This window comes from Typopeltis vanoorti, chromosome 12 (genome assembly GCF_054136105.1).
Source record: "Typopeltis vanoorti isolate ZY-2024b chromosome 12, IOZ_Tvanoo_1.0, whole genome shotgun sequence".
Lineage (NCBI taxonomy): Eukaryota > Metazoa > Arthropoda > Arachnida > Uropygi > Thelyphonidae > Typopeltis > Typopeltis vanoorti.
Window position 1 is genome coordinate 132,514,024 of NC_143560.1, and position 1,153,433 is coordinate 133,667,456.

The window sequence follows — 1,153,433 nt, forward strand, 5'->3', positions numbered from 1 at the left end:
ACTCATGACCTTCAACCTAAAGAATAGATAGGTTAAAGAATATTCACGTGACCAATTAGCATGTATCTGTCAGATCAGATGCGAGCCCCGAGTGTTAAGCAGAGCCATGAGGCAGGCGTCCTCTATACTACACCCTGTCGACGGCACTGGTCCCAGGGATTATCAAAATAGAAATTATTATTTGGAGCTTACATAATTAGAATAAAATATAATTGTCTTTATGAATATGTATACATAAATTTAATCTTTTTTCTGCCTCCAGTATAATTGTAACATAAACTCTAAGTTTCCCGACCTTTTAATGCGTGCTTCGTACTGATAACATATTGTGCCTTTTGCTAAAATTTTTAAACTTCAGCTAAATGAAGTGCGACATTCCGCATTTAATAGGGCGGCCCACTCATCACTCTGCGATGAAACTCGCTGCACGGCGGTGGTCTGGAGGGAGGCCCTCCATCATGGGCGTCCGCATAGGGGTGGAAAATGGGACAGTTTTCCCCTACCCGGATCGAGTAAAAAATTCCGAAAATTATAACCGTGAAAGTGACCGAGATATGTGACCTTACACCCTCGACCGTGGGACGTTTTGTCCGTCCTAAAATTTTATTACGGGTTGGCCGGTTTCGGCCCTCGGCGGGGTGACCATAGAACACGTGTTCCTGTTTTTGGTTCATCTTTTCTGATTTGTGAGAAAAATATTCATTACTGTTGTGAACAGCGACCAGTTCGTCTGCCCTCTGTGATCACCGAGCGAAGTGGAAATTCACGGTGAAGCAAATTTAAACAGAGAAATGCATTTTTAAAAGCTAAGTGTATGTAATTCTATAATCTTCTTCCGGAAAAAAAAATTAAATAAATAAATAAACATTTATTGATCTAATTATTTGCCTGCAAGCTTCCCCCCCCTCCTCCCCGAAAAACTTTCTGCGGACGCCGATGCCGTCCATTACACACAGCTCATCATACCGTGGCTCGAATGCATTCAGGCTTCACAACCTCACTGCACTTCCAGGCAGCGCATTCCAACCACCCTCACCACGAGAAAAAAAAACAGTTCTTTCCCATTTGCTGACGACCTTTTTATCCAAAGTCCAGGGATGGCCACTTGTTCTCCCTGCCGCCACCCATTCTATGAAACATCTGATGCTCATTAATCCGATAATTACCACTTAATACCTTTATAATATGTCTGGATGACGCCCCTCCCTCGTCCTTCTAACCACTGCACTTTACAATGGAATTCTAGCGAACTAGAAACCCTCAATCGTCTCTTTGAAAACGTTTTCAAGTGACGATCACATTCAAAATGCGGGCTGAATGAAGCCTTGTACGATGCAGTCGTTACATTTTTACGTTACGTGTTCTCGGCATCGTTGCCATAATGCGCTCACGATTTTGGCGAGAGATTCCTCCACCATTCTGCTTCCCATCCGTGCCTCCCAAACTTTTAAACCTTACGAGCGTGTGCCGAAAATTTGTGATAATCCCCGCGAAATAATTCAGGTAGAACCACGTTACGCTGCATATCCCCCCCCGAAGTGGCTTAAAAAGTCCCCCAAACCTCAGCTGCAGAAACGGCTTCGTCATCTGTGGTAAATTTCGTTCCTTTCTTTAAATTTGGGAATAGGAAATAAGTGAAAGGGGGCAGGTCTGGCGAACAGGGGGGGGGGTGAGGCAGACGTTGAAAGCCCAAATTTTCTGTTGGGTTTCGTGACGGTGTGAGCAGGTGCGTGTTCTGCAAAAGACGCGCCTCCGCTCATTTCCCCTTCAGAACCGCTGAATAAACTGACGCAGTTTCACCTTTTCTCGAGGTACGTAGTGAGGATCGTTCCATCCACATCCGAAATACAGCGGCGAGAACCTTCCCGGCTGACTTTTGGATTCGGAACTTCTTTGCCGTCGAGAACTTGTGTGTCTTCACTCAGCTGACTATCGTATGTTCTCGGGATCATAGTCCGAAGCTATAAACAGTCACCACGGGAGCCAAAAAATTTGCACCTAATTTCTCAAAATGGCCAAAAATCCCTTGAGGTATGAACACGCTCTCTCTCTCTCTCTCTCTCGGTCGGCATTCAAACATTTAGAGAAGCACTTCGCTGAGAGTTTCTGCATGTCCAGATGTCGGTGACCCCCAACTCGCTGTCTGGATATCTGCAGAGCGTTTGCAGTGTTGCTGTCTGGCGTTTGTCAATCATTGAGGGTCGTGGGTGGCATCATCCCGTGTTTTGTATTCGTGAAAATGCGACAGTCGATCCCGTTCTATTCCAGTCACCACACCACGTGCACCAGTGGCTTGCGGTCCAGTCCGCAAATTCGTCTCTTTGTTCCCGAAAACTCGCCGCAGTTGTGTGTGTCGGCAAGGAGCTCGTTTCCCTTCTCGCAATTCCTTCGTCCATCTTTCGAGCAAATTTACTGCTCCCATTGGAAGTACCCCGCTTTGCACCCTCGTCCATCCGTCTCTCTCTCTCTCTCTCTCTCTGTGTGTGTGTCCCCTCTTCTCTCCCTCGTTCATCGTACACGACTCTAGCAAATTACAGCAGTCGGCTGTTACACTGCCGCACAGTCGACCGATGTTCGCAGTTCAAATGCAGACCCTCTCATCAAGCAGGTCTCTCGTGCCTTGAAGTTGCGTCCGCATGCTGAATTTCTGCCCACATTAACAGTGATGCCATCATCACTGCTAAGGTGGGCACGCCTCTTCCCCGTATATGGGCGAAGACTTTCGCGTTTAGTCTCACCAGAGCAGAGTTTATGGTCTAAGCAAAAAATTCCTTAAAAATTTTTTCTCCCCCCCCACGGCGCCGATATTCTGGAGGTGTCCAGCGTTTGCATTGCGGGAAACCAAACGATGATGACACTTGCACCATTGGCTTTTAAATTTTGTTTTGCTAACCCTCTTTCAGTCAAATGCTCCGAAGGGTGCAAGTAGTAGGGTAGCAACTCTGAAGAAGATCAAGATAAGATAAGGAATCGTGACCTGGTTGGTTGTTCCGATGATGACGTCATTGTGTATGTGACATCATGGGTTTGGAATTGTGGGTATGGTAGCCACTTCTGACAAGATAAAGATAAGATAAGGATTCGTGTCGTAATTGGTGGGACACTTTGATGAAAATAGGGGTAGGGTGAATGGGGCAAGCAATAGATCTTTATCTCATAACAACACACATCCAGTGTCCTGGATGTGTGTTGTTATGAGATAAAGATTAGTGACGTCATTTGTTAGTTGTAAATAAGTGACGTTATTGATTTGAATGGAAAAGGAAGATATATTAGTGGAAAAGGATTCGTGTCGTGATTGGATGGACACTTTAAACAAGATCACGATAAGATAAGGAATCGTGACGTGGTGTGAGTTGTTATCAGATGAAGATAAGTGACGTAATTTGTTAGTTGTAAATAAGTGACGTAATTGTTTTGAATGGAAAATAAAGATATATTAGTGGATAGGGATTCGTGGCGCGTCAAGTTTTGTGTTTGGTTGTCTATAGATGGCAGTACTAATTTCCAATACAGTTTGGGTATTTCTTTCCTGTTAAAAGACTATGGGAATTCTTAGAGTATAGTAGAAGCTAGTGGCGGCAGCGTTTAGGCTTTTCTGAATAATTTAATTATATGCTGGTATCCCTCAAACACACACTTTTTTTCCATAGCTCAATCATATTTTTTTCTATATTGTAATTCGAATTCGAATTCATATTTTATTCATAATTCATCCGAATATTTTGATTGTCTAAAAATTGAACTTTAAGATCTTAAAGTTCAATAAATAAATAAACAAATCGTGATTTCAAAAGTGATCTTACTTAAACATGCATAACACATCAACGACACCGTTTGTTCTTTTAAGTTTACACATTTATTTCACAGATATTACTTACATTTCTTCCCAGAATGGGACATCTTGAAACTATCGAGGTTTTCTGAATATTCCAAATTGCTGATTTTAACATATTCACAGCGCAAAACACAAGTTCGGAAGTGCAGTTGACTCTTTTTTCATTATAGCTTACTGGGGCATTTCGTTTTTCCTTCACTATGTTTTTTTTTTTTTTTCACACACTTCTGGAGTTTTTTTGCTTACTGACATCCTGGAAGAAAAGTAAACTCAGCGCTTCCCTTTCTCTTAATTTCACAAGAGAGTGCAACATTTTTACTTAGATTTGATATTAGCGCTCGTAATTTTTTTCCTCCACTCTAGACTACGCACAAAATTTGTATGGAGTCTAGAAATTCTAACGATAATTTAAATTACTTGCAGTCCTTCCCGAATGGCTCTTCTAAATGGGGATATTCCGAAATAGTTGAATTTTATATCCGCAGCACAACACACACGAGTTGAAAGAACAATCGTTCTGTAAATAACCAGAAAATCTAGTTGACAACATCCTTTAGATTTCCTTCCCACGGTGCTCGTGTTTTCCCCAGCTCTCTGTCCCCAATGACATCATAGAGTTGAGGGTCCGTGTGATTTCCTGTTGTTGGAATTCTGATAGATTTGTTATTAGGACTCGTAATTTTTTTTCTATTTTACTTTAAAACTCAGTTAACTACATTTTTTCTAGCCGGAATAACTGAGCGATAAATAACTGTGTGTGAATGTTTTCACCCCACACTGCATATATTTTCATTAGTCTTTCTTGAAGATTACTCATTAATTTCCAGTCCTAGTTTTCGGTCCTCTTTCGGCTCCAACGGAGACTGAGTGATTTTAGCAGTTGAACTCTGGTTTTTACAGCAGAGGCAACACTTTTCCATTAGCTCAACGTGGCTTTTCCTGACTAAGATGCGACAATTTTGCATCTCTAGAAGCGTAGAGATGCGATTTTTTTGTTTTTTTAAATAATTAAACAGAATTGCATTAAGGTATAATGTTTTGAATTTCTATATCAATTTGTAATCGGAATAACTGAGTAAAGTTTCACTGTGGAAAAGGCAACAACAGCACACATCTTTGTTCATTAAGTTACAAACGCATATTTTATATTGCTCGAATATTGAATCGCCGAATGCTAACAGTCGTCGCACTTTAATTCCAAACCTCTGAACTTACTTCCTTATGTAACTGAAATTTATTTATTCTTCCTTCTTTAGCATTAGTAAGTTAAGTAACGAAAATGAGACAAAACAAGGTTTTTTCGCATTCCTAACTAAACAAAAATTAAGACATTCAACGAAACACGTGTCTGTGAGCAGGGTTACCATTATTTCTTGAAAACAATATGCAACAATGTCAACCATCAAAAATGTACGGCACCACAAATAAATAGTTATTTAATTATTATTTCACTGATTATTAGCTCTGATCTTATATTTTATGTTAACGTTCTGGTACAACATTCTAAACAATTAGAACTCACCCGTTATTTTTACATTACCGAACACAAAACACCACAACACAAAACAGCAGCTGCAGTGGATGAACGATCACCTTAAGTCCAAAGCCACGCTACTCTATGGTTTTTCTTATAGTAGTTGACCCTTACTATGCCCTACCCTGACCGTTCCTTCAAAAATGAACCTTTGGCGCAGATGACTCTACGACATGTTTTCACATGCTGCTGGATATGCTGTTGGTGTGTTTTTATCTTACTTTGAGTGGGGAAAGGTAAAATTTGTATTCGTGTTATCTGGAGAGTACCCACCTTCTTCTATACCAGGGGGTCGGCAACCTGCGGCTCTTTTCGTTATTAAACGATCTATCTAAACATAGAAGTAAAAGGAAATATTTTGTAGGTCAAATGACCCCGAACCATATGTCGATACTCAAAAAGCGTCAATTTACATTGAGCGCGATCAGCAAGGCAGAGCGCTACTTTGTAGCGAAAATTAATCGCTGCAAATTAATTGAATTTGTAACGAATGGCGATCGCAACGGTAACGCTACGATCGCGCAGTTGGCTCGGCCCCTTTATGACGTCACGCTAGGCTGGCGCATGTAGCGCTTGCCTGTCTGAACGTGCCCATTGTCTTCACCAACAGTGCACGTGTGGTCTGCAAACTGCTCTCTTTGTTAAAATAAGTAAAGGTTTTGTGGTGGACGTTGCCGTGCTTTTATTCACTGGTGATTGTGTTAGGTAACGTGAATATTGTAACATTAAATTAAATATTAACGGAATAAAAATATTTTTATATTTTTCAAAATGTCAGCAAAGAAGAAAAAGATAGAACACGAAAATCGGGAGTCTAAAAGTGAATGGACCGAAACCTACGCATTTGTAACAAACGCAGCAGGATTTCCAATGCGTTTAATATGCCACAAAAAGCTTTCAAAGAATAAAAAATAAAAAAAAGACATTTTTTAAATAAACACGATCCATCTGACAAAGCATATCCACGGGGAGATGAAAGAAAAAAGGCAGTAGAAGAGCTGCAAGGCAAAGTAAACCGAACTGACTGTTCATTTTCCAAATGAATAAAAGCATCACGAAACACAGCTATTGCTAGTTTTGTGGCCGCTCAAGAAGTTGTTGAACGAGGAAAACCTTTTACGGACGGCGAATATGTGGAAGAATGTTTTATTAAAATGCCCGAATATCTTTTCTGCGATTTTAAAAACAAAGCGAATAATTACAAAAATAAAAGACACGCCATTATCTGCTAAGATTGTAAGGGAAGGAACTATACGAATGGCAGAAGTCACCACAAATCAGCAGGCTACAGATCTAAATTCGACACCGGGATTCTCGATTGCCTGTGACGAATCATGCGATGTGGATGATTGTACTTATTTGTAGATTCGTAAACTCTCAAGGACCTCAGGAAGAATGACTCGATGTACTGCCACTTACAGGACAAACTCGTGGAGAAGACATTGAATCTGCTGTTATCACTTGCTTGAAAAGCAAGGGTAGTGATATTAAGAAAAGAATATCTATTGCGACCGATGGGGCGGCGAGCATGAAAGGTACAAAAAAGTTTTGTTTCTTTATCTAAAAAACGAATTTCGCATGACGTGTTTCCCTTTCACTGCACAATCCACCAAGAGATACTTTGTGCACGAACGTTTCCAAGAGAAATAACAGCAGCGATGGATTTGGTTGTAAAAATTGTTAACAAAATAATGGCAAGACCGCTACATCATCGAAAATTTTGTGAACTTCTTAAAGAAATCAATTGCGAATATTCCGATCTTCTTTGGCGTAACAGAATAAGATAGCTTTCCAGAGGTGCGGTTTTGATGCGATTTGCCACCTGCCTTGGAGAGGTTAAGTTGTTTCCTAAGACAAAAAGAACCTTGAATAAGCACAGTTAGAAGACACTCATTGGTTACAAAAATTCTACTTTATGGTGGAGATGACTTCCCATTTAAACGCAGTAAATAAGAAACTACTGGGAAAGGGAAATACAGCAGTTTTGCTTTAAGAAGAAGTGATTTCGTTTGAACAAAATTATATTTGTTTGCGACAGACTTAGAGAAAAGCACATTATTACATTTTCCTACGTTGAGGAAATATCAACAAGAACAAGCCGATAATAATTCCATAAATTTAACCTTTTTCAAAGAAATTTTGGCAAATATGCGATCTAAAAAATGGAAGGCAGATTTGAGGAGTTTAGAAAGAACGAGGCAACGACGTCATTTTTATTGCGACCACTTGAAATGAATCCTGCCGAATTAAATTTCTCACCTTCTGCTGGAATTGATGAGGCTGCATTTCAACTTCAGTTAGAGGACCTGAAAACCAAGGATTTGAAAAGACAAAAATCTTCCCTTGCAATACAACACCAATGGTCTGAAATAGAAGATCCTAAAAAGCAAGATCAGATTGTATTTGACGCGTGGAATTGTTTACCGGACACTCACATTCGGTGGTTTCAAACAGACGCATTTGGACTTCTATCGATTTTCGGATCGACATATTTCTGTGAGCAAAGATTTTCTAATCTGAATTTGATTAAAAGTAAGTTGAGAAACCAACTAAACAACTTGAGTCTTTTGTCATGTTTGAAAATGAAAATTACGGCGTATTCGCCGCATATTGAGAAACTATCCCAAGAAGATCAACAGCAAAATATTCGGATGAATTATGAATAAAATATGAATTCGAATTAGAATACAATTAAATTATTCAGAAAATCCTAAACGTTGCAGCCACTAGACTCTACTCTACTCCAAGAATTCCCATAGTCTTTTAACAGGAAAGAAATACCCAAACTGTGTTGGAAAATTAGTGCTGCCATCTATTGACAACCAAACACAAAACTTGACGCGCCACGAATCCCTATCCACTAATATATCTTCCTTTTCCATTCAAAACTCGATGAGTCTTTGGACTCCCTGGAGGTATCAAATAATAATAATAAAACAATTACGTCACTTATTTACATCTAATAAATTACGTCACTAATCTTCATCTAATAACAACACACATCCAGGACACTGACGTCGCTTGCCCCATTCATCCTACCCCTATTTTGTTCAAAGTGTCCCACCAGTCACGTCACGAATATCTTGATCTTGTCAGAATACCCACAATTCCATATGCAAACAAACAAACAACGTAACATCACACACACACACACAGATGGACCCCAGAAAAATTCCAAACCCATGACGTCATCATTGGAACAACCAATCACGTCACGATTCCTTATCTTATCATGATCTTGATCGTGTTCAGAGTGGCTACCCTACTACTGCAATAACTGGGGGGGGGGGGGGGGATACGATCAACTGCAATTTCCGGGCGGTCATTTTCGTTTGCCCCTGATGTTTCCGGATGACGCCAAAGCGGGCTTCCTTGAGCGGCTTCGATTTTTGGTTTCTCCGCTCGCCTTGATGCCGAAGTCACAAGAGGCGAGTGCAGGGCTGCGTGCACGTGGACGAGAGCACCCCAAAGGATCGGACAAAAATGACGATTCGGTATGAAAGCACACACACACACAAAAAAAACATCCGTTCTGAATGATTAAAGACGAGAGAAAATCGGGTCTTGCATCGAAGGAACGTCGCCAGAGAAGATGCGTTCTTGCTTTGCGGGTTTCGTGTCGAAGTTTATTTCCGTCATCTTAAAAGTTTCCAACGGACTTACGAAGCTTCGAATTCCAACGCGAATCCATTCGCTACGACCTCCTTGGGTTCCACTGACTTCCGATGACAATCAAGAGGCTCGACGGCACGAAAGCCTTGATGGAAAGCAGCATTTACGGCTCCGGTGGTTCGCCATCTTTCGAGAGCGAGACGTGCTGAGGCTGTCTCGTAAAAAAAGTCGCCTCCGAAATTGTCAACCACAAACTTGTTTCGCCCTGCGGGGTGCGAAGCCGTAACGCACCGCCCTTCCTTTTAATAAGCCTCGTTTTTATATTACGAAAGTTTCGCGTTCATTTTTTTATTCTTTTCTTCGTCTCTCAGTTGGTCTTCTCGAAAGCGGAGTTCAGCACACACATCCCCACCGAAACCTCTTGTCCGACGTTTCGCACACTGCTCCAGGCGATCATCGGTCAGCATCGTAGAGAATTCGAGTCGCCTCGCTTTTATTGATTTCCGTAATTGCTGGCGGTGAAATTAAAATCGAACTTTGGTACCATCAAGCGAACAATTTCGACGGCACTACTTCGCGCCTCTTACCTTCGTTCATGTTCCGCTCTCCAATCGACTCTTCTTGGTCCGCCTTTCCCATCGGACCAACCCGTGCCAACCCGACCCACCTTTCAAAACCCTCCGATTGAAATATTCTTCATTTCAAACGGAACTTCTTCCCTCCTCCACCCTAACAAACAAACCCCGTCCCTTAATGTTTTCTCGGACGGAACGCCGAAAACCTCTTTCAGAGACTGAATCCGGAAAGGAGCTGTTTTCATAAGAGGTCTCTCTCTCTCTCTCTTTCTCTCTCTCTCTCTCTCTCTGACTCCTCCACTGTTGCTTTCCCGCACGTGCTCTGTTCCTACATCAGTTCTTTTCTGTCGGTATTTCCGCGAACGCTCCTTCTAACGAATCGGCCGCCACCAATCCTCCACTTCCCTCCGATGACACGGGCGGGTTCCACATCCGCACCCGGTTCAGGCTTTCCAACCCAACCTCTCTTCGTTTTGGAGCCATCGTCCTCGTCCGTTCATCCCAATGAACGTCATCCCACAGTCCTCCGACACCACGTGAACATTTCTCCGTGAACGCGCCCTCTTGCGGTACTGCTGTGTTATCGGTTTCTGTAACTTGTCGTGTGTCGTCGCCAAAAAATCCGCCGAAGATTCGCTGAAGGGAAAAACAGCGAAGAAACGTATTTGAAATAAACGAACGGCAAAGCTGGAAAATCGGTCGAAGCTGTCAACACATAAGATAAAGGTTGTTGTCATTCTCATCACGCGTGCATGATATTTACATTCTGCAGTTCAAGTTGCGCAACTCCATCTCCACTTATTATGCGATACGGTTCAAGCATCCCCGTTTCCCTTTCAGTCGTTTTCGACCGTAGGTGACTTTGTAGGCATTGTTACAGGGTAGTTAAACAGTGTTATGCTCGGGACCAGCATATGGCTGGGACGTATTCATGACTCTGATCCGTATGTGTTCATGGGGTCGGTTTGCCTGTTCTCGGGGACGAAAAACCCGACTTTCCGGAGTGAAAGAAAAACCCCACCTCCGTATGGGACCGGATCAAATAAAGATTCCTCACGTCACTGACGGGAATCGAATCCAGGTCTTTCCACCAAAGGACTTCGTCTATACCGACTGAGCGGAGGCTCCGATTCAAGTATTGCTACCATATTTTCTGTTGGTTAACTAATTGTTTGGCGATTTATTTTGTTATAGTTAACGAAACTATTTTCCTTTTATATACAAGCAGAGTAAAATACATTTCGGCTTGTTTTCGTAGTTTATAATAAGTTACAGGTTTTAGTGATGAAGTACGTTAGTTTGTGTGTTTATGTGTAACCAAGGGCCGTAGCCATACTGGTTACTAGAGAACTAAATTAGTTCGAAACAGTCACTGCGAGTCCAGTGACCGCATCTGTGAGAGCTCACCTTACACGGTTTGATTTGATGTGAATGAATTAGTTAGTATATTGGTACCTTAATTGGATATGATATGCGAGTTATAATGATTTTATACTATACGTTTAAAGTAATTGTCAACATTCTTTCGTCCCATGCCTCTCAATCTTTTTCTGAATGCGTATGCTGAGGTTACTGATTTCATTTCATTTGGGAGTTTATTGTAGCTGCTTCTCGCTAGGTGTTCGAAGGATTAATGAAAAATTTCTTTGTTTGTCTTGGGTACTACCAGCATGTTCCGGCCGCAGCGTAATCCATAGTCTACATTACATGCCAAGAAACGTTCAGCGCTCCTTTTTACGACAACCCTAGAGATATACTGTAGTTTCTGTAGTGGTAGAATATTACCTACGATATACAGATCGTTGGTTGAATGAGCGAAGTAAGTTAGTAGTGGTTATGGCTCTAATTATTCTGTCTTGTATTCTTATTAATGGAAGCGGATCGTAATAATCTCCACCCCAACAAGTTATGCCATATCACGGTGAGGAATTGACCTAAGAATAGAATAAGCATCTTAAGAATGCTGCAGTTTTTTAACATAATATATATTCTTTTAATTATAAACCTAAACGTATTTGTTAAGAAAGAGGTGTGGGGGTTCCACTTCAAGTGGCTATCGATATGGAGGCCAAAATACTTGACTGATTTTTTTTAGCTACAGTCGCAATTTAGGATGTCACTGCATTTCCTTTCATGCCATTTTATGGTTATCGTGGTCTGCCTTATCTGTTAACGTGAAGTATCTCGTTTTATCCTTATTAATGTTGAGTCCATTATTGCTAAACCATTTACTTAGTTTTAACATATCACTATTAATCCGATTTTTTTTTAGATCTTCAAGGGTCGTCTCGGTGTATATTAATGTCTTGTCGTCGGCGAAGAATATCATTTTGCCAAAAAGTTTGCATTTACACAGATCGTTAACATAGATTATGAATAGGGTGGGTCCTAGAACCGACTCTTGCGGGACTCGTATTTTATTATGTTTGTTGCGCTGTTGAATGACGTAGCATTGAACGGGTTTTCGGTTATTGAGATGGAATCGGAAGCGACTCCTCTCGTTTGACCATTTTCAGGGAATAAGAATTTTCCCGAGAATGTGCGGAATTCCCAACAGGCGCTTCCGAAGTGTTTTCCCTCCCGCGGTGAAATATTCCGGTGGAGTTCAGAAATCCCTTCGTCCTTTCGAATGTGAGACTGCCGTCACTTCCGCTCGATGGAGGTCTGAAGTGGCTTGAAAAGTGCCGCGTTTCGTCTCTCTCTCTCTCTCTCTCTCTCTTTGCACGCATGCGAAACCGATTGTCGTGTAACCCTCGTTTTCCGCAGTAGTAAAGAGTTCGTTTACGACACCTTTTGTGGGTGGTGTGAACAACAAAAAAGCGATTAATTTTACCCTGACGTGCATCGTCGACCGAGCCTACGAAATGATCCCGTTCTTCGATTATGGCGCCGATGAGCCCTCGGAGAGTTTGATGCTCAGACTTGTCTGTCGTAGCGATGTCTCGCAAACGTCACTCGAAACTCGGTTCGTTTCATTCCGTGAAAGAATTGGCGGACAACAGCGAGGCAGAACATTCTTCGCCGTAGAAGAGCTCATCGGCAGGTTAACATCATCATGTTCAATGCCTTTTCATCCGCTCTTTCGGTAATTAACACGAGAAGACGCCTTTCGTTCCAAAGTATTTTCCAGTGTTTCTTTATTATTATTATTATTAATGTTTACGGCTAACGCCACGAGAGGGCGCGTTTGCTTGCATGCCAAGAGAGATGCCCGTGGAGTGTCGCGCCCTCGATACACTTCATGTCTGTTCGAGAATGTTTGCGTTTAATATTGTTTAAGTACGCACACCAACCGATTCGGACCACGCGATGACCCTTCGTGCGGCCACAATTACGAAACCGTGACCAGCGAAGGAACAGGGAAATTCCCGAAAATCGCGTTAACGTACTCGCAGCTGAGGTCACCCGACGACGAAAACCAAACGACCGAATTCCCCGATCCACTCTGGAGACGAACTTTTCTTTTGCGTGGAGAGGACAGACGCGTCGTCTTCTGCGCCAGGTGCACTCGGTGTGTTCTTTCTTTCTGGCCCGTCCTTAACCCCCCCCCCTCCACTTCTCCCCGCTGATTTTCTTTTTTTTTTTTTTCTTTTCTTTTTGACGTTTTCGTAGATCTTGTTGTTGCTTTTGGCTCACGATGATCTCTCCGATTCGAGTTTTCGCTTCAATTCTCCCCGTCCCGTCGAAAAAAAAAAAAAAAAAAAAAAATACCGAGCACACCGTGGGCAGCAGGAACAGCATCCCCTTCAGCTCCGTACGAAGTACTGCGCAAGCACGAAGGCGAGTGGCGCTTCGGAGTAGCAGCGGAGACAAGACGAGACGAGACGAGACGCCAGTATGGAAGTGAGAAGCGGTGGATCTGCTTATTCGGTGCTTCGCTCTTCGGTTGGTATCGACAAAGCCCCATGAAATTTCGCCACGGAGGATGCCGTAATGCGGATGGTAAGCGATGAATTTCACTTCTCATTCTCTTTTTGCGCGATCTGTCTGTTCTGCGGTCGCCACATATGCTTCGTCTGTTTCGAGCGGTTTCTGCGTTTCGCGCAGAGCGGCCTCCCCTCCTCCCCACCCACCTTATTCCCCTTGTCGACTTGCAGCCGAAGAATTCAAAAACGGTCGCGTGAAGAATCGAAAGCAAATCGCGTTCGATTTGAAATGTGAAGAAAGCGTCGCAAGCAGGCGAGTCTCAAGGAGCTTTCTTTTTTTTTTTTTTCCCTGCTGGAAGAAGGCGGCGGAGGCGGCAGCCATAAATTCCCTGCGAAGCAAATGAGGGCGGCGAACACAGAATTTCAAGAATCCGCTATTAATAGGACGGATATTGGCGAGCATGTGCACGCACTCCCTCCCGTCTTGTGCATCCGAAGGACACGCCAAGGGTGCTTCGTGCAACTTCGTGCTGGGCTGACCACGTCGCCCTTCTCGTCAGCTTCCACGGCGCACTCCCCGAGGTCGACATTTTCTTCGTTTTCATTTCAGTTCCACGTGCGTCCGCGCTTCTTTCTCGACCAGCGAAGAGAAAGAAAACCAAAAGGAAGGATTCGCGGTTGAAAAAGGCGGATGCATCCCTCGTCTTCGACCGGGCCCGGCTGTATGAAGAAGTGTAAGGGCACTTTTGCCCCTGCAAGGAAAGAAAAAAAAAATTGTCTTCGACTTCCTTTTCGTGAACTGCCTCGTGCGGAGCTTTCCACGTCTGATGAAAAAAAAAAAAAAAAAACCAATCGGAGGCTTTTTTTCTCGACTGGTTTTATCGACGTGGGAGACGTCGTGGCCTCCGCCATTTGCAAAGCATCTTCGTCGAAACCGAGCAGCTGACAGGATGTGACGTCAGTCACGTAAACAATTATCTCGAATGCGGGCGGCAGCTGCTCGGGAAGAGAGAAGGCCTTTCGCAATCGATGCGATTTTCTTTCTTTCTTCTAAATGTGGACGCTTCATCGGCTTGCGTGCAGGTTGAATCCACCCCACGCATCACCGAAAAGGTTCCGGTTATATTTCGGGCAGCGATCGGGTGAGAGACTACTTTAGACGCTTCAAAGAGCGATCGTCGGGGTTTCGTTATTGCAGCTGAAGGGAGATCTCTAATTAGGGGGGGGGGGGGGGCAGCCTCGCGTCCCTTTTAACAACCGCCGAAAACGGTTCAAACACTTTTTTTTGGGTTTCCTCGTTGTGCCACCTTCATTGGGTGGGCAGCGGAAAGAATTGCGAAACTGGTTCAGATTTGCCCGTCGCAATTCCCCCCCCCCAACTCCCAGAGTGAGTTGGTGTTTCCTCGACGTGATGAAAGTGAACCGCCCGCAGCCGAATTTTGACCCTCGCCTGCTTAAAGGATGCGATCTCCACTCGACACTACAAAGTGATCTCTCCCGATCGCTGTCAACCTGCTTCGGCGACCACCTCGTTTAACGCAGGAAATTGACGTTTTAAAGGCTCCGATTATTCGAACCGAAACCGAACTTTGGCTCGTTGCTCCTTTGTGGAGCCAAAGTTCACGACGGGTGAACAGGTGAGCTTCAGTCGACTTGCGATGGGGTGTTCCAGTTCGTTATTATCCTTTATGATCTCTTAAAACGCGTCTTTTTTTCCTCGTAAAACAGGCAAACCATCCCAAGAACACACCCACCCACTTGCAAGTTGAAGCTCCAACAGAGTGGCTCTCTCCCTCCCCCTCCTTCTCAGGCTCGTCCGAAATTGAAATTTCGAGGCCGCTGAGAGCACGCTAAACGTTTTTCGTTTCGGTTCGAATAATCGGAGCCGTTAAATCGTCAATTTCCTGCGTTAAACGAGGTGGTCGCCGAAGCAGGTTGACGGCGATCGGGCGAGATCACTTTGTAGTCTCGAGTGGAGATCGCATCCTTTAAGCCAGTGCTTCCCAAACTTCTGTATGTCAGGGCCCCCTTTGCAAAAATTAAAATATTTCACGGCCCCCTCGAAAAAAAATCGTAATAGAGATATATTATTATAATATTTATTATATTTATATTCAATACAAAACATGCACAGCGAATATTGCAAAAATCAAATGCAAATATTACTTTTTTTGCCTCTTACCGTTTGGTTCTGAAGACGATGCGGGCTGTTCTGGTAAAATATGAAATACTGTCCTTCTTTTTTTTTTTTTTTTTTTGAGTCTGTTTCTGCTTCTTCTGATTGTTCGCGGGAATTTTTTTTATATTTTTTTTTATCAGCCACTTATCCATCTCAGGGTTAAACTTTTTAACGTAGAATAGATCAAATAATATCACCACTTACCGATACTGGCACACCACAGACTGATAACATGAAATTAGTGAATATTACCTGAATAAGGGAATCCCCGGACCAAGAACATTTTTCTCTTTTGTGACTTTTCTCCCTTTACGGTAATTAAGCCTAACGCGAAACAGACAGCAAAGGCAGGTTATTAAAACGTGCACATGATTGGTGCGGTATTAACAAAAGATCGCGCGACCGAAAGATAAAAACATAGCCAATTAAAACACAGACAATTGAGTTGAAATGCTAACTCTCTTCAACCGAATTCCATATGTGAAACTGCCATAATATTCATTATATATATATATATATATATATATATATATATTACTTAGTTTTAACACTTTTACGAATTTTAACACGTTCGGTTGAATTTTATTGCTGCCTTGGGAAATCGAACTCACACACATCTAATTAAGAACAATAGTTTTTAGTTAGATTCTGTGTTTGCCCATGCAACATATGGTTTTGTTTCTGTATGAGGGGACATGTGATTCATTAATGAGTGTGTTTTTATCCCAGTTGTCTCTAATTGCACTATTTGTTGAGAAATATATTACACAGACTCCTCTTACCTTATTCACTGGCATAATAAAAGTACTTGTTTTTATTGCCTCTGCAGTAGTGGCTGTTAGGGAGGGCTTGTTATTTACCACTCCAAGCGAGTTACTATCTCCCCACATGAACTTGTTTAAGCTTTTTTTCATGTGTGAAGTATATGCGAAACTTTTATTGGTAACAGAAAACTAGCTCGGATGACAGTGATAATATCAAACGAGTTTTGATATGTATATAAAGTCAATATGAGCAGTCCCTGATTACGAATGATGAAAGGGACAGGAAGATTTGGAGCTTCCCTGGAGAGCATTCGAAGTAAATACAATTAACCACTGCTTTGAAACGAAACTTATATGAATAAGCAATATTTACTAATATTCGTTAAGCGCCGAAATACGCAGGAAGCAAAGTTTGTGAACCAACATCAATGCGTGAATTTTAAAATTTTTTTATTTTAAAAGAAACGTATTTGACTTTTATTATTTCTTTTTTGTTATTTTTTATATTTTAATGGAAAACCATTAAAATATAAAAAATAACAAAAAAGAAATAATAAAAGTCAAATACGTTTCTTTTAAAATAAAAAAATCTACTTAGTCTTAAAACATTTTAAATTTGTTTTCATTATTTCACGCCCCCCCTCAACAAAACCTACTTCCCAAACTGTGGGCCGCGGCCCACAGTTTGGGAAGCGCTGCTTTAAGCAGGCGAGGGTCAAAATCCCGCTGTGGGCGGTTCGGTGATGTCACTTTCACGTTCTTAAATTCCCGCTTAGTGCTCAGAGGGAGCCTTAACTCGCATCCTCTCACAATCATAACAGTTGCTAATAATCATCCGAATCCCGCCACTCGCGATCCATGCACACCGCTCAAAAACCATCCGCAAAGAATCGCAGCACTCACTCCGACAAGCGAAGCGCGACAAATGAAAGACAGAAATATCCTTGCACTTAGACATTTACGGGATGCTACTTTTCCTAAAGAGTGACAACCAGTACATAAGTAGTTGAAAAGATCCTTCTGCAGAAAAGCGGGCTTGAAAGCGCAAAAAGAAATAATCCACAAACATTAAATCTGTTTGACTCCAAAAATCTTACGAAAGGAAAACACACCCCGAAATCTGATGAGACCAATTGAACTTAGAAGAATGTTGAAAGTTTGTTTAGAATAATTACATAAAACGTAATAATGTGTGTTGTGTCGAGTGCACACACACATACACAACTCAACACATTATTCTCTAAATATATTGTCATTTCGTGTACTATACCGAGAAATTCTATTCTTGGTTTAATCCTCTATCCAAGTGTAAGCAAACAAGTTTGCGCCTGAAGTAATTTCAGGACCGGGGCAACTCGTATAAAGAAGCTAATGACTTCACCGTCTGGATAGTGACCCTTCCCATAACGCATAGCATTATACATGTCCGCAGGGAGATGCGCTTTGCTTTATGGGAATAGTAAGGCAAGTAGCACATAATGAGCATCACGCAAGGCAGATGTGAAGTCGTTAGTTTCTATACGAGTCGCCCCGGTCCTGAAATGACTTCAGGCGCAAACTTGTTTGCTTACACTTGGATAGAGGATTAAACCAAGTGGATAATTTCTTGGCATCTCTAATTTGCAGTATATAAATATGCTATCGTTTTGTGTACTGCTTATGATTGTTCCACTCTTGTAACCCGGACGAGCTCGTGCTCTTGGGTTATGCACAGGATGACACTGTTTTACAAGTTTATCATTTTGAAAGAAAATTGAAACGAATGAGAAGAAATAGAACGATATCGAAATGAATAAATCAGCTGAGAAAGAAAAATTATCCCATCAACATCTTAACCACTAAATCTTTTTTTTTTCTTCTTTTTTTTTTTCGGTTTTAATATGAGACCACCCACCGACGAAGGATGGAGATTTCGTGCATTAGCACGAAAGGTCGAGTAAAGGATGATTACGAACTCTCACGGCCCAAACGCGAAAGGTTTCTCAGATCGCTTCGAACCTCCGATAAACGGGGTGGGGCTGTCAAAGCGGTAGATGAAACTCATCTCTCACGCGATGACGTTCAAAAACTTTCAGAGGTCACAGTTACGAGCAGCGAAGGCGGGTTTCTTTCCGTTTCTTCAAAGATGACCTCGCAAAGCGGCTTTCTTCGGCAGTTGACCTTTGCTGCTCTCTGGCGGCAGATCGGCTCTCTTTCTCCGTTTATTTCCTCGCGCTGCGTGTAGCAATACTGCTCCGTCATTCACGAAGCGGAATTGGCGACGATTCAAATCCTTCTTAGAACGCCTTCGTCTTCTTTCTTCGAAATGAGGATCTTCGTTCGCGCGTTTCTTAGTTGGAAAGTCGTCACCAAACTGCGTTGATTGCGCAATCTTCGGCGGATCCTCGTCAGGCCAAAAACGTTTCTCGTTTCACGGAAATTGCGCTGTTCACGTTGCCAGCGAAATGAGTCGTGTTTTGCTCCGGAACCGGGCGAAGGAGTGACGACGAATTGCAACATCATTTATTCTTTTATTTATATTTTTTTCAGGGAGAGTGCGAAAGAGAACGAAGAAACAAACTTCATAAACGGCATCACTCGACATTTCGACACGAGGGTCGCGTCCGCTTTTTTTCTTCCCGCTGCGAACACACACACAGACGAGTTGTAAAGTAACGCGATGTCCTGCAGTTAAGATTCAAGTTTATCAAAGAAGAGGAAGAAAGAGGGGGGGCGGGCGTTTTAATGGAAATGCGAATCCGCTGGGTTGGGAGCAGAAATACTCCACACCGATGCACGGCAGCCTCGTCCTCTGCCTCTGGACTGTCGCTTAACCTTTCGAGGAGATTTCGGCTTTCACTTTCGCTTCATTTCTTGTAGAACTTTTCTCGTGGCGAAAAGCAAAGAGAAACTTCGGCGCAGAGGGGACGTCAGAAACAGAATCGCCAAATGAAAAGAAAGAAAGCCCCTTCGCCGGAACTCTTCTCCCGGCAAGCTACAGAATGATCGCGCTCTCCCGAGAAGGTTCGCCGGTGGAGAAATCGAGACTCTCTGGGGCGAGCCTCGAGAGAATTTGTGTGCGACTGCTGGAAACAGCGGATGCCTGCGATTAGAGCATCGGGAAAAATCGAAGCGGCCGGCGATGGGATGACGGCATCGATCGAAGACACCCGTCAGCACAAGAACGTTTCGTGGAAGACGTTCAGACATCCCACAGTTCCTGAGGAAGGCGAAACGAATTCGAGTGTCGTTTCGGTCGGTGAGTGAGGGAAAGGGGTGAGGAACGCTGGATTCCCGTAAGGAAGCGGAAGTCTCAGTTTGGAGACGAAAGCGCGCTTGAAAGAGGGGACGTCCACGAAGGGGAACGGGGAGGTTTCTTCTGGAAGTCTGCTTGTCGTCTTTTTTCCCCCTTTTGGCTTGACCTTTCTCGGCGGTTGTTAAAAGCGAATGGAAATTGGGAGGAGCATGCGACACACCGACACCCACGCTGCGGCTTTCCGAGCGGCAGTTGCCTCGTCCACTTCGAGGCTTCCTTTGCTGGAAGAATGACCACGACGAATAACGACGTTCATCCCGAGTATTTGTTGATCTTCCTTGCAGGATGATGAATGCGGATTGGTTGCGAGTGAAATCAGCGCGTTTCTTCTGCAAACAGAAATCCGAGGGCAGCGGATCTCGCTTTCCGTTCGGGAATGAAGATCGACAAAGTGTAAGAAGCAATAACCTCGACTTCGGTTAATCGTGTGTGTTGTGTGGTTAGTCGCCATGACAACACTCTTCACAGACCTCGTTAGGAAAGAAACGCACTGCTGGAACACAGCGCAAGAAAATCCCTCGTGGCCTTGCGAGTGAGTCCAGTCGGTCGCTTGGTTTATTTATAAACGCTTACAGAAAGAGGAGCATTCGACGGCTTTGAGTTTAGCAGGACATTCGAACGTATGATTTCGAGCATTAACAATTCTTCCTGAAGATGAGGAGATTGCAAAATGCTAAACGACTTCGGAATCTTCAGTCAGGTCAAGAGGAATTAGTCGATGGACGAAGGGAATGTCTCGGCAGGACCCAAAGAGGTGACCCAAAGAGGAGTTTAGCGCGGAGAGGTCAACAGCTGGAAGGCGTAAAAAAGGTGATCGCATCTCGTGAGAGGCCTGAAACCCCAAAGGATGCTCGGCGATGGGAAGATTCTGGCGGTGGGATGAGGAAGAGGAAATCGAACATCCCAGTTCAGAGAGGTCTCCGCGGTGAAATGAACGTGGCGATATCACCGGGCAGCGGATCGATCGGTGCTCTCTTCGACTAACCAGAAACTTACATTTGTCGTCCTACTGACGTCTCACTGTTGTTAAGGTGTTTGAATTCCTTTCTCTGCCTTAGAAACCAATCATCGATCGTATTACGGACATCCCGAAGTAGACGTTGAATCCACGGGTCTTCCGACCATCTCACTGGGAACTGGCAGATCATTTGAGATCGTGGAATCCCGAAACATCCCTCAGTACGTCATGAGGTAGCCCTCGAGTGGAATCCTATCTTCGACTCGTGGGAGGTTCGCGAGGGCTTTACAGGAGAAGGTGAGTACAAATGCGGCAGAGTTTACCTTCTCAGCTGCTGCTTTCCTCGACGGAACGAAGAACTCAGATTCAGCTGAGGCTCTCCACCTTCTCTTAAGACTCTCTCAATGACTGAATGTCGTGATTGTCTTTGGAAATTTTGTCTTTGTGTCCGGCGAGAAGGGAATTTGAATGCGATAGGATGGTATGTTGCTGGCCTAACTCTTCGGCAAATTCTTGACGAACTGGGCCGTCCCAGGTCAACGGTCACTGATGGCATACCGAGATGGAAGGGCACGGAGTCCACTAGTTGACTCCGTGTCCTTCCATCTCGGTATGCCATCAGTGACCGTTGACCTGGGATGGCCCAGTTCGTCAACAGGCTCAGGCCAACTATTAAGGGTAATGTGTAAACCGCCATTCGTCGGTCGACACGATGCTTCAGGAATCGACTGGAACACGAATCGGCACCAAATATATTCCGAACCGAGGCTCACAACGCGGGTGTACGTTGGAAGACCGCAGCACGCAAGCCAAACATTTCCCAAACCAACCTGCAGGGTCGTCTTCAGGGGTGCAAAGAGCGTGTACGGTCGGACAGGGAAGCTAGGAGAGCCGTGCTATGGAGCGACGAACCTCGCTTGACCCTCTGCCGAGCAGATGGACGGTTGTGGGTGTGGCCGATGTCCGGCGAACGTCTCTTACCAAAGTACGTAACCCCAACTATGAAATTCGGAGGTGGCAATGCGATGTTGTGGTCCTGTTTCGAACTCTGTTTGTGGTGCTACGACGAGTGATATCCGAAAGACATCCTGGACGATCGGAAGAAGTTCCTGCTTTGTGGCATTTCTGACCATCAAGACAATGCGCCATGTAATAAGGGGGCTGCTGTAACTGCGGGGTTTGGGGACACGAACGTCACCACACTTGACTGGAGAGCCCTCTTTTCTATGCTGTTGAACTTCTGTGGGATGAAGTGGAGCCCCGGGTGAAGTAAAGGGACGTCCGTCCCACAACAGTCCGCATGACATGCCTACTGTCCTAAATTCCACAACTGTACGGATTTGTGCGGAGTTCTTGAGAGGCGAAGCCTCGAGAGAAGAAAGGGCCCTCCCTGCAGGCTGAAGCCATTCGGAGAAAAGAACTCCCATCTTGTCTGCAGTTTTCCGTCTTGTAGGAATTGCAGAAAAGGGGTTTTCGCAGAAATAAGACGGGTGAGTCTTAGTAACAAGGGAAAAAAAAGTGATGAGAACCCTACTGATGGATGGTTTGGAGAATTACGGAAGATGCGGTTGCGGGAGTTTCGACGATTGGTGTAGAGCAAGACTGGTCGAACTAGAAAGTCAGCCATCAAGAGCACATCCCGCTGTGGACTGCGGCTTTGTTTCCGTAGCGAACGTTTTGATATTTTTCTGATCGATGTTTTTCAAGTGACTTTGGCGAGCGAGTCCGTTCGTAACGGTGAAAGCGGTTTTTCCTTTCGACATGTTTGTGCTGCGAGGAAGCCATCTTGCGCTAAAAAGAAACGCGAGATTGTTTTCTGTGTGTGTGTGTGTGTGCGTCGTTATTTTTTTACTTTTCCAAGGATTCTCGTCACTGAAATTCACCTTCACCGCAGAACGGACAACCCCGCAGTCTTTAAGTTTCCGAGGATTGCATTTCCCGATATTACTTAACACCAACTCTCTGCCTCTCTCTCTCCCCCCCTCTCTCTCCCCCTCTCTCTCTCCCTCTCTCTCTCTCTCTCACCCCTCTCTCTCTCTCTCTCTCTCTCTCCCTCTCTCTCCCTTTCTCTCTCCTTGCTAGCGCACAGGATCATCTGTTATCAGAGTTGACGGGCGAAAAGTATCGTTTATTTACCTGATTCGTTCGCTGATTATTTTGTGATGTCGGAATTCGTTTGTATTGTTGTTAAAGCAACGGCGCCTTCCGGTAACCTCCTCTCGTCTACTTACATCGGCCGCTGCTAATCTTCCTTTCTGATGACGACAGCGTGCTCTTGGGTTGGCCAACATCCCCGAGCCATTTCGCAATTCCCGCCTTGAATGCCAGTCCGGGACATCCCTCCCGTCTGCTTCCATTCAAGAAGCCCCTCTGTCCGTTAAACAAATCCGGACTGTCTTCTCTTCTCCGATTGACCTTCGCGTTTCTTTGCTTCTCCTCAACTTCCGGAATGAGTTTTCTTTGCTTCGCCCTCAGCAAATCCTTCCGCATTAAAAAAAGTCCCAGTCCGGTTGCAAGGCCTTCATGGGACTGTGACTGGTCTTCGTAGCGAGTCGCCCGGTCACGAGAGTGGCGATCACAGGTTGGGGTTTGAACTGAACGTTAAATGTCCCGCTATTTACGACATTCTCCGAGATTCTTGAAGTGGGAAAGTGAGAGAAAAAGAAAAGGAACTCGAGAGAAATTGAACGAAATGTCGCAAACAAATCTCCGCGTCCACGCCATCATTTCGCGTCCAAAGAAAGCCAAGCGTATCTACTCGAGCTTCAGCCACGCGCTCATCGCTTGACGAGAAAGCGAAGCCATCGGGAATTGAACGTTCAACGGGGGGGGGGGGAGTTTTATTCATTAAAAGGGGATCCCAGCGGTAACGGTTGCGTCATCTGCAACGTGTCACGGCGTTTTTGTAGGAGTTGGCGTCGCGAGCTGAAACCCGATCCGCAAGCAGAGGGTCGGGTCGTTGCTATCGAAGCAAACGGAGGCTGCGCATTCATCGCGTCGGTTTTTCTGCCTTGAGAATGGAAACCCTCCGCATCCTCACGAGACCGAAGCCCTTACATAAATGTTCTTGTTCAAATCCTATCCGGAGACAGGATTCGAACCCAGATTTCTAAACGTGTGGATTGGAATAAGAGTAGAATTCTGTTCCGTAGTTGGGCGGAAACGAATTGATGTACGGAAACTCCCTGTGGGAGGAGGAAGACCGTTGTCCCTCACCAGCAGGAACGCTAATTTCCGTGTATAATTTTGCAAGGGGGGAGCACTGCTGCGGAGGGAACACCTCCCCAATAACTACGACGACGTGGCTGTCAATCTAGCGATGCGTGTCATCCGTCCTCGGGAAAGCAGTTTGGTTGGAAACCTTTCACACCGAAGTATTGGCGATACTCCCTTCTGGTCTTTTCCGCCGCGCGTTTTTGTAGCGAGCAGAACGCGGAGATGCGTTTGGAGGAAAGGAGGTCACGTCGACATGTTCACTCGCCTTTTGTGAGCTGCGATCGATCTCCGGTTGCTTTGCCGTGTGCCCCGACGGCCTGCAGTCATTATCTTTCCCTTTTCCGCTCCGATTATGTGAATCGATCGCCTCGTAATAACTGCGTAAAATCGCTCTTCGGATCACGACGACTGTTCCGAGAACACCACCCATTAGGAACGCTTGCTCTCTTCCGTCACTAACCCGATGGTTTGCAGCTCCCCCCCCCCCACACACACACTACCACCGTTTCGAGACCGGCGGAAAGACGTGGAAATCTTGGGAATTTCAACCGACATTTTCGCTTCACGCGCACTCGGGATGCACAGACAGTTCGCATTTTCGCGTACATTCGGGAATGCTCCGCACCCATTAGCAGATAATTTTCGTCGACGAATTTAATCCCCTCTCGTTTCGAGGTTTGTTTCGCCCGTATCCGATGAAATGAAGCCAGTTAGGATACACATTTTTCCGCGCAGGCGACGGCGATAACCTCCTTAAGAAATACGAACGACTTACTCTCCGCCACGGCGATTTCCTGTTCGCAATAAAAAGGATTTCTCACCAGAAGGCGCGTTTGTTCCTCTTTCATGGCGGATCTCTTTTCGGTCGGTCACTCACTTTCGGCGGGAGTTTCAAAGCAGTTCGCTTGCCCTCTCGTGGTGCCAACGAACCGATGACAGTCGGTCTCCATACATGCGTGGATGAAGGAGGAGTCGATCAGAAGAATACACGGACCACTTTCTCGTCGGATCAGCCCTTTCGTACTCATCCGTAACCCTCGGATCACGGCTGGAGTGAAGGCAGCGGCCGACTCTTTCTTGAAAGCGGATTTCCAACAAAAAGATTTAAGATAAAATATTCAAATAACTGAAATAAAAAAAAATGGAAATTGACCTGACGGCCAAAATGGGCGTTAATGGGGTTAGTGCCGCTGAATGCAGATGGAGGATTAACACGTGACAACGATGGATCGCGTGCAGTGGAGAGCCTCTAAGAATGATTCCTTCGACTCCTCGGAGGTATCACGCGCAATGACGACAATTCTTCTGAGCATTCTCGGCCGAATAACGATGGCGCCTTTGTGAGGTCCGGCGTTGAATGTCGCTAAAACTTCAGTTAACGGGCATTCGACGTGGAGGAGGTTCGCAAATGAAACAGCCGTGTTTCGACCTGTGCTGGTTTCGCCAGTCTTCATCAGCAGGGAATGAGTTCGACGACAAGCAAACAGCGGCGCATAATCCGGTTTGTTGAGCGCCTCCGGCCGAAGATCGCCCCCCCCCCCTCATTCAATAACATTCTCCCGCGGGAATTCCCGCTCTCCAAATTCTGAAAGTCGCTTTTCCAGCTTCTCATCCCGCAGCCTAATTTTTAATTCGAAGGGCAGCGGAGTCATCTTCCTCGGCGATTTCGGAGCCGCAATTCCAACGGGATCCTCCTTTTTGCGGTTCCACTGAAAGAAAAGCAAACAGTACCACTACGGGCAACGATTCGTCGCTGTTCCGGTACTCTTCACCTCTTTACAACCGAATCTCTTCCCCTGTACACTGCCAGAGGTCACGTCTCCTCCGGCAATTTCTGCTCTTTCTTCCACGGCCATTGTTCGCACCACCGTGAAGCCTGCGTTCAGTTTACCTTAGCAGCTTCGGACTAAACGTGCAAAAAATAAAATAATAAATAAAATCAGTAACGCATCTGTCGGTGTTTGTTTGTCATTTGGTGGATGACCTCTTACATGAGGATGTACGTTTACGTTTCCAACAGAAACGTTTTATCCTTCTTTCAGAGAGGGGGGGGAAGCACATCTCACACAGCGCCCACTGTTTTTTCTCCCACTTGGAGCGCCGGAAATAACTTCCTCTTGCGTTATTTCCGGTTTGTCTCCATCTGTTGACGAAGATGATGCAGGCTTGGTGCAAGCGATCGCTGCAGGAACACCGAGGGAATTTTCGACACACACGAGGAGGGGTTCATTTTCCTCCGGGGTGGGGGGGGTCTCGCTTTGAAAGAATTTTTTAACGAAACAGAACGTTACGCCCGCCGAGTTAGTAATAACCGAACAACGTCGTCAACGTAATAATAACGAACTGAAAGTGCCGCTCGTCATCACTCCCTTCGTGCAGCGAAGGAACGTAAATGCTTCGACGGATGAGATCGAAGAATCGGATCAAAATCTCTCCCCGCGCGAGGGGACTTTAAGAACGGCAGAAAATCAACGCGATTCGAAGCGCTTCGTTGCATCGAGCACGGCACGCTTAAAACAGGCGATTTTCAGGTTTCGTTTCGCAGAACTAAAGGGCGGACATCTTCCGGATTAAAGGTCAACTTCGCTTCGGGTGTATGGATGCGAGAACGGGGACCGATGAGCTGCACAAGCGACGGTTTTACCGAAGAAAGTTTGTCTCCATTCCCCCAGTTCACAGAAGACGCTCATCGGGTGTTTGTTAATCATCCCCCCCTTCCCCTCCCCAGTGAGGGAATTTGTGCAGGTTAAAGGAAAGAGGGGGAGAGGAAAGCATATCTCATAAGGCGATCTGCAGACTTGTGAACGACGGCGAAATCGGGCTTTTTTTTTTTTGACAATTCTATTAACTGCAGGTGCAGAGAGAGAGAAAAGAAGAATCTCTTGGAACAGCTGAAGGCTTAAAGATTTCTTACGTCTCCTGATGGCGTCAAACCGCGAGAATGCACGAGAGCAGGGGGGGGGCCCTCTGCCAATTCGTCATTTGACCGTTTTGAGTTTCGCTATTTTTCGATATTTCAGGTGGGGTTCGCCGGTTACGCATTCCTTTCATTCTGCACTCATTTGAAGTCGGACTTGAAATTAGGAGTTAAAATGTGAAGGTTGTTAAGACCCCCCCCCCTCTTCCCCTTTCGATATTTCAAACGATCTTCTTTTTCGGAATTAAGATGTTTTTCACTTTTTTTTTAATTTTTTAATTTTTTTATTGTATCGTAAGCGTCATGTTGTAGTACAAAATTTTGGCGATCACGTGTGTAAGCTAAGAGCAAGAGCTCGTCCAGGTTACGATTGCATAAAGTTACGAAAAGTTATGCGATGCATTTTCATTAATTAGGAACAACAAACAACCAAGTATAACTTTAAATAGCATTTAATATTTTGCCTTTTATGCCGGAAACCTTTTAATATGCAAAACCCAATCCTTCGTATTGTTATTCTGAACGCAGCTTGTCTGCGTGAATTCATTAATTGATTTTGATTTATTTTCGAGCTTGAATTTTTTCCAAGCGAAAGACGTGCGAATAATCGGGAAGGATCAGGATCAGGACGAGCTTACACGCGTCCCTCAATAAATCGGGACACGGTCAACCGGGCGCCGGACATCCCGGCGACAAAATAATAGATCAAATATGCAATGCTATTCTGTTGATCTGCTGCCGGGTCGATTTATTTATTTATTTTATTTTTTATTTTTTGAGAAACGAGTTGAAAGAACGGTATAAACATAAAATGTGAAAAATCTCGCTTATAATTAAGTTTATTTTTATTGTGAAGAATTACGAAATTGTAAAGAGGTTCTGTTGAATTTCCCATGAAAAAATGAGTCCGCTGGTTAATAAACATTTTCGTTTATATCGTAATGAGAATATTAATTTTTGGTCGTGAAAGTGACGGAGCCAAAGCGTAAATGAATTATTTTTGGATGGCACATTTTTACTTTCTCCCCCTCTTTTTGCTCAAATTTTTGTTATTTTCGCTAGAAAAGAATGGAGGTCCTGTTTTTTTTTTTTTTTGCTGTTTTTTATTGTTTACTAACTATTGTGAACAATATTTGAGCCATAAACATACACAAAATTATTTTATATTGGGATACATGAAATGTGGCCATTGCTAGATCCCAAAAATATAAATATTTGATTTTTATATTTTCGGGATCTAGCAAAAACAATTTTTGCTAGATCCCGAATATTTGACAAAAACAATTGATTTTGAAATTGCCATTCATCAAGCGTTACGTATAGTATTTACACAAGCTAACATAAATGGTTGCTTTTTTCATCTCGTACAAAATCTTCGTAAGCATTTAGCTTCATGCAGTCTTTTAACCAGATATAATTCTGATGCGCAATTCGCTTTAAATTCAAAAATGATCACTTCGCTTGCTTTCGTTCCAGAACAAGATATTATTTACGCTATTTCTGAACTTGAGAATCATTTATTCAATGAATTTGAACCCATTTTAGAATGGTTTACGAACACATACATAGGTCGTCTAAGGAAAAACAGAACCAGGGCTCCATAATTTTGCGGAAGTCTTTCATCGAAAACTACAATTGAGCTTTGGCAGCAGCACAAGTCGTCCAAATGTATGGATTTTTATAAATGGACCACAAACAATTCAAAAAAACATGTGACGTTGATTATGAAAGAGCAGGTTTTCAACAACATCAGCACAAACGTAGACGTTGCGATGAAAAATACATTTTGATAAAAGTTAGAAATTGCGATAAGGAAAATATAATTTGCGTGGTATTGCATGTAACTAGAATCATCATCATCATCGAATTCCTGCCATGCACCCTCAAGGGGTGTACAGGATATGATAGCACTACATGAAAAATTTACATCATTACTAACTTCCTATCTACAATTTTCCTCCAAATCAGTCTGTTACTTGTCAAGACTCCAACATTATCAGATCTTATATTTCTATCGTCTAAGGCACTTTGTACCGTATCAATCCACCTATATCTTGGTCTTCCTCTGGGGTCGTTTTCCTGCCAACCTGGCAGAGAACACTTGTTTTGCTAATCTTTCCTCTCCCATTCTGTTTAAGTGACCATACCACCTGAGATTAGCTCTGCTAACGCATTCCTGGATGCTGACAATGTCAAGTTCTTTCCTAATATCCTCGTTTTTAATATGATATTGCCATTGATGCCATCTGTTCACGCCTCTAATCTTTCCCAGGACTCTCATATCTGCGGTCTCTAGTCTTTGGTGAAGTGTTTTACTTCTGACCCAGCTCTCAGATCCATAAGTTAAAACTGGTTTGAACACTGTCTTGTATACAGCTAATTTAGTGTTCCAACTAATTTCTCTCTTATTCCACATGAATTTATTCAATTGACTTCCTACTATACCAGATTTATTGATTCTGTTGTCTATTTCCATATTTAATTTACCATCTTCACTAAAAATCGTGCCTAAGTAGGTGAAATGTTTTACTTGTTCCACAGGTTCCCCGTTCACAACACAATGGACATTTTCAACAATTCTACCTATTTTCATTGTCTTTGTCTTTTTAATGCTGACCTTCATACCATATCTATTACAACAGCTATTCAATTTAGTCAGAGAATCTTGCAAACTTGTAGCGGATTTATTTAGAAGTATAACATCGTCCGCATAAAGCAAAGAGCTGACATTAACATCTCCAATTTTGATATCAGGCTAAATACCACTTTCCTTCATAATGTGATCCATATAGATAATGAATAACAGAGGGGATAACATACATCCTCGTCTCACACCAGATTTAACATTAAACCATCTTCCTGTACTTCCTTCAATTCTAACTGCTGACTTACAACTCAAATAAAGACTAAGTATTGCTTGATATAATGCCCCATTGACACCATATAACTGCAGCGTATTGAATAGCTTCTCTCTTGGCACCTTGTCATATGCCTTTTCCAAATTGACAAAACTTAAATACAGATCTTCTGTTATATTCCCATGCTTTCTCGACTATTTGTCGTAAAGTGAAGATCTGATCCTGACAGCCTCTAATTGGCCTGAATCCAGCTTGTTCTTCACCAAGCTTTTCTTCCACAATTCTTCTCAACCGTTTCTCAAGTATACTTGCATAGATCTTGCCAGGAACACTCAGTAGGGAAATACCTCTGTAATTATCACATTCAGTTTTATTTCCCTTTTTATATACGGTTACTATGAGAGCTCTACTCCAATCATCGGGAATTCGTCCCTCTGTCCAGGCTTTCTGAACTATGCAGTGCAGCCACTGTAAGACTCTTATACCACCATACTTCAGCATTTCTGGTCGAATATCATCTACTCTTGCTGTCTTTCCACATTTCAAGCCTTTGATGGCTTTTTCTCCTTCTGTATGGATATGTATTCCTGACTGAATGTCTGGTCAGTGTTTTTTAGCACTGTGATGTCGTGTAACATGTGCAAATATGTTTCTTCATTACAAAATAATATTAATAGATGAATTAGAAAAACTGTATTTTTTCTTTATTTTAATATTGTGCGATTATACCTTTTGTTTTTTAAAACATTTTCGGACCTCTTTTGAACCATCTCTTCGAAAACGAATTCTCCGAAAGTAGGTTTTTCAAATGATCAATTCTTCGAAAAAACTATTTTTTTTTTAATTTATCGAAAATTAGGACTATAAATCGGAGGCAAATTCATGCAGGTAAGCTTAGGTCAGATTAAATAGTTAAGTCAGGATTATTTTTAGTTGGTTTGTTTTTTTCAGTGATGTGGAAATAACTTATAAGTCTTAACCATGTTTATATTTTTTATTTACAAAAAACAATAAAAAATAAAAAATCCGCCGAATCGTAGGCCTGCTAAGCGTGCAAAAGTTTGCAAGTTTCTGTCGCCCACCTGGCCATCGCCCAATTGTCGTGTACCCATAAATCGGACCGAACAGAAATTAGCGAGCGAGAATGCCATCGGTGCACGCGCAATAGAAACGAGTGCAGGCCAAGTGAGACGCTGCGAGCGAGTTCAGTGCTGTTTTGTGACAATTTCTGCCGCAAGCAAACCCTCGCGGGGTTGCGCGTTTGCTTCGCCGTCTTTTCGTTCTTAATTTTCTTTTTCTTCCCGACAGACTTTTGGTTCCAAGAGAAAGAGGACGTCGTGATTAGCGGAAGAATTGCACAAGCGACGAGCTGCTCGCTTCGCCTCCGTGACTGCGAATAAGCGTCTCGTCTTACGGTGAAAAGCTTTTTTTTTTTTTCTCTCCTCCTCTCCGAGTCGTCATATCCCGTCATCCCCCTCGCCGATGCCGTGTTAGTCGCTGCACGCTGGAGCAGAGCACGAGCAAAGGCGTCGAGCCCAAGATGGGGAAAGCTGCCTTGAAGAAGTCCAAATCGAAGCGGTCGCTGCTCTACTCGAAGCTGAACGGCGCGACGGATTCGGTGATGTCGCTGAGCAAGTTCCAGCTGTCGCTACTCAACAGCGGATTACTCCCGACGGCAGAGGACGAGCGCTCCGCCGCGCTCATCCCCAAGAAACCCATCGAGCTGTGCAAGTTCCCCAAACACATGGAGCTGCTGAGGAAGTACGACATCCTGCAGCGGACCGAGTTCCAGGTGAGCCTCCCTTTCTTCCTTCTAAAAAAAAAACGAAACGAAAAAGAGGGCGCTTTTCTTTGTTTGTTTCGAAGAGTGACCCCGAAGCGTCGATTTTGCTGTCCATTCGTCGTGTGGCGTCCAACTTTTTTTTGTCCTCACGGAGGGAACGAAGCTCTCCGTGGTGCAAGCGAGAGATGGATTTTCCGCGGGGATCCTCTGGAGTGAGTGCACGAAGTAAGCATTTTTGATGGCGCGTGCTTTTCAACCAAAAAGAGGGCGCGGCAGGGGGAGGGGGGGATTGGCGTGCGTTGTTTAACGAGGGAAATTCCTTGGAAGGGGAAATCGGGGAAAAAAAGCAAATGCCGATGGTCCGAGTTCGCTTCTCGCAAGAAGGACTTTCCCTTGAAGACTGCAAGCAAAGGGAGCGAAACGTGTGCGTGGAAAGCGTGCGAGTCGTGATGAAATCTCTCTGGTGACGACCTCATCCGATTATTTCTCCGTAATTCTAATAAACGGCACCCACTTTCTTGCACGCCTCGTCTGATTCTCGCTGCACACGATGCGATGACGTGTCTGCTACGAAGCATCCGACTGCAGACCGGCCAACTTTCTCTTTTTTTCTTTCTCCCGCATTTGTTGTTTGTGGCGGGATCCCCACTAGATCCCCTCCCGCACCGCCTTCGTTTTCGTGCACGAGGGAGGGCAGAAGTGTGTCGCGCTATAAACAGAAACTCGTTCGTCGAGTGAAACCCGAGAAGGCGAAACTTGGAGAGCTTCCACGTGCACCAAAGGATCCCCTCTCGAAAAGAAGAGGAGTTTTTTTTTTTATGCGAGCCCTTACGACCGTCTGCGCTTCAAAGCGATTTCAAGTTCATCTATGCGAATTGGCCTCGAATTGGGGCGAGCCCGCGTCTTCCTCAAAGAGATCATGGAGCCGCTTTGACGTTCACCGGAAACCTTCTTCTTTGATTGGTTGGGTCGATTTAACGAGCGAAGTCATCGCTGACGGTCCAGTGCATTCTCTAGCACCGCTGAATCGCTCCAAGCTACAGAATCCGCCCCAGACGATAGGTGGCGAAAATATTGCGAAGAGTGAATAATTTTCATTACCTCGAGCGGCATTGCGCAGTCCTCTTCGATCTCATCCGGCAGATTGAACCCACGATATCTAATCGAGGGTTAATGCGGGTCCACTCTTTTCGCGTGGAAATCAACCGTTTGCCTCTTTGATTGTGCATCGAACACTTTTTTAGAAGAAAACGCAACAGCAGCGTTTTCTTCTTTTCATTCGATCTTCGCAGCGAGAGAGAGAAGATCGGGAAGGCGAAGGCTGCTCCGAAGATCGAATGAAAGCAGATGGAAGAGAAAACCGAAAGTTGATTCCACGAGGATGGAGCTGAAGTGGTTTGAGAGATCCACTCTGGTCCGTACGTGATTGGGAGAAGTGAGTGGAGCACGGAAGACAATGCGAGAAGGGGATGGTCTTCTCCTCCATTTTGGGGAGTTGAAAGAAATGAGTCGACAATTCGGTGACCGACTTTTATTAGGCTTCGCGAATGCTCTGCTTCGGTGCTGTTGGACGAGTACCGGGGAGGAGGACAATTCGCAGAGAAGCGGGCTCTTAGTCCGACTGGCGTTGGGATGAAGGACTTCGGATATCGACGCTGCGGAGCACTTCTCTGACACCCGTCTGACGAAAAATCAACACACACACACGCTGGGGTTGGTTTGTGGGACGGTGGAGTGGGGATTTGTCACGAAACGAGAATTGCGAGAGCAGACTGAGCCAAGTGATCTGCTTTCACTTCGGGAGTCATCGCCAGGATGAGGGACGCGGAACCGTAGCACGCAGACGCTTTACTCGCCAGCCCGAGCAAGAGGCCAAAAGGCCCTTACTGCCATTTGAGCACGAGCCAAGCTGGATGCATTTCGCTCTTGCGAAGTCTGCTTTACACTTGTCGATTCTTTTGCCGTTTTCGCAGGCCGTGGCGAATCGAGTGAGCGAAGCGCGAGTATTCACTTTTTAACTTGAGCATGCGCGCTGCATTTTATCGACGTATTTGTTTGGAAACGAGTCGGGGATTTTGAATAGAAAAGCACTCATCCCCATCAAGAACGAGTTCTCTTCTTGGCAAGACGTTGAAATGTTCAAGGTCACTGTTTGGGCGAAGAGAATGACGCGTGGGATCGCCTTCCGCAGATAAAAAATCCTAGAAAGGTCAGCAGACATAGTCTTCGAAACTAGAAGGCCGCAAATGAAGGGAAGCGACGAATTTGTACAAGGAACTCAGACTTGGGGGGGGGGGGGATTAAGAAGTAGGTGGGTTGGTGCAGCAAGAAGCGCCTTTCGAAACGGAGATCTGACGATGTTGGAGTCTTGACGGGGTAATTGGAGGAAAATTGTTGATCGGAAGTTAGCAATGAGGCGACCTTTTCGTGTAGCGTGCCGTACGCAATCCCGAACAGGAAGTGAAGATAACTTCAAGACGCTGTAGAAGCAAAGAAGTTGCTCCACTTGAAGTGTTTGATCGCAAAGCGACTGTTCGGTTTCCCAAGCAGATTTTCAAGTGCATTTTGAGACTGATGGGGTGAGGAAGCTGCTCGTGAGCATCGCGATATTTACAAGACTCGGCTGTTTAACGAACTTCACAAGAACCTTCTTTTAAGATTGTTATTACGGGGTGGCACGAAGGGGTTGAAAACGTTCTTTATCGTATTTTTTTCAGGTATTCTAAGGAACATTTGGGAAATTAACATTTGGCAAGTTCGCAACCCGAAGCAGCAAACTGTCGCACATTAAGTACCTCGGCTGGGTCAAGGGTCACGTGAGCTTCGAATCGTGCTCTTCACGCCAAACACGGGCACGCCATCTCCCATAAGCAGCGTCTCGCGAGTATCGACGTGAACAATTCGAATAATTTCTCCGTAGGCGGAATCACTCCATTCCGCTACCTTTAGCTGAAACGGCGGGTGCGGTTCGCTCTCTCGCGCAAAATGAGTTGCTTTTTTTCTTTTCTTTTTTTGTCAATGAATTAAAGAAAGTTCATCACTCGTGACGGCGGTTTACATTACACGTACGCGTACACACAGTCGTACGTACAAATGCACGCACGTTGCATTACTGTGTGTGTGTGTGTGTGTGTGTGTGTGTGTGTGTGTGTGTGTGTGTGTGTGTGTGTGTGTGTGTGTGTGTGTGTGCAGTGAAAATTTCGAGAAAATTCTGACGTCACTTTCTTGCGTGCTGATCGCAGTTGTGTGCGTAACAACAGTTTACAATTCCGCACTTACAAGAAACAAAATCCCTTCTGCTGTTGGTTTCGGATGAGGTCAGCTGGACCAAGCGAACCCCCTTAATAGTTCCCCGCGAATTTTTCTCGTGTGTTTCTTTTGTTCTGCGGTAAATTTTCAATCCGCCATTTCTGCGATTCCTTCCACACGCGAACGACGCTCTTTCGGTGTCACTCTCGAAGATCGCTTTTACATCACGATCGATCGATCGATAATCGCTCCGTGGCCGTGACCTATCGCTCCCTGCCTGTCACCGACTCGAGCTTCTCCCGTGTTGCTCCGCACGCGTCCTTTGTAATTGCTTTGTGTTCCACGTGCGCCAAACAACGGCATTCCTCGTGCTACGCTTTTCCTTCTGATCTCGTTCGCACGATGAGAAATCCGAGGTGGTGGGTCGGGTCGTCCCCGTGAGCGAACAACGCTTACCCTTTCGGGAAAGAAGCTCGTCGGACGAATCGAATCTCGTTCGGCCAGTTGAAAAAAAAATAAAAATAAAAATAAAAAAACGGAGAAGCACGCAAGTGAGCCGATCTTGTTGTTTTCATTTCTTAAACAGCGGATTATTAGCGAATTTTTTTCTCTGGTTTCACTGGGGGTGGAGGGGGGGACTCAGTGAAAAAACGACAAAATTAGCTGTGTTATCCGAAAATTCGGTTTCTCGCCAGTAGAAACGGAAAAGAAAACGAAAGAAAAAAAAATTCATAAGGTTGCGAGGAATCTTCGGCTGTAAAGATTTTGAGTCCCCCCCTCGCCATATTCGTCTTCAAACTTAACGGATAAAAACGCCGGACGACCTCAACGAACAGAGTCAAAGAAAGTAATAAATCTAAATGTTCCTGTGAATAACTGGATCTCTGCCAGAATGAGATCAGAAAAATCCTGTCCAAATTAGACACAAAAACGTCTCCTGGCCCCAATGGCATTCCCCCAATTGTTCTGAAAGTTTGCGCTCTAGAACTGACCCTCATCCTGTGTCACCTATATATACTCTCCTACTCCACTGGAAATTGGCCTGCATTCATCCCATTTCCAAGAAGGGTGACAAGTCACTGCCATCCAATTACCGCCCTATCTCGCTTACCTCAGTCCTGTCAAAGGTAATGAAAAAATCATCAATTCCCACTTCCTGCACTATCTTGAAGACACTCACCAAATAAATGACCGCCAGTATGAATTCCGCCATAACCGATCAACCGGAGATCTACTCACGTACGTCACCCATCTCTGGACAAATGCTATGGGGAGGTTTGGCGAATCTCAAGTTGCACTAGATATGATATCTCCGAAGCCTTTGACGGGGTCTGGCACAAAGGCCTACTAGGCAAACTACCATCATTCGGTCTGACCCAGGACTTCTGTGGTTGGATTGCCAGCTTTCTGTCTGGATGCACATTGTGTGTGATGGTGGACGGTTCCCTATCCTCTCACCATTCAATTAATGCTGGGGTCTCACAAGGTTATGTCCTCTCACCAACCCTCTTCCTGCTATATATCAATGCCCTACTGCAACTGACCTCCAACCCAATACACAGTTTTGCAGATGACAGCACATTACACTCCTCGCTTGCATTTGATAAGCTTTACCCTACACAACTCACCTCAACCTACAGAACATCAACCACCACCACCCTCAACTCCGATCCCCAAGCCATCCTACAATGGGGTTCGATAACCTCATAAATTTCAACGCCAATAAAACCAAGTTCTGTACTATTTCCCATAAAAAAGAACCACTTTTTCCCAGTATCCTCTTTGATGATACCCAAATTTCCAGACAGTTTGAGATCTCACTCCATGGAATCACCCTCACATCAAACCTCACCTGGCATAAACATATAACCATTGCATCCTCAGCCTCAAAAAAAACTAGGATTTCTCTTTCGCTTAAGACGTTACTTCACCCCCTAACAGCTACATATTAACATTATACAAATCACAAATCCACCCAGCTATTGAATACTGCTCCCACATAGGGGTGGGGTCTCTAAAAGCTCTCTCAAAATGCTCGTCTCAACACAGAGGAGAGCAATTAGGCTCATCAATGATCCATCCCTTACCAACTCTCTCCCTCCACTTTCACACAGACGTTTGGTCTCTGCAGTAAATATATACTTCAAACATTTCCATGGGAAATGCTCATCCGAAATAACATCAATAATTCCCCCGCTCAGTACTAAGCTCGTTGGAACACGTGCAGCTGCTGCACAACATCCCTACACAGTACACCTAGAAACAAACAGAACAAGTTTCTTTCCCTCTTCCTTCATCCCGGCAACTGCTGTGCTTCCCAAGGAATACAACTTAAAGTCATTCAAATCAAACGTAAACAAATTCCTCCTTCCCCAATCCACCACCCATCCGCGGTACTAATGTGCTATAGGTTGACCAACCAACCTCCTGTGTATGGGCTTAACATAAAAATAAAAAAATAAAAAATAAATGGATTTAAGATTCCACACGAATAGCTTAGATTCTGATGCAACTGTAAAAAACTGTATAATCTAACCTCTGTAAAAAAAATTTTTCTACAAATTTTTCTAAAAATACTGCTACAAACTCATCCAAAAATTTCCACGTATATCACGTCAATATTAGATCGATAAGGTCAAATTTTGATAATTTAATGTTACTTTTCACAGAGGTTGAATCATATATAGATGTACTAGTCCTAAGTGATTCTCTCGCAAATTACAATACGTATTATGATTGTCGGCACCATAATCGTTCAGGTGGATTAATTCTATACGCCAGGAAAAATATTTATTAATTTCATAGATTGGAATGAAAAAATGCAAAGCGCTGAAACTGAAATGATTTACGACACAGCAATGAATATACTTTGCTTTATTATATACCGTACATGCGATGACCGAGTACATATTTTTCAAAAGAACTAAATAATGTCATAAAAACCTTAAAATATGACAATGTCATACTGGTCGGGGATATAAATTTGGACCTTTATAAAAGTAATAGTAAAACTGAAGAATACAAAAATATATTATCTACTCGTGGGTTTCTTGCTTACATCGATGGCAATACGAGGGAAGTGTACAACTCGACTAGTTGCATTGATCACATATTCATAAGAAACAGAATGGCCTGTGAGATATCCAATGCAATCTACTTTAACAAAATAACAGATCACCATTCGATACTGTGGAAACTATTCTTACCTAATAGCGTTAACACAAGCTGTGCAGATAGTCATAAAAAATTCGAAATAGGCGCCAGTTATAATCAATTTGAGAAGTACATAAAACATCATCAACTGCCTCAATCCGACATAACTCAGCTATATGGGGAATTTACCAAAATGATTAAATATGCAGACAGCAAATCGCAATATCACAAAAGAGTTACAACAAAAAAGGACGTTCACACACACACACACACTGCAGATGAACTATAAAATATGATAAAGACAAAAGAGAAGCTTCTACCCTAAGCATAGGAAAAATCCCTATAATTTGATGTTGGAACACGAGTACAAAAATTTCGCTAAACACCTAAAGAAAAAAATAAAGCAGGCAAAAGAACACTTTCTTCTGTCAAAATTTCTTTCTTGTCTGAATGATAAATATAAAGAATGGAGGTTAGTTAATATGATATAGTTCGCCCACCGATTAGAGATCCTTCGACACTTTTGCGCATGTCAGAAAAAGGAGAATCCATTCCGATAATAGGGTAATCAATCCATATTGCGGGATGAGTTGTTTATTATTATCGGAAAATTAACTTCTCTTTTATAATTATTGTAGTTAACTATGTTGCTTGTATAACAGTTGGAAAAATTTACCTATAAAGCACGTGATTTCGCGTGTTGGCGACCAATTCGTACGTCCTTCATTTCTTTCTCCTCTTCAGCATGAATCGACTATTCCTGGCAAGCTTCCAAGTGGAGATCTCAAAAGCGTGGGCATACTTTTTTTATAATAGGAAACACAAAGCAGAAAACTCGCGAATTCCCGGAGGGCAATGACGTCACCGATGTACTTAACAAAATGAACAACAGAGTGTAGTAATCGGATTAAAAAAAGGAGAAATGATGGGAAGTGACAATATAAACGCCAAAAAACTAAACATTATCATTAAATACAAATTACAGTTCTTTACAAATATTATTGATAAATCCTTCGAACACGGTAAGTTGATAGAACACCTAAAGACTGATTCAGTTGTACCGCGATTTAAAGGAGGTAATAACAGAAATGAAATAAAAAAATAACAGACCAATATCTATTACTACCCATAATCTCAAAGGTTATTGAAATTCTGATTTAAAAAAACGCTTAAATAGCTATTTAAATACTATATCCTTTTATGCAACTAATCAATGGGTTTAGATCCGGATGCAATACCGAAAAAGTTTCATAAAAATACTCGAGTTTCATAAAAAGGTCTGTAGTGGAATAAATCAAGGAATGCACACAACAGCCGCTTTTCTCGATACATCTAAAGCGTTTGATTGTGTTCATCATGACCTATTGCTACTGAAAATGTCCAAATATGGCAATAGGGGAATTACTAATGACTGGTTCGGATCCGATCTGAATAACAGAAAACAATATACCAGCTATGATATATTTAAAAGCACAAAAAAAATAAATACGGAGTCCCGCAAGGAACTGTACTCTGACCCATCCTATTTTTAATAAATGTTAATGATTTACGTAAATACAAACTTTTTTGGCAAAACAATATTCTTTGCTGACGATACGGCTTTAGCATACACCGAAACAACCCTTGAAGATCTAAAAAATCGGATTCATAGTGATATGTTAAAACTAAGTAAATGGTTTAGCAACAACGGTTTTAACATTAATACCGATAAAACAGTTTATTCCCATCACGTGTACAAATTATACAAATTATACTATTCAACTTGTATGATTATGACAATATTTCACGATACAATTCAATGCTCAGTGCAATGTTGCAAAATAAAATTCAAGTATTCTGTTGGTACTAACACTTATTTTGGCTATTATTTTATTAGGGTTAATAAAACGTTTTCTGATATATGCAAGTCGAATATAATATATTTCGAATGGTTTCATAGTTATGATACGTAACTGGTTTAGAGTAATGTAAGTTGGTTAATGCAAATATGTGTAACCAAGGGCCGTAGCCATACTGGTTACTAGAAAAGTAATTGGCTCAAAACAGACACTGAGAGTCCGGGGACGCATCTAAAAGGGCTCCCTTACCAGTTATAATAATGTACATGTTGATATTTTAATTCCTAATTGAATGAACCAATTTGTAAATCAATACCTTAATTGGATATGATATGCGAGTTATAATGATCTCTTATGCTATACGTTTAAAGTAATTGTCAACATTGTTTAATCCCATGAGGTAGTCTCTCAATCTTTTTCTGAATGCGTATGCTGAGGTTACTGATTTCATTTCATTTGGGAGTTTATTGTAGCTGCTTCTCGCTATGCATTCGAAGGATTTATGAAAAATTTCTTTGTTTGTCTTGGGTACTACCAGCATGTTCCGGCCGCAGCGTAATCCATAGTCTACATTACATACCAAGAAACTTTCAGCGCTCCTTTTTACGACAACCCTAGAGATATACTGTAGTTTCTGTAGTGGTAGAATATTACCTACGATATACAGATCGTTGGTTGAATGAGCGAAGTAAGTTAGTAGTGGTTATGGCTCTAATTATTCTGTCTTGTATTCTTCTTATTAATGGAAGCGGATCGTAATAATCTCCACCCCAACAAGTGATGCCATATCGCAGTCAGGAATTGACCTAAGAATAGAATAAGCATCTTAAGAAAGCTGCAGTTTTTTAACATAATATATATTCTTTTAATTATAAACCTAAACGTATTTGTTAAGAAAGAGGTGTGGGAGTTCCACTTCATATTGCTATTGATATGGAGGCCAAAATATTTGACTGATTTTTTTTTTTTTTTTTTGATTAAGCTACAGTCGCAATTTAGGATGTCACTGCATTTCCTTTCATGCCATTTTATAGTTATACTGTGATCTAATTTGTCTGTTAACGTGAAGTACATATGTCATGTTTTGTCGGAATTAATGTTAAAACCGTTGTTGCTAAACCATTTACTTAGTTTTAACATATCGCTATGAATCCGATTTTTTAGATCTTCAAGGGTTGTTTCGGTGTATGCTAAAGCCGTATCGTCAGCAAAGAATATTGTTTTGCCAAAAAAGTTTGTATTTACGTAAATCATTAACATTTATTAAAAATAGGATGGGTCAGAGTACAGTTCCTTGCGGGACTCCGTATTTATTTTTTTTGTGCTTTTAAATATATCATAGCTGGTATATTGTTTTCTGTTATTCAGATCGGATCCGAACCAGTCATTAGTAATTCCCCTATTGCCATATTTGAACATTTTCAGTAGCAATAGGTCAGCACAATCGAACGCTTTAGATGTATCGAGAAAAGCGGCTGTTGTGTGCATTCCTTGATTTATTCCACTACAGACCTTTTTATGAAACTTTTTCGGTATTGCATCCGGATCTAAACCCATATTGATTAGTTGCATAAAAGGATATGGTATTTAAATAGCTATTTAAGCGTTTTTTTTAATCAGAATTTGAATAACCTTTGAGATTGTGGATAGTATAGATATTGGTCTGTTATTTTTTTTTATTTCATTTCTGTTTCCTCCTTTAAATAACGGTGCAACCGAAGCAGTCTTTAGGTGTTCTATAAATTTACCGAGTTCAAAGGATTTATTAATGATATTTGTAAAGAATTGTAATTTATGTCTAATGATAATGTTTAGCTTTTTAACGTTTATGTTGTCACATCCCACTTTTTTCCCTTTTTTTAATCCGATTACTACACTCTTCGCTTCATCTTCGTTTACTGCATGTAGATATATAGAATTCTTAATCCACGGAAGGCGACTGACATACTTTGCCCTTTCCGTAGGGTCGCAAACACAACTGCCATTTGTTAAGTATATCAATGACGTCATCGCCCTCTGAGAATTCTCGTTTTCTGTTTTGTGTTACCTATTATCGTATTGAGCAACCTCCATTCTTTACTTTTATCATTACAACAAGAAAGAAATTTCGATAGCAGAGAATGTTCTTTTGCCTGTTTTATTTTTTCCTTTAGATGTTTAATGAAATTTTTATAGTCATATTCAAAATTTAAATTGTATGGATTTTTTTTATGCTTATAGTAGTAGCTTTTCTTTTGTCTTTATCATATTTTTTAGTTCATCTGTTACCCAATGTGTGTGTGTGTGAACGTCCTTTTTTGTAGTAACTGTTTTATGATATTGCGATTTAGTGTCTGCATATTTAATCATTTTGATAAATTCATCATATAACTGATTTGTGTCTAATAAATCAGTTTGTGGCAGTGGATAATGTTTTATGTATCTTTCAAATTTATTATTATTGGTGCCAATTACCAATTTATTCTGACTACCTGTGCAACTCATGTTAATACTGTCAGGAATAGATAGTTGAAAAAGTATCGAATGGTGATCTGTTATTTTGTTAAAGTAGATTGCATTGGATATCTCACAGGCCATTCTGTTTCTTATGAATATGTGATCGATGCAACTAGTCGAGTTGTACACTTCCCTCGTATTGCCATCGATGTAAGCAAGAAACCCACGAGTAGATAATATATTTTTGTATTCTTCAGTTTTACTATTACTTTTATAAAGGTTCAAATTTATATCCCCCACCAGTATGACATTGTCATATTTTAAGGTTTTTAAGACATTATTTAGCTCTTTAGAAAAATATGTACTCGGTCATCGCATGTACGGTATATAATAAAGCAAAGTATATTCATTGCTGTGTCGTAAATCATTAGTTTCAGCACTTTGCAATTTTAATTCCATTAAAATTACAACGTGCTGAAAGTACTGTGAAATTTATAAATATTTTTATAAATATTTATAAAAATTTATAAAACTTGACATGTGTACTTCACGTTAACAGATAAGGCAGACCACGATATAACCATAAAATGGCATGAAAGGAAATGCAGTGACATCCTAAATTGCGACTGTAGCTAAAAAAAATCAGTCAAGTATTTTGGCCTCCATATCGATAGCCACTTGAAGTGGAACCCCCACACCTCTTTCTTAACAAATACGTTTAGGTTTATAATTAAAAGAATATATATTATGTTAAAAAACTGCAGCATTCTTAAGATGCTTATTCTATTCTTAGGTCAATTCCTCACCGTGATATGGCATAACTTGTTGGGGTGGAGATTATTACGATCCGCTTCCATTAATAAGAATACAAGACAGAATAATTAGAGCCATAACCACTACTAACTTACTTCGCTCATTCAACCAACGATCTGTATATCGTAGGTAATATTCTACCACTACAGAAACTACAGTATATCTCTAGGGTTGTCGTAAAAAGGAGCGCTGAACGTTTCTTGGCATGTAATGTAGACTATGGATTACGCTGCGGCCGGAACATGCTGGTAGTACCCAAGACAAACAAAGAAATTTTTCATTAATCCTTCGAACACCTAGCGAGAAGCAACTACAATAAACTCCCAAATGAAATGAAATCAGTAACCTCAGCATACGCATTCAGAAAAAGATTGAGAGGCATGGGACGAAAGAATGTTGACAATTACTTTAAACGTATAGTATAAAATCATTATAACTCGCATATCATATCCAATTAAGGTACCAATATACTAACTAATTCATTCACATCAAATCAAACCGTGTAAGGCGAGCCCTCACAGATGCGGTCACTGGACTCGCAGTGACTGTTTCGAACTAATTTAGTTCTCTAGTAACCAGTATGGCTACGGCCCTTGGTTACACATAAACACACAAATTACCGTACTTCATCACTAAAACCAGTAGCTTATTACAAACTATGAAAACAAGCCGAAAAGTATTTTACTCTATTTGTATATAAAAGGAAACTTTCATTAACTGTAACAAAAGAGATAGCCAAAAATAAGTGTGATTACCAACAGAAATGAGAGTAATCCTGTACTTGAACTGTATTGAATAATAGCGTGCATTGAATTGTACAACTGAATTGTATCGTAAAATATTGTACATTGAAATACCCTAATGAAGTGTTCAGTCAACAAGCTAAAAACTGCATCTCGTGGATTTCGTTCTCCACCGGAAGCCTCCGCAAGTGAGACGAGCTCGATTTCTTTCGCGTTCGAGCGAAGCGCCTTCTCCGAGGCGTCATTCCCCGGAGAAGCGCCGCCCCGTGGCGTGTTTGCATTTCTTCATTTCCTCCACGATCGGTCCTTCGATTATTTCTTTTAAGATCGAACGGCTCTTCCGACTTCCCTCGCGGATGCTAACAAGCTCGTCCTTTCTTTCTTTCTTTCTTTCTTTCTTTCTCTCTGTCCAAATCTCACTTCTAGAAAGTCGGTTCTTTCATTCCTTCTCTCTCACCAGGTTGGCCTGTTTCTTTCTTTCACGTCCCGAACTTCTTCACGTGAAGCGACGCATCCTCTGAAAGAGTCAAGGAATGAATATATTCCGAAACCCCCCCCCCCCCCGCTTTTTTCAGGTTTTTTTATCCTTCCGAAATCGTCGGCTATTTATTAGGGGAGGAGACGCCCCTCGCAGTCATCGGTTTGATTTTGTGTGAGGTCACGTTTGGTGCGATGGGATGCGTCCACGAGTGCGGCATCCAAAATATGAAGAGAACTTCGACGATTGTGCGCACTGAAAAAGATCTTTCGTCGCCTGCGGAAGCTTCGTGTCTGAATTTCTGTTTTCTTCATTCACTGTCCCCCCCCCCCAAAAAAAAAAAGCGCAGGGAGCAGAGAATTCGAGTCATCGCCTCTTTCCCTTTCCCTGTAGAGGCAGATGCTCAGGGCGATCGATTTCGGTGTTAGTGGAACACATTTCCGATTACCAAATGCGCGTGCGACGGAGTGTGGTTTCGCACGCAACAACGAATGCTGTCGCATTTTAAAGTGGAAAACCGCTTATCAGTTGCGATTGGACAAGTGGCCGACGTTGCTGTTTGTACACAAACAACCGCGGAACAACTCGAAAAACAAGGGGGGGGGGGGAGAGTCCAGGCGGAATTAGCTGCGTTGTGGAAGCGGCGTGCTCCGTTAATTCTGCTGGTGTGGAGGCAAACCATACGTTGATGAGTTGACTGCCCACAAACGGCGCACGAGACATCGCTGACTCCCACAAAGAACGAATCCCCGGGGATGCGGAACGTGCAGGAAATTTCCAACGCCAACCGCAATTTCGACGAGCCCGTCAAAGCCTCTAAATCGAACTTCGCCGTCGCTCAATAAAAAAGGAGACCTCTCGTCCTGCATGCGCTTGATTGGGAAGAGCGCTCCACGCACGGAGAACCCCGCTTTGCCTTTCGAAACGCGATTTCCCCCTCGTAATAGTCAGTGCCGAGAAAGGCACTAAAAACAAAGAATTTCGTCTTGTGACATCTCGGCCATGGCGCGCGCGTGTGCAAGGTTCGCACAGTTCGTGTTGGCAAGCGCTGCGTAGTCGGCAGTCATCGCATATTCCCTTTGCCAACGAACCAAGCGACACCTCTTTGAAGAACCTTTGGCCAGTTAAAGGAAGGTGACTCAAGGCGGGCCTCTGTTGTGCCGTTGCTGCTTAATCCTCGGATCCGACGGCAGCATCTCAAGGGGCTCATTCTCGAGCACGTTTCGTCTTCAAGAATGCAAAATACGGAAAGCCTTAAAGACCGCTTTCCAAACGCTGGTCCCTCCTGGTCGGTAATCAGAGCTATCCTCGAAAGCACTTCGCTGGGGAGTCTTCCCTTTTGTAGAGGGCGCATCAAAACCCATATTGCCGGTGCTGCGCAATCGGGAACTTTGTGTTTAGTGGACCCTCTCGCCTGCATGGCGATCGAATCCCGTTTTCGATTCGAGAAAGCAACCGACAACGAAATCTGCGTATCTGGAGGCCGAATTCGCTTCGCTCAGTCAGCGAATTTCATCGAGAAAACTGAAATCGCGTTTTAGGCACTCCGTTGGCCGAGCATCCACGAAAACTCCTCCCCATGTGCACGAGGAATGCAATTTCGATCGCACAGCTTCGACCGTGTACTAAGCTGTGGCGAAAGGTAGGGGGGTGGGGACAAGCCTGGACACCTTTCAAGGCCATTTCAAGCGCTGTTCGTCGGGTGACGTCACATTACTTTCGGAACGCCCTCCGTAGTTTTTTGTTCAAACGAAAACTCTTGCTGACGGAGAGAGAGAAACTGCCTGACGACCGCCAGTTTCCTACCGAACTAATTCTCATTGGAATACGATCCCCTGTCGCCATTGTAAGAACTTTCCTTCACACCTTCCTCCACTCACGCGGCGCCGAAGGCCTTCCTGTGTCGAGCTTATGTGTGGGCCCTCGCCCTGCCACGCAGGCTTTCGAAACGAGATCCGATGAAATAAGCTGGTCAGTCCTTGTTCCAGTTGTCCTCCTTAATTACGAGCGTCCTTCTGGCCGGTTTCTCTTTATTATTATTAAGAAAGACCTCCAGGGAGTCAGAATTTTCTGAAAGTCAGAATCATTGTCTCCGCACCCCATGGGTGCTGAAGCAACGCTGCGCTATATGAGACAATGTCTCACTGTAGTGGCAGCCAGCTCTACAGTTTGAGTCGTCACTGCCCCATCGAGCTGTGCGGGCTCAGCTCGAGTAGGCAGGGCATTGGTCTTCGTCCTGATAAAGTCAATATACTCTAACCCAGGGAGGAGTCTGGTGCCATCCCTTACCCAATCATACTGGGGAGGCACCAGATATGATTCTTTTAATGGAGATGCTCGTCCCTTTTGTTCTGCAGGTCCTGCTGACTCAATTAAGGTGCCTTGATAATGAGACCAGCCATTAGCTCACCTAAAGTCTTGTATTAATAGGATGTAGTAAGCTTCTCTGCAGACAGGGGAAGAAGATAGTTTTAATTTCACGATTATGGACAGCCACAGGCGTGGGATCACCCATCTAAGTGATGGAACCCCGAGTCCGCCGTCCTTCACCCTCGCGTGGAAATATGCAGTAGGGGTATCAGGAGACAGTCGGAGCCATGATCTCACGTCTGAACGGAGAGCCCTGTCCATTCGGGACAGGACCGAGATATTTGTCCTACCAAGCACCAACTTGTGGCAAAAGCGAGGTAGGAAATAGTGGGGAAGGAGAAACAGTCTTTGCTGGGGCTTGAGAGGAGCATTCCTCAAAGAAGCAATCCCAGCTTCTAGGATAGAAGGGACAGAAGACCTTCCGTTTTGGGTGGACACGATACTGAGGTATCTCCACTCTTCCAGGATGGTCAAAGCATGCAACGGCCTCCCATTCAGGGAAACTCTATAGTCTCGACCTTAAGCTTCTTGTCACGACCAAAGGGGACAAGAGCTAAAGAACAGGACTTCTCTACATTAATAAAAAGGCCTCGAATACAGAAGAAGTCAACTGTCTGGTCAAGGAGTTCCTGCAAGCCTATCTTAGTAGAGGCTACGAGAATAAGATCGTCCGCAAAGGCCATAGCATTAAAGGAAGAAGCGCCTAGAGAGTAGCCTGTATGGCTAGGAAGAGAGTGGAGAAACTCATCTATGAAACAGTTAAAGAAAAGGAGAGATAGAGGTTCACCCTGGGGAGCTACCCAAGTATAGTAAAGAAAGGGTTCTGGACATCCAGCAATAGACAGCGCTCGAAGGAGAGCAGGAAGGGAGACGCTATCAAAGGCCTTTTGGAGGTCCAGCGACGCCATATATAGAGGCTTAAGGTGGCTTCGGGAATCAGAGAGAAGAGAACAAAGAAGATATATATTCTTTGCACAGCTGTCCCAAGGGACAAAAGCTCTCTGTCTATAATCATGCTGTGTATGTTGCTGAAGTCGTTTAACTAAGATTTTATGATAGAGTCTAAGCATCACAGGGGAGATGGTAGTAGGTCTAAAGTCTGATGCACAGCTTGAAGTTTCTTTCTTCGGAATGAATAGTTCTTGAAGCACGTCGGTATGGTGGCATTGCTTTACTGGAAAGGAAAATCTGGAAAGGAGTGGTATACGGGGGATGTAATCTCACATCCCCCATACACCACTTTTTGATATTTGTCAGTCAGCCATCCTCTTATCCACGCTAATATTCTATAACCTAAACCCATTTTCTCCAATTTATGCGGCAGTCTGCCATGCTGTATTATGTTAAAAACCTCGGCAAAATCTAAACGTATCATATCATGGTGTATCCATTCCCCTTATTTAGTTCAATTGTAACATTGTTATAGAATGTGAGCAAGTTGCTAAAACATGACCTTCCCTTAGTAAACCCATGTTGTTCATTGCAAAGTAGAGATTCACTGTCAACCCATTTCTAAATGCGAGCCCTAATCAATTTTTCCAAATTCTTCACCACCACACCTGAGATACTACTTGGTAGATAGTTGGATACATCTGTCTTCGCACCATCCTTGTGCAATGGAATTACCACACATTCCTTCCATTCCTGTGGAATCTTCCCTGTTCTGTGACTCATATTAAATAGCCTGGTCAAAGGAATGACCATTTCAGCTGAGCACTCTTTTAGCACACGTGCTGCTATCCCATCAGTCCCTATTGCTGAATTCTTATTCAATTTCTGCAACAGCTCTAATCCCTCGGCTTCACACTCTGCATTTCTTCGTCCAGAGAAGAGGTAGCAGTGAGGTCAATGTCACGTTGATAGCTTATTAGTTGAACGACCTCCTCGGCATCTGTAACCCTCACGCCATCTGGATTTAGAATATTCATTCTTTGTTTTACTTGCAGCATATCAATAGAAGTCGTGAGTTGTCTTTAGTTTGCAGAGTCAGTTTCTTTTCACTCTTAGACTTAGCTTTCCATACAACAGCTGTGACTATTCTAGCCTGCTGCTTATAACGTTCATCATCCTTATGCAAACGGTATTCCTTCCACATCGTTCTTTTCTTACGAATCTCTTGCTTAATAAGATTACACATCCATTTCACTCCTACTCTATTTATTCTTCGAACTCTCGGAACACATTCTGATATCGCATCATTTTTTAAATGCTTCCCATGCACTGTCGATATTCTTCTCATCCAGCAACCAATCCAATTCCACTGAACTCAGAATACTCCTCAGTTGGTCATAATTTCCTTCTTTGCAGTTCAGTATGTAACCTTTTCTAAATGGAACATTCATAAACTTAGTCACTTCCGAAGTGAGTACCGCATGATCACTGTCACCAACCGGAGACAGAATAGTTGCGACTTGAACTGAACTCTGACACTATAATGAAATGTAACACTCTTTGCCCTCGTGTTCCTTCTGTCACATGCTGTTTGAGAAAGTTTTCCTACAACAGCTCAATAAGTGCATTTTCATTCTTCTCACGAGATTTTACTGCTACTCAATCAGTATTTGGATAATTAAAGTCTCCCGGTATGATTATTCTTTTCGCGCTCACCTTTTCTATTTGTTGATGCATTTCTTCATCACTAGCAACCGATCCACCAGGTCTGTAACAACACTCCACTATGTATTTGGTCTTGTTAGATTCCACTCACACCAGATGGCTTCCAACTCACTGCCACATGAAATACTGTTAGTAGTATTGCAATCATAAGCCTTAACAGTAACTGGATTCAAGTCATGCGATATCATTAGCAGCACGCCCCCTACTCTCCTATCCTTCCTAAAAATGCTGCACCCTTTACACTCGATACCATTCAGTATGTCTGATTCTGATAGCCAGGTCTCACTAATTCCTACAATCTGAGATCGCAACATATCAACCAAGACAACAAACTCTACCCCTTTGTTTCTGATACTCCTAGCCTTCGTGTACAGACATAATAATCTACCTGTTTGCTCTTTTGTATACTCTTGTATGCCTGACACACTCTATTCTTCTCTAATGCCTTACACATGTAGACATCTTTATACACATATCATGGGTCCGAACCGGACGAACCTAAACCCGAAATCGTACTCTCTTCGTCAACATTTCCATGACAAAGCCCATTCCCGTCATTACCACAGTTATATACCATTGTCGCTCTTACACTCGCATTCATAGCATTCTTTCCTTTATAATTTAGTTTCCCTGGCTTTCTGTGTTAGGTCTCATACCAGTTATTAGTTTTTCCAGCCTCCTGATACCAAACGCATTCAGGTGTAGGCCATCCCTCTTATACCAATCTTCCCTCAAACTCACTCCACACATCCCAAAACTCGCCTCCATTCCTTCTCCACAGCCTGCGCATCGAATCGTTTCCCATCAAAGTCCTTCTTTTTGATTCATTTTTGTCATAGCGAAGTAAAATACTGACGATTTTCACTTTCTCACTCTTCCCTCTCGCCTCTTCCAGCAATCCTTTCATGTCCTCTGTCATACTGAACTTATTGCTAGTTCAGTCGTTAGTACCTATAAGACTACCATTTCTTTTACTTTTCTTTTCTGTTTTTGAATTACTTGAGTTATATTTTTAAATTTCACTCCAGGAAAACTCGATGTTATAACTTTCTTTCTCATCTGCAGCATGTTTTATTCACCAAACCAAATAATTTCTTTTTTTTTTTTTTTGGCTGACAATGTCACTTACCTGACTTTTCTTATTTTCTGACTTTCCTGTTTCCTTGCTTTTTTGTTTCTTATTTTCCTGTTCATTTTTCCAAATCTGTTTCAATATGGACATTTTCAATATCCATCGCCATTTGTTCTAATTTGCATAACCGAGTTCCCTGTGGGATTGTGTCAAATGCCTTTGCAAATTCATCTTGTAGCCATTTCCTTTATCCAACTCAGCTGTTACTCTGTTATAAAAAAAATTACTAAGGCATGACCGACCCTTCACAAAGCCATGTTGACCCTCGTACAGGATCATATTTTTATCCACCCATCCTTCAATTCTCTTTGATCAATTTTTCTCGTATTTTACATCACGCCTTCTCTGGCTTGATCTTTAATGTGCTACTACAGTCCTTATTACACACATATCATAGCAAGTAAAACGCTTTCAGAATAAAAGTGAGAGCATTATCCGCGCGCATATATAACCTGCCTATCCGTCATTCCTCTAATATAAATAAGAGTAGATGCACGCACGGGTGTGAAACAATCGCTGAGGACCGCTACAGTTTCAGATACGAATGATTACGAAATCAAGCAGAGTTCCGACTGCAGGGTTCAAACCAGACATGATCGTAAGGGAGCCTAGTCGATACATGCGAAGAGGCGCACCTTCATTAACTTCCTCTACATACGGAGACAAAAATATGAATGCCAAAAAAGCAATCCATTAAAACAAAGTGACACAAACCCCTAAAGTCTTTCACATATCCCCCCCCCCCCCCCCACGGTTATGCTTTGGGAAACACCGCTCTGGAGCAAATCGGTATTAATCTAAGGCAGGGCTATCCAAAGCACTGCCCGCGAGCCGCATGCGGCCCGTGGTACGATTTTATGCGCCCTCCCCCCCCCTGTGGGTTTTGATTTTCTCGAGCGAAAAAAAACAATAATTTGATCGAAAGCGCATTACATATTTTAATTCTGTCACTAATCGATAATCTCGAAGTTGGTAATTTTATTTGGTGCTTTCACATCCCCGTGTAACTCCCCACGTGTTTTCTGAATATTAGATGCGTCAAAAAAGCGTTCTTCCACTGTTTTGTTCCAACTCGCATTCTCCGGGAGCTCACGAGGAACGTGAGTGCGTGATTAGAGCCCAATTATTGTCGTTCGTTTGTTCACCTTTCGAGGTTGTGTCGCCGCTGCTCACCAAATTACTCGGATTTTTTTTTTTTTTTAATGCGCCCTCGGATTACCTAAGGTTGGACAGCCCCGATCTGAGGGATCAAATGATCTGTCCAAGATTCATGTGGTGTTATACATATAACTGTGTGTGTGCGCGCGCGTGTTTACATCGAGTATTATCACTCTACTCTGAACTGCATTAATATTCATGCAAGTTAAAGTAAGCAAATGTTTCAGCGTCGTTGATGGCTCGAAGAAAGTCTTCATCCTCTCTTCAAGGATCCTTCCGATTTCTCATTTCTGAGCTCTCCTCCCTTAAGAGAGGAGAGGAGAGATTGTTGGGGCGAGGAATGGGAAAGGGCTGTACGATACTTTTTTTGCCTGAGCCGCCCGGAAAAGCAGACCCTCGTGCCTGAGGGTTCTGCTGTGCCGGTCATCGAAGCTGATCCGACTTTATGTCGATGTAAGAAGATGCTGTGAAGGTAGATAACCCCTGCCATTGAGGGGTTAGGGTTGTTAACTGCAGTATGATTAAAACTGAAGATTTTCTTTAATTCGGCAAGGGATGTTACGCACTTTACACGACGTGTGACCTCACTTTGCTTGGATGTGAATTTTCCATTTTAAATTACGATTCGCGTTTGTTTAGATTGTGGTAATGTCGAACTGCTGAATACTTCCGTAACTGCAGTCGCTTCGGGAATGTTCTTGACTGACGGGATTGCTTGTGTTCCCTTCATTTCCAGCAGGATGAATTTAGTCGTCTGAATTTTCCTTTTGACTTTGTTTTCACTGAGCCACGTGTGCAGGCTTAACCAATCAGATTCCGGGTGACGTTTGAAGGCTGGCGTGTCGCTTCACGAGGAAACTTTTGCTGCACGGCACTTCCATCGAACAGAAGTCATTTGTTAGATCGGAAATAAATAGAACTGAGCCTTGAGGAACTGCAGTTTTAATGAGTTCGCTGCACGTGCCTTTTATTTGAACTGCTCGCCACATGTTTTCTAAGGAAGTTTGAAACCAAGGGTGACATTTCCCTAATTCCGAAGGGGTGGAGTTTTTGAAATCGATGTAACACGAGGCTTTCTGCACGTCTATGAAAATAACTGCTGATTTTAATGTGTCTACTGCCGATGATGCTCTTTTAATTGACCTTTCAGCCAAGCTTATTCGGTGCTACATTTTTAAGGGGTCCGTACTGTTTTTACTGAAAATTTATTGAATTTAAAATAGTAATGTTTTTTTTTTTTTTTTCATTGCGAGTTCAGAGGTTTTTGAATAAAACAGAGATTGTTCTGCAGCTCGTGCAATTGTCGACGAATTGCAGACTGTTGGTGTTTACGTTTGTTTTGAATTCGCCAGTTGAGAAGGATTTCTTTATGAGACGAAGGACAAGTCTTCGGTGGTATCCGGTAAAGGTTTCTAGCGTTCTTGCAATTACTCCGTCACATGCTACGGCCTCATTAGTGTTTACCATTCGTTGTAGTTCATGTTCCGAGATTGCTGACGGGTGACCCCTCTTTTCCGACTTGCTGCGAGGGCTGGAGAGCCATTCGTTTAAAAATCTTCCTCCACAGTGAGTGAGCGTACAAAACGGTGGCAGAAAAGTCACCGAAGAAGTCGACTAAGCAATTCATCTCGCGACACTTTAAGGAAAGGCAACTCGTCGAATAAATGCGGACGACGACTTCTTGCAAATGCAGTTGATCGCAAAAACAATTCCCCGATTATTTCTCGACGAAGTGTTTCATAATTCATCGAAAAAGTAATTTTCTTGAGAAATATTGTTCGGCGAGAATACCTAACGTCGCCCGAGATGCAAACAACGTAAGCAGGTGGTCGTCGAGACCAGTAATAATCGATGACGATGAACAGCCTATTTTTCTACGGGGTGAAGGCCTATCGGATTGCGGGAGGTTTGGGTCTACAGTCCCACGGTGACCCAGTCCATGCTGGGAGAGCGTATCTACACTGGGGTGAATGAATGCGGGGAGGTAGAAGACGATCCCAAGCATCCCTGCTTACGCGGGATTCGACCGCAACCGGATACGTTAACCGCTCGGCCAACCAGTAATAATTATTTGGCCGCATTTCCGAACCTTCTTCGGTGAGGGTGCGTTTTGTTTCTTCGTGCAAATGGCGAGGGATCTCGTGACAACAAATCTCGTTCTGCCTAATTTGTTCACAAGAATGGCCGCATCAAAAGGGACCCTTTGAACTATAAAATTTCAGAGCGGAATTGTTGTTTTTAAACTTCGACCCCAAATGTTTTCTCACGAAAGCGACCCTGTTGGGACTAAAACCAAACCGTGCAGACAATTTCTCGTGCGTTTCACAAATCCCGAAATTTATAGCAGTCAGAGTTATTGCAAGAGGTCACGTCGACACGCTGTCCCTTTCTAGTCCCGAATACGGTTGGACTGGAACAGGTCAACGAATTTTTGCAGCCTGATCGGAGTAAAATTGACCCAATCCTAATTGGTGAACGGATGGCGTAAGCACTCGATGGACGAAACATTAGAGATCGGGGTGATGGGAAGTCGACCCAGGCATCCCCCCGCGCAGAGTGGAACGCATCCAAAGTGAACGTAGACGATAAAGAGGCAGACATCGCAGCTTCTGAACAGTGTATTGCAATCGACGGTCACGGGTAAATGCCAAATAGTCCAGAAACAGGCATGACCTCCGCAACTCTCCGGTATCTGGTGGATCACGAGCTGTTATTCGCGCTAGAGGAGGACCGACACGCTATTGGAGATCGCTAATATTTTGTCCATTAAGTGTTAACAATTCATCCTGGGTAGTTCAGTCGGTATAAACGAACCCTTTGTTCAAATCCCGTCCATGAACCTTTACCAGTCCTCTTCAAATGAAGGCGGGTCTCATACCGACACGGCAAGGATTTTCTCCCGGAAATGGGAGAAAATCCCTGCACAACAAGCACAACTGCACAACAAGCCATCTTGTTGTGCAGTTGTTCTCCAGCCAAGTAGCATTGCTACCCATTAACCGTTTGGATAAGGAGGATGATGATTATTACTATTAGTCTGTAATTGAACATCCGTGGACGGCATGGGCACTTCCTCGCCTTACTTTCGGTGAGGAAGCGCCCATGCCGTCCAGATGTTGCCCGCGAACGAACCATCCGGATTGATAACGAATTGCACCGCAAAATTCTGGGATTTTAATCGCCCACGACATCGTCGAAAAGTGTTTTTCTAGGATGTCGTGGGTTGTTTCGGGGATGTCGAGGATTGTCGTTTCCTCAGGAAACGACAATTGCACGCGTTGAAGGGTAAAACGGGGGGGGGGAGATCAGCATGCCATAATGAAAATTCGTCGTAAATTTCAGAAACGCGATGTTGTGGGAACATCGTAAGGGACGACAAAGCAAAAGAAAGAGAGCTGTTTTCACGATAATTTGGTTGCCGTATTAGTTTCCGATGGCGAAATACGCTAAGGTTAAAGTCCGGACTTCATATATTCATACTGTCGCTGCTTATGTGGTATGTTATCGTCGGCAGTATATTGGTTTCCATTTATGAATAACTTACTCTTTCTTTCTTTCTTTTTCCGCCCTTGTTGCAACTCGATCCCGAAATGAATCGGCAAACTCAATCTCCCTCGCGTCCCAAGGAATCCTTCTGCAAATCGCCAGATTCGCTGATTCCAGGTCATGTCAAATACACGAAGCACATATGCAGACTGAAAGGAGTACCTCCCTCCCCCCCCCCCCCCCCAAAAAAAAAAAACTTGCCACCCGCGTGCAGAACATACACGAGGGGAATACCGTGGCGAGCTGCAACTGCGTCACCAGCTAATCCAAGAAAAACTGCGCTGGTTTCTTAAACGTGGTTTCTCACCCACGCGATTCGTTCTTGGTGAATTGTTTTTTCGAGGAACTGCGTGTCGATTAATTGTTGTTCGATGAACTGCCTTTCGATGAATTATCGTTCGATGAGTTATCTTTCGATGAATTTCCTGCACCCCCATGGAAGAAGGCTTCCTCTTCGATTTCGTTCTTCACCAGCTTGTTCAATCTTCGAAGGGATCCTCCTGTGAAAGCTTTTCAGATTCTTTTTCTGTTTCCATTAAACCGATTCAATCTTTATTTGTTTTTTATTTTCCCCTCCGATGTTTATTTCTTCGCACGTTGTTTGGTTTTATTTTGACTGCTATTGAGAAATGATCTGTTATTGGCATTCGCACTCTCCGACATGCTTCTCCAGAAGACGTGCTGGACGTTCATCTCCCAGCTTCCTAGTGGGTCGGACGACGTTCTGGTCCGAAGCCCAGGTGATAATAGGAGGATGGTGACATTCTTCACACCAGACAACGGTGTAATAGTTCATTTTTTTTTTTTTTTAATCAGAAACGTCACCTTCTCAGATCTTTCAAATTTCTTTGAACTCTTTGGAGGGGGATGGCGTATTTCCGTCCTTATGCGCCGAAGCGTTCTTTCAATGGGAACGAGAATTGATTCTATTACCAGAGGGCGCCTTCGTGCGAATATCTTAGTTTTTCCCAGCAAACCCAATTCAGCGACAGAAACGAAGAAAGAAATCGTAAATGAGGTCATTCGCGGGTCACGTTTACGGTGGAGATGGAAATCTTTCATTTCCAGGGACGCAATTCCCTCTTCCCTCCGGAATACGCGATTGCGTCGCAATTAAAAATGTCCGCTGTCGAGAAGGGTGCTTCGAGTTCTCGCCGTGCCAAGCGAGGGAGGCGTTTTCAGTTTTTGTTCTTCGCCGCAGCTACTCGGAGTTGGCACTAACAAAGGGAGCAGAAAATATCTGGGCCGAAGTATGATATAGAGACGGACGGCATTCCATAGTTGCCACTATTTTTAACTTCCCTCCCACACGGCTGACACCCGCACTTTCACCGACCTTATCGCTGCGTTTCTACAGTAACCCGAAACACGGCAATTTCGCAAACTCGAAGAACGAGCTGCTCTCTCCCTCGGGTTACACAAGGACGTGAACTTCCCCCACGAGCTTAAAACGTGTGTCCCCCCCCTTTCTCCCCTCGTGTTTGCGATCGAAATTCTCTCTGTAACGACACTCGAGGATTCGATCGAAATTCACAGGGGGGGGGGAGCCGATGGCTGTGTTTCCCCTGTATCCACCTTGCGAATACTTCCGACCTTCCGAAAATGAGGTCGCGAGGAACGAAGGACAAACCCGCCGTCGTAGATGATCGGAAGGAATTACTCCTGTCCGTTCTGCAGCTGCACGCGCACTAAAAACGTTCCTTTGGATTCGAGTCAATCGAAGGTCAAGTAAGAGAGAGAATTTCTCTTTCTTAACGTTTGCTGCGGCTGTTTTCCGCAAGTCGTGAAGAAATCGTGATCGTGTTTGCATTTCGGACGAAATTACGAACGCCCACGAGACCGTCCAAAAGGGTTTCACATCAAGTATAGAAGATGTTTTTATATTATACAATTCAATGCACGCTATTATTCAATACAGTTCAAGTACAGGATTACTCTCATTTCTGTTGGTAATCACACTTATTTTTGGCTATCTCTTTTGTTACAGTTAATGAAAGTTTCCTTTTATATACAAATAGAGTAAAATACATTTCGGCTTGTTTTCGTAGTTTATAATAAGCTACTGGTTTTAGTGATGAAGTAAGTTAGTTGGTGTGTTTATGTGTAGCCAAGGGCCGTAGCCATACTGGTTACTAGAGAATTAAGTTAGTTCGAAACAGTCACTGCGAGTTCAGTGACAGTATCTAACACACACACACACACACACACACACACACACACACACACAAAAAAAAAACACTATTTTATGTTATCATTGTTCGTGCGGCGTATCTTCCCCGTCTCCTTTCCTGCCCGATTTCTTAGGCGAAGGGCAATCGCAAATCAGAAGGAAGTGCCCCCTCCCCCTCTTCAACTCTGGTTGGGGCTGCTTTTCCTCCACGAACACTTTCCAGAAATGCGTTCGTTCCAGAACTGCCGTGATGGCGGACACATCTGCCCGCCAACAATCGGGATGCGCTTCGGATCCCATTACGACGTGGATGTCCGCGATTATCTGTTGGGGGAGGGGGGGGGGGAACACACCAGCGAATGTGCTGCTCGAAGAAATTCCGATGGGCGTCGGAAATGAAACCCTCACGGTTGCTTTTTTGGGGACGGGAATGTCGTCGAAAATAATCGTTGTGAAAGTGACCTCGTGGTTCGGCCACTGACGTTCAGAGAGCGGAGGAAATCAGCATCGCGTTGGATGAACTCTCGACGTGCAGTGGTGAAGTTCACCGGATGAGTGACAATGAAAGCACTTGAAGAACAACGTGTGTGTGTGTGTGTGTGTGTGAGTGTGAGTGAAAGTTTGCCGCAAACTTGATAGCAATTGGACAGACATTTCAATTGCTTTTTCAATCATTTTAAAAAGGCGGAACGTCGGTCGGCGAAGATCCCAGGCCTGAACTTCCACATCAACAGACAACGACCATGTCGAGAGAGTTCGTGCTGCGATTCGTGGAAATCGTCGTTTGACTGTCCAAGAAGTTGCTGACGAAGTGGACATCAGTGGACATAGGATCTTGCCATCCAATCAAATTTTGACTGAAAAACTTCAGATGCGTCGCGTCAGTCCAAAATTCGTTTGTTGACTGACGCTCGGAAAGAGAACCAACCCTGTCGAAATCAGTCAGGAACTGCTCGCAATGCAAACGGTCCAAGCAGACTTCCTCGTGTTTCCCAAACTTAAAAGCACTCCGAAAGGACGTCGTTTCCTAACCGTAGAGGGCATTGAGCAAATACGATAACAGAACGCGCGGCATCACAGAAAGTGCGCTCCAACAATAGAACGGAGTATCGCCAGTAGAGGGGACTGCTTTGGAGGGGACAGTGCTTGAAATGTCGTAACATGAACAATAAAGTCTTCATCGCAAAAGTTCGGTCACTTTTTTTTGAACGCGTTATGTTATTTTGCCTGTTTTGCGGGATGAAGAACCCGAGCTTTCGCAGGAACAACCCCTCTATCTCCCCCCCCTCCCGAGATTAGCAAACTCACCTTCGGGTGAAAAAGCCCTCGTAAAGGTTCTCCGCGCGCTACAAGGAATTCGAACCGAGCACTTCCCACCTGAGGAGCATCACGCTTGGGCTAAGGAGGCTTCAGGAAGCGTTCGTTGCGGAATTCAGTGGGTCGCTCGCCATTAATTCTTCTCGCTGTTTTCTTAATGACTTCGCAGTCAAGGTGATCACTTTCATTCGAACTTAAGTAGAAGGGAAAAAACCTATTTTAGTCCATCAAAAGGACTGCGATCAGAACACACGTGCGCGAGGGAGCTCATTGGTCTCCAATTCGCATTTTGGTCAATTCGTGAATTATAGTTCGATATGCGAGTTTCATCTCACCCTCGGACACGAAGAAAAACCCCTCGCTTAGAAGCAGAAAATCTCCCGCAAAATGAAAAAGATCCTCACGGTTGAACTTACGGAAACAGCAAATAATCGTCGCGGCGGAGCGAGGAAAGCACCCGTTGGGATGCAGACTGGTTCTGTTGCCCACCACAGCGGTGGGCAACAGAACCGGAAGGTGCATTGGGGGGAGGGGGGGGGGTGTAGTCTGAGGAGGACGTTGCTGATTGAGTTTTTGTTGTCTTTCAGGTGGCCACCAAGGGGGAGTCCCACAGCATGAGACACGCGAGCAAAGTGCCTAACGAGACCAAGAACAGCTACAGGAAGCTGCTCCCTTGTAAGTATCCGCTTTTTCTTTCTTTCTCTCCTTCAGTTTCTGCGCAGATAGCCACTCACGCACGACGACTGCAGTGTTTCGCGCCTCGTGCTTCGCAAGTTGGGCCATTCAAGCGATGCCAGGACGAAAGCGGAGGTTCTTTTGCCAGCAAACGAAGGGCGTCACCTTTACTTCGCCGTCCACCTGGAAATCAGAAGCGATCGCATCTGCGATGGACCGCTTCTGCGCCGTCTTCCACGAGCTCCTGTGCAGAGGGTGGCGAAGGACCACGAACCAACATAGCCGTGTCCTGCCTCGTTGTTATCGAGGCAGGACACGGTAATTCGGAGTTTGCGTGGAAGATCGAAATGTCACGACCACCTCAGTAGCAGAGAAAGAGAACGTGCGTTCGTACACGTCGGTGGGTGCGGGACTGTCGGTTCCAATTTGAATTCCGCCTTGATCCATTCAGCGAATGGCTTTCCACGACTTAAGGTGGCAGCACGCAAGAAGGGAGCTTGCACTGGTACCAGATACACTGCTCCTTCTCCCCCTGCGACGTGCCCCGATTACATGGGGAGCACTCGCGGCAGAAAGAATTTCCGGGCAAATTTATTGACCAAACGCAGTGGCGTCCGCGTGGTTCCTACGATGATCCTGACGGCTGTGCTGAGTTTCCAGGAATACACGATTGTTTTCCTTCTTATGATCCTGTTTTTTTTTGTTTTTCCCAATATCGATCCCATACGCGAGAGGATGACGATCCTCTAAGCACACCAGTGCGGAGTGCAGGCGAGGATTGAGAAAGAAGAACTCGATTCAGGTTTTTCTTGAAGAGCTGCAGTTGTAGTTCTTTGGGAACGCTTCAAGGGAAATGTTGTTCCAGGGGGGAAGAGGACAGAAATAAATGGAACAAAAGAGGAGGAGATTTGCAGATGGATGTTGGGCAGCTGCTGCGGCTCCTCTATTTTAACGGTTCCAACAAAAGTGGAGGAATCGTGGTCGCCAGTTCAGTGGAGCAGTGACCGTGGATGCACCTCCACGAGAGCCACAGAGCTGAAACACGCATCTGTGGGACGGAATCCGAAGCGAGGGTGTGAGAAACGAACCAGCGGCTCTTCTTCGGACGTCATCGAGAATTTTTAGGAAGGTTTACGGTAAGCCGTACCAAACAGTGTTCTACGGAGGAGCGGAGTTCGCATTTACAGAGATCTCGTAGCCGGATGGGCGAATAGCAGTAAGCGTTCAGCCGAATATAATCCCCGGTTCTTAAGAGGAGGCCGAAGCTCGCCCTATTGAAAGGGTGGTTCGGAGATCAGCGTAAAAGAGCTGGTTGAAGAATATCTTGAAGCCAGGGATGACTGAGCGCCGTCGAATAATCCGATGGAAAAGGGTTTTCTCGTCGTCAAAGGCGCGGACAGGATTAGTGGTGAGTGAGTCGTTTATGTGCAGGAGAAAGAGAGCTCGTGATGCGGGAGAGCCCTGCGTCGGTGGAGACGCAAGAAGAGAGCGAGGACGTGCAGAGCGAGAAGTTGCTTTCCAATTACTGAGGGCGAAAGGCGTCGGTAACAAACGCGATCACGTGCTCTGGAAATGGCAAGCGCGACACTTAATGTTTCTGCATGATTTCTACGGAACGCGGCCCGTGATGGGCGTGGTAGCCAAGAGGTCAGTGGATTTCAAGTGGCGGATTCCATGCTGGTTGTAGCAGCTTAGTGGAGATGGCGACCGTTACGCACTTTTCCATTATTTTGGTCAGTCGGTCTTTAGCTGGACTGACACTTCTGTTATCAGAAGTTGGACACGGGTTTATTTATTTATTTGTTTTGTTTCTCATCCGAAGGAGAGTTATTCAGACTGATACGGTGGTGGAGGAGGGAGTTCTCCTTCCGCGTTTTTCACCCCACAAAACATGAATCTCGGACAGAAGAACACACGCAGTTAACAGACTCGAGACGGTGTCCACATCGCGTTAGTTGCTTTCCAAGAGCAACGACAAGTTCGTTCTTCGACTGGTAAGACCTGCGTTCAAGCCTCGCTCACACACACGGAAAACTTCAAACGAGGTTTTTTCCTTCCAGAAACTCGGGTTTTTCACCCCGGAAAGTCGACCGTAGAACTTGCACCATTTCGGATAACAATCTAGTGTTACCGTTAGGTGCCGCTTGATGGCTGCGCTTTACCATACTCTGCTGAACTCGCGTCGCTAACAGACTTGAGCCGATTATTCTGTGATGGACGCGCAGCAGACGCGATCTGCGCAACATTCAACTTGGCGAAACAATCTTCCTGCTTTCTATAAACGACCAAGGAATTCATTTGTAGCCGATGTGGAAAGCAACAGGAAAGACTCTCCTAAACGCAGTGTGGACTCCGTTTGGATGGGCAGGGTGTGTGTCATCAAATTCCTGCCATGTACCCTCAAGGGATGTACAGGATATGACAGTACTACATGAAAAATTTACATCATTACTAACTTCCTATCTACAATTTTCCTCCAAATCAGTCTGTTACTTGTCAAGACTCCAATATTATCAGATCTTATATTTCTATCGTCTAAGGCACTTTGTACCGTATCAATCCACCTATATCTTGGTCTTCCTCTGAGTTGTTTTGCGCTGCCAACCTGGTAGAGAACACTTGTTTTGCTAATCTTTCCTCTCCCATTCTATTTAAGTGACCATACCACCTGAGATTAGCTCTGCTAACGCATTCCTGGATGCTGACAATGTCAAGTTCTTTCCTAATATCCTCGTTTTTAATATGATATTGCCATTGATGCCATCTGTTCACGCCCCTAATCTTTCTCAGGACTCTCATATCTGCGGTCTCTAGTCTTTGGTCAAGTGTTTTACTTCTGACCCAGCTCTCAGATCCATAAGTTAAAACTGGTTTGAACACTGTCTTGTATACAGCTAATTTAGTGTTCTGACTAATTTCTCTCTTATTCCATATGAATTTATTCAGTTGACTTCCTACCATACCAGCTTTACTCATTCTTTACTATACGCGCGCGCACACAGACGCACGCACACTACTTTCTATAAACTGAGGAACAAAGAGAAAAATTGCGAAAAATCGATAGGAAAAGGGGAAAAAACATCTAAAAGTCTGGTACATTTATGCACCTGACTTTAAGTGACTCTCAGTCTTGAAGATCTCTGACTCTCATTCTGGTTATCGTATAGAAATGAAAGGTGCTGTCAGCGGCATATGCAAATGATCCGCGGCATTTTGGAGTGGATTTCCATTTCGTGTCTTGCATGCGAAGACATTTCTTGATAGCGAAATTCTTGGACGTGTGCAGAACGTCATTCACCCAACGAATTCAGGTGGCCATTCATCGTATGAGGAAGGCGAAGGGAGACAGACCGTCGCACTTCCGGGGTTCACAGAATACGGACCCAATTCCTGCACTCGCAAACAGCATGCAAGAGATAGAACGAAGGAAGGCACAGTGGATGAGCGCTATCTCCGATTATTTGATAACAGGAGGGAACGTTACAGGAGGGGGGGGCAGGCACAACGTCAACTGAACCCAAAACCAATGGGTTAGGGTATTGTTTACAAAGCGGTTTCAGGCGTGCTCTGAGCGGGAGAGAACCAGGAACAAGCTGTCGTCCCTCCAATATCCGTGAAAGGGACACGGATGGTGGAGGCCCCTCTTTGGATGAACGCACCGACCATAGTGGAGCTGTGAATGTTGCGACGAAGTCGAGATCTTCATCTCTAGAAGAGACTCTCGCGCGCATGTCCTACTCAGCCAGGGCTCCTTGCCTTAATCCAACTGAGCATGTCTGGGATGAGTTTTGCTGGGCCTCTCCCGGATATCTTCAGGGACTTGGAAGAGCGCTTTTTTTTTGGGGGGGGGGCAATGGTGCTGCTGCTAACCGAGCTACTGGACACTGTGAACAGCATGAAGCATCGCGGTGAGCGCCGTATTGCTGAGGGACGACAACATTTATTTGTTGCTAAATTCAGCTATTTATTTTGAATTTCTGTGGACGTTCCTTTCGCATTTTATCCTTTTCAACGAATTTCATAAAAATTCGCCGTGCAGTTTGTTGCTTAATTTATGGAAAACAATAAAAATGCAAAGCGAAATCTCCATTAAATGCTTTTGATTGCAAACCCTTCTCTGGTGAAGAGTTTTTTCTGAGAGGGTAAGAGGGGGGAGGTTCCGGCTTATTTCAACTCTTCGCCCATCCTGCCGCATCGCCACGCTTGCTCAGGGTTCTCCGTCATCCGTGGGTTCTGTTTTTTCTCCCTTGCGAAAGCGAAGAAAAGGAAAATTAATTGCGATCTCTTGACTCTGTTGAGGGCGCAGTGCGTGAGCACAGCAGCGGACGTCGGAGAGAGTTTTTCGTTTTGTTAATCGAATTTGTGCGAATCGAGCGAAGAACGCCTTTTCAGAGTGGACCGTTTGGTCGGAGGTCCGACATTAAGACTCCCGGGATGTGCTTCAGGAAGAATTCGATCGCCAGAAGGGAAATTTCGCGGGCGGGGGCGGCTAATGGAGCACGCCCGCGTTGGCTTATTCTGCCGACTGTGCAAACAAACGGAGCAGACAGCCCCGCACAATTGGCGAGCCAAATGACCTCGAGGGAGAACTCGGGGCTGCCGTTTAAGGACGCTTCCCTAAACTTCCTTTCTTGCCGAAGTAAGTAGTCTGCCGTTCGCTGCTCACTTCTGGCGGAAAGCGTTTCGTAGCTGAGATGCACTTCGAGGTGTGGTCGCTTTTTGCCGTTCTCGGATTACGAACCGGCCTGGCTGACCGAGGGGCTGGCCTGCTCACTTTCCCACCAACTGCAGGTTCGAATTCCGCCGTGGGCACGAATGTTTGTGATTGTCTTTAGATGGGAGAAATTTCATGGGCCCCTGAGAGACCAACACCCCGTTTATTGGAGGCCTGAAGTGGCTTGAAAAAGTTCTGCACTTCGTCTCTAGAGGGGGTTTTGTAACGAAGTAAAAATGAATTAAAAATACAATAAATTAGAAAAAAATAATCCCCGGCTAACCCACGGTACGAAGTGTGCTGTACGTTTTGCAAATAACCTTTCCTGGGGGTAACTTAAAAGGCAAATGCGGAATCTTCGGCGCGTTTGTCGGAGGTCGTTCATTTATATTTCTTTATGGTCAAACACTTCGCAGAACTCAAGAGTGTGCCGCTCCACACACACACTCAAGAAAGTGGATGCTGCGAACAAGAACAATACAAAAGGAAAAGGAACGCCCTCCCCCCGTCTCTCTCTCTCTTCCCTCCCCTCTTGTCAGAAAGAGTTCGTTCATCGCGACATGGCGAGTGCTCAACGGAGGTCACTGAATTGATCTTGCGGGGAGTTTCGGACTTTGTTTGACGCCGGATAAGCTTCGTGGCAACGACGTCGGCACAAACGACATTGGGGATGTTTCGCCGATGATTCGAATGAGGTTTGACTTTCGGTACGTTTTCAAACGGCATGTTTGGAAAGTACGTGTGCGCAGGGAAAGTCCGACTGCACGTGCGTTCTTCTGGAGACCTTTCGTGATTTTTTGGTCGTCTGCGGAAACGACTTTAACCCCGGAGTTTTTGTTTGTTTGTTTTCTTTTGAATTCTCATGTGGGTCGTCTTTGCGATCGGTCGATATAATTTTACAGTGGATCATAGCCGATGCTTTCTTTAAGGTTATTTCACTGTGCTTTGTTTATGCACGTGCTTGTGATTCATTTTTTTTATTTTTAGTTGCAAATAATAAAAAAAAATGCACTTTGAAAACGCACCAGCGGAGTGTGGCGGGTTTTCAATTTTTTTTTTTTTTTTTTTTTTTTTCCGCAATGTTTCGCTTGTGAATATTTCTGAAAGGGACGCTTTTCGTAAAAGAGCCGAACGGGGAATGACACGAGGCGAACACTGGAAGGCAGCTGGCGAAGAGGAATCGAATCGGAGGATCGCCATTAAAAGCTTGTTGTAGATTTTTTAAAAAAAAAGTCGTTTTGATGTTTCAGATGGCGAAAATTGGGTTTCTGCTTAAATAAGTTTCGGGGGCGGGGGTGTAGGGGAACTTTGGGGAAAGCCCAAGTGGTTGTGGTTGCAAGAAATGATGAGACGAGATGCAAATTGGTTTCGCTGTTTGTTTCGGGATGTTGATTCCATTTAAGGCGGACTGGAAGAACGCACTTCGACTCTGAGATCCGCTTTCACGTGGTTGAAGAAAGTGCGTTCGGTTGCTTTTCACGAGAAATTCCAATCCCGTGTTTATTCTTTACTCTGACAAAGTGCGCACGTGAGGTATCTTTACGACCACGCTGCTTCTCTGCTAGAGACGTCATATCACTTGCCTCAGTGTCCCATAATGCAAAGCAATCACCCTGTCGGACGTGTAAAATGCTATGCATTAACGGAAGGGTCCCTACCCAGACTGGTTTCGACCTCTATTCAGGTCTCGTCAGTGGGAGCTAGACCCAGAAGACACACCAAGGTTAATTTATGGCATAACCAAACGAAAACATTTCCAACATCCATCTCTGACGCAGAGCATTTGAATGATAAGAAGCGACACCTTTTGGCAAGTGGTAAATATGACTTCATCATTGCTTCCACCTTGGTATCACCACCTCTGGGTCTGGCTCCCACTGAAGAGACCTCAATAAAGGTCGAAACCGGTCTGGGTAGGGACCCTTCCCTTAATGCATAGCATCGAGGAGATGTGCTTTGCATTATGGGATACTAAGCCAAGTGATGTGAAGTCATTGCCCTCCTCTAATACGAGTTTCCTCGTCCTGAAGCGTCTTCAGGTGCAAACTCGTTGCTTCCACTCGGATTAAACCAAGAAGAGAATTTCTTTTCAAGTATTTCCGAATTGCGTTAAGAAGAAGGGGAAAAAGAAGTGATTCCTTCGGGACTGACGGACGAGGCGACCTCGCCTGAATTCGGAAAATATTAAGAAAGCGACTCGAGGAGAACAGGAAAGGCTTCGATTGACAGGAGTCGCCACTTGTGCCATGCACGAGCTGTTCCTCCCCTAGTCGGCAGTGATCGCAGGAAGACGGCATCATCAGTGCGACGTCTTTCTTCGTCGTAGATTCAGGTCGAGGGGGGGGGGGGGAGAGCTAAGGAAACGAAACGATTTGTTTCTTCTGCACTAAGCAATCGACCGGGCTGGCAAAAAGGTCGCAAGCGCCGTACAGAAGAGGCTCTTCATTCGCCGCTTCAAGGACGAAGCGAACCTTTTGGGTTCGAGGGAAGGAATATCCGCAAACAAAATGCTTAAAGGAAGAACGAAAGATAAAGAAATGTCTGAACGGACAGGGAAAATTGTAAATAACCCCCCACGTGAAACTGCGATGTCTCACTTTCTGTTTTTCGAAGAACAAATCGCGCAAGAAACATTAAAACTAAACCACTTCATCTTTCTTTCTTTCTTTCTCTCTCGACATCTCGGCCAAGGATTCTTTGAAGCTGACAAACTTCTTTGGGCAAATGCCAGTGAAGTTTCTCTCAAAAGGAAATGTTTCAATGACCCCCTGGCGGATCCTCCGCTTTTGTTTCTGTCGTATGACGTCAAATGACTCCGAACAAAATAAAATTATTTAGAGAGGAAAAATATGCAATAAATGAAAAAGAACGATCATCTTTAACATTTTGTCGGCAATAAACAGAAGCTCCCCCTAACGATGAGGAAGCGAAACTGCAGCTTTAATTCGCTTTTCCCATCTTCTGCTCGCTTCATATCGCAATAAAAAATCAAAAGTAGCCACGAGCAACTCGTCTGCTCACAGGGAGCTAAAATAATTAAAAAAAAAACATTCAAAGGAGGGGAGAAGAAACAAAAACAAAACTGCGAGAAAAAGAATGAACTCGAACGCATCCCCACAGAGCACCTGAAACCGTTTCCTTATTACGGAGGAGTCTTTCCGTTGAGTGCTGTTTAGACAGCGAGGAGGAGGAGCTTCCGACATGAGAAAAAATGCCGATTTTACGAGGGACGTAGATCTCTTTCGATCTACGTCCCTCGTAAAATATTTGCGGTGAGGGTGAAAATCACGATCATCTTTCTGTCTCACTTTATTTCCAATCCAGTCCGCCATGCGAGAAATCTTCAAAACGGATTGATTTTCCGGTGGACGCATCTGGTTAGTCGCAGAAATTCCGGATGTTCGGCCCCCCCCCCTGAAATTGGTAATTTGACCGGAGACTAAGCTCGCATATTTGAGAGACTAAAGTATATGTGCGGGGTGATCCCGCACGCCCGTCATAAACTTCAAAGGCAGAACTGACGAAGAGGGCCCGATAAACAGGGACCTCGAAACTCCAATTTCGGAAATGTAAGCGGCACCATCACGAACGCCCACACCACGCAAGGCAGACAAAACAGAACCGGATGAATCACGCGATTGTAAACAACCTCAATGGCATGCAGTTGCGTTCACTCTCGGCAGGTTCGCCCCGAGCACGAGCATTCGCTGTCCGCTTCAGCATTTCTGAGTATTTGGGATTTCTCTTTCTCATCACGCGCGAAGCCAGCCTCGAAGCGTCACGCGGAATCTGATTGGTTAAGCCTGCACACGTGGCTCAGCAAAAACAAAATCAAAAGGAAAGTTCATTCGGCTAAATTCATCCTGTTGGAAATGAAGGGTACGCAAGCGATTCCGCCAATCAAGTACGATTCCATTTCCTGCAACCCTGAAGTGACTGCACTTGCAGAATTGTTCAAAGGGGTGGGGGGGGACACATAATCTACACAACAGAACATTAAAGAAAATCTTCAGTTTTAATCATACTGCAGTTAACAACCCTAACCCCTCAATGGCAGGGGTTATCTACCATCACAGCATCTTCTTACATCGACATAAAGTCGGATCAGCTTCGATGACCAGCACAGCAGAACCCTCAGGCACACGGGTCTGCTTTTCCGGGCGGCTCAGGCAAAAAAAAAAGTATCGTACAGCCCTTTCCCATTCCTCGCCCCAACAATCTCTCCTCTCTTAAGGGAGGAGAGCTCAGAAATGAGAAATCGGAAGGATCCTTGAAGAGAGGATGAAGACTTTCTTCGAGCCATCAACGACGCTGAAACATTTGCTTACTTTAACTTGCATGAATATTAATGCAGTTCAGGGTAGAGCGAGTTTTTTTTTGTTTTTTTTTTGGCCATTGGTTCATTATACGTTAAAGATACCAACAATGTTATACTCGGGCAAATTTATTTAACGCGCAAAACAGTTTTGAGCGTTCAAATAAATATATTCACGTTTGAGCTACTTGTTATGTATCCCATAATGCAAAGCATCCCCCCCTTTCGGACGTGTGAAATGCTATGTATAATGGGAAGGGTCACTAATCAGACAGGTTTCGACCTTGAATGAGGTGCCATCAGTGTGAGTCAGACCCGGGAGAGATATCGGGCTTGAAGTAATGCAGAAGTGAAATATATCTCGTATAGAAGCAGCCGAAAGGTGCTCGACCTTATTACTAAAACCTCGGGGCGAGAGAAAGTGGGTTATCGAATGCGGTGAAAGTTTTTCATCCAGCAAACCAGTCGGCGGTCCAACTAACGCGATTTCGCAGGTCTCGTGGCCTCGGTTGCTTCGTCCAAACCAGAAAGGCTTTCTTCATCTTCTGACCCTTTCTTAGCTCTTCTAGTGGACTTTCCGCTTACTTCTGGGGACTTTATTTTGTTAGGGAGTTTATTGTCTTGTTTTTCCTCGATCGACGGTGTTGCTTTTAACCTCCTCCTTTCTAGAGTGACCCCCCCCCCCCACGTTGTCCTTTGAACTCTTCTTTCGCAGAAGTGCATTAGAAGTCGGGATTCGTGCGGTTGATCCTCGTGCCAGTGCTGGCCATTTGCAGCTGCCTACGACCGTCGCTTTTTTGAACCGATTTTGCTCGTCTCTTCGGTTGCTTTGGATTTGCAGTTTCCGCACATCGTGCATTTAGGCAGGGCGTTGTTCGTCACCGTGAGCTATTTTGTTCAGGACACGTTTGCTGTGCGTTAGGAAAATTTATTCTTTACAATAATAATAATATGCACGTGCGTAACTCGAGCTGGAGAGCGACCTTCCTTGCTCGTCCATCCATCAGGAGAAAATTTGAATAAAAAATTCTGTCCAATTAAGTTGGAATTTGAGAAGAAACGAGTGAGTGAGTCTGTTTCGAAACCACTTCCGTTCCTTCTTCAGTCATTCGTACGCGTTAGCTCAATGACACACACACTCAAAGGAGCTTTTCGAATGTGATTTGTCCAAGAAAAGCTCCTTTGAGACGGATGGAGGGGTCCGCAGGGAATTCTCGACGTCACTTCCGCAGGGCCAGCCATGTCCGCAGGGCGATTTCTTGACTCTCTTGCTGTCGCTTCTGGCGATGTGCTGCGAGGAAATCGATCGGCGCGTTGCTTCGTATTTATTATTTTAAAGCGCGAGCTGTGCGCACAAAAAGTTGCTCTGCTTTCTTTCCGTTAACCCTGGCGACTGCAATCGAAGAACTCTTTCGAATTCGATCTGCTTTTCCCTTGCATCAATCACTCCATCTCTCTCTTTCTCTCTCTCTCTCCTGCCCATCTCGTTCATAAAACGTTCCTGGCATGAAGAGCGAGTCGCAGCGACGGCTTCTCGAGAGTTTCAACCACTTCATGGCAGCACGACACACACACACACACACACACACACACACACACACAGAGAGAGAGAAGAAATGCGGATGACTGCACTTCAGCCAATTCACGCATTCAGATGGCGGAGTAATCGACCCGTCTTACTTCCACAAGTTCTGAGGACGTTTGAAAATTCGAAAAAGTCTTTTTCGGGAAAATGATGCTCCGATAGCCCCGGTGGAACTTTCCTTCATGCTCGGTCTTTGCTCAAGACCACGACCTTTGGTCGGTCGTCTTGATTGGTGCGACGCAAGGCTCCTCCACGTGGCTTTAATGGCCCTCTGAAAAGGCACCGCGTGTTGGCTCCATTGTTATTATTCTTATACGTGACATGCTAAACAAACTGCCGTTCGACGACACAAACCTAAGGAGCTGAAACAGGCGCTGTATAAATCTTATAGCGAGAATGAAAGTTAGAGAAATTCCTCTCTCAGACACGCACGCAAAACCAATAGCAAACACCTCTCAAAAAACGCCATTACAAGGACGCAAACGTACCACACCCAAATCCAACCCCACTTGCAAAAAAGTTAAGCCGTGCACAAGTAGTAGTAGTCTTCTAAGCACCTACCTACAAACAGTAAAATCAACACCTGGCTTGCGACGGGTATAGAAACGAAGCCACCGCCATCTACTACCTTCCTCAGATAAGCTCTGCAAAGTTTCGAGGAAGAAATCAGAAACGCCACCCAAAGAAACGAGTCAATATTATAATCGATTTAATAAAAAGTAAATATGAAAAAAGATGTAAAGCACGTTGTTAAAATATGCAATTGAAATAAGATATTTTCCTAGCATTCTGCACAGGAAAAAAAGAAACTTAGATAAATAGATAATCGTGTAATCTATCCTGCGTAACTGATTGTAAACTATTACAAAAATCATAACTACTAATAACACACAAATTGTTATGCTATAGACTTGTGCACTGTACAAAGTAGGAGATAAATTGGAATCTGAATTGAACCACAAGGGAAAAATTGTAATATTATCTTTTAAACTGTATGTAATTATATTAAATTGTATCTATTATACAAATATGCGTATTACAGAAAGTGTATGTGTACGTACAGTATGTAATTTATTAGAATATAATAAAGTATTAGTTGATATTTAAAAAAAATATAATATTTCGTGTGACTCCCCCAGGGAGTCCGAAGACTCATCGAGGGAGAGTGCGCCAACAGCATCGAACGATTGATCCCTTCCAACTACTAACCGCGCTTCTGGGTAAGTGTAACCCCGCATACTCTACGAACATGGTTTCGACCTCCCTCGGGTTGGATTTTTATAAGAAACGCGTGGTGATCCTTCTTGGGTCAGAGAGAGAAAGGGGAATTTGTTCGTCAGATGTGAGGACCGCCCAAATCAAAGCGATGGCTGCGTCATTTTCGGTGCTGCGTGAACGCTTTCCTGCTTAATTCACGAAGCTTTTCTTTCGCGTTAGTGCGGCCTTCTGACGCTCGGAAGGTGAGGTTTTTATTATTGCGAACAGTTTCAGAAGAAAACGCAAGTTTGGTCCGACCGACCCGCTTCGTCAGCATTTGCCAGATGCGAGGTTCTTACAAAACGTCGAACTCTCCGCACTTTTGTTCGAGTCGGTTCACTTGCAGGAGCAAGCCGGATCGAAATGACGTGTTGCATGACCCCGCTCGCGAGAGTTCGATCACTTCATAAACCAAACGAGGTCTGCAGTGCTCATGTCGGAAACACTTCTCTTGCATTGCGATGACGGGGAGCGACGCTGCTCAAGAAGGCGTCGCCAAAGACGGCTTTTTTTTTTGGTTTTAAATGCAACATTTAACGGCTGACGTACTCGACCTGCGGAATTCTCTTAATTTCGCTGATCAGTAGCGAGTTCAGCATCACTTTTACTAAGGTCGAATGACGTAGTTGAGGTGGTCCGATTTCTATCGAACGAAACCCCCGCTCCAAATACCGAATCCAATCGAATTCCAACGCGGGATTTTTTTTGTTCACTCGAACTGCTTTCGCCAATCAGAACCCAAAAATGGAACCGAAGGGACATCGTCTAGTTTTGATGCGTTTCTTCCCTTTTCGTGCCCCCCCCCCCAAATGAATTGAAGTGGCGCGAACACTTTTCTCTTCGGGTTCCAAGCAGAATCCCCGAAGAACTGCCAAACGCACCCTTTTCAGTTTGAGTGCGCGGAGAACTGCGTTAACTACGAGGTCGCCGTTCTTTCAATTCGTCGTTCTTCGACCCCTGAAAGAGAAGCTCTTCGATGCTCTGCCGCCATTGCCGAAAGTGCCAGCCAGAAAAAAAACTTTTGTTCTTCTTCGCGTTCATTGGATGCACGTTCTTTCGTGAACATCCTCGCCTTCTTTTTGGATAGCGACGTCGTTGTTCTTGCGACACTCCCACCCACCAAATTTTTTGAGTTGTGCCGTGCACAGAGGGGGTCTAAGCGGAAGGGGAGAGCCAATCCCTGTTCAGCTTTTGACGCCATTTCAGTGCTTTGTGTAATTCTTGCGCGCATTTGTTTGTTCGGACGATGCTGTTTCCATGGTTACAGCACGAAATATCAGAATCTCCTTTTCTACCCGTTTCGAGACGACGCATTGCGATTCAACACTTCGCTTCTGGCGAGAACCGATTCTCGCGTCGTAAAAGCGCCCTTAAACATTTTCGCGGATTTCATTAACTACAGAAACGCAGTTCGTGGCGTTGCTTGATGTAGGGGAGGGGGGGGGGGCTAGCCATATATTACGTTCCTTTTTCGCCGCGATATAATGACTTCACTTAGAGTCGGAAGTAAAGCGATGAAGTGCGAACCGCTCCGTTAATACTTCGAAGTAGAAACTGATTGCGGTCGAGCGAGAACAGCGCCAAAGGGGTCCTCCTGTCTTCTCAACCCTACTACGGCGTGAAGCTGAAACTTCTTGACGGACACGAAGTGACAAGGAAGGATGGACGTTGGCAGCCAACAGGTTTCCAGCAATTAGAGCTCGAGAGAGCCGCCCCCCCCCTTTGAATAATGAAAAATAAAATCTGAACGAAGGCTTTCTATTTTATTTTCGAGTGGTCATGTCTGATTTCAAATTAATGTTTTATTATTATTATTACTACTACTACTACTACTAACCAGTTGTATTTTCTTTCAGTTGATTACAACCGAGTGGTACTCGAAGCCCTTCCTGGGAGTCCCGATTCAGACTACATCAACGCTTCCTACATCGATGTAAGTTGTTTTTTTTTTTTTTTTTTCACGGTTCCTTACTCGTTAACGTTGTCGCATTCGTGTTTTGTGCCCTCCGCTGATACGACGCTACTTCTAAAAATATTGTGGGACTCAAAGGGAATGAGATCATCATCCGCTTGGCCGAGGCGGCTGACTTACGTCCAAAATGAGCGAGCCGAACAAACGGCCTTTAAAGCGAATAACTGCTCGGCTCACTTCGGTGGGCTTTCATTTTGCAGACTCGCGTTGTGTCTGGAAAACATTCCGTCAGGCGATGCTGACAGCGGAAGAGAATGCGGCAGCAAAACGCTTTCTCTTCTGCGGAGAAAGAAGGGTCGATTCTTTCTCCGCTGAACATGAAACGGGGCGAAGCAGAAGAGGCGCACGTCTTACGGTGGCCTTCTTCGTGCAAGTTTTAGCCCAATTATTTCGACATGACACTGCGGAGGGTGAGCTCAACACTCACCGTTCTCGTTAGAAACAGTCGACACAAAAAAAAAAAATAAATAATCGAAAAAACCGCGACAATCGTCCTATTCGTCGTACGACCTGGTTGGTCCCTTGTGGGCAGCTCTTCTGCGAATTCGACGTCTGCAATTGTCTCGAGGACTGTTGAACTCGGCTCACGCGCAGTGAGTAGTATTAATATACCGTAAGTTAGCAACCTTTCGTGGGCAGCAGCGACACTTGGAAAAGGAAAGAAAACTCCCCGACGGGGTCATTCGCACGACCGATCGCTTATTTATTAAATGAACGTTTTTAAGAAATGTTTGAAGTTGCCCTGAAAAATGCAGCTCGTCGTTTTCAGGACGAACACCGGCCTGAAACTTAGATCTCCAGTCCCCGCCCCACCCCTCAGTTAGCGTCCTTCTGTCTTGAAACGCGCTGAAAGAGAAAACCAGACGAAACCACGAAAAAACTTCTGTTGGAAACTTGCAAGGATTGTCAACAGGTGGCACTTTCTGGCCTAAAATCTCGAACACGGTGACGAGCACACCCCCCTAAAATGCCGACGTCTAAGAGTACAACCGCGGGTGCATCATTGATGTGTGGCGGACGCATGTCCGTTGGTGACCCAGGATTCGAATAAAACGTTCAGCGAATTGTTTTCCTGGCGGAGGCGGCTTCCTACTGTCCGGCCAGTGCCGTGTTCAGACCGTATCGGATCTTACCGGAGGCCTGAACGAAGTTATTTCCGGAACTCTTACGCCCAGCGTGGTGTCAACGTAGTTTTGCGTGGGCGGGGGTTCACGCCTTAAAAATAAGTTTCCCCGTCCCTTCTTCTGAGCAAATCTTGGACTGACTGAGAAACCGCTTTTCCGACAGCACCCCTGCGTGATCCTCTTTCATCGTTTTTCGGACGAGTTTTCGGCAAACGATCTTCTTCGCTGGCTTTCGATGTGCTTTCGGATCGAAGGTGCGTTTCGAGTTCGCAGCATTAGCCGAGAATTTCCACCGTCGAGTGCAGCGGGACTAACGACCTCAGCACCGCCATCCACTCGACATGCTTTGCTTTCGCAGCACTAACTGGAAGAGAAAATATTCGCACCGAAATAGCAGGAGAAGGCCGAGAAACGCTGCGCTTCACGTCTTACTGGAACTTCGTTTCTTTTGGTGCCATCAACGAACGAGCCGCCGCCTCTCTCTCGTTCGCTACTTTCCGAGTTCTCTTACTGCCGTCGATGCCTTTTTCAAATATTAACGAAACCGATAATTACGCCGAGCCCGTTATGCAGTTTCGTGAGAACAGCACGTGCCATTTTGTCTCGTTCCATTTCATGCAAATCTTTCACGCGATCTGAAGAAATCGACGAGAGCCAAGCGAGCCGCCCCCACTCCGTTTTGAGAAGCGGGACTTGGTCTGGTCGGCACGAGCAGGCATTCCTGAGCCTGTCGTTTAGATTCTAGACGACAAGAGGGTCGCCTACAACAACGTAGATTCGTGCTTCGTATGACCGAACCAACGCATCGTTCTCTTGTAAGATTTACAGGGGCGGCTGCCCTCGTGGCGAAAGATTTTTTAACTCGATGGATAGCCAGGTTTTAAATCGTAGACTTTTTTCTTTCTACGCAACCGTTTGCCAAACTATCCCGATGCGTTCAAGAGAAAAGAACCCCCCACACACCCCCTCGTTGAAACCGAAAAGAATTTTTTCCTCTAAGAAAGCAACGCAAAAGGGGCGAAAACATCCCGCAACCGACTTTGTGTGTTTTTCTTTGTTTTGTTATTCAAATGCAGTTTTCTTTTTCTCGATTCAATCTTCGCTCAGGCAAGAAGCCTTTTTCGCTGCTTAAATTCGGGTTTTAGCCGCACCATACCTGTTCGGCTCATGTTCCATTTCATGAGCTTTAGGAGACGGAGACCGACACACAGTTGCCGCCATGTGGTAACCCCCAAATTGTTGACCCCAGGCTCGGCCGTTAATTGACTGCTAAACTTGAAGAATGGCCGAACAATTTTTAGAAAAAGTTAAGACTCGCCTGACCTTGGGGGGGGGGGGGGGGAATGAAAAACGATGGAAGTTTTATTTATTTGTTCATTTTATTTATGTTTTGCATAAATTTGGATGTTCTCCTTCTAACACCGTAAAAATGCATCCTCACATTTATTCACGCACGAACAGAAATTGCATACGGAAACATTCGCATACCATGAACTCGCGAAGTCTGTGAGAGGAGCCACTTTTCTCTGTTTTGTACCAATTGGTAAACGTCACGAGCCTCGTCTTCCAAAAGAAGTCTGCTTGTGTGTTGCCAAAAGTGGTTTCTTGGTTTCGCTCTGCGTCCATTAGTTCGCTCATCTCGAGCAAGAACACCGAACGTAGGTGAATGCGAATCGCCAAGGTGGAGTCCCAACCGTCTCGGTTGATTTCTTTGCGTCGTTTCTGTTCGGGGTGGGTCTTTGCTGGCTTTCTTCGAGAATGGCAGCATTGGGAGTGGGATCTTGCCACGTGATGTTCGAAGGCATGTTGTCTCATAGTTCTCGATGATATTAACCGCTCGTTGAGAGGGGATGTGTTCCAGGTGAGGGCAGCCTACGTAAATATGGCTCGCCTGGTGGTTTTGTATAGATCTTCTCCTCAAAGATTAGGCATTTACCTGTTCCAGCTTCACTGGTCTCTTTCCATATTGCAGCTGCTCTCTCTCTCTCTCTCTCTCTCTCTCCCTCCCTCCCTTTGGTGTATTCGCCTCTTTTGTTAGCAGACATCTTTCCATCCTAAACAGACGTTCTTTCGATGGTCCAATTTTGAACGTCCTTCAACCGCTTCGAAAACTCATTTCTGTTTTCCTTTCCTCTTTCTTTATTATGTTTCTGATCGATTCGATAGAGTGGGTGGGGATGACCACTACTTTCTAAAATCTTCGTTGAGTTTCTCGTCTTTTTTTATTCATCGTCCTTTTCATTGTTTCTCAGATTTTATTGATTTTTTCCCATCTGTTATTTCTTTTGTTTTCGATATTTTCGAAAACAAAAGAAATAACATCTTAATTAATTAAACGGCGTCACTCACTATTCCATCATTTTATCTTGGTGATCTAACCCGATGTTTAAATGCGATGACTTTCGTTTTCTTTTGTGAAATTTTTAATAGTCTTTGTTTAATTGGTAAACTGATTTTTGAAGGTCATCTTCGTTGTCTTGTAATATCGTCTGCATTGTGTTGATAACAGTTCTTCTGGTTCACTGGATACCTCGTTTTTTTCTTGTTTTAAATATTATAATAATATGATCACATATATTGAATAGAGTTGAAGATAATTCCTGTCTGACACCCTGACTTATTTCAATCTCTTTGTTAATTTATTATCTAACTGCATTTTGTATCTTTATATAAACTTTGTATAGCTTGTTTACTGTAAGTTTTGTAACCTGTATTTAATAAACTTATTCTTCTGTAATTTTCCGCACGGTTAGCCAAGTGGCTTTGCGCTTCGCAACCCTATGATTGGGGAAGGGGTGTCCCAGGTTTGATTCCCGTCGAAGACTTGTGGAATTTGAGGATCGTCATTAGCCAAGTTAGCCGGTCTTGGGTGCGGGCAGTAGGGTTTTTCCCTCCGCCAGTTTATCTTGCGTTTTTCATCCCGCAAACCGGCCCCGTGAACATCGCTACTACAGCCAAAAATATACCCCTAGCAGCAGGCTAGGTGACAGGTCGGTTGGGAGTGGTACTAACAAGAAGTCGCATCTAAGTAACACGTGGACCCTGCATAGGAAGCGGGAATAACGCGTAGTGAAAGAAGAAGATTCTTCTGTAATTTCCACAATCATCTGTCTTCTTTCTTAAATACAGATAGAACCTTAACTTTTAACCAATCTGATGGAACCTCACGTTTCCTCCAAACAGTTATTTATTAATTGTAAGAATCTGTAATCTAAATATTCTCCGCCATATTTCGAAAGATTTGTATTTATGCCATCTAATTTGGCTGATTGTCCATTTTTGATACCTTTTGTTGCTTCTTTTAGTTGTTCAAAAGATTTTATTGCTTCTATATCAGTGCTGATTTCTTCATTCTTATTTTCTGCGATTCAATTTGGATTATACTGTAAATTCTTATAATGTTCTATCCATTGTTTCTCTGTTGATTTGTGCTCTATTTCTTTCTTCATTGCTTAATTTCCTTAATATTTTGTAGGCTATATCTTGTCTTCTTCTATTCCCAAGAATCTTGGTGAGCTTCCTGCACTATACGTTTAGCTGTATTTCTTTTGTTTTTGCATATTTCTTCTGTTTCTTTTGTATGTTTTTGAAGGAGTGATTTGCATGCCATTTGTTTTTCTTTTATTGTATCGTCCACTTTTTTAACGTTTTTCTTTTAATTTTTTTTCCCTTCCCAAGTACTCCAGAGGCTGTTTTATGGATTATCTTTATTAACGTTTTCCATTCTTCTTGCACGTCTTCACCGATTTGGGCTTCTTCTTTTAGATAATCTGTTAATCGTGATTGGTATTGCATTTTAAAGCTTTCTCCTCGTAACAGATCTTCTTGTTTTTTCTTATTTACTTCTTCTTTTCTCCATTTGGCAAGTATTTCTATTTTTGAGAGTACTAAAACACGATCTCAAAAACTTTCACTTCTCTGTAAACATCTCTCGCACGCGAGAGATGTTCGTACTAGTTTCTCATTAGCGATGACGTAATCAGTTGTAGATCTTGTTCCTCTGTCATCCAAGCATATTTATTTATTCTTTCTTTCAAAAAGAGTGTTGGTTATTTTCCAATTATTGAAAGCACAGAAGGCCAATGGTTCTTGACCGTTGTGATTCTGGCAATTTTTCGCTAAGACATTGGGGATTGGGTTATTTCCAGCATAGCATTAAGATCTCCTGCTATTAATGCACACTGATTTTTATTACATTTAACTGTTTTCCTAGTTCCTCATAAAACTGTTCGGAATCCTGTTTCCGAAGAAGAGAGGATTCCGAACAGTTTTCGAGAAGAAGAGACCCTGAAGAAGGGTCATGAATACTCCTGTGATATTCAAGTAGCTCTAAGTTTAAAAAAAAAAAAACTCTTCTAATTCGATTGTTTACAAAATTCTACTTTCGTATTCTATTTTCCATTTGTCATCGATTAAAATCGCCCTAAGTGGACCAAACTAAAAGCTCTGATGCGTTTGGTCCACTCCATTGTAGCACAGTAAACCTATCTTTTGTTCCCTTTTTTGTTTCTGTTACCACGGCTACATTTTCAGTTGTTTTACTAATTCTGATTCCTTTGTGGTTATGCTTCGCACATTCCATGTCTTTAAAATGTTAAAAGATTTACCTTCATTCTTTCCTGGTCGTTTCCCGCTGTTTCCGTCCGATGAATTTTCCAGTCGAAGCGGCTGAGTCGTAGAAATGTTTCACTCGCTAAAGCAACCAGCCGTTCGCAAACCCTCGCCCTGGAGGAGCAGGTCATCTCTCTTAGTGCGGCCCCGCCTTCCCAGCTAGGGAGGTTCGGCCAGTGGCTTAGCCACCGCTGGCTTATTTTTTGTTGTCTGCGGTGACGAGGTCGGATTTCATCGCATTAATTGAAAGGTGACGATGCCAACGAATCTCCCTGCAGCGGAAATCGGAAGGCTTTCAGTCATCTCTCCGTCACCCTTGCACGATAGTTCTGGTACGGTTCTGCCATTGCTTTGATTATTTTCGAGGGGAGGGAGGCCATAATCAACGAGAGTTCGGAACTTTCTTTGCCTGCCGATTGAATCGAAAGCTTTGAGAAATCAAGGGAAGGATTTCGTCTGCTGCAACCTTCTGAGGCAGTGGGTGGGTGGGTGTGCTCAACGCTGAGCACGTCCGCTACTCGACAATTTGATTTTCCAGTAGAAGAGGGTGTTTGTATGGTTCAATTCGATTTAGAACATCCTGTTGTAGATTTTCCACGTGGTAGGAAGTAATGCGATTCCTCTGTAATTTTTGGGTTGTTCAGATTGCCGTTGGTATTATTACGCCTTCTCTCCGTTGTCGTTGGATGTAGCTCGAGCTGTTTTACAGCTACTCGAGCACTTGCTTCCGAAGCTCTTTTCCTCCAAGTTCAACAGCCCGCGCTGCTATCCCATCCAACGCAGGTGCTTTCCCATTCTTTGGGGGGGGGGGGGGGGTTAGTGCAGCTTCCAGTTCTTGCATTGTAAAATTGCCACACGCGATGGGAAGTTCTTTTTGGATTACTTCTGGCGAAGCATCCGTGATGAAGTTCACTGATGACTTATTCAACGATTTCTCAAAGTGGTCCTTCCATACTAAGAGATTTTCATTTTTTTTTTTTTTCGTTTATGAACTTCCGTTTTTAGCTGTAAATCTGTTTTTGTGCTTCCTCTCTTTGAAGCACGAGGAATTTGATGCGACAATTTTCTGGTTTTTCATGTAGTTCTAGTTTTGGACAGACAATCTGGCTGCTTTGGTTTTTTTTGTCATTTCGCAAGGTCGAGCAAAAAAGTAACGAGTTTTTTTAATCGCGACAGTTGGTAGCACCATCGAACAGACGAAGGTGTAGTGTGTTACAGAGTCATTCCGCTCTTCACGTCAGCACTAGTTTCTCATCGGTAGGCGAAACGCCTCTCGAGTTATTGCGTTGTTAGCAAGTGTACGGCTCGTGAGTTCGTCACGAAAAGGGACAAGCGAAATCTTGAACAACGTCGGACGATTAAATTTTCATTAAACTGAGCGACAGTGCTACCGAAACGCTCGATAAAACCGAGCGATAAAGAAATGGTTCTTTATCGCACGAAAAATTCTCCAAGACCGAAGCAGACGCGCATAATCAGAACAAAAACCACGATTGTCATCTTATTCGATAGCCACGGCGTGGTCTGCCGAGAATTTGCACCTCCTGCAGCGACTGTTTATCGAATTTACTATAAAGAAACCCCTGGAGGTTGTGGAAACGCGTCTCACGGGTGGTGCATCCAGAGATGGCCAGTGACGGATCTTGCATCACGACGATGCGCCTACTGCAACAACTTGTGGCCTTCGCATTTAAATTAGAAGACGCGAGGGGACATCGTGAGATTTTTCGGTCCCAGAATTCTTGGAATTAGCTGAAAGAGGGTGGCGAGTTTTTCCTTGCGACGAGTTTCAGTGATTGCATACGCGTGTCACTCATTTCCTCATCCGAACTCCAGCATATGCGATTATTGATAAAAACCACCTCAAACTATATCTTCACGTCACTTGAACGAGAATGTTTCGTTGTTATTATTCAAACGATGCTAATCGCATTCGAAACTCTCCTTCGAAAATCCATCCATCCTTCCGTACACAAAGCGCCGATCATAAAACCGCAACCATCACGCAGGTGAAAACAACACGCGATCTCGGACTTCACCTCGATGCTGATCCAAGTTGGAATAGCCAGGCAAACTAGCTACACAACGAAAGCAAACCAACTACCCCGATTAAAAGCCCTTGCTCCGACACACATAAAAATACTAATCTGTAAGGCATTATGTGACACGCAATCGCGTGCGTTCTGCTCCAACTGCAAACTCAAGAGATTGCAGTTGGTGCAAAATGAAAGGGTAAAACTGATATTCTGCGAACAAAGAAGAGCACACACAGGGCGAGTTTGTGTCCCTCGAGTATCGCTTGAGTGGGTGCAATTTCCCTCAAATTTTCAGTCTCGCTGTAACATCTATATGGCGCCCGTTTCAGCTCTCTGTAAGTCACCAGACTTCTCTCGTGGAATGGCGGGGTGTTCGTCATGTGAGGTATGTAGAAAATTCGGGCAGCAAGGACAGAACACAATTATTTAAGGGGAAGCAACTACGCGTTCATGCAAAAACATTACCTCGTCCAACCTACAGATTAACCAGAACAACATCAGATAGGAAGACCACAGTCAACAAATTACATTATTTATTATTATTATTATTATTATTACAGACTCATCGTGGAGGTTCATTCAACTGACAACATATGTACGATACCAAATCTTAAATCCTTAACACTCCTTTGCATTAACAACACATTCTGGTAATGCGTTACATTCACTGCCCACTCTCCGTGTAAAAAATCTACTCCTCACACCCCTATTCACCACACTTTTACATCACTTCCAGGAATGACCACTGGGTCTTCCCCTCTCGCCTTCTACTCTTTTTATAATCCCCTCTGGATTAATCTAATAAAATCCTCTCACTAACTTAAACGCCTCTCTCATATCACCTCTTTTCCACCTATCCACCAAACTCTGCAACTTTTCCACCATCTCTTCAACCGCTGTAGTCAGCTAGCATCAGTACATTGCTTTTGCCAGATATACTGCCTTGTGAGTTTCTATGCATTGTCAACATCTTTTATGCTCAGCTCATCTACCCAACGTACTGATGCTAACTGACTACAGAGTTTCCTATAATCACTTGCTTTGTACTTCCACGTGTATCCATTTTTGGCCGTGACCTTTTCTGGTTTCATCACTTCCCAAAGAAGCACCTCGCGATCGCTCTCACCGACCAGCAGCAGTGTCAACACCTCATTAACAACTTCATCTTGTGGTGAAGTTATCACCAAATCGAAAACATTAAAGCCTCTAGTTGCTTCAATCACGTGCTGCTTAAGGTACTTATCTCTCAAATATTCCACAAACTCGCTCTCCCTTACACTGTCTTCTCCTTCCATTCCATATTCCTGTAATTAAAGTCTCCTATCAGGATCATCTTCTTTTTACCTGCCCAACTAATTTGTCTAAACATTTCTATAAGAAAAATAATCTCTACGGAAAAGCCACCCGAAGCTTCTACATACCTGACATGATCGACAAACTGCCATTCGAAGACAGAAACCTAGGGACCTACAGAGAGCTGAAACAGGCGCTGTATAAATATTATAGCGAGACTGGAAATTAGAGGGAAATTACACACACAAATTATAATGAATTCCTCGAGCATCACTACAAGGACACAAACTCGCCCTGTCCACTCGCCCTTCAAAAAAGGTTAAAACGTATGAATATACTCAGATTGTTTGCATACCGAGTTTTTTAGTAATAAAAAGGTAATAATAACAGTGCTCTATCTAAAAACATAAGAAGATCATACTAGAGGGTGTATTATACTAGGAGATGGCAATGCGAGAGAAGCAAACTGTATGTGTATCGCATATTTATAAGAAACAAAATTACTGATTTCTTCGCATATTCAACTAGTCACCTGTTTGACATTCTTAACATTTCGCCATTACAAAAACTTTACAATTGTATGCCAAGAAATCACTTTGTAATCTTGTCTGTATATAATGTAGACTAGGGTTTACTTTGTGGCCGGAACTTGCATTAGCAACAAGCAGCTACAATAAACTGCCTAACGAAATAAAGTTTGTCACATCAGGATATACTTTCAGAAAAGGATTGAGAGACTACCCCATGGGACTAAATAATGTTGCTTTTATTTTAAACGAATAGAAAATTACTCCTGAATGTCTCAATTATTTTCTGTGCGTATATTCGTGTCTCGTCGATGCGACGTTTCAGCGACTGCAACACCTTCATTTCTATTTTTCTATTAACCAGTTTCCAGCATTGCTGCGAGCCTTGGTTACACACATCGTACAGTCTCGCTAATCTTTTTCTCTGTTCTTTATTATTACTTAGAGCGACCTCCAGGGAGCCAAGGACTCATCGAGGGAGTAATGTTGGTACAACAATTCTCCCTCGATGAAGGAATGAATTCAGGGTGCTTCTACTCCCCGAGTAGTAGTTCCCTAATAGCACTTCAAGTACTCCCTGAATGAATTCAACTGTCATGGCTGTTCTTGCATCCATTCGCGCTGCTTGCACTCACAGCATCCAATGGCAATCCATTCCAATCACTCGCCATCCTATGACGGAAAATTTAGATTTTACCTCCTTCTTGGCGGCATTGAATAACAGTGGACCAAGCACTAATCCTTGTCACTACGTCTTACCTTAAACCTTGCAGACTCAGATCCCCCGTATACGATCTGTATTACCACCTGGAAAATAATTGTAGGATATATTTTACAAAATATTCAGTATTACTTTTTACTATCTTCTATTATCACTTATACATTGTTCTAAATTCTTGTTATATAATAAAATTAGTTTAATCCTTTTTCCAAGCAAACAAAGTTTGCGCCTGAAAGTATTTTCAGGACTGGGGTAAGGTGGTACAACACCGGGAAACTCCTTGCAAAGGTGGAGCAAGATACTATCACTCCTATCTCAATATTCTCCCATAATGCAAAACACATCTCCTTGCGGACATGTATAATGTTATGCATTAAGGGAAGAGTCACTACCCAGACTAGTTTCGATCTTTATTGAGGTCTCTTCAGTGGGAGCCAGGCCCACTTGTTATTTTTCATTTGGACTTCGAAAGTGTTAATAAACTTCAAATTTCACTTTCAAACTCCACTTGAAGATAATTATGTATAAATATGTAAATACTCTGTCGAATAATAAACTATGATATTCAAAAGATTATATTTACATTTATAAAATATTAATGTGAGCCTCCGTAGCTCAGTCGGCATAGACGAAGAGCTTTGGTCTTCGGAAAGACCTGGATTCGATTCCCGTCAGTGACGTGAGGAACTTTATCTGGTCTCTTTCGACCATAGGTGAGTTAGCCAATCTAATACGGAGGTAGGATTTTTCACTCGGGTTTTTCGTCACCAGAACAGGCAAACCGGCCAGTGAACACACGCAGATACAAACGTAGGACACACCGGGAGGCATGGGGCTAACTACCTTATCCTCGAGGCGGTAGCGGTTAAGTGAATAGAAAATCTTCGACACCGCAAGGTTAAAGAGGAGGAAAGGAAGAAGAAAATATTAATGCACGCGACGTTTTGTAGAGTAATAAATCTTTTGTGCTGAACAGAAAATGTTGGAATTGTTTGCACTGCTCGGAAAGAAGTCAGCAGACATCGCTATGGGAAGGTGCATCGAGCCAGGAAATGAGTCGCGTGTTTGTGGCTGGAATAAATTGGAGAAATGTGATGGTCCCAAGTCAGGGCGATTGAGTCCAGGGGAGTTAAAAAAGCGGTTGTGAGAGGATGCCAGTTGCAGGCTTATCTGTTCGGAGAATTGTTGACAAACTGGGCAACAATCGGCGACACCACACTGAGATGGAAGCTCAAGGAGTGAACTGCAAGTACAACCTGTATTCCTCCCCCTCCCTGCATCATCGAACGTACGGGGCAAGAAGGATAATATGTAAACCGCCATTCGTCGGTCGACACGATGCTTCAGGAATCGACTGGAACACGAATCGGCACCAAATATATTCCGAACCGAGGCTCACAACGCGGGTGTACGTTGGGAGACCGCAGCACGCAAGCCAAACTATGAAATTTGGAAGCGATGGTGTGAGCCTGTTTGACCTCTGTTTGTGGTGCTACGAAGACCGAAGTCCGAGAGGTAGCTTTGGGTGATGCAATTCCTCCTCCCGCTTTGTGCAGTTTCGGCGAACTGACCATTTGAGCAAGAGACAGTTCAATTAGGTAACCGCGGGGTTTGTGGACATGAACTAACTTCGCCACACTTGACTGGCCTGCATCGAGCCCTCGTTTCAATCCTGTTGAACATCTGTGGGATGCCTCGGGTGTCCGCCCCACAACAGTCCGAGACCTCATTACAGTCCAAAATTCCCATCGATCGTACCTTTGTGGAAAGTCTTCCCCGTAGGATTGCTGCAGTCATCGCAGCGTAAGGCGGTCTTACTGAGATGGGCGCTATGGCCGTTTGTTCCCGACACTCTGGTGTCCGTTGACTTCTTTCCAAGCAGTGTATACGTCAAATACTCTGTATGATGATGACCCTTTTACTGTCATTGTGAAAAAAAAATATTATGAGCAATGAATTGTTTGTCATCGAATTTTTAATTTTGTTTTGTTTTCTTTTCTCTTTCAGAGCCTTCTCAAGCCCAACGCTTACATTGCCGCACAAGGTAAGCAATTACTTTCCTTATGTCGCCTTCCATATTCAAACCGTCCAAGTATTTTGTGCCATCTCCGATGACCGCGTCAAACATTTCTACGTCAATTTCTTTACGGGTCAAAGTTAAAAAACGAAACCATCCGCACGACTTCCGCCGTTATGCGCTGCAGTAATTCAAGTGTTTCGCGATTTAATTTCGTAATTCGCAGAATTGTGATTTTATCCGCTTTTGAAGTCGGCGCGACTCCATCCCGTCGAATGGCTTTACGAAGTTCCGATCATTTAATGTGAACGAGGACGAACGTTAAGATTGCGATCGTTTTTCAAACAGACGAGCAGACGACTCTTCTGTGTTTCCGGCACAATTTCTTGCGAAGAGAAAGAACTGTCGACTGGTTACGATCTTTTGAATTCGGAGCCCCCCCCCCCCTCGACGATTTCGTTTCGAAGCATCCAATCACAGAGCCCTATTGAGATTGGGGTGCTCTTCACGGCCAATTCCGCGCACGAGGAGGCCAACAAAGCGGCGTCTTTGCTAATCCTAATTTTGAATTCTCGGCCGGTTTTCAAGGGGGTGTGGAGATCGCGTGGATTTCGGTTCGATGCACGCAGAGCAGCGCTGATATCGAAAGGATTGTTTTCGACCCATTTACTGACCGCCGGCGTTTTCTTTCAGGACCCAACGAGTTCACGATTCCCGAATTCTGGAGGATGGTGTGGGAACAGAACTCCTTCGTGATCGTCATGTTGACCAAGGTGTTCGACTTCATCAGGGTGAGTCTCTTCCTGCTTGTCTTTCTTAAACCGAGCTTCCGGCTGTGCTTCTTAAACGATCGGTTTAAGACCCACAGAGCAGCGCTTTCCATTGGCCTTTATTTCGTTTTGAACACCTCGCTTAGTGATGATTGCGTTTGCAAATAATTGGAAAACGACGCCCTCCGCAACTCAGAATCCGCAGTGCAGAAACAAAAGCAAGTATGGAAACGACCCGTTGCATCATTTCTATACTTGGTTGCTGTGGTCGAGAACATTGGGTATGGAAATTTCGCGTGCGTTGTGTGTGTCTGTGTGTCCTTCTTGGTTAACCAACCAAGAAGGTTGTCTTGTCTGGGGGAAAGACTCCTCGACCTCCTTTCCTTAATTCTAGTTCCAAGTTAGACGTTCCAAGTGCATTCCTTAGCAAAGATATTAAGACGGACAGAGTTGGAAAGAATCGCATCCAGTGAATGGCAAAATTAAAAAAAACAGGGAGAAAAAGAGATGAAAAGCAGTTTTTTTTCCGTTGTTCTCCTCCTCCTCCTCCTGCTTCCGTAAAAAAAAAAATAAAAAAAACTTCTGCAGGCGACTTCGACCATCTGTTCCTCGATTGTTTTACACTTCTAAAAAATAAACCGTATAAGAACATCTGGTGTGTAAAAATTCCGGACTGGCTTGAACAAGACTTCCGCCCGTGTGCCTCGCGATGGCATCTCGCAGCTGCGTTCACAATCGTGCTCCAAAAATAGCATCGAGCCTTCAGGATCTCCCAGAGACGCCATTTTGCTCTGTTATCTCCCCCACCACAGACGCATCTGCCACTCAATTCGGAACCTTTCTGCAGATGTACGTGAGCGTCACTTACGATGAGGGGAGGGGGGGTGGCGGACAGCTCTGATAAACGCCTACAACAAAAATGTATGTTGTAGCGACTTCCAGCATCTTCTCTGGCCACCACAAAGCTCGGATCTGAACTGCATTGAGAATGTATGGGACACGTTAGAAAAACAAATCCGGGAGCAAAACCCCCTTCCTTCAATGTGGGTCAGTTAAAGGACTGTCTGGTATCGAACACCTTGTGAAATCTGCGCCAAACTCGGGCTAAAGGAAGTTTAAATGAAAGTTTCTAATTCAATGACCGATGCGTGTAGAATCAGGCGGCGTACTCGACCCTTTTCAAAGATAAATAAAAGAATAAATAAAAGAAATAAACTGATTCCTGAAATGATGTCCCCTCATCCACGGCGCAGATCTTTCTGAAATGAGGGAGGTCGACAACAGTGAAGTTCTTCAACTCTCCCCTCGATCCATCCCCGACCACAAGAACGACTTCCCCTGAACTCTGTTCACGGTGAGTCTCCAGCAGAACTTCGAAGAATCCTGCAAGAGCGCTCTTTCTTATTTCTTGGGGATTTAAGGGACGTCGCCGTTTCGGTCTCTTCTCGAACTGACGCGAGTTTGGTGAAATAAAAGCGAGTTAACTTTCACCCTTTTGTAGTGGGGTCGCAGCTTCCTCTCTGGGGACTCAAATGGGGTCAGAGGAGGTGGGGTTTTCTCGTCCGATTTCTGCACTGATGCTGAAATTCCCCACGTCCTTCCCAGTGGGTGGGAGGACCACTCCATTTTCGTTCCTTCTTATTTGAGAAAGCCTGTGATTGATCCTCCCGCAACCGACGCCTTAAACGCCTTCTTATCCTTCGGCGATAATTTGCAAGGCCGAAAGTGCTTTTTCTTGCAGACAAGATTTCTGCGATTAAATAAGATTAGAAAGAAAATCATCTTCTTTTCATCGCATTACTGTTTGTGTCTCCTTTCCCGACACAAGCACTTCTCAAGCCTACCCAATCCTGGATGGCTTTCTCTGTTCGAGACCGCTTCTTAACGATAAAACTGCTAACGGTGCGGTCGCCACCACCTTTTCGTAAAATGGCTGCTGCTTCTCAACGTGCCTTCGATCTTGCGAGCCAATTCGGCCTTCTCTTCCCAAGGACCGCATCCACGTGGAGAATTGTTGTGGTTGCTTAATCCTCGAGAAAGTGAATCTTCCTGGAAAAATTCCAGCGGTGTCCTAGCAGCGGCAGTTCAACTAATTATTAAAATGAAAATAATAACGTCGATGAAGAAGCCGCTCCCGAAGTGCGACCTTCCTCCCTTGGCTCGCTTTTAACGAATACTTTCGTGAAATGTCTGTGAAAACGCAGGCGCTCGCTCGACACGAAACCCACTCTCGATTCGAATGCTTCTAGATGTGTTTTGGGGGTTTGCAGATTTTTTTTATGCGCTCAAAGCTCCCTGAATGCGCTTCGAGAAGAAGAAAAGTTGGGAATGACGAGGATTAAGGAATGCTCCATTTTGAAGATGTTTTTTATTAAAAAAAAAGTCGTCGCGGGAACCTCTGCGTTGCTGAAAACACTCGTCTGCTGATAGTCAACGGAGGTGCGTTGTTTTCAAAAAGGGGATCTTTATCAGCGCGTGTCGAAGCACAGCTTAATCGATCGCTGTTTGTGGACGCCGTGATATCGATCCGCCAGGAAGCGCTGCGCACCTTCCAGTTCGTAGCTGCGTCTCGGGGATATCATAAACTGGTGGTGTTGTTTAACAACATCATGAAGCGCGCGCATTTAACAAAGCGCACGCTTTTGTTAAATGCGATCAATTGCCCTCGTGGAACTCGTTCACAAAGCGAACAAAAATCGCCGTTAGGTGGCGCAGTGCCTTATAGTTGTGCGAAACAGTGCTGCGTAGTAAACAACGTTTTAATTAATATTTAAGAAATGTGTTATTGTAATTCTTAAAGCGTAGCCTGTAACTCGCTCTACCAGGTACCGTAATGCTCAGTAGAGCGAGCTAACTCTCAGTTCTATGCAAGTTCCCTTCTGCAAGTAGTTCCACAGTGGTGTAGCTAGAGCTTTTGCCGCCCCTCTCAATACACACCAAAAATACTACAAAACGTCAAAACGGCGTATAGGGAAATAAATTAAAACACGATGTTTATTTTTGAAGTAAAATTTAATTCCAACATTCTAAAATGTTATTTTTGTTTCTTGCTTTTCTGTTAGCAAAATCGTCGATGACATTGGCGAAGTCTCTTTCATAGTAATGTAGGTCATTCTTAATCAATTTTATTGAGAAAAACTCCTCTCACAACTAGCGACACTTACAGAAATTGTGAGAAAACTTCTCTGTAGTATTACAATATCTGGAAATGAGTTCTCGAGACTGTATTTTAGAATTAACTGCAAAAGTTCAAATATGTTCAAAGTGCCGCTCGGGGAGTATCTCTCCCCCCCCCCCCCCAATACTCTAGCTACGCCTCTGCCTGTCCAACCTGCTGTTATTCAACGGTCGCCATTGGGCTACTATACAAGGTGAGAACCTGCGTCTTTTCGGGGATATCGTAAACTGGTGGTGTTGTTTAACAACATGTGATCGCATTTAACAAAGCGCATGCTTTGTTAACCTTCCTACCGGCTGAGGTGGATGAAATATCCAGCCCACCATGGCATTCTGCATGGATCAAAACTTCATCGGCATTGTACCTTTCATCATGCCGTTACCTCCCTTTGCCGTTAATCCCTTTACGGCTATTTAAAGCCATTCATGGATTAACTGTTAGTGCCTGATTAACAGTTTGTGTCACCTGTCTTTACACGCACTGTTTTACTTGGAATTTTCTTTACTGTCCTAAAATATTTGACTTTTTTGCCTCTAAAATGATTTATTGTGTCTCTTCCGAAAAATTGAAACGAATTTCACATGTGCGAAAATAATCAATCCTGAAATGACCATCGATCAGCTTTGCAATGAATCTATTTAGTAGTAGCAAAGTTGCTGTATTATAAATTTATTCTTCAAATCACTGCAGCAGAACAGTTGCACTGGTTGTTCCAATATAGAAACAACTTTTTTCGCGAATTTTCAGATGTTTGCATTGAACATATTATGTCACATATTTATCATTTTAAATAATATTTATTGAAATAAATATGGCCTTTTGCTTTCTTTCCTAGCAAAATACCGTTATATGGATCATCACATTTCACTTCTAGAAACGATTTTTTTGTTTTGTTTTATGAACAACAAACGATGTTATATTGCATAACTCGGTTTCCGATGGTGAATCTTTTTAGTATCGAAAATTTATATCCAATGATGTTTTAGCAGGGATTTTTAGTCTTTTTTTTTTTTTCTTTTGTAGGATGCACATTACGATAATATCCAGTGCGTAACCACCGTAGATGTGTTGAAAATGTAATATGAAGGATATCATATACAGAATGATTCAAAATTTATGCTCATTTTGAAGATTTGCTAATGTGCTTACCCCCCCCCCCCATCCTTATCCTCTCCTGGAATTCAATTACATAACCACTCTAAATTTCCACAGGTTCGTAAACGTTTCCAGACAGCATTCAAAATCTATTACTTCATTTTACCGTTTCGACAAAAGAAATAAGGCAATAAGGTTGTTGTACCCTGAAGCTTCTAATTCTGCACTATTTCTTTGCAATCTAAAACCAGCTGTTCTACTGTCTGCTGAAATGATTTGAAATTTTAGAAATACTATGCTATATTTTCACCACATAAAATTGTTTATATGCATACCACACAAAAGAAAGTTCAGTAGTATTATTTTAGTTTGTTTTTCTTAAAATAATCTAAATATTTTTGCTTATGCTTCTGGCTGCTATTTCTGAAGTAATCTACGTCTTAGAAATACTTGTAGTAATCCTCTTAGCTGGAGGAAAAGGTAAAGACTTAGATTACTCTCAGTGCTATTGAGGAAGAAAATTGAGAACGCTTAGCTAGAAGGGACACTAAAGTGCCTCAAGCTATAGTCCGAGATACATCAAGAATGTCGTGTTTCGTTTTCAATTGTTGATTAGTAGACATCCTAACATAGAAATAAATATAGACATTTCTTTTACAGGCTGATACAGTATTTATGCTGAAATAAGTTCTTAATTTGTAATGATCAGTTTCATTTTTATTATCGAAAAATTATAAATTATTTCATACAATTATCCTGAAAAAGAGTACTTGAAATATTTTAAAAGAAAAGGAGCATATACTTCACATAATCTTAGTTTTTGGGGAGGGCAGGAAGGTTATATTGAGGACATTCAATTTCCAGATATTTCAGAGAATTTATTTTATAAATCGTTCGCAAGACAACCGTTTTGAACGTAAATCACTTGGGGAACATGCCCGTTCATTTTAGTGTAAATAGTAGCAAAGGTTTAGGTACTTCAATAATGCCACGAATCTAAACTGGAAGAAGATGTCGTTATATCTGCTGATGTTTGAACTGTTACATAAATAATTTTTCTGGCATGAATTCTCTATCAGCTATAATGTAATCAATCTACAGATTTTTGCCCTTTTGTATTCTACCGTCTTATGCGCGGTGATTTCTTCTTTGTACTACAAGAAAAAAATCAGATAGCACAAGAAAAATATGGAGTATTTTCTTTTTCATTGGGTGAATTTACAATGTTCTCTCTTTGTGTTTTGAAAAGAAAGTGCAAATGATTTTTTTTTCTTACTATTTTTGCCATTATAACATCTGATACAATTACAAGAGTGGCATTTTACTGTTTTATATATATATATAAAGAAAAAAAAATGTAGTGATATGTTTAAAGAATTTCATTATTTATATATATATATATATATATATATATATATATATATATATATAGCCAGTTTTTTAAATAATATTTCAAATAATTATCGTGAATTAATTTCTTCGAGAACAAAGAAAATGTTTTGTGGAGTAAGCGATTAGAAAAAAATTAGCAAAAAAATTAAATTGGTTCTGTAAGGTAACGCAATATTTAAGTGAAGAAATTAGGCAAGGATCTTTATTTTGTCCAGAAATTAAAATTGTATTCTACAATAAAAAGAGAAAATAAAAATAATTTCTATATTTTTAGTTTATCCAATATAACTAAAATTCCGTTATCCAGCATAGATCAAGGAACTGCATTTCTTGTTATAGGTAGGTAACTGAGTCACAGCTATGAATCTGATTAAGTACTCTCTTCAGCGTGAGGGATTATCACACCTTCTAATGGACATGCTGGCCGAATTGCACTTCTTATCCATGTTCTTTCAACAGATAGCATGCATCGTATCCAGATTTAGCTGGACGTCTATAGACGCCCTAGCCGGTTAGGATGCGATCAGTTGCTCTCGTGGAACTCGTTCACATAACAAAGCGATCAAAAATCGCCGTTAGGTGGCGCAGTGCCTTATAGTTGTTAACGTCTTAACCTGTATACAAGGTGAGAACCTAGTATACCTTGTATACTAGGTTTAATAGTTTTAGGAATTAGGAACAAAAAAAAAAAACTTTTTTTTCCCCTAATCAGTAACGAATTTATTAATAAATAAATGTACATATTAAAAATTGCTTTATTAAAAATATTTCATCCTCACCACGAACAAACACCAATAATGAAAGTTTCGTATCAACAGCAAGGTGACAGCGCAAATGAATATCGGCGTTAGATCGCAGTGCATTTGTTTCGTGTAATGATAATTGAAAAAACATAATTCTTTTCATATTCTCAACAGTGACACTCGTCATAATTCAGCCTTGTATCCATAATAAATAAATAATTACATGTTATTTTAACAAAATAAAATAAGATTTACATAAAACATTTCACTCAATAATAAACGTTTTATATCTCGCAGAAATAACGCGTGGAAGCATACTAAAGATACACTGCCGTTTGAGCAGTTACAATTGGGAATGACGTAACATGCAATGACAAGCGCAGACGAATATTGTCGTTAGATCGCAGTGCATTTGTTTCGTAATCTAAAGCGTTAATCGAACAATTCCCATCATTAACTATTCAATCAATGTCGAAACATAAGCTGTAACCTTTAACAGGTTGTATTGCATTTATATAATGTTGTAAGAATTGTTATTATTTATAAACACAAACAACATTTAATTTTTTCCTTGGGGGTGCTGCAGTGTCGCAGTGCTTATGTACGGGCCGCCACTGGGTTTAATGTTTAGCACTAAGCTCTAACATAGTGGGAATCCGCTGCAAAGTTTGTGAAGAGACATGTATTGATGTTACTGCATCTATTATGAAGTGTGCAGATAAATGCAAGAGGAGTTGTTATTTTTATTGTGCTGGTCTCAGCGAAAGCCAATTAAAAAGTTCCCCAAAGACAGGAAACAAAATTGGAAATGCGCTTCTTGCAAATTCGGCGAACAACAAAGACCTACTCAGTGTTTCAACTCTTTGTTACACGACGGACGCCATTCCAGTGCTTGCCAACTCCCGCCGGACTCGTGCATTCCAGAGATCAGTAACGCAGACAATATATCTATAACGGATTTAATGGGATTAATAAAAGAATTAAAAAAAAAAGCAGTCAACGACTTAAGAAGTTCGACTGAATATACCTCGAACAAAATAGATGACTTTCTGGGTATCATTGCTGGCCTAACACAAGAAGTTAAGGACCTTAAAACAAAGAACTTTGAACTAGAAAACGCAAATATGGAGCAGCATAGGGAGCTGAAAATAAGTCATGAAACAGTGGATGACTTGAATCAACAGGCAATTAGCTGAAACCTAGAAATGATTGTTGTTCCTCATGAGCCACGTGAAAATGTGCATGAAATAGCGAAGAAAATTGCACGTAAAATCAAGATGAGCTATCATGAAGATGACATTGAGGCTACACATCGTGTTCGTAGTGGGCAGAAAAACAGACCAATGCCGTTGTTATTATAAAATTTAAAAGTAAAACGATCAGAAACAAATGGCTGGACGGAAACAAGTATCAAATATAGACTAAGTACGACTGATATATGTGACAGTTTTAAGGATAGTAAAATATATTTAGACGAGCACTTGACTGGAAACCTAAAACACCTACTATTTATTGCCAAGAAATGTAAAGAAGAAGTCAACTACAAATATCTCTGGGTCAAACAGGGCAAACTTTTCATGAGAAGAGACGACTCATCTAAAATATGGCGAATCAGATGCGAAGAAGACTTGTCTAAACTCCGAGAAAACAACGAGAGCAATAACTAATTACGAACAACAATGACAGATGAGAATAATAACTGTGATTTTCCTTTTCATAAATGTGTAATTTGTCATGATTCAGTAGAATTAAGAAACTTTTACCCTCGGACACTGCAAGTACCTGGAACATTTTTCACATAAATGCAAGAAGTATTCGAGATAAATTAGAGCACATTGAATTAATACTAGACAATTTAAATTATCGGCAAGATGTTCTGTTATTAACAGAAATCTGGGTTAAAGACGAAGAAATTGATTTGTACCAGTTAAGCGGATTTAACAATCATTATCAATGTGGAAATTATAACAAATCTGGAGGTGTGATTATCTTTATCCGAAATCCCATATCTGTTAATAGCATTACTAACATAAAAATGAAAACAGCTGAAAATGTCAATTTATATTTAGAATATCATAATATATATATACAGTATATATAATGGCTGCATAGAGGTCGCATTGTTACACAGAGCCCAAATTCATACAAGAACCCGAGTGTAGTCTAGATGAGATCAGAAGTGAGTGACAATGTTCTCATAACTGGGGAGATGCATATTGACTTCCTGAGGAATAGCGGATCCTCTCAAGATTATTTAGATATACTCGCCGTGCATGGACTCGAACAATACATATGTATTAATGTCCCCACGAGAGAATTCAATGGTGCTAGAACGTGTCTAGATTCGGGAGAACCTTAAGTGGAAACAAAATCCAAGCAGCAGTTCTGTGCCAACCTCTCTCGGATCACTTTCCAATCTGTATTAAAGTTCATTTGCAAGTACAGCACAGAGACAGTGCAACCGAAAACATCCCTACACCACAATTGACTCCAGAGTATTGAAGCGTAACTTAAGCACTGTGTCCTGGGAAGATATAACGACGGAAACAAATCTTGATACCTCTTATCAGAAATTTATTGCGATATTGAACAATAAAATACAAGACTCGATTAAAGTTAAAATAATAGACAAAATGAAAGAAACAAAGCCCTGGATTAGATTACACAGGAAATCAGACACTACATACAAATTAGAGATAAAGTGTATAAAAAGTTTAAAAAATACCCGCACAATCAATATTATGAACACAGTTTCAAGTACTGAATAAATCTAATACATCATAAATTAAAAGAAAATAAAAACGAATACTACAGAAATGAATTCCTAAAATGCCAAGGAAATCCCAGAAAACAATGGAAGTTTGTGAATAAATTAATCGGCAAAGATACACAAAAACAAAACCTCCCCTTACTTAAAGATATCGATAGGAATAGAGAAAACGGAGACAGAGGATTAGCTGAAGAATTCAATGACCATTTTGCCACGGTGAGTGAAAGCATTCTGAAGAATGCTAAAACCCGCTCAGAATTGCATTCTCAAGAGACTTGATAACTCCATCTATCTTTCCCCCGCTTGTGAAAACGAAATCAAAAGTGTTATAGCTAGGCGGACATCTCCTTGCGGACATGCATAATGCTATGCATTAAGGGAAGGGTCACTACCCAAACCGATTTCCACCTTTATTGAGGTCTCATCAGCGGAGCCAGACCCAGAGGTGGTGATACTAAGGTGGAAGTAACAACTGGTATATGCAAGTCGTATTTGCATATACCAGTTGCCAAAAGGTGTCGCACCTCTCATTAAAATACTCGGGGTGGATGTTGGAAATGTTTTTATTTGGTTATACTATAAATTAACCTTGGTGTCCCTTCCGGGTCTAGCTCCCACAGACGAGATCTCAACAGAGGTCGAAACCGGTCTGGGTAGGGACCCTTCCCTTAATGCATAGCATTTTACACGTCCGAAAGGGTGATTGCTTTGCATTATGGATACTAAGGCGAGTGATGAGAACGCAGTCCACCTTTGCCACGAGTTGCTCCAGGCGCAAACTTTGTTTGCTTACACTTTATTGTAACGGATGAAGGATAAAACCAAATATATAATTAATGGCTGACATAATCCACTCGACAGCACTCGATGGAATTTCTGTTTACTCCCCCTGGTGATAATCAAGTGAGTGCTGCTTAACGTTACTTGATACTCTGAGCTTCGTCGATTTGTTGTTTATGGAATAAACAAATAGTTCGCATTGTCTTTATTTTTATTTATTTTATTTTTATCAGGTGATGTGTGTTCAATACTGGCCCACCGAAATTAATCACCCCGAGGTGTACGGAGACTTGGAAATCATCCTGCTGTCCGAAGAACTGCTGGCCAACTACATGATCCGGACGGTTCGTCTGAGAAAGGTAAAATCGCAAACAGAACGGGTTTCTGTAAGTGGACGATTACATCGCGCAACGCACGCTTAGTGGGGGGGAGAACGCAATTGCCTATGAAAATTACAATTTTGATTAATATTTGGCTCGTTTTAGATGTGACGTAATTAGGATATGAAAACAAACTTTATAAATTTGCAAATGTTTCAAATGGGTGATGTTTTCCCTGGGAAAACCAAACACCGCCGTCAGAATTAGTTCGACCACACACTTTTACTAACATTCAAAGTCCCTTTTTGCTTTTAGTCCTTCGTGGGTACCTCACGAACCTTGACAAAATCAATTTCTTGATGGCACTTCATGGTTCCATACCCTTATAATGACTTCTTGGAGCTCGCGAAGTGTTTTCTGGTTCTTCTTGTGTGTTTCAGTCTCCATTTGGTACCACAAATTCTCAATGGGGTTGAGATCGGGGCGGTTTCATGGCCACGGCGGTCACTGAATCGAGTGACCTTTGAGCCACTGATTGACCCGCAGCAAAAATCAACGCCTCTTTAAGCACTCAATTCAATTCATTTTAATGCTTACAACGGCATTACTTATGACAAGGGTCATCCTGAAAGATGCAGTTCGTCGTTACGGTAAAGTAGTAGGCAGCGATTCTTCTGGCGCTTGTGCATTCACTGAATCTTCTGTGAAATGCAAGCGACCAACACCACATGCGGCCTCAGGTCATCTGACCTGCTGAGAATTTCACCGTTGACACCAGTCAGTCAGGACCGAATTTTTGCCCTGATCGTCTTCGAACTGAGGCCCACAGCGCATCTGTCCGAACAGTTTAACCCACAGGGCATCTGTCAGATGCCCTGTGGGTTAAACTTTTTCTCTTCGGAAAAATTACTCCTTTTCCCTAATCAGGGGTTCATTTGGCCACCAACTTAACCAAGCCGATCTCATTTTTTTGTTCATCACAGGCTTCTTTCCAGAACCCTGGCCGTCAGTCAAATGAGTCTTCTCCTGACAGTTACCGAGCCTGCCGCAACTCCCGTTTCAATTCATCCGGACGACACACGGCAATTTTTGAGGCAGAGTCGCTTTAGAACTCAATCTTGGCATGGTTAGACGGTGGCTTTCCTCCTGTCCCCTTCTTCCTTTCTGCAGATCCGATTTCTTTCCCTTTCGACATCAGCTGTACCCCACTAGATTAACTGCGGGACGCCCTCCCTTCTAAGCTATTTCACGAGAGGAAAAGCTTTCTCTGTCCAAAGCTTGAATCGCACTTTTTTTCTGTGAAATGTTAACTGCCCTTGTACGTAAACCGTAGGAAAGACAGATGGTGCAATAGAATGAAATATCTAATGATAAACCAATGAAAATGACCATTTTACTACTGAAAACCACCTACCTCCCCCCCACACACACATTCGTCTTCCCCAAAGAAAAATTATTTGTAAGCCCACAGGGAGTTTCCCTTTGGGCTTACAAATAATTTTTGAATCTTTGAATTGAAGCCCTTACAAAGGGCTTCAAATCAAAATTCATCAAGCATTTTAACTTTCTGGATTTGACAGACTGTTCGTTGCGAATACTTTTTCATTTTTATGAATTGGATTCTTCCGTTCGTAGAAATTAAGCTAAAAATGATCGTTTCTTGGATTTGTTTGTATTTAGTCTTGTAATTCATTTGATGAAGAAGAAGACTGTGAAAGGGGAGAATCGAGAATTAAAGTGGTCGGAGAACCTCGAAATATCTGATCGGTCTTACTTGCAAATAATGCGGGAGAAATGTATTCCTTTGTTGACGATGCTGGGGTCAACCAAGTTCATTATCAGTATTGAGAAAGCAAAGATAATGAAAACAAAGACGAGTCCTTTGTCACCCTTTAAGAAATCCTTTCGGAAAGAGAGCAGACCTTCTCTCAAGACAAAACTGCAACAGTCTCTCTGTTTTGCCTTATGGAGTTTCGTGCTTATCGTCAAACCTCCGATTCCACATTGCGTAAACGGAGGTCGGATGCCATTTGGTTTGTTCGTTGCGTGAAGCCATTTCTTAGGACCGGATTCGTTTCTCAATCTTGAGGGAGTAAGACGGTCTGACTTCGTCACTAACGACGAGATACGTTGGAGGAGTGGTCGGCTACCTCTCAGCACTATCTCGTTCAAGGAAAGGCCACCATGATTTGGCCATGCGGTCAGAACGCAGGACGTCGTTTGGTCGACAAGATCGTTCCCGCTTTGTGAGAAGCGAGGACGCTCAACACGAATATCTTAATATTGCACATTTCTTGGGAAGGATGTTAAGTGTGGGCTACCCTCCGGTCTGTGTCTCGAGAGGATGGCTGTTGCCTCAATAAAAACTGAATTATCGTACGGGAGTGATGACCTAGAACATAGATGGCGAGCCTATGCATGCGTGCCAGAGGTGGCTTGTCCGAGAATTTCTCTGGCACGTCAACGATTTGCAGGTGATATCCTTTTATACGCTCATAAATCATTCCACCTTTTTTTTTTTTAATTGTTACAATACGCACAAGTTAAATTTTGTTTTACACGAGACAGCAGCTATGAAGACGTGCATATGATTGGTGCGGTCTTAACAAAAGATCGCCTGACCCAAAGGCAACCGAAAACTGTTGAGTTGAAATGGTAATTCTCTTCAACCGAATTCCATAACATCTGAAACTGTCATAACAACATCCACTATCTATTTCCTAGTTTTAACACATTCAAGATGGGGTGTCGTTTATCGTTCCGACGGGACTTCTTATTACCGGCTGGCTCAACTCACGCTAAGTTTCAGCCCTTGGTTGAATTTTATTGCTGTTTGTTTCCGTTTGACTGGCAGGCGATCTCACACATTCATCATACGGCATGCTTCAATTCGTGGTGGAATTTTATTTGAAGTTAGTCTTTGTGATCTGACATAATGACATCGAGAATTTCAAATGCAATAAAACAAACACTTATTTCATGTAATTGAAAAATTGGACAATAGTTTTTAGTTAGATAATGTGTTTCGGTGCAACATATGGTTTTGCTTGAGTCTATACAGCAGAGTTTCGGTGGGAGGGGACACGTGATTCGATTCATTAGTTAGCGCTGTTTTTATTCCAGCTTCTCTAATTGCGCTATTGTTGAGAAATATTACACACGCTTTCAAAGCCTCTGAACCTCTGAACCTTAATCTGAAGGATACAATAAAACTACTTGTTTTTCTTGCATCTGCAGTATAATGGCTGTTAGGGAGGGCGTGTTGTTAACGTGGTGGGGAGCGAGTTACTGTCGCCTCGACGTGAACATATTTTAAACATTTTTCGAGTGCGAGGTTCATGCAAAACTTTTTAATGTCTTTTTTCGTAAAGTAAAATCAAGGGTGCGAGTTATACGCGAGGACAAGTTACATTCGAGTAAATACGGTAAGCGTTTCGCCGACAAGTTGACATCCTTCTGCTGCTTCCCTTGCTCAGCTGACTTCGATGATGAGCAACGATGCATAAATATTTTTCCGTTTTTTTTTTTCAAACAAACATCATTGAAATCAATTTAATAACACAATAATCAATTTTGCACTGAATAATAATATAAATAAATATTGTAAATAAAATAAAATATCATTTATAAAATTATAAATAATTATTTATAATAGTTTATAAATATATATATTATAAATTTATAAATAAAGTTACGTTAATTTTCCCCTATTAAAAACTGCCCGGCAAGTCAATGGTAAATTTTTGGCACGTGTCGGCACGTCAGCAACTCGATTTGTCAATTTATGGCACGCGCACATAAAAAGGTTCGGCATCGCTGGTCCTAGAATGTGCCTTGGCTACGATTATTCTTTCGTCGAAATCGCAGCGATTTCAGTTTGATTTCGGCCTCTGTTTTCAGGGCGGCCTCACTCAAAGGCGCTTCGGCTGTTCTGACCGGACGACAAAAGCGTTCGCACGAACAGTTTGCCAAACTTTGGTTTTCTTTAACGAGCAGAATGTTTCCGATTCGTTTTCACTTCGCGTTTTCTTTTCTCTTCTTTAGCACGGAGAAGAAAGGGACGTGACGCAGCTCCACTACACCAACTGGCCCTCGCACACAGTTCCTTTCCCGAGCGCACTTCTGGATTTCCGCAGAAGAGTTCGAGTTTACATGAGCAAGCACCCCGACACGGGACCAGTCATCGCTCACTGCAGGTAAGTCCCCCCCCCCCTCAAACCGAAAAATAAATGAAATAAAATTTCTTTAGGTTTAAGGGGAATAAAAACCCCGCGACGCGTCCGCAATCGTTTCTTCCGTATTAGATGCGAGACGAGATCTTTTCGTTCCTTGACGAACGAGAAAAGGTTGGGCGTGCAAGTAAGAAAAGAGAACGATTCTTGTGAGCGAGGGCTCTCTTGACCGCATCGTTAGAAATTGTTCCGGCGCAGCCAAAGTGCACTTGGGATCGCATCACGAGCGAGTTAGAAAAGCGAGAAGTGAAAAGCGAATCGTCTTTGGCTTCTGCTTGGACGAAAGGAATCGCGCTCGCTTCGGTTGGAATCACGACCAAAATAACTTCAGCTGCGCGAAGACGGCATTTTGAGTGTGTGTGCTATGGCGTGTTTGCCCTACAGGATCTTTGAAGACAAACAAGTTGTCGGGCAAACACGCCATAGCACTCACTCAAAATGCCGTCTTCGAGCAGCTGAAGTTATTTTGGTCGTGATTCCAACCGAAGCGAGCGCGATTCGTTTTGCTCCTTTCGTCCAAGCAAAAGAGTTTGCTCCTTTCGTCCCCCGTCTTCTGGAAAGTTGCGTGGAAACGCAACTTTCCAGAAGACGGGGGACGAAACAAACCCGAACCCTGCGGAAATGGTTGCTCGCTTACTCACCGTGCATTTGAAAGTTCCTGTCATCCTGGTTGGGGATCTTCCAATCGAAGAGCGACATCTTCTGCAACGTCTTCAAGAAGAGCAGATGTTGGAGGACAGGAATGAAGATGAATTAGAAGAAGATTGTAATCCTCTTCGAATTACAATCACGATGTAGAAGATGCGCGTTGATACTCTTTGGAGCAGCCATTTCTTCTTCTTAGGCCTCTACCCTGATTTTTTTTTTGGTGGGGGGGGGGAGGGAGCGTCATTGGATGGAAGGTTGGCTGTTCACAAAACGTTCCGTGTCTCCACATCGCGAGCTCTTCCCTCGGTGTGGTCAGTGGAAATCCTGATATTCGCGAGGCAGGTATTTCATATGCACGTGAATTAAACTAATTGAAACCTAATACAAAAGAGGGGCAGGTCAGAAAGTGGCATTAAGGGGAAAAAGCAGTTCAGCTCTGCCCTTGCATTGACTAAGCGAATGATTTGTCATCGCTGATAGGCGTGCATTTGAGTGCTTTTTTATTTTGTGTTTCAGCGACGGGTGCGGCCGAACAGGAACGTACTTGTGCATCGACGCCAATTTGGAGCTCGCCGAAGAGGACAGCGTGTATGATGTGTTCGGCTACACGAAACGATTGCGACAAGCCAGAAGAGGGATGGTCGAGACTGTGGTAAGTGCATTCGACGATCGCTGCTGCGCTCGCTGTTGTTGCAGTTTTTATCACTTTCGCTCTCTCTTTGTCTGAGAAATCGCCGAAGTGCTTTTCGTGCGTGAATTCACCCCCATAAATTTTAGTCTTTTTTCTGGCTGCGTGATCCTTAACGTGGTCCTTTACTTCGCCGTACGCCGAATGTCAATTTTTAGCAGACATTTGGAATTCCGACTAATTTCTTCCGCTTCCAAACGGACTGTTTCCATTCCCGAGTCTTCGACTCGATGTTTTGAGACCTTCGTTTTCGGTCACGTGCTAAAGCATGCGTGTGTCCCGCTGGGGTATGAGACCGTGTCGAACTGGGATCGGGCTTAAACCGACTTCTGTGATGAACGTTCTTTTTCCCCTCGTGCCGTAACCCCGAATCGCTTCAAGAATCTTCCCGTTCTGATTCCGGTGGTGCGTCACCGTTCATAATCATTTCCTAGCAAATCGTTTCTTCTTGACCCCGACGTACAGTTGGTCCAGCGCAGCTACAAATAATCTTTCGTCTCTCGAATGCCGCATGCACTAAACGCGGTCTTTTTTTTTTTTAATGCTTTCTTCAGAACTTTCATCTTCTTCATTTTGTTTTTCCCTAAAAATTGCACCGAAACTGATTTCGCGAAGATTATTTTAAAGGCCACTCTTCTGAATCGGTGTTCAGTCCGAGTACAGAGCGATGGGGGGGGGGGGGTTGCCGAGATAGACGAAAACAATGCCAAGGGTTCTCCGGCGCTGTTTTTGCAGCTCATTAATGCCGAATGCCTACGGTCTCGTAATTATCGACGAAGAAGAGGTGCATACGGTGCCCGCTTTACCAGTCGACCCCCCCCCCCCCCCGCAAATACTTACGTACCACTGCATCAAATATATTCAGAAGCACGCGACGATCTTAGAAATTCCATTTCTGCCTTGTTATTGTGCGAATGATTGCGAACACGCGAATAATCGAAAAAGGACAGAAGAGCTCGTTAGCAAATGCCGCGTAATTGCTCGCGAACAAAGAAACACCATACCGCTAAGTCAACTGAAGCCGTTTGCAATTTTTTAAATACGATGTGTGTGCGCGCGCGTGCATGCGATCGTCTATACTGAATACAGCAGAAAATGTGCGAGGCCTCTGGGGATGTTTCTTTGCGCAAAGCAAAATGCGACGCGTTTGCGGAGGGAACTGAACAAGTCGAAATGCACTTTGACCTGATTAGCGACACGAAACTGCGCGCTTGTTGGATGAAATTGAAGTTTGATTCATCGCTTTAAGATTTTAAACGCGCTTCCTCCCCCTCCCCTCTAGGAACACTACAAATTCATCTACGAAACGTTGGAGGAGGCGAATATCTGCGGCTCCACGTGGTTTCCAGTGAGCGACTTATCCCAACAGCTCAAGTACAAGTCGATGAAGAACCCCCTCTCGAGGCAGAACGAGTACCAGCGGGAATACCAGGTAAGCTTCCTTCTGCTATTCGCGAGGGTGCTCGGGAGAATTTCTTTTCCTTTTCGCCGGAAACAGCAAAAAACGAATTCTTTCGTTCACTTCTGCGCTCGATACGAGCGGCCTCCGCAACTCAGTCGGTTTTAAGGAAGCCCTTTGCCCGCGGCTCAGTCCCGTCTAGGATGCAACGAACCATCGCCAGGGTGAGTTGAAGAACACGCGCAGTCTGGACTCGAGATCTGTCTTGATGCCAGACTAATCCGATTAAAAACGACAGCTTTCTGGGTCGTGGCCTTGACGGCCTCTTGTTATTCTGAATTCGGTTATTTCGTTGTAGGTCGCAGTTTTACGGATGGATTCGCACATGGAACGCTGGAATTTCACAGACGTCATCGGCAGAATTTGCGGTCTGAATTGTGATCGAACGAAAATTAAACCTTTCCAAGTCTCATTTTGAACCCCGAAAATTCATTCGCGTTGAGGGTTGAAACGTTTCTCCGTGAAAACAGCGCATCGGCCGCCGATTAAAACCTCGTTTCGATGAATGCTGTGGAAAATACGACAATTCGCAAATGCACGAGGGCGGCCGTGAACTGTTTGAATGCGGAGGATTTTCTGATCTGACATTCGTGCCGAAATGACTCGAACTTCTCTTTCCCCCAAAGGAGGAAATTTTTCTACCGAACTCTCCCCCCCCCCCCGAACAGTCCAAGAAATGAATTCCGAGAAAGGAAAAGAAAAGAAAGAAAGTCGGAATTCGGAAAGGCGTAAATTTTTCTTCCTTTATTTTGAATTTGGAGGTCATTCGGAGCCAACTGCTTCGGTCGGGACGAAATCGCTTCCCTCACCGCTCGTCGATCTCGGCAACGAGGGTGAGCGTGTGGGAAGGGGTGCAAACCGCCGAGCAGCTTTTTTATTTTTTAACTTCGACTTTATTCTAGTGGAGAATTTTGAGTAATCACGTGTGTAACGGAAGAGCTCGTCCAGGTCACGATAGGTCATAAATCGTTACGCGATGCATCCTCGCGCAACTATTTGTAACTTTGCGCATACATACGGAGAAGGGCGACGTGCTAGTTTAGACGGTAAGAAAGTTGCAGCCAACGTCCATTAGATTTTGGAGCGAAATAAAACAAAGCAGGTGAATGGCATTTAAATGTTTACGACTTTCTTTGCTCACGAAACGGGATCTTTGAACAGAAATCGCCGTTACCTGAACGCAATACTTTATACAATTATTTTGAACAGAGCTTCCTCACGTCTGTGGGAAAATAAATACTCTTTGATTGGAGTTTTGTATTTGTTTGGGTTAGTTTCATTTCTTATCGTTAAAGGTTGAATACTTTCGGCGCTCCATAAGTAAGTATAATGTTTGCGTGTTGCTTCTTTATTTGCTTTTGGAACTATATACTTTAGGCCCTTATGTCTACTAAGGGAAGCATCTTGTTGGTTATTTACGTATTCGTTGTCGTTTTTTATGAATAATGGTACCCCATAGACGTATAAATATCTAAGAGATGTATGTTTAGTATGATGTATTTATTATACATTGAAGTATCATTGTATTTGTTTCTAGTTAAGATTTTAATTACTTCATTCCGAGTCGAGACTAAAGATTTCAGAGTAGTGCGATGGATTCCTCCCCAACTTAATACACCGTATTGTAGTGCGCTTTGAATCCAGGCAGAATATAATATTTTTAGCATATTTACATTTAACAATCTGTTTAGGTAGTAAAGTCTGTTTAACATAATCCTTACCGCATCGGCGATATGCGATTTCCAGCTTAAACTGCTATCAGTTTTTAATCCCAAGTAGGTGTTACACTGACTTTGAATTGTGCCGCAATTCCGATCACATAAGACCAGTGGCGCACTCAGAATTTAATTCATTTTTTGGGGGGGGGGGGAGGTCGTGTTAAGTAGACGATTTGAGAATACACACGCCGCATTGCTTGCATACGACTTATGACTGAGCAAGTGCAGTGATCGCCAATACCCCTGCTCAGTCCAGAGAGCGTCTTCCCCCCTTATGTGCCCGCTGATTCATAAGCAGTGTAGAAAGAGAAGACGAATAAAAAAGAATTGATTTTAATTAGGAAAAGATTTTCCCTCCCTGGCTGCGCCACTGCACGAGACTGATTGCAGTGCAGAAGAGCTTCTTTATGCTCTCAGTGGACGCGGCCTAAAATAAGTGCCACGATTTTAGTTTTTTGTTGTTTATGTTGTGGCGGATCTCGTGCCTTTCGAAAACATTCCTGACGACCTCACTGTGACGGAGGTTTCTTCTCATTTTTTAATTGCCTCTCCGAAATAAGACTTTCAATGAATCTCCGACATGTTCTTTTAAGCATCGCTTCGTTGTCGGTCCGAATAACGAGTTTGAGCCCACACAAGAGGCTGGTTCAACCTACGGTACATTAGTACCGCATAGGATTATTATTACGTCACCCCTCCAAAGAAGTCCAAAGACTCATCGAGGGAGGGCACCTACTCCGCAACTCTCCGTTTGCACCACTCGATCCACACCAACGCCATCTGCTTCCCACTGCCACCACTAGTATTTTTCACAGACAATCGCAAACATCCATGCCCACGGCGGGATTCGAACCCGCAGCCTTGGCGGATACGCTAACCACTCGGCCAACCAGTTAAAAACAACTTTCCGTAGAAATGGCAACAGTGTTGCCATTTATGTCTTCTGCCACATGCAAAATCGCTAGTTCAATCTACGGAACAAGATGTGGTAGAGACGAGGAAAGGATTGTACAGAGAAGCTCTGGCTTTATTACGAAAGAGAAAATCCTCTTTTATTTTGGAAGTCTCCGACGAGTCGAGATGCTTCTATAACATCTCTACAGCCTGGACGAGAGTTAAAAGTGAAACGATTGAAAAACCATTAAAACCACATTGCCTGATAACTTTGGGATCACGAAAATCAATTTGAGCAAGAAGACTCGAAGAAATCGACCCTGATATGTTGAAATCGATTCACAATATTGACGAGTGCAAAGTCTTAGACAAAGGAAATATTAACAAGAGGTTAAATATAGACAAAAATAAAGCTGGGTAAAAAAATGACTTTATCCAAACTATGCAACCAATGGTAAAATAAAGTGTCCTTCGATGAAGACGAGGATGAGCACCTGAAATCAGCTTGCGAAGCAAGTTGGAATGAACAGAAACATTACTTCAATTCATGGAAAGTCAAGATGATGCTGACGAAAGGACTTATGTTGAAATGGGAGTTCGCCTATGAAAGATTGCGAAACTGTCGTACATTCAACGCCGTGAGTGGGGCGTAAGGAATCGATTAATCCTGAAAACTGGCTGAAGACCCGCGCTAAACATTAAAATTTACTTCCCACCTTCGCAGCAGTTGCGAGGAGAAAGCGGACGCTCGCGAGAGACAGAAACAGACATAGAAAGCAATTGTGTTTCTCTCTCTCTCTCTCTCTCTCTGGGCTCAATATTGTTCCCTTGAAAAACGTCCTGAACCGAAGGGGGGGGGGAGAGGAATTCATCGCTCCATTAAAGTGGGTTTTCATCGGCGATGGTTTGGATGCTGCCGATTTCTTCACATCAGCTTCGCGGTGAAGGGTTCGTCGTGAGGAGGTCAAAAATACGCGAGGGAAACTTCTGAATCGATCGCCGAAGTGTTCGGACGAGAAAACTTTTCGAATGTTTGGCGAATTTCTGTTTCTAATTCTTGCGTTAATTTTTGTTGTTAGAAAATCTCCAAGATGGCATCGAAGCTCTCAATCGGAGACTGCGCCGGGGGTCACAGGCCGGAGAACAGAGAGAAGAACAGGGATGTCGCCATCGTTCCACGTAAGTAGTTTGTTTAATTGGTCGTTCCCGGAGCGGCTTTGCTTTTGATTAATATTCGCAGTTGTGAAAGAAAGTACGTCCCCCCCTTTAGCACCAGCACCCACCATCTGTGTGGGTGCTGGTGCTAGTCAGTAATCGCCGTTTAGAATTAAAGAGAGTAACCCCAATCTGTGGAGTGACAAATACCAAAAAGGGGGGGGGGGATGTTATATCGTCTTCATACCCATCGCCGAATTCCCTCCCAATCTTCTTCCCAGCTGAACGTTCTAGGATGCAAAATAAAGAAATAAGAAATTATTTTAAAGCGATTTTCATTTCGGATTTCTTTTGTTTTTCAGCCGACAACTTCCGCCCATATCTGACGTCATTCCAGAGCAACGACAACACTGATTACATCAACGCTGTCTTTGTGGATGTAAGTAATCGTGCGTTTCCTTCTTTTAGTTTCGTTCGATTTCCGCCAACCCACATGCACTTCCTGTTTACGCAATTCAAAATGGCGTCTTCCTGATTGGCCGACGAAGAGTTTTTAGGATTCGGAACAGCGAAAACGAAACGAAATGACCGAGAGGGGTCACAAGTGTATGAATGCAGGTGTGCGTGCGTGTTTCATCTCCTGCTGTGGACTGCGAAGATTCCTGCAGTTCGATTGGCGCACGTTTCGTGGGGTGCTTTTCGCTTCGTTCGCTCTTCTTGGTAAGAGTGCGTCCGACATTTCGGCAGAAGATGTATTGAACTCTGTTTCGGATGACGATCGAGATCCGGAGCATCAAGGAGGACGATTGCGATTTGCACGTGAAAGGATTGTTTTAAGAGTTCTGTTGCCGAGGAAGCTCACGAGATGACTTCATTCAAAGAGAAGAAAACAAAAACAAACTTCTTTTATTGTTTTCTTTTAAAAGACCGCGCACTTTATAAACAGTTTACATTAAGCACGTGTTCTTTCTTTCTTTCTTCGTTCTCAGTTGAAAGTGAAACTCTTCTCAACGGGAAGTTTTAAGAGCGCGCGACATTTTGAATGGCGTAAACTTCGATGATGTTTTTCGGTAAAATTAAATAAATGTCGTTTTCCTCCGCAGGGTTATGCTCGATCTAAAGAGTACATCGTAACCGAATGGCCCCTTCAGCGGACGATTGCTGATTTCTGGTCGCTGGTGTACGACCACGAGTGCAACTCCGTCATCGTGCTGTGCAGCCCTCCTCCTTCAAACGTAAGTTCGCTTTTATCGCCTTTCCAAGTGGATCCGACTCCTTTCTCGTCGTCGTCAGGCGGTGCTACACAGAAACGCCGATGCCGGCGCCACAGACGTTCTTTTCCAGTAAAGTAAATTCTCACTCAGTCGATGGACTTTTCGCCCTCGTGGAAGAAAAAAATCCAAAAGGATTCGAACCTCATTTGAGCAAGTTGTCGAGCAGGTCAACACGCGCACAAATAAATCCCAGTTAGAAGGACGAAATCACCTTCCGCACAAATACACCGATTTCCAAAGGGGTGGAGTAGGTGGGAGAATATTCTCTCCGAAGGGGTACTGCGTCGTTTAGAATTATGACCGAAGCAACAAAGGCGGAGCCGTTCGAGTATTACGCCACTTAATCGAGTGTGTTCTTGCTGTCAATTAGCGAGATGAATAACCCTTCACCTCCGAGTGAAAACGGTTCGCTCACCTGCTCTTGGTCCTACTAAAAAGTCCCACTAAAGTGTGGAACTGGATTCGAACCAAAGGATATCCTCGATGCCGAGTGAGCGCTTCGATTTCGTTTCTGTCCGCAGCAAAGGATCTTCTCTGATCATCCAAGTTGAGGATGTCTCGCGGTTCGGTATAGCCTTTCGTGGGATTTCTCGAGAGCACCTGGCGTAGGAAATGCGATTAGGTCGGCCAGAGTCATTTTGTCTGCACTGAACCCAATCCTGATTTTCGCTGAGTTCACCCGCTGTGCATCTTGGTGTCCACCCCGTTTCCCAGTCACTCATTTTGATAACTTTTCTACCCCCTCCTTCGGCATCTTCGGTTCAAAATGGGGAGTGAGGGTTCGCAGATCTTTACAGATCTGCGAACCCTCATTTGGGGTGCACAGAGCGCGGGAGTGCCGAAGTGATCGCGATAAGTGACGTTCCGGTGGCTTTTAATGCCAGTTTTTGTGTCCATGTAAGAGCAGCGTACGCTTGAGGTGTTCGTGCTCCCTGCGGACGTAGGACATACAAGGACCTTCATGTTCTGATTGTGCGCAAAAATCGGAGCCTGGAGCGAAGCAGACATCTTAACGGTCCATCGGTGCAAAAGTTGTTTACTTACGAAGGTCGTTTCACGAATCAGAACCCCGCTGCGCTGCCATTGATGGTGGAGTGGACCCGAACTTTGCCGGTCTGAGAGGTCCTTCTTGACCTTCGTTGCTGCGCCCATAAATCCAAATGCCTGACGTTTACTCAACGTCTTCCTCTAATCGCCAGTCCGCTGCTGCTCTGACGCATCGCTCTTCTTCCTCTCGTAGTGGTTAAGACCACTCTACGTTGCTGCTTGTGTTTCTCTGGACCGTGTTTTTTGATGTTATTGACTTATGGCAATGCCTCATTCCACTGAAAAGCGACACCTTACGGAAAACCACGGCAGCCAACAATTATGTTCTAATTTATTTCAAATTCTGTTTAATTTGGTTCGGTCGGAATTGCGCCGGAAGCAACTGCACTTACGAGGCTAGTATGACGTCGGATAATTGCCGCCTGTTTGGCCGAGTGGATATGGTCGCCACTCTCCGACAGAAAGACAGTGGGTTCGAATCCATCATCCTGCTTATCAGAGTCGAGAAGTGTCTGTAGAGCGTTTTCGAATTACCAATACTTGGCCGTAGAAACGTATGGAGGTGACAGGGTTTTCCTTCCGGAAAGGTTAGTTTTTTAACCCTCAGAAGAGGAAACTCGGCAGGAGAACGCATGTAACCGGCAGCTAGTATCCAAGCATGCTTGGATTTCGTAACCAAAGTACGAGGATAGGATGGTCACCCCCATGCCTAGAAGTATTCCTGGCCGTATCCCTGTGTGTTCACTGGGCCGGTTTGCTTGCTTGCGGGATGAAAAACCCCAGATAAACTGGCGGAAAAAACCCTACTGCCCAAGACCGGCTAACTTGGCTATGGCTGAGGAAGATCCTTGAGCTCCTCACGTCTCCGACGGGAATCGAACCTAGGACACTCCTTCCCCAGGCATAGGGTTGCGAAGCGCAAAGCCACTAGGCTAACCGCGCGGATGTTAGAATGCACTGGCCTTGGAAAATAAGGCAGCAAGATGGTGGTTTTTTCTGGGGGGGAGGGGAATGTCTCTCCAGTTGCAAAGGTGTATTTTTATTTGCTACAAATCAGTTGAAGCGACTCAAAAATCTTGAATGTTTTTAAATGCAGTTGTAATTTTGGAAAACCTCCTTCACTTACTGAGGGTGGGCCCTTGCACGTAGGCCAACTGCAATTACAATTCATTTTGCTTCACGTTCGTCCTCGAATTAGTTCCGCCTCATTCGCGACCCATTCCACCAACTCATAAAAATCGTAAAATCTTTTTTTTTTTTTTTTTCATATCGTAATAAAAAAATTCTGGAAAATCGCGTCTGAATTAATCTGAAAAGCAACTTCGTGTCCAGGTTGCAAAACGCATCGAGTTGCATGCACCGATGTAATACGTCATCGTTTATGAATTCACAGGAGAGAATTTTAAAACGCGCTTCTTTGTTCAGGGAAAAACACAACAAAAAAGTTGCGCTGCGCAAATTTCGTTCTAGAACAAATAAAGCAGTTAAAGTGCGCTATTTAAATGTTTACATGCGTCAACAGGAATCGAACCCAGGACACTCCTTCCCCAGGCATAGGGTTGCGAAGCGCAAAGCCACTAGGCTTTGCGAAGCCTAGTGGCTTTGCGCAAGCCGGAACAGAGCCTCCTTCCTTCCTCGTTTCTGTAGAAAAAGAAATGCCCTTTAATCGGGGTTTCGTACTGTTGGGTCGGGTCATCTTCTTCCTGATAGCAGAAGGAAGGAAGGGTCTTGAATGTTTGAGGCGCTCAATAAGGATGATGTTTGCTTCTTTATTTGCTTTTCTGTCGACTAAGGAAAGCATCTTGTTCGACGTGTTCGTTGTCGTTTTTTACGAACACCCTGCAGGCGTAGAAATATCTAACGGGTGCATGTTTGGCGTATTTCTTTGCACCTCGGAATCCCCTAATATTTATTTTCAGTTAACATCTGAATTTCTTTGAGCCGAAGCAACTTCCGACCCTTTTGAAAGGTCAGCACTCGCTCTGATCCACAGCCGAAAAATACTTGTCCGCGCGGAGCGACATGCCGAATGCATTTATTCGTCGTGAATCGGGGGAATCTGACCGTCCTAAAGGACGGACGGGTTCAAGAAGAATGTCCGTACATGCATATCTCTCCGCATATTTTCCAGCGGACTACCTTTCGCTAAATGGAGTCGAACCAGAGTCGCTTCTCTTCGTACTTGCCTCGTATACCAACCAATAGCGATCGTTGACGGACAGCAAGTCGAGTGGGACATTTTCTCAACCCGAACAAGCCAGGTTCCAAGAATTCCATGAAATATTTCCGAAGAAGAGAACGATTAAAACAAAAATTAATTAAGTGCATTTTCGCACTTTCTGCAGTCTTTCAAAGTTACCGCTTGAAGAATCTGCTAACGCGTAGGATGTCTCGTAGTATCTTCAGGCATCATGTGGATGCTCCACAGTTACACTGGCTGTCGCTTCCTCGATAACAATAATGTTTAATTGTTCTTTCTTTCAAATATTTACAGATGTACAATGATCATCAATTCAGTATATTATTTTAGAAGGTTCGGCACAAAGTGCTGAACCTTCTAAAACCAAAAGGAAATTATACAAAAGAAATTGAAACCAAAAAAAAAATAGTAAACTACAACATGTAATATTATATAACTTGTATAACAATCACAGTAATAATTTACAATTATATAGTTCAGAGTTACACAAGTTATATAATATTACATGTTGTTCAAAGTTTGAGAAAGTGTGATTATACAACAGTATTTACACGTAGGCAATCTAAATATTGTATTTCCTTATTCTCACAAACATACAGTGTAAACTCATGATTTACATTTTTTTATTATTATTATATTTTATTACATTGCATACATTTGTTACAGTTATTACATACGTTACTTACATTTGTTTACATATGATACTTACATTACGTACATTGGTTTTCATGTGATACGTACATTACATGCATTTGGTTACATGTGATACATCTTGGATGAGAACTAATTTCTCTGCTTTCAGCCTCGAAGCTTATATGTAAGCTTATCTGAGGATGACACCAGTTGGTTATTATTTATTGTTTTTTTTTTTTTTTTTTTTTGCTGTGTTGGGAAGTTACGAAATCTATGATTGAGAAATTCGCGCGCGCGCCCACACACACACAATAACTTGGAATGTATTGTCGCTGAACTGGAAACCTGAACGAATACATTGTTGTTTCATTAAGTTTGTATGGTATTTTGGGTGCGGGTTTCTTGTTCGTAGTATGTCCTTAGAGCTCTTTTCAGGCTATTGTAGTTTGTAAGGGTTCTGTATTCAAAAGGTAATTTGTTTATCATGTCTGGGATGTAGAAGTTTCGCGTGGCCTTTCCGTAGTGATTATTGTATTTATATGTGATATAATTAGTAGTCTGAGGTATTGTTATACGGTATGTATTTCTGACTGTCCTGTAGTTGGCATCGAAATAATGTTTTAGCAAGGCTGCATAGTGACATAAATGTTTTGCTGTCAGTATTTTGTGTTCTGACATTGCAGTGTATATAAAGTCGTTATTTTCTCTTTGTTCCCAAAAGATCAGTTTTATCATTTTGTACTGTAACGAAATTAATCTCTTTAGTTTGTAGGGTGCACCGAAAGCATACTTTGTTATAGCGTATCTAGTATATTTTGGCATAGTGCTTTGTATATTAGTGTTTTTAGGCATATGGGAACTATGTCTTTTAACCTGTAGAGTTTGCCATTTATTGTTCGGTGTTTGGTGTGTAGATGGTTTATGTGGCTATTCCAGTTCATATCTGTATCGAAGTAATTCAACCTGATTGTAGTGGTTTTGCTGTTCTGTGTGTTTTTTATGTTGGAAAGTGGATGTTGGATGGTTATATATTTGTTATCAACTGGTCGAGTCAGTGGATTTCTGAATATAATTAATTTTGTCTTTTCTGAGTTTAGGTGTATGGAGTTTTTCGTGAGCCAGTCTATGATCAGATTTATGTCATGTTGCATATTTGTTTGGGCAAATATGCAACATGCTTGCTTGCTTGCGTTATTATGGATGGATATTATTGCTGTATCGTCTGCGTATTGGAATATCTTACCTTCGAGTGGTAGCTGATTAATATCGTGCGTGTAAATGTTGAATAGAGTTGGGGAGAGTACAACTCCCTGTGGTACTCCACAGGTTACTGGTAGCGCTCTGCTTCGGTTTGACCCGATACGTGTGATATGCTTTCTATTTTGAAAGTAGTTTGTAAATCACCTGTGAAGAGGCCCGTCTATTCCAACATGCCTCAGCTTTTCTAACAAGGTTTGATGTGTGAGTGTATCGAATGCTTTAGTTAGATCAATAAAGACTACCATGGCAATTTTGTTTTTGTCTAAGGCGGTATTAATTACGTCTGTAAAGTCTTCCAAGAGAGATGTTGTTCCCTTATTTTTCTGAAAACCATTTTGTGTTTTGGGGATAATATTAAAGATCTCAGTGTATGCTGTGAGTTTCTTCGGTATGATCCGCTCCATAATTTGATTGATAATTGGTAATGTTGCTATGGGTCTGTAATTGCTGATTAAATTTCTTTTTCCACGTTTGTATATGGGTGTGATTATGATGGTCTTTAGCATACTTGGTATCTGTCCTGTTTTAAATATTTTATTTATTAATTTTAGTAGGATAGGACTTAAACTAGTTGCATGTTGCTTTATATCTTTAGGTCTGATACCATCAATTCCTGGGCCTTTGTTTGGTTTGAATTGACGTATTGCAGAGAGAAGTTCTGCTTCTTTTATGGTTGGGAACCATAATGTCAGTTTTGATTGTGGTCCAAGTGGAGGGTCGCATTTTGTGATTGGGGGAATATTTCTGTGCCTTGGATGGGGTCTGCAAAGTATTGGTTAAAGGCATTTGCTAGTTGTTGATTAGGTTTTGCGTCTTTCATGAAGCTGTGTTTTATGGTTTCGGAGGCGGTGGTGTTGGGAACACAATCTAGCATCTCGTTGATCAGATGCCACGTTTGTTTCATGTTGTTTTGTGCAGAGGTTATTTTGTCTCTGTAGTAGCTTCTTTGTGCATTTCTGATTTGTGTTGTAAGGCGATTCCTTGTTATCTTATATTCAGTTTTTAAAGCTGTGTTATTTGGATATCGCTTTAATTCTTTCCATAAAGCGTCCTTTCTGTGTATTTCTAGGATTAAGTTTTGTGTTATCCAAGGATTTTGTATTGTTTTTGAACGAATTCTGACTTTCTTTGTAGCTTTCTTATATATTTCCTCCAGTGTGAGTTTAATGTTCTTGTATAAGATATCTGATGCCAGGTTTTCCCAGTCTGTTTTTCTTATTTTGTGGTTGACTATTTCTTCGTCTATTATTGTTTTCTGTCGCTTTTCTTCTGTGGGACATTGCACGGATATTGTCTTGGTGTGCAGGTTTAGAGCGGTGAAGTAATGGTCTGCTACTTTGCACTTTATGACTGATGCAGTGTAACTTTTTGGTGGTGCTCGGACGTTTATATGATCTAGACAGGAGGCAGTGATAGTATTTCCGAATATTTCTTCTCTAGTACATGATGTTATTGTTGGTATTAGATTATACATGGATAGAGTGTCTAGGTATTGTACAGTGTTGTTCTGGTTTTCTTTTGCAATATTTATGTTTATGTCGCCGATTATCATTAGGTATTCGGTTGAGCATATTTCTTGGCGTGAAAGCCAGCAATTGAGTTGGTGCAAGAATTTTATCATGTTTAGGTTTGGTGGCCTGTAAATAGCATTTAGTATTATGGAATGCTGTCTATTGGTGGTATTAGATTTCGAGGCAAAGGGTTTCAGCATGCTCAAACTGATGGGCCGTTTCTTTTGCTATTAATTTTTGTTTGATAAATATTAATATTCCACCCCTCTTTTTGTTTGGCGGCATGATCTATGTTGTTGGAAGCCTGAAATTTGGAAAGCAGTCGCTTCGTCATTAGTTATGGATATTTCCGTTAGGACCGATATATCAATAATACCGGTGTATTCCTCAGATAAGCCTGTAACAATAACCAATGTTTTCGGATGCTTCTGATGTTAATATGCAAGATCGAGAGACCTCTCACTTGTACTGTGTGTTGTTTCCATGCATCAAGCGATTCGAAAGTACAATTATTGATGTATTCTGGTGTAATTACATCTGTTTGATGGTTCACATTCATTTTTGTTGTGTTAAGATCTTCTTTTTGAACTAAGTTGGAGTCTTTTGTTTCACTCTGGTAACCTATCTATATCTTCCGAGCTTTTTATTTGTATAGACTTTTGAAGTCTGTGACTTTCTCGAGAATATTTTGCCGTCTTTGATCCATAAAAATCGATACTTTTTTCTTTTCTTGCTTGGTTCAAAAGATTCTGATTGAAAGGTGTTAAATACTCAGATAGAAAGATTGGCGTATTGTCTTGCGATGCATTTAAATCCTTGACTACTGGTTGTTTCAGTCTGCTGGCTTTTATGAGATTGTCTCTTGTAGCCTTGCTTGTCAGACGAACTATGACTGGTGCCGGTCGTGGCGAACCTTGTTTTCTGTTCTTCCTGGGAATCCGATTTTTGGTCTGAATATCATTATGCTGTAGGGGGATGTCAATTGCATGGCCTAACTTTAAAACTACGTCTCTGAGATTTTCTGTGGATTCAGTTTCTTTGAGACCGTTTATGACAACGTCTTCTTTATGTTGTTGTCGGTTTAAAACTTCGTATTGCAGTTTCTGGGAAATAACTTTTTGACGGAGTTCCGATGTATCTTTTATCAATTTGTTTTGCCTATCAATTAGTGCGTTAATGCTAATAATAATAATACTTTTATTATTTTTATTTAAGTCATTCACTCTCTCACAGTCATGGCGCCCACAACAAACTCGGGCAACCTGTTCCGCTCAAAACACGTGCTTCTAACACCCCTGCTGACGATCCCCTCACTCGTATGAAAACAAGAAAAGTGAAAACTTGCGTACACGAAATTGAAGAGATCAAACGACTGTCGCGGATGGTGGGGGGGGGGGGGGGCATTCCAATTATTATTATATCCGTGTCGAATGCAGAATCAAATGCGACTTTCATCGTAGCATTTAAAAAAAAAGCATTTTCCACCATTTTGCCACTGTTTTCTATGCTGATCAATAACTTTCTTTTCTCCGCAGACGTACCCTCCTTTTTGGCCACCCGAAAGAGAAAGGCGGAAAAAATACGGAGCGGTGTTTACGGTGGAAATCGTCTCCTTCAACAACTATCCCAACATCAAAACGTGGATTCTTCGAGTTCTCAAGAAGGTAACTGACGGTTCCTTTTCGCGCTTAGAAAAACTTTTAATGCGATCGCCGCGCTGCGCTCAGCACGTGCAATGCGAATTCAGTATTTTCTAAGAATGTGCTGCAGCTTCTTCGGGATGTGCTTCACCTCCTTCCGGAAAAATTCGCCGTCCCATCGAAGCGAATTGTTCAAAGAGCCGACGTTGAATTGAAATACCGCACCCCACTTAAGCGAACCCCTTCTTCGCCTTTCATCATTTCATCATTTCACTGAGCGACGCCATTTTTCTGATGCTCGGAACAAACCGCAGTTTATCTGTTATTCCTAATAATACTTTTATTAGGCGTTCTTCAAATGGCGTCTGTTTCCGTAGTGCGCCGAAGAACGATTCTAGTTGCTGACTACGTACCGAAGACCTTCTTACGAAGTCTTCCTATGAATTTTGTCTCCGTTTTTCCGTTAAGGTACTTTCCATTCGGAATCCTTCCCAGGACCTCCTTGACGTCTATTTTGGCGTTCTGCTTTTTTTCTGGCGCTCAACTTCTCCGCGTGCCTTCCTCGCTGAAATTCCAAGGTTTCTTCTTGTTTTCTGACTTGTTTCCTTTCCCCTCCCAATTTGAGAGTCCCTGGAAAAGCTGCTCGACTTGGATTCTTCTTAAAGCCTTTCTTGCACGTGCTCTTTTCAAGGCGAGTTCCGTTTTATCCCGCTCGAAACCGAGTGATGGTCGCTTCCACTTTCCCATCCCGTGTACACTTTTGTGTCCTGAACCAGCGTGGGGATGTCGCTGTTGGCAATACCAGAGTCAACGAGACTTTTCTTATTCTCCGTCTTATTTCTTTACGTCGGTTCTGAGCAGTATCGTCTTCCTCCTTTCCACCAAACTTGCCGAAAACATTTCCACGTGTCTTTCATTCCTCTTCCACTTTGCTGTTCTGATCTTCAACTACACAGGTTTTTTATCTTTTTTTTTTTTTTTAAATGTCTCGAAAAATCCTCCATTTCTTCTTTAGAAGAACCTTCTGTGGTAGCACACGCACAAATAAGGGTCATCGTCCGGTTCCCCGTTTGACAGTGGCCCACATACGCCTACTTGGAGTTGTCTGCGATTAAGAACTTGGTGTTCCCGTTTAGTGCCTTCGCCACGACGTCTTTCCTGCGATCATCGTTGCTCGAATAAAACCCAGCCGTGCTTATTATTGACGAGGTTCTCTGCTGCGTTTGAATTTTTTTTTCTTTTTTTCTGACGCTATTTCGGATCATACAATTTCCCTGTTAGAATTGAGGTCCTCGAGATGTTGTTTTCCGTAGTGTGGCTTGATTCGCTGATCGGTCAGAGTGGAGAGCGAACGTCTCCTTTTAGGAAAGGTTCACCAACTGCTTTCGGGAATGAAAGGCATCGCAAGATCTTCTTCTCTTGCTTACTTCTTTATTTATTTGTGCGTTTGTTGCGAACCCGCTTTTCGAACACTTGGCGTCGCCCCTCCTGCGAGAAGGTCGTGAAAGTCTCCCAACACATCCGGAGGCATCGCAGATCGAAACTGACGGCTCGGAGTAGAATGTCGCGTTTGCGTTCACTGTCGGATTCATCCACGAGCATCTTTGATTTCATTTTCACTCCCGTCGCTAAAATCCCCCCCCCCCCTCTCTCTCTCTCCCTGTGTCAACATTTCGTTCTCGTCTCGTCTGCAGGTCAGTAACAGAACAGCCTTTGCAGAAGTTCTCTTTCTGTCTTTCTTTCACGCTTCAGCCCCTGCTTTCCGCTTCCCTTTCTATAAATGTCACGGTGACTCGACCCCGCCAGTAATCTTCGCGAATGCGAATTCCCATAAAAGCTTCTTCTTTTTGCTGCCGTAAATATCTTTGCCATTCGCCTGATTTCGTGACGACCAGAAAATACTTCGTCATTCAGTCTTTCCCATGCTGAATGCACGAAGAAAATCCTTGCTTTACGTCCCAGTTTTAAAAGGACTTCTTTACAGCGGATTGGTGTGAACACGGATCCGTTTTAAAACATCATCTGGTGTCGGGTGCTTGCAAATGAAACACTGCTGGTGATCCGTTTTAACTGTGCGCTGAAAATCAAAAGTCTCCCCCCCCCAGACGATGGCCCCCTTGCAGTTCCCAGCGGCCGTACAATTGTCACACAGTCTGCGAGCTTCGAACTTGTTGCGCTGTGCTTGTCGGTTTTATTCGTTCCTTCGTTGTGCACACACAACTGCATAAAGAAATCTTCATTTATTTGTCTCCGCACGAAATGAAACGAACCATCTTTCTTAGTGGAGGCATGGTTCCACCACCGTTCAATATTTCTTCACCGAATCCGGTGAAGAAATATTGAACGGTGTATTTAACGTCCTCATCATAGTGCTCTTAATAACTGAGGTTCTCTGTTCATGTGTTGAGCCGATTTTTTTTCCCTCCCTCCTGATTTAGGTGGTGTCGTTGACAGAGCTCATGGCTGGAGTGAAAGCGGAACCGAAAACCACGCAGCTGTTTCAAATCACGTGCTGGCCCACGGGTCACAAAGTGCCCACGTCGACCAACGCCGTCGTGGAGCTCATGAACATGGTGGAACGGTGGAGACAACGCACGACCTACGGACCCGTACTAGTGGTGTCCATGTAAGTGTTATCGTAAGTTAAGCGAAACTAAAATATTGCACGTGATATTTTGTGCACTTGCTACGCCAACGTTTGCAATCAGACGACTTTTCGTAAAAGTAATTTTCCTGTAAGCAATTCTTCGAGTTACGCGAGTTCGGGTGACCCGACAGATTGGGTTGTTTTCCAGATGAGTAGAAGCAGAAAAAGAAGAAAGGGAAGATTTATTTTACTCGCGAATAGTGGCGACCGGTGAAAATTTTAAGTGGGGGTGCTACATATACAAAAAAAAAAAAAAAAAAAAACTTTTCCCGCCCTCACCACGAACAAACACCAATACAAATAAAAGTTTCGTATCTGGCAAAATTAACGCCCAAGCATACTGCCAAAGAGCAGTGACGGAATGACAAGCGTAAACGAATATCGGCGAGTCTAGCTTCAATTGGCGCGATAATTCTGACACTGCGTTAGATCGCAGTGCATTAGTTTCGTGTAACGATAATTGAAAAACATAATTCTTTTCATATTCTCAACAGTGACACTCGTCATAATTCAGCCTTATATCCATAATAAATAAATAATTATATGCTATTTTAACAAAATAAAATAAGATTTACAAAAAAAAAAAAAAAAAAAAAAACACCTCACCACTCACACGCACCACAAATATTGGCGCGTCTAGCTGCAATTGGCCGAATGTGATAATTCCACACTGCGTTAGATCGCAGTGCATTTGTTTCATAATCTACAGCGTCAATCGAACAATTCCAATTATTAACTATTCGATCAATGTCGAAACATAAGCCGTAACCTTTTAACATGTTCTATTGGATTTATATAATGTTGTAAGTATTGTTACTATTTATAAACAAACAAAATTTTATTTTTTCATTTTTCCTTGGGGGTGCTGCAGTGTCGCAGTGCTTATGTACGAGCCGCCACTGCTCGCAAACATCAGTAAAAGAGAACGAATATCGTAATGTTGAGTGACACGAAACCGGGAAAAGTTAACAGCAGAAAGAAGGCAAAAATAGTAAACACGAAGGACGAAACAGCAAACTTAGCTGACATCAGAAGATCGTGCACACATCGTCACGACAAGAATCCTCACTTTCGACTTCGAAGCATTCTTATTCGATGAAGGCACGTGACCTGCAGCGTCGTCTTTGTGACTCGCTCCTTGGACTTGTTCGTAACATGCGTTTGCATTGTTCATCGACCTTGAAAGCTTCAACACCTTTCTTCGAGCAAAATGATGATCGATTGTGCACGTGCTTCAAGAACAGGCCGCTTTCGGCTAAACGAAACACTTCTCTGGATGGATTCTTAATTCAAATACGCTCGAGAGATTTTGGCAGCTTCTTTCTTGGGTATTGCATTGTGGAAGCGATGGCAGCGTTTGAATTTCTGGGACCAATCAGGCACCGCCTTTAAAAGTTTTAATCCCTGGCTTTTTAAAGACTCGGATGTTTCGGGCTTTCTCTGGAGGAGGAAGGGTTAAAAAAATAGGCTTTCTTCATTCTGGGACTTACTCAATGGAATCCTTTCCATTTTCTTTCCCCGTAATATTTGGTAGAATAACCGAATCTGGAACTGCTTTCAGCGCTTGGTCCTTTCCAATTTTTTGAGCGTTGATGGTATGAAGTGTTGGTTCATTAAGCCTACTCACTTCGTTATTTTATTATTTTTATTTAAAAATAACAATCTTATGTACAGGATTAAACGGTTTGGTTCTCTGCAGTCACACAGAGAGAGATTACATGCTCATTGATTGCTGGGATAAATTACTTAAGAATAAAGTTGTTGCATATTTGCATGAAAGTAACAAGTGATTATCATTCACACCGTTAAGCACGAACATCTCTTTATTCTCCCTTTCTTAGGGACGGGGGGATAATGATGTCACTTCTGGGTTGGACAGTGGACTGTGATGCAGTTTCCGTGGATTCCAGTTTTGGTGTTCTCGTGTGGTGATGATGCTCGTGGATCCGATTTCTCGCCTTTTGTTTGAAGACTGTAAGGAGATGGTCAGCCGCCTCTGTGCCACCAGACCAGCTGTCTGGTCTTGTGTCGAAGATAGAAGAAACTGTATATTACTGCTTTCGCAGTGATGAAGATTGTAGATCGAATGGTGTTTTGACTCTGCATGGACAAGATTGAGATATTCCTCTTCTGGATGGAGACAGCCGAGGGTAAGGCCACCGTTTCCCGAGACACACGGATTAATTGGATGTTGGCAGAGCATTCTAAGTAGATAGGCCGGACTGTCCCTGCTGGGTAGCAGAACAAACAGGTATCTGAAACATCCGGTTAAATTTCCGTGATATAGTTGAGTGGGTAGTGCATCGTGCCACATTCTCCACTGAATATCTGCGTTGGGTTTGAAGTGCTTTGCTCGAACTCTTATGTTAGAGTGCTGTAGATTTTGTTTATATTGCAGGGTGTAAGTGTCTCACATGCAGTGTTGGTTTTAAAAAAGATACGCACCAGATCGCCTGCGGCAGGAGGATTGAGTCCCTCTTTCGCTATGCTATCAGGCATATCAGCTTGAAAACCAGATTTCACAGTTGCATTTCCTCAGCCTGATTCCCATTTTCCATGTTTAAAAACTTAGATTTTGGAAAGTGCCAGGTGAGGCTTGGAGAAAGAATGTCACTGGCGACTCCTCGCCAGCTCCATGGAGGTAAGAAAATCTGAGTGATGAGGTTCCTTACTATCTTGTTGTGGAAGATTGGTTCCATGAGGGTTGCAGGAAGCGATGCCGTCTTCACTGTGCGCTGGAGGTCTAACTTCTTCCATCTTCGAAGGGCATCTTTGTAGAAATTTGTTAGACTCACTGGCACATGCGCTCTTGTCATTCTTAAGGGTGTAGAGAAAGAGACCTCTAGTGGCAGAACTGAAGATATTCGGTGGTGCATTTGTGTGTCATTTCCTGTTGTAGGGTATGAAGAAAATAGCGAGTGTGGAACGTTGTTATCCAGTGGAAGTCAAGTTTTGCCCTTCTTCACTAAACGTGGAGCTGGTTTGGTTCCATATGAATCGATGGATGGTTGACTGAAGGATTGTTGCACTCGTGGCGTGAGAATCTTTAGTGTATGCCAAAGGACACCGGTAGCTATTTGTTTAACAATTATTGCTCTGCCTCTTGTGGAGGCAGAGGCTCGTATTGCTGCCCACTTTCCTAGTACTTGCTTGAAACTTGAATGAGTTTTTCCGAGTTCTTATCCATGTAAGATGGCTACGTAAATTCCGAGGTATGTTTCCATCTGCGCACCAGACATTGGGGAATCGATTCGGTTTTTCCATTTGCCACGCCACAGTCTTGTGGTTTTATTTGCATTTAGTTTGCTTCTGATGCCGCTTGGTATTGTTGGTATGCTATAGAAATCCTCTTTTCTTTGTCAGGGTTATGGCTTGGTGAGAAAGTTTAGGACGGGATGCCCTAAACAGCATGCTTACTCTATGCAAAAAGGGCTGCATGACAATTGTGTAAAGAGGACCAGAAAGTGGACAGCCTTGTTAATTCCTCTACTGTATGGTAAAGGAATTTTATCAAGTTTTTGACTGTTTATTTGATCCTGCTGTTTATTTTCATGCAAAAGTGTGCTTTAGCATATAACATCTTAACGGATTGAATGATGCCTGAACCAAAGCCGAAGGCTTTCAAGCAGCTGAATAGATTGGGATGTTCAATGCGGTCGAAAGCTTTTTCTTGGGCTAGTGTTACAAGACCCATTGTTTCACTGTTGTTAACTGTGCTTATCAGATCCCTCATGAGTTTTCGTAGATAGAATAGCTCTGGTGCCTATCTATTATTTCGTTCAGCGCGGGTTTAAGTTTGTTGGCAACGGCTTTTGATATTATTTTACAGTCGGTGTTTATGACGGAGATGGGTCGCGAGTTTCCTAATTTAGTAGCGGTCTCCTTTCTTTGGAATGAGTTTAATCACAGATCTTGTCATATTGGGTGGGAAGCCATTGGTATTGGCTTCGACATGTGTTCTGTAGAGGATAGGACCAAGCTATTCCCAGCACTAGTAATAGTCCTGATAATAAATGTGTGTGAAGTGTTAAGCTATTTAACACTTCAGCTAAGTGTTAAATAGTTTTAGTGTTAGCAGCTTCTCTATTATTTTCCCCCGAAAATTGTGTGTTTTAACAAGAAGTTTTCTGCTATTTTTAAAACAACGACTCTTGCTTTGCTGTGCTACTTTGTTTATATATTGCAGCTGTCGAGATACTGACTACCTATTAGCGTTCGTTAGCAGTGTATCGCGCGGCTAAAAGACACGAACTTTGCCCAGAAGCCTTTTATTAATTCTTTTGATCAAGATTTCACTGCTTTGACGGCTGCTTCTCACCAGGAACCAGAACCAAAGAACACTCATTGCTCCAAATCCTGGTCTCTCACCAATCTGTTGGCTCTGTCCCTGAACACTGTTCCGATCCTTAGGCCGCTTTATGCTTCAAAGCTGAAACATATAATGGATCTACGACGTTCTATTCCTTCTCCATTTCTATAATTTTACAACGCAAAAATTGAACAGTTAAGAGAAGGCGGCTTACTTTTTTCTTCTCTTTCCAGCTCTCGATTAATTATTAGAATTCAGATTTTTATCTTCTGTTTTGCTCTTCTAATTAGGAACGGTCGCAGTCGAGCTGGGGTTTACTGTGCAGCGAATGTCGCCACAGAGCAGGTTGTCCAACACAGTGAAGTAGACGTCTTCCAAGCGGTGAAAACAGTAAGAAGACATCGACCGCAACTAGTGGAGAATATGGTGAATATAAAGTGTAGTAGTAGAAATTCTAATTAATACCGCATGAACTGTGGTAATTTGACATTCCTTGATCGTTTCGATTTAAAAACGTCACATGTGTGCGAATTTATCTTTTATTCTATTTTCAGACGGAGTACAAATATTGTTACGATCTGGTTCTGCATTATGTTCTCCATTATCTTCATCAAGACTGACCAGCGCCGGAGCACGCCGATCAAGAGCGGCGCCATTGCATTCTGTGGAATGCAACGACTTCAGTCGAATTCCAACCTGCGAATAAGTAAAAAGCAGGAAAATCTGGCATATTGCCAGGATCTTAGCAAACAGAACAAAAGGAGTCGTATTTTATGGTGACGGTTTTCTTTAAAAATGCAGATCACTGCTGATCTTGTAATAATGAAGCAGTTTATTTTTCTGTATATGAAGAGACAAGACATTTTTGCTCTGTTATTTGTGTACACAAGTTTAAACGTACCCACAGCGCATGTAGATAAAGTAGCTATTTTGTTGCAAAGCACCAAAACGGAATACATAGCTTTCATGTGACATCAGTTACTGTGAAAAGGCAGGAAGTTGTATTTTGCTCTGAATTTCTTTTAACCAACATCAAGCAGAACATGAAAAGAAGTTGATTTTTGACGTGATAAAAATCGTTTGTTTTATCTCCGGACTTAAAACATATTTTTTTTTTTTTTTAAGCTTGTGATCGAGACAAAAGATTTTTACACGGGTAAGTTTCATTGGTTTTTCTACGAAGTTTTTGGAGCATTTTTCGGTTGTAAAATGTTTGAACCGAAAAAACAAATCCTGAACGGCTCTGCCCGAAACCAACCTTCTGGTTTTACAGAACTGAATTTATGTGCCACAACGTTTTTATAATTAAATTTATAAAATTATATTAAAATATTTCTCAATATTAAAACATTTTTGATAAAAGAGTAGTCTGGTTTATTTGCTTACATTACAGATCACTTAATAATATGATTTTAATTATTAATCATCAGCAGTGACGTTGTCCACCGTCCTGATTTTTCAGTATGCAATTTCCAAAATGTTCTTGTGACATTCATAAAGCAAACGTCTGTCCCAGAGAATATTATGTTAACTTGTAAGTCACATATGGATTCATGTCCATAATCAAAAATGTTTTCTTTTTTTTAAGAATACGAATCAATAGTGATATTGCTATTGTACGTGACAAAAACACTGCGCCTTGCAGCGCACTGTTGTGTCAGCTACGTATCAACACAAGAAGTTTCTTCAGCGCTATCTACGCGCAGATAGTTAACTGTTTACCGTTACAATTGCCAAAAGAGTTAAATCAATAGCCATGCTCAAAACAAGAAGTGAATTAGTGATTTTTTTTTTGAAAACGAAAATAATGAAATACAATTTTTTATTGGCCATGGAGAACGTCTCGGTGATTTATATATCAAAATAAAGCAAGACCAATCAGCTACAATACGCACAACTTCAAGCGAGAAACTAATATAATGGCATTATATTATAATATTATAGTTACTGTAACTAGTAAACGTGCAATTAGAAAATATGCATTTAAAAATATGTATTTTATTATTGCGACTGTACAGACGTGAGTAAATAATTACAAGCACGACTCTAGGAAGCGCTAAGTTAAAATCAGCTTCATGTAAAATGTGGCGAGGTAGAAGCGTGCGATTAGTTTCGTATTTTTTAGCAAGGTCGTTAGGATTGGCATTTAGAAGTAACTGTAACTAGTAAACGTGCAATTAGAAAATATGCATTTAAAAATACGGAACTAACTGCATGCTCCATGGTTTTCATGAAGCCGAACAGCAAATTTATACCTCCGCGCTCCTTTCATAGGATTTCATGGCCAGTGAGAATCTGTGGACTGCAAACAGAAGAAAGAGAGGTGATATAATTGAGACTTCTGAAAGGGTCGTACAGGATATCAGTAGCCAGAATTTTTCATTTCATGGAGGGTAGTTAAGGATGAGAGGACATTCTTGGAAATTGAGAATGCTGTCAAGAAGGCAGCGAGATCGAGATTTTTCTCTCAGAGTGGTTCGTGACTGCAATTATACGTGTTGACTCAACACCTATGAATATAGCTTGGTTGGCTAAACTCCACATTACCAGCCCAATCCTTGAGCAATGCTGTATATCACGGATTTCCTTGCTACTCTGTGTAAACTATTTAACAGTTTCTACAATTAGTGGCTACTGAACCTACTGCATTTCACTTGAAATCAGAATTAGTTTGCTGAAATCTGTGCTCAGGCTGCAGATCGGAATGCACGAATCAAAACTAAAATCTGACTCGTGTAAGTCTCTATATTATTAAAACTGATGTAAAATCAGAAAAACATCCAAGTAAAACAAAAGAAATGAAAATGTTTAGAATAAGATCACAATTATAAGGATCACTTTGTAATACAATAGAGCTATCATCATCATAATATCCTGTACACCACTTGAGGGTATACAGGATATTATGATGATAGCTCTATTCATTGATTTGAAGGAAAACTATTGATAGGAAGTTAGCAACGATGTGAGTTTTTATATAGTACTTACATCATTACTAACTTCCAATCAACAATTTTCCTCCAAATCAATCTGTTATCTGTCAAGACTCCAACATTATAAGATCTTATATTTCTGTCTTCTAAGGCACTTTTTCCTGTATCAATCAACCTACATCTTGGTCTTACTCTGGGTCTTTTTCCAGCCAACCTGGCAGAGAATACTTGTTTTGTAACCTTTCTTCTCCCATTCTGTTTAAGTGACCATACCACCTTAGATTAGCTCACTAAAGCATTCCTGGATGCTGACAATGTCAAGTTCTTTCCTCATTTTTAATATGATATTGCCATTGATGCCATCTGTTCATGCCCCTAATTTCTCAGGACTCTCATATCTGCGGTCTCTAGTCTTTGGTCAAATGTTTAATCCAGCTCTCAGATCCATAAGTTAAAATAGGTTTGAACCCAGTCTTGTATACAGCTAGTTTAGTGTTTTCTCTCTTATTCCACATAAATTTATTCAGTTGATTTCTTACCATACCAACTTTGTCGATTCTGTTGTCTATTTCCATATTTAATTTACATCTTCACTAAAAATCATATCTAAATAGCTGGAATGTTTTACGTGTTCTATAGGTTCTCCATTGACGATGCAGTGGATATTTTTAATGTCTTTGTCCTGTTATTGCCGATTTTCATACCAAATTTATTACAACAGTTATTCAATTTAGACAGGGAATCTTGCAGAATTGTACTGGATTTATTTAAAAGTATAACATCATCTGCATAAAGTAAAGAGCTGATATTATAGTCTTCAATATTGATATCGGATATAATACCACTTTCCTCCCTAATGTGATCATGTACTTGATTCAATTCTAACTGCTGACTCACGACTCAAATAAAGACAAAGTAGTTTCATAGCCCCATTGACATTATATCTCTACAGTTTACATTTTGAATGGCTTTTCTTTTGGCATGTGATATGTCATTTGCAGGTCTACAAAACTTAACACATCCTGTTATATTACCACAGTTTCTCAACTATTTGTCTCGTAAAGTGAAATTCTGACCTTGGCAGCTTCTACTTGGCTTGAAACCAACTTATTCTTCACCAACCTTCCCTTCTACAACTGTTTCTCAAGTATACTTGCATAAATAGGGCATTCAGTTTTATTTCCCGTTTTAAATATGGGTACTATGAGCTCTACTCCAATCATCAGGAACTCTGTCCAGGCCTTCTGAACTATGCAGTGCAGCCACTGTAAGACTTTTATACCTCCATACCTCAGCATTTCTGGTCGAATATCATCTACTCCAGCTACCATTCCACATTTCAGACTTTAGGTGGCTTTTTCTACTTCAAAGTATGAATATGTATTCCTGACTGCATGCCTAGTCAGTGTTTTTTACCACTGTGCTGTCATCATTGCTTTTTCATTTAGCAATTTTTCAAAGTAAACACTCCATACATCTGGGATATCTTTTTCTCAAGTTTTCATGCCACCTTTATCAACTCTAATTACTTTTACAGCACTTTTTCCCCCATTTCTGAGTTCCTTCAACAAAATATCTTGCCACCTTCTTACCAAAGTCCTCCCATGACCTTTGTTTAGCTAGTTTTAGACATTGTTTAGCTTTCTTACACGTCTCTGTATTCTCTAAGAGGACAAGCATATCAAATTTGCCAGGAACTTTTGATATGCTTTCTCCTTTTCTTTCACTGCACCATGGACTTCTGATTTTTCTAACCTTACAGACAACCTCACCACATGCCTCTCTGGCTGAATCAATCAGTGTTTTCTTCAGGGCTTGCCAATGAATCTCCAAGGTTTGGTTCCTGTTCTCAAACTCTTTCATATTTTCTTTAATAATCTTTGTGTATTTTAGTCTACAGTTCACATCTGAGAGCTGCTCAACTTTTATTCGCTTTAAAACTTTCTTACATGTTATTCTTTTCAATATGAAATTCAATTTTATTCTGTTTAGAAATTTAATATGAAATTCTATTTAGTCCTGCTCAAGACTAAATAGTGATCACTTCCAATTTCAAATCCTCTGTACACTCTAGTGCCTGCACCAGGGAGAAAACATCACTATCAACCATAACATAGTCAATGAGACTTTTCTTATTCCTTGCTTTCTTCTCTCCATGTGAATTTATGCACATTTTTATGTTGGAACATGGTGTTAGTAATAACCAGTTCATGTCCTGAGCAGAAATCTAACAGATATTTACCATTATTATTAGCTTTGCTCTTCTCTCCAAATTTTCCCCAAATATTTTTGTATGTCTGACAATCATTTCCTGCTCTGCTATTTAGATCCCTAACAAAGACCAACTTTTCCATTTTCATTGTATCAGTTGCTTTCTCTAAAGCCTTAAAAAAAATTCCTCCTCTTCTATCTTAATAGAACCTTCTGTGGGACCATAGGCACAAATAAGTCTCATTGTCCAGTTTCCCATTCTGATATTTGCCCACATCACTCTACTTGAAATTGCCTGCCATTCAAGATTAGCCTTGTATTTAGTGTTGAATACTATGGCTACTCTTTTTCCTCGATTGTTATTGCCCGAATATAATATTTTGTATTTATTGCTCAGAAAGATCTCGCCAATTTTTTTTTTTTTTTTTTGTTTGTCACCCCTATTTTGTCGATCTGGTACTTATCCAATTCCTCAGCTAGCTCCATTTCTCTGCCATCCAGTCTTATGTTGATAGTACCAATCTTGAACTCTGGTGATGTTGAGTTGGGGTGGGTTTCAGGATTTGTTCCAGTAGCTAACTTTTTTTTCTGTTTGCCCTGGTTCCATGCTGAAAAGAACAGGGAAATTGTTTAACCAGGCAACACTCTAGCCAGCATGAGATTCTGTCATGTTGTGCCATCATTTTGCATTGCCAATAAAAATACAATTTGGTCAGCTAAATCCCAAATTGCCAGCCCGTCCTCATTCCTTCAGTATGAACGAACTAATAGAGCTAATGTCATATTAAAAAAAAATAGAAACTTAAACAATTCATAATAAACTGAAAAATAGAGGTTATATAATTGTATAGTGATTACTACAGTATCTATACATTCCTTTAACTAACTCTGAGACATGATTGTGTTAGCAAAAGAAACTTTTTGTTTGGTATTTTAAATGTGAAAGATTCAAATATAGCTAAACTACACTGATTTCTTTTTCTACATATTTAATGAATACTAAATACTAAATATACATTTACATGTGTACACATCACTTTTTTTTTTCCAATTCTTCAAACTAGTAATTGTAATGTAATGGCTATTAATAATTTATAATTTAACTGCATTATATGGAAAGATGCGTCTTTTTTAAAGAATGAAATCGAATTCGCTTTCTTCAGTTGTTTCAGCAAATGAATTGCAAATTTAAAGGAACCATGATATAATATATTATTTTGGATGAGAGAAATAAGGTAGAAAGGATAAATTTTAATTTATTGCAGTGTTTCTCAATGGGGATGAAAAGTGTTTTTAGGAGGTGATAATTGGTTTTTGGTGTGAAAAAATATTAGGAATCATGCTAGCCAGCATTGTAAACCTGGCCTTGATATATACTGTATGTGTATGTATATATATATGTTACGGTTAAAGTGATAAATCCGATTATTATTAATAATTACTGGTTAAAGTGAATAATTCCTAGAGGAGTCTGGTAAATGTAATAAAAATGTATATAAGTTTTCATTCTCAATAGCAATTATAACAGCTTAGGTTAGTTTATAATGAAAAAAGTAAAGAAAGTACTTCTTTTGCATTCAGTGAAATCAGAAATCATTATAAACTAACCTGGATGTCGCATGTTGAACCAGAGTGTAGTCGTAGTTTATGTGGGCAGATTCATGGGGATGAAAGATAAACGTTGTTGTGGGCTGAGCTTAATGATTGTGGGCAGATGAATGAGGATAATAGATTAACGTCGTTGCTGTACCTCTTTCCTCATCAATGGAGAAAAACACTGATCAGTTCTTCTCTGATTTATTTATTATCCCAATTCATCTGCCCACAACAACTTTTATCTTTCATCCCCATTAATCTGCCCACAACAAACTAAGACTACACTCTGGTTCGACTGCGACATCCAGGTTAGTTTATAATGCTTTCTGATTTCATTGAGTGCAAAAGAAGTACTTTCCTTACTTTTTTCATTATAAACTAACCTAACCTAAGCTGGTATAATTTCTATTGAGAATGAAAACCTACAAACATGTTTTTATTACATTGACCAGACTCCTCTAGGAATTATTCACTTTAACCAGTTAAAGTGATTAATTCTAATTATTCACTTTAACTGGTAATTATTAATAATAACCAGATTTATCACTTTAACCATAACACACACATATATATATATACATACATACATACATACACACACAGAGTGGATAAGAACTGAATAACTACACCAGTATATGGTATGAAGTTCAGGACTTTTTTTTGTGTGTGCCATACTGTGTAATATAAAAAATGAAGAAATATACACTTAATTTTTAAAATAGCAAATAAATAATACAATGTCTTTGAGCTATGCTGCATAGGGAATGATTCATAGGCAATACATTCATTGCTTAAAGATATACTTCTTTATCACCATGTTTCATATGTCATTCAATAGGAAAAAGAAAAGTGCTGGCTTTGCACCATCCTTCTTTAATATTAGTATTAATAGCGATTACATTGTTCCTATTTTACCTTTTTTCATTATGTTTCATAAATGAAGTTTGGCAAAAAAAAACCCAGTAAACCCTTATAAAAAATAATATATTGGTATAGAATATATTGAATAATTATTATCAATTATTCAATATGCAAATATTGAATAATTGTCCCTTAAAAGGACTTAAAAAAAGTCCTTTTAAGGGGCAATTATTCAAGAAAGATTGAGAAACACTGAAGTTATACAAATTTTGTTAGTACTACCATCATCAGGCAGCAATAATTAACACATCACACAATAATATGACTTTGGAAGCATACTGAAAATAAAGTACCTTTATAAAAATGCTAGGAATAATAAATTTTCATTCAGAGTTTATACACATTTTGTTGGTACATCCATCTAGACAGTATAATACATTAATACTGACAATGATTCATTGACAACGATTCAATGACATTGACAATATCACACAATAGCATACTAAACGTGTGTTTGTACAATTTATTAAGAGAAAATCAAAGCATATCAAAAATACCTTCCTTAGAAGAATATCCAAAAACCATAATTATCTGACTCCTCTTAACCAACATGTGATTCTAGTTACAGAAAATATATCACTTTGTCATATCAAACGAATCACAAAGTTTGAAAGAAATAAAACCTAAACATTATCTTCCCTTAAATCACTCAATCCGTTTACAAACTATGCTACATGATCCACTACATTCCTTGATGTTCATGAAGTGGCAACATTGTCTTTAAGAACATGTTATTTTGATGGAACAGATTAACAAAGGGGAGAAGAGAAATCATTCAAAGATTCAAATATAAATTTGAAATCTTGTTTATAGAACCTACTGAAACTCAGAACTGAGATTAAACTGGTTTAATTCAATATAGATTAATAGGTTATTATCAGCTCTCTTATGCCTCCAAAGTTATGAGTTTCATCTTTTGCTACTTATAATACTTATTTTGCACATTATTGATTCAAAATGTTATTTTATTTGATGTCCAGTGCATTTCTTTCTGGTATTATGATGTCAACATGTGCCGCTGATGATTTTTTTTTTTTTTTTTTTTTTTTATGACAGTTCTACTTATGATAGGTTTTAAATCTACAGTGCATTAGTACTGTGGGTGGGTTAAGGTTAGATAGGTTGGTGGAAATAATCTTCTACGTAAGGACATCCACAACCATCCATGCCACATCGGAATTCAAATCCACAGCACATCTGCTGGAGAGCAAGAATGTACTTATGCAACCAGACCAGCAACTTAGGCTATAAATTAATTAATATTTCTTTTCTTTTTTTTTATTAAAATTATTCATTCAAACATTTGTTATTTTTAATGTATCAACCTGCAAATTTAAAGCATTAAATGCATATTATGTCTTTTTAATAAAGATGCAAATAAGTATTAAAAACAACAGGTAACCAAAATATAGCTAAACTCTCATTATAGCAAAAACCATTATAACATAATGAAGTAGCTCATTATATGCTGCTTCATTATGCTACTTATCATTACAACAAGGTTTAAAAATAGTCCTATAGAATCACTGCTATTCTAATATTAATGAAACCAAACTTTCCAACAATGTATTCCTTTGGTCCCTATGAGTCCTGTATTGTGAGAGTCTGCTGTGATTTCTTAACGTATACACTTTAACCAAGCTAATTTGCAAAACGTAACTCCCCCCCAAAATGAACGTGTGTATGGAAATATGTACATACATTCACTCAAGATTATCAGTTCATATTCTGAGTTCTTTAATTTTCATATTTTGAGCATAGCAATTTTTAAATTTTAATGCAATACAGGAGCTTTTATCAAGTTACAAGAAAAGCAAGGATTTAAAGTCTAGCACATCAGAAACAACTTTTAATCAACTGTTATAGACAACTGAGAAAAGAAATACGCTGCTTAAAATAATTCTTTTGATTTTAGATGAATACAAATTGTTTTTGCATAAGCAACATTTCAAGCACCTTCTTATGCAGACAAATAAATAGGTAGAATGGCATAATATTGATTTGCTATTTATATGTGGTTAAGTGTAAACTAAAGTTAATAAATACCAATTATCAACAGCAGCAACAATCAGAATGCTTATGTTTTAGGAAGTAGTATTGTTACATTTATCAAAATTTAATATTTAAAAAAATATTTTTGAAATGTTACAACTTTTCTGTTCTTAACCTATGCATATTACTGCAGTATATAACATAAGAAAACAACAAACAAATTGTCAACTTAATTGTAGAACATTGAAGGATTTGCAGACCCATTGTGTTTACGATAATAACAAAAATATAAAATATTTATTTATTTATTTATTTACAGAAATTTTACCATTTAGAGAAGCTGAAAAGAAAACTTCACTGATATTCAATTCTCTATCTGATAATTTATCATAATCACTTTACACGTGCAACTTTTTAGTACAAAATTTCATATGAATATAAAAATACTCCAGGCTTCAAAACATAATCAAGTTTTCTATTGCTACAGGAAGAGAGATTACATTCATGTGCTGCAGTACAGTACAGTAAACAATCATTTCTCTCTCTCTCTCTCTCTCACACACACACACACACAACACATTTTGGTCTATGAATTCATTCCACACTCTGAGGGGCAAAAAGCAGACTGTTACTACTTCTCATTAATGGACGACTACCAATGAGGTCCGGCCTCTGGGTAATCCTTGTATATTAGAGAAAACCTGCTGCTTGGAAGTTTAGGCAGAATCATACATGACTAGAGAATCTCTTAGTTTATCAACAATCTAGGAAAAACAATAAAAAATTGTTACAAAATGCTACCAATAAAAAATGAAATAATTCATGTAAATAAACACTTCTAAACAAATATTGTTTATAACATATAAACCACAACAATGAGTAGTGATGATTTGTTATGATTGTCTTCTATGTCAAAAACTAATTTTCTGTGTCATATTTAAAACTGCAGCATTAAATACCGCCAGTTCTAAATTAATGTGATCACACTGGTTTATATAATTTGATATCATTAACCATAAATAGAGGTTGAGATACAGTCATAAGAACATTATCATTGTTGTATCAATTTTTTTTTTTTATTTATCACCCTGATTTATTTTACTTCATTATAAATACATTTCACATATAATCTAATAATGATGATAGAAAACTATTTTAGAATGCCCTTATATTTAAATGAATGTAATGGCAATCTAAGGTACATATAAGTGAGTGATTTGTTTAATGTGTTATACATGATATGAGGATGATTTTACTTTTATTTCCTTGTATTCATATATGTTAATTGCTGAAATGATAACCAAGTTCATCCTCAAGAAATGCTATTAATGATCTTGGATGTGTTTAACTGAATACAAAGAAACCTAATCTTCATTATTCAAAATCAGAAATTACTTCATGTATGTCCAAATAAATAATTTAATTCATCAAATATTTATTTACAGTAATTTTATATTATTATTATATCGGTATCTCCAGCCAACCATAATTCACATAATACCTATCATACATCTCCTTAAAGTCAGGACAGTTAAAACTGCCTCTGGCAATCCATTTCCCTTGTTCACTACATTATAAGCAAAAAATCTACTTTGCATACCATCAATAACCACACTCTTACACAACTGTTTGACTGAATACTGCATGGAAAGTCTTCCACTGTCATTCTTTCTAAATAAAAAGTCTTCTGTTTTTTTCTTAAAAAAAGCTATTCCCTGTAACCAGGGCTCAACAAGCACACTCACCCACTTGCATGTGACAAGTAGATATTGTGAGCTGACGAGTAGCTGCAGTGTGGACAAAACAGATTTTTTTTTATTTAATTAAAAAAACACCCTACACAACATCTTTTTAACTTTAAGAAAACACAGAAGACTTTTTTTTTCGGAAAGAATGACAAACACCACCACTATGATAACTTTGATGGATGTTCAAAGTTTTTTCACTAGGTTATAAATTAAATTAAAGATGCCAAGAAATTATATTCTTGTTTAATCCTTTGTTCAAGTGTAAGCAAATAAAGTTTGCATGTGATGTATCTTCATGACTAAGCTACTTGTATACAGAGCAGGCATTTCGAACACATGGGCAACATGAGGCCTGCCGACAAGTAACCAATATGGTTATTTAACTTTTGACAACACCGAATTAAATAAACATATTTAAAAAATTAACATTTCCACTTAAGATTATTTTATACACAAAACTACTCTGCAATTTCTAAAGGAAATAATGTTCTATTTGTCATTTCAAAAAATCTTGTTACACCACTGCATAAACATCGAATTTTACCAAATTTTAACAAGCAAGTCTACGTACATGGCTACATCTGCTCACCACAGCAATCGGAGGCTAGCCGTTAGCAATTTTCAAGTCGTAAGAAAGTGGTGTTTTCTTTATAATTAATAAAGAATTTATAAAAATAATGTCGAAACCTTCAACCAATATCAGTAAAAAATGATTAATTTAAGAAGAACATTGTAGTTTTCAAGAAAAATGGGAGTTACAATATTTTTGTATTCAAAGGGAAAAACAAAATTATGCCTGATATGTAGAAACTCTATTGCAGTTTGCAAAGAATATAATATTAAAAGGCATCAACGATACAAATCATAAAGAAAACTATGACAAATATGCTGCAAAACTTTGTGAAGATAAATTGTCAGAATTAAAGTTGACACTTCAAAATCGACAAAATGTATTCGCCAAACTATTGAAGATAATAGAGCTACAGTAAAAACCAGTTATTTGTTATCACATTTAATTGCAAGCAAGTCAAAAACATTCACTGAAGGGGAATTATTCATGAATGTATTATTAAAGCAGTCGAAGTGTTATGTCCTGATCAATTTTTAATGAAATTTAAAAATATAAGCTTATCTTGAAATACCATTGCTAGCAGAATTGATGATATAGCCGGGAACTTAAGGAACCAACTAAAATCAATAATTCCAACATTTCAGACCTATTCCCTTGCAATTGACCAAAGTACAGATGTATGGGATATCGCTCAGCTGGCTGTTTTTTTTATTCGTGGATTATGAACTTAAAAGTAAGTGAAGAACTTCTAGAAATTATTCCTATACACAACAGAACCACTGGAGTTGATATTTTTGATGCCCTTATGGAAGTTTTGAATGAATACAAATTACCATTAAAAAAAAGCTACTAAGTCTTGCAATTGATAGTGCTCCTGCCATGACTGGTGGTGTTAAAGGAGTTGTTACAAATTTAAAAGAAAAATGCAAAGGACAAGATAATAATAATTTTCAACATTTTCATTGTATTATTCATCAGCAAACACTAGGCTCCAAAGTTTTAAATATTGGACATGTCCTAAAAAATGTCAGTAAAATTGCAAATTATATTCGTCCACGTGGGCTTAATCATTGCCAATTTAGTAACTTTCTAGAAGATCTTAATCTTAAGCTACAAGGCAAACATCAAGTAGTTACCATGTTATTTGACAATATTAACATTTTCATACAGAAATTATTACTTTGGGAAAAACAAATTCAAAAAGAAAATTTATCCCATTTTGAATGTTGTCAATCATTATTACAAAAATCACCGAAATTGAAAATTTCAGAATATGCCAATCAAATTAAGTTATTAGAAACTGAATTTGAAAAAAGATTTTTAGATTTTAAGAAATATGAAAATCAGTTTCACCTATTTACTTCTCTATCGACTGATGTTGAAACTGTTGATGACAATTTACAGTTGGAATTAATCAAAATTCAATGTGATTCTGTACTGAAACAAAAATATATGGATGTTGGAATTCCAAAGTTCTATAATTATTTATCAGCCGATCGATATCCCAATGTATGTGCAATTAGGAGTATTTTATCTATGTTTGGTAGCACATATTTATGCGAACAACTATTTTCAACTTTAAAAAATAATAAAACTGCGGAAAGATCAAGATTAACAGACCAGCATGTGCAAACAATATTGAAAATAACTACAACTCAACAAATTCAACCAAATTTTGAAGATTACGTTAATGAAAAATGTTGTCAAGTTTTTCAAAAAAATGATATGTATAATTTTATTTAAATATGTAAACTTTATATTTTATATGCATTTTTATAACATGGTTGTATTTTGTACTTATATACTCCAATGTTAATATTAAAAAATCTGTTTCCTCTTTATTTCGAGATTTTTTTTTCTTTTGCAGCCTGCGGCTTGATGTAAAATTCTTAATTTGGCCCTTGGAGGTAAATGAGTTTGATATGCCTGATATAGAGGCTAATGACTTCACATTAACTGTCTTACTATACTATGATGCAAAGCACACATCCTTTTGGGTGTACATAATGCTACATTATGGGAAGGGCCACTACTTAGGTTGGTTTCAACGTTTATTGAGATGAAAAAGTAAAGGGGTGTTCATCATAGACCAAGAATTAGTATAGGAGTGCAAGAGAACCAGATAGATAGTATGAGATAGAATAAATGCCTCAGCTTTTTTATATCATCATTTTTTTTTTCAAACAAAGTTTGCATGTGAAGTATCTTCACGACCACTTCGAGATACTTCACGTTTGCTGCACACACTTGGATAAAGGATTAAATAAGAATATAATTTCTTGGCATATTTAATTTAATTTATAACCAAGTGAAAAAATTTTCTATGACTAAATGTAACAACTTTACACTACTTGTATATGAGAAATATATGAAACCATCTGCATTACTTCCACTTTGGTATCTCTTCTGGATCTGGCTGCTACTGATGAGATCTCAATAAAGATTGACACCAGTCTGAGTAGTGGCACATCAAATAATGCACAGCATTATTTGAATTAAAAAGATTCTGACTAGGCTCTTTAATTTAAATCTTAGCCTGGTAGAGTTCCAAGGGAATTGAAAGAAGGTAAAATAATTGCCTTGCATTAAGAGAGGTTCTATGACTGCAGTATCAATTATAGACAAATCCACATCTCAGGAGTGGTGGTAAAAGTACTGGAAAAATTAGTCAAAAAGAGAATTCAAGAATGGGTGGATAAGAATATGATACCCTATGAGACACAACATGGCTTTGTGAAGGGTTAATCATGCCTTAGTAATTTACTAACTTTTTATAATAGAGTAACAGCTGAATTGGGTAAAGAAAATGGCTACACAATGATTCTGCTTGATTTTCCAAAGACATTTGACAGAATACTACATGAAACTCTGCAAATTAGAACAAATGTGGGTGGATAAGAGGGTGGCTGCTGTGGACAGCTATGAAGGATATGGAGGGGTAGAATCAAGGCAAAAACAGGTGACTAGTGGTGTACCACAAGGTTCAGTGCTGGGACATCCACTGCTGTATAATTTCACCATAATGATATAGGAAATATTCAGCTGTTTACTGATGATGCAAAATTAGGTATAGTAATAGCTAATCAAGGCGATGTGGAGAGCTTGCAGGATGATTTAAATAGGCTGTCAGCATGGACAAAAGATAATGAATGTCACTTAAATGTGAAGAAATGTAAGCCAGTCACATTATGGCTGGCTTACTTGTAATCTATTTAACCCAAAATGCATAGTTTTACATTTCTCCACATTTAAGTGACATTCATTATCTTTTGCCCATGCTGACAGCCTGGCACCTCATAGGGTACCAGTCCCAAGAGCAAGTAAATAGGTGAAGATTAAGCGAAGGGCTAGCAACCCATCCTCATAAAAAAAAAAAGTGTTTTACTATGGAAACCAGGACCACAGAAATATCTGACCAAAATGTAATACTAAATGAAGACAGAAACTGTTGAGAATGACATCCCCTAACGAAAGCTCTTATGGAGAAATTAGGGAATTGAGGAATACAGCAGGAAATTTGGACAAGACATAAAAACCAAAAGAGATATATAAACTATTTGGAGCCAGAAAAACAATATGAATTGATGTTTAAATGTGAGGACTATGTATGGAGGACTACAAAATTGAAATATTGAGAAAAGCAAGACAAGATGGAATAATGGATAGGGATTGATCCAGTTGAGTTTAGGAGAAACAACAATATATGCTGGAAACAATAAATGCTGGCTTGCATTCATGTTGCACAAAAGTGCAACATGAATGCAAGCCAGCACCTAAGTCTAAATACTCATTTACTGCTCTGTCTACTTACTATTATATTATGATCCTACTAAATCACTGATCAAAAAATTAAAGTCTACTCAAAAAGATATCTTACAATATCTTACAAAAATAAATAAATAAATTCTTTTGTTCTTGCCTGCCCAGGGGAAGATGCACTCCAAAGATGCTATCATTGGACCTTTCACAGGACCAAACAATGGTAGTCAGAGGATGCCAGATTTGGGCTGTGGACTGGATAGTGAAGATCAGTCTAGCCAAATGTTGCAATGATGTGAAGTAAGGCACTGTTGTGGTTTCACCATTTTTAAAGTATCTGACACAGTATCTAATTGTGCTCATGCCAACAGTATCATCTCCATACACATTTTTCAGATGGGTATGAATTTCCACTGTAAGGAATTCCATCAATATTCTCTGCTTCATACTATAACAGCCAATATTTTGAAGTACTTGTAAGTTGAGCTCATGTGACTGATTGCAGCACAAAGTTACTGTGCTGGAACTAGAGAATACTACTATTGACCATATGATCAATGACATATACTTTTCTACAGTGCTCGACTTAAAAAAAAAAGGGGGGGTGCTACTGCTTTTGTACCATCCACTGTGCTATATAAATTTATAAAAACATTTCAAACTATTTATTTTGTTTCAATAATGAAATACTGTGAGCTGGAATAATCAAAAGAATTCTAAAAACAGAGAAAAAACTCATGTAAAAAAATTTAATATTATAGAATTTTCTCTTAAGTATCATAGACATCATCATCAATGACAGATCACAGAACAGCAATAAGGTCAATAATTTCCTAACTTATTAAAAAAATTATATAAATATATACATAAACAAAATAAAGTTAGGAAAGATTAGCAGATTTAAAAAGTATACTATCTCCCACAAAGGGGAGATAGTATACTTTTTAGATGAGGATGAAATAACCTAATAAACTGTTCACTGAACACGTCAGTTATATCCTCTACAGAAGTTACCAATCTATAATTTTTCACTAATGTCCTCCCATTATCATTCTCATTTCTACTTGCCACATACTAAAAGAACTATAATTTTTATTGGCTTGACTAGGTAATTTCTTCTCATATTGCACTTTTGTTTTCCTTGACAAATGAGTCATTTCCTGGCCTACTCTTTGTACTCCTTATATTATCCTTCATTTTGTACTATCTTCATGCTCATTGCATGCGTAATCTCTTCATTCACCCATTTTACTTCTACCTTATTTAGATCTTTTATCTATGGAATACACTCAGAGCTTACTACTATCAAATATCTCTTAATCAGTGCCTATGCAGCATCTATCTCCCTTTCACCCAACTCCTTTTTCCATGCTATAGCCTCCCATTTGTCTCACGAACCACAAATTTTCCTCATAGCAGTTCTCATATGACTGGCTACAACTCAGGTGATCATCTCATGCTCATCCTCACCAATTGAAAGAAAATTAGACTCCATTCTCAATCACATCCTCTGATGATATGATCAGACCTAAGACTCTCAACTCTTGAATGGCATCCATTACATATTACCTAAGATAGCTATCCCTCAGGAAATTCATTCTCCTTATTTCCTGATGCTATCTCTTCATTCCAATCAATATTATCACAATTAAAATCACTCATAATGATTTCCCTTCTCTGATTTGCTTATACATTTGTCTTCACCCTCCACATTCCCTTTCTCATAGTAACATCCAATTAAATATCTGTTATTTTCCTCTCAAGTAGATATAATTTTCCTGCTAACATCAGAAGCACTCCCCATCCCCTTTTTGTCCTTCCTATCCTTACAAAATTCACACCATTCCATTTCTATTCACATAAGAATATCATTTTCATCTAACCAGGTTTTATTTTCAAACTATTTTTGGATGAATAAACTCAATTCAACACAGTTTATCTCCCTTATTTCTCATCCTCTTGGCACTCATAAATAACAGCAATTCATTTCTTGGTCTATAACCCATGCTATCCCCACCTGTGACTTCTCCACATCTGCATTCCATCTTCATTCCAGTCAACATAGGAATGAAATGTCCTAGAATGTATGTGAAGTAGTTGCATTGGGAGAGATTTGGGGTATAGGGTTATAAATCATTTCATTCCTATGTTGACTATCCCTGTATATGCATTTATTACTGCTTCCAGAATCCACTCTCCTTACACTGAGTGCTAACCACTCCTCTATAGCACAACTGAAAGAAAGAGCAAAACCTTATGACCTTTGACTGGAAAAGACCTGTTTGATTTTTGTTGTGACAAGAGGAATCTTTAGATGGACATTTTCAACTGAAGGTGAATTAACCGATCTTGTATGGAGGTAGCAGGGTTTTTTTCTCACAGAAACTTGAGTTTTTCATCCTGAATATAGGTAAATTATCCATGAGAACACATGCAATTTACAGACAAAAATACTGTTGTTAGTGGTGATGAGCAGTAGATGGTGTTGATGGTAGTAGTAGTGTTGTTGTGTGTATGTTGAGAATTGTAGGGGAGACAGTGAAATTGGTGTAATGCCCCCTCCTGTGATGAGTCCTTGGAGGTGTCATGTAATAATAATAAAGTTTTTATGTAAATTTCTTTTGTTTTTAGAATTCTTTTGGTCAAATTATTTCACCAAGTTTCTCACCTTCTCATAAAAATCAATTTGAGCTTTTAAATAAGTTTGCATCATAGTTTTGAAATAAACTATCCTCTCATGATGAAAATGGTTAATTTCTGCTAAGGTTGCATAGGAAATAACATCGATACGTCCATCAACTGACTCAATTTCTTCAGATCCTAGTTTTCCTTCCTCTGCTAATTTTTGATACTCTTTCTTTTTAGTTATAGCCCTCTAAAAATGAAACAGTTTTAAGTAAAACAAAGAGTATATGAATATCAAGCAAATCATTTTTAATATTTTAAATGTAAATATCGATCTTATATAAGTAGTTTTGGGCAAATATAAGAGTTATCCACAGTTTATTATAAATAAATTATGTAAAATTAAAAATTTACCATACATTTATCTAATTTTTTTATTATATCACAGTTCAGAATAAAACAATTATTATTTCTCAAATTCTTGTAAAACATAATTATTGCTTAATAAATATTACCAGAACTAGCTGGAAGAACCTGAGTGTTAACTCTGAAAGATATATATGTTATGAGCCAGTTGTAAATATTGTAGGGGTGAGATAGTTGCATTCTACTACTACTATTCCACCCCCCCCCCCCGACATTTGTAAGAAGGAGAACCAATATATACTTAATGATCTACTTTTATAATGTTTTACAGTATGAAGTTCTTCTGAGTGTGCTAGACAGAAAATGGACTAATGCAAGAATTTTAGTTAAGATAAAAAGCCAAATGGCTAGTTTTCTGGCACCTTAATATAGAAAATAAGGAGATAAACATCCTTTGTTGTTTTATAGCCAGTAAGCGAAACTAAAGATCGATAACTACGATCTATAAGTTTCATGCCGAAAAACTATCGGCGAAGGCAATTCGAAGTAAAGGTGGAGCAAGCTCCCTCATTATTCTTGATATTTTCTCATAATGTAAAACACAGCTCCTAGGAGATGTAATACTGTCATTACATTATGAGGAGAGGTCACTACCCAGACCGGTTTCAACCTTTTTTGAGGTCTCATTTAGTTTCGCTTACTGGCTATAAAACAACAAAGGATGTTTATTCCCTTATTTTCTATATTAAGGTGCCAGAAAACTAACCATTTGGCTTTTTATCTTAACTAAAATATAATTACACCTTTTTGGCATTCATATAGTGAAGGTATGCAAGTTCTTTTCACTAAGCTTTGATATCTTCCAGGTCTACCTACTCACTGATGAGACCTCAAAAAAGGTTGAAACCGGTCTGGGTAGTGACCTCTCCTCATAATGTAATGACAGTATTACATCTCCTAGGAGCTGTGTTTTACATTATGAGAAAATATCAAGAATAGTGAGGGAGCTTGCTCCACCTTTACTTCAAATTGCCTTTGCCGATAATTTTTCAGCATGAAACTTATAGATCGTAGTTATCGATCTTTAGTTTCGCTTACTGGCTATAAAACAACAAAGGATGTTTATCCCCTTATTTTCTAATGCAAGAATTATGATTTAAACACAAACCTAAATAACACAGGCAATTTATTGATTTATCTTAATTCAGCTGATGGCTAGATCAACTCATTAGTTAATCTAGCCATTAGCAACATGCTCCCCCACATGGTAAATAAATAAATTTCGTGTGATGATACTGCGTTCCACCTTTTTACGGGAGTTCACAGTACCATCTAGTCTCCCCCAAATTTTATCGGGCTCCGGAACCGGCATAGGTCAGTATTCCTGAATGTAATCCGTGTGTCCTCAGACCAGTTTGCCTGCTTGCGGGATGAAAAAGACCAGATAAACTGTTGGAAAAAACCCTGCTGTCCATGCCCAAGACTGGCTAACTTGGCTATGGCTGAGAAAGATCCTTAAGCTCCTCACGTCGTTGACGGGAATCAAACCTAGGACATTCCTTCCCCAGGCATATGGTTGCGAAGCGCAAAGCCACTAAGCTAACCGTGCGGACCTTGTTCATGAATGGATTTTACTTTTGCTAGCTGCAGACTATACAAAACAGAATATTTATTTATTTTAATAAAAAATTAATAATAATAACTTCTCAATCCATGGTACAGCATCCCTAATCACTTTATGGAACTCCTACTGACTTATTGGAATACATCATTTAAAAACTGCACATGTATGGAGGGGTCTTGGCGAGTGCAGGTACATCCCAGTTATACAACACATTAGACCATGCACCTCAATTTCTTCCTCTAATCAACAACAAAACAATAGAATTATAGAGAAACATTACTTTTTTTTTCCTTTGGAAATTCATGATCAAATTTGTTCTATATGAACTAGTTTCCAGAACTTTCAGTCACAAAATCCAGTCTGTGAGTGGTCTCCCAAATTCTAACCATTAATTTCATTTGTCACTGCATATTTTATATATATATATATATAAACATCTTCACTTCCACTAAAAATCTGAACTTCTGATGTTTTTCTTTCTATTTGAAGATAGTAAAGAGAAGAAAACAACCACTGAAAAGCAAACTTCCACATATTCTCTCTCTCTCTAATAGTTGAACATGCTAGTCACCATGTTTTTCTCCTCCGTGCATGATTCCATCAGAGATTATACTTCCAGTTGCTGGTTCAGTCACGAAGCAACAACTTGCCATTATGATCAATTGTAAAAGCACATTTCATGAAAACAGAACCTCACCAAAATGAATATACATTTTTGTCTCATTAATTATAAATATCTTCGAAAGTTAATATCAAATTATAATTGTAAGATCTAAAATAATGATATTTGTTTCTAACAAACAATCTTTCAATTAAATATCTTCACATTCATCATTCTCAACATCAGAAACCTCTAGGTTTCTAATAATGAGAATAATGTCAAGACCTCATCAAGGGAGGTCTTGACATTATTCATATCAGTTGTCATATCTTCTCATGAACTCATTCACATTACATGCATCCCCCACTTTAATAGCTCTGTGAAAGAAAAATTTTCACTTCATTTCATTTACATTATGCGTGTGGGATCCTAACAGGACAATAGTTTCCTACTCTTACTGGTGTATTGCACTCTATCATTACAATTCAGTGGCTTAGGACCTTTCTTCACCTGGCTTAGAAGAAGGCTACTGTCTTCTGGAGGCAATGTATATCCCAAAGGTTCTCATAATGTAGATGCCCCCTCTTTGGAGTGGTGCAGAAGGTGATAGGAAACAATTTTTATCACTAGCCGGTCTCATACGGAGGTGGAGGGTTTTCTTACGAAAACTCGGGTTTTTTTGTCTGTCAGAACAAGCAAACCGGCTCCATCAACACACATACCTTTCCCCTCCAATCAGGCTCTGCAACAAGTCAGTTGGGAACTTAAATTCCAAAGATGATCCAATGTCCTCTCCTAATCTTTCATAGAATGAAAAATTTCATCAACTAATATCCTATAAAACCCTGATGGAGGACTGTAGGCCTCTATCATATCATTCCCAATTTCTCCTGTTCAACAGTGCCTGTGGTATACGTACTATCAATTTGTCTTCATAATCTACATTCCATAGTTCCAATATCATCTTTGTAACTCTTTCTCCTACCCTCTTTACAACTATGTCCTCAGACCCCAGGTATGGTCATATGAAGGCTTTGTCTTCCTTATTCTTACACAGCAAAGTTCATTTCAACATCACCTTTATTCTTTGAGTTGCATTTGCAACTTTTGCTGTGTGCCCATTGAACTTCAACTTCCTATCCACAGTTATTGCCAGTTCCCTAGCCTCATCAGTTTTGCCAAGCATAATCCCACTAATATAAATATGCCACTGAAAATCTCATCACACCAAAATGCAGAACTTTACATTTAATTAACAGCCATTATAATTTGCCCACAGTTCCAGTCTATTCAAATCATTCTGTAAGTGAACATCCGTAGCTCAGTCGGCATAAACGAAGTCCTTTGGTTGGAAAGACTGGGGTTCGATTCCCATCCATGACATGAGGAACCTTTATCTGGTTCCTTTCAACTAAAAGTGAGTTAGCTGGTCTCATACAGAGGTAGAGGGTTTTTTCACCTGGAAACTCGGGATTTTTGTCCCTCAGAACAAGAAAACTGGCTCATGAACACACCAGGATCTACAGTCATAAAATACATACTTAATTCTTCTTTAGGAGGGCTCAACCAGTCCTAAGGGACGTTTGAGAAAAGGGAGAACCCCACATGAAATAAATAAATAAATTCTGTAAATGCAGCATATCAGTAACATCCACGATTGCTATGCCTATATTTGCATCAACAAACAAATGAACATCTATCAGGTCTTTCCCAGTATCATTCATGTATACATTGAACAACAATTTTCCAAGGACTGATCCATGAAGTACACCACTGGTCAACTCAAATCTGGAACATTTAACCCCCACCCCCAATGCCACTTTGTAATACTTATGCAATCAGTTGCATACTTATCAAAATCAGCAGTTTATATCCCAATCTCATATCTTCCAATTTATGCAACAGCCTTTCATGTGGAAACCTGTCAAATGCCTCAGAAAAGGCTTAAAGTAACAGTATGTCTTCATCCAAGAAGGGAAGAAAGAAAGGGGCTCGCACCCCACCCCGACCTTCAGTAATACTGAGATATCCAATTTCTTTTCTTGGACTGACCCAGACCTAGAAGTGCCCAGACCTCTGGGTCTGGTTCTCACTGAAGAGACCTCAATAAAGGTCGAAACCGGTCTGGGTAGTGACCCTTTCCATAACGCACAGCATTATACATGTCCACAAGGAGATGTGCTTTGCATTATGGGAAAACTAAGGCAAGTGATGTGAACTCTTAGCATCCTTATACAAATCGCCTCAGTCTCCTGAAAATATTTCAGGCACAAACTTTGTTTACTTACACTTGGTATCTTTAATTTATAGCATAACGAAGTGAAAAAACTTCCAACAACTGTATGAGAGTTCTTACCACCTTTTCTAAAATCTTCACCATTACTGTGGAGATAATAAGTTGGCAGCAGTTAGAGATTTCTTTTTGCACCACCCCTGTACAATATGACTATCACACATTCTTTCTGTTTCTGTGGGTTCTTTCCTGAGCTAAAGTTATACAACCATCCCTTAAGTATACATGTCAATACCATATCTGTCCCTATTCCCAAATCCTCATCCAGGTTATACAAATTTTTTAGGACCTCATTCTTATGAGCCTCCATCTTCTTCTTCTTCTTCTACAGCTTCTCCCACTTAAGTGGGGTCACTGTTTGTTATGAGTCTCCTCCACACCTTCCTGTCTTGGGCTGTCACCGCATCCAAGTTCTTCATCTTCAAGTCCTCTTCTACCAGCTCCCTCCATCTCTTCTTTGGCCGCCTACGCTTCCGCCTTCCTTGTACATCCATCTGCATGACCCTTCTTCCCACATATTCGTCCTCCCTTCTCATCACATGACCAAACCATCTCAACCTTGCCTCCTGTATTTTCGCTCCTAAGTTCATAACTTTCACTGTTCCCCTCACATAGTCATTTCTCAGATGATCCTTTCTGGTCACACCGCACATCCACCTAAGCATTCTCATCTCTGCTACTTCCATCCTGCTGATGTTATTTTTCCTCAGGGCCACAATTTCTATAGCATATGTCATAGCTGGCCTCACTACTGTCCTATAAATTTTGCCTTTCAGATTGATCGGCACCCTCTTATCGCATAACACTCCAGCCATCTCCCTCTAGTTCCTCCAACCCGCTTGTATCCTACATCCCACTTCCTTCTCAGCTCCTCCATCTTCTTCCACTGTTGAACCTAAGTATCTAAAGTCTCTCACCTTCCTGATGACATTTCCTTCCAGCTCCAGATCTGTCTCCTGGCCACCGCCCACTGCGCAACACATATACTCTGTCTTACTTCTGCTCAGTCTCATACCTCACTCTTCCAGTACTTTTCTCCATCTTTCCAGTTTAGTTTCCGCTTCTTCTCTTGAATCCACACACAGCAAGATGTCATCTGCATACAACATTGTCCAAGGTGCATCTTCTCTCACCTCCTCTGTTACCACCTCCATCACAATATTAAACAGAAACGGACTTAATGCTGACCCTTGATGCAAGCCAACTGTTACTTGAAAACTTTCTGTCTGTCCCAAACAGGTCCGAACACTTGTCTTCACATTTCTGTACATTTCCCGCACCAACCTGACATATTTCTCCGGCACCTTCTTCTCCCTCAGACACCTCCAGACTTCTTGCCTTGGCACTCTATCGTATGCTTTCTCCAGATCAATAAATACCAGATGTAGCTCCCTTTGTTTCTCTCGATATTTTTCCATCATCTGTCGTAACCCAAAGATAGCATCTGTTGTTGATCTACCAGGCATGAAGCCAAATTGTTCCTTTGCAATCTCCACCTCCTCCCTCAATCTACCATCAAGAACCCTTTCTAGGATCTTCATTGTGTGGGACATCAACTTTATTCCTCTGTAATTTTTACAGTCTTGTGCATCCCCTTTACCCTAGTAGATGGGAACAAGAGTACTCTCCCTCCATTCCTCGGGTATATTTTCCTGTTGGCAAACTTTCATGAACAGATCCCATAGCAGGTCAATTCCCTCTTTCCCCAGTGCCTTCCATGCCTCCACTGGAATTCTGTCAGGGCTCACCGCTTTTCCATTCCTCATCCTCTTCATGGCCTCCGTCACTTCCATTCTACTGATGTTCTGCACCATCCCCTCAGAAGGCTGCCCATCTCCTCTGTGATGGGCATTTTTCCTCATTCAAAAGTCCCTCAAAGTATATTTTCCATCTGTTTCTTATGTCCACATCCCTCCATAATACTCTTCCTTCAGCATCTTTGATCTGCCTCACATGTAAGATGTGTCCTTAGCTGCTTTATTTCTACATTTCGCTAGTTGGTAAATTTTCCTCTGTCCTTCCTTTGTTTCTAATTGATCATACAGATCTTGATATGCCATGGCCTTCGCCTGTGCCACAACTCTCTTGGCTTCTTGCTTTCTCTCTTTGTACACCTCTCTGTCCTCTTCCACTCTTGACTCATCCCACTTCTGCTTTGCCTTCCTCTTAGCTGTCACTGCCACTTGTACATCATTATTCCACCACCAACCCTCCTTCTGCTCTCTAATCTTTCCAGATGTCTCACCAAGCACCTCGATTGCACTCTTATGAGCCTCCATCTCTTTATCAAATCTAATAGTAGTAGTACTGCGCACTATGTTGATACTGTGAAAATATTCATAATTTTAAATTATGCCAATTGTTTATATTAGTAGATTATTTGTTTTGATTTCATAACACGTATTTTCGGCACTTACGATGTGCCCGTTATTGATGTTATTTTGTCAAAATGAAATGTAAAGCATTTAAAAAAATTTATGTACTTACTGGATTTAGATAGTTGTGTTACTTTCAGAAATTTTATTGTAGTTTAAAATTTTGTGTTTTGAAAAGACATTCTCGTTATGCTAACGGAGATGAGTCAGTCATTATATGCTAACGTCTTGCTTGCCACTTTCACGGAGTGCACATGCTCACCGAGTAGTTTGATGCATGATTGACAGATAACAAGGAGAGCGTTCGGTATCGAAGTAACAGGGAGTAAACAAGAGAGAATGTTCAGTATTAAAGTAATGGAGAAACAAGAGATTGCTAATGGAAGTTTAAAAACGCAGACGGAGGAATATTAATAAAAGATTCCGAAAAAGGAATCGTAGAACTGTGAGCCTTTAAAGTGGAGGAGTTAAGACTGTCAATAAGTATTGGTAAATAAAATAAAATATTGCAATTGACGTTCTAAAGGAATGTTCGAGGAAATGCTGTTTGGAAAGTTTCATCTGTCTTAAGGGACACTGGATCTATTTGTTATTTCTACTGGAAAAGGAGACGGAATTAGTGCAACTTAGATAAAGCAGTTGTTTATAAAGCAGTAGAAGAAACTTTTTTCGCTGGTACAAAAATTAGCAAAATTGAACTGGATGACGTAAGAGTACTTTGGTGAATTCAGAATATTTAAATCTCAGAGACAGGAGGAATAATATGTGCAACATAGGGGTAATAAGAAAGGATCTCATGTAAAAGAAGAAGAAAATTTTACATCTTTGAAAAAAAGGCCATAACAAAGAAACTGACTATGAACATTTTGTTATTGTGTAAACATTGTGTTTAGTCTGGTAGATGTGATTAAGTATATGTTAAACAAATCAGTAATAGAATGAGTTAGAGAATATGTGATCTCTAAAATGTAGGTTTATTTTAGAAGGCCTTGGATCCAGTATTTTGTAGTTATATAATTTTATTCAAAGTGTATATATTATTTTAGTTTTACTAAATGTGTATATTTTTTGTATTTGGTTTTGAGTCAGTGATTTTCCGGATTCTGAAAGAGTTAAAAGTCATTGCACCAATCAGAATTGACCCCTTGTGTAATAATAAACACTCGGAATAAGCAATATTTATAGAGATAATCTCATAAAAATGAAGATTGATAATTATCATAATAAATTGGTGAAGCTGGTATAATCAATAATCTCTTAGATAAATAAATGGCACAGCCGAGAGAATTGATAATTATCAAAATAAATAATCTCTTCTTATAACAATACCAAGTTGAAAGATTGTTAGTGAAGTGAACTTATTATTTGAACGACATCTCCTCTCTAATATAAGAATACTTGTCTGCATTCAGCAAAGGTATTTTTTCACATTCACTCTTTCCTCTACTTGAAGAATAACGATAAAATTCTTTTTGGTTGTCTTTAACCAGACAGCCAATTTCTTTTCATATTCTGGATGTTTTTTCTGCACAATACTCTTAATTTTTCTACTCTGTGCTTTATATATAACTTCTCTCATCCTTATTCTCATGACATTCTTTCCACATCATCATCATCATATTATTATGGATCTCTGGTTTAATAAGATTGTGAATAAATTCCAATTCTACCGTTTGTTCTTTGAACTCTAGGGATACATTTGGATACTGTATCACTTAAGCTTTTTTTTTAAAAAAAACAACAACAACAAAAAAAAAAGCATTCCATGCACTGCTGATCTTTCTCATTCGGTAATTCAGTTGATACTACTGGGGCTGCTAGTATTCACAAGTTTGTCATAATTCCCAACTTTTGTAGTTCAGCACATAATTGTGCCATAAACTTTTGCAACTTCCGAGGTCAGTATGGTATAATAAGTGTCACCACTCAATAAATTCTCCTTTGTTCTTATCGTGAGTTTTCTCTGTTACTTACCTAATCAATGTTTGAATAATTTAAGGTTACCCATAATGATTATTTGTTTAGCACCCATCAGGATAATTTGGCAATGCATTTCATTATCCCCAGCAACAGAACAGCTAGATCTGTTGCTGGGGGTAGTGAAATGCATTCACTATCCACCATATATTATATTTTGTCAGTCTCCACTTCACACCAGACAACCTCAAACCTACTATTATCTCTTCTGCCCTTCCTAAAAATATCGTGCTCTTTACATTTAATTTTGGTTATTGCATTTGTCCTGTGAGCTAGGTCTCATTAACAGCTACAATCCTGGGCTGCAAACTATTCACCAAGGCAAAAAATCAACTCCTTTCTTCTTGATGCTCCTGACAATTGTGTATAGATGTGAGAAGTTACCTCCTGGCTTTTTGTATGCTTACATCTACAGCTTTCTTGGCCTGATAGGACAACTTTCTCTTGATGTGCCCACATGTTCAATAAGTCTAAATGCAGAGCATTTGAGTCCACACCTTTACCAGAATCATACCCATACTCATTGACATTTATATAATCATTTTTGCATACCTTAGATCACGGGTGTCAAACTGGCAGCCCATGGGCTGCATGTGGCCCCCCAAAGCAATTTCTTTTGGCCCATTATGCCTCAAGGAAAGATTTAAAAAAAAAGGATGGATGCTTTTTATAATAAAACAGAAATACCGTATTTACTCGAATATAACTCGTTCTCACCTATATTACACACACACACATTTGCTGTGTGTGTAATATATTTCTTTAGTGCAATTAGAGACAACTGGGATAAAAACGGCACTAACTGATGAATCACATGTCCCCTCCCACATTAACTATGCTGTTTAGACTCAACCAAAACCATATGTTCCACCGGCAAACACAGTATCTAACTAAAAACTTACTTGTTTTTAGTTAGATGTGTGTGAGTGTGCCCACTAACTCAAACACAAAGCAGCAATCATGTTGGAGGCTTAATGGATTTTTTACAACACTCAAAAAGAATTAAAATAGACTTTAATACTTCCTATATTTCGTCCTAGTCACTAGGACATCTACGGGGATTACAAAAAAATTAATGTAACATATGCACAAATAACAAACAATACTAAGCCCAACCACGTGGGTGACACTAAAGTCCTATCTAGGTAGAGCGTCCTCTAAGGGCAGTAGTAGGTGGCCTGGAATGTAAGGTGGGAACCCTGGTGATGAGTGTTTCCCAAATCTTCGGAAGCTTAATGCAACCATATTTATTGAGATTTGGTTGGTTTTTGAGAGCTACTGCTGCTTCTAAGAAAAGTCACTCTTTCTTGAATTTGCTGTGGTGGAGCATGGTGGTTTTCTTCCATGATACTCTGTGGGTGGTGTCCAAAACATGGCCAGCCAAGCCTGAATGGCCATAGTTGTGTTTGAAGATGTAAGACTTGTGTTCCTCTAGATGGATGGATGCTGATCTGCCTGTCTGTCCAAAGTACGCCAGCTTACAGGAACAGGGTACTTTGTAAACTCCAGGCAGAGAGAGAGGAGGGAGCTGATCTTTCGTAGAACGGATAAGGGTAGCCAGTTTGCAGTGGGGCTTATATGCTGTGTGTAGATTGTATTGTTTTAGTATCTTGGCTATTTTTTCAGATGTGCCACGGATGTAGGGTATGGTGATGGCATTTTTAAATTCTTGTTGACGAGAAGGAAGGGGAATGGGGGAGGAGTTGATTATTTTTTTGATACTGTGATCGCTGTAGCCATTGGAGAGGAAAGTGCTGTGTATGTGGTTAAGCTCATTAGTGAGGGCGGTTCCACTGGAACAAAGATTGTGGGCTCTCTTGGTAGGAGTTTTAATAATGCCATATTGTTGAGAGGGGTGGTGGTGGTGGGAGAGTTTGTGAATGTATCTGCCTGTGTGTGTGTGTGGGTTTTCTGTATACGGTGAAGGTAAGTGTATCATTAGGCAGGCGTGTGACTAAGGTGTCTAGGAAGGGTAAACAATTGTTCACCCTTCACTAATGACCACCTCACTAATGAGCTTAACCACATACACAGCACTTTCCTCTCCAATGGCTACAGCGATCACAGTATCAAAAAAATAATCAACTCCTCCCCCATTCCCCTTCCTTCTCGTCAACAAGAATTTAAAAATGCCATCACCATACCCTACATCCGTGGCACATCTGAAAAAATAGCCAAGATACTAAAACAATACAATCTACACACAGCATATAAGCCCCACCGCAAACTGGCTACCCTTATCCGTTCTACGAAAGATCAGCTCCCTCCTCTCTCTCTGCCTGGAGTTTACAAAGTACCCTGTTCCTATAAGCTGGCGTACTTTGGACAGACAGGCAGATCAGCATCCATCCGTCTAGAGGAACACAAGTCTTACATCTTCAAACACAACTATGGCCATTCAGGCTTGGCTGGCCATGTTTTGGACACCACCCACAGAGTATCATGGAAGAAAACCACCATGCTCCACCACAGCAAATTCAAGAAAGAGTGACTTTTCTTAGAAGCAGCAGTAGCTCTCAAAAACCAACCAAATCTCAATAAATATGGTTGCATTAAGCTTCCGAAGATTTGGGAAACACTCATCACCAGGGTTCCCACCTTACATTCCAGGCCACCTACTACTGCCCTTAGAGGGCGCTCTACCTAGATAGGACTTTAGTGTCACCCACGTGGTTGGGCTTAGTATTGTTTGTTATTTGTGCATATGTTACATTAATTTTTTTGTAATCCCCGTAGATGTCCTAGTGACTAGGACGAAATATAGGAAGTATTAAAATCTATTTTAATTCTTTTTGAGTGTTGTAAAAAATCCATTAAGCCTCCAACATGATGTCCTCACAGCACTTAAGCCTCTACACACGTACAAAGCAGCAATAAAATTAATTTTGTTTAAATGCTATTATAAATAATAAAATAAAAATATTCTTTATTTTTTTCTGAGTTGTCATAATCATTATACTACTATTTTATGTCTTGTAATGACTTAGAATAAAAAATTTGTTATTAATTTTCCAATTTATTTATACTCATTCTTTCACTTCCCTTCGATTCTACTCAGTGCAGGTTTTTTTAGTCAAAACTTTTTTGTGGCCCACTTGAGACAGTTTTATGGCAAATGGCCTGCGGGCCAACTGAGTTTGACACTCCTGCCTTAGATGAACTCTCATACATACATTCTCACCATTCTTTGCATGATGGTCTGGTTTCCCTGACTCTTCACATTAGATCATACCTCAATAAATAATTTCTCAATCCCAACCATCAGGATGGATAGCGTCCTCTGATTAGAGGTAATGATGATTTAATGCAGCTGGCATGACACTCCTCTGCTAAGAGCAAGTACTTGTGCCTGCAGATCTGGGTGTTCTTGGTGCCTGATGCTAAACCAATTTCAGTGCCGGTCATCCCTCTTATACAAGTCTTTTTGACCAACAAACTCACTCCACACATCCATTGCACAGATTTCTTCAACAACTTGTGCATCAAATCATTTACAATCATACCCCTCCTTAACTCAGTATTATCGCATCTCACATCTTGTTTCTCAACTGCATTTATCGCATTTTTTTGTCTGGAAAGCATGAAGTAGCGACTCCAAGAGCAAATCCTTGTTTTTTTTGTACATTCAAATTGCTTACCTTATTATTATCCACTGAAATCTTACCAACTGCTGCATTTTGCTGGCTCTCATTTTTATTTCCTGCGTTGTCCTTGTTTTATTATGTGTTTCCACTTTCTTTTTATTATACGGAGAAATGGTTAACACCCCAGATTTGTATCTGGGATATAAATCTGTGGTGTTAAGTCTCTGTAGCTCAGTCAGTATAGAGAAAGCCCTTTGGTCGGAAAGACCTGGGTTCGATTCCCATCCAAGACGTCAGGAACCTTGATCTCGTCCCTTTCAAGTTAGCCGGTCTCATACAGAGGGAGAAGATTTTTTGTCGGCCTGGTTGGTTGAATGGTTAGCATATCTGCTTTCCAGCCAAAGGCTGTGGCTTCAAATCACACCGTTGGCATGGATGTTTGTGATTGTCTATGGAAATACTAGTTAGTGTTGATGGAGATGGGCGGTAGATGGCATTGGTGTAGTTGCAGTTAGTTGTAGTTAGCAGATCGAGTGGTGGAGTAGGTGCCCTCCCTTGATGAGTCTTTGGACTCCTTGGAGGTGTCACGTAATAATAATAATAATAATAATAATAATAATAATAATATTTTTATTATGATAAATTAAGAGACTGAGTGAGAGACAAAGGAAATTCAAAATAATATATTTATTTACAAATAATATTAGTGTAGATTTTTCTGTATTATCTTAAATGGTGTGTGTAAAATGTTAATGTTTTGCAAGCACTATATACAATTTTTTATTTCAAATAAATTATTTCCTAAAGGCCCACACATTAACACAGCTAAAGAACATAAACATTATATAAGTTTTCTCTTCTTCATCGCAGAATTTTGTGAGAATACACAAACCTTAAACTCATAACACAGTTTCTTCAGCTGTCAATAATGACCATAAAATATAAATTTCTTAACTCATACCTATTTTTCATCTAAAACAACAACAAAAAAAATTTTGTATAATCTTTCTCAAAAAAAGAACATATTTCTTTCATATCTTCTTTGGAGAATCAGTTCCTTTCCTACTTCTTTAGAGTATGAAGATAATTTTAAAGTTCCCAGTTTCCTTGTGGAAGCTTCATCGTTATCCTTAAATACAAAAGTTCATTTCTTATGGGTTTACAGCACTTGCCGGAATAGCTTTCTTCCATATCAAAAGGAACTGTCCTTTGCTTCAGGAGAATCTATCTAATCACACCTTCATATAAAGGAAATTAATCTGTTAATTTTAAGATGACTATTTGTTTCCCTCATATCACTCTTATCCACCTTTTTGGCTTCAGAAATTCCCTTAAAGTATTTTCGCCTTAAAATTTTCAACTCCCTTCTCTAGAACATCTTTCGGTGTTCTCATGAATGCGACAGCTGTTCTATTTCTCTCTCTTTCACACTCATTCAACTTCCTGTTTGGAAGTATGATGTTTGCACAAGTGCATTACAGTTAGGTGGATTGCGCTTGTAAACAGGTCAGTAGTTCTTCAATGCCATGAAAATGTCTTTGGAAAGTTCAATAATTTCTTCTTTCAAGTCCATGTTAAAGAAATAAAAAAAAAAAAAAAAAACTACACTAGAGGTGAATCTTTTTACAAATAAAAATTTATAAAAATTTGACTGTGTATCACAAACGATTGTGATACACAATCAAATTAGTTTTTGATGGGCTGTAAGTAACAAACCTTTCTTATATTAACATTTCTAATTATTACAAGAAAGAATACATTTTTCTGGTATACATTTTTAGAAATGTTTAACTACATGATAAATAATAATAATAAATTATCCTTTCCTTTTTATTTAATTATTTTATCAAATTCAGCTGCTGCTGAAAAAAGTAATGTAATATAATCGGATATCACTAGATAGCAGATATCCTACATCCTAAATATTTCTCAACTGTTTCTAATACCAAGTCGATTGTCTAATAATTTATTTATTTTTAATGTGAATCTCACCCACGGAAGGTTGTTAACCTATAGTATATTAGTACTGCAAGTATTATTTTTTTTTCCTATTTTTATTAATTTTATATATTTTTACATAGGCCAGATCTACTCTAGAGACCAAACATGGAAAATTTTCAAGCCAATTCAGACCTCCAATAAGTGGGGAATTGATCTCATACTAGGTGATTATATTCATCTCCAGCCTAAAGGCAATGAAAACATCCATGGCCACAAGAGGATTTCCTGCAGCACACTGACTGGAGAGTAGATACTCTAGCAGCTTGGCCAAGAAATTTCATATGTCAAATAAAGCACAAATAGGCAAAGATTTTGCCTATTTGTCATCTGTATTCTTTTTTATTTTTATTAGGTTAACTTATTGTAGTTCTTGCTTTAAATGGGATGTGATTGACTGCGTTATTTATCTTGTAAGTGAAGCTTGTATTTTTATTCTTTTTTGTTTAAATATGATATTGTCAGTATGGCACCAATACATGGTAGAGCAATGGCAGCAAAGACCATGTTTTCAGATGATTTGAATTTGTGGGATTTTGTGCAGTGTGTGTGTGTCTGTGTGTGTGAGAGAGAGAGAGAGCGAGAGATGTATTCATCATGAAAATTAAAGAATATGTGGAAGGAAACTGAAATGAGAGAGAGTATTAAATGTTTCAAAAGCGATTGCCTATCAGGTGAGGAGAACACAGCAAATGTTAGTAGAGTGAACAGTATCAGCGGTAGTATGAAAAATATCAGAATTAATGTCGAACATGCAGTCATAATAGATGAGAATGAATTGGACATAAATAAAGAAAATGTTTGAATGTTATATTTCACAGGACAAAGTGCAAAATTGAAATATTGCAGAAGCAGCAAGAGATTAGCAGGTATGAGAAGAGAAAGAAACAGGTCAAGAAAAACAAGTTAACGAGAAAATTATCTACAGAGACTCAATGATCAGGGGAGTACTTAATGAAGTGTAACAAAATCGTGTTTCTCTGGTGCAAAAATTTACAATATTAGTTACAACACCTGGATGCAAAAAGGTAAGCTGAAAGAACTAATTTATCTTGGTTGGCACAAACCATTTGAGAGGTGAGAAGTATTCTATTAAAGGAGGATGTAAAGGAGTAGTTAGAAGAAGCAAAACCAAAGAGCGAGAAGGTGAAGATTGTAAGTCTCCTATCATACTGATACAGGCGAACTAAGGAGGAGAGCGATGGTAGCAAATGAATTAATACACAGGTTGTGTATTAATGGTGTGTATTTTGATGTTAAGAGTCTAGATAGAGTGCTTTGTTCACCAAACATGTTGGAGCACAAATTCAGGAATACTTAAGCAATTAGGGTGGAAGCAAGAGTTTGCAAGAAGCTATGAGGCAAGTGAGTCTGAGAAAGACCATATGCAGAATCTAGTCTCTCAAGCAAAAATACCGAATAGGATAGTAGTCAATTCACTACTATCCTATTCGGTCTATACTATACTATCTGATATCAGTCTATAGAAACTGCAGCATCCTAAAAGGATGCTGCAGTTTCTATAGACTGATATCAGAAGTATCACGAACAAGGAGGAGAAGTTTTTGGCATTGGTTAGTGCAAACTCACCAAAAGCTATAGGCATTAGTAAGATTTTAGCTAACAGCAGATGATATAGTTACAGGGATAGAGTGTGAAGGGTTTAGTATTTTTTAGAGAAGATAGGATGGGGGAAAGTTACTGCTGATGATAGCAGATGAATTGCAGCCAAAAATAATAGGAGATAGGTGACCAAGGTCAGTAAAACAAAATATACAGTTGGTTGTTGCTATAGGCCGGGGGGGTCAATGGATGATGGTCAAGTTATCATTATGAGGGACTTCAACTATGGAGATATAGACTGGAAGGAAGAAAGATCAGATGGTAAGAAGGAAATGGAATTTGTACACCTACCGAGGGATAATTATTTGAGGCAGTATGTCGTGGAAGAGACTAGGGTTGAGAGAGTATTGGAGCTGGTCATAGGATCAGAAGAGCTATCCACAACCAAGGCGGCCACATTGCCTCTGATTGGCAAAAGTGAACATGCAGTCTTGACTTGGGAGATTGTAAAACATGAGGTATATTCTCTCAAGAAGGGATAAATGCAGAACTACAAGGTAGGTCTAATCTCCAAGCAATCCTCCAATGGGGTTTAGATAACCTCATCAAGGTCCTAATGCTAATAAAACCCAGTTCTGTCTTATTTCTCACAAAAAAAAAACAACCATTTTCTTCAAGTATTACTTTTGACAACACCCAAATTTCCAGATGAGATATCTTTTCTTGGAATTACCCTGACCTCAAGCTTTTCCTGGCACAAACACATCACAGCCACTGCATCCTCAGCTTCTAAAAAACTAGGATTTTTCTTTTGATTACTTCACCTCTGAATAGCTGTTAACCTTATACAAATCACAAATCCACCCAATTATTGAGTATTCCTCTCATATTTGGAGTGGTGCCCGTAAAAGCTCTCTCAAAATTCTTGACTCAATACAGAAGAGAGCAATTAGACTTATTAACGATCCATCTCTTACCAACACACTCCTCCCACTTTTGCAGTGACGTTTGGTTTCTGCAATATGCATATTCTATAAATATTTCCATGGGAAATGTTCATCTGAAATAGCATCAATAATTTCCCCCATTTAGTACTAAGTTTGTTGGAACACATACAGCTGCTGCTCAAAATCCCTTCACAGTGCACTTTATAACTAATAGAACAAGTTTCTTTTCCTCCTCCTTCATTCCTGCTACTGCTGTATTGCGGAACAGTCGTCCCCCTGATGTGTTTCCCAAGGAATGCAATATACAGACTTTTAAATCAAATGTAAACAAGTTCCTCCTTTCCCAACCCACTCCCCATATACGGTACTAATGTACTATAGGTGTTCAAACCAACCTCTTGTGTATGGGCCCAACATAATAAAAAAGGGTGTTATGATAAGCTTAAGAGGAAGCTTAAATCTGTGCTATGGCATAAAACACTGCAAGGGAAGGATGTTAGTAGTGCATGGAATATAATTAAGGATTATCTAGAGGAAGCAATATTAAATTGTATACTAAAGGTAAGCAGGATTAATTAGATAGGAGTTAAATGAATGAGTAATATCAAGCATGGCAAGAAATGCAAAATCAGATGATGAGAAGAATCTAGCTGAGCAGGCCAAAGGAAATCGCAAAGAATTCTTTCATTATGTGGCAAGTAAAAGGAAGAATGACTATGGAAGATTAACCTTAACGAGTGATGATGGTCATGAGGTGACAGAAACAGATAAAATAGTTGAGTTACTGAGTGACCACTCTGCAAGAGTATATCATCCAAGTGAGGTCACTGCTGCAACATAATTGATAGACACTGATATGGGTACAAAGGTGGATGAATTGGAGATTCTTAGGGTATTGCAGAATCTCAATGTAAACACAGCTGTGGGATAGATGAGATATCAGCTTAGGTTGTGCGAGAATGTTCAAGGGAACTGGCAATGCCTCTGACTAGGCTATTTAATTTAAATCTCAGCTCTGGTAGAGTTCCAAGGGAGTGGAAAGAGAGCAAAATAATAATAATTCCCTTGCAGAAGGGAGGTGCTAAGAATGCAATAGCAAATTATAGACCAATCAATATCTCAGGTGTGATGGTTAAAAAGTACTGGAAAAATTGGTCAAAAAAGAGAATTCAAGAATAGGTAGATAAAAAATATGATGTTTAATGAAAATGTGTCACTTTATGCATGTATCGACTGAGTTCAGTTAAGATCACATCTAGTTTGAAGCCTGCAGTCGGAACTCTACTAAATTTCGTAATCATTCATATCTGAAATTGTAGCAGTCCTCAGCAATTGTTTTGCCACCTGTGCACACATCTACACTTGTTTAATCATGTTTATGTTACAGGTATGATGGATGCACAGGTTATATGCATGCAGATAATGCTCTCACTTTTTTTCTGAGAGTGTTTTGTTGGCTATTAAGGTTCTAAGACTGCAGTAGCAAATTATAGACCAATTAGTATCTCAGCAGTGATGTAAAAGTACTAGAAAAATTGGTCAAAAAGATAATTCAAGAATGGGTATATAAAAAGCATGATACTGTATGAGATTTGACATGGTTTTGTGAAGGGTCAGTCATGCCTTAGTAATTTTCTATAACAGAATAATAGCTGAGATGGATAAAGGAAATAGCTACACTACACGATGATTTTGCAAAGGCTCTTGAACAGAATACCACATGGAATTCTGTTATAGAACAAATGGGGATGGATATGACACTATCACTGTTTTGCAGAAAACAGTGATAGTGTCACCTTCAAAACATAGAAAAAGTTAAAAGGAATCATGTTATTTAACATATTAAAAGAAAGACAAATACCAAATAATATTCTAAAAGGCTAACATAAGTATATATGAAAATAATCAAATACAAATAAGATTAAATCATGAGTTTTCATATACGAGACAGATAAACCAAGGAGTCCGACAGGGATGTCCCCTCTCAGCAACTCTTTTTAATATCAACCTAAATGAAATAATAATAAAATGGAATAAAAATTTCCATCAAGGTATTAAACTTTATCATGCTGTGAACTTAAACACTCTCCTTTTTCCCGATGAGCAAATAATAATTACAAATTCTGAAGATAACTTACAGAAAGCTACTTTAAATCTAAATGAGATAGCCAAAGATTATGGAATGATAATATCAACAGAAAAACCAAAAACTATGGCCTTTAAAGGACAAGATCCAGTAAGAACTAAAATAGTAATAGATAATGAGATTTTAGAACAGGTGAATTCATTTAACTACCTATCATTACATATGAAAATATGTAATCATAGTATGTATGGGTTGTTTCATATGTAATCATAGGTTGTATGATTACATATGAAATTGAAAAAGATATAAATCTAAAAATTGCAAAATATTTAAAAATAACAGGTGTAATTAACTCTAAATTTAAATCAAACCTAGTTCAAAAACAAACCAGACTAAAAGTATACAACACATTAGCCCTACCAGTCTTATTGTACGGAAGTGAAATCTGGACAATAAAACAAAAAGACAAACAAAGATTAATAACAGCTGAAATGAAGTTCATGAGAAAAACTGCAAAGTATACTCTATTTGATCATAAAAGAAACGAAGAAATTATGAAAGAATTAAACCAAGAATCGGTAATAGAAAAAATTTAAAAATATAAACATAAATGGATGGAACACATTCAAAGAATGAAAACAGAAAGATTACCAAAACAAGAAAAATAAAACCAGGACATCCTCTTAAAAGATTCAACAAAGACTTCTAAGGCAGCAACAGGCCACTGTAGGCCTAAATCCTTGAGATAGGCATGATGATGATGAGTGTTTTGCAGATAAGAGGTTGGCTGCTGGACAGATATCAAAAAGTGATATATGGAGGAACAGAATCAAGGCGAAAACAGATGATTAGTGGTATGCCACTAGGTTCAGTGTTGGGATCATTGATGTTTAATTTGTACATAAATAATATATGAAATAACCTGAAAGGAAATATTCAGATGTTTGCTGATAATACAAAATTAGGTAGAGTAATAGTTAACCAAGGTGATGTGGAGAGCTTGCAGGATGATTTAAATAGGCTGCTGGTATGGGCAAAAGATAATGGGCATCAGTTTAATGTGGAGAAATTTAAAGTTATGCATTTTGGGATAAATAGATTACAAGCTGTGTATCACATTGATGGCACTGTAATCCAGGAAAGAGAAGAAGCTAGAGATTTAGGGGTGGTAGACAGAGAGTTCAAGTTCAGAGGACATATTGCTATGGTTACCAATAAGATTACTTGACTATTGAAGAACACACTAATGAGTAGAGTTAAGGAAGTGGTAAGTCCTCTTTATAAGGGCTTGATATGTCCACATTTGGATTACTGTGCTCAGGTCTGGTCTCCTGGGTTTGTTTGGGATGAGGAAGCAGTGGAAAAGATTAAGAGGTGAGCAACCAAGATAGTGAATGGTCTGTGGAATGTTCCCTATGAGGAGAGATTGAGGATGTGTGGATTGCAGAAGTTGGTCAATAGTAGAAATAGTAGTAGTAATGATAGAAACATTTAAGTTGCTTAAAGGGTTTTATAGGATTAATGTAGGGGAAATGTTTCAGCACTTGGCTAGAGGGGCCAGAACAAGAGGTCATCCCTGGAAGTTGAATAAAGGTGTAGTTAGTAGTGGTGTGAGGACCTGATTTTTTTTGCTTAGAGATTGTGAATTAGTGGAATGGGTTGCCAGAGTCAGTTGTGAGTGCTTTGTCTCTGTTAATCGTTTCAAGGAGAGTTATGATACATTGTTGTGGATAGTTTGGGTCTCCTGCGATGCAACTTTGGACTCCATGGGGATTCCCATACAATAATAATAATAATGCTCTATAGGTTAGGGAGTACAAGCAGTGGTAGGTACAGTTGAGGCCAAATAGGCCAAGGAGAGTGGTCACTCTCTGAATGGGTGTTTTGTTCAACAGTATCCATCTCCTCTCACTGCTCTGCTCCATCCTTTTATTCAACTCATAATCATGAATTGAATTAAAATGAACTTCTTTTAATAAAAAAAAAAACCAAATCGAACAATATGAACCAAAACAAGTCAAAATCACTACAAAATCACTTTTACATCAAAATTTTTTACCAATATGACATAATGACAATTTGCAATATGGATTTTGATACAGAAATCAGTATTGTAGCTACAGAAACAATACTGTACCTTCATTTTTAAATTATCCACTGCATGATTAATTTCACCACAATGGCAGTTTTGCTTTTATGAAATCCAGTTACTTATCTAGAGATTGTTGAATTTAGAATTCTCTGCTTTTGGTATACTTGCCCCATTCAATAATTTTCATGTGATGCATTTATCACTCTCTAAATGTTGATAACCGATCTAACCTTTTCATTTTCCTATCCATGAAGCTCGACTTTCTGCTATCTAAATAATGAAGTCATCTTTTCAGATTAACTCAACGTCCACAATTTCAATTGTCTTCTTCTTTTCCAACATCACTGACCAAGCCAAACAAGATGTGGAAGTATTTGTTATATGCAATGACGCGACACAAATTATACATTTACCAAATGCCTGATAATCCTCTTCATTCCGAGAATTCCCTCAGATCTTTTTAAAAAACCAGTTCTTTGTCCAGATATACTGCTGAAGTCACCTCCCTCTTTCTCTGTAATTGAGATCACAAATTTCTACAAGTTTCTCATGTACTCCATTCAACTGCTCCAAATGTCTTTTGGCAGAACAAAAGTACCAAGTGAGATTACCTCCAGAATTTCTACTCTTCCTTTTCATGGTCAGACTACTGTTTCTCTGGAAAACTTTAGTTACAGAAATTATCTCCACTGGTATCATTTCTCATTCCATCTCAAATTCCCATCCTTTTCCAAGCCTTGGCTCAACAAGAAGTGTACTAAAGGGACTGAATTAAAAACAAAAGAAAAAGAACACCAGCTCCATAATCAGCCTATTCTGAAGCAAGCAATAAATGCAAACAACCATTAGCAAATGCAAATTTACCTTGATAAAAGCCAATAGCAAAAAAAACTTGTCTACTATTCAAATGAAAGACATGCCTTCTGTTGCATTGCAAAACCTATCAAATGCAGCTTATGCTAACCAGTGATTCTACCTCTCTCTCACACCCAGATGGCATTGCTATTAGAACACCTAAAGATAAAGCTGACATCATTCCTCTTCTTTAACTGCTGTACAGATGAAAGGCAAATTGTCTTCTACCTGATAAGAAACCGAACACCATATGCTTCCTGTGTTTTTTTGGCAAAAAAAGACATCCAAAGAATAGTAAATAACTTAGACACTAAAAAAAACCATCAGCTGTGATTAAACAACCTGCTCCATCACTAACACCACCAGTCCTAAATCATGACTATGATCTTTTATGCTCAGCTGGCACTTTCCCAATATGGGGAAGCAAGCACATATCCACAACCTAATCCAAGAAAGGGGAGAAGGTCTGTTGTAAAACTACCATTTTATTTCCATTAATCCAGTCCTCTTCAAAATAATGAAAAAAAAAAAAAATTAAAAGTCACCACCTAGAGGCCACCAGTAGGGATTCTGCCAATCTAGATCAATGACCAATCTTTTAAGCCTATGTCTTCTACTATTGAATATGAGCCATGGAAAGGTTTGGAGAAACATGCAATGTCACTCCTGACATTTCCAGAGCATGATTATGTCTGGCATAGAAGACTGTTGAGCAAATTGCCATCCTTTGGTTTATCTGCCACTCTATATAATTTGGTGGCAAGCTTTTTCTCAGAGCATTCACTGCATGTTGTAGTGGATGGATCACTCTTTTAAGCTTTGTCTCCAATGCAGGAGTGTCTTAGGGCTCTGTTCTATCACCTGCTCTCTTTTTCCTATATATATATGATCCACTCTCAATTTCCACTACTCCTATCCTAAGTTTTGCTGACAACAGTACACTCCATTTGTCCTGTTCATTCAACAAACTATACAGACATCCCAAGGTTCAAAATCATCTGCAAACAGAGCAGATGATTTTGAATTTTAAACCATGATTCTTATACAATCCTTCAATGGGACAAAGATAACCTTATCACCTTCAATGGCATCAAAATCCAATCTTGCCTTTTCTCCAGCAAAAGAGATCTCAGTTCACTTACCTTCTTCAACAGCCTAATAGACCATTTAGGTCTAATTCTGCTATCACCACATTTCCCCATTTGACTAGCATTGGCAATATCTGGAGTAAAGCATTCATCTAGTTGGCTTGGGCCTTTCATCACCACATCCATCGAACATGCTTGGGATCATCCTGAAAGTCTTTACTATCAATTTTATTTGTAAGAACTTGTATTATGCAATGGTCATCTATCCTCCACACATCTTACTTCTTATAAATGAGAGAATATTGGGTTTTTGAAACAGGTTTCACAGTTCCTCATTATGTCTTTGTTCATACAGTTCAGAATTTTGATTGTAAGATGGTCTAAAAGAAACTTTCTCATTATTTTTCATTTCAAATTAGGGAGACTACAACCATGTTAGAAATAACTATTTTAATTTCCTGACATTTTGATTCTCACATTGAGGTCATCTGGAGAATAAACACGTATACAGAGACAAGGTATATTCCATTTCACATAGTATGCTAAAGAGACAATGCTGTCTTTTCTACAGGTACTTTCAAGGGAAAAAGATATTCTTCTTCTTCTTTTCAGCCATTTTCTGTCCACTGCTAGACGAAGGTCTCCTCCAGTTCTTTCCACCTTTGGTTTGCTGCTGTTCTTGGCAATGGTTGACCAATTTTCCCCAACAAAATTTGACAATTCATCACTCCGCCTTCTTTAGAACATCCGTCCTCGGCCTCGTTTCTCTTCTTTACGAACCCAGTTTGTTAGTATGGTGGCCCATCACTCATCTTCTCTTCTGGATAGATGTCCAGCCCATTTCCATTTTAGTCACTTGTGGTGAAGAATGATGTCAGTGATGCAAGTTGGGCTTACTATCCAGGTGTTTCGCTTCTTATCTTTTAATGTGATGCCTAGCATCAACCTCTCCATTTTTCTTTGAGTTGTTGCTAATTTATTTGCCAGTGCTTTTGTTAGCGACCAAGTTTCACAACCATATGAGATGAATGGAAGTATACACTGGTTAAATGTCTTCCTTTTTAAACAGAGTGGGACATATTATTTTGAAAAATGCTTTTCAATTTTCTGAATGCACTCCAGGCAAGTTGAACTCTCCTATTTATTTCCTTTTGGAGTCCACAGTTTAGATCAATGTTAGTTGATCTAAACAAGAAATTGTTTTCTATTATTATGTTTTTTTGGTGTTACAAAATGATTAAACATGATTTTAGTTTTTTCTCTGTTTATCTTTAGACCAACTTTTCTGCTTTCATGATATAGGTCTTCTGGAGTGTTTGCAAAAATTATATCATCTGCATATCTTAGGTGTGTTCAGTTTCTGTTATTAATTTTTATACCAAGGTTTGTCCAGTTTATATTATTAAATATTTCTCGAAGGACTGCTGTAAAGATTTTGGTTGAAAAGAGTCTCCTTGTCGGACACCTTTTTCTATTGATATTTTATTGCTACTCATGTGAAGCTGGATTGTTGCTGTTACAGTGAGGTATATTGCCTGGAGGAGGTCCATATATTCTCCAAGAACTCCCTGATTCTAGAGTGCTTTGATTATTGCATTAGTTTTGATGGAATCAAATGTTTTTTCATAATCAATGAAGGCTAAACAGAGAGGCAATTAGTTTTCTTCTGCTTTTCTATTATTTGTTTTACTGCATGAATATGATCAATTGTGTTAAAGCCTTTACAGAATCCTGCTTGTTTTCTACTGGTTGATTTGAGTCTAGAAGAGGTGTTAACCTGTTTGTTATTACTTTTGTGAGAATTTTGTACAGATTAGAGAGAATACTAATTGGTCTATAGTTCTTTACTTCTTCTTTGTTTCCTTTTTTAAATAACAATATCAGAGTAGCATTTTCCCAATTTTTTGGTATCTTCCCTTCTTCTAGGCATAGATTTGGTAAGTTTGTGACATGGTGAATTATATTGTTTCCTCCCCATTTAATTAATTCTAAGTGAATTAGGTCTTCACCAGGACATTTTCCATTTTTCATTTGTTTTAATGATGAAATAAAACAACATTTGAAGTGAATGGGGGAATGAATTCCATATGTGATGGAGAAGAGTTATTTATATTTGATTTATCTATTGAAAGATCACTATAGAGTTCTTTATAAAATTCTTCTAGCCTGCTTAGGATTTGTTCTTGGTTCCTTATTGTAGTTCCATTCTCATCTTTTATTGCAGTTATTTGACTTTTGCCAACTGATAAATGTTTTCTTAGTATTTTCATATTTTTATTGTTTTCAACTGTTTCTTTTATTTTTTTAGTGTTATAAGATCTTATTTCATTTCTCATCTTTTTCCTTATTGTTTTGCATAGTTCATGTAATTTATTATTTGGAGTGATGTAAAATCAGGTGTGAGACAAAGGTGTATACTATCCCCACCATGTTATCAATCATAAATATGGATTGCATTATGAAGGAAATGAGGCATGCTAAAATCAATTTTAATTTGTAGATCTGAGAACTGGGTAAGAAAAAAAATAGTTAATCAATGACCAGACACCACAGATATGAGACTCCTTGAGAAAAATTTGAGGGAGCAAAAAGCTGGTATCTATGGTAGAACCATATTAAAAATGAGAATATTAGAAGGGAAGATGCCATTGTTAGCATTCCAGAATTGTGAGCAGAAAACTAACTCATGGAAAAGAAAGGTTAGCATAACAGGCATTTGATGCCAGGATCGCAGCAAAGACCCTGAGAAAGACTGAGATCTAGACAGACGATTGGTGCAGTTAGAAGTTAATAAGGTTAATGTGAAAGACTATCTGTTGATCAAGAATTGTAACTAGTCGTAATACTGAACAAGATCTAACAATGCTAGAATCTTGACAGATTAGTCAAATTTGGAGGAAAATAGTTGATATGAAATTAGTGATAATCTAAGCCACAGCTCTTTCTTTTAAGGTTACACGGTGATCAGCATTCATATTTGTTAAATTAGGGACACAAAACACACGTGTTAAAAAGATTATTTTACTGATTAATAATAAAATAATAACTTTACGTTTCGACCCCTGTATTGAGGTCATCTTCAGAAGGATACATTCAGAAGTATAAGAACAAACTACATGCTGTTGCACTCTATACAAGTAAATTACATCTACGTTGTTAACTAATCTTTTTTCTTAGCCTGCCCTCTAGTGGGAAAAAAAACAAATAAATAAAAAAATTTAAAAAATAAAAATAAATAAAATAAAATAAACAAAAATAAAATAAAAACTACAATAAACTCTGCTATTTTTGACTGTATAATTCCAGAAGAATCCTAGTCCTCACGTACTAGGATTCTTCTGGAATTATACAGTCATCTTCTGGATTTGTACAGTACAGGTTGCTACTGAATGTTCAGGAAAAAAAAAAAAAGCACTTCACTAGGTCTTGTATTGAGATTTTTCTTCGTGGTTGCTATGAAGGTTGTAGATGGGTCCTCCACATTCTTGGAATTGTTAGACCATCATTTTTATTCAGATTCGGATCATGTTTGAGCATTTCACATGCTTCCTTGAATTTCTGCTCAAACCAGGTTTTGGTGCAGTGTAGGGACTTGGTACCTTTCCAGTCAATTCTGTGGTATGTTTGGAGTGCGTGATCAGAAAGGCCGGTTTTTCCAAAATGGAGGTATTTTATGTGACGTTTGTGTTCATCCTTTCTGATTGGGATGGTTCGCCCTATTTCCCCTATGTATGGTATGTTACATGTGCAATCTATTTTGTAAACCCCTGGGTGGGCTAAGTGTGGCAGGGGATCCTTGGAAGAACTGAGTAGGTGTCTTAATTTTGTCGGGGGTTTAAAGGTGGTTTTGATGTATTTGTGTAGTGTTCTCTCTGATGTATTTGTGTAGTGTCTTAATTTTGTCGGGGGTTTAAACGTGGTTTTGATGTATTTGTGTAGTGTTCTGTCTATTTTTTCTGAAATGCCTCTAACATATGGTATAGCAATAGAATTCTTGAAATCTTTTTTGTTATTAGTGGTATCTTTCTGGAGGATCTTGTGAATGGTTTTTATACTGTATCCATTTTTTATAAAGGTATGTTTGATGGTCTCATATTCATGGTTAAGAGCTTGTTCATTTGAACAAATGGTTTGAGCTCTGTGTTCAAGGGTGCTTATGACTCCTAGTTTTTGTGTTGGGTGGTGATAAGAAGTTTTGTGTATGTACTGGCCTGTGTGTGTGTAGGTTTGTGGTAAACTGAGAAGGAGAGACAGCCTGAAGGAAGACGTGTGACAAGTGTGTCTAGGAACGGAAGAGAGTTGTTTTTTTCAATTTCAATGGTGAATTGGATGCGTTTGTGTTGTTTGTTCAGGTGGCTAAGGAATGTATCAAGTGCTTGGCGGCCGTGGGGCCAAATGGCGAAAATATCGTCGACGTATCGGAGCCAAATTTTGGGCTTTAGGCACGCCGATTCTAGAGCTCGTTGCTCAAAATCTTCCATGTAATGGGGGGGGAGTGGAGAGCCCATGGTGGTACCCTCTTTTTGAAGGTAAAAATTGTTTTGCCACACGAAGTATCCAGAGCGGAGTACGTGAGCAAAGAGGGCTGTGATGTCGTGTGGAAATATGTTCTGTAAGAGTAGGATAGTATCATTGATTGGGATATTGGTGAAAAGGGAAGTTATGTCAAAGCTGACTAATAGATCTTGGTCATTGAGTGTAATATTTTTAATTTTGTTTATGAATTGTTGTGTATTTTTTATGTAGGAAGAGGAATGACCAACCAATTCCTTGAGTGTGGCCGTAAATTTTTTGACTAAGTAGTAATTCGCACTGTCAATTCCTTCCACAATTGGACGTAATGGCATGTCTGTTTTGTGTACTTTTGGCAGGCCATAAATTCTGGGCACGCAGGCATACTGTGGTATTAATTTTTTGATTGTTTCTTCCAGCCACGTTTTAACTGATTTAAGTTGTTCAGTAGTTTTCTTTTTGTTACATTGCGTGGGGTTGTAATTTACCATTTGGTAGGTGTTGTGGTCCGATACCAAATGGTTCATTTTTTCAATGTAGGTTGTCCGATTTAAAACAAGAGTGGCGTTCCCTTTATCGGATTTAGTGATAATAATGTCACGGTTATTTTTTAGGGATTTGAGGGCCAGTTTATCCGCTTTGTTTAGGTTGCTGCATAATTTTTTGGTTGAATTTAGTAAACAGGCAGTTTCCATCCATATTTTGTCAGCTACATTGGCGGGATCTTAAACCTCTCTCGATATGATATATTATATCTAGTTTATTTACTGACCTTGGAGCAATGGCGTAATTTAAACCTTTCTCCAGTAGCGAGAGTTCACCTTGTGTGAGGTTGTAATCCGATTGGTTGATAACCAGACAGTGGTCCAATGGTGGTTGGTTGCTCCTAACTGTGTTGTTGGGTGATTGGCTGCTCCTTCCGTTATGGCGTCGGAATTGTCTTGTGCTTTCCTGTAGTTTTAATGCTTGAAACTTTCTTATTAATTGTTCTTTGTTTTTGAGTAGTAGGTGCTTGGCCGAGTCGTCTGTGATCCTGTCTAGAATATTCCAAATTTCCTGATTAATGTAACTGGAGAGCTCAAATTTCAGTTGTAACACTTTGGCTTGGGTCGATGCTAAGTTCTTTCGTGTCTCGTGAATTTGTTCTCTTAAAAAGGCTTTTTCTAGCCTGGCATAGATAATAGATACGGAGGGCTTTAGCTGATGTTCTTATACTTTTGAACGTATCCTTCTGAAGATGACCTCAACACAGGGGTCGAAATGTAAAGTTATTATATTATTATTAATCAGTAAAATAATCTTTTCAACACGTGTGTTTTGTGTCCCTAATTAAAGAAATATGTAAGCCACAGCTGTCCAAACCTTAGGTAATCCAAGGGCCACATTACAAAAAAATATTTTCCGAGGGCTGCATCACAATGCGTATCTAGTAATTTGATGAAAGCAGTGACACAACCTTGATAGCTGAACAAACGAACAATACTAATCATGCCCTCACATTCCTCATGAGTGCCTGGAGCATGCGCGTTGGAACAAAACAGTATAAGAACGCTTCTTTGACACATCTAATATTTGAAAAACATGTGGGTATATAGTGATGTAAAAACACCAAATAAAATTACCAACATCGAGATTATCAATTAGTGATAAAATTAAAATATCTAATATGCATTTGATTTAGATTATTTTATTTTTTCACTCATGAAAATCTAAACCTACAGGGGCCACACAAAATCGCACCGTGGGCTGCATCCAGCTTGCGGGCAGTGCTTTGGAAAACCCTGATGTAAGCTTTTCACACTATACTATATGCAAGGATAGTACAGTGTGGATAGTGTAAAATCTCTCATGATATGTGACTTTGTTTTTATATGTTTTTTAGTTTAGGAATGTACTCAGAATAATGTTCATTTTTTAACAGAAATAATATTTTCTGTAATATGATTGTATTAAGTTTTTAGTAAGATAATGTGGCGCATGATGTCATCAAGTAAATCGTCCAAGAAGAAATTTGTCTTAGGGTTTCTATCTCTTCTCTTACCTGAGCCTGCCTTTACGCAAGATTTACTGTCGGGAATTGAAAGAGTTGTCTTAGGGTTTTTTGTGTCGATTGTCTTAAAAAGAAGGAGCTGTACATCGCTAATATGTTAAGGAACTTATAAGGAAAGGCATAGTCAACAACTCGAACAAGGAAAAAATTTAGCAGGAAAACAGGAACGTGCCAGCAAGCAGAAAGAAAGACAAGAAGTAGACTTATGTGTGAACAAAAGGTTAATGTGAAAGACTGTCTGCTGATCAAGAATTGTAAGTAGTTGTAATACTGAACAAGATTGTATGCCAAGTGTCTATGTTTGCGAGATATTGTAAGCTTGGTTACACTTAATTAATGGTGAATTAGGCTTAACCAAGATATGTTTTATTTTTATTTATTATTATTATTTATTTATTTTTTTTATTACGTGACACCTCCAGGGAGTCCAAAGACCTCATCGAGGGAGGGCATCTGCTCTACAACTCTCTGTTTCCGAAACTCACTCAATCCACTAACTACAATGAACCGCAACTGCACTGCCACCCACCACCACCACTACTTTCACAGACAATCACAAACATCCATGCCCATGGCGGGATTCGAACCCACAGCCTTTTGGCTGGAGAGCAGATATGCTAACCACGATATATTGTGTTGGAGATAGTTTCCTGAATATTTCAGTATGAGCAAAGCACATCCACCAGAATTGAAAAAGTACATGGATTCAAGAAGATGGAGGAAGGCATGTTACTGGCATTTTAAGATTTGACCCCTCCATGAACTTGGTAACTGATGAAGCTGTTGAATAAACCAAAGGAGGAGAAAAGCACAATATTGGAATGGTGGTGGTAAGAGGCAACAGTATTATTCTTCTTGAAGCTCTTGATCGTGTCAGCTGAAACTGTTTCTCTTGTGTTATTTACTGTCATTATATTCAAGTAATGTTATGCTAAATTGTGAATTAGCTTAGAACAGTTTAGAGTAGAAAGAATTAAGAGTAGCAAGAAAACTGTAATGACTTTGTGTATATACTGTATCATTCTGTAAATATTCTTTTAGACTTAATTAAATGGCTTGTAAACAATACACTGACTCTGTCAATGCACTATCCTAAAAAATTCAAACCTGCATAAGATAGAAGTTCACATGAATTTTAATTAAGCCACTACTAGTTTAAAATAAGGATATATATAAGTGGGGAATATAAACGATATCTGCTTTGTCTTTGATTATACTTATACTCTCGCACTCAAAATATAGTCTAACTAGCGCAGTCATAAAACAAATAAATTTATTAGACTATAGAGCGTGAGAAATAAGATATAGTAATATACATATGGCGAGGGGCAAGAGTTAAGGCAGCTGACCATTCACGAAAATTAAGTAAAGAAAAAACAAAGACAAAATAGGGTAGTAGAAGTATGAAAAATAGAATACAGAATGGTGCAGCCCACTACTTTATTAACAATAGTACTCCTTGTAGATAGATATCATGAATTTGTCACTGATCATGATTACAACTCAAAATATAGTCTAACTGGCACAGTCATAAAACGAATAAATTTATTAGATTATCGAGTGTGGGAAATAAAAAAAAAAAAGAAAAAGGAATATATATAAAATTTATAGACATTTATGCCCCAGACCAATTACATGAAGCGGAGGAATACAGTTCACTTTCTGGAACAACTGCAAGAAGAAATCAGGAGAACAAGTACAAGAGATATCCTGATCAGTCAGTACTCTGAAGATAAAGCAGAAATAATGGGAAAATTTGGTCATGGAGAGATGAATGAGAGAGGAGGGGATTTGATTAATATTTTAAAAAAATCAACTGTTAATCACAAATATTTTATTCTACCACAGGCAACAACACAAATACACCCCCTGTCCAAAAAGAAACCGAACTTTTTGAAAATAGAAAAAACCAGTGGTGCCACCTGTTGCATTTTTTTGTTGTCGAAAGCAGCAACCTTCATTAGTGTTGTATCAACTGTTTATGACATTTGTTGTTTCATTAGAAGCCGAGTTATAGTGCCAAGAGTGACAGCGTGTTTTGATGAATGGTTGGTCGTCACAATATTCATGCCGTATGAGACGATTTCTCGCTATCAATCTTTTCAAAACTTTGAGATAAAACTCACCATTAACCATTTGGCCAGGCGTAACGAATTCTTTGTTGATAATGTTGGTTTGTTTATACTTATGTTTTATTCTACTATTCCCCTTGGAATAGTAGAAACAAATCAGCATTGTCTTTACTTTTGACTTCTCCAAGGAACTTTTTTTTGGATGTCCCTCTTCTGGTGGTCTCCACTCAGCACTCTGGCAAATGGTTTCAGACTCATACTCAAAACACCACATTTTGTCACCAGTAACGATCGTTTCAAGGAAGTCTGAGTCCTTACGAGTGGTTTTAATGAGGTCCTTGCAGTGTTCAATTCGATACATTTTTAGGTCGTTGGTCAACTTGTGAGGAATAAATCACTAATTCAATTTACAAAGGCCCAAACTCTCGGTCAAAATGTTTTGCGCAATTGATTTTGGAATCCCCAATTCATCTTCAATCAATCTCATGGACGATTTCGAGTTTTCTTTGATGAAATCATGCACTTTTTGGATGTTAACTTTGCTCAGCCCAGTTTTAAGATGGCCCAGCTTTTTGTCGTCCTCACGTGTCTCACAACCACTTTGAAATCGCTTAAATCACTCAAACTCGAGTACCGGATAAGCATTCATCACCGTATGCTTTTTGAAGCATTTGATGTGTTTCAGTAAAACATTTACCAAGTTTAACTCAAAAGCCAATTGCAGCTCTGTTTGAAACTCATTTTCCGACTGTTCCTCAAAACACACTGTCACTCTTGGCATCTAATGAAACAAATGTCATAAACAGTTGACACAACACTAATGAAGGTTGCCGCTTTCGACAACAAAAAGATACAACAGGTGGTGCCACTAGTATCTTCTATTTTCGAAAAGTTTGGTTTCTTTTTTGGACAGAGGAGTGTATATCTGGACATCACCAAATAGTGAAATCAAAAGCTGTATAGAGTATATAATCGTTAATAAGAAATGGAAACAATTTTTCCAAAATGTCAAAACATTAAAAAAGATTGACATGGATACAGATCATGAACTGCTATCAGCCAAACTAAAAATCAGTTTCAAAGGAAAGAGAATAAACCACCAAAAACAAAAGATGATATATATCTCAAAACTCAATGATAGTTTGACCAGATCTAACTATCAGAGAACTTTGAAGGAAAATTTAAATAATCCTGCTTTAGATAGTCTTAGAGTCTTGGGAAAAAAGTAAAGAAATTATTACAGAAACAGCAACAAAACACCTGGGCTACCAGGCAAGAGTAAATAAATATTGGCTTACACCAGAGATTTTGGACTTATGGGAGATAAAAACATATCCAAAACTAACCTGTCAAAAGAAAATAATGAAGAAAATTGAACATTACACAAAAGTTTGAGAAAAGAAATACACAAAAAATGCAGATTACCAAAAATTACATATTTAGAAGAAAAGCAGGAATGTGTGAAGAAGCATACAAAAAATATGATTCCAAGCCATTTATGAAATAGTTAAAGAGATAACTAGAACATACTCACCCAACTCAGTTTCACTACTGCAAAAAGGTGGATCCACAACAAGTAGCAGTGAAACAATAAAAGAAATATGGACTAATCATTTTAAAGAAACATTTGCAGCTGAAGAAAACATAGATCAAGACACCTTCAACCCAGAAGAAACTTCTGACACAAAAGACATACTAAATGAAGAAATACGTAGTGCAATCAAACAAATGAAAAATGATAAAGCACCACATATAGACAACATTCAAAAAGAACTTCTGGAAAAAAGGGGAGAAAACATAATAAATTACCTAAGGCAACTGTTCAACAAAATACTAAAGAAAGGAGATGTCAGATCCTGCACTAACTATAGACTTATCACCCTTCTAAGCCACTGCTATAAAATATTCATCAGGATTCCTCAAAACAGAGTTAAACATTCCTATGAAGAACAGATGGAAGATGAGAAAATGGGAATTCAGAAATAGGAAAAGCACAATAGATGCAATTTTCACATTAAACCTGCCTGGTTGGCTGAGTGGATAGTGTATCCGCTCTCCAGTCAAAAAGCTGTGGGTTCGAATCCTGCCATGGGCATGGATGTTTATGATTATTTGTGGAAATACCAGTGGTGGTCGGCAGTAGATGGCATAGATGTAGTTGCTGTCAGTTGGCGACTGAATGGTGGAGACGGAGTTGTAGAACAGATGCCCTCCCTAGATGAATCCTTGGACTCCCTGGAGGTGTCAAATAATAATAATAAAAAGATTAGCATATCTTATGAGAGACAAAAATAAAAAACTCTACTGCTGTTTTATTGAGTTCAAACAAGCTTTTGATTCAATAAACAGAAACAAACTCATTAAAATTCTAGAAAACAGAGGGTTCAACAAATACCTATTAAACTGTATTAAGAATTACTATTCAGAAAGTAATAGTGAAATACAAAAACATAAAAACAGATCAAATAGCAATTAAAAAAAGGAATTATGCAAGGCTGCCCATTGTCACCATATTTATTCAACCTATATCTAAAAGAAGTAGTAGATGAAGGACTACAGATGTGTGAAGGCATAACTGTAAATGGAAGAAATACGAGGGTGGTCTGAAAAGTTCTTGACCTTGACCATACATGGCAATGCTATCGGCAAGATTTTTTATTTTTTTTCTAATTTGGTACATCAGTCATAAGCATCCATGTGAAATTGCAAGTCATTCTATCAAGTACATCAAGTATAAAGTTGTTTTATACAGCTGTCTGAAGCAAAAGTGTTGTCTGTATCCCTTGAAATGGATAAAATTGAGTATCGTGCAGTTATAAAATTCTTTGTAAAAGAAGGTTTAACACCAAAAAAAATTCATTTGAAGTTCGTAAAAGTTTATGGGCCCTTCGTTTTTGATAATTAAGAAATGGGCTGTCGAGTTTAAACATGGCCGTACCAGCCTTGAAGATGATCCACGTGAAGCACGTACAAAAAGTGTAACAACACCAGAAATCATTGATCAGGTGCATGATATGGTATTGGATGATCGACGAGTCAAAGTGCGTGAAATTGCTACAACTACAGGCATTTCAAAAGAATGTGTAGGATATCTTTTGCATCTGCAAATGAAAAAGGTTTGCGCAAGATGGGTGCTGCACTTGCTCACAGCAGATCAAAAATGCACTCGTGTGAAAATTTCTGAACAGTGCTTGGAGCATTTTAACAAGAATAAAAGTGATTTTGTGAGTCGATTTATTACTATGGATAAGACTTGGATTCACTATTACACACCAGAATCCAAACAGCATTCAAAACAGTGGACAGAACCGGTTGTTCAGCAGCAAAGTCAGTTCCATCAGCAGGAAAGGTCATGGCATCGGTGTTTTGGGATGCTAAAGGCATTCTGTTTATTAATTATCTTGAAAAGGGTAAAACAATAACTGAGGAATGTTATTCCAATCTTTTAACCAGACTAGGCGAAAAAAATCATCTTCCATCAGGACAATAAAGGACAATAAACCATTGCTCATAAAGGTGTTTTGGCAATTGGAAAATTAAGAGACCTGTACTATGAATTGTTGGAACATCCACCCTATTCCCCAGATTTGGCTCCCTCTGACTTCTATCTCTTCCCAAAACTAAAACTCTTCCTCGCTGGTCAGCATTTTTCTTCAAATCAAGAGGTGATTGCAGCTGTAGATGGCATTTTGCAAATCTTACTGAGAACCACTACAGGGATGGGATAATGGTGCTGAAGCATCGCTGGAATAAACGTATTAGTCTTAAAAGAGATTATGTTGAAAAATAAAAATAATTTTGAAATTATAAATTTGTTGTTTTCATTGTTAGGCCAAGAACTTTTCAGACGACCCTCATATAACGCATTTAAAGTATGCTGACGACATAGTTACCACTACAGACAGCCACGAAAAATTAGAAAATATCCTGACCAAGCTGCATGAAACAAGTAACAAATATGAAAATCAATTTTAGTAAAACAAAACTAATGGTAATAGGAATAAAAATGGAAGCAATTCAAACGAGAAGAGGAAATAATAATATAGAACAAGTAAAGCAGTTCAATTACCTAGGATCAATGATCACTGAAGACTATTTTGAAACCATCAAGCACAGAATCAATAATGGATGGATAACATGGAACAATAAAAGGTTAAGCAAAGAACCCAAATTAAAAAAAAGCCCACAGTACTCTATGGCTCAGAATGCTGGATCTTAAGAAAAAAGAAACAGATAAACTCAATGCTTTTGAAATGAAATGCCTAAGAAAAATCAATAGAATAAACTGGACAGAAAGAAAAACAAATTGAAAAATCAGAGAACTTAACTTTAACCTTTTCTCTGTGTACAAATATTTTAACATTAACTGTGTACAGGGGTGTAATTACACCCCATGCATTTTCAGTGCAAAATGTAAAGAAAAACTTTGGCATAAAACTTCCAGCATATATTAAAATGCCAATCATAGTACAGATTTCATCAGTATCATACCAAATACGAGGTCATTTGTACTGCTGTGGATTTTTAGATGCATTAATGATCTCTGGCTTTTCTATTTCAAACACAATCACGTTTCTAAAAATGTTTCAGGAATTATTTGTTTGAAACAGTCCATTGGGGAGCGTAGATTTTGAGTTAGAATTGCTCTGGCAATTCCTTCTCTTTTTAGAAATACCTGAAAGTCGGGAACTTTATGTATATCAGGAGGAACATTGGTCCATCTTCTGTTCATTTTTGAGTTTCTATTCGGATACACAACAACATTTTCCAGCATATTCTCAGCAGAAGAACCAGCAGCTGAAGTGTCCGCAGTAGCTATAGATTATGCATTTTCTTCTTCTTCTCTTAATGTGGTATATATTCTTCAGCAACATCGTAAAAAGCTGAGAAATCTCCATCAAAAATATCATTTTCTAATTCTGAATCATCATCACTTGGCATATCTGATGAAGCAACTTCCTCTAAAACACTTCTTCTAAAAGATCTCTCAACTCAGAACTGGTACAACGTCTTTTTCTTCCTGTCATAACAATCTAAAATGTAAATATCCATAGAAAAAAAAATATTCTATAAAAACTACGAAAAAAAAAACATATCACAAAACAAACTTACAAACTTAGCAGCAATAAGTAGTAGTAAAATAAGCAGTAATGAAGTAAAACAGCAATAAACACAGCAGATAATAGTTCGTAATTCGCAAGACAATATCAAATATGAAAACCATAAACACTTACCATTAATTCAATAAAAAACATATCTTACTTCTTTGAAATGCAAGCAAAGACTGAACTGAACTGAAACTGCGTCAAATCATTTTAGAGTTAATGAAACCATGCTATAGTGTACATCAGTAAGCTGAACAAAAAATGACTGAAAACGAAGAAAAATATACATGCTCATACAAGAATCATACATAGTTCCAAAGTGAATATGGTAGCAAAGCAAAAAATATATATTTCAAGCAACAGGAATGTAAATACAAAACAAACTATGGAAATACTAATGCAGCTGCTTACATAAACCAGCTTTTGTGTACACAGTTACAGTTACTGAGTACACAGTTAAGTACTCAGGTGCCTTTGAAGCCTTACTACTACATTCAAATTCACCGATTTCAATGAAATTTTTTTAAAATTGTGTGTGAAACATATCACAGATAGCATTCCTAAGAAAACTTTGTAAAATTTCCATTCAGCAACTTTTTATTTACATTTTCATTAGCCTGGGATGTGTTTGCATCCCTGTACACAGAGAGAGAAGGTTAAAGAAACAATAATTACAGCACCAAAAAAGAGCCCACTAAGCTAGTTTGGACATGTTTCAAGAATGAACCCAGAAAGACTACCAAACATATTAATAAATGGTAGAATTGAAGGACAACCCAGAAGAGGAAGACTAAGGAAAAAAATGGATTGACAACCTTAAAGAAAGCACCGACTTAAACTCCATAATAGAACTTCAAAAAGACAGCAGACTGAAAGAAATGGCAAAAATTCATCTTTGAGGAACTCAACCTGCCATGAGAGGAAGGATGATTACAAATTTGAGTAAAATACAACATTACGAGGTAGGTTCCTAAAGTTTCTGGCCTGACATACAAAATTCATGCCAATTTTAAAATGCCATGCATGACGGACAGTACCATCTATGCAGAGGTTAGTGTAACAGTTTCAACTCTCTACCTGCATCATTCAGTTGGAGGCATTTGTCTGACTAACACGTGGCATGCTATGTGGCTGTAATGTTAAAAATTGAATAATGCACTGTGATAAAGTTTTTCACCAAAGAAGGGCTTCCTCCAAGTGCTATCAAACAGTGATTGGATGGTGTTTATGGGGAAGCTTCTCCTTCATATTCAACTGTCAAAGAATGGGCTAAACAGTTTCACCTAGGAAGAGAGAGCATCAAACATGATCCTCATGATGGTTGGCCTGTGGAAGTGACAAATGAGGAAAATCTCTCTCTTGTTGAGGAGGAACTGCTCAATGATAGACAACTGAAGTTAAAAGAAATCTCAGCATGGTTTAGCTTTCTATAACAACCATTTTCTGCATTATTTATCAGAAGCTTCACATGACAAAGGTCAGTGCAAGGTGGGTGTCCCAATTTCCCTCTTCAATTCAAAAGGAGCATCGTATGATCTGTTCCCACAAGTTTTTAGAGCTTTGCCAAGGAAAATTTTGCAATGAAACTTTTTATTATGATCCTCTTTCCAAAAGGGAATCCATGGAGCACTGCCGAGAAAAGCCAAGGTCACTCAGTCCACCAAGAAGATCACAGCAACAATCATTTAGGATTGCCAGGGACTTCTCTTGATTGACTTCCAGGAAAGATCACCACCATGAATGCAGAATATTAGGATTCAATTCTGCACAAACTGCATAATGCCATAAATGAGAAGAGACAAGGAATGCCGAGTCATGATGTTCACCTGCTTCATGACAATGCACCAGTCCATACAGCTATTGTTGCAAAGGCTGCAGTGAAGGACTGTGGATGAGATGAAAGACGCAGTTTTAGGTCATTTTGCAGACAAAAGTACAGACTATTTTTTTCAAGGGCATAGAAATGTAAATTAAAAGATGTGAAAAGTGTGTTGAAGTCAAGGGAGATTATGTTGAAAAGTGACACAGTTGTTTTCTTTCTATCACCTCTAAAAGTTAGAGGTGATAGAAAGGACAGAAACTTATGGAACTACCCTCGTATGTATACTGAGTGTAAATTTCATTAATGTGGAATTAATGAAATACATTTTTGTTATGATAAGATAATCTAAAAGTATATATACAATGTGTTTACATTTAGTAATGCAATTATGTGTACATTTAGTATTACTGTGGAGTTGCCATGTAGCAGTAGCGTAATAAAGGAGATCAAAATGTAATTTAAGTTATAAGCTTGCTTACTGCATATTGTAATCCTTAGGGAAATAACAGAAATGTTGTATGTATATTATAAATTAGTTTATGTTGTTTACAGTTGTGTTTCTATGTCAAGCACTTGTAGCATGTAATCACTGTACTAACAGCAGCCATTTTGTAACTTGAGTTTTGCTTTGAATCTCAGTAATGGGCATATTAAGTTAGGGTTTGCAGAACAGTTGTCACTGAGTAACAAGAATGATAGCAAGAAAAGAGTAGGCAATCAGGGATGCAAAGCTGAAGAGGTCTAATAGACTACCAAATTAAGATCTCTAATCTCGGAAAAGTTTTTATATGTGTCTTTAATTACTATCCAAGGAAACGAAACTCTGAAGTTCATAACTGAAGCACAGTATAATATAACAAGCCTCTGTATCTCCTTATATGGAAATTTCTTTGTATCATCTATTTTATCTTAAATTCCTTAAATACATTAGCTAAAAATCTCACTTAACCAATATACTTGAATATGTTTTCTAGTTTCCTTAATGCATCTTTCTTTCAATTTTCTGAAGTAGGCATGAAGAATAATCACTCAAGATGATAGCAGGTCAGTGGAATGAACCATATGAGAACAGGTTGAGGATTTGTGGGTTGCAAAAATTGGTTGATAGGCGGAGGAGGAGAGATATGATTGAGACATTCAAATTACTGAAGGGTTTCTATAAAATTAATTCAGAAGATATTTTTGAGTACAGGGCTGGTTGTGGGAGGACTAGGGGACATCCATGGAAACTGGGCAAAAGTGTGGTTAGTAAAGGTGTTAGAGCTGGGTTCTTTACTTTTAGAGTAGTGAATGAGTGGAATGCGCTCCCTGAGTCTGTGGTGGATGCTGTGACAGTGAATGAGTTTAAGGCGAGGTATGATAGATACTGTATGAATGTCAAATAGTTGTGATGAATATGATTTGGGGTCTCCCTCGATGAGTCCAATGACTCCCTGGAGTTGCCCGTAATAATAGTAATATAGCCAGGTGAAACTATCTAGCCTAGCCATAAATACTGTTATAACTGGAACAATGCATAACCCTTTAATATATCAGTAAATCATTTAGAGCTTTCAGTACATACAAACCACACATATAAAGTGCATATAACAGCACACAACGTTTGAAATGACTTCCTTTTGTTTTCACATATGCCTGAGGTCTGTAAAGTCACATATCAATGCTGACATCCAACGGAAATGCTGCCAATGCTCGCTCCAAATCCACCTTTAGGTTGGTGATGCCGGGATGTCATTTCTTGCAAGCTACTCTACTTCTCTCAAGCTCCAAACACAATTTGAAGTTCAACAGATTCACACTGGGATTTGCAGATGGTGATATATGGTCGGGCACATTCACCTCCAACCACTGTGTGTGCAGGGGCTGAGTCCTGTTGGAGGGTCCATTGCCTACCATGAAACAAGGTGTTATTCAGGGACCATACCACAGGTTCCAGAATGATGTTCTTGATACACTTTGGTAAAGGTTTTGATCCCTTTCTTACAGAAAGACAACTTGGATATCCATCCCCTGATATGTCAACTCCAATTAATATCTTGCGAAATGTTCATCTCTTATGATATTATTTTCTATGTTCTCAGAGGATTATAGTGGAGGTATACCTTCACAGTCCTCATAAGCTGTTGCTTTGTAATGCAGCATGGTCGATCTGTTCTTTGGCAGTCAGATATATCTTCTGAATCATTATAACGATTAAGAGTACAATTCACAAACATCCTACTGATCCAGAGTGTTTTTAGCATGTTGAAAATAACAGGTGGCTGCATTTCAACTTTGTGTTTAAGCGTTATTACAGGTACAGGGTTCTCATAATCTCCCCAAACTGTTAACTCGTACTGTTAGACCTCATTCTCTCTCTCTTGCTCTACCTATAAACAAATGAAAATGTTGGCTGCACACGGCACTACTAATGGAACCAGGGTTATGCAATTCTGTGGGCAGAGCAGGGTGGGTGCAGAAGTTGTAACAGTCTTTATGGCAAGAGTGTATGCAGAACTTTCAGCTGAATGCTGTGTTCAGTTTGTTTATGTAAAGTATTTGATGTTATCTCTCAGAATTGTATTTAACAGTGAGTTAGAGAGTCAAAGATATATTTTATTGAGCTCAGATAATTCAATTCTAGAATGGGCATTCAATTGTTCTTTGCATGTATAATGAGAAGTCAACTATAATAAATTTAGTTTAATCCTTTATCCAAGTGTAGGCAAAGAGAGTTTGCACCTGAAAATATCTTCAGGACTGAGGCAAGAAGAATCTGTTGACAACTTGTAGCATAGGTGGACCAAGCTCTCATTTCTCCTTGTCTTAGTATCTCCCATAATGCAAGGCACATCTCCTTGTGGACATGTATAATGCTATGCATTAAGGGAAGGGCCACTACCCAGACCGGTTTCGACCTTTATTGAGGTCTCGTCAGTGGGAGGCAGATCCAGAAGTGGTGATACCAAGGCAGAAGCAATGGAGAGGTCATATTTACTTATACTAGTTGCCAAAGGGTGTACCACCTTATTATTAAATTACTCTGGATTTAGAGAAAGATTATCATTATCATTATTTTGGGTGTCTCCAGGGAGTCCTTAGACTCATCGAGGGAGGCCCTAAACATCATGTCTACACAACTATACGACATTCTCGCAGTATCTATCATACCTTGCCTTGAACTCACTCACCGTCGTAGCACCCACAACAGACTCTGGCAGCTTATTCCACTCATTTACCACTCTAAAAGTAAAGAACCCAGCTCTAACACCCCTGCTAACCACACTCTTGCCCAGCTTCCATAGGTGTCCCCTAGTTCTCCCTCCATCAGTCCTGATCTCAAAAATATCCTCTGAATTAATCCTATAGAAACCCTTTAACAATTTGAATGTCTCAATCATATCTCCCCTTTTCTGCCTATCAACTAGTTTCTGCAACCCACAAATCTTCAACCTGTTCTCATATGGTTCATTCCATAGACCTACTATCATCTTAGTCACTCGCCTCTCGATCCTCTCCACCTCCTCCCCATCAAGAAGGAACCGAGGTGACCAAATCTGGGATTTAGTCACCTTGATTCCAAAGATGTTGGAAGTTTATTTTGTACTTGGTTAGACTATAATAAATTTAGTTTAATCCTTTATTCAAGTATAGGCAAACAAAGTTTCCGCCTGAAAATATCTTCAGGACTGAGGCAAGGGTACATCTGTTGGCAACTCGTAGCAAAGGTGGACCAAGCTCTCATTTCTCCTTGTCTTAGTATCTCCAATTAATGCAAGGCACATCTCCTTGCAGACATGTATAATGTTATGCATTAAGGGAAGAGCCACTACCCAGAGTGGTTTCGACTTTTATTGAGATAGAAGTGGTGATACCAAGGCAGAAGCAATGGAGAGGTCATACAAAGGAGAGGCCACCTTTGCTACGAGTTGCCAACAGATGTACCACCTTGCCTCAGTCCTGAAGATATTTTCAGGCGCAAACTTTGTTGTTTGCCTATAGTCTAACCAAGTGCAAAATAAACTTCCAACATCTTTCTCTAAATCGAGAGTAATTTAATAATAAGGTGGTACACCCTTTGGCAACTCATATAGGTAAATATAACCTCTCCATTGCTTCTGCCTTGGTATCACCACTCCTGGGTCTGCCTCCCACTGACGAGACCTCAATAAAGGTCGAAACCGGTCTGGGTAGTGGCCCTTCTCTTAATGCATAGCATTATACATGTCCGCAGGAAGAAATGAGAGCTTGGTACACCTTTGCTACGAGTTGTCAACAGATGTACCACCTTGTCTCAGTCCAGAAGATATTTTCAGGCAGAAACTTTGTTTGCCTACACTTGGATAAAGGATAAACTAAATTTATTATAGTCTATTATAGGTGGAAATTAAATTACAAATTGTAATTTTAAAGAGAGTATGAATGTCACATTATCTTAGAGAGAATTGCTTATTATAGAGAATTGTATTTATTGTATATAATTATATGCTTACAGTAAATATTTTATTATTTTTTTACATTTGAACTTCGTTCTTTTGGGTAAACACAACATCATAGATTCAAATTTGAAACATTTTAATCAACTAAATTATATATGATACATTGTTATCTTATTCCACAAATGACTTAACAATATAGGTTGGATATAGATGGGGAATAATATAGAGTAAGCAAGTTTCAAATATAAAAATACGGACTTATATATTTTGGGATATTCATCTAAAAATGATCAGTACTTGTGCATACATAAATATATCCTTTGATTTAAATAGCATACACATACCTTCTGCACATTTAACACATCTGGCCATGCTGCTAGCAATCCTTTGTATTCATGAAGAATATCTCCCATTGGATCCAAATCATATTTGGGCTAAGAAGAAGAAAAATGATTTATTATTCCATACATTAATAATTAAATGTAATTTATTAATAAAAAAAAATTGTTTCATAATGCAGAAGTTTAAAAGCTCAGCAATTCATCAGGTGTTATTTATGGAATATTTCAAAGCCTTACTTTGACCAGTTTCCCGAATTAGTGGATCTCTGGCACAGGCAAGCGAGATTTTTATGAAACAAAATATCCTGGAAACCTTTTTTTTGTCCCGTAAACTCAAGAAAATTGATCGTAGAACCCACACTGTTTCAGACAATAAGTATACCGTGCCAGGGCTATTCAATGGATGGTGCTTAAAATTAGTGATAGTTTTCGGCCAGCCTGTCTGATTGACTACCAGCAGAAACTGAACTGTCCACTCATTCTCCAAAAGTTAGACAGGGCTAAAACAGCTTTGCCTACTCTCTATAAGGGAATAAAAGGTGTTAGAAGAATCTATAGTTCATTCATCGTCTTCCTTGTTTACTGTTTATATTCATGCTTCATTTTCAGCTATTCAATGTAAGCATCTAAATTTCATATAACTGAGCTTTATTCTCCATGCCTTTCTTACATAGCTTGTTTTATCTCAAGTTTAGCTCCAAATATCTTGTCAGTGAAATTGCACTACCAGGTATGTTCTTTTAACTATTCTTAACATAATCTAAATTTTATATTACTGTAAATTTGCATTTTGCTGGAAAGGCATCCCACAACATAGCTAGTTCATTAAATATACAAACTTTTATTATGTTGCTCCCACCTAAGAAAGGTTGAACCATTGTATATTTATACCATAGAGGGACTGAGTACTTTTTTCCTATTATTATTATTATTATTATTAAATATTTCATATATTTTTTGTATTTTTATTTATTTTTTACATATCTAAAAACCTTGTTCTAGAGACCAAATATAGAACTTTTTCATGCCATTTCAGACACCAAATAAACAGAACCAAATTAAGCAGTGGTCTTGCATTGGACAATGAAATTCATCTCCCACCTAATATCCATGCTCACAGCGGGATTCAAATCTGAAGCCTGTTGGTCGAAGAGCAGATAGGCTAACTAGCCAGCAAAAAAAAAGCCAGCATAGTGTTTGCCTATACTATGGACATTTATTGAACTTGAGATGAGCATCCCAGTGATGTCAGCTCAATGATGAGCTGATTACCTGTAGAATGTTAAAAAAAGGTTTATAAACACTGCTGTTCACGATGGCAACTAACCGCAACTAACAAATTTTGAACAGGAATAAAAACTGTTTACAACCCTCTTCAATGTGTTATTGATGCTATAGAAAAATTACAACATTCAGATCCTAAATGGAAGAAACCATCATCAGAAACAACATTCAGATCTTAGATGGGCAGATCAAAAACCTACAGGAAAAATAATAGAACAATATTCTACAGTGGAACATATAATGACAGCCATGAAAATGGTGCGAGTTTTATGGTGCATGCTAATATCGTGCATTGTGTGCAACAACTTTCACACCAGTAAATGATTAACTTTGTTATATTTCTAGTCATATCATCAGTTTGATGTTGTAATTTTCAATAGTTATGCATCAATGGAAGAAAAGGATGATGATGTCATCCATAAACTTTATGAAGAACTAAAAAGGATATATGATTCTTTACCTGGGAATTGTATAAAATTGGTTATAGTTGACTTCACTAGAATAGGAAAAGAAACAAGATATAGACCAACTATAATGGGATTAGCACTATTAACTTTCTATACTCCAGAGAGCATACAGTTAGTAGTGCATACAACAATCCCAGAAGAAATATCCATAAGCAAACTTGGCTCTCACCAGATGAAATGGTACGCGAAGAAATAGAACTGTCATATGTCATTAAAGTAATAAGAACTCAGAGTACACTTAGGAGCTGGTGCAGATACTGATGATCACTTGGTAATAGCATATTTCAAGCTAAGACTTTCTGTTAAATGGAGAAGAAGAAATACTAACTGATATATAATTATTATTATGGGCTACTCCAAGGAGTTCTTAGACTTATCGAGGGAGCCATAAACATCATGTCAAGAACTATTCAATATTTGCACAGTTATCATACTTTGCTTTGAACTCATTTACAGTTATGGCACCCACAACAAACTCTGGCAACCTTCCACTCATTCACTACTCTCCAAGCAAAAAACCTAGTTCTAACACCCTTGCTAACTGCACTCTTACTCAGTTCCCATGGATGGCCTCTGGTTCTCCTGCCACCAGATCTGTTCTGAAAAATTTCCTCTGAATTAATCTTGTATGTCTCAATCATATCAACTCTTTTCCACCTATCAACCAGTTTTTTGTAACCCACAAATCTTCAACCTGTTCTCGTAAGGTTTCATTCCATAGACCTGCTACCATCTTGGTTACTTGCTTCTGGATCATCTCCACCTCTCAATGTCAATAAAAAGGAACAATAACCTGTTTGTCAAAGTATTCTTCAGTAACCAAATGATCTGTTGAGCTGCTTTAGCCACTTTTCTTATGTGCCCCCTAAACTTTAACTCCTATCCACTAACACTCCCAAGTCTCTGGCTTCATCAATTTCCTAGAGTATAGTTTCACCAATGTGGTATGTATACAGTTGGTAATCTTTCACATCAGAATGCATAACATTACACTTTGCCACATTAACACATTTGCTGCCAACTACGTGTATACTAGGAGTATACACGTAGTTGGCAGGTCATTCCATTCATATGAGCCTCACAAGCTAACTACGAATATACCAGTATGTCGATTACCAACCTCCAATGCCAAGCACAAGTTAACCCGTAGTATAACACATTAATTTGGACCCTTGGCTTGTGAATAAAGTGGAGAGCATGCCTGGGGGCTTCATAGAAGGAAAACAATTTCAACAAAAATATAGTATATTATAAGAGGTATTGTTGTGTAAACTGTGTTTATTGATGTTTATTAATATTAATTTATTAATGCAAATAAAACAATTTTTTGAAGTTTTTTCAACATATACATATATCATCATCTGAGTCATCGCTAGCTAGAGTCGTTTGTAGGATTATAATCATCTTTGGAATTGGAACCAAATAATTCATTCCATTTATCATCGCTCATATTAGCGTAAGCGTCTAATTCTTCATCAGTAAGCTGTCTTTTACTGGCCATGGCGTAATTGGAGGTTTTATTTAGATAATTTTAAATAATTGTAAGACTAGATGCAATAAACCTTACTGCACTGAATGCTGAACGTCACTGACTCTGAACTCAAGTTACACACTTGTCAGCGCATGTAAGACATAGATGGGGGGTGATACGAGATTACTCGCAGTTGGCATATGAAACAAAATTCTGTCTGATAAGCCAGCTACGAGATAACTCGTACTGACCTTGTAGGAATGAAAGTGCTTGGCATGAGGTAACAAACTATGCCCAAGAGGCAGCGAATGTGTTAAACTGACATCCATTCTCTATTCTCCTTTGCCCAGTCTGCCAATCTATCCTGCAACATTTTGACATCATAGGTATTAAATATTGCTCTAGTAAACTTTGCATCACCAGCAAATAACCGAACAGTTCCTCTTGGATACTTTCCCATATCATTAATGCACAAATTTAAACAGTAGTGGTCCAAGAACAGAACCCCGTGGCAAACCACTAATCACAGGCTTTCTTTTGGACTCTACTCTTGAATAAACTAACTCTCTGATCTCTCTCCATCAACAGCCCTCCTATCCACCTCACCAACCCTATATCCATCCCCATGTGCTGCAGTTTACTGATTAGAATTCCATGTACTATCCTAACAAGGGTCTCTGCAAAGTCCAGCAGTATCACTGTAAATCCATTACCTTTATCCACCTTGGATGTTAGTGCATTATAACATGTGAGCAAGCTACTAAGACATGACCTATCCTTCACAAAATGCTGCCCCCCCCCCCCAAACAGTATCCCATTTCCATCTATCCATTCCTGTAATTTGCTCTTTACCAACTACTTCAATACTCTGACGACGACAACTGATATGCTGATCAGTCAGTAATTTGCTACAATAGTCTTGGAGTCCCCTTTATGCAATTGAACTATTTTCCCCTTTTTCCACTCTCTCAGGACTAACCCAGAGCTGAGGATTAGATTAAACAACATGGTCAAGGGCAGTGACAATTCCCTAGAAGCTTCACGTAAAACTCAAGCTGGTATAATTATCCAATCCCATAGCTATATGCTATGCACCTCCATTTCATTTACCTGAGTGCCCATATAAACCTTTGCTTATCTCTCATTATTGCAATATCTCCACCTGGATGATATCCTCTTGCAAAGTGTTCACTTATTAATTCTACTATTTCAACTGATTCAGTTACCTCCCCTACCATCAGCATTTCTTAAAATCATTCTGCCATAAACATTCTTTCTTTTACTTGCAGCATATCAAAAGAACTGTTTGAGATTATCTTTAACCTGCATTGCTAATTTCCTTTCATACTCTGCTTTTGCCTCTCTTGCCACACTAATTACCCTTCTGGACTGTTCCTAGTACTCTCACGTGCCTGCTGGTCGCCTTCCTCCTTAAATTCCATCCGCAATTGTTTGTTTATTTCTTCTTTTGCAGCTTCAGCTTAATGATGATATTCATCCATTTAACTCCCTTGATTTACTCTTGTGACTCTAGGTATGCAAGCCTGCCATTACTTTTCTCAAACAGTCCCATGCACTATCAACATCCAGCCTTTGCAGTTTTACATGCCATGGCACCGATCCAACCAATCTCCTTAGCTTATCATACTTACCAGCCTGGTAATTCCACATATACCCTGTCTTAACTGAAAATTCCACACACTTAGCCACCTTCCAGGACAAGACCATATGATCACTCTCACCAACTGGTGACAACTTGGTCATATTCATTATATACAAAATTCTCAGCTGCAATTACTAGATCAAGCACTCTCAAACACTTAGTATATTCCATCACATGCTGTCTCAGGTAATTATCTCTTAGTAACTGCATAAGTTCCATTTCCTTTCTCTCATGTGTCCTCTCAAGGGGTGTACAGGATATGATAGTACTACATGAAAAAAATTACATCATTATTAATTTCCTATCTACAATTTTCCTCCAAATCAGTCTGTTACTTGTCAACACTCCAATATTATCAGATCTTATATTTCTATCGTCTAAAGCACCGTATCAATTTGTACCGTATCAATCCACCTATATCTTGGTCTTCCTCTCGGTCGTTTTCCTGCACACCTGGCAGAGAACACTTGTTTTGCTAATCTTTCTTCGCCCATTCTGTTTAAGTGACCATACCACCTGAGATTAGCTCTGCTAACGCATTCCTGGATGCTGACAATGTCAAGTTCTTTCCTAATATCCTCGTTTTTAATATGATACTGCCATTGATGCCATCTGTTCATGCCTATAATCTTTCTCAGGACTCTCATATCTGAAGTCTCTAGTCTTTGGTCAAGTGTTTTACTTCTGACCCAGCTCTCAGATCCATAAGTTAAAACTGGTTTGAACACTGTCTTGTATACAGCTAATTTAGTGTTCCGACTAATTTTTCTCTTATTCCATATGAATTTATTCAATTGACTTCCCAATATACCAGCTTTGCTGATTCTGTTGTCTATTTCTATATTTAATTTACCATCTTCAGTAAAAATCGTGCCTAAATAGCTGAAATGTTTTACTTGTTCCACAGGTTCTCCATTCACAACACAGTTGACATTTTCAATGATTCTGCCTATTTTCATTGTCTTTGTCTTTTTATTGCTGAAATTCATACCGTATCTATTACAAGAGCTATTCAATTTAGTCAGAGAATCTTGCAGACTTGTAGCGGATTTATTTAGAAGTATAACATCATCCGCATAAAGCAAAGAGCTGACATTAACATCTCCAATTTTGATATCATGTTTAATACCACTTTCCTTCATAATGTGATCCATATAGATAATGAATAACAGAGGGGATAATGTACATCCTTGTCTCACACCAGATTTAACATTAAACAATCTTCCTGTACTTCCTTCAATTCTAACTGCTGACTTACAACTCAAATAAAGACTAAGTATTGCTTGATATAATGCCCCATTGACACCATATAACTGCAGCGTATTGAATAGCTTCTCTCTTGGCACCTTGTCATATGCCTTTTCCAGCTCGACAAAACTTAAATACAGATCTTTGTTATATTCCCATGCTTTCTCCACTATTTGTCGTAAAGTGAAGATCTGATCCTGACAGCCTCTATTTCGCCTGAATCCAGCTTGTTCTTCACCAAGCTTTTCTTCCACAATTCTTCTCAACCATTTCTCAAGTATACTTGCATAGATCTTGCCAGGAACACTCAGTAGGGAAATACCTCTGTAATTCTCACATGCAGTTTTATTTCCCTTTTTATATATGGGTACTATGAGAGCTCTACTCCAATCATCTGGAATTCGTCCCACTGTCCAGGCTTTCTGAACTATGCAGTGCAGCCACTGTAAGACTCTTATACCACCATACTTCAGCATTTCTGGTCAAATATCATCTACTCCTGCAGCCTTTCCACATTTCAAGCCTTTGATGGCTTTTTCTACTTCAAGTATGGATATGTATTCCTGACTGCATGCCTGATCAGTGTTTTTTACCACTGTGCCATCATCACTGCTTGTTTCATTTAGCAGTTTTTCAAAGTAATTACTCCATACTTCAAGGATATCTTTTTCTCTCGTTTTCATGTCACCTTTATCATCTCTAATTCCTTTTATAGCACTCTTTCCTCCTTTCTTAAGCTTCTTCAACAACCTCCAGAATATTTTGCCACCTTCTTGATATTTATTTTCTACATTCTTGCCAAAGTCCTCCCATGACTTTTGTTTAGCTAGTTTTACACAGTGTTTAGCATTCTTGCATTTATCTCTATATTCTTTAAGAGCACAAGCTGACTTATTTGACAGGAACTTTTGGTATGCTTTCTTCTTTTCCTTCACTGCCTCTTTAACCTCCTTTGTCCACCAGGGAGTTCTGATTTTTTTATCCTTACAAACAACCTCACCACATGCCTCTCTGGCAGAATCAATCAATGTTTTCTTCAGAGTTTGCCACTGAATCTCCAAGGTTTGATTCCTGTTCTCAAACTCTTTCATTTTTCCTTCAATAATCTTTGTGTATTTTAGTCTACAGTTCACATCTGAGAGCTGCTCAACTTTTATTCGCTTTAAAACTTTCTTACATGTTATTCTTTTCAATATGAAATTCAATTTTATCCTGCCCAAGACTAAATAGTGATCACTTCCAATTTCAAATCCTCTGTACACTCTGGTGTCCTGCACCAGGGAGAAAACATCACTAGCAACAATAACATAGTCAATGAGACTTTTCTTATTCCTAGCCTCTTCTCTCCATGTGAATTTGTGCACATTTTTATGTTGGAACATGGTGTTAGTAATAACCAGTCCATGTCCTGAGCAGAAATCCAACCGATATTTGCCATTATTATTAGCTTTGCTCTTTTCTCCAAATTTTCCCAATATATTTTTGTATGTCTGAACAATCATTTCCTACTCTGTTATTTAGATCCCCAACAAGGACCAACTTTTCCTTTTTCATTGTGTCAGTTGCTTTTTCTAAAGCGTCAAAAAATTCCTCCACTTCTACCTTAGTAGAACCTTCTGTGGGACCATAGGCACAAATAAGTCTCATTGTCCAGTTCCCCATTCTCATATTTGCCCACATTACTCTACTCGAGTCTGACTGCCATTCAAGAAGATTAACCTCGTATTTTGTGTTGAATACTATGGCTACTCCTTCTTTTTCTTGATTGTCATTGCCTGAATATAACATTTTGTATTTATTGCTCAGAAAGATCTCACCAGTTTTGGTCTTTTTTGTTTCAGTCACCGCTATTATGTCAATCTGGTACTTATCTAATTCCTCAGCTAGCTCCATTTCTTTGCCATTCAGGCTTCTTACGTTGATAGTACCGATCTTTAACTCTGGTGATGTTGAGTTGGGGTTTGTTTTCAGATTTGTTCCAGTAGCTGACTTTTCGCTGTTCGCCCTGGTTCCCTGGCGAAAACAACGGGGGGTCTTGTTTAACCGGGCGACGCCCCAGCCGGCATGAAATTTTGTCATGTTGTACCATCATTTTTTATTTTGGCTTAACCAATAAGAATACAATTTGGTCAGCTAAATCCCAAATTGCCAGCCCATCCTCGTTCGTTCAGTATCAAAGTAGATACCTAACACGGTGCACCACGAGAAGGTGAGGATTGGACATTAGGTCAGAAGCCCTGGTCGGTTCTCCGCATTCCTTTAAAGGCTATGTGGAGGTCTCCTCTCAGTTATACAACTTTGACCCTTAAGCACCCCATTTAGCACTAGAACTAATCCATCCTAATTAGGATATAAAAGTCAGCCATCAAATGACCCAATTTCCCTCATCTCAATACTCTTGAAAGTAATGGAGAAGGTCATAGACAACCAGCTTTTTCGCTACCTATAATACCATCAGTTCATTAATGACCACCAATATCGATTCTTCTATTTTTATTCTACAGCAGAACTCCTTGCTATCTCTATCCACCGTTGGATCCGGGATATGGAAAGATATGGAGAAACTTGTGGTTGCTCAAGAAGATGCACATGAGGAGCAAGTGAGCAAAGGTGTTGGTAGTGGTAGTAGGGACAAATGATTTCACTGAGAACAAGGAGAATGTGAAGAAGGATAAAAGACAGTAGTGTGATATCAGAGGTAGTCAGTGTATTGTCCAGGTACAACAGTGAGGTGAGACAGAGAGCAAGAAAATGTGCTGAAACCTTACATGAAAGGTTAATATGAAAAATATATAATAATAATAACAAAGAAATAAATATCGAAACAGATAACAGAATAAGCAAATTTAGTATAGTATGGGAAATTTATTAAAGGAAAACAAGTTGAATAAACATATGTAACAAGAGAGAAATCAATTAAAACACCATGTTAATGGTACCAAAGACAGTGCTTGCTCAAATCACTCAACTTGTCAATCTGAGAGTTGAGTTGGAAAGAAAAACAGCTGATCAAAGATTGGAAACCACAAATGTAGGATTTCCAAGGAAAATTCAGAAGTGAACAGATATCATTACAGAACAATTAATATGAAGAGAAAATGAATATTAAAATGAAAAGGACAAGATATTCTCAATATTCAAGAATATCTAAACAGAAGTAATCTAAGAAATGGTCACTTAAAAATGGAAGAGGAAAGATTTGCATAATAAGCATTTGAAGCAAAAAAAAAAAAAAAAAGCAAGACAAAGCAAAAAAATTAGATTCAGAAGAAGACATGCAATTAGATTATACTTGAAGAATGAAATGTAGAAATAACAGACCATTTTGGAAGTAAGCTGCTAACAGGAAACTTATCATGAAATATTAGCAGTGTTGGATTATCATAATATCTGGTACACATATAACCAGAAAATGGTGATGCTATGTTATAAATTTAAATATTGCTGAGTTATGCACTTAGCACCATGAATAGTATATAATTGCATATATAATTATGTATATAACAGTTTTGTTAACAAACAATATGACAAAAATATTAAATTTGTACCTGTTCTTCGTAAAGCTTCCCAATTTCTTCATAGGTATCAGCCGTATGTTTTATTGCTTGAGTAAGCGCAATGGAGTCTGAAAATAAGAGTAAAAGTGAAAGAAACAGTTTAACACAAATGGTTAATAGTGGAAAAAATTATGTTTCATTTCGTCATGTCTACAAGGTTTAACAAAACATTCAATCTGCAAATTTGAGTTTTTCTTTTTTTTTTTTTGCATGCAAACATGATGGGAAGGGAAAATGATAATACCTATTGGTCTAGATTTTAACTCTGAGAAAACTGCAAAAGAGACCAAGTACATTTTACTAAAGGCAAAAGTAAGTGACATATTTCTAGGGTGTAAGGGCCTAGATAGAAGATTTCAATTCAATTCAGAAGATTTTAAATTTTGCTGAAGCCCACATCCAGATGTTTTTAGTATGGATTAACCTGATAAATTTAGAACACTTCTACAGGCAATCTACAGGATGATATCGTTCTTGTCTAGGAAAGACCTAAGTCTGATTCTCATAATCTGATGATCTCCTGTCCTTAGAACAAAATTAAAAAGAAGAGATAATCTAATATGGAAGTGGCAGGGTTCTTTATCCCACAAAATATCCATCACTAGTCGAATGGTTAGCGTATCTGCTCTCCAGCTAAAAGGCTGTAGGTTCGAATCCTGCTATGGGCATAGATTTGTGATTGTCTGTGGAAATACTAGTGGTTGTGGTGGTCGGCGGTAGATGACATTGGTGTAGTTGAGGTCAGTTGGTGGATTGAGTGGTGTAGACAGAGCTGTAGAGTAGGTGCCCTCCCTCGATGAGTCTTTGGACTCCCTGGAGGTGTGAAGTAATAATAATAATAAAAACATGCAAGCCTACTAATAACCTACTCAGCTAATAGCTAATGGTATACTTAATGGGTGAAAATAGGTAGATTGTGTTGTGTGGCAGCTTCCCAAGATGAGCACTAGAACTACATGACGTACTAAATAATAATACATCTACTGTACCAGAGTATACTGAGAATTATGGCATTTTGCAAATAAAGTGAAAACAATAGTGGATCAACCAAAACTGCCGGTAACTCTCAGCCAGTGAGACATCATTACTTCTGGAAGCATATATGAAGGCAGGTCAAATTATTAATTAGTATTCATCATTTTTTTTTATGTGACTCTCACCGATGAAAGGTTTCTATATGCCTACAGTATATTAATACCATGAGTAAGATAAAGATTTTTTAAAAATTAATTTTATATACAGGGTAATCAAAATCAAAGCATCCCTGTATAAGTTCTTGTGGAGCATTACCTAATGATCCTGGGTGGAACTTCAAAGGAATACATCATGTGTCATGCAGAAGTGATATCTGAGTTAAAAATAAAATAAAATAAAAATAAAAAAAGTTCCAAAATTCACGACCAGGATGATCCCAATAAACCCTGTTTTTGAGAAAGTCCCAGAGTCAGAAGTAAGAGGGGATCATATCAGGCAAACAAGGTAGCCATGCAGTGGGAAATGCAAAGCTAATCATTCTGGTTTCTATGAAATGTTCATGAAGAATCTCATGTACAGATCAACTGATGTGTGGAGGGGCCCATCCTGCATGAAAATGACTGAATCCATGCACATGTGCTGCAGCTGTGGCACAACAGAATTGTTTATCATATAATGATACCTCTTGGCAGTAACTGGGAAGGTCACAGGGCTCAAATGGTGAATGTCCTCAAAGAAGAATGGTCCAATGTTAAACGAAGCTGTAAGCCTGCACCAGACAGTAACTTTGGGTGAATGCAAAGGAATTTGTTGGATTGCATTTGGGTTTTGTGTAGCCTTACAACTGCTGGTTGTGTGAAAGCAAGCCTCATCCATCCACAAAAATCAGCCATGCAGTGTTCAACTCCATTCAAGCAAGGAATGTTAAAGCAAATATCAGTTGACTTTCAAAGTCCAGCAGGCACAACTCCTGTGTCAGGGTTATCTTAAATGAGTAGAAATGAATTTTGAATCTATAGAATTTTCCAGACAGTTGTCTAAGGCACAGCCATGTGTCTTGATACAGCATGTGCACTGCAAGAACCAATGTTGTTGTTCATGGCCTGCTCCACAATGGCAGTAGCAACTTCATTCACTTTTGTGACCTCTGCCAGATCTAACCCCAACAATTGAGTTTATTCAAAATGACTAATCATTCATCACAGAGCACATGGAGGTTGTGGACCTTATCAACATTTGTTCAGGTGATGAAATTCACAAGTACAGCAAACAGCATTGCAACTGTTTAGGTAGTACAGCTATACGAGCAAAGCATGTTGGGACAAGGTTAATGCCATGTCTATCTGATATGCAAATTCCATGCATCTGGTGTTTCCAATGATGTCCCCAGTAGTGAATTTTGAAACTGCTGCCCCATCCCCCCTCAGATGTAGCTTCTGCATAATGCACAATGTATTCCCGCAAAGTTTTGCAGCATTTGAATCAATGGAAGGTGCTCCACAGGGCCTTAAAGAGGAATACTTTAATTTTGATCACCCTGTATATATTTTATATTTTTGTTTATTTATTTATTTTTAGAATCTGGAAACTTTGGTCTACAGACATGGAACTTTTTCTCTAATAACAGGGGTAGGGTCTCACATTGGATGACGAAATTCATCTCCCACCTAAACCACAAACATCCATGCATATGGTGGGATTTGAAAATGCAACCTGCTGGTGGGGGCTGTATATGCTAATATACACTCTTCTAAATTTTGATCTACAAAACAGTTCTTATGAATAGTTTTCATTGGTCATTAATTTACACATCACTGTTTAATTTTTATTTTAAATAAATTCTAACACTATTCAAAGAAGAACTTTAGTTTTCGTGTGTGCGTGTGAAGAAAAAATAGCAGATAAATACTGATTTTCTTCGAAACCAGCATTTTTTAAAAAAAAATTTTAATGCATCGGAATCAAACTTTATCTTTGTGAACTCTGCTGGTCATTTTAAATAAAAGGATGTGGTGATAGCTTGTATTTTTATATAAGTGATATTTAAACTATGGGGGGTTGTTTAAAGGTGAAACCTAGGTAGCTGGGCAGAGATCCTCAACAAAACTTGCAAAGAATGAATAGAATCAACTGAGATGTCTGATCCAATGTTCATTCTTCATCAACTTTCATGCATTCTAGTAGCAAGTATCCAACAGCAGGATAAATACACTCTCTGTCCAAAAAGAAACTGAACTTTTCGAAAATAGAAGAAACTAGTGGTGCCACCTGTTGTATCTTTTTGTTGTCGAAAGTGGCAACCTTCATTAGTGTTGTGTCAACTGTTTGTGACATTTGTTTCATTAGAAGCCGAGTTATAGTGCCAAGAGTGACAGTGTGTTTTGACGAATGGTCGTAAAATGAGTTTCAAACAGAGAGCTGCGATTGACTTTTGTGTTAATCTTGGTAAAAGTTTTACTGAAACGCATCAAATACTTCAAAGAGCATACGGTGATGAATGCTTATCCCGTACTCAAGTTTACGAGTGATTTCAAGTTGGTCGTGAGACGCTTGAGGACGACGAAAAGCCGGGCCATCCAAAAACTGGACTGAGCGAAGTTAACATCCAAAAGGTGTTTTGGGTTTTCATCAAAGAAAACTCAAAACTGTCCATGAGATTGATTGAAGATGAACTGGTAATTCCAAAATCAACTGTGCACAACATTTTGACCGAGAGTTTGGGCCTTCGTAAATTGAATTCGCGATTTGTTCCCCACAAGTTGACCAACAACCAAAAATTGTATCGAATTGAACACTGCAAGGACCTCATTAAAACTGTTCGTAAGGACTCAAACTTCCTTGAAACGATAGTTACTGGTGACGAAACGTGGTGTTTTGAGTATGAGCCTGACACAAAATACCAGAGTGTTGAGTGGAGACCACCAGAAGAGGGACATCCGGAAAAAAGTCGCTTGGAGAAGTCAAAAGTAAAGACAATGCCGATTTGTTTCTACTATTCCCTTGGAATAGTAGAAACAAACAAACATTATCAACAAAGAATTCGTTCTGCCAGGCCAAATGGTCAATGGTGATTTTTATTTCAAAGTTTTGAAGCAATTGATAACGAGAATTTGTCGCATACTGCATGAATAATCGGCATGATGCGGGGCAGCTGGTCACTTTTGCACGATAATGCACCATCTAATCATTCAAATATTGTGAGACAGTTTTTGAGCAAAAACCAAGTTTGTGTGCTGGATCACTTGCCGTATTCACCTGATTTAGCACCCTGTGATTTCTTTCTATTTCCCCCAACTTCATTTGCTGATGAAAGGAAAGTGATACGACACCATTGAAAACATTCAAGTGGCAGTAACCACGACCCTCAACAGTATCCCAAAAACTGATATAAAAAACTCATTTAACGAATTAATTGAATGTGCCATAAACTGTATCAAAGCTGAGGGAGAGTATATTGATTGAAATAAATGATTTGAATAATTATAATTGGCCTGTGTTTTATTTTCTATCAAAAGTTCGATTTCTTTCTGGACAGAGGGTGTAAATGAGGAGAGGCAGGCAATTTTGAATTCTTCAAACAGACTATTTGGCATTTGCTTAAATCATACATAGATTATGATGGTACAACATAAGCAGATATTATGACAGTAAGGATGTGGTTCAGTTAAAAAAAAGTGCCTCCAGTTTTTGTTAAAAAACTAGAATGAATCAGCCTTTGGAACAACCTAAAAAAAGGGACACAAGCATCACTGAAAAAAAATGTATATAGATTTTTTTTGTCATCTATAATTTACTATACTGTAAGCAAACAACAGTGTTCACTTAGGCTACTTGTACATACAGCAAAGCATATGATTTTATAATAGGTATCCTTTGTATCCTGTAATGCATATCATTTTTCACAGACTGGCTTCTGCATTTATTGGGTGGAAAATTTGTTACAAAAACTTGCCTGTGGTGTTTCAAAAATTTACTACAATTCAATAAAACTTTATCAAAAAAATCTTATAAATGATCTGGAAAGATTACTTACTGCTTTAAATGGATTAATCTAGGATTCTCTTTATGTATTAACTCACAAAAGATGTTACAAAACCTATACAACATTGATATGTGTCGGCAAATGATTATAATGCAATTCATGAACAGTGCAGACTGCAGTCTTTGGGTAAATGGCATGGGAAAGACTGTCTGAAAGAAGCGAGATAGATGGAATGAAAGATGAGCATGAGAAGTTGCTTCAATAACTTTGAAGCTGAACTGTGTATGGATGCTGACCAGAAGTTGCACGTGTTTTTACATATTTTGAGAAAAGTAGAAGAATGATGGTTAGTGGAACATTGTTCATGAAAATATCTAAAAAAGGAGTATAATGTAGAAACAGGGTGTTTATGAAAAAGCAACTGTTGAGAGTGCCCATCCATTACGCGAATACCCTCTTCTGAACAGCAACATGCTTTTTTAAGGAAGGCTTTTGGTGCATCAATTGAAATGTGAGGACAATATATACTCAGTTTGGGTGGATTTAGGAATTAATATAGAATTAGGAGTTGCATGGGTTAATAGTAGTATGTCTGGAATTAGGACACCAGGTTGTTTAAAAGCTGAGGATACTATTAATGTAATATGATTGTCAGAAAAGGCTAATGCAGTAAGTCAGCAAAAGAAAAAAAATGTGATCTTGCTTGAGACCTGAATATTATCAAGGTAAGGATTAGTGTAGTTCAACTTTTCTTATGAGAAATAAGACAGGACCATGTTTTGGTAGTAGCTTTGAAGTGTACTAGATTATCCTCACTTTAGTGGAGAAAGGTAAGGAATTTGTTATGAAATATCTTGAAGCTCGAAACATCTGAATGCTGCACAATTTGTCAAATAAAGAAGACGAATGAAGTGCACTATTATCAGCCAAACTATGGACAGAATTTGAGATAATGAGAGGTCATTCATGTGTAAGAGGAAGAGTGTGGGCTAAAATATAAATCTCTGAGGTACACCAATATTAAGATAGAAATCCAAAGAGAAAAAATCCATTCGTCATGACATGCAGAGAATGATCAGTGAACAAACTGGCAAATTGATCACAAAAGGCAGAAAGCATAAGATGGTAGTTTGGTAAGGAAATGTCAAAAGCAACCACTTGGAGTCTCCAAAGTTCTCCATGACTTGTGTATACTACAATATCTTGTGGAAAGAAGCAATGGACCTCTAAATAGTTATTCTATCTAGAGGTAGACTACTATGATATGACTGCTAAGAGGACTGTGGTAAGAGCAATGAGACAATCATCTGATGACTGACTTATCTTCTTTTTTTTAGGAATGGACTAGATATAAGTTTATTACCATGTTGTTGGATAGATGCCAGGTGAACTTCTCAGCTTGAATAGGGAAAAACACATGCAACTTGGGTTAACTGGGAAGTGTAAATGGTGAGGGATACTATCTGAAATAAGAAACTTATTAGTATCCAAGAGTAACGAGAGTAGTTTTATCATCCTGCTGAAAGATCAGAGGAAGCATTCAACAAGACCTTTGTCTGCTATATAGTTGTAAGCATTAGAGGAGAAGCTCTGTTTGTTTGTTTTGGTTTTATAGTGCATGAGTAATTATGGGCCATCACATGCCATGCAGATATTTAAAATATCAAGAAATAAATTTTTAAGAATGAAATAAATAGTTTGGAATATAAAACGAAAGCATAATGATAAAATTAATGTACAGCAATACCTCAGTTAACGAAGTGTGTGTTCCAGAACTTTTGTTCATTATAATAAACTTCGATATTGGAGGCAGAAATACAATATCAGGAATATGGATATTGCTATACTTATAATAAAAACATAAATAAATAAAATAAAAAAAGCACAAATTGTTCAAAATAAAGTTATGTGAAATTAAAATCACATATAAATTTTATATAATTCAAGTAAAACAGTAAACTCAAAATCCATTATGAAAAATAAACACTAAATAACAACAACAACAACACTACTGGTCATATGAAGACATTTTCAAAAATACATTTAGGATCATCTGTTATTAATTATGATTGTGAAGCATCTTATTACAATAATTTAAAGCAGATCTCTTCACTCTGCAGATTCATCCAAAATTAGGATCTTTTTCTGATAAGACACCTAAGGTACATGAATAACTTCATTTAAACAATTAGACAAGAGTCCTACCAATCCCATTCCCAGCTGTTTTAATCTAGAAACCAGGGCAAACAGTAAAATGTCAGCTACTGGAACAAACTCCAACTTAACATCTAGAAAAAGAAGAAGAAACTCAACATCAGAATAACTGAAGACAGGGTTCATCAACAAAAGGAGTATTAATGAAAAGGATAATGAACCTGCAGAAGAACTGAAAAAGTACTAGGTGCATATTAAATGGCATTACTGAGACAAAGAAGACAAAAGCAGGTGAAATCTTTATAAATAACAAGTATAGGATGTTCTATTTTTATTTTTTATTTTATTATTATTATTACTATTACATAATACCTCCAGAAAGTCCAAGGACTCATTGAGGGAGGGCACCTACCATACAGTTCTCCATCTCCACCAACCACAACTACCTTCATCCACACCAGCGCCATCTACCGCCGACCACCACTACTATTTTCACAGACAATCACAAACATCCATGCTCATAGTGGGATTCGAACCCCCGGCCATTTTGGCTGGAGAGCAGATACACTAACCACTCGGCCAACCATGCCGGCATATTTGGGCAATAACAATCAAGAAAAGGAAGGAGTAGTGATAGATTCAACATCGAACATGTTAAACTTAATTGGAAAGAAGTTACAAGTGAAGTTATGTGGGCAAACTTCAAAACGGACAATGAAACTTATTTGTGCCTATGGTTCTCCTGAGAAAGAAGTAAAGAAATTTTTGTTATTAGAGTAGGCAGTTGACAAAGAAAATGGAAAAAGTAGTCCTTATTAGAGATCTAAACAGTAAAGTAGGAAATAAATTTCATTAGGTATATAAGAACAGTTTTTGGTAAAATTTGGAGAAAAGGGTCAAGGCTAATAATAATGGTAAGTACCTGGTGGATTTCTGCTCAGCATATCAACTAGACATCACTAACACCATGTTCCAACATTTTCACATGGAGAGAAGACACAAGAAAAACCTCATTGACAATATTATTGTGGATAGTGCTATCCTCATTCTGGTTCAGGATACAAGAGTGTACAAAATATATGAAATTGGAAGTGACCATCACTTATTTTTAAGTAGGATAAAAGTAAATATCAGGCTAAGAAAACAGTGTGTAAGAAAGTTTTAAAAAGAATTAAAGTTGAGCAGCTTTTACATGCATACTGCAGAACTTGGCGTCTCAGCAGCAAACTCTGAAGAAAACATTAATTGATTCAGCTAGGGAGGCATGTGGTGAAATAATCTGTAAGAATAGAAAAATAAAAACTCCATGATGAATACAAGAAGTTAAAGCAGTGGAAAACAAGAAAGCACACTGTGAAAAGCTCCTAGCAAATAAATTGACAGATGCCATAAAAAATACAGAGAAAAATGTAAACACATTAAGTATTATGTAAAAGTAGAAACAAAAGTCATGTGAAAACTTCAGTAAGAATATAAAAGACGAATATTAGGTGACAAACTTTGATATAGGCTGTTGAAAATTTAGAAATGAAGGAAAGAATACTGTAAAAGATGATAAAGGTGATATGAAAACTGAAGATAAGATGTCTGGAGTAATTACTGTGAAAGCATGTTAAACGAAACAAGCAGTAACAGAACAGCAGTAGAAAAAGCAATCAAAAACCTGAAATGTGGTAACCTGATGGAGTAGATGATATTCAACCAGAAAGGATCAAAACAGGGAGGTATAAAAAATTTTGCAGTGGCTACATTGCATAATTCAGAGGGACAAGTGAGGAGGTCAAATTCTAGATGACTGGAGTATACAGCTCTCATAGTTCCCCATTTATAAAAAAAGAATAAAAAAAAGGAATAAAGCTGAATGTGAAAATTACAGAAGAATTTCTCTACTAAGTGTTCCTGGTATGATTTAGGCAAACATACTTGAAAATAGGCTGACAAAAACTGTGGAAGAGAAAACCGAAGAAATAACTGGGTTTAGAAATTGTCAAGATTCGATTTTCACTTTATGGCAAATGGTTGAGAAATCATGGAATATGATAAGGATCTGTAGTTAAGTTTTATAGATCTGGAAAAGGCATGTGACAAGATGCTCGGAGAAAAGCTTCTAAGAACAACTTTGATTACATGGAGTAAATGGAGCACAGTCAATCAGCAGTCAAAATTGAAGGAAATACAGGAAGACAGTTTGATGTAAAATCAAATGTAAGACAAGGATGCATATTATTCATCATCTATATGGATCACATTGTGAAAGAAAGTAGCATTAAACATGATATGAGAATTGAGATATCAAACTTAGCTCCTTGCTTTAAGCAGATAATGTTGTTGTTCTTCTTATGATTATTATAATCTGAGACCTTCAGGAAGTCAAGGACACATCGAACGAGGCGATAAATTACCCAAACCAGCTGTCATATCTTCCCTGAAATTCATTCACACTAGATTCACCAGCTATCCCTAAAGGTAAACTATTCCACTCACTCACAGCTCTGTGAGAGAAAAACCTACCCCTTTTTGACTGTGAACAAACTGTGTGTAACTGCCACTATAAAACAGAAGAATAATCACCCAAATCTTCCTCCACATTACTTTCCATGCTGGCTCGATCATCACCCGGAAAGTAAGCTTCATTACTTTCCATGCTGGCTCGATCATCACCCGGAAAAACAAGGATCGCGTTGCTTGTTTAGGCGGAGGGCAAGCTTCGAAAAATATGTTACAGTCCCATAATCAACACTACCTCAAGATATGTTCCCTAAACATAGAAGGGATATCTAAATCCAAAGCCATCGGCAAAGATAAAGCAATTGGTGTTTTGACTCTCCAGGAAACCCAATGTGACTGACACCGCCCTCAGTAGACTAAAGATCCCAGGACTCATTCTCGTGTCTTATAACTGCCACCTCAAGCATGGCCTAGCAACCTATATCCAGCCTGGTCTCAAGGATATAACCGGAAGTGTTCCAGATAAAGAATAATTCATTGGTATCAAAGTTCAAAATATCACCATCTACAATGTTAACAAACCTCCATCGCGATCCTGGCCAGATCAGATGGACCAACCTCCTCCTCACCCTGCTATCTATGTTGGTGACTTCAATTCCGATCACACCATGTGGGGCTATTCCTCTAACAACCAGGATGGTAATAATCTAGCAAACTGGATGGATACATATAGCATGTATTTGATTTACGATGCAAAGCAGGAGGGCACTCTCCACTCAGCCAGATGGAACAGAACCTACACCGAAGATTCTATGCACAGTCACTAAAGACTCCGAAGACCTCTTCCATCAACCAGAACCATCCTTAACAGATTCCCTAATAGTCAACATTGTCCTACATTAATAGAGATAGGAACATCAATCCCAGTCATCAGCAGAACACCAATAGTTAGATGGAATCTCTGCAGGTCCAACTGGTCTGCATTTCAGAAACATATTGAGCAAACCATTAGAGCAATTCCACCCACTCCAAATTGCTATCCTAGATTTGTTAAACTACTCAAATCTGCAGCAAAAGCCTCTATCCCTAGAGGTTACAGAAAACAATATATCCCATGTTTGAGTAGAGAAAGTGAGGAACTCCTAGCCAAATATGAGGAAACTGAAGATCCAGCTATTGCTAAGGAGCTCATATTCAACCCTGGATAAAAACAGAAAGGAAAGATGGATCTCAACCATTGATGAACTCGATTTCGTCACATCTAGTCAGAGAAGCTGGTCACTTTTGAGAAAATTAGATGGAGCAGAGCCAACGACACACAAAACAACAGAGATAACTCCTGATCAAATGGCTAACCATTTATTGACCTCCAAGATTCATCCCAGCTCCACCAGGAAAATTGCTGTACAAGTTTCCATCAGACAAATCCTGAAGACGGAACCCGAGCTTCCTGAACTCGTAGATCCAATATCTCGGGAAGAGGTACAAAGAACCTTAAAACTTACCAAGAATGGCAAAACTGCAGGAGTGGATGGTATACTCCCTGAATTCCTAAAACATCTCGGTGAACATGGCCTAACATGGCTGGCTGCACTTTTCTCAGAAATCATTATGTCTGGTAAATTACCAAAGCTGTGGCGGGAAGCCAAAATAGCGGTGCCCAAACCAGGGAAAGATCCAAATGAAGTGAAAAACCTATGACCTATCTCCTTGCTTTGCACCACCTTTAAGCTCTTTGAAAGAATTCTCCTTAAAAGAATTTCACCACTCATCGAAAGAGCACTCCCGACTGAACAAGTTGGCTTCAGGACAGGAAGAAGTCGCTGTGACCAGGTCCTGGCCTTGACAACTCAAATTGAAGCAGGCCTCCAGAAGAAACTTAAATCTGGAGCCATTTTCATTGACCTAACATCTGCTTATGACACTGTCTGTATCAAGGGCCTCCTCCTAAAACTAGGAAATATTATAAAGTGTAAAAAAACTCTACAACTTTTTGAATCTATTCTCGCCAACAGAATGATCCGGGTCCGTATTGGCAGAAAAAAGAACAGGCCCAGATTCCTTCACAACGGTCTTCCTTAGGGCTCTGTGTTATCCCCTATACTTTTTAACATCTATGTGTATGATCTACCTCATACCAGATCAAGCAAGTATATGTACGCAGATGACCTAGCGATCTTACATCAATCCACCTCCTTTACCAACTTAGAATCAACCTTGAATACAGACCTGAACACCCTGGAAGAGTGCTTCAAGCAGTGGTACTTGAAGCCAAATCCAATGAAAACAGTGTCCTCAGTATTTCACCTGTACAATGCAGAGGCGAATCGACAACTCAACCTTTTCCTTCTGTGGAAAAATGGTAGAACATGAGCCTCACCCAAAATACCTTGGAGTGAGCCTGGACAGAAGCCTAGCCTATAAAAGGCACATCATCAACCTCTCCAATAAAATTAAAACCATAAATAACATCACTTCAAGGCTTGCTGGAACAACCTGGGGTTGTGATGCAGAAGTCCTAAGGTCATCTGCATTAGCCCTCACATTTCTGCAGTAGAATATTGTGCCCCTGTCTGGGAAAGAAGTACACACACTAACATTATAGACACCCAGCTGAACTCTGCCATGCACATAATTAGTGGGACAGTGAGAAGCACCCCTCTCTCCTGGCTGCCTGTTCTATCTAACATTGCTCCACCACACATACGGAGAAGACAAGCCTCGATTAAGGAATTTAATAAAGCAATGAGCAACCCACTCCTACCCCCTACACCAGGCTCTCATAAACCCACCTAGTCTTCGCCTCAAATCTAGAAAGTCTCTCTAGTCCATGGACGAACTCTCTTCAGCTGCACTGCCATCAATATCTGACATATGGAGAGAATACTGGTCCAACAATCTCCCAACAAATGGCTTCGTGGTAGAAGATCCCTGTACTCAACTGCTCTCTACTTAAACCTCGGATACAGCTACTTTTATGTTGTGAAGTGTTGTGCGAACATGCAGCCTTGTCATACTTGGTGCAGCAGGACAATAATTGTCCCTGGCTTAATTATGACAAGTTACTTTTGCTTTATATTTTAAAAAAAAAAGGAAAGACTTAGAAAGCAGGTTGTGCCTTTTATATAATGAACTTTTATATGTTAAGATTTTCATCATTTGTTTCTGGAAATTGTGATTGTACTTTTCACTTACCAGTTTTCATATAGCCATAAGCATAAATAAATAAATTACTTTCCCTATGTGAAGGATCAGGGTAATGGCTCTTCTGGTGTAATCTTTTGTTTTTTTGATGAAAATGTCCAATATGCTTTGCTTATTCCTCTTCTTCTTTTCATCATAAATTTGTTTATAGCAAGCAAATGCATCGTGTACTTTCCTTTCTACTAATAAGTAGTGTTCAACATTGGGGTCCATGTCTTCAGCCATTTTGAGAGCATCGCTAGATGCAGAGAACATTTCTGCAAGACCTTTCACTGTAAATTGTTTAACCATCTCTCTTATTGTTTCTCTTCCCCCCCACCTCCTTATCTCATTCTTCCTTTTCTGCAACACACTGTTCCTCTAGTGCGACCAATTCTTCATTAGTCAACTCTTCAGGGGCACTTTCTAAGAGTTGAACTATATCGTCATCATTCACTTCGAGATTCAGATTGTTCTAGGCCCACTACTTCTTCACTCAATTTACAAAGGTCTTAATTTTTTTCAAAACTTCTAAAATCTAGCACAAACCTTTTTAATGTTCTTTTTCCATATGTCACTCATACACTGAGAGGTCATTTCGTCCCAAGCCACAGCATGATAAATAGCATGATAAATATTAAACGCTTTCCAGAATTGCATGAGAGTCTGATCATTTCCTTCAGTGGCAGAAATGGCTTGCGAAAAAGTTCTCCATAGATAATAAGTTGCAAGAACTTCCAGATCCATCAGTTGGATCAATGCAGTGTTTGGAGGGAGAAGCATGACCTTGAACTTGGTAAAGATCACCAATATAAGACGGATGACATGGAGCATTATCTAGAATTAATAAAATTTTAAATTCTACATTTTCTTTCACATAATAGCTTTCCATTTCACTTGCATAACAGTTGATTAAGGCATGCATCTGCAAACAATTTTTGAGTCATCCACGACTTCTTATTGCTCCGATAATGAACTGGAAGCATATGCTTCCTAACGTTTTTGAAGGCTCGTGGAGTCTCACTGTGCGATATCACAAATGGTTTCATTTTATATCCAGTCACATTACCCTCAAACAGAATTGTAATATGGCATTTAAGAGTTTTGAAACCAGGCATAGATTTTAGATTTCTGTGGATGAATGTCTGCTTGGGCATTTTTTTTTTCTGAAACAAGGAGGTCTCATCCATATTAAATATTTGCTGTGGCAAACAATTTTCCTCCATGATAATATTATCCAATTTCTCCACAAACTCCTTGGCAGCCTTCTCATCAGCACTTACAGATTCACCATACATTTTCACATTATGCAGTGCAAAACGATGCTTGAATCTCATTAACCAACCAGAAGGAGCATTGAATGTGTAGCTATAATCGGGTCCTGCTTTCTCCTTCAACATGTTGAAGAGACTTTGTGCAATAGTGGTTATGATCATAGTGCTAAGGGGTATGCACTTTTGGTTCAGGTCCTCTGTCCATGATGCAAGTAGCTTTTCCGTATCACCGATAGGACCTTGTCATTGCTTCATCACTATCGTTGATTTAATGGAAGCAGATCCTTTCACAGCTTCTACAATTTTATGCTTATTTTTCAAAATGGTCATCATTGTGCAATGAGACTATCTGAAGTCATGCGTGATCACAACTTCATTTCAAGATCAATTGCTTACCTCTTTTTCTGTGATTCTTCACTACGTTTTTTGATTGGGCATGTAGGGGCCATGTTGCACAAAATATCATGAAATATTTAATGATAAATACACAAATAACTTATTTCTCAAACATAAAATCAACAGATAAACTGTTGAAGACACATGCCAACTGCCAAGGGAGGTTTAGCTGAATGCACTGTTGCTACTGCGTATAATGCATTGTTGCTAAATAGAAACCTTTTTACTTTACGCTCGCATACATCTTATTTGAAAGCATAGCCAAAAATGTTATTTATTCCCTTATGGGATCATGGCCATAAATCGAGGGATGAGTGTAGTGAATATCAGTAGCATCCCTGATTGCCCTGCCTATCTTTGCATCAGCAAACAATTGCACATCAGATTTTAGACACTGTCTGATGTCATTAATGTATAGATCGAACAATAACAGTCTAAGGAATGAACCCTGAGGTACACCACTGGTCACCATAAATCTTGCAGATTCACACCCACAGTATACCACTCTTTGATATCTATCTATCAACCATTCCTTGATCCACAAGTCAACAGTTTATTTGAATCCCATATTCTGCAGTTTATTATTATTACCCCAAGACCTCATGGAGTCAAAGACTCATCTGTGAGGTCCTTTTATCACACACGCATCTCATCATACCGAGTCTTAAACACACTCAAACTCCTTGCAGACACCACACTCTCAGACAAGACATTCCAATCATTCACAACTCTGCACGAAAAAACTTGCCTCTCACTCCCCTGTTCACACCCTCTTTATACAGTTTCCAGGGATGACCTCTGGTTCTCCCACTATTCTCTGTAGAACTCCACCATTGATCTTATAACAACCCCTTACCAACTTGTAGGTCTCTATCATATCTCCCTCCCCTCTTCCTCCTCTCCACCAGACTCTGCAAATTACATCTTCTCAATCTTTCCTCATATTCGACATTCCAGAGGTCAGAAACTACCTTATTCAGTCTCCTTCGGACCCTTTCCAACATCTCTTCATCCTTCTGAAAACCCGGTGACCAAATCTGGGTACAATAGCCCATGTGTGGTCTAATCGAAGCCTTATACAACAGAACAAGAATCTCCCTACTTCTACACGTCAGCATCCTCCACATCATTCCCAGAAGCCTTTGTGTTGTATTCACAATTTTGGCGATGTGTTCCCTAAATTTTAGATCCTTATCCACTATCACCCCCAGATCTCTTATTTCTTCTACCTCCAACAATATATTCTCACCAAGCATAAATTCTGCATCCCATCTTTGTTTTCCAAATTTTAAAACCTTACATTTTGCAACATTGAATTCACATCCCCATTTCCTTGCCCAATCACTCAATTTATTCAAGTCTTCTTGCAAAGCCACAACATCTTCACTACTCTTTATGGTTCGTCCCAACTTTGCATCATCTGCAAACAACTGAATATCTCCATCCAAATCTTCGCCAATATCATGAATATACAAGTTAAATAGTAATGGCCCTAAAACAGACCCCTGAGGCACTCCACTAGTGACTTTCCTTTTCCTGGATATTGCACCCCATACACAACTTGTTGATACCTAGCAGATAGCCAGTCTCCGATCCAATGCACTAATCTAATATCCAACCCCATCTGCTCTAGTTTGACTGTCAACTTATCATGAGGTACTCTATCAAAAGCTTTTGCAAAATCCAAGTATATTACTGCATATCCTTCTCCTCTGTCCAAGGAAGCAGTCGCTTTATTGTAATAAGTAAGTAGATTACTAAAACATGACCTCTCTTTAGCAAATCCATGCTGTCCATCAAAGATTATACCATTGTTGTCTACCCAACTCTGGATCCTAGTTCTCACAAGCTTCTCCAACAACTTAACCACAACACCTGACACACAGATAGGCCTATAGCTTGATGCTTGAGTTTGATCACCTTCTTTATGAAGTGGCACAATCTTGCCCTCCTTAGGAACTTGACCAATTATTATTATCATTATCATGTGACACCTCCAGAGAGTCCAAAGACTCATCAAGAGAGGGATATAATTTAACATGAGTTGTATTTACCTTAGAAAAATCCAACATTATCATAGTGTAACCATTCCCTCTCTCCAACTCAGCCGTAACATTGTTATAAAATATGAGCAAATTGCTAAAACATGCCCTTCCTTTAGTAAACCCATGCTGCTCCTTGCAGAGTAGCTTGTTTGTCTACCCATTTCTTTATGTGAGTTTTTATTAACTTCTCTAAAATGTTCACTACCACCAGATGCTGATAGGTCGGTAATTAGACATCAGTTTTTGCACCACCCTTGTACAATGGAACTATCATATGGGAATGATACTCAAATTATACAAACAAGCCTAGCCACTTTGGATGAACATTCGTTTAGCAAACGTGCTGATATCCCATCTGTCTCTATTGACAAAGTTTTATCCAGGTTATGCAACAGCTCTTCAACCTCATTTTCATGCACCTCTAACTCTTCATCCAATGTAGCAGTAGCACTGTGCACCATGCTACATACACCTGGTTGACATATCGTAGAAGTGAGCACTCATTAACTGAACAATCTCATTAGCTTCCGACACTAGAGTACCATCTGCATTCAATAAAGCTATTCTATCACACCCATTCTTTCTTTCTTTTGCTTGCAGCATAAAGATAAAATTCTTTCAGATGCCATTTGTATGGCCAATTTCTATTCATACTCTGAATTAGCTTTCTGCACAATACTCATTACTTTTCTGGCACAAGTTTTATATATTTCATAACTCCTCTCACTCTTATTCTCATGATATTCTTTCCACATCTCCTTCTTCTTGGGCTGCATATCCATTTCCCTCCCAACCTATTTATTCTTCGAACACTAGAGATACATTCAGATACTACCTCATTTAAGCACTTTTTCAAAGATTCTCATGCATTGCTGACATTTTCCCCATTCAGTAACTGATAGCATGGGACCAAAGATAGTATTCAAATAAGTTTATCATAATTTCCAGCTTTGCTGTTCAACATATAACCTTTCTGATCAGAGCATCAATACAATTAAATACTTTCCAAGAAAGCAGAGCATGATCGCAGTCACCAACTGGTGGTAAAATAGCCATACTGTATTTACTCGGATGTAACTCGTTCTTGTGTATATCTCGCACTCCTGATTTTACTGTACAAAAACGAAATTGAAAAGTTTCATATACCTCCACACAAAAAAAGCTTAAAGCTTTAAGAAATAAATAGTGAATGTTGTTATTATGGCAGCTTCAGATATTTTGGAATTCAGCTGAAGAGAATCAGCATTTCACTCAACAATCTTCGGCTTGCCTTTGTTCATCGAGTCATGCGATCTTTTGTTAATACCACACCAGTCACACACGAGACTAGAAGTAGTGATCGCGAATAATAGATTCTTTGTAAGTAATACCCATTTTCAGTTTTTTTAAATCATGATGATCTTATGATTTCAAAATGATAACAAGATACACAATAATGAAACTGCTTGTTTTAATTTAATTAGAGAAGCACTGTCAGTAAATATTCAAATATATATTAGCGTGATGAAGGCGAGCGGCTGATGGCATAAATAATGTCGATAATTAAATGCATTCATTTTATAAATAATTTTAGCAATTATAAATTATAATGAATACTGAGAATATAATTATAAATGTCAATTTAATTTTTTCCTGAAAAAAATTCCTGCATATATCTTGAACCATAATTTTTTAACTTTAATTTTGGGGAAAAAAGTGCGAGTTATATTCAAGTAAATAGAGTATTCTTAACAGAGATTCCTTCTGATGCTATGAGCAAATCCACTCACTGACTCGAGGTCCTTCTTTTCGCATGCTGTTTGAGAAAGTTGTCTCACAACAATTCAACAAATTCCTCTTCTTTCTTATCATGAGATTTCTCATCTACCCAATCAATGTTCGAAAAATTAAAGTCACCTATAATGATCACTTGTTTGGTACCCATAAGGCTAAATTAGCAATGCATTTCTTCATCCCCTGCAACTGAGCTGGCAGGTCTGTAGCAACATTGCATCATATATTTCACTTGGTTAGCCTCCATTTCACAATAGACAGACTCACTAACCACTACACGGGACAATGTATCATCATTGTTTTTATTGCATTTCTATCCTACTTGGACTTAAATCATCTGATATGATTAGTAGTACTCCTCCTCCTCTCCTATCATTCCTAAAAGTAGTATACCTATTACACTCAATCCCAGTTACCATATCTGATTCTGATAGCCAGGTTTCATTAATGCCAACAATCTTAGGCCACATCATATTCAATAAAGCAACAAACTCAACCCCTCTGTTTCTGATGTTCCTGGCATTTGTATATGGATGTAATAAATTACCACTAGCATATTCTTATAATTAGATATGCAAGCTATTTGGCCTTATTGTAGAACTTTCTGTTTTCTTTCCCCAAACATACTTAAAAGGTCCAAACCGAAAGCATATTTTTTCATTCCTTCGCCACACACATAACCATGCTTGAAGACATTCATATCTTTATTATGTTTATTACACATACCATAGCTGAAGTTTCAGACACACATTTTCCCCATTCCTCCCTTGATGATTTAGTTTCCCTGACTCTGCATTAGGTGTTATACCAAGAAGTAATTATACTCCTAAATACTCCAGTGAAAGTTTCCACTAACTAACTTGAATTACAGTCGTAAAAAATTTGGCCCTCTGCACTGCTAGCAAGTGAAGACAGATGCAACAAGATATGAGCTATAATAAATTTAGTTTAATCCTTTATCCAAGTGTGAGCAAACAAAGTTTGCATCTCAAAATATCTTCAGGACTGAATATGGTGTTGTAGTACCTTACTGAGGTAAGGTAGTACAACACCGGGCAACTCATAGCAAAGGTGGGCCAAGCTAACAACACTACTATTTCAGTATATACCATAATGCAAAACACATCTCTTTGCGGATATGTATAATGTTATGCATTAAGGGATTGGCCACTACCCAGACTAGTTTCGACCTTTATTGAGGTCTCTTCAGTGGGAGCCAAGCCCAGAGGTGGAGGTGTTTACAACATACCATATTCAGTCCTGAAGTTATTTTCAGACGCAAACTTTATTATTATTATTGTTGTTGTTGTTGTTCCGGGCAACTCCAAGGAGTCGACAGACTCTTCGAGGGAGGCCCTAACATCATGTCAAGAACAACTATTCGACATTGACACAGTAACTATCATACCTTGCCTTGAACTCATTCACGGTCGTAGCACCCACAACAGACTCTGGAAGCTTATTCCACTCATTCATCACTCTCCAAGTAAAAATCCTAGCTCTAACACCCTTGTCAACCATACTCTTGCCAAGCTTACATGCATGGCCCCTAGTCTTCCCACCACCAGTCATATTTTGAAAAAATATCTTCTGGATCAATCTTATAGAAACCCTTCAGTAATTTGAATGTCTCGATCATATCATCCCTTCTTCGCCTATCGTCCAATCTCTGCAATCCACAAATCTTCAATCTATTCTCATAAGGTTCATTCCACAGACCTGCTATCATCTTAGTCACTCGTCTCTGGATCCTCTCCACTTCCTCCCCATCACGAAGAAACCCTGGTGCCCATAACTGGGCACAGTAGTCCAAATGGGGTTTTATCAAGGCTCGATACAGAGGAACAACAACTTGTTTGTCTCTGAATGTTAAAGTATTTTTCAGAAGCCAAGTGATTTGATGAGCTGATTTAGTCACTTTTGCAATGTGCCCCCTAAACTTCAATTCCCTATCCACCAAACTTCCAAATCCCTGGCCTCATCAATCTCCTGGAGTACAGTTCCACTAATGCGATATACTGCTGCTATTCTTTTCACCCCAAAGTGCATAACCTTACACTTTGCCACATTAAATTGACATCCATTTTTCCTAGCCCATTCCTCCAAACTATCCAAATCATCCTGTAAAATTTTGACATCCTGTGCACTCACAATTGCTCTACCCAACTTTGCATCATCATCAGCAAACAAGTGAACACTTCCTCTCAAACCCTTTCCTATATCATTGATGAACAAATTGAAAAGCAGTGGTCCAAGAACAGAGCCCAGCAGCACACCACTAGTCACAAGCCGTCTTTTAGACTCCACTCCTGAATAAACCACTCTCTGGTATCACTCCTAGTAGCAAGGCTTATACATTGGTTAGACATAACTGGTAATTAGTTTACGGAATTAACAACGCAAATGAAGTATATCAATTAAAGGTAACTTTAATGATTCACTTCTATATTTCGGCAACGTCACATTGCCATCTTCAGGAACATAAAGATATGGTATGTGCACGCAGGCACTAACACAAAGCAAATGAGGAAGGAAGCAAGAAACTAATATTGTTCCTAAAGTCCTAATGGTGCCCTCTTGCGGGATAATTTGGAAGTCTTGGCTGTTGGGCTGAAGTTCTCATAATGTAAGTCTCCCAGATTTGGGGTAGTTCATGCACCCAAATTTGTTGAGGTTAGGAACGTTGTTTAGAGCTGTTGAAGATTCTCTGAATAATCTTTCGTATTTAAACTTGCTGCGATGAATTATTTTTGTTTTTTTCCAACGAATTTTATGGTGGGTATCTAAGGCATGGTCTGCCAGCCCAGAGCGGCTGTACTGGTGAAACCGGATGTAGTCTTTGTGTTCTGAATTCCTGATATTAGTTGTTCTGCCTGTTTAGCCAAAGTAGGACAATTTGCAGCTGCAAGAGACCTGGTATACACCAGGTAGGTCTAGGGGAAGTGGTTGGTCTTTGGTAGAGCGGATAAGGGATGCCAACTTTTTATATGGTCTGTAACAGGAAGTAAGGTCATATTTTTTGAGGATATTGTTTATTTTCTCAGAGGTGCCCTGGATGTAGGGGATGGTGATAGACTTGGTGTAATCTTTATTGTGGAGGGGGGTTGTGGTTTACTGGTTTTAGTATTTTTTTGGAATTTTTTTTTTGGGGGTTATAGCCATTGGCTAAGAAAGTGTTTAGGATGTGGTTTAGTTCAGTAGTCAGGGCCTTGTCATCTGAGCAGATTAATTTTGCCCTGTTATATAGTGTAATTGTCCTACTTTGGCCAAACAGGCAGAACAACTAATATCAGGATTTCAGAACACAAAGACTACATCCGGTTTCACCAGTACAGCCGTTCTGGGCTGGCAGACCATGCCTTAGATACCCACCATAAAATTCGTTGGAAAAAAACAAAAATAATTCATCGCAGCAAGTTTAAATACGAAAGATTATTCAAAGAATCTTCAGCAGCTCTAAAAACGTTCCTAACCTCAACAAATTTGGGTGCATGAAACTACCCCAAATCTGGGAGACTAACATTATGAGAACTTCAGCCCAACAGCCAAGACTACCAAATTAGCCCGCAAGAGGGCACCATTAGGACTTTAGGAACAATATTAGTTTCTCGCTTTCTTCCTCATTTGCTTTGTGTTAGTGCCTGCGTGCACATACCATATCTTTATGTTCCTAAAGATGGCAATGTGACGTTGCCAAAATATAGAAGTAATTCATTAAAGTTACCTTTAATTAATATACTTCATTTGCATTGTTAATTCCGTAAACTGATTACCAGTTATGTCTAACCAACGTATAAGCCTTGCTACTAGAATCATGATCATCCACGGAGATGCAATCGCACGAAAGGCCCGTCAATACGGCAAATTGAGGTTGAAGATATCGAGGCAAATAAATCGTCTGACATTCCTAAAACACTACCGGATAACAAAGGGATCCCTAATTGTGTCAAACTGAAGCACCGTTTTACTTCAGAGAAAGCTCTACGCATTTATAACCGCACTAGCTTCACCCTGTTAAGAGAAAAAATTACCGCGACGCGCGTTCTCCTTGCCGACAAAAACAAAACCTTACGGGCGCTAGAGGAAGAGCTTTCGAATACACTCGGCCATGATCTATGGTCAATACTTCATGAGATTTCATGCTCATCGGCAAGAAAAGAATTCGAAACAATATGTAGTCGGCACGTAAAAAAATACGAAAACCTGACGAAGAATTCTACTTCCTTACCACAGCCACCACTCAACACTGTAGTCAACCTCTCGTCGGCAGTTTTAAAGCCTGAAGCACTCACCGCACTTTCACGTGGTCACAATTTCACCCTAGCTCCTAAAAGGATACCTGCTGAAGAAATCATGATCCAAATAGAGCGTGGGATTCGCAACCTGCCTAACCATATCGCCAACAACGTAAGACTGGATGTAGTCGGTGTTCTGACTAAAGCCAAACCTCCAAAAACCAACTTATCCAAAAACGAATATACAGCCCTACAAGAATTGGAAAAACAACAAAAAAATAGTAATCACCAAAGCTGATAAGGGAAGCACCACTGTGGTGCTCAATCAAAAAGACTACAAAGGTAAGCTAAATGCTTTAGTACTAGACCGTACTACTTACTTCCCCATTGAATACAATCCGACCAGCTCTCAGATTAGAACTCTCCACAGACTCCTTAAGAAAGTCACTTCTTGGCCTGTGGAAGTCACCAACAAACTAAAACCTTATAACTCTAGACCCCCCCGATTATATGGACTCCCAAAAATACATAAACAAAATGTGCCATTGCGTCCCATAGTGGATGGCACTGATTCCCCCACATATAAATTAGCCAAACATTTAGCCAAAACTTTATGTTGGAGGTTTAATGAATTTTTTACAACACTCAAAAAGAATTAAATTAGAATTTAATACTCCTATATTTCATCCTAGTCACTAGGACATCTACAGGGATTACAAAAACAATTAATGTAACATGCACACAAAAACTTACAATACTAAGCCCAACCACGTATCTAGGTGGAGCGCCCTCTAAGGGCGGTAGTAGGTGGCCTGGAATGTAAGGTGGGACCTCTGGTGATGAGTGTTTCCCAAATCTTCGGAAGCTTAATGCATCCGTATTTGTTAAGATTTGATTGGTTTCTGAGAGCTGCTGCTGCTTCTAAGAAAAGTCTCTCTTTCTTGAATTTGCTGTGGTGGAGCATGGTGGTTTTCTTCCATGATACTCTGTGGGTGGTGTCCAACACATGGTCAGCCAAGCCTAAATGGCTATAGTTGTGTTTAATGATGTACGACTTGTGTTCCTCCAGGCGGATGGATGCTGATCTGCCTGTCTGTCCAAAGTACGCAAGCTTACAGGAACAAGGTACTTTGTAAACTCCAGGCAGAGAGAGAGGGGGGGGGGAGCTGATCTTTCGTAGAATGGATAAGGGTAGCAAGTTTGCGGTAGGGCTTATATGCTGTGTGTAGGTTATACTTTTTTAGTATCTTGGCTATTTTTTCCGAAGTGCCTCGGATGTAGGGTATGGTGAAGGCATTTTTAAATTCTTGTTGACGCGAGGAATGGGGAAGGAATTGATTATTTTTTTGATACTGCGTTCACTGTAGCCATTGGAGAGGAAAGTTCTGTGTATGTGGTTAAGCTCAGTAGTGAGGGCGGTTCCACTGGAACAAAGATTGTGGGCTCTCTTGGTAAGGGTTTTAATGATGCCATATTGTTGTGAGGGGTGGTGGTGGGAGAGTTTGTGAATGTGTCTGCCTGTGTGTGTGTGGGTTTTCTTTATACAGTGAAGGCAAGTGTATCATTGGGCAGGCGTGTGACTAAGGTGTCTAGGAAGGGTAAACAATTGTTCTTTTCCTTTTCCATAGTAAACTGGATTCTTGGATGTAGGCTATTGAGATGACCGAGGAAGGAGTCTAACGTGTCTGGGCCATGAGGCCAAATGGAGAACACATCATCTACATATCTTAGACAGATAGAAGGTTTGAGTGGGGCTGAGTCTATGGCTCGTTTTTCGAGATCTTCCATATAGAAATTGGCAAGGGGGTGAGAGGGGGGAACCCATGGCGGTTCCTTCTATCAGCTTGTAGATTTTGTTATTCCAAGAGAAATATCCAGAGTTGATGGCAAAGGAAAAGAGATCTAAGATGTCAGAGGGGAAAACGTTTTCTAAGAGAGATAAAGTGTCAGTTAAGGGAATATTGGTAAACAAAGAGGAGATATCAAAGCTTACCAATATGTCTGTATTGTTCAAGGTTAAATTTTCTGTGAGGGCTTTAAAGTGGGTCGAGTTTTTTATATAGGAAGCTGAATTTCCGGTGAGGGGGGACAGAGAGTTGGCCAGCTGTTTAGACAGTCTGTAACAAGGTGCATTGGTGGCATCTACTATAGGTCTGAGTGGGGAATTGGGTTTGTGGATTTTTGGTAAACCGTATATTCGGGGGGGGGGGGGGGGGACGGGAGCAGAAAGGTTTAAGTTTTTTCATCACGTCAGGGGGGCCAGGAGGTTACTTTTTTAAGTAAGATTTTTAATTTCTTAACTTGTGTTTTTGTGGGGGTCATGTTCTAGTGGGATGTAGGTAGCGCAATCGCGGAGGATAGTGTTCATTTTACGATTGTATTCTCTGGTATTAAGACTTTGGACAGACAGGCAGACCAGCATCCATCCGCCTGGAGGAACACAAGTCGTACATCATTAAACACAACTATGGTCATTCAGGCTTGGCTGACCATGTGTTGGACACCACCCACAGAGTATCATGGAAGAAAACCACCATGCTCCACCACAGCAAATTCAAGAAAGAGAGACTTTTCTTAGAAGCAGCAGCAGCTCTCAGAAACCAACAAATCTTAACAAATACAGATGCATTAAGCTTCTGCAGATTTGGGAAACACTCATCACCAGAGGTTCCACCTTACATTCCAGGCCACCTACTACCGCCCTTAGAGGGCGCTCCACCGAGATAGGACTTTAGTGTCACCCACGTGGTTAGGCTTAGTATTGTAAGTTTTTGTGTGCATGTTACATTAATTGTTTTTGTAATCCCCGTAGATGTCCTAGTGACTAGGACGAAATATAGGAGTATTAAATTCTAATTTAATTATTTTTGAGTGTTGTAAAAAATCCATTAAACCTCCAACATAATGTCCTCACAGCACTTAAGCCTCTACACAAGAATTTAGCCCAAACGCTCACACACACTACACTGGCAACACACCATCACACATAAAAAACTCAGCCCACTTTAAAGGCAGTATAGAAAACCTCACACTCGAACACACTGACATAATGGTCAGTTTTGACGTCTCCTCCCTATTCACTAATGTCCCACTCAAAGAAACCCTTGAGCTCATCCAAGCCAAGTTTCCTCCCGATATCTCAGCCCTATTTCAGTTCACAATGAACTCAGGCTATTTCGTTTGGCAAGGAAAGTTCTACAAACAGGTAGAGGGGACAGCCATGGGTTCACCACTTTCCCACCCTTGGCCAATTTCTTTATGGAGACATTTGAAGAGAAAGCCTTAAACTCCGCCCCACAAAAACCCACTATTTGGCTTTGTTATGTGGATGATGTGTTTGCTATTTGGCCACATGGCTCAGACACACTCCACTCCTTCCTAACACACTTAAACAACCAACACCCCAGAGTCCAGTTCACCATAGAAAAAGAGGAAAACAACACCCTCTCCTTCCTAGTCACTTTAATCACCCGCCAATTTAATGGATCTTTGGTTTTCTCTGTTTACAGAAAACCCACCCATACTGGCCGATACATTCACCAGCAATCCCCCCCCCCCTCACAACAATATGGGGTTATAAAAAACACTATATAACAGGGCAAAATTAATCTGCTCAGATGACAAGGCTCTGACTACTGAACTAAACCACACCCTAAACACTTTCTTAGCCAATGGCTATAATCCCAAAAAAATCCAAAAAATACTAAAACCAGTAAACCACAACCCCCCCTCCACAATAAAGATTACACCAAGTCTATCACCATCCCCTACATCCAGGGCACCTCTGAGAAAATAAACAATATCCTCAAAAAATATGACCTTACTTCCTGTTACAGACCATATAAAAAGTTGGCATCCCTTATCCGCTCTACCAAAGACCAACCACTTCCCCTAGACCTACCTGGTGTATACCAGGTCCCTTGCAGCTGCAAATTGTCCTACTTTGGCCAAACAGGCAGAACAACTAATATCAGGATTTCAGAACACAAAGACTACATCCGGTTTCACCAGTACAGCCGCTCTGGGCTGGCAGACCATGCCTTAGATACCCACCATAAAATTCGTTGGAAAAAAACAAAAATAATTCATCGCAGCAAGTTTAAATACGAAAGATTATTCAGAGAATCTTCAACAGCTCTAAACAACGTTCCTAACCTCAACAAATTTGGGTGCATGAAACTACCCCAAATCTGGGAGACTTACATTATGAGAACTTCAGACCAACAGCCAAGACTACCAAATTAGCCTGCAAGAGGGCACCATTAGGACTTTAGGAACAATATTAGTTTCTTGCTTTCTTCCTCATTTGTTTTGTGTTAGTGCCTGCGTGCACATACCATATCTTTATGTTCCTGAAGATGGCAATGTGACGTTGCCAAAATATAGAAGTGATTCATTAAAGTTACATTTAATTAATATACTTCATTTGCGTTGTTAATTCCGTAAACTAATTACCAGGTATCACTCCTTCAACCACCCTCCTATCCATCTCACCAACCCTATATCTATCCCCATCTGCTCCAGTTTACTGATTAGGGTTCCATGTGGTATCCTGTCAAAGGCCTTGGCAAGGTCCAGTAGTATCACTGTAAACCCATTACCTTATCCAGTTCAGCCGTCAGTCACTGTGTTATAACACGTGAGCAAGTTACTGAGGCATGATCTACCCTTCACAAAACCATGTTGTCCCCCATACAATATCCCATTTTCAACTATTCAATCCTGTATTCTTTTCACGACTAATTTCTCTAAGACCTTGACAATGATTCCTGATATGCTAATTGGTCGGTCTTGGAACCACCTTTATGCAGTGGAACTATTTTCCCCTCTTTCCACCCCCTCAGGACTAACCCAGACCCGAGACTCAAATTAAACAAAATGGTCAAGGGTACTGACAATTCTTTAGCTGCTTCTCGTACGACACGAGCTGGTATACCATCCAATCCCATGGATGTATTGACATTGAGGTTATGCAATAGACTACTCACCTCCACTTCATTCACCACAATTCCAGTATAATCTACTGGTTTATTTGTTTCTGCAATGTCACCACCTGGTTGATATATACTTGCAAAGTGCTCACTCAGTGTAACTCAACTATATCAACTGATTCAGTTACCTCCCTACCATCGGCATTCTTTAAAATCATTCTGCCATGTACATTTTTCCTTTTACTTGCTACATATCTAAAAAACTGTTTAGGATTCTCTTTAGCCTGCATGGCCAATGTTCTTTCGTAATCCTTTTTTGCTTTTCTTACCACACTTGTTACCCTTCTGGCCTGCGCTTTACACCGTTCATGTGCCTGCCGGTCACCTTTCTCCTTAAATTCCCTCCATAGTTGTTTCTTTTTTTGCAGCTCAAGCTTAATGTTGTTATTCATCCATTTAACCCCTACTTGATTTATTATTCGGACTCTAGGTATACAGTCAGCCATTGCTTCATGCAAACACTTCTTAACTGCCTCCCATGCACTATCAACGTCTAGTCCTTGCAGTTGTACATGCCATGGCACTGAACCAATCAAACTCCTAAGCTTATCATACTTTCCAGCCCGATAATTCCACATGTACCCTGTCTTAATTGTAAATTCCATACCTTTAGTCACCTCCCAAGTCAAGACCCTATGATCACTCTCACCAATTGGTGGCAATGTGGTCATATTTGTTACAGCCAAATCCTCAGATGTAATTACTAGGTCAAGCACTCTCTGGCCCCTAGTATTTTTCATTAAATGCTGTCACAGATAGTTATCCCTTAATAACCGCATAAAATCCAATTTCTTCCTCCCGCGTGTCCTCTCCTCACTCCAATCAATGCGACCATAGTTGGAATCCCCGATAATAATTACCCTCCTTCCACTCATTTCTTCTATTTGCTTGTGCATACTGTCACCACCATCTTTTCCATCTAGTCTATAGCAGCACCTAATTGTATATTTGAGCAAAACTATATTGAGCAAACAAAGTTTGCTCAATAAAGATTGATCCTTTATCCTTGGATAAAGGATTAAACTAAATTTATTATAGTCTAACCAAGTGAAAAATAAACTTTCCAGACATGAGCTGTTCAAAAAAGAAAACCATTAGTAGTAAGAAAAGATATTATGTTTATTTTATGAGAGTACTGATTTTTAGGTTTGCCTATTTGAATCGATGATATTTTTTATATAACTGTGAGGTATTTAGTTAGGATTTTACGACCTCAGTATTGTCTCCATGTGTAGATTATATTCAACATGGTGGCTGCCACTTTAAGAACTAGCCCCCCCATCATTTAAAAACTACGTTCTTCGTAACCTAGCTGATGATTTTGGAGTTTGCTACGCATACAGTATGCATGCATCTTGTTGTTTAAGAATGTGACAGATGCGAGATGGGAATGTGTATGTATGCATGACATACAAGCAGTGGGAGGTGCTGGGAGATGCAAATGTCTTGATCTAGGGATTTAGCAGTAGTGGAGATAGTGCTTTGGAAACATGTGATTTTAGTTTGTGGATGCCAGCAGTGTATTGGAGGATGGAGAGAATGTTAGAGACATATATACAGATTAGCTTTGGGTAGTTTAGCAGAGAAAAATGGTTTGTTCTGATGGCCATGATTATGTGTGAATAGCAATTGAAAGCAGAATGCATGGAGAGAGAGAAATAGAACTGCTGAGAAAGGAGATGGAAGGAATGAAGACTGAGTTGAGGAGAGTGAATGAAGATCTTGGGAGGATGGAGAGGTTGGGTAATGTGTGAGGAACGAAAGTAGGTGTAAGGGAACAGCACCAGAGAGCAAGGAAAGATAGGAAATTGCAGAAAGATGAGTGCAGAAACAAGAGAGAGAGAGAGATTGCAAGTCTTATAAGAGTCAGTGATGTCAGTGAGAGATTCGATGATTTGGGGTGTGCAAAGCAGAGTGCCAGAGGAGTGCTTGCCTGGTGGATAGATAGTGTGGCAATGTGGCAGTGAAGAGGGGTGAAAGTGTGGAGGAGATGATAATAATAGTTGTGATGAAAGACCTGAGAGGTAGCATAAATAGTTTAACATGAGATTTGAGGTTAATGTCACACACAATGCAGCAGAAAGCTGTCCAAAGAAAGACAGTGAGTGTGTTGCTCTGGTATGATAATGCAAAGCGAAGGAGATGGCAGTGAGAATGTGCATAAAAAGAGATAAGGAATATGTAAATGCCTGGAGTATGTTTGAGGATAGAAGAGAGCTGTGTGCAAGAGATGGATTACATCTGAATGAAGGGCACAAGCATTTGGAGAGACTGTTGTTTTCTGAGCCAGTGGGTGTGTTGGGATATGGAAACTAGAATCTCACAGATGGAATGTTGCAGGGATAGCCTTACATAAGGTTCATGGTTTTTGAGAAACAAGGGGAGGGAAACTATATTACACAACCATGTGGAGTATGAGGGGAGTAATATATCTGTATCTGGTTAATATATCTAGTTTATCTGTATACAAATGCTATGAGCATTAGGAATAAAGAGAATGAGTTTGTGGCATTGACTCAATCTCACAAATGGTTGTTTGTATCAAACTTTAGTCAAACTGCAGCAGATGTTCTAACAGGCATAGAAATTGAATGGTAGAGCATATTTTGGCAGGAGAGAGAAGGTAAATGTGAGGGTTGAGTCTTACTTATGATAAGAGATGAACTGTGTGTTCTCAGGGTGGAGAATCTCAGTGGAACTAACACTAATAGCTTTGAGAGTATATGATGTGCTATGGATGTTTATAGGACAAGATAGTAGGTTTAGTGGGATATTACTACAGACCAGGAAATACTGATGGTGATGAGCAGGATATGTTTAGGCAAATTAGTATGGCAAGTGCAAAGCGAGCAATCATTACTGGGGACTTCAACTCTCATGATATAAACTGGACAGAGGAGACAACATGCAGTAATATGGGAACTGAATTTTTGGAATTTGAGAGGAACTGTCTTAGGACGCATGTGGTGGTGGTGGGAAAATGAAGAATGAGTGTTTTGGATTTGGTCATAGCATCAGAGGATCTGATTGCGACTGAGATGACACACGTGACCCCTATTGGTGAGAGTGACCATGTAGTCCTGCCTCCGAGGATGAACAGGCATGGGGAGATATCAAAACAGTGTGGAATTGTAAGGTGGGTGACTATCAGAGAATTAGAAAGCAGCATCCAGCAGTACAATGAATGAAAGAATTTAAAGGACAAGGGGTAATTAGTGCATGGGAAATATTTTAGAAAAAAACTGCTGACAGCAATGATAGATTGTATACCTCAAGTGAAGAAGAAAAGGCAATTTGGAGTCAAATGGAATAAAAGAGGAATTGCAGAAGAAAGAGAGATTATAGAAGGCATATAAAGAGAAAGGTGGAGACCTTTCTCTTTGCATGAGAAATATAAGGCTCGGCCAAGGAAAGTGACCAGTATTGTAAAGGGAGAAAAATTAGAAAATTACAATATTTTGCTATGTGGCAAGTAGGAGGAAAAATGATAGCAGACAGATTATCTTGCTGGTAGAGATAGGAATTGGGTGACCAAAGCAGATGACATAATTAAGCTATTTAATAACTACCTTATTAGTGTGCCATCCTGGTACAACATGCTTTATTCCTAGAAGGATAATGAGTGGTGAAGTGTTGGAAGTGAATGAAGAGGATGTTGTTGTCTATTTCCTTTAATTTAATATTTCTCCGTGTTACCTTAAAGCCCTTCCTATGTGTGTCACGTGGTACCTCTGTATCACAAAGAGATAGCCCCAGGGTCGAGCCAAAACCAATGTAGCAGAGCTTTCATAACCAACTTCTCTTTAAGTCCTAAGAAATTTATTTTTTTATGCTGTGCCACTTGGAACCTTTAGATTAAAATAAAATGTTCATCAAGAAGTTGGCAGGAAGATGCACTGAGATAACATTAGATTTGCAATCGTGACCTTAAATCGATATTCTATAATTTTCCGACCCAGATTCGTAGCAATTTTACAAGCGGTGCATCGAATTCCATTCACAGACAATCTTGGTTAAAGAATAACAAGGTTTATTAAACATAAAGTACATACAGCTAATAATACAAAGAAAAACTTCCATTCAAAGCTAGCTAAAGATTAGATCAAATCACTTGACACTGATACCTTACACAGATAAGACCATCAAAACCCAATCAACCTTAAATAACTCATATAAAACATAAGTCTCACACTATAATCTTAGATCTAACAATCCCTATCAACTTTCATTCTTTAGGTTAAATCTACTTACCATTCTTAAACATATACAATATTTTTAGACTCGTTAAAGGCCTATACACTCATGATCTTCAATACAACAAATCTTTTTTCTACAGTCCTTTCTAATGACTATCTCTGAGTCCTTTGTTATTAAAGTCTTACATAACATTAAATGCTCGGGTTACATACAAATCAAAGAACAAAATATTTAATATTTTGTTCTTTGATTTGTTTAAATTTCTACTTATCACACATGATAGTTCCTTACTCTTGATGCACTAATCACCTTCCTCGACGCCCTCAATCTGTTCCATGGCCTAGGCTTTCCGATCATCGACATGCTTACGCGATCCTTTCCTTGACCACCTTGGTTACAGCATTCCGGATGCATAATTTCTTCCAAATTCCAAGCGGCATGGCCTGCTGCTGCTTCTCAAGAGTTCGTGACTAGATTTTCTGCAGAAACATCATCCGAGCACATAGGAGTGGAGTTGATCTCGCAACCGTCCGGCCAGCGATGGACCCCACACCCAGAGTTCCAGTCGACCACGAGGTGAAACAAAAAGACAAGAGAGCGAGGGGGAGGGGTTCCAACCCTTTTATATCTCCTCCCTACCAGCCATCACCATAACTTACGTCGTTCACCTGGCACATAGAATTCTCCGTCACATGTGTCTGACCTCACAACGTCCGATTCTTCCCGCCACTTCTTTTCACATCCCATGAGTACGAGACTGCTTGAGGCAACTGTCTGCTTGCCCTCCGAACTTTGATCTTAAGTTTACACTGATAATCTTTGCCGTTTTCTTGCACGTTATTTCACAAAAAAAGGTAATATCAACTTTAAATCAGTATTAATATTATACACTTAACATTGGCACAATTTTCTTACATATTCTTTTCTTTTACCAAGTAAATAATGTCTCCCTGAGTTATTTTACAATTCTTCCTTTTTTTTAACTAATGTATTCAATACTAAAAGTACATAACTACACGCACCTAGAAAACAAGCATATTTTTATAATTCTTATAGGGTGTTAGCTCTGTTAAACAATGATAAGTGGAATCTTAATATTCCAAACCTATCAGGGTTTAACAAAGGTTCCCTCACCCCCCTCTTCAAATAAAAAATTTTCTAAGAAATTTTTAAAAAATTTTGTTTCTCAAGTGTTCCTCATTTCAATTCCGGGGAGGGGGGGGGTCTTTGTTAACGATCTCATATTCCTGCCCCCTTTTCCTATGTATTAGGAATTGCTTCTAATTTAGAAGTGCCGTGCACATCTCAGGTTACTTCTACGTTCACCTAAACAGTCAAGAGTAGTGTTTAATTTTCTGGATTTTCTTTCTTTCCTTGTTTTCAATTTGATTGTAATATAATTCCATCACCACCGGTTGACTCTCTTCCAATTTCAAGTTCTCATTATCGATAGAAGTCTCCTTTGACCTCCCTTCGACCGGTGACCTAAGGTTCAAGTGAGTGTCTGCCTCCTTCAACAAATGAGGCTCCTTTAAGTCTAAATTATTATACTTAGGTTCAATGATTGAACTACTGACCTGGCTTTGTTATGTTGTTTCTGGGGTTTATGTCTGAACGAATCCCCTTCTTTCTTGTAAGAGATTCTAATTTGACCTTCTCTAGAAATTCGCCTCCTTCCAAGGCTATATACCTCTTTCCTGGCATAATCACACTTGAAGTTGTACCTCTTCAAGAAATCATCCCTAAAATCAGTTTGATGTTTGGCAGAGAAGTTCTGGATAAGACCAGAAATTCATGCCACACACATAGTCTGAATTCGGGTAGGTACATTTTTAGATATGCAGACTTTGTTGCATGAGTTATGGAGGCGGTGATCCCAGTTATTCTTACTGGCCTTCTGAGGTACGTAACATTATTCATTCAAAACATTATTCTTTCATTCTCTGCCCTCTTTTCTATGTTCTATTAGCATATGTGTAGGACTTAGGCAGCTCATTATAACTCCCATTAGTTTGCCTCCTACCGCTGTAGCAATTGCGAGCAAGATGCCCAATCCTGTCACAATTGTAACACCTGGGAGGTTCTCTTTAATCACTTAAATTACTGACCGTCCTGTGATCTGATGGAAGTACTATTGTTTCTTGGGAGGTAAGAGCTGTGATTTTCTCCATGACAGTGTCTATTCTGTCAAGAAGGGGCCTTTGTAACCTTTTAAACTCCTGCCAAATTAGTCTTTTGGTTTCTTCCATCTTGATATTATTAGGCTCTGGGGTCTTCACAGATATTGTTTCCAGTTTCCTCATTACCTCGTCCAATCGCTCCATGACAGGCTTCTGGAGAAGTTCCACTTCCTGTTTAACTATAGCCTTGATTTTGCAAGTCTCAGGAAGGATTTCTGTCAATTTATTTACTGTTTCACCATCATTGCCCTCGTTTCCCTTTCTTATCCTGGATTTTTCCTTCTTCTCTCTGCACTCCCTTTCTTGTTCAGGTTGCCTTATTGTGCAGCGGTCTTCCTCAACCAGTTTATAAGCCCGGCAGCAGTTGTGGTACAGATGTCTCCAAGTATCTGCTCCCGTTCCTTAACCACATTGTAGCATTCATCCAGATTGGTCACTCTTTTATTGAAGGCAGTTTCTCTTAGTTCCTGTCTCACTCCTTGCCTGAATTGCTGGAAGACAGCCTATTCCAGATGAGGTCTTTCCTCACTGGAGACACTTAAAGCACTGGCCACTGTTAGCAATCTATTCTGAAAGTCAGAAACACTCTCCCTATCCTTCTGAATAAATCTCTGGAGCTTCCACAAATTAGGCCCCAAACTTCTCAATTTAGAAAATTGAGAAATTAGTACCTCTCTAAATTTGGAGTACTCAAGAGTCTCTTTTAGAATGGGAGAGGAGTATACAGGAAGGTTTTTGCCATTCCTGTCAGTTTGCTATGGAGTGAACCAGTAACTGAAAGTCAGTCCATCTTCCAGAATTTCTCAGTTCCTCTATGTAATTAAAAAACATGATTACGTCATCCATTTCTTCCCCCAAGAATTGAGAAAACACTTGTTGCAGATCAATACACCAAAAAAATTCATCGTCATTCATCCCTGTACTGCTATTTGGGATGGACATGCTTGCAATCTAAGTTTAACATAAATTCTGATAATCAACTTTTATTCTGACAAAATTTTCTGAATGGAATCCGGTGATTAAATTCAGAAATTTGCTGTAATTTGCATATATTCCTGATTGAATTAAGTAAGTCACATCCTGTCGGCTGCGCCATTTATGTTGTGTCCTATTTCCTTTAATTTAATATTTCAACGTGTTACCTTAAAGCCTTTCCTATGTGCGTCACATGGTACCTCTGTATCACAAAGAGATAGCCCCAATGTGGCAGAGCTTTCATAACCAACTTCTTTTTAAGTTCTAAGAAATTTATTTTTTTATGCTGCACTACTTAGAACCTTTGGATTAAAATAAAATGTTAATCAAGAGGTTGGCAGGAAGATATACAGAGATAACATTAGATTTGCAATCATGACCTTAAATTGATATTCTATAATTTTCCCACCCAGATTCTTAGCAATTTTACAAGTGGTGCATCGAATTCCATTCACAGACAATCTTGGTTAAAGAATAACAAGGTTTATTAAACAGAAAGTACATACAGCTAATAATACAAAGAAAAGCTTCCATTCAAAGCTAGCTAATGATTAGATCAAATCACTTGACACTGATACCTTACACAGATAAGACCATCAAACCCCAATCAACCTTAAATAACTCATATAAAACATAAGTCTCACACTATAATCTTAGATCTAACAATCCCTATCGACTTTCATTGTTTAGGTTATATCTACTTAACATTCTTGAACATATACAATATTTTTAGACTAGTTAAAGGCCTATACACTCATTTTCTATACAACAAATCTTTTTTCTACAGTCCTTTCTAATGACTATCTCTGAGTCCTTCGCTATTAAAGTCTTACATAACATTAAATGCCCAGGTTATATACAAATCAAAGAACAAAATTTCTACTTATCCACACATGATAGTTCCTCACTGTTGATGCACTAATCACCTTCCTTGACGCCCTCAATCTGTTCCACAGCCTAGGCTTTCCGATTATCGATATGCTTACGCGATCCTTTCCTTGACCACCTTGGTTACAGCATTCCGGATGCATAATTTCTTCCAAATTCCAAGCAGCATGGCCTGCTGCTGCTTCTCAAGAGTTCGTCACTAGATTTTGTGCAGAAACATCATCCGAGCGCATAGGAGTGGAGTTGATCTTGCAACCGTCCGGCCAGCTATGGACCTCGCACCCAGAGTTCCGGTCGACCATGAGGTGAAACAAAAAGACAAGAGAGGGAGGGGGGGGGTTCCAACCCTTTTATATCTCCTCCCTACCGGCCATCACCATAACTTAGATCATTCACCCGGCACGTAGAATTCTCCGTCACGTGTCTGACCTCACAACGTCCAATTCTTCCCGCCACTTCTTTTCACATCCCATGAGTACGAGACTGCTTGAGGCAACTGTCTGCTTGCCCTCCGAACTTTGATCTTAAGTTTACACTGATAATCTTTGCCGTTTTCTTGCACGTTATTTCACAAAAAAAGGTAATATCAACTTTAAATCAGTATTAATATTATACACTTAACATTGGCACAATTTTCTTACATATTCTTTTCTTTTACCAAGTAAATAATGTCTCCCTGAGTTATTTTACAATTCTTCCTTTTTTTTAACTAATGTATTCAATACTAAAAGTACATAACTACACGCACCTAGAAAACAAGCATATTTTTACATTTCTAATAGGGTGTTAGCTCTGTTAAACAATGATAAGTGGAATCTTAATATTCCAAACCTATCAGGGTTTAACAATGTATTCCAAATACTGAGTATGCTAAATATCAATAAGGAAGGGTCCATATGGAATTTCACCATGCGTTTTAAGGGAGTATGTTATCGAAACTGACTGTGCTGTTAACTTGGCTGTATGAAAGTCTTGCAATGGAGAAGGTTCCGGGAAAATGTAAGATAGTACACTCGATGGACAAAACATTAGAGAAAAGGATGATGGGAAGTTGACAATAGCATCCCCCATTCAGAGTGAAACATACCCAAACTGAATGCAGATGGTAAATAGGCACGAATCAGGGCTTTCCAACAGCGTATTGTAATTGAAGAACATATGATAAGCTGATATTTAAGTTAAAGTACATGGGTTTGGATGTCAGGTTGGTCAACTGAATGCAGGATTGGCTGTCCAATAGGTATCAGAGAGTTGCATATGGTGGGACAGTTTCAAGGAGGCAGAGGGTTACAAATGGGGTCCCACAGGGCTCAGTACTGGGAGCTATACTGTTTAACCTTTATATCAATGACATTGTCAGTGGATTTCAGGGGGATGATGTGAAGCTGGGAAGGGTTCTTAGTAATAGTGCAGATGTGCTAGTCATGCAAGAGGATTTGAATAAGCTAGACAGATGGGCAAATGGATGGGGTGTCAGTTTAATGCAGCAGTGTGTAAGGTGAGGTTTGGGACACATCGATGGGACGCCGCATACTCTAATGGAGGAGATATACTGGAGGAAGTAGGGAAGACAAGAGATCTGGGATTGATGATTGATAGAAACCTGAAATTCAAGGGACATACTGCAATAATGAGAAGGACGCTGACCTGCAGAGATAAAAGAGTTATCATTCCATTCCATAGAGGGAAGTTGGCTGCGTTTGTTGAAAGCTCCTGATAAGATAAGTGTTATTTTTAGTTATCGTTGATAAATTTACTGAATATTACATAGTTTTGTTTGCCTTGCGATTCTTAGTGCGTCTGTTTCTGTGTTTTTGGTGTTTCATTTTATAATTTGATAAAATACGTTAGAAGTAAGTATGGCTCCCGTACAAAGGAAAATGGCGGCCAGTAATGATGGTTCGCCATCTTTATCAAGAACGATAATATAAAGGAGATGATTCAGTGTACTGTCTGTGAAATGTATGCTTTGCGGAGTGCGGTTGGAGTGTGGTTAGATGATAATAAAGGAGTGAATGTGTGTAGAAAATGTAGGGAGAATGAGGAATTAAAGTGTATTTCAGGTTTTGAGTGTGATATTTTTGTCAAACTTCAAAATGAAGAAAATAGTGATATGACAAGAAATGGCGAGGTTACACCAGAGAACTGTGAGGGTGTGAATGTAGAAAGTGTGAATGATAGTATTAATTCAGAGCATATTAATGGTTTAACAGAGAATAAAAAAAGATGAGATAGATGCAATGAGTGAGATCGCGTTGTTGAGTGGTGCAATACAAAGGGCAAAACAGCAACTAGAGCGTATGAGCAAAAGTCGACTGAATGAACCAGCCAATAATAAAAAGTATGATAGGAAAAATAAGCGTACGAGTGTGAACATGAACAAAATGAAGGCTAGAGTGCTGTATGGAGACTCGTTAGTACGAGGTGTGTGTTAGTAGAGGATTTGACAAAATCGTACCAACCTGGTGTGACCATAAAGGATGTAACTGAGTCTATTAGAGAGCAAAAGGAAAGGGTGACAGAAATCATTGTTGTGGCAGGTACGAATTATTTGAAAGGACATAAAATGGAAATGAGAGAGGACCCGAATGAATTGTTTGAGGTAGCAAAAGAAAAGAGTATGATAGTGAAATGTTTAAAAAAAGGGCCATAATAGCAAATGACTTTATGCATGGGTTATGTATGACGAGTAGTGTGGAATTTGTGGACGAGTGGAGTGAGTTCGATGGGCGAAAGGATCTATATAAGATGGATGGCTTGCATTTGAATGGATACGGTGTAAGGAGACTTGAAAAAGGGTTGCTGAATGTAGTGGATGTGCAAAATCAGGGAAACTAGATTTATTAAGGGGGGGGGGAGTAGATATACAATCTTTAGGGAGGCAATTGAATGAATGAATGAATGAGTATAATATGCCCGAGCGAATAAGGACAACAAATCAGAATGGGATAGTTAATATAAGGCATCAAGGTAGGGACTAATGGCGATCTTAAATTCATGTAGACTAATGCTAGAAGTATTAGGAACAAGAAGGAAGAGTTTTTGGCCATGGTTGGCACTTCCAGACCACAGGTTATTGGTATTAGTGAATCATGACTGACTGTTGATGATATAGCTAGTGGGATTGAATGTGATGGGTATAGTGTGTTCAGGAATGATAGGGAGAATAAAATGGGGGGAGGAGTATTGTTGATGATAGCTGATGAACCGCAGCTAAGGAGAATTGAAGTTGAATTGCAGGATAGAGAAACGAGCACATTTGAGGCCATTTGGTGTGAGATTGTGGCTAGCAGAACAAATTATACAATTGGGTGCAGCTATAGACCAGGTGATGGAAAAGATGGTGGTGACAGTATGCACAAGCAAATAGAAGAAATGAGTGGAAGGAGGGTAATTATTATCGAGGATTCCAACTATGGTCGCATTCATTGGAATTAGGAGAGGACACATGGGAGGAAGGAATTGGATTTTATGCAGTTATTAAGGGATAACTATCTGCGACAGCATGTAATGGAAAATACTAGGGGTTAGAGAGTGCTTGACCTAGTAACTGCATCTGAGAATTTGGCTGTAACGAATATGAACACATTGCCACCAATTGGTGAGAGTGATCATAGGGTCTTGCCTTAGGAGGTGGCTAAAGGTATGGAATTTACAATTAAGACATGGTACATGTGGAATTATCGGGCTGGAAAGTATGATAAGCTTAGGAGTTTGATTGGTTCAGTGCCATGGTATGTACAACTGCAAGGACTAGAAGTTGATAGTGCATGGGAGGCAGTTAAGAAGTGTTTGCATGAAGCAATGGCTGACTGTATACCTAGAGTCCGAATAATAATTCAAGTAGCGGTTAAATGGATGAATAACACCATTAAGCTTGAGCTGCAAAAAAAGAAACAACTATGGAGGGAATTTAAGGAGAAAGGTGCCCAGCAGGCACATGAACGGTATAAAGCGCAGGCCAGAAGGGGAACAATTGTGGTAAGAAAAGCAAAAAAGGATTACGAAAGAACATTGGCCATGCAGGCTAAAGAGAATCCTAAACAGTTTTTTAGATATGTAGCAAGTAAAAGGAAAAATGTACATGGCAGAATGATTTTAAAGAATGCCGATGTTAGGGAGGTAACTGAATCAGTTGATATAGTTGAGTTACTGAGCGAGCACTTTGCAAGTATATATCAACCAGGTGGTGACATTGCAGAAACAAATAAACCAGTAGATTATACAGGAATTGTGGTGAATGAAGTGGAGGTGAGTAGTCTATTGCATAACCTCAATGTCAATACATCCATGGGATTGGATGGTATACCAGCTCATGTCGTACGAGAAGCAGCTAAAGAAATGTCAGTACCCTTGACCATTTTGTTTAATTTGAGTCTCGGGTCTGGGTTAGTTCCGAGGGGATGGAAAGAGGGGAAAATAGTTCCACTGCATAAAGGTGATTCCAAGACTGATGTTGTAAATTACCGACCAATTAGCATATCAGGAATCACTGTCAAGGTCTTAGAGAAATTAGTCGAGGAAACAATACAGGATTGGATGGATAAAAATGGGATATTGTATGGGGGCAAACATGGTTTTGTGAAGGGTAGATCATGCCTCGGTAACTTGCTCACGTGTTATAACACAGTGACTGACGGCTGAACTGGATAAGGTAATGGGTTTACAGTGATTCTACTGGACCTTGCCAAGGCCTTTGATGGGATACCACATGGAACCCTAATCAGTAAACTGGAGCAGATGGGGATGGATATAGGGTTGGCGAGATGGATAGGAGGGTGGCTGATGGAGAGATACCAGAGAGTGGTTTATTCTGGCGTGGGGTCTAAAAGACAGCTTGTGACTAGTGGTGTTCCGCAGGGCTCTGTGCTTGGACCACTGCTTTTCAATTTGTTCATCAAGCATGTTCACTTGTTCAAAGTGTTCACTTGTTTGCTGATGATGCAAAGTTGGGTAGAGCAATAGTGAATACAAAGAATGTCAAAATTTTACAGGATGATTTGGATAGTTTGGTGGACTGGGCTAGGAAAAACGGATGTCAATATAATGTGGCAAAGTGTAAGGTTATGCACTTTGGGGTGAAAAGAATAGCAGCAGTATATCGCATTGGTGGAACTGTACTCCAGGAGATTGATGAGGCCAGGGATTTGGGAGTGTTGGTGGATAGGGAATTGAAGTTTAGGGGGCACATTGCAAAAGTGGCTAAATTTGCTCATCCAATCACTTGGCTTCTGAAAAATACTTTAACATGCAGAGACAAACAAGTTGTTGTTCCTCTGTATCGAGCCTTGATAAAATCCCATCTGGACTACTGTGCCCAGTTATGGGCACCAGAGTTTCTTCGTGATGGGGAGGAAGTGGAGAGGATCCAGAGACGAGTGACCAAGATGATAGCAGGTCTGCAGAATGAACCTTATGAGAATAGGTTGAAGATTTGTGGGTTGCAGAAATTGGTCGATAGGCAGAAGAGGGGTGATATGATTGAGACATTCAAATTACTGAAGGGTTTCTATAAGATTAATCCAGAAGATATTTTTGAAACTAGGACTGGTGGTGGGAGGACTAGGGGCCACGCATGGAAGCTGGGAAAGAATGTGGTTGACAAGGGTATTAGAGCTAGGTTTTTTACTTGGAGAGTGGTGAATGAGTGGAATAAGCTGCCAGTCTGTGGTGGGTGATAGATACTGTGTGGATGTTGAATAGTTGTTCTTGACATGATGTTAGGGCCTCCCTCGATAAGTCTGTCGACTCCTTGGAGTTGCCCGGAATAATAATAATAATAATTGTATAAGCCCCTGATCAGACCACACTTAGACTATTGTTCTCAGATTTGGTCCCCAGGATTTGAAGGGAATAAATTAACTGTGGAAAGGGTACAGAGGAGGATAACAAAGACAGTTTCAGGACTGTACAATGTTAGTTATGAGGATTGGCTGAGGGAATGTAGACTGCAGAGTTTGGTGGATAGAAGAAGGAGAGGTGATATGATTAAGACTTTTAAACTGTTGAAAGGTGGTTACAGGGTTGGCACTGGGGAGTTCTTTCACTTGGTTGAACAGGCGGAAGGATGATGACAAGGGGTCATCCCTGGAAGTTACGAAAGGAAACTGTGAGCAAGAGGGTGAGGAGTGGTTTCTTTGCATGGAGGGTGGTTGAATTGTGGAATGCATTGCCTGATAGAGTGGTGAGAGCGAGAACGGTCAATGAGTTTAAGGAGTGGTTTGACAGACTGTGTTTCCTATGAGGGACATTCCACATTGAGTCTTGATAGACTTGTGTTTCCTAGGAAGGACCTTCCGCGATGAGTCTTTTGACTCCTTGCAGGTCTAAATAATAATAATAAAATATGTAAATGTAGCGATTTTAGCGACTCGTGGATGTATTATCGACAAGACAGATGGATCATTATATTGCTCAAGAAGTAAGAACCCCAGGGTTCTCGAGACAACTTTATTCAAGGGTCTACAGTGGGTATACCATCAATAGACATACCAGCACCCAGCAAGCAAGTTGTGGTTTGAACGGAAATTTAAAGAAGGCTGTGAAATTTTGATTGACCACTCTAATCTTAACAATAATGGTGGCATAAAAATCATAAGAATTTAGATGGCACACCTTTAGCCCACTTAGTTTTTCCAGCAAACTCTGACCTTACTACATCTGCAGCTTTGATGTAGTAAGGTTTTTTTTTTTCCCCCAGAGGTCAAGCAAATAGTTTTAATGGTTGATCAGTAACTTTAGCATACCATGCACATTGTAGTGCAGCTTGTTTCTTTATGTGTATATTCCAGATGATGACCTTAATGTGAAAGTCGAAACATCGAGTGTTTATTTTGGTTTATATTAAACTAAAGTTTTACTCTAACATGGTAGTTGTTTCCATAATTTTCATGATGTATTCTGATCATCATGTAAGCATGAAGGACAAAAATCTTCTCCATCACTTAGACCATCATGAGGTCTACAGTTTCTTTTGCAAACTTAGTTACTTCAGACAAATAGGAAGAACTGCTAATATCCATCTAGATAAACACAGAAACTATATCCTCCATCTGCATTACAACCATTTCAGGATGGTGACAAACCATGCCGTGGATACAAATCATCATACCCAATGGAAGAAAACTTCCTTATTATAGAGAAGCAAATTTAAATCAAAGAGACGATTTTTGGAATCTACCACAGAAATACATTCTGAAAATTAAATTTGGTTGCATCACACCACCAAAATCGTGGAAGACCATAATTTTGAGACCTTCAGCAAGATTCACATGTTACAACAGTTTCACATATAATCCTTCACAAGACAAAGCACAAGATTGAAATGTTGCAGAAATAGCAAGCGATCAATTAAACTGATAAAAAAATTAAAAAAAACAAGAGGTCCAAAGCCAAGAAGAAAATTGGAAGAATAAATGAGAGAAAGAGTGTAAAAAGATTTTAACTTCAGTTCAGACTTGTACTGGATTTATTTAGAAGTATAACATCATCTGCATAAAGCAAAGAGCTGACATTAACATCTCCAATTCTGATCCATATAGATAATGAATAACAGAGGGGATAATGTACATCCTTGTCTCACACCAGATTTAACATTAAACCATCTTCCTGTACTTCCTTCAATTCTAAATGCTGACTTATAACTCAAATAAAGACCGAGTGTTGCTTGATATAATGCCCCATTGACACCATATAAATGTAGTGTTTTGAATGGCTTTTCTCTTGGCACCTTGTCATATGCCTTTTGCAAGTCTATAAAACTTAATTACAGATCTTTATTATGTTCCCATGATTTCTCAACTATTTGCTGTAAAGTGGAAATCTGATCCTGACAGCCTCTACTTTCCTGAATCCAGCTTGTTCTTCACCAAGCTTCCATTCCACAATCCTTCTCAACCGTTTCTCAAGCATCCTTGCATTAATCTTACCAGGAACACTCAAGTAAGGAAATACCTCTGTGCTTCTTACATTCAGTTTTATTTCCCTTTTTATATATGGGTACTATGAGAGCTCTACTCCAATCATCTGGAATTCGTCCCTCTGTCCAGGCCTTCTGAACTATTTAGTGCAGTCACTGTAAGACTTTATACTTGTGCATTTCTGGTCAAAAATTCATCTACTTCAGCTGCCTTTCCACATTTCAGGTTTTTGATGGCTTTTTCTACTTCGAGTTTGGATATGTATTCTTGATTGCATTTCTGTTTTTATCACTGTGCTGTCATTATTGCACATATTCTTTCATTTAGCAATTTTTCAAAGTAAACACTCCATACATCAAGGATATCTTTTTCTCAAGTTTTCATGCCACCTTTATCAACTCTAATTACTTTTACAGCAGCACTTTTTCCTTCATTTCTGAGCTTTTTCAACAACCTCCAGAATATCTGGCCACCTTAAAGATACCAAGAAATTTTATATACTTGGTTTTAATCCTTTTCCTAAGTAAGTAAAACAAAGTTTTGCACTTGAAATACATTCACATTTGAGCTCCTTCTATATAGAGGTTAATGACTTCATATCACTTGCCTTAGTATGTATCCTATAATGCAAAGCACACCTGCTTTTAGACATGTTGCAGTGCCTAATGGGAAAGGCCAAAAGGCCACTACCCAGACTGGTTTTTATTGATTTATTTTATTTCGATCTTTATTGAGGTCTCTTCAGTAGGAGCCAGACCCAGGAGAGATACCAAAGTTGAAGTAATGCAGAAGTCATATATATCTCATATACAAGTAGACAAAAGGTGCTTGACCTTCTTAATATCTTATTTCTGGATGAGAGAAAGATGTAGAAAGTTTTTTACCTTGGGGGTAATATACTTAAAGATACCTCTCATCTTGACACCTTCTTGATATTTATTCTCTATGTTCTTACCAAAGTCCTCCCATGACTTTTGTTTAGCTAGTTTTACGCAGTGTTTAGCTTTCTTACGTTTGTTTCTGTATTCTCTAAGAGCACAAGCTGACTTATTCGCTAGGAACTTATGATATGCTTTCTTCATTTCCTTCACTGAATGTGAATTTATAACATTTTTATGTTGAAACATTGTGTTAGTAATAACCGCTTTGTCTCCTGAGCAGAAATCCAACAGGTATTTGGATTTATTATTAGCTTTGCTCTTTTCTCCAAATTTTCCCAAAATATTTCTCTATGTCTGACAATCATTTCCTACTATGCTATTTAAATCCCTAACAAGAACCAATTCTTCATTTTTCATTTTATCAGTTGTTTTCTCTGAAGCCTCAAAAAATTCCTCCACTTCTACCTTAGTAGAACCTTCGGTGGGATCATAGGCATAAATTATTATTATTAGTAGTAGTAGTAGTAGTAGTACTGGCAACTCCAAGGAGTCCTTATACTCATCGAGGGAGGCCCTAACATCATGCCAAGAACAACTATTCAACATTAACACAGTAACTATTATACTTCGCCTGAAACTCATTTACAGTCATGGCACCCACAACAGACTCTGGCAGCTTATTCCACTCAATCACCACTCTCCATGTAAAAGACCTAGCTCTAACACACTTGCTCAGCTTCCATGAATGGCCCCTAGTCCTACCAGCAGTCCTATTCTCAAAAATATATTTTTCAGCAACCAAGTGATTTGATGAGCTGATTTAGCCACTTTTGCAATGTGCCCCCTAAACTTCAATTCCCTATCCACCAACACTCCCAAATCCCTGGCCTCGTCAATCTCCTGGAGTACAGTTCCACCAATGTGGTATACTGCTGCTAATCTTTTCACCTCCAAATGCATAACCTTACATTTTGCTACATTAAATTCACATCCATTCTCCTTAGCCCAGCCCTCCAAACTATCTAACTCATCCTACAAAATTTTGACATTCTTTGTATTCACTATTGCTCTACCCAACTTTGCATCATCAGCAAACAAATGAACAGTTTCTCTCAGATCCTTTCCTATATCGTTAATGATTAAACAGTAGTGGTCCAAGAACAGAACCTGCAGCAAACCACTAGTCACAGGCCATCTTTTGGACTCTTCTCCTGAATAAACCACCCTCTGCTATCTCTCCATCAACCACCCTCCTATCCATCTCACCAACCTTATATCCATCCCCATATGCTGCAGTTTACTGATTAGAATTCCATGTGGTATCCTGTCAAAGGCCTTAGCAAGGTCCAGTTGGATCACTGTAAACCCATTACCCTTATCCAATTCAGCCTTCACTGTGTTATAAAACGTGAGCAAGTTACTGAGGCATGATCTACCCTTTACAAAACCATACTGTCCCCCATACAGCATCCCATTTTCTTCTATCCATTCCTGTATTTTCCTCTTGACTACTTTCTCCAAGACCTTGACAATGACTCATGATATGCTGATTGGTCAGTAATTTACAACAGCAGTCTTGGAACCTCCTTTATACAGTGGAACTATTTTCCCTTCTTTCCACCCCCTCTGAACTTACCAAGACCCGAGACTCAAATTAAACAAAATGTTCAAGGACACTGACAGTTCTTTAGCCGCTTAACGTACGACAGAAGCTTTTGTACCATCCAATCCCACAGATCTATTGACATTGAGGTTTTATAACAGACTATTCACCTCTACTTCATTCACCACAATTCTCGTATAAGCTGTTGGTTCCTTCATTCCTGCAATGTCACCATCTGGATGATATACTCTTGCAAAGTGCTCACTCAGTAACTCAACTATATCAACTGATTCAGTTACCTCCCTACCATCGGCATTCTTTAAAATCATTCTGCTGCATACATTTTTTCTTTTACTTGCAACATATCAAAAAAACTGTTTGGGATTCTCTTTAGCCTGCATGGCCAATGTACTTTCGTAATCCTTTTTTGCTTTTCTTACCACACTCGTTACCCTTCTGGCCTGCGCTTTATATCGTTCATGTGCCTGCCTGCCTTCTCATAATTGCAGCAATCCTCTGTGTTACCTTCACCACCTTTGCAATATGTCTCCAAAATTTCAGGTTTCTATCAATCATTAAACACAGATCTCTTGTCTCCCCTACTTCCTCCAGTATAACTCCTCCCATAGAGTATGCAGCATCCCATCGATGTTTCCCAAACTTCAAGACCTTACATTTTGCTGCATTAAACTGACACCCCCAAACAATAAAAAACAAATCCGACAAGTTTCATAAGTCAAATGACTTACATCTTCAGCGGTCAAAGGTAACCAAAATTTTAAATAGAAGAAATGAGAAATTACTCAAAATAGTTCATTCTATGTAGTTGTGCCCGTCTAACTGTTCATTAAATTAAATATCCGAATGCAGATTCAGTGCAATGCTAAGTCTGAACAATGCTGGATGCTGTCACGTTCTGTTGTTCATGTTCACGTTGTCCAAGGTCTGACTTGGGTATATTTTTTATCAATGCTGACCAAACTTGGTGTAGAATTAGGCCCTGGTTTTTGTTGCATTGCGGCATTGGAATTCTAAGCATGTTTGCAGCTTCTTTAAATTTCCTTATGTAACAATTTTTTTTTCAATGTAAGACATGTTTGTTCTTTGCCAGAGTACATTATGGCTGGTGGAAGTAGTACGGTATGCTAGGACTGATTTGTGTTCTCTTCTTTTTTGCATGTCTTTTTGGTGTTCGTTCATATGAATATCCCCTGACCTTCCCTTCTGGCCTAAGTAGCAGATGGCACAGGAACAATGAATTTTATAAACACCTGGTTTTTTTAAAGGATGATGTGGAGGTTTTGGGGGATGTAGAAATCTTGACATTTTTTCCAGCGGTAGAAAAGCAACTTTGATGTTATGTTTGTTTAGTAATTTGGCCATTTTGTCTGTAACATTCTTGATGTATGGAAGTGTGATTGCGTTCTTGAAATCTTGCCTTTGTGAGATGCTTGTATGAGGTGTGTTGAGGATTTTTTTTGATTGTCTTAGGTTCATAGCCATTTTTTTGAGGATCAGTGTTAAATATTGTAATTCTTCATTTCTCTGTTTTTCTGTGCTGGAAATATAAGTTCTGTCCCTCAAGATTTTAATTAAACCTATTTTATAGATGGAGAAGGATAATTTATCCTTCTCCATCTATAGAAAACCCACCAACACAGGAAGATTTCTTAATGAGGCCTCACACCACCACCCCTCACAAAAAATAGGTTTAATTAAAATCTTGAGGGACAGAGCTTATATTTCTAGCACAGAGAATGAAGAATTACAATATTTAACACAGATCTTCAAAAAAAAAAATGGTTATGAACCTAATACAATCAAAAAAATCCTCAACACATCTCCTACAAGCATCTTACAAAAGCAAGATTTCAAGAATGCAATCACGCTTCCATACAAAATGGCCAAATTACTAAACATAACAAAGTTACTTTTCTACCTCTGGAAAAACTTTCAAGATTTCTACATCCCTTAAACCTCCACATCATCCTTTAAAAAAACCAGGTGTTTATAAAATTCATTGTTCCTGTGGCATCTGTTACGTAGGCCAGACGGGAAGATCAGAGAAAATTTGTATGAACGAACACCAAAAAGACGTGCAAAAAAGAAGAGAGCACAAATGAGGCCTAGCATACCGTACAACTTCCACCGGCAATAATGTACTCTGGCAAACAATAAACATGTCTTACATTCAAAAAAATTGTTACATAAGGAAATTTAAAGAAGCTGCAAACATGCTTAGAATTCCAATGCAATGCAACAAAAACCAGGGTCTAATTCTATACCAAGTTTGGTCAGCATTGATAAAAAATATACCCAAGTCACACCTCAGACAATGTGAACGTGAACAACGGAACATGACAGCATCCAGCATTGTTCAAACTTAGCATTGCATGGAATGTGCATTCGGATATTTAATTTAATGAACAGTTAGACGGCCACAACTGCATAGAATGAACTATTTTGAATAATTTCTCATTTCTTGTGTTTAAACTTTTAGTTACTTTTTGACCCCTGAAGATGCAAGTCAAATGACTTACGAAACTTGTCGGGTTTGTTTTTTATTGTTATTTATCTTAATAAACATGTGGTCCAATTACCAGAATCTTTCTTAGGTAACAGATTGTTTTGGAGTAAAATTATAGATAAGAAGTTAGTAATGATGTAAGTTTTTCATGTAGTACTATCATATCCTGTACACTCCTTGAGAGGAATTTGATGATGATGAGTGGTGGGTGAATGGAATCAAGGAGAGGTATGATAGGATTTGTATGTATGATGGTTGATTTGGGTCTCCCTCAGTGAGTCTCCAGATTCCATGGACATGCTATAAATAATAATAATAATAATATTCAGTTGTTTGTTGATGATACAAAGTTTGTTAGGTGATATTTAATCAAGATGATGCAGGATGATGTAAATAGTAAAACTGTATGGGAAAAACATAATGGCTGCCAATTTAATGTGCAAAAGTGGAAGTGAATGGGCAAAAGGTTACAAGCTGTGTACCACACTGAATATTGTATTCCAGGAAATTTTTGAAGCCAGAGAATTAGGGGTAGTATTAGATAGAGATTTTCAGTTTAACATGTATATTCTTAAAGTTTTACTTTAGGCAAATGCTGTAAAGTCAAGGATTACTTGGCTATTGAAGAACACACTAATAAGGAGAGATAAGATATTTATCATTCCTCTTTATAAAGCTTTGATATATGATCTGGATTAGTATGCTCAGGTCTAGTCACATTTGATTCTTGGCAATGAGGAAGTGGTAGAGAGGATCCAGAGGTGAGGGAGAAAGATAATGAGTGGTTTGTGGAATATGAGTATCTCAATCATAGGAACATGACAATACATTGAGAGTTTGGGGATTGAAAAAGGTAGTTGATAGGCAAAAAATGGAGTATATGATAGAAACGTTTAAGTTAATTGAATGAGTTCATAGAAAACAGGGTAGAGGGAGCAGACCAAGAAGTCATTCTTGTTCTGAAAGTTGGGTACTAGTGTGTAAGAGGTTAGCAAGGGAGGCATGAGGACTAGATTTTTCAGTTGGAGAGTTGTGAATGAATGAAATAAGTTGCATGAGTCAGTTGTGAATGCTTTGTCATAAATGGTTTCAAGGAGAAGTACGATAGATATTGTGTTCATAGTCTGAGTCTCCCACGATGAGTCTTGGGACTCCATGACGATGACCATGCAATAATAATGGTGATAAATTTGGCATTCTCTGGCAGGCAATGTCAGAACATACAAAGGCACATGTGCCACTTCTGTGGTAAAATGAATAATGAAGAGGAGAATTTGGGCAATGAAGGTGAACTGTAGTTGATATAGCTGCAATTTCAGTTTCTGGTAAGAGAAGGAAGTCCGGTTTGGATGTCTGCAAGTTATGATGAACATCATTTATGTCACAGATGTTTGTAAATTGATTATTATTAGTTGAAAGGAAAGAGTGTGGATATGCAGTGGGAGGAGATAGATCTGGGAACATAGCACCTAGAGAGAGAGAGAGAGAGAGAGAGAGAGACCAACCAGTCTCCTTGCGAGTGCTTTCCACATACCAGTACTCAGACTCTCTCGCCAAGCATGACCTGGCAGATTATGCAATAGTTGAATGAAATGCCTTCTGACTCATTACTGATAGTATACAGGTCCAGTTTGGGCTATACTATATGGCAACCGGTCTGCATTACCACCATTTTAAGCACTGTATCATTGAAATGGAGGAGATTCTGGGTCTCTATGTATGTCAGGTATACACTTGAAGAGTATCACTTATACTGCATGAAGAAAGGGATGGGGAGCAGAATCAATGTCCAGCAGATATCTGGAGGCTAAAATAAGTATTCACCACTTAGCTCCCAATAAGAAGGATTGCCCCACCAACAGATAGCTAGAGCACTCATTATGCTTTTCACTGAGAATGTTAAACATTACTGAAACAATAGAAAAATTCAGAACCAAATAATAAAAGCATCTAGAATGAACGACATATGATAAAATAGCCAAGAATATTATTATTATTATTATTTCGGGCAACTCCAAGGAGTCGACAGACTCATCGAAGGAGGCCCTAACATCATGTCAAGAACAACTATTCGACATTCACACAGTATCTATCATACTTCGTATTGAACTCATTCACAGTCACAGCACCCACAACAGACCCTGGCAGCTTATTCCACTCATTCGCCACTCTCCAAATAAAAAACCTAGCTCTAACACCCCTCCTAACCACATTCCTGCCCAGCTTCCATGTATGGCCCCTAGTCTTCCCACCACCAGTCCTATTCTCAAAAATATCTTCTGAATTAATCTTATAGAAACCTTTCAGTAATTTGAATGTCTCAATCATATCACCCCCTCCTCTGCCTAACAACCAATTTTGGCAACCCACAAATCTTCAACCTGTTCTCATAAGGTTCATTCCATAGACTTGCTATCATTTTGGTCACTCGTCTCTGGATCCTCTCCACCTCCTCCCCATCAAGAAGAAACCCTGATGCCCATATCTAGGCACAGTAGTCTAGATGGGGTCTTCTAAAGTATTTTTCAGCAACCAAGTGATTTAATGAGCTGATTTAGCCGCTTTTGTGATGTGCCCCCCCTAAACTTCAACTCCATATCCACCAACACTCCCAAATCCCTGGCCTCATCAATCTCCTGGAGTATGGTTCCACCAATATGATATACTGCTCTCTTCACTCCAAATTGCATAACCTTGCCCTCTGCCACATTAAATTGACATCCATTTTCCTTAGCACAGTCCTCCAAACTATCCAAATCATCTTGCAAAATTTTGACATCCTGTGCACTCACTATTGCTCTACCCAACTTTGCATCACCAGCAAACAAATGAACAGTTCCTCTCAGATCCTTTCCTATATCGTTAATGAACAAATTAAACAGTAGTGGTCCAAGAACAGAACCTGCAGCAAACCAATAGTCACAGGCCATCTTTTGGACTCTACTCCTGAATAAACCACCCTCTGATATCTCTCCATCAACCACCCTCCTATCCATCTCACCAACCCTATATCCATCCCCATATGCTGCAGTTTACTGATTAGAATTCCATGTGGTATCCTGTCAAAGGTCCCTTAGCAAGGTCCAGCAGTATCACTGTAAACCGATTACCCTAATCCAGTTCAGCCGTAGCTGTTTTATAAAACGTGAGCAAGTTACTGAGGCATGATCTACCCTTCAAAAAACCATGTTGTCTACATACAGTATCCCATTTTTATCTATCCAATCCTGTATTTTCCTCGACTAATTTCTCCAAGACCTTGACAACGATTCCTGATATGCTAATCGGTTGGTAATTTACAACAGCAGTCTTGGAACCTCCTTTATGCAGTGGAACTATTTCCCCTCTTCCCCCCCCCCTTGGGACTAACTCAGACCTGAGACTCAAATTAAACAAAATGGTCAAGGGCACTGACAATTCTTTAGCCGCTTCATGTACAACACGAGTTGTTATACCATCAATCCCACAGATGTATCGACATTGAGGTTTTGTAATAGACTACTCACCTCCACTTCATTCATCACAATTCCCGTATAATCTGTTGGTTCATTCATTCCTGCAATGTCACCACCTGGATGATATACTCTTGCAAAGTGCTCACTCAGTAATTCAACTATATCAACTGATTCGGTTACCTCCCTACCATCGGCATTCTTTAAAATCATTCTGCCATATACGTTTCTTCTTTTACTTGTAACATATCGAAAAAACTGTTTGGGATTCTCTTTAGCCTGCATGGCTAATGTTCTTTCATAATCTGTTTTTGCTTTTCTTACCACGCTCGTTACCCTTCTGGCCTGTGCTTTATACCGTTCATGTGCCTGCCAGTTGCCTTTCTCCTTAAATTCCCTCCATAGTTGTTTCTTTTTTTGCAGCTCAAGCATAATGGTGTTATTCATCCATTTAACCCCTACTTGATTTATTATTCGGACTCTAGGTATACAGTCAGCCACTGCCTCATGCAAACACTTCCTAACCATCTCCCATGCACTATCAACATCTAGCCCTTGCAGTTTTACATACTATGGCACTGAACCAATCAAACTCCTAAGCTTGTCATACTTACCAGCCCGATAATTCCACACGTATAATGTCTTAATTGTAAATTCCATTCCACACCTTTAGTCACCTCCCAAGTCAAGACCCTACGATCACTCTCACCAATTGGTGGCAACGTGGTCATATTCTTTACAGCCAAATTCTCAGATGCAATTACTAGGTCACTCTCTGACCCCTAGTATTTTCCATTATATACTGTCGCAGTGTAAAATTCGATGCAGTGTCATAATTTTTCCGAAATTTTATTGCATCGACTTTTACAGGAGTCACATCCAAAATTCACAAAATAGTAAACTTGTAAATTTTATATGTAAATAATACTAACAGCCCATATAAAATAGCCCAGAAAAATTAGCATGATACTATGTAAATAGAAGATATATGAATATATAGATGAAAGGAGAATGCCCTAAAAATCAGAAATAAGTTAGAATTTATCTATGTAAGTAATTACCAAAGCCCATCTACAGAGACCCAGAGGAATTAAACATGCTAGAATAGAGTAAACAGATATCCAAAAATAGAAGTTCAGGGGCAATACTTTAGAATTCGGAAATGTATTCGATGTTATCACTTAGTATTGTGTGAAAAAGAAACCTATTGTAACCAAAGCAGTCCGATACCACCTTCAAGGTCAATAGCAAAAGAGGGCGGTATACATCAGAAGCTGTTACGCTATACCATAAAAGAGATTAAACATACACTTCAGGGAGATCTAGAAGTCTGCACTTTCTAGAAGGATAAGAGTTTGCTCGTGATAGGTACAGGGGTCTCAGACCTTAATTCAAAGGTAAAAGATAAGGTTAAAGAACCAAACAAAAAAAAAAATTATAGAAGCAAAGGATATAGGAAAATAATATTATACAAAGGTACGGCCTGTAAAATAAAAAGAAAATAAAAGCATAATATTACAATGGTGCAGCATCGGTAAGATAAAAACCTCAAAATTTACAATGGTGCATCGACAGGATAAAATCCACAATAATTGAAATAAACAAGAGTGGATTTGGAACAGTTTTGCAAAAAGATCAGGGAACAAAAGTGAAATAAGAAAGTGTATATATATTCTGTAAGAAATATTTTTTTAATCATGAATGTGGATAGCATAAATTCGGGAGCCACAAGTAGCAACACAATGGGTAATAGAGAGTTTTTAGGACAATTAATCCTCATCTCATCATTCCATAATTCTCTGGAGAAGACCACGATGATGTGTTGTCCTTCTTCAGGTCTGCTGAAGAATTAAGAAACATTGACAATTGGTCAGACTTCCAACTTCTGATCATACTGCGGAATAAATTGGTTGGAAGGGCCAAGAATTTTTTGTATTCCTCTCCTATATTGCAAGACACTTTGGAATACAATAACAGATTACAATGGAATACAATGAATTTTATAACAGATTGCTAAGTTTGACAAACAGCTTTAGCATATGCGATGATAACAGGAGCCATTTAGACTGGGCGATATTTCAACAATTTAGATTACGGATAAGGGAAGAATACAGAGAAACAGTGTTCAAAAAGAAAATTAATACATCAGACGAGTGCTACGTAGCAGTAAAGGAAAAAGAGGAAAGGCTAGGTGACTTTCATCCCGCATCTATCGCCAGCCAGATACACACTATTACAAAACAATCTGACTCAAAGAAAGATGAAAACATGTCTCTCTATCTATCTCCAACAGATAGAGAGACATGAAGATAAAAGTAAGGCAATAGCAGTAAACAAGGTGGATAATGACAAGAGTGACCACCTCAAGTGCTGCAGACTCCTTCAACAAGAAAGAAATACACTCTTTGATCAGACAAGAGGTAGAGAGGTTATACCAACCCCTGATGGATAAACTTGACTCTGTTTTCAAGCAACTGCAAGATACCAAAGCAAAACTATCCATAGAGACCTCGAGTCATGAATGAGTAAGTAACGAAGGAGAAAGCAGAGGGACAGCACCCCAATGTTATAACTGCAACAAGTTTGGGCACATTGCCATGTATTGTTTTCAGAATAAAAGGAAATTTTTTGCAAATAAGCATTTCGAATCAAATATGCTGGGTACTCGCCATGATCCCACAAGCAGATTTAGGAAAATAAGAGAATTTCGGGAACAACACACTAAGCTCATGACTGTCATTCAAGGAAGAATTAAGGGAATACAGTGTGATGTTTTGTTAGATACTGGATCCCAAGTTTCGGTAATAACTAGATCGCTATTTAAAAGATTAAGGTCCTGAGTATCTAACTGTGTCACAAAACTAAAGAGACCTGTTAAGCTAAGTGGAATTGCAAATCCCACTATTTATGTTCCAAGAAAATTAAAGGTAAACATGTGGTTGCCTGGTTTCGGTTTGAATGACTTACCTGAGCTACTGATTCTCCCAGAGATTTCTCGACGTGGGGCTCGAATAATACTGGGAACCGACTTCTTAAAAAGTCATGGGTTCTCATGTAACTTCAGCACCCAGGAAGTTTCTTTGATGGGAATAAAGCAGGCTAAAGGAGATGCTCGGACATTTCAAACTGACAGAGCTAGTAAGGATTAGAAGGATGCATAACCACAAATATAGATATAATGAACAAGCTGAGGTGAGCAAAAATGTATGGGGAGGGAAGAAAATGATCCCACAGTAATTAGAAACAGCCTACAAGATGACGTGGGAAGATCTTTTCACATCTCAAGTGTGAAGGTGGCAGTAAGCCAAGAGGAAGATGTGGAACTTACAGAAAGTAAAGATAAAAGCACAATGGAAATAAACATTATAGAGAAAGAGAAAAGGAGCAGCGACAGACGTCCTACACGTCCAGTTATGTACCTTAACTAAACTGCGGAGAATTCAAAGGGCGAAAGGAAGTGATAGAAATGAGAGCAATAATTTTGAAGGAAATTGAGAGAGAGAGCATGGTATAAAGTGAACAATAAATGCCCAAGGAGTAAGTTGAGCACCAACGCTGGCAAATGTAATTCCCAACATCTATGGCACCAGAAAGAGCTGATGCATCGGACTGAGTGCTTTCTTAACTCACAAAAGGCCAATAAAACTGAGTATTGTCCACTCCAGAGAGAGAGAGAACAACACACAGCACACAGCTAATGTAAAGAAAAAAAAATTTTCCATCAACATTCGTGTCTAAAAAATTTTTCGTGAAGGGGTGGTGATGATTACCACCCCTTCACGAAGTGGGCCTTTGTAAAATTCGATGCAGCGTCATAATTTTTCCAAAATTTTATTGCATCGACTTTTACAGGAGTCACATCCAAAATTCACAAAAAAGTAAACTTGTAAATTTTATATGTAAATAATACTAACAGCCCATATAAATTAGCCCAGAAAAATTAGCATGATACTGCGTAAATAGAAGATATATGAATATTAAACATTGAACATGCTAGAATAAGCAGATATCTAAAAATAGAAGTTCAGGGGCAATACTTTAGAATTCGGAAATATATTTGATGTTATCACTTAGTATTGGATGAAAAAGAAACCTATTGTAACCAAAGCCGTCCGATACCGCCTTCAAAGTCAATAGCAAAAGAGGGCAGTATACATCAGAAGCTGTTACACTATGCTATAAAAGGGATTAAACGTACACTTCAGGGAGATCTAGAAGTCTACACTTTCTAGAAGGATAAGAGTTTGCACGTGATAGGTACGGGGGTCTCAGACCTTAATTCAAAGTTTACACGGGAATATCTGGGGTCTAAAAACTTCACGCAGCATCCCACGAGAAGCCAAATAAAAGGTTGATAGAATCGACTATTGAGCATCGGCAGATTTGACGCCATGCGAAAAGGAGGGAGTCGATCCATGGAGTACGTCAGATCCTGGATGAAGTCATGGAGGGTAACCGGAGGCGAAACCTTACAGAGCGAATAGTGGCCCAGGGCCAGGATGACAAAGCCTCGACCGTCAGACCTTATGTCCCAGTGCCTACATCGCCGGAAGATCGCACTCCAGCCCCGCGAGAAATTCCAAAGGAGAGCATGGTATCCATGTAACATCTAAAGTGATAGATCAAGCCCTAGCATAGAGGGGGATCCAGAATAAGTCTGTAAAGGAAATACGACTAAATGCATTGTACCTATGGAGGAGTCATGCGAGTTGAATTTTGTTGCAAAACGTTTTTATTTATGATGTGAAGGACTGTTTAGAAAGACTGAATTTATAGAACTGCTATATACAGTAGATTGATGATAACTTGTTCGCATAGAAAGAATCTATTTTTTTAAGTAATTGTAAGACATTAACGAAAATTTTAACTTATGTTGTATTGTAAAGAAATGGTTCAGAAGAACTGACAAGATTATAGAATTAAGAAATATAATGTTATGAGAAGTAGCTTGCTTAAAGAGTGTTTAAATTTTATGTGAAGGTTGGAATTGGAGATTATAATTAATCAAAGCATGGAAATTCCTAAACTGTAAATGGGCTGATAGTTAATAGTTATCTAATTTAATTGTTTAATAATTTACGTCATTGGTATTTGTTGCATGCCTAAGAATTGTCCTATATGATGTTTTTTTTATGCTTAGCTTAAAGAGGAAAGGAAAGTAACATCCTTTTAGTGCATACCTTGTATTACTGTTTTAGTATAAATAAACTGCACTGTTCTCAAATAAAACCGATCCTGTGAGTGGGGTAAACTGGAATTTGGTACGAATTTTGAGTTAAGAGTTAGCCACGACTGTATATAATTATAGAGGAGGAACTTTACTGGAAGTATAAATAATTTCTTATGCCATTTGGAGAACTTTAGTGGCGCAGCTAGTAATAATTAAATAAATTTCTAGAGATCTCCGGCATCAGGAAAGAATACTGAAAGTAGAGAAAGGGAAATAAGATTAACTGAGTATACATGAAAGGTAAAAGATAAGGTTAAAGAATTACCAAATAAAAATATAGAAGATTATACCACAATCAGCAGGTAAAAAAAATAAAAAGTAAACAAACAATATAATTATTACAGCAGATAGTTATCCCTTAATAATTGCATAAAATTCAATTACTTCCTCCCATGTGTCCTCTCCTCCTTCCAATCAATGTTATCATAGTTGAAATCACCCAAAATAATTACCCTCCTTCCAATCATTTTTTCTATTTGCTTATGCATACTATCTCCATCATCTATTTCATCACCTGGTCTACAGCAGCACCCAACTGTGTATTTTGTTCTGCTAGTTTCAATCTCACACCAAATAGCCTCAAATTTGCTCTTTTCTCTATCCTGCAGTTCCACTTCTATTCTACTTGGCTGTAGCTCATCAGCTAGCATCAATAACACCCCTCCCCTCATTTTATTCTCCCTGTCACTCCTGAACACACCATACCCCTCACATTCAAATTCAATCCCACTAGCTATATCATCTTCTGTCAGTCATGTTTCACTAATGCCAATAACCTGTGGCCTGGAAGTGCCAACCAAGGCCAAAAATTCTTCCTTCTTGTTCCTAATACTTCTGGCATTAGTATATGTGAATTGTAGAAGCCCATTTATCCCATCCCTATTTTGATTCCTTATACTAACAATCCTGTTCTGATTCATAGTCTTTCATACTCACTTGGGCATATTATACACATTCATACACTCAACTGTCTCTGAAAAGTCTGCATATCTACTCCCCCCCCCCTTAATAACTCTAGTTTCCCTGATTCTGCACATCCACTTCCACTACATTCGACAACACCTTTTCAAGTCTTCATACACCAAATCCATTCAAATGTAAACCATCCATCTTATATAAATCCTTTCGCCCATCGAACTCACTCCACACATCCACAAATTCCACATCACTCGTCCTGCATAATTCACGCATAAGTCATTTACAATTATGGCTCTCCTTCTATACTCTTCACTGTCAAACAGCGGCAACAGCCTCACCATCCTAAATCTCTCACTCTTTTGCTACCTCAAGCAATTCCTTCACATCCTCACTCATAGCCATTTTGTCTCCTTTCAAATTATTTGTTCCTGCTACCACTATCAATTCTTTCACCCGCTGCTTTTGCATTCTAATTGACTCACTTACATCCTTACCGTTCGCACCAGATTGGTAAGATTTTGTTAAACTCTCAACTAACACACCTTTTATTAAGGAATCTCCATACAACACTCGTTCTTTCATTTTGTTTACACTCACTATCATACTCTTATTTTTTCTATCATACTTTTGCAATTTATCAGTCACTACGCTCGGTAAACATTTTTGCCGACGCTCCAGCTGCCGATTTGCCCTGTGTATCGCTCCACGTAATCGAGCGATCTCACTCATTGCATCAGTCTCATCATTTTTATTCTCCGATAATTCATTCATTCATTCTGCATGTTTACCTTCATTCTCAAATTCAACGCCACTCTCACAGCTACCTGGTATTACCTCACAAATATCACTATTTTCTAGATTCTCACTTTCGACAACGATATCACTCCCATGACCTGAAACACTCTTTAAATCATCACATTCTTTACACTTTCTGCAACATTCACTCCACTATTGTTGTTTAACCAGAATCCAACTGCTCTCCTCAATGCATACATTTTGCAAACAGTACACTGAATCAAATCCTTTAAATTAAAATTTTTAGACAAAGATGGCAACCTGGACGCCATCTTTGTTGTATTCCTCTTTATGGGGGCGCCATGTGCACGATAATCGTATCTATCAATTTACTATTTAAAATACTCAGAAAACACCAAAAAATCACCCAGACATGCTAAAATATGAAAAGTAAACAATACTATGTAAATACTATGCAAATTCACCATATATTACTCAAAATGACACTTATCTGTTCAGGAGCTCTCTACAAACACTACACACCGTGTAGCCCTCTAGTGGCCAGTCAACCACAAACTACAAAACAACCATAACTACATATGAACTACAAATCAGAGCGTTCAAGAAACGGAGGCAGACCTGTTTTTGATCTGAGACCGAAACAGACCATCTGGCCTATATTCATGAAAGCAGGAGCTAGTTTCAACAAGCAATGAAGATCATCTACCATCTAGTGGTCTAGATCAGCGCTTCCCAAACTGTGGGCCGCGGCCCCCTTGGGGCCGTAGGTTTTGTTGAGGGAGCCGTGAAATAATGAAAACAAATTTAAAATGTTTTAAGACTAAGTAGTTTTTTTATTTTAAAAGAAACGTATTTAACTTTTATTATTTATTATTTCTTTTTTATTATTTTTTATACTTTAATGGAAAAATTCACACATTGGTGTTGGTTCACAAACTTTGCTTCCTGCTTATTTCGGCACTTAATGAATATTAGTAAATATTGCTTATTCATATGTTTCATTTCAAAGCAGTGGTTAATTGTATTTACTTTTTACTTCGAATGCTCTCCAGGGAAGCTCCAAATCTTCCTGTCCCTTTCATCACGCGTTTGTAATCAGGAACTGTTGATATTGACTTTATATACATATCAAAACTCGTTTTATATTATCACTGTCATCCGAGCTAGTTTTCTGTTACCAATAAAAGTTTCGCATATACTTCACACATGAAAAAAAGCTTAAACAAGTTCATGTGGGGAGATAGTAACTCGCTTGCAGTGGTAAACAACATGCCCTCCCTCACAGCCACTATACAGCAGAGGCAATAAAAACAAGTACTTTTATTATGCCAGTGGATAAGTATGAGGAGTCTGTGTAATATATTTAATATATTAATGTAATATATTCTCAACAAATAGTGCAATTAGAGACAACTGGGATAAAAACACACTAATTAATGAATCACATGTCCCCCTCATACAGAAACTATGCTGTATAGACTGAAACAAAACCATATGTTGCATGGGAAAACAGTATCTAACTAAAAACTATTGTTATTAATTAGATGTGTGTGAGTTCGATTTCCCAAGGCAGCAATAAAATTCAACCGAACGTGTTAAAATTCGTATAAGTATTAAAACTAAGTAATATATATGTATATATATTAGAGATTTAGCATTTCAACTCAATTGTCTGCTATGCTTTTATCTTTCGGTTGCGCGATCTTTTGTTAATACCGCACCAATCATATGCACGTTTTAATAACCTGCCTTTGCTGTCTGTTTCGCGTTAGGCTTAATTACCTTAAAGGGAGAAAAGTTACAAAAGAGAAAATTGTTCCTGGTCCGGGGATTCCCTTATTCAGGTAATATTCACTAATTTCGTGTTATCAATCTGTGGTGTGACAGCATCGGTAAGTGGTGATATTATTTGATCTATTCTACATTAAAAAATTTAACCCTGAGATGGATAAGTGGCTGATAAAAAATAAAAAAAAATTCCTGCGAACAATCAGAAGAAGCAGAAACAGACTAAAAAAAAAAGGACAGTATTTCATATTTTACCAGAACAGCCTGCATCGTCTTCAGAACCAAACAGGTAAGAGGCAAAAATTGTAATATATGCATTTGATTTTTGCAATATTCGCTGTGTATGTTTTGTACTGAATATAAATATTATAATAATATATCTCTCTATTACGATTTTTTTTCGAGGGGTGGGGGCCGTGAAATATTTTAATTTTTGCGAAGGGGGCCCTGACATCCAGAAGTTTGGGAAGCACTGGTCTAGATAGCATTTCCTCCGATTAGGAAGATATCCTTTTGCAGCAGGAATGCTCACTTCAAGCACCACGGCTTCTTCTGTGGAAATGGACCACACCACAGGAAGGCAGGGTTGGACAGGAAGAGGCTGTATATTGCACATCCCTGCCCATTAATGGTCAATAGCCATTGAGGGTGCCAGTCAGGACTGAAGGAAAACATTTACAATTAGTCTTTTACAATTAGTCTGTGTTTGTCTTCCTTCTGGTGTACCTGTAAATTAGCTAAATAATATTAGTTAGTTAATTATTATCTTTAGATGTGTGTTTTCTCCACTAAACATGAACATAATAGATGGCGTAGAAGTAAAACAGTTGATTGAAAGCTAGAAACCACAGAACATAAGAGTTCTGAAAAAAATTAGGGGAGTGAACACACAGCATCACTGGTAGAATCATATTAAAAATGAAGATATCAGGAAGGAACTTCATAACATTAGCATTGAGGAATGTGTGAGCAGAGTTGTCTAAGGTAATATAGTCAACAGAATCTGAAAGGAAAATTTAGCAAAGCAAGTACATGATGCTAGGAAAAACACCTAAAGGATGATAAAGATACAGGCAGATAAAGAGCAAAATATAGAAGCCAGCAATATTGGAGTCCTGACAGAAAAGAGATTATATTTATAGCGAATAATTTATGGAGACACACGCGTGTTAGAATAATTACTTTACTTATAATTAAGAAAATAATATTTGATGTTTCGACCTCTGTATTAAGGTCATTATCAGGAAAACATACATACATATGTACAGGACACAAGCTACATGACACTACAATAAAAAGTAAGATGAATCTAAATGCTTTATTAATCATTTATCCTAGCCTGACATCTGGTGAAAAAAAAACTAAATAAAAATAAAATAAAAATATTACTAAATAAAATATATATACAAAATGAAAAATTAATTCACAAAATAAAATAACTTTTCATGCATATCAGTATGATAATATACAGATGATAAAAAAAAAGTTTTAGAGTGGAATTACATTAAACAATTTCTAATGTCCTCTCAAAGGTTTTCTTCTGCTTGGGGTTGTTCTGGATGTTATATGGGTTGAAGATGGGTCCTTCAAATTTTTGGAATTATTAATCCACCATTCTTGTTTAGATAAGGATGATGTTTCAGCATTTCACAAGGCAGGGGAACTTGTTAATAGGAAGTTAGTGATAATGTGAACTTTATTTAGTAATATCATAGTAACTTATAAATCCCTTGTGAGCACATATAAAGAATTTCACAGTGATGATGAGAAAACTAAACAATTCACCTAAAACTAACTAAATAAACTGAAAGTTATAATAATCTTGAAGAATCCCCAAAACAGTAATACTTACACAAAGAAGTATCCATTTCAAATGCAAATCCAAGTTCTTTAAAAGATGATGATATCTTCTGGAATTCTCTTTTATAAGCTGCAGTTAACAAAAAATTAAATTAAATTAAATTAAAATAATAATAAAAATAAATAAACTGTGATGAAAATGCAGTTTATAAAGGAGCAGCTAGCAAAAAAACTTTTGTTACTGGTCAACTAAAAGGTGCTTTCATAAGACAATAAACATTTTGTAAAATATGCTACTTCTTAAATGTAAATATACCACCAGAACAAGAATGATAAACATTTCAGAAACTGATATGCTATCAAAATTACTTGCAGACAATTCAATTATATTAACTTATATTCAAAGTTATATTCAATTTACTTGAATATAACTCGCTCTTGCATATATCTCGCACCCCTGATTTCACTTTATGGAAAAAGAAAATAAAAAGCTTCGCATATATCTTGCATACAAAAAAAAGTTTAAAACTTTAAGAAATAGATAATGAATGTTGTTATGCAGTTTCAGATATTTTGGAATTTGGTTGAAGAGAATCAGCATTTTAACTAAACAATTGTTGGCTTGCCTGTGATCTTTTGTTAATATCACACCAATTATATACATAGAGATGTAAACAACCAGTAAAGGAAATGTGGGAGTGAGAGCATTGACTTCTACTTAATCTTGGATTGTGTTGGGGATGGAGTGGTAAATGTAAATCATCCAGAGTGGATGATTTCACCAAGAGTTTTTTAAAACCACCATCTCTAATTTCCTGGATGGGAGCGAAGATGATGCTATTTAGGCTGTTTGTTTTAATTTAATTATAGAAGCATAGTCGCTAAAGATTCAAATATATTGTGTGATGAAGGTGATTGTGTCAATAACATTGATAATTAAAATTTAAATGCATTTATTTCATAAACAATGTGAGCAATTATAAATTATAATGAATACTGAGGATTTAATTATAAATGTTGAATTTGTTTTTTCCTGAAAAACTTGAGTTTCCGAAAATCCCAGCATATACGTGGGTGGTCTGAAGAGTTCTCGACCTCAACCATTAATGGCAACACTATTGGCACGATTTTTTTTTTTTTAAGTTGGTACATCTGTCATAAACATTGCTGTGAAATTGCAAGTCATTCTATCAAGTAGTTTTTTTAATACAGCTGTTGGAAGCCAAAGTGTTGTCTGTATCCTTTGAAATGGATAAAATGGAGTATCTTTCAGTTATAAAATACTTTGTAAAAGAAGGTTTAACACCAAAAGAAATTCATTCGAAGTTCATAAAAGTTTATGGGCACTCTTCTCCTTCATTTTTGGCAATTAAGAAATGAGCTGCCGAGTTTAAAAGTGGTCGTACCAACCTTGAAGATGATCCACGTGAAGGATGCCCAAAAAGTATAACACCACCAGAAATCATTGATCAAGTTCACGATATGGTATTGGATGACTGACAAGTTGCAGAGATATAGGTATTTCAAAATAATATATAGGATACTTTTTGCATGAAGAATTGCAAATGAAAAAGCTCTGCGCAAGATGGGTGCCACGCAGATGAAAAACGCACTCCCATGAAAATCTCTGAACGGTGCTTGGAACATTTCAACAAGAATAAAACTGATTTTGTGAGTCAATTTATTACTATGGATGAGAATTGAATTCACCAGTACACACCAGAATCCAAACAGCAGTCAAAACGGTGGACAGAAGCTAGTTGTTCAGCACCAAAGACAAGGTCATGGCATTGGTATTTTGGGATGCTAAAGGCATTTTGTTTATTAATTATCTTGAAAAGGGTAAAACAATAACCAGGGAATATTATTCCGATCTTTTAACCAGACTAGACGAAAAAATTCGTGAGAAAACACCTGGTTTGTAGAAGAAAAAAATCATCTTTCATCAGGACAAAGCACCAACCCACAATGATGTTTTGGCAATGGGAAAATTAAGGGATCTGCACTATGAATTGTTGGAACATCCACCTTATTCTTCAGATTTGGCTCCCTCTGACTTCTGTCTCTTCCCAAAACTAAAACTCTTCTTTGCTGGTCTTCTAAAGTCCTCTCAACGTTTTTCGTTGAATCAAGAGGTGATTGCAGCTGTAGAGGGGTATTTTGCAGATCTTACTGAGAACTACTACAGGGACGGGATAATGGTGCTTGAGCATCCCTGGAATAAATGTATTAGTCTTAATAGAGATTATGTTGAAAAATAAAAATAATTTTGAAATTATAAATTCGTTTTTTCATTGTTAGGCCGAGAACTTTTCAGACCATCCACACAATGATCTTGCACAACGATTTTTTAACTTTAATTCTGAGGAAAAAAGTGCGAGTTATATTCGAATACATATGATATTCAGTTTCAAAATTTATTATTATTATTGCATGGACTAGACCATGAGTCCAAGACTCATTCGTGGGAGACTCAAACCATTCATATAATATCTATCACACTTACGGAATCCATTAACATACAAAGCTCTCACAACTGAGTCTGCAACCTATTCCAATCATTCACTACTCTCTAAATAAAAATCTAGTCCTCACACCCTTGCTAACTACACTCTTACCCAACTTCCAACGATGATCTCTTGTTCTGCCTCCTCTAGCCAAATGCTGAAACATTTCCCCAGCATCAATCCAATAAAATCCTTTAAGTAACTGAAATGTCTCCATCATATCCCTTTTTTTTTCACCTATCAATCAGCTTTAAAAATCCTCAAATCTATCCTCGTACGGAGCATTCCACAGACCAATCACCACTTTGGTCACTGCCTCCGGATCCTTTCCATCACTTCCTCATATCCAAGAAATGCAGATGATCAAACCTGAATACAGTAATCTAGATGTGGTTGTATCAAGGCTTTATAAAGAGGAATGATAACTCCCTTATCTTTGCTTGTTAGTGTATTCTTCAATAATCAATTAATTCTGTGAGCTAGCCTGACTACTTTAGCAATATGCCATCTAAACTTTAATTCTATCTTCTACTACCCTCAAATCCCCATCTTCATCAACTTCCTGGAGTACAGTTCTCTCAATATGGTACATAGCCTCTAATCTTTTTTATCGAAAAATGCATAATTACACTTTTCCACATTAAATTTGGGATAGTTTCATGGAACCAAATTAGCTGAGATAAGGGTGGTTTTTTTAAGGAGCAGATTCAAGCAGGAAAAGTCTTTCATATTTATATTTGCTCAAATGAAATAGAGTGGCTTTCTTCCAGCGTATTCTATGGTGTGTCCAAAGCATGGTCAGCAAGTAATGAGTGGCTGTAGTGGTGAAATGTATATGATTCCCCACTACCACTGCAGTCATGCAGGACTTGCTGACCATGCTTTAGACATCCCCAATAGAATACACCAGAAGAAAGCCACTCTACTCCATTGTAGCAAATATAAATATGAAAGACTTTTCCTTGAATCTGCTTCTGCCTTAAGAAATTACCCTAACCTCAACAAATTTAGATGCATGAAACAGCCCCAAATTTAGGAAGCTCTAATCCTCCATACTTCAGCATGACAATTGACATATTCTCGGTTGACATGCTTCAGCTTCATTATTTAGCGTAGTGCCTGCATGTACATATCTTATATTTTGTTCCCTGATGATGGCAATTTGACTTTGCTGAAATATCAGGAGTATTCATTAAATTTATTTTAGTTAATATATTAATCTATACCAGTGGTTCTTAACCGGTGTTCATCGGAACACTTGTGTTCCGTGAACTGGTTACAAGTGTTCCGCTGGTGAAAGATGTCACATGACACAGTTCTGAGTGTAATTGGCTACTCTGATCCTAACAACTGAAGACTGCTATGCACATTGACTTCTAAACCAATAGAATATCGTTTATAGGTCACCAGTAGGCTCTATTAAAGGATTTGTTATTCTTGCAAAGAAAATAAACCCAAATATTATATCTACGCACTGTTTTTTGCACAGAGAATCCCTAGTTTCAAAAACATTACCGGCAATATTAAAACCTGTACTAGACCAAGTTGTAATTATGATAAATGACATCAAGTCAAGACCTTTAAAAGCACGCCTTTTAAAAAATTTTGCATATCTATGGAAGCCAAGTATGAATATTTGCTTTTTGCACACTGAAATAAGATGGTAAAGTGCTATCCTGAATTTTTAGAACTTAAGAATGAATTATTGGCCTTTTTTTAAAAAAAAAATGAAGGTACAGATGCTCTTGTAAAATGTCTTCAAAATGATATTTGGTGTGCTAAAATGCCATATTTAGCACATATTTTTAATTAAATATCGCTCCATAATAAAAGGCAAGTCCATGCATATTTTTATTGTTAGTTTTATGACCCTAATGCTTTTGGTGTTCCCCAAAGTTTTCTTATAATCAAAAGTGTTCCATGACTTCGAAAAGGTTAAGAACCACTGGTCTATACTGTAATTTCTTTAAAAAAATACAGTTATGATTATTACTTCCACTTGTTCTGCTGACATGATGCCTTTTCTAATCATCAGCAGCAATGATGAGGAAGGTGGTTAAAAATGCACGCACGGACACTGCTTATTTGAGCTGGTCAGGCTTTAAGTGTTGTACACATATCTATCACCTGATAGTCAGTTCTGATTTGTGTTTACTAATGACAAAAGCATCATGGAAAAAGTGGAAGTGATCATAGCAATGATAAACATAAAGATAAAGACAGAATGTTCCTTGGAGACCAATACCATGATTTTCTTAACAGGAGTTCATGCACTATGGGCGTATTATGCATCCTTGAAGGAACAGAACGTGGAAGTACAATAAATTCAGGGACAATAGAGAAAAGAAAAGAGAAGGATGGGATGAGAGTAGGCTAATGGTGGCATGGAAGTTGAATCAATTACGGGAGTAAAGATATGGGCTGAGAACAGTAGCATGGATCTTACAAGACAATGACACTCACAGAAAATTTAAGGCAAAAAGTCTTAAGCCTTTTGTGTGGGTTATTATTGTGTCACCCTCTTGGTTATCTTGCAAACAAAGGTTCTCCATCTCACTCTGTCTCTTTTTCTTTCAGCTGTTGTAAGTTGGTAAGTTCCTTTATGTTTTCTGTCTAACTCATTTGCAGGTTTCCCCCAACACAATTGCCTTTTCCAATCATCTGCATGCATAATACGCCCATAGTGCATGAACTCCTGTTAAGAAAATCACGGTCTTGGTCTCCAAGGAACATTCTGTCTTTATATTCTCTAAAAGTTTCTTTTTTGTCAGGCATAACATAACTATTTCCCTCATAGCTATCCTTCTTTTAATTTCATCTTCACATTGACCATCATTTCTTATTCTGGACCAAAGTAAATCATAACTTGCAACAACCTCTAATTTATCACTCTCAATCATAAATTCATCAAAACTGCTAGAAGCCATCACTTTTGTATTGCTGATGTTTAATTAAGCCCAACTTTTATGCCTTCACTCTTAACCAACAGAATTGACTACTCCAGATCTTCCTTAGTTTCCACTATGAGAGTTCCATCATCTGTATATTTAATTATTTATTTTTCAACCCCAAACTTAATTAATAGGTTTTGAAGTCAGCCTCAGCCATTCGCATAATATATTCACTATAAATATAAAAAAATTGGGCAACAACATACAGCTATGTCACATCCTTTTTTTTTACCACTCGATCACTTTATCTGTTTCTCCAAAGACCGTTTTTACTTAAGCTTCTTGGCTGTCATATAGTTCTCTGATCAAGAGATTTAGATCTTCAGGTATTTTCATTGCTCTAATCACATTCCATAGTCTATTGTGATCCATACAATCAAAAGCTTTTGTATAATCAATAAAACAGATGAATACTTCCTTTGAAAATTCTCTTGTTTCCTTTCATAATCCATCTCATGTTTTGCTATCTGATGTCCAGTTCCTCTATCTCTCCTAAAGCCTGCCTGCCTGCTCTTCAGGCATTTCATTCTAAGCATATGGTTCTAGCCTTTTTTAGATTACTTTCAGCACATTTTACATCATCATCAAATTCCTGACATGTAACCTCAAGGGATGTACAGGATATGATAGTCCTATAAGAAAAACTTACATCACCACTAACTTCCTCTCTACAATTTTCCTCCAAATCAATCTGTTACCTGTCAAGATTCCAACATTATCAGATCTTATATTTCCAAGGCACTTTTTACTGTATCAATCCACCAAATCTTGGTCTTCCTATGGGTCTTTTTTCCTGCAAACATGGCAGAGAACACTTGGTTTGCTAATCTTTCCTCTCCCATTCTGTGTGACTATACCACCTGAGATAAGCTCTACTAACACATTTCCTGGATGCTAATAATGTTAAGTTCTTTCCTAATACCCTCATTTTTAATATGATATTCCCATTGATGCCATCTGTTGACGCCCCTAATTTTTCTCAGGAGTCTCACATCAGTGGTCTCTAGTCTTTGGTCAAGTGTTTTATTTCTAACCCAGCTCTCAGATCCATAAGTTAAAGTTGGCTTGAACATTGTGTTGTATCAGCTAATTTAGTATTTTGACTAATTTATCCCTTATTCCATATAAATTTATTCAGTTGACTTCCTACCATACCAGCTTTGTTGATTCTATTGTCAATTTCCATATTTAATTTCCCATCATCACTAAAAATTGTGCCTATAGCTGAAATGTTTTACTTTTTCCATAGGTTCTCCATTCACAATGCAGTTGATATTTTCAATGCTTCTGCCTATTTCATTATCTCTGTCTTGTTATTGCTGACCTTCATACCATATCTATAACAACAGTCATTCAATTTGATCGGGGAATCTTGCAGTCTTGTAGCAGATTTATTTAGAAGTATAACATCAAGTGCATAAAGTACAGAGCCGAGATTAACATCTCCTATTTTGATATCAGGTTTAGTACCATTTTCCCTCATATTGTACATCCTTGTACAATATGAGGGAAAATGTACATCCTTGTCTGACACCAGATTTAACATTAAACCATTTTCCTGTACTTCCTTCAATTCTAACTGCTGACTTACAACTCAAATAAAAACTGAGTATTGTTTAATATAATGCTGCACTGACACCATACAACTGTAGTGTTTTGAATAGCTTTTCTCTTGGCACCTTGTCATATGCCTTTTCCAGATCGACAAAACTTAAATACAGATCTTTGTTATATTCCCATGCTTTCTCGACTATTTGTCGTAAAGTGAAGATCTGATCCTGATAGCCTCTATTTGGCCTGAATCCAGCTTGTTCTTCACCAAGCTTTTCTTTCACAATTCTTCTCAACCATTTCTCAAGTATACTTGCATATATCTTACTTGTCACTGACTCAGTAGGGAAATATCTCTGCAATTCTCACATTCAGTTTTATTTCCCTTTTTATACATGAGAGCTCTACTACAATCATCTGGAATTCATCCCTCTGTCCAGGCCTTCTGAATTATGCAGTGCAGCCACTATAAAACTTTTATACCTCCATACTTGAGCATTTCTGGTCAAATATCATCTACTTCATCAGCTGCCTTTCCACATTTCAGGCTTTTGATGGCTTTTTCTACTTCAAGTATGAATATGAATTCCTAATTGCATGCCTGTTGAGGTTTTTTTTTTTTTTACCACTGTGCTGTCACTAATGTTTTATTTAGAAATTTTCTGAAGTAATTACTGCATACATGAAGGATATGTTTTTCTCCAGTTTTCATGTCACCATTATCATCTCTAATTCCTTTCCTCCATTTCTGAGCTTTTTGAACAACCTCCAGAATATCTTTCCACCTTCTTGATATTTATTTTCTATGCTCTTACCAAAATCTTCCCATGACTTTTGTTTAGCTAGTTTTACACAGTGTTTAGCTTTTTTACCTTTGTCTCTATATTCTCCAAGTGCACAAGCTGACTTATTTGCCAGGAACTTTTGATATGCTTTCTTCCTTTCCTTCACTGCCTCTAACTTCCTGTGTACATCTGTTTTCTGATTTTTCTATCCTTGCAGACAACCTCACCACATGCCTCTCGGGCTAAATCAATGAATGTTTTCTTCAGGATTTGCCACTGAACTTCTAAGGTTAGGTTCCTGTTCTCAAACATCTTATTTGCTTCAGTCTATATGAGAATCTCCATTGGAGTTATTATCATTGATCACCTAAAGGTATTATTTCTAAAGCTTTATTTGATCAAAATTTCATTGTTCTCCTTGTCTTTTGTTAACAATGTCATTCTTCAGTAGGCACTGAGTGGATTAATCCTATGGAAGCATCGAGGTGACCTCTCATAAAAGAAGGAAAAGAAAATATATTCATATTCAGGACACGTATAGGCGAAATAGAGTGCACTGATTCAAGACTAATATTAGAAGGAGAACTTCTACCATCTTCTAATCAATGTTAAGATTTGGTAGGCTGTTGGAACCAAATATTCTTTGTTTCACAGCCCATATTTCATTCTAATAGTTTTTTTTTTTTTTTATATCATTCTTCATTTCATTCAGATTGTCTTTATTATATGACTGAACATTCAGAAATAAGCAACTTTCTGGAAAATTCTTCTGCTCCCAGTCCTGATGGCTTTACTGCAATTAAGTTGAAGAATATTCCTCTCAAGATTCTTAAAGGATGTCACTTGTCCTGTAGAATCTTCTTTTCTTCTTTAATCGTATTTTTCCACTGCTTAAAAAGTCAATGAATATTTTCATCCTTAAAAAATCAAATGCTAATCATATATCTCAATACAGAACTATTATTATAACTCCTAAATTTCACAAAATATTGGTTAAGTGTTCGCAGAAGATATTTACTCATGATGTTAAGAAAGAGCCTTCAATTCCTGCAGATGGATTTGCGAAAAATATTACCCATCTTAATTTCTGAAGCTCATCAATTGTGAGTTCTACTTATGATTGCTTCACTGAATTTACAGAACACTTTTGACAGTGTTTCTCATACTGCTATTCTTGAAGCACTTTCAAGGATTGTTTTTTCCTGTTCTTTTTAAAGATTACATTTCAGAATTATATAGGAGGTCATCTATTACAATTAATATTGGAGCTAAAACATTATCAATTTTTTCTATACATGGCATCAGCTAAGATCTGTTATCATAATTTATCTTTTTTAATGTTGTTATTGATGGCTTTCTTTCAACTGTACAACCATATATTGGTTTTAATTTGATGGATGCAAAAGAAATGTATTGGTGTTTGCAGATGTGATATCTGTCGCTGAAACTGGTCTTCAGGAGTTGTTCAGTATGCTGCTCATTATTTTACTCCCAGAGGTCTTGCTGTTAATGAAGACAAAATGAAATCCAGGATTACATCTTTAATATTTCCAATCACTCTCTTAAACCTATCAATATTTTGAACAAGTGGTGGTATTCAGGATTAATGTTTTCAGCTGCAGGCCAGCAACCTTGATTGAGTCATTATTACCTGGATGGAATTATTTAGATCTGGTCAGGTCTAGGATAAATGCCCTTCTTACCAAAGTTTATATAGCCTGTGGCAAGCATAATATAGACACTTCATGCAGGGCTGGTTATGGGTGCAGAGAAGCTATGACACATATCTTACCTTAATGTTATTTTAGACAAAAGAGAACATCCTGTGTACAACAATTAGCTAAAGCATTTAATGAAGGCTATTCCCATCCCATATCTCAATGAACTATGCGCATGTAATTGAAGAGAATTGGTATAGTCAGTTGCATGCATACATGCAAACCACTGATTTCTAATTCAGTGGCTAGTATGTGTATTTAGATCATGACACACAACATTACATATGTGCAGTCTGCATGTTTTCATGAATGTACCAGCTTCTGTTCTAGTTGTTTAATCTGAAAGTCATATTGAAGATGCTCTTGATACTGAGGTGAAAATTTTATGCCAATAAAATATTTATGTAAGTAAAATGCATGTTATGTTTAACTAATTATGTCTTATGTTCCAATCAATGAAGTTATTTTAAAGAGAGATTGGAGTAGATCTGTGAGAGAAGGATCCTCAATTGCCAGATTACCGTCTTCTGAATATCAGCACTGAATTTTAGAGATGACTTGGGTGCACAACCCCAAGTGTATTTCATTGTTAGGGCCAATTTGGGATTTATACAGTGCTAGCAGTTGCACAGGTGAAGAAATAGTGCCTCAAGTGGAAAATTACTATTTTATGGCAGCTGCAGAAGCTATGACTGAGATATGTTTGTGCCAGGAAAGCTAGAGGTGTGGGTTAGCCCAAGAAGGAAGATATCACATTTCGATATCTGGGTATTATTGAAAGTTAGAGGAACTGGTGTGAAAGCATTCTTGCGAGAAATTCCACAGATTTTAGTAGTAGCATTGAAAATCACAAGGTTGTCCTCACCTCACTGAAGTATAACAAAGAGAACAGAGTCTAGGTCACTGGTTGCAGTAAATCTTGAGGCTTCTAATAATTGGACACTACATGGTTTATCAAATGAAAAGAGAAATGGAGTGTAATATTATTAGTGAAGTTATGGATAATATTTAAAGTCAGTGAGAACAGGTTGTTTATGTAAAAGAGGAACAGAGCAGGTGAAAGTAAAGAGCACACTGAAGTACACCTACACTGATGAAGAAATATGAGGAGAGGAAACCATCTGCGATGAATAATGGTGAGTTACCAGAGAGGAAGCTGACAACCCCCACTGCAATGGGTAGAAGGCAGATCATCATGTTTTGCTAAGTAAAATTTGAACAGACGAGAGTTTTCTGCACCTGGCGCTTTCAAATTTTGATTTGCATTTGTTTATTTATTTATTTATTAGTATTATTTTTTTTTTGAGGATGTTGGGTGTGAGCTGAATGAAGAAATACAAAAGGTTGAGTTTTGGTTTCAAAAATCTCGCTTTGCATTTTTGTGAGTGGAATTCATGTATAATGAACAGGAGATATAGTGGGCATCCTGCATAGCATACAGGAAGCCCACAAAAGGAGATACATTCACAAACTTTCCCATTGTCTCCCTCCACCTCACAACAACATGGTATCATTAAAACACTAACCAATAGAGCCTATAGCCTTTGTTCCAATGAGTCCTCTCTTCCAGCAGATGTTACTCATATACACACCTTATCTAATGGTTACAGTTCCCACAGTATAAAAAAAAAATAATCAATCTTTCACACAATCCTCAACTTTCTCTTCAGTAATACTCCTTCCCTTCATAAATTTTAGTAATGCTATTATGATCCCCTATGTCCGAGGCACTTCAGAAAAAAATAACCAGAATCTTAAAGAAATACAATCTCTGTATGGCTTTCAAGTCCCGCCAAAAACTTTCTATTCTTATTTGTTCTATTAAAGATCATCCCCCCCCCCCTGTCCTCTCTCTTTCAGTGCCTGGACAGACAAGGAGATCAGCTAATATCTGCATGGAAAAGCACAAAAAACATATCTGCAATAATGCAATGGTCAATCATATAATGGTCAATCATATACTGCAGATATGGTAAAACATATCTGCAGTAATGCAATGGTCAATCAGGCCTTGAAGACCATGCTTTAGATAGTGCTCATAGAATAAATTGAAAAACAAACATCATGCTCTATCACAGTAAATTTAGACGAGGACTGTTCTTGGAATGGGGAGCTGCTCTTAGAAATCAGTCTAATATGAATAAATATGGTTGCATTAAACTTCCCAAAATATGGAAAACACTAATGCTTCGAGATCACAGTTTACGTTAACACGTGCCCACAGAGGGCACTTCACCTAGTTAGGACTAATCTTTTGTCCATGTGTTTCACTTAGTTTTATGTTGCCTTTCCTTTCTGCTTGCTTCCTTACCACATCAAGGTGGAGATAACATTAAGCATTAGAATGCTGTATCAATCATGATTAACAGATTACCTAAAAGAAGCCCAAATCAGTGAAGATATAGAAGAATGGAAAATGTTAATAAAGATAATCCATAAAGCAGCCTCTGAAGTACTTGGAAAGAAAAAGAAAATATTAAAAAGAAAAACGTTAAAAATGTGGTACACAGATGTAGACAATACAATAAAAGAAAAATAAATGGCATGCAAATCACTCCTTCAAAAACATATAAAAGAAACAGAAGAAATATACAAAATCAAAAAAAGAAATATAGCTAAAACTATAGTGCAGAAAGCTGACCAAGATTCTTGGGACAGATTTATTAATAAAATAGAAGAAGACATACAGAGAAGTCAAGATATAGCCTACAAAATATTAAGGAAATTAAACAATGAAGAAAGAGATACAGCACAAATCAACATTATACAAGAGAAACAATGGATAGAACATTATAAGAATTTATGGTATGATCTAAATTTAATTGCAGAAAATAATAATGAAGAAATCAGCACTGATATAGAACCAATAAAATTGGAAAAACTAAAAGAAGCAACAAAGGTATCAAAAAATGGACAATCAACCAAATTAGATGGCATAAATACAGAGCTTTGGAAATATGGTGGAGAATATTTATATTACAGATTCTTAAAATTAATAAATAACTGTTGAAGAAAGTAAGAGGTTCCATCAGATTGGTTAAAAGTTAAGGTTCTATCTATATTTAAGAAAGAAGACAGAGATGATTGTGGAAATTACAGAAGAATCTTCTTCTTTCACTATGCGTTATTCCTGCTTCCTATGCAGGGTCCATGTGTTACTTAGATGCGACTTTTTGTTAGTACCACTCCCAACCGACCTGTTGCCTAGCCTGCTGCTGGGGGTATATTTTTGGCTGTAGTAGCGTATGTTCACGGGGTCGGTTAGCCTGCTTGCGGGATGAAAAATGCCAGATAAACTGGCGGGAAAAAAAAATCCCTACTGCCCGCACCCAAGACCAGCTAACTTGGCTATGGCTGAGGAAGATCCTCAAATTCCACATGTCTCGACGGGAATCAAACCTGGGACACTCCTTCCCCAGTCATAGGGTTGCGAAGCGCAAAGCCACTTGGCTAACCGTGCAGAAAATTACAGAAGAATAAGTTTATTAAATACAGGTTACAAAATTTACAGCAAAATACTGAATGAAAGACTTGGAAATATTGCAAACAATCTACTCTCAGAAGAACAAAATGGTTTCACACGTGGAAGGTCATGTATAGACAATATTAATGTTCTAAAACAAATTATTGATAAAAAAAAAAGATGAGAATTTAATTAAGAGACTCATGTGGCCTTTATAGATTACGAGAAAGCTTTCGATAAAATACACAGAGAAAAACTATAGAAAATAATGTAAAAACAAAGATATCCATTACATTTGATATAAGCTATACAAAGTTTATATAAAGATACAAAATACAGTTACAGTTAGATAATAAATTAATAAAGAGATTGAAATAAATCAGGCTGTCAGACAGGAACGTAGCTTATCTTCAACTCTATTCAATATATATGATCATATAATTATAATATTGAAAACAAGAAAAAAACTAGGTATCAAGTTAGCCAGAAGAACTGTTATCAGTTCTTCTGGCTAACTTGATATGCAGATAATCAGATTATATTACAAGACAATGAAGATGACCTTCAAAAATCAGTTTATGAATTAAACAAAATAAGCCAATAACACAATTCAAAGATTTCACAAAAGAAAACGAAAGTAATGGCATTAAAAGGTCGGGATGTGTTAGATCAGAAATAGTTATAGAAAATGGAAAAGAGATCAATGCAGCTTGGGGATATTCAAGAACTATCTAGTAGAAGCAATGTCTAAATGTATTCCAAGGGTCAGAAGATTAAATAAGATAGATGTGAAACGGATGAATGAAGAGATTGAGAATGCAATACAGAGAAAAAAGCATTATGGAGGCAGCATAAGAGAAGTGATAATAATCAATTCCACGGGGATTACAAAAACCAGGCAAAGAGCATGACTTAGTTGGTGAGGGTAGCAAAAGTGAAGTATTAGCAGCAGTTAGCTAATGAAGCCAAAAGAATCTTAGGGAGTTCTTTAAATATGTAGCCAGCAAGAAAAAAAAAAAAAGAATGATCATGGAAGGATGACATTGATTGGAGAAAATGGTATAACAGCAATTGCTGCAGAAGATATAGTGGAGATACTTAATGAGCAGTTCATAAAAGTATTTCATTCTCGCGTATGTGACATCATGGAGAGATTGAGAGCAGATGATGATGGGGAGGAGGAGAGAGAGTGACTGTAAGTGAGCAAGAGGTGTATTGGGAATTGAGCAAACTTGATGTTAATAAGGCTATGGGACTTGATAATATATCACCACATATTCTAAAGAAATGTGCCAAGGAGCTGCCTTGACATATTTTTTTATTATGAGTTTTGCATTGGGTTGAGTTCCGAAAGAATGGAAGGAGGGCAAGATTGTGTGCTTTATAATTGAGGTGATAGAACTCAAGAATCAAATTATAGGCCTATCTGTATGTCAGGTGGTGTGGACAAATTAAGTTGTTGGAGAAGCTGGTTAGAACTAGGATCCAGAATTGAGTTGACAATAATTGTATTATTTTTGATGGACAGCATAGATTTTCTAAAGAGAGGACATGTTTAAGTAATCTGCTTAGTCATTACAAGAAGGTGACGGCTTCCTTGGACAGAGGAGAGGATACTATATCACCATAAATGATAAAGAACCACATGATAAGTTTTTTTATTATTATTATTATTTCAGGCAACTCCAAGGAGTCGACAGACTCATCGAGGGAGGCCCTAACATCACGTGAAGAACAACTATTCGACATTCACACAGTATCTATCATACCTCGCCTTGAACTCATTCACAGACATAGCACCCACAACAGACTCTGGCAGCCTATTCCACTCATTCACCACTCTCCAAGTAAAAATCCTAGCTCTAACACCCCTGCTAACCACATTCTTTCCCAGCTTCCATGTATGGCCTCTAGTCCTCCCACCACCAGTCCTATTCTCAAAAATATCTTCTGGATCAATCGTGTAGAAACCCTTCAGTAATTTGAATGTCTCAATCACATCAACCCTTTTCCGCCGATCAACCAATTTTTGCAACCCACAAATATTCAACCTGTTCTCATAAGGTTCATTCCATAGACCTGCTATTATCTTGGTCACACATCTCTGAATCCTCTCCACCTCCTCACCATCAAGATGAAACTCTGGTACCCATATCTGTGCACAGTAGTCTAGATGGGGTCTTATTGGTTAATTTGTGTTGATAGTCAAACTAGAGCGGAAGGGGTTGGATATTAGATGAGCACATTGGATCAGAGACTGGCTATCTGATAAGTATGAGCAAGTTGTGTATGGAGAAACATATCCCGGAAGAGTAAAGTCACTAGTGGTGTGCCTCAGGGATCTGTTTTAGGGACATTGATGTTTAACTTGTTTGTTAATGATAATGGCGAAGATTTGGATGGGGATATTCAGTTGTTTGCAGATGATGCAAAGTTGGGACGAACTATGAAAAGTAGAGAAGATGTTGTGGCCTTACAAGAAGACTTGAATAAATTGAGTGAATGGGGATGTGAGTTCAACATTGCAAAAATGTAAGGTTTTAAAATTTGGAAAGGAAAGATGGGATGTAGAATTTATGCTTGGTGGGGATATATTGTTAGAGGTGGAGGAAATAAGAGGTCTTCGGGTGACAGTGGATAAGGTTATGAAATTTAGGGGACACAGTGCTAAAATTGTGAGGACAACACAAAGAATTCTGGGAATGATGCAGAGGACACTGACTTGTCATTGTATAAGGCTTTGATTAAGCCACACATGGACTACTGTGCATAGATTTGGTCACCTGCATGGGTGAATATTCCGGGTGTGCTAGGTGTGCGGTGCTAATCCACCGAATAGCAATATCACCGATATTATATTTTGCATTTATTCTCATTAAAGACTCCCCTAATTGTTTCCAGACTTTGTGTGATTCCTAAAAGTATATTCAATAGACTAATGCCTCATGAGGGTACTTTTCAATGTGTAAACATTGCATCACATTTGCGTTAATAGCCCTTTGAAATGATGTACAGATGGCGCAGCGAGTCAAAATTCTTAGCGTTCTAGTATTTTGAACCATTCAGAAGGTGAGGCAGGGTGAGCTCTGAGCCCATAGCACCTAGAGGCTGTGATTGGTTATTGTGTCAACCAATCCAGTTGAACGTTCTCATTTGTCATGAATTGCTGTTTTGTTTGCGTGAAGTGTGAACTGACATGGTTGGCAAGTTTTTATGTATAATATATACAAGTTTTTAATATATAATTATCGATAAAATTATAACTTTTGCCCCTATATTTACAATGGGAAATAATATTGTAATTGAAGGAGGAAAGCTTCGTCCTTCTCTTCCAAATTATAGACTTTTCAGTAATTAAAAAAACCAACCAAATATAACATTCTTCTTCTTCTTCTTCCTCCTCCTCTTGTGCCTTATCCCATCTACTTGGGATCGGCCTTTTTATAGGATGTGACTTCATGCACGCGATCCCAACCGATTTGTCGCAGAGGCTGATGTTGGGCAACCAAATATAGCATTCTCCTTCATTATTGTTTTCTAATATATCTAAAAACAAACACATTGTCCCTCACTCTATGCAGATTTGGTTACAATTAATTGATAAATTAAAGTATTCAAATAACTGCAGTAGACCAATTGAGATGAGTATTGATATGCTATACACTCTTAAAACTTTCATACATCGATAAAAATGCAATCACAAAGTCAAACTGACGTGAATTTTGTAGCATGATAGCATAAGCCAGGACAGCACACCCAACTGAAATGGGCATGCGATGCCACTGATCGTCTGGTTTTCAAAATGACAAAGAGATGGTGTCGAGGTCCAGAGGCTATTGACTAAGGTAGTTTCTGATCTTTGGAATGTTGAATATGAGGAAAGGTTGAAAAGATGCAATTTACAGAATCTAGTGGTTAGGAGGAAGAGGGGTGATATGATAGAGACCTACAAGTTACTAAGAAATTATATACTTGATTTAATCCATTATCCAAGTGTAAGCAAACAAAGTTTGCACCTGAAGTATCTTTCAGGACTGAGGCAACTCGTGGCAAAGGTGGTATAACTTTCCATCACTCTTGCCGTAGTATTCCATAATGCAAAGCACATCTCCTTGCAGACATGTATAATGCTATGCATTAAGGGAAAGATCACTGCCCAGACCGTTTTCGACCTTTATTGAAGTCTCACCAGTGGGAGCACAAGAAGATGTGCTTTGCATTACAGGATACTAAGTGACGAGAAGTTATACCACCTTCGCCACGAGTCGCCCTAGTCCTGAAAGATACTTCAGCCGCAAACTTAGTTTGCTTACACTTGGATAATGGATTAAACCAAGTATATAATTTCTTGGTATCTTTAATTTATAATATAACCAAGTGAAAAACTTTCAATAAATATGAGTTGTCAAAAGGTGTGACACATTTTGACAACCCATATAGGAAAGTATGACTTCTCCATTACTTCCACCTCAGTATCACCATGGGGTGCTTAAGGGTCAAAGCTGTTTAACTGAGAGGAGACCTCCACATAGCCTTTAAAGGAATGCGGAGAATCGACCAGGGCTTCTGACCTAATGTCCAATCCTCACCTTCTCGTGGTGCACCCTGTTGGGTATCTACCTGGATACTGAACGAAGAAGGATGGGCTAGCAATTTGGGATTTAGCCGACCAAATTGTATTCTTATTGGCTTAAACCAATATACAAAATGATGGTACAACATTACAAAATTTCATGCTGGCTGGGGCATCGCCCGGTTAAACAAGGCCCCCGTTGTTTTTGCCAGGGAACCAGGGCGAACAGCAAAAAGTCAGCTACTGGAACAAATCTGAAAATAAACCCCAACTCAACATCACCAGAGTTAAAGATCGGTACTATCAACGTAAGAAGCCTGAATGGCAAAGAAATGGAGCTAGCTGAGGAATTAGATAAGTACCAGATCGACATAATAGGGGTGACTGAAACAAAAAAGACCAAAACTGGTGAGATCTTTCTGAGCAATAAATACAAAATGTTATATTCAGGCAATGACAATCAAGGAAAAGAAGGAGTAGCCATAGTATTCAACACAAAATACGAGGCTAATCTTCTTGAATGGCAGGCGGTCTCAAGTAGAGTAATGTGGGCAAATATGAGAATGGGGAACTGGACAATGAGACTTATTTGTACCTATGGTCCCACAGAAGGTTCTACTAAGGTAGAAGTGGAGGAATTTTTTGAGACTTTAGAAAAAGCAACTGACACAATGAAAAATGAAAAGTTGGTCCTTGTTGGGGATCTAAATAGCAGAGTAGGAAATGATTGTGAGACATACAAAAATATTTTGGGAAAATTTGGAGAAAAGAGCAAAGCTAATAATAATGGCAAATATCTGTTGGATTTCTGCTCAGGACATGGACTGGTTATTACTAACACCATGTTCCAACATAAAAATGTGCACAAATTCACATGGAGAGAAGAGGCTAGGAATAAGAAAAGTCTCATTGACTATGTTATTGTTGATAGTGATGTTTTCTCCCTGATGCTTGACACCAGAGTGTACAGAGGATTTGAAATTGGAAGTGATCACTATTTAGTCTTGAGCAGGATAAAATTGAATTTCATATTGAAAAGAATAACATGTAAGAAAGTTTTAAAGCGAATAAAAGTTGAGCAGCTCTCAGATGTGAACTGTAGACTAAAATACACAAAGATTATTGAAGAAAAAATGAAAGAGTCTGAGAACAGGAATCAAACCTTGGAGATTCAGTGGCAAACTCTGAAGAAAACATTGATTGATTCTGCCAGAGAGGCATATGGTGAGGTTGTCTGTAAGGATAAAAAAATCAGACCACCCTGGTATATACAGGAAGTTAAAGAGGCAGTGAAGGAAAAGAAGAAAGCATACCAAAAGTTCCTGTCAAATAAGTCAGCTTGTGCTCTTAGAGAATATAGACACAAATGCAAGAATGCTAAACACTGTGTAAAACTAGCTAAACAAAAGTCATGGGAGGACTTTGGCAAGAATATAGAAAATAAATATCAAGAAGGCGGCATCACCAGATGTTAAAGATCACCTCAACATCACCAGAGTTAAAGATCGGTACTATCAACGTAAGAAGCCTGAATGGCAAAGAAATGGAGCTAGCTGAGGAATTAGATAAGTACCAGATCGACATAATAGGGGTGACTGAAACAAAAAAGACCAAAACTGGTGAGATCTTTCTGAGCAATAAATACAAAATGTTATATTCAGGCAATAACAATCAAGGAAAAGAAGGAGTAGCCATAGTATTCAACACAAAATACGAGGCTAATCTTCTTGAATGGCAGTCAGTCTCAAGTAGAGTAATGTGGGCAAATATGAGAATGGGGAACTGGACAATGAGACTTATTTGTGCCTATGGTCCCACAGAAGGTTCTACTAAGGTAGAAGTGGAGGAATTTTTTGAGGCTTTAGAAAAAGCAACTGACACAATGAAAAAGGAAAAGTTGGTCCTTGTTGGGGATCTAAATAGTAGAGTAGGAAATGATTGTGAGACATACAAAAATATTTTGGGAAAATTTGGAGAAAAGAGCAAAGCTAATAATAATGGCAAATATCTGTTGGATTTCTGCTCAGGACATGGACTGGTTATTACTAACACCATGTTCCAACATAAAAATGTGCACAAATTCACATGGAGAGAAGAGGCTAGGAATAAGAAAAGCCTCATTGACTATGTTATTGTTGATAGTGATGTTTTCTCCCTGGTGCAGGACACCAGAGTGTACAGAGGATTTGAAATTGGAAGTGATCACTATTTAGTCTTGAGCAGGATAAAATTGAATTTCATATTGAAAAGAATAACATGTAAGAAAGTTTTAAAGCGAATAAAAGTTGAGCAGCTCTCAGATGTAAACTGTAGACTAAAATACAGAAATATTATTGAAAAGAAAATGAAAGAGTTTGAGAACAGGAATCAAACCTTGGAGATTCAGTGGCAAACTCTGAAGGAAACATTGATTGATTCTGCCAGAGAGGCATGTGGTGAGGTTGTGTGCAAAGATAAAAAAATCAGAACTCCCTGGTGGACACAGGAAGTTAAAGAGGCAGTGAAGGAAAAGAAGAAAGCATATCAAAAGTTCCTGGCAAATAAGTCAGCTTTTACTCTTACAGAATACAGAGACAAATGTAAGAAAGCTAAACAGTGTGTAAAACTAGCTAAACAAAAGTCATGGGAGGACTTTGGCAAGAATATAGAAAATAAATATCAAGAAGGTGGCAAAATATTCTGGAGGTTGTTGAAGAAGCTTAGGAATGGAGGAAAGAGTGCTGTAAAAGGAATTAGAGATGATAAAGGTGAAATGAAAACAGGAGAAAAAGATATCCTTGAAGTATGGAGTAATTACTTTGAAAAACTACTAAATGAAACAAGCAGTGATGACAGCACAGTGATAAAAAACACTGACCAGGCATGCAGTCAGGAATACATATCCATACTTGAAGTAGAAAAAGCCATCAAAGGCTTGAAATGTGGAAAGGCAGCAGGAGTAGATGATATTCGACCAGAAATGCTGAAGTATGGTGGTATAAGAGTCTTACAGTGGCTGCACTGCATAGTTCAGAAAGCCTGGACAGAGGGACGAATTCCCGATGATTGGAGTAGAGCTCTCATAGTACCCATATATAAAAAGGGAAATAAAACTGAATGCGAGAATTACAGAGGTATTTCCCTACTGAGTGTTCCTGGCAAGATCTATGCAAGTATACTTGAGAAACGGTTGAGAAGAATTGTGGAAGAAAAGCTTGGTGAAGAACAAGCTGGATTCAGGCCAAATAGAAGCTGTCAGGATCAGATCTTCACTTTACGACAAATAGTCGAGAAAGCATGGGAATATAACAAAGATCTGTATTTAAGTTTTGTCGATTTGGAAAAGGCATATGACAAGGTGCCAAGAGAGAAGCTATTCAATACGCTGCAGTTGTATGGTGTCAGTGCAGCATTATATTAAACAATACTCAGTTTTTATTTGAGTTGTAAGTCAGCAGTTAGAATTGAAGGAAGTACAGGAAGATGGTTTAATGTTAAATCTGGTGTGAGACAAGGATGTACATTATCCCCTGTTATTCATTATCTATATGGATCACATTATGAAGGAATGTGGTATTAAACCTGATATCAAAATTGGAAATGTTAATGTCAGCTCTTTGCTTTATGCGGATGATGTTATACTTCTAAATAAATCCGCTACAAGTCTGCAAGATTCTCTGACTAAATTGAATAGCTGTTGTAATAGATATGGTATGAAGGTCAGCAATAAAAAGACAAAGACAATGAAAATAGGCAGAATCATTGAAAATGTCAACTGTGTTGTGAATGGAGAACCTGTGGAACAAGTAAAACATTTCAGCTACTTAGGCACAATTTTTACTGAAGATGGTAAACTAAATATAGAAATAGACAACATAATCAGCAAAGCTGGTATCGTGGGAAGTCAAATGAATAAATTCATATGGAATAAGAAAGAAATTAGTCGGAACACTAAATTAGCTGTATACAAGACTGTGTTCAAACCAATTTTAACTTATGGATCTGAGAGCTGGGTCAGAAGTAAAACACTTGACCAAAGACTAGAGACCGCAGATATGAGAGTCCTGAGAAAGATTAGAGGCATAAACAGATGGCATCAATGGCAATATCATATTAAAAATGAGGATATTAGGAAAGAACTTGACATTGTCAGCATCCAGGAATGCGTTAGCAGAGCTAATCTCAGATGGTATGGTCACTTAAATAGAATGGGAGAGGAAAGATTAGCAAAACAAGTGTTCTCTGCCAGGTTGGCAGGAAAACGACCCAGAGGAAGACCAAGATATAGGTGGATTGATACGGTACAAAGTGCCTTAGACGATAGAAATATAAGGTCTGATAATGTTGGAGTCTTGACAAGTAACAGACTGATTTGGAGGAAAATTGTAGATAGGAAGTTAGTAATGATTTAATTTTTTCATGTAGTACTGTCATATCCTGTGCACCCCTTGAGGGTACATGGCAGGAATTTGATGATGATGATGATGAGAAGGCGGAAAAATAATCTGGAGGTTGTTGAAGAAGCTTAAGAATGGAGGAAAGAGTGCTGTAAAAAGAATTAGAGATGATAAAGGTGACATGAAAATGGGAGAGAAAGATATTCTTGAAGTATGGAGTAATTACTTTGAAAAACTGCTAAATGAAACAAGCAGTGATGACAGCACAGTGGTAAAAAACACTGACCAGGCATGCAGTCAGGAATACATATCCATACTTCAAGTAGAAAAAGCCATCAAAGGCTTGAAATGTGGAAAAGCAGCAAGAGTAGATGATATTCGATCAGAAATGCTGAAGTATGGTGGTATAAGAGTCTTACAGTGGCTGCACTGCATAGTTCAGAAAGCCTGGACAGAGGGACGAATTCCTGATGATTGGAGTAGTGCTCTCATAGTACCCATATATAAAAAGGGAAATAAAACTGAATGTGAGAATTATAAAGGTATTTCCATACTGAGTGTTCCTGGCAAGATCTATGCAAGTATACTTGAGAAACGGTTGAGAAGAATTGTGGAAGAAAAGCTTGGTGAAGAACAAGCTGCATTCAGGCCAAATAGAGGCTGTCAGGATCAGATCTTCACTTTACGACAAATAGTGGAGAAAGCATGGGAATATAACAAAGATCTGTATTTAAGTTTTGTCGATCTGGAAAAGGCATATGACAAGGTGCCATGAGAGAAGCTATTCGATACGCTGCAGTTATATGGTGTGAATGGGGCATTATATCAAGCAATACTTAGTCTTTATTTGAGTTGTAAGTCAGCAGTTAGAATTGAAGGAAGTACAGGAAGGTGGTTTAATGTTAAATCTGGTGTGAGACAAGGATGTACATTATCCCCTCTGTTATTCATTATCTATATGGATCATATTATGAAGGAAAGTGGTATTAAACATGATATCAAAATTGGAGATGTTAATGTCAGCTCTTTGCTTTATGCGGATGATGTTATACTTCTAAATAAATCTGCTACAAGTCTGCAAGATTTTCTGACTAAATTGAATAGCTGTTGTAATAGATATGGTATGAAGGTCAGCAATAAAAAGACAAAGACAATGAAAATAGCCCGAATCATTGAAAATGTCAACTGTGTTGTGAATGGAGAACCTGTGGAACAAGTAAAACATTTCAGCTATTTAGGCACGATTTTTACTGAAGATGGTAAATTAAATATAGAAATAGACAACAGAATCAGCAAAGCTGGTATGGTGGGAAGTCAATTGAATAAATTCATATAGAATAAGAGAGAAATTAGTCGGAACACTAAATTAGCTGTATACAAGACAGTGTTCAAACCAGTTTTAACTTATGGATCTGAGAGCTGGGTCAGAAGTAAAACACTTGACCAAAGACTAGAGACCACAGATATGAGAGTCCTGAGAAAGATTATAGGTGTGAACAGATGGCATAAATGGCAATATCATATTAAAAACGAGGATATTAGGAAAGAACTTGACATTGTCAGCATCCAGGAATGCATTATCAGAACTAATCTCAGGTGGTATGGTCACTTAAACAGAATGGGCAAGGAAAGATTAGCAAAACAAGTGTTCTCTGCCAGGCTGGCAGCAAAACGACCCAGAGGAAGACCTAGGTGGATTGATACGGTACAAATTGCTTTAGACGATAGAAATATAAGATCTGATAATGTTGGAGTCTTGACAAGTAACAGACTGATTTGGAGGAAAATTGTAGATAGGAAATTAATAATGATGTAATTTTTTTCATGTAGTACTATCATATCCTGTACACCCCTTGAGGGTACATGGCAGGAATTTGACGATGATGATAATGATGATGATAGTATCACCACCTCTGGGTGTTGCTCCCACTGATGAGACCTCAGTAAACGTTGAAACCAGTCTGGACAGTGATCCTTCCCTTAATGCACACTTTTGGGGCAACTCGTTATACTACGAGTTGCCCCAGTCCTGAAAGATACTTCATCGCAAAGTTTGTTTGCTTACACTTTGATAATGGATTAAATCAAGTGAAAAACTTTCAACAATTAGTAAGAAATTATTATAGGATCAATGTTGGAGAGGTTTTACAGAAAAATGATGGGAGATCAGGGGAGAACCAGAGGTAATCCCTGGAAGCAGTATAAGGAGGGTGTGAGCAGGGGAGTGAAAAGAAGGTTTTTTGCATGCAGAGTTGTGAATGATTGGAATGCCTTGCCTGAGAGTGTGGGTCTACAGGTGCAAAGAAATGAGAGAATATGAATGTGTTTAAGGCATGGTTGTGGTGAGCTGTGTGCATGAGAAAAGGATCTCCTAGAAGAGTCTTTGACTCCATGGGGTCTTGGGATGATGATGGTAATACTACTACTACTAATAATAAAATTATAGAACAGATGACGCAGTTTAATTATTTTGGCTACATAATAACATATCTAAAAGATAAAGATACAGATGAAAAAAAAAAGAAATTCCAGAAAATCTGTGGATCAGTTAAAAGGACACTGAAAAAAAAAACAAGACAAGAAACTGAACTAAAATTTTACAAAGTAATGGCCATTTCCACTCTGTTATATGGTTCAGAAACATGGATGGTTAAAAAGAAAGAGGAAAGTAAAATACAGGCTGCACAAAATAGGCCATATAAGAAATGAGGACATCAGAAAAGAACTAGATATTTATAACATAAATGAAAGATTAAAGAATTAAGAGAGAAATGGAAATATATTAGCTGCCAAAACAGGTGGACACACATAGACCAAAGGGAAAGAGACAGAGGAAGACCAGCGACAAGATGGAGAGACCAGTGAAGCCAGAACAGGCAAATGCCTAATCCTTGAAGAGAAGGTGATAGTAGCATTTGCTGTGGTTCTGTTAAAATAGCAAGTTGGATTCAGATGTCTGTAGGTGAGGTGGCACACACCATAGTTAAGATCATGAAAGTTGACAAAGTGGATATGGAAGTAATTTTTTTTTTTTTTTAAACTTGCAGCATTATCAAAATAATTTATAACTTGCAGGGTTGAGTGTTAGGGAGGAGGAGTTTTAATAGCCATCCTGTTATGTCTTTACAAACTGTCCTACTTGCCTGGTATCTATATAACAGAGGAAACAAGCTTTTATGCAGCTAGTTCCTAAAAAGGGAAAGATAAAAATCAGCCATCAAGTTATTGTCCCACTGCCTTCACCTCAATACTCTCAAAGGTGAAGGAGAAGATTGAACCAGCTTCTTCGCCACTTAGAGACCTATTGGTTATTTTGCAATCACCAATAGGGATTCTGACTTTCTCATTTTAAAGCAAACCTCCTTGCTATCCTTACCTACCTCATGGAAAGATCTGGAGAACATCATGTAGTCACTCTTAATATTTCCAAGGCATTTGGTCAATTCTGGCATTGTGGTCTTCTTTTCAAGCTGACATCTTATGATCTTCCCTATTCTTTATCATTGGATTGCTACTACCTTCCTCTATGGATATTTGAGTACCATGGTGGATGTTTCTTCTCATCTAATTTTTCCATCAATGTTGGAGCACCTCAAGGCTCTCTCGGCTTTCATCTACACCTTTTCTTCTATACATCAATGATTTTCTCTCACTAATGTTCAATCCGACTCATAGCATTGCTGATGGTACACTCCATTCCTCTTAATAATTCACAAAACCTTGTAGTATTCAGAAGAAAGCTTCAGGATCTTCTATGACTGATGATGCCTTAAACAAAATCTACTTCTAGCCATTCTCAAGTGAGATGAAGACCCAATCCTGCATAAAGCAGGATCTTATTTCCCAGAAGAAAAACTATGTCTCATGCTTTCCCTCACCACTGAATAACATTTTCCACTCAACCAAGATTAGTTTTCTTTTCTTGGGCTGACTTTTCACATCTAGCCTATACTGGCAATAAACACATCACATCCATAGCCACTTCAGCCTTGAAAAGCACGGGCTCTTTTTTTGTTTTAAAGATTACTTCTCTTCTGTAAATCTTAGAATACTGTTCTCACATATGGGAGCATCAAAATTCTTCACTCAGAATGCTAGATTTTTTCCAGAAGAGGTACTTAATAGATGACACTATTCTCAGTAACTTCCTCCGATCAATTTCCCATAGATGCCATGTTTCTGCATTATGCATTTTCTATTGGTATTTCTATATATGCTGCTCAAATGAGCTGAGCATCATTATTCCTCCACTTCATTCTAATCATGTACAACATGGGCAGTTGTACATGTCAACATCCTTATATTGTTCAGTTCCAAACTCACTGAACTAATTTTTCATCTATTCTTCCTTAATTTCATATACCTGTCCTTTGGAACAGCCATCCCCAATGTATAAAACCTCCAACTCTTCTAAGAAATGCATTAATAGATTATTTTCTTCTCTTCTCTAATCAGACAGCATCATGTCTTGTGTTAATGAAGAAGGCAGTTATGTCTCCCATAGAGAAAGCATTCTCTCTCTGTTCACTGTGTGGTCTCAACAGTGCTCCCTGATAAACATGCATTACCTCGGAGCATTATCTGGCAGAGTATCTGACAGCTGGAATATTAAATTTCATCTTTTTAGTATTTCTTTATCTCATAAAAAATTTCATACATAAATTTTAGAATCTTAATAACCTAGATACCAAAAGATCTTGAGTTGCTCCAGAAGTAACACTTGTCCTATATCATGTCTGTACTATTTCATGCTCAGTCGGTATCTATCCAAATATATGGAAGCAAATCTATATTCAAGGTTAGCACATGATCTTCATGATTAGGCTACTTGTATATGGAGTCTATCGATTTCACTTTTTTTTTTCTTTTAAATTAAATATCAGCTCCACACACAAAAAGTCCCAAGACCTATGGCATGACAGTGCTATGTGTGGGTAAGTGAGAGATGGAAGAGAGGAATGTGTTGATGTGCTTTTTGAAAAGCCGAAGGTTGTAATCATTGGGGAAGATTGTTCCAAAGAGCAGAGGTGTAGGAAATGAAGGGAGAGGATGAGAAGTTGATTCGATGAGTTTGGAGTTGAACTGTAAATAGGTGTTGATGGCAGCTGCTTTGTGTTCACACATGAGCACAGGAAAGTGGAGGGATTGTACTAGCCAGTTCAGAGAAGCAGTGCTGATGAAAATACCTGTAGAACAGATAATGCAGCAACAGAACGTCTATAGGAAAGTGACTAAGAGGGAGGAGGTGAGGGAAGTGTGATAGATTAAGTGAATGGCTCACTTTTGTGTATAATCAAGCATTCTGAAAGAGGTTTTAGGTGCCCCATGCCAAAAAAAGTTTAAATCCGCCCTACGGTAGGGTGGATTTACGCTTTATAAAGTGCAGGACAGAAGTACTGTATGGAACAGAAAAGAATACAGAATTCTGGAGGCTGAAGAAGCTGTGGATGTGGTGTGTTCATGCAAGGATAGATTGGATGTGCGAGTAATACTGTCAAAAGTGAGGGAGAGAACAGAATGATCTTTCTTTCTTTTTAGAAATGAGACAGGACTACATTTTAATATTAAAATTCACCAGGTTATCCTCACCTCACTTGAGAATGGCAAGGAGATTGGTGTTTAGGAAATCAGTTAAAGATCTTGAAGCAGGAGTTACCTGAGCACTACAAGGTTTTGAAAATGAAAAAGAGGAGTGGAGAGTACTTTTGTCAGCAAAGCTATGAATAGAACTAGATGTCAGAGAGAGAGAGAAGATCATTAATATATTGGAGAAAGAGCGTAAGTGACCATACTGAGCCCTGAGGTATGCCAGCATTAATTGAGAAATCTAACGAAAGAAAACCATCTACAATAATCCATAGTAAGCGGCCAGAGAGGAAGCTGACAATCCATTCGCAAAGGGAGGGAGGGATACCACAGCTTGCTTGGTAAGGAGGCCATAATGCCAGACTTCATCAAATTCTCTGGAAATATCAAGAGCAACCACTTGAGTTTCTTCAAACTTTACCACAGCTTGTGTCAAGAGGTGGGTAGGGTTAGCAAGGTCTGCTGTGGAACGAGAATTGTGAAATCCATATTGATCATCATTAAGTAATCACTGATGAAGTAATGAAACAGTTGGCTGCTAATGACCTTTGCCATTGTTTTTGAGAGTAATAAGGTCAGAGCAACGGGAGTGATAGTTTGATGAATGACTTTTATCTCCCTTTTTTGGGAACAGGATGGAAAAAAGCTTATTTCCAGGCTGTGGGATAGATGCCAGATGAGTATAACAGCTTGAATAGATGATGCAGGATAGGTGTGAGTTCTGGAGCACAAGCCTGTAGTACAATTGGAGGAATATTGTCAGGACCAGGAGACTTATTGGTATCAAGGCTGTTGAGGATTTTTCTGATGTCCTTCTAATGAAATTTCAGAGAAAGCATAGTGTGAATAATTTGTGGAATGGTTTGAGGAGTTCTTCCTTGGTCAGCTATGTGAGAATTGGCAGAAAAAACTGATGCCAGGTCTGCTTTTTCATTGAAAGATGTTACCATTATACCATCATCTGGTTTCCCTTCACCCAGAAGTTGCATCCCACAGCCTTGGCAAGTGACCAAAAGCCACAACTGCTGTTAGGACAGGGGACAAGTTTACTGCACTTGGTCCTAACACAGTCTGCTTTGGATTTGTTAATGATTTTTTGCAGTTGTTATGAGCTGCAATGCAGACTGAGTGAGAGGCTGGGGTTTTTGATTGGAGCCATTTGACATATGTTGAATTTTGATGGAGGCTAAAGTTGAACTGTAAATAGGTGTTGACTGACAGCTGCTTGTGTTCATATATGAGCACAGGAAAGTGGGGGGGGGGGATTGTACTAGTCAGTTCAGAGGTTAGTACAGGTTTGTTTCGACAGCTTTGGCACAGTTGTTGGAGACCAAAACCCTGGTTCTCCAACTCCTTGGAGAACCAGGGTTTTGGTCTCTTGCCAAAGCAAGAGACCAAAAGACCATGGCTCTACTGCCTCATCACCCACAGAAAAAGCCAATCTTCTGGCCTCATACTTTGCTTCAAATGCATGCATAACTGACGATGGTAAATGTTCCCCAATCATTCCAGACACCCAACATACAATGCCCCCTATATCCTTTTGCCAGGATGAAATCAGAAAAATACTGTCCCAATTAGACACAAAAAAGTCTCCTAGCTCCAATGGCATTCCCCCAATTGTTCTGAAAAATTGTGCTCCAGAACTGACCCTATCCTATGTCGCCTATATACTCTCCTACACCACTGGAATCTATCCCACAAACTGGAAATTGGCCTATATTCAGCCCATTCCCAAGAAGGGTGACAGTTCACTGCCTTCCAATTACCATCCTATCTCGCTTACCTCAGTCCTGTCAAAGGTAATGGAAAAAATCATCAATTCCCACCTCCTACACTATCTTGAAGACACTCACCAAATAAATGACCACCAGTATGGATTCTGCCACTGCCGATCAACAGGAGATCTACTCACATACGTCACCCATCTCTGGACAAATGCTATAGAGAAGTTTGGTGAATCTCAAGTGGTTGCACTAGATATCTCCAAAGCCTTTGACTGAGTCTGGCACAACAGCCTACTAGGCAAACTACCATCATCTGGTCTGACCCAGGACTTCTGTAGGTGGATTGCCAGTTTTCTGTCTGGATGCACACTGTTTGTGATGGTGGATGGCTCCCTATCCTCGCACCACTCAATTAATGCTGGGGATCCACAAGGTTCTGTCCTCTCATCCCTGTTCCTGTTGTACATCAACGACCTACTGCAATTGACCTCCAACCCAATTGTAGGTCAATGCACAACACAGTTTTGCAGATGACAGCACACTACACTCCTCACTTGCATTCGATAAGCCTTACCCTACACAACTCACTTCATCCTACAGAACATCAACCACCACCACCACCACCCTCAACTCCGATCTCCAAGCCATCGTACAATGGGGTTCGGATAATCTCATAAATTTCAATGCCAACAAAACCCAGTTCTGTACAATTTCACATAAAAAAGAACAACTTTTTCCCAGTATCCTTTTCGACGATACCCAAATTTCCAGACAGCCTGAGATCTCGCTCCTCGGAATCACCCTCACATCAAACCTCTCCTGGCACAAATATATCTCAAACATTGCATCCTCAGACTCAAAAAAACTAGGATTTCTCTTCCACTCAAGACGTTACTTCACCCCTGAATAGCTACTAACATTATACAAGTCATAAATCAGCCCAACTATTGAATACTGCTCCCGCATATGTGGTGGGGGCCCCTAAAAGCTCTCTCAAAATGCTCGACTCAATACAGAGGAGAGCAATTAGACTAATCAATGATCCATCCCTTACCAACTCTCCCCCCCCCCCCCCCCCACTTTCACACAGACGTTTGGTCTCTGCAGTAAGTATATTTACAAATATTTCCATGGGAAATGCTCATCCGAAATAACATCAATAATTCCCCTGCTCAGTATTAAGCTCATTGGAACGCATGCTGCTGCACAATATCCCTTCACAGTACACCTAGAAACAACCAGAACGAATTTTTTTTCCTCTTCCTTCATCCCTGCAACTGCTGCACTGTGGAACAGTCTCCCACCTGCTGTGTTTCCCAACGAATACAATTTAAAGTAATTCAAATCAAATGTATGCCACATTTGATTTGAATTTGCAAATGAGCAAATTCCTCGTTTCCCAACCCACCACCACCCATACACGATACTAATGTACTATAGGTTGACCAATCAACCTCCTGTGTATGGGACCAACATAAAAAAAAAAAATAAAATAAATAAATAAAATACTCTGGGTCAGATATTGTTACAGAAAGTTTTTTTAACTTAGTTATAAATTAAATTATAACTTGCCAAGAAATTATTTGCTTGTTTAATCCTTTATCCAAGTGTAAGAAGAAAAGTGTCCTATTCTAATATTTTATGATGTTATTTATATTATTTATTATTATGTTTAACTGTTTATTTGTAACATTTCTACTCTTTTTCTGTTATCTTTCCTATGTGTACTTTACTTCTACTCTGTTAAATCTTTCAGTTAAGTGCTCTTCACCTTGTTCTAACTTAAGCCAATTAATTTAATCCCCGCTTGTAATCCTTTATTTTGTAATCCTCAATTACTTCCAATGACTGTTAGCGCTGTTAGTGAAAAGGCCTCTAGAATGGGCAACTCACAGTTACAGTTAACTATTTCCCACGAGATATAATTCAGGGAAAATTTATTTGTTTTTCGACTGTGCCACCCTGAATCAATGTTATAGCATGGGAAGAATAGTTATAACACTTATAGAATAGATCACTTTCTAAAATAATGAATTTAGTTTAATCCTTTATCGATGTGTGAGCAAACAAAGTTTGCACCTGAAAATATCTTCAGGACTGAGGAAAGTGTGCAACACCAGGCAACTCTGAAAGGTGGACCAAGCTATCATCACTGCTATCTCAACTTTTTCAACTATCAACATCTTTCTTTAAATCCAGAGTAATTTAATAATAATGTGGCACACCTTTTGACAACTCCTATAGGTAAAGATGACCTCTCCATTGCTTCTGCCTTGGTATCTCCACCTCTGGGCCTGGCTCCCACTGACGAGACCTCAATAAAGGTCGAAACCGGTCTGGGTAGTGGCCCTTCCCTTAATGCATAACATTATACATATCCGCAAGGAGATGTATTTTGCATTGTGGGAGATACTGAGATAGGAGTGATGATAGCTTGGTCCACCTTTGCTCTGAGTTGCCTGGTGTTACACTACATTTCCTCTGTCCTGAAGATATTTTCAGGTGCAAACTTTGTTTGCTCACACTTGGATAAAGGATTAAACTAAATTTATTATAGTCTAACCAAGGGAAAAATTAAACTTTCAACATCTTTCTCTAAATCCAGAGTAATTTAATAATAAGGTGGCACACCGTTTGGCAACTCCTATAGGTAAAGATGACCTCTCCATTGCTTCTGCCTTGGTATCTCCACCTCTGGGCCTGCCTCCCACTGACGAGACCTCAATAAAAGGTCGAAACCGGGTCTGCCTCCCACTGATGAGACCTCAATAAAGGTCGAAACTGGTTGGAAGCTTGGGTGATGAATGGCAATGCTGTAGCCTGTGAAGTTTTAACTGAGGCTTGGGTGTTGCTATCACCAAGGGCCTGCATGGTGGGGTAATGAATGGCAATGCTGTAGCCTGTGAAGTTAACTGAGGCAAGGCTGTTGCTGTTACCTTTCATGAGCAAATCAGCGTTTCTGACTTTCTGATCCTGCGGGTCGTTCATTATTGGGTGATCCGGGGAATTTTACGAGTTTTTGGAAAGGTATCCCCGCACTTAAACAAAGGGAAACCGGTCTGGGTAGTGGCCCTCCCCTTAATGCATAACATTATACATATCTGCAAGGAGATGTTTTGCATTGTGGGAGATACTGAGATAGGAGTGATGATAGCTTGGTCCACCTTTGCTTCAAGTTGCCTAGTGTTGCACTACCTTTCCTCAGTCCTGAAGATATTTTCAGGCACAAACTTTATTTGCTCACACTCGGATAAAGGATTAAACTAAATTTATTATAGTCTAACCAAGTGCAAAAGTAAACTTTCTAAAATAATGCCTGAAATAGTCAGTCATGGCAATTTGTCTAATTTAAGCACACAGGTTCAGTTATTTTTGTGAGACAGTGCATTGGTCAAAAAGGCAGGCGATAGTTTTAAGCAAACCAAACATGTTTATTTTACCTTAAGCACTATACAATATGACACACATTAAACAATTTCTCCTATTTTTACCATGCAATTCATACTGCTTGAATAACTTACTTTACAAACTCTAAGCAATTACTGGCTGTTACAATCAATATCATTGGCTAACATTCTTCTCAATAAATATACTAATTCTCAGCCTCAATAACTTCTTATAACGACTTATATAATTATTAAATTTATAGAAACATATACAGTCCTATCAGTCTTGAAAATTTGGGGCAATTCTGCTGACTGCTTTCGTCGGTCCTATTTCCTAGTCTTTGCTGAACGGCTTTTGGCGGTCATTCTGGTGTAATCCTCGTCTGGGATTTGTAGCATAGTTCACCGTCAATTTTGGATCTACTGTCGGCCCCATATATCTGGTCGCGTGTGGCACATTCCGCTACTGAAAATACATCTCGGTAAAATGATCTTCCTCTACTGGGCTTTCTTCCCCGTGCCTAGGAATCACGATCCAGCAAACTGCAGCAAGACAAAAAAACTACAGAACTTGTAGAACTCACAGAATCCTTTTATATGATTCAGAGCTCCTTGTCTTTAGGGTCAGAGATCCCCGAATCTTCTGTAAATAACTGATGTCACTGTTGTCTTGACCTTCAGATTTGGCAACAATCTCTACATCTACATGACCTTCAATACCTTTGTTTACTTTCAAGTTGCCAACATAATCTTGTCTTAACTTAAAGAATTACTTTTAACTTTCTATTACATCAAACCAAAATAATGCACAATTTTAACCTTTATATTATTTTTATAATTTGTGAACAATTTCTATATAATTCTTTTTGTTAGTCAGCTTTAGAAGTTTACAATCAGCACTTCTCCTTTAAAATACAGTAGTTTACAATTTTGTTCTTTCCACATGATTTATGACCTCTGTAAAAATCGATGTCAGAAATTTTTTTATAAAAATTCACCGTATCAAATTTTACAATATGGAGATAACACTGATGAGACCTCAATAAAGATTAAAAACTGTCTGGGTAGTGACCCTCATAATGCACAGCATTATACATGTCCAAAATGATGTATGTTTTTCATTATGGGATATTAAGGCAATTAATGTGAAGTCATTAGCCTCTATATACAAGTAGCTTGGTTGTAAGTATACTTTATGTGCAAACTTTGTTTGATTTCACAAAGGATTAAACAACAATATTATTTTCATCGCAAGTTTAGGTTAATTTATAATCAAGTGAAAAAAAGAAGTTTCTATCCCTATATTCAACCCATGTGAAAAAAAGAAGTTTCTAACCCTATATTCAACCCATGTGAAAAAAAGCAGGGGTGGATACAGGTCTGCCAAATTGCCAACCCACTTCCATCACCTTTGTTCTCTATTAAAACTGACCAACAGCAGAAGTTAAGAATTTTACATACTTCTAATATTGATATTGAAGGTGGAACAAAACCAAAATCTCCTTGCAATTCTCAAGTGGGATGAAGGCAGTCTAGCAAATTTCAATGCTACCAAAACACCGTCTGTCTTATTACCCAGAAGAAAGTTCCCACTTGACTCCCTCTTACTTTTTGATCAGTTTTTTCTTCCTCAATTTTCAAAAAAAACTTGGTTTTCTTTTTCACTCAAAACATTACTTCTCTCCTGCTCAACTCCTAACACTTTATAAAACTCAAATTTGACTGATCTTAGAACAAAGTTGTCATATTTGGGATGGTACACCTAAAATAGTCCTAAGAATTCTTGATTGTATACAGAAACATAATCCTCCTAACAGATGATCAGATCTCCACATACTTAAGTCACTTTCTCATGAATGTTGTTTCTGCATTATGTCTTTTAAAAGTACTTTCATGAGCAGTGCTCCAACAAACTGGTCACTATCATTCCTCTGCTATCCTGGTCAACAATAACTTCAATCCATGTGAAATGTTAAACCAACTTATCTTCTTTCATTCCACATACCTTTGTTCTTTGGAACAACCATCTCCATACCATTTTCCCCCAATGAGCATAAGCCATATGTTTCTGAGAAACTTGTTAACAGATTCCTTCTTTCTCCTTAATCACGTGCTCCTACACTGCACTGTTGTGTTATTGCTTTTCTGACTTCTTGTGTGAGCTTAATAATAATAATAATAATAATAATAATAATAATAATAAAGAGACTAATTTGCTATCCCTTTCCTATTATCATTATTTTTATGCTATTCATCCCATTATTATTTCCATAGATGGGCAATGTTCTACTGAACTGACTACTATTATTCCTGTTTTCTTCTAATCTCTCTCTCTCTGTCCTATTTACAGGGTGTTCGGGATAAATTTGACAGTTTCGTAAGGAAAAAGAAAATCTTCTTTGTATCTATTAAATTTAATGAATTGACAAAAAAACATTACAGGCAGAGTTAATTACAATACTATCAACAAGATTTACTCAAAATAACCACCATTAGCATCGATCACAGCTTCAATTCTGCTTCGGAACCTCGAACAAGCTGATGCTACAGTCTCCCTGGGAAGGGCCGCAAAAACTGTTTTAATTTTATCCATTAACTGGGCTTTTGTATTACTGGAAGTGCGATTGGTGTCTTTTTCAACTGCGCCCCATACAAAATAATCCATGGGGTTAAGGTCTGGGGAGTTTGGAGGCCAAACATTTGGACTGGTGAAGTCGTAGAAATTTTCAGACAACCATTTTTGACTTTTCCCAGAGGTGTGGCAAGGGGCCGAATCCTGCTGCCATACATACGGCCTACCATTGGCTACCCTTGTTATCCAGGGCTTGACTACAGTTAGCAACTCCACGAACAAAGCCCGAATTCCAATGCCAGGGTTCTTCAACACCTGTTCCTGCAGATTTGCGAGGAATTCTGCTGTACGAACGCAATCAGATCGTCTGCTAGGGATCTTTCTTCTTGCTACATCCTCGTAGTCACCATTGCAAGTCTCTAGTTCATGCCTGATTGTTTTTACTGTATTCAGGGAGCATTGGGCAGCAGTCGTAATATCCTTATTTTGATGGCGTGCACGAATCATCATGATACAAGTTATTCTCTTCCATGATTCAGGTTGGTTCCAGCTATCCATCCCTTCTGACATCTTGTATATGAATGAAGAAGGGTCCAAACTTTTAAATGAAGAGAAGTGTGTGTTAATACATGTAACTTACGGAAAAATATAATTAATTATAAATATGTCAAATTTATCCCGAACACCCTGTATATTCTAATATAACTCTTATTTCCATTTATCTATTAAGAGACACAAATTAATAAATACCAAACCAGCAATAAAGTCAAACCAATTTTAACATATGATCTGAGAGTCAGTTTAGAAACAAAGCACTTGATTAACATTAAAACTCATTGGCAGACTCAGAAAGTTAAAGAACTAAATAAATAACACTAATGACAGAAAATATCATAAATGAAGATTATTTATTTAGCGTTTGGCTAAGAAGAATACATGCATATGCCAACACACACACACAGAAGAAAAAAAAGGACGTACAAGACAATAAAATGCATAAAAGATGTATAAAAAATACAATAGTATGAAGTGATTTATGATTATTTGTATATAAAAATATACAAATAATCATAAAATTAAAATTGAATGTCTAAGTTTGACAGCCAATCAACAGCATCTGTAGAAACTGTTATAAAGTCAGTTACAGGTACCATGTAGGCTCTGTGAGGACAGTCAAACATATGTTGTATAATTTAGTTATCCTCACCACAGTCAGAAGATGAGTTTGGTCTTATTTCCCAAGTAAAAAAGGACGCTCTGCACCTACCATGGTTGGTGCAAACCCTATTTAGGGAGGTCCGTATTTTTCGAGGTAGGTCGAACTCTGATGGAGGACTGTTTGGGTTAAAGATAGTCTGCCAGATTACTGGGGCTTGGGTAGTCCATTCCACCTGTCATGATATTGTTGCATCATGGCTCTCAATGACAAGTTGTTGAGCCATTATAATAGGCAGGTGTCTTGACTTAAGCCTCTGTGATGTAAAGCTGTCAACATCAGAGTGTATAGGAAGCAGTGGATTCTGGCAAATTTTGTTATATTCACAAATCAGGTTGTCTTGGTGTTGCAGTTGCGCCAGTTGTATGTGGCTCAGAACTGGTAGCCAATATGATGGAGTAGTCTTTACCGTTCCAGAAATGATACACATTGTCTGAATTAGGATGGTATTAATTAATTTAACATGTGCACTGTTCAGCAGTTGAGTAAATGAGGCCCAGAGCAGATGTCCTTAATGTGGGAGCACAAGCCCCCAGATTGTTCTGGCAAGTTATTGCAGTATGTTATTTCTAGTCCTGAGTTTGGCAGCAAAATTGGAGAGATGTCTATTAAAGGAAAGAGTTCTGTCTAGGGTTATGCCCAGATACTTTGGATTAAAATTCTGTGGTAGTATGTTCCCATTTAGTAGCACTCTTAAGATGTCATGTTCCATGCTATTGTTCAAATGGAAACAGCATGTCTCAGTCTTGGTAGCAGTTGGAATAAGATGCCACTTCTCAAAGAAGTGGTTTAGCTCCTCTAGGTCACTAGTTAGTATATGCTCTATAGTACACAAGTTCTGATGTTGGAATGTGATGCACATATCATCAGCATATGTGAATTTTCTAGATGTTGTCCATGGAAGGTTAGAAATATACAAACTGAATAGAAGAGGGGGGCCAGAACTGACCCTTGTCTGAGTCCATTGTTAAGTGTTCTTGGCTTGCTCATATCATCATCTATAACTACCTGTATTGGTCTATTACACAGAATAGAGTTGATCAGATGGGTAATTTTTTTACATTTCAGTATTTTAAGAAGCTTGTAGATCATACCGTTCCTCCATATGGTGTCATATGTGGCTGTCAAGTCGATAAAGACTGCACCAGTTTTAAGGCATTTTTCGAAACCAGATTCTATATGAGTTGTTAGGGCCAAAACTTGATCTTTACAGTTGTACCTGGGACTGAAACTAGCCAGTTCATGAGGGAGAGTCAATAATAACAGAACTAATTCTATTGTAAATAAGTCTTTCTAATAGCTAAAGACAGACACTGAGCAGTGCCATAGGTCTATAGCTTTCAGGTTTATCAGCGGCTTTCCAGGTTTCAGAATGGCTATTATCTTCAATTTTTTAAATTCTGCTGGTAATCTGCCACTCTGTAGAATATTAAAAAATAATTTTGTCAGTTATACCATTGTATTTGGTCCAGAGTTTTTTAAAAATTTAGGATGAATATTATCAAAAAAAAAAGATAAGGAACCAGAAAGAAACAAGAATATGCTGTGACTTTCTAAGGACAGTTGCTTTATAATAATTATATTAAGATATCATCACAACACAACTTTTTGACTGCACTTGGTTTAATGAGGGATTCATTATTTTATGGATTTTACTTAATAAACTAGCTTTTAAATAATTACTTTAATTGAATGAGGCATCCATGTATATTTCATTAATCAATATGAATCACATTCAAAGAATAAACACGTGCATCATACTATTTTATATGACAGTACACATATACTGAAATCAAATGAGAACACAGAAATAAAACTTACGGCCTGCATATTTCTTTGTTTGATCCTGAACTACACCAAACATCTGTTTTACACAGTCATCCATTTTAATGACAAATTTACCAAAATAATCTGTTTGTTTTTCACTACAAGAAAAATAAAATTAATCAGTCCACACTTTTTTTTAATGTGGTTCCCACCCACAAAAAGGTTATTAGCAAACCTATAGTGCATTTGTACCATGAATGGACTAACATATAGAATATGCATATTTATATTTAAACACTTAAGCATTCACACGTGTCACAGTAAAACATAACATTTATTTTACAAATACTTCAAAAAAAGTGATACCCACAAGCGCTGCAATCGCTATGGTAAGCTAAAGATTCGTATTTCTCTCTTGATCAATTGGCTGGCCTTTTTAAAAAAAGATGCAGAGACAATAACCTTATTCCGATCTGCATCAGGCTAAAAAAGAAATTTACGTCCGCTAAGGCACTCCGTATCTATGACCGCACAGAAAAAGCAATGCTTAGAGAACAGATTCAAACAGCCTGCCAAAACCTAGCTACAACACAAAATCTGGTTTCTAAATTACAATCAGAACTATCGAACTATGTTAATCCAGACATTCTACAAACACTTGAAAGAATTACTGACAATTTGGCCAAGCATACCCTGGAAAAGAATAAGGAAAACTCAAGAAAAAATTCCACAGTTTGAAACAACGGCAAAATATGGCGGCCAATCACAAATTCAAACACAGTAGTTGTCTCCATAATTTTCAGAAATGCATTCAGATCACCGTGCAAGTCTAAAAGAAAGGACTTCAAAAAAAGACGTCATCAGTGGGGGGGGGCAAAGAACAACAGCAAGAAATTTGAACATTAAAACAGTACAGTACAAGTACAAAACTTGAATCCCTCTGTACAAGTAATTGTGCATTCATTGAAACTACTGGGCTGAAATTATAAATTACATTAATTATGATATATTCAGTTGTGAAAAATAGATTGTAACACTTTCCCAAACTTTTGGGATAGTAAGGCGATCGTTACGATTAAAGTTTGGTCTATGAAGTAGAGCTTCAGTGCAGTCTTTGAATAGCCTTTTATATCTATACAGAGATCTGTGTAAAAGTTTTGTTTTCCCACTGGATCCAATGGTTTGCATTTTCAATTTAATGCTGAGCTAAGTCCAATTTCTGCAGTTTGATGAGCCAGATCTGGTCTTGATTTTCAGAACTACATTTGTAGATTGATCTTCCTGTTCAATGTCGTGTGTATGTGCACTCAACATTTGAAATGTCCCTCATTTGCCTTCAACACACGCCCAAAGTCTGTGAGGCCACATATCGATGGCAGTATGCACAACATACAACAGAAACATGGCAACAGAAATGCTGCCACTGCTTGCTCCAAATCCACCTTCAGGCTGGCAATGCTGGAGTGTTGTTTCTTGCAGGCTACCCCCTCTCTCTCTCTCTCTCAAGCTCCAACCACAATTTGAAGCTCCAAGGATTCAGATTGAGACTTTCAGACAGCAAGTCAGATATGTGGTCAGGCATATATCAGGATCCACTGTCTACTGTGAAACAAGGTGTTGTTCAGGGGACGTACCACAGGTTCCAGCATGGAGTCTTGATACACTTCGGTGAAGAATTTGATCCTTTTCTTGCAGAAATGCAACCTGATACATCATCCCCCCCCACCCCTCCCCAACAATCACTAATGTGAGGTGATGACCTCTCTGAATCATGGGTGCTATGTGACCACTTGGGGCATCATTTTGTTGGTTAAACGACTCTTCAATAGTGAAAATCTTCTCATCTGTGAAGAGGATATCTCTATGGCTGTTGTTTGCATACCACCAGAGAAGTGCCTTTGATTTTATCACCCTCTGCCACATAAGTTGTAGTGTTTGGAAGTGTCCAGCAGAACAACGATAGGCTCTCATCCCCAAGTCATCAGTAAGTACATGTGACATCCTTCTCATCTCTGACCTCACTTTCTATATTCTCGCAGAATTACAGCAGAGGCATGACTTCATAGTTCCCACAAGCTATTGCATCTTAATGCAGTATGGTTGACCAGTTCTTTGGTGGTCAGATACATATAGTATATAGTATAGAACCATGGGAAGTGGCACTCCCATGGTTCCCTAGCTGAATCTATCCTCTTCTTCTTCCTCTACTTTGAGGAAAATCCACTCACATTAATCTTTTTTATAACGCCTTATTATCCAACTCTTCTTATTTTATGGCCTTTATCTATGTCACCCTTTCTACTATAATTCTACTCTATTCTATTATAAACTACTCTTCCCTCTTCAGTATACCCTATTCCTCCTATGGGTTTAAATTTGGAAGAAGGCTAGCCCAGAAGCATTAAGGTCCTAAGGCCCTACCACTGGACTATCCATCGCCAGGCTAGTCACCTGACATGGAGAACATTATTTTACTTTTAAGCTGACAGAGAAAAGTAATTCGAATGAATCTAAGGAAAATAACCCTAAAATGGAAGCGGTAAAAAGAAAATGGAAACAACAAAATATAATACATATAGCAAACTGGAACGTAAAGGAATAGCATAAAGAAATAGAATCAGACCAAATAATAAATGAAAGAAATTTTCAAATAGCAGTTAATCACTGAAACAAAAAAGAAATTAAAAGGAACCATGAGAACTGAAAATTTTAATATAATATATAGTGGAGTTGACAGAGACCAAAGAGAACAAGCAGGTATTATGATTTGGATTCATAATTCCCTTTCAAAACAGTTAAAAAATTATAAATTATGGAATGAAAGAATAATAGAAGCTAGAATAAAAATAGATAGAGGTTATTAAACAATAATTGGTTTATATGCCCCAGAAGAAGGAAGAGAACAGGATAATATTGAATTTTATAATCAGTTATAAAAAATATATAATAAAATAAATAAAAATGATTATGTAATATTAGCAGGAGACTTAAATGCAAGAATTGGAAACATGAAAATTAATAATAATATAGGAATATATGGAGAACATACTCTACACAGGAATGGTAAAAAATTAATAGATTTTGTAGTTTATAATAACCTTAAAATAATGAATTCTTTCTATAAACATAAAGAGATACATAAATATACTTGGGCAGCAAGAGGATGGAAATCAATATTAGATTATTTTATATTAAATGAAAAGACATCAAAGTTCTCTTTAGATGTTAGAGTTCACAGAGGATATGAAATAAGTAGTGACTACTTCCTCATTAAAATAAAATTAAGATTACCACTTAAAGCTACAAATAACAAGAACAGAAAGAAAATTTAAAACATTTGTTTATAAAACTAGATTATTAAATGACACAAATATACAATTGCTATATGAACACAGAATTAACCAATATTTAGATAAAACAAAACAAAACGAAGAAATAGAATGGCGTAATATAAAAACAACACTAAATACAGCAGCAAATGAAAGCTTAGGAAACACCAAAAAATTCAATAAAAGAAAAAACTGAAGATATGGGACGATACAATCAAAGAAATAATCAAAATGAAAAAAAAAAACCTATCATAAATGGTTAAGCAGTAAAAGATTAGAAGATGAAATAGAATATAAAAGAATATGAGTCATAGCTAAAAGAGAAGTCAGAAAAAGACAGAGAATCATGGAACAAATTTGCTTCTAATTAGAACATGATTTATATAAAATAAGACCCAATGTATATAAGATTTTGAAACATTTAAGTACAGATACTACAGAAAACATAAAATTAAACACTGAATTGAAAGTAGAAGAATTTCTAAATTTCTATACAGAATTGTGGAAAGATACATATTTTAAAAAAAGATAATTGGCAAACATTTAATGAAAATGAAAAGGAAATAACTAAAGAAGAATTAGAAATCAGCCTGAAAGAAACAAGAAACAGAAAATCACCTGGAGAAGGTAAGTTAGTTCAGAATTATATAAATATGCATGAACAAGATTCAAAGAAAGACTCCTATTATTTTTAAATAAAATCTATTCAACTAGTAACCCCCCCTACCCCCAATAGAATCGAAAAAAGGTAGTAGAAATGACCCTAAAAACGACAGAGGTATAAGTATACTAAACTCCTGTTACAAAATTTAGAAAATGACGATCATGTATACACCCATACTTCTGTCTAAAATTAATAATAGAAAAAAGAAGAGAAGAGAATACACTTTAGAATCACATATTACGTTTATTGACTTGGAAAAAAGTATTTGACAAAGTTAAAAGAAGCATTTTATTTAACATATTAATGTCTGGGTGGTCTGAAAAGTTCTCGGCCTCGACCATAGATAACAACAATATCGGCAAGATTTATTTTACTAAGTTGGTATATCGGTTATAAGCATCCATGTGAAATTGGAAGTCATTCTATCAAGTAGTTTGTTTTATACAGCTGTCTGAAGCAAAAGTGTTGTCTGTATCCCTTGAAATGGATAAAATTGAGTATCGTGAGTTATAAAATTCTTTGTAAAAGAAGGTTTACATCAAAAGAAATTCATTCGAAGTTCATACAAGCAAGTTCATGGGCACTCTTCTCCTTCATTTTCGACAATTAAGAAATGGGCTGCTGAATTTAAACGTGGCCATTCCAGCCTTGAAAATTATCCACGTGAAGGAAGTCCAAAAAGTGTAACAACACCAGAAATCATTGATCAAGTGCATGATACGGTATTGGATGACCGGAGAGTCAAAGTGCATGAAATTACTGAGACTACATGAATTTCAAAAGAACATGTAGGATACTTTTTGCATGAAGAATTGGAAATGAAAAGCTCTGCACAGATTAAAAATGCACTCACATAAAATCTCTGAACAGTGCTTGGACGTTTTAACAAGAATAAAACTGATTTTGTGCATCAATTTATAATTATGGATGAGATTTGGATTCACCATTACTCACCAGAATCCAAACAGCAGTCAAAACAGTGGACAGAAGCCAGTTGTTCGGCGCCAAAAAGACAAGGTCATGGCATCGGTGTTTTGGGATGCTAAAGCATTTTGTTTATTAATTATCTTGAAAAGGGTAAAACAATAAACGTGGAATATTATTCCAATCTTTTAACCAGACTAGATGAAAAAATCCGGTTTGCAGAAGAAAAAAAAAATCATCTTTCATCAGGATAATGCACCTGCCCACAAAGGTGTTTTGGCAATGGGAAAATTAAGGGATCTGCACTATGAATTGTTGGAACATCTACCTTATTCTCCAGATTTGGCTCCCTCTGACTTCTGTCTCGTCCTAATACTAAAACTCTTCTTCGTTGGTCAATGTTTTTCTTCGAATCAAGAGGTGATTGCAGCTGTAGAGGAGTATTTTGCAGATCTTACTAAGAACCACTACAGGGAAGGGATAATGGTGCTAGAATAAATAGTCTTAAGGGAGATTATGTTGAAAAAAAAAATCCTTTTGAAATTATAGATCTGTTTTTTCATTGCTAGGCCGAGATCTTTTCAGACCGCCCACGTATATATGAAAATAATCAAATACAAATAAGATTGAATCATAAACTATCATATACGAGAGAGATAAACCAAGGAATGGTTTATTTCTCTCGTATCTGACATGGATGCCCCCTTTCAACAACTCTTTTCAATATCTACCTAAATGAAATAATAATAATAAAATGGAATAAAAATTTCCATCAAGGTATTAAACTTTCTCCAACTGTGAACTTAAACACCCTCCTTTTTGTCGATAACTTACAGAAAGGTATTTTAAATTTAAATGAGATAGCCAAAGATTATGGAATAATAATATCAACAGAAAAATCAAAACGATGGCCTTTAAAGGACAAGATCCAGTAAGAACTAAAATAGTAATAGGTAACAAGATTTTAGAACAGTGAATTCATTTAACTACCTAGGATGTATGATTACATATGAAATGAAAAAGATATAAATCTAAAAATTGCGAAATAATTAAAAATAACAGGTAATTAACTCTAAATTTAAACCAAACCTAATACAAAAATAAACCGGACTAAAAGTATACAATACATTAGCTTTACCAGTCCTATTGCATGGAAGTATAATCTGGACACTACAACAAAAAGACAAACAAAGATTAATAACAGCTGGAATGAAGTTTATTAGAAAAAACTGCAAAGTATACTCTATTTGATCACAAAAGAAACAAAAAAAATTATGAAAGAATTAAACCAGGAATCAGTAATAGAAAAATTAATGAGAACAGAAAGATTAAACAAGCCATAAATTACGAACCATTAAGAAAAAGAAAACCAGGACATCCTCTCAAGTGATTCAATGATGAGTTCTAAGGCCAGAACAGGCCATTCTGGGTTTAAATCCTTGATAGGCACGATGATGATGACGTAATTCTTTGTCAGTTCCCAAGCAGCATTTATTTTCTTACCACTTAACTCCTCGTTCCATGCTATATAGCTCCAAGCTTTTTCCTAAACTTGTCATAATCACCACCCTTTACTTTTACATATATCCTTTTGTCATAGAAGTTTGCATATGGCTAGCCACAACCCAGATGATCACTTCATGAGCACTCTCACCAACTGGAGGAAAGTGCAAAACCCTGCTCACAATTTCATCCTCTGATGAAATGATCAGATCTAAAATTCTCGATCCTTGCGTGCCCACCTTTTCATGCTATCCGAGATAGTTATCTCTCAAGAACTCTAAATTCATTTTCCTTATTACCAAATGCTCTCTCTTCATTCCAATCTATACCTCCATAATTAAAATTGCCCATAATAATTATCCTTCCTTTGTTCACTAACCCAAGTTTATACATTTCTTCTCCACCACCCTCCACATTCCCTGGCATATAGCAGCATCCAACTTAATGTCTTCCTGTCAACCTCCACTTTACACTACACTGCCTCATTACAATTGCCACTATTTCTCACTTTCGTGTCTACCTTATGTGGACATAATTCCCCTGCTATCATCAGCAACACCCCCCCCCACCCTCTTGTCTTTTCTCTCCTCAGAAAAAATACCGTATCCATCATCATCATCATCATCAAATTCCTGCCATGTACCCTCAAGGGGTGTACAGGATATGATAGTACTACATGAAAAAATTACATCATTATTAATTTCCTATCTACAATTTTCCTCCAAATCAGTCTGTTACTTGTCAAGACTCCAACATTATCAGATCTTATATTTCTATCGTCTAAAGCACTTTGTACAGTATCAATCCACCTATATCTTGGTTTTCCTCTAGCTCGTTTTGCTGCCAACCTGGCAGAGAACACTTGTTTTGCTAATCTTTCCTCGCCCATTCTGTTTAAGTGACATACCACCTGAGATTAGCTCTGCTAATGCATTCCTGGATGCTGACAATGTCAAGTTCTTTCCTAATATCCTCGTTTTTAATATGATATTGCCATTGATGCCATCTGTTCACGCCTCTAATCTTTCTCAGGACTCTCATATCTGCGGTCTCTAGTCTTTGGTCAAGTGTTTTACTTCTGACCCAGCTCTCAGATCCATAAGTTAAAACTGATTTGAACACTGTCTTGTACACAGCTAATTTAGTGTTCCGACTAATTTCTCTCTTATTCCATATGAATTTATTCAATTGACTTCCCACCATACCAGCTTTGCTTATTCTGTTGTCTATTTCTATATTAAATTTACCATCTTCAGTAAAAATTGTGCCTAAATAGCTGAAATGTTTTACTTGTTCCACAGGTTCTCCATTCAGAACACAGTTGACATTTTCAATGATTCTGCCTATTTTCATTGTCTTTGTCTTTTTATTGCTGACCTTCATACCATATCTATTACAACAGCTATTCAATTTAGTCAGAAAATCTTGCAGACTTGTAGCAGATTTATTTAGAAGTATAACATCATCTGCATAAAGCAAAGAGCTGACATTAACATCTCCAATTTTGATATCAGGTTTAATACCACTTTCCTTCATAATGTGATCCATATAGATAATGAATAACAGAGGGGACAATGTACATCCTTTTCTCACACCAGATTTAACATTAAACCATCTTCCTGTACTTCCTTCAATTCTAACTGCTGACTTACAACTCAAATAAAGACTAAGTATTGCTTGATATAATTCCCCATTGACACCATATAACTGCAGCGTATTGAATAGCTTCTCTCTTGGCACCTCGTCATATGCCTTTTCCAGATCGACAAAACTTAAATACAGATCTTTGTTATATTCCCATGCTTTCTCCACTATTTGTCGTAAAGTGAAGATCTGATCCTGACAGCCTCTATTTGGACTGAATCCAGCTTGTTCTTCACCAAACCTTTCTTCCACAATTCTTCTCAACCATTTCTCAAGTATACTTGCATAGATCTTGCCAGGAACACTGAGTAGGGAAACACCTCTGTAATTCTCACATGCAGTTTTATTTCCCTTTTTATATATGGGTACTATGAGAGCTCTACTCCAGTCATTGGGAATTCGTCCCTCTGTCCAGGATTTCTGAACTATGCAGTCCAGCCACTGTAAGACTCTTATACCACCATACTTCAGCATTTCTGGTCGAATATCATCTACTCCTGCTGCCTTTCCACATTTCAAGCCTTTGATGGCTTTTTCTACTTCTAGTATGGATAAGTATTTCTGACTGCATGCCTGGTCAGTGTTTTTTTACCACTGTGCTGTCATCACTGCTTGTTTCATTTAGCAGTTTTTCAAAGTAATTACTCCATACTTCAAGGATATCTTTTTCTCCCGTTTTCATGTCACCTTTATCGTCTCTAATTCCTTCTTCAACAACCGCCAGAATATTTTGCCACCTTCTTGATATTTATTTTCTATATTCTTGCCAAAGTCCTCCCATGACTTTTGTTTAGCTAGTTTTACACAGTGTTTAGCATTCTTGCATTTGTCCCTATATTCTCTAAGAGCACAAGCTGACTTATTTGACAGGAACTTTTGGTATGCTTTCTTCTTTTCCTTCACTGCCTCTTTAACTTCCTGTGTCCACCAGGGAGTTCTGATTTTTTTATCCTTACAGATAACCTCACCATGCCTCTCTGGCAGAATCAATCAATGTTTTCTTCAGAGTTTGCCACTGAATCTCCAATGTTTGATTCCTGTTCTCAAACTCTTTCATTTTTCCTTCAATAATCTTTGTGTATTTTAGACTACAGTTCACATCTGAGAGCTGCTCAACTTTTATTCGCTTTAAAACTTTCTTACATGTTCTTCTTTTCAATATGAAATTCAATTTTATCCTGCTCAAGACTTAATAGTGATCACTTCCAATTTCAAATCCTCTGTACACTCTGGTGTCCTGCACCAGGGAGAAAACATCACTATCAACAATAACATAGTCAATGAGACTTTTCTTATTCCTAGCCTCTTCTCTCCATGTGAATTTGTGCACATTTTTATGTTGGAACATGGTGTTAGTAATAACCAGTCCATGTCCTGAGCAGAAATCCAACAGATATTTGCCATTATTATTAGCTTTGCTCTTTTCTCCAAATTTTCCCAAAATATTTTTGTATGTCTCACAATCATTTCCTACTCTGCTATTTAGATCCCCAACAAGGACCAACTTTTCATTTTTTATTGTGTCAGTTGCTTTTTCTAAAGTCTCAAAAAATTCCTCCACTTCTACCTTAGTAGAACCTTCTGTGGGACCATAGGTACAAATAAGTCTCATTGTCCAGTTCCCCATTCTCATATTTGCCCACATTACTCTACTTGAGACTGACTGCCATTCAAGAAGATTAGCCTCGTATTTTGTGTTGAATACTATGGCTACTCCTTCTTTTCCTTGATTGTGATTGCCTGAATATAACATTTTGTATTTATTGCTCTGAAAGATCTCACCAGTTTTGGTCTTTTTTGTTTCAGTCACCCTATTATGTCGATCTGGTACTTATCTAATTCCTCAGCTAGCTCCATTTCTTTGCCATTCAGGCTTCTTACATTGATAGTACCGATCTTTAACTCTGGTGATGTTGAGTTGGAGTTTATTTTCAGATTTGTATCCTTCCATCTTATCGTATCCTTCCATCTTTATTCCCGCTAGGATATCATTTTCATTCAACCATGTCTCACTTATTCCAATGATTTGGGGGTGAATAAACTCAATCAGTGAAACCATTTCATCTCCCTTATTTCTGATACTTCTGGCATTTGTAAATAAAAACAGCAGTTCATTTTTAGGTCTATAACCAGTCATATCCAGGCCACTTGGTGGTTGTGATTTCCCCTGCCCAATCGCCTTTATCACCGCTCAGTCTCAACTTTCTCACCCACTTTGCAATATATTCCATTTCTATGCAAACATTCACTGGTATGTCCAAAATCCACTCTCCTTATATCATCATGTCTCCCTGTTCACCCAGGCTCCCTCCTCTTTCTTTGTTCATCTTGCATTCTTGTTTTCTCTTTATCTCTCACACTACTACAGTTTCCAGTGCCCTAGCACTTCTGTCTCTTCAATACCACTCTCGTGATAATTTAATTTATCTGTTATCTGTTACTTCTGATTTCTTGCTTGCATTACACACTGCACTTCCATCTAGCAACAGTTTCTCTAGTGCACTAACTCCAAAGCCATTCAAATGCAACCCATCATGCCTGTATAATTCCATTCTTCCCTCAAAAACATGCCATACATCCATAAACTGTGCTCTCTTTTTCTTCACACAGCTTCGTAAGCATACCATTCATGATTCTGGTTTTAAACTCATCACTGTCATATCACTGCAACACAATGAAAATCTTTCCCATTATATGAGGGTTGTTTGAAAAGTTTGGTAAATTCCCAATAGACAGCGACACAATTCATTCTTTCATATACCAGTGTCGGCATGTATTATCTTTTTTCATGACCCTGGCAAAATTTTAGTCACATGCAACACGTAATTCTTCTTGTTTGGCAAACATTTAAAATGATAGTGTTTGCATATTTCATAAAAATGGAGAAAAATGAGTTTCGTGGGTGCTGCAATTGTTGACTGTTGAAATGCAAAAATGCATGCGAAAAGACATTTTGACGCAGTGTTTGGTGATGTTTACTCGCAATTTGCAGGATTTTTTGCATAGATTCATGACTGTAGAAATAATGGAAATGTAGACGAGGATCATGAAACTTGGATCCACCACTATACATGTGCGTGCAAGCAGCAGGCAAAACAGTGGACAATGCTCGGTGAAAGAGCACTGAAAAAAAAACGAAGACTATTTTGGCAGATAGGAAGGTGATGGCCACTGTTTTTGGGATTCCCAAGGAATTATCATGATAGACTATTTGGAAAAGGGGTAAGACAATGACAGGAGTCTATTATGCGTCATTGTTGGACCGTTTTTAAAAGAAGAACTGAAGGAAAAAATGGCCAAGATTGGCGCACAAAAAAAGTGCTCTTTCATCAAGACAATGCACCGTCCCACACATCAGTCGGTGCAATGGCAAAATTGCATGAATTGAGGTTCTAATTGGTTCCACATCCACCATGTTCACCGGACTTAACCCTTTGTGACTTCTTGTTGTTCCCAAACTTAAAAATCTTGCTCGGTGCAAGAAAATTTTCTCCGAACAAGGATGTCATCAAGGCTGTCAATAACTATTTTGTACAATGTGACAAATCCTACTTTTTAGATGGGATGAAAAAATTGGAAACTCACTGGACCAAATGTGTAGACCTCGATGAAGACTACGTTGAGAAATAAAGGTGATTTTTTTTCAAAAAAAAATGTGTTTAACTTATTTTTTTAACCAACTTTTCAAACAAACAACCTCGTAACTGTTATCTTTCACTCTATTCAATAACCTCCTAATATCCACTTAAATCATTTATCCCCACAGCCACAACCAATTCTCTTGCTCGTTTCCAAAGTCTGAATTATCTTGCTTATTCTCCCTCCTGGATAGCAGAACTTATTGACTCTCTCATTAACTAATCCTCCAACAATAGAATCTCCATACACTGCTATCCAGGAATCACTTTTACCCGTTTTTCTTTCTTTCTATTCTTTTGCATACTTTCACTAGTTTCCACTAAATGTCTAATATCATTCCACATATTCCTCATTTCAATTTTCATTTTCAAAAACGGTTCATCAAATCTTGCATTCTGACAATTTCACTTTCTGTTATTCCCAAAATCTTGCTACCTCTCATTCTGCCACAACTTACTTCTGTTTCCTCATTTATACTTGCTTTCGCTTTCTTATCACTAATTTTTGCTTCTACATTCTTGCATTCTTTCACTCTCTCATTTAACTAGCTTTCAATTCATTTCTGTTTCTTTCGTTTATGCCATCTTTTATTTCTTCAGTCGATTTTGCATTCATCAACTCATAATCTAATAAAATACTGCACTTCCTATAAATCCATACTCTCTCTCATCTCCTGTTCAGTCACTTCACAAATGCATTTCTCACATTCCACCACACATACATATTACATACATACATGTAATACACATACACGACATCAAACCATTTTTGAAAAGTCTATGCAGTTAAATGCCACTTGATTTTTGTGGCTCGCTAAGTCACACCAGTCAACACCCACGTAGTTGACCTCGTAAGTACTGCCATTGTGTTCTGTTTAAAGAAGGCAAGATTCAAAATTTCAATTAATAAATCACGTAGACACACCAAGTTATTAAAAATAAACAATATTACACTAAAATTCAAGCAAAATTGCCAATTATTACTCAAAATAGCACTTATCTTTTCCAGAGCTCTTTTCTAACACTACACACCTTCTTTTGCCTGAGATAAATAAAGTCATCCACAATTTCTATTGGATTATCTACTAATTTAATTCAATTTGATCTGAATTTGTCATATTAATTCCACAGTTTTCCCATGAGATATTCCTAAAGACTTCTTCTAATGTAGCAGAAAACAATTTGGGTGATATCAGATCTCTCAGCCTTACTCCTCTCTGAATGTTGAATTCTTTTCTTGATGTTCTAACTTTATACTGGTTGATATATAGTTTTGCTGTTTTAAGCTGTTTATTATTTCTGAATGATATAAAAGATCAAAGGCTTTCTCAAAATCTACAAACACTAAATATGCTAGAAGTTTATATTCATTTACTTTTATATTACTTATCTAATAGTGTGGATATGATCTATTGTAGATAATCTTGCTCTGAAGCCCGCTTGCTCATGTGGATATTCCTCATCCAAAAATCTTATGATTCTATTTAAAATAATGGATACGAAAATTTTATACAATCATGGATAACAAACTGCTTGGCCTATAGTTACAGATCTTTGCTGTCCTTTTTATATAAAATAATCATTGATTGCAATTGATGTGGAATTTTTTGAGAACTTTCCATAATTCTATTATGACTCTTAGTTCTGTATCTAGATTATCGAAATTGATTAGAGGATCTGTATATCTGTTTCTGCTTGTGAATAGGTCTCAATAAAAATCACTGCCTATATCCATTATTTTTTTGCTATTGTATTTTACTATTTATTGATTATTTTTCAATTTGGAATGCTTTTTTTTTTCATTCTATGCAATTCCCATTTGATCATTCTCTATTGTGTTTTGAATTGTTCTTAATATTTTTTGATGATCTTTTTGATTTCTACCTTCTGCATTTCTCTAAATTCTATATTGTCTCTGTTTACTCTTTTCTCCAATGCCTTAATAATTTTTCTGTTTGCTGATAACGATTTTCTTCAATTTTTCTTATTTCCTATATTACTGTTGTAGCTATTTCCTCCATTCTAAAGTGTGCAATTCATTCATACTTCCTTCTTTTGACTTTTCTTTTATTATTTCCTCAATGTTTTCTTTATAAGATATAATAAAATCTTCACTGTCTATTATGAGTTTTTTCATTATCAATTTCAATCTTTATTTTTTGATGTTTGCTCTCAACATAAAATCACTTTATAAGTCAAGTGGATATTAGATCCAGCATTATTTCAAAGCCGAATGTAGAAACTATGAAAGTTTTGTAAGGTAAATTGACCAGAGAGCTTACGAGAATATATAATCCCCAGAATTCACGAGTTGCTTTAGTATGGACCATATAAGAAGAAATAGGTGCTTCTGGCCATTTTGGCTCTTTATTTTAACATGGAAATATTAGCTGTATCTGTTATCAACCAGTTTATATTTACATGTTGTTCACTATAATATAATCAATTTCATTAAAAACTAATTTTGCTGATGTCCAGGTCCACTTTCATTTATTTCAATTTTTAAAGAAAGTACTGCCTATATACAATAGCTGGCTCTGAAGCTAAGCATTATGCACTTAAAGTACTTTCTTCCTGTTGTTTCTTACTTACTTTACAGTAAAAAGTATGCCATTATAATTTTCCAGTGATATATATTATCTCTGAGAGTGTTATTGATAATTATTGTGAGGATCTCACAGAAACTATCCATCTATTTAAAATAACTTAAGGTAAGTGCCAATTTCTGTATTACACCAAATCAAACTGTTTACTGATTTTTAGCAAATTTTGTGTGTGGGATGTTATTTTCACATCCTTTATAGATCATATGTTCAACTCCTTGGATATAATCAGTAAAATTTGAATATACTTTAACTATCTGTTTTCAGATAGTTCACGTATATCCAAATTTATTTTTTCCAGTGCCTTATGTACCTCTTCCTTTCTTTTCTCCTTTCAAAGTTCTGACATTATAATTACAAATGCTTAATTTCCTTACTATGGTGGTCTTCACAAATGAATTATCCAGAAAGAACCTCTCAGTTTGGGTTTGAGTCAATTCAATCAAGAGTCTGACTGCTGAATATTATATTCAAAGCAACATGCTGCCCATTTTGGCCTGTGCTACAATGGCCTTTAGTTCTTTTCAACTTTTTTTTTTTTTTTTTGGGGGGGGTGGTCAATCCAGCTGACCAGGCATCTTGAGATTCAGCCTAATGGAAAAGAAGACAAACACTCACTGTTTGAATCTAACTGATAAGCTTAGGTGGTGATGGTTATTCATTATGATTTTTAACAGTATTGATGACATCAAACTATTTCATAAAAGATGTTTTTATTAGCTTGCTTATATTTTGCTGAATTTCAAATCAGCATCATCACAGCATAACACAGCATGCATACGTGACAATGAGTAGGTGAAACAATGAACCGCTGTTTATAAAATAGTTTGTTTTGTGTTGTTAATACCATTAAGAATAAGTCATGAGTATCACATTGTTTGAGATGAAAATATAATAAAACAGAAAAGATTCATTCCTTGCTCTCAAATACTCTAACAGCATTAAGAGGGAAGGTAAAAGGAAGAAGAAAAGAAAAAAAAAGAGTAGGGACCAGTTTATAGATAATGTAACAAATGTATATTATACGAAGGCATTCACTTGCCACTCTTATTCCCTCTAGTTCTGCACTTTTGAAAAGTCTTCCCCACACAATTTTCACCAAGACTACAATCCTTAGGCATTTAAAAAAAGGTTACTTCTTTCTTCCTGTCCATCTGCCTAAATACAATACTGGTGTGCTATAGGTTCTGCAACCTCGTGTGTGTGTGTGTGTGTGTGTGAGAGTGAGGGGGGGGTGATTCATATATAAAATAGGCATTTAAATCTAACAGAACCTCAACTGGCATTCTCGATTCCTTGGGAACTATTGTTCACTTTAACTAAAAGTTCATCAAAAGTTAACTAAAAGTTCACTTTTAACTCTAAAGTTCATCCAGAACGATTCCTGGTACCAGTGCATTTGTTAAATGTTATGTACCACATCAGAAAATGCCAAATCTGGAATATCTTCTTTATGATTGGCTCTGGCACAAAATTCCTTGACCAACTGTGTTGCATTCATCTGTTGTCTTATTCATCTTTGTTGTTACATTAACACTCTCCAAATCATGATAACCATTCTAAGTTGACTATACCCAAGCTAAGACCTCATTCAACATTTGTCTCGTCTGCAGAAAAGATGGCCTTGCTGTTTGGGTATTTAAACTGCAGAAAATCAATGTTCATGATGTTAATGGCTTTTCTTCTCTGATTCCACTTATACAGGAAGAAATGCTGAGCTATTTGCTGATAATAATCTAACACAAGTTTATCTACTCAGGAATAATATAATCCTTACCATCCTCTTATCACATTGGCCTGTTTCTAAACAGAAAGTAAGAGTAGAAACTCCTTTCTGATTTAATCATTGCTTTTTCTCTCCTGATCAAACATTTGCTTTGTCAAATAACTGAAATAATCCCTGCTGAAATGAGAGTAATCATTCTCCATTCATGACATAAATCCTGACTGCACATGGAAGCCTCAGTTCTAACAAGTCATCAAAGCAGTTTAGTGACAATCTAGCATATTTCAAGTGACTAGCAGCAATAAATCAAACTTTACACTCGGCTTGCAACATTGTAAAAACTTGCTTCCTGATAAAATGGTGGTCAAGTACCCCAAGGCTCTATACTTTTGCTACACTCTTCTAACTACTATAAATAACCTTCTCTCATTAACTTTCCTATTCACAGTTTTGCTGATGAAAGTATAATCCATTCCACTTTCTCATTTGACAAAGCTTGTAGTACTCAAATGATTTAACTTTCAAGATCTTCCATAACCATTATCTTATAACACTGATCTCCCTGTAATTCCACAGTAAAGATAAAGAAACCTAGTGAATTTTTGTGCCATGAAAACAGAGTCCTCTCTTATTTTCAACAAGGAAGATCATTTCATCTACCTTCCTTATTGAAAACTCTCTTTTGAAATACCCTCAAAATATCAATCCAAAAACTTATTCTGAGATCCCAGTCAAAACTTATTTTGAGATCCCCAATCTTCATGGGAAAGGGCACATTTTGCCTCTAGCCCTTCTTGGTATAAACACATCATATACAAAAATTTCAATGTCTTTTTTACCAATTTGAGACATTAATTCTAACCTGTACAACTGTCAACACTAAAAAACTCCAAAATTCATTAACATTTCAGAAAATGGCAATCTGCTTAACTGATGACCTGTTCTCTCACAACATTCTGTTTTGAACTTTTTCTTCTATAGGAAATTAGATTTTTTTTCCCCTCCTATTCTTGAAAATTTCCTTCTTTCTTATTTCATATCGGAAACATTCTTTGAACAGTGGATAAAGTGAATAATATTACCTTTATTAAAAATGTGCACTGGAAAATATCAGGATCGTGTTAAAAAAATAAAAAACAGAAAAGAAAAATGTTCTGTTTTACTAAAAATCTCAGTGTAAATCATCCCTTGTGGAGAAGCTGACCTGTTAGCATATCTGCCCTCCAACCAATGGTCGTGGGTTTGAATCCCGCTGTGGGCATGAATGTTCGTGATTATCTTACCTTGTGTAATGTTGTAACCTTTGATATGGCACAGTATGACCTTTGCTGTCCTTGCACCATTAAAAAACCATAAATCGTCATCACCACCACCTCAGGGAGGGAGGGCACAACAAATGCAGAGTTTGTCTGGATTTGTGGGAAGCAGTAGACTCCTACTCCTTTATACATTAAAAAAAACTAATAGTTTTTTTAATGTTTTTTTCAAAATAATTTTTTTTTTAATTTCTAAGTTAATAAAAGATGGGTTTTTCCAAAGCATGTAATAAATTAATAAATATAATTTTTTAAGAAAGAGTTTTTTTTTTTTTTTTTTTTTTTTTTTTAATGAAGCATCTTGGAAGAGAGAAACAAGATCAGATGTTCTGTGAGAGAAGGGAAGGAATCCACAAACACTCCAAAAAAAGTGATACCATGTAAGTGCTGTACCTAGTTACTTTTAATACATAACAATTAGATGTATGTGTGCAAGTCGAAATATGATAAATAGCATATGATCTAGATTTTTATGGATAACTAAAACCAAATTCTTCTTGAATTAAATGAATTTCTTAAAAACTATTTTATCTACGTCTCAAATTTTATATTGAGCTAAAAAACTGAATAACCTAAGATCTATTCTGTTATACATACACTAAGTAAACACCCTCCATGAAAGAAATATTAAACTTTTAGAATTTATACAGTGTATTAATTATGGATTTTACATATAGTAAAAAAAAAAAAGCATACTTGCAGATACTGACTGATTACTGAGATGCTGACAAGTGAGTTAATGTTAGGGACATTTGCAGCAATCTCCATGATCTACACCAGGGCTGTCCAACCTTAGGTAATCTGAGGGCTGCATTAAAAAAAATATTTATCCGAGGGCCACACCACAATGCGTATCTAGTAATTTGGTGAGTAGCAGCGACACAACCTTGATACCTGAACAAATGAACAACACTAATTGCGCCCTCACATTCCCCGTGAGCGCCTGGAGCATGTGCGTTGGAACAAAACAGTGTAAGAATGCTTCTTTGAGACATCGAATATTTGAAAAACATGTGGGTATACAGTGATGTAAAAACACCAACATTGAGATTATCGATTACTGATAGAATTAAAATATCTAATATGCATTCGATTCAAATTGTTATTTTATTTTTTCGCTTATCAAAATCCAAACCCACAGGCGGGCCACACAAAATCCCATCGCAGGCTGCATGTGGCCGGCAGGCAGTGCTTTGGACAGCCTTGATCTACACAATAGTTAGAATCAATTGAGCACATACATATTTCTGGTTGTATGTGTATGGAGGGGAGAGGGGGTGGAAACAGACTTTTTTTTAGGATTTTGCTCCTCTGACTTAACTTGTATTCAGGAGGAAATTTGAGCAAACTTTTATATAATTTAAATTTAATTCAAAGCATATAATTTTTATTCCACCATCAATTTCCTGACAGTACTAGAGCATTAAGTTTCTATTATTACTTATGTCCTGTCAACAATTTTCCTCCTAATTATTCTATCACTTGTCAGCACTCCATTATCAGATCTTATATTTTTGTCTACTTACTTTCTGTAAAAAGAGAGAAATTTGACAAAACACTAAACTAGGTATATACAAGACAGTGGTGTTCAAACCAGTTTTAATTTTATGGATCTGAAAATTGGGTTGGAAATAAAATACTTGATCAAAGACTGGAGACCACAAACATGAGAGGCCTGAGAAGAATTAACTTAACAGATGTGGCATCAATGGCAGAACCATATGAAAATGAAGATATTAATAAGAAATCTGACATTGTTGGAATTCAAGAATGTGTGAGCAGTATTCATCTAAGGTCGTATGGTAACTGAATCAGAATAGTAGAGGAAAGGTTAGCAAAACAGGCATTTGATGCTAGGAAAAAAAGACCTAGACCAAGATATAGGTGAATTGATTCAGCCAGTAGTCCTATGAGACCAAAATATTAGATATGACAATATTGGAGTGCTGACAAGTAACAGAGTAATTTGGAAGAAGATTATTGATAAAAGATTAGTAATAATGTAGACTTAATCATGTAATACTGTCATGGCATCCTGCATACATACAAGACATGTCCCCCCCCCCCCCCTTAAGGGTACATATCAGGAAATTGATGATATTTCTGTCTTCTCTTCTACGGTGCTTCAAACTTCATCAATCCACCTAGATCTCGGTCTTCCTCTGGGTATTTTTCATGCTATTTTAGCATTAAGCACCTGTTTAGTTAAATTCACTTTTCCCATTCCTTCCATTCTGTTTAATTGACCACATCATCTTAGGTTAGTGCTCACACATTCTTAAATGCTAACAATGTTAAGTTTCTTTCTAATATATTCTTTTGTGATATGATTCTACCATTGATGGTATCTGTTCACTCCCCCTAGCTTTCTCAGAGTTCTCATATCTGTTGTTTCCAGTCTCAGATTACTATTTCTCTCAGGTATATAAGTTAAAACTGTTTTGAACACTATCTTGTATACTGCTGGTTTAGTGCTTTGGCTAATTTCTCTCTTAAACCTTATGAACTAATTTAAAACTTTTGTTAGTTTTCCAACTATCTGTCATAAAGTAAAAATCTGTTACTGACTACAGTTTCAAGTGCATACATTTGAATCTGTCAATGAATTGTACTGGTAATTAAACAGACAAACCATGAAAAAATTCTCTCATTCCCATTTAAACACTTACACTGTATTAGAATCCAATGGTGTTTCTGGGGTGCTGATTGCATGAAAAAAAGATCCTCCAACCAACTCATCTTTCTCTGCCTTTCGCTTTCCTGCTTTCCATTTCTGTAAAACAAAAAGATCTTAATGTTGACCAAAAATCAAACACAGCATACTTTTCTAAAATGTGTTGATGGTTTGGAAAGAATTCAACTGTAAAGTTGAACTCTCGAAATAAATTTAATTCAAACAAAGAAAAGTTATCTTAAGAATGGAAAATCTTCAGAGTTAATATATAGCACTAAACAAATTGAGATTTCTCTCTTTGGAGTTACTCTGATATCAAGCCTCTCCAAGCATAAACACTTCACAACCTGCCTCCTCGGTTTCCAAGGAAAACTAGGATTTCTCTTTGCTCAAGGCACTACACTTCACCTCTGAACAGTTGGTAATCTTGAATACATAAGTTTCTGCAACAGTTATGCAGAAAATTTTCGGTATTGAGACCATGTTTTTTGACATTATAACAAGTTTAATAAATAAACATGTGGTTTCAATACTGAAAATTTTCTGCAGTTGTTAACCTTATACAAATCACAAATCTGCCCAACTATCGAATACTGCTCTCAATACAAGGAGTGTTCAAAAAAAAGACCGAACTTTTTAAATAGCATGCCAACCAGCACAGAGAGCGCACTCGGCTATTGAGTACACCTAGCGGATTTTGACAACAAACTGCCATTTGTCCCATTCTGCTATGAGCATTAGTTGTTCGTCGGATTAGTGTCAAAGTGATAAAAGAGCTTGAAGAACAATGTGTGTTGGGGGGGGGGGGGGGGAATTTTACTGCAAACTTGGTAAAAATTTTACAGAGACATTTTATTTGCTTAACCAAGCATATGGGGAGGACTGTATGAGCCGAACACAGTGCTATGAGTGGTTTAAGCATTATTAAAAAGGGCAGAACGTCGGTGAAGATCCCACACCTGGACGACCTTAAACATCAACAGACAATGACCATTTTGAGAGAGTTCATGCTGTGATTCGTGGAAATCGTTGTTTAACTGTCTGAGAAGTTGCAGACAAAGTAGGCATCAGCATAGAATTTTGCCATCAAATTTTGACTGAAAAAGTTCAGATGCGGTGCGTCAGTGCAAATTTCGTGCACGTTCAGATCGTCAGTCACTGATGATCAGAAAGAGAACAGTGTTGAAATCAGTAAGGAACTGCTTGCCAATGCAAATGGCAATAAAAACTTTCTTAAGAACATCATAACAGGAGATGAGACTTGGATTTATGGCTATGATATTGAAACCAAGATGCATTCGTCGCAAGTGTTCCAGGAAGATTCCAATAATGGAAGAAACGTTGAGAACAGTATGTCACCAATAGAGGGGACTACTTTGAAGGGGACAGTGCCTAGAATGTTGTAAAATGTGCAATAAAGTCTTTATAGCAAAAGTTCAGTCTTTTTTTGAACATGCATTGTATTTCGGAAGTCCCTAAAAGCTCCCTCAAAACAGTTGACTCGATAGAGAAGAGGGCAATTAGACACATCATCAATGACTTATCCCTTACCAACTCAAACGTGTGGACAGACTTATGTGTTCGTCGAACATGTTGTTTATTATTTTAACGGTATATTAGAACACAGAAACTAAGTAAATAATTAATTTATTAACTTACTGCTGATATTTCGCTGGTGTTATAACCAGCATCTTCAGAGCACAAAAACACTGTTTGTCACAATACGCGAGACTATAACAACATGGTGTACTTAAACAAAATTGTAGCAGCAACACAAAGACTAGTGTCCTGATTTTGGCACCCTCTATCTGAAAAAAAAAAAAAAAAACTATCATATATTACTAGAGTCCTAGAAAAGTGCTAGTTTTTTCTTAATATGACTGTCTCCCAGATCTTCGGCAAGTTAATACAGCCATATTTGTTGAGATTTGGAGTGTGTTTTAGGGCTTCTGTCGCCTCTAAGAACAATCTCATTGATTTATATAGGTTTCTGTGTAGTACTTTTGTGTTTTTCCAGTTGATCCTGTATGCAGGGGTATCCCAAGCATGGTCTGCTAGGCCCGACTTCCCATAATGATAATTCCGGACGTATCTTTTATGTTCGCTGATGCGGATGTTCACAGTTCTTCCTGTTTGACCGTAGTAGGCTTGATTACATGAGCAGGGTACTTGGTAGACTCCTGGATGTGATAAAGGAGGAATGCTGTCCTTGGGTGAGCGGATGAGGGTAGCTAATTTGCTACATGGTCTGAATGTAGTGCGTAGTTTATGTTTATTGAGAATTCTTGAGATCTTTTCGGATGTGCCTTTAATGTAAGTGATGGTGACTGTTTTGTTGTAGTTCTCTGTGGTGGATGGTGGGAGGGGTTTCTTAAGAGTGTTTAGTATTTTGTTTATTTTATCCACTTTTTTTATATCGGTTTTCTAAAAACTGAAAATGATCAGGAACCATCTGGAAGACATGTGATAAGTGTATCCAGGAAGGGCAGACAGTTGTTGGCTTCACGTTCCATAGTAAAGTGAATTTTTGGATGTTGGCTATTTAAATGTGCTAAGAATGTTTTCAATGTCTCTGGGCCATGTGGCCAAATAGCAAGCACATCGTCAACATAGCGTAGCCAAAGTGTTGGTTTGAGAGTGGCTGTATTGATTGCTTGTTTTTCCAGGTGTTCTATGTAAAAGTTGGCTGGGGGGGGGGGAGCCCATGACTGTCCCATCTATTTGTTTGTATATTTTCCCTTTCCATGTGAAATCTCCTGCATGTATTGTGAATTTGAATAGTTCAAATATATCAGGGGGAAAGGGTGACTTCAGTAGATTGAGGGTTTCTATTAGTGGTACATTTGTGAATAGTGAAGTGATGTCAAAGCGTACTATTAAGTCTGAGCTTTTTAGGGTAAGGTGTTGTAAGATGCTTTTTAGGTGTGCTGAATTTTTGACAAAGGAGGGAGAATTGTTTGTGAGGGTGGCTAGTAGCTTCGCTAAATGTCTAGCCAGTTTGTATGTGGGACTATTTATACTGTCCACAATTGAAATTGGAATTGGCGCGGCAAATAAACAGGTTAGCCTTCTTACAGAGGTGCCGAGACACCAAATTAATACCGAACTGTTTTAAAATCAAAAACAAGTTCCACTCGGCCAAAGCCCAACGCATCTATAAACAAGCGAGTGTAGTGCTTTTACGTGAACAGATTAACGCCACTCGTCTGGAATTAGCAAAATCAAATTCAACCATCAACGTATTACGAGAATCACTGCATAATATTCTAAATACGGAACTTTGGCAGATCCTAGATAATATCACCGACGCAATGGCAAAAAAAAGAATTCGACAGAGTCAAAAACCGGCACCAAAATAAGTTTGAAAATCTCCAACAATGGAACACCATACAACGACTGCAATTACAAGAAGACCTCGTCGTCGTGAATCTATCGTCACTCACCTTAAGCAAAGAAGCCATGAGTGCTTTAAGTTGAGGGCACAATTTTGCCATAACTCCCAAGCAAGTTCCAAAAGCCGAAATAATGGCGTCCATCGAACGAGGAATATACGACCTGCCTCCAACAATAGCTAACAACATACGTTTAGATGTGGCCAACATCCTAATCAAGTCCAAGCCTCCCAAAAATAATATCCCACATAAGGAATTCATTGCTATAAAAGAGCTACACAACAACAGCCAGATTACCATAACAAAAGCAGACAAAGGAAATGCAACCGTGGTGATGGACACAACTGAATATGAAAACAAAATGCACACACTATTACAAGATCAGTCAACATACAAAATTATAGATCACAATCCCACCAACACACAAAAGAATAAGGCACGAAAATTATTGAAAAAAGTCACTTCCTGGCCCAAAGACACAGTTAACAAACTCAAGCCCTTCCATGTTAAAACACCGAGGATCTATGGAGCACCAAAAATTCACAAGCAAGGCACACCCCTACACCCAATTGTTGACAGTATAAATAGTCCCACATACAAACTGGCTAGACATTTAGTGAAGCTACTAGCCACTCTCACAAACAATTCTCCCTCCTTTGTCAAAAATTCAGCACACCTAAAAAGCATCTTACAACACCTTACCCTAAAAAGCTCAGACTTAATAGTAAGCATTGACATCACTTCACTATTCACAAATGTACCACTAATAGAAACCCTCAATCTACTGAAGTCACACTTCCCCCCTGATATATTTGAACTATTCAAATTCACAATACATGCAGGAGATTTCACATGGAAAGGGAAAATATACAAACAAATAGATGGGACAGCCATGGGCTCCCCCCCCCCAGCCAACTTTTACATAGAACACCTGGAAAAACAAGCAATCAATACAGCCACTCTCAAACCAACACTTTGGCTACGTTATGTTGACGATGTGCTTGCTATTTGGTCACATGGCCCAGAGACATTGAAAACATTCTTAGCACATTTAAATAGCCAACATCCAAAAATCCACTTTACTATGGAACGTGAAGCCAACAACTGTCTGCCCTTCCTGGATACACTTATCACACGTCTTCCAGATGGTTCCTTATCATTTTCAGTTTTTAGAAAACCCACACATACAGGTAGATACTCACACAAACAATCACACCATCATCCGTCTCAGCAATATGGCATATTAAAAATGCTAACCCATAGAGCGAGAGCAATCTGTTCCAATGACAAGGCTCTTACTGTTGAACTGACTCACTTACGCCACACCTTCTTGGCCAATGGCTACAATCCACATAAAATAAACAAAATACTAAACACTCTTAAGAAACCCCTCCCACCATCCACCACAGAGAACTACAACAAAACAGTCACCATCACTTACATTAAAGGCACATCCGAAAAGATCTCAAGAATTCTCAATAAACATAAACTACGCACTACATTCAGACCATGTAGCAAATTAGCTACCCTCATCGGCTCACCCAAGGACAGCATTCCTCCTTTATCACATCCAGGAGTCTACCAAGTACCCTGCTCATGTAATCAAGCCTACTACGGTCAAATAGGAAGAACTGTGAACATCCGCATCAGCGAACATAAAAGATACATCCGGAATTATCATTATGGGAAGTCGGGCCTAGCAGACCATGCTCTGGATACCCCTGCACACAGGATCAACTGGAAAAACACAAAAGTACTACACAGAAACCCATATAAATCAGAGAGATTGTTCTTAGAGGCGACAGAAGCCCTAAAACACACTCCAAATCTCAACAAATATGGCTGTATTAACTTGCTGAAGATCTGGGAGACAGTCATATTAAGAAAAAACTAGCACTTTTCTAGGATTCTAGTAATATATGATAGCTTTTTTTTTTTTTTTTTTTCAGATAGAGGGCGCCAAAATCAGGACTCTAGTCTTTGTGTTACTGCTACAATTTTGTTTAAGTACACCATGTTGTTATAGTCTCGCGTATTGTGACAAACAGTGTTTTTGTGTTCTCTAGATGCTGGTTATAACACCAGTGAAATATCAGCAATAAGTTAATAAATTAATTATTTACTTAGTTTCTGTGTTCTAATATACCGTTAAAATAATAAACAACCTTATCAACTCACTTCACCCACTTTCACACAGGCATTTGGTTTCTGTAATATGTCTTTTTTAATATTTCCATGGTAATTGTTCATATGTACTAGCATCAATAATTTCTCCACTCTCTACTAAATCCATTAAAACATGTGCAGCTGCCACCCAACATTCTCTCACCGTTTAACTTCAAACAAACAGAACAGGTTTCTCTTCTTCTCTTTCATCCCTGCTACTGATGTATTTTGGATGTGTTTCCCAAGGCATACAACAACCTTCAAATCAAATGTAAATAAGTTTCTCCTTTCCCAACTCACCACCCATATAAGGTACTGACATCCTATAGGTTGATCAACCAATTTCTCATATATAGGGAGGGGGAAAGAGCATTAAAAAAAAAAAAAAAATTAGAATTATTGTAATGCAGGAACACAGACTTGAAAATAATTAACTTTTGTTTCAAATGAGTAATCAGAAAAGGGAAGAAGATTCTTATTTAGATGAACAAAAATTTACTTTAACTGATTACAATTGTGCAAAATAGTTACAAATCAAAAACTGACATAATGCTTACTACTAACTATACAGTAGAAGAAATAACATTACATGAAATCCAACAAGCAATACAGCAAAGCAAATCAGGAAAATCCCCAGGAGAAGATGGAATAAATATAGGCCTTATAAAATATGCAGGTATCCTATTCACCAAACGACTTTTAAAATTATTTAACAATATCTGGCAGCAAGGAAACATTCCAGAAAGTTGAAATAAAGCAATTATCATCCAATATATAAAAAGGGGATAGGTGCAACTGTGAAAACTACAGAGAAATAAGTCTTCTAAATACTGATTATAAGTTACATGCACGAATATTAACTTCAAACTTAAATCATATGTAGAAGATAAACTTTGTGAAGAACAAAATGGCTTTCAAAAAGAATGAGAATGCATTGACCCAGCTTTTACATTAAAAATCTTAATGGAAAAACATTATGAATACAACATAGAAATGCATATAGCATTTGTAGACTACCAGAAAGCCTTTGACAGAGTCTTAAGAAATAAACTGTGGACCACACTCAAGAATCTAAACATTCCGAATCAGTGGCTTGCTGCAATAACTAACATGTAACATAAATAGCTGTAAGAATCAATGAAAAAGTTACAGAATGGAAATCAATAAACAGAGGGGATCCATCAAGAGTGCCCAATGATACCACTGTTATTTAATATCTATATAGATGAATTAGTAAAGAAATGGAAGAAAATATAAAACTGGCATTTAAACTGGATCGTGGAAATATGCTTAATACCCTTTTGTTTGCAGATGACCAAATGATCAGAGCAAGAAGTGAAGATTAACTCCGAAAATCAATATATGCCTAAACATAAGTGCAAAACAATTTCGAATGCAAATATCAACAGACAAAACAAAATTCATGGCTTTTAAAGGACCATTTCCAGTCAGAAATAAAATCATGATTAAAAATAAAATTTTAGAACAAATTAACTGCTTCAAATACCTTGGATGTGTTATATCATATACAAAAGAAGCTGACATTGACATCAAAATTCCAAATTTTCTAAAGATAACAGGAATGATCACTAATATTTTCAAACTTAACCAATTTCAAAAGCATACAAGAATAAGAGTTTAAAAAGTTCCCTATTGTACAGAAGTGAATTATGGACTATAAAAACAGCAGAAGAAAAAAGAATAGAAACTGGAGAAATGAAATTCCTACGAAGGACAGCAGGCTATATTTCTGGGACACAAGAAGCACAGAAATATGTTCTTTCTTAATCCCCCACTCTTCTACCTTTTATGGTGTTCAGATTCTTATTCTTGCAACCGCAACTATAATTCGAGGATAAGGTGGTTAGCTCTATGCTTCCCGGTGTGTCGTATGTCTGAAGATGAGTGTGATCGTGGGGCTGGTTCATCATACAGGTTTTCTTCAAAACTGAAAAGTCAGGAACACATTTTTTTTTTACATATTCTTTATTAAATTCAGTAACATAAGTATATAATTTTATAATGGCAACATGAAGAAACAACTTTGGTAATTTTTTATTCTGGATGAAAAAAAAACCCCACTTCCTTATGAGGCCGGCTAAACTTGCCTTTTGTTGAAAATGACCAGATAAAGGTTCCTCAGATTACTGAGGGGGAATCGAACCCAGGTCTTTCCACCCAAAGGGCTTCATCTATAACAACTGAGCTGTGGAGTCTACAGAAATATGTAAAGAACTAAAAATAGACTCAGTACTGGACAAAGTATATGAATACCAAAAGAAGTAGATTTTGAACATATCAAAGGAATGGACAGTTCTAGATTACCCAAAAAAATACTCCAAAACCACCCAGTTGAAGGACACAGACGTCTGGGATGACCAAGGAAAAGATGGAATGAGACTGGAACAGGCCACTGTGCCTAAATCCAAAGGATGATGATTAAAAGTGTGTCAAAATATGTACACTGTTAAACAAAAAATATTTATTTCTTAATCTGTTGTGGTTTAATAACATGGATGTCTACTTACCACAATTACTTGGGACCAAAAAATGTCTTGGTAAGTGAATTTCACAATTGGTAAACTACAGAGACTAGTCCCCCTCTCTCCAAATAAAAATTACCAAAGTTGTTTTTGATGTTGCCATTATAAAATTATATACTTATGTTACTGAATTTAATAAAGAATATGTAAAAAAAAAAAATGTGTTCCTGACTTTTCATTTTTGAAGAAAACACGTATGCTGAAATGTTTCTGGACTACGTAAAAAGTGAATTTACAAAAATAATAAAAATTAGAAGAAAAAAAAAAGAAAAAATATACTCTCCCTTCATAGTTACAAATGCATTACATTACATTACAGCAGTGTTTTTCAATGTTTTTTTGGATCATGTCCCACCTCAATGTCTCAAAGATCTTGATGCCCCATCTCTAACATAATAGTCAGCCAAGTTCTGAAAAAGTATAATATAATTGTGTATAAATATGTACGTGTACATTTTCTAATTGCACCCCCCCCCCCCTGTGGGGTGTACACCCCACGTTGAGAAACACTGCATTATAGGCTTACAAAAACCTTTCATGGGTGAAAGCCATATTAAAAAAAAAAAAAAAAAATTGAAAAAGTATTTCTTGGAAATATCCTCAAAAGGCAACATAATTAGCACTTAAACACAACTATCCATAGATTTTAATAAACAAAATTATAACAAAACTATGTGCACCATGTTACATACAGCTGGTTGACATATCTTAGCAAAGGTGAGCACTCATTAATTGAACAATCATATTAGCTTCTGACACTTGAGTACCATCTACATTATTCTTCCACATTCTTTCTTTTTTTTCTTGTGCTTGTAGCTTAATGATAAAAGTCTTTTCGATTGTCTTTAGCTTGATTATCCATTTCTTTCATACTCTGATTTAGTTTTCTTAATAATATTCATTACTTTTCTGGCCTGAGCTTTATATATTTCCTTATTCCTCTCACTCTTATTCTCACAATATTCTTTTCACATCATCATCTTTTTGTGAAAAGCAAAGCATGATCACTGTCAACTAACTGGTGGCAAAATAGTCATATTCTTGTTTAATAAGGTTGCATATCCATTTCACTCCCAACTTATTTATTCTTCGAACACTTCAGATACATTCAATTATCACCTCATTTAAGCACCTTTTCCCATAATTCCCATGTACTGCTGACATTTTTCCCATTCAGTAACTGATACCATGGGACCAAAGATAGTATTTGCCTAAGATTATCATAATTTCCAGCTTTACAGTTCAACATGTAACCTGTTCTAATGGGAACATCAATATAATTCGATACTTTCCAAGAAAGCATGACGTGATCACTGTCAACTAACTGGTGGGAAAATAGTCATATTCTTAACACAGACCCCTTCTGATGCTATGAACAAATCTAACACTCTTTGACCTCGAGTTCCTTCTGCTGCTCAAGACAATTGTCTCTTAACAATTCAATAAATTCCTCTTCATTCTTATCATGAGATTTCTCTTCTACCCGATCAGTGTGTGGATAATTAAAGTCACCCATAATGATCACTTGTTTAGTACCGTTAAGGTTAAATTAGTGATGCATTTCTTCATCCCCTGGAACAGAGCCACCAGTCTGTAAGCAACATCCTACCATACATTTCATTTTGTTAGCCTCCAGTTCCCACCAGATAGCCTCAAACTCACTGCTACATGGGACATTGTTACCATCATTGCTTTCTTGTGCTTCTACTCTAACTGGATTTAAGTCGTCTGATAATAGTAGTACTCCCCCCCCCTCCTCCCCTATCTCTTCTGTAATTCCTAAAAAACAGTGTACCCATTACACTTGATCCTAGTTACCATATCTGATTCTGATAACCAGATTTCCCTAATGCCAACAATCTTAGGCCACATCATATTCAATAAAGCAACGAACTCAACCTCTTTATTTTTGATGCTTCTAGCATTTGTGTATGGACATAATAAATTACTACCTAGCCTATTCTTATAATGAGATATGCAATTTCTTTGGCCTTGTTATAGAACTTTCTCTTTTCGTCAGACATACTCAAACAGTATACACCCAAAGCATATATTTCCAACCCTTGGCCAGATACATAACCATGTTCAAAGCCATTCATATCTTTATCACATTTGCATACCATAAGTAAACATTCACACACATTTTTTTCATTACTCCCTTGAACTCCTCCTTTGGATAACCTGATAAATTTTGATAAGGATCTTATATGACAAATTTCATTAAATTCCAACATCCAAGGCATATTTCATCAATGTCATTTTTCCTAAATTTTGTATTAATTTAACCAAAACCTAAGTTCTTGGATTCTGTGTGTATTCTATCACTTAAGTTTTATTCAATTTCAACTAACTTTAAAAACAAAAACTTACAGGAAAAAAGTAATAACAATACATAATTATATATTGTATACATTATTATAAGAGTCTGAAGACTCGTCATTGGAGGTTCATTCAACTAGCAACATATTTATCGTACTCAATCTTAAAATCCTTAACACTCCTTATATTAACAACATATTCCAGTAATGCATTCCATTCACTCACAATTCTCCATATAAAAATCTACACCTCACACCCTTCTTCACCACATAATTACAAAACTTCCAGGGATGGCCTCTGGTTCTTCTCTTCTTGCCTTCTACTCTTATTATAATACTTTAATATATATTATTAAAATATATTAAATATATTATATAAAATAAAATATATATAACATATAATTAATATATACTAATTATCATAAGTAATTTCCTGATACATACCATCAAGGGGTGTCTAGGCTACAATAACAGCACTGCATGATTAAGTTTATGTTACTATTAACATAAACTTAATCATGCAGTGCTGTTATAGTACTATCAACAATTTTGTTCCAAATTTGTCTACTACTAGTCAGCACTCCAATATAGTGATATCAAATATTTTGTTCTTCTAAGGCATTTCTGAATGAATCAATCGACCTAGACCTTGGACTTCCTCAGTCTCTTTCCTGCAATCTTGGCATCAAACATGTTTTCTTCTCCCATTCTATTTGAGTAACCATACCACTTTATATTAGATTCACTCCTACATTCTTGAAAGATAATAATGTCAAGTTCCTTTTTAATATCTTCATTTTTAATATGATTCTACCATTGATCAGTCCACTCCCCTAATTTTTCTCAGAATCATCATATCTCTGGTCTCTAAAATCTTTGATCAAGTGCTCTATTTCTAACACAATTCTGAAATCCATAACTGGTCTGAACAATGTCTTATATACTGCTCGTAATAGATTTGCTTTTATTCTGTTGTCTATTTCAATATTTAACTTGTCATCTTCATAAAAATTGTGTCTAAATAGCTGAAATATTTTACTTATTCTATAGGCTCTCCATTCAGAACACAGCTGAAGTTTCTATTTTCCTGTCTATTTTCACAAATTTAGTCTTTTTATTGCTGATTTTCATTATAATTTTTTTTTTTTTTACAGTTGTCATGCAATTTAGTCAGAGACTTGCACTACTGGATGTGTTTAGGAATACATCATCATCATCTGCATAAAACAAAGAGCTAAGTTTGACATCTCCAATTCTAATATCAGACATGATGTCACTTTCTTTCATAATGTGATCTATATAGATGATGAATAAGAGTGGAGATAACATGCATCCTTGCCTTACCTTGATTTTACACCAAACAATCTTCCTGTATTTCCTTCAATTCTAACTGCTGACTTACAACTTAAATATAGATTATGTATTGACCTGCATAATGTTACATTTAACCCAAAAAATCAGCAGTGTTTTAAAAAGCTTTTCCTTGAGCACCTTGTCGTATGCCTTTTCAGATCTACAAAACTTAAGTACAGATCCATGTCATATTCTCATAATTTCTCAAATAGAGGTTGTTGTGATCTCTGATTCTGACAACCTCTGTTTGGCCTGAACAAAGCTGGTTCTCCATGTTTCTCTTCCACAATCTTCCTCAACCTGGATGTGTTTAGGAATACATCATCATCTGCATAAAGCAAAGAGCTTTATGCAGATGTTCTAGGTAAGTATCATGCAAGTATGATACTTACCTAGAACACTTAGTAAAGAAATTTCTCTTTAATCACACATTTAGCTTTATTCCCTTTTTTAAAGATGGGAACTATGAGAGCGCTACTCCAATCACCTGGAATTTGACCTGCTGACCAGGCCATCTGAATTATGCAGTGTAGTCACTGCAAAACCTTTATACCTCCATATTTGAGCATTTCTGATAAAATATCATGTACTTTATTATGTACGTGTATCTTTATCATGTATCTTTATCCTACCTTTCCATATTTCAAGTTTTTGATGGCTTTTCTACCTGAAGTATTGATATCTACTCCTGTTTGCATTTCTCTTGAAAATTTTTTACCACATTATTGTCACCGCTTGTTTCATTTAGCAATCTTTCAAAGTAATTACTCCAGACATCTAAAATGCCCATATAAGTTTTTCATGTCACCTTTATCATTTTTGATTCCTTTTACAGTACTCTCTTTCCTCCATTTCTAAGCATTTTGAATAGCTTTCAGAACATTTTGCCATCTTTCTGATATTTTCCTTCTATATTCTTACTGAAGTCTTCCCATAACTTTATATAACTATTTTCACACACAGCTTAGCTCTCTTAGATTTTTCTCTATATTTTTTTAATGCATATGCCATCTTATTTGCTAGGAACTTTCAGTATGCTGTTTTCTTTTCCAGGACTGCTTCTTTAACTTCTTGTGTCCACCATGTTTTTATCTTTTTTTTTTTTTTTTTTTTTGTTCTATTTTTCTATATTTGCAGTTTACAGACAACCTCACCATGTCTCTGTAGTTGAATTAATCAATGCCTTCTTCAGAGTTTGCCATTGAGACTCCAAGGTTTGGTTCTTGTTTTCAAACTATTTCATTCTTTCTTCAATAAATTTTGTACAGCTGGGTCTACAGTTTACCTGTAAAAGCTGCTCAACTTTAATTTTTTTTAAAACTTTCTTACATACTGTTCTCTTAGTGTGATATTCACTTTTATTCTACTTAAAAATAAGTGGTGACTTCCAATTTCAAATCCTTTGTAGGATTTGAAATTGAAACAGGATACAAGAGTCCTGAATCAGCATGAAGGCATCATTATCTACAGCGAAATAGTCAATGAGGCTTTCTCATGTCTAGTGTCTTCTCTCTATGTGAACTTGTGCACATTTTTATGTTGGAAAATTATGTCAGTAATGATTAGTCTATATGCTAAGCAGAAATCCACCATATACTTTCCATTATTATTAGCCTTACCCTTTTCTCCAAATTTTCACCAAAACATTTCTTATGCTGTGGGATTCATTTCCTACTCTACTGTTTAGATCGACAACAAGTACCACTTTTTCCAGTTTTTGTATGTCAACTGCCTGCTTTAGTGACTCAGAAAATTCCTCTACTTCTTCCTTAGGAGATACTTCTGTAGGACCATAGGCACAAATAAGTTTCATTGTCCATTTCCCCATTTTGAAGTTTGCACATAACTCTACTTGAAACTGTCTTCCAATCAAGCAGTTTATCTTCATGTTTGGTGTTGAATGCTATTGCTACTCCTACGTTTCTTTGTTCATTATTGCCCAAATATGACACTCAAGGAAAACTATTATTTATCCTTATTATTTAGTAAGATCTCACCTATTTTTGCCTTCTTTGCTTCGGTGATGCCAATTATATCAATGTGGTACTTTTTCCAATTCTTCTGCAAGTATATTTCCATCAATACTCTTTAAACTGATGGTTGCTTTAGTTCTTCTGAAGTTGGGTTTGTTCATCTTTGCCTATATGTTGAGGTTGAGTCTGTTCCAGTAGGTGACATTTCACTGCTCGCCCTGTTTCCCTGACGAAAACAGTGGGGAGCCTTGTTTAACTGGGCTCGCATGAAATCTGATCATGTTGCACGATCATATTATTTGTGGTTTAAGCCAATGGAGAGTACAAATTAGTAGGCAATGTTCCAAATTGCCAGCTCATCCTTGTTCGTTCATATCCAGTGAATACCTACTAATAGGGCACACCATATGAAGGTGAGGATTAGACACTATGTCAGAAGACCCAGTCAGTTCTCTGCATTCCTTAAAGGTGATATGAAGGTCTCCTTCCAGTTATCTGTTATTATTTATTAGTTGTTATTATATATATTGCTACTTATAGATATAAGTAGCAATATATAATTTCAAAAATTTCATGTTTCATTACTGAAAAGTCTCAACAAATTTTAGTACTAATTCTGAATTAGGACTAATTAATTCTGAATTAAGGTTGTCGATGCACAATATATAGCCTCATGCAGTCACGTCATCCCCACCTTCCAGCAGTATCGTTAGTTTCCACAAATGGGGTGCTGGCCAACCTGGTGAGCATTGCTGCAGCAAATACCACTACCATATTAGAGACCTGAAGTGGCAGCAGACAGGTTTGTTTACTAGAGCAAGGGTTCTGTTTCTGAATCCCTCCCCCCCACTCCTCCCACACGTAGTGAGAGTGAATGACATACCAATCTCACTGTAGGAGACCCAGCCCTCTCTCAGAGTACAGCAGTAAAACGGTTCTGCAGTAGAGCCAGTGGTTAATACACAGGACCGAACCAGTTAGTAATGAATCCCGATCAGCAAGCATCAATTTCTGCAACCACATATTTTGCCAGTTCATGACTGGAGGGAGACCAAACACTGTGGATGAAGGGGAGGAAACTGTCAAGGCCATGAATGGTCAGGAGACTGAGCTCTCTCTGTGTGGGTGGTATGTTTGTGAGTCTGCCACCTCTCACTGCATGCCCCTCTTCCTCACCAAACACAATGAACCACAACCAAAGGAAATGCGATTTTACTGCAGATCTCAACAATTCTCCCACAAAAAAGGTTAAAAAAAACAGAAAAATGCAAAAAAAATCTAACCATACAAACATCAAAACTCCAACAAAAAATCATAAAAAAAAACAAAACAAAAATCCAACTAAAAAACCCACCAACACTAATCCTTGCCAAAAAAAAGTTTTCACATCCACTTCAACATCTGTGGCCTAAACAGCAATATAAAAATGTGTGGACAGACTTATGTGTTCGTCGAACATGTTGTTTATTATTTTAACGGTATATTAGAACACAGAAACTAAGTAAATAATTAATTTATTAACTTATTGCTGATATTTCGCTGGTATTATAACCAGCATCTTCAGAGCACAAAAACACTGTTTGTCACAATACGCGAGACTAAAACAACATGGTGTACTTAAACAAAATTGTAGCAGCAACACAAAGACTAAAGTCCTGATTTTGGCACCCTCTATCTGGAAAAAAAAAAAAAAAACTATCATATATTACTAGAGTCCTAGAAAGTCCCACTTTTTGATCTCCTTTGGATCAAAATTTCTCTACTAAATTAACCTGCCCTTTTCATGTGCTCCTTCTATTGCTCTCCAATTCTAGGACTCTAGTAATATATGATAGTTTTTTTTTTTTTTTCAGATAGAGGGCACCAAAATCAGGACTTTAGTCTTTGTGTTGCTGCTACAATTTTGTTTAAGTACACCATGTTGTTTTAGTCTCGCGTATTGTGACAAACAGTGTTTTTGTGTTCTCTAGATGCTGGTTATAATACCAGCGAAATATCAGCATCAAGTTAATAAATTAATTATTTACTTAGTTTCTGTGTTCTATTATACCGTTAAAATAATAAATAGCAATATAAAAATGTGCACCACCACCTATAGTCATCTAAACCAGAAATACTATTCCTATCAAAACCCCAACTGGTAACCTCAACAGCCCAAACTACACATTATACAGCTCTTTCTGACACTTGTGCATTCATCAAAACTGACACACCATGTCAGAGTTGTACAGCCTTGAATCCCCAATTTTTGATCTCCTTTGGATCAAAATTTCTCTACTAAATTAACCTGCCCTTTTCATGTGCTCCTTCTATTGCTCTCCAAGCTCGGTCAACTATCTCTCTCTCTCTCTCTCTAAAGAACCACTTTCTGCAGTCGAAATACCCCGATAGTGAGGTCATGCTTCTTGGGGAATTCAATGTCCACAATTCAATTCAATGTTCTCCAGTTTCACCAACCAAGCAGGCAGGGATGCTGAGGTGTTTGCCATCAGCAATGACCTATCTCAGATCATCAATCTTCTACCAGGATACCTGACAATCCCCTCCAATTTGCTAATACACTTGATCTCTTCCTAACAAGCTCCACTTCCATGTATACTGTGGTTGTCGGTTTTCCTCTTGGTAACTCAGACCACAACCTTACACAAGTCCTCTGGTACAGAACAACCATCATCCACCAGTTCAGTCTCATGTCCTTTGGCACTACAAGGCTGCCAAATGGTAGGACCTCCATGACTTCTATTCCTCCTTACCATGGTCTGACTACTGCTTCAGTTCTGATCCAAACACCTGCTCAGATCGAATAACAGAAAATCCTCCTCACAGGAATGAATTCTTTCATCCCTTATTCTTTTCCAAATTCTCAACCATCATTCAAGCCTCAGTTGTCAAAAAAGTGTGCCAATGCTGTAAAAGAAAAAATTTCTGCTTACCACAAATGGTTCGAAACCTAAATTCCATGCCCACTCAGCTTATCTCGCAGCAGTTGCAAAACAATCATCACCAACTGTAAGTCAGACTTTGAAAGAGCCAAAGCTACAAACTCACCTCCTGCCCAAATGGCAGTCACTCCTTCTAGCCCCTTGCCAAGGTCACTGAATACTATTTTTGCCTATCCAGGTTTCCGCCACTCTCACAACTGGATGGTACTTCAGCTAAAGACAAGGCCAACTTACTGGCATCACTCTTATCTTCAAATTCCTGAAGAGAAGAGTGATGCCAATAAGTTGGCTAAAACGAAATCCAAAGAATCCTCAATAACCTGAACACAAACAACGCATCTGGTCCTGATGTTATTCAACCAATCATGTTAAAAAAATTGTGCTCCAGAACTAACACCTGTCCTGTATTGCTTGTTCAATCTCTCCTATTCAACTGGCATCTACCCTATAACATGAAAGCAGGTCCACATCCAGCCCATTCCAAAGAAAGGTGATCAAGTCAACAAACAAACTACCAATTGCTCTCACTTCTGTTCTAGCTAAAATTATGGAGAAGTTCATCAACAACCAACTTTTGAACCACCTAGAGACATACCAACTAACCAGTGACTAGCAGTATGGATTCTGTCACTTGCAATCTACAGCTGATCTTGCTTTCGCCACCCACCTCTGGACTCAGCCCATGAGGAAATTTGATCAGATTTGGTATAGTGGTCTACTTAACAAACTACCTTCCTCACTCTGCAACTAGATCATTAACTTATGGATCTGAGATATGGGTCAGAAGTAAAACACTTGACCAAAGATTAGAGGCAGCAGATATGAGAGTCCTCAGAAAAATTAGGGACATGAACAGATGGCATCAATGGCAATATCATATTAAAAACGAGGATATTAGGAAAGAACTTGACATTGTCAGCATCCAAGAATGTGTTAGCAGAGCTAATCTCAGGTGGTATGGTCACTTAAACAGAATGGGCAAGGAAAGATTAGCCAAACAAGTGTTCTCTGCCAGGTTGGCAGGAAAAAAGACCCAGAGGAAGACCAAGATATATGTGGATTGATACGGTAAAAAGTACCTTAGAAGATAGATATATAAATATGAGATATGATAATGTTGTAACTTTGACAGGTAACATATTGATCTGGTAGAAAATTGTAGGTAAGAAGATAGTAATGATGTAAACTTTTCATGTAGTACTATCATATCCTGTACACCCCTTGAGGGTAAATGTTAGGAATTTGATGATGATGATAGTGATATTTTCCTACTGGTGGGACACCAGTGTACAGAGGATTTGAAATTGAAAGTGATCACCATTTAGTCTTGAGCAGGATAAAATTGAATTTTCTCCTGCCCAAGAATTTTATATTTGAAATTGAAATAAAATTGAAAGCTTTAAAGAGAATAAAAGTTGAGCAGCTCTCAGATGTGAACTGTAGACTAAAATACACAAATATTATTCAAGAAAAAATGAAAGAGTTTAAGAGTAGGAACCAAACCTTGGAGATTCAGTGGCAAGCCCTGAAGAAAACACTGATTGATTCAGCCAGAGAGACATGTGGTGAGGTTGTCTGCAAGGATAGAAAATTCAGAACTTCATGATTGACACAGGAAGTACAGGAAGATGGTTTAATGTTAAATCTCATGTCAGACAAGGATATACATTATCCCCTCTCTTATTCATTATCTATATGGATCACATTATGAAGGAAAGTGGTATTAAACCTGATACCAAAATTGGAAGTGTTAATCTCAGCTTTATGCAGATGATGTTATACTCCTAAATAAATCCGCTACAAGTTAACAAGATTCCCTGACTAAATTGAATAACTGTTGTAATAAATATGGTATGAAGGTCAGCATTAAAAAGACAAAATAATGAAAATAGGCAGAAACATTGAAAATATCAACTGCATTGTGAATGGAGAACTTATAGAACAAGTAAAACATTTCAGCTACTTAGGCACGAATTTTAGCGAAGATGGTAAATTAAATATGGAAATAGACAACAGAATCAACAAAGCTGGTATGGTGGAAAGTCAACTGAATAAATTTATATAGAATAAGAGAGAAATTAGCCAAAACACTAAATTAGCTGTATACAAGACAGTGTTCAAACCAATTTTAACTTATGGATCTGAGAGCTGGGTTAGAAGTAAAACACTTGACCAAAGATAAATTTAGTTTAATCCTTTATCCAAGTGTAAGCAAACAAAGTTTGCGCCTGAAGTATTTTCAGGACTGTGGCAACTCGTGGTAAAGTTGGACCAAGCTCTCATCACTCCTTGTCTTAGTATCTCCCATAATGCAAAGCACATCTCCTTGCAGCCATGTATAATGCTATGCATTAAATTTTAAAAGATGTTTCACCTTATTATTAAATTAAAAAAAAAATTTCCAACATGTTTCTCTAAATCCAGAGTAATTTAATAATAAGGCTTGACCTTTTGGCAACTCGTATATGTAAATATGACTTTTCCATTGCTTCTGCCTTAGTATCACCACTTCTGGGTCTGGCTCCCACTGACGAGATCTCAATAAAGGTCGAAACCAGTCTTGGTACTTGCCTTCCCTTAATGCATAGCATTATACATGTCTGCAAGGAGATGTGCTTTTCATTATGAGAGATACTAAGACAAGGTGTGGTGAGAGTTTGGTCCAACTTTACTACGAGTTGCCACAGTCCTGAAGATACTTCAGGTGCAAACTTTGTTTGCTTACACTTGGATAAAGGATTAAGCTAAATTTATTATAGTCTAACCAAGTTGGAAAAAACTTCCACTTGACCAAAGACTAGAGATTGCAGATATGAGAGTCTTGAGAAAGATTAGGAGCATGAACAGATATCATGAACGGCAATATCATATTAAAAATGAGGATATTAGGAAAGAACTTGATATTGTCAGCATCAAGGAATGCATTAGCGGAGCTAATCTCAGGTGGTATGGTCACTTAAGCAGAATGGGAGAGGAAAGATTAGCAAAACAAGCGTTCTCTGCCAGTTTGGCAATTAAAAGACCCAGAGGAAGACCAAGATATAGGTGGATTGATACAGTAAAAAGTGCTTTAGAAGACAGAAATATAAGACTAAATAATAGTGGAGTCTTGACAGATAACAGACCGATTTGGAGGAAAATTGTGGATAGGAAGTTAGTAATGATGTAATTTTTTCATGTAGTACTATTATATCCTGTATACCCCTTGAGGGTATATAACAGGAATTTGATGATTATGATGATGATGAGCTAATTCATTGTAGCTTTTTCTTTTGTTGTTTTATATGGATGTGTGATAAGCAAAGTTATTTAGTTTCAAGTAAGCCTTGTATTTTTGTTTAAATTTTATACTGTCAGTATGCATGGTAGGATGGCAGCAAAGATAAAAAATCCAAGTTCAAGGGTTTGCTTTGCTGAATAGAAACAGCCAACTTATCCTTGCATCTGAAATACGCCAAATAATATACTGTAATAAAAGTTATGTGAATGGAATCTTAGCATACGATTTTTTTCCCCATCACATATGGGATTTGAGCCCAAGTCCATTTCTCAGACATCTGTACAAAACTTATACAGTAGTCCCCCCCCCCCCATCTATGGGTTTGGTTTTCACAGTTGCACACGGTCAACTCAAGTCCAAAAATATTTAATGAAATATTCCAGAAATATCTAATTCATAAGTTTTAAATTGTGTGCAATTTTGAGTAGTGTGATGAAATCTCACGCCGTTCCGCTCCATCCCATAGGACATCTATGCTGTACTGTATACGCAATTTGCCAGTTAGTCACTTAGTAGCCGTCTCAATTATTAGATCGACTGTCACGATATTATCATAGTGCTTGTGTTCAAGTAAACCTTATTTTATTTAATAATGGCCCTGAAGTGCAAGAGTAGTGATGCTGGCAATTTAGATATGCCAAAGAGAAGCTGTAAAGTGCTTCCTTTAAGTGAAAAAGTGAAAGTTCTCGACTTCATAAGGAAGGGAAAAAAAAATCGTATGCTAAGATTCCATTCGCATAACTTTTATTACAGAGTATTGTTATAATTGTTCTATTTTATTATTAGTTATTGTTGTTAATCTCTTACTGTGCCTAACTTATAAATTAAACTTCTTATCATAGGTATGTATGTATAGGATAAAAACAGTAACAGGGCTTGGTACTATCCATGAGTTTCAGGTATTCACTGAGGGGTCTTGGAACGTATCCCTCCCACGGATGAGCGGGGACTACTGTATAGCCTTGAAAAGCACATATGGAATGTATTACTATTACTATTATTTAATAGAGCAATTTATGTAAAATTAAAAAATGCTTCCATTTTTATTCTAAAGAAATCTCACCTTTAAATCTGTGCAGGTAAGAAAGTGCTTCCATACATCGCACTGCGACACAACAGGATGACGACATATCCTGTTAACCCACATTTGAAGCTGTGCCATTCTGTGTTCGATAAATTCATCTTGATACCTACCTTTAGAAATAAAAAATCTGTTATGGCATGCTGCATTACCTACAAAGCAATTCCTAAAATAAAATTATGCAAATTGTTTTAGATACATATAAGGCACAGTGAACTGAATTAAATTGAAATGAAATTATGTTTTATCCTCTGCTAAATGCTTAAGGTGCTTTGAGAATCATGAAACAAGATTTGTAAAATAATTCACAAAATTAATTCAGTCTAGCCAAGAATTAAATTTACTCCTGAATTAGAAGACAATAAATAAGAGTCTTCTATTCCTGAGGTTCTTTCCAAAGCAAGACCATTAATAGTCCATTTTCAGTATATAGAAAGAAACTATATCGATGCTTCTTCTTCTCATCATCTATATCAGAAATCAAGAATTATCAAAATGTTAATGTAATATGCACATCTTTTGCTATTCTCTTCTAAAAAGAGAACTGGCGTCTTTTTTTTTTTTTTTTTTTGTTAATGCTACTTTTATCTCTAATGGGTTATACTCTAATATCTTAAAAATAACAGACAACTATGGTCTTCACAAGTTCTCAAGAAAAAAATTTCCAGACTTTCTTCCATATGTCAAAGGTTTATCTGAAAAGTTCAAAAGAACTTCTAAATCATCATCAAGCAAATTCCTGCTATGTACCCATGTACAGAATATGATAGTATTACATGAAGAATTTACATCAATCCTTAGTCTCCTTCCATATGATTTGTAAATTAAAATTCTCATTCTTGCTAAAGGATGACTTTTATGTTTTTCAAGTAATTACAGAATTCTTTGCTTGTGCAGTCTTATATTATGAGCAGATGGATATGATTACACAAGTATTTTATAAAAGTACCAAGAATATACCTTCGGTTAGTCACCGATTTTGATAAATCCAGTGTTGCCTGTCACACCATTTCTACCAAACACAGGGTTCATGGAAAAAAAAAACAGTTTTAACAATGTATCCTAATTAATATCTCTCATAACTGCATGAAATACCCCTCTCCCCTTCAACAGTAACCTACTTTTCAATAGCTTACAGCTTTCAATACCAGTGAAACCACTACACCTATTATGACTTCATAAAAGCTTAACTTTAGTTTTTTGAGGTATGGCACTTGTAACATAATGAATGTACTTTTAACATGCAAACACAACAAAAGATATTTTATTTACAAATATTTTGGCATGAAATATTTATAGAAACATCTTCTCAATGTAGGAACAGTTAAACAAGGTAGAATACTAACAATTAATTATTTCAAAAGATATTAGTGACGTGTGATACATAAGGTGACCACATGAAGATACTTAAAAAAAAAACTAGTGATGACTAAGGAAAATGACATTCTCTCAAATTTTTGGTAAAGATATACAATCATTTCAATTCAAGTTCAGGCAGTTCACTAAGGCTTCAGCACTTACCTTAAATAAATATTCATAGTTAAAGCAACAATGATGAGGCAATTAGGCTCATGACCAGAAGATTCTATGTTCCATATCCCAACCATGCTCTGCTAAGATGGACTTTTCAGGTTTATCATAAGCAATTTAAAATTGATGCTCATGTATTCATTTTTCCACAGAATGACAGTTTATCCAAAATAAAGATTACACTTTGGACAAATAGAACATTCTGTTGAAAAATTACTATATGAAATTTGGTATACACCTGGAAGGGTAAAAAGAGGCCATCTGTCCTTAACAGAAGGTAGCCATGATGAGAATTTATTAACAGGAAGCATGTTGGTATTAAGTTATACTTTTTTTTTTTAATATTCTTGAAACAGGTTCAGAGATACCAAAGGTGAAAGGAATTGGAACTCTTTGCACAGATTCTTGAAGTTGGCATACAACACATCACAGATATTTGTATCTGTTTTTTTGAGGAAATTATTATTGATCAAAATATTCTGAATACTGCAAATTTCTAGCTGGGGGTTTCGAGGGTTGGAACAAACAGGATATACATGGTTTAGTAGATTCTTTGTAATGTTGAGTTTTTGGGAAGGATGATGAACTGAAGTATGTAGTATGCAACAGCCAATGAAAGTTAGTTTACAACATTCAGAAGCAGTAAGATCACCAAACGGACACAAAAAAGCAAAATATCTAAAAAGGTCAGTTTATTCTCCTTTTCAACTTCCAGTGCAAATTAACTAAATTATATCTTTTCAGGATCTTAGCCATCATCTCAGAGATGGCTGTGATGTATGGAATAGATCCTGGAAAGATACAATTTAGTTTCTACATTTTTACCTGTCAAAACAATATCTCCTCTTGATTACCATCCACAAAGCCCCTCTCTCCTTGGTGTTTACCAGGTTAAGTGTTGTGAGTGCCTTCACTCGTACTTTGGACAAACAGAACATTCTGTTGAAAAATTACTACAAGATCCCAGTCTTATAACAGTAGATATGAAAAATCTGTCTTGCTCAGCATGGAATGGACACTGAACACAACATCCTCTGGTCCAGTACTCACCTTTAACATCGGTTCAGGTTTGAGTGGTTATTTAAAAAGAGAGCTGAAGTACTTCTACACTGTCCAAATTGGAATGACTGTCTCTCTATTACCAAGATTTGGGAGCGTCTCATCCTCATAAATGCCAAGCAATAGTGCATCCCCCACCCCAACACACATGCACCTTTTTTATGTTGATATAATATAATTGTCATTATATTATATATGCTGATATAATATAATAAAATTGCCAGCCTGGTTGACTGAGTGGTTATAATATCTGCCCTCCAGCCAAAAGGCTGCGGGATTGAATCCCACTGTGGCCATGGATGTTTGTGATTGTCTCTGAAAATATTAGTGGTGATGGTGGACAGTAGATGGCATTGGTGTAGTTAGTGGATTGAGTGGGGACAGAGAGTTATAGAGTAGGTGCCCTACCTCGATGAATCTTTGGACACCTTGAAGGTGTCATGTAATAATAGTAATAATAATAATGCTTTGTCATTCAATTCATTATCTAAATTTAATTTTTATTTCAATCACTTAATTTTGGCTTGAATTGTAATCATATTTTTGTAACCACCTACAAGGTGGCATTCTGACATGTAGCTGAGCTCTGTAAATAGGATTCACCTTGTGATTATGCTAATGCACTGATGCTGACCAATTAGTTTCTAATATATAGCTACCCCCACGAGCCGTATGGTAGAAAGGAATATATATATATATATATATTTATATATTATTTTTTTATTGTGAACATAACAATCTTATGTACAGGATTAACCGGTTTTTGGTTCTCTGCAGTCAGGCAGAGAGGTTACATGCTCATACTCTTGTTGAGGTATGCTACATCGAAGTCACTTTTTGCATGAGATGGCATTATTATTTGCATGAGAGTGCCAGCTGATTAATTTTTGCACTGTTAAGCACAACAATCCTTCTCCCCCCCTTTCTTTGGGGGGGGGGGGGGATGATGTCACTTCTATGCCGGAAAGTGGATTATGATGCAGTCGCCCTGCTCAGCCAGGAGTTGATTCCCTAGATTCCAGTCTTGGTAGAAAAGATCTAAGGTGTTGTTTTTGCCTATGGTGGTGGTGGTGCTCGTGTAGGATCCGACTTCTCACCTTTTGTTGGAAGGCTGTAATGGGTTGGTTAGTTGCCTCTCTCTGTGAAGTTGCTGTGCTGTCTGGTCTTGTATGTCTGAGGTAGAAGCTGTATATTACCGCTTTAGCAGTGATGAAGAGGTAATTGCAGAATGAATGGTTATTCGACTCTGCATGGACTAGATTGAAATACTCCTCTTCTGTATGAAGACTACCACAGGTGAGAGCTGCCGTTTCCCGAGACAATCTGATTAATTTAGTGTTGACTGGGCATTCCAAGTAGATATGCTGGAATGTTCCTAATTGGTAGCAGAACAGGCAGTTATCTGAGACATCTGAGTTAAATTTTCGTAATATAGTTGGAGTGGGTAGTACGTTGTGCCACATTCTCCACTGAATATCTGCGTCAGGTTTGATGGCTCTTGTGCAATATGGTATGTCCCATTGAAATAGTGTTTGATCAGATGATGCAGAATTTTCCAGTAAAGTGCTTTGGTTTGACTGTTGTGTTAGAGACCTGTAGATTTTGTTGGTGTTGTTGGGTGTAAGTTTCTCCCATGAGTTATTGGTTTTTATCAGAAAGATAGGCACCGGATCTTCTGAGTTGGGAGGGCTAAGCCCCACTTCTGTTATGCTATTAGGCATAGCAGCTTGAAAAGCGGCCTTTACAGTGTGTATCTGCTCAGACTGATTCCCATATTCCAGGATTTCGAGCGATTTTGGAAAACGCCAGGTGAGGCTTGGAGAAAGAATGCACCCAAGATCCTCACGCTTTGCCAGCTCTATGGAGGAAAGAAAATCTTTTTCTGAGTGATCGAGCTTCTTATCATCGTGTTGTAGAAGATGAGTTCCATGAGGATTTCAGGTAGGGATGCTGTCTTCACTGTGTGCTGGAGGTTTATCTTCTTCCATCGTCGAAAGGCATCTTTGTAGAAGTTTGTTAAATTTACTGGCACTTGAGCTGTTGTCATTCTTAAGGTTGTGGAGAGAGACCTCTAGTGGCAGAAGTGAAAATATATTCAGTGGTGCATTTGTGTGATATTTCCTGTTATATGGTATTCAGGAGAAATTGAGCGCAGAACGTTGTTATCCTGTTGTCAATGGAGGTCAAATTTTGTCCTCCATCTTTGAGAGAAGTACATAGCTTGGAGTATGAAAGCCAGTTTGTTTTGTTCCATATGAATCGATATATGGTTGACTTTATTTGTTTGATGAATGGCACTGGTGGCGTGAGAATCTTTAGTGTATGCCAAAGGACACTGGTGGCTATTTGGTTAACGATTATTGTTCTCCCTCTTGTGGAGGCAGAGGCTCGTATTGCTGCCCATTTTCCTAGTACTTGAAACATTTGTTTAGTGTTTCCTAGGTAAATCCCCAGGTATTTGTTTCCCTCTGTGGACGAGGTACCAGACATTGGGGAATCCATTCGGTTTTTCCATTTGCCACACCACAATCCTGTGGTTTTATGTGTGTTTAGTTTGGCTCCTGAGGCTACCTGATATTGTTGGTATGCCATTTGTATGTTATGGAAGTCCTCTTCTTTGCGTGCTATGTTTGTAACATCATCAGCATATGCTGTCAGGGTTACGGTTTGGTAAGGAAGTTTAGGGCGGGATGCCCTAAGCAGCATGCTGAGTCTACACAAAAAGGGTTCAATGGCAATTGTGTATAGAGGACCGGAGAGTGGATAGCCTTGTTTAATACCCTTGTTTAATACAGTTATGGTAAGCCTGTTGTTTATTTTCATGCAAAACTGTGCCTCGGCATACAACATCTTAATAGAATGAATGATACCTGAACCAAAGGTGGAAGGAAGGAAGGAATGGATGGAAGGAAGGAAGGAATGGATGGAAGGAAGGAAGGAAGGAAGGAAGGAGAAGGAAGGAAGGAAATGGGATTGGATTGGATTGAATGGATATTTAAAAAAAAATTTTTTTTTTTTTATTCAACTTGTTTAAAATATACATTTGACGATAGGTAACAACAACTATTTACATATTATAAGTATATATATTACAGAGAAAAAAAACATTTTCCTTTCGGGTGTACAATAGAGAATGAAATTGAAGTTTACAGTTCAGTTTCAGTCTGAGTTATCTTTCAGATGAAGCGCATTGTCGTCGTCAATCCAGAAGAGGGTACCAGTTGGATTCCACTCCTCTATGAATTTCGCGACAGTTCTTGTTTCTTTGAAGTATTCAAGTTCCAATAAAAGCCTGCTTTTTAGTTTCCGGCGGAGGATATAGATGAGGGTTTGTGCAGTTTCAGTAATGGATGGATGCTAGTTATTTCTTGTCTGTTTTAGGTAGAAGCTGTAGATGACGGCCTTAGCGCAGATGAAGAGGAAATTGCATATTCGGTGTCTGTTTTATTCTGTGTGGACTAAATTCCAGTAGTCTTCTTGGCTGTGTGCGTAGTTACAGGTGTTGGAGGCAGTATTCAGGACGTAGGTGATCATCGCTTTGTTTGCAGGACAGGTCAGATATGTGTGTTCCAAGGTACCTGAAAAGTCACAGAACAGACACAAATCCGTTTCTCTTAGCTGAAATTTGTACAGCTTAGAAGGAGTTGGCAAGATGTTATGCCATAGTCTCCACTGTATGTCAGAATCTGGTTTGGCACATTTTGATTTATATGGCAGATCCCACTGAAAACTGAGTGGCATATGCAGCCTTGTAGATGAGAGGGTTAAGGATGAATATAAGAAGGGCGAGGATGGAGACCCAGACATGAGGAAGTGGTATATTTTCTTGTAGTTGGAGGGAAGAATTGGAAGTGAGGCTTCAGATTGTACAAGATGAAATATCAGCCCCGAGCAGTTTCTAGAAGGAATACGGATTTCCTGAGGTGTAGCGATATCTGGATAGGCTTTTATAATGGAGGCTTGCAGCTGTTGATATTGCTTTTCAGTTTTTGGGTTCTTCATTGGTAGGCTTGTGAATGCTTTCCACTTTAGGGTCTGGGTTAGGAGGTCCCCTATGACTCTTATTCCTGCCCAGTTCCATGTAGGGAAAAGAAAAGGCTGGCCAGTTGTGGGACTTGTTATGTTTCTGTTCGAAAATAGTGGTTCTGTAAGTGCTGCTGACTCTGTTGATCCTATAAGTGTGTGATGAAGGCCTGTGTTTTTCCACCGCTGCAGAGCATCTTTGTAAAAATGAGGTAGTTTAGGAGGAGATGGTGCAGGACTGGCCATTCGGAGGATTGTGAAAAGTGTAAGTCCCCTTGTGGATGATTTCGTGATGTAATCGAAGGTGGTTACATAAGTGTGATTGCATTGAAGTGTCTTTAGGAGGAAGATTATCCTGAAGGATCTAATCTTGTTTTCAAGGGAAATCAAGCCTTGACCTCCCTTGCTGAGTGGCTTGCAGAGTTGAGGGTATGTTGTCCAGTGATTTTGTTCCACAGGAAACGTTTGATCTCCTTTTGAATGTGGTAGAGAAATTCTTCAGGAGGTGCGAGTACTTTGAGGATATGCCATAAGACACTCGCAGCCATCTGGTTAGCTATTAGTACTCTTCCTCTAAGTGAAGACATGGAACGAACGCTGTTCCATTTACCTAGCACCTGTTTAAAACGGTTGTGCAGCTGTGTCTAGTTCAGTGTGTTATATATTTTGGTGTTGCCAAGGTGCACACCTAAGTATCTTTGTCCTTCGCTTGACCAGGTACATTCGATCGGAGAATCATTTCTAGACTTCCATCTGCCTGACCACAAGCCCGTGGTTTTTGCAGAATTTAATTTGGCCCCTGAGGCTTGTGCATATTGTCTGTGTGCTTCCTCGGTTACTGTCATTTCTTCTTCATTTTGGACTATTACAGTGACGTCATCAGCATATGCTGATAGGGTAATTTTTTGATGTGGCTCTATTATGCTGGTTCGTTTGGAGATGATGGTGTTGTGTACTCTTTTTAAGAAGGGTTCTATGGCTAGTGTGTATAATTGACCGGAGAGGGGACCCCCTTGCTTGATCCCTCGAGAGTATGACAAAGTGCGAGTGAGCCTGTTGTTGATTTTTAAACAGAAGTGTGCATCTCTGTAAAGCAATTGCACTGTTTCAATGATGAGAGCACCATAGCCAAATGCCTTTAGAACTTCATAAAGGTACTTGTGCTCTACCCTGTCGAAAGCCTTCTCCTGATCAAGGCTGACGAGTGCTAGGTTTTCATGTTGGCTGTTTGCGATGTGGATGAGATCTCTTATTAAATGGAGGTTATCATGTATTGATCTTCCTGGGACAGAGTACGTTTGATGTTGGCCAATAACTTCGGGCAGTGTTGGCTTTATTCGGTTTGCTATAACTTTGGAAATGATTTTGCAATCGGTATTAATTAGGGAGATTGGACGCCAGTTTCGGATATCCGTGTGGTCTCCCTTCTTTGGTATCAATCGTGCTACTGAGGTCGTGACGGATTGTGGGAGGCCACTGATGTAGGCTTCTTATAGTGTTTTGAGGAGAAGTGGCCCGAGTTGATTCCAGAAGACTTGGAAAAATTCTGACGTGAGACCATCAAGGCCAGGAGATTTGTTCTTTGGCAAAGATGTGCATGCGGTTTTCAGTTCATCTAGTGTGATTTTATTTTCTACGTGGTCCCGATCTGCTGCAGAGATTTTATTTGTTTCTTTCAGTATTTCGTGAATGGCATGATGGGATGTTCCTGTAGTACTGTATGCATTCTTGTAGTATTGTAGGATTTCAGAGGTGATTTTGCTAGGATCTTCTGTGATGCTGTCATCTTGAAGTCTGATAACAGAGATGGAATTTACTGCCAGGCATTTTTTTTCCAAAGAGAAAAAATATTTTGTGGGGGCGTCTGAAAGATTTATTTGTGTATGCCGCGATCTAAGTAGGGCACCTTTTGTGGATATTCTGCCTATCTTTGCATGGCTTGGAAGGCAGAATGATGTTCAGGGCTTTCTTCTGGGAGATAACTGAGCTGCTCTTCAAGTTGTCGGATTCTAATGTTCCTCTGTTGATTTTTCTGGTGACTGTAGATCTGCATAAAGGATTTTATTCGTGATTTTAAGTGGGCCACCATGTTTTCATTGGTTCTGTATCCACTTTCGAGTGAGTGAGGTTGGTTATTAAAGCCTGAGTGTTTGTTATATAAGCTGGATCTTTCAGGAGAGTATTGTTGAAGATCCAATAGGCACTTCCTGATTGGATGCTTCCCAAGATAATGAAAGTCTTGACGAAGCAATGATCTGAAATGTAGGAAGGGATGTGTGAGATGTTTCTAACTAGAGGCAAGGTGTGTTTGGAAATGTAGTATCTGTCCAGTCGTGCTTGGTAGAGTGGCCTAATTGTCGCTGTGATTGCTGACTTCCATGTGTAGGATTTCTTATCAGGATGTTGATGCCGAAAGACATCGATGAGTTCATTATAGTTTACCAGTGTTTGAAGTTTGTTTATTAATTGGCTACGATGTTCACCACACTGAAGACTGTCTTTTTCTTGGTCAAGAGTGCAATTAAAGTCTCCAGCTATTATGATATGTTCTTGGTCTATACTAGAAAGGTGGTTTTGAATGAAATCCAGGATTTGTAATGCCAGAGCATCCTGTTGTGGTATATAGATGTTGAACACATGCAGGGTATTACGGTTGGGTGCTATTATGTAAGCATGCAAGGCATATCCTGGTATCTCAGCAATCACTTTTAGTTTGTAGGGAGATCTATGATGTACACCTAAGCTAACTCCTGCTCCATGATGTTGTTGCAGAGTGCTGTAAGTCATAAGGCCACTCTGCCCAACTTCTGGATAAATTTGTTGAGGAGTTGATGTTTGTTTCTTGCAGAAGTATTAGGTCTATATGATATTTTTGTACCTGGTTAAGGACTATTCTGTTGCGTAGAGCAGAGGCACATCCTCTTGCATCGAGAGAGAAAAGGCTTATAGACATTATGATTTATGAAAGTTTGATTGTAAGTTTAATCTAATATTGGTCCTGGTACTGTGTTTGTAGCCCATTAATTAGGTAGTAGATTCGCTTACTCCTGTTGACCTTTGCTCTGCTCTTTTTACATTTCAGTTTCGAGTGTAGGTCCTGAAGTTGAGATATTAGTTCCGGGATTCTTGTGGTGTATTTAAGGGCTATAGTTAGTTTGTGAGGAGAGCCTCGCACTTTCTGTATGAAGTATGACAGCTGCTTCATGGTTAGGGGACCCTCAATGTGGGGAAGTTCACCCTCAGCTTCCTCTTATTCTAGGTCGTCATGTGGAAATACAGTTTCCTCATCATCTGGGAGCTCTGTTTCTCCTTGGCTGGCTGCAGGTGATGAAAGGCCACTTTAAGTAGTTTCTTCTATAGGGTGAAGTTTTGAATTTATGGGAGGCTGGGTTGGTGATTGCTTTTAATTTGTTCGTCCCTGTCATCTCTGTTGGGAGGATCGGTGTTTTCGTGCTGTGAGACTTCGTTATCAGAGCCTTGGATCTCAATACTTGGCTGATGTTCAAGAGCGACATGAGCGCTGTCTATTCCAGTTCGGGATTTTCTTTCCTCCGAAGTTCGTGATGGGGAGAGAATTTTTGGTTTACTTTTTCCTATGCTTTGATTTTCTTCATGTACGATGTTATTCTGTTCAACTGGTTTGCTATTCTGGGCTGGGATGTTTGTTGATGAACTGTTGTTAATATAGGGACATGTTTCCTAATGTGACCATCTTCATGACAGAAGAAGCACTGTGATGAGGAAGATAAATAGAAAGTGTAGGTTATTCCATTTATGTCCGTGTTGATTAATTTTGGGAGGTCGTGTAGTGCGTCGTTGTTTGGAAAGTGCATTAATGCCTGTCTCCGAAAGCTTTTGACATGGGAAAATTCGGGCTTCTTTGTGGCTGCTGACAATGTGCGTATTTTTCCTGTGACAGAACCGTATCTTCATAACATGGATCTAATGAGTTGATGAGGAATTTTAGGGGGAACATTTGATACTGTTACTTTTGTTGGGGCCAGTGCTATTGGGGCTGCTTCGAAGTGATAATCGCCAATATCGACGCCTTTTTGCAGGGCCGTTTGTGCCCATGAGATATGGCAAAAATATACCTGCACAGTTCCAGCTACGCAGGAAGTGTCAGTAATATTTTTTGCGGGTACAATTTTGGCAATCGCCGTCAGATAATCTTCTAATGGGATTACTTAAATTAATGGGATATTAAATCCCACATAGCTTTAAACCTGAATAAGAAACTCAAAGATTGGAATCAGAGAGTTTCTTGGCAAATATAGTAAACTATAAAGTATCGGCGACACTAGCGTTAGCCAATGCAAGTGATCCTAGTACGTAGTACAATACCGGGCAACTCGTTGCAAGGAGGAGGAAGTTCAGATCGCTATTCTTAGGTATTTTCCATAATGTAAAAACACATTTCCTAGGAAATGTATGCTGTTATTACATTATGGAGGGAGGTCACTACCCAGACCGGTTTCAGCCTTTTTTGAGGCTTCATCAGTGAGTAGCTAGACCTAATATCAAAGTGTATAGCGAAAAGAGCTTATGTACTCTGCGAACGAGTTTTCCAAACAGGTGCAACCATTAAGTTACTTAAGTATAAAGAGCTAATAAGCTTCATTTCGGCAATGAAAACATTACTTAAATTAATTTAAGTAATGTTTTCATTGCCGAAATGAAGCTTATTAGCTCTTTATACTTAAGTTCTAACGGGATGTTTTCTTTGGTGGCGAAAATAACAATCCCATTTTCTCGGGAAATGACGTTCGTAACAGTGGTAGTTATTTTTGCGTTAATCGGTTTACTGCTGGCTGATGTGGCATTCGTGTGTGGGATCAGTGTTTTGGGAGATGATGGGATATTTCCATTAGATACAACATTAGCGTAAGATTTTGAATTGACTGACCTGTTTTTCATGTACATAGCTCCGGTGAACTTTGCTCTTCCTTCCGGGTTCGAAGTCGTAGGGGGTCTTTGAATTGCTAAATCCTTGGTAGTACATGAATGTGCCTTTGCCATGGCGGTTATTCCTTCGCCAGCTATAGCCTCAGGTGAGGGGTGCAGGTGTCGGAGAAGGAATTATGGCGTCGAAATTGAAGATATATATACGAACTCGTACACCAGGAGAAGAAAACTGTCATAAATTCACTTATCACTACACTTATGCGTACACGACTAGTATGAGTAGATAGCTCTCAGCTTGGAGAATATACCTATATAAAAAATTAAGTCCTTCCTTTCGGATAAACGTATAAAGGGTGAGGGAAGGCAGGAGCGGTATGAACCCACGTGCAACACCTTGGCCATCTAGCGTCATAGATAGATTTTTTTTTTTTTTTTTTTAGATATATATATATTTTTTTATTCAACTTGTTTAAAATATACATTTGACGATAGGTAACAACAACTATTTACATATTATAAGTATATATATTACAGAGAAAGAAAACATTTTTGGGTGTACAATAGAGAATGAAATCAAAGTTTGCAGTTCAGTTTCAGTCTGAGTTATCTTTCAGATGAAGCGCATTGTCGTCGTCAATCCAGAAGAGGGTACCAGTTGGATTCCACTCCTCTATGAATTTCGCGACAGTTCTATTTTCTTTGAAGTATTCAAGTTCCAATAAAAGCCTGCTTTTTAGTTTCTGGCGGAGGATATAGATGAGGGTTTGTGCAGTTTCAGTAATGGATGGGTGCTGGTTATTTCTTGTCTGTTTTAGGTAGAAGCTGTAGATGACCGCCTTAGCACAGATGAAGAGGAAATTGCATATTCGGTGTCTGTTTTATTCTGTGTGGACTAAATTCCAGTAGTCTTCTTGGCTGTGTGCGTAGTTACAGGTGTTGGAGGCAGTATTCAGGACGTAGGTGATCATCGCTTTGTTTGCAGGACAGGTCAGATATGGGTGTTCCAAGGTACCTGAAAAGTCACAGAACAGACACAAATCCGTTTCTCTTAGCTGAAATTTGTACAGCTTAGAAGGAGTTGGCAAGATGTTATGCCATAGTCTCCACTGTATGTCGGAATTTGGTTTGGCACATTTTGATTTATATGGCAGATCCCACTGAAAACTGAGTGGCATATGCAGCCTTGTAGACGAGAGGGTTAAGGATGAATATAAGAAGGGCGAGGATGGAGACCCTGACATGAGGAAGTGGTATATTTTCTTGTAGTTGGAGGGAAGAATTGGAAGTGAGGCTTCAGATTGTATAAGATGAAATATCGGCCCCAAGCAGTTTCTAGAAGGAATATGGATTTCCTGAGGTGTAGTGATATCTGGATAGGCTTTTATAATGGAGGCTTGCAGCTGTTGATATTGTTTTTCAGTTTTTGGGTTCTTCATTGGTAGGCTTGTGAATGCTTTCCACTTTAGGGTCTGGGTTAGGAGGTCCCCTAATGACTCTTATTCCTGCCCAGTTCCATGTAGGGAAAAGAAAAAGCTGGCCAGTTGTGGGACTTGTTATGTTTCTGTTCGAGAATAGTGGTTCTGTAAGTGCTGCTGACTCTGTTGATCCTATAAGTGTGTGATGAAGGCCTGTGTTTTTCCACCGCTGTAGAGCATCTTTGTAAAAATGAGGTAGTTTAGGAGGAGATGGTGCAGGACTGGCCATTCGGAGGATTGTGGAAAGTGTAAGTCCCCTTGTGGATGATTTCGTGATGTAATCGAAGGTGGTTACATAAGTGTGATTGCATTGAAGTGTCTTTAGGAGGAAGATTATCCTGAAGGATCTAATCTTGTTTTCAAGGGAAATCAGGCCTTGTCCTCCCTTGCTGAGTTGGGGGTATGTTGTCCAGTGAGTTTTGTTCCAGAGGAAACGTTCGTTCGATTAGGTTAGGTTAGGATAGGATAGGATAGGATAGGAGGGGAAAACTACCAGCACACAGGAGAAAAGGTCTGCCTTCACTTGTAAGTACTTATAATAATATTATAAATTTTTGGTGATCAGAATGGGATATGTCAATGAAAATCAGCACAAATTAATTTAATGATGTTTATGTTTAATTGATGTTTAATTAATTATTAATTAATAATTAATGATCATATTTAAGTTAAGGGAATTATATCCCATATTGTTTCTTATCCGAATAAGAAACTCAAAGAGTTTCATGCCGAATATAGAAACTATATAAAGTTCAGCGATTCCAAGCGTAAGCAAATACCTGGATAGTGCAGCACCTGATCTCTTAGGTAGTGCAAGGTGATGCAACTCATAGAAAGGGTAGAGCAAGCTCCCATCACTATTCTTGATATTTACCCATAATGTGACCTTAGCTCCTAGGAGTTGTATTATTGTTCAACATTATGAGAGAAGGTCACTACCCAGCCCAGTTTCAACCTTTTTTGAGGTCTCATCAGTGAGTAGACAGACCTAGTTAATACCAAGTTTGTAGCGAACAGAACTTACATCCCTTTTATGAGAATTGCCAAGAAGGTGTCCTAATAAATTACTAATTATTGAAGAGTCAAAGGCTTCAATTCGGCGACACGAACTTATTTAAGTTAAGGGAATTATATCCCATATTGTTTCTTAGCCGAATAAGAAACTCAAAGAGTTTCATGCCAAATATAGAAACTATATAAAGTTCAGCGATTCCAAGCGTAAGCAAATACATGGATAGTGCAGCACCTGATCCCTTAGGTAGTGCAAGCTGAGGCAACTCATAGAAAGGGTAGAGCAAGCTCCCATCACTATTCTTGATATTTACCCATAATGTGACCTTAGCTCCTAGGAGCTGTATTATTGTTCAAATATTATTGAGAAAAGGTCACTACCCAGACCGGTTTCAACCTTTTTTGAGGTCTCATCAGTGAGTAGGTAGTTCTCTTCTGTAAGTTCCGTTCGCTACAAACTTGGTATTAACTAGGTCTACCTACTCACTGATGAGACCCTTTCATGCCCCAGATGGCATGAAATTTTGTCATGTTGAACCATCATTTTGTATATTGGTTTAAGCCAATAAGAATACAATTTGGTCGGCTAAATCCCAAATTGCCAGCCCATCCTCGTTCGTTCAGTATCCAGGTAGATACCCAACAGGGTGCACCACGAGAAGGTGAGGATTGGACATAGGTCAGAAGCCCTGGTCAGTTCTCTGCATTCCTTTAAAGGCTATGTGGAGGTCTCCTCTCAGTTATACAGCTTTGACCCTTAAGCAGCCCTAAAATAGATATATATATAAAAAATATATTTCCTGTGTAAATATGTAAGCCTGTATGTAAAAATATAAATAATTTACAAGTACTTACCAATTTAAAAAATTTTGATGACTGCTTATTCTTATAACGCTAAGAGTCGCGTAGGATCTCTGACTGTGCAATGTCTCAGTGGGAACAGTTGTTATCGCATCAACGTAATATTCTACACTAACATATGTCCTGCCTATATATACGAAGTTACATAAACGCACAACTGGATTTAACCAGCTGCTTTAGAAATATACACAAAAAAGCAAACGTGTGGACTCCCAGTCTGTGCACGACCTCTGGAGGGTTAAAGGCTATGTGGAGGTCTCCTCTCAGTTATACAGCTTTGACCCTTAAACACCCCATTGAATTTGTTTTGTTTCCCTAATCCTATTAACAAATATTCTTGTCTTATAGTTTTTAAACTTGTCTTATAGTCTTTAAACTATGTTATATTCACACTGGACTTTCCCCAGTTTTGTGCTTGGGTGTCTCATTTACTTGATCTATTTTGATGTCTTGAATTTGTTTGCACTCTTTCTGAGAATTTATTTGGGCAACCTCTGTATTACTATCTTTATGACTCACAATCATAATTTCTTCATGAAAGAACTTTCATTTGTAATAATTTACGGAAAAACTTATCTTCATCCACAGAATGTTCCAATTTTTAGGCATCATTTAGTAGGTATTCATTCATTCTTGTCATATTGTCTTTCTTATCTTTATTTTTTGTTTCCTTTTCAAGAACTTCTTCTCTTCTACCTTAGAGCATTCATTAGACTCCTGCAATTAAAGTACTTGTTTGAGTTATATTCTACCCTATAAAGAGAAATTGTGTCCTCCAAAAAGGTTCAGGAAAACTGGCATTTCCCTGGAGAAATCCAAGCCAAGAATTACTTGAATATTTGGATTTGAAGTTTCAGGGAGAATATTCAACTCTTTAGAAATGCTTAAACAACACATTCATTTTCTTTGATGTGTAAATGATGTATAAACCTCGTTTCGGAGATGTCTGTCAGCCTGATTGGTTCACTTAAGAACCAACCTTCACTAAAGGATTACTCAGTAAGTCACGGTTTACTAATACAACGTTTGAGTCATAACTTATTCCCTTTCTTTCCTTATAATTTATTTCCTTATAATCTAACTTTTTTCTGTCTATAGCAGTACTTGGCTATATGCCCTATTTTGTTACAACTGTAACACTTAGGCGGAACTCTTTCCCTTCTCATGGTTTCAATAGACGATTTATCAGATGCATTACAAGAGTTATTTGCTTTGAACTCCTCTAGCATTTTGATTAGTCTCTCTTGCCCTTCTAGTATCGGTTTTTGTTGTTTCTCTACTTCTTTCTTAACGTATTCCTTTAGTGATTTAACTCTAGAAAATCTGCTGACTTAGTTTTTGGATTAACATCTAAACTAATATCTCTGTCATGATAAGAATCTTAACACATTTGTTACTATTTCCCACATTTTTGGTTGACTTACCTTTCCGAATTTCATTTACAACTTTACAGTTCATGTACTTGCAGTGACACTACTTCTTTCTGAAGCATGCACCTGTTTGGGAATTGAGGACGGATGGATGTCTCCAAGTCTTTCTTCTTCCCTTTCTCTACCAAGATGATAACATTCATCTAGACTCTTAATCCTTTTCTTGTAGGCCACCTCTTTCAATTCGTCCTTCAAGCTTACTCTGAATTGATGGAACATAGACCATTCTAGGTGTGACCTTTCATCCTTTGGGACATTTAACTCATTGGTTACATTTAATAATCTATTGTAGTAATCTGATACAGTTTCTTTATTTCCCTGAATCTATCGAATTGGTCAAGATTGGCGAAGAATTTAAGAATGTCTTAGCCTTACCCACTAATTTATTTCTAAGAATTATCAGTAAATGAATCAGACCATCTTCCTATCTCTTTAAGTTTTTCTGCAAATTTAAAATAGGAATCTACATTTTCATGGTCTTCTCCTGCAAAAACGTCGGAATTGCAAGATTAGGGTTTACAGTTCTGAAGAACTGTCTGTCTTCCATTATGTTAGTATCTACCAAAGTATCACAATCACCTTCTGTATCCATAATTATTTAAAGCACAAACCTTTTACACAATACACTGATACTATGTCAGAACTGTCCTAATCCAATATTAATTTTACTCTTTATCTTTATTCTGTTGACTGCGCCAGTTGTTATATTTATATTCTTTATTTTATTATCCAGCTTCGTCTTTGTTTGTTCTTTACTTAAGTGAAATGTCATAAATGATCACCTGCCTTAACTATCGGCTCCAGCCGTCTATCTATTTCTACTATATCTTATTTGTCTAACAAATTTATTTCTTTTACAGCTGTGCCAGTTAGACTATATATTGAGTGCGAGATTATAAGATTTTAAACCAAAGACAAAGCAGATAGGGGGGGGCTGAAAAGTTCTGATAAATACCTAGAACAAAAATGATATTAAGTAACTGATATAACCACAAGAAAGAACATATCTTAAAGCCAGTTAATCTCCATGTTTCATCAAATTGTAATAATGTGTTCTTTTTCGTTTAGGATATAAAAGAGAGGCAGTATGAGAGAGGACATGAAGGGTTTGCTGGAAGAGGTAAGAGTGAGAAAGTGAAAATCTTCAGTACTTTACCCTGCTATGATAAAAATGAATTAAGAAGAAGGGCTATGATGGCCAACGATTCAATGCGTAGGCTGTGTAGAAGGAATGGATGCGAGTTTTTGGATGTGTGGAGCGAGTTTGAGGGAAGATTGGATTTGTATAACGGCCTACACCTGAATGCATTTGGTATCAGGAGTCTAGAAAAACTAATAACTAGTATGAGACCTAACACAGAGTCAGGGAAACTTTTATAAAGCTTCCATTAATGACAGGAGTGGGCTTTATCAGGGAAATGTTGACGAGGAGAGAACGATTCGGGTTTGTGTTCATCAAATGTGTACAAAGATGTCTACATGTGTAAGACATTAGAGAAGAATAGAGATCTGCAAGTTGTCCAACTGTGTCAGGCAGACTGTAGACAAGACAATACAAAAGAGCAGACAGGTAGACTATTATGTCTATACACGAATGCTAGGAGTATCAGAAACAAAGGGATAGAGTTTGTTGCCTTAGTCAGTATGTTGTAGGTATTTGTGAGACCTGGCTATCAGAATCAGACCTACTAACTGGTATCAAGTGTCAAAGATACAGTATTTTTAGGCAGGATAGGAAAGGAGGGTGTGTGTGTGTGCCAGCTAATGATATCGGATGACTTGAATCTAGTTAGAGTTGAGACTTATGACTGTAGTACTACTACTAACAATATTTCATGTAGCAGTGAGTCTGAAGCCATCTGGTGTGAGGTGGAATCTATAGTGGGATGTTGTTACAGACCTGGTTGATCGGTTGCAAGTGATGAAGAAGTGCATCACTAAATAGAAAAGATGAGCGCAAAAAGAGTAATCATAATGAGAGACTTTGATTGGGTAGCAGTAGAATCTCGTGAGAAGAATGAAGATACTTTATTGAACTGTTGTGGGACAACTTCCTCAAGCAGCATGTAACAGAAGGAACTCAAAGGCAAAGAGTGTTAGATTTGATTATAGTGTGAGAGGACGTTTCAGTTAAAGACATAACTATTCTGCCTCCGGTTGGTGACGTGATCATGCAGTACTCACTTGGGAAGTGGCTAAGGTTATGAATGTTCCATTCAGAAGAGGTTATTACATGCTGAGCTACAAAGTAGGAAATTATGACCAACTGAGGAGTATACTGAGTTTGGTGGAATGGGATCGGTTGCTGGATGGAAAGAATATCAACAGTGCATGGAAGCATTTAAACAATACTTAAATGATGCAATATCAGAATGTGTCCCTAGGGTTCGAAGAATAAATAGAGTAGGAGTCAAATGAATGAGTAATCTTATTAAGCAAGAGATTTGTAAGAAAAGGACAATGTGGAAAGTATACCATGTGCATAAGGATAACATCCATTATCAATGCTATAAGCAATGGAATAGAATACTCATAACTGTTGTATGGAAAGCAAAGTGTGAGTATGAAATGAAACTGGCTCTGTGTACTAAAGACAACCCACAAGAATTCTATCAATATGCTGTAAGTAAAAGAAAGAATGAATATCAAAGAATAACGTCTAAATTCTGATGGTGTGAGGGTTACAGATGCAGAAAAGGTTGTTCATTAATGAGTGCCCATTTTGTTAAAAGCTATCAACCTGGTGTATGCAACATTGAGCTCATTGCTACCTCTTCATTAGATGAAGAAATGCATGTGTATGAAGACGAGGTATTAGAGCTACTGCACAAATTGAATAAGGACTGATGTATATCAGTCCTTAGTCCATAACTCCCGATGGGATATCAGCACGTGTGCTAAAAGAGTGTCCAGCTGAACTGGCAATTCCTTTGACCAGGCTATTTAATATGAGTCTCAGAACAGGGAAGATTCTGTAGGAATGTCTGGTAATTCCATTACACAAGTGTGGTGCAAAGACCGATGTATTGACAATTAGTATCTCAGGAGTGGCGGTGAAGATTTAGGAAAAATTGTTTAGGGCTCACATTCAGAAATGGGTTGACAGTGAATCTCTACTTTGCAATGAACAACATGGGTTTACTAAGGGAAGGTTGTGTTTTAGCAACTTCCTCACATTCTGTAACAATGTTACATTGAACTAGATAAAGGGAATGGATACACCACGATACTTTTGGATTTTGCTAAGGCTTTTGACAGAATACAGCATTGTAGACTTGCATAAATTTGGGGAAATGGGTTTGGATTATAGAATATTAGCATGGATAAGAGAATGGCTGACTGACATATCAAAAAGTGGTATACGGGTAATGTGAGTTTGCAAGATTTAAGGCAACAAGTGGTGTACCACAAGGATCAGTGCTTGGTCCACTGTTATTCAATCTGTACATGAATGATATTGGGAAGGATTTGACAAGCGACATACAGCTTTGCTGATGATGCAAAGATAGGTAGAGTAATCAGGAATGCTGCTGCAGTATTTCCAGAATGATTTGAATTGGCTGGAATTGTGGGCATGGGAAAATGGGTATGTATCAGTTCAATGTCAGTAAATGTAAAGTCATTCACTTCAGCGTGATTAGATATCCAATGTCATATTATATTGGAGGGATTAGGCTAGAAAAAACTGATGAGGCTAGGGATCTTTGAGTGTTAATAGATAGGAAGTTGAAGTTCAGTGGCTGTGGGGCAAAGATTTCAAATTCAACTCAAAAGATAATTGGAATGCTGAAACAAACGTTCATATGTAAAGATAAGGATGTCATTTTGCCTCTTTACAAGGCCTTGATAAGACCTCACTTGGACTATTATGTGCAGCTCTGATTTCTGTTGGGATTCTGATATATTGGAGAGAGTATAAAGGAGAGTGTTAAAAATGATATCAGGATTGTGGAATACTGATTATGAAGACAGAACTTTTCTTCCCCTTCCTCCCATAGTACTATCATAGTATCGTATAGAACTCATGCAGGGTACATGCCAATAATTTAGTATTACTTCCAAGCCTCCATGGAGTCCAAAAACTTGTTGGAAGAAGTTGAACACTCAAAGACCCTAAAACTATCATACCTTGCCTTGAGTATATTCAGTGATGCACTAGTCACGACCCATTCTGGAAATGCATTCCACTCTTTAACTACTTGCCAAGCCAAACATCTGCTTTTCACTTCCTTACTCTCATGACCTTTATACAGTTTCCAGGGATGACCTCTTTTTCTCACATCACATATTGTCATTGCATCACTCCAATCTGCCAAGTTCTGAAGATCATATTCTTCTCAATCAGTCTGCATACTCAACATTTCAGTCCCCAGATAGTCTTAGTTAATCTCTTCTACATCTCTCCAATGTTTTCTTATCACCAGTTTAGTCAGGTTAACAGATCTGTGCACAGAAATCCAAATGAGGCCTAATTAGTGCTCTATACCAGCGTTTCCCAAACTTTTCCTACGACGGAACACTTCACAAATTGCAATATATAAGGCAGCTAGCGAGGTTATCCCAAAAATTATATACAATAAGAAAAAACCCTGGATGACCGAATCAATACTAGAACTTATGAATGAAAGACAAAAAAAGAAAAGTATACAACAGTATAGAATACTCAGTAAAATTATAAAAAATGAATGCAGGAAGGCTAAAGACAAGTGGCTAAATGAAAAATGTAAAGAAATAGAGGAATTGGACAAGAAACACAATAGTAAAGAAATGCATAAATCAATCCAAGCCCTGTCAAATAAAAATAAAAATTTCAACCATAATCCTTGTATAAAAGATCAAAATGGAAAAATGCTACTAGAGACACAAGATATCATAAAAAGATGGAAAGAATATGGAAAAGAACTGTTTGACTCTGATAGCACAGACGCACCAGATATACAAAATACAGATGGTGAACCAATTACATATGAAGAAATAGAATACGCTCTAAGCCAAATGAAAACAGGTAAAACACCAGCTCCTGATCAGATCCCTATTGAATTGTTAAAGAAAGCAAATGAAAACACACTTAACCCCCCCCCCCCCAACTGGCCACGACATCTATAGATGTCGAGATAAATCTGGATACGAAGCTCTAAAACCCATTGAATAACATGGATATGAAGTGCAATTTGGTGTCACTATTTCATCCACATTGGCCGGTAGGGAGGTTAATGACCTAAAGGTTATTTTTAATAACATCTATGATTCAGGATACATCCCTGATGATCTAAGGAAATCCACCTTTGTCACTATTCCCCAAATTCCAAGAACTTTTGAATGTACAGAATATAGACTAATAAGTTTAACAAGCCATGTTACAGAATTACTACTGAGAATAATCCTAGAAAGAATAAAAGGCACTTTGTCAGTAGAAATAGAAGACACTCGATCAGTTTTTCAAAAAGACAAAGGTACAAGAGAAGGAATCTTCAATTTGAAAACATTATGTGAAACAAGCCTTGACAACCAGAAAAGCATATATCTTTGTTATATTGATTACACCAAAGCATTTGATTCAATAGATCACAAGAAATCAATACATATCCTACAGAATAATGGGTTAAAAGGAAAAGATCTACGTATAATTACAAATATATACTGGAATCAAATGGCCTGAATAAGACATCAAAATACATATTCTGGCAACTTTGAAATCAAAAAAGGAGTAAGGCAAGGATGTGTCTTATCACCTTTACTGTACAATATATATAGTGAGTAAGTTTTTAAAAATATTTCAGAACTGAAGGGTGTAAAAGTCGGAGGTAGGAACTTCAACAACTTCAGGTATGCAGATGACACAGTTCTTATAGCTGAATCTGAAGATGATCTTCAAAACTTAATAAAAGTCATATAAAAGTCTCATAAAAGTCATTTTATGAGACTTGTTTCTTACTAATTTGGGTACACTGATTTCAAATATCAAACCCATTTTTCTCTATCACGTCAGGTTCTTCCTCTATGGCATTTTCTTTTTGCTAATTTGTAAATTTTGGATAGTTTTAAGGAGGCAGTACTATTTAGAGGATCAAAAAAATAGATTTTTTTAATATTATTTTCTGAAAGTATGTACTTTTAAACATCTGTTCCTAATTTTTTATCAAGAAATTCAAAAAATTCAAGAAGAAATAGCCTATTATTCAAAGCGGTGCGCAGATCAGAATCAGAGCGCTCACCACTCTCTCGCTTGTTAGTAAACGAATAAATGCGTAAGAACCTGCAATGGCACGTACTGGCGCTTTGAATGCGAGAGAGGCCGATAATTAGATACATAACTACTTAACAATATTCATTAAAAATTACAAAAATATTTATAAAAAAATAACAATTTTACTTACACATGAGTTTCAGGGAATAAATTTTTGTTTGTAGCAATTTCTGCTGTGTGTTCTGTTTTGGCAATCCCTTTGAATACTCCAACAGTAGTCAGCCGTCATGTGAGAATCCCATCTTCCTTGGTACTAATCTTCCATAGTTTTTAAGTCTTGATGAAATCTTTTGCCTTGTTCATTGCTTACAGCACCTAAATTCTCGGGAAATCTATCAAGATGACTGTATAGGAAATGAAGCTTTATGCTCATATTGCAACCTAGGTGCTGGAAATTTTTAAGCATTGTTTCCACTAGATCTTTGTAATTGTACGCTTTTTTGTTTCTAAGAAAATTATTCGCAACCATCATAAATGAACTCCAGGCCTCTTTCTCAATTTCGTTCATAGAGGTGATGAAATTTGGGTCTCTCATTAAAGTTCTAATTTGCAGTCCATCAAATACACCGGCTTTAATTTTTTCATAACTAAGTCGTGGAAATTTTTCACATATGTATTGGAAACAGTCACCTTGTAAATCTAAAGCTTTAACATACTGCTTCATAAGACCTAGTTAGATGTGTAGAGGTGGGAAAATGATTTTTTCTCTGTCGATTAAAGCTTAATTTATAACATTCTGTTCTCCAACATTTAAGGATATTCTAAGAGGTCAATGTTTCTGACTCCAGTGTTGGTTTCTAGCTCGACTATCCCAGAAGCATAGAAAACACGGAAACTTTGTATATCCTCTTTGAAAGCCAAGTAAAAAGTTCACCATTTTAAGATCCACACAGATGATCCAGTTACGGTCTGTATATTTTAATAACTTCAGAACCTTTTTAATGTCCTCATATGTTTCCTTTAAGTGGACTGAATAGCCAATAGGAATTGAGCCATATACATTCCCACTGTGTAGTAAGACACACTTGAGACTTCTGCTTGAACTGTCGATAAATAAATGCCACTCATTTGGATGATATTGTAAAACACACATTTCAGTTAGCAAACCTGACACATTGTTAGAGTAAACAAACCCACACTCGTGTTTAAAATATTGTACAAGATTACTTTCCCTGCTACGATAAAAAGTTATCTTCGTATCTTGCTCCAGTAAGTTTTTTTCATTTAATCTTGAAGCTAACAATTCCGATGATTCCCTTGATAGGTCCAAATCTCTTACTAAGTCATTCAATTCCGCTTGAGTAAAACGTTGCGGTCCAGAACTAGAAATTAAATTTTCATTGTCTAAATCAACATCCGGGTCTTGCTCCTCAAGAACATCTGGCATATCCTGATCATGCTCGTTCTCAAGTAAAGGAAGTCCTTTATAAATTGGCACGGCTATTTCATTGGAATGAGCAACTGGCCGAATTGCTGAGTCGAGATTTGGATACATAATTTTTTTCTTATTCTTCTTTTTATAACCAGAAGTCTGAACTAAACAAAAATAGCAATCATCTACATGATTTTTCAGTTCATGCCAAAAGCTAATTTTTGGTATTTTCCCTTGCTCCACTGTCGTAAATTTTCTACACATGACTTACATACTTTATTTGGAGCCCATGAATTGTCCTGATCTGCAAGTTTAACGTAAAAGTATGCAAAGTACACTTTTTTAACGAAATCAGTGATATTTGTCCTTTGACTGGGAACAGTAAAGCTGCCACAAATGTAGCAGAAGGAATCTACACTATTGACACATTTTCAAGTAGTAGACATAATGTATTTTCTTCACTGCCGACTAACATGCAATTAACAAGACAAAAAAAACCAGAGACTTTATTGAAATGTTATAAGCGCTCATCACACTTTCCCGATCGATTAACGATTGACTGATTTCGATTGTTCTTTGTCCGCTATGACGCATATAGCATTCATTTGTTTTAGGCAGTTGTCTTCACCTACTTTTCATCACCTAAACGTATTAGGTCGGTTGGCTTCTCTCGCATTCAAAGCACCAGTACGTGCCATTGCAAGTTCTTATGCATTTATTCGTTTACTAACAAGTGAGAGCAGTGAGCACTCCGATTCTGATCTGCGCACCACTTTGAATAATAGGCTATATCTTCGGGAATTTTTCGAATGTCTTGATAAAAAGTTAGGAACAGATGTTTAAAAGTACATGCTTTTAGAAAATAATATTAAAAAATCGATTTTTTTGATCCTCTAAATAGTACTGCCTCCTTAAAACAATCAAAAACTTACAAATTAGCAAAAAGAAAATGCCATAGAGGAAAAACCTGATGTGATAGAGAAAAATGGGTTTAATATTTGAAATCAGCGCCCCCAAATTAGTAAAAAACAAGTGTCAGATCATAATCAGCAGAAAAAAAATTTTTTTTTTGTTGGCCAGTGTTATTAACCTAAAGAAAACAAAGTGCATGATTATATCAAAAGAACCAATAAATAAGAAACTGAACATATCTGTTTACAAAAAGAAAATTGAACAGGTTCAGTCTTTTATATATTTGGAACAAATGTTTACAGACAGAGGAAATTCCCTTAAAGAAATAAAAAGAAGAATAGAGATAGCAAGAAAAGCCTTAACTGATTTGAAAACTGTTCTAACATCCAGAGACATTAATATAGACACAAGAAAAAGATTAATAAAATGCTATATCTGGTCAAGCCTTCTCTACAACAGTGAAACTTGGACTCTAAATAAAGAAGCACAGAAAAAATTCGAAGTTTTCGAAATGTGGACCAACAGAAGAATGTTGAAAATACCAAGGACAGAGAAAATGAAAAACGAAGATGTTTTAAAGAAAGCAAACATGAAAAGAACATTAATGAAAATAACTAAAGCGTGAAAACTTAAATATTTTGGACATCTAACTAGACAAGAAGGCATTCAGAAATTAATATTAGAAGGGAAATTGGATGGAAAAAGAGGGAGAGGTAGACCCAGGAGAATGTGGTTCTAAGACATTAAGGACTGGACTGGCTTGAATTATCAAAAATGTTCCAGAGCAGCAAAAGAAAGAAAAAGGTTCCATGACATGGTTGCCAACCTCCTTCTAGGAGATGACACTTGAAGAAGAAGAATCTTCTTCAATGGCAGAGAGTGTCAAGTAGAGTGATGTGGGCAAATATGAGAATGGGGAACTGGACAATGAGACTTATTTGTGCCTATGGTCCCAGAGAAGGCTCAGTGGGACCTCAGGTCCCACTGACGTAGACTTCTTAGACTTCAGTTGAACTCTACTAAGGTAGAAGTGGAGGAATTTTTTGAGGCTCTCGAGAAAGCTACTGACACAATGAAAAAGGAAAAGTTGGTCCTTGTTGGAGATCTAAATAGCAGAGTAGGAAGTGATTGTCAGACATACAAAAATGTTTTGGGAAAATTTGGAGAAAAGAGAACAATGGCAAATACCTGCTAGATTTCTGCTCAGGACATGGACTGGTTATTACTAACACCATGTTCCAACATAAAAATATGCACAAATTCACATGGAGAGAAGAGGCAAGGAATAAGAAAAGTTCATTGACTAAGTTATAGTTGATACTGTTGATAGTGATGTTTACTCCCTGGTGGGAAACACCAGAGTGTACAGAGGATTTGAAATTGGAAGCGATTACTATTTAGTCTTGAGCAGGATAAAATTAAACTTCATATTGAAAAGAATGACATCTAAGAAAGTTTTAAAGTGAATAACAGTTGAGCAGCTCTCAGATGTGAACTGTAGACTAAAATACACAAAGATTATTGAAGAAAAAATGAAAGAGTTTGAGAATCTCCAAACCTTGGAGATTCAGTGGCAAACCTTGAAGAAAACCCTGATTGATTCAGCCAGAGAGGCATGTGGTGAGGTTGTCTGCAAGGATAGAAAAATCAGAACTCCATGGTGGATACAAGAAGTTAAAGAAACAGTGAAGGAAAAGAAGAAAGCATATCAAAAGTTCCTGGGAAATAAGACAGATTGTGCTCTTAGAGAATACAGAGACAAATGTAAGAAAGCTAAACACTGTGTAAAACTAGTTAAACAAAAGTCATGGGAGGACTTTGGCAAGAACATAGAAAATAAATATCAAGAAGGTGGTAAGATATTCTGTAGGTTGTTGAAGAAGCTTAGAAATGGAGGAAAGAGTGCTATAAAAGGAGTTAGAGATGATAAAGGTGACATGAAAATGGGAGAAAAAGATATCCTTGAAGAATGGAGTAATTAGTTTGAAAAATTACTAAATGAAACAAGCAGTGATAGCACAGTGGCAAAAAACACTCAATGGGCATACAGTCAGGAATGCATATCCATACTTGAAGTAGAAAAAGCCATCAAAGACTTGAAATGTGGAAAGGCAGGAGTAGATAATATTCAACCAGAAATGTTGAAGTATGGTGGTATAAAAGTCTTACAGAGACTGCACTGCATAGTTCAGAAGGCCTGGACAGAGGGACGAATTCCAGATGCGAGAATTACAAAGGTATTTCTATACTGAGTGTTCCTGGCAAGATTTATGCAAATATACTTGAGAAATGGTTGAGAAGGATTGTGAAAGAGAAGCATGGTGAAGAACAATCTGGATTCAGGCCATATAGATACTGTCAGTATCAGATATTCACTTTACGACAAGTTGTTGAGAAATCATGGGAATATAACAAAGATCTGTGTTTATGTCAGTCGGCAATCAGCACATCTTCAACAGTTCCTGTGTCGATTTTGTGGTTATTTGATTTATTTTTACATATTTTGTGATATTTTGTGCAACATGGGACCTACATGCCCAATCAAAATACCTAGTGAAGAATCACAGAAAAAGAGGCAAGCAATTGATCTTGAAACAAAGTTGCAAGTTATAAAGTAACATAAAGTTGGTAAGCTGGTCAACGATCGCAAATGACTTCGGATGGTCTCATTCCACAGTGACAACCATTTTGAAAATTAAGGGTAAAATCGTAGAGGCTGTGAAAGGATATGTGTCCATTAAATCAACGATATCAAGTAAAAAACACTTTTTACTTAGAAAATCCTATCGGTGATATGGAAAAGCTACTTGCATCATGGATAGAAAATCTGAACCAGAAGCGCATACCCCTTAGCACTAGGACAATGACCTATAAGACACTAAGTCTCTTCAACATGTTGAAGGAGAAAGCAGGTCCAATTACAACTACGAATTCAACACTTCTTTCGGTTAGTTCATGAGATTCAATCAGCGTTATGAGCTGCATAATGTGAAAATGTATTGCGAATCTGCATCAGCCTTTGCAGATTCGCAATACACTTTCACATTATGCAGCTCATAATATGTCAAGGAGTTTGTGGAGAAACTGGATAAAATTATTACGGAGGAACATTATTTGCCACAGCAAAAATTTAATATGGATGAGACCTCCTTATTTTGGGGAAAAAAAATGCCCAAAAGGACATTCATCCACAAAAAGCAAAAATCTATGCCTGGTTTCAAAGCTTTTAAAGACTATTATGATTTTTTATGAATTTATCTTTGTAAATTGAGTGAAGAAATAATGGGCCTAGCAAACAATCTGAATCTCAAAGTCAATGATGACAACAGTTCAACTCATAGAAAGTGCCCATGAAGAGTTGACCAACGAAGAATTGGTCGAACTGGAGGAACAATGTGTTACAGAAGAGGAAGAACGAGAAAACAAAAGAGGGAAAAGAGAAACAAGAAGGGGTAGTTAAACAATTCACAGTGAAAGGTCTTGCAGAAATGTTCACTGCAATTAGCAATGTTCTCAAAATGGCTGAAGACATGGACCCCAATGTTGAATGCTACTTATTAGTAGAAAGGAAAGTACATGATGTGTTTGCTTGCTATAAACAAATTTATGATGCAAACAGGATGGGGAATAAGCAAAGAGCATTGGACATTTTCATCAAAAAAAACAACAACATCTTTTATAGTGGCAGTAACGCATAGGACATTAGAGTTTTATAAGGTTTAAACATTAAAACGACAGTACTTATTATGGTTAAGTCCCTAACCCCTATAACTCTGTTGATTTCATGTATTGAATAACATCCTGACAGATGGAACGGAACCCCGACGTAAGTCGAGGGATGACTGTATACAAATGGATAATATAAAGATAATTTAAATCTAATCATCATAGAAAGCATTCATAAGATTGCAAAATCTTCTTGAATGGCAGGCAGTCTCAAGTAGAGTAATGTGGGCAAATATGAGAATGGGGAACTGGACAATGAGACTTATTTGTGCCTATGGTCCCACAAAAGGTTCTACTAAGGTAGAAGTGGAGGAATTTTTTGTTGCTTTAGAAAAAGCAACTGACACAATGAAAAAGGAAAAGTTGGTGCTTGTTGGGGATCTAAATAGCAGAGTAAGAAATGATTGTGAGACATAAAAAATATATTGGGAAAATTTGGAGAAAAGAGCAAAGCTAATAATAATGGCAAATATCTGTTGGATTTCTGCTCAGGACATGGACTGGTTATTACTAACACCATGTTCCAACATAAAAATGTGCACAAATTCACATGGAGAGAAGAGGCAAGGAATAAGAAAAGTCTCATTGACTATGTTATTGTTGATAGTGAAGTTTTCTCCCTGGTGCAGGACACCAGAGTGTACAGAGGATTTGAAATTGGAAGCGATCACTATTTAGTCTTGAGTAGGATAAAATTGAATTTCATATTGAAAAGAATAACATGTAAAAAAGTTTTAAAGCAAATAAAAGTTGAGCAGCTCTCAGATGTGAACTGTAGAATAAAATACACAAAGATTATTGAAAAAAAAATGAAAGAGTTTGAGAACAGAAATCAAACCTTGGAGATTCAGTGGCAAACTCTGAAGAAAACATTGATTGATTGTGCCAGAGAGGCATGTGGTGAGGTTGTCTGCAAGGATAAAAAAATCAGAACTCCCTGGTGGACACAGGAAGTTAAAGAGGCAGTGAAGGAAAAGAAGAAAGCATATCAAAAGTTTCTGTCAAATAAGTCAGCATGTGCTCTTAGAGAATACAGAGACAAATGAAAGAATGCTAAACACTGTGTAAAACTAGCTAAACAAAAGTCATGGGAGGACTTTGGCAAGAATATAGAAAATAAATATCAAGAAGGTTGCAAAATATTCTGGAGGTTGTTGAAGAAGCTTAGGAATGGAGGAAAGAGTGCTGTAAAAGGAGTTAGAGATGATAAAGGTGACATGAAAACAGGAGAAAAAGATATCCTTGAAGTATGGAGTAATTACTTTGAAAAACTGCTAAATGAAACAAGCAGTGATGACAGCAGTAAAAAACACAGTGGTAAAAAACACTCAACAGGCATGCAGTCAGGAATACATATCCATACTTGAAGTAGAAAAAGCCATCAAGGGCTTGAAATGCGGAAAGGCAGCAGGAGTAGATGATATTCGACCAGAAATGCTGAAGTATGGTGGTATAAGAGTCTTACAGTGGCTGCACTGCATAGTTCAGAAAGCCTGGACAGAGGGACGAATTCCCGATGATTGGAGTAGAGCTCTCATAGTATCCATATATAAAAAGGGAAATAAAACTGAATGTGAGAATTACAGTGGTATTTCCCTACTGAGAGTTCCTGGTAAGATCTATGCAAGTATACTTGAGAAACGGTTGAGAAGAATTGTGGAAGAAAAGCTTGCTGAAGAACAAGCTGGATTCAGGCCAAATAGAGGCTGTCAGGATCAGATCTTCACTTTACGACAAATAGTCGAGAAAACATGGGAATATAACAGAGATCTGTATTTAAGTTTTGTCGATTTAGAAAAGGCATATGACAAGGTGCCAAGGGAGAAGCTATTCAATACGCTACAGTTATATGGTGTCAACAGGGCAATATATCAAGCAATACTTAGTCTTTATTTGAGTTGTAAGTCAGCAGTTAGAATTGAAGGAAGTTCGGGAAGATGGTTTAATGTTAAATCTGGTGTGAGACAAGGAGGTACATTATCCCCTCTGTTATTCATTATCTACATGGATCACATTATGAAGGAAAGTGGTATTAAACCTGATATCAAAATTGGAAATGTTAATGTCAGCTCTTTGCTTTATGCGGATGATGTTATACTTCTAAATAAATCCGCTACAAGTCTGCAAGATTCTCTGACTAAATTGAATAGCTGTTGTAATAGATATGGTATGAAGGTCAGCAATAAAAAGACAAAGACAATGAAAATAGGCAGAATCATTGAAAATGTCAACTGTGTTGTGAATGGAGAACCTGTGGAACAAGTGAAACATTTCAGTTACTTAGGCACGATTTTTACTGAAGATGGTAAATTAAATATAGAAATAGACAACAGAATCAGCAAAGCTGGTATGGTAGGAAGTCAATTGAATAAATTCATTTGGAATAAGAGAGAAATTAGTCGGAACACTATATTAGCTGTATACAAGACAGTGTTCAAACCAGTTTTAACTTATGGATCTGAGAGCTGGGTCAGAAGTAAAACACTTGACCAAAGACTAGAGACCGCAGATATGAGAGTCCCGAGAAAGATTAGAGGCATGAACAGATTGCATCAATGGCAATATCATATTAAAAACGAGGATATTAGGAAAGAACTTGACATTGTCAGCATCCAGGAATGTGTTAGCAGAGCTAATCTCAGGTGGTATGGTCACTTAAACAGAATGGGCGAAGAAAGATTAGCAAAACAAGTGTTCTCTGCCAGGTTGGCAGGAAAACGACCCAGAGGAAGATCAAGACATAGGTGGATTGATACGGTACAATGTGCCTTAGACGATAGAAATATAAGATCTGATAATGTTGGAGCCTTGACAAGTAACAGACTGATTTGGAGGAAAATTGTAGATAGGAAGTTAGTAATGATGTAATTTTTTTCATGTAGTACTATCATATCCTGTACATCCCTTTGAGGGTACATGCAGGAATTTGATGATGATGAAGATTGCAAAATGTAAAAAAGTTAAAAATAAAAACCTCTCAGAAAAAAGAAAACTAATTGGAGAAGGAAAAAGAAATACAACAGAATGTAGAGAAATAAACAAAACAATTTATCTTCTTTTAATATAATAAAATTATATTAAAAGAAGATAAAAAGAAAAGAGAACATAAAATGATACAAAAAACAATAGATAATAACAAAAATATGAAAGTACTATGAAACAATCTCACAGTAGGGGGAAAAAAACACTAATATCAGAAGATGAAAGTGGACAAGATATCAATAATAAAAAAAGACATATTAGAAAGGGCAGACAATATTTTCAGAATTACATAACACCACGAAGTACTGCTGAAAACACTATTACATGGAAGCCAGAAAACCTTCTAGAAATAACAAAATTTTTGAAAATGAACAAGAAATGAAAGATATGAAAAATCATAAAATGATAGGTAGAAGATGGAATTGCATTATATATGATGAAAGCAGCAGGAGAAACATTAATAGATATTTCCAATAATCTTGTGATTAGTGGATGAATCTCAGCTTAATGAACAAGCTGAATTCAAAAACGGGTTTAGCAAAATCAACCACCTGCATACGTTGAATTAGTTAAGAAAAAAATGCAAAGAATATGACTTATTGTACTTAAGTTTTATAGATTATAAAAGACTTTGATTCAGTTGAAAAACAAGCATTCCTAATAGCAAGAAACATGTAGTAATCCAAAATTATATGCAGCTAATAAACAAAATATATGAAAAAGCAACTGCTAATCATAAATAAATAAACACAGCAACTCATTCCAGATAAATATAGTAGGATGCCAAGGAGATACCATTTCATCCAAATTATTGAATGCAGTATTAGAATTTGCCCTGAGTGAACTAGATTGGAGTGACAAAGGTATTAATATTAATAGTAAAAATCTAAATCATTTACGATATGCTGATGATATTGTAGCAAGAAAAGAAAACTAGAAAAAGTGATGAATGAATTAAATGTAGTATCAAATAAAGTGGGATTATACATGAACTATGAAAACTAAAATAGTGATAAATATTGAAGGAAACCAAATAACAGATAATGTCTATAACAAAAGAAAGTAACAAGATAGAGCAAGTACAAGAATTTGTCTACCCTGGTAGAACCTTTACATCAGGAAAAAAGAAACATTTATGAAGAATAAAAAGGAGAATTCAGCTAGGCTGGATGGCAAACAAACAATTCCTGTGCAGTAACATAAAGCCATAAAATAGAGTCAAACTTTTTTGACCAATTTATCATCCCAATTATTACGTATGGATCATAGACATGGACAATAACTAAACAAATACTGGACAGAATGAGGAAAACTGAGCACAGAATGAAGAAAGAGAGAGAGAGAGAGAGAGAGAGAGAGAGAGAGAGAGGCACGATAAACATCAGAATACAAGACAAAATAAGGAATGAAGATATAAGAAAAGAAACAAAAGTGCTGGACATGGGAGAGGGGGGGACGTGATTTTAAAATTATAAGGAAGATGGGCAGAACATATGAACAGTGATAGATGGACAAAGACAGTCACCCAGTGACATCCATATGAAAGAAGACAAATGCTGGGTTGACCAGAGAGAGAGAGAAAATGGAAAGATAACGTAGTGGAGATGGCTGGAGGACGTTGGCATTAGGAAGTCCTAAACAGAGAAAAGATGGAAATAAATGGGGAGACCTATAACCAACAATGATTATAAAAAGGGCTAGAAGAAGAAGCAACATGCAAGTTTTGTCTAAATACTTCTTTAGCTTTTGCCACATTTCTCTACATTTTTGGTTCTGATTTTAAAACTCTTTCAGCCCCTCCCCCTCAACATAATACAGTAGAAAAGTGGTCAATCGACTTATAGGAAAATGCTGTCAAAATTCAGAAAATTTCATAATTCAATAAATTATATTAAGAGATCATAAAATATAATGTTAGGAAAAAGAGCCCATCATCGTCATCAAATCCTGACATGTACCCTCAAACAGGCGTACATATATGATAGTATTACATGAAAAATTTACATCATTACTAACTTCCTATCTACAATTTTCCTCAAATCAATCTGTTATGTCAAGACTCCAACATTATCAGATCTTATATTTCTATCTTCTAAGGCATTTTTACTGTATCAATCCATGTATATGTCGGTCATCCTCTGGGTCTTTTCCCTGCCAACCTGGCGGAGAACACTTATTTTGCTAATCTTTCCTCTCCCATTCTGTTTAAGTGACTGTACCACCTGAGATTAGTCCTGCTAACACATTCCTGGATACTAACAATGTTAAGTTCTTTCCTAATATCCTCATTTTTAACGTGATGTTCCCATTGATGCCATCTGTTCATGCCCCTAATCTTTTTCAGGACTCATATCTGTGGTCTCCAGTCTTTGGTCAAGAGTTTTATTTCTAAACCAGCTCACATATCCTTAAGTTAAAACTGGTTTGAACACTGTCTTATATACAGCTAACTTAGTGTTGTGACTAATTTCTCTCTTATTCCATATGAATTTATTCAATTGACTTCCTACCATACCAGCTTTGTTGATTCTGTTGTCTATTTCCATATATAATTTACCATCTTCACTAAAAATTGTGCTTAAGTAACTGAAATGTTTTACTTGTTCTATGGGTTCTCCATTCACAATGCAGTTGATATTTTCAATGTTTCTGCCTATTTTCATTGTCTTTGTCTTTTTATTGCTGACCTTCATACCATATCTATTACAACAGTTATTCAATTTAGTCAGGGAATCTTGCAGACTTGCAGCAGATTTATTTAGAAGTATAACAATATCTGCATAAAGTACAGAGCTGAGATTAACACTGCCAATTTTAATATCACATTTAGCACCACTTTCCTTCATAATGTGATCCATATAGATAATGAATAAAGAGGGGATAATGTACATCCTTGTCTGACACCAGATTCAATATCAAACCATCTTCCTCTACTTCCTCAATTCTAACTGCTGACTTACAACTCAAAAAAAAAAAAGACTAAGTATTGCTTGATATAATATCCCTTTGACACCATATAACTGTAGTACTTTGAATAGCTTTCCTCTTGGTACCTTGTAATATGCCTTTTGCAGATCTACAAAATTTAAATAAAGATCTTTGTTATCTTCCCATGATTTCTCAGCTATTTGTCATAAAGTGAAAATCTGATCCTGAGAGTCTCTATTTGGCCTGAATCCATCTCGTTCTTCTTCTCAACGCTTCCCTTCCACAATCCTTCTCAACTGTTTCTCAAGTATACTTGCATAAATCTAACCAGGAACACGCATTACTTCTATAATTCTTACATTCAATTTCATTTTGCTTTTTAGATATATAGGTACTATGAGAACTTTATTCCAATCATCTGGAATTTGTCCCTTTGTCCAGACCTCTTGAACAATGCAGTGCGGCCACTGTAAGATGTTTACATCTCCATACATGAACATTTCTGGTTGAATATCATCTACTCCAGCTACCTTTCCACATTTCAGGCTTTTGATGGCTTTTTCTACTTCAAATATGGATATATATTCCTGATTGCATGCCTACTGAGTGTTTTTTTACTACTGTGCTGTCACTGATTGCTTCATTTAGCACTTTTTTGAAGTAATTACTCCATACATCAAGGATATCTTTTTCCTCAGTTTCATTGTCACCTTTATCATCTCTAATTCCTTTTACAGCACTCTTTCCTCCATTTCTGAGCTTTTTCAACAACCCCCCAGAATATTTTTCCACCTTCTTGATATTTATTTTCTATGATTTTACCAAATCCATCAATGGGCCCGTAACCCGTTTGGGGAGGTGTTTAGGGGCAGCACAAAGAAATGGTTCTGCAAAAGGATGGAAATGGCAAAGACAACGGCACCAGACTATGGCTTTAGGCAACTGGAACATCTTCACTCTGACAGGGAAGGAGTTGGAACTGGTCGAGGAAGCCAAGCGCTACCGGCTAGTCTTGGTCAGGCTTTCTTCAACCAAGATGAGAGGCTCTGGAACTGTCGACCTAGATAAGGGGTGGAAGCTCTACTACTCTGGTGTGAGCCCGACAATGTCTGCTCAGGCGGGTGTGGGGATATTCACAAGCCCCCAGCTGTCAGATTGTGTTGCTGAGTGGATCCCACTTGGGGGGATGGGTATGTGTGTTAAGGCTTCAGATGAAAAACCATGATTTGACTGTGGTGCAAACCACAGTCAAATATGCACCTAATCTGGAGTCAGAATACTCTGCCTTCCTAGAGGAAGTGGATGCTGCTTTTGACAAGGTGGCAGACATGGAATCAGTCCTGCTAATGGGTGACTTCAATGCACATGTTGGAACAGATGACCAGACATGGAGGGGTGTGGTTGGGAGGAATGGCACCACTGACCTTAATGCGAATGGGTTGAAATTATTGGACTTCTGCTGTATTAACAGCTTGTCCGTAATGAATACCTTCTTCCAGCACCGAGAAGTCCATAAGTATACCTGGTACAGGGATACACTAGAACAAAGGTCTCTGATTGACTTCTTTATAGTCTCAGCAGACTTATTTTCCTCAGTGTTGGACATTCGTGTGAGAAGAGGGGCAGAACTGTCAACTGACCACCACCTTGTTGTGTGCACTCCATGGCTTCAGAAACCAGATGCTACCATCAATGCTGGTAAGCCTAAGCAGCTATGCTGCATGAAATGGGGGCATTGGAAAATGAGGCTATGAGGAAGAATTTTGCAGATGACATTTTCTCCAGGTTCAAAGAGATTCCCAAGCATACTGCAGATGTTGAGGAGGAGTGGAAGCTGTTCAGTACAGCTGTCACTGCCTCTGCATTCTCATGCTGTGGCAGAAAGCAGCTCGGCATGGCAACGGGCAGTGAGAAAAGGACACCTTGGTGGAACTAAGAAATCCAAAAAACTCTCCAGGCAAAAGAGGAGTCCTACCTAACATGGCTTAGAGTCAGGTCACCTGAGATGTGTTGGCGGTATACTGAGGCACGAAAAGCTGCTGCTGAGGCAGCAAAGACAGCAAAGCAGAAGGCTTGGGAATCCTTTGGAGAAAGATTAGACTCATCCTATGCAAATGCAAACAAAGTAAGAAGACCATCCGAGGAAATCATGCACAGCAAGGGCAATTAAGGCCTCTGATGGTGCACTTTTAACAACCGAGAAGGATATCCTCCACAGATGGAGAGAATACTTTGAGCGCCTTCTTAACCCGGGTGGTCCAGCAGTTGTGGACATCCAAGAGGTGCAGATCGGGGCAATGACTAGTGTCACAGTAGAAGAGGTCCATTTAGCAATACAATCACTAAAATTAGGCAAGGCTGCCGGCGATGATGAAATTCTGCCCGAAATGCTAAAAACCTTAAATCGAGACGGTGTTCTCTGGCTGACTCGAGTGTGTCAGGCTGTTTGGATATCTGGGCGAGGCACCAAAGCAATGGCAGACAGACATAATAATACCAGTCTTTAAGAAGGGAGACCAGAAGGATTGCAGTAACTATCGTGGCATCTCTCTGCTCAGCCTGCCTGGGAAAGTGTATGCTAAGTGCTTGGAAAGATGGCGCAGGAGCATAGTTGAGTCAAAGTTCCAGGAAGAACAATGTGGCTTTCATCCTGGTAGAAGCACAACTGACCAAATCTTCACTTTATGGCAAGTCTTTGAGAAAAATCTTGGGAATATGCCAAGAATGTCTACACATGTTTTGTGGACTTGGAGAAGGCATATGACCAGGTTCCTCAGGATAAGCTTTGGCAAGTAGTACAGGAGTATGGAGTAAATGGCCAACTATTAGCTGCCATCAAGTCCCTGTATGAATGCCCAGAGTTTTGTGTCAGGGTAAACAGCACAAAGTCTGAACCTTTCACAGTCTCCGTTGGCCTCCGCCAAGGGTGTGTTCTGTCACCCTTCCTTTTCATAATATTTATGGACTGGATTGATAGGCACAGCCGAGGCAGTGAGTGTGTCAGAATTGAAAGATGTAGCATTGGCTGCCTGCTTTTTGCAGATGACCTAGTTCTGCTTAGCTCTTCCACAGATGACCTCCAGCGGACCCTGGATAGGTTTGTAGCTGTTTGTGCAGATGCCAGAATGAAGATCAGTGTGGCCAAAACTGAAACATTTGTGGTCTCAAGACAACCATCCCAGTGCACTCTAAATGTAAGTGGAGTTCCAATGAGGAAGGTGGAGAAGTTTAAATACCTTGGGTCCATATTCACGAATGATGGAAAATGGGATAGAGCTAGATCCTCGAATTGGCTTAGCAAGCTCAATATTGTGGGAGCTTGGCCATTCGGTAGTATTGAAGCGGGAGTTAAGTCAGAAGGCAAAGCTGGCTGTCTTCAATACAGTTTATGTCCCCATCCTCACCTATGGTCATGAGAGTTGGGTAATGACCGAAAGAATGCGGACACGAATCCAAGCAGCTGAAATGATGTTCCTTCGAGGGGTTGCGTGGCTGATAAGACTCGACAGAGTCAGAAGCTCTGCAATTCGGGAAACCCTCAATACTCAACCACTGCTTCTCTGTGTTGAGAGATCACAGTTACGTTGGTACGGGCGCCTGGTCAGAATGCCACAAGAGAGGCTCCCTCAGCAGGCCCTCTTTGCCAAGCCAGAGGGTGGGAGGCCATGTGGAAGGAAGGACTCGCTGGATAGATTATATCCAAAACCTTGGGTGGACATGGGAATCCCACCAGAACACCTGAGCTTGGTGGCAGAGGATCATGACCATTGGAAGTTCCTCTTGCAGCTGTTGCACCCACAACCCAATTAGGAAAGGTGGGCCTTGAAGATGTATGTATGTATGTATGTATTTATCAAAGTCTTCCCATGACTTTTGTTCAGCTAGTTTTACACAGTGTTTAGCTTTCTTACATTTGTCTCTGTATTCCTAAGAGCGCTACCTCACTTATTTGCCACGAACTTTTGATAAGCTTTCTTCTTTTCCTTCACTGTCTCTAACTTCCAGTGTCCACCATGGAGTTCTGATTTCTCCATCCTTGCAGACATCCCCTCATCACACGCTTCTCTGGCTGAATCAATCAATGTTTTCTTCAGGACTGCCAATGAATCTCTGGTTTGGTTCCTCTTCTCAAACTTTTTCATTTTTTCTTCAATAATGTTTAATGTTTGCATATTTTAGTCTACAGTTCAGATCTGAGAGCTGCTTAACTTTCATTCACTTTAAATATTTCTTACAAGTTCTTCAATATGAAATTCAATTTTATCCTGCTCAAGACTAAACGGTGATTACTTCCAATTTCAAATCTTCTGTACACTCTAGTGTCATGCACCAGGAAGTATACATCATTATCAATGAGACTTTTCTTATTCCTAACCTTTTCTTTGAATGCGAATTGGAACATTGTGTTAGTAATAACCAGTTCATGTACTGAGCAGAAATCCAACAGGTATTTGCCATTATTATTAGCTTTACTCTTTTCTCCAAATTTTCCCCAAATATTTTTGTATAACTGACACTCATTTAATACTCTGCTATTTAGATCCCTAACAAGGACCAACTTTTCATTTTTTTATTGTGTCAGTTGCTTTCTCTAAAGCCTCAAAAAATTCCTCCAGTTCTACCTCAGTAGAACCTTCTGTGAAACCATAGGCACAAATAAGTCTCATTGTCCAGTTCCTCATTCTGATATCTGCCCATATTACTCTACTTGATATTGACTGCCATTCAAGAAGATTAGCCTCGTATTTAGTGTTGAATACTATGGCTACTCCTTCTTTTCCTTGATTGTCATTGCCCGAATGTAACATTTTGTATTTACTGCTCAGAAAGATCTCACCAGTTTTTGCATTTTTTGTTTCAATCACCCCTATTATGTCGATCTTATCCAATTATCAGCTAGCTCCGTTTCTTTGCCATTCAGGCTTTTTATGTTGATAGTACAGATCTTGAACTTTGGTGATGTTGAGTTGGGGTGGGTTTTATTATTTGTTTCAGTAGCTGACTTTTCACTGTTTGTCCTGGTTCCCTGGCGAAAACAACGGGGGCCTTGTTTAACCAGGCGACGCCCCAGCCAGCATGAAATTCTGTCATGCTGTACCATCATTTATATGTATGTTTTTTAATTAGTTTAATTTTCAGATTACTTTTCATATCTTTTATTTCTAAAAATAATCAGTAATCTGAGAATGCTATAACTGGAATCATAATGAACAAGCCTAGCTAAATCTTTATACTTATATATCCCTCTTATTTCTCCTTCTATTTGGCTTATGAATGCCTTCATGTGTAGATGGAAACCAATCAATGAAACAGTGATCTTTCAGTGACCCCTCACATCAAATTTTAATCCTGAAAAGAAAAGTGGAGAAGGAAAAAGCTCTTCCACTACATACATACACACACACTGTATGGATGAAAAATAATTATTATACAACTTAACTGAAGAATATCATATATCAACATCTTTTCCACTGAACAGAACAACTTGCTGGAATAAACTGCATCAATATCATTTGAAAATAACTTCTAAAACCGTTCCTGAACAAACAGCCAAAATCCTTCGTGATAGGAAGTTTTTAAACAATAATGAATCAAAATAATCACATAATTAAAAAATAAGTTTTCATATATGAAATATGAAAAGTTATTCAAATATTATCTATTATATTATCAAATATTATCTAGATAATATTTGCAATCTGTATACCTGAAATCTGTTTATCAGGAAGGGGGGGTATGGGAATCACAGCAAATTTTTCTTCCAAACGTTCGTGGAGCCAGTCGAAATGTTTATAACGTCGACTAACTGGAAGTTCGTTGAACTAAAAGGTTAAAAAGACAAGTATTTTAGCATGAAAAATAATGCCCAAAATTAGATAAATATAACATTTAAACTTTTAAACAGTGCACACATGAATTATATGGCGTATTCACAACTGATTTAGAAAAGTACATTATAGGACTTTTTCCATTTATTTCAAGCACTGTAAATTGACCTCAAAATAGCAATGGTCAGATTGGCCTATTAGATAGCATTATCCACTACTCTCCAACCTACAATCTGTGGGTTCCATGGGCAGATGTTTGCGAATGTCTTTAACATGGTAGATGAATTTAATTGTCCTGTGTGAGACCACTACTCCACTTTTTTTAGAGAAAAGTGGCACGATAGAGTCTGTTTGATTTCTGGATCTAATCCTCGGCCATGCACTTCTAATACTAATGCAGCATTAGTTGCAAACACCCTATGTGGGTGAGATTCACAAAAAATCCAATCTTACTATATATTTCTTGTAGGGATGCTGTAAATATGTAGACATCTTCCTATCTAACTCACTTTTATATATATATAGGAAATTTTATATTTGTTCCTTGTAAGCATAAAGCTCTCCCAAAAGCTGATAGACACTTTTTTTCAGGCATGTTAACAAGTAAACAGAAGCTATTAACATGGTGTTTATCCATCTACTTGCATGAAACAACCAAAGAAGAGATGGACTGATTTTAATAAAATTTAAAATTTGGGGGAAAAATTATGAAAACACACCCCAAAACCAATCCCTACAACTGGCAACCACATGGATGAAGATTACCAGTAAATACAACAGCTGTGGTAAGATGGCGCTTTGGGTCAACGTTTTCGCGGGTGATTGTAGAGCAGCATTTACAGAGTGCTGCACATGAGATAGTGTTAATATCACATTTTAATCTACAAAGTGCTTAATTTTAAAGTAATACAACTATTCAAATCCGGTAAGTACATAAACGTTTTAACTGCTTTACATATCACTTTTGACAAAACAATTTCCATAACATGCACATCACAAGTGCAGGCAATGCGTGTTATGAAAACAAAACTAATAAACATACTAACATAAATAATACGTAAAAATATTCAGAATTTTAAATTATGATTATTTTTACATAATGTTAGGAAACAAATCAGGTGTTGCAATCAAACTTCTACAAAGATTTCCCAACATTGTGATTTGGCATTGCGTAGCTCAGCAATAAAAAAACATTAAAGAAATAAATCATTTTGAAATATTTATGGAAAAATTATATGCTTTTTATCATCAATCACTAAAAAATCAACGAGAATGAAATACGATTGCAAAAGACCTTGGTATCAAAATTTTAAAGATTGACTGTGTGTTTGGACCACGATGGGTAGCTTGCAGTTTACAAACAGCTCTTGCTGTGTGGAGAAATTACCCAGCTTCATGCAAGCATTTTGCATCGAACGATAAATATATGGGCTTTTTAAACCGACTTCTCAATTTGGAATTTTTAAAAGCTCTAGCATTAATGATTGATATCCTACAGGAAATATCAAATCTGTCAGAAGCTCTACAAAGTTGCAATATAAGTATTTTTATTTTTATTTTTTTCTCAACGATGCGAGCCCTTTGTTAAAATTTCTATAGCTCACTACTGGAAATAACCCAATAACAGGATGTATTCGAGCAGCGGGAGAATCAATAACAATGGAATTTTATTAAGAGACTTCTGCATATTTAACAATCTAAAAATCAGAAATACTTTCTTCAGGCGTAAAAATATTCATAAGTATACATGGGAAGCAAGAGGAACAAAATCAGTAAAGACTACAAATTTACAAGAGAATGAATAGCATAATTAAAAGAAATTTTGGAAAACAAATGCCTAAAGAAACTCAATAGATTACATTATTATTAAACAACAAAACTAAATAAGAATATCATGGATATAAGGGTTTTTAGAGGGAGCGAAATTGATAGTGATCAATTTCGCTCCCTTTCAACTTTTTTCTCCTTTCAACTAATATTCACATGTTAGTTGAAAGCAGATTTGAATTCATAAAAAGAACTACATACTTCAAAAGAAAAAAAGATAACGAACCAACTTCTAATAAACAATTTAAAATTCACCTCCTAGAGCAGGAAAGTATTAGAAAAACTTATATAAAAGCAGAATAAGAGAAAAATAAAACTAACCACAGACAATATTGAAACTGACTGGAAAAATATAAAGGAAACTATACTAAAAGTAGCAGAATAAAGTTTAGGATACAAATCAAGGAAAAACAAAAAATGGCTCAGAACTTGGAACGATGACTTAATGGAATTAATCGAAAGGAAAAAACAGGCTTTTAAAATCTATCTGCAAAATAAAAACACTGTCGACTATATACAATATAGCAAATTACGGCCTGAAGTCAGAGAGCTTCCCAGAAGTATACGCAAAGAAGATTGGAGTAAATATGTTAAATCATTAGAGCAGGATATCACTGGACCACAAAAAATAGGTTTTAAAATTTTCAGGCAACTACAAACAGCAGAAAATGACCAATTAAGAAATAATCTAATTTCCAAAGAGGATTGGATAGAACACTATATAATATTGTGGAATGAAAAACAAGAAATACAAAACAATGACAAAATTGAAGATGCCAATATACAGGAAAGTACAGAAGAAATAGCAATGGAAGAATTAGAAAAATAATTAAAATAATCAAGAAATAGAAAAAGTCCAGGCCTGGATGTATACATTTATTGTTAAATGTATACATCCAGGATGTATACATTTATTATTAAATATGTATACAATATTTAAAGAGCTCAATGATATACATTGAGCTCTTTAAATACATAGACAATAGCTTAAAAGAAAACCTTAAACTCTTCTTATTGTAATAAATATTCGCAAAAAAGGAAGGACAAATGTGGAAATTACAGAGGAATTACTCTCTTAATAACAGCATCTAAACTATATGCAAACATCTTAAAGAACAGGCTAATTAAACATACAGAAAATTATTAGAAGAACAGTGTAGTTTTAGAAGAAGGAAAGGATGCACACATGCCTCTTTCACAATGCAACAGATCATAGAAAAATGAAAAGAATTTAACCTGCCCACTTTTCTTCTATTTATTACTATGAAAAGGCATATGATAACTTGAACAGAAATCTACTCTGGAAAATATTACAAGATGATAAAATACCTCCTAAATTAATTAAAGCAATAAAAAGTCTATACAGAAAAACAAAAATTTGCAGATGGAACCTTATCAGAACCTATAACTATAAAAAAAGGAGTAAGACAAGGTTGCAGCTTATCCTTAATCCTATTCAACATTTATATACACAGAATCCTAAAAGAATGGAAAACAACTGTCCAAAATGGAATTAAATTAACCAATAATAAACAGCTAAATACACTACTTTATGCAGATGATCAAGCACTAATTTCAAACTCGGAAGATAAATTTCAAATTGCAACTTATCATCTGAATGAAATAGCAAAAAAAATATAAAGTGAAAATACCTGAAACAAACACAAAAGCTATGGCAATGTGTGGAAACACCATTCAAAATGTTAAAATTATGCTAAACAATAAAATAATAGAACAAGTTACAGATTTCAAATACTTAAGAAATATAATCTCGCAATACAATACTGATTCACACTTGGAAGCAAGATTACAAATTTACAATAGAATGAATGGCATAATTAAAAGACATTTTGGAAAACAAATCATTAAAAAAACTCAATTAAGATTACATAATATGACCTCTAAACGATCTCTCAAATTTGAAAGTGAAACCCGGATTCTAAAACAAAGAAACAGACAAAGACTGGAAGCAGCACAGATGAAGTTTCTAAGACCTCTCCTGGGACACACTAGATTAGATAAAAAGAAAAACACAGAAATAAGAGAACAATTAGATACAAAGAACATCATACAAGAAATAGAAGTATATCAGCAAAATTGGCTAGACCACACAGAAAGGATGAATAACAATAGGATTCCCAAACTAGCATATAAATATAAACCTAAAGGAAGAAGAAACCATTGACGTCCAAGACTAAGATCTAAAGACCAACTTCATCTGCAGAGCAGGAACAGGACACAAAAAACCTATACCTGAATTGCTCAGATGATGACGAAAAGTCTTACAGTGGCTGCATTGCATAGTTCAAAAGGCCTGAACAGAGGGACAAATTCCGGATGATTGGAGTAGAGCTCTCATAGTACCCAATTATAAAAAGGGAAATAAAACTGAATGTGAGAATTATACAGCTATTTCTCTACTAAGTGTTCCTGGTAAGATTTACGTAAGTATACTTGAGAAACTGTTGAGAAGGATTGTGGAAGAAAATTGTGAATCCAGATTGTGAAGAACAAGCTGGATTCAGGCCAAATAGAGGCTGTCAGGATCAGATCTTCGCTTTACGACAAATAGTTGAGAAATCATGGGAATATAACAAAGATCTGTATTTACGTTTTGTAGATCTGGAAAAGGCTTATTACAAGGTGCCAAGAGAGAAGCTATTCAATATGCAACAGTTACATGGTATGGTGTCAATGGAGCATTATATCAAGCAATACTTAGTCTTTATTTCAATTGAAAGTCAGCAGTTAGAATTGAAGGAAGTACAGGAAGATGGTTTAATGTTAAATCTGGTGTCAGACAAGGATGTACATAATCCCAACTGTTATTCATTATGAAGGAAAGTGGGGATGTTAAGATTGGGGATGTTAATGTCAGCTCTTTGTTTTATGCAGACGATGTTATGTTTCTATATAAATCCAGTACAAGTCTGCAAGATTCCCTGACTAAATTGATTAACTGTTGTAATAGATGTTGGAAGTTTTTTCCCCACTTGGTTAGACTATAATAAATTTAGTTTAATCCTTTATCCAAGTGTAAGCAAACAAAGTTTGTGCCTGAAGTATCTTCAGGACTGAGGCAACTTGTGGTAAAGGTGGACCAAGCTCTCATCGCTCTTTGTCCCAGTATCTCCAATAATGCAAAGCACATCTCCTTGCGGATATGTATAATGCTATGCATTAAGGGAAGGGCCACTACCCAGACCGGTTTCGACCTTTATTGAATGGTCAAGCACAGATCAAACTCCAAAAACTCAGCTTTGTTCCCCTCAGTAACAGGCTCACCCTGCCACTGAGAAGAATTCTCAGAACCGGTTGGCTCTACACAGTGGCAGGCTTACCTCACCTCCGAGCAGAGATGCTCATATCGCATCCAAGGGGTAACAGCCATGCCTCAGTTAACTTCACGGGCTATGGCATGCCATTCATTATCCCCCACACACACACCCAGGACCTGGGTGACAGCAACAGCCGAGCCTCAGTTAAAACTTCATGGGCTGCAGCAATGACATTCATCATCCAAGCTTCCAACTGGTTTCGACCTTTATTGAATGTTCAAGTATAGGTCAAACTCCAAAAACTCAGCATTGTTCCCCTCAGTAACAGGCTCACCCTGCCACTGAGGAGAACCCTCAAAACCAATTTGCTCTACACCGTGGCAAGCTCACCCCACCACCGAGCAGAGCCGCTCATATCTCATCTGAGGAGTAACAGCAACAGCCGTACCTCGGTTAACTTCATGGGCTACAGCATTGCCATTCATCACCCAAGCTTCCAACCAGTTTTGACCTTTATTGAGGTCTTGTCAGTGGGAGCAAGACCTAGAAGTGGTGATACTAAGGCAGAAGCAATGGAGAAGTCATATGTACCTATACGAGTTGCCAAAAAGTGTACCACCTTATTATTAAATTACTCTGGATTTAGAGAAAGATGTTGGAACCTTTTGGCAACTCGTATAGGTAAAGATGACTTCTCCATTGCTTCTCCCTTAGTATCACCACTTCTGGGTCTGGCTCTCACTGACAAGACCTCAATAAAGGTTGAAAATGGTCTGGGTAGTGGCCCTTTACTTAATGCATAGCAGTATGCATATCTGCAAGGAGATGTGCTTTGCATTATGGGAGATACTGGAACAAGGAGTGATGAGAGAGCTTGGTCCACCTTTACCACGAGTTGCTTCAGTCCTGAAGATATTTCCAGGTGCAAACTTTGCATGCTTACACTTGGATAAAGGATTAAACTAAATTTATTATTGTTGTAGGTAAGCAATAACAAGACAAAGAGAATGAAAATAGGCAGAAGCATTGAAAATATCAACTGCAGAACAAGTGAAACAGTTCAGTTGCTCAGGCACGATTTTTAGTGAAGATGGTAAATTAAATATGGAAATAGACAACAGAATCAACAAAGCTGGTATGGTAGGAAGTCAACTGAATAAATTCATATGGAATAAGAGAGAAATTAGTCAGAACACTAAATTAGCTGTATACAAGACAGTGTTCAAACCAGTTTTAACTTAAGGATATGTGAGCTGGTTTAGAAATAAAACTCTTGACCAAAGACTGGAGACCACAGATATGAGTCCTGAAAAAGATTAGGGGCATGAACAGATGGCACCAATGGGAACATCACGTTAAAAATGAGGATATTAGGAAAGAACTTAACATTGTTAGTATCTAGGAATGTGTTAGCAGGACTAATCTCAGGTAGTACATTCACTTAAACAGAATGGGAGAGGAAAGATTAGCAAAATAAGTGTTCTCCGCCAGGTTGGCAGGGAAAAGACCCAGAGGATGACCGACATATACATGGATTGATACAGTAAAAATGCCTTAGAAGATAGAAATATAAGATCTGATAATGTTTGAGTCTTGACAGGTAAGACTAATTTGGAGAAAATTGTAGATAGGAAGTTACTAATGATGCAAAAATTTCATGTAGTACTATCATGTCCTGTACACCACCTGAGGGTACATCACAGGAATTTGGTGATGTTTTATTTTATTCCCATTGTTATACAATAACTATAGTTTTATCTATCTATACAAGAGGTATGCCAGTTACATAAACATACAGGGTGGGGGGGGGTACAAAAAACATAAAAGGTTCATTACCATTGCTCTATGGAATTAAGGGCATCTTCAGCACATCTGTTTAACATAGAGACATGCAACAGAGCGAGTTGTTTCAGTTCACAAAGGAGTGGGGGATAAGACTGAGGGATAGAAATTATAGGACAATCTCAGTCAGCAGTTAGAATTGAAGGAAGTACAGGAAGATGGTTTAATGTTAAATCTAGTGTCAGACAAGGATGTATATTATCCTCTCTGTTATTCATTATCTATATGGATCAAATTATGATGGAAAGTGGTATTAAACATGATATCAAAATTGGATATGTTAATGTCAGCTCTTTGCTTTATGCGGATGATGTTATATTTCTAAATAAATCCGCTACAAGTTTGCAAGATTCCATGACTAAATTGAATAACTGTTGTAATAGATATGGTGTGAAGGTCAGCAATAAAAAGACAAAGACAATGAAAATAGGTAGAATCGTTGAAAATGTCAACTGCGTTGTGAATGGAGAACCTGTGGAACAAGTAAAACATTTCAGCTACTTAGGCACGATTTTTAGTGAAGATGGTAAATTAAATATGGAAATAGACAACAGAATCAACAAAGCTGGTACGGTAGGAAGTCAATTGAATAAATTCATATGGAATAAGAGAGAAATTAGTCGGAACACTAAATTTTCTGTATACAGGACAGTGTTCAAACCAGTTTTAACTTTTTGGATCTGAGAGCTGCATCAGAAGCAAAACACTTGACCAAAGACTAGAGACCGCAGATATGAGAGCCCTGAGAAAGATTAGAGGCATGAACAGATGGCATCAATGGCAATATCATATTAAAAACAAGGATATTAGGAAAAAACTTGACATTGTCAATATCCAGGAATGTTTTAGCAGAGCTAATCTCAGGTGGTATGGTCACTTAAACAGAATTGGCAAGGAAAGATTATCAAAACAAGTGTTCTCTGCCAGGTTGGCAGGAAAACGATCCAGAGGAAGACCAAGATATAGGTATTGATACAGTACAAAGTGCCTTAGACAATAGAAATATAAGATCTGATAATGTTGGAGTCTTGACAAGTAACAGACTGATTTGGAGGAAAATTGTAGATAGGAAGTTAGTAATGATGTAAATTTTTCATGTAGTGTTATCATAACTGTACACCCCTTGAGGGTACATGTCAGGAAGTTGATGATGCATGATGTAAAAAAAAAAAAAATTTTAAATACAAAAAATATATATATAAAATTTATAAAATATCTTTCGCCCACCTACTGTAGAAAATGTACTATAGGTTTCCAAATAACATTTTTGGGGTGGGAGAAACAAAAAAAAAAAGTATAAAATATGAAACAAAATTATTTTCATTATTTTATTTAAAGCAAAAATAATTCCAAATAATAATAATACTGTTATATTTTCACACAAATGAAAACAACCCATCACCTCGGACTTCACTTTGATACTGATCTAAGGTGGAATAGTCATACAAATTACTTACACAACAAACTCAGGATAATAGCAAATAAACTATACCAATTAAAAGACACTGCACCCATCCATTCATCTGTTCATTGAACATTGATAGATGCTGTATGATCACTCAGATGCTCAGTGATGTGCCACACTAGTCCTTGCCATGTGGTCCTGTTGTATGCTGTACTGGAGGATTCAACTCCATACATAAAAATAACACTAACATTTTAAGATAATGCAATTGCATCAATATGCATTCTCGCAGACTATATACTTAACAGATTATGCTTGTTGCAAGGTAAATGGTAAAACTGATATTCTGGGGAATAAAATGTCTGTAATGACAGAACACAAAATATTTAACATAAAACTTATGCCACTACACAATCATGTTAAGACACTACTTCAGTCCAATCTACAGAATAACAAGAATAACATATCCGATAAAAAGGCCATAGTCAACAAACTACATAACATATAAGTATAAAAATCACTACTGAAAAGCCTGCAGAGCTTCTACATATCTAACATGATCATCAAACTGCCATTCCACAAGAGAAACCTAGGGACGTACAGCTCTCTGAAATGGATATCGCATCCATTTCAGAGAGCTGAAATGGATGCTATATCAATATTATAGACGAAAAATTGGATAGAAAATACTAATAACAATATAATGAATTCCTCTCAAACATATTCTGTCTATTCCCTCTTCAAAAAAATTAAAACATGCACATTCAGTGGTTGCCATTTTACTAACTAGAAGAAGAAAAAAAAAAGAAATGCACTTATATCTATCTTTAAGGGGTGATTAAGGATCAAAGCTCTATAACTGGCAGGAAACTTCCATGTAGCCTTTTAAGGAATGCAGAGAAACGATCAGGGCTTCTGGCCTAATGTCCAATCCTTATCTTTTCCTGGTGTACCCTGTTAAGTACCTACCTAGATACTGAATGAACAAGGCTGGCAATTTGGAATTTGGCAGACTAAACTATATTCTTATTGGCTTAAACTACAATGCAAAATGATAACACAACATGACAGAATTTCATGCCAACTGGGGCACTGTCCAGTTAAACAAGGCCACTGTTGTTTTCATCAAGGAACCAGAACAAAAAGAGCAAAGTCTGCTACTGGAAAAAATCCTGGAATACATCTCAACTCAATATCAGCAAAGTTCAAGATTGGTCCTATTAACATAAGAAGCATCAGTGAAAAGAAATAGAACTAGCATAAGAACTGATAAGTACCAGATCAACATAATAGGCATGGCTGAAACAAAGAAGACAAAAACAGGTAAGATCTTTCTAAGCAGCAAATACAAAATATTATACTTAGGCAATAACAAGCAGGGAAATGAAGAGGTAGCTATAGTATTCAACAGAAAATATGAGGATAATCTTGAATGGCAAGCAACATCAAGTAGAGTGACATGGGCAACAGTAGAATGGGTAACCAGACAATGAGGCTTGTTTATGACTAGTGCCAAACAGAAGGTTCTATTAAGGAAGAAATGGAGGAATTATTCAAGGCATCAGAGAAGGCAAATGACACAATGAAAAAGGAAAATTTAATCCTTGTTGGATATCTAAACAGCATAGTTGGAAATGATTATCAGACATACAGAAATATTTTGGGAAAATCTGGATTTCTGTTCAGGACATGGACCAGTTATTACTAACACCATGTTCCAACATAAAAATGTGCACAAATTCACATGGAGAGAAGATGCAAGAAATAAAAAAGTATCATTGACTATGTTATAATCGATAGCAATGTTTTTCCACTAGTTCAGGATACAAGAGTATGCAGAGAATCAGATATAGGAAGTGATCACTATTTAGTTTTGAGCAGGATAAAATTTAATTTCATATTGAAAAGAACAGTGTGTAAAAGTGTTGAAACAAACAAAAGTTGAGAAGCTTTCCGAGGTGAACCGCAGACTTAAATACTTAAACATCATTCAAGAAAAGAATGAAAGAATTTGAAAACAAGAACCAAACCTTGAAGATTTAGCAGAAAACCCTGAAAAAAACATTAACCGATTCAGCCAGAGAGGCATATGGTGAGGTTGTAAGGATAGAACCATGGGGCAGATTAAGAAAGTTAAAAAGGCAATCAAGGAAAAGAAGAAAGCATATCAAAAGTTTTCTCCAAAGTCAGTCAGTTTGTGTTCATAGAGAATACAGAGAAAAATGTAAGAAAGAAAAGTATTGTGTAAAACCAGCTAAACAAAAGTCACTGGAAGAGACTTTGGTAACAACACAGAAAATAAATTTCAAAGAAGGTGGGAAAATATTCTGCAGTCTATTGAAAAAGCTTAGAAATGGAGGTTGGTTGGTTGATTGGTTTCTAGTTTATTTGGTACAAAAACTACAAAGGTCATACTGTACCATACTAAAGGTTATAAGCATTTACAGAAAAATAATTTCATAAAGCAGCATCTCTAGGTAAACAGAACTGCTGCAGAGGGCACAGCAACACACAAGGTCAGAGGTTATTACAGTAGTGCAAAAATATTAACAATATAAGTTAATACATAAAATATGAAACACTAAGCCAAGGAACACAGTATCTACATATATAACATTATAATAGATGCCTTTATAGCAGTACAAAAATAGGCAAAAAGTTATTATTATGCAATATGCATGTATGAAAATTAAATTTAGTAATGCAATAGAAACAGAATTTAGAATACATATAAACAGAATTACTAGAAAGTACACAAATGGGTAAGATGTCCTACAGCATTACATGATTATTCGAAAAATAAAGCAATAAATAAGATGCATACACAAAATGCATGTTAAGTGATACAATATCTACATATAAACAAAATTACTGCAGAGGTTTCAGTAGTACATAAATAGATAATTATAGTTAACATATCTATATACAAAACAAGTCAAGGAAAGCAGTGTCTACATCTAGGAAGATTACAACAAATATTATTATACTAATAAAAGGAATTATTATATACAGCATTGATGCATAAAATTTAAGTTTAGCATTATGGTATTGACATATTAATAAAATTACAGCAGAGTGATACAAATATACAAGATCAAGGCCTATGATAATACATAATTGGTCAGATATATTACAAATAAAAGATAAAAGTTAAGTTAAGCAAAAAAGTATTTACATATAAACAAATTTATGGTCAAATGTGTTTGTACAAATTATTTCTTTCTAAAAAATTAAAAACATCATACAATTTGCCTGAGTCTGCTAGCATTTCCCTGAGTGTATATGGCTTGGTTAGATAGGTGAAAATTTCATTCCTCTCTCGTGTAAATTTTTGACAATCTACCAGAATATGATGAATAGTAAGATGTGTGTTGCATTTTTCATATATGGGAGGGTCATCAGCTCTCAGTAAATGAGAATGCGTAAGGTGACTGTGACCTATGCGGAGCCTAGCAAGGACAACCTCCTCCCTTCTCTTTGTACGTTGACTAGAAAGCCAATGTTTAATTTCAGGTTTAATGTTATATAATTTGTTTGTTGATGTTTCTTGCCATGTTAACTCCCACTGAGCAATTAGCCTTGATCTTATAAGTTGTCTGTAGTCTGTATATGGAACTGTCAAATAGTATGTGGAGAAGGTATGGGCTGATTTAGCAGCTGCATCTGCAGCCTCATTTCCTTTGATTATGATGTGGCTGGGAATCCAGCAGAACTGGACATCGAAATTAAGGATTTTCATTTTGTGAAGCAGGTGTAGCACTTCATAAAGTACTGGATGAGGATTATACATAGGAGAAGAGATAGCTTGTAAAGAGCTCAATGAGTCTGTATAAATTATACACCTTTGGTAGCAGTTTTCTTTTATATGCACAAGTGCAAGTTGAATGGCATGTAACTCTGCTGTATAATTACTGCAGTCAGGTGGGATCTGATTTGAAATAATAATGTCAGGACACACAGCAGCACAGCCAACAGAGATGTTGGTTCTTGAACCATCAGTATAGATGGGTAAGAAATCAGCATGTGCTGCTCTGTGTGCATTAAACAATTGCAGTAGATGGATGATGGGGTATAAGATTTCTGTAGCTGACAAAGTGAGAGGTTGCAAGATGGTGTGCAAACCTGCCATGGAGGGATGTTGTTATGTTTAGTATAGCTAATGTTGTCAACATTTATACTAACAGCTTGCATAGTTTCTTTAATACGCATACCAAAAGGATGTATAGCAGTTTGATGTGTGTGATATTGAGCTTCCCAACGCAGAGAGAAGATACTATTCCATGTAGGGTGATCGGGGAGAGATTTTATTTTTAGGGCGTAATTAAGAGACAACTGTTTTCATCGAAGTGATAGAGCCGGTTCATTTGCTTCTACATAGAGACTTGGAGTGGGTGAGGTGCAAAAGGCACCAGTAGCTATCCGTATACCCTGATGATGGATGGAATCCAACAATCGTAGGTTACTCTGTCTTGCCGAACCATAGACTTGGGACCCATAATCCAGCTTTGAATGTATAAATGCACGATAAAGATGGAGCAATGAAGATCGATCAGCACCCCACCCAGTAGAGGATAGAGTGCGAAGGAGGTTCAAAGTTCTTTTGCACTTTTCTCTTAGTTGACGAATATGTGCTAGAAATGTGAGTTTTCTGTCAAAAATGAGTCCCAAGAACTTGGTTTCTGTAGTTCCTGGAATAACAGTAGGTCCTCTCAGTTCAGGATCTGGGTGATGAGTGCATTTTCGACAGAAGTGTACACAGACACTTTTTTCTGTTGAAAACTTAAACCCATTATTAAGAGCCCACAGAGAGAGACATGATCAATTGCTTGTTGAAGTTGTCTTTCAATTACTCTCATGTTACGTGAGTGACAGTATATTGTGAAGTCATCAACATACAGAGCATTGTCTACAGTGGGAGGAAGCTTTTCAATGATTGAGCTAATTTTAATAGCAAAAAGGGTTACACTTAAGACAGAGCCTTGGGGAACACCTTGTTCTTGAAGATATGGTTGAGATAGCATACTTCCCACTCTGACTTGGAAAGTTCGCCTGGACAGAAAGTTTTTAATAAATATAGGGAGGTGTCCTTTGAGACCTAAGTTATGGAGGTCTTTTAATATGCCATATCTCCAGGTTGTGTCATAAGCTTTTTCCATGTCAAAAAAGACAGAGACAAGATGTTCTCGCTTCAGAAATGCATCTCTTATACATGTTTCTAACTGAACTAAATGATCTAAAGTTGATCGATGTCTACGGAAACCACATTGTGTATTGGAAAGAAGACTGTTGCTTTCTAAATACCAGAGAAGTCTGGCATTAACCATTTTCTCTAGTATCTTACAAAGACAGCTGGTCAGAGCAATGGGTTGATAATTATTTGCTTGTGTTGGATCTTTTCCTGGTTTTGGGATAGCAATGACAATTGACTTATGCCAAGAATTTGGAAACTCTTCCTCTGCAAGTATTCTATTGTATAATAAGAGCAGAAGATCCATAGAAGATGATGGTAGATGTTTTATCATTTCATAATGGATGTCATCAGGTCCTACTGCACTAGGGTGAGATTGTAGGAGAGCTCTTTTTAGTTCCTCCTTGACAAATGGCTGATTATATGGTTGAAGAATGTTGGAAGAAAAAATAAGCCTTTCTTTCTCTTGCTGCTCTTTCAGCATTAAAAATTCTGGAGAATATGAAGCTGTTGCTGAGATTTTAGCAAGTTTCTCCTAAAGTATCTGCAATAGCTTTGGGATCAGCAAGAACATTTCCATTATAGTCCAAGGTGGACAAACAATGTGTATTATATCTGCCTTTCATTTTCTGGATTTTATCCCATACAATTTTTGGACTGGTCATTTAATTAATTGATGTAGTAAATTGGATCCATGATTGTTTTTGACTTTGACGTCTTACAAAACGTGCTCTGGCTCGAGCACGCTTGAAAGTTATTAAATTTGATGTGGTGGGGTATCTACGAAATATGCTCCATGCTCTGTGTTGATCTTTTTTGGCTGCCTGACATTCTGGATTCCACCAAGGCTTTGGATAGACTGGAAATCGAGATGATGTTTTTGGGATGGAGGTTGTTGCTGCCTGGACAATGCATTCTGTTATATATTTTACAGCTTCATTGATAGGTGTTTGACTGATGGCATCAGCGTTAAATTTTGCAAGATGAGAGAAAGTGTTCCAGTCAGCCTGGCCCATTTTCCATATAGGTATCCATGTGGGTGAACATGGTTCCTGTGAAGACATTGTACAAAGAACAGGAAAGTGATCACTTCCATATATGTTCTCTTCAATGTCCCACATGAGCAGTGGAAGAATGGAAGGGGAACAGATTGTAAGATCAATTGCAGAATATGAGCGGGTAGGCATATGGAAGAAAGTATTGAGTTTATTATTTAGAAGGGAAAGGTTATTATTATCAAGAATTTTTTCAATGCTTCGACCTCGTCTATTAGTGCTGGCACTACCCCATAGAGTATTGTGACCGTTAAAGTCACCCATCAAAAGTATGGGTTCAGGCAGTTGTGAGATAAGGTTATCAAGATCAATTTCATTTAGCTCAGCATTTGGTGGTAAATAAATTGAACATACTGTAATAAGGAATCCCACAGAGAAGCGAATCGCTACCGCTTCTAGAGGAGTATTAAGTTGGACCTGATGGAAAGGAGTATGACTGCCCACTAGGATAGCTACTCCTCCATGAGCAGGACCATTTCCAGTTCTATCCTTACTTACAACAGTGAAATTCCTAAAGATACGGTCCTCATTGAGTCTTAAGTAAGTTTCCTGTAGACAGAAACAGAAAGGTTTGTGTTTCTGCAACAACATCTTGATATCGTCAATATTCTGGCGGATCCCACGACAGTTCCATTGTAAAAATTTTCCTACTGTTTTGATTTTATTGACTTGTCTGGTTTTCAAGAGGTTGAGGGCTTACCTTTGTCAGATTTATATTTATCCACTGTTTTTGGGAAGTATGGACGGCCAGTGTCCATCTCTTCCTCTGGTAGAGTGTTCAAAACATCAAATTTGTTAGGGTCAGTTGGTATGCTTAATTTGCTTTCAGTGGCTATCGAGGTATCCATTTTTTCTGTGCGAGTGTCTGGTGGTTTATCTTTGAGTGAAGTCTCCATCATAATTTTTTTGACAGATGAGTTTTCAATGAATGGGACCAATTTTGAAGTTGTCTCTGGAGTAAGGCCATAGGTCTTGTGATTAATGTGTTCAACAGAGAAGCACTTACGATCGTAAAGTTCAGATATGGTGAAATTATCAAATGGTGGAATAGACATACATGTTTGAATTGCTGTTTGCACTTTTTTAATTGTTACTTTTTCAGCATAAGAGGATTGTAGAACAGGTGTAATGGTGGCTAGCTTTCTTTCTGCATCTTGATATGTTATGTTTTGTTCTGTTTTTATTTTTTGTATCTCTTTTTCATCTTTCCATTTCTGACATGCACGAGAGTATGCTGGATGATCTCCCTGACAGTTGACACATTTGGCTTTTTTTTCACAGCAAGATTTATTTTCATGTTCTTTACTACCACATCGAGCACAGGTAGTAGAACCACGACGGGCAGTTTGGGCATGTCCATATCTTTGACATTTAAAGCATCTCAGCGGGTTAGGGATATATATTCTAATTGTGATACCCTGCTTTTACAGATGTCGGAGGTCTAGGTGTATCGAAAGTAAGGATAATGTTCTTGGTTGGGACCAGGCAACCATCCCTGTGTATCAGGATGCGTCTCACACTCGTAACTCCTTGTTCTTTAAGCTCTGAACATATCTCCTCATTAGGAACCTCAAGGAGATCCCATTCTGATATCACCCCTCTACTGGAATTGAGTGTTCTGTGAGGTGTTACTGCAGTTTGTATTCCACCCATTGTCGTTGCTCTCAGTAGTTTCTCGGAATGTTGTTTGCACATTGTTTCCACGAGGATATCACCAGAACGTAATTTCTTGACAGTTTTGGGAGATCCTGCCAGTCCTTCTAAACCTTTTTGGATAAAGAAGGGTGACATTTTCCCAATTGGTTTTTCACCTGTTGCATGAATGATTAAAAAGGTTGGTACATTTTTGTTAGTATCCGATATGTTTTGTTTCTTACTTCTGTTTCCATAGGCTGTGTCTATATTATCAGTACTTGGTTGGGACTTTGTTAAGGTCCCTGAAACATTTGAGGATGAAGAATTCATATTTTAAGGAATTTTAATTCGGCGCCAAAGCTCCTCAACCACCACGGAGCCACACATGGACGCCCACTACCCGGCAAGCAAAGAATACGCTCAGGAGTGGAACGCCAGGGCTACCCTGGATGCTATACCGGCACTGCAGCAGGTCTAGTATCCCGACCCCGGACAATGGGGTGAGAGACTTACTGCAACACCATTGACCCTTGCAGGCAAGCCCACTAGCCGATTGATCCTGGCTGGGCCATCCAGGACCACCTGTCTTGACGAAGCAGGGGCCAAAGTAGTGCAAGACTACCAGGATCCCCCTTTCCGGATGTCCACAGGTCACACCGCACGCCTGCAGGGCGTTGGATCCCAGTGATGGTGGTCTGGAAAAAGGATAGTGAAAAAGACTCAGGAGAAGTAGAGCAAAGAATACGGGAAGAAAAGCAAAGAAAAACAGGAGGAATGAAAAGGGCCAGTACCATCACTGGGAGGTCCCCTCCACCACGAACAGGTGCCCCACATGGAAGGGTAAAAATGGAGGAAAGATTACTGTAAAAGGAATCACCAATAATAATGGTCACATGAAAACTGAAGAAGATATTCTAGATGTCTGGAGGAATGACTTTGAAATACTGCTAAATGAAACAAGCATTGTCAGCAGAGTGTTAGAAAACACTCACCATGAATGCAGTCAGTATTCATATCCATATTTGAAGTAGAAAAAGCCAACAAAAAACCTGAAATGTGGAAAGGCAGCTGGAGTAGACGAAGTTCAACCAGAAATACTGAAATATCGAGATATAAAAGTTATACAGTGGCTGCACTGCATAATTAAAAAAAAAAAAAAAAAAAAAAATTTGAAATCTAGATGTTCGAAGCAGAGCTCTAATAGTAAACATCTATAAAAAGGGAAATAAAACTGAACGTGAGAATTACAAAGATATTTCTCTAATGAGTGTTCCTGGTAAGATTCATGAAAATATACTTGAGAAATAGCTAAGAAAAATTGTGCAAGGGAAGCTTGAAGAAGAACAAGCTGGATTCAGGCCAAATATAGGTTGTCAGAATCAGATTTTCACTTTAAGACAAATAGTTGACAAACTTTTTGTCTTTTCACTTTAAGACAAAATTTTCACTTTAAGACAAATATGTTGGCATATAACATGAATTTGCATTTAAGTTTCATAGAACTCAAAAAGGCATACGATAAGGTGCACAGAGAAAAGCTCTTCAAAACACTACAGTTATATGATGTAAATGGGACATTATATTGAAAAATACATAGTCTCTATTTAAGCTGTAAAAAACAAGTCTACTGCAAACATGTCTACATATTATGAAGGAAAGCAGTATTCAATCTGATATGAAAATTGGCAATGTGAAACTTAGCTCTTCACTTTATGCAGATGATGTTATACTTCTGAATAAATCCAGTACAAGTTTGCAAGATTCTCTGACTAAACTGAATAACTGCTGTAATAAATTTGGTATGAAAATCAACAATAAAAAGACAAAGACAATGAAAATAGACAGAAACATAGAAAACATCAACTGAATCCTTAATAGTGAACCTACAGAACAAATAAAACATTTCAGCTCCTCGATTTTTAGTGAAATGGCAAAATTAAATATGAAAATAGACAACAAAATTAGTAAAGCTGGTATGGTGGGAAGTCAGATGAATAACTTTATATGGAATAAGAAAGAAATTACTCAAAACACTAAATTAGCTGTTTTCAAATCAATTTTAACTTATGAATTTGGGAGCTGGGTTAGCATTAAAACACTTGATCAAAGACTGGAGACCACAAATATGAGAATTCTGAGAAAGATAACTGCTGTGAACAGATAGCATCAATGGCAGTATTTTATTAAAAATGAGGATATTAGTATAGAACTTGCTATTATTGGCATTCAAGAATTTGTTAGCAGAGCTGATCTCAGGGTTATATCACTTAAACAGAATGGGAAAGGAAAGAGGAGCAAAACAAGCATTCTTTGTCGGGTTGGCAGGAAAAAGACCCAGAGGAAGGCCAAGAGGTGTAGTGGATTGATATACTAAAAAGTACCTTAGAAGACAGAATTATAAGATATGATAATATTGGAGTATGATAATCTTGATGTATTTCAAGGAAAATTGTTGATCAAAAGTTAGTAATGGTGTAAATTTTTCATGTAATACTATCATGGTCCGTGCAGTGAGCCTAGTGGCTATGTGATTTGCAACCATATGCCTGGGGAAGGAGTGTCCTAGGTTCAATTCCCATTGACAACGCGAGGAGCTCAAGGATCTTCCTCAGCCATAGTCAAGTTAGCGGGTCTTGGGCATGGACAGCAAGGTTTTTTTCTCGGTTTATCTGGGGTTTTTCATCCTGCAAGAAGGCAAACCGTCCCCATGAACATACAGTGTTCACGGGGTCGGTTTGCCTTCTTGTGGGATTACAGTCATGAATATTGCCCTTATGGGATGCAGCAGAGGAGTGGTGAACTGGCTGCATTAATATGCCAGTAATCCCTCATTAGGAGGGGGGAGGGACTCAACACATCCTAGGATGGCTGAGAAGGATAGGAATACTATCATGATATAAAAAGTTCAGCAACAAAATGGAAAACAAAGCACAAAAGCAGGTAAGTGTAATAACAAAAATCTGTTTGTTTGCTATTCTGGATTAGAAAAAAAAGAATATCATTTGGTATGGTGACTATCATAAAGCATGCCATTGATGAACAAGTTATAATGTCAAGTTTTCATGGAGCAAAAATTAAAAATATAATGCAAGCAATTCAAAAACAAAAAAGAAGAGTAAATGAGATCATAATTGTAGTAGGTACCAACAACGTAACTAGCAATAAGTTCAGAATGAGAGAGGACATGAAATGGTTGTTGGAAGAGATGAGAGTGAAGAATGAGAAAGTGAAAATAATAAGTATATTACCTCCATATGATAAAAATGAATTAAGAAGAAGGGCTATGATGGCAAATGATTCAATGCGTAGGCTGTGTGGAAGGAATGTGAGTTTTGGGATGTGTGGAGTGAGTTTGAGGAAGATTGGATTTGCATAAGATGGACGGTCTACACTTGAATGCATTTGGCATCAGGAGTCTTGAAAAATTATTAATTGATATAAGACCTAACACATAAAGTCAGGGAAACTGAATTCTGATGGGAGAAATAATGAGAATCTGTGTGTAAAAGAGACAATGTTAGATAACTGTGTTAAAGATGGGAGTGGTTATTATTATTATAAGAAATGATTATGAAACGAAAGCGATTCAGTGATTGTCAAGTTCAGACCTATCAAGCATGTGTTAATGATTTCTGCATAAGTAAGGAACTACATAAGAACAGAGTTCTGCAAGTTGTTGAACTGTATCATGCAGACCAGAGACAACTGTATACAAAAGAACATGCATGTAATTTATTATGTCTGCAGACGAATATCAGGAGTATCAGAAACAAAGGAGTAGAGTTTGTTGCCTTAGTTAATATATTGGGACCTCATATTGTAGGCATTAGTGAAACCTGGCAATCAGAAGAAGATGTACTAACTGGTATTGAGTGCAAAGGGCACAGTATTCTTAGAAAGTATAGACAGGATAGGAGAGGAGGGGGAGATGTGCTGCTAATGATATCATGACTTGAATCCAGCTAGAGTTGAGACCTATGACTACAATACTAGTAATGATTTTTCATGTGGAAGTGACTTTCAAGCCATCTAGTGTCAGGTGGAGTCTAACAAGATTAAATACACAGTGGGGTGTTGCTACAAACCTGGTGGGTCGGTTGCTAGTGATGAAGAAATGCATCAAGCAATAAATACGATTGTTGTGAAAAGAGTAATCATAATGGGGGATTTTAATTATCTGAATGTTGGTTGGGTAGCTATGAAATTGCATAAGAAGAATGAAACTGAATTTATTGAGCTGTTGCGAGACAACTTCCTCAAACAGCATGTGACAGAAGGAACTTGTGGTCAAAGAGTTTTAGACCTGATTATAGTATCAGAGGAGGTTTCAGTTAAAGATGTGACTAATCTGCCTCCAGTTGGTGACAGTGATCATGTGGTACTCACTTGGAAAATAAGTAAGCTTATGAATGCTCCATTCAGAAAAGGTTGCATACTGAACTACAAAGTAGGAAATTGTGACCACCTGAGGGGCATGCTGGGTTCTGTACCATGGTATCAGTTATTGGATGAGAAGGATATCGACAGTGTGTGTGAAAAAATACATAAATGATGCAATATCAGAATTCGTCCCTAGAGTTTGAAGAATAAACGGAGTAGGAGTGAAATGGATGTGCAATTTATTTAGTAAGAAATAGATGATGTGGAAGGAATATCGTGTGCATAAGGATGATGTCACATATGATAATTATAAACAGAAGGCCAGAAGAGTCACAAGTGTTGTATGGAAAGCTAAGTCTGAGTATGAAAAGAAACTGGCTCTGCAAGTTAAAGACAACCCAAAAGAACTCTATTGTTATACTGCAAGTAAAACAAAAAAAAAAGAATTTGAAAGAATAACTCGAATGAATGCAGATGGTATGCGAGTGACTGATGCAGAAGTGATTGTTCAACTTATGAGCAGCCATTCTGCTGAAAGCTATGAACCTGGTATATGCAACATTGAACTCTCTGCTACCTCTTCACTGTTTGAATAAACTCACATGAATGAGGGGGAAGTACTAGAGCTGTTGCACAAACTGAATAACAATTCCACAATAGGAACTGATGGGATATAGCACAGATGCTAAAGGATTGTTCAGCTATACAATTTTAGTCTCAGAAGAGGGAAAATTCCACAGGAATGGAAAGAATGTATGATAATCCCATTGCATGAGGGTGGTGCAAAGGCCTCATATCCAACTATTGACCAATCAGTATATCAGGAGTAATGGCAAAGATTTTGTAAAAGTTGGTTAGGGCTCGCATTCAGAAATGGGTTGACAGCGAATCTCTACTTTGCAATGAACAGCATGGGTTTACTAAGCGAAGGTCATGTTTCTGCAACTTACAATCTATAATAATGTTACCACTGAGTTAGACAAGAGAAATGGATACACTATGATGCTTTTGGATTTTGCTAAGGCTTTTAACAGAATACAGCATGGAAGATTGTTGTGTAAACTGGAGAATATGGGACTGGATTATAAAGTATATGTGAGATGTGAATCCGCAAGATTCAAGGTAACTAGTGGTGTGCCTCAAGGATCAGTCCTTGTTATTCAATATGTACATTAATGACATTGGGAAGGATCTCACATGCGACATACAGCTATTTGCTGATGATTCAAAGATAGGTAGGGTAATCAGGAGTGCTGCTGATATGCAGTACTTGCAGAATGATTTGAATAGGCTGGAATTGTGGGCATGTGAAAATGGCTGTCATTTCAATGTTAATAAATGTAAGGTCATGCAGTTCATTGTGATTAGATGCCCAATGTCGTATTATATTGGTGTGATTATGCTTGAAGAAACTGATGAGGCTGGGAATCTTGGAGTTTTAGTAGACAGGAAGTTGAAGTTCAAGGTCATATAGCAAAAATTTTAAATACGACTCAGAGAATAATGCAATGCTGAAACGAATCCTGACATAAAGATAAGGATGTCATTTTACCTCCTCACAAGGCCTTGATAAGACATCACTTGGACTATTACGGTTAGGTCTGGTCTCCTGGTTTCCATGGTGATTCTGATACAGCAGAGAGATTGTGCAAAGGGGAGTGTCAAAAATGATATCAGGATTGTGGAATACTGATTGTGAAGACAGATTGAGAATTTGTAGGATGCAGACACTAACAAACAGAAGAAAGAGGGGTGATATGATTGAGACCTACAAACTCCTGAAAGGGTCATACAGGACTTCAGTTATGGAATTTTTCATTTTATGGAGGATGGGGAAAGGACAAGAGGTCATCCTCGGAAAATGAATGTCGCTAAGAAGGGGTTACGGCTAGATTTTTCTCTCAATGAGTAGTGTATGATTGGAATGGATTGCCTTTGAATGTGGTTTGGGCAAGTATGAATGAATTCAAGAACAGGTATGACAGCTGGTGCAAACAGTATGGCCTCTCTCTCGATGAGCTCCTGACTACCTGTAGGTCTCCCTTAATAATAATATCCTGTACACCCCTGAGGGTATTAGGAATTTGATTATGATTATGTATCTTCATATATATATATATATATATATATATATATATATATATATATATATATATATATATCCATGCACATATGTATGATTATATCGACACTTGGCTCACCGTGGGCACTGAAAGAAACCGTGAAATCGCTGCCCTCTAACATTTCACTCAGATAAGCTGAGTCCAAGATTTGTAGAAGGCAGCGGAAATGCTCCCTGAACAAACAAACAAACAAACAAAAAAGTTCAGTGCAGCAGTAACAAAAACAATCATGGATAGTTATCAAAAAACTGTTCCCAGTTTTATGCAAATAAAGTAATGTAATACTAAAGTTATTACTGTGCATATTTAAAATATATATATACATACATATAGACATACATACATACATATATATATATATATATATATATTTCTTTTTTAAAGTAATGTACTCAGTAATTTGTAAAGTGAATTTTGTAGTTATGATTGAAACATATATACAATTAAAGACATTATTATAACATTATGATTAATGTCTTGAATTGTATATTTGTAAATATGCTGTATAATAATAAATAAACTCTGACATTGAAAAAAATGATGTATATTTATATTTAAAAAAATAATTTCATCTACTCTCCATTTGTTACTAAATCTTTGTATCTGAACAGAAAATATTATTATTACGGACACCTCCAGGGAGTCCAAAGAATCATCGAGGGAGGGCACCTGCTCCACAGCTCTCTGTCTCCACCAACGCCATCTACTGTCCACTACCACTACTAGTATTTTTCATAGACAATTACAAACATCCATGCCAATGGCGGGATTCGAGCCCGCAGCCTTTTGGTTGGAGAGCGAATATGCTAACCACTCGGCCAACCAGGCCAGCAATGATATAATAATGTTTAATTGTATATATGTACATTTATTTTTATCATTTATTATTACTTTATTACTACTCTAATTATTATTTTTTTAAAGCTAATAACCAAACCAAATTTGAACACAGCTTTGCAGAGAGTAAAGAAATGGATGTAGAACCTCCAATTTTAATATTAGCCATAAAATCTCTTTTCTTCATAACATGATCCCATTAAAATATTACAAGTCTACAAACCTCCACCGCAATCCTGGCTTGATCAGATGGACCAGCCACCACCTCATCCTGCTATCTATGGTGGTGTACTTCAACTCTCATCACACCATGTGGGGCTATTCCTCTAACAACTGGGACGGTAATAATCTACTGAACTGGATGGATACATATAACATGTATTTGATTTACGATGCAAAGCAGGAGGGCACTCTCCACTCAGCCAGATGGAACAGAACCTACACCGAAGATTCTATGCACAGTCACTAAAGACTCTGAAGACCACACTCTGCCAACAACCAGAACCATCCTCAACAGATTCCGTAATAGTCAGCATTGTTCTACATTAATAGAGACAGGCACATCAATCCCAGTCATCAGCAGAACACCAATCGTTAGATGGAACCTTCGCAGGTCCAACTGGAATGCATTTCAGAAACAAATCGAGCAAACCATTAGAGCAATTCCACCCACTCCTAATTGCTATCCTAGATTTGTTAAACTTATCAAAACTGCAGCCAAAGCCTCTAGTCCTAGAGGCTATAGAAAACAATATATTCCATGCTGGAGTAGAGAAACTATGGAACTTTTAGCCAAATATGAGAAAACAGAAGACCCAACTGTTGCTAAGGAACTCATAGCAACCCTGGATAAAAACAGAAAGGAAAGATGGATTTCAACCATTCATGAACTCGATTTCACCACATCTAGCCAGAAAAGCTGGTCACTTCTGAGAAAATTAGGTGGAGCAGAACCAACAACACACAAAACAATAGAGATAACTCCAGATCAAATGGCTAATCATTATTGATAACCTCCAAGATATATCCCAGCCCTATCAGGAAAATTGCTGTACAATCTTCCATCAGACAAATCCTGAAGACGGGACCCGAGCTTCCTGAACTTGTACACCCAGTATCTCAGGAAGAGGTACAAGTAACCTTAAAACTTGTTAAGTCTGGCAAGGCTGCAGAAGTGGATGGAATCCTCCCTGAGTTTCTACAACATCTTGGTTAACAAGGCCAAACATGGCTGGCTGCTCTTTTCTCAGAAATTATAATGACTGGCAAACTACCAAATCTGTGGAGGGAAGACTCCACAGATTTGGTAGTTTGCCATGCATAAACCAGGGAAAGATCCAAATGATTTGAAAACTCTATGCCCTCTCTCCTTGCTTTGTTCCACCTTTAAGCTCTTTGAAAGAATTCTCTTTAAAAGAATTTCACCAGTCATCGAAAGAGCACTACTGATTGAACAAACTGGCTTCAGGCCAGGAAGAAGTTGCTGTGACCAGGTCCTGGCAACACAGATTGAAGCAGGCTTCCAGAAGAAACTTAAATCTGGAGCCATTTTCATTGACCTAACATCAACTTATAATACAGTCTGGATTAGGGGCCTCCTCCTAAAGCTAGGAAATATTATAAGGTGAAAAAAACTTTCCAGCATTTTGAATCCATTCTCTCCAACAGAAAGATCCAGGTCCATATTGGCAGAAAAAAGAGCAGGTCCAAATTCCTTCACAACGGTCTCCCTCAGGGCTCTGTGCTATCCCCTTTACTTTTTAACATCTACGTGTACGACTTACCACACACCAGTTCAAGCAAGTATATGTACACTGATGACCTAGTGATCCTACATCAATCTACCTCCTTTGCCAACCTGGAATCAACCTTGAACACAGACCTGAACATCCTGGAAGAGTACTTCAAGCAGTGGTACTTGAAGCCAAATCCAACAAAAACTGTGTCCACAATATTTCATCTGAACAATGCCGAGGCGAATCGACACCTCAACCTTTCTTTCTGTGGAAAAATGGTAGAACACGAGCCTCACCTGAAATATCTTGGAGTGAACCTGGACAGAAGCCTAACCTATAAAAGGCACATCACCAACCTGTCCAATAAAATTAAAACGAGAAATAATATCATTTCAAGGCACGCTGGAACAACCTGGGGTTGTGGCACAGAAATCCTAAGGTCGTCTGCCTAACTCTTGCATTCTCTGCAGCAGAATATTGTGCCCCTGTCTGGAAAAGAAGTGCTCACACCAACATTATAGACACTCAGCTAACCTGTATCATGCACACAATTAGTGGGACAGTGAGAAGCACCCCTCTCTCCTGGCTGCCTGTCCTATCTAACATTGCTCCACCAAACATACAGAGAAGACAAGCCTCGTTTAAGGAATTTAATAAAGCAATGAGCAACCCACTCCTTCCCCTGCACCAGACGCTTACAAAACCACCTAGTCTTCACCTAAAATCTAGAAAGCCTCTCTGCACCATGGACGAACTCTCTTCAGCTACCCTGCCATCAACACCTGACGTGTGGAGAGAATACTGGTCCAACAATCTCCCAACAAACGGCTTCCTCGTAAAAGATCCCTGTGCTCTGCAGCCTGGTTTTGCTCTTCCTAGGAAGATTTGGTCATCAGTCAACAGGATCAGAACTAACCAGGACAGATGTGGCTACCTACTACACAAATGGGGGCTGTCGGACCACCCTTATTGTGATTGTTCTCCCGTGGCTCAGACGATTACTCATATTGTGAACGACTGCCCAAGGCACCAATTTCACGGTGGTGGCCTACAGGACATCCACAAGGTGATGGATGTGGCCTTGGATTGGCTTTGCAGTCTGGATATTGACCTGTAGTTGGTATGGTGGTGGTTATGGTGGAAATAGAAGATCAAGGTCCCGTTCACCACGAGGACGTTATTCTCATAGCTACTCTCATAGTCCTCGTCGAAGTATCAGCAGAGCCCCTCCTCATGCTAGAAGATGATGATGCAAAGTAAAATGGGTTTTCTCTAATGGATCAAGATTTTCACATGTCACACCTGCTCTCTAATAAAACCTTGGATATAGCTACATTTGTATTGTGATGTTTTGAGAGAAAATGCAGTCTTGTCATATTTAGTGCAGTAGGATGACAATTTTTCCTGACTTGATTACAACAATTTACTTTTGCTTTTTTTTTTAAAAAGGAAGACTTGGAATGCAGTTCATGCTTTTTATGTAATGAACTTTTAATTGTTAAGATTTTCATCATTTGTTTCTGGAGATTGTGATTGTACATTTCACTTGCCAGTTTCACAAAGCCATATGCATAAATAAATAAATTAAAATATTAATGGGATCATGTTATGAAACATATTTGTTCAAGTTTTAGGCAGCAGAAAATTTCATTACCCAATTTGAGACCACTGAAGCATCTTAAAAAAGTGTCATTTTTGTTTTCTAAATTAAGGTATCTAGAATTCTAATCACTAGCAGAGAAAAAAATTATTGAAATTGAAAATAATGCAAATAACCCAAAGATATTCTTCAGATGCAGTGGGTTATTTAAAAGAGGATATAAACCACAAACTCTAAGACTAACTAACAACCAATAAGAGTTAATTATCCTTGAAAAAGAAACTGTTGAGGAACTCATACAATATTTTGAGAGACTAGTAAACAAGTCATCACTGCCACCAGATGAAAACCTTGCATCCAAGGTACAATGTTTAGAAGAAAATATTGAAGAACTTACACAATTGAGGAGCCATCTTTGATTGAAGTTGAGAATATTACTAAAATAATATTCTCAAATTCATAATAATATTCAAGTTTTGCAATAAAATCAGGAATTGCCAAGAAGATGCTCTCTCATCAACCCTGTTCAATTTTCATTAGAGACCTAAATGAACAATGAAGAATGGAAATAAATGAGAACAGTATGCTATGGGCTTCATTTTATTCATTCAAAAGCCCTTCAAAGTATTTTCTCCATCTGTTTCTTATATTAAGGAGGGATGTGGATATAAGAAACAGATGGAGAATATACTTAACCGAACTAAATAACTCCTGTAATAAATTTGGTATGAAAATCAGTAATAAAAAGACACTGAAAATGCCAACTATGTCCTTAATGGAGAATCTATGGAGCCATCAAATCTATTTAGGTACAATTTTTAGTGAATATAGCAAAGCTCATATAATAGTAGGGAGCCAAATGAATAAATTATATGCGATGAGAGAAATTAGTCAAAACACTAGAGCAGTGGTCGCCAAAGGGGTCGATCGCCAGAAAAATATAAGACATCATTGTATGGGTAATATTTAATTCAGTTAACTTGGATTACCTCCATGACAAAAGACATGGAGGTAATGACAACACAATTAAGAGTGAATCATGGGATCAGTACCTCCATCTTACAGGTCCTATTCATGGGTAAGATGGAGTAAGGTCATGAAAATAGTTACTGAGGCCAATCAAGTAGGCCAAAATGACGTATTTACCAATAAACGGATGTTGGTGGTTCCTGCCAGTCAGCGCAGTGGGAGAGAGATTGCAACATGTGGTTCTTATTTACTGATACTTACAAGTATTCGATCCCAGTCTCATTTTTGCACATCGACATACAAGTGAGAGTTAATGATTCTAAAATTCATCAATATACATATTATAATTCAATTGTTATTCATTCACGAACTAAACTTCTCTATGTTGAAGAGTTGAGCAGCGCTGGTAGTAATACCAGTAGTTTATTAATATCACTAGTAATACCAATGATATTACTAGTGATAGTAATAGTAGTAGTAATAGTAATATAATAATATATACTATATTATACATACAATAAACACTAACTATAAAATAAACAATCTAAAAACTCACATAAGCGTCTTTTTTTGCTTGTCCTATTATAATTATGTAATAGAAAAAATAGAGGGGGTCAATAAAAAGTCAAGAAACTCTTGAAGGGGTCGATGGGCAAATAACATTGGCAACCCCTGCACTAGAGTATAGGTATAAAAGATAGTGTTCTGTTAGAAATAAAATTTTAACTTATAGATATGAGATCTGTTAGAAATAAAGCACTTGAGAATGGAGACCATGAATGTGAGAGTTCTGAAAAAAATTACAGGAGTGAACAGATGGAATTGATGCCATAACTACATTAAAAATGAATATATAAAGTTAGAAAAACAAGTGTTATTTTTTTTTCTCTCTCTCCCCAATATAGCAGGATAATAAACCAGAGGAAGATCAAGATCTAGGTAGAGTGACACAGTACGAAGTGCCTTATGAAATCTGACAATTGTTGTAGAATGTTTATTCACTTGGCTATGAAACAAATTATACTTGACAAGAATACAAGAATACAATTTTTTATCAATTATAATTTATGCTGCAACCAAGTAAATAATTTATGGAAAATTATGGAGACAACTACTATGTTAGAGCAAAACTTTTGTTTAATATAAACCAAAATGAACACTCGACATTTTGACCGTCATATCAAGGTCATCGTCAGGAGCACACATATATATACAGAGAAACAAGCTGCACTGCACAATCTACATGGTTTGCTTAAGTTACTGACCAACCATTACAACAATTATTAACCTGACCTCTGGTGAAAAAAAAAAAGAAAAAAAATTTACTACTTCAAAGGCCAGAGTCCTATTATTATCTATTAGGTTACAAAATTAAATTGGACTGGAGAGCAACATGTTTATATATATAAAAAAATAAAAAAAAAGCATGTGATTATACATATAAATTTCAACCAATTGGTATGGAATAGTTTCCAATAAAAGCTGAAAATTGCTTAAAGTCCTAAAGTATGCTAAATACTAAGTAGGCTGAATATGTGCAATCCAAATTCTTGGATTTTTATGCCACCATTATTGTTGAGATTAGGGTGGTTAATTAGTATTTCACAGGATTCTTTAAATTTTTTTTCATACCAGGTTTTTGTATGATGTAAAGAGCAGGTACTTTTCCAATCAATTTGGTGTAGGGTGTTGAGAGCATGATCTGAGAGGCCTGCTTCACCAAAATTATTATATTTAATGTGTCCTTTTTTTTTTTTTTTTTTTTTTCCGTACAGGGACTGTACATCCAGTTTCACCAATATATAAGGAAAGTTACAGGTGCAGTAGATGCAATAAACTCCAGGATGTGCCAATGGGAGGAGAAGATCCTTAGAGGAGTTGAATATGTTTTTTAATTTTATAGTTAGTTTAAAAGTGGCATTGAGATTATAATGGTGTAGGATTCTATTGATTTCCTCTGATCACCCTTTAATGTAGGGGATGGCTATGGTTTTACTGTAATCGATATTCTTTTTTGATGAAGTTTTATGAAGAACTTTATTAATAGTATTTTTGTTATAGCCATTATTTATAAATGTGCTCATAATCTTCAGCTAATAATCTTAAATTCTTGTTTAAGAGCTTGTTAATTAGAGCAAATTGTTATAGCTCTGTTTTCAAGGGCGTGTTAATGACTCCAAATTTTTGCAATGGGTGGTGATATGAGTTAGCATGTATATGTTGGCCAGTATGGGATAAATCGTGAAGGATAGACTGCCTGAGGGAAGATGTGTGACCAGTGTATCCAGGAACAGGAGCGAGTTCTGATTTTCAATTTCGATAGTAAATTGTATGCATTCATGTTGTTTATTCAGGTGGCTAAGGAATGGGTTTAATGTTTGTCGACCGTGTGGCCAGATCACAAAAACATCGTCAACGCATCTAAACCACATTGTAGGTTTTAGAGTAAAGGAATCAAGAGAGAGGTATGAGACTGAGCAGAAGTAAGACAGAGTATATGTGTTGCACAGTGGGCAGTGGCCAGGAGACAGATCAGGAGCTGGAAGGAAATGTCATCAGGAAGGTGAGGGACTTTAGATATTTAGGTTCAACAGTGGAAGAAGATGGAGGAGCTGAGAAGGAAGTGGGATGCAGGATACAAGCAGGTTGGAGGAACTGGAGGGAGATGGCTGGAGTGTTATGCGATAAGAGGGTGCCGATCAATCTGAAAGACAAAATCTATAGGACAGTAGTGAGGCTAGCTATGATGTATGCTATAGAAACTGTGGCCCTGAGGAAAAATAACATCAGCAGGATGGAAGTAGCAGAGATGAGAATGCTTAGGTGGATGTGCGGTGTGACCAGAAAGGATCGTCTGAGAAATGACTATGTGAGGGGAACAGTAAAAGTTATGAACTTAGGAGCGAAGATACAGGAGGCAAGGTTGAGATGGTTTGGTCATGTGATCAGGAGGGAGGACGAATATGTGGGAAGAAGGGTCATGCAGATGGATGTGCAAGGAAGGAGGAAGCGTGGGTGGCCAAAGAAGAGATGAGGGAGCTGGTAGAAGAGGACTTGAGGAAGAACTTGGATGTGGTGACAGCCCAAGACAGGAGGATGTGGAGGAGACTCATCATCAACAGTGACTCCACTTAAGTGGGAGAAGCTGCAGAAGAAGAAGAAGAAGAGTAAAGGAATCAAGAGCACTTTGCTCAAAAGCTTCCATATAAAAGTTAGCAATTGGGGAAATAATGGCCCATGGATGTACCTTCTTTTTATAGGTAAAATTTATTTTGCCACACGAAGTAACCGGAACGTAGTATGCAGACAAAGAGGGTTGTAATGTCGGGCAGAAATTTGTTCTGTAGGAGAATTGTGTCACTGATTGGGATATTTGTGAAAAGGGCAGAAATGTCAAAACTGTCTAATAAATCATCTTTGCTGAGTGTTATGTTTTTAATTTTTTTTATAAAGTGTGTTCTTTATATAGGAGGGGGAATGACCTACCAACTCCTTGAGTGTGTCGCTAATTTCTTGGCTAGGTGATAATTAGGGCTGTCTATTCCTTCAACTATCAGCTGAAGCAGAATGTTTTGTTTCTGTACTTTAGGAACACCATATATTCTGGGAGAACAAGTGTAATGGGGTATAAGTTTTTTAGCAGTGTCTGACAGCCAAGAAGTGACGGACTTAAGTAATTTCTCAGTTGCTGCAAGCAATAGTCATGTGATCAACTTAGCAAGCCACACCTTAAATAATGATCAACTTGCATCACTTGATAAAGGAGTTGAAGTTAACTTTGCAGTAGCACCTACAACTGTTAATAAACTGGATTTTATATACCACACAAAAAGAGGCATTAAGTCTCTTCCTATAATATAGCTGATAAAATTCTGTTAGAAACCAGCAATGTTCTGAATAAAAAGAAAACTTTATATAGCAATTTTACAAAAACAGAACTAGCAGCAATCAAGTCATTAAAAGCTAATCAAGATATAATTATAACAAAATCGGACAAATGTAATGCCACTGTTGTCCTTGACAGATCAACTTACACTAAAGGGTTATCAGAAATACACTAAAGGGTTATCAGAAAAAATCAATAGAATCCTAAACCATTATAATCTCAATGCAACTTTAAACCACTTATAAAATTAAAAAACATATTCAACTCCTCTAAGGATCCATTTGCACATCCTGAAGTTTATTGCATCTACTGCACCTGTAACTTACCTTATATTAGTGAAACTAGATATAATCCCTATACGTAAAAAAGGACACAAAAGACACATTAAATATAACAATTTTGGTGAAGCAGGCCTCTTAGATCACGCTCTCAACACCCTACACCAAATTGATTGGAAGAAGTACCTGCTCTTTACATCATACAAAAACCTGGTATGAAGGAAAATTTAAAGAAGCCTGTGAAATTCTGATTAACCATCCTAATCTCAACAATAATAGTGGCATAAAAATTCCAAGAATTTGGATGGCATATATTCAGCCTACTTAGTATTTAGCATATTTTAGGACTTTAAGCGATTTTCAGCTTTTATTGGAAACTATTCCATACCAACTGGTTGAAATTTATATGTATAATCAAAAACATATAAATACATATAAATTTATATGTATTTATATGTTTTTTTTTTTTAATATATATAAACATGTTGCTCTCCAGTCCAATTTAATTTTGTAATCTAATAGATAATAATAATAATAGGACTCTGGCCTTTGATGTAGTAAAGGTTTTTTCTTTTTTTTTTCACCAGAGGTCAGGTTAATAATTGTTGTAATGATTGGCAAGTAACTTTAGCAAACCATGTAGATTGTGTAGTGCAACTTGTTTCTCTGTATATATATGTGTATGCTCCAGACGATGACCTTGATATGAAGGTCAAAATATGAAGGTAGTTGTCTCCATAATTTTCCATAATGTATTCTGATCACCATGTAAGTATGAAAGTAAGTAAATAAACTTTCTGCAACTATCTCTGATCCCGAGTATTTTAATAATACAGTGATACACATAAAAGTAGTCCATATATAAGTACTAGCAAAGTGATACCTTTGAATAAAGACCCAAGTGCAAATCTGCAAAATACAAAAAAGCATTCATTTGGAAGAAATTAGGAAAATAATAATAAAATAAACGTAATTATTTAGTACTGTTATAGTATTTTGTACAAACAGGAAATGATGTTGGACAATTGTTCCTCAGAGAGCAAGTCCAACTAACAAATGCTCAGTGATTATTATAAGAAATTTTGAATAACTGAAATTTTCATTATTAATTTTTTAATACTTTTAGCAAAATTCTATGGTTTGCTAATTTTTTTAAAAAAAACTTACTGAAGGCGTAAGCTGATAGGCTATAAATGTTTTAAATCCTCGAAGCTTGCTTTCTTTTTTTGGTGAAGCAACAGAACATGTATAAGGTGTAAGGCTGGGATTCCAGATTATCTCATTATTACCAGTATCCTGTTTTGGAAATCAGTAAGATTTGTAAACTCAGTACATTTCTTTAAATAAGGAATGGAATTATATAAATGATTGGCTACAAAAGTAAAATATGAAAAATTTTTATCTCTGTTACAAGGTAAAAAAGACTAAACCTACTATTATAGATATTCTTTTATCCAATGGAACTGATATCTTAGTCTGCCCAAGAATATAAGATTCACCACCAGATTTCACAAAAGTTGAAAACCTATGCAAAAAAATTACGGCATCATAAATCACTGAAAAATGATATTATTATTTCAGAATTAACACAGTAAATGCAAATATATTATGCATATACACTATGTTGACAAAAGTATTTGGACACCTTATGTGCCATGCAGAGCTTACACATGCAAATATTCAGGGAGTGTCTGCATAAGTCTGGTAATAAAAGGTGGGATGTGCTGTATGTTTTGCACTGTACTCAATGTCAGATGGTAATTGGGTTCAAATAAGAGGTCTTTCTCTCTGTAGCATTGCTAACCATCTCAGTATACAGAAATCCACTATTGCCCACGTCATTCATAGATGGAAAGTTGATGATGCTACCACAGCAGGAAAACACCTGGAAGCCACTTAGATCAACGAGCTGTCTCGGAATGTTTGAGCATCCCACATGTCATCACTGGTAGACTTTGCAGTCCACCTGGAAAATGCCACAGGAATGTCAGTCAGCACTAGAACTGTCTGCAGAGAGTTGCATACCTTAGATCACCATGGCAGAGTTGCTGCAAACAAGCTACACATCACCCCTCCTCAACACAAAACAATATTCCTGGACTACAGACGATTTGAAAAGGATTCTGTGGAGCGACGAATCACACTTCCAAATGTTTCACTCTGATGGTCATGTTTGAATCTGGAGATTACCCAAGGAACAGTTCTGACAGGACTGCATCATTCCAACTATTATTTGGTGGCAGTTTGGCAATGGTATGGGGTGTTTCAGTTGGATCAGTCTTTGTCCATTGGTGGATGCGGCCAAAACCGTGCCATCTGATGGCTACCTGGACATTGTGGACAACTTTATGCTTCCAAAACTGTGGAAGTACTTCAACAGTGACCTTTGCATGTTTTAACAAGACAATGCTCCATGCCATACTGCACTGTGCGTCCGAGACTGGTTTTCACATGTTAGTACCGAGTGTGTTTACATGTACCATTCTATTTTTTATTACCCCTTGAAATATGGAAAATAAGTATAACTGTGGTGATTGTGAAAGTGATTGATTTTAACAGAATCTAAAATGGACATAAGTGATCTGAAGATGACAAAATGCTTGGTCATGTTTATAACATCAACCGTTCTACAGATGCAACAACCAGAGGCAACATGGAAATGCAGAAAGAACTCAGAGGTCTACAAACCTTCCTACAAAGATTCAACTTCTTGCTGATTCTTTAAATGAAACTGATGCGGCTTTAAAAGCACCATAGTCTGCAAAGGCATTAACACAGAGCTGGTCTTGCTACAAACAATTGTACAAACACATGAAAGTAATGTGCAAATTTTTCTTGAGCCTTTTCTCAAGAAAGTAAAGAAAAATCCTAGACTTACCAGATCTGATAATCTGAGGCATAGTTCTGCACAGTAGTATCTAATAAATATTTATAAGTATGTATTTAAAAAAGTATTATTTTAAGAATAAATTTAATTATTTTGAAATTAGGCATTTTTTACTTTGAATTTTTTTTTTACTTTATATTATTTATTCACAGCAGCATCTCCAAACACAGTGTCATATCTCTGATTGAATATCATGCATTACAGATTATATTATATTAAATATATAACAATAAGACGTATTCAGGGAGGAAAAAACATGTAACCTAATTTACTTTCAACAGTTGAAAGATTAAGGCTTTCAATTGAAAAAGATTCAATTGAAAGCCTTAATCTTTCAACTGAGAGAAAAAATAGGGTATAGATTAATATACATCATTTCCAAAATAAAGTTAATTTATTTTGGAAATGCATTAATAAATTTAAAATATATCTTATAAAAAAATAAATTCCACTTATGAGCATTCAACTTATTATGTTGAATGTTCATAAGTTGGATTTGCCTGGAGTTTAATTTATAGCTTGTACTGCTGAAATAATATTTATTGCTAACTTTCAATAATATATTCATAGTTTTGAAATACATTTAAGTGTGTTTCATTCATTTTATTATACATTCCACACACACACACACACGCACGCACGCACGCACGCACGCACACACACACACACACACAAAAAAAAAAAAAAAAGGAAAAAACATTATTTAAAAATTTAGTTAGTGAAAATCTTGATTTTTGTTATGAAACAAAGTTTCTGAGAAGTTTCAACATATACTATATTGTACAAGCTGCCTCCATGTTGCAATTAAGTCAGAAGATACCTTGTTTTGTTAGGATTAATATTTGGATTTAAAAGGATTCCATAATGGATAGTTGGTGGATGAGAGGAAAAGAGGAGATATAATAGAGACTTCAAGTTCGTTAAGGGATTTTATCAAAATAATAAAGAAGGAATTATAAAAATAGTGGATGTTGAGATGGGAAAAATGAGAAGTTGTATAAAGATGTGGTGAAGAAGGGTGTGAGAAGTAGATTTTTTGTGTGGAGAGTTGTTGTTGTTGAGTGGAATTCATTACCAGAGTGCATTGTGAATGCAGGTAATGTAGGTAGTGTAAATAACTTCAAAGCTTATTATGATGTTACTGGTTGAATTGATCTTCCACAATGAGTGTTAACTCCATGGAGGTTTACCAAAATAATAATAACAATAATCAGATAGCTATTCAAGAAGTTACTGAAGCTCAGTGGAAGTTAGGCAAAAATCTACACATAACTAAAGCTTCAGCACAAAAATAACTAGTCAGCAGCATTTAGAGATAGACAAAAGATTTTTGAGAATCAGCTAGACAAATGCTACAAGTTGATTAAAATCCAATAAGATTTAAAAATTCAGTATCAATTTCCCATAAGATGTTACTGTTATAAAAAAAAATTAGCAAAAATAAAGAGAAAAATCAGCTGGTATTGAGATTAATTGGGAAAGCTATGTGAAACTTTGCAGCTTGCCCAAGAAATGTGAAGATAAACCTCTTGAATGGAAATTGTTTCAAGCAGAGTGATTTGGGTAAAATTTCAAAACAGTATATACTGTATATACAGGTGTTAGATCTTGAATGGGAGAATTTATAAAAAAATTTATTCATTCAAGATTTAACAAGTCTAACATATCAACAAGGTGAAACTTGCACTTAAGCTATCAAAAGGATTGTAAATAGGGCTGTAAATACCTTTAAATGTAGAATTATAAAAGAAAACTTGTTTATTCAAATCTAAGTAAAGATTTCCAGTTTGTAAAATTTAACTATAAAAGGATATTCTGTGTGAAATAAAATGTTTATCAAGATGTAAACAAAAGTCCAAAGTTCGCGGGCAGACCATTTGGCTTGAGACATAAGCATTTACACAGAAAGCGGTGCTAGTTTGTTTTCCCGGAAGGCGCTACACAAGGCGATGCGGTGTACTGGATCATCTCACGGGCAAAGGAAACGAGTGCCGTGCAGAAGAATGCGGCAGTAAAGAGGGCGCCAAGGATGCAGAATAAAAGGAGTGCTCCCCTCTCTCGAGGCTTTTTATCTTGTTTTCCTGACCCTTTCCGGATGTTTTACGTGGTTGGACATTGGGTCTCTCTCTCACCTCCTGATGGATTCCGGATCGCCCTGAGATGTTAGATGTCGGCAGCCGCAGTTCCAGTGCTCTGACTAGCTATCTCCTCAGGACAGAATTCCTGAACCGGCAACGCTGATGAGAACTGGCAGCATCAGAACCAGACAGATGCGGGCACATTGCCAGACGTTCGGTAAAGCCAAGTAGGATGACCTCTATGAGCAACCACGTGGATAAAGGCCAAATGGAGATGTTCTGACCCCAATTCAAGGAAGAAGGATCGGGCTGTGTAAGACAAAAATGTGATTTTGTACGTTACCAAGAGCTGGTAACGTACAAAATTTTGTTATTCCTTTCCCACTTAGAGTGAATATTAGAGTAAACAAGCCTCTCTGTTCGGCAAACTGTTGGGACAACCCAGGTCAACAATCAGTAATACCACAATGAGATGTGAGCACAGGGAGTCAACTGCAAGTGCTACTTGCAGTGGATGATCCACCACACTCACCAAATGTGGTGCATCAGAACCAGACAGATGTGGGCACATCGCCAGACGTTTGGTAAAGCCAAGTAGGATGACCTCTATGAGTAACCACGTGGATAAAGGCCAAACGGAGATGTTCTGACCCCAATTCAAGGAAGAAGGATCGGGCTGTGTAAGACAAAAATGTGAATTGAGTGACGGATCTGTTAATCTTCCCAAGAGCTGGTAATGTACAGAATTTTGTTATTCCTTTCCCACTTAGAGTGAATATTAGAGTAAACAAGCTTCTCTGTTCGGCAAACTGTTGGGATAACCCAGGTCAACAATCAGTAATACCACAATGAGATGTGAGTGCAGGGAATCAACTGCAAGTGCTACTTGCAGTGGATGACCCACCACACTCACCAAATGTGACCATAGGGTGATATGATAATATGCAAAAACCGCCATTGTCAGCCAAGACGTTCAAAGCGGAATTCCAGGCATCGACTGGAACACAAATCTGCACAAAAAGATTCAGAGCCAAGTCTCACAACATGGGTTTCCATGGCAGGACTGCAATATGTTGTCTTCAGTGGTGCAAAGAGCATGTACAGTGGAATGTGGAAGCTTGGAAAGCTGTGTTATGGAGCAACACATCATGCTATATCCTCTACTGAACAGATGTGCTGGTGGTGGTGGTTTGGCAGATAGCCAGTGAACATCTCTTATCAGAGTGTGTAACTCCAACTATGAAATTCAGAGGTGGCAGTATGTGTGATGATATAGTCTGGTTTTCCTAGTTTGGCCTCAGAGCTATGATTGTGGTGTCACAAACACTGAACTCTGAGAGGTGTTTGAATATTCTGGACAATGCAACGCTTCCTACTTTGTGGCATTTCTACAGAACTGACCATTGTCTCTTTTTGCAAAACAATGCACCACGTCATAAGGTTGCTGCTGTAACTGCATGGTTGGCAGACATGAACATCACCACAATTGACTGGCCTCCACAGAGCCCTGATCTCAACCCTATAGAACATCTGTGGGATGAGCTGGAGCATTGGGTGAGGTCAAGGGACATCTGCACCACAACAGTCTAGGACCTCATTTACATGCCTACAGGAAGAATGGTCTAAAATTCTCATTGATCACTATCGTATGCTTGTGAAAAGTATGTTCTGTAGGATTGCTGCGGTGGTGTCATGGCTGTATGTTACTCACACTATAGTGTCTGTTGACTTCTTTCCAAGCAGTCGCCAAAGAGAATTTGTTTGAGAAATAGTTTGAATACTTTGATGAAAAGGACAGAAAAAATGATTGTAAAAATATGCTGGATTTCTTCTCTGAACATAGATAAGCCATTATTAATAGTACATTCCTAGGGGATCATATATAAATTACTCTGTAGAGAACAAAAAAGCAGCAGCTCTGATCATTAAAAGATTAATGATAATTATGTCTTCTGACTGGTCTTTAAAATATAAGAGTGCACGGGGAATTTAAAATAGAATATGATTTCCATTTACTGCTGAATATGACACAAGTGAATACAGTCAACTATTAATGAGGATATTAATGAGACATTAGATTATCCAACCAATTAATAAACAATCCTGCTGATATTTTGCCAGATGGTTGTTTTCCTGGAAGACAACCATTAATAAGATTAATGTGCACTCCTTTATGTGTGAGACATGTTCATGAGTCTTTCATCCTACATGTAAATTTCTCTTATCGACAATGGAAGACACCATCAAAAAATACCCAAGACACTACTGGTCTGAAAAAAAATCTTCCATAAAAAATAACAAGAATCATAAAAGACCGAAAATACAAAAAAGCAAGAAAAAATATGCAAAAAAACCCAACACAACATTGCTGGCCTGGTTGACTGAGTAGTTAGCATCTTTACGGGTGGGAAATGGAATTTATCGCCCAGTGTGAGACCACTTCCCCACTTACTGGAGGCTTGAAGTGGCTTGAAAAAGTTCCGTGTTTGTTTCTAGAGTAGGATCTCTGGACCTGGTAAAAATAAATAAAAAATACAAAAAACATACATATAAAATAAACAGAAATAAAAATATTCTTAACTGACCCACAGTACAAATGTAATATAGGTTTATAGAAGCCTTTAGTAGGTGGAACCACATAAAAACATTCCTGGCTTTAGGAGGCCAACATTTGTTCTCTTAAGGCCATGATAAACATTTGTCAAATTTGGCATTCCAAACAAGAGGTTTAGCAACCATTAGCATGGAATGTCAATCTCCACTTTATGCTCTACTTCAGTTAAGATTTCTTGACACAACTGCATTCACATGCAGTTTTTTTTTATTGCTCTTCAATTTCTGGTTACCATGCTGATCTTTTTGATTATTTGATCTCTTCCCTAAAACTTCAATATTTATAACTCAAACTAGCTTCCCTACTTCAATGATCAGCTGGAAGATCAGTGGAGTAGAGGAGAGTTAGACAATTTGTGTTAGATCATTGCTGTTGGCAATAATCTAACACAAACTGTCTATCTTCCCACTAAAAAATGGATTATCTTATTTCTCCCAGAATGGATGTTTTCTTAACCAGCTCTCTGCCAAATAACTTAGACCATAACCTTGCCACAATCTGTTTTCTATAGAAAAACTTTCACCAGTCAATTTCAGTCTCATCTCCTTTGGCATTATGATGCCAAAGGAAATTAGTAATGATTAGTGTTTCTCCTTCTCTTGATCTAAACAAGTGCTCTAACCAAATAAATGAAATGATCCTTTTTGGAATGAGATCTTTTGTCCCCTTGTTCCAGCAGAATGATCTGATGAAGGTCCACATTCTGCCTATAAAACTCTCAATCACTATCCATTTTTCTACAATGTGTGCCAAAACAGTCTGAGATTCACAATGTTTCAAGTGGCTCAAGTAAAAATTTCAGTTTCACACTTACTTATCCTAATCTATGGTTCACTGCATCTGTTAAAAAAAAAAGATTTCAAATATGATTCCGAAATGGCCAAATATAAAAAAACTTTCCTCTTGCTCAAATGACAGTTTTGCACTCTAGTCCCTCACCAAGGCTACTGAGCATAACTAGTGCCCTTCCACCCATTTCACATCACAGCATTATTATGATAATATCACATAAAGAAAAAGCAGACTTCCTAGCATCAGCCTATTTCTCCAACTCCTGTAGAGGTCATTAAGGAAAATCTCCTCTCATTATACTAGGAGCACTTCACCACATGATAGAAAGACATTAGAAAAATCCTTAAATCCCATTGCTTTCACTCAATCTTGTCAAAAACAATACAGAAGTTCATCAACAACCAATTTCTTCACTTCCTGGAAGCCCACAATGCAATCTGTGATCACCAAAACAGATTGAGCCACTCTTATTCCACAGCATATCGAAACCAACAATCCTACCTATCTGGTTGCTCTTGTTATTTCAAGGATGTTTGTTTGTATCTGAATAGAGGCTTCATTACAAATTACTATGCCATAACCTATCTGCAACTGGGTCACAAATTTCTTCTTTGGCTGTTCATATACATGTCATGTTGGATGGCTTCCTCTCTTCAGATTTCCCAATCAATGGAGTATGCCAGGCCTCTATACTTTTGCCCATGCTTTTCTCCTATACATCAATGATTTTTTCTCACAAATCTCAAATCCATCCATAGCTTTGCTGATAAACAGTACACACTTCATTCCTCTTTTTCATTTGAAGAACCTTGCAGCTCAAATGATTTAAGCTCATTGATCTTCTAAAACTGATGTCTTAAATCACGGGTCTGCAACCCACAGCTTGGAAACTGCATGCAGCTCATTGAGAAATGTATGTGCTCCTTCAGAGATTACCTGGATGTTTTTGTTAAACTGAAAGAAATGGAATACAGTTTATCCCGTGAAAAATAATTTAATTCAATTTAAAAAATAGTAATATAATCAGTTTAAATCAGAAACATCACACTGTTTTATTTCTAATATTGCAGCCTTTTTTCAGATGTGGTTTTTGATATATTCAAATGAATGAAACTTTCAAGAAAATGGCTCTTTAGACAAAAAAAGGCTGCCAATATAAACACTAACTCAGGATGAAAGACAACCTAGGGAACTTCAATGTGGAAAAACACAGTCTTATCTTGGAAGGAAGAAGATCCTTCCTATGCGATGGATCTTCTTCAGTTTAAATCAGAATCTTCCCCTTATATTTGGTAATATTCAGATTCCAAGTCAAGATCCCAGTTTTCTTCTTGGCTGACTTACACCATTGGCCTTTCATGGCACAAAGACACTACATCTATGGTCCCCCTGAGCCTCCTAAAAACTGACTGTCTTCTACCAATCAAGGTCTTCTCACCTCCATAACTTTTAGAATACTATCAGATTTCAGATTGTGCATCAAAAATCTCCTAAAAAGCTTGCTATCGAAGAAAATCTCATTAAATGATCTCTCTCTCCCTCTCTTGAAGATTACCTCTAACTGCTTTCTGTTTCTAATGCATGCCATTTCTATGGGTATTTTTATGAGAATTCTCATTGTGTTTTATTAGTAGTGAAACTGATAAAGTTCTCTCCACTCTACTGAAGATCAGAATTTAGGGAAGCAGAAGCTGATATCCTGGAATGATTTGCATACAGCAAGGTTTGTTAAATGAGTTGGTGAAAGCAAAGCTATGTGTTGAATTTGGTCACTGAAGAAAGTCACTGATATACAGAGGAAGGTGAATGAAAGAACAGTGTTGTGGAATCCCAGCATTAGTTGCAATGTTTGAGGATTTATGCACTATCACACAATGTGTTGCATTCACTCAAAAAGTCAGCAATCCAGTTGCAACAGTCAGACCAAATCAGAAGCCTTGGAGATGTTAAGATCAGCCATTTGGGATTCACAAACCTTTCAATGGTATTTGTCCAATAATGAGTGATATCCTTTAAGTAAGCAGATTTCTGCTGATCAACAGAAGCACAATCTATACTAGTGATGATCATTTATTAGTTGGGAGGCTTCAAAATAGTGTAGAAAATAAAGGTGTTGATGGTTTCCTCAATTACTTTAGGGAGAATCAAGGTGAGAAAAACTGAATACTAATTTGATAATAAAGACTTTTCACCTTTCTTAAAAATTGGATGAATATGGGATAATTTCCAGGCTGTGTGGGACCAGATGCCAGTGCAATAAGAAAGCATAAAATGGCAATATATAACAGGAATCAACTTTGGAGCACAAACCTTTACAACAATTTGAAAAATGTCAGCAGTACCACTAGACACTTTAGTCCATTTAGATTTTTCTGATTTCTTTCTGGAGAAAAGTTACAGAGAAACTGAAAGTTTGGAATAAAAGAGAGAGAGACTTAGGTCTACTATGCAAGTGCAAGAAAAACAGGAGGAAAAGTAGAAGGCAAGGAGATTGTTTTTTTTTGGTGAATAATGATGAAACGGAGGTAGGAATAATGTTGGAGAAAAAAAATTACAGCCAACAATTCTGCAGGAGACCAGAAAGCATGACTGCCATTTGGATTAGAAGCCATTTTCCTGATTTCAGCCTTTTTAAAATCAGTTTTGGATGTGCTGGTAGCATAAGTAATAAAGGAAGGTAGAGATTTGAATGAAAGCCAGTTGATGAAAGCCATTTACTCCCCCACTGCACTCTAAATTTTCCAGAAGGGGAATTTAGAGTGCAATGGGGAATAAATATTTCTATACCAATAAGAACTGCTTTGGCGATATGCTCAATGCAAATGTTTGGGTCAAAAGTTGAAAACAATAGCCCAATCAAGAAAACAAGGTACAGAAGTTGTGTGCTCCTTCTGGGACAGTGTTCATAACTTCTTCTGGGTTACCAACATCAACTTCATCATGCCATAGAGCATGATGAGAATGGCTGTTGAAATGCTGCTCTTTGGGAGAAGAGGTCAACACCAGACTGTAGTTTGAATCCCTGGAGAACAAAGAGATCTGCCAAGTACTTAGAAGATTCATTTATGAGGAGGCAGTCAAGAGTGTATGGGGAGTGATAAGGATTGACCTTGTGTTCTGGAAGGCATGTAAATAATTTGTGTCAGTTCCTTGATGATAGCAAATGTTTGAGTATCTCTCCCCATTTAATCAGTGCAATTGGAAAAGGAAAGGAAGGTGTGAACAGTGACTCTCTGAGAAAGATGACTTCACCATTGGGAAAGTTGAACCGGAGGACAATCAATGTTTAAGGAAAGGAAATCAAAGTCCAGAATGGTTAATGGTATTAGGAGATGAGAGAAACAGCATATGACTTGAGATGGGGAGATTTTAGGTCAGAGATCAAAAAGAGAGATGGTTCTTAAGCTGGCTCTCTGGCAGGATATGTTGATACAAACATATGATTAATACATGATGAAAAGAGTCAAAGAGTGTGAAGGAAAACTGATATAAAGAGCGAGTTTAAGAAGATGAAATTTTTGTTTCTGTCGGAAAAAGTAGGAGTACTTTGGGAGACTGGAGATCGAAGTGAAGATTGTTGGAGTTGAATTAAGAATTTGTATATTTGCAAAATGAATATGGCAGCTCTGGGAGAAATGCCAATGATGTAGGGTTTGCACTCTTGTTTCCTTGATGGTTGTTATAAGCAGCACTTTATTTACTCACTAGCATTCCTCTTTTTGCAGTTGATAGTCCACACTTATTTCCCCATTTTGGTATTTTTCATCCAACTTTTGACACAGCTGGTGTCCTTATTACTACTGAGCAAAGGACAGATCTGGTGATGTATGCATGATTGCAGGAAGTGCCTCTAAACTTGTTCACAGCTGTTAAGACGTCTGAGTGTTGCTGGTGTGTCACAGATCACATTAATCAAGCATGAGTAGTTCATTCTATCTTTCCATTTATCTATAGTCATGAAATGGTGGCAAATGAGAATTTTGCTGGGTGGAAGCTATTTTTGGGTAGCTTGCTTATGAACTCATTTACTGTCTCACCTGCTTCTATGTTAAGGATGACAGCACTGTATTTTTTTACTTTCTGCTTCAATCAAATCTTTAACTATCAATGCTAGCATTGCAAAGCATGCTGGGGTTTTCAACAGAAGGTGCCTTATTGACAAGATGCTATTCACAAATCAGTTCAAACTTACTTTCAAGTTTAGTCTGTGGTGATAAAGCACTGTTTCAGCTGATACATTTTCTTCGGTATAGGAAATGTTTTTCTATGGAGGCATAGAAAAAAAAGAAGAAAGACTGGTTCGGATTAATGAAAGTTAATATCTAGATTTGATGATCTTTGCACAGCCAGTAAGCATCTAACCACTCAGCTGCCCTGGCTGGCCGAGTGGTTAGCATATCTGCTCTCCAGCCAAAAGGCTACGGGTTTGAATCCCGCTGTGGGCATGGATGTTTGTGATTGTCTGTGAAAATATTATAATACTAGTGGTGGTAGTCAGCGGTAGATGGCATTGGTGTAGACAGTGCTGTGCCGTGGGTAAGAGGTGCCCTTGTGCAAAACGTTTTCAGTGCCCCCATAAAATAAGTTTCCATGCGAAAAATTTGCGAAAAATTTACTTTGTAAAAAGTACAAAACAGTTTATATGCATACATAAAAATAAATTATATTTAACAATAGTAGAACATTGTAATCCCTAAAATTCATTAATAAGGAATTTTTAATAATAAAAATTTTAAAAAATGTTTATTTCGTTAATATGTAAATACAACAGAATATATATAAACAAAAATTACTTTTATTTTAATATAAAAAGAAATATTATTACATAACAAAGATAATTTGGAGATATTATTTGGAGATTTTAACTATATAACAATTAGGATAAATGTAGATTTATTTTACATAGTTATTCGTCTTTCTTTAGCCACCACAAAATTTTTAATAATATATTTAATGTCTAATGAATCCATATTATTATTTTCAATTGATATAATTGATAAATCCGTTAGACGCTTTCCAGATATTGTTGATTGCAAATAATTTTTTATTAGTGTCAGTTATGAAAAACTTCTTTTCCCTGATGCTACAGATATTGGTAATGTTAAATAAATATGCATTACAATCGCAGTATTCGGAAACGTGTCAGTTAATTTATTTTCGTATATATGATTTAAAACATCCTGAGGAGCTGACTCTTTTTTAATAAAACACTGCAAAGTTTTTAATTCCTCAAATAAAGTCACACTATCAATATCGCAATTGTCGGAAACTTGACTGTCGCTCAGTTTTAAGTGCAAATCTTTACAATGTTTCATTAAATCTTCATCGCTCCAATCTTTTAATTTGCTAATGTCTCTTCTAACTTTAAAGTCCTTGCTATGTTGTTTTAAGAGTAAGAATCTTTCCGTGACTGAAGTTATTGTAGTGTCTAAAATCGCGAAGAAAAAAATTATTTTAAAATTTTGTTTAGGATCATGCGTTGTCTCTTGTCTCTTCTTTTGTTGTTTCAAGACATTCACAAAATAACAAAAATAAAAACATTTTTATTTTTGTTATTTTGTGAATATCTTGAAAAATAGGATCAATATTAAGATCGTTTGCTACTTCTTTTGCAGTTGTAATAATATTTTCAAAATATTGGTCTGTTCAATGAGTATTTAATTTTTGTATAACATTATCAAGATTTTCTGTAATTTTTCCTATATCAAATATCAGATTCCGCATTATTTTACTTGCAACATTTATATGAGACTTATGATTTCGTACCAAACATGAACAGAGCAAATAAATTTAAAGGAATAAATCTTCGAAATTAAGTTGTCTGCCTGAACTCTAGAATCGATATCAGTAGTTTCATCTTCCGTAATATCAAAAAGAGCCTGGTAAATTTCCTTGATATTATTTTTAAGTGGCTATATTGCTTCTTCTCTACTTTCCCATCTAGTAGAAAAAGTGGTTTTAAATTTAAAACAAAAATATTTTTTTTAATATAGCCTAACGCTTCACAGATATTGAAAAATAATTATATAATTCCTGTATTACCCCCAAAAAATTTACTTTGACAGGATATCTCAGCTGCATCATTAACTACCAAATTTAACGAATGAGCAGCACACAGAATAAAAAAAGCCCTTGAATTTACTTCGATTTTTTTCTGCAGTCCATTATGTTTGTCTCGCATATTTGAACCGTTATCATAAGCTTGGGCACGTAAATCCAAAATGTTAATATTTAATAATTTTAAATGATTTTTTTTTTAATTCAAATAGTCCTTGCCCAGTGGTATCTTATACAGACTGAAAACCCAAAAAATTTTCATGAATTTCAGCTACATTTGTATCTTTATTTTGATTAACAAATCTAATAACAATAGATAACTGTTCTGTGTGGCTTATATCCGGAGCAGTGTCAAGAATCAATGAATAATATTTCGCCTCTTTAACCACCTTACCAGCCACCATTATGGATCAAATACGCATCCTCATACACTTCGTATCCATCATATATATTTCAATGTAACGTCAATGGTATTACAATTTTATATGCACTTCGCATCCATGGTAACTTGGACGCATATATACATCCTGGCCGGTAGCGTAATTTTAACCATTTCTAAATTTTTTTGTTTTATAGTTTCAGGATTATACGGATAATTTCATTTTGTATTTTATCACCAAAATAATGAGCAATGTTCCATTTTTGTGATGTTTGGATGCGATGCAAGTGTTCTGCCATTATAGAATCAAATTTAGCAACAGTTTCTACTAACTTTAAAAAAATTGCCATTATAATTTTCAAAAAGTTTTTGAACCTTTAAGAGCTATACACTGTCTTGATAAATATTGTATTATGTAATTAACCGTTCTATAACAGATTGCCAATATTTTTCTCAGTTTCATATAATCTTTGTTGCGTGCAATCAATAATGCATTTCTTAATCAATGACATTTTAAGTTTGTTGTATTTTGAACAGTTTTTAATGTGTGTGGAACTTGTCTCATGTATTTTTAGTGACTCAGATGTTACCAATTTAAGAACCATATTCATTAGTAAGTTGGGAATTTTGACTACCAAATATTTTGCAATAATAACAGAAAACCGATTCTCATCATTATCATCAAATTCCTGCCATGTACCCGGGTACATGGGTACAAAGGGTTCGCTGTTCGCCCTAGTTCCCTGGCGAAAACAACAAGGGCCTTGTTTAACCGGGCGACGCCCCAGCCAGCATGAAATTTTGTCATGTTGTACCATCATTTTTATATTTTGGTTTAACCAATAAGAATACAATTTGGTCGGCTAAATCCCAAATTGCCAGCCCATCCTCGTTCGTTCAGTATCCAGGTAGATACCCAAAAGGGTGCATCATGAGAAGGTGAGGATTGGACATTAGGTAAGCAGCCCTGGTTGGTTCTCCGCATTCCTTTAAAGGCTATGTGGAGGTTTCCTCTCAGTTATACAGCTTTGACCATTCTGAATAAACTAAATAACTTCGTAAAGGTTTTTCTCCATTTGCTAAAGTTCGATAATAGTATGAATCAGAAAACTCGCCAGATTCATCTTTGTGAAATTCTTTATTAACTACTTGATGCAGGCAATGCTCAAATAAACAATCTCTAACATTGGTAGTTATATGATTTGGCTAAGTACCTGGATCATTAGCATTAAAATTTAAAGTAAAATTTGAAGATTAAGGTTTCGCTAAATCGAATCCATATTTCTTCTGCTGCAACTTCTGTAGACAGTCCAGTCAAGCCAGTTTCATTTTCGCATGTAACATTTGTTTCTTCAAAGTTATCTTGTGTCCTCTCTTTTTCTGTAGTAGAGCTACACAGAGTATTTGCTTCGTCAGAACTTTTTGTTCTTCGTTTTTTATGTGGTCCTGAAGTTAAAAATTTATTTAGCGATCCGGCCAATTTATGTTCCAGTTGTTCTCACTGAAATTGTCTATTCCTGTTTTGTGCACCAGATAATTTCTTTGGCTTTTTTTCCGACATCTAGGGGTTAACATACTTGGTTAGACTTTAAAATAAGAAGAGCTGTAAAAGTTGTACCCAAAATAAATAACAATTTCTGAAATTTCCACTTAAACTTATTTTTTAATCCTTTAACTGAATATTATTTTTTAAGGTGAATGGCCCAAAACTGACTAATTTTTTTTATTACAGAATTTGATTTTTCAGATGTTTTGAATAATAAATATGCTTACATTTTAGGCATTTTTTTGAAAATTAACATATAGAGATATTAGCCACTGATTGATTTCTCAGGGATATTTATTTAATATTTTTTTACATTCTTGTAATTGTTTAATAATTAAGAAATATCTAGAATATTAAAATTATTTATTAAAGAAATCAGTAAAAGGACTTCAACCCCAATGTCTTCCAACCAGAACAAGAAGAAATATATAAATATATATCTTATTGAAAAGTATTTATTTTCTAGACGTCTACCCAACATAATATAAAAATCTTTTCTTTTCAAAATAAGATAATTAACTAAAATGAAACAATTTAACTGATTTTCAAACTTAGCAAAAATATAATAGACGTACTTATTTTACATGAATAATAATCCAAATTCACAAAAAATTTACTAAACAACAATAAATATATTGTTGTTTAGTAAATAAAGTAAACAATAAATAAAGCAAAAGTGTGTGTTACAGTGTTTCTGCACAGAAACACTGTAACACACACAAAATGAAATGATACAAAATACATCAAAAAAGTATCAAGAAAGGGCCAATTGTAGTATGTGTAAACAAACCTAGATCATCTAAAGAGTTTTACAGCTCATAAATAACCTATGTTTATTAATTTAAGACAAGCCATCAGCCTGACATGCCGATAGTCCATCCTGCTTATATACGGGATTTTTAGCTATGGTCCCTCTGCAGCGACCAGTATATATACAGGATAATTGGTTAAGGCAGTGGTTCTCAAACTATGGGGAGCGACCCGGGGGGGGAATAGCTCGAAAGGAGGGCGCGGGATACTTTCCTACAGATAAAAATTAAAACCGCCCTAAATCAGTTTTAAAGATAACAACAACAAAAAAAAATACAGAAAGAAAAACTTTTGATGATACAGGTTTTATTGGCAAGGAATTCCCAACTTTGAGCCAAAAAGCATTAAAGATCCTTATTCATTTCGCAACAACTTATTTATATGAGAAAGGCTTTTCTGCTTTGGCAGCTATGAAGTCAAAGTATCGTTCAAGACTAAATATTGCTAAAGAACTTCGAGTGGCCATTTCTGATATTACACCATGTTTGGATAAACTTTGTTCCATCACATTAGACTTTGACATTTAAATGTTTGATTATTTTTAGAGAAAAATTAAATACTTGTTAGTTAAATATTGTTTCATTTCAGTACATATTTTCGTTAATTGCAAGTGTTAAAACTAATTTTTATTGTAGGCCTAATCAATAAATAACCTATGTGTGAAAACTGTGATACTTTAATTATTTTATATCAAAAACTGTTAAATAGTATGTGGAAAACACAAATTAAACAATAAAACGTCAAATTTAGTATGACTTCTATTTAGATAAAAAAAACCAGCAGTGGGGGGGGGGGGGCACTCACAGTGTTTTCTCTTGTGAGGTGGGGCTCAGAGGTAAAAAGTTTGAAACCCACTGGGTTAAGGGATTAAGAAGAAAATAATAGGTAAATTTATTTTTTAAAAAATGAAATTATTCAACTATACAACAAAAATAACAGTCATTTACAATTTATTATTTTTTTAAAAATGTTATAATTGTTTTTCGTAAAAACTAGAGGTTCAATTAAAATCAAAATTTATTTTGGCTGGTAAATTTTAACGCTCTTTTTATTTTAAAATCTCACCAAATGCTTACTGTCGAAAAAAAATCTATTATGTTATAGTTTCTTACCTTCCAAATTTGCAGAACAATGTCACTGTTTCGGTCACAATCACACATCCACAAAGGGAAAAGCACAGCGTAAGAATGAATTCACGGTCTGTCTTAAATTATTAGTGTATAAACTATTTGTGGAAACTAATAATTTCCACTAAAAATATAATAAACAATTGAGAATATTTATACAATTATTTATACAATCACTGAGTCGATGCTTACTCAGTAAAATAAAATCTGTGGTAATATTGATAATTATTATTTATTATTATTATTATTCCGGGCAACTCCAAGGAGTCGACAGACTCATCGAGTGAGGCCCTAACACCATGTCAAGAACAACTATTCGACATTCACACAGTATCTGTCATACCTCACTTTGAACTCATTCACGGTCGTAGCACAAACAACAGACTCTGGCAGCTTATTCCACTCATTCACCACTCTCCAAGTAAAAAACCTAGCTCTAACACCCCTGCTAACCACATTCTTGCCCAGCTTCCATGTATGGTCCCTAGTCCTCCCACCACCACCAGTCCTATTCTCAAAAATATCTTCTGGATTAATCTTATAGAAACCCTTCAGTAATTTGAATGTCTCAATCATATCACCCCTTTTCCACCTATCGACCAATTTTTGCAACCCACAAATCTTCAACCTGTTCTCATAAGGTTCATTCCACAGACCTGCTATCATCTTGATCACTCATCTCTGGATCCTCTCCACCTCCTCCCCATCAAGAAGAAACCCTGGTGCCCATATCTGGGCACAGTAGTCTAGATGGGGTCTTATCAAGGCTCGATACAGAGGAACAATAACATAACTTGTTTGTCTCTGCTTGTTCAAGTATTTTTCAGAAGCCAAGTGATTTGATGAGCTAATTTAGCCACTTTTGCAATGTGCCCCCTAAACTTCAATTTCCTATCCACCAACACTCCCAAATCCATGGCTTCATCAATCTCCTGGAGTACGGTTCCACCAATGTGATATACTGCTGCTATTCTTTTCACACCAAAATCCATAACCTTACCCTTTGCGACATTAAATTCACATCCATTTTCCATAGCCCAGTACTCCAAACTATCCAAATCATCCTGCAAAATGTTGACACTGCGCACTCACAATTGCTCTACCCAACTTTGCATCATCAGCAAACAAGTGAACAGTTCCTCTCAGATCCTTTCCTATGTCATTGATGAACAAATTGAAAAGTAATGGTCCAATAACAGAGCCCTGCAGCACATCACTAGTCACAAGCCATCTTTTGGACTCAACTCCTGAATAAACCACTCTCTGGTATCTCTCCATCAACCACCCTCCTATCCATCTCGCCAACCCTATATCCATCCCCCATCTACTCCAGTTTACTGATTAGAGTTTCATGTGGTATCCTGTCAAAGGCCTTGGCAAGGTCCAGTAGAATCACTGTAAACCCATTAACCTTCTCCCGTTCAGCCGTCACTGTGTTATAACACGTGAGCAAGTTACTGAGGCATGATCTACCCTTCACAAAACCATGTTGTCCCCCATACAATATCCCATTTTCATCTATTCAATCCTGTATTCTTTCCTTGACTAATTTCTCTAAGACCTTGACAATGATTCCTGATATGCTAATTGGTCGGTAATTTACAACAGCAGTCTTGGAACCACCTTTATGCAGTGGAACTATTTTCCCCTCTTTCCACCCCCTCGGAACTAGCCCAGACCCGAGACTCAAATTAAACAAAATGGTCAAGGGTACTGACAATTCTTTAGCCGCTTCTTGTACGACACGAGCTGGTATACCATCCAATCCCACAGATGTACTGACATTGAGGTTACGCAATAGACTACTCACCTCCACTTCATTCACCACAATTACCATATAATCTACTGGTTCATTCTTTTCTGCAATGTCACCACCTGGATGATATATTCTTGCAAAGTGCTCCTCAGTAACTCAACTATATCAACTGATTCAGTTACCTTCCTACCATCGGCATTCTTTAAAATCATTCTGCCATACACATTTTTCCTTTTACTTGCAACATATCTAAAAAACTGTTTAGGATTCTCTTTAGCCTGCATGGCCAATGTTCTTTTGTAATCTTTTTTGCTTTTCTTACGACACTCGTTACCCTTCTGGCCTGCACTTTATACCGTTCATGTGCCTTCCAGTCACCTTTCTCCTTAAATTCCCTCCATAGTTGTTTCTTTTTTTGCAGCTCAAGCTTAATGGTGTTATTCATCCATTTAACCCCTACTTGATTTATTATTCGGACTCTAGGTATACAGTCAGCCATTGCTTCATGCAAACACTTCTTAACTGCCTCCCATGCACTATCAACTTCTAGTCCTTGCAGTTGTACATGCCATGGCACTGAACCAATCAAACTCCTAAGCTTATCATACTTTCCAGCCCGATAATTCCACATGAACCCTGTCTTAATTGTAAATTCCATACCTTTAGCCACCTCCCAAGTCAAGATCACTCTCACCAATTGGTGGCAATGAGGTCATATTTGTTACATCCAAATCCTCAGATGAAATTACTAGGTCAAGCACTCTCTGACCCCTAGTATTTTCCATTATATGCTGTCGCAGATAGTTATCCCTTAATAACCGGATAAAATCCAATTCCTTCTCCCGTGTGTCTTCTCCTCACTCCAATCAATGACCATAGTTTGGATCTCCCATAATAATTACCCTCCTTCCACGCATTTCTTCTATTTGCTTGTGCATACTATCTCCACCATCTTTTCCATCACCTCTTGTATAGCAGCACCCAATTGTATATTTTGTTCTGCTAGCCACAATCTCATACCAAATGGCCTCAAATGTGCTCTTTTCTCTATCCTGCAATTTAACTTCTATTCTCCTTGGCTGCAGCTCATCAGCTATCATCAACAATACTCCTCCCCCCCATTTTATTCTCCCTGTCATTCCTGAACACACTATACCCATCACATTCAATCCCACTAGCTATATCATCTACAGTCAGCCATGTTTGACTAATGCCAATAACCTGTGGTCTGGAAGTGCCAACCATGGCCAAAAATTCTTCCTTCTTGTTCCTAATATTCCTAGCATTAGTGTACATGAATTTCAGATCCCCATTAGCCCCATCAATACCTTGTTTCACTTCAAACAAATTATAATAAAACTGGTGATGTATTAAGTTAAAAATATTATTAGATTATTAAGAATTCCTAATAATTTGACAGCTTTTAAATTTCATTTTTATTGCATTAATTATAATTTGTAATTGTGTAATTTATATAGTACGATATAATTCAAGAATAAGAAAATTTATATATATATACATATATATATTATTATATATATATAATAATATATATGTAAATACATTTTTTTACCTTGGGAACAATGAGTTGCCCTGGGGTTGCACCACCTTTAGACTTGAAATAATTTCAGGCGCAAACTTAACAGTTTGCTTACTTGCGATTAGGAGTAAAATAACCAAATTTATAAAATTACTTGGTAACCCTAATAATATATATATCAGTTCTATCTGATAGATAGAATGACTTGAAAAATACAACGTTTTTGTGTCAATTATGTATTGCATTTTTTGCCTGTAATTCTCATTTTTTTGTAACTTCAATTTTTTATTACTGTGTTCTACCTTTAGTGGATACCTGAAGAAGGCTGTAAAAGGCTGAAACTAGTTGTATCATTTTCATTAAAACTTCATATTTTATCTCGGTTTAAAGTCATTTAAAATTTATTCTCTAAAATATATATATATATATATATTATTTCCCGTGGTGAAATGGCACCCCTCATCTTCAAGCACCCTTGTGCGGGGCACAATCTGCACGGCATGGCCATGGGTGTAGATGATGAAGGTAGTTGCGGTTTGCTGTAGTTAGTAGATTAAGTGGTAAAGACAGTTGTAGAATAGGTGCCCTCCCTCAATGAGCCTTTGGACTCCCTGGAGGTGTCACATAATAATTTTTATATTTTTTTTTATTGATCTCTCAAATATTTACATATACTGTATACAATTATCATCTTGAGTAACATTCAGTATATCATTTTACAAGGTTCAGCACTAAGTGCTACATATAATGAAATTTCAATAATAATGATGATAACAGTTTTTTTGCTATCTTTTAACATAACAATCACAGTAATAATTTACAATTATATAGTTCAGAGTTACACAAGTTATATAATATTACATGTAGTTTACTATTTTTTTTTTCAAATTTTTCAAATTTTTTTTTTAATAATAACAATTGCACATGAAAAAAGAACTTTTAGATTCAGTCTGTATTCTAGAATTTCAGAGCTTTATTTGATTTGTATATGTTAGTCAAATGCACTGCATTAGGAGGACAAACTGTGCTCTTTTACTGTTGGGTTTTGCTTTGTTTCCACTATCTTTGCTTCAAACGCAAGACATATTAAATTAATTTGATGGTGTAATAAGACACTCATCATAAAATAAGGATTGTTGTATTAAATGTTTTATTTTTTCCTTAAGTAATTTATGCAAGATCATTAAGACTTTCAGGATGTATGAGTATATTTTTTAATATATGAATCTCACCCACACAAAGTTGCAGACCTTTTCTTATTAGAAAAGGAACTCTGCTTTATAGATGAAAATACATAACATTTTCAAGCCACTTCGGGCCTCTAATAAGCTAGGCAATTACTCACACCAGGTGATATACTATACTACCTAAAGGCACTTACAAACACCTATGCTCAGAGTGAAATGAACCAATAGCTTACTGGATGGAGAGCTAAAGCTAGAGCTGCAAACTCAGTTAACTAGGCCTGCCCTGCAAATGTTGTGTTAAAATTCTCCAGATGCCTCAGACATCTTTGCTACTTTCCAGAAGGATGGACTACATACTGATTGTCAGTGCTATTAAAATGCAGTTCCATCTTTATTTCTTGCAAGAAAGATCTCACTTCCCAGGGGACCTTAATGTTTACAACACCACACCAACTGGTTTTCCTTTTCCAACACCACTGATCAAATGCATATTGTATGTCTACCAACCCAAATTCCTGATACTTTCTTCACTTTCCGAATACCATGATCCTTTTAACTAGTTCTCCATCCAGGTAGAGAGCACTTCTCTTCTCAGTAACTCAGAATACAAACTTGTGCAAGTTTCTTCTCACAGAACACTGTCCATCCAACTACATACAACCTCATGTCCTGTGGCACTACCAAGGTACCAAATATCTGTACTCAAGCATCCTTTAGGTACCATATGTTTTCTGGTAAGAGTGATTTGCCTTGATCATTTGTGTAGGAGTTGGAGAAGAGTGATGCTAGGAGTCAGTTTTATTTTCTTTTAAAGGCTGAAAGCTAAAAACTTTCATCCCATCCCAAACATGTCATCTCTTGCAAAGGCCATCAGTTGCAACTTCTGCTCACTTGCACTTCTACATTTTATTTCTCTCTATTTCTCTCATCCAGATGCCACCACTCCTAGCCTTTACAAAGATTTGGATTTGCTTATAGTTGTTCTATGTTTATTGCATATAAGCATATTGCATGCTTATATGCAATAAATGCAAAACAGAGAAAAATAGAACAAAAGGGCCAGTCAAAACACTGTCCTATTGCCATCACTTCAATCCTCTCCAACATAATGAAAACATGAATAGTCTATTTCTCCAATACCTAGATGGCTACTAGTTAATCAACAACTACCATCACCAATCTAAATCTACCTGTGACCTCTTAACCTTTGTCTTTCACCACTGGTCACATACCATAGAAAAGTTTGGAGTCACTCGTGATATTTCCAGTTTTTGATCATGCTTTGGTATTGAAGTTGGCTAAGCAAATTGCCATCCTTTGGTCTACCACCCACCCACTGTAATTGGGTAGCCAGCTTTCTTTCTAGTTAAGAAATATTTAATTGGAACAATTAAGCCTGTTATTTATTTCTTTTTGCTGTATTCATTCCATTAAATTTAATTATGAGTATGGGTTTTTCTCTCTAGTTATTCACTGTCATGGTGCCATGACACATCATGCTCTCTCTCTCTCTCTCTCTTCGAGCTCTGTCACCAATGCAGAAGTGCCTCAGGGCTCTGTTCTAACACCTACTCTCATCCTGTTATACATAAATGACCTGTTCTTAATCGCCATTAATCCCATTCACGGTTTTCCTAATGACAGTACTCTCCCTTATCCTGCTCATTCAACAAACCATGCAGTGCTCAGATATCCCTAGATCCAAGACCATTTGCAACCAGGCCTCAAACACTGATTTTCATGCATGTCATGAGATTTTCATCAGTGACCATGAGAATAACATGGTCACTGTCAATGCCACCAAAACAGTCATGCTTTTACTCTCACAAAAGGTATCTCAACTCACATACAATACTCTCAGTAACACATAAATCACCACACTAGATCAACTCTCTCTCCCTCCTTGGAATGACATTTACCTCCAGCATAAACACATCACATCAATAGCTTCCTCAGCCTCTAAAACACTAGCATTTTTTTTCCAGTCTGGATGCTACTTTTCACCCATCCATATATTTATTCTTCTTTAGTCTCCATCCACTGCTGGATATAATCCCCTCTCTTAACTTTCTAGTTCTATCTGTCTTTAGCCAATATCCACCATCTCATGCCAAACCGTTGTAGATCATCCCTGCATCTTGTTCTCTGGTGACCTTTCCTTATATTGGTATCAACTCAGTGCTTAATTTTGTCCACCTTTCATCTGGCAATCTACTAATATGGCCAGCCCATCTCCATTTACATGCTTCACATCTGCTCCAATGATCTCTCCAATTCTAGTATTTGTTATTCTATCAGTTTTTGTTATGCAGAGTATTCTTCTCTCCAAGGCTCTCTGGGCATATATTAAAGAGCTTTCTTTTTAGTCATATAGGTAAATCTCCTAACAGATAACCTTTATGCAGGCAAAATGCTTTCTTTCCTAGTATGATTCTTCTACTTATTTCTTTATCTTGTTTTTCCATAAAACTAACTGACTAAGATAAACATTTTCAATATGATAATCTGTTAATTTTAGTTTGATTTGATCTGAATTCATCATCAGTTTGGTTTGAGTTAGATTAATATTTAAACCTTTTTTTCCTGCTTCTACTATCAAGGTTGTTTTGCATTTACTGAGCTTCATTATTTTTTGCTAAAAGAGCAGTGTCATCTGTAAAACATAAGTGAATGTTTTATTTTTTTCCATTGATGATAATTCCATAGTTTTTCCATGAGATGCCCTTAAAGACTTCTAGTATAGCAGAAAACAATTTGGGCGATAGAGGATCACCTTGCCTTACTCTTCTCCCAATACTAAATTCTTTTCCCCGATGTTCTCACATCATACTGGCTGCTGAGTTTTGATATACAGTTTTTAATAATCCAATATACTTTGTTGGGATGGCTTGTCGTTCTCAACTATTATTTCTGACTGATATAGAGAATCAAAGGCTTTTTCAAAATCTATGGACATTAAAATATGCAGTAAGATTAGATTAATTTGCTTTTTTTACTTTATTACTTGGTTTATAGTGTGGATATGATCTGTTATAGAGAATCTTGCTCTGAATCCTGCTTGTTAATATGGCTGTGCATCATCCTAAAACCCTCGAGGTCCTATTTAACATAACGGATATAAACAATCTGTACAATTGTGACTGCAAAAGTGATTGGCCTATAGTTATTGATATCATAACCGCTACCCTTTTCATGTAATAAGATAATCAAGGATTTATATCACTGCACTGGAATTTTTTTTGCGGTTAAAATATCATTGAACATCCAATATGGCCTTATGAAGGTGTGAATCCCATGATTTTATGTGTTCTGCTAATATGCCTTGTATCCCACACATGGCTTTGATGTACTATAGTTTCATCTAACTATTGTTTATAGAAATGACAAAGAATTCACTCCCCCACATACACTTTTAATAATAATATTGAGATTTCCATGCAATGAGATCAGATTTCTCTTATTGGGCTGATTTTGTTCTGATTGTTCCTGTCACTAACAGATCACAGCCACCTACTCTTCCAAAAAACCTGACTATCCTTTTCCATTAGACATTACTTTTCACCTATAAAACTCTTAACACTATATAAATCCCAACTCAATCAACCTTATAATACTATTCTCATAATTTGGATTGCATGATCGACTGCAATCTCCAGAACTGTCTAAGAAACAGCTTGAGAGGTCCCTTCTTTCTCTATAACCACTTCCCACCTCCTCTCCTACACACACTACTGTTGTGGTATACATTTTACAGCCTTTTACATGAAGTTTCTTTTACATGCACCTATTACTCCTTATTCTCTACTTGTTTCTTTAAATTGTACAATTTAAAGAAAAAAAGAACACATTTTTAATAGCATGCCAATGCTGGTATCAGGGTGGTGAAAGAATGTACTTTGTAACTATTACTATTGAGACCTCCAGGGAGTCAAGGACTCATCAAGGAAGGCTATAAATCACCCAGACCAGCTATCATACCTTCCCTTAAATTCATTCACACTAAATGCACTCACTACCCCTAAGGACAAATTATTCCACTCACTCACTGCTCTCTGAGAGAAAAAACTAGCTCTTACTCCTTTCTTCAATGTGAACAAACTTAACTTCCATGGATGACCCCCGCTTGTTCTCTCTCCACCTTCCATAAAGAAAAATTTCATCAGTTGATATCCTATAATACCCATTCAAAAGTTTATAGACCTCTATCATATCACTACTCTTTCTCCTGTTAACCAGAGTCTGTAATCCACATACTCGCAATCTGTCCTCATAATCTAAATTCCATAATACGGATAAAATCTTTGTAGCTCTTTGTTGCACCCTTTCGAGTTTCTGTATCTCGTTGGAACCTGGGAGACCAAATCTGCGCACAATAATCCAGGTATGGTCTTATCAAAGACTTATAAAAAGGCAAAATGAATTCCTTATCTTTACATATCAAGGTTCGCTTCAACATCACAATTATCTTCTGAGTTGTATTTGCAACTTTTGCTATGTGACCTCTGAACTTTAAATTCCTATCCAGCAATACACCAAGATCACCTGCCTCTTCAGTTTCTTGTAGCATAACCTGCCAATATAATATGCCACTGGAACTCTAATCATGCCAAAATGCATAAATTTACCCTTACTAACATTAAACTGATAGCCATTTTCGTTTGTCCAAATTTCCAGTCTATTCAAATCATTTTGTAATTGCTGAATATTAGCATCCCTACTTTCCCCCTATCTTCATATCATCAGCAAACAAATGCACATTGATGATCGAGCCTGCCTGTTGTCATTAATGGATACATTGAACAATAATGGCCCAAGGACAGAACCCGAAGGTACACCACTGGTCACCTTAAATCTGGCAGATTCACACCCACTGCATACCACTTTTTGATATCTCTCTCTCTCTGTCAACCATCCATCCCCTGATCCAAGTCAAGAGTTTATATTGCAATCCCATATTCTCCTATTTATGCAATAGTGTGGTATCCTATCAAATGCCTTAGAAAAATCCAACATTATCATAGTGTATCCATTCCCTTTATCCAACTCGGTCATAACACTGTTATAAAATATGAGCAAATTGCTAAAGCATGACCTTCCTTTAGTAAACCCATGCTGTTCCTTGCAGAATATAGCATATTTGTCTACCCATTTCTGTATGCAAGTTCTTACCAACTTCTCTAAAATCTACACTACCACACCAGAGATACTGATAGGTCAGTAGTTAAACACATCAGTTTTTGCACCACTTTTTAAGAATGAAACTATCATACATTTTTTCCTTGTCATTTAATCTGTCATTTTTTCCCTATTCCTGCTTCATGTAATACTCCATCTTTTGTGGGTTTACTTCAATAATGTGATGAAATTCCCATTATGATATGCATTTTGCATTAAATACATTTTGTCCCTTAGGCAATTTATGTCTAGTCCATTATGTTTTTTAATTATTATTATTATTATCATTATTATTATTACGACACCTCCAGGGAGTCCAAAGAGTCATCGAGGGAGGGTACCGACTCCACAACTCTCTGTTTCCACCACTCAATCCAACCATGCATGCATCATGTTAATCCCCTGTCCCCACATCACTGACATGCGTGCGAACACACACATGCACACAGCTTGTGTTTAATCTAATTAATGATGAGGTGGATGATTCCAGTAATGCATTTAACCTGGCAGACAATTCCCAAAACAACAATTGATTAGCAGCAGTCAAATTGGTAATTATGGTGCCCAGTCTCTTCAGTTTGTGACTTGTCAACCAGCACCATTACTTATCTTTTCTCATGTAAATATCTTGGAAGTTTTTTCCCACTTGGTTAGACTATAATAAATTTAGTTTAATACTTTATCCAAATGTAAGCAAACAAAGTTTGTGCCTGAAGTATCTTCAGGACTGAAGCAACTCGTGGTAAAGGTGGACCAAGCTCTCATCACTCCTTGTCTCAGTATCTCCCATAATGCAAAGCACATCTCCTTGCAGACATGTATAATGCTATGCATTAAGGGAAGGGCCACTACCCAGACCGGTTTCAACATTTATTGAGGTCTCATCAGTGGGAGCCAGACCCAGAACTGGTGATACTAAGACAGAAGCAATGGAGAAGTCATATTTACCTATACAAGTTGCCAAAAGGTGTACCACTTTATTATTAAATTACTCTGGATTTAGAGAAAGATGTTGGAAATTTTTTCCCACTTGGTTAGACTATAATAAATTCAGCTCAATAGACGAGGAGTGATGAGAGCTTGGTCCACCTTTACCATGAGTTGCCTCAGTCCTGAAATATACTCCAGGTGCAAACTTTGTTTGCTTACACTTGGATAAAGTATTAAACTAAATTTATTACATGTAAATATCCTCACACTATTCATCACTTTGGGTCTGGAGGCATTCTACAACACCTCTAATGTCTTATTTAATTAAGAGGATATTAAATCCCATTGTTTTAAAACTGAATAAGAAACTCAAAGATCGGATTCAAAGAGTTTCATGCCGAATATAGTAACTATAAACGTATCGGCGACTACTAGCGTAAGCCAAAGCACGTAGTTCAAGTATGTCGTACAAACTAGGGCAACTCGTAGCAAAGGTGGAGAACGTTTCCATCACTATTCTTAGTATTTTCCATAATGTAAAACCCATCTCCTAGGAGATGTATGATGTTATACATTATGGTGGGAGGTCACTACCCAGACCGGTTTCGATCTTTATTGAGATCTCATCAGCGAGTAGCTAGACCAAAGTACAATACTAAGGGTGTAGCGAAAAGAACTTATATACTCTGCTATACGAGTTGTCAAAAAGGTGCATCTATAAATTATTTAAAATAAAGAGCCAATAGGCTTCATTTTGGCAATGTAAAACATTATTTAATTAAGGGGATATTAAATCGCACATTGTTTTAAAACCGAATAAGAAACTCAAAAATCGGAATCAAATAGTTTCATGCCGAATATAGTAATTATAAACGTATCGGCGACTACTAGTGTAAGCCAAAGCATGTAGTTCAAGTACGTAGTACAAACTAGGGAAACTCGTAGCAAAGGTGGAGAAAGTTACCATCACTATTCTTAGTATTTTCTATAATGTAAAACCCATCTCCTAGGAGATGTATGAATGCTGAAATGAAGCCTATTGGCTCTTTATTTTAAATAATTTATGGGTGCACCTTTTTGACAACTTGTATAGCAGAGTATATAAGTTCTTTTTGCTATACCCTTAGTATTATACTTTGGTCTAGCTACTCACTAATGAGATCTCAATAAAGATCGAAACCGATCTGGGTAGTGACCTCCCACCACAATGTATAACATCATACATCTCCTAGGAGATGGGTTTTACATTATGGAAAATAAAAAGAATAGCGATAGGAACTTTCTCCTGCTTTGCTAAGAGTTGCCCTAGTTTGTACTACGTGCTTTGGCTTACGCTAGTAGTCGCCGATATGTTTATAATTACTATATTCGGCATGAAACTCTTTGATTCCGATCTTTGCGTTTCTTATTCGGTTTTAATACAATGTGGGATTTAATATCCCCTTAATTAAATAATGTTTTACATCACCGAAATGAAACCTATTGGCTCTTTATTTTAAATAACTTCTAATGTCTTTTGACCATTTTTCCACAGCTGCACACAAAATTCTATACCATACTCAGATAATAATAATAATTAAGCCGTTCCATTAGGAATGACTTTTGTGAATGACTTTTCTCTTGTTTCACTGAATTCTATGTCAAGTGTTGATAGCATGCTCTGTAAGACCAGACTGTTCAGGTTCAAGGTACTGGATATACGACTTGTGTTCTTCTAACTGGATCAGAGCACATCTTTCTGTTTGTCCGAAATATGATAACCCACAAGGGCAGAGAATCTGGTAGACACCTGGATAGCTGAGATGTGGGAGCTTGTCCTTTGGAGACATGAGGAAAGTGGAGATTTTTCTAATGGGTCAAAAGGCCACACAAATATTTAGTGGTTAACACTTTAGCTATGCATTCACTAACGGCTTGTACATACAGGATAGGTATCCGCATATGTTATTCAGTATTTGAAGAGGATGCTGAAGCACGACTACTTAAAGCTCTTTTTATGAAGGAATTCTTATACAAAATTGGATTTGAGAGAGGAATTAATATATTGTAATTCTTTTCAGCTGCAGCGTCGCCCAATTAAACAAGGCCCCCGTTGTTTGCACCAGGGAACCAGGGAGAACAGAGAAAAGTCAGCTACTGGAACCAATCTGAAAACAAACCCCAACTCAACATCACCAGAGTTAAAGATCGGTACTATCAACATACGAGGCCTGAATGGCAAAGAAATGGAGCTAGTTGAGGAATTAGATAAGTACCAGATCGACATAATAGGGTTACTGAAACAAAAAAGACCAAAACTGGTGAGATCTTTCTGAGCAATAAATACAAAATGTTATATTTAGGCAATGACAATCAAAAAAAAGAAGGAGTAGCAATAGTATTCAACACAAAATACGAGGCTAATCTTCTTGAATGGCAGGCAGTCTCAAGTAGAGTAATGTGGGCAAATATAAGAATGGGAAACTGGACAATGAGACTTATTTGTGCCTATGGTCCTACAGAAGGTTCTACTAAGGTAGAAGTGGAGGAATTTTTTGACTCTTTAGAAAAAGCAACTGACACGATGAAAAAGGAAAAGTTGGTCCTTGTTGGGGATCTAAATAGCAGAGTAGGAAATGATTGTCAAACATACAAAAATATTTCGGGAAAATTTTGAGAAAAGAGCAAAGGTAATAATAATGGCAAATATCTGTTGGATTTCTGCTCAGGACATGGACTGGTTATTATTAACATCATGTTCCAACATAAAAGTGTGCACAAATTAACATGGAGAGAAGAGGCAAGGAATAAGAAAAGTCTCATTGACAATGTTATTGTTGATAGTGATGTTTTCTCCCTGGCGCAGGACACCAGAGTGTACAGAGGATTTGAAATTGGAAGCAATCACTATTTCGTCTTGAGCAGGATAAAATTGAATTCAATATTCAAAAGAATAACATGTAAGAAAGTTTTAAAGCGAATAAAAGTTGAGCAGCTCTCAGATGTGAACTGTAGACTAAAATACACAAAGATTATTGAAGAAAAAATGAAGGAGATTGAGAACAGGAATCAAAGCTTGGAGATTCAGTGGCAAACTCTGAAGAAAACATTCATTGATTCTGCCAGCGAGGCATGTGGTGCGGTTGTCTGCAAGGATAGAAAAATCAGAACTCCCTGGTGAACACAGGAAGTAAAAGAGGCAGTGAAGGAAAAGAAGAAAGCATATCAAAAGTTCCCGGGAAAGAAGACAGCTTGTGCTCTTAGAGAATACAGAGACAAATGTAAGAAAGCTAAACACTGTGTAAAACTTGCTAAACAAAAGTCATGTGAGGACTTTGGCAAGAATATAGAAAATAAATATCAAGAAGGTGGCAAAATATTCTGGAGGTTGTTGAAGAAGCTTAGGAATGGAGGAAAGAGTGCTGTAAAAGGAGTTGGAGATGATAAAGGTGATGTGAAAACGGGAGAAAAAGATATCCTTGAAGTATGGAGTAATTACTTTGAAAAACTGCTAAATGAAATAAGCAGTGATGACAGCACAGTGGTAAAAAACAGTGACCAGGCATGCAGTCAGGAATACATATCCATACTTGAAGTAGAAAACGCCATCAAAAGCTTGAAATGTGGAAAGGCAGCTGGAGTAGATGATATACGACCAGAAACGTGCTGAAGTATGGTGGTATAAAAGTCTTACAGTGGCTGCACTGCATAGTTCAGAAAGCCTGGACAGAGGGACAAATTCACGATGATTGGAGTAGAGCTCTCATAGTACCCATATACAAAAAGAAAATAAAACTGAATGTGAGAATTACAGAGGTATTTCCCTACTGAGTGTTCCTGGCAAGATCTAAGCAAGTATACTTGAGAAATGGTTGAGAAGAATTGTGGAAGAAAAGCTTGGTGAAGAACAAGCTGGATTCAGACCAAATAGAGGCTGTCAGGATCAGATCTTCACTTTACGACAAATAGTCGAGAAAGCATGGGAATATAACAAAGATCTGTATTTAAGTTTTGTCGATTTGGAAAAGGCATATGACAAGATGCTAAGAGAGAAGCTATTCAATACACTACAGTTATATGGTGTCAATGGGGCATTATATCAAGCAATACTTTGTCTTTATTTGAGTTGTAAGTCAGCAGTTAGAACTGAAGGAAGTACAGGAAGATGGTTTAATGTTAAATCTGGTGTGAAACAAAGATGTACATTATCCCCTCTGTAATTCATTATCTATATGGATCACATTATGAAGGAAAGTGGCATTAAACATGATATCAGAATTGGAGATGTTAATGTCAGCGCTTTGCTTTATGCGGATGATGTTATACTTCTAAATAAATCCGCTGCAAGATTCTCTGAATAAATTTAATAACTGTTGTAATAGATATGGTGTGAAGGTCAGCAATAAAAAGACAAAGACAATGAGAATAGGCAGAATCGTTGAAAATGTCAACTGTGTTGTAAATGGAGAACCTGTGGAACAAGTAAAACATTTCAGCTACTTAGGCACGATTTTTACTGAAGATGGTAAATTAGAAATAGAAATAGACAACAGAATCAGCAAAGCTGGTATGGTGGGAAGTCAAGTGAATAAATTCATATGGAATAAGAGAGAAATTATAATAAATTTAGTTTAATCCTTTATCCAAGTGTGAGCAAACAAAGTTTGCGCCTGAAAGTATCTTCAGGACTGGGTTAAGGTGGTACACACCAGGGCAACTCGTTGCAAAGGTCCACCTTTGCAACGAGTTGCCCTGGTGTGTACCACCTTAACCCAGTCCTGAAGATACTTTCAGGCGCAAACTTTGTTTGCTCACACTTGGATAAAGGATTAAACTAAATTTATTATACTCTAACCAAGTGGAAAATAAACTTTCAAGAGAGAAATTAGTCGGAACACTAAATTAGCTGTATAAAGACAGTGTTCAAACCAGTTTTAACTTATTGATCTGAGAGCTGGGTCAGAAGTAAAACACTTGACCAAAGACTAGAGACCACAGATATGAGAGTCCTGAGAAAGATTATAGGCATGAACAGATGGCATCAATGGCAATATCATATTAAAAATGAGGATATTAGGAAAGAACTTGACATTGCCGGCATCCAGGAATGCATTAGCAGAGCTAATCTCAGGTGGTATGGTCACTTAAAAGAATATGCGAGGAAAGATTAGCAAAACAAGTGTTCTCTGCCAGGTTGGCAGCAAAACGACCCAGAGGAAGACCAAGATATAGGTGAATTAATACAGAAAAAAGTGCCTTAGACGATAGAAATATAAGATCTGATAATGTTGGAGTCTTGACAAGTAACAGACTGATTTGGAGAAAAATTGTAGATAGGAAATTAGTAATGATGTAATTTTTTTCATGTAGTACTATCATATCCTGTACACGCCTTGAGGGTACATGGCAGGAATTTGATGATGATAATAATTCTTTTTGTAATAGTTCTTCTGAAGAAGTGGGATCTATGAACCAGTGTTTTTATAATACCAGCCTTTTGACTGGGATGGTGATGTGATTCAGCATGGATGTACTGGCCTGTATGAGTCTCCTTCCTATAGACTGTGAATTGTAGGTTACCATCTGGTTGACGAAGAATTAAGAGGTCTAGAAAGGTCCATGTGTAGAGGCTTAAATGCTGTGAGGACATCATGTTGGAGGCTTAATGGATTGTGTATGGCACTCGGAGGGGATTGAAGAAGAATTTGGTACTTCCTATGTTTTGTCTCAGTCACTGGGACATCTTCGGGGAATTGCAGGGAGACTGATGTGACATCTGCACAAGTGCGACACAATGCTGGGCCCAGCCGCGTGGATGGCTCTGGGGTCCTATCTAGGTGGATATCCACCTGGATGGGACTTTGGAGTCGCACACATGGTTGGGCTTGGTGTTGTGTGTGTGGATGTTGCATCATTTTTTTTTTTTTTGATCCCTGAGGGTGTCTCAGTGACTGGGACAAGGTGTGGATTCTGTTTTGGTCCTTTCTGGGTGCTGTATGCAGTCCATTGAGCCTCCAACTTGAGGTCTGGAAAGGCTAACTGCTCATTTACTTCTACTTCTATGGTGAACTGGATTAAGGGCATTTATTTTTGAGAGAAACTGTTGTAATTCTTCCGAAGTGCCCTGCGAAGTCAGTGAGTGCATACTATTGCAACAAAATTTATACCATAAGGCAGTGGTTCTCAAAGAGTGCGCCCTAGAAGATTTCTGGGTACACCCTGTGGTATTCCAGAGAAATATGTGTCCAGATATAAAAATAAATATAGTTAGTCTATTATACCTTTTCATTACGGATATACCGCTCTTTTTGTCAAGACATCATTATTATGTTAATTAACAGTGGTTTTTCTTGCAAAGAGAACAAGAATATGGTTTATTCTTGTTGTGTATATTACTTTTTTTCTTTTTATTACTTCATTCTTTTGTATATTACTTGTTGTGTATAAAAGTGTTGGAAGTGGATGTTATGTGCATATTACTTATTTTCAGATAAATAAACCAAATAAAATGGATAGATTTCTCAAAATGAAGCGTGATATTGAAGAATCAGATTCTGGAAGTGAGCAAAAGTTAAGTGCAAGTAAGAAAGCTAAATCGCGGTCTATTCGCAAATATAATGAAAGTTATTTAAGCTTTGGTTTCACTTGGACCAGAAGTGAAGATCATCCTTTGCCGCTGTGTTTAGTATGTGGATGTAAAATGGCAAATGAATCGATGCTTCCTAGTAAATTGAGTAAACATTTTAAAACTATACACTCTAATTTACAAGATAAATCTCTAAGTTTTTTCAAGAGATTATCTGAATAGCAAACAAAAGCGGCAAATTCTTTTAAAAGTATAATGACTGTTTCTGATGAAGCTCAAATCGCTTCTTATCAAGTCTCAGAACTGATAGCAAAAAATATGAAAGATCATACTTTAGGTGAGTCACTTATTTTGCCTGCATGCAAAAAAATGGTCATGACAATGCTAGGAAATGAAGCAGCAATGAAAATAAGCAAGATTCCTCTGTCCAACGATACAGTTCACAGGTGTATTATAGAAATGTCTTCTGATATCAAGAAAAATGTATGCAGTAATAAACTTCAGTATTCAAATTTTGCATTGCAAGTTGATGAGTCAACAGACATTACTAACAAGGTGCAACTCTTAGCATTCGTCCGTTTTATTAATGAAGATCAAATAGTAAATCTGTTTCATTTTTGCAAAGAATTAAGTGTGTCTACAAAAGGTGAGGACGTTTTTTAACATTTTGAATAGCTATCTTGATAAATGGCAGTTAACATGGAAGTCGTGTGTAGGCATTTGTACAGATGGAGCCCCTTCCATGGTAGGCTGTGTTAAGGGCCTTACATCTTTTGTAAAAAAACAAAATGAGAATATTATCTCATTTTGTAAAATGAGATAATATATCTCATTTTGTTAAAATGAGAACTGCTTTCTTCATAGGGAGGTCTTGATGGCAAAAACATTGGGAGAAAAATTAAGAGAAGTTTCAGATCAAGTTGTTCAGATGGTAAACTTTATTAAAACAAGACCTGTCAAATCGCGTTTATTCGAAAAGCTTTGTATCGATATGGATTCACAACACAGACGGCTGCTTTTACACACTGAGGTGAGGTGGCTGTCAAGGGGGAAAGTACTTACCCGTGTACACGAGCTACAACAAGAACTTCTTGAGTTTTTTGAAGAGATGAAACAATTACATTTTTGTAACCTCCTTCGGTGCGAATTTTGGATTGCCAGGTTACAGTATTTGGCCGATATATTTGAGCAGCTCAATATTTTGAATACTAGCATGCAAGGGAAAGAAGAAAATATTCTCTCATCCACTGACAAAATGAAAGCATTTCAGAGAAAACTACAGATTTGGAAAAGAAAAGCTGTTGAAGGTAATTTGGAAATATTTCCACTGGTAAGTAACACTTGCATAAATGAAACACTTCCAATAATAGTTGAACATTTAACAAATTTAGAAGAAAAATTGAGTTCTTATTTTCCATCACTTAACACTGAACAATACGATTGGATTAGAAACCCATTTATGGAAACTTCAAGTGATTTTGGTTTAACGTTAACAGAAGAAGAAGAACTGGCAGCTATATCCACTGATCATGGATTGATGATTAAACCTAAGGAATTGTCTCTTGAAGCTTTTTGGATTTCTATAAAAGAAGAATATGTGTCAATATCTAAAAAAGCTTTGAATATTTTACTACAATTTTCAACATCATATTTGTGTGAATTAGGATTTTCTACCCTCACCACAATTAAGTGTAAAAAGAGAGGAACTCTTCAATGTATTGACGAGGAAATGAGAGTTTGCCTTTCAAATATATGCCCAAACATTGAAGCAATTGCTAGGACACATCAGGCTCATGTTTCTCATAAACACAAGAATGAATAAACTTAAGGTATGTTTAATTTTTTTTTTTTTTTTGATCGCATTATTTTTTTCTGTAATATTTGACTTAATTATTATAACATATTTCTCAGAAATTTGTATATAGTGCACCTACAATTATTTGTAGGATTTTAAATGCGCTCCGACTTCAAAAAGTTTGAGACCCACTGCCAAAAGGCATAAAAATAAGGAGCGTGTAGATCAGTGGAAGTGGCATTCACATTCCATGGTCTGCAAGAAGTTAGAGTTAGGTTCAAATCTAGTCGCCGACTAGAGGAACATTTTTGATTGTGAAAATACTGGTGGCGGTGGGCAGTAGATGGCGTTGGTGTAGATGATAATGGTATTTGAGGTTCATCGTAGTTAGTAGAGATGGAGAATTGTAAAGGTGTCCTCCCTCGATGAGTCAATGGACTCCCTGGAGGTATCACGTAATAATAATAATACTTTGTCTTTAGCCATGTAAAATATTGTTTCCCACTGAAAATTAGGTTTTATAAAAGAGGTAATAAAAAACAATGGAACATAATAATGCCCAATACTTGACTCACATCAAGCCACAAGTAGACATATGTGCTTTAGTAAATGAGGCCATTCCAGATGAACAGTCCCGTCAGTTACAGCTTTTTCAAGCATCCGTTGTATATTACCTAACAGATGATATTTGGAGATATTATATTACTTCTGAATGGGTAATCAATGTTTAAAAACACAATAACATTTAAATTTCAACAGAGTATAAGAGAGAAAGGATGTGATGAGACTCTTTTGTGACCAACTGATATAAGTGAATGTCACAGTAGAAAAAAGGAACTACTACTTTAAATCTATAAAAGCGCAAGCAACAGCAGCTGGTTGACATTCATATACAGTATAACTTCAAATCCACGGAAGCTGCATTTCCTCTACATTTTTTTTTCACCCCATCTTTCTTTGAAACAATGTTTTACAACTACAACCCTCTCCTTCTTATGCATTGCTTCAAAAACAAGAATTCATTTATGATGGAGATTTTTCCATCTCTCAACTTTTCACTATACTAGTGAACTATAAACTAAGATATGTTTCAAGTCTGGGACCAAAAGAGAAAAAAACATTTTCAACATTTAAAATTCATTGCTGAAAAAAATGTGTGAACCTTTAAAATTAACTTGACAGCATATTATATTAACTTCTGGATTGGCAATCAATGTTTAAAAACACAATATTTAAATTACTGAAATTTAAATTGCTTGTTGTTCCACACTGATGATGCACTGTTAATTTCAATACATATATCTCTTGTTAATTTTCAACATCATTACTGTGTCTAATGTGTTTATACTATTAGTATGTCATGGGTATCATTATAGCTAAGACATATCTCAACAAATAAAATAAAAAAAAATACAATTGAGAAGCTTTCTGTTTGCTTTTAAATAAGTTTAGGTTACAGAAAACTGACCTATTGAAACTCTTTTTTACAGTTCCTTTCCCACTTCCATCTGAAGTCTTTGAAGAACTATTAAATTCATTTGATTTTAGAGCACACATATCAAACTGCTGGTTTTGATTATCTTCATTATTTTGACTTTGTTGTTCCTTAAAATAAAAATAAAATAATACTTAAATCTGAATTGAGGAAACTGATATCAATGAAAATATAATGATGATGTTAACTAATTGTGTTTTAATTTTCTCTTTAAATGTTTTGCAATAGTTTATACACACCAATGTATGCAGAATTTTCCTAAGGTGGGAATGTTTTAAGGCATAGGTTGAAGATTTTAAAGCTTGGGATGTCAAAGCATAGAAATGGTTGGTCAAATGAGTAGAATGAAGGAAGAGTCCTATCATCAGCAAAGCTGCGAACAGGATTGGTGGTCACTGAGAGGAGATCATTTATGCATAACAAAATAAGGATAGGTGATAGAACAGAGCCAACAGAGAATGGCAGGTAGACCTGAAAAAAGGGATGGAAATTTGTTTAGCATACCCCTTTGTCAAAGCATGTTCTGTAAGTGTCAAGCATGTTTCTCTGAACCTTGCCATGATTGTGTGAGATGTAAGCTAGAAATTAGCAACAAAGTTGAAGTTCAAGTTTCTAGACTGTTCTGATTTTGTGTTACTTCAGGAGTAAGACCAGTTTATCTGTTGAACCTTTAATATGGGTAAGGATATATAGTGCATATTTTATATGATTTGAAGGGGGGGGGGATTCTCTTTTAGGCGTTTAGAGAGGTGTTGTTTATTTTGTTATTGTAGCCATTTTGTTCAAAAAGCATATGTGGTGCCTGTTCTTCCAAATGGGTGCAGGTCCTAAGAATAAAATTCACTCTGCTCTGCTCTGTAGCTTAAAGTTATAAAAATCCCAAATTTCTGAGGAAGATGGAGAGTGAGTCATGGACACAGGATCTGCATAGCCTTCCAAAAGACTGGACAAGTGATAGACCAATCCAGTTGCCTTGTAACTAAAGCATGAAAGAAGGGCAGTTCTCCTTTTTTCTCTTCAACAGTAAAAGTAGTTATCATCAAATTCCTGACATGTATCCTCAGGGGATCTAGAGTATGTTATTATAATAGTACTACATGCAAAAGCTACAACAATACTTATTCACAGTTTTCCTCCAAATTAATCTATTAACAGTCAGTCAAAACTTCAATATTATTAGATCTCATATTTCTATCTTCTATAACAATTTCTTCCTCTAGGTCAGGGTGGGCAACCTTTTTAAGTGTGCATGTCAAAATCTCCAAATCTTTAATGTATAATTTTCTCGCGTGCCAACCGAAATTTTTGGGAACATATTATTATTTGGTGTCTTTTAAGTATTGGAAGAAACTTTTTTCTCCAGATACTTAAAATTTTTTAAACTTAAGATTTAATTTTTTCAATACTTAAGATTTGTTTCTCAACAAATAATCAAAAATCACACGAGCGGTAAATCAAAGAATATTGTAAGAGAGAGATTATTGTAAGTCATGTAACATTGAAAGAATGTAAAAAAATTAGTGATGGAATTTTAACCTAAAAGTCCTTCTCCCTGCAATTTGGGATTTAGCCGACCAAATTGTATTCTTATTGGTTAAACCAAAATACAAAATGATGGTACAACATGACAAAATTTCATGCCAGCTGGGGCGTCACCCGGTTAAACAAGGCCCCCATTGTTTCCGCCAGGGAACCAGAGCAAACAGCGAAAAATCAGTGATTGTTGATAGCGATGTTTTGTACCTGGTGCAGGACACCAGAGAGTACAGAGGATTTGAATTTGGAAGTGATCACTATTTAGTCTTGAGTAGGATAAAATTGAATTCAATATTCAAAAGAATAACATGTAAGAAAGTTTTAAAGGGAATAAAAGTTGAGCAGCTCTCAGATATGAACTGTAGACTAAAATACACAAAGATTACTGAAGAAAAAATGAAGGAGATTGAGAACAGTAACCAAACCTTGGAGATTCAGTGGCAAACCTTGAAGAAAACCCTGATTGATTAAGCCAGAGAGGCATGTGGTGAGGTTGTCTGCAAGGTTAGAAAAATCAGAACTCCCTGGCAGACACAGGAAGTTAAAGAGGCAGTGAAGGAAAAGAAGAAAGCATTTCAAAAGTTCCTGGCAAATAAGTCAGCTTGTGCTCTTAGAGAATACAGAGAGAAATGTATAAAAGCTAAACACTGTGTAAAACTATCTAAACAAAAGTCATGGGAAGATTTTGGCAGGAACATAGAAAATAAATATCAAGACGGTGGCAAAATATTCTGGAGGTTGTTGAAGAAATTCAGAAATGGAGGAAAGAGTGCTGTAAAAGGAGTTAGAGATGATAAAGGTGACATGAAAACAGGAGAAAAAGATATCCTTGAAGTATGGAATAATTACTTCGAAAAATTGCTAAATGAAACAGACAGTGATAGCACAGTGATAAAAAAACACTCAACAGGCATACAGTCAGAAATACATATCCATACTTGAAGTAGAAAAAGTCATCAAAGGCTTGAAATGTGGAAAGGCGTAGATGATATTCGACCAGAAATGCTGAAGTATGGTGGTATAAAAGTCTTACAGTGGCTGCACTGCATAGTTCAGAAGGCCTGGACAGAGGGACGAATTCCCGATGATTGGGGTAGAGTTCTCATAGTACCCATATATAAAAAGGGAAATAAAACTGAATGTGAGAGTTACAGAGGTATATCCCTACTGAGTGTTCCTGGTAAGATATATGCAAGTATACTTTAGAAACGGTTGAGAAGAATTGTGGAAGAAACGCTGGGTGAAGAACAAGCTTGATTCAAGCCAAATAGAGGCTGTCAGGATCAGATCTTCACTTTACGACAAATAGTCGAGAAAGCATGGGAATATAACAAAGATCTGTATTTAAGTTTTGTCGATTTGGAAAAGGCATATGACAAGGTACTAAGAGAGAAGCTATTCAATACGCTACAGTTATATGGTGTCAATGGGGCATTATATCAAGCAATACTTATTCTTTATTTGAGTTGTAAGTCAGTAGTTAGAATTGAAGGAAGTACAGGAAGATGGTTTAATGCTAAATCTGGTGTGAGACAAAGATGTACATTATCCCCTCTGTAATTCATTATCTATATGGATCACATTATGAAGTGGCATTAAACATGATATCAGAATTGGAGATGTTAATGTCAGCTCTTTGCTTTATGCAGATGATGTTATACTTCAAAATAAATGCGCTGCAAGATTCTCTGACTAAATTGAATAACTGTTGTAATAGATATGGTGTGAAGGTCAGCAATAAAAAGATAAAGACAATGAAAATAGGGAGAATCTTTGAAAATGTCAACTGAAGTGAATGGAGAATCTATGGAACAAGTAAAACATTTCAGTTACTTAGGCACCATTTTTAGTGAAGATGGTAAATTAAATATAGAAATACACAACAGAATCAATAAAACTGATATGGTAGGAAGTCAATTGAATAAATTCATATGGAATGAGAGAGAAATTAGTCGGAACACTAAATTAGCTGTATACAAGACAGTGTTCAAACCAGTTTTAACTTATGGATCTGAGAGCTGGGTCAGAAGTAAAACACCTGACCAAAGACTAGAGACCACCGATATGAGAGTCCTGAGAAAGATTATAGGTGTGAACAGATGGCATAAATGGCAATATCATATTAAAAATGAGGATATTAGGAAAGAACTTGACATTGTCGGCATCCAGGAATGCATTAGCAGAGCTAATCTCAGGTGGTATGGTCACTTAAATAGAATATGCGAGGAAAGATTAGCAAAACAAGTGTTCTCTGCCAGGTTGGTAGCAAAACGACCCAGAGGAAGACCAAGATATAGGTGGATTTATAAAGGAAAAGGTACCTTAGATGATAGAAATATAAGATCTGATAATGTTGGAGTCTTGACAAGTAACAGACTGATTTGGAGGAAAATTGTAGATAGGAAGTTAGTAATGATCTAAATTTTTCACGTAGTACTATCATATCCTGTACACACCGTGAGTGTACATAGCAGGAATTTGATGATGAAGTCCTTCTATCCTGTTGATAGCATAGATATTTTTTATTTGCCTTTAAGTGTCATTCTAGCTGCTACATATAGCCACAGCATTTAAAGATGCAATTTTTAACATCAGGGGAGATCTGATGTTAATTCTTCAATGACAATAATTCTGAAATTTTTTTTGTTTTTATATTTTTATAAAGATCAATCAGACATAAGATTTTTCATGGTTTTTCCAATATATTACAGTGCACAATCTCATAATTGTTTTACTTGACTAAAGCACAATAAAAGAAAATAAAACTAAAGATATTCTTTTATTAATTCTTAATCCCTTATCAGTAATACATAAATATTACAGATAAAAGGTTATTTTTCCTACATAATATATGAAACAGAAGTTAATCTTTACAGGTATTATTTCTGGGAAAATTCCCATGTTACTCCTCTTAAAAAAAAACTATTATTTTTACGGCTATTTTGCCTGCTTTCATTTAGGAGTGCCCTTTTTTTAATGTCATTGGCTCTTTGCTCAAGAATTCTTAGGGCATTACTGATGTATTATAGAGACAAATGCAGAAATAAGAGAGAAGAAATTTTTCTGAGATACCTTTTTTGGATGTTGTTGGCTATCTTCTTTCTGCGATATACATACTTCTGCTGTTAGGCTGTTAAAAGGAAGGGGGTTTTTGGAAAAAGTGGGGGATTGTGGGAGAATTAATTTGGAAAGAACCCTTTTTTTAAGGGTTCTTTCCAAATAATATTGTTGATTAATAATATTATTTTTTCATAATAATATTGTGATTAGGGGTGGGTGGAGCGCTTTTTTGGAGAGGGAGAGATGAGAAAGGGGAAGGGTTTATGAGAAAAGGGGGTCAGGGGAGGGGGTTAATGGGGTGCGAGCCGTTTTGACCATCCGTTGTCTTCGGAACTCATGGGAGAAGTGTAGGCTATGTCATGTTGGCTTGGTGTTTCTGCCTTTGGAGTGCTTTTGTTATTGCCTATTGGTCGGAGTCATGATCCAATTTTTATGTTATGGAGCTTCCAACACTCAGAGATTATGTAGGGTCGGTGAATGTGGATTATGTTTTCGTCACATTTTATGACTATCGTTTCCAATATTCTAAGCAATGTTTCATTGTCTTGTCTGTCTATTATTATGGTCTTGTAGATTTGCAGGGTTTCTGTTCAAGGGCTTGGACTGCTATTTCTGTTTCCCTGGAATTTGGAATTCTATTTTGCTTTTTGTTGTTGCATTTTTTAGTGTTTAAATGTTCTTGAATATAGATGTTGCAGTCACAGAAGTGTTCCTGTAGTCTTGCCCATAAAGATCTGATAGTAGAACCTATGTAGATGACATCACAGTCTTTTTGGCAAGGAAATTTGTAGACTACACTGTGGTGTTCTCACACACTCACACACAAAGAAATATTAAAGTTTATTTTTCACTTGGTTAGAGTATAATAAATTTAGTTTAATCCTTTATCTAAGTGTGAGCAAGAGACTGAAGAGACCTGAATAAAGGTCGAAACTAGTCTGGGTTGTGGCTCTTCCCTTAATGCATAACATTAGACATATCCGCAAGGAGATGTGTTTTGCATTATGGGAGATACTGAGATAGGAGTGTTGGTAGCTTGCTCCACCTTTGCAAGGAGTGCCCTGGTGTTGTACCACCTTACCCCAGTCCTGAAGATACTTTCAGGCGCAAACTTTGTTTGCTCACACTTGGATAAAGGATTAAACTAAATTTATTATACTCTAACCAAGTGAAAAATAAACTTTCAACATCTTTCTCTAAATCCAGAGTAATATATTAAAAAAGGGTGGCACACCATTTGGCAACTCCTATAGGTAGAGATGACCTGCTAATGGTTCTGCCTGGTATCTCCACTTGGGCCTGGATCCCACTGAAGAGACCTCGATAAAGGTCGAAGCTAGTCTGGGTTGTGGCCCTTCCCTTAATGCATAATATTAGACATATCCGCAAGGAGATGTGTTTTGCATTATGGGAGATACTGAGATAGGAGTGTTGGTATCTTGCTCCACCTTTGCAAGGAGTGCCCTGGTGTTGTACCACCTTACCCCAGTCCTGAAGATACTTTCAGGCGCAAACTTTATTTGCTCACGCTTGGATAAAGGATTAAACTAAATTTATTATAAAAAGAAATATTAGAACACCATAACGTAGTCTACAAATTTCCTTGCCATAACTACACAGGTTCTACTATCAGGTCTTTATGGGCAAGATTATAAGAACACTTCTGTGATTGAAACATCCCTATTCTTAAACACTAAAAAACGCAACAACAAAAAGAAAAACAGAATACAAAGTACAGGGCAAACAGAATAGCAGTTCATGCCATTGAACAGAAACATACCCACAAATCGACAAGGCCATAATAATAGACAGACAAGACAATGGAACAATGCTTAGAATAACGGAACCGATAGCCATAAAATGTGACGAAAACTCAATCAACGTCCACCGACCCTACATAATCTCCGAATGTTGGAAGCTCCAGAACATAAAAATTAGGTCACAACTCCGACCAATAGGCAATAACAAAAGCACTCCAAAGACAGAAGCACAAAGCCAACATGACATAGCCTACACTTCTCTCATGAGTTCCAAAGACGATGGATGGTCAAAACGGCTCATACCTCATTAACCACCCTCCTCTAATCCCCTTTTCCCATAAACCCTTCCCCTTTCTCATCTCTCCCCACTCCAAAAAAAATCTTAATTCTCCCATATTGCCACAACCCTCCCACTTTTTCCAAATCTCCCCTTCCTTTTAACAGCCTAACAGCAGAATGTATGCAAATCATGGAAAGAAGACAGCTAACAACATCCAAAAAAGATATGTTCAAAAAATTTCTTCCTCTATTATTTCTGCATATATCTGTCTCTATAATACATCAGTATTAGAGATACAGTGCCCTAAGAATTCTTGAGTAAAGAGCCAATGGCATTAAAAAAAAGGGCCACTCCTAAACGAAAGCAGATGAAATAGCCTTAAAAATAATAGTTAATCGTTACCATTTTTTTAGCAGAAAACATAAAATCAAAACTAGAGAAAGAAGAATAGTGGGTGTTTTATTTATTTAGCATCAATGAACATCAACGAGATTAGCTCTGTTAACATATTCCTGAATGCTAATAATGTCAAGTTCATTCCAAATATTCTCATTTTTAATAATACTGCTATTGATGTCATCTGTTCACTCATCTAATATTTCTCAGATCTCATGTCTGTAGAATCCTATGTGGAATCTTATGTCTGTCTTTGATCAAGATTCTGCCTAAATGGCTAAAATGTTTCACTTGTTCTATAGGTTCTCTATTCAGAATGCAGTTGATGTTTTCAATGTTTCTGCTTGCTTTCGCTGTCTTTTTAATGCAGATTTCTTTACCAAATTTATTACAATAGTAATTCAATTTAGTCATTAAAGATATTAAAGTTATCTTTAATTAATATACTTTATATGCGTTGTTAATTCCGTAAACTAATTACCAGTTAAGTATGACCAACGTATAAGCCTTGCTACTAGAAAATCAATTTAGTCAGAAAATCCTGCAGATTTGCACTGGATTTATTTAGAAGTATAACATCATCTCAGTAAAGTAAACATCTTACATTAACATCTCTAATTATGATATCAGGTCATTATGTAATTCATATAGATACTGAATAACAAAGTGAAGAGAAAGTTCTTTGCATGGAGAGTGGTTGGTGAGTGAAATGCTTTGCCTGAGTGTATTGTGATTGCAGACTCACTGAATCAGTTTAAGGTATAGTTGGATAAGCTTTGTGTGTTAGAGTGTGCACAATGAGTCTCTGACTTAATGAAACTCAGATAATAATAATAGTGGAGATAACATGCATCCATGTCTCACACCTGATTTAACATCATACCATCTCTTCCTGCACCTCTATCAATTTGAACTGCTGACTTGCAACTCAAATATAGAGTAGTATTGATTGATATAATGTCCGATTTACACCGTATAACTGTAGCATTTTTAACAGCTTTGCTCTTAGCATCTCATTATATGCCTTTTCCAGATCTACAAAACTTAAATACAGATCCTTGTTATGTGATCCTGACGATTTCTGTCCTGAATCCAGCTTGTTCTCCAAACTTTCCCATTAAAATTTTTCTTAGCTATTTCTCAAGTATATTTGCATAAATCTTACCAGTAACACATAATAATAAAATTCCTATGTAATTCTCACATTTAATTTCATTTTCCTTTTTACAAATGTGTAATATGATAGCTCTACTCGAATCATCTGGAATTCAATCCTATGACCATGCCTTTTCTGAATTACGAAGTGTAGCCGCTGTAAATGCCTCCATATGGCATTTGAGAGATCCTGGTTCGAGGTTACACTGTGACTGGTCAGTGAATTTAGAGCTCGTGTACAACTGGCGATTTTTATCTGTTTTATTGTGTTTTTCCCTTAGATTAGTGTTCTCTAGAGTATATGTGCAGATTTTTGTGTTTTTAATATTTTATAACATATTTTTTATTAAGATATCATTATTAAATATAGTTTAGAATGGTGCCAAAAATGCACAAGAAACATAACACAAAGAAGAACACTGAAGTCGAGAGAAAGAAGGCTACGATGAATGAATTAAATTAAAATTAAAGCAAACTATCAGAGAGACAATGTGGGAATTACAGAAAGTCAAGAAGCGTTTGAATTAACATAGGGAGGGAAAGAAAATTAAGCAGCAAAATAAGAAAACAACAAAGCACAGAATCAGGTAAGTCAGTAAGTAACACTGTTTATAAAAAGAAGGATGTTATTTGGTATGGCGACTATCATAAAACAAAATGTTGATGAGCAGGTTACAACTTCAAGTTTTCCAGCAGCAAAAATTAAAAATATAATGAAAACAATTCATAAACAAAAAAGAAAAGTAAACAAGATCATAATTGTAGTAGGTACTAATGACTTAACTAGTGATAAGTTTAATATGAGAGAAGACATGAAAGGGTTGTTGGAAGAGGTAAGAGTGAAAGTGAAAATAGTAAGTATATTACCTTGATATGATAAAAATAAATTAAGAAGAAATGCTATGATTGCAATCGATTCGATGGGTAGGCTGTGTAGAAGGAATGGCTGTGAATTTTGGGATATGTGCAGTGAGTTTCAAGGATGATTAGATTTGTATAAGAGGGATGGCCTACACCTGAATGCATTTGGTATCAGGAATCTTGAAAAACTAATAACTGGTATGAGACCTAACACAGGGGGCAGGGAAACTAAATTATAATGTGAGGAATGGTGAGAATATGAGTGTAAGAGCAACATTGTTATATAATTGTGCTCGTGATAGGAATGGGCATTATCACAGAAATGATTAAGAGAAGAGAACAATTTTGACTTTGTATTCATCCAGTTCGGATCCATCAAACTTGTACAACGATGTCTACATGTATAAGGCACTAGAAAAGAATAGAGATCTGCAAGTTATTCAACTGTGTCATGCAGATTGCAGACAAGAATATATAAAAGAACATGCAGGTAGATTATTATACCTATACACGAGTGCTAGGAGAAACAAATGGGTAGAGTTTGTTGCCTTGATTAATATGTTGGGACCTCGGATTGTAGGTATTAGTGAGATCAGGCTATCAGAATGAGATATACTAACTGAATGGAGTGTAAAGGGTGCAGTATTTTTAGGAAGGGGAGACAGGATAGGAGAGGAAGGGGGGGGGTGCAGCTAATGATATTGGATGAATTGAATCCAATTAGTGTTGAAATCTATGATTGTAGTACTAGTAACAATATTTTACGTTGCAGTAAATTTGAAGCCATCTGGTGTGAGGTGGAATCTAACAACATCAATTACAGAGTAAGGTGTTGTTACAGACCTGGTGGATCGGTTACTAGTGAAGAAGAAATGCATCACCAAATATATACAATGGATGCGAAAAGAGTAATTATAATGGGCGACTTTAATTACCCATATATCGGTTGAGTAGAAGTAAAATCTCATGAGAAGAATGAAACTGAATTTATTGAGCTGTTGCAAGGCAACTTCCTCAAGCAGCATGTAAGAGAAGGACCTCGAAGTCAAAGAGTGATAAATTTGATTATAAGTGTCAGAGGTGTTTCAGTTAAAGATGAAACTATTCTGCCTAAAGTTGGTGACAGTGATCATGCAGCACTCACTTGGAAAGTGACTAATTTATGAACATTCCATTCAGAAAAGGTTACATGCTGAACTACAAAGTAGGAAATTTTGACCAACTGAGTTCAGCAAAATATCGGTTGCTGGATGGGAAGAACATTAACAGTGAATGGGAAGCATTTAAAAAATACTTAAATGATGCAATATCAGAATGTGTCCTGAGAGTTCAAAGAATAAATAGGATAGCAGTTAAATGGATGTGTAATCTAATTAAGCAAGAGATTGTTGCAGAAGCAGCTGAAGAAGAGGTTGTTCAACTAATGAGTGTTCATTTTGATAAAAGTTATCAACCTGGTGAATGCAACATTGAAGTCACCGATACCTCTTCACTGAATGAAGAAACTCAGGTGTATGAAGAGTAGGTACTATAGGTATTAGAGCTGTTGCACAAACTGAATACAAATTTAGCAATAGGAACTGATGGGATATTAGCATGGGTGCTAAAAGACTGTTCAGCTGTTCCTAGCTATTCCTTTGACCAGGCTATATAATTTTGAGTCTCAAAACAGGGAAGATTCCACAGAAATGGAAAGAATATATCGTAACACCATTGAATAAGGGTGGTACAAAAACCGATGTAACCATTGACCAATCAGTATCTCAGGAGTGGTGAAAAAGATTTTGGAAAAGCTGGTTAGGGTTTGAATTCAGAAATGGATGGTCAGTGAATCTCTACTTCACAATGAACAGCTGAACAGCATGGGTTAACTAAGGGAAGGTCATGTTTTCGTCATATTTACCTATACGAGTTGCCAAAAGGTATCTCATCTTATTATTAAATTACTCTGGATTAGAGCAACATGTTGGAAGTTTTTTTTTCGCTTGGTTAGACTATAGTAAATTTAACAGACTATAGTAAATGGGTAAATATGACATCTCCATTACTTCCACCTCAGTATCACCACCTCTGGGTCTGGCTCTCACTGATGAGACCTCAATAAAGGTCAAAACCGGTCTGGGTAGTGGCCCTTGCCTTAATACATAGCATTATACATTACTACTGGAAATACCATTGGTTTGACAATTCTAACTTTTGTGGCATAACTCACATCTCTATCTTTCATAATTTTTGTCAGTATAACATAGCTTTTTTCCCCATGACTATCCTTCTTTTAATTTCATCTTCACCTTTACCATCATTTTTTATTCTGGACTCCAGTAAATCATAACTTTCAATAATCTCTATTTTATCTCCTTCTATTATAAATTCATTTAAATTGCCAGAAGCCATCACTTTTGCTTTCCTGATGTTTAAATGTCCACAAGGAGATGTACTTTGCATTATGGGAGATACTAAGACAAGCGATGAGAGTTGAGTCCACCTTTACCATGAGTTGCCTCAGTCCTGAAGATACTTCAGGTGCAAACTTTGTTTGCTTACATTTGGATAAAGGATCAAACTAAATTTATTATAGTCTAACCAGGTGGGAAAAAACTTCCAACATTTTTTCTCTCTAATCAAGAATAATTTAATAATAATTTGACACACCTTTTGGCAACTCGTATAGGTAAATAGGACTTCTCCATTACTTCCACCTTAGTATCAGCACCTCTGGGTCTATCTCCCACTGACGAGACCTCAATAAAGGTCGAAACCAGTCTGGGTAGTGGCCCTTCCCTTAATGCATAGTATTATACATGTCTGCAAGGAGATGTGCTTTGCATTATGGGAGATACTAAGACAAGTGATGAGAGCTTAGTTCACCTTAACCATGAGTTGCTTAAGTCCTGAAGATACTTCAGGCGCAAACTGTGTTTGCCTACACTTGGATAAAGCATTAAACTCATAAATAATTTAAGATATTCAGGTGATACAACTCTCATGGCAGAAACTAAGGAAGATCTAGAGCAGTTGATTCCATTGGTTAAGAGGGAAAGAAACAAAGCTGGGTTTAATTTAAACATTAGGAAAACAAAAGTGATGGCATCTGGCAATTTAAATGAATTTATAATAGAGGGAGATAAAATAGAGATTACTGAAAGTTATGATGTACTGGAGTCCAGAATAAGAAATGATGGTAAAGGTGAAGATAAAATTAAAAGAAGGATAGTCATGGGGGGGAAAAAAGCTATGTTATACTGACAAATATTATGAAAGACAGAGGTGTGAGTAATGCCACGAAAGTTAGAATTGTCAAACCAATGGTATTTCCAGTAGTAATGTATGGATGTGAAGGCTAGATTATTAAGACAGAAAACAAACTGATTCATTTGAATTATGGGCAAAGAGGGGACTATTAAGAATCCCATGGACTGCAAGAATGACCAATAAGAAGGTTTTAGAGAATATACTCCTTGTTAACAGAACACTCCTTGGAGGTGATGACTGTTCCATCACCAAGAGTCGAAAACAACTGGATGGCATATTAACAATAACCATCATATTTTATTATGGTTTAATCCAATAAAAAACATAAATTGTTCAGCATCAGTATCTGGACAGATACATAACAGGATGTCTCATGAGAAGGTGAGGATTTGACTTTAGGTCAGAAGCCCTAATCAATTCTTCATATTCCTTAAAAGGCTACATAGATGTCTTTTCTCAGTTATCCAGCTTTAAAGCTTAAACACTTCTAAAAGTAATTATAGTCTGTAATGCAAACAGTTTCCACTTCCCTCAGACAAATTAAGGACAACCGGGATCCTCCACTGTCAATGTGGAATTCAGTACTTTGAATAGAGAGCACAGATCATCATGTAAAAAGAAATGCAGACTAGCACAACATGCCCTGGAGGAAGAACATTTCATTGTAAACTACTACACAGATCCAGTTTAAATCACAGTTTGCTGTTCCTGGAAGCAACTCATACTACAGAATCCAGTAAAATGCAACAGAAATGATTGCGTAATTCTACATACATTTTGGAGCACCATCCTATCTGCCTGTTAGCAATAATCGCAGACATCACTGCCACTTTCCATACTGTCCTTGTTCTGGAGATCATTGTAATTTTAGTGTTACTAAGTGTGCATCTTCAAAGTGTCTTTGATAATGCTAACTTGCACTGGTAAAATGTTTGTTTGTAAATACTTAATTTAGTTATTAAATAATTTATTTCATTTTTGTTTGTATGTAGTTTATTCCTATGTAGTTTATTCTGAAAACATTAATGTGAATTACTACAACTATGGAACTCTGAATGTGGAAATACAAAGTTTTCTGGAAGGTGAAGATGCTATAGAAATGATGTGATTATTCCATGAAAAGTTAGGAAAAAGAGGCAATCCAAGAAGAGATCTGATCTTGATTAAGCTGAACATTATCAAAAGATAAGTGGAGAAGAGATAAGTTGTTTTATATAAGGAGAGGACTGATGAAATAATAGAGCTGAGAAACACTGCACTAATAGGAAAATCTGAAGAAAAAACACCTTCCACCATTACACATAGTGAATAACCTGAGCGGAAACTGGCAATTTGATTACAAGGACGGCAATAAGATAGCAATTTGGAAATGTCAAGTGCAATGGCAGAGATTTTTCCACGCTTTTCCATGACATGTATGTAGGCTGTTGTAGGTGGGTATGGCAGGCTAGGATATCTGCTTTGGATCTTGATTTGTAAAATGCATATTGGTGGTCACTGATCAGGTAATGACCTTCTCCATTACTATGGACAAAACAGATGTGAGCAATAGGAAGATAGCTGGATGGTAAACACTTTTTTTTTCTTTCTTTTTTTTTTTTTTTTGGAATTGGCTGTATTGCACTTGCTTCCATGTTGCAGGGCCAATGCTGGATGAGAATAATATAGTGTATAGATGATAAAGAACAAGTGCTAGGTCAGGAACACATCTGACGTGTCCATTAGGAGACCAGAAGCCTTTTTTGCTTTCCAGATAGTCTGACAACAATACAGGAGGTATGTAAATGAAATGATGTTACAATTAAAGAAGGTGATCTGCTTTCATCATCTATGAAGGAGCTGGAAGAGGAGAAAAATGCCAGGAGGTCAGCCTTATCTTTGGGTGATGTTGCAATGTTATCATTTGGATTAGATATTGAAGGTGGACATCAGTGCTGCAATTTTGCTTTCTGTCAAGACTAGAAAGTCTAGTATGGATGATGAACATCTATGTTGGTATTTATTCTATGGATATTGGTGAAGTGGATGTGAAGTTTTTTTTTTTTTTTTTCATCATCACATTCCTGACATGTACCCTCAAGGCGTGTACAGGATATGATAGTACTACATTAAAAATTTACATCATCACCAACTTCCTATCTACAATTTTCCTCCAAATCAGTCTGTTACTTGTCAAGACGCCAACATTATCAGATGTTATGTTTCTATCGTCTAAGGAACTTTGTACCGTATCAATCCACCTACATCTTGGTCTTCCTCTGGGTCATTTTGCTGCCAACCTGGCAGAGAACACTTGTTTTGCTAATCTTTCCTCGCCCATTCTGTTTAAGTGACCATACCACCTGAGATTAGCTCTGCTAACGCATTCCTGGATGCTGACAATGTCAAGTTCTTTCCTAATATCCTCGATCTTAATATGATATTGCCATTGGTGGCATCTGTTCATACCTCTAATCTTTCTCAGGAATCTCATATCTGCGGTCTCTAGTCTTTGGTCAAGTGTTTTACTTAGAACCCAGCTCTCAAATCCATAAGTTAAAACTGGTTTGTACACTGTCTTGTATACACCTAATTTAGTGTTCCGACAAATTTCTCTCTTATTCCATATGAATTTATTCAATTGACTTCCTACCGCACCAGCTTTGTTGATTCTGTTGTCTATTTCCATATTTTATTTACCATCTTCACTAAAAATCGTACCTAAGTAGCTGAAATGTTTTACTTGTTTAAAAGGTTCTCCGTTCAAAACACAGTTGACATTTTCAACGATTCTACCTATTTTCGTTGTCTTTGTCTTTTTATTGCTGACCGTCATACCATATCTATTACAACAATTATTCAATTTAGTCAGAGAATCTTGCAAACTTGTAGTGGATTTATTTAGAAGTATAACATCTTCTGCATAAACCAAAGAACTGACATTAACATCTTCTATTCTGATATCATGTTTAATGCCACTTTCCTGCATAATATAATCCATATAAATAATGAATAACAGAGGGGATAATGTACATTCTTGTCTCACACCAGATTTAACATTAAACCATCTTCATTTACTTTCTTCAATTCTAACTGCTGACTTGCAACACAAAAAAAAGACCAAGAATTGCTTGAAATAAGGCCCATCGAACCATCTAACTGTAGCGTTTCGAATAGCTTCTGTCTTGGCACCTTGTCATATGCCTTTTCCAGATCGACAAAACTTAAATACAGATCTTTGCTATATTCCCATGCTTTCTCAACTATTTATCGTAAAGTGAAGATCTGATCCTAACAGCCTCTATTTGGCCTGAATCCAGCTTGTTCTTCACCAAGCTTTTCTTCCACAATTCTTCTCAACTGTTTCTCAAGTATACTGGCATAAATCTTGCCCGGAACACACAGAAGAGAAATAACTCTGTGATTCTCACATTCAGTTTTATTTCCCTTTTTATATATGGATACTATTAGTGCTCTACTCCAATCATCAGGAATTTGTCTCTCTGTCCAGGCCTTCTGAACTATGCAGTGCAGCCACTGTAAGACTTTTATACCACCATACTTCAGCATTTATAGTCAAATATCATCTACTCCTGCTGCCTTTCCACATTTCAAGTCTTTGATGGCTTTTTCTACTTCAAGTATGGATATGCATTCCTGACTGTATGCCCATTGAGTGTTTTTTGCCACTGTGCTATCACTGCGTGTTTCATTTAGAAATTTTCTGAAGTAATTACTCCATACTTCAAGGATATCTTTTTCTCCCGTTTTCATGTCGACTTTATCATCTCTAACTCCTTTTACTGCACTCTTTCCTCCATTTCTATGCTTCTTCAACAACCTCAAGAATATCTTACCACCTTCTTGATATTTATTTTCTATGTTCTTGCCAAAGTCCTCCCATGACTTTTGTTTAGATAGTTTTACACAGTGTTTAGCTTTTATACATTTCTCTCTGTATTCTCTAAGAGCACAAGCTAACTTATTTGCCAGGAACTTTTGATATGCTTTCTTCTTTTCCTTCACTGCCTCTTTAACTTCCTGTGTCCAACATGGAGTTTGGATTTTTCTAACCTTGCAGACAACTTCACCACATGCCTCTCTGGCAGAATCAATCAATGTTTTCTTCAAGTTTTGCAACTGAATCTCCAAGGTTTGGTTCTTGTTCTCAAACTCTTTCATTTTTTCTTCAATAATCTTTGTGTATTTTAGTCTACAGTTCACATCTGAGAGCTGCTCAACGTTTATTCGCTTTAAGACTTTCTTATATGTCATTCTTTTCAATATGAAATTCAATTTTATCCTGCTCAAGACTAAATAGTGATCACTTCCAATTTCAAATCCTCTGTACACTCTGGTGTCCTGCACCAGGGGAAAAACATCATTATCAACAATAACATAGTCAATGAGACTTTTCTTATTCCTTGTTTCTTCTTTCCATGTGAATTTGTGCACATTTTTATGTTGGAACATGGTGTTAGTAATAACCAGTCCATGTCCTGAGCAGAAATACAACAGGTATTTGCCATTATTATTAGCTTTGTTCTTTTCTCCAAAGTTTCCCAAAATATTTTTGTATGTCTGACAATCATTTAATACTCTGCTATTTAGATCCCCAACAAGGACCACCTTTTCCTTTTTCATTGTGTCAGTAGCTTTCTCCAGAGCCTCAAAAAATTCTTTCACTTCTACCTTAGTAGAAACTTCTGTGGGGTCATAGGCACAAATAATTCTCATTGTCCAGTTACCCATTCATATTTGCCCACATTACTCTACTTGAGACTGACTGCCATTCAAAAAGATTAACCTCATATTTAGTGTTGAATACTATGGCTACTCCTTCTTTTCCTTGATTGTCATTGCCTGAATATAACATTTTGTATTTATTGCTCAGAAAGATCTCACCAGTTTTGGTCTTTTTTGTTTCAGTAACCCTATTATGTCGATCTGGTACTTATCTAATTCCTCAGCTAGCTCCATTTCTTTGCCATTCAAGCTTCCTATGTTGATAGTACCAATCTTTAACTCTGGTGATGTTGAGTTGGGGTGTGCTTTCAGATTTGTTCCAGTAACTGACTTTTCGCTGTTCACCCTGGTTCCCTGGCAAAAATAACAGGGGCCTTGTTTAACTGGTCGATGCTCCAGCCGGTATGAAATTTTGTCATGTTGTACCATCATTTTGTATAGTGGTTTAAGCCAAGAAGAATACAATTTGGTCGGCTAAATCCCAAATTGCCAGCCCACCCTCGTTCATCCAGTATCCAGGTAAATACCCAACAGGGTGCACCACGAGAAGGTGAGGATTGGACATTAGGTCAGAAGCCCTGGTCGGTTTTCTGCTTTCCTTTAAAGGCTATGTAGAGGTCTCCTCTCAGTTATTCAGTTATACAGCTTTGACCCTTAAGCACCCGCTTTTTTTTTTTTTTTTTTTGTAAATATATATTCTGGCATGGTTTGTATGTTGTGCTCGGTCTGTACTTTTTATTGGAAATGGTTTGTGAGTGAAATTTATTTTAATCTTTGTATGTTTCATTATTGGTTCATTTATGGTTAGATGGAAGGAGACAGTGGGAGTATGAAATGAGAGGGATAGATTCTTCGCCATGGCACCGATACAGAGTGACTAGTCTCCATGTGGTAACATGATCTCGATGGTGCCTCTCACATACCACTACTGAGACTCCCTCTACAGGCATGCCCTGGCAGAGTAGGTGTAAGTAGGCTTATATGCCAGTTGATTGAGAAGCCTCCAACACTTTAATGACAACTACAGGCACATGTTGGCAGCCAGCCTGCAGTACTGATTCTTTCTTTCTTTTTTAATTAATGTACCCTCAAATGGCAGAGATTTGGGGTTATTAAGTACATTTGCCACTTTCTCCTTGAAAGGCATCACTCAGTGCATGAAAAAAGGAGGAGGAGCAAGAAACTAGAAAACTCCTGACCTGGAGATCAAACATGGAATTTGCCATTTCAGGCCTCCAATAAGCTGGGTAGTGGTATTTCACTGGGTGATCAAGGTCATCTATAACCAAGTTGGGCTAGTTGGCACTTTCCTCACCTAGGAAGATATCCTTTTAAAGGCTGTTATTACTTAGCATTTACATCATCATCAAATTCTTGCCATGTACCTTCAAGGGGTGTACAGGATATGACAGTACTACATGAAAAATTTACATGATTACTAACTTCCTATCTACACTTTTCCTCCAAATCAGTCTGTTACTTGTCAAGACTCCAACATTATCAGATCTTATATTTCTATCGTCTAAGGCACTTTGTACCATATCAATCCACCGATATCTTGGTCTTCCTCTGGGTCGTTTTGCTGCCAACCTGGCAGAGAACACTTGTTTTGCTAATCTTTCCTCTCCCATTCTATTTAAGTGACCATACCACCTGAGATTAGCTCTGCTAACGCATTCCTGGATGCTGACAATGTCAAGTTCTTTCCTAATATCCTCATTTTTAATATGATATTCCCATTGATGCCATCTGTTCACGCCTCTAATCTTTCTCAGGACTCTCATATCGGTGGTCTCTCGTCTTTGGTCAAGTGTTTTACTTAGAACCCAGCTCTCAGATCGATAAGTTAAAACTGGTTTGAACACTGTCTTGTATACAGCTAATTTAGTGTTCCGACTAATTTCTCTCTTATTCCATATGAATATATTCAATTGACTTCCCACCATACCAGCTTTGCTGATTCTGTTGTCTATTTCTATATTTAATTTACCATCTTCAGTAAAAATCGTGCCTAAGTAACTGAAATGTTTTACTTGTTCTATAGGTTCTCCATTCACAATGCAGCTGATATTTTCAATGCTTCTGCCTATTTTCATTGTCTTTGTCTTTTTATTGCTGACCTTCATACCATATCTATTACAACAGCTATTCAATTTAGTCAGAGAATCTTGCAGACTTGTAGCGGATTTATTTAAAAGTATAACATCATCCGCATAAAGCAAAGAGCTGACATTAAAATCTCCAATTTTGATATCACGTTTAATACCACTTTCCTTCATATTGTAATCCATATAGATAATGAATAACAGAGGGAACAATGTACATCCTTGTCTCACACCAGATTTAACATTAAACCATCTTCCTGTACTTCCTTCAATTCTAACTGCTGACTTACAACTCAAATAAAGACTAAGTATTGCTTGATATAATGCCCCATTGACACCATATAACTGCAGCGTATTGAATAGCTTCTCTCTTGGCACCTTGTCATATGCCTTTTCCAAATCGACAAAACTTAAATACAGATGTTTGTTATATTCCCATGCTTTCTCGACTATTTGTCGTAAAGTGAAGATCTGATCCTGACAGCCTCTTGAATCCAGCTTGTTCTTCACGAAGCTTTTCTTCCACAATTCTTCTCAACCGTTTCTCAAGTATACTTGCATAGATCTTGCAAGGAACACTCAGTAGGGAAATACCTCTGTAATTCTCACAATCAGTTTTATTTTCCTTTTTATATATGGGTACTATGAGAGCTCTACTCCAATCATCGGGAATTCGCCCCTCAGTCTAGGCTTTCTGAACTATGCAGTGCAGCCACTGTAAGACTTTTATACCACCATACTTCAGCAATTCTGGTCGAATATCATCTACTCCTGCTGCCTTTCCACATTTCAAGCCTTTGATAGCTTTTTCTACTTCAAGTATGGATATGTATTCCTGACTGCATGCATGGCAGTGTTTTTTATCACTGTGCTATCATCACTACTTGTTTCATTTAGCAGTTTTTCAAAGTAATTACTCCATACTTCAAGGATATCTTTTTCTCCTGTTTTCATGTCACCTTTATCATCTCTAACTCCTTTTACAGCACTCTTTCCTCCATTCCTAAGCTTCTTCAACAACCTCCAGAATATTTTGCCACCTTCTTGATATTTATTTTCTATATTCTTGCCAAAGTCCTCCCATGACTTTTGTTTAGCTAGTTTAGCTTTGTTACATTTGTCTCTGTATTCTCTAAGAGTAAAAGCTGACTTATTTGCCAGGAACTTTTGATATGCTTTCTTCTTTTCCTTCACTGCCTCTTTAACTTCCTGTGTCCAACATGGAGTTCTGATTTTTCTAACCTTGCAGACAACTTCACCACATGCCTCTCTGGCAGAATCAATCAATGTTTTCTTCAGAGTTTGTCACTGAATCTCCAAGGTTTGATTCCTGTTCTCAAACTCTTTCATTTTCTTTTCAATAATCTTTCTGTATTTAAGTCTACAGTTCACATCTGAGAGCTGCTCAACTTTTATTCCCTTTAAAACTTTCTTACATGTTTTTCTTTTCAATATGAAATTCAATTTTATCCTGGTCAAGACTAAATAGTGATCGCTTCCAATTTCAAATCCTCTGTACACTCTGGTGTTCTGCACCAGGGAGAAAACATCACTATCAACAATAACATAGTCAATGAGACTTTTCTTATTCCTAACCTCTTCTCTCCATGTAAATTTGTGCACATTTTTATGTTGGAACATGGTGTTAGTAATAACCAGTCCATGTCCTGAGCAGAAATACAACAGATATTTGCCATTATTATTAGCTTTGCTCTTTTCTCCAAATTTCCCAAAATATTTTTGTATGTCTCACAATCATTTCCTACTCTGCTATTTAAATCCCCAACAAGGACCAACTTTTCCTTTTTCATCATGTCAGTTGCTTTTTCTAAAGAGTCAAAAAATTCCTCCACTTCTACCTTAGTAGAACCTTCTGTGGGACCATTGGCACAAATGAGTCTCATTGTCCAGTTCCCCATTCTCATATTTGCCCACATTACTCTACTTGAGACTGACTGCCATTCAAGAAGATTAGCCTCGTATTTTGTGTTGAATACTATGGCTACTCCTTCTTTTCCTCAATTGTCATTGCCTGAATATAACATTTTGTATTTATTGCTCAGAAAGATCCTACCAGTTTTGGTCTTTTTTTGTTTCAGTCACCCCTATTATGTCGATCTGGTACTTATCTAATTCCTCAGCTAGCTCCATTTCTTTGCCATTCAGGCTTCTTACGTTGATAGTACCGATCTTTAACTCTGGTGATGTTGAGTTGGGGTTTGTTTTCAGATTTGTTCCAGTAGCTGACTTTTCGCTGTTTGCCCTGGTTCCCTGGCGAAAACAACGGGGGCCCTTGTTTAACTGGGCGATGCCCCAGCCGGCATGAAATTTTGTCATGTTGTACCATCATTTTTTATTTTGGTTTAACCAATAAGAATACAATTTGGTCGGCTAAATCCCAAATTGCCAGCCCATCCTGGTTCGTTCAGTATCAAAGTAGATACCCAACAGGGTGCACCACGAGAAGGTGAGGATTGGACATAAGGTCAGAAGCCCTGGTCGGTTCTCCGCATTCCTTTAAAGGCTATGTGGAGGTCTCCTCTCAGTTATACAGCTTTGACCTTTACATTGGTAGTTATATACAGGCGTGCTTGCTGACATTGTTGTTGTTGGCATATACCTTTGAAGAACAAAGAACATGCTGAACATGATACTCATAAGCAAAAGATGGATCACATCAATTCAGCTGTGATGAATGCTTCAAGGGGCATACATATAATCACATCATAGCTTAGTGATTGTCAATATCAAGATAAACAACAAAGTGAAGGCAGTTTCAGAGTCGGGGAGGTACGAGGATCTTGAGCGAAGAAATCACAGCGAAAGTGTATACGAAAGTGCTTGAGGAAGAACTGAATCCATTATGGAAAAGGAAATGGAGGACAGGAACAACAAAAGGGTGTCTGCAATCAAGGGAGTAGTAGAGGAAACACTTTCATAGGCAGAGAAGTAAAGTAAGCTATGGATCTCACAAGAGACATTAAACTTAACAAGAAAAAAAAGGACTAAAGATTTGGAGAGATATTTCTATGGAAATGGAACAGAATAAAATGAAATGTAATGAAGTGAAGAAGACAGAAGAAACAAATCAGAGTAGTGGTTAGAAGAGCAGCGAGAGGATATCAACAGATACTATGATGATATCGATGGCGTCAAACCAGAAACAAGATGATCAGAAACATCAACAAGAAATGGTGCCCGAAGCAGAGAACCATAAAAGATGAAAAGGACGAAATCTTGATGGACAACATACTTCTCATATATACATATATATTATCAGTAGTGTTGCATGCCCATTTAGGTTGGGTGTGCTGTCATGTGGCTTATGGAACCCATACTACAAAATTCAAATCAATTTGACCATATGACTGAATTTTTATTAATGTATGAAAGTTTTAAGAGTGCATAGTGTGCATCAGCACTCATCTGAATTGATCCATTACAATTAATTGTAGATAACTTTGAATACTTTAATTTATCAATTAATAATAATTTTAAATATGGAAAGCATAAAGGTTATATGAACAATAGCTACGCTTCATGCACACCGTTTATGTGAGAAGCATAGAGGTTTTACGCTTCATGGTGATATTAGATAATCATTGGCAAATCCTAGAGTGAGACATGGATAATTTGAATTTTGATATGATTTTTAAATACAGCCATATAATATGCACAGAAATTGGAAAAAGTAATCACTTTGGAAATTACTATTTTTCCAGACTGAACCAAAGAAAGACTGAAATAATTCATTTTACTTATTTATATGCAAGTTCAAACCTCCTTTGACTATAATCATACAAGCTGTAAAAGCTCTGGCAGAAAATGGGGAATTCCATATATCGTCAATACTGTTTCCCATTATAAATATAGGCAAAGAAGTTATAAATTATTTATAGAAAATTCCTGATGCATATTAAAAACTTGTCTATATTGGTGTCATAAACACGTCAGTTCATACTTCATGCATGCAAAAGATGAAACTCAGAAAACAAAAGCAACTCATGACAAATGACAATATTCGATTGTATCTTCACACAGTAACCACTCAGAGCCACTAATGACTTCTGGGTGCTATTGTCTCAGTGCATACTCTACTTTGCCTTCTGGGCCATTTAAAACCACTGGAACACTAAGAATTTGACATGCTGCACCATTTGCACATCTGTTGTGTCCACACACCCAGGCTATTAACTTAATGTGATACAATGTTTATTTACCCGTCAAATCGTGTCCTCTTCATGAAGCATTACTATACTGTGTTTAATTTAGGAATTGCGCAAAGCCAGGAAACAATCAGTGGAATCTTTAACATAAATGCAAAAACATAATATCAGTGAAATTGCTATTTAGTGAATGTGCACTGCATATCCCAAATATATGCCCCTGATATATATATATATATATATATATATATATATATATATATACAGGTATCCCTCGATTACCATGTATATCAAAATCGTGTTAATCAAATCTAATAATCAATGGTAAAAATGACATTCGTCCATGATCGATTACTGTATTAATAATTCGTTTTATATGGTACTCTTTTAGGAAAGATAAAAAATGAATGCAAAGTAAATGTTTAATAAATACTTGTACCTACATTATTTACTGCAAATTTTTTTATCAAAAGAAGTTATCAAGAGTCATTTGAACAGTTTTAGTTTTTTTTTATCGGCATAAATTCTACGATAACAAGCAAAATGACTCTCCAGACCTTGGCAAACAAGCAATGAAACATAAAGAAAAAACACTGCAAATATAATACATGATTGTACAAATTAAGTTAATATTGAATCCAACATTATTTCATAGCCAAATATAGAAACTACAAGAACCTCATGCCGAAATATATAGAAACTAAAAGTTTTGGCAGATGTAAGCATAAGCAACCTTATGGGCAACTTGTAGTAAAGGTGGAGTAAGCTCCAGATCACTTTCCTTAGTATTTTCCATAATGTAAAGCACATCTCCTAGAGAACATGTATGATAAAAATAATCCTTTTGCTCTCTATTTCAGTAATACATGATGGTTTATTTATTTTCAGTTACAATCTAGAAATTATTGAACAAAGAATAAAAAAGCAACAACTAAACCATGCTATACTGACATCAGAGGTCGCGGTATCTCTCAGATACGATATGCTGTCAAATATCACAAACCTATCTATAACGTGTTAAACCAAACTGACAGCAAAAAACAGTGCGGAACATCACTCGTAACATATGAATGCACAGCTACTCATGACCTCCAAGCTATACACTGAATTGTGTAAGAATATTTATATTAAACGTTTTGCATGTATCTGTCAGATCAGCTGCGAGCTCCGCAGGGTTAAAGGCGCATTAATCAAAACTCTTGCCACGTATATCAAGGGATTGCTGCAATTAATTTCGCTGTGTTAATCAAATCCCGCATTAAGCAAGGGATACCTGAAAAAATATATATATATATATATATATATATATATAGGATATATATAGGATATATATATATATAGGATATATATAGGATATATATATATATAGGATATATATATATATATATATATATATATATATATATATATATATATATATATATATATATATATCCTCAAGGGCTCACTTTAGTGAGTACGGGCTTGGCAAACCCGAGGTACCTGATGCTGGACCATGCCTTACTTCATGTAATATATATCTGTTATATTATTCTGTAGACTGGTCCCTCCTCTTCTTTCTTTGCTTCTTTCTCCTCTCCTTGCTCCTTCCCCCTGATGCTATTAGAGTATTCGAGGGCTAGGGGTGAGTCTTTCCTATCTTGCTAAGTCATTTCGTCTTATGCAGCCACCAAAGGAGGCAAGCTAGCCTCAATAGGTGCCGGTCCCAAGCCCGGGTAAATGCGAGGGTTGATGTCAGGAAGGGCATCCGGTCGTAAAACTTCAGTGCCAACTCAAACTATGATTATGAGTCGAAGAGAAAATGATATAAGGGCTAGGGCGTACCCCTTAAGCGACGCGCAGCCACATCGCCCTACAGCTGTGAGAAGTGGACGAGGGCTACCGCATCAAGGGCGGGTGCGTTTAAAGAAGCGAGCCCAGCAGGTGGAGAGGATGTTGCGAGTGGGAACACTGAATGTTGGAAGCATGACTGGAAGGGGAAGAGAGGTGGCAGACATGATGAGGAAGAGGAAGTTGGACATTTTATGTGTGCAGGAGACAAGGTGGAAAGGGGGAAAGGCAAAGGAACTGGGAGATGGATATAAATTGTTCTACTCTGGAGCGAATAACGAGGGAAGAAATGGTGTAGGAATTGTGGTGTGTGGCAGAATGAAGGGTGAAGTACTGGACGTGGGTAGAAGGAACGACAGGATCATGCGAATGAAATTGGGTCTTGGAGAAGAGCGGGTGGTCGTATTATGTGTATATGCCCCGCAAGTTGGTTGTACAGCAGAAGAAAAAGATGAGTTCTGGAACGTGTTAGATGAAGAAATGAGGGAATTGGAAGAAAATGAGATGGTGATTGTCGGAGGAGACTTGAACGGGCACATAGGAAGACAGAATAGAGACTGTGAAAGGGTGCATGGTGGCCACGGAGTGGGAATGATGAACCAGGAAGGAGAGAGGGTTGTGGACTTTGCAGTAGCATTTGATCTGGCAATTGTGAACTCGTTTTTCTTCAAGAGGGAAGAACATTTGATAACATTTAGAAGTGGTAACAACAGCTCACAAATTGACTACATTTTGACTAGAAGAAAACATCTTAAGGTTGTGACAAATTGTAAGGTAATTCCAACAGATCAAGTAGCACAACAACACCGACTGCTGTGCGCAGACTTTAAATTAAGATTGAAGATAAGAACTTCTGGTTGCCATGGGATGAAGACAATTAAGTGGTTTCGCTTAAAAGAAGAGAGTGTGAGGAATCATTTTAGGGAGAGAGTGTTAGAGAGGATTTCGGATGGACTGGAAAGTGTACAAGATTGGTGGAAACATAATTCAAAAGTAATCCTGAGCTGTGCAATCGAGGTGCTTGGTGAGACATCTGGAAAGATTAGAGAGCAGAAGGAGGGTTGGTGGTGGAATAATGATGTACAAGTGGCAGTGACAGCTAAGAGGAAGGCAAAGCAGAAGTGGGATGAGTCGAGAGTGGAAGAGGACAGAGAGGTGTACAAAGAGAGAAAGCAAGAAGCCAAGAGAGTTGTGGCACAGGCGAAGGCCATGGCATATCAAGATCTGTATGATCAATTAGAAACAAAGGAAGGACAGAGAAAAATTTACCAACTAGCGAAATGTAGAAATAAAGCAGCTAAGGACATCTTACATGTGAGGAAGATCAAAGATGCTGAAGGAAGAGTATTATGGAGGGATGTGGACATAAGAAACAGATGGAAAATATATTTTGAGGGACTTCTGAATGAGGAAAATGCAAGGACTCACAGAGGAGATGGGCAGCCTTCTGAGGGGATGGTGCAGAACATCAGTAGAATGGAAGTGACGGAGGCCATGAAGAAGATGAGGAATGGAAAAGCGGTGGGCTCCGACAGAATTCCAGTGGAGGCATGGAAGGCACTGGGGGAAGAGGGAATTGACCTGCTGTGGGACCTGTTCATGAAAGTTTGCCAACAGGAAAATATACCCGAGGAATGGAGGGAAACTACTCTTGTTCCCATCTACAAGGGCAAAGGGGATGCACAAGACTGTAAAAATTACAGAGGAATAAAGTTGATGTCCCACACAATGAAGATCCTAGAAAGGGTTCTTGATGGTAGATTGAGGGAGGAGGTGGAGATTGCAAAGGAACAATTTGGCTTCATGCCTGGTAGATCAACAACAGATGCTATCTTTGGGTTACGACAGATGATGGAAAAATATCGAGAGAAACAAAGGGAGCTACATCTGGTATTTATTGATCTGGAGAAAGCATACGATAGAGTGCCAAGGCAAGAAGTCTGGAGGTGTCTGAGGGAGAAGAAGGTGCCGGAGAAATATGTCAGGTTGGTGCAGGAAATGTACAGAAATGTGAAGACAAGTGTTCGGACCTGTTTGGGACAGACAGAAAGTTTTCAAGTAACAGTTGGCTTGCATCAAGGGTCAGCATTAAGTCCGTTTCTGTTTAATATTGTGATGGAGGTGGTAACAGAGGAGGTGAGAGAAGATGCACCTTGGACAATGTTGTATGCAGATGACATCTTGCTGTGTGTAGATTCAAGAGAAGAAGCGGAGACTAAACTGGAAAGATGGAGAAAAGTACTGGAAGAGAGAGGTATGAGACTGAGCAGAAGTAAGACAGAGTATATGTGTTGCGCAGTGGGCAGTGGCCAAGAGACAGACCTGGAGCTGGAAGGAAATGTCATCAGGAAGGTGAGAGACTTTAGATACTTAGGTTCAACAGTGGAAGAAGATGGAGGAGGTGAGAAGGAAGTGGGATGCAGGATACAAGCAGGTTGGAGGAACTGGAGGGAGATGGCTGGAGTGTTATGTGATAAGAGGGTGCCGATCAATCTGAAAGGCAAAATTTATAGGACAGTAGTGAGGCCAGCTATGACATATGCTATAGAAACTGTGGCCCTGAGGAAAAATAACATTAGCAGGATGGAAGTAGCAGAGATGAGAATGCTTAGGTGGATGTGCGGTGTGACCAGAAAGGATCATCTGAGAAATGAATATGTCAGGGGAACAGTGAAAGTTACGAACTTAGGAGCGAAAATACAGGAGGCAAGGTTGAGATGGTTTGGTCATGTGATGAGGAGGGAGGACGAATATGTGGGAAGAAGGGTCATGCAGATGGATGTGCAAGGAAGGCGAAGCGTGGGCGGCCAAAGAAGAGATGGAGGGAGCTGGTAGAAGAGGACTTGAAGATGAAGAACTTGGATGTGGTGACAGCCCAAGACAGGAAGGTGTGGAGGAGACTCATAATAAACAGTGACCCCACTTAAGTGGGAGAAGCTGCAGAAGAAGAAGAAGATATATATATATATATATATATATATATGACACAGAGGGATGTTAAAATCCAAAAAAAAAAAAAAAAAAAGATTGATGAAGGAAATATCACCAAGCAAAGAGACAGAAATATACTGAGGGAAGAGCTTGTAGAGGCAGTAAAGCATCTGAAGAACTATAAATGCTTTAGGAATGATGACATCACTGAGGAGATACTGAAATATCATACTGGGGTGATTATAGACAAACTATACCAGTTATGTAACATCATGGGATATAGATCCAAAAGAATGAACAAGATCAATTCTAACAACTGTTCACAAAAAAAAGGAAGCAAAATGGACTGCAAAAACTAGTCAAGTGGAAAAAAGTACTTGTGAAAATATTAACAGAAAGGATAAAGAAACTAATGGAATAAAACCTAGAAGATGAGCAAGCAGGATATGCATCAAATATTAACGTTGAGGTTAATTGTGGAGAAAGATTTATGTAAAAATAAAAATATTCATGCCTGTTTTGTTTGACTTTCAGAAAGCATTCAATAGTATAGATCAGAAAGTGGCATAGAACTATACTCTAATCTTATGGAGTGACCAAGAACCTGATATGTTTATTGGGGAACATCAATGATAATGCAGAGGCTGCTATGAGAAATTCTGTACTAACAAGAAGATGGTTCCAGACATCAAGAGGCTTGAGACAAGAAGACACAATATCCCGAATGACCAAGATGAGTGGATAGATAATAATATTATTATTACATAACACTTCCAGGGAGTCACGTAAAGACTCAAGGGAGGGCACATACTCCACAACTCTCCATCTCCACTCTCAAATACACCAACTACAACAAACTAGTGAACAAGTGGTGCAGAAAGAGTTTGCAGGCAATAGACAAAGCGAAAATGCTAGGAATAGTGAAGAGAACATCAGATACCAACAGGAACTGAAATGATGGGAGTTGATAGCGTGCCTTTGTCAGAAGTATATAATCCCTATAAATTAACATTATAATGTTTAACTTTTCTTCAGCACTTCCTTGTGCAAAAACTATCACATACTCAAAGAATGTATCCTCAGTTTCAGAACCATTCTGCTAGGATGGAAACAACAGCTAACTTCAGTCATACATCACTAAATAATTAAATTCATTTCCTGGCTACTTTTATATTATCAGTATTTAATAATACAATATATATTACAATCTGCAGTAGGACAGAGTGGTGAATTATGGCCCAATCTTACAAGATGAAGCAGGAATAAAATGGTTCTCACTCCAGATTGTTACTACCTAAGCCAGCAGGAAGTTAAACATGAAGCCAGAGGGTGCTAACAATCTCTGGGAAGCAGATCTTGCTGCTATTGGAAACTAGACCTTGGAACTTTAAATGGTGGGATGAGCAGTGAAGCACAGCTAACTAGACTAAATGAAGAGCAAAAGCAACAAAAAACCAATATCATCCAATAAGAAAGAAATATCCAATATTATATTGGCATGATTATGCAAGAAAAAGGAATTCAGGCTAAGGATCTTGGAGTTTTAGTAGATAGAAAGTTGAAGTTCAGGACCATATAACAGAGATTGTAAATACAACTAAGAGGATAATTGCTGTGCTAAACCAAACAAACATTGACGTGTAAGGTTAAGGACGTCATTTTGCCTCTTTCCAAGACCTTGATGTGGCCTCATTGGATTACTGTTCACAGATCTGGTCTCCTGGTTTCTAAGGTGGTGCAGATACAGTGGAGAGGGTGCGAAGGTTGAGTGTTAAAGACAATATCAAGATAGTGGACTAGATTATGAGGACAGATTGAGAATTTGTGGACTGCAGACACTAGCAAACCAGAAAAAAGAAATAATACAGACTGTAAAGTTCTGAAGGGTCACACAGGATACCAGATATACTGAGAGAGGAGTTTGTAGAGGCAGTAAAGCATCTGAAGAACTATAAATGTTCTAGGAATGATGACATCACTGGGGAGATACTGAAATATCGAGGGTGCAGAGAGGGTATCCATGGAGGTTGAGAAGGAATGCTAAATTTTTCCTCTCATAGAGTGGTGCCTGATTGGTAGCTTACCTTTGAAGGTGGTGAGTGCAAGTAAGGAGAATGAACTCAAGTAAAGGTATGGTAGCTAGTGTGAGTGATATATGGCCTACCTCAAAGAGTCACACACTCCCTGGAAGTATCCAATAACAACAATAATAGTTTGGACATAATTTACAAATGTACAACTGCAATTCCAAATTTCTAATATGTATTTGAATGCATGTTTAAGCCATCAGAAACATGGAATTAGAAATGCATTTACTTAATTTTTATGTAAACAAAATGTGCTGTTTAAAATGTGTAGAATCAGCTGTGTGTAAAAAAAGCAGCTTCCTGTTCTTTTTACCATTTTGACACCTTTGATGGAAAATATTAGTTTTTTAGTGTTGGAAACATCCCTTCCCCTTTCATATAATAAAATGCCTTATTGTATATATATATATATATATATATATTTTTGTCTGCTTGGCATAAAATGAATATTGCCCTTAGGAGATGCAGCAGAGTGGCGGTGAACCGGCTGCATTAATACACCCGTAACCCCTCATTAGGAGGGGACTCAACCCATCCTAGGACAGACGAGAGGGATAGGAGGATCATATATTATATTTAATAATTTTCATTGCAAGCTAAAGCCTTTTAGAATTTTTTCTTCATTAATTATGAAATAATTATTTTTCATCAGTATTTCATCTTGGTCTCATAGCGCATTATCAACAGTATAAACCCAAACTTTATGAAATCAACAAAAAAGGGAAAAAAAAAAGTGAATACATTTCGTACATTTTAGTACCATGAGTAGGTTAATAGTTAGATTATCCAACTCACTCGATAATCTAACTCTGGATATCTCTAGACCAGACATTTCTCCTCCAAGCTATTTCAGGTCTCCATTAAAGTGGATGGTGGTCTCACATTGGGAGACAAAAATCATCTAATATATAGATGTATACACATCTATACCATGGTGGTGGGATTTGAATCCACAGCCTGTTATTATTATTATTATTAATAACAGGCTCAGGAACCTCCATAAAGCCGAAAGATATTGTGGGAGTCCCGCCAAACGGTTTACCAAGCACAAACCATCATTTGTACAACACCTGTTACACTTTTCTTTAAACTAATTCAGTGACAAAGCTATCATGACCAACTTGCATCCCATTCTATTCCACTCATTCACCAATCATGCTCTTACTAAGTTTCCAGGGTGATTGATCTCTTGGTTCTCTCCCCACTAGTCTTGAAGCAAAACATTTCATCTTTATCAATCCAATGAAATCCCTTTAGTAACTTATTATACATGTATCGTATTCCTCCATTTTCCCCTTTTCTGCCTATTAACCAATTTGTGTAACTTCACGAATCATCAGGCATTCTATTCCATAGACCAGCCACTGGCTTGATCATTCCTTGAGTCCACCTCTTACTCATTACAAAGAAACCTAGGTGACTTGGATTTGTGCAGAACAGTCCAGATGCAGCCAAAACCTTGGTAATATTATAATAACCTTGTTACCTCTGCTTGTCAGTGTTTTCAATAACCAAGTAATCCTCTAAGCTAATCAGTTCACTATCCACCATGACCCCCCCCCCCAAAATTCCTAGCCTCATCAGTTGTCTGCATTCTAGCTCCATTACTGTACTGTACTGGTATTCTTTTCATTCCAAAATGTATATAATATTGTTACATCACCTTTATTAAATAGTTAATACTACTGTATTGTCCTAACCAGTCTTGTGTTATTAGCAAACATTTGAATATTTCCCCTCAGCAGTCTGAGTAGCAGGCCTTCTGGCATAATGCTAGTCACCCATCTTCTCCTAGTCTCTATTCCTGTAAAAACTATTTACTGATGTCTATCCATCAGCCACACTCTTATCCATATCACCAGCTTCAGTATATCCATTCCAATTTATGTAACAGAGTTCCATGTGGTGTCCTGTAAATTCCTTTGCCAAGTTCAGCAATATCATCATCCCAAAGTCTTTTAAGATGCTGATTAGTCTATAATTTATACATGTCTCAAAGCCTCTTTTATTTTCCCTCCTTGTGCTCCCTTGGGTCTGGGCAGAAGTGAAGGTTTTGTAGAACATTCTCATAATATGCAGTCTGATATCCCATTTAATCACATATCTGCATTCACATTAAGTTTGATAAACAAGAGGTACATCCTATATGCCTCTAGTTTATCTAGATCAATTTCTGAAATATATATTGGATATTTCATGACAGCAAAGAGCATGAAACTTCTGCACATCCAGCCTATTTAAATCATTCTTCAAGTAATATTACACATAATCACATATTCCTGATTACCCTGCATATCTTTGAATCAACAGCAAGTAGCTGTGTGTCTCCTGAAAATCCTTCCTAATGCCAGTAAACCAAGTGAATCCTTCCAATGAACCAAGGACTGATCACTGGTCACTTTAAATTTTGCAAACTCATAATCCCCATACATCCCTATAGAGTGACTGACATAACTTTTTGATGTCAGTCATTCTGTTTATCCAAGCTAATAGTTTATAATCTGATCCCATATACTCCAACTGATGTAACAGCCTTGTGCTGCATTCTGTCCAAAGCCTTAGCAAAGTTCAAAAAGTATCATGGACTAACTCAACTGTAACATTCTGTGCAAACCGATTTCTGTACGCAAGCTCTTATCAATTTTTCAAACTCTTCGCCACCACCACTCTAGAAATACTGATAGATCTATAGTGAGGAATATCAGTATCTGCAACATGCTTGTGCAATGAGATTATCATACATTTTTTTCCACTCCTGTAGAATATTCTCTGTACTAAAAATTCAGGTCAGAATGCACAGCCAGTTCAGCTGTTCAGTTAACAAAAGAATCCTGAATTATATTAATTTAGGATTCTAAATAACAGCAAAATTGTAATCAAAATATGTTATAACACTGCTGAAACAACAAGAAAAAATACTTCTTTTCAATAAAGTAAGGTCTTTGACCTTTGCATTCAGATTAATGTTCAATGAACTCATTCTGTGCAGCTCATTTCTGAAAATGAGCAACTCAGAAAATAATTAAAAAACATTTAGGAATCAATATGATGAAACATTAAACATTTTGGAAAATAAATACTTCCTTCTTAACTTCATCATCATCATCATCAAATTCCTGCCATGTACCCTCAAGGGGTGTACAGGATATGACAGTACTATATGAAAAAATTACATCATTACTAACTTCCTATCTACAATTTTCCTCCAAATCAGTCTGTTACTTGTCAAGACTCCAACATTATCAGATCTTATATTTCTATCGTCTAAGGCTCTTTGTACCGTATCAATCCACCTATATCTTGGTCTTCCTCTGGGTCGTTTTCCTGACAACCTGGCAGAGAACACTTGTTTTGCTAATCTTTCCTCTCCCATTCTATTTAAGTGACCATACCACCTGAGATTAGCTCTGCTTATGCATTCCTGGATGCTGACAATGTCAAGTTCTTTCCTAATATCCTCATTTTTAATATGATATTGCCATTGATGCCATCTGTTCATGCCTCTAATCTTTCTCAGGACTCTCATATCTGCGATCTCTAGTCTTTGGTAAAGTGTTTTACTTCTGACCCAGCTCTCAGATCCATAAGTTAAAATTGGTTTGAACACTGTCTTGTATACAGCTAATTTAGTGTTCCGACTAATTTCTTTCTTATTCAATATGAATTTATTCAATTGACTTCCCACGATACCAGCTTTGCTGATTCTGTTGTCTATTTCTATATTTAGTTTACCATCTTCAGTAAAAATTGTGCCTAAGTAGCTGAAATGTTTTACTTGTTCCACAGGTTTTCCATTCACAACACAGTTGACATTTTCAATGATTCTGCCTATTTTCATTGTCTTTGTCTTTTTATTGCTGACCTTCATACCATATCTATTACAACAGCTATTCAATTTAGTCAGAGAATCTTGTAGACTTGCAGCGGATTTATTTAGAAGTATAACATCATCCGCATAAAGCAAAGAGCTGACATTAACATCTCCAATTCTGATATCAGGTTTAATACCACATTCCTTCATAATGTGATCCATATAGATAATGAATAACAGAGGGGATAATGTACATCCTTGTCTCACACCAGATTTAACATTAAACCATCTTCCTGTACTTCCTTCAATTCTAACTGTTGACTCACAACTCAAATAAAAACAAAGTATTGCTTGATATAATGCCCCATTGACACCATATAACTGCAGCGTATTGAATAGCTTCTCTCTTGGCACCTTGTCATATGCCTTTTCCAAATCGACAAAACTTAAATACAGATCTTTGTTATATTCCCATGCTTTCTCGACTATTTGTCGTAAAGTTAAGATCTGATCCTGACACCCTCTATTTGGCCTGATTCCAGCTTGTTCTTCACCAAGCTTTTCTTCCACAATTCTTCTCAACCGTTTCTCAAGTATACTTGCATAGATCTTGCCAGGAACACTCAGTAGGGAAATACCTCTGTAATTCTCACATTCAGTTTTATTTCCCTTTTTATATATGGGTACTATGAGAGCTCTACTCCAATCATCGGGAATTCGTCCCTCTGTCCAGGCTTTCTGAAATATGCAGTGCAGCCACTGTAAGACTCTTATACCACCATACTTCAGCATTTCTGGTCGAATATCATCTACTCCTGCTGCCTTTCCACATTTCAAGCCTTTGATGGCTTTTTCTACTTCAAGTATGGATATGTATTCCTGACTGCATGCCTGGTCAGTGTTTTTTATCACTGTGCTATCATCACTGCTTGTTTCATTTAGCAGTTTTTCAAAGTAATTACTCCATACTTCAAGGATATCTTTTTCTCCTGTTTTCATTTCACCTTTATCATCTCTAATTCCTTTTACAGCACTCTTTCCTCCATTCCTAAGCTTCTTCAACAACCTCCAGAATATTTTGCCACCTTCTTGATATTTATTTTCTATATTCTTGCCAAAGTCCTCCCATGACTTTTGTCTAGCTAGTTTTACACACTGTTTAGCTTTCTTACATTTGTCTCTGTATTCTGTAAGAGTAAAAGCTGACTTATTTGCCAGGAACTTTTGATATGCTTTCTTCTTTTCCTTCACTGCCTCTTTAACTTCCTGTGTCCACCAGGGAGTTCTGATTTTTTTTATCCTTGCACACAACCTCACCACATGCCTCTCTGGCAGAATCAATCAATGTTTCCTTCAGAGTTTGCCACTGAATCTCCAAGGTTTGATTCCTGTTCTCAAACTCTTTCATTTTCTTTTCAATAATCTTTGTGTATTTTAGTCTACAGTTCACATCTGAGAGCTGCTCAACTTTTATTCGCTTTAAAACTTTCTTACATGTTATTCTTTTCAATATGAAATTCAATTTTATCCTGCTCAAGACTAAATAGTGATCACTTCCAATTTCAAATCCTCTGTACACTCTGGTGTCCTGCACCAGGGAGAAAACATCACTATCAACAATAACATAGTCAATGAGACTTTTCTTATTCCTAGCCTCTTCTCTCCATGTGAATTTGTGCACATTTTTATGTTGGAACATGGTGTTAGTAATAACCAGTCCATGTCCTGAGCAGAAATCCAACAGATATTTGCCATTATTATTAGCTTTGCTCTTTTCTCCAAATTTTCCCAAAATATTTTTGTATGTCTCACAATCATTTCGTACTCTGCTATTTAGGTCCCCAACAAGGACCAACTTTTCCTTTTTCATTGTGTCAGTTGCTTTTTCTAAAGCCTCAAAAAATTCCTCCACTTCTACCTTAGTAGAACCTTCTGTGGGACCATAGGCACAAATAAGTCTCACTGTCCAGTTCCCCATTCTCATATTTGCCCACATTACTCTACTTGAGACTGACTGCCATTCAAGAAGATTAGCCTCGTATTTTGTGTTGAATACTATGGCTACTCCTTCTTTTCCTTGATTGTCATTGCCTGAATATAACATTTTGTATTTATTGCTCAGAAAGATCTCACCAGTTTTGGTCTTTTTTGTTTCAGTCACCCCTATTATGTCGATCTGGTACTTATCTAATTCCTCAGCTAGCTCCCTTTCTTTGCCATTCAGGCTTCTTACGTTGATAGTACCGATCTTTAACTCTGGTGATGTTGAGTTGGGGTTTGTTTTCAGATTTGTTCCAGTAGCTGACTTTTCGCTGTTCGCCCTGGTTCCCTGGCGAAAACAACGGGGGCCTTGTTTAACCGGGCGACACCCCAGCCGGCATGAACTTTCCTTCTTAACTTTCCAAGTTTTAATATCCTATATACTCCAACTGATGTAACAGCCTTGTGCTGCATTCTGTCAAAAGCCTTAGCAAAGTTCAAAAAGTATCATGGACTAACTCAACTGTAACATTCTTACTGGGTAAGACATAAATTAATTAATGTAGTCTGCTGTGTGTTTATATTAGGTTGCCATATCAACTGGTTACCTTGCAAAATACCTGTGGTGTGCTCCCATAAAGATAAAATGATGGAAGTATCCTATTCTCTCATTGGTTGTATTCCATTATGACAAAATCAGTGACTAGTGACAAAACAGGCATTTGTAATGACAAGCATTCCCCAACAGATGTGATAAGACATATAATAAACATGAAACCGATTCTCTCTCTCAGTCAATCTCTCCATGGCTGACTTGTGACCTGATGTATTAGTCTTTTCCATCTGTTTCTGTCTTTCAAAACATATTCTCTACCCTTAGACAAGTACGAGAAGGAATTTGATCTAGCTTTCTCCCATGAGGCCCACCTCTTCCTCTAGCTCTTGGCATCTTGCCCTGCATGAAGTTTTTTTTTTATTGTTGTCTCCCTCTCTTCTTGAGATGTGTCCAAAATCTCAAGTGCATTATGAGAGGATATTGGCTGGTCAGGCCAAGGTTAACTAAAAGGAATTTTTCTGCTACATGGCAAGCAAGAGGAAGAATAATTATGACAGATTAACACTGGTGGATAGTCGTGGCAGCAGACTAACAGCCGCAAAGGATATAGTGGAATTATTGAATAAGCACTTTATCAATGTATATCATACTGGTGTAAATGATCCGGTTCAATTATTAGGAGAAGTGGAAGTGAAAGAAACAGAGGTGTATTAGATGTTGGTTGGGTTAGATGTGAATAAGGCTGTGGGAATGGATGACATATCACCATATATTCTTAAGGAATGTGCACCACAGTTGGCTATGCCCTTGACCTGGCTATTTAATGAAAGTCTTGCAGTGAGTAGGAACTCTACCCACTGCAAGAATTGAATTTAAAACATTGAATTTGAAAATAAGGCAAAACAGTACCACTCCACAAGCATGGTTCTAAGATAGAAGTCTCCAACTATAGGCCAGTCTGTATAACTGCAGTTATACAGACTGGCCTTAACCTATAAGGAACAGAATACAGGATTGGTTTGATGGACATAGCATTCTTTATGATGGTCAGCATGGATTTGTAAAGGGTAGGTCCTGTTTTAGTAATTTACTTGCGTTTTATGATAAGGTGACAAGTGTGTAAGATAAGGTTAAAATCATATACAGTGATATTTTTAAACTTTACAAAAAGCTTTTAATAGATCACCACATGATAAGTTGGTGTACAAGCTGCAGAGAATAGAAATAGATAGAAAAAAAAGGAGGGTAACCAGTGGCATACCTCATGGTTCTGTACTTGGCCCCTGCTGTTTAACTTGTTTGTAAACAATATATCATTTGGACTGACTGGGGGATCTTCAGCTATTTGCTGATGATGCAAAGTTGGGAAGAATTATAAGTAGCATTTCTGATGTTAATTCCCTTCAGGAAGATTTGAAGAGATTTTTTTACTTGGACAAAAGAGTGGGGGGGAGGTTGTAGTTTTAATATCGATAAGTGCAAGGTGTTGCATTTTGGAGTGCAGAAATATAAGGCTGTGTACTATATCGATGATGCCATACTGCAGGAAGTGGATGGGATTAGAGATTTAGGAGTGATGGTTGACAGTAGACTGAAGTTTAGAGGGCATATTGCTATTGTTGCAAAGGCTGCACATTGTAGTGCTTTTAGGATAAGAAGTACTCAAACATGTAGTGATAAGGAAGTGGTTGTGCCACTGTATAGGCACTGGTCAGGCCACACTTGGACTATTGCGATCAGATCTGGTCACCTGGTTTTCAATGTGATGTGGAGAGGGTTCAGAGGCGAATGACTAAGACAATATCGAGATTTTGGAATGCTGGCTATGGAGAACAGTTGAAGAAATGTGGATTGCAGAGTTTGGTGGATAGGAGGAAAAGAGGTGATATAATAGAGACACTTAAGTTAGTGAGAGGATTTTATCAGATTAATCCAGAGAGGATTATAAAAAGAGTAGAAGATGAGAGGGAAAGAACCAGAGGTCATCCCTGGAAATTATGTAAAAGTGTGGTGAAGAGGGATGTAGGGATGAGATTTTTTACATGGAGAAATGTCAGTGAATGGAATCATTATCAGAATTTGTTGTTAATGCAAGGAGTGTTAAGGATTTTAAGATTCTATATAATAAATACGTCATCAGTTAAATGAACCTCCCACAATGAGTCTGTCGAACTCCATGGAGAGTGTAATAATAATAACAATTCTCACACAGTTTTATTTGGAAAGAATAGAGTAATAAAGATATCTTCTACACAAGTCTTCTGATGACTTTTGTTTAACTACTTTTGCACATAGCTGTTTTAAGATTTTTCTGAGTGTGCCTACTTCCTGCTGCTACCAGGAAATGTCAATATAATTTCTTCTTTTCCATGACTGCTTCTTTAATTTCTTGACAGATTTTTCTATCAATGCAAATAGCTTCACCACATTCTCACTTGGGTCTGCTATTTGCTATTGGATCTCCAGAATTTGGAGACCCAATAGGAACTGGACGTGAAAGACTCAATGACAAATTCTGGAGGTTTGGTTCTTGTTTCAGATTCTTTTCTCTCTCTCTCAAATAATATTTGAGAGAGAGAGAGAGAGGGAGAATATTTGAGAATTGTGCAATTGATTCTTTTCCTTTTTTTGAAACTTCTTCATGTGTGCTATAATAAACTACAAGAGTTTATTATAACAAATGTTATAAATGAACAAATGCTATATTAAGCTCATTATTCCAAACAGTAAAAGCTCAAAACTCTCATGATGGTAAACTGAATTCTCTGGCAAAAGTATCATAATCAGCTCATTCTGATATCATATGATTATGATATTACAATCTGCTGATTTCCTTCTGATCATGATATCATAATCAGAAAGAAATGGTGGGAACTCATGTAATGAAAACAGAATAAATGTTCATGTATGGCAGAAACCAAGCAAAAACAAAGGAAACCAGAAAAACAGAATGAAGAAAATGGTGAGAAATTGTATTCTGACAACAGAACACGAAGGATTGGTAGAAACCAAACACAAAGAATTCAAAACCACAACATTAAAATAAAAATATACACAATAATGAGAAAGATAAAGAACCAGAGGAGTATAAAATTATAAAAATGAAAATGCAGAATAAATATTTAAATTTCAAGCTTTTACCACTAGCTTAAATTAATGTCACTCACCCGAAATCTTGATGTACTAAATACGTGCAAATTGCATAATTAAAATCAAAAATAATCTGAAAACTTCAGTAAGTCAGTCAACCTTATATTACTCTCCTCCAGTTGTAGAGAGAGAGAGAAAGAGAGAGGACACAAGAGATGAATATTAATCTGAATCAGTTAACATTGGAGAGTGCAATTTAGAGTGTTAAAAATGATATCAGGATTACGCAATGATGATTATGAAGAAAGATTGACAATTTATAGACTGCAGACATTAGCAAACAGGAGAAAGAGAGGTGATATGATTGAGACCTACAAACTTCTGAAAAGGTAATACAGAATTTCAGTAGATGGAATTTTTCATTTTACGGAGGATGGGAAAAGGATGAGAGGGCATTCTTGTAAGTTGAGAATGAATACCGTCAAGAAGGGAGTGAGATCTAGATTTTTCTCTGATAGAGTGGTTGGAATGGACTGCCACTGAATATGGTGTGTGTGTGTGTGTGTGTGTGTGTGTGTGTGTGTGTGTGTGTGTGTGTGTGTGTGTGTGTGTGTAGCATGAATGAATTCAAGAACAGGTAAGACAGCTGGCAGATAGTACAATCTCCCTTGATGACTCCATGGAGGTCTCTCTTTTATTTCCCACAATTTCCTTTGTTCTGGTTTTTGCAATTTCCCACATTCAGTTTACTGCCATTTCCTCCTCATTCTGTTTAATATCTCCCTCATTCAGTTTTTTGTTCTGTTTCTTGCAAATTCCTCTATTCCCATGATGTCTTTTGTTCTATTTTCACGCTATTTCTTCTTTTTAGCACATGATTAAGGAGAGAGGGGTGGAACAAAGTGTTTTCTCTAGAACTTGAGCAAGAGTATGGCTAACATGGAAGTGAAGACTATATTTTTCGTTTGGTGAGTAATTCTTCTTCATCTGCAGCTTCTCCCACTTAAGTGGGGTCACTGTTTGTAATGAGTCTCCTCCACACCTTCCTGTCTTGGGCTGTCACCACATCCAAGTTCTTCATCTTCAAGTCCTCTTCTACCAGCTCCCTCCATCTCTTCTTTGGCCACCCACGCTTCGCCTTCCTTGCACATCCATCTTGCACATCCATCCATCTTCCTTGCACATTTCCTCAGGGCCTCAGGGTCACTACTGTCCTATAAATTTTGCCTTTCAGATTGATCGGCGCCCTCTTATCGCATAACACTCCAGCCATCTCCCTCCAGTTCCTCCAACCTGCTTGTATCCTGCATCCCACTTCCTTCTCATCTCCTCCATCTTCTTCCACTGTTGAACCTAAGTATCTAAAGTCTCTCACCTTCCTGATGACATTTCCTTCCAGCTCCAGATCTGTCTCCTGGCTGCCGCTGCCGCCCACTGCGCAACACATATACTCTGTCTTACTTCTGCTCAGTCTCATACCTCTCTTCCAGTACTTTTCTCCATCTTTCCAGTTTAGTTCCCGCTTCTTCTCTTGAATCTACACACAGCAAGATGTCATCTGCATACAACATTGTCCAAGGCACATCTTCTCTCACCTCCTCTGTTACCACCTCCATCACAATATTAAACAGAAACGGACTTAATGCTGACCCTTGATGCAAGCCAACTGTTACTTGAAAACTTTCTGTCTGTCCCAAACAGGTCCGAACACTTGTCTTCACATTTCTGTACATTTCCCGCACCAACCTGACATATTTCTCCGGCACCTTCTTCTCCCTCAGACACCTCCAGACTTCTTGCCTTGGCACTCTATCGTATGCTTTCTCCAGATCAATAAATACCAGATGTAGCTCCCTTTGTTTCTCTCGATATTTTTCCATCATCTGTCGTAACCCAAAGATAGCATCTGTTGTTGATCTACCAGACATGAAGCCAAATTGTTCCTTTGCAATCTTCACCTCCTTCCTCAATCTACCATCAAGAACCCTTTCTAGGATCATCATTGTGTGAGACATCAACTTTATTCCTTTGTAATTTTTACAGTCTTGTGCATCCCCTTTACCCTTGTAGATGGGAACAAGAGTACTCTCCCTCCATTCCTCGGGTATATTTTCCTGATGGCAAACTTTCATGAACAGGTCCCACAGCTGGTCAATTCCCTCTTCCCCCAGTGCCTTCCATGCCTCCACTGGAATTCTATATTTTTCGTTTGGTGAGTAATGAATGAGTAAAATGGATTGCCAGAGCAATCACCAGAGCAATCAAGTAGAGGTATAATGATGTTGTGGAGATAGTGGGGGTCTTTCACAATGGATCTTCAGACTGAATGGAGGTTTCCTTGCAATCATAATAATAATGAAATAAGGACTTTTATAAAATAATATTTAATCAATCAATTAAGTATTTTATTAGAAAAAATTAATACATTTCAATTCAATATTTGCAAAATGTTTTTCATAAGTGTACATATATGATAAAAATATAATAAATTTAGTTTAATCCGTTATCCAAGTGTGAGCAAACAAAGTATGCGCCTGAAAGTATCTTCAGGACTTGGGGTAAGGTGGTATACAACACCAGGGTGACTCCTTGCAAAGGTGGAGCAAGCTACCAACACTCCTATCTCAGTATCTCCCATAATGCAAAACACATCTCCAGACTAGTTTCAACCTTTATTGAGGTCTCTTCAGTGGGAGCTGGCCCAAGTTTTGCATTATGGGAGATACTAAGATAGGAGTGTTGGTAGCTTGCTCCACCTTTGCAAGGAGTCGCCTGGTGTTGTGCCACCTTACCCCAGTCCTGAAGATACTTTCTGTCGCAAACTTTGTTTGCTCACACTTGGATAATGGATTAAACTAAATTTATTATATTCTAACCAAGTGAAAAATAAACTTTCAACATATGATAAAAAAATATTTAAATGTTAATGATTCATGTTGAAGTTTCTAGAAACTTCAAAATGAATCACTAACATTAAATATTTACATTAGCCTCGCTTTCTTCCACACAATGAAATGATCTTCTTCCAAGGCATGTTGTGTTAGTCTGCTTTTAGGTTGCCAAATTGGATATATTTATGTTCTTTTCTTCTTACAACAAGGTGGTCTCCGTCCTGCCTGTCCAAAATACTGTATCTCACACTGACAGGGGATACCAAAGATACCAGGGCAGGAGAGAGGAATCCTGACAGTACATGATTGTCTCAGGAGGAGACTGTCTAAAGCAATGATTCCTAAAGTGGGCTATACTGCCCTTTGGGATGCTGGAATGATCGGGGGGGGGGGGGGGGGGCATTCAATTGAAGTAAGGAGACAGTGAAAGCATAAAGGACAAAAATTAGGTGCTGAAAAAATTTATCATCAAAAATTATGATAACTTGTATAACATAAGCAAAGGTCGTAATGGTTGCTTTATTTTCCACGGAAACGTACAAAATGCAAGTTACAGTCAATTGGCGTTGAAGTCTGACGACAGGTCTTAAGCAAAGTGTTGGCGGGCATGCACTTTCGGGTGATTGGGATTTTAGTATACATTTGCAAGAACATGTGCATACTATGACTTGTTCACTGTATAATACTATAAATATGTAAGATGTATGAAATCAGTTTTAGACTGTTTCTGAATTGTGTGACAAGCAGTTAGCAATTTGATATAGTGCTTATTCAATACTTAGTCGGTACCTTACACCAGGGTTTCTCAAACTTTTCCTATGACAGAACACTTCACAAATCCTGAAATTTTAACAGCCCACCTTGGTTAGAGTCGAGTATCATCATTCTCATATTCAATGTAAAGCTAAGCACACACTATCGGCGCAGCAGGCTGTACTGCATTGCAAAAATGCGACAATGTACAATACAGGCATGTAAATTTTTAGCTCCAACTTGTCCTATGTTTATGTGTAATTTATGCTTCTTTTGTTGATTTCAATAAATAGTATTAAAATTTCAGTCCCAAGGCATCTTATTTCCAAACTTCAAAAATCTCCACTAGATGCATAATAAAACGCAAATTTCTTTCTGTATCTATCTGTTTGTTCACTTAAAACTCGAGAACTGTTGATCTGATTTTCATATGATTTTCTTTTATATGTATCAGGTAGAGCTGATCAGGTCTCAGAAAGTAATTTCTGGGGGGGGGGATATTTTTTTTTTTGGAAAAGGGGCAGTAAGACAAGTTTGAAAACCACTGGTCTAGAGTTTATAGAATGTTCTAATTTTGTAATGTATGATAGCAATATAGTGCATATAGGCTGGTTGTGGAAAAAATGTTCTTTTTAAGGTTTTAGCATCCACCCCCGCAACCAAATGATGTAAGTAGAGCATCTTGTTTCGGATGCAGTGCAGATCCTCATAATAAAATTTTCTCCAGAGGCTAATTTTGAAAATTCCACGTTTTTGATCAGGATGGTGATTTGAAGTGGCATGTGTAGTTAAATCTGTTGTAAGCCTATAATAGACCAAACACAAAGGACCCATCATCCATCCAACTACCCTTGTAACTAATGTATTCAAGAAGACTAATGCTCCCTTCTTTTCTTCAACTTTAAAAGTAATTTGAGGATGGATATTCTTGAGGAACTGTAAAATGTTAGAGTCAGTGGGCCATATGGCCAAATGGCAAAGACATTATCTATGTACTTCTGCTATACATTGGGCTTGAGGTAGAGTGAATTTAATCCCAGTTTCAAAAGATTAATGATTTCAGAAGAATGGATAGTGTAGCCCTACATAAATTCTGGTGAACTGCTCTATACTCACATAAACAATAATCACAGATGATTGCTGTGGAGAGCTCTTCCAATGTGACTGTCTTTGTTCTCAAAATCATTTCATTGCCAGTCACTGCTGTGTGCCTCTAAATAATGCTAGCTTGAGCTAGCAAAACATTGGTATGTAAATATTTAGATTTCATAAGTAAATTGTTTATTTTCATTACAGTTCCACATAGATTTTTATTCCAGAAACTTCAATGTGAATTCAACAGCTATGGAAATTTGAATATGGAAAAAGAAATTTAAAATGTCGGCCTGGTTAGCCGAGTGGGTAGCATATTCACCCTCCAGCCAAAAGGCTGTGGGTTTGAATCCCGCTGTGGGCATGGATGTTTGTGATTGTGAAAATACTAGTAGTGGTGGTGGGCAGTAGATGGTGTTGGTGTGGTTGCAGTTCACTGTGGTTGGTGGATTGAGTGGCAGATACAAAAATATAGAACAGGTGCCCTCCTTTGATGAGTGTTTAGACTCCCTGGAGGTGTCACGTAATAATAATTTGAACACATTAAAAAATAATGAAACGCAAACAACCTTTCTTTTTTCATTTAAAAGTGCAACTCTTACTTGGTTATTGTAAACAGAATCATCATCATCCCAATCGTCATCCCAGTCATCAGTACCATCAAAATTTTGCTGCTGGATGTGTGAAGGATCTACATGTGGTACACCACTTTGAGCATAAACATCTGGTAAAGGAGGTGGGGGAATAGATGGAGGTGGGCTAGATATTACCTATTAAAGCAATGCAAAAGAATAAAAAAATAATACAGATCAAAAGAAGCATATAGAAAATATAGAAAAGCATATAAAATCCAAATATTATCTTTTAACACATTTATTTATGCAATCAGCAGCTTAAGGACTTAAATTTGTTTTTCCTCAAAAATTAAATGAAAATGTCATATTTCAGAAGATTAAAAATATTTTTCTTATGTGAAATTTTACTTTTTTTCCTGAAATGTTTCATATTATCTAAATTTTTATAAACAGCAATGAATGAAAATGTTGAGTGGAGAGATGAAGTCTTTCTATCAGTAGAAAGTTAGTGGTATTGTGCTCCACTTTTCCATTAAAGGAGAAGGAGTACATAAAAGATACATAAGGATATTCATTACATAAGGATATTCATTATATCCTTAGCTTACTTAAATGTAAGCTAAGGATATAATGAAATTATTTTACAGATATCAACTATGTAAAATTTATTTTACATAGTTGATATTTAATTGATAAATTTATTGATAAAAATTTTGGCCTAGCATTTCTAATCACCATCACCGATCCTTTTAACAGGTTACAACAGGTATCAAAACAAACAGTATGGAACAGAATATTAAAAGTTTAAAATTTAACATTATTTTCACCCCTTTTTTTTTTTAATCCATTCTCTGGATCAGCTTTCTTTATACTGTTTTTCTCTGAGAAAAACGTTTTCTTGGGGGGAAAAATAGACAGAATGAAAAAGGAGGATGAGAAGTTGATTCCATAAGTTTAAACCATAATTATATATGAATGGTGATCAACAGCTGTTTATTTTTTTATATGCTCAGAGGAAAGTGACAGAATGGAATGGAATGGAAAGGAATGAAGTTGGTTGGTTCAGTGAAGCAGAATCCGTGAAAACACCTACAGTAAAGGCACAGTGCAGAAACAGTATCAATAAGAAAGTGATTGGGGACAGATAGAAATAGAGAGAGAAGCAGGCAATTTATTTAATAGATGACCCAATTATTAAGTGGATGCCTGCTTCTGGATAGCATTTCACATTGTGGGAGAGGTTTTTGGAGTTCCATTTCCAATTCGAGGATAATATTCTAAAGTTGGATGAGTTTAAGATATTAGGAGTTGCACAAGCAGGAAGTTGTGTCTTGAATGGAAGAGGATACCAAGTTTTTTTTGGAGAATGAAGAGGCTATGGATGTGATCTATTTGTATCTGGAAAAGCTAAAGATATCAGCTCAAGAAGAGTAAATGTTGACTACAAATTTGAATATTATCCAAAGCAAGGAGGAGTGAAGTGATATCTTTCTTAAGAAAAATGCTGGCGATGTTTGAACTCACTATTTCATCCTCGGCAATAAGATCAGTGTTTAAGAAAGTGTTTATGAAAATTCTTAAGCTGGAATCCTTTGATGTGGATGGGCACAAGAACAGAAAAGGCCATACTGCATAATTACAATGGTTATTATAGCAGTACAAAAGGTAAAAAAAAATAATAGCTAAATAAGTAAATAAGAAATTAAAGATGCAAGAACATAATTTCTTAGTTTAATCCGTTATCCAAGTGTCAGCACATGGAATATCTTCATGACTGGGCTACTTGTATATAGAGGCTAATGACTTTACATCAATTGCCTTAGTATCCCATAATGCAAAGCACACCCTTTCAAATGTGTATAATGATGCACATTATTGGAAGGAAACCTCTTCTTCGTCCATCTTTAATTTATAATATAACCAAGTGAAAAAACTTTAAACAAGTAAATAACATATTATGTAAAAGAAAACAAATTTAAAAAACTGATCAGTGCCATATCTACATATAAATTATACTTATTTTTAAAAAGCTAAAAACATAACTTCATGCAATTTGTCTGAGTCTGACAAAATCTGCCTGGATGTGTATGGCTCAGCCAGATTCATAAAAATTGCACTTCTTTAATAAATTAAAGACTTAATTATGTATGTTGGTCAAGTAAATAATAGTTTAATATCCGACGTTTCACTGATTAATATCTGTCAGCATTTTCAAAGGATACACTGGTAAGCAATAGAAAGTAACAAAAACTAGGAAACTAACCAACAATTCTAAAAATTATATAAAGTTATCACTGTGCGTGATAACAATATGACACGTGATGCAATACACGTGTCGCAAGTACAATGTTTTATTTTTCGAGATATTTATTGTAATTTTCATGAAAGTTCATTTCTTTTTGGTTAAATGATCTGATTAGAGTTTTCCATATATCTGGTAGGATTAGGCCTTGATTCTTATTTAAGTTACCTGTTGAACAGGCGACTGTAGCAGCTTCTTTGAATGTTCTGGAATGGTAGTTCTCTTCTATGTAGGGCATATGACTCATATCCCATTCAATATTATGGTTAGTAGAGGCAAAGTGGGAAGAAAGGCCTGATATATCTTGTCTGTTATTCCTTACATAGCCTATGTGTTCTTTCTTTCTTGTTTCAAAACTTCTAGATGTCTGTCCGGTGTAATTGATACCGCATGAACAGGGTATGCTATAAACTCCCGAGTATTTGTAGAAAGGATGGCTATCTTTCGGTGATCTTATAAACTTTTGAATGGTCTCAATAGGTTTGAAGGTTACTCTGATATTATATGGTTTTAGAAGAACAGCTAATTTTTTGGATATGGTACTAACAAATGGAATTGTTATAGAGTTGATGTATTGGGTTTCATCTCGTTGTCTTTGCGGTATGTCATTAAAGAGAATCTTGTTGATGATTCTTTTAGGGTAGCCATTTAGGGATAGATCTCTGGATATTTTCATTAATTCTTCTTGTAAGTCGCCAGGGTCTGTGGTACACTGTATAGCTCTTTTTTGGGGCATATGGATAATGCTGAGTTTCTGGGATATGTGGGGAGACGAGTCAAAATGGAGGTAGCGTCCAGTGTTAGTAGGTTTTCTATATACTGACAGGTTGATGCAATTGTCAGTTTGTTTCTTAATAAGGACGTCTAGGAATGGAAGTTTATTATCTTTTTCTAGTTCCAATGTGAACTAGATAGTGTTGTGGAAGCCATTAATTTTGTTTAGATAATCTATTACTTCTTTTTTGTGATTCCAAATGATGAAGATGTCGTCAACATACCTAAACCATGTGGTTGGTTTAGGGGTAATTTGGGATAAAATTTGAGTTTCCAAATTTTCTAAGAACAGGTCGGCATAAGAAGGAGAGAGAGAGGGCTGGAATGGATGGAATGCAGACCTGGATGAATAATGTTCTTAACATTCATGTCGAGAGCTTGCACAACCTCTCTCACATATATACTAAATGTTAATAGCAATCTGTTGTGTGTAATATTGAACTACTTAAACTTAGGGTAAAAATCTAATCCACAAAGCATGTTTGGAAAGGGACTATTTTCAGGGCATAGTAAAGAGACAACTATTTGATTCAAAGTGACAGAACAGGTTCATTGGCTTTGACAAAAACTCTGAATGGGCATTGTGTGAAATGCACCAATAACTATTCATAGAACCTGATAATGGATAGGATCCAACCATTGCAGGACATTCTCCCTTGCAAAACCCATAGATATGGAACCCATTATCAAGCATTGATCGAACAACTGCATGATACAAGAAAATCAAGGAAAATCTATCCATTGTCTACAAAAGCCATACTGTGTGCTGGAGAGAATATAGTCACTTCTAAATATCAGAGAAGTTTAGCATTTGCCATTTTCTATCAATATCTTACGAAGATATTGGTAACTAGTGTTTAAGCTCCACCATAAACTTACTACCCTTATCCGTTCTACCAAAGATCAGCTCCCTCCTTGCTCGGTGCCTGGAGTATGTAGCGTACCCTGTTCCTGCAAGCTGGCTTACTTCGGACAGACAGGCAGATCAACAACCATCCATTTAGAAGAACACAAATCATACATCTGCAATCATGACTATGGTCAATCTGGCCTTGCAGACCATGTTTTGGATAAAACCCACAGGATAACCTGGAGAAAAACCACCATGCTCTTATCCGTTCTGCCAAAGATCAGCTCCCTCCTTGCTCGGTGATAATAAATTCAAAAAAGAAAGACTGTTTTTAGAATCTGTGGCAGCACTCAGAAATCAACCAAATTTAAATAAATATGGTTGCATAAAACTTCCCAAAATTTGGGAAACTTTAATTATCAGAGTTCCCACGTTACATCCTAGGCCACCTACAAAAGCTCATAGAGGGTGCACCACCTAGATAAAACTTTAGTCACCCATGTGTTTCACTTAGTGTTGTATTATATCTGAGTGAGTTGTTACAAAAGTTATTTGTAATCCCTGAGACGAAATGTTGGAAGAATTAAAATTAGTTTTAATCCTTTCTCAGTGCTGAAAATATTCCATTAAACCTTCAACATGATGTCCTCACAGCACTTTGGCCTCAGCAGACAAACACTGGGAATGTGGATGGTCTTTGGTGGAGCAGATAAGAGATGCCAATTTTTTTTATGTGGTCTGTAAGTGATTGTATTTACCTAGGTTTGTCAATTTTTCAGATGTGCCCCAGAATATATGGAATGGTGATAGATCTTGAGTAATCTCTGCTCTGAATGGGGTGGGGTAGGGTGGCAGTTGCAGTTATAGGGTTTTAATATTTTTGGGGGGTTGTAGCTATTGAATAAAAGTGTTGACAATATAGTCAAGTTCAGTAATTAGAGAACTAGTATCAGAACTAATTAATTTTGCCCTGTTATACAGGGATTTTATAATCCCATATTGTTGGGAGGAGAGATGGTGTCACTGCTTGTAAATATATCTACCTATATTCTACCTATAGCCCTGAAAAACTTTCCAAACCTCAACTAATTTAGGTGCATGAGACTGCCCCAAATTTGGGAAGCATTCATCCTAAGATTTTCAGCCTAACGGCCAAGACTACCCAATTTAGCCCACTAGGGGACATCGTTTAGGACTCCAGGCCCAACTTTGGTTGGTTTTGTTCAGCCTCATTTGCCCAATGTTAGTGCCTGCCTGCACATATTATTGTTTTTTGTGATCCCTAATGATGGCAATGTAACATTGCTGAAACATAAGAAAGTATTAAACCCTTTCCATAATGCATAGCATTATACATGTCCATAAGGATATGTGCTTTGCCTCATGGGATACTAAGGCAAGTGATGTAACGTCATTAGCCTCTATATATGAGTTGCACAGTCATGAAGTCACTTCATGTGCAAACTTTGTTTACACTTGAATTAAGGATTAAACCAAGAGTATAATTTCTTGGCAACTTTAATTTATAGTATTAATTAAAGTTTTTATAATTAATATTTTAGTATATGTTGTTATTTCCTGAAAAAAGAATAGTTATGAGTAACCAACGTATAAGCCAATCTACAAGTAATCAGGAAAACCATAGATTAGGTTTGAGGTTAGTGAGAGAACACCATTAATAGTGGGAAGAGTGAGTAAAATCAGAAATCTGGGGTTACACCAGCAATGAAAGAGAAATCTGAAGGGAGAAAACCAGCCATTACATGCATATGACTAGAGGGAAAATTAGTGATCTAATTACAAAGAGCAGAAGGCAGACTATAAAAATGTTAAGAACTCAATCTCAGAGCTGATTTAATACCCTGAAAATGTCAAAAAGTGACCACAAAAGTTTCCTCAATCCTTTGTATAGCTTGTGTTGAAAAGTAGATAGATAAGGTTACCTAGAAGATTTTCTGTGGAACAAGAATAGCAGAATTCATACAGGCAATCACTAATTACTTCACAATCTTCCAGGTAGGTACTGATGATTTGCACAACATTACTGGTAGTAAGGTAGATCTGCCATATCATTAAAATTCAGTAGGAATAAAGCATAGCATAATTATATGCCAGCTTAAAGTAAGCTGACAAAACAACTGTTGTTAGCCCTCTCAAGCTTTGTATTACAACTCTTCTTTCTCATATCAAAAATGCAGATTTCAAAAACAAGACAGCAAATCTTTACTTACTTCAAATATTCTGATCAGTGCAGGTATTGTTTCTCTCTTTCCAAGCATTCTGTTGACTGATAATCTGGAATTATTTAAAAAAGATTTTCCTATGGATATTTTAAAACTATTTGAAATGATTAACAATGCAGGATACTTCAAACATCATGATAAATTATACAAACAGTGAAGAGAATACTATAGCTATGAAGCTACAACTGTTCTATAGCTTTAAATACACATCCTTTCATCACTCATGTCCTGCACAAGAGCATCATTATACAGACAACCTTTTTTTGCAAGTTAGCATTCCTCTGAAACAGAATTACATGCACTTCTATAGAATACCAACTTTAATTCAGGATCCAGTTCACTGCAGAAATAGCACTGCAGATCTGAAGAAATGACTGACTGCTGATCTGTGGAATATATATAGATATATATAAATTACTAAAGAGATTTTACAGAAGAAATTTTTCAATAGATGTCTGAATGGGCAAAAAAATAAGGGAAATATAGTTAGATTTTTTTCAGTTAGGTTAGGAGATATGCATTTTTTGAAAATTAATTTAAGTAAAATATACAATTCCTTATTTTTTATATTACCACACAGAGGAATCGATCTCATGTGAGAGAAAGGTAATCTGCTGATATCCTTTCTGAAGAGTCTGGAGGCTATCTTTAGGGAATATGTCATGAGGAAAGGCTGTTCCAGGGGTAGACGGAATGAAAAAGAATGGGAGTAGCAGGTTCAGTGGATTAGCAATTCAACTTTAAATGGATACCGGACAGTTATTGCTCATGCTATTATAAGAAACATCAACAGAAGAGGTGTGAAAATTGACCATCAGTGAGAGAGCAATTGGAAAGAGAGTGTGAGAGAAGGTGATTAACTCTAGTCATAAAAAAAACAAAGCAGAGAAATATGATTTTGATCACTTTGAACAGCCTGAAGTCTTCAATTGGCTATTCAAGAAAGAAAAACTGACAGTTGCTTGCCTTCTTGTCTTCTGCTGTAGATTTTGAATGGAAGAATCCATATTGGTGGTCACTACTATGGCCCACTGGGATCATGAATAAACTCTGTGTGTGTGCTGATATAGTGTGGAAACAAATTTGCTTCTCATTAATTATTAAGAAAGTTTCTCTTAATTAGTAGCAAATAGTGAGGTGACTATTCAAGACTTCAGAAATGACAAGTATAGTTAACAATTTAATAAAAACACATGTTAATGCTCACAATACAAGCTACAAACAGTAACTAATAAATGGAAAAATTTAACATTTATAACACATACGCTGAGCAACTTAACCAGCATTAAGTTAGTATAACAAGCACATATCATCGATAGCTTACACTCAGTCAATTAATCAAACTTTTATGTGGTTCCCATCCATGAAAGGCTTCTATAAACCTATAGTATATTTGTATCATGGGTGGACTAAGGATTTTTTTTTCTACATTTGTTATCAGTTTTATATTATTATTATTAACATTTGACCTGCATGGAGTAAGAGACTCATCATGGGAGGTACACACTATTGCACACAATACTCATCCAACCATGCTTTAAACTAATTCAACGTGTCTACACCCACAACACACTCAGGCAATGCATTCCACTCACCAACCACTCTCCAAGCAAAGAACCTATCCTCACTCCTCTGCTCAGACTCTCCTTATACAGTTTCCAGCAATGGCCTCTTGTTCTACTCACCTTTCCCATTCTATGAAAAATCTCTTCCATGTTGACCCAATAACAACCCCTGACTAGCTTATATGTCTCAATCATATTCTCCCCCTCTTCCTCATATTCATGAGGCTCTGCAACTTACATTCTCTCAATCTGTCCTTGTACTCCACATTCCAAAGACCAGTGACTACATTTGTGAATCTTCCCAACATATCCTTGTGACTTTGAAATCCAGCAACCAAATCTGTGCACAATAATCCATATGAGGCCTGATCAGGGCCTTATACAATGGAACCATGACTTCTCTATTTCTGCATGTCAGGATCTTCTGCATCATTGCAATTATCTGATGTCTTCACAACTTGTGCAATGTGGCCCCTGAATTTCAGGTCCCTGTCCGTCATCACTCCTAGATCTCTCATCTCCTCTACTTCCATTAAAGTTCCCCCACCAAGTGTATACTTTGCATCCCTTCGTTGCTTAGCAAATATCAAAACTTTACGCTTTGCAACACTGAACTGACAGTTCCACTTACCTGCTCATTCATGCAATCTATTCGAGTCCTCTTGTAAGGCAATAACATCCACTTGACTCTGCATTGCTCTCCCCAGTTCTGCATCATCTGCAAACAGCTGCATATCACTAGTTAAAACAATTTCAGTATCATTAATATACAAATTGAACAACAGTGGATCCAAAACTGGCCCCTGTGGAACACTGACCTTTCTCTTTCAGGATACCACACCCCAATATACAACTTTCTGATATCTATCTGACAGCCAGTCACTGATCCAACTCAGAAATCTGTTATCCAATCCCATCTGTTTCAACTTATTTAAGAGCTTATCGTGTGGCAGTCTATCAAAAGTCTTTGCAAAATCTAAGTACACCACTGTATATCCATCTCCCCTGTCCAAGGTATTTGTCACCTTATTATAGTACATAAGTAAGTTAGTGAAACATGATTTCCCCTTAACAAACCTATGCTGATAACCACAGAGAATGCTGCTGTTATCAACCCATTTCTGTATCCTACTTCTCACCAATCTCTCCAGGACCTTCACCACAACTCCAGATATACAGATGGCCTATAATTTGAAGTTACAGCCTCATCACCACCTTTATGCAATGGAACAATTTTATCCTCCTTTGGAACCTGTGCTGTTGTAAGACTCTTATTAAACAGGCATGCCAATGCTACTGCCAATTCCCTGGAACATTCCCTTAAGATGAGTGATGATATGTCATCAAATCCTATTGCCTTATTGACATAAGGCAATAAGGGGTTATTTATTTCCTCAAACACCTCCTGCTCATTCACAATTAAGCCATTCCCATCCTGTGTCCTCTACACTTCATTTCCTCATGATCAGGATGAAGCACCCTTATAAATTGATCACTGAATACCTCAACAATGTCATCTGCAGCAGTTACTATATATTTTTTTGTATTTTTTCATTTATTTTATTACACAGTCCAGAAACCCTGCTCTAGAGACTAAACATGAAAACTTTTTTTAAGCCACTTCAGGCCCCCAATAAGCAGGGCAGTGGTCTCACACTAGACGATGAAATTCACCTCCCACCTAAAGGTAATCATAAACAACCATGTCATCCACATCAGGATTCAAACCTGCAGCCTGTTGGCTGGAGAGCAGATATGTAACCACTCAGCCAACCAGCCTGCAAAGTTATGAAGCTCAAAATTTAAACACAATTCAGAACACACTTTACAGCTAGATATAGGTCACAACATTAAGTTTTCAACCTAGAGTCTTCAACTTGAGTCTTTGTTAACTCAGGGTTAATTATAACAAGGGAGTTTTCAATAAAGCATGCTGAATCAATCAACGTAACTATTAATTATACTTATACATTTTTTGCAGCATCAGGTTTATTTATTTATTCGTATGGCATGAATATCAAAACATGCAGTACAATACACTTTAATAACATATAAAATTAAAAGTCAAAAGTCATTTTAAAAACCAATAAAATTAAAAGGTTACATCCATATTGATCAGATTGTTCATAGCTTTGGGTGTAGCACTTAAAAAGTCCAATTTGTCTCCTGAATATGCCCTGAGATAACACTGAGTCACAATATGGTTCACAGTTTGTCTCTGAGCTCCACAATCACAATGCAGGGATGGTCGTTTACCCCATTTAAAAAGCATGTCTGCACATACACCATGACCAGTTCGTATTCTATTAAGCTGAGTCCAGGATTTTCGTGGGAGGTGTGAGCAAGCATCAAAACTTTCTTGTAATTCATTGAGAGAAAATTTTGTGATGTCATCTGTATGGCTCCCACTGTTCTTGCCACTTTTGCTTGAAGTCAAAGTTAGAATGTAGTAGTAGTTGGGCTAATTGTAGTGGTGGATGTCTTGATCTCAATCATCGTACACTTAAGTCTGGGAGATCTAAATGTATTGGTAGGGCTGTGTTCTCTGAGATTTTCTTATACTCCTGTAAGAGAGCCTTAGTCCTGCGCAGATTCGGTGGAACAATGTTACTAAGAGCTGGAAGCCAGTGTGTGGGCGTTGATTTAATTGTGCCAAAAATCAGTCTCATTGTATTATTTAGTTGGCTATCAACAAGTTTAACATATGTGCTATTTAGCTACACTGGTGAGCAATATTTGGCAACAGAGAAAACTAGACCAAAAGCAGTAATCCACAGATTATCGGCTGTTGCTCCCCATGTCATGCCTATTAGTTTTTGTATTATGTTGTTACGGGTTCTTAACTTAGTAGAAACGTTTGTTAGGTGTTGCTTGTAAGAGAGCGTGGGGTCCAGGGTAACGCCCAAGTACTTTGGAAACTTATTGTGTAGTAGTAAACATCCTTCAAAGAATATATGCAAAGTGACATATGCCATGTGATTATTAAGGTGAAAGCTTGATACTTCTGTTTTGTCTGGATTGAGCTGGAGCCTCCATTTTTTATAATACTCACCTATAGTTTTCAGATCTTTTGTAAGTACGTCTTCAGCCTGACTCATGTTTTTGTGTCAAATGGCAATTACAGTGTCATCAGCATAGCAGAACTTGCGTGAGATGGTAGCAGGCAAGTCATATGTGTATAGGTTATAAAGTAAGGGTGCCAATACTGACCCTTGTGGAAGACCATTATTAAGTTTTTGTTGTCAGGACATTTTATTTCCTAATATAACTTGAAAGAAACGTTCAGTGAGCATGAAGGAAATTAAGTGTGCAGTCCGTTTACATGGGACAATGCTAAGAAATTTGTATATAAGACCTTCACACCATACTGTATCATAGGCTGCTGTTAGGTCCAAGAAGACAGCTGATGTTTTTTCTTGCTTCTGAAATCCAGCTTCTATGTATGATGTTAAAGTGAGCACTTGATCACAGCAACCATGTTTTTCTCTAAAACCAGCTTGCTCAATCGGGACATGCTGCATAATTGGTATGGACAATCTGTTGTACAGAAGGCGCTATAATATTTTATAGGTGCAACTCAATCAAGCAATAGGTCTATAATTTTTGCCTCCTGGGGTGGTTTTCCAGGTTTAAGAATAGCAACTATTTTTGACTTCTTAAACTGGCTAGGTAGTTGGCCAGTCAATAATATATCAGAAAAGAATTCACAGAGCCATTTTATAGCATTTGGCCCACTATTAATCAGAAATTCAGGATGGACACCGTCGAAGCCTGGGGCCTTGCCTGCTTTGATATCTTTTATGATGGCTTTTACTTCATCTATAGTGAAGATTGAGGCATATTGTGAGAAAGCAGGGGCATTTATTTTTAAAGCTCTAAGTTCTTTCTTAACTTTCTTGGTATGTTCACGGTCCCTAGGTGCCCTTGATATATTAACGATTTGATTAGCTATTTTCTCAGGGAAGATGATTGTGCTTTTTCTTTTAGGTAGATTAGTTGTGGATAGTTGTTGGAGAAGATTCCAAGCTTTTCTACTTGATTGTTTGAAGTCAAGGTTTTCAACCGTATCAATCCATTTTGTTTTTCAAGATGAGTTCAGGCTATGTAATAATTCATCTGCTATTTCAGGATCTTCACTTTTCAGGCACTCTCTGTTGAGATGTTCACTCTCTTCATTCCATCTGGGGACATAATCTTTTCTGTAACCTCTAGGGATATATTTTTTCGCAGTTGATATGATTGCTCCAACAAATCTCTTGTGTTGCACTCTGCAACTCTAGCAGGTATCCACTGAACGCATTTATCCAATTCATTCGCAAAATTTCTCCAATTTGCTTTTTTAAAATTCCAACGCAGTCGTGGAAAGGATCTTGCTATAGGTAGTGTCATACCAATTTCCAGTAACACCGGTCGATGTTGACTGTGTGGGAAGTTAGAAAGTACATATCGTTTTGCTGGTAATGTTTGCCCTTCTGTGTTTATTGAAACAAAACATAAGTCTGGATTAGACTCTGTTTGCCATGCTGATGATCTAAAGGTGTTTCTATCTTTGGCATCAAATACAAGGTGTATATTATTTATTTCTGCTCATTGAACGAGGGTAGTCCTGCAGTTGTTGTTATCACCGTACTTCCATTCTTAATGATGGCTATTAAAATCACCAATCCATACTGTTGGATGTTGATAAGTAGGTATCACATCTATAGACCATGATGTTAAAGGAGGTTTATAGACACTGACTATTGTTATGTTGTGAATTTTCACACTCACAAGATGGGTATCGTTATCACATCTTGTCAGGACAGAAGCATTTTCTATATCATCCTTGATATATGTTGCAATGCCATAATTCCGGTGGTATGTATCACCAATCAGAGTGTAACCAGTTATTTTTCCTCTTCTATTAAGGTCGTCTTTGTTTTCAGCATGTGTTTCTTGAAGAAACACAACGTCAATGTCATTTTCTTGTAGTATTTTGCAGAGATAGTCACATTTTGCTCTGTTAATTCCCTCAATATTCAGTTGACACATCTTAAGGCTAAATCCCAGTTTTTTGTCAGCATCATCAATAAAATTAGAAAAATCAGTATTGTTTGACTGCATGCCTTAGCCAGGAGAACAAAGTGTTAGACTGACTGCCAAATCGCTCTAGCTCAATTAGCGTTACCCAGGGTGCACCACGAGGAGGCGAGCTAGATTACACCCCCGACATATGGTGACAGACCTGTGTTTGGAGAGCTCCAAAAGCTAAGTTATTTAGTTTAGAAAAAAATATGTTAGTTAAAAATTATGTTAGAATTAGAATGTACTAGAGTGATTAGAATGTATTGTGGTGCTAATTAGATTTAAGTTAAAAGTTTTATTTAAATATAATTAATATAGTCTTTCTGCCTGGTAAGTTGTATAGCATAGCACACAGCACAGAGGCGAAGCAGAACAATACCATCCAAGGCATCATTGTTTAAGGAATTCAACCAAAGGGGCTTCGAACAGTGCAATGTCTGTGCATTACCAAAGGCAAATGGACTTTGGTTTGAAAGTCCTTGATTACATTGATGGGCCTGTGGTTTCAGTCCGTATTTCTCCATGACTGCAGGTCGTAAAGAGTTCAGCTATTCCTGTCTTGGGCCTTTCTTCTCCATTTTCTTCCAACTTTCTTAATCATTGAGTCTTCCCACCTCAAGGCTAGTCTTCCAGGTTTCCTTTTGGTATCTCTCAGATACCAGTTTGTAACTCTGACTGTCCATCTGTTGTCTCTCATTCTGGCGAAATATCGTGCCCATCTTCTTTTGCTGTTGTAGATTGTTTTTATTATATCTATGAGTCCAGACTTCTTCCTGATTTCTGTGTGTCTTACGTGGTCTATTTTGTTTATATTACATATTATTCTTTCTATTGCACGTTGAGTTGTTATTAAGCTTTGTTCTTCTTTTAAAGTTGTGGTCCATATTTCACTGCCATAAGTTAATGCTGGTAAGATGTGACTATTGAAAAGATGGGCTCTTATGTCTATATCTATGTTTTGGTTGGTAATTGTTGATTTTATTTTGTTGAAGGCTATCCAAGCAGCTCTTTTTCTCCTTTCTATTTCATTTGATATATCATTATTCATTTTTATGGACTCGCCGAGGTAGATGTATTCTGCAACTTTTTCGATGGTGTGAGATTCTAGAGCGATTGTATGATCTTTACATTATTTGTTTTTCATCCATCTTGTTTTGTCAGAGGCCCCCCCCCCCCCCCAAGTGGTGGAAAAGTGTGCTGAAAATGACATGAAAGCAAGGGTCAACAACATGAGTAGAAGACTAAGGGAAGTATGCAGTGCAATATTTCAAGTATAGTTGCAGATGATCTGCTTAGTCATTCATATAAGAGTTGGAGATAGCTTTATCCTTAGGTGATGTTGCAATAAAATCTGGGTGAGAGAGAAATGGAGGCAGGAGCAATGATGAGAAGATACTGCACAGAATAGCCTTTACTAGAGAGCATGACTTATCACTTAAGCAAGAAGAGTTTTCTACATTTAGCTCTTTCAAGATCAGACTTAGCTTTGTTCTTCACTGTTTTACAACTGTTGCTGACTTTACTGTAGGCTACAAATGAAACTGGAATTTATCTCAAGTCACTTATGTCTCCCCCTCCCCTCCCCTTTGAAATGCCAACAAACACTTCCTGATTACTAATGCCAAAAGCATCAAGAACATAGGTGAGGAATTTTGGCAGTGTTTAACATGATTAAGTCAAACATTACATTATAGGCATTAGTGAAACTTGATGATGACAGAAGTGAAACCAAAAAGAGATGTTCAGCAAGAAGGTAGGATGAGGAGAGCAGTGCAAATGAAGCTATGTGAGATAAAAACTAACAGGACAAATTAAAAAGGTTGCTGCCGGAGGATGCAAAGGGAGACGAAGAAAGCATATGCTGATAAATTTACTAATGAGCCAAGACAAAAATCATTCGGCATAGATTTGAAGGAAGAAAGACAGACAAAGTGTTATATATCGTTTATTCTTCTGATTTAATCGTATGTTCCTTATATACCTTCTCTCTCTCTCTCTATCACTCTTTACTTTTGCAGTCGTAATATGTTTTTACCTACACTCTGGTTCTGTCTCCTTTTTGGACATAGACAAATTTATATTTTATAGCTGCGCCAGCCTATATCCTATAATAGATAAAAAATACTATTCAGGGAGATAGTACCATTAATCTTACACATATCTAATAATTCCTACTATCAGCCGTGGCCAATATTCTAGCATTTTAATTCCCTCCCGCTTGTTAGGTTCGAACTTTAATGAGTGGTGAGTTGACTCATTATCAGGCAAGACTCAGATTTGAGATAAAAATACATGTTTACTATCCCCTCTATATACATCCTATAACTATATCAAAATACACATTAGATAAATCACTTATACATATCAATACTAAATTAAGAAAGTTACTTCAATTTTAAGAGCAGCTCAGTGGATGCTTTAAGTGACATTCAAGCACATTGCTAACCACTGCATTCAAACATACAAAATTCTCTTATAGATATCCCTCTATTCTGAGATTACTATGTAAATTTAGGTTCGATTTAATTCTAACTAGTATTCTTATATATACACACATTTAGATTCACCTCATTCTAACAATTCAATCCAGTTCAAATTGACAATGGATATCAGGTCGTACTAAGTTGCACTATTCACTTAAAGTTCTCTATATTGCATTGTCCTGACATAAATTACATTACATATTAATTTCCTTCCTTCAATATGATCTCGTAATTAGGTAACAAAAGTCTACATTACCTTCACTAAACCTGGATTAGGTCTGCAGGTCTGGCTTGCCTTTGTTATGTCCGAGTGGTGGTCCCTTCCTTATCCCACATGCAGCGTTGTATTGTTACTGGATAGGCTTTCTCATCCGCAACATGGCTACTTCAATTTTGGAGATTTTTTTCGGGGGACCTCTACGAGCTCACGAACACTTATTAGGAGAATGTTCGTTCACTCACGCTGGAATTCTGTATCACTAGGAGACTACTTCAATTTCCTGCCGCCACTCATCTCTGCCCAGAGCTTCCTGGTCATGCGAGCATGACCAGGAAGCTCTGGGCACACCTCGGTGAAACGATCCAAAACCAGGAAGTCAAGAAAAAGCCTTGTTTGTCCCCGCGGGACCCCTTTTATTCTCTCCGCACAACGCCCTCTTTTTTTCTCCAGGAACTCCTACGCGGCGCCCTGATATTCTCGTCCTCATGAATTTCTCTTAACTTTCTCTCTGCTACATCAGCGTAATTTCTCAGAATCTCCATACACTTCGCTTTCTGTGAACTACACTGCCTCGGGTCATATGCCAGCAAGTACACGACCTTTGGACCTAATCTTACAAGTTGTCCAGTGATATAATACAATATTTCCTGCTCATTAAGATAAACAAATGACATGCTGCTTTGATACATTACTATAATTCGTTACCATATAAGATTGTAAAAATTCCTGTGTGTTTTGCCAAGTGCAAGCCTTTCTTTTCATTAATTTTTTTTTGTTATTAAGCCCTGAATGATTTTTTTTTTCGTTCTAAACCAAAACCATTCAGGGTGCAACAAAAGGGAGAGAAATGAAATTCATGCATCTAATACTAATACAGAGAAAGTCTTCAATCTGGTGATTGAAGATATGAAATCTGAAAATATGTTCATAACCACTTTAGCTCCCATAAGTGATCATGCAGTCTTGACCTGGAAGGTAAAGTAAGCAAACACGTAGAATTTTCATTTTCAATAGTGGGTCTCCCACAATGTGCGCTCACACTATTGAAGATGGCTCTATATAATGAAGGATGCTTTCATTAACAAGATTCTCAGTCTAAACAACTAATCTGAAACTGCTACGGTTTAATTTTTTATTCTTTGAGGGGGGGGGGGGAGTTCCACAGTGAAATTTGCTGACAAGCGCTGTTTCATACAAAAAGTGAACTCAGAGCAGTGCTGAGTAACAAAAATAAAATATATATTAAGCTCCTATTCTATGGTTTAAAGATGCATAGTGTTGTTATACAAGTAGGTATAGTTTCTTTTATGTTCCTCTTGTGTGAATATGAAGGAATAAAAGTGCTATTTACAATCAAGGAAGTGAATCTGTATTTTTTGTCCATAAAGGATAGAAACTGTTTCAGGCCAGAAAGCTTTGCTAGACTTTGTTTGAGAGTAACAAATGAAAGAAACTGATTTCTTTTGTTCCTCTCATTGGGATCCTAACTGCACTTAGAATGAGTCTGATCAGTTTAAATCTCTTGTTATTTCTCTAATGTTAATTCAGAGAGTTATTTGCATGATTGGGCATGAATGTTATAATCAGGCCCTCATGTTGTTACATTTTTGACAATTTTATGATGAAAAAATATTTGTGTGTTTTTGTAAACTAAAATTATTTTCTTGGTTATTCAGATGTTTCAAGGTTCTACTTCTGAATTAATTATTAATTAATAAATTAATAATCAATACTTTAAATTACTGATTTAAATTAGACTTTAAATCAGTAATTATTTTTAATGTGAATCCCACCCATAAAAGGTTGTAAACCTATTATATATATCAGTACTGTGGATGACGTAAATATTAGATACTCCAGAAGCTCTGCTCTAGAGACCAGACTATTATATCTGAAAAATATTCCAGACCGGAATATTTTTCAGGCCTTCAACATGGGTCTCACACTTCGTGATGAAATTTATTTCCCACTTAAAAATTAAATGAATTATACTAATACCTTGGAAAAAAATTATGTGCAAAATTTGTTAATGAACAGAATTTACATTTTATTTTCCAATCTTTTTATTTTAAAATTGGGAGCTATGTGAAATTAACAAAAATTACATTAATGTCTTTTCTTATGAATAATGCACAATTTCATTATGATTACAATTAGCAAAGAACAGAAATTACATTTTACTTTCCGATCTTTTTATTTTAAAATTGGGAGCGAAGTGAAATTAACAAAAATTACATTAATGTCTTTTCTTATGAATAATGCATAATTTCATTATGATTACAGTCTCTCTCTCTTGAAATGTAATATTGTAATAAGAATTAGATGACAATTAGCAATGAAAAGAAATTACATTTTACTTTCAGATCTTTTTAATATAGGGAGATACCTGAAATTAACAAAAATTACATTAAATGTTTCTTTCCTATGAATAAACAATTTAATGATTACAATCTCTCTTTCTCTTGGTCTCTCTTGAAATGTAATATAGTATTAATAATTAGATGACAATTTGATCCTTAAAAAAAAAAAAAATTCATATTTTAAGATTGCATTAAAAGAAAAACACATGCAAATTAAAACCATCATTACCTCCACATATCCTGCTGGAAATAAACCACACTCTCCTCCACTATTAATTCCTTCCCACCAGCCTTCTCCTACATCCTAGAAAGCAAATTCAGAAATATTTTCAAATTAATTTTCTTTAAAAACATTACAAATTATAATGATCAACCTTTACTCGTTTAGTGACAAATCTATAAATAATGAATGTGACATGCTGAAATAAATAAAGCTCAACATTATTCCTACAAAAGATGTTCTCTTTCATCATTCATTCCTTTTCAAATCTGTTAACCTTCCCTAGGATTCTCCATCATCTTTGCATACACCTTTCTTCAACTTCTTTTTAAAAATCCCTCCCCCTCTTATTTTCACCATCTTCCCAACTAACATAACTAGCAACAAACAGTTTTATCAAACCACTGAGATAAGACCACCTCTGATACAAACAGATTCATATCAGAAATGTATCAATCTTTAATACAATGATAAAACTATATAAAAAAACTTTTTTTATACAGTTTTTCATCTACATTATATAAAATATGTTTTATATAATGTAATTATATGAAAAACATATAGACAACTATTGTTATTTGAAATCTTCATTTTTTTTCATGGACAAATTTAATGGCTCAAAGAAATCTATGAAATAAATAATTGACTGTACCAGTACCACTAGAGATCGATGTGATATACAGCAAATAAGTTTGAAAACAAAGGGAATCAGAAAACAGAACTTCAGAGATTACCTGGGGGAGGGGGGGGGGGGAACTACAAAGTGCATTTTAGAAGTAATGCTTTTTTGTCAGCCTTGCCTTATAGAACGGGCACTCACTCCAGAAATGTCTTAATCTATCTCAAACACAATCCTCAAGACTAAATAAAAACATACATGACATTTTATTAAATTTGAATTTAAATGCTATGAAATCATCCAAATCTTAACTACTTATTCTGTATGCCAATCTCCAAGTTTTGAGAAGTGATTACTACTAATTGTTCATAATGTTGTTTTAAACAATTATTTAAAATTATTGTTTTATGTATGCAACTTTTACAGTTGTTATGTTGAATGGTGGAATCACATAATTCAGTAGCACCCAAGATACAAGCTAGTATGCACATGATTCAATGACTTATGTTTCGAATGTAGTTGCCATTCAGTCTCCCTAATGATACCCACATAACATTAAATAAAATATACTGAAGTTTTTCTAATAAAATTCAGCGTATATAAATTGTTTACATGTGTAAGCTGTGAAAATTTTTAAGTATGTCTAGTACAAGTGCTCTATTAACACATTCACTGCACGCTCTTCAGGCGTAGTTCGTTACCGTACGTTAAGAAATTTCACTTGTTCAAGGTCAGTACGAGTAATCTTGTTGCTGGTGGTAATCTACATATGAGTATATTCGTAGTTGGCTAGTTGGCTTGTGAGGCACATATACCAACTATGAGTATACACACTTTCGTTACTACGCTCCCCACGCCAAGCACTTTCACTTCTTCAAGGTCAGTACGAGTAATCTCATTGCCGGCAGTAAGCGTCATACGAGTATATTCGTAGTTGGCTTGTGAGGCTCATATACCAACTACGAGTATACTTGTAGTTGGCAGCAAACGTGTTAAAATTATTTAACCTTTTAATGGTATATCACATCATATACACTGCTTAGAACGAAGACAATGAACACCCTTATGGATAAGGTGCATCAGGCCATGTAACACTTCCTTGCTGGGAAGAGGAAAGTGCATGTAGTAATAAGGGGATAGAATTTCTAGAATTCTTGAGGGATAAATGCCTTAGGCAACATGTAATAGAGGGAACAAGAGTTTCAAGCGTTTTGGATTTGTTCATAATGTCAGAAGAGTTGATAATAAGTGAAATGACATCTCTCCCACCAGTTGGAGAGAGTGACCATGTGGTTTTGACATGGATGATGAATAGACATGCAGGTGTATCAAAGAAAAGAGAATCTATATGGGAATTATAATAGTCTTAAGTATCAACTAGGGGAAGTTCCATGGAGGGCAGAATTGGAAGGCCAGGATATCATTAGTGCTTGGAAAATTGTGAAGCAGCATTTGTTAGCAGCAATAGTAAGCTGTATTACACAAGTGAAGAAGCAGACACAATTTGGTGTAAAGTGGATGACAAACAATATCAAACAGGAACTGCAGTTGAAAAAGAGATTATGGAAGAAATATCAGGAGAGGGGTGATGGGCAGATACATGAAAAATATAAGACGCAGACCAGGAGAGCGACTAGTATGGTGAGGAAGGCAAAACTGGAATATACGACGAGATTGGCACTAAGATCAAAAGAAAATCCTAGGGAATTTTTTAGCTATGTGGCCAGTATGAGGAGAAATTATTGTAGAAGAATGACATTGCGAGATAAAAATGGGAATACAGTAACTGATGCAGAGGACATAGTAGAGTTGTTCAATAAGCACTTTATTGGAGTATTTTATCCTGGAGAAGAAGGTTTTAATACTAGAGGGATAGGGCAGGTTAAGGATTTAGAGGTGTAAGAGAAGAGTGTGTTCCAAATACTGAGTACTCTGGATAGCAGTAAAGCAGTGGGACTGGATGGTATTTCACCATGGGTTTTGAGGGAATGTGCTAAAGAACTGACAGCTACATTGACCTGGCTCTTTAATAAAAGTCTGGCTGTGAGAAAGGAACCCAAGGAATGGAAGAAAGGTAAGATAGTGCCGCTGCACAAGGGCGGTAGCAGATTGGAAGTGTCGAATTATAGGTCAGTTTATGTGTCATCAATAGTTGTTAAGGTCTTGGAGAAATTAGTGAAGGACTATATACAGCTTCGGCAGATGAGGGTAATGTTATCTGTGAGAATAAACATGGATTTGTTAACGGGCACTCTTGCTTTAATAATACGATTGCCTTTTATAATAAAGCGACAAGAGCAGTTGATGAGGGAAAGGCATATATGCCATTTTTATAGATTTTCCAAAGGCTGACAGGGTGCCACATGATAAGCTGATATTTAAGTTGCAGCAGATGGGTTTAAATGTCAGGTAAGTCACATGGATTCAGGATTGGCTGTCTGATAGGTATCAGAGTTGTGTATGGTGGGGTAATATCAAGGAAGTAGAAGGTTACAAGTGGGGTTTCAAAGGGCTCAGTAATAGGAACTGTATTGTTCAACCTTTATATCAATGACATTGTCAATGGATTGCAAGGGGATATTCAGTTGTTTGCGGATGACGTAAAGCTGGGAAGGGTTATCAGTAATACTGCAGATGTGGCAGTCCTGAAAGGATTTGAAAAAAACTAGACAGATGGGCAAATGAATGGGGGTGTCGGTTTAATGCAGCAAAATGTAAGGTCTTTAAGTTTGGGACACATCGATGGGCCGCTGCATACTCTATTGGAGGAGCTATACTGGAGGAAGTAAGGGAGACAAGAGATCTGGGGAGGGTGATGACTGATAGAAAACTGAAATTCAGGAAGAATATTTCAAAGGTAGCAAATTCAACATTTAAATATGGAAAAAGAAATTCAAATTGTCGGCCTGGTTCGCCAAAATGGTTAGCATATCCACTCTCCAGCCAAAAGGCTGCAGGTTCGAATCCCGCCGTGGGCATAGATGTTTGTGCTTGTCTGTGAAAATACTAGTGGTGGTCGGCGGTAGATGGCATTGGTGTAGATGATGAAAATAGTTGTAGTTGGTAGAAGAGGTGAGTTGTAGAGTAGGTGCCCTCTCTCGATGAGTCTCTGGACTCCCTGGAGGTGTCATGTAATAAATATCAGTACTATAAACATAATAATCCTGAATGGCAAAGAAATGGAGCTAGCTGAGGAATTAGATAAGTACCAGATTGACGTAATAGGGATGACTGAGACAAAAAAGACAAAAACTGATAAGATATTTCTCAGCAATAAATACAAAATGTTATATCCAGACAATGACAATCAAGGAAAAGGATTAGTCATAGTAGTGCCGTAACGAAGGCATGGCGAAAGAAGAGCCAGGCATGGGTGTAACTAGGTTTGGGGTGCAAAACGTAAAAAATAAAAATAAATAAATAGATATAAAAGTCTGCAATTTTATATTGTATTTTTAAATTTCGGCAATACGCCGCTTTAGACACACAAATGGAAACACTGAACTCATTTTGATGAAGTTAATAGTAAGTATTTAACATATTGCATTTAGTAAAATTTAGCTTGTTACATTTCAATTTTTTCGGTCCGCGTGGTTAGCCTAGTGGCTATGTACTACACAACCATATACCTGGGGAAGGAGTGTCCTAGGTTCAATTCCCGTTCTACGACGTGAGGAGCTTAAGGATGTTCCTCGGCATAGCCAAGTTAGCTGTTCTTGGGTGTTGACAGCAGGATTTTTCGCAAAGTTTATCTCGGGTTTTTCATCCCGCAAGCAGGCAAACTGGCCCTGTGAACACACGTTGCTACAGAAACCCCCCCCCCGCCCCGCGAGCGGCAGGCCTGTTGGGGATTGTACTGACAAAAAGTCGCATCGAATTGTAACACGCAGGCACTGCATTGTAAGCAGGATAAAGGCGTAGAGGAAGAGAGAAGATTTTAATTTTTTAAAATCTTTGTCATTTTTGGTTTGGGGGTGGCGCAAGTTAGACACCTACCACAGGTGCTTCATACCCTCATTACTGTACTGAGCCATAGTATTCAACACTAAATACGAGGCTAATCTTATTGAATGGCAGGGTCTCAAGTAGAGTGATTTGGGCAAATATCAGAATGGGGAACTGGACAATGAGACTTATTTGTGCCTATGGCCCCACAGAATGTTCTATAAGGTAGAAGTGGAGGAATTTTTTGAGGGGCTTTAGAAAAAGCAACTGACACGATGAAAAAGGAAAAGTTGGTCTATGTTGGGAATCTAAATAGCAGAGTAGGAAATGATTGTGAGACATACAAAAATATTTTGGGAAAATTTGGAGAAAAGAGCAAACCTAATAATAATGGCAAATACTTCATTTTCGGTTCAGGACATGGACTGGTTATTACTAACACCATGTTCCAACATAAAAATATGCACAAATTCACATGGAGAGAAGAGGCAAGGAATAAGAAAAGTCTCATTGACTATGTTATTGTTGATAGTGATGTTTTCTCCCTGGTGAAGCAGTCCAGAGTGTACAGAGGATTTGAAATTGGAAGTGTGATCACTATTTAGTCTTGAGCGGGATAAAATTGAATTTCATATTCAAAAGAATAACATGTAAGAAAGTTTTAAAGCGAATAAAAGTTGAGCAGCTCCCAGATGTCAACTGTAGACTAAAATACACAAAGATTATTAAAGAAAAAATGAGAGTTTCAGAACAGGAATCAAACCTTGGAGATTCAGTGGTAAGTCTTGAAGAAAACCTTGATTGATTCAGCCAGAGAGGCATGTGGTGAGGTTGTCTGCAAGGATAGAAAAATCAGTACTCCATGGTGGACACAGGAAGTTAAAGAGGCGGTGAAAGAAAAGAAGAAAGCATACGAAAAGTTCCTGGCAAATAAGTCTGCTTGTGCTCTCAGAGAATACAGAGACAAATGTAAGAAAGCTAACACTGTGTAAAACTGGCTAAACAAAAGTCATGGAAGGACTTTGGTAAGAACATTCAAAATAAATATCAAGAAGGTGGCAAAATATTCTGGAGGCTGTTGAAGAAGCTTAGAAATGCAGGAAAGAGTGCTGTAAAAGGACTTAGAGATGATAAAGGTAACATGAAAACGGGAGAAAAAGATATCTTTGAAGTATGGAGTAATTACTTTGAATAATTGCTAAATGAAACAAGCAGTGGTAGCACAGTGGTAAAAAACACTGAACAGGCATACATTCAGGAATACATATCGATACTTCAAGTAGAAAAGGCTATCAAAGGCTTGAAATGTGAAAAAGCAGCAGGAGTAGATGGTATTCGACCAGCAATGCTGAAGTATGGCGGTATAAAATTCTGACAGTGGCTGCACTGCATAGTTCAGAAGTCCTGGACAGAAGGACAGATTCCCGATGATTGGAGTAGAGTTCTCATAGTACCCATATATAAAAAGGGAAATAAAACTGAATGAGAATTACAGAGGTAATTCTCATTCTGAGTGTGTTCCCTACTGAGTGTGCCTGGTAAGATTTATACAGGTATACTTAAAACACGGTTGAGAAGAATTGTCGAAGAAAAGCTAGGTGAAGAACAAGCTGGATTCAGGCCAAATAGAGGCTTTCAGGATCAGATCTTCACTTTACGACAAATAGTCGAGAAAGCATGGGAATATAACAAAGATCTGTATTTAAGTTTTGTCGATCTCGAAAACGCATATGACAAGGTGCCAAGAGAGTGCTATTCAATATGCTACAGTTATATGGTGGCAATGAGGCATTATATCAAATAATATTTAGTCTTTATTTGAGTTGTAAGTCAGCAGTTAGAATTCAAGGAAGTACAGGAAGATGGTTTAATGTTAAATCTGGTATCACACAAGGATGTACATTATCCCCTCTGTTATTCATTATGTATATGGATCATATTATGTAGGAAAGTAGTATTATGCTTGATATCAAAATTGGAGATGTTAATGTCAACTCTTTGCTTTATGCGGATGATGTTAAACTTCTAAATAAATCTGATTACAGGTCTGCAAGATTCACTGACTAAATTGAATAACTGTTGTAATAGATATGGTACGAAGGTCAGCAATAATAACACAAAGACAATGAAAATAGGCAGAATCGTTGAAAATGTCAACTGCGTTATGAATGGAGAACCTGTGGAACAAGTAAAACATTTCAGCTACTTAGGCACGATTTTTAGTGAAGATAGTAAATTAAATATGGAAATAGACAACAGAATCAACAAAGCTGTTATGATAGAAAGTCAACTGAATAAATTCATTTGGAATAAGAGAGAAATTAGTCGGAACACTATATTAGCTGTATACAAGACAGTGTTCAAACCAATTTTAACTTATGGATCTGAGAGCTCGGTCAGAAGTAAAACACTTGACTAAAGACTGCAGATATGAGAGTCCTGAGAAAGATTAGAGGCATGAACAGATGGCATCAATGGCAATATCACATTAAAAATGGAGATATTAGGAAGAACTTGACATTGTCAGCATCCTGGAATGCATTAGCAGAGCTAATCTCAGGTGGTATGGTCACTTAAACAGAATGGGTGAGGAAAAATTAGCAAAAGAAGTTTTCTTTGCCAGGTTAGCAGGAAAACGAACGAGAGGAAGACCAAGATATAGGTGGATTGATACGACACAAAGTGCCTTAGATGACAGAAATATGAGATCTGATAATGTTGGAGTCTTGACAAGTAACAGGCTGATTTGGAGGAAAAGTGTAGATAGGAAGTTAGTAATGTAAATTTTTCATGTAGTACTATCATATTCTGTACACCCCTTGAGGGATACATGGCAGGAATTTGATGATGATGATATTGCAAAGGTGGTGAAGGTAACCCAGAGGATTGCTGCAATACTGAGAAGGATGCTGACCTACAAAGATAAAAGAGTTATCATTCAATTGTATAAGACGCTGATCAGACCACACTAAGGCTACTGTTCTCAAATTTGGTCCCCAGGATTTGAAGGGGATAAATTAGCTGTGGAAAGGGTACAGAGGCAGATAGCAAGAAAGGCTTTATGACGGTACAATGTCAGTTACGAGGATCGACTGAGGGAATGTGGACTGCAGAATTTGGTAGATAGAAGGAGAGGTGATATGATCGAGTCTTTTAAACTGTTGAGAGGCAGTTACAGGGTAGACATTGGGGAGTACTTTTGCTTGGTGGAATGGCAGGATGGAGAGATGCCAAGGGGCTGCCCTGGAAGTTACGAGAAGAAGCTGTGAGCAAGAGGGTGAGGAGTAGTTTCTTCATGTGGAGGCTGAATGAACCATGGAATGCATTGTCTGAGAGAGTGGTTAGAGGAAGAACAGTCAATGAGTTCAAGGAGTGGTATGATACTGTGTTTCCTAAGAAGGACCTCACACGATGAGTCCTTTGACTCCATGGAGGCCTCAGTAATAATAATAATATTAATAATAAACTGGAGGAATATGATTCTCCCAAGTCTGTGCAACTGCATCTAGGTGAAATGGCTGCGAGAAGGAAATTGGTGGAGTTTGAAAGAGGCATTGTGATGGGATGCAATGCTATAGACTTATCATCATCATCATCGAATTCCTGACATATACCCTCAAGGGGTGTACAGGATATGATAGTACTACATGACAAATTTACATCATTAATAACTTCCTATCGATAATTTTCCTCCAAATCAATCTGTTACCTGTCCAGATTCCAACATTGTCAGATCTTATATTTCTATCTTCCAAGGCACTTTTTACTGTATCAATCTACCTATATCTTGGTCTTCCTCTGGGTCTTTTTCCTGCCAACCTGGCAGAGAACACTTGTTTTGCTAATCTTCATCCCAGGTCAACAATCAGTGATATCATTCTAAGTTGGAAGCACAGGACGTCAACTGCAGCTACCAGTAACCACACTCCTCGAAGTGTAGAAGAGTCACCATACTCACCAAACATGACCTTAGAGCAAGATGAAAAATACCATGAAAGATAATATTTAAAAGTTGCCATTCATTGGCAGGCACATTGAATGCAAAGTGCTGGCCATCAGCTGAACACGAATGTGCACAAAAACATTAAAAACCAATCTGCACAACATAGGTTTCTATAGTAGGAAAGCAATATGTAAGCCCCACATTATCCAAACCAACATGCAGCATCATCTTCAGTGGTGCAAAGAGCATGTACAGTGATATATGAAAACTTATTCTCTTACCAGAGTGCGTAACCCCGACTATGAAATTCGGAGGTAGCAATGTGATGGTATTGTCATGTTTAACCTGGTTTGACTTCAGATCTCTGTTTGTGGTGTCACGAACATTAAACTCAGAGAGGTATCTAAACATTCTGGACAATGCAATGGTTCCTATTTTGTGGCATTTCTGTAGAAGTGATTATTGTCTCTTTAAGCAAGACAATGCACTGTGTCATAAGGCTGTTGTAATTGTGTGGTTTGCAGACATGAATGTCACCACACTTGACTGGCTTCCACAGAGCCCAAATCTCCATCCTACTGAACATATGCGGGATGAATCAGCGCATTGGGCAAGGTCAAGGGATATGTCCCACAACAGTCCAGGACCTCATTATGTGCATACAGGAAAAATGGCAAAAAATTCTCAGTGATTGCTATTGTATGCTTGTGAAAGTATGCCCCTGTATAATTGCTGCAGTCATTACAGCAAAAAGAGGTCGTACAGCTTATTAAAATGGGTGCCATGGCTGCTTGTTCCTCATACTATGGTGTCTGTTGACACCAAGTACAAGGCTTTATATAGTTTTTACATTAGCATAAATGCTGAAATATAAAGGATGAACCTTTAAAATAGGTGCTTGGTTGAATGGTATTCTGTTGTCTCCTAATTTCAGTGCTTTTTGTTGTTGTTTGTTCTACTGTGTCAGTAAAATGAGTTTTACTGACAAAGTGATTTGTCTTGCTTAATGATGACCTGATAGTTTAGCTAATTTCTCTCTTATTCTACATAAATTCAGCTGAATGTCAGTTTTGCTTATTATATTATCTATTTCCTAATAACTGATTTGGGATCTTCACTAAAAACTGTACTCATATAACTTGAATGTTTTGCTTTTTACTTATTCTAAAAGATCACTATTGAAAATGCAGTTAATGTGTTCCATTAGCTACCTAGTTTAATAGTGTCTTTTAAAAACTAAGTTTCAGACCTAATTTGTTACAGTACTTGATTTATTTAGGAGCAAAGAACTGGATTTAAATTCTCCAATTTTGATGTCAAGTTTAATGCCACTTTCCTAAATGTTATCCATATAACAAGCAATCTTTCAACATCTCCTTCGATTCTAACTGCTGAATTACTTAAGTGTCATTTATTGCTCTGTACGCCATTCATATCATAAATGAAGCCTTTTGATAAACTTTTCCCTTAACATTTAGGTGGCTAAGATACAGCTTCTGCAATTGGCAATGGGATGTATGGAATTATACAGACATGATGGATTGCATTTCAATGGCTTTGGAGTGAGTAAACTGCAGAAACTGTTGCTAAATGGAAGTAGAGTGTGTGTGTGATACAAGCAATAAATCAGAAGTAATATACTTCTGTCTCTTCAATACCACTCTCCTGAGTGGTAGTGAAGAGACAGAAGTGCATGGCAATGGAAACAGTAGTAGTGTGAGAGATGATGAGAGAACAGGAATGCAAGAAGAACAGGGAAATGGGGAGGAGCCTGGGTGGACAGGGAGATATAGCATAGGGAGAGTGGATGTAAGTAGTAGTAGTAAATGCACGTAAGGGTATGATCTGCATAGAAATAGAATAGATCACAATGTGAGTGGGGAAGTTGGGACTGAGCAGACATGCGGCAGGCAGTGATAAAGGTGACTGGGCAAGTGTCATAACCAACAAGTCGCTTGGATAGGACTGGTTATAGACCTAAAAGTGAATTACTTTATTTACAAAAAAAATGCCAGAAGTATCAGAAATAAAGGAGATGAAATGGCTTCACTGATTAATTTATTTTGTCCTCAAAACGCTAGAATAAGTGAAACATTGTTTAATGAAAATGATATACTAATAGGAATAAAGATGGAAGAATACAGTATTTTTCGCAAGGACAGAAAGAACAAGAATGGAGTGGGACTGCTGCTGATGATAGTAGAGGAATATCCACATAAGGTAGACAAGAAAGAGGAAGATAGCAGCAATGGTTATGAGGCAGTGTGCCGTGAGGTGGATCTTGACAGGAAGACATATTTAGTTGGATGTTGATATAGGCCAAGAAATGTGGACAGTGGTGATGAAGAAATGTTTAAACTTGGGTTAGGAAAGGAAGTGCGATTATTATGGGCGATTTAAAAAAAAAAATCAGCTAAGGCCTTTTATTCCCTTATAGGGATAAGGCAAGCCTTTATATCCTATCTAGCTTTTGGAGACTGAGTGGGTGGTTCAATCTCCACCAGTAGCCAATCAGAGATAGATGGCACATGTCTATCACTAATCATAGGCAGCCACTGATGAAGAAACCGGCAAACAAGTGGTGCCATCTCTTGGTACCTAACCCTAAGGATATGTTACTGTCTGAAATAATGTGGGTACAATGGTCGATTTTCTTGAGTTTACGGGATGAAAAACCCGCTTGCTCGTGCCAGAGATCGACCGACACAGGAACTGGTCAAAGATAGGCTTAGAAAAAGTTCCACCAGTCGGCAAGTAGACTTGAACCTAAGTCTAACTTCGAGCGACCAAGTGCAGAGGACACAAGCACCATTTCCACTGAGCTACACAGGCCTATGGGCGATTTTAATTATGGCAGTATAGATTGGAATAAAGAGATAGCATCCAGGAATAAGTAAAATGAATTTACTGAGTTCTTGAGTGATAATTCTCTCAGGAAGCATGTAAAGGAGGGCATGCAAGGATCAAGAGTTTTCGATCTAACCATTTCATCAGAGAATGTAATTGAGAGTGATGTTTCACACTTTCCTTCAGTTGGTGAGCGTGATCATGAAGAGATCTTAGTTTGTGGCTAGCCATATGTAGACTTCTGTGAGGAAAGGATATATTTGGAAGTACAAGGCAAGTAATTATGACAAGCTTAGTGGAGAGCTCAGAGACATAGCATGGAATGAGGAAATTGAGCAGTAAGGAAATAAATGCTGCTTGGGAACAGCATCAATACGTAAATGTATTCCAAAGGTCAAAAGGCTGAATAAGGTACACATAAAGTGGATGAATGAGGGACTTAAGCATGAAATCTAGACGAAGAGGGTACTTTGGAGGCAGTACAAAATGAATAATGGTAATAATCAGTTACATAAAGAGTGACACAGTAAGCAAAGACAACAAAAGTGCAGTATGAGCAGAAATTAGCCAATCAGTTGAAGAAAAACCCTAGAAAGGTTTTAGATAATATGTGACAAGTAGAAGGAAGAATGATTATGCTAAGACGATGCTAATGGATGAATATGGGAGAATAGTAACCGCTTCAGAAGACATTGTTGAGGTACTCAGTGATCAATTTATAAGAGTGTTTCATTCTCATCAGGGTGAAATCATGAGAAACTCAAGTGTATGGACAAAAGAGAAGACTGCTTAATTGTGAGCGAGCAGGGGGTATATGAAGCAATAAATAAACTTGATGTCAATAAGGTGACAGGATATGAAGAGATATCACCATGAGTCTTAAGAGAATGTTCCACTGAACTGGCAGTAGCACTAGCATGCTTGTTTAATAAGTCTTACAACAGCACAGGTTTCAAGGGAGCAGAAAGAAGATAAAATCGTTCCACTGCATAAAGGCGGGGTTAAGGCTGCGACTTCAAATTATAGGACAATCTGTATATCTGGAGTTGTGGTGATGGTACTAGAGAGATTGGTGAGAACTAAGATACAGAAATGGATTGATAACAATAGTATTCTCTGTGGTTGTCAACATTATTATTATTATTACGGGTATCTCCATGGAGTCAGTAGACTCATCGCGGGAGACCCAAACTAGCAAAACAATATCTGTCATATCTCTTCTTGAATTCATTTACAGACGAAGAGCTCACAACTAAGTCAGGCAATGAATTTCACTCGTTCACCACCCTCCAGGCAAAAAACCTTGTTCTGACACCTTGTTAACCACACTCTTCTTTAATTTCCAGAGATGACCTCTTGTTCTTCCATCACTATCACACAGAGGAAACATTTCCCCTGCATCAATCCTATAAAAACCTTTCAGTAATTTAAATGTTTCTATCATATCCCCTCTTCTTCGCCTATCAACTAATCTCTGCAATCCACAAGCTCTCAATCAATGTAGGGGCTATTTTTATATCACTCACCAATTTGGTCACTCTTCTGAACCCTCTCCACAGCCTCCTCATCTCCAAGGAATCCAGGTGACCAGACCTGAGCACAGTAATCCAAATGTGGAAGTATCAATGCTTTATAAAGGGGAATAATAACCTCTTTATCTCTGGATGTCAGTGTGTTCCTCAACAACCAAGTAATCCTATGTGCAATCTTGGACACCTCAGCAATGTGTTCTCTGAACTTCATCTCCCTATCTACCAACACCCCTAAGTCCCTAGCCTCATCAATCTCTTGGAGTACCTTTCCATCAATTTAGTACACAGCTGGTAATCTTTTAATCCCAAAATGCATGACTTTACACTTTTCCACATTGAACTGACATCCATTATCTTTTGCCCATTTTACCAGCTTATTTAAATCATCCTGCAAACTTTCAACATCAGCTTGATTTTTTATTGCACTACACAACTTTGCATCATCAGCAAACAACTGAATATCTCCCTTTAAGCCATTTCCTATATCATTTATATACAAATTAAACAACATTGGCCCAAGCACAGAGCCCTTTAACAAACATCAGTTTGTTAAAGGGCTCTGTGATCACATTTTATTAATTTACGTATGTACAAAGTGATAAATGTCATGGATAAGGGACAAAAGCTTTTGATAGATTGCCACACGACAAGTTAAATAAATTAAAAGGGATAGGATTGGATAACAGAATTCTGAGTTGGATTGGTGACTGGCTGTCAGATAAATTTCAGAAAGTCTGAAAGAGGAAGGTCACCAGCAGCATGCTGGTGGGATCAGTTTTGGAACTATTATTGTTGTTGTTCAATTTGTATATTAATGATATTGGGATGGGTTAAACTGGTGATATGCAGCTTTATGGTAGATGATGCAAAATTGGGGAGAGCAATGCAGAGTCAAGCAGATATTACGGCCTTACAGGACGACTTGATGAGATTGCGTGAATGGGCAGATAAGTGGAGCTTTCAGTTCAATGTTACAAAGTGTAAGGTTTTGAAAGTTGTAAATTAAAGATGCCAAGAAATTATATTCTTGGTTTAATCCTTTATCCAAATGTAAGCAGACAAAGTTTGCGCCTGAAGTAATTTCAGGACTGGGTAACTCGTATATTGAAGCTAATGACTTCACATCACTTGCCTTACAGGATGCAAAGTATACACTTGGTGGGAAAACTACTCCCTTTATCTCCTCTACACCTGGTAGAGGAGATGAGAGATCTGGGAGCGGTGGCAGTGGACAAGGATCTAAAATTCTGAGGTCATACTGCACAAGCTAAGATGAAGACTGCATGTCACAGTCCTCATCATTGCACATTGAATACTGGCAATAATGAGGACTGTGACATGCAGAAATAAAGAGGTTATAATGCCATTGTATTAAGGACTCAATCAGGGCTCATATAATTTATCGTGCACAGATTTGGTCCCTGGGTTTTCATGGTGACGAGGATATGTTGGAAAGGGTCCAGAGAAGATTCACAAAGGTGGTCAGGTCTTTAGAATGTAGAGTATGAGGATAGATTGAGAATAGGTAAACTGCAAAGACTTATGAATAGAAGGAGTGGGAATATGATTGAGACATATAAGTTAGGCAGGGGGGTTGTTATCAAGCTGTCATGGAAGAGGTTTTTCATAAAAAATGGGAAAGGAGGGGGTAAAACAAAAGACCATCCCTGGAAACTGTATGAGGGTGTGAGAGAGGAGTGAAGAGAGCAGTTGGTGAGTGGGATGCATTGCCTGAGTGTGTTGTGAATGTAGACACATTAAATCAGTTTAAGGTGCAGTTGGATGAGCTTGTGTGACAGTGTGTACCTTCCACAATGAGTCTCTGACTCCATGGAGTGTAGATGTTAATAATAATTTTCTCTATCTTTTCAACCTAATTCTGCCTCTCTCATCGAGCTATCTTGTTTTCTTCTACTGTCATTCTTGACCAACTTAAAAGGTCCTCTTTTCTTTATACCTTTCTGGGATTCATGTCAGACTTTACTTCCTGTCCATTTTCAATGCATGGCCAATCCACTATCATTTGGTTTCTGATTTCATTGGCAATACTTCTTTTACTTTTTTTCTGTTTATACAGGGTGTCCCAAAATTCATGCAAGAAGTAATTTTGATAGAAAACACAGGTTTTTAATTAAAAATTGTAATTTCTTATTGATTCATAAAGTATACAGTATAGGGTCATGCATGGAATAGCATATCGGGTAAATGGCCTCCACGGCTTTGCTGGCACATACGCACTCTTTTGTCAAAATTTTCCATGACCATTTTGCATAAATGGGGCTGAATTTCATTGATACAGCGCTCAATTTCCTCCTTCAAGGCATGGGTGGTCGTGGGCTTGTTGGCATAAACCTTAGACTTCAAAAAACCCCAAAGAAAAAAGCCCAACAGCGTTAAGTCATATGATCTGGGCGGCCAATTCTGATCACCAAAACGGGAAATTCACGACCAGGAAATGACTCATGCAGTAACTGAATTGTTTCTTGGCTGTATTGCATGTGGCACCATCTTGTTGAAACCACATGTCGTCCACATCCATATCTTGTAATTTAGGCACAAAAAACTGGATTATCATGTCGCGATAGCGAGCACCATTAACTGTTATTGCCTTATCAGCCGCATTTTCGAAGAAGAATGGACCGATGATGCCTCCAGCCCAAAATCCGCACCAAACAGTGACAGGTTGTGGATGCATTTGTTTCTCAACAATCACTCGTGGCTTTCCTGAACCCCAAATTTTGTCGATTAACGAAGCCATCAAGATGAAAATGCGCCTCATCGCTGAAGATGATTTTGTTCGAAAAATAAGCATCCACTTGTTGTTGTTCCATAATCCATTCAACGAACTCTCTTCGCTGTGTGTGTGGTCAGTAGGCTTCAGTTCTTGAGTCAACTGAACTTTGTAAGCATAAAGATGCAAATCTTTCGTGAGAATACGCTATAGAGAGCTTCTCGAAATGCCCAATTCAAGACCACGGTGCCAAATTGATGTTCCTGGACTCTCAGCAACTCTCACGAACTGCTTTGATGTTTTCTGTTGAACGACTTGTTGAAGGACGGCCAGAGTATATGAGATCACTAATTGATCCAGTTTCCTTGAATTTTTTAATTAATCTTTTCACAGTTGATGAAGTTAAATCACTATTCCGACCATATTTTGTACGAAAATTGCAAACTGTAGCTGCCAAACCTTCATTATTTTTAAAATATTGCTCAACAATGAAAATGCGTTGTTCTTTCGTGTAGTGCTCATTTTTAATAACCCTGAACTGTCAGCTGTCACGCTGTCTTTTTTTTTTTCTCATTGGAAACACTTTACCGCACAAATGGCGGTAAATTTAAATCTTGCGTGAATTTTGGGACACCCTGTATAATTCATCATTTATTATATTCTATGGTCAAAACATTTTACACAAACATTTAGCTACTTTCTTTGTCAATTTCATTATCTCTGATCAATATAATAATAATGCCTTTATTTTATTATGTGGCTCCTGCTTATAACAGATTATTGCTATTGAAGATTGTAATTTTAGTTTTATTATGACATTTGATGTTGCCTGTGTAGTCCTGCAGATATAGCATTTGCTACCATAGTATTAAGTTGCCATTTTGTTTTTCTCATCCTTTTAACTGGTTTCAAGTTAGTTCATCTTTGATAATGGCAAGTAGAATTTTCATAAACTCATGTTTTAAAACCCACAACTGAATGAAAATTAACTGTAGAACTCACAGTACTTCAAACAATAATATATACTGTTAGGAACCATAAGATTGCAGCAGCTGTCTGTACTCTTTATTTACTAAAGTATGCCTTTACTAAACAAAAAAAAAAGGCATCAGAAAATTTTTTAGCATCTGAATATTATATACAGAAATCATACAATCATCTTCTTCAAGTGTCATTCCCTAGGAGAAGGTTCCAACCATACAATCATATGGAAGCAGTATTTGCTTTTGTCAACTACATATGCTCACTTCAACTATATATGTTGGTAAATTTTAACTTCTGTCTGGCATTTGCTGTTCAATTTAAGAGCTTTGTTACGTTTATATTTATTTTGAGTTCATTGTTCCAGCTGTCATATATAATGCTTCCGATTTTGATTATTACCGGTGTTTTTTAATATGTTAAAACTAAGTCGTAGTCCAGATCTTCTAACTGTGATGTGAGAATATATTTTTATTCCTCTCCTTATTGTAACCTCTTTTTTCCATAATCCAATTAATGATTATGTTAAAAAGTACCCAGATGTTATACATTCCTGTCTTACACCAGTTTATATGAGACACAAACTGGTGTAAGATTCTAATATTGAGTGTTATGTAATAACACGTATTTTACTTTCTTTATATTTTTTTTTCTTCTCTTTATCAGGAATTCCAGAACATCTAATAATTATCCATGATCTTTTTATATACATCAAAATGTTACAAAAAAGTTTATAGTACTGAAGTAAGCTGGAGCTGCCATAGCTAAATTGGTTTAGACAAGCCCTTTGGACAGAAAGATCTGGGTTTGACTCTTATCTATGATGCAAGTTCTTTATCAGCTGTTTTCAATCAAATGGTGAGTTATATAGTCTCATATGGAGATGGAAGGTTTTCCCCCTCCTGGAAACACAGGTTTCTCGTCCCTCAATACCAGCAAACCAGCCCGATGAACAAATCAATATGCAGACATAGGCTGGCATGGGAATAAGGACTAACCACTCTATTCTTATTCTATTGAATTTGGTTTTAAATGTCTATGCAGTAAAGTGTGGGCCTTCATGTAAGCATAAATCAGAAAGTAAGCCAATTCCCTCTAATTTTCATATTCAGTAAGACTACCTTTCTTTGAAAGTATGCTTATCATTGCTTCTTTCCACTGTCCAGGTATCATTCCATTATTCAACACTAACTTTATTTTTTTTTAGAACACTTACAATTTATCACCAGTTTCTTTAGCTTCAAGTATCTCTATTGCTATACTATCATTGCAAAATGACTTCATTCTTCAGCTTCTCTATTCTGTTCATTTTTCTTTTTCATTTTTAAATACCAATTCTAATATAACAGCTAAATCCATACTTAGAGGGAGTTCTTCCTCTATCATATATATCAGTCATACTGTTTTGTACATTTAAAATCTCATCAAAGGATTTCGTAGTCATTCAACAGTCTCATCCTTTCAATCGCAGCACACCTTTTTTTTTTTATTTGTTATGGCAATATCCTGTTGCCTTCTTTCAGAGCATTTATTTATTTATTCATATGGCATGAATAACAAAACATGCAGTACAATACACTGTCACTTTAAAAACATATAAAATTAAAAGTCAAAAATAATTTTAAAAACCAATAAAATTAAATGGTTACATCCATATTGGTCAGATAGTTCATAGTTTTGGGTGTAGCACTTAAAAAGTCCAATTTGTCTCCTGAATATGGTCTGCGATAACACTGAGTCACAATATAGTCCACAGTTTGTCTTTGAGCTCCACAATCACAATACGGGGATGGTCATTTACCCCATTTAAAAAGCCTGTCCGTACATACACCATGACCAGTTCATATTCTATTAAGCTGAGTCCGGGATTTTCGTGGGAGGTGTGAACAAGCATCAAAACTTTCTTGTAATTCTTTGAGAGAAAATTTTGTGATGTCATCTGTCTGGCTCTCCCACTGTTTTTGCCACTTTTGCTTCAGGTCAAAGTTAGATTGTAGTAGTAGTTGGTCTAATTGTAGTGGTGGATGTCTTGATCTCAATCATCGTACACTTAAGTCTGGGAGAGCTAAATGTATTGGTAGGGCTGTGTTCTCCAAGATTTTATTATATTCCTGTAAGAGAGCCTTAATCAGCACATACTGTCACTTCATGCAATGCTCAATGCGTTTCTATATGCATAGAACAAATATATTTCTCAGAACTTTATTGTAAGCTTTTTTAAAATTTATGAAATATTATCAACAATTCCTGATACACGCATTTTCAAAAGATATGCAGGACACAGTGATAGTCCTAAATAAGTAGCTCAGTGGCATCAACGTGTACGTCCACAGTATTAGGACATCCAAAGAAAAACCTAATTTCAATTCTAGTCACTGATTAGAGGAACTTTTTCTAAGCCTTTCTTTGACCAGTTCCCAAGCTAGTCAATCTCTGGCATGGGCAAGCAGGTTTTTCATCCCATAAACTCAAAAAAATCAACTGTAGAACCATGCTACTTCAGATAATAAAAATGTAATATTAGGATTAGAAACCAAGAGATCGTGGCACTTGTTAGCTGCTATCTTCACTGGATGCCATGTATAATCAGTGATAGTCTTGGGTCAGCTATATCTAGCTATTAGTGGAGACTGAATTGTCCCCTTAGTCTCCAAAAGGAAACCAAAAGCATTAGCAGATTTATATATATATATATATATATATATATATATATATATATATATATATATATATATATATAAAAATCTGCTAATGCTTTTTATATGTAAATGCTTATATATATATATATATATACAGGTATACCTTGGTTAACGTTACCTCTGGTAACAAAGCCAATATAACGAAGTCCGCAATTTCAAGACCCATTTTACATAAAAATATTAAAATTTTAAGGTCAACGCCGGCAATCATCCGATTAGCGAACAACAGCGACTCATCGCATACTCCCAAGCTGTGGGTGTGTCTGTTTTAATAGTTTTGCGCGTCATTTGCATTAATTTAGTCGTTGCTTAAACTTCGTAGGTTGCATTTCAGTGTGGTGCATGCATTGCAATAAATGACGTATGTTCTCTGATAGCAGTATTGTAGATTTTGTAAATATTAATTGATATTTTGATTTTCTACCCATTTAGTTAAAATGTCAGAATCAAGGAAAATAAAAGAAATTTTAAAAAGAAATTTAAAAAATATGCCAGAATTCACATAGTGTAAAATTATCAGGAGAAGCTGCAAATAAGTTTCCAGAAAAACTAAAGGAAATAAATGAACATGAAAAATTGTCACTAAACTTGGTGTTCAATGTTGACGAAAGCAGTGAGTTCTGGAAACAGCAACCATCAAAAAGCTTCATTTCTATTGAAGAAAAATCAGCAGCTGGGTTCAAAGCAGCCAAAGACCGTTTACCATTACTCTTTCGATCAAATGCCTTTGGCGATTTTAAATTAAAATTGTTATCAGTTTACCATTCGGGAAATCCGAGGGCATTAAAAGGTAATATAAAAATGAATTTACCTATAATATGGAAAGCTAACAGAAAAGCATGGATTACCAAGGAGTTATTTAGTGATTGGTTTGTTAACCATTTCTGTCCAGAAGTGAAATGGTATTGCCAAAGAAATAATTTTGAAGAAAAAGCTCTTTTGTTATTGGACAACGCTCCGGGACATCCTACTGATCTTAATACATTAGACATGCATTCCTGTCAAATTGTCTTTCTTCCAGCAAACACAACTTCCCTGATTCAACTGATCCATCAGTTGAATCAGGGAAGGAATAGCAACATTTAAAACTTATTAATCTGCATGGTACATTACGCAATTTAATTGAACTAGAAGATAAAGAGCAAATGTCAATTAAAACTTTTTGGAAAAACTACACCATTAAAGACGCAATTGAAAACATTAATAGTTCTAGGAAAGAAGTCACTCAGAAATGCTGAAATGGAGTTTGGCACAAATTATAGCCAGAAGTTGTACTTGAAGGGGAAAATAACATTCGAGAGATTAGAAATTAAGTTATCCAGATGGCTCAATTAATAGGTTTTGAAAATGTCAACGAAGAGCATGTAAGAAATTTATTAATGGCAGAAGATGATGGTTTTTCAGTGGAAGATTTAGAAAAACTTGTTAGCAACGAAGCCAAAGAAAATGAAGACAAAATTAAAGAAGTTCCTATCGAAAAAGTGTTAGCAACCAAAGATTTAAAAAGGTGCTTGAATGACATTGAAAATGTTTTAAATTTTTTCAGTGAAAATTATCCTGATTTAGGAAAAAGTGTTATTGTTCAGCGATCAGTGTTAAATGCAATAAATCCGTATAGGCAAATGTTAAATGAAAGAGAAAAAAAGCATAAACAATCAACTTTAGATTCGTATTTCAAAATGTCATGATTTTATCTTTGTTTGGTATGTAATACTGACTTTTTATTTAAAAAAGCTTTTCTTTTTCAAAAAAAAAGTCTTGCATTTTCTTTACGTACGAAGGTATCCCTATTATGCCATAGTATTTTTATCTCTGAGAATGAAGTTTCGTTCAACAAAGTAATTTTGTGGAATGCATTCTCTTCGTTAATCGAGGTATACCTGTGTGTGTATGTGTGTGTGTGTGTGTGTGTGTGTGTGTGTGTGTGTGTGTGTGTGTGTGTTAAAGATGCCAAGCTATTTTAAAACTGGTTTTTACTCCATTTCCCAAATAAGCAAATAGACAAATAAGTCAAGTTTGCACCTGCACGTATTGCAAGTCTAGCTGACCCTCAAAGTAGTGCAAGTCAAGGCACCTCATCGTAAAGGTAGAATAAGCTCTAATCACCATTCTTAATATTTATTTACCCTTAATGCACAGCCCATTTCCTTGAGGAGATGTATGATGCTATGTATTAAAGGCAAGGGGCCACTATCCAGACTGGTTTCGACCTTTATTGAGGTCTCATCAGTGGATTTTTCCTGAGATTTTTATTTAATAAGGTTAAAACACCTTATGGTAACTTGTTCTGGTAAAATACTTATAAGCTCTGTATTACTAAAATCTTGATATTTCTAGCCTGGCTCCCACCGATGAGACCTCAATAAAGGTCGAAACCGGTCTGGGTAGTGGCCCCTTGCCTTTAATACATAGCATCATACATCTCCTCAAGGAGATGGGCTGTGCATTAAGGGTAAATATTAAGAATAGTGATCAGAACTTATTCTACCTTTACCATGAGTTGCCTTGACTTGCACTACTTTGAGGGTCAGCTAGACTTGCAATACATGCAGGCACAAACTTGACTTATTTGTCTGTTTGCTTACTTGGGAAATGGAGTAAAACCAGGTTTAAAATAGCTTGGTATCTTTAACATTTATTATACCCAAAGTAAAATACTTTATATATAAAATAATATATATATATATATATATATATCAGGGGTGAATATTCCAGGTGTGCTATGTGTGCAGCGCTCATCCACTGAATAGCAATATTACGATTTTTGCATTTATCCCCTAATTGTTTCCATACGTCGTTATTCCTTAAAGTAAACACAATAGAATAATGCTTCTTGAAAAGAACACTTTTTGATGCATAAGCACTGCATCGCATTCGCGTTAATACCACAGGTGTGCATTCAAAATACATACACCTTTAAGCCCTTTGAAAAGATGTACAAATGGCGTAGCAGGTCAAATTCTTAGCGTTCTAGTAGTTTTAAACAACTCAGAAGGCAAGGCAGGGCGAGCTCTGAGACAATAGCACCTAGAGCCTGTGATTAGTTGATATATCAACCAATCCCAATGAACGTTGTCATGAGTTGCTGTTTTTGTTTTCTGAGTTTCATTTGTTTTACGTGTGTGAAGTTGAACTGACGTGACAGCAAGTTTTTATATACAATATAGACAAGTTTTTAATATATAACTTTTTAATATACAATATTTAACTTTCATTAATCAACCTCGCTAACTTTTTTAAATTATTGACTCATAACACACACAGCATACCAGGTCACTTGTGCTTACAGTTGACAGCACCACTGCCCTTTGATTTGAAAAACCTGGGTTTGAATTTTATCTAATATGTGAAGAACTTTTTATCAGAGCCTTTAACTGAAGGTGAGTTAGCTGATCTCATACAGATGCGACATGGTTTTCTTCATGGAAACTTGAGTTTTTCATCTTGCAAAACAGAGAAACTGATAAGAAGAACACCTACAATAAACAGACATTATAGTCTGAGATATCAATGAATGTTAATTTAACCTAGGATTTATTTTAAAAAAGATAGCAGGGGAATTACAAATTGCAGGATACCAGTGAAATCTAAACAACTAATTGTAAATTACTAAGATCTTGATTATTTACTAGAGAATTACTGCAAAACCATTACCGAATTCAAAGCAGACGTGGAAATGGCCAAATGCAAAATCTTGTCTCCTCCTCAGATAGTGAGTCTATGGTCCCATTCTAACATTATTACATGGGTACCTACATGGAGTCAGGTGAGTCAGAAGATTCATTATGGAAGATCAGCACTAACCCTTATTATTCACACAATAACTATCATATTGTGTCTAAAACGTATTTATTGTCAGAGCATTCACAACTACTCTGGGAATCCATTCTGCTCGTTAATCACCCTCCAAGTAAAAAATCTAGTTCACACACACTTACTAAACACACTCTTCCAGGTGAAACCCTTGCTCTCTTCTTGCTCCTGAATTCAAAAATTTGTTTTGTGTTAGTCTTATAGAATGCATTTAGTAACTTATAAGTTTCTATCATTTCTCCTCTTAACTAAACTCTGCAACCCACATACCTTCAATCTGTTCTTATAGGGAGCATTCTACAGACTTTGTTAGCAGCATAGTTGCTCATTCATCTCCACCATATGGTACTTTCTAGTGACTGTCTGTCTGTCAGCCACCCAACTATTTATGCTACCAGCTTCATATCTATTCCCATTTCCTCAAATTTATGCAATAATTTTCCATGCAGTATTCTGTCAAATGCCTTTGCAAATTCCAGCAGTATCATGGTGTATCCATTTCCTTTATCCAGTATTGCAGTCATTTTATTATAAAATGCAAATAAATTACTAAGGCACCTACCTTTTACAAAACCATGCTGCATACTACAGAGTATCATATTCCTCTTTGCCAATCCCAAATTTTATCTTCAATCAACTTTTCTAATAATTTAATCACCACTTCAGAGAAACTAATTGGTCTATAATTCGCTACTTCTTCTTGGACCACCTTTATGTAATATATTTGTTCTCTTTCCATTCCCTTTGTGGCCATGATATGGCTGAGTGTGACTTAGCTTGAACAATTTTGTCAGTCACTGCCAGCTGTGTTATATATTTTTGAAGAACATGGGCCGGCATGCTATTCAATCCATATGCTGTATTCACATATCTTTTAACATACAGCAATGGGACCAGAGAGCATGTTGACCAGTGTGCTATAGAAATATGCAATGTGGCTGGTGGTGCTTCTGACAAAAATGTTTAGGCTGCATCTTGTCCTAGCAGGATTTCAGGGGAGTGGAAAGAGAGCAAAGATGGTACAAACATATTTTTATTTTTAATTTTTCCAATTACAATACCCTCACACTAGGGCAATAACTAGCTCACATCACCTGCATGCACGCACGCACACACACACACAGTGTGTATACCATGTATGCCTTTCTTTACTTCCAGTTGCTATCTTGTCAGCCCAATCTATGTTGCCATTTAAAATCATCCATAATGATTACCCTTTTCCTATCTGTTTGGCTAATTTGTGTATACATTTCCTGTTCACTACCTTCCACATTACCGTCCATAGCAATGTCCAATGAAGTATTTCATTCTGTTCATCTCTATCTCACACCACACTGCCTCAAAACCACTCCCACTATTTCCCCTTGCACCTCTACCTTGCATAGACAACTCTTTTTCTCTCATCAATAGCACTCTACCTCCCTATTTACCCTTTCTATCTTCATGAAATACATCATACCTTTCCATCTCTATTCCTGTGAAGATCACACCCTCATCCTACCATGTCTCACTTATGCCAACAATTTTTGGGTGAACAAACTCAATCAGTCGAACCATTTCTTTTCCCTTAATTCTGATATTTCTAGCACACAGCATCTCATTCCTGGATCTATAACAAGTTTCACTGATACCACTTATTAGATGTGATTGCTCCATACTTTCTTCAAGCCATTTCTTTTTTTCCTTATTCATCCCAGAACCTTCTTCAAATCCAACTGTACAGCATATTTTGTCAGTGACAATATCATTGACAAAAAGATTAAAATCATCAGTCCTAATACTGATTCCTTTGGAACTGAAAAAAAAAAAAGGTATTAAAAGATAAAAAATATACATATGTTATTTAAATATAAAACACTAACTTTTCACATCCTTAAGAATAAGGATGTGAAAAGTTAGTTTTAATCTTAAGAATAAGATTAGAACTCATTTAAAAAGCTATATAATGGAGATCTCAAACATAGCGAACATATCCAGTCAGACAACAAACTTCAAGGTCTTTGACTCTTTGAAGAAATGGTCAGACAACATTTCCACCAATACCAACTTCACTATCATACACACAAACATAAGAAGTATAAAAAACACTGGCTTACATTGATAACACAGCTCAATTATACCATGATAAACATAGATGCGCTAATACTGACCGAAGTTGCAATAAACGACACAGAAATTTACGCATACAACATAAATAATTAACAAACCTACAACTTATGTAGACCAAACAAAAGAGGAGGTGGCATTGTGGCATTTATCAAAGAAAAATACAATGTGACAGAAAAACAAACTCACTTCGAACATGCGAAACACTAATTTTGGAACTCACAAATAGCCACAATAGTATCAAATACACAATAACCACAATATACAGACCCCCAAATAATAATCCACTCAGTTTTCTTCACGAATTAGAAACATGGCTAAGCAGCATCGAACACCGTACAACACACAGGCTCATCCTAATAGGAGACATTAACATAAATACGCTTGACCACACTTCTTCAACCACTAACACATATCTAGATATACTAAGTCAGTACAACATAAACCCTACCATTAACTCCCCAACAAGAGAAGAAATACTCAATAACTCACTAACAAAATCATGTATTGATCATATCAACATACGGGCTCCCATCCATACATCATCAGTAATTAATGTCAAAATTGCCGATCACTACTTTGTCTCAACTTCGTTTTATTACATTTGCTACCCCCCCCCCACCACCACAAAAGTCGACAAAACACGATCATACTAAAGAGCATTGTCGATAACCAAGTAAAAAATACAGACTGGAATTCTCTACTTAAAATAAATGATCCTGTAACATTATATGAGAATTTTCAACTAAAGTTCACAGAAACATACAAAAAAGCAACAAAACCTACACAAATGAGGCGACAAACAAACAACAATCCATGGATAAATGACGACATACTAAATACTATTACTGTAAAAGAAAATCTAAGGAAAAAACTTAAAAAGTCACCCAGTAACACATTTACAAGCCTTATACAAAAACACAAGAAATCAACTAACAACAAAAATTCGTAGGGCAAAAAGACGCTACTACTTCCAAAAATTCATGGAACATAACAATAACATTAAGCAAACATGAGCTACACTCAACGAAATGGTAACTCAAAAAAATAAAACTTCAGCACAAGATTTTATTGCAAAAAGCTTCGGTCAGGATACAAACCAAGAGGAACTAGCAGACTCATTCAACCATGCTTTCACAAACAACATCACACAACTCAAAAAAGACAAACTACTAATGATCAACAAAAAACTACCGACACAAAGTCAACAACAAACGATGTGTTTTCCACCCGTAACAAAACAGGAACTGAAAGAAGCAATCCTACAACTAAAACCAAAGACCACTCCAGGAATAGACAAAACAAGACTCAGAAACCTTATAACACACTTTGAACAAATAAATCCAATACTTTTGAAACTCGTGAACATAATATTCAACACAGGCATTATTCCACAACAACTAAAAACTACAGTAATTACACCAATATACAAACACAGCAAAAGAAATGATACTCAGAACTACAGACTAATAGACCAGTCATCTCAAAAATTCTAGAAAAAATAACACACACCAGACTACAGAACTATTTACAGAAGTACAACATCATCTCGCAAAACCAATACGGCTTTCAGAAAACAAAAAGCATTATTACTTTATTAGAAGACATCGCCGACACAATAAACAAAGCTCTCGACAAAAACAAGTACGGCGTCCTTATACTGCTGGACCTAGCGAAAGCATTTGATACACTTGAACATGACATACTACTCACCAAACTATACTCAATAGGTATAAGAGGAACACTGCATACATTGTTCAAGAACTACCTCTCAAACAGAACACAAGTAACAAAAATAGGTACATGTCACACAGTCGGAGTATACAAATAAAACACTGTGTACTTCAAGGTGGCATATTATCATCCACTCTATTCAACATATACATTAATGATGTTCATAACATATCCATAAGAAGTCAAATATTTCAATACGCAGATGACACTGCACTACTAGCAATCCACACAGACATTAACACAGCTCTCTGCAAAGCACAACAAGACCTAAATGAAATCACAACATACTTCCACCAAAACGCAATTCTAATCAACGGCACCAAAACACAGATGTTGATAATACACAACTCAAGAATCATACGCCCCACATTATTATCGATACATTGTCACACATACCGCTGCATTAACAACAAAATTACCTGCCAATGTTCCGAAATCAAACCTGGAATACACGCAAAATACCTCGGTCTCTATACAGATTCCCACCTTAAATGGACAAAACATATAGAATACCTACACGCCAAACTCCGGATCATCGCAGCAAAACTCTTCCAAGTTAAAGACATTATTCCATCCAACATAAAAAAACTCCTATATCACGGTATCTGCGGATCCCTACTCAGATACGGAATAACAGTCTATGCAAATACATCAAACAGCCACTTAACAAAATTAGAAACATTACACAGGAAAATCGAGTCAACAGTGATCTGGACATCTTACACACAACAACCGATATCCGACAAGCACATGGCAATACACATAATTCTGAGTATTAAAAACCTGAAACACTACATGACATTAACAAGGAATTACCTCAACATCACCTATCAAAATAACAGAGACACATATCATATAACACGACCCACAACAACTCTCTACATCCCCACACCCTTCAACAACTCATACGGTCGGTTCTTTTGTGAGATTACATCAGATACCCATGCAACTCAACACCCTACCAAGAAATTTAAAACACGTAGATAACTACAGAACATTAAAAAACGAACTCTGGAAAATATACCAACAAAGTTAAGATACCATTAACGCTAATATATACATCGCAAATCACTAGCATCCAATGCCTACATCCCATACATAAACAGTAGCAACAACATAAATAGTGAAGGCTAAATCTCACTCTCTTCATAAAAGCTAACCCAAGCTTCGAAGTAGGTGGGATTACCTTGCCTCACTCATCTGCAAGTAATCCTTATAAACAAATGCAGAAATTTGTTTGTATAATCACTCTTTCTCAAACTTTGAAAAAAAAAAAAAAAAAAAAAAAAAATACAAAAAATTCTGTATAATCTTCATTGTTAATATTAGAAGAACACGTGTTGTAAATACGTAATATAAAGGCAAAAAAGTATTATTAAAAATTTTAATTTAAATCCAATGTAGAAATTGTAGCACTTAGTGCTGAACTCTGTAAAAAGTATAAGATGCAATGTCACACAAGATGTTTATTGTATGTATAAATATTTTAGCAATCAATAAATTATCATTATTATTATTAAAAAAAAAAATATTGACATTTGACCTCCAGGGAGTCAGGGACTCACTGTGGGAGGTACACACAATGCTCATCCAACTGTGCCTTAAAATAATTCGATGTGTCTATATTCACAGCACACTCAGGCAATGCATTCCACTGACCAACTACTCTCCATGCTTTATGCTCCATGCTCACACCTGCTTTATGCAGTTTCTAGCAATGGCCTCTTGTTCTATTCTCCCCCCACACTCTCTCATTCTATGAAATAATTCTATAATATTGTGTAGTTAGCAAGGATGTTAGAACTAGGTTTTTTACTTGGGGAGTGGTGAATGAGTGGAATAAGCTGCCAGAGTTTGTTGTGGGTGCCATGACTGTGAATGAGTTCAAAACAAAGTATGATAGATACTGTGCGAATGCTGAATAGTTCTTGACATGATGTTTAGGGCCTCCCTCGATGAGTCTAAAGACTCCTTGGAGTTGCCCATAATAATGATAATAATCATGTCAACCACTACTGTGAAATGGATCTTGCTTAGAAGCCCTAGCTAGGGTTAAATATAACTAAAAGTCACTCAGAATTAAAGGCTGCCAAGTACAATAGTGAATGATTAAGTAAGTTCTCCACAAGCAATGATATCTCTCATGGCCCAATGAATTAGTCTAGTGGTCACAGAAATTTGAAGTATACGTTCAATTTTGTCCAGGCTAAGAAGGTGCCAGATAATCCATTGCCAGAAAATCAGTGGTGTAGCTGAAACTGTTATTTATTATTTGGAATACATATGAATGAAATAAATCAAAGAAAAAGAATGAATTCAAATATAAAACATTTTATCTTAGATACCTTACTCTCTGCAGATCACCAAGTGATAATGGGAACGACTGAGGACAATCTACAAAAAGTTGTATATAAACTGAATTTAATAATAAAACGATGTGTCAATTTCTCAAGAAAAAACAAATTAAAATGATAAGAATGCATTTGAACTGAACAGTACAGTAGTTCCCCCCCCCTTATCTGCAGGAGATGCATTCCAAGCCCCCCAGTGGATACCTGAATCTGCAGATAGTACCTAACCCTAACCCTACATATACTATGTTATTTTCTATACATACCTATGATAAAGTTTAATTTATAAATTAGGCACAGAGATTTACAGAAACTAGTAATAAAATAGAACAATTATAAAAATATATTGTAATAAAAGTTATGTGAATATGAATGAAATCTTAGCAACCTCAACATATGTTTTTTTATTCATTTTTTATTTTTTTTTTTAATGAAGTCAAGAACTTTCACCTTTTCACTTAAAAGGAAGCACTTTACTGCTTCTCTCTGGCATATCCAATTGCCAGCATCACTACTCTTGTGCTTTTGGGCCATTATTAACACGAGTACTGTGAAACTGCGACAGTCGATCTAATAAGCAAGACAGCTACTAAGTGACTGACAGGCAGGTAGCGTATACGGTAGTGTGGATACGCTGGACAAAGGGATGATTCACGTCCCAGGCAGGATGGAAAGATTTCATCATGCTACTCAGAATGGCATGCAACTTAAAATTTATGAATAGTTTATTTCTGCAATTTTCCATTTAATATTTTCGGACTGGGGTTGACCACAGGTAACTGAAACTGTAGAAAGCAAACCTACGGATAAGGGAGGGACTACTGTAATGGACACTAAAATAATCAAACAAGTCAAAAACTTGAATCATGTGAGCTTAAATTAAGTTACAATGAAGATTTAAACATTTCTAACAAAATTAACAAATTCTCCAAAGTAAATGGAATAATAAATATGATTAAAGCCAGCAACAGTTACAAAAAACAGACTAAAAATGTATAACATTTTATCAAAACCAACATTATTATATGGCATTGAAGCATGAACAATAAGAGAAAGAGTAAAGAAAAGAATCCTTGCAGCACAAATGAAATACGCGAGAAGAACATATCGAAAAAATGAAACCAAATATCTATAATGGAAACAATAGAAAAATACAGAACCAAATGGAAAGAGTATCTGGAACAAATGGAATATGATAGAATACCGAGGAAGATGATGATGAACTACAAACCAAAGGATTGAAGAAACTGAGGCAGACTGATGAAACACTTGAAATAGTCTGAAACAGGCCACCTGGTCCAGATTCATGAAAGAAGGAAGAATTATTATTAAGGACCCTCATGAAACCATAAGGCTCATCATTCTCTTAGATAACACTAAGTTTATGATGCCACTCATTAAACTTATTCACTGTCTGCACACCCCACTACCCTCTCAAGTAATGCATTCCAAGCTCCATGCAAAAAAAAAAAAAAAAAAAAAAAAAAAGCTAATTTTTACCCTTTAACTACATTTCCTTCTATAACTTTCAGGTATAGAAGGAAATGTAGTTATCCTTATCCTTGTTCTACTGTGAAAAATAGCCCCAGTAAATACCCCCCAACAGCTTAAATATCACAATCGATAACCTTTTTTGTCTTTTCTCCATCAAATTCAGCACTACATGTCCTCATAACCAATGTTCGGCAGTCCCAATATCAGTTTTGTTACTGTCTCTGTATATCCTCTCCAATGTTACTTCATCTTCAGATCCAAACAACCAGATCTGAGCAGTAATTCAGAGGTGATATGATCAGAGGGCTTATACAAAGAAATTACTACTCTTTTATCTTTGCTATTATAATAAATTATATAAAATCTTTGCAAGCTTATTATAAAATAATAAATAAGCTACGATCATTTTATCTTTTTGTATTTAAATTTTGTAGCCTTAGGAGAAGCATATGACAAGGTGCCAAGAGAGAAGCTATTCAATATGCTACAGTTGTGTGGTGTCAGTGGGGCATAATATCAAGCAATACTTAGTCTTTATTTGAGTTGTAAGTCAGCAGTTAGAATTGAAGGAAGTAAAGTAGGATGGTTTAATGTTAAATTTGGTGTCAGACAAGGATGTACATTATCACCTCTGTTATTCATCATCTATCTATATGGATCACATTATGAAAGAAAACAGTATTAAACCAAAATTGGAGATGTTAATGTGAGCTCTTTGCTTTATGTGGATGATGTTATACTTCTAAATAAATCCGCTACAAGTCTGTTGTAATAGATATGGTATGAAGGTCAGCAATAACAAGACAAAGACAATGAAAATAGACGGAAGCATTGAAAATATCAATATGGATACCTGAAATTTTGTATTTGTGAATGGAAAACCTATAGAAGTAAAACATTTCAGCTACTTGGGCATGATTTTTAGTGAAGATGGTAAATTAAATATGGAAATAGACAACAGAATCAACAAAGCTGGTAGTCAAAACACTAAATTAGCTGTATATAAGACGGTGTTCAAACCAATTTTAGCTTATGGGTTAGAAGTAAAACACTTGACCAAAGACTGGAGACTGCAGATACAAGTGTCTGTCCTGAAAAAGATTAGGGGTGTAAATAGATAGCATCAATGGCAATATTATATTAAAAATGAGGATATTAGGAAAGAACTCGACATTGTTAGCATACAGGAATGTGTTAGCAGAGCTAATCTCAGGTGGTATGGTCATTTAAACAGAATGGGAGATGAAAGATTAGCAAAACAAGTGTTCTCTACCAGGTTGGCAGGAAAAAGACACAGACGAAGACTAAGATATAGGTGGATTGATATGGTAAAAAGTGCCTTATAATATCGGTTCCCAACCGGTGGTACATATACCCCTGGGATTACGTGCTGGGACATTCAGGGGTACACGAAAAATAATCAGTAATGGCAGAAAAACAAGTAAAGTAAACAAAATGCAAAATGTTAATTATGGAACAATAAATGTTAAGTTTGAATCACTGCTAATGGAGACACTTCAAAACTAGCTCACATTAGCAAATGATGATTGGTGAGGGCATGGCTATGAACCCCTCTTCCCAAACCAATCTTCTACCAATCATTATGCACAGTTCGTGCTTCACTTTTGTCACCCATCCTTGTTTCCAGAACAATCGCGTGTTACTAAGAAAAAAAACCTTCCACTGACTAAGTGCGTGAAAGCAAGCTCAACAATCTCATCAACAATGTTTCAATCGGCAGCTAGTGATCAATATACCAATTATTACACACTTTTCAGATAACAGAAATAAATATTATTAATAATAATAAATCAAACGTTTCTTAAATACTTGATCATCATTATCAATATTTGACATGAAGCTATACTTATTTTTGTGTTACGAATATTGTAAAATTAAATCTGTGGTTCGTACTTTTAGTGTAGTAATTTTCCTTTCCCAACTCATTACCTCATTTCCACTATTTTATATTAAGATAGGAACTGAACAAAAGTGTCAGTATTTAAATAATGCTATTTTAAAAACAATGGGTACAATTTATAGAAATAGGTTTAAAAGGGGTACACAAGTGGAAAAAGATTGGGAACCATTCCCTTAGAAAGCAGAAATATAAGATCTGACAATGTTGGAGTCTTGACAGGTAACAGACTTATTTGGAGGAAAATTGTAGATAGGAAGTTAGTAATGATGTAAATTTTTCATTCAGTATTATCATATCCTGTACACCCCTTGAGGGTACATGTCAGGAATTTGATGATGATGTTAAATAAGCTACTTGCAAAAAAATTTGAAGTACTAATAAATGATATACAGTTTTGATGAAAAGAGTAAAAAGATAAGTGGAAAGCTTACTGTGATGATGATAATCATTCATAAATGTTCCAATTGCAATTTTTTAAAGCATTAGCACTATCCTTCCAAGGTCCTGCTAGTAAACAAAAACTGACTAACTAGATATCATCTGAAGGTACTAGGAATTCCAAGTAACAAAAATATCAAAAATGTGAATCATATGATATCTGGTTGAGCCTTTATCTGTGATGGTGTGAGGGACACAGTTGTGTATCACAATTACATTACTATCATATGCAACAGGTAAAAAAAAAAGCATTTAAGTATACTAAAACTACTTCAACATATTAAATCATCTCAAAGAAAATACTGCAATAGCATCATATACATATATGCAGTAATCTCAACAATCCAACCTTCCAAGAACCAAACCTGCAATTACCTAACCCTTAAATAGGTTAGAGTATCTGTCAATTTCTGATATAACCCTTCAAATTATCAAAAAAGCAAATTTGAGTTCTCAGTGAGATCAGATAAATAAGGGAATTACTGCATGCATAGATACATTCTCTCTTTCTCTCTCTCTCACTCACTGAGAGAGAGAGAGAGAGAGAGAGAAAATTAATTATAAACATAAAAAAAACATCCAGGAAGCCATTACCTGTCGTGTAACTGTTAATATTTCATTTGTCCAAATGCTCAATTCTCCTGTACCTGGTTGAGCTTCAAAATCATAAAGTGCTCTTACCTGAAAATGAAACACTAATAAGCTACACCATAAAATAAACAAATAACATTAGTCATGAATGTGTATATATGGTGTGTGCATGCACATATGATCTATATACCAATGTCAGCCAATGCACCATAGCTTGCACAAAAAATCTGACTATTCAAAGATTTTCAGTGAAAAGCATGAGTAACTTGTTTTTTATTGATTACAAATAGGCTATCCTACAAAAAATAATAAAATGTTAATTGATACTTTGATTAAATTAGCTTCACTTAAATTAGCTCAATGCAGACCTTCACAATTATGAGTAGTAATGCATATGGAAATCAATCTCAGGAGACAATGATGGGTATTCAAATCAACTACCACTACAGAAAACACCATTATAGCAAATTTGTTGACCATAATTATCATAGAGTCCCAATCATATACATAATACTATGCTATAAAAGCATTTCTGTACCATATGTATGCACACTATTTCTGTTGTCCCTACAAGTTTGATATAGTGAGTCAATTGTATCCGTTTTGGAAGCACGTTCCGTTTTCAGGAACGTGCTTCCAAAATTCTACAACTGAGCTGTAACCATTTTTAATTTATTTTAAATCCTTCATCTTCCTAATGTTCCAGTAGCTATATCATATAGTATTGTCGTAGTGGGGAATTAACTATTAGTGGAGTGGATGAGTGTATTTAGCGAAGTAGAGTAGTGTGCCCTCCCACGATGAGTCCTTGGGCTCTCTGGAAGTGCCACGTAATAATAATAATATCAACTGTACAGTTTGCAATATGGCACAGCTGTTTCCTATCACATCAATTAGAAATGGAGTTTCTAAAATGAGTAAAGAAACTAAAGTTAGTGAACCTGTTTAAGTTCATCAGCAAGTCTATCTAATTTGTTGATGAAAATTTTGATTTCATATTCATACAAAGTTACTCCATGGATGGTCTGAAGGTTACATTCTCTGGAAACCTTATTCTAGAAAACAATCATGAAACTTTTCATGACACTTCAGAAGCCATCAAAAAGCAGGGTGGCCACACACACCAGGCAATAAAATTCACCTACCACTTAGACATTCAAAAACATCTGTGTCAAAATGGGAGAACCAACAACCTGTTGGCTGGAGAGTGAAAATGCTATCTACTCAGCTAACTAGGTTTTTTTGATCTCAGCATCTTTGGAAGAGACTTGTTTTGTTTTGGAAATTATATATGTGTGTGTGTGTGTGTGTGTGTGTGTGTGTAAATAAGAGAGAGATTTAGTGAGGCTAAAAGTACAATAGTCATGAAAAAGACCATTTCAATTATTATACAGTATCTTTATGGGGTGTCCAGAGACTCATCACAGGAAACCCAACTATTATACACAAAACTTATCATACTTCTCCTTAAACTCAATCACTGTCAGGGAACTCGCAACTAATTCTGGCAATCCATTCCACTCATTCACCACGCAAAATATCTGGTGTCTGCACAATTCCTCCACAGATAGTCCCTAATTCTCTGACTATTTGTCATATATTAAAAAATTTTCTATGAATCAATTTTCAAAATCCCCTTGAATATCTTAAAAGTTTCTATTATGCTCCCTCTTTTCTGCTATCAAATAAACTTTGTAACTTTAATTGATATACAAATTAAAAACAAGTAATGTCCCTAATATAGAACTCTGAAGTATTCCACTAGTCACTCTCATTCTCCTGGATTCCACTCCATCATATACTAATCTCTGGTGTCTGTTAGCCCCCCCCTCCCCCCACATCCCATCCCATCCGTGCTACTAGCTTCATATCCATTCCCATTTGCTCCAACTTTTGTAACACTTTTCCATGTGGTATTCTGTCAAATACCTTCGAAAAGTCCAGCAGTATCATAGTGTAACCATTTCCTTTACCCAATTCCACTGTCACTTTATTACAAAACATGAATAAATTGCTGAGACAGGACCTACCCTTTACAAAGCCATGTTGCCCACTACAGACTATTGCAACCCTATCCACCATCTTTTCCAATATTTTCACAACCAACCATTCCTGATATATTAATTGGTCTGTAGTTTGCTATTTCTGTCTTGGAATCAACCCTTATACAACAGAACTATCTTACCCTCTTTCCACTCCCTTAGAACCCAGCCAGAATGAAGGCAGATTGGAAAACTTCATCAGAGGCAATGACAATTCTTTTGCACATTCATCTTGTACACAGGCTGATATTCCATCCAGTCCCACTGCTGTATTCACACTGATATTTTTTAATAGGTTGAACACTCCTGTTCATCTACCTTAATTTTGATATGCATCTGTCACAGAAGCAACTGAAAAATCTCCACTTGGATGATACACCTTTGCAAAATGATCACTCAACAACCCAACTATTTCTTTTGCCTCTATCATCTTCCTACCACTAGTATTGTTTAAAGTCATCCTACCATAGTCATTTTCCCTCTTCCTATCTTACGAGGCTGACTACCATGATGTGACTCATGGTTAACTATGGGGTAATGACATGTGGTGAAGATCCTATCTCTTCCACATATCGTCATAAGTATTCATGGTATTCTGTAAATCCGTGTGTGTGTTCATGGGACCAGTATGCTTATTCTGAGGGATGAAAAACATGATTTTCCAGGTGAAAAAACCCTCCATATGAGACCGGCTAACTCCTTTTTAGTTGAAAGCGACTAGATAAAGGTTGCTTACATCATGGACAGGAATCGAACCAGGTCTTTCCAACCAAAAGGCTTTGTTCATAATGACAGCTACGGAGGCTCTATTTCCCCTTTTACTTGCTATATAACATACACACACATACAAAAAAAAAATCTTTTGAATTTACTTCACATTTTTCTTTATATTCCCTCCCCAGTGTTTTCTTTTATTTTTTTTTTTTTGCCATGCTTGCTTAATATCTCTGCTCATTCACTTAATCTGCACTTGGCTTATCCTCCTGATCTTCAATATGCAGTCTGATACTGCTTCTCTGAACAATCCCTGACCACTTCCCATGCACTAATGACACCTAAGTGTGTCATGATTATCAGCTTTATAGTTCAACATAAACCCTTCCTTGACAGAGACTTCCATGTTTAGCAACTTCTCAGAACAAGACTGCATGGTCACTCTTTCTCTCTCTCTCTCTCTCCAATGGGAGGCAGAGTGTATACCTTGATTAATTAAATAAAGATGCCAAGAAATTATATTCTTGGTTTAATGCAGCAATGGGAGGCTGCATACTCGACTGGAGGAAGTAGGAGAGACAAGAGATCTGGAGATGATGATTGCTAGAAAACTGAAATTCAGGGAACATATTGCAAAGGTCATGAAGGTAACCCAGAGGATTGCTGCAATACTGAGAGGGATGCTGACCTCCAGGGATAAATGAGTTATCATTCCATTGTATAAGACCCTGATCAGACCACACTTAGACTACTGTTCTCAAATTTGGTCCTCAGGATTTGAAGGAAATAAATAAACTGTGGAAAGAGTACAGAGGCAGATAACAAAGATGGTTTCAGGACTGTACAATGTTAGTTATGAGGATTGGCTTAGGAAATGTGGACTGCAGATTTTGGTACATAGAAGGAGAGGATATGATATTGAGACTTTTAAACTGTTGAGAGGTAGTTACAGGGTTGACACTGGGGAGTTCTTTTGCTTGGTTGGTGGAAAAGCAGGAAGGAGCGATGACAAGGGGCCATCCCCTGGAAGTTACAAAAGGAAGCTGTGAGCAAGAGGGTGAGGAGTGGTTTCTTTGCGTCGAGAGTGGTTGAACAGTGGAATGCATTTCCTGATAGAGTGGCGAGAGCAAGAACGGTCAATCAGTTCAAGGAGTGACATGATAGACTTTGTGTTTCCTAGGAAGGATCTCCCATGATGAGCCTTTTGACTCCATGGAGGCCTGAATAATAATAATAATCTCTGTAAGTACATCATTTTCTGTCAACCAGATGTCACTGATGCCTATAATTTTTGGCCAAGCTGAGCTTACCAATGCTAAAAACTCCTCTCCCTTATTCCTGATACTTCTGGCAATTGTGTATATGCATTTCAACATTTCCTTGTACCCACAATTACTCTTGTGTAATATCATTACGAACCATCCAAATTAGAGTACTGTGAAATTACATTCAGTATTGCATAATTATTTCTGTACATGTTCATTTTTTATTCAGGGTCACATGAATGCTTGATTTGGGGGGGGGGGGGGGAGTGTATACATGTATGCATCCTCCAACTAATATCTCTAGTTTCCCTGGTTTTGAACTTCTAAACTCTTACTAAACAACATATTCTCCAAACATCTAATTCCAAGCCCATTTAAATGTAGTCCATCAAGCATATATAAGTCTTTCATTCATCAAATTCACTTATACATCTAAAAACTACACACCATTCCTCTTGTACAATCTTCTCATTAGCAATCATGGCCCTTTTTCTCGACTAATCTATCATACCAAGGCAGCACTCATAATCTTTACTTCCTTACTCTTCATTTTTGCTTATTTCAACAACTCTTTCATATCTTCTTAAATTGCATATTTCTTCCCTTTCAAATCATTTGTTCCTGCCATAATAACCATTCTTTCACTTGTCCCTTCTGCAAACTAACAGACTAACTAACTTCCTCATCATCATCATCATCAAATTCCTGCCATGTACCCTCAAGGGGTGTACAGGATATGACAGTACTACATGAAAAAATTACATCATTACTAACTTCCTATCTACAATTTTCCTCCAAATCAGTCTGTTACTTGTCAAGACTCCAACATTATCAGATTTTATATTTCTATCCTCTAAGGCACTTTGTACCATATCAATCCACCTATATCTTGGTCTTCCTCTCAGTCGTTTTCCTGCCAACCTGGCAGAGAACACTTGTTTTGCTAATCTTTCCTCTCCCATTCTATTTAAGTGACCATACCACCTGAGATTAGCTCTGCTAACGTATTCCTGGATGCTGACAATGTCAAGTTCTTTCCTAATATCCTCATTTTTAATATGATATTGCCATTGATGCCATCTGTTCACGCCTCTAATCTTTCTCAGGACTCTCATATCTGCGGTCTCTAGTCTTTGGTCAAGTGTTTTACTTCTGACCCAGCTCTTAGATTCATAAGTTAAAACTGGTATAAAACTAACTTCCTTTATCTTTATAAAGAAGGTTAGTTTGGAGAAGAGATAAGTGAAACAATAATTGTTATGGCAGGAAAAAATTATTTGAAAGGGAAAAAATATACAATTTAAAGAGATATGAAATGAAGAATGGTGAGAAGATTAGTGTTTAAGAAGTTTTCATTTCATTTCATTTTAAGAAATTTAAGTATTCATGATGGAAGATACTAAAGCACAAATTATTTGAGTACTATAAGTTTTCTCTAATGAAGAAGATGAATGAAAAGTACTATTATCAGCAAAAATATGGATATGACTTGAGTTTAGAGAGAGAGGTAGTCACTAATGTATAGGAGGAAGAGTACTGGTAAGCATACGGAACCCTGGACTCTCCAGCAATGAAAAAGAAATATGATGAAGAAGCTATCCACACTAATGTTAATATAATCATGGATATTATTTCTGGCCAAAAAGACTGTGATATCACCTACACAGGTTCCACCATCAGGTCTTTATGGGCAAGACTACAAGAACAGTTCCGCGATTGTAACATCCCTATTCCAGAACATTTAAACACTAAAAAATGCAACATCAAAAAGAAAAATCGAATAAAAAGACAGGAAAAATGGAAATAGCTGTTCACGCCCTTGAACAAAAACATACCCTGCAGATCGACAAGGCCACCATAGTAGACAGACAAGACAATGAAACAATGCTTAGAATATCAAAACAATAGCCATAAAATGTGACGCAAACTCTATCAATGTCTACAAGCCCTACATAATCTCCAAAGTTTGGAAGCTCCACAACATAAAATTGAGGTCAAAACCCCGACAATAGGCGATAACACAAACACTTCAAAAGCAGAAGCACTTAACCGACCTGACATAGCATCCAGTTCCTCCATGTGTTCAGATGAAGACCAAGCATAGTCGAAAAGGACCGCACCCCATCAACCTCCTTTCCCACAACCTCCCCTCTAAAAATCAGTTGCTGTTTTCAACCCCTTTCACCCTTTCCCACCATATATAAACATAAAAAAAAAACTCCACCCATCCCTAATAATATAATATATATGTATATTATTCAATAAACCCAGGTTTTTTCCATTTCTATTTTAATTCTCCCACATTGCCAAAACCCCTCCCACACACACAGTAATTTGCACATCGCAGAAAGAAGAAAAGCCACAACACCCAAAAAAAGGTATGTGTAAATTTCTCTTCCTTTATGCTACATATATTTATTGGTAAATATACATCTACAATGCCCTAAGAATCCATGAGTAAAAAGCCAATGACATTTAAACAGGGGCACACCTAAACAGAAACAGGCAAAATAGCCGTAAATATAATAGTTAATATAATATAATTGATTGGTAGAGCCTCTGTTAGTAATGGTTTGCAAAAAGTTAAGCAAATTCGAGCGCGATTAGTAGTTGTAAGGGGTTCAATCGTTCAATGCTGTTGGCACGCTCTCCCTCGATGAGTCTTTGAACTCCCTGGAGGTGTCACATAATAATAATAATAATAATAATAATGAACAACCAGAGAGGAAGCTGACAATCCAATCACAATGCAGGAAGTAAGAGGCCATCTTACAGCTCAGTAAGATGGCCTCTGCCAGACACAGTCAAATGCCTCGGAATTACTGACCATATGTCTTTCAAAACTTTTCCATGGTCTGTGTTCAACAGTGGTAAAGTTAGCAATAAGGCCTGCTGAAGAACGACAGATGGCAGAATTCATATTGATCACTAATTAATTGACAGATTTTGAGGTTAGTGACCTCTGTCATTTTCAAGGGTACTGAGGTGAGGGTAATCAGATGAGAGTTTGATGGCTGACTTTAATCTCCCTTTTTTAGGAAAAGGCTGGATAAGTACTTCCATGCCATTGGGTAGATGCCATATTAAGCTTTTATTGGTAGTTCTGGTGCATGCTTTTAGTACAAATGAAGAGACACTTCCTCTGATGAAAGATCAGAGGAAGCATACTGTGAGCAGTTTGCGATATAGTAGATGATTTACCTTGTTCATCTATACAAGAGCTGAAGGAAAAGACTGACATCAAAAATGTTCTAGTTCACATTTGGTAATGTATGTTACTATATGGTTATGGAAGGGAAAGAAAATAGAAATGGCAGAAATTAAGTTCAACAGCCTTATCGAGTGAACAGGAAGACTTCGGCTGCCATTTGGGCATGAAACAAGCTTCTGCATTTGGCCCTTACAAAGTCTGCTTTGTTTTTGACTTTCTTATGCTCGTTTCATGGTGTATTGTAGGCTGAGAAAGAAACTGAAGTTTCTGAGTTGAGTCATTATGAATATATGCTAAATTTTATTTTGGACTGCTTGATACGGCTGTTAATGAGAAGTATTTCAGTTATTTGGTTAGAACAGGTGTCTGAATCAAGAGAGCAGAAACAGCAAGCAGACCACTAAAAGAGGCACAGAAATCCCAGAGGTCATCCCAGTTGGCACAAGGGTAGTGCTATACAGAATGTGAGGTTGAGATTAGCTGAGAGAGGAACAATGCATTAAAAAAAGAAATTAGGATAAAGTTATGATTGGAACTGTCAAATAGAAAGTAAACCCTTGGAAGGAGAGCTAATTAAGAAAATAAAAAGGCCATGTTGGGAGAATTATGAGGATTATTTAGTATTCGGATTGGCAAGTGAACAATTTGTTAGATCAGGAGCAGGGCTTGAAAAAAAAAACTCGTTTGCTCATTTGTGATGGATGGGGAAAAAATAAATAAAAATCAGAAGGCAAGTTCTAGTTTAATCATCAGTTTTATTTATACAATGTCAATTCCAAGGCATGTTTATGTCCATTTTCATTTTTTTTTATCTTACTTATCACTCCTACTGAGACATGCTCAACATCACAAATGCTTGTTTTTTCAATTATCCCTGATTCTATAATGAAATATGACCAATAACAGGATAGGACATGCATGCATACATCATTTTATCTTTAGAGAGGCATACTGCAGAGCAAACTGTAACCTGCACATCTGCTTATTGTCTTGGTTATTAAATCTTTGAGAGTTGAGAAAGAAGTATGACAGATTTCTTTGTTTTCCCAGAATATATAATTTCTTTATACTGATTCCAAAAACATAACCTTAAGGTTTTTGGATTATTTTTTTTCCCTTTCTTGATATTAATTGTTCATTATTTCATGCCGCTAATAATCTGTATGATTTTTTTTACATAATCTATATAGACTAAAGTCACACCAAAATATTGTTAATTATATATGATGAATCACTTTCAATACTGATACTGCTTTCTCGTCATATTATATCAATGATAATATTTGTATCAATTTTTTATAAACCAATGAATGCCACTTACAATTATCTGGGCTTCATAAGTCCGCTCAGTGAGAAGTGGACATAGCTCAAACAGGACAGGCACGAGCAGCTATAAGAACTATAAATTGTATTTTATAGGGTTAAAATGTTAAGGAAAACTATGAAGATGCTGTATTGTGTGATTATTGAGTGTAAGGACCTGTGGATGCAAGTGTTGGATCCTCATTAACAAAAGGAAACGCTATGTTAAGGAAAACTATGAAGATGCTGTATTGTGTGATTATCGAGTGTAAGGACCTGTAGATGCAAGTGTTGGACCCTCATTAACAAAAGGAAACAAGCAGAAGTTGAGCCAACTGGATTATTTCAGATAAAGCATGATAGCCATCCATACGGATTGTTTCAGAAATATATACAGTATATTCAAACAGAGATGGCAGCTGAACAGCCTGTTGAACACAGAGGATGGAAGCAGATGCTTTGAAATGGTATAGACACATCCAGAGAATGAAAAAAGAATTATGACTATTAAGAATTATGAATTGGTCACCTCTCTGGAAAAAGAGGAAGACCAAGGGCTATGTGGAAAGGGACCATTACAAGAACAATGGAGAAAAAAGGCTTATAGGATGAGGACTGGAGGAATTGTGGGGAGTGGAGTCTGAGAATAGGCAGCTGCTGACAAGTAGAAAGCATGCAAAAAGCAAGCACGTTTTTATATCTTTAATATACACCCTCTGTCCAAAAAGAAACCGAACTTTTGAGAGAAAATAAAACACAGGCCAATTATAATTATTCAAATCATTTATTTCAATCAATATATTCTCCCTCAGCTTCGATAGAGCATTTAGCAAAGTCAATTAATTCATTAAATTATTTTTTTTTATATTGGTTTTTGGTATACTGCTGAGGGTCGTGGTTACTGCCGCTTGAATGTTTTCAATAGTTTCTCTTCCCTCGAAATGAAGTCGAGGGAAGAGAAAGAAGTCACAGGGTGCTAATCAGGTGAATACAGTGAGTGATTCAAAACACAAACTTGGTTTTTGCTCTAAAACTGTCTCACAACTTTCGAACAATGAGATGATGCATTATCGTGCAAAAGTAATGAGATGCCTGCATCATGATATTCATGCCGTACGTGACGAATTCTCACTAACAATCGCTTCAAAACTTCGAGATAAAACTCACCATTGACTATTTGGCCAGCCAGAATGAATTCTTTGTGGATAATGTCCTTGGAATCGAATAAACAAATCAGCATTGTCTTCACTTTTGACTTCTCCAAACGTTTTTTTTTTTTGATGCCCCTCTTCTGGTAGTCTCCACTCAGCACTCTGGTGCCTTGTTTCAGGCTCATACTCAAAACACCATATTTTGTCACCAGTAACGATCGTTTCAAGGAAGTTTCAGTCCTTAGCGGTTTTAATGAAGTCCTTGTAGTATTCAATTCGATACCTTTTTTGATCAGCAGTCAACTTGTGGGGAATAAATTGCAAATTCAATTTATGAAGGCCCAAACTCTTGATCAAAATGTTGTTCACAATTGATTTTGGAATCCCCAATTCATCTTCAATCAATCTCACAGACGATTTTGGCTTTCTTTGATGAAATCACACACTTTTTGGATGTTAAGTTCACTCGGTCCAGTTTTCGGAAGCCTGGCTTTTCGTAGTCCTCAAGCATCTCACGACTACGTTGAAATCGCTTAAACCACTCGTAAACTTGAGTAAGGGATAAGCATTCATCACAGTATGCTTTTTGAAGAATTTCATGTGTTTCAGTAAAAGTTTTACCAAGTTTAACACAAAAGTCAATCACAGCTCTCTGTTTGAAACTCAATTTCCAACCGTTTGTCAAAACACACTGTCACTCTTGGCACTATAGCTCGGCTTCTAATGAAATACAGGGTGTTCGGGATAAATTTGACAGTTTCGTAAGTAAAAAGAAAATCTTCTTTGTATCTATTAAATTTAATGAATTGACAAAAAAACATTACAGGCAGAGTTAATTACAATACTATCAACAAGATTTACTCAAAATAACCACCATTAGCATCGATCACAGCTTCAATTCTGCTTCGGAACCTCGAACAAGCTGATGCTACAGTCTCCCTGGGAAGGGCCGCAAAAACTGTTTTAATTTTATCCATTAACTGGGCTTTTGTATTACTGGAAGTGCGATTGGTGTCTTTTTCAACTGCGCCCCATACAAAATAATCCATGGGGTTAAGGTCTGGGGAGTTTGGAGGCCAAACATTTGGACTGGTGAAGTCGAAATTTTCAGACAACCATTTTTGACTTTTCCCAGAGGTGTGGCAAGGGGCCGAATCCTGCTGCCATACATACGGCCTACCATTGGCTACCCTTGTTATCCAGGGCTTGACTACAGTTAGCAACTCCACGAACAATGCCAGGGTTCTTCAACACCTGTTCCTGCAGATTTGCGAGGAATTCTGCTGTACGAACGCAATCAGATCGTCTGCTAGGGATCTTTCTTCTTGCTACATCCTCGTAGTCACCATTGCAAGTCTCTAGTTCATGCCTGATTGTTTTTACTGTATTCAGGGAGCATTGGGCAGCAGTCGTAATATCCTTATTTTGATGGCGGGCACGAATCATCATGATACAAGTTATTCTCTTCCATGATTCAGGTGGGTTCCAGCTATCCATCCTTTCTGACATCTTGTATATGAATGAAGAAGGGTCCAAACTTTTAAATGAAGAGAAGTGTGTGTTAATACATGTAACTTACGGAAAAATATAATTAATTATAAATATGTCAAATTTATCCTGAACACCCTGTAAATGTCATAAACAGTTGACACAACACTAATGAAAGTTGCAGCTTTTGAGAACAAAAAGATACAACAAGCAGCACCACTAGTTTCTTCTATTTTCGAAAAGTTCAGTTTCTTTTTGGACAGAGGGTGTAGATATCTATGTGGTGCTACCTAAAAGTTTGGGGGATTTGAATAGCGTGTGCAAACTTGTTATAATATGGCTTTCTGCCGCTATAAGGGATGAACTGTATCCTTTGTGAATTCGTATGTCAACAGCCAGCAAGCTGAGAGGCTTCATTCTTCGGTTACATGTTTTTGTAATTAATGTCGCATTTTAGTAGTTTGGCGATATTCTTCTCCAACTGAAATGGTGGATTTTAAGGAACAAAGAATTTGCATCCAATTTTGCTTCAACCTAAAAAAAAACGAAACCCACCAAAGCATTTAGTGGGTTTCATTTTCAAAAAAAAAAAAAAAAGTACATCAAGTTCACAGAAATGTCAAGTCAATGTTGATTTTTTTTTGATATCCAAATGTCCAGACAAGTATGGAAGAACAATGACCTATGAAACAACGACTCATGAAAGACAGTTCCTGGCTTCCAAAAACACAACAGTCACCCTCTCCCATTCACCTAACTTTGTCCCCTGTGACTTTTTCCTCAAAATGAAATTCTGCCTGAAAGAGTGTTCTGATATGATTGAGGAGATCAAAGCAGAATTGCAGGAGGTGCTCAACAGTCACACTTGAGGTCTTTACAGGGATGCATGAAATCATAGAAAAACCTCCCGATCACTATATACATACCCAAAGGGCCTACTTCAAAGGAGATAGTGGAAACTATGAGTAATTTTATTTTTTTTTTTATGATAAAATTCCCTGAACGTTTTTTGGTTAGCACTACGTATATACACCAATTACATATTCTGTGTTATATTTTATGAACTGAATGAACCTGTTCATTGCTTATGGTTGTGTATCACTGAAAAGATATACGACTTTCATCTTTGCATGCCACACTGATAACTACACTACTGTATAAGTAGTTAATGGTGATTTACATATACAGGGTGTCCCTGAATTCACGGCCCAAACGTGAGGGGATGGTAGTACACACTGAAACCACCAATATTTGTCATAGAATATGCGGCCGCAAAACTCAGCACAGTGCCGGTAGGGGTTGCAGACGAGGCGGCATGGTTTTAAAGCGCTGGATCGGCCAAACCCCGGTATCTCAGTGTCGACCGGACACGAGATGGAGCAGTTTACGAATGCAGAGAAAGCTGATATGCACCTGATGTATGGCGTAGCTGAAGGCAATGGTAGAAGAGCAGACTGTACCGTGAGCGATATCCTATGCGCTGTGTGCCTGATCATAAAATGTTGGAGCGACTGTACCATCAGCTGTGTGAGGCAATCATTCCACATCAGCCGACATGATGCCGGATGAGCACGGACAGTCAGAACACAAGGACATCTTGTGTATGGTGACAGATAACCCAGGTACAAGCACACGATCTGCCCGCCCGGAGACTGGGTGTGCATTGGAAGTGTCTGGCTAATACTGCATAAAGAAGGGCTACACCCCTATCACTTGCAGCAAGTGCAGGCATTGACAGCTGTTGATTATCCCCTGCACATGGATTTCGCCCAGTGGTTCCTGCAGCAAAGTATCATACAGCCCGATTCCCCGCTCATGTGCTATTTATGGATGAATCAACTTCTCAGGTGAAGGCATAGTCAATGTCCATAATGCGCATTTGTGGGAGGCCCAGAACCCCCATGGTCTATGTCCACAGTCAAACCAGCAACGGTTTGCCATCAATGTCTGGGGTGGGGATCATGCATGACTACTTAATTGGACCCTACCTACTGCTGGACCGCCTCGATGGGCAAATGTCCCATATTTTTTTGCAACAGGTTTTGCGGGAATTGCTTCAGGATGTTCAAGTCTCCATCCGCTTCCACATGTGGTTCCAGCATGAACGTGCGTCAGCATCTTAATGCCACATTTGGGAACCGATGGATTGGGCGTAGTGGTCTCTTCCCGTGGCCTCACAGATCGCCCGATCTTTCATGTCTTGATTTCTTTCTGTGGGGACATTTGAAGAGTGTCATGTACGAGATGCCCATGCAGTCCGCAGAGGATCTGGTAGCCCAACTGTCCATCACAGCCGGCAATGTGCGCAGCAAGCCCGGTGTTTATGAGCAGGTATGCCAATCACTACTCAGTCGTTGTGCCGTGTGTATTACCACTGGTGGGGGACGTTTGAGCATTTGTTGTAATGATCTCCAATAAATGTCACTCTGGAAACCTGTGTCTGTCCTTCATTTCCAACTCCTCACTGTGTTTGGGGCATATTCTATAACAAATATTGGTGTTTTGGTGTGTACTACCATCCTCTCATGTTTGGGCCATGAATTTAGGGACACCATGTATAGTACATATGATCAACATTGCCAGTTACACAGGGCAAAAATTAATCACAGCATTAACAAAAACTTATGACTTCCCTGGGATTAGGATTGCCATTGTTGTTAACTGAGTTTATGGCATAAGCAACTAAGGGTAGCCAATGTGTTTTCTGAAAGCTATGTATTCTTCTGGCTGGTTTGCCTGTTTGGTGGGATAAAAAAAAAACATAGACTTTCTGGAAGGAAGAATATCTTCCACATCATAAGAGACTGATTAACAGGAACAGAATTAATTGAACAAGTGACTATATATTAGGCAACCATGGATTTCCTCTCAGGCTGACACACCTGAGAAGTGAAATATTTGCTTGACTGGTGAGACAGCACAAAAATGTTTCCAGCTCTGATCATGAGCAATAACAAATAATTTGGCTTTCAACTTGATATATGAAGTTAGGAAGTGGAGTCAGTGCAAGTTATGAACAATGAATCCTCTAAGGTAGATATTTTCACAGTTTGGGTAGGTAGACTGTATGAAATCAACTTTCAGAGATAAATAAACAAATTCAGCATGGCTCTCTGAATCAGGAGTGCAATAAAGGCAGCATAAAGGAGAGCTATACAGTGAGACAAGGAAAGTTTGAGCCAGAGCAGACTGCATAGAGGGGATGCCAGATTTAATAACATTTGGAAAGGAATGTCCAATCTGACAAAAGTACACGTTTCACCCTCCTTGTAAAATGCATCATTCATGATACTGTAGCAGGGTTAGTGGAACTGATCTGATTAACAGGAACAGAATTAAATGAATGTAATTGTATACTCAAGAAAATGGAAAATGTGACATGGAAATAAAAGAAAGAATTAACAAAAGAAAATATGCCTTTTATAGCAAGAAAAATTTGTTTATTAATAAAATGAATAAAAATCTAATTAAGTGCTATATTTGGAGTATGACCTTATATGGGTCAGAAACATGGACAATTAGGAAGAAAGAAGCTAAAATGTTGGAGGCATCTGAAATGTGGTTATGGAGAAGAATGGAGAAAATAAAGTGGACTGAAAAAATCACCAATGAAGAAGTATTACAAAGAGTTGAAGAAGAAAGGAATTTACTAAAGACCATAAGAAGAAGAAAGCATAACTAGATAGGACATTGAAACTGAAAAGAATGATAGAAGGGAAAATTGAAGGAAAGTGACCAAGAGGAAGAAGACGACTAACGATGCTTGATGATATAATGGGAACAAGAAGATATCAGGAAATGAAGGAGGAAGCAAGAGACAGAGGAAATTGGGAGAAGAGAATCTGCTGAGTTATACCATTGGACCTGTCAAGAGACAGAACACTGATGATGATGATGAATTGTATACTAGGCAACCATGGATTTTCTCTCAGGCTGACACACCTTACAGAGGAGAACAGTTTTGGGATTCAGTTAGGAACAACAGATTGGATTCTGATGCCTGCAAGTGGTGTTTGCACATCATTAATATTTGTATTGAAATTTTGATTTTTTTTAGCTGTACATATATATTATTTTTTTTAATAACCCAGCAACACTAACATTTATTTTATCTTTCATGGCTGACACAATGCTGGAAACTTAGAGAGCAGGGATATACAGCAGAGGTGAAAGTACTTATGCTGATAACTAGCACAGTGGGAGTCTTCTGACCCTATTCCAAGAATGCTTGGAAAGTGCTATACTCACTCTGTACAGGCATGATCTGGCACTACTAACAGCAACAGTATTATTATGTATATTATATATGTATTCAACATGTTAAAAATCTTTATATTCCTGAGGAAACATGCTATAATATGTAGTAAAGTACCTAAATTAAAAAACACTTGATTGTAATACAGTTATACTGAATTTAAAGTATTTAATAACAAGCAAAAGCATGTTAAAGCTCCTCAATATCCTTAAGGAGCCTTAAAGTTCTACTAATCTTTTCTAACACCATTCATTTGTACGCCTTTCAGTGCATATGATATCCTCAACAGCCTTCTATAACACCACATTTAGTTAGTATTTATTATCTCTAGATGTGTTTATTACCCTCAATATCAACATGAGTGGTTTAGACTACATGTTCATATGAAATCTTGTTACTGGGAAATAAATATTTGAAAGTGTACAATTAATTTTAGAACATCCTATATGCAATTTCTTTATATCGATTGTATAAATGTAACCTAATGTTTTTCGAATGTTTTCTCAGTTGCCACCATGTCATGTGATATCATTAGCCTTGTTTTCCAAGCTAATCAGAACTCAGCAAACTCACTGATGTAGCCAAATATGTGTAGACATAAGGATTTTATTCTCTTGACTTTTTATATTGATTTTGAATGTTTTCACCCTCATCATTTGTTTACAATGGCAGAGAAAAAATTGAATTTCTTGTGAAAATGATTCAAGATATACTATTTCATACTTTGTTAGAACTAAAAAAGTGTGTTTGTAAATGATGTATCATTATTATATAATAAATTGTCATGTATCACTGATAAAAGGCATGAGTCCTTCATGTCTCATACTGATAAACACACTAATATACAAATAGTTAACATGTTTGCTTCAACACTCATATAGTTACACAAGATAAAAATTATCCATAACATTAAAAAGCTTATAAAATGAACATGCTATTATTATGATTCAGGCCACCATTGTGAGAGGCCCATCCTAGAAAACAAAATATCATACAGCTCAAACTCACTGACCATTCATGCTCTCACCACTCTATCAGACAATGCAGTCCATGGTTCAACCGCCCTCCATGCAAAGTTTCTTTCATAACTTCCACGAATGGCCTCTTGTGCTCACTCCTTTCCCCTGTTCCAGCAAACAAAAGAACTCCCCCAGTGTCAACCCTGTAACTATCTCTCAACAGTTTAAAAGTCTCAATCATATCACCCCTCCTTCTATCTACCAAACTCTAAAGTCCACATTCTCTCGGTCGATCCTCATAACTAACATAGTACAGTCCTGAAAGCATCTTTATTATCTGCCTCTGCACTCTTTCTACAGTTAATTTATTTCCTTCAAATCCCGGGAATCAAATTTGACAACAATAGTCTAAATATGGTGTGATCAGGGCTTTATACAACTCTTATCTCTGCAGGTCAGCATTCTTCTCAGTATGGCAGCAATCCTCTGGGTTACCTTCACCACCTTTACAATATGTTACCTGAATTTCAGGTTTCTATCAATCATCTCCCTTGCCTCCCCTACTTCTTCCAGTACAGTTCCTCCGATGGGAGTATGCAGCCTCCCATCAATGTACCCCAAACTTCAAGACTTCACATTTAGCTGCATTAATATGATATCCCCCCCCCATTCATTTGCCCATCTGTCCAATTTATTCAAATCCTCTTGCAGGGCTGCCACATCTGCACTATTACTAATAACCCTTCCTAGCTTCACATCTGGAAACTGAATATCCCCCTTGCAATCCACTGACAATATCATTGATATAAAGGTTAAACAATACAGGTCCCAGTACTGAGCCCTGTGGGACCCCACTTGTAACCTTCTGCCTCCTTGATATCGCTCCCCTACATAACTCTCAGATACATATCAGACCCATCCATATGTTCACTGGGCATCCACAGATGCCGTACAGTCACTCTGATGTTTGGTGATGTACCACACCAGGCCTTGCCATGTAGTCCTGCTGTATGCTTTTCTAGAGGCTTCAACTCTCTGAAGACCAGTCACTCCACACACATACCCCATCAACCCATCTCATTAACGGTCTACCCTATCCCTCTTTTTCAAGGAACTTTACCTTCTTTTTACTGTTCTGAGAAGTCCTCCTTCCATCCTTTCAATGTGTCCATCTGTCAGATAGCCTATCAGATAGTAAATGCTAAATCCAGTTCACTAACCTGACATCTAAATCCATGTGCTGCAACTTAAATATCAGCTTATCATGTGGTACCCTATCAAATGCCTTTGTAAAATACAAAAAATGGCAGAATATGCTTTTCCCTCATCAGCCACTCTTATCACTTTATTATAAAAGACAATCATATTGTCTTTTATAATAAATTAAATAACATAAAAACAAGAAGAAACATCTTTACTTACTTACCCCTCCACACAGAACTTTCAAACACAGATATTTCCACCAAACTATTCTACACACTACAAGTTATCATCTTGCTTCTATTATATCAGGCAAGTCAAGGTTGATACCTAACTAATGATGTTTGCCTGACTGGTGAGCAAGCACAAAAAAATTTTTCAAGCCCTGAGTATGTGTTATGATGGACAGCTTTCTTCAGATATCCCCACCAAAGCAGAAATATCCCAGAGATTTGTACATTCACCCACATCTTTACTTACTTATCCTTTCACATGCAACTTGCAAACAGATATTTCCAAACTATTCTACACACTACAAGCTATCATCTGCCCAGGGATTTGTACCTTCACCCACACAGTTTCTTATATTTATAAATGACCTATCACTAACCTCAAACTCTTGTTTTAAAGTATTTTATTCCTCATTTGACAAACTCTGTAATTGCAGGGTAGACTTAAAATAAAATACTTAACACAAATCCTCTAACAGAATGGATATGAAACAAAAACCATCAAGAGAATCCTTAAAATGCCTCCAACTAACAACACAATAAAACAGGATTACAAAAACGCAATCTCGCTTCCTTATATCAAAAATGTTACAGATAAGCTAGCCAAATAAATGAACAAGCACAACATAAAAGTAGCCTTCCTTCCTATGAAAAAAATCTCAAGATTCCTACATCCACCAAAACCACCTCATCATTCTCTTAAAAAACCAGGAGTCTACAAAATCCATTGCTCGTGCGGGATTTGCTACGTAGGATAGACAGGAAGATCTGGAGAAATACGCATGGCTGAACACCAAGAAGACGTACAATATAAAAGAGAACAAAAAACGGGTCTTGCTTTCCATACTACTTCCAATGGACACAATGTACTCTGGCAAAAAACAACGATGTCATACATAGAAAACGACAGTTATATAAGAAAATTTAAAGAAGCTATTAATATGCTAAAAAACCCAACCCAATGCAATAAAAATCAAGGTTTAATTCTCCATCAAGTGAGCTCTAATAAAAAATCTACCTCAATCTGAGCTCGGACTGTATGAACGAGAACAAGAACACGTGACATCTTCCAGTATTGTTCAACGTCAATAACGTTTTATATCTGCATTCTGTTATTTGAGTTTATGAATAGCCAGACGGTTATGATTTGTATTTATTAATTCTCTTGTTTAAACTTTAAGTTATACTATTTATCCCCTGAAGATGTAAATCCTACGATTTACGAAACTTGTCGGGAACTATTATTTCAGTATTTTGTATAACTGAATAATAAAAAATGTGGTGTAATCACCGAAATATATCTTTTAAACTCTGTAGTACTCATTACCCAAACTAAACAATCTTCTGCAATCAATACCTTAAACAGTGATCTCCTTGCCATATTTTGGTGGAGTGAGAATAACCTTGTCAACGTGGTTAACCCTGCCACCAAAACACAATCATATATAATTTTACTAGAAAGACCATCCCTGCACTCACCTTTTTACTAGAAAGACCATCCCTGCACTCACCAAAACACAATCATATATAATTTTACTAGAAAGACCATCCCTGCACTCACCTTTTTCAATGTATACATTTCTCTCCTTGCACCTCTCTCTAACCTCTCTTGGCCTAAGCACATCACATCCATAACCTCCTCTACAACTAAAAAACTAGTCCTTTTCACTGTATAGCTCCTGACATTCCAAAGCAACTGCTTGTACTTCCTCTTTCATTACTCCCATCTCTTTGTTTCAAAACAGTCTTCCCTGCACAGTTTCCCTTTGCAGTTGTTCAAAAATCATAACAGGTTCCTTTTTTCTACAGTCTATTGGTTTTATTATTATTAAACAAGACCTCATGGAGTCAAAGACTCATTTCTGAAACCAATTATTTGTGATACAAAATCCCTCACTATCTAATCAAATGGAAGAACAATTTGCTAGGCTGAAGACTCAGATAACTGAATGTGCAATTATATGGTATTATATCGGAAGTCAGTTGCACACACTAACCCATTCAACCATTGGTCAATTGAAGGTTAGACAAATGAGGGTTCACTGTACTAATTAAGGAAATATGAATCAGCTTTTTAATAAATTTAGTTTAATCCTTTATCCAAGTGTGAGCAAACAAAGTTTGCACCTGAAAGTATCTTCAGGACTGGGGTAAGGTGGTACAACACCAGGGCAACGCGTTGCAAAGGTGGAGGTGGAGCAAGCTACCAACACTCCTATCTCAGTATCTCCTATAATGCAAAACACATCTCCTTGCGGATATGTCTAATGTTATGCATTAAGGGAAGGGCCACTACCCAGACTAGTTTCGACCTTTATTGAAGTCTCTTCAGTGGGAGACTGAAGAGATACCAGGCAGAAGCATTAGCAGGTCATCTCCACATATAGGAGTTGCCAAATGGTGTGCCACCCTTTTTTAATAAATTACTCTGGATTTAGAGAAAGATGTTTAAAGTTTATTTTTCACTTGGTTAGAATATAATAAATTTAGTTTAATCCTTTATCCAAGTGTGAGCAAACAGAATCAGCTTTATTGCCGCTGTTCCTTTTCAATATGCAAAGAATATCTTTCTGATGCCTTTCTATAGATATAAAAATAAGTACTCATATCACAGTGTCATGTCACAATAAAAATTTTATTAATAAATAAAAACTTATTTCAAATTCTATTATTTCAGATAAAGCACTTAAATTTAATAACTAAGCTTTTATGTGACATAAAATTTTAATATATATACAGATAAACTGTGCAAATCAACATTTGAATAGTAAACCAATGTTTGTGATAAGAACTATGTAATATTGAAATAATACAATCCTTGGAATTATATAAAGCTCAGCCATTGTTGCCTTCATGCAATACATCGACAACACTGCACACATTTACATACACATAAGCATATATTTTTCTAATACCAACAAAGACTAGGTTAGCCTATCTCATGTATAGGTAGCAGGAGTTTTTGTCCTACAAACACACAACTCAGAGAGCACACACACAATTAACAGACAAAAATAATGCATATTGGGTGATAGATAATGTACTGCACAGGGTTATATAATCTTGATGATGGACTGTGCTATGTGGTGTACTGGGCATGAAGCAAGTAGTCCTCAGATTCCATGTACATGTATAAATTATTTTTTCCTGAAATATCACTGAAAAGGAAAAGTCTAAAACGATAATTATATACTATAATTCTGCTCCTTCTCAAGCTTTGCTGCAATATTTTAAACTACTTTTTTTCTCTTAATTATAAATTAAAAATTTATATGTTAACACTATTTCTCATGAATTCATCACACCTTTTACTTAACTAATGATTTTATTCTATATTTCAATATATTTGACAAAAGTTTCCATTTCACAAAACTGGTATAAGGCAGAAAAGAAAATCTCATCTACAAACAAACTTAGTTGTCTCGCAATTCATCTGTAAAATTTCTCGACGGTTTTATGCTAGTTTGATGATTAATCATTCCCATCCACCAAACCTGTGTCTAGAAAATATTATTCATAAATGTAAAGGAATAGCTGTTTGTCACATCTTCAGATCGATTGTACATTAACTTGTCCAATATGCTGACAATCTTTTAGGTGCGTGATGTTGTTATTTTTATCGTATATACAAAACAAATCTCATCTTTCAGAAATGTTTCAGTCAACATATTTACTACAAACGGAAACCAACTTCTTCCAGAGAAAACACGCCCACTTAAGACAAACAGTCAATATATATATATATATATTTGTTTTGGTGAAGGTATTTGTCTAGTAAAGGTATTTCACTAGAATTTTTCTGAAATACGAGGCATTTCTTGTATATGTATATATGCAACATAAATGATGAAAACGAAAATATCTAACAAATGTACAACATATCTGACAAGAGCCTGTACAAACCAGCTGAAGATGTAATAACTCACAGTATTCTACATTTGTAGATTGGATGTTCAATCTTTTCAAGAAGGTATACAACAATATAAAGAAAAAATAACCTACACACACCAAACAACATAAAATGAAGTGTTTATTAATAGTGAGTAAAATTTTAACACATACAATTAGACTACATCAGTACACCGAAAATTGCGCATACCTTAACACCCTCCGCCATATTGTTACAAGTAATCTGATAGGAAACGATAAGTAATCTGTACTTCGTTGCTTGATATTAAGTAAATATAAAGTGTAAATGAAACCCAAAATTGACAATTTATTAAATATAAGCAAAAACTGTTGCAATAAGCCATATGTATACATTAATTTATATTAAAGTTACTAAGGAATTTTTATTGTTAATATAATTTCACTATTATCATTTCATCCCAGCATCAAAAATATATATTTATATGTTATAATTTTTATTTTTGCTGCCAGATGGCGCTGCGGTTAGGTATACAACTTAATTAGACAAGATTACGAACTCCCGCCAAATACTTTTGAGCGCCTTTGAGTATCGGTAGCGGTGATGATAGATCGTTCTTGTAGTCTTGAGAAATAATTTGTATAAAGTTGTTCATGCTAAACAGTTAATTTCATTACATAGAACGCGGAGTTTTTCATCACAATTGAAGCATGTGAAATCATCAAACAAGTACTAAATGCTTGATTGACAACGTTGCAGGAATAGCTATCCGTATGATTTGTGTAATTCGTCTTCTCTTGCCCAGTGATTTTAAATGTACTTTTTATATCTGTTTATAAAGAATATATAAATTTTATTTAACAGAAATTCATCTTACAATTCCTTTTATTTCTGAAATTAAGGCAGAAGGAGAATAATCTAGAACATTTTAAATGGCAAAGGTACATGTGTGTAACGTTGTTGTTCTAGATAATCCATCACCATTTTTTAACCCATTTCAGTTTGAAATAACATTCGAATGCATCGAGGATCTTAAGGAAGGTAAGCATTTTAAAACTGACGAAACATTCTCATTAACTCGCTGACGTTTTCATAGTCTAAGATACTAATCATAAGTTTACGTGAACATTTGTTAGTAAATGTTATTCATGGAATTTTGTACATATTCGTTAAACATTTAAACGTGAATTTTAAATATAACAAGTTGTATATCCAAAGAATGGAGTTTCCGCGCGTTAATGCTATATATGCTTGTAATAAAATTATCAGCATTTTTGAAACATTTTCTTTTCCTTACCATTAGGACATGCTAAAGGTGACAGGCTTGACATAGTTTCTCTTGTTGTTTCTTCCCTGGGATCTTAACAGAGTGGAGAACGAAAAATTTTCATTTTTTAGGTCATTTTAGTTTAATTCTCAGATCATGTCATGTAACCCAGCTGCCAGAGCTGTTTTCGACACATTTTGTTGATATTTTCCTGTGAGAAAGGTGATGGAGCTGATTTTCCTTATAACCTTGTTTTTGTCACATGTACAGTGAGTATATGGTATCTTGAAGTTTCTTGTAGCACTTCATCTCAAAAGACAGTAGCCTTTTCTCATCTTATAGCCAACTTTCACATTGTATAGTAAGACAAAGTTAATAAGGGTATTGATGAGGTAGCCCTATAGTTAAAACATTGTAAAAAGACCAAACTCAAGATACTTGCAGCATGTCAAAATAAGTTATGCTTTCCTCATGCACCTGATGGTTGTGTTTCATTAGTCTTAACATAAAAAGCCTTCTAGTTTCTTGAGAGTCTCTGTAGCCTAGTCAGTTTTAATAAAACCCTTTGGTTGGAAACACCTAAGTTTGAATCCTGTCTGGGATGTGAAGAACCTTTACTGGTGCATTTCATCTGAAGGTGAGTTAGTTGGTCAGCAGTACTGACATATTCTTTATGTACACGTGGTGAAATTATGTATCACCATATTATTAAAATACCCTGTATCAGAGAAACTTAAAGTATATTATAGTCAACAAGAAATTATCTTATTGTACTCCTAACCCAAGTGAGAGCAAATAGTTTTCATGTGAAGTATCTTCACAACTTGGTATAGAGGCCCACTTCACATTATTTGCCTAAGTATCCCATAATGCAAGAAAATTCGTTATGCACTATGCATTTGGGGAAGGTCACTCACTTTCCAGACTAGCTTAGGCCATCATGGATGGTCAAAACCAGTGGTAATGATTCTTTCCATGATGCATGGCAATCTACACATCTGAAAAGAAGTGTACTATACATTATAAGATACTAAGGCAATTGATATAAAGTTAATGTACTTAGCAGACTAATCTTTTTCTTTACATGCTAACTATGGTTGGGTAAGGATTAAAACAAGAATTTAGTTTCTTTTCACATATAATATATCCCTCATCATAAATCTTTTGATGGGTCCACATCGGGCCTAATCCACACACATCTTCTCATCTGCATTGTTTGGGATTAGGAAGTTGCACAGAGAATCCAGAGATCTTGACCAAACAATTATTATTATTATTACGGGCAACTCGAAGGAGTCCATAGACTCATCGAGGGGGAGGCCCTAACATCATGTTAGAACAGCTATTCGACATTCACACAATATCTATCATACTTCGCCTTGAACTCATTTACGGTCATGGCACCAACAACAGACTAGCAGCTTATTCCACTCATTTACCACTCTCCAAGTAAAAAACCTGGCTCTAACACCCTTGCTAACCACACTCTTGCCCAGCTTCCATGTATGATCCCTAGTCCTCCTGCCACCAGTCCTCAAAAATATCTTCTGAATTAATCTTATAGAAACCCTTCAGTAATTTGAATGTTTCAATCATATCACCCCTTTTCCGTCTATCAACTGATTTCTGCAACCCACAAATCTTCAACCTGTTCTCATAAGGTTCATTCCATAGACTGGCTATCATCTTGGTCATTCGTATCTGGATCCTCTCCTCCTCATCCATAAGAAACTCTGGTGCCCATATCTGGGTACAGTAGTCTAGATGGGGTCTTATCAAGGCTTGATACAGAGGAACAATAACCTGTTTGTCTCTGCTTGTTAAAGTATTTTTCAGCAACCAAGTGATTTGATGAGTTGATTTATCCACTTTTGTGATGTGCCCCCTGAACTTTAACTCCCTATCCACCAACACTCCCAAATCCCTGGCCTCATCAATCTCCTGGACTACAGTTCCACCAATGTGATATATTGCTGCTAATCTTTTCACCCCAAAGCGCATTACCTTACATTTTGCTACATTAAATTTACATCCATTCTCCTTAGCCCAGTCCTCCAAACTATCCAAATCATCCTGTGCACTCACTATTGCTCTACCCAACTTTGCATCATCAGCAAACAAATGAACAGTTCCTCTCTGATCCTTCACAGTATCGTTAATGAACAAATTGAACAGTAGTGGTTCAAGAACAGAACCCTGTGGCACACGACTAATCAAAGGCTTTCTTTCGGACACTACTCCTAAATAAACCACTCTGATATCTCTCCATCAACTACCCTCCTATCCATTCCCATATGCTGCAGTGTACTGATTAGAATTCCATGTGGTATCTTGTCAAAGGCCTTAGCAAGGTCCGGTAGAATCACTGTAAACCCATTACCCTTATCCAGTTCAGCCGTCACTGTGCTACAAAACATGAGCAAGTTACTGAGGCATGATCTACCCTTCACAAAACCATGCTATCCCCCATACAGTATCCCATTTTCATCTATAAAATCCTGTATTTTCCTGTTAATATTTTCTCCAAGACCTTCACAACGATTCCTGATATGCTGATTGGTCGGTAATTTACAACAGCAGTCTTGGAACCTCCTTTATGCAGTGGAATTATTTTCCCCTCTTTCCACCCCCTTGGCACTAACCCAGATCCGAGACTCAAACAAAATGGTCAATGGCACTGACAATTCTTTAGCCGTTTCACGTACGACACAAGCTGGTATATCATCCAATCCCACAAATGTATTGACATTGAGGTTTTTTAATAGACTATTCACCTCCACTTCATTCACCACAATTCCCGTATAAACTGTTGGTTCTTTCATTCCTGCAATGTCACCACCTGGATGATATACTCTTGCAAAGTGCTCGCTCAGTAATTCCACTATATCAACTGATTCGGTTACCTCCTTACCATTGGCATTCTTTAAAATCATTCTGCCGTATACATTTTTTCTTTTACTTGCAACATATCGAAAAAACTCTTTGGGATTCTCTTTAGCCTGCATGGCTAAAGAGTGGTATGACATGGTATAAAGCGCAGGCCAGAACTATCCTTCTGGCCTGCGCTTTATACCAATGATGTGCCTGCCGGTCACCTTTCTCCTTAAATTCCCTCCACAGTTGTTTCTTTTTTTGCAGCTCAAGCTTAATGGTGTTATTCATCCATTTAACCCCTACTTGATTTATTATTCGGACTCTAAATATACAGTCAGCCATTGCCTCATTCAAACACTTGTTAACTGCCTCCCATGCACTATCAACATCCAGCCTTTGCAGTTTTACATGCCATGGCACTGAACCAATCATACTCCTAAGCTTGTCATACTTACCAGCCCAATAATTCCACATGTACTCTGTCTTAATTGTAAATTATCCACCTTTAGCCACCTCCCAAGTCAAGACCCTATTATCATTCTCAACAATGGCGATTATCATTCTCAACAGTTGGTGGTGACAAGGTCGTATTTGTTACAACCAAATTCTCAGATGCAGTTACTAGGTCAAGCACTCTCTGACTCCTAGTATTTTCCATTACGTGCTGTCGCAGATAGTTATCCCTTAATAACTGCATAAAATCCAATTCCTTCCTCCCATGTATGTCCTTTCCTCCTTCCAATGAATGTTACCATAGTTGAAATCTCCCATAATAATTACCCTCTTCCCACTCATTTCTTCTATTTGCTTATGCATATTTTGCCGGCTTGGTTGGCCGAGTGGAACTCGCCAGCCAAAAGGCTGCGGGTTCGAATCCTGCCATGGGCATGAATGTTTGTGATTGTCTGTGAAAGCGCTAGTGGTGGTAGTCGGCGGTAGATGGCATTGTTGGTAGATGATGAAGGTTGGTGGAGTAGTGGGACGAAGAGTTGTAGAGTTGATGCCCTCCATCGATGAGTCTTTGGACTCCCTGGAGGTGTGATGTATAATACACCAACTATTTCATTACCTGGTCTATAGCAATACCCAATTATATTTTGTTTTGCTAGCCTCAAATGTGCTCTTCTCTCTATCCTGCAGTTCAACTTCTATTCTCCTTGGCTGCAGCTCATCAGCTATCATCAATAACACTCCCCCCCCCCCCATTTTATTCTCTCTCTCTCTGTCCCTCCTGAACACACTATACCCCTCGCATTCAATCCCACTAGCAATATCATCTTTTGTCAGCCATGTTTCACTAATGCCAATAACTTGTGGCCTGTAAGAGCCAACCAAGGCCAAAAATTCTTCCTTCTTTAATACTTCTGGCATTAGTATACATGAATTACAAAGCCCATTTGTCCCATCCCTATTTTGATGTCTTATACTAACTATCCCATTCTGATTTGTTGTCCTTCGTACTCGCTCGGGCATATTACACACACATCCCCCCCCCCCCCTTAATAACTAGTTTCCTTGATTCTGCACTTGCACTTTATTCAACAACACCTTTTCAAGGCTCCGTACACCAAATCCATTCAAATGCAAACCATCAATCTTATATAAATTCTTTCGCCCATTGAACTCACTCCACACATCCAAATTCTACACCACTCCTCCTGCATAATCCGCGCATAAAGTCATTAGCAACTATGGCCCTCCTTCTGTTCTCTTCAATGTCATACCACGGCAACAGACTCACCATTCTAACTCCCTCACTCTTCTCTTTTGCTACCTCAAGTAATTCCTTCAAATCCTCTCTCAAAGCCATTTTGTCTCCTTTCAAATCATTTGTTCCGGCTACTACTATCAATTCTTTCACTCTCTGCTTTTGTGCTCTAATAGACACATATCCTTAATGTTCGTGCCAGGTTGATACGATTTTGTCAAATTCTCATCTATCACACCTCTTACTAAACAATCTCCATACAACACTCGCTCTTTCATTTTGTTCACACTCACGATCATACTCTTATTTTTCTTATACTTTTGCTGTTTATCAGTTGGTACGCTCATAAACATTTTTGCCAACGCTCCAGCTACCGATTAGTTCTATGTATTGCTCCATGGAACCATGCAATCTCTCTCATTCCATCTGTCTCATCAATTTTATTATCCGTTAATCCATTCATTCGTTCTGTATTTTTACCTTCATTCTCACTTTCAATGCCGCTCTCATAGCTATCTGGTACTACCTCGCAAATATCACTATTTTCTACATTCTGACTCTCACGACCTGAAACACACTTTAAATCCTCGCATTCCTTACACTTTCTGCACACATTCACTCCACTATCTTTGTCTAACCAGACTCCAACCGCTCTCCTCAAAGCATACATCTCACAAACGGTACACTGAATAAAACTGCTTTTATTTATGAAATTTTATTTATGAAAGAATACAATGTGGCAATCTGAACGCCATTGTATGCCTTCATATCAGCGCCATATCAACGCTAAAGGGTCAAAGCTGTATAACTGAGAGGATACCTCCACATAGCCTTTAAAGGAATGCGGAGAACCGACCAGGGCTTCTGACCTAATGTCCAATCCTCACCTTCTCGTGGTGCACTCTGTTGGGTATCTACTTGGATACTGAACGAATGAGGATGGGCTGGCAATTTGGGATTTAGCCGACCAAATTGTATTCTTATTGGTTAAACCAAACAAAAAATGATGGTACAACATGACAAAATTTCATGCTGGCTGGGGCGTCGCCCGGTTAAACAAGGCCCCCATTGTTTCTGCCAGGGAACCAGGGCGAACAACGATAAGTCAGCTACTGGAACAAATCTGAAAACCAACCCCAACTCAACATCACCAGAGTTAAAGATCGGTACTATCAACGTAAGAAGCCTGAATGGCAAAGAAATGGAGCTAGCTGAGGAATTGGATAAGTACCAGATCGACATAATAGGGGTGACTGAAACAAAAAAGACCAAAGCTGGCGAGATCTTTCTGAGGTATAAATACAAATTGTTATATTCAGGCAATGACAATCAAGGAAAAGAAGGAGTAGCCATAGTATTTAACACAAAATACGAGGCTAATGTTCTTGAATGGCAGTCAGTCTCAAGTAGAGTAATGTGGGCAAATATGAGAATGGGGAACTGGACAATGAGACTTATTTGTACCTATGGTCCCACAGAAGGTTCTACTAAGGTAGAAGTGGAGGAATTTTTTGAGGCTTTAGAAAAAGCAACTGACACAATGAAAAACGAAAAGTTGGTCCTTGTTGGGGATCTAAATAGCAGAGTAGGAAATGATTGTGAGACATACAAAAATATTTTGGGAAAATTTGGACAAAAGAGCAAAGTTAATAATAATGGCAAATATCTGTTGGATTTCTGCTCAGGACATGGACTGGTTATTACTAACACCATGTTCCAACATAAAAATGTGCACAAATTCACATGGAGAGAAGAGGCTGGGAATAAGAAAAGTCTCATTGACTATGTTATTGTTGATAGTGATGTTTTCTCCCTGGTGCAGGACACCAGAGTGTACAGAGGATTTGAAATTGGAAGTGATCACTATTTAGTCTTGAGCAGGATAAAATTGAATTTCATATTGAAAAGAAAAACATGTAAGAAAGTTTTAAAGCGAATAAAAGTTGAGCAGCTCTCAGATGTAAACTGTAGACTAAAATACACAAAGATTATTGAAAAAAAAATGAAAGAGTTTGAGAACAGGAATCAAACATTAGAGATTCAGTGGCAAACTCTGAAGAAAACATTGATTGATTCTGCCAGAGAGGCATGTGGTGAGGTTGTGTGCAAGGATAAAAAAAATCAGAAATCCCTGGTGGACACAGGAAATTAAAGAGGCAGTGAAGGAAAAGAAGAAAGCATATCAAAAGTTCCTGTCAAATAAGTCAGCTTGTGCTCTTAGAGAATATAGAGACAAATGCAAGAATGCTAAACACTGTGTAAAACTAGCTAAACAAAGTCATGGGAGGACTTTGGCAAGAATATAGAAAATAAATATCAAGAAGGTGGCAAAATATTCTGGAGGTTGTTGAAGAAGCTTAGGAATGGAGGAAAGAGTGCTGTAAAAGGAGTTACAGATGATGAAGGTGACATGAAAACTGCAGAAAAAGATATCCTTGAAGTATGGAGTAATTACTTTGAAAAACTGCTAAATGAAACAAGCAGTGATGATAACACAGTGGTAAAAAACACTGACCAGGCATGCAGTCAGGAATACATATCCATACTTGAAGTAGAAAAAGCCATCAAAGGCTTGAAATGTGTAAAGGCAGCAGGAGTAGATGATATTCGACCAGAAATGCTGAAGTATGGTGGTATAAGAGTCTTACAGTGGCTGCACTGCATAGTTCAGAAAGCCTGGACAGAGGGACGAATTCCCGATGATTGGAGTAAAGCTCTCATAGTACCCATATATAAAAAGGGAAATAAAACTGAATGTGAGAATTACAGAGGTATTTCCCTACTGAGTGTTCCTGGCAAGATCTATGCAAGTATACTTGAGAAACGGTTGAGAAGAATTGTGGAAGAAAAGCTTGGTGAAGAACAAGCTGGATTCAGACCAAATAGAGGGTGTCAGGATCAGATCTTCACTTTACGACAAATAGTCGAGAAAGCATGGGAATATAACAAAGATCTGTATTTAAGTTTTGTCGATTTGGAAAAGGCATATTATAAGGTGCCAAGAGAGAAGCTGTTCAATACGTTGCAGTTATATGGTGTCAACGGGGCACTATATCAAGAAATACTTATTATTTGAGTTGTAAGTCAGCAGTTAGATTTGAAGGAAGTACAGGAAGATGGTTTAATGTTAAATCTGGTGTGAGACAAGGATGTACATTATCCCCTCTGTTATTCATTATCTATATGGATCACATTATGAAGGAAAGTGGTATTAAACATGATATCAAAATTGGAGATGTTAATGTCAGCTCTTCGCTTTATGCGGATGATGTTATACCTCTAAATAAATCCGCTACTAGTCTGCAAGATTCTCTGACTAAATTGAATAGCTGTTTTAACAGATATGGTGTGAAGGTCAGCAATAAAAAGACAAAGACAATGAAAATAGGCAGAATCATTGAAGATGTCAACTGTCTTGTGAATGGAGAACCTGTGGAACAAGTAAAACATTTCAGCTACTTAGGCACGATTTTTAGTGAAGATGGTAAATTCAATATAGAAATAGACAACAGAATCAGCAAAGCTGGTATGGTGGGAAGTCAATTGAATAAATTCATATGGAATAAGAGAGAAATTAGTCGGAACACTAAATTAGCTGTATACAAGACAGTGTTCAAACCAGTTTTAACTTATGGATCTGAGAGCTGGGTCAGAAGTAAAACACTTGACTAAAGACTAGAGACTGCGGATATGAGAGTCCTGAGAAAGATTATAGGCGTGAACAGATGGCATCAGTGGCAATATCATATTAAAAACGAGGATATTAGGAAAGAACTTGATATTATCAGCATCCAGGAATGTGTTAGCAGAGCTAATCTCAGGTGGTATGGTCACCTAAACAGAATGGGTGAAGAAAGATTAGCAAAACAAGTGTTCTCTGCCAGGTTGGCAGCAAAACGACCCAGAGGAAGACCAAGATATGGGTGGATTGATACGGTACAAAGTGCCTTAGAGGATAGAAATATAAGATCTGATAATGTTGGAGTCTTGACAAGTAACAGACTGATTTGGAGGAAAATTGTAGATAGGAAGTTAGTAATGATATAATTTTTTCATGTAGTACTATCATATCCTGTACACCCCTTGTGGGTACATGGCAGGAATTTGATGATGATGATCAAATTACTAATTCAAATAACTCGGAAAACACACAAAAATCACACGGATACGAAAAGTAAACAATACTACATGAGATTCAAGCAAATTTATCAATTATTACTTAAAATAATACTTATCTTTTCAGGAGCTCTACAAACACTACACACTATGTATCCTTCTAGTGGCCAATAAAAAAACAAATTTATAATTTCAAAATTATTTTTATTTTTCAACATAATCTCCCTTAAGACTAATACATTTATTCCAGCACCATTATCTCATCCCTGTAGTGGTTCTAAGATCTGCAAAATACCCCTGTACAGCTGCTGCAATCACCTCTTGATTCAAAGAAAAACTCTGACAAGCGATCAAGAATTTTAGTTTTGGGAACACATAGAAGTTAGAGGGTGCCAAATCTGTGGAATAGGGTGGATGTTCCAACAATTTCATACTGCAGATCCCTTAATTTTTCCATTGCCAAAATATGTTTGTTGGCAGGTGCATTGTCCTGATGAAAGATGATTTTTTTTCTTCTGCAAACTGTCTTTTCTAATGAATTTTTTCGTCTAGTCTGGTTAAAAGATCGGAATAATATTCCCCAGTTATTGCTTTACCCTTTTCAAGATAATTAATAAACAAAATGCCTTTTAGCATCCCAAAACATGACATTTCCTGCTGATGGAACCAACTTTGTCTTCTTTGGTGCTGAACAACCTACTTCTGTTTGGATTCTGGTTAATTGTGAATCCAAGTCTCATCCATAGTAATAAATCAATGCACAAAATCAGTTTTATTTTTGTTAAATGCCCCATGCACTGTTCAGAGATTTTGATGTAAGTGCATTTTTGATTTGCTGTGAGCAAGCACAGCAGCCTTCTTGCACAAAGCTTTTTCATTTGCAATTTTTCATGCAAAATATATCCTACACGTTCTTTTGAAATGCCTATAATCTCAGCAATTTCATGTACTTTGACTCGTCACTTATCCAATATCATTGTAAACAGTATCTCTTCTTTTGATTTGTAAACTCTGTCTCTATAATTTTGCCTCATTATATTATTTATACTTTATTATGTTGTGTTCGGCTGCACCTTTTCTGATATCTTGATTGTTCTCTATTATTACTACTAGTTCTGTTTCTATGTTATATCCCCTTAGTGACTTACTCTTTCGTACAAAGATCTATTTTATCTTTCGCACTACTTGTCGTATGTCTATGAGTACTGGAAAATTTGTTTGTTCAGACTGCGCCACCAGTATTCCTTTTTAGGCATGATTCAGTAATATGGGTGGTAGATTTCTCTCTAGCATAAATTCCTTCAAATGAAATAGCATAAACAGTCATGGTCCACATGCACTTAAATTACGCTTCTAATGCCTTATTTGTTTCCTTCTGTCAGGTCTGAGTTTATTTATGAACAGTGCATTGTAAATCAAAAGATCAGACGGCACTCTGTTGACATATAACTAATTCAAAAGTACATCAATTAAATGATATGGAGGTTTCTCTCTCTACCTGTTCGTTAATATTTAGCGTTAAAAAACTTAACTTTGCAATTGTAAACAAACTATACAGCATAAATATTCATTTACTTCTCTGCTTATAGAAAAAACAGTTCTAATCTTGGAAGTTTATTTTGCACTTGGTTAGACTATAATAAATTTAGTTTAATCCTTTATCCAAGTCTAGGCAACCAAAGTTTGCACCTGAAAATATCTTCAGGACTGAAGTAAGGTGGTACATCTGTTGGCAACTCATAGCAAAGGTGGACCAAGCTCTCATCTCTCCTTGTCTTAGTATCTCCCATAATGCAAAGCACGTCTCCTTGTGGATGTGTATAATTGTATGCATTAAGGGAAGATCCATGAAGACCTCTCCATTGCTTCTGCCTTGGTGTCACCACTTCTGGAGCCAAGGCCCTACACTTGGATAAAGGATTAAACTAAATTTATTATAATTCTAATCTATTGAAATAAAGAAATCAACTTGTTATCTCACAATTGCATTCCAATTAACTAACTAAAAGGCTTTCTTATAAAGACTGATTATTCCTAGTACCTTATCAGTCCATCTAAATTATTTCTCCTAGATTACATAAAAGAAACATGGAACAAACTCACTTAGGCTCTGTCATCTGGGTCGCGCACACATTCAAATTTCTGATCCAGAGTTCTCAAACTTTTCTTCCGTCTCATCAAGGTGTTCGCAGGGTTTTGGAACACTTATTTTCAGGACTCGTGAATTCCTGTGAGGCGGCACAATGTATGTGACTTATGCAGTCTCATTCAGATGGCAGTGCATTCTTCTCCGGGCGCTGAAGTCTGCTCCATGGGTAATAGCTTCCGGCAACATCCAAGATATAGACAGCCTAGTGGACCGGCGTCCTTTTCTTCTCTTCCTCCCTCCGACTTCTGTCGTGTCCTCTATTCTCAACTGTCGATATCGATGTTCTTCTTAACACCTTTTTATTTCTCCATCTCCGGGGCCTTTCGCAAAGGGTTGAGACCCCTGAAGAATTTGCCATGAATCCTTGATCTGATATTAAAGCCGGCCATTTTTCTTTGTCATCTCAAGTGCACTTCAAAATCTGTTTTGTCAGACAGCGGACATCTTGTCTGATCCGCACCTACCCTTTTAAGAATGACCTTGAAAGTAGGCATACACATAGCTAGTAAACAAAGGTTTTCAAAGCACTTAGTTAAAACAATAACACAGTTTTCAGCGATACAGCATTTTTCTCTTGTTACTAATTTTAGACATTCTTTGTTCACCACATGTAAGCAGGTTAATTTCCCATTAGAATATATACATTGTTTATACAAAGTTTATTTTTACAACACAAACTTTTGAGATGTGACCTCTGTAAAAATCGATGTAAAGCACTTGTAAATTTCTAAGCTACATCAAATTTTACAAGGCCCACCCGTTCATGAAAAAATTTTAAGCCATGAATGTGGATGAACATTTTTTCTTTACAGTGTTTCTTTGGGTTGGATAATACTCAGGTTTGTCATCTAATTTTGAGTTGGGAACGCAGTCAGTATGATCTGTGGGCTCTCTCTGGTGCGTTTGATATTGTGGCTTACGATTGTCATCATTCCTCGTGCATTTAACCTCTTTACGATACCCTGCTCTCCTTCTCTTTCTCCCGTTGCCTGGGCGGTGACCTTCACTACCACTTCTTTCTATAATATTCACTTCTATCCACCATTGACATTCTGTATCGTGGCCTCTGTATCTTCCTTCTTTGCTGGCACCTTGATACTCAAGATGTGAAAGGTTTTTTCCATGTCATCCTTTCTGGTTACTGAGGGATCACTTTCTTCCCTATTGCTAACCTTCCTACTCACCTCAGCTTGTTTATTACCTCTGTGATTGTGGTTGTCCTTTTTGTTAGTCTCACTGCCGCTGTCTGTTCGAAATATACAAGGAGCCTGCTTTACTCCCATCAGGGAAGCTTCCTGGGTGCTGAAATTACATGAGAAACTGCGACTCTTTAAAAAGTCGGTTCCCGGTATCATTTGAACCCTAAGTCAAGAGGTCTCTGGAAGAATGAACAGCTCAGGTAAGGCATTCAAACTGAAACCACGCAACCATATGTTTGCTTTCAATTTCCATGGCATATAAATATTGGTATTTGCCATTCCACTTAGCTTAATAGGCCTCTTCAGTCTTATAACACAGTTAGATACTCTGGATCTCAATCTTTTGAACAATGATTCTGTTATTACCGAAACTTGTGATCCAGTATCTAATAAGATATCACACTGTATTCTCTTTATTCTACCTTGAATGACAGTCATGGGTTTAGTGTGTTGTTCCTTAAATTCTCTTCTTAATTTCCTTGATTTGCTTGTGGGATGGTGGCGAGTAAACAGCACATTTGATTAAAAGTGCATGTTTCTATTGGAGTTCCTCTTATCCTGAATACAGAATCGGGCTATGTGCCCAAACTTGTTGCAGTTATAACATTGTGGTGTTTCCTTTCTGTTTGCCCCTCATTACCTTATGTTCATAACTCAAGGTTTCCATGGATGGTTTTGCTCTGATTTCCTTCAGTTGGTTGAAAACAGAGTCAAGTTTATTCATCAGGGGTTGGTATAACCTTTCACCTGATTTCAGAGCATATCTCTTCCCTGTCGAAAGAGTCTGCAACACTTGAGGTGGTCACTCTGTCACTTTCGACCTTGTTTACTGTGATGGCTTTACTAATGGCTTCATTTCTCTCTGTCTGTTTCTCTTTCACCCTCCCCTTTGAATTTTCTGGGTTATTTTCTCGCTTTATATCTTTCTTTGAATCTGATACTTCTGTAATGCTGTTTATCTGGCTGGCACTAGATGTGGGATGAAAGTCGCCTAGCCTTTCCTCTTTTTCTTTTAATGCCAGGTAGCATTCTTCCAAACTATTTATTTTCTTTTTGTATGCTGCTTCTCTGAATTTCTCCTTCACTCCTAATCTGAATTGGTTAAAGACTGCCCAATCAAGATGGCTCCTTTCATCAGTCAAAATGCTCACGCTATTAACTAAAGTTAGCAACTTATTATAGTAATCTGTGATAGATTCTGTCTTCTCCTGTGTGCACTTTAGTAGCCTCCACAGGTTCGGACCCACACTTCTAACCTTGGAAAATTGGGATATCAGGGTATCCTTGAATTTATTGTATTCCAAAGTGTCTCAGTATAGGAGAGGAATACAAAAAATTCTTGGCTCTGCCAATCAATTTATTCCTTAATATGATTAGAAGCTGGAAGTCAGACCAGTTGCCAACATTCCTTAACTTCTCTACAAACTTGAAGGACAACACATCGTGGTCCTCTCCGGAGAATTATGGAATGATGAGGTGAGGATTCAGTGTTCTAAAAAAATTCTCTATCCCCCATCGTGTTACTGCTGGTGGCTTCTGAATCAACGCTGTTCACATTCATGATTTCAACTTTTCTTACAATATATATATATAGACACACACACACACGTAATTATGAGCTTCGACTCGGTTGTATGATACATTTTAAAAATAGAGATTTAATGACTTTAAACAGAGATACAATATCAAGCTTTAATGAGAACGATACAATTAGTTTCAGCTTTTTACAGCCTTCATCAGGTATCCACTAAAGGTAGAAAATAATAATATAAAAAAAAAACTGCGTTATCCAGTCATGTTCTTTTCTCAAACAATCCTCATGATGATCTCCAAAGTCACTCAGTTTGCTGGGATAGATCCGAAAACATTTTTCGTTGCAGTGATGAGTTTGAAAGGAAAATTGTGGAATCCAGGGAAATCCTTCTTAATCCTGAACATTTAAACAACAATTTGAGTTACAACATCCCTGATAGCCTTACTGCAGTTATTCAATACTGGCGTTCACGAGCGCCTGCACGCACGCAATAAACAATGGCATGTTGGATAGAACAACTTAAAAAATATGTAGTTTATATGTCAATTATGTATTGCTTTTTTACTTGTTTCTCAGTTTTTTTAGAAACTTCAATTTTTATTATTATTTTCTACCTTTTAGTGGATGCCTGATGAAGGCTGTAAAAAGCTGAACTATCGTTCTCATTAAAACTTAATATTTTATCTCAATTTAAAGTCATTAAATCTCTATTTTTAATATATATATACGTATATATACACTTTTTTGGTTATACAGGGTGGCCATAAAAGACACTCCCTTTGGAGGCATCTCTAGCTAAAATCAATAAACGGAATGAGACCAAATTTTATATTGAGACTTTTGAAGGCATAGGGAGATGATTTCTGCAAAATAAAAAAGATTTAGTACCAAAAGTCGTTGATAGGGGAAATTTTGGCGCTTGCAGAACCAAAAGCTTATGTATGGCATTTTTACCTGTGATTCTCAGTTTTTTTTTAGAAACTTCAATTTTTATTATTATTTTCTACCTTTAGTGGATATCCGATGAAGGCTGTAAAAAGCTGAAACTAGTTATATCGTTCTCATTAAAACGTAATATTTTATCTCGGTTTAAAGTCATCAAATCTGTATTTTTAAAATGTATCATAACAACAGATTCGAAGCTCAAATTGCATCTATAGCCTATATGACGAGGCATCCCTAATTGACATCAAAAGAAAATATAAAAAAACATTGAAGAAAATAGGACTGAGAGTCAACAGGTTAGTTTTCCTCAAATGTAAATTCAATGCAGTTTTTCCTAATTTCATTTCATTATCAAGAAAAGATAATAACAGAATGTGCTAAAAGAATTTATTGAATCTTTTAGTTAAATCTTCTTAGCGAAAGAATCTCAGATACATAATGCTGTCTAGCTTTTTTGTTCAATGAAGAAAGGTCTTTAACTCAGAAACTTGGAGAAGTTATGGATAATGATAACTTACATGATTTTATCTTTAACAGTGAAGCGCAAGCAACACTGATACAAAATAATAAGATAACTCTCGTCAGGAAATTTGAGATTCTTAAGAGAGTACAAAATACATCTGTTCCTACTAAAGCCTGTATTAATCCTGACAAAGTTGTAGTAAACAAACCGTCACATGTTTTAACAAATGCAGAAAAAGTTATTCTAAGCAAAAGGTCTCAATTTCATTCCCTCACCAAAGTTTATTCCAAAAGAATCTGTACTTACTAAAATAGAAAAGGCCAGTTCACTTATTCCTAATCATTTGGCAAAACTTCTCCATATTGAATCCATTTTCATTATCAATAATGCTAAACCTCCAACAGATAATATTTCTCCTGCTGAAAGACAGGCCTTAAAAAATTTTAAAAAGAACAGAAACATCATTATTTTACCTGCAGATAAAGGCAATGCCACAGTCGTCTTCAACTCTGACGATTACCACAGTAAAATGCTTCATTTACTTTAAGATAACATTACATATTCAATTCTTCAGAAAGATCCAACAAGGGAACTACAAAACCATACAAACATTTGTTAAAGACTACAAGTGAACTTCTTCACAATATTCGCCTTTCTTTATGCTCTCTACATCCTCTTATACCGTGCATTTATGGAGTTCCGAAGATCCATAAGGATAACACCCCTCTTCGTCCAATTGTGGAAGGAATTGATTCACCAACTTATAAGCTTTCTAAACATCTAGCAGAATACCTCAAGTGTTTCTCCAATAAATCTTCATCGTTCATCAAAAACACCACAGATTTTGTTTCTCATATCAAAGATATTTCCATCAACGAGAATGATATTATAGCAAGTTTTGACATCTCATTATTTACTAACGTCCCTACTGAGGAGGTACTAACATTACTAAAAAACAAATTGTCTAAAAAGATGTTTGCTTTATTAAAGTTGTATTCAATCTGGCTACTTCAGATATCGCGACTCCATTTACAAACAGAACCAAGGCCTAGCAATGGGCAACCCTTTATCCCTGGTTCTAGCAAATATTTTCCTAGAAGATTTTGAAACGAAAGCCATATCGTCCTTCTCATTTAAACCAAAACTGTAGTTGCGTTATGTTGACGACATTTTTATCATATGGAGTCACGGGCACACATCTCTCGTGGATTTTCTTCATCATCTTAACAACTGACATCCTAATATAAAATTCACTGCCGAACTAGAATGAAATAATTGCCTTCCATTCCTGGATTCGATGCTCTGATAGATTTAAAGTATCTATATACAGATAACCCACTCATACTAATAGATATCTGCACTGTCAATCTCATCATTTTCCACCACAAAAGCTTGGAACTATTTCTACCTTGGGACATAGAGCATGCTCTCTTTTAAATGAAACAGATGAACTCCAAAAAGAAATTAATCACCTTTCTCTTATTTTTAAACAAAATGGATATTCTGAAAAAACGATTAAGAAATTTCTTCTGGATCCTCTTAGGCAGTACACTACAGAAACTACTATTTTTAAAGGTAGCATCTCCATCTCATACATTAGTTCAGTCTCCAATAAATTGACTAAAGTCCTTAAAAAATACAACATCGGGACGTTTTTCACTACTCTTCCTAAAATCCGTTCTCTTATAAGCCATCCGAAGCCTGTTCGTCACCATCCAAAATATCCAGGTGTATATAAATTATGGTGAGATTGTAATATTCCTTATTTTGGACAGACTAATAAATCTATTGAACTACGTATAGAGGAACATAAGAGAGACATCTCCTATAAAAGATCACATGCAACTGCGTTATCCAGTCATGTTCTTTTCTCAAACAATCCTCATGATGATCTCCAAAGTCACTCAGTTTGCTGGGATAGATCCGAAAACATTTTTCGTTGCAGTGATGAGTTTGAAAGGAAAATTGTGGAATCCAGGGAAATCCTTCTTAATCCTGAACATTTAAACAACAATTTGAGTTACAACATCCCTGATAGCCTTACTGCAGTTATTCAATACTGGCATTCACGAGCGCCTGCACGCACGCAATAAACAATGGCATGTTGGATAGAACAACTTAAAAAATATGTAGTTTATATGTCAATTATGTATTGCTTTTTTACTTGTTTCTCAGTTTTTTTAGAAACTTCAATTTTTATTATTATTTTCTACCTTTAGTGGATGCCTGATGAAGGCTGTAAAAAGCTGAAACTATCGTTCTCATTAAAACTTAATATTTTATCTCAATTTAAAGTGATTAAATCTCTATTTTTAATATATATATATATATATATATATATACACTTTTTTGGTTATACAGGGTAGCCATAAAAGACACTCCCTTTGGAGGCATCTCTAGCTAAAATCAATAAACGGAATGAGACCAAATTTTATATTGAGAATTTTGAAGGCATAGGGAGATGATTTCTGCGAGAAAAAAAAAGATTTAGTACCAAAAGTCGTTGATAGGGGAAAAGTTTGGCGCTTGCAGAACCAAAAGCAGTCAAATATTTGCAGTAGACGCAGGTAAAAAGGATTATGCAAATTTTACGTAACAGCAGTGCTACCGATTCCATTTAAAAAGAGGATTGGGAACATTCAGGTAGTTATTCGAATGAATAACGAATTGTGCTCAATATGCGTCCTGCCTTGCCTCAGCATGCTTTACTTGTTAAGTTGTTTTACCTTAAACAGTGCAATGCTGTAGCGGCCCTTCAGGAATTTAGAAGGCTTCATGACCTGCGTACCGGTCCTATGTCAGCTGTAGCACGGAGAGCTATGATTAAGAAGTTTGAAGAAACTGGATCCTAGGAGTTAGACCTGGCTGAGGACAGAAAGCAGTGCAAGAAGAGACAGTAACTGGCGTTAAAAGTCAGCACATTGAATATCGTGGTATGTGGTCCAGGGGACTCTGATTCTGATGAATAAAACATTTCCTGTGAGTTCAATCACTACATTAATTTCTGACTCTCTCTCTCTCTCAAGTTGTTTTAGTTTAATTATTATTATTCTTATTATCATTGTAACGCGCCACATATCCAGCTGGAATGAGTGACGCAGCTGTCACTTACACTGTCGAAATGTTATTATTCCATTTTATCTGCCTTTAATGTAATTATCTGCTTGTTTTTGGCTCAGTCATCACCAAAATTTCCCCTATTGGTGACTTTTGGTACTAAATATTTTTTTTTTCATGGAAATCATTTCCCCATTCCTGCAAGAGTCTCTATAAAATTTGGTCTCATTCCATTTATTGGTTTTAGCTACAGATGCCTCCAAAGAGGGAAAGTTATTTTATGGCCACCCTGTACTTAGTTGCCTGATCTTTTTACAAAACTGTTCCAATCTATTCTTATTTATATCAATTATTGTGGATTTTATCCTGTCAGCTGTGCCATTGTCAACAGCATCTTTTTTTTTGTATTGTAAGCTGTATATTTTTGCCTCTTTATATTATTTCTACTTTATTATGTTGCGTTCGGTTGCACCTTTTGTAATATCTTAATTGTTCTCTGTTATTACTGCTAATGCTGTTTCTGTCTTACGTCCACTTAGTGACTTGCTCTTTCGTACAAAGATCTATTCCACCTTTCGCACTGCTTGCTGTATGCCTATTAGTACTGGAAAATTTGTTTGTTCAGACTGTGCCACCAGTATTCCTTTCTAGGCATACGACTCAGTAATATGGGTGGCAGATCTCTCTCTCTCTCTCTCTAGCATAAATTCCTTCAAATGAAATAGCATAAACAGTCATGGTCTGCATGCATTTAAATTACGCTTCTAATACCTTATTTGTTTCCCTCTCTAGGAACTGTGAATTGTAAATCAAAAGATCAGGTAGCACTCTGTTGACATACAACTAAAACATATTTATTTATGCTAATACAAAAGTACATCAATTAAATGATATGGAGGTTACTCTCTCTACCCTATCCATTAAGGTTTAGCGTTAAAAAACTTCCCTTTGCAATTCTAAATAAACTATACCGCATAAATATTCATTTACTTCTCTGCTTATAGAAAAAACAATTCTAATCTATTCATAAAGAAATGAACTTGTTATGCCAAGTTATCTCACAATTGCATTCCAATTGCTAACAAATTAAAAGGCTTTCTTATAGACATTGATTATTCCTAGTACTTTATATCTTATCAGTCCATCTAAGTTATTTCTCCTAGATTACATAAAAGAAACATGGAACAAACTCGCATAGGCTCTGTCATCTGGGTCGTGCACTCATTCAAGGTTCTGCTCCAGAGTTCTCAAACTTTTCTTCCGTCTCAGGCCTTAGATTTCTTTCTACGGTGTCTTGTTTCACCGGCGTCTCATCAAGGTGTTGGCATGGTTTTGGAATGCTTATTTTCAGGACTCATGGGTTCCTGCGAGGGGGTCCAGTGTGCGGAGCTTATGCAGTCTCGTTCGGATGGAAGTGCATTCTTCTCTGGGTGCTGAAGTCTGCTCCATGGGTAATAGCTTCCGGCAACTTCCACAGCAACGCCCAAAATCTAGACAGCCTAGTGGACCGATGTTTTTTCTTCTCTGCCACTCTTCAACTTCTGTCGTGTCTTCTATTCTCGACTGCCGATATCGATGTTCTCAACGCCTTTTTATTTCTCCGTCTCTGGGACCTTTCATGAAGGGTTGAGACTCACGAAGAATTCGGTGCAACTCCTTGATTTGATATTAAAGCAGACTATTTCTTTGTTATCTCAAGTGCACTTCAATATCCGATTTGTTGGACAGCGGAACCTTGTCTGATCTGCACCAATCCTTTTAAGAATGACCTTAAAGGTGGGCATACACATAGCTTGTAAACAAAGGTTTTGTTTACAAGCTATGTAAAAATAGCTTGTAAACCCTGGCATCCTTCAGGGAAGTGTGTTATCACCATTACTTTTCAATTTACTTTAATGATCTCCCTATCTTTCCAGGAACTAGATATTTTATCTATGCTTGCCATAGCTACTCAATCAAAAAATTTTAAGTCCATTGAAACTACTCTATCATTGGCCTGAAATAACCACATATTATAGCAGCAATCAGTTAAAACCAAACCCCTTGAAAACCCAGACTGGCCTTTTCCACCTTAACAATAAGGAATCAAACAGGAAGCTACAGATTTCTTGGGAAGGCTCTGATTAGATCTTCTGCCTTGGCCCTTTACTATTCTTCTGCTGAATATGCCTGCCCAGTATGGTCCAGATCCTGCCATGCTGAAAAACTGGATCCAGCATTGAAAGCTGCTGCTTAATTACAGGATGTCTGAAACCAGCACCACTAAAAGACCTGTATACTTTGCCTGGTATTGCACCCCCTTCAATTTGATGATCAGCATTTTCAGCTGACGAAAGAAACAGACAAATGAATGATGAACGCCACCTACTGTTTGGTCAGACCACAGTGCCCCAAAGACTAAGATCCCGACAGCTTCCTAGCAACTGTTAAACCACCTAATAACCCTCTGGAAACAAGACTCCAACAATGGCTTACACTATACCCTGAGAATAATACTGGTATTCTAACAGCCAAACATCTTCCATGTGGTGCCCACTTGGACTGGAATACTTAGAAAAGACTCAACAGACTTCAAACAAAACCTCATCAAATGGAGCTACCTCACTGGACCAGATAACTGTGAGTGTGGGGCAACCCGGTTCATTGAACACCTTTCTTGTCCCTTTCTTCAATCACCTTATATTCTGCACAGAAAGAGCAATTGAATGTGCAAGATACTGGAGGAACATCTGACCATGTTTATTGTATATAACTTATGTATAGCTTCTTTTTTCATATTTTACTTATTATTCACTGTATAATTCACTTATCAAATTTAAGCTGTTCTCATTTGTAATCTATCCTAATTTGTTGTAAATAATATTGTACCACTTACTTACTGCTGTATCACTTGTGTTTGGATACAAAAAAATAATTGTGGAAAATTCTTTAGCACGAATCATTGGAGTGCTTAGCCTAGTTAGCGGTTAGCCTAGTGGCTATGCGCTTCGCAAACCATATGCCTGGGGAAGGAGTGTCCTAGGTTCGATTCCCGTCGGTGACGTGAGGAGCTGAAGGATCTTCCTCAGCCATAGCCAAGTTAGCCAGTCTTGGGTGTGGACAGCAGGGTTTTTTCCCCAGTTTATTCTGGGGTTTTTCATCCCGCAAAGCAGGCAAACTGGCCTTGAGAACTCAACACTGCAGGCCATAGGATACACCGGGGCATAAGGCTTGACCACCTTATCCTGTAAACGGAGTGAGGTCCGATGATCAATGGACTCTCGACACCGCAAGGTAAAAGAGGGTATAAGGAAGATGACATTGGAGTGCTACAGTTTCAAATCAAAACTTTTATGATTATTATACATGGTTTCTATCTCATTGTATTAGAACCACACTAAACATTATTCACACGATACCTATCATTCCTCTCCTGAAACCTATTCACTTTCCAAGTAAAAATTCTAGTCTACTTACTACACTCTTACACAACTTCCAGGGGTGACTCCCTGTTCTTGCCCCACTAATGTACTGAAAAATTCTTTTTGTGGCAATCTTATAGAATCCATTTAGTAACTTAAGCATTTCTATCATCTCTCTCTCTCTCTCCACCTCATCTCTGCAAGATCTCTCAACAACTTGGTGACCTGTCTCTGAATCCTCTCCACCACCACCTGAACCAAAGTGACCAAATCTGTGCACAGTAATTAAGCTGCAGCTGAATCATAACTTTATAAAGAAATTTAATAACCTTCGACAGAATGTTAAGTGAAAAAAAGTTAGTAAGTGTTTGATGCTAGGAGACCGAACAAAAAGGCCCAAAGGAAGACTTAGATCTATTCAGATTTCCTTTAGAATTCCCCCCTCCCCCCAAAGTTAATTCGTTCTAAAGCTTCACAGCTTTAGAATGAATTAACTAGTTCAGTATACCTTGGATGTGCTGTATCATATACAAAAGAATCATATACATTGATTTCAAACTTTCTAAAGAAAACAGGAACGATCAGTAATATTTTCAAATCTAACCAAACTCAAAAGCATACAAGAATAATAATTTATAAAGTTTTGGCAAGATCTTTTCAAATGTATGGAAATGAATTATGGACTATACAAGCTGCAGAAGAAAAAAGAATAGAAACTGGAGAAATTAAATTCTTGCGAAGGACAGCACGCCATTTTCTCTGGGACAAAGAAAAGAAGCACAGAAATATGATAATAACTAAAAATAGACTTGGTATTGGACAAAGTATATGAATACCGAAAGAAGTGGAATGAACATATCGAAAGAACAGACAGTTCTGAAAGGATGATGATCAGGATTATTTTCAGGTTCCTGACCATAGCATATTTTCATAACTTAATTGTTTCTAAAGCTGTGAAGACGTTTCTATTCTTCCTGTCTGAAACAATTTTTTTGGGAAGGATCTACAGAGTTGTGCCACACACATTGGTAATGGACCTTTTCAGTCACCTTGTTCAACACATTAAATCTCTTTCTTTATGTTCGAGAGTGTGCTGAAAATGCTGTACTTAAATTCATAGTATATGAAAAGTATTTTTAATGCAGTAATATAATCAAACCTTGCAGATTCAGTGGCAAACTCTGAAGAAAACATTGATTGATTCTGCCAGAGAGGCATGTGGTGAGGTTGTCTGCAAGGATAAAAAAATCAGAACTCCCTGGTGGACACAAGAAGTTAAAGAGGCAGTGAAGGAAAAGAAGAAAGCATATCAAAAGTTCCTGGCAAATAAGTCAGCTTGTGCTCTTAGAGAATACAGAGACAAATGCAAGAATCCTAAACACTGTGTAAAACTAGCTAAACAAAAGTCATGGGAGGACTTTGGCAAGAATATAGAAAATAAATATCAAGAAGGTGGCAAAATATTCTGGAGGTTGTTGAAGAAGTTTAGGAATGGAGGATAGAGTGCTATAAAAGGAGTTAGAGATGATAAAGGTGACATGAAAATGGGAGAAAAAGATATCCTTGAAGTATGGAGTAATTACTTTGAAAAACTGCTAAATGAAACAAGCAGTGATGACAGCACAGTGGTAAAAAAACACTGACCAGGCATGCAGGCAGGAATCCATATCCATACTTGAAGTAGAAAACGCCATCAAATGAAATGAGGCTTGAAATGAGGAAAGGCAGCTGGAGTAGATGATATTCGACCAGAAATGCTGAAGTATGGGTATAAGAGTCTTAGAGTAGCTACACTGCATAGTTCAGAAAGCCTGGGCAGAGAGGCGAATTCCCAATGATTGGAGTAGAGCTCTCATAGTACCCATATATAAAAAGGAAAATAAAACTGAATGTGAGAATTACAGAGGTATTTCCCTACTGAGTGTTCCTGGCAAGATCTATGCAAGTATACTTGAGAAACGGTTGAGAAGAATTGTGGAAGAAAAGCTTGGTGAAGAACAGGCTGGATTCAGGCCAAACAGAGGCTGTCAGGATCAGATCTTCACTTTACGACAAATAGTCGAGAAAGCATGGGAATATAACAAAGATCTGTATTTAAGTTTTGTCGATTTGGAAAAGGCATATGATAAGGTGCCAAGAGAGAAGCTGTTCAATACGTTGCAGTTATATGGTGTAAATGGGGCATTATATCAAGCAATACTTAGTCTTTATTTGAGTTGTAAGTCAGCAGTTAGAATTGAAAGAAGTACAGGAAGATGGTTTAATGTTAAATCTGGTGTGAGACAAGGATGTACATTATCCCCTCTGTTATTCATTATCTATATGGATCACATTATGAAGGAAAGTGGTATTAAACATGATATCAAAATTGGAGATGCTAATGTCAGCTCTTTGCTTTATGCGGATGATGTTATATTTCTAAATATATCTGCTACAAGTCTGCAAGAATCTCTGACTAAATTGAATAGCTCTTGTAATAGATATGGTATGAAGGTCAGCAATAAAAGGTCAAAGACAATGAAAATAGGCAAAATCATTGAAAATGTCAACTGTGTTATGAATGGAGAACCTGTGGAACAAGTAAAACATTTCAGCTACTTAGGCACGATTTTTACTGAAGATGGTAAATTAAATATAGAAATAGACGACAGAATCAGCAAAGCTGGTATGGTGGGAAGTCAACTGAATAAATTCATATGGAATAAGAGAGAAATTAGTCGGAACACTAACAAGACAGTGTTCAAACCAGTTTTAACTTATGGATCTGAGAGCTGGGTCAGAAGTTAAAACTGGTTTGAACATTGTCTAAAAATAAAAATAAAACACTTGACCAAAGACTAGAGACCGCAGATATGAGAGTTCTGAGAAAGATTACAGGTGTGAACAGATGGCATCAATGGCAATATCATATTAAAAACGAGGATATTAGGAAAGAACTTGACATTGTCAGAATCCAGGAATGCGTTAGCAGAGCTAATCTGAAGTGGTATGGTCACCTAAACAGAATGGGCGAGGAAAGATTAGCAAAACAAATGTTCTCTGCCAGGTTTGCAGCAAAACGACCCAGAGGAAGTCCAAGATATAGGTGGATTGATACGGTACAAAGTGCCTTAGACGATAGAAATATAAGATCTGATAATGTTGGAGTCTTGACAAGTAACAGACTGATTTGGAGGAAAATTGTAGATAGGAAGTTAGTAATGATATAATTTTTTCATGTAGTACTATCATATCCTGTACACTCCTTGAGGGTACATGGCAGAAATTTGATGATGATGATATAATCATTTTAATTTATTTTTTAATTCAGATCTAGAATGGAAAATAATCTACGTAGGGTCTGCTGAAAGTGAAGATTATGATCAGATTTTAGATACCGTGTATGTTGGTCCTGTTCCGGAAGGCAGGCATATGTTTGTATTTCAAGTAAGTGCTCATGTTTTTTTGCTGGTAAATTTTGTTAAACAAAATGTTAGCTTGTTTGTACTAACAAATGTGTTTTTTATTATACCAACTAACTTGTCATAACTATAACAGTTCTCATTGTGGAGTCTGAATTTTTAGTAAGTAAAGGTATGTGTGTCTTGTATTTGAAAAGAACAGTTGTTTAGTAGCACTCATACAGAAAAGCTTTTGCTCATTATCCATAATAAAACATTGCAATATAACACCAAGAGGGAAAAAAATACATTTATTAAACTCACTAATATTTTGTTGGTTTTCTACCCAGCATCATTGTAGCACAACACCTAAGCCTTTCTGTACAAATTCTACACAGAGAAGAAATTGCACATCAACTCAGTAAGTGGTAATTGAAATTTTCAAGACATCTCAATCGACTGACCTTCCTCAAGAGATGTCAGGACATAAATGCCATTCAAAACTATTTAAGATTCCGACAGAAGTTTAAATTCCACAAAAGTAAATGCATTTATATGCAGGCAAGTGTAGTACTAATCCATGAACAGATCAGCTGCACTTGTATCCAGTTTGAAAAAAAATCGATGCTGCCATTGCCACATGACCCAGAGCTTTCAGAAATACTCAATCCAGAATTCTGGTCTATTATAATTCCCATCTCAGAAAATGCTGTTGGTAAAGAACTTCAAAAAGTTAAGAATTTATCATCTGAAAAAATTTGCATCTCTTCAACAGCAGAGCTGTTCTCAACCACAACTATGACAAGAATGCATTGTCATAAATCTATCATTGCAAACACTCTCAAAGAGCACAGCAATGCACTTAGTTGTGGGCATCATTTTGTCATCATGCCTCCCTCACTTCCCCCAAAACACCCACCAAAAAGAAAATAAATAATTAAAATACCATTTTTAAAAATTATGAACTTGCACCAACTATGGCTAACAAGATTCAGTTGGATGCGGCCAGTATTCGAAGTAATTCCAAACATCCCAAGAATAACATTCCAAATGTATTTCTTGGGATATCAGCACTTAGAAAGCTACATAAGAATAAACAAATTATTGCAACTGCAGTTAATAATAGTAAAGACTCCTTAACTTGTCAGATTGTACATTGAAATCCTACAAAATCTGAAAAGAAAAAAAATTAAAATTATTAAAAAAAATTACATCCTGATGTAAGGAAATTACCAGAAAACTTAAACATTATCAAGTCAACACAGTCTGGATGTATGCTGTCCCTAAAATTCAAACCTAATACACATCTTCATTCAGTGGTAAATAGCATGGACAGCTCCACCTGCAAACTGGATGAACATTTATTTAAATAACTTTTTTCCCTTACAGGCTATTCTTCCTTATTTTCAAACATTAATAGAAATGTAACTTTGACAAGAAATGAATTGCATACAAGAACCAAACCTTGCAGTCTCAGTGGCAAACTAAGAAGAAAACATTGGTTGATTCACCCGGGAGGTATGTTGTGAAGTTATCTACAAGGAAGAAAAATAACAGCTTGGTGGACACAAGAAGTTAAAGAGGCAGTCCTGGAAACAAAGAAAGCATACCAAAAGTTCTTAGCAAATAAGTCGGTAGATGCCATAAATGAATGCAGACAAAAAAATGTAAAAGAGCAAAGCTGTGTGTAAAAAGTAGCTGAACAAAACCCATCATTAAATTCCTAACATGTACCCTCGAGGGGTGTACAGGATATGATAATACTACATGAAAAATATACATCATTGCTAACTTCCTATCTACAATTCTCCTCCAAATCAATCTTATACATGTCAAGACTCCAACATTACCAGGTCTTATATTTCTATCTTCTAAAGCACTTTTTACTGTATCAATCCACCTATATCTTGGTCTTCCTCTGGATCTTTTTCCTACCAACCTGGCAGAGAACACTTGTTTTGCTAATTGTCCCTCTCCCATTCTGTTTAAGTGACCATACCACCTGAAATTAGCTTTTCTAACAAATTCCTGGATGCTAACAATATCAAGTTCTTTCCTAATATCCTCATTTTTTAATATGATACTGCAATTGATGCCATCTGTTCACACCTGTAATTTTTCTCAGGACTCTCATATATGCAGTCTCTAGACTTTGGTCAAGTGCTTTACTTCCAACGTGCTCATATTCGTAAATTAAAATTGGTTTGAACACTGTCTTGTATACAGCTAATTTATTGTTTTGACTAATTTCCCTCTTATTCCATATAAATTTATTCAGTTGACTTCCTATCATACTGGCTTTTTTTATTCTGTTGTCTGTTTCCACATTTAATTTACCATCATCACTAAAAATCGTGCCTAAATAGCTGAAATGATTTATTTGTTCTATAGGTTCTGAATTCACAATACAGTTGATATTTTTAAAGCTTCTACCTATTTTCATTGTCTTTGCCTTGTTATTTCTGACCTTCATACCATATCTATTACAACAGTTATTCACTTTAGTCAAGCGATCTTGCAGACTTGTAGCGGATTTATTTAGAAGTATAAGATCATCTGCATAAAGCAAAGAGCTGACATAAACATCTCCAATTTGATATGAGGTTTAATACCACTTTCTTTCATCCATATAGATAATAAATAACACAGGGAATAATAAAAGAGGTGCTTAAGGGTCAAAGTTCTTAACTAAAAGGAGACCTCCACATAGACTTCAAAGGAATGCAGAGAACCCACCAGGGCTTCTGATCTAATGTCCAATCCTCACCTTCTCGTGGTGCACCCCTGTTGGGTATCTACTTGAATACTGAACGAACGAGGATGTGCTGGCAATTTGAGATTTAGCCGACCAACTTGTATTCTTATTGGTTAAACCAAAATAAAAAATTATGGAAGACATGACAAAATTTCATGCCGGCTGGGGTGTCGCCTAGTTAAACAAGGTCACCATTGTTTTCGCCAGGGTGAACAATGAAAAGACAGCTACTGGAACAAATCTGAAAACAAACCCCAACTCGACATCACCAGAGTTAAAGATCGGTACTATCAACATACGAAGCCTGAGTGGCAAAGAAATGGAGCTAGCTGAGGAATTAGATAAGTATCAGATCGACATAATAGGGTGACTGAAACAAAAAAGACAAACACTGGTGAGATCTTTCTGAGCAATAAATACAAAATGTTATATTCAGGCAATGACAAACAAGGAAAAGAAGGAGTAGCCATAGTATTCAACACAAAATACGAGGCTAATCTTCTTGAATGGCAGTCAGTCTCAAGTAAAGTGATGTGGACAAATATGAGAATGGGGAACTGGACAATGAGACTTATTTGTACCTATGGTCACACAGAAGGTTCTACTAAGGTAGAAGTGGAGGAATTTTTTGAGGCTTTAGAAAAAACATTTGACACAATGAAAAAGTTAAAGTTGGTCATTGTTGGGGATCTAAATAGCAGAGTAGGAAATGATTGTGAGACATACAAAAATATTTTGGGAAAATTTGGAGAAAAGAGCAAAGCTAATAATAATGGCAAATACCTATTGTATTTCTGCTCAGGACATGGACTGTTTGTTACTAACACCATGATCCAACATAAAAATGTGCACAAATTCACATGGAGAGAAGAGGCAAGGAATAATTCAAGTCTCATTGACAATGTTATTGTTGATAATGATGTTTTCTCTCTGGTAAGGGACACCAGTGTACAGAGGATTTGAAATTGGAAGTGATCACTATTTAGTCTTGAGCATGATAAAATTGAATTTCATATTGAAAAGAATAACATGTAAGAAAGTTTTAAAGTGAATAAAAGTTGAGCAGCTCTCAGATGTGAACTGTAGACTAAAATACACAAAGATTATTGAAAAAAAAATGAAATGAAAGAGTTTGAGAACAAGAATCAAACCTTGGAGATTCAGTGGCAAACTCTGAAGAAAACATTGATTGATTCTGCCAGAGAGGCATGTGGTGAGGTTGTCTGCAAGAATAAAAAGATCAGAACTCCCTGGTGGACACAGGAAGTTAAAGAGGCAGTGAAGGAAACGAAGAAAGTATATCAAAAGTTCCTGTCAAATAAGTCTGCTTGTGCTCTTAGAGAATACAGAGACAAATGCAAGAATGCTAAACACTGTGTAAAACTAGCTAAACAGAAGTCATAGAAGTACTTTGCCAAGAATATAGAAAATAAATATCACGAATGTGACAAAATATTCTGGAGGTTGCTGAAGAAGCTTAGGAATGGAGGAAAGAGTGCTGTAAAAGGAGTTAGAAATGAAAATGAGAGAAAAAGATTTCCTTGAAGTATGGAGTAATTACTTCGAAAAACTGCTAAATGAAACAAGTAGTGAAGACAGAACAGTGCTAAAAAACACTGATCAGGCATGCAGTCAGGAATACATTGAAGTAGAAAAAACCATCAAAGGCTTGAAATGTGGAAAGGCAGCAGGAGTAAATGATATTCGACCAGAAATGCTGAAGTATGGTGGTATAAGAGTCTTACAGTGGCTGCACTGCATAGTTCAGAAAGCCTGGACAGAGGGACGAATTCACGATGATTGGAGTAGAGCTCTCATAGTACCCATATATAAAAAGGGAAATAAAACTGAATGTGAGAATTACAGAGGTATTTCCCTACTGAGTGTTCCTGGCAAGATCTACGCAAGTATACTTGAGAAATGGTTGAGAAGAATTGTGGAAGAACAAGCTGGATTCAGGCCAAATAGAGGCTGTCCGGATCAGATCTTCACTTTAGGACAAATAGTTGAGAAAGCATGAGAATATAACAGAGATCTGTATTTAAGTTTTTTCGATTTGGAAAAGGCATATGATACGGTGCCAAGAGAAAAGCTATTCAATACGCTACAGTTATATAGTGTCAATGGGGCATTATATCAAGCAATACTTAGTCTTCATTTGAGTTGTAAGTCAGTTAGAATTAAAGAAAGAACAGGAAGATGGTTTAATTAAATCTGGTGTTAGACGAGGATGTACATTATCCTCTCTGTTATTCATCATCTAGCTATATGGATCACATTATGAAGGAAAGTGGTATTAAACATGATATCAAAATTGGAGATGTTAATGTCATCTCTTTGCTTTATGCAGATGATGTCATCATCATCATCAAATTCCTGCCATGTACCCTCAAGGGGTGTACAGGATATGATAGTACTACATGAAAAAATTACATCATTACTAACTTCCTATCTACAATTTTCCTCCAAATCAGTCTATTACTTGTCAAGACTCCAACATTATCAGATCTTATATTTCTATCGTCTAAGGCACTTTGTACCGTATCAATCCACCTATATCTTGGTCTTCCTCTGGGTCGTTTTCCTGCCAACCTGGCAGAGAACACTTGTTTTGCTAATCTTTCCTCTCCCATTCTATTTAAGTGACCATACCATCTGAGATTAGCTCTGCTAACGCATTCCTGGATGCTGACAATGTCAAGTTCTTTCCTAATATCCTCATTTTTAATATGATATTGCCATTGATGCCATCTGTTCACGCCTCTAATCTTTCTCAGGACTCTCGTATCTGCGGTCTCTAGTCTTTGGTCAAGTGTTTTACTTCTGACCCAGCTCTCAGATCCATAAGTTAAAATTGGTTTGAACACAGTCTTGTATACAGCTAATTTAGTGTTCCGACTAATTTCTTTCTTATTCCATATGAATTTATTCAATTGACTTCCCACGATACCAGCTTTGCTGATTCTGTTGTCTATTTCTATATTTAGTTTACCATCTTCAGTAAAAATTGTGCCTAAGTAGCTGAAATGTTTTACTTGTTCCACAGGTTCTCCATTCACAACACAGTTGACATTTTCAATGATTCTGCCTATTTTCATTGTCTTTGTCTTTTTATTGCTGACCTTCATACCATATCTATTACAAGAGCTATTCAATTTAGTCAGAGAATCTTGCAGACTTGTAGCGGATTTATTTAGAAGTATAACATCATCCGCATAAAGCAAAGAGCTGACATTAACATCTCCAATTTTGATATCAGGTTTAATAACACATTCCTTCATAATGTGATCCATATAGATAATGAATAACAGAGGGGATAATGTACATCCTTGTCTCACACCAGATTTAACATTAAACAATCTTCCTGTACTTCCTTCAATTCTAACTACTGACTCACAACTCAAATAAAGACTAAGTATTGCTTGATATAATGCCCCATTGACACCATATAACTGCAGCGTATTGAATAGCTTCTCTCTTGGCACCTTGTCATATGTCTTTTCCAAATCGACAAAACTTAAATACAGATCTTTGTTATATTCCCATGCTTTCTCGACTATTTGTCGTAAAGTGAAGATCTGATCCTGACAGCCTCTATTTGGCCTGAATCCAGTTTGTTCTTCACCAAGCTTTTCTTCCACAATTCTTCTCAACCGTTTCTCAAGTATACTTGCATAGATCTTGCCAGGAACACTCAGTAGGGAAATACCTCTGTAATTCTCACATTCAGTTTTATTTCCCTTTTTATATATGGGTACTATGAGAGCTCTACTCCAATCATCGGGAATTCGTCCCTCTGTCCAGGCTTTCTGAACTATGCAGTGCAGCCACTGTAAGACTCTTATACCACCATACTTCAGCATTTCTGGTCGAATATCATCTACTCCTGCTGCCTTTCCACATTTCAAGCCTTTGATGGCTTTTTCTACTTCAAGTATGGATATGTATTCCTGACTGCATGCCAGGTCAGTGTTTTTTTTTATTTTGCTGTCATCACTGCTTGTTTCATATAGCAGTTTTTCAAAGTAATTACTCCATACTTCAAGGATATCTTTTTCTCCTGTTTTCATTTCACCTTTATCATCTCTAATTCCTTTTACAGCACTCTTTCCTCCATTCCTAAGCTTCTTCAACAACCTCCAGAATATTTTGCCACCTTCTTGACATTGATTTTCTATATTCTTGCCAAAGTCCTCCCATGACTTTTGTTTAGCTAGTTTTACACACTGTTTAGCTTTCTTACATTTGTCTCTGTATTCTGTAAGAGTAAAAGCTGACTTATTTGCCAGGAACTTTTGATATGCTTTCTTTTTTTCCTTCACTGCCTCTTTAACTTCCTGTGTCCACCAGGGAGTTCTGATTTTTTTATCTTTGCACACAACCTCACCACATGCCTCTCTGGCAGAATCAATCAATGTTTCCTTCAGAGTTTGCCACTGAATCTCCAAGGTTTGATTCCTGTTCTCAAACTCTTTCATTTTCTTTTCAATAATATTTCTGTATTTTAGTCTACAGTTTACATCTGAGAGCTGCTCAACTTTTATTCGCTTTAAAACTTTCTTACATGTTATTCTTTTCAATATGAAATTCAATTTTATCCTGCTCAAGACTAAATAGTGATCACTTCCAATTTCAAATCCTCTGTACACTCTGGTGTCCTGCACAAGGGAGAAAACATCACTATCAACAATAACATAGTCAATGAGACTTTTCTTATTCCTAGCCTCTTCTCTCCATGTGAATTTGTGCACATTTTTATGTTGGAACATGGTGTTAGTAATAACCAGTCCATGTCCTGAGCAGAAATCCAACAGATATTTGCCATTATTATTAGCTTTGCTCTTTTCTCCAAATTTTCCCAAAATATTTTTGTATGTCTCACAATCAATTCCTACTCTACTATTTAGATCCCCAACAAGGACCAACTTTTCCTTTTTCATTGTGTCAGTTGCTTTTTCTAAAGCCTTAAAAAATTTCTCCACTTCTACCTTAGTAGAACCTTCTGTGGGACCATAGGCACAAATAAGTCTCATTGTCCAGTTCCCCATTCTCATATTTGCCCACATTACTCTACTTGAGACTGACTGCCATTCAAGAAGATTAGCCTCGTATTTTGTGTTGAATACTATGGCTACTCCTTCTTTTCCTTGATTGTTATTGCCTGAATATAACATTTTGTATTTATTGCTCAGAAAGATCTCACCAGCTTTGGTCTTTTTTGTTTCAGTCACCCCTATTATGTCGATCTGGTACTTATCTAATTCCTCAGCTAGCTCCATTTCTTTGCCATTCAGGCTTCTTACGTTGATAGTACCGATCTTTAACTCTGGTGATGTTGAGTTGGGGTTTGTTTTCAGATTTGTTCCAGTAGCTGACTTTTCGCTGTTCGCCCTGGTTCCCTGGCGAAAACAACGGGGGCCTTGTTTAACCGGGCGACGCCCCAGCCGGCATGAAATTTTGTCATGTTGTACCATCATTTTTTATTTTGGTTTAACCAATAAGAATACAATTTGGTCGGCTAAATCCCAAATTGCCAGCCCATCCTCATTCGTTCAGTATCAAAGTAGATACCCAACAGGGTGCACCACGAGAAGGTGAGGATTGGACATTAGGTCAGAAGCCCTGGTCGGTTCTCCGCATTCCTTTAAAGGCTGTGTGGAGGTCTCCTCTCAGTTATACAACTTTGACCCTTAAGCACCCCTGCGGATGATGTTATATTTCTAAATATATCTGCTACAAGTCTGCAAGAATCTCTGACTAAATTGAATAGCTCTTGTAATAGATATGGTATGAAGGTCAGCAATAAAAGGTCAAAGACAATGAAAATAGGCAGAATCATTGAAAATGTCAACTGTGTTGTGAATGGAGAACCTGTGGAACAAGTGAAACATTTCAGTTACTTAGGCACGATTTTTACTGAAGATGTTAAATTAAATATAGAAATAGACAACAGAATCAACAAAGCTGGAATGGTAGGAATTCAATTAAATAAATTCATATGGAATAAGAGAGAAATTAGTCGGAACACTAAATTTGCTGTATACAAGACAGTGTTCAAACCAGTTTTAACTTGTGGATCTGAGAGCTGGGTTAGAAGTAAAACACTTGACCGAAGACTAGAGACTGCAGATATGAGAGTCCTGAGAAAGATTAGTGGTGTGAACAGATGGCATCAATGGCAATATCATATTAAAAATGAGGATATTAGGAATGAACTTGACATTATCAACATCCAGGAATGCGTTGGCAGAGCTAATCTCAAGTGGTATGGTCACTTAAACAGAATGGGCGAAGAAAGGTTAGCAAAACAAGTGTTCTCTGCCAGCCAGGCAGGAAAACGACCCAAGGAAGACCGAGATATAGGTGGATTGAAACAGTACAAAGTGCCTTAGATGATAGAAATATAAGATCTGATAATGTTAGAGTCTTGACAAGTTATAGACTGATTTGGAGGAAAATTGTAGATAGGAAGTTAGTAAAGATGTATTTTTTTTCATGTACTATTATCCTGTACACCACTTGAGGGTACATGGCAGGAATTTGATGATGATAATGTACATCCTTGTCTCACACCAGATTTAACATTAAACCATCTTCCTGTACTTTCTTCAATTCTAACTGCTGACTTGTAATTCAAATAAAGACTAAGTATTGCTTGATATAATGCCCTACTGACAACATATAATTGTAGTGTATTGATTAGCTTCTCTCTTGGCACCTTCTCATATGCCTTTTCCAAATCGACAGAACTTAAATACAGATCTTTGTTATATTCCGATGCTTTCTCAACTAATTGTCGTGAAGTGAAGATCTGATCCTGATACCCTCTATTTGGCCTGAATCTGGTTTGTTCTTCACCAAGATTTTCTTTCACAATTTTTCAGTAGGAAAATACCTCTGTAATTCTCACATTCAGTTTTATTTCCCTTTTCATATATGGGTACTATGAGAGCTCTACTCTAATCATCAGGAATTCGTTCCTCTGTTCAGGCCTACTGAAGTATGCAGTGCAGCCACTGTAAGACTTTTATACCACCATACTTCAGCATTTCTGATCGAACATCATCTACTCCTGCTGCTTTTCCACATTTCAAGCTTTGATGGCTTTTTCTACTTCAAGTATGGATATGTATTCCTGACTGTATGCCTGTTGATGTTTTTTTATCTCTGCTTGTTTTATTTAGCAATTTTTCAAAGTAATTACTCCTTACTTCAAGGTTATCTTTTTCTCCTGTTTTCATGTCACCTTTATCATCTCTAACTCTGTTTTACAGCACTCTTTCCTCCGTTTCTAAGCTTCTTCAACAACTTCCAGAATATCTTGCACCTTCTTGATATTTGTTTTTTATGTTCTTGCCAAAGTCCTCCCCATGACTTTTATTTAGCTAGTTTTATACAATATTTAGCTTTCTTTCATTTGTCTCTGTATTCTCTAAGAGTACAAGCTTACTTATTTGCCAGGAACTTTTGATATGCTTTCTTCTTTTCCTTCACTGCCGCTTTAACTTTCTCTGTCCACCCTGGATTTCTGATTTTTCTATCCTTGCAGACAACCTCACCACATGCCTCTCAGGCTGAATCAATCAGGGTTTTCTTCAAGATTTGGTTCCTGTTCTCAAACTCTTTCATTTTTTCTTCAATAATCTTTGAAGTTTCAATATTGCAAAAAGATGGAACCACAACAAGTGGCAGTGAAACAATAGAAGAAATATGCACTAATAATTTTAAAGAAACATTTGCAGCTGAAGAAAACATAGATCAAGACTCCTTCAACCCAGAAGAAACTTGACACAAAAGACATGCTAAATGAAGAATACATAGTCAAACAAATGAAAAATGATAACACACCAGGCATAGACAAGATTAAAAAGAACTTCTCGAAAAAGGGGGAGAAAGTATAATAAATTACCTAAGGCAGCTGTTCAACAAAATACTAAAAGGAAATTTACCAACAGAATGGAGAACAGGCCAAATCATACCTATCCACAAAAAAAAAAAAAAAAAAAAAAAAGATGTCAGATCATGCACCGGGTATAGACCCATCACCCTTCTAAGCCACTACTATAAAATATTCATCAGGATTCTTCATAAGAGAGTTAAATATTCCTATGAAGAACAGATGGAAGAAGAGCAAATGATATTTAGAAAGAGAAGCATGATAGATGCAATTTTCATAATAAACAGATTAGCAGATCTTATGAGAAACAAAAATATAAAAAAACTACTGCTGTTTTATTAACTTCAAACAAGTTTTGACTCAATGATCAGAATCAAACGCATTAAAATTCTAGAAAACAGAGGGTTCTACAAATACCTATTAAATTGTATCAAGAATTACTAATCAGAAACAAGCGATAGTGAAATATAAAAACAGATCAAATAGCAATTAAAAAAGGAGTTATGCAAGGCTACCCATTGTCACCATATTTATTCAACCTGTACCTAAAAGAAGTAGTAGACAATGGACTACAGATATGTGAAGGCATAACTGTAAATGGAAGAAGTGTAACACATTTGAGGTATGCTGTTTAAAATATCACTATTGACAGCCAAAAAAAATTAGGAAATATCCTGACCAAGCTGCATCAAACAAGTTACAAATGTGATATGAAAATCAATTTTAGTAAAACAAAACTAATGGTAATAGGAAGAAAAAAGGAAGCAATCCAAATGAAAATATGAAAAAATACAGAACAAGTAAAGCAATTCAATTACCTAGGATCGATGATCACTGAAGCTCTAGACTATTTCGAAACCATAAAACACAGAATTAATAATGGATGGATAACAATTGGCAGACTACAAAAAATATGGAACAATAAAAGATTAAGCAAAGAACTCAAAGATATATAAAAAATGATAATTCCCACAGTACTCTATAGATCAGAATGCAGGATCTTAAGAAAAAAAAGAAATCAATAATCTCAATGCTTTCGAAATGAAATGCCTAAGAAAAATCAATAGAACAAACTGGACAGAAAGAAAAACAAATGTAAAAGTCAGAGAAGAACTTAACTTTAAAGAAACAGTATTTACAGCAGCTAAAAGAACCAGCTAAGCCAGTTTGGACATGTTTCAAGAATGAATCCAGAATTACTACCAAACATTATTAAATGGTAGAATTGAAGGACAGCCCAGCAGAGGAAGACCAAGAAAGAAATGGATTGATAACATTAAAACAAAGCACCCACTTAAACTCCATAATAGAACTTCATAAAAAAACAGCATACGGAAAGAAATGGCAAAAATTCGTCTTTAAGGAACTCGACCCACCATGAGAAGAAGTAACATGAAAAACGTTCTTTTTGGTCTCTAGAAAGAGACCAAACATAACGTTTCTGGACTAAAAAATCGGTAAACATACCAAAAAAAATAAAATTTTTACATTACAACATCATTAGAGTTTAAGATCAGTACTATCAACATAAGAAGCCTGAATGGCAAAGAAATGGAGCTAGCTGAGGAATTGGATAAGTACCAGATCTACATAATAGGGGTGACTGAAACAACAAATGCAAAACCTGGTGAGATCTTTCAGAGCAATAAATACAAAATGTTATACCCAAGCAACAATCAAGGAAAAGAAGAAATAGCCATAGTATTCAACACTAAATCCAAGGCTAATCTTCTTGAATCGCAGGCAGTCTCAAGTAGAGTGATGTGGGCAAATATGAGAATGGGGAACTGGACAATGAGACTTATGTGTGCCTATGGTCCCACAGAAGGTTCTACTAAGCTAGAAATGGAGGAATTTTTTGAGTCTTTAGAGAAAGCAACTGACACAATGAAAAAGGAAAAGTTGGTCCTTGTTGGGGATCTAAAATGCAGAGTGGGAAATGATTGTCAGTCATGCAAAAATATTTTGGGAAAATTTGGAGAAAAGAGCAAAACTAATAATAATGGCAAATACTTGTTGGATTTTGCTCAGGACATGGAACTAGTTATTACTAACACAGAAAAGTGCACAAATTCACATGGAGAGAAAAAGCAAGGAATAAGAAAAGTCTCATTGACTACTTTATTGTTGATAGTGATGTTTTCTCCTTGGGTGCAGGACACAGGAGTATATAGAGGATTTGAAATTGGAAGTAATCAAAAGAATTGTGGAAGAAAAGCTTGGTGAAGAACAAGCTGGATTCAGGCCAAACAGAGGCTGTCAGCAGATCTTCGCTTTACGACAAATAGTCGAGAAAGCATGGGAATATAACAAAGATCTGTATTTAAGTTTTGTCGATTTGGAAAAGGCATATGATAAGGTGCCAAGAGAGAAACTATTCAATATGCTGCAGTTATATGGTGTCAATCGGGCATTATATCAAGCAATACTTAGTTGTAAGTCAGCAGTTAGAATTTAAGGAAGTACAGGAAGATCGTTTAATGTTAAATCTGGTGTCAGACAAGGATGTACATTATCCCCTCTGTTATTCATTATCTATATGGATCACATTATGAAGGAAAGTGGTATTAAACATGATATCAAAATTGGAGATGTTGATGTCAGCTCTTTGCTTTATGCGGATGATGTTATACTTCTAAATAAATCCGCTACAAGTCTGCAAGATTCTCTGACTAAATTGAATAGCTCTTGTAATAGATATGGTATGAAGGTCAGCAATAAAAAGACAAAGACAATGAAAATAGGCAGAATCATTGAAAATGTCAACTGTGTTGTGAATGGAGAACCTGTGGAACAAGTAAAACATTTCAGCTACTTAGGCACAATTTTTACTGAAGATGGTAAACTAAATATAGAAATAGACAACAGAATCAGCAAAGCTGGTATCGTGGGAAGTCAATTGAATAAATTCATATGGAATAAGAAAGAAATTAGTCGGAACACTAAATTAGCTGTATACAAGACTGTGTTCAAACCAATTTTAACTTATGGATCTGAGAGCTGGGTCAGAAGTAAAACACTTGACCAAAGACTAGAGACCGCAGATATGAGAGTCCTGAGAAAGATTAGAGGTGTGAACAGATGGCATCAATGGCAATATCATATTAAAAACAAGAATATTAGGAAAGAACTTGACATTGTCAGCATCCAGGAATGTGTTAGCAGAGCTAATTTCAGGTGGTATGGTTACTTAAACAGAATGGGAGAGGAAAGATTAGCAAAACAAGTGTTCTCTGTCAGGTTGGCAGGAAAAAGACCCAGAGGATGACCAAGATATAGGTAGATTGATACAGTAAAAAGAGTCTTAAAAGATAGAAATGTAAGATCTGATAATGTTGAAGTCTTGACAGGTAACAGTGATTTGGAGGAAAATTGTAGATAGGAAGTTAGTAATGATGTAATTTTTCATGTAGTACTATCATATCCTGTACACCCCTAAAGGGTATATATCAGGAATTGATGATGATGATAAAATATTCAGCTGACTCGTGGTACTAATGTTATAACCTTTTTGTGATTGAGTCACATTAAAAAATATATATATATATATATATATATATTGGAGAGTTTTAAAGATGGCAAATTGAGTTTGATGGAATAATAAGCAGAGTGTTTCTTATCCAAAGAAAATAACATTTTAAGGTGGAAACCTCTGATATAGTATATTAGAGTTAACAATCACCACTCAAAATGAAAAGGTCTGGGTATAATTATGAAGTGCATATTGAAAGGATCTGAAATTCGAGTTTCTGTTAGGACAATTAAATCTAGTTTGACAGGTTGGTTATACAGGGTGTTCGGGATAAATTTGACAGTTTCGTAAGGAAAAAGAAAATCTTCTTTGTATCTATTAAATTTAATGAATTGACAAAAAAAACATTACAGGCAGAGTTAATTACAATACTATCAACAAGATTTACTCAAAATAACCACCATTAGCATCGATCACAGCTTCAATTCTGCTTCGGAACCTCGAACAAGCTGATGCTACAGTCTCCCTGGGAAGGGCCGCAAAAACTGTTTTAATTTTATCCATTAACTGGGCTTTTGTATTACTGGAAGTGCGATTGGTGTCTTTTTCAACTGCGCCCCATACAAAATAATCCATGGGGTTAAGGTCTGGGGAGTTTGGAGGCCAAACATTTGGACTGGTGAAGTCGTAGAAATTTTCAGACAACCATTTTTGACTTTTCCCAGAGGTGTGGCAAGGGGCCGAATCCTGCTGCCATACATACGGCCTACCATTGGCTACCCTTGTTATCCAGGGCTTGACTACAGTTAGCAACTCCACGAACAAAGCCCGAATTCCAATGCCAGGGTTCTTCAACGCCTGTTCCTGCAGATTTGCGAGGAATTCTGCTGTACGAACGCAATCAGATCGTCTGCTAGGGATCTTTCTTCTTGCTACATCCTCGTAGTCACCATTGCAAGTCTCTAGTTCATGCCTGATTGTTTTTACTGTATTCAGGGAGCATTGGGCAGCAGTCGTAATATCCTTATTTTGATGGCGGGCACGAATCATCATGATACAAGTTATTCTCTTCCATGATTCAGGTGGGTTCCAGCTATCCATCCTTTCTGACATCTTGTATATGAATGAAGAAGGGTCCAAACTTTTAAATGAAGAGAAGTGTGTGTTAATACATGTAACTTACGGAAAAATATAATTAATTATAAATATGTCAAATTTATCCCGAACACCCTGTAGATATAAACATTGAGGTTGGAACCAAATCTGTGTATATTTCTGAAGTGAATCTTGTGGCTTTGTGAAATTTGTCTTTATCCACTTGTAATTTATTTCTCTTTGCTTCACTATTATCGTTGTTTTTTGGGTTCAGGTGATGTGGGAGGTTGAAATACTATATACCAGCCGGTTTCAGAATAATTATTATTCAAGCCTCTGCCCTGAAAAAGAAGAAATGTTGGGTCTCTCTAACTTTAACTCTGAAAACTTTTATTGTATGCCCAAAACTGTGATGGAAAAGCAAGTGTATTTATCTGAAATGTAAATATGGTGTCTTGGACACCTTGAACCATCCTAAATTTCTGCCCTTACATTATTCCCATCTATACTACACATGCAGTATGGATGGGAATCCCTTTAGAAGATTTCCTGGTCAGCTAGTCTAAGATCAATAAAAATTCTCAAAAAATACCTATTAAAAAACTGAACTAGTGTAATTGTAGCCACAACATAAACATTAATGACTTGTAGTGATCATCATATTTTTGGTGATCATTACAAGTCATTAATACAAGGAATTTGGAGAACCAAATGGGGATTCTGACCTAATAACCAATTTTTACTCTCTCGTGCTGTGCCCTTTTAGTATGTATCACCTTGGATACTGAATGAATGAGGATAGGCTGGCAATTTGGGATGTAGCCAAACTGAGTTCTAAATTGTATTATTGTATTCAATCAAAACAAAATTAACATGCTATCTGGGTCATTATGCAGATAAACATACTCCACTGTTTTTTGTTAGGAAACAAGGACAAGCAGAAAATTTCCAGCTACTGGAAGAGATTTCTAATTACAATCAGAAGAATTTTATTCTGCTCATTGCTAAAACTAAATAATCACTTCCTATTTCAAATTCCCTGTATATCTTTGTATCCTGAACCAACCTGAAGAAAATCACTATAATACAATAACAGTTGATGTGACTTTGCTTATTTGTTGCCTTCTCTCTGTGTATATTTCCGCACATCTTTGTTTGAGCATCGTGTTAATGCTGACTAGCCCATATACTAAACAGAAATCCACTAAGTATCTGCCTTTTTCTCCACATTTTCCCTATGCATTATGATATGTCTGGTATTTATTTCTTACTTTGCTGTTTAGATCAATAAGAACCAAGTTGTTTGTTTTTTCTTTATATCAGGCCTGGTTGGCCGAGTGGTTAGCGTATCTGCTCTCCAGCCAAAGGCTGTGGATTTGAATCCTGCTGTGGGTATGGATGTTTGTGATTGTGAAAATAATAGTGGTGGTGGGCGTTAGATGACAATGGTGTAGTTGAGGTTTGTTGTAATTGGTGGTTTGAGTGGTGTAGATGAGCTGTAGGGTAGGTGCCCTCCCTCGATGAGTCTTTGGACTCCCTGGAGGTGTCGCATAATAATTATAATAATTCTTTTACTTCTACCTTAATGGAACCTTCTGTTGAACTATAGACACAAATAATCATCTCCTCTCCTATCATCCTCAATTTTTGTTCTCTTCTGCTTCTCTAGATAAACCTTTGATCACTGTTCAGCTGAAATAATATCTGCAGTTCTTTCATTTTCTTCAGAACCTGTGGAATGAAATTACGATAGTAGCGCACACACAAAAAACATAATAAATAAATAGATAAATATAATAATAAAGAGGATTTATGCATTGATTATTAAAGCATTGCAAAATTTGCTTTACCTGTTGCTTCACAGATATGTAGTGGTATTATATTTAAGCAGTTCATTTACAAAAGCTTTCTTTCCTCTACTTCCTAGGCTGATCCTCCAGATCCTTTAAAAATTCCTGTCCAAGATGCAGTTGGTGTTACAGTTGTTCTTCTGACATGTTCTTATCGAGGGAAAGAGTTTATTAGAGTAGGTTACTATGTTAATAATGAATATACAGATGCAGAACTCAAAGAGAATCCTCCTGCTGTTCCTCAGTTTGAAAAGGTAATTTGTCTACTAAATTAAAATCTTTTTATATCATTATTCCACTAACAGTATAATGATTGTTTTCAGTTGAAGATTTGTGTGTTTTTCACATGCTTCATTTTCTAGGAAAGAAAAGAAAATACATAATCAGAAAGGAAAATGGATGATTGTAGTTTAGTGGTGAATTTTAACTGTCAAGTTAAAATTCACCATTAAACTACAAAACATGGTCTGACATTTACACTAAACAAATTCCTTCCAGTCAACCATTTTTAAAGAAAAATATTATATATAATATATAAAATTTTGTAAACATCTTTCAAACCAAGTTTAAATACTTCTTATTTGTTACTTATATTTGGAGCTCTTTTTATTCTTCTATGATTTTTTGTGTGAAATAATTCCACTGAAGACAGTAATATCAGGATCATCAGAAAACATTTATTAATACCTATTTTCGTTTCTTTCAGACAAGTTGACAGAGCATTGCCACCTTGCCTGAAATTCCAGTTATTGGATCTGCTAAATTTAGGAACATGTAATTGGCAACTTGTAAACACTAAAGTGAAGAATATTTCTGTATTTTCATCTTTCTGATGCACGAGCAACATAAAATCTAGTCAAAAACTTTCATGTTCAAGAAGTTGCCTTTATACAATACAATAGCGTTGGAGGCAATGTGTCGTAAATGGAAAAATAATGTTATCTAATTGTTTGCCTTGCATAAGGATAATTTTAGAATATTTGATTGTTTGGCTCCCTTTGGTCTATTACAATTTCCATCTTAATGAATGCACTATCAAAATCATTTTTAACACTCCCATCTTTCCATATCTCGTCAATTTTTTATATTGAATTCATCTCTCTCCCCCACATCTCCCTCTTTCATAAAGCCTATGGATAACTGAACTGTGTTGTAGTAATTGTCTTTGCTCAACAGATCTTTTTACTAGGTCTGGTGGTAAGGCTTATAAGTTGATTGTTATGATGTATGAGCCCATAAGTAAGTTACAATGTAGATTACGATATTGAATAACATAAATTTAATTCAACAAAGATGTTTTGCAAGGTCCATTCTTATTTTTTACAGTCTTATTCATGCCAAACACAGCCACAGGATGAGACTCCACAACAATCAGCTTTAATTTCATATTTAATTGGTTTCTTTGATAATAAACCTTGAACTTCAAATGCTCTTTCCATTTACCTTTGACAGGTAGGTGTTCTCAATATATGTTGACTTTCTGCACAGAATAATATTTCAACATCATTGAGTTTACATATACTCTCATGGGTGTACAAGATCTTCTGATACTACTACACGAAAAGTTATATCATTGCTAACTTCCTATCAACAGTTTTTCCTACAGATTAGCCTGTTATAACATTCCAGTATTATCAGATATTATATTTCTGTCTTCTAAGGCACTTTTTTATATATCAATCCACCTATATCTTGGTCTTCTTCTAGATCTTTTTACTGCCATCTTGGCAAAGACCACTTGTTTAGCTAAATCCCTCCTCTCCCATTCTGTTTAAGTGGCCTTACCACCTGAGATTAACTCTGCTAACACATTTTTGAATACTAGCAATGTCAAGTTCTTTCGTATTGCCTCGTTTTTAATATGGTGCTGCCATTGATGCTGTCTGAGTCCAGTAATCTTTCTCAGGACTCTCATATCTGTGGTCTCCAGTCTTTGATTAGGAGTTTTATTTCTAACCTAGCTCTCAGATCTATAAGTTAAAATTCATTTGAACGCTCTTGTATACAGCTAGTTTAGTGTTTTGACTAATCTCTTTCTAATTCCATATTAATGTATTCATTTGACTTCCTACCATAGCAGTTTTGCTAATTCAGCTGTGAATTTGCCAAATTCACTAAAAAAAATTTCATAAATAGCTGAAATACTTGACTTGTTCTAAGGTTCTCCATTCATGATGCAGTTCATGTTTTCAGTGTTTATGCCTATTTTCATACAAAATTTCTTATAGCAGTTTGTCCATTAGGTCAGGCAATCCTGTTGACTTGTCCTGGATTTATTTACAAGAATAGCATCTAAATAAAGTAAAAAGCTGAGACCAACATCTCCATTATCAGATTTAGTACTGCTTTACTTCATAATGTGATCCATATAGATGATGAATGACAGTGGTGATAATGTATGCCCTCGTCACACACCTGATTTAACATTAAAACATCTTTCTGTATCTCCTTCAAGTCAAACTTCTCACTAACAGCTTAAATAGGGACTATGTATTGCATGATATAATGTCCCATTCACATCATATAACTGGAATGTTCTGAACAGCTTTCCTCTTGACACCTTGTCATATTCCCACCGTTTTCTCAACTATTTTGTCATCATCAAATTCCTGATATGTACCCTTAAGGGGCGTACAGGATATGATAGTACTGCTTGAAAAACTTAACATTACAATTTTCCTCCAAATCGATCTGTTACATGTCAAGATTTCAACATTATCAGACCTTATTTCTATTTTCAAAGGCACTTTTTACTGTATCAATCCATCTAAATCTTTTCCTGCCAACCTAGCAAAGAGCACTTGTTTTGCTAATCTTTCCTCTCCCATTCTGTTCAAGTGACAATATCACCTGAGATTGCTGACAATGTCAAGTTATTTCCTAATATCCTTGTTTTTAATATGATATTGCCATTGATGCCATCTGTTCATGCCCCTAATCTTTCTCAGCACTCTCATATCTGCAGTCTCTAGTCTTTGGTCAAGTGTTTTACTTCCAACCCACTCTCATATCCATAAATTAAAATTGGTTTGAACACTGTATTGTATACAGCTAATTTAGTATTTTGACTAATTTCTCTTATTTCATATAAATTTATTCAGTTGACTTCTTACCATAATGGCTTTGTTGATTCTGTTGTCTATTTCTATTTAATTTGCCATCTTCACTACAAATTGTGCCTCAGTAGCTGATATGTTTTACTTGTTTTATTTTTCATTGAGAATACAGTTGATATTTTCAATGTTTCTGCCTATTTTCATTGTCTTTGTCTTTTTAATGCTTACTTTCATGCCATGTCTATTACAACGGTTATTCACTTTAGTCAGAGAATCTTGCAGACTTATAGAAGATTTATTTAGAAGTATGACATCTGCATAAAGCAAAGAGTTGAGATTAACATCTCCAATTTTGATATCAGATTTATTACCACTTTCCTTCATAATGTGATCCATATAGATAATGAATAACACAGAGGACAATATACATTCTTGTCTGACATGAGATTTAACCTTAAACCATCTTCCTGTACTTTCTTCAATTCTGACATGCAAATGAAATAAAGACTAAGTATTGCTTGATATACTGCCCCATTGGCACCTTGTCATATGTCTTTTCCAGATCTACAAAACTTACATATAGATCTTTGTTATATTCCTGTGATTTCTCAACTGTTTGCTATAAAGTGAAAATCTGATCCTAACAGCCTCTATTTGGCCTGAATCCTGCTTGTTCTTCACCAAGCTTCTCTTCCACAATCCTTCTCAATTGTTTTTCAAGTATACTTGCATATATCTTACCAGGAGCACTCGGTAGGGAAACACCTCCTGTAATTCTCACATTCAGTTTTATTTCCCTTTTTATATATGGGTGCTATGAGAGCTTTGGTGCAATCATCAGGAATTTGTTTCTCTGTCCAGGCCTTCTGAACTATGCAGTGCAGCCACTGTAAGACGTTTTATACCTCCATACTTGTCATTTCTGGTTGAATATCATCTTCTCCTGCTGACTTTTCACATTTCAGACTTTTGATGGCTTTTTCTACTTTAAGTATGAATATGTATTCCTGACTGCATCCTGTTGAGTGTTTTTTTTATCACTGTGCTGTCATCACTGATTTATTTCATTTAGCAATTTTTCGAAGTAATTACTACATACTTCAAGCATATCTGTTTCTCGTGTTTTCATGTCACCTTTATCATCTCTAATCTCTTTTACAGCACTCTTTCTTCCATTTCTGAGTTTCTTCAGCAACCTCCAGAATATCTTGCCAGCTTCTTGATCTTTGTTTTGTATGTTCTTACCGAAGGCTTCCCATGACTTTTGTTTAGCTAGTTTTATACAGTGTTTAGCATTCTTGCATTTGTCTCTGTATTCTCTAAGAGCACAAGCTGACTTGTTTGCCAGGAACTTTTGATATGCTTTCTTCTTTTCCTTCACTGCCTCTTTAACTTCCTGTGTTCACCAGGGAGCTCTGATTTTTCTATCCTTGCAGACAGCCTTGTTACATGTGTCTAGCAGAAGCAATCAATGTTTTCTTCAGAGATTGCCAATGAATCTCCAAGGTTTGATTCCTGTTCTCAAACACTTTCATTTTTTCTTGAATAATGTATGTATATTTTAGTCTACAGTTCACATCTGAAAGCTGCTCAACTTTTATTCGTTTTAAAACTTTCTTACATGTTGTTCTTCTTTTCAATATGAAATTCAATTTCATCCTGCTCAAGACTAAATAGTGATCGCTTCCAATTTCAAATCCTCTGTACACTCTGGTTTCCTGTACCAGCATGAAAACATCACTATCAACAATAACATAGTCAATGAGACGTTTCTTATTCCATGCCTCTTCTCTCCATGTGAATTTGTGCACATTTCTATGTTGAAATGGTGTTAGTAATAACCAATCCATGTCCTGAGCAGAAATCCAACAGGTATTTGCCATTATTATTAGCTTTGCGCTTATCTCCAAATTTTCCAAAATATTCTTATATATCTGACAATCATTTCTTACCATGCTATTTTGATCCCCAACAACGACCAATCTTTCCTGTTTTCATTGTGTCAGTTGCTTTCTTTAAAGCCTCAAAACTTTCCTCCACACCTTAGTAGAACTTCAGTGGGATCATAGGCACAAATAAGTCTTATTGTCCAGTTCCCCATTCTCATATTTACCCACATCACTCTCCTTGAGACTGCCTGCCATTCAAGAAGATTAGCCTCGTATTTAGTGTTGAATACTATGGCTACTCCTTCTTTTCCTTGATTGTCATTGCCTGAATATAACATTTTGTATTTATTGCTCAGAAAGATCTCGCCAGTTTTTATCTTTTTTGTTTCAGTCACTCCTATTATGTCGATCTGATACTTATCCAATTCCTCAGCTAGCTCTATTCAGGCTTATGTTTATAGTAACGATCCTGAACTCTTATGTTGATTTGGGGTATATTTCAGGATTTGTTCCAATAGTTGATATTTCGCTGTTTTGTCTGGTTCCCTGGTGAAAACAATGGGGACCTTGTTTAACCAGGTGCTGCCCCAGCCATCCAGTATGAAATTGTGCCATGTTGTATCATCATTTTTTATTTTGGTTTAATCCAATAAGAATACAATTTGGTCAGCTAAATCCCAAATTGCCAGCCCATCCTCGTACGTTCAGTATTCAGGTAGATACCTAAGGTGCACCTTAGGTATCTACCTAAAGAACAGTCTCCCAGAAAATTTCAACAGCAGTCATCCCCTTTATAGGTTCAGTTTCCACAAAAATTGCGAGATTGTTGAAGACCTATAACATCAGGGTTGTATTTAAACCAACTAATAGCATAAGACAGGTTCTAAGATCTCCTAAAGACAGAGTTCCATTTTATAACTATCCAGTGTGTATAATATTTCATGCACGTGCAGTCTTTCCTACAATGGACGGACTTCGAGAAGCCTCGAAATAAGACAGAAAGAACGTGTTGGCAATGTTAATCACAACAGAACGATTACCTCAGGATTGGCACATCATTTTTCAACTTCGAACCACACTATAGACTGGAATAACAGCTCCATGCCCTACGTAGACGAAGATTAAAGACATAGAGTATATAAAGAAGCAGCAGTTGTACTACGTACAGGCAGTAATCTAAACAGAAATCAAGGGGCCATACTGAACGATATTTGGAAAGATCAAATTCCCTCAGTTCAACAGAGCTACAGCACGCAACAAATCATATTACGTGTGTTCATGATGCTGAGTAGATATGTCACACAAACATGTTACCTTAGCTACCTAACAAGGTACTAACGGTTCTTTGTATTCTTGAACCTTTTTGTATTTACCATTTTTTGTACTGTGCAAGCCTTGAGAAAGCTAGTCAGTTCCTAGCGAAACCGGTAGGAAATTTGTATGAACTACATATTAAATATATGGTCAATTTAACAATAAGTCTTATATTTTGTAACAATTTATGACCAAAAACATGTATAATTTAAACGGCCCCCATTGTTTTCGCCAGGGAACCAGGGCGAACAGTGAAAAGTCAGCTACTGGAACAAATCTGAAAACAAACCCCAACTCGACATCACCAGAGTTAAAGATCGGTACTATCAACATAAGAAGCCTGAGTGGCAAAGAAATGGAGCTAGCTGAGGAATTAGATAAGTACCACATCGACATAATAGGGGTGACTGAAACAAAAAAGACAAACACTGGTGAGATCTTTCTGAGCAATAAATACAAAATGTTATATTCAGGCAGTGACAATCAAGGAAAAGGAGTAGCCATAGTATTCAACACAAAATACGAGGCTAATCTTCTTGAATGGCAGTCAGTCTCAAGTAGAGTATAATGTGGGCAGATATGAGAATGGGGAACTGGACAATGAGACTTATTTGTGCCTGTGGTCCCACAGAAGGTTCTACTAAGGTAGAAGTGGAGGAATTTTTTGAGGCTTTAGAAAAAGCAACTGACACAATGAAAAAGGAAAAGTGGGTCATTGGTGTGACCAACTTTTCTGCTCAGGACATGGACTGGATATTACTAACACCATGTCCCAACATAAAAATGTGCACAAATTCACATGAAGATAGTGATGTTTTCTCCCTAGTGCAGGACACCAGAATGTACAGAGGATTTGAAATTGGAAGTGATCTCTATTTAGTCTTGAGCAGGATAAAATTGAATTTCATATTGAAAAGAATAACATGTAAGAAAGTTTTAAAGCGAATGAAAGTTGAGCAGCTTTCCGATGTGAACTGTAGACTAAAATACACAAAGATTATTGAAGAAAAAATGAAAGAGTTTGAGAACAGGAATCAAACCTTGGAGATTCAGTGGCAAACATTGATTGATTTTGCCAGAGAGGCATGTGGTGAGGTTGTCTGCAAGGATAAAAAAAATTAGAACTCCCTGGTGGACACATGAAGTTAAAGAGGCAGTGAAGGAAAAGAAGAAAGAATATCAAACGTTCCTGGCAAATAAGTCAGCTTGTGCTCTTAGAGAATACAGAGACAGATGCAAGAATGCTAAACACTGTGTAAAACTAGCTAAACAAAAGTCATGGGAGGACTTTGGCAAGAATATAGAAAATAAATATCAAGAGGATGGTAAGATATTCTGGAGGTTGCTGAAGAAGCTTAGAAATGGAGGAAAGAGTGCTGTAAAAGGAATTAGAGATGATAAAGGTGACATGAAAATAGGAGAAAAAGATATCCTTGAAGTATGGAGTAATTACTTTGAAAAACTGCTAAATGGAACAAGCAGTGATGACAGCACAGTGGTTAAAAATACTGAACAGGCATGTAGTCAGGAATACATATCCGTACTTGAAGTAGAAAAAGCCATCAAAGGCTTGAAATCTGGAAAGGCAGGAAGAGTAGATGATATTCGACCAGAAATGCTGAAATATGGTGGTATAAGAGTCTTACAGTGGCTGTACTGCATAGTTCAGAAAGTCTGGACAGAGGGACAAAGTCACGATGATTGGAGTAGAGCTCTCATAGTACCCATATAGAAAAAGGGAAATAAAACTGAATGTGAAAATTACAGAGGTATTTCCCTACTGAGTGTTCCTGGCAAGATCTATGCAAGTATACTTGAGAAACGGTTGAGAAGAATTGTGGGAAAAAAGCTTGGTGAAGAACAAACTGGATTCAGGCCAATTAGAGGCTGTCAGGATCAGATCTTCACTTTACAACAAATAGTCGAAAAAGCATGGGAATATAACAAAGATCTGTATTAAAGTTTTGTCAATTTGGAAAAGGCATATGATGTTATAATAGATGGTACCAAGAGAGAAGCTATATTCAATATGCTACAGTTATGTGGTGTCAATGGGGCATTATATCAAGCAATACTTAGTATGTATTTGAGTTGTAAGTCAGCAGTTAGAATTGATGGAAGTGCAGGAAGATGGTTTAATGTTAAATCTGGTGTGAGACAAGAATTTACATTATCCCCTCTGTTATTCATTATCTATATGGATCAAATTATGAAGTTAAGTGGTATTACCCATGATATCAAAATTGGAGATGTTAATGTCAGCTCTTTGCTTTATGCGGATGATGTTATACCTCTAAATAAATCCGCTACTAGTCTGCAAGATTCTCTGACTAAATTGAATAACTGTTGTAATAGATATGGTATGAAGGTCAGCAATAAAAGGTCAAAGATAATGAAAATAGGCAGAATCATTGAAAATGTCAACTGTGTTGTGAATGGAGAACAAGTAAAACATTTCAGCTACTTAGGCACGATTTTTAGTGAAGATGGCAAATTAAATATAGAAATAGACAACAGAATCAGCAAAGCTGGTATGGTAGGAAATCAATTGAATAAATTCATATGGAATAAGAGAGAAATTAGTCTGAACATTAATTTAGCTGTATACAAGACAGTGTTCAAACCAGTTTTAACTTATGGATCTGAGAGCTTGGTCAGAAGTAAAACACTTGACCAAAGACTAGAGACCACAGATATGAGAGTCCTGAGAAAGATTATAGGCATGAACAGATGGCATCAATGGCAATATCATATTAAAAATGAGGATATTAGGAAATAACTTGACATTGTCAACATCCAGGAATGCATTAGCAGAGCTAATCTCAAGTGGTATAGTCACATTAAACAGAATGAGCGAAGAAAGATTAGCAAAACAAATGTTCTCTTCCAGGTTGGGAGCAAAAACGACCCAGAGGAAGACCGAGATATAGGTGGATTGATATGGTACAAAGTAGCTTAGACAATAGAAATATAAGATCTGATAATGTTGGAGTCTTGACAAGTAACTGATGGATTTCGAGGAAAATTGTAGATAGGAAGTTAGTAATGATGTATTTTTTTTTTTCATGTAGTACTATCATATCCTGTACACCCCATGAGGGTACATGGCAGGAATTTGATGATGATGATGATGATACTTCAGCATTTCTGGTCGAATGTTATCTACTCCTGCTGTCTTTCCAGATTTCAAGCCTTTGATGGCTTTTTCTACTTCAAAAATGGATATGTATTTCTGACTGCATGTATGGTCAGTGTTTTTTACCACTGTTCTATCATCACTGCTTGTTTCTTTTAGTTAGAAGTTTTTCAAAGTAATTACTCCATACTTCAAGGATATCTTTTTATCCTGTTTTCATATCACCTTTATCATCTCTAGTTCCTTTTACAGCACTCTTTCCTCCATTTCTAAGCTTTTTCAACAACCTCCAGAATATCTTACCATCTTCTTGATATTTATTTTCTATGTTCTTGCCAAAGTCTTCCCATGACTTTTGTTTAGCTAGTTTTATACAGTGTTTAGCATTCTTGCATTTGTCTCTGTATTCTCTAAGAGCACAAGCTGACTTGTTTGCCAGGAACTTTTGATATGCTTTCTTCTTTTCCTTCACTGCCTCTTTAACTTCCTGTGTTCACCAGGGAGCTCTGATTTTTCTATCCTTGCAGACAGCCTTGTTACATGTGTCTAGCAGAAGCAATCAATGTTTTCTTCAGAGATTGCCAATGAATCTCCAAGGTTTGATTCCTGTTCTCAAACACTTTCATTTTTTCTTGAATAATCTTTGTATATTTTAGTCTACAGTTCACATCTGAAAGCTGCTCAGCTTTTATTCGTTTTAAAACTTTCTTACATGTTCTTCTTTTCAATATGAAATTCAATTTCATCCTGCTCAAGAATAAATAGTGATCGCTTCCAATTTCAAATCCACTGTACACTCTGGTGTCCTGCACCAGGGAGGAAACATCACTATCAACAATAACATAGTCAGTGAGACTTTTCTTATTCCATGCCTCTTCTCTCTATGTGAATTAGTGCACATTTTTATGTTGGAACATGGTGTTAGTAATAACCAGTCCATGTCCTGAGCAGAAATCCAACAGTTATTTTCCATTATTATTAGCTTTGCTCTTTTCTCGAAATTTTCCTAAAATATTTTTGTATGTCTGACAATCATTTGCTACTCTGCTATTTAGATCCCCAACAAGGACCAACTTTTCCATTTTCATTGTGTCAGTTGCTTTTTCTAAAGCCTCAAAAAATTCCTCCACTTCTACCTTTGTAGAACCTTCAGTGGGATCCTAGGCACAAATAAGTCTCATTATCCAATTCCCCATTCTCATATTTGTCCACATCACTCTACTTGAGACTGCTTGCCATTCAAGAAGATTAGTCTGGTATTTTGTGTTGGATACTGTGGCTATTCCTTCTTTTCCTTGATTGTCATTTCCTGAATATAACATTTTGTATTTATTGCTCAGTAAGATGTCACCAGTTTTTGTCTTTTTTGTTTCAGTCACCCCTATTATGTTGATCTGGTATTAACTAATTCTTCAACTACTGCCATTTCTTTGCCATTCAGGCTTCTTATGTTGATAGTACCGATCTTTAAATCTTGTGATGTTGAGTTGGGGTGTGTGCTTTCAGATTTGTTCCAGTAGCTGACTTTTTGCTGTTCGCCCTGGTTCCCTGGCGAAAACAACGGTGGCCTTGTTTAACTGGACGACGCCCCTGCCGGCATGAAATTTTGTCATGTTGTACCATCATTTTCTATATTGGTTTAAGCCAATAAGAATACAATTTGGTTGGCTAAATCCCAAATTGCCAGCCTATCCTCGTTCGTTCAGTATCCAGGTATATACCCAATTCTTAATTTGATTTTTAACAAATTCTAAAAACAAAGAAGTGTTGGAGAGAAAAAATTAATTACATACCTAGATATTAATTGCATTAATATGCTGAAATAAACTATAGTACACGTAATAATAAACTCAATTTCAGTTAGTCCTTCTGAAAATGTTATGTCAGTTTTGAAATTGGTCTAGCCAATTTCTTATATTCTTACATACAAAATCAGCGCATCAAATTATTTAGCAAATTTTTCTGCTTGCTTGTGCCTCCAACGTCAGATTGCCTATTGAAAATCCAGGCTTTTTGTGTAGTGAGCCATTGAAGCTTTGCTTCGTCAATGTTTGTAGGCTCGCACTTTGAAATTTTTTTGTTTCGGTTATGTTTTCTAGTCGCAATGCTGTTGATGAGGACAAAGAAAACTTCTTATACACTTCAACATATTTTTGCACCACATTCAAATTCATGAATAATTGACTTTTTAATGAACCAAGAGGTGCTTTCTTTTAGTAGATATTTCTGAGAGAATGGTTTATTTTTAATTGATTTTAGTCATGACAGTGTTTAGATAAAGTGGAGGAAGAGGGCCGAATGCTAGTCACTAGAGAAATACGTAGGGAGGGTGTTGTTCCCCATGGGCAAAACTGGGTTATAAACTTGCCCATAATCCAGTGCAGGTGGTCATAAAAGCTAAGTCACACCTTTCATTTTGTCCCTTCTAAGAATTCGGTATTCCAAGAACTCCCCAATCAATTAAGAATGTTTGCATGCTTACAAAATTTATGTTATATTCATATAGTACACTCATTATAAAAGTGAGCAAGTGTATGGGAATATGCCTAAATTAGTCTTTATGGCTTTTTGCTCATTATAGCCATGATCTTATTTCCGTACTCATTACAACAAAGTTCAACTGTATCTAATTCATTTCATCCTGAAATGCATTGCCTTACATTTCGCAACATTAAATTGACAACCATTGTCCTTTGCCTTTAATTAGAAACCTTTTCTTGCAACATATTTGCAAAGTACTTGGTCACATGTATCACTATGTTCTAGGCAGCTATTTAAGAATACTGCTGGTCAGTAATCATCAATCATGTTGATCACGATGGAAAAAACAAGGGATCTTTTGGAGTTCAATGCAGACCTTATTTTCGGAGCCAATCTGGCTGTAGCACAAATTTGAAACCGGCAGAGCTGACTGCTTTTTCAAAAGGTGAGATATCCTGTGTATTTAATCAGTGGGAAAATAACCAACGTTGCTTGTCAAAAATGTGTATCTGTGATCCTGAGAGAGTATCAGGAACAAGATTGCTGTCATCTGAGAAGACTTGTACAGACAAACAGAACTTGCTGTGTTCAGCAATTGACCGAAGCATTTAATGTAGACTGTTTCCGACATATACTGTATCTCACTGAACTTGCACTGGGAATTGAAGATCGGTAATGGCAGACACAAAAGGAGGTCCAATACAGTATTAAATAAGTTTTAATTCAGTGGCTGGTATGTGCTCATCACCTCTGGATCCTCTCCATGTGTTGTTTCAAGTAATTATCACTGGTGTTGTGTCCCAATTTATGATTATTATTCTAACAATTATCCTTACAAGTGAAATTCTACTTATCTTTATCCAACTTTCATCTGTGTATGAGATATTACCCAAAATACAAATATTTAAGCTATTTCTCCCCTTAGTGTCCCTAATATTTATATTATACTGCGCCTTTTAGGACATTTAGTTTGAGATATTAAATACAAAAACAAGGAGCAATTACCAAAATATGTCTGAATGTGAAACAATATTGCAGTCATGACACTTTATCTCGTTACTCATCTAAATATTCTCCCCTCCCGCGTGATTAGGTTCGTACATTTTCAAGTGGTGCATTAGGCAGCAATTTCAGACAACCGTATTATCAATGAACAAAGGTTTATTAAACTCATTAGCATGGTACAATTCAATTTCTAATATATATATATAACTCAATTCAATACTAAGAAAACATTTACAAAATAACATTAGCTAATCACAAGTATTTGGCAAAGATCCTATATGGGTATTGCGATCATGCCGCCATAACAAATTCAACACATACACTCATGTATAATCCCAGGTCTAATTAACACTTTAGTTAAGACTATATTAGTCTGAATACGCTATATGCTGTAGCACATGGACATATGTGATCAACTCACTCTATTTAACTATAAACTAAGTAGATTAAACTATCCTTTCACTGTGCTAAAACATAACTTTGACATTTAAAACTTTCCTATAAGTCACAATACACATGCATAAATCTCAGAACACTTGAATAGTTATATAATTAATATTAACAAGCATACTCTCATTACAATCAGTCATATACTATAGTCCTAGTATAATTTTCCTTAGTCTCTTCAACTGTTCAGTAATAGAACAATGATTACAATTGCCTACAATTTCAATTAACATGAGATTTTTACAGTACATTTTGATTTGAGTTTTCTATATTGGCCTCTACCGTTTTTCCTATTGTACTATCCTGGGATGGACTCCTCTATAATCTGTCACTCCTAAGTTCTTTTGGCATTAAACTGGGCTTTTGCGATCTTAACTTTTCGTACTTGAATTAAGGACACATTATTGTATAGATGATCACACTTAGAATCATCTATACAATGGCTGTGAAACTCACCATGTTGTCACAGAATGATGAAACACATAGACAATATCTTCTTTCCTTTAGCTAAATGACATTCCTCGTTTCTTACCATAGGAATACAGAATCGAAATCCCGTTCCCTTGTTGTGTCGGACAGAGATTAACTCCAACCCTGCCACTCAGGAAAACCGCATGAAAAACCTATACGAAAAAGCTCGTGAAGAAACTATCCGGGAAAAAGCCTCGTGTGTGTGTGGGGGGGGGGGGTCTAACCCTTTTATACCTTGACCTCTACCGGCACCTTCTTTAATTTCTTTTCTCCGCCCCTTACTGGATTCGACTTCACCGACCAATTAGGGTGGGGTTTTTCTGCCCAACATCCTGCAGTCGGCGAGCACGTGACGACGTCTCAATTCGGGAATTGACCCTGAGCAATAGCCTCAAATTAACCCCCCCCCCCCCCCTTCCAAAATTTTCTAAGAATTTACTTAATATTTTAATCTCTCATTTCAGGTGTTAAAACTAGCCTCTCACATACAATTTCTTATGACTAATCTTTTCTCTCTTACTTAGTTAATTTTTTCATATCACAACTGTAATTTATTCCTTCTTTTATTATTTAGTTCAACAAACACTTTTTGTTATATATTTTACTTGTGTGCAAGAATATTTTTCTTTCTTTAAATAATTTATGTATTAGCTCTTATACAGGGATTTTATTTTATTTTCTCTTCATGTTACACCATGACAACTGAAAATTCCATATAGTGAAGGTATCAGGGTGTAACACTGGATAACTGTATAAATTCTATTTTCATCTTGCCTTTTCCTCTTCACAATCTATATCCGTATAATAATTGCTCAGCCTGCATTCATTGTGCTAATCTGCTGATGATGGCATCCACATCTTCCTCTGTACTCCCAGGTCTATGGCAGCAACCAGCAGTATATTTTGGCCTTGACCTCAACAAGTTTGCCTCAAATGAACATCTCTCTTAGACCTACAATCCTCCTTAACTTCTATTTTTATTGAAGTTCTTCAGCTATCAATAATACCTCCTCTCCTGCCCCATTCCCTCTATCTTCTCTGATAATATGGTATTCCTTACGTTCTAGCTCTGTAACTACATCATTCTTTGTTATTAGCCAGGTCTCGCTGATGCCGTTAATTTTTGGCCGAGTCAAGATAACTAATGTCAAAAAACTCCTCATTTCTGAATTCGTGTACATGCATTTCAACATCCCCTTCCCTTGGGCCTACAGTTATCTTTGCATAATATCATTGCCAACCCATTCAGATTTGAAACCTGGCAAACTACACCCAGGTGTTCAGTCATTTCTGCACTCATGCTGAATTGTCCCAGGGGTGGCTAGACACATGCTTTAATCCCCCTAATATCTATCTCTAGTGTCCCTGGTGTTTTACTTCCGAATTCTCACTAAACAACATTCTTCAAACATCTAACTGTAAAACCATTGCAATGTAGTCCCTTGAGGCATAAGTGCTTTCATCCAACAAATTCACTTCATACATCTATAAACTACACACCATTTCTCAGTTCTGTTCTATCTTACCAAGGCAGTACACTGAGGTCTTTACTTACTTTCTTACTCTTTGCTTTTTTCAACAACTCTTTCATATCTTTTCTAATTCTATATTTCTCTTTCTTTTATCTTTCTATCTTATATCTTTCAAATCATTTGTACCTACCAAAACGATCAACTTTTTCACATCTCTCTCTCTCTCCTGCAAACTAACAGTTTTGCTAACATCCTTGAACTTCATACCTGGGAACATGCTTTTGTCACTTTCTTAGTCTCCTCATTTCTGAAATGTTGCAAAATGTTAAATAAGAATAGTGATAGGTGATTTCAGAATCAAAAAGTCATCAAGAGGTCTGTTTTCTCATACCTCATCAGTACAAATATTTAACAAGTGTCAAATCATTGCGTCAAGTGCTTTGTGTCATTCACATTACTGATTACCCTGAATATCCTTGCATCAATAGCAAATAGCAGTATGTCTCCTATAAATCCTTTCCAATGTCTTTAATGTAAAGATATATCACTGTGATGGTCACTAACATTCATGTGAGTTGTAAAGCTGGTGACAGTGTATTTATATTAGGATCTCTTTATGAGCGCATTAATCCATTCGCAGCGTAGTATTGTGTTATACAAATAAGTGTTTGCTTACTGGGCCCCCCCCCCCCCTCCTCTGTGTGAGGAATCTCCCGGTGATGGTTCTAGTCCTTATTCTTGTGCTGTGCTTTTCTTTAAGACTTCCTTACCTGTCTCTTCCAGACCACCATCACAGGGATCCAGTGCCTTGTTGCCATATTTGCCTTGCAGTGTCATCTGTGGATACCTGAAAAGTGTAGGTATCCTGTTAGTCTTGCTTTACTTTAGCCACTGCTCTGATAAGAGAGTTGGCTAATGGACTTGCCTGCAAGGTTTAGCAGTGTCACAAAAAGTTTCTTGTCCATGCTCAAGGTATGGTGGGGTGACAGTATAACAGTCATCATGAGGAGAATACTCATTAATATCCAGGATAGCCATGGCATTCCAATATTACACTTGTCTGAAGAATGCCCACTCAGAAAAATGGTTGGCATGATCTCTAAAATCAGTCAAGATAGAGCAATTCCTTTGTGCAACATTTTTCATAGAAATATACCAATTAGTTATCCCTCAAAAAGTGTTGAACTAGAGTGGGATATTCTTGGTGTACCAGATGGAATCAGTTCTAAAATTTAAATATCAAGTGCCTACCACAAGGAGAATACTTACATGGAGATGGTCACCTGATACTGACCAGGAATATCATTTCTACTTTCATCACACCTAAACCATCTGTGACAGCAGGATATCTAAACTGTCCAGTTAGGCTCTACATCCTGAACCCTTCACTCCACTTTAAATGTCAACAGCATGATCATTCTCAAATTTCTTGTTGTGGCTTTGTGTCTGTGCCCAATATGGCAATGAAGTTCACAAGAACAATGCCTATCTCTGATCCAGAGCAATTTAATAATAAGGTGATAGGCCAAATAAAGCAAAATGATAAATCATTTTGCTCTATTTGGCAGAGCTCAAGACTGATACTATCAACATAAGAAGCATCAATGGACCTAGCAGAAGAATTGGATAAGTACCAGATCAATATAACTGTGACTGAAACAAAGAAGACAAAAACAGGTGAGGTCTTTCTAAGCAACAAATTGAAAAAAAAATTATTCAGGGAAAACTGAGTATCTATGGTAGTCAACACCAAATATCAGGATAATCTTCTTAAATGGCAGGCAAAATCAAATAGTGATGTATGCAAATATTAGAATGAGGAACTAGACAATGTGACATTTGTGGAGGAAATATTTGAGACATTAGAGAAAGCAGCTGACACAACAAAAAAAAGAAAAATTGGTCCTTGTTGGAGATCTAAATGGCAGAGTAAGAAAGTTTTGGGAAAATTTGGAGAAAAGTGCAACGCTAATAATGGTAGATGCCTGCTGGATTTCTGTTCAGGACATAGATTAGTTATTACTAACACCATGGTCCAACATAAAAATGTGCACAAATTCACATGAAGAGAAGTTGTAAGAAATAAGAAAGGTCTCATTGACTGTTATTGTCGACAGTGATATTTTCCCACTGGGTCATGACACATGAGTATATAGAGGATTTGAAATGTGATCACTATTTAGTTTTGAGCAGGATAAAATTGAATTTCATATTGAAAAGAAGAGTATGTAAGAAAGTTTTTTTTTTTAATGAATCAGAGTTGAGCAGTTTTCAGAGGTGAACTGTAAACTCAAATACACTTTGTAATTTCTATGGCAAAACCTGAAGAAAGCTAATTGATTCAGCCAGAGAGACATGTGGTGAGGTTGTCTGAAAGGATAGAAAAATCAGAACTCCGTAGTGGACTTAGAAAGTTAAAGAGGCAGTCAAGAAAAAAAAAAAGAAAAAAGAAAGCATATAGAAAGTTCCTGGCAAGTTTGTGCTCTTAGAGAATACAGAGAAAAATGTAAGAAAGCAAAGTGCTGTGTAAAACTAGCTAAACAAAAATCATGGGCAGACTGTTGAGAACAGAAAATAAATACAGGAAGGTGTGAAATATTCTGGAGGCTATTGAAAAAGCTTAGAAATAGAGGGAAAAGTTCTGTAACAGGAATCACAGATGATAAAGGTGACATGAAAACTGAAGATAAAGAATATTTTAAATTAAGGGGATATAAAATCCACATTGTTTTAAAACCGAATAAGAAACTCAAAGATTGGAATCGGAGAGTTTCATGCCGAATATAGTAAACTATAAAGTATCAGTGATCACTAGCGTGAGCTAATGCAAGTGACCCTAGTACGTAGTACAATATCGGACAACTCGTTGCAAAGATGGGGAAAGTTCAGATCGCTATTCTTAGGTATTTTCCATAATGTAAAAACACATTTCCTAGGAAATATATGCTGTTATTACATTATGGAGGGAGGTCACTACCCAGACCGGTTTCAGCCTTTTTTGAGGCTTCATCAGTGAGTAGCTAGACCATAATACCAAAGTGTATAGCGAAAAGAACTTATATACTCTGCTATACGAGTTTCCGAAGAAGGTGCAACCATTAAGTTACTTAAATATAAAGAGCTAATAAGCTTCATTTCGGCGATATAAATAATATTTTAAATTAAGGGGATATAATATCCACATTGTTTTAAAACCGAATAAGAAACTCAAAGATTGGAATCGGAGTTTCATGCCGAATATAGTAAACTATAAAGTATCGACGATCACTAGCGTGAGCTAATGCAAGTAACCCTAGTACGTAGTACAATATCGGACAACTCGTTGCAAAGGTGGGGGAATGTGGCAATGTGGATTTTATATCCCCTTAATTTAAAATATTGTTTATATCGCCGAAATGAAGCTTATTAGCTCTTTATATTTAAGTAACTGAAGATAAAGATATACTGGAAGATGCTTTTGTTGTAAAATTAGGTATGAGACAAAAGTGCATATTATCTCAAATATTATCATCTGTATGGATTACATTATGAATGAAAGTGGCATTAGGGTTGATATCAGAATTGGAGTTAGTCAGCAGTTTAGTTGGTGCAGATGTTATAAATAAATTCAATACAAGTTTGAGGATGTCTTAACTAAATTGAATAACTTGTAACAAATTTGGCATGAAAGCCTGCAATAAAAAACCAGTGTGTGAAAATAGGCAGGAACATTAAAAACATCAGCTGCATCTTGAATTGAGAACATATTTTGAAAAAATAAAAATAAAACATTTCAACTATCAGATCACAATTATTGGTGAAGGTGACTAGGATGTTTAGGAAATGATGTATAAGTATGTGGATATATGGAGAAATTTTGAAGGGATAGAGTTGTTTGCTTGAGATGGTCTACATTTCATTGAGAATAGCAGTGTGAAGCTGGATGGATCTTCTTGAGTAAAGAAGAGTGTTCATGGCAGGGAAACAAAAATTGGATGGTGGAACTGTGAGTGTAAGGCTATGAGGATCAGTGCAAGAAAGATAAGGAGGACGAGGGATAGGCTTCTTGCTTATTTACTGATTGAATATAGCTTATCTTAAAAAGACTCGAGATAAAAGAGGTGGTGGGGTTATTACTGATATATCAGGAGAGTTTTATATCCTCTCCATGTGCAATTTTTAAGAATCTGATTATTTATAGCTTTGGGAGCCTTTTCTATGGGGTTGAGGCGAGTATGAATTTTGATATTTGGTGTTGTTTGTTATAAGCTGGGAAATTTGAGAGAGATAATTCAGAAATATTCAGGTATATGATAATGAGTGACTTTTAACTATTGAGGATTGACTGGATGCAGGAAGTAACTTGTATGGTGATATTGAATTCTCAAACTGCTGAGTAAATTAATAAATTTAATAAACTAAATTTATTATAGTCTAACCAAGCGAAAAAAAACTTCCAACATCTTTCTCTAAATCCAGAGTAATTTAATAATAAGGTGGTACACCTTTTGGCAACTCATATAGATAAATATGACTTCTGTTGCTTCTGCCTTGGTATCGCTGCTTCTGGGTCTGGCTCCCACTGACAAGACCTCAATAAAGGTTGAAACTGGTCTGGGTAGTGGCCCTTCCCTTAATGCATAGCATTATACATGTCTACAAGGAGATGTGCTTTGCATTATGGGAGATACTGAGACAAGGAGTGATGCTTGGTCCACCTTTACCATGAGTTGCCTCAGTCCTGAAGATTCTTCAGGTGTAAACTTTGTTTGCTTACACTTGGATAAAGGATTAAACTAAATTTATTATTGTTACAGAGGATGTTTAAAGAACAAGGAATATAAGTCATAGCTGGGGAAGGACAAGCATAGTAAGGTAGGAGAAATTTGCATGTGAAAGATGACTGAGGTACAAAGTTAAATCTTAGAGAAGTTTATGGTTGCTAGTGGAAGAAAATATGACTTCAATTGATGACGTCATTACAAGGATCATGTCCATGGAGGATATGGAAAAGTTCATTGAGTGAGTTTTGTTAGTGTAATTCATATTGGTGGGGAGGATTTTAGTGTAATGTTGAATAACAGTAGGAACAGACAGACTGATGTTTCAGGAATGTGGAGTGTTTAGAATTTTAAATGAGCTTGATGTTGATAGCATTATGAGACTGGATGGCATATCATTGTATATTAAAGGAATACACAGAGGAGCTGGTGGTGTCCTTGTCTTGTCTGTTCAACAAGAGGTTGGCAACAGGAACAGTGCCAGAGATGTGGAAAGATGAGAAAATGTGCCACACAAAGGAGAATTCAAGTCATTGACACTTAATTGTAGTGGAGAAGGTGTTAGAGTGGATGAGGCTGTTTAAAGGTAGATTATAAACCTAGATTAATGAAAATAGAAATATTTTAAGATAGCAGCATGGGTTAAGGTGAAGTCTTGCTTCAGTGACTTGATTACAATTTATAATAGGATGACGAGTGTAGTGGACAGAACAAATGTAAGTTTTCTGGATTTTACTGGAGTTTGGTAGCCAGTTTACAGGAATGGTTGACCAGTAGAGGTAAGTATGTGCATCATGAATGGTGGAGTGCTCCTTAAAGAGAAAGGTGATAACGGGTTGTCACAGGGCTCTGTTCTGGAATCATTGATGTTTAATTTATGTATTGACAATCATCAATATACATAAATAGTTCAAAAGAAGGTGATGCTGATTTTTTTTTTTAATCAAAAAATCATGTTTATTTGTAAGCTTCTTATAATAGTACAATATGTTGAACAATCATATGTGTAACCTAAGAGCGACAGCTCATCCAGGTTATGATATGCATAAAGTTACAAAAATTTATGTAATGCATTTTCATTATATACACATACATACAAACATTCATATAATATACATATTACATATTATAATATAATTACATAATAAAATCGCAGATAAAATAAAATTTCATCATACAGAGAAAGTTGCGTAACGATTAATTAGGAACAAAATAAAACAAAGCAGTTAAATTTTACGTTTTACACATAAGACTGGATCTTTGTATACAAATTAAGAACAGCAATGTCAGGATGCTCTTATGTGACATTGCAAGTGGATTTGAATAGATTGATACTCTGGGCTGAAGAATGGGGATGTCATTTCAACATTAAGTGTAAGTCATGCATTTTGACCTCAGAAGATGGAAAAAGCTTTATTATATTTGAAGGAACCAAGAATTTGGTAGTCTTAATGGATCAGGAGCTGAGTTGTGGAGGTTGTCCAGAAAGTTGCTGCTAGATTTTTGTTTCTACAGAAGGCATCCTCTGTGAGCTGTGAATATCCTACCCTACTGCACTCTGTTATTAAGGAATGAAGAAGCTACTATACTTGCAGATGTTACACATCTAGCCTGACATCATTCCAGAAATTACAGCCATTCCTCTCATTGGGATTGCTTATTATGGTATGTCTTTAATACTTTCTGTTAGGTAATGCATTCACCCACTAACATATGTTACCAGGATTATCAGTAAGATTGCATCGTAATGCAAGTCTTGTGTGTGTCCTGCGCACCTTTTAATACAGTTTACTAGAGATGATATTGGAGTTGTTGAAAGCTTCCAAAGCTTAGTTAGTATCGATGATGTCCTTCACTCTGGAAAGATCTGGGTTTGAAGCATATCTAGAATGTGAAGATTTTTCTTTTTCATCTGAAGGTGAATTAGCCAGTCTCATATGCAGGCAGCAGTGTTTTTCATCCTTCAAAATGAGCAAATTGGTTTAAAGAACATGAAGGTTACAGACATGATATGCTAGCATCACAGCCATGTTGTTTGGAATTTTTTTCAATATTTATTTTTAAGATTTAATTTTAAGTGAGTTAACCATAGAATTTTATTATTTTCTAGCTTCAGAGGAACATCTTAGCAACTAGTCCAAGAGTAACAAGGTTTAAAATAGATTGGGATGACAATCCTGGAGAAGAAAATATTCCTCCAACACACACCCTGGATCCTAACCAGATACCAATGTCAGAAGATAGTACTGGACCACTGAAGCCAGCAATGATGCAAGATAGCAGTCACAGTATGGAAGTGATGTAAAGAATTACATAGCTGAAAGCTTTAATTTTTGCATATTTCAGACATTGTTTGGTATGGCAGTATTGCGTGAAAGTGAAAGAAAAATAAACTTAGTTATTCTAAGTAACATGGAACTTTTTTCTGAAACAGTATAAAATCTTGGTCTACTTTTAATTTTATAAGCATGAGAAACAGAAAAAAGTGAAATGAATCGCCATAAAGCTGACCTGTGATTCGGTTATTGCCCATTGCTAATAAGTATATATACATATTAAAAGAATTTCAGAGATCTCTTGACAGTCCTGCCAGTATTTTGATAATGCATAGTTAGGTCAATGCATATTTTACTTGAAATCAGTATTTCCTTTCCTTTTTTTTATATATATATATATATACATAATAGTGCTGTGCATTATTTTTTTAAGAGGGGGGGGGGGGAAGCATTTCCAAAAAAAGCAGCAGTTTATTTTTTATTGACTTGCCTAATAGTGATGATGTGCATCTAATATTGATAACATACAGATCCTTATTTTAAATAGTTTGAATGACTTATTCATATCAGCCAGTGGTAAAAGAAACGCACAATACCCAAGCACTAATTTTTCATATCTGCTTTTACTGTGAAATTATTGCCTGTAACTAATATGCATTGCATAAATAGGTTGTTGACAGAATTGAAAGGAAAATACTTTTCACAATGAGGAAAAGTAGCCCAACAAACTTTAAACTGTGTAACATTTGGCCTGGATATTCATCTAGTTTGTTGTATTGTAGCTTTACATTGGGTTCCTGAAATTTTTGTAAATACTTAATATAAATTTATAAAGTTAAACTTCTTAATTCTTTGGAGTAAAGTCAGTTAATTTAACTGAATGGCATTTCATTTATTGTGAATTGTTCTCTTACACTTTATTTCTACTCCATTCTTAATATTTGTCACATGCCATACTAAGTATCATTGAATTCACACACTTTTGCTTGGGTGGGAAAGGATTGGGAAGAGCTTAGTTTTTTATTATTATTATTAAAAAAAAAAAAAATTTCCCATATATGCTAAATTGTGTATAACTGCTTTTTTCAGCATCTTACAAATTTATAATTTTCTTCTGCATCTAATGACAAAAAAAAAAAAAAAAATCAGGAATTAAACTTTGCTTGTAGTATTGACATCAGTTTGGTATTCAAAACACTTCTGAGATTCCTAAAACAGTAATGATAACAATATATTTTTTACAAATTCCAAAGTGAACAGTTCTTATAGAATTAATAATAATCAGCAGATTTTTGTAACTTTCATTATAAATACTTGTGAAACTTGACCTAGTCACAAGAAATGTCTATAATGATAATATTAAAGAATATTTGCTATTAAAAATATATATATATAAATAAATGTCTTTTAAAAAGTTATAGAAAGTTTTTCCCTAAATTCAGTTATTAGCATTGTGTTTTTATTAATTATAGTTGGAGAGATTATTACAGATTGTATTCTTACCTGATTCAGTTTTTATCACCTACATATTAACCAAGCATTTGTTATTCTGAATATCATTGCTTTTTCTTTCAGTGAATTTTCCAGCCTGCTTCCTATAGATTTTTTTCTCTGCGAAAGTAGAAATCCATAAAATAATACTTTTATCACCAAAAACTAAGCTCAGGTTTTGAAATTGAATATCAGTTTTTTCATAACACCAACTTTTTAAAAGTCTTGCTCAGTCATAAAAGTTTGCATCAAGCATGGGATCAATCTTTTGCAAATAATTGTTCAAAAGAGGATGTTTTAATTATTCACTCAACCAATCATACTGAAATTTATTTTTTACATCTCTCTCCCATTAAAATTATCGTTGCAAATAAATACCTAGTTTTCTAAATATGGGTCTCACTTGAACATTGCTGAAAATAGTGATTAATTTCTGTTGTCAGGTTAACCAATTCTTTAAGTATTCTTAGTGAACACAATCTCTGCATATTGAATTGATAGTCGAATATTAATTGAAATATCATGAAAATGAAAAAGGTAGTGATTTTAGTCCATATCTGTGTTTTAACGAGGTTATAAACCTATAGCACATAAAATGGGTGGACAAAAGATACTTTTTCTCAATACCTTCCAGACGTCAAATAAGCAGAATGGTGGGCAAAACACTCATACGCACCCTGCTCCCACATCTTGTGATGGGTTTCATACACATAGCCAACCTGGCCAATTATTTTTTTTCCTCCAGTAATTTGGGGTACTTCCATAGTGCATTTTCTTTGTTTGATCCACATATGAAAAGTTGCAAGATGGCACATCAGTGCTATATATGGACATATTGTGATGATAGGATATGGGTCTTGCAGTTGGAGAGTGATGACACCTGTACTCAGATTTTTGGGGCTGTTGTCTAAAGCAAAAACAGTTGAAAAGTTGTCATTTGTAAAAAAAATAATAAATAATAATAATAATATTAAATAAAATAAAAATGAGTGGTCTTATTGTTTTTAAAGACATCTAAATACAATTGCACATGCTGATAAACAAAATTGAAATTCATGTGTGTGTATACATCTGCGAACACATGTATGAAAACTGCATAATTCTGTACTTAAAGTGGCTTAATACATTTGAGACTCAACAGAATGAGAGTTTCTGTTAATGAGATAAGAAATGTTCAGCCATATTTCATAGGACTTCGATGTATTAATATGGCAGTGAGTAAATTTAAAAAAAAAAAAAAAAAAACATGCTGTATAGCAAGCCATGTGAGAAGAAATATCATGCTTTTTTTTGTCTGCTATACCAGTTGCTGAGTATCTGTCTAAGCAATCTCATAAAAAGAAAAATTTAATTTTAAAAAATATGAGCTGAGTAATACTAAGGAAGCAAGGGTTTTGCAATTTAGAAGTAGCTACTTCGTACTATACTTAGCAGTAACTAATTATTATGTTTTAAGTGATTAAAATGATAAACTCATCTGTCTAATTGCTGAGTTCCAGCCAACCTCTTACTTTCTCAGAACTTGGCTCACCTTTTTTAAATATGATTCTTCTAATGCAGTCTGTGGTAGCAATATTATTTTCTGTTGTCTGATTTCAAATTTTGTCAAATGAGTGAACTATATGTAGGAGGAGGAAGCAAATCTGCTCCTTTGTCTTTCTTGTAATCTGATGGAGCTAAATTTCCCAGAAATTTAGCTCCATCAGATTACTCATAAGCAAATTAATCATATTAATCATAAGCAAAATAAACAACTATTTAATTTTAGTAAACAACAAAAAAAAAAAAAAAAATTCAATGATGTCACGTCACCGATGTTACCTTTGCATACAAGGTTCCATTGCAATTTCTTAAGACCTTTATAAATACAAGAAATGACGGGATTCCAGACATAGGAAAATCAGTTAAACAATGCAACCTATCGATCTGTCTAAAGAGAAAACAGTTTCTCTCTCTCTCTTTCTCCCTCCCTTCATTTTAGTGCACTGTCAGAATTTTTCAGAGCACCATAAGCAGTATCAGAAACAACCATATTTCAAACTTGATCACAATGAATTTAACAGTGTGACCTGTATATGGGAAGGTGTATCACCACAAATCCTTTTTTTTTGTCTGATTCAACTAAAATACTCTTGGAATTACAAATAATAAAGAATTTCCCATACGTGGTACTAACATGCTACAAACCTACCAACTAACCTCATGTATGCATCTAACACATATCTTAAAAGTAAAGAATAACTACATTTCTGAATTCGATCAAAAGCTGTTGAACAGTATGATTGCAGAGAAGTCTGTAGAGGAAGGACATCCTCTTTATTTTGTTTGAATAGCTGAATTTCTCATGGGACGTTCAGCAACTTAGTTATATTCCAGATTTAGTCATCATCATCATCAAATTCCTGCCATGTACCCTCAAGGGGTGTACAGGATATGACAGTACTATATGAAAAAATTACATCATTACTAACTTCCTATCTACAATTTTCCTCCAAATCAGTCTGTTACTTGTCAAGACTCCAACATTATCAGATCTTATATTTCTATCGTCTAAGGCACTTTGTACCGTATCAATCCACCTATATCTTGGTCTTCCTCTGGGTCGTTTTCCTGCCAACCTGGCAGAGAACACTTGTTTTGCTAATCTTTCCTCTCCAATTCTATTTAAGTGACCATACCATCTGAGATTAGCTCTGCTAACGCATTCCTGGATGCTGACAATGTCAAGTTCTTTGACTAATATCCTCATTTTTAATATGATATTGCCATTGATGCCATCTGTTCACGCCTCTAATCTTTCTCAGGACTCTCATATCTGTGGTCTCTAGTCTTTGGTCAAGTGTTTTACTTTTGACCCAGCTCTCAGATCCATAAGTTAAAATTGGTTTGAACACAGTCTTGTATACAGCTAATTTAGTGTTCCGACTAATTTCTTTCTTATTCCATATGAATTTATTCAATTGACTTCCCACGATACCAGCTTTGTTGTTTCTGTTGTCTATTTCTATATTTAGTTTACCATCTTCAGTAAAAATTGTGCCTAAGTAGCTGAAATGTTTTACTTGTTCCACAGGTTCTCCATTCACAACACAGTTGACATTTTCAATGATTCTGCCTATTTTCATTGTCTTTGTCTTTTTATTGCTGACCTTCATACCATATCTATTACAACAGCTATTCAATTTAGTCAGAGAATCTTGCAGACTTGTAGCGGATTTATTTAGAAGTATAACATCATCTGCATAAAGCAAAGAGCTGACATTAACATCTCCAATTTTGATATCAGGTTTAATACCACATTCCTTCATAATGTGATCCATATAGATAATGAATAACAGAGGGGATAATGTACATCCTTGTCTCACACCAGATTTAACATTAAACCATCTTCCTGTACTTCCTTCAATTCTAACTGCTGACTCACAACTCAAATAAAGACTAAGTATTGCTTGATATAATGCCCCATTGACACCATATAACTGCAGCGTATTGAATAGCTTCTCTCTTGGCACCTTGTCATATGCCTTTTCCAAATCGACAAAACTTAAATACAGATCTTTGTTATATTCCCCATGCTTTCTCGACTATTTGTCGTAAAGTGAAGATCTGATCCTGACAGCCTCTATTTGGCCTGAATCCAGCTTGTTCTTCACCAAGCTTTTCTTCCACAATTCTTCTCAACCGTTTCTCAAGTATACTTGCATAGATCTTGCCAGGAACACTCAGTAGGGAAATACCTCTGTAATTCTCACATTCAGTTTTATTTCCCTTTTTATATATGGGTACTATGAGAGCTCTACTCCAATCATCGGGAATTCGTCCCTCTGTCCAGGCTTTCTGAACTATGCAGTGCAGCCACTGTAAGACTCTTATACCACCATACTTCAGCATTTCTGGTCGAATATCATCTACTCCTGCTGCCTTTCCACATTTCAAGCCTTTGATGGCTTTTTCTACTTCAAGTATGGATATGTATTCCTGACTGCATGCCTGGTCAGTGTTTTTTATCACTGTGCTGTCATCACTGCTTGTTTCATTTAGCAGTTTTTCAAAGTAATTACTCCATACTTCAAGGATATCTTTTTCTCCTGTTTTCATTTCACCTTTATCATCTCTAATTCCTTTTACAGCACTCTTTCCTCCATTCCTAAGCTTCTTCAACAACCTCCAGAATATTTTGCCACCTTCTTGATATTGATTTTCTATATTCTTGCCAAAGTCCTCCCATGACTTTTGTTTAGCTAGTTTTACACACTGTTTAGCTTTCTTACATTTGTCTCTGTATTCTGTAAGAGTAAAAGCTGACTTATTTGCCAGGAACTTTTGATATGCTTTCTTCTTTTCCTTCACTGACTCTTTAACTTCCTGTGTCCACCAGGGAGTTCTGATTTTTTTTATCTTTGCACACAACCTCACCACATGCCTCTCTGGCAGAATCAATCAATGTTTCCTTCAGAGTTTGCCACTGAATCTCCAAGGTTTGATTCCTGTTCTCAAACTCTTTCATTTTCTTTTCAATAATATTTCTGTATTTTAGTCTACAGTTTACATCTGAGAGCTGCTCAACTTTTATTCGCTTTAAAACTTTCTTACATGTTATTCTTTTCAATATGAAATTCAATTTTATCCTGCTCAAGACTAAATAGTGATCACTTCCAATTTCAAATCCTCTGTACACTCTGGTGTCCTGCACCAGGGAGAAAACATCACTATCAACAATAACATAGTCAATGAGACTTTTCTTATTCCTAGCCTCTTCTCTCCATGTGAATTTGTGCACATTTTTATGTTCGAACATGGTGTTAGTAATAACCAGTCCATTTCCTGAGCAGAAATCCAACAGATATTTGCCATTATTATTAGCTTTGCTCTTTTGTCCAAATTTTCCCAAAATATTTTTGTATGTCTCACAATCATTTCCTACTCTACTATTTAGATCCCCAACAAGGACCAACTTTTCCTTTTTCATTGTGTCAGTTGCTTTTTCTAAAGCCTCAAAAAATTCCTCCACTTCTACCTTAGTAGAACCTTCTGTGGGACCATAGGTACAAATAAGTCTCATTGTCCAGTTCCCCATTCTCATATTTGCCCACATTACTCTACTTGAGACTGACTGCCATTCAAGAAGATTAGCCTCGTATTTTGTGTTGAATACTATGGCTACTCCTTCTTTTCCTTGATTGTTATTGCCTGAATATAACATTTTGTATTTATTGCTCAGAAAGATCTCACCAGTTTTGGTCTTTTTTGTTTCAGTCACCCCTATTATGTCGATCTGATACTTATCTAATTCCTCAGCTAGCTCCGTTTCTTTGCAATTCAATCTTCTTACGTTGATAGTACCGATCTTTAACTCTGGTGATGTTGAGTTGGGGTTTGTTTTCAGATTTGTTCCAGTAGCTGACTTTTCGCTGTTCGCCCTGGTTCCCTGGCGAAAACAACGGGGGCCTTGTTTAACCGGGCGATGCCCCAGCCGGCATGAAATTTTGTCATGTTGTACCATCATTTTTTATTTTGGTTTAACCAATAAGAATACAATTTGGTCAGCTAAATCCCAAATTGCCAGCCCATCCTCGTTCGTTCAGTATCAAAGTAGATACCCAACAGGGTACACCACGAGAAGGTGAGGATTGGACAATAGGTCAGAAGCCCTGGTCGGTTCTCCGCATTCCTTTAAAGGCTATGTGGAGGTCTCCTCTCAGTTATACAGCTTTGACCCTTAAGCACCCCCAGATTTAGTGAATGATTTAAATAAATATCTATAGAAGTGTGCATAGAAGATGGGGAGAAAATTTTGCTTTGGAGGAGGGGTGTTTTCTAGTTACAGAGAGCTATGGTTTTTTTTTTTTTTTTTTAATAATAATTTGATTTAACAAGTTAGTATGTTGTTTTCCTGTTGACTGTCTCTCTCAAGATTATAATAGTAGGTTATTGTAATAAGTTATGTACCAGTTAGTTTCTTTTCTTATGCTTGTATTGGAAACAGGGAGTTTTGATATTTGTTTCATTTTCAAAAAGATTATTAATTTGAACCTTAAAAAAAAAAAAAAAAAAAAAAAAAAAAAAAAAAAAAAAAAAAAAATCAGCTAGCGCTTTTTATTCCCTAATAGGGAGTAGGCGAGGCCTTTATACCCTATTTAGCTTTTGGAGACTGAGTGGGCAGTTCAATCTCCACTGGTAGCCAATCAGAGATAGGCTGGCCCATGTCTATCACTAATTATAGCAGCCACCGATGAAGAGACTGGTAAACAAGTGCTGCCATCTCTTGGACCTAACCCTAACAAGATATGTCACTGTCTGAAATAATGTGGGTACTACGGTTGATTTTCTTGTGTTTGCAGGATTAAAAACCTGCTTGCCCGTGCCAGAGATCGACTAACTCTAGGAACCGGTTGAAGATAGGCTTATAAAAAGTACCTCCAGTCAGCGACTAGACTAGAACCTAGGTCTAACTTCGAGCAGCCTATCCAGAATTTATTTTAACTTCAGTTGATTTTATATAAAACCTGGCGGGAAATTAATCCTATTTGCAGTGCTAGCAACTGCTAAATATCTCAGTACTTGGATTAGAAACCTGAATGGGGATGAGCTTCAATCAATGACAGTATGTTTGGTAATATTTGATTCTCAGTATTGCAAGCACATAGGGACTGCATGAATAGTTTCTGATATAATGAATTTTCTTTAGAATATTATTGTGCCTAAGTGTTTTGCTTGAGATTTTTCAGTAGTTCATGATTATGGCCAACTTTGCTGTTGTGAGCATTGACTGCAGAAAGGCCGATTTTTGTTTCTTTGAAACAAAATTTTATTCAACGAATCTGAGATAAAGGAGGTGACATATTTAAAGCTATAATTTGCATATGCCTAATAGGTTGTGTTGTCAAAACATCTTTTCAACAAGTTATATCTAGAAGTAAACATTAAAATATGAGGATGGTCTGAAAAGTTCTCGACCATAGATGGCAACACTATCAGCAAGATTTTTTTTTCTAAGTTGGTACATCTGTCATAAGCATCCATGTGAAATTGCAAGTCAATTTTAATATCAGATTTAATGCCACTTTCCTTCATAATGTAATCCATATAGATAATGAATAACAGTTTATGTACACCTTTGTAGCACATCTGATTTAAAATCTGTCTTTCTGTACCTGTTTCAATTCTAACCACTGACTTACAGCTTAAATATGTATTACCAGTATAATGTACTATTCTATTGGCACCTTGTTGTATGCCTTTTCCAGATCGACAAAACTTAAATACAAATCCTTATTATATTCCAAGATTTTGCAACTAGTTGTCTTAAAGTGAAAGTGATCCTGAAAACCTCTATTTGCATTAATCCAGCTTGTGCTTTACCAAGCTTCCCTACCACAGTTCTTCTTAGCTGTTTCTCAAGTATACTTGCATAAATCTTATGAGGAACCCTTACCTCTGATTCTCACATCCAGTTTAATTTCCCTTTTTATAGAAGAGTATTATGACAGCTCTGCTCCAGTCATTCAGAATTTGATCCTCTGAATTATGCAATGTAGCCACTGTCAAACTTTTATACTTCCATATTTGAACACTTCTAGTCGAATTTCAGATTTTGATGACTTTTTCTACTTCAAATATGGATATGTATTCCTGATGGGAGTTTCCTACCACTGTATTTGTTTCATTTAGCAGTATTTCAATAATTACTCCAAAGATCTAGAATATTTTTATCTTCAGTTTTCATGTCACCTTTATCATCTGATTCCTGTTACAGTACTTTTTTTCTCCATTTCTAACCTTTTTCATTAGCCTCCATATTTCATCACTTTCCAGATATTTATTTTCTATGTTCTTAACAAAGTCTTCCCATGATTTTTGTTTAGCTAGTTTTACACAGTGTTTTGCTTTCTTACATTTTTTCTCTGTATTCTCTAAGAGCACAAACTTGCCAGGAACTTTCCATATGCTTTCTTCTTTTCCTTAACTGCCTCTTTAACTTCCTGAGTCTACCAGTGAGTTCATGTCACATGCTTCTCTGACTGCATCAATCAATGTTTTCTTCAGCTTTTGCTATGGAAACTCCAAAGTTTGGTTTTTGTTTTCACTCTTTTTTTACAATGATATTTTTGTATTTGAGTGGTCTACAGTTCACTTCTGAAAGCTGCTCAATCTTGATTCATTTTAAAACTTTCTCACACCTTCTTCTTTTTATGAAATTCAATTTTATCGTGCAACCACTTCTAATTTCAAATCTTCTATATACTCTTGTGTCCTGAACCAGTGGGAAAATATCAACAATAATAAGAAGAAAGGTCAGTGAGACATTTCTTATTTCTTGCATCTTCTTTTCATGTGAACTTGTGTACATTTTTATGTTGAGACATAATGTTAGCATTAACTATTCCATGTTCTAAGCAGAAATCAAACAGGTAATGTACACTCAAAGATGCGAGACACGTCTGCGCATGTCAAAAGAAGGAGAATCCATTCCGATATTAGGGTAATAATAAATGCGTTTCGTGAGATGTGTTTATTATTGTACATCAGAAAACTAACTTTTCTTTTATGGAAATTCTAGTTCTTAAAGTGGTAACTATTTTACTTGTACAACAGTTGGAAAATTTATGTATAAAGCACGTGACTTCACATGTTGGTGGCCAATTCATGCATCCTTTATTTCTTTCTTTCCTTCAGCATGAATTGATTATTCTTGGCACAAAGCCAAGGTCGATTCTACAAAGTGTGGGCGTACAGTACTTACCATTATTATTAGCTTTGTGCTTTTTTCCAAATTTTCTTAAAACATTTCTGTACATCTGGTAATCACATCCTACTCTGCTATTTAGATCTCCAACAAGGACCAACTTTTCCATTTTCATTGAGCCAGCTGCCTTCTCCAATGCCTTAAAAAAAAAAAAATTCCATTTTTTCTTTGCTAAAACCTGTGGGACATTAAGCAGAAATAAGTCTCATTGTCCAGTTCCTCATTCTGATTACTTTACTCTACTTGATATTGCCTGCCATTCAAGATTATCCTGATGTTTAGTATTGAATATTATGACTACTCTCTGTTTTCCCTGATTGTTATTGCCTGATATAACATTATAACAATATAACATAATATAACATTTTGTATTTGTTGCTTAGAAAGAACTCTCCTGCTTTTGTCTTCTTTGTTTCAGTTATGTTGTTTCAATTATGTTGATCTGATACTTATCCAGTTCTTCTGCTAGTTCGATTTCTTTTCTATTGATGCTTCTTACGTTGATAGTACCAATCTTGAAGTCTGTTGAGTTTGGGGACCTTGTAACATCAGTGCTCCAGCCAGCATCTAGTTCTGTCATGTTGTACCATCATTATACATTGTGGTTTAAGCCAATAAGAATACAATTTCATCAGCTAAATTGAAAATTACCAGCCCGTCTTCATTCAGTATCCGTAAGGATACCTAACACAGTGCAACACGAGAAGGTGAGGACATTAGGTTAGAAGCCCCTGTCAGTTCTCTACGTTCCTTAAAGACTAAGTGGAAATCTCCTCTCAGTTATATAGCTTTGATTAAGCATCCCTTTATATAGTGGATTGCTATGCAAATCAAATCCTAAGATTATCAAATTCATATTTTTTTTACATGATCTGTAAACTTAATTATATTGATAATTTTTGGACATAGGACATTTGACGTAGTGGATGATGAAGTAATTTTTGTGTAAGCAAAAATGATGTTTGGGTGAATATGCTATTGTAAAATATTTGTAAAAAGTCATGTAATCACAGCCATGAAGTAACTTGTAAAATCACCAGATGTTTCTCACATAATTGAATGTCACAAATTAGTGTTTGTAGATAGCTCCTGAAAAGATAAGTATTATTTTAAGTAATAATTGGTAAATTTGCTTGAATCTTACGTAGTATTGTTTACTTTTCGTATCTTAGCATGTCTGTGTGTTTTCTGAGTTTTTCAATTAGTAATTTGATGGATACAATTGATAGCGTGCACATGGCGCCGATAAGAAGGAAAACAATGGCGTCCAGATCGCCATCTTTGTTCAAAATTTTTAATATAAAGGAGTTTATTCATTGTACCATTTGTGAGATGTATGCTTTGAGGAGAGCGGTTGGAGTCTGGTTAGACAGTGATAGTGGAGTGAATGTGTGCAGAAAGTGTAAGGAAAGTGAGGATTTAAAGTGTGTTTCAGGTTGTGAGAGTGATATCGTTGTTGAAAGTCAGAATGTAGAAAATAGCAATATGAGAGGTATGAATAGTCATATTTGCGAGGTAGTACCAGATAGCTGTGAGAGGGCGTTGAAAGTGAGAATGAAGGTAAAAATACAGAATGAATGAAGTGAGAGTTTGACAAAAATTGTACCAACCTGGTGCTAACATTAAGGATGTAAGCGAGTCTATTAGAGCACAACACCAGAGGGTGAAAGAATTGATATTGGTATCAGGAACGAATGATTTGAAAGAAGACAAATAGCTATGAAAGTGGATTTGAAGGAATTACTTGCGGTAGCAAAAGAGAAGAGTGAGAGAATTAGGATGAGTCTGCTGCAGTATGACAGTGAAGAGAATAGAAGGAGGGCCATAATTGCTAATGACTTTGAGCGGATTATGCAGGAGGAGTGGTGTGGAGTGAGTTCGATGGGCAAAAGGATTTAAACGAGATGGATGGTTTGCATTTGAATGGATTTGGTGTACGGAGACTTGAAAAGGTGTTGTTGAATGAAGTGGAAATGGATGTGCAGAATCAGTGGAACTAGAGTTATTGGGGGGAGGAAGAACAAAGGACAACAAATCAGAATGGGATAGTATAAGGCAGTGGTTCCCAAAGTGGGCGGTACCGCCCCCTGGTGGGTGGTGGGATTACTTAAGGGGATGCAAGCAGGGGGGGGGGAGAGTGCTGAAATGTGCAATAATTAATTGCTGGTGTTTTATTATTGTTTCCAAGACATTTTTCGTTGTTTTCCAAAACATTTTTTGAGTTTTTTGTTGGTAATTTCTGAAGTGGTCCTTTTTTACCTTAATAGTACTGAGTGTGTTATAATGTTGAAAGTTTATTTTTCACTTGGTTAGAGTATAATAAATTTAGTTTAATCCTTTATCCAAGTGTGAGCAAACAAAGTTTGCGCCTGAAAGTATCTTCAGGACTGGGGTAAGGTGGTACAACACCAGGGGACTCCTTGCAAAGGTGGATCAAGCTACCAACACTCCTATCTCAATATCTCCCATAATGTAAAACACATCTCCTTGCAGATATGTCTAATGTTATGCATTAAGGGAAGGGCCACAACCCAGACTAGTTTCGACCTTTATTGAGGTTTCTTCAGTGGGAGCCAGGCCCAAGTGGAGATACTAGGCAGAAGCATTAACAGGTCATCTCTACCTATAGGAGTCGCCAAATGGTGTGCCACCCTTTTTTAATAAATTACTCTGGATTTAGAGAAAGATGTTGAAAGTTTATTTTTCACTTGATTAGAGTATAATAATTCCCTTAATGCATAACATTAGACATATCCGCAAGGAGATGTGTTTTGCATTATGGGAGATATTGAGATAGGAGTGTTGGTAGCTTGCTCCACAACCAGGGCACTCCTTGGTGTTACAACACCAAGGAGTGCCCTGGTGTTGTACCACTTTACCCCAGTCCTGAAGATACTTTCAGGTGCAAACTTTGTTTGCTCACACTTGGATAAAGGATTAAACTAAATTTATTATACTCTAATCAAGTGAAAAATAAACTTTCAACATCTTTCTCTAAATCCAGAGTAATTTATTAAAAAAGGGTGGCACACCATTTGGCAACTCCTATAGGTAGAGATGACCTGCTAATGCTTCTGCCTAGTATCTCCACTTGGGCCTGGCTCCCACTGAAGAGACCTCAATAAAGGTCAAAAACTAGTCTGGGTTGTGGCCCTTCCCTTAATGCATAACATTAGACATATCCGCAAGGAGATGTGTTTTGCATTATGGGAGATATTGAGATAGGAGTGTTGGTAGCTTGCTCCACCTTTCCAAGGAGTGCCCTAGTATGTTATAATGTATTTTCCCATATTCGTATTTACTGAACAAAAAATGTTAAATTTTTAGCTATATAAGTGTTGTGTCACAGCTTGGCAAATTATAGGTTCTGTTATATTGTGAAGATGTGAAGATAAAGATTATTTCCAAAAACTGCTTTCAAATATGTATGTACGCTTATTTCTGCATGTTCCAGAATAGAAATGGCAGGTGCAGATACGTCAAAGAAGAAATGTAGGCAGTATAGCATTGAATACCTAAAATATGGATGCATACTAGCACCAACAAACCAGCAGCTGTCAATGTGCCAATTTGTAAATGGTCTTCTCTAATGAGGCTATTAAGCTTTCCAGAATAATTGACATTTCAAAAAGTACATCCTGACAAGGCAAGTAGATCAAGGATTTACTTTCGTTGGAAGTTCCAGATTAGGTAATAAATCCATTTTCCGATACTGAGGCAGTGGGAACCATGGAGTAAGAACTAATTAAGCTACAAAATGACTTTGAGCTGAAGCCAAAATTTAAGAAATCATAAAATCTAATGAAGAGTTTTGGTTGCAGAAAGATCTCTGCTCTTTGACATGAGTTTATGGATTCGAGGTGGCGGTGGCCGAAAAAGTTTGGGAACCTATGGTAAAAGGCTTAAAAATATCGATGGGACAAGTGGGCTTCTGCAGTTCATGTATACTAATGCCAGAAGTATTAGGAACAAGAAGAATTTTTGGCCTTGGTTGGCACTTCCAGGCCACATGTTATTGGCATTAGGGAAACATGGCTGACAGTAGATGATATAGCTAGTCGGATTGAATGTTGGGGTATAGTGTGTTCAGGAGTGACAGGGAGAATGAAATGGGGGGAGGAGTGTTATTGATAGCTGATGAGCTGCAGCCAAGGAGAATAAAAATTGAACTGCAGGATAGAGAATAGAGCACATTTGAGGCTATTTGGTGTGAGATTGAGGCTAGCAGAACAAAATTTGGCTGCTGCTATAGACCAGGTGATGGAATAGATGGTGGAGATAGTATGCATAAGCAAATAGAAGAAATGAGTTGTAGGAGGGTAATTGTTATGGGAGATTTCAACTATAGTAACATTGATTGGAAGGAGGAGAGGACACACATGGGAGGAAGGAGTTGGATTTTATGCAGTTATTAAAGGATAACTATCTGCGACAGCATGTAATGGAAAATACTAGGGATCAGAGAGTGTTTGACCTAGTAATTGCATCTGAGAATTTGGCTGTAACGAATATGACCTCGTCGCCACCAATTGTTGAGAGTGATCATAGGGTCTTGACTTGGAAGGTGGCTAAAGGTGGGGAATTTACAGTTAAGACAGGGTACATATGGAATTACCGTGCAACTGGATGTTGATAGCGTATGGGAGACGATTAAGAAGTGTTTGCATGAAGCAATGGCTGATTGTATACCTAAAGTCCGAATAATAAATCAAGTAGGGGTTAAATGGTTGAATAACACCATTAAGCTTGAGCTTCAAAAAAAGAAACAACTGTGGAGGGAATTTAAGGAGAAAGGTGACCATCAGGCACATGAACGGTATAAAGTGCAGGCCAGAAGGGTAATGAGTGTGGTAAGAAAAGCAAAAGCGGATTGTGAAAGAACATTAGCCATGCAGGTTAAAGAGAATCCCAGTTTTTTCGATATGTTGCAAGTAAAAGAAAAAATGTATACGGCAGAATGATTTTAAAGAACGCCGATGGTAGTGAGGTAACCGAATCAGTCGATATAGTGAAATTACTGAGCGAGCACTTTGCAAGAGTATATAATCCAGGTGGTGACATTGCAGGAATGGAAGAACCAACAGCTTATATGGGAATTGTGGTGAATGAAGTGGAGGTGAATAGTCTATTACAAAACCTCAATGTCAATGCATCTGTGGGATTGGATGGTATACCAGCTCGTGTCTTATGTGAAGCGGCTAAAGAATTGTCAGTGCCCTTGACCATTTTGTTTAATTTGAGTCTCAGGTCTTAGTTACAAGTAGGAGGAAAGAGGGAAAAATAGTTCCACTGCATAAAGGAGGTTCCAAGACTGCTGTTGTAAATTACTGACCGATCAGCATATCAGGAATTGTCAAGGTCTTCAAGAAAATACAGGATTGGATAGATGAAAATGGGATACTGTATGGGGGACAGCAATTTTTTGTGAAGGGTAGATCATGCCTCAGTAACTTGCTCACTCTTTTATAACACAGTGCTGGCTGAACTGGATAAGGGTAATGGGTTTACAGTGATTCTACTGGACCTTGCTGAGACCTTTGACTGGATATCACATTAAATTCTAATCAGTAAACTGCAGCATTTTATGAAAAACTGAAGATTCTTCTTCCCCAAGAGCATTCATATCTTTACCATACATCAGCTCTCTTTATGATCATTCGAAGTATATATACAATTTTTTGAGACACTCTATATATATAAATATATGAATAGGTGAAATATATATATATGAAAATTCTTAGGAATTTCAACATTAGAACTTGTTTCACTACGTTTCCAAAACTTCAAACAATACTAAGTAGACCTAAAATAAACGTCTCCCTCTCCAGTATTCAGGAGTCTACAAGATCTTGTGTCAATGTAGCAAACCATATTTCAGTCAGATGGCTAAATATATCCTTTTACGTATTGAGGAACACAGAAGAGACATTGCCAGCTCTCTCTCAAGCCACGTTCTCTTCTCTGTTAACTTGGATGAAGGTCTTCAACACCTCGTAGACTGGCTGCAAACTTCTAATATTCATAGGTGTTATGATGAACTCGAATGGAAGATAGTCCAATCTAAAGAAATATCCCTTGATTTATTCCATATAAACAACAGCCTTTGCTACAATCTTTCTGATGCACACATTTCCACTGTCCAATACTGACTCTCATGACATCTCTCTCATGTAGTCAACTTTATTGGAATTCCATCACACATTCCTGTTTTAGACTGTACTTCGGTCTTTTATATTAGTTCTGTTGATGTAATTTTATTATGTCTCTGTTATTTTACATAATTCTTTTCTTTGATACCTGAAGAAGTTGGATTTTGTTCAACGAAACTAGTAGTATCTCAGCATTAAACTTTATTCTTTTTAATCTCATTATTATAGTCATTCAAACTAATTTTTTCATATATATATATACACACACACACACAGTGTCTCAAAAAATTATATATACTTCGAATGATCATAAAGTTGGTATTTATTATAATAGTTAACTTTCATATTGTAAAGTACACTACATAAATGTACTTTTCATCCCTCAAAGTCTATATTCAAACTGGTGACTGTCCTGGTCCAGGCACTGCTGATAACGTGCAGCAATGGAATTGCAAACACTGAGAATCATTTTGTCTTGTAGTTGGGTGCATTCTCTTTTGATTGCTGCTTTCAAGTCGTCGACTGTTGCCAGTTTTGAAGTGTAAATTTACGATATTCCTCCATAACATGCAGATTCTCAGGTGCCCAGTAAGTGCAGTTGTGCCAGTTAATTGACCCATTAATTTAAATGTGGCTTCATCACTCCGCACAATTCGTCTTGGAAATTGTGCGTCCTCTTCACGTTTTTCCAAGTATCACAAAACTGCATTTTCCTATCTAGATCATCTTTGTTGAGAGCATGTACTCTTCTTGGAATGTAACTTTTCCAATGACTGCGCTTCAACATGCGATGGACACTTGATTTTGGTACTCCTATCTCACGAGATGCTTGTCGCACAGATTTTCTTGAACTTTGACGATACGTTTCAATCAACTCTTTTTCTGTTGCGGGCCTCGTGGCTGTTCGTGGTCTTCCTGAACGTTGCTTATGGACATTTTGAATAATTCCATCTTCTTCAAATTTATCTCTAATTCGAGTGATAGTAAGTCTCGTAGGTGGATCTCGTTGAAATTCTCTTCTAAACTGTCTTTGCACTTCCACTGCGTTTTCATACTTCCAGTGGCATTTTAGGATACATTTTCTTTCCTCAAAGCTTAGTCTGGTTTCAGCCATTATTTCAAATCTGTTAAACCTGCAAAATAACGAAAATTGAGTGAGTTATCAGCTGTTGAAGTGTGTATACGTTTTTTGGGACACCCTGTGTGTGTGATATTACCTTTCTTTATGCAAGGGGGGAGAGGGAGCTGAAAAGTTCGGATATACACCTTGAACAAAAATTATATTAAAGCGACGTATATAACCTCAAGAAAGAACATAACCTTAAAATCTTAACCCTTGTTTTCATCGAATTGTAATACTTTGTTCTTTTTTTCTCTTAGTATATATAAGAAGACATAAAATTAATTAATTTTTGTTCTGGGTGTTGATCAGAATTTTCAGTCCCCCTTGTATTAATCAGAATATAAGAGGAATGGTGATCTTGAAGCAATACCCTGTGCTTTTCGGTGGGCATCTGTTGTTGATTTCTAATAGTCAAAACATGACAGCTGCAGAAATTTCATAGGAAATGTCAGACAGACTTAGCTGTATATGTAAGGATTATGTGGTGGAAGTGGGCAGTAGATGGTGTTGATGGAGATGATTCGTAGTAGAGGTTCGGTGTAATGGTTGAGACAGTTGTAGGTGTCCTCCTGCGATGAGTCTTCGGAATCCTTGGAGGTGTCAGGAATAATGTATTCAAAGTAAAATTCATAAGCTCTGCATTACTTCAACCTTAGCATTGTAAGGTCTGGCTCCCACTGACGAGACCTCAATAAAGGTCGAAACCAGTATGGGTAGTGACCATTGCGTTTAATGCATAGCATCATACTTCTCTGTAAGGGGATGTGCTTTACATTTTAAGGGGAAAATACTAAGGAAAGTGATCAGAGCTTAATCCACCTTTACCACGAGTTGCCTCAGATATGTCTTGCACTATGTGTAGGCGCAAACTTGACTTACTTGTGAAATAGGATTAAAAACCAAGTTTATATAAAATTACTTGGTATCTTGAATACATAATATACTAAGTTTAAAAAACTTTCTATATGTAAGGATTACTTTTAAGTAAATTTTAAGATATGTCATGTGACAAATTCATGAATGGCTGGTTGGTTTAAATCTGCAGGATTTCTCTGAAAAATTACTTGAATAGCCATTTCAGCTATTTGGGAAGGACATATGACAATATGGAAAATATATTTGCTAGAATGTTGTTCTTTGTGATGATCTCTCTCTCATTTGACGATTGACATTTATGTCTTTAGGGGTGAAGTAAGATGCTTTTCATATTCCCCACTATCTGTTATGGTTACAGTGAGGGTAAAATTTACCAGCAATTTGCTCGCCTTGAATGGGCATGGAGATTATGCATTGCTATAGGAGGCTAATATAGCTTTTGGTCTTCTATATTTGAATATGTCCGTTGGATCATATGCTGCAGCTTGCTGAACCAAATCGTTGGGATGTGTGGACGTCTTGGGGAAAAACTTGGATGCTAAGGATTGTAGAAAAGAGAAAATATAGTGAATATTCGTGTCTCTGTGGAGTTGGTTGTTTCTAACATACCACAGGGCGTTCAGAATCATTCTCAAGTACTTGTTCTGCACTCGCTGTATTTTGATAATGTTAGCATTAGAGGTGTGCCTCCAGGCCAGAGAGGCATAGGTGATTATAGGACGAATCGTCATCTAGTATAGTTGCAATTTGATTCTGTTGCTGAGCTCGCTATTTCTATTAATTAGCGGATAGATCTGAGCTATGGCTTTAGATGCCTTTGTGCACGCAGACTTGGTGTGCTATGATGAACAGCTGTATACAATTATTAGCCAGGGGGGAAAAATGGTGTATTCTGCTTTTGTGTTCCTTCCCAAAGTGTATCATTGAGTTCAAATTCAGTTGATATTGGAAATGGCTGCAATCACTCACATAGTGCAGGCACCATTATTCCTAAGTTCTTCATGCTAACAAAATAATAAAGTCATATCCATAATAAGAATATTAATTTAGAGGAAATACAAGGTTACTTCATGAAATTGATAGATGATAAGAAAATTTACTTTATTTGCAAAAAGTAGCACACAGCCAATGTGTTATACACATTGGAATTGTGTATAATACTACATGGGGGGAAAAAAATAGATATTTAATGGAATTACATGTGATTGTGAACAACATAATTTATATTTAACATAAAATAAAAAGCAATTATATTATGGGTTGTTTTTGCAAAAAGTCAAATTCTAGTAAACTCAGAAAGGGTGTAAAAGATCTGACAACCCAGTGCATTTAACCTTTTTTTTTTTTTCATATCAACATTCTGAGCCTCCATAATTCAGTTGGAACAGTGCAGGCACCATTATACCTAACTTCTTCACTCCAACAAACTAATAAAGTCATAACTAATATATCCATAATAAGAATATTAATTTAGAGGAAATACAAGGTCACTTTGGTTGAAAAGACCTGGGTTTGAATCTGTCAGTGACTTGAGGAACCTTTATTTGGTCTCTTTCGACTAAAGGTGAGTTAACCGGTATCATATGGAGATACGGGTTTTTCGTCCCCCAGAACAGGCAAGCCCACCCGGTGAACATGCGCTTCTACAGATATACAACACCTCCAGGAATGAGGAGTAACCGACCAATTTCTAAGCATTTCAGTTCTGAATGCCTACACGGTAAAATGTGTAGGTCTACACGTCAGCTTAAATTAGGATCAACATTCTTCTAAATTATCAATTATCCTGATATGTATCTCCATGGGGTGTTCAAGTGGCAGCATTGCATGATTAACTCTACATTATTAATAATCTCCTAACAACAATTTTCCTCCAAATTAGTTTGTTGCATTTGAATACTCCAATATTGCCATATATAACATTTTGTGCTTCTAAGGCATTTCTGACTAAATCAATCCACCTAGAGATTGGTCTTCTGAGTCTCCTTCTTGCTATCTTGGCATTAAACACTTCTTTTTGCTAACCTTGACTCACCCATTCAATTTAAATGACTGCTTACAATATTAGATTAGCTCTGCTGACACATTCCTGAATGCTAATAATGTCAAGTTTCTTTTTAATATCTTCATTTTTAATATGATTCTGCCATTGACGCCATCAGTTCACTCCCACCCATAATTTTAATCCTGATATATATTCTCAAGTCTTTAATCAAGTGCATTATTTCTAATTCACCTCCGAGATCCATAACTTAAAAATGGTTTGTAAACTGTCTTGTATGTTGCTAGTTTAGTGTTTTGGCTAATTTCCCTCTTATTCCATATAAATTTATTAAGCAAGATGTCCACCCTACTAACTTTGCTTATTTACTAAAAACTGTGCCTAAATAGCTGAAATATTTTACTTGTTCTATAGTATCTCCATTCAGAATGCAGCTGAAGTTTTCTATTCTCCTCACTATTTTCAGTTTGGTCTGTTTATTGCTGATTTTCATGCTATACTTGTTACAGCTTTTATTCAGTTTACTTAAGAAAATCCTGGATATTTGCACTAGATGTGTTTAGGAGTATATCATTTACAAAGAGCTAAGTTTCACATCTCTGCTTCTAATATCAGGACTGATGCCACTTTCTTTCATATTGTGATCCATATAGATGATGAATAATAGTGGAGATAATGCATCTTGATTTTACATCAAACCATCTTCCTGTATTTCCTTCAATTCTAACTGCTGCCTGACAACTTAAATATGAAATATATATTGCTCTGTATAATGTTCCATTCATCCCTTATAACTGAAGTCTTTTGTAAAGCTTTTTTCTGTGCACCTTTTCATATGCCTTTTCCAGATCTACAAAACTTAAGTACAGATCCTTGTCATATTCTCACCATTTCCTTAACTATTTATAATTAAATAGTTAAGGAAATAGTTCTGCTGCATAAAGGTGGTTCCAAGGCTGCTGTTGAAAATTACCGGCCAATCAGCATAACAGGAATCATTATCAAGGTCTTGGAGAAAATAGTCAAGATGAAAATACAAGATTGGATAGATGAAAATGGAATACTGTATCGGGGACAGCATGGTTTTGTGAAGGGTAGGTCATGCCTCAGTAACTTGCTCACGTATTATAACACTGACGGCTGAACTGGATAAGGGTAATGGGTTTACAGTGATTCTACTGGACCTTGCTAAGGCTTTGACAGGATACCACATGGAATCTAATCAGTAAATTGCAGCATATGGGGATGGATATAGGGTTGGTGAGGAGGGTAGTTGACGAAGAGATATCAGAGAGTGGTTTATTCAGGAGCAGAGTCCAGAAGACGGCCTGTGACTAGTGGTGTGCCACAAGGATCTGTTCTTGGACCACTGCTGTTTAATTTGTTCATTAATGATATAGGAAAGGATCTAAGAGGAACAGTTCATTTGTTTGCGGATGATGCAAAGTTGGGTAGGGCAATAGTGAATGCAGATGATGTCAAAATTTTGCAGGATGATTTGGATAGATTGGAGGTCTGGACTAAGGAGAATGGATGTCAATTTAATGTGGCAAAATGTAAGGTTATACATTTTGGGGTGAAAAGATTAGCAGCAGTTTACTACATTGAGTGGAACTGTACTCCAGGAAATTGATGAGGCACGAGATTTAGGAGTGTTGGCGGATAAGGAGTTGAAGTTTAGGGGGCACATTGCAAAAGTGGCCAAATCAGCTCATCAAATCACTTGGTTGCTGAAGAATACATTGACAAGCAGTTATTGTTCCTCTGTATCGAGCCTTGATAAGACCCCATCTCGACTACTATGCCCAGATTTGGTCAGCTAGGTTTCTTCTTGATGGGGAGGAGGTTGAGAGGATCCAGAGGCGAGTGACCAAGAGGATAGCAGGTCTGTTGAATGAACCTTATGAGAATAGGTTGAGGATTTGTGGGTTACAAAAATTGGTTGATAGGTGGAGGAGGGGAGATATGATTGAGACATTCAAATTACTGAAGGGTTTCTATAAAATTAATTCAGAAGATATTTTTGAGAACAGGGCTGGTTGTGGGAGGACTAGAGAACATCCATGGAAACTGGGCAAGTGTGGTTAGTAAGGGTGTTAGAGCTGGGTTCTTTACTTTTAGAGTGGTGAATGAGTGGAATGGGCTGCCAGAGTCTGTGGTAGATGCTGTGACAGTGAATGAGTTTAAGGTGAGGTATGATAGATACTGTATGAATGTCGAATAGTTGTGATGAACATGATTTGGGGCCTCCCTCGATGAGTCTAAGGACTCCCTGGAGTTGCCCGTAATAATAATATTTGTCTTAAAGTGAAAATCTGAATTTGACAACCTCTATTTGGCATAAACCCAGCTTCTTGTTCTCCAGATTTCTCTACCTGTTTTCAAGTATGCTTGCATAAATCTCTTGGAACACTTAATGCAGAAATCAGAAAATGTGCACTGTTCTAAGTAGTTCTTGGTTATGAGATTGACTGTCACGGTATCGCTGTGCTTGTGTTCAGGTAACCCTTATTTTACTTGATAATGTCCCCTGGATATCCTTATTTGGATATGCCAAAGAGAAGCTGTAAAGTGTTTTAAGTGATAAAGGTGGAAGTTCCCAAGTTCATAAAATAATACACAAATAATAGTAATAAACCTGCATTCTCAGGTTGCTAAGATTCTATTCACATTCAGATAACTTTATTATAGTATGTTGTTATAATTCTATTTTATTATTAGTTATTGTTAATCTCTTACTGTGCATAATTTATAAATTTAACTTTATCATAGGTATGTATGTATAGTAAAAAAAACAACAACCTATATATATATAGGGTTCAGTACTACCCGAGTAGTGTCTTGGAATGACTTCCCCGCGGATAAGGGGAGAGTACTGTACACATTGCTTCTTGAAGTCGATGCAAAATCATGGATACGAATCTGAAACATTTTCCATGCTCCATGATTGACTTTGATACATATAGGTTAGATATAAGTGTGGAATTACGTAGTTGGAGCTTTGATTTGATCAGCTGTTACATTTTGATCTAAAGCACACTCCTGATTACATCCACTGCCTATAAAAGTAATACTTCATATATTTTAGGTTTCTTCCATTAAGTCCATGTCTTCACTTCTCTCTCTTACCTTCACAACTAGCATATCTAATCTGAAATATATAATCATCTCTTGCTTTTAACCCATTTCTTAGGCTAAAATTAATTCAAATACTGTTATCTCTTTTAGATTTTTCTACTCTGCAAATATTTAGTGTTTGGGAGACCCTTTTTAAGGTTAGTGAAATGTTGGTAGATATCTTTATTCTTTTTTGATTTCTTAATCTGGGGAGATGGTCATTTATTATAAATCTGATCTTGCACTCTACTTATTTGGTCACTACTAGTTACTCTAAACATCCAAAATTCCTTTATGTTCGTTTTATTGTGATCTTTGAGTTAGATTCCTTTTCTGAACTATGTTTTTAAAAAGGCATCTGAAGAGCATAAATGTTGTTTCTAAACAGTTCTCATCATCAAATTCCTGATGTATATCCTCAAGAGGTGCACAGTACTATTATTCATAGCACTACATGAAAAAGTTACATCATTTCCAATATTATCAGATGTTATATATCTAAGTTCTGTTCTGCATTTTTTTTATCTTTATACTCTTTTCCACTTCTCTTTGGCATATTCTAAGTTTCTATTTTTTTTTTGTCAGTTATCAGGTTTGAGCATCCTATGTCACTATGGACAGTATGATAGAATCCATCAGCCTTTTAAAAGAGATGAGTAAATTACTCTTCATCTACTGGGCAAATCTCAAATAATTATCCCAATCTTTGGTTATTCTGAAATTCTAGATGTTGATACCAGTACCATCCAGCACAATAGGAATTTTTGAGATATTAGTCATGATTTTTTTAAAATTCAAGTCCCGCTAGTTTGCTTGGCTTCTTTCCTAAGATATTAATATCCAATTTAATTTTTTGAACATACATTCAATGTATAGCTGTAAAAAAAAAAAAAAGTCTTGCAGCTATTGGGCCACCTTATTTAACACTATTATTGACTGAAAAGTAATCTCCCTTTCTATTCAAACAGATGTTGACTGTTGCAGTAAATAGCTTTGATTAGTTTGCTATATTTAGTGTTTGCACCTTTTTCCAGTAGCGCAGTACAGGCTATGGACTCAAATGCTTGTTATGGTCAATAAAAGTGACATACAGAAGTTTGTTGTTTATATTTTTTCAATAATTTGATTTATTGTATGTAGATCTTTTGTCAAAAAGTTTTTTTATGAATCCTATTTACTGATTTGCTTCTAGTTGGCTGGCGATTCTGTTTTGAATAACTAATGAACTACTTGTAGTTATGGGAAATGAACTTTATCCTATAATAGTTCAGCTGTGCCTGATTCTATAGTTTATATCTGATTTACAATTTTGATTGTGTAAAAGATTAGCTTTCATTTTAGCCATCTCATGTATGACATTCTCAATTTCTCTGCTTTTGATCTCTTGAATGACATCTGTGTTATCCAGTTTGCCTGTGGTGGTTTTTATAGTTGAAACAAAAACTGTTTGGCTCTTTCTGGTTTTTTTTCAGAAGCAGTCCATTCATCAAAGTGAATGGTGACTGTTCTCAGCAGAAGTCAATTGAAACTATTTTTTGCAGATTAAAAGAACTTGTAACAAGTTTTGCTAAGAGGAAAGAAAATAAGTAACCTTGCAATGGTGAAAAAGTTTTTGATGTTTATTTTGTAAGTGAATGTTAGCAGGTTAAATTGAGAGATCACCATGTTCTTAAATGTCTCAAAAATATAAAATTTTAAAGTCTAATCTTCCATCTTAATTTTAATATTAAATACAGATGCAATAAACAGAAGTGCTGTCAACATAATCTGATAAGATCCTGTAAATTCTGAAAAGATGCATATTAGAAATTGATGATTATTTGTAAGAGTTGACTGCAGATTTTATAGTTATACATTTAGTTTACATAAACCAGCATACTGAAAATATGGGAGAAGAAATGTTAAAAGATTTGAGATTTACTATGCATATTTGTTATCATTTGTTCCACATTAATGTTTGAAATCATAACTTTTCATAATTAATTTGTGTGTGCATGTGCTGTTGTCTACCAGTAAATCTTTGGTAGTAACCAGAATTCTGTACAGTAAAAAAATCCATCAAAATAACTGATTCATACTCTTTTTAAAAGGAAGAAAAAGATATCCATGGACTTGTACATACCATTAAAACCAAAGCCTTTCTTTATACAAATACTAATTCTTTAATGTGCAAGTGTTTCTGTTTTTCATCAGCATTTTTGCAGTATTATGTTCCCTCTATGTTTATATTAAGTTGCTTTTGCCAATAAATAAGTAGTATGCATACTGAATATTGGCCAATATTTTGAACTGATTTTGCCATTTAAATAACTGGAAAATTCAAATTCATTTCCTGAATATCAGAATGAAATCCTCTTAAATTAATTGCACGAAGGTTTGTTATTGTGTGTGTTTACTTTTCAGAAAAATCGCAAAGAGAAATTGTACATAGAAAATGTGTGGATAGTTTATTAAACTATTTTTTAAAAAATCAGGTAAATTATAATTATATGAAGAGCCAAAGGCTCCAATTCGGCGACATGAACTTATTTAAGTTAAGGGATATTGCATCCCATATTGTTTCTTAGCCGAATAAGAAACTCAGAATTTCATGCCGAATATAGAAAATATATAAAGTTCGGCAACGCCGAATTGAAGCCTTTGGCTCTTCATATAATTAGTAATTTATTAGGACACCTTGGCAATTCTCATAGAAGGGATGTAAGTTCTGTTTACTATAAACTTGGTATTAACTAGGGTCTACCTACTCACTGATTAGACCTCAATAAAGGTTGAAACCGGTCTGGGTAGTGACCTCATAATGTTGAACAGTAATACAGCTCCTAGGAGCTAAGTTCACATTATGGGTAAATACCAAGAATAGTGATCGGAGCTTGCTCCACTCTTTCTATGAGTTGCCTCAATTTGCACTACCAAATGGGTCAGGTGCCACTATCCAGGTATTTGCTTACGCTTGGAATTGCCGAACTTTATATAGTTTAGATATTCGGCTAAGAAACAATATGGGATGCAATATCCCTTAACTTAAATAAGGCAAATTATATTTTCAGAAGAAAAAAAAGTTACTCTGCTACACACAAATACCATTAAATATCACAAGTATCCAATATTTCTCACGAGAGCAAAATATTAGTGTCTCAAATTTATTATAGATTTTTTAACAGGAGAAAAAAAAATCACTGGATAATATATATCTTTTCATTAATAGCTTAGAAATTAACTAGCATATTCAAAACTTTGTAGATGTTATTTATCTTAGCTTTAAAAAAAGCTTTTTGAGAGGGGAAAAAAAAACATGAAAATCTACAGCAGGGTCTCAAAGTAAGAAGCTTTTCTTCATTATGCAATCAAGTTCAGGAACAGTTGAAATTCATAAAAATCTGACCATGTACCAGTGCTTATTTTTGAAATAAGTGATGCATATGATTCTTCTTTTGCACTTGTTTAAACTTGGTAACTCACAAACCTTCAGTCCTTACAGCCAATTCACCATTTTGGTCATTTGTCTGTAGATCTTTGTCATCTTCAAAACGTGATCGAATTTCTGCACAGTAATCCAGTTATAAGCAAATAAATAGGATCACCTCTTTGAATAAGGAAGTTATTCCCAGTACAAAGCACCGGCACACCACTCCAGTCACTTTCTCTTTGAACTTGGACATATTCTGATGCATGTTGCTATCTTCATGTCAAACCCCATTTGCTCCAACTTGCATGATGAAGTTCCATGCAATATGATGGTGTTTTGAAAACTTGCATTATCAGGATGTAGCCATTACCCTTATCCAACTTGCATGTCATTTTATTGTACAAAGAAAATTACTAAGACAACCATTTCACAAAACGGTTTTGCTACCAATAATATATTCCTATTCACTCATTCCTGAATTTTCTCCCTAACCATCTCTTTTGAGATATTTTTGGTCTATATTTAGCTAGCTCTGTCATAAATCTTTATGTAACATTACTCCATTGGAACTAAATACAGCTGTCACATAAATCTAGTTAGATACGCTTCCATTTCTCTTGTGCATTCTCATAAGGCCAATATCCTCTCTGATCTTGTCATGTCCCATCATTCAATGTATCGTATTATATATATTATATTTTATCCATCTGGATATAATTCACTTGAAATATAAATATTCAGTGCTTCTGTCACCTTCCTATCATAATTATTCTTGCTGTGCCTCATATTCATCACATTTTGTGGTCCCAATTTTTTTTAAGGTCCAGCTTGGTGATTCTGCCTCATCCATTTAACTCCTACACAGTTCATGACCATCATTACAATACAATATGCCTCTGTATCACAGTAATAGCAATTCCTTTGGATGGAAAAGACATTGGGTGATTGAATCCTTTCTATGATGCAAAAATTGCAGTAACTTTCCTTCCATGAGTTCGGGTTTTTTGCCCTATGGAAATGCAAGCCACTTAGAAATCGCGTATTTAGCATATGCAATACAAATAAATTAAAAATATGAAAAAAAAAAACGATTTCAACTTTGAGAAAGTCGACCAGTCACTTTGATAAGCATGCAGGCTGCATTCGGTTATAATATTACAAGTATTACAGTATCATTGAGAAAAGCACATTCAGAACCGAAGCTCACAGCATAGGTTTCCGTGGTAGGACCACAATATATCCACATTACCCAATCCAGTCAGCATATAGTCTCTTCAGTGGAGCAAAGGTTATATATAGCAGGATATGGAAACTTCAAATGCTATGTTATTATTATGGGCAACTCCAAGGAGTCCTCAGACTCATCGAGTGAGGCCCTAATATGTCAAGAACAACTATTCGACATTCACACAGTATCTATCATACCTTGCCTTGAACTCATTCACAGTCATGGCACCCACAACAGACTCTGGTGGCTTATTCTACTCCAAGTAAAAAACAGCTCTAACACTCTTGCCCAGCTTCCATGTATGGCCCCTAGTCCTCCCACCACCAGTTCTATTCTCAAAAATATCTTTTGAATTAATATTATAGAAACCCTTCGGTAATTTGAATGTCTCAATCATATCACCCCTTTTCCACCTTTCAACCAATTTCTGTAACCCACAAATCTTCAACATGTTCTCATAAGGTTCATTCCATGTACATGCTATCATCTTGGTCACTAGTCTCTGGATCCCCCTCCCCATCAAGAAGAAAACCTGGCGCCCAAATCTGGGCACAGTGGTCTAGATGGGGTCTTATCAAGGCTTGATACAGAGGAACAATAACCTGTTTGTCTCTGCTTGTTAAAGTATTTTTCAGCGACCAAGTGATTTGATGAGCTGATTTAGCCACTTTTGCAATATCCCCCCTAAACTTAAAATCCCTGGCCTCGTCATTCTCCTGGAGCACAGTTCCACCAATGTGATGTACTGCTGGTAATCTTTTCACCTGAAAATGCATAGCCTTACACTTTGCCACATTAAATTGACATCCATTCTTCTTAGCCCAGTCCTCCAAATCATCTTGCAAAATTTTGACATCCTGTGCACTCACTATTGTTCTACCCAACTTTGCATCATCAGCAAACAAATGAACACTAGTTCTCAGATCCTTTCCTATATCGTTAATGGACAAATTGAAAGTAGTGGTCCAAGAACATAACCCTGTGGCATACCACTAGTCACAGGCCATCTTTAGGACTCTATTCCTGAATAACCCACCCTCTGATATCTCTCCATCAACTATCCATCTCACCAACCCTATGTCCATCCTCATATGCTGCAGTGTACTGATTAGAATTCCATGTGGCATCCTGTCAAAGCCCTCAGCAAGGTCCAGTAGAATCACTGTAAACTCATTACCCTTATCCAGTTCACCTGTTACTGTGTTACAAAAACATGAGCAAGTTACTGATGCATTGTCTACCTTCCCAAAACCATGCGGTTCCCCCATACAGTATTCCATTTTCATGTATCCAATTCTGTATTTTTCCCCAAGACCTTGACAACGATTCTTCATATGCTGATCGGTCAGTAATTTACAACAGCAATCCTGGAACCTTCTTTATGCAGTGGAATTATTTGCCCTTCTTTCCACGCCCTCGGGACTAACCTAGACCTGAGATTCAAATTAAACAAAATGGTCAAGGGCACTGACAATTCTTTAGGTGCTTCACATACGACACGAGCTGGTATACCATCCAAATCCCACAGATGTATTGACATTGAGGTTTTGTAATAGACTATTCACCTGCACTTCATTCACCACAATCCCCATATAAGCTGTTGGTTTTTTCATTCCTGCAATGTAACTACCTGGATGATATACTCTTGCAAAGTGCTCGCTCAGTAATTCTACTATATCAACTGAGTTGGTTACCTCCTTACCATTGGCATTCTTTAAAATCATTCTGCCATATCCATTTTTTCTTTTACTTGCAACATATCGAAAAAACTGGGATTCTCTTTAGCCTGCATGGCTAATGTTCTTTCACAATCCGCTTTTGCTTTTCTTACCACACTCGTTACCCTTCTGGCCTGTGCTTTATACCGTTCATGTGCCTGATGGTCACATTTCTCCTTAAATTCCCTCCACAGTTGTTTCTTTTTTTGCAGCTCAAGCTTAATGGTGTTATTCATACATTTAACCCCTACTTGATTTATTATTCGGACTCTAGGTATACAGTCAACCATTGCCTCATGCAAACACTTCTTAACTGCCTCCCATGCTCTATCACCATCCAGTTGCAGTTTTACATGCCATGGCACAACCACTCAAACGCCTAAGCTTGTCATAGTTACCAGCTCGATAATTCCACATGTACCCTGTCTTAATTGTAAATTGCACACCTTTAGCCACCTCACTATGATCACTCTCACCAATTGGTGGCAATGTGGTCATATTCGTTACAGCCAAATTCTCAGATGCAATTACTAGGTCAAGCACTTTCTGACCCCTAGTATTTTCCATTACATGCTGTTGCAGATAGTTATCCCTTAATAACTGCATAAAATCCAATTCCTTCCTCTGCATACAAATCAATGTTACCATAGTTGAAATCTCCCATTATAATTACTCTCCTTGCACTCATTTTTCTACTTGCTTATGCATACTATCTGCCCCATCTGTAGCAGCATCCAACTGTATATTTTGTTTTGCTAGCCTCAAGTGTGCTTTTTCTTTATCCTGCTGTTCCACTTCTATTCTCCTTGGCTGTAGCTCATGAGATATCATCAATAACACTCCCCCCCCCATTTTATTCTCCCTGTCACTCCTGAACACACCATACCCCTCATATTCAAATCCCACTACATATATCATCTTCTGTCAGCGATGTTTCGCTAATGGCAATAACCTGTTTCCTGGAAGTGCCAACCATGGCCAAAAATTTTTGTTCCTAATACTTCTGGCATTAGTATGCATGAATTGCACAAGCCCATTGTCCCATCCCTAATTTGATGCCTTATACTAACTATCCCATTCTGATTTGTTGTCCTTCGTATTTGCTCGGGCATATTACACACATTCATGCACTCAACTGTCTCCCTAAAGTCTGCATATCTACTCCCCCCATCCATTAATAACTAGTTTCCATGATTCTGCGCTTCCACTTCATTCAACAACACCTTTTCAAGTCTCCGTATACCAAAGCCATTCAAATGTAAACCATCCATCTTATCTAAATCCTTTCGCCCATCAAACTCACTCCACACATCAATAAATTCCACACCACCACTCCTGCATAATCCGTGCATAAAGGAAAGAATTTGGGCCCTCCTTCTATACTCTTCACTGTCATACCATGGAAACAGACTCACCATCCTAACTTTCTCACTCTTCTCTTTTGCTACCTCAAGTAATTCCTTCAAATCCTCTCTCATCTCCTTTCCAATCATTCTTTCTTGCTACTACTATCAATTCTTTCACCCTCTGTTTTTGCGTTCTAATTCACTTGCTTACATCCTTAATGTTTGGGCTTAGTCTCCTTGTCGAATTCCTTATAATGAAATAATACAGAAAGTTATAGAAACACAGGACTGAAAATAAATAATAGAATAAGAACTATATGTTATGCAGATATACTATTAATTGCAGAAAATGAAACTGGCTACAAATATTACATACATTTAAAATAAAGCAGCAAATTATGTATTATAATATGAAGATATCAAAAACAAAGTGTATGACAATATTAAAAGAACCACAAAGATGCAAATTAGAATTGGAGGGTACTATTACAAACTATTTAGGTATACAACTGAACTGGGAAGGAAGGCCACATCTAGAAGTCAGAACAAGTTGCAAGAATATCAGGATCCTTGAATGATACAATATGGAAAATAAACATCTCGGAATAGAGGCAAAAACCACAATTTATAAAGCAGTGATTAGGCCTGTTATGACATATATAATGTAAAAACAAGACCAGACACTAAAAAAACAAGGAAAATGATAGTGAAATGAACACACACACATATATATATATATATATATATATATATATAAAGAAAATAGTAAATAAAACGACTAGATAAAGTAAATATGAAGAAAAATAGTAAATAAAACGACTAGGTAAATTTAAAAAAAATACAGATATATGAGAAAACAATGTGAAATATAAGCAATAAACAATTGGGTATCAACCTGGAAGAATGAAATGGAGAGAAGTGAAGATAAATTAACAAAATTAAGCGCCTCCGTAGCGCAATTGGAAGAACGACGGTACATTGCGCCCTTCGATTGAAATAGGCCTAAGTTCGATTCTCGTCGCGACGGGAGGAATCTTTATCTGGTCGATTTCAATCGATGGTGAGTTAGCCGATCTCATACGGAGGTAGCAGGGTTTTTTCTCCCGGAAACTCGGGTTTTTCATCCCGCATACATACAAATCGGCCCTTCAGAACACACGCAATTTACAGACAAAAATTACTAGTTGTGGTAGTGTTGGAGGTGGGCGGTAGATGGCGTTGATTCGTAGTAGAGGTAAGATGTAGAGACAGTTGAAGATGTCCTCCCGCGATGAGTCTTCGGACTCCTTGGAGGTATCAGGAATAATAATAATAATAATAATAATAATAATAAAAAACAAGTCTGTAGTTCAAAACCAAAGAATAAGAGAACCGGATGACCTAGAAAAAGGCTAAAAGATACTATTAAAGAATGTAAAGTCTTTGTTGCAACAGATATCACATCTAATGCGTGAAGATCTTCGAGAAAAGCCTTTATAGGTTCGATTCTGGTCCTTGATAGAAAGATTTAATCGCTTTATATAACAGAGGCAATTAGCATTGCGTTTTGTAAATGTTTGATCAAACAATGGAAAGAACGGTGAACAGCAGTCTAATGAACTGCTTTGTAAATTTTGTTTTTATATATCAATCCCACACAAAAACAAGTGACAAAACTCAGCGTATCTTGCACTGCTTGTACGGTATTGGCCAGAATTGGAGAAGAAACCTGTTCATATTTTTGTCGAAAAAAAATATTACTTATCAATTCATGAGGAAGGCTCTTAAGAGAGGCGAATGAAATAAAGCAGCTTCAATGCATTCGCTGTTAAAATAAAATATAAAGGTATTGTTTTGTAAACTACTTATAGAAAAAATAACATAATCTAATTACTAATGAAGCGAAGAAAAAGGCTTGTGACCCTTGCGTATTCTGCGCTTGGTCGTTCGAAATTAGAAATGTGCAAGTCTAGTCGCCGACTGGAGGAACTTTTTCTAAGCGTAGTTTCGACCAGTTCCCAAGTTAGTCGAGCTCTGGCATCTGTAAGCGCGTTTTTTCTCCAGTAAAGTCAAGTCAAAATTGACCGTAGTACCTACATATTGCAGACAGCAACATATCCTGTTCGAGTTAAGTACCAAGAGATGGCAGCACTTGTTTGCCAGCCTCTTCATCTGTGGCTACCTATAATTAGTTATAGACATGGGCCACCTATCTCTGATTGGTTACCGGTGGAGATTGAACCGCCCACTCACTTTCCAAAAGCTAGATAGGCTGTAAAGGGCTGATTTATTTTTATGATTTACACAATTTGCGCTGTTAGCCTAGTGGCTATGCACTTTGCAACCATATGCCTGGGAAAGGAGTGTCCTAGGTTCGATTCCCGTTGACAACGTGAGAAGCTTAAGGATCTTCCCTAGCCATAGTCAAGTTAGCCAGTCTTGGACGGGAACAGCAAGGTTTTACCCCCAGTTTATCTTGGGTTTTTTATCCCACAAGCAGACAAACTGGTCCCATGAGCACACACGGATTACAGTCATAAATTTTGCCCTTAGGGGATGCAGCAAAGGAGTGCCAAACCGGCTGCTGTAATACGCCAGTAACTTCTCATTAGGTACCAAGTCCATCCTAGGACGGAATTCAACCCGTCCTAGGACGGACGAGAGGGATAGGCAAAGTGTATAGCAGATCCATTATTTCAAAGCCGAATGTTTGTAGAAACTGAAAGTTTCGTACGTGACCCGTTTCGTAAGTAGACCTGAGAGCTTACTAGAATACAGTCCTCGGCAACCCCGAGTTGCATTAGCGTGGGGTTGCCGGGGACTGTATTCTTGACGGTTGACGGCTCACTAATTGCCTGACACCCAACAAAAGACAACAAAATACCAGCTCTCACAAGTGGAAAATACCAGCAGTCTGGAAAGCCACCATTGATGCAGGACATACGCTGAAGTTAGCTTATCCCAAGATATCCAGCAGGACCAAATTCTTCCAAATATGACAATCATCACAGCCTCATTGGCAAACATGCTTTAAGACTTCAATAAGTCAAATCCTTCAACAAACTCCACAAAAAGATTTCTAAAAGAAACTCAAACCATATTATCAATGCTTGTTAATGAATAAAACTAGATTACTCCCAGATTCACTACAGATCGCCGCTTGGAACGCCAATGGCCTAAAAAACAAGACACTGGAGCTTCAAGAATTCTCTCACAGATACAACCCTGACATCATCCCAATTAATGAAACTCATCTATGACCTGCAGAAAATCAAAAACTGAGAGCCTACAGACTATATAGAAATGACTGACTGGACTACAGAGGCGGTGGTACAGCCATATTTATCAGGAACTGCATCAGGCACAATGGAATACTCACCCCAACCGGTGTCGAAGTCCACACAACCTCAACTGGAAGACTTAAAATTTACACGGCCTACAACTCCCCCCACTAAGGTCCTGCTATTTTCTGACTTGGATGCTGTACTAGGCATAAATGAATCCATCATCGTCGCTGGGGACTTAAACTCCAAACATCCCTCCTGGAACAGCAGAACCACAAATAAAAATGGCCGTATCCTCTCCAGCTACACAGAATTAAACAACGCTGTCATAAGAGGACCCACCGAACCAACCCACCACAGCCCAACTGGTACAGCCAACATCCTAGACATTGCCATCCTACACAACATCAAATAATACCAGCACTGCATTCAAGCACTGAACGAATTATCATCAGACCACAAACCAATCCTACTTCACTTAGGGAAAAAATCAATCACCCCCCCCAACCTCCATTGTCTGGGAGAAACTTAGGAAAGTGCTACCAGAATACATTGGCCCGGTTCCCCATATAAAAGCCAAGGAAGAAATAGACATGGCAATAAAGAAGCTCACCAATCAAATCAGTAAAGCCATAACAGCAGCCACAGTATCCATGATTACCCACAAACAAAACCGTCTCCTGGAAGAAATCATGGACTTAATAAGAGAAAAAAAAGAAACTAAGAAAAAGATATCACAATACTCGTGCTCCCCAGGACAAACAACCCTCAACAGATTAAACAAATCTATCCGAAAAGCTCTCCAGAACCACAGGAATCAACAATGGGACAACAAGCTCACCTCCATCTCCACAGCAGATCATTCCATATGGAAATTCCTAAACAACCTCAGGAACAAGCGCAAATAGCTCCCCCCCTCTGCAAGCAGAACAGCACCTTGCATACACAGATGCTGACAAAGCCGAAGCCATAGCAAGAAACCTAGAGAAACAATGCAGGCCTGCATATGAGAACCTAAACATCAGCCATGTATACACGATCCATCGTAAAGTCAAGTTCACAGTAAATCGTCCCGATGTCAATCCAATCCCTATAATGCCCACCTCACTTATCGAAATAAACGGCATCAACCATCTCAAGATCAAAAAAGCCCCAGGTCCTGATGGCATCACTAACAAAGTCATCAAGGCACTACCACGCAAAGCCATAGCACATTTGGCAAACATCATAAATTCCATTCTCAAATGGCAGCACTTCCCCAGTCATAGAAAATAGCTAACATCACCCCAATTCACAAACCAGGCAAAGACCCACACCTACCTGAAAATAACTGTCCCATCAGCCTGCTATCCAACTTAGGGAAAATAGCAGAGAAAATCATCCTCAACAGGCTCCAAAATCATGTCAACCAATTGAATATCATTCCACAAGAGCAATTTGGCTTCCATCAAAATCACAGCACCACCCAACAGATCCATAGACTGGTAGAATACATCACCACAGATTTAAACACAGATTGGAATCAACACACTGGAGCCGTCTTCTTAGACATCTAAAAGGCCTTCGATAAGATCTGGCACCAAGGCCTCCTCTACAAACTTATCATCGCTAACCTTCCACTAAACATGATACACCTGATCAAATCATACCTCTCAAACAGGAGGATGCCAGTCAAAATAAATGAAACAGTCTCAACCCAACGGAAAATCCTCGCTGGAGTTCCTCAAGGATCCCTGCTAGCCCTGATCCTGTACAACATCTATATGGCAGACATCCCTCAAAATCCTCTTACATCCACCATCGCTTTTTATGCAGATGACACGGCTATACTAGCCAGATCCCGCCAACCACATCTCGTTACCAAAAAACTACAAGACACCATCCTGAATCTAGAAAAATGGTTTAAAGACTGGCGACTACAATTAAACCCCCAGAAAAGCACAACAATACTCTTTACAAGAAGACGAGCATCCCCACAAAGGAGACATCACCCTGTTGAACTCTAAAATTCCCTGGAAAACTGAAGCTAAATACCCCGGAATAATTCTCGATAAGCGATTATGCTTCAACAGCCACATCAAGAGCACATGCACCAAAGCTTCAAAAGTTATCGCGTTATCTCCCAGCTATACCCCCCCCCCATGATCAACAGACACAGCAAACTAAGCTCAAGAAAAATTCTACTGTACAAGACAGTGATCCGTCCCACAATTATATATGCCTCCCCACCCTGGAGCCATACTTCCAAGACAAACATCCTCAAGCTACAAAGACTACAGAACAAGTGCCTGCGAATGATACCGGACGTCCCGTGGTTCATCAGGCTGCACTACTACTCTCCTTAGCAGAAGAATTCTTTATGAAGAGATCTACGCATCCAAGCAAACTAATACAACAAGCCGAAACTATGACGGTAATGACCACTGGAAACATAAAAGACCGAAAACCATCCTAACACTCAACAACGAATAACCATTTCTGCCCTCTCAGGGCGAGCTAATATAGCTCACAAATCTCTCCCATCACTGCTCCCGAAACAGACAATAGGGAATATGAAAAGTCAAGCTTCACCCTGTATGCCATATATGTCCTGCGTCAAATGTTAATACACTGGAATACCATAAACAATCGAGATACAGAAATTTTCCGGAATAAAATAAGTACGCTATTATTTGCAGGTGATCAGGTAATATTAGATAACGAAGAAAATTTACAAACAGCAATATGCATATATAATTTAAACATTATAGTAGACCAGTTTGGAATGAAAATATCCATAGATAAAACCAACACAATGGAATATTATGAACAAACTCGTTAGAAGTAAAATAGCTAATGATAAAATAGAACAGTACTTTCAACAGGAACGTACTTGCAATTAACTTGGATGTGAAAAATCATACGGTGGGGGGGAGCATAAAATCAGAAACTTCAAAATGTTTACGATTATGTAAACCAATTGAAAAGATAGGCACAGGTAGACTTCAAAAGAGGATATTAAATGGATAATGAGACTGGAACAAAACGCAGGTAGACTTCAAAAGAGGATATTAAACGGATAATGAGACTGGAACAAAACATAAAATAAATCACCTAATGCCTTTTATTCCCTTATAGGGAGTAGACGTGGCCTTTATACCCTGTCTAGCTTTTGGAGACTGAGTGGGCAGTTCAGTCTACACCGGTAGCCAATCAGAGATAGGCTGGCCCATGTCTATCACTAATTATAGCAGCCACAGGTGAAGAGGCTGGCAAACAAGTGTTGCCATCTCTTGGCCTAACCCTAACAAGATATGTCACTGTCTGAAATAGTGAGTACAACGGTCGATTTGCTTGAGTTTAGGGATGAAAAACCAGAGTTTCCATGAGGAAAAACCGGCTTTGACCGTGCCAGAGATCGGCTAACTCAGGAACCGGTCAAAGAAAGGCTTGGAAAAAGTTCCTCCAGTCGGCGACTAGACTTGAACTTAAGTCAAACTTCGAGCGACCCAGAGCACAGTACGCAAGCGCAACTTCCACTGAGCTACACAGACCATCTGGAACAGAACAATGTAATCTATATCCGTAAGTAGTGTAATGATGATGTTTGTATTTTAACAGGTGCATGGAAGATCACTAATAATGGACGCTAGTTCGATAAAGCAGCAGCTTTATCGAACTTGCGTCGATAAATTTAAATACATTTAAATACATTTAACATGTATTTAAATGCATAGGCTTGTGTTGCTCTGTCGAAGTGAGTTTTCATCCTATGTCCAAGGCCAACCAAAGCTAGATAGGGTAAATGTAACTCGGCTACTCCCAAAAACGGGAATATAAGGCGTTAGTTGATTGATGATATATATAGCTCAGTGGAAGTGCAAACAAGTTAATCCGAACACACATCTAAGAAATGAGTACAAAAATTAAAATCCAACATTACCTAATAATTATATGTGCTTCTCTGTTTCTAATAATTTCATTAATTCGCTTAGGCAAGGAATTCCAACGTAGAGCACATTTTTTTTTTATTTCTCCATCTTGAAATCATAATCTTATAATGGATTGCATTCAGTTTTGCTTTGCATCACAAATTAAGTTTTTTTTCAAAATCACTTTTTTTCACTATGGTTCAACATTTTTATTGGATTAATATCAGGAGCAAAATGATGTAATTTTTGAGGAACTCTAATTTTTCTGAAGTGTGACATGGAGCGACATCATGTTGGAAGACGAGTGCTTTGTCTTTCTGGATCTGTGAGACCACTCTTTTCTCCAATATTTGTATGTATTTATTGGTTACTTCTAATCATACTGTATACAGACACAAATGATCCTGGACCGTCATGTGTGAAACAACTCCAGAACATCTTTTTTTTAGCTGGATGTTTAGGAGCTTGTTAAAAGTGTACAGGAGATGTCTTTTCAGGCGCTTATTTATGAACATTGGGTGCTCACTCTCCTTGAACAAAGAAATGTCTCATCTGAGAATATGAACTTCAACCACTTCTTAGCAGTTCAATCTTTGTACAATTTTGCCCACTTGAGTCTTTTTCTGCATAGCTTTCATCAACAGTTGATTCTTTTTGGTCTGTCGGCAGCCCTCATGGTTCTAACAATCTTCGATGAACTGTCAGGTCAGAAACATTAATCCCATTAGTTGCCAAGTGCATATTTTCGTCTACAGTAGACAATATGGGAATCATTTTTTTATTAAAAAATAAGCTAACGCCTTTTTATAAGGAGTGGGCAAGGCCATTTAACACTATGTAAACTCTTGGAGATTGAGGTGGCAGTTCAATCTTCATCGATAGCTAATCAGAGATTGCTGGCCCAAGACTATCAAATTATACATGGCGTCCGGTGAAGAGAGGCGACTTATAAGTGCAGCCATCTCGTAGTCCCTAATCTAACATTATGTTTACTGTCTGAAAACAGTGTGGGTTCTATGGTCGATTTTCTTGCGTTTACGAGAGGAAAAACCCAAGTTTGGGGAAGAAAAAAATCCGCTTTCTCGTGCAAGAGATCAACCAACTTGACAACTGGTCCCTAAAAAGGCTTAATATAAGTTCCTCTAGTCAGAGCTATAATGGAAATTGCGACGATCTCTTTTCTGAAGATTTAGTACTGTGGAAGAACATGCCACTTTACTGAGCTCATTCCTAACTAGTAAAGGATCATGGGTAAGTGTAGTTTTCCTTTTTCGTCCACAAGAGAAAATGTGGCCATCTCCCTAAACCTCTTCACACTAATTGACAGTTTGTCTTTGAGTCATGAATGTGTGCTGACAAAGAGTATATAGGTTTTGCACTTTCTTGGAGATGGATCAATTTTATAGCTTCACCAAGTGAATAAAACACTTTGTGTTTTATTCACTACGAATTTCATTGGATTGAAATAGGTTCAAAAGAGCTCCTTTATTCCCTATAAGGGAATAAATGATCTCTTTTCAACGAATTTCATTGGATTGAAATAGGGTCAAAAGAGCTCCTTTATTCCCTATAAGGAAATAAATGATCTCTTTTCTAATAATAATAAAAGGCATTTTCTACGCTAGTCCTCCCGAAGATAGATTTCTGTTTAAGTCTAGTCACCGACTGGGAGAACTTTTTCTAAGCCTATTTTCTAACAGTTCCTTAGATAATCGATCTCCGGCACGGGCAAGTGGGTTTTTTCTTCCCGAAACTCGGTTTTTTTATCCCGTAAACTCAAGAAAATCGAACGTAGAAAACGAACATTAATTTAGACAGTAATATATACATATCCTGTTAGGATGAGGTACCAAGAGATGGTAGCACTTGCTTGCTGGTGTCTTCTTTGTGGCGGCTTATAATTAGTGATATTCACTGGCCAGTGAATTGGCTGCCAGTGGAGATTGAAGTGCCCACTTAGTTTCCGAAAGCTAGATAGGGTTAAAAGGCCTCGCCTACTCCCTGTGCCGGAATATAAAGGCGTTAGCTTATTATCATTATTTTAATTTAAAATTCAGTGCAAAAATTTCTGAGTAATTTCGTTTTTGATAAATTAGTTTCTTTGTTTCGATGTGGTTTCTCCTGTAATCCTTAAAACTTCGGTTTCCACTGAAACTATCTGAGGAAGATTATAGATGACGGTGGTTTCGTGATTTTGTTTCAGTACCCATTGCGAGCCTGGTGTAGATTTAACTATTTATAAGTATGTTCTTGGAAACACACACACATATATTTATATATATGTCCGTGTATGTTTGTATATATATATATATATATATATATATATATATATATATATATATATATATATATATATATATATATATATATATATATATATATATATATATATATATATATATACATATATGTGTGTGTGTGTGTGTGTGTGTGTGTGTGTGAAAAATATATAAGTGCACTTTTTAGCTCAGTGGATGTGGCCTTTGCATACCACTGCGCTTGGCCGCACGAAGGAAGACTTAGTTTCGGGTCTAGTCGGCGACTAGAAGAAATTTTTCTAAGCCTTTTTTCGACCGGTTTCCGAGTTAGTCGATCTCTGGCACGGGCAAGCGGGTTTTTTCTCCCGGAAACTCAGGTTTTTCGTCCCGTAAACTGAAGAAAATCGACCGTAGAACCCACACTATTTCAGACATTAAATATGTTGTGTTAGGGATATGGACAACGAGATGGCGGCACTTGTAGAGCCGTCTCTCTTCACTGTGTGCCGCTTAATTAGTGATAGCCTTGGGCCAGCTATCTCTGATTGGGTACCAGTGGAGATTGAACTGCCCACTCAGTCTCCAAAAGTTAGATAGGGCTAAAAACGGCCTCGCGTACTCCCTGTATATACGGGAATAAAAAAAAAAAAATAATAAAATAAAAAAAATAATAAAAAAATAAATTAAAAAAAGGCATTAGCTTACCTTTTTTCGGTTAAAGTGTAGAAGCGAGTACACGCACCCACAGACAAATACTGCACACGCAGTTTAACCTTTTTGAATGGCAGCAGGGGCTGGATAGGGCAAGAAATAATAAAAATCAATAATGATGAAATTAAATAAGTAGATCATTATACCTATATACTTAGAACAACAGATATCAATGGAACAAAATATCATGGACGAAATTGAAAGACGCACGATGCTTGGGTGGGAAGCCTTCGGAAAATAACATTCAGTATTCAAAAGTCAACTATGATTATGTCTGAAGAGAAAAGTTTTTAAGCAATGTATTCTTCCTATATTGACGTATGGCAGTGAAACATGGACACTAAAGGCGAAGGAAACTCAAAAATTAAGAACACCACAATTTAGTATGGAAAGAAGTATCAGAAGAATATACTGAATGACAAAAGGAATACGTGAATAAAAAATCAAACCAAAGTCTCTGAAATCATAGGAAGAACGACTCATCTGGAGTAGCAATGAGTTGGGTATATTCGCCTCCGTAGCGCAATTGGAAGAACGACGATACATTTCACCCTTCAATTAAAAAAGGGCCTAAGTTCGATCCTCGTCATGATGGGAGGAATCTTTATATGGCCTCTTCAATTGAAGGCAAGTCAGCCGATCTCATACGGAGGTAGCAGAGTTTTTTCTCCATGAAACTCGGTTTTTTCATCCTGCATACAGAAAAATCTGCCCTTTAGAACACATGCAATTTACAGACAAAAATACTAGCTGTGGTGGTGGTAGTTGTGGGCAGTGGATGGCGGTGATTGGTAGTGGAAACGGAGTGTTGTATAGTAGATGTTCCCCCGCGATCGGTCTTCGGACTCCTTGGAGATGTCACGAATAATAATAATAATAATAATAATATTGCTCAAAGGCAAGATCAACGAACAAAGTACTGGATAGGAAAAACGACCTCGACGCCGACCTAAATCCTTGCCAGCAAAGGTTGGTCGATTGATAGAGCTTCTGCTGCTAATGGCTCACGCAAAAAGTTAAGCAAGTTTGAGCGCAGTTAGTAATTGGAATGGGTTAATCGTTCGATGCTGTTGGCACACTCTCCCTCGATGAGTCTTTGGACTCCCTGGAGGTGTCACATAATAATAATAAGAAGAATTATAAATCACGGTGGAATCTATGATATCATCAGATTTACATGGGAAAGGAGAGCCATGGACAAGCAATTTTAGAGTAATCTTGGAAAAGCTTTCATCCAGCAACAGTTTGACAATGGCTGATGATGATGATGATATGTATATAGCGTTTTATATAAAAAAAATCAGCTAAAGTCTTTTATTCCCTTAAAGGGAGTAGCTCTATGTAACTTTTGGAGACTGAGTGGGCAGTTTAATCACCACTGGTAGTCAATCAGAGATAGATGGCCGAAGAATATCATTAATTTAAGTGCCCCACAGTGAAGTGACGGCTCAATTCCAATATCTTTAATTTCTGAAATAGTAGGGGTTCTACTGTTGGCTGAGTTTACATGACCAAAACTCAAGTTTCTAGGGGGGGGGAAGCAGCTAGCTTGTGACAGAGATAGACTAACTTGGGAACCGGTAGGAAAAAAAAGGCTTACAAAAAATTCTTCTAGTCAGGAAGGAAATAGAGTTTAACCACGACGTTCTTTCTTCAGGCGCTTTAAGGATATGGAGTGCAAATTCCCCTCAGCTCACAGGCTCTTAAAATTATATATATATATATATATATATATATATTTATTTCTGTTTATTTTTTGAATAATTTCCCACTGATATTCTCTCTCGCTCTAAAATCTATAAATCTCCGGTTTCAGCACTTTATAGGTCCCTAGGTATCTCTCATCGAATGGTAGTTTCTTGATCATATCAGCTATGTAGAAGCTTCGGACGGCTTTTCCGTAGTAATAAGTATACATTTTGTAGTTCCTGTTACTGTTACTCTATAAGTTGGACTGATTCAATTTTTTAGCATCAACGTGGGATCTTTGTTTCCAAAATATCAGTTTTACCAGTTTATTTTGCAGCGTTTGTAATCTGTTAAATTTGTAGTCTGCGCAGAATGGGTACGATGTAATTGCGTAATATAGATGAGTATTTTTCTGTATTTTCTTTATATTACACTGAGTTTATTGTGTAGATCATGGGTATGGCTGTTCAAACTTTGATCAGCATCGAAGTGAAGGCTGCGATAACATGCTGTTTTCACTTGTGTGATGGTTGTGGTTTTAGTATCAGGGCTTTGTGTATGGGCAGATGGATGCTGGATAGTAAAGTATTTAGTTTCTATTCAGGGCTGTCGCCAGATTAGATCACGCCCTGAGGCAAACAATTAAATATCGCCCCTGATGGATTATAAGACAAAAATATAAGGAAATCTCCAATTGCTATTTTGCTTTTATACAAGAGAAACATTAATGCAAAACATCATCATCATCATGCGTATCAAGGATTTAGACCTAGCATGGCCTTTTCCGGCCTTAGAAGTCATCGTTGAATCGTTTAAGAGGACGTCCTGGTTTTCTTTTTCCTAATGGCTTGTACTTTAAAACTTGTTTTGGTAATCTTTCTGTTTTCATTCTTTGAACGTGTTCTATCCATTTATGTTTATATTTTTTCTATTACTGGTTCTTGGTTTAATTCTTTCATAATTTCTTCATTTCTTTTGTGATCAAATAGGGTATATTTTGTAGTTTTTCTCATAAAATTAATTTCTGATGTTGTTAATCTTTGTTTGTCTTTTAGTTTTATTGTCCAGATTTCGTTTCCATATATGAAGACTAGTAGGGCTAATGTATTCTACACTTTTAGTCTGGTTTGTTTTTGAACTAGGTTTTGTTTAAATATAGAGTTAATTACACCTGTTATTTTTAAATATTTTGCAGTTTTTACGTTTCTATCTTTTTCATTTTTATATGTGATCATACATCCTAGGTAGTTTAATGAATTCACCTATTCTAAGATCTTGTTATCTATTACTATTTTAGTTTTTGCTGGATCTTTTCCTTTAACCTCTTAACGTACCAATTAAAAATCAGAAAGCGTTCGTTTTTTTGCCAATTTTTTGGTCGAGGGTGATTTGCTGGATCAAATTCATCATTACTTGAAAAATAATGATGAAAATGATGAAATAAGTTGCCAACGGCGTGTATCGGCTATTTCGTTTGCGTTTGCAAACGAAATAGCCGATACATGCCGTTGGCAACTTTTCTCGGCTGAAAGGAAATAGGCAGAACATTGTCTGGCGCGTCTATATTCGGTTGTATTTATGCGAAACCAAAATTCAAAATCAATTTTGGTGCAATAAACAAAAGACGTGTCACAGACGTCTTTGTATATTAAGGGATTAAAGGCCATAGTTTTTGATTTTTCTGTTGATATTATCATACCATAATCTTTGGATATCTCATTTAGATCTAAAATAGCTTTCTGTAAGTTATCTTCAGAATTTGTAATTATTATTTGGTCGTCAGCAAAGAGGAGAATGTTTAAGTTTACTGTGGGAGAAAGTTTAATTCCTCGATGTAAATTTTTATTCCATTTTATTATTATTTCATTTAAGGAGATATTAAAAAGAGTTACTGAGAGGGGACATCCTTGTTAGATCCCTTGGTTTATCTCTCTTGTATATGAAAGCTCGTGATTTAATCTTATTTGTATTTGATTATTTTCATATATACTTGTGATAGCTTTTAGGATATTATTTGGCATTTGTCTTTCTTTTAATATGTTAAATAATATGTTTCTTTTAACTTTGTCAAAGGCCTTTTTCAAAGTCTATAAATGCAATATGTGTTTCTAAATTGTATTCTCTTCTTTTCTCTATTATTAATTTTAGGCAAAAGGTCGGGTCTATACATGATGGTTCTTTTCTAAATCCATTCTGTACTTCTAAAATGCAAATTTAATGCAAATTAATGCAAAACGATTACATAATAATATTAATTTAATGTTTGCTCTAGTGGGATATCGCACAATAAAACTGTTTATAAGATCTTCTAAATTTAAATTATAAGCTATGTCCAGCTTTATCGATATCGTTGCTAGCCCAACCAATCTTTCTTTGGTCATTGCTGTTCGCAAATAATTTTTAATCAGTTTAAGCTTGAAAAAACTTCTTTCCGCATTTGCTACGCTAACAATTCCGTAGCGACGTCGGCTACTACAATATGGTTGAACGAGCGCCCTTATTAAGCAGCGCCGTGGCAGGATGACTCTATGCTACACCATGTCAACGGTAATCTATTAATTGGGTTTGTTGGTTTTTGAATATCTATATATATGTATATATATATATATATATATATTCAGTTTCAGTATATATATATATAGTTTCAGTATTTATATATATATATATATATATATATATATATATATATATATATATATATATATATATATATATATATATATATATATATTGTTTCAGTTAGCTAAATAGTGACTGGAGTGATGTCATGCTGCATATTTGTGTAAGCTATGTGTTGCATCGTCGTGAATGCACACATGGCCCTGTCGTTTGCGTATTGGAAGATGTAACTCTTTGGGGGAGGTTAGTTAATTTTGCGTGTGTATATATTTAACAAAATTGGATAAGAATAGCCCATTTTGGCAATCCACAGGTTACTGGTTGCTCTTTGCTATGCTCCTGTTCGTGTGATGTGTTTTCTGTTTTCCGTGTATGCTTTGAACCACAGGAGTAGATGTCTTCCGATTCTGATATCAGTTTGTTCAACAAGATTTTGTGTGTGTCAGTGTGTCAAAGGAAGATCGGTCAATAAAAAGAACTAGTACTATTCTCATCATGCGTATCTCTCTCATCATATCTTTGGATATCTCATTTAGATCTAAAATAGCTTTCTGTAGTTTATCTTCAGAATTTGTAATTATTATTTGGTCGTCGGCAAAGAGGAGAGTGTTCAAGTTTACTGTAGCATAAAGTTTAATTCCTGTGATAGCTTTTAGGATATTATTTGGTATTTGTCTTTCTTTTAATATGTTGAATATGTTTCTTTTAACTTTGTCAAATGCTTTTTCAAAGTCAATAAATGCAATATGTGTTTCTAAATTGTATTCTCTTCTTTTCTCTATTATTAATTTTAGGCAAAAGGCCTGGTCTATACATGATTTTCCTTTTCTAAATCAATTCTGTACTTCTAAAACTGGTACTATTCTGTTTTTATCTAACACAGCATTTCAGCATTATCTTCCCATGTTTATGTTTGGAAGTCTTTTGTGTTTGGGGTATATGCCCCGTTTCGAATATTTTATTTAACAGATTTAGCATAACAGGATATAGGTTAGTTGAGTGTCTTTTGGCGCTTTGTCTATTCCAGATTCTTTGTTAGGGTTAATTTGATGAATTACAAGTGACAGTTGTTTGACTATGGGGAACTACATTGACTGGATTGACCATGGTCCCAGTGGAGAATATTTCTTTGTTTGAAAAGAGAATGTTTTAATCCGTATATTTTTCCTGATTAAAATTTGGGCTCTCAAGCAAAGCTGTGTTTTATTATTTCTGAGGCAGTAGCATTGTGTTTCTAGCATTTCATTGATCAGGTGCCAAGCTTCCTTTATGTCGCTCTGAGCTGTTGTTAATTTATTTCTATAATAGTTTTCTTTTGCGGTTTTAATCTGTGTTTTTAAGTTATTCCATTTTCTTTTGTTTTCTGTTTATATTACTGTACTGTTATGTTACCTCTCAAGTTGTTTCCATAGAGCATCTCTTCTTTCTATATCGATTAATATGTTTTCTGTTATCCATGGATTCTGTCTGGTTTGGGCGCGTATTTTTTTGTTTTATTTTATTTTATTTATTTATTTATTTTGTTACGGCTTTGTCATATATTATATTAAATGTGGCTTTAAGATTAGTATACAGATTTTGAAGAAGAAGATCTGCATCCAGTCTATTAAAATGGCCTAAGACTGGATACAGATACCATCCAGAAAACAACAACAACAACAACAATAGTAATATTCTAGATTAAAATTTTAGAGGTGGGTATGGTATTAGGAGTAGCTATTAAATTACATGCATATATAATAAAATAAATAACTCCAGTGTTTCTCTCAAGGGTAATGCTTTTAACCATAATTAAATTTGTAACTAGTTAATTGCCTGGGATTTATCTTTAGTTCTTACTGATAATTGAGGCATTCGGAAGATATCTGAGAGAGAGAGAGAGAGAGAGAGAGAGCTGTTACCATCTCGTGATCGTATTTATTTTTTTTATTACTACCCTAACTAGTAATACTGCCTGAAAAAAAAAGTGTGAACTCTAACTTTGCATTTTGTGCCTTGCAGGATTTTTTTAAAAAAATAATATCCAGAATTTCTATAAAAAAAGTTCCGTCTGGTTAATTAAATATAAATATTTAAAAATGTTAAAAATTCTTTAAATAATAAAAAAAATACTGCTGAACACATGTTAAATAGAGCTACTGAATTGCTTCATGATTTCAAAATATAGTTGTAAAACATTATTTATTTATTACATGACATCTCCAAGAAGTCTCAAATATACGCTACTTAATCCTTTATAGTCACTAATAATACTTTTTGTTTCTTAAGTGCGTGTGTTCCTCCCGATTTTGCCTGTGTGCTGGGTGAAAAAGCCCGTGTTTCCAGAAGTGAAGAACGGCGGTAAACTTCATATGATATCTGCTAATTCACCTCCAATTTGAGGGGAAAGGGGGGGGGGAGTAGAAGAAGAGAAATAACAGCCCGTATAAACATTCCTCTTGCCATAAATAATAGAGGACGCAATATGCCATCATTCTTCCAGCTTCTCTATACAATGTCATATATTGCTTGTGGGGTTACTATACGCATGCTGCCGTTTTAAAAATGGAGAACAAATGTATCTAAAGAAAAGCAGACCGTTAGGTATACCGTATACTCTATACACCAATTAAAAAAAAAAAGGAAAAAAAAAAGGCGAGTGTGGTGTTAACCTTTGTGATATATGAGAGAGGTCGAGCAGAATTACAAGACCTAAAATTATTGTGATATTATTTAAGGATAATCCTATATCAAACAACAGTCAGTCTTCATAAATCATTGCCACTGGTCTGTTCCATCAGTCTTGATTTCTGTTTTATATCAGAACTTGCGCTATTTATTCAAATAAATTAATTTTCACGTTTGTTATATTACTAACTTACTGCGGTTGTTAATTATAGTTCAAACTGGCACAGATTAAGTAAAATTAGCAGTCAAACTGGCTTGCATTTTGATTATTATGAAATTTATGTCGCCAGTATGTATACCTAGCTGTGTTCTTTGGTCTTGTAAATGTTGAAGTAGAGTCTGTTTTGCTAGAATAATAAAATAGCACCAAAAACGTTACGGTTATGGCCAAAGGTTGAAAGCTGAACTAAATTTTGCCTCTGTTATGTCCTAACCCTAGTGTCCATATATAGAAAAAATAAATAAAATAGCTTGCTGTCCTGTGACAGTCATCTGATCATAAGCTGTTTGTTGTGTAAAGTGGGTTAATGGAGCTAAGATTTAATCTTGCGCAAGAGTTGTCAACACAAACCATTCATACTGTAAATAAGAAGCATGACTTTGAGCTGATGATTTTTGTAATATTAGGCTAGCAGAGATGGAGAGTGACGTTTCAACTCCCTTATTGGGTTCAAACTCAAGTCTTAATCGTAGATTTGATGAATCGTTTCGTACTGGTTCAAGCGACTTTTCAAGCAAAAAAAATCGCCCACACTCAGTAATCAGGTCTGCTTATGTTTTTTATTTCGTTATTTTTTTTTTAGTTTCATATTTAAGCTAACATTTTTGTCTGTTGAGTTTCTAAATGGTTACTTATAATGTAGGTATTATGCCCTGAATTACTGAAGGCAGTGATCAAATTATAACATGGGAGAGTGGCCACTTTATCCGCACAGATTGATGTCTGGGAGGCAGTAGCCAAGTACATGGTTGGAGGGGGGGATATGTTTTGAATTCTCTGTCATTTAACGAAATATAATTTTTAAGCATTTAAGTTGGATTCGTTGTAGTAATACTTTTCTCCCAAATATGTAGCTCGTTCAGATGGCGTATTCATTAACTACTGAATTCCTAGTTATAATCAGTAAGATTTTATTTTTGTTCACAAGTAAAATAATTATAAATTTAAGTTACCTTGTTCATTAATTAATCAAAATGCCAAAATTTGCATGATATTAATGAACATGTATTTTTTTTTTAAAGTGAACTTAAAAAAAAAATTCCAAGAGGAATTTTTTTTTAAGTTCACTGGGTCATAGATAGATCTGTCTCTAAACCAGAATATATTTCATAATAAGGTGATACACCTTTTTTACTACTTGTATATCAGAGATATGTCTCTTCAGCATTACTTCAACCTTGGGTATCTCTTCTGGTTCTGGCTGTCACTGATGAGACCTCAATAAAAGTTGAAACTGGTCTGGGTACTAGCTCTTCCCAAAAAAAAAATACATGTTAATTTTGGGAACGTATAATAGCATTATACATGCCTAAAAGGGTGTGCTTTGCATTACAGGATAATAAGGCAATTAATATGAAGTCAATAGCCTCCTATATACAAGTAGCATAGTTGTGAAGATACTTCACATTCAGACTTCATTTGCTTGCATTTGGATACAGGATTAAACAATAATTCTTTGCATTCTCAAATTTCATACTGAGTATATTCACTAAGTTCAAAATTATAAGCTTAGAGACAGTAATGCTAGAAAGCATGTCTTTCCCATTATCTAACAGTGTAGGATCCTTTACCATTGTGTTTTATACATTTCTCAAGTTGAACTGTTTATACTGAAAAGTATAAAGAAAAAAAATTCTCAGTCTGTGGAGTATAACTGGGACCTCCTTATTATAAATGTTGCAATGTCTCTTAGTATGACACTGGATAGATATAGGAGTAAAGCACAGAAAACTCAGCTGACTGATTTTGTAAATTATTACTACGTTCTTCTCATTACCTCCTTTGGTGTTAAGATTCATCATGGGAAGTTCACCCTAAATGTTGCAGTACCTTTTATACCACACCTTATCCTCATTCATAGTCTTTGCACCTTATTTTGTTGTCTGGCAAATTGCTTCACTTACTTGCCACTCTGAACAATAAACTTATTCATAACATACTATATTTACTATATCTTTATGCAATTTACGAGATTACCTCTCTGGAAGTGGAACACAGGTTGCATCTACTGAACATATAGTGGAAATGTTCAGTGATTATTTTTTTAGCATATATCATGTAATAGCCAGCATACACAATTGGAAGAATAGCAGAACATTGCCTCCTTTGATTGGAAAAGACCTGGGTTCAATTCTTGTTGTGACGAGGGAACTTATACGGGCTTTTTTCAGTTGAAGGTGAGTTAGCCAATCTCATATGGTGGTAGCAGGTGAACCACGTATGAGATTTTTTCTCCCAGAAACTCGGGTTTTTTATCCTGCATATAGACAAATCGGGCTTCAGAACACTGATTAATTAATGAACAAGGTAACTTAAATTTATAATTATTTCACTTGTGAACAAATTATTTACCAAATTATTTAATAGAATATTATTGATTATAACTAGGAATTCAGTAGTTAATTCAGTTAATTTACAGACAAAAAATACTGTTATTGGTGATAATGGACGATAGATGGCATTGATGGTAGTAGTGTCATAGTTGGAGAATTAAGTATTAGTGGAGGGGAAGAGATGTATTTGGCAAAGTAGAGTATTGTGCCCTCCCACGATGAGTCCTTGGACTCCCTGGAGGTGTCGCATAATAATAATAATAAAGAAGATATTTAGAATTAGTGTTGAATAACCAGTGGTGCTACTATAGCTTTTACCACCCGGGGTGGTCCCTGAGTTTGCCACCCCTCTCAATACACTAAAAATACTACAAAAAGTCAAAACTATGTATATAGGGTAAGGTTCAAAGTGCTGCCCGGGACAGACCCCCCCCCCCAACCCCAGCAATGCCACTGTGAAACAGTAGGAAGAAGAATAAAAGACTTCCAGGTCAAGAATTGGACATATTTAGAGCATTAAGGAACCTTAATGTCAATAAAACTGTGGGACTGGATGGGATGTCACCATGTATATTACAGGAATGTGTGAAAGTGCTATCAGTGCCTTGACTTGATTGTTCAACAAAAGTCTGGCAACAGGAACAGTCCCAGAAGAGCAGTAAGCGAGAATCCAAGTCAGTAGTGTCCAATTATAGGCCAGCTTATATATCAGGTATAGTAGTGAAGGGCTTAGAGAGGATGGTTAGTGACAGAATACAAACTTGGATTGATGAGAATGGTAATCTTTTTAGATAGCAGCATGAGTTTGTTAAAGAGAAGTCATGCTTTACTAACATGGTTACAAAACACAAAGTATAAAGAATTATAATGGCTTTTAGGACACACGCAGTTTACAGACAAAAACATACTAGAGGTGGTGGTGAGCAGTAGATGCTGTTGGTGTAGATGATGGAGATGGAGAATTGCAGAGTAGGTGCCCTCTTTCGACGAGTATTTGGACTCCTTGTAAGTGTCATGAAATAATAATAAGGTAGGGGGAGACCTCGCAAGGTTCAGTGAAGTAAAACAGTACTAGGAAATGATTAAAAGTAGTATATTATGCTTCCAATATTTCATCTCAATTAGTGCGTGCACACACACACAAAGGCAGCACAAAACTAACAAACACATTCGAAAGACTAGGGTGCTAACTTTTCTGACGAAAGGATATATGTGGAATTATAAGGCTGGTGATTATGACAAACTTGGAGCTATAGCATAGAACTAGGAGTTGAGCGGTAAGGAAATAAATGCTGCTTGGGAACTGACAAAGAAATAGTTAACAGCATCAATTTGTGAATATATTCCAAAGGCCAAAAGATTGAATAAGATAGGTATAAAATGGATGAATGAAGAGCTTAAGCATGAAATCGGAAAGAAGGTACATTGGAGTTAGTACAAAATGAATAATGGTAATAATCAGTTCCATGAAGAGTATAAAGAACAAGCCAGGAGAGTGACTCAATTACTAAGGAAAAATAAAATTGCAGTATGAGCAGAACTTGACAAATCAGGCAAAGAAAAACCCTAGAGAGTTTTTTTTTTTTTTTTTTGCTAGATATGCGGCAAGTAGAAGGAAGAATGATCATGGTAAAATGATGTTAATGGATGAAAACGGTAGAATGGTAACTGCTGCAGAAGACATTGTTGAGGTATTCAGTGATCAATTTATAATGTTGATTCATCCTGATCAGGGTGGAATCATGATGAAAATTAAGAGTAGAGGACATAGGAGAGGATGGCTTAATTGTGAGTGAGCAGGATGTATTTGAGGAAATAACCTTGATGTCAATAACGTGATAGGATTTGATGACATATCACCATACATCTTAAGGGAATTGGCAGTAGCATTGGCATGCCTGTTTAATAAGTCTTACAACAGCACAGGTTCCAAAGGAGTGGAAGGAGGGTAAAATTGTTCCTCTACATAAAGGTGGTGATAAGGCTGTAGTTTCAAATTATAGGTCAATCTGCATATCTGGAGCTGTGGTGAAGGTACTGGGGAGATTGGTGAGAAGTAGGAGGCTGAAAGGGTTAACAGCAATATTCTCTGTGGTTATCAGCATGGGTTTGTTAAAGGGAAATCATGTTTTCATTAACTTATGTACTATAACATAGTGACAAATACCTTGGACAAGGGAGATGCATATACAGTAGTGTACTTGGATAAATCCAAAATCCAACCAAACATAGACCATTACATACACATTTGGAGAAGTGCAACCAAATCCCCTTTAATATTGCTTGATGCTATTCAGAAGAGGGCAATCCAGTTAACTGATGATTCCTCTGTTACATGTCTGCCCAATTCTTCTCTTATAGATGTTCACTTTGTGTCTTATGGTTGTTCTATAGGTATTTTCATGGAGAATGTTCTACTGAACTGTCCACTATCTTCCATCAACTTTCTTCCAGATCCATAACAACAAGAACAACTTGGATTTTGCAAAAGCTTTTGATAGACCGCCACACAACAAGCTGTTAAATAAATTGAAACAGATGGAATTGGATAACAAACTTCTGAGTTTGTTATCCAGTCAGTGACTGGCTGTCAGATGATATCAGAAAGTTGTATATGGAGGATGCAGTATCCCGAAAGAGAAAGGTGTCACTAGTGGTGCACTGCAGGGGTCAGTTTTGGGATCATTGTTCTTCAGTGTATGTTAATGATATTGGGATGGGTTTAACTAATGATATGCTGCTGTTTGTAGGTGATGCAAAAGTGGATATTATGAGTCAAGCAATTTGCAACGCTGAAATGTTAATTCAGCGTTGCAAAGTGTAAGATTTTGAGATATGGTAAGCAATGACGGGATACAAAGTATACACTTGGTCGGGAAACTGTAAAGGATATGAGATATCTGGGAGTGGTGGTGGTCAAGGACCTGAAATTTACAGGGCCCATTGCACAAGTTGTGAATATGTCATATCAGATCATGGCAATGCCAGGGGGGGGGAGATGAGACAGCCCCCCCCCCACTCCACCAGTAGTGTTACCCTGTGGTACATTGCTGGTGCTTCAGTCAAAAGAAACCCCAGAGATGAACCATAAGTAAATTGATGCTAATGTCTCAAACAAGGCACCCAACGGTACCAAGCCTCCTGGACCACTTGCAGCAACTATGATAAATACAAAACTTAAAAAGCTCCATGCTGGCCCAGTCGTCGCCCAGAATGACAAGGATCACGTTGCTTGTTTGAGTGGAGGGCAAGCTTCGAATAATAAGTTACAGTCCCCCTAAACAACACTCTCTCAAGATATGTTCCTTAAACATGGAAGGACTATCTAAATCCAAAGCTGAAGTCATCGGCAAAATAGCCAAAGACAAAGCAGTTGACATCTTGGCTCTCCAGGAAACCCATGTGTCTGACACAGCCCTCAGTATGCTAAAGATCCCAGGCCTAATTCTTGTGTCTTATAACTGCCATCCCAAGCATGGCCTGGCCTCAAGGACATAACCCAATATATACCTAATGCAGAATACTACTAGGTATTAAAGTTCAAAATATCACCATCAACAATGTCTACAAACCACCATCGCAATCCTGGCCAGATCAGATGGGCTGGCCACCACCTCACCCTGCTATCTATGTTGGTGATGTCAACGCTCATTACACCATGTGGGGCTAATCCTCTAACAAACCAGGATGGTAATAATCTGGTTAGCTGGATGGATACATATGACCTGTATTTGATTTACGATGCCAAGCAGGAAGGCACTCAGCCAGATGCTGAGTGCCTTCCCAGATCTGTGCATAGTCTCTGAAGACCACCTTCTGCCAACAACCAGAACCATCTTCAAAATTCCCTAATAGTTAGCATTGTCCTATACTAATAGAGATAAGCACATCAATCCCAGTCATCAATGGAACACCAATCGCTAGATGGAACTTTCGCAGCTCAAACTGGAATATATTTGAGAAACAAATCAAGCAAACCATTAGAGTAATTCCACCCACCCTAATTGCTATCCAAGATTTGTTAAATTAATCAAAACAACAGCCAAAGCCTCTATTCCTAGAGGCTACAGAAAACAATATATGCCATGCTGTAGTAGAGAAACTGAGGAACTTTTAGCCAAATATGAAGTGACCGAAGACTCAACTGTTGCTAAGAAGCTCATAGCAACACTGGATAAAAACAGAAAGGAAAGATGGATCTCAATCATCCATGAACTCGATTTCACCACATCTAGCCAGAAAAGCTGGTCATTTCTGAGAAAATTCAGTGGGGCAGAACCAACCACACACAAAACAGAGATAATTCCTGATCAGCTGGCTAATCATTTATTGAAAACCTCCAAGGTACGTCCCAGTTCCATCAGACAAGTCCTGAAGACTGGCCCTGAGCTTCCTGAACTTGTACACCCCCGTATCTCGGGACGAGGTACAGGTAGCTTTAAAACTCACCAAGAATGGCAAAGCTGCAGGAGTGAATAGTATCCTCCCTGAGTTTCTAAAACATCTCGGTCAACAATGCCAAACATGGCTGGCTGCCCTTTTATCAAAAATTATAATGATTGGAAAACTTCCAAATCTGTAGCGAGAAGCCAAAATAATTGCCGTGCTCAAACCAGGGAAAGATCCAAATGATGTCAAAAATCTACAACCTATCTCCTTGCTTTGCTCCACCTTTAAGCTCTTTGAAAGAATTCTCCTTAAAAGAATTTCACCACTCATCGAAAGAGCACTCCTGGCTTCAGGCTGAGAAGAAGTTGCTGTGACCAGGTCCTGGCCCTGACAACACTAATTGAAGCAGGCTTCCAGAAGAAACTTAAATCTGGAGCCACTTTCATTGACCTAACATCAACTTATGATACAGTCTGGATCAGAGGCCTCTTCCTAAAGCTAGGAAATATTATAAGGTGCAAAAGCACTTCACAACTTTATGAATCCATTCTCTCCAACAGAAAGATCTAGTCCATATTGGTGGAAAAATGAGCAGGCCCAGATTCCTTCCCAACAGTTTCCCACAGGGCTCTGTGTTGGCTACTTTACTCTTTAACATCTATATGTACAACTTACCACATACCAGCTCAAGCAAGTATATGTATGCTGATGACCTAGCGATCCTACATTAATCTACTTCCTTTGGCAACCTGGAAACAGCCTTGAACACAGACCTGAATATCCTGGAAGAGTACTTAAAGTAATGGTACTTGAAGCCAAATCCAACAAAAACGGTGTCCACAGTATTTCATCTGAACAATGCAGAGGCAAACCAACACCTCAACCTTTCTTTCTGTGGAAAAATGGTAGAACACGAGCCTCACCTGAAATATCTTGGAGTGAGCCTGGACAGAAGCCTAACCTATAAAAGGCACATCACCAACCTGTCCAACAAAATTAAAATGAGAAACAATATTATTTCATGGCTTGCTGGAACAACCTGGGGTTGTGGTGTAGATGTCCTAAGGTCATCTGCACTAGCCCTCGCATTCTCTGCAGCGGAATATTGTGCCCCGTCTGGGAAAGAAGTGCACACACTAACATTATAGACACCCAGCTAAACTCTACCATGCACACAGTTAGTGGGAAGAACTCCTCTCTCCTAGCTGCCTGTCCTATCTAAGATTGCTCCACCAAACATATGGAGAAGATAAACCTCGATTAAAGAATTGAGCATAATAATGAGCAACCCACTCCTGCCATTGCACCAGACTCATAAATCCACCTAGTCTTTGCCTAAAATCTAGAAAGCCTTTCTGGTCCATGGACGAACTCTCTTTAGCTGCACTGTTATCAACACCTGACATATGGAGAGAATACTGGTTCAACAATCTCCCAACAAACAGTTTCCTGGTAGAAGATCCTGCTCTGCAGTCTGGTTTTGCTCTTCCTAGGAAGATTTGGTCATCTATCAACAGGATCAGAAGTAATCAGGGCAGATGTGGCTACCTATTACATAAATGTTAGCCCATCCTTATTGTGATTGTTCTCCTATGGATGTCCTGTAGGCCGCCACCACCTTGAAATTGGCACATTGGGCAGTCATTCACAATATGAGTAATCATTTGAGCCCAATGCGCCAATTTCACGGTGGTTGCGGCCTACAGGACATCCACAAGGTGACAGATGAGGCCTTGGATTGGCTTTCCAGACTGGACATTGACCTGTAACTGTTTTGCATTTCTTTTGCCATAAGAATTAATAAATAAATAAATGGCAATGCTGCAGAGGACCCTGACATGCAGAAATAGAGGTTATGATGTCATTGTATTAAGGACTTGATCAGGCCTTATATGGATTATTGTGCACAGATTTGATCACTGGATTTTTATGGTGATGAAGATATGTTAGAAAGGGGTCCAGAGAAGGTTCACAAAGGTTGTCGGTGGTCTTTGGAATGTGGAGTACGAGGATAGATTGAGAAAATGTAAGCTGCAAAACCTTATGAATAGGAGGTGGAGTGGGGATACGATTCAGACATAAGCTAGTCAGTGGGTGGTTAGTGGAATGCTATTCCTAAGTGTGTTGTGAAGGTAGACACAATTGAATCAGTTTAAGGCACAGTTGGATTAGCTTTGTATATGATAGTGTACCTCACACAATGAGTCTCTGACTCCATGCAGGTCAGATGTTAGTAATAATAATAATAATTACAGTACTTTCTTAATTATATTATGCTTTACTGTAAGGAATATAATATCGTGAGTTATACAATTAGAGGATATTATAACTACATCATTATTTCATAGACAAATTTTATTTTTTAATATTCAACCCCCACACAAAAGTTTGCAAGATTTATAGCACATGCATGCAGTGTATGGGCAACTGGTTAAGAAGAAAGGAAGAATTTGTTTTAGAACAGTTGATGTTTGTAATCTTTGGGGTAGAACAGAGTGAGAGAAGCTGTTTCAATGAACATAGGTAGATAGAATGTAAGAGGAGAAGTTACAAGGATGGTGTGAAACTTTCTCGGCCTCGACCATAGATGGCGACACTATCGGCAAGATTTTTTTTTTTTTTTAAGTTAGTACATCTGTTATGTATCCATGTGAAATTGCAAGTCATTCTATCAAGTAGTTTGTTTTATACAGCTGTCTGAAGTCTTGTGCAGTTATAAAATTCTTTGTAAAAGAAGGTTTAACGGCAAAAGAAATTCATTCGATGTTCATAACACTTTATGGGCACTCTTCCCCTTCATTTTGGACAATTAAGAAATGGGCTGCCAAGTTTAAACGTGGCCATACCAGCCCTGAAGATGATCCACGTGAAGGACGTCCAAAAAGTATAACAACACCAGAAATCGTTGATCAAGTGCACGATATGGTATTGGATGACCGGCGAGTCAAAGTGCTTGAAATTGATGAGACTATAGGCATTTCAAAAGAATGTGTAGGATATATTTTGCATGAAGAATTGCAAATGAAAAAGCTTTGCACAAGATGGGTGCCACGCTTGCTCACAGTAAATCAAAAACGCACTCGCATGAAAATCTTTGAACAGTGCTTGTAGTGTTTTAACTAGAATAAAACTGATTTTGTGTGTTGATTTATTACTATGGACAAGACTTGGATTCACCATTACATCAGAATTCAAACAGCAGTCAAAACAGTGGGCAGAAACCAGTTGTTCAGTGCTAAAGAAGACAAAGTTGGTTCCATCAGCAGGAAAGATCATGGCATCATTGTTTTGGGATGTTAAAGGCATTTTGTTTATTAATTATCTTGAAAAGGGTAAGACAATAACTAGTGAATATTATTCTGATGTCTTAACCAGACTAGATGAAAAAGTTAGTGAGAAAAGATCCGGTTTGCAGAAGAAACAAAAATGGTCTTTCATCTGGACAATACACCTGCCCACAAAGGTGTTTTGGCAATGGGAAAATTAAGGGATCTGCACTATGAATTGTTGGAAAATCCACCCTATTCCCCAGATTTGGATCCCTCTAACTTCTGTCACTTTCCAAAACTAAAACTCTTCCTCGCTGGTCAGCGTTTTTCTTCGAATGAAGAGGTGATTGCAGCTGTAGAGGGGTATTTTGCAGATCTTACTGAGATCCACTACAGGGATGGGATAATGGTACTGGAGCATCGCTGGAATAAATGTATTAGTCTTAAGGGAGATTATGTTGAAAAATAAAAATAATTTTGAAATTATAAATTCGTATTTTCATTGTTAGGCCAAGAAATTTTAGACCACCCTCATATTTCAGTAATTTCATTGCCAGACTGTAAATGGATGGCAATGAAATTACTGAAATATGGGATACTGCACCCCCATATACAACTTTCTGATATCATCTGACAGCCATTCACTGATCCAACTCAGAAGTTTGTTATCCAATGTCATCGGTTTCAATTTTTTTAACAGCTTATCATGTGGTAGTCTATCAAATGCTTTTACAAAATCCAAGTTATTCTTGTTATGGTTCTGGAAGAAAGTTGAGGGAAGATATTGTATAGTTCAGTAGAACATTCTCCATGAAAGTACCTGTAAACAACTATAAGGCACCAACTGAGCATCTATAAGAGAAGAATTGGGTGGATCTATGACAGAGGAATCATCAGTTAACTGAATTTCCCTTTTCTGAATATCATCAAGCAATATTAGAGAGGATTTGGTTGCACTACTCCAAATGTGTATGTAATTATTATTATTATTACCCCAACACCTCATGGAGTCAAAGACTCTGGGAGGTCCTTTTATCTCACACACATCGCATCATACCGTGTCTTAAACACACTCAAACTCCTTGCAGACACCACACTCTCAGGCAAGGCATTCCAATCATTAGCAACTCTGCATGAAAAAAAACTGCTTCTCATTCCCCTACTCACGCCCTCTTTATACAGTTTCCAGGGATGACCTCTGGTTCTCCCCTGATCTCCCACTATTCTCTGTAGAACTTTTCCACCATTGATCCTATCACAACCCCTTACCAACTTGTAGGTCTCTATCATATCTCCCCTCTTCCTCCTGTCCACCAGACTCTGCAAATTACATCTTCTAAAGTTCTGTTTGGTGGATTTGGGATTTATATCATGTTAGCAGTTGTACAGGTGAGAATTTGTGCCTTGGAAAAGTATACCATGATTTTTGGCAGTTCAGAAGCTGTGAGGTGCTTGTGTCTAGAAATACTGGAGGTATAGGTCAGAAGAAAGATGTAATCGTATTTGGATATGTGGGTATTATTGATCGTTAGCAGAAGGAATGTGAGATCTTTATGAGAAATTAGGACTGAGTTTTGATAGCATTAAAATTTACAGAGTTGTTCTCATTCCATTGAAATATAGTAAGGAGATCAGATTTAAGGCATTGACTATGATAGTATATCCTGAAGCTTTTAATAATTTGGCACTACAAGGTTGGTCAAATGAAAAAAAAAAAAGAATTGGGTATACTCTCATTAGTAAAGCTGTGGATAGGATTTGAAGGTGAGAATGTGTCAAAGTACAGAGCCATGGGGGTGTACTCTTGCATTAGTGAGGAAATATGAGAAGAGAAAAACTATCTATAATAATACATAGTGAGCAACCAGAGAAGTTTGTGATCCATTTGCAAAGGATAGTAATTTGCTGAGTAGGCATCTGTGAAACCTGATCAAATGCTTTAGAAATAGCAGAGACTTAGAAATTAAGGGTACCTTAGGGGTCTTTTCTGGGACAACTGTTGTTTAACTTATATCAATGATATAGTTCACAATGTGAAAAAAGAGATATTCAATTGTTTGCTAACGATACTAAATTAGGGAGCACAGTGTTGGAAAATTCCATTCTGTTTTTGAGAGAAACTTGTGACATGAAATTAAGAATTATCAACATGTTAGCACAAGAAGGTTATTTAATATATTGCCAGATATTTCAGTTTGAAAATAACAAACTATCATCAGTGGCTTAACAGGAAACAGTCTTTTACAATGTAGAATACAAAGAATAGATCATTTAAAATTAGAACGAGCCGCGTGATGTTATATCGCTAATCACGATATCATTTTACTGAAGAAACGTAAACATAAGAGTGGAAATAAATTACATGTGTAAGTTCACAATGATATAGTTCTATCATTTTGTCATGCAAAAAACTTAATATCATTAGACAGATGTAGTATCTAGATGTTATTACAAAAAGAAAAAAAGATTAATGTGTTATTCAGATCAAACTTTCCCATATTTTTGACATGGATATGCAGTCGTTTCGGTTCAAGTTAGGGCGTTGAAGTAGCGCCTCAGCACTTCCTTTGAATAGGCATTCGAATTTATATCGGCATCTGTGTACAAGGTAAGTTTTAGACAAGAGAATGTTGTGGTTTGTCTCTATTCCGTGTTGCGCCAATCCAGACTTATCAGATTTGTTGCGAAGAATATAAGATTAATGTTCTTGTATTCTTTTTTCTATAGAGCTTCCGGTTTGTCCAAAATAAGAAAGATGGCAGTCACATTGAACTTGGTATACACCAGGAAGAGACATAGTAGAGCGTTTAGACGATGAGAAATAGGTGGATATTTTATTGATAGAAATATAAGTAGCTGTTAGATCATATTTCTTCAGAATTCTTGAAATTGGTTCTGAAATTCCGGAGATAAATGGTATTGAAACTCTACATATAGATTCTTTGTTGTTTTGGTTTGGCTTGTAGGATTCGAACAGATTTTGTGTGGTCCTTTCGGAGAAACCATTTAATTTCATATAATGATTGATAGTAGAAAGTTCTTTATGTAACTGCTGGGGAGTTCAACAATTTGTTCTAGCTTGTCGGATTGCACATTTAATGATTCCTATCTTTTGAAAAGGATGATGAGCAGATTGTTTGAGAATGTAGCATCCAGTAAAAGTGGGATTTCTGTAAACAGATTAGTTAAATTACCTGATGGTGGGCAGAAGAGAAGGATGTCTAAAAAGGATAATTTATCTTTTTCAATTTCCATGGTGAACTTGATGTGAGGGTGTAAAGTATTGATTTTGACTAAAAAGAAAGATAAGGAATCTCTTTTGTGAGGCCACACTGCAAAAATGTCATCTATATATCTAACCCAGAATGAAGGCAACTGAAGAAATTAAATTCCCTTCTAGATGAAGTTGCAAGTTATGGTTAAAACTAGTTTTAACTAGCAGTTATAGGAAGAACTTTCTGCTATCAAACATTACACAAAGTTAGATGGTTTCTCTGAAAGGACCACACAACATCCGTTCAAATCCTACAAGCCAAACCAAAACAACAAAGAATCTATATGTCGAGTTCTAATCCCTCCAGAATTTCAGAACCAATTTCAAGGATTCTGAAGAAATGTGATCTAACAGCTACTTATATTCCTATCAATAAAATATCCACCTATTTCCCATTGTCTAAAGATAAATGCTCTGCTTTGTCTCTTCCTGGTCTATACCAAATTCCATGTGACTGCCATCTTTCTTACTTAGGACAAACCGGATGCTCTATAGAAAAAAGAATTCAAGAACATTAATCTTATATTCTTCATAACAAATCTGATAAGTCTGGATTGACGCAACACGGAATAGAGACAAACCACAACATTCTCTGGTATAAAACTCACCTTCTACACAGATGCCGATATAAATTCGAATGCCTATTCAAAGAGGATTCTGAGGCCTTACTTCAACGTCCTAACTCAAACTGAAATGATTGCATATCCATGTCAAAAATATGGGAAAGCTTGATCCGAATAACACATTATTTTTTTTTTTGTAATAACCTCTAGAGAGTACATCTGTCTAATGATATCTTTAATATGATTTTGTAATTTTTTTTTTATATGACTGACATCGTGAACTTATACATGTAATTTATTTCTGCACTCTTATGTTTACATTTCTTCAGTGAAATGATATCGTGATTAGCCATATAACATCACGTGGCTTGTTCTAATTTTAAATGATCTATTCTTTGTATTCTACCTTGGAAAAGACCGTTTCCTGTCAAGCCACTGATGATAGTTTATTTTCAAACTGAAATATCTGGCAATATATTAAATAATCTTCTTGTGCTAACATGCTGATAATTTTTAATTGGAAAGTTCCATTGTTTGCAAGAGGATTTGAATAGGTTACTGCTTGAAGGAATTTTGCTTCAGGAATGGAGGAGGCAAAGGATCTAGGCATGTTGATGGATAGAGAACTGAAGTTTAGCGGTCGCATTGCAAAAGTTGTAAGGGTTACCCATAATATTGCTGTTATAATGTTGAAGAACCCTGACATGTATTGATAAGGAAATGATAGTTCCACTGTATAAGGTACTAATGAGGCCTCATTTGGATTTCTGTGCACAGATCTGATCACCTGGCTATATTGGTGATAAGGGAACATTGGATAGAATGGAGTAGTGAATGACTAAGACTGTCTCCTGATACTGAAATATTGAATATGAGAAACAGATTGAGGGAAAGGTCTTCAGTGGTTGGCATATAGGAGGAGTGAGATGATTTAGATGTATAGGTTGGTGAAAGGAGCCTATCAAGTAGATAACAATGGAATTAATGCATGGATTAATAGGTGATGCCAGAACAAGAGGGCATCCATAAATTAAAGATACCAAGAAATTATATACTTGGTTTACACTTTTATCCAAGTGTAAGCAAACAAGTTTGAGCCTGAACTATTTTCAGGACTGGGGCAACTTGTATAAAGAAGCTAACGACTTCACATCACTTGCCTTAGTATCCCATAATGCAAAGCACATCTCTTTGCAGACATGTATGATGCTATGCATTATGGAAAGGGTCACTACCCAACCATTTTGGACCTTTATTTAGGTCTCATCAGTGGGAGCCAAACCCAGAGGTGATGCTAAGGAACTTGGATCTTCTTTGGGAGATGGACCGAGTCCTTGACTCTTCATCTGATTTTAGTTTGTGTGTGTATGAGGGGATTATTGTAGGCAATTTACCTGCTCATTGTGAGCTGTATTAGCTTTCTCTTGCGATGGCGGATTTCAGTTTTTTATATTTGAAACGATCTGAGGGTTTGTAGTCTGCTGCCTGTCAAATTAGTTGATTTAGGTGATTATCTGTGATTGTGAAGAATTTTTCTGCAATGCCTGTCATGTAGGTCTAGATATCTGGAAGGTTGGCTTCTTGGTGTAACAGAAGTTTCTAATGAACCAAGGGGCATTAAATGCCATTCTTGGGCATTTGTTCTGGATTGTTTGGAATCTGTGGATGTTCTGTTTAGATATGTGTCCCCCAAGTTGGTGAGGCGTAAGTTATCTGAGGTTTTATCACTGATTTGTAGAGGAGAATTTTGTTGTTTATGTTTAGGAAGCTATTCCTATTCAAAAGTGGATATAGCTGTGCAATAGTTTGACTTGCTTTGGTGGAGACACTATTTATGTGTGTCTTGAAATTTAGGTGCTTATCCAGATGAACTCCTAGATACTTGGTAGAATTGTGCCAAGGGATGACTTTTCCAAACATTTGTATGCTTGTGTTCAGTTCTGCTTTACATCTGGTGAAAAGTACTGCAGAGCTTTTTCCTGGATTGATTGCGATATGCTATTTTTTGTACCAGTTCTCTAATTTGTGAACTGCTCGCTGTAGCTTGTTTGAGGCTAGATGTGGACGGAGGGATCTGGCTATGATAATTGTGTCATTGGCATAGAGAGCGGTGATGGATGATCTGCTATGTATATGGAGAAGAGTAGGGGAGGCAGCAGAAAGCCTTGAGGGACTCCAGCGGTGACTCTCCTCTCTGTGGATCTGATTCCATTGAGTTTTATTTAAAATTTTCTGTTATTCAGATATGATTTGATAAGTAGAACTAGTGGTAATGGGATTCCAACTTGGTGTAGTTTAAAAATTAGACCATGATGCCATATTCTATCAAATGCTTGTGTTATGTCCAGGAAGACTGCACCAGAATGTTGGTGCCATTTGAATCCTTGTGTGATGTATTCAATGAGTCTGTAACTTTGAAGTGTTGTAGAGTGATATTTCCTAAAGCCGAATTGCTCATCTTGTATGACACGGTTGTTATCTGTTGCCTCTTGAATCCGTGTGAGTAAAGCACGTTCGGCTATCTTGCCTACTCATGATAAAAGGCTCATTGGTCTATAATTCTGAGGAAATTGTGTATTTTTCCCAGCTTTTGGAATTAGGAAGACATCTGCAAGCTTCCATTGTTCCGGAAAATAATTTAGCCAAAGGATGGCTTCTTCTTCGCCCGTAGTCCTAAATGAACCATTGGGTCATTCATGGCTGGTAGGTGATACTCTTTGCTAGCCTCCTCCAGTCGTCTCGGTCTCTTGTTCTTGATGTCAGTTGAGAAAGAGAGGAATTTATCAATTTTTTTGATGTTATTATCAGTCCATTTTAATCGAGGTCGGCCCCTAACCCTTGATCTCAGAATGATTCCTTCTAGTGCTTGCCTTGGAATGCCATTAGCCCTCTCCACATGTCCGAACCATTTCATCTGTCTTCTTCTGATGGCTGTCAGAATATTTTCCCTTTTTCTCCCATCTATTGAATCAATCAGTTTTCGGACATTTTCATTGGTTTCATGAGCGGTATGGGGAATTCTCAAAAGTCTTCTGTAAGTTTTCATTTCAAAAGACAGTAGTCCTCTCATCTTCCTTCAATAAAGTCCAGGTCTCACAACCATACAAGAGGACAGAATTCACCAAGGTGTCAATTAGTCTTAGTCTGGTTGTGATTGCTATTCTGTATCTCCCCACAATGGTTTTAATTTCTGTAGGGCCACGGTTGCCTTAGCAATTCGGTATTTAATGTCGGTTTTTGAACGACCATCTTGACTCAACATGCTTCCTAGATAAGTGAACTTCTTTACATTCTCAATTTGCTTATTGCCAATTTGTATCTTTAAGAATTCAATGTCTGATTTTGAGGTTATCCATATTTTTTTAATGTTCCGAAAACACGGCTGGTTATCTCTTGTAATTCTTCTTCACTTTCTGCCAGAAGATCGATGTCATCAGCAAAACGTAAGTTATTTATTCTTAGTCTGCCAACTACTATTCCAGTGTCATATTCATAAAGAGCTTCATCTATGACATATTCCAGAAAACAATTAAAAAGAAGAGGGGGACAAGATGCAGCCCTGTCTTACCCCCAGTTCTGCCCGGAACGGTTCACTGCTATAATTTTTAATTTCAATTCTCATATCAGATGAAGAATAAAGAGATTTAATAATCCTAATGATTTTGTTGTCAATACCATAATGTTCTAAAATTTTCCATAATGCCTCGTGACATATTGAGTCAAAAGCTTTTTGAAGGTCTAAAAAGTTGTGACAGATTATTTTGTTATGTTCTATGTATTTTTCGCCTAGTATGTGTATTGTAAAAATATGGTCAATTGTACTTCTGGAAACCTGCTTGTTCATCTGATAGTCTGCTTTCTATTTTCTTTTCGATTCTTGACAATAGTATTTTTAACAGGATTTTGCTTGGATGACTAATAAGGCTTGTTGTTCTATAGTTGCTACATTTATTGCTGTTTCCCTTTTTAGGAATAGGCACAAGGACAGAAGTCTGCCAATCAGAAAGCCAAGTCTCTGTGTTCCATACGTCCTGGAATAAATATAGCAAGGTGTCTATGATGATGTCACCTCCTTCGCATATCAGTTCCACTGTGACACCATCACTTCCCGATGATTTTCCTATTTTTGAGGAGCTAACTGCTGCAATAACTTCTTTTAATATCGGATAATCTGCTTCCTCCGAACCTCTTGGCAAAATTCTGTCTAAAATATCATCAGTCAGTTGAGGATCTTTTTGAAAACGTTTGGTTGTGTAACATTTCTATCAACTATTTTCTGGTTATCTGTGATATGAGTTTCATCTTCTATGCTCCAATTAATTATAGTAAAATGTTTGGTTAACTTATTGATAATTTGGAAAGCACTTTTAGAATTATTTTTATTTAAGTCCTCTTCTATATTTTTGCATTCATCCAGTATTCATAAGTTTCTAGCATGTTTGATTTCTTTTTTTAATAATCTTAGTAATATCTTTATACTGTTCTCTATTATCACCGCTATTAATATGAGATTTCAAATATCTTCTTTCGTCGCATAGGTCCAAAATATTTTTGGTTATCCATGGTTTATTTATTTTCCTTTTGTATCCAAGGATTTCTTCAGCTGTCTCAGTTATCTTTTGTGAGAAGTATTTGGATTTAGATTCGATACTATTATATTTCTTGAAGTTTGTGTCAAAAATTTGTTTTAATTTGTATTTATATAGTGTATTTATTTGGGGATCTTTTAATTTTTCTATATTATATCTTTTACGAGTTGATTTTGTAGGTAATCTTTCCCTCATTTTCATGTTTATAGTTGTGATGACCATGTTGTGGTCACTGCCAATGTCGGCTCCAGGAAATGATCTGGTTCTTGTGAGGTTGATGGAGTTTTTAAATCTTGTGCTTACAAGGATAAAGTCAATTTGGTTGTGTTTTACCATCAGGGGAAGTCCATGTCCATCTTCTGGAAGGTTTATGGGGAAATAGAGTGTTAGTAATGGTAAGTTCATTTTGTGAGGCAAAATCGATCAATTCAAAACCTCTTTCGTTTGTCTCCCCATAACCGTACGGTCCGACAAATGGGAGATAATCCTTGCCGATGTCTGTTCCAATTTTTTCATTCCAATCGCCCTGTACAATCAAAAGGTCTTTTCTGTTCGCTCTGGTGATTGTTGCATTAAGTTGACCATAAAACTCCTCTACTTCGGAGTCCTCGTGATCTGTGGTTGGGGCGTAGACCTGTATGATGGTGATATTGAGTGATTGTCCTCCCAGGCGGACCAGAGCAATTCTGCTATTGATAGGGTTGAATTCCATGACAGAATTTCGTGATGATTTGTGTATTAAAAACTCGACACCTTCTTTTCTTCTGCAGTGACATCCAGAGTAAGAAAGCAAATGTCCTTCATCTGTTGTTAGCTCTCCTGTTTTGGGCCTTCGAATTTCAAAAACTCCCATAACAGTCCATTCATATCTTTTTAGTTCGTGCTGTAGTAATTTGAGTTGACCTGATTGTAGTAGAGTCCTAATATTCCAAGTTCCGGTCATTAAATGGTTGCAGAGTCTAAATCTGGATCCAGTTTTTCCATTATTTTTGTCAGTGATAGTAGTAGCGCCAGTCGCTAACTTCTCATTGCCACCCCTGGAGCTGCTACCAAATGGCAATGTGGACCTTGTTGAACTGGACGACGTCCGAGCCGGCATGGTGTGCTGTGTTAAATCCTTTGCAATCAATGTCTAATGGGCAGTAAATTAAGACAGATGGTGCCAATCTCCTCTTCTGTCTTCGCCTGCTAGCATTTAGCTGGGCATAGTGGGATGGCTTTCACGCCTTGGGAGGTCCTACCAGGAGTAATGATACTCCCAACGTGCTTCACCCATCCCACCCAGGGGGGGCCCCTGCCACGGTGAGGCAGCATAGCAGGACTTGGGGGGGGGGAAGTATGGCTACCAGATGCATAACCCCTTCACGGGGAAGTAGTTTGAGTGCCTTGTTTGTTATTCCATCTGGACCCGGAGCCTTTTTGTTGTTTAGTTTTCTCATGATCTCATATATTTCTGTTGGTGACATGGGTTTGTTGTTGGATTGGAATGAGGCATTTTTATTATTTTGCACACTTGTGTGTGGATTTTTCTTTTGAAGTTTATATCTATATAATTGGGACTGCATTGTCTTTCTAAGCTGTCTGCAAATGCCTCTGCTTTTTCTTCATCATTGTAGGTGACTCTATGTTCATCTTGAATTGGAGGAAGTGTGTAACTCTTCAAACGAAGTGATCTGATCATTCTCCACAATGACTGATCCTCTGTGTTTAGGTGATGAATTTTGTTATTCCAAAGTTGGTTTCGGTGGTCCTTTAGAGCATACCGAAACTGAACCTGGTTTGTTGCTCTGTTAACTGCGGGAATTGTTCCATTGTTCTGTGGTATTGTCTTCTTGATCTGCTTTTCTCACGGATAAGACATTTTATACTCTGGGAGTTTATTTGGTGGTACACATTTGGTTGTATTTGTTACATGTGGTATTGCTATTAGTATTTGCTTTTCAAAGGTTTTCACTGCCTTTTTTATATCTTTAGTGGATATTATATGTGGAACTGGGACAATGTTATCCTGGAAAGCTGAGGGTAGTTGTTTCCAATTTATAAAGGTGGTGGTGTTTTCTGTTAGATCTTGTATGGCACCTAGTTGCAAAATGATGAGATTGTGATTAGAACTTAAGTCGTTAACTCTTGTATTTGATAGCTGTGTGCAATGTTTTTTAGTATTGCTATATCAAGTACATCTGGACGGCTGGTTGCTCCGTAGTGTGTTGGTTCTGTGGGTCCTATTACTGTCATGTTTCTTGTAGTGGTATATGAATTCAGTAGTCTACCATTGATATTTGAGTTTCTGCTGTTCCATGTGGAATGTTTGGCATTAAAGTCACCAGCTACGATTACTGCTCTACCTGTGTTTAGTATTTCATCCAGATCTGAATCTAGGAGTTTTTTATTTGTGGGATTGTAGGCTGCGAATATCCTGATACTGCTTGTGTTTTCCATATGTATTTCTATTCCTGGGGTTTCCATGTGTTCTGTTTGGGGTTCAACTATTGTATTATGCTTTGTTTCTTTCGACAAAGATGGCAGTTCCTCCTCCTCCTCTTGCATGCGATTTGTCTGTACAGTAAGTGCTATAATTATTGATTCTGACCTTGTCACTTGGACGAAGGTGTGATTCATTTAAAAGGATGATATCTGCTTGGGTTTTTGCTGCAAACTCCTGTAGTTCCTGCATTTTGTCAGATAGTCCATTTGCGTTACAGCTGACAATCTGTAATGATTTAGGTTTTCTATTAGCCTTATTCATTAAGGATTTCAACAAGCAATGATTGAGTGTGTCTTAAGATGATATCCTTGGCTTCTTGGTTGGGTTGGTTTGCCAGACTTCAGCAAGCATTTCTCCTATGTGGCTTGTTGTGTTCTGTAGGATAGGTTTCTTGGTTTGCTGTGACTGGTTTGGTTTTGGCTTTGGGTCTTTAAGGTAGGTTGGTCTTGTTACTTCAGCATACGTCCTTCCGTCCGTTGTGGAGACTATGGTTTAATGGGAGGATGTATGTTCTTGTATTGGTTTACTGGTTTGGAGTCGAGTCTTTTCGCTTTGAGGAAATGCTATGCAACCCCTATAATTTGCGGGGTGTGGGCCTCCGCAATTTACATACTTTGCTGGTTGTGTGCGAGGTTTTTGGCATTCATTTGTTGCATGTTTGCCACCACATTTAACACATCAGTAATTTGCTTTGCAGCAGCGTTGTGAGTGGCCAAACTTTTGACACTATGTCAAAAGTTTGGCCGCTATTTGTTTATTTTTGTCACTATTTGTCAAGTCACTATTTGTGACTAAATCACAAATAGTCTGAAAGATCGTATATGTGTTTCTGGTCTTTACTGATCTCTACCAATATTAGAGGATATGTGATTTTATCAGCTCTACGCATTTGGCTGACTTTTGTAGGTCTGTAGCCTTTGTCTTGGAGATCTGCTTGTACTTCATCTGTTGTAATGGACTCTGTTACCCCTCTGAGCACAACTTTAAAGTTCTTTTCACTATTGAGTGCAAATGTGTGGCAGGGAAGGTTGCTATTATCCAGAAATTTTGTTAGTTGTCTGTAATCAGTGGAAGTTTTTGGCTGAATGCGAATTCGTTCTTCTGTATTAGTGGCTTTTGTAAATGATATTTCTAGAGTTTGGAGTGAAGTAACAACTGATGTTCAATGATTTTTAACCCTTAGGATGAATGGGGGTATTCTTTCTTTTGAGTTTGTATTAATATCAGTCTCCATTTCTACTGCTTTGGGTGATCCTCTAGTAACAGAAATGTTCCTTTTTTTAGTTTTAACAGTTTGGAATTCTTCCTCTATTTCAGCTGTATCTAATATACGGTGGGAATTGTTTTAGGATATTTGCACATCCTCAGGCTCTAGCGACTACCCCGAGCTTCACTGTCCGATGTCTATTGCCGTCACATTTTCCAGACTGTCGTCTGTGACATTTGTGTGTGTGTGTGTGGGGAAATACAGTGATGCTGAGGTTGAAGTAATGCAGAAGTCATATTTTCATATACGACTAGCCAAAAGGTGTCATGCCTTATTATTAAAATATTCTGGATTAGAGAAAGTTGTTGAAAGTTTTTCCACTTGGTTATACTATAAATTAAAGATACTAAGAAATTATATACAGGTAACCCTCTTTTAACGTGGTACTTATACAACGCGGTTTTCATATAATGCGGTCTACAAATTGTAGTAACCCTTTATCTTTTTGTATATTTTTCACCCCACAAATTAAAATTCAAATTTTATCTTTGTTAAATTTGCATCTGCCCGTATCGCTCATGTAGTTATAAGTAGTTGCTGTTTGTTAAGCACCTAGGGGGCACCAAGATATGTAGGGTGCTTAACAAACACCAACTATTCACTATATTTAAACCTTATGTGAAATTGGCAATTCTCATCTGTTCACCTAAGGACAGATTTTCTCCTTTATCACATGTCTATGAAGTGCCCTGTTCATCTGATCGAGCCTACTATGGACAGAGAGGAAGAACTATGCATATCCGCCACGGTGAACACAAAAAATATATTCAACACTTTCGCTATAGCAAGTCGGGTCTGGCAGACCATGCTTTGGATACCCCTGCACACAGGATCAATGGGTAAAAAAGCAAAAGTACTGCACAGAAGCTTTTACAAGTCAGAGAGGTTCCTGGAATCAACAGAAGCCTTGAAACATACTCCAAACCTCAACAAGTATAGCTGTATAAATCTTCCAAACATTTGGGAGAGAGTCATTATAAGACCAATCAATCTCTTTTTTTTATTTATTAAAAAAAATTTTTTTTTTAACTTAGATGGTGCCTAATTAGGACTTTAGTCTTTGTGTTACATGCTACAATTACTCATATATTAGTCCCACTGTTACACCAGATTGCAGATGTCTCACTACTGTAACAAACTTTGTTTGTATTCTCTGAAGATGCTGGATATAATACCAGCGAAATATTAGCTTTTAAGTTGATAAATAATTATCATCATCATCATCAAATTCCTGCCATGTACCCTCAAGGGGTGTACATGGCAGGAATACATGAAAAAAATTACATCATTATTAATTTCCTGTCTACAATTTTCCTCTAAATCAGTCTGTTACTTCTCAAGACTCCAATATTATCAGATCTTATATTTCTATCATCTAAGGCACTTTGTACCGTATCAATCCACCTATATCTTAGTCTTCCTCTGGGTTGTTTTGCTGCCAACCTGGCAGAGAAGACTTGTTTTGCTAATCTTTCCTCGCCCCGCCCATTCTGTTTAAGTGACCATACCACCTCAGATTAGCTCTGCTAACGCATTCCTGGATGCTGACAATGTCAAGTTCTTTCCTAATATCCTCCTTTTTAATATGATATTGCAAATGATGCCATCTGTTCACGCCTATAATCTTTCTCAGGACTCTCATATCTGTGGTCTCAAGTGTTTTACTTCTGACCCAGCTCTCAGATCCATAAGTTAAAACTGGTTTGAACACTGTCTTGTATACAGCTAATTTAGTGTTCCGACTAATTTCTCTCTTATTCCATATGAATTTATTCAATTGACTTCCCGCAATACCAGCTTTGCTGATTCTGTTGTCTATTTCTATATTTAATTTACCATCTTCAGTAAAAATCGTGCCTAAATAGCTGAAATGTTTTACTTGTTCCACAGGTTCTCCATTCACAACACAGTTGACATTTTCAATGATTCTGCCTATTTTCATTGTCTTTGTCTTTTTATTGCTGACCTTCATACCATATCTATTACAACAGCTATTCAATTTAGTCAGAGAATCTTGCAGACTTGTAGCGGATTTATTTAGAAGTATAACATCATCCGTATAAAGCAAAGAGCTGACATTAACATCTCCAATTTTGATATCAGGTTTAATACCACTTTCCTTCATAATGTGATCCATATAGATAATGAATAACAGAGGGGATAATGTACATCCTTTTCTCACACCAGATTTAACATTAAACCATCTTCCTGCACTTCCTTCAATTCTAACTGCTGACTTACAACTCAAATAAAGACTAAGTATTGCTTGATATAATGCCCCATTGACACCATATAACTGGAGTGTATTGAATAGCTTCTCTCTTGGCACCTTGTTATATGCCTTTTCCAAATTGACAAAACTTAAATACAGATCTTTGTTATATTCCCATGCTTTCTCGACTATTTGTCGTAAAGTGAAGATCTGATCCTGACAGCCTCTAATTGGCCTGAATCCAGCTTGTTCATCACCAAGCTTTTCTTCCACAATTCTTCTCAACCGTTTCTGAAGTATACTTGCAGAGATCTTGCCAGGAACACTCAGTTGGGAAATACCTCTGTAATTCTCACATTCAGTTTTATTTCCCTTTTTATATATGGGTACTATGAGAGCTCTACTCCAATCATCGGGAATTCGTCCCTCTGTCAAGGCTTTCTGAACTATGCAGTGCAGCCACTGTAAGACTCTTATACCACCATACGTCAGTATTTCTGGTCGAATATCATATACTCCAGCTGCCTTTCCACATTTCAAGCCTTTGATGGCTTTTTCTGCTTCAAGTATGGATATGTATTCCTGCCTGCATGCCTGGTCGGTGTTTTTTTACCACTGTGCTGTCATCACTGCTTGTTTCATTTAGCAGTTTTTCAAAGTAATTACTCCATACTTCAAGGATATCTTTTTCTCCTATTTTCATGTCACCTTTATCATCTCTAATTCCTTTTACAGCCCTCTTTCCTCCATTTCTAAGCTTCTTCAACAACCTCCAAAATATTTTGCCACCTTCTTGATATTTATTTTCTATATTCTTGCCAAAGTCTTCCCATGACTTTTGTTTAGCTAGTTTTACACAGTGTTTAGCATTCTTGCATTTGTCTCTGTATTCTCTAAGAGCACACTGACGTATTTGACAGGAACTTTTGATATGCTTTCTTCTTTTCCTTCACTTCCTCTTTAATCCTGTGTCCACCAGGGAGTTCTGATTTTTTTATCCTTACAGACAACCTCACCACATGCCTCTCTGGCAGAATCAATCAATGTTTTCTTCAGAGTTTGCCACTGAATCTCCAAGATTTGATTCCTGTTCTCAAACTCTTTCATTTTTTCTTCAATAATCTTTGTGTATTTTAGTCTACAGTTCACATCTGAGAGCTGCTCAACTTTTATTCGCTTTAAAGCTTTCTTACATTATTATTTTCAATATGAAATTCAATTTTTTCTTGCCCAAGACTAAATAGTGATCACTTCCAATTTCAAATCCTCTGTACACTCTGGTGTCCTGCACTAGGGAGAAAACATCACTATCAACAATAACATAGTCAATGAGACTTTTCTTATTCCTAGCCTCTTCTCTCCATGTGAATTTGTGCACATTTTTATGTTGGAACATGGTGTTTAATTAATTTCTTATCAATCGGAACACAGATTGATGAGAAAATAAATAATTATTTTCGTATCAGTCGGTGTTCGCATCTATACCGTTAAAATCGAATCAGCAGTAGGATACTGAGATTTCTCAAAGGCTTTTGATCAATTACTGTGTGATAAGTTGATAGTCAAAATAGAGTGGATGGTGGGGTTGGATATTATATTAGTGCATTCGATTAGAGATTGGCTGTCTGATAGGTATCAACAAGTTGTGTATGGGAGAGCAATATCCAGGAATAGGAAAGTCACTAGTGTGCCTCAGTGGTCTGTTTTAGGTCCAATGCTGTTTAACCTGTATGCTAATGATATTGGCGAAGATTTGGATAGGGATATTCAGTTGTTTGCAGATGATGCAAAGCTGGGATGAACAATAAAGAGTATAGAAGATGTTATGGCCTTACAAAAAGACTTGAATAAATTGAGTGAATGGGCACAGGAATGGAGATGAGAGTTCATTTTGCAAAATATAAAGTTTAACATTTGGGAAACAAAGTTGGGATGTAGAATTTATGCTTGGTGGGGAAATATTTTTGGAGGTGGAGGAAATAAAAGATCTTGGGGTGAGAGTGGATAAGGATCTGAAATTTAGGGGACACATTACCAAAATTCTGAAGACAACACAAAGAATTCTGGGAATGATGCAGAGGACACTGACTTGTAGAAGTAAGGAGATTCTTGTTCCATTGTATAAGGCTTTGATTAGTCTGCACGTGGACTTCTGTGCACATATTTGGTCATCTGGTTTTCAAAAGGACGAGGAGGTGTTGGGCTGGGAGAATTTTAGGATCATTGTTTGTCAATGAGAAGTAGGGGCTTAAAATTTAAAGTAAACATGTGCAAGTACAGTAAAACCCCGTTTTTACGGTCCCGCAATTTACATTTTCTGCCATTTACGTCATTTTCCGTTGGCATGTCTTAAGGCATATTCTTATGATATATTGTTTTCCCGGCATTAAGAACTTGATGTGGACATTATTTCCTGTGATTTGCATTTCTTTCTCGGGTGGCAATACTGATTTTCGAATAAATTTCTGTTCCTAGATGGCATTGCTTTCAGCTGTAGTTTCGTTTCTGCCATCACGGTGACTTGCATGCTTGCAGCAGTAATGTAAGTTTTAAAAGAGGTAAACCGTGAGTAGACATATCGATACAAAATAAATAACGGAAAAAACTCACGTATAAAGATTATTTAATAGTATAATTTTCGCCTGTGTGTGTCACAGGCATCTTCAGTACATTAAGCTCAAAATTAAACACTATCAGACAATTCCAAAAAGCGCCACCTAAGTAGCTGGTGTAAGATAACTAAAAAGGTCAATAACTTTCCTAAAAATAAAATAAAAAAATAAAATAAATAAAATAAAAAATAAAAATAAAAAAAATAAAATAAAAATTAATACAATAAAAAGTTAGGAAAGATTAGCTGATTTGTAAAGTACTATCTCCCATAAAGGGGATAGACGTAAGCTGTCGGATCTGTTTAAGTTAGGAGAATGAAGTAGAGTTTCACATGTTTCTTTATAAAGCGTTCAATGAGAAACTGACTTTTGTGAAGAACTCTTGTCTTTCTCCAGTGAACTCTGTGTCTAGTGAAGATGGCACGTTCAGAAAGTCCAGACTTTTCAGGTTTAAAGTATTCAGTATAAGATTGGTGTTCTTCTAGCCGAATAGAGGCAGATCTTCCCGTTTGTCCGAAATAAGATAATCCACAAGTGCACGGAATCTTGTAGACACCTGGATGATTAAGATGTGGAAGCTTGTCCTTAGGAGAAGTGAGAAAGGTGGAGATTTTTCTAAACGGTCGAAAAGCAACAAAAATATTCAGTGGTTTTAAAACTTTTGCTATACGTTCACTGATGCCTTGTACATAAGGTATAGTAATGCACATTATTTCCTCTGTGTTTGAAGAGGAAGATCCTCTTCATCCTAGGATCAAGTTTACCCTAGAAGTAGAATCAAATAAGCAGTTGGCCTTTTTAGATCTTCTAATTCTTCACCAACCAGATGGTAACCTACATTTCTCAGTTTATAGAAAGAAGACTCATACAGGCCATTATATCCATGCGGAATCTCATCACCATCCCAGTCAAAAGGCAGGAACTATTAAAACACTGGTTCATCAGGCCCACTCCTTTTGTTCTACAGACGATCTTTTACAGAAAGAACTACAATATATAACTTCTTCCTTTTTATCTAATGGATACAAGAATTCCTTCATCAAAAGAGCTTTGAGTAGTTTTAATGTCTTCCTCTTCAAATACAGAAGAAATAACACGCATTCCTATCCCTTATGTGCACAGCATTAGTGAATGTATAGCAAAAGTTTTAAAACCACTGAATATTTTTGTTGCCTTTCGACCGTTTAGAAAAATCTCCACCTTTCTCACTTCTCCTAAGGACAAGCTTCCACATCTTAATCATCCAGGTGTCTACCAGATTCCATGCTCTTGTGGATTATGTTATTTTGGACAAACGGGAAGATCTGCCTCTATTCGGCTAGAAGAACACCAATCTTATATTGAATACTTTAAACCTGAAAAGTCTGGACTTTCTGAACATGCCATCTTCACTAGACACACAGAGTTCATTGGAGAAAGACAAGAGTTCTTCACAAAAGTCAGTTTCTCATTGAACGCTTTATAAAGAAACGTGAAACTCTACTTCATTCTCCTAACTTAAACAGATCCGACGGCTTACGTCTATCCCCTTTATGGGAGATAGCACTTTACAAATCAGCTAATCTTTCCTAACTTTTTATTATATTAATTTTTATTTTATTATTTTTTTAAATTTTTATTTTTTACTTTTTTATTTAAAAAAAATTTTTTTTTAGGAAAGTTATTGACCTTTTTAGTTATCTTACACCAGCTACTTAGGTGGTGCTTTTTGGAATTGTCAGTTAGTGTTTAATTTTGAGCTTAATGTACTGAAGATGCCTGTGACACACAGGCGAAAATTATACTATTAAATAATCTTTATACGTGAGTTTTTTCCGTTATTTATTTTGTATTGAGCAGTAATGTAGTGATGAGCGATACTGTGATTTTTTAATCACATAGTACGAATTGATATTGCAGAATTTCTGCTGCGTAATTTAGCGTGTGAAAGTTGCTTTCAAGTTGCGGTTGGTGGATTATCTATGTTATCCATCGAGAAAAAAGACAGAAAATGTATTTCGGTAGAAGAAAAGATGGCAATTCTGCAACGTGTAGATTGGCATGCCTGAACACTGTGCGTGCATTTAGCAAAAGATCTTGGACTCTCCGTATCCACTTTGAACGCGATAGTAAAAAACAGGGCAAGCATTGAAATCAATGCAAAACAATCTTGGCGCTATGTCAAAAAAAAACAAAAAGCAAAAACAATGAACAATTAAAGAATTTTTTAAATAGATAAATGTAAATAATTGCAAATTCATATATTTTCAGTTATTAAATTTTGTAATCTAGTATGTACACTTGCATATTTCTTGTAGTAAGTCATCTTTTAGCCTTTTTTAATATTTTTTTACATTTCCTGCTATTTACACTTTTTTCCATCAGTCCCCCTGAAAAGTATAAAAAAAGGGCTTTTACTGTATATCCACTTCAAGAAGATGATATTTGACAGATATAAATTGATTGGAGGGGGCTTTAGAAAATTTTTTAGAAATGTTGATGAATAGAAAGATGTGGGAACTTTGGTTAATTATCACCACAGTTTAGATCAATGCCCCCTTATATCATTTTGCCAGGTAGAGATCATAAACCTGTTGTCAAAATTAGATACAAAAAAAGCCCCTGGCCCCGATGGCATTCCTCCAATTGTCCTCTATACACACTATCTTACTCCACTGGATACACACTATCTTACTCCGTTGAATATAGGCCAATTCCCAAAGCCTGGAAATTGGCCTATATTCAACCCATTCCTAAAAAGGGAGACAGATCGCTGCCATCTAACTACTGCCCTATCTCACTCACCTCAATCCTATCTAAAGTGATGGAGAAAATCAATTCTCCACTACTACTCTACCTTGAAGGTACCCAGTTATTAAGCGACCACCAGTACAGATTCCGCCGATGCCGATCAACAGGTGACCAGCTCTTCTACATCACCCATCTCTGGACATATACCATGGAAAAATCGGGCGAATATGAAGTAGTTGTACTTGATTTATCTAAAGCCTTTGACTGGGTCTGGCACAAAGGCTTACTAAACAAACTTCAATCATTTGGCCTGTCCCAGGACTTCTGCAAATGGATTGCCAGCTTCCTGTCTGGATGCACACTATGTGTAATGGTAGATGGCTCCCTATCCTCCCACTATCCAACTGATGCTGGGGTCCCACAAGGTTCAGTTCTCTCACCGACCCTCTTCCTTCTGTACATCAATGACCTACTTCAGTTGACTTCCAACCCAATACACAGTTTTGCAGATGACAGCACATTGCACTCTTCCCTTTCATTTGATAAACCTTACCCTACACAACTCACTTCAACCCACAGAACATCGACCACAACTTCTCTTAACGCAGACCTCCAAAACATCCTCTGATGGGGATCAGATAACCTCGTCAACTTCAGCGCTAGTAAAATCCAGTTCTGTCTTATTTCCCACAAAAAAAGAACCATTTTCCTCCAGTATTATTTTTGATAACACTCAAATTCCCAGACAAGACGAAATTTCTCTTCTCGGAATTACCATGACATCAGGCCTCTCCTGGCATAAACACATCGCAACCATTGCATCCTCAGCTTCCAAAAAACTAGGTTTTCTCTTTCTTTCAACACATTACTTCACTTCAAAACAAAATTTGTTTTGAAGTGTTACTGTTAACCTTATACAAAATTTCAAAATTTGTATAAGGTTAACAGTGCCCTGTTAACCTTATACAAATTACAAATCTGCCCAGCTATCGAATACTGTTCTCAAATTTTGATTGGGGCTCCTAAAAGTTCTCTCAAAATGCTTGACTCAATACAGAGGAGAGCAATTAGACTGATAAATGATCCATCTCTTACCGACTCATTCCCCCCACTTTCACATAGACATTTAGTCTCTGCAATTTGTATATTCTACAGTTTATTACAGCAATTTAGAATATATAATTTGTATATTCTAAATTGCTGTAAATATACTGCAATATGTATAGAAATTGCAGTATATTTGTATACTGCAATTTCTATACAAATTGCACTATACAAATATACAAATAAAAATTTTATGCAAATATTTCCATGGAAAATGCTCATCTGAAACAACATCAATAATTTCCCCACTGTGTACTAAATTCATTGGAACATGTACAGCCACCTCTAAACATCCCTTCATAGTATACCTCGAAACCCACAGAACAAATTTCTTTTCCTCCTCCTTCATCCCTGCTACTGCTGTACTATGGAACAGTCTCCCCCCCCCCCCCCCCCCGATGTATTTCCCAAGGAATACAATATACAGGCTCTTAAATTGAATGTTAACAAGTTCCTCCTTTCCCATCCCACTACCCATATACGATACTAAAGTACTATAGGTTGACCAGCCAAGCTCTCGTATATGGGGCCCAACATAAAAAAAAAAAAAAAAAAAAAAAAAAAAAAAAAAAAAAAAAGAGATGACTTACTAAGGTAGTTTCTGATCTCTGGAATGTTGAATATGAGGAAAAGTTGAGAAGATGCAATTTATGGAGTCTAGTGAATAGGAGAAAGAGGGGTGATATGATAGAGACCTACAAGTTAGTAAGGGGTTTGTATAGGATTAATGTTGGAGAGGTTTTACATCAAATGGTGGGAGATCAGGGGATAACTAAAGGTCATCTCTCTGGAAGCTATATAAGGAGGGTGTGAGCAGGGGAGTGAGAAGCAGGTTTTTTTGTATGCAGAGTTGTGAATGATTGGAATGTCTTCCCAATGAATCGAATGCCTTGTCTGCAGAGAATTTGAGTGTGTTTAAGGCATGGTGTGATGAGCTGTGTGTGACTAAAGGATCTTCTAGTTGAGTCTTTGACTCTATGGTCTTGGGATAATAATAATAATGAGTGGAATGCATTGTCTGAGTGGGTGGTGAGTGCTCCAACATTGAATGTATTCAAGCCAAGGCATGATAGTTACTTCCAAGCCTCCACATTCCCTGGAGGCTTGGAAGTAATACTAAAACCAACTCAATAGCCATGATATGGTGAGGGTGAATGAACAGCAGGTGAACCATATACTGACTAATCACTACTCTGACCAAGTTGTACATGTACCACAACTTTTACCACTGCTGGATAGAATATGTGTATACAGTATTTACTTTCTTACCCTATCTTTTATTTATTGATTTATTTTTATATATATTTTTTTAAAGATTTCTTCCCTACATATTTTTATGCAGATTCATCACAATATCAATGTTCAGCAGTGCCGAATTATACTTATAATTAACCTGTCCTCCAGCCTATAACTACCTAATTATATTTTAGGTTTCACCGATTCCATAACCTGTTGATAAAAGCTATTCCATAGATTTTCTACCCAAACAGTAAAAAAATAATTCCATAATTTTTTTTCTAACTCTTCTTCGCTAACTTTTTTGCTGTGTCCTCTGATAGAGCCTGTTTCAGCCAACTGAATCAAATGCATTGTATATCATATATTCCCTAAATTAACTTGTAAATTTCAATTAAATCTGTCTCTTTTTAGATCAATTCCAAATTGCAACTAGTGAAACAATTCTCATAATTTTCACAATCTAAACTGTGGTTATAATTAACCAAAGTTCCCACATCTTTCTAATTATCAACATTTCTAAAAAATTTTCTGAAGATCCTCCAATCAATTTATATCTGTCGAATATCATCTTCTTGAAGTGGATATACTTGCATATGTTTACTTTAAATTTTAAGTCCCTGCTTCTCATCGACAAACAATGATCATAAAACTCTCCCAGTTTTTATGATCATCCTATATAAAACTTAGGTCATCCAGATAGCTGAAGAAATAGAGAAAAAAAATAGAGAAATTCTACTTTTCATATCTGAACCTAAATCACTTATGAATATGTTGAACAACAAGGAATCCTTATGGTGATGGATTTACAGTATCCTCTATTTCTACAACTAAGTTTTACAACATCAGATTGAAGCTTTCTTGGAACATTTTGTTATAATAGAGAAAATAATCATTATATTCCTTAATGAAATCACTGATTTTTTTTAATAATAAATATTCAGAATAATTAATGTTTTGTTGATACTTAATTTTCTTTATAATTCTATATATTATATGAATTCTGTGGTAACAATTTAATATTTTCATTGTAAATTGCACCTTTGAAAATATATTGTATGATAGTTGGAAATGCTCATGCTTGCATTGTTTTCTTTTGCAACTGTTATCTCTGTCTTAGTTTATAACGAATGCTAAATACAAAATTAATGATGGAAAATCTCAAGTAAAAAGATTTTTTAATAGTATAATTTTTGCCTGTGTGTCACAGGCATCTTTAGTACATGTTAAGCACAAATTAAACAATAACTGACAATTTCAAAAAAGCTCCACCTAAGTTGCTAGTGTAAGATAACTAAAAAGATCAATAAAATTTCCTAACAAAAAAAAACTATATCTACAATAAAAATAGCTAATTTGTAAAGTACTATCTTCCATAAAGGGGATAGGTATAAACCATTGGATCTGTTTAAGTTAGGAGAGTGGAGTAAAGTTTCACATGTTTCTTTATAAAGCCGTTCTATGAGGAGCCGACTTTTGTAAAGGACTCTTGTCTTTTTCCAATGAACTCTATATCTGGTTAAGATGGCATGTTCTGCAAGTCCAGAAGACTGTTCAGGTTTAAGGTGAATATAAGACTGGTGTTCTTCTAGTCGAATAGAGGCAGATCTTCCTGTTTGTCCGAAACAAGATAATCCACAAGAGCAAGGAATCTGGCAGACACCTGGAAAATTAAGATATGTATGCTTGTCCTTAGGAGAAGTGAGAAAGGTGGAGATTTTTCTGACCGGTCGAAAGGCAACAAAAATATTCAGTGGTTTTAAAACTTTTGCTATACATTCACTAATGCCGTGCACATAAGGGATAGGATGCGTGTTATTTCTTCTGTATTTGAAGAGGAAGACATTAAAACTACTCAAAGCTCTTTTGATGAAGGAATTCTTGTATCCATTAGATAGAGAGGAAGAAGTAATATATTGCAGTTCTTTCTGTAAGAGATCGTCTGAAGAACAAAAGGAGTTGGCCCGATGAACCAGTGTTTTAATAGTTAATGCCTTTTGACTTGAATGGTGATGAGATTCAGCATGGATATAATGGCCAGTATGAGTCTTCTTTCTATAGACTGAGAAATGTAGGTTACCATCTGGTTGGTGAAGAATTAGAAGATCTAAAAAGGCTAACTGCTTATTTGATTCTATTTCTAGGGTAAACTGGATTCTTGGATGAAGTGCATTTAACTTAGTGAGAAACTGTTGAAGTTCATCAGAAGAGCCATTCCAAATAGCAAAAATGTCATCGATATATCTGAACCAATGAGTGGGTCTGGGTAAGATGTGGAAGCTTGTCCTTAGGAGACTTGAGAAAGGTGGAGATTTTTCTGCTGTCAAACATATGTTTTTCAAAATGTTCCATAAAGAATTTGGAAATAGCAGGAGAAAGAGGATTGCCCATTGCTGTTCCTTCAATTTGTTGATACAACTTATTTTTAAAGGAAAAATAGCCAGAATATATTACAAAATCAAATATTTTTACAATGTCTGCAGGAAATTCCTGTTGTAGTAATTCAATACTTTCAGATGAAGGAACATTTGTAAATAAAGAAACAACATCTAAACTGATCATGACATCAGAAACGTCCATGAAGATCTGAAATTTTATTTTTGAAACCCAAAGTATTTTTTATATAAGTATCAGTTCTTCTAGTTGAGGAAGTGAGTAAATTTCATAAAAATTTTGAAATTTTGTAAGTGGTACAACCTATACAATCTACAACTGGCCTCAATGGAATGCCTGGTTTATGAACTTTCGGAAGACCACACAGTCTAGGTGGACGACCGAAGAAGGTTATAAGTTTTTTCTTTTGATCTTCATTCCAAGTCGATACATTATCTATAAGAGATTTAAGTCTATTCAATTGACTCCCAGTAGGATCCGATGTAAGAGGCCTATAAGTTGAATAGTTGCGGAGTAATAGGGACATTTTTCTCTCGTATTTCTTCCTATCTTGAATAACTACAGCCTTCCCTTTATCAGATTTTGTAATAATTAAATTATTGTTATTCTTCAGTGATTTCAATGCTTTAAATTCAGAGTAAGAAAGATTAGGACAAGGAGGCTTGGCATTAAAGAGAATTTTCGCACATTCAAAACATAACCTGTTGACTCTTTTTTGGGATAAGGATCGAATATAAAGCCTATAAGCCTTATAGGCCTCTTACATTGGATCCTACCGGGAGTCAATTGAATAGACTTAATTCTCTTATAGATAATGTATCAATTTGGAATGAAGATTAAAAGGAAAAAAACTTAGAATCTTCTTTGGTCGTCCACCTAGATTGTATGGTCTTCCGAAAGTTCATAAACCAGGCATTCCATTGAGGCCAGTTGTAGATTGTATAGGTTGTCTCGCACTTACAAAATTTGAATATTTTTATTAAATTTACTCACTTCCTCAACTAGAAGAACTGATGCTTATATAAAAAATACTTTAGATTTCAAAAATAAAATTTCAGATCTTCATTTGGACGTTTCTGATATCATGATCAGTTTAGATGTTATTCCTTTATTTACAAATGTTCTTTCATCCAGTGGTGGCCTGTACATAAGACACTGCAGCCCCCAAGGAAAAAATGAAAAAAATTAAAATTTGTTTGTGTTTATAAATAATAACAATGCTTACAACATTATATAAATGCAATACAACATGTTAAAAGTTACAGCTTATGTTTTGACATTGATTGAATAGTTAATAATTGGAATTGTTCGATTAATGCTTTAGATTACGAAACAAATGCACTGCGATCTAACGGCGATAGTTTGCGCTTGTCATTGCACAGTTACGTTATTCCCAACTGTAACTGCTCAAATGGCAGTGTATTTTTAGTATGTTTACATGCCTTATTTCTGTGAGATATGAAACGTTTATTATTGGTGCGTGTGAGTGGTGAACTATTATTTGTAAATCTTATTTTATTTTGTTAAAATAACATATAATTATTTATTTATTATAGATACAAGGCTGAATTATGATGAGTGTCTGTTGAAAATATGAAAAGAATAATATTTTTTCAATTATTGTTACACGAAACAAATGCACTGCCATCTAACGCCGGTATTCGTTTGACTTGTTGTTGCATGTTACGTCATTAGATACATTTATCTTATGCTTGCGCTCATTATTTCTGTGAGATATGAAACGTTTATTATTGGCGCGTGTTCGTTGTGAACTATTTTTTTGTAAATCTTATTTTATTTGTTGAAATAACATATAATTATTTATTTATTATAAATACAAGGCTGAATTATGACGAGTGTCATTGTTGAAAATATGAAAAGAATTATATTTTTTCAATTATCGTTACACGAAACAAATGTACTGCGATCTTACACAGATATTCGTTTGACTTGTCATTGCTATTGATATGAAACTTTTATTATTGGTGTTTGTTCGTGGTGAGGATGAAATATTTTTAATAAAGCAATTTTTAATATGTAAATTTATTTATTAATAAATTCGTTACGTTAAGAAAAAAAAAGTTTTTTTTTTTGTATATGCAGCATTTCTACTTAAAATTTTCACCGGCCTCCACTGCCTTCATCTGAAAGTATTGAATTACTACAACAGGAATTTCCTTCAGACATTGTAAAAATATTTGATTTTGTAATACATTCTGGCTATTTTTCTTTTAAAAATAAGTTGTATCAACTAATTGAAAGAACAGCAATGGGCAATCCTCTTTCTCCTACTATCTCCAACTTCTTTATGGAACATTTTGAAAAACATATCTTTAACAACATTTCTCCCAGACCTACTCATTGGTTCAGATATGTCGATGACATTTTTGCTATTTGGAATGGCTCTTCTGATGAACTTCAACAGTTTCTCACTAAGTTAAATGCACTTCATCCAAGAATCCAGTTTACCCTAGAAATAGAATCAAATAAGCAGTTAGCCTTTTTAGATCTTCTAATTCTTCACCAACCAGATGGTAACCTACATTTCTCAGTCTATAGAAAGAAGACTCATACTGGCCATTATATCCATGCTGAATCTCATCACCATTCAAGTCAAAAGGCATTAACTATTAAAACACTGGTTCATCGGGCCAACTCCTTTTGTTCTTCAGACAATCTCTTAAAGAAAGAACTGCAATATAGTACTTCTTCCTCTCTATCTAATGGATACAAGAATTCCTTCATCAAAAGAGCTTTGAGTAGTTTTAATATGTCTTCCTCTTCAAATACAGAAGAAATAACACGCATTCCCATCCCTTATGTACATGGCATTAGTGAATGTATAGCAAAAGTTTTAAAACCACTGAATATTTTTGTTGCCTTTCGACCGGTCAAAAAAATCTCCACCTTTCTCACTTCTCCTAAGGACAAGCTTACACATCTTAATTTTCCAGGTGTCTGCCAGATTCCTTGCTCTTGTGGATTATCTTGTTTCGGATAAACAGGAAGATCTGCCTGTATTCGACTAGAAGAACACCAGTCTTATATTCAGTACCTTAAACCTGAACGCTCTGGATTTGCAGAACATGCCATCTTAATCAGACATAGAGTTCATTGGATAAAAACAAGAGTCCTTCACAAAAGTCGGTTCCTCATAGAACGGCTTTATAAAGAAACATGTGAAACTTTACTCCACTCTCCTAACTTAAACAGATCCGATGGTTTACGCCTATCCCCTTTATGGGAGATAGTAATTTACAAATCAGCTAATCTTTCCCAACTTTTTATTGTATATATAGTTTTTTTTGTTAGGAAATTTTATTGACCTTTTTAGTTATCTTACACTAGCTACTTAGGTGGCACCTTTTGGAATTGTCAGTTATAAAAATAATTTGAGCTTAACATGTACTGAAGATGCCTGTGACACACAGGTGAAAATTATACTATTAAAAAATCTTTTTACGTGAGATTTTCCCTCATTCATTTTGTATTTATATGTCTACTCACAGTATTCCCTTACCAAGAGTTATAATTCTCGTAGATAGGCTTATACGTTGGTTATGCATTTCTAAATCACTTAGGGAATTGAAACAACGTAGATCCGAATATAAATTAAATAATACTTTAATAGATATTTCCGATATTTCGGCAATGTCTCATTGCCATTTTCTAAAGGAACTTACAAAAAGGCAGGAGCACACAGGCTCTAACAATACAGTAACTGGAAATGAAGATATGAAGCTATCGTTCTCCTAGAAGTCCTGATGGTGCCCTCTGGCGGGCTAAGTAGGCGTTCTTGGCCGTTGGGCTGAAGGTCTGCTGATGTATGCTTCCCAAATTTGGGGCAGTCGCATACAACCAAATTTGTTGAGGTTTGGAGAGTTTCTTAGGGCAGAGGCTGATTCCATAAATAATCTTTCGAATTTATATTTGCTCCGGTGTATTATTTTTGCTTTCTTCCACCGTATTCTGTGGCGAGTATCCAGAGCATGGTCTGCAAGACCAGAATGGCTATATTTGTAAAACCGGATGTAGTCCTTGTGTTCAGAAATTCTGATATTCGCTGTCCTGCCTGTTTGGCCAAAGTACGACAGTTTACAACTGCAAGGGACCTGGTATACACCAGGTAGGTCTAGGGGAAGTGGTTGGTCTTTGGTAGAGCGGATAAGGGATGCCAATTTTCTGTAAGGCTTGTGAGGTCATGTTTTTTTAGAATTTTGGTAATTTTTTCTGAAGTGCCTCCTCAACACTTTCTCAGCTAATGGCTACCCCCCCCCCCCAAAAAAAAAATCCAAAAAATATTAAAACCTACAAACCACAGCCCCCCTCCTCCCCCCTTCCACAAAAAAGATTACTCTAAATCCATCACCATTCCCTACATCCGAGGCACTTCAGAAAAAATTACCAAAATTCTAAAAAAACATGACCTCACCTCCTGTTACAGGCCTTACAGAAAATTGGCATCCCTTATCCGCTCTACCAAAGACCAACCACTTCCCCTAGACCTACCTGGTGTATACCAGGTCCCTTGCAGTTGCAAACTGTCGTACTTTGGCCAAACAGGCAGGACAGCGAATATCAGAATTTCTGAACACAAGGACTACATCCGGTTTTACAAATATAGCCATTCTGGTCTTGCAGACCATGCTCTGGATACTCGCCACAGAATACGGTGGAAGAAAGCAAAAATAATACACCGGAGCAAATATAAATTTGAAAGATTATTTATGGAATCAGCCTCTGCCCTAAGAAACTCTCCAAACCTCAACAAATTTGGTTGTATGCGACTGCCCCAAATTTGGGAAGCATACATCAGCAGACCTTCAGCCCAACGGCCAAGAACGCCTACTTAGCTCGCCAGAGGGCACCATCAGGACTTCTAGGAGAACGATAGCTTCATATCTTCATTTCCAGTTACTGTATCGTTAGGGCCTGTGTGCTCCTGCCTTTTTGTAAGTTCCTTTAGAAAATGGCAATGAGACATTGCCGAAATATCGGAAATATCTATTAAAGTATTATTTAATTTATATTCGGATCTACGTTGTTTCAATTCCCTAAGTGATTTAGAAAAAAATAAGAGTTATAGTGAATGCTGTGAAGACGCTATTTGATATTATAATGAAATAATTATTATTTTGCTATTAATTTTAGTTAAATTATGGAGACTACAATCGTGTTAGGAATAATTACTTTAATTTCCTGTTGTTTCGACCATATTAAGGTCATCTGGAGTTTACTCACACGCTCGCACGAAGACAAGCTATATTGCATTTCTAACAGTAAGCAAAAGGGACAATGAATTGTTCAGCTGTTATTCTACTGACCTGAGCTCTAGTGGGGGAAAAAAAACTACATCAAAGCTATATTCTATTTATAACATCATCAGAGAACAAATTCATATAGATAGTTTTTAATACAGCAAAAGTGGTGGCCTAATCCATAATTTAACTAGTGTTATATTAGAGTTATGATCCCGAATTGCTTACAGTCCTAATTATAAGCAATATGCCATCCATATTCTTGGGATTTTTAGGCCACCATTATTGTTAAGATTAGGGTGGTCGATGAGAATTTCACAGGCCTCCTTAAATTTATGCTCATACCACGTTTTGGTGTGATGTAAACAACAGATGCCTTTCCAGTCAATTCTGTGTAGAATATTTAGTGCATGATCAGAAAGGCCAGATTTACCATGGTTATTAAATTTAATATACTGTTTACGTTCTTTTTTTCTGCATCCTGTTTCACCAAAAAGGACCAATTACAGGGCAATGAATATGATATACTGAAGGGTGGGCCATTGGAGGAAGTGGATCCTTGAATGAATTGAATAAATTTTTTAATTTTGCAGGAGGTTCATGCATGTACTGGACTGTGTAGACCCCACTACCAGCCTGACCTCATTAGAGGTCAGACCAGTAGAATAATGGCTGATCAGATCATTGTCACTTTGGCTTACTGTTAGAAATGTAATGTAGCTTGTCTTTGTATACTTGTGAAAGTAAGTGTATACTTTGTATACTAATATGTGTATTATATAACGGTTTGTAAACTTTCCTTTATTACTATTCATAAATTACTGTACTTAATTTTAATAGTAATGTGCATTAAAATGGTGCATTTTATAAATATATTGTATATGGTTAAGTATTTTTGATGACTTCTAGTTAGTATTTATTTTTATTTGGCTCTCTTTCCCTCCAGGCGGCCATTTCATTACCCTATTACTCCTCAGGGTCTTTCGTCACAAGATTCAACTTCTGATGCAGCTGCAACTTATAATCGCTATAAGTATTATAGCAAACTAACTGATCCTTCTGTTGATATACTTGTAAGTATGATAGTATTATTTTTTTTCCTCCCTTAATTTGTTTGTAATAAGTTGTGCATTTCACTCTTAGTAGAAGTATTGAATTTAAAATTTTTTAAATTAGAAAACTTTTTTTTTTTTTTGATAAATTCATAAATTTTTTCATTTTGAAAAATTTTGCTAATTTTGGTAGATGAAAAGTTGAAGTTCAAGGATAACATACCAAAAATTGCAAATAGAACTCAAAGGATAATTGCAATGTTTCTGAAACAAACATTTAAAAAAAACAACTATCGTGTAAGGATGTAGTAGTCATTTCACTTCTTTATAAGGCATTGATACAATTGCATCTGGATTACTGTGCACAGATTTGTTTCCTGAATTCCAAAGGAATAAAGAACATGGAAAGACTGCCAAGAAGAGTTACAAAGATATCGGGATTGTGGGATGTAGATTACGAGGTTAGATTGTATGTTGGACTGCATACACTGGTAAACAGGAGGAGGATGAGGGTGTGATGATATGATAGAGAGTATACAAACTTTTGAGAAGTCATTATAGGACATTGGTGGATAAAATATTTTATTATATGGAAGGTGAAGAGAGGGCAAGGGGCATCCTTGGAAGTTAAGTTGTAGTTAAGAAAGGGGTGAGGCTAGATTTTTCTCTCACAGAACCGTGAGTGAGTGGCAGGGCCATCCCCCACACAAAGGCACCTGATCAAGAGAGACACCATTTCAAGATGATAAATAATAGTGAATTTTTATACAATGCCCTTATTCATGAAGTGAAACTTTACTACATAGATTGCACAACTTAATATAAACAGTAAGGCGATAAAAAATGAGCAATAAACTCAACACACTCAACTGATTAGCTGTTTTGTTTTGATGTATTGCTTCATGTTCTTGTAGAATGACTTATACGTTGGTAACACATGACTATTAAATTATTTAAGGAATTCACAACATATACTGGAATATTAATTAAAAGAAACTTTAATACATACTTCCTGTATTTATTACGTGTCATATTTGTATGTTCCCATCTTCATGGGAACATGCAAATATGACACGTGCACGCAAGCACTACAAAAAGCAGAAGGTAAGAAACTATTGTTGTCCCTAAAGTCCTAATGGTGCCCCCCCCCCCCCAGCTGGCTACATTGGGTTGTCTTGGCTGTTGGGCTGGTGTTCTCATGATGTAAGTCTCCCAAATTTGGGGCAGTCTCATGCACCCAAATTTGTTGAGGTTTGGAACGTTTTTTAGAGCTGAGACAGATTCTATGAATAATTTTTCGTACTTAAACTTGCTGCAGTGTATTACTTTGGCTTTCTTCCAATGTATTCTGTGGCGGGTACCCAGAGCATGGTCCCTGGAGATAATTGAAAAAAAATTTTTTTTGAGATGCTCTATTTTTATGTACATATCTGTATTTATATATATATATATCTTGTATTTATATACTAAATACATTCCTAAAATAATTTAATAGTCATATATTGCTTCATGAGTGGTGCATCAAAGCAGGTTTGAGTTGCGTTGTAATTTTTTTGTGATAATTGAAAAAAAATTTTTTTTTTGAGATGCTCTATTTTTATGTACACATCCGTATTTATATATACAGTCATACCCCGACTTACGCGAATCCGGAGTTACGCGGTTTCATATATGTACGTATTCCCGTCCCGCTTCACGCCTCACCACTAGTCATATCTTTCCAGCTCCGGCTACATTCGCCAGTGTCGCACATGCTGTGAACAAGCACTGACGTGTTTTGCACGGTCTCCATTCATACACGATTTTTATAGTGTACAAACCTTGCGATTGTTTAATGTTATGTTCTTGATAAAAATTTTATCACAAAAAATAATAAAGTCGTCCAAAAGAAGCAAGTCCGATTCTTCTACAGCTAGCAAGAAAAGAAAAACATTGACTTTGGAAACAAAACTCAACATCATTAAGGATTTTGAAGGTGGAATGAAAGTTTGTGAGCTAGCAAAGAAGTTTGATCTACAGGAATCCACAGTAAGAACAATCATAAAAGAAAGGTTTACAGATTTTGGAGGACATAGATTCTAACAAGGAACGAATTGTAGCCACAAGGTAAGGAATAAAAAAATCATTAGCTTGCTATTAAGAAATTTTGCATGACAAGAAAAAGACATTATGCCATCAGACGAATCTATTAGATTTTGTGAAACCATTGACATCGAAATAACTTTCTTTTTTTTATGTATGAAAAACTACAATTATGATTATATATTTCTTAAAAAATATAGGTGTTTTTGTAAACCTTTGTCCCAATTAACTAATATTTTGTATGTTTGTATGCAATATTATACCTGATTTATGCGGATTCAACTTATGCGCTTTTTGTTGGTTCCACCTACCGCATAACTTCGGGGTATGACTGTATATATATCTTGTATTTATATACTAAATAAATAAATAAAAATTTCTTGAAATTAATTTCATTTTAATTTGCAAATTCTATTTTATGGGGGTGCTGAAATATAACTTTGAACAAAGGTGCCTCTTACCCACATGGTGGCCTTGTGGGTAAAAGTGAAATAGTGAGTGCATATAGCCTAGCTCTAGTGAGTGCATATAGCCTAACTCAATGAGTCTTGGTGTCCCTTGAGATCTAATAATAATATAATAATAATAAATACTTTACTATTTTTTTTCTTTCTTTTTAAATATACTTCTAGGAATAGAATACAGTGCTTACAGTATTTTCAGGGAAAACAGATGGGATAGACAGGATGAATGATGTAACAGAAACAAAACAAGCATTTAGGAAATAATAATGAACTAAATTTATTTTATGATTTACGATTTTTTCATATTTTATGTTTAGAGAAAGTGTTGTTAAGTCAGAGTTTGCAAGTGGAAAACCAGGAAACTTGAGATATTAGGAGGAGTAGAATGAAATCAAGCATGTCTGGCCATCCCAGGACAAATGAGTGAGTGCAGGAATGACTATGTAGAAATAGCCACCTCCAAGATAAATGAATGGCAGTGAAGAAATGGCTTGAACACCTGGATGCAGTTTCAAATCAGAATGGGCTGGGAATGACATTATGCAAGGATAATTGTGGCCCCACAATTATCCTTGCATAATGGAAATTAATTATGGAAACATAATTAATTAAATTGGAAGTAAATGATTAAAAGTGTATCATCATTGAACAGAGTTTTAATTTTTATTAAACAAATAAATAATATGATATAATTATGTTACTTGGCTTGCATCAAGGGTCAGCATTAAGTCCGTTTCTGTTTAATATTGTGATGGAGGTGGTAACAGAGGAGGTGAGAGAAGATATGCCTTGGACAATGTTGTATGCAGATGACATCTTGTTGTGTGTAGATTCAAGAGAAGAAGCGGGAACTAAACTGGAAAGATGGAGAAAAGTACTGGAAGAGAGAGGTATGAGATTGAGCAGAAGTAAGACAGAGTATATGTGTTGCGCAGTCGGCGGCGGCCAGGAGACAGATCTGGAGCCGGAAGGAAATGTCATCAGGAAGGTGAGAAACTTTAGATACTTAGGTTCAACAGTGGAAGAAGATGGAGGAGCTGAGAAGGAAGTGGAATGCAGGATACAAGCGGGTTGGAGGAACTGGAGGGAGATGGCTGGAGTGTTATGCGATAAGAGGGTGCCGATCAATCTGAAAGGCAAAATTTATAGGACAGTAGTGAGGCCAGCTATGACATATGCTATAGAATCTGTAGCCCTGAGGGAAAATAACATCAGCAGGATAGAAGTAGCAGAGATGAGAATGCTTAGGTGGATGTGCGGTGTGACCAGAAAGGATCGTCTGAGAAATGACTATGTCAGGGGAACAGTGAAAGTTACGAACTTAGGAGCAAAAATACAGGAGGCAAGGTTGAGATGGTTTGGTCATGTGATGAGGAGGGAGGACGAATATGTGGGAAGAAGGGTCATGCAGATGGATGTGCAAGGAAGGCAGAAGCGTGGGCGGCCAAAGAAGAGATGGAGGGAGCTGGTAGAAGAGGACTTGAAGATGAAGAACTTGGATGTGGTGACAGCCCAAGACAGGAAGGTGTGGAGGAGACTCATTACAAACAGTGACCCCCACTTAAGTGGGGGAAGCTTCAGAAGAAGAAGATATAATTATGTTACTGCTTACTTTTAATGAGATGGTTGAGCTTTTCTGCCCTTGCAGAGTTGCTGGATATCTGGCTCAATATTGGTCAAATTCAGTCACAGATCGGCACATGCACACACAAAGATGATTTCTGTATTTTGTTTTTATTTGAAGGAGCGATGAAAATCCTTTCTCACAGAGATAGGTTGTAGAAAACTGAATGACGATTTTCAGTGCTTCTTCAGATAATTCGGGAAATTCACTTCTCACTGAAGGCGAGATCCAAACAAAGATCACGGAATTGCATTTTAAGTCCACTGTCACTTGAAAGCTCAATTAATTGTTCTTTTTTCGATAATCAAAGGGCATTCTCGTGACTGAAAGCCTGAAATGGATCGCAAACCCACAGAAATTTCTTATAAAAATTATTCGGAAAATATGTTTCAAAATTCCATTTCAGATTTTTGAGGTGGTCACATACCCTTTCAGAAACTCGGAATCAACAAAAATATCCATCATCATCATCATCAAATTCCTGCCATGTACCCACAAGGGGTGTACAGGATATAATAGTACTACATGAAAAAATTATATCGTTACTAACTTTCTATCTACAATTTTCCTCCAAATCAGTCTGTTACTTGTTAAGACTCCAACATTATCAGATCTTACATTTCTGTCGTCTAAGGCACTTTGTACCATATCAATCCACCTATATCTTGGTCTTCCTCTGGGTCGTTTTCCTGCCAACCTGGCGGTGAACACTTGTTTTGCTAATCTTTCCTCGCCCATTCTGTTTAAGTGACCATACCACCTGAGAATTGCTCTGCTAATGCATTCCTGGATGCTGACAATGTCAAGTTCTTTCCTAATATCCTCATTTTTAATATGATATTGCCACTGATGCCATCTGTTCATGCCTATAATCTTTCTCAGGACTCTCATATCTGCGGTCTCTAGTCTTTGGTCAACTGTTTTATTTCTGACCCAGCTCTCAGATCCATAACTTAAAACTGGTTTGAGCACTGTCTTGTATACAGCTAATTTAGTGTTCCGACTAATATCGCTCTTATTCCATATGAATTAATTCAGTTGACTTCCCACCATACCAGCTTTGCTGATTCTGTTGTCTATTTCTATATTTAATTTACTATCTTCAGTAAAAATCGTGCCTAAGTAGCTGAAATGTTTTACTTGTTCAACAGGTTCTCCGTTCACAACACAGTTGACATTTTCAATGATTCTGCCTATTTTCATTGTCTTTGTCTTTTTATTGCTGACCTTCACACCATATCTGTTACAATAGCTATTCAATTTAGTCAGAGAATCTTGCAGACTAGTAGCGGATTTATTTAGAGGAATAACATCATCTGCATAAAGCAAAGAGCTGACATTAACATCTCAAATTTTGATATCATGTTTAATACAACTTTCCTTCATAATGTGATCCATATAGATAATGAATAACAGAGGGGATAATGTACATCCTTGTCTCACACCAGATTTAACATTAAACCATCTTCCTGTACTTCCTTCAAATCTAACTGCTGACTTGCAACTCAAATAAAGACTAAGTATTTCTTGATATAGTGCCCCGTTGACACCATATAACTGCAACGTATTGAACAGCTTCTCTCTTGGCACCTTATCATATGCCTTTTCCAAATCGACAAAACTTAAATACAGATCTTTGTTATATTCCCATGCTTTCTCGACTATTTGTCATAAAGTGAAGATCTGATCCTGACAGCCTCTGTTTGTCCTGAATCCAGCTTGTTCTTCACCAAGCTTTTCTTCCACAATTCTTCTCAACCGTTTCCGAAGTATACCTGCATAGATCTTGCCAGGAACACTCAGTTGGGAAATACCTCTGTAATTCTCACATTCAGTTTTATTTCCCTTTTTATATATGGGTACTGTGAGAGCTCTACTCCAATCATCGGGAATTCGTCCCTCTGTCAAGGCTTTCTGAACTATGCAGTGCAGCCACTGTAAGACTCTTATACCACCATACATCAGCATTTCTGGTCGAATATCATCTACTCCAGCTGCCTTTCCACATTTCAAGCCTTGGATGGCTTTTTCTACTTCACGTATGGATATGTATTCCTGCCTTCGTGCCTGGTCAGTGTTTTTAACCACTGTGCTGTCATCACTGCTTGTTTCATTTAGCAGTTTTTCAAAGTAATTACTCCGTACTTCAAGGATATCTTTTTCTCCAGTTTTCATGTCACCTTTATCATCTCTAACTCCTTTTACAGCACTCTTTACTCCATTCCTAAGCTTCTTCAACAACCTCCAGAATATTTTGCCACCTTCTTGATATTTATTTTCTATATTCTTGCCAAAATCCTCCCATGATTTTTGTTTAGCTAGTTTTATACAGTGTTTAGCATTCTTGCATTTGTCTCTATATTCTCTAAGAGCACAAGCTGACTTATTTGACAGGAACTTTTATGCTTTCTTCTTTTCCTTCACTGCCTCTTTAACTTCCTGTGTCCACCAGGGAGTTCTAATTTTTCTATCCTTGCAGACAACTTCACCACATGGCTCTCTGGCAGAATCAATCAATGTTTTCTTCAGAGTTTGCCACTGAATTTCCAAGGTTTGATTCCTGTTCTCAAACTTTTTCATTTTTTCTTCAATAATCTTTGTGTATTTTAGTTTGCAGTTCACATCTGAGAGCTGCTCAACTTTTATTCGCTTTAAAACTTTCTTACATGTTATTCTTTTCAATATGAAATTCAAATTGAGAATGAATCAGATCGAGAGGGGAGTGATGTGGAAGAGCAGGAGAGTAAGACAGGAGAGATTGAAGGAGTGGAAATGAATGGGGAAGTGAGTGGTATGAGTATAGAAAATGAGAGAATGGGTGTGCAAGAGGAGCAGGGAAACGGGGGGGCTCAGGATGTACAGGGATACACAGCGTGAGAAAGGTGGATGCTCCAAGAGGAAGTGAGAGCATGTGTAGGCAGGAAAGTAAGGGATGATCAGGGATCAAAAGGAAACAGATGGAATTGCAAAGGGTTCTAAAATGAAGAAGCAGAAAGGGAAATGGCCCCAGTCCAGCATGGAGAGATCACATCGAGTGAATGGTATCAGTGGAACTAGCTGTAGATCCAGAAATGAGTTGTTGTGTTTGTATGCCAATGCTAGAAGTATAAGAAACAAGGCAGATGAAATGGTTGCACTAATTGCGTCTGTGCACCCAGAGATTGTCGGAATAAGTGAGACATGGTTAGATGAGGATGACATCCTGACAGGAGTAGAGATGGAATGGTATGATGTGTTTCGTGAGGATTGAAGGGGTAAAAAGGGAGGGGAGTGCTATTGATGATAGAGAAAGAGTTAGGTCCATACAAGGTAGAGATGCAAGAGGGAAATAGGGCCAGTGGTTTTAAGGCAGTATGGTGTGAGATAGAGGTGAATAGAATCAAATACTTGGTGGAATGTTGTTATAGACCTGGTAATGTGGATGGTGGTGATAGTGAAATGTATAGTCAAATAAGCCAAGCAAATAAGAAAAAGGTGATCATTATGGGTGATTTTAATTATGGCAATATAGACTGGAATGAAGAGATAGCAACTGGAAGTAAAGAAAATGAGTTTCTTGAGTTTTTGAGGGATAACTACCTCAGACAGTATGTAACAGAGGGCACAAGAGGATTAAGGGTCTTGGATTTGGTCATCTCATCGGAGGATGTAATTATCAATGAGGTATCAAATCATCCACCAATTGGTGAAAGTGACCATGAGGTGATTACTTGGGTGGTTGCCAGCAGTGCAAGGACCCCTGTGAAAAAAGGGTATATGTGGAACTACAAGGGGGGTGATTATGAAGAACTCAGGAAACAGCTTGCAGGTGTAGCATGGAATGAGGAGTTAGCTGGAAAAGAGATCAATGCAGCTTGGGGGATTTTCAAAAAATATTTAGTAGATGCAATGTCTAAATGTATACCATGGGTGAGAAGGTTAAATAAGTTAGGTGTGAGATGGATGAATAAAGAAATTAAGCATGCGATACAGAGAAAAAGGGCATTGTGGAGGCAGCATAAGAGAGAAGTGGAAGTAACCAATTTCATGAGGTCTACAAAGACCAGGCAAGGAGGGTGACTTGGTTGGTGAGAGTAGCTAAAGAGAGGTATGAACAGCAGTTAGCTAATGAAGCTAAAAAGAATCCTAGGGAGTTCTTTCAATATGTAGCCAGCAAAAGAAAGAATGATTATGGAAGGATGACACTGATTGGAGAAAATGGTATAAAGACAGCTGTTGCAGAATGTGTGGTGGAGATACTTAATGAGCAGTTCATAAAGATCTTTCAATCTTGTGAATGTGACTTCATGGAGAGATTAAGAGCAGTTGATGATGGGGAGGAGAGACTGACTGTAAGTGAGCAAGAGGTGTTTGGGGAGTTGAGTAAACTAGATGTAAATAAGGCTGTGGGACTTGATAATATATCACTGCGTATTCTGAAGGAATGTGCCAGAGAGTTGACACCTGCCTTGACATATTTTTTTAATACGAGTCATGCACTTGATCAAGTCCCTAAAGAGTGGAAGGAGGGCAAGATTGTGCCACTTCATAAAGGAGGTGATCGAACTCAAGCATCAAACTATAGACCTATCTGTGTGTCAGGTGTTGTGGTTAAGTTGTTGGAGAAGCTTGTGAGAACTAGGATCCAGAGTTGGGTTGACAACAATGGTATAATCTTTGATGGACAGCATGGATTTGCTAAAGGGAGGTCGTATTTTAGTAATCTACTTACTTATTACAATAAAGTGAATGCTTCCCTGGACAGAGGAGAAGGATACACAGTAATATACTTGGATTTCGCAAAAGCTTTTGACAGAGTACCTCATGATAAGTTGACAGTCAAACTAGAGCAGATGGGGTTGGATATTAGATTAGTGCATTGGATTGGAGACTTATCTGATAGGTATCAACAAGTTGTGTATGGGGGTGCAATATCAAGAAAAGGAAAGTCACTAGTGGAGTGCCTCAGGGATCTGTTTTAGGGCCATTACTATTTAACTTGTATATTAATGATATTGGCGAAGATTTGGATGGAGATATTCAGTTGTTTGCAGATGATGCAAAGTTGGGACAAACCATAAAGAGTAGTGAAGATGTTGTGTCCTTGCAAGAAGACTTGAATAAATTGAGTGATTGGGCAAGCAAATGGGGATGTGAGTTCAATGTTGCAAAATGTAAGGTTTTAAAATTTGGAAAACAAAGATGGGATACAGAATTTATACTTGGTGAGAATATATTGTTGGAAGTAGAGGAAATAAGAGATCTGGGGGTGATAGTGGATAAGGATCTAAAATTTAGGGGACACATTGCCAAAATTGTGAAGAGAACACAAAGACTTCTGGGAATGATGCGGAGGACACTGACGTGTAGAAGTAGGGAGATTCTTGTTCCATTGTATAAAGCTTTGATTAGGCCACACATGGACCATTGTGCCCAGATTTGGTCACCTGGTTTTCAGAAGGATGAAGAGATGTTGGAAAGGGTCCAAAGGCGACTGACTAAGGTAGTTTCTGACCTCTGGAATGTCGAGTATGAGGAAAGATTGAAAAGATGTAATTTGCAGAGTCTAGTGGAGAGAAGGAAGAGGGGAGATATGATAGTGACCTACAAGTTGGTAAGGGGTTGTTATAGGATCAATGGTGGAGAAGTTATAGAGAATAGTGGGAGATCAGGGAAGAACCAGAGGTCATCCCTGGAAACTGTATAAAGAGGGTGTGAATATGGGAGTGAGAGGCAGGTTTTTTTCGTGCAGAGTTGTGAATGATTGGAATGCCTTGCCTGAGAGTGTGGTGTCTGCAACGAGTTTGAATGTGTTTAAGACACGGTATGATGAGATGTGTGTGAGATAAAAGGACCTACTAGATGAGTCTTTGACTCCATGAGGTCTTGTTTAATAATAATAATAATAATAATTTTATCTAGCTCAAGACTAAATAGTGATCACTTCCAATTTCAAATCCTCTGTGCACTCTTGTATCCTGCACCTGGGAGAAAACATCACTATCAACAATAACATAGTCAATGAGACTTTTCTTATTCCTAGCCTCTTCTCTCCATGTGAATTTGTGCACATTTTTATGTTGGAACATGGTGTTAGGAATAACCAGTCCATGTCCTGAGCAGAAATCCAACAGATATTTGCTATTATTATTAGCTTTGCTCTTTTCTCCAAATTTTCCCAGATTATTTTTGTATGTCTCACAATCATTTCCTACTCTGCTATTTAGATCCCCAACAAGGACCAACTTTTCATTTTTCATTGTGTCAGTTGCTTTTTCTAAAGCCTCCAAAAATTCCTCCACTTCTACCTTAGTAGAACCTTCTGTGGGACCATAGGCATAAATAAGTCTCATTGTCCAGTTCCCCATTCTCATATTTGCCCACATTACTCTACTTGAGACTGACTGCCATTCAAGAAGATTAGGCTCGTATTTTGTGTTGAATACTGTGGCTACTCCTTCATTTCCTTGATTGTCATTGCCTGAATATAATATTTTGTATTTATTGCTCAGAAAGATCTCACCAGGTTTTGTCTATTTTGTTTGTCATCCCTATTATGTCGATCTGGTACTTTTCTAATTTGTCAGCTAGCTCCATTTCTTTGTCATTCAGGCTTCTTATGTTGATAGTACCGATCTTTAACTCTGGTGATGTTGAGTTGGCGGTGTGTTTTGAGATTTGTTCCAGTCGCTGATTTTTCGCTGTTTGCCCTGGTTCCCTGGCGAAAACAACGGGGGCCTTGTTTAACCGGGCGACCCCCCTGCCGGCATGAAATTTTGTCATGTTGTACCATCATTTTTTATTTTGGTTTAACCACTAACAATACAATTTGGTCGGCTAAATCCCAAATTGCCAGCCCATCCTCGTTTGTTCAGTATCCAAGTAGATACCCAACAGGGTGCACCACGAGAAGTTGAGGATTGGACATTTGGTCAGAAGCCCTGGTCGGTTCTCTGCATTCCTTTAAAGGCTATGTGGAGGTCTCCTCTCAGTTATACAGCTTTGACCCTTAAGCACCCCACACAAAAATATCCTTTTCCACTAAAAGGATTCCAATGTTGGAAAAGGTGTAAATTGTCTGTCTTTTATATAATTAATAAATAAAACCAGTTTTTTATCGAATGCCTTTATTTTGTCGTAAGCATCAAGAACAGTTAAAGAATTTCCCTGAAGGGAGAGATTTAGTTTATTTAATTTCGAAAAAATGTCTGAAAGATAGGATAGTGTTGATAACCATGCTTCGTCAACAAGGAGAGATGCAAAATCAGAATTTCATTCATATACAAATAATAAAACTTCGTGCCTTAATTAAAATATCCTTGTTAGTACTTTCCCCCTGGAAAACCAGCGAATTTCAGAATGAAGCAAAAGTTGTATATATTCACTGCCCATTTCATCGCAGAGTACTGAAAATAACCTGTTATTTAATGGTCGAACTTTAATAAAATTAAATAGTTTTACAGCGTTGTATAGCACAGTTTTAAATTCTGGTGGCATTTCTTTGGAGGGTAATGCTTTCCTATGTATGAATCAATGTACCCAGTTCATATCCGGAGCTACTTCCTTAACCATGGAAACAACCCCATTATGCCTGTCTGTAAGGGTGTGAGCTCCATCCAAACAGAAGCCAAAAATTTTTCTCACTGGATCCCTTTGTTTATTATGTCATTATTGAGAGTGTGAAATATTTCTTCTTCAGTTGTTCGGGATTGGAAAGTTTTACAAAACAGAATATCATCATGAATGTTTTTATGATCCTCATATCTTATGTAGCATATTAACTGCGCATCATTTATAACATCAGTAGTCTCGTCTATTTGTAATGCATAATAAGGGCTCTTCTTAACTCTTTCGATTAGCTGAGATTCTACGTCACCTGCCATATCATTAATTCTGTGACCGATAGTGTCATTTGTCATGTGGCATTTACCACATCTTTCATAGCTGGAAGTAGCAAATTTTCCCCGATAGAATGAGGTTTCCCTTTTTCGCTATGTGCAAACTTAAGAGATAGGATGCTTCCATGGCCGAAACTATCTTTCCCATGATTTAATGTCTCTAAGCGTTGCTGAAAAAATTCAATTGGCTTATTTTTCACACCACAATGTTTAGTTTTTAAATGTCGTCGGAGTTTCGCAGGTTTCGTGCATTCGTTCGACAACACTTCATAATACAAAACACATTGAGGTTTCTGTTCACTTTCATCTCCACACCAAGTAAACCCGAATTCCAAATATGAACTGTTATATTTCCTACTGTATTTTTTCTTTGAACTGCTTGTTTCTTTTACTTTAATGGTATCAGATTTACTCGCTGTTACAACACGTTTATCACAATTAGGGTTAGCATCACCGGTTTTATTTGCTCTTCTTTTCAAAGTCCTAGTTCTAATCCACTTTTCCATTATCTGAAAAATATATAAATACTGGGATTAACTCACAACACACTTTGTCCAAGTATCACTTGGCACTTCTGAAGATATGCTGAGCCTTGGTTGGAGGGAAACCTTCAATAATAAAAATTAATAAACAACAAGCAATTGATTGAAATGTGGATAACATATGTTCACTTTAAATCTGACAAAACAGCAAGGGAAGGCGGAAGCAATAAAACTATATTGTTGTTCACTTCACCCCTCTTTTATTATTCGTCATTCTGCTACTACAAATTTAGCAGCAGAATGACGAATAATAAAAGAGGGGTGAAGTGAAGAACAATATAGTTTTATTGCTTCTGCCTTTGAACAGTCTGATGCTGTTTGTTGTTTTTTTAAAGTCTCCATTTGCTTTCAATAATGTTTACTTATTTATTCAATTTTTAATTTGTTTTGTTTGGATGATTAAAAAATATATATTTAATTAATTAATTTAAGTCTGCCTACAGACCACCTGTCCCATCGTCGGGGACCACCCGTGGTCCACGGACCACAGGTTGAGAAACACTGTCTCCTAGAGCAGTGCTTCCCAACCTTCTAGATGTCAGGGCCCCCTTTGCAAGAATTAAAATATTTCACGCTCCCCCCCCCTCGAAAAAAAATTGTAATAGAGAGATATTATTATAATATTTATTGTATTTATATTCAATACAAAACATACACAGCGAATATTGCAAAAATCAAATGCATATATTATATTTTTTGCCTCTTACTGTTTGGTTCTGAAGACGATGCGCGCTGTTCTGGTAAAATATGATATACTGTCCTTTTTTTTTGAGTCTGTTTCTGCTTCTTCTGATTGTTTGCGGGAATTTTTTTAAATTTTTTATCAGCCACTTATCCATCTCAGGGTTAAATTTTTTAACGTAGAATAGATCAGATAATATCACCACTTACCGATACTGGCACACCACAGACTGATGACATGAAATTAGTGAATATTACCTGAATAAAGGAATCCCCAGACCAGGAATATTTTTCACTTTTGTGATTTTTCTCCCTTTATGGTAATTAAGCCTAACGCGAAACGGACAGCAAAGGCAGGTTATTAAAACATGCATATGATTGGTGCGGTATTAACAAAAGATCGCGCAACCGAAAGATAAAAGCATAGCTGACAATTGATTTGAAATGCTAACTCTCATCAACCGAATTCCATATGTGAAACTGCCATAACATTCATTATATATATATATATTACTTAGTTTTAACACTTTTATGAATTTTAACACATTCGGTTGAATTTTATTGCTGCCTTGGGAAATCGAACTCACACAGATCTAATTAATAACAATAGTTTTTAGTTAGATACTGTGTTTGCCCATGCAACATATGGTTTTGTTTCAGTCTATACAGCATAGTTTCTGTATGAGGGGACATGTGATTCATTAATTAGTGTGTTTTTATCCCAGTTGTCTCTAATTGCACTATTTGTTGGCATAATAAAAGTACTTGTTTTTATTGCCTCTGCAGTATAGTGGCTGTTAGGGAGGGGTGTTGTTTACCACTGCAAGCGAGTTACTATCTCCCTACATGAACTTGTTTAAGCTTTTTTTTTCATGTGTGAAGTATATGCGAAACTTTTATTGGTAACAGAAAATTGGCTCGGATGACAGTGATAATATAAAACGAGTTTGATATGTATATAAAGTCAATATCAACAGTCCCTGATTACGAACGCGTGATGAAAGGGATAGGGAAGATTTGGAGCTTCCCTGGAGAGCATTCGAAGTAAATACAATTAACCACTGTTTTGAAATGAAACATATAAATAAACAATATTTACTAATATTCATTAAGTGCCGAAATACGCAGGAAGCAAAGTTTGTGAACTAACACCAATGTGTGAATTTTTCCATTAAAATATAAAAAATAGCAAAAAAGAAATAATAAATAATAAAAGTTAAATACGTTTCTTTTAAAATAAAAAAAAATCTACTTAGTCTTAAAACATTTAAAATTTGTTTTCATTATTTCATGGCCCCCCTCAACAAAACCTGCGGCCCCCAAGGGGGCCGTGGCCCACAGTTTGGGAAGCGCTGTCCTAGAGGATATAGATTTCTATCCTGAATTCCAAAGAAATAAAGAATATAGAAAGACTGCAAAGATTAAGTGGACGATGACAGTTTATTTTTCACTTGGTTAGACTATAATAAGTTTAGTTTAATCCTTTATCCAAGTGTGAGCAAAGAAAGTTTGCTCCTGAAAGTATCTTCAGGACTGGGGTAAGGTAGTGCAACACCAGGAAACTCGTTGCAAAGGTGGAGAAAGCTCTCATTACTCCTATCTCAGTATCTCCCATAATGCAAAGCACATCTCCTTGCGGATATGTGTAATGCTATGCATTAAGGCAAGGGCCACTACACATACCGGTTTCGACCTTTATTGAGGTCTCGTCAGTGGGAGCCAGGCCCAGTAGTGGAGATACAAAGGCAGAAGCAATGAGAGGTCATCCTAATGTATAGGAGTTGCCAAAGGGTGTGCAACCTTATTATTAAATTACTCCAGATTCAGAGAAAGATGTTGAGAGTTTATTTTTCACTTGGTTAGATTATAATAAGTTTAGTTTAATCCTTTATCCAAGTGTGAGCAAACAAAGTTTTCTCCTGAAAGTATCTTCAGGACTGGGGTAAGGTAGTGCAACACCAGGCAACTCGTTGCAAAGGTGGAGAAAGCTCTCATTACTCCTATCTCAGTATCTCCCATAATGCAAAGCACATCTCCTTGCAACTCCTATAGATTAAGATGACCTCTCATTGCTTCTGCCTTTGTATCTCCACTACTGGGCCTGGCTCCCACTGACGAGACCTCAATAAAGGTCGAAACTGGTATGGGTAGTGGCCCTTGCTTTAATGCATAGCATTATACATATCTGCATGGAGATGTGCTTTGCATTATGGGAGATACTGAGATAGGAGTAATGAGAGTTTTCTCCAACTTTGCACCGAGTTGCCTGGTGTTGCAGTACCTTACCCCAGTCCTGAAGATACTTTCAGGAGCAAACTTTATTTGCTCACACTTGGATAAAGGATTAAACTAAACTTGTTAAGTGGATGAGTTGCAATATAAAACAGGAGAGGGAAAAAAAAAAAGGAAAGCATCTGAATCACTTTGCAAGGATGTATCATTTGGTGGAGACTTTGCAGTTACTGATGTGACAGTCTAATGTAAGAATTGAGGTAGATGAACTGGAGGTGCTAAGCATATTGAAAAAATCAATATGAATACAGCAGTCGGACTGGTTGGTATGCCAGCTCATGTGTCATGAGAATGTGCAAGAGAACTGGCAGTGCATCGGATGCAGGTGTTTAATATAAGACAGATGGGTAGTGGCCCTTGCCTTAATGCATAGCATTATACATATCTGCATGGAGTGTACTAGCTGTGAAATGTACGCTTTGCGGAGTGTGGTCGGAGTGTAGTTAGATGATAATAAAGGATTGAATGTGTGTAGAAAATGTAGGGAGAATGAGGAATTGAAGTGTATTTCGGATCGTGAGTGTGATATTTTTGTCAACCTTCAGAATGAAGGAAATAGGGATATGACAAGAAACGGCAAGGTTGTACATGAAAATTGTGAGAGTGTGAATGTAGAAAGTGTGAATGATAGTATAAATGGTTTCTCAGAGAACAAAAAAGATGAGATAGATGCATTGAGTGAGATCGCGTTGTTGAATAGTGCGATAGAAAGAGCAAAACAGCAGCTAGAGTGCATGAACAAAAGTAGACTGAATGAACCAACCAATAATAAAAGGTATGACAGGAAAAATAGACGTATGAATGTGAACATGAACAAAATGAAGGATAGAGTGCTGTATGGAGACTCGTTAGTACGAGGGGTGTTAGTAGAGGATTTGACAAAATCGTACCAACCTGGTGCGACCATAAAGGACGTAACTGAGTCTATTAGAGAGCAAAAGGAAAGGGTGAAAGAAATGATTGTTGTGGCAGGTACGAATGATTTGAAAGGAGATAAAATGGAAATGATAGAAGACCTGAATGAATTGTTTGAGGTAGCAAAAGAAAAGAGTGAGAGATAGTTAGAATGATTAGTCTTTTGCCATGGTTTGACAGTGAAATGTTTAAAAGGAGGGCTATAATTGCGAATGACTTTATGCGTGGGTTATGTATGACGAGTGGTGTGGAATTTGCAGATGTGTGGAGTGAGTTTGATGGGCGAAAGGATCTATATAAGATGGATGGCTTGCATTTGAATGGTTACGGTGTAAGAAGACTTGAGAAAGTGTTGCTGAATGTAGTGGATGTGCAAATTCAGGGAAACTAGATTTGTTAAGGGGGAAGAGTAGAGATACAGTCCTTATGGAGGCAGTTGAATGTAAGAATGAATATAATATGCCAGAGCAAATAAGGACAACAAATCTGAGTGGGATAGTTAATATAAGGCATCAAGGTAGGGTTGGGGCTAATGGGGGGGTCTTAAATTCATGTACACTAATACTAGGAGTATTAGGAACAAGAAGGAAGAGTTTTTGGCCATGGTTGGCACTTCCAGACCACAGGTTATAGGTATTAGTGAAACATGGCTGACTGTAGATGATATAGCTAGTGGGATTGAATGTGATGGGTATAGTGTGTTCAGGAATGACAGAGAGAATAAAATAGGGGGAGGAGTATTGTTGATGATAGCTGATGAGCTACAGCCAAGGAGAATAGAAGTTGAATTGCAGGATAGAGAAAAGAGCACATTTGAGGCCATTTGGTGTGAGATTGTGGCTAGCAGAACTAAATATACAATTGGGTGCTGCTATAGACCAGGTGATGGAAAAGATGGTGGTGACAGTATGCACAAGCAAATAGAAGAAATGGGTGGAAGGAGGGTGATTATTATGGGAGATTTCAACTATGGTCGCATTGATTGGTGAGGAGAGGACACACGGGAGGAAGGAACTGGATTTTATGCAGTTATTAAGGGATAACTATCTGCGACAGCATGTAATGGAAAATACTAGGGATCAGAGAGTGCTTGACCTAGTAATTACATCTGAGGATTTGGCTGTAACAAATATGACCACATTGCCACCAATCGGTGAGAGTGATCATAGGGTCTTAACTTGGGAGGTGGCTAAAGGTGTAGAATTTTCAATTAAGACAGGGTACATGTGGAATTATCGGGCTGGAAAGTATGATGAGCTTAGGAGTTTGATTGGTTCAGTGCCATGGCATGTACAACTGCAAGGACTAGAAGTTGATAGTGCATGGGAGGTAGTTAAGAAGTGCTTGCATGAAGCAATGGCTGACTGTATACCTGGAGTCCGAATAATAAATCAAGTAGGGGCTAAATGGATGAATAACACCATTAAGCTTGAGTTGCAAAAAAAGAAACAACTATGGAGGGAATTTAAGGAGAAGGGTGCCCGGCAGGCAGATGAACGGTATAAAGCGCAGGCCAGAAGGGCGACGAATGTGGTAAGAAAAGTGAAAAGTAAAAAAGGATTACGAAAGAACATTGGCCATGCAGGCTAAAGAGAATCCTAAACAGTTTTTTAGATATATAGCAAGTAAAAGGAAAAATGTACATGGCAGATTGATTTTAAAGAATGCCGATGGTAGGAAGGTAACTGAATCAGTTGAGATAGTTGAGTTACTGAGTGAGCACTTTGCAAAAGTATATCATCCAGGTGGTGACATTGCAGAAACGAATAAACCAGTAGATTATAAGGGAATTGTGGTTAATGAAGTGGAGGTGAGTAGTCTATTGCATAACCTCAATGTCAATACATCTGTGGAATTGGATGGTATACCAGCTCGTGTTGTACGAGAAGCAGCTAAAGAATTGTCAGTACCCTTGACCATTTTGTTTAATTTGAGTCTCGGTTCTGGGTTAGTCCCAAGCGGGTGGAAAGAGGGGAAAATAGTTCCACTGCATAAAGGTGGTTCCAAGACTGCTGTTGTAAATTACCGACCGATTAGCATATCAGGAATCATTGTCAAGGTCTTAGAGAAATTAGTCAAGAAAAGAATACAGGATTGGATAGATGAAAATAGGATATTGTATGGGGGACAACATGGTTTTGTGAAGGGTAGATCATGCCTCAGTAACTTGCTCACGTTTTATAACACAGTGACGGCTGAACTGGATAGGGGTAATGGGTTTACAGTGATACTACTGGACCTTGCTAAGGCCTTTGATAGGATACCACATGATGGAACCCTAATCAGTAAACTGGAGCAGATGGGTATAGATATAGGGTTTTTGAGATGGATAAGAGGGTGGTTGAAGGAGAGATATCAAAGAGTGGTTTATTCAGGAGTGGAGTCTAAAAGACGTCTTGTGACTAGTGGAGTGCCACAGGGCTCTGTTCTTGGACCACTGCTTTTCAATTTGTTCATCAATGATATTGGAAAGGATCTGAGAGGAAGTGTTCACTTGTTTGCTGATGATGCAAAGTTGGGTAGAGCAATTGTGAGTGAACAGGATGATTTGGATAGTTTGGAGGACTGGGCTAGGAAAAATGGATGTCAATTTAATGTGGCAAAGTGTAAGGTTATGCACTTTGGGGTGAAAAGAATAGCAGCAGTATATCACATTGGTGGAACCATACTCCAGGAGATTGATGAGGCCAGGGATTTGGGAGTGTTGGTGGATAGGCAGTTGAAGTTTAGGGGGCACATTGCAAAAGTAACTAAAACAGCTCACCAAATCACTTGGCTTCTGAAAAATACTTTAACATGCAGAGACGAACAAGTTGTTGTTCCTCTGTATCGAGCCTTGATAAGACCCCATCTGGACTTCTGTGCCCAGCTATGGGCACCAGGGTTTCTTCGTGATGGGGAGGAAGTGGAGAGGGTCCAGAGACGAGTTACCAAGATGATAGCAGGTCTGTGGAATGAACCTTATGAGAATAGGTTGAAGATTTGTGGGTTGCAGAAATTGGACGATAGGCGAAGGAGAGGTGATATGATTGAGACATTCAAATTACTGAAGGGTTTTTATAAGATTGATCCAGAAGATATTTTTGAAAATATGACTAGTGGTGGGAGGACTAGGGGCCATGCATGGAAGCTGGGCAAGAGCGTGGTTGACAAGGGTGTTAGAGCTAGGTTCTTTACTTGGAGAGTGGTAAATGAGTGGAATAAGCTTCCAGAGTCTGTTGTGGGTGCTACGACCGTGAATGAGTTCAAGGCAAGGTATGATAGATACTGTGTGAATGTTGAATAGTTGTTCTTGACATGTTAGGGCCTCCCTCGAAGAGTCTGTCGACTCCTTGGAGTTTCCTGGAACAATAATAATAATAATAATAAGACAGAAGTAGCAAATTACAGATTTATGGATTTGTATCTGTGGAGGGGTGGTTAAAGGTAAAATTCATGAATGGATAGGTAGGAATATGATACTTTGTAAGATACACCATGGTTTTGTGAAAGGTAGGTCCTGCATTATTAATTTATTCACATTTTATAGTGGATAAAGGAAATATTTCCGCCATGATACTACTGAGCTTTGCAAAGGCAATTAACAGAATATTGCATGGAAAACTATTACATAAGTTGGAGCAAATGGGAAGATAGGAGGGTGACTGACAGACAGAAATCAGAACTGTCTGGTGAAGTGGAATGAAGGCAAATGAGAGTGACTAGTGGAGTGCCTCAATGGTTACTATTCTTTAATTTGTATATTAATGATATAACCAAAGATTTAGAAAGGGGTGATATTCAGTTGTTTGCCAATAATGCAAAACTTGGGAGGGCAATGGTTGATAAAGGTGATGTCATATTTTGCAGGAAGATTTAAATAAATTGGTGATATGAGCAAAGGACAATGGTTGTCAATTTAATGTTGCAAAACATAAAGTAATGCACTTCGGGATGAAAGATGACATACTTTGTATCATATTTATGGTTCTGGATTAGATTGCATGAAATTGATGAGGCTGGGGATCTTAGGGTAATGGTGGATAGGGATCTGAAGTTCAGAAGACATATTGCAAAAGTGGGCAAAATAGTTCATAGAATTAGTTGGATGTTGAAATATACACTAACAATAAAGATAGAAAGGTTAATATCACTCTTTATAAGAATATGATTTAGCCACAACTTGATTACTGTGCACAGATTTGGTCACATGGATTTCTTGAAGATCAGAAGGTGGCAGAGATGAGTGACCAAGCTGCATGACACTGGGTGATAAGGACCCTTAAGACACAGAGCTATATGTAAAGCACTAAGCTTAGTTGACTCTTTATATACATTTTCCTTGCTTATCAGTAAGCCATTTGCTCCATTGAACTTATGATTTCATACTGATGAGAATGAAACACCCTAATGAATTGCTCACCTAAATGCTTTGACTCTCCTGTGCATTAGTTACTAATCTAAATTTCTTAACATTTCTTGCCATAATCATTCTTCCTTCTACTTACCATGTGTTGCAAAAAAAAAAACAACAACTAGGATTTAAAAAAAAAAAATTTTTTTTTTGCTTTATTTGCAAATTTCTCCTCATACTGCATGTTTACTCTCTTCACCGACTAAGTTACCTTCTTGACCTGATGCTTATACTCTTTGTGCAATTGATTATTATCGTTATCATTGTTTATCTTGTGCTGCTTCCACAGTTCCATCTTCTAGATTTCATGTTTAATCCCTGCATTCAGCCTTTTTACTCTTGATGCTTTTAAATATCTCTGTGTGCCCAAGCAGTATTTATCTCCTTTCACTTGACTTCTTGTTCCATACTGTTGCTCCAAGCTGTCTCCATGGTGATATACTATGACGTCCCATGGCATTGTTGCCATCATGTTTACTCAATTCCTCATATACCTCCTGATCACTCACATCAGTGGTTCCTAACCATTCCCACTGCTCTCAAGTTCTGCATTATGCAACAGTCACAAGGATGGAATGCTTTAAAGACCTTTACCTTTATATCCTTCCTCCTCAGTGTTTATCATTTTCCCATTATCACTGACCAACATCATCCTCCCATAAACATTCTTCCTTCTACTGGCCACATATTGAAAAAAGCTTCCTTGGATTTCTTTGAGTGTAATTTTCTAATTGCTGCTCATACTGCATTTTTGCTACCCTTACTAAGTGAGTCACCATCCTTGCTTGCTCTTTGTACTCCTCATGTAACTGATTATCTCTACTCATCTTATGCTGTCTCCACAATGCCTTTTTCTTCCAGATTGCATGCATAACCTCTTCATTCATCCACATCACGCCTACCTTATTTAATTTCCTGACCTTTGAAATACACTGTCATTGCCCCTGCCAGAGAGTAGAGACCAGCATTGATTTCCTTCCCATGTAATTCTTCAATCCATTCACAAAACGAACTCCTGTCTCCTCACAACTCTGCTAGCATACCATTCATAATCTTCGCTCATCTTCTCAACTTATAATTATCATGCCTGAGCAACATGCCAACTACCTTACCTACCACACTGTTATCTTTCATGCTCCTTAACAGCCTCATGACATCCCTCTTTACATTCTTCTTGTTACCAGTCAAATCATTTGTGGCAACTACCACTACAACCTCTTTTGCTCACGTACTCTTCCTATCCAATGCTTCGACTACCCTACTCATTCTACCTTCCAGAAAACAGACTTTTTCACTTACCACACCTCTTATTGTCGAATCTCCATACATTGCCACTCTCAAATCATTCGATATTTCTTTCAAATCTTTCATCCCATTCTTTCGCACATTCCCATGCAAATCTTTTAATTCTCCTCGGTTCATTCCTCATATGTTTAATCTCTTGCCTCATCTTTACCAACTCTCTTTTCATATCTTGAATTAGTTTTTCAGTGCTGTTTATGCAAATCACATTTTCATTATTTCACATGCACTGTCTTACTGCTCATCACCACTAACTCGCTGCCATCTGTGTATGTTGTCTTACCAATCAACATCACTAACTCATTACCACTTGCTGTCGTACTGTTACTGCTCAAGCATTCAGCTGTACCATCAACCCCACTTATTCCTATAGATTCCTATAACAGACAAAAGATCCACGATCTTTTGCCTGCTATCACTTATTTCCAATAATATCTCATAATCCATAAGTATGTTGCACTTCTTACACACCCAGTCTCTTCCATTTCTACTATTTATCCTCTCTACATATCTTCAGTCTCTTCTCATGCATGCATACTGCATTTAAGGCATGTCGCCATTTTCAAAAAATTAATGCCACATTCGTCTTTTGCTCCATCTTACGTTTCACCACCATTTTACTCACGCTCAAAGCTGCACACAAGAAACGTAAAGAAATTTAATAAATACAGAATTATAACTACTGATCACAACTATCATACAACATTTAAAAACTAATGATTGCTAATGCCACATACAGTTTTAAATTTTATTATTATTGTTATCATCTGAGACCTCCAGGGAGTCAAAGTCTCATCGAGGGAGGCTCTAAATTACCAAACTTTTGCTATGTGACCTTTGAACTTTAAATTCTTACCCACCAATACAGCAAGATCCCTTGCCTCTTCAGTTTCTTGTAGCATAACCCCACTAACTAAATTACCAAACTTTTGTTATGTGACCTTTGAACTTTAAATTCTTACCCACCAATATAGCAAGATCCCTTGCCTCTTCAGTTTCTTGTAGCATAACCCCACTAATATAATATGCTGCTGGAACTCTAATCATGCCAAAACATAACTTTACACTTACTAACATTAAGCTGATAGCCATTTTCGTTTGCACAGATTTCCAGTCTATTCAAATCATTTTGTAATTGCTGAATATCAGTAGCATCCCTGATTGTCCTGCCTATCTTCACATCATCAGCAACCAATTGCAAATCTAATGATAGACTCTGCTTGATGTCATTAATATCTAAATCTGTATACCAATTTTTGATATCTGTCTGTCAACCATCCCCTGATCCAAGTCAATAGATTATATTCCAATCCCATATTCTCCAGTTTATGCAACAGCTTATCATGTGGTATCCTATCAAATGCCTTAGAAAAATCCAACATTATCATAGTTTATCCATTCTCTTTATCCAACCCATGCTCTTCCCTGCAGAGTATAGAATGCTTGTCTACCCATTTTGTATGCGAGTTCTTACCGACTTCTCTAAAATCTTCACTACCACACCAGAGATACTAATAGGTCAGTAGTTAGACACATCAGTTTTTCCATTCCACCCTTGTGCAATGGGACTATCATACATTCCTGTGGTATCATTCCTGAGCTGAGACTCAAGTTATACAAATGTGTGAAAGGCCTAGCCAATTCAGCTGAACATTCCTTTAGCAAACTGGCTGATATTCCATCTGTCCATATTGACAAATTCTTATCCAGGTTATGCAAGAGCTCTTCATCCTCATTTTCATGAACCTGTAAATCTTCATCCAGCGTAGCAGTAACACTGTGCATCATGCTACATCCACCTGGTTGATATATCTTAGCAAAGTGAGCACTCATTAACTGAACAATCTCGTTAGCTTCCGACACTCGTGTACCATCTGCATTCATCTGCCATCTGCATGGCCAATTTCTTTTCATACTCCGTTTTAGCTTTTCTCACAATATTCTTTACTTTCTGGCCTGAGCTTTATATATTTCATAACCCCTCTCATTCTTATTCTCATGACATTCTTTCCACATCTTCTTCTTGTGGATCTCTTGCTTAATAAGGCTGCACATCCAGTTTACTCCCAACCTGTTTATTCTTCGAACACTAGGGATACATTGAGATACCACCTCATTCAAGCACTTTTTCAAAGATTCCCATGCATTGCTGACATATTTGGTGACATGATCACTGTCACCAATTGGTGGTAAAATAGTCATATTCTTGACAGAGATCCCTTCTGACGGTATGAGCAAATCCAACACTCTTTGACCACTAATTGCTTCTTTCAAATGCTGCTTGAGAGAGTTGTCTTACAACAATTCAATAAATTCCTGTTCTTTCTTATAAGATTTCTCTTCTACCAAATCAACATTCGGAAAATTAAAGTCACCCATAATGATCATTCGCTTGGTATCCATAAGGCTAAATTGGCGATGCATTTCTTCATCCCCTACAACTGAGCCGCCAGGTCTGTAGCAACACCCCATCATATATTTCATTCTGTTAACCTCCACTTCACAATGATAGACTCAAACTCATCGCTACATGGAACATTGTTACCATCATTGTTTTCTTGTACTTCTACCCTAACTGGACTTAAATCATCTGATATCATTAGTAGCACTCTTCCTCCTCTCCTATTCTTCTGTCATTCCTAAAAATAGTATAACAGTTACACTCGATCCCACTTACCATTTCTGATTCTGATAGCCAGGTTTCATTAATGCCAACAATCTTAGGCCACATCGTATTCAATAAAGCAACAAACTCAACCCCTTTGTTTCTAATTCTCCTGGCATTTGTGTATAGACATAATAGATTACAACCTAGCCTATTCTTATAATTAGATATGCAATCTATTTGGTCTTTTTCTAGAATTTTCTCTTGTTACAACGAGTTTTTGGCAACATTTTTAAGAGTAGTAAAAAATAATAATATTTCTGAAATTATGCTGTAAAATGCTTTAGTACAATAACTACACTAAAAACTACAATAATATACTAAAAATACAAAATTAAATCTAACAAAACACTTAATAAACCAAACAAAAATCATAAATCTTTCAGGAGCTCTCTGACAGTAGGTCTTTTCACCTGCTAGCCTTGACACCAGACGAATTTTAAACTTGCCTTAAAATTTATCACCAGACGAATTTTAAACTTATCTTTTCACATATATCCTTTGCTTATAAAATCTTCATATTGGCTAGCTGCTACCCAGTTGACCACCTCATGATAACTCTCACCAGCTGGAGGGAAGTGTAATACCCCATTCACATCCTCTGATGGTCAGATCTAAAATTATTGATTCTCAAGTGCCCTCCTTTACTTACTGTCTAAGATACTTATTTCTCAAGAACTCGTATTCATTTTTCTTGTCTCCCATATTCTGATCTATATTTCAATAATGAAAACTATCCATAATGATCACCTTTCCCATGTTCACTAATCCAAGGTGCTTATACATTTTTGTCATCATCACTGTCCACATTCCAACTAATATTTCTTCCTGTCAACCTACCACACAGTGGCCATTATCTCATGATCACATACAAAAACCAGTTGCAGTGTTGATAACTCATTTATAACCACTTCCTCTAAGACTATCATCAAATCTAGTATTTTAAAGCTTACACTAACTCTCACCTTCACATACTTCCTAAGATGGTTATTCTCAAGAAACTCCAGAAATTAACTGTCCTTGCTTCCATATGCCATCTACTCTTTTTGTCCACATTTTCATAATTAATATCCCCCATCAGGACTACTATTTTTTTTGCCAACCAATTTATTTAAACAGTGGTTATTTTGTTACCTGTATTTAGCTCTCCTTGTATTTATTATAGTACAAGGACATCTTTTCTCAAACAAAAACTTAAATTCTGGTTGTCCTAAAAACAAACCATAGCAAACTCATACAAACTAAAGGTCTTGTTTTATGTATTAGTTAATATTTTAATAGTATTTATGTGCTTAATAATAGTTGAATATTTTAATATTGTGATCCACCATTTCTCTATTTGTTTATGAATACATGACTTCAGCAATGATTTAGCCCACTCTTCACAGGCTCCCACTCATAAGACATGAATAAAGGTCAAAACCAGATTGAATAATGACCCTTTCCATAATGCAGTGAACTTTGCTAACATGGAATACAAGGGCAATTTCATGTGAAGTCATATGCCTCCATATACATGCAACTTTAGTCATGAAGATATTTAATGCAAACTTTGCTTATAATTAAAGGATTAAAACAGGAATATATATTTCTTGCTTAGTATAATTTACAGGTCTTGTTTAAGTGGAAGGTTTGCTATAATAAATTTCGTTTAGAATTTATATTCTCTGAACTTATGGTTCACATAGCTCTTTATAATCTTAGACATAAAAAAATAAGAAAGCTTTATTTTTATGGAGCACCCTTGAATCTGATCCAAGAGTGCTCCATAAATGTTTTTTTGATCCAAGAGGCAGCGCTTTTATATTAACAAAATCATTAAATGATAATATATAGGTGTTATTGCATATGTCTTCTGTATTTATGGCAATTATGACCTTTAAAACTTGAAGTCAGAATTGTAAATGATGAATGAATTGAATATGATATTCATAATAAGTAAAATAGTGAGATAGAACTCCATTTAATCTTAAAAATTTAAAACCTGAGATATAAGTAAGAAAGTCTAAAAATGTAGAAATGACAGAATATGATTAAAAGATACAATATGAAAAAAGAATAGATTCGGTAATGAATGATGTGATATTTTTTGGTGATAAATATCACCATAAAAATTGTGAAGATTAAAAATACATTAAATAGTAAAAATCTCTAAGTTAAAACTTAAAAACTGTAAAGTATAAAAAAAGACTAATGTAAAAGCCTAGATATAGAAATATTAAAAATACATGATGAAAGATGAAATTCATTTATGGGATGAAGTAAGGACATTTGGGAAATGGCCCTGAAAATGGATTTACTTCACTTCATACAGCCACTCTGGTCTTGCAGACCATACGCTGGATACCCGCCATAGAATACGGTGGAAGAAAGTCACGATAATACACCATAGTAAATTCAAATACGAAAGGCTATTCATGGAATCGGCCTTAGCCCTAAGAAACAATCCAAACCTAAACAAATTTGTGTTCATGAGACTGCCCCAAAATTTGGGAAACCTACATCATAAGACCTTCAGCCCAGTCTGCCAAGAATACTAACATTGCCCACTAGGGTGCACCATCAGGACTTTTAGGAGAAAGAATAGCTTCCTGCTTTGTTCCTCATTTACTGTGTGTTGTGCTTGCATGCACGTGTCTTGTATTTAAGTTCCTGTGATGATGGCAATGTGACGTTGCCGAAATATTGGAAGTGTATTAAAATTTATTTTAATGTATATTCTATTGTACGTTGTAATTTCCTTAAGTTATTTAGTAAGAATTCTATATCTTAGACTTTTATTATTATTACTCCAAGACCTCATGGAGTCGAAGACTCATCTGGAAGGTCCTTTTATCACACACAGCTCATCATACTGTGCCTTGAACACATTCAAATTCCTTGCAGACACCACACTCTCAGGGAAGGCATTCCGATCATTCACAACTCTGCACGAAAAAAACCTGCCTCACTCCCCTACTCATACCCTCTTTATACAGTTTCTAGGGATGACCTCTGGTTCTCCCCCGATTTCCCACTATTTTCTGTAGAACGTCTCCAGCATTGAATCCTATAACAACCCCTTACCAACTTGTGGCTCTCTATCATATCTCCCCCTCTTCCTTCTGTCCACCAGACTCTCCAAATTACATCTTCTCAATCTTTCCTCATACTCGATATTCCAGAGGTCAGAAGCCATCTTAGTCAGTCACCTTTGGACCCTTTCCAACATCTCTTCATCCTTCTGAAAACCAGATGACCAAATCTGGGCACAATAGTCCATGTGTGGCCTAATCAAAGCCTTATACAACGGAACAAGAATCTCCCTACTTCTACATGTCAGTGTTCTTCGCATCATTCCCAGAAGCATTTGTGTTGTCTTCAAAATTTTGGCTGTGTCCCCTAAATTTCAGATCCTTATCCATTATCACCCCCAGATCTCTTATTTCCTCCACCTCCAACAATATATTCTCACCAAGCATAAATTCTGCATCCCATCTTTGTTTCCCACATTTTAAAACCTTACATTTTGCAACATTGAACTCGCATCTCCATTTCCGTGCCCAATCACTCAATTTATTCAAGTCTTCTTGTAAGGCCACAACATCTTCACTACTCTTCATGGTTCGTCCCAACTTTGCATGATCTGCAAACAACTGAACATCTCCATCCAAATCTTCACCTATATCGTTAGTGTATACAAGTTAAACAGTAATGGTCCCAAAACAGACCCTTGAGGCACTCCACTAGTGACTTTCCTTTTCCTGGATATCACTCCCCCATACACAACTTGTTGATACCTATCAGATAGCCAGTCTCCAATCCAATGCACTAATCTAATATCCAAACCCATCTGCTCTAGTTTGACTATCAATTTATCATGAGGTACTCTATCAAAAGCCTTTTCAAAATCTAAGTATCTGTGTATCCTTCTCCTCTGTCCAAGAAAGCAGTCACTTTATTGTAATAAGTAAGTAGATTACTAAAACATGACTTCCCTTTAGCAAATCCATGCTGTCCATCAAAGATTATACCATTGTTGTCAACCCAACTCTGGATCCTAGTTCTCACAAGCTTCTCCAACAACTTAACCACAATACCTGACACACAGATAGGCCTATAGTTTGATGCTTGAGTTTGATCACCTTCTTTATGAAGTGGCACAATCTTGCCCTCCTTCTGCTCCTTAGGGACTTGACTGAGTGCAAGACTCGTATTAAAAAAATATGTCAAGACAGGTGTCAACTCTCTGGCACATTCCTTCACAATATGTGGTGATATATTATCGAGTCCCACAGCCTTATTAACATCTAGTTTACTCAACTCTCCATACACCTCTTGCTCACTTACAGTCAGTCTCTCCTCCCCATCATCTACTGCTCTCAATCTCTCCATGAAGTCATTCACAAGATTGAAAGACCTTTATGAATTGCTTATTAAGTATCTCCACCACACCTTCTGCAACAGCTGTCTTTATACCATTTTCTCCTATCAGTGTCATCCTTCCATAATCATTCTTTCTTTTGCTGGCCACATATTGAAAGAACTCTTTAGGATTCTTTTTGGCTTCATTAACTAACTGCTGTTCATACCTCTCTTTGGCTACCCTCACTAACCAAGTCACCCTCCTTACCTGGTCTTTGTAGTCCTCATGGAGTTGGTTATTTCCACTTCTCTTATGCTGCCTCCATGATGCCCTTTTTCTCTGTATCGCATGCTTAATCGCTTTATTCATCCATTTCACAATCACCTTATTTAACCTTCTCATCCTTGGAATACACTTAGATATTGCATCTACTAGACAGTTTTTGAAAATCTCCCAAGCTGGTTGATCTCTTTTCCAGCTAACTCCTCATTCCATGCAAGCTGTCTCCTGAGCTCTTCATAATCACCCCCCCCCCCTGTAGTTCCACATATACCCTTTTCTCACAGAGGTCCTCACACTGTTTGCAATCACCCAGGTAATCACCTCATGGTCACTCTCACCAATTGGTGGATGATTTGACACCTCAGTTATAATTACATCCTCTGATCAGATGACCGAATCCAAGACCCTCAATCCTCGCATGTCCTCTGTTACATGCTGTCTGAGGTAGTTATTCCTCAAAAACTCAAGAAACTCATTTTCTTTACTTCCAGTTGCTATCTCATCATTCCAGTTTATATTGCCATAATTAAAATCGCCCATAATAATCACCCTTTTCTTATTTGCTTGACTAATTTGATTATACATTTCATTATTGCCACCATCCACAATACCTGGTCCATAACAACATCCAACCAAGTATTTGATTCCATTCACCTCTATCTCACACCATACTGCCTCAAAACCACTGGCACTATTTCCCTCTTGCATCTCTACTTTGTATGGACTTAACTCTTTCTTCAATAGCACTCCCCCTCCCTTTTTACTCCTTCTCTCCTCACGAAACACATTATATCCTCCCATCTCTATTCCTGTCAGGATGTCATCCTCTTCCAACCATGTCTTGCTTATTCTGACAATTTTTGGGTGAACAGATGCAAATAATGCAACCATTTCATTTGCCTTGTTTCTTATACTTCTACCATTTGTATACAAACACAACAGCTCATTTCTGGATCTACAGCTAGTTCCACTGATACCACCCACTCAATGTGATCTCACCATGCTCAACTGGAGCCATTTCCCTTTCTGCTTATTCATTTTAAAACCCTTTTCAATTCCAACGGTTTCCTCTTGATCCCAGGTCATCATATTTCTTTCCTGTCTACACATGCTCTCACCTCCTCTCTGAGCATTTATCTTTCTCACGCTGTACCCCTCTCCACCCTGAGCCTTCCCATTTCCCTGCTCCTCTTGCACACCCATTCTCTCATTTTCTAAACTCATACCACTCACTTCCTCATTCATAACTACTTCTTCAATCTCTCCTGTCTTACTCTCCTGCTCTTCCACATCACTTCCCACTTGATCTGATTCATTCTCTCTCACTTCTCTACCTTCCAGTAACAGTCTCTCCAAGTGACTTACACCATAACCACTCAAATTCAGTCCATCTCTCCCATACAGTTCACTTCAAACTCATTCCACACATTAACAAACTGTACTCCCATCTCCTCACACATTTCAGCCAGCATATCATTCATAATCCTTGCTCTCCACCTCATCTCACCTAGGCAACACTCTGACTACCCTTCCTGTCACACTATTCGTTTTCCTTCTAAGCAGCCTCCTGACATCCATTTTGACTTGCTCTTTGTCCTCTGTCAAATCATTCATGCCGATTAAAACCATCATCTGCTTTGCTCGCTCCCTCCTCATCTCCAATGCCTCAATCACTCTACTCATTTTATCGCTTGGAAAACATGCCTTGTGCATCCTATCATCCAGCACACCTTTAATAATGGAGTCGCCATATAACCACTCGCTCATCTTTCGTTAACTCTTTCATGCCATCATGATTAGTTTTAATAGTTTTTACCTGAATTTTCTTAATTTCATCGCATCCATTTCATCTCTTTTCTCATCCAATTCAACTTCTGAATCTCACGTCACATTCTCTCTATCATTCATTCATTCTAATTTTCTAACTCTCGACACCCTCTTCTCACTTTCACTCTCATTCATCCTTCTGTGCTTCCGTACTTTCGGTCCAACATGCGTCCGACTCTCACCATTATTCATTCTTTCGTTTTTTTTTTTCCACTTTCGATTCCTGCATCACACCATTTTCAGTTTCATTCGTTCTCTGAATTTCATGTCTTTCCGCCACTCTCGCCTCACTTTCTCCTTATTAACATCCGTTACGGTTTTTAAATCACTCGTTTTATTTTTTACTGATTTTTTAACATTCTTTCGCCTCTCTTCCACACCATCCTTCTCTTTCGAATGTGCTCTCATTTTTCCCGCGACATTCTCGCTACTAACATTTTCTCTCATCAATTTCATATTTTGCATACATCAGTTCCTCGTTCAGGTCACATTTCGCACATACCCTCCTTCCATCTGCCCTAAACATCCACAAATCATTTATGTAATCGAAAGAATACACCTCACACTTAACAAAATGACTGAAATCTAAGTTAAAGTCATGGAATGACAAAGCCACCGCCATGTTTAATCTGCTGGTTAACACTCTAAAGTCTAATAATAACGAGTTCGTAATTAAGTTTAAGCAAAACAAAATTCCCCCCCTCCCCACTGATAATGATGGTAGCGCACAACTTTTACAGCAGCTCTTACTCAAACAAACACTCATATATACTTAATTATTCCAAGAATACTTATCTCAATCTGGAGCTCTTCTTACACACATGTGCCACGCTTCATTAGTCTTTTTTCATTAGTGTTTTATGTCTTTTTTCATACTTTACAGTTTTTAAATTTCAACTTCTAGATTTTTACTCTTTACTTTTAACTTTTAATCTGTACAAGTTTTATGGTGGTGATATTTATCATTAACATCACATCATTCATTACTGAATCTATTCTATGTTCATATTGTATCTTTTAATTAAATTCTGTCATTTCTATGTTTTTAGACTTTCTTGCTTATTATATGGTGTGAGTTAAACATTGGTTATAATGTAGGCTGCAGCAAGATAAGTAAATTTTATATTTAAATTTGTGCCGATATTGTCTAAATTGTAGATTAATTATTATTGTGAGATATATGATTGTGGAATGCAGATAATGGTTTTGGATATATTTCTTAGGTGATATTATCATAAATTCATTGTTTTTGTTAGCACACTGATACACAGTTCATATTTATGAATTTAGGGGGACACAAAACACACGTGTTGAAATGATTATTTTATTAATAATTAGTAAAGTAATCATTTCATTATTTTTGTTTCGACCCCTGTATTGAGGTCATCATCAGAAGGATACATGTGTATAGGGAACCAAGCTACATGCTCTTGCCCTCTATAAAGGTAAATTAAATCTGCACTGTAAATTAACCTGTTTCTTAGCCTGACCTCTAGTGATAATTAAATAAGATAAAATTTTTAAAAAAATTACGTAAATAAAAATATAAAAATAAATTTTAAATAATTAATAAATAAAAAAAAGATACAATTAAACTCTGCTGAAGTCCTCATGTACTCAAATTCTTCTGGATTTGTACAGATCAGATTGTTATACTACAATTTTCTTAAGGACTTGTACAGTTCAAGTTGCTATTGAATGTTAAGGGAAAAAAAAAAAAAAAACACCCTTTCACCAAGTTATCTTGTATTGGGATTTTTCTTTGGCTTGTTCTGGTTGCTATAAAAGTTGCAAATAGGTCCTCCACATTCTTGGAATGGTTAGGCCATCAGTTTTGTTCAGATTTGGATTATGTTTGAGCATTTCACATGCTTCTTTAAATTTCCTCTCGAATCAGGTGGTGCGGTGTAGGGACTTGGTATTTTTCCAATAATTTCTGTGGTATTTTTGGAGTGCATGGTCAGAATGGCCTATTTTTCTAAAATGGAGGTATTTAATATGTCGTTTGTGTTCGTCTTTCCTAATTTGGATGGTTCGCCCTGTTTTCCCTATGTATGGTAGGTTACATGTGCATTGTATTTTGTATACCCCTGGGTGGGCCAGGTGTGGAAGAGGATCTTTGGAAGAGCTGAGTAGGTGTCTTAATTTTGTCTGGGGTTTAAAGGTGGTTTTGATGTTGTATTTGTGTAGTGTTCTGTCTATTTTTTCGGAAATGTCTCTAACATAAGGTATGGCAATAACATTCTTGAAATTAGGAGCAACCAACCAGCATCGGACCACGGCCTGGTTATCAACCAATCTCAACCAAGGTGCCATCTCACTGCTGGAGAAAGGTCTAAACTATGCCATTGCACTGAGGTCAGTAAACAAACTTGATATCATTTATCATATCGAAAGAGGTTTAAGATCCTTCCCCATCAATCTAGCTGACAAAATATGCATGGAAACATCTTATATACTAAATTCTAAGCAGCAACCTAAACAAAAAACTAAGCAGCAACCTAAACAAAACGGAAAAACAGAAGCAGATAAATGGAATGCCACTCTCATTTTAGATCGGCAAACTTACATAAAAAAAAGGAACCATTTGGTATCGGACCACAACACCTACCAAATGGTAAACTACAACCCCACAAAAATGTATCAAGAAGAATACAACTGAATTAATTTAATCCATTAACACATGGGCAGAAGAAACAACAAAAAAACTAATATCTCATTATGCCTGTGCTCCCAGAATTTATGGCCTGCCAAAAATACATAAAGCAGACACAGCACTACGTCTGATTGTTGAAGGAATCGACAGCCCAAATTACCACCTAGCCAAAAAATTAGCGGCCACACCCAAGGAATTGGTAGGTCAGTCCCCTTCCTACATAAAAAAAAATACACATTTCTTAAACAAAATTAAAAACATTACACTCAACGACCAAGATTTATTAGTCATTTTTGACATAACTTCCCTTTTCACCAAAGTCCCGATCAATGATACTATCTTGCTTCTACAGAACATATTTCCACACGACATCATGGCCCTCTTTTCCCACGTACTTCGATCTAGATATTTCGTGTGGCAAAACAATTTTTACCTTCAAAAAGAAGGTACAGCCATGGGCTCACCACTTTCTCCCCAATAGCTAACTTTTATATGGAAGACTTTGAGCAACGAGCTGTAGAGTCAGTGTGCCTAAAGCCCAAACTTTGGCTCAGATACATTGACGATATTTTTGTCATTTGGCCCCACGGCCTCAAAGCACTAAATACATTCCTTAGCCACCTGAACAAACAACACGAACGTATCTAATTCACCATCGAAATAGAAAAAACAACTCTCTTCCGTTCCTAGATGCACTCGTCACCCATCTTCCCTCAGATCTCTCTTTCTCAGTTTACCGCAAAACTACACACACAGGCCAGTACATACACAAAAATTCGTATTGCTACCCAACACAAAAACTAGGTGTCATAAGCACCCTTAAACACAGAGCTCAAACTATTTGTTCAAATGAACAAGCTCTAAACCAAGAATACAAGATTATCAACCATACATTTATAAAAAATGGATACAGTAAAAAAACTATTCACAAGATCATCCACAGAGATACTACTAAAAACAAACAAGATTTCAAGAATGCTATTGCCATACCTTATGTTACAGGCATTTCTGAAAAAAAAAAACAGAACACTACACAAATACAACATCAAAACCACCTTTAAACCCCCGACAAAATTAAGACACCTACTCAGTTCTTCCAAAGATCCTCTTCCATACCTAGCCCATCCAGGGGTATACAAAATACAATGCACATGTAACCTACCATACATAGGGGGAACAGGGTGAACCATCTGAATTAGGAAGGATGAACACAAACGACTTTACCCCCAATTTTTACACATTAAATACCTCCATTTTGGAAAAACTGGCCTTTCTGATCATGCACTCCAAACATACCACAGAATTGATTGAAAAAATACCAAGTCCCTACACCGCACCAAAACCTGGTTCGAGAGGAAATTTAAAGAAGCGTGTGAAATGCTCAAACGTAATCCAAATCTGAACAAAAATAATGGCCTAACCATTCCAAGAATGTGGAGGACCCATTTGCAACCTTTATAACAACCAGAAAAAGCCAAAGAAAAATCCCACTACAAGAAAACTTGAAGTGTTTTTTTTTTTTTTTTTTTTTTTCTGATTTTCAGAAAACTTTTCAAACTGATTTTCTTCAGGACTGTACAAGTCCTGAAGAAAATCGTAGTATAACAATCTGAACTGTACAAATCCAGAACTTTAGTAGAGTTTATTGTAGTTTTTTTATTTATTTTATTTATTAATTATTTGAAAATTTTTTAATTTTATTTTTATTTATTTAAATCTTTTTATTTAGAAATTTATTTCTTTTTTATTTTATCTTATTTAATTATCACTAGAGGTCAAGCAACGAAACAGACTAATTAACAGAGTAAATTTTACCTTTTAATTTACCTTTATAGAGTGCAAGAGCATGTAGCTTGGTTCCCCATACACATGTATCCTTCTGATGGTGACCTCAATATAGGGGTCGAAACATCAAGTGTTATTTTATTAATAATTAGTAAAATAATCATTTCAACACATGTGTTTTGTGTCTCTAAATTCATAAATATGAATGCTGATCACCGTGTAATCTTGAAAGAAAGACTGATACATAGTGGTGAAAGACAAATCATTGCATAGGTCTGCGCAAAAGACATAAAGTAGACAGCATGGATTTCTCAAAAATTGTACAGTGCTATGAATGTAATATTGTATGCTTGGGAAGATGTCACTGATATTTATGTAGGGAGGCTGAATGAGAGAAAAGAATGAGTGTGAGTATGTAGGATATGTGCTTTTCTGATGGACCATGAGTCTTGCTTAAATATGAATTTAAATTGTTTAAATATGAGTAGGGAACATGGTACATAACTGACACAGCAATTGTAGATTGTGCGCATGTTCAGAGAGTGTGTAGAAATGATAGTGCAGAAAAAAGTTCGTTTTGATAAAGCAGGCGATAATGATATTGAAATAAAGAGTGCAGTTAACAAGTGGTGAGGGAGGTTGACAATAAACAAGTGTGTGTGTGACTGGTAATAAAATAGCAAGAGTGAATGACAGCAAAAAAGGACACAAGATTTGAAAGCTGAGTTGATGAAGATAAGGCAAGCGATGAGGTGGATGTGGAGTGAAATGAAGAGAATTAGAGATATGTATGAAAGAGTGAAGAAGACAAAAACAAATGATCTTGGTATGAAAAAGGTAACAAAAGACCTGCCAGAGGTGGTGTATGGTGATTCAATTATTAGAGGTGTAGTAAATGAGAAGATGCACAAGGTTTGTTTTTCTAGAGGTAAAATGAATAGTGTTTGAAGCATTGAATATGAATAGTAAGCAAATAGTAAGCAAGCAGATGAGTTCGTAGTCGTTTTGCTGCCAACCTGGCAGAGAACGCTTGTTTTGCTAATCTTTCTTCGCCCATTCTGTTTAAGTGACCATACCACCTGAGATTAGCTCTTCTAACGCATTCCTGGAATGCTGACAATGTCAAGTTCTTTCCTGATATTCTCGTTTTTAATATGATATTGCCATTGATGCCATCTGTTCACGCCTCTAATCTTTCTCAGGACTCTCATATCTGCGTCTCTAGCCTTTGGTCAAGTGTTTTACTTCTGACCCAGCTCTCAGATCCATAAGTTTTGAACACTGTCTTGTATACAGCTAAATTAGTGTTCCGACTAATTTCTCTCTTATTCCATATGAATTTATTAAATTGACTTCCCACCATACCACCTTTGCTGATTCTGTTGTCTATTTCTATATTTAATTTACCATCTTCAGTAAAAATCGTGCCTAAGTAGCTGAAATGTTTTACTTGTTCCACAGGTTCTCCATTCACAACACAGTTGACATTTTCAATGATTCTGCATATTTTCATTATCTTTGACCTTTTATTGCTGACCTTCATACCATATCTATTACAACAGTTATTCAATTTAGTCAGAGAATCTTGCAGACTTGTAGCGGATTTATTTAGAAGTATAACATCATCCGCATAAAGCAAAGAGCTGACATTAACATCTCCAATTTTGATATCATGTTTAATACCACTTTCCTTCATGATGCGATCCATATAGAGAATGAATAACATAGGGGATAATGTACATTCTTGTCTCACACCAGATCTAACATTAAACCATCTTCCTATACTTCCATCAATTCTAACTGCTGACTTACAATTCAAATAAAGACTAAGTATTGCTTGATATAATGCCCCATTGACATCATATAACTGTAGCGTATTGAATAGTTTCTCTCTTGGCACCTTGTTATATGCCTTTTCCAGATTGACAAAACTTATACAGATCTTTGTTATATTCCCATGCTTTCTCAACTATTTGTCATAAAGTGAAGATCTGATCCTGACAGCCTCTAATTGATCTGAATCCAGCTTGTTCTTCACCAAGCTTTTCTTCCACAATTCTTCTCAACCGTTTCTCAAGTATACTTGCATAGATGTTGTCAGGAACACTCAGTAGGGAAATACCTCTGTAATTCTCACATTCAGTTTTATTTCTGTTTTTATATATGGGTACTATGAGAGCTCTACTCCAATCATTGGGAATTTGTCCCTCTGTCCAGGCTTTCTGAACTATGCAGTGCAGCCACTGTAAGACTTTTATACCACCATACTTGAGCATTTCTGGTCGAATATCATCTACTCCTGCTGCCTTTCACATTTCAAGCCTTTGATAGCTTTTTCTACTTCAAGTATGGATATGTACTCCTGACTGCATGCCTGGTCAGTGTTTTTTACCGCTGTGCTGTCATCACTGCTTGTTTCATTTAGCAGTTTTTCAAAGTAATTACTCCATACTTCAAGGATATCTTTTTCTCCAGTTTTCATGTCACCTTTATCATCTCTAACTCCTTTTACAGCACTCTTTCCTCCATTCCTAAGCTTCTTCAACAACCTCCAGAATATTTTGCCACCTTCTTGATATTTATTTTCTATATTCTTGCCAAAATCCTCCCATGACTTTTGTTTAGCTAGTTTTATACAGTGTTTAGCATTCTTGCATTTGTCTCTATATTCTCTAAGAGCACAAGCTGACTTATTTGACAGGAACGTTTGATATGCTTTCTTCTTTTCCTTCACTTCTTCTTTAACTCCTGTGTCCACCAGGGAGTTCTGATTTTTTTATCCTTCCAGACAACTTCACCACGTGCCTCTCTAGCTGAATCAATCATGGCTTTCTTCACGGCTTTCCACTGAATCTCCAAGGTTTGATTCCTGTTTTCGAACTCTTTCATTTTTTCTTCAATAATCTTTGTATATTTTAGTCTACAGTTCACATCTGAGAGCTGCTGAACTTTTATTCGATTTAAAACTTTCTTACATGTTATTCTTTTCAATATGAAATTCAATTTTATCCTGCTCAAGATTAAATAGTGATCACTTCCAATTTCAAATCCTCTGTACATTCTGGTGTCCTGCACCAGGGAGAAAACATTGCTATCAACAATAACATAGTCAATGAGACTTTTCTTGTTCCTTGCCTCTTCTCTCCATGTGAATTTGTGCACATTTTTATGTTGGAAGATGGTGTTAGTAATAACCAGTTCATGTCCTGAGCAGAAATCCAACAGATATTTGCCATTATTATTGGCTTTGCACTTTTCTCCAAATTTTCCCAGAATATTTTTGTATGTCTCACAATCATTTCCTACTCTGCTATTTAGATCCCCAACAAGGACCAACTTTTCCTTTTTCATTGTGTCAGTTGCTTTTTCTAAAGCCTCAAAAAAATTCTGCTACTACCTTAGTAGAACCTTCTGTGGGACTATAGGGTCTCATTGTACAGTTCCCCATTCTCATATTTGCCCACATTACTCTACTTGTGACTGACTGCCATTCAAGAAGATTAGCCTCGTATTTTGTGTTGAATACTATGGCTACTCCTTCTTTTCCTTGATTGTTATTTCCTGAATATAACATTTTGTATTTATTGCTCAGAAAAATCTCACCAGTTTTTGTCTTTTTTGTTTTAGTCATCCCTATTATGTCGATCTGGTACTTATCTGATTCCTCAGCTAGCTCCATTCCTTTGCCATTCAGACTTCTTATGTTGATAGGACCGATCTTTAACTCTGGTGATGTTGAGTTGGGATGTGTTTTCAGATAATTAGTTAATATGCCTCCTAAAAAGTGCAGTGATGGACCAACTATTGAACTCAAGAAAGAACTTATAGCTAAATGGGAAAATGGAACTTGTATTTCTGAACTTGCTAAAGATTATAACATGGCAAAATTTACAATCTCTACTATTATTAAAAATAGAGATGCAATTGAAAAGGCTCATGTTGCGAAAGGACTGAAAACTTTGTATCCTAAAGGTTCTCTGGCTGTTGTGGAAATTGAGAAACTTTTGTTACTGTGAATTAACGATAAACAAATAGCAGGTGACAGTATTTCAGAGGCAATTATTTGTGATAAAGCTAAGCAACTACATAGTGACCTTAAATGTTCAACCCAAGGATCTAGTGCTGACAGTGATGATTTTAAAGCTAGTAGGGATGGTTTGAGCATTTTAAAAAGAGAACTGGAACTTCCCCCACATAATTTAAAACTTATGTGGGGAAAGAGGGATTTATTCCTCAGCAAGTGTTTAATTGTGATGAGACAGGACTTTTCTAGAAAGAGATGCCCAAGCGAACTTATATCACACAAGAACAGAAAGCACTGCCAGGACACAAACTGATGAAGGAACGGTTAACTCTAAAATTGTTAGAGTTAACTAACAATTTTAGAGTTAACTATTGACTATAAAATTGTGGTGACTATAAAATTAAACCTTTGTTAGTATTTCAGTCAGAAAATCCCAGTGGTTTAAATCAAACAACGTAATAAAAAGTAAACTAGATATGATGTGGAGATCTAACAGCAAATCTTGGGTAACAAGGCAGTTTTTTATAGAGTGGATTCACGAAGTGTTTGTTCCCAGTGTAAAAAAAAATACCTTGAAAAGAACAGTCTACCTTTGAAAGCACTTATTGTGGTGGACAATGCTCCTGCTCATCCCCCCAGGCTTAGAGAATGATTTGGGCTCAGCACAACTTTATAAAAGTCAAATTTCTGCCTCCTAATTACCGCTCCTCTTATCCATCTGCTTTCTAGTGGATAGGAGGAAGAGGATTGATATGATAGAGAAGTACGAGTTGGTAAAGGGCTGTTATAGTATTAACATTGAACATGTTTTTCATAAACTGGTGGGAGATTGGTGGAGACCCTGGATCAGCAGGTTAATTCCAATTTCAAAAAACTCTGTACAAAGGCTATGTTTCAAAGTTGCTTCGAAGTGACAGCTGACACACAACTGACTCTCAGGGACTTTTGGAAAAAGCATTTTAACATCTTGCATTGCTTGAGGCTTATAAATAAAGCATGGGGGGGGGGGGGAGTTTCTTTGAAAACTATGAACTCAGACTGGAAAAAATTGTGGCCTGAGTGTGTGGCAGGCACATACTTTGAAGGTTTTTCTGCAGAGCCAGGAGACCGATTCTGTGGTTGATGAAATTGTGTGTCTGGACAGATCCATGGGATTAGAAGTGGACAGTGCCAATGTAGAGGAGTTGGTGGAAGATCATCAAAGAGAGCTTACTACTGAGGAGCTGAAAGAACTGCAAAAGGAGCAGCCTGAGCAAGTTGTTAAGGAACTATGAGGAGGATGGGCCCAGTAAGAGAACCATTTCCACTGCTGAAATTAAAGAACTGTGCTTCCGTTGGGAAAAAATTATTGTTTTAAAGTGGCACCCTGATGTATCAATGGTTAATAATAGTGTTAACATGTTTAATGATAATGTCATTGCACATTTTAGAAAATTTTAAGAACAAGACAAACCCAGACAACTATAGATAAGTTTGTAATCAAAGCCAAAGAATCACCGTCTAGTCCACCGTCAAAAAAGACAGAAAAGAGTAGTGACACCTGAGGGGTAGTTACCCAGTGTTTTTATGGAGAGTGACTCACCTTCAAAACAATAATCCCCCCCTCCTCTCTGTACATCTTCAGTAAAGGTAAGGTTCATGTTATATTCTTATTTTTATTTTAATTATGATTGTTGAAAATTTTTCATGTTGAATGGATAAATTTATTTTACATTAATTACTAGCTTTACATTATTATATTTATTAATTACAAACTTCGTTATATGAACAGCCTTCCGGAATGAATTAAGTTCGTAAAATGAGGTTTTACTGTACTTTGTTGGATGTTGTTATAGACCTGGTAATGTGGTGGGTAAAGACTAGGAAATATATAACCAAATGGGAAAAGGATGATTTTAATTACAGCAATATAGATCGGAATGAAGAGCTAGCAATTGGAAATAAGGAAAATGAGTTTCTTAAGTTTTTGAGGGACAACTACATCATGCAGTATGTAACAGAGGGCACATGAGGATTGGTCTTGGATCATATCATCATTGGATGTTATTATAAATGAGGTGTCAGATCTCCCTACAGTTGTCAGAGTGACCATGAAATGATTACCTGGGTGGTTGCCAGCCATGTGAGGAATTGTGTGAGAAGAAAGTGTATATGTGGAACTACGAGGCTGATAATTATGAGAAGCCCAGGAGACAGCTTGCAGCTGTAGCATGGAAGGAGGAGTTGGGTGAAAAAGAGATCAGTGCTGCTTGGGTGATATTCAGCAACTATCTAGTAGAAGCAGATTAAATGTATTCCAAAGGTCAGAAGGTGAAATTAGGTAGGTAAGAAATAGACGAATGAAGAGAAAGAAGGAATTATATGGAGGCAACATAAGAGGAGCGGTAATAATCAATTCTATGAAGAATACAAAGAACAGGCATGGAGGGTGACTCAGTTGGTAATGTTAGCAAAAGTTCAGCATGAGAAGTAGTTAGCTAATAAAGCTAGAAATAATCCTAAGGAGTTTTTCGATATGTAGCCAGCAAAAAAAAAGAAAAAAAAAAAGAACGATTATGATAGGATGGTATTAATTGGAGAAAATGGTATGAGTACATCTGTTGCGAGGATATAGTTCAGATATTTAATGAGCAGGTCATAAAAGTCTTTCATCCTTGTGAATGTGACATCATAGAGAGTTTGAGAACAGTGGATGAGGAAGAGGAGAGACTGACAGTGAGGGAGACAGAGGTATATGGGGAAATTAAGCAAACTTTATATTAATAAGGCTGTACGGTTTGATGACATATCACTGCATGTTTTGAAGGAATATGCCAGGGAGTTGACATCTGCCTTGACATATTTGTGTATTATTAGTCTTACATTAGTCAAGTTCCAAAGGAGTGGAAGGAAGGCAAGATTGTATACCACTTCATAAAGGAGGTGATAGAATTCAGTCATCAAATTATAGGCCAATCTGTGTGTCAGGTGTTGTGGTTAAAGTATTGGAAAGACTGATGAGAATCAGGATCCAGAATTGGGTTGACAACAATGGTATTATCTTTGTTGGACAGCACGGACTTGCTAAAGTAAGGTCATGTTTGAGTAATCTACTTACTTATTACGATAAGGTGACAGCAGCATTGGATGTGGGAGATGGATACACAGTAGTATACTTAAACTTTGCAAAAGCTTTTGATAGATTACTGCATGTTAAATTGATGATCAGACTAGAGCAAATGGGACTGGATGTTAGACTAGTGCATTGGATTAGAGATTGGCTGTCTGATAGGTATCAACAAGTTGTGTATGGGGGAGCAATATCCCAGCAGAGGAAGGTCACTGGTGATGTGCATCAGGAGTTTGTTTTAGGCCCATTGCTGTTTGACCTGAATGCTATTGATATCGGGGAAGATTTGAATGGGGATATACAGTTGTTGGCAGGTGATGCAAAGTTGGGACATCCTTGATGTCCCAACATCAACTCTATGAGTAGAGTAGATGTTTTATCTTTACAAGAAGACTTGAATAGACTGAATGAATGGGCATGGGAGTGGGGATGACAGTTCAATATTTTGAAATGTAAGGTTTTAAAATTTGGTTAACAAAGTTGGAATGTAGAATTTAATATTGGTGGATATAATTGATAAGAATCTGAAGTTTAGAGGATATATTACCAAAATTGTGAGACAACACAATGAATTCTGGGAATGATGCAGAGGACTCTGACTTGTAGAAATAAGAAGATTCTGGTTCCATTGTATAAGGTTCTGATTAGGTCACATATAGACTATTCTGCACAGATTTCATCACCTGGTTTTCAAAAGGATGAAGAGATGTTGGAGAGGATCTAGAGATGATTGACCAAAATAGTTTCTGATCTCTGGAATATTGAATATGATAGTTGAGGTGATCCAATTTGCTTTCTTGTGGATAAGAGGAAGAGGATTGATATGATAGAGAAGTACCAGTTGGTAAAGGGTTGTTATAGTATTAACATTGGAGATGTTTTTCATAAACTGGTGGGATATTTATGGAGACCCTGGAAACTGTATAAGGAAGTTGTGAGCAAGGGAGTGAGAAGCAGGTTTTTTGCATTGAGATGTGTGAATGATGGAATGCATTGCCTGAGAGCATGGTGTCTGCAGAGAATTGGGATGTGTTTAAGGCATGATATGATGAGCTGTGTGTATGACAAAAGAACTTCCTGGATGTGTTTGTGACTCCATGAGTTCTTAGGATAATAATAATATATCTCAGGTTTAAAATTTTTTTTTGATTAAATAGATCATCTCATCTCACCAATTTGCTTATCATTAATATCATATTCATTCATCATCTACATTTCTGACCTCAAGTGTTAAAGGTCACAATTGCCATAAATACACCAGAGGTAGGCAATAACACCTATATATATGATCATTTCATTATTTTTTGAAAATTAAAAAGAGCTGTGTTGTCACAAAACATGTCTAATCCATGGGTGCTCCATAAAAATAAAGATTTGCTTATTTCTTTATATCTAAAATTTTGTTTAGAATATTGTTGTGATGCTATAGTACTTCCTCTGTAACTTTTTTTGTACTTTAGTGAATAGCAAGTTATAACAATGTTTGACTGTATTAACTTTGTAAACAACACCAAACCTGAAAAAAAAAAAAAAAAAAAAATCATTGTTGATCATCATGCCTTGATAACCAGAGTTTGAGCCAACACATAACTGTTTATTTGAAATTGTAAAATTCATTGTGTTTCTCATTCCAGAATATACCAGATCATGTGGTTCCATCGTACTTTTTTTTCCCATTTCCATCTTTTGTTAGACCTAAAGGGAAGCAAAGTAGCATCATTACCATGTAAGTTTAAAGGTGAATTAAAGTTAAATTTGAAAAGTTAATATTAAAATTGCATACTTTCTTTTTTGGATTTTTATATAGGAATCATTCCACATGAAATCAAATGTTAATTTAATTTACTTTCTCAATTGATAAAATTTAAGCAACTAATTTCTATACAAAATAAGAACATATTAAAATTTTTTTTTCAAATATAATTTTTAATTTTCTAATCCAGTGGGAATGGATGATTGTGAACATCTGTAGGAGGTAGATTAATTGCATTGTCTGTTGTAACCACCATCTAACTTATTAAAGACTTCGAGTGGCTTGAAAAAAAAAAGTTCTGTGGTTGTTTTCTAGAGCAGGGTTTCCAGATTATTTAGCCTTTAGCTCATCAGTGGTACTAATGCTGATGTATTATAGGTTTACCGCATTTTGTAGACAGGACTCGCATACACATCAAATTTTTGTGTTCTATGTTATTTAACTTACAGCATCTCAGTGGTGCTCTTTGCGTAGGCCAGCTGTCATCTTGAATATCACCTTTTAAATTTTAAATTTTTTAAATTTTTAAAAAATTTAAAAAATTTAGGAAAGAGGAAACCTTTGTTGGATCTTGAATGAAAAGATTTCCTTAAAGAAATAATTTATTCAGGATTCAACAAGTTTTAGTTAAAAACAACGAAAATGCTTGTACATAGGTAAAGATACAAATTGTTTAATGAATCATATGCTAGTACTATTTTATGTAATATTACTTAAAGGTAAACGATATAATTTTTTTGTAAGAATTTATAGCATGTAACAGAAATTCAAAGTCCACTAATGAAAACCTCGGGTGAAATGCGTAGCCTACGGCAAATTGTCTACGTGCGGGGGGTGGCACGCGCTCGGTGTTTTCCAGGAAGATGCGGCACACGCACGGAATTCTCCAGGAAGATGCGAATAGAAAAAACGACACGTGCGCAAAAAGAGGGTGCCAGGCAGAAAGGTATGGGAGTGAAGAGGGCACCAAAGGTAGTGGATATAAAAGGGGTTTGTCCCCCTTTCAAGGGCTTTTTGTCTATTTTGCTTTGGATTTTCTTCTGAGGTTGGGGCGAGTTCGAGTTCGGGATATTATCGATAGCATGTAGTTATTCACAGCCATCGTTTTGAGATGTCGTATGGAAGGAATCGACGAGGAGATAATCGGCAACATTCCGAGCAAGCTTGAAGGAACTGACCGCCAGTCATATACGTCCACGTGGATCGATCCGAGCCATGCTGTTTCTAGTCCATGATGGGAAAGAAAGGCAGAACAATGAAGTCCAAGTCTAACCTGTGAGACAATTGTCTAGAAGAAGACCGGACATTCTGTGGGATGAAGTAAGGATAAGATGACAGAATGAATATACTTCCAGAAATATTGTAATGTTAAAACTGCACACAAAGTCTTCCACTTTGTGTGCTATTTATTGATATCAAAAAAGCATTTGGCACAGTAGATCATAACGCAATTTTCCAGGCACTAAAAGATTAAGGCACTGGACAACCATATATCAAGTTAATTCAAAACATATATATAGGCAGCAAAACCCGGATTACTCTATTTAACAAACTCTTCCAAATAACTCTCTGGAGAGGAGTAAAACAAGGAGATGGGAACTCTCCAATCTCTTTACACACCTCTAGAAAATATTCTCAAAAAAAAAAATTTAAAAGAGGGATATCAGGATAGAAAAAAAAAAAACTTTTTTTTTTTTCTATCCTGCAATTCTCTGGAATGAGGGATGCTTCGCCATTTCGAGACTTAAGTTATCTTCTGGCAGAAGTACATCTGGTTTGTCCTCTGTTTTTCCTTCTTTTTTTTTTTTTTTCCATATTTTATGTTGCACACTCCATTCTTTGTAGAAACAACCTGTAAGCTTATGGCTGTCTTGCCCCTTTCGTGTTGTATACCGATCATGTTCTACTTTCACGTACCTTCTTCCAACCTTTTCTTTGATGCGGATGTAATTGACCCCTAATACCTGTTGACATATATCATCCTTGCTTGCCATTTCATTCTCAACGGTTGCTTTAACTTCTGTAATGTCACTCGTACTTGGATGTCTCTTCTCCTCTGGTTGGGTATTCTCATCTGATCCTAATTGACTGCATACTACATGGTTCTCTCCCCTCTCAGTTTGTTCTAAATTTTTCTTACATTGGGACTTGATGCTGAGTGAGCTCTTTCTATCACCCAGGTATTGTGCTCTCTGTTTCCTTCTGGCAACTTTCTTCCTTCCAAGAAAACGTATTTCCTTCCTTACATAATCACATGAGAATTTGTATTTCATCAGGAAATCATTTCCAAGTGTCAGTGTTATGTGTGGGAGAGAGGTCCTTGGCAGGATCAAGAACTCATGGCAAACACACATATTGTACTCAGTTAATTTTACCTTTAAGCTCACTGATTTGATAGTTAGAATGGTAGAGGAGGCTATTCCTGATAATCTAACAGGTCTAAAATACGAAATCTTCCTCCTCACCTAGGGCTCTAATTTCTTGAAATAACTTTCTGAAATAATGGAGGTTTGGGATCCTGTGTCTACTAATGCTCTAAAATATCTTCCACAAATCCTCCCTTCTACAGTTATTTCAAAAGGCTGCTCTTGAGGTCGTTTACCTCTGCTCCAGGTTTGGTTGGTACACATGTGAGATCTGGATTCTTCACAATTGTTCTTACCGAAGTGCCTTTTACTGCTATAACAATTGCGAGCAAGATGCGCAATCCTATTGCAATTGAAACATCTGTGAAGTTCCCTTTTTTCATATCTTTCAGTGACTCCATCCGAGGTTAAGGGAGACTTTGCGGTATCCCCAGTATTTAATTTTGTCAATTTCTGCATTACAGTGTCTAATTTATCAAATAATGGTTGCTGTAACTTTTCAACCTCCTTATGAATTAGTTCTTTGGTCCTTTCGTCCTGAAGAAATGAAGGCTCTTGGTTTCTCATAGAGGCTGCTGTCAGTTGACCAAGCACAGCATCGAGGCATTCCATAACAGGCTGTTGTAATCGTTCTATTTCCTGTTTGATTATGGATCGAACCTCACTCTGATTAGGAATGTTTGTTGACAAACAATTGATTGACTGACTTGGCTCTATCTCCCTTGCTTCCTTTCATACTCTTATGTTTGCCCTTCTTTTCACGACTCTCTTTCTCAGTATCTGGTTGATTATTAGTGTCTTTCTCCTCTTTAATTAAGTTAATAAATCCTGTAGCAGCTGCGGTACGAATATCTCCTAGCAGTTACTCTCTTTCCTTTACCTCTTTGCAACACTGCTCTAAGTTGGTTATCTCTTTTCTGAAAGCTGTCTCTCTATTCTTGCCTCACCCCTTGCCCAAAATGTTGGAAGACAGCCCAATCTAGATGTGACTTGTCCTCACTTGAGATGTTCAGGGTGCTCACAAGAGTCAGCAACCTATTGTAAAAATCTGACATATTTTCTTTATCTTTCTATATCATCCTCTAGAATTTCCACAAGTTTGGCCCTAAACTCCTTATCTCGGAAATTAGAACTTCTTTAAATTTGGAATACTCCAGAGTTGCTCTCAGGATTGGCGATGAATAGGGGAAGTTTTTCGCTTTCCCTACTAGCTTATTGTGTAGTAGTATAAGAAGTTGAAAATGTCCATCTGCCAGCTTTTCTCAATTCCTCGACGTAGCAAAAGAATGCAATAACGTCATCCGTCTCCTCGCCTGAGAATTGTGGGAATACTTGCTGTGGGTTAATGGTTCTGAAGAATACCGAGTCATTCATCTCAGAGCTTGTTGGTGTGGACATGTTTGTACTTAAGTTCACAAAATTCTTCTCTAAATTAGTTAAACTTTCCCTTAAATTCTAATGCACCTTGATTGCCTGACTTGAATCCCAAACCATCTTACTGTGACTGATCGATTAACTTGGTTTAAGCAATCAAATTGCATCGTGCGGCTGCGCCATTATGTCGTGACATTTCCTTAATTTTTTATTTTTAGTGTTCTTTCTATTTTATTAGTCTCAGATTATCACTGTGTAGTGTTATCACTTTAACTACCGTATTTGCCGGCGTATAAGATGCACTTTTTTTCTTTGAAAATAGGTCTGAAAAACCGCGTGAGTCTTATATGCCGATACTCTTTTATTACTTTAATTTCTGGAAATTTTCTCTGTTCCGAGTTACACGATTTCTTTATTGCTTCCTTGCGGTGTGTGTGAGAGCATTCCAGTTACTTAGAGCAGTGTTTCTCAAACTTCAGACATCCGTGTTCATATGGTTGGTGAAGCATTAACAAAAGATCGTGCTACTAAATGACAGACAAGCCGACAGTTGAGTTGAAATGCTAATTCTGTTCAACCGAATTCCTTATATAATATCTGAAACACATTCACTATATATTTCCTCGTTTTAACACGTTCACTCAAACAAAACCATATGTTGCACTGGCAACATATGGTTTTGCTCGAGTTATACAGCATTTTCTGTGGGAGGGAGACATGCGATTCATTAGTTAGTGCCGTTTTTATCCCAGTTGTCTCTAATTTTACTGTTTGTTGAGAAACATATTGCACAGCCTGCAGATGTCTCTGTACCTTATTCCGTGATACAATAGGAACATTTTACGATCTCGAACTTCATGGATACGTTGAATTTTATTCTATGCGTTAATGATGCATAGCCGAAAATTGCCACGAACCCCCTGAAGACCTTTCACGCACCCCTGGGGGTATGTACCACACTTTGAGAAACAATGACGTAGAGTTCAGTGGATGCACATGCGATGTCATCGATGATCACAGCTGTGTCCTGTTCGTTTAAACTTTCCAATTGTTGTCGCAGTTGTGAACGGTGATAAATTTCTGCCATTAATTTTTCTCTAAAATTTTTGGCAAATTATGGCTGAAAAACGTTGGCATTGTTACAATATTGCATACAAGCTATGTGTGATTGCGTATGCTAAAGAACATAGGGCTGCACAGAGGCATTTCGGACCACCCCAACTGAGAAAATGATACGAACTTGGTGGAATCAGGAAGAGGATTTAAAAAAAGCAACTCACAGTAAACATAACCTACGAAGTGGAACTACAAAATGGCCAGAACTTGAGGCAGAACTGAATACTTGGATTTTAGACCAAAGAAAAGCGGGACTTTCAGTGTCTACAAAAATGATTATTCATCAAGCGAAAGCGATCGCCACTAACAGAGGGATCGCCAACTTTACTGGATCAACATCATGGTGTTCAAGATTCATGAAGAGAAACCAGCTATGTATGCGAACTAAAACAAAAATATCACAAAAGATGCCAGCTGAATATGAAGAAAAAAATGATTGAATTTCATCGATTTGTCATTAACGCAAGGAAACGAGAAAATTTTGAACTTGCGCAAATAGGAAACATGGATTTGGTTCCCCTGACTTTTGATGTGCCCTCAAACAAAACTGTAGATTCCAAGGGCACTAAAAGTGTTACTATTAAAACTTCGGGGCACGAAAAAACTCACTACATGGTTGTTTTATCCTGCTGTGGTGATGGGACAAAATTTGGTGCCACTATTGATTTTTAAAAGGAAGACGCTATCCAAAGAAAAACTGCGTAAAGGAGTGTTTGTACATGTTCACGCAAAAGGCTGGATGGATGCAGGAGGAACGAAGTTATGGACAGATAAAATTTGGTCTAGGCACCCTGGTGGACTGTTGAAGAAGCCTGCCATGCTAGTATGGGATCAGTTTCGTTCTCACAGAACAGACAATGTTACAAATAAACTCAAGGAATTGAAAACTCAGTTAGCTGTAATTCCAGGAGGTCTAACTAGTTAGCTTCAACCTTTAGATGTCTGTATTAATAAACCATTTAAGGGATTTATGAAGAAGTGGAACAGCTGGATGCAGTCTTCAGATTTTGAGGTCACACCATCAGGAAGAATGAAGAGGCCTAACATTTCACAAGTTTGTGAGTGGGTGAAAGCTTCATGGGATGCTGTGAAAACTGAGACAGTGGTTAAATCATTTAAGAAGTGTGGAATTAGTAATGCACTGGATGGTACAGAGGACAAATTGTTGTATGAGGACTCAGATTCTGATTTAGAAGAAGTTTCAAGTGTCTCTTCGTTTAGCCCTGGAGATGAATTTCTGGGTTTTGACGATTAAAAGGTGGGTACTTTTTCCTAGTTAGATTAGGTATTTGTTGAAAGTAGACCTACTTATTACTTTATATTTGAAATACTGTAAATTATAATATTCAGTGATAAAGTTTTTTTCCTAAAAATCCTAAAAAATGTGTACAAAGAAGGGGGTGCGTTCTATACGCCGGTACGGCTTATACGCTGCAAATATGGTATGTACTTCTGTGGTCTATACTCATGAAACTAACATAACACTGCACTCTTGCATTTACTGTAAAATCTATCCAGACAATTGGCCCATTCTTAGAATGATTAAGTATATTAAATAATCAACAAAGGGTAGACCTCTGAATAGAGCCCTATCCTCAGTAATAATGGTCTGGAGTCTCCTCCTTAATCAGGTTCTGGCAATATTTATTTGATCAAACTGCACTAGCCAGATCCCTAGGTTCAAAATTTCTCTTAACCAAGGAGTAACCTTCAGAAAATATACTAAGCTAATCAATTTACTAATTGTTTCTTATCTCAGTTTTTTCTATGTCACTTAATTTACTTTAGTTTGCAGTAGTGGTCTCTGTCAAATAATTCTATCCTGCTCAGATTCAGATATTAGCAAGTGGTGCATTGGATTCAATTCAAGGCACAAATCAGGTTAAGATATTCAAGATACATTTATTAAATTCCTAAGGTTGCACATTTACAAGAATAAACTCAATTGGAATATAGGTATCCTAAGTAAAAGGGTAAGCATAGCAACTATATTTTATACAACAATTTATGCATAGGTTAATTCCATAGCACACAATTTTGTTAGCATCCTCCAAATATCCTTATTAGTCTACACATTCTTTCAAATTAATTCAATCACATCGATAACTATATAGATCATTACTCACAATAATTCAAACTACAATTCATTCAATTAATTACTTGAGAAATAGCCCTAAGATTTATCCAATGTTCGCTACAGTCCTTTTCCTACAAGTATAGAGTTCTGAAACATAACATCTCTTTTCTTCTATATTACCATATTCCTCTCTTTCTTAACAAAGAATTACAAAAGGTTTTAACATTACCATATTTCTGGAAGTATATTCATTCTGTCATCTTATCCTTACTTCGTCCCACGGAATGTCCAGTCTTCTAGACGATATTGTCTCACAGGCTAGGCTTGGACTTCATTGTTCTGCCTTTCTTTCACATCGTGGACTAGAAACAGCATGGCTTGGATCGATCCATGTGGATGTATATGGCTGGCGGTCAGTTCCTTCAAGCTTGCTCGGAATGCTGCCAAGCAAGGTTGAAGGAACAGAAGGAATCTCCTCATCGATTCCTTCTGTACAACATCTCTAAATGATGGCCGTGAATAACTACAAGCTATTGATAATATCCCGAACTCGAACTCACTCTGACTTCACAAGAAAATCCAAAGCAAAACAGACAAAAGACAAAAAACCCTTGAAAGGAAGACAAACCCCTTTTATAACCACTACCTTTGGGGCCCTCTTCATTCCCATACCTTTCTGCCTGGCACCTTCTTTTTGTGCACGTGTCATTTTTTCTATTCGCATCTTCCTGGAGAATTCTGTGCGTGTGCCGCATCTTCCTGGAAAACACCGAGCGCGTGCCACCCCCCGCACGTAGACAATTTGCCGTAGGCTACGCATTTCACCCGAGGTTTTCATTAGTGGACTTTGAATTTCTGTTACATGCTATAAATTCTTACAAAAATATTACATCGTTTACCTTTAAGTAATATTACTTTGGGACTTGCTCTGTTACAAGACTCATACAGGTACCATTAATTCCCCAGAGCATTATTTCAAGATAAACAGCGATTGTCAAGTCCCATTGCCTTATTAATATAAAGCTTGCTTAGTTCTCCATATACCTCTTGCTCACTCAGTATCATTCCTTCTACCATGCTCTCTACACTCTAGCTTTTCAAGTTGTTGCATTCACAAGGATGAAAAATTCTGATAAACTGCTCATTGAATAGTTCAACTATATCCTCTGCACCAGTTACCAGTCTACCATTGTCATCAACTAACATTTTCCCATAATCATTCTTTCATCTACTTGCCATATATCAAAATAGCACACTAGGATTTTTTCTTTTCTTGATTGGCTAATTTCTGCTCATACTGCTGTCTTTACAAACCAAATCACCTGCCTGTCCTGTCCTTTGTATTACTCTTGAAACTGATTACTGCCAGCATTCGTCTTGTGTTGCTTTCAAAGTTCTTTCTTTCAGATATCATGCTTATTCCCTTCATTCATTTTACTCCAAATTTATTTAGACTTTTCACTTAAGGAATACACTCAAACCATGCTGCTGTTAAATAGCTTCTGATCAATGCACAAACACCATCTGCCTTCCTTTCCACTCAACTCTTCTTTCCATACTATAGCTCTTTCAGTTGTCTCTCAAATTTTTTCTAATCACTGGTTAATAAACTCAATCAATGCAACAATTTTATCACCCTTATTTCTGATATTCCTGGAATTTGTAAATAAGCATAGCAATTCATTTCTTGGTCTATAACCAGTTCTATCCATGCTACTGCTCAATTATGACTTCTCCACACCTGCTTTTGTCTGTTCATATCTACCCTTTGTTCCATATTTTGCCAGACTCGAGAATCCCATCCCCTCTGCCATACATTCCAGGCCATACTGTTCCTATGCTGACCATTCCCATCATCATAATCAGTTTCCTGATATGTTCTACCCTAAAAGGATGTAACAAGATAAGATGACAGTACTACATGATTAAGTTTACATTACTACTAATATCATCTCAAACTTGTCTATTTAAACAAGGGTCCTCACTGTTTTTGTCAGAGCACCAGGGCAAACAGCAAACAGTCATCTACTGAAACAAATCCCAACTCAACATCAGCAAAGTTCAAAATTGGCACCATCAACATAAAAAGCATTAATCGAAAAGAAATGGAACTCAGAAGAATTGTAGATAAGTACCTAATGACCAAAAAGAACTGGATAAATACCAAATCAACATAATGGGTGTTAATGAAACACCCATTATGTTGAAACAAGACAAAAACAGGTGAGATTTTTCTCAGCAACAAATACAAGGTGTCATATTTATACAGTCACAATAAGGGAAAAGGAGTAGCTATGGTATTCATATTATTATTTATATTATTCATAGCATTCATATTATAATATTCATGTAGTATTCAATACTAAATATAAAGATAATCTTCTTGAATAGCAGCCAGTGTAGAGTGGTGCAGGTAAATATTAGAATGGGGAGCTGGAAAATGAAACTTATTTGAGCCTATTACAGAGGAATTTCCCTGTTGAGTATTCCTGGTAAGATTCATGCACGTATACTTGAGAAAAAGTTAAAGAAAAATTGTGGAATGGAAGCTTGGAGAAGAGTAAGCTGGGTTCTAGCCAATTTTTCAGTTTATGACAAATAGTTAAGAAATGATGGGAATAAAGACAATATCAGTATTTAAATTTTGTAGATTTGGTAAAAGCATATGACAAGGTGCCAAGAGTAAAGCTGTTTAAAATGCTATAGTGATATGGTGTAAATGGGACATTACATTTGGTCTATATTTGAGTTGTTAGTTAGCAGTTAGAATTGAAGGAGGTACAGGAAAATGGTTAGATGTTACATCAGGTGTGAGACAACCGTGCACCTTATCTTCACTGTTATTCATTATCTACTTGGATCACATTATGAACGAAAGTGGTATTAAACCTGATATAAATTGGTGATGTTAATCTAAGCTCTTTACTTTATGCAGATATAATTCCAAATAAATTCAGTACAAATCTGTAGGATTCCCTTACTAAACAATAACTGCTGCAGCATATTTGGTTTGAAAATCTGCACTCGGAGACAATGAGAATAGGTAGAAACATCAACTGCATCCTGAGTGGAGACCCTATAGAATAAGTAAAATATTTCAGTTATTTAGGCACAGTTTTTTAGTAAAGATGGCAAATTTAATGTGGAAATAGACAAAAGAATTAGCAAAGTTGGTATGGTGGGAAGTAAACTGAATAAATTTATGTGGAATAAGAGAGAAGGTAGTCAAAATCTAGCAGCATACAAAATATTGTTCAAACCAGTTTTAACTTCTGGATGTTTTAGCTAGGTTAGAAACAAAACATTTGATCAAAGTCTAGAGCCTGCAGATATAAGAGCTCTGCAAAAGATTAGGGTCTGTGTGTGTGTTGAGCTTTAGTGTTGTGAGGACATCATGTTGGAATTCATTCTTTTCAGGTTACACGATGGTCAACATTCATAGTGAAGAATTTATGGAGAAACAAAATGTGTGTTAGAATAATTACTTTACTTAACATTAAGCAAGTAACGATTGACGTTTCGACTTCTGTATTGAGGTCATCATCAGGAAAACATACGTGTGTACATGATACAAGCTACATGACTCCGCACTATACAAAAGTAAGATGAATCTGAATGTTTGTTAATTATTTATCCTAGCCTGACTTCTGGTGCGAAAAAAAAAACAACTGAATTACATTGAACAATTTCTGAAGCCCTTTCGTATTGAGATCTTTTCTTCTGTCTGGGGTTGTTCTGGTTGCTATATGGGTTCTCCACATTCTTGGAATAATTGATCCATCGTTTTTGTTCAGATTTAGATGATGTTTCAGCATTTCACCAACTTCTTTGAATTTTCTTTCAAAACCCCAGTCCTGAAGATACTTCAGGCACAAACTTTGTTTGCTCACACTTGGATAAAGGATTAAACTAAATTTATTACATTCTAACCAAGTGAAAAATAAACTTTCAACATCTTTCTCTAAATCCAGAGTAATTTATTAAAAAGGTGGCACACCATTTGGCAACTCCTATAGGTAGAGATGACCTTGCTAATGCTTCTGGCTGGTATCTCCACTTGGACCTGGCTCCCACTGAAGAGACCTCAATAAAGGTCAAAACTAGTCTGGGTAGTGGCCCTTCCCTTAATGCATAACATTAGACATATCCACAAGGAGATGTGTTTTGCATTATGGGAGATCCTAAGATAGGAGTGATAGTATCTTGCTCCACCTTTGCAAGGAGTCATCTGGTGTTGCACCACCTTACCCCAGTCCTGAAGATACTTCAGCCGCAAACTTTGTTTGCTCACACTTGGATAAAGGATTAAACTAAATTTATTACTTTCAAACCAGGTTTTGGTGTGGTGCATGGACTTTGTGCCTTTCAATCAATTCTGTGGCATGTTTGGAGTGATCTGACAGACCTGTTTTACCATACTTGAGGTATTTAATATGGCACTTGTGTTCCTCTTTTCTGACTGGGATGGTGCATCCTGTTTCCCCTATGTAAGATAGGTTACAGGTACATTGAATTTTGTAAACCCCTGGGTGGGTAAGGTATGATGGAAGAGGATCTTTGGAGGAGCTAAGTAAATTTCTTAATTTTGCCGAGAGTTGTCTTAATGTTGTATTTAAGTAGTCTACTTTTTCAGAAAGTAGTCTACTATCTACTTTTTCCGAAATGCCCCTATATTAGGGGCATTTCGGAAAAAGTAGGATATGGCTTGGAATCTCTTTTTTTTTTTTTTTTGCTTTTAATGGCATTTTTATGGAGGATCTTGTAAACTATTTTTTTGTTGTAGCCATTTTTTTACAAATGTTTAGTTAACAATTTCAAATTCTTGGTTCAGAGCTTGTTTATTGGAGCAAATTGTTAAGGCTCTGTGTTTGAAGGTGCTGATGATCCCTAGTTTTTGTGTTGGATGGTGGTATGACTTTTTATGTATATATTGGCCTATGTGTAGGTATACATGAAGGAGAGGCAGCTTGAGGGAAGATGTGTGACAAGCGTGTTTAGAAAAAGAAGAGAGTTGTTGTTTTCGATTTTGATGGTGAATTGGATACGTTTATGTTGTTTGTTTAGGTGGCTTAGGAATGTATGTAATGTGTTGCAGCCATGGGGCCAAATGGCTAAAATATCTTCAACATATCTGAGCCAGACTTTGGGTTTTAGGCTTGCCATATCTAGAGCTCTTTGCTTGAAGTCTTCCATGTAAACATTAGCTATTGGGGGGAAAATAGTGAGCCCGTGTAGCAAAATAATTTTTACCTTCTTTTTGTAGGTAAAAATTATTTTGCTATACGAAATACCCAGAGCAGAGTACTTGGGAAAAGAGGGCTGTGATATTGGGCAGAAATATGTTTTGTAAGAGAAGAATAGTATCATTGATCGAGACATTAGTGAAAAGGGCACGTCAAAGTTAAATAATAAATTTTCATCATTGAGTGTGAAGTTTCTAATCTTGTTTATGAAGTGTTGTGTATTTTTTTAGGGAGAATGACCTACCTAACAATTGGCTCCGATGACCTACCTAACAATTTGCTCTGAACTAAGAATTTCGAATTATTAACCAATAAAAAAACAGTTTGCACGATCTTCCATAAAAATGCCATTAAAAACAAAAAAAGATTCCAAGAATGCCATAGCCATATTCTACATTAGGATCATTTCGGAAAAAATAGATAGAACTCTACTTAAATACAACATTACGACAACCTTCAAACTCCTGGCAAAATTAAGAAATTTACTTAGCTCCTCCAAAGATCCTCTTCCATATCTTACCTACCCGGGGGTTTACAAAATTTACTGTACCTGTAACCTACCTTACATATGGGAAATGAGATGCACCATCCCAATCAGAAAAGAGGAACGCAAATGCCACATTAAATACCTCCACTATGGTAAAACAGGTCTATCAGATCACCAAACATTCCATAGAATTGACTGGAAAGGCACAAAGTCCCTGCACCGCACAAAAACCTGGTTTGAAAGAAAATTCAAAGAAGCTTGTGAAATGCTGATATATATTATCCAAATCTGAACAAAAACGATGGATTAATTATTTTAAGAATGTGGAAGACCCATATAGCAACCAGAACAATCGCAGACAGAAGAAAAACTCTTTATATGAAAGGACTTCAGAAATTGTTTAATGTAGTTCCGTTTTTTTTTTCCCACACCAGAGGTCAGGTTAAGATAAATAATTAACAAATATTTGATTCATCTTACTTTTGTATAGTGCAGCGTCATGTAGCTTGTATCGTGTATACATATGTATGTTTTCCTGATGATGACCTCAATACAGAGGTCGAAATGTCGATTGTTACTTGCTTAATGTTAAGCAAAGTGATTATTCTAACATGTGTTGTGTTTCCATAAATTCTTCACTATGAATCATGTTGGAAGTTTAATGGAATATTTTCAGCACTGGAAAGGATTAAAACTAATTTTAATGCTTCTAATATTTTGGCTCAGTCACAGAGACATCTTCAGTGATTACAAATAACATTTGTAATAACACACTCAAATACAACACCATACTAAGTGAAATATGTTGGTGATCTAACGTCCTATCTAGGTGATGTGACCTCTGTGGGCGTTTGTAGGTAGCCTGGAATATAATGTGGGATCTCTGATAATTAAAGTGCCACCGCAGATTTTAAAAACAATATTTCTTTTTTTAATTTAATGTGGTGGAGCATAGTGTTTTTCTCCAGGAGATCCTGTGAGTTTGTATCCAAAACATAGTCCGAGCCAGATTGACCATAGTCATGATTGCAGATGTATGATTTGTGTTCTTCTAAACGGATAGTTGCTGACCTTTCTGTCTGTCTGAAGTAAGCCAGCTTGCAGGAACAGGGTACTCTGTATGCTCTGGCACTGAGAGAGGAGGGAGCTGATCTTTGGTGGAATGGATAAGGATAGTAAGTTTACATTTTGCCTTAACCACGCTACCGGCCAAGACGTCTATAGACGTTCACTTTATCATGGATGCGAAGTGCTTATTAAAATTGTAATACCATTGTTATAACAATGAAATATATGATGGATACGAAGCGTATGCGGATGCGTATTTGATCCATAACGGCCGGTAAGGTGGTTAAACGCTGTGTGGAGGTTGTACTTTTTTAAGAACCTGGCAATTTCTTCTGATGTGGCATGGATGTAGGGTATGGTAATGGCATTTCTGAAGTCCTTCTGAAGAGAAGGGGGAGGAACTGGTTATTTTTTAAATTATGTAATTGCTGTAGTCTTTGGAAAGGAGGGTGTTGTGTTTGTGGTTGAGTTCGGTTCAAAGGGAGTTTCCACTGGAACAAAGCTTGTGGGCTCTATTGGTTAGAGTTTTAATAATGGCATATTGTTGAGAGGGGTGGTGGTGGTGGGAGAGTTTGTGAATGTATCTGCCTGTGTGAGTAGGTTTTCTATATACAGAGAAGGAAAGGTTACCATTAGGAAGGCATATTACTAAGGTGTCTAGGAAGGGTAAATTATTATTTTCCTTTTCGATCGTAAACTGGATTCTTGGATGTAGGCTATTGAGGCGACTGAGAAAGGCATCTAATGTGTCTGGGCCATGAAACCAAATAGAGAACACATCATCTACATATCTTAGCCAGATAGAAGGTTTGAGAGGGGCTGAGTCTATTGCTCGTTTCTCAAAATTTTCATGTAAATATTGGCAGGAGGGAGGGCCATAGTGGGTTTCCTCCATCTGTTTGTAGATCGTTTTCTTCCTAGAAAAATAACCAGAATTGATGGCAAAGGAATAGAGCTCTAAGATATTAGGAAAAGCGTTTAAGTGTTAAGGTGTCATTTAAGGGAATATCGGTAAACAATGATGTGATGTCAAAACTTACCAATATGTCTGTATTATTTAAAGTTAGATTTTCAATTAAGGTTTTAAAATGGGTAGAGTTTTTACATGTAAGACCAGTGAGGAGGGTAGGATCACAGAGTTAGCCAGCAGCTGGATAACCTCCACATAGCATTTAAGCCCCACCATAAACTTACTACCCTTATCCATTCCACCAAAGATCAGCTCCTTTCTCTCTCAGTGCCTGGAGTATATAGAGTACCCTGTTCCTGCAAGCTGGCTTATTTCAGGCAGATCAGCAACCGTCTGTTTAGAAGAACACAAATCATACATCTTCAATTATGGTCAATCTGGCCTTGCAGACCATGTTTTGGATACAACCCATAGGATCTCCTGGTGAAAAACTACCATGCTCCACCATAGTAAATTTAAAAAAGACTGCTTTTAGAATCTGTGGCAGCACTTAGAAATCAATCAAATTTAAATAAATGCGGTTGCATTAAACTTCCCAAAAGTTGGGAAACTTTATCATAAATTCCACATTACTAGGCCACCTGCAAACACCTATGGAGGGCATACCACCTAGATAAGACTTTAGAGTCACCCATATGTTTCACTTGGTATTGTATTGTATTTGAGTGTGTTGTTACAAAAGTTATTTGTAATTCCTGACGATGTCTCAGTGACTGAGACGAAATATTGGAAGCTTTAAAATTAGTTTTAATCCTTTCCCAGTACTGAAAATATTCCATTAAATTTCCAACATGAAAAACGGATTAGGAGAGTGAATAGATGACATCAATGGCAGTATCATATTAAAAATGAGGATATTAGGATGAAACTTTTTATTTTATTATTATTATTACGGGCAACTCCAAGAAGTCCTTCGACTGACAGATACTGCTGCTAATCTTTTCACCCCAAAATGCATAACCTTACATTTTGCCACATTAAATTGACATCCATTCTCCTTAGCCCAGTCCTCCAATCTATCCAAATCATCCTGCAAAAATTTGACATCATGTGCATTCACTATTGCTCTACCCAACTTTACATCATCAGCAAACAAATGAACAGATCCTTTCCTATATAGTTAATGAACAAATTAAATAGTAGTGGTCCAAGAACAGAACCCTGCAGCACACCACTAGTTGCAGGCCGTCTTTTGGACTCTTCTCCTGAATAAACCACTCTCTGATATCTCTCCATCAACCACCGTCCTATCCATCTCACCAACCCTATATCCATCCCCATATGCTGCAGTTTACTGATTAGAATTCCATGTGGTATCCTGTCAAAGGCCTTAGCAAGGTCCAGCAGTATCACTATAAACCCATTACCCTTATCCAGTTCAGCTGTCACATGCTGTCCCCCATACAGTATCCCATTTTCATCTATCAATTCCTGTATTTTCTCCTTGACTACTCTCTCCAAGACCTTGACAATGACTCCTGATATGCTGATCAGTCGGTAATTTGCAACAGCAGTCTTGGAACCTCCCCTCTTTCCACCTCCTTGGGACTAACCCAGAGCGGGACTCAAATTAAACAAAATGGTCAAGGGCACTGACAATTCTTTAGCTGCTTCATGTACGACCCGAGCTGGTATATCATCCAATCCCACAGATGTATTCACATTAAGGTTTTGTAATAGACTATTCACCTCTACTTCATTCACCACAATTCCCATATAAGCTATTGGTTCCTTCATTCCTGCAATATCACCACCTGGATGATATACTCTTGCAAAGTGCTTGCTCAGTAATTCCACTATATCAACTGATTCGGTTACCTCCCTACCATCAGCATTCCTTATAGTCATTCTGTCATATACATTTTCTATTTTACTTGCAGCATATCGAAAAAACTGTTTGGGATTCCCTTTAGCTTCCATGGCTAATTCCCTTTCGTAATTCGCTTTTGGTTTTCTTACCACACTCGTTACCCTTCTGGCCTGCGCTTTATGTGGTTCGTGTGTCTGCAGGACACCTTTCTCCTTAAATTCCCTCCACAGTTGTTTCTTTTTTTGCAGCTCAAGCTTAATGGTGTTATTCATCCATTTAGTTGGATGTTATTCATCCAACTTTACATGTTTTGCATTTAGGAATGTGTTATCAGAGCTATTCTCTAGTGGTATGATCACTTCAACAGAATGGGAAAGGAAAGGTTTGCAAAACAAGTGTTTTTGCCAGAATGGCAAGAATAATATCCAGAGGATGACCAAGGTATAGGCAGATTGATACAATATGATTTGCCTTTGAAGACAAAAATTAATAATCTGATTTAACTTTTTATATAACAAAACCTGTGGTGAATTCATCACTAAAAACACACATACTAACCAGAGTAATGACTATTTAATTCGTAAATATTTCATCCCAAGTATCTTGGGACATCATCATTACAGTAGTTCCAACAATACTAGGAATAACATACAGTTAGGGAGCATGATTACAATGGAATCTCAATATGCATGCAGTAACGTGTTATAGAAGTAAATTAAATATAACTGGAAAAAAAAAAAAATAATATATATATATATATATATATATATATATATATATATATAAAACATATTGAAATTCTGCTGTAATCATGCGCCCTAACTGTATGTTATTCCTAGTATTCTTTGAACTGCTGTACTGATGATGTCACAAGATACTTGGGATGAAATATTTACGAATTAAATAGTCATTACTGTGGTTAGTACATGTGTTTTTAGTGATGATTTAACTTTTTTCATATAGTGCCATCATAATATTCTCTTCATTCCCTGAGAATACGTATCGAGAATTTGACAATTCTCGATTATATGATATAAGATAGTTGATCTGAGGTCATTAGTCTCTGTATGCAGGTAGTCTAGTCATGAAGATATATCGTACACAAACTTTACATTTCACTTGGATTAAACAAGAATATAATTTCTGGGCAAATTTAATTTAAACAATACTCCCATGTACATAAGTAGTTTAATCTACTAGAATTTGATTTGAAATATAGCTGAATATTTTAAATTACATATGCTTTTATAATTATTTCAGCTTTGCTATATGGAATACAATGATGGGAACATCACTGTTGAGCATTCCATGGGCTATCCAACAGGTATTCATTCTGTTTTTAAAATAAAAATTTCTGTTTTTTTTTTTTTTTTTTTTAGTTCATGTAGTTGTGTCATATCTTCTAAAATCATCTGTTATGTAAATAATATAGAAATAGTCAGAGACATTACTAAAAAAATATGCATTTTGAATTTGAAGGCTTTTTTTGCACTGTAGATAGATTATTTATTGTTATTTGTAACATAATTTTTGCATAGCTTTGTTTCTAAAAATAGTCAGCAAAAAATGATGCAACAAATCCTAGTAAATCATCCAACCAGGTTAGTGGAATTATTTGTTATCATTTTTAAAACATTTTGCATAATTTAATTGCATAATCCCTGCAAGTGGTCCATGATCTTAATTTTCATTAAACAGTCCAAGTTAAGATCATGTGATACATTTTTTACCAGTGCCAAAGACCTTAACTAAATTCCATTCACCCTGAATGGAGTTATTACTTTGTGTTGTTTCATGATGGTTTGCTTCATTTTGTTTATGCAGTATCTCATTTAAATTAACTTTAACAAGTCCCTGAATTGGGGAGCACATATTATATGGAAATCAGGAAGAAACGAGATTCTCTGAATGCTGGTGAGCACAAAAGCATGACTACCAGAAAGCACAATAGTACAAGTGTTCCAAGCAAGGGCATTCATGTGGAGAGAATGTAGTTAGAAGGATGGGAAGTGAAGCACAATGTAGCATATTAGTTAAGTGATGGATGTAAATGGAAAGGTGCAAAAGAATTGGGTGAGGATAGGTGATGAATGAATTAAGACTGGTAATGTAGGAAGTTCCATTATTAGAGGTGTGGTGATTGAGAAGAAACACAAGCTATGTTTTCTAGGGAGTGGCAGAGAGTGATTGAAGCTTTAAATATTGTTTTGATCCTTTTGAGAGGGACTACACTGCTCAGTCATGAGCAAAATTGAAAGGACTACAATTCCCATCCTGATTATAATATGGGATTTACTTGTTTGGTGAGATTTTGATTACTGCCATTAATTATAAGGTAGTTTCAGGAAAGATGCTCTTTAACATAAAATAATTTTTAATTAATATGTTTTTATAACATATACAGGGGAGGGGTATCTGGAAAGTTCGGATAAACACCTAGAACAAAAATGATATTAAAGCAACTGATATAACCACAAGAAAGAACATACAAGGATATAAGAAAAGTTACCCTCATAACTCTGCTACTATTATATTCTTGCTTGTGGTTATATCAGTTGCTTTAATATCGTTTTTGTTTTAGGTGGTTATCAGAACTTTCCAGACCTCCCCCCCATACATATAGTTTAACTATTATGCTATCTTATTTTTACAAGGCATATAATCTTGCAGGACATATACAGTTCTGTCTTTAGAACTACACAAATAAATTCAGGCAATAAATACACACAACAAACAATATAAAGATGTGCATCACTATAAATTTGCCTAACTTTATAGTGTGAAAAATTATACCAGTATGTTGGGAGAGTTATTTCCATATGTATAAACATTCCATTACCTGTAGGTCAGTAGCAGTGGCTTCCATATCTCTCTATACTGCTGACTTCTTCCCATTGTTCTTTCCCCTTTCACTACCACATTGCTCACACTTTCTTCTAACCTCTTTTTTTGCCTTTTCTTCAGAGTCCTGTCTTGTAATTTTATTCTCTTTTTTTCTTCTCTAATTAGATGGCTCTGCTATTGCTACAGATACGAGGAATAAATAAGAGATTTAGTGATGCTATAAGAATAAATGGTGTGGTTGGACAGCATGCGATGATTGATATCAGAAAATTGAGGAGAGTGAAGTATGGCAGTGTTGATTATTATGGATGATTTTATCTATGGTCATATAGATTGGAATGAAAACATCTAAGGGAAGATTGAATTTTCCAGGTTTTTGAGAGACAGCTGCTGTAGGCATTATATAACTGCGAGCACATGAGAAACAAGCTTTTTGGATTTGATCATTGCATCAAAAGATGTTATTGTGAATGAGGCACCAATATTTTCTCCAGTAGTTCACAACAGCAACTATGATGTGTCACTGTGGATGATGGTTCATTGAGAAGTTATTATTTTTAATATTATTATTATGGGCAACTCCAAGGAGTCGATAGACTCATCGAGGGAGGCCCTAACATCATGTCAAGAACAACTATTCGACATTCACACAGTATCTATCATACCTTGCCTTGAACTCATTCACAGTCATGGCACCTACAACAGACTGGCAGCTTATTCCACTCATTTACCGCTCTCCAAGTAAAAAAACCTAGCTCTAACATCCTTGCTAACCACACTCTTTTCCAGCTTCCATGTATGGCCCCTAGTCCTCCCACCACCAGTCCTATTCACAAATATATCTTCTAAATTAATCTTATAGAAACCCTTCAGTAATTTGAATGTCTCAATCATATCACCCCTTTTCTGCTTATCAACCAATTTCTGCAACTCACAAATCTTCAATCTGTTCTCATAAGGTTCATTGTATAGACCTGATATCATCTTGGTCACTCGTCTCTGGATCCTCTCCACCACCTCCCCATCAAGAAGAAACCCTGGTGCCCAAATCTGGGCACAGTAGTCTAGATAGGGTCTTATCAAGGCTCGATACAGAGGAACAATAACCTGTTTGTGTGTGCTTGTTGAAGTATTTTTCAGCAACCAAGTGATTTGATTAGCTGATTTAGCCACTTTTGCTGTTCCCTAAACTTCAACTCCCTATCCACCAACAATCCCAAATCCTTGGCCTCATCAATCTCCTGGAGTATGGTTCCACCAGTGTGATATACTGCTGCTAATCTTTTCACCCCAAAATGCATAACCTTACACTTTGCCACATTAAATTGACATCCATTCTCCTTAGCCCAGTCCTCCAAACCATTTAAAAAGTCCTCCAAGTCCTCCAAACCATCCTGCAAAATTTTGACATCCTGTGCACTCACTATTGTTCTACCCAACTTTGCATCATCAGCAAACAAATGAACACTTCCTCACAGATCCTTTCCTATGTCGTTAATGAACAAATTGCACAGTAGTGGTCCAAGAACAGAACCCTGCGGCACACCACTAGTCACAGGCCGTCTTTTGGACTCTACTCCTGAATAAATCACTCTCTGATATCTCTCCATCAACCACCCTCCTATCCATCTCACCAACCCTATATCCATCCCCATATGCTGCAGTTTACTGATTAGAATTTCATGTGGTATCTTGTCAAAGGCCTTAGCAAAGTCCAAAAGAATCACTGTAAACCATTACCCTTATCCAGTTCAGCTGTCACTGTGCTATAAAACGTGAGCAAGTTACTGAGGCATGATCTACTCTTCACAAAACGATGCTGTCCCCCATACAGTATCCCATTTTCATCCATCCAATCCTGTATTTTCCTCTTGACTATTTTCTCCAAGACCGTGACAACGATTCCTGATATGCTGATTGGTCGGTAATATACAACAGCAGTCTTCCTCCTTTATGCAGTGGAACTATTTTCCCCTATTTTCTCACCCCTTCGCAACTAACCCAGACCTGAGACTCAAATTAAATAAAATGGTCAAGGGCACTGACAATTCTTTAGCTGCTTCACGTACGACCTGAGCTGGTATATCATCCAATCCCACAGATGTATTGACATTGAGGTTTTGTAATAAACTATACACCTTCACTTCATTCACCACAATTCCCATATAAACTATTGGTTCGTTCGTTCCCGCAATATCCCCACCTGGATGATATACTCTTGCAAAGTGCTCGCTCAATAATTCCACTATAGCAACTGATTTTGTTACCTCCCTACCATTGACATTCTTTAAAATCATTCTGCCATATACATTTTTACTTTTACTTGCAACATATTGAAAAAACTGTTTGGGATTCTCTTTAGCCTGCATGGCTAATGTTCTTTCATAACCCCTTTTACTTTTCTTACCACACTCATTACCCTTCTGACTTGCACTTTATACCATTCGTGTGCCTGCCTGTCACTGTTCTCCTTAAATTCCCTCCACAGTTGTTTCTTTTTCTTTTTTGCAGCTCTAGCTGAATCGTGTTATTTATCCATTTAACCTCTACTTGATTTATTATTTGGACTCTAGGTATACAGTAGCAAGGCTTATATGTTAGTCATACATAACTGGTAATTAGCTTACGGAATTAACAACGCATATAAAGGATTTTAATTAAAGGCAACTTTAATGAATAACTTCAATATTTCGGCAACGTCACAACATAAAAATATGGTATGTGCATTCAGGCACTAACAAAAGCAAATGAGGAAGAAGGCAAGAAGCTAATATTGTTCCTAAAGTCCTCATGGTGCCCTCTGGCTGGCTAATTGGGTTGTTTTGGCTGTTGGGCTGAAGTTCTCATAATGTAAGTCTCCCAAATTTGGGGTAGTTTCATGCACCAAATTTGTTGAGGTTTTGAATATTTTTTAGATCTGATGATGATTCCTTGAATAATCTTTCATACTTAAACCTGCTGCGGTGTATTATTTTAGTTTTCTTCCAACGAATTCTATGGTGGGTATCTAAGGCATGGTCTGCCAGCCCAGAGTGGCTGTACTGGTGAAACCAGATATAGTCTTTGTGTTCTGAAATCCCGATATTTGCTGTTCTGCCTGTTTGGCCAAAGTAGGACAATTTGCAGCTGCAAGCGACCTGATATACACCAAGTAGGTCTGGGGGGAAGTGGTTGGTGTTTGATAGAGCGGATAAGGGATGCCAACTTTTTATATGGTCTATAACAAGAAGTCTGGTCATATTTTTTGAGGATATTGGTTATTTTTTCAGAGGTGCCCTGGATGTAGGGGATCGTGATAGAGTTGGTGTAATCTTTATTGCGGAGGGGGGTTGTGGGTTGCTGGTTTTAATATTTTTTGGGGGTTATAGCCATTGGCTAAGAAAGTGTTGAGGATGTGGTTTAGTTCAGTGGTTAGGGTATCATCATTTGAGCAGATTAATTTTGCCCTGTTATATAGTGTTTTTATAACCCCGTATTGTTGTGAGGGAGGGGGGTGATTGCTGGTGAATGTATCTACCTGTATGGATGGGTTTTCTGTAAACAGAGAAAACCAAAGATCCATCAAGCTGGCGAGTGATTAAAATGTCTAGGAAGGGGGAGTGTGTTGTTTTCCTCTTTTTGTAAGGTGAACTGGACTCTGCGGTGTTGGTTGCTTAATGTGTGTTAGGAAGGAGTGGAATGTATCTGAGTCATGTGGCCAAATAGCAAACACATCATCCACGTATCGAAGCCAAATAGTGGGTTTTTGTGGGGCGGAGTTGAAGGCTTTCTCTTCAAAGATCTCCATAAAGAAATTGACCAAGGGGTGGGGAAAGTGGTGAACCCATGGGTGTCCCTTCTATCTGTTTGTAGAATTTTCCTTGCCAAACGAAATGGCCTGAGTTCATTGTGAACTGAAATAGGGCTGAGACATCAGGAGGAAACTTGGCTTGGATGAGCTCTAGGGTTTCTTTGAGTGGGACATTAATGAATAGGGAGGAGACGTCAAAACTGACCATTATGTCAGTGTGTTGGAGTGAGAGGTTTTCTATACTGGCTTTAAAGTGGGCTGAGTTTTTTATGTGTGATAGTGTGTGAGCATTTTGGCTAAATGTTTGGCTAATTTATGTGTGGGGGAATCAATGCCATCCACTATGGGACGTAATGGCACATTTTGTTTATGGATTTTTGGGATTCCATATAATTGGGGGGGGGGGGTCTAGAGTTATAAGGTTTTAGTTTGTTAGTGACTTCCACAGGCCAAGAAGTGACTTACTTAAGGAGTCCGTGGAGAGTTTTAATCTGAGAGCTGGTAGGATTATATTCAATAGGAAGGTAGGTAGTACGGTCTAGTACTAAAGCATTAAGCTTACCTTTGTAGTCCTTTTGATTGAGCACCACAGTGGCGTTTCCCTTATCCGCTTTGGTGATTACTATTTTTTTTGTTTTCTTCATTTCTAGTAAAGCTGCATATTCGTCTTTGGACAAGTTGGTTTTTGGAGGTTTTGCATTGGTGAGAACACCAGCTACATCCAGTCTGACGTTGTTGGCGATACAGTTAGGAAGGTTGCGAATCCCACGTTCTATTTGGGTCATGATTTCCTCGGCAGGTATTCTTTTAGGAGCTATGGCGAAATTGTGGCCACGTGAAAGTGCGGTGAGTGCTTCAGGCTTTAAAACTACGGATGAGAGGTTGACTGCAGTGTTGAGTGGTGGCTGTGGTAAGGAAGTAGAATTCTTTATCAGGTTTTCGTATTTTTTCAAGTTCTGACTACGTATTTTTTCGAATTCTTTTCTTGCCAAAGTGCATGAGATGTCATAAAGAAACGTCCAAAGGTCATGGCTGAGCATATCTGAAAGCTCTTCCTCTAGCACCCGTATGATTTTGTTTTCGTCCTGATTGAAAATAAAGCCTTAAACTCTGCCCCACAGAAACTGACTATTTGGCTTCGATACGTGGATGATGTGTTTGCTATTTGGCCACATGGCTCAGATACACTCTTTCCTAACACACTTAAACAACCAACACCCCAGAGTCCAGTTTGCCTTAGAAAAAGAGGAAAACAACACCCTCCCCTTCCTAGACACTTTAATCACTTGCCAGCTTGATGGATCTTTGATTTTCTCTGTTTACAGAAAACCCACCCATACAGGCAGATACATTCACCAGCAATTCCCCCCCCCCCCCACAACAATACGGGGTTATAAAACACTATATAACAGGGCAAAATTAATCTGCTCAGATGACGATACCCTAACCACTGAACTAAACCACATCCTCAACACTTTCTTAGCCAATGGCTATAATCCCCAAAAAATGCTAAAAACCAATAACTCCCCCTCCCTCCACAATAAAGATTACACCAAATCTATCACCATCCCCTACATTCAGGGTACCTCTGAAAAAATAACCAATATCCTCAAAAAATATGACCAGACTTCTTGTTATAGACCGTATAAAAAGTTGGCATCCCTTATCCGCTCTACCAAAGACCAATCACTTCCCCTAGACCTGCCTGGTGTATACCAGGTCCCTTGCAGCTGCAAATTGTCCTACTTTGGCAACTGTATACCAGTTATCTAGGTATACAGTTAGCCATTGCCTCCTGCAAACACTTCTTAATTGCCTCCCATGCACTATCAACATCCAGCCCTTGCAGTTTTACTTGCCATGGCACTGAACCAATCAAACTCCTAAGCTTGTTGTACTTACTAGCCCGATGTGGCGTAAGTTTTTTATTTGTTGCCAATAGCTGATGAAAACCTGTAGCACACTCATATTAGTATCTTTGAATGGACTGAGGGTTAGATAATGCAGAAATTCATCTCTGGAGACAAACAATTTTTTTTTAAAATTACCTCACTGTTCTGATAAGTGTGGTGTTAGTCTCGTGCTGGGTGATAATATTCTTATACTAACTATAAACATTCACAAACATCCATTCATTCTACCAATTGCTGATGAAAACCTGTAGCACACTCATATTAGTATGTTTGAATGGACTAAGGGTTAGATAATGCAGAAATTCTTCTCTGGAGACAAACAATTTTTTTTAAAATTACCTCACTGTTCTGATAAGTGTGGTGTTAGGCTTGTGCTGGGTGATAATATTCTTATACTAACTATAAACATTCACAAACATCCATTCATTCTACAGTAGAATCTAAACTAAAGCCTATTGTTTGGATAGTGGTGTGGGGTGTGCGTAAACTCGTTCAGGAAAAATTCTCAACATATACAAATGGAACTATGAAGCCAGCAATTATCAAAAAGTCAGTTCATTTTATTAGTCCTGAACTCAACCCATGCTTTTCCTTTATGCCTGGAATAACACCATGGAATGAGTAGTTAGGTGGAAAGATCATGTTGTTTGGGCATTAATCAAGAAATATTTAATAGCACATGACCTTTTGGATTCCAGAAGGTGAGGAGGTTAAATAAAGTAAATATAAAATGGATGTACTGAGAATTAAGTATGTGGTCCAGAAGAAGAAGAAGACATTTTTGGAGGCATTTATAGTAATTATTTACATGATGATTATGAAGTGCAGGCTAGGAAGTTGACTTAGTGCATATCTACTATCCTTAATATAACCATCAGCAGAGAAATCTAAAAATTATATATTTAGTTTAATCCTTTATCCAAGTGTAAGCAAACAAGTTTGCACCTGAAGTATCTTCAGGACTGGGGCAACTCGTGGCAAAGGTGGACTGCATTCTCATCACTTTCCTTAGTATACCATAATGCAAATCACATGTATAATACTATGCATTATGGGTAGGGTCAAAACCCAGACTGGTTTTGACCTTTATTGTAGTCTCTTCAGTGGGAGCCAGACCCAGAGGTGATACCAAGGTTGAAGCAATGTAGACTTCATATTTCCATATGCCAGTTGCCAAAAGGTGTCTGGCTCCCACTGAAGAGACCTCAATAAAGATCAAAACCGTCTGGGTAGTGACCCTCCCCATAATGCATAGCATTATACATGTCTGCAATGAGATGTGCTTTGCATTATGGGATACTAAGAAAAGTGATGAGAATTCAGTCCACCTTTGCCACGAGTTGCCCCAGTCCTGAAGATACTTCAGGTGCAAACATGTTTGTTTACACTTGCTTGGATAAAGAATTAAATTAAATATATAATTTATCGTCTAACCAGGTGAAAAAAAAACTTCCAACAGCAGAGTCAGTATGTTGAAGAACAAAGTATATGAGAGAGTGTATTTGATTAAAATAGTATACTGGTAACCACTGTGTAGGATGTGTAGTTGAAATATTTAATAAGCAATTTATCAAGCTGGTTCATCCTCATAAGTGTGATATTAGCATTATGGCTAATATTATTATTCAGGACCTCCATGGAGTCGCAAGATTCACTGTGGGAGGCCCATTGACAACACCAAGTATCATTCTACTCATTCACTGCTCTTACTCTCACCACTATCAGACAGTGCAGTTCATGATTCACCCCCCCCCCCATGCAAAGAAAGCACTTCTCATCCTCTTGCTCACAACTTCCTTTTCCAACTTCCAGGGATTCCCCTCCCCCACCCATTCCCTTCTCCTTTCTCTTGTTCTACCATACAAGTCCCCAGCATCAACCCTATAACTACCTCTCTACAGTTTAAATGCTCAATCATATTACCTCTCCTATCTACCACATTCCTTCAGTCCTTTTGCATAACTAACATTGTACAGTCCTATTATCATTTTTGTTATCTGGCTCTGTGCTCTTTCCAAGGTGAATTTATCCTCTTCATATTGTGGGGAAACAAATCTTAGCATAGTACTCTAAGTGTAGTCTGATCAGAGTGTTATACAATGGGATCACAACTCTTTTATCTCTGTTGGTTGGTTAACTTCTTTCTCAGTAGTGCAGCCATCCTCTTTAGCACTTTCACCACTTTTTTCAATATGGCCCCTGAACTTCAAGTTTCTATCAATCATTGCCCCAAGATCCCTTGCCTCCACTACTTCCTTCAAAAGAGTATGCAGCCTCTCATCGATGTATCACAAACTTCAAGACTTTACATTTAGTTGAATTAAACTGACCACCATTCATTTGCCATCTATTCAGCTTATTCGAATCCTCCTAAAGGGCTACCACATTTGCACTGTACTAATAACTCTTCCCAACTTCACATGAGGGGGTGCTAAAGGGTCTAAGCTGTATAACTGAGAGGAGACCTCCACATAGCCTTTAAATGAATGTGGAGAACCGACCAGGGATTCTGACATAATGTCCAATCCTCACCTTCTCGAGGTGCACCCTGTTTGGGTATCTACCTGGATACTGAATAAACGAGGATGGGCTGGAAATTTAGGATTTAGCCGACCAAATTGTATTCTTATTGGCTTAAACCATATACAAAATGATGGTACAATATGACAAAATTTCATGCCAGCTGCAGTGCCATCCGGTTTAAACAAGCCCCCCCCCCCCCGTTGTTTTCGCCAGGAAACCAGGGCGAACAGCGAAAAGTCAGCTACTGGAACAAATCTGAAAGCACACAACCCCAACTCAACATCACCAGATTTAAAGATCGGTACTATCAACATAAGAAGCCTGAATGGTAAAGAAATGAAGCTAGCTGAGGAATTAGATAAGTACCAGATCGACATAATAGGGGAGACTGAAACAAAAAAGACAAAAACTGGTGAGATCTTTCTGAGCAATAAATACAAAATGTTATATTCAGGCAATGATAATCAAGGAAAAGAAGGAGTAGCAATAGTATTCAACACTAAATACCAGGCTAATCTCCTTGAATGGCAGGCAATCTCAAGTAGAGTGATGTGGGCAAATATCAGAATGATGAACTGGACAATGAGACTTATTTGTGCCTATGCTCCCACAGAAGCCTCTACGAAGGAAGAAGTGGAGGAATTTTTTGAGGCTCTATTGAAAACTAATGACACAATGAAAAAGGAAAAGTTGGTCCTTGTTGGGGATCTAAATAGCAGAATAGGAAGTGATTATCAGACATACAAAAATATTTTGGGAAAATTTGGAGAAAAGAGCAAAGCTAATAATAATGGCAAATACCTGTTGGATTTCTGCTCAGGACATGGACTGGTTATTACTAACACCATGTTTCAACATAAAAATGTGCACAAATTCACATGGAGAGACGAAAGAGGCAAGGAATAAGAATTTTGTAATTGTTGATAGCGATGTTTTCTCTCTGGTGCAGGACACCAGACTGTGCAGAGGATTTGAAATTGGAAGTGATCACTATTTAGTCTTGAGCAGGATAAAATTGAATTTCATATTGAAAAGAATGACATCTAAAAAAGTCTTAAAGCGAATAAAAGTTGAGCAGCTCTCAGATATGAACTGTACACTAAAATACACAAAGATTATTGAAGAAAAAATGAAAGAGTTTGAGAACAGGAACCAAACTTTAGAGATTCAGTGGCAAACCTTGAAGAAAACCCTGATTGATTCAGCCAGAGAGGCATGTGGTGAGGTTGTCTGCAAGGATAGAAAAATCAGAACTCCATGGTGAACACAGGAAGTTAAAGATGCAGTGAAGGAAAACAAGAAAGCATATCAAAATTTCCTGGCAAATAAGTCAGCTTTTGCTCTTAGAAAATACAGAGACAAATGTAAGAAAGCTAAACAATGTGTAAAACTAGCTAAACAAAAGTAATGGGAGGATTTTGGCAAATGATATTTATTTTCTATGGCAAGAACATAGAAAATAAATATCAAGAAGGTGGTAAGATATTTTGAAGGTTGTTGTAGAAGCTTAGAAATGGAGGAATGAGTGCTATAAAAGGAGTTAGAGATGATAAAGGTCACTGAAAATGGGAGAAAAAGATATCCTTGAAGTATGGACTAATTACTTTGAAAAACTGCTAAATGAAGCAAGCAGTGATAGCACAGTGGTAAAAAACACTCGTCAGGAATACATATCGATACTTGAATTAGAAAAGGCCATCAAAGGCTTGAAATGTGGAAAGGCAGCAAGAGTAGGTGATATTCGACCAGAAATGCTGAAGGATGGTGGTATAAAAGTCTTACAGTGGCTGCACTGCATAGTTCAGAAGGCATGGACAGAGGGATGAATTCCTGATGATTGGAGTAGAGCTCTCATAGTACTCATATATAAAAAGGGAAATAAAACTGAATGGAGAATTACAGAGGTATTTCCCTACTGAGTGTTCCATGCAAGATTTATGCCAGTATACTTGAGAAACGGTTGAGAAGAATTGTGGAAGGAAAGCTTGGTGAAGAACAAGCTGGATTCAGGCCAAATAGAGGCTGTCAGGATCAGATCTTCACTTTATGAAAAATAGTCGAGAAAGCATGGGAATATAACAAAGATCTATATTTAAGTTTTGTCGATCTGGAAAGGGCATACGACAAGGTGCCAAGAGAGAAGATATACTATACACTACAGTTATATGGTATCAATGGGGCATTATATCAAGCAATACTTAGTCTTTATTTGAGTTGTAAGCAGTTAGAATTGAAGGAAGTACAGGAAGATGGTTTAATGTTAAAACTGGTGTGAGACAAGGATGTACATTATCCCCTCTGTTATTCATCATCTATATCAATCACATTATGAAGGAAAGCGGTATTAAACATGATATCAGAATTGGAGATGTTAATGTCAGCTCTTTCCTTTATAGGGATGATGTTATACTTCTAAATAAATCCGCTACAAGTTTGCAAGATTCTCTGACTAAATCGAATAACTGTTATAATAGATATGGTATGAAGATCAGCAATAAAAAGACAAAGGCAATGAAAATAGGTAGAATAGTTGAAAATGTCAACTGTGTTTTGAACGGAGAACCTGTGGAACAAGTAAAACATTTCAGCTGCTTAGGAATGATTTTTAGTGAAGATGGTAAATTAAATATAGAAATAGACAACAGAATCATTAAAGCTGGTATGGTAGGAATTCAATTGAATAAATTCATATGGAATAAGAGAGAAATTAGTCGGAACACTAAATTAGCTGTATACAAGACAGTGTTCAAACCAGTTTTAACTTACAGATCTGAGAGCTGGGTCAGAAGTAAAACACTTGACCAAAGACTAGAGAATGCAATGTGAGAGTCCTGAGAAAGATTAGAGGCGTGAACAGATGGCATCAAGGCAATATCATATTATAAAAAGGATATTAGGAAAGCACTTGATATTGTCAGCTTCCAGGAATGCGTTAGCAGAGCTAATCTCAGCTGGTATGGTCACTTAAACAGAAAGGGGCGGTTAGCAAAACAAATGTTCTCTGCCAGGTTTGCAGGAAAACAATCCAGAGTAAGACCAAGATATAGGTTAATTGATATGGCACAAAGTGCCTTAGACAGTAGAAATATAAGATATGATAATGTTGGAGTCTTGACAAGTAACAGACTGATTTGGAGGAAAATTGTAGATAGGAAGTTAGTAATGATGTAAATTTTTCATGTACTACTATCATATCCTGTATGCCCCTTGAGGGTACATGTCAGTAATTTGATGATGATGAACCTCACATCGTCAGCAAACAACAGAAACAACTTGCACTCTATTGACAGCATCATTGATATACAGGTATTGAGACGCATGGAACCTCACTTCTAACCTTCTGCTTCCTTGATACTGCTCCCTCTCACAACTCTCTGATGTCTGTCACACAGCCAATCCCCGATCCAATTTGCTGTCCTCACAGTTCATCTCCTGTAACTTAAACATCAGCTTATCGTGTGGCATCCCATCAAATGCTTCTGTAAACCCCCCCCCCCCCCCAAAAGGCAGTATATGCTTTTTGCTCATAAAATGTTATTGTTATTCATTGTAAAATGCAGCCAATTACTATAATGAGAGAATTCCTTTAACAAATCTATGCTGACCCTTACAGAGAATGTTATGCTCATAAACCTAATGCTGTATATGATCTCTCACCAATTTCTCCAAAACCATAACCATTGCTGCAGAAATACAAATTTGTCTATAGTTTGAAACTTCCATTCTACCACCACCTTCATATAATAGTTCTGTCTTACCATTCTTCCAATCCTTGGGCACCTTTCCCATAACTAGATTTATTAAAAAGGCAAATCAGTATGGAACTCAGTTCTTTATCATATTCTTTTAAACCATTTGGCAAAATCCCATCCATTTCTATTGCTTTATTGACATCCAAAGTACTTAGTAATTGAAGCACACTCCTCATGCACTTGTAAACCTTAAACTCTCCTCAGAAGGCCAGGAAGAGTTGAATTCAAGATTATTGGGGTTGAGCTCTCAGAGCACTTGCATATAAAAAAGGGAAATAAAACTGAATATGAGAATTGCGAAGGAATTTCCCGGCTTAATGTTCCTGGTAAGAATTATGCAAATATACTTGAGAGAATTTTAAAAAAAAATTGTAGAAGGTAATCTTGGAGAAGAACAAATTAGAGGTAGTCAGAATCAGATTTTCACTTTAAGACATAGTTTGAGAAATCGCAGGAATACAATGAGGATCTGTATATAAGTGTTGGATCTAGAAAAAGGAATGTGACAATGTATCAAGAGAAAAGCTGTTTGAATGCAACAGTTATATGGTCTAAATTGGACATTATATCATGCAATACTGGTTTATATTTGAGTTTGTAAGTCAACAGGTAGAACTGAAGGAGGTGGAGGAAGATAGTTTGATGTTAAATCAGGTGTGAGACAAGAGTATATGTTATATTTTCATTGTTATTCATCATCTAATTGAATATTAGATGATGAATATGAAGGAAAGTGGTACTAAATCTGATATCAAAAATAGAGATGTTAATCTCGGCTCTTACTTTATGCAGATGATAGATCATCATCAAATTCCTTACATGTACCTTCAAGAGGTGTACAGGATATGATAGTACTATATGAAAAATTTACATCATTACTAACTTTCTATCACAATTTTCCTCCAAATCAATCTGTTACCTGTCAAGACTCCAACATTATCGGATCGTATATTTCTATCATCTAAGGCACTTTGTACTGTATCAATCCACCTATATCTTGGTCTTCCTCTGAGTCGTTTTTCTGCCAACCTGGCAGAGAACACTTGTTTTGCTAATCTCTCTTCGCCCATTCTGTTTAAGTGACCTTACCACCTGAGATTAGCTCTGCTAACGCATTCCTGGATGCTGACAATGTCAAGTTCTTTCCTAATATCCTCATTTTTAATATGATATTGCCATTAATGTCATCTGTTCACGCCTCTAATCTTTCTCAGGACGCTCACATCTGCGGTCTCTAGTCTTTGGTCAAGTGTTTTACTTCTGACCCAGCTCTCAGATCCATAAGTTAAAATTGGTTTGAAAACTATCTTGTATACAGCTAATTTAGTGTTCCGACTAATTTCCCTCTTATTCCATATGAATTTATTCAATTGACTTCCTACCATACCAGCTTTATTGATTCTGTTGTCTATTTCTATATTTAATTTACCATCTTCATTAAAAATCATGCCTAAGCAGCTGAAATGTTTTACTTGTTCCACATGTTCTCCGTACAAAACACAGTTGACATTTTCAACGATTCTACCTATTTTCATTGCCTTTGTCTTTCTATTGCTGACCTTCATGCCATATCTATTATAACAGTTATTCGATTTAGTCAGAGAATCATGCAAACTTGTAGCAGATTTATTTAGAAGTATAACATCGTTCATATAAAGGAAAGAGCTGACATTAACATCTCCAATTCTGATATCATGTTTAATACCGCTTTCCTCCATAATGTGATTGATATAGATGATGAATTACAGAGGGAATAATGTACATCCTTGTCTCACACCAGATTTAACATTAAACCATCTTCCTGTACTTCCTTCAATTCTAACTGCTGACTTACAACTCAAATAAAGACTAAGTATTGCTTGATATAATACCATATAACTGTAGCATATAGAATAGCTTCTCTCTTAGCACCTTGTCATATTCCTTTTCCAGATCGGCAAAACTTAAATATAGATCTTTGTTATATTCCCATGCTTTCTCGACTATTTTTCATAAAGTGAAGATCTGATCCTGACAGCCTCTATTTGGCCTGAATCCAGCTTGTTCTTCACCAAGCTTTCCTTCCACAATTCTTCTCAACCGTTTCTCAAGTATACTCGCATAGATCTTGCCAGGAACACTCATTAGGGAAATACCTCTGTAATTTTCACATTCAGTTTTATTTCCCTTTTTATATATGAGTACTATGAGAGCTCTACTCCAATCATCGGGAATTCGTCCCTCTGTCCAGGCTTTCTGAATTATGCAGTGCAGCCACCGTAAGACTCTTATACCACCATACTTCAGCATTTCTGGTCGAATATCACCTACTCTTGCTGCCTTTCCACATTTCAAGCCTTTGATGGCTTTTTCTACTTCAAGTACAGATATGTATTCCTGCCTGCATGCCTGGTCAGTGTTTTTTACCACTGTGCTGTCATCACTTCTTGCTTCATTTAGCCGTTTTTCAAAGTAATTAGTCCATACTTCAAGGATATCTTTTTCTCCTATTTTCATGTCACTTTTATCATCTCTAACTCCTTTTACAGCACTCTTTCCTCCATTCCTAAGCTTCTTCAATAACCTTCAGAATATTTTGCCACCTTTTTGATATTTATTTTCTATATTATTATTATTATTATTACGGGCAACTCCAGGGAGTCATTGGACTCATCGAGGGAGGCCCCAAATCATATTCATCACAACTATTTGACATTCATACAGTATCTATCATACCTCGCCTTAAACTCATTCACTGTCACAGCATCCACCACATACTCAGGGAGCGCATTCCACTCATTCACTACTCTAAAAGTAAAGAACCCAGCTCTAACACCTTTACTAACCACACTTTTGCCCAGTTTCCATGGATGTCCCCTAGTCCTCCCACAACCAGCCCTGTTCTCAAAAATATCTTCTGAATTAATTTTATAGAAACCCTTCAGTAATTTGAATGTCTCAATCATATCTCCCCTCCTCCGCCTATCAACCAATTTTTGCAACCCACAAATCCTCAACCTGTTCTCATACGGTTCATTCCACAGACCTGCTATCATCTTGGTCACTCGCCTCTGGATCCTCTCCACATCCTCCCCATCAAGAAGAAACCTAGGTGACCAAATCTGAGCACAGTAGTCTAGATGGGGTCTTTTCAAGGCTCGATACAGAGGAACAATAACCTGCTTGTCTCTGCTTGTCATCGTATTCTTCAGCAACCAAGTGATTTGATAGGCTGTTTTGGTCACTTTTGCAATGTGTCCCCTAAATTTCAATTCCTTATCTACCAACACTCCTAAATCTCGTGCCTCATCAATTTCCTGGAGCACGGTTCCACCAATGCAGTAAACTGCCGCCAATCTTTTCACCCCAAAATGCATAACCTTACATTTTGCCACATTAAACTGACATCCATTCTCCTTAGCCCAGACCTCCAATCTATCCAAATCATCCTGCAAAATTTTGACGTCATCTGCATTCACTATTGCCCTACCCAACTTCGCATCATCCGCAAACAAATGAACTGTTCCTCTCAGATCATTTCCTATATCATTTATGAACAAATTAAACAGCAGTGGTCCAAGAGCAGATCCTTGTGGCACACCACTAGTCACAGGCCGTCTTGTGGACTCTACTCCCGAGTAAACCACTCTCTGATATCTCTCCGTCAACCACCCTCCTATCCATCTCACCAACCCTATGTCCATTCCCATATGCTGCAATTTACTGATTAGAATTCCATGTGGAATCCTGTCAAAGGCCTTGGCAAGGTCCAGTTGAATCACCGTAAACCCATTACCCTTATCCAGTTCAGCCGTCACTGTGTTATAACACGTGAGCAAGTTACTGAGGCATGACCTACCCTTCACAAAACCATGCTGTCCCCGATACAGTATCCCATTTTCTTCTATCCAATCTTGTATTTTCCTCTTGACTATTTTCTCTAAGACCTTGACAATGATTCCTGATATGCTAATCGGTCGGTAATTTACTACAGCAGTCTTGGAACCACCTTTATGCAGTGGAACTATTTTCCCCTCTTTCCACCTGCTCGGGACTAACCCAGACCCTAGACTCAAATTAAACAAAATGGTCAAGGGTACTGACAATTCTTTAACTGCTTCTCGTACAATACGAGCTGGTATACTATCCAATCCCAATTTTTGCCAAAGTCCTCCCATGACTTTTGTTTAGCTAGTTTTACACATTGTTTAGCTTTCTTACATTTGTCTCTGTATTCTCTAAGAGCACAAGCTGACTTATTTGCCAGGAACTTTTGATATGCTTTCTTCTTTTCCTTCACTGCCTCTTTAACTTCCTGTGTCCACCATGGAGTTCTGATTTTTCTATCCTTGCAGACAACCTCACCACATGCCTCTCTGGCTGAATCAATCAGGGTTTTCTTCAAGGCTTGCCACTGAATCGCCAAGGTTTGGTTCCTGTTCTCAAACTCTTTCATTTTTTCTTCAATAATCTTTCTGTATTTTAGTCTACAGTTCACATCTGAGAGCTGCTCAACTTTTATTCGCTTTAAAACTTTCTTACATGTTATTCTTTTCAATATGAAATTCAATTTTATCCTGCTCAAGACTAAATAGTGATCACTTCCAATTTCAAATCCTCTGTACACTCTGTGTCCTGCACCAGGGAGTAAACATCACTATCAACAATAACGTAGTCAATGAGACTTTTCTTAATCCTTGCCTCTTCTCTCGATGATAATTTGTGCACATTTTTATGTTGGAACATGGTGTTCGTAATAACCAGTCCATGTCCTGAGCAGAAATCCAACAGATATTTGCCATTATTATTAGCTTTCCTCTTTTCTCCAAATTTTCCCAATATGTTTTTGTATGTCTCACAATCATTTCCTACTCTGCTATTTAGATCCCCTACAAGGACCAAATTTTCCTTTTTCAGTGTGTCAATTGCTTTTTCTAAAGCCTCAAAAAATTCCTCCACTTCTACCTTAGTTGAACCTTGTGTAGGACCATAGGCACAAATACTTCTCATTGTCCAGTTCCCCATTCTCATATTTGCCCACATTTCTCCACTTGAGACTGCCTGCCATTCAAGAAGATTAGCCTCGTATTTTGTATTGAATACTATGGCTACTCCTTCTTTTCCTTGATTGTCATTGCCTGAATATAACATTTTGTATTTATTGCTCAGAAAGATCTCACCAGTTTTTATCTTTTTTGTTTCAGTCACCTCTATTATGTCGATCTGGTACTTATCTAATTCCTCAGCTAACTCTCCATTTCTTTGCCATTCAGGCTTCTTATGTTGATAGTACTGATCTTTAACTCTGGCGATGTTGATTTGGGGTGTATTTTCAGATTTGTTCCAGTAGCTGACTTTTCAATGTTTGCACCTGGTTTCCTGGCGAAAACAACGGGGGCTTGTTTAACTCGGCGATGCCCCAGCCGGCATGAAATTTTGTCATGTTGTTCCATCATTTTTTATTTTGGTTTAACCAATAAGAATACAGGTTGGTCGGCTAAATCCTAAATTGCCAGCCCATCCTCGTTCATTCAGTATCCAGGTAGATATCTAACAGGGTGCACCACAAGAAGGTGAGGATTGGACATTAGGTCAGAAGCCCTGGTCGGTTGTCCGCATTCCTTTAAAGGCTATGTGGAGGTCTCCTCTCAGTTATACAGCTTTGACCCTTAAGCACCCCATTTCTGTCTTCTAAGGTGCATTTTACTGTATCAATCCACCTATATGTTGGTCTTCCTCTGGATCTTTTTCCTGCCAACCTGACAGAGAACACTTCCTCTTCCATTCTGTTTAAGTGATCATACCTGGTGAGCTTGGCTCTGCTAACATATTCATGAATGCTAACAATGGCAAGTTTTTAACTAATATCCTCATTTTTAATATGATATTGCCATTGATGTCATCTGTTCATGCCCCTAATCTTTCTCAGGACTCTCACATCTGCATTCTCTAGTCTTTTGTCAAGTGTTTTATTTCTAACCCAGCTCTCAGATCTACAAGTTAAAATTGGTTTGAACACTGTCTTATATATAGCTAATTTAGTGTTTTGACTAATTTCTCTCTTATTCCATATAAATTTATTCAGCTGACTTCCTTATACCAGCTTTGTTAATTCTGTTGTCAGTTTCCATATTTAATTTATCATCTTCACTAAAAATTGTGCCTAAGTGTCTGAAAGGTTTTACTTGTTCTATAGGTTCTCCATTTATGATGCAGTTGATATTTTCAGTTTTTCTGCCTACTTTCGTTATATTTGTCTTGTTATTGCTCATTTTCAAAGCAAATTTACTGCAACACTTATTCAGTTTAGTCAGGGAATCTTGCAGACTTGTACTGAATTTATTTAAATGTATAACGTTATCTGCATAAAGTAAAGAGGTGAGATTAATAGCTCCAATTTTGATATCAACTTTAATACTGCTTTCCTTCATAATGTGACCCATATAGATAATGTGCATCCTTGTCTGACACCAGATTTAACATTAAACCACCTTCCTGTATTTCCTTCAATTCTAACTGCTGACATACAACTCAAATAAAGATTAAGTATTGCTTGATATAATGCCCCATTGAATACAATATAACTGTAGCGTATTGAATAGCTTCTCTCTTGGCACCTTGTCATATGCCTTTTCCAGATCTACAAAAACTTAAATACAGATCTTTGTTATATTCCCATGATTTCTGAACTGTTTGTCGTAAAGGAAGATCTGATCCTGTCACCCTCTTTGGCCTGAATCCAGCTTGTTCTTCACCAAGCTTTTCTTCCACAATCCTTCTCAACCGTTTCTCAAGTATAATTGCATATATCTTACCAGGAACACTCAGTATGGAAATACCTCTGTATTTCTCACACTCAGTTTTTGTATATGGGTACCATGAGAACACTACTCCAATCAAAATCATCCTTTTGACCAGGCCTTCTGAACTTTACAGTGTAGCCACTGGAAGACTTTTATACCTGCATTCTTGAGCATTTCTCGTCGAATATCATCTACTCTTTTTACCTTGCCACATTTGAGGCTTTTGATGGCTTTTTCTACTTTAAGTATGGATGTGTATTCCTGATTGTATTCCTGGTTAGTTAATTCTGTTGTCGGTTTCCATATTTAATTTACCATCTTCACTAAAAATTGTGCCTAAATAGCTGAATGGTTTTACTTGTTCTATAGGTTCTCCATTCATGATGCAGTTTATATTTTCAATGTTTCTGCCTATTTTCATTATATTTGTCTTGTTATTGCTGATTTTGAAAGCAAATTTACTACAACACTTATTCAGTTTAGTCAGGGAATCTTGCAGACTCACACTTTCATTTAGCAATTTTTTCATATTAATTACTCCATATATCAAGGATATCTTTTTCTTCAGTTTTCATGTCACCTTTATCATCTCTAATTCCTTTTACAATACTCTTTCCTCCATTTCTGAGCTTTTTCAACAGCCTCCAGAATATTTTGCCACCTTTCTGATATTTATTTTTTATGTTCTTGCCAAAGTCTTCCCATGACTTTTGTTTAGCTAGTTTTACACAGTGTTTAGCTTTCTTACATTTGTTTCTCTATTCTCTAAGAGCATAAGTTGAGTTATTCGCCAGGAACTTTTGATATGCTTTTCCTTCACTACCTCTTTAACTTCCTGTGTTCACCATGGAGTTCTGATTATTCTATCCTTGCAGAAAACCTTACCACATGCCTCTCCGTCTGAATCAATAATTGTTTTCTTCAGAGCTTCCACTGAATTTCCAAGGTTTGGTCCCTACTCTGAAACTCATTTTTTCTTGAATAATGTTTGTATATTTTAGTCTCCAGTTCACATCTGAGAGCTGCTCAACTTTTATTTGCTTTAAATCTTTCTTACATATTCTCCTTTTTGAATATGAAATTCAATTTTATCCTGCTCAAGACTAAATGGTGATCACTTCCAATTTCAAATCCTCTGTACACTCTAGTGTCCTGCACCAGTGAGAAATCATCACTATCAATTACATAGTCAGTGAGACTTCTTATTCCTTGTCTCATCTCTCCACGTGTATTTTTGCACATTTTTATTTTGGAATATGGTGTTAGTAATAACCAGTCCATGTCCTGAGCAGAAATCCAACAGGTGATGACATACTATACTTCTAAATAAATCCAGTACAAATCTTTGATGTTGAACGTTTTTTTTTCATTTGGTTAGACTATAATAAATTTAGTTTAATCCTTTATCCAAGTGTGAGCAAACAAAGTTTGCACCTGAAAGTATCTTCAGGACTGGGGTAAGGTGGTGCAACTCGTTGCAAAGGTGGAGCAAGGTACCAACACTCCTATCTCAGTATCTCCCATAATGCGAAACACATCTCCTTGCAGATATGTATAATGTTATGCATTAAGGGAAGGGCCACTACCTAGACTAGTTTCGACCTTTATTGAGGTCTCTTCAGTGGGAGCCAGGCCCAAGTGGAGATATGAGGCAGAAGCATTAGCAAGGTGATCTCTATATATATTATAGGTAGAGATGACCTATATTACAGAAACATTGAAAACATTAATTGCATCCCGAATGGAGAACCTGTAGAACAAGTAAAACATTTCAGTTATTTAGGCACAATTTTTAGTAAAGATGGTAAAATTATTTTTGGAAATAGACAACAGAATTAATAAAGCTGATATGGTAGGAAGTCATCTGAATAAATTTATATGGAATAAGAAAAAAATTAGTCAAAACACCAACTAGCTATTTATGAGACAGTGTTTCAAACCAGTTTTAACTTATAAACAGCTGAGAGCTGGATTAGAATTAAAACATTTTATTAAATACTAGAGACCACGACATGAGAGTTCTACAAAAGATTAAGGTTGAATGGTTATTATTAATGGCAGAATCATATTAAAAATGAAGATATTAATATGCAACTTGATTATGTCTTGATGTGCTGATTGGGTTAGCAGAACTAATCTTAGACTTCGAATCATAGATTGTACCTGCAGTTGTGGTGAAGGTTAAGAATTAGGATCCAGGATGGAGTTAATAATTGTAGAATTCTCTCTGATTGTTAGTGTGGATTTGTTAAATAATAAGCTCCTTATTTATATTACAATGTGGTCTCAATACTGAAAACTTCCCATAGAAGTTTTCAGTATTGAGACCACATTGTAATATGATCACACTTAAAAGTGTGATCATGTTTTAGCTACATTCTTATGTATTACAACTGTCATGTAAACAGAATGGGAGAGAGGGAAGGTTAGCAAAACAAGTGTTCTTTACCAGGATATTGTTGGAAAAAGACCCAGAGTAAGACCAAGGCTTCTGTCCACTGTTTTAACTGCTGTTTGGATTCTGGTATGTAATGGTGAATCCAAGTTTCATCCATACTAATAAATTGATGCAAAAAATCAGTTTTATTCTTGTTAAAACGCTCTAAACACTGTTCAGAGATTTTCATGTGAGTTCGATTTTGATCTGCTGTGAGCAAGCGTGCCACCCATTTTGCACAAAGCTTTTTCATTTGCAATTCCTCATGCAAAATATATCATTCACATTGTTTTGAAATGCCATAATCTCAGTAATTTCAAGCACTTTGACTTGCCGGTCATCCAATACCATATCGTGCACTTGATCAGTGATTTCTAGTGTTGTTACACTTTTTGGAAGTCCTTCACATGGATCATCTTGAAGGCTGGTTTGCCATGTTTAAACTTGGCAGCCCATTTCTTATATGCCCATTTTATGCCCTCGGCAGCCCATTTCTTGTTATATAGCAGAGCACTTAGAATAATTAATCAAGTGTTCATATTCGAAATTATGGATTCTACAACCGTGTTAAAATAACTCGTTTTATTATCCTGACGTTTCGATCATCATATCAAGATCATCATCTGGAGCATACATAAATATAAAAGACAAGCTGTGTTACATTTCAAACCGTAAGCTAGAGAAACAATGATTTGATCACATGCTACTCACTGGCATGACCTCTAGTGGGGAAAAAAAAAAAAAAGAATTACATCAAGCTAGATTTTATTTATGATTACATGAATAAACATTCTTGCTTACAGATGGTTTTCCTTCCAGTAACAGTGATGTCCTATTTCTATTATTACAATTGTTATTTTTGATTTAAAAAAAAAAAATATTTATAAATTACAACATGAATAAACATTCTTTCTTATAGATTTTTTTTCCCCCTTTAACAGTGATGTCCTATTTCTATTTTTTATTATTTAAGTTGTTATTTTAGATTTAGGATCCTGGATTTTTCTACAGTCCTGTTTATAACGTAGAGAGGAAAGATTCGTGGGACAGATATATGCCTTTATTAGATTGGGTGGTTGATAACAATCTCACAAGCTTCCTTAAATTTGCATTCATACCATGTTTTGGTGTGATATAGACAACTAGTGCTTGGTATGAACATGGTATGAACACAGATTTAAGGAAGCTTGTGAGATCATTATCAACCACCCCAATCTAAACAATAATGATGGTCTAAAAATCCCATACATATGGAATCCATATATTCGTCCCATGAATCCTTCCTCTCTAAGAACAACTATAAACAGGACTGTAGAAAATCCAGGATCCTAAATCTAAAATAACAACTTTAATAATAAAAAATAGGACATCACTGTTAAAGAGGAAAAAAAAAATCTATAAGAAAGAATGTTTATTCATGTTGTAACTTATAAATAATTTTTTTTATTTTATTTATTTATTTTTAAATAAAAAAATAACAGTTGTAATAATAGAAATCGCAGGTGTTTTTACTGAAAAGCTCAGTGCTTAATCTTGAAGTTTTCAGTAAAAGCACCTTTGATTAGGCATCCCTTTTCAGGATATACTTTGCTCATCTCAGTTGGGAAGGGATTTAGTGACCTGAAAATTAGCTACCTCATTAACTTCTCACCAGATAGCCAAGTTCATTAGGTTTGCTGTTCACTGGTAACACTCTTCTCATTCCAGATGGATAGTGGTTAGAAAAAAAGGTGTCCTAAAATATCTCCCTCATTAACTCTTCACAGGAGAACCATATTCATTGGTTTTGCTGTTCCATGGACAAAAGCACTTCATTTACTTTGCAACTTGGAATGTTCAGACTTATGGATAGCCACACTAATGACCAAACTGAGAAGCGCAGCCACTAAAGAAAATGATTTTCCTTAGTTCATATTGATATAACTACTCTGCCATAAAATCATTACCAGAAAAGGGATATCTATGTCTATTTTGTTCTCCTGTACTTCCACTGCTGCATATTCAATTTTAATTCTGACATTGTTTTCCATCTTACTGTTGATACTATCTCTTCTACTTACATTCACTTTGCTCTTGCCACCTAACTGGCATTTACCTCGTCAAAACATTTAATACAAACTTGTTCACTTTTTACTCTCCTGTAAATCCTTTAATTTTTGTGGTGAATACATTTCGCACACATTGCACTGCACAAAATCTCATAAATTCCAATCATCCAACAATGATGTATTTGCTGTTATTTTTCTACCATGCATTGGCACCATATGACAATATTGTACTTTAAAAAAAAAACAAAAACAAAAAACGTATACTTACAAACTGAAGAACTCAGTCAATCACATAATACAATACAAAATATAATACAAAAGCTACAATGAATTAATCTAATATTATTATTATCTAAAACATGAAAAAATGACTCATCTTTTGGCAGTTGTAATAACTAAACACACACACAATGCTTCCTCTTGCGGTGAGTGCCGTATCGCAGCGTATCCATTCCCCTTGTCTAACTGAACAATAACATTATTGTAAAATGCAAGCAATTGCTCAAACAGGATCTTCCCATCATAAACCTATGTTTTTGATAGTAAAGTACAGACATAAGTTAACAATATTTTAACATCTATGCTGATATTTCATTGGTCTTATTACTGGATTCTTATTCAGTTTGTGAAGCAGCTTAGGTATGACCTCCTCATACACCCCAGTTTCTTCATTTCAGAGTTTCTTCTCTCTTTCATTTGCAATATAAGGTTAGAATCCTTTTGTGTTATCTTTAGCTTGCAGCACCAGTTTCTTTTCTTACTCACATTTACTTTTCCATACAAAAGTTACATGGCCTGCATCTTATAAATTTCATAACTAACATCATTCCTATGCACATGGTATTCTTTCCCACATCTTTTCCTTTTCCTTCTGTCTTGATTTTAATAAGATTACACATCCATTTCACTCCTAACCTGTTTATTATTATTATGCTGAGATCATATTTTAGTGTAAATATTAAATTTATTTTCATCCAGCATTGCATGTATTTGTTTTGTGTGTGAATTGCAAATGTTCACATCAAATTGAAATTTATTATAATTTTATTTATTTTATAAAATAACTTATGAATTTAGCAACTGGTTATTATACTGAAAGAAAAATTTGAACTGTTTTTTAGGCTGGATTTCTCTGTGCCTTGCTAATCATCCTTTTAATGGGAAGCATCTGCTTTTACACTGCATACAGAATTATCCGATTACCCCAGGATGGAGGTAAGTGTTCATTGACTATACATGAATACACATACATAGCGAGAAAGGGGACTATGTTGAGTCAGAGTATCATCATCATTATCAAATTCCTGACATGTTAACTGGGGGTGGTGGTGGGGGGGATGTATACAGGGTATTATTAATAGTTCTATGTGAAAAAGTTACATCATGACTAACTTCCTATCGACAATTTTCTTCCAAAATAATCTGGTATCTGTGAAGTCTGCAATATTATCAGCTCTTATATTTCTGTCTTCTAAGTTACTTTTAATTGCATCAATCCACTTTGATCTTGGTTTTCTTCTGGGTCTTTTTTCCCACCATCCCTAACAAAGAACACATTTTTTGCCAACCTTTCTTCTCCTGTTCTGAAGGCTAACAATGTCAAGTTCTTCCCTAATATCCACATGTTAACTGGGGGGGGGGGGTGTATACAGGGTATTATGATAGTTCTATGTGAAAAAGTTACATCATGACTAACTTTCTATCAACAATTTTCTTCCAAAATAATCTGGTATCTGTGAAGTCTACAATATTATCAGCTCTTATATTTCTGTCTTCTAAGTTACTTTTAATTGCATCAATCTACTTTGATGTTGGTTTTCTTCTGGGTCTTTTCCCCCACTATCCCTAACAAAGAACACATTTTTTTTGCCAACCTTTCTTCTCCTGTTCTGAAGGCAAACAATGTCAAGTTCTTCCCTAATATCCCCATTTTTAATATAATACTGCCATTGATGCCATCTATTCACTCTCCTAATCTTTCTCAGAGTTCTGAGAAAGATTAGGCAATCCATTTTACTCATTCACCACTCTAAAAAAAAAAAAAAAAAAAAAAAAAAAAAAAAAAAAAAAAAAAAATCTGAACACCCTCATCTGTTATACAACTTCCAGAGCAGAGGTGAACCTAGTTCTCTTTCTGTTTGTTACATATTGAAAAGTTATCCAGGACTATTTGAAAGAATCTATATCACTGTATTTCTAGAGTTAGAAAGATGAACACACTATGTGAAGAATGAAGTGGATAAATGGTAAGGTTGAGCATTAATTGCAGAGGAAGAAGGTTCATGGAGGGGGGTTTAAGCAAGAGAATAGATAGTGGTAAGTGTGTGGTAGGGAAGGAAAAAATGGAATATGAGAAGAATATAAAAAAGTGTGAATGGTGCTAAACTTTCAGTAGTAGATGATTAAATGTTAAAACACAATGATTAAAAATGATTAAATGTTTAATGAACATTTAATCATTGTGTTTCATGTTGGAGAAAAAGGAAATAACATTTATTTATTTATTTATTCTTATGGCAAAACCAGCTACAGGTCAATGTCCAGACCAGAAAGTCAATCCAGGGCCTCACCTGTCATCTCATGGATGTCCTAGAGGCCACCACCATGAAATTTGGTGCCTTGGGCAGTCATTCACAGTATGAGTGATCGTCTGGGCCACAGGGGAACAGTCACAATAAGGGAGGTCTGACAGTCTCCATTTATGTAGTAGGTAGCCACATCTGTCCTGGTTAGTTTTGATCCTGTTGATAGATGACGAAATCTTCCTAGGAGGGGCAAAATCAGGCTGCGGAGCACAGGGATCTTCATTGGAAGATTGTTGGACCAATGTTCTCTCCATATGTCAGGTGTTGATGGTAAGGCAGCTGAAGAGAGTTCGTCCATGGACCAGAAAGAGTTTCTTGATTTCAGATGAAGACTAGTTGGATTTATGCGAATCTGGTGCAGGGGCAGGATCGGGTTGCTTATTACTTTATTAAATACTTTAATTGAGGCTTGTCTTCTCCATATATTTGGTGGAGCAATGTTAGATAGGACAGGCAGCCAGGAGAGAGAGGTCTTCTCAGTGTCCCACTAATTATGCACACACTTTTTTCCCAGATGAGGGGCACAGTATTCTGCTGCAGAGAATGCGAGGGCTAGTACAGATGACCTTAAGACATCAGTGCCACAACCCCAGGTTGTTTCAGCAAGCCGTGAAATGATATTATTTCTCGTTTTAATTTTGTTGGACAGGTTGGTGATGTGCATTTTATAGGTTAGGCTTCTGTATAGGCTCATTTCAAAGTATTCTGGGTGAGGCTCATGATCTATCATTTTGCCACAGAAAGAGAGGTTGAGGTGTTGATTCACCTTTGTATTGTGCAGGTGGAATGCTGTGGACACAGTTTTTGTTGGATTTGGCTTCAGGTACTATTGCTTGAAGTGCACTTCCAGAATGTTCAGATCTGTGTTCAAGGTTGTTTACAGGTTGGCAAAGGAGAAAGTGTAGGATTGCGTAATCATCGGTGTATATATATATTTGCTTGAGCTGGTATGTGGTCCCATAGGAAAGTGTGTTGTCAGGTTCAGGACCTGGTCACAGTAACTTCTTCCTGGCCTGAAGCCAGCTTGTTCAATCAGGAGTGCTCTTTCGATGAGTGGTGAAATTCTTTTAAGGAGAAAACCAGAACCATCCTCAACAGATTCCTTAACAGCCATCATTGTCCTACATTGATAGAGACAGGGACATCAATCCCAATTCAGTGGAACACCAATTGCTAGATGGAATCTTTGCAGATCCAATTTGAATGTATTTGAGAATATACCATCCACGCCTAATTGCTATCCCAGATTTGTCAAACTAATCAAAACTGCAGCCAAAGCCTCTATTCCTACAATACATCCCATGCTGGAGTAGGGATTCTGAGAAACTTTCAGCCAAATATGAAAAAACTGAAGACCCAACTATTGCTAAGGAGCTCATAGCGATGCTCGACAAAAACAGAAAGGAAAGATGGATCTCAACCATCCATGAACTTGACTTCACCAAATCTAGCCAGAAAAGCCGCTTACTTCTGAGAAAATGAGGGGAGGGAAGAGGGCAGAACCAACAACATACAAACCACCAGAGATATCTCCCGATCAAATCATTTACTGAAAACCTCCAAGATAAGTCCCAGCTCTACCAGGAAAATAACTGTGCAATCTTCCATCAGAAAAAATCTGAAGATGTCCTCCGAGCTTTCTGAACTTGTATGCCCAGTTTCTCTGGAAGAGGTACAGGAAGCCTTAAAACTCACCAAGAATATCGCTGCAGGAGTGGATGGTATCCTCCCCAAGTTTCTAAAACATATTGGCCAATGAGGTCAAACGTGGCTGGCCCCCCCCTCTTCACAAAAATTATAACAACTGGAAAACTACAAAAACTGTGGAAGGAAGCCAAAATAATTGCTGTGCCCAAACAGGAAATAACATTGATTACAGTTGTGAGGAGAAGGCAGAAGGCTGAAAATTTGAACGTGAAGTATTTCAATTTTGCTTTTGAATTTTGCAAAGCTTCTTGATAGAATACCACATAACAATTGGTTTTGGCATTGGGGGAATGGATAGTAGATTAATGGCTTGAATACAGGAAGAGTTGGTTGAAAGATTGTGAGTTATGTATGGTGAAACAATATATCAATTACCTTCCACAATTTTGCTTCATCTGCAGAAAAAATTAAGTGGACATCCCAGAACAGAATTCCACACACAATTAACAGACAGAAATACTTTTTTCCCTTTTATATTTAAATATCGTTCCTGCTGTGAAAGGTTCGAAATCTTATATAACATTTAGTACTATGAGTGAAATAGAGGTTAGATTATTCAGAAATCTTGCTATAGCAACAATTCAAGCCCCACAAGACATTGAAAAATCATCTGTCACTAAGAACATTCACATATGTCTATCCAGAGTGAGATTCAAACCTGTAGCTTGGAGAATGAGACATCATCTAATCAGACTGGCAGTAAGTGGATTATGTTTTGTAACAGTTAGTGTACCGTAGTGTAGAGTGGCCTCCTTGGGACTCCATAGAAGTATCATTAATGAGGAATAATAATAGTAATAAAAGGAAATTCTGATGCAGTATTGTTTTAGGAGTATTTGGACAGGATATTCTGATTCAATGGACATATGATTGGGGATATTAAATTAATGTTTTTGGCAAGTGTAAAATTTGCACTTTGGCTAGGAGAAATGGAATGTAGTGTATATAGCAGTGCTGTGTTACAGATGGAGGAAGCAAAGTATCTATAAATAATGGTGGATAAATGACTGAAGTTGAAAGTCATCTAAAGGATTTCTACCATATTGAAAATGATGCTGACAAGTCTGAATAAGAATGTGAGAATACACTGTTGTTTGGGGGGGGACTGCTAAAAAGTTCTGATAAACACCTAGAACAGAAATGACTGGTTTGTGCAACAAGGTAAGACTTTTTTTTTCTCAGAGGATTGCAAATGATGCAGCAGCATTGTAATGAGTGCATAACACTTTGTGGGGAATATGTAGAATAATGTGTAAGTTACATGGTTCTACCTTAATTCCTTCATAGTGATTATCACAACTTCTCAGCACACCCTTATATATGGCATTGATTAGACTGCATCTGGGCCACTGTCAATAGATAGTCTCTTGAATGTCTAGGAGATAAATAATATTGATTATTTCAGGACTGCAGAATTTTGAGTATAAGAATTGGTTGAAGTATTCTAGTGAGGTAGTATAGTTGTAGAGTTGCAAAAATAAGAGGGCTGATAATATAGAATAAGATAAAGAAGGAAGCTGGACACATTAAAAAATGAATTCTGAATACTGCAGAAGAAACTCTGGAATCCAAAAATAATCAGAAGAAAAGATATATTGGTTTGATGAAGAATGTGCTCAAGCAATAAAAATAAATCAAGGAATAAAAAGAAATAAAGCATACAAAGGATTTGCTGCAAGACCAACTAGCACCAACTAGCATTAAAGAAGGAAAATATGAAAAACAGATGAGGAAGATAAAATTTGTTGAAGAAGAAAAGACTAGCCCTTAATGAAATGATGTACACAGAATAAGTGATCTTAACAAAAATAAAACAAAGGATGATAAACCTCAACTAGATATATGCAGAGATGAACAAGGAAGCATGTTAGTGCACGCGCACGCTCACACACAAAAATAAAAAAAAAAACATGGAGGGAATATATCCATGAATTACTGAATAGGAACATTACTTTTCTAACTTAAAATTATATACCAACTACTACAGAAGATTAATGTGTAGAGCTACCATCATAGCAAGATATTAGCAATATAGTGTGTTCATTCAGGAACAACAAATCCCCAAGAATAGATAAAATTCCTGCATAGTTGCAGAAAGCAGGAGGAAAGAAACTAGAAGACAAAATATACAAATACAGTGGTTCCTTGCAATTCGACACTAATTCTTCGCCGAACTAATGTCTAATTGCAAAACTGTTGAATTGCAGGATAATATTTTCCATATAAGTCTCTGGAAAATAGATTAATTCATTGTTGGACCCCCATACCACTCTCCGTAACAGGGGAGTGGGAGAGAAATACACCATATTATTTACTTTACTTTACGTATTTTACTGTGTTATTGTATAACACACTAAATTACAACATACAATATTGTATACACAGTACATACAATCTATTGAGCCTTAGATGTTGGAAGGGAGTCTTCTTTATCCCATTCGACCTCTTCTTGTCTCCTCTTTGCTTGAACAGGGATGAGGAACTGATCAAGTGTGGACTGTCTCTCTATCTTTTTTAAGATCGTTTTGAAGTGATGCATGATGTTGTTGTTGAACAAGTCTGTCATTTTACTCACATCAGCAGTGTTGGGGTGCCATTCCAATCAAACAGACTTCACCTTCTTCCAGTGGAATAAAACTTCTTTAATGGCAGCTGTTGGCATCGGACCTTTTCCCCTGCCATCCTCTTCTTCAGGTGAAATTCCTCTTTCTCTCTCCTTTGTCTGCTGTTCGCTGAGTGCTCTGAGTTCTTCTGCGGTCAGTTTGTCATCGTGATCCTCCACAAGCTCTTCTACATCAGCCTTATCAACCTCTTTTATGTTGAGATTCTCCACCGTCGAAATGATCTCTCACATGGCTGCAGCTGCTTCTGATTCTCCAGCTGCTTGGTCTGTACTATTGTCATCCTGAGAAAAATTAGGAACGAGTTTCCTACAAGATGCACGAAGGATTCTCTGTGTCACTCCATCCCAAGTAGTTTTAATAAAGGAAATGGTGTAGAGAATGTTGAACTCGGTCTTCCAGAAGTCCTTCAGTGTCTTGTCAGAAGAGTGAGTCACATCGAAAAGCCATGAGAACAAAGCCTTGATGTAAAGTTTTTTAAAACACGTAATCACTTCTTGATCCTTGGGTTGGATCAGTGATGTGTGTGGAGACAAGAACTGGACTTTGATGAAGTCAATTTCAAGAATGTCCTCTAAGTCTTGAGGGTGGGCACTAGCATTGTCAAGGATCAGCAGTGCTTTCAAAGTCAAATTGTAGTCAGTGAGGAACTTCTTCATGCTCGGGGAAAACACCTCAAAAGTTGGTCTATCCAGGTTTTGCATTGGATTTCCATATCACTGGCAGTTTGGACTTAATGATTTTATTCCCAAAGCCCAGAGGATTTTCTGAATGGTAGACCAGAAGTGGCTTTAGTTTAAAGTCTACTAGGGCCTAATAGGGTAGGTTGGTTAGGGCTACTTCAACCTTTTAGTGATGGGGCGAAATTATTTTTGAGGGAGCAAACGAAATTGAAAGAGGGGAATAGAGTGTTATATTATTTTAGTCCTGTTTTTGGGATGGCTTTGGCTTTATGTTTATGAGTTGTGTATCCTTATGGAGAGGGGGTGATTTCAATTGAGTATGGGATATTATTATTTTTATGTTTGTCAAGATTTAGAGTGTTTCCTATTATGATGGCAGGTTGGGCTTCAAACTCTAAATATTCTTTATTAGGGTGTTATCATTCGGTTGCTCAGAGAGTATCCTATGAGGAGGGGATAATTTTACTTGTAATTGGAGTTATTTTAGGTGGAGGAAGAATAAATTTAATGGAATGAGGTGGGTGACCGAATATTGTTTTTTTTCCACTGTTTTTAGTTTGGTGTGTGATTTGTTTAGCCGAGACTAACCGATCTCCGTTTGATTTTGCTGAGGGAGAGTCTGAGCTGGTTTCTGGATTTAATGTTGAGTATAGAAGAGGAAGATTTGCTTTGATTTTTATGGCTGAGTATGCAAACATTCTTTTATTGAGAATAATTACTGGAGTAATATTTTTAGGGGGGGGGTCTTTTTTGCTTCCTGTTAAGGTTTTATTGTTTTCTTGAGTATTTATTTGAGTACGAGGAAGATTCCCACGTTATCGATATGATAAGTTAATAATTCTGGCTTGATTGAGATTATTACCCGTTGTGTTAAATTATATATTTTTTTGCTATTTCATTCATCTTTTGTAAAAAAATTTTTTGTATTAATTTCAGGCAGATAAAATGAGGGAGTAGATTCTCGGTGAAAACTGGTTATTTACTCCCTCTTTTTATGGATTTTTTATTTTAAAATGATTGGTTAGGGATATTTTTTGTATTAATTTCAGGCAGATAAAATGAGGGAGTAGATTCCCGGTGAAAACTGGTTATTTACTCCCTCTTTTTGTGGGTTTTTTGTTTTAAAATGATTGATTAGGGATATTTTTTGTATTAATTTCAGGCAAATAAAATGAGGGAGTAGATTCCATATCACTGGCAGTTTGGACTTAATGATTTTATTCCCAAAGCCCAGAGGATTTTCTGAGTGGTAGACCAGAAGTGGCTTTAGTTTAAAGTCTATGCTTGCATATGTTGCCAATAACAAGTTAAGCCTATCTTTCATAGTCATATCCTGGGAGCTTCACTTCTTCTTGCATGATGTAAGTTCGATTTGGCAAGTGCTTCCAAAAATACCCAGTTTCATCCCCATTAAAAATTTGCTGTAGCTGGTAGCCTTCCTTCCTGATTAAATCTTCAAATTTTTTCACAAACTTTTCTTCAGCCTCTTTATTTGCACAAGCAACTTCCCCCTGTCTGAGAACACTAAGGATGCCTGTTCTACCTTGGAATCTGTGAAACAAGCCTCAACTTGATTTGAATTCCTCAGTTTGATCTGAGGTACATCCTGGAGTTTTCTTCTGCAATTCTTCAAAAATTAACCTAGCCTTCTCACAGATAGTTGCCTGAGTTACTGCATCTCCCTTCATCTTCTTTTTCTAATCCAAGTGATAAGCAGCTTTCCCATCCCTTCATTGATTGATCTATTCTTGTCAGAAATCTTCATTGCACCAACAGACACTCTAGCACCTATAATCTTCTCTCTCTGTTGCCACAGTTGACCCAGGAACACATACTCTTGAGCTACATCTATAATTGTTATACCTTACTGCACTTTATCTACAATTTCTTTCTTCTTCTTCTCTATGCTCAATCAAGTGTGCTTCTTTCCTGAATTATTCCTCTATTCACTTCTCTTTGGACCCATTGTTAAATTTCACTCAAAAGAATAATAATAATTGTGGATGCACAAAATTTTTACTTTCTGAAAAATGCAGAATTGAAAATTGTCACAAACAACACGAGCAAACACCAACACAGCCCAACAAGAAATGACAAATAACAAAGGACATCTCACAATTCCATCTCACACCATTCACAAAGGACATCTCACAATGTACGTGCACGCGCCGGCCCGCAAATTCAACTGTCGAATTGCGGACGTCGAATTGCGAGGCACCACTGTATTTTAACATATGAAAGAAAGAGCCTGATCTGTCTGATATGTAAAAAGAATTACAAAACATTTTGTGGAAATTATAGAGATATTTCTCTGTTATTTTATTATTATTATTATTACTACGCAACACCTCCAGGGAGTCCTTGGACTCATTGAGGGAGGGCACCTACTCTACAACTCTCCATCACTACAAAAACTGCAACTACCTTCATCATCTACACCAATGCCATCTACTGCTGACCACCACCTCTAGTATTTTTACAGACAATCACAAACATCCATGCCCATGGCGAACCCGCAGCCTTTTGGCTGGTGAGCGGATATGCTAACTACTCGGCCAACCAGGCTGGCATGTATAACATACAAAGTATTTACTTCTATTTTGAAGAACAGATTAAACCTATTCATGGAGATGATCATTGGCATGTACCAAGTGCATTTCAAGAAAAGCAAATCTACATGTGTTCATACATTGAACTGAAATTTTTAGAATTTGATATGAGATTTTTACTAATTTCCAACAAGCATATAATGTGCACAGAACTCAATAGAGAAAAATTATATGAGATGATGATACACTTTAGAATACCAAATAAGCTAGTAAGATTTACAAGATTATCAATGGAAAATTCGGAATTGCAGGTTAAAATGCAAAATGATGTAACAGATCGTTTTCCAAAAACTCAGATAGTTTACTCAAATAGCTCTGGAACACATTATCTGATTGTTGTCAATAGATGATAAAAGCAATAAAAAAAAAAAAAAAACTAATTAAAAAAAAAAATAATTGCAGATGACATTAACATGTCAAAATCCAAACAGAAAGCAGAAGAAACATATTTGGAATTAGATAAATTATCCTACAATGTAGGGCTTAAAATTAATAATAATAATAAAGACTAATGATTAATGTCAGAAAGAATCAGTTAACTGATATAAGTGCAAAAATTGGGAACCTTGAGATAGAAAAAGTGGAACAATTTAAATATTCGGGAGTAATGATTACAAGCTAACCAAATGAGATGGTAGAGTGTAGAATTGAATAAAGAATAAAATAATAAAAAGCCTGAAAGTATTTTATTCTACCCATGTATATTCCGCTCAAAAAATATCCACTGAAGACTAAAGTACAAATAAAAAAATCGATAATTTGTCCAATTGTTATCTGTTGAAATCAAATTCTTACAGTGAGGGTGAAGAATTTGATTTCAACTTTTGAAAGGAGAATCCTTAGGCCAGCGAATTATAATGGTATCTGGAGGATCAGATACAACTATGAGTTATATCAACTATAAAGAACCTATAATATCTAGTTTAATCAAGTTCAAAAAGTTTCAGTGGGTAGGGTGTGTTTTTCTTACAGAAAATTACAATATTCTTAAGAAGACTATAAATAGTAAAATTCTTGGTAAAAGACCAAGAGAAAAACCAAGAACAAGATGGATAGACACTATTAGTTGAGATATCAACATTGGAGGTTGGAGACAGAAAATTGAAGACACCAAGGCTCAATTTGGGTTGAAAGCTATAGGAAGAAACATTGTTGTAGAGCTTGGCAATAGAAAGAAGAGAGGAGATATAATTGCAAATCAATATAGGAAAGTTGTTGTGCAAGGCAGTGGGTGATGGGAGGACAAGAAGTTTTCTCTGGAAGTATGTTGTGAACAAGGAAGTAAGCAGTAATTTAATTGTGTGTGTGTGTGTGTGGGGGTGAATGTGTAGAAAGATAATGGGAAAATAACTTTAATGACTGCAGACTTTGAAGCAATGTTTGATCTTTGATACCCACTATTTCTTTATAATTTACATTGCTAAAATAATACTGTATAGCTCTTTGATAATTAGTGTTCTTATTCACTCCACTACACATCGCATTTCTGGTTTTCATTTCAATCATGAAGTGAGAAAAAGGCCACCATTACATGTTATAATTATGGCTCTTTACTTTTATTATTACACGAGAGCTCCAAGGAGACCAAGAACTCATGATAGGAGGGCATGCTACTCTACTTTTAAACAGTAATTCTCACACAGTGTGAATTCTCACACAAGTGTACATGAAACATGCAGGTTTTCCATGTCATGAATGCATTTCAATTGTACTTATTTCCAATAAATAAATTTTTAATCAAATCAATGCAATCATTTAGTTCAATATTAATCTTACAAGTATATACATATCCCAGACATGTAATCAGTTATTAGTTAAAAAATATATTTTTTATATTTTTATATTATAAAAATAATGTAACATTTATATTTTATACTTTTTTATTTTTAATTTTGGTTTTATACTTTTAATTTCACTAATAAAATAAACCGATAATTATAAACACAAAAATTAAAATTGCCACAATCTAAATACTGCAGAACATCTATACATCTTATTCTTCCAACACCTTTACTCCTTAAGTGGATGCACAATTAATTTTAATATAATATTGTCCTGAGCTTATTTTCACAGCTCACAACATGGATTAGCTTAATGTAATTAAATGTATCAAAATTTTATATAGCAGAAATGCTTTTTAATACTGTTATTTAAAGAATACAATTATCCTGCAAAGACAAGTCTAAGACTGATTGCATCATGAAAAGTCAGTGGCTACACATAGACTGCTCTATTTTCTTGTCTTTGTGAATTTTATTATTTGTCTTTCCTATTAAATTATTGTTTATGGATAAGTTATATAAATTCACCCTTGGCCAAATAGCAACATTATCAACATAGCATACTCAAAGCACTGGTTTGAGATTGGCTGTATTGATAGCTAGCTTTTCCAAGTGTTCAATGTAGAAATTGGCTAAGGGGAGAAAGGGAGGAGCCCATTGCTGTGCCATCTAATTGTTTGTATATTGTTTAAACTAGTCCCCTTTCCATGTAAAATAACCTGCATGTACTGTGAATTTAAATAGTTCAAATATATCAGGGGAAAAGTGTGACTTTAGTAAATCAAGGGTTTCAATTAATGGTACATTTGTGAATAGTTAAGTGATATAAACTCACCATTATGTCTGAACTTTTTAAGATATGATTTGCTAAAATACTTTTTAGGTGGACAGAATTTTTAACAAAGGAGGGAGAATTGATTGTGAGAGTGGCTAGTAGTTAAATAACCAACACCCCAAAATCCACTTTACAACGAAACTGGAAGCTAATGACTGTCTGCCCTTTCTGTATACACTAATCACACATCTTCCAGATGGTTCCTTATCTTTTTCTATTTTAATAGAAAACCCACACATACAGGGAGTTATTTGCAGAAACTGTCACACTATCACCCATCTCAACAGTATGGTATCCTAAAAACACTAACCCACAGAGCTAGAGCAATTTGTTCCAATGACAATGCTCTCACTGCTGAACTCACTCACTTCCACTGACCAATGACTATTATCCCATAGGATAGAAAAAATACTAAATGCTCCCCAGACATCCCTCCTCATCCACACTGTCTACCACAGAAGACTACAGCAAAACTGCCAGCATCCCACTTTCAAGGCACATCTGAAAAGATATGTAGAGTGCTTAATGAACATTAGCTATGCACCATATGTAAACCTTATGTCAAATTGGCCACTCTCATCTCTTCACCTAAGGACAGACTCTCTTCTTTATCACAACCAGGAGTCTGGGAAGTGCCCTGTTCCTGTGATCAAGCTTACTATGGACAGACAGGAAGAACTGCGGACATCTGCCTCATTGAACATAATCTGGCACTGTCATTATGGCAGGTCAGGTCTAGCAGTTTATGCCTTGGATAAATACCCCTGCACACAGGATTAATTGGAGAAAAAACAAATGTGCTACACAGAAGTCGTTATAAGTCAGAGAGATTGTTTTTGGAATCAACAGAAGCCTTGAAACATACTCCAAACCTCAATAAGTATAGCTGTATAAATTTACAGAAAAATATGGGAGACAGTTATCTGCTTTCTCTCTCTCTGTTTTTTTGTAACATAGATGGTGCCTAACTAGGACTTAATCTTTGTGTTGTCTGTTTTAATTGTTTAAACTAGTCCCATTGTTATACCTGATTGTTGTTGTTTCGCGTACTGTGACACTGTTTTTGTGCTCTGAAGATGATAGATATCATAGCAGTGAAATATCATCAATAAGCTAATAAAATAGTTATTATTTTCTTATCAGTCCGTGTTCTCATTAATACCATTAAAAATTGTAGAGAATGTTCAGATGCTCAGAGTTCAACGTTCATGTCACCACAAACAGTGGTCCAAGGCCAAACCAGGAAGAACAGGACCATACCATCACCTCAGAATTTCATAGTAAGAGATGTTCATTGAGCATTTGACACACCCACAACTGTCCATCTACTAGGTAGAAGGTGTAGCATGATTAGTTGCTCCATAACACAGCTTTCCAATTTTCCATGTCTTGTACATACTCTTTTTGCACCATTGAAGACAACTCTGCATTTTGGTTTGGGTAATGTGGGACTTGTATAGTGCAGTCCTACCATTGAATCCCATTTTGTGAGCCTTGGCTCTGAATGATTTTATGCAGATTTGTGTTCCAGTTGATGCCCTGAACTCCACATTCAACGTGTTGTCTGACAAATGGTGGTTTTTACATATTATCCTTTGTAGCACCCTATAGTTACATTCAGCGTGTGTGGCAGGTCATCCACTTCTGGTAGTACTTGCAGTTGACTCCCTGTGCTTCCATCTCAGTATGGTATCATTGATTGTTGACCTGGGATAGCCTAATTTATCAACAATTTGCTTGAACAGATAAGCTTGCAATGTTGCATCCTATCACAACTCCTCTTTCCAACTCCGTCAATTCCCTTCTCACAGCCATTTCACCCAAACACATTTGCAGTGACTTGGGAGCTTCATATTCTTCCAGTTTATACCAGCTACAGACATGTGACTCATTACGTGGTATGATGCACCTTGCCCATGGGGGTGTCCTTTGACTTCTTTCCAGGCAGTGTATTTTCACCATATGCTATCTACAGTGGTAAAGCATGGGATGTTATAGGAATGTGTATCCTACAAAAAAAAAAGTAAAAAAAGCTATATGTTTCAGTTTTAACACATTCACATCAGGGTGATAGTAGCTCAATTGCTGCAAACCTAACCATCTGGCTAAGTGAGCAAAATTATCAGCAATTTCATTCCTACATGTCGTCAGATGTGCCACTTTTAGTGACGGTTTCTTCCATTGTAACTAATCCTGCATTATGGGGGTGGGGGATAGGTGAAAAGGAATGGTCTTATGTTCTTTTCAGAATATATTAAAAACAGTAATTAAAGAGAATGATATATTTGATTATTAGTTACTATACTTGATTTACCAAAGATGTAAAGAATAGCATATATAAGGAAGAGAAAGAATAGGCGTGAATAAAAAATACTTTCAGTAGTGTAAAATGGATTACGAATAATTTATATCTGTAATATATCTGTGCTTGTGTTAGAAGTATCTGAGGTGGAGTGAAGAATATGTTATCCTATAAAACTCTAGACTTTCATATTTGCATTTATGATGGGTATAATTTAAAAATAAAAATGAATAGATGGAAAGGGATATGTTTCTAGTTTGTTAGCTTTCATGAGATGCATTCTTCTTATAGAAGGATTCATTTTCAGTTAGGAATAGATAAATTTTTACAACATACCTACATGTATGTTGTCTGAATACTGGAAGTGGCTGTCGCTATATAGTGAACAGTATGAACTCCCAATGTATCACTGAATAAGATAGAGACATTTGCAGTCTGTGTAATATATTTGTCAACAAATAGTGCAATTAGAGATAACTGGGAGAAAAACAGCACTACCTAATGAAACACACGTACCTTCCCAGAAATTATGCTGCATAAACAAAACCATTTGTTGTATAGCCAAACACAGTATCTAACTAAAAACAATTGTCTTAACGTTTGTCCAGATTTTCTATTACATGAAGTAAGTGTTTGTTCGATTGCATTTGAAATTTTCAATGTCATTAAGACAGATCACAAATACTAACTTCAAATAAAATTCTATTAAAAGAGTTCCACTAGCATGCCATATAACCTCCATGTCACTGAGCCTGCATGATGCAAAAGTGGCACAAAAAATGGTAATGAGAAGTCCCGCCAGTTGAAACACTTTCCGACATGATCGATGAAATAGTTTCTACTGAAATATCACTGGATATAAATTTTTGATATTAAAAAAAGCTGCAATTGGAAAGCAGGTAATGCAATTTAACATCATTTGTTGTTGTTCATAAGAACAGAAAAAATTCAGTTTCTATAACTGAAACATGATGATCCATATAATGGTATTTTGCAAGGAGAAAGAAAATGAACAGTTAACTTTTATTTCAATAAATATAAACATTGAAATTTATAATAATTCGATAAATTGAAAACATACAATATTTATTTATAAATATTTAAAATGGTAAATTTTAATACAAGTATTTGAAAATAGCACAAAAATAATTTCTGCAATATTGTTATTACATTGAAAGAACGTGAATTGCCTTGTTCCATGAATTGTCTTGTACTGATTTGAAGAATAAAAAATGGGAAATTTACTATTATTCATTGCTGATGTGATTTCTTGTTGCATTTCAGGATGGGTTATTTATTTTCACACATCTGAAATTTGTTTTTATCTTTGGGAACAGACATAATAAATAAATTGTGTAGCATAGAGTTCAAATATTGAAGGACAATGAAGGAAGTTTCAAGTAAAACAGTATACTTTAATTCAAGTGACGCAAAGATCACTGTGTTAGTTAATCTCCTAATGGCTCTGCAATCACTATTAAGGGATTAATGGCAAAGGAGGATACCATATTTTTATTCGAATATAATTCGCCATCACGTATATCTGATTTTACTTTACGAAGAAAGAAATGAAAAAGTTTCCCATATACCTCGCACATGAAAAAAAATTAAAACTTTAAGAAATAGAAAGTGAATGTTATGGCAGTTTCAGATATTTTGGAATTCAGTTGAAGAGACTCAGCATTTCAACTCAACAGTCATGAACTTACCTTTGTCGTTAAGCTGCTTTCACTTTTCATTAGCCATTCATGAAGGACTGTTCATAATGTGTCTCAAGTGTTGTAAATTACCGGTAATTTTTGCTTGAAATGTGGAGGAACATTCTAGTTAGGGCGCTGGTTTTAAACTCAAAGTTATTGATTTTGCAGAAAAACATGGCGTAAACAGAAACTTGCATTACAAAACACCAATAAGTCAAGATAAAATTCCTAGGACCTTAATGTGGAAAGTCCTGCATTGGAGGACGAGTTATTTGAATATGTATTAGGTTTGCATTAAGGAGATTCTTGGTTCAGTTTTCTTAAATCATGATCTTATGATTCCGATAAAAGGACAAGCAATAATGGAACTGTTTGTTTTCATTTAATTACAGAAGAATTGTCGTTAAAGATTCAAATATATCACATGATGATGGTGAGCAGCTGATAGCATAAATAATGCTGATAATTAAAATTTAAATTTAAATGCTTCATTTTATAAATAATGTGAGCAATTATAAATTACAATGAATACTGAGGATTTAATTATAAATGGCAATTTAGTTTTTTCCTAAAAAACTTCTGAAAATCCCTGCATGTATCTTTCACCCCGATTTTGTAACTTTAATTTTTTGGGAAAATGCGAGACTTATATTCGAGTAGATATGGTAATTACATGATAAAAAGTAGAATGACAGTCGTGTTTTAATGTATGAAAAATTCTGAGATGATCAGAGTATTTCATCCACTTCAGCCAGTTGGGAGGTTATTGAAACTTCCAATTTTTCACCAAGAGTAAATCATTAAACACAGTTTATGACTATTGAAAATTCACAAAGATTTCATACTGAAACTAATGTATGCATCATCGGTATGGAACAAACAAGCATTTCAAAGAGTGACAAAAGCAAGTACCTTGCACTAGAAGAATCGCATAAGTAGATATCATTTCTGATATTTACATTGGATAAGAATCTTTTGGGACAGAGAGGCAATCTGATTTCAATTAGATGGTATAACAGTGCTCATGAACTTTTTTTGAAAAGATGTTCATATGTAAACCTTCTTCTCTGGAGAAGATGACCATGTTTAGTCTCAATGCTGTGTTGTGCAAGATCTAACTTTCCCTTCATTCCTTTATTATGATAAAAGAACCATATAATGTCACTAGTGTTGTGACAAAAAGTAGCAAAGCAGCATCATATTTGAACAGTGTTATGAAAAGTGTTTTTTTTTTATTGTATAGATTTGTATAATAGTGCTTTTGTGTGATAGCCAGATTGGATATAATCATTGTATCACAGTATTGTGGTTTTAAAAGCATTCACTTCAGTTGTTATCTTGATTAACTTGAAGTGCTAATTAACATTACAAAAATGGTGGCTGTGGTAGCAAAGAAGCATACACCAGCAGCATGGAAGGTCTCAACTTGAAGATCGAGTTTTTCCCTGGACTTTTTGCAATGGATAAGATGTGATAGTTGTTTTATATATGCATCCAAAACATTAAAGATTTATGGAGTGTTAGATCAAACAATAAAAAGGAACGTATTATAGTTTGTGAGAAGTGCGATGAAAGACTAGGACCTTCCAAAAATTAAAAAGGGTGTTACCAGGAATAATCAGGAAATGGATGGAAGTACTGGCGATGGTAATAATAGAAGTGACAAGTAGAAATAGTAATTTGCTTAGACAGGATTTAATGAAAATGAAGAGTCAGATTAAATGTATGGAGGAGGAAATTGAATGTTTAAAGAAGAGCATCACTAACGTAAATTGCAAAGAAGTTAATAAGAAGAAGCAAGTATCTAAGGATGATAAGGTTGCTTTATATGGTGACTCAATCATTAAAGGTGTGGTAAAAAGTAAAGTGCACAAGACATGTTTTACAGGTGGCACAATAAAACGAATATCAGATGCTTTGCATAGAAGGAAGGAACGGGCATCAGAGTTAGTGGTAATTGTGGGCACAAATGACTTGAATAGTGAGACAAAGAATGTAGAAAGGGATTTGAAGACTTGCAGGAAGCAGAGGATAATACTATCATTGGGAAAGTGGTTAGTTTGTCATCCAGATATGGCAGTAGTGAACTGAGAAGGAGAGCAATGATGCTAAATAACAAGATGACTGAATTGTTGTCAGGTGAGAGTGTTCAATTTGTGAATGTATGGAATGAATTTGAAAGGAAGTAAGAATGTTTCAAGCTGATGGAATGCATTTGAATGGGTTTGGCTTTGGTCATTTGGAGTGATTGTTGTTTACTAAGAGTACACAGGGTTCGTGTGAAATTAGTACCACTAATAGTCAGAGAGATTGAGAAGCAGGTTGTAGAAGGATGGAAAGAGGATGGATACAAAGGTGAGGAAGTGATTATAGCAGAGCAGAGTGATGCAGTGAAAAACAGCAGGGATGATAAGAATATAAATGAAAATCAGAGTTAGGATCAGGGAAACGGGGATGGTCAGAATGAAGAGAGAGGTGCACTAGACCAGAGTGATTGTGTTGATGGCCTCAAAGAGTGGAGAATTGCTATGCTTGTATACTAATGTCGAGTATTATTACTATTATTACGGGCAACTCCAGGGAGTCATTGGACTCATCGAGGGAGGCCCCAAATCATATTCATCACAACTATTTGACATTCATACAGTATCTATCATACCTCGCCTTAAACTCATTCACTGTCACAGCATTCACCACAGACTCAGGGAGCGCATTCCACTCATTCACTACTCTAAAAGTAAAGAACCCAGCTCTAACACCTTTACTAACCACACTTTTGCCCAGTTTCCATGGATGTCCCCTAGTCCTCCCACAACCAGCCCTGTACTCAAAAATATCTTCTGAATTAATTTTATAGAAACCCTTCAGTAATTTGAATGTCTCAATCATATCTCCCCTCCTCCGCCTATCAACCAATTTTTGCAACCCACAAATCCTCAACCTGTTCTCATACGGTTCATTCCACAGACCTGCTATCATCTTGGTCACTCGCCTCTGGATCCTCTCCACCTCCTCCCCATCAAGAAGAAACCTAGGTGACCAAATCTGAGCACAGTAGTCTAGATGGGGTCTTTTCAAGGCTCGATACAGAGGAACAATAACCTGCTTGTCTCTGCTTGTCATCGTATTCTTCAGCAACCAAGTGATTTGATGGGCTGTTTTGGTCACTTTTGCAATGTGTCCCCTAAATTTCAATTCCTTATCTACCAACACTCCTAAATCTCGTGCCTCATCAATTTCCTGGAGCACGGTTCCACCAATGCAGTAAACTGCCGCCAATCTTTTCACTCCAAAATGCATAACCTTACATTTTGCCACATTAAACTGACATCCATTCTCCTTAGCCCAGACCTCCAATCTATCCAAATCATCCTGCAAAATTTTGACGTCATCTGCATTCACTATTGCCCTACCCAACTTCGCATCATCCGCAAACAAATGAACTGTTCCTCTCAGATCATTTCCTATGTCATTTATGAACAAATTAAACAGCAATGGTCCAAGAACAGATCCTTGTGGCACACCACTAGTCACAGGCCGTCTTGTGGACTCTACTCCCGAGTAAACCACTCTCTGATATCTCTCCGTCAACCACCCTCCTATCCATCTCACCAACCCTATGTCCATTCCCATATGCTGCAATTTACTGATTAGAATTCAATGTGGAATCCTGTCAAAGGCCTTGGCAAGGTCCAGTTGAATCACCGTAAACCCATTACCCTTATCCAGTTCAGCCGTCACTGTGTTATAATACGTGAGCAAGTTACTGAGGCATGACCTACCCTTCACAAAACCATGCTGTCCCCGATACAGTATCCCATTTTCTTCTATCCAATCTTGTATTTTCCTCTTGACTATTTTCTCTAAGACCTTGACAATGATTCCTGATATGCTAATCGGTCGGTAATTTACTACAGCAGTCTTGGAACCACCTTTATGCAGTGGAACTATTTTCCCCTCTTTCCACCCGCTCGGGACTAACCCAGACCCGAGACTCAAATTAAACAAAATGGTCAAGGGTGCTGACAATTCTTTAGCTGCTTCTCGTACAACACGAGCTGGTATACCATCCAATCCCACAGATGTATTGACATTGAGGTTATGCAATAGACTACTCACCTCCACTTCATTAACCACAATTCCCTTATAATCTACTGGTTTATTCGTTTCTGCAATGTCACCACCTGGATGATATACTTTTGCAAAGTGCTCACTCAGTAACTCAACTATCTCAACTGATTCAGTTACCTCCCTACCATCAGCATTCTTTAAAATCAATCTGCCATGTACATTTTTCCTTTTACTTGCTACATATCTAAAAAACTGTTTAGGATTCTCTTTAGCCTGCATGGCCAATGTTCTTTCGTAATCCTTTTTTGCTTTTCTTACCACACTCGTCACCCTTCTGGCCTGTGCTTTATACCGTTCATGTGCCTGCCGGTCACCCTTCTCCTTAAATTCCCTCCATAGTTGTTTCTTTTTTTGCAACTCAAGCTTAATGGTGTTATTCATCTATTTAACCCCTACTTGATTTATTATTCGGACTCTAGGTATACAGTCAGCCATTGCTTCATGCAAGCACTTCTTAACTACCTCCCATGCACTATCAACTTCTAGTCCTTGCAGTTGTACATGCCATGGCACTGAACCAATCAAACTCCTAAGCTTGTCATACTTTCCAGCCCGATAATTCCACATGTACCCTGTCTTAATTGAAAATTCTACACCTTTAGCCACCTCCCAAGTTAAGACCCTATGATCACTCTCACCGATTGGTGGCAATGTGGTCATATTTGTTACAGCCAATTCCTCAGATGTAATTACTAGGTCAAGCACTCTCTGACCCCTAGTATTTTCCATTACATGCTGTCGCAGATAGTTATCCCTTAATAACCGCATAAAATCCAGTTCCTTCCTTCCGTGTGTCCTATCCTCACTCCAATCAATGCGACCATAGTTGAAATCTCCCATAATAATCACCCTCCTTCCACCCATTTCTTCTATTTGCTTGTGCATACTGTCACCACCATCTTTTCCATCACCTGGTCTATAGCAGCACCCAATTGTATATTTAGTTCTGCTAGCCACAATCTCACACCAAATGGCCTCAAATGTGCTCTTTTCTCTATCCTGCAATTCAACTTCTATTCTCCTTGGCTGGAGCTCATCAGCTATCATCAACAATACTCCTCCCCCCATTTTATTCTCTCTGTCATTCCTGAACACACTATACCCATCACATTCAATCCCACTAGTTATATCATCTACAGTCAGCCATGTTTCACTAATACCTATAACCTGTGGTCTGGAAGTGCCAACCATGGCCAAAAACTCTTTCTTCTTGTTCCTAATACTCCTAGTATTAGTGTACATGAATTTAAGACCCCCATTAGCCCCAACCCTACCTTGATGCCTTATATTAACTATCCCACTCAGATTTGTTGTCCTTATTTGCTCTGGCATATTATATTCATTCTTGCATTCAACTGCCTCCATAAGGACTGTATCTCTACTCCCCCCCCCCCCCTAACAAATCTAGTTTCCCTGAGTTTGCACATCCACTACATTCAGCAACACTTTCTCAAGTCTTCTTACACCGTAACCATTCAAATGCAAGCCATCCATCTTATATAGATCCTTTCGTCCATCGAACTCACTCCACACGTCCACAAATTCCACACCACTCGTCATACATAACCCACGCATAAAGTCATTTGCAATTATAGCCCTCCTTTTAAACATTTCACTGTCATACCGTGGCAAAAGACTAATCATTCTAACTCTCTCACTCTTTTCTTTTGCTACCTCAAACAATTCATTCAGGTCTTCTATCATTTCCATTTTATCTCCTTTCAAATCATTCGTACCTGCCACAACAATCATTTCTTTCACCCTTTCCTTTTGCTCTCTAATAGACGCAGTTACGTCCTTTATGGTTGCACCAGGTTGGTACGATTTTGTCAAATCCTCTACTAACACACCTCCTACTAACGAGTCTCCATACAGCACTCTATCCTTCATTTTGTTCATGTTCACATTCATACGTCTATTTTTCCTGTCATACCTTTTATTATTGGTTGGTTCATTCAGTCTACTTTTGTTCATGCACTCTAGCTGCTGTTTTGCTCTTTCTATCGCACTATTCAACAACGCGATCTCACTCAATGCATCTATCTCATCTTTTTTGTTCTCTGAGAAACCATTTATACTATCATTCACACTTTCTACATTCACACTCTCACAATTTTCATGTACAGCCTTGCCGTTTCCTGTCATATCCCTGTTTCCTTCATTCTGAAGGTTGACAAAAATATCACACTCACGATCCGAAATACACTTCAATTCCGCATTCTCCCTACATTTTCTGCACACATTCAATCCTTTATTATCATCTAACCACACACCGACCGCAATCCGCAAAGCGTACATTTCATAGCTAGTACACTGACTCATTTCTTTTATGCTACCGTTCTTTGATAACGATGGCGAACCTTCATTACTGGCCGCCATTTTCCTTCGCACAGGTGCCATTATTATCTGTGACGTGTTTTGTCAAATTATACCCTAATCTTTAATAATTATTCAATTAATAAATAAGAGGAAAAAAAGTACAAACATCAGAACATTTGAGTACTAAATATAATTAAATAAAATGAAATATAACTAAATACAGTAACTTAGCTTCGTTTTGTCTTCCACCGTTACGCGTTCGATTCCGACGGTACCAAAATATATTATATCGCGACAGCAACTAACTTCCAAAAAACAACCACTGAAGTACACTCGTATTCAGAGAAACAATTTAGCACTCAAAAACGTAGAAAAACGGGGGAAAAAGCGGACTATTCACCGATTAAAAATCACTTTCTTCTGCACAGCTCAAATTCATCGCCACGTGCTGATTCACCGCCACGTGCTCAGAAATAAAAGAACTGAGTTCGTAGCAGCATTGATTGAATCAGTATACCCAAAGATAATTGACTTAAGTAAAACTTGATTGACTGAGGATGATATAATGTCAGGAATTGAAATGGTGAGATATAGAATTTTCAGAGGATAGGAAAGAGGAGGTGGAATATTGCTAATGTTAGCAGAGGAATTGTGTCCTTCAAGAGTGGAAGTGGGCAATAGTAGTTTGCTTGAAGATTTTGAAACTGTTTGTTGTGAAGTTGAGATCAGTAGAATAGTATATCTGATAGGATGCTGTTATAGGCCAGAAAATGTGGAGAGTATTGATTTTGAAATGTTTAGACAAATTAGTTGGGTGAGTAAAAGGAAGATGATCCTAAATAGGAGATTTTAATTATAGGAATGTGGATTGGAAAGAAGAGATAGTGTATAGTAACAAGGGGAGTGAATTGTTGAGTTTCTGTGGGATAATTATCTAAAACAGCATGTGATGGAAGCAACACGAGGTTTATCAGTGTTAGATTTGGTGATATCCTTACAGGATGTGAGTGCAAATGAAGTATCAACACTGCCACCTGCTGGTGAAAGTGATCATGAGGTATTGGTTTGGAAGGTATTCGAACAGGAAAGCATTATCAAGAAGGTGGATAATTATCAGAAGCTCCATAGTCAACTAGCATCAATACATTAGGTTGATGAATTGTGTAGAAAAGATGTTGACAGTGCATGGGAAATGATAAGGCAGTATCTAACACAAGCAATGCATAACTGCATTCCAAGAGTTAAGTGATAAATAGAGTGGAGTGAGATGGGTGAATGGTGAAATCAAGCAAACAGTGTTACAAAAGAAGTTATGAAGTATAAGACCGTTTGCAGTGAAAAGATGTATAGAGAATATAAACTGCGGCCAGAAAAGTGACAAGCATTGTTAAAAAAGAATAAGAAAAATATGAGAGGAGATTGGCCAGTCAGGTCAAAGCTAATCCAAGGGAATTTTTCTGCTATGTGGCAAGCAAGAGGAAAAATAGTTATGGAAGGTTGATGTTGGTGGATAGTTATTATAGCAGAGTAACCATAACAAATGATATAGTGGAAGTATTTAACAAACTTCATCAGTGTATGATATACATCTGATGTATATCATACACTGATGATATACATCATCAGTGTATTGATGCTAGTGGACTATGATATAGTGGTGTGACTAATGCTGTGCAACATATAGAAGGAAGGTGAGAATTAAAGGTGAAATAATCAGAGGTGCATTAAGTGCTGCTTGGGTTAGATGTTAATAAGGCTGTGGGAATGGATGACATATCAACGTGCATTTTTAAAGAAAATGCAAAAGAGTTAGCCATGCCCCTGACCTGATTGTTTAATGAAAGTCTTGCAGTGGGGATGGTTCCAGGAGTAGAAAGAAAACAAAATAATGCCTCTCTCTACAAGCATGGTTTGAGAACAGAAGTTTCCAGTTATAGACCAGTCTGTATATTTGCAGTTATGATCAAAGTGTTGGAAAATTGGTTGGAAATAGTATATAGGATTGGGTTGATGAACATTTGTGATGGGCAGGTCTTCTTTTAGCAATCTGCTTATGTTTTATGACAAGGTGATGAATGTGTTGGATAAGGGAGAATCACATAGTGATATTTTTGGACTTTGCAAAAGCATTTGATAATTACCACATGATAAGTTGGTGTACAAGCTGCAGAGGATAGGAATAGATAGTATATTGGTTAGATGGATTTGAGAATGGCTCTCTGAGTGATACCAGCAAGTTGTGTATGACAGAACCGTGAATCAGAAAAGGAAAGTGACCAGTGGTGTGCCTCTGTTCTGTTCTTGGGCCTTCTACTGTTTAACTTGGTTTTTAATGATATTTCATGTGGATTGACTGAGAATCCAAATACTGCCAATGATGCAAAGGGTAGAGTTATCAGCAGTAGTGTTAATGTTAATTCTCTACTGAAAGATTTGAATAGACTTGGCTTGGACAAATGAGTGGGGTTGCAGTTTTAATGTTAATAAATGCAAGGTATTAAACTTTGGGATAGAGAGATATAAGAGTATGTTCTGTATTGGCAGAGTTGAAGAAAGCGGATGAAATCCATTTCAGAAGTTGGTGAGATTTGGGATTTTGGAGTGATGGTGGACAGTGGACTAAAGTACCCAGGGCACATTGCACGTGTTGCAAAGAATGCACATCATATAGCTGCTATGATAAAAAATGTATTGACATTTAGGGATAAGGAGGTGGTGGTGTCTCTGTATATAAAGGCATTGGTCAGATTACATATGGACTATTGTGCACAGATTTGGTCACCTAGTTTTCATTGTGATGTGGAAACACTAGAGAGGTTCCAAAGACAAATAACCAAAGTGATATCAAGACTCTGGAATATTGGTTATGAAGAGTGTTTGGATTACAGAAGTTGGTGCAGTGGCGCACCCAGGGAGGGGGCCAAGGGTCCCCCCCCCCCCCCCCCAAAAAAGAAAAAGTATAAAAAAACACTGCAAAATTTTCCAAAATACTTTTCCTAATTAAAATTCATTTCTTATTTATGTTGTGTCATGTGTTCATTATATTTCTTTCCTACTTATGAATTAGGGGTCACATAAGGTGAGAGAACCCTATAGCAGTGTTTCTCAACCTATGGTCTGCAGACCACAGGTGGTCCACAGGCTTAAATTAACCAAGTACACTTATATATTTTAATTATCCAAACAAAACAAATTAAAATTGAATAAGTAAAAATTATTAAAATAAAATGAATACTTAAAAAAAAATAGCTGCAGAATGTTCATTCCATGAACATTCTGCCACTATTTTAATTTGTAGTGGTAGAATGACGAATAATAAAAGAGGAGTGAAGTGAAAAACAATATGGTTTTATTGCTTTCACTTTCCCTTGCTGTTTTGTCAGATTGAAATGTGGACAACATGTGTTGTCCACATGACCACATTTCAACCAATTGCTTGTTGTTTATCGATTTTTATTGTTGAAGGTTTTCCTCCTTCAACCAAGGCTCAATATATCTTCAGAAGTGCTAAGTAATACTTAGACAAAATGTGTTGTGAGTTAACTCTAGTATTTATATATTTTTCGGAAATCGTGCGAAAAGCAAGCAGACAATTGAGTTGAAATGCTAACTCTCTTCACCCGAATTCCAATAATATGTGAAACTGCCATAATAGCATTCACTATATATACATGTATCTTAGTTTTAACATTTACGAATTTTAACACTTTCGGTTGAATTTTATTGATGCCAAGCAAACTCGCACAATCTGATTAATAACAATAGTTTTTAGTTAGATACTGTGTTTGCCGATGCAATGTATGATTTTGCTTGAGTCTATATATACAACATAGTTTCTGTATGAGGGGACATGTGATTTATTAATTAGTGTCTTTTTTAATCCCAGTTGTCTCTAATTGCACTATTTGTTGAGAAATATATTACACAGACTGCTTATACCTTATTCACTGACATAATAAAAGTACTTGTTTTTCTTGCCTCTGCAATATAGTGGCTATTGGGGGAGGGTGTGTTGTTTACCATGGGAGCAAGTTATTGTCGCCCTGCTCTGAATGTGTTTCAGCTTTTTTCATTTGCGAGGTATATGCAAAACTTTTTAATTTCTTTTTTCGAAAAATAAAATCAGGGAAATCAGGGGTGTGAGTTATATGCGAGTAAGTATGATATTTCAATTATTTATAAGTACATTGGTACCTTCTTTAAACGGAAAAATATCTCGGATGACAGTGATAATACAAAACGAGTTTGTAATGCCAGTTTGTGTGTAGTTTCTGAAGAGAAAGAGGTCTGTAACGAATCCACAGAAACACAGAATTCCCATCAGTTGCAATGCGATAATATTAATATGCTTAACGAAAGGAAAGATTTGCTGACTTGCTGGACACTCGACCAGTGGATCGCATTCAAAGGTAAATACAATTGGTTAGTTTGTAGGAACATTTTTCTGTTTTGTGACTTTTCTCCCTTTATGGTAATTATGCCTACGTTATTGTGTTATTATTCAACAGTTGTTTACAGTTTTGAATGTGTATATAAAGTCAATTTCAACAGCGTGATGAAAGGGACAGGGAGGTTTGGAGCTTCCCTGGATAGTATTCAAAAGATAAATACAATTGGTTATTTTGTATAGGGCCCCAAAACTTATTAGTTTAGAATTTAACCACTGGGAAAGGGTTTGTGTCCACTTCAAAACTCTGAAACAGAATTTGGAAACATTTTCCGAATAACTTTTTATAAGAAATTTCTGCGATTTCACAATCCATTTCAGGCTTTCAGTCACGAGAACGACATTTCTTTATCGAAAAAAGAGCAGCTAATTGAGCTTTCAAGTGACAGTGGGCTTAAAATGCAATTCCATAATCGTGGTTTGGCTCGATTCTGGATCTCGCCTTCAGTGAGAAGTGAATTTCCCGAATTATTTGAAAAGTCTAAAATCGTCGTGCAGTTTTCTACAACCTAAAGAAAATCGTTTCTTTGCGAGAAGCGATTTTCATCGCTCCTTCAAATAAAAACAAAATACAGAAATCGTCTTAGTGTGTGTGCCGATCTTCGACTGAAGTTGACCAATATTAAGCCAGATATCCAGAAACTCTGCAAGTTCGAGAAGCTCATCCATCTCATTAAAAGTAAATAGTAACATAATTATATCATTTTATTTATTTGTTTAATAAAAATTAAAACTTCGTTTTAATTTTTTATCTATATATTTGGCCTGGTTGGCCGACTCTCCAGCCAAAAGGCTGCGAGTTTGAATCCTACCGTGAGCATGGATGTTTGTGAAAATGGTGGTGGTGGGGAATAGGCGGCATTGGTGGTGTTGATGATGATGATTGTAGTTGTGATTGGTGAAGACGGAGAGTTGTAGAGTAGGTGCCCTTCCTTGATATGTCTTTGAACTACCTGGAGATGTTATGTAATAATAATATTGACCAGCTTTATATGTTCATTGTGCATCACATAGTTTGAATTTGGCACTTGGAAATGCTATATCTGTGACAAATAAGAAATTGCATTGGCATAATTGAAAAGGTACACAATTTCTTCAATACCTCTAAAAGACAGGACGTCCTTGTTGTTCATAAAATTATAATATTAATATCTTTTAAGATTTATAATATCTTTATTTAGCTTGCAAAAAACATTTGCGTGCACCTTACCATTGTCTAAAATAATGCAAAAATCTGCAGACATGACACCAGATTCTTCATTTAAAGATATTTACAACGAAGCATGTATAAAAGCCAATAATTTTAATATTGACATTAAAAAGCCAAGGACTTTTTAATGTCAATATTAAAATAATATTAAAATAGATCTAAAATAGTTCTTTATTTTTTGATGTATCATAAATCAACTTATGAATAATTGTTGAGTTTCGTGTAAAAAAAATTGTATAAGCAGGACTAATCCATAGGTAACATTATACTGTAAACCGGTTTCCTTTTTTTTTTTCATTTCCTGTTTGTTTTATTCGCACTTTATTCAAAAAAACTTTTTCGGAAAGGCACCGAACATTAATTGCACACACAAGAAAAATACTAGGCACCGGCGCTGAGTGCAGGTAGTGTAAATAATTCAAAGCTCATTATGATGGACATGTTGTTGGTTGAGTGTGCCTCCCATGATGAGTCTGACTCCATGGAAGTTACCAAATAATAATATATTTCAGTAACAGATAAAGGAAAGCTGTACTGGTTGATGGATAAAAACTACTATGGGAGAAGAGTCCTTTTTACAGGATGCATCTACTTATCATGAAATAAATTATAGTCCTACAAAACTCAGCAGTTGAATAAGCTCCTTGAAGTTCCGAGCTAGGTTGATAATACAGCGAAGGAACTATGCACTTTTGGGGAGGACTCCTTGTTTATTTGGTTTCTCAAAAATACGTGGAGAAGGCTACCCTGTGAGATCCATTGTGAACTGTGTGCTTTGCATTATGGGTACTAAGGCAAGTGATGTGAAGTCATTAGCCTCTATATACAAGTAACTCATTCTACAAATATTACAAGTAACCTATTCTACAAATATTTCCATGGAAAATGTTCATCTGAAATAGCATCAGTAATTCTCCCACTTAGTACTAAGCTTGTTGGAACACGTGTAGCTGCTGCTCAACATCTTTTCACAGTGCACCGTGAAACCCAAAGAACAAGTTTCTCCTCCTCCTCCTTCAGGTCTTCCTCCCTGCAAATACTGTCCTATGGAACATTCTTTCCCCTGTTGTGTTCCCCAGGGAATACAATATACAGTCATTTAAATCAAATGTGACCAAGTAACTTCTTTCCCAACCCACCATATACATTAGTACACAGTACTAATGTACTATAGGTTGATCAACCAACCTCTCGAGTATGGGCTCGCCATAAAAATAATAATAAAAAAAACAGTTGTGAAATTACTTCACATGCAAGCTTTGTTTACCTACACTGGATAAAGTATGAAACCAAGTATATAATTTCTTGTCATATTTAATTTATAGTATAACTAAGTGGGAAAATTTTCAACATCTATCTCTAATCCAGAGTATTTTAGCAATAAGATATGACACTTTTTGACTACTTGTATATGGAAGTATGAGTTCTGCATTATTTCAACCTTGGTATTACTTGTGGGTCTTCATCCTACTGATGAGACTATATAGAGAATAGTAATGAAATTCTTATACAGATATTTTCAAAATGGGGGTAAGATTTGTAATATAAGAAAGGATTTGTCAAGTGAAGATCCAAATTGGTTTTCTAGTGATGTCACCTTCACAATGGATATGAAGATGCCCATACCAAATTTTGTCAACATCGGTACAACCTGAATTATGGTAAACTATCCTGGAGTACAACGTCAATGCCTGTGTTGCAGTTCATATGATAACAGGTGGTAACTGTCCCAAATCTAAATGTTTCAACTGCATGGAGATCGGATATATTGCTAATCAGTGCCTCAAACCCTGTCAGAAATGCGAAAGTTCTGAACACCGCCTTAACACCTGTCCTTTTAGAACTTTCGCAGGAAGAGTGGGAGCTCCTGTAGACCTAATTAGAATACCATAGAGAGGTATAATGACATATCAGAGAGGTATAATGAAGAGTTCCTGGATCTTCCAGTTCCTTCTATTAAAGATGGCACTTTTAAGCAAACTACACTTGGTAAAATCACAAAAAGTGTGCGACCAAATCAATTAGAAATTAGCTCCAAAATTCCAGATCTGCAGGAGCAACTTTTCCAGTCAAATACTGATGGAATATCAGTTGAAATTACCAACTGCTCCACAAGGTGAAACTGGAGAAGAAACAGAAAAGCAAGTAAGACAACTGAAATAACTTAATATGTTGACAAGATCATCAAAAAGAAAAGATGAGTTAATAAAAAAAATTGAAGATAAAAAAAAAAACTGCAACTAAAAGTAAAAGAAGTAATAAAAAATGTAAAAATGGAGAAGGCTGTGGATCATCAAATGAAAACTCTTCAGGCTCAGAAGAGTTTATGGATTATGAAAAACCAACTGATGCTAATAAAGAGAAAGCAAGAGATACAATTAAAGAAAATATAATAAAGTTTACTGATTCAAAGTTTTCTTAGTACAGCTATCATTTACATGAAAAGAATATAACTACTTCAAAATCAAAAATGATACCCATGAAATTGAAGTAATGGAAAGCAACTGTAAAAAACTGGAAAACAGTTTACAAGAAGCAGGTTACACAATTGCTTCATCACAGATTGAAGACCTCATCGGGTTCATCCAAAATTTAGAAGTTAAAGACTTACCAGTGACACTTCAATAATCATAGCACTCCTTTCTGCATTGGCTCATTAAATGTATGATGATTCTGTAGGCAAATTAAATAAGAAGCTATATGGAAACTTATGCTATGCATTAATATCATAGTTTTGTTTCTCCAAGAAACATACTTCTGCAGATATAAAGATATAAAAAGTTTAACAGATAGATATTCACTTCTTTCTTATTGGAGCTTTGGAAGATTTAACAGGGCTGGGGTAGGAGTTCTTATTCTTGCCCCCCTCCTTGGGTCATTCCGTAATATCCAAAGGGATGCAGAAGGGAGAATCTTGATAATAGATTGGAAATACTATGGATGTGTAATAAGATTTATAAATGTTTATGCTCCATCCAATGGAACAGTTAGATGAAAATTTTTCCAGGAACTGGAGCCATATTTATATTATTATTATTATTATTATTATTATTGTTCCAGGAAACTCCAAGGAGTCGACAGACTCATCGAGGGAGGCCCTAACATCATGTCAAGAACAACTATTCAACATTCACACAGTATCTATCATACCTTGCCTTGAACTCATTCACGGTCGTAGCACCCACAACAGACTCTGGAAGCTTATTCCACTCTTACCACTCTCCAAGTAAAGAACCTAGCTCTAACACCCTTGTCAACCACGCTCTTGCCCAGCTTCCATCCATGGCCCCTAGTCCTCCCACCACCAGTCATATTTTCAAAAATATCTTCTGGATCAATCTTATAAAAACCCTTCAGTAATTTGAATGTCTCAATCATATCACCCCCTCCTTCGCCTATCATCCAATTTCTGCAACCCACAAATCTTCAACCTATTCTCATAAGGTTCATTCCATAGACCTGCTATCATCTTGGTCACTCGTCTCTGGACCCTCTCTACTTCCTCCCCATCACGAAGAAACCCTGGTGCCCATAGCTGGGCACAGAAGTCCAGATGGGGTCTTATCAAGGCTCGATACAGAGGAACAACAACTTGTTCGTCTCTGCATGTTAAAGTATTTTTCAGAAGCCAAATGATTTGGTGAGCTGTTTTAGTTACTTTTGCAATGTGCCCCCTAAACTTCAACTCCTTATCCACCAACACTCCCAAATCCCTGGCCTCATCAATCTCCTGGAGTATGATTCCACCAATGCGATATACTGCTGCTATTCTTTTCACCCCAAAGTGCATAACCTTACACTTTGCCACATTAAATTGACATCCATTTTTCCTAGCCCAGTCCTCCAAACTATCCAAATCATCCTGTAAAATTTTGACATCTTGTGCACTCACAATTGCTCTACCCAACTTTGCATCATCAGCAAACAAGTGAACACTTCCTCTCAGATCCTTTCCAATATCATTGATGAACAAATTGAAAAGCAGTGGTCCAAGAACAGAGCCCTGTGGCACTCCACTAGTCACAAGACGTCTTTTAGACTCCACTCCTGAATAAACCACTCTTTGATATCTCTCCTTCAACCACCCTCTTATCCATCTCACCAACCCTATATCTATACCCATCTGCTCCAGTTTACTGATTAGGGTTCCATGTGATATCCTATCAAAGGCCTTGGCAAGGTCCAGTAGTATCACTGTAAACCCATTACCCCTATCCAGTTCAGCCGTCACTGTGTTATAAAACGTGAGCAAGTTACTGAGGCATGATCTACCCTTCTTCTTGACTAATTTCTCTAAGACCTTGACAATGATTCCTGATATGCTAATCGGTCGGTAATTTACAACAGCAGTCTTGGAACCACCTTTATGCAGTGGAACTGTTTTCCCCTCTTTCCACCCGCTCGGGACTAACCCAGACCCGAGACTCAAATTAAACAAAATGGTCAAGGGTACTGACAATTCTTTAGCTGCTTCTCGTACAACACGAGCTGGTATACCATCCAATCCCACAGATGTATTGACATTGAGGTTATGCAATAGACTACTCACCTCCACTTCATTAACCACAATTCCCGTATAATCTGCTGGTTTATTCGTTTCTGCAATGTCACCACCTGGATGATATACTTTTGCAAAGTGCTCATTCAGTAACTCAACTATCTCAACTGATTCAGTTACCTCCCTACCATCAGCATTCTTTAAAATCAATCTGCCATGTACATTTTTCCTTTTACTTGCTACATATCTAAAAAACTGTTTAGGATTCTCTTTAGCCTGCATGGCCAATGTTCTTTCGTAATCCTTTTTTGCTTTTCTTACCACACTCGTCACCCTTCTGGCCTGCGCTTTATACCGTTCATGTGCCTGCTGGTCACCCTTCTCCTTAAATTCCCTCCATAGTTGTTTCTTTTTTTACAACTCAAGCTTAATGGTGTTATTCATCCATTTAACCCCTACTTGATTTATTATTCGGAGTCTAGGTATACAGTCAGCCATTGCTTCATGCAAGCACTTCTTAACTACCTCCCATGCACTATCAACTTCTAGTCCTTGCAGTTGTACATGCCATGGTACTGAACTAATCAAACTCCTAAGCATGTCATACTTTCCAGCCCGATAATTCCACATGTACCCTGTCTTAATTGAAAATTCTACACCTTTAGCCACCTCCCAAGTTAAGACCATATGATCACTCTCACCGATTGGTGGCAATGTGGTCATATTTGTTACAGCCAAATCCTCAGATGTAATTACTAGGTCAAGCACTCTCTGACTCCTAGTATTTTCCATTACATGCTGTCGCAGATAGTTATCCCTTAATAACCGGATAAAATCCAGTTCCTTCCTCCCGTGTGTCCTCTCCTCACTCCAATCAATGCGACCATAGTTGAAATCTCCCATAATAATCACCCTCCTTCCACCCATTTCTTCTATTTGCTTGTGCATACTGTCACCATCATCTTTTCCATCACCTGGTCTATAGCAGCACCCAATTGTATATTTATTTCTGCTAGCCACAATCTCACACCAAATGGCCTCAAATGTGCTCTTTTCTCTATCCTGCAATTCAATTTCTATTCTCCTTGGCTGTAGCTCATCAGCTATCATCAACAATACTCCTCCCCCCATTTTATTCTCTCTGTCATTCCTGAACACACTATACCCATCACATTCAATCCCACTAGTTATATCATCTACAGTCAGCCATGTTTCACTAATACCTATAACCTGTGGTCTGGAAGTGCCAACCATGGCCAAAAACTCTTCCTTCTTGTTCCTAATACTCCTAGTATTAGTGTACATGAATTTAAGACCCCCATTAGCCCCAACCCTACCTTGATGCCTTATATTAACTATCCCACTCAGATTTGTTGTCCTTATTTGCTCTGGCATATTATATTCATTCTTACATTCAACTGCCTCCATAAGGACTGTATCTCTACTCCCCCCCCCCCCCAAGAAATCTAGTTTCCCTGAATTTGCACATCTACTACATTCAGCAACACCTTCTCAAGTCTTCTTACACCGTAACCATTCAAATGCAAGCCCTCCATCTTATATAGATCCTTTCGCCCATCAAACTCACTCCACATATCCATAAATTCCACACCACTCGTCATACATAACCCACGCATAAAGTCATTCGCAATTATAGCCCTCCTTTTAAACATTTCACTGTCATACCGTGGTAAAAGACTAATCATTCTACCTCTCTCACTCTTTTCTTTTGCTACCTCAAACAATTCATTCAGGTCTTCTATCATTTCCATTTTATCTCCTTTCAAATCATTCGTACCTGCCACAACAATCATTTCTTTCACCCTTTCCTTTTGCTCTCTAATAGATGCAGTTACGTCCTTTATGGTTGCACCAGGTTGGTACGATTTTGTTAAATCCTCTACTAACACACCTCCTACTAACGAGTCTCCATACAGCACTCTATCCTTCATTTTGTTCATGTTCACATTCATACGTCTATTTTTCCTGTCATACCTTTTATTATTGGTTGGTTCATTCAGTCTACTTTTGTTCATGCACTCTAGCTGCTGTTTTGCTCTTTCTATCGCACTATTCAACAACTCGATCTCACTCAATGCATCTATCTCATCTTTTTTGTTCTCTGAGAAACCATTTATACTATCATTCACACTTTCTACATTCACACTCTCACAATTTTCATGTACAACCTTGCCGTTTCTTCTCATATCCCTATTTCCTTCATTCTGAAGGTTGACAAAAATATCACACTCACGATCCGAAATACACTTCAATTCCTCATTCTCCCTACATTTTCTACACACATTCAATCCTTTATTATCATCTAACCACACTCCGACCGCAGTCCGCAAAGCGTACATTTCACAGCTAGTACACTGACTCATTTCTTTTATGCTACCGTTCTTTGATAACGATGGCGAACCTTCATTACTGGCTGCCATTTTCCTTCGCACAGGTGCCATCCTTATTTGCAACGTGTTTTGTCAAATTATACGTTATAACACACCAAAAATAGACGCACTAAAATACGCATGGCAAACAAAACAAAACTACACAATATTAAGTAATTTGTATCGATAACTGAAAATGATACTTATCTTATCTTGAGCTTGCACGAACACTACACATTACGAATTCATCTAGCGGCGACTTCCCGACATAGATTATGTTATAAAACACTTTAGTACACTAACCACGCTAATAAAGCTCCAATAATATACCAAAATTACACACTTAAGTCCATTAAATTGAATCCAAAACACCAATAAATCAACAAAAAACACAAATCTCTCAGGGGCTCTCCGATAGCACGTCCGTTCACCAGCTAGCCTCGACACCACCTATATGGTGCCCACTACATCATAGCAGCTGGAGACTGGGATTGTATTGAAAACCCCACATTAGACAAAATAGGAGGACACCAGGAGTGGAAAAGTGGAATATGCACAGTTAAAAACATGTATTGATAATGCTCAACTAGTAGACATATGGAGGATTCGCAATCCTAACCTCCAGGCATTCATATACATGAATCATGGTATTAGTACTCGTATTGATCGAATTTATATATCTTCTTTCCTTATAAATAGGATAATTCAGATAAAAAATCTTGACATCAACATGTCAGATCATAATCGAGTTATACTTAAGTTCGACTGCATGGAAAAAGTAGAGATTTCTTCTGGACCATGGAGACTTCCACCAAATTTTCCTTGATATTTTCAACTAAATTCCAGACCCTCTGTTTGAATTGGAATAATGTTATCTGGAATTTGGATATGTGGTTAAAATTCAAACAAGCAGTAAAGCAGAATATGATGTTGTGGGGAAAGGAACAGGCTTTCCTCAAAAGGAAAAAGTTGAAAGATCTGCATAAAGAGAGAAGCTGGTTTGTAACAAACCAATGCAATGGTATAGAATGTAGCAACATCATTAGAAACACTAACATAGAGATAGAACTGGAAAGGCAGAAACAAGTAGAAGAAAGAAATTTTAAGATAAGAATATAACAGCACTTAGCAGATAGCCCTTCATCTGCATTCTTCAATAGACAATTTACAAAATTTCACAAAGAAAGGACTATCATTCAAATCTGTGTTGATGGAGAATACATGTCCACCAAACACTACAACAGTCTGTTTGAAGACAGTACTGTTGGAAATTATAACTCTTGGAACATTAATGGCTTTCCTGTTCATATCCAGGATCGGTTTGACAGCTCCATTACAGCATCTGAAGTTACCACAACTTATATAAATACCTTGATTCATTTTGCAGAGAGCTCCCAAAAAGATAAGTATTATTTTGAGAATAAATTGGCAATATTGATTTAATCTTGACATGGTATTGTTTGTTTTTGGTAGTTTGGTGTGTCTGTGTGATTTTTGGTGTGATTTCTGCTTTAATTAAACTAGTAGTTTAAAGATACGATTGATAATGTAATTCATGGCCCAATGCGACGAAAAAAAATGGAGACCAAGACTTCACCGGCTTTGTTCAAAAACTTTAATGTAAGGGAATTCGTCCAGTGCGACGTGTGGTATGTATGCATTCCCGAAAGAGGTTGGAGTTTGGATAGATAATGATAGTGGTGGGAGACTGTGCCGGAAGTGTAAGGAAAGTAAGGAATTGAAGTGTGGGTCAGGTCGTGAGATAGTTGTTGTAGAAGAAAGCCAGAATGTGAGAGAAAATAGTGGTTTGACAGTAAATTGTGATGTTGTACAAGATAGCAATGAGAACAGTGATGAAAGAGAGAGTGGAAGTAATTATACAGAGAGAGAAAATGTTTTGAACGATAAAAAAAATGAGAAATTAGCTGTAATGAGTGAGATCGCACGGTTACGCAGAGTGATACATGAGGCGAAGCGGGCAGTTGGAGAGACTGCAAAACTCTTTCCCTGAGTGCCTCTGCAAACGGAAATAAGCAAGTGTACAAAAAGAATAATTAGTGTATGATCGGGAGTGTTTCAGAAATGAAGGAAAGAGTGTTGTATGGTGACTCATTAGTAAGAGGTGTAATTAATGAGAGTTTAACTAAATCGTACTTACCGGGTGTGAAAATTAAGGATGTAAGTGAGAGTATTAGAGCGTAGAAACAGAGGGTGAAAGAAATGATAGTCGTAGTGGGAACGAATGATTTGAAAGGAGGTAAATTTGATATGAGAGAGGACGTGAAGGAATTATTAGAGGTAGCGAAAGAAAAGAGTGACAGAGTTAAGATAGTGAGTCTGTTGCTGCGGTATCACAGAGAAGAGTTTAGGAGGCCATAATCGCAAATGACTTTATGCGCAGGTTATGTAGACGGTGTGGTGTGGATGTGTGGAGTGAGTTTCATGGGCGAAAGAATTTGTGCAAGATGGATGGCTTACATTTGAATGGATTTGGTGTGCAAAGACTGGAAAAAGTGTTGCCGAGTGAAGTGAGAGTGGATGTGCAAAATCAGGGAAACTAGAACTATTAAGGAGGAGAGGAAGTGAATTTGCAGACATCAGTGAGGCCATTGAGTGTAAGAATGTTTATAATGTGCCCGAGCCAGTAAGAAGGACAAGAAATCAGAATGGGAGGGTTAGTATAACGCATCAAGATTGGGGTGGGACAAAGGGCCCTCTGCATTTCATGTATACTAATGCCAGGAGTATTAGGAACAAGAAGGAAGAATTTTTGGCCTTGGTCAGCTCTTCCTGGCCACAGGTTATTGGCATTAGTTAAACATGGCTGACAGAAGATGATATAGTTAGTGGGATAGAATGTGTAGGGTATAGTGTGTTCAGGAGGAACATAGAGAATAAAATGGGGGGAGGAGTGTTATTGATGATAGCTGATGAACTGCAACCAAGGAGAATAGAAGTTGTATTGCAGGATAGTGAAAAGAGCTCATTTAAGGCTATTTGGTGTGAGATCGAGACTAATGGAACAAAATGTACAGTTGGGTGCTGCTGTAGACCAGGTGATGGAATAGATGGTGGAGATAGTATGCATAGGCAAATTGATGAAATGAGTGGAAGGAGGGTAATTATTATGGGGGATTTCAACTATGATAACATTGATTGGAAGCAGGAGAGGACACATGGGAGGAAGGTACTGGATTTTATCCAATTACTGAGGGATAATTGGATATCATGATCAATACTTGATCGGCTGCTAGAGGGATTCGTAGTCGTTTGTGTTTGTTGAAAGTTCCTGATAAGATAAGTGTTATTTTAAGTTATCGTTGATAAATTTACTTGAATACGTAGTTTTGTTTGCCTTGCGTATCTTAGTGCATCTGTTTGTGTGTTTTTGGTGTTTCATTTTTTTATTTATAAAATACGTTAGAAGTAAGTATGGCTCCCGTACGAAGGAAAATGGCAGCCAGTAACGATGGTTCGCCATCTTTATACAAGAACAATAATATAAAGGAGATGATTCAGTGTACTATCTGCGAAATGTACGCATTGCAGAGTGCGGTCAGATTGTGGTTAGATGATAATAAAGGAGAGAATGTGTGTAGAAAATGTATGGAGAATGAGGAATTAAAGTGTATTTCGGGTTGTGAGTGGGATATTTTTGTCAAACTTCAGAATGAAGAAAATAGTGATATGACAAGAAATGGCGAGGTTGTACCAGAGAACTGTGAGGGTGTGAATGATAGTATTAATTCAGAGCATATTAATGGTTTTACAGAGAATAAAAAAGATGAGATAGATGCAATGAATCAGATCGTGTTGTTGAGTGGCGCGATACAAAGGGCACAACAGCAGCTAGAGCATATGAGCAAAAGTCGACTGAATGAACCAGCCAATAATAAAAAGTATGATAGGAAAAATAAGCGTATGAGTCTGAACATGAACAAAATGAAAGATAGAGTGCTGTATGGAGACTCGTTAGTACGAGGTGTGTGTTAGTAGAGGATTTGACAAAATCGTACCAACCTGGTGCGACCATAAAGGATGTAACTGAGTCTATTAGAGAGCAAAAGGAAAGGTTGACAGAAATGATTGTTGTGGCAGGTACGAATGATTTTAAAGGACATAAAATGGAAATGATCGAGGACCCGAATGAATTGTTTGAGGTAGCAAAAGAAAAGAGTATGACAGTGAAATGTTTAAAAAAGGGCCATAATAGCAAATGACTTTATGCGTGGGTTATGTATGACGAGTGGTGTGGAATTTGTGGACGTGTGGAGTGAGTTCGATGGGCGAAAGGATCTATATAAGATGGATGGCTTGCATTTGAATGGATACGGTGTAAGGAGACTTGAAAAAGTGTTGCTGAATGTAGTGATGTGCAAAATCAGGGAAACTAGATTTATTAAGAGGGGGAAGTAGATATACAGTCCTTAGGGAGGCAGTTGAATGTATGAATGAGTATAATATGCCCGAGCGAATAAGGACAACAAATCAGAATGGGATAGTTAATATAAGGCATTGAGGTAGGATTGGGACTAATGGGGGTCTTAAATTCATGTACACTAATGCTAGGAGTATCAGGAACAAGAACGAAGAGTTTTTGGCCATGGTTGGCACTTCCAGACCACAGGTTATTGGTATTAGTGAATCATGGCTGACTGTTGATGATAAAGCTAGTGGGATTGAATGTGATGGGTATAGTGTGTTCAGGAATGATAGGGAGAATTAAATGGGGGGGGGGTATTGTTGATGATAGCCGATGAGCTGCAGCCAAGGAGAATAGAAGTTGAATTGCAGGATAGAGAAAAGAGCACGTTTGAGGCCATTTGGTGTGAGATTGTGGCTAGCAGAACAAAATATACAATTGGGTACTGCTATAGACCAGGTGATGGAAAAGATGGTGGTGGTGACAGTATGCACAAGCAAATAGAAGAAATGAGTGGAAGGAGGGTAATTTCAACTATGGTCGCATCGATTGGAGTGAGGAGAGGACACACGGGAGGATGGAATTGGATTTTATGCGGTTATTAAGGGATAACTATCTGCGACAGCATGTAATGGAAAATACTAGGGGTCAGAGATTGCTTGACCTAGTAATTGCATCTGAGAATTTGGCTGTAACGAATATGACCACATTGCCACCAATTGGTGAGAGTGATCATAGGGTCTTGACTTGGGAGGTGGCTAAATGTGTGGAATTTACAATTAAGACAGGGTACATGTGGAATTATCGGGCTGGTAAGTATGACAATCTTAGGAGTTTGATTAGTTCAGTACCATGGCATGTACAACTGCAAGGGCTAGAAGTGAATAGTGCATCTGAGGCAGTTAAGAAGTGTTTGCATGAAGCAATGGCTGACTGTATACCTAGACTCCGAATAATAAATCAACTAGGAGTTAAATGGATGAATAACACCATTAAGCTTGATCTGCAAAAAAAAGAAACAACTGTGGGAGGAATTTAAGGAGAAAGGTGACCGGCAGGCACATGAACGATATAAAGCACAGGCCAGAAGGGTAACGAGTGTGGTAAGAAAAGCAAAATAGGATTACCAAAGTACATTGGCCATGCAGGCTAAAGAGAATCCTAAACAGTTTTTTTGATATGTTACAAGTAAAAGAAAAAATGTATATCGGAGAATGATTTTAAAGAATGCCGAAGGTAGGGAGGTAACTGAATCAGTTGATATAGTTGAGTTACTGAGTGAGCACTTTGCAAGAATATATCATCCAGGTGGTGACATTGCAGAAACGAATGAACCAATAGATTATACGGGAATTGTGGTGAATGAAGTGGAGGTGAGTAGTCTATTGCGTAACCTCAATGTCAATACATCTGTGGGATTGGATGGTATACCAGCTCGTGTCGTACGAGAAGTGGCTAAAGAATTGTCAGTACCCTTGACCATTTTGTTTAATTTGAGTCTCGGGGTGGGTTAGTCCCGAGGGGGTGGAAGGAGGGGAAAATAGTTCCACTGCATAAAGGTGATTCCATGACTGCTGTTGTAAATTACTTTCTGATTAGCATATCAGGTATCGTTGTCAAGGTCTTGGAGAAATTTGTCAAGAAAAGAATATAGGATTGGATAAATGAAAATGGGATATTGTATGGGGGACAACATGGTTTTGTGAAGGGTAGATCATGCATCAGTAACTTGCTCACGTTTTATAATATAGTGACGGCGGAACTGGATAAGGGTAATGAGTTTACAGTGGTTCTACTGGACCTTGCTAAGGCCTTTGACAGGATACCACATGGAAATCAGTAAACTGGAGTAGATGGGTATGGATATAAGGTTGGTGAGATGGATAGGAGGGTGGTTGATGGAGCGATACCAGAGAGTGGTTTATTCAGGAGTTGAGTCTAAAGATGGCTTGTGACTAGTGGTGTGCTGCAGGGCTCTGTTCTTGGACCACTGCTTTAAAATTTGTTCATTAACGATATAGGAAAGGATCTGATGAAAAGTTGGGTAGAGCAATTGTGAGTGCACAGGATGTCAAAATTTTACAGGATGATTTGGATAGTTTGGAGGACTGGGCTATGGAAAATGGATGTCAGTTTAATGTGGCAACGTGTAAGGTTATGCATTTTGGAGTGAAAAGAATAGCAGCAGTATATCGCATTGGTGGAACCATACTCCAGGAGATGGACGAGGCCAGGGATTTGGGAGTGTTGGTGGATAGGGAATTGAAGTTTAGCAGGCACATTGCAAAAGTGGCTAAATCAGCTCATCAAATCACTTGTTTTCTGAAAAATACTTTAACAAGCATAGACAAACAAGTTATTGTTCCTGTTTATCGAGCCTGATAAGACCCCATCTAGACTACTGTGCCCAGATATGGGAGTTTCATATTGATCGGGAGGAGGTGGAGAGGATCCAGAGACGAGTGACCAAGATGATAGCAGGTCTATGGAATGAACCTTAAGAGAACAGGTTGAAGATTTGTGGGTTGCAAATTTGGTCGATAGGCAGACAAGGGGTGATATGATTGAGACATTCAAATTACTGAAGGGTTTCTATAAGATTAATTCAGAAGATATTTTTGAGAATAGGACTGGTGGTGGGAGTACTAGGGGTCATACATGGAAGCTGGGCAAGAGTGTCGTTAGCAAGCATTTTAGAGCTAGGTTTTTTACTTGGAGAGTGGTGAATGAGTGGAATAAGCTGCCAGAGTCTGTTGTGGGTGCTACGACCGTGAATGAGTTCAAGGTGAGGTATGATAGATACTGTGTGATTGTCGAATAGTTGTTCTTGACATGAAGTTAGGGCCTCCCTCGATGAGTCTGTATACTCCTTGGTGTTGCCCGAAATAATAATAATAGCTTTATTGCTTCCACCTTTGAACATTCTGACACTATTTGTTGTTTTTTTTAAGTCTTCATTTGATTTCAATAATTTTTACTTATTTATTCAATTTTAATTTGTTTGGATAATTAAAAAATATATATTTATTTTATTAATTTAAGTGTCTGCCTGTTGACCAGCTGTCCCATTGTCGCAGACTACAGGTTGAGAAACACTGCTCTAGAGCATTTATTAGGAAGTGGACACATTTTGTAGATAATCTCAGATATTTTTGTACAAGTTTCTGATGTTTTCCTCCGCTTTGACATTATCTCTCTGTTCTTGCTTGACACCATTCTGTGATATTTGAATTTGTAAGACAATTTGGTTGTTTTTGCTGGAAAAATAAGATCGATAAACTCACTGAGGGTGCAACACTAGGAGAGTTTTCTATCCCATTTTCTATTCTATCTTTTCTGTTCTTAATTAATTATTATTTAAACCACCTACACGATACTTTGTTTTGTACTTCAGTAGTCCTCCTCCCCCTTATCCATACAGTCAACACAGATCTGAAAATATTAAATGGAAAATTCCAGAAATAAACAATAAACAATTCATAACTTTTAAATTGCATGCCATTCTGAATAACGTGATGAAATCTCACACTGTCCAGTTCATCAGCCCAGGAATCATTGTTTGTCTAGTGTATACTGTATACACTGTCCACCCATTAGTCACTTAATAGCTGTCTAGGTTATCAGATTGACTGTTGTGGTATACCAGTAGTTTGTGTACAAGTAATCCTTATTTTACTTAAGAAGAAATCGCAAAAGTAATTTTATTTTATTCATGTGGGGGGACCCGCTCATTCCTCGACTGTCGCTTAGGACTTTTTGAGCTCTCCTAGTGTAGGATTAAGTACGTATTTTATGACTGTAGATCTCTGTGTGTTCATGGGCTAATTTGCCCGTTCTGAGGGATGAAAAACCCGAGTTTCTAGATGAAAAACCCCTCTACCTCCATATGAGACTGGCTAATTCACCTTTAGTTGAAAGAGACCAGATGAAGATTACTCATGTCATGGATGGGAATCGAACCTAGGTCTTTCCAACCAAAGGGCTTCGTCTATACCGACTGAGCTACGGATACTCTGCAAGAGTAGTGATATTGGCAATTCACATATTCCAAAGAGAAGCCGTAAAGTGCTTCCTTTAAGTTAAAGTAAAAGTTCTTGACTTTAACTTAAAGAAAAGAAAAAATCATATGCTAATATTGCTAAGATTCCATTCACATAACTTTTATTACAGTATATTGTTAGAATTGTTCTATTTTATTATTAGTTACTGTTGTTTAATCTCTTGCTGTGTCTAATTTATAAATTAAACTTTATCATAGGTATGTATAGGAAAAAACATATATATAGTATATGTAGTAGTCCCCCCCCCCCCTGCAGTTACCTGAAACTGCAGATAGTACCAAAGCCTAAATATGCTGTTTTTTCCTGTACATACATACTAATGGTAAAGTTTAATTTATAAATTAGGCACAGTAAGAGATTAACAACAATAACTACACTAATAAAATAGACAATTATAACAACATACTGTAATAAAAGTTATATGAATGGAATCTTAGCAACCTTGACATATTTATTTTATTATTTATTTATTATTTTATGAAGTTGAGATCTTTGTTGAGAACTTTCACCTTTTCACTTAAAAGGAAGAACTTTATGGCTTCTCTTTGGCATATCTGAATTGCCACCAGCATCACTACTCTTGCACTTTGGGGCCATTATTAAGTAAAATAAGGATTACTTTAACATAAGCACTGCAGTACCATGATAGTCAATCTGAAAACCGACATGGTTACTAAGTGACTAACGGGCAGGTAGCATATACGGTACAGCTTGGATACTCTGGACAAAGGGGTGATTCATGTCCCCGGCGGAATTTCATCACATTACTCAGAAAGGCGTGCAATGATAGAGGGAGAATAGAAAGAGTAGAAGAGAGGGAATGAGAGAGAGGTATAGAAATGATAGAAGAGGAGAAAATAGTAGCAGTAGAAGAAAGGGAATGAGAGAGAGAGAGAGAGGTATGGAAATGATAGAAGAAGAGAGAATAGAAACAGTAGAAGAGAGGGAATGAAATAGAGTTATGGGAATGATAGAAGAGGAGAGAATGGAAACAGTCAGAAGTCAGAGAGGAGGAATGAGAAGAATGTGAGGGAGTGCTGGAGCCAGGGATAGAGTGATGCCAGGACAGCAGGTAAGTAGGGGAACACAGAGTAAAAGAGTTAGAGGGGAGAGTGATGAGTGATGCAGATGAGCAATCAAGGAACAGAGTGGTAAGAGCTGTAATGTATGGAGACTCGATGATCTGTGGTGTGCAAGATAGGATGCCACAGGAGGGTTTGCCTGGAGGAACGATAGAGAGTGTGGCTATGACAATTAGGCAGGGTGAAAGGGTAGATGAGATGTTGTTGATGGTGGGCATGAATAACTTGTGAGGCAATGTAAATCAGGTGGCGAGAGATCTGAGATTCTTGCTTGAGGTTGTACAAAAGAAAACACAGAGAGGAAAGATTGTGTGTGTGTGTGTGTGTGTGTGTGTGTGTGTGTGTGTGTGTGTGTGTGTGTGTGTGTGTGTGTGTGTGCGTGTGTGTGTGTGTGCGCTGCTCAAATATGATAGCAATGAACTGAGCAGAAGAGCAGTAATAATGAATAGCATAATAGTCAGAAGAGAGGATTGGAATATGTGGATGCTTGGAGGGCATTTGAAGACAGAAAGGAACTATATGTGAGAGACTGCTTACATTTGAATGAAGAAGGATGTAGGCATCTGGAGAGATTGCTGTTTCTGAATGAATTGGTGTGTTAATGCAGGGGAAACTAGAATTCCCTGGGTGGATGGTAGCAGGGGTGGCCTCTTGTGGGTGCTTGGGGGAAGGGGACGACATCAGGTAACACAGAGTTCAGTGGGAACTGGAGGGGATACTGATAGGTATAGAGGCAATAATATTTTTATGCTTTATACTAATGCCAGGAATATCCAGAATAAAGGAGATGAATTGATGGTGCTGATAGCATCAGCCTGGCCAAAGATTATTGGGATATCTTAGACGTAGTTGATGGAAGATGATATAATAACAATAATAAGCATATTTTGGCAGGATAGGAAGGGAAAAACGCAGTGGTGGTGTACTGCTTATGATAAGTGATGACTTATGTCCTCTAAGAGTGGAGGCTTTGGAAGGCAGTGATACTAATGGTTTTGAATAGCAAGAAAACAATGGTTTTCTTGCTATTCAGTGAGGAAGAGGTGGGCAAGACAGGATATTTAGTAGGGTGTTGCTACAAGCCATGGAGCACAGAGGGTGTGGAGCAGGAGATGTTTAGGCAGTTGAGCTTGGCAAGTGCAAGAAGAATGATTGTTATGGGAGATTTTAACTACAACAGTGTATGCTGGGAAGAGGAAAATGCATGTAGTAATAAGGGAATGGAATTTCTAGAATTCTTGAAGAACAAATGTCTTGGTCAACATGCAACAAGAGGTTCAAGAGTTTTGGATTTGGTCATAGCATCAGAAAAGCTGATAATAACTGAGATGACATCTCTCTCCCCCAGTTGGAGAGAGTGACCATGTGGTTTTGACTTGGAAGATGAATAGACATGCAGGAGTATCAAAGAAAAGGGAACATATGTGGAATTATAAGGCAGGTGATTATAATAGTCTTAGACTATTATAATCAAAACTGAAATAATGGAATATAAGGAATAGCAAAATTGGAAGGCCAGGATATCATTCCTGCTTGGGAAATTGGAAAGAAATATTTTTTAGCAGCAATAGTAAACTGTATTCCACGACTGAAGAAGAGGACACAATTTAGTGTAAAGACGATCAATATCAAACAAGTGCTGCAGGTGAAAAGGAAGTTATGGAAGAGATATAAGGAAAGGGGTGGAGAGCAGATGCATAAAGAATATAAGACTCAGGCCAGAAGGAGGAGAAATGATTGTGGAAGAATGACATTGTGGGATAAAAATGGGAATAGAGTGAGTGATTCAGAGGACATAGTGGAGTTGTTCAATGAACACTTTATTGGAGTATTTCATCCTGGAGAAGTAGGTTTTAATACTAGAGGGATAGGGCAGGTTCAAGCTTTAGAGGTGCAAGAGGAGAGTGTGTTTCAAATACTGAGTACTCTGGATGTCAGTAAAGCTTGGGACTTTATGATATTTCACCATGGGTTTTGAGAGAATGTGCTAAAGAACTGACAGCTCCATTGATCAGGCTTTTCAGTGAAAGTGGCTATGGGAAAGGTACCCAAGGAATGGAAGGAAAGTAAGATAGTGCCATTGCATAAGGGCAGTTTCTGTGTCATCAGTAGTTGTTAAGGTTTGGAGAAATTAGTGAGGGACCATATACAGCGTTGGGCAGATGAAGGTAATGTTATCTGTAGAATCAACATGATTTGTTAATGGACACTCTTGCTTTAGTAATATCATTGCCTTTTATAATAAAGTGACAAGAGCAGTTGATGAGGGAAAGGCATATACTGCCGTTTTATTGGATTTTAGAAAGGCATATGATAGGATACCATATGATAAGCTGATACTTAAGTTGCAGCACATGGGTTTAGATGTTGAGTTAGTCAACTGGATCCAGGATTAGCTATCTGATTGTTATCAGAGAATTGTGTACAATGGGGCAGTATCAAGGAGGCAGAAGGTTACAAGTGGAATTACACAGGGCTCAGCCCTGGGACCTGTATTGTTTAACCTTTATATCAATGACATTGTCAATGGATTGCAAGAGGATATTCAGTTGTTTGCAGATGATATGAAGCTGGGAAGGGTTATTAGTAATAGTGCAGATGCGGAAGCCCTGCAACATGATTTGAATAAACTAGACAGATGGGTAAATGAATGGGGATGTCGGTTTAACACAGCAAAATGTAAAGTCTTGAAATTTGGAATACATTGATGGGAGGCTGCATACTCAGTTGGAGGAGCTGTACTGGAGTGGAGACGAGATCTAGGCGTGATGATTGATAGAAAACTGAAATTCAGGGAGCATATTGCAAAGGTGGTGAAGGTAACCCAGAGGATTGCTGCACGATACTGAGAAGGATGCTGACCTGCAGAGATAAAAGAGTTATCATTCCATTGTGTAAGACCCTGATCAGATGACACTTAGACTTGTTCTCAAATTTGGTCCCCAGGATTTGAAGGGTATAAATTAACTGTGGGAAGGGTATAGAGCAGATAACAAAGATGGTTTCAGGACTGTACATGTTAGTTATAAGAATTGCTGAGGGAATGTGGACTGCAGAGTTTGGTAGATAGGAGAGGTGATGTGATTGAGACTTTTAAACTGTTGAGAGGCAGTTACAGGGTTAACAATGGGGAGTTCTTTCACTTTGTGGAACAGCAGGATGGAGTGATGACAAGGGGGCCATCCCTGGAAGTTACAAAAGGAAACTGTGAACAAGAGGATGAGAAGTGGTTTCTTTGCTTGATGAGTGAACCATGGAATGTATTGCCTGATAGAGTGGTGAGAGCAAGAACAGTCAATGAGTTCAAGGAGTGGTATGATAGACTTTGTGTTTCCTAGGAAGACTTCCCATAATAAGTCTCTTGACTCCATGGAGGCCTGAATAATAATAATAATTTAAAACTTATACATTATTTATTTCTGGAATTTTCCATTTAATATTTTTGGACTGGGGTTGATCGTGGATAACTGAAACCATGGAAAGCAACCCGTGGATAAGGGGAACTGTGAGATATATAGGGTTTAGTACTATCCACGGTTTCAGGTATCTACTTGTAGTCTTCAAACATATCGGGGGGAAATACTGTATTCATTCTCATCTCTCTTTCTGGGTCTGCTATACAGATGATGTATTTGGCCTATTATGAAAACTAACTACCCTCTGACATCAGATCATCATTTTACATCCACATGCTTGTTTGATTATGGAAAAGGACATTTCTGGAGTTTACCCCTTCATGGACATCCTACTTAACCGTAAAGCATCTGGTACCATGTCAACCAGTGTATATTAGAATCCTACCTTCACTGGTAGATATATACATCAAATTCCTAACATGTGCAATCAGTTGGTGTATGGAATATTGTAATAGTACTACATGAAAAAAGTTACATCATTATTAACTTCCTACCCACAATTTCCCTCCACATTAATCTGATCTGTCAAGAATCCAATATTAGCAGATGTTATATTTCTGTCTTCTAAGGCATTTCTTACTATATTAATCCACCTAGATCTTGGTCTTCCTCTGGATCTTTTTATCACTTGTTTTGCTAACCTTTCCTCTCCCATTTTGTTTGTGATATACCACCTGAGATTGGCTCTGATAACACATTGCTGAATGCTAACAATATCAAGTTCTTTTTGAATACCGTCATATGATGTCATTGAATACCATCTGTTTACTCCCTTAATCTTTCTCAGAATTCTCATATCTCTGGTCTCAGTGTTTGATCAGTGCTTTATTTCTAATCCATAAATTAAAATTGGGTTCAGCACTGTTCTGTATTCAGCTAGTTTAGTATTTTGATTAATTTTTTTTTTGTATTCCATATACATTTATACAGTTATTTCTTACTTGCCAGTTTTTCTATTTTCATATTTAATTTGCCATCTTTACTAACATTGTGCCTTTAATAAATTTAGTTTAATCCTTTATCCAAGTGTGAGTAAACAAAGTTTGTACCTGAAAGTATCTTCAGGACTGGGGTAACCTTGCTATTGCTTCTGCCTGGTATCTCCACACCTGGCCTGGCTCCCACTGAAGAGATCTCAATAGAGGTTGAAACTAGTCTGGGTAGTGGTCCTTCCCTTAATGCATAACATTATACATATCTGCAAGGAGATGTGTTTTGCATTATGGGAGATAATACTGAGGTAGGCGTGATGTAAGCTTGTCCCACCTTTGCAACGAGTTGCCCTGTGTTGTACTACCTTACCCCAGGACTGAAGATACTTTCAGGCGCAAACTTTGTTTGCTCACACTTGGATAAAGGATTAAACTAAATTTATTATAATCTAACCAAGTGAAAATAAACTTTCAACATCTTTCTCTAAATCCAGAGTAATTTAATACAAAAGGTGGCACACCGTTTGACAACTCCTATAGGTAGAGATGACCTTGCTATTGCTTCTGCCTGGTATCTCCACATCTGGGCCTGGCTCCCACTGAAGAGACCTCAATAAAGGTCGAAACTAGTCTGGGTAGTGGTCCTTCCCTTCATGCATAGCAGTATACATATCTGCAAGGAGATGTGTTTTGCATTATGGGAGATACCAAGATAGGAGTGTTGGTAGCTTGCTCCACCTTTGCAAGGAGTCGCCTGGTTTTGTACCACTTTACCCCAGTCCTGAAGATACTTTCAGGTGCAAACTTTGTTTGCACACACTTGGATAAAGCATTAAACTAAATTTATTATAGTCTGACCAAGTGAAAAATAAACTTTCAACATCTTTCTCTAAATCCAGAGTAATTTAATAAAAAGGTGGCACACCGTTTGGCAGCTCCTATAGGAGGAGATGACCTTGCTAATGCTTCTGCCTTGGTATCTCCACTTGGGCCTGGCTCCCACTGAGGAGACCTCAATAAAGGTCGAAACTAGTCTGGGTAGTGGTCCTTCCCTTCATGCATAGCAGTATACATATCTGCAAGGAGATGTGTTTTGCATTATGTGAGATACTGAGATAGGAGTGATGTTAGTTTGCTCCACCTTTGCAACGAGTTGTCCGGTGTTGTACTACCTTACCCCAGTCCTGAAGATACTTTCAGGCGCAAACTTTGCACACACTTGGATAAAGGATTAAATTAAATTTATTATAGTCTAACCAAGTGAAAAATAAACTTTTAACATTGTGCCTAAATAGATGAAATGTTTTGCTTGTTCTGTAGGTTCTCCATTCAAGAATGCAGTTAATATTTTCACTTTCTGCTTATTTTCATTGTCTTTTTCTTATTGATTTTTATGCCAAATTTGTTACAGCAGTTATTCAGTTTAGTCTGGGGATCCTGCAGACTTGTACTGGATTTATTTAACAGTATATGCTGTTAATTCCTATTTATTATTTTGTCACTTTCATGATATTTATTTTCTATGTTTTACTAAAGTCTTCCCATGACTTTTGTTTAGTTAGTTTTACACATTGCATCACTTTCTTATATTTTTCTATCTATTTTTTAAGAGCATAAGCTGACTTACTTGCAAGGAACTTTCAATATGCGTTCTTGTTTTCCATTACTGTCTCTTTAACCCCCTAACTCCACCATGGAGTTCTGAATTTTCTCTCCTTGCCTCAACATATGTGCCTTTCTGGCTGATTCTAGCAATGTTTTCTTTAAGATTTGTTGGTGAATTATCATTGAGAATTGCTTCTTGTTCATCATTGATGTACTGTTTCATTACCAAATTACATTAATAATTACTAATTTTTAAAGAGCAATAAATCTTGTCACAATATCTGAATAACTATTAAGTTGGAACTATAAATATAGTCATCAGTACCAAAACTTGTTTCGGTGTTGATAGCTAATAGTTTCCAACTTTTTAGTTATTCAAATATTGCCAGCCAAGACTCTATTTGTTGCTCTTTCTTGATTAATTATCCATTTTGATGTAGATATCTTACAAAATAAACAAAAAAAAAAAAACATATATGGAAAGTTTTAGTTTTTCTCTAGCATTATTATGATTATTTGTATACGAAATGATACATGGGAGTATGTGTAAAAATTTATGAATATAACATTTCAGAACTTCCTTCGAGTGCTGTTGAATTTCCTGATATATGCCGACATCTTCTAGGAAGGTGGGCAGAGTGGACGAGTATAATTTTTTCATTGGTAACTCTAGTGGGTGGTGCTGTTGTATATTGGGTCTTGATGTCTAATTTTCTCTACAATACTGTTCTCTATATTTATGGTAAGTTGTTTCAGTATTTTTAAAATTTAACTGTTAAGTTAGTATTTATTATAAAATATTGTTTTTTTTTAATCATTTTGAGAACTTTTAAATATTGAACCTTTTTAGAACTCATAAAATTATATGATTAAAAATTGGCTTGAAGTGTTTTATACCAAATTTTTAGCATTTTGAGTGCTGTGTTACTATGGAATCAATCTTGAAATCCCAGATATTTTGATGCTGTTCATGATTTATTATTATTACCAAAATCTATGAAATCTGACCCACTCACCATTATAATTACCGTCTATGCTAACTACGCTTAAATTCATACACTTTTTTTTCTGCATCACCATATCATCAGTCATAAATTATTTGCAGATATTGCAACACCAAACAAATTAAATTAAAGAAAGATGTTTATTAACTGGGTTATATTTTTCTGGATTTCAAACCATCACCTTTCGAGCAAACATGTTACAGTTTACATTCAACAATGAGTAAGTGAAACTGTTCAAATTGTAATGTAAAAAAAGATCTGATGTTGTAAAGTTGTAATTTGTCATCCTCTGATGTAAACAAAAAGATAGTATTTGAGTTCTGTATAAGTTGATCTTAGACTGGAAGACTGTTATCCTCAGATCAACACCTACATAACTGTACTTTTTTTAGATTAGAGAATGCCAAACTAGGACTTGAGATCTTTTGTCATGTCTAGTTTCACTTGCTTATTGTTGCATGTAAACTGTAATGTGTTTGCTCTGAAGGTGCTGGTTTGAGACCCACCAAAATATAATAGGTAATGAATGTATATTTTTATAATTCAGTTTGTTTTAGTTTTGTAATACCATTAAATTAAGTTATGAATAACATCCAACACCTAAGCTTGTCAATTGGATTATTCATCAATCATGAATTACATCTTCATACAACTTCCAGACATGATTTCATGTTCTTCCTCATTCTGCTGTATGATAATCATCTGCAATGCATTAATTTGGTAAAATCTACTCACCAGGTTGTCTCTGTCAAAAGCATTTCCTCTTGTTTGCCAAGTTCCTTGCATCGTATCTTTTCACACTTTCCTCATGATTAACATTCTGGACACTTGATATTACTTATTACTTTATTCACTCATCTCTCTTATAGAAAGGATACTGTAGAAAAGATCCTAGAGCTTCTCATTCTCACCACTATGAAAATTAATGCCAAATCTCTGTATTGTAGTTGGGGTGTGGTCTAAGCTAATCCTTACACAGTTGTGTTATAATTTCCATGTCCCTATTTTAACAGTATCCTCTTCATTGCAGCAGTTCACTTGCTTCCTGAATTTCATTTCTTTCCTTCCACTTCCTGCAGCACAAAATTATGAATAGTTAACACATTCTACCTCCTGCATTCCAAATTTGAAATCTTTTCATTTAATAACTGAACTTTTAACCCTTTCATTTGGCATTCCTCCTTGCACCATAGCACTACTCATGACACCACCATGCATTATTTCCAAACAACTGATCTCCTATTCAAGCTAATTCATGGTGTTATTAACATGTAAGTTATGGAATAGTAATCCAAGAACAGAGACTTACAGCTTTGTTATCCTGCATTGCTAGGCTACTTGTGTGCATTATTATTATTATTGTTTAAATGCAACTTGATTCCCGTGAGAACTAATCTTTTATCCAGTCTGCTAATGTATTATGCATCCCACCTTCCTTAATTTAAATACTGATTTGGCATTGTATCATTGATAAACTCAAGTTGTGTAATATGGAGCATATCCTGGAAGAGGAAAGTCACCAGCAGTGTACTGCATGGATATGGTTCATTTGTTACTGTTTAATTTATATGTAACTGATATTAGGAAAGTTTAAAGTGCAATATGCAGTTTTTTGCAGGTGATGCAAAAACTTAGGGAGAACTGTGAGGAGTGGAGTTGATTGCTTTTCAATTTGAGTAGAATAAACTGAGTGGGCAAGTAAGTGGAGCTAACAGTTCAGTGTTGTAAAGTGTAAGATTTTGAAAAGGTAGAAATTAGAATTGGATGCAGAGTATACAGTTTATGAGATATCTTTAAGGAGACAGAAGCAGGATCTGGGATAATGATAGGTAGGGATCTGAAATTTAGGATCACATAGCCAGAGTTGTGAGGATGTTACAACACATTATGCAGTGATGACTAGGGCATTAATTACTTCTAGGTGAAAGAGGTTATGGTTCCATTACAAAAGGCCTTGATCAGGCTTCATATGGAATCCTTTGTGTTTGGTTACCTGGTTTTCAAGATAATGCTAATGTGCTGGAAAGGATGCAGTGTAGAATGACTAGGGAAGTGTCAGATCTCTGGAATTATGAGTATGAGTGAGGACAGATGGAGAGAATGCCATTTGCAGAACCTGGCAGGAGGCGGAGGGACTGGTAAGGTCTTGTTACCAGTTAATATAGATCTAATTTAGCTTTATGAGTTACAGGCCAAAACTAGTCGTGTTTTTATATTAAAACCTTTTTACTTAAATCTCAGTTCTAGTCATTCAATTCTTTTTAAAAAATATGTATGTTAACCGAGTTAATGATCATTCTTTCATCTATAACCTTCTTGACGAGGCTTCTATTATTAATAATAAAAGAAACTTCAACAAGACACTGAAGAGGATTGGAGAAGTTTCTTTTATTATTAATAATAGAAGCCTCGTCATGAAGGTTATAGATGAAAGAATGATCATTAACTCGGTTAACATACATATTTTTTAAAAAGAATTGAATGACTAGAACCGAGATTTAAGTAAAAAGGTTTTAATATAAAAACACAACTAGTTTCGGCTTGTAACTCATAAAGCTAAATTAGACCTACTTATTAAAAACAACTACTGTCTGAAAGAATCTCGGATACTAAACGAACTCTCGCTTTTCTTTTCAATAAAAAAGAACTATTAGCGGAAAAACTGGAAGAATCTCTAGATAATGAAAGTTGGCATACCTTTAATATAAACTGTGAATCTCAAGCAGCCACAATACAATATAATAACAAAGTAAATCTTATCTTATAAGAAAATTTGAAGCATTAAAAAGAATATGACCACCATTCTGATGTTCCAGGAACTGCATATGGTGCACAACATTGATTTGTCTCATGTGTAACATTATTCGATCTCTCAAAGTTGGAATATCGGGTACATGTCCTTAATACACAATGCTTTTAAGAAATCCCCACAGCCAAAAGCCACAAGGATTGAGATCAGGCAATCTTGGTGGCCATAGCATGGGAAATGCACGACTAATGATTCTTCTGTCAGAAAAATGTTGTCGCAAAACATGCTGTACCTGAAGTCCAATGTGGGGTGGTGCACCATCCTGCATGAAGATGGCCGAATCGAGACATCCTCTTTGCTGCAGTTGTGGAACCCCAAAGTTCTGTAGCATATTGGCATACCTGTTAGCATTGACGGAACAGGTCACTGGTTCATTTTGGCGATTTTCCTCGTAAAAGGCACCCTGCACATTCGTCATCTCCTGTTCCACAATAGCAGTTGCAACTTGTTCAACTATTTGGTGATTGATTGGTTTGCATCCCCTGCCTACCTGCACTGCTAGAGTTCCAGTAGTTTCAAATCGGCGAATCAGTTTTCCTAAGTTTGTTACGCTAATCGGTCCTTTTCGTAAATTTTTCATACGCCAAAATCACGAAGACAAGCACTGGCATTATTGTTCCGCTGATAATAGAGTTTGACTAACAAAGCACGCTCACGTAAGGTAAGAGACATTGAAAAGCAGTTCGTCTACGAATGATAAGAAATCTCACAGGCTTTCCTTTTATTGCATGATTGCTCACAAGAAACGTGATAATGCAAATTAATGCATTTTACTCGGTTAACAGTGTCAAAATTTCCCCTGTTGGCGACTTTTGGTACTTTTTTTTTTCATTAAATCGAATCTCCATGTTCCACTGTGTACACTACCGAATATTTGTGTGTTTCATCCAACACATTACTCGCTAGAGGGCTCTGAACACTTGACATTATTTTATAATCACCCGGTAAATATTGCTTTTTTTTTTTTATGTGAATCCTACCTACATTAGGTTGTAAACCTATAACAGTGCTCTTCAGCCTTTTTAATACTTAACACCCACTTTTTTTGTAACTTTTGTGAGGGTAAACCCTCTTTCTACTCACTAATATTTAAATTGAAAAAAGTTACATACCCTACATAAAACTATAAAATTAATTGAAATCACCTTTAATTTAATGAGATCTTGAACCTGATGCTGAGAAACTGAGTGTTGGATATCTGGTTCGATTTTCATAAGGAACAAGCAAAGGTCTCCTCTTTCAGTGATTTCTCAGACAGTTTCTCTGTGTGGTGACTATACAAGGCATGTTCAAAAAAAGACCGAACTTTTGTTATAAAGACTTTATTACTCATTTTACAACATTTTAAGCACTGTCCCCTTCAAAGTAGTCCCTTCTACTGGTAATACACCATTCCCAACATTTCTTCCATTGTTGGAATGCACTTTCTGAAATGGTGTGCACTTCTCTTATCACATTTTCTTGAATCTCCTCTATGGTTTGGAAACGACATCCTTTCAAAGTTTTAAGTTTGGGAAACAGGAAAAAGACTACTAGGGCAATTGCATTGGCATGCAGTTTCTGACTGATTTCAACATGGTTCTCTTTCTGATCATTAATCAACAAACACAGCACGAATTTTGCACTGACACGATTCATCTGAAGTTTTTCAGTAAATTTTGATGGCAAGATCCTATGCTAATGCCTACTTCATCAGCAACTTTTCAGACAGTTAAACAATGATTACCACGAATCACAGCACAAACACCTCTCAACATGGTTGTCATCTGTTGATGTGGAAGGTCATTCAAGCCTGAGATCTTCACTGACCAACTTTCTGTCTTTTTTTAAAATGCTTAAACTATTCATAGCACTGTGTTCGGCTCATGCAGTGCTACCTGTATGTTTGGTTAAGCAATTGAAATGCCTCTGTAAACAATTTTTATGAAGCTTGCAGCAAATTTTCACACACACGTTATACTTCAAGCTTTCATTGTTGCATTGTCATTAATCCGACGAACAACTTGTACATGTGCTCACTTCAGTGGATGTTACTCGATGGCTAATACTCATAGCAGAATGGTTCAAGTGGCAGTTTGTTAGCAAAACTTGCTGCTAGGTATGCTTAATAGCTGCAGCATGCTCTCTGTGCTGGGGGGGGGTATGCTATTTAAAAAGTTCAGGTTTTTTTTGGATATAAGTCAGGATATAAACCTGAAATTTGGATATAAGTCGGGCATTTTTTTTTTTTTTTTTTTGGCAGAATTTTTGGTATCCACAACGATTAAAATTCGATTTGCTCTCTCATGATATTTAAGTTCTGATAGTTCTTCTTGACATGATATATCAGCCTCAGCAGCATTTGCAGTAAAAGGATTCGCCATCCAGTCATACACCTTCAAGTTCAAAATATCACTAAATAATTTTTCCATATCCAATTTAAGTTCATTGAGGTGACTACTGAACTTTCAATCTCCTCTGGAATTAAATCTTTTGTTGATGACACAGAAACTGATGAAATTCCCTTCTCAAAAGATTGTGATGGAAAAGATCAAGTTTTTTTGATAAATATTTTTGATGGAGGCTGGAGTTTGGATTGAAAGTGATAGTGGTGGGAGAATGTGTAGAAAGTTTATGCAAAGTGAGGAGTCGAAGTATGTGTCAGGTTGTGAGACAGTTATGGTTGAAGAAAGCCAGAATGCAAGTGAAAATAGTGGCTCGATAGGGAATTGCGGTGTACAAGATGGCAATGTGAGCGGTGATCTAAGAAAGAGTGAGAGCAATTATACAGAAAGAGAAAATGGTTTGAATGATAAAAAAAATGAGGAATTATTTGTAGGAAGTGAGATCGCTAGGCTGCGCACAGTGATACAAAATGCGCAGCGGCAATTAGAGCACCTGCAAAACTCTTTTCAGAGTGATTCGGCTAACGTAAATAAACAGCGTGGGAGAGTTTCCGAAATGAAGGAAAGAGTGTTGTATGGTGACTCGTTATTAAGAGGAGTAATAGATGGGAGTGTAACTAAATCGTACTTACCGGGTACAAAATTTAAGGATGTAAGTGAGAGTATTAGAGTGCAAAAACAGAGGGTGAAAGAATTAACAATTGTGGCGGGTACGAATGAATTGAAAGGTGATAAATTTTTTATGAGAGAGGACTTGAAAGTATTGTTAAAGGTAGCGAAAGAAAAGAGTGACAGAGTTAGAATGGTGAGTCTGTTACCGCGGTATGACAGAGAGGAGTTTAGAAGGAGGGCCATAATCGCAAATGACGTTATGCGGATGGTGTGGTGTGGAATTCGTGGACGTGTGGAATGAGTTTGATGGGCGAAAGGACTTATACAAGATGGATGGCCTGCATTTGAATGGATTTGGTGTGTGGAGACTGGAAAAAGTGTTGCTGAATGAAGTGAAAATGGATGTGCAGAACCAGGGAAACTAGAACTACCAAGGAGGGGGGGGGGAGTGGATATGCGGACATCAGTGAGACAGTTGAGTGTAAAAATGTATATAATGTACCTGAGCCAGCACTAAGGAAAAAAATGGGAATGGGACATTTAGAATAACGCATCAAGATAGGGGTGGGACAAAGGGATCACTGCAATTCATGTATACTAATGCCAGGAGTATTAGGAACAAGAAGGAAGAATTTTTGGCCTTGATTGGCTCTTCCTGGCCACAGGTTATTGGCATTAGTGAAACATGGCTGACGGAAGATGATATAGTTAGTGGGATAGAATGTGTAGGTTATAGTATGTTTAGGAGGGACAGAGAGAATAAAATTGGGGGAGGGGTGTTATTGATGATAGCTGATGAACTGCAGCCAAGGAGAATAGAAGCATTGCAGGATAGTGAAAGGAGCTCTTTTGAGGCTATTTGGTGTGAGATTGACACTGGCAGAATAAAATATACAGTTGGGTGCTGCTATAGACCAGGTGATGGAATAGATCGTGGAGATGGTATGCATAAACAAATTGATGAAATGAGTGGAAGGAGGGTAATTATTATGGGGGATTTCAACTATGGTAACATTGATTGGAAGGAGGAGAGGACACATGTGAGGAAGGAAATGGATTTTATTCAATTATTAAGGGATAACTATCTGAAACAGCATGTAATTGAAAATACTAGGGGTGTGAGAGTGCTTGACCTGGTAATAGTATCTGAGAATTTGACTGTAATGAATATGACCATGTTGCCACCTATTGGTGAGAGTGATCATAAGGTCTTGACCTGGGAGGTGGCTAAAGGTGTGCAAATTGTGATTAAGACAGGGTATATGTGGAATTACCATGCTGGCAAGTATGACAAGCTTAGGAGATTGCTTGGATCAGTGCCATGGCATGTACAACTGCAAGGGCTGGACATCGATAGAGCATGGAAAGTGGTCAAAGAGCATTTCCAGGAGGTTATGGCTGATTGTATACCTAAGGTCCGAATTGTGAAACAAGGATGGGTTAAATGGATGAATAACACCATTAAGCTTGAGCTTCAAAAAAAGAAACAACTATGGAGGGAATTTAAAGAAAGGGGTGACCTGCAGGCACACGAACGGTATAAAGTGCAGGCCAGAAGGGTAACGAGTGTGGTAAAAACAACAAAAGCCGATTAAGAAAGGAAACTAGCTATGCAAGCAAAAGAGAATCCCAAACAGTTCTTTCAATATGCTGCAAGCAAGAAAAAAACTGTACATGGCAAAATGATTTTAAGGAATGACGATGGTAAAGAGTTCACTGAACCATTCGATATAGTGGAGTTACTGAGCGCACACTTTGCAAAAGTATATCATCCAGGTGGTGACGTTGAAAAAATGAAGGAATCATTAGTTTATACGGGAATTGTGATGAATGAAGTGGAGGTGAATAGTCTATTACAGAACCTTAATGTGAATACATCTGTGGGATTGGATGGTATACCGGCACGGGTCTTGCATGAAGCGGCTAATGAATTATCAGTGCCCTTGACCATGTTGTTTAATCTGAGTCTCGGGTCTGGCTTAGTCCCGAAGGCGTGGAAAGAGGGGAAAATAGTTTCACTGCATAAAGGAGGATCCAAGACTATGGTTGCAAATTACCGACCGATCAGCATATCAGGAGTCGTTGTCAAGGTCTTGGAGAAAGTAGCCAAGGGAAAAATACAGGAATGGATTGTTGAAAATGAGATACTGTACAGAGGACAGCATGGCTTTGTGAAGGGTAGATCATGCCTCAGTAACTTGCTCAAGTTTTATAACAAGGTGATGGCTGAACTGGATAAGGGAAATGGGTTTACAGTGATACTGCTGGACCTGGCAAAGGTGTTTGACAGGATACCACATGGAATTCTAATACTTAAACTACAACATATGGGAATGGATATAGGGTTGGTGAGATGGATAGCTGGGTAGTTGATGGAGAGATATCAAAGAGTAGTTTATTCAGGAGTAGAGTCCAAAAGACGGCCTGTGACTAGTGGTGTGCCACAGGGTTCTGTTCTTGGACCACTGCTGTTTAATCTGTTCATTAACGATATAGGGAAGGGTCTAAGTGGGACAGTTCATTTGTTCGCTGATGATGCAAAGTTGGGTAGGGCGATAGTGAACGCAGAAGATGTCAAAGTCTTGCAAGATGACTTAGATAGATTGGAGTTCTGGACTAAGGAGAATGGATGTCAATTTAATGTGACAAAATGTAAGGTTATGCATTTTGGAGTGAAAAGATTAGCAGCAGTATACCACATTGGTGGAACTGTACTCCAAGAGATTGATGAGGCACGAGATTTAGGAGTGTTGGTGGATAGGGAGATGAAGTTTAGGGGGCACATTGCGAAATCAGCTCATCAACTCACTTGGTTGTTGAAAAATACCTTGACGAGCAGAGACAAGCAAGTTATTGTACCTCTGTACCGAGCCCTGATAAGACCTCATCTCGACTACTGTGCCCAGATTTGGTCACCTCGGTTCCTTCTTGATGGGGAGGAGGTGGAGAGGATCCAGAGGCGAGTGACTAAGATGATAGCAGGTCTATGGAATGAACCATATGAGAACAGGTTGAAGATTTGTGGGTTGCAGAAACTAGTTGATAGGTGGAAAAGGGGAGATATGATTAAGGCATTCAAATTGCTAAAAGGATTCTATAGGATTAATTCAGATGATATTTTTGAGATCAGGACTGGTGGTGGGGAGAACTAGGGGACACCCATGGAAGCTGGGCAAGAGCGTGGTTAGCAGGGGTGTTAGAGCTGGGTTCTTTACTTTTAGAGTGGTAAATGAGTGGAATAAGCTGCCAGAGTCTGTTGTGGGTGCTATGACAGTGAGCGAGTTCAAGGCAAGGTATGATAGATACTGTGAGAATGTTGAACAGTTGTGTGAACATGATGTTTAGGGCCTCCCTCGATGAGTCTAAGGACTCCTGGAGTAGCCCGTAGTAATAATAATAATAATAATAATGACACAACATTTTTGCAACTGGTAAATGTTATATTGGCTCCTTGAAGCTGCAAATTAATTTCATTAAATTTCTCAAAAATGCCTGCTAAATAAAATGCATCATGCTTTGTTTTTAATTGTTGAAAAAGATCAGCCTCATTTTCACTTTCAAAAAACTGTATGACACCATATAATTCAACAAAATGAGTCAAGCATTGCACCCCTTTGAGAGCCAACAAGCTTCTGTGTGTAACAGTAACCTAATAAATTGCTCTTTATTGTCCTGGCATAGCTGTCGAAACATTATCATTTTTTGGCATTCGATTTGATCTTGAAGATCAAATCGAATGCCAATAGCCCTAATTATTATACTTAATGATGCTTTACTCGCAATACACTTACAGGATGTTGCTTATGTACCACAATGAATATGCAAAACGTTTAGCACTTCATCCTTCAAATAAGCAACAAAACCACGATAGCGATCTATCATTGATGATGCTCCATCAATAGTACAATGCAACAATATTGTTCAAGGGTATATTATTTTTTGCAAAGAATAATTTCACAGTAGTAAATATTGATAATCCTTTTGTATCTGTAAGAAGATTTAAAGTGAATAACATTTCTTGCAATATACTGTTTTCTTCAAGCTACCGTACATATGCTATCAATAAATCAGTATTATTTGCAATGGTAGACTTGTCCAACTGCATGGAAAATTCTGAGTTTTGGAGCATTCTATAAGTTTATTTTCAACATTAACTGCCATTTCGTCACTCCATCGCCTTACTGTGGTATTGCTAAGGGGGCAATGTTTTCATAAATTCAGTTGATCCTGATGTGTTACTGTTGAGATAAATTCTTTGATAGAGGATATTATCAAAGTTTCTCCAATGGTATGGCTTTTAGCATTTTTTGCAATTAATTGTCACATATGATAAGCTGCAGTTAATCCATCTTTGTTCTTTGCATTTTGTTTCTTGAATGAAGCAGTTATTGTAGAATGATTTTGAAATCTTTCATATAGTTCTTGAAAATATTCAGTGGGCTTATGTTTATCTTTTGGATGCTTTGTAGCAAGATGTTCTCCCATTTGACTTGGTTTCATTGCTTTGTTAAAAAATGTCTCATGGCACAGTAAACTTAATAGAAGCTGTTTGTTTGTGATAGATTTGATGAAACCCATCTTCAGATACTTAGGTAAATAGCTACGAGCACATTTCTTTTATTATTATTACATGACGCCTTCAGGGACTCCTAAGACTCATCGAGGGAGGGCACCAATTCTGTCATCCACACAAGCGCTATCTACTGCCTACCATCGCACTAGTATTTTCATAGACAATCACGAGCATCCATTCCTATGGTGGGATTTGAACCCACAGCCTGTTGGCTGGATAGTGGATACGTTAACCACTCGGCCAACCAGTCTGGCAACCAGCCTTTTGGTTTTTTGAGACATGGCTTCAATATTTGTTGCACATATTATTCAAATTGCAATAATAGTAATAATAATAATATGAAAAAATTGAAAATCTCAATCGAAATTGTATATTGCTAGTGTGTGGCAACACCACACACTAGCAATATGCATTTCAACTGAGTCACAGAGGCTGTGTGCACTGGTGATCCAATATTGTGGCACGTTGAATGAAAACATTTTGGCATAATCTTGTTTTATGTATGTTCAATACCTGTACAGCGTATGCATTCCGAGTACTGAACCAGTAGCATGGCATGATGAATAAAATTGTTTTGGAACAATCTTGTACTATATTATTTGCTGTATCTCATGAATTTTTTTTAAACTTTTTATTTATGGTAGTAACTTTTGAATGTTTTTAATACAGCATGTAAATTATTCTTCTGCCCACCTGAAAGCTTAAATTGCCCACTAGTGGGTATTTCCACCCAGGTTGAAGAGCACTGACCTATAGTATATTAGTACCACAGGTGGGAGGGATAATGTTCATATAATCCAGAAACCCTACTATAAAGGCCAAACACAAAACTTTTTAAGATTTTTTTTGCCTGGTGAAACATCATTGAAAACTGCTTATCAGAAGTGTGAAGTAGCTGTTGTCATGTTTCTTCCTCATATCCTTTCTTTCATTCTTACATGGTGATCAGAATACATTATGAAACTTAGGGATACAACTACCGTGTTAGAGTAAAACTTTAATTTAATATAAACCAAAATATACACTCGACGTTTAGACCTACACACGAAGGTCATCTTCTGGAGTATACGTATATATACAAAGAAACAAGCTGCACTACAATCTGCATGATATGCTGAACTTACTGATAAACCGTTAAAACTATTTGCCTGACCTCTGGTGTTTAAAAAAAAAAAAACCTCACTACATCAAAGCTAGAGTCCTGTTATTATTATTATCTATTAGGTTACAAAGTTGAATTAAGTGGAGAGTAACATGTTCATAGAGAAATTAATAGATAAATAAACAAACAAAAAATAAAATTACTTGTTTAAGTATACATATAAATTTCAATGACAAGTATGGATAGTGACCAATAAAAGATTAAAAATTGCTTAAGAGTCCTAAAGTTGAAGTTTGCTGGAAACTAAGTGGGCTGAATGTGTGCCATCCAAATTCTTGGGATTTTTAAGCCCCCATTATTATTAAGATTGGGTGGTTAATCAAAATTTCCCAGCTGCTTTAAATTTCTTGTTGTTTATTATTTTAACGGTATATTAGAACACAGAAAGTAAGTAAATAATTAATTTATTAACTTATTGCTGATATTTCGCTGGTGTTATAACCAGTATCTTCAGAGCACAAAAACACTGTTCGTCACAATATGCGAGACTATAACAACATGGTGTACATAAACAAAATTGTAGCAGCAACACAAAGACTAGAGTCCTGATTTTGCGCCCTCTATTTGAAAAAAAAAAAAAAGAGCTATCATATATTACTAGAGTCCTAGAAAAGTGCTAGTTTTTTCTTAATATGACTGTCTCCCAGATCTTCGGCAAGTTAATACAGCCATATTTGTTGAGATTTGGAGTGTGTTTTAGGGCTTCTGTCGCCTCTAAGAATAATCTCTCTGATTTATACGGGTTTCTGTGTAGTACTTTTGTGTTTTTCAGTTGATCCTGTGTGCAGGGGTATCCAGAGCATGGTCTGCTAGGCCCGACTTCCCATAATGATAATTCCGGACGTATCTTTTATGTTCGCTGATGTGGATGTTCACAGTTCTTCCTGTTTGACCGTAGTAGGCTTGATTACATGAGCAGGGTACTTGGTAGACTCCTGGATGTGATAAAGGAGGAATGCTGTCCTTGGGTGAGCGGATGAGGGTAGCTAATTTGCTACATGGTCTGAATGTAGTGCGTAGTTTGTTTATTGAGAATTCTTGAGATCTTTTCGGATGTGCCTTTAATGTAAGGGATGGTGACTGTTTTGTTCTAGTTCTCTGTGGTGGATGGTGAGAGAGGTTTCTTAAGAGTGTTTAGTATTTTGTTTATTTTATGTGGATTGTAGCCGTTGGCCAAGCAGGTGTGGCGTAAGTGAGTCAGTTCAGCAATAAGAGCCTTGTCATTGGAACAGATTGCTCTCGCTCTATGGGTTAGCGTTTTTAATATGCCATATTGTTGAGACGGATGATGGTGTGATTGTTTGTGTAAGTATCTACCTGTATGTGTGGGTAACTGAAAATGATAAGGAACCATCTGGAAGATGTGTGATAAGTGTATCCAGGAAGGGCAGACAGTTGTTGGCTTCCAGTTCCATAGTAAAGTGGATTTTTGGATGTTGGCTATTTAAATGTGCTAAGAATGTTTTCAATGTCTCTGGGCCATGTGGCCAAATAGCAAGCATATCATCAACATAGCGTAGCCAAAGTGTTGGTTTGAGAGTGGCTGTATTGATTGCTTGTTTTTCCAGGTGTTCTATATAAAAGTTGGCTGGGGGGGGGAAGGGGGAGCCCATGGCTGTCCCATCTATTTGTATATTTTCCCTTTCCATGCGAAATATCCTGCATGTATTGTGAATTTGAATAGTTCAAATATATCAGGGGGGAAGTGTGACTTCAGTAGATTGAGTTTCTATTAGTGGTACATTTGTGAATAGTGAAGTGATGTCAAAGCTTACTATTAAGTCTGAGCTTTTTAGGGTAAGGTGTTGTAAGATGCTTTTTAGGTGTGCTGAATTTTTGACAAAGGAGGGAGAATTGTTTGTGGGAGTGGCTAGTAGCTTTGCTAAATGTCTAGCCAGTTTGTATGTGGGACTATTTATACTGTCCACAATTGGGCATAGGGGTGTGCCTTGCTTGTGAATTTTTGGTGCTCCATAGATCCTCGGTGTTCTAACATGGAAGGGCTTGAGTTTGTTAACTGTGTCTTTGGGCCAGGAAGTGACTTTTTTCAATAATTTTCGTGCCTTATTCTTTTGTGTGTTGGTGGGATTGCGATCTATAATTTTGTATGTTGACTGATCTTGTAATAGTGTGTGCATTTTGTTTTCATATTCAGTTGTGTCCATCACCACGGTTGCATTTCCTTTGTCTGCTTTTGTTATGGTAATCTGGCTGTTGTTGTGTAGCTCTTTTATAGCAATGAATTCCTTATGTGGGATATTATTTTTGGGAGGCTTGGACTTGATTAGGATGTTGGCCACATCTAAACGTATGTTGTTAGCTATTGTTGGAGGCAGGTCATATATTCCTCGTTCGATGGACGCCATTATTTTGGCTTTTGGAACTTGCTTGGGAGTTATGGCAAAATTGTGCCCTCGACTTAAAGCACTCGTGGCTTCTTTGCTTAAGGTGAGTGACGATAGATTCACGACGACGAGGTCTTGTTGTAATTGCGGTCGTTGTATGGTGTTCCGTTGTTGGAGATTTTCAAACTTATTTTGGTGCCGGTTTTTGACTCTGTCGAATTCCTTTTTTGCCGTTGCATCGGTGATGTTATCTAGGATCTTCCAAAGTTCCGTATTCCGTTTCCGTGTTCTAATATACCGTTAAAATAATAAACAACATGTTCGAGGAACACATAAGTCTGTCCACACGCTTTAAATTTCTGTTCATACCAAGTTTTTGTATGATGCAAAGAACAAGTACTTTTCCAATCAATTCGATGTAGGGTGTTAAGAACGTGATTTATGAGGCCAGCTTCACCAAAATTATATTTATTGTGTCATTGGTGTTCTTTTTTACGGATAGCAATTGTAAGTCCAGTTTCCCCAATATAAGGTAAATTGCAAGTGCAATAGATGCAATAAACTCCAGGGTGTGTCAGTGTGGGAGAGGATCCTTAGAGGTGTTGAATATGTTTTTTAATTTTAAAGGTGGTGTAAAAGCGGGATTTTTTTTGTTTATTTATTTATCTATTATTTTCTCTATGAACACGTTACTCTACATTATTGTAAATTGTTTGGTCACTCTTAACATTAAAATTGAGTTATATTCTTTTGGTTTATTAGTCGACCATAAATATTAAAAGATCTACACAATTGTCAACATGTTTCGCCAGCAATTCTGTCTGGCTTCTTCAGGACAAGAAAGTTGATACAATACTGTTTACTAGTAAAAGAGAGAAGAATGGAGTAGCACAGTCAAATCAACTAAAATTAAAACTGACACGTAACATCATACGTGTAGAGTCTCAGTAATTATTCATTGAGCGTGTTGTATAGTTTTTTGCAAAATAAAATTTTGGTAAGCTAAGAGAATTTATTAGGCTTTTCCCGATGTCTCTCAGTATCATACCTTGATTCAGGGCCGAGCCGTGCGGTTGTACAGATTGTGCACCGCGCAAGGGCACTTGAAGATAGGGGCGCCATTTCACCACGGGAAATAATAAAAAAAAATATAAATTTTCTTATTCTTGAATTATATCATTTGAAGTGAAACGTTATCAATAGTACCACAGATTTTATTTCACAGAGTAAGCATCGACTCAGCGAAAATTTTATAAATATTTTCGATTGTTTATTATATTTTTAGTGAAAATTGTTAGTTTAAGACAGACCATGAATTCATTCTCACGCTGTGCTTTGCCCAGTACCGTCGACAGGGTTTAGCATAGAAGCAGCCTGCCCCACAGCGCTGCTAATAAGGGTGCTCGTTCAGCCATATTTCGGCAACATGATATTTTACAAAAATACAGCGTTTAGTTTAGCAAAAAAAAGGTGCCAGTTCCCATTGACGGTTAAATATGTGCTTATTATATTTTATTAATAAAAAAATTATAGTCATACATACTAAAACTAAACATTTTAGAACCCACTTATTAGATACTTAAGAAAACAACCCATAAAGTATCATACGATGTGAATTTCATAAACTTTTATAGTCTATATATAAATATATATATATATATATATATATATTAAATTATATTCTGCATGAATTCTCCTACTCAAATTGCGAGTCTATCGCCCCGAATTTCACATTTGAGCGATAATTTGCTCCCTGCAGTAAACAATATGCTATCCCCAACAGCCATTATACTTCAGAAACACGAAAACCAATTAGTTTTATCATGTCATTGGATAAGGTTCACAGACATCGTTTGCAGACTGTGTAATATATTTCTCAACAAATAGTGCAATTACAGACAACTGGGAATATAAACACTAACTAATGAATCACATCTTCCCTCCAACTGAAACTGCTATATACAGCAGGTGCAACATATGGTTTTGCTTGACACACTACTCCCCCGTCATGAACGTGTTAAAACTAAGAAATATATAATGAATGCATTTCAAATATTATGGAAATCGGTTTAAGAGAATTAGCATTTCAATTCAATTGTCAGCTTGTTTTGTTTGGGTACTGCGATCTTTTGTTGATACCGCACCAATCATATGCACTTCTTAATTGTGGCTTTTTCTCTCTTACACTAGCCTACAATTGCACACATCTTTCACTTCGCATTAGTAATTTGTCAAGGATTGTTCATTACGTATCTCAAATCTTAAATGACTGGTAATTTTTGCTTGATATAATGGGAAGAATATGACTCTATTTGGGTAGATAACTTTGATTGCACACAAGGAAACTGCTCTTGAGGACAGAAGAAATGATGGAGAATAGAAGCTTCTTGGTAAGTCATACCCGTTTTCAGTTTTTTTTTTCTGAAAACTTTACTTTCCGAAAACCCCACATATATCTTGCAGCAGATTTTTTAGCATTAATTTTGGGAAAAAAGTGTGAGTTATAGTCAAGTAAATATGGTAATTTTTTTAGCTTTCAAATTCTTAAGTATGGATCATTGGTTAAAGACTGGATTTATAAAATGCACAAAAGAGAGCAATATAGCAGATACAGAAATAAGCAATTTCACTTGTCTCATTAATGATAAATTATTTATATTAAGAAAAAATGTATAGTATCTTTATAAATTTTGTTCTATTAAAAATAAATCATATTTTTTGTTTAAATGTACATCTAAATTCAAATAAAACAGACATTTACAATGAAATATATTTTTATTTATTTATTATTATTATTATTATTATTATGATAAGGGTATTTTGAAAAGGTACTTGGTATTAATGAAATTTAAAGAAGGGATACACAGATATCTGAAGTTTCAGATACACTGATCTATCCAAAAATATTTAGTCTGAAACATAGGTGTACATTACGATGTTTGTTTTCTTAAATTCCACTTCGAATTTGGATAGATGAAATAGTGTCTATCCAAATATGCACTTCTTACATTTTTTTCAGCGTCATTTCAATTTTGAATGTGAAACATATTGAGTGTATTGTGTATTCTGTGTTTAAGTGACTTTGGACAATTTGACTTTGATTTTAATTGTGTACTTATTTTTATATTTTTGATAGACAAATAAAATTTTAAAGATAATAGTTTATAAATTATAAGCATATTAATCAGCTGAGGGACCGTAGCTAAAAATCCCGTATATATGTGGGATAGACTATCGGCCCATCAGGCTGATGTGGCTCAAATTAAATTAATAAACATAGGTTATTTATGAGCTATGAAACCCTTTAGAATGATCTTTGTTTACACATACTGCAATTGGCCCTTTGATACTTTTTTGGTGTATTTTTGCGTCATTTCATTTTGTGCGTTACGGTAACAGTGTTACTGTGCAGTTGCCTTTTGTTTTATAAAATATATTTATTGTTTAGTAAATTTTTTGTGAATTTGATTATTATTCATGTAAAGTAAGTACGTCTATTATATTTTTGCTAAGTTTGAAAATCAGTTTAATGGTTTCATTTTAGTTAATTATCTTATTTTGAAAACAAAAGATTTTTATGTTATGTTGGGTAGACGTCTAGAAAATAAATAATTTTCAATAAGAGATTTATTTATATATTTGTTCTTGTTCTGGTTGGAAGACATTGCGGTTGGGGTCCTTTTACTGATTTCTTTAATAAATAATTTTAATATTCTAGATATTTCTTAATTATTAAACAATTACCAGAATGTAAAAGATATTAAATATCACTGAGAAAGCTATCAGTGGCTAATATCTCTACATGTTAATTTTCAAAAAATACTTAAAATGTAAGCATATTTATTATTCAACATCTGAAAAATCAAATTCTGTAATAAAAAAATTCACACTGAAAAAAAATCGGTTAAGGGGTTAAAAAATAAGTTGAAGGGAAAATTTCAGAAATTATTATTTATTTTGGTGGACAACTTTTAACGCTCTTCTTATTTTAAAGTCTAACCAAGTGTGTTAACCCCTAGATGTCGGAAAAAAAGCCAAAGAAGTTATGTGGTGCACAAAACAGGTAAAGACAATTGCAACGAGTACAACTGGAACATGAATTGGCTGGATCGCTGAATAAATTTTTAACTTCAGGACCACATAAAAAACAAAGAGCAGATAGTTCTGACGAAGCAAGTACTCAGTGTAGCTCTACTACAGAAAAAGAGAGGACACAAGATAACTTTGAAGAAACAAATGTTACATGCGAAAATGAAACTGGCTTGACTGGATTGTCTACAGAAGTTGCAGCAGAAGAAATATGGATTCGATTTAGCGAAACCTGAATCTTCAAATTTTACTTTAAATTTTAATGTTAATGATCCAGGTACTTGGCCGAATCATATAACTACCAGAGTTAGAGATTATTCAGTTGAGCATTGCCCGCATCAAGTAGTTAATAAAGAATTTCCCAAAGATGAATCTGGCCGCAAGTTTTCCAATTCATACTATTATCGAACTTTAGCAAATGGAGAAAAACTTTTACGAAGTTATTTAGTTTATTCAGAATTGCGAAATTCGGTTTTCTGTTATTATTGCAAAATATTTGGTAGTCAAAATTCCCAACTTACTAACAGATACGGTTGTAACATTGGCAACATTTGAGTCATATACTAAAAATACATGAGACAAGTTCTGTGCACATTAAAAACTGTTCAAAATACAGCGAACTTAAAATGTCGTTGATTAAGAAATGCATCATTTATTTCTTAATCAACGATTATATGGAATTGAGAAAAAATTCCAAAGATTATATGGAATTGAGAAAAAATATTGGCAATCTGTTATAGAACGGTTAATCTACATAATACAATATTTATCAAGACAGTGTATAGCTTTTAGAGGTTCTTCACAAAATCTTTTTGAAAATGATAACAGCAATTTTTTAAAGTTAGTAGAAACTGTTGCTAAATTTGATTCAATAATGGCAGAACACTTGCATTACATCCAAACATCACAAAAAAGGAACATTGCTCATTATTTAGGTGATAAAACACAAAATGAGATCATCCGTATCTGAAGCTATAAAACAAAAAAAAATTTAGAAATGGTTAAAGAGGCAAAATATTATTCATTAATTCTTGACACTACTCCAGATATAAGCCACACAGAACAATTATCTCTTGTTATTAGATTTGTTAATCAAAATAAAGGTATAAATATAGCAGAAATTCATGAACATTTTTTGGGTTTTCAATCTGCAGAAGATACCACTGGGCAAGGACTATTTCAATTTATAAAAAATTATTTAAAATATATTGAATATTAACATTTTCGATTTACGCAACCAAGCTTATGAATAACTGTTCAAATGTGCGAGGCAAACATAATGGACTGCAGAAAAAAATTTTATTTTTTTATTTTGTGTGCTGCTCATTCATTAAATTTGGTAATTAATGATGCAGCTAAGATATCCTGTGAAACTGGAAGTTTTTTTGGGGGGTAATACAGGAATTATATAATTATTTTTCAATATCTGTGAAGCATTGGGCTATATTAAAAAAAAAGTTCGTGTTTTAAATTTGAAAACCACTTTCTGATACTAGGTGGAAAAGTAGAGTAGAAGCAATAAAGCCACTTGAAAATAATATCAAGGAAATATACCAGGCTCTTTTTGATATTACAGAAAATGAAACTAAAGAGAGTTCAGGCAGACAACTTAATTTCAAAGATTTATTCATTTAAATTTATTTGCTCTGTTCATGTTTGGTACGAAATCTTAAGTCTTGTAAATGTTGCAAGCAAAATAATGCAGATTCTGCCATTTGTTATAGGAAAAATTACAGAAAATCTTGATTATGTTATACAAGAATTAAATACTCGCCAAATAGACCAATATTTTGAAAATATTATTATAACAAAAGAAGTAGCAAACGATCTTAATATTGATCCTATTTTTCCAGACATTCGCAAAAGAACAAAAAAACAAAAATTTTTGGTTACGAAGCATCAGATGAGACAACGCATGATCCTAAACAAAATTTTAAAATAAATTTTTTCTTTGCAATTTTAGACACGACAATAACTTCAGTCACGGAAAAATTCAATCACTTCATACTCTTAAAAAGATAGCAAGGACTTTAAAGTTATAAGAGACATTAGCAATTTAAGAGATTGGAGCAATGAAGATTTATTGAATCATTGTAAAGATTTGCACTTCAAACTGAGAGACAATCGCGATATTGATGATATGACTTTATTTGAGGAATTAAAAACTTTACAATGTTTTATTAAAAAAGTCAGCTCCTCAGGATGTTTTAAATTATATATACGAAAATAAATTAACCGACATGTTTCTGAATACTGCGATTGTGATGTGTATTTATTTAACATTATCAATATCCATAGCATGAGGGGAAAGAAGTTTTTCAAAACTGAAACTAATAAAAAATTATTTGCGGTCAACAATGTCTGGAGAGCATCTAAAGGATTTATCAATTATATCAATTGAAAATAATATTATGGATTCATTAGAAATTTTGTGGCGGCTAAAGCACGACAGATAAATATGTGAAATAAATCTACATTTATACTAATTGTTATATAGTTAAAAGCATATATCCAAATTATCTTTGTTATGTAATATTTCTTTTTATATTAAAATAAATGTAATTTTACGTAATCTGGATGTAATATATATATATATATATATATATATATTCTCTTGTATTTATATATTAAGGAATAAACATTTTTGAAAATTTTTATTATTAAAAATTCCTTAAAGAATTTCAGTGATCACAATGTTCTACTACTGTTAAATAAAATTTATTTTTATGTATGCATATAAACTGTTTTGTACTTTTAAAAAAGTAAAATTTTTTGCAAAAAATTTTTCATGGAAACTTATTTTATGGGGGTGCTGAAAAAAAATTTTGCACAAGGGCGCCTCCTACCCATTGCGCAGCCCTGCCTTGATTTCTGTTCAGATTATCTCCTGTCCGGAGTGCAATTGCCACTTCTCTGAAGTTTCTACATCTAAAATCCTCTTCTATATAAGGCATGGAGCTGTTATCTTTTATCCCAATTGATGGAATGGTGAGACATCGAAAAATGATGGGCTAATCCTGAAATGTCTATTCTGTTGTTATTAACATCTCCTATATGTTATTTTTTTTTGAATTTCTAGGCTTCTTGAAGTTTGACCTATATAATTTAACCCACAGGAACATGGGGTTGTATACGCCTGCATATTTGTAAAAGGCATTACTGTCCTTAGGAGATCTTAAGATGTGTCGTATAGTTTTGACAGGTTTAAAAGCAACTCTGATGTTGAAAGACCTCATGAGTTTGGCTATTTTTGTTGAAACTGATCCGGCATAAGGGATGGCAATAGATGATGTATCCTGTGTGACAGGAGGTAATTGCTGTGGATTGTTCCTATGAAGAATCTTTTGGATTATATTTTGTGAATAACCGTTGTTTACCAATGTTTGAGAAATGAGAGTGAGTTCATCAAGGAGATCCTTTTCTTTTGAGATAATATTGGTTGCTCTATTTTTAAGCATATGTATAGTGCTGAGTTTTTGTGCATAATGGTGAGCTGATTTGAAATGTAGGTAACGTCCCGTGTCTGTAGGTTTTCGATATATTGTGAGCTGGATTTGTCCATTCTCTTGTTTCTTTGTTAATGTATCTAGAAAAGGTAATTGATTGTTCTTTTTCAACTCTAACGTGAACTTTATTTTCTGATGGAAGGAATTTTTTGTATTGAACTCAAGTTGTTTTCTGTGTCTCCTTTAACTCCTGCTGAAAAGCATGCTGTCGCAAACCTAAAAAAGAACAAAAATATAATCATCCTAAAGGCAGATAAAGGCAATTCGACAGTTATTTTGAACACCAACAACTACCTAATGAAGATCACTGATTTAGTTACTGCAACCTATCGCATATTGGATGTAAATCCAACTACAAAAAATCAAAACGAGACTAATGTTCTATTACGTAATATGATGAGGTGGCCTTCAGAATTACAACGAAGTCTAAAGTCTCTACAACCCTTTGACGCCACACTTATATGGTGCACCAAAAGTGCACAAAGTTAGTGTTCCGCTCCACCCGATTGTCGACGGTAGAAATTCTCTGACATATCTACTAGCTAAATATCGAGCCAGTCTTTTGAAAGATAATATAAAGAAATCGGATTCCTTCATAAAGAACTCTAAGTATTTCATGGAAAAATTAAAAGGCATCACCATCTTAAATACAGACATACTTGCAAGTCTTGATGTAGTGTCGTTATTCACAAACGTACCTGCTGAAGAAGTTATCAAGATCATAGAAAATCTCTATCCACATGACATAGTTCAGCTCTTTTGCCATTGCCTGAAATCAAATTATTTTAAAGTAAATAATACTATTTATGACCAACTTGATGGCTTAGCCATGGGCAGTCCCTTGTCACCTCCCTGCACTGATTTGTTCATGGAAAAACTAGAATCTCCAGCAAATCCTAAGTCGTTGATTTGCTGGAGATACGTAGCTGATATATTCATTATTTGGAAAGACACAGAAAACACCTTATTTGAGTTCCTTACAAAAATAAATTCCTTCCACCAGAAAATAAAGTTCACATTAGAGTTGGAAAAGAATATTAAATTACCTTTTCTAGATACACTAACAAAGAAACGAGAATGGACAAATCCAGCTCGCAATATATCGAAATCCTACAGACATGGGACGTTACCTACATTTCAAACCAGCTCACTATTATGCACAAAAACTCAGCATTATACATATGCTTAAAAATAGAGCAACCAATATTATCTCAAAAGAAAAGGATCTCCTTGATGAACTCACTCTCATTTCTCAAACATTGGTAAACAATGGTTATCCACAAAATATAATCCAAAAGATTCTTCATAGGAACAATCCACAACAACTACCTCCTGTCACACAATATGCATTATCTATTGCCATCCCTTATGCTGGATCAGTTTCAACAAAAATAGCCAAACTCATGAGGTTTTTCAACGTCAGAGTTGCTTTTAAACCTGTCAAAACTATAAGACACATCTTAAGATCTCCTAGGACCAGTAATGCCTTTTACAAATATGCAGGTGTATGCAATATCCCATGTTCCTGTGGGTTAAATTATCTAGACCAAACTTCAAGAAGCCTAGAAATTCAGAAAAAAAAACCTATAGGAGATGTTAACAACAACAGAACAGACACTTCAGGATTAGCCCATCATTTTTCCATGCCTTATATAGAGGAGGATTTTTAGATGTAGAAACTTCAAAGAAGCGGCAGTTGTACTCTGGACAGGAAATAATCTAAACAGAAATCAAGGTATGATAGTGAAAAACATCTGGAAAAGCCAAATAAATTCACTTAGCTAACCAGAATTTTATTTTGCGAAAAACTATACAACACGCTCAACGAACAATGACTGAGACTCCACGCTCCATGTGTATGATGTTACATGTCAGTTTTAATTTTACTTGATTTGACTGTGCTACTCCATTCTTCTCGTTTTTACTAGTAAACAGTATTGTACCGACTTCCTTGTCCTGAAGAAGCCAGACAGAATTGCTGGCAAAACTTCTTGATAGTTGTGTAGATCTTTTAATATTTATGGTCGACTAATAAATCAAAAGAATATAACTCAATTTTTATGTTACTCTCCACTTAATTTAACTTTGTAACCTATAGTTAATAATAATAACAGAACTCCAGCTTTGATGTAGTGAGGTTTTTTTTTTTTTCCCCCTTGAACAACTGAGGTCAGGCAAATAGTTTTAATGGTTGATAAGTAACTTTAGCATACCATATAGATTGTAGTGCAGCTTGTTTCTTTGTATATATACTCCAGAAAATGACCTTAATGTGAAGGTCGAAATATTGAGTGTATACTACTGTGTTAGTGTAAAACTAAAGTTTTACTCTAACACAGTAGTTGTATCCATAAGTTTCATAATGTTTTCTTCCTCATAGTAGGGTTTCCAGCTATCTCTCACTCTCTCTGCTCTACACATTCATTGTGATTAATCACCATCACAGGCATGTTGAACATGCCTGTGATGGTTCAATTAACTAGGGAGCCAACACTTCCTCCACTTGAGATTATAGCAGTAAAGTGATACTGCAGGCCATCTACTGGGAAATATATAGGGATGTATTACCTAGTAGATGGTTATGCATCACGAAGCTTCCCAACTAGCTGGCAAATAACTGCACTACTACTACTACTGTTGGATTGTGTGTATGGAGGAGTCTGAGTATAGCAGTATCTGCAGGAGAACTATTGAGGCTACACATGGATTAGAGTGGATACTACCAGTGCTGGAGAGTTAAGTCCACAAGTCTTTCATCCCTACTGCATGCTTTTTGCTTTTTAAGTATCTGACATCACTAACAATTAATGGCACTGCAGTTGAAACAAATGACAAAAAAAAAAAAAATCATAGAAAATGCCAGACAACAAAAAAGTTTCAAAAAAAAAAAAAAAAAAAAATCCTCCACATCCATTTCAACTCTGGATGTTGTCAGCATGAACATTAATGATGCACACATTGCTTGCATCTGTCTAAGTTTGAGCTGTTATGAACTTCAGCTGACATCTTCCCCAACTATAGTTCTCTTTACTCTTCTAGTTATGTTTTTACATAATTCCATCTGTAGGGAGGACAGAATATATGCTTTTGTCAGATAAGATATATTGCATGCCAGATATTACTAAACTCCCATTCTCCATGATGTGATCTGCTTTGGCTCAGTTCCTTGCCTCACCTTGTAACTTTCATCCTCTGCCTTTGCTGATTTCCTAATTCAGATGACATTTCTGACCTCTTTGATTATTTCTGAACGTTGAATTCATAATCAAATTGTTCAAAGAGTGAGATTATCTTCCTTATAGACTTTAATGTTCATAATTCACACTGGCTTCCCTTCTCTAACTTTACAGATCAAGCAAGAAGAGAAGCTGAATTATTGCTGTTAGTAATAATGATCTCATTCAAGTTGCTCATTTAACATCCCAAAACATTGAATAATCATCATTCTTCCAAAACTCGACCTTTTCTTTCAAATCTACTGGTCAAAATGCACACAGCCATTTATGCTCACTGCAGGATTTTCACGTCTCTTTTACTTGTTCTGATTATATTGTTATTTTCTTTATCCTGATCCAAACACTGGCACTAACTGATTAACTGAAATAATCTTTGTTTGAATGAGGGCCTTCATTCTATACAAAACCCCCAACCACTATCCAAGCATTTGTTCTCTAGTAATGTATCAAAGCAGTTCACAATAAAAATTCAGTATGCCTTAAATGACTCTAGTCAGAAGCCCAATCTTCATATAGTTACACTGCAGCTTTGTAAAAAAAAAAAAAAAAAAAAAAAAAAAAAAAAAAAAAAAAACCAACTCAAAGCATGTTCTTGTAAGTGCTAAATGCAAAATAATAATAACAATGATTAAAAAAAAATTACCTCTTACTATTCAAACATCAGCTTGAGTCTTCTGGTCCTTGTTAAGACTACTTGGCATGGCACACTATCTACCCTTCCACCTCTCTCATATCTGGATGGTATGATGGTAATATTCTAAAAACGGATGTACTTTGAATAGCCCTTTCATACTGTTTTCCCCCAACATATAGAATCCCCAGCTCTTCAAGCAACTCAACAGATTCCTTTTTCTCCATAATTGCTTGCCCAATACTTAGCACAATTCTGACCTCTCTTGAATGAGAGTTGACATTAAAAATTCTGCATGGAAGGTTTATTTTATTTTTTTTAAATATAAATTGGAGCAAATGGGTGATAGAAAGTAAATTGTCAAATTATTTTTCTTATATACTATATATTTGCTATAATATATATTTATATTCTTTCAATTATATTTAATAGTTTTAAATGCCCACAAGCATGCAAACCGGCCCCATGAACACACGCATCTACAGACATAGGACACACTTAGAGGCATAGGGCCAGCCGCTCTATCCTCAGGACAGGTACGGCTTAGAAGGGCTAAGGATAGTCCCGTAACAGGCCACCAGGTTTAATACATGAAGGGAAGAAGAAGAAGATTATTCATTTTAATAAAATAAACTCTAGAAAAGGGTATTTTCTTACTGACTGTTCATTTTAAGTTTTAGTAAAAAAGCTAGGTCACTGGATTTGGGATTATTATTTGCCATTTTCTTGAAATTCAGAGTTACTTCCTTATTAGATGGTTATTTTGCTGTGATCACATTGATAAATAAGTTTCCTGTTTAGAGAATGGGTAAAAACAGAGTAATAATGCTTTATCCTTTTAATGAAATAAGGAAAACATAGAGTGAGGTTGAAATAGAAGAATCTTATTAGATTACATATTATTGTGGTGCAAATATTAAAAGTGAAGAAATTAAAGTGATGTATTTATATATGCAGAATCATCTGTTCATCATTCTAACATCACAGAGTTTTCAAATTCTACATTCAGCGATGGTAAGCCGAATTAAATGATTTATTTACTTGCTTATGTATATATAGTATTCAGTTATAAACTAAATTCACTAAATATCTACTTGGTATAATTATAGAATTACCTTCTATCATAAAATGCAAGGTTAGGATCTTGCAAACTCAAAACATGAGATTTTTATTAAATGATGGCAACATTATAAGGACGGAAGAATGCAGTGACACTGTAAATTCTCTTTCTTTCTGTATGAGTTGTCCTCTGAGAGAGCAGGGAATTTGAATGGTAATGGCACTAACAGTTTTGAAAGTGTATGGTATGAGGTATACAGGATATTTAATGGGGTGTTGCTATAGGCCAGAGAACACAAAGGGTAATGAGCAGGAAATGTTTAGGCAGATAAGTTTGGCTAGTGCAGAGTGAGTGATCATTATGCAAGATTTTAAATATAACAATGTAAATTGGCAGAGGAAACTACATACAGTATCAAGAAAATGTAATTTTTAGAATTCTTGAGGGGTGAAAATGTCTCAGGCAACACATGCAGTAAAGGGAACATGAATTTTGGATCTGCTTCTAGCATCTGATTGTAACTGAGATGCGAGTCTTATCCTTGGTTGGTGAGAGTAACTATATAGTTTGAGTTGGAGGCTGAATAGACATGCAGAAGAATCAAGAAGAAAGGAACTTATGTGGAATTTTAAGGTATGTGACTATAATGATTTTAGAAATGAACCAGGGGCAGTTCTACGGATGGGACAATTGAAAGGGGGGTGCATATCTATGTGAATTAGTTAAGAAATATGAGGAATGTCCAGGAAGTAAGGCTTGTTCAGACGCTAGTGTCAAATAAGATATGAGAGAGGGATCATGCATGTGTGGTAGCATAAATTGAACTCATTAACTAGCTGTTGATCATTTGCTGTCTTCTATGAATAATTTATAATGAGTGCTGTGATATAAATCCTGTTAGTTGTGAGGTTCATGGTATGATATGGTTTTTGTTGGTGGAAAACAGTAGTGCTGCCAAAATTCACCAATGACTGTATAATGTTTATGGGTCTAACGTAATGAGTGACAGTGAGGTCAGGCAATGGTCTCATTTTTTAAAAATGGGTGCAATAATGTTCACAACAAAGAGTGCAGTTGCTGGCCAAGTGTGGTGAAAATGATTTGGTGGAAAGAGTAACTACAAAAATTCGTAAGAATCATCATTTCATGATTATAGGACTTTCTTTTGAATTCCTGGAAGTTTCATGCTCAGTCATTCATGAAATTGTGACGGAACAGCTGGGGTATGATAAATTGTGTTTCAGATGGGTCCCAAAAATGCTGACAGATGTGCATAAAGAGCAAGGAGTGGAATCAGCTCAAAAACATTTGGAATGTTATGAAAATGAAGGAGATCTTTCTCATATTGTGACTGGCGATGAAATGTGGGTTCCGTACTCAAATGTCAAGTCAAAACAACAATCAATGCATTGGCACTATTCTCATTATCATCAAATTCCTGCCTATGTACCCTCAAGGGGTGTACAGGATATGACAGTACTACATGAAAAAATTACATCATTACTAATTTCCTATCTACAATTTTCCTCCAAATCAGTCTGTTACTTGTCAAGACTCCAACATTATCAGATCTTATATTTCTATCGTCTAAGGCACTTTGTACCGTATCAATCCACCTATATCTTGGTCTTTCTCTGGGTCGTTTTCCTGCCAACCTGGCGGAGAACACTTGTTTTGCTAATCTTTCCTCTCCCATTCTATTTAAGTGACCATACCACCTGAGATTAGCTCTGCTAACGCATTCCTGGATGCTGACAATGTCAAGTTCTTTCCTAATATCCTCATTTTTAATATGATATTGCCATTGATGCCATCTGTTCACGCCTCTAATCTTTCTCAGGACTCTCATATCTGCGGTCTCTAGTCTTTGGTCAAGTGTTTTACTTCTGACCCAGCTCTTAGATCCATAAGTTAAAACTGGTTTGAACACTGTATACAGCTAATTTAGTGTTCCAACTAATTTCTCTCTAATTCCATATGAATTTATTCAGTTGACTTCCCACCATACCAGCTTTGCTGATTCTGTTATCTATTTCTATATTTAATTTACCATCTTCAGTAAAAATCGTGCCTAAGTAGCTGAAATGTTTTACTTGTTCCACAGGTTCTCCATTCACAACCCAGTTGACATTTTCAATGATTCTGCCTATTTTCATTGTCTTTGTCTTTTTATTGCTGACCTTCATACCATTTCTATTACAACAGCTATTCAATTTAGTCAGAGAATCTTGCAGACTTGTAGCGGATTTATTTAGAAGTATAACATCATCCGCATAAAGAAAAGAGCTGACATTAACATCTCCAATTTTGTTATCAGGTTTAATACCACTTTCCTTCATAATGTGATCCATATAGATAATGAATAACAGAGGGGATAATGTACATCCTTGTCTCACACCAGATTTAACATTTAACCCCATTGACACCATATAACTGCAGTGTATTGAATAGCTTCTCTCTTGGCACCTTGTCATATGCCTTTTCCAAATCGACAAAACTTAAATACAGATCTTTGTTATATTCCCATGCTTTTTCGACTATTTGTCGTAAAGTGAAGATCTGATACTGACAGCCTCTATTTGGCCTGAATCCAGCTTGTTCTTCACCAAGCTTTTCTTCCACAATTCTTCTCAACCATTTCTCAAGTATACTTGCATAGATCTTGCCAGGAACACTCAGTAGGGAAATACCTCTGTAATTCTCACATTCAGTTTTATTTCCATTTTTATATATGGGTACCATGAGAGCTCTACTCCAATCATCGGGAATTCGTCCCTCTGTCCAGGCTTTCTTAACTATGCATTGCAGCCACTGTAAGACTTTTATACCACCATACTTCAGCATTTCTGGTCGAATATCATCTACTCCTGCTGCCTTTCCACATTTTCAAGCCTTTGATGGCTTTTTCTACTTCAAGTATGGATATGTATTCCTGACTGCATGCCTGGTCGGTGTTTTTTTATCACTGTGCTGTCATCACTGCTTGTTTCATTTAGCAAATTTTCAAAGTAATTACTCCATACTTCAAGGATATCTTTTTCTCCTGTTTTCATGTCACCTTTATCATCTCTAACTCCTTTTACAGCACTCTTTCCTCCATTCCTAAGCTTCTTCAACAACCTCCAGAATATTTTGCCACCTTCTTGATATTTATTTTCTATATTCTTGCCAAAGTCCTCCCATGACTTTTGTTTAGCTAGTTTTACACACTGTTTAGCTTTCTTACATTTGTCTCTGTATTCCGTAAGAGTAAAAGCTGAGTTATTTGCCAGGAACTTTTGATATGGTTTCTTCTATTCCTTCACTGCCTCTTTAACTTCCTGTGTCCACCACTGAGTTCTGATTTTTTTATCCTTGCACACAACCTCACCACATGCCTCTCTGGCAGAATCAATCAATGTTTTCTTCAGAGTTTGCCACTGAATCTCCAAGGTTTGATTCCTGTTCTCAAACTCTTTCATTTTCTTTTCAATAATCTTTCTGTATTTTAGTCTACAGTTCACATCTGAGAGCTGCTCAACTTTTATTCGCTTTAAAACTTTCTTACATGTTATTCTTTTCAATATGAAATTCAATTTTATCCTGCTCAAGACTAAATAGTGATCGCTTCCAATTTCAAATCCTCTGTACACTCTGGTGTTCTGCACCAGGGAGAAAACATCACTATCAACAATAACATAGTCAATGAGACTTCTTATTTCTAGCCTCTTCTCCCCATGTGAATTTGTGCACATTTTTATGTTGGAACATGGTGTTAGTAATAACCAGTCCATGTCCTGAGCAGAAATCCAACAGATATTTGCCATTATTATTAGCTTTGCTCTTTTCTCCAAATTTTCCCAAAATATTTTTGTATGTCTCACAATCATTTCCTACTCTGCTATTTAGATCCCCATCAAGGACCAACTTTTCCTTTTTCATTGTGTCAGTTGCTTTTTCTAAAGCGTCAAAAAATTCCTCCACTTCTACCTTAGTAGAACCTTCTGTGGGACCATAGGCACAAATAAGTCTCATTGTCCAGTTCCCCATTCTCATATTTGCCCACATCACTCTACTTGAGACTGACTGCCATTCAAGAAGATTAGCCTTGTATTTTGTGTTGAATACTATGGCTACTCCTTCTTTTCCTTGATTGTCATTGCCTGAATATAACATTTTGTATTTATTGCTCAGAAAGATCTCACCAGTTTTGGTCTTTTTTGTTTCAGTCACCCCTATTATGTCGATCTGGTACTTATATATTTCCTCAGCTAGCTCCATTTCTTTGCCATTCAGGCTTCTTACGTTGATAGTACCAATCTTTAACTCTGGTGATGTTGAGTTGGGGTTTGTTTTCAGATTTGTTCCAGTAGCTGACTTTTCGCTGTTCGCCCTGGTTCCCTGGCGAAAACAACGGGGGCCTTGTTTAACTGGGCAACGCCCCAGCCAGCATGAAATTTTGTCATGTTGGTGGCACTATTCTTCATATCTGAAAGCAAAAAAATTCATACAAGTACTGTTGTTCAAAACAGTGATTGCCATTTTCTTCTAATGAGTTCACACCATCTCGAACTATCTAGCAGATTCAGAAGTTTAGGTGGGACCTTTTTGACCACCCACCTTACTGCTCGAACAAGTGACTACTTCTTGTTCCTGCATATGAAGTAGTGGATCCCATTTCAGTGCTTTGAAGTTGAACCGAAGAATAGTGTAACTCAGTGGTTGAACTCACTGGCAGCAGACTTTTTTGATGTAGGTATGAAGAAGCTGGTGCCACAATACCAATAATTCCTGGAAGTCAGTGGCAGTTATGTGGAAGAAGAAGTATATATGTAGGTATTTTAGCTTATAATAAAACTTTTTTTTCTTCTTTATCAGTTCTTCTTTAAATTCTTTAAATTCTATCTTCTTTAAATTCTTGACTGGACCTTACTTTCTGGATACCTCATATTTTTCAATAGTAATAGCAAATTGCATTCCTCAAGTGAAAAAGATAATGCAATTTTGTGTAAAATAGATGAATAATTAAATCAAACTATAGATGAAAATGAGGTTATGAAAAAATATAAAGAGATATAGAAAGCAGTTGCTTAGGAAAAAAATATAAAGACAGAGCAGTTGCATGAAGAATGTAAGACTCAAGACAAGAAAGTAACTAGTATAGTTAAGAAAACAAAAAGTGGAATATGAAAAGGGACTAGCACAACAGTCCAAGGCAAGTTCTAAGGAATTCATTCATTCACAGTGTGACCAATGGGAGGATAAATGATTCTGAATGAGCAACTCCTTGTTAGATGGAAATAGGGGGGGGGGGCAAGTAACTACTGCAGATGAGATAGTGGAACTGTTTTTATGTTTTCATAATAATTTTATTAGGTATTTGATCCCAGGAAAGCAGATTTTATTTATGGAGAGGATTGAAAGTTTAGGAGTGCATGAGGAGAATGTGTGTCAAATTTTAAGTATGCTGGAAGTCAGTATGACAATGGGACTGGATGGGATTTTGCCACATGTTTTAATGTTTTAAGAGATGTGCTAAAGAACTGACAACTCCATAGTCTTGTCTATTTAGTAAAAGTCTCGCTACTGGGAATGTGCCCAAGAAGTTAAATGGGGATAAGATAGTGCAATGCATAAGATTTAGTAGTAGAATGGGCATCAAACTATATACCAGTTTGGATTTCTTCTGTAGTTTTAGAGAAAGTAGTGAGCAATCACATACAAAGTTGGTAATATCTGTGAAGGTCAGCATGAATTTGTTAAGGGTACACTTTAGCTTTTATAATAAAATAACAAGCGTGGTTGATGTGGGAAAGGCATATACTGATTTCTTTCAACTTTTTTTATTATTATTTTTTTTTTATTTATTATTTTTTGCAATTGGCAGAGTGCCACATAATATGTTGGTAGTGAAGTTGCAACAATCTGGACTATTGTGTTCAGATCTGGTCACGGATTCGGAGAGGATAAATTAACCTCTAAGAGGGTACAGAAGCAGATAAATCAGGATTAACCATGTTAGACTGAAGACATGCAAAATACAGTTTTGTGGATAGAAGACAAAGGAGGTGGCATGATTGAAACATTTGAACTGTTGAGATATTTACAGGATTAATTTTTCTGGAGAAGATTTTTCATATAATAGAACAAGGGAAAGAAAGAAAGACAAGGTCTATCCCTGGAAGTTGCAAAAGCGGGTTATAAGTAAGAGGATGAGAAGTGGTTTTTTGCATGGAAGGTGTTTGGATCATAGAATGCATTTCCTGGTAGGGTGGTGAACATGCAGACAGTGAATGGGTTTAAGGACTAATATGATGGACTTTGTTGTTTAAGAGGGGGGGGACCTCCTGTGATGAATCTTGTGACTCAATGAAGGTCCTGAATAGTAGTAATAATTATCTTCCAAGGAGGTTCCTGGTCATCTCTATGATGTGTTTTTGCAATACGTCAGTTGCTGATATATTGCCAAAATGCAAGCTGAAGAAAGAAAAAAAGTAAGTCTGGTAGAAATGATGTAGATTTTGTGGACTTATGGCCTGAGTTTGATGGATAGAAAGTTTTATACAATGCTGATGGACTGCACTTAAATGGATTCAGAGTTATGTCGTGTCTGGAGAGAGCTTTATTCACTTGAGAGTGTGCAAGTGCAAAGTCAGGAAAACTAAAGCAATTAGAGCAAACGTGTGTGTGTGTGTGTGTGTGTGTGTGTGAGAGAGAGAGAGAGAGAGTGAAAAGGTACCCATGAAGTGAAGCAGCATGTTAATGAACAAAATATGCAGAATCTAGTCTCTCAGGCAACATTAGTCAATTCAGAATTTAAAGGTGGTGTAGCATAGTGAATGGGTTTAAAGACTAGTATAATGGACTTTGTTGTTTAAGTGTAGCATCACCTTAGGCTAGGGCTTAAGGAGATGCTACACTTTCTATTACTAATGCTAGAAGCATCAGGAATAAGGTGGAAGAGTTTTCGGCATTGGCTAGTGCAGTCTCACCAAAAGTTATAGGCATTGGTGAGACTTGGTTAACAGCAGATGACAGAGTTACAGGGATAAAATGTGATGGATTTAATATTTTCAGGGAGGATAGAGTAGACAAGACAGGGGATGGGGTACTGCTGATGATAGCAGATGAATTACAGCAACAAGATTTGGATCAGTTGGTCATGTCAGTTCTTTTGAAATAATCTGGTGTGAGATTGAGGCCAATAGGATAAAATATAAAATTGGTTGCTGCTGTAGGCAAGGGATGATGTAGAAGATATGATGTATATCTTCCACATATATAATGAGTGCGAGTCGAGTAATTATCATGGGGGACTTAAACTTTGGTGGAGACATAGATTTTAAGGATGAAAGATCACATGACAAGAAGGAAATGGAATTTATACACTTATTAAGAGATAATTACTTGAAGTAGAATGTGATAGAGGGGACTTGGGGTCAGAAAACCTGTCCATAACTGCCTCCAGTTAGGGAAAGCAATCATGTAGTCTTGACTTGAGAGGTAGCAAAACCTGTGGAAATTCCAGTTAAGGAGGAGTATGTGTGGAACTATAAGGCAGTTGATTATGATGTGCTTAGGAGGCAGCTTGAAGCAGTAGCATGGCATGAAGATATGCAAAGATAGGATGTTCACAGTGCATGGGGTATAGTCAAGAAATATCTGGAGAAAGCGATATCAGTATTGCTTATATACCAATCGGTATTTCAGGAGTGGTAAAAGTACTGGAAAAGTTGGTCAAAAAATGAATTCAGGAATGGGTGGATAAGAATATGAACGAACAGCATTATTAAGCATGAGCTGAAAACAAGGAAAATGTTGTGGAGGGTTTATAAGGAGAAAGATGACCAGCTAACTTCAGATCCTTATGAAGCATAAGGATCAGGCAAGAAAGATGAGCAGCATGGTAACGAAGGCAAAACAAATTATGGGAAGAAATTCGCCAAACAGGTAGAAGAAAATCCCAAAGAGTGTTTTTGTTATGTGGTAACTAAGAGGAAGAATAACTGTGGAAAGATAACTAATCAGTGCAAATAGTAGAGAGGTATCAGAGGCAGATGAAATTGTTGAGCTGCTTGAGCAACCATTTTGCAAGGGTATAGTATATCATCCAAGTGAAGATATGGTAGAGGTGACAAGGACTGATGTGAGGACAAGACAATGGTTGATGAATTAGAGGTACATGGATATTGTAGAACTGAATGCAAATATAGCTGTGAAATTGGATGGGATATCAGCTCACATTTTAAGAGGGGAACTGATCTTTGATTAGGCTGTTTAATTTTAGTCTCAGCTCTAGCAAAGTCCCAAGAAAGTGGAAGGAGGGCAAAATAATCCCTTTGTATAAAGGATCTAAGTTCTGTAGTAGCAAATTATAGACAATCAGTATCTCAGTATCTTTGTAATACTGAACAGAATCCAAAACATTCTCGAAGACAACTCCAGTAGAGAACAGGCAGGATTCAGAAGAGGCTTCTCCACAATAGATCATATCCAAGTCATTTTGCAATTAACAGAAAAATGTAGAGAAACTGAATCCCGGTATGTTTCCTCTTTATTGATTTTAAAAAAGCATTTGATACCATAGAATACAACGCAGTCATCAATGCCTTACTGGAAATAAATGTGGACTTACATCCACATGGTAAAAAAAAAAATTAACAAAAATCAGACCACACAAATAACCCTATTTGACCAAACTATAAACTGCCAAGGCAATATGATCTCCCCAAATCTATTTACCAGCCCTTTAGAATATATTCTGAAAAAAATGGACCTAAACAGAGGAATAAGCATAGATGGTGAAAAGTCACAAATCTATTTGCTGATGATCTAGTACTGATATTATTATTATTGACACCTCCAGGGAGTTCAAAGACTCATCAAGGGAAGGCACCTACTCTATTATTCTCTGTCTCCAACTGTAACTACATTCATCATCTACACCAACTGCATCTACCTCCGACCACCACCACTACCACCACCACTAGTATTTTCACAGACAGTCACAAACATCCATGCCGAAGGCGGGATTTGAACCCACAGCCTTTTGACTTTAGAGCGGATACTCTAAACACTCTCAAAGCCCAAAAGATCTAGAAGAAATGGATGAAATATACACAAACAGCAGTGAGATAGGCTTAGAAATGAATCTAGAAAAATTTATTAGAAGTTTTTCCACTTGGTTATACTATAAATTAAAGATACCGAGAAATTATATACTTGGTTTAATCCTTTATCCAAGTGTAAACAAACAAGTTTGCCCCTGAACTATTTTCAGGACTGGGAGAACTCATATAAAGAAGGTAAAGACTTCACATCACTTGCCGTAGTATCCCATAATGCAAAGCACATATCCTTGTGGACATGTATAATGCTATGCATTATGGAAGGGTCACCACTCAGACCGGTAGTGACTATATAAGTGAAGGGAGGTCTCCAAAAACTCAGGTGATCACCCAGATCACTGTAAAAACTCAGCAAGTGCGAGTCATCCAAGGGATCATTTTACTCAGCAGTGGTTCCACTCAATGACAGGCCCAACCTTCAATGGAGATGAACCCTCAGCATTGGCTCTGTCCAGTGGCAGGCTTACCCCCACCACTAAGCAGAACCATAAGCTCAGCAATGGCCCCACTCAGAGACAGGCAAGAACCTGCCCCTGAGCAGAGCCTCTCATATTTCAGTATGGCTCTCACTTCAGTGCTAAAGTGCATCACTGGGAGCCAGATCCAGAGGTGATACTAAGGTTGAAGTAATACAGAAGAATTTTCATTCATTCTTCATAGTTGCTGTAAGCAGTCCAGGAGGCTTGGTACCTTTGGATGCCTTGTTTGAGACATTAGCTTCATGTTGCCTGTGATTCATATCTGGGGCTTCTTTTGTCTGAAGCACCAGCAATGTACCACAAGGTAGCATTACTTGTGGTGGGGGGGCATGGGAAGGCTGTCTCAATCCACCCCCCTACAGTCACTTATGTATTAATAACATCCCTATAGAACAAGTTGACGCTTATAATTACTTAGGACAAACTATAAAAATGAGTGATGATTTATCTGAAGAACTAATAAAAAGAAATAAAGCTGCATGGCTATCATTCAACAGACTAAAAGACACACTGATCCAAATCTTGACATCTCTGTGAAGGCAAAACTGTTTAATAGTGATGTCAAGATTTGGATCAGTGTGTCTTTTAGTCTGTTGAATGATAGCCATGCAGCTTTATTTCTTTTCATTAGTTTTTCAGATAAATCATTACTCATTTTTATTGATCAGAAACGTGGAACACAACTAGAAAAGAAGAAGAGACTCTTAGGATTACTTAGGATGCAATAGAATGTAGGATTTGTAGCATCAGCAAAACGGAATGTGTTCGAAATGCGGAACTAAGAGAGAGAGAGATCAGGTGTAAAATATGTGCTAACTGCAGTATACAAAAACAAGATGAGATGGGCAGGCAACACTGCCGGACTCAGGGATAACAGATGGACATATAGAATACTCAATTAGCAACAAAAATAAAGAGAAAAACCAGGAAGACCACCTACAAGATGTGAAGACCCATTAGTGAAATCTATGGATATAACATGGATGAGAGAGTGAAACTCATGAATGAAACACAGGTCCATCAAGATAATCAGTATCTCAGGAGTGGTGATGAAGGTACTGGAAAAGTTGGTCAGAAAGAGAATTCAGGAATGGGTGGATAAGAATATGATATTCTATGATGTGCAGCATGGCTTTGTGAAGGATCTATCATGTCTTAGTAATATATTAACTTTTTATGATAGAATAACAACTGAGTTGGATAAAGGGAATGGCTGCATGATAATACTGCTGGATTTTGCAAAGGCATTTGACAGGATACCATATGGAACTCTATTACGCAAACTGCAACAAATCGGATGGATATGAAACTAGTTGTTGTTGATGGAAATTTTTTTCACTTGGTTATACCATGAATTAAAGATACCAAGAAATTATATACTTGGTTTCATCCTTTATCCAAGTGTAAGCAAACAAAGTTTGCCCCTTAAGTATTTTCAGGACTAAGGCAACTCGTATATAGATGCTAATGACTTCACATCACTTGCCTTTGTATCACATAATAATAAGAGAAAGAGTAATGTCCATACAAAGTAGAGATGCAAGAGGGAAATAGTGCCAGTGGTTTTGAGGCAGTATGGTGTGAGATAGAGGTGAATGGAATGAAATACTTGGTTGTGGATGGTAGTGACTATGAAATGTATAATCAAATTAGCGAAGCAAATAAGAAAAGTGATCATTATGGGCGATGAGAATATATGGGTGAATGATGAGATAGCAACTGGAAGTAAAGAAAATTAGTTTCTTGAGTTTGTGAGGAATAACTACCTCAGACAGTATGTAACAAATGGCACACAAGGATTGAGGGTCTTGGATTTGGTCATCTCATCAGAGGATCTAATTATAAATGAAGTGTCAAATCACCCACAATTGGTGAGAGTGACCATGATGTGATTATCTGGGTGGTTGCCAGCAGTGTGAGGACATCTGTAAGAAAAGGGTATATGTGGAACTACAAAGGGGAGTGATTATGAAGAGCTCAGGAGACAGTTTGCAGGTGTAGCATGGAATGAGGAGTTAGCTGGAAAAGAGATCAAGCAGCTTGAAGGTGATTGTGAAATGGATGAATAAAGCGATTAAGCATGCGATACAGAGAAAAAGGGCATCATGGAGGCAGCATAAGAGAAGTATAAATAACCAATTCCATGAGGTCTACAAAGACCAGGAAAGGCAGGTGACTTGGTTGGTGAGGGTAGCTAAAGAGAGGTATGAACAGCAGTTAGCTAATGAAGCCAGAAAGAATCCTAAGGAGTTCTTTCGATAAGCAGCCAGCAAAAGAAAGAATGATTATGGAAGGATGACATTGATTGGAGAAAATGGTATAAAGACAGCTCTTGCAGAAAGTGTGGTGGAGATACTTAATGAGCAGTTCATAAAGGCCTTTCAATCTTGTGAATGTGACTTCATGGAGAGATTGAGAGCAGTTGATGATGGGGAAGAGAGACTGACTGTAAGTGAGCAAGAGGTTTATGGAGATTTGAGCAAACTAGATATAAATAAGGCTGTGGGACTTGATAATATATCACCACGTATTCTGAAGGAATATGCCAGGGAGTTGATGCCGGCCTTGAAATATTTTTTTAATAAGAGTCTTGCACTGGGTCAAGTTCCTAAGGAGTGGAAGGATGACAAGATCATGCCACTTCATAAAGGAGGAGATAGAACTCAGGCATGAAACTATAGGCCTGTCTGTGTGTCAGGTGTTGTAGTTGTTGAAGCTTGTGAGAACCAGGATCCAGAATTGGGTCAATAACAATGGTATTATCTTTGATGGAGAGCATGGATTTGCTAAAGGGAGGTCATGTTTTAGTAATCTACTTACTTATTACAATAAGGTAACTGCTTCCATGGACAGAGGGGAAGAATACACAGTAATATACTTAGATTTTGCAAAGGTTTTTGATAGATTATTGCATGATAAGTTGATAGTCAAACTAGAGTGGATGGGGTTGGATATTAGATTAGTGCATTGGATCAGAGACCGGCTATCTGATAGGCATTAGCAAGTTGTGTATGGGGAGAGCAATATCCAAAGAGGAAAGTCACTAGTGGTGTGCTTCAGGGGTATGTTTTAGGGCCATTGATGATTAACCTGTATGTTAATAATATTGGCAAAGATTTGGAATGGGATATTCAGTTATTTGCAGATGATGCAAAGTTGGGATGAACCATGAAGAGTAGAGAAGATGTTGTGGCCTTACAAGAAGACTTGAATAAATTGAGTGATTGGGCACGGGAATAGGGATGCGAGTTCAATGTTGCAAAATGTAACATTTTAAAATTTGGAAAACAAAAATGGGATGCAGAATTTATGCTTGGTGAGGATATATTGTTGGAGGTGGAGGAAATAAGAGATCTGGGAGTGATAGTGGATAAGAATCTGAAATTTAGGGGACACAGCCAAAATTGTGAAGACAACACAAAGGCTTCTGGGAATGATGCGAAGGACACTGACATGTAGAAGTAGGGAGATTCTTGTTTCATTTTATAAGGCGTTGATTAGGCCACACATGGACTATTGTGCCCGGATTGGGTCACCTAGTTTTCAGAAGGACGAAGAGATGTTGGAAAGGGTCCAGAGGCGACTGACTTAGGTAGTTTCTATCCTCTGGAATGTTGAGTATGAGTACAGATTGAGAAGATGCAACTTGCAGAGTTTGGTGGACAGGAGGAAGAGGGGAGATGATAGAGACCTACAAGTTGGTAAGGGGTTGTTATAGGATCAATGCTGGAGAGGTTCTGCAGAAAATAGTGGGAGATCAGGGGAGAACTAGAGGTAATCCCTGGAAACTGTATAAAGAGGGTGTGAGTACGGAAGTGAGAAGCAGGTTTTTTTCATGCAGAGAATCATTGTGAATGCCTTTCCTGAGAGTGTGGTGTCTGCAGAGAATTTGAGTGTGTTTAAAGCACAGTATGATGAGCTGTATGTATGATAATAGGACCTCCTCAATGAGTCTTTGACTCCATGGGGTGTTTGGTAATAATGATAATAATAATAATAATGCAAAGGACATATCCTTATTGGTATGTATAATACTATGCATTATGGGAAGGGTCACTACCCAGACTGGCTTCGACTTTTATTGATGTGAAAAGTAAAGGGGTTGTTCATCATAGGCCTAGAGTAGTTAGTATAGAGGTGCAAGAGAGCCTGATAGTATTAGGAGAAAGAAAGATAAATAGATAGCATGAGAGAGAGAGAAAAGGCCTCAGCTCTTTTACATCATCATATAGCTGTTGGCTATCAGTTTTCCCTTTTTCACCAACCAAATAGATGAATAATCAAAAGACCAATTGAAGCTAAAGTGCAAAGATGACCGATACCCAGGTGGTTAGCCCTATCTGGGTTAACTGCCTTCAGTTGGGCTTCTCTGTCTGGGATTGCTCTCCAGTCATCTCTGTAACTGACTATAATACCACATTGAATTAAGAGGATGGAATTATTTTTTTTAAATTAAATTTTTTTAAATATTAAAATTTTTAATATTTTATTAAAATTAAAAAAAATTTAATATTATTTAAAATTTCTTTCTTCTACTTGTTTCTGCCTTTCCAGTTCTATCTCTGTGTTAATGTTTCTAATGATGTTGCTACATTCTATACCATTGCGTTGGTTTGTTACAAACCATCTTCTCTCTTTATACAGATCTTTCAACTTTTTGCTTTTGAGGAAAGCCTGTTCCTTTCCCCACAACATCATATTCTGCTTTACTGCTTGTTTGAATTTTTACCACATATCCCAATTCCAGGTAACATTATTCCAGTTCAAACAGAGGGTCTGGAATTTAGTTGAAAAGATCAACAAAAAATTTGGTGGAAGTCTCCATGGTCCAGAAGAGATCTCTACTTTTTCCATGCAGTCGAACTTCAGTATAACTGGATTATGATCTGACATGTTGATGTCAAGATGTTTTATCTGAATTATCCTATTTATAAGGGAAGAAGAGATATAAATTTGATCAATACGAGTACCAATACCTTGATTCATGTATGTGTATGCCTGGAGATTAGGATTGCGAATCCTCCATATGTCTACTAGTTGAGCATTGTCAATACATGTTTTTAACTGTGCATATCCCACTTTTCCACTCCTGGGGTGTCCTCCTATTTTGTCTATATGGGGTTTTCAATACATTTCTAGTCTCCAGCTGCTGTGATGTAGTGGGCACCATATAAATTGCCTCCAATTCCTGGAAGAATTTTCATTTAACTGTTCCATTAGATGGAGCATAAACATTTATAAATTTTATTACACATCTACAGTATTTCCAATCTATTGTCAAGATTCTGCCTTCTGCATCCCCTTGGATATTACAGAATGACCGAAGGAGGGGGGGGGTAGAATAATAACTCCTACTCCAGCCCTGTTAAATCTTCCAAAGCTTTAATAAGAAAGAAGTGGATATCTATCTGTTAAACTTTTTATATCTTTATATCTGCAGAAGTATGTTTCTTGGAGAAACAAAAATCTGATATAAATTAAAGATATCAAGAAATTATATATTTGGTTTAATCCATTATCCAAGTGTAAGCAAACAAAGTTTGCACCTGAAGTATCTTTTAGGACTGTACATGTCTGCAAGGAGATGTGATTTGCATTATGGGATACTAAGGCAAGTACTGTGAGGTCATACTGGTCCTGAAAGATACTTCATTCTCAAACTGTGTTTGCTTACACGTGGATAATGGATTGAACTAAGTATATAATTTCTTGGTATCTTCAATTTACAATATAAAAATGAAGAAACTCAACAAAAATGAGATATTATGCCATAGCATAAGTTTCCATGTAGTTTCTTGTTTGATTTGCCTGTGGAATCCTTGTACATTTAATGAGGTAATGCAGAAAGGAGACACTATGATTAATGAAGTGTCACCAGTAAGGCTTTAACATCTAAATTTTTGATGAACCGAATGAGGTCTTCAATCGTTGAAGGAGCAATTGTGTAAACTGTTTTTCAGTTTTTTACAATTGCTTTCCATTACTTCAAATTTCAACTCTAGCTCACCTCCACATGGTACATCCTGGGTATCTCTAAAGAGCTATAATGACTTGGCCATCCAGACTATCTTAGGATCTCCTGGATTAGTGTACATGCATATGCAAACAGTTTATCAGGTTACAATGATGGAAACTAAGACTCACCATCAACCAGAAGTGCCCTAAGACTTGGTCCCTTGGGCAACTGCTCAGAGTCCACCAGCTGAATATGGAAAGTATCAGCAGGGTTAAGAGTCAGTGTCTTACTAGACTTCTTCATGACAACAGAATTGACATTGCAATCATTCAAGAACCCATGCAAGCAATGAGTCACAACTACGAGAAAGAGGCTCCATTCCAGGTTTCAATCTTATAGGAGCAATATACCATCAGATGCATGGGGTAGCCACCTATGCCCGAAATTCACTTACTAAGGTCCGTTTCATTCCTGCTAGCGATGTTTCAAACATGTCTACTGTTATTATAGCAGTTAACAACCTTAAAATAATTAATGTCTACCTGTTCAAGTTTTGCCAGCCTTAATGAATCGTGCTGTTTATATTGGAGACTGTAGCAGTCATCATACTCAATGGGGTTATAGAGAAACTGATGCAAATGGTGCTAAGTTATCCGAGTGGGCAGAGGCAAACAACATACAGCTGATTTTCGATCACAAGGATAACTGCACTTTTAACTTGGCCAGGTGGAATAGTGGCACCAATCCTGACATGTTTTGTAACAACCAATCAAAGGGGCATCCCAGTGCCAACCAGCTGTCGTGTTTTGGGAAGATTCCCACACAGTCAACACTCCCCTGTCTTTATTGAGGTGGACCCTCAAATCCCAATTACTGAAACTACACAATGCCACGTTGGAATTTTGCCAAGGCAAACTGGAACAGCTTTTCATCAGATCTAGATAAAAATGTTCCATGGATTCCACCACAACCTTATAACTACCGAAGATTTGTGAAAATAGTAATTTCTACAGCCATAAAACACATCCCTAGAGGTGCTAGAAAATAATACATACCTGGCTGCAGCAAAACCAGTGAAGCACTTTATAATGACTTTCTGAATAGCAGACATGTGGATGTTGCAGATGATCTTATTGACAGCTTAAATGAAGCTAGAAAGAACAAATGGATTGACACAATGGAAAGGCTGAACTTTAAACATTCAAACAGGAAGGCATGGTGCCTCCTTAAAAAGGTGGGTCATAATTCCCATCACCCTAGTGCAAAAGCTGCTGTTAGTGCCAACTGTATTGCCAATAGGATAGTGGATCTGTCCAGAGCTAAATTAGAAAAAAAAACCACACTAAAATAATTAGGAAAGAATTGACCAGACTTAAAGAAGGTTGTTCTTAAGCGACCAAGCTATCGAATCCATTCACCAGAGAAGAACTTCTAGCTGCACTCCAGGGAGTGAAAACTGGTAAAGCGCCTGGATTTGATAATATTCACCCTGAGTTTTTAAAAAACTTTAAACCAAATACAGTGGAATGGCTGACAAAATTCTTTTCTAATATTCTACAGAGTGGTAGATTACCAGCAAAATTTAAAAAAATCAAAGATAATAGCCATCGTGGAATGCCTACTGATAAACCTGAAAGCTATAGACCTATAGCACTGCTCAGTGTCTGTCTTAAGTTACTAGAAAGACTTATTTACAATAGTACTAATTCTATTATTTTTGACACTCTGCCTCATGAACAGGCCAGTTTCAGTCTCAGGCACAACTCTGAAGATCAAGTTTGGTCCTAACGACTCATAGAATCTGGTTTTGAAAAATGCCTTAAAACTGGTGCAGTCTTTATAGACTTGATGGCTGCATGTGACATCATATGGAGGAATGGCATAATCTACAAACTCCTTAAAATACTGAAATGTAAAAAAATGACCCATCTGATCAACACCATTCTGTCTAATAGAACAATAGGTACTTCTAGATGATATGAGAAAGCCAAGAACACTTAACAGTGGACTCCCACAAAGGTCAGTTCTGACCCCTCTTCTTTTCAGTTTGTATATTTCTGACCTTCCAAGGACAATGTCTAGAAAATTTGCATATGCTGATGATTTATGCATCACATTCCAACACCAGAACTTCTGTACTATAGACTTCTGTACTGCACTGGTGACCTAGAGGAGCTAAACCACTTCTTTGAGAAGTGGCGTTTTATTCCAATCACTACCAAGACTGAAACATGCTGTTTCCATTTGAACAATAGCATGGCACGAGATATCTTAAGAGTGCTACTGAATGGGAATATATTACCTCACAATTGTAATCCAGATCTGGGTATAACCCTGGACAGAACCCTCTCCTTTAATAGACATCTCTCCAATATTGCTGCCAAAATCAGAACTAGAAATAACATACTGCATAAACTTGCCAGAACAATCTGGGGGGGCTTGTGCTCCCACGTTAAGGACATCTGCTCTGGGCCTCATCTACTCAACTGCTGAATACTACTCGGCTGTCTGGCTGGAACAGTGCACACATTAAATTAATTGATACTCTTGAATCGACATTGCATATCATTTCTGGAACAATATAGACTACTCCATCATATTGGCTACTAGTTCTGAACCACATACAACCGCCACAACTACAATGCCAAGACAACCTGATTTGCAAATATAACAAAATTTGCTGGAACCCACTGCTTCCTATACACTTTGATATTGATAGCTTTACATCACAGAGGCTTAAGTCAAGACACCTGCCTATTATAACAGCACAACAATTTGTCACTGAGGGCTATGATGCAACAGTAGCATGGCAGCTAGCTCATCTTTAGTCGAAAGAGACCTGATAAAGGTTCTTCACATCATGGATGGGGATCGAACCCAGGTCTTTCCGACCAAAGGGCTTCGTCTATACCGACTGAAGAAGCTATTGTCTTTTTTTTTTGGAGGGGGATGGTTGTTATCTTTTATGATTGTGTTAAAATAACACTGAGCTTAGGGTTGCCTTTTTATATTTATTTAATGTTACATGAAATATTTTCTTTATAGTGTATTGTCCAAGTCCATTACCAATAATAGGAAACATTACTCATTCCATTGGATCATCCCAGCCAGAAAAAGATATTTTTCACAAATTTTGGGATTTGGATAGAACAGTTCCATTTTATATGGCATGTTGTTTAGGACCTTTACTTTGTCTCAAGTCGCCAGATTTTTTCACAAAGTTTAATGCTCTCGGTAAGCAAAAGATTCAGTTTGATACTGTCAGTATTATGAAGCATTATAACAATGTTTTTATATTCTGAAATAGTATTTTAATATATAAATTGAGAAATTTTTTTATTCTTTTATGCATTCAGATTGTAAAGGAGGTGAGGGCTGACTTTCGTGTGGCTGTTTTTCAGTTAAGGGGATGTAGAATTATGGATTATAATAATTCAAAACAGAAAAAAACTTGAATACATTTTTATTCTAACTATGTTATTGTATTCATCACAATTGCCACAAGATATGGCCATTGCCAGTTAGTCTTATGACCATTTTCAATGCAACTAAATGGTTTATAAAAACAGAATTAATTAAAAAATGAAAAACTCATGTTACAGATATGAGGAGAACTTATTCTCCTCATAATGCAAATATGGAGGAGAACTCAATCGCATGCCTGATATTCCAAATTGAAAAAAATAATTTTATCAGAAATACATACACACAAAAGTTAACTATAGTGGAGAGGTGTATTTGTTAAAATCACTTTACAAAACTAGGAAAGTTTGAGGCAGTCATTCTTATTTAAATTCTGCTGATGAAACTGAGCTTCACTATTTTCTTTATGCAGTGCTTCTATTAAAAATTGGCTTTTATGTACTACTTTAATATTTTTCCAGAGGACCCCATGTCTGGAAGATACAGCATGATGTGCAAGACCTGATTTTTCTGACTCAGAAGTGAATATAATCCTGGTGCTCTGCTAAATGTACATCAGTCTCCCAGTCTGTCCACAATATGAATGACCACGGAAGCCAGTATACTCCTGCATGGGATAGAGTTTAAAGTTGATCTTTCACAGTGTATAAACATCACTAAGGATGAAAGAGGACCTTCTGATTTACAGTAACAGAAATCTGGACAACTTTTATAATAAGCTCTTGGCATAAGGAACACTACTAATGTTTCTCTTGGGGAGAAAGAGGATGTAGGCAATGGAAATTTGAGGTGTGACCTTTAGAGAGAAAAATCACATTAATTCGTATATTAATTTTAATTAATCTTTAATTAAAATTGAGCTAAGGTGTTCATAATCTCGTACTTTTGATAAGGATGATAGGAAGATATACTGATGCCACTTTGTATGCTGGTTTTCTTTTTATAGACAGAAAACTGTAAACTACCATCTTGCTGCCTTAGGATTAACTCATTTGAGAAAGGAAGCTATTATTACCTTCTGCTTCTAGAGTGAATATGATTGTGCAGTGGATGAATTTAATTCTTCAAAGAAAAATATCTAATTCTGAGAAGGAGAAGAGTGCCAAACTGCAAATCCATCACCCACTTAACATAACTGAATGAAAGGAAATGTTTCATGTAATAATCAACTATAATTGAAGAGATTGGAGAACTCATAACTATTCTCTCTATTTCAAACATTTTTCTAACATGAAAAATAACCAAAATTAATAACAAAATAAAATAATTTCACGATGTCCAGGATCTTTCTATAATAATATAACTGCATCTATTAGCAGAATATTATTGAAAACAGAAACTACATCCAAGTGGCTTAAATGGTGAGTAGATAAAAAAAAAAAAAACGGCACCGTAGATTTTTTGAAATTTTGGAGTTTTTTTTTTTTTCTATATGAAGAAGAATTACCTGTAAAGAGAGAAAGCATGATGGACAGATCTTTCATTAGTCTCATGAGAGACTATATATTATCCAATTAAAGGTCTCAGAGGTGCATATCTTATGTACTTTGGGAACCTCATACAGTTCAGGAACTCTAGCAACATGAACATGAATCTTTTTTGTTTCTTTATTTCACATTTGGAATTCATCTTGGAGCTTCTTTAAATTGTTAAATATTGTTGACAGTTTTTGGAAATGTAGTGGTTAGAACAGTCCTATAAAAGCAGGTTTAATTTTCTAAATTATTTCTTTCATTTTGCATTACAGCAGCATATCCTTTGTCAGCTCTTGTTAAAACAGTGTTGTCATTGAGAGAGAGAGAGCTAAAACTGGTTCAAAAGAAATTTGATTGCCATCATAATCTTTAAAGTAAAGAGGACTTTTGATGGCTTTTATCAATGATGAAAAAAAAAAACTCTGTTATTGGAACTTTTAGGAAAGACCAAGATATTGAAGTTGAAAGTTTATTTTTCACTCGGTAAGACTATAATAAATTTAGTTTAATCCTTTATCCAAGTGTAAACAAACAAAGTTTGCACCTGAAAGTATCTTCAGGACTGGGGTAAGGTGGTACAACAGAGATGACCTTGCTAATGCTTCTGCCTGGTTCCCACTGAAGAGATCTCAATAAAGGTCAAAACTAGTCTGGGTAGTGGCCCTTCCCTTAATGCATAACATTATACATATCCACAAGGAGATGTGTTTTGCATTATGGGAGATACTGAGGTAGGCGTGATGTAAGCTTGTCCCACCTTTGCAACGAGTTGCCCTGTGTTGTACCACCTTACCCCAGTCCTGAAGATACTTTCAGGCACAAACTTTGTTTGCTCACACTTGGATAAAGGATTAAACTAAATTTATTAATGACCAAGATAATTGAGTTATGGATATCATAGAAATTTCATCATATTAATAAATAATTTTAACAAAGGTCATCTTGAGATTTTATTGCAAATTTCTTAATAGGAAGTGAAGAGCATATAGTATGGTCCATTTTATTTTACAAAAATTTGAAATTTGGTAATTTTTAATAATTTCAGAAATCTTCTGTGCTGACTGAGAGTATCAGAGTATCAAAAGACAACTGCTGACATTTCAGAAAATAACAGAACTTCTGCATTTGTTGGTAATAGCTAAAAGCTTCTTGGATTCATTACAGCCTTTTTTTAAAAAAATAAGATGATTCTATAAAGTGATTGCGTACCCTTGTGATAACTCTAACCTTGGCACAAACATATCACAATTGCATTCTCTGCATCCAAAAAATTAGGTTTTCTCTTTTGATCGAGGGATTACTTTAATAATTCCAAAAAGCTCCCAATCCTATGCAAATCACAAAACTGTTTAACTATTGAATACTGCTCTCAGATATTTGGTGATGTCCCTAAGAGCTCCTTAAAAATTCTGGATTCTCTACAGAAAAGGGCTGTTAGAATTGATAATGATCCCTCCCTCTCTCTCTCTCTCTCTTTTTCACAATAAAATTAAAGAAAACATTGAAACCTATAACCTTAGAAAAATTGATGAATAGAAAAATGATTTACTGACATATGTAAAAAAATATACGAAACTGGACAACTGCCAAAAGATTTTAAGCACTCGACATTCCTACCAATACCTAAAAAATCGAAGTCAAATCAAATGTGAAGAGTACAGGACAATCAGTGTGATCAGTCAGATAGCAAAAGTTATATCATCCTAGAAAGTAATAAACATAAAATCAAATTGGAAATTAATGAAACACAATTTGGTTTTCAGGAAAACAAAGGAAGTAGAGGACTCTTCAACATTAGAACTATTATAGAAAGATATCTGGAGAAACAGAAAGAAGTCTACTTATGTTTTATTGACTACACAAAGGCCTTTGCCAATATACTAATCGAATGCATCAGAAAATTAAGAGTTGATGGTAAAGATACCAGATTACTGATAAATCTATATTGGGAGCAAACTGCCTCAATAAAAATGTCAGGAGAACCTTGGAGGGATTTCCAGTAAAGAAGGGTGTCAGACAAGGCTGTGTTCTTTCTCCTATATCGTTTAACCTCTATACTGAAAATATCTTCCAGCAATTAGAAGAATTTAAAGGAGTCAGCATAGGAGGCAGAAATATAAACAACTTAAGATATGCAGAAGATACAGTACTGCTAGCTGAAAATAAAAAAGATCTCCAAAACCTATTAGAAGAGATGCTGAAACTAAGTGAAAAATATGGACCTAATTTCAACTTCAAAAAAACCAAAACCATGCTGGTAACAAGAGAAAAAGGGAAAATACCTGATATAAATATTAAGATCAGAGGAAATACCTTAGATCAAGTAGAGAGATATATACAGAGGCTGTTCAATAAGTTATATGACTATATTTATACAGAAAACAGATTACCTTTAATCGTCATCATTTACATGGTCTTTTTCGAAATAACTACTGTGAGACGCGATGCATTTGTCCCAACGTTGCGTCCACTTCTTAAACACATGTGAAAGTCCGTTTTTTGAGAGTTCTTTCAAAACCGCCTCTGCAGCTTTTACTCATGCTTTGTAGTTTTCGAAATGTCAGTCTTCTTAGTGGTTTTTTGAGCTGAGGAAACAGCCAGAAATCGCACGGTGTGAGATCAGGACTGTATGGAGGGTGTGGTATGTTGTTCTTCTGCAAAACGTCCACTACTCAACCAGCAATATGTGGCCTTGCATTATCGTGGTGCAATAAGAAGCCATTCTTCAGCAATGGACGCTTCCTTTTGACGTGCTGTACCATTGTCCGTAAAACATCTGCATAGTATGAGCCGTTTACAGTATTCCCGGGTTCTACAGCGTGTTGGTAAACAATGCCTTCGTAGTCAAAAAACATTGTTTATAACTTTACCAGCCGATTTTACAGTTTTTGCTTTCTTGGGGGGTAGGTGAAGACTGATTCTTCCATTCACTGCTTTGTTGTTTCATTGTAGGGGCACTATGACCATACAATGAAAACGATCGAGCAGATGAAGCTTGGGTCACTATGATCCAAGCTTCATCTGCTGTAATAATGTGTTTTAAGAAGTTGTCGCCTTCTTGTTCTAGTCTTTCTTTCCATTCTGTGCACACATCCACTCGATACTGCATTTGCTCCGGTGTCAAGAGTTTGGGAATCCATCGGGCGCAAACACGTTTCAGTCCCAAATGTTCAGCCATGATTGAGTGAACACTTCCCACAGAAATATTCAGGACAACATGCAGCTGGCATACTGTAATTCTGCGATTCTCCTTAATGATAAATGCTGCTGTGTTGATCATTGTCTTTGTGATGGATGTTGAAGGTCTTCCCTCATGTTCTTCCACATTTTGCCTTCCTTCCTTAAAAGTTTTATGCCAGCGAAAAAAAACACTTGCCCTCGACATTGCTTCATCGTGGAATGCTTCGCGTATCACGTTAAAAGTGTCCGATGCCGATTTTTGCAAACGCACCAAAAATTTAATCGCATAACGCTGTTCCAAGGACACTTCCATTTCGACAACTGGTCGCAGCTCGTAGGCACGCCGAAACAAGCTTGCGTTTAGTCACATGACACTCTGGCACATCAGCCCATATACGCCATCTATCAACCTCTTTTGTTAATACAGACAGCAACATTTCTTTATTCCACAGAAATTAATATTGTGATGAGTGGTTTCGCAACAGTAAAATTAGTCTTATTACTTATTGAGCAGCCCTCGTATTTGGATCAACTAATTATATAGAAGATCTCTGGCACGGGCAAGCAGGTTTTTCGTCCTGTAAACTCAAGAAAATCGACCGTAGAACCCACATTATTTCAGACATTAAATATATTGTGTTAGAGTTAGGGACCACGAGATGGCGGCACATTTGAGCCGTCTCTCTTCACTGCGTACCGCTTAATTAGTGATAGCCTTGGGCCATCTGTCTCTGATTGGGTACCAGTGGAGATTGAACTGCCCACTCAGTCTCCAAAAGTTAGATAGGGCTAAATGGCCTCACCTACTCCCCGTATACGGGAATAAAAAGGCGTTAGCTGATTTTTTTTTTTCTTAGCTGAATTATATAGAATGGAAAGTGTGATAAGGAAATATTATGAAGAATAGAAATTTCTAAATCAACCTTCATTAGCATGAAAAACATTCTGACCTCAAGGGAAATTCACACACAAAAAAATAATTAGGCTGTCCAAATGCCATGTATTGTCAACATTGCTATATGGAGCAGAAATCTGGACATTATCAAAATATTGTGAAAATAAACTAAAATCCTTTTAGATGCGGATCCTCAGAAGAATTCTTAGAGTCCCATGGACTGCCAAAATAACTAATTTAGAAATATTAGAGATGATTGGAGAAGATAGAACTCTGTTGAAAACCATTAAGAAAAGGATAACCACCTACCTTGGTCACATACTAAGGCATGAATCCCTACAGAAAACACTTCTAGAAGGAATGATACAAGGAAAAGAAAAAGACAAAGAACAGATTGGATGGGAAATATTAAGGAGTGGACCTTTTTGTCCACTCCTTAAATTTTGCAAGTGTTATAAATCTAGCACAAGTTTTCAGGATTCCTTAACTGAATTGAAATAACTATGTACCAAATACATAATGAAAACTAGCAATAAAAAGATCAAAACTCTAAAAACAGGCAGGAATGTAGAAAACTTCATCTGCATATGGAGAACCTATAGAACAAATAAAACATTATGGCTATATAAGCACAGTTTTTAGTGAAGAAGGAAACTTAAATATTATAAATAGACAATTGCGTTAGCAAAGCTGGTATTGTGGGGGAGTCAATTTCCTATGAAGAATGTAAAAGAGAAGCACAAAACCATACATGGTGGAATCTCATAGTAGTCAACCTCCTGGAAGATGACATGTGACAAGGACAAGTTAAATAACTATAGCCTCTGTTCTCATTCTCCTCAAAAGAAGATTTTAATGTTTCTGTCATTATGTCAAAGCTTAATGCACAGAAAAGCTATCCAGGTTTCTGTGTACTGTAAATCTGGAGGTTCCCTTCCATCTGGTTCTCAAATTGGTGATATTTTTACACATGATGAGTGATCCTGGAGTATATTTGCTTCCTTGGTCATTCATAGGAATTTCATTATTGAGCATTCCAGGTAAGATTTATGCATGCATAATGGAGAAGAGGCTAAGAAAAATGATCGAAGAGAAACTTGGAGAACAAGCTGGATTCAGGTGAAATAGAGCTTGTCAGGATCAGATTTTTACTTTAAGACAGCTAAGTAAGAAATACAGGAATATAACAGAGGATCTTTATTTAAGTTTTGTAGATCTGGAAAAGGCATATGACAAGGCTCCAAGAGATAAGCTGTTCAAAACACTACAGGTGTAAATGGAACTTTGTACCAGGCCATAGTCTATTATTTAAGTTGTTAATCAGCAGTTAGAATTGAAGGAGGTATAGCAAGATGATCTGATGTAAAATCAGATGCTAAACAAGGGTTTACATCATCTTCCCTGCTATCCATCATCTGTGTGGATAACATTATGAAGAAAAACAGTGTTAAATGTGATATTAAATTTGGAGATGTTGATCTCAATGTTTCTTTTTTTACAAGTGTTACAAATCGAGCACAAGTTTTCAGGATTCCTTAACTAAATTGAAATAACTGATGTACCAAATACATTATCTCTGGATACCAGTAAAGCTGTTGGACTGGATGGTATTTCACTATGGGTTTTGAGAGAATGTGCTACAGAACTGACAGCTCCGTTGACCTGGGTTTTTAATAAAAGTCTGGCTGTGGGAAAGGTACCCAGGGAATGGAAGGCCAGGTAAGATAGTGCCACTGCATAAGGGCAGTAGCAGACTGGATGTGTCTAATTATAGGCCTGTTTGTGTGTCATCAGTAGTTGTTAAGGTCTTGGAGAAATTAGTGAGGGACTATATACAGTGTTGGACAGATGAGGGTAATGTTTATCTGTGAGAATCAACATGGATTTGTTAAGGGGTGCTCTTTGCTTTAGTAAAAGAGTTATCATTCCATTGTATAAGGCTCTGATCAGACCACACTTAGACTATTGTTCTCAGATTTGGTCCCCAGGAATTGAAAGAGATAAAGATTTGAAGGAGATTGCCTTTTATAATAAAGTGACAAGAGCAGTTGATGAGGGAAAGGCATATACTGCCATTTTTTTGGATTTTGCAAAGGTGTTTGACAGGGTACCACACGATAAGCTGATATTTAAGTTGCAGCACATGGGTTTAAATGTCGTGTTAGTCAAATGGATCCAGGATTGACTAACTGATAGGTATCAGAGAGTTGTGTATGGTGGGGCAATATCAAGGAAGCACTAGGTTACAAGTGGGGTTCCACAGGGCTCAGTACTGTGACCTGTATTGTTCAACCTTTATATCAATGATATTGTCAATGATTTGCAAGGGGATACTCAATTGTTTGCGGATGATGTGAGGCTGGGAAGGGTTATCAGTAATAGTGTAGATGTGGCATCCCTGCAAGAGGATTTGAATAAACTAGACAGATGGGCAAATGAATGGGGGTATTGGTTCAATGAGCAAAATGTAAAGTCTTGAGGTTTGGGATCCATCGATGGGAGGATGCATACTCGATTGGAGGAGGTAGGGGAGATGAGATCTGGGGGTGATGATTGATAGAAAACTGAAATTCAGGGAGCATATTGCAAAGGTGGTGAGGGTAACTCAGAGAATTGCTGCAATACTGAGAAGGACGCTGACCTGAAGAGATAAAAGAGTTATCATTCCATTGTATAAGGCCCTGATCAGACCACACTTAGACTATTGTTCTCAGATTTGGTCCCCAGGATTTGAAGGAGATAAATTGACTGTGGAAAGGGTACAGCGGCAGATAACAAAGATGGTTTCAGGATTGTACAATATAAGTTATGAGGATCAACTGAGGGAATGTGGACTGCAGAGTTTGGTGGATAGCAGAAGGAGAGGTGATATGATCAAGACTTTTAAACTGTTGAGAGGTATTCACAAGGTAGACATTGGAGAGTTCTTTCACTTGGTGGAACAGTGGGAAGGAGTGATGACAAGGGGCCATCCCTGAAGTTACGAAAGGAGGCTGTGCACAAGAGGGTGAGGAGTGGTTTCTTTGCATGGAGAGTGGTTGAACCTTGGAATGCATTGCCTGAGAGAGTGGTTGGTGCGGAAATGGTCAATGGGTTCAAGGAGTGGTATGATAAACTTTGTGTTCCAAAAACGACCTCCCACGAGTCTTTTGATTCCATGGAGGCCTGGATAATAATAATAATGATGATGATGAAAACTAGCAATAAAAAGATCAAACTCTGAAAACAAGCAGGAATGTAGAAAACTTCATCTGCATATGGAGACCCTGTAGAACAAATAAAATATTATGGCTATTTAAGCACAGTTTTTAGTGAAGAAGGAAACTTAAATATTAGAAATAGACAATTGCATTACCAAAGTTGGTATTGTGGGGAGTCAACTGAATTAATTTATATGGAATAATAGAGCAATTAGTCGGAACACTAAACTAGCAGTATGCAAGCTAATTTTAACTTTTGGATCTCAGAGCTGGGTTAGAAATAAAACAGTTGATCAAAGACTGGAGACTTCTGATATGAGAGTTATGAGAAAAATTAGGAGAATGAACAGATAGTGTTAGTGGCTGAATCATATTAAAAATAATATTAAGGTAAGTAATTTAACATTGTCAGCATTCGGAAATGTGAGTGAGCATAGCTAATCTCAGGAAGTTTTCACTCAAACAGAAGAGAAAAGATTAGCAAAGAAAGTATTTGATGCTAAGATGGCAGAAAACAGATCAAGAGAGAAGACCAAGATGTAGGTGAATGCAGTTGGAAATATAAGATCAGATAATATTTGAGTCCTCACAGACAAATTTGGAGGAAGATTGTTGATAGGAAGTTAGTAATATAAACTTTTCATGTAGTACCTTCATGGTATTCCATTACTCTTTAATGGTTCATTACAGAATTTGATGGTGATAATGATGGCCTTTCACATTATAGAGATAATGTCTTAGCACAGTATTTTTTTTTGGGGGGGGGATGCTTAAGGATCTAAGCTGTATAACTCGGAGGATTTAGTCAACCAAATTGTATTCTTATTGGCTTATAAACCATGGCGCAGAATGCTGGCTGGGGCGTCACCCAGTTAAACAAGACCCCAGTTGTTTTTGTCAGGGAACCAGGACAAACAGCAAAAAGTCAGTTACACATCCCTGAAAGCATTCTAACTCAACATCAACAGAATTCAAGATTGGTACTATCAACATAAGAAGCATCAATGGGAAAGAAATTGATCTCACAAATGAATTGGATCAGTACCAGATTGACATAACAGGTGTGACTGAAAAAAAGAAGACAAAAACAAGTGAGTTCTTTTTTAAGTAACAAATACAAAATGTTATATTCAGGCAATAACAATCAGGGAAAAGGAGGCGTAGCTGTAGTATTCAATACTAAATATGAGGATAATCTTCTTTAAAGACAGGCAGTCTTAACTAGAGTGATATGAACAAATATCAGAATGGGGAACTGGACGATAAAGACTTGTTTGTGCCTGTTGTCCCACAGAAGGTACTATTAAGTAAGAAGTGGAAGAATTTTTTGAGGCATTAGAGAAGGCAGCTAACATGAATAAAAAGGAAAAGTTGGTCCTTCTTGGAGGCCTAAACAGCAGAGTAGGAAATGATTACGAGATGTTTACAGAAATGTGTTTGGAAAATATGGAGAAAAGAGCAAAACTAATAATAATGGTAAGTACCTGTTTGATTTCTGTTTAGGACATGAACTAGTTATTACTAACAATATGTTCCAATATGAAAATGTGCACAAATTCACATGGAAAGCAAATGCAAGAAATAAGCAAAGTATCATTGATAAAGTTATTGTTGATAGCAATATTATCCCACTGGTTCAGGACACAAGAGAATATAGAGAATTTGAAATTGGAAGCAATCGCAGGATAAAATTGAATTTCATATTGAAAAGAAGAGTATATAAGAAAGTTTTAAAGCAAATCAAAGTTGAGCAGCTTTCAGGTGTGAACTGTTGACTAAAATACACAAATATTATTCAACAAAAAAAGAAAGAGTTTGAAAACAGGTATGAAACATTGGAGATTAATGACAAACCCTGAAGAAAATATTTCTTAATTCAGCCTGAGAGGCATGTGGAATTAAGAAAAGAATTAAGAAAGCTAGAGGTAATGAACAAATCTGAAAATAAACCCCAACTCAACATCACCAGAGTTAAAGATCGGTACTATCAACGTAAGAAGCCTAAATGGCAAAGAAATGGAGCTAGCTGAGGAATTAGATAAGTACCAGATCAACATAATAGGGGTGACTGAAACAAAAAAGACCAAAACTGGTAAGATCTTTCTGAGCAATAAATACAAAATGTTATATTCAGGCAATGACAATCAAGGAAAAGAAGGAGTAGCCATAGTATTCAACACAAAATACGAGGCTAATCTTCTTGAATGGCAGTCAGTCTCAAGTAGAGTAATGTGGGCAAATATGAGAATGGGGAACTGGACAATGAGACTTATTTGTGCCTATGGTCCCACAGAAGGTTCTACTAAGGTAGAAGTGGAGGAATTTTTTGACACTTTAGAAAAAGCAACTGACACAATGAAAAATGAAAAGTTGGTCCTTGTTGGGAATCTAAATAGCAGAGTTCGAAATGATTGTGAGACATACAAAAATATTTTGGGAAAATTTGGAGAAAAGAGCAAAGCTAATCATAATGGCAAATATCTGTTGGATTTCTGCTCAGGACATGGACTGGTTATTACTAACACCATGTTCCAACATAAAAATGTGCACAAATTCACATGGAGAGAAGAGGCTAGGAATAAGAAAAGTCTCATTGACTATGTTATTGTTGATAGTGATGTTTTCTCCCTGGTGCAGAACACCAGAGTGTACAGAGGATTTGAAATTGGAAGTGATCACTATTTAGTCTTGAGCAGGATAAAATTGAATTTCATATTGAAAAGAATAACATGTAAGAAAGTTTTAAAGCGAATAAAAGTTGAGCAGCTCTCAGATGTGAACTGTAGACTAAAATACACAAAGATTATTGAAGAAAAAATGAAAGAGTTTGAGAACTGGAATCAAACCTTGGAGATTCAGTGGCAAACTCTGAAGAAAACATTGATTGATTGATTGATGTGGTGAGGTTATCTGTAAGGATAAAAAAATCAGAACTCAGTGGTGGACACAGGAAGTTAGAGGCAGTGAAGAAAAAGAAGAAAGCATATCAAAAGTTCCTGGCAAATAAGTCAGCTTTTACACTTACAGAATACAGAGACAAATGCAAGAATGCTAAACAGTGTGTAAAACTAGCTAAACAAAAGTTATGGGAGGACTTTGGCAAGAATATAGAAAATAAATATCAAGAAGGTGGCAAAATATTCTGGAGGTTGTTGAAGAAGCTTAAGAATGGAGGAAATAGTGCTGTAAAAGGAGTTAGAGATGATAAAGGTGACATGAAAACAGGAGAAAAATATATCCTTGAAGTATGGAGTAATTACTTTGAAAAACTGCTAAATGAAACAAGCAGTGATGACAGCACAGTGGTAAAAAAACACTGACCAGGCATGCAGTCAGGAATACATATCCATACTTGAAGTAGAAAAAGCCATCAAAGGCTTGAAATGTGGAAAGGCAGCAGGAGTAGATGATATTCGACCAGAAATGCTGAAGTATGGTGGTATAAGAGTCTTACAGTGGCTGCACTGCATAGTTCAGAAAGCCTGGACAGAGGGACGAATTCCCGATGATTGGAGTAGAGCTCTCATAGTACCCATATATAAAAAGGGAAATAAAACTGAATGTGAGAATTACAGAGGTATTTCCCTACTGAGTGTTCCTGGCAAGATCTATGCAAGTATACTTGAGAAACGGTTGAGAAGAATTGTGGAAGAAAAGCTTGGTGAAGAACAAGCTGGATTCAGGCCAAATAGAGGCTGTCAGGATCAGATCTTCACTTTACGACAAATAGTCGAGAAAGCATGGGAATATAACAAAGATCTGTATTTAAGTTTTGTTGATCTGGAAAAGGCATATGACAAGGTGCCAAGAGAGAAGCTATTCAATACGCTTCAGTTATATGGTGTCAGTGGGGCATTATATCAAGCAATACTTAGTCTTAATTTGAGTTGTAAGTCAGCAGTTAGAATTGAAGGAAGTACAGGAAGATGGTTTAATGTTAAATCTGGTGTGAGACAAGGATGTACATTATCCCCTCTGTTATTCATTATCTATATGGATCACATTATGAAGGAAAGTGATATTAAATATGATATCAAAATTGGAGATGTTAATGTCAGCTCTTTGCTTTATGCGGATGATGTTATACTTCTAAATAAATCTGCGACAAGTCTGCAAGATTCTCTGACTAAATTGAATAGCTGTTGTAATAGATATGGTATGAAGGTCAGCAATAAAAAGACAAAGATAATGAAAATAGGCAGAATCATTGAAAATGTCAACTGTGTTTTGAACGGAGAACCTGTGGAACAAGTAAAACATTTCAGCTATTTAGGCACGATTTTTACTGAAGATGGTAAATTAAATATAGAAATAGACAACAGAATCAGCAAAGCTGGTATGGTGGGAAGTCAATTGAATAAATTGATATGGAATAAGAGAGAAATTAGTCCAACCATTCCAACTTTGCTAATACTGCTGTCTATATCTAAATTTAATTTGCCGCATTCAGTAAAAATTATTATTATTATTATTACGGGCAACTCCAAGGAGTCCTTAGACTCATCGAGGGAGGCCCTAACATCATGACAAAAACAACTATTCAACATTCGCATAGTATCTATCATACTTTGCCTTGAACTCATTCACAGTCATGGCACCCACAACAGACTCTGGCAGCTTATTCCACTCATTTAATTCATTTACCACCCTCCAAGTAAAAAACCTAGCTCTAACACCCTTGTAACCACACTCTTGCCCAGTGTCTGTGGATAGCCCTTAATCCTCCTACCACCAGTCCTGTTCTCAAAAATATCCTCTGAATTAATCTTATAGAAACCCTTAAGTAATTTCAACGTCTCAATCATATCGCCCCTTTTCCACCCATCAACCAATTTCTGCAACCCACAAATTTTCAACCTGTTCTCATAAGGTTCATTCCATAAACCTGCTATCATCTTGATCACTCACCTCTGGATCCTCTCCACCTCCTCCTCCCCATCAAGAAGAAATCCTGGCACCCAAATCTGGGCACAGTAGTCAAGATGCGGTCTTATCAAGGCTCGATACAGAGGAACAATAACTTGCTTGTCTCTGCTCGTCAAAGTATTCTTCAGTAACCAAATGATTTGATGAGCTGATTTAGCCACTTTTGCAATGTTCCCCCTAAATTTCAACTCCCTATCCACCAACACTCCCAATTCCCTGGCCTCCCAATCTCCTGGAGTACAGTTCCACCAATGTGGTATACTGCTGCTAATCTTTTCACCCCAAAATGCATAACCTTACATTTTGCCACATTAAATTGACATCCATTCTCCTTAGCCCAGTCCTCCAATCTATCCAAATCATCCTGCAAAATTTTGACATCACGTGTACATTCATTATTGCTCTACCCAACTTTGCATCATCAGCAGACAAATGAAGATTCTATTCCCTCTCAGATCCTTTCCTATATCGTTAATGAACAAATTAAATAGCAGTGGTCCAAGAACAGAACCCTGCAGCACACCACTAGGCACAGGCCGTCTTTTAGACTCTTTTCCTGAATAAACTACTCTCTGATATCTCTCCATCAACCACCCTCCTATCCATCCCCATATGCTGTAGTTTACTAATTAGAATTCCATGTGGTATCTTGTCAAAGGCCTTAGCAAGGTCCAGCAGTATCACTGTAAACCCATTACCCTTATCTAGTTCAGCAGTCACTGTGTTATAGTGAGCAAGTTACTGAGTAATGATCTACCCTTCACAAAACCATGCTGTCTGCCATACAGTATGCCATATCCCATTTTCATCTATCCATTCCTGTATTTTTCTCTTGACTACTTTCTCCAAGAAATTGACAATGACTCCTGATATGCTGACCAGTCAGTAATTTGCAACAGGAATCTTGGAACCTCCTTTATGCAGTGGAACTATTTTCCCCTCTTTCCACCCCCCTCCAGACTAACCCAAACCTGAGACTCAAATGAACAAAATGGTTAAGAGCACTGACAATTCTTTAGCTGCTTCACGTACGACCTGAGCTGGTATACCATCCAATCCCACAGATGTATTCACGTTAAGGTTTTGTAGACTATTCACCTCCACTTCATTCACCACAATTCCCATATAAGCTATTGGTTCCTTCATTCCTGCAATATCACCACCTGGATGATATACTCTTGCAAAGTGCTCGCTCAGTAATTCCACTATATCGACTGATTTAGTGACCTCCTTACCATCATCATTCCTTAAAATCATTCTGCCGTGTACAGTTTTTTTTGCTTGCAGCATATTGAAAGAACTGTTTGGGATTCTCTTTGACTTGCATAGCTAGTTTCCTTTCACAATCCACTGTTGTTTTTTTTTACCACACTCGTTACCCTTCTGGCCTGCGCTTTATACTGTTTATGTGCCTGCAGGTCACCTTTCTCCTTTAATTCCCTCCACAGTTGTTTATTTTTTTGCAGCTCAAGCTTAATAGTGTTATTCATTCATTCAACCCCTACTTGATTTACTATTCGGACTCTAGGTATACAGTCAGCCATTGCCTCATGCAAACACTTCTTAACCGCCTCCCATGCACTATCAACATCCAGCCCTTGCCGTTTTACATGCCACGGCACTGAACCAAGCAATCTCCTAAGCTTTTCATACTTATCAACCCAGTAATTCCACATGTACCATCTTAATTGAAAATTCCACACATTTAGCCACCTACCAACTCAAGAACTTATGATCACTCTCACCAATTGGTGGCAACGTGGTGATATTCATTACAGTCAAATTCTCAGATGCAATTACTAGGTCAAGCACTCTCGAACTCCTTGTGTTTTCCATTACATGCTGTCTCAGATAGTTATCTCTTAATAACTGCATAAAATCCAATTCCTTCCTCCCATGTGTCCTCTCCTCCTTCCAATCAATGTTACCATAGTTGAAATCCACCATAATAATTACCCTCCTTCCCCTCATCGTGTCTATTTGCTTATGCATACTATCTCCACCATCTATTACATCACCTGGTCTATAGCAGCACCCAACTATATATTTTGTTCTGCTAGTCTCAATCTCACACCAAATAGCCTCAAATGTGCTCTTTTCTCTATCCTGCAATTCAACTTCTATTATAAGCTATCATCAATAACACTTTCCCCCCCCATTTTATTCTCTCTCTCTGTCCCTCTTGAACACACTATACCCTTCTCCTTCTATTCCACTAGCTATATCATCTTCTGTCAGCCATGTGTCACTAATGCCAATAACCTGTGGCCAGGAAGAGCCAAGGCCAATAATTCTTTCTTCTTGTTCCTAATACTCCTGCATTAGTATACATGAAATGCAGAAGCCTGTTAGTCCCACTCCTATCTTGATGCCTTATACTAACTATCCCATTCCAATTTGTTGTCCTTCGTACTAGCTCGGGCATATTATACACATTCTTAAAATCAACTGCTTCCCTGATGTCTGCATATCCTCTTCCTCCCCACCCCACCACCTTAATAACTCTAGTTTCCCTGATTCTGCACATCCACTTTCACTTCATTCAACAACACTTTTTCAGTCTCCTCACACCAAATCCATTCAGATGCAAACCATCCGTCTTGTATAAAACCTTTTGCCCATCAAACTCACTGAACTCGTCCACAAACTCCACACCTCCTGCATAACCTGCACATAGAGTCATTTGCAATTATGGCCCTCCTTCTCAACTCTTCTCTGTCATCCTGCAAAAACAGACTCACTATCTTTTCTTTTGCTACCTCTAGTAATTCCTTCAAGTTCTCTCTCATAGCAATTTTTTCTCCTTTTAAATCATTCGTTCCTGCCACTCCTATCATTTCTTTCACCCTTTGCTTTTGTGCTCTAATAGACTCACTTACATCCTTAATTTTCGCACCCGGTAAGTATGATTTTGTCAGACTCTCATCTATTACACCTCTTACTAATGAAACACCGTACAACACTCGCTCCTCAATTTTTCTTACACTCCCGATCATACTCTTATTTTTCTTATCACAATTGTGCCTAAATAGCTGAAACGTTTCACTTGTTCTATAGGATGTACATTATTATCTTTGTTATTCATCATCTATATGAATCAGATTATGAACGAAAGTGTTATTAAATCTGATCTCAAAATTGGAGGTGTTAATGTCAGCTCTTTATTTTTTGCAGGTGATGTTTTACTTCTAAATAATCTGGCATAAGTGTACAACATTCCCTGCATATATTGAATAACTATTGTAATAAATTTGGTATGAACATCAGCAATAAAAAAAAAAAAAACACAATGAAAATCAGCAGAACCATTAAAAAGTCTACTGCATCCTCATTGGAGAACCTATAGAAAAATAGGACATTTCAGCTCATCATCATGTGTCATCTCTGTCCAGGAGGTTGACTACCATGATGTGACTCATGGTTGACTATGGGTGTAAGGATAATGTAGTAAAGATTCTATCTCTTCTATGTTGTTGTAAGCATCCATGGCTGTAGATCCAAGTGTGTTCACGGGACCGGTTTGCCTGTTCTGAATAATGAAAAACCATTCATATCCGTATGAAACAGACTAACTCACCTTTAGTTGAAAGAGATGAGATAAAGGTTCCTCGCATCACATTTCAGCTACATAGTCACTATTTTTAGTGAAGATGGCAAATTAAATATGGCAATAGAGAAGAGAAATATAAAGCTGGTATGATAGGAAGTTAATTGAATAAATTCATATGGAATGAGAGAGAGAGATTAGTCAGAACACTAAATTAGCTGTATGCAAGACAGTTTTAACTAATTTTAACTTATGGATCTGAGAGCAGGGTAAGAAATAAAACACTTGATCAAAGAATGGAGACCAGGGATATGAGATTTCTGAGAAAGTTTAAGGGAGTGAACAGATAGCATCAATGGCAGTATCATATTAAAAACAAGGATATTAGGAAAGAACTTGCCATTATTAGCATCTAGGAATGTATTAGCAGAGCTAATCTCAGGTGGTACAGTCACTTAAACAGAATGGGAGAGGAGAGATTAGCAAAAACAAGTGTGATTTACTAGGCTTGCAGAAAAAAGACTCAGAAGAAGTCCAATATCTAGGTGGATTGATACAGTAAAAAGTGCCTTAGGAAACTGATATAGAAGAAATGAGTGAAAGGAGGGTAATTATTATGGGAGATTTCATCTATGGTAACATTGATTGGAAGAAGGAGAGGACACATGGGAGGAAGGAATTGGATTTTATGCAGTTATTAAGGGATAACTATCTGTGACAGCATGTATTGGAAAACACTAGGGGTTCGAGAGTGCTTGACCTAGTAATTGCATCTGAGAATTTGACTGTAATGAATATGACCAAGTTGCCACTAATTGGTAAGAGTGATCATAGGGTCTTGACTTGGGAGGTGGCTAAAGGTGTAGAATTTTCAATTAAGACAGGGTACATGTGGAATTACCGTGCTGGCAAGTATGACAAGCTTAGGAGTTTGATTGGTTCAGTGCCATGGCATGTAAAACTGCAAGGGCTGGATGTTGGTAGTGCATGGAAGACAGTTACAAAGTGTTTGCATGAGGCAGTGGCTGACTGTATAACTAGAGTCCGAATAGTAAATCAAGTAGGGGTTGAATGGATGAATAACACCAATAAGCTTGAGCAGCAAAAAAAGAAACAACTGTGGAGGGAATTTAAGGAGAAAGGTGACCGGCAGGCACACGAACAGTATAAAGCGCAGGCCAGAAGGGTAACTAGTGTGGTAAGAAAAGCAAAAGCGGATTATGAAAGAACATTAGCCATGCAGGCTAAAGAGAATCCCAAACAGTTTTTTCTATATGTTGCAAATAAAAGAAAAAATGTATATGGCAGAATGATTTTAAAGAATTCTGATAGTAGGGAGGTAACTGAATCAGTTGATATAGTGAAATTACTGAGCAAGCACTTTGCAAGAGTATATCATCCAGGTGGGGATATTGCAGGAATGAAGGAACCAATAGCTTATATGGGAATTGTGGTGAATGAAGTGGTGATGAATAGTCTAATACAAAACCTTAATGTCAATACATCTGTGAGATTGGATGGTATACCAGCTCGTGTCGTACATGAAGTGGCTAAAGAATTGTCAGTGCCCTTGGCCATTTTGTTTAATTTGAGTCTCGGGTCTGGGTTAGTCCCATGGGGATGGAAAGAGGGGGAAAATCGTTCCACTGCATAAAGGAGGTTCCAAGACTGCTGTTGTAAATTACTGACCAATCAGCATATCAGGAATCGTTGTCAAGGTCTTGGAGAAAATAGTCACAAGAAAAATACAGGATTGGATAGATGAAAATGGGATACTGTATTGGGGACAGCATCGTTTTGTGAAGGGTAGATCATGCCTCATAATTTGCTCACGATTTATAACACAGTGACAGCTGAACTGGATAAGGCTAATGGATTTACAGTGATTCTACTGGACCTTGCTAAGACCTTTCACAGGATACCACATGGAATTCTAATCAGTAAACTGCAACATATAGGGATGGATATAATGTTGGTTAGATGAATAGGAGGGTGGTTGATGGAGAGATATCAGAGAGTCGTTTATTCAGGAGTAGAGTCCAAAAGACGGCCTGTGACTAGTGGTGTGCCGCAGGGTTCTTATTCTTGGACCACTACTTTTCAATTTGTTCATTAACGATATAGGAAAGGTTCTGAGAGAAAGTGTTCATTTGTTTGCTATTTATGCAAAGTTGGGTAAAGCAATAGTGAGTGCACAGGATATCAAAATTTTGCAAGATGATTTGGATAGTTTGGAAGACTGGGCTAAGGACAATGGATGTAAATTTAATCTGGCAAAGTGTAAGGTTATGCAGTTTGGAGTGAAAAGATTAGCAGCAGTATATTACATTGGTGGAACCATACTCCAGGAGATTGATGAGGCCAGGAGGGGCACATCACAAAAGTGGCCAAATCAGCTCATCAAATTACTTAGTTACTGAAAAATACTTTAACAAGCAGAGACAAATAGGTTATTGTTCCTCTGTATGAAGCCTTGAGAAGACCCCATCTTGACTACTGTGCCCAGATGTGGGCACCAGGGTTTCTTCTTGATGGGGAGGAGGTGGACAGGATCCAGATACAAGTGACCAAGATGATAACAGGTCTATGGAATGAACCTTATGAGAACAGGTTGAAGATTTGTGGGTTGCAGAAATTGGTTGATAGGCCGAAAAGGGGTGATATGATTGAGACATTTAAATTACTGAAGGGTTTCTATAAGATTAATTCAGAAGATATTTTTGAGAATAGGACTGGTTTTGGGAGGACTAGGGGCCATACATGGAAGCTGGGCAAGAGTGTGGTTAGCAGGGGTGTTAGAGCTAGGTTTTTTACTTGGAGATTGGTGAATGAGTGGAATAAGCTGCCAGAGTCTGTTGTGGGTTCCATGACTGTGAATGAGTTCAAGGCGAGGTATGGTAGATCTGTGCGAATGTCGAATAGTTGTTCTTGACATGAAGTTAGGACCTCCCTCGATGAGTCTAAGGACTCCTTGGAGTTGCCCGTAATAATAATAATTCTTCTCCTCTTCCACTCATGGCAGGTTGAGTTCTTCAAAGATGAATTTTTGCCAATTCTTCCTGTTTGCTATGTTTTTATGAAGTTCTATTATGGAGTTTAAGTGGGTGCTTTTTTTTAATGTTGTCAATCCATTTCTTTCTTGGTCTTCCTCTGCTGGGCTGTCCTTCAATTCTGCCATTTAATAATATTTGGTAGTCATTCTGGGTTCATTCTTGAAACATGTCCAAACCAGCTTAGCTGGTTCTTTTAGGTGCTGTAAATACTGTTTCTTTAAAGTTAAGTTCTTCTCTGACTTTTACATTTGTTTTTCTTTCTGTCCAGTTTGTTCTGTTGATTTTTCTTAGCCATTTCATTTCAAAAGCATTATGATTATTGATTTCTTTTTTTCTTAAGATCCAGCATTCTGAGCCATAGAGTACTGTGCGAATTATCATTGTTTTATATATCTTTAATTTGAGTTCTTTGCTTAATCTTTTATTGTTCCATATTTTTTGTAGTTTGCCCATTGTTATCCATTCATTATTGATTCTGTGTTTTATGGTTTCGAAATAGTCTGCTTCAGTGATCATTGATCCTAGGTAATTGAATTGCTTTACTTGTTCTGTATTGTTTCCTTTTTCTTCCTATTACCATCAGTTTTGTTTTACTAAAATTGATTTTCATATCACATTTGGTACTTGTTTGATGCAGCTTGGTCAGGATATTTTCTAATTTTTCTTGGCTGTCTGTAGTGATAACTATGTCATCAGCATACTTTAAATGTGTTATATTTCTTCCATTTATAGTTATGCCTTCACACATCTGTAGTCCTTCGTCTACTACTTCTTTTAGGTGCAGGTTGAATAAATATGGTGACAATGGGCAGCCTTGCATAACTCCTTTTTTAATTGCTATTCGATCTGTTTTTATGTTTTTGTAATTCACTATTGCTTGTGTTTCTGAATAATAATTCTTGATACAATTTAAAATGTATTTGTCAAACCCTCTGTTTTCTAGAATTTTAATGTTTGCTTCTGTTTATTGAGTCAAAAGCTTGTTTGAAGTCGATAAAACAGCAGAGTTTTTTTATTTTTGTCTCTCATAAGATCTATTAATCTGTTTAATGTGAGAATTGCATTTATTGTGCTTCTGCTATTTCTAAATCCCAGTTGCCCTTCTTCCATCTGTTCTTCATAGGAATGTTTAACTCTGTTTTGAAGAATCCTAATGAATATTTTATAGCAATGGCGTAGAAGGGTGATAGGTGTATAGTTAGTGCAGGATCTGAAATCTCCTTTTTTGTGGATGGGTATGGTCTAGCCTGTTCACCATTTTATTGGCAAATTTCCTTTCTGTAGTATTTTGTTGAATAGTTCCCTTAGGTAATTTATTATGCTTTCTCCCGCTTTTTATAGAAGTTCTTTTTGAATGTTGTCTATGCATGGTGCTTTATTATTTTTCATTTGTTTGATTGCTCTATGTTTATAATTCATTTAGTATGTCTTTTGTGTCAGAAGTTTCTTCTGGGTTGAAGGTGTCTTTATCTATGCTTTCTTCAGCTGCAAATGTTTCTTTAAAATGATTAGTTCATATTTCTTTTATTATTATTATGTAACACCTCCAGGGAGTCCAAAGACTCATCGAGGGAGGGCACCTACTCTACAACTCTCTGTCTCCACCAACTGCAACTATCTTCATCATCTACACCAACGCCATCTACCACTGACCCCCATGACTAGTATTTTCACAGACAATCACAAACATCCATGCCAACGCTGGAATTCGAACCCGCGGCCTTTTGGCTGGAGAGCGGATACGCTAACCACTTGGCCAGCATCCTCAATCCAAACTGTAAGAACACTAAAGAAACCAGATTTTGACTCTGATTATGATTTAAATTTCTTTTATTGTTTCACGGTTACTTGTTCTGGTTCCATCTTTTTGCAAGATTGAAACTGGGTTGGGTGAGTATGTTTTAGTTATCTCCTTAACTATTTCATAAATGGTCTTGGAGTTATGTTTTTTGTATACTGCTTCACATATTCCTACTTTTTCTTCAAAATATGTGATTTTTGCTAATCTGCATTTTTTGTCTATTTCTTTTTTCAAATTTTTGTATAATATTCTATTTTCTTCATTATCTTCTTTTGAGAGGTTAGTTTTGGATATTCTTTTTTTCTCTCATAAGTCCAAAATCTCTGGTGTAAGCCAATCTTTGTTTACTCTGGTCTGGTAGCCTAGCTGTTTTGTTGCTGTTTCTTTAATAATTTTTTTTCCTTTTTTTTCCAAGACTTCAGACTGTATCTAAAGCAAGATTATTTAATTTTCCTTTTAATGTTCTCTGATAGTTAGATCTTGTCAAGTAATCATTGGGTTTTGATATGTATATCTTCTTTTGTTTTTTGGTGGTTTATTCTCTTTCTTTTGAAACTGATTTTTAGTTTGACTGATAGTAGTTCATGGTCTGTATCCATGTCAATTTTTTTAATGTTTTGACATTTTGGAAGGAATGTTTCCACTTCTTATTAATAATTATATAGTCTATACAGTTTTTGATTTCATTGTTTGGTAATGTCCAGGTGTATTTCTGTTGTGGCCTGTGGTAGAATAAGGTATCTGTTATTAACAGATGATTTATTTTGCAAAAATTAATCAAGTCCTCTACTCTCTCATTCATCTCTCCATGTCTGAATTTTCCCATTACTTCTATTTTATCTTCAGAGTACTGACTGATCTTTGCATTAAAATCTTCCATAATAATCAGGATGTCTCTTGTACTTGTTTGTCTGATTTCTTCTTGCAGTTGTTCAAGAAATTATCTATATTCCTCATCTTCATGTGACTGGTCTGGGGCATAAACTTCTATTTTATATATATATATATATATATATATATATATATATATATATATATATATATATATATATATATATATATATGTTCCTTTTTCTTTTGCTTTGAATCTTACTGAGATGATTCTAGAGGAAATTGGTCTTACATCAACTATTGAGTTTAGTAGCCATTTTTTAATGATTAGTGCTACCCCTTCTCTGTGATGGTTATCTTTTCTTTCTGAGTAAAATATGCATCATCATCATAACACTAATTACAGGTATAGACCATATTGGTCTGTTCCGGTCTCATTAACCATCCAATATCCTTTTTTGAGGTCTACCCTGCCTTGTATTTGAATTACGAGTTTTAAAACTATTCCCTTTCCTGCTATTTGATTGTGAATGAGATGCACAATCAGTACTAGAAAAACAACTCTCATCTTTCAATATTTTATTCATATTGTCTCTTAATGTAACTAAATTTCTACTCCCTAAAAAGTACCTTTTTAACCTATCAGTGTACACTTAAAATTTTACTAGGATTTTTGACATTTTGAATCCTAAAATTCACAGGAGAAAATTTGTCTAAAATTCTATATGGACCTAAAGCTTTCCTTCCTAATTTCCCAACTCTTTTTATACTAGATTTATCATCTAACAATACTAAATCACCTGGTGCAAATGACTTATACTTTCTAAAACGATTTATATACTGCCTAGTTTTCTGAGAACTTAATTTACTTATTTCACCTACTAATCTGTGAGTAGTGGAAAATTTATCTACTACTGTTTCAAGATACTCATTTGTCATTATATCCTGTATTAGGAATGACTGAAACAAGGTCATTAGGAAAGATTGGATCAAAGCCATAAAAAGCAAAAGATGGTTTTTCTTTGATAGCAGAATGAAAAGCAGATCTACATGCAAATAATGCTTGAGAAATATATGTGTCCCAATCATTCATTTTAGTGTTTGCCAGATTGGAAAGTATTTCACACATACACATTCAGCCTTTCACACATACCATTACACTCTGGGTGGTAAGGTGTTGTAAAAATCTTCCTAACATTAAGTAATTTACATAACTATAACAACAGTTCAGATGTGAAATTTGCTCCTTGATCTGAAAGTAAGGTCTGAGGAGTTCCATATCTACAAATAATCATATTCAAAAACTTTCTTGCAATAGTCTTTGCAGTTTGATCCTTCATTGACACTGCTTCAGGAAATCTAGTTAACATATCTATGACCTATTGCCTTTTTTTAGTAATTGGCAGTGGACCTACCACATCAATAGCAACAGCCTGAAAAGGTCTAGTTGGAATTGGAAATGGTTGTAATGGAGCTTTTCTTCTGAAAGGAGATCTTATTTGGCACTTATGGCATGATTTGACATATGTATGTCACTCTTCATACCTTTCCAGATGTAACCATCCTTTATTCTTTCCCAAGTTCTAGTAAATCCTTGGTGTCCTGCCAAGTCAGAATCATGGAAAGTGTACATAATCCAAGGAATCATTTCAGTTGGTGCCAATATTTTCACTTTCAACCTTCCATCTTCCATTTGTCTAGATGAGAGTAACCCATCTTTATCTAAATATAAGTTTTCCAGGTTTAAAAATGTATCCAGTTGAGTTTCACCCTTCAATACTGCTTCATAAATAGTTTCAAGTATAGGATCATCTTTCTGAGCTCGGACAATCTCATCCTTTTCCCAAATTTGTGAACTAGGTTCCTTATTTTTTGAGTTTCAATATTAAATACTTCATCCTTATCATTAGTATCTTGAAAAACTTCAGGAGACTGCTCTAATTTTCCATTGTCATCTGATGTCCTGTCTAAACGGCATTCTAGTCCACACAATGACACTGTACCATCAACAAAATTACATGCAAAACCATGACGTTTCAGAAAATCAATTCCAAATATTACTTGTACATTTAGATTAGATAATTCTGGAAGAACAATTAATGGATGACAAACTTCCAATGGAAAACAAGGAATTAAAATAAAAACATTGATTTGCTTATCAGCTGAAATTTCTGATTCAAATATACCCTTTAATTTAATTGGATAACTTAAAACTGAAATATCATTTGGAATTAGAGATTTAATTTTGTTAAACAAGCTATAAGAAATGAGTGAGATATGTGCACCTGTGTTAAGTAAGATTTCACAAGGTACATCTTTAATAAATCCTTGTAAAACTGTCAAAAGATTACTTCCATTAGCATAAGGAGCTAAGGATACATCAAACTCTCTTTTAGGGTTAGAGCTGCCTCTAGCTTTACCCATGTTTAGTGAGTAGTTTGACATTTCTGTCCTTGCCAGTATGATATTGGAATAATAACTATTTCCAGATTTTTCTTTATTCTCTGATTCCTTATTTTGAAAACAAGATTTATCTCTAACATAACAGTCTTTAGCAAAATGACCTGGTTTATTGCATCTAAAGCATTTTGGAACATATCTCCTATGAGATGCTTTATTCCTCTCAATACCATTAGATTTACAAGATAAAGATTGATTATCTGCAAGATTCTTAGATATTGTTAAATCAGATATCATCTTAAACAGAAGTTCCTGTCCTTGTACTATTGGTCTCGGTTGTCTTTCTATTTCTTCACTAAGAAATGTTTTCAGTTCCTCTGACTGTCCCAAATCATGTAATTGTACCTTGGACTCAGATTCTGGAATATCTTCAGTGAAATTCACAGAAGTTTCCTTAGACTGTTTCTTTTTATTAGCACCTTTTAATTTATGAAACTTTCCTTCTCTCACTTTATCTGCAGCCACAATGCTAGGAGAATGAGTTTGATTATGCTGAAAAGAATTTACCTGCTTATTATTTTCAGAATGAAATATATCTTTGTCTCTCTTCCTTTTCTTTAACAAGTTCAAAACACTGTTCAAGATTTTTAACCTTTTTCTTGTATGCTGTTTCTTTCAAATTATCTTTAAGGCCAAGCCTAAATTGATTAAACAGCAACCATTCTAAAGAGGATCTCTCTTCAGATGAAACATTAAATTCATATGCAATGCTCCAAAGTCTATGATAGTATTCTGAAACAGACTCCCTATTACCTTGAATGCACTGATGAATTTTCCAAATGCTAGGCCCTTATTCTCTTACACTTGAAAATTCTGATATTAGTAAACTTTTAAAAGTTGCATAACTGTCAGTGTCTCTTAGTAAAGGAGATGTGTTTAAGAATGTTTTGTCTTTGCCCAACAATTTATTATGAAGTATAACCAACAAATGAAAATCTGACCATTTTCCTAAATCTCTAATTTTTTCTGCATATCTGAAAAATGTTTCTATACTTTCACTACTATCACCTGAGAAAGGAGGTATTACTAAAGTTGGATTAATTAACCTAAAAAATTCCTCATCTTTAATTGAAGAAATTTCACAACTAAAATTGCTATCTTTTGTAGCCATTTTTCTTGAGTCAAGATTTACTATCTGGATTCTAAAAATAAAGTTAAGTCATAACCAATCCTGTCGACTGTGCCATTGTTAATATTTGGTGGATTTTTTTATATAGAGGATATTCATAGATATTATCTTAATATTTAATCCTACCATAGAGATGATCTCTTTTCAATAGTTATTTTATTTTTTATTTTTTTTTCGAGTGTACCTATATATTATTATATATAGGTACACAGGGATTCACTCCGATTGGTGCAATGACCTCTTTTTTACTGTTTCTTTCAGAATCTAAATAAATCACTGACTCAAGACCAAAATACAAAATAAACACATTTAATATAACAAAAACAATATATATACACTTCAAACAAATATTACATAACTAACTACAAATTAATTGGATCTAAGGCCTTTAAAAAATAAACTTACACTTATGACTAGACTAAACACTTTGTTTGCAAAATCACAATATGTTCATAGCCAGTTTCTCTCTCTGTGAAGGCCCTTTTCAAAGATATATGACTTTATTCTTCATATTTACAGGATTCTTTCTCATCACTTATGTAGCACACATTAATTCTTCCGAACTTAATTCTGTCTCTTTTCTTCAGTAGAAATAATAGATCCGGCGTCCGTAATACAGATGAAACTTCCTAATCAGAGTTTTCTCGAACATTCCTTTAGAACGTAAATAGCAAATTCTTCTTTTATTCACTAAATGCTTATTGACAGTCTTAACTCTTCCAATAAAAATAAAACTTACAGTTCTACAATTTCCTTTTTGGAATCTCCTATAAATCTTCCAATTAGCGTTTCCTCCAATATTCCTTTTAAAACGCCTATAGCAATGTTTCCCTTTTATTTATCACTACTTATTCACTTTGAAACTTAATAGTTCCACGATTCCTTTTTTGGAATATACTATTAATTTTCCTCCGACTGTCACAAAAAAAAATTTAAGTTCCTCTGAATCTAAATATCTGCCGGCCTGTGTTCTAAATTCTCTCCTTGTATACTCTCCCGTTGCTTCAATACCGAACTTGTCAGCTGTCAATCACACATCAAACTTCTCGGCGAGCATGCGCATTCCTTGAAAATGGCAAGCGAGAAACTAGATACTGTATAATGGCTGACACGATTGTTTCCTTTAGCGACAAGAGAATGTCTTCATAAAACACAAAACTTAATATTTTAAACTACTATAAAAATTTTTAAAGTAATACAACTATTTAAATCCGGTAAGTACATAAACTTTTTAACTTCTTTACATATCACTTTTGACAAAACAATTTCAATAACGGGCACATCGCAAGTGCCAAAAATGCGTGTTATGAAACTAAAACTAATAAACATTCTAACATAACCAATATGTAAAAATATTCAGAATTTTAAATTATGATTATTTTTAATCATAATTTAAATGATTGACAGACAGATATCAAAAAGTGGTATACAGTGGGTGTGAATCTGCCAGATTTAAGGTAACCCATGGTGTTCCTCAGGGTTCAGTCCTTGGGCCATTGTTGGTCAATCTATACATTAATGACATCAAGCAGGGTCTATCATCAGATTTGCAATTGTTTGCTGATAATGCGAAGATAGACAGTCAAGGATGCTACTGATATTCAGCAATTACAAAATGATTTGAATAGACTGGAAATCTGGGCAAACGAAAATGGCTCTCAGTTTAATGTTAGTAAGTGTAAGTGTAGTTATGCACTTTGGCATGATTAGAGTTCCAGGGGCATATTATATTAGCAGGGTTATGCTACAAGAAACTGAAGAGGCAAGGGATCTTGGTGTATTGGAGGATAAGAATTTAAAGTTCAAAGGCCACATAGCAAAAGTTTCAAATACAACTCAGAGGATAATTGCTATGTTGAAGCGAACCTTGACATGTAAGGATAAGGAAGTCATTTTGCCTCTTTATAAAGCTTTGATAAAACCACATCTGGATTATTGTGTGCAGATTTGGTCTCCTGGGTTCCAAGGGGATAAAGAAGCTATGGAAAGGGTGCAAAGAAGAGTTAGAAAGATTATATCCAGGTTATGGGATTTAGATTATGAGGATAGATTGCGTGTATGTGGATTGCAGACTCTGGTTAGCAGGAGAAAGAGGAGTGATATGATAGAGGTCTATAAACTTTTGAATGATGTTATAGCATTTCAAGTGATGAAATTTTTCATTATATTGTAGGTGGGGGGAGAACACAGTGGCATCCATGGAAGTTAAGGTTGTTCTCAGTCAAGAAAGAGGTATGAGCTAGGTTTTTCTCCCAGAGAACAGTGAGTGAGTGGAATAATTTGCCCTTAGGGGTGGGTGCATCTAGTGTAAATGAATTTAAGGGAAGGTATGATAGCTGGGTTGGGTAATTTACCCAACCCAGCTATCAACCCAGCCTCCCTCGATGAGTCCTTGACTCCCTGGAGGTCTCAGATAATAATAATAATATATATTTAATTAGTATATCTGTTTTATGTTTTTTATTAATTATCATGTCTTATGTTCCTATTCATCATGTTATTATATATATATGTATTGAAGAAACTTTTATGAAATAAACTGGAATAAATTTTTATTCTCTAGGAACATTATCTGTGATTTATCTTATAATATTCGTCATAGTAAAAGCTTCACAGTGGGGTATACATTTTGATGTTAGTACACACAGCACGGACTACACATCATGTAAGTATGAACATAGCTGTTTTATCTTGTATTCTTAACAGGACAGGATGAGAGAATAATGAGTACAAAATATCTAAATATCTTGAATTCCTGAGAGCCTCAGAAATTTGGAAATACCAGTTGTTTATAGTATTTCACATAAAATTGAGTTTGTAAATTACTCAGACATAAATTCCCTTTCTCCATAATTGGAGGCACTCCAAGTCATATTGTTTAAATCTTAACTTAAAATAATTTCATGTTTCATAATTACAAACATATAGCATATGCTATTTCCATAGCTTTGCAAGAGGACCTAAATAGACTGCCTGGATGGACGAGTGTGTGTGTGTGTATATGTATGTCAGGTTAATGTAGCAAAGTGTAATGTTTTAAAATTTGGGAAGCAAAGAGGGGGGGATGCAGAATATTGGACTGGTAGGGATATTTTAGAAGAGGTGAGGAGATGAAAGATTGGGGATGATGGTGGATAGAGACTTGAAATTTCATGGCCATTTGGCTAAAATTGTGAGGACAATGCAGTGGATTATGAGAATAATGTGGAGATCACTGATGTGTAAAAGTAAAGATGCTGTGATTCCAGTGTACAAGACTTTGATCAGGATGCATATGGATTACTCTGCACAGATTTGGTTGCCAGGTTTTCAAAAGGATGATGAAATGTTGGAAAAGATTCAGAGATGACTAAGTTGGTTTCTGGTCTCTGGAATGTGGAATATGAGGACAGATAGAGAGAGAGAGAATGAAAATTACAGAGTCTAGTAGATAGGAGGAGGGATGACATGATTGAGACATATAAGTTGGTAAGGGTTAATTACCAGATTAGCATGAGTGAGAGTTTTCTTAGAATATCTGGAGACAGAGAGAATGAGAGGCCACCACCCTGGAAGCTGTATAAGGTGGGTATGAGCAAAGGGGTGAGGAGTAGATTTTTTTGCACAGAAAGTTATAGGTGATTGGAATGCATCGCCTGAGAATGTGGTGAGTGCAAAGGCAGTGAATGCATTTAAGTCGAGGTACGATGAGCTGTGCACATGAGAGTGGGACCTCCCACAATAAGTCTTTTGACTCCATGGAGTCTGTTGACTACATAACAACTGTTAATCTACTGACCTGACTGCTAGTTAAAACAAAAAACTACAGCAAAGCTACATTCAATTTATAGCATCATCAGAGAACAAATATTGTTTACACGATCAGGTGTAAATAATAATATCATAATGTTAAAATTTTTGTAAAAATTTTTTCTCACAGGATTGAATAAAATATTACACTTGCCAAGAAATTACATCCTTGTTTTCACTCATTCTGCTTGATGTAAACAGAAGTCTGCATATGAAATATCTTCAAGATTAGGTACTTGCATAATGGTGGCATTGGTTTTCTATAATTTGCTTTAAGTATGCCATGATGCAGATTGCACATCCTAGGATATGTATTGCTCTACCTTTTTGGAAAGAGTCATGCTCCCAGGCCAAATTTCAAATAGCAAACTTTCATTGTTAGTTTAAAATTATTATAATTTTAATAAACTAATCAGTATTTAAATTATTTTGATAGCACCATCATAGGTTATTTGGCAATGATAACATTGTTTAATTGGAATAACTTAGTTCCATCTAGGACATTATATATATATCTATAGGATTTTTATCTGAAGAAATTCAGCTGTATCATAGTGAAGTGGCAGTTTTTCCCTACAGGGAGAAGAGGGAGAAAATAATGCCAGAGAACTCAAAATGAATAGTTAAAACTGAGGCAATTAACAATTACAAATGTAAGAAAAATTGTGAAAGGGAAGCTTAATGAAGAACAAGCTAGGTTCATGCCAAATAGAGATTGTCAGGATCAGATTTTTCACGTTAAGATAAATAGTTGAGAAATCTTGGGAATATAACCAAAATTTGTACTTAAGTTTGGTTGATCTGGAAAAAGCATATTAAAAGGTGTCAAGAAGAAAGCACTTCAAACCATTACTGTTATATGCTGTAAATGGGATGTTATATCATGCAATATATTGTCTCTATTCAAGCTGTAAGTCAACAGACTTAAAGAAGGTACAGGAAGATGGTTTGAGGTAAAATCAGGTGTGCAACAAGGGTGCACACACTGGTATTCATTATCTTATGGATCACATTATGAAGTAAAGCGATATTAAATCTGATATTGAAATTGGTTATGTTAATCTTAGCTCTATGCTTTGTGTGTGATGTTTATCTGACTTAATGTCCAATCCTCATTGTGATGCACCCTGTTAAGTATCTACCTGGATACTGAACAAACAAGGATGGGCTGGCAATTTGGGTTTTAGCCAACCAAATTGTATTCTTATTGGTTTAAACCACAATATAAAATGATGGTACAACATGACAGAATTTCATGCCAGCTAGGGCATCACCCATTTAAACAAGGCTCCCATTGTTTTTGCCAGGGAGCCAGGGCAAACAGTAAAAAGTCGGCAACTGCAACAAATCTTAAAACACACACACATCAACTCAGCATCACCAGAGTTCAAGATTGGTACTATCAACATAAGAAGCCTGAATAGCAAAGAAATGGAGCTAGCTGAGGAATTGGATAAGTACCAGATTGAACATAATAGGGATGACTGAAACAAAAAAGACCAAAACTGATGAGATTTCTTAATTGGTGAAAACAAAGAAGAGTCCCCATAAACTTTTATGAACTTCAAATGAATTTCTTTTGGCGTTAAACCTTCTTTTACAAAGAATTTTATAACCGCATGATACTCAATTTTATCCATTTCAAGGGATACAGACAACACTTTTGCTTCAGACAGCTGTATAAAACAAACTACTTGATAGAATGACTTGCAATTTCACATGGATGCTTATGACAGATGTACCAACTTAGAAAAAAAAAAAATCTTGCCGATAGAGTTGCCATCTATGGTCGAGGCCGAGAACTTTTCAGACCACCCTCATAAGAAGCATCAATGGAAAAGAAATGGAACTTTGCAGAAGAATTGGAAAGTACCAGATTGACATAATAGGTGTAATTGAAACAAACTAGACAAAAACAGGCAAGATCTTTCTAAGCAGCAAATATAGTATGTTACATATATATTCAGGTAGTGACAATTGGGAAGAAGAAGGAGTAGCTGCAATATTCAACACTAAATACAAAAATAATCTTCTTGAATGGTAGTAGGCAATATTTGCCTACATATTGAGTGATGTGGGCAAATATCAGATTGGGAAACTACACAATGAAACTTATTTGTGCTTATGGTTCCAGACCATAAGCACAAATAAGCTTATGGTCCAAGACCATGTTAATCTTAGCTCTTTACTTTATGCAAATGATGTTATACTTATGAATAAATCCGGTACAAGATTCCCTAACTAAATTGAATGACTGTTGTAATATGACTGGAATAAAAATCAATAAAAAGATAGACAATGAAAATAGGCAGAAAATTTGAAAACATTAGCTGTATCCTGAATGGTGAACCTATAGAACAAGTAAAATATTTCTGCTAGCTATTTAGGCACAAACTTTTAGTGAAGATGGCAAAATTATATATGGAAATAGATAACAGAATTATAAAGCTGATTTTGTTAGGTTAGATCAAATGAATAAATTTATGGAATAAAATAAGAAATTAGTGAAAACACTAAATTAACTGCATAGTGTCCAGCCCTATTTTAACTTATGGGTCTGAGAGCTGGATTAGAAATAAAACACTTGATCAAAGATTGGAGACCACAGATATGAGAATTGTGAGAAAGATTAATTCACTCAATTGATGCCACTGAGTGAATCAATGGCATCAGTTGCACTATCACATTAAAAATGAGGATATTAACAAAGAACTTGCCATTGTTGCATTCAAGAATATGTCAACAGAGCTATTCTGAGGTGGTATGGACACTTATAGAATGGGAGAGGAAAGATTAGCAAAACAGGTGTTCATTGGCAAGATATAGATGGATTGATACAGTAAATAGTTCATCAAAATATAGCAATATAAGATCTGATTATGTTGGAAGCTTGACAGATAACAGATTAATATGGAGTCAAATTGTTAATTGGAAGTTAGTAATGTTGTAACTTTTTCATGTAGTACTGTCATAATCATCCTGTATGTCCAGTGAGGTTACATATCAGGAATTTAATGATGATGAAAATAACTGTCATTGATTGGGAAATATTTTTGATATATATTGTATATACTGATCCCATACACAAGAGATCAAAGAACCTATAAACACATAATTTTCATGTGTGGATATATAAGAGAATTGAGAAATAAGTTTTGTTGAAAGTTTTTCACTTGATTATACTATAATTTAAGAATGCCAAGAAATTATATTCTTGGTTTAATCCTTTATTAAAGTGTAAGCAGACAGTTTGTGCTTGAAGTGACTTCACAACTGGGCAAATCGTATATAGAAGCTAATCTTCACATCACTTGCCTTAGTATCTCATAATACAAAGCACATATCCTTGTGTACATGTATAATGCTGTGCATTATGGGAAGGATCACTAACCAGACTGGTTTCGACATTTATTGAGGTCTCATCAGTGAGAGCCAGACCCAGAAGTGATACCAAAGTTGAAATAATGCAGAAGTCATATTTCCATATACAAGTAGCCAAAAGGGGGACCAAATTGGGATACTAAGGCATGTGATATGAAGTCATTAGTCTCTATATATAAATTGCCCAGTCATGAAGTTACTTAATGTGCAAACCTTGTTTGCTTACATTTGGATAAAGAATTAAACCAAGAATATAATTTTTTTGGCATCTTTAATTTATAGTATAACCTAGTAGGAAAAACTTTCAGCATCTATCTCTAATCCAGAATATTTTAATAAAGTATGACACCTTTTGGCTACTTGTATATGGAAATATGACTTCTGTGTTATTTCAACCTTGATGATATCACTTTTGGATCTGGCTCTTGAATACTGACAACAACACTTTGTTTCATAACTTATTGAAGTTCCAAGGATACCCTAACAGGAGAGATCTTGCTTAGAGAATTGCATATGACCGCCTTCCAGTCAATACCATCAAATGGAGTCAGTTTAACATTGAAGATCCAGTCTGTAACATCTGTTACTAATTGGAAACAGCAGAACATGCATTCTACAGCTGCTCTCTTGCCCTGCATATTTGGAACTGATTATGGAATGTGTTGGGCAGTCCATTACTTACAATAGAATTACAATGAGAAAATAATTTTGATTTTTATACTTGATGAATTAAAATACCATTTATGGAAGGTTAGAAAGAAACATGCAATATGACATCCAAATGCTTTATAATATTGTATTGTGGAAATTTTATTGCTCAGTCAGATGATTTTTGTATTTAGAAAGAAACATTCTAGGAGATATTAAATTTTTTACTAGATGGTTTAGACCATCCACATTATGCAATATTCACCAGGAGGAGATAAAATTCTGTCTATTTTGCTACAAGAGGTTTTTAAATGGTTCCATCTTCTTTCACTGCATCCCTGCAATTGATTCCAGTCATCAACTGCAGGGATGACTGGAGAGCAATCCCAGCAGAGAATGTCAATTCAAGGCAGTTAACTCAGATAAGGCTAGCCACCTGGGTATCAGTCATCTTTGTGCTTTAGTTTCAATTGGTCTTTTGGTTGTTCATCTATATGAGATTGGTGAAAAAGGAAAACTGATAGCCTTTGGCTATATGAATGATATAAAAGAGCTGAGGCCTTTTCTTTATCTCTCATACTATCTATCTGTCATTTCTTTTTCCTAATACTATCAGGCTGTCTTGCACCCTATACTAACTACTCTAGGCCTATGATGAGCACCCCCATTACTTTTCACCTCAATGAAGGTCGAAAGAGGAGGCCACAGGATTAGATTAGAAAGGTCGAAACTGGTGTGGGTAGTGACCCTTTCCATAATGCATAGCATTTTACATGTCTATAAGGATATGTGCTTTGCATTATGGGATACTTAGGCAAGTGATGTTAAGTCATTAGCCTCTATATACGAGTCGCCTCACATGCATACAATTTGCTTACACTTGGATAAGGGAATATAATTTCTTGGCATCTTTAATTTTAAAGAAATAAGTTTATTGATATTTTTCTGGAAGAGTTGCAGTTTGCAGATGTTTAGGAATTCTTTATGAGGAAGCTATTCCAGAGGTAGCAGTATAAAAGAGAGAGAGGAGAAACATGTTCATTGTGTTCGCAGGTAAACTGAAAACGGATGCTGGACAGCTGCTGCTCTTGTTTTAACAGACCCCAAAAAAGAGAGATAGGTTGAAGAGATCATTGCTTTTCTCTGGACAGCATTGAGAATATTTAAAAAGATTTAGGATGCCCCATCCCAAATTTGTAACCAGTATTTTAAGGATGGATGAATTTGTATAGTCAGTAGCTTGGTAGGTGAAGACTTGCAAATTGAATGGAAGAGAATGCATAGTTGTTCGACTGTAGAAAACATCACATCCTGTAGAAGCTACTGGATGTGATGTTTTCATGATTTGAGAGGATGGAGGTAAATTTTCAGTCCAAGCAGCGAGATCTGATATTTGCTTGGTGATTTGTGCATTATATTACTGAGTTGAAATCACCTAAACTAGTGTGAGAAATGCAAAACTGTGTTTATGTAGCATTGAAGCTAATCAGATTTCCCTCACTCCATTGAAGGATGATATGCAGATCAGTGTTTGAGGCACTAGTGGTTGTGGATCTTGAAGTTCGTAATGTCTGACCACTGCATGGTTTGTTGAATAAGGAAGATAAATGGAGAGTACTATTATCAGCAAATAGGTGATAGATTAGAACCCTGAGGCACTTGGCAAAGCTTGAGAGAGAGAGAGAGCCATCTCCCACATGCAGTGAAAAATCGGATAGGAATCTAGCTATGTAATTACAGAGGGTGGCAGGTAGATCAAAGAATGGCAATTTGCTTAGCAGGCCTCGATGCGAAATGTGATCAAAAGCTCTGTAAATACCCCTTTCCTGCAAGCATTAGGAAATTAATGATGATGATGAGTTTAGTGCTGTAACCATTGAGATGATCACATAATTTTCTTCAGAAATTCATTTAAAAAAAAAAAAAAAGTGGCACACCGTTTGGTAACTCCTATAGGTAGAGATGACCTTGCTAATGCTTCTGCCTGGTATCTCTACTCGGGCCTGGCTCTCACTGAAGAGACCTCAATAAAGGTCGAAACTAGTCTGGGTAGTGGCCCTCCCCTTAATGCATAACATTATACATATCTGCAAGGAGATGTGTTTTGCATTATGGAAGATACTGAGATACGAGTGATGTTATCTTGCTCCACCTTTGCAACGAGTTTCCCGGTGTTGTACCACCTTACCCCAGTCCTAAAGATACTTTCATGCGCATACTTTTGTTTGCTCACACTTGGATAAAGGTTTAAACTAAATTTATTATAGAAATTCATTAAGTTTAGTACATGAATAGTTTCAGGTGGCAAACATAGAATAAACAAACACCTCAGTCAGATAGAAGAAAGTCAGGGCTTAGAAGAAAAGATGTTAAGTGTATGCTATTCAAAATATCCTATTTAATAGTTATTTGGTGAAATAGGAGACAGTTCCCTCCTCCTCCATGCCCCCCCCCCCTTGATTTGTTTGTAAAGTTTATTGCATCTGTATTTCTGCACACTTCAGTATCTGAGTGATAAAGAAACAGTAGGAAAACTCCAAATGTAAGTGACTGACTTTTTTTTGTTTTAGTTTGATGAGTATGAGGATGATGACAGAAGCCTGTCAGGTATGGGGATATTGTATATGGTAATAGATGGTAGTTGGAGAATGAGAGGATGTTTGTGAAGGCTGTATAAGGGTCATGCCAATAAGTAAGGAAGGAAAAAGATTTTTTTACATAGGGTGATGAATGAGTGGAATGCATAAGTGTTCCAATACAGGATGTGTTCAAGGCAAAGTGGATATCACTTGGAACCAATATAAAAAAAATCTTTTGTTCACTGCAATCTGAAGGATGCTATCACTAACTTTATTAGGAATGTCTTCAACAACAAAATTAAACAAGTAGCTACTTATTCACTAGTCCAGAGCTGCTTCTAGCATTTATTTTAACCATATATGTATTCACTCTAATCTTCTTCTGGGTGCACAAGAACTTTTTGACCATTTCATGAGAAATGAAGTGCTACTATCTAAATTTGGATAAAGTGTAAAATATCTCGCTTCTTTTTTTATTTCCTGCCTTAGTTGCACATGCAATGAACTTTTAATAAAAAGAAAAAAAATTTTATATCTTTAAACATAAAAATATATAAAATATAGATAAAATTTATGCTTATAGGAAAGCCAGTGTATTTAAGCACTTTACCTCCTGTTCATATAATTAGTACACCAAATTATATTTCAGTTGTAATCATTTAAAAGATAGACATAATTCTCTTACTTTGGACATTGAATTTTACTTCCAACTTTTATTCTGTAATTCATCTGAGCTATGAGGGACATTGGACCATTGTTTTCTGTTATGCCAGTTACAGTACAGATGAATTAAGGATGAAAGTGATAATAGCAAAATAGAACCATGTCATTGGTAAGGCTATGAATTCTGACTATTTTAAATAATTCATTTTGAAACATTTGTTGAAGCATTAGTTTTATTAGGGATGGGAAGATTAAGTGCATATGCATTGACAAGAAGCGCATTTAACACATAGACCACTGATTTTCAGGAATTATTATTAATATCTGACCTCCACGGAGTCAATGGGCTCATTGCAGAATGTCCATACTCTCTCATGCCAAAAGATCATCCAGCCGTGCCTTGAACCCATTCACAGTTTCTGCAGCCACTACACATTCAGGCAATGCAGTCCATTCACCAATCACTCAATGCAAAGAATCTCTGTTCCCTGTTCATGCCATCCTTATACAGCTTCCATGGATGACCTCTAGTTCTAGCCTTGCCTCTCTCTCTACTCTATGAAATATCTTCTATTAATCTCATAACAGTCCCTCACCAACTTATATGTCTCAATCATATCCCCTCTTCTTCTATTCACTAGGCTCTGTAGGTTGCATTCTCACAGTCTCTCTTCTTATCTGACATTCCATAGACCTGATACTAACTTAGTAACGCTTCTCTGGACCTTCTCCAATGCATCCTCATCCCCCACTGAACACTAGGCAACTAAATCTGTGCACAGTAGTCCATATGTGACCTGATTCAAGCCTTATACAGGGGAACCATAATCTTTTTGCTTTTGGCATATCAATGTCCTCATTATTGCCATAATCCATTAGGAGGTTCTTACAGATTTAGCAATGTGCCCCCCCCCCCCCCCCAAACTTCAAGTTTCTGTCCACCATCACTCTCAGATCTCTCTCGTCTCCTCCACGTCCTTCAAAATTTCTCCATTAATTGTATACTCTACATTTCAACCTTGCCTACTAAATTTCAAGACTTGCACTTTGCAACATTAAACTGATAGCTCCATTTGCCCACTCATATATATTCAGATCCTCCTTCAAGGCTACAATGTCTGCTCTGCTTCTCATAGCTCTTTCCAACTTTGCATCACCTAAACAGATCCCTGTGAACTCCACCAGTGAGTGACCTTCCTCTTTTGGGATACCACTCCTCCATATACAGTTTGCTGATACCTGTCTAATATCCAATCAGCTATCCAACTTACTAGTTTATCTAATCTCATCTTTAAACGTGTGGACAGACTTATGTGTTCGTCGAACATGCTGTTTAATATTTTAACTGTATAATAGAACACAGAAACTAAGTAAATAATTAATATAATAATATATATCAGCATATAATAATATAATATATATCAGCTGATAATAATAAATATCAGCATCAAGTTAATAAATTAATTATTTACTTAGTTTCTGTGTTCTATTATACCGTTAAAATATTAAACAGCTAATCTCATCTGTTTCAGTTTAGCTACTAACTTGTCATATGACGCTATCTTAGGCCTTTGAAAAATCCAAGTTCACCACTGTATATGCATCTTCTCTATTGAGTGAATTTCTCACCTTGTAATACACAAGCATATTGCTGAAACATGACCCCCCCCCCCCCCACAAACCTATGCTAACCATCATAAAGAATACTGCTACTATCAAACCACTTCTGAATTCTAGACCTCACCAACTTCTCTGATACCTTAACAACAACCCCAGACACACAGATTGGCCTATAATTTATGGCTTCAGTCTTATTTCCTTTGTGAAGTCGAATAATTTTTACCAACTTCTATTTCTTTCGAACTCACCCTGTTGCAAGACGCATTAAATAGTTGTGCTAGAAGTGCTATTAATTCTGTAGAGCATTCCCTCAAGACAGGTGGCAATATACTGTCAAATCCTATTGCCTTAGTAACATCAAGTTTACTTAATTCATCATATACTTCCTGCTTATTCACCATCAGTCCCTCCTCCTCCACCATACCCTCTATACTCCAGCTTCTCCTGAACTTTGCCTTCACAAAGATAAAATATACTGATCATTGAATAATTCAACTATATCCTCTGCATTGGTTGCCATTCTTCCAGTGTCATCAACTAGCATCTTCCTCCGATAGTCATTTTTCCTTCTACTTGCCACAAAAGAACTCGCTGGGATTTTTCTTAGCTTGATTGGCTAATTTCTTCTTGTACTGCACTTTTACTGTCTTTGCCATTCGAGTTACTTTCCTGGCCTGCTCTTTGTGCTTTTCATACAACTGATCATTACCAACATTCATCTTGTTGCCTCCACAGTGCCTTCTTCTTCCAGATTTTATGCTTAATCCTTCATTCATCCATTTCACTCCTACCTTGTTTTTCCTTTTTCCCTTTGAAATACACTCAAACGTTGTTGCTATTAATGAATATTGCTTTAAGCACATATCAAAAATATATAATAAAAGGATTTATATGAATATTTATATACATTTATAAATATATTTATAATTGTTATATAATTATTATCAAAAATTTATCAGAAATATAATCATGCTGCTACTTATTTTGTCAGATTGCACCTGGAATTAGTCAAAGTACAGTACGATGCATTAAGCACTGTCAGGACTATGCTTGGACTCCTTATGTGGAATCGTATCTGCAAGTCTCTCACGTTTACAGCATGCCTCGCTCTTAAAGTTTGACATCACCGATCATAAAATATATCACAATAAATAAATAAATGCAAAAAAAAAAACTACTACTGATCCACTTTGCCAACATCCTGGGCTTCAATATAAATGTCAATCACATACACCCCCAATTCGTTACTGCACCTCAGGTGGCATTTTCTACAACTATAGTTCACCTTAACTATTCTAATTGCATTGCACAATGTCTTCTCTAAGAAAGGCAAAACATATGATGCATTTTTCAGATGTGACATTCCCATGCCACAGGTTACTAGCCCTATAATCATCCTTCTTGTGATCTGCATTGGTTCAAGATTTCCTAGCCTCACTTTGTTACTTCTATTTCCTTTGCTGTGCTCTCCAAATGCTGATGATGACCTCTTCGATTATTTATCTCTGAAAGTTAATTTCATACAGTGTAATAACCCAAAATTCAGACCCACTTTCTTGAACATGCTGTCGAAGTTAGCTCTCACCATGACCTTGTTCACATTTCATTTTTAAGTGGTCAACGGAGGTGTGTGTTTGTGGGGGGAGGAAGCTTCATTCCTCACTCCACACAACTCCCAATGCTATCCAAGTCCTGTTTCTCCAGTGAGTGTTGCAAAGCAGTCCAAGATAAAATTTGGCAGAACTTGAATGGCTCAAATCAAAACCCTCTAGGTACACAGTTTGCTTATACTACAGCTAGGAACATCTTTTAAAAAATGTAAAGCGGACTTTATAAATGCTAATATTTAAAAAAAACAAACAAAAAAAAAATGTACCTTCTGCTCGAATGGCAGTCAGTCTTTCTACTCCTTTGCTTAGGCCTCTGCTTGGGGTGGAAGCATGGAAGGGCTTATACCCTTCCATTCTTCTATCTCACTTAAAGTGAACTACAGTTGTAAAAGATGCCAGTTGAGGTTCGGTAAGGAATCAGGGACATATGCAAGTAATGGAGATAAAAGTCAGTTATCAAGCTGTTAGTCCATTATCCTTAACTTGGTACTCTTGAAAGTAAGGGAGATGGTCATTAGCAGCCAACTTCTTTGCTACTTTTTTTAAAAATATATCTCACACAATACAAGGTCACAACTTTCATGTGTGGGTTAAGATATGTTAAAAGTATCACATATCATGTACCATAGCACATTAGTGCTGTGTGTGACAAGACAATAAGAAGAAAGGAGGAATCTGTTGACATATATTTTGGACATCTGAAGGACGTAGTCTGCATGGAAGAAAGTGAGCAAGGCTGTTCCAGAGAACACAGGTAGATGGAATGAAAGAGAAAGAAGAGCAGATAGTTTGGAATGTAAATACTGACTAACTGCTGCTATTGTTCTTACAGTTTTGGAAGAGAGTAAAGGAAGGATATTGGTTATTTCAGAAGAACTTTATCCATGAAATGTTAAAGATACCAAGCAATTTTAAACTTGGTTTTACTCCAATTTTCCCAAGTGAGCAAACAGACAAAATGTCAAGTTTGCGCCTGCAATTGATGCAAGACTAGCTGATCCCGCAGGAGTGGATCTGTGATAGCATAAAGCAATCATTTTGGGTGCACCAATCACCACTTCAAGTGCATGAGCAGTATTCCAGACTGGAATTGGAGATTAAATCAGTGTTAGTAGTTGTACAGATTGAGAAGCTGTGGCTGAGATGATGTGTTTGTGCCAGGAACGTTGGAGGTGTTGATCAGCCCAAGAAGCAAAATCTGATAGTGTTTTGATATCTTGCATTACTGAAAGCTGGAGGGAGTTATGTGATATCTTAGACAGGATTGAGATTTGGCAACATGAAAATTCCACAAGGTTGTCCTCACCCCATTAAAGAATAGCAGGAAGATCAGAGTTTAAGGCATTGCTTTTGGTAGATCTTGAGGCTATCTCTATCAGTGCTCATAATTTTTTAAGTATATGCCATAGATTTATGGAATATAATGAAATATTAATGAATTAAAATTAAAACTGACTCATATCTTATCTGGGATCATAAAATTGAAAATTTTTATCTCTTTCAGTGTATAAACCAACATTTCCAGCTCTTGTTGGGATTTTATCATTAGCATTTTTCATCCATAGCTGTGTACTTTCACTTATGAGAAATCAGAAAAATCCAAAGAATAATGTAAGTCTTAGATTTATCTATGTCAGAGTCCTATGATTCTCTGGCTATGATTTTGTGTGTTTTATATGTATAATCTATTACAGTAGATCCCATTTAATTTGGAAAGCTATTTATTTGAGACAAACGTTAAAGAACGAAAACTAATTATGAAAATAGCCAGAAATGGGTTTGCTTATTTAGAGCACCATGCAGTAACTCAGGACACTGACTACTAGATTGTGGCATATAGTATGGTGGCCACATTGCTGAATTAGTATTTGCTAGTTCACTTGTAACAGATCTACATGCACTTGTCACTGCTGCAGGTATGACATGGGTTGACTTACTGAGTAATGTATTTCACACAGTGTAAGATGTTAATTGTTATTTTGTTTTCTTTTTTTGTAAACCCCTGTTTACCTGCAATTCGTTTAAGCAACGAATTGCATAACTGTTATGCTGATTCAAACATGTCAGGAACTGATACATGGAAGCCTGTTGGTTATTGGGAAAACTGCTTAGCCTCAGTGTATTAATTAACTGAGAATGGACAATTTACCAGCTCATGTTTGAAGTTATATTTGGTCTTTATAACATAGAACAGAAACATTCTATAAATAGAAGCATGAAGGCAAGTATCCAGACATTGAAGAGACCCTCATTTAATGGTTCTCTGTAACTGAATGATCTGTGTATGGTGGTCCAGTGTTGTCAAGAGTTAGCTGAGAAGCTGAATCATAAGGATTTTAAGTTAGTTACAAAAGTTGGTTGATTCAATTGAAATCTATGCATGACATAGATTTCAAGAAGGCACATGACAAGAACGACAGTGCTAGTGTTGAACAGTAGAAATCCACAAAACTGTGAAAGGAGTTAACTAAGAAGCTTGTCCAACTTGTTTCAGGAATTTTGTACAGATGACATTTACAATGCTAATAAAACAAGTCTATTTTATTCTGCCATGCTGGATGGTTCTCTGACCTACAGACACAAAACCTTGTCTGGTTCAAGGAAAGCAACGAATTGTATAACTGTTATGCTGATTCAAACATGTCAGGAACTGATACATGGAAGCCTGCTGGTTATTGGGAAAACTGCTTAGCCTCAGTGCATTAATTAACTGAGAATGGACAATTTACCTGCTCATGTTTAAAGTTATATTTGGTCTTTATTAACTATAAGTAACACAACAGATATTTGGATTATAAGACCATAGGCTTAATACATATATGTACAAACTAGCTTTGTCAAGACTAAATGGTGAAAAAACTAAATGCAAAAAAAAAGAAGGAATATAGTAACGATATACAATGGTTAGACAACAAAATTGGAAGGCACTGCGTGACATGGTATGTGTGAAGTGAAACTAGTCGACGAATTTGTACATATATGTATTAAACCTATGGTCTTATAATCCAAATATCTGTTGTGTTAATTATAATTTACCAGCTCATTATACTAACACAAATGCAAGGATAATTTCTGAAACTTTTATGAAATAATTTTTGACTTGGGACAATTGAAGTCAAAAGTTCTTCATAACATTTGTGTTGTGAAGTTTGAAAACATCCATTTGGAATTTCTGCATTCCAACACCACATTATTAGTACAGACAATGGACATGGGAATTATAAAAAATTTGATGTATTGTGGAACATTACTAAACTTCATCCTTCATTTAATTAAAGAAAGCTATTAGCATCATTGTCAACAGTGAAGGAAGTCACTGCAAAGATAATCTTTCACAAGCAGGGCAGTTTATTGCAGTTGTTGGTGAGAAATAAGCAGCAAGACCATCCTGCTTTGTTCATTGTGATTTTATGCACTTAGGCCTGGAACTGCCAGATAAGATCAATAGTGAAAATGAAATCATTTTGCCATTGCAGCACATCAGAAATTATGAAGAGTTTGTATGCATTGACAGAAACATTAAATTGTTACAATGAAAATTGTGATTACAAGGATGCAGTTATTGAACAGATTGCAATGAAAACCCAGAGGCATCAGAAGACAAGATAGTGATGAGGTTGATGCTCCTTTTGAGTGACTGACTGACCAAGATGCCAGAAAATTTATTGTTGAATTGTGACTACTTCATGCAAGAAGGTAATGAAGGAATTGTCTGCTCTGATTTTGTTCACTTGCAGCCAATCAAGAAAATTTGGCAGGGCAATTTTAATGAAGCATTCAAGTATGACATAATTTTTAGTACACACACTAACAAAAATATCTTGGCATTCCTTCATAGTTGTGAAATTGGCTATATGCATCATAACAATGATATCAGTGAAAGTGGTATCAGTGAAACTTGCTGTAGATCCAGCAAGAAGCTGTTATATAGCGTGAAGAAAGGTTGATGCTCCAAGAGGATGTGAATGCATGTGTAGACAAAAAGGAAAGTGGATGATCTGGTATATAGGGAAAACAGGTATAAAAGGAAGCACACAGTCTTGTAATCTTTACAGACAAACATTAATAGTAAAATAAGCCACACTGAAGAGCTCAGTTCAGGAATTTTTGCCCTTCTGCAGCTTCACTGGTCAACTGTAAGTGATGTTACTGCAAAGTGGAAATGCATAGGAGCAACAGCAGCGCAACCTGATTTGGTGCTAGTTGGCATGAGTAAAACATTGGTTGTCTTGTGGACTGCAGCAAGATAAGTAAATTTTATATTTAAATGTGTGTCAATATTGTCTAAATTGTAGATTAAGTATTACTGTGAGATATTTGAGTGGAATGCAGTGGTTGGGTAAATTTTTTAGATGATATTATCATAAATTCATTGTTTTTGTTAGCAAACTGATAAAACATGGCAGTGAAAGGCAAATCATTGTGTAGACACATAAAGTAAACAGTGTGAATTTCTCAAAAATGGTATGGTGCACTGTATGTAGTGCATATGTGTGGGAAGATGTTGCAGATATTTTTGTAGAGAGGCTGAATAAGAGAAAAGAACAAGTGTAGTTAGGTAAGAAATGTGATATTTTGATGGACTGTGAGGTTTGCTTAAATATGAGTAGGGGAACATGATGTCCTAAATGACGTGGCAGTTGAAGATTGTGCAAATGTTCAAGTGTGTAGAAATGATATTGAGGAAAAAAGTTTGGTTGATGATAAAGCAGGCAATAATGACATTGAAAAACAGAATGCTGTTAACGGTAAGGTGGCGAGAGGAGTTGATGGTAAACAAGTGTATGTTAATTGGCGATGAAATAGCGAGAGTGAGGGATAGCAAAAAAAGACGCAAGATTTGAAAAGTGATTTAGAGAATATGAGGCAAGCGATGATGTGGAGTGAAATGAAGAGAATTGGAAATATGTAAGAAGAGTGAAGAAGATGAAAACAAATGGTGTTGGTATAAAAAAGGTAACAAAAGACCTGCGAGAATTATGAATAATATGTTGTTAGCAGAAATGTGTGAAGAGAAAGGAGTGCAGTTTGATAATGTGTGGAATGAGTCTGAAGGACAAACTGAACTGTATAAGAGTGATGGGCAATTTGAATGGTTCCAGTGTTGGTCATTTGGAGAGAATGCTGCTGAAAGGTATAGTAATGAGTGCAGAGAATGAATCTCTGCAAGTAAGTAGTGGAGATTAAGGAAGGAGAGATATTGAAGTGGTGCTTATGAATAGAAAAGTGGGTAGCATGAGTGTAGAAAATGAGAGAACAAGTATGCAAGACAAACAGCAGGAACATAACATGAGAAAGGTTGATGCTCCAAGTGGATGTGAATGCATGTGTAGACAAAAAGGAAAGTGGATGATCTGGGATATAGGGAAAACAGTTGGATTTGAAGAAGGTTTCCTGGGATGAGTAAGGAGAAAAAGAAATGGTTCAAGAAAAGTATAGAGAAGTCACATCAAATAAGTGGTATCAGTGAAACTTGCTATAGATCCAGAAAGAAGCTGTTATGCTTGTATACAAATGCTAGAAGTGTAAGAAACAAAGCAAATGAAATTGTTACATTAATTGAATCTGTTCACCCAAGAATATGGAATGGTATGATGTGTTTCATGAAGATAGAAAGGGTAAAAAGGAAGGGGAGTGCTATTGCTGATAGAGAAAGAGTTATGTCCATGCAAGGTAGAGATGCAAGAGGGAAATGGTGCCAGTGGTTTTGAGGCAGTATGGTGTGAGATAGAGGTGAATAGAATGAAATGCTTAGTCAGATGTTGTTATAGACCTAATAATGTGGATGGTAGTGACCATGAAATGTATAAGCAAATGGGAAAAGGATGATCATTATGAGTGATTTTAATTACGGCAATATAGATTGGGATGGCAAATTAGCAACGCGAAGTAAAGAAAATGAGTTTCTCGTGTTTTTGAGGTTAACCTACTGCAGGCGGTATCTAACAGAGTGCACACAAGGGTCTTGAATTTGATCACTTCATCAGGGGATGTTATTATAAATTAGGTGTCAAATCTCTCCCTACAGTTGATGAATATGACTATGAAGTGATTACCTGGGTGATTGCCGACCATGTGAGGACTTCTGTGAGGAAAGGGTATATGTGGAACTACAAGGCTGGTGATTATGAGACACTCAGGAGATGGTTGCAGGTGTAGCATGAAATGAGGAGTTGGGTGGAAAAACAGATCAATGCTGCTTAGGTGATATTCAAGGACTGTCTAGTAGAAGCAATGACTAAATGTATTCCAGAAGGTTAAATAAGGTAGGTGTGAAATGGATAAATGAAGAGATTAAGCATGCGATACGGAGAAAATAGGCATTATGCAGGCAACATAAGAAGAATGATAATAAGCAGTTCCACGAGGATTACAAAGAACAGACAAGGAGGGTGTTGTGTCGAGAAAATGTGATGAATCATCTCCTTTTCCGACCCAACATAGGGTTAGCTCAGAAGGAGTGGATAAGGACATACTTATGCCTCCAAACAGAAAATGTGCTCATTAAATGTGTATATCCAGATTAGTAAATTCTAAGCAATGTTAAAGTATCCCATAAACTAAATAGAGAAGGTTTGTTAAATCTATTGAGGTAGAAAATCATGTATAAATTCTAAAAAGATGTGTACAAGCTAATAATAGTTTTAGGCCATGTCGAAGATAGTTCGTGGCCATGGTATCCAATTGGCAGCTGCCGTACATATGACGACACCACCAAGTGAGGGCGCTGTTATGGAGTATATAGGTTTCGGGGGGATTTGAATCATCCTCTTTTTCTTCTCATTTCGTCGGTATCTGGTTTCCTGTGCGGAAGGCTGTATAGCTGTGAAAAGCTTGCCGCCATGTGTAGCAAGAATCTCCCCTTGCTGTGTGTGCTACGTGGATCAAAGCTGCAGCTATAGTGCATCCAGATTCCTAAGAAGAGAGGGCCACTGATGAGTTAACGTCAGTGTATAAATCAGTGTAAGAGTGTTTCGTCTCGTGTGGAACAAAAGAATGGTGAAGCCACCATTAAAGAAAGTACAGTAAAGAGATCTGAATATCCAGATAAAGCAAGAACGGTAAGCAGAAATCTTTTCATATTAATATCGGAGTAACCGTGCAGTAAGGAGAACTGATCTTTAAGAACACAGCCCATTTCCGTGAAGTGTTACAAGAACTGTCTGCAGTTTGAACATTTTGTCTATATCTAAGGAAAAGGCATTTTGGGCTTGAGCCAAGTAGGAGACCGAGGCTACGAACTGTTTGTGTCTAAAGAATAATAATGCTATACTGTTAAAACCTAATTGAATGTTAACTAAAATTTTGGGGGAGCATTGCCTCAAGAAATTTATGTCAGAGCTACTGAATTGACTTGTATATACAGGGTGTTCGGGATAAATTTGACATATTTATAATTAATTATATTTTTCCGTAAGTTACATGTATTAACACACACTTCTCTTCATTTAAAAGTTTGGACCCTTCTTCATTCATATACAAGATGTCAGAAAGGATGGATAGCTGGAACCCACCTGAATCATGGAAGAGAATAACTTGTATCATGATGATTCGTGCCCGCCATCAAAATAAGGATATTACGACTGCTGCCCAATGCTCCCTGAATACAGTAAAAACAATCAGGCATGAACTAGAGACTTGCAATGGTGACTACGAGGATGTAGCAAGAAGAAAGATCCCTAGCAGACGATCTGATTGCGTTCGTACAGCAGAATTCCTCGCAAATCTGCAGGAACAGGTGTTGAAGAACCCTGGCATTGGAATTCGGGCTTTGTTCGTGGAGTTGCTAACTGTAGTCAAGCCCTGGATAACAAGGGTAGCCAATGGTAGGCCGTATGTATGGCAGCAGGATTCGGCCCCTTGCCACACCTCTGGGAAAAGTCAAAAATGGTTGTCTGAAAATTTCTACGACTTCACCAGTCCAAATGTTTGGCCTCCAAACTCCCCAGACCTTAACCCCATGGATTATTTTGTATGGGGCGCAGTTGAAAAAGACACCAATCGCACTTCCAGTAATACAAAAGCCCAGTTAATGGATAAAATTAAAACAGTTTTTGCGGCCCTTCCCAAGGAGACTGTAGCATCAGCTTGTTCGAGGTTCCGAAGCAGAATTGAAGCTGTGATCGATGCTAATGGTGGTTATTTTGAGTAAATCTTGTTGATAGTATTGTAATTAACTCTGCCTGTAATGTTTTTTTGTCAATTCATTAAATTTAATAGATACAAAGAAGATTTTCTTTTTCCTTACGAAACTGTCAAATTTATCCCGAACACCCTGTATATATATGTAATTAGCATGTGTGATAGTAGATTGGTTATTTAGTATATGTTGTCAGAGTCTGAGGATAGTTATATATATATAAGTGAAGGAATTTGTGTCAGTATAGAGGATTACAGTGCAGAAATTTTGGATGTGTTAAATTAAGAAAAGGGAGGGAACCCAGACTCTTTTAATTTAAGGATTAACTAACTTGTATCATTATGTTTGTGCTAGAATAAACGTATTTCTTTATGTGAAATCAAATGAGTTTGTCATGCTTTCTGTGGATTAAATTACCGCTTGGAAAATTACGAACCGTGCATAGGAGGGGAATCCACTAATAATATAAGAAACGGGACCATGATGATCCCTGCATTTTCTTTCTAAGTAATCTTGGTTAGTGTATCAGAATTTAGTTGCCGGCTGGTGCAGTCATTAAATAATATAACTTTGTCGGCAAACGAGTTAACTGATAATAAGTAAAGTACAAAAATTTAATGATAACAAAAGATAAAGATAAGATAAACCCGAAAGACAAAAGGACGGAGATATAACAAGGGTAACTTGGTTGGTAATAGTAGCAAAAGTTCAGTGTGTGCATCTGTTAGCTAATTAAGCCAAAAAAAAAAATCGGAAAAAAAAAGAGGAATGATTATGTGGTTGGATTGCATTGATTGGAGAAAATGGTATAAGGACAACTGCTGTGGAGGATAGAGTTGAGATATTTAATGAGCAGTTCATAAAGGTCTTTAATCCTTCTGAATGTTACATCATGGAGAGTTTGAGAGCAGTGGATGATGATATGCAGAGATTTACTGTGAGTGAGAAAGAGGTATATGGGAAATTAAACTTAGTATTAATAAGGCTGTGGGACTTGATGTCATATCACCATTTATTTTGAAGGAATTGAGAAGTTGACATCTGCTTTGACATATTTGTTTAATATGAGTCATGGTGTGTCAAGTTCCGAAGGAGTGGAAGGAAGGCAAGATTGTACTGCTTGATAAGGAAGGTGACAGTATTCGAGCATCAAATTTTAAGACAATCAGTGTGTGTGTCAGGTGCTGTGGTTAAAGTGTTGGAAAGACTGGTAAGAATCAGGATCCAGAATTGGGTTGACAGCAATGGTATTATCTTCGTTGGATAGCACGGATTTGCTAAAGGGAGGTCATGTTTTAGTAATCTACTTACTTATTACAATAAGATGATGGCTTCGTTGGACAGAGGAGAGGGATACACAGTAGTATACTTAGATTTTGCAAAGGCGTTTGATAGATTACTGCATGATAAGTTGATAGTCAAATTCAGGGACATGCACAGTCACACAAGACACTAGCCAGGGCCACCAAAAATTAGGGCCAATTTAAGAGCCCCAAACAATGAGGTGGGCCCTACTCTGTCAAACGAGTGAATGGGGCTCAATATTAGACTAGTGATTGGAGATTGACTGTCTGACAGGTATTAACAAATTGTGTATGAGGAAGCAATATCCCAGAGGAACAAGTCACTAGTGGTGTGCTTCAGAGATCTGTTTTAGGTCCATTACTGTTTAACTTGTATGTTAATGATATTGGGGAAGATTTGTAATGGGATATCCATTGTTTGCAGGTGATTCAAAGATGGAATGAACTATGAGAAGTAGAGCAGTCGTTGTGGCCTTACAAGACGACATGAATAGACTGAATGAATGGGCATGAGAGTGGGAATACCAGTTCAATGTTGTGAAATGTAAGGTGTTAAAATTTGGAAAACAAAGATGGGATGTAAAATTTATGCTTGATGGTGAGATATTATTGGCAGTGGAGGGAATAAGAGATCTTGGGGTGATGGTGGATAAGAATCTGAGATTTAGAGAACATATTGCTGGAATTGTGAGAGCAACACAATGAATTCTAGCCATGATGCAGAGCACAATGACTTGTAGATGTAAGGAAATTTTGGTTCCATTGTATAAGGCTCTGATTAGGCCACTTTTGGACTACTGTGCACAGATTTGGTACCTGGTTTTCAAAAGGATGAAAAGATGGTGGAGAGGGTCCAGAGGCAATTGACAACCTTTCTTAACATATTGAATGTTAAGAAAGGTTGAGATGATGCAGTTTGCAGAGTCTGGTGGATAGGAGAAAGAGGGGTGATGTGATAGATATGTACAAGTTGATAAGGGGTTGTTATAGAATTAACATTTAAGAGGATTTTCATAAAATTGTAGGCTATTGGGGAGAACCAGAGGTCATTCCTGGAAGCTGTATAAGAAGGGTATGAGCAAGAGAGTAAGAAGCAGGTTTTTGCATAGAGAGTTGTGAATGATTGGAATGCATTTCCTGAGAGTGTTGTCTGCAGAGAATTTGAATGGTTTTGAGGCATGGTATGATGAGCTGTGTTGTGTGTATGACAAAAGCGATGTTCTAGGTATGTCTATGACTCTATGGGGTCTTAGGGTAATAATAATAATAAAATCACAGAGCAGGACCGCTGAGTGCTGAAGCATATGGCATGAAAAAAATCACCTATCCTTACTTGAGAAATTCAGTACCAAGTTTCAAAATGCTCTGCAAGCAATGCCAGCTCCATAACTGTTTGCCAGGAGCTGTAGAACATTTCTTTCCATCATTGCAAATGAGACAAATGTCATCCATGAAAAATGATTATAATGCACTAAAACAAACTGTCCTAATTAACCCCTCTCATGCATAATGGCCTCATATGAGGACACATATTTTCCCTCATAATAAATATTCATTCATAATTTAGTGCTACTGTATGCATGTAGTCCTCATCTGGGGAGACCAAAGTGTTTTCTTAGAAACCACACCAGATGGCAGGAGTTTCAGCAGAGTTACAGAAATACCAATCTCTCTGCAGTTCATGGTGGTATCAAGGAGGAAGTGAAAAGCTGCTGTTTTGGTGATTTTATGAGTCTTCTGGAAAGGTTAGTATGGTTTTATATATTGTTATATATTGTTATTTTGTAGATTATATTGTTATCTTATATATGGAGGCAAGCAAGCCCAAATAGGGGCCAGTCCCAAGCCCAGATAAATGGCAAGGGTTGATGTCAGGAAGGGCATCTGGTCGTAAAACTTCACTGCCAGCTCTAGCTATGATCTAATGAGGCAAAGAGAAAGTGATATAAGGACTAGGGCATACCTCTTAAGCAGCGTGCAGCCACATCGCCCTACAGCTGCGAGAAATGGACGAGAGCTACCGCATCAAGGGTAGGTGCAGTCAAAGAAGCGAGCCCAGCAGGTGGAGAGGATGTTATGAGTGGGAACACTGAATGTTGGAAGCATGACTGGAAGGGGAAGAGAGGTGGCAGACATGATGAGGAAGAGGAAGTTGGACATTTTATGTGTGCAGGAGACAAGGTGGAAGGGGAAAAAGGTGAAGGAACTGGGAGATAGATATAAATTGTTCTACTCTGGAGCGAATAAAGAGGGAAGAAATTGTGTCAGAATAAAGGGCGAAGTACTGGAAGTTGGTAGAAGGAACGACAGGATCATGTGAATGAAATTGGGTCTTAGAGAAGAGCAAGTGGTCGTCTTAAGTGTATACGCCTCACAAGTTGGCTGTACAGCAGAGGAGAAAGATGAGTTCTGGAATGTGTTAGATGAAGAAATGAGGGAACTGGAAGAAAACGAGATGGTGATTGTTGGAGGAGACTTGAACGGACACATAGGGAGACAGAATAGAGACTGTGAAAGGGTGCATGGTGGCTATGGAGTGGGAATGATGAACCAGGAAGGAGAGAGGATTGTGGACTTTGCAGTAGCGTTTGATTGGCAATTGTGAACTCGTTTTTCGAACATTTGATAACATTTAGAAGTGGTAACAACAGTTCACAAATTGACTACATTTTGACTAGAAGAAAACATCGTAAGGTTGTGACAAATTGTAAGATAATTACAACAGATCAAGTGGCACAGCAACACCGAGTGCTGTGCGCAGACGTTAAAATAAGATGGAAAATAAGAACCTCTGGAAGCCATGTGATGAAGACAATTAAGTGGTTTCGCTTAAAATGAAGAATCGTTTTAGGGAGAGGGTGTTAGAGAGGATTTTGGATGGACCGGAAAGTGTACATGATTGGTGGAAACATAATTCAAAACTAATCCTGAGCTGTGCAATCGAAGTGCTTGATGAGACATCTGAAAAGATTAGAGAGCAGAAGGAGGGTTTGTGGTGGAATAATAATGTACAAGAAGCAGTGACAACTAAGAGGAAGGCAAAGCAGAAGTGGGATGAGTCAAGAGTGGAAGAGGACAGAGAGGTGTATAGAGAGAGAAAGCAAGAAGTCAAGAGAGTTGTGGTGCAGGTGAAGGCCATAGCATATCAAGATCTGTATGATCAATTAGAAACAAAGGAAGGACAGAGAAAAATTTACCAACTTGCAAAATGTAGAAATAAAGCAGCAAAGGACATCTTACATGTGAGGCAGATCAAAGACACTGAAGGAAGAGTATTATGGAGGGATGTGGACATAAGAAACTGATGGAAAAGATACTTTGAGGGACTTTTGAATGAGGAAAAATGCAAGGACTCGCAGAGAAGATGAGCAGCCTTTTGAGGGGTGCAGAACATCAGTAGAGTGGAAGTGAAGGAGGCCATGAAGGGGATGAAGAATGGAAAATTGGTGGGCCCAGACAGGATTCCAGTGGAGGCATGGAAGGCACTGGGGGAAGAGGGAATTGACCTGCTGTTGGACCTGTTCATGAAAGTTTGCCAACAGGAAAATATACCCGAGGAATAGAGGGAAAGTACTCTTGTCCCCATCTACAAGGGTGAAGTTGATGTCCCACACAATGAAAATCCTAGAAAGGGTTCTTGATAGAAGATTGAGGAAGGAGGCAGATATTGCAAAGGAACAATTTAACTTCATGCCTGGTAGATCAACGACAGATGCTATCTTTGGGTTATGGCATGATGGAAAAGTTTCTAGAGAAACAATGGGAGCTACATCTGGTGTTTATTGATTTGGAGAAAGCATATGATAGAGTGCCAAGGCAAGAAGTCTGGAGGTGTCTGAGGGAGAAGAAGGTACCAGAGAAATATGTCAGGTTGGTGCAGGAGATGTACAGAAATGTGAAAACAAGAATTCAGACCTGTCTGGGACAGACAGAAAGTTTTCAGTTGGCTTGCGTCAAGGGTCAGCATTAAGTCCGTTTCTGTTTAATATTGTGATGGAGGTGGTGACAGAAGAGGTGAGAGAAGCCGTGCCTTGGACGATGTTGTATGCAGATTCAAGAAGTGGCAGCTAAACTGGAAAGATGGAGGAAAGTACTGGAAGAGAGAGGTATGAGACTGAGCAGAAGTAAGACAGAATATATGTGTTGCAAAGTGGATGGCGGCCAGGAAACAGATCTGGAGTTGGAAGGAAATGTCATCAGGAAGGTGAGGGACTTTTAGATACTTAGGTTCAACAGTGGAAGAATTTAGAGGAGCTGAGAAGGAAGTGGGATGCAGGATACAAGCGGGTTGGAGGAACTGGAGAGAGATGGCTGGAGTGCTATGCGATAAGAGGGTGCCGATCAATCTGAAAGGCAAAATCTATAGGACAGTAGTGAGGCCAGCTATGACGTATGCTATGGAAACTGTGGCCCTGAGGAAAAATAACATCAGCAGGATGGAGGTAGCAGAGATGAGAATGCTTAGGTGGATGTGTGGCGTGGCCAGAAAGGATAGTCTGAGAAATGACTATATGAGGGAGAACAGTGCAAGTTACGAACTTAGGAGCGAAGTTACAGGAGGCAAGGTTGAGATGGTTTGGTCATGTGATGAGGAGGGAGGACGAAAATGTGGGAAGAAAAGTCATGCAGATGAATGTGCAAGGAAGGAGGAAGTGTGGGCGGCCAAAGAAGAGATGGAGGGAGCTGGTAGAAGAGGACAAGGATGAAGAACTTGGATGTGGTGACAGCCCAAGACAGGAGAATGTGGAGGAGACTCATCATTAACAGCGACCCCACTTAAGTGGAACAAGCTGCAGAAGAAGAAGATTGTTATCTTGTAGATGAAGTGTGAATATTTAATTTGTTCATGTTTATTACCATATTCATTTTTATAATTTTATTTATTTTATTTTTGCAAACATAAATGAATAGTGTGTTAATTGGTATTATCATCTCTTTTACAGATAGATAACCCAAATCCAGGTTCATCACACATAAAAAAGGCTTATTACCACAAGAGACTTACTGAAGAGGAGATCGAAAAACTGTTGGAGGAATCTGAAGATGGTTTGGAGCTGAGTGATTCTGATGATGATCCTACATACCAACAGCCACAAAATGATCCTACAGAGAGTGACAGTTCAAGTGAAGACGGCGATGTTCAGTGTCCTTCCCCTGTTGGTCAGACTCACAACGTTCAAAGTCCAGCTAGTGTGCAAAATACAGCTGTTGCTGGTCATATGCCATTGCAGAGACAATCAGTGTGGTTTAGTGAGAAAGATAATCCCTTTGCTGGTACTGAACCACAGTTTAGAGGAAAACACCAAGTAAATATTCACGGAGAGAGCCCTGTGGATTATTTTTCACAGCCGCTTCACACCAGATGAATTGATGAATGAAATTATGAAACAAACTAATCTGTATGCATGCTGTAAAGGCAAAGATAATTTAGCACTTACTGTGACTGAACTCAAAATTTACCTTGGAATTGTACTTGTCATGACATACATAAAATATTCACATATAAGGCAATATTGGTCTTCTGAACATGGACTGTGTGCATGGCTGTTGTAGCTGATGCTACATCAGTGAACAGATGGGAGGACATAAGGCGATATTTGTATTTTGTTGATTCAGACACAATACCTACCAACAATAAAGACAAAGCAGTACGTATAAAACTAGTGCTGCAAAAGTTGCATGAAACTTTCCATGCAGGCATTTCAGGCTATGTATATTGTTTTGATCTTTATGTAGGTGCAGATCCTGGAAGACAAAATTCAGACTCATTCAGTGCAAGTGAAAATGTAGTACTTAGGCTTTGTCATGATCTTGCTGGTAAGAACTTCAAGGTATATGCAGATAACTTCTTCACGAGCATCCTCTTAATTAAGAAACTAAAGGAAAATGATATTTATTATGTGGGTACATGCAGAAGAAATTGACTTCAAGGTGCTGACAAGAAACTGAAAAATGAAAAGGATTTGCAGAAGATGGGACGAGGAAATATGTCAGTTACCACATTCTCTTATGGCATTACTAGATGGGTTGATAACTCAATAGTACACATGGTATCTAGCTACTTTGGAAAGGAGCCTGTCAGTGTATGTCAGAGGTTCAGCTGGAAAGAAAAAAAGTATGTTGAAATTCCACTACCTCACAGCATAGCTGTTTATAACAAACATATGGGTGGAGTGGAGTGGACTTTATGGACTCTCTTGTGGCTTTGTATCGAAATGATACCAGGAACAAATGATGGTGTATGAGAATTTTTTTATCATAAGTTGAATGTACTTGTTTGTACTGCATGGATCATTTGGAAATGGGAAGAAAAAGAAAAATTGGATTTGTTGGAATTCAAATCAAGTGTGGCAACTGCTTTGATATATCAAGGTTTAGCTCAGCCAGGTACAAAGAAAGGAGGATGCCCTTCAAGTCAGACACCACCAGCACTAAAGAAACACAAAACTCACTCTGTTCCACACGAGAAACGTTTTGACAGTTGTGGACACTTCCCAAAGAAGACAGCTAATGCCAATAATCAGAGATGTACACTGCAAGAGTAAAACAAGATACATCTGTGGTAGATGTGAGGTTCCAATCTGTTCAGAATGTTTTCAGTCTTTCCATACAAAATGAGACAAAAAGAATAAGACTGTTCTTGATTTACATAGCTCTACTGCAAATTCTAATTATTCTACTTTTTTGTATGTACTAAGTAATTCAAATTTTGATCATTCATGCAGTGTTTCATCAAAATATAAATTTTTTATAATCTGTTTTGTCATACTTGCAATGTCTTTCAATGAAACGAAATTCTTTAGTCTAAGTCATTTCCATAGAAATATGTCTGTAGTCTGTTGCCGTTAGTGCATGATATCCTCAGATGAGGACATCATTTTTTACATATACAGGACATAAATTTAGTAAAATTAATGAATTCATGATAATAGTGTAAGATTAAATGGTACTGTATCATGCCATTATACTTTTTTAGAAATGAATATAAAAATTCATGCATGAGAGGGTTAGTGGTTCGGTGATAGCTAACTCTTCTTGCTTGTCTTGTCTCACAAGTCCTGTTGTAGTATTTATTGTAGACCATTGCAAGTAGACTTGTTGCAGTAATACTTGAAGAATGACTTAAAATAGATCAGTTAAAGAAGATAGATATTTGTAGCAGAAAATTTGAGAGTAACTGTGAAAGAAGAGGTGAAGGTGAATGGTGGTTGAAAATGTTGGAGGTAGAATTGGAGAAGGGCAAGACAGGAACTCAAAGATGAATATGAGTGTGTATATAGGTGAAAAAGAGAGGAAGAACAGAGGAATTCAGTGTGTTAATCACAAGGAATGATTTGCATTGTATTTTAAATGGAGTATGGAATTTGAGTGTTATAGAAGACATTGAGGGAAAGTTAGCAAAGTTGTTAACGTGTGTGTGAGTAGATAAAAGTGTGGTGTGTTTTTACAGAGTTGAGTTTGAGTTCAGGGAGACTCATTGCAAAAGTTGTGTAAATCTGAGAATTTCTGCATTCAAAAGAACATTGACATGTAAAAATTAGGAGACGAAAATGCATTTATTGAACCACACCTAGATTACTGCGTGCCAATCTGGTCACCTTGATATATTGAAGATATGGAACCAAGATTGGATCCAGAATCAAGTGATCTTTATGGGATGTTACTCATGAGAATTGATGTGATTAAGACTCATAAATTGGGCAGAAGTAATCTCTGAGTTAGATTTGAGGAGAGCAGATGGCACTGAGTAATAGCCGTAGGAAGAAAAGAAACCATTATTGATAGCTGTATAAGGAATCTTTCTATAATGGATGAAAGGTAAATTTTTTTGTTTGGAGAGCGGTGGTTGAAATCATCATTATATTCTGATATGTACCTTCAGGGGTGTACAGGATATTGATGCAGTACTACATGAAAATTTTACCTCATTACTAATGTCCTTTTTACAGTTTTCATCCCAATTAATCTGCTATCTGTGAGGACTCCGATATTGTGAGATGTTATTTTGGTCTTCCAGGACACTACTACTAGAATAATAGATTAATTTGGATCTGATGTTAGATGCTTAGATTTTCATTATCACTTGTATTTATGTTTTTTTTTTTTTTGGTTGTGGGGGGGGGGTGTTAACTGTGTAAGGATAATCATTAGCTAACTTTATTCAGTTAGACTAATAGTTCATGAAGGCATCTTTGTGATCACAAAGATATGACCTATGGTCACACTAGCAGAAAGACAAACCTGAAATGAGTTTAAAACGATATCTGTGTGGGACTTATCATGGGAACATCAGTAGAAAGAGCAAGATCTCCTTATTGCACCCATATATGTTGCCAGTTAAGACCCTAGAATTCGTTTTTTTTTTTTTAAATTTTTTTTTAACCATTTGTGTATGTGCATAGTTCATATATTTATGCTCATGAAGATGCTTTGATGACAAAAGTAAAATATTGGCCAAATAATTTAATAACCTAATAATGTTAGCTAATTTTTATTCTGAGATATTTTTTCCTCTAAACATCTGATTAATTTGGAGGAAAATTTTTGTTGGAAAACTGGTAATATTGCTGTTATAGTAACCTGTACACCTCTTGTACATACATAACAGTTTTATAATATATATATAAGAGCCTCAGTTCTTTATAATATCTTTTCAGCATTACTTAGCTAGTGTTGTATGGAGGTGGGAAAGTTTTTTTTTCCCTAGAAATATGGGTTTTTCATCCTATAAAATGGACACACAAAACATACTCCAAACCTTAACATGTATGGCTGTATAAATCTACCAAAAATTTGGGAGACAGTCATCCTAAGACCAAATTAATATTTATTACTTTTATTTTATTTTATTTTTTAAAACTTTCTAAGACTATCATTTGGACTAATATTTCAAAACTTTGAATTTTAAAAAAATTTTTTTTTAACCTAGATGGTGCCATATTAGGACTTTAGTCTTGTGTTGCATGCTGCAATTACTTATACTAGCCCCACTGTTTCACCGGATTGTGGTTGTCTTGCTTTTCTAACAAACTTTGTGTTGTGTGCTCTGAAGATGCTGGATATAATACCAGTGAAATATTAGCTTCTAAGTTAATAAATAGTTATTTTCTTATCCATCTGTGTACATGTCATACCATGAAATCTATTACAACAACGGACACTGCCAGAGAATATATAAAATTGATAGATGTAGCAAACTGTGCAGAATATGTGAATGACCCCTGTCAGGGCATTAATTAGCATTATATGCAATTAAGTTTCTGGGATGTGACAGTTCTTTGAGCCTAACATGTTTAAAGTAAAGGCTATATATATATAAGTATGTAACTTATTATTTTTTTTTATTTTCACTTAAATTGGAATTGTCTGTGTATGTGTGTGTACATTTATTTATAGGTCTCTTTAACATTTGTATTTTGTTTAAATTTTCTTTGTTTGCATGTATAAGACATTATTTATTATTTATTTTTTCTCTCTTTTCAGGCTAGAGATTTAGCTTTAGCATATATCCTTGTGGCTTGCACTTACTTGACAATAGGCATTGTGTTTTTCATTTCCTTTCCTTTTTCTAAGGATTGTATCCAAGATGTAAGTATTAATTGTCTATAAAGCTCAAGATTCATAACATAAAACCTCACTAAGAATAATATATTATTTATTAATATTAATGAATACTATATTATTCCCTTGGCAGTCTTCAACAGATTAATATTCTTTTCTCATTTTCTATATAGTTATGTAGAAGGTGCTGTATATAAAATATGTCAAACTAAATCCTTAAAAGGGCTTAGCATGTCATATTTTATTAATTGTAGTAAATTGTCGGTTCATTCAATTAGTCCATAGTATTACTACAAGTTTTACAGCTTTTATGGTTGGGAATCACTTAAAAAATTCAATATGTGATGATTTAATTGCCACGTTTCATTGTTATTATTGTTATTATAGAGAGCATATGGTAGCAAACATGCTTTCTTGACAGTTTCTATTTCCTGAGCACCAATGTGGTTTTATTACATGTAAATTAATATTAAAGTGTACCAAGTGGTTTTATTATATATAAGTTATTAGAGTTTGAAGTGAATGAGTTAAGTAATGATATGAAAGCAAGAAGTCGCCATTGTAGCAGTCATACCAATCACCAAAACTAGAAAAATCATGAAGTGCTATAAATGACAAGATGACCTATTGCAGGAAGAAAATCATGTAACCTACAGGTTACGTGATTGCTTTGTACTGTTTTAGCATTTCTGAAGCTACATGATAATGCAAATGGAATAAAACATAACTAGTGGAAGAGCTCTCTTCAGAGCAAAGCAGCATCACAAATATCACAAATTTGGGGAGAAACAACAGATGCAGACTTCAAGCGGGAGGTAAAGAACCAATGCAGCCAACAACAGCAAGGAAAATGGGAGGAAGAGTATAAAACAACATAAACTCAGATGAGCCCATTCTGAATTTATTTCTCGAAAATATACTAGACAACATTAAAGAATGCTTAATCACATCATTTATCCAAGAGCTATTGATAAACAGAATGCATGCAGTACAAAAAAAAAAATTGTGAATGTAAGGACTATATCAAATTTAAAATAATACTATAGAAGAAATCCTGCTGACCATCAGAAAAATTAAAAACATAACAGGACTAATGGTCAGAGAGCACAATCTAATAAGATATGAACTGCATTTCTCAGAATGAGAGTTCTGAGAAAAATTGGGCATTAACAGATGGCATCAGTGCAGCAGTATGTTAGAAACAAAGATATTGGGAAAGAACTTGACATTGTCAGGATCCAAGAATGTGTAAACAGAGCTAATCTGAGGTAGTATAGTCACTACAGAATGGGAGAGAAAAGGTTAGCAAACCTGGTGTTTGATGCCAAGATGGCTGGACAAAGAGCAAGAGGAAGACCAAGATCTAGGTAGATTGATTGTCAGAAGCACCCTAGAAAAGCAAAATATTAGACAATATTGAGTGCTAACAAGTGCTGATATATTAATTTGGAAGAAAAATATTGATGGGAGATTAGTAATCATGTAGTACTGTCCTGGTAGCTTGTACATTCCTTGAGGGTACGTATCAGAAGATTAATGGCTGAAAATAAAACAGTTGATCAAAAACTGGAAACCACAGATATAAGAGTTGTGAGAAAAATGGAGAATGAACAGGTGGCAGAATCATATTAAAAATGAAGATATTAGAGGGAAAAAAAGATGACTCACCACAACCAGCTAGTGTGAATTATAACCAGATCAACAAGAGACAACCTCATAAAAGCCAGCAAAAAAAAAAAAATCTAAGAATCTGATAAGGCCATGAATATGTGTCAAGTGGAACTGGAAGGTTTTTGCTTGTATATATTTTTTTTTTACTCGACTTCGTAATTGGTTGTTTGAAATAAGTTTAAATTGAGAAAAAGAGAGAGGGAGGGAGAGAGAGAGAGAGATGAATCGCTTTGTGGACAGTGTACATGAAGAATTTCATCTAATTCCTCTGCATATTAAACAATAATGGGGTCTTTGTCTGCACGATTAGTTTACTGGCTGTGTGCTTCGCAACCATATGCCTGGGGAAGGAGTTTCCTAGGTTCGATTCCTGTCGGAGACATGAGGAGCTTAAGGATCTTCCTCAGCCATAGCCTAGTTTGCCGGTCTTGGGCATGTGTAGTAGGATTTTTTCCCCCAGTTTAGCTGGGGTTTTTTCATCCCACAAGCAGGCAAACTGGCCCCGCAAACACACATACGGACTACAGTCATGAATACCTCCATTAGGGATGCAGCAGAGGAGTGGTGTGCCGGTTGCATTATTCGCTGTGACTCCTCATTAGGAGGAGACCCAACCTGTCTGAATCAGATGGAAAGGAGAGATAGAATGGAGTCTTTGTTAAGCCATAACTCATGGAGAATATGAGGAAGACACATGAAAGTGTCTTCCTCATATACTCATTCTCCAATGATGAAGAAACTTCTGAAGTATTCCTCATATATTCAGAAGTGTCCTCCTCACTTCTGTGTCTCAGGAGTGTCTTCCTAATATATATATATATATATCACTCATCAGTCAACTTCTAGGAAGAATGGTGCCAGAAAGATTATTTTCTATCTAACCTGAAATCCTCTTAAAGTATGACCATTTTGGTTGGTCTAGTATGCAGACATCTGTCACTATAGTAAACTTGTGAGATAGTTTGTTATTAGTGGACAGTCTGCTATAGTGAATCTCTTTTAATATAACTTTTTACCTGTTGGCTTTGGTCTGGACTTTACAGTAGTTTGTTATAGTGAGCTTTTAATATGGTGTTTGCCATAGTGAGTCAACTATACTATCTACTACGCATCCAGTCTGTGGAATCAGTTTTAAAACTGTACTCTCTAATGTCCAGTGCAACTTTGAAAACATCATCCATATTGCATACTGGAATAAATATGAAAAAAAAAAAAGGGCAACTAACATTTTGCTGTATAATCTAACCACAGTTTCAACACACACAGGGTAAAATTCACCTACTCACTTAGTGGTGCCTATTACTTCAGAGGCTTGACTTTTCCTTTGAGGAGTGCAGATCACATAACTCATGCATACTGTTACAGAAAGTTGTTGAGGATATCATATGCTGAAAGGCAGACAAATGGATGGGTGCTAGAAAGGATCAGTTGAACTGTAAGGCTCCTTAAGGATATTGACAGAACGAAGTTGAAATGCTTTGGACACATAGAAGGATGGAAGGAGGACTTCTCATAACAGTAATAGAATGTAAAGTTCCTTGAAAAAGAGGAAGGGTAGACCATCAGTGAGAATGGATGAATGGTCTGTCTGGAGTGACTGAATCTTCAGTCACACAACAGAACTACATGGCAAGGACTGGTGTGGCACATCACCGAGCATCTGAGTGATGATTTGGCATCTGTTGTTGTACATTGAACAGATGGATGGATGCATGTGTTAGGTTGCTCTTGAATAGTCCACCAAACATGGTGTGGGTAGAGGATTTTGATGCTACACACACCAACTAAATGTTCTGAGCATATAGTTGGTGTGCAGCCAACAGAATTTTTAGTAAGAGTATTTTAAGTAATTAAGAAATTGAGTCTTAAGAATAATTATGTGTAGTATTAGTATATTTTAGTAATAGAGATAATGAATAATTCAAGTGTAATAGGTGAACGCTCTAGATCTTCTATGCTATGTAAGAAAAATGCCTGTAAATCCAGGGAACTTTCTTATACTAGTTCTAATGTCATAAACTAATTCATGACATTAGAATTTCTCAAATCCAGAAATTTGATGAGTGATTTGAGAAGTAAAGCATGAATTAGAAAAGAGAATAGATGATAAAATGCTAGTTATTTCAAAGACTCGGGATGAAATTCTGAAGTCAATTTCAGAACTTTGATTACAGTTAACTTATTGTGCAAAGGTAAATGTGAGTTGTGTTAATGAGAAAAGCAAATGACTGGATATAAAAATATCACATATTTTAGATGTGGGGAACTAGGTCACATATCTAGATACTGTTCTATAGGGTTACCTAAATCTTCAAGAAACCAAAGCAGCACATATGAAGATTCTCAGTCATTAAATGCTGTGCAAATATGCCTAGAAGAGAACTGAAGGATTTTAGATCTTCACAATCTCATTCTTGTTGTAGGACTTTAACAACTCTGGATCTAGCAGATTCATAACTTTAAATTTGTAAGGTATTTTTAGATCCTGGAGCATACACTTCAATGATTAGTTTGCAAGTTTTTACACTTTTAAAGGATAAGTTAAAGGATGTTATTCAATATTTAGATAATGACATAAAATTGAAGGATATATTTAACCAAGTGCATTTTTGAAAATTATGGAGACAACTACCATGTTTGAATAAAAACTTTAGTTTAATATAACTAAAATCTACATTCGACGTTTCGACCTTTATGTCAAGGTCATCTTCTTGAGTATACAACTATACACAGGAAACAAGCTATACTACAATCATACTGGTTTGTTAAAGACACTGACCAACCGCTACAACAATTGTTGGCCTGACCTCTGGTGGAAAAAAAATATATAAATTATACATCAATGCTAGAGTCCTATTATTAGTGTTGTCTACTATATACATATATTAACATCATTCCAGCCAGTTGGTATGGAACGGTTTCTAATACTAGGCTAAGGATTGGCTAGAGTCCTGACTTATGCTGGATCTTACATATTAGATAGGCTGAATGTGTGCCATCCAGATCCTTGGAATTTTCATGCCATCTTTGTTGTTGATATTTGGGTGGTTTATCAGGATTTTGCAGGATTCCTTAAATTTCCTTTTGTACCAGGTTTTTGTGCAGTGTAAAGAGCAGGTGCTTTTTTACCTTACACCTTACACCAAATCAACTGGAAAAGCACCTGCTCTTTACACCGCACAAAAACCTGGTACGAAAGGAAATTTAAGGAATCCCCCGAAATCCTGATAAACCACCCAGATATCAACAACAAAGATGGCATGAAAATTCCAAGGATCTGGATGGCACACATTCAGCCTACCTAATATGTAAGATCCAGCATAAGTCAGGACTCTAGCCAATCCATAGCCTAGTATTAGAAACCATTTCGTACCAACTGGCTGGAATGATGTTAATATATGTATATAGTAGACAACACTAATAATAGGACTCTAGCATTGATGTATAATTTATATATTTTTTTTCCACCAGAGGTCAGGCCAACAATTGTTGTAGCGGTTGGTCAGTGTCTTTAACAAACCAGTTTGATTGTAGTATAGCTTGTTTCCTGTGTATAGTTGTATGCTCAAGAAGATGACCTTGACATAAAGGTCGAAACGTCGAATGTAGGTTTTAGTTATATTAAACTAAAGTTTTTATTCAAACACGGTAGTTGTCTCCATAATTTTCAAAAATGCATTCAGATCGCCGTGTAAGCCTAAAAGAAAGGATATTTAACCAAGAGTTACCACACAAAAAATCTCAGTGGAAATATTTTTTCCTAATTTTTCTGTTACTATTTTACATGAATTGTTTATCTTCCAAGCAATTTGTTTTATTTTTATGTTGTTTAAGTGAAGAATTTTTGGCTTTTCATGGTTATTGTTCAGTTATTCATCTGGAGTTATGTCTTTGCATGAAGTTGACTTTCTTAAGCTGTCCTACAAATTCTTTGCTGAACCTTCCCAGAATTTGTTTCCTTTGAATGAAGAAGAGGTCCATGAGGTTTGTTTGCTGACTGAAAATTCTAAGGATAGTGAAGCAGGTCTTACTCCTTTTGATACTCTGTCTGAAAGTAGAATAAATTCTGAAGATGATAAATACGTTGTATCTAAACGCTTGAAGTATTTGAGAAAGAAATTCTCTGATATATTTACTGAAGGCATACTTGAATTTTCATGTACAGATGTGGTAGTTAATTCAGAGAAGCCTGTCTTCATTAAGCAATATCAGACACCTCCCAATTACTCTGGAAAGTCTTAAAACCTTACTTCAGCAATATTTAGAGGCTGGTATTATCAGCATTCTCAGTCATTATGGAACTCTCCTTTTCTTTTATTGGAGAAACCTAATGGAGATCTCAGATTTGTTCTTGCCTTGATCTGTAAACATGGTGACCGAATCATTAATTTTTCACTTCGTAACAATGAAGAACTTTTGATCACTTTACATGGCTAAAGTATTTTCAAAGTTAGACTTTAATAATGGCAATTATCAGATACCTTTGAGAAAGGAAGATAGGAAGTATTTCGCATTTTCTTCACCTTCGTCCAAGTATGAATTAACCAAATTACCTCAAGGTGCAAAGAATTCTGCACAGTCATTTCTGACAATAATGAATTTGGTGTTATATGAATTTTTAGGAACCAGTGTTTTGTATTTCAAGATTATTTACTGCTGTTTCCTCCAAATTTTAAGTCACCTGCAAAACTACTGAAGGCAGTAATCAAGAAGATTCATGAGACAAAATTGAAACTGAAGACCTCAAAATGTAAATCATTTCTTGAGAAAGTGAACCGTGGCCATCCATTACGGATAAGGAAGGTATTACACCTGATAATGAAAATATTAAAGCAGTAGTAATTTAAGTAGTAGTCCTAAGTAGTAGTCCTATGGAACTACCTTAGGAAAGGCAAAGTATTCCTACAAATGTTAGGGAATAATAATAAATTTAGTTTAATCCTTAAAAAAAGAAAAAAACTTGCAACAAAAAAAATGTTAGGGAAATTAGAAAATTAGTAGGAATGGTAAACTATTATAGGCAATTTATCCAAATTGTTTAGTCTACCTTATTGATTAAACTTCCTGTACTTGATGCACCCTGAGTTAGGAAAAACGTTTTATATTTCTGCAGATGCATCACAGGCTGTATTGCAGCTTTTATAGAGTAGATGGCTCCTGTCATATGTCACCTCTATACACTGTGTTACTCCACTGGTATTCTATCCCACAGCCTGGAAATTGGCCTATATTCAACCCATTCTCCAGGAGGGCAACAAGTCACTGCTGTCTAACAGCTGCCAGATCTCTTTAAGTAGTAGTCCTAAGGAACTACCTTAGGAAAGGCAAAGTATTCCTACAAATGTTAGGGAATAATAATAAATTTAGTTTAATCCTTAAAAAAAGAAAAAAACTTGCAACAAAAAAAATGTTAGGGAAATTAGAAAATTAGTAGGAATGGTAAACTATTATAGGCAATTTATCCAAATTGTTTAGTCTACCTTATTGATTAAACTTCCTGTACTTGATGCACCCTGAGTTAGGAAAAACGTTTTATATTTCTGCAGATGCATCACAGGCTGTATTGCAGCTTTTATAGAGTAGATGGCTCCTGTCATATGTCACCTCTATACACTGTGTTACTCCACTGGTATTCTATCCCACAGCCTGGAAATTGGCCTATATTCAACCCATTCTCCAGGAGGGCAACAAGTCACTGCTGTCTAACAGCTGCCAGATCTCGCTCACCTCAGTCCTAAAATAATGTAGAAAATCATCAATTCTCAATTCCTACACTACCTTGAAGGTACACATCTAATAAACGACCGCTGGCATAGATTCTTTTGCTGCCGATCAACAGGAGATCTGCTCACATATGTCACCCATCTCTGGACAAATGCCATGGAGAAGTTTGGCAAATCTGAAACGGTTGCATTTGATATCTCCAAGGCATTTGACTGGGTCTGGCATAAGGGCTTACTAAGCAAGCTGCCATCATTTGGTCTATCTCAAGACCTCTGTAGTTGGATTGCTAGCTTTCTGTCTGGAAGCACGCTATATGTGGCAGTGGATGGTTCCTTATCCTCTTACCAACTCTCTTCCTACTATATATCAATGACCTACTTCAGTTGACTTCCAACCCAATATACAGTTTTGCAGACGACAGCACATTGCACTCCTCCTCCTCCTTTTCTTTTGATAAACCTTATTCTACACAATTCACTTCAGTCTACAGAACATCAACCACCACTGCTCTCAATTCTGATCTCCAAGCCATCCTCCAATGGGGTTCAGATAACCTAGTCAATTCCAATGCTAATAAAATCCAGTACTGTCTTATTTCTCATAAAAAAGAACCATTTTCTCCTAGTTTTATTTTTGACAACACCCAAATTTCTAGACAATTTGAGATTTCTCTTCTTAGAATTATCCTGACACTGACATAAACACATCACATCCATTGCATCCTCAGCTTCTAAAAAAAACTAGGATTACTCCTCTTTCGCTCAAGACGTCACTTCACCCCTGAACAACTGTTAGCCTTATACAAATCACAAATCTGCCCAACTATTGAATACTGCTCTCACATATGGGGTGGGTCCCTCAAAATGCTTGACTCAATACAGAAGAGAGCAATCAGACTTATTAATGACCCATCTCTTACTAACTTACTTCTCCCACTTTTGCACAGATGATCAGTCCCTGCATTATGTATATTCTACAAATATTTCCATGGAAAATATTCATCTGAAATAGCATCAATAATTCCCCCACTTAGTACTAAGCTCGTTGGAACACGTGCAGCTGCTGCTGCTCAACATCCCTTCACAGTGCACCTTTAAACTCACAGAACAAGTTTCTCCTCCTTTATCCCTGCACCTACTGTACAATGGTACAGTCTGACGCATTTCTCAAGGAATACAGTATACAGACTTAAATCAAATGTGAACAAGTACCTTCTTTCCCAACCCACCACCCATACACTGTACTAATGCACTATAGGTTGATCAACCAACCTCTTGTGTATGGGCTCAACATAAAAAAGATGAATAAAGGGAATTTAAAGCTAGTAGCTTATCTTAGTAGGAAGCTTAGTGCTGCAGAAAAGAATTATGCTGTGATAGAAAAAGCTACCTTAGCAGTAATTTATCCCTTAGGAAAGATGAAATATTTACTATATAGTCAGAATATTCAAGTCATATCTGATCATTTCTTTTCCTTTAGTGTTACACAGTAATCAGCATTCATTTTACACAAATTATGGACTCTATAACCATGTTATAAATAATTATTTTAATTTCCCGATGTTTCGACCTTCATATTAAGGCCATCATCTTGTTTCTGTATATATACACACATATATATATACAGAAATAAGCTAACTTACATTTCATATAGTATGCTGAAGAGACGGTGATTTGATCAATGGTTATTCTACTGGCCTGACCTCTAGTGAAAATTAAATTCTATTTAAGACAACATCAGAGAAACATTCTTTCATATAGTTAGTTTTGTTACAGTGAAAATTATGTCCTAATTTAACATGACAATTGTTATATTGGATTTAGGATCCTGGATTACCTATGGTTTTATTTAAAATAAAAAATTCTACCCACTTAACCTTTCTTAGGAAGAAAGGTTAAGTGGGTAGAATATGTACATTCCATATGTTTGGGATTTTTAGGCCATCATTATTGTTAAGATTAGGGTGATTGATAAGTATCTCACAGGCCTCCTTAAATTTACGTTCATACCATGTTTTGGTGTGATGTAAACAACAGGTGCTTTTCCAGTCAATTCTATGTAAAGTGTTCAGGGCATGATCAGAAAGACCAGCTTGACCATAGTTATTATATTTAATATGTTATTTATGTTCTGATAGGAACATAAACGACTTTTTCCTGATAGGAACTGTGCATCCTGTTTCCCCTATATAGGGCAAATTACAGGTGTAATGAATATGGTATACCCCAGGGTGGACCATTGGAGGGAGTGGATCCTTGGATGTGTTGATTTCTTTAATTTTGAGGGAGGTTTAAAGGTGGCTTTAAGATTGTATTTTTGTAGTATTCTGTTTATTTTGTCTGATATCCCTTTAATGTGTGGAATGGTTACAGTTTTATTATAGTCTTGTTTATGAAGACTGTTTTTAAGTGAGGTCTTGTACAGAATTTTGTTGATAGTATTTTGGCTGTAACCATTTTTTAGGAAGGTGTTGCTGATAACTTTTAATTCATCTTTAAGTGCTTGTTCATTGGAGCAAATCTTCAAAGCCTTGTTTTTAAGTGTATTAATGATCCCTAGTTTTTGTGTTGGGTGGTGGTAGGAGTTTTTGTGTATATATTGGCTAGTATGTGGAGTCCATAATTTGTGTAAAAAGAATCATATCTGATCACAGGCAATTATCTTTTTTGAACAACTTTAAAGAGAAGAATCAAAAGATTATCAGATGGACATTAGAAGTACAAGAATTTAATTTAAAAATTTCTTATATGATTAGAACTAAAAATGTTGTAGCAGACTGTTTGTCTCAAGCTGCCACAACTGCAGACTCTGCAAAATCCAATTAATAACCCTGGGAAGGCTGCTACTTCTAATCTACATGTTAGCCCTGCTTCCTTTTCTAGTAACAAAATATGTAATCCATTAAAAAAAATAAATAAAAGAGATGGTAATGTTAATTGAGGTCAAAACTATTATATTAAGCATCATGATAAAAGAAATCATAGTTGCAATTTACAAATCTTTGACAGCGATTCCATTAAAGATTATGATCTAGACACTTTTTATCAAAGAGTGCAGAATATAATTGAGTTGAGAAGTATTAATAAAGAGCAGGTGATTTCTATAGAAATCCCTTCTGTCAACAATGTTGATGTTACCCAGGAAAGTTTTCAGTAGGATATAAAATTAGGCAGTAAGCTTGATGGCAAGCACATTGTAAATCAGGATTTACAGGATAATATTTCAGTATCTAGAAGTAATAAACATGTTACTTACTCATCAGGATCAGTTGAGTCTAATTGTTGTTATTATTATTATTCGTGACACCTCCAAGGAGTCTGAAGACTCATCGCAGGAGGACAACTACTGTACAACCCTGCTTCTCCACTACTACACAGAACCTCTACTACCGATCACCTACATCATCGTCACCATTTACTGCCCACAACCACCACCACCACATCTAGTATTTTTTGTTTATAAATTGTGTGTGTTCTGAAGAGCCGATTTGTCTCTATGTGGGATGAAAAATCCGAGTTTCCGGGAGAAAAAACTCTGCTACCTCCATATGAGATCGGCTAACTCACCTTCAATTGAAAAAGTCCAGATAAAGATTCCTCCCGTCATGACGAGAATCGAACTTAGGCCTTTTTTAATCGAAGAGCGCAACGTACCGTCATTCTTCCAATTGCGCTACGGAGGCGCTTTGAAACATCCAGAAAGAAATATTTTCTCAGGTCCAATATGGACAGAAGAAAAAAGGCTTGTAGGTTTTGTCCTAAATAATAGTTTTACTATTATTAAACCTCTTGTTGTTTTTCTAACCATGGGCTTATGTAGGATATCTACTATTTAATGATATCAGATTATCTTACATTATTTATTTTTAAATTTTTAGCAGTGGCTGATTTTGAATAAATAAAATAAAAAGCCTTGCTTTTTATTTTATAAAATAAATATTATAAAATTATAAAATAATTTTTTTTTAATAAACATTTTTATTATTTTATATGTAAACATTTTCTAAATAAATTTGCTTTAAAAAAAACATTATTTCTTATAATCAGAAATTTCTTTACTAATGTTATATATACGAGAAATATTGTGTGGTTGTGGCCTGTCTTAGACTGTTTAATTGTGATATTTACTTATAAGAAAGACTAACCTGTAATTTAATATTTTATTTATGTAACATAACCTTGAGAGAAGAAAATGAACTTTCTGATGACGTTTTTCCTGATGACTAACCTAACTTAACAAACCAATCAATGATAGAACCATACTAGAAAATTTTCAAGAAGAATGCAAAGAGGAGTACATATCAAAACTTGAGGTAGAAAAAGCTGTCAAAAACTTGACATGTGAAAAAGGCAGCAGGAGTAGATGATATTCGATCGGAAATCCTTAAGTATCAAGGTAAAAAAAGTATTGCAGTGGCTACACTGCATAATTCAGAGGGCTTGGTCAGAAGGTTGAATTGTTGATAATTGGAGTAGAGATGATTGGAATAGTTCCAATCTATATAAAAAAAAAAGAGAATAAATCTGAATGTGAGAGCTAAATAGGAATTTCTCTGCTGAATGTTCCAGGTAAGATTTATGCAAACATATTTGAAAAGAGGTTGAGAAAGATTGTGGAAGAGAAACTTGGAGAAGAACAAGCTGGGTTCAGGTCAAATAGAAGTTGTCAAGATCAGATTTTCACTTTATAACAAATCAGTTGAGAAATTGTAGGAATATGACAAGGATCTTTACTTAAGTATTGTAGATCTGGAAAAAGCTTATGACAAGGTGATACCCAGAGAAAGGTTTTCAAAACACTACAATTATATGGGGTGAATGGAACTTTATACAGAGCAATACATAGTCTATATTTAAGCTGTCAGTCAGCAGTTAGAATTGAAGGAAATACAGGAAGACGATTTGATGTAAAATCAGGATGCACATTATCTCCACTCTTATTCATCATCTATATGGATCACATTATGAAAGTGACAGTAGGCCAGCCTAATATTAGAATTGGAGATGTCAAATTTAGCTCTTTGCTTTATGCAGATTGATGTTGTACTCCTAAATACATCTAGTGCAAGCCTCCAGGATTCTCTAACTAAATTGAATAACAGCTGTAACAAATTTGGCCTGAAAATCAGCAATAAAAGGACCAAAACTATGAAAATAGACAGGAATATAGAAGATTGCAGCTGCATTCTGAATGGAGAGCCTATAGAACAAATAAAATATTTCTGCTATTTAGGCACAGTTTTTAGTGAACATGGCAGGCTAAATTTGGAAATAGACAATAAATCTGGTTTAGTGGGTAGCCAGCTGAATAAATTTTAATGGAATAAAAGAGAAATTAGCCAAAAACACCAAACTAGTAGTATACAGGACAGTGTTCAAACCAGTTTTAAGTTACAGATTTGGGAGTTGGGTTAGAAATAAACCACTTGATTAAAGACTAGAGACAACAGATATGAGGGTTCTCAGAAAAATTAGGAAAATGAACTGATTGCATTCAATAGCAGAATTATTAAAAATGAAAATATTAGAAAGCAACTTGACACTATTAACATTCAAGAATGTGTAAGTAGAACTAATCTAAGGTGGTATAGCCACCTTAAATAGAATGGTTGAGGAAAGATTAGCAAAACAGGTGTTTGATGCCAAGATGGCAGCATGTCTTCCACTGGGAAAGAGACCCAGTGGAACACGGGGGCATCCATGGAAGTTAAGGTTGTTCTCAGTCAAGAAAGGGTTAAGAGCTAGGTTTTTCTCCCAGAGAGCAGTGAGCGAGTGGAATAATTTTCCCTTATGGGTATTGAGTGCATCTAGTGTAAATGAATTTAAGGGAAGGTATGATAGCTGGATTGGGTAATTTACAACCTCCCTCGATAAGTCCTTGACTCCCTGGAGGTCTCAGATAATAATAATAATAATAAATTTATGTCATCTGCTAATTATATAGCATTTTGCTGATCATATCTCATGCCTCCTTTGTAATTGTTTTCCTTATTAATTTATTTATTTTTTATTTTAAAGTATTTTCTCAACCTTTCATCATGAGTAAAAGAATTAGTGAACAAAAAACTGGAGGTGTGAAAATGATTCGAAAAGCAATCTCATTGGAAGAAAAACTTGAAATAATAAAGAAAAATTAACAAGGTGAGTCCAGAGCAAAGACAGGACAAGAACACAAAAATGGGTGAATCAACTATATGAGCAATTTTAAGCAAAGCTGCTAAATACGAAGAGAAAGGTAAGGCTGCTTCAAGTTCATCATGCATTCCCTCGAAATCAAAGTGTTATTAATGATTGAATTAGAGAGACTTCTTTTTACTTGGATTGAAGATTGTAACCAAAAACAGATCTTGCTAAGCATGGACCTTATTAAATCAAAAACATTAAGTCTCTTTGCAACCTTGAAAAAAAGGGCTATCAATAATGGAAAAGAAGAATTCCACACTAATGGTAGGTGGTTTGAGTGTTTCAAAAAGAGAAATAGCCTACATAACGTTCTTATTACAGGCAAAGCTGCAAGAATAGATAATGAGATGGCCACAAATTATCCAGAGGTTTTGAAGAAAATTGTGGAAAAAGGGGGCTATTGTGACCAACAAATATTTAATGTCGATGAAACTGACCTTTTTTGGAAGCGAATGCCTTCCAAGATTTTTCTGGCCAAATCAGAGAAATCTCAGCCTGGCATTAAAGTCACAAAATTGAATGAAATTACTGCTAGCAATATGCGAGTCGTTTGGATGCACATTCTTCCACATTATGCAAATGATTTTAGATGCTTTTCAAATGAATCTAAGTTAATTAAATCTCATTCTGAGAACTTGAGTGATTCTCAAGTTCTTCTAAATTTAGATGCACAGCAGGAAAATCCTGAAGAAATATGAAGAAAATTTAATCCCTGACAAGTCCAAAGAGATTTCACAGAAACAAGTTGAAAATATTTTTTGTGCAACTGAAGTTTGTAAGCAGCAATGCTTAGAGGCTGACCCTGATGAAGAGAGAAGGACTAAAATTTGCAGAAGTAGTAGAAGAGGCAGTAAGACCATACCGTCAGTTGTATGAAAAAACAGAATGCCTGCCAAACTACATTAGCTCAATTCTTTGTTAAGAAGTAGAATAAGAAATGTATATTCTGAATATATTTTGTCTTTCAGCTTCATGGTTTTCCTTTAACTCGGTCCTGAGATATACCATAATTCTTTTATAAAAAAAAAAAAAAATTAAGGGTCAAAGAAAGAATTTTGAGGAATGAATTATGCTTTTCTCATAGGGTATTATATTCTTTTAGTGCATTTTCAATCAATGCACTTGTTTTAAAGAATGCATTAGCTGCATTAATCAAGGGATTGCTGTAGTTTTCTTTCATATGTTTCTGTGCATGATATCTAAGGTATGGTCAGCTAGACCTCACTGACCATATTTATGGTGGCAGATGTATTTCTTATGTTCTTCTAGCCAGATATTTGCAGATCTCCCAGTTTGACCATAATATGATAAATTGCAAGAACAAGGACCTTTGTGAACACCTGAAACAGAGAGAGAGATGAGGGCAGCAGTTTCAGATGAAGCGTGTGGGAAGGCTTATGTATTTGTCGTACATGTTGATTAATTTTAACAGTATAGATGAGAACACAGAATGATAAGAAAATAACTATTTATTAACTTATTGCTGATATTTCACTGTATTCTATCCAGCATCTTCAGAGCACAAAAACAGTTTGTTACGGTATGCGAGAAAAGAACAATCCCGTATAACAATGGGACTAGTTTGAACAATTGTAACATATGACACAAAGACTAAAGTCCTAATTAGGTGCCATCTATGTTGAGAGGGGAAAAAAAAACAGAGAGAAAGCTGGTGTTAATTAGGTCTTAAGATGACTGTCCAAATCTTTGGCAAATTTCTACAGCTATACTTGTTGAGGCTCAGAGTATGTTTCAAGGCTTCTCTTGATATCAAGAACAATCTCTCTGACTTATAAAAGCTTCTGTGCAGCACTTTTGTTTTTTTCCCAATTGATCCTGTGTGTAGGGATACCTAAATAAGACATCTAAATTAGATGGGATAGCAATGGCTCCCCTTCCCTTAGCCAACTTCTACATTGAACACTTGGAAAAGCTAGCTATCAATACAGCCATACTCAAACCCCAAGGCTTTGGCTATGCTATGTTGATGATGTGTTTGCTATTTGGCCACATGGCCCAGATTGGATACATTCTTAGCTTTGGATACTTTAAATTGCCAAAACTCAAAAATCCACTTTACAATGGAACTGGAAGCTAATTACTGTCTGCCCTTCCTGGATATACACTAATCACACGTCTTCCAGATGGATCCTTATCATCCTCGGTGTATAGAAAATCCACACATACAGGGAAATATTTACACAAACAATTGCACCATCACCCATCTTAACAATATGGTATCCTAAAAACTTTAACCAACAGAGCTAGAGCATTTTGTTCTAATGACATTGCTCTCGCTGCTGAACTCGCACACTTACATTACACCTTCTTGGCCAATGGCTATAATCCCCATAAGATAGACAAAATACTAAATGCTACCCAGAAATCCTCCCCCCCCCCACTGTCTACAACAGAAGACTACAACAAAACTGTCACCATCCCATACATTAAAGGCATATCTGAAAAGATGTCTAGAGTGCTTAATAAACATCAACTACGCACTGTATTTAAACCGTATGTGAAATTGGCAACTCTCATCCTTTCACCCAAGGACAGAATCTCTCTCTCTCTCCTTTATCACATCCTGGAGGCTATGAAGTGCCCAGTCTGTCCATAATAAGCTCGATCACAAATGTGATCAAGCTTATTATGGACAGACAGGAAGAACTGTGGACATCCATCTCAGTGAACATAAAAAATACATCTGGCAGTGTGGCAAGTCAGGTCTAGCAGACCATGCTTTAGATATCCCTACACACAGGATCGATTGGATAAAAACAAAAGTACTGCACAGAAGCTTATAAGGCAGAGAGGTTGTTCCTGGAATCAACAGAAGCCTTGAAATATACTCCAAATCTCAACAAGTATGGCTGTAGAAATTTGTCAAGGATTTGGGAGACAGCCATCTTTAAGACCTGATTAATACCTGTTTACTCGCTTTTTTTTTTTTTTCTTTCTCTCAACATAGATGGCACCTAATTAGGACTTTAGGCTTAATTAGGTGCCATCTATGTTGCATGTTACAATTGTTCAAACTAGTCCCATAGCTATATCAGATTGTTCTTGTCTCACATACTGTGACAAACTATTTTTATGCTCTGAAGATGCTGGATAGAATACCACCAAAATATCAGCAATAAGTTAATAAATAGTTATTTTCTTATCAGTCTGTGTTCTCATCTATAGCATTAAAATTAATCAACAAGTTTCAGACGAAGTTTGAATGCAAATAGAGATTGTACTTTTTTATAGTTCTGGCTATTTTTGCCTAGGTGTCCCAGATATAAGGAACAATTATGGCATTACCGCATTCAGCATGTTGAGACAGATGTGAGGAACAATTAATTTCTTGATCTTTTTGGCATTGTAACCATTGGACAAGATGGTCTGGCAAATAAAGGAGAGTTCAGCCTAGGCAAAACAGAGACTGAAGGCTCTATTAACAATGGTCTTGATGACACCATTTTGTTGAGAGGGAGGGATGATGGAAAAGTTTGTGTATATATATCTACCTGCATTGGTGGGTTTTTTGTAAACTGAGAAAGAAAGAGTGCCATTGGGAAGATATGTGATTAGAGTATCTAGAAGAGGCAGGCTATTCTTATTTTGTTTTTCTATAGTGAATTGGATTCTGGGATGCTGTCTGTTGAGGCGGAGGAGGAAGGAGTCTAATGTGTCTCCATGTGACCAAATAGAGAACGCACCATCAATGTATCTTAGCCACATAGAAGATTTTGAGAATAGCAGTATCAAGAGCATGTTTTTCAAAATTCTCCATATAATAATTTCAGGAGGCTAAGGTGCAATATTTTTAAGAAGAGAGGAGAGAGAGAGGGCAGAGTCCATTGCTGTATCCTCAATCTGTTTATATAAATGTCTGATTTGTCATTTATAAATGGTATCTTTCTAAGTGAATGGTAAAATTAAAATGGTGTCAGAAGGAGGGGTATTGGTAAAAAAGAGATACCAATGATAACATTATTATCTAAAACTAAATTGTGGATTAAAGATTTGAAATTGGTAGACTTTTTTTTATATAAGATGAAGAATGACCTGTCAGTGGCATTAAGGATTTAGCTAACTTAAAAGAGGGGGGAATCTACTATGGGACAGAGAGGGTTATTGGGTTTATGAATTTTAAGCAATCCTTATATCTAAGAGGGGAACTAAATGGTTTGAGTTTTTTTTTTTTTTTTTAACTATTTCAGGAGGCTAAGATGCAACATTTATAAAAATCCTTTGTTTTCTTTTGAGAATTGGTAGGATCAAAATATAGTGGTTTATTAGTGTGGTTTCTGAGCAGCCTATTAATTTTCTGATTATGTTCACTAGCATTGATGACCACAGTAACGTTACCCTAATCATCAGCTCTAGTGATTATTATTATACTACTGTCTTTGCCTAATTTTACCGAAAGAGAGAGGAATTGGCTGTTAGAGATTTCTTATAGATTGCAAAGCTTGAGGAAAGGGTGTTAGCTGTCACAGTCTGTGTAAATGATGAGATTAGGGATTTTGATAGTGATAGTGGATAATGAGTTGAAGTTCAAAGGATATATTGCAAAAGTGGGCAACACAACATAATGATCACTAGAATATTGAGAAACATTGACAAATAGGATAAAAATTATTATTAATACAACACCTCCATAGAGTCACAGAACTCATTGTGGAAAGCCACTCTATATGTTCCACCAACTACAGAACACAATCCACTCTGCTTATATCATATTTTTATCTGTTAATTGCATGTGTTCTCTAGCTGGTTTACCTTTCTCAAGAGAAAAAATGCTTCTTATGAAATTAGCTGACTCGCCTTCATTTGACAAAATCTTAGAAAAAAATTCCTTGCATCATTATGTAAATAACTCAGGTCATTTCCATTCAGAGGAAACATGTTCTGTCATTCTTTCAGTTGCACTATGGAAGCATTATTATATTTCTTTACAAGGCTTATATAACTGCATCTGGATCACTGTGCTTCCATCCGTTTGCCTGGGTTTCTAGATGTTCAAGTGAATGGAAATTATTCTAAATGACCAAGACTGTGTCTGTGGATTTCCTGTGAGAAAATTGGAAATTGTAGGTTGCAAAAATTGATAGGTTGAAGATAGGAAATGTAATAGAAGTGTATAAATTACTAAATACAGGATTTTATTGAATAGATGCAGAAAAAACATTAATGGATACATTCCTCCCTCTCCTCCCTTGCTGTCAGAACTCTCACTTATTTGGCATGGACTCTATAAGACCTATGAACAAAGGCATGATGTATCATCATTAAGTCATCACTTCTGTAGAACTGCATGTTTTATTTGGAGAATTCAAATGTCTAATTTCTCAATTTATGTAATCCTACATATGTTCTGTGGGATAAAACTCTTGACAATTCAGTAGCTATAGTTACAACTCAAAGTTATTATGTTCGTTGAACCACTTTAGAACAATACAGCAATGTTGCACAGTACATTATCCTACTGGAAGACACCTGTTACCACCTGAGAAGACATACATTAAGAGGAAGTGTCCCTGATCAGTTATGGATAGGTACTTGATAGCATTCATAGCATGGCCTACAGGTATAAGGGCTCCAAGAGAATCCTGGAAACATACCTCACACACCTTTGCCTCCTGCCTGTTTTTTCTGGACCATTATATGGGATGGCTCCTCTGTCCAGGTTTCCACCTGTTGTCCATACAGCACAACTGTTTTAAGATTCATCCAAAAAAAACTTTTTTGGGGAACATGGTTTGGTAAATAGGGTTCCCAGACATTGAAATATTCTTTATTTATTACTTAGAACTGTTTTTAATTATTATATGATTTTCTTGTGTGTAATAATCATTTAAAACATGGGGATTTTATACAATCCAGCCCACTTTTTTCTCATGGGATAGTGACATCTTGTGGATGCATAGTGTAGATCTGTAGTAGTCATCGGTGATAAGCACAATCATGGGCACCTTTACTGGATGCTTACTTCAAAAACCCATACAGAGGAGCATATGTTGGATTGTGGTTTGGAAAACACTACCATTTATTCCCTGGTTAATGCTTTCACAGTTTGGCCATAGTAAAGAAATTCCCTATGCAATCAGCCATTTTCAAAGAAAATTTGTGAATTTTCTTTGAAAATTCGCATTCAGTGAATGTAATGTATTCACATTCGTGAATGTAATGTATAAAAATTCCATAAACGATAATAAAAAATAAAATCTTCCAAATCATGGTGAAATCATCGATGTTTATTCTGGTATATGAACAGGAGAATATGAATTAATAGCATTCATAGTATGGCCTATGGGTATCAGCACTACAAGAGATTCCAATGTACAGAAATATGCATGTAACAACAACAATTCGTGGACAACTCATGTTAAATTAAGGTTTCCAATTTGCTCGGTTATGTGCCAATTTGTAAATATCACCTAGTGTGTGTGTCATCTTCACAAAATAATTTTACTTGTGTATTGCCAAAAAGAGCCTCTGTAGCTCAATCAGTATAGACGAAGTCATTTAGTCGGAAATACCTAGGTTCGATTCCTGTCCATGGCGTGGGGAACTTTTATTGGGTCTCTTTTGACTAAAGGTGAGTTAGCTGGTCTCATACAGAGGTAGAAGGTTTTTTCACCTGGAAACTCAGGTTTTTTGTCTCTCAGAACAGGCAAACTGGCCTCATGAACACACACATCTACAGACAAAAGACACTTCTGGAATAAGGATTAACCAATCTATTTCATAGGATTTCAGTTTTAAACGCCTACACAGTGAAGTGTGGGTCTACGTTTGAGCGTAAATCAACAACAATTGTCAAAACTGTTTTCTTGGTAGTCCTCTATTAGTCGGTCTGTGAAAAGCAAGAGCTCTGGGTGTAGGTGAGGATGGATGTCTAAGTTCATGTTCCATCCACTTCAGTTGACTTTTCTGAATTGTTTCTGGCGGAGATCTTAGCTTGCTTTCTTCAAGAATAACAGTGTTAAGAATGTGATCTTGCAATGTATATCTTAATATTGATTGAAAATATGTTGTCCTGAAACTATTGATGATATTAACTGTTTATTTGAACAATGATGTTCCATGTCTGGAACCATATTTACATATATATATATATGATTCCTAGACATGGAAATACTCTTTTTTTTTCATTGTATGATTTCTTTATGTGTAATAATCATTTAAAAACATGGAGCTTTACAAGTCCAGCTCACTTTTCCTCATGGGAAATTTTTCTTCTACTTAGCACTAGGTGTAAAATCTCGCGAGAAATTTCGTTAAGGAATTTTCAGTTTTTTTGTCTAAAATTATAAGAAAAAAATGTGCTTAGTAAGATGTAGAAATATAAAAGAATTAATTACTGTTAGAATGCACCTGCACTTTAGACTTGTTTGTAAAAGCTTAATAGGTTAAGCCGGATTAGCACAGAATACCACCAAAATCGTAACATCAAGCAACCAGCAATGACGTCAATTCTTTCATTACTTCTGGCTAATCCAGGAATACTCTTACTTAAGAACAAAGGACTGAAAATGAAATAAAAGGCAATGCAGCACGTGGTTCTAGGCTTTTTGGTCCTTGGCTCTTCACCTACGAGGTCTATGGGGGCTCCTTCCCTAGTTCCAGGATGATCACTCTTCCCACTGCTGATTGCCAGATGTTTCTCTACTGGCAGCTCGCTCTAGGCTCCTAGTAGTTCCGGCAGAACTCCAGCGCATCCGATGAAGGAAAACTCTTGAGGATTGACCGGACGGAAGTCTATATATGTAATACAGAATAAATTGGAGTTTCCTCTTGAGGTTGTTAGCAAGTAACCATTATTTTGTTTGTAGTATGTTATATGATTGTAATGCGAAATTGTAAAAGATTGAGAGAGGTTACTTGTTAACTGGCAGTTATATTGAATTTTGAATAAGGGAAGAACTTGTATTGTTAAGTATGTCTAATTCATAAGTTGCTTGTGATAATGTCTGAATTAGTATCAATTAAGTATTGGATGTGTTGGAAGAAAGTTAATGTAATCCCTCCTGGAATATTTATGCATGTTTGTAAGCCAAGTTGTGTCATAGAAGACACCTTTATATCAAGGCACAATTAGTTTTTCTGATAGTGAAAGCACTATAGTTTCTGTTACTCGGATAACAAGTAATATTGTGTGTTAAAGTGCTTTTGATTATGTTATTTGATTAAGCGACCAAGTTATTTTCTGATAGTGAAAGCACTGTAGTTTCTGTTGCTCAGTTAGCAAGCAAGTTTGTGTGTTAAAGTGCCCTTGACTAAGTTAATCTTTAATCAACTTTTATATGCTCTGTATCATATCTTTTAGTTTGATAATGAACATGTTTTTGATTTGTAATTACCTGATTCTCGTTCCTTAGTCAATGCACTATTCCGAAAATATTAACGAGCCTGCAGGAATAGAGAAAAGTTACGAGCCACTACTTGTATAGAAGTATTAACTTATTTTTTGTTATCTTCTGTCCCTGACTTTCAAACTTAAAAGGATCAATTAAGTGACGCAGTTGTTAAGAACAAATAAATTTATTAATTGATATTGTGCGATTGCTCAGGGACTGTTATGTTAGATAGACTTATAACACAAGGTCTAACTAACCGCAGAAAAGGGGGGACAAGAACAAAATTAAGTAAGATAGATAAAAGGAAAAGTAAAGAAAGTAAATATTTTACAAAGGAGCAACTGACAAGGATTAAATAAAACTAATATAATAGTAAGATAATAAAGAGGAAGAAATAAATATTTTACACTAGGCACACTCAATAGGCAATTCTTGGCCAACGTGCATTAAATTTTGTTTGTTGAATCGCAATTCAATGGGTATTGAGAGGATAGAACACACTGGATATGACATGCTGTTGTCAAAAGGAAAATTCTCATAAAATATCCTACAGATGGTAGTAGACCTCTGTAGAATTGTATTCAAAGTTAGAATGATATTTTATTAAAAATCTGAATTAGGAGTACAAATGAAAATATAATACAACAGATGCAGTAAGTTTTAGAACAATACAAGTGATGGGAGTTTTTTCCCACATTGTTGGACTGTAATAAATTTAGTTTAATCCTTTATCCAAGTGTAAGCAAACAAAGTTTGCACCTGAAGTATCTTCAGGACTGAGGCAACTTGTGGTAAAGGTGAACTAAGCTCTCATCACTTGTCTTAGTATCTCCCATAATGCAAAGCACATCTCCTTGCGGACATGTATAATGCTATGCATTAAGGGAAGGGCCACTACCCAGACCGGTCTCAACCTTTATTAAGGTCTCCTCAACATGAGCCAGACCCAGAGGTGGTGATACTAAGGTGGAAGTAATGAAGAAGTCATAATAAGAAGTGAAAATGTCAGTAATGAGGAAGATATAGATTCTCATTGTGAAAAACTTTAAATAAATATTAAACAAGCAGCACATGGGCTCTCTGTCATACTGAAGAAATAAAAGCACTGTCAGAAATCAAAAAAAGTTGCATTTAATAGATATCTACAAGATAAGACTAATATAGCCAAATATTATTATTATTATAATACAGGTACCTCCATGGAGTCCGAAGACATATCATGGGAGACCCAATGTATCCACACAATCTATCATACCTCTCCTTGAACCCATTAACAGAAAATGCACTCATAACTGACTGTGGCAACTCATTCCACTCATTCACCACTCTCCAAGCAAAAAATCTAGTCCTCACACTCCTACTGACCACACCTTTATTCAACTTCCAGGGATGACCCCTTGTTCTGGTCCTGCTAGCCAAATACTAAAACATTTCTCCTGCATCTATCCTATAATATAAAATCCTTTAAGCAACAAATGTTTCTATCATATCCCTCTTTTTCTCCTATCAACCAATTTCTGCAATCCACACACACACACACTCAATCTATCCTCATAGAGCACATTCCACAGGCCACTCACCATCTTGGTCACTTGCTTCTGAATCCTCACCCTGCTTCCTCACCCCCAAGAAACCCAGGGGTCCAGACTTGAGCACAGTAATCTAGATGTGGGCGTTTCAAGGCTTTATGAAGAGGAATTACAACTTCCTTATCTCTACTTGTTAATGTGTTCTTCATTGGACAAGTAATCTTATTTGCTACCTTAGCAATATGTGCCCTAAACTATCTGTCTACCATCACCTATATGAAGAGTATAAAGAATAAGAAATGAAATAAACAACAAAATAAGACTCATAAAGCAAACACACTGGGAAGGTTACTCTAAACAACTGAAATACGACTTTTATGGAGCAGAGAAACAAGTATGAAGAATAATCTGAAATCAAAGAAAAGAAATTTGTGAATGCATAAATATACCAGTCATAGAAAAAGAACAGTTTGATTCTATTGAACTATTAGTTATTTCTGTCATCTCAAAATTGAAAAATTGGGAAATCAGCTGGAATTGATGAATCTATAATAAAATGCCAAAAACTGGAGGCAAAGAAATGACCGAACACACGAAAAATCTAATTAAGCATATTTTTAAGACCAGACCAGACAGATTCCCAATGAATGGAGACTGAACATTGCATTCTTCTTCATGTAGCTTCCTCAGTGAGAGGGTGCAGCACCATGTCCTTCCAGTTCTCTCTGTTGGTGGCTTTCCTTTTTTGTTTCTGCATAGCCATGTGATCCTGTCCATGATCTTATATCTTCAAGCCATGTCCTTCGTTTTTTGCCTCTTGATCCTTTTCCCATAATTTTTTTCTTCTAAAACTGTTAATATCCTCTGTCTTGCTGGACCTCTCAGTACATGTCCTGCTAATCTCATCTTTCTCTGGATCATTTCCTGTAATAAAGATCTCTGTGTTCTCATTCTCTGTAGGACATCTGTATTTGTCACATGTTCTGTCTATGGGATTTTCAGAGCTCTCCTATAGCACCACATTTCAAAGGCCATTATCTGTTGCCTTACTCTCTTCTTGAATATCCAGGTCTCGCCTCCATATGCAAAAATTGGCCACACATGTTCTTATCATTCTTTTCTTTGTCTCGATACTCACAGAACTTCTGAGCAGATCTTTATTTTTCCAGAAGGCATCTTTAGCTATGGCTGTTCTTATTTTTATTTCTTTATCTTGCTTTCCATAGTAAAGTAGGTGCCTAAATATTTGTATTCTGTTGTATGTTAAATTTTCATATTGTTTATGAATATTTCTGGCTCGGATCTACTTTCTTTTGAGATTTTCATTAATTTGGTTTTTTTGCATTAATATCTAATCCAAATTCCTTACCTTCTTCAATTAGTAGCTGCAGTAATTTGATTAATTTGTTTCTGTTTTCTGTTATTAGAATGGTATCATCAGCATATCTAAGATTGTTGTATTTTATACCATTGATACTAATTCCTGTTTTTTGTTTTTCAATCTTTTTCATCACTGTCTCACTATAGATATTAAATAGATTTGGTGAAAGGATACAACCTTGTCTAACTCCTCGCCGGCAAAGGTTGGTCGATTGGTAGAGCCTCTGCTACTAATGGCTCAGTTAAGTAAGTTTGAGTGCGGTTAGTAGTTGGAAGGGGACCAATCTTGTATTTGGACTCCCTGGAGGTGTCAAATAATAATAATAATAATAATAATAATATATTAGATAAATTAGACATAGAAGATCTTAAGTAGTACAAGATCTTCTATGTCTAATCTAATATATTGAACATTTTATTATGTTTTACCCAGTCAAAAGCCTTCTGAAAGTCTATGAAGCATATGTAAATGTTCCTGTTTCTTTCAAGTGATCTTTCTATTAGTATTTTTAGTTCCAGGATAGCATTAATGGTTCCCATTCCTCTTCTGAAGTCTTTCTGTTGTTCACTCACTTATGGCTCTTTCAATTTGTTTGTTATAGATGCATGGGATATTAGACTCACAGTTCTGTAATCCTCACAATTTTGTGCATTATGTTTCTTTGGAATTGGTATAGATGTTGCAAAAACTTCAGGTAATTTTATTGTTTTGTAGATGTCCTGAACAGATTCCACTAAATAGTTGTTATTATTGCCAGTCAAAGCTTTCAGCAGCTCAGCCGAAATATTATCACACCCAGGGGATTTATTATTAGGAAGATTCTTAATTATATGTTCTACCTCCTTTCTTGTGGGTAGAGTGGTATCTGTTGTTACGTTTAACAACAGATACCACTCTATGTGAATCATCCAACATATTACCATTATCGTCATCATAGAGATCTGATAAGTACTCCACCCATCTTCTATTTAACTTTTCCTTATCAATGAGTATGTTTCCATCTTTGTCCTTGATGCTATTAGACTGTGTGCATTTTGTTTTTCCATTAAGTTCTTTCACTTTCAGGAATGCTTCTCTGGTTTTGTTCCTATTTTGTAATTCTTCTATCTCAGTGCACTGCCTATTTATCCAATTTTCTTTCAATCTTTTACATAACTGTTTGATTCTTTTATCCAAAGTTTTATATCTTAACCTTTCTTCTTCATTTGATCTTTCTTCTTCAAGAGATAAATGCAAGGCAAATCAGAGTAGGAGAGAGAGAGAATTTAAGGAGTATGAGTGAGAGGTATGGGGGTGCTAGAAGAGGAGAGAATGGAAACAGTAGAAGAGAGGGAATGAGAGAGAGGTATGGGAATGCTAGCAGACGAGAGGATGGAAACAGTAGGAGAGACGGAATGAGAGAGAGATATGGAAGTGCTAGAAGAGGAGAGAATGGAAACGGTAGGAGAGATGGAATGAGAGAGAGGTATGGGAATGCTAGAAGACGAGCGGATGGAAACAGTAGTAGGAGAGACAGAATGAGAGAGGGATATGGAAGTGTTAGAAGTGGAGAAAATGGAAACAGTAGGAGAGAGGGAATGAGAGAGATGTATGGGAGTGCTAGAAGAGGAGAGAATGGAAACAGTAGAAGAGAGAGGTATGGGAATGAAAAAAGAGAGAATGGAAACAATAGGAGCGAGGGAATGGTAAGAGGTATAATGTATGGCGACTCAATGATCCGTGGTGTTCAAGATAGGATGCGTGAGGAGTGTTTGCCAGGAGGAACAATAGAAAGGGTGGCTATGGCAATTAAGAGAGGTGAAAGGGTGGATGAGATGATTGTGATGGTAGGAACGAATGACTTGAGTGGTAATGTAAGTCGGGCAGCGAGAGATATGAGATTTTTGCTTGAGACTGTACGGAAGAAGACAGAGAGAGGAAAAATAGTGTGCGTGTTGCCTAGGTATGATAATGATGAGCTGAGCAGAAGAGCGGTGATATTGAATGGCATAATAGCGAGAATGTGTGACAAGAGAGGACTGGTATATGTGGATGCTTGGAGTGCGTTTGAGGAAAGAGAGGAGTTGTATGCGAGAGACCGTTTACATTTGAATGAGGAAGGGCGTAGGCATCTGGAGAGATTGCTGTTCTGAACGAGTCAGTGTGTCCCAGGGAGGATGATAGCAGGGGTGGCCTCTTGTGGGAATGGATACTTGGGAGAAGGGAGACAATGTCAGGTAACACTGAGCCCAGTGGAGTCTAGAAGGGATAAGGCTGGGTATAGAAACAATGGCATTTATATGCTGTATACTAATGCCAGGAGTATCCGGAATAAGGGAGAGGAATTGGTGGCGCAGATAGCATCAGCCTGGCCAAAAATTATTGCGATCACTGAGACGTGGTTGACAGAAGAGGATATAAAAACAGGAATAGAAGTCGCTGGGTATAGCATTTTTCATCAGGATAGGAGGGGAAAGCGTGGTGGTGGGGTGCTGCTTATGATAAGTGATGACCTATGTGCTCTAAGAGTGGAGAATTTGGAAGGAAGTGAGACAAATGATTTTGAGAGCGTATGGTGTGAGCTAGAGGTAGGCAAGACAGGATATTTAGTGGGGTGTTGCTACAGACCCAGGAGCACAGAGGATGGGGACCAGGAGATGTTTAGACAGCTAAGTTTGGCAAGTGCAAGAAGAATGATTGTTATGGGAGATTTTAACTTCAGTAGTATAAATTGGAGAGAGGAACATGCATGTAACAATAGGGGAATGGAATTTCTAGAATTCTTGAGGGACAAATGTCTTAGGCAACATGTAACAGAGGGAACAAGAGGTTCAAAAATTTTGGATTTGGTTATAGCATCAGAAGAGTTGATAATAACTGAGTTGACGTCTCTCCCACCAGTTGGAGAGAGTGACCATATGGTGTTGACATGGAAAATGAATAGACATGCAGGAGTATCAAAGAGACGGGAACTTATGTGGAATTATAAGGCAGGTGATTATAATAGTCTTAGACGTCAACTTCGGGAAGTTTCATGGAGGGAGGAATTGGACGGCCGGGATATCACCAGTGCGTGGGAAATTGTGAAAGAATATTTGTTATCAGCAATGGTAAGTTGTATACCACGAGTGAAGAAGAGGGTGCAATTTGGAGTAAAGTGGATGACAAACAACATTAAACAGGAACTGCATGTGAAAAAGAGGCTATGGAAGAGATATAAGGAGACAGGTGAAGAGAGGATGGGTGAAGAATATAAGACACAGGCCAGAAGAGTGACTCGTGTGGTAAGGAAAGCGAAACTGGAATATGAGAGGAGATTGGCCCTAAGATCCAAAGAAAATCCTAGGGAATTTTTTAGCTATGTGGCCAGTAGGAGGAGAAATGACTGTGGAAGAATGATATTGTGGGATAAAAATGGGAATAGAGTGACTGATGCAGAGGACATAGTGGAATTGTTCAATGAACACTTTATTGGAGTATTTCATCCTAGAGGAGTCAGTTTTAATGCTAGAGGGATAGGACTGGTACAAGGTCTGGAGGTACAGGAGGAGAGTGTGTTTCAGATACTGAGTACTCTGGATGTCAGTAAAGCTGTGGGACTGGATGGTATTTCGCCACGAGTTTTGAGAGAATGTGCTAGCGAATTGACAATACCTTTAACGTGGCTTTACAATGAAAGTCTGGCTTTGGCAAAGGTGCCCAGGGAATGGAAGGAAGGTAAGATAGTGCCATTGCATAAGGGTGGTAACAGACTGGAAGTGTCTAATTATAGGCCAGTCTGTGTGTCATCAGTAGTTGTTAAGATCTTGGAGAAAGTAGTGAGGGACCGTGTACAGCATTGGGCAGATGAGGGTAATGTTATCTGTGAGAATCAACATGGATTTGTGAAAGGACGCTCTTGTTTTAGCAATATGCTAGCCTTTTATAATAAAGTTACAAGAGCATTAGATGAGGGAAAGGCATATACTGCAATTTTCTTAGACTTGGCGAAGGCATTTGACAGGGTGCCACATGATAAGCTGATATTTAAGTTGCAGCACATGGGTCTGGATGTCAGATTGGTCAACTGGATTCAGGATTGGCTGTCTGATAGGTATCAGAGAGTTGTGTATGGTGGAGCAGTTTCCAGGAGGCAGAGGGTTACAAGTGGGGTCCCACAGGGCTCGGTACTAGGACCTATATTGTTTAACCTTTATATCAATGACATAGCCAGTGGATTGCAGGGGGATATTCAGTTGTTTGCGGATGATGCGAAGCTGGGAAGGATTATTAGTAATAGCGCAGATGTGGTAGCCCTGCAAGAGGATTTAAATAAGCTAGATAGATGGGCAAATGAATGGGGGTGTCAGTTTAATGCAGCAAAATGTAAGGTCTTGAGGTTTGGGAAACATCGATGGGATGCTGCATACTCTCTGGGAGGAGTTATACTGGAGGAAGTAGGGGAGACAAGAGATCTGGGGTTGATGATTGATAGAAACCTGAAGTTTAGGGGACATATTGCAAAGGTGGTGAAGGTAACACAGAGGATTTCTGCTATTATGAGAAGGACACTGACCTGCAGAGATAAGAGGGTTATCATTCCGTTGTATAAGTCTCTGATCAGACCACACTTGGACTATTGTTCTCAGATTTGGTCCCCAGGATTTGAAGGGGATAAATTAACTGTGGAAAGGATACAAAGACGGATGACAAAGATGGTTTCAGGACTGTACAATGATAGTTATGAGGATCGGCTGAGAGAATGTGGACTGCAGAGTTTGGCAGATAGAAGAAGGAGAGGTGATATGATTGAGACTTTTAAACTGTTGAGAGGTGGTTACAGGGTTGACACTGGGGAGTTCTTTCGCTTGGTTGATCAGCGGGAAGGAGTGATGACAAGAGGCCATCCCTGGAAGTTACGAAAGGAAACTGTGAGCAAGAGGGTAAGGAGTGGTTTCTTTGTGTGGAGGGTGGTTGAGCCGTGGAATGCATTGCCTGATGGAGTGGTGGGAGCGAGAACGGTCAGTGACTTTAAAGAGTGGTATGATAAACTTTGTGTTTCTCAGGGGGGGACCTCCCCTCGATGAGTCTTGACAGACTTTATGTCTTAGGAAGGACCTCCCTCGATGAGTCTTTTGACTCCTTGGAGGCCTGAATAATAATAATAATAATAATAATAATTTGCTCCTCTTTTCTATGTTCTTCTTTCATCAATAAGGTTGATTACCTCTTGAGTTATCCATGGCTTTTTCTTTCTTTCTTCTTGTTTATTGATGTGGTTTTTAGCAGATGTTATGATAGCTGCTTGCAGTCTATTCCATCTAGAGGGTTCATTTTCGTTTTGCAACTGGGTAGACAGCAGTTCTGAAATATTTTCATTAAATTTTGATTTTATAATCTGATTTTGTACCATTTGCAGATCCCATTTTTTAGGGGTTGACTTCTTTTAAATTTTATTGTTTTCAGGCAAATATTCATCTTCATTAAGACCAGTCTATGATCAGATCCACAGTCAGCACTTGGCATCACCTTTGAGTTCCGTATTCCATTAAAGTAACATTTACTGACTACAACATAGTCTTATTGATTTTTGTATCTTCCATCCGGACTTACTCATGTGTAACTTGCTGTTTGTTTTTGCTGAAAATAAGTGTAAGTTATGATGAGATTGTGCTTGTTACAGAAATCAATCAGCTTTTGTCCTCTCTCATTCCGAATTCCTAGTCCAAATGGACCCACGTGTGTAGATGTTCTCTCTGATCCAACTTTTGTGTTCCAGTCACCCATAGCACAAATAACTCGATCTTTCTTGCCTCCAACTTCCTTTATACACCATTCTATTTCATCATACATGATATCTATTTCTGCTTCCTCATTCTGTTCTGTAGGAGCATATATTTGGACGATCAGCATATCTCTAGGTTTAGATTTCACTAGAATTGCCATTACTCTATCTGATTTTTTGATTATATGGATAATGTTTTTATTAGTTTTCTTCTTTACAATAAAAGCTACTCCTCTTCTTGATATTTCACCACCTGATGTATATATTTTGTATGTCGTACCATTTGGAAGTTTCGACTCAAAATCTGATGATCCTTTCCAATAAGTTTCACTTATTCCTAGTATACTAATATTCAATCTCTCCATCTCTCTCATCACATTAGCCAATTTCCCACATTTATTCAATCCTCTTACATTCAAGTAATTTCTGCGTCGAGTTTCTTTATAGCAGTCACGGACTGACGATACCGCAGGGCCTGCTATATCACCCTGACACCACCGTTCCGGGCATACTGAGACTACCCGGGCTTTAATTCTTTTCTGTGTAGACATGATGCTTTACACAGCGGCATTACATTACAATATTTAAAAAAAGGGAGCAAAATCTGAACCTAAAAACTCGTATGGAAGAAACTTATTGTTCACTATCCTAAAAATATAAACAAAAATTATTAAAGAATTACAATCAAAGAGTAAATTATAATGATGAACAACAAAGATTCCATACGGGAAGATCATGTATTGATGCTATATTATAAAGCAAATTATAGAAAAATAGAATATAATAAACCAATATTTATATGTTTCATTGTATTACGTCGTTGTTTTCTTATTTTTATATCTTCCCTTTCTATCTTTCAATCACTATTTTACTTCTTCAGATATCGGGCCTAATATACTTATATCTAGGATTGTTTCCTCTTCGGATACTGGCAAATTTATATTATGCTGCGCCAGCCAGTCTCCTATAGCAGAAAAGATCCTTACTCAGGGAGACAATACTAGTTCTGAGGCATTCTTGCACTATATTTTACTGTAATGCGACTGTATATATTCAGACTGCAGTTGTGACCTAAATCTATGATTATATACACTTTCTAATTCCTTCCTGCCAAAAGAGGTTCTATTTTTATAAGTGGTAATTCGGAATCTTTGATATTCCAATATTCGGAATATTGGAATATCCAAGCAGAACACACCAAAGAAATGCAGGCATTCAATTTATCTCAATACTAAATAAGGAAACTCGAGTTAAAAGATCAACACACTTTAAATTTAAATCAAAGGTTATAAAGCATGTAAGATACAGTGACCGATAATTGGGATAGATAGCAAATGATATGGTGTTAAGCTAAAATTCCCTTCAGCAAGCTATTCATAAGATAATATGACTAACATTCTAATGTTATTCAATTACTATAAGTTTACAGACCTAATCTCGTTATGTCAAATCAATCACATACAACACAAAAGACCTCTTCCAAACAATTCTTATTCTCAAAGGGAGGCTAACTTTCTAATTAGAGTCTGTCCACAAAGTTCTTTAGAATAATGTTCATAATTTACATTCACAAGTAATTTTCTCTCTTCTAAGGAATTCTAAACACAAAATAGAGTAATTCTACTTTACCGAACCTTTTCCGATGTCCTTCTGCACATCGACGATATGCGTCGATGTGCAGATATACGAGATAGACGAGAGGTAACCAGACGTGTACGTCTGGTTACCTCTCGTCTATTGGCTATCCTCACGCCAGCGTAGCGGCTATGCTATCTTCATAATTACTGCCGATTACGGACTCGATTCTTTGCATCTCAGGAAACATCTCTATTCCTCTCGATTGGACTCTTCAACGAGAGCTCGATTCTGCTAGGGCTGGAAAATTTCACCTTCAGCTCTGCGTTGAATCCTACAACATTCTCAGGAAAACTCGCCATCCAACATCGTAGCACTGACGCTTCCCCTTACTCGAACCGCCAGCTAAATTCCGAACCAGGAAAACGATAAGACGAGAGCCAATACGGCGCTCATTCCCTTATATTCTTCATTCGAGTGCCCTCTTTTTCGGCATCCCCTTTGCACACAACCTGTATCTTTTCTCCCCTTGCTCTCCCCTTTGCTGTTATACTCTTGTATTCACGGAATTCGCGTCGACGTACTTTCTGCGTTAGCTACTGCCTCCGCCGTTACGCTGGACACGTGTAGTTGTAGACCTTCTATGAATTGTTACTTAATATCTATCTGGTGACTCACAATCATTCTATACAGCTAAAGTGAGGCTTAAATAATATTAACAAATTCCTCTTTTAAGACAATTTAATTTGATCTTGGTACAATCACAATAGATTAAAATACATGGTACATAAAATAAAATGCAATTTTATACATATGTGAAGAAGTTTCACTTTAATTTTAGCTGATGTGCAGGTATTTCTCTTTGTTTGTGTAGTTTAGTATGTTAGACCCTGAATGAATGATTTTTTTTGCAAGATTCCTTCATTCAGGATCTAACAATTGACACTTAGGGAAGTTCATTTTACACTGTGCACACCATGTTACATGCTGATCACCATGTAACACTAAAGGAAAGGACACTTAGGGAAGGCTTTTGACAGAATCAGATTATCGAATGTCCTTAAAGTACTAGCATCAAGAAACATACCACTGCAAATTATCAAAATAATCAGATATATACACAAAAAATGAAGGTGTAATTGAGATAACACAACACAATTACACAAAATAAATCCCATATGGAAAGGAATTAGACAAGGCAATATTAAGTCCATGGTTTTACATAATCATGGATGAAATAGTAACAGAATTTAAGAAACAAATTAAATGAAATAAAAATCAAAAAGAAAGAAAAAAAAATGAAAATTCAAATTTTGTTAGATATACAGATGTAGTATTACTTGCAGGAAATGAAGATGATCTCCAAAAGCAGTTATCCAAATTTCAACTGATATCCAGCAGTTTTAACATGAAAACATCAACAGAAAAATCAAAAACAGCAGTGATTACAAAAGAACCAGTTGGATGCAAATTAGAATTAAATGTTAAAGTACTGGAAGAAGTGAAATTTAAATACTTGAAAATGTCACTTACTATCAAGTATTTTTCAATCCTTGAAGGCTAATAAAATGTCCAGTCTGAATTCAACTATATGGAAAAATAAAGATCCAATGCCTTTATATCTTTATTTTTCTATATAGTTGAATGAAACAAACCTAAGAATATATGTATTCTGACCAGTACTGAGTTATGCATAAAACAAGAATCAGAACATCAAAGATACAATAAATAAGTACAATACATGAAATGAAGAGATTCACAAAGAATATCAGTACATCCCGTAAACAAATGGGAAATAAAAAAGATTAGAACAAACATATTAATACAATTGACCCCAAAAGAATAGCTAAACTAGCAAGAAACTGCTAACTAAATATGAAAAGACTAGATGAACAGACTGCCTGCACTGAAACTTAAGAAGAAATAAAATTTCAGACACTTGCCAAGATGTCAAATCTCTGTGGCAAAATTGCTTACTTAATCATGAAAAAGTCAAACCCACAAACAAAACACTGTCTGTTCAAAGAAAGCGCTGCTTTCCATAACTGTTTTATGCTGTTCAAATATATTAGGAACTGATCAATGAAAGCTATTGGTTAATGGGAAAAATCATCTGAGCCTTACTACTTTAAGGGACTTAGAATGGACATGGTAAAGAACTGGTAAGCACCAGTCCTTGACTATGCCAAGAAGAATGCATGGATAACTGCTAGAATTTTATGAAATGGTTGAGTTTGCATGTGGAACTACAACAGAAGTCAAGAAAAATTTTGTTCTTTCTTGACAGCTGTGCAGCACACCTCACTCAGATTGTTTGGAAAACATCCATCTAAAATTTCTGCCTCCCAGTACCACATCCTTAGTGCAGGCGATAGACATGGTAATTAAAGAAATATTGAAGACATATTTCAGAGAGTTAATAAACTACATCCTTGAAGCTGGATCTACTGCCATCTTCAACAGCCAAGGAAGTCAGTCTCAGGAATGGGAACCTTTCCATCATGAGCAGCAACCTTTTGGGAGCAGTACAGTGTGTGTCACCAATAGTCGGCAAGAGATAAGCAGCAAGACCATCTACAACTGCTTTGTTAACTGTGGTTTTAAGCACTCAGGCTTGAAAATGCAAAATACAATCTGGAGCAAAAATGAAATTATTTTGCAATTACAGCACATTAGAAATTATGAAGAGTTTGCATGCATTGACAAAAACATTCAATGTTACAATCAAAATGAGGGATATACTTGTTGAACAAATTGCAGTAAAACCCAAGAGGCATCAGAAGACAGAAAAGTGATAAGGTTGGAGGCTTTTTATAAATTATTTTATAATTGGGGAAGCCACTTGATTGGACCAAAGTGTTCTGAAATGAAACTGTTCTGGTTCTGATGTGTTCCCAGTTAACCAGAATCCACTGTATTTTTTCCATGGATTTTTAATTATCCTCTATAAACATGCTATAAACTTTTTCTATAGTTCAAAAATTTCAACTATATTATTGCCAAAATATCCTAGGAATTTTAGAAGCATATGTAAATATGTGCAAATTGAAATGTTTGTTTCTTATCTTGTAGATAATAAATAGTACTATTTTGTAGAAATGAAACTCTTTCTTATACATGCGTATTTAATTTTTTTTTTCTCTTCCAGAATTTGCTGAATAACTTTTACAGTTCAGATTTATTTGCTGTAATAACCAGAGTCTGCCTTCTGTTTCAAGTACTTACTCTGTTTCCACTTGTTACGTATATAGTGAGAATCCAGTTCATGCACTTTGCATTTGGCACTATTTATCCAGGGTAGTATGCAAAATTTATTATTATTTATGCAGCAAACTAAACAAATAACATTTGTTTTTTCAAAGGTGTCTAACATATTAAAATGATTATCAAAAAAGCATGTCAAGTTAAAATAACATTCTGTCATTCATTTGTAAGCTTTTGAATAATTCAGTTCAGTTCATTAGGTATTTCCAGTTTATGAACTTAAAACTGGTCTATTTTTAATAATATTAATATGGAAAGAATTTTTTGTAACCCATACACAATAGTTAGTTCTGCATCACAGTAGATGAACAGGGAAGTTAAAGAATTTTTACTATTGAATTTGTAGATTATACTATTTAGGAAATATGTAAGGAACAATATTATCTGAGACAATAGCAGAAAGAAAATTTATTTTGTTCTGTGAGTTTGGGATTGAACTGTAAGAGTGTTGAATAATTGCTGCATATGTTTTAAGAGATTTAGAGGACAGGGAGGAAATTATTAATGCAAATTCTGATGGTCATGATCATGGAAATATTTAGAAAATGCAAGATAATGAATATCTGTGTGAAAGAGAATGGAGTGAATTAGTGAAATACAAATCATTAATCAGCCTAATTGCTAAATATTTGTAATAAACTTTTTTAGCATCACCCCTTGTATGAAAGGATTATTCATTGGTTAGATGAATTTGCAGTGTGAATAGAGATAATAGAAAGGTTCAAAGAGGAAAGCTCTTCAGAATATTGCAATTATATGGTGTAAATGGGACATTATATTAAGCAACACAGCCTATTTAAGCTGTAAAGTCATCAGTTAGAATTGAAGGAGGTACAGGAAGATGGTTTGATGTTAAAACAGGTGTGTGACAAGGGTGCATCTTATCTCACTTGTTATTCATTTTCTATATGGATCACATTATGAAGGAAAGTGGTATTAAATCTGATATCAAAATTGATGCTGTTAATCTTAGAATCTTTACTTTATGCAGATGATGTTATACTTTTAAAATAAATCCAGAATAAGTCTGCAAGATTTCCTGATTAATTGAATAACTGTTGTAATAAATTTGGTATGAAATCAACAATGAAAATAGGCAGAAACATTGAAAACCTCAACTGTATCCTGAATGGTGAACCTATAGAACAAATAAAATATTTCAACTATTTAGGCACACTTTTTAGTGAAGATGGCAAATTAAACATGGAGATAGACAAGAGAATTAGTAAAGTTGGTATGGTAGGAAGTAAGCGAGCTGAGTAAAGTTATATGGAATAATAAAGAAATTAGTCAAAACACTAAATTAGCTGTATTCAAATTAATTTTAACTTATGTATCTGATAGCTGGGTTAAAAATAAAACACTTGATCAAAGACTGGAGACCTCTAATATGAGAATTCTCAGAGAGATTAGTAGAGTGAACAGATGGAATCAATGATAGTATCACATTAAAAATGAGAATATTAGAAAGAACTTGCCATTGTTAGCATTCAGGAATGTGTTAGTAAAGCTAATCTCAGTTGGTATTGTTACTTAAATAGAATGTGAGAGGTAAGATTAGCAAAACAAGTGCTCTTTGGCAGGACAAAGAGCACTTGTTCCCAGAGTAAGACTAAGATATAAATGGGTTGATACAGTAAAAAGTCCATTAAAAGCCAGTTAATGAATCGGCAGTTAATGGTGTAACTTTTTCATGTAGTACTATCATAATTATCCTGTACATTCCCCTGGGGGTACATATTAGGAATTTGATGATGAGAAGGAGCAGTTAATAGCTGTACAGATGGTTTACATACAGAGGATGCCATATTTGTGGTATGTTATGCCAAGAAAATATAAGATTAAAATTTTCCCATGAAGAAAAGTCATTTTGTTAAATGATTTGGTTATCAAAAGAAAGACTGGAAGAAAATGTTTCATTTTTATAAAAAATAAGATAGAATTGATTTTTTCATTAAAATTAAGAAGGTTATCAACTGAAGAATGATTTGGATATTAGAATTTAGTGAGGTGAAAGAACAGAGCTTCATGGAACCCTAGCATTAGCTAAAAAATTTAAGGATAATCATCATTTCACCATCACATTATTATTATTATTACTCTAAGATCCCATTGAGTCAAACTCATATGGGAGGTCAGACACACAGCTCATCATACCATGCCTTAAACCAGTGATTCTCAACCACTGTGCCGCGAGATTTTTTAAGTGTGCCGCCACTGCGAATACCCATACATAAGCGCCGTCAGACAAGTGGTTCAATCAGTTCTGCCTTCCTAGCGGGGACTGGCTGAACCAATGTGCATGGCTATTATAGTTCTGGCTACTGGCTAACAAAGCTACATATTAGTTTCGTCTACTAGTCGCCCGCTTGATGTGTGCATATGGTTAGTTACAACTTATATATTCATTTTCGTACGTGCAGTACCACAATATTGTGTAGTCAAACTTAATTAAAACAGATTCAAAGGCAATATACAATATGTCATTTTTAATAATTTTTTGACAAAATTATTTTTATTTTCAATGAACCCCCTAAAATGGATAAATGGATAAAAAAAAAAAAAAAGAAAGCTTAATGACGATAATGATGAAGCTAGCGATCATGCTAATGAGCCCAGTACAAGTAAAGATGTTTCCTCCGCCAAAAAAATGTAATGTTCATCGTAAGTATAATGATGACTTCTTAAAATTTGGATTTACATCTACAATGAAAAATGATAAAACTGTTCCCGAGTGTGTGGTATGTGGTTGTAAATTATCAAACATTGTTATGGTTCCAAGCAAGCTCCAAAGTCACATGCTCACTAATCATCCTTCGCTAGCATCAAAAGACAAAGCCTACTTTCAAAATTCATTATCTGCAAGATCCAAACAATTAAAGATTTTTTAAAAAGCAAATTAGTGTGTCTGAAAAAGCTCAGATAGCTTCTTATGAAGTGGCTGAATTAATTGCTCTCAAATTAAAATCTCATAATTTGGCTGAAGAAATTATATTACCTGCTTGTCGTAAAATTGTAAAAAGAATGATCGGTGAATCAGCAGAAATTAATGTTTCTAAAATACCACTTTCAAATGACACAATTCATTGCAGAATTATAGACTTGTTCTGAAATATTGACGAAAATACTGCTAAAACTCTTGCAAATTCAAATTTTGCTTTACAAATCGACGAAACAACTGATATTACGGGAAAAGCACACTTAATTCCATTCGCTCGATTCATTCACGAAAATGATATAATTAATCAATTTTATATTGTTGTGAATTATCTGATTTCACAACAGGAAAACATATTTGCGATGAAATTAATTCTTATTTACAAGAAATTAAAATTTCGTGGAATTTGTGCATTGGCATTTGTACAGATGGTGCTCCGGCTATGACATGATCTATAAAAGGATTTGTAGCACATGTAAGAACATAATGCAGATATATTATTAGTTACCTATTGTTTTTTGCATCGGGAAACACTTATTACAAAACAATTACCATCAGAATTCCTCATGTTGGAGGCTTAATGGATTTTTTACAACACTCACAAAGAATTAAAATAGAATTTAATACTCCTATATTTCGTCCTAGTCACTAGGACATCTATGGGATTACAAAATCAATTAATGTAACATATGCACAAATAACAAACAATACTAAGCCCAACCACGTGGGTGACACTAAAGTCCTATCTAGGTAGAGCACCCTCTAAGGGCAGTAGTAGGTGGCCTGGAATGTAAGGTGGGAACTCTGGTAATGAGTGTTTCCCAAATCTTTGGAAGCTTAATGCAACCATATTTATTGAGATTTGGTTGGTTTTTGAGAGCTGCTGCTGCTGCTTCTAAGAAAAGTCTCTCTTTCTTGAATTTGCTGTGGTGGAGCATGGTGGTTTTCTTCCATGATACACTGTGGGTGGTGTCCAAAGCATGGTCAGCCAAGCCTGAATGGCCATAGTTGTGTTTGAAGATGTAAGACTTGTGTTCCTCTAGACGGATGGATGCTGATCTGCCTGTCTGTCCAAAGTACGCCAGCTTACAGGAACAGGGTACTTTGTAAACTCCAGGCAGAGAGAGAGGAGGGAGCTGATCTTTCATAGAACGGATGAGGGTAGCCAGTTTGCGGTGGGGCTTATATGCTGTGTGTAGATTGTACTGTTTTAGTATCTTGGCTATTTTTTCAGAAGTGCCACAGATGTAAGGTATGGTGATGGCATTTTTAAAATCTTGTTGACGAGAAGGAAGGGGAATGGGGGAGGAGTTGATTATTTTTTTGATACTGTGATCACTGTAGCCATTAGAGAGGAAAGTGCTGTGTATGTGGTTAAGCTCATTAGTGAGGGCGGTTCCACTGGAACAAAGATTGTGGGCTCTCTTGGTAAGAGTTTTAATAATGCCATATTGTTGAGAGGGGTGGTGGTGGGAGAGTTTGTGAATGTATCTGCCTGTGTGTGTGGGTTTTCTGTATACGGTGAAGGTAAGTGTATCATTAGGCAGGCGTGTGACTAAGGTGTCTAGGAAGGGTAAACAATTGTTCTTTTCCTTTTCCGTAGTGAACTGGATTCTTGGATGTAGACTATTGAGATGACTGAGGAAGGAGTCTAACGTGTCTGGGCCATGAGGCCAAATAGAGAACACATCATCTACATATCTTAGCCAGATAGAAGGTTTGAGTGGGGCTGAGTCTATGGCTCGTTTTTCGAAATCTTCCATATAGAAATTGGCAAGGGGGGGTGAGAGAGGGGAACCCATGGCAGTTCCCTCTATCTGCTTGTAGATTTTGTTGTTCCAAGAGAAATATCCAGAGTTAATGGCAAAGGAAAAGAGATCTAAGATGTCAGAGGGAAAAACGTTTTCTAAGAGAGATAAGGTGTCAATTAAGGGAATATTGGTAAACAAAGAGGAGATATCAAAGCTTACCAATATGTCTGTCTTCTTCAAGGTTAGATTTTCTGTGAGGGCTTTAAAGTGGGTCAAGTTTTTTATATAGGAAGGGGACCTTCCGGTGAGGGGGATCAGAGTGTTGGCCAGCTGTTTAGATAGTCTATAGCAAGGTGCATTGGTAGCATCTACTATAGGCCTGAGTGGGGAATTGGGTTTGTGGATATTTGGTAAACCGTATATCCGGGGGAGACGGGAGCGGAAAGGTTTAAGTTTTTTCGTGACATCAGGGGGCCAGGAAGATACTTTTTTGAGTAAAATTTTAAGTTTCTTAACTTGTGTTTTTGTGGGGTCGTGTTCTAGCGGGATGTAGGTAGCGCGATCGCGGAGGATAATGTTCATTTTTCGCTTATATTCACTGGTATTAAGAACCACTGTGGCATTACCCTTATCTGCTCTGATGATGACGTACTTTGGACAGACAGGCAGATCAGCATCCATCCGTCTAGAGGAACACAAGTCTTACATCTTCAAACACAACTATGGCCATTCAGGCTTGGTTGACCATGCTTTGGACACCACCCACAGAGTATCATGGAAGAAAACCACCATGCTCCACCACAGCAAATTCAAGAAAGAGAGACTTTTCTTAGAAGCAGCAGCAGCTCTCAAAAACCAACCAAATCTCAATAAATATGGTTGCATTAAGCTTCCAAAGATTTGGGAAACACTCATTACCAGAGTTCCCACCTTACATTCCAGGCCACCTACTACTGCCCTTAGAGGGTGCTCTACCTAGATAGGACTTTAGTGTCACCCACGTGGTTGGGCTTAGTATTGTTTGTTATTTGTGCATATGTTACATTAATTGATTTTGTAATCCCCGTAGATGTCCTAGTGACTAGGACGAAATATAGGAGTATTAAATTCTATTTTAATTCTTTGTGAGTGTTGTAAAAAATCCATTAAGCCTCCAACATGATGTCCTCACAGCACTTAAGCCTCTACACACGTACCATCAGAATTGAAAGTAGTGCTGGAACAATGTATTAAAATGATATTAATTATATAAAATCAAGACCATTAAAAAGTTGCCTGTTTAGTCAGTTATGCCAGGCTATGGAGTCTAATATGAATCATTGTTACTACACACAGAAGTCAGGTGGTTATCCAGAGGGAAAGTTGTGTCTCATGTGCTTGAATTAAAAAACGAGATAAAGATATTTTTTGAACAAGATAATAATGATTTTGTGGTTTGTTGGATGACAAAATATGGTCTGCCAAGCTGGCTTACTTATCTGATATTTTTTGGTTATTTTTAATAACATAAATACGAGTTTGCAAGGACCGAAAGAAAATATTTTAAACTCAACCGATAAATTGGGATTTCAAAAAAAAAATTACTTTATGGAAGAATAAAGTACAAGAAGGTAGTTTAGAAAGTTCCAAAAGATTGTTATAAAATAATTCATAAAATAGTTATTGATCATTTGACAATACCAGAGCAAAAAATTGTTCATTACTTTCCAAATTTAGAAATAAAAAAATTTGATTAGATTCGGAATCCATTTGTGATAAACGACACATCGGTGTATAAACTAACTTTGAAAAAAGAAGAACTGATTTCTGTGTGTAATAACCGAGATTTAATTAAAACATTCAGAAGAATCAATTCATTCTGGATTAATATTAGATACGATTATCCAACAATATCACAAAAAGCTTTAAGTGTGTTATTACAATTTTCCACATCTTATTTGTGCGAATTCGGATTTTCAGCTTTGACCGATATAAAAATGAAAAAAAGATCCAGACTTTTAAATCTGGATCACGAAGTGAGAGTAGCATTATCATTTATATGCCCAAATATTAATGAAGTTATCAAAAAAAAAAAAAACATGCTCAAATTTCACATTAAATGTAATTTATCAATAAATAAACATTTTGTTTACTTTGTAATGCAATTTCATTTAATATGTTATTGCAAATTATTATTGTATGCTATTTTTACAAAATATATTATAGGTACATGAATTAATTAACTAAGTAAAATTCTTTTAAATTTATCTTATTGTTAGCGTGCCGCCAAATTTTAAAATTATTAAAAGTGTGCCTTGACGAAAAAAAGGTTGAGAATCACTGCCTTAAACACATTCAAATTCTCTGCAGACACCACACTCTCAGGAAAGGCATTTCAATCATTCACAACTCTGCATGCAAAAACCTGCTTCACTCCCTTGTTCACACCTTCCTTATACAGCTTCCAGGGATGACCTCTTGTTCTCCCCTGATCTACCATTTTATAAAAAATCTCTTCAACATTGATCCTATTATAACCTATTACCAACTTTTACATCTCTCTATCCACTAGACTCTGTAAATTGCATCTCAGCCTTTCCTCATATTCAACATTCCAGAGATCAGAAACTACCTTAATCAGGAAAATTTCAAGGAAACATAAGGCTCTATGGCCTTATGTTACCCTAATGATAGTATATCACTGCATGAACTCTGGGAGGTTCTTATCCAAAGCAACTGTGATTAATTATTATTTATGTATTTGCTTTGCTACATCCCTAAAAAGTTTGTTTGTTTTGTAAATTTGTTAGTTTCAGTGCCATGTTTTACCTGCCTAACAGTTAGTCAGTTGTTAATGTTCTACCTTATTTGAATGCTTGCTTTTACACAGAAGATACTTAATTTTAATCCAGAATATGAGGGCTATTTGAAAAGTTTGGTAAAAAAATAAGTTAAACATATTTTTTTGTATTAAAAAATCACCTTATTTTTCAACATAGTTTCCATTTTCATCCCATCTAAAAAGTAGGATTTCTCAAATTGCAAAAAATAGTCATTGACAGCCTTGATGACATCCTTGTTCTAAGAAAATTTTTTCCCAACGAGCCAAATTTTTAAGCTTAGGAACAAGAAGTCACACAGGGCCAAGTCCAGTGAATACAGTGGATGTGGAACCAATCAAACCTCAGTTCGTGCAATCTTGCCATTGCAACGACCGATGTGTGGGACAGTGCATTGTCTTGATGAAAGAGCACTTCTTTGTGCTCCAATCTTGACCATTTTTTCTTCAGTTCTTCTTTTAAATAGTCCAACAATGATGCATAATGGACTCCTGTTATTGTTTTGCCATTTTCCAAATAGTCTATCATGATAATTCTTTGGGAATCCCAAAAAACAGCAGCCATCGCTTTCCCAGTTGACAAAACAGTCTTTGCTTTTTTCAGTGCTCTTTCACCGGGCATTGTCCACTGTTTTAACTGCTGCTAGGACTCATGTATGTAATGGTGGATCCAAGTTTTGTCTACAGTCACGAATCAATGCAAAAATTCCTGCAAATTGCGATTAAACATCACCGAACCTTCATTGAAATGGCTTTTCGCGTGCGTTTTTAATTGACAGTCAACAATAGCGGCACTCATCATGCACACAGCTTTTTCATGTGCAATTTTTCATGCAGGATATTATACACCCATTCAGTTGAGATGCCTACAATTTCAGCAATCTCATGCACTTTCACTCGGCTGTCTTCCATAATGATACCATGGATTTTGTCAATCATTTCCTTCGTAGTGACCTCAGTCGGGCGTCCGGAGCACACTTCATCTTCATTGAACTTATGACCATGTTTAAACTTATTTATCCAAAAATGAATAGTCTTTAATGCTAGTACAGAGTCCTGATGAACTGCATATAACTCAGCTTTGATCTGTGCAGCCATCCACTTCTTCAAATAAAAGTATTTTATCACTGCATGAAACTCGTTTTTCTCCATTTCTATGAAAAATGCAAACATGGTCATATTAAATGTTTGCCAAACGAGAACTACATATCGCACATGGCTAAAATTTTGCTAGGGATCATGATAAAGATGATATGTGCCGACACTGGTATGAATGAATGAATTGTGAAAATTTACCAAACCTTTCAAACAATCCTCATATTTCTTTGATACTTTAATTATCAATTAATATTTGCTGCTTGGACTGTAGTCACATCTATTCGCTTAGTACCAATCTTTCAGGTTCCCTTAATAGAAGTGTAATCATATGGGCGATTTCAAATTCAACCATGTGTATGTGGGTGGAAAAAAGAAAGTGCATAGAGAGGAAAAGTAAATTTATCAAGAGATTAGCTTAGTCAGCATAGGATGGATAAAAGCAACCTAGTGTTAGATGGTGGATATTTTATTTGATAATAGTCTCTGAATTCATGTATGCATCCCTGAGGATGCGTACATGAATGAGGTAAACAGGTTTTCTCCATTTGGAGAGTATGTTGTTCTGAACTTAGAAGATGAGTAGTCATATGAAAGCTTCATTAGAAAAAATGCAGAGGGGGGTGTATATGAAAGTTCAAAAGCAAGTGGTTATAATAAACTCAGAGGACAGTTTGATGTGATGTGCTGTCATGAAAAACTGCAGTTACACAGTGTCTTAAGAAACATACATAAAGTCAGTAGACTCACTGTGGAAAGTAACTCAACCAGTAACATATATTAATTACTATTATCATTGCATAGACACCTCTATGGAGGTCAAAGAGTCCTTACAGGAAATCCAAACTATTCACACAATATCCTGTACCCTGCCTTGAAATCACTGACAGAAAACACTTGCAACAGACTCAGTCAATCCATTGTACTCATTCATTCTCCAAGTGAAAAATCTAGTTCTCATACCCTTGCTAACAACACTCTTACTCAAATTCTAGGGATTCTTCTTTTTTCTGCTCCTATAGCCAAGTGCTGAAATATTTCCTCTGCACCAACCCTTTTAGCAACTTAAATGTTTCTATCATATTCCTCCTTTTCCACCTGTTAACTAATTTTTGCACCCACATCTCCTCAGTCTGTATCATAGGGAGCACTGCACAGACCTCTTATCTTGGTCACTCACCTCTGGATGCTCTACACCACTTCCTCATGCCTAAGAAATCTAGTTGACTAGGCTTGAACACAGTAATCCAGATGTCGATGTATTGAGGACTTATAAAGAGGAATGATAACTTCTTTATTTTTGTTGTTAGTGTGTTCTTCAATAACCAAGTACAGGCAGCCCTCGGTTTACGCCTCACTTCTGTTCCTGAAAAAACAGGCGTAAACTGAATCAGCGTAAAACGAACCCAATTTTAATGGAAGGTACAAAGTTATGTTCTGCAGTCAAAAAATATGCACATGAAGTATGTGTAACATTATTATATTTAAAACTTTGATAATACATATATTTGTTTATTTAAACATATATATATATATTTGTTAAAATAAAATTATTAATAACGAAAACAAAACAAAATTATATACAAAAAATATGAAACTTCAAAAAGATATTACATATTTCTATGTTGAAGTTCCTGGTTTATCACCTGCATTTTTTTTGAAAAAAGTATCCAGTGTTAACTGCCTAGATTTATTTATTTTTCTTTCTTTAAGGAGTTCGGTGTAAGGTCGAATAGATGCAATTACACTCCTTTTTACGTTCCCAATCGTGGTCCATTTCATAGAGTTCATCAGTCAATGTCTCTATGCTTGCAAGGATACGCTGTAAATCGGCTGTTTTTATATCTCTCAGAGGACCTTCTTCGTTTTCTTTCTCCTCCTTTGGATGTTGACTTAATTGTTGTGCTAATTCTTTTAAGTCTTCATTGGTAAGCGGTTTATCATGGCTCTCTAAGACTTCTGTCACATCTTCAGCTGTAATATTGTCCAATCCCACCTCTTGCTCAAGCTTGGTAATGTCTTCAATAACATTCTCCTCCTGCTCTAATTCCTCGAAGTTGTGCATAAATGCTGGAAGAAGTTTTTGCCATGCTCCTTTTAAACACTTTGCTGACACTTCGTTCCAAGCTGCCTTGATGTTGTTAATGCCCTTCAAAATATCGAATAACCGTCAGTAGTCTTTAATAGTTTTTCCTGAAGTGTCCAAAACTCTTACCATTTCCATAAATGTTATACAGAGGTAATAGGCTTTGAAGATTGATATAATCCCCTGATCCATCAGTTGCAAAAGCGATGCTGTGTCTGGGGACATGTAAACAACCTTGACATCCAATGGTGTTCTTACTTCAAGGTTTTGAGAATGTCCAGGGGCATTATCCAAGAGAAGCAATGCCTTGGCTGGCAAATCATTTTCTTTACAGAAGCGAAGCACAAAAATAATTTGCAAAAAATAAATAGATTGGTACACAAAAATAATTTGTGTGTCAATCTATAAAAATGTCTTGTGTAACCCAAGCTTTCTTGTTCCATTTCCAATAGACTGGCAGCATGGTTTTTAGACCCTTGAAGGCACGTGGTCTCTGTGAATGGTACACCAACATTGGTTTAAGCTTCAAAGTTCCGAAGACATTTGCACCCAATGAAAGCGTAAGTATCTTTTGCAGCTTTAAAACCTGCAGCAGAACGTTCTTCACAGGAAATGAAGGTGTGTGATGGCAATTTTTTTCCAGTAGAGCCCAGTCTCATCAACATTAAAAATGAGATCCGGAGGATAACTTCCTTGTTCTACACAGCCTTGAAATTCTTTAGGAAAAGCAGCCACTGCTGCAATAATCTGCACTTGCCGCCTCACCACATAATTTGACACTATGACACTTACTTCGAGACTTAAATCTCATGAACCAACCTTTGCTTCCTAAAAATGTTTCTTTGCCTCCATCTGTCTTTTTAAGATCCTCAAAAACTATTTTTGCTTTCTCAGTTATAACAGCCTGCATCAGAGGAATGTGTTTCTGATTCAAGTCATCTACCCATAATGATAATAATTTTTCCATTTTTTCATGAAGTTTACCCCTGCTATAACTTACATGTTTTGCATTTAGTACTGCAGTAGATTGTTGTGCAGACTTTTATTCTATCTGCATTTTTCATAATTGTAATAACAGTCAATGGAGGTAAGTTGATACTTCTACAGACATTAGCACATGTCTGCCCATCTTCCATTCTTTGAATCACTTCCATCTTCTTTTCAAGTGTGATTGATTTCTGCATCTTCTTAACACTAAGTTCTGCTAACTTTTCTGCACTTCTTTTATCAGACATGGTGTGTAATTACGTACTTTATCAATTTAAATATGCATATATGTAAAAAAAACTTAAATAGAACAATTAGGTAGATTCAACAGTAAAACTAAGTTTGATACATATACATCGTAGTAGCTCGGTTAACACTTAAACACTAGAGTGCCTGCTAACATCATATCTCAATCAGACCACGCTACAGTAAGAAAGCACTCGCAGACATCCGACATTATTGTGAATCAGCATAAATTGAACCGTCATAAAAACCGAGGACTGCCTGTAATCCTATGAGCTACCTTGGCCACCTTTGCAATATGTCTTCTGAACTTCAACTCTGTTTACCACCACTCCCAAATCCATGGCTTTATCACCTTCCTGGAATAGAGCTCCATCGATTTAGTACACTGCTTGTAATCATTTTATCCCAAAATGCATAAATTATTTACACTTTTCCTCATTAACCTGATCCCATTATCTTTTGTCCATACTTTCGGTTTATTTAAATCATCCTGCAAGCTCTTTACATCACCTTGATTAACTATTACCCTATCCTATTTTGCATGAGCAAACAGTTGATTGTATCCCTTTAAATCATTTCCTATATCATGTGTGTACAAACTAAACAGCACAAAGAATTAAGGCATGCTGCTAGTCGGCAGCTTTCTGACTCTACTCCTTCATATACTACTCTTTGGTATCTGTCCATCAGCCACCCTTGTATCCATATTTTTTTTATTATTATTACCACGCAACACTGCCAGGGAGTCCAAAGACTCATGGAGGAAGGGCACCAACTCTACAACTCTCCATCTCCACCACTCAATCCACCAACCACAATGAACTGCAACCACCACCATCTACACCAATACCATCTATTGCCCATCATCACTAGTATTTTTACAGACAACCACAAACGGCCATGTCCACAGCAGGATTCGAACCTGCAGCCTTTTGGCTGGAGAGCAGATACGCTGACCACTCGGCCAGCATCCATACACATTTGTTCAATTTGCTTAACAGTTCTGTGTGGCATCCTGCCAAATGCCTTTTCAAAATTGAGCATTATCATTATGTAGCCATTTCCCTTAATTGAACTTGGCTGTCATGCTATTAAAAAAAATTTGTTAGTAAATTACTAAGCTATGACCTATCCTTTACAAATCATGCTGTCCTCTATTAGAACATTATGTAGTATACTTGACAAGAAATTATATTTTTGTTTTAATTGTTACTTAATTGTAAACAAAGTTTGTGCATGAAATATCTTCACAGCTAGTCTGCTCTTATATATAGATGTTGTCTTCACATTGATTGCCTCAGTATCCCACAATTCAAAACCCACCTCCCTTTTGGATGTGCATATTGTTTTTTTTATTATGGAAAGTGTCATGTCAATAAGGAAGTGTGCTTTGCATTATGGAATACCAAGGTAATCAATGTGAAGTCAACAGCTTCTCTATACAAGCAGACTAGTACCATAATGGGGAAGTGTTGTGTCCAAAAGGAAGTGTGGCTTGCATTATGGGATAGTAAGGCAAACGATGGGAAGCCTTTGTATACAAATAGACTAGTTGTGAAGATACTGTATGCACATATGTTTTCGTATGCTTGAGTAAAGATTAAAACAAGAAATTTCTTTACTAAAGCATATATCCAAGAGTGTCATATTCTTATCCACTCATTTCTGAATTCTGTCTTTGACCAACTTTTTTAATACTTCCACCACCACCACCTCTGAGATACTGATTGTTCTATAATTTGCTACCACAATCTTGGAGCCTCCTTTATTCAGTGCAACAATTTGCCATGCTGCCACTCCCTTAGTGGCAGGGCAAAGACTTTGTGAACCGAGACATAATTTAAACAACTTGGTCAGAAGCAATTGCAATTCATCACTTGGATGATAGACCCTTGCAAAGTGAATACTACATTATTTCAACTGTTTTTGTCTGCCACTGTCACATTGTGGCCATCAGTACTCAGTTATCCTTCCATAGTCAGTAATTGAAATAAATTGAACTTTTTGCTTTCTTTACTTGCAAAATACCATTATATGGATCATCACATTTCAGTTTTAGAAACAAATTTGTTTTTTGTTTTTATGAACAACAAATGATGTTAAACTGCATTACTTGGTTTCGGATTGTGTCTTTTTTAGTATCAAAAATTTATATCCAACGACAGAAGATGTCAAAGTCTTGCAAGATGACTTAGATAGATTGGAGTTCTGGACTAAGGAGAATGGATGTCAATTTAATGCAAAATGTAAGGTTATGCATTTCGGAGTGAAAAGATTAGCAGCAGTATACCACATTGGTGGAACTGTACTCCAAGAGATTGATGAGGCCAGGGACTTGGGAGTGTTGGTGGATAGGGAGATGAAGTTTAGGGGGCACATTGTGAAAGTAGCTAAATCAGCTCATGAACTCACTTGGTTGTTGAAAAATACCTTGACGAGCAGAGACAAGCAAGTTATTGTACCTCTGTTCCGAGCCCTGATAAGACCTCATCTCGACTACTGTGCCCAGATTTGGTCACCTCGGTTCATTCTTGATGGGGAGGAGGTGGAGAGGATCCAGAGGCGAGTGACTAAGATGATAGCAGGTCTATGGAATGAACCATATGAGAACAGGTTGAAGATTTGTGGGTTGCAGAAACTAGTTGATAGGCGGAAAAGGGGAGATATGATTGAGACATTCAAATTGCTAAAAGGATTCTATAGGATTAATTCAGATGATATTTTTGAGATCAGGACTGGTGGTGGGAGAACTAGGGGACACCCATGGAAGCTGGGCAAGAGCGTGGTTAGCAGGGGTGTTAGAGCTGGGTTCTTTACTTTTAGAGTGGTAAATGAGTGGAATAAGCTGCCAGAGTCTGTTGTGGGTGCTATGACAGTGAGCGAGTTCAAGGCAAGGTATGATAGATACTGTGAGAATGTTGAACAGTTGTGTGAACATGATGTTTAGGGCCTCCCTCGATGAGTCTAAGGACTCCTGGAGTAGCCCGTAGTAATAATAATAATAATAATAATTTTAGCAGAGACTCTTCGCCTTTGTCCTAACCTCTCTTTTGTTAAAATTGCAACTTTTTTTTTTTTTTTTTTTTTTTTTTTTTTGTAGGATGTATATTACTATAGCATCCAGTGCATAACCACTGTGATATGTTGAAAATATAATATGAAGGATATCCTATATGGAATGATTCCAAATTTATGCTCATTTTGAAGATTTACTACTTCGTCCCCTCTCCTGAAACTCAGTTACATAACTACTCTAAATTTTTACTATTTTGAAAACTTTCACAGACAGTATTCAAAATCTTTTACTTTTTATCATTTTGACAAAAGAAATAAGCCAATAATATTGTATTGTCAAAGCTTCTAATTCTGTAGTATTTCTCTGCAACCTAAAATCAGCTATGTGTTCAAATTAATCTAAGTTTTATAAATATACTATGCTATATTTTCACCATGTCAAACAGTTTATATGCAAACCACACAAAAGAAAGTTCAGTAGTGTTATTTTTGTTTTTTTTTCTTAAAAAAAAATTCTAAATGTTACTACTTCAACTGCTGCTGGTTGCTATTTCTGAAATAATCTACTTCTTAGAAATACTCGATAATAATCCTCTCAGTGGAGGAATAGCTAAAGGCTTAGATTACTCTCTCTGCTATTGAGAAAGAAAAGAGGGAACACTTAGCAGTGAGAGTAATCCAAGCCTGTAGCTATTCCTCCACCGAGAGGATTATTATCAAGTATTTTCATTATATCTGCTGTAGTGCAGAATACATCAAGAATTTTGTTTTGTTTTCAATTGTTGATTAGCAGACATCCTAACACAGAAATACTGACATTTCTTTTACAGGCTGCTACAGTATTTATGTCAAAATAATTTCTTAATTTATAATGATCAGATTCATTTTTATTATAGAAAAATTATAAATTATTTGATACAATTATCTTGAAAAAGATATTTGAATTATTTAAAAGAAAAGGCACATGTGTTACATAATGATTTATATTTTTTGGGACCTATTCAATCTGCAGGTATTTTGGAGAATTTATTTTAAAAATCACTTGCAAAACAACTGTTACAAACGTAAATCACTGGAGAATACACACTTCAAGAATGCCACATATCTGAACTAGAAGAAAATGTCATATCTTCTGATGTTAGAACTCTTACATAAATAATTTTTTCTGGCAATTTCATTATTAGTTATAATAGAACCAATTTATTGATTTTTTCCCCCTCTATTCTCCCATGTTATGAGCAGTGATTTCTTCTTTGTACTACAAGAAAAAACCAGATAATAACAGAAGAAAAATATGTAGTATTTTCTTTTTCATTGGATGAAATTACATTGTTCTTTCTTTGTGTTTTGAAAAGAAAGTGCAAATGATTATTTTCTTACTATTGCATTGGTGATTTCTACTCTGTAATCTACATATATTATAGTAGACATATCTTTTCTTGTACAGGAGGAAACTGTTCCAAATAATAAAATCCAACATATCTCCAAACACTTTTTTTTTGTAATATTTTTTATGCTGTTTCATCATTACAGAGTAAGCTGATGGCTGCTGATTGCGTCTCTGGACTACTCCCATAGTGTCAGTATATGCACATACACAGCAATGAGTTTATCTTTTTGAAACCATGCTTCTCCACTGATTCTGTTGATGGATTGTGCAGGGAAGACAGCAGAAAAACTTTTTTTTTTTTTGTCTTTCCAACATAATTCCAAGACTTTCCCTCACTGCTAAGCTCTGTTAAGTAGCAAGGAGCTACTTGAAAGGCAAAAAATCCATTTTTCTGCATTTCTAGAACTTTTTTTTATCCCATACTTTGCTTTCTTTTGGGGAATGCGCTGCCTATGTTTCAACCTACTTTTGAATGGCATAAGGTGTAGCGCAGCATTTATACATAAATTTTGTTTGAATGGGATGAAAAACAGAAAAGTTGGATCCTTTGCCTTTCAAGTAGCTCTTACTCTACTGATGTTGATGAGGGAAATTTTTCTAGCTAAAAAGATAGCGATTTTGCGTGTAGTTTAAACATGTCTTCGTACAGATGAAGGGTGATTGTCACTAAACAGGAAAGTATCATTACTTCAAAACTGACGTTACTGTTGCTACTACTTGTCATCTCAGAAATGAATTGTGTCTTAGATATACTTGATAATATTCCTTTCTGCTCGAGTAACAGGCTGTAAACTAACGAATATTATTGAGAATGTGAGGAAAGAACATGTCCAGTAGACACACTAAAAAGTCCCTAACAATAGCTGAATATCACAGAATTTTTTTTTATACCTTTCTGATTGATTTACAGATACTCAAAACATTTTATTCTGATATTGCTTTTGTAGGATGACACTGTTTTTTAAACATTAATTTCCCCAATTATCACATAATTTAATGATTTATAATTATCAGGAAATAATATAAAGGAGAAAATATACAAAATTTGCTCATTTATAATAATGACAATTTAATTTCATTATCGGAATATTAAAAGCTATCTGGTACAATTACTTTGGAAAAATAAGGAATTCAAAAAGAAAGTGCACACAGGTTACTTAGCAGTATTTGTGTGTGTAATAGTTTTTTTTGGGGGGGGGTGGGGGGGTAAGCCATTGAATGCAAAATACAATTTTATTTCTATTATGAAAATTTTGGAAATAAAATTTCATTTTGACGCATGCACCTATACATGTTTCGAATGATAAACTGTAGGGAAAGTATTACTACTTCAAAACTGTTGCATATGGTAGACTAACATTGGTGGATAGTCATGGCAGCAGACTAACAGCTGCAAACGATATAGTTGAATTATTGAATGAGCACTTTATCAGTGTATATCATACTGGTGTAAATGATCCAGTGCAATATATAGAAGAGAGGCAAGTATGAGGAGAATTGGAAGTGAAAGAAACAGAAATGCATCAGGTGTTGGTTGCATTAGATGTGAATAAGGCTGTGGGAATGGATGATATATCACTACATATGTTTAAGGAATGTGCACCACAGTTGGTTATGCCCTTGACCTGGTTATTTAATGAAAGTCTTGCAGTGGGTAGGGTTCCTAAGGTGTGTGAAGAAGGCAAAATAGTACCACTCCCACTTAATGTTATGCATTAAGTGGGAGTGGTAATGTTATGCATTAAGGGAAGGGCCACTACCCAGTGGGTAGTGGCCCTTCCCTTAATGCATAACATTAGACATATCCGCAAGGAGATGTGTTTTGCATTATAGGAGATACTGAGATAGGACTGTTGGTAGCTTGCTCCACCTTTGCAACGAGTTGCCCTGGTGTTGTACCACCTTAACCCAGTCCTGAAGATACTTTCAGGCGCAAACTTTGTTTGCTCACACTTGGATAAAGGATTAAACTAAATTTATTATATTCTTAGATGGATCAGAGATTGGCTATCTGAACGATACCAGCAGGTTGTGTATGATGGAGCAGTGTCTCAAAAAAGATGGGTAACCACTGGCATGCCGCAGGGCCCCTGCTGTCTAACTTGTTTGTAAATGATATATTATGTAGACTGACTGGGGATCTTCAGTTATTTGCCGATGCAAAGTTGGGAAGAATTATAAGTAGCACTGCTGATGCTGAATCCTTCAGGAAGATTTGAATAGACTTTTTACTTGGACAAAAGAGTGGGGTTGTAGTTTTAATATCAATAAGTGCAAGGTGTTGCATTTTGGAGTGCAGAAATATAAGGCTGTGTACTATATTGATGGTGCCGTAATGCAGGAGGTGGATGAGATGAGAGATTTGAGAGTGATGGCTAACAGTAGACTGAAGTTTAGAGGGCATATTGCTAGTGTTTCAAAGGTTGCACATCATATTGCTGCTATGATAAGAAGAGTACTCTAACATGCAAGGATAAGGAAGTGGTTGTGCCACTGTATAAGGCACTAGTCAGACCACACTTGGACTGTTGTGCTCAGATCTGGCCACCTGGTTTTCCATGTGATGTGGAGATGTTGGAGAGGGTCCAGAGACAAGTGACTAAGACAATATCAGGAGTTTGGAATGCTGGCTATGGAGAGGTTGAAGAGATGTAGATTGCAGAGTTTGGTGGATAGGAGGAAGAGAGGTGATATGATAGAAACGTTTAAGTTAGTGAGAGGATTTTATTAGATTAATCCAGAGGGGATTATAAAAAGAGTAGAAGGTGAGAAGGGAATATATTCCTGGATATATTACACCCTTCTTCACCATACTTTTACATAACTTCCAGGAATGACCTCTGGTCATTCCTGGAAGTTATGTAAAAGTATGGTGAAGAAGGGTGTAAGGAGTAGATTTTTTACATGGAGAATTATCAGTGAATGGAATGCATTACCCGAATGTGTTGTTAATGCAAGGAGTATTAAGGACTTTAAGATTCTATATGATAAATATGTTGTCAGTTGAATGAACCCCCCCACAATGAGTCTGTCGACTCCATGGACGGTGTAATAATAATAATCCTATCCATCCATCTTCAAGGCCCACCTTTCCTAATTAGGTTGTGGGGGTAGCAGCTGCAAGAGAGACTTCCAATGGTCACGATCCTCCACCACCAAGCTCAGGTGTTCTGGTGGGACTCCCAGACATTATAATAATGATAATATCAAAATTAGCAGAAAATATGTACATAACAGTTGACTTCATCATTGCCATTTATTTCGATTTGTAGTGATTGATCCCTAGAAGGAATCGTTCCTGGATCAAGGGTTAGGGACCGACCTCGATTAAAATGGACTGATAACATCAAAAAATGGACAAATTCCTCTCTTTCTCGACTGTCAAGAACAAGAGACCGAGATGATTGGAAGAGGCTAAGAAAGAATATCGCCTACCAGCACAAGTGACCCAACGGTCCATTTAGGACCACGGGAGAGAGTGATTGATTAGGTGAAATGAACAAAGTTGAAGTACAAAGAACTACAATTATGTTATAAAGATTATATATTATGTGATATAATTCAAGATTTAAATATGATTCTCTATAAAGAAATATCGTATAAAAGAGCGAACCTTCACGCAATCTGTAAACTAACTTTCAGACTAAGATTATGAATAAAAAAATAAAGAGAACTTAATTTGAACAGATGGAGGCTGTATTTATTTTAAGATTCAGATTTTCATGAATTTATAAAATAATTGTTTGACAAAAATAATTAGCAAAATAAATTGATAGTGACATTGTTCTTCCAAAGTGATACAATATTAAGTGAAGAAATAAGAAAGGATCTCTTATTTTGCACTGGCTTTAAAAACTATAATTATATGATAAAACAAGTAGCAAAAATTAATGTAACTTGTAAGTATTTAGTTTAATATAACTTAGATTCCAGTTACCGAGAAAATGGCAAGCAACTGAGTTTCTGGCAATAGGTAACTGAACATAGCTATGTACATGCGGTAATCTGTTTAAGTGTTCTTGTCAGCGTGAAGGATTATCGCACCCTCTGATGGGGCATGATGGTCAAATGCACGTCTTATCCATGTTCTTTCAATAAGTGGTCTGAATCGTATCCAGGATTTGCTGGACATATATATATATATATACATGTCCTGGCCGGTTGGGAGGTTAAGGATCTTTACACATGTTTCAGTGGTGCAACAGTGATTGTCTTACTTCACGTAACATATAGTATGGTTCTGTTATATATACTGAATTAAACTGTTTACATTATTATAATTTACAGATGCAGTTTTGTTATCTATTTCAGGTTGGCGCATGTAATAATCTTGAACATAATCATTTTAACCATTTGTATACTATTCGCTGTGTTTCTGCCTCAAGTCGGAACTATTATCAGGTAAATTATATTTTTATAAATTCTTTCAAAACACATTAAGGGTATATAAGATTGTAAGAAAACTTTGAACTTATCATATTAGGTATCTTCATGTTAATTAAGGGAAGTATATATGAGGATTGGAGTGCTTGTGTAGCTTATAATTATATTAAAGGGTTCATTCATGAGGCAGCTAAGGAAGCACTTTAAACAATAAATTACAAGAAGAAAGAAGTGTATAAAGCTTGGCTTAGTTCTGGAAATCAGGAGGAATGGGAAGAGTATCAAATTATTAAGAGAAAAGTGGGGGAAAAAATTGTGTGATAATGTAAGGAAGAATGTTGAAACATTGTTCTGATATTATTCATTATTCATTCACTCATAGGTCAGCTCAGGCATTGGAGGACCATCAGGTTCCCCAATGCCTGGACCAATATGTGAGAACCAATGTGTTCTCCAATATGTGAGAACTGTAGATCACATGCAGTGAGATTAATATCTATAACAGTCTGGATAAAACATTTCAAGGATCTTCTGACAGAGGATAGGAAGCTTTAAGGGAGATTTTAGAACTAGCAGATCCTTTTTTGGAAGATGAGGTGTGAAATGACTTCACAGGGTCACAGAATGGGAAGGCAGCTAGCCCATGGAATTGTGGAAGTATAGATGTGACCAGCCAAATTTTAGATGTTATTGTCATTGTACAATTTCTATCCTTCAAAAAGGTAAGAAGAATATTCCTTCGATTAAATAGGCATAAGTGTGATGCCTCTATGAGAAGGTATTAAGTAGGGATGCAATGGACTGTAATTTGGCCAAATACTGAATATTCAGTTTAAAATGCAGCCAAAGCATACTGAATTAAATTTTATAAATGTTTTGAAAAAAAATAAATACGCACATTAAAACTGAAAAAAAAAAAAAATTAATGTCTTTAAAGCATGTTTATGAAATTTCATTCATGTTTCGGCCAAATATGTGGTGCTTCCACCAGATTACAACATGAACAAAGATTGAAAACTAATGTGCAATAATACTTCATTTAACCAGATAATCACACGAAATTGATAAAATAAAAAGAACCATCCTTATTTCATATATATATATATATATATATATATATATATATATATATATATAGAAACTTTGAAAGTTTCCAAAAAAAAAAAAAAAGACTGGAGATCTTAAGAGAATACAACTTGTGGCATCAGAATTACCTTAACTTGCACTACCTAAAAGACAGGTTGCCCAGGCACCTGTTTATTTACCTTTTTTAAAGAATTTTTTTGAAAAATGTTCTGGCCTCACAGTTCCTTCAAACTGCTGGTTCTCATCAGAGATCAGATGGAAACTTAAGAGGACAAAAATTCTCATTCAGTACCAAATCCTGTGTCAGAGAGTTGCATTTTTCATAAGTGAACCATAGTTGTTGAGAAAGAGTAATTATCAGAGAAGAACCTAAAAGTCTTCATTTAAGCATTGTAAAATAAACAGACCAGTCCACATTTCAAAACATAAACTATACACACACACACATATAAACATGGAAAGTTTTTAAGTAGTGCAAGCTAAGTCAAATTTGCTGAAAATTGCATTCTCATGAGCTCTCTGTCTTTATTCATAGTTTTAAGTTTTGTCTTCTTTTCAGCCATTTTGTGTCCAGTGTGTTCTTTCCACCTTTCTCTGTTCTTGGCAATGGTTGACCAATTTTCCCTAACAAAATTTGACAATTCATCACTCCACCTTCTTTTAGAACATCCTTGGCCTCATTTCCCTTCTTTTGGAATCCAGTTCATTAGTAGGGTGATCTATTGCTCATCTTCTCTTCTAGATAGATTTCCAGCCCATTTCCATTTTAGTCGCTTATGGTGAAGAATGATGTCAGTTGGTACGAGTCTGGCTTCTTATCCAGGTGTTTCACTTCTTATCTTTTAATGTGATGCCTAGCATCAACCTCTCCATTTTTCTTTGAGTTGTTGCTACTTTATTTTCCAGTGCTTTTTTTAGAGACCAAGTTTCACAACCATATGTGATGACTGGAAGTATGCACTGGTTAAATGTCTTCCTTTTTAAACAGAGTGGAACATTATTATTTTGAAAAATGCTTTTCAGTTTTCTGAATGCACTCCAGGCAAGTTGAACTCTCCTGTTTATTTCTTTTTGGGGTCCACAGTTTAGATCAATGAGATGACCTAAGTATGTATACGAAGAGATTCTTTCCAAGAAATTGTTTTCTATTATTATGTTTTTTGGTGTTACAAAATGATTAAACATGATTTGAGTTTTCTCTCTGTTTATTTTTAGACCAACTTTTCTGCTTTCATGATATAGGTCTCCTGGAGTGTTTGCAAAAATTATGATATCATCTTGCATATCTTAGGTGCGTTAAGTTTCTGTTATTAATTTTTATGCTAAGGTTTGTCCAGTTTATAGTATTAAATATTTCTTGAAGGACTGCTGTAAAGATTTTGGGTCATACAGCGTTTCCTTGTCGGACACCTTTTTCAATTGATATTTTATTGCTACTTGTGTGAAGTTGGATTGTTGCTGTTGCAGTGTGGTATATTTCCTGGAGGAGGTCCATATATTCTCCAGGAACTCTCTGATTCTGGAGTACTTTGATTATTGCATTAGTTTTGATTGAATCAAATGCTTTTTCATAATCAATAAAGGCTAAACAGAGAGGCAATTGTTTTTTTTCTGCTTTTTCTTTTATTTGTTTTACTGCATGAATATGATCAATTGTGTTAAAGTTTCTATATGCAGTGCTTAAGGGTCAAATCTGTATAACTGGAGACCTCCATGTAACCTATATTATGTAGCTCCATGTAGCTGATAATATAGGTTTTACATTATGCTCATATATGTGGAGCTCATAATATCTTGTAACCCCCCCCCCAAGGGCACATTCCAGGAATTTGTCAATGGACATCCCCCACCTGAGCAAGGCATAGTGCCATGTAACAAGTCACATGTTTAAAGCCAGTATAAATTGAAGAAATATGGTGCTCCCATTCAGTACAATTGTGTCCAGGTGAAATGGCTGTGAGAAAGGAACTGATAGAGTTTGAAAGAGGTGTTGTGATAGGATGCCATGTTGCAGACCTATCTGTTTGGCAAATTGTTGACAAATTCGGTCATTCCAGGTAAACAATCAGTAATATCATACTGAGAAGGAAGCGTAGTGAGTTAACGGCAAGTGCTACTTGCAATGGACAACCTATCACACTCACCTAACTGTGACTGTAGGGTGCTACGAAGGATAATATGTAAAAAAAAAAAAAAAAACACCATTCATCGGCTGACTCATTAAATGCAGAGTTTTTGAACACGAACTACTGCACAAAAACATTCTGAACTGAGGCGCACAACATAGGTTTCTATGGTAGGGCAACAATATGCAAGCTCCCCATTATCGGAACCAATATGCAACATCATCTTCAGTGGTGTAAAGAGCACATACATCGAGATATGGACGCTTGGAAAACTGTGTTATGGAGTGACAAATTACTCAATACCCTCTACTGAGCAGATGGACAGGTGTGGGTGTGGCAGATGCCCAATGAACATCTCTTACCAGAGAGCATAACCCCAACTATGAAATTCAGAGGTGGCAGAGTGATGGTATGGTCCTGTTTTTCATAGTTTGGCCATGGACTTGTTTGTGGTACCATGAACATTGAACTCTGAGAGGCGCATCTGAGCATTCTGGACAATGCAATAATTCTTATTTTGTGGTGTTCCTAGAGAACTGACCATTATCTCTTTCAACAAGACAATGCACTGTGTCATAAGAGTGCTACTGTAACTTCATGGTTTATGGACATGAATGTCACCACACTTGACTGGCCACCAATCTCAACCTACTGAACATCTGTGAGATGAACTGAAGCATTGAGTGAGATCAAGGGACATTTGCCTCACAGTAGTCCATGACTTAATTACATGCCAACAGGAAGAATGTTCCAAAATTCTCATTGATAACTATTGTACACTTGTGGAAAATATGCCCCATAGGATTGCTGCAGTCACTGCAGCAAAAGAAAGTCCTACATCTTATTATGGCGGTGTGTCATGGCTGTTTGTTCCTCACACTATGGTGTCCATTGAGTTCTTCGCAAGCTGTGTGTGTGTGTGTGTGTGTGTGTGTGTGTGTGTGTGTGTGTGTGTGTGTGTGTGTGTGTGTGTGTGTGTGTGTGTGTGTTTTAAAAAAGATTAAATGTGCTGAAAACCAAGAGATAAAAGTAAAAATACTATTTTGATTAAGTAGATTGCATGACTAGTTTTGTCTTCATAGACTTCTTCGGGTGCATAACAAGAGGGAACAATCAACAAAAATTGCAAAAGACCAAAAAACTATACATTAAGGCGTGGGCATATTAACATTTGAATTGGTTCTGTGTATCTCTTCATTGTTGGGCGTTCACATGCATTCAACATCATGTGAACACCAAAGTTGGATGGCAGCGCAATGAGAGATTATAGGTGAGGTTAGTGTTGAGATGTACTTGATTGAGGACGATTTCTTTGGTTTTACAATTTTTTTTTCCAGTTCATCATTGCATCGAAAGATATTTTCAGATTTCAGATTTATCCCATAAGACTTGATGAATGAAGTTTTCCCCATTAGCATCAGCAGAATTCAGGACATGGTTCGATAGAGCACTAGCTCTGATTTTGTTTTATGTTCCTCAAGGTCTTAAAAGTTCTGGCCTAGCAATGAAAAAACTAAATTATAATTTCAAAATTATTTTTATTTTTCAACATAATCTCCCTTAAGATTAACATATTTATTCCAGCGATGCTCCAGTGCCATTATCCCATCCCTGTAGTGGTCCTCAGTAAGATCTGCAAAATACTCCTCTACAGCTGCAATCACCTCTTGATTGAAGAAAAATGCTGACCAGCGAGGAAGAGTTTTAGTTTTGGGAAGAGATAGAAGTCAGAGGGAGCCAAATCTGGGGAATAGAGTGGATGTTCCAACAATTCATAGTGCAGATCCCTTAATTTTCCCATTGCCAAAACACCTTTGTAGGCAGATGCATTGTCCTGATGAAAGATGATTTTTTTCTTCTGCAAACTGGGTCTTATAAATTTTTTCATCTAGTCTGGTTAAAAGATTGGAATAATATTCCCCGGTTATTGTTTTACCCTTTTCAAGATAATTAATAAAAAAATGCCTTTAGCACAAAAACAGTTTGTCGCAGTACACTAGACAGCTACAATCCGGTATAACAATGGGATTAGTTTGACCAATTGTAATGTAAAAAAACAGAGAAAGCAGTTATTAATTTGGTCTTAAAGTGACTGTCTCTCAAATGAAAATTTTACAGCCATACTTGTTGAGATTTGGAGTATGTTTCAAGGCTTCTGTTGATTCCAGGAACAACCTCTCTGGTTTATAAAATCTTCTGTGCAGCACTTTTGGTTTCTTCAAATCAATCCAGTGTGTCACTTGTCAGATGTCATCTCCTTCCAGGAGGTTGACTACCATGAGCTTCCACCAAGTATGGTTTTGTGCTTTTGTTTTGCATTCTTCATAGGACAACAAAGGTCCAGTCCTTAATATTTCCCATCCAATCTATTCTTTGTCTTCCTCTTCTTCTTTTTCCTTGTATTATTCCTTCTATAAGTGTTTTTTGTAAGGATTCATGCCTTAGTATGTGACCAAGGTAGGTGATTTTCCTTTTTCTGTGTGTAGGGGTATCTAAAACATGATCTGCTTGACCTGACTTGCCATAGCAATAGTGCCAGATGTATTTTTTATGTTCACTGAGGCACATGTGCTCAGTTCTTCCTGTCTGTCTGTAGTAAGTTCGATCACACAAACAAGGCACTTCATAGTCTCCTGGATGTGATAAAGGAGAGATTCTGTCCTTGGGTGAATGGATGAGAGTTGCCTAGTTCACATGTGGTTTAAATACAGTGTATAGCTGATGTTTATTAAGCACTCTAGATATCTTTTCAGATGTGTCTTTAATGTATGGGATGGTGATAGTTTTGTTGTAGTCTTCTGTGATAGACAATGGGGGGATTTCTGGGTAGCATTTAGTATTTTATCTATCTTATGGGGATTATAGCCATGGTGCATAAAAGCCTGTTGCATAATTGGAGAATGTGGTTTGGAATTATAAAAGATTAGCATGGATAAGAGGATGACAGACATATCAAAAAGTGGTATATGGGGAATGTGAGACTGCACTTTTTAAGATAACTATGTTGTACCACAAGGATCAGTTCTTGGTCCAGTATTATTCAATCTGTACATTAATGACATTGGGAAGGATTTGGCATGTGACATATAGCTATTTGCTGATGATGCAAAGATAGGTAGGGTAATCAGCAATGCTGCTAATCTGCAGTACTTGCAGAATGATGGAATTGTGGATATGGGAAAAGTTCTGTCATTTCAATGTTAGTAAATGTAACTTCATACAGTTTGGCGAGATTAGATATCCAGTGTGTCGTATTATATTGGTGAGATTATGCTAGAAGAAACTGATCAGGCTGGGGATCTTGGGGTGTTAGCAGATAGGAAGTTGAAGTTCAGCAGACCATGTAGCAAAGATTCCAAATACAACTCAAAAGATAATCACAATGATGAAATGTACTTTGACATGTCAAAATAAGAATGTTATTTTGCCTCTTTACGAGGCCTTGATAAGACCTCACTTGGACTATTGTATGCAGGTCTGGTCTTCTGGTTTCCATTGTGATTCTGATATAGTGGAGAGAGGTAGAGAGAGTGCAAAGGATTGTGTTAAATAATGTAATATAATGATATCAGGATTGTGGAATACTGATTATGAAGGCAGATTGAGAATTTGTAGACTGCAGACAGTCTACAAATAATGGGATGATATGATTGTATCTTACAGGATTTCAGTTAATGGAATTTTTCATTTAATGGAGTTTGGGGAAAGGACGAGAGGGCATTCTTGAAAGCTGAGAATGACTGCCGTTAACAATGGGGGATGAGGGCTAGATTTTTCTCTTATAGAGTGGTACGTGATTGGAATAGATTGCCATTGAATGGTGTGTGCGTGCTTGCATGCAGGCACGTACGTGCCTGCATGCAAGCAATGTTAATAAATTCAAGAACGAGTATCATAGCTGGTGCATGTAATATATAACCTCCCTTAATGAATCTCTGACTCCCTGAAGGTCTCGCTTAATAATGATAATTATATTTTCAACAATGGTGATGCGACATTTCTTTTTAGCTCTATAAAAGTTTCTGTCCATGGCAGCTTCATTAATTTTTGCTTTGTCCTTATGTGTTTTTTTTTTGGCACCATTTTTAAAACAACATAAAATATATCTACAATTACTATAAATATTATTTTTGGATATTTTTCATGTTGCTCCTCTAAAATTAATGTTAATATTTATGACTATTTGCCTGTTTTCTTAAGGAGTTACCCTTGTATTGCATCATTGGCTTTTTACTCTAATTAACTTAAAACATTAATGATATTTTAAAGACATAAATTAAAAGAAAAATATCAAAAGCAATGTTTTTACATACCTTTTTAGAATCCTCGAGGTTATCTCTTTATGGAGAATCATCAGAAATATTCTCATAAAATTTATATAACTGAACTTTAGAATGGACTCTAGATGATTGGACTGTAACCATTTAGAGCTGTCATTTGGATAAATACATTAGGGCTTTTTTTCCTCCAAAAACAAGGGGGGGGGTAGAAATATATGGGAACTAAAAATGTGGAAATTAAAGATATGCTAATTAAAAGCTGAAATATACATATAGTGTATTTCTCCTATATTACTATATGTATTTTTACGACCCCCTCCTTTTTGTTTTTGGGTAAAAAAAGTCCTAATGTATTTATCCAAATGACAGTTCATTCTAAAGGTCTAAAGTTAAGTTTGATAATTTTTATCAATATATTTCTGATGCAGCTCCATAAAAAGATTATCTTGAGGATTCTACAAAGGTATGTTAAAAAGTTATTCCTTCCATATTTTTCTTTTAATTTGTCTTTAAAATATCATTAATATTTGAAGTTAATTGGAGTAAAAAGCCAATTTCACAATACCAGGAGTACTCCTTAAGAAAATAGTGAAATAGCCATAAATATTAATATCTACAATTATATTACTAAATGTAATAAATCCAGTATAAACTACAATAATATAAAAAATACACCAATTAATTTATGAAAACTCAAGTGATTAGAAAAAAAAAGGCCAATCTTACAGGAGATTTGTAAAAATACGACTACTCACAGTTTATTCTATTCTTAGTTTTTCCTATTAATTGGAACTAACAACTTATAATCTTTTTGGAAAACAATGTACAATATCCTACACAATATGTGGGCACACATAATGGAATTTGGTCATCAGGTGACTATTTGACAGTAATTATCAGCTTGTATGAACTGGAAAACATATTGTTGGATATCCTGTAATTACTGTAAATAAATAAATATTCTAGAAGTTTAAGATAATTAAATAAAATTAATTTAGCAGTTCGAAGTCTTCTGTTCTGAAATTCGGTAAGAAAAATGTAAATGGTATAACTTAAGTCCATTATTTTCAGACTATAAATGTGTTTTAACTCTCAAATAATATACCCTTTTTGTTAAATGTTGTTGCTATTCCATTAAATGAGCAGTCTTGTTTCTTTTTAGATTCTGTGGTGCGTTTGCAGGACTGGCATACATATTTACATTACCTTGCCTGGCTTACATGAAAGCAATGAAAGAAAATGGAAAACTGACAAAGAAAACAGTTTTTATTCATTGTACTATAACCATTTTGGGATTATGTAATTTTGTTTCCCAGTTCCTTTTATAATGTAATTTTTATATTTTTATGTATAAATCATGAAAACCAATTGTTATATAACTCATTGGTGTTCTCTTAAAAATATAGTGAGGGCTAATTGAAATGTTTGAAAATTCAGAGATATTTATACATTCATTGCAGTTGAATTCGTCTTGGCACATAATTAAAAAGAAAATCCCTTTATCGCAATAACACCGGTCTTTCAATTTCAGCAAAGGTCTCATTAGAAACATTTCTTGCCAAACAGTATACCCACAAATGAGTTTATGTTAATGTCCTGAGATGTCAGTCTTTAGCTTTGCCTGTCATGCACTTTTCTTTCAAAAGGATGTGAATGCACCATTTTGAACCAAGTAGCTTCAAAACAAATTGAATAAATTTAACTTCATGTATAATTTAAGGCTCCATTAAGGAAATGATCCACCTTTGTGCTCCTGCTGTTTATAGGAAAAGAAAAATTAAGGAAAATATGAAATCTAAATAGTCCAGACAGAGAAGGTAGAACATGTAACAATTGTGCTTCATAGTTAATAAAAAAACAACACAGACGTTGACTTTAGTGTTACCTTTTTACGTTCTCTTATTCAGCTGGTATCTATCCCACAGGCAGGAAATGATTCCAAAGGCTGTTTGTTCCAATGGCTATAACTCCTATAAAATACATACAATACAGTCATTCCTTGACTTACATTGGAGTTCTATTCCATTTGGCAGGATGTAAGTTGGTTCAGACGTAAGTCGATACATTAAATCAACAGAGTTATCAAGATTGGGGACTTAATCGTGATAAGTATACTGTCATTTTAATTTTTAAACCTTATCATAAAACTGTACTGTGCATTATTGCCACTATAAAACAGGAGAATAATCATCACCCAAATCTTCCTCCACAATCACATCTTAATTACCTTCCTTATGTGAAGGACCAGGCTGAGGCTCTTCTGGTGTAACCTTTTTTTGATGAAAATCTCCACAATGTGCTTTGCTTATTCCTCTCCTTCTTTTCATCATAAATTTGTTTATAGCAAGCAAACATATTATATACTTTTCTTTCTACAAATAAGTAGCGTTCAACATTGGGGTCCATGTCTTCAATCATTTTGAGAACATCGCTAACTGCCGAGAACATTTCTGCAAGGCCCTTCACTGTGAATTCTTTAACTACCTCTTCCTGTTTCTCTTTTCCCTTTTACTTTTCTTGTTCTTCCTCTTCTGCAACACGTTCCACCAGTTTGACCAATTCTTCGTTGGTCAACTCTTCAGGGGCACTTTCTATGAGTTGAACTATGTTGTCATCATTCATTTCTAAATTCAGATTGTTTGCTACGTCCACTATTTCTTCACTCAATTTACAAAGGTCTTCATTTTTTTTTCAAAACTTATGAAATCGTGCATAAACCTTTTCAATGTCTTTTTCCATATGCCACTTGAGAGGTCACTTCATCCCAAGCCACAGCAATATTTTTAATAGCATGATAAATATTGAATGCTTTCCAGAATTGCTTGAGAGTCTGGTCATTCTCTTCAGTGGCAGAACTCTCTGATTTGTTGGTTGGAACAATGAAGTAGTGTTTGGAGGGAGATACATGACCTTGAACTTGGGGAGAAGATCACCAATGTAATTTTAGTTCGGTTATGTAGTATGGCTAAACTTTACATAACATAAACTAAAGCACAACAGGTCAAAATTAACAGCTGGGTGCTGCTATGGACTAGGCTCATCTGAATAGACTGAAGAGGACTGTGAATTGCATAGATTTACAAGGCTTGGATATGACGACTTACAAGAACTATTATTATAGATGATTTCAGCTATGAGGATATAAACTTGAGGGAAGTAAATGCATGTAAGATGAGGGAAAGAGAATATAATTACTATGAGATAGCTATCTTAAGCAGCATGTAATGGATGGGATTTGTAGTATGAGAACTTTTGAATATTGTAATAGTGTCTAAGAATCGTCTATGAATAAGATGACTATTATACCTCCAATTAGTAAGTGTTGGACTTGGGAGGTGAAAGTGCATGCAAGAGCCTTGAGTAAGAAGGAACACGTGGAAATGTAAGACAGGTGATTATAATAAACCGAGAAGTTTGAAGGTTCCTTGGGGAAAACTGCTTGGAAGGGGAATCAGCAATGCGAAGCAGTTAAACAGTGTCAAAAGCTATGGAGAACAAATCACATGGAAATTAAATGGATTAATAACAGTATAGCAGAAGCTGCATATAAAGAAAATGTTGTAGAAACAATATCATGAGAAGAGTGATGCATATGTTCAGGATAAAGCAGTATAAAAAGGCCAGTGGAAATCCAAGAGAATTTATCACTAAGTAGCAAGTATAGCAGAAGTTGCATATAAAGAAAATGTTGTAGAAACAATATCATGAGAAGAGTGATGCATATGTTCAGGATAAAGCAGTATAAAAAGGCCAGTGGAAATCCAAGAGAATTTATCACTAAGTAGCAAGTAAAGGAAAGAATGACCATAGAAGAATAACCTTGGGAAATTTGATGTCTGAAAGTGTCAGATTAGTTCAGTTTAGTAAGGTATACTTTCTGGGCAGACCCATTAGCTTTCTGGATGGCATGGGAGAAGTGGATGAAAGAATAGATAGATTAGTTAGAGATATTAAAGCTATTGCAAAAGTTTAATTTCAGATGCTTCAGTGGGAATGGATGAGTTAATGGTACAGGTGCTGAAGAAATGTGTAAGAGAATTGGTAATTCTCCATACCTGGTTGTTCAATACACGCATGATTCTTAATGAGTGGAAGGAGAGCAAAATAACTGGTGCACTTACAACTGGTGTAATAAATTATAGACCAGTCATGTCTCTGGCATGGTTACCCTAGCATTGGAAAGGCTGATTAAGAATTGCATCCAAAGGTGTGTGGATAGCACTGTGATCCTCTATGGAGAACAGCATGATTTTGTTAAGCATAGGTCTTATTCTAGTAATCTGCTTGTATTCTATAATAGTGACAGCAGAGCTGGATAAAGGAAATATAATACACTGATTATTATTATAATTACGGCTATTTTGCCTGCTTCAGTTTAGGAGTGCCCCTGTTTAAATGTCATTGGCTATTTACTCACGGATTCTTAGGGCATTGTAGATGTAAGTTTACCAAAAAGTATATGTAGCATAAGGAAGAGAAATTTACACATACTTTTTTCTGGGTGTTGCGGCTTTTCTTCTTTATGCGATGTCCGAAAACTACTGAGTGTGTGTGGGGGGAGGGGGGGTAGGCAATTCGAGAGAATTAAATTAGAAAAACCCGGTTTTTTTCATAATATATATATAAACATATATATTATATTACTATATTATATAGGGTGGGGGAAAGGTGAAAGGGTTGATTATTTATATAGGGGTGAAGGGGAAAGGGGGTTGATGGGGTGCGGTTTCTACTATTCTCGGTCATCATCTGAACACATTGGGAAAATGGATGCTATGTCAGGTCGGAAAAAGGAAAAATCGAATACAAAGCACAGGAAAAACGGAAATAGCTGTTCACACCCTTGAACAAAAACATACCCCGCAGATCGACAAGGCCATCATAGTAGACAGACAAGACAATGAAACAGTGCTAAGAATATCGGAAACAATAGCCATAAAATGTGACGCGAACTCTATCAACATACACAGGCCCTACATAATCTCCGAGGTTTAGAAGCTTCACAACATAAAATTGAGGTCACAACTCCGACCAATAGGCGATAACACAAACACTTCAAAAACGGACGCACCTACCCGACCTGACATAGCATCCACTTTCCCAATGTGTTCAGATGACGACCGAGAATAGTCGAAATGGACCACACCCCGTCAACCCCTTTTCCCCTTCCCCCTATATAAATAATCAACCCTTTCACCTTTCCCCCACCCTATATAATATAGTAATATAATATATATGTTTATATATATACAGGGTGTTCGGGATAAATTTGACATATTTATAATTAATTATATTTTTCCGTAAGTTACATGTATTAACACACACTTCTCTTCATTTAAAAGTTTGGACCCTTCTTCATTCATATACAAGATGTCAGAAAGGATGGATAGCTGGAACCCACCTGAATCATGGAAGAGAATAACTTGTATCATGATGATTCGTGCCCGCCATCAAAATAAGGATATTACGACTGCTGCCCAATGCTCCCTGAATACAGTAAAAACAATCAGGCATGAACTAGAGACTTGCAATGGTGACTACGAGGATGTAGCAAGAAGAAAGATCCCTAGCAGACGATCTGATTGCGTTCGTACAGCAGAATTCCTCGCAAATCTGCAGGAACAGGTGTTGAAGAACCCTGGCATTGGAATTCGGGCTTTGTTCGTGGAGTTGCTAACTGTAGTCAAGCCCTGGATAACAAGGGTAGCCAATGGTAGGCCGTATGTATGGCAGCAGGATTCGGCCCCTTGCCACACCTCTGGGAAAAGTCAAAAATGGTTGTCTGAAAATTTCTACGACTTCACCAGTCCAAATGTTTGGCCTCCTAACTCCCCAGACCTTAACCCCATGGATTATTTTGTATGGGGCGCAGTTGAAAAAGACACCAATCGCACTTCCAGTAATACAAAAGCCCAGTTAATGGATAAAATTAAAACAGTTTTTGCGGCCCTTCCCAGGGAGACTGTAGCATCAGCTTGTTCGAGGTTCCGAAGCAGAATTGAAGCTGTGATCGATGCTAATGGTGGTTATTTTGAGTAAATCTTGTTGATAGTATTGTAATTAACTCTGCCTGTAATGTTTTTTTGTCAATTCATTAAATTTAATAGATACAAAGAAGATTTTCTTTTTCCTTACGAAACTGTCAAATTTATCCCGAACACCCTGTATATATTACGAAAAAAACCGGGTTTTTCTAATTTAATTCTCCCAAATTGCCTGCCCCCCCCACTCAGTAGTTTTTGGACATCGCATAAAGAAGAAAAGCCGCAACACCCAGAAAAAGGTATGTGTAAATTTCTCTTCCTTATGCTACATATACTTTTTTGGTAACCTTACATCTACAATGCCCTAAGAATCCGTGAGTAAATAAATAGCCAATGACATTTAAACAGGGGCACTCCTAAACTGAAGCAGGCAAAATAGCCGTAATTATAATAGTTTATTAAGAGGAGTAACATGGGAGTTTTCCCAGAAGTATTTGTTGTTTTAAGGATACTTGCGACATAAGACTGAATGATATAATCACGTAATCACAAGAAAGATATTTATTTAACCAAATATTTCGGTCTGGAAATAGCAGACCATCGTCGGTGGTATTACAAGAACAGTTTAAAAAATATACAAGCTAGAATACTAACAATAGATCGTTGAAATTAGAACATGCCGCGTGATGTTATATCACTAAGTATGAAACGAAATATTTTGAAGTAGAAAGAACTTCAAATAAGTAGCAAACAATCTGAATTTAGAAATGAATGATGACAACATAGTTCATATCTACAGAAAGAACTTTCTACTATCCAACAACACATGAAACTCAATGGCTTTTCTGAAAAAAGTATTCAACGTCTTCTTACATCTTATAATCCTCCACAAAACAACAAAGATTCAATACGTCGAGTACCTATTCCTTATATCTCCGGTATTTCAGAACCTATCGCAAGAATTTTGAAGAAATATGATTTAACAGCTACGTATTCTCCTATTAACAAATTGTCTTCTCAATTTCCTTCTCCTAAAGACAAACGCTCAACTTTATCTCTTCCTGGAGTTTATCAAATTCCTTGCAACTGTGATCTCTCTTACTTTGGACAGACTGGACGTTCTCTTGAAAAAAGAATCCAAGAACATCAATCATCCATTCTTCACAATAAACCTGAAAAGTCTGGTTTGGCTCAACACGGGATTGAAACTGACCACAGCATCCTTTGGTCCAAAACGCGCCTCTTACATAGATCCCGTTATAGGTTCGAACGTTTGTTCAAGGAAAGCGTGGAGGCCTTGCTCCATCATCCCAACCTGAATCGTAATGACTGCATATCTATATCAAAAATCTGGGAAAGCCTAATCAAGATTACCCATTAATTTTTTTTTTTTTTTTTTTTTTTTTTTTTTTTTTTTTTTTTTTTTTAATAGCAAATTCAATCATGTTTCTACTTCAAAATATTTCGTTTCATACTTAGTGATATAACATCACGCGGCATGTTCTAATTTCAACGATCTATTGTTAGTATTCTAGCTTGTATATTTTTTAAACTGTTCTTGTAATACCACCGACGATGGTCTGCTATTTCCAGACCGAAATATTTGGTTAAATAAATATCTTTCTTGTGATTACGTGATTATATCATTTCCCAGAAGTAATATACATAATACACTGATACCTTCAGATTCTGCCAAGGCATTTGTCAGGATTCCACTTGAGGTTGTTTTGTAAACTCAAAATAAACTAGTTACATGGATAGTGGCTGGCTAAAATCTATTGGAAAATTGAGTGGAGGTGATTAGTTTTAGAGGAGAGTGACTAGTGTTGTTTCACATTATTCTCTGCTTGGACTGTTATTGTTGAACTTGTATATTAATGATATTGGGGAGTATGATTATTGATGTTCTAGAAAGGGTGATATCCTCTTTGTTATTATTTCCTGATGATGATGATGCTAAGTTGGGAAAAGTGATAAGATATCTGATACGGAATCTCTGCTTTGCTGACTCTAATTCTATGAAAAAAATGTTAGAGTATGAGTTAAATGTTTCTGAGTGCAATATTATATTAATGGGAATTTACTAGAAGTGCTCAATGAAGGTGGAACTTTGCTGTTTGTGGTTAAGGCATCACATCAGATTACTATAGTGTTGAAGGAAATAGTAATTTCGTTTACAATTTATTGTTCTCTCCCAGTTTACAAATGTTTTGATGTGGCCTCTTCTGTGCTACTTTGCACAGATATGGTTGAGTGTGTTCCAAGAATGGTGGGATTGGGAGGTAGTTGATCCATTGGCAAGTAATATAACAAGTACATAATGAGGAAATCATCAACAAGAGGAGATATGATAGTAACATATTAATAAGTAAGAAAATCTTACAATATCGATACAGGTGAGATTTTGCAGCTCATAATGGGTGGTTGAGACAATGGAGAATGCAAAGTCATTCTTGGAAGCTAATAGTGTGTTTAGAAACTCATGCGGTGCAAGTTATTTAAGTGGCATGTGGTGAGTGTGAAGCGCTCATTACATGTATGTTTGTCTAATATATTCAGTTAACACATTCATGCTGGGTGGCATATACATATTGTCTTGTTCAGTACTTGATAGGACTGTACAAATTATATCATACTTCTGTTTTGCCATCTGTTGGATACAACAAATTGTATGTTTCTAGCAAAACCAAAGTGATGTTGGAAGGGAAAAGATTTGTTGCTTTCAGTTATATAATTCATCAATAATTAATTGAAATTCTATAATTTTTTTATTTATTATTATTTTTTATGTTGAGCCCATACACGAGAGGTTGGTTGATCAACCTATAGTAATTAGTACCGTATATAGGTAATTGTAAACAATTGTAATTATCTGTATTTTTAACTTTCTAAAGGTTTAGGCAGGGCCGGTTTTATCATTAGGCGAACCTCGGCAATTGCCTAGGGGTGCTAAGACTTCGGGGCTTATGTTTGTGTGAGTACTACAAAATATATGTATAAGGGTGCCTAAATTTTCTTTGCCTAGGGGCATCAGATACTCTCGGACTGGCCCTGGGTTTAGGCAATTATCTGAGTCTGCAGTAATCAGATATAATCCTTTTGTATGCGACTTCTATATCTGAGGGAAAGAATAGGCATGAAAGCAAATAGATTTGTTAGTCAAATATCCAATGATTTACAGTCCTGGTATTCTGGATAGCGCATCAAATTAACTTTGGTAAGGAACAAATTTACATATCCATGTAAGTTTCTGTGGTTAAGTAGTTCTGTGGGAAGTTTTCAGTATTGAAATCACATTGTAATATAAATAAGGAGTTTATTAAAAATAAGCAATTAAAACCTGACAAGTTTCTTGCGTCGTGAGACTTACATCACGAGTAATGGTACATAAACGTTTTACACAGCAGAAGCCTATTAACAGCCCAAAGACGTCTAATTACACATATTAGATGTCTTTGATAACTTCACAACTGTTAAATATAATTGATAAACCAGAATACAAATGATAAATTTGTTGCTGTATGCATGTTGGAACATTACTAGTTATTGCTGTCACATTCTGTGGTATCACGTGTGCTATTCCTGGGTCCATGTCAGTAAAATTTTTGATGAAAGCAGACCATACTTGATGTAAAATTAAGCCTTGATTTTTATTGCATTGTGTAGGGGATCCTAAGCATTTGTGAGGTTTCTTTAAATTTTCTTGTGAAACAGTTATCAATATATGACATTTTTGTTTGTTTGTTTGTTTGTTTGTAGTGGTGGTGTGGAATGCCAGGCCTGAATTATGCTCCCTTCTTTGTTTGATGTCTTTTACGTGTTCAGACATGCAGATCTCTCCTGACCTTCCTGTCTGGCCCACATAACAAATGCCACAGGAGCAATGAATCTCATAGATGCCTGGTTTTTTTCATGGGGTGATGTGGAGGTTTTGGTGGATGTCGGAATCTTGATATTTTTTGTAAAGGTAAAAGAGCCACTTTTATGTTGTACTCTCAAAGCAACACAGAAACTTTGTCTGTGGCATTCTTGATGTAAGGCAGCATGATTGCATTCTTGAAATCTTGTTTAAGTAAGGGAGTTGCAGGAGAAGTATTAAGAATTTTTCTGATCGTCTTGGGTTCATAACCATTAAGTGCGAAGGTCTGTTTCAGATGGTGGTTCTTGATCTAGAACAGCACAAAAATTACCTTTCCTTGATATCCTTGTCTAAGTAAACAAAGAGGAAAAAAAGGTTATCCTTCTCTGTATACAGAAAACCTATCACAATGGAAAGATTTTTAAATGCTGCTTCACACCACTATCCATTGCAAAAGGAGGCATAATTAAAACTGAGACAGGGCTTACAATATATCAAGCACGTCAATTAAAAGGAATGATGAACTGCACTACCTGAAACAGAACCTCGCACGCAATTGTTTTGAACGATAAAAGATATAAATAACTTTGTTTTGAAAATCACTGCAGAATAAAGACATGCAAAGCTTTATGTGAAATTTCTATTTCCAAACTTGGATGATGGTGTTCACATCAGTATATGGATGAATACTTAAGATTACAACAGCAAATTCAGACAAATCAGCTTGTGGTAATTTGTATAACTGACGATTTCAAGTAGAAAGCGGGTACACGTTCAAAATTTCAAATCACGCAAAAAGGGGTCACATGGTAGCACTAAACAGGATAATAGACAAAAGGCTATGCTAAGTGAATTGTGGTTGAAGGAAGTTATTTTCATGAAGGAATAAAGATGCAAACTTGGATATCTTGTAATGTCTCAAACACATAATCTATAGATGATTTCACTGGCATCCAAAATCTAAGGAAATTGTATATTTACTGGTAAATTAAAACATTTTCAACACTACAACCAAATGTGGACATACATTTACTTGAATAATACTAATAAATTATATTGCACAAAAATGTGTTATATATGTATAAATGTGTTCAGTGCAATGGTATCAGTTGTCTGGATGGTGCATGGAAAGCATTTAAAAAAAATAATTAAATGATGCAATATCAGAATGTGTCCCAAGAGTGAAGAATAAAAAGGGTAGAAGTCAAATGGTTGTGTAATATTATTAAGCAAGAGATTCTTAAACAAAGGAAAGAAGAGGATGATGTGGAAGGAATACTGTGTCTGTTATGAAAATTATAAGCAGAAGGTCAGGCAAGTCACAAGTATTGTACAGAGCTATGTCTGCGTATGAAAAGAAACTGGGACTGTAAGCTAAAAACAACGACAACAATTTGATTAAATATGCTGCAAGGAAAAGAAAGAATGAATTTTAAAGAATAATTCTACTGAATGCAGATGGAGTGATGATAACAGATGCAGAAGTGGTTCAACTAATGAGTGTCCATTTTGTTAAAAGCTATGAATCAGGTGTATGTAACATTGAGTTCACTGGATGAAGAAACTCACGTGTATGAAGAGGAGGTATTCGAGTGTTGGACAAATTGAATAGAAACTCTGCAATGGGGACTGATGGGAAAAAGAGTGTTCAGCTGAACTGGTTATTCCTTTAACCAGGCTATATAATTTCTCTCAAAACAGAAGATTCTGCAGGTGTGGGATAAAATGTATGGTAATCCCATTGCACAAGGGTGGTGCGAAGACCAATGTATTCAACTATCGACCAAGTGTTATCACAGGAGTGGTGGCGAAGATTTTGGAAAAATTGGTTAGAGCTTGCATTCAGAAATAGGTTGACAGTGAGTCTTTACTTTGCAATGAATAGCATGGGTTTGCTAAGGGAAAGTTATGTTTTAGCAACTTGCTCACATTCTATAAGAATGTAACCTCTGAACTTGACAAGGAAAATGGATACACCATGATCCATGTGGATTATGGCATGACAATACAGCATGGAAGCCTGTTGCATAAATTGGAGAATATGAGATTGGATTATAAAATGTTAGCATGGATAAGAGGATGGCTGACTGACATATCAAAAAAATGGTATATGGGGGATGTGAGTCTCCAAGATTTAAGGTAACCTGTGGTATGCCACAAGGATCAGTCCCTAGTCCACTTATTCAATCTGTAGATTAATGATTGGGAAGAATTTAACAGGCGACCTACAGCTCTTTGCTGATGATGCAAAGATAGGTAGGGTAATCAGGAATGCTGCTGATATGCAGTACTTGCAGAATGATTTGAATAGTCTGGAATTGTGGGCACTTGAAAATGGATATCAGTAAATGTAAAGTCATGCACTTCACTTTGGTGGGATTATGCTAGAAAAAAGAATTGATCAGGCTAGGGATCATGGAGTATTGGTAAATAGGAAGTTGAAGTTCACTGGACCATGTAACAAAGATTGCAAATACAACTCAGAAGATAATTGCAATGCAAACGAACTTTGACATGTAATGATAAGGATGTCATTTTGCCTCTTTACAAGGCCTTGATTAGACATCACTTGGGCTATTGTGTGCAGGTCTGATCTCCCAGTTTCCATTGTGATTTCTGATATAGTGGAGAGAGTATATCAAAAATGATATCAGGATTGTGGAATACTGATTGTGAAGATAGATTGAGAATTTGTAGGATGCAGACACTAGCAAACAGGAGAAAGAGGGGTGATATGATTGGGACTTACAAACTTCTGAAATGATCATACAGATCATACATTTTATGGAGGATCGGAAAGCATAAGAGGATATCCTTGAAAGCTGAGAATGCATGCTGATGGGGGGGGGGGGCTAGATTTTTCTCTCCGAGTGGTGCATGATTGGAATGGATTGCCATTGCATTTCGTGTGTACAAGCAGTATTAATGAATTCAAGAACAGCTATGATAGCAGATGCGAGTAGTATATGGCCTCCCTTGACGAGTCCCCTGATTCTGGAGGTCTCTTTTAATTAATTTGTAGAAATTAAAAGTGCAATATGTTTTTGGCAAAATTACAAATTTCCTAAGAACTTAGTTAAAGAATTAATGTACAGTGCTTACAGAAAACTATGCAGGGAGACATTTCATATGGAATATGCCCATGCATGAACTGCAACGCAGATCTCAACGTCCTGCTCGTGAATCAATTGCCCTAAGTGATTCATGAGTGCTTGAGGCAAACCGGCCCACTCATCCTTCATATCAAGGATAAGGTTGTGTTTGTTTTCTGGAGGGGAATTTCGAGCAGCAATGCATCTCCCTATTATCCACGCAGTTAGCCTAGTGGCTTTGCACTTCACAACCATGTGACTAGGGGGAGTGTCCCAGGTTCGATTCCTGTCGAAGACGAGGAATTTGAGAATCTTCCTCAGCCACAGCCAAGTTAGCCGGTCTTGGGTGTGGACAGTAGGATTTTTTCTGCCAGTTTATCTGCTGTTTTTCATCTCGCAAGCAGTCAAACCGGTCCTGTGAACATACGCTGCTACAGCCAAAAAAATATATCCCCCCAGCGGCAGGTTAGACAACAGGTCAGTTGGGAGTGGTGCTAACAAGAGGTCGCATCTAAATAATTTGCGGACACTGCATAGGAAGCAGGAGTAACGAGTTCCCCAGTCATAATCTCTTTTTCCATCACTTGTCGTTTGATGTGGCCATTAAGAATAATCCTTCCACAGCACTGCCGTTTTGATCCCTTTCAAGAATATTCTCGCCATGGTAAGCAGTACCACTTTCATGCCAAGTCATGTCTAGAATCATAGGAAAGACAAAAACAATAATGTATAAACAGTGCATTAGCCAATCCATGTCTTGTCCGATTTTTATGGATACAACACTGAAGCCGTCTGTGTGATGAGCTGTGAATAAAGGGATACAGACTACATGCCTTCAGGTGTATATGCCTACAAGGGGATCTGGAACTTTCTGATAAACACCTAGAGCAAAATGACATTAAAGCAACTGATATAACCACAAGAAAGAACATACTAGTAGCAGAGTTATGAAGGTAACATGTTCTTATGCCCTTGTATGTTCTTTCTTATGGTTATATCAGTTGCTTTAACATCATTATTGTTCTAGATGTTTATCAGATCTTTCTGAACCCATTTCATACTTGTCGCAGACTTCTTGCCACACTTTTTTGAGATATTCTCATGTCTGTGCTTGAATCGAGTTGACCTACCATGGTGCGCCAATTACATTTTGCTGTTATAACCAAAAATCTGGCTTTAGCTTTATGGTAGAGTGAGGGCAACCTCTTTCTTAGATCTAACATTCCATGGGTTGAAACGCTGTCCATTGCCTGGATACAACACTGTGATGTTCCAAACTTTTCTGGCATATCAGTAATTCTCCTTGCAAAATCATCCAGATGATGACAGTAGTAGGGTGGTCACTTCTGACCAGATCAAGATAAGATAAGGAATCGTGCGTGGATACGTGTTGTTTTCAGATGTAGATAAGTGACGTCATTTGTTGTTGTCAATAAGTGACGTCATTTGTTAGTTGTAAATCAGTGATGTTGTTTTGAAGGAAGAGATATTAGTGGATAACGATTCGTGTCGTGATTGGTGGGATACTATGAACAAAATAGGGATTGGGTGAACGGGGGAAGCAACGTCAGTGTCTTGGATGTGTAGTGTTATGAGTTGTAGATAAGTAAATGGTTTGCATATGGCATGGATAGTGATAAGATAAAGTTTGGAATTTTGCTGGGGGCCCTCATTTGTCAGGGACATCATGTGGTGTGTTTGGTTCGCATAAGCATTGTGGGTGTATTTAGAGATAAGGAATTGTGACGTTCTGTGTTTGGAAATTTCTGGGGAACATATGTCTATGTGATATCACATGGTGTTTTGGTTTGCCTATGGAATTGTGGGTGATGTTTTTGAGATAAGATATCTTGGAATTTTCCCCAGGGTGACACACATCCATCATTGTCGTCATGTTTTGTCTTTGGTTGTCTATAGATGGCTGTACTAATTTTCCAATACATTTTGGGGTATTTCTTTACTGTTACAGGGTGGGAATTCTTAGAGTAGAGTTCTTAGAATACTTAGATATGGCAGCCGCGTTATGGAAAAAAAAACTATCCAGTATTAGAATTGGGCTTACCCAAACATTCGACCAGCAGTTATTGTAATTAGAAATCACTTGTTATGTTTAAGTTTAAAAAAATAAAAAATAAAAAGATTAGCTCACATTTCTTTCCAGAATGGGACATCTTGAAACTATCGAGGTTTTCTGAATATTCCAAATTGCTGATTTTAACATATATTCACAGTACAAAACACACAAACACAAGATCTGAAATGCAGTTGACTCTTTTTTCATTATAGGTTACTGGGACTAACATATTTAAAGCACAAAAACACACAAAACATAGAAGTTGAAAGATATTTCTGTAAATAACCAGAAAAGCTAGTTGACTACTTGATTTAGATTACTATCTGATTGGTTCTCTGTATTAATTTCTTCCCACAGTTACTTATGCCATGTTTTCTCAACCTTGGTGTCATGTTGGAGGCTTAATGGATTTTTTACAACACTCACAAAGAATTAAAATAGAATTTAATACTCCTATATTTCGTCCTAGTCACTAGGACATCTACGGGGATTACAAAATCAATTAATGTAACATATGCACAAATAACAAACAATACTAAGCCCAACCACGTGGGTGACACTAAAATCATATGCCCAACGCACGGCTCTCTTGAAACTACGTAAAGAAAAAAGTATCGTCATCACCAGAGCGGATAAGGGTAATGCCACAGTGGTTCTTAATACCAGTGAATATAAGCGAAAAATGAACATTATCCTCCGCGATCGCGCTACCTACATCCTGCTAGAACACGACCCCACAAAAACACAAGTTAAGAAAAAAAAAAAAAATTTTACTCAAAAAAGTATCTTCCTGGCCCCCTGATGTCACGAAAAAACTTAAACCTTTCTGCTCCCGTCCCCCCCGAATATACGGTTTACCAAAAATCCACAAACCCAATTCCCCACTCTGGCCTATAGTAGATGCTACCAATGCACCTTGCTATGGACTATCTAAACAGCTGGCCAACACTCTGATCCCCCTCACCGGAAGGTCCCCTTCCTATATAAAAAACTCGACCCACTTTAAAGCCCTCACAGAAAATCTAACCTTGAAGAAGACAGACATATTGGTAAGCTTTGAGATCTCCTCTTTGTTTACCAATATTCCCTTAATTGACACCTTATCTCTCTTAGAAAACGTTTTCCCTCTGACATCTTAGATCTTAGATCTCTTTTCCTTTGCCATTAACTCTGGATATTTCTCTTGGAACAACAAAATCTACAAGCAGATAGAGGGAACTGCCATGGGTTCCCCCCTCTCACCCCCCCTTGCCAATTTCTATATGGAAGATTTTCGAAAAACGAGCCATAGACTCAGCCCCACTCAAACCTTCTATCTGGCTAAGATATGTAGATGATGTGTTCTCTATTTGGCCTCATGGCCCAGACACGTTAGACTCCTTCCTCAGTCATCTCAATAGTCTACATCCAAGAATCCAGTTCACTATGGAAAAGGAAAAGAACAATTGTTTACCCTTTCTAGACACCTTAGTCACACGCCTGCCTAATGATACACTTACCTTCACCGTATACAGAAAACCCACACACACAGGCAGATACATTCACAAACTCTCCCACCACCACCACCCCTCTCAACAATATGGCATTATTAAAACTCTTACCAAGAGAGCCCACAATCTTTGTTCCAGTGGAACCGCCCTCACTAATGAGCTTAACCACATACACAGCACTTTCCTCTCTAATGGCTACAGTGATCACAGTATCAAAAAAATAATCAACTCCTCCCCCATTCTCCTTCCTTCTCGTCAACAAGATTTTAAAAATGCCATCACCATACCTTACATCCGTGGCACTTCTGAAAAAATAGCCAAGATACTAAAACAGTACAATCTACACACAGCATATAAGCCCCACTGCAAACTGGCTACCCTTATCCGTTCTACGAAAGATCAGCTCCCTCCTCTCTCTCTGCCTGGAGTTTACAAAGTACCCTGTTCCTGTAAGCTGGCGTACTTTGGACAGACAGGCAGATCAGCATCCATCCGTCTAGAGGAACACAAGTCTTACATCTTCAAACACAACTATGGCCATTCAGGCTTGGCTGACCATGCTTTGGACACCACCCACAGAGTATCATGGAAGAAAACCACCATGCTCCACCACAGCAAATTCAAGAGAGACTTTTCTTAGAAGCAGCAGCAGCACTCATAAACCAACCAAATCTCAATAAATATGGTTGCATTAAGCTTCCAAAGATTTGGGAAACACTCATCACCAGAGTTCCCACCTTACATTCCAGGCCACCTACTACTGCCCTTAGAGGGCACTCTACCTAGATAGGACTTTAGTGTCACCCACGTGGTTGGGCTTAGTATTGTTTGCTATTTGTGCATATGTTACATTAATTGATTTTGTAATCCCCGTAGATGTCCTAGTGAGTAGGACGAAATATAGGAGTATTAAATTCTATTTTAATTCTTTGTGAGTGTTGTAAAAAATCCATTAAGCCTCCAACATGATGTCCTCACAGCACTTAAGCCTCCACACACGCGACCTTGGTGGGAAAGTCTATGCGCAGTATTGTTGAGGATATGTGTTATTTCCTGTTCGAATTCAGAGTGCTGTTAGAGTATGGAATTCTGACAAGTGAAATGAATTTTTTTTTTTCAAATTGATTCGATATTTTCTCTATCTTACTTTTAAAATTCAATTTAACTACACATTCTAACAGAATAACTGAGCAAAATTAATAAATAAAATGTATGTGAATTTATTTTCCAACACTAGATTTCTCATCATCTCTTATCTTAAGGATCTCTCTCTTATCCGGTCGCCAATTTGTTGTACCTAGGTGAAAAAATCTTGTGTTTAGGTTGGAACTCTTTGTTCCCGTGGGAAATTATTGCCACAGAAAATTAATGTTTACATGTATTTTTTAAACCAATGTGACTGTTAATTTTACCTTGGATTCCTTGTGCTCTTAACCTATTTTTGTAACTGAAATTTTTTTTAAAGTTTTTTTTCCTTTAGCATTAGTAATTTTAAGTAACAGATTTGAGACAGACAAGGTTTTGAACTCTCCATAGCGTTTTCGTTTAGAAAGGTCTTTTCCCAGCACAACAAATAGTTATTTCTTATTATTTCAAACGAATATTAGCTCTGTAATATATACTTTGTTAATTTCTATGTTACCTTTTATTTGACTAATATTATTAACAAATTGTATTTACTGAATCTAACATACAGAAATTAAATAAAGTGAAAAAGACAGTATTTTTTTCTTATTATGTTTTAACATTTCTGCTGATGTTCATAGTGTATGATTTGCCACTGGTGTTTACATGTAATTGGTGTGATTTTTCTCCATGTGACATTTCAAGACAAGTTGAACTATATGGTTTTTACATAGTTCAAGTATGTAAAATTCATTTCTGTTATTCCCAATTGACTGTTGTCCTCTCTTCCCTGACATTTATTTCACAGTAGGCATATATATATATATATATATATACACACACATTTTAACACAATTATTATATCAGATATTCTTTCCAATGCAAATAAATAATTATTTATTCTTATTTCATATGAAAATTAACTCACAAAGAACTAACTAATCAACTAACGCCTTTTATTCCCTAATAGCGAGTAGGCAAGGCCTTTATACCCTATCTAGCTTTTGGAGACTGAGTGGCCAGTTCAATCTCCATCGGTAGCCAATCGGAGAGCTGGCCTATATCTATCACTAATTATAGCAGCCAGATGAAGAGGCTGGCAAACAAGTGCTGCCATCTCTTGGTATCTAACCCTAACAAGATATGTCAATGTCTGAAATAACGTGGGTACTACATTCGATTTTCTTGAGTTTACGGGATGAAAAACCTGAGTTTCTGGGAGAAAAAACTGCTTGCCTGTGCCAGAGATTGACTAATTTGGGAACTGGTCGAAGATAGGCTTAGAAAAAGTTCCTTCTAGACTAGACTAGAACCTAGGTATAACTTCAAGCGGCCAAGCACAGAGGACGTAAGCGCCACTTCCACTGAGCTACAAAGAAAAAAAAATGTTTACCTGCAAATAAATATTTATGATCACAGCAAACAATAAATTCAGCATTTTCGAAGTTGAAATTCATGCAAATATTGTTTTCACCATTTGGTCTCATTTAAATGAAGAACGGGTCTAGCTATTAAGTTTGTTAATGTTTTTTGATTATTCTCTTCCAACGACGAGTATTATTTGATATATGCATGTTGATTCACATGATTTCATCTGCACACTACGATACAGTTTTTCTACAGCAATCTTTTTAAGAGTTTTAGTAATGTTTGTTTTTAATATCTAATATCTGAAAAATAACCAAATTTTAACAGTCATAGTTTCAGTACGACTTGAGAAATAAACAGTTTTACAAAAACTGTTTGTGTATATTTGGTGACAAAAGAATACACAGAATGTTTAGGGACACTGGTTTCATTTCCATACTGACACAATATCAAATGTATAGAGCTGTGCTTACCATGGTATCTGATTTAAAAACTCTTGCTTTACCAGCTATTTTGATGTAATGTAACCAAGAAACAGTGAGTAAAGAAAATTTTATTCATTGAACTCTGGAAAATGTTAAGAGTAAATTAAATATTGTGAAATATTTTTAGTAATTACATGCTCCGTGAATATACTTGTAAATAGTATTTCAGCAAAATCAAATATGCGTTTGTAAACTTAAATGAACAAAGATGTGTGCTTTTGTTGTGTTTTTCCACCGTGAATTTTTTACTCAGTTATTCTGATTAGAAATTGATATTTAAATCCACAACGTTATACCTTAATGCAATTCTGTTTAATTATTGTAAAAAAATCACTACTGTGAAATTAATGCCAGGAATAGGGGAAAAATGGTGAAAACTAATATCCATGTAATTGATTATTTTAGAAATTGTCTAATGCTACCTATTGATATTGTGTTATCTGAAAACATTTCGTTCACATAATTGAAAATCCGAACTTGGAATTTAGTGGTTTTACAGACACACAGCAGATAATTTACCCCAAAAGTTGACTTAAACTCTTAAATTTGGTATAGAAAAATCTTTGTACTCTCCAGATAACACAAATACAAATTTTACCTTTCCCCACAGAAAGTAAGTTAAAAACACACCAACTGTATCCAACAGCATGCGAAAACATGTCGTTGAGTCACCTGTGCAAAAGGTTCATTTTTTGAAGGAAGAGTCAGGGTAAGGGTAAACAGAAATATAAGAAAAAACCATAGAGTCGAGTGACTTTGGACTTAAGGTAATCGTTCATCCACTGCAGCTGCTGTATTGTGTTGTGGTGTTTTGTGTTTGGTAATGTAAAAATAATGGGTGAGTCACAAAATTCTTTCAAAGCTTCTTTGTGAATAGTTCTAATTGTTTAGAATTTTGTAACAGAAAGTTAACATAAAATATAACATCAGAGCTAATAATCAGTGAAATAATTAAATAACTGTGGTGCCATTATGAAGTAATCTAACAAGAATGAAGGAAAACGAATATGAAAAATCGACAGTGGGTGAAAAATACGAATTTTCAGTTATCAATGGTATAATTGATGTTCAATTTCATTTGAATAAGGCTTCAAATTTATTTCATAAAGAAATTTGTTTTTCTAATGGAATTATTTTAAGATATGCATTGACAAAATCACCTTGTAGTTGGAATGAATTACCTGAAAGTTAAAAAAACAATTCTTGGTTAATGAAACATAACCATCAGCTGAAGGGGGAAATTGGTTCACTATCTCTGGACAAACTAAGAAATTAGATGATAGAATCAACATGCAAATATCAAATATTGCATGCCAAAAAGAAAAAATCAAAAACATTAACAAGGTTGTTAGAGAGTCCTGTTTTTGATTTAAATGAAATTGGATGCCCAAAACGAGAAAACACAATGTGTACTTTTAAATGCTTTTGGAAACAGCGAATGTTTCTGTGCTTTTAATAATGCTCAGAAACATGTATTGGTTTCAAAATAAAAATGTGACCCTTAATTTTACTACAGTAACAAGTACCAATGATCACATTTTGACAATATGACTTATCAGAGTCATTTTTGACAATATGACTCTGATAAGAGTCATATTGTCAAAAACCACATGATGGTAATTCTGCAACCATCAGAAGAACCTTGGAACAACAGCACAAAGTTAACAATAAGCAGATTAAGGACAAAAATAGGATTGTATTTTTCACTTTATTTTCTGTATGTTAGATTCAGTAAATACATTGTAAATAAAATTTTCACACAAATAAAATGTGTAAATTAGAATGAACAAATTGGGTGTTGTTAATGTGTTATACAAATTTAAGTAAGACTTTTTTTGTGAAATTTCATGCCACAAGCTAACCACAGACTTTTTTTTTGAAAATCCACTCAGTGAATTAAAAATTATTTGTTCATGTAAGCCCTCAAATATTTCAAGAAACTGTCAACTCTTGGAAGCAAAAGGAATCTGGTATTAAATTAATAACCAGAATTTTGTTGGAGAAGATTTCACCTTAAAAGTCACAATTCTTTTATTACATCTGTAGATACTTCCAATACACTAGAAAAAACAGTCGTACTGAAACTACGACTGTTATAATTTGGTTATTTTACAGCGAGACATTAGATATTAAAAACAAACACGTTACTAAAACTCTTAAAAAGATTGTTGTAGAAAAAAGGTATTGTAGTGTGCAGATAAAATCAAGTGAATCAACATGCATATATCAAATAATACTCGTTATTGGAATAGAAAATAAAAAAAAACATTAACGAACTTAATAGCCAGACCTGTTCTTCATTTAAATGATACCAAATGGTGAAAACAATATTTGCACGAATTTCAAAACTTTGAAAATGCTGATGAATTTCTTGTTTGCTGTGATCATATATATTTATTTGAGGGTAAACACATTTCTTTCTTTCTGAGTTAATTTTCATATGAAATAAATAATTATTCTTAGTTCCAAGAATTATTCTTAAGAATAAATAATTATTAATATTAAATTATTATAATATTTATATACATTACATTTTCCGGTAATGTATATAACTATTATATACATTTTATAATAAATAAAACAGCACAACAAATGAAATAACTATTTATTTGTTGTGCTGGCAAATGAAGTTTCTAAAAGAAAACGCTATGGAGAGTGCAGAACCTTGTCTCGTATCCGTTAGTTAAAATTACTAATGCTAAAGAAAAAAATAAATAAATAAATAAATTTCAGTTACAAAAATATGTTAAGAGCACAAGGAATCCACGGTAAAATTAATAGTCGCATTGGTTTAAAAAAAATAAATGTAAGCATTAATTTACTGTGGCAATAATTTCCCATGAGAACGAAGAGTTCCAACCTAAACACAATATTTCTCACCTAGGTACAATAAATTAGCGAGCGGATAAGTGAGATCTTTAAGATAAGACATGATGAGAAATCTACAGTGTTGGAAAATAAATTCACATACATTTTATTTATTTATTAATTTTGCTCAGTTATTCTGTTAGAATGTGTAGTTAAACTGAATTTTAAAAGTAAGATAGAGAAAATATCGAATCAATTTGAAAAAAAAAAAATCATTTCACTTGTCAGAATTCCATACTCTAACAGCACTCTGAATTCGAACAGGAAATAACACATATCCTCAATACTGCACATAGACTTTCCCACCAAGCTTGAGAAATCATCGCATAAGTAACTGTGGGAAGAAATTAATACAGAGAACCAATCAGATCGTAATCTAAATCAAGTAGTCAACTAGCTTTTCTGGTTATTTACAGAAATATCTTTCAACTCCTATGTTTTGTGTGTTTTTGTGCGGTAAATATGTTAGCCCCAGTAACCTATAATAAAAAAGAGTCAACTGCATTTCAGATCTTGTGTTTGTGTGTTTTGTGCTGTGATTATATGTTAAAATCAGCAATTTGGAATATTCAGAAAACCTCGAGAGTTTCAAGATGTCCCATTCTGGAAAGAAATGTGAGCTAATCTTTTTTTTTTTATTTTTTTAAACTTAAACATAACAAGTGATTTCTAATTACAATAACTGCTGGTCGAATGTTTGAGTAAGTGCAATTCTAATACTGGATGTATTTTTTTTTCATAACGCTGCCGCCATATCTGAGAATGCCTAAGAATTCCCACTCTTTAACAGGAAAGAAATACCACAAAATGCATTGGAAAATTAGTACCGCTATTTGTAGACAACCAAAGAAAACATGACAATGATGGATGTGTGTCACCCTGGAAAAATTCCAAGATATCTTATCTCAAAAACATCGCCCACAATTCCATAACCAAACCAAAACACTATGTGATATCACAGAGAGACACACCACGTGATGTCCCTGACAGAAGGGAGGCCCAGCGAAATTCCAAACTTTATCTTATCGCTATCCATCACCCATAATTCAATTTCACCAGGGAAATTCCAAACACATGACATCACACACAGAATGACGTAATCTTCTTATCGACCAATGACGTCACGGTTCCTAATCTTATCTTGATCTTGCTCTGGTCAGAAGTGACCACCCTACTACTGGTGACTGAGACATTGCATGATATGCGAGTTTGCAACTGGATTCCTTCACGAAAAGAATTTCCTTTAACCAATTCACTTAGAGCAGCCTCTTATCCTGTTGAGTGCTGGCGTGGGATCGCTTTGTGCGTGATTCGAAAATTTGAATGTGTACCCACTTTCTACTTGAAATCGTCAGTTATACAAATTGCACGAGCTGATTCGTCTGAATTTGCGGCTGTAATGTAATCTTCAGAAATAGTGTTCGGCCTTAGGTTTTGGACACCAATGTACATGAAAAATTCTACTGAAACACTTGAAGTTGTCATGTCACGTATATTCCAAATGTGTAAAAATATGCTCGCCTGCTGAATCGGAAGTGAACATGTTACAAGGTGAAATGAGCTATTGCCAGTTGTGTAGCACCTGCAAAAGCCCAGCATGAACATGCTAGTGTAAGAAATTTGGCAAATATTTAGGATTAGTGACTGATCCTAATTATATTCCACAATTCTGTGGATTTGCTGGGCAGTACTATGGTGTTGTCGAAAACCGAACTGTTCTTTAGGAAGGATGTTTAGCTCATTTACTGAGGCTTGGAATCGTGAGAGGATGACCTTCTCCGCAACCTTACTCAGGTTGGAGATGAGACTGGTTGGACGATAATTTTGAGGTGCACTACAGCTTTTCGGGGAAGCAGCCTGATCACCCTGTTTGAAATGCCATCTGGTCCAGGAGCTTTTTTTGTTCTTTAAATTTTTAATAATAATATATATTTCAGCAGGTGATGTGGGTGCAATGTGGTCAGTACTGGTATCAGTAAGTTTGAGTGAGTGTCTGACCAGTCTATGAATTTTATATGTGATTGAAGTCTAGATTTTCATGTTAAGGTTTGTACTGCTCTTCCAAATTTTTTGCCATGGCCTCCGCCTTGTCTACATCGGTATGTACAAGGCCTTGGTCAGAATGTATTGGGGAAAGGGACTGCCTTTGTTTTTGATATTTCTTAGTAGCCCCCAGACACAGTGATCAGTAGGTGAGATAGAGGCTAACGTTTCTTCCCATAGTTAGTCTCTCTGAGCCTTGAGTGCATCTCACTGTCCCAGTTAATCTGTTTAGGATTGTTTTATGTTGTGGCGCACGAGTGTTACGAAATCTTTTCCTGGCTCTGTTTTTTTCTCTGATGAAGTTCATAATGTCTTCGGGCAAACGACCAGGCTTGGGGACAGATTTGTAGAAGGTGGCCACCGTTATAGCTGAGTTAATTTGTTGGGTGAGGCTTGTAACTGCAGATTCTACATCTTCTTTTGTGTATATGTGAGGAACAGGTCCAATACTATCCCTGAGCACTCCAACAATCTTTCCCACGATATATATAGGAGTGAGGGGGAGGAGACAGGTATTCTTCTCTTACCATCTGTAGTAGTAGTATTGGGTTGTGATCAGAAAACTCGTTTAATGACTTTAAGCTGTATTTAAGCTTAATATCTTGCAGGATAGCTATATCGAGGATGTCGGCAGTGCCAAACGTACTGAGATGAGTTGGTTTGTTGAGGCCTGCCACAACAGCATAGTTTGATCCTATGTAGTTGGAAAGGATGCAGCCATTCTTGTTGGTGGTTCTACAATTCCAGGCAGGTTGCTTGGAGTTCACGTCCCCAGCAATGATGCGGGCTCTCTGGTGCCTAAGATGGCATTTAGACCAGAGTGCAGTAGAGTTTTTAGAGGTGGGTTGTAAGCTGAGTAGATTTTAAGTCTGCCAGCTGAGTTGGTGAAAACTTCTACGCCTGTGATCTCAAGTTTAGTGGTTGTAGGGTTGTTCACAGAATGGTGCATGATATGATTTTTAATGAAGATGGCAGTGCCACTACCTCTGAAGATTAACCAGTCGTTTCTGTATAGGAGATATCCCCTTATTTTAGGGTTGTCTGAGGATCTTAGGTGTGTCTCGCCAACCAGTACAATATCTGGCCATACCTGGTTATGAAATCTTGAAGCTCCAGAATTTTGTTTCTTAGGCCATTTGCATTCCATGCAATGATCTGAAGAGAAGCTGGAATACGTTTGTTTCTACTCATCAGTTAGTGCTGTGAGAATAGCCTGTGTTTCACATAGAAATTTTTTAGTGGAGATTGCTGAAGGGTTTGACAAGCTGAAGTCTTGTAGCATGTTTGCTAGAGGCAAGCACCTACAAACGTAACAGCTGTTAAGTTTGTAGGCGTCGATTTATTTGTACGGGCTACATCAGCATAACTTCTTGTTTACTTTTGGTTCCCTGTATCTTTGAAAGTCTCCGACTGTGGACGTCGAGCCACGGGTTGTGTTGTAGGGGTCTCTAGTGTTCTTGTACTTTGGCTGTTTGGCTGTTTCCATCAGTCTATTTATTGGGTGCTGAATACATCCCTTGTAGTTGGCAGGATGAGGGCCACTGCAGTTGGCACATTTGGCCAGGGTGGTTTTCGGCTTTGTACAGATATTGGTTGGGGGGTTGTCCCCACATTTCAAACTTAAAATGTTTGAAATGTGGGGACACAAACTCAGCCTCACACAATCTCTCTGGGCATGGCTCAACTTCTGACACCTGTGACACTGACTAGAAGTTGCCCTTTATTGGAATGGCTCTGGTGTGACAATGAGCCCACAGATTGTTTTCAAGTTGTAGATATTTTTGTATATGTTATGGATCTCTAGAAGGACTAACAGCATGGAAGTCTTGTTGGATCTGTACATTATGCTGACCTTAACTGGAGGCAGATTCTGTAAATTAAGATCAGCAGGTATATCTTCTGTATCAATGTCTTCATAGATGCCAAGGAGGACCACTTTTAAATTTTTCTGCGAGCTGAGCAAAAAGGTATGATATCGTATACCTCTATTGTCCATTTCTTTTATTAGTCGCCTGTAGTCTATCACCATTGTAGAATGTATCTCTATTCCTTCATCCACATTTTTGGCCTTTACATGGCCAATATATTGGTTGGATCAGGATGCAGTTATATATATATATATATATATATATATATATATATATATGACGCATACACAAAAGGTCAAGAGACTTATAGCACATTAATGTGGTGTGTTGGCAAAAGTGGTGACAGTCTTGGGCCAGCTATCTGTGCTCCTCAGGCCCAAATGTTACAGGGCTAAAACGGCCTCACCTATGGGAATAAAAGGGATTAGAAGATTTTACTTTTTATTTGTGTCATCTGCTCAACAGTACTCTTCTTTGCTGATACTCAGATATACTTTATGTATGTAAAGCCACACGATATAATTAAAAATAAACAGAACTAATGAGCGTTAATATGACTAAAATAATGATTTTAAAAAACCTCTAAACTGAATTAGCTACTTCAGCGCTAGTTGTTGGGAAAAAACATCTGATATCAGGTCATGAAAAATTGATCACAGTTTCTTTCAGGAGAAAATACAGGTAACCCCTAGTATAACGCAGTCTACAAATTGTAGTAACCCTTGTTCAACACGGTACTTATACAACACGATTTCGATATAACACCGTTTACAAACTGTAGAAACTCTACCTTTTCATATATTTTTCACCGTACAACTTTAAAGTCAAATTTTATCTTCATTAAATTTGCCTCCACGCGTATCCTGGATGTAATTATAAGTAGTGAATTTATATCCTTTAGCACGCATGCACGTCAATTGTTTACTGCATAAAGTGCTTATTATTAAAAATTATGTTCGTTTTCTGCCAGGAAAGGGCAGAAAACTTTATTTTATTTTCTGGTGAGTTACATAAAATGTGTAATGCTTTTTTATGTAAAAAATTTATATTTATAGTAATGGCCACTTAGAGGGCTTTTGCGATATGGTTGAAAATGAAATTAGTGAATTAATTGAAGACGAAACAGATTTAAATGAAGAGGAACAGTTACAGTTAATAGATGGAGTCAGCAGTAGTGAGGTCACTCTGAACCAGATCAAGATAAGATAAGGAATTGTGACGTCATTGCTTGATAAGATCAGTGACGTAATGCGATTGGAATCTTTGGAATTTTTCTGGGGAACGTGTGTGACGTCATGCTGTTTGTTTTGGTTTGCGTATGGAATTGTGGGTGATGGTTAGAGATAAAGAATCATGAAGTGATTGTTGGGCTATTTTAAACAAAATAGGGGTAGGGTGAATGGGGGAAGCGATGTCAGCGTGCTGCAGATGTGTGTGTTGTTATCGGATGTAGACAAGTAATGTTATTGATTTGAATGGAAAAGGAAGATATATTAGTGGAGAAGGATTCGTGCCGTGATTGGTAGAACACTTTAAACCAAATAGGGGTAGGGTGAATGGGGGAAGTGACTGTTGTGAATGTGTGTTGTTGTGAGATGTAGATAAGTGAACGGTTTGCATATGGCATTGTGGGTTTGCTTAGAGATAAGATAGAGTATAGAATGTTTGGAATTTTGCTGGGGGTTCCCATCTGTCAGTGAAATCCTGTTGTGTGTTTGGTTCGCGTATGGAATTGCGGGTGTTGGTTAGAAATAAGGAATCATGACGTTGAGTTTGGAATTTTCTGCGGAAGATATGTCTCAGTGGCATCACAGTGTGTTTTTGTTTGCGTATGGGTTTGTGGGTGATGTTAGAGATAAGATATCTTGGAATTTCCCATGGTGACACATCTGTGATTGACATCACGTTTTGTCTTTGGTTGTCTATAGTTGGCAGTACGAATTTTCCAATATAGGTTTGGAATATTTCATTCCTATTATTGAGTATGGGAATTTTTAGTTTAGAAACAAGAGAGAGCAGCAGCATTTAGACATTTTCTGAATAATTAATTATAGACTGTCATTGTTGTCCCCCTCAAACATACACACATCTTTCTTGTCAATAGATGAGTATGGGAATTATTAGTTTAGGGTCCAGATGTTGGCGCATTTTTTTAAAATAAACTGAGATTTTAATGAATTACAAGACATTTGTGTGTAGTCTAGAAAAATTGTAATGAAAAATTAGATTAACTTACATTCTCTCCAGAATGGCTCTTCTCAATGCCCATAGATATTCCTAAATAGTCGAATTATAACTATATATCCACAGCACAACACACACACACACAAAAACACATGGGCTGAAAGCACGAAATTTCTCTAAATTACCTGAAAATCAAAATCTAGTTGACCACTTCTTCCTTTAGATTTCAGTCCATTTGGTACTATTTGTTATTTTCATTTGCACGAGGATCATGCTGTTTTTTTGCCACGGTGGTGAGCATAACTCAATGGGTCTTTCTCATGACTATTTTTCAGCCAGCAACCGATAAATTCGCATCTCTTGATGAAGAGTTTTTGATATGGTTCTATAATTTTTCCCCAAATCGATTGGTTCTTTTTCTCCATTTTAAACTTTAAACTTAAAAATTCAGTCTAACTACATATTCTAACCAGAATAACTGAGCAAAATCAATAAATAAATTGTGTGTAAATTTGTTTTTCCTCCACTGTAGATTTTTCCTTTGTGTTATCTTAAGATGTCTCATTTCCACTCGCAATTTTGTTGTGCTTATATATCACATCCTCTGATTGGTTTGGAATTCTTCATTACCGTTTTCTTATATTTGAAATGAATATTAGCTCTTTAAATTAAGGGGATAAAAATCCCTTATTATTTTACAGCCAATATGCGAAACTCTAAGATCGAAAACTACGATCTAAGAGTTTCATGCCAAAGAACTATCAGCGAATCCAAGCATAAGTGACCGCCTGGTAGTATAACACCAAGGCAACTCGAAGCAAAGGTGGAGAAAGCTCCCTCACTATCCTTGATATTTTCTCATAATGTAAAAACAAACAGCTCCTAGGAGATGTAATACTGATTTACATTATGAGGAGTGGTCACTACCCAGATCGGTTTCAACCTTTTTTGAGGTCTCATCAGTGAGTAGCTAGACCTGGATGATATCAAAGTTTACCATTAACATTACTGACAGGATGGGTGAAGCAGTAGAGCTTTTCATATTCCCCTTTATCTGTAATGAGAGTTGTTTGGGAATGGGAGGTTTGTGAGCAGTTAAGCTCACCCTCTGATGGCAGTTGTGTTAGCTGTGATCAGTTGAGAGAAGAATAGCAGTCAGTCTTTTGTGTTTGTAGTAATCAATCTCATTGTAATTGACAGCTTGTACGATTAGTGGGTTTGAATGTGAACTTTGCTTCACGAAGAATTTTTCTGCAAGATTACGAAGAAAGGAGGAAATGTATGGAATGTCTGTTTCTCGGTGAATCTCTGAATTTCGGATGAACCACGGTGCATCCAGAATCATCCTAAGTTTTGGATTCTGTGCAATTTCGAAATGTTTGATCTTGAAGTGTGACTCCGTGCTGGTGAGGCATAGGTAATGACTGGACATATTACCATCCAATAAAGAAGCAATTTATTATGTATGTTGAATTTGGTCTTGCGGTTGATCAATGGGTAGAGCTGTGCTATTACTTTGGAAGATTTGGAGCCAATGAGATTGATGTGCTTGTTAAAAAGGAGTTTCTTATCTATTAATACCCCAAGATATTTGGTCTCTGATTGCCATGGGATCTTATGACCAGAGAGCAGGATGTCTTCTTTGTTGCAGACCTTTCTACTTGAAAACAACATGGCTGAGCTTTTGAGGGAGTTCACTTGAATCTTTCAGTTGGTGAACAAGTTTGCTAGCTCATTTATACTTCCTTAGAGTCTAGTGATTGCTAAGCGAGGGTTGAGCGTTCTAGCGGTGTCGTTGGCATAAATTGCCGTAGTAGTTGTTCTTGAATTGAGAGGAATGTCTGCCATGTAAGTTGTGAAAAGTATTCGGGCCAGAAGAGAACTCTGAGGTACTCCCGCTAGAATTTTGCGCCTTGATGACACAATTCCGTTGAGTTTTATTTGCATGTATCTCTCATTAATATATGAGTTTCACTAGTTTCATTGGGATATTGTTTTCGATTAGTTTGAATATAAGGCCTTGATGCCAGACCTTATCAAAGGCCTTGGCAACATCCAGAAATACAGCAGCAGTGTGAAGGTGCCAGTTAAAACCATGAGTGATATGTTCTGTTAGTCGGTGGATTTGTTGTATTGTGTTGTGAGCTTTGCGAAACTCAAATTGCTCATTTGGGATTATTTTCTGTTTGTCCACTGCTGATTGTAGTCTTGATAGGATGACCTTTTCTATTACTTTGCCAAGACATGAAAGAAGACTGATGGGCTTGTAGCTTTGGGGAAGTTGTGTGTTATTACCAGGATTTCTCAGAGGTATAATGTCCGCGATTTCCCAATCTGTGGAAAAGTACTGAAATCGTAAAATGGAATTGGTAATATTAACTAGATTAATCATGGCTTTCCGTGGGAGTAGCTTTATTATTCTATTGGTAATGCCATCAGGGCTAGGGGCCTTTTTATTCTTCAGAAATAATATTTATTATTTCTACAAAGATAAGCCAAAATAAAACGGGATTTAACATCTCCCTCTTAATTTATTATTTCTGTTGGAGACGTGGGGGTGATGGTTTCTAAATCATCCTTAGGCTGTCTTAGTGCATTTCTAACTTAACGATGAACTTTGTAAATAAGATTGATATTTAAGTTTACACAAGATGGGCTGCATTGATTTTCCAGATTGTCAATTAGGGCTTCTATTTTTTCTTCATCTGAGTGTGCAATTTCAAGATTGGTCTTCGAAGGGGAAAGTGGTTGTCTTGTCGTTTGGTACGAAGAGATTTTACAAACTTCCACATGGAGTTATCTTCTGGGTTGATTTCCCTGAGTTTGGATTCCCATTTGGAATTCCTGTGCATCTGGAGGGCTTCTCGAACCTGTCTGTTCAGGTTGTTTTATCCTGCAGGGCTTTGGTGTTGTGATATCACTTTCTGACTTTATTTCTGGCCCTAATCAGGTCCATTATCTCTTCTGGGATCCAGTTGGGAGCATGGAAGACAGTGGTTTGAGTGACTGATGCTATTGCTGCATTGATTTGCATAGGTTAAATTGCTTATAGCTTGGTCTGTTTCTTCTTTTTTTACAAATGACAGGGGGTGGACCGATTTGGTCTGGGAGAACCTTAGACAGCTTGTCCCATGGTAAGAAAGAATGATGGGGAGAGAGCTGATCTTGAAGTCCTAACCTGAGCATGATGGGATTATGATCTGTGTTAAGCTCTTCTAATGTCTCCAGCTGGTATTGGTATTTGATGTTTCTGAGGATAACTATGTCTAATACATCAGAACTTCCTGATCGGCTGTAGTGGTTGGGCTCAGTGGGTCCAGCTACTATTGATGAGTTGAGTAACATGTAGTTGAATAAGGTATGGCCTTTGGAGTTGATTGACGAAATGAACCAGGCCATACGTTTGGAGTTTAGGTCTCCTGCTGTAATTATGTAATCCGTGGAGCCGAGGATGGAGTCTAAGTCTGCTGTCAATAGTGGAATGCTGGGAGGATTGTATGCTGCGTAGATTTTGAGTTTGCCTGCGTTATTAGTGTGCACCTCCACACCTGTCACGTCAAGGTTTAGAGTTTGGGGGATGGTCAGCGAGTTGTGACTTAAATAATTTTTAATAAAAATAGCTGTGCCGCCTCCACTAGAGTTAAGTCTGTCTGACCTATATAAAATATAACCTCTTAGTTTTGGGTTGTTTGATGGTCTGAGGTGGGATTCACTGATCAACATTATGTCTGGATTACATGTTTTTGCGAATTCTTTCAGCTCGGGAATTTTATTTGTTAAGCCATTGGCATTCCATGCTGTTATCATAAGAGAATTTGGTTTAAATTTTTTAAACATTATAGAGAGCTGTTAATATGGATTGGGTTTCTAGATAGAATCTCTTTTTGGAAGATGGTGAGGTGCTTGCTTTGCTGAATTCATGCAGCATTGTTGCAAGTGACGAGGTTAAAGCTGATGTGAGATTAGAGCCTGTTCACTCATGCGATGAAGGAGTCTGGGTTCTTACCACTTCCACGTATGATTTGGACATGGATGAAGGTCGAGTGCCTTCCTGTGTTGCCGAATGTGAAGTATTATGATCTGGAGGGCGGCCTGTTTCGTTGTTTGTGTCATTGCTTTGAGGAGCGTGGTTCGTTCTTGTTGATCAATGTTTTTTTGGGTGGAAAAGGCATCCCTTGTAATTAGAGGGATGTGGTCCTGTACAATTGGCACTGCAGGCAGGTGTGGATCTTGGCTTTGTGCAGGAGTTAGTTTGGTGACCCTCACCGCATTTTAGGCACCTGTAGGCAGCTCTGTCATCTGTGCCACTGCCCTGCCGATGCCTTCTTCCTTAGAGGTTCGGTTGTAATTTTAAGCTTACAAATGTCAGTAACTTCATAGATTCCTTTTTTGTGTGTAGGAGATTTCGACCAACACCAGTGGCATTGGTGTTTTATCTGACCTCAACATTCTACTTACTTTGATTGGGGTCAATCCTTGATTGATGAGGTCAGCTGTGATCTCGTCAGTTGTGATGCCCTCAGCCACTCCTCCTATAACTACTTTTAAGTTCTTGCTTGCTAGCGCAAAGGTGTGGAAGGACAATTTAGAGTTGTCTAGCATTTTCGTCATCATGCAATAATCTGTGACAGTGGTAGGGTAAATCTTTACATCCTCTTTAGTATTTCTTGTCCAGGAGAAATTGATATTTTGTTCTCCTAGGGATCTTGAGACTGAGGTCCATTTATCTTTATCTCGAAGGATAACTGTAATGACCTTTTCTTTTCTATCTTGGGAGATCTGATTTTGGTGAGTTGTTACATCTTCCATTCCACCTTTTGATGTTCTGCATCTTTTATTAGATTGTTCCTACTGTGAACAATCGAACTATCGGGGAGTCTTTGTAGGTGGAACAGGTGTAATGTCCTCGTCGATGTCCAAATCATCATCTTCAGTGTCATTTACTTGAGTGAAGAGATTCAAGCAACCAGGATAATCCGTTTCAAATTTCTTTAGGATGAATTTGAGAATGCCAAGTGACATATCTTTGTTTAACTGTTGAATGGCGTCCTTGATATCTTTTACATTCTCCATCCTTGTGTACAATGAGGGATGATTCTGATGTCTTATTCCTGATGATCTAGGAGGTTAGTCTATTGACAAATCCCTCAGACTCACACAAGAGTCTACCAGCTAAGCAATGCATAATCACAAAAATAGACAAAAGGAAGAACGCTTACCTCTAAATATATCATTCGGAAGTCCCAACCATTATATACAGAATAGAACGTTTACCTCTATATAAATATCATTTATCATTTCATCTTAACTGTTCAATAGTAATCTAAAATACGTGCCAAATAAATTCACACCAGATTATACAAAGAAATTACTCAATACCCTCAATCTCGGACATTTTTATGGATTAGTGCTCAAAATATTTTTAATGCATTAACTCTGATATCAAAGTTTAAGTGAAAAGAACTTACATACCTTCACTATACGAATACCAGAAAGGTGTGCCACTATATTATATTATAACTAAGATGAAAAGCCAAACGGCTATTTTTTCTGGCAAAGTTAATTAAATTAAGGGGATAAAAATCCCTTATTATTTTACAGTCAGTATGCGAAACTCTAAGATCGAAAACTATGATCTAAGAGTTTCATGCCGAAGAACTATCGGCGAATCCAAGGGTAAGTGACCGCCTGGTAGTATAACATCAAGGAAACTCGAAGCAAAGGTGGAGCAAGATCCCTCACTATCCTTGATATTTTCTCATAATATAAAAACAGACAGCTCCTAGGAGATGTAATACTGCCTTACATTATGAGGAGAGGTCACTACCCAGACCGGTTTCAACCTTTTTTGAGGTCTCATCAGTGAGTAGGTAGACCTAGTTAATACCAAGTTTGTAGCAAACAGAACTTACATTCCTTTTATGAGAATTGCCAAGAAGGTGTCCTAATAAATTACTAATTATTGAAGAGCCAAAGGCTTCAATTCGGCGACATGAACTTATTTAAGTTAAAGGAATTATATCCCATATTGTTTCTTAGCCGAATAAGAAACTCAAAGAGTTTCATGCCAAATATAGAACCTATATAAGGTTCAGCGATTCCAAACGTAAGCAAATACCTGGATAGTGCAGCACCTGATCCTTTAAGGTAGTGCAAGCTGAGGCAACTCATAGAAAGGGTGGAGCAAACTCCAATCACTATTCTTGATATTTATCCATAATATGACCTTAGCTCCTAGGAGCTGTATTATTGTTCAACATTATGAGAGAAGGTCACTAACCAGACCGGTTTCAACCTTTTTTGAGGTCTCATCAGTGAGTAGGTAGTTCTCTTCTGTAAGTTCTGTTCACTACAAACTTGGTATTAACTAGGTCTACCTACTCACTGATGAGACCCTTTCATGCCCCAGATGGCATGAAATTTTCACTGGAATGATAATAAATAACTAAATAAATAATAATTAATAATAATAATAAAGAGCTAATAATCAGTGAAATAATAATAATTAAATAACTATTTATTTGTGGTGCAATATCAAGTAATCTAAGAAGAATGAAGGAAAACGAATATGAAAAATCGACAGTGGGTGAGAAATAAGAATTTTCAGTTATCACTGGTATAATTGATGTTCAATTTCTTTTGAATAAGACTTCAACTTTATTTCCTAAGGAAATTTGTATTTCTGATGGAATTATTGTAAGATATGCATTGACAAAATCACCTTGTAGTTGGAAAGAATTACCTGAAAGAGTTAAAAAACAGAATTCTTGGTTAATAAAATATAACCATCAACTGAAGTAGGAAACTGGTTCACTATCTATGAACAAACTAAGAAATTGGATGATAGAATCAACATGCAAATATCAAACATTACTCACCAAAGTAAGAGAAAAATCAAAAACATTAACAAGGTTAATAGGGAGGCCTGTTCTTGATTTAAATGAAATTGGATGCCCAAAACGTGAAAACATGACGTGTACTTTTAAATGCTTTTGGAAACATAACGAAAGATTCTGTGCTTTTAATAATTCTCAGAAGTATATGTATTGGTTTCAAAAAAATAAATATGCAACCTTTAATTTTACTGCAGTAATAAATTCCCAACGATCACCAGATGAAAATTAACTTTCAGATGAGAGTCACATTGTCGAAAACCACATGATGGCAATTCTGCAACCATGAGAAGAACCTTTGAACAGCAGTGCAAATTTAACAATAAGTAGATTAAGGAACAAAAAAAATATTGTTTTTTTCACTTTATTTATTTTCAGTATGTTAGATTCAGTAAATACAATTTCTAAATAATATTTCACTCAAATCAAATGTTTAATGGGAGCTCTTGTTTTTGTAATGAAAATAAACATGCCAGACATATTTGTTCCAATTACTTGAGTAAGCTTCTTCCACATTTTTTGTCTTACTTAACCTTGAATGGCATCGAGTGTAGAGTTGTGTTTCTCTAAAATAATTAATAATATACATAATCAACTGTGCACTCACAGTACAGAGTTGATGATTTTTAGTAAATATCTACATTAGTATTAAAGGTGAATTTTAATTTTAATTCTGATTTTCCCTTTGAGTCGTTTCCGACTGTAGGTGACTTTGTAAGACCACAAAGTATTCATAGTGAGATTTTTACAGAGTAGTTCACCATTGCTCCCCCCCCCCCCCCCAATTTTATCTGGGCTTAGGACTGGCATACGGATGGGATGCATTCCTGACTGTAATCCATGTGTGTTCACGGGGCCGGCTTGCCTATTCTGGGGGACGAAAAACCCGAGTTTTCGGGTGAAAAAGAACCACCACCTTCTCCGTATGAGACCGGCTACTCGCCTTTCATCGAAAGACACCACATAAAGTTTCCTCACGTCACTGACGGGAATCGAGCCCAGGTCTTTACGACCAAAGGGCTTCGGCTATACTGACTGATCTACGAAGGCTCTAATATTAATTTGCTAATTTCATTCTTGTTTTGAAAGAATGAAATTAGCAATTAATCGAGTCCAGATCTACAAACTAAATGACACCAGAAAAGAAACCGATATAAATGCTTCAGATTTATGCGATGAATTAGATAGTACGAAAGATTATTTTAAAGCAGAAATGATATGTTTAGGTATTTTGCAATTTATATTTGAAGATAATATTTCTTCTTCTTCATAATTATCTTCCTCAGTGAGAGGGTGCAGCACCATGTCCTTCCAGGCCTCTCTCTTGGTGGCTTTCCTTTTTGTTTCTGCATAATCATGTGATCCTCTCCATGATCTTATATCTTCAAACCACGTCCTTTGTTTTTCCTCTTGATTCTTTTCCCATAATTTTTCCTTCTAAAACTGTTAGTATCCTCTGTCCTGTTGAACCTCTCAGTACATGTCCTGCCAATCTCATCTTTCTCTGGATCATTTCCTGTAATAAAGATCCCCGTGTTCTCATTCTCTATAGGACATCTGTATTTGTCACATGTTCTGTCCATGGGATTTTCAGAGCTCTCCTATAGCACCACATTTCAAAGGCCATTATCTGTTGCCTTACTCTCTTCTTGAATATCCAGGTCTCACTTCCATATGTGAAATGAGCTGTTTCGGAACGTGTTATTGTACTTTGTGATCTTTTAATTTTTAATGGAAGGGGTGGGCACAAACGTTTTGCACCCAGGCGGTGCAAACCCGCGGAACGGCACTCGTTATAGGATATCCTCTGATGAAATTTTTCGTCACATGGAAGGTGGGGGAGAGAACACAGGGGACATCCGTGAAATTTAGTTTGTTCACATTCAAGAAAGGGGTAGGAGCTTGGCTCTTCTCTTACAGAGCGGTGAGTGAGTGGAATAGTTTGCCCTTAGGGGTAGTGCGTGCGTCGAGTGGGAATGAATTTATGGGAAGGTGTGACAGCTGTTTGGTTGTCTCATCGAGGGAGGGTCCTTGACTCCCTGTAGGTCTCAGATGATAATGTTATCATTATTATTACCTTACACCTCCAGGGCGTTCTAAGACTCATCAAGGGAGGGCACCTATTCCACCCCTCAACCTCATCCATAAACCGCCTTATCTACACCAACACCATCTACTGTCCACCAGATTAGAGCGGATACGCTAACCACTCGGCCAGCATAATAGTAGTAGTTCCTCATTCAACCGCAAGGAATGACTGGGCAGATTGCTGGACTGTCCATCGAAAAAAAAAAAAGAAAGAAAAAGACGTCTTATTGCGAAGCCCAATTGGCTAAATTGTCGAAATGAGAGAGTTGGATGTGCTTTATGTAAAGGAAATAGAATTCTTGCAGCGCAAGAGAAAATAGCATGAGAATTTCTATGGAACGGTGGATTTACCTATTTTGGCAAAAGTAGACAGCGACAGGTACTGTCTTAAAAAAAAAAAAATAGAAAGCTACCAATTTTTCATACTAGCAAATAATATTTGCTAGTATGAAAAAGCGAGAAAAGAACATGCCTTTAACCGTTATGATTACGTTCATAATTAAAACGCATGTAAACTGAAATGCCTAAGTAAATGGAAGTCTACAGAAAGAGACTTGCTGCTTAGTCTCTAGTCGGCCTTCAGAACTTGTTTTGTCCCCTGCCATAATACCATTGATTGCCTGCGAAAATACTAGTGGTGGTGGGCAGCAGATGGCGTTGGTGGAGATGAATAGTTTTAGAGCGGGTGACCTCCCTCGATGAGTGTTTGGACTCCCTGGAGTTGTCACGTAATAATTTTCTATGATGGCATTTCTAGAAATTCACTCATCTTCGACAGTTGGTGGCAGCCACGCGATTTCCAATTAGGGTTAGTTTCGAACTTATAATCTTAATTAGAAAAAATGTTACAATAAAATTTCGTGTACTAAAACTGCAATAGTTTGATGAGGACAGGGTTCGGTCCTGGCAGTTAAAGAAATATCCTGCAAAATACTCTTTTCCCTCCTCCCTTGGAAAAAAAAAAGAAATTTTTAGATCTCGTCGGGTCTCTTGCAATTTTTTGAAGACAAATCGCATTCCCACCGTCTTACCAGTCGCCGAAACCGAGTAACTGAACTTTATTCGTTCGTTTGTCCCGTTGGTTCACTTAAACAAGAGACGCTAAGCTCAAATCTGTAATTACAGATTCATCCGAAGATCGAGTCTTTAAGTCAGAAACGCCCACCAATGACCGTTTGACGTCATGGGGGGAGAGAGAGAGAGAGAGAGAGAAATGGAAATTACAGCAAAATGCGAATGACTTTCTTCGTGCAGTTTATATACATTTCGAAGGACGGAGGTGTCGAATCTGCGAAGAGGGGATGAGACGATGCTTAATACAGAAGGGAAAAGTACAGAAATGACGTAACACGGAAGATGGTTCTTAAATATTTTTAGGTTTAACTTTTCGATAAATATTTCGTGTTCGGTCGGTAGAAATTTTCGCTGCCTCGTGTAGATGGGAGAACCTGGTTCGAACCCCGTCGCAGTATGACTTTCATCTGGAAGTGAAATGATCCCAGCGGGAAAGAGCGTCGTTTTTACACCGCAGCAGAAGCGCGGACGTAGTTTTCAGATGCTTTGCGTCTTTACCTTTCACTCAATCCCGATCCTATAGATTTGAGCAAACACACAAGCCGGAAGGAACTGCTTCACTCTTGAATCGTTTCTTAAAATAATCACGTGATCTTTTCTCCATCTTCTGGTGAAACTAAATCGTACATCACTTAACTTCGCGATAGCATTTTTTCACGAGTTCTCTCCTAGTGTGTCTTTCACCCCTCTTGGTACCCCCCCCAACTCTGTTTTCACTTTACCGTCCAAGGTCGAGTGTGAGTAACACACGCCCAACAGAGAATTTAACATGTTCAAGGAGAAAGATGCAGAGTACAGCAAGTCAGGGGGCCTTGTTCCCGGACCATGGGGAAGAGACTGAGAAGAGTAGAGCAAAGAATGCAGGAAGTAAAAGTATAAGTAAAGAGAAAGAGTGAAACGGGCCACAGCCATCACCGGGAGATCCCTGTTGGATTTCGATCAGAGGGATGAACATCCCTACACTGATTTCTCACATCGTCGCAAATTTGCTGAATAGCGCGTCGTACGTCATGCAAATCATAAGTTCCATAGCAGCCTTCTATAAGAGTGGAAAGTGCGAAGAGCAGCGACTTACGAAGTCTGTGGCAGATCGGATCCCGAGAAAAAGTTCAGAAGATGAACCCGATGCAGTTTGTCAATACATTTACTTTGTGAACGCTTAAGAGAAGATATGCAGGGGGGGGGGGGGTACTATGGCTAAATTGTTGCGATGGATGCATTCTGTGGAATTCTACAATTTGCAGATGATGGAGGTAAGAGATTCACGCTTTTTGGAATTCAGACGTGTTAAATCACTAAGTGCATTAATTACATTTGAAACGGATTGTTTGAGTTACGCAAATACGCTTGAAAAGTGTTTTCTCTTCAGCTGTCGATCACCGAAATGTCCTTCTTCATTACAACCGAGAGAAGAACTTGTTTCCCACCAGCTACGTTCACTCTTCTGAGGCATGCGGTTCCTTAACAGGGTCTCAACACATATCCACTTGGAGGACCCCCCCCCCCCAAAAAAAAAGCGGGGGTTTTCTCACCTCTCGGAAGACGGAAGAATTTTCTTGCCAAGTATAGCGATGGGCGCACGAGATTTTCGGCGAGTGAAATGCGTCATTGAGGGTTGCGATGCTTGTTTAGTCTCGTCGAAAACATTTGTGTGCAGATGCATCAAGGCCGAGTAACGGGAATACAAAATGACCTCGGAATGTTATATTTGGACGGGGTTCGTAACAGGAAAAGGCAAGTCGACGGGATTTGTAACATCCAAAGTGATTACTGTGCGTCTGTCTCGAGGAGCATTTCGCTTAGATCTCCTTCAAACGAACTGGGCAACGTTTGAAATGTATGGGCTGGCGATCACTGCTTGGGAAGAAGTTAATGAACGCCAAAGTGCGAGAAACAAAGAAATATCTTTCTTGGATGAAAGTAAAGAATGGAGGTCGGTAAACGTCACAATTGACGATAAAAAACAGAAAACACTGCAATCCCCACAGGCAGGGCCCACTTAACACGGTAAGCAGACGTGCAACGGGGCGCCTTTTACGAGGGGCGCTGAAGTGAGTAGAAAAAATAAAAACATATTTTAATATCAGCGTTTATTAAATGCACTGAAGTAACAAATACTGCGACTTTTAATAACTTATGCCCTAAACGAGCCGGATGCTCGCCAGGGACGTCGCGTTACAGGGACAGTCCTTACTACCGACTTTCTTTTTTTTACATGCAGCGCGCATCCGCAAGTTAGGACGTGAGGCGCGCACGTGTACCGCTTCACCTCTACTACGAAGTGACATTTGGGCATTGTTTGTAAATCATCGAACCGCTGATTGCTAAACGCACGTTGAATGTGTCGTTAATTCACACTGAAGGAAGCAGATTCAAAATTTAACCGAAGCCTTTTCAAATCAGCAAAAAGGTTATGCTTTTCTTTAAGTAGTTGTTATATATTTTTTTTATTTACATGTATTTTTATGTCTTACCGAATTTTTGATCCAATAATTTTTTGCTCAGAATAAATTTGGGCATAATGGAGACGGGAAAAATTATCCGGAGCTGCAAATAACAAAAAAGGAAAGAAAAGCGGCAAAAGAACTTGAGAAACAAAAAGGGCTAATTTCGCAAAAAAGCCTGAAGGTTTATCCACGTACTTCTTAAAAAAAAAGAAGAAAATCAGCTAAAGCTTTTTTTTTTCCGCATAGAGTAATAATAAAGAGAAAAAATAAGGCGACGCCATTTTAGCCTATCTTGCTTTCGGAGACTGAGTGCGCAGTTCAATCTCCACTGGCAGCCAATCAGAGAGAGCTGGCCCAAGGCTATCACCAATTAATCGGCACGCAGTGAAGAAGACAGCTACATGTCCGCCATCTCGTGGTCCCTAACACAATATTTTTAATGTCTGAAAATAGTGTGGATTCGACTTTCTTGTCGATTTTCTTGAGTTTACAGCCCGAAAAAAACCGAGTTTCCGGGAAAAATTCTTTTCTCGACCGGTGCCAGAGATCGACTAATTCGGGAACCGGTCGAGAAAAGGCTTAGAAAATGTTCCTAGTCGGCGACTAGATTCGAACCCAAGTCTCTCGTCGCAAACGCCAATCCTAATGAGGATTGGCGTTTGCGTTTTTACATCTAATGAGCTATACATATATTTTATTAACAACAAAGCATCCATGTACAATCTGAATAGGAATAAATATATATACATCTATTTACAATTATATACATTACATACATAGTATGCTCATTTTAATTGGCATTTTTTCTTTGACATTTCTTTATATTTTCTTCTTCACATTGTGTCTATTATCTGTGTTCCTACAATCCTTTTTTACATGATAATCTGCTCAGTGCCTTGCGTTTCCTAAAGTTCTTATACTTCATCAGAACATTTTTTTTCTTCAGTGTGTCGTGCATTGATATCATTCTATCTTAATCACTCATATTAACATTTCAATTACTATTTCATACATCTTGCTTTTCATCATTTACAATTATATACATGCTGTACAATAGTATGCTCATTCCAATTGGCATATTTCTTTTGACATTTCTTTATGGTTTCACATTATTTATGTTATCTGTGTTCATACAATCTCTTTTTTTTTTTTACATGATAATATGCTTAGTGTTTCCTAAAGTCCTTATACTTCATCTGAGCAATTTTTTTTTTTTAATGTGTCATACATTGATATCATTCTATCTTAAGCACGTATATTAACATTTAAATTACTATTTCATACATCTTATTTTACATCTATTTACAATTATATACATGCTGTACAATAGAATTCTCATTCTAATTGGCATTTTTCTTTGACATTTCTTTAAGGTTTCCCATTGTGTATATTATCTGTGTTTATACAGTCTATTTTTTTTTTTTTTTTTTTTTGCCATGATAATCTGCTCAGTGCTTTCTGTTTCCTATAGTCTTATTCTTCATCTGAGCTTTCGATGTTTTTTTATTTAGTGTGTCATACATTCTATCTGAATTATTGTTGTCATTTTATCTTAAGCACTCATATAAACATTTTGATTACTATTTAATAAATCCTATTTGTTTCTATATGCAGTTGCATTTAACTGTTTGCTGGTAGTATATTACGTCTTCCTTCTTGGGTTTGTGCTATATTTTTTTTTTTTTTTTTTGTCGTGTTAGGAAACACTTTTTAAATAATTTCTTCTCTAATAAACCTGTGTAATGTTTGTTTTTAAAATGTGAAGGTTTGGTTCATACATTATGAACTTATCGTAGAACTTGAAGTGCTATTTACATATCATATTTAAACAAATACATATAATTCCTTTTACATATCATACATCATTAAAATGTGGTCAAGCTCTTCCATTATATATATATATTGTCATTGACATTTTTGAAACATAAAACTAAACTACAATCTCCATAACTGACCATTATTATTTTCAAGGCTACAACCAATTATAGTATAACGCAATTAATATACAGGTGGTTATACAGCTTAATGAGAAAGTATATTATGTGTTTCTTTTGCTTATGTATATTTATTTTATTTCTTCGCGTTCTACAAGAAGTTTTGTTTTAAGTTTTGTATTTATGGTGTGTCTTTTATTTCTATGATCTGCAGTTGTTCTTCGAATTCTGAGATGAGACCCATTTGCTGCCATTGGTGTTTGGTCATTTTGTTTCTGTTTATGGTATCTGTGATTGTCTTTTAATGTTGTTTATTTTCCTGAGTATGTCTGGTCCTGTTTCCCTTCCATAAATTTTGCCGCATCTGTATGTCCATATCGAGTACATGGTTGTTATGATGATGATTACCTTAGTTGTGTTAATGGTGTCTTCGTTTAACCAGAATAATGTGCGTTCTGTTATGGGTTCTTTGTGTTTGAACGGTGTTCCATATTCGGGAGGTGTGTGTGTGTGTGGCCAACATCATTAAGTGATAAAGTGTTTCTGGTTGTGGGAAAAAGTGACATGTGGGGGGGCCTTGGAGCGGGATCCCTTCGCTGTGCACCATATTTTTGTGGGCAAACAAGCGTGGTCTACTTCGTAGTAGTTTTTAATTTGGGGTTTATGGGCAGACTGAAAGCTTTTTTAAGTGCGTCTGATAGTCTTAATATGCCTCTTTCAATCTCCCGGTGTTGTGGTGGGGATATAACTGTGCGCGTCAGTTTGATGTGTGCAGCTTTAGGTCTCATCTTCAAAAATTCGTTTATTCCTATGTATTTATTAATAAAGTTGTAACCTTCCGCGATCTCGTGGAACATTTTTGGTGTTTTACCACTCGAATGCGGAAGGGAACATATTGCTTTGTCAGGCATTATCTTCTACATATAGTATAGTATATATGTGCTCCACGCTTTTTCCTCTGTGTAAGCTCTCTCCATGATTTTCACTCTCCCACACAGTTTTTAGGTGGACGTTTATTAAGCCTCAATGTCGTGGAATATTGTGGATCTTCTGATGGGCTCGTATCGGGATCCCCAAATGAAATTTGCGCACTCTCTGTGTATTCTGTCTACTTCTTTACTGCTGATGTTGTTTATGAGGTACCATATCTTTGAGAGTAAGTATTGATTGCAAATTTTAGCTTTACTTTGTAGTGATACTTGTCTGTCTCATCTGTGTGATCTTATTGGTTATTTTTGTATGTGCAAGCTCCCATTGTGTGCTGTGTTGGATATGTTCCCCTATGATGATCCCCAGAAGTGGTAAGTGGTCGTTTATTTTTATGCCGTTCGGCATGGATGGCCTGTTTGCCCATATGCCGACGAACATCGCATTGCATTTTTGCAAGTTTACTTTAAGTGCTGACGCTGTTTCAATTTTTTTTAAGTATGTTGTAAGCGAGTGTGAAGGAGACTCGGCCGTAGTTACGGTTAGTGTAACATCGTTGGCGTAAGCGAGCACTTTTGTTTTTCCTTCACCTCCTATGTGAATGCCCGCTATGCCAGGATGTTTCGATATTTCTTGTAAAACCGGTTCTAAGGCGAGGCCAAAGAGAATCATGGATAGGCTTGTCTCCTTGTCTGACCGAGCATTTAAGTTTGACCGGTGCAGACAGTTTTGTTTATGATCAGGCGTGACTCTGCTGTGGTGTAGATATTTGAGATCAGATTTTGAAATTTTTCCCCCAAACCCTGCGGCTTTTGACTTCATTTAAGTACTGATGATTTACTGAGTCAAAGGCCTTTTCAATGTCGAGACCTATCAGTAGGCATGGGTGTTGTGTTGCCTGGTAGTGCTCGTATATACATCGAATTTGTAGGATAGCATCCTCTATTTTTCGGCCTTTTATTCCGCAGGGTTGGGATTTGGATATGATCTTGTGTATGTGTCTCTGCACTCTTTCAGATATAATTTTAGTTCAATTTTTTTTGGTCCGTATTGAGGAGTGCGTTCCTCTCCATTGTGTCTCTTCGTTGTTTGTTGTAGTTTTCTTTTTTGGTATTAATGCTATGTAGCCGAGATCGAAATATCCTGGGATGCTCTCCGAATTGTGTATTTCGGACAGCATTTTTACAAACAGTGGGTAGTAGGCTTTGTAAAATTCTGCAATGAGGACGTCAGGTCCTGGGGATTTGTGTAATGACTGAGTTTCATAGGCTCCTACATAGCTCTTAGATAAATTCAAAGATTTAGATATTAAAAATTTGCGGAGATAAGGATACGATAACGAGAACATGATGCTTAGATATTTTATTGGAGAAGTTTTAGATTATTTTGTGGAAATTTATGATAATATTAAGATTGAGAGTAGTGCAAAATGATTAACATTGAAAATTTTTTCTTTCAATATATTTTTTTATGGATTGTGTATTTGCTACAGATGTTTTACTCCTCTACAAAAATTCAGTATACAACTTACTGAGTACATTCTTTTTGACGTGTTTGGGTGACATTTCTGCTATCTTCTTCAAAGCTTCTGCTGAGCCTATCTGAGGAAGATAATAGACGGCGGTGATTTGATGGTTTGGTTTCAGTACCAGTCGCAGGCCAGATGTAGATTTAACTGTTTATATGGATGTGCTTGGAAACTTATATATGAAGGTAAATGTACAGTAATCCCCCGATTAGTGAGTTTTCGATTAATGCGTCATTTTTTTTTCTATACCCAAATTCGATTAGTGCGCCTATCTTAAAAATGAATGTTACACATTTTAAAAATGTTCGACCTGTACATTTTTATGGCTAACTATTTTAAAAAATCGCTCACCAGAATGAAATAATTTAGGTACCGATTTAAAACATTTTGCAAAGTTATTTTTACTGGCATACTACACTACTTCCATGTACACTATGTTCCAAATTTTTACTGCCAAAATTTGTCGTCTGCTACAGTACGCCCACAGATTCGAGATCCTTCGACACTTCTGCGCATGTCACAAAAAGGGAAATCCATTCCGATAATAGGGTAATCAATCCGTCTTCTGGGATGAGTTGTTTATTATTACACGTCGGAAAATTAACTTCTCTTTTATGAATATTGTAGTTTTAAAGTGGTAACGATTTAGCTTGTATAACAGTTGGGAAATTTGATCTATATGATTTCGCGTGTTGGCGACCAATTCGTATGTCCTTCATTTCTTTCTCCTCTTCAATAATAACGTCCACGAGTTAATTAAATCTCATTCTGAAGAATTGAGTGATTCCGACCTGCTAAATTCAGATGCACAGCGGGAAGATCCCGAAGAATATGAAGAAAATTTAACCACTGATAGTCAGCCAAAAGAGATTTCACACAAACAATTTGAAAATAGTTTTTGTACAATCGAAGTTTTTAAGCGAGGCTGACCCTGATGAAGAGAGAAGCAGTAAAATTTGCAGAAGAGGCAATAGGGCCATACCGTCAGTTGTATGAAAAAAGGAAACAGAATGCCCTCCAAACTACGTTAGCTCAATTCTTCGTTAAGTAGAATAATAAAATTTTATATTCTGAATATGTTTTATTGTTTTTCAGCTTCATGGTTTCCCTTTATCTAGGCCCTGAGACATACCTTAATTTTTTTTTTTATAAAAAAAAAATTAAGGTATAAAAAAGAAATTTGAGGAACGAATTATACTTTTTCCCATGGGTTATTATATTCGATTAGTGCGTTTTCGATTAATGCGCCTGTTTTTAAGGAACGCATTAGGCGCAGTAATCGAGGGATTGTTGTATATAAATGTTTTTTTTTTGTTTTTTTTCCTGGTTATCGTAGAGGCGAGTTCACGTGCATACGGACTACTATTGCTTGAGCACGGTTTAACTTTTATTTTTTGAAGGAGGGGGGTTTGGATTGGAAATGGCATGTTTGTGTCCTTGTAATGGTGTTTGAGAGAGAGTTTGTTATAGGTTTGTATGTGTGTGCGTGTCTAATTTCCAGTCTCGCTATAATATTTATACAGCGCCTGTTTCAGCTCTCTGTAGGTCCCTAGGTTTCTGTCTTCGAATGGCAGTTTGTCGATCATGTCAGGTACGTAGAGGTTTCGGGTGGCTTTTCTGTAGAGATTATTATACGTTATGTAGTTTGTTGCCTTTTGGTCTTTTTATCTGATATAAGTTTTGTCCTGTAGGTTGAACTAAGTAATGTTTTAGCATGACTGTAGTTGCATGAGGGGTTCGCCATAAATTATTATTAAATATTTTGTGTTCAGTCCTTGCTGCCCATATAAGTGTGGGCTATTCTCTTTTTTTCCAAGAATATCAGTTTCACCATTTTATTTTGCGACTATTGTAATCTGTTAGGTTTGTAGTCTGCGCAGAACGCTTTTGATGTGATTGCGTATCGCATAATGCTTTAGAGATTAATAATCTTGCGTGTGTCAGAGCAATGGCTTTTAATCAACATAGTTTGCTTGCTTTCGTTGTGTAAGCAGTTTTGTATGGCTATTCCAACTTTGATCAGCATCGAAGTGAAGTCCGAGATCACGTCTTGTTTTCACCCGTGTGATGGTTGTGGTTTTAGGATCAGCGCTTTGTGTATAGGTAGATGGATGTCAGAGATCGAGATACGGTATTTGACGTATTTTATGGCCTTGTCGTCTGCGTACTGGAAGATTTTGCTTTCTAGGGGAAGGTGGCTTATGTCGTGTGTATATGTTAAATAGAATGGGAGATAGGACAGCTCCTTGCAGTACTCCACAGGTTACCGCTACCTCTTTGCTGTACGCTGATCCGATATGTGTGATGTGCTTCCTGTTTTTCGTGTATGCTTTAAACCACTGGAGTAGACGACCTCCGATTCCGATATGCGTTAGTTTTTAACAAGGTTTTGTGTGTTAGTGTGTCAAATGCTTTTGTTAGGTCAATGAATACGACTAATGCTATTCTGTTTTATCCAATGCAGCGTTTATTAGATCTGTGAAATCTTCCAGGAGTGTTGCTGTTCCTTTATTTTCTGGAAAGCCATATTGTGTTTTGGGTATGATTTGAAATTTTTCAACGTATGTGGAGAGTTTGTGATGCACGATGCGCTCCATGATTTGGTTGATTACAGACAAAGTGGAGATGGCTATGTAATTATTTATGTTTCTTTTTCATGTTTATCTATGGGTGTGATGTAACTAAAATATATAATAGTCGTATTTAGAGTTTGGTTTTATGGAATGAAGAATGGTCACTTTCAAAACGAATTGCTTGGGCTCTGCCCAGTTTGTTGGACTTTTGAATAGACCAGCTTATTCTTTTTCACTATGTTAATGTGTTGTAAAGCGTTCATTGGATACGTTGTTATTGTTGGAGTGTATTACGGGAGAAGTTAGGGGAGCGGTCTATATCTGTTCATTTTGCGTTGGTCTGATCCTTTTGCCTGTTTCACGAGTGAAAAAAACCCGAGTCTCTAAGAGAATAAAACTCCACCTCCTCGTGTGACCGACTAACTCGCCTTTAAATGAGCAATCCTCATAAAAGGTCAAAAGCTTTTCGGATACTAGACGGCATTCGCACGCGCATCTCTCCAATCAAAGGAGTGTCGATACCGATTGAATCGGAATCCATCCATCGTTGGGATGCTAAATTATTGTGCATTTGAGAGGCTTAGTAAAAACCTCTTTTATAATAAATCACGGCTTGACTCTGACGGCACCAGGGGTTGAGGCTCTGACATATAATAGCAGCAATGACTTCGGCATCTTAACAAATTAAAAATAAATAGTTCTTTAATGCCCAATCCAAGATATGGCAAACACAATCAGTTTTTTTTTTAAATTTCTACTCCGTGATTTCCAATAACGGCGACTATTCTGCTATCTGTAAGAAGGCTACATTTTTATTCATCCCACCAGCGTCTTGCTCAGTTCTGCCCACCTCAATCTATGTGGACGATTCTGTCAATGTCCCTCCAGAATACCTCTAAAGATAATTCTATCTTCCTACTCCTGCATTCTGCTCTTAACCAATTCCTCTAAGACCTTGATAACCCCCCTCCCCCGAAGACATGCTGGATGGACTTGCAACTTGCGCTCTCCATTTCATCACATGCACGATAATTGCATGATAACCTTCAGATATCAGGACTTCATTTACCAACAAAAACAAGGCCTGGCAATGGGCAATCCTTTGTCCCCAGTGCTAGCTAACATCTTCCTTGAACATTTTGAAAAGAAAGCCAGTAGTAGGGGTGATGCTAGTGACCAGATCAAGATCAAGATAAGATAAGGAATCGTGACGTGATTGGTTGATGACGTCATTGTGTGCATGGCTTCATGGGTCTGGAATGTTTGGGATTTCCGTGTGGGCAAGTGTGTCACTGGCTTCAGCTCTTGTGTTTTGGTTCGCGTATGGGATTATGGGTGATGGTAGAGATAAGGATTCGTGTTGTGATTGGTGGTGCACTAGTGACCAGATGAAGGTCAAGATAAGATAAGGAATCGTGACGTGAATGTTTGTTGTTATGAGATGTAGATAAGTGACGTTATTTGTAAATAAATGTCGTCATTTGTTATTTGTAAATAAGTGACATTGTTGTTTTGAATGGAAAGGGAGATATATTAGTATATAAGTAATCGTGTCGTGATTGGTGGGACACTTCTGACAAGATCAAGATAAGATAGGAATCGTGACGCGAATGTTTGTTGTTGTTATTGATTTTGGAATGATAATTTAATTTAACTATATTCTATGTCACACAAACATACAGTTTTTTTTCTTCTATAGATGGTTGTACTAATTTTCCAATACATTTTGGGTATTTCTTTCCTGTTAAAATGTGGGAATTCTTAGAGAAAGTCGTGATGGCTCTCGTGTTTCGAGTTTTTCTGAATAATTAATTATATACTTAAAGTACCTGTCCTTAAACACACACACATTAGACATAAAAAATCGCTAATGTGTCCATGTTGATACTCTAATATATACCCTATGATTATTCTTATGAAAAAAAAAAATACTATTCAGTATTAGAATTACGCTTACCAAACAACACGCGATCAGTTATGTTTTTAAAAAAGTACTTACAGCTTTCCAGATGACTCTTCTAAATACGAATATTCCAAAATAGTTCAATTTTATATCCATAACACAACACAAACACAAAAACCACAAAGAATGAAATTTCTTTTATTGAGCTTGGAATGATAATTTAATTTAACTATATTCTATGTCACACAAACATACAGTTTTTTTTTCTTCTATAGATGGTTGTACTAATTTTCCAATACATTTTGAGGTATTTCTTTCCTGTTAAACGGTGGGATTCTTAGAGTAAGTCGTGATGGCGGCAGTCTTTCGAGCTTTTCTGAATAATTAATTAATTATATACTGATGTCACTCAAACACACATACTTTTTTTCCATACCTCATCTGTATTTTCTTCTATATTCATATTCTAATCAATTCATATTTTATTCATAATTCATCCGGATACTTTGATTTGTCTAAAAGTAAGATCTTAAAATTCAATAAATAAAGAAATAAACAAATCGTGTGTGTATTCACGGTTATTTCAAAAGTGTTCTTACTTAAACATACATAACACATCAATGACACTGTTTGTTCTTTTAAGTTTACATATTTATTTCACAAATATTATTTACATTGCAATATGCAAGAAATAGGAATTGAATTTACATATATCACCAATGCAAATGGTGTTTTTCTTGGCGTAACATTTCTTTGAAAAAAAACAAAAAAAAAAACTTACATTTCTTTCCAGAAAGGGAACATCGTGGTACTATCTAGGTTTTCTGAATATTCCAAATTGTTGATTAACATATATTCACAGAACACAAACACAAATCTGAAAAGAGTTTTCATTATAGGTTACTGTGCCTAACATATATTCACACCACAAAACACAGGAGTTGATAGATATTTCTGTAAATAACCAGAAAAGCTAGTGGACTACTTAATTTACTTTCGTATCCGTTTGGTTCTCTGTATGAATCTCTCCCACGGGTGTCCATCCTCGGTGGGAAGCTCTATGCGCTGTTTTGTTTAGGGTAAGTGTTATTTCCGGTTTCGAATTCCGATTGCTGTTAGAGTATGGAATTCAGACAAGTGAAATTATTATTTTTTTTTCAAATTGATTGGTTATTTTCTGTATTTTACTTTTACAGGTCATATTCTAACAGAATAACTGAGTAGAATTAATAAATATATAAAGTATATGTGAATTTATTTTCCAACACTGAATATTTCTCATTAAGTCTTTTCTTAAAGTTCCCCAAGCTTAGTGGGAAAGTCTATGCACTGTTTTGTTTAGGGTAAGTGTTATTTCCGCTTTCGAATTCCGATTGCTGTTAGAGTATGGAATTCAGACAAGTGAAATTTTTATTATTTTTTTTTTTTTCAAATTGTTTGGTTATTTTCTGTATTTTACTTTTACAGGTCATATTCTAACAGAATAACTGAGCAGAATTAATAAATATATAAAGTATATGTGAATTTATTTTCCAACACTGTATATTTGCAATGTAAATAATATTTGTGAAATAAATATGTAAACTTAAAAGAACAAACAGTGTCATTGATGTGTTATGTATGTTTAAGTAAGAACACTTTTGAAATAACCGTGAATACACACACGATTTGTTTATTTCTTTATTTATTGAATTTTAAGATCTTACTTTTAGACAAATCAAAGTATCCGGATGAATTATGAATAAAATATGAATTGATTAGAATATGAATATAGAAGAAAATACAGATGAGGTATGGAAAAAAAGTATGTGTGTTTGAGTGACATCAGTATATAATTAATTAATTATTCAGAAAAGCTCGAAAGACTGCCGCCATCACGACTTACTCTAAGAATCCCACCGTTTAACAGGAAAGAAATACCTCAAAATGTATTGGAAAATTAGTACAACCATCTATAGAAGAAAAAAAAACTGTATGTTTGTGTGACATAGAATATAGTTAAATTAAATTATCATTCCAAGCTCAATAAAAGAAATTTCATTCTTTGTGGTTTTTGTGTTTGTGTTGTGTTATGGATATAAAATTGAACTATTTTGGAATATTCGTATTTAGAAGAGTCATCTGGAAAGCTGTAAGTACTTTTTTAAAAACATAACTGATCGCGTGTTGTTTGGTAAGCGTAATTCTAATACTGAATAGTATTTTTTTTTTTCATAAGAATAATCATAGGGTATATATTAGAGTATCAACATGGACACATTAGCGATTTTTTATGTCTAATGTGTGTGTGTTTAAGGACAGGTACTTTAAGTATATAATTAATTATTCAGAAAAACTCGAAACACGAGAGCCATCACGACTTTCTCTAAGAATTCCCACATTTTAACAGGAAAGAAATACCCAAAATGTATTGGAAAATTAGTACAACCATCTATAGAAGAAAAAAACTGTATGTTTGTGTGACATAGAATATAGTTAAATTAAATTATCATTCCAAAATCAATAACAACAACAAACATTCGCGTCACGATTCCTTATCTTATCTTGATCTTGTCAGAAGTGTCCCACCAATCACGACACGATTACTTATACACTAATATATCTCCCTTTCCATTCAAAACAACAACGTCACTTATTTACAAATAACAAATGACGACATTTATTTACAAATAACGTCACTTATCTACATCTCATAACAACAAACATTCACGTCACGATTCCTTATCTTATCTTGACCTTCATCTGGTCACTAGTGCACCACCAATCACAACACGAATCCTTATCTCTACCATCACCCATAATCCCATACGCGAACCAAAACACAAGAGCTGAAGCCAGTGACACACTTGCCCACACGGAAATCCCAAACATTCCAGACCCATGAAGCCATGCACACAATGACGTCATCAACCAATCACGTCACGATTCCTTATCTTATCTTGATCTTGATCTGGTCACTAGCGTCACCCCTACTACTAAAGCCATATCTTCCTTCTCATTTAAACCAAAAGTTTGGAAAAGATATGTTGATGATATATTCATTATTTGGAATCACGGGCACACATCTCTCACAGATTTTCTTCGTCATCTAAACATCCAACATCCTAATATAAAATTTACTGCTGATCTAGAAAATAATAACTCCTTAACTTTCTTGGATGTTATGCTTACATGATGCTCTGAAAGATTAAAAATCTCTATGTACAGAAAACCTACGCATACCAATAGATATCTGCATAATCATTCTTATCATTTTCCACCACAAAAACTTGGAACTATATCTACCTTAGGACACAGAGCACGTTCTCTCTTAAATGAACAAGATGAACTACAAAAAGAAATGCATCACCTCACTCTTATTTTTAAACAAAATGGATACTCTGAAAAAACAATTAAGACATTTCTTCTGGATCCTCCTAGGCAGTGCACAACAGAGACTATTAATTTTAAAGGTAGCATCTCCATTCCATACATTAGCACAGTCTCCAAAAAAATAGGTAAAGTCCTTAAAAAATATAATATCAGGACCTTCTTCACCACACTTCCTAAAATCCGTTCTCTAATCAGCCATCCAAAACCTACTCATCACAACCTTAAGTACCCTGGAGTATATAAATTGTGGTGCGATTGTAATATCCCATACTTTGGACAAACTAACAAATCTATTGAACAACGGATAGAAGAGCATAAGAGAGACTTCTCTTACAAAAGATCTCATGCAACTGCGTTATCCAGTCATGTTCTTTTTTCAAATAATCTCCTAATGATGACCAACAAAGCCACTCCGTTTGCTGGAATAGATCAGAAAATATTTTTCGCTGTGATGATGAGTTTGAGAGGAAAATTGTAGAATCAAGGGAAATCCTGCTGAACCCTGTCCACTTAAACAACAATTTAAGTTATAACATCCCAGATAGCCATGCTGCAGTTGTACAATATTGGCGTTCACGTGAACCTGCACGCACAATTGCAATAAACAATGGCACGCCAGTTGGAACAACTTGAAAAAATACAACGTTTTTATGTATCGATTATGTGAGGCAATTTGTACCTGTAATTTCCAGTTTGTTTAGATAATTCAATGTTTATTAGTATTCCTTTATAAATACCTGAAGAAGGCTGCTATATGCCGAAACTAATAGTATTTAAAATTAAAATCTTTATGTTATCTCGGTTTTGTAGTCATTAAATCTATATTGTTTTCAAATGTACAACAACCGAGTAAAAGCTGATCACCATATATATATAAAAATCAGCTAACGCCTTTTTATTCCCGTATACGGGAGTAGGCGAGGCCATTGAGGTTCGCTAGGTGTCGCACGGATTAGATCGTCGGCTTATCGAGAGCTCCTGAAAAGATCAGTATTATTTTGTGTTAACATTAGATATTTTACCAGAATTTTAAGTAGTATTGTTTGCCTTTTGTTTCTTGGTGTGTCTGTGCAATTTTTGCGTGTTTTCTGTTATTTTAACTATTATTTTTAAGAAAAGATAGCGTACACATGGCACCGATAAAGAAAAAAAAATGGCGGCCAGGTCGCCATGCTTGCTTAAGAGTTTTGATGTAAAAGAATTTATGCAATGTGCTGTCTGTGAGATGTATGCCTTGCGAAGAGCGGTAGGAGTCTGGTTAGAAAGTGATAGTGGAGTTAATATGTGTAGAAAGTGTAAAGAGAATGAGGTCTTCAAGCGTGTTTCGTGTATCGAGACTGATATCGTTAACGGTAGTCAGAATGCAGAAAATGGCGGTGTACTAGACAATTGCGTGGTAGTGCCAGATATGTGTGAGAGCGTCGCTGAAAGTGTAAATGAAGGTAGAAACACCGAAGGAATGGATGATTTGATCGATAATGAAAATGGTGAGATAAATGCGAGTAGCGAAATTGCCCGTTTAAATGGCGCGATACACAGAGCCAAACGACAACTGGAGCGTATGCAGAAATGTGTGTTGAACGTACCGACAAATAACCGGCGGAAGTCTGTGACGGCAAATAATAGAATGTACGTAAACGTCAATAAAATGAAGGAGCGAGTGCTGTATGGGGATTCGCTATTAAGAGGCGTAATATTTGAGAGTTTAACGAAGTCGTACCAGCCGGGTGCGAACATAAAGGACGTCAGCGAATCTATTCGACTGCAAAAACAGAGGGTGAAAGAGATGATAATAGTGGCAGGAACGAATGATTTGAAAGAGGACAAAATGGAAATGATAGAGGATGTGAGGGAGTTGTTTGAGGTAGCAAAAGAGAAGAGTGAGAGAGTTAGGATGGTGAGTATCTTACCGCGGTATGACAGCGAAGTGTTTAGAAGGAGGGCCATAATTGCCAATGACTTTATGCGTGGGTTATGCATGGAGAGTGGTGTGGAATTTGTGGAATGAGTTCGATGGGCAAAAGGACTTATATAAGATGGATGGGTTACATTTGAATGGAGTTGGTGTACGGAGACTTGAAAGAGTGTTGATGAATGATGTGGAAGTGGATGTACAGACTCAGGGAAACTAGATTTATTAAGAGGGGGGGGAGTAGATATGCAGACTTTAGGGGGGGCAGTTAAGTGTATGAATGAGTATATTATGCCCGGGCGAGTACGACGGACAACAAATCAGAATGGGATAATTAGTATAAGGAATCAAAGTAGGGATGGGACAAATGGGCTTCTGCGATTCATGTACACTAATGCCAGGAGTATTAGGAACAAGAAGGAAGAGTTTTTGGCCATGGTTGGCACTTCCAGGCCACAGGTTGTCGGTATTAGTGAAACATGGCTGACAGAAGATGATAAAGCTAGTGGGATTGAATGCGATGGGTATAGCGTGTTCAGGAGTGACAGGGTGAATAAAAAGGGGGGAGGATTGTTATTGATGATAGCTGATGAGCTTCAGCCAAGGAGTATAGAAGTTGAACTGCAGGATGGGGAAAAAAGCACATTTGAGGCTGTTTGGTGTGAGATACAATCTAGCAGAACAAAATATACAATTGGGTGCTGCTATAGACCGGGTGATGGAGTGGATGGTGGGAATAGTATGCATAAGCAAATAGAAGAAATGAATGGAAGGAGGGTAATTATTATGGGTGATTTCAATTATGGTAATATTGACTGGAAAGAGGAGAGGGCACATGGGAGGAAGGAATTGGATTTTATGCAGTTATTAAGGGACAACTATCTACGGCAACATGTATTGGAAAATACCAGGGGGCAGAGAGTGCTGGACCTAGTAATTGCAACTGAGAATGTGGCTGTAACGAACATGACCTTGTTGCCACCAATTGGTGAGAGTGACCATAAGGTCATGACTTGGGAGGTGGCTAAAGGAGTCGAATTTACAATTAAGACAGGGTATATGTGGAATTACCGGGCTGGTAAGTATGACAAGCTTAGGTGTGTGTTTGGCTCAATGCCATGGCATGTAAAACTGCAAGGGCTGGATGTTGATGGTGCATGGGAGGTGGTCAAGAACTGTTTGCAGGAGGCAATGGTTGACTGTATACCAAGAATCCGAATAATAAATCAGGTAGGGGTTAAATGGATGAATAACACTATTAAGCTTGAGCTGCAAAAAAAGAAACAATTGTGGAGGGAATTTAAGGAGAAGGGTGACCATCAGGTGCATGAACAGTATAAAGCTCAGGCCAGGATGGTAACAAGGGTGGTAAGAAAAGCAAAAGCAGATTACAAAAGGAAATTGGCCATGCAGGCTAAAGAGAATCCCAAACAGTTTTTTCAATATGTTGCAAGTAAAAGGAAAAATGCTCATGGTAGAATGATCTTAAAAAATGCTGAGGGTAGGGAGGTAACTGAATCAGTCGATGTTGTGGAATTACTGAGCAAGCACTTTGCAAGAGTATATCATCCAGGTGGTGGCTTTGCGGAAATGGAGGAACCAACAGCTTATACTGGAATTGTGATGAATGAGGTAGAGGTAACTAGTCTATTACAGAACCTCAATGTCGATACATCTGTGGGATTGGATGGTATACCAGCTCGTGTCGTACGTGAAGCGGCCAAAGAATTGTCAGTGCCCTTGACCATTATGTTTAATTTGAGCCTCAGGACTGGGTCAGTCCCAAGGGGGTGGAAAGAGGGGAAAATAGTTCCACTGCACAAAGGTGGTTCCAAGGCTGCTGTTGAAAATTACCGGCCAATCAGCATAACAGGAATCATTATCAAGGTCTTAGAGAAAATAGTCAAGAGGAAAATACAAGATTGGATAGAAGAAAATGGGATACTGTATCGGGGACAGCATGGTTTTGTGAAGGGTAGGTCATGCCTCAGTAACTTGCTCACGTATTATAACACAGTGACGGCTGAATTGGATAAGGGTAATGGGTTTACAGTGATTCTGCTGCACCTTGCTAAGGCCTTTGACAGGATACCACATGGAATTCTAATCAGTAAATTGCAGCATATGGGAATGGACATAGGGTTGGTGAGATGGATAGGAGGGTGGTTGACGGAGAGATATCAGAGAGTGGTTTACTCAGGAGTAGAGTCCACAAGACGGCCTGTGACTAGTGGTGTACCACAAGGATCTGTTCTTGGACCACTGCTGTTTAATTTTTTCATAAATGATATAGGAAAGGATCTGAGAGGAACAGGTCATTTGTTTGCGGATGAAGCGAAGTTGGGTAGGGCAATAGTGAATGCAGATGACGTCAAAATTTTGCAGGATGATTTGGATAGATTGGAGGTCTGGGCTAGGGAGAATGGATGTCAATTTAATGTGGCAAAATGTAAGGTTATGCATTTTGGGGTGAAAAGATGGGAGGCAGTTTACTGCATTGGTGGAACCGTGCTCCAGGAAATTGATGAGGCACGAGATTTAGGAGTGTTGGTGGATAAGGAATTGAAATTTAGGGGACACATTGCAAAAGTGGCCAAATCAGCTCATCAAATCACTTGGTTGCTGAAGAATACGTTGACAAGCAGAGACAAGCAGGTTATTGTTCCTCTGTATCGAGCCTTGATAAGACCTCATCTCGACTACTGTGCTCAGATTTGGTCACCTAGGTTTCTTCTTGATGGGGAGGAGGTGGAGAGGATCCAGAGGCGAGTGACCAAGATGATAGCAGGTCTGTGGAATGAACCGTATGAGAACAGGTTGAGGATTTGTGGGTTGCAAAAATTGGTTGATAGGCGGAGGAGGGGAGATATGATTGAGACATTCAAATTACTGAAGGGTTTCTATAAAATTAATTCAGAAGATATTTTTGAGAACAGGGCTGGTTGTGGGAGGACTAGGGGACATCCATGGAAACTGGGCAAAAGTGTGGTTAGTAAAGGTGTTAGAGCTGGGTTCTTTACTTTTAGAGTAGTGAATGAGTGGAATGCGCTCCCTAAGTCTGTGGTGGATGCTGTGACAGTGAATGAGTTTAAGGCGAGGTATGATAGATACTGTATGAATGTCGAATAGTTGTGATGAAAATGATTTGGGGCCTCCCTCGATGAGTCTAATGACTCCCTGGAGTTGCCCGTAATAATAATAATAATAATAATAATAATTTAGCCCTATCTAACTTTTGGAGACTGAGTGGGCAGTTCAATCTCCACTGGTACCCAATCAGAGACAGATGGCCCAAAGTTATCACTAATTAAGCGGTACGCAGTGAAGAGAGACGGCTCAAATGTGCCGCCATCTCGTAGTCCCTAACACAATATATTTAATGTCTGAAATAATGTGGGTTCTACGGTCGATTTTCTTGAGTTTACAGGACGAAAAATCCGAGTTTCCGGGAGGAAAAACCTGCTTACCCATGCCAGAGATCGACTAACTCGGGAACCGGTCGAAAAAAAGCTTAGAAAAATTTCCTCTAGTCGCCGACTAGACTCGAAACGAAGTCTTCCTTCGTGCGGCCAAGCGCGGTGGTGTGCAAACGCCACATCCACTGAGCTACACTGGCTCCATAGACTATAAAAGTTTGAGATTCACATCGTATGATACTTTATGGGTTGTTTCCTTAAGTATCTAATAAGTCGGTTCCAAAATGTTTAGTATGTATGACTATAATTTTTTTTATTAATAAAATATAATAAGCGCATATTTAACTGTCAATGGTAAATGGCGGCTTTTTATTTGCTAAACTAAAGGCTGTATTTTTGTAAAATATCTTGTTGCTGTAATACGGCTGAGCGAGCTCCCTTATTAAGCAGAGCCATGAGGCAGGTTCCCTCTATACTACACCCTGTCGACGGCACTGGTCCCAGGGATTATCAAAATAGAAATTATTATTTGGAGCTTACATAATTAGAATAAAATGTAATTATCTTTATGTATAAATAAATTTAATATTTTTTAAATATATGATATATCCAATTTAATTTTTTTTTAAATTTTTTCTGCCTCCAGTATAATTGTAACATAACTCTTAAGTTTTCCGCCTGCGGCAATCCCCAATTCGCCCCTGCCCCGCGCCGGGCCTGGTTGAAAGTAACGAAGTGGCTTTAGCAATAATGGGCTTAAAATGAATACCGACAAAACTAAATTTATATATTTCCCCTTAACAGATTAGCTAGATCACGAATAGGCCGTAAAATGGCACGAAACTAATTGTACTGAATGTTTTTAATAGTAAAAAAAAAAGTATTTGGGCTTCCATATTGACAACTTTCTGAAATGGAACTCCTATATTACATTTTTAACAAACAAGTTAAGATTCCTAAACAACAGAATATTTTATGTTAGAAACTTTGTTAATCCAGCATTTTTAAGATGCTTCTATTATTCGTGGAAAAATTCTTCCCTGAAATGTGTTGGAGCGGAGATTGCTACGACAATTTGCTTCCAGTAATACGAATACAAAACGGAATAATCCGAGCGACAGCCATTACTAATTTCTTCGACTGGTGACCCGTCTGCCATTCTAAACATGTTGCCATTACAGAAGCTTAATCTTTATACCAAGAAATAACAAATGTCCTCTATATGACGTGGACTAGGGTTTTTAGTCAAGTAAAAATCTTAGTAACCAATTGATTAATAAATAAATCTGTAGATTTACTTATTAATAAACTGGTTACTGATTAGGAAAATAATTTTTTTTAATTTTGTATAGGCAGCACCCCCCTTAAAATTTCACGGGCCGCCACTGGTTTTTACTTTAGTGGGTCCCAAGGCAAACAAATTTTTCACAAATCTTTTGAGGACTTAGCAACAAGAAGCTCGAATGCCTAATGAACCTCACGAGACTTATTTTAAACGCACATCATAGAAAATTGCTCTCAGTGTTGCATGTTATGTCTCAATTATTTTCCGTATGTATTCGCGTGCCCTCACATAGTCGTTCATTTTTTTTAGTGACTGTATCGTTTACACTGTATCTTTATAGTAACCAACATGGCTACGGCCCTTGGGGTTATGTTATGCACATCGTACAGTTCTTTCTAATCGATTTCCAGTTTCTGTTCTTTATTCCTAAGAATTTTTTCTTACTATCAATCTATATTACCACTTGGAGAACAATTTTTATTACATGTGTCGTATTGCTCTATAAAAAAAAGGTCGAGAACAAATAATACCCCGAGGGAACAATTGAAGTAATTCACGCAATTTCACTACACACTCCAAGCGTAATGAAAAGCGTAAAATTGTTTTTGCGGTCTGATCTAAAGGAAAATTAAAATTGAGCGACGGTTCCTCCCCCTCATAGTCGCATCAAAATCAGTTTTTTTTTCCCCCGAGCTGTTTCACGAAAATGGAAACGCCGATCTTATCGGTTGCTGCTATTGGTTCACAAACTCCCCTAAAAATAAACTTAAAAAGCAAAAAAGGCAACCAACATTCGTTGGTAATTATTTCAGGAAAAATGTATGTTAAAAAATCCCGCAAGCTGAAAACAGAATTTTCTGTAATTCTTCAGGATGAGTTTTCTGGAAAAAAGTACCACTTAAAAAAAAAAAAAAAAAATCAGCTAACGCCTTTTTATTCCCGTATACGGGAGTAGGCGAGGCCATTTAGCCCTATCTAACTTTTGGAGACTGAGTGGGCAGTTCAATCTCCACTGGTACCAATCAGAGACAGATGGCCCAATGCTATCACTAATTAAGCGGTACGCAGTGAAGAGAGACGGTTCAAATGTGCCGCCATCTCGTGGTCCCTAATCCTACCATAATATATTTAATGTCTGAAATAATGTGGGTTCTACGGTCGATTTTCTTGAGTTTACAGGACGAAAAACCCGAGTTTCCGGGAGGAAAAACCTGCTTGCCGTGCCAGAGATCGACTAACTCGGGAACCGGTCGAAAAAAGGCTTAGAAAAATTTCCTCTAGTCGCCGACTAGACTCGAAACCAAGCCTTCCTTCGTGCGGCCAAGCGCGGTGGTATGCAAACGCCACATCCACTGAGCTACACAGGCTCCTTAGTACCACTTAAGTACCACTTAAGTGAATTGAAAATAAAAATAAATTTTTGGCTAACTTAATTGTATGCTGATATTAGTAGCCAGTGTTCTCCCCCCCCCCCAATGAAATGGTCTTCCGAGGCATGTTGGCAGAGTGGTTAGCGTATCCGCTCTCAAACCAAAAGGCTGCGGGTTCGAATCCCGCTGTGGACATGGATGTTTGTGATTGTCTATAAAGATACCAGTGGTGGTGGATGGTAGATGGCGTTGGTGCAGATGATGCGGTTCCCTGTAGTTGGTGGATTGAGTGGAGACAGTTGTCTCCACTCGATGAGTCTTTGGACTTCCTGGAGGTGTCACGTAATAATAATGAAGGCATGTTTGTGCTCGGATGCCCATACCAAATGCCTTCATGTTGTTTCTTCCTCGGGAACTCTGAAAAACACAACACTCCATTCTCCCAAGAAGACTATACATACAACAACAGCATGGGCTCGCTTCTAGGAAAAAAACACAAAACTTAAGCTACCTGTACAATCTCCTACAAAGTCTCCTCATTCCCGAAACAAATCACGAACCACCAAGATCCTCGTTCATCTCAGAACATCCCCTGTCAGTATGGAAATTATTCTAGTTTAGACAGAACTTCCTGGAGAGGAGAAGAAAAAAAAAGCCCGTTGGTATGGGCAACTTGAAAGCAGACTCGCGCGTCATGTCTTAGGTCAAGACCACTCACCAGGTGGAAGAAAGTCGAGCTATTGCACGGATCCGTTTAAATCGCCCGGACTGTGCTACTAAACCGAAAACACCTACATTTTGTCACCCGCCATAGCTGTTCGTCTGCAATGATTAGCGAAGAGAGCGCACAGTCGCCCTCCACATACGCGAATGTTCTCGAGTCTTCGCTGAGCATCTTTTTGATTTCTTGACTGAATCTAAGCGCGTACGGTGAAAACATCATTCCGTCACCAAGTGAACAGAATGCGCGTTCTGTTATTTCGAAACAGAGCGGAGATGTTGAGCCGTGAAATAATAAAACGACGCCGAGATTTCCTCCGATCAGTTCAATTGGAAAGCCGGCGGTTCTTGCAGATACCATCGGTGCTTAAAACGAACTCTTACGGATGAAAAATCGGTTCCTCAAAATAATGCGGTGCAGGAAGGGAAACAGTTCACTTGTATGGCGACTTCAAGACCAGTCACGTCATCAATTTCCTGATGTGCACCCCTGAGGGGTGTTCAGGTTACTATGACAGCACCACATAATTCAGTTTTACACTATTGTTAATCGAGCCTGTGTAGCTCAGTCGAAGGTGTTCTCACTCCCCAGAGCAGGTTCAAGTCTACTCGCCGACAAAAAGAACTTTTTCTGATCCTTTTTTCGACCAGTTTCCGAGTCAGTCGATCTCTGGCATGGGCAAGCGGGTTTTTCTCCCGGAAACTCAAGAAAATTGACCTACACTACTTCGAACATTTAAAATACTGTGTTAGGGACCACGAGATGCGGCACTTGTTGAGCAGTCTTCGCTGCAGGCTGCTTAAATTAGTGATGGCCTTGCGCCAGCTATCACTGATTGGCTACCAGTGGAGATTGAACTGCCCACTCGGTCTCCAAAGGTTAGATAGGGCTAAAAACGGCCTCGCCTACTCCCTATACGGGAATAAAAGGCATTAACTGGTTATTTTTTTTATTATTAATCTATCAATTTTCTTCCAAATCAGCCTGTACTCAATATTGTCATATCTACCGTTTCCTACTTCTAAGGCACTTCTGCCCGAATCAATCCACCAGACCTCGGTGTTCCTCTGGGCCCCTTGTCTGCCATCTTGGCATCAAACACCTCCTTCATCCATTCTATTTAACCCCCTTAGGTTAACCCTGCTCACACGCTCTTGAATGCTAATGTCAAGTTCCTTTCTAATATCCCCGTTTTTAATGACATAAGATATTTCTATTCCCCCCTTCAAAATTGTTTCAGTTTCCCCCAACAAGTGATTTTGAAGCTACGCTTCCTCATCTAGAACGCCGTGACCCTCGTAAGAGCGGACCGATAATTTCTGAAAGACTTTTCTGCCGTTTGAATGCAATCAATTGGAGAATGTCCTCAAGCACTTCGTCGGTTATCCCACTAGTTCGAGGAACTCCCTCGGCGAATAAGCTTATTCCCGTGTTGTTAATTTTTTTGTGTAGGGAATGGAGGGACGGTCAATGATGTTATTTTATCTCTGATAGGGAATTTCGAGGGCCATTTCAGTTCCTTTATTTCCAAATCTGACAGCCAAATCGGACCTGGTGATTTTATCAGTTGACCGAATCGTTTCTCAAAATCCGAGCGCCTTTCGAAACGGGACTCGAGTTCAGATTAAATATGCGCATGCGCGCTCTTAAAAACCATTAAAAAAAAAATCAGCTAACGCCTTTTTATTCCCGTATACGGGAGTAGGCGAGGCCAAACATTTTGTTGACAAATTTTCGACAAGCTTCAACGCACATTCCGTGTTTCTGATCGGAAAACATGGAATGAACTTTCCTTTTTTGAAAAGATCGAATTAATCGACGTTAATTCGTTCGCTGTTGCTGTGCGGAGCGTGCATAATTTCCTGAAATTAGTTTTTGCCGAGATGGTCAGAAAATCGCAAGTTATCGCCTAGAAACCAACCTGATGCAGTCCCTCTAGTAGACCCCCCACTCCGGCGAAGGATTCGTGGACCGCTGCGTGTTTCACTCCCTCGCACGTCCGCATTTTCCATCGGCAACGCCCGGTTTCTCAGCTAGTCCGCTCAGCTTTTACTGAGGCCGAGCGAAACGCGGTTCGCAGGAGGGAAATGAAAAATTATTCGAACGAAGTGAATCCAAAAGCGCAAGCAAAGGTTTGCTTGCGCTTGGATCCGCCGAAACTTTTATAGTTTCTGTATTCGGCTTGGAAATACAGTAACGTTGGATTCATTATCCACTTAATTGGAATAATGTGCATCGCCGAAGTGAAACCTTTCGGCTGTCATTTTTCAGTGAAATGAAAATTTTCTTCGCAGCAGGGAGGGGAGGCCCCTAAGGTAATTTTCTCGAATTTTCGCACTCCTCTCCTCCAGCACCAAACATACTCGCATCAAAAATGCGCGATTGCTCTTTTAAATCGCGTTTCGTGAAAGTGTTACTGTACGCCCACAGATACGAGATCCTTCGACACTTTTGCGCATGTCAGAAGGAGAATCCATTCGGATAATCAATGCGTTTCGTGCGATGAGTGTTTATTATTGTACGTCGGGAAATTAGCTTTTCTTTTATGAAAATTCTAGTTTTTAAAGTGGTCACTATTTTGCTTGTAGAACAGTGGGAAAATTGCACGTATAAAGCACGTGATTTCTCGTGTTGGTGCCCAATTCATGCATCTTTTATTTCTTTCTCCCCTTCAGCATGAATTGATTCTTCTTGGCAGAAAGCCAAGAAGAATCAATTCTACGAAGAGTGGGCGTACTGTAGTCTCCTCTTAAATAATCCCTTCACCAATCGTTTCCAGGATTGTTTCAATGACTCGCCGCACGTGTCACTAATGCGATTGCTTTCAACATGTGCGAGAGGTGATTTTATTTATTTTTATTATCAGCGGCGTGTAGAAGTGTTGGTGATGCAATTTTCTTCTCAATTTAAATTGACATTAAATTAGTAAAATTGTTGATTAAGGAATTCTATTAGACACTTCCAGGGATTCCAAAGACTCATCGAGGGAGAGTGTGTCAACAGCATCGAACGGTTGGTCCCCTTCCAACTTGAAAGTCGTGACGTAAAAGGGAAAGAAATTTATCATTTTGAGAAATCCTGCTTTCTTCATTGGGTGACAAAGAAAGGAACTCGCATCACCCTGACGGCGGCTAATGTCAGTGCGCAATAGTAAGACAGAATAAGGCGGTCTCCGATGATTCAGAACGTCGGTTAAAAACCATGCTTTTCTAACGCATGCCTAAGGTTCGTAAGAACCTCGGTGGCGATTATTCCCCGGGATTCCACCTTTTTTGGCCATCGTTTGAAGTTGAAAAATACCGCTTGGAAATGCATTTCAGAAAACGCTTTCGCAACCTAATTCCTCGCCTCTTTTTCCGTGCATCCCTTTCCATGTCGCCGACAAAAGACGAAGGCCTGTAATTTCGCATTAAACTCTCTTGTCACACACTCACTAACCTCACCTGTCCAAAAATCGAGCGCACGCCCTCTGCTTTTAGTCCGAAATCGATGCTTCGGTTACACCATCAAAGCCAAATTTCAGCTGACGCTCCTCTCCCGTTGGAGGAATGGTTCACGACGAGGATCGCATCTACAGGGAAGGACAAACGCGTAAGATTGGTTAGCAGAAGCGCTCCCACCCTTCCTGGCAGAAGTTTTTCGTGCTTCGTCCCGAATGCGAGAGGAGGGTAAGCGGAATATTTGGGATTTTCTGAACGCGATCAGTTGGTTCAAGAAAGGCAACGCGGGTTTTGGCGGCTGAGGAAGAAATATTCGATTTTGTCTTCTGATGTGCAAACGCGACAGGTTGTGTGCGGCAATGCTCTTCTCAGAAACGCCATTCGCGAGCATTTTTATAAAAGATTGTTTGAACGCAGCAATTTCAGGCGCTGCCACGAAAACGTAGGAACAGTTGAGGGGGCGATCACATCTCCGTGGAAATGCTTTTAGAAAAAAGACAAAGCGAGTGGAGAAATCGCGAGTCATTCCTTCGCATCTGCTAGTCCCGATTGGATTAGACGTCATTCCCACCCACGAACGATTGTTCCCTTTCGTGGATCAGTGCCGTGAATGGGCCGAGACTTCGGCTCTGCTTCGAGAGCTAAACCTGACTTTCGTAAACCATTTCCGCCGTGTAATACGTAGGAGTGCGAATTTGTTCCCCACGCGGCGATGTAGTTAATTTGCCACCCAACGATTTCCGATCATCGCCGTGGGATCTGATTCCAGTGCGCAGCCTGTTGGTAGAAGGCAAATATGCCTTCAAGCCGGAGAATTTTAGCATTCTTAAGAAATGAAGGACGAATGTCTCCGACGCGGGAAAAAAAAAAGCAAACGTGCGGTTCTTCATAGGAATGTCCGTGGTTAAAGCAGAAGACATTTCCGATTTCCCTCTTTTCTGCAAGTGACTGAGAATAAAACTTTTCTTCAAAAAATATAAAAAAATGCTCCAATTGAACATTCTGAAGACATACGGAAAGAAAGTCCTTTTCTCTTGAAACCAAACCAAAGAATATTAACGAGACTTCGTCTTACGCCGCACGGTCGGGCCGACACGAACCGCAATTTTTCTTATTGGAAGAAATCAGTTGGAAGACTGCGTTAAGGCCATCGCGATCGCTGAATTCCCTCGGCAATCCGAGTTTTTTTATCAACTTAACCCGTTTCGTTCTTAAGATCCGGCCACTATAAAGCGATCTTTTCGATAGCCTACAGCGGGTGAAAGAATCTTTGAGAAGAAACAAAGCGCTTAAGAAAGTTCTTCTTCCTAACATGGAATATAGGCCATGTGGCCTGTTCCGGTCTCATGCCATCTCTTTCTTGGTCTTCCGATTCTTCTTTTTTCACTTATTTTGTGTGTCTCTATAATATTTGTGATAGCCTGCTGTTGTCCATTCGATTTAAATGTTCTAGCTATTTTTGTTTATACTGTCTTATGTAGTAATTAATTGGTTTTATTTTTAGGGATTGTAAGATTTCTTCATTTGTTTTGTGGTCCCACTTGGTATTTCCAGCTGTTTTTCTGAGGAACTTCATTTCTGCTGTTTGAATTCGTTTTTCATCTTTCCTTTTCATGGTCCATGTTTCGCTTCCGTATAGTAAAGTTGGTTTTGACAAGACATTATATAGTCTGATTCTAGTGTGTTTTTGTACCAGGGATGGCTTAAATATTTTATTTATTATGCCATTTACTTTGACAAAGTTTGATATTTTAGTGTCTGTGTCTTTTTCTTCTTCGTATGATAGATCACATCCCAAGTATCTGAAAGTGTTTACTTGTTCTAGTATTTTATTATCTATCACTATTTTACTTCTTATTGGGTTTTCTCCTTTGAATGCCATTATTTTTGTATTTTCTTTGGATATTGTCATATTATATTGCTTTGAGATATCATTTAATGATTTTAATGATCTTTGTAAGTCATCTTCTGATGTAGCTAATACTATTTGATCATCTGCAAATAGTAGTGTATCTATCTTCATTCGCGGGGTCATTTGTATACCAAATGGGTTATGCTGTTTCCAGATTGTTAATATTTCATTTATATATATATATTGAAAAGCAGAGGTGAGAGGGTACATCCTTGTCGTACTCCTCTTGATATATCTTTCCATTCTGAGGTGTGTTCTAATTTAACTGCTATTTTATTTCCTGTATATATTTCTTGAATAGATTGTAAAAGTTGGTCTGGTATGTTTAAATTGGTTGATATTTTAAACAATTTTTGTCGACTAATTTTGTCAAACGCTTTTTCATAATCAATAAACGCCACATGTGTTTCTTTTTGAAATTCTCTTCTCTTTTCTATTAATAATTTTAAAGTAAAAATTGGATCTATGCAGGATCGGCCTTTTCGGAAGCCATTTTGTTCTTCTAGTAATTTGTTTTCTACAATGCTGCTTAGTTTCTCTTTTAATATTCCTGCATATATTTTATATCCTGTATTCAGCAGGCTAATTCCCCTATAATTATTGCAATTGTCTTTATTTCCTTTTTTATAGATTGGGATGACCAGTGCTTTTTTCCAAGAGTTAGGGGTTTTTCCGGACATCCAAACCATATTAAAAATTTTCAAAAGTCTTTCATTAAATTTTTCACCTGCATTTTTGTATAGTTCTATATTTATATTGTCTTCTCCTGGCGTTTTCCTATTTTTCATCTTCTTTATTATATTTTTCAGTTTTAACATTGTGATATTTTCTATTAGGTCATTCTTTGTCGTATAAAATTTTAATTCATTGTTCTCATCTGTCCAGAGATTTTGGAAATAGGTCACCCATTTTTCTAAATCTATTGTTTGTATTTTTATCTTTTCTTTTATTTCTTTATTCATGTATTTCATTACTTTATAGGTTTTGGGTTGTGGCTTAAATAAATCCTTTTCTAGTTCTGTTACGAAATTGTTCCATCTTTCTCTATGTTTTTTCCTTACTTCTCGTTTTGCAATTGCACTATTTCTTTTATACTCTGTTTCTGCTTCTATTGTTTTGGAATTTAGCCATTTCTGGTAACTGTACTTTTTGGTTTTTATTATATTTGCTATTTCTTTGTTCCAGTCTCGTAGTCCTCTTTTTCTAATCCATTTGTGCTTTATTCCTAAGGTTTCTGTTGCTGCTTTTGTGAGAATTTGTTTCAAATTTTCCCATTCATCTTCTATGTCACTTGATTCATGTGTGGTTTCTGTTTTTAACTTTGTGCATTTCTGATATTGTAGTCTAACTTGAGGATCCTGTAATGAAGAAATTTTGTAGCTCGGCTGGTAAGAATTTTTAATTCTATGTGTTTTTAGCCAATTTGGTTTGAAACGAATTTTTGCTGATACCATATAATGATCAGAGTTTAATTCAAAGCCTCGATATGCTCTTACGTCTAAAATTAACTCCGCTAATTTAAAATTTGTGATAACATAGTCAATTACCGATTTGTATCCTCTGGCTGACCAAGTATATTTATGTATTTCCTTGTGTTTAAACATTGAATTCATTATTCTCATATTATTATAAATGACAAAATCGCGCAATCTGCGACCATTTTGATTACATGTATCTTCGCCAAATTTACCTATGTTTGTTTTGTATTTTTTGTTTCCTATTCTGGCATTTAAATCTCCTGCTAGCAGTAAATAGTCAGTTTTGTTTGTTTTATCTATGGCATTCTGTAATTCTTTATAAAATGTATTACTGTCTTCTTCTTTTCCTTCTTCTGGTGCATATGCACCAATTATTGTTATGTGGCCTCTTAATGTCTTGAGTCTAATTTCTATTAGTCTTTCATTCAAATAGTTGTAATATACAATATTGTTCTTTAGGGATTTATGTACCATAATCATTATACCTGCTTTTGCTCTTTCTTCTTTTTTTTACCCCACTGTAGATTTGTATATAGTTGTTTGTTTCTTTTGTACCTTTTTGTTTTTTCTTTGTTTCTGTTACTGTACATATCTTTATGTTAGCTTGGTTTAGTTGTTTATCAAGTTCTTCTTCTTTGTGTGCAATGCTTCTCACATTCCATGTTGCAATCTTCATTATGTGTTCCTTTTTCCAATTTCGTTTACCGTTTCCTGGGTTGTGGTCTTTTCCCTGACAGTCCGTCCGGCTTAAATTTGCATGAAACTTGAAAGTATTTTGAATTTCCCCAGGGCAGGTTACTAACCTGTCGCTGGGTAAGTCCAGTGGTAGGGCTGCTACCTAACGCCTCTGGACAGGCAGATCTAACAGCATTTGCTCTGTTAGGGTGTTAAGGTTATACCGCCCATACTCTTTAACCATTTCTGGTTAAACCAGAAAACTTTATTTGCGGGGACCGATCACGGAAACTGTACTGGACGCCATCGAATTAAGAGTATTCCGACAAAAATCTAGGAAACAAAACCGTAAAAGCTCCTTTCCAGAATTCCTCCTCTAAAGGAGGAAGGACGTTTGTTCCAGTTTATGTTCCATAAACTGGAGACCATGCGATTGGAACATAAATTTTTGACTTGGATCAGGGGATGGTCGACAGACAGATATCAAAACGTGGTGTACGGTTGGTGCGAATCTGCCGGATGAAAGTGAACAATGGTGTGCCATACGGACCAGTCCTGTGACCATTGATGAACTGATAATTATCAGCAGGTTGATTCAGTAAGCGATATTCCTACAGTTCCCTAGAAAGACGGGATCTGCCCTCTTGTCATCCCTCTTTAACAAACATTCACATTTCACCACGTGGAGCTTCAAAAAATGCATTTTGTTGCTTTCGTTTTCGAAGGCATCTTTTCTTCAACTCTCATCCGCAGTCTTCTATTAAAATCGCATCAAAGCAGTTTACTTTTCTTTCCTTGGCGAATACTTCTTGATTGCTACCAGAGACTCTCTGATTCCAGCAAAGTGTCGCCTTCGATTCTGGTAAATGCATTTGTGCGAATGCCAAACAATTAGTTATGAATGTCTTCGACTTGACAAACAGAAACTTCCCTGCAGAAACACTGACAGACTAAACGATGGACGCATCCGGTAAATTCTAAGTGTGGCGGACTCACCGAGTGAAGGTGCCCTCAAAACATACGCAGCCCCGTGACGTAATACACAGATAACCGCACCGCCACGTACTTTAGAAATGACTTCAAAAGTACCATTTTAAATTCCTTTTTGATAAGACAATGCTTCCCCCCCCCCCCACCCTCATCCAAAGTGTCTTGGAAACCAAATCGTGACGTCATCTACATGCGACCACAAAACATACATAGCTGGACAACTCGTCCATGCAGTCTGAGGGTCAAGGGGGATAAATTTAATTACTTCTTGATAAGGAAGAAATTGAACCCCCTCCTCCCCAAATTAAAAGTACCTTGCAAGTGTCTACTTCGGTTTTGACTTAGTAATTTATTAACTTCTTATAATAGTGACAGCTGTGTTGCACAAGGGGAATGATTACAAAGATTTTGCGTTTGACAGAATTCCCCATGGAATACTGTTACGCATTTTAGAAAAACATAGGGATGGGTATTAAACTGATGTGGGTATGAGAGTTGCTCGTGGACAGATCAAGTAGTATAATGGAGGAGCAGAGTCCAGGATGAGGCAGGTGACCAGTAGTGTGCCTCAGGGAGCTGTGCTCGGGGTTATTGTTTAATTTGTACGTAAATGATAGAGGAAATAGCTTGAACGGAGATATTCAGTTGTTTGCTGATGATGCAAAGTTGGGTAGGCAATAATTAATCAAGTTGATGCAGTGACCTTACAGGATGATTTAAATACATTGGCAGTATGGGAAAAAGATCATGGATATCAGTTCAATGCGAAAGGTGCAAAGTATGCATTTTGGGATTAAAAGATTACCAGCTGTGTACTACATTGATGGAACGGTACTCCAAGAGATTGAGTCTAAAGTGTCGGTTGATAGACAGTTGAAGTTCATAGCGCATATTGCTAACATGTCAAAGATAGCTCATCATAGAATTGCATGGTTATTGAAGAACACATGAACAAGTAGAGATAAGGAAGTTATCCCTCTTTATAAGGTTCCGCATCTGGATTCTTTGGAGATGAGAAAGTGATAGAAAAGATTCAGAGCCGAGTGACCAAATTGCTGAGTGGTGTAAGGAATGCTCCCTACATGGATAGGTTGAGAGTTGGTAGATTACAGAGGTTGGTTGATAGGCGGAGAAGAGGGGATACGATAGTAACATTTAAGTTAGTGAAAGGTTTTATAAGACTGATGCAGGGGGAAATATTTCAGGAGTTGGTGGTTGGAAAATAAGTGTGATAGGGGTGAGGTCTAGATTTTTTGGTCGGAGAGTTGTGAATGAGTGGAATAGGTAGCCTGAGTCAGTTACGAGTTCTTCGACTGTCAATGAGTTTAAGGAGAGGAACGATATTGTGAATAATTTGGGTCTCCCGCGATGCCTTCGGAGTCCATGGAGATGGCCGTAATAATATAATAAGAAGAAGAATCTGAGCGGAGTCGGGGACAGGCGTTTCAAGTGAAATTTGGATCTTTGAAGAGCATGTTCTTTTTCTCTCCGCTTCTGTAAATATGTAACGTTAGCTTTCCGCGTTTCATTAAGTTGAAGTACTCCACGGGAAACGCATTGACGAAGATTCCGCTTTATCAAACACTTAAAAAAAGGTTTTGCTGAAAATAATTAAAACAAAAAAAAATTGTTCCAAATGTTGGACAGCAGGGATAAGAAAAAGGCCTGGAAATATATTTTGTTAAATGTTTGGCTTAACAACAGGAGTTCAGTTTGCAGAATGCGTCGAATGACTCTCGTAATAAAAACAAAGCCACTAATTTCAATTAAATGTAGGGGGGGGGGTGTAACGTTCTGCCTGAACAGTACCTTCCAGAACGGTAACACGTTGACTGTCTCTGTGAAATTCAGGAAACCACCACTGACTACAAAATAATGCCAAAACTAAATCTCCACCTTGCAAAGCATCAAATGAGGAATAGAAAGACAAACCAAAGGTACGACGCAAATTCTTTCATATAGAAAAATAAAAAGGCCGAATCGAGTAGGAACACGACGGAAACGATTATTGAAAGCTGCGCTCAACCTTATAAAGCAGAAACCAAAAGACAAAACTTCTCCATGCACTGAAGAAGTAAAGCGGATGTATTACAACAAAAACTCACAACATTTGTGTTGCTCGAACAGTCGTCACCTCCTTGTCCCTGGTAATTTTATTCGAACAGTCACCCCTTCTCGTTCCCCAGATCAAAGTCATCAGAACCGACGTGCAAGGAATTCACGTGATGTCTGTATGACGATCGTAAACAGAAAGAAAGAAGAGCACAGAAAGACAAAATACCAACAAATCTTCCGGCAACTTTTACATTCCCCAAATGGGAAATAAGCGGTGTACACGTTTCTGTTCGCGCTTCGGACTCGCACGCGGGTCAAATAGAAAATTTTGAACTCCGCCTACCTCGTTCGGAGAATAAAAGGAGTCACAGGATTTACTTTATTTTTTATAAAACATATTTTGATTTTGGCATATTTTTGAGGGAGGTTTAATAATTGCGCGTTACCTCTACCAACGAGGAGCAAAATGAATAATCAGTGCCAGAGGGATTTTCGAACACGCAACGTGAGGAATTACTCATTGGACGTGCTGCCCATATGGAGCGTAACAGTCAGTTCTACTGGCGATAATCGCCTCGACAGGTCTTCGTTTTAATTCTTCTGTTGTCTGTCCAAATACTATCTGGCCATCCTCCGATTCATCGCTATCAGATTCGATCTTCCCACGTGCGTGAAGCAGGAGACCTGTCAGACCCTTCAATGGGCGCGACTGAATGTCAAGCATACCCGTTGAATGTTTCGACATTCAACGGGAATCGATCGCAATTGAGGTTAGTTTGCCGAATCATTTAAGGCATAACAAGGATTAACCGCAGTTCTCGCCTGATTTGCGAAAAGAAAACCTCGAATTTCCGAGAGGAAAACTGTCTTATCTCTGCATGCTTAACGTCATTAATTTAGTCAGTGCTTCTGAATCTTTCTGTGAAACATTCCAAACGAGGGCTTTCCTGGCATCGTGGTGACCGAAATGAACTCTGTGGAAGCATGCGAGAAGAGGAGGCGGTTAGGTACCGCTGGGTTCCTCTGGAGACCAACACGGCAGCAGCATTTCAGGTCTCCAATAAGCAAAGCATCGGGTTTCGTCTATGAGCGAAGTCGTGTCGGAGTTAGTAAGTCTGTTAACATTTTATAGGGTGGGGGATGTTGCTTTGAGGTTAAAGCATGAGTTTTGAAGAAGTTTGCCGAATCTTTTCCCCAAAGACAGACGCGTTACTACCTGTATTTTTCTGTTGCAAACGTAAGTGTTTTGCTGTTCAATCTGATGTGGAAACGCAAGGTATGTTTTGGTGGTTGAATGTTTGCGCATCTTGTAATTGGGTGATTATCAAGAATACCTCGGGGTATCGATTTATAAATAAACTGTATGTTAGTTTGAATAACTACAAGTACTTTGAGTTGTGAGTAGTTTAGGGAATTTTTGAGAATCTATAAAGATTCCATAAAGTGCTCATGGTGTTTAGAATTGGTCACTAACCCCGATTTACTAGGGATGCGATATGTGCTGTCCCGTTAGCATAGATTACGGATATGTTTCATACCCGAGTTACTTGTATTTGATAAGTACACTGAGGTTTAGTTTAACGCTGTTCAGCATATTTTTATTTATATTTATAATTTATTTATGAGGAGGATATGATGTGAATGGCTGATTTAGTAGATTCAATAATTTATATAAAAGTTATTTTTTATTTGAAGAAGAGTGAAAGGAAGTTTTTCTTTCTGAGTGTAAGCACAAGTGATTGACTGGATTTAATCTGGAAAAGATGGAAATGAGTAAGTCTGTTTGAAATGGAAGAACCACGAGCTCAATTGGTTAACTGTTTTGTATTAGCTAGATTCTAGCGAAACCTTAGATGCGACATTAGCGTATGAAGGACATGAGCCTAAAGGCTCACACAATGCACGCAGACAGCATCACGAAATGCATGCTCAGCGTGCATTTCGTTCTTGCACAGGTTATTTCCATGTAATAGAAGCCATACACGAGTATTGTGGTGTTTTGGATCTAACGCAACAGAAAGTAGATGAAAAGTCCTTTAGTTCTCCGTGTTTTTTCCATCTAGTTGAATACTACACAACCAAGACAAAACGCCACCTCTAAGGAGAAAAACAGAACGCATAACAGGTCTTAGCGAGTCCTGCCTCATAGCCTAGAGAAGGCAGCATCATCCACCAGATCAAAAGTATTTGAAATGTCCTCAGCAGGTAGGCAGTGTCTGACAAAGGTGTCGAGGGTCGTCCACAAACTCGGGATTTCGTACCTCATCCAAGTGAGCAGCGTAACGCGAATCTTTTATGTGTGCTCAGAATTCGGCGAGAGTAGAAGGCCGCAAGTAAGTAAAGATTTAGGAGGGCACTTCTTGAAGATGCTAATCACTTAACCTTTGCATCTACTGTTCAATTAGTCGACACACAATCGCATTTCAGATCTTGTTGTAAGTCATCTGCATTGCACAGGACATCTTTGCCTATCCAGCAATTGCCTTGCAAGAATGGATCCTAATCTTGAACACCAGCTCTATACAAGTAAAATCATAGACATGGCCAGGGCAGTGTGGGGAGCACACGGAGGCATCTAGGACTCTCCAAAGGACAAGACAATGACAGGACATAAACGACATCAAATTAGGCGCCCTGGTGTCATTCAGAGAATGACATCAGGGTGCCTAATGTTGCTCGTTCTTCATATGATGATAACTATGATGATGTAGTGGTTAAAATATAGCCGGGCCCAGCCCAAGAACTTTTTAATGCACCGGACCCGAAGCATTTTTCTGTATTGTGACTTTTCTCCCTTTACAGTAATTATGCGTACATTAATGTGTTAATATTCAACAACTGTTTACAGTTTTGAATGTGTATATAAAGTCAATATCAACAGTCGTCTGATTACGAACATGATGAAGGACGGGGAGGTTTAGAACTTCCTGTAAAGTGTTATCTTGGAGCGATTGACAAGCAAACATTACTGCAGCGTAATGTAGCGGAATTTTGACAGAGTTATGGCGATATTTTGTCTTTTCTGGTTGGCAACGCTGTCAGTAATTAACCATCTTACCGGCCATTATGGATCAACTACGCATCCTCATACGCTTCTTATCCATCATATATTTCAATGTAATATCAATGGTATTAAAATTTCAACATGCACTTCTCATCCATGAAAACCTTGACATCTTGAACGGTAGCATGGTTCAATAGAACAGCAGATTAGCAGTTGTGTTATCAGAGCTCGTGATTGTGAGAAGCACAACGAAAATCCTGTAATATTTTTGTGTTTATGTAGGCCTACAGTTTCAACTATGGATAAGTACATTGGCCTTCTTTAAACGGAAAAATAGCTCGGATGACAGTGATAATACAAAACTAGTTTGTGATGTGTAGTTTCTGAAGTCTGTAACGAATCCATAGAAACACAGGATGTATTAATATTATCGCATTGCAACTGATTGCCATCAGTTGCAATGCGATAATATTAATACATTGAACGAAAGGAAAGATTTGTCTAATGTTATCTTAAATTTAATTATCTTTTAATATGTTAGAAGTATTATATTAATTTGTAATTCTGTATTTGATGTTTCTGGTGGTGTGGAAGAGAAGGCCTGGTGGCTTTAACTCCACCAGAATAAATAAATAAAATTTTTAAAAAATGTTGCGTCAATTTAGCAATAGCCTCACATTTATGATCCTCACTTTAAGGACCCCGGAGCTTATTCGTTTAGAATTTAACCACTGCTATGATGAAGGATATGGGTATTTCTGCAGTGCTTGCGACCTTCTCTACTTCAAGTAATCGTTAATTAGATAAGCACCCACCTCGGTCGCTGGTGACACAAAGGGACACTTGGAAGGGCCTGATGCATGCAGAGAAAAAGAAGCACGGGCCCTTGATCTTCAACCCGTCAGTCTATATTTTGCTGACTGACTGGTCTGAATGATGACCAAATTTATCCATTCATTCAGTGCTGATTCTCAAACTTGCGTCTCAGATCTTATCCCGGATAATTCTTTCTAGCTCCACTCTGTCGGAACTGCACTGCTTGGGGAGAGCGCATTAGAGGCAGTCAGAACGAAGGCGGACCTGAAATCTTGCCAGAATGATCCTCCGTCGTGTTTTGGTCCAGAACTGACTACTCGTCGATCTTTGGAAGAGAAAATAGAGGCGGTCAGTAAAGAGGTGGAAGGCATGCGGATTGAGGGAGGGAGGGAGGGCGCCATCGGAATGAGGGAGCAACGGAAAGATTGAATGGGATGAAAGAATAAGGAAAGAGGAAATGACAAGGTCACAAGAGAATGTGGGAGCAAAGGAAAGAGATGAAAGGAAGACGGTGTGTGAGCAATGCGTGAGGAGAGAGAAATGCAGACGATAAACGAATTACCGGTTGTAGCGATTCAGTGATACTTGGTGCAAAACCATGCCAAAAAAAAAAAAAAAATGAAGAGAAAGGTGATCAGCATGGTCATGAGTAGCATACAAAGCGCAGACCAGAAAGGTAACTGGTGTGATATGAAGAGCTACATTCGAAATTTAGAAACTTAAGAAAAATAAAAAAATTTAGAAGCAAACTTAAAAAAAAAAAAGTTTCTTCATGTAGCAAGTAAGAGAGAAAATGATTATGGAAATATAACTTTGATCACCGTGGATGGTCGGAAGTGAGAAAAGCAGAAGAAATATTCGAGTTACTAAGTGATCGCCAATGTGACAGAGCGTGCTTTGAGAATTGAGGGATGAACTGGAGGTGCTCGACATACTGAGAAATAGCACTGTGAATACAGAAGTGAGCCGGGAAGGCATGTTGGCCGTGCGCTAGCTACCAGCATGTGCAAGAGAACTGACGTTGCCTCTTACGAAATTGTTTAATGAGTCCCCGCCCTGGCGAGGTTCCAGGGAGTAGAAAGAGGATAAGATGGTTCCAAGACAGACAGATGTAGCAAGTTACAGGCCCATTGGTTTCTCAGGAGCGGTTCAGGGAAGAGTGGATAGGAATGAGATATTCGATGATGCTCAGCACGGGATGTAGAAATATGTGCTGCTACTGTAATAGTAATAGCAGAATTAGATGAGAGAAATGTATACACCATTAGTACCTTTCGACTATGCAAAGGACTGGCATACTGCACCTGAAAACTATCCCATCAGTTGGAGCAAATGGGAATGGATACGAGGTTGGTGGCAATGGAGGTGCGGGGTGGATGACTGAGAGACACCAGAGTAGTATATGGCGAGAACGAGGGTAACCTACTGGAATACCTGAAAGTTCTGTATCAGGACCATTTACTGTCCAATATGTATATTGGACAGTAATGGTCCAGTATACATATTGGTATATTATACCGATACAAGAAATAGTGACATTCTGCACGACTACCGAATAGATTAGATTGGATAAAGGATAATGGTTGCAATTTAATGGTGCAAAATGTCAAGTTATGCACTTAGGGAAGAAGAGATTAGTGTCGTGTATTACAATGATGGTAGTGGATTACAGGAATTTGACGAGGCTAGGGATCCGGGAGTGATAGTGGACGGAATAGAAGTTCAGAGAGCGTATTACAAAATTTGAAAAAAAAACAGCTCAAAGGATTATTTGGATGTTGAACAAATAACAAGAGAAATGTTATTATCCCTCTTCAGAAGGATGCGATTCGGCTGTAGTTTGACTCTACACAAATTTGGTCACCTGGATTTCTTCGGGAGCAGAAGGTGGTGGAGAGGATCCAGAGACCAAACTGATGATTCATCTGTAGATCATTATAAGGATAGATTGAAGGGTTGTAAAGTCCAACTGATAGGTAGAATAGGCATATGTTAGTTATAAGTTTCTGAAGGAGCTGTACATGACTAACAAATGAAAACTTTCAATACATAACAAGTAGAGAGTGAAGTAGAGGTCATCCATGGAAGTTGTGTAAGGGTGTGGTTAATATAGGTGTATAGCCTAGATTTTTTTTTTCTTGAACAATCGCGAATGACAAATGTATTGCCAGAGGCAGTTGCGCGTTTCCTGACTGACTGAATTTTGAAGTATGATAGGTATTCTGTAACGACTGGTTAGTGTGGGATTCGTATGATGAGTCTTCTGACTTCATGGAGATGCTACATAATAGTAATGGAACTGTGATGGTTACAACTCGAATTTTGATCTCACATTATCAGATAGCAAGTTTCTACTTTGTGCATTTTCTTTCTCCATGAAAATAGCGTGTGTGTGTGTGTGTGTGTGCGTGTGTAATTTTTTTTAGATCGCTAAGGGGACCAATTAAATTCAAACCTTATGCACTTTTGAGATAAAAGATTATGGCCACCTACTTAGTAGCGAGTTGGATCTCCTTTTAGCTGAGAACTGTTTGCACCTGTCTCGACATAGACGCCACTAGACCACGGAAGCTGTTTCCAGGTATTCTGGACCAATACCGCCCGGACATCAGCCAATGATCGAGCAACTGGTGTCGCCATGCGGAAGATGAGGTCCACATCTTCAATGGGATTCGAATCAGAGGAATTCGGCATGTGCTCTGACAATGCTTGGATGTGCTCTTTGAATTTGTTTTCGCAATGGTAAGGGGTGTTGGATCAGATAATGGAAGAAATCTGGCTAAGCAAACGAAAGAACTTGCTTAACACTGGGCGTTGTCTTGCCGTAAGTGTTCAGATACATCGTAATATCAGTGGACAAAGTTGGCGAAATAGGTTGGAATGGTCAAAATGTTTTGTCTCATAAGTGTGCATAGCAGAATAAAAAGCAATAAATTATTCCTCCAAATGCTTTCAGAGACTTCACTGAGTGTTTCGAAGCTCTTTTTAAAGGTTTGCCAGTATTCGAATTCATATCCCTCAAAGAGCAAATGTCGCGTCGTCCTCAGGTAGGGCGATACACATTTGGTCTGTCGAATTCATTCGGTAGGACACATTTTGCAAAATTCGATGCGACAAATCCCACGTGTTTCACGAAAGAGTCTGTTCTTTCAATAAATGGAATGCGTTTCGGATAATAAATGCCGGGAAGTTGTTTTCCATTATCCAGTCAAATACGGAGGTGTAAAACAAAGTGTGGCAGGCACAGTGGGGGTGATGTTTGTGGAGTGGGTTTGGAAAGAAGCATTTACGAGGAGGATAGCATACTTTTGAATGTTTTTTTGTGTCGAACCCATACACGAGAGGTGTTGATCAACTTATAGTGCATTACTACGGTATGTGGGTAGTGAGTTGGGAAAGGAGGAACTCGTTCAAATTCGATTTAAAAGCCTGTAAATTGTATTCCTTGGGAAACACAACAGGGGGAAGGCTACTGCACAATACAGCAGTTGCAGGGGATGGAGGAGGAGGGGGAAAATTGTTCTGAGGGTTTCAAGGTGTACTGTGAAAAGATGTTGAGCAGCAACTGCACGAGTTCCAACGAGCTTAGTACTAAGTAGGGAATTACTGATGTTATTTCGGATGAGCATTTGCCATGGAAATATTTGAAGAATATACATACTGCAGAGACCAAACGTCTGTGTGAAAGTGGAGGGAGAGAGTTGGTAAGAGATGGGTCGTTAATAAGTCTAATTGCTCTCCTCTCTATTGAGTCAAGTATTTTGAGAGCTTTTAGGGTCCCCACCCCATATGAGAGAGCAGCATTCCATAGCTGGGCGAATTTGTGATTTGTATAATGTTAACAGCTCTTCAGGGGTTAAGTAACGTGTTGAGCGAGAGAAATCTTTTTTTTTTTTGTTGTTGTTTGAAGCTGAGGAGCAATGGTTGTAATGCATTTATGCCAGGAGAGAAATCTCAAACTGTCTGGAAATTTGGGTATCGTCAAAAAGGATACTAGGAAAAAATCATTCCTTTTTATGAAAAATAAGACAGAACTGGGTTTTTACTAGTACTGAAATTGACGAGGTTATCTGAACCCCATTGGATGACTTGGAGATCAGAATTGAGGGCGGTGGCGGTTGATGTTCTGTACGTTGAGGTGAGTTGTATAGAGTAAGGTTTATCAAATGAAGGGGAGGAGTGCAGTGATGTGTTGTGTTCTGCAAAACTGTGTATTGGGTTGGAGTTCAACTGAATTATGTCATTGATATATAGCAGAAAGAGGGTTAGTGAGAGAACAGAACCTTGTGAACCCCCTGTAGTAGGATTTCCAGCTTTGTGCGTCCAGACAAAGCTGGCAATCCAACTACAGAAGTTCGGAGACAGAGCAAGTGAGAGAAGTTTGCTTAGTCAGCCTTTGTGCCAGACCTGGTCAAAAGCTTTGGAGATAACAAGTGCAACCACTGGCGATTGGTGACATGTGAGGACATCTCATGTTGATAGGCAGACAGGGCATCCATATTGGCGGTTGTTTATTAGGTGGGGTGCCTTCAAGGTAGCGTAGGAATTAGGAATTGATGATTTTTTCCATTGCTCATTACATGTATCTTGAGAAAATATTTTTCAGTGAGGTGCGAAGCGCAGAATCATGGAAAGTAGAGTTTGTTTAGGGAGAAATGCAGGTAAGGTGGGTCTAGGTAACCAAGAGGTGGATCAGTGGGAGAGTGATCACATGATGGTGAATAAGCTCTCCAGGTTCTTAACTTCAAGATGAAAGAGTTTATCTACTAATGCATGCTAGAAATATTCTGAATAAGAAAAAGGAGTTTTGACATTGGATAGCTCAACTTAGACCAATGTTGTGGGCTTTCGTGAGATTTGACTGACTGAGGATGATACAGGAATAGAATATAGTATCTTGAGAGAGGATAGAATGACGGCTCCTTCTGTCCTCTATGAAGGGGCAGAGGGGTTTGCTAAAGATCGCAAAAGATTTGAAGCCAAAATAAGAAGCACCTCAAGAGGAGAGGGATGCAGAAGAGGATTAATTAGAGGCCAACAGGACGAAATAATTGGCTGTTGCTCTAATGCAAGGTCATAAGGGAGAATGTAGATGGGAGGTAGAATGCAAATTAGCAGGATAAGTGGGGGTGGTACAATTATTCTGGGGAGTATATAAACTATGCTGGCATGGATTTTAATGCGAATCGCAGGAGAGGAAGGAAATATAATATCCAGTTCATTCCTCGACTTACGTCCTTTCGAAGATACGTCCGTGATCCAGTAAGGAAATAAATAACATTTTCGACTATACTTTCGAACAAGACACAAGCGAACGTAAAGTAAAAAGGCTTCTATTTAGCAACAATGCATCATGAGCAGTGGCAACAGAGATTCAGCGGCAAACTCCCTCGGTAGTCGGCAGGTGTCTTCAACAGTTCCTCTATTGATTTTGTGGTTGAGAAATAGGCTATTTGTGTATTTATCGTTAAATATTTCGCGAGAGTTTATGTGCCATGGCCCCTGCACGCCGAAACAAAAAACCTAGTGAAGAATCACAGAAAAACGAGGCGAGCAGTTGATCTAAAATCGAAGTTGAATCCCGTCATTGTTATCGTACATGACTTCATGTAGTCTCATTCTACAGTGACACCATTTTGAAAAATAAGGATAAAATCATAGAGGCCGTGAAAGGATCTGCTTTCATTAAATCGACGATAGTGACGAAGCAATCGCAAGGTCCTATCGGTGATGCGGAAAAGCTACTTGCACCATGGATAGAGGACCTGAACCAAAAGCGCACACTCCTTAAGTACTGTGACCATAACCGCTAAGGCACTCTTCGACATGTTGAAGGAGAAAGAAAGACCCGACTACGAATTCAACGCTTCTTGGTTGGTTCATGAGATTTAAGCAGCGTTTTGCGCTGCATAATGTGAAAATGTATGGGAATCTGCAAGTTCCGATGAGAAGGCTGCCAAGGCATGTGTCGAGAAATTGGATAAAATTATTACGGAGGAAAATTGTTTGCCACAGCAAATATTTAATATGGATGGAGCCTCCTTGTTTCGGAAAAAATGCCCGAGGCGGACAATTCATCCACAGAAAGCTAAAATCTATGCCTGGTTTCTTTTCTGAACTCTTCCATTATCGTCAATTTAATGGAAGCAGATCCTTAAAGACCGAATTACGATTATGTTGTGGGGGGGGGGGGTATGTGGCTGGATATAAACTGAAACCATTTGTGATATGGCACAGTGAGAATCCACGAGCCTTCAAAAACATTAGGAAGCATACTCTTCTAGTTCATTATTGGAGCAATAAGAACTCGTGGATGACTCAAGAATTTTCGGATGCCTCAACTGTTATGCGAGTGAAATGGAAAGCTGTAATGTGAAAGAAAATCATCATCATCATCATCATCATGCGTATCAAGGATTTAGGACTAGCGTGGCCTGTTCCGGCCTTAGATGTCATCGTTGAATCTTTTAAGAGGACGTCCTGGTTTTCTTTTTCCTAATGGCTTGTTTTGGTAATCTTTCTGTTTTCATTCTTTGAACGTGTTCCATCCATTTATGTTTATTTTTTAATTTTTTCTATTACTGGTTCTTGGTTTAATTCTTTCATAATTTCTTCATTTCTTTTGTGATCAAATAGGGTATACTTTGCAGTTTTTCTCATAAACTTCATTTCTGCTGTTGTTAATCTTTTTCTTTTTGTTTTATTGTCCAGATTTCACTTTCATACATTAAGACTGGTAGGGCTAATGTATTATATACCTTTAGTCTGGTTTGGTTTAAATACAGAGTTAATTACACCTGTTATTTTAAAATATTTTGCAATTTTTAGGTTTATATCTTTTTCATTTTCATACGTGATCATACATCTTAGGTAGTCGAATGAATTCATCTGTTCTAAGATCTTGTTATCTATTACTATCTTAGTTCTTTCTGGATCTTGTCCTTTAAAGGTCATAGTTTTTGATTTTTCCGTTGATATTATCATACCATAATCTTTGGCTATCTCATTTAGATCTAAAATAGCTTTCTGTAGTTTATCTTCAGAATTTGTAATTATTATTTGGTCGTCTGCAAAGAGGAGAGTGTTTAAGTTTACTGTAGGAGAAAGTTTAATTCCTTGATGTAAATTTTTATTCCATTTTATTATTATTTCATTTAAGTAGATATTAAAAAGAGTTACTGAGAGGAGACATCACTGTCGTACCCCTTGGTTTATCTCTCTCGTATATGATAGCTCGTGATTTAATCTTATTTGTATTTGATTATTTTCAAATATACTTGTGATAGCTTTTAGGATATTATTTGGTATTTGTCTTTCTTTTGATATGTTAAATAATATACTTCTTTGAACTTTGTCAAATGCTTTTTCAAAGTCAATAAATGCAATATGTGTTTCTAAATTGTATTGTCTTCTTTTGTCTATTATTAATTTTAGGCAAAAGGCCGGGTCTATACATGGTCGTTCTTTTCTAAATCCATTCTGTACTTCTAAAATAAAGTTTTCGGAATATTTCATTAGTTTGCTATTTAAGATTCTGCTATATATTTTGTTTGTAACAGGAATTTAGTATACTTATACCTCTATAGTTGTTAGGGTATCTCTACTACCTTTTTTAAAGATAGGAATCACAATTGTTTTTTTCCATTCTATTGGGGGGATAGCAGTTGAATAAATTTTATTTTAAAAGTAATAAGAGTCTTTCTTTGAATCTTGTTCCTGCGTATTTATATAGTTCTGAACCTAGCTTATCTTCTCCAAGTGATTTTCCGTTTCTTGTTTCTTTCAGACTGATTTCTAATTCTTCTTTAGTTATTTCCTTTTCATTTTCGTTAATTGTTTGCCAGTTGTCTTTTTTAAAATGTTTCTCTGTCCACAATTCTGTTTAGGAATTCTTCTAATTTCAATTCGATGTTTAATTTTATGTTTTCTTTAGTATCTGCATTTACGTGTTTCAAAATCTTATATAGTTTGCTATTTAAAATGCATTTAAAAAGAAGAAAATGTAGAATTTAAAATTTTATTAATTCTAGATAATGCTCCGGGTCATCCGTCTTATATCGATGATCTTCACCAAGTTCAAGGTAAGTTTCTCCCTCCAAACACTACTTCATTGATCCAACCGATGAATCAGGGATTTCTTGCAGTGTTTAAGGCTTATCTACGAGAACGTTTTCACAAGATTTCCGCCACTGAAAGAAATGATCAGACTCTCATGCAAGTCTGAAAAGCATTCAACATTTTTCATGCTATTAAAAATATTGCTGTGGTTGGGACGAAGTGATCTCTCAATGGATGAGTGGCATATGGGAAAAGACATTGAAATGGTTTATGCACGATTTTGTAAGTTTTGATAAATATGATGACCTTTTTTACATTGAGTGAAGAAATAGTGGGTCTAGCAAACAATCTGAATCTCGAAGTGAGTGAAGAGAAGAACATTTCATGTGAGTGTACATCCTGCTTCATTGTGCAGACAGCGATTTATCTCTAGAGAACGAATTTCATTCTACCAGCAAAACTAGTCAGAGGGAAATGAAAAATTTAACGCATATCTTGACTGTAAAATTTAATCCAACCAGAGCGGAATTGCCAATATTTCGAAATTAAACGGAACCGAGCAGACGGCTTCTTGCACCAACTTCTGCGAATTCCGTCAAGTCAGATTTATTGTAATACATAATTTCGACACGTGGTTTCTTGTAGCCCCGAATGTAGCTGAACTGAAAACGAATTGGCCGACTCTTTTGGAAAAGTTTCAAATAACGAATCTGAGTAAAATGTATCCCACAATAATTGCTCTGCTGACGTCACATTACTACTAGGAATAACAATAATATTCATAAGAAAATATAATTTCCAATATAATGTTATTTTAATGATAAACTTCCCAATATCATTATACTTAATGATATTGGGAAGGATTTGACAAGCAACATATAGTTATTTGCTGATGATGCAAAGACACGGAGGGTAATCAGGAATGCTGCTGATATGCAGTCTTTGCAGAATGATTTGAATAGGCTGGAATTCTGGGCATGGAAAAATGGGTGTCACATCAATGTCAGTGAATGTAAAGTCATTCACTTCGACGTGATTAGATATCCAATATCGTATTATATTGGTGGGATTATGCTTGAAGAAACTGAGGCTAGGGATCTTGGAGTTTAGTAGATAGGAAGTTGAAGTTCAGGGGCCATGTGGCAAAGATTGCAAATGCAACTCAAAAGATAATTGCAATGCTGAAACGAATGCTCACATGTAAAGATAAGGATGTTGTTTTGCCTCTTTACAAGGCCGTCATAAGACCTCACTTGTGCGCAGGACTGGTCTCCTGATTTCCGTTGTAATTCTGATATATTGGAGAGAGTGCAAAGGAGTGTGTTAAAACGATACCAGGATTGTGGAGTACTGATTATGAAGACAGGCTGAGAATTTGTAGACTCCAAACACTAGCAAATAGGAGAAAGAGGGGTGATATGATTTAGACTTACAAACTTCTGAAAGGGTCATGCGGATTTCAATTGATGGAATTTTTCATTTTATCATATTATGTACTTCATTTTACCGTTTGATAAAAGAAGTAAGTCAATGTTGTCGCTTCCGCCGAAGCAGATGCTTCGAATTCCGGACTATTTCTTTGCAATTTACAATCATTTGTTCAGCTGTCTGTTAACATTATTCTAAGTTTCAGAAATTCTATTCTATATTTTCACCATGTAAAAATCGTTTACATGTACGCAACAAAAAAGAAAGTTCAGAGTAGTGTTAGGTTTTTTTTTTCTCTTAAAAATTCCAAATATGACGACTTTTACTGCTGCTGGAAATAACTTTTGTCTTAGAAATACTAGACAATAATCTTCTCAGCTGGAGGTAAAGGCTAAAAGCTTAGATTACTCTCGATGCTATTGAGAAAGAAAAAAAAGACCACTTCTTCAGAAATCACACTAATCAGCCTCAAGTAGCAGCGCATAATACATCAGCAACGGCTCGTTTTTCCTTTTCAATTATGTCCTAAATTGAAATATTTCTTTTACAGTCTGACACAATATTTATGTCAAAATAATTTCTTAATTTATAATAATCACAATTTCACTTTTATTATCGAAAACGTATAAATTCTTTGATGCAGTTATTTAAGAAAGAAAGAACGATTTCAATTAAAAAATACTAAGTGCATATGTGTTACATAAGCGTTCAGCTTTTTTTGGAGGGGGGAGGGGGGAGGAAGAACCTACCCATTCATCTTGCTGATGTTTGAAATAATTTATTTTCAAACTGTTCACAAGAATTGTTACAAACGTAAATCACTTGGGGAGCATACTCATACAATTTTAGTTCAAAATTGTAAAAGTATAGCTACTTTGCCACCTAACTAAACTAGCGGTAAATGTCTTTTCCAAATATGCGGTGATTTTATTTTCTTTGTAATAAAAGAAAATACATAGTCTTTTATTTTTTACTGAGTGGAGATTTCAGAATGAAGTGCGATTTATAATTAGGGTTTTGGAAAACCAAATACAGGACAGATGGAAGTTTTTTTCCACTTGGATAGCCTATAATAAATTTATATATTTATAATAAAAAATGTATTATAGTCTAACCAAGTTGAAAACAACTTCCAACATCTTTCTCTCATCCAGAGTAATTTAATAGTATGGCGAGACATCTTTTTGCCAACTCATAACTAATATGACTTCTCCATTGCTTCCACCCTAGTATTAATACTTCTGGGTCTGTCTCCCACTGACGAGTCCTCGAAGGTCGAAACCGGTCCGGGTAGTGGCTCTTCTCTTAATGCATAGCATCACACATCTCCGCAAGGAGATGTGCTTTGTATTATGGGAGATACTGAGACAAGAAGAGATAAGAGCTTTTCCCACCTTTACCACGATTTGCCCCAATCCTGAAGATACTTCAGGCGCAAACTTTGTTTCCTTACCCTTGGATGAAGGATTAAACTAAATTTATTAAATACGGGAAAAACTTGGTGAGTTGGTTTTACAAAATAAGTATCAATACTTTTGGAACTGGAACTCGAAATGCTCAATTTGTGTTTCTGAGTGTTAATGTGTTGCGTAATATCTGATCGCCCCCCCCCCCCCATGTGCAATACTAAACGTTCGTCTACCAATTTTGCATTCAACTTCGTCGTTATGTTTTCCTTTTGCAATAAAATTCCATTCTTTCGAGTAATCATCGTTAAAAACGCACTTTCGTTTTGGCTTTGATAAGGAAAGAAACAAAATTTAATTTTACGTTATCGTTAATAAGAAAATTGATTTACCTTATAATTATATATTTTACGTATTAACCAAATATCACACATTCGAAAAAAGGCGGAATATTATTATTTTTAATAATTATTGAAATAACATCCACGTGCTGTACCGATACCACACCGCACAATGTCCGAATAAGAACTGTTTGAAAATAAGCAAATGCAATATATCTGTACAGAATTATAAATAAAATGCTTATACTAAATAAAAAGCGATTTACTAATGAAAGGGACCGTCGCCGGCATGCCACCGTCGAAAACTCTAAACACAATTAATTTGCTCTAATTGTCAGTTTTTATGGCTTACAATTCAATTCAAGTTCCATTATTCGAAAAGAATATTGAAAATAATAATTGCTTAACATAATATTTATAATGTTATCCTCTCATTAAAGTACGGGACAGTTCCGTATATATGCGGAACGACTGGAAAGTTTATTTATAATGCACCCTCTTTGTGCGTGTTTTTGAAAAGAAAGTGCACGTGATTTTCTTGCTATTTTTGTCAACTGAATATCGGAAATAATGAGAATGACTAACTATAGCGGATTTGTAACAATTATGACCTCGAAGAGTGAAAACCTGTGTTTCTTCTTTCATGAACGAGACATGTTCAAGTGCATTATTTCAAAGCTAATTTTAAAATATCGCAAAATTATATTCAGTAGTACTTCAAATGAACTCGCAGTTAAAAAATGAAGCAAATTATTATTTGTAGAGTGCTCACTTCAATAATAATAAATAATGCTGTTTCTTAGCAGAAGCAAAACACCCACAACCATTATATTACGTGGGTGGTCTGACAAGTTCTCGGCCTCGACCACAGATGGCAACGCTATCGGCAAGTTTTTTTTTTTCAAAGTTGGTACATCTGTCATAAGTATCCACGTGAAATTGCAAGTCATTCTATCAAGTAGTTTGCTTTATACAGCTGTCTGAAGCAAAAGTGTTGTCTACATCCCCTGAAATGGATAAAAGTGAGTATCGTGCGGTTATAAATTTGTTTTGTAAAAGAAGGTTTAACGCCAAAAGAACTTCATTCGAAGTTCATAAAACTTTAAGGGCACTCTTCTCCATCGTTTTCGACAATTAAGAAATGAGCTGCCGAGTTTAAAAGTGACCGCACCAGCCTTGAAGTTGATCCACGTAAAACACGTCCAAAAAGTGTAACAACACCAGAAATCATTGATGAAATGTCCGCGCGGTTTAGCCTAGTGGCGATGCGCTTCGCAACCATATAGCCTGGGGAAGTAGTGTTCTGGGTTTGATTCCCGTCGCCGACGTGAGGAGCTTTAAGAATCTTCCTCAGCCATAGCCAAGTTAGCTGATCTTGGGTGTGGACAGCAGGGTTTTTCCCCCAGTTTATCTGGGGTTTTTCATCCCGCGAGCAGGCAAACCGGCCCCCTGAACACACAAATCTACAGCTATAAATACTTAACCCCCCCATGATGGGGATCAACTCGCCCCAATAGGGAAGGGGGAGAAAAGGGAGGAAACTCCATATAAATAAACTGATCATATGCACGATGTGGTATTGGATGACCGGTGAGTCAAAGTGCGTGAAATTGCTGGGTCTACAGGCATTTCAAAAGAACATGTAGGATACATTTACCATGAAGAATTGCAAATGAAAAAGCTTTGCGCAAGATGGGCGCCACATAGATCAAAATGCACTTGCATGAAAATCTCTGAACAGTGCTTGGAGCTTTTTAACTATAATAAAACTGATTTTTTGCGTCGATTTATTACTATGGATGAGACTTGGATTCACCATTACACACCAGAATCCAAACAACAGTCAAAACAGAAGCCGGTTGTTCAGAGCCAAAGAAGACAAAGTCAATTCCATCAGCAGGAAAGGTCATGGTATCGGCGTTTTGGGATGCTAAAGGCATTTTGTTTATTAATTATCTTGAAAAGGGTAAAACAATAACCAGGGAATATTAATCCGATGTTGTAACCAGACTAGACCAAAAAATTCGTGAGAAAACACCCGGTTTGCAGAAGAGAAAAAAATCATCTTCCATCAGGACAATGCACCTGCCCACAAATGTGTTTTGGCAATGGGAAAATTAAGGGATCTGCACGATGAATTGTTGGAATATCCACTTTATTCCCCAGATTTCGCTAGAACCAAATCTGGGGAATAGGGAATTAGCACTGCAAGCTAAAGTGAATCCCAAACAGTTCTTTCAAGTAAAAGAAAAAATGTATAAGGCAAAATGATTCCAAGGAATGCCGATAGCAGGGAAGTAACTGAATCACCTGAAATAGTACAATTACTAAGCAAACACTTTGCAAGAGTATATCATCCAGGCTGTGATATTGCAGAAATGAGAGAACGAATGCTTGATAAAGGAAGTGAAGTGAATGAAATGGAGGTTGAATAGTATATTACAGAACCTTAATGTAAATACATATGTGGGATTCGATGGTATACCAGCTCGAGTCTTACGTGAAGCAGCAAAGGAATTGTCAGTTCCCTTGACCATATTGTTTAATTTAAGTCTCAGCTCTAGGTTAGTCCCGAGGGGGGGGGGGAAAGAGGGGAAGATGGTTCCATTGCATAAAGGAGGTTCCAAGACTGCTATTGTAAATTACCGACCGATCAGCATATCAGGAATCGTTGCCAAGGTTTTGGAGATATTAGTCAAGAGCAAAATATAGGAATGGATAGAAGAAAATGGGATACTGTATGGAGGACAGCATGCTTTTGTTAAAGGTAGATAATACCTCAGTAACTTGCTGACGTTTTTTAATACAGTGACGGCTGAACTGGATAAGGGCAATGGATTTACAGTGATACTGCTGGACTTTGCTAAGGCCTTTGACAGATACCACATGGAATTCTAATCAATAAACTTCAGCATATCGGGATGGATATAGGGTTGGTGAGATGGATAGGAGGGTGGTTGATGGAGAGATGTCAGAGTAATTTATTCAGGAGTAGAGTCCAAAAGGACTGTTACTAGTGGTGTGCCGCAGCGTTCTCTTCTTAGACCACTGCTATTTAATATGTTCATTAATGATATAGGAAAGGATCTGAGAAGAAGTGTTCATTTATTTGCTGATCATGCAAAGTTGGGTAGAGCAATAGTGAATGCACATGATGCCAAAATTTTGCAGGATGATTTGGATAGATTGGCAGTCTGGGCTAATGAGAATGGATGTCAGTTTAATGTAGCAAAGTGTAAGGTTATGCATTTTGGAGCGAAAAATTAGCAGCAATACATCACATTGGCGGAACTGTACTCCAGGAGGTTGACGAAGCCAGAGATTTGGGTGTATTAGTGGATGGGAGTTGAAGTTTAGGGGGCACATAGCAAAAGTGGCTAAATCAGCTCATCAGATCACTTGGTTACTAAAGAATACTTTGACGTGCAGAGATACGCAAGTTATTGTTCCTCTTTATTACGCCTTGATAAGACCCCATCTGGACTACTGTGCCCAGATCTGGGCCCCTGGATTTTTTCTTGATGGGGAGGAGGTAGAGTGGATACAGAGGCGAGTGACCAAGATGATAGCTGGTTTATGGAATGAACCTTACAAGAATAGGTTGAAGATCTGTGGGTTACAGAAATTGGGTGATAGGCGGAAAAGGGTTGATATGATTGAGATATTCAAATTACTGAAGGGTTTTACAAGATTAATCCAGAGGAAATTTTTCAGAACAGGTCTGGTGATGGGAGAACTATGGGCTATCCCGGAATTAACTGCAGGAATATGATGCTCCTAAGTCGGTACAACTGTGTTCGGGTGAAATGGCTGCTAGAAGGGAACTGAAGGAGTTTGAAACAGGTCTTGTGAAATGATGCCATGTACTTATTTACATGGCATATGTGTTCTGCATACTGTTGAAATATTGGACCATCCCTGGTCAACAGTGATACCATATTGACACGGGAGTGCAGGGAGTCAACTTCAGGTGCTACCCACAGTGGATACAAAGGATAATAAAAACCGCCATTTATCGGCCGACAAATTGAATGTGGAGTTCTGGGCATCTACTGAAACACGAATCTGCACAAAAACATTCAGAACCTCGCTCATAACATGCGTATCCACTGTAGAACAGCATATGCAAGCTTTCAGTTGTTCAAACAGCATGTACAGGGAGAATGGTGAAGCTTGGAAAGATGTTGTTATGCAGCGATTAAAGTACTATGATGCCTCTATAATGTAGTTTTAATCGACGGTTTTAAGTTTTAATTCCCCCCCCCCCCATCCTTATCAAAAAGTAATTAAATTCATTTCCCTCGAACAGGGCTGGACTAGTTTTATGGCTGATCGTACAAGTTGGGCTGGTTTCATTTTGAGGTTACCTATCGCTGACATTTATGTCACGTGATAGCATACGTTGCGAGTTCGTTTCTAGCGTAGTTTTAATCGATGGTTTTAATTCCCCTCTTCATCAAAAAGTAATTAAATTCATCCCCCTTGTCACTCTGATTGGTCTGACTTGTCTCGTGGTTGGCTGTAATTAGGCCACATGATAATTCACGCCACGACTTCCTCTCCAAGGCAATTTTAATCAGAGGTTTTAATCTTTCCCCTAATCAAAAAGTAATTAAATTCATCCCCCTTGTCAGTCTCTGACTATGCTGACTTGTCTCGTGGTGGGATGTAGTTGGATCACATGATCGTCACGTCACGACTTTCTATCCAATTTCGGTTTCCTTTAGAGGTTACCGGACCAGTCGGCCTTGGTTGCGTTTCGAGATTAGCTGTAGCTGACGACCATATGTTGTGTTAATACAAAAATGCTGTGTAACCCTTAGTACGTAAAACCTATGTTTCCACATTTGTTTGCATAGTCGTACATCCGTCCAGTAGCGCACTCAGGGTTAATCTGGGGGGGGCGAGTTGAGTAGACGATTTGAGAATACACAGTACGCATCACATACGTGCCAGCCGGTATTAATTCATGAGTAGTAGTATATTTAGGGGGGCCCTTTCCCCCCTCTCTGGGTGCGCCACTGCATGCGTCTTCTGAAGTTTTCAAAGGATGTGCGAACCATATTCGAAGTACATAATGTATTCGAAGCTGGTTTTTATTTATGCACAAACTGTCGAAGATTTCAGAAATATAAATAATTCATCTCATAACAATTGTTATAATTTAAGATTTCTCAATAGTGATCATTACTTAGTGAAAAACATGCGATGCTTTGCTTGTCGGATATATAATCTCTAAGAAGGATGCTCTACAATAGATCCCTGGATTAGTTTTTTCAATACTCTCTCAATAACACTTTTAAGATTAACTGGATAACAATTTAAGTATTCTATTAAACATCGTGATTTCCAATAGAATGATATGATTTTTAATCTTAACTAATTATTGAAATTAATCTTCAGCTGTTTAATTAACCTCGACATGCATTTATGCATCTAAGAGCAAACTGACATCAGTAAATCGATGCTGTTTTTTTTTTTTTTTTAAGGGACAACTTGAATATTCTGTATGGCGTATTTGGTCACATGACATATCCTCCGCTATCGTCCGATAACGTCTTACCCTCATGAATATAAACACTAAGATAAGCAGCGGTAAGTGATTGCAGTTTGCATTTTCATACCAATTAGGTGACTTTTTTCCAGACCTATATATATATATATATATATATATATATATATATACAGTATTTTAGAAAGGTTTTCTTATTTTTTATATAAATCGGAGGGCTTCATTTATCAACAGATAGGCTTCAAAATCAAAGTACATATATCAGGATATAAGATTTTATTATATTATATATCTTTTTAATAAATGTGTCTCATTTACTATTACTGGCAGGGGCGGCTCATGCATAGGCACTGCGGAACTGAAGCACCCCCAATTTTTCTCTCTATATAAATATATTTATTAATTCATTTATATTTGCTTGTCATATTTAATTTTATCATCAACAATCCTATACAATTCTCTTATTTTGGATAAAAAATAATAAAAATACTTAGGAGGGCGAAGGACGCTAGCAGCACTGTGTTTACCACAGTGTCATATTGCTAGTATTTGCTACGAGTGCAAGCATATACTAGCATATGAGATGCGAGCTATTAGCGTAATGCGGCACTGTCCGTCGCGCAGTTTCACTGTTGTTTATATGCAGTTTGCACCAGTAGTAGTGTTCGTAGTGCTTATCGTGTTTACTCCGTCTCTTTAAATATTTGGACATTACAATTAAACACATAACATTTGTTATAGTTTTTATTTTAGAACATTATTGGGGTTACGATAATGGATTTTATTTTTAAGTAATTTTGAATTATACCAAACTGCATAATTTTATCGATAATAAACAATATTTTTTTTTTAATTTCTACCATGATTTTGATATTTTATCCAAACACGTATACGCTGTACTTACAGTGTGTATGTATATTTCGAAAGTTGCAGCACCCCCACGATTTCAAGCCACGAGCCGCCACCGGTATATAAATAAAGTTTAAAAACGTTTATTCTGAAAGTTTTGACGATTCGTTTGGGGGGGCAAGCCTTGTCAAATGAGAAAGAAGAATGGGTATGATTCAGCTATTAGGAAAATCTGTAAGTAGTTGTAGGCAAACTGACACGCATCCTGTTTTCCTTCTCTTCTGGTATAAACAGAAAAGGACGTGAAAAGTTTCGTCAAAGCGAAATTATAATATGCGGTGCTTTTATTGTTCAGCTTCTCCTGTACTTCTCGGAGAATCAAGATACAGATATCGGCGGTATGTAAGACATTACATCGCCAACTACTTGCATCGTGAGGTAGTTGACGCTGTGATTTCTGCTATTTCGTCCTTTTCAATAATTAAATAGTTCTCTTCTTTAGAAATATATACAAATTAATAACAATAAAAAAAAATACTTCCATCATATCTGATGAGGGGAGAGGAACATTTTTTTTTGTATAAAACAAAGTATCTCAACAACATACAGCTTAAAAAGTTTAAGTATCATGAATGCCTCCCTTCCCTACCTCTACAATATGAATTAAAAACTAAGCATAGCAAAAGGAGACATCCTTAATTCAGGTTATGTTTGATATAAATATGTGTTTTCAAGTAACTTCATAAACACGCATCACTTGTGTCTTTGGAAAGAGAATTGGAGCTCTTCTTTCAATTACAAATTCTTCAATTTAAAGTGGAATGAAGAATAAATGTTTCCGTACCAATAAGAATTAGTTGAGTGATGTGTACGGTTTCGGATCAGTAGATTGAAAACAAAAATACAATTAAGGAAACGAAGGACAGATGTCACGAAGGTCATCCCACTTAGCATTTTGTAAACATCTCATCGTTTCTAACTGCTTGATCTATGCAGTTGGTAAATGAAAGCCAGTTGGAGTTGTGAACATTCAACTCTTCAAGAAAAAAACGCCCTTGCTATTTGGAAACTTGTACTAAAGAAAGCCAACATATAAGAAAGGAAGGTTTTTTTTTTTTTTAATCGATCAGTGGGGCATTAGGGGAGAGATTGAGACACAAATGGAATCTGATATAGTAGTACTGAGAATTTTAGCCAAAAAAAAAGATAAAAAATAATCAGAAAATTCTGAATCCGAAACTTTCTGACCTGGTATATCAAAACAAACACAAATTGCCAAGTTTGAGACGAAAAATAAAATCAAACAGGTATGGATACACACCCAAATTAATCATATTAAACTTGGCTATTTTCTTCTTTTCAGCAATCTACGGTTTCGTTTTCACCGATTTCTAATGCAGAGGAAAAAATTCTTTCCAATGAGAAAATAAGTGATGCGCTTTTATGAATCTCTACGTGAAAATATGTATATTTGTATCATAACCTGAATTAATGATAGTCTCGTTTTGCTACACTGAATTTTTAATTCAGACGGGGAAGGGGACATTTCTGATATCTAAATTTTTAGCTGCCTCTTGTTGAGATACTTCGTTATTAGATTGGGGCTTAGCAGAGCTTTATGCATAAAATGTTACTGCTCCCCGAAAGATCTGATGGAAATAGTTCTTGTTTTTATTGTTATTAATTTGTAAAAAATATTCTAAGGGATTCAGTGCAATCGTTAAAGAAGAGAACTGTTGATTACTGAAAAGGAGAAAATAACAGAAATCGCTGTCGGAAATCTAATCTCAGCATTATCTACTTACGACTCAAAACATACACAGCATGATAGCACGAACGTACATAAGGAGGTTATCGAGAGGAGGATGAATATGCCTTCACCTACCTCGAAAGATAAGTCTAGGGCAGTGTTTCTGAACCGCCGGAACGCAAACCAATACCAAGCCCTGTCATCAATTATACCAGGCCACGAGAAGTTTCTCCTGGAATTTGTCATTTTAGTTTTCTAAGCATTTTTCATGAATAAATATTTTATCATCATCATCATCGTAATCAAATTCCTGCCATGTACCCTCAAGGGGCATACAGGATATGATAGTAGTACATGAAAAATTTACATCATTACTAACTTCCTATCTACAATTTTCCTCCAAACCAGTCTGTTACTTGTCAAGACTCCAACATTATCAGATCTTATATTTCATTCGTCTAAGGCACTTTGTACCGTATCAATCCACCTCTATATCTTGGCCTTCCTCTGGGTCGTTTTCCTGCCAACACTTGTTTTGCTAATCTTTCCTCCTCCATTCTGTTTAAGTGACCATACCACCTGAGATTAGCTCTGCTAACACATTCCTCGATGTGTTAGCAGAGCTATAATTTCAACCATAAATATTTTATAGTGGAAATATTCTGAGAATAATATTTGTGTGTCGAAAAGTTCAGACCCAGAACTCCTAAATAAATCTGTGTAACAAATGTAAGTGACCAACCGCGTATTTTTAAACATGGAAATATTCATGAATTATCGTTAATTTTCACACATCGAAATCTTTCAACATTCGGGGAAAGGAATACCGCTGTTTATAACCGGTCATAAAAATTGCCTGCAAGCCGATTATAACAATGAGCGGCGTATCTTCTGTTCTCAAAACTGAATGAAATAACATCTGTGTTGCAAATGTTAGTGACAAATCAGCAAGGAAGTATAAAGAAAATTTTTCCACTGAAATTGAAGATCAAGGTAGTCTGTAGCCGGTTCTCAAATCTAGAAATACTGAATACTTTCTTCGGAAGTTCGTATTGCAGTGTGTAAGTGCTTGTTTCGAAACCGGAGTGCCGTGATTTTTTAAAAAGGCTCACAGATTTAAATTTTAATATGAATAAGAAACCATTTAATATGACAAAGAGACACGAACACGCATTTGCTCGTACACGGCTTCAGCTAAACATTCCTCCGAAAACATCCCAAACCAGCTTTTTCGTTAGACCTCAACGAAGAGATCTCATTATATCCATCAAGAGAGGATCAAAAGTAATTATGCTGCTTCTGTTGTAGTGTGCTACTATCATCAAGTATTGCCTACTTGAAAATGTCTACCAATAAATCACTGACATTTTCTCGGTGCGGGAGCAAGTAAGAGAGAAAATATGAATAGTCTGCATATTTTTTATTGATAAAACATTAACTATGTTCTCCATTTAATAATATATTCATTACAAATTGTAATTAATTTGTAAAAACACTATAAAAATAAACAGTATTTGAACTAAAACAAAAACTTGAAGGAATCAGAGGTATCTGTCTTTGGGATATCATCCTTACTTGTCATAAAAGAGAACGAAAAGTCAGTATTAACTGCTTCAGGAAGACTGTAAGGTGAAGAGCCTTCCTTATCAAACACATCGAAGAGGGAAGCATTCTGTGCTGACTTTTTGCCAAACTTAAAAAATGGTGATTGAGAACTGCTTTGAGTGTGGACCAACTCGGGAGAGTCGGGACGTGAGTGCAGCGAAAACGTAAAGGACTGGGAACTTCTGGGAGTCTGCGACGTATTCAATGAATCACCTGCACCTTCTGATTGCTTTATATCATCAACACACATTTCGTCGGCATCCCTTAATTTCATCTGTTCTAGCGATTTCATATGTTGTTTAATATCGAACGGACTTCCATAACAGGGATTCATTTGCTCGCTGTTGATGACCAGCAAGTGTGCTTTATCTCCGCCATCTTCTGTGGTATTATTATTGCTTTCTAAACTCGCATACGCAAACTTTTGGCTATTAGCTGTTTCTAAAGGTATAGTGTCATCTATGTGGAAAGCTTTTGATTCTCTTGGGGGGTTATTTTCTTCTGAGCGGACACCCACAACCACATCAAGTGCTGCTGCTTCGGAATATCCTGCTAAATCATTTAACTTTTCATTTACATTTGTGGTCACTTCCGATGAGATTTTATCTTTAGTATTCGATAATAAATCGCATTTAGTTTTCAAGTCCCTAGGATTATATAAGGAAGTTAGGGATGATTGTTTATATCTTACCGGTTCCTCCGAATTCTCACAAAATTCCTCAACAGTGTTTGAGAATTTTGGTAACCGATCTTTGCTAATAAAGCGCGAATATTCATTAGAACTTACTGCAGAACTGAAAGCAAACTTAATCTGAGGTGTGGGTGGAGTCTGACACGATGGCTGCACAACTGAAACAGGAGCTACGATGGCATTTGGAGAGGAAACTTGTGGATATATAACGGCACTTTTCGATGTATAAATTGGTGCGCTTTCACATTTTGAAGTAAACCACGGAACTTGCCCTTTGGAATGATTTCGAACACGATGGGGTGAGTAGCATCTAGAAACTTTGCTTTCATTATCTGTAGTTGAACTGGAGGATGTAAGAACCGCATTGTCAACTAAAACATCTCGTGCAGGAAGTGTCAACTCACAAGACACGTTACTTCTGGCAAAATCCGGCACATATAAAACTGGCATTTTTGGCATTGCAATCTTGCTCGGTGTAGCAGTTACGATTATTGGCTGGCCACAAGAACCTTCATGGGTAAGACTTTCGCTTTTAATGGTGCTATTCGCAGTTTCAAAATTGTACAAAGCAATTCGTTTTCTCTCCTTTAAGCTACAGACTTCTTTCGAAATAAATGTAATCTCGTCTGCAAATAATGACGTTTCGTGTTTCACTTGTGCTAACCATGTTCCAAATTTTTCTAGATTAATCAAAGCATGATATTCACTGTTTCTTCTATTTCTTTCACATTTAATTCGAAATATTTCTGCCTGAATTTGTCTCAGCTGCGAGTCGGCGGCCTTGACATATTCTTCCAGTTCGATCATTTTTGTTTTCTCCGCATTAATTCTTTGAATGTAACTGTGCTTTTCGTATTCTTTATAATAATATTCCCACTTTTCTCGAAAACTCCCGAGCGCTTCTTCATAATTTGTATCCTGACTTTGTGTCTTCATTTGCTCTTTCTTCAGTGTAGCTGATAAATCTTTTATATAATTTTCGAGCAAAACGTTACTCTTTTTCAAACTGTTGTGCTTTTCACTAAAATCAGAGCACCTCTGCTGTACTTCCCTTACATACTGATTCAATTCTGAGGATGCGTCTTTATAAATGTTTATTTCTTTAAGTAAAAGCGAGCATTTTTCCTCTAAATATCGGCATTTCTCCTTCTCAGTTAGGAAAAGCCTTTCAATGTTTCTTGTAGCGTTAATCACTGCAGTTTCAAGGGCGAAAACGGTTTCTTCCACGTCAGCCATAATCAGCCGTATCTGAAAAAATACTGAGAAAAAAAAGAACATTAATATATGTGCCTCTCAGAAGCCAAACTGACCAACTCCATGAAATAAAAGGTCAAAAAAAAAATGATGCTATAAACGTTATTCATTAAAATTTAGCTTGAAATATACGAAAAAAACAGCTCTATAGTGAATTAAGTTGTAGGTTAGTCATTCGGTTCGTGAAAAGTTTTTAGCACTCGCGCACTACTCATGTGCGTGAGTGCTAAAATTGAGAAATTTACAGACGGTGAAGTTGATCAATTTGGCTTATGAAAGGCTCATATTTTACATGTCATACCAGTGGCGCACCCGGGGGGGGGGGGAGGACCCAGGTCCCCCAAAAGAAAAAACACTACTAGAAAATTTTCCAAAAATCTTTTCCTAATTAAATTTTATTTCTTTATTTATGTTGTGTCGTGTCTTCTATTTCTATACTACGTATGAATTAGCGGTCAGATAAGGTGGGAATACCCTATAGGGAATCACGGCCGCTGTGAAGGCAAGGCGAACGAGGTAGCGCTCGAGCGGACCGAGCGCTACTTCGTTTGCCCGAGCAGGGTCAGTGGAGACCACGGGTTTCATGTATTGACGATCACTGCAGATGCTTAGTCATAGGTTGTATGTAATACATACTGTCTATTTTCAAATCGTCTACTCAACTCGTCCCCCCCCCCAAAAAATATTAAATCTTGAGTGTTCGACCCCCCTCCCGGATTAAACAGAGTGCGCCACTGTGTCATACAATATTGTAATAATATTCTATACAAGAAATTCTTTCTATATAATCGAGCACGGTATGCAGTTGAAATGTAAAAGAAGATGTTTGTGCAGTTTATTTTTGTTTCTAAAATATCGCCCGAATGAAAGTTCGATAATCCACAGCATACAACTTCTATGCTGCAGGAATTTCTTTCACTTCACAGCTTCGCTGAATTGGAGATCCTGTTTCTGGATCATTAAAAAGACTACCAAAGGCAGTCTTTTTAATGACAACTGAGATTTTTCAACGTGACAGTCGCACAAAGAAAATCATATTCTACATAAAGGCATTTATAACCAATCATTCTACAGTAGGACTTGAACCCACAGATAATAACAAATCGTGGAAATTTCCCATGAAACTATCCAATCTAGTTGGAATCTTTTAATTTAAGGAGGTAACGAGTGTTCACCAATTCATTGATTAACTGTTGAAACAAAGTTTTAAAATGAATGAAGATTGAAACTCAACAGCTAATCACTAATGCTATAGCTCTCAAGGAAATCAGCGAAGCTAAAGATGACATTAACTGCGAAACAATGACGATATATAAGCAGTGTTAATCCCGGTACGATCATTACCCCATGCCTGAAGAAAAATGGTGTACCAACGACATGGAAGGCTATCTTAATTCTGTAGCTTAGTAGAAGTAGCGTTTGTGTTCTACAGCGCTTCACCGCACGACGAAAGGCGTTCGAATCTAGTCGCCGACTAGAGGAAATTTTTCTAATCCTTTTCTCTACCGGTTCCATAGTTAGTCGATCTCTGGCACGGGCTAGCGGGTTTTTCCACCCGGAAACTCGGGTTTTTTATCCCATAAACTCAAGAAAATCGAACCCACATTATTTTCAGACATTAAAAATATTGTGTTACAGTTATGGACCACCAAATGGCGACACTTACTAGCCGCCGTCTTCACTGCGTGCCGATTAATTAATGATAGTCTTGGGCCAGCTATCTCTGATTGGCTACCAGTGGAGATTGAACTGTCCACTCAGTCTACAAAAGTTAGGGCTAAAAAATAGCCTCGCCTACTCCCTATACGGGAAAAAGGCGTTAGCTGATTTGATTTTGAAAAAATATAAGAAGACTTGATGAAGTACCGACCCATTAGTCTGCTATCGATGGTTGACGAAGGGTGGTGTGAAAAGTTCTCGGCCTCGACCATAGATGGCAACACTAACGGCAAGATTTTTTTTTTCTAAAGGCACATCTGTCGTAAACATCCATGTCAATTGGCAAGTCATTCTATCAAGTAGTTTTTTTATACAGCTGTTTGAAGCAAAAGTGTTGTCCGCATCCCTTGAAATGGATAAAATTGAGTATCGTGCGGTTATAAAATTCTTTGTAAAAGGTTTAACGCCAAAACAAATTCATTCGAAGTTCATAATAGTTTATGGGAACACCTCTCCTTCGTTTTCGACAATTAAGAAATGTGCTGCCGAGTTTAAATGTGGCCATACCAGCCTTGAAGATGATACACGTGAAGGACGTCCAAAAAGTGTAACAACACCAGAAATCATTGATCTAATGCACAATATGGTATTGGATGACAGGCAAGTCAAAGTATTTAAAATTGCTGAGACTATAGGCATTTCAAAAGAACGTGTACGATATATTTTGCATGAAGAATTGCAAATGAAAAAGCTTTGCGCAAGATGGTTACGGCGCTTGTTCACGGCAGATCAAAAACGCACTCGCATGAAAATCTCTGAACAGTGCTTGGAGCGTTTTAACAAGAATAAAACTGATTTTGTGCATCGATTTATTACTATGGATGAGACTTGGATTCACCATTACACACCAGAATCCAAACAGCAGTCAAAACAGTGGACAGAAGCCGGTTGTTCAGCGCCAAAGAAGACAGTAGGTTCCATCAGCAGGAAAGGTCATGGCATCGGTGTTTTAGGATCTAGAGGCATTTTGTTTATTAATTATCTTGCAAATGGTAAGACAATAATGGGGAATATTATTACAATCTTTTAACTAGACTAGATGAAAATATTGGTGAGAAAAGACTCGGTTTGCAGAATTAAAAAAATTCATCTTTCATCAAAACAATATACCTGCCCACAAAGGTGTTTTGGCAATGTAAAAATTAAGGGATCTGCACGATGAATTGTTGGAACATCCGCGATATTCCCCAGATTTGGCTCCCTTTGACATCTATCTCTTCCTAAAATAAAACTCTTCCTCGCGAGTCAGCGTTTTTTTTTTCTAATCAAATGGCAGCTATAGAGGAGTATTTTGCTGATCTTACTGAGAACCACTACAGGCATGGGATAATGGCGCCGGACCATCGCTGGAATAAATGAATTAGTCTTAAGGGAGTTTATGTCGAAAAATAATTTTAATATTATTAATTCGTTTTTTCATTGTTAGGCCGAGAAATTTTCAGACCACCCTCATACATAAGTCTTGACTAATAGTCTTTATGTAACTCTAGACCTAGAATAACAAAGAGAACAGGCAGGCTTTCGAAGGGGCTTGAATACAATGGACCATATTCAAGTTGTACAGCAGATTATTGAACGGTGTAATGAATATCAATTACCACTATATCTTGGTTTTATTGACTATGAGAAAGCCTTTGATTCAGTAAAAACTTGTGCAATACTTGGAGCATTATGAAACCTGCAGGTGCAGGAGCCATACCCAGGACCAAATTAGATACACCAATACAACAGCAGCAATTAATTTCAATGGAAACATCCCTACTGTGGAAATAGACAGCTATAAGAAAGAGTGACACAATATCTCCAAAATTACTCACAGCTTGCCTAGACGAAATGATTGGGAAGAGAAAGGTCTGAGGGTAAACGGAAGATATTTAAGACATTTAAACTTTGCAGATGATATAGTTATCTTTACTTCAACTGTGCATGAATTATAGACTTATATCCATGAACTCCGAATTGCTAGAAAACCAGATGGCCTAAAGATAAACCCAAAGAAGACCCAAGTTATGTTCAATAGCCATATCCAACCAGAAATGATAAAAATCAATAAGATGAAATTAAAAAGTTACATCATTACATATACTGTACTTAGGATAACAGATATCAACTGAATAAAATGTCACGGGCAAAATTAAAAGATGCATGATGCTTTGGTGGAAAGCATTTGGAGAATTATAGTCAATATTCAAAAGTCAGCTACAATTAAGACTGAAGAGAAGTTTTTAACGAATGTATTCTCTCTATATTGACATATGGCTGTGAAACATGGACATTAAATGCAAAGAAAATTCAAAAATTAAGAACAATACAATTTAGTATGGAAAGAAGTATGTTTAGCATCACAAGACTGGATTACAAAAGAAATGCGTGCATAAGAAATAAAACCAAAGTCTCAGACATCATAGGAAGAGTGAAACATCTGATGTGGCAGTGGGCTGGGCATATTGCTCGAAGATATCAACTTCAATACTTCTTTTGTCCATCAACGATGGACAAAAGAAGTACTGAATTGGATTCAATGAGAATGATGACGACCTAGTGGTCTGGTGATATCATCAGATTTGCAGGAATAACGTGGGAAAAGAGAGCCATGAGCAGACTGTTTTGGAGTAATCTTGGAAAGGCCTTCATCCAGCAGTGGATTGACATGGCTGATGATATTTATCTTTTTTTTTCTAAATGAAGATTCTATTATCACACTGCTGTAATTGTACATATTTTTTCATTATCGTTCTGCACCAAGGCTACCGAACAAGTAATAATAGGAAAGCTCTTATGCAGAAATGGACAGATCCAAGTTCCTTGCATTTCTATTGAACTGTGATCAAAAATAAGTACGTCTAATAAGATAGTACATACGACTGCAAGACACAGCACACACAGGATAGGTGCTGTGTGTGTGTGTGGTTAAGTCCTAAGAAGTTTTCGGTGAGCTTGAAGATGAACTGCATATGCATTTTGACCAGTATATGCAAGTTTTATATGTTCAGAGGGGAAGTGGATAAATGGTGCCGAAAAATGAGTTCAGTAGCATCAATGGAAATACCTATAGAAGTTTTATAATGCAGAAACAGAGCTCCTATAAGAAAGCCGTAGAGAAATAAGAAAAAGCAGTCGGTCATCTATTAAAGAAATACCTTTCTTGTGGATCAATATACAGTCAAGTTTTGAGCTAAGTTTTTGGCATGACACTACTCTAAATGTGAGAGCAATAACTTAAAGTTAGGCGTATTGAGATTTATAAAGTGTTAGGAATTGATCACAACCGCAGCAATGCTAAATATGAAAATAATATCAAGTGTTTTGGAGAACGAATAGGCTATGGAGGTGATGTGTTTATGTCAGCATAGGCCGGATATTAAAGGCGAGATGAGAGATCCGTTTTTGGTTGGTTAACGGAGTGTCATCGAAGTGAGGAGGGGGGAAGCATTGTGTTTCTCAAGGAAATGTATAAGCATTCAAATTGTGTCCAACTAATCAGAGAATAGGTTTGCAAACGAAATTATTATTAAGAATCTTATGGCCTCCCTCGATGAGTTTCTGACTCCCGAGAGACTAGTACTGCATAGTACATACCTGATGCTAACGCAATATATTATTGTCTGAAATAGCGCAAGTTCTACATTGATTCTCTTCAGGTTTATGTGATGAATAACCCTAACTTCCTGGAGGAATAAACCGCTTGCCCTGACTCCTTGGGGTTTAGCATCCAGAAGCTCATCGAGGGAGGTCATATGATTCGCACCAGCTTTTATTTCTGTTCTTGAATTCATTCACGCTACTTGCACACAACATCCAAAGGCAATCCATTCCAATCATGCACTACTCGATCAGTAAAATCTAGCCCTAACCACCTTCTTGACAGCATTCATTCTCAACTTCCATAGCTGCCCTCGTGTCCTTCCCCCTGCCCTCTGTAAAATGAAAAATTCCTTCAACTGAAATCCTGTATGACCCTTTCAGAAGCCTCAACCATATTATCCCTCTTTCTCCTGTTTTCTAGTGTCAGCAGCCTACAAATTCTCAATTTGTTTTCGTAATTAGTATTCCACAATCCTTATATCATTTTGATACTCTCCTTTGCACTTTCACCACTGCATAATCCAACCGATATAATACGCCATTGGATATATAATCACTCCAAAGTGCATGACCTTACATTCATTAACATTGAAATGAAATATAGGTTACTTTATATGTTTATTAGCACATACGGGCTGAAGGTGCTAAATTCATCTCATGTGCATTCTTGGAAAGGTCCTGAACTGATTTTCACTGAATAAACTTGACGTTTCAATATTCAGAGAGAGAAATCCATAAATTATTATTATTATTACATGGGCATCTGCATGTAGTCAAAAGACTCATCGCGGGAGACCAAACCATCCACACATCTATCATACCTCTTGAACGCATTGACAGACGAAGCACTCACATCTGAGACAGGCAATACATTCCATTCATTCACCACTCTCCAAACGAAAAATCTAGTCCTCACACCCTTGTTAACCACACTCTTACTTAATTTCCAGGAATGACCTCTTGTTCTTCCACAACTATCCCACTGCTGAAATATTTCCCCCTGCATCAATCTTATATAACCTTTTAGTAACTTAAATGTTTCTATCATATCTCTCTTCTATCATATCCGTCTATCAACCAACCTCTGTAATCCACCAACTCTCAATCTAACAATGTAAGGAGCATTTCTTACACCACTTACCAACTTGTTCATTTGCCTTCGAATCTTTTCAACTACCTCCTCATCTCCAAGGAATCCAGGCGACCAGACCTGATCACAGTAATCCAGATGTGGACGTATCAACGTCTTATAAAGAGGAACGATAATTTCTTTATCTCTGCATGTTAGTGTGTTCTTCAATAGCCAAGTAATCCTATGCGCTATCTTCGACACCTTAGCAACATACCCTCAGAACTTCAACTCTCTATCCACTAAAACCTCCAGTCCCTAACCTCATCAATCTCCTGGAGTGCAATTCAATTGATATGGTACAGAGCTTGTAACCTTTAAATCCCAAAATGCACAACTTCACACTTTTCCCACATTGAAGTGATATCCATTATATTTTTCCTATATTGCCAGCTTATTTAAATTATCCTGCAAGCTCTATACATCAGCTTGAATAATTATTATTTTACTCAACTTTACATCATCAGCAAACAACTAAATATCTCCCCCCATCATTTCCTATATCATTTATGTACAAATTAAACAATAATGGTCTAAGTACAGAGCCATGCAGCCAGGGCTGGCTGGAGCGGCGCCTCGGGAAAAAGTTATTAGTAGGACCCCTCGTATTTGCCGGCGCCTTTTATCATTGCTGGTACCGGGTATCGGAAATGATAAAAGGGCAAAGAATCAAAATAAATTTAAGTAAAATATTTTTCATATCAATAAATCTCAAATATCAAAAATTCTATTATGAAATTTTCTTAGAAATGTGCAAGTGCAGGGCCCCACTGAGCGCCTGGCCTCGGTCTGAGGTCCGAAAACAGACGTCTGAGCCGGACCTGCTTGCGGCATACCACTGGTTATCTGCTTCATCCTGGACTCTGCTCCTCAATACACTACTTTTTGGTATCTGTCCATGAGCCATTCTCGTATACACATTACTAGTTTAATATACATCCTCATTTGTTCTGTTAAAAGCCTTAGCAAAATCTAGCAGTATCGCTGTGTAGTAGCCATTCCCTTTGTCCAACTCAGCTATTACTCTATTATAAAAAGTTAATAAATTACTAAGGCAAGACCGATCCTTGACAAAACCATGTTAGACCCATATTCTTTTCCACCAGTTCCTGAATTCTGTCTTTAAGCAACTTTTCCAATACTTTTACCACCACTCCCGAGATGGTGATTCGTCTGTAATATTCTACCGCAAAATAATAATGAAATAAATATACCTGTAGTCTATTCCATCCGACTACGTACAGCAATATTATTCAAATAATAATTACGTACTATTCGTGTTTATTTTGAAATAACAGTCATTGTGTTCATACTGCAGTAATTAATATTATTGTTTTAAAACGTATGTTTTATTATTTTTCGAACGTAATTAAACGTTGAGTGAGTGCGAAAGATTTAAACTATTAGTTCGATTACTGCTATAATTGCCTTTACTTCTACTGTTTATTCCAAACTCAGTAAATAGTGCTATATTACCCTTCGTTTTATCTAGTAATAGCCCCATTGTTTTTCTGTATTATATTGTTTTGTTTCTTAACGTATCATCAACCATTTAATTAAACTTTACATATATATATTCACATTCAACTTCAAATTCATAATAAATAATAATAATAAACGAGTACACGATTTGCAGAAATCACGAGTCTAAATTTTTGCTGTTTTGTCGTCTGTTTAATAACCTTTTCGTATTCATAATTCAATATATATTTAGTTATTTATGGAAATGTTCATAAGATCGATTTCAAATCTCCTTATTATTTAGATTAATCATGAACAATTTATTAAAATTAGAAACAATCTGGGAATGTTTTACTGCTAAATTTATTCAGTTAAGAAAACTACTCACCTACTTGAAATTCTTCGCGCTGAGACTCATGGGTATTAGATAAGCTGCTTTAATTACATGCGCGTGTATAATATATATATATATATATATATATATATATATATATATATATTGAACGTTAATTTTAAATATTATTATTATGTGACACCTCCAGGGAGTCCTAAGACTCATCGAGGGAGAGTGTGCCAACAGCATCAAACGATTGATACCCTTCAAACTACTAACCGCTCTCAAACTTGCTTAACTTTTTGCGTGAGCCATTAGTAGCAGAGGCTCGACCAACCTTAGCTAGAAACTATAAGATTTATATATGCATATTTCGAATTAGTATTTCAAAAGTATTGGAAAAATTATATACAAGTAATTCTCGTTTTATGCTATGGGTTGTATTCTCGAGAATCGCTGCATATATCGAAAATGCGAGAAACGGGAGCTTATGACATAGGATAATAGAATCATAGTCGTGCCTTTATGTATCCCTTCAGTGATAGCGAGTTTTCTGAAGTGATATACCATGAGGGTTTTATTCTGTAGTCCCCAGAAGCATTGCTTTCCAAAAGCAAGCAGCCAGCTTTGGCTTTACACCCAAGTGCTGTCGTCTCTTCGCTGGATATGTAGATAAAACTGGGCACACTCTTCCAAAAGCACTTTCATCTACATCAAACACCTGCTTCGGTGTGTAAATTCCTTCTGCTCTATTTGCTGAGAAGAGATAAAAGTCTTCGGCTGCACCTCGCCAGGCGTGTTGAGATTGTGGAATGCCTAACGAGTCGAACCACCAACAACTTGCAGCAAAAGATGTCCGTCGTTATTACTCTTTCGTCAGATCTTCATATTTACAAATAGACTAGGTGCAAGCGTGGAAGTTTTCCCGACATCGGTTGAAAACAGCGATAGTCCTTAAGTACAAAAATGAAGCCGTGTGTGTGTGCCACCATGACACATAGCCTTACACACGAGAAGCTGTAAAGCCTATAGCACAGGTCATTCTGTGTCTCAGTTAGCGCTGAAGAAGGAAGAAATAACTTGCTTATCTTTTTTTTTTCATCACCTAGCGATTGTAGTTCTTAAACTACAATATAATAAACTACAAATGCAAGCGTGGAAGTTTTCACGACCTCAGTAGAAAACAGCGATAGTCCTTAAGTACAGAAATGAAGCCGTGCGTGTGTGTGTGTGTGTGTGTGTGCACACACACACACACACACACACACACAGCCTTACACACGAGAAGCTGTAAAGCCTATAGCACAGGTCATTCTGTGTCTCAGTAAGCGCTGAAGTAGGAAGAAATAACCTGCTAATCTTTTTTTCATCACCTAGCGATTGTAGTCCTTAAATTAAGTGCCAGTGCGGTTCGAAAGCACTGAATCCACACCTATCAAACCGACCACGTAACTAATTTCGGTACATTTGGAGTTGGGAGTAAACAGGTGTTGATTAGCAGTTCCTCGTGTGTTTATGCTCAGCAGAAAGTGAAGGAATAATGGCAGCTTATGGCACAGGTGGTGCTATAGGCTATCATAGCAGAACAGTTGCTATTGAAACCGTAGAAGAGGCATAAGACGGATAAAGAAGAAGAAGCAGTGAGTCTGCGGGAGGGAGGGAGAGAGAAAGATTATTATTATTATTATGTGACACCGCCAGGGAGTCCAAAGACTCATCGAGGGAGAATGTGCCAATAACTTCGAACGATTAAACCCCTTCGAACTATTAACCGCGCTCAACTGGATTTCTTTCTTTTACTAGCATCAAACATTTTAAGAGTGGTTTGGTGCACCATTCCTTATATGACAATAATAGTTCAGACTTCGGATTTATCCAGTGTTAGGAGTTTATGGTAGTCTAGTGGAAATGGTGTTTAAATCCATTTGATTGACCTCCAGAAAAAAGGCCATTCTAAGTTTCATTCTAGTTACTGACTAGAGGAATTCTTTCCATGCCTTTTTACAACCGGTTCCCAAGTTAGACGACCATGTTGTGGGCCAGCCGATTTTCTCTCAAAAATTTGGATTTATCCTGTAAACCCGACCGTAAAAAGTCCTGTGTAGCTCAGTGGAAGTGATACTTGCATCCTTTGCGCTAGGTCGCCCAAAGATAGACTTATAGCTCAAGTCTAGTGCTGACAGGAGGAACTTTTATTAAGCATTTCTTAGACCGGTTCCGTAGAACCCATATTATTTCAGGCAGTAACACATCCTATTAGGGTTAGATGGCATACCTTGTTTGCCGGTGCCAGTCTCTTCATCAGTGGCAGCTTTAATTAGTGGTGTCATGTCATGGGCTAGCTATCTCTGATTGGCTATCAGTGGAGACTGAACTCCCCTCTCAGTCTCCAAAAGCTAGATAGGGTTAAAAGACCTCGCCTACTCCCTATAAGGAAATAAAAGGCATAACGTATTATTATTATATTGTAACTCGAGTGTAGAACCCGCACTATTTCATACAGTAATTTATTGCGTTAGAGTTAGGGACGACGAGATGGCCGAAACTGTCTGCTATACTCTCTCTTCACTGGATGCCATTTGATATCATTGATAGAACCAGCTATCTCTGATTGCCTAAGGGTGTAAATTCATTCTCTCTCAGCCTCCAAAAGAAGTTATACAGTAATAACTGTGCCCAGATCTGGGCGCCAAGGTTTCTTCTTGACGGGAAGGAGGTGGAGAGGATCCAGAGGCGAGTGACTAAGATGATAGCAGGTCTATGGAATGAACATTATGAGAACAGGTTGAAGATTTGTGGGCTGCAGAAATTCATTGATAGGCTGAAAAGTGGTGATATGATTGCAACATTCAAATTACTGAAGGGTTTCTATGAGATTAATTCAGAGGATATTTTTCAGAACAGGACAAGGTTTTTTACTTGGAGAGTGGTAAATGAGTGGAATAAGCTGCCAGAGTCTGTTGTGGGTGCCATGACTGCGAATGAGTTCTAGGCAAAGTATGATAGATACTGTGTGAATGTTAATAGTTGTTCTTGACATGATGTTTAGGGCCTCCCTCGAAGAGTCTAAGGACTCCTCGGAGTTGCCCTTAATAATAATAATAATAATAAAACCGACCTTGTCTACTTCCTTTGGGAAGTAGACAGGGTCGGTTGTATTATTATTAAATAATTCATTGCCACCAAAACGCAATCCTAAGAAAGGATTGCGTTTTGGTGGCAATGAAGATAAAAAAAATAATAATAAATCAACTAACCCCTTTTTGTTCCGGTACAGGGCGTAGGCAAGGCCGTTTTTAAACTCTAACTTTTTGGAAACTGAGTGGGCAGTTCAATCCCCACTGGTAGCCAATCAGGGATAGCTGGCCCAAGGCTATCACTAATTAATCGGCACGCAGTGAAGAAGGCAGATAGTAAGTGCCGCCATCTGGTGATCCCTAACCCTAACACAATATATTTAATGTCTGAAAATAGTGTGAGTTCGACGGCCGATTTTTCTTGAGTTTACGGGACGAAAAACCCGAGTTTCCGGGAGGAAAAACCCGCTAGCCCGTGGCAGAGATCGACTAATTCTGGAACCGGTCGAGAAAGGGCTTAGGAAAAAGTTCCACTAGTCAGCGACTAGATTCGAACGCCTTTTGTCGTGCGGTCAAGTCCTGTAGAGTGAAAACGTCACTTCTAATGAGCTACACAGTCTCTGGCAATGAAGATTGTTAAGGATATTAATAGAAAATGTTTATCATTAGAAGAAAGTGTACCAAAAGTGCTATTTTGGCACTCCATCATTGCTGGAGATATTTGAAAAACTGAAGCCATCCACTATGACTCATAGTGAAGACTTGGAGAGGAATCTGAAAATTCTATTGAAAAGGTTAGATAGATGACAATAAGATGGAAATTTAGTGATTAAGCATTGTGCCACAACCGATCAAATGCCATCTATATATTTAGAGCGACGATATCGGTTTAGTCAAACATTTCCATACCTTGTGTTCGTATACATATCCACATTGCTTGGAAAGAAGTCAAAGCACAGCCCGACTGGCAGGGTGCATCGCGCCATGTAACGAGTAACGTATTTGTAGCCGGTGTCAATTGAAAGAATATGATGCTCCCAATTCAGTTCAACTATAATCCGGTGAAATGGCTTCGAGAAGGTGAACTGGCGGAGTTTGAAAGAGACGTTGTGATAGGATATACAGGGTGTTCGGGATAAATTTGACAGTTTCGTAAGGAAAAAGAAAATCTTCTTTGTATCTATTAAATTTAATGAATTGACAAAAAAACATTACAGGCAGAGTTAATTACAATACTATCAACAAGATTTACTCAAAATAACCACCATTAGCATCGATCACAGCTTCAATTCTGCTTCGGAACCTCGAACAAGCTGATGCTACAGTCTCCCTGGGAAGGGCCGCAAAAACTGTTTTAATTTTATCCATTAACTGGGCTTTTGTATTACTGGAAGTGCGATTGGTGTCTTTTTCAACTGCGCCCCATACAAAATAATCCATGGGGTTAAGGTCTGGGGAGTTTGGAGGCCAAACATTTGGACTGGTGAAGTCGTAGAAATTTTCAGACAACCATTTTTGACTTTTCCCAGAGGTGTGGCAAGGGGCCGAATCCTGCTGCCATACATACGGCCTACCATTGGCTACCCTTGTTATCCAGGGCTTGACTACAGTTAGCAACTCCACGAACAAAGCCCGAATTCCAATGCCAGGGTTCTTCAACACCTGTTCCTGCAGATTTGCGAGGAATTCTGCTGTACGAACGCAATCAGATCGTCTGCTAGGGATCTTTCTTCTTGCTACATCCTCGTAGTCACCATTGCAAGTCTCTAGTTCATGCCTGATTGTTTTTACTGTATTCAGGGAGCATTGGGCAGCAGTCGTAATATCCTTATTTTGATGGCGGGCACGAATCATCATGATACAAGTTATTCTCTTCCATGATTCAGGTGGGTTCCAGCTATCCATCCTTTCTGACATCTTGTATATGAATGAAGAAGGGTCCAAACTTTTAAATGAAGAGAAGTGTGTGTTAATACATGTAACTTACGGAAAAATATAATTAATTATAAATATGTCAAATTTATCCCGAACACCCTGTAATGTTGCATACCCATCTGTTCGCAAGCTGTTAACATATTGGGCCATCAAAGATCAACAATCACTGATACAATACTGAAATGAAAGCGCAGGAAGGCAACGGAAGTGTTAACCGCAACTACGATGGATAGTATGTAAAAACCACTATTCGTCGGCCGACAGGTTCATTGTGGAATTCCGGGCATCGACTGGAACACGAATCTACACATAAACATTCAGAGACCAGGCTCACAACATGAGTATCCATGGTAGGACCGCAATATGCAGCCTTCAGAACCCAAGCCAAAGATTACAGCTTCGTCTTCAGTGGTGCAAAGAGCGTGTACAGTGGGACGTGGAAGCTTGGAAAACTGTTATGTAGCGACGAAGTACGCTGCACCATCTACACCCAAGCAGATAGCCAATGAATGTCACTTAAGAGTGCATTTCCCCAACTATGAAATTCAGAAGTGGCCATGTGATGGTATCATACTGTTTTCCTGGTTTGCCCTCGGATCTCTGTTAAAATGACCATTGTATCTTGCAGCAAGACAATGCACTACTCTGTTATAAGGCTGCCGCTGTAATTACGTGATTTATGGACATGAACGCCACCACACTAAAGGAAGAATAGTCCAAAATTTCCATTGATTGCTATCGCACACTTGTGGAAATTATGCTCCGCAGAATTAATGCAGTAATTGCAGCGAAAGGAGGTCCAACAACGTATTAAGCTGGCCGCCATATCTTTTTGTTCCTCACACTACAGTGTCTGTTAACTTCTTTCCAAGCAGTGTAGTGTTATACTTATATATATGAGCGATATTGGCAATGAGGCTGCTGTGTATATATAATGGTGGACAGTGATTAAATGCTGACTTTAATGAGGTGAAGGAGTTAACTGTACTGTATTCTCTACTATTTTAAATATAAATGAGATTAGTGGAATGGGATAACAGCTTAATGGCTGCATTTCATCTCACTTTTGTTTGAGATGAGTATGGAAAATTATAAAGGAATCATAGGAAAGACGCAATTCTGGAACATGTGTTTTAAGCACGACTAAGGGTTGCCATCAGGATCAGAAGACCTAAAGAATTCAATCTATTCATGCCTTTCTGATGAAGACTGAAGTAGATCTCTCTCTCTCTCTCTCTCTCTCTCTCTCTCTGTGTGTGTGTCGACAAAAGCCGAAAACCTTTGATACTACCATTTCAGCAGGAAACCATTTTTGTGCGCTTTTATCCATGCCGCGATCTGATTTGGATATTCTGAGCCTTTTTGTAGTCATTGTATGAGGATTTGTAGATCGAGTAGGATGCTGGAGTTTTGGTTTCTAGTCACTTGCAAGCTATGTTCTTTTCTTTCACTGCCTTAGTATATTTGTTGAAAAGTCAGGCCTCCGACATTGATCTGGGTTTGAATGGAATGGAAGATGAAGACCTTTATTCAAGTAAGAATTATATCGGAGAGAATAGGTGTTTGATCAGAACAGTGATCTTGATCAAATTATTGTCACCCAAAATAATGGAGTTAAAATAACGCTGGTAACAATATTTCACATTACTGAAATTCCAAAGGATATGAGATTAAGGGCGATTGGAGTTAAGAAGTGAGAACAGCAATCGCAGTAATTTAGCTGGAGGGTTGGTTAACAAGAAATTAAGAGTGCTGGTAGAAGGGCGAAGATTATTTGGTATTGAAGTGTACAGATGGGGAATTCGTGAACGATTTTGTTGAAAGCAAATATCTCTCCCAGCTATACCAGTGAAATTGGCGAAAAGAATTCATGTAGGCTTATGGCTTCACTTCATTTGTTTAACACTTGAGTAAGAATTAAAACAGGATTATACTGCATATACACAGACATCCTTTATAAATACAGATTCTCTCTAATTTAATTTAAATCACTAGTTAAAAGCCAGAAACTTATAGGAATTTGCCAAATTTTAATGAAATAAATATAAATATTTATTTATTTTTTTAAATAGAAACTAAAGAAGGAAAGTAGTTCATTTACTAGAAGAAACTATGAAAACATTATAGGTCTTAGATGAAAACAGCATGATTTTATTCTTCGAGAACCCATATTTTTGTTTTCTTTTAAAACGGATAGAGGCCTCTGGCTCAGTGGAAGTGGTGCTTGCGCTAGGCCGCATGAAGATAGACTTATAAGTAGGAGTCTAATCACCGACTGGAGGAACTTTTTCTAAGCCTTACTTCGACTGGTTCCTAAGTTAGTCGGTCTCTGGCACCGATAAGCGAGTTTTTTGCTCCCGAAAACTCGGTTTTTCATCCTGTAAACTTAAGAAAATCGACCATTAAACCCACATTATTGCAGATAGTAACATATCCTGTTAAGGTTAGGTACCAATAGATGGCAGCACTTGTTTTCCAATCTTTTCATCGGTTGAAGCTTATCATTAGTGATAGACATGTGCCTGCTATCGGTGATTAGCTACCGTGGAGAATGAACTGCCCACCAAGTCTCTAAAACCTAGATAGGGTTTAATGGCCTCGCTTACTATCTATAAGGCAGGGGTATCAAACTCAATCGAAGCAAAGTGCCAGTCAATTAGATATATATCAGACGCGGGCCGTATTCAATATTATTCTGTGAACTAAAACATAAACTAAAAAAAGGAAGGCTCTAACAAAGGTCCATTTGTTACTGGGCTTACGTAAACGTAAGCCCAGCAACAAACTACTTACGTAAACAGTTACGCCACCATTTAAATTTATAACCATTTTTATTTTTAAAATTTAAAAATATAACAAGTTTAGAAAATATAAGTTCAATTAGATTTTATTCATACTTGAAGAAAATTATTTAAATACATAATTTTGACTTACAAAAATAAAGATTTTTATCTAGGAGTCCTTTTTTTAAAATTGATTTTGATCCTGAAACCTGACATCTTTTCCTCTATACTATCCTCTATACTCTATACATGCCAATATCTGCTTTTCCGTTTCGTGTTGCAATATGAAGTATTGCTTTAATCTAGAATATTTTATTCGTGAGCCGAACTTTGACTTATTAAGTTTCATAATTGAAAATAATGCTCACATACATAGATGCTTCCAAAGATTGACAACATTTTTGCACAATAAATTTTATATTTGGAATATTTACTGCCGAGTATTAGGTCAGTATTTTTTTTTCAAATTCAGAAATTGTTATGGGCAAAAACAATATAAGTTATTGAGGTAACTTTTTATTAACACACTATCATATTACAATGGTAACCTGTAACTCAGAGTTTCTCAAACTTTTTTTACGACGGAACACTTCACAAATCCTGAAATGTTCACGGAACACCTTGGTTATTTTGTAATGTATTAATAATTAATCGGTAATTTAACTTATTTTATTGTTAATTGATAATTAATTATTAATTAAACATCAATTAAATCATCAGTAAATTAATTTGTGCTGATTTTCCTTGACATATCCCATTCTGATCACCAAAAATTTATATTATTATAAGTACTTACGAGTGAATGAAGATTTTTTCTCCTGTGTGCTGGTTTTGTAGGGTAGGTAAATATAAATAAAATAAACTTTTATTGTCAAATGTTAATTAGTAAAAACAAAACACATAAAAATAGTAAAACGCGTATATTGCAAATTAAGTTTTTAATGACTCCGATGTTTTTTGGTCTTTGAATTACAAATTCTTTTGATATCAGACACAATATTAGAAAGTTGAATTCTCATATTTGGTATAGCGTCGAGTCTGTTCCTGGATTTAAATAAAAATAAAAGAATTTGCATAATATGAAAATCCTGCCTCGCATAAATATGTCGTTGTAAAAGGAAGTAAAACAAGAATAGCTAGTTTTGACACGCTGGGGCACTCTTCTGTTAAATTTGTCCAGAAATCATTTATTGGCAGTTCCTTGTATTTTTGTTTTAAATCAGTCACTAATTAAGTCAATTAGATTTTCATAGTCACTTGCGCTGAAGCCTGCTGACTCAGCTGTCACTGTAAATGGATTCAGAACCCAGGAGTCCTCCCTGGATTTTGGAAAATATTGCAAAAGGGTTGATTGCAAGTCATGCAAGTGATCTAGAATTACGTTAGATACTTCTTCATTTACTTTAGAATTTATTTCAGTCAAAAATTCATGCAAGGTGGGAAAACAATCAAAATTATTCTGTTCAACTGTAGAAATCCAGAATTGCAACTTCCTATCAAAAGATGCAATTTTATCTCTTGTATTAAAAATTGTAATATTCTTTCCTTGTAATGATAAGTTAATTTCATTGCACTTTGCAAAAATATCTGCCAGATACGCAAGACTCATCAACCATGAAGAATTTCTTAATAATTCAATAAAATTTTGTCCTAAATTATGTGACATCAAGAAGACCATTAACTCACTACGATGTTCAAAAAGCCTCAATAATGCTTTTCCTCTGGATAGCCATCTCACTTCAGTATGTAATAAAAGTGCATTATGTGCACTACCCATTTCATCGCACAAACGTTTAAACAATCTAGATTTAAGTGGTCGAGATTTTACATAGTTGATCGTTTTTATGGCTTCATCCAAAATAGTTTTTAAATATGTAGGAATTCTTTTTGTTACTAGTGCTTGTCTATGCAAAACACAATGACTTTTGGTGGCTCTTATAGCTACTTGCAGGATACGTCTTACAACTCCCTTCATCTTTCCTACCATTGCTTGAGCACCATCTGTACAAATATCAATACACTTCTCCCAACCGATTTCCTATTTTGTAATATAATTATTAATACAGTTGAATATATCTTCTCCGGAGTATTTTCTTGTAGATATTCGCACATGAGTAAATCTTGTTCAATACTTTAATCAAATATGTAACGAACAAACACTAGTAATACAGCGAGTCCTGCGACATCTGCAGATTCATCCATTTCCAATGAATATTCACTGCAAAGTCTAAGTCGATGAATTAGCTCTTTTTCTATGTTAACAGAAAGATCTTTGATGCGGCGTGAAAGAGTATCATTTGATAATTGTACTGCATCTATTTAGCAACTTGCTCGTTTAATATGCATGATACAATGTCTTTCACACAAGGCTTAATGAGCGTCTCACCAATTGTATGAGCTTACTGCAATGCGGTAACTCACGCGAAAAGACGCCTCTGTTGCATTTTCAGTTGTAGCAATTGTAGCCATTTGAAGTTTAGATTTTTCTAGCGAGTCACGTCATCTCTTAAAAAAATGTATATCTTTTCCTTTTTAATAAGTGTGTTTCGTTGAAGTGCCTACGAAGTTTAACTGGAGCCAAAGAACTGTTTACTAGTATTTTATTACATAAAACACACATTGCATCAGGAGCACGTGTATTGCCAATACACGTAAATCCATAATTTAAATAACTTTCATGGCACTTCCGTTTTGGTCTGTTCTTAGATGACTGTTGTTCTTTAATATTAGCTTTTGAAGAAACTACAGTTTGCAATTCTATATCTTGTCCAATCATACGAGTAGATATGTCAGCAGAAGTACTTGCTCCTCCTTGTGTTAAAGTTTCTGTCTTTAAACACGAATCCATGGGTGTTTTTCCAATAATATTCAAATTCCAATATTTGTCATGCATGAAGCATTGGATGAGCTCAAGACAGGAATTACGATAGGAGGTAGATTGATCAGTAATCTGAGGTACGCTGATGATACAGTACTCCTTTGTAATGACATGGAAGAACTAGGACTAATTCTTGACAAAGTTAACAAGATCAGTAATAACAGAGGACTTCAACTCAATTCTAGCTAGACAAAGATCATGGTTCTCAAAGGAAAAACAAACAGAGAAGCTCTTGAGAAACAAATGTATCTTAATGGAGAAAGAATTGAGGAAGTCAGCAAGTTTACCTGGGATCCATTATTAATGTGAAGAATTGCTCTTCAGAAGATGTCAGAAAAAGGTTAGGAATTGCTAAAACAACAGTCAGAGACCTGTCTAAAATCTGAAAGGATGGATCTATCTCCATGGGAACAAAGTTGAGGATTTTGGATGCAGTTGTTTTTTTTTTTCCAACAGCAACTTATGGATGCGAGACTTGGAACCTAAAGAAGTCAGATAAGAAACGGATATCTGCTTTTGAGATGTGGTGTTACAGAAGGCTGTTGAGGATATCATACACTGAAAGGCGTACAAATGAATGGGTGTTAGAAAAGATTAGTAGAACTTTAAGGCTCCTTAAGAATATGGACAGAAGAAAATTAAAATATTTTGGACACATAGAAAGGATGGAAGGAGGACTTCTCAGAACAGTAATAGAAGATAAAGTTCCTGGAAAAAGAGGCAGGGGTAGACCATCAATGCGATGGATGGATGGCGTGTGTGGAGTGACTGATCTTCAGAGAGTTGAGGCTGCCAGAAGGGCAAACAACAGGACTACATAGCAAGGCCTAGTGTGGAACATCATCGAGCATCGGAGTGACCATACGGCATCTGTAGATGCCCAGTGAACACAGACAGACAATATTTGTCAGAGCTATAACAAAAACAAATAGAATCGTGTTATAAAGGTAACTTTAGTATGAAAAACAATAAGATTATAAATAAGAAATGTCGAATAATATAAAAGTAAATGAATAATACAAAATAGTAAAAAAAGACTGCAACACACAAAAGTAAATATGAATTGTAAGAAAAGCACTAAACCGTATCAAATAATGTAAAAGCAATTATAATAAGGATGATTTGATAAAATATTCAGTAACAAAATCTAAACGGTTCGAAATAAATCAGATATTAATTATAAAATTAGTTAAAAGAGTAAGAAGAATTCTTTTTTTTTTTAAAGCCGCCTCGCATACTCCCTATATACGGGAATAAAAGGCGTTAGCTGATTTTTTTTCCCCGCGGGCCCGGGGTCCCAACAAATTTACTCGTAAATACCTTTCCAAAATTTTTTAAAGTTCATATATTAACATAAGTATTAATAATTAATTATGGCATAATCATAAAGAGTATTATAATAAAATTAGTTTAATCCTTTATCCAAGTGTGAGCAAACAAAGTTTGCACCTGAAAGTATCTTCAGGACTGGGTTAAGGTGGTACAACATCAGGGCAACTCGTTGCAAAGGTGGAGCAAGATACCAACACTCCTATCTCAGTATCTCCTATAATGCAAACCACATCTCCTTGCGGATATGTCTAATGTTATGCATTAAGGGAAGGGCCACTACCCAGTGGGCCTGGCACCCACTGAAGAGACCTCAATAAAGGTCGAAACTAGTCTGGGTGGTGGCCCTTCCCTTAATGCATAACATTAGACATATCCGCAAGGAGATGTGTTTTGCATTATAGGAGATACTGAGATAGGAGTGTTGGTCGCTCGCTCCACCTTTGCAACGAGTTGCCCTGGTGTTGTACCACCTTAACCCAATCCTGAAGATACTTTCAGGTGCAAACTTTGTTTGCTCACACTTGGATAAAGGATTAAACTAATTTTATTATACTCTAACCAAGTGAAAAATAAACTTTCAATAAAGAGTATTAGTACACTTGTGTATATGGTGTGTCATGTTTAAAAAAAAAAAAAAAAATCAGCTAACGCCTTTTTATTCCCGTATACGGGAGTAGGCGAGGCCATTTAGCCCTATTTAACTTTTGGAGACTGAGTGGGCAGTTCAATCTCCACTGGTACCCAATCAGAGACAGATGGCCCAAAGCTATCACTAATTAAGCGGTACGCAGTGAAGAGAGACGGCTCAAATGTGCCGCCATCTCGTGGTCCCTAACCCTAACACAATATATTTAATGTCTGAAATAATGTGGGTTCTACGGTCGATTTTCTTGAGTTTACAGGACGAAAAACCCGAGTTTCCGGGAGGAAAAACCTGCTTGCCCGTGCCAGAGATCGACTAACTCGGGAACCGGTCGAAAAAAGGCTTAGAAAAATTTCCTCTAGTCGCCGACTAGACTCGAAATGAAGTCTTCCTTCGTGCGGCCAAGTGCGGTGGTGTGCAAACGCCACATCCACTGAGCTACACAGGCTCTTGGTGTGTCATGTTGACAAATATAAATTACATTTAAATTAATTATCAATCACTGGACTGATGAAATCTTGCAGCATGTCGTAGTTTCTTCAGGCAAACATCATTAAATTAATTTGTGCTGATTTTCATTGACATATCCCATTCTGATCACCAAATATATGTGTAATATTATTATAAGTACTTACGAGTAAATGCAGACTTTTTCTCCCGTGTGCTGGTAGTTTTCCCCTCCTTTTGTACATCCTGGAGATCTTTCTAGGCTAAAGGTGTGGATGACTGACTATTTGTTCCGTCACAAACACCTTCAATAAGAGATTTCTTAATACCAAAATTAAACAAAGTGCCTAGTCTCTTATTCATATCAGATTTTAACTCTGTATTCCTATTACTTTTAATAAAATCGCGGCACTGCAGTTTCAGGAGATGCACTTACACACTGCAATACGAACTTGCGAAGAAAGTATTCAGTAGTAATAGATTTGAGAACTGGATACAGACTACCTTGATCTTCAATTTCAGTGGAAAATTTTCTTTATACTTCCTTGCTGATTGGTCACTGACATTTGCAACGCAGATGTTATTTCGTTCACGTTTGAGAACACACCGCCCATTGTTGTAATCGGCTTGCAGGCAATTTTTATGATCGGTCACAAACGGCGGTATTCTCTTTCCCGATTGTTGAAAGATTTCAACGTGTGAAAATTAACGATGATTCATGAATATTTCCATGTTTAAAAATATGCTGCTTGGTCACTGACATTTGCTACACAGGTGTCTTTTCTTCAGTTTTGAGAACAGAGGATATGACACCAATTGTTGTAATGGACTTTCATGCAATTTTTATATCGCGTCATAAACAACGGCATTCCCTTTCCCAAATGTTGAAAGGTTTCTATGTGTGAAAATTAACGGTACATAGATGTTATTAGGTGTTCTGGGTCTGAGCTTTTCGACATATTCACGAATATTATTCTCCTCAGAATATTTTTACTATAAAATTCATGAAAAATGCTTAGAAAACTAAAATGACAAATTCCAGAACTTCTCGCGGAACACCTAATTCACCTTCCGCTGAACACAGTTTCAGACACCCTGCTGTAATTTATTGACATTGTATCACTTGACTTAAAATGGCTGCGTGACAAGTAACTTCCATTCAGTGTTGCCAACATTTGATGATAGAAACATGGTAAAAAAAAATGTAGTAATAAGCTTTACTTTTGTTTAAAGCTATCATAAAACATTTAGAAGTTTGAATTTTTTCCTGATTTAATCCCACAGGATGTTAAAAACATTGATTTTTAGAAAAAAAATCATTCAGGCCTCGAGCGGAATACGAATCCTTCCCGCGCCGTATCCGGCCCGCGAGCCGCCAGTTTACGACCCATATTATAAAGGGAATAAAAAGGCATTAGCTTATTATTTATGCTTTTATTTTTTTAAAAAAAAAGATAACATCCCAGTCTAAGAGTGATTTTAAGAAAATCTGTAGCATCGATACTTATTTTAATAAAGGTGAGCATTCATTTTCTAAACAAGACCTATGTCCTCAGTTATTTTTACCTATATTTTTTTTTTTTTTGCCATATGGATTATTCAGTGACTACATTTATCATCATCATGCATATGAAGGATTTAGGCCTAGCATGGCCTGTTCTAGCCTTAGAAGTCATCGTTGAATCGTTTAAGAGGACGTCCTGGTTTTCTTTTTCCTAATGGCTTGAACTTTAAGGCTTGTTTTGGTAATCTTTCTGTTTTCATTCTTTCAACGGGCTCGATCCATTTATGTTTATATTTTTTAATTTTTTCTATTACTGGTTCTTAGTTTAATTCTTTCATAATTCTTCATTTCTTTTGTGATCAAATAGGGTATACTTTGCAGTTTTTCTCATAAACTTCATTTCTGCTGTTGTTAATCTTTGTTTGTCTTTTTGTTTTATTGTCCAGACCTCGCTTCCATACATTAAAACTGGTAGGGCTAATGTATTGTATACTTTTAGTCTGGTTTGGTTTAAATACAGAGTTAATTACATCTGTTATTTTAAAATATTTTGCAATTTTTACGTTTATATCTTTTTCATTTTCATATGTGATCATACATCCTAGGTAGTTAAATGAATTCACCTGTTCTAAGATCTTGTTATCTATTACTATTTTAGTTCTTGCTGGATCTTGTCCTTTAAAGGCCATAGTTTTTGATTTTTCTGTTGATATTATCGTACCATAATCTTTGGCTATCTCATTTAGATCTAAAATAGCTTTCTGTAGTTTATCTTCAGAATTTGTAATTATTATTTGGTCGTCGGCAAAGAGGAGAGTGTTTAAGTTTACTGTAGGAGAAAGTTTAATTCCTTTATGTAAATTTTTATTCAATTTTATTATTATTTCATTTAAGTAGATATTAAAAAGAGTTGCTGAGAGGGGACATCCCTGTCGGACCCTTTGGTTTATCTCTCTCGTATATGATAGCTCGTGATTTAATCTTATTTGTATTTGATTATTTTCATATATACTTGTGATAGCTTTTAGGATATTATTTGGTATTCGTCTTTCTTTTAATATGTTAAATAATGTTTCTTTTAACTTTGTCAAATGCTTTTTCAAAGTCAATAAATGCGATATGTGTTTCTAAATTGTATTCTCTTCTTTTCTCTATTATTAATTTTAGGCAAAAGGGCGGGTCTATACACTATCGTCCTTTTCTAAATCCATTCTGTACTTCTAAAATAAACTTTTCGGAATATTTCATTAGTTTGCTATTTTAGATTCTAAAATAATTTAGATTCTAAAATGGGGTGATACCCGTTGAATAAATTTTATTTAAAAATAATGTCTTTCTTTGAATCTAATTCCTGCATATTTATATAGTTCTGAACCTAGTTTATCTTCTCCAGGTGAATTTCAGTTTCTTGTTTCTTTCAGGCTGATTTCTAATTCTTCTTTAGTTATTTCCTTTTCATTTTCATTAATTTTTGCCAGTTTCCTTTTTTAAAATATTTGTCTGTCCACAATTCTGTGTAGTAATTTAGAAATTCTTCTAATTTCAATTCAATGTTTACTTTTATGTTTTCTTTGGTATCTGCATTTAGGAGTTTCAAAATCTTATATACATTGGGT

The 1,153,433-nt window shown here is 37.3% G+C and overlaps 4 protein-coding genes and 1 pseudogene across 7 annotated transcripts; 4 read left to right on the forward strand and 1 right to left on the reverse strand.

Annotated features, from left to right (window-relative positions):
- The first annotated feature begins 13,329 nt into the window (after positions 1 to 13,329).
- Positions 13,330 to 124,938, forward strand: Ptp36E (protein tyrosine phosphatase 36E). Of its 2 annotated transcripts, XM_090401095.1 has the most exons (17): positions 13,330 to 13,501; positions 30,921 to 31,404; positions 59,002 to 59,089; positions 72,817 to 72,893; positions 85,252 to 85,288; positions 85,955 to 86,052; positions 96,223 to 96,348; positions 100,354 to 100,505; positions 101,706 to 101,841; positions 103,160 to 103,309; positions 107,028 to 107,127; positions 107,466 to 107,542; positions 108,207 to 108,338; positions 116,564 to 116,692; positions 119,107 to 119,294; positions 123,915 to 124,050; positions 124,179 to 124,938. In XM_090401095.1, the coding sequence occupies exons 2-17, from the start codon at positions 31,153 to 31,155 to the stop codon at positions 124,242 to 124,244; spliced, it is 1,944 nt and encodes a 647-aa protein (XP_090257221.1). In that variant the 5' UTR covers positions 13,330 to 13,501; positions 30,921 to 31,152; the 3' UTR covers positions 124,245 to 124,938. The 2 variants fall into 2 exon arrangements, with proteins under 2 accessions (XP_090257221.1, XP_090257222.1); XM_090401096.1 differs by lacking the exon at positions 30,921 to 31,404 and having other exon boundaries at positions 13,332 to 13,501.
- Positions 124,939 to 133,005: 8,067 nt separating this feature from the next.
- SH3PX1 (sorting nexin 33-like protein SH3PX1) lies at positions 133,006 to 567,068 on the reverse strand. 2 transcript variants are annotated; one of them, XM_090401213.1, is made up of 17 exons: positions 566,915 to 566,954; positions 545,039 to 545,125; positions 511,300 to 511,374; positions 499,367 to 499,430; positions 493,237 to 493,404; positions 448,291 to 448,427; positions 411,019 to 411,109; positions 410,752 to 410,880; positions 377,425 to 377,539; positions 337,239 to 337,369; positions 316,204 to 316,307; positions 296,242 to 296,345; positions 258,062 to 258,139; positions 195,431 to 195,507; positions 185,753 to 185,842; positions 142,024 to 142,230; positions 133,006 to 134,041 (listed from the first exon to the last, which is right to left on the reverse strand). In XM_090401213.1, exons 3-17 carry the CDS (start codon positions 511,305 to 511,307, stop codon positions 133,994 to 133,996), a joined length of 1,551 nt encoding a protein of 516 aa, XP_090257339.1. In that variant the 5' UTR covers positions 511,308 to 511,374; positions 545,039 to 545,125; positions 566,915 to 566,954; the 3' UTR covers positions 133,006 to 133,993. The 2 variants fall into 2 exon arrangements, with proteins under 2 accessions (XP_090257339.1, XP_090257338.1); XM_090401212.1 differs by lacking the exon at positions 499,367 to 499,430 and having other exon boundaries at positions 566,952 to 567,068.
- LOC150101233 (small nuclear ribonucleoprotein G pseudogene) lies at positions 172,656 to 172,872 on the forward strand (annotated as a pseudogene).
- A 219-nt stretch (positions 567,069 to 567,287) lies between the features above and the next one.
- asf1 (histone chaperone asf1) lies at positions 567,288 to 633,070 on the forward strand. The gene is made up of 4 exons (XM_090401465.1): positions 567,288 to 567,761; positions 592,744 to 592,859; positions 609,960 to 610,136; positions 632,024 to 633,070. The coding sequence occupies exons 1-4, from the start codon at positions 567,653 to 567,655 to the stop codon at positions 632,216 to 632,218; spliced, it is 597 nt and encodes a 198-aa protein (XP_090257591.1). The 5' UTR covers positions 567,288 to 567,652; the 3' UTR covers positions 632,219 to 633,070.
- Positions 633,071 to 680,764: 47,694 nt separating this feature from the next.
- LOC150101235 (neutral amino acid transporter 9-like) lies at positions 680,765 to 1,031,211 on the forward strand. 2 transcript variants are annotated; one of them, XM_090401256.1, is made up of 14 exons: positions 680,772 to 681,277; positions 721,394 to 721,520; positions 765,999 to 766,090; positions 783,889 to 783,952; positions 809,839 to 809,932; positions 860,629 to 860,796; positions 887,363 to 887,419; positions 906,053 to 906,241; positions 935,491 to 935,592; positions 948,722 to 948,828; positions 966,145 to 966,249; positions 1,001,527 to 1,001,675; positions 1,022,280 to 1,022,369; positions 1,031,006 to 1,031,211. In XM_090401256.1, the coding sequence occupies exons 1-14, from the start codon at positions 681,150 to 681,152 to the stop codon at positions 1,031,169 to 1,031,171; spliced, it is 1,638 nt and encodes a 545-aa protein (XP_090257382.1). In that variant the 5' UTR covers positions 680,772 to 681,149; the 3' UTR covers positions 1,031,172 to 1,031,211. The 2 variants fall into 2 exon arrangements, with proteins under 2 accessions (XP_090257383.1, XP_090257382.1); XM_090401257.1 differs by lacking the exon at positions 906,053 to 906,241 and having other exon boundaries at positions 680,765 to 681,277.
- Positions 1,031,212 to 1,153,433: the final 122,222 nt, after the last annotated feature.

Coding starts and splice junctions, on each gene's coding strand:
- Ptp36E (XM_090401095.1), top strand. CDS start 31,153: ATGGGGAAAGCTGCCTTGAAGAAGTCCAAATCGAAGCGGTCGCTGCTC. Junction 86,053..96,222: donor AGGTGTTCGACTTCATCAGG/GTGAGTCTCTTC, acceptor TATTTTTATCAG/GTGATGTGTGTTCAATACTG. Junction 108,339..116,563: donor GCAGCCCTCCTCCTTCAAAC/GTAAGTTCGCTT, acceptor TTTTCTCCGCAG/ACGTACCCTCCTTTTTGGCC.
- SH3PX1 (XM_090401212.1), bottom strand. Junction 511,375..545,038: donor TATTAACAGTTACACGACAG/GTAATGGCTTCC, acceptor TTTGCTTTCTAG/GATGTAGGAGAAGGCTGGTG. Junction 258,140..296,241: donor AACAAAGAAATATGCAGGCC/GTAAGTTTTATT, acceptor TGTTAACTGCAG/CTTATAAAAGAGAATTCCAG.
- asf1 (XM_090401465.1), top strand. CDS start 567,653: ATGGCAAAGGTACATGTGTGTAACGTTGTTGTTCTAGATAATCCATCA. Junction 567,762..592,743: donor CATCGAGGATCTTAAGGAAG/GTAAGCATTTTA, acceptor TTTTTAATTCAG/ATCTAGAATGGAAAATAATC. Junction 610,137..632,023: donor CTGTTCCTCAGTTTGAAAAG/GTAATTTGTCTA, acceptor ATTATTTTCTAG/CTTCAGAGGAACATCTTAGC.
- LOC150101235 (XM_090401256.1), top strand. CDS start 681,150: ATGGAGAGTGACGTTTCAACTCCCTTATTGGGTTCAAACTCAAGTCTT. Junction 906,242..935,490: donor CACAAAGTTTAATGCTCTCG/GTAAGCAAAAGA, acceptor TTTATTCTCTAG/GAACATTATCTGTGATTTAT. Junction 935,593..948,721: donor CAGCACGGACTACACATCAT/GTAAGTATGAAC, acceptor TATCTCTTTCAG/TGTATAAACCAACATTTCCA.